Source organism: Ambystoma mexicanum, chromosome 7p, assembly GCF_040938575.1.
Source record: "Ambystoma mexicanum isolate Mex_15411 chromosome 7p, UKY_AmexF1_1, whole genome shotgun sequence".
Classification (NCBI taxonomy): domain Eukaryota; kingdom Metazoa; phylum Chordata; class Amphibia; order Caudata; family Ambystomatidae; genus Ambystoma; species Ambystoma mexicanum.
In genome coordinates, this window is record NC_090939.1 from 336,364,833 (window position 1) to 337,518,265 (window position 1,153,433).

A 1,153,433-nucleotide genomic window follows, 5' to 3' on the forward strand; every position below is an offset into this window, starting at 1 on the left:
GTGCCATCACTGTGGCCCTGGACATTGAGGACACTGGGTTCTGACAAATGGGGAATGGTGTCTGCCTCCATCATTGTGGCTGGTTGAAGGCCACCAACTTCCAGCAAGAGGTGCAGATGAGAGTACTGGACATGCCCTTCGATGGGACAACCTCTTTTGGAAAGCAATCGATGAATCGTTGCAGGCCATTAAGACAGACACAAAGATGGCCCGTGCTCTGGGCATTCCTCAGCAGCATCGTCCATTCTTTTGTGCCTCCAGCAGAAAATCTGGCACATCGTCGATGTGTTTTGGCAGAGGGTCCTCTTCGTACCGCCAACCCTCCCGGTATACAGCCCAAGATGCCTACAAGGGGCGTTCCAGGGCTTTCAGCGGAGGTGGCTGATGTTGTCATCGCTCCCAAGGCAGCACGCTAGCCCCGAAGCAAGATTGAACTGGCCAGGAGATCGGGCCCCCATCCATGCACCCCGGTTGGGAGGCTGGCAGGTGGACTTTGTCAGCGGGTGCGAAAAGATCTCCACGGACAGATGGGTGCAGGATGCTCTTGCCCAAAGATAAACTATAGAGTTCCAGCAGAAGTGTACACCATGGTGGCCCGACAGGAGCAGCGCATCCCTCATCTCATGCAGGAGGTACGGGCCATGCTTAAAAAAGGGATGATAGAGTTGCTTCCAAAGCAACTCCGGGGCTCCAGAGTCTAATCCAGATACTTCTTGGTAAAGAAGAAGACCGGGTGCTGGAGGCCCTTTCTAGACCTGCAGCGTCTCAACAAACACCTCAAATCCCAAAAATGCAGGATGGTCACATTGCAGCACATGCTCAGCCAACTGGAGGAAGGAGACTTCTTAACGTCACTGTATCTGGAGGATGCATGCTTGCACGTCCCCATTCATGTGAAGCATTGAAACTTCCTGCGCTTTGCAGTTCAAGGAAGGCACTACCAATTCAAGGCCCTTCCCTTCAGACTGAGGTTGGCACCAGGGTGTTCACGAAGTGCCTGGCACCAGTGGTGGCACATCTGCACATACAAGGGATACATGTGTAACCGTACCTCGATGACTGGCTCATCTGGGTCCATTCACGGGACATAGCCATCGAACACGCGGGGAGGACCATCTGGCTGCTGTCAGATCTGGGATTCTCTGTGAACTATCCAAAGTCTTATTTGATGCCATTGCAGAACGCGATGTTCCTAGGGGCCAGGCCCAACACGTTCTCCTGCCTGGCAGCCCCCTCGTAGGAAAGGATAGCAGCCGTGCTAGGCAAGGTGCAACGGCTGCTGGCAGTGAAGACTGCCACGTGTGGACCATCAAGTCGCTGCTCGGCATGTTGTTGTGAATTTACCTGATCCGACTCTGCAGGTTGTGGATGCAACCCCTCCAGGAATTCTTGGATGCTCGGTGGATCCAGGTGTCTGGAAGCTTTGCAGACATGATTGTTCTCAACGAGGAGTTCCGTTGAGTGAATAGGTGGTGGGGCATCCGCTCCAACATCACCAGAGGCATGGACTTCCAGAGCCCTCCGTACCAGGAGACGGTCACCATGGACGCTTCACTGGAGGGCTGGAGAGCCCGCACTAGATGACTCCATGCCAGGGGCCTGTGGCTGCCGGAGGACAGGGATCTCCATATCAATGTCCTGGAGCTGCGGACAGTGTTCTGGGCCATCAAGACATTCCTTCCATCCCTCAAGGACAAGGGGGTGAGGGTCTTCACAGAGAACACCACCATGATGTTCAACATCAGGAAGCAGGGGGCAACAGATCCCCAGCGCTCTCCAGAGACGCGCAGGACTTGTGGCACTGTGTCATGATGCCTACCCCCAGGCATCCGGATCGAGTCCATCAGCCCCGGGAGCAGGCATCCAGATACTCATTAAAACCCCAACAGCCCCGGCTGGGGGCTGTTTGGATTCAGTCCTGGCGCCTTAGGCGCCAGGCTCATCATAGAAATCAGTCCTGGCGCATAGGCACCAGGCTCATAGACTTTACTTACCTTATGCAGACCATGCTGCAAATGAGTCCAAGCCAACGTGAGGCCTGGATGGGACTATTTTATTGCAGGGACTATTTTTTACTCGGGTGTCGTTCTGGGGAACTTCTTACCTGGGACTACTTTGCAGGCTATTTAAACCACGTCCGAACAGCAGCTCATGCTTCGTGTTATTCTGCATCCAGCAGTGTAACGCTCACCGTGTCTGCAAGTCAGCATCCAGTCTTCTGCCACGCCCACCTCGAATCCGGAGATCCTAGACAAAAGGAAAAGAAAGGAGAAGAGGTTAGATCACGGACATTATTTGATTCCTTACCTGATTCCAGACCCAGCACATCTCCGAGCCTGGAAAGGACATTATTTCAGCATGCGTCGCTTCGCCAGCAGCAGCGCCGTGTTATACTCACCAGTCCACCGCATCTTCCAACTCGGCACTGCCTCCATCATTTTCTTTGTCGAAACCCAGCACCTGGGGGGAAAACAAAAGGAATAACAAGGTGAGCCGAGAAAACCGACAAAGACAATGGGCCTCATTACACGGTAGGCGGTAAGGGTTTACCGGTACCGGTATTTTACCGGTACTGGTAAATCCTTACCGCCTTACTACGAGGTCCCTTTGTGGGTTGGGGAATTTAACGCCTGCTTTTTGCAGGTGTTCAAAACCAACCCGCAAAGGGACCCAGGGAGCTAATTACGGTACCACAATTTGCGGTGCCGTAATTAGCACCTTCCCCTTTCCCATTATGCCCTATGGGGCAAAAATGGGAATGGGGAAGGGCAATGGTGGAAGGGGGAATTACTGCCCCGCTAACCTTGGAATGGGGCGGTAATTCCCCTTTCCACCAAGGCGGTGCCAGTATTTTACCGGCATGAACCATGGCGCTAATTGCGCCATGGTTCTCCACCTACCGTGTAATGAGGCCCAATCTCTTTGCCACCATAGGTTTACCTGCTTTACCACCGGAGGTATTATCCTTTAATTCGCCGTATGTTTCTATGCCGCACCTATAAAGGGAGAGAAAACAGCAAGTTAAACTCATGCAACTTTTACCGGACAGTGTTTAGTAATACAGACTCTTACCTGAACGCCATCAGCTGCCTCCAGGCAATATTCTTTTGGACCCAGCTGCAACCTAACGAGGGAATGGAACAAGAGTGAACATCGGACATATTGAACTCTTTGAACTTTATATACACTGGAGTCAATATTCCTCCGGAACTCCTCCAGTACCTTCAAAACAGTGAAGTAACTGGTATCTACGCGCCCCTGCATGCCATGCAGGATGGAGAGCTCATCATTTAAAAACATAAGGTGAGGTTACCAAGAGGGTATATCGGAGGTGATTAGTGGGGAGAACGAGAACAGTTGGGGGGGGCATCACTAAAGTCCACGGGTGGCTAAATCCCTTTCTCCACTTGCAGGAGAATACTTCTACAAGTCCAGCAGACAAGATTAGGTGGGCCAGTCCAGACTGTCATCTCTTCACTACGCATCACATTGGTGGAGACCGCAGCTGTCCGGGTCCCATCGACACCCCTGTGGGAACCAGGTGAGCGTAACACACTGCGTCGTCGCCCAGGGATGTTCCTCATTCCTTTTCACCTGGCGGGAGTCAAGAGCACCATCACTGACTCCCTCAGCAGGGAGCTATGCTCTTGCCACGAGTGGGAACTTCGGCAGGATCAAGTGGACAACCTCTTCCTCAGATGGGGCAGACCCCAGATTGATCTGTTTGCAACAGTGATGAACGCCAAGTGTCAGAGATTTGTCAGTCGAGGAGCATGGGGGGTGCACGTTTTCCTTCCCATGGGACGGCCTGTTCTTGTACGCTTTTCCTCTGTTGCCTCTCCTGCTGCGAGTCATCAATAAACTCAAACAGTGCCGATGCAGGATGATCCTCATCGCCCCGGAGTGGCCGAGGCAGATTTGGTATCCGGATCTTCTCAGACTATCAACATCGACCCCGATCAAGCTGCCGGTGGTCACGGATCTGCTTGCCAGAGAAGGAGGTGCAATCCTACATGTTTGTTTGTTTGTTTGTTTGACCATGACCCAAGGTCGCTGCATCTGAAGGCTTGGCTCCTGCAGCCTTAGAGTTCGGAGAGTACGAGCTGCTGGCGGACTGTAGGGAGGTCCTTGCGAGGGCCAGAGCGTCATCGAGTCTTAAGTGGTTCGGGCACAAGTGGAAACATTATGCAATGTGGTGCAGGACGCAGAAGAACAACCATCTGAGGGTCACAGCCCAACAGATTCTTCCATACTTGTTGTCCTTGGACAAGGCGGGGCTGGCACACACCTCTATCAAAGTGCGTCTAGTGGCTATCTCCCGCTACACCAGATCTCCAGGACTGTCTTCTCTTTGGTACCACCATCTCATCAAGGAGTTCCTCAAAAGACTGTTTTGATCATTCCCACCGTTGAAGGTGCCTGCCCCTGTGTGGGGACTCAACGTGATGTTGACAAGGCTCATGGGGGCCCGCTTCGAGCCTATGCAGCAGGCTCATATCAAGTTCCTCTCATGGAAGACCACTTTCCTCATGGCCATCACCTCTGCCAGGCGGGTAGGTGAGATCCAGGCCTTATCTGGCAAACAGCCTTATCTGGCTATTCACTACACAAGGGTGGTATTGCAGACACACCCCTCCTTCATGCCAAAGGTTCCGTTAGCATTCCACCTCAACAAGCCTTTGATGTTACTTGTGTTCTTTCTGAAACTTTTGTCGCTGGCTGAAAGGACTTTGCACTCGCTGAATCTGGCTTGTGCTCTGAGGTTCTATGTGGCATGTACAAAGAGTTTCAGGAAGATGTTGCAAGTGTTCATGAACATTGGTCCTGTGAACCATGGGAAGGCCTTGTCTAAGGCTTCCATCTCCAGGTGGCTGTCTGTATCACACACTGTCATTGGTTAGAAAACCAACTGCTGCCTGGCCGTCCGAGAGTCCATTTCACCAGAGCGATGGCTGCAACGACAACATTCCTGTCTGGTGTGAAAATGCTGGACATCTGCAGGGCTCATATGTGCAGGTCCAAACACACCTTCACAAGATGCTGCTGCATCAACAGGGTTTCCAGAGAGGAATCCAGGGTCGGCCAAGTAGTGCTACGCAACCTGTTTGCTTGAAGGTGATCCTGTTTCTGAGGTAAGAGTAATTGCTTTTGTTGAGCTTTCCACCTCCCATGGTTGTGTAATGTTATACTTCTATGCATTCTGTATTCATGAGCATGTGAATCCATGCCAGACCCCATGCTGGAGAAGGAACAAGTTAGTTAACTGTAACTATTGTTCTCCAACATGGGTCATGCATGGATTCACATGCAAATCCTCCCGCCGTCCTCTCCATGGTTCTACTTGGTCATACTGCCACTTTACATGCTTACCAAATCTGAAGGAGGCTGCCAGAGGAGGGGCTTAGGGATAGGGCAGTCATTGGCTGGGTCAGTATGACCCAGAGCTCAGTGTTTGGTTTAGAGGAGAAAAACAGTTAGTAAGTAAAATTGAAACTGTTTTTTTTCTTTTACTGAGGATTTCCGACGACGGGGAATATTCATGAGCATGTGAATCCATGCCAGGCCCATGCTGCAAAACATTAGTTACTGGTAAGTAACTTGTTCCTTTTCTTTGTTTAAAAAATATTTTATTTTCAGTGGCATAGTTCTTTTTGTTCTGTCTTTTTTGATTTTATTACATTTTCCTCCAACATCAGACATTGTCCAACGTATGTGAACACAGTACTAGCAGCAATGTGGTCATTTGGATTCCGAATACAGACAGTTGGGAGTACTTCCTAGTGGAGAAGCACCACTTCCTGAAGGAGACAGAACAGGTGCAGTGCAGGATCGGCAACAACAAAGAAAACTATGCTGTGGACCATCAAACATACCATCAGAGAGCTTGGGGACACCTGTCCTCATACAACACTTAGTCTGAATCCACTGTGACGGCATGGATGAGGACTACTGAAGGGCCTATGAGAAAAACAAACTCAGTTACATGGGATGTACTCTTTGCATCATCTAACAGCTGCCATGATGTCAACCTCTGCACCAGCAACTACCACAGCAACCTCTGCACCATCCCCCTCCATCCTCCATCACCGTACCTACTGTTAGGGAGAATTCTCTCTTTAGGCTGAATTCCCTAACCTAGTGAGTCCCCCAGCAGCTTTGCTGGATTTCTGGAGTTTGTTTTTTTCTCCTGCCAAGAGTGAGACTCTTTTTCTCCCACTCTTGGACAATATTTTATGGTGTTCCTTTGACTGTTAATGTGTTTTATGGGCTATGGGGTCCTTTACTCCTTAGGGTTTCATGTGTTTTTACTATGTGTGTTACACAGCACCCTCCGTGCCGTAACACTGGAGTGTCTTAGTGACACCCCACCATAGACTCCATACCCTGGGACTAACTACTGTTTCCGAGGGCATGTAAAGTCACCATTGGCTTTACTAGTCCCAAATTATTAACAGAAACTGGTACAAACCATCCTATTGTGGACGTACTGGTCGGGGCAATTCGATTGCCCCGGGGTCTGTTAGTCGAGGGGGCACGTCTCCGTCCCCCCTGATCGAGGTTTGGCTGGTGGCAGTGGATACTACTTTTTATATTCGACCGCGAATATATCCCTATGGGATTTTCCCATTGTTCGAGGCTACCAACTTTAATTATTTAATTCTCATAGCCTCGAACATACCGCCAGTTTATTTATTTAATATTAATTCGCCGGTTGGTATTTTTTGCCAGGACTCGATTCTAAAATGGCGTTTGTGTTCTCTTCTGTGACTCCAACCCAAGTGGAGCCTTTTGTTCCACTTTTTGGCGGGCTTCTCCACAGAAGCCTCCAAAAGTGGTGCCACTCTGTCTGGGTACCACAGGGGGTGTGGGAGGGGGTTTAGGCACCCTGGATTGAGTTACCTTGGTAACTCAAGTAGCACTCTTGTGTGATTGGCCCAAGTGGTGAGCCGGCCGGCTCACCACTTAGCATGTTTGATTGACAGCTAGGCTGAGTGAATGGGGGTATGCTGCATAAAAGCAGAGCTTTGGGGACTGGAACTTCAGAAGTCGCCACAGGACCTGAGAATGCGACGAGGGAGAAGCTGAGCCGACCTACCACGACGACACCACCGGTGGAGCCCTGCAGAACCGACTCACTACTTCCCGATGACAGAGAAGATCTCCCGGCTGGAGAGGCTTCTTCCCCTGACTTTTGGGCACAACCAGTTTACCTTCTTTTCTTCACACCCCAGACCAGTTTTTGGTCGAGCTGCCCGTGCCAAGCACCCCGGCAGCTGGATAGCCACTTACCACTGAACCGCGAATCAACGGACCGCTCCTTGAGCTGGAGAAACTCTGCGGCTGGTTTCTTCCCTGGCAGTGCAACAGATTCCTGTCTTCCTCCCCGACGAGATCCTCTCTTCCCCCGGACGAAGCACCGACTTCCGCTGCAAGGAACAACTGCCCCCCGCTGGAGTGTTCTCACCACTTTAAGGTACCGTGTCCGCCAGGCCTTCCTTTCTAAAGATTGCTACAAGGTAATAATAACCCCTTAACCTTCTGGACTGGGCTGGCCGCCTTGACCCTCTAACTGGTCCCTTTCTTTGGTCCAACTCCTTTTTGAACCTTTACAAGACTTTTGTGCACTGCAACCGTGTGACCTTGGACACATTTCGTTTTGATCCTCACAGTGGATCCGGCATACTGACTCTGAATTCACGGTGTTACTTTGCCTTCCTCTCTTGTTGTGTTCGTGAAAAAGTGTTGGGATCTGTTTCAATTTATTCTCTGCTTTTCTCTCCCTTTTTTAAAAACAAATTATTAGAGTGCCATCTACGTTAAGTGCTCACCGCTGTCTGAAAATAAGTGGGGCTTTACTTAAGACTTGTCTAATATTCTAAGGGAGTGTATATCTTTTAGTGACCATGTTTTTGAATTGCTTACTATTAGTGCCTGTGTGTTTTTCTAGATCTGGTTTTAAATAAATAATTATATCTCTTTTACACCAAGCCCTGGTCAGTGTTTACTTGTTCTATTGTGTTCTCTTGACCTATTGTGAATACTCTTTATACTGCCTAACTCTTCTTGAGGGAAGTCTGACTGCTCAGCCACAGCTACCAAGTGAATCTGTGTGGTACAGACTGCTACCAAGTGGGTTTACTGCCAAACACCTGTAGTCTTAAATCTTTTGCAGTGGTCCCGGTCGCCAACGGCGCCAGGACAGAGTCCAAAGATCCCCTATAAAGGGCCGCTGGGCTTTTACCCGGGGGCGTGATGCCTGCTCCCGGGGGTGCTGGGCCTGGCCTGGTGCTCCGGGGGTAGGCATCATGACAGGTACAGAGGATGGGGTTAGGGTGGATGGATTGGTGTAGACAGGGGGGGTAGGATGAGTGGGTTCTGGTACAAAGGGTGGAGTAGGGTGGGTCAGAAGACAGAGGCTGGCAGTACAGTGGGCGTGGGAACTGAGAGTAAGGTTTGGGTGGGTGAGGGTAGAAGAGGAAAGGTAGGATGGATTTAATAGAAAGGGTGGGGATACGGTGAACAGGGCTAGAGAGGGTAGGGTTATGATATGTGGCCAAGAATAGAGGGTGGGGTAAGGGAGGGTGAGTGTTTGAACAGAGGGTTGTGTAAGGATAGGTGATTGGATGTAGAGATGATGGGGTAGACAATATGGTGTAAGGTGGCTGTAGGTGGTGCAGGCGGGGATAGAACAAGTGTGAGTAAGGTGGCTAAGGGTAGAGAGGGTGCAATAGGTTGAGTTTGGTTAGAGACAGTGAGGGTGTAGTGGATGGAGATTGAGAGTATGGGCCTAGGGTGCATAGGTGGCAGTAGAGAGGGTAGGAGTGGAGTGAGTTAGTATGGATACGCAAGATGGAGTAGAGTGGTTGAGAGTAGAGAGGCTGGAAGTACGGTGGGTAGGTGAACCTGAGTAGCCTATTGTGCATGATGGTAAAAGGGAAGGGGTAGGATGGATTTGATTTAAAATGTGGGGGTATGGTAGGCAGGGGTACAAAGGGTGGGTGTACAATGCATGGGCAAGGGTACAGGGGAAGAGGTGAAGGAGAGTCAGTAAACAGAGTGTATGGTAGGGTAGGTGAGAGGAGGTAGAGAGGATGGGATTATACAGAGTGGGGGTAAAGAAAATGCATGTAATACAGGTAGGGATAGACAGGATTGGGGTAGAGTGGCTAGACAAACATTTCAAAAGAGAAAACGTAAATACTCCAATCTTAACTCAATGCATTCCCAATGCTATATCCCCATAACGCAATTTTCAATGTGATTGTCAATCTATTCTCTTCTAATATATATATGCTATTGCACTTCAGAACTGGAAAACCCCAAGTTAGGCTGGTCCCAAGTTTCCAAATGGGTTGAATTTCCAGGGTTTTGTTCCGGGAACTTCCTCACCTTATCCACCCTAATGCTATATTCCCATAATGCCATACCCACTCTATATTTTAAAACATTTGCAAGCCATCGCTAAAACTATATTCAGATAGTCCAGAACAAGGCCTGCAGATACCGTCTGTAGCTCCATTATACACAAGGATAGCTGATCTTCACTGATAACTGGGAACCAAGCTGAAACTCACTGAGGAGGCCCAACAAGGCCGAAACATGCTGGGGTTGCTTGTGTTTCCATGCAGAGGGGACCTGGCATAGCAGTTTGAGCAGGGCTGCTCACATTGGTGGCAATACCTCACTGATTTTCATGTGGCTTGAACCCTTTTGCAATGGCAAAGGCGGGCTAAAAAACAGTGGTGTGGTAGGTTGCCCAGAGCAATGCCAGTGGTTCAGATTAATTTGAAACCTTCCACCACTAACTTTTTTGGTTTTACTTCACATAGAACTGGGCATCGAGATGTTAGACAAACATCTAGTGAAGCTGAGTAAGAACTTCTACCAGGCCTGGATCAGAATCAGAACCCTCTGATCGGAAGACTCACTGCCACCACTGCAAACCCTTTCGACCGCAACTCGCGGCCCATCACGGCGAAGACTCTGTGAAACCAAACCTACTGTGACAAGTCTACACAGACCATGAAGAATCCAAACCCACGCCTACATAATCAACCCGAGAAGATGGAGTAATGAGGCTCAAGCCTTGGTATCCACTAATCACTGCTGATGGATAAAATCTATCAGCAAGAATAAGACAGACAGACGGCATTGCTAAAAGCCATGCATCAATCACAGATACATTTTGACCTGTTTTGACAATGGTATTGTTAAATATAAAGGATGGCAGGCAATGCGCAGTGGGAATACATTATTTGCCATGGATCTCATGCTATGGTTAAGCAGTACTCTAAAGGCCCATTGTTTTATGGCTAGTTTCTTGATGACTGTTATGACACATCGCACAACCCCAACTAGCCAGTTTTAAACAGAATGGAAAAGGGAGAAAAATAACTGGCTGCAAGAATAACATATTACCAGGTACTGTTTTACCCATAGCGAAAAATATATGCTCTATATGCTATATATGTAAGTAAACATATATCTTGAAGTGAAATATACAAATGTAGTACAAATTGAACCTTTTGTTTTCGGTCCTTTTGATTCGAACCAATTGTAATTCGAACCTTTTGATTCAAACCTTTGACCTATATCCCTTTGGGCCCAATAGGTATAAAACATGTTTTTTGTTTCGCTCTCTTCTGATTCCTGCGGGATTCCCTTGATATTCCCATGATTCTGGCAATTAACTCAATCAACTACAGATACTGTGACACTGAACTACCCATGCCAATGGTATTCCCCTGGTATTCCTGTTATAATGCGGAAACGCTCAAAAATAAAAATACACAGTCACTTACCAAGTCCCCCCTTCCTCTTTCCATGGTCTCCCCAGTCTCATCCGCTGCTTTTTCCCTCCCTGGCCCTCTCCCAATACCCCAATTCACTCTTTGATTCATGTGACACATTTTCGGAGCATGTCTTACATTATTAACGCAGAAATCTCACAAGATTCCCCCAGTATTCCCCCAATAATCAAAAAACGTTCAAACTCTAACTGGCTTCCCCTGTATTACCTTGGTAATGGTTCGCATTGAGCAAAAACAAATGGTGGCCTTCCATTTCTGCAAAGTCTCTTTGCTGCAATCACCATGTGAGATATAGCTATATTTCTGTGAGACGGGGGCACAAATACTTTTTAACCTACTGGATGGGGGGGTGCTGGTGTGCGACTTCGAAAATGGCCGCTGCCTGAGAGGCTCCAGCTATGGCTGCAACATCCTTTACAATATCCTCTGCCCTGGGACACTGTTTGACCACCGGAGCTTGCGACTACATTTCTAAACATTGGGGGCCTTCTTTGAACCCAAAACTGTGGCTGCGGCGCACCGGGAGGTGCGGTGGAAATACCTGTGTGCGGCGGCCTCGTCGGACTGCTGGAGGCTGCATGGGGGAGGGGCGCCCGCATTGCTGAGAATGGCAGGCTGACCCAGCGGCTGTATTGCATGTTGGTGCTCGCCTGGACTGTGAATCCTCTTCACCCTGGTTGCCACGAGAGGAGGGTGGTCTCCTGCGCTGCCCAGCATGGGCCCCCTGTATGAGGGAGCTACCCCCCTGATTGCTGCCGGTGAATGCCTGGACCCCTACTTGGGGCACTGTTGACCGATAGAAGTGCAAGGTACCCCGCAGCTGCCTACCAGCCGACCATACGGGGCTCGCTCGCACTCCCTGGCCGGCCCCCACCGAAGCTTCTGCCCCCTTCTGTGGCTGCCACACAGCCCATTCAGTCTCTCATGGCAGCATCCCGGCAGGCGGAGCAACTGCTACATCTGTCATCTGCCCCCGGGCTCAGGACCCAACGGGCGGCCGCTGGCCCCGGCAGAGCACTAAACTACATCCAACTGTTCTGCGGAGACTACGAGGTGGAACCCCTGGACTTCCACCAGACAATTATAGGCTCCTGCCCCCCTCTCCTAGGTCAGAGTGCACACAGACCAGGGGATCCTGAACTTGCAAGGTCGGCCGGAAGGGCGTACAGCAGGAAGGGGCACTAAGCAGTGTTCTGCTCCATTTCCTGACTGTCAGCACTGCGGATGCCACTGCCAGCCATCACTGAGTCTGGCAATGCACACATTGGATGGTAGAAGCTGGTCTGCTACTCGGCCCGTCTTCGGAAGGAGTACACACCTGGACCGGTATCCAGTCATTATTTCGAAATACAAAGCATCAAAAACAAATCCATTGAATATTTACCATCAAAAAGCCATTCCCTTGAATGGCCATTCCCTTGAAAAGAATTTGATGGTTCCATGGACAAGTTATGGATAAGTATTAGGGTTGGGGTAGGGACTAGGGTTAGTTTAAGAGTAAAATTAGGGTTGGGGTTAGGGTTGGGGCTTGGGTTAGATTTACAGGTTAAATTAGGGTTAGGGTTGGGGTTTGGGATAGTTTAAGGGTTGAATTAGGGTTAGGGTTGGGGATAGGGTTAGGGTTGGGGCTTGGGTTAGATTAAGGGTTAAATTAGGGTTAGGGTTGGGGCTAGGGTTAGGGTTGGGGACCTGTTAGGGAGAATTCTCCAGAATGGCTGATGTCCCTTACCTACTGAGTCCCTCAGCAGCTTTGCTGGATTTCTAGGATTTATTTCTTCACCTGGTACGAGTGTGAGCCTTTTTTCCCACTCTTACAGGTGTTCTGCTGTGTGTATTTAACATTTTCTTGTGTTCATAGACTGTGGAGCCCACCTACTTCATAGGCATCATCTTTTTACTGTGTGTTACACAGCACCCTCAGTGCAGTAACACATTGTTGTCTTTTAGACGTCCCAACTCCGACTCCATTTTTCTGGGACTGACTACTGTCTACCAGAAACATGGAAAGTTGCCATTGACTTTATTAGTCTCTTTTAAAACTCACAGGCCCAGTACAAACTTTCTTAAATAGAGTTCTGGAAAGGGTTAATACTTATTCCTTTTTGTCTGTTTCGCTTGGAGCATTGTTTCCCTCCCTTTTCATTAAGACTTGGCTGGTGGCAGCGGTCACTACCCTATTTTTCCTACCGCGGTTATCTTAAATAACGCTTGTATTGTTTTAGGCTATCTTGGTAGCCTCAAACTTAAACCTACTAGACCATATACGTTTTTTTACGGTTCCGGCTGGGTTTATTTGCCATTTCTTTTTGTAAAAGTCTTCCTCATGTTTTACTCTACGCACCAAACCAGGCTTGGTTCCTTTGTTCGCCGACCTTTCACGGGCTTCTATACAGAAGCCCTCCTTAGGTGCCTGTATGTCTGGGTGGACAGGATGTGAGGGAGGGTTTAGGACTCCCTACACAGGGACTCCTTGTAGACCCATGTCACACTCTGATCTGATTGGCTGTGGTGACTGTCCCGGCGGGACAGCCTCTTTCCTGTGTGATTGAAGGCCAGGCTGTGTGAATGGTGGGAAAACTGCATATAAAGCAGGTCTTTGGGTCTGGAAAGGCAGAGTCGCCACTGGAATGAGGGAACCGAAGAGGAGTTGACAGAAGAGGACCCCTACAATGACTGAACCGCCCGGTGAAGCCCTGCTGCAGGTCCGAATTTTCATACTCCAATGACAGGGAAGATCTGCAAGAAATCTTCTTCTCTAGAGCTGGTGGGACCAACCGGTTCACCCAGACTCCAAGCAAGGCTCCCTTCTCCGGTTGAATTTGCTGTACAGACCTACAGCGGACCGGATAGCCAGGAGGAACGGATCCTGCTTGCGTTTTAAGAAGCGCACCTTTAATTTGTTGCTTTGCTCTGCTGCTGGTTTCTTCCCTGGGCAGTGCAGGACCCTCCAGTCACCCTACATTTTGTCAGTCCGACAGTCGCTTCAGGAACCGTGAGCCTGCAGGACCTGCCAGGAATGTCCGCCTCAGCTACAGCCTTCTTCTCCATTTAAGGTACTGTTCAAATCCGGTTGTTCGTTTCGTCCAGCCGCGGAAAAAGTGTGAGAAACCTTTTGCCAATCCGAGGGCTTGTCCTTCTCCATTCTTTAAACTAACATTTCTGCCGACCAACTTCGTCCAGAACTCTTGGCAAGGACTTAACTACGAACTACCCTGAACTGTGTGATCTTGAGCAAAAGACACTGACCCATTGACTTTGGGCCAGGCCCTGTTTGAATCTGATTTCCTCACTGTAGTTCCTTTTTCTAGATTGCCCTGCTTACTTACTTGTTGGTGCTACTCAAATTCTGCCTAACTTTGTCTTTCCCTCCCTTTTCAATTGCTGGAGTGCCATTTTGCTCACACTTCATTTTGAGCCTAACTTGTCCAGAATCTATGGGGAGTGGTGTAGTGTATTAAGAGTGTGATTTTTCAACTGCTTTACTTTAGTGAACTGTTATACAACTGATGTGTAAATAAATGTATATTATTTTATAAGTCTGGCTGCTCAACCATCGCTACCACTTTACTGTGTAGTACAGGCTTGTACCAAAGGTGAATGTGAACTGTCACTAGTAGTCTTAATTGTGTGTGGTGTTCCCAAAGGGTACTGCATATAATTCTGCCTAACAGGGGCTGGGGGGGATCCCCCCAATATAAAAAAAATAATAATAAAACGTTACAAGGAGCTGGCCAGTGCCGAAATTTCAGCACTGGACAGAACCATGTAATGCTTTACAGTTAGAAAAAAAGCATGTTAATGATACTTTTTACATGTAAAAGTGCATTACCATATAAACACCCGGAAGCAGTAGCAGGAAGGCAGGGCTCCCAGACCACGGTATCGGTGTACTCATTGAAAGATTTAGTTAATATCCATTGAACAAAAAGAAACAGAGTTTCTTAAGAATAACACAGAATATTTGTCTTTTTAATTAAAAAGGAAACAGCGATATGCCGATACATTTGATATGCCACTGTCCGATCTAATAGGTGCCAGGGAGTGCCACCCTCGTCGTTGGGAGTCATTACATTTTAAGCAAAGATTTTGCTATTCTTTTTAGTTTTAGCTATTAGGTGGCACACGTATCCGCAGAAACTATTGCAGAACAGTACAGGTGCGAAGGAGGGAGTTGTGGCTTCAGAATGAAACACTGAACGTGAGAAGATTGATGTGCTTTATTTATACATGATGAAGTCAGCTCACATTACACAGAGGCCCTGCTGGGCATGCAAGAAGCTGCATTGAGATGGCACATTACAAACTGGTACCCTGTCATAATTAAATGGAAGTCTCTGTTCATTAAGCCAATGGGGAACGGTATGGTTAAACTGCAGGGGGGTCTTGTTAGTGCTGTGTAGTTTTACACAGCTGGGAACCTTGACGTAAAACATCCTTCTCCTCTGCGTCCCACTCTCCTCGGCCAGCTTCCCGCTGGTCTCATGCGCATGCGTGGGCTCCTCCCACGAGATCAAACTCTGGTGAGATTTGTGCGGAGGTGCTTCTCCACATACCTCACTTTGTTGAGCAGCGTGATGCTACTCCATATTGAAGTCTCTGTATCTTGCCGGCCTTGTCTTTCATCATGGGTGGCTCTCACTTGTGGGTGAATCGGATAGTCCTGCCTCACTTGCTTCCTCACTACATTGGGGTTGTGAAGTTGTACTTTTCTCTCTTGTCTCTGTCACTAGCGGTGTCCTTGTCTCTACATTGTTCTCTTTCCGGGGTTGAGTTGCGCCTGTCTCTTGCTCATGGACTGACTCGGAGTCAGCTGTAATGGGTTCCTCCACAGAGATTTCTCTCATCGTGAGACCGTCTTTTGAATAGGGCGACTCATTCCAAGTTCCGCCCTCTGCACATATGTGGTTGGTGCCTTTGTAAGTCAACGCTATCAGAGAGCCGTACTTGGATCCCATCGTCTGGTCTTTCTGGGGCAACTTAATTCACTATATCTCCTTACTTCTGTTCTGGTCACCCTGTGCGCATCACTGAGCATCTTCATGTGGTCCTTGTTTTTTTGGCTTCTCCATACCAGCTCAGTCATGTCTATCCTCTCATTTGCCTCCCCTTGGACAACCATGGGGGAACCAGAGTGGATGCGGCCCTCTTCCCTCTTAACATGTGATGTGCTGCTTTGGCTTCATTTGCTGTCTTGTAAGGGTCCATTGCCGCTGCCGATTGTAGAGCACCCGTCACAAATCTTTTAGTCCTTTCCACAAGCCCATTGGGTTGGGGGTGATAGAGGCTTGCTTTGACCCGTCTAATATTGTGTGAGTGTAGAAAGGACTCAATGTCCCTTGACACAAGTTGTATGCTGTTAAGATGAATTTCTGAACTCTGACCTGGTGGGCAGAGTTTCAGAAGGCCAGCCTAGTTTCTTGGAACAGGGTAACCTTCTGGACAAGCCATGGTAGCATTGGCGGCGGTCGAGACTAGGACTCAGGAGGGGTGAGGGCGATTGAAATCCCACAATGATCACGCACAGTAAACAAAACCACAAATTACTCTCAGGTGTGTATCAAAAATATACATACATTTATTGAATTTTAAGTCAAACACAAAGTAATTACTCAGCAGTAATAACAAAACCAACAAAACACTAATATAGCAAACATATATATAGTAACCAATGGTCAACAGGGATATTACTTAGTACAGTTCCACAACATGCAAAGAAAGGGGTTATACAGTGTGAACATCTCTGTGGCAGGCCTTCACAATTAACACCCTAGCTAAGAGGCAGTCCAGTCCCTAAGATGAGAGGAGCCTAGAGCTCAAAAGTACTTTCAGTAATAGCGCACAAAATCGTGCGGTTAAGACAAAACGGGGACTCTTCAAGGGGCTGTAGTGACTCAGAAAGGTGGGTGAGGCAGTGATGAATAAGTTCCCAGTATTTGAGGAGGGTCTCCCCAGATTATGAGGACGGCAACCCCAGGTGAGCTGCAGGGACCCATTACCCCATTCCTTGCCTCATGCGGGCTCTTACACCCCCCCAACCCAGACCCTCTCGTACTGCTCTGACCCGTTCCCCTGCCCCCCCCTCCGCCCGCCTCCCAGACCTCCCTCCCCTGTGGTTGGCCACTCGGGCCTTGCTGTGTGCCTGGGCCTGCAGCTTCACCTGGCCGAATGCCATTAACAGCACGGCGACCCCAGGTGAGCTGCAGGGACCCATTACCCCATTCCTTGCCCCATGGGGCCTCAGACACCCCCCACACCCAGACATCCTCGTACTGCTCTGATCCCGTTCCCCTGCCCCCCCCTCCGCCCGCCTCCCAGACCTCCCTCCCCTGTGATTGGCCACTTGGGCCTTGCTGTGTGCCTGGGCCTGCCGCTTCACCTGGGAGAACGCCATTACCAGCACGGCAACCCCAAGTGAACTGCAGGGACCCATTACCCCATTCCTTGCCCCATGCGGCCTCAGACACTTCCCATGCCCAGACCCCCTTGTACTGCTCTGAACTTGTTCCCCTGGCTTATACTCCCTCCGCCAGCCTCCCGGACCTCCCTCCCCTGTGATTGGCCACTCAGGGCTTGTTGTGTGTCTGGACCTGCAGCTTCACCTGGGAGAATGCCATTACCAGCATGGCGACCCCAGGTGAGCTGCAGGGACCCATTACCCCATTCCTTGCCCCATGCAGCCTCAGACACCCCCCCCCACCCACAGACCCTCTCGTACTGCTCTGATCCCATTCCCCTGGCTTCCCCTCCCTCCGCCCGCCTCCTGGACCTCCCTCCCCTGTGATTGGCCACTCAGGCCTTGCTGTGTGCCTGAGCCTGCCGCTTCACCTGGGAGAACGCCATTACCAGCACGGCGACCCCAGGTGAGCTGCAGGGACCTATTAGCCCATTCCTTGCCCCATGTGGCCTCGGACACCCCCCACCCCCAGAACCCCTTTTACTGCTCTGATCCCGTTCCCCTTGGCTTCCCGTCCCTCTGCCCGCCTCCCAGACCTCCCTCCCCTGTGATTGGCCACGTGGGCCTTGCTGTGTGCCTGGGCCTGCAGCTTCACCTGGGGGAACGCCATTACCAGCATGGTGACCTCAGGTGAGCTGCAGGGACCCATTACCCCATTCCTTGCCCCATGCGGCCTCAGACACCCCCCACCCCCAGACCCCTCGTACTGCTCTGATCCTGTTCCCCGTGGCTTCCCCTCCCTCCCTCCGCATCCCGGACCTCCCTCCCCTGTGATTGGCCACTCAGGGCTTGCTGTGTGCCTGGGCCTGCAGCTTCACCTGGGAGAATGCCATTACCAGCATGGCAACCCAAGGAGAGCTGCAGGGACCCATTACCCCATTCCTTGCCCCATGCGGCCTCGGACACCCCACCCCCATACCCCCTCGTACTGCTCTGATCCCATTTAGCTGGCTTCCCCTCCCTCCGCCCGCCTCCCAGACCTCCCTCCCCTGTGATTGGCCACTCAGGGCTTGCTGTGTGCCTGGGCCTGAAGCTTCACCGGGGAGAGCGCCATTACCAGCATGGTGACCCCAGGTGAGCTGCAGGGACTCATTACCCCATTCCTTGCCCCATGGAACCTCAGACACCACCCACCCCCAGACCCCCTCGTACTGCTCTGATCCCATTCCTGTGGCTTCCCCTCCCTCCGTCCGCCTCCCAGACCGCCCTCCGCTGTGATTGGCCACTCGGGCCTTGCTGTGTGCCTGGGCCTGCAGCTTCACCTGGGAGAACGCCATTACCAGCACGGCCACCCCCGGTGAGCTACAGGGACCCATTACCTCATTCCTTGCCCCATGCGGCCGCAGACACCCCCCACAAACAGAACCTCTCGTACTGCTCTGATCCCATTCCCCTGGCTTCCCCTCCCTCCGCCCACCTCCTGGACCTCCCTCCTCTGTGATTGGCCACTCAGGCCGTGCTGTGTGCCTGGGCCTGCAGCTTCACCTGGGAGAACGTCATTACCAGCACAGCGACCCCGGTGAGCTGCAGGGACCCATTAGCCCATTCCTTGCCCCATGTGGCCTCGGACACCCCCCACCCCCAGAACCCCTTTTACTGCTCTGATCTCGTTCCCCTTGGCGTCCCCTCCCTCTATCCACCTCCCGGACCTCCCTCCCCTGTGATTGGCCACTCAGGGCTTGCTGTGTGCCTGGGCCTGCAGCTTCACCTGGGGGAACGCCATTACCAGCATGGTGACCCTCGGTGAGCTGCAGGGACTCAATACCCCATTCCTTGCCCCATGGAGCCTCGGACACTCCCCACCCCCAGACCCCCTCGTACTGCTCTGATCCTGTTCTCCCTGGCTTCCCCTCCCTCTATCCACCTCCCGGACCTCCCTCCCTGTGATTGGCCACTCAGGCCTTGCTGTGTGCCTGCAGCTTCACCTGCGAGAATGCCATTACCAGCACGGCAACCCAAGGTGAGCTGCAGGGACCCATTACCCCATTCCTTGCCCCAGGCAGCCTCAGACACCCCCCACCCCCACACCCCCTCGTACTGCTCTGATCGCATTCCCCTGGCCTCCCCTCCTCCCGCCCACCTACCGGACCTCCCTCCCCTGTGATTGGCCACTAGGGCCTTGCTGTGTGCCTGGGCCCGCAGCTTCACCTGGGAGAATGCCATTACCAGCATGGCAACCCAAGGTGAGCTGCAGGGACCCATTACCCCATTCCTTGCGCCATGCGGCCTTGGACACCCCCCGACCGCCAGAACCCCTCGTATTGCTCTGATCCAATTCCCACTGGCTTCTCCTCCCTCTGTCCGCCTCCCAGACCTCCCTCCCCTTTGATTGGCCACGTGGGCCTTGCTGTGTGCCTGGGCCTGCAGCTTCACCTGGGGGAACGCCATTACCAGCATGGTGACCTCAGGTGAGCTGCAGGGACCCAGTACCCCATTCCTTGCCCCATGCGGCCTCAGACACCCCCCACCCCCAGAACCCCTTTTACTGCTCTGATCTCGTTCCCCTTGGCTTCCCCTCCCTCTGCCCGCCTCCCAGACCTCCCTCCCCTGTGATTGGCCACTCAGGGCTTGCTGTGTGCCTGGGCCTGCAGCTTCACCTGGGAGAGCGTCATTACCAGCATGGCGACCCCAGGTGAGCTGCAGGGACTCATAACCCCATTCCTTGCCCCATGGAGCCTCGGACACCACCCACCCCAAGACCTCCTCGTACTGCTCTGATCCCGTTCCCCCTGGCTTCCCCTCCCTCTGCCCACCTCCCAGACCTCCCTCCCCTGTGATTGGCCACTCAGGGCTTGCTGTGTGCTTGGGCCTGCAGCATCACCTGGGAGAATGCCATTATCAGCACGGCAACCCAAGGTGAGCTGCAGGGACCCATTACCCCATTCCTTGCCCCATGCGGCCTCAGACACCCCCACCCCCAGAACCCCTTTTACTGCTCTGATCTCGATCCCCTTGGCTTCCCCTCCCTCTGCCCGCCTCCCAGACCTCCCTCCCCTGTGATTGGCCACTCAGGGCTTGCTGTGTGCCTGGGCCTGCAGCTTCACCTGGGAGAGCGTCATTACCAGCATGGCGACCCCAGGTGAGCTGCAGGGACTCATAACCCCATTCCTTGCCCCATGGAGCCTCGGATACCCCCCACCCCCAGACCTCCTCGTACTGCTCTGATCCCGTTCACCCTTTCTTCCCCTCCCTCTGCCCACCTCCCAGACCTCCCTCCCCTGTGATTGGCCACTCAGGGCTTGCTGTGTGCTTGGGCCTGCAGCTTCACCTGGGAGAATGCCATTATCAGCACGGCAACCCAAGGTGAGCTGCAGGGACCCATTACCCCATTCCTTGCCCCATGTGGCCTGGGACTCCCCAACCCCATACCCCCTTGTACTGCTCTGATCTCGTTGAGCTAGCTTCCCCTCCGTCCGCCCGCATCCTGGACCTCCCTCCCCTGTGATTGGGTACTCGGGACTTGCTGTGTGCCTGGGCCTGCAGCTTCACCTGGGAGAATGCCATTACCAGCGTGGCAACCCCAGGTGAGCTGCAGGGACCCATTATCCCATTCCTTGCCCCATGTGGCCTCGGACACCCCCTCACCCCCAGAAACCCTTTTACTGCTCTGATCCCGTTCCCCCTGGCTTCTCCTCCCTCCGCCCACCTTCCAGACCTCCCTCCCCTGTGATTGGCCACTCAGGGCTTGCTGTGTGCCTGGAACTGCAGCTTCACCTGAGAGAGCGCCATTACCAGCATGGCGACCCTAGGTGAGCTGCAGGGACTCAATACCCCATTCCTTGACCCATGGAGCTTCCGACACTCCCTGCCCCCAGACCCCCTCGTACTGCTCTGATCCCATTAACCTAGCTTCTCCTCCCTCCCCCCACCTCCCGGATCTTCCTTCCCTGTGATTGGCCACTCAGGCCTTGCTGTGTCCATGGGCTTGCAGCTTCACCTGGGAGAATGCCATTACCAGCATGGAAACCCCAGGTGAGCTGCAGGGACCAATTACCCCATTCCTTGCGCCATGCGGCCTTGGACACCCCCCCACCGCCAGAACCCCTCGTACTGCTCTGATCCAATTCCCACTGGGTTCCCCTCCCTCCGTCCACCTCCCAGACCTCCCTCCCCTTTGATTGGCCACGTGGGCCTTGCTGTGTGCCTGGGCCTGCAGCTTCACCTGGGGGAACGCCATTACCAGCATGGTGAGCTCAGGTGAGCTGCAGGGACCCAGTACCCCATTCCTTGCCCCATGCGGCCTCAGACACCCCCACCCCCAGACCCCTCGTACTGCTCTGATCCTGTTCTCCATGGCTTCCCCTCCCTCTGTCCGCCTCCCAGACCTCCCTCCCCTATGATTGGCCACTTAGGGCTTGCTGTGTGCCTGGGCCTGCAGCTTCACCTGGGAGAGCGTCATTACCAGCATGGCGACCCCAGGTGAGCTGCAGGGACTCATTACCCCATTCCTTGCCCCATGGAGCCTCGGACACCCCCCACCCCCAGACCTCCTCGTACTGCTCTGATCCCGTTCCCCCTGGCTTCCCTTCCCTCTGCCCACCTCCCAGACCTCCCTCCCCTGTGATTGGCCACTCAGGGCTTGCTGTGTGCCTGGGCCTGCAGCTTCACCTGGGAGAATGCCATTACCAGCATGGCAACCCAAGGTGAGCTGCAGGGACCCATTACCCCATTCCTTGCGCCATGCGGCCTTGGACACCCCCCGACCGCCAGAACCCCTCGTATTGCTCTGATCCAATTCCCACTGGCTTCCCCTCCCTCTGTCCGCCTCCCAGACCTCCCTCCCCTTTGATTGGCCACGTGGGCCTTGCTGTGTGCCTGGGCCTGCAGCTTCACCTGGGGGAACGCCATTACCAGCATGGTGACCTCAGGTGAGCTGCAGGGACCCAGTACCCCATTCCTTACCCCATGCGGCCTCAGACACCCCCCAACCCCAGAACCCCTTTTACTGCTCTGATCTCGTTCCCCTTGGCTTCCCCTCCCTCTGCCCGCCTCCCAGACCTCCCTCCCCTGTGATTGGCCACTCAGGGCTTGCTGTGTGCCTGGGCCTGCAGCTTCACCTGGGAGAGCGTCATTACCAGCAGGGCGACCCCAGGTGAGCTGCAGGGACTCATAACCCCATTCCTTGCCCCATGGAGCCTCGGACACCCCCCACCCCCAGACCTCCTGGTACTGCTCTGATCCCGTTCCCCCTGGCTTCCCCTCCCTCTGCCCACCTCCCAGACCTCCCTCCCCTGTGATTGGCCACTCAGGGCTTGCTGTGTGCTTGGGCCTGCAGCTTCACCTGGGAGAATGCCATTATCAGCACGGCAACCCAAGGTGAGCTGCAGGGACCCATTACCCCATTCCTTGCCCCATGCGGCCTGGGACTCCCCAACCACATACCCCCTTGTACTGCTCTGATCTCGTTGAGCTAGCTTCCCCTCCCTCCGCCCGCATCCTGGACCTCCCTCCCCTGTGATTGGGTACTCGGGACTTGCTGTGTGCCTGGGCCTGCAGCTTCACCTGGGAGAATGCCATTACCAGCGCGGCGACCCCAGGTGAGCTGCAGGGACCCATTATCCCATTCCTATCCCATGTGGTCTCGGACACTCCCCACCCCTAGACCCTCTCGTACTGCTCTGATCCAATTCCCACTGGCTTCCCCTCCCTCCGTCCGCCTCCCAGACCTCCCTCCCCTTTGATTGGCCACGTGGGCCTTGCTGTGTGCCTGGAACTGCAGCTTCACTTGAGAGAGCGCCATTACCAGCATGGCGACCCTAGGTGAGCTGCAGGGACTCAATACCCCATTCCTTGCCCCATGCGGCCTCAGACACCCCCCACCCCCAGAAACCCTTTTACTGCTCTGATCTCGTTCCCCTTGGCTTCCCCTCCCTCTGCCCGCCTCGCAGACTTCCCTCCCCTGTGATTGGCCACTCAGGGCTTGCTGTGTGCCTGGGCCTGCAGCTTCACCTGGGAGAGCGCCATTACCAGCATGGCGACCCTAGGTGAGCTGCAGGGACTCAATACCCCATTCCTTGCCCCATGCGGCCTCAGACACCCCCCACCTCCAGACCCCTCGTACTGCTCTGATCCTGTTCTCCATGGCTTCCCCTACCTCCGCCCGCATCCCGGACCTCCCTCCCCTGTGATTGGCCACTCAGGGCTTGCTGTGTGCCTGGGCCTGCAGCTTCACCTGGGAGAATGCCATTACCAGCACGGCAACCCAAGGTGAGCTGCAGGGACCCATTAGCCCATTCCTTGCCCCATGCGGCCTCGGTCCCCCACCCCCATACCCCCTCGTACTGCTCTGATCCCATTCAGCTGGCTTCCCCTCCCTCCGCCCGCCTCCCAGACCTCCCTCCCCTGTGTTTGGCCACTCAGGGATTGCTGTGTGCCTGGGCCTGCAGCTTCACCTGGGAGAGCGCCATTACCAGCATGGTGACCCCAGGTGAGCTGCAGGGACTCATTACCCCATTCCTTGCCCCATGGAACCTCAGACACCACCCACCCCCAGACCCTCTCGTACTGCTCTGATCCCATTAACCTAGCTTCTCCTCCCTCCCCCCACCTCCCGGATCTTCCTTCCCTGTGATTGGCCACTCAGGCCTTGCTGTGTGCATGGGCTTGCAGCTTCACCTGGGAGAATGCCATTACCAGCATGGAAACCCCAGGTGAGCTGCAGGGACCCATTACCCCATTCCTTGCGCCAGGCAGCCTTGGACACCCCCCCACCGCCAGAACCCCCCCTCATACTGCTCTGATCCAATTCCCACTGGCTTCCCCTCCCTCTGTCCGCCTCCCAGACCTCCCTCCCCTTTGATTGGCCACGTGGGCCTTGCTGTGTGCCTGGGCCTGCAGCTTCACCTGGGGGAACGCCATTACCAGCATGGTGACCTCAGGTGAGCTGCAGGGACCCAGTACCCCATTCCTTGCCCCATGCGGCCTCAGACACCCCCACCCCCAGACCCCTCGTACTGCTCTGATCCTGTTCTCCATGGCTTCCCCTCCCTCTGCCCGCCTCCCAGACCTCCCTCCCCTATGATTGCCCACTCAGGGCTTGCTGTGTGCCTGGGCCTGCAGCTTCACCTGGGAGAGCGTCATTACCAGCATGGCGACCCCAGGTGAGCTGCAGGGACTCATTACCCCATTCCTTGCCCCATGGAGCCTCGGACACCCCCCACCCCCAGACCTCCTTGTACTGCTCTGATCCCGTTCCCCCTGGCTTCCCCTCCCTCTGCCCACCTCCCAGACCTCCCTCCCCTGTGATTGGCCACTCAGGGCTTGCTGTGTGCTTGGGCCTGCAGCTTCACCTGGGAGAATGCCATTACCAGCACGGGGACCCCAGGTGAGCTGCAGGGACCCATTATCCCATTCCTTGCCCCATGTGGCCTCGGACACCCCACCCCCATACCCCCTCGTACTGCTCTGATCCCGATCAGCTAGCTTCCCCTCCCTCAGCCCGCATCCCGGACCTCCCTCCCCTGTGATTGGGTACTCGGGACTTGCTGTGTGCCTGGGCCTGCAGCTTCACCTGGGAGAATGCCATTACCAGCACGGGGACCCCAGGTGAGCTGCAGGGACCCATTATCCCATTCCTTGCCCCATGTGGCCTCGGACACCCCCCCACCCCCAGAAACCCTTTTACTGCTCTGATCCCGTTCCCCCTGGCTTCTCCTCCCTCCGCCCACCTCCCAGACCTCCCTCCCCTGTGATTGGCCACTCAGGGCTTGCTGTGTGCCTGGGACTGCAGCTTCACCTGAGAGAGCGCCATTACCAGCATGGCGACCCTAGGTGAGCTGCAGGGACTCAATACCCCATTCCTTGCCCCATGGAGCTTCGGACATTCCCCACCCCCAGACCCCCTTGTACTGCTCTGATCCGTTCTCCCTGGCTTCCCCTCCCTCTACCCACCTCCCGGACCTCCCTCCCTGTGATTGGCCACTCAGGCCTTGCTGTGTGCCTGGGCCTGCAGCTTCACCTGGGAGAATGCCATTACCAGCACGGCAACCCAAGGTGAGCTGCAGGGACCCATTACCCCATTCTTTACCCCATGCAGCCTCAGACACCCCCACCCCCACGCCCCCTCGTACTGCTCTGATCGCATTCCCCTGGCCTCCCCTCCCCCCACCCACCTACCGGACCTCCCTCTCCTGTGATTGGCCACTAGGGCCTTGCTGTGTGCCTGGGCCTGCAGCTTCACCTGGGAGAATGCCAGTACCAGCATGGCAACCCCAGGTGAGCTGCAGGGACCCATTACCCCATTCCTTGCCCCATGCGGTCTCGGACACCCCCCCGACCCCCATACACCCTCGTACTGCTCTGATCCCATTCAGCTGGCTTCCCCTCCCTCTGCCCGCCTCCCGGATCTTCCTCCCCTGTGATTGGCCACGCAGGCCTTGCTGTGTGCCTGGGCCTGAAGCTTCACCTGGGGGAACGCCATTACCAGCACGGCGACCTCAGATGAGCTGCAGGGGCCCATTACCCCATTCCTTGCCCCATGCAGCCTCAGACACCCCCACCCCCAGACTCGCTCGTACTGCTCTGATCCTGTTCCCCGTGGCTTGCCCTTCCTCCGCCCACCTCCTGGACCCCCCTCCCCTGTGATTGGCCACTCGCGCCTTGCTGTGTGCCTGGTCCTGCAGCTTCTCCTGGGAGAACGGCATTACCAGCACAGCAAACCCAGGTGAGCTGCAGGGACCCAACACCCCATTCCTTGTCCCATGCAGCCTCAGACACCCTCCCACCCCCAGGTCCCTTCGTACTGGTCTGACCCAGTCCCTGTGGCTTCCCTCCGCCCGCCTCCTAGACCTCCCTCCCCTCTGATTGGCTGACTGTCTGCCCTTAATTGACCCAACCAAGGCAGCCCTCTGCCTGGCAGACCTGCGGCTAAGGGCCCTAAGGCAAAGGGCGGCTCCAGCACTGGCGGCTCCAAGATGTCTGCTGATGTCCACAGGGGAAGCAAAGGAAGACAGCAGCTAACAGACACCAACAAAACTGTAAGTGTGGTATGGGTGGGTCGTAGAGCAATCACTGTACTCCAGAAAGCCCTCGCACACTACCTACAACTCCATAGCTTTGACTATCATATATGTTGCACTACACTATGCACTAACATACTGTTATGTTATGCTGCTTGGCATTTGTATAGCACTTTGCATATCATTGATAGGTACGCACAGCCAATGTTAACTAGTGCCAATGTTTACTAACTCATAGAAAACAGTCAGGATCAGCCTATGTCACCTTTGACAGGTGTAATAATTGTTAGCATGCACCACATCTGGAAGGAATTGTAAATGTCAGCATGTTGCTCACTTGGTTGGAGTGCTCGATGTAGCCTGCCTCGCATCTAGATAGAGTTGTGAATGCTAGCATATGCCGCACTTAGTTGGAATCCTCAACGTAGCCTGCGTCACATCTAGATAGAATTGTGAATGTTGGCATGTGCACACATAGAGGGAACTCCTAAACTTAGCATGAGCCACATCTAGATAGAACTGTAAATGAAAGCATATGCCGCACTTAGTTGGAATCCTCAACGTAGCCTGCGTCACATCTAGGTAGAATTGTGAATGTTAGCATGTGCACACATAGAGGGAACTCCTAACCTTAGCATGTGCCACATCTAAATAGAATTTTAAATGTCAGCATATGCCGCACTTAGTTGGAATACTCAACGTAGCCTGCCTCACATCTAGTTAGAATTGTGAATGCTGGCATTTGCACACATAGAGGTAACTCCTAAGCTTAGCATGCACCACATCTAGACAGAATTGTGAAAATCAGCATATGCCACACTTGGTTGGAATCTTCAACGTACCCTGCGTCGCATCTAGATAGAGATGTTATTCAATGATTGATATATGACTCTGCTGCCAAGCCTAGACCAAGCATGCAATCATGAATCAATAACCAACCTACTAACAATTTTACTCCTCTGCATACACCTCTCAAACTCAAACCAAACACAACCACAAGCCTTAAACGCAACAAACCGCACAAACTTCACTACACTGCAACAACAAAACAAACCACACATAGACTTGCACAACAACATACAACAATTACCAACCGAAAAACACCCCAAGCCCAGCCAACGGACCCACCGGGCTGAGGCTGCCAACAGCACATCACTGCTATCTATCACTTCTCCAGCTCATTGCCACTAACTCACTCCCCCTCTCCCGTTTTCAGAGCCGCCAGAGCGCCAGGGGACGACTCCGGTGGTGATAGAGCACGGTACAAATATCCTTTAACAATAACATTAACATGAATATTGTTGATGGACTGGTTTAGATGGAATTGCACTTTTACATGTAAAATATAGGTTTTCGATGCTTTGGCACTCGACTGTTTGTAGTCGATGCTTTTGCAAGTTGACCCTTTATTTTCGAGGAATCACTATAAACCACCTGGACCGCCTCCCGTGACCTGTTGGCTGCTGTCATTAGACTTGTGCTCCAACAATATACCGGTGAGTGAGGTGCCCAATAACTGTGCCACACTCTAACTCTCTCCACTCCCAGTGTGCAGGCCTTAGAGCCCTCACACCATCCTGCGCACTCAGATGTGGGTGCTGCCCCGACACGGCGCCACCCTACACTGCATCCGTTCTCATTGTCAGACTGCTAATCACAAGTTAAGCAAACGCCCTGGGGTGCTTGTGTCTTGAGGTGCCTGAGCCCACGGCACCGGTAACGGCGTCAAGAACACCAGTACCTCCCCAAGTGAACCACACATTGTGATTGTGACGATTGCCCACCAGAAATTGGCTCAACCTCTCCCCCTTGGATGGCTGATAGTTCCCCCAATACACACCCCGAGGCAGGAGTTGTGCAGTCCCATGCTTGTTGCTGCTCTCTCCATGTGCCTGAGGTGCCATTGGAAAGGCACCCTGCTGTGTGGTGCCGTTCAGCACACCCATCTCCCCCCTTGGGTGCAAGTATCTGCCTCGGCTCTGCTTGGTGAAACTGTCCTACCAGCCACCAGGTCGAGACTGGAAAGTCCCACACTCAGCAGAACACAAACCCAGAGTGGGAAGAATTCCCTGGCTGCGCATAATGCAATTGCCGGGCCCGATGCTGCACCGCCTCCTCGGCCTACTCACAGGACCACAAGCCCACCTGTTGTTGATGAACCTTGATTGCAACCAACGATGTAACTGACTAGTGTCAACCCAATGGGCCTGCATCTGGGAGGGACCTGCTGGAAGGCAAGCAGGCCCTGGAAAACCGCTGCTCTGCTCTGGAAGTCATTGGTTGAAACCCTGATGAGGTAGTGGATACGTGGGGCGCATCACAACACATTAAACCCCGTGATTATCCAGCTGTCCTCTACAACCCACTTTCGTTGCCTCTCTCGATAGCTGATGAGAAACCCGTAGCATATGTGTGGCAGACATTTGGAGTTGCCTGTGTTTTCGATTTGGACACCGAAGCCCAAAAGGATCATATATACTCTTATGCCCACCCATCTTCTGACGCTAACCAGCGAAGGACCTTCTATATATAACAAGTACATTACTATACAACACCTTCTGCCTTTGACGGTAGCAGACCTGGTCTCCCCTGGGGATTATGCATCAGCCCCACTGCAACATCTCCTGCCGTGGTCTGAATTATTATGGTAAATCCTAAGAGACAAGCCAGGATGGATGAATTTGCCCGCTCCGACCTGCCTCGCCCACCATCAATAGCCACCTCCGACCAACTTCAGTCCCAACTGGACATGGCTGCCTTGAATCAAATCTTGCTGGCCCTAAAAAACAGTACGGACAGCCCGGGGGTAAAAATCGATGTGTTAACATGTAAAGTTGAAGTGTCCGTAATACAAATAGACAAATTGTGCGGGTGCATATCCGAGGTTGAGCAACCGATTGGTGATGGCGAAGATAGGGTTGCCACACTCCAGCGGGAAATGGTTGAAATGGAACAAACCATGAAGAAGGTTCTGGCCAAGAACGAGGACTTGGAAGGACGCTCCAGACATAACAACATTCGGATAACAGGCGTGTCAGAATCAACTGCTATTGAACATATGGAGACATTTGTTGAAACGCTACTGGTGGAAATCCTGGACAACCCACCGCTCACCACAATGTTAATGGTTGAAAAAGCCCATCGGTCCCTGGCCACTCGACCCCGACCCCTGGGTGCCCCTGAGCACCCGATAATAGCCAGGATCTTTAACTACAGGGACTGTGACATCATATTGTGCTCTGTAAGGGAGAAAGGTGAGCTGCGCTGGGGCTCAGCCATTATCCGTCTGTTCCCTGACTTCAGCCCTGGAGTGCAAGACCAACGTAAAATCATTACTGACAGTTAAAACAACTTTCCACAAGAAGGGAGTTAAATTTGCAATGCTATCTGCCGCCAAGCTCCGGGTTCAGCACAATGGAACCACAGTCTTTTTTACCTCGCCTGAACCAGCAGAACGCTTCACATCAAGTTTACCAGACCCTGGAGGATCGCCTGGTCACTCGCCATGACATCTCTAGGCAGGCGCAGTGACCCGATGACCCCCACCATGCTCTGTATTAATGAGCTAAATAAGTCTCTGTGGCCCCCAAACAGGGCCCAGTTGTGATAACTTAACAGCCGTTGCCATATGGAGTGCACTGGCCACCTCTAGCGCTCCACATCCTGCAGCCACTGCAGACTGTTCTGATTGAAATGTGGGTTTAGTTAAGGGTTGGGGTGGGTTGAGAGCCAGTAGGTTGTTGTTTCTGGTGTGGAAAGGTTCGGGGAGGTGGGGGGCCAATTAAATGTTACAAATGTTTACTGGTTTGGGGAGTCAAGTATTCAGGGATACCTTCGATGACTCACAGAGGTTGCACTATTATGACGCACGCATGTATGAGGTGTATCACACAGAATGAGTCATGCGCACTTCACATAACGCCACTATATATGACCCCAACACGGGCGTGACCAATCTGCTGTTCGGTGGGCATACGGGGACGAGCCTGACAACGCTCACATGGAATATAAGGGGGCTCACCCATCACAAGAAGCTGCGACTAATTGCAAACTATAGCACAAACCACGGGGCAAATGTGTTATGCCTGCAAGAGACCCATTTGGCTCGTGGTGCCCCCCTTCCCCAGACTACCAGGATGGGGTATCCATAGATATGACTCCTCCTTCAGCTTACACTCTAGGGGAGTCATCATATATGTACATAATTTGTTGCAATATAAATTGCATGAGCAGATCAAGAACGAGGAAGGGCGATGTATTATGTCAGCGGGAGAGATGCTGGACACTAAATTTCTCCTGATAAACATCTATACACCAAACACTGATTACCCCGAGTTCTTCCACCAATGCGCCATACACATACATAGCTTTTCTGGCTATGAGACCATATGGGCCGGTGATTTTAATCTTGCTCTTATGCTAGACCTAGACAGATCGGCAACAACACAATCAACCCTCCCACAGGCAGTCAAAGCATGGACTTCTATCTCCCAATATCACGATCTAACTGACGTGTGACGGAGCAAACACTCGGACACCAGGGAATACACGTTCTTTTCAGGAGTACATGGCAGCGCCTCTAGAATCGATTAAATAATGGCCAACATACCCATGTTGCGATCTGTCACAGAGGCGTCTATCCTCCCCCGAGCTTTGTCCGATCATTCGCCGGTAATGGTCCACTTTATGGTTGCCTCCGGTCCCCATGGCCCACTTCGATGGCGTTTTAGAGCCACAGCTCTCGAGGATGTGGCATTCTGCTCCGATATTGACCAAGATATTAGCACCTACTTCCAAGCGAATGACCAGTCCGCCCCCGACCAAGTAACGATATAGGAAACATTTAAGGTTTATGTAAGGGGGTGCTGTATCTCCAAAGAAGGAGGAGTACTAAAGGCCATATGCCGAACCATGTGCGCTTTGGAAATAAAATCCTCAAAGGGGAAAACAGGCAAGGGATACTCGACACACTCGAATTGCATCAGGAATTGAGTGCCCAAAAAGAGGAGGTCTTACAATTAGTTAACAGCGAGGATAAGTTTATCGGGCACCCAATAATGGCAGTGAGGCATGGGGAGTGAGACCGACCAAGTAGGACCCTGGCATGGGCCATTCGCAAGGAACGTCTGGCCACCAATACAGCAGAAATTGGAGGCCCAGAGGGGGGGCTTATTAAAGAACTGCATGGGATCAATAATGCATTTAGGGAATATTATGAACGGTTATATAGCACTCTTCCCACACCCGGACACGATGAAGTGATACAATATCTCGATGAGGTTGCCCTGGGCTGGCTGAACCTGGACCAGAGGAGTGCTCTCAATGCCCCTGTTACAGAAGAAGACGTACGTAATGCCATTACATCATTACCCAGTGGAAAGGCCCCTGGAATGGATGGCAGAACAATAGAGTTCTATTAGGCTTACGCCGACCTAGTAATACCACACCTGATGGCCATGTACGATAATGCATTGGCCTCCAGCACTTTACTGGAGTCTACCAGATCCGCCCTGGTAATGGTCCTCCATAAGCCAGGGAAGAATCCCCAATCACCATCATCATATAGGCCCTTACCATTAATAAACACAGACAACAAAATACTAGCAAAAATTCAAACAGACCGTATCCTTCCTCATATGCCAGCATTGGTGCTCCCTGACCAAGCCGGCTTCATACCGGGCAGATCCACTCAAAATAACCTTAGGCACTTATTTACTTTAATGAACAGTATTAATCATGAGGTGCCAATGGTGATCACTGCCTCTCAACACCAAAAAGGCCTTTGAATCTGTTGAATGGCCCTTCCTTTTCGAAGTCCTTCGATGTTCTGGGTTTGGGCTCACCTACATCAGTTGGGTCAGACTGTTATATACAGCTCTCTGAGCCACTATCACAAACGGGTCAATCTCCTCGTAAATCCACCCCACTCGTGGCACCCGCCAGGGATGCCCCTTTTCCCCGGTCCTCTTTGCCCTTGCGATGAAGCCATTGCCTTGCCATATCCACGAGTTACACTCAAACCGCGGATCTGTGTTCAGACACATCTCTCCACTATATCCCTATATGCCGATGACATCCTTTTATATATCAAGCACCCTCGGCATAACTTAACACCATTTTCTCAAGAGGTTTTTCCATTTGGGGGACATTCTGGGCTAAGGATTCACTGGGACAAGTCCTAAATTCTTCCCATAACCCAGGCAGTGCAGCAGAGAGATGTGAGTGATAGATTCCGGTGGTGCCCACAAGGCATACCCTGTCCAGGCATCATAGTCTCCACCACACGCAATGCGCTATACAAGGACAATTATATTGCCCCTTTAGAAATAAATGGACATAAAATAGAGACATGGATACAGTTCCTGATCACACAAGCGGCAGGCATAGCACTGGCCAAGATGGTCATACTCCCCAAACTCCTGTATCTCTATAATAATGTACCAGTATGGCCCCCTCACAGTTACTGGAACCCCACACGCAGCATGATGACCAGACTAGTCTGGGCAGCGAAGAAACCTAGGATAGCCCATGAAATGTTGATACGTCCTTATGAGACCGGTGGTCTGGAATATCCTGATATGTACATATACTATCTGGCAGACCAACTACAATACATTGCTGGTTGTAACTCCCCTAGCACTGACTCCCCGTACTGCGCTCTAGCGAAAAAATGATTGCTACATCTCCAATGATGCTTTGGAGCATAGAGGCTGACAGGCTTTTCTGAAATGAAAAATAAGAAATGTTTTCCCGAAATTATATTGAAAATAACTTTTGACTTGATGCATTTAGATGCAATTATCTAAACAGAATGTTTGTCAAGACCCCACCCCCCCAACTGCAAATTCTGGGAACAAAACGTTATAAAATTAAAAAGTAATTAAGAAAACAAAACACCACGGTTTCACAGTTGTCAGCCCATTTATTTTCTATAAATCCAAAACCCACACAAAGGCCATGGTCACTGGCCAGGACCAAAGGCCATGATTAGTGGGACCGAAAGATATGTCCGTGGCCACATAATGTGTCCAAACAAACATATTGGTGTCACATGTATAGCAGACACAGCCGACGGCCTGTAAAAATATGAATGGTATAACAAAACCCTTGAAATTCACTGACAAAACTTAGTTAAGGTGCAGTTAAAATGTGCAGATTTAACACAGCAAAACCCTTGAAATTCAGGATCTGTGGGAAGTCATGACCAACTTATCTCGTTCCCATTGCAAAGCCCATGAGCACATACATATTAGAAGAGAAGGAATTCAATGACAAACAAAATGGTATTATGGGGGACATCAACAGGAGCGTGCCGAGTTAAACTGGTCATGACTTCCCACATCCGCTGAATTTCAAGTGTTTTATTGCCTTAAATCTGCACATCTTAACTAAGGTTTTTTCAGAATATATATATTGATCTATGTCTCTCTCACACAGACAAACACAATTGCAGAATTAGCGACCCCACATGTGTAAATAGTACATTATGCCCCTCAGGAAATGGAAAGGTGGCCATTCAAACAAAATAAGTCAACAAGTCACAGTCTTACTCAAAGCTAACTGAAAAGATCCTGCACTCCTTTGACCCAACTACCCCACCTCAGAATTTCCCAGCCATAAATGCAATGAATTGTCAAAACCTCTGCAGAAAATGAAAATACCTGTCAAGCAAAGACAATGGGCCTCATTACAACTTTCCCGGTCCAGACTACGGTGATTTCGCGGCGGCGGTAACAAAGTTTCTGCGTCCGCAAGGTTGCGGAAAGACCGGCCGATTACGTGCTGTTGGTCGCATGCACCACACGGACGCGGAAACGGTGTAACTGGCGCCACGGAAATGGACATAGCGGCGCCACAAGTAGCGTAAAACCCGTGTCCGCCACCGTCGCCACGGATATGGAACCGGAAATACCATGATCGCCAAAACAGGAAACAGCGTGCGGCCATCATATAAAGCACAATCCATTGCCATCCAGAGTCAGCACAAGCAGAATCCACACTGTGAGAAGCCAAAAGGGACCACCAGCATGTCTGCCAGGATTCCAGCCCAGAGGCAGAGCAAACAGCACCTTAGTGAGACAGAGCCAACTGTTCTGGTCGAGCACATAGTGGAGCATGCTGAGATGCTGTTCAGTGCCAATCAACGGTGTGCTACACAGCAGCAGAGGAAGGAAGTGTGGGCGGAAGCAGCATACAAGTGCACCGCTGTGAGCATGACTATGAGGAGCGTAAAGGACTGCCACAAGCGGTGGGACGACCTCAGGCTGAGGGTGCAGAACCTGATCTCCACACACTGCCAACGCAGCAGTGGGACAGGTGGAGGACCCCCTTCCCCACTGAGGCTGGAAACATGGGAGGAGCACTGCAGCAGTGTCCTCCACCTTGAGGGCATCCATGGGATTGAGGATGCTGAGGCAGGAGTGATTCCACCTGCAGATGCTGGTAAGTGCGCAAATATGAATGTCATATGTGTATATGTTGAGGGCAGGAGTGGCTCAAAGGACCCATTAACAACCTCCCCCCCAGGCAGTGCATGACTGGCCCAAAGGACCCATTAACAATGCCCCCACACCAGGCAGTGCATGACTGGGCCAAAGGACCCATTAACAAACCCTCCTCCCAGGCAGTGCATGAATGGGCCAAAGGACCCATTAACAACCCCCCCACCCCCAGACAGTGCATGACTGGGCCAAATGACCCATTAACAACCCCCCCCCAGGCAGTGCATGACTGGGCCAAAGGACCCATTAACAACCCATCCCCCCCAGGCAGTGCATGACTGGCCCAAAGCACACCATCATGATCCAGATGGTGACCCATATCACTACAATGCATTTCCGGCAACAGGCAGATGCATGTAAATGCTACTATTAAATTAGCAACCTGTATGATGCATGTGATGCACCCATCAGGCACCATCACATAACTAATTGCATGCCCTCTGTGTCCCCACAGCCGTATCAAGTGACAGTGATACCGCACAACAGCCCAGGCAATCCGCTCCAGCACGTGTGCAAGCCAGCGCCCCTGCCCAGGAGGATGCTGCCAGCAGTCTGCATCTCTGCCCCCAGTAGCATCTGCCACACCTGTGCCGGCCACCATCACCAACATCTCCACCATCGCCACGCTGCCTGATGCAACACAGGTGCCACGGGCACCCATAATACCCATCCAACCCTCCACAGAAAGCATCTGCACTGCAGAGGAGGCAGCATGTAGCGACAACAGTGCCCCGGCACTGCAGTCTGATACTGGGCCACCGGGGGAGGTGCCCACCCTGTATGACTTGGCATCATTCCATGAGCTGCAGTTCAGCCCCACATCAATCCACAGTCCTATGAGGTCACCTACCCCCTCAATGGCAGAGCTCAATTCCCGCATGCAGCGGATGGAGGAGCATCAGGCTACCCTCACCCACCTGGTGGAAAGGCAGCTTGAGGAATCCAGGCTGCAGCGGGAGTGTTACAGCACATCTGTACGTCGCCTCTCAAGGTCCATTGGACACTTTGCCAGCACAATAGTGACCCTGGCACGCCATGTGCATGAGGACAATGACAACACCTCGAGGATTCTTGAGTCCATGTTGATCGGCCAACAGGCATATCTTACACATTTGCCACCAATCCCAGCTTCAGTGCCATTCACTGCATCCACCCCATCCAGCTCCACCTCAGCCAGTCCACAGAGGCGCTCGAGTTGGCTAACAGGGCCTTCGGGCAAGGATGCACAAGCGCCAAAGCACACACGGAAATGATGTCATGTGTGTCAGGCACTGCAGGAAACATGGGGACTCGAAGGGTGTGAGCGGGTGGGTACGTTTGGGTGGTGGGGGTGGTCCATTAGGGCTTTTGTGTCTTGGGGCCTGGTTGGGGGTGGGTATGTTTGGGTGGTGGGTGGGCACGGGTGTACAGCTTCCCTAACCATTGCACCTCCACCCCTGTTGTGATTTCATTAATATATCTTAATTTGAAAAAACACTAACATGAGTGGACATTCATCATTTCATTTGCAGTTCAACAATGTATTTACTGTCATCACCATATCCATGCAATGCTGTGAATGTGCAGTATCTCAAAAGTAAATGCGAATCAGTGCATCCCGTGTTCGTTGTCCATCTAGTGGACCCCCAGGAGGAGGTTGAGCCATCCCATTCCCATCCCCATCTCCATCCCCATCCCCATCTTCATCATCTGCATCTGGGGGCATCAGAACGTTCCTGTGCAGGCACAGATTGTGCAGCATGGCACAAACAAGTGTTATTTTACCTGTCTTCACTGGGCTGTACAGCAGTGATCTGCCAGATCTGCTCAGACAGCGAAACCGGGCCTTCAGTAGTCCAAATGTCCTCTCAATCATGCCACGTGTGCGGACGTGTTCCCTGTTGTACGCCTCTTCATGCCTGTTTCTTGGCCTCCGTACAGGCATCATCATCCATGGCGTGAGTGCATATCCAGCATCACCTACATGGGATGTAGATGTGGGGGACAAGTCAGTGTTTGTTTGTTGTATCATGTCTTCATCAGATGCAATGCAATCTTGTGTCATTGTTCATTCATGAAAAAGTGGCATGCAGGGGTTGGACTGGTGGGTGTTACCGTTCTTTGGTCATTGTGTTGGCTGTTGGCAACTGAACATTGAACAACGCATTGGTGTGCCTGCGGGTGACATTGGCTTGTAAGTATGGCATCGTGCAGTGATGTGCACACAGGGCAGAGTCAGTCCACTGTGATGATGTAGTCAATGCAGGATGTCTCATGTACAGGCATCATGTGCATTGGGAAGGCAGTACTGCATTGTGTGGATGGGGGTATGCAGTGGCTCCGGGTGTATGTGCCAGCAGCAGTTCAATCTGTGTGTGTCATGTGACAGGGTGTGTACGGGGACACTGTGGCAACCTCTCATGTGTTGCTTTGTGATGTTTGACTTGTGCTGTTTTTTCAGTTAATGGGCGGGGTGCATGTGCAGTCGCATCAGCACACTCACATTGCTCATTGCCCTGGACACACACACACACACCTTCCAGCGGGCCAGTGCATTGGCAGCTGTACTCACCCAATAGCCATGTGCTTTGTCCAGCATAGCGTTCCATGTACCGTGGCAATGTCGAATTCTGCAGCACCATTGAGTCATGTGTTGAGCCCGGGAAACGTGCGAAGCAATGTGTTATCACTTGTGTGGCATCACATACCATCTGTACATTCAGTGAGTGGTACTGTTTACTATTGCGGAACACCATCTCGATTGCACGTGGTACTGTCAGCTCGATGTGGGTGCAGTCAACTGCACCTATGCAGTTTGGCATGCCTGCAATGGCATGAAAGGCAAACTTGGTGGCAATGACCTGGGGGAGGCTACGGGGTAGGGCAATCTGTTCAGACACATGGTGCAACAGGGCACCCAGTACCTGTACCAGTATTTTGGAGAAACAGGGTTGTGATATGCCGTGCAGCTCACCAACTGTGTGTTGATAGATACCGGTGCCAAGAAAATGCAGTACTGATACTATCTTCAGGAGGCGGTGGTGGTGGTGGGGGTGTCTATGTGGCTGCTGATGTTGTCCTCTATCATGGCATTGATGTACAGGATTGTTGGATGGTCCAGCCGGTATAATGTGTGATCTGTCCTGGGGTTAGGTTCCAGGGTGAGGCCCTGATGCGTGGTATTGCAGGCTGCCTACGGGGTGATGCCGGCTGGAAAATGTGGTTTGCCATGGGTACAGGGTTAGCTGGTTGGCGCCTGCGCCTCCTACGCCTCTGCCTTCTCCTCTGCACCATTACTGCCATCATGTGCAGTGCTGCCTGTTGGTTGAGTAGGCCGAGTCCCAATGCTACTAGAGCTGCTGCCTGCATGGCTCTGTTTTTAGTTGGCCTGGGTGTGGTCACGGTTTTAGCACCATTTTTATGGCGGTGTTTCCACCGTGCGTGCTACTTGTGATTCTCGCGGTGTTTAGTATTGCCGGTAACGGAGGGGTTTCCGTCCAGGCGGAGTTTACGGGTGCTTAAACTCTGAGGTGGCGGTTCATGGTGGTGCTATTTCCGTGTCCGCAGGTCATGATTGGATGGATGTGGAAACGGTGCCTTTATGGTTATACCGGCAGCGTTAAGTCCGGACCGGAGTAGTTGCAATGAAACCCAATGACCCTACCCTGACAGAGCGGGCATATACATATCTAGACATGTTCACATAAATCCTGGAAAGAATATTGTTTCTAGTACATCTTACATTGGCTGTTTCTTTGGAGCTCAATTTAATATCTATACAACAATTACATTATTGTCATAAAAATAACTATTTCTGAATGTAATGTGTGTTTAGTTATAGTTGCCATTCTTTTTAGGAATGTGACAGTATGGAGCATAACGGAGCAAACACAACAAAACTAAACTCACGCACACTGTCAACGGGTAATAATGCATTTTGTTTTGGGACTGTACGGAATAATTTAGTCTGGAAGTACAAGGGAATCAACAACAACGTAGAAGTTGCATTGAATGATTGCTTTTGGAGGCAACAGACCTCTGGTATCATTTTGAAATGAGCTGTGCAGTAAAGACTCCCTTTAAGCAGCTCGTAGATTCTTCCTTTTCCTCGGTGTTGCCTGCCCAGGCTCTGTAGTTTATTATTCTCAGGTCTGGGCCATGATTGTATACATGTACAGCTTGCAGCACATTCAGTGATGTTTAATGTATAAAAGGAATCACCATATATGCTGCATATCATATAAACTCATGGTTTTTAATGTGGCTAAATATCCGGTTCTTGGAAACATCTAAGGAATTAGATCATACATATTTTAATGTGCTTCAATCATAAATCGAACAGCATGGCTCCGGCAAATATTTGTCTAAAAATAAACACCGTAATGAAATAAGTCTATGTAAGTGCAAACATAAAAATGTTGGTTATAAAATATGAATGAGACTATTAACAGGCATCAGAATATATGATCTCGATTTCAGGGTGATTGCTGTCTCGGGTGTTTAGAAATTCCAACCTTTTCTGTTACATGCATTGATCTAAACATTCACTGGCCATACAACCACAATCAATGCTCGTCAAATGCCCTTATTTTGCTGCAGTCCAGAGAGGATAATACAAACGAGAAAGCGAGATACGCTGGAGTAGAAGAGACATACAGATGCAGTCAGCCTATAAAAAAGATGTTTTAATGTACGCACTTAGTATAACGAATGACAATAAAACATTAATCGAATGTAAATTTCACAAAAAAAGAAAGACAATAGCAATAAAGAATGCAGCTTTAAAAGACGTCATTCATCTCCAATATTAAAAAGAAAATCCCATGTCTATGTTAATACATCACAGTTCTTACTATTTGGCATAGGTTCAAGGGACATAAATCACATCAAGTCTACAGGGTAAATGCATATGTTTACATAGATTGCGACAAGGGAAAGGAAGTAGTTAAAATAAGTGTACACAGTGTAACTTCAGAAAAAGTATTAAACAAAACAGATAAACGGGGCATATATCCAGTGTATTGTGGAGATAATTACATCCAGTGTAGTGTGGAGATAATTATAGAATAAGAGGGGTATTATGAGTCCACGTTTACAGTAACAGAATAGTGTGACAATGAATTCTGAAATTAATGTTTAAAATTGAAGATATAGACCTACTTTCAATATAATGGCTTAAATATGCTTTCTTCGTTATTTCTGATGGTGCAATCTTTAAGATAAAATGTGATGTTCACCTCTTTATATGTATCTCTTCCGTTCTACTATACAACATATTTTTCTCAGGATATTTTAACATGGACCCACGGGTATGACAATTGATTTCACCAACCTTCAGAGAGAGATTTCCTCACTTACCTAACATTTGTATTTGAATGTATTGTTCTTCTGTTGGCAGTGTATAGATTGTCCATCGTGGGCAAGTTGCTACATGGCACACAAAAGTAGGAGGACTGCAAGAAGGCGCAGAGGGAGGGGCAATTTTATGGAAGGAGAACAGTGCATCAACACACACCATTTATAGTAATATGTGTCACATTCCAAGATAGTTTACGAGAGTGCTATGGGTAGTCAATGTGGCAGGACATGCTCTGCATCTCTCCTCAAGAGTTGTAGTATCATCCGACATATGATGCACCTTTTGCTCCGATGTGAGATCCATTGTCTCGTTGAGTGACCTCTGCTTATTTATTTATTTTCTGATGTGGTCAGTATGTCTAAGCGGAAAGTAACTGCACCTCTCAATTTCTCTCTACAGTGTGCTGCTGGAGAGATGGTATTCTGCCCATGTAAATGTTTCTTCACAAGTCAAGTGCATGCTGACATATGACTAAGGCCCTCATTACAAGTTAGCTGGTCCACAAAAAATGCTGGGAAAAGGCCGGAAGGGGCAGTGAACTAGCAGCAGGCCTGAGCTGCCAGGAGTTCAGGTCCCTATCATCAGAGAAATCACTGAATCACTGGCACCATCAACAACAGTGCCAGTGATTCAGTAATTCCTATCACATGGAGTCCTGTTGCCAGCACCAGTAATATCCCGGTAACAAAGGGATATCAGGTGCCGGTAACATTAAAGCAAGTCTGGCAGTACCCCACCAGTAGTACAGGAGTGTTAGTAATGAGGGCCTAAATCTTTGCCCTCTGAATAGGGAACAGTCATGAGAGCTGTGTTCATATACCATCATTGCCAACACCATTTTGGAATTAGACTTTTACTTTATGTTATTTGTTAAATGACTGTATCCTTAAAATAAACAGACTGCTTTATAGAGAAAATAATCTCACAGCTTTGGTGGCTGAAGGGCAAAAGGTATGGAGATGTCTTACTGTCCAAAGGAGATTGTATTTTTTATTATTTGTTCTACTTTACATTCTAACAGCATTTATCGAATTTATTTTGTTGCTGATATTGGGCCTCTTCACGTGTTGGGCAGACACGTAAAAATCTGGGGCTACTACTTCTGCATTAATGCTCTACCCAATCCCGATTTCCGCCGGAAAGTTCTGAACTTTCCATCCATTTTCGCCACAATTATGTTGGCACAATTTGCCCATTGACTTGCAACTTCCATGGTCCAGTTGGTATGGTCTGGCATTGTGATATCCTTTTTATTTTAGTTCGTACAGGGTTGTGCAGTTGTCCCCCATGTTGTCCAGCCTGACTTTACCACACCCCATAAGCCTCAACCAATGTACCCGCTCTATCTCACGCAATCTACATCGTCCCACTTTATCTTACCAACCTCACTGTTACTGAACGCTAACTCACCCCCTAACTCAGGGTGTATCATCCACTCTACATCCCCAAACTCTACCTCATTCCACACACCAACTCTACATGAATCACCCTTCCTTAACCTACTTTAACTCACCACATTTTATATCAGCCCACACACACACTCTATTTCCCCCACTCCCCATTATCTCACTCACTCCACATGTCACCAATCTATTTTACACCATTCACTCAGTCACTCAGTCACTCACCCGTGCCACCTCACACAATCTACTTCATCCCACTCATCGACTCTACCATACCACCCTCTACCTCAGCCCTCAGAACAGTGTTATTTTCTTTTATTAGAATAATTAACTTCTGTCAAGCCATCAGAACCCCCACACACGTCAATGGCCAAAAATTTGACTGGATCCTGAACCTCAATACCCCCATCTCAATCTCCTCCATTGACCCCCTCCGTTGGAAAGACCACTCTCTGATCCAATTCCTCTTACCCCTTGAATATGTGATTTCAATTAAGGACACCATGCGCTCACTCATTACCTCAAGACACACTCAGAAACGTACTGCTGATCTGCTAGAACCCACTGTCTCTTCACTTATTGCAACACTGTCAGACAGTAACAAGCCCCAACACATCCTCAAACCTACAATTGCATGCTCTCTCACACACTTGACCTCCATGCACCCCTCAAAACCACATCCCAGAACCATACCACCCTACATAACTGGTTTACCGATGAAAGTATCACCTATCCGGACACAAACATGCACAAGAACACCTCTGGAAGGAAAAAAAAACCTGCAGCCAAGTAGGCCATCTGTTCTGCAGCCAAAGTCTCCAAAGAAGCCATCATCAATAGCAAATCCAACGTTTATAACACCAGGATCAGGGAAGTCACCTCCAACACCAGAGAACTCTTTAAAAAGAAAAAAGAAAAACGAATCTTCAAAGAACTCAAATTTTCTGAACACCTCACTGTCAGCTCATGAAGGACAGAGTGTGGTGTACATCCATCCAACTATCACTAACCGACAACAATGTCAGGCTCATAAACAATACCATCCTTAAGAAATCTCTACTCTGTGTGAATGATGTACCCTATTAGGGAAAATGCTTGTGTATGGCTAATTTCCCTCACCTAGTGAGCCCCCCAGCAGCTTTGCTGGACTTTTGGAGTTTACCTGTGTTTTGCTATGTGTTTCTATCTGTTGTTGTGATTGTGGACTCTGAAGTACACCGCTTCAGTAGCCCTCTTCTTTTTTGTGTGTCACACAGCACCTTCAGACTTGTCTTTGATACTTCCCTAGACTCCATTTCTGCGGCGACACAATCCCCCAGAAAAGGGTAACGTTACCATTAACTTTACTTAGTCAATCTACCACAGATCCACTACACCCCATCTTCCATGGAGTACTGAAAAGAGTTACTTTGTATCCCTTTTCTATCTGTACCTCCTAGTGCATTGTTTAGCTCTTTTAACATTTAGACTTGGCTGGTGGCAGTGGTATCTACCCTAACTTTTCTACCATGATTATATTAGATAAATGTGTTGTTGGCTATTATATTAGCCTCGAAAATAAACCCGCTTGACCAAATCGTCTTTCCTTTGACCCCGGTTGGATTTATTCACTATTTATTTTTGTTAAAGTCCTTCTTGTGTTTTACTTTGCGTGGCAAACTAGGTTTGCCTTCTTTGTTCACTGTCTTTTGGCGTACTTCTGCTCATAAGCCCTCCTCAAGGCGCATGGGTGTCTAGGTAGGCTGAATGTGAGGGAGGGGTGTAGTCACCCCCTGCACAGGGTATCCTAGGAAACCCAAGTCACACTTTGTCATGATTGGCCAGGGTAGTTGTCCGGGCTGGACAACCCCCTGCAGGGTGATTGACAGCCAGGCTGTGTGAATGGGGTTTTTTCGCATAAAAGGCAGGTCTCTTGGGCTAGAAGTCAGAGAGTCGCCACTGGAACTACAAGGAACCGAAGAGAAGCGGAGAGAACAATGGCTGCTGCAACTACCCCATCCTGGTGAAGCCCTGTTGCAGTCCTGAGCTATCTTCCCTTCAACGACTTAGAGAAGATCCAGTCGGGAGTCTTCTTCCCTTGAGCTTGGTGGGGACAACCAGCTCATCTTCCACAGCCAGAGGATCCTCTTCCTTGGTCGAAATCGCTGCACACTGCTGTAGTGGTCCGGATAGCCACCTGGAGAGCATCTCCTGTTTTTAAGGAGCACACCTTTTATTCTTCGTCACTGCTGCCGGTTTCATCTCTGTGTGGTGCAGACCCCCTTCAGACGTCCCCCTTCACAACAAAGCTCCAGGAATCGTGGGTCTGCAGGAAACCAACAGGAACAACTGCCAGGGCACCAGCTACACCATTGGAACAAGGTACTGTGTTCTACTTGAGGAAACTGGGTGAATCCCTTTTCTTCATTTTCCAAGGCTTGCCCTTGTCTTCCCTCTTTCTTATAACTTCTCCTTCCGAACATTGACAATATCGAAGTACGTTTGGCTACGTTGAATCATGAACTGTCTGACTGTATGATCTTCGGCAACAGGCCCTGGTGTCTTTCGACCATGTCTCTGGCCCTTTGACTTTTGAACTCTTGTCTCTGAGTGTTTCTTGATTCTGCCTGCCTAACCAACATATTGCCTGTGATTTTTGCCTCCAACTCCCTCTGGGTATCTCAGGTGCTAAGTGTGTTTTTGCCCCGGTAGCATTTCATGTCACGGATACGCGTTCATTTAGTAGACCGAACAGTCAAAAAGTGATCGCAATCGTATTCACGGTAACGTGTTTTGTTCGTAACACCGGTTCATTCAAACACAGGGTACTTAACTTGAGACTTACTGTACAAAGTGAATTGGTTAGTTGTGGTATATTTAACGTGTGGTTTTTATTTGAGTTTAATAGAAGTGTTCTGTTTATAACGAATGGTTTAAAAATAAATGTACTTATATTTTTTTTTACCTGAAACCTTGAGTCAGTGTTTGCTTGAGTCACAGTAATTGTGGTCCCTTTGTGTAATCTCTGCTACTGCTCATATACTCTTGAGATAAGCCTGGCTGCGCCACCACTGTTACCACTCTGACATAGTAGTACATGCTTCTACCAAAGGTTAAACTTGTATTGCCACCTGTGGTCTTAATTGTGTGTATTGGTCCCTAAGGACACTGCACAGGATTCTGCCTAACACACCCTCTACCCAAGCAGCAGAACCCTCCACCACCACCCCACCACCCACCATCACACACCCCTTCTACTTCTCCCCAGGTCACACCCTCAGAGATGCAAGCTATCACCCAGCACCTCAAACAATTGAGCTGCAAAGGTGACCTCTGCCCCTCACACATTTTCACAATGCGTGCTAGCCCTCTGGCACCTATCATCTCCAAATTTATCAATGCCTCATTTGACTGCAGCTGTGTCCCCAAATCCATCACAATAGCCTGGGTCACACCCTTAGTCAAAAAAGCCTCCCTCAACCCTGTCCTCCGCTCTAATTACCACCGTAATACAACAGTACCTTTCCTTCTTAAAATGATTGACCGCACTGCATACGCTCAACTCCAAGTCCAACTGGAAAACCACAGCCTCCTCAGCTCACACCAATCTGAATTCAGACCCAGGCACAGTACAGAGGCTTCCTTCCTTGACCTCAAGATCAATCTTGACAGCATTAATAACTACACAGTCATTAATAATACATAACAAATTCTGGAAGCTTCTCAAGACTGTTCCCTCCCCACCTAATCTCATGGTTGCTGTGATTGGTGACCAGAGCCCTTATAGGTCCTTAGGGGCCCTGACCTCCCACACCCAATGGCCTTCAGCCTCCATCTACACACAACACGTGCCTTGGCACTTACTGGCCTTCACCACTGTAGGCTTGCACTTACTCATTTATTTTTATTTTACAGATTATAGTTACGTGGCACTTCCCACTCTCGGTACTTACACATGCTGCTCACTCACAAGCATGGGCACTCCAGCACTTACCTCCCGTTTCGGCTTCACCTCCCCTCTCTGCACTTGCATGCTCTGAATGCTCAAAAGGCCTAGTAGGTTTGTCTTCATCTTCCAGTGTGTGAATTGTTTTCTATCGCATGTCACCATCCTGTTGCCCTGTTGGCACTTTGAAATGCAATTTACTTGTTGTATAAGTACCTAACAAATGCCCAATTAATAAATAAATATGTGACTCTGGAGAACTCACCATTCTGCTCTTACTCAACCTCTCTGAAGCTTTTGCTCTTGTTGACTACAACATCCTCTGTCAACACCTCACCACCAAATTCAACCTCTCCACAAAAGCTGCCAGCTTGATCAATTCCTTTGTTAGTGTGCACTCTTTGAGAGTTTCTGCCGGGTCTGAATCTGCCAACACCATCCATGTGCCATACGGTGTCCCACAGGGCACCTGCATCTCACCCACCCTGTACAATATGTACACCAGACCCCTTTCTGGCCAACTTGTACAATCTTGAGATCCCCTATACAAACGTTGCTGATGAAACCCAAATCTTGCTCACACTCACTGGAAACACACTCCAGACTACACAAAAATCAATCATCTATAGAGCATCATCCAGGCATGGATTGCAGAAAACCACCTATGCTTGAATGACAACAAGACAGAGCTCCTCATTGTTGAATCCTCATTTTGGCTTGGAACCCACATTTGCCACTTTCTCAATTGATGGCAACGGTATCGCCATCTCCAGCCACATGAAAACCTTAGGCATCCATCTTGATGCTGAGCTTTCCATGCATAAGCACGTCAACGCCCTTGCCTCAGTAGCAGTGTACATCACTAGGCTTATCAACCTCAGCAGACCATTTCTGACCCCTGACAATTGCCTCACCCTCAGCCCATCAGTGGTAGCAAACTGGACTATTGTGATGTCATTCTCTCATGCACATCCACAAAAAACATCTCCAAGCTCAAATTGATTGAGCACAATGCCATTCAGGCTGTTTGCGCAATGAAGCGAACAGACAGCATCTAAAAAAGTGCATGTCTCGGGTAGCATCACCAGGAAGGGCCCAGGCTCCCGATTTGTTTTGAGAGCATAATAGATACTTAATGGATCCAAACATCTCTAAAGAATTTAAGTTATGCAGGCTATGTTGCCATATACAGGGGAGAATTACCTGGGGATCAAGGGGAGATAAAGGGGTGGAGTACAGAGGAAAACGTTAATGGCAGCACTAGTGTTAGGGTCCAAAGGGATACATGCTGCCTTGTGCAGTGGCAGAGGTTTGACAGCCATGGGCCAGGAGAAGGAGGGCACAGTGGAGCCACAGATTCCAACTTTGCCTCCACAAGAATGTGTTAGTTTTATTCTTACAAATCTCATTGTGGTCATCCTTGAAATTCCCATGCACAAAGGTGAAGGTGTTGGGCCTCAGAAAAATAGAAAGGTCTGCTTGCTGATTATCTTGCACCACTGCTCATACTGCTAAAACGTGGCCACATATTTGAATGGTGCGCCTACCATATTACACAGGAATGAGTTGCAGTTCATCATAATCACTTGATCATCTTCTGATTAAATGGGTTTTAGTGTGTAATTGGGCAAAGTGGGAGCAACATGCTTCTTCTTCTTAGACACAATGTGAGGGAGGGGGGCATGGGCAAATGTGGGTTCAAATGGGAAAGGAGGGAGGATGTCAATGTTGCCAAAGGAGACAATGAACCTGTGATGGAGTAGGTGAGGAAAAGGCAGTCACAGTAAAGTTGGATAGGGAGAAGGCATGGGCAAAACAGTGGGGCAAGGTCGGGAAAAGGCACTGAGTACAAAAGTGGTCTACATGAAGATACTGCATGAGGTGTAAGAATGGCTGTGGGTGAAGAGAAGGTAGGGAATACAAGGGTGAGGTTGATAAGGAGAAGGCAGGGGTAGAAGGGCACAGGCAGGTGAGGAAAGGTTGTGTGATACATCTATATACATGGGTGAGAAAGTGAGAAGGAAGGGGGTACATGAAAGGGGCTTGTAAGAGGAAGATGTGGGGTTTAAGGATGGGGGCTCCAACATAGCTCTCCTGTCTCTTTACAATTTCTATTTGATAGTTAGGAGCAGCCCTCCCTCTCTCCTTGCATGTCCACTGTCTCACTACTTGAGTTCACAATATGGATGCAAATTTACAAAATCAACCTGTGAATCTCTAGCACAGAGAACATGATATGATATAATAGGTTGTTTAAAAAGCACTTAATACCCAGAGGTATCTAAGCTCAGACCCAGGGATTGAACCTGTGTTTCTCTGTGTCGTCTTGCTTTCAAGGCGAGCACGTTGCCCCTGGGCTATCCTCCCAAGACTTCTGCTGCATACCCTGTGCTGTGTGTCAGGAATGTGGGTTTCAAAGTTGCAGCTTTGGTCCACTTTCTAATTGGTGGGGTGTCCCACCCACTCCATTGTACAATCCAGCCGGTCCTATGCATCCTCCTTCTTTAACTGTGGTACTTATTGGTGGGTCTCTGTTAAGGAAATATTGTGATCACCACATGCTCCACATACTTTAGAAGTGCACATCACAGAGAGTAATAGAAGGAAGGGCGTGGAGTGTGTTGCCAGAGTGTTTTGGTGTTGAATGGTGTCGAGGACTACAGCTCCAAGTTGGGAACATTTCTCCTGTGAATAACGGTACTGGCCCTATTTAAACAACTCGGAAGAGATAAATCCAAAGAGTCAGTGAGAAATGCGTTGCATGAAGTGTGTTGCCAGAGTGTTTTGGTGTTGACTGGTGTCGAGGACAACGACTCAACGCTGGGAAATGTTCTCCTGTGTATAATGCTACTGGCCCTTTAAACAATGCTGAACAGATAAATCCCAGCAGTCACCCGAAGCGCGTTGCACAGAGTGTGTTGCTAGAGTGTTTTGCTTTTTGGGGCATTGGTGCCTTAGTCCCGACAACCTGGAGGTTGGAGGTATAAGGACATTGGTTCTCAAATTAATCAATAATGTAACTCACTAATCACCAGACACCAGTATTCACTGTTCTCCCCTGTGTTCTGTATCAATAGGGGGTTCCATTAATCGGTGCAACTACAATACAGTTGTTTTCCACGTTGCGTGGTGCGGCACCCAGATCCGTTATATATCTATTGGTTCCAGGTAAAAAAAAAAATCCTGCATGCCGGAATGCAAATTAATACAAACACTGCCCAGAAAGGTCACAAGCAAAACCAGAAACTATAACCCAAGAAAGGGAAAACCCTATGTTAAGGCGGAAACCTGCTCTGATGAAAGCTCAAAAAACGGTGCCGAACAAGGAGGTTTCTCCCCTAGGCCAGACCATGGATAGACAGTTTTTAAACCTACACCTCCTTTAGACCCCAGGAGAATTATTGACTATTTTAACCGTGATCGAGGGGTCTAATTCAAAATAGCTGAAAATGGACAGAAAGAGCCAGCTGAAGTTTTTAATGGAACACACTCAGATTTTGGGGATATCAATAACAATCCCCTTCTCACTCTTTGTTATTCACCGCAAATGTAGTTTTATCAGCCGGCACCAAATATCAGGCATGAAACAATGAACCTATACTGATATCTGATCAAGCCTATCCACTGCTACCTCAAGAAGAGAGTCTGCGACTATCAGCCTCACCAAACGTATTTCCAAACTCTACCGGTGAAGATGGTCGCCAGAACTAAACATGCAGTAGTGGAGGAACAAATTCCTCGGACACCCATACAAATTCTATGGGTGCTGTACACTTTGCAGAGAAAATTCTATTGAAACCATGTGGGGTGATTTTGGAGGAAGTGCAGAAACATTGCAGATTCATCACATTGTTTGACCAGTGCTTACCTAGGGGTAGTGGGTATACATGCCCGACTCTATCAACACTATATCGACAGGAACTAACCCCGAAACAGCTGTTTATTCTAGCAACAACCAGTCCACTCCCCCATCGGACATAAACCCCACTGATGGAAAGCAAGCAGAGCTCTCTATCTATATGTCTAGAAAGGAAAGACAATGTTCAAAGAGAGTTAAAATGCGAAAGGATGTAACTTCCAACAGGGTCCTATCTCTGTCATCCACACCGCCTATGGCTGAACCTTTAAATTGCACGACCATACCCTCAGTGCAACAAAATAGGAAGAAAGAGATAAGAAGAAAGCTGCATGTATGTATGCATTTTAAAGACTGTTAAAATCTTCTGGCACCATAACCAGCTGGTTACTTGGGGAGGCGGGCCGAGACGTCCTACCCATTGTGGAACATGAAGTAGCATCAGGACCAGTGGAATAAGACGATTGAGTGAGATCATCTAGGCAGGTGATGTCACTTGGCCCATCAGTTGCATTAAACCATCTTGGCCCAAGCCTGCTGCCCCTCCCGATTCAACAGTTAACGGGTGCCAGTCCTGCACACATGGCTCCTGCTCTGGATGTGAAATCCTTTACAATTGGCCGTGGTCCCCTAACCTTTACAGACAAACACACCAATAGATCTGACCTGTTAAATGTTTGTAAAAAGTTTCCTGCTTTGTGGGTGGTATCATCCGCCAACTTTAGTTTTGTGGAACCTGTTAACTTAAATGGGGGAAATTGTGTCCAGGTTCATTGTGCCACTGCTGTAGTACAATCCCTTATCAGAGCACATCAGGCATCTATCACAAATGCTGGCTATGTAGTGTATTGCCAATCACAAGTGTCCCCTATAAAACACGCTGGGGCTTTGTTGGCCCTGCAGATTGTAAAAGGCAGCAGAGTTGATGCTACCTCTGTTGTCTCAGGACAGAGGCTGCCACTCGTTGAAACCTTGGATGACACCTTGGACTGGGAATGGTTTGGGAAAGGTTTATTGAGGCAAATGGTAGCGTCCAAATTAACTCTGAAAGTGATGTGTTGGAACAACAGGGACCACCGTCACTTCCTGGACCCAAACGGAGATCCAGATGGATGTTTAGTACTGCAAATGTTTTGACTATTAAGGTGGTGTTGGATGTTGTGGGCTGGGGGGCAAACAGCCATGCTGTTGTTAAATGTATATGTTACCCTTGCTGTATCATACTGAACAATGTTGATACTATCTGTGCTGACTGGCTGACTACACCTGGCCACAGAGATATCATATTAGGCGGAGACCTAAATGCACGGTGCAAGGACCCTGAGAAGGGGGGTTCCCACAGATTTGTTCAATGGCAGAACATCAGATGATTGCCACGGCTAGTGCACCTGGCGAATGGGCAAAAGAACGTTGACATTAGACTACCTGTTTGTAAGCAACCTCTGTGCAGAGAAAGTTGAGTCATTTGTGGTACGTGATACCGACTATAGTGGCCATTCTTTATTTGTGTTGACATTGAATTTCAGTGATTTACAACAAAGGCAAATTGGTGGATTGGGTGTGGAAACTAAACATGTGTGTAACCAAATAAGCTGTACTTCAAAGAATGTTGATAAGGTCTCCAGGGCGACCTACACATTGTTTGGGTATGAGTTGTCTCTGTTTGCGAACACATGAAATGGGTGACCGACTGAGGCTGCTGGCTTGTGATTCTGGGTCTTTTGCTCAGGGGCATCTGGTTATACATAATCTTAAAGACAAGAGTGCTTTTGACATAGAAATCTGAGATGCCAAGGAATTAATGTGAAGGGACATTCGACAAATCTAGAATGTTGGTGGCCTTGGAAGGGAGGTGGAGGCAAGGGTCAAAAGGTCTAAGTCTGCTGTCTAACTGATCTGTCTGTGCGTTCATGTAGCACGCTGATGCCTATGGGCTTTGGCACTATATATTTGGATACATATATATGAAGACCCAGACCCGGCAATGCTAAATGAATGGGGTGAAGCCACCAGTGAATGCTCTTTTAAAATGTTGACCATATTAGTTAAATATGCTAAAAGTGATAGAACCAAAGCGCTCAAGGAGATTGAAACACTGGAGCAGGACATATACAATGGTCCAGATGCTGAAGCAGCACTTAAAATGAAGACCCAAATGCAAACCAATGTTAGCAAATATGAAGAAGAAATAAAGGAGCGCAAACAAAGGAAGTTTTTGAGAGACAAAGAAGACTATGCCAAAGGTCGTATCTACACATTTGCAAGAAAATATGACAACGTTTGCAAAATCATTAAAAAAAAAAGCAGAGGTCAGAGATGAAAACACGAGTCTGATAGAATCAGAAATTGAAGAAGATGCCAGCACTTCCACAGATGTCTCAAACTCAAGCAGTGAGGACACTCCCATTAGGTTAAATTTTTTAGAGGAAATGAGACTTTTACATCAAGTGGGAAAAACAACACAAGTGCGAAATACAAACAAAAACAAGCAATTTCAAAAATCAACATCAGCAAAAGGAGGCCAACAAGGGGGCCCGGGGAAAGAGGAAGAAAAGGGGAGCAACCGACAGGCCGTCTGACACGCTCTGGCAAAACCAAGAAGAATATTTAGTAAAGGATACAATGCAAGTAATCAATTTATCGGACAGACCCTTAACTCAACACGAACAGGAAGTACTAGGAAAGGGTCTGACTTTTTGTCCTACAGCCAACTTTGATTACTCCCAAGCAAGAATTGATTTATATTGCTTTATCCGCAAACTAAGACTGACTACATTTTATGCCAATCTGAACAACGTACCACAGCCTGGACCCAATATAACTCCCTCACATTTAAACATCAGTGATATACCAGCCTTAAGAGACCTTGCAAACCTGGGAGAGAATATGACTACTCAGACTTCTCAACATGCAGTACAAGATGAGTGGCAAATCGAATTACCAACAGAAATAGATACCGGTATGGCAGCTCCGAGTGGTATGAAAAACAAGTCCAAATTCAATCCCTCCAACCTATTTTGTCCTACGATAGATCTATTTGAAGATCTTGTTATAAATGGCCTCAAAAAAGTGACGATCAGACCAAGCACAGTTCAGAATTTGACGAGATTGCAGCATACAGCGATGGAAAATTTACAAGCGGATACATCGATCATTATTAGATCTTCGGACAAAGGTGGAAATGTGGTAGTCCTTAACACCAAAGACTACCAAGCAGAAGCAGCTCGGCAGTTAAATGACACCAGTAATTATGTCAAACTGCCCTGTAACCCCTATCCAGAGTACAAAGTACAATATGATATTATGTTGGACCAATGGCATGGTTTGGAACTTATCACTACTAAAGAGAAACAATATCTAACCAAAGACCATCCCAAAACACCAATCATACATTTTATACCGAAAATTCACAAATCTTTGATTAGACCACCTGGAAGACCAATTGTGGCATCAATAGACTCCTTATTTGAAAATACCTCCAAATTTGTTGACAACTTCTTGTTTCCCTTTGTGTAAACGTTACCTTCATATACAAAGGATACTACATCTTTTCTGAACCAAATTGCACATATTCCTTGGCAATCCAACTATCTTTTGGTCACATTAGATGTTGTTTCCCTTTATACATGCATCACTCATTCAAAAGGTTTGCAAGCAGTTAAAAGATTCCTGTCAATCAGATCGTTAAGTTATCGAGAACACTCGATTATGCTCTTGGATATGCTTTCTTTCATTTTAACACACAACACCTTTATGTTTGATTCCATATATTACAAACAAATCTGTGGTACGGCAATGGGTACAGCAGTGGCTCCTACCTTTGCTAATCTATACATGGGTGCATGGGAAGAAGACCTTTTTTATAATGACAACTATAAAGAACATACAGATAAAGTAATCATGTGGCAAAGATACATTGATGATCTTTTTATTATTTGGAGCGGGACGAACACTGAATGGATAACTTTCTTTCATACTCTGAATCAAAATCAGCAGAATCTACAATTTACAGAACATCATAGTAAAACAGAAATAGTCTATTTAGATATTAAAGTGAAAATTGTTGGAAACAGCATAAGTACAGAACTGCACAGAAAAGAAACAAGTACTAATACACTATTACATGCAACCAGTGCGCATCCACAAAGTCTCAAAAACAGTATTCCATACGGAGAGTTCTTGCGGGTAAAAAGAAACTGTAGTGAGAATAAAACATGGGAAAAAAATGCCAAAAAAACTGCGGCTAGATTCTTAAATCGAGGCTATAAGAAAACAGTTATCAACAAAGCCTACGATCAAACCTGCAAGAAAACCCGAGAGATGATTCTAGCCAAAAGAAATACAATCAAAAATCCAATAAAGGATCAATCACATGAAGATTGCGCACTCAGATTCATTACCACTTTCAATTCGGGAGCAAAAGAAATCAAACAAATTTTAAAGAAACACTGGCATCTCTTGAAAAGAGACCAGGACATTACTCCATACTTGCCAACACATGCCACCATGACATACAGAAAACCACCTTCGATACAAAGTAAACTATCACCGAGTATGTTCCGATCGCCCAAACAAAGTACCAACACCTGGCTACCCACCGAAATTTCAGGTTTTTTTACTTGTGCTAAATGTAAAGCTTGTCGTCATGGGATAAATATGAGAATATTCCTACATCCTCGGAGCAAAAAAGAAGTTAAAATCAAACAAGATCTGAGATGTTTTACACAATTTGCCATCTATGTGATTATTTGTTCCTGCAACTTATGGTATGTAGGTAGCACCAAACTAGAAGCCAGGCTAAGAATATTGCAACATCTATGTGCAATCAAAAATCATGATATGTCTTATCCACTTGCTAAACATTTTAAAGAAGTACATCAAAATGACACCAGTTCTTTCAAGTATTTCGTTATTGACTCAGCCACAAGCCACCCAAGAGGAGGGGACAGACTACAAACACTTAGACAAATGGAATCCAGATATATAGTAGATTTTAACACCAAGTATCCGGGAGGTCACAATCGTGACGAGGAATTATATGTATTTTTGGGATCCTAAACATTTAAAGACTTCAAATCTCGATCACTTATAGACCTAAGCCCTTCCGAATTTTTTCAAATTTTCCAATTTTTGTAATTTTTCTAATTTTTCCAATTTTTCCCACGTTTCTGCATTTCTAAAAATTCGATATATATTATTTGCATTTTTTGTATATCTTGTCTATTTGGTAGATATGTACAATGAAAAAAAGGTTCTTAGAAAATTGAGTTTAATTTGGACGCCTATGCATCCCTACACGGTCTTTCATGCAAGCAGTTTTTCACTTTGATTGTGTGTTGTTTCATATCACCAATCATTTTAAATTAGTAACTTAGTTCAGGGAGAGGATGTTTTATCTTTAGTTCTATCCAGTGCTGTTTTTATCAATATGTAAAGTGCATTTATCATTTAGTTGTCAAATGTATTGCAAGTTCCCTGAAAACAATGTGCATTAATCACATAATTGTTTTAAATGTAATCGATGGATTTGAAGTATGGGAGAAGGCAATAATTCAAATGTTAAAAATATTATGCCTCATGCCCCACATCCACTAAAAAAACTTTCTAGCATAAAACACCAACACATGAATGTGACATCCAACACTATGCACCTTAAATCGTTTGCACTTGAATTATAAGGAGTAATTTTAACATATAATATCAAGCAACCTAACTCTTTTTTTAAAAAAATGTTTCAAAACTCTTTTCATAATATGTTCGTACAACAATTTTAGAAGGTAATATTTATTCTTGCATTTGCATTAATTACTTTTTACTACCTTGCTAAATAGACAGGTTGGTATAGTCACAACATATAGGCGCCCGCAAGGGTAACACACTGCCTATATGTACATATTAGACCATCTATATGTTTCATTAAGAACATTCATAATATATACCATGGATTGTATGTCTCTTCCAATGTATAGTTATGCATAGTGATTCGACTAATATGTGAGGCACCCGCAAGGGTTATACACAGCCTCATGTCACAGCATCTGGGCGCCCGCGAGGGTAACACACTGCCCATTAATATCAAAATTTTTTGAAACTTATGATATACAGAGATCAGAGTAGGATAGAATACATATTAGAGGCACCCGCAAGGGTTAAGTACCGCCTCTAGATTTAATTCCCTATCACTTGTGATTTTGCAATATGCACTTTATATTATGCACTTTATTGATAGCATTCAGCACTTTATCAAACAACCGTTTTTCAATGTTTACAAAGCATGCAGCACTTTATTAGCTATACAACACCTGCATATCTCAATTTTGATATCTGCAACATATATGTTGGAATACAATCTTTTGAGAGCACACTTCAATCCATGTTGAGACAATGTGTCAGCCCACTTGGGCCGAATTCAACATACCCAGCACAATAGAAAACGGTGTACGATTGTCTTACCCAATTTTATTGACATTGGCAAATACCTAGATGAAACCACATGATTTAATATCAGTGATTCAATATCAGCAATCTCAGGCTTTCTGTCCATTCCTTACTCACTTGGGACATTTGGTGTGATTAAACAAACATGTTTCAAACCGCTACACTGTCTATGAAAATGCCGTGTCTCTTTTAAATGCACCGAACTGTGTTGTTATGTAGGTTCCAACATGGCTGCATTTTTGCCTACCACTTGTTACCTTATCTTAGTGCAAAACATTGAAAAAGGACTCATATACTTGTCTATATAATACCAGAGTCCTCTCTCTATGTCACTTACCTGACGAGGTCCGAGTAGGGTGAAACGCGTCGTTCCTTCTTGCACCTAGGACCGTTGCTGCCTCCTTTGTCCATGTATCTTAAATAATAAAGGACACTTTGACTGCACGGAATACAAGTCTGCGTGTGGATTTATTGAAGACATCCAGCCTTTCACTTCGATCACAGCCGGAGTGCCGATGTAATCCGGATTGGTTCCCAGTCCTTTTTTTCTACATATATGTATATATATATATATATATATATTCAGTGAAAAAACTTAGTTAAAGGGACGTTATGATTAAGTTGCGCTACCAAAAACCTATGAAATTCAGTGAAAAAAAACTTTCTTAAAGGGACATTATGGTTCCAAGTAAAACCGAAAAACCCTTGAAATTCGCCAGTTATGGTAAGCTAAGCAACCATAACTCGCGCCACCACTGTGCACTGCTAAGACTAACACCCAGGACATCAAAGATGACATCACAAATGTCATTGATGACATCACTGATGACATCACATGTGCATTTACCTTTCATGGAAAGTGCCCGTGCATTTGGTGTCCTGCGGACAGCCTCTTCCTTCGCGACCATGGTCACGAAGCGTCCATGTGACCGCGCCCACGCTGATCGCATGTTTTGAATGCGGACACTGTTCGTGTCCCCGAACAATTTAAAAGTACATTTTCAAGAAATCCACAATATTTTCCAATAAAAACTCACCATAGCACAAGTCCCACATACTAATTATTAGTTTATACATACTTTTTGAAACATTTTGAACCTTTTTTTGTGTTCTAACTGTCCGTGGACAAGGCGCATGTCCGTAGACTGCGCACAAGCACCCCTATAAAAGACCACGCCATAGAGCTTATTCTCATTGTGTTTCTGGCTATTCTACAGAGCACAGAGATTTTTGATGCAACCTGCAGATTTCCATCTTCAACCTGATGGCTTCTGTGGCTCCACTGCTGCCTCCTGGTGCTGTGTCTGCCTCAGCACCACCCCCACCCCCTCCACCACCACCACCTCCCCAAGGGCCTGAAGAGGGGAACAGGAGTGAGGATGCAGAGGAGGAAGAAGAGGATGAGGAGAATGAGGTAGAGGAAATCCCTACTACCCGCACTAGGCGTGAGTCTTGGGTGTGGCGGTTGTTTACCATTCATGGGAATGGTCCTAAGGCTCGTGCGAACCGTGTCACCTGCAATGAGTGCAAAATGATAGGCGCGGGAGGCACGGTTCGTACAGCTTTGGGACCACTACCGTGAAGCGACACTTGAGGTCATTTCACTCTGGGGCTATTTGCATGGTTGTACCTTGCGAAGAACATAGTAGGTTGATTTCCTCTACTTCATCCTCTGTTTCTGATCCTGTCACCACAAGGACCACCTCTGTGGGACAGCGTCTTCCTCAAGCTGCCTCACAGGCCATACAGAATTCTGATGACCCTTACCTCTTGAGGGTCACAGTTGTATGTATGTACTGTGGCACAGTACTCTGCAGGGGGGAGTGACTTTGCAGTGCTTTTGAGACTATTGTCTCAGAGCATGAGAAGACCGGCTCACTACCCAAATAAAACCCACTCTACATCTTCCTCTCTCAGCTCATCCTTTCTTATGCCTGTGGTTGGTGTCCCCCCCTTTACCCTCCTTTCCCCTCCTCTCCAAGTGTGTCGTGTATAAAAAAACAAAAAAAATACAAAATTACAAAAATCAAAACAAATAAGGCTCTTTTCAGAGCCGCCTTTCACAGTTAAAAAAAAAATGTGAAAATAAATGAAGCAGGGCCCTTTGTATTTTTTAGAAGTCACCGGACAGTCCGCGGACATCTATAAAATTGGGTTGCTACCCTATCATAACCATTGCAATTTTCTCTGGTAGGAAGTGGTGGCTCTGAAAAGATCCTTTGGGAGGTGTTGGTATGTCAAAAATTATAAATACTTAACATCTACTTCAAAATGGATGCTGTAATTCTAAAAAAGGTCGTAATGCATTTTGTATATTTCTCAAAAAAATCTGATTGCCAGCATAAGTAAGATGGACTCCATCTCTGCGAAAAATGTATGTACTACGAAACATAATATTTTCATTGTGAAAAGAGGACATGCCAAAATCTCTTAGAAAGGCACAAACAGCCTTATCAACATTGTGCCTTGCTTTTTCCATTTGTGGACCAAATGAAGAAGAACGAAGCCACATTTTTCTCTGTGCAATCCGTGAAAATATTACTTTAGAATTAGGGAACATGTCCATGACCTTCCCAGTCCTTCTTTCATAGAAAATTGCAAGGAAATTCCAGACACATGTCCTAAACTGTTCCCTCCACAATGAATTACAATTATGTCTGGGTGTTGCTCTGTCTCCAAAGTAGCACAAAGAGGTAGCAAGTCCAACCACTTCATTCCACGTACTTCATGCCAGTGTACTTCCAGATGTGGAAATCCAAGATCTACAGCTACTCCACAGCTTTCTGCATGCACCTTCAACCAATGTATCCATGAATCTCCCAAAATCCAAACAATCTGTTTTCTGAAACGCACAGCCATAGCTATCTGTTTTTCTCTCAACAAAAAGAGTATCTGAGAAACTCTCTCCTGGCACAACAAAAAAAGGATAGGATGCTCAACAGCTCGATTCCTTCTCTTCAAACACATTTATGTACGCAGAGAACAATTTACTCTAACTCTTGCATACGCAGTCACGATTCATAAATCACAAAGTCTTACCCTAGACAAAGCAATGATAGATATTGGTAACACAGTCTTTAAAGAAGGCATGAACTACGTAGCACTATCACGCTTACGTACACTTGACGGTCTATTTCTAATCAACTTTGATGCAAGTAAAATAAACGCTGATATTCATTGCATTTTAGAATACAATAGACTTTGCTCACTATACACTCCCCATCTAAACACATATTCTCCAAAGAGTAAAAGAAAGTAATAGTTCATCTAGTAACACAAGCAAAAAAGAATCAATTAGGGAAAGTAAACCAGGTACTTCTTCAAAGAAGGAAGACAAACTCCAAAAAAAGAAGTCAGATACAGAACTACCTGGTCCATTTAAACTCTCAAATATAGTTGGTGTAAATTGCTACGCAAATGTAGCAATTAATATTCTATTTCAATTACCACCAATAGTTGACAACATTTACTTACACAGTACAGACCCATTGTGTATGAAAATGTTAGTACTTCACAGAAATGCACCAAACAATCCTGATAACACATATAGTGTTTATGGAATAAGACAACAATTGGACTACTGTGCTGGAATGGTGAAATTCCCTATAAACTCACAGGAAGATCCACACAAATTTCTAATGTACTTACTACAAGTACTGGAAAACATAAACATACCTATAAATGAAATCTTGCAGATTTCATACATGTGGAAACATATATGCACTCTCTGCAACAATGTGACACAAGAAGAAATCCCCAAAGAACGCTTCATATATATGTATCAATACCTAATTGTGAATCCATTCCATTTCAGCAACTTTTACAACATGAAAACCATGGTAGATTATGTTCTACCTGCAATTCAGATAATCGCTCCACGTTAGTAATACAAACACATAGTAAGTATGTAATACTAATGTTTCTACATTACAATGCAGATGGTATCAAAAACAACTGCAAGCTGACTGGATTCACACATGGTCAAATATCACTTGGAAAGAAAATCTTCACAACAATATGTGTCATCTACCACGCAGGAGCCACAACCAATGCAGGTCACTACACTGCATATATAAAAAAGAAATGTGGATGGTTTGAATGTAATGATAGTACCATTACTCTCAAGCAGAGATTACCAGCAAATCTTACAGATGCTTATTTAATGTTCTTAAAACCAAAATTTGATAACTAAACTGTACTTAAACCTTAACTAAACTTGTAGTAAAAAATATAAACTGTTAGAATATTCCAAAAGCTATCTAACTGGCCAAAGATTCTACAACTACTAAAATAGAGCAAAACATAGACAGTTAGAATACGTCAATTGGTATCTAACTGCTCCAAAATTTTATAATAACCAAACAAATAAATAATATGTTACTGCTCCAAAAAAATGAAACAACCCAATGTATATACCATTAGCCAGAAGCAACAAGTGAACACTGAAATCAAACAAACAAATAAACTGTACCATAACAGAAAAAGGGTTTTTTTTTTTAATCCCACAGACCAAATGATTTTAGCAACGAACACAGAAACTGAGAAAGTTGCAAAGTACTCTGGTTTGTAATCTACTAAATATGAGGGTCCAAAAAAAACAAATGTTGATTATACAATGTAATAAAGTCATTACAAAATACTAATACTAACATGCTATTTTCTTTTATCACAGAAATGAACAAGTAATACATGTACTCCAGTTACTAAACCAAACAATAAGTATATTATACACTCTATACCATAGCCACAACCATTGCAGCATATCACACCCATAATATCTTATAAATTTGTTTTTGACCCAAAGTTATAAGCAACTATAACTGTGATATGCTGCGGTGGTTGTGGCCAGGGCATAGAGTGTTGGGTGCATGACCACGTGGTCATGCACCCAACACACTATGCCCTGGTGGTTGTGTTATAAGCAACTATAACTGTGCTATGCTGCGGTGTTTGTGGCCAGGGCATAGAGTGTTGGGTACATGACCAAGTGCTCATGCACCCAACACTCTATGCCCTGGCCACAACCACCGCAGCATATCACACCCATACACTCAACAATTTGTTTTTGACCCAAAGTTATAAGCAACTATAACTGTGATATGCCAAGTGGTCATGCACCCAACACTCTATGACCTGGCCACAACCACCGCAGCATATCACACCCATACACTCAAACATTTCAACTATGGCCTATGGAAACTTTTAATGTCCACGGACATTACCAGTGTTCTTAGAACACTTTCAATTTACCAGCGAACAATACGGACAGCGTCTTCAGGACACCCCCTACAAACATTTCAGAACACCGCGAGAGTTCTTAGAACACTTTCAATTTGACAACGAACAATACGGACAGCGTCCTCAGAACACTCCAATTTTGTTTATTTGCGAACATTTCAGGACACCGCAAGAGTTCTTAGAACGATTTAAGCTTGCCATAGAATAATACGAACATTTCAGGACACCGCGTGAGTTCTTAGAACATACCCCCATTTTGTTAATTTGTGAACATTTCAGGACACCGCGAGAGTTCTTAGAACACATTCAGCTTCCCACAGAACAATACAGACAGCGTCTTCAAGACACCACCTACGAACATTTCAGGACACCGCGTGAGTTCTTAGAACACACCCCCATTTTGTTTATTTGCGAACATTGCAGGACACCGCGAGCGTTCTTAGAACACTTTCAACTTGACAACGAACAATACGGACAGCGTCCTCAGAACACCCCCATTTTGTTTATTTGCGAACATTTCAGGACACCTCGAGAGTTCTTAGAACACATTCAGCTTGCCACAGAACAATATGGACAGCGTCTTCAGGACACCCCCTACGAACATTTGAGGACACCGCGTGAGTTCTTAGAACACCCCCCCATTTTGTTTATCTGCGAACATGTCAGGACACCGTGAGAGTTCTTAGAACACATTCACCTTGCCACCGAACAATATGGACAGCGTCTTCAGGACACCCCCTACGAACATTTCAGGACAACGCATGAGTTCTTAGAACACACCCCCATTTTGTTTATTTGCGAACATTGCAGGACACCGCAAGAGTTCTTAGAACATTTTCAACTTGTCAACGAACAATACGGACAGCGTCTTCAGGACACCCCCTACGAACATTTCAGGACACAACAAGTGTTCTTAAAACACATTCAACTTACCATCGAACAATACGGATAGTGTCCTCAGAACACCCCCATTTTGTATATTTGCAAACATTTCAGGACACCACGAGTGTTCTTAGAACACAGTCAACTTGACAAAGAAGAATACGGACAGCGTCCTCAGAACACTCCCATTTTGTTTATTTACAAACATTTTAGGACACCCCGAGTGTTCTTAGAACACATTCAACTTGACAAAGAACAATGCGGACACCCTGTGTGTTCTTAGAACACTTTCAACTTGACAACAAACAATACGGACAGCGTCCTCAGAACACCCCCATTTTGTTTGTTTGCGAGTGTTCTGAGAACACATTCAACTTGCCAGCGAACAATACGAACAGCATCTTCAGGACACCCCCTACGAACATTTCAGGACACCGCTAGAGTTCTTAGAACATTTTCAACTTGACAACAAACAATACGGACAGCGTCTTCAGGACACCCCCTACGAACATTTTAGGACACCATGAGTGTTCTTAGAACACAATCAACTGGACAAAGAACAATACGGACAGCGACTTCAGGATACCGCCCACGAACATTTCAGGACAACGCAAGAGTTCTTAGAACACATTCAGCTTGACAACGAACAATACGCACAGCGTCCTCAGAACACCCCCATTTTGTTTATTTGCGAACATTTCAGGACACCGCAAGTGTTCTTAGAACACATTCAGCTTGCCACAGAACAATACGGACAGCGTCCTCAGAACACCCCCATTTTGTTTATTTGCAAACATTTCAGGGCACCGCAAGTGTTCTTAGAACAGATTCAGCTTGCTTGCGAACAAAACGGACACATATTGAGTCCTCAGAACAACCCCCATTCAGTTTATTTAGAACATTTCAGAACACCCACGATGTCCGCAGACAAATCAAACACAAAAAGAACGTGTACCACATAAAAAAGCACAGCATTTAACCTATCTCATACCCTCCCATGCTCCCCAAGCACTCCTACACACCAACACACTCTACTAAATACACATTTTGAACAAACTTTCACCGCGCTATCTGCGGACGTCCGCGAATCCAAGATGGTGGGCGCTACGGAAAATCTGACGCGTTTCACGCTTCACACCGTCCAATCAGCGAACACGCAGCATGTCCGCGGACATGACGTAAGCTGCTCGGCCAAGCAGGACACTGTCCGCGGAGCGAACAGGGAAGTGTGTCTGCGGACCAAACACAGATATCACTAATTTTTTTTTACCTACTTTTTGGTCATTTTAAAAAAAAAACTACTGGACAAATTTTCACTAAATTTGCAAAAGCACGCTTTCGGGACCAAGCCGCTGCTCCTGGTCCAAATTTGATGAAAATCCGTCCAGCGGTTTGGGCTGTAGGCGTGAGCAATTTTTTTTTCCCCTTTCAGTCTTGGTGGAAAAAAAACATTTGGGATCTCCCCTATAACTTTGCCCCCCCTGGACGAATCCTCACCAAACTTTGCAAAAAAATTCGGAGTGGGCCATATACTTTTCTTCAAAAGTTTGGTGAGGATTCGTCCAGGGGGAGCGAAGTTATAAGCCGCCCAAAAAGTGCTCTTCCTATTGAATCAGCAACTTAACCATAACTACATGGCCAATACCGTATGGCTACGTTGATAGCACTATGCACTTTTTAGCTATGTTGCGAGTTATATAAAATGTATCTCATTATTTATGAGAGCATTGTATTCTTACCACCATTAGAATTACCAAAGAGTAACATCTGTACAGAGTTATGCAGCAGGTCATTTGATCTTCACCACATAATGAAGAGGCAACGACAAGTACTAAGCTGGGACACATAGACCTTATGTTAATAACTGGTACCTTCACTAAGCTTCACGACATGCTACTCAATCGGAGGGCCAAGATACACATAATACGGGCTAGTAGCCTGGGTTTGGCAAACCCATATGATAGAGCAGACCCATTCCAATATGGCTGACACGGTTTTTCAAAAGATAGATTGGGTAGTCCTCTCTCTATGTCTGTCCACATGTCACATGGGGTATTTTAACCCTCTACAATGTTTGGGTCATTAGTTGTGAACAAACGGTCAGTGGACCGTGAAACGTGTAGACTCCATCTACTATGCGCCAGCTACCTTGGGAGGGCCACAATGTGAGTGGCTTGTGAAAACTTTTTCTTGCCATGAGGATGTGCATGATTTTATGGATTTTTCCTTTTTGATACTTAAATAAAGTGGAACAATTTTGCATTTTGGTTTCCTGATTCTGTAAATTCTTTTGGGACCAAGGAGTGCTCCTCCACCAACTTCGGAAACGACAGCTGAAGTAAGATATTGTAACATTGTAACGTGACAACGTAGAGGAAGCACCGGTGAAAACTGTAAACAAAGTAGTGCGCGGCTGAATCACGGCTGGTGAAAGACAAAGGTCCCGCAACAGCTCGGACTGCATGTTTACTCTGTGATTTCATCGCATCGAGAGGAGCAACTGCGGTGGCACACGAAGTGGAGACGTCTGCATATTACAGGCGTGGACACAGAGCCGGGTAAGTGCTGCGGCCGCGGTTTTACTTTCAATTTCGATCACAGCGAGTGCGAATTAGAGCAATACAGTCCCATATCATTCACCGCACGCGCAGGATATTCATCTGTGCGCATAATTGTCTTGGCCCCAGCAAATTAAAGACTGTGCGTTTTTTGTCTATAGATTACTAGACATTTGAAGAAACCAATAAGCAATTTTCTCACTGCACAACTATGGCGAACTCCCAGGCAAGCATAGAGGCAACGAGAATAGCACAGGCTGTTTCTCTGTTCAATGAAACACTTAAATCAAGCAAATCGGTCCCTGGCAGAGTGCAAGCCTCATGAGACAATACTGAGATTGGCTTGCTAAAAGAATTAGAAAAACTACAGAAAAAGGAAGTGAGCAAGTGGTGGGAGGAGCACTCCCTGAAAAACTATATTGAAGTAGCGAGGATCCCAAGAGGACTGAGAATCCTAATCATTCCTTCATTCAAAGAACAGGACCAGCAATGCTCAATGAATGGAGCGAGGCGACAAATACATTCTCAAAGACCTTTCTCCAGCTCCTAGTTAAGTACGCAAGGGCCGATCGCTTGAAAATACTGGAGAAGATTGAGGAGGAGGAAGGCAGATTGACCATGATGTCAGAAAGCGAGGAAGGGAAAAAACTAAAGATCAATATAGAGAAGAATCTGAAAGGATACGAAGAAGAGATAAAACAACAGAAACAGCGCAAATGTCTGCGCGACAAAGAAGACTATGAAAGAGGCAGTGTCTATACGTTTGCCAGGAGATTCGATCAACTGAGAGAAATACCAAGAACAAAGGCAGTGACTGCAAACAATGAAACGGAAATTGATATAGAATCCTCCACATCTGAATCAGATGTTACAGCATGCGAGAACGAAGAACCATCAATTTGTTTACATTTTTTAGACAAAATGAGACTATTACGCCAGGATGGGAAAAAACAAAAACAAACAAGAGGAGGTTACTAGAATCGAGGGAGAAGCAGAGGAGGTCGATCAAAACGAGGAGGGGGCAGAGGGGCAACAAAAACCACAAGCAGCAGCCCGGACAGATTACTGCGCTCTGGGACAGAGCCAGTATAAAGAAAGAAGATAGTTTAAAAATTATCAATCTGTCCAAACATATTTTGACTGCACAACAAGAAAAAGTTCTACGCTTGGGTCTGAATTTTTGCCCAACTGGCCATTTCAACTATGTACAAACTCGAATTGACTTTGACCATTTTGTACGCAAACTATGCTTAAGGACATTCTTTGCAATCAACCCAAGCACAATGAAGAGGCCACCAAAAGAAGGTGGTAGTACTGAAATAGTAATCAATGACATCGAGTCATTGGCAAATTTCGTTGATCTTGAAAAAGGAGAAGAAACAGAACTAGACACAAATCCAGAATTGATAACAATAAATTTAGAGGAATTAAACATAAGAACAGACTGGACGAAGAAGAGCAAGTTAAAACAGAAGTCGAAGTTTAATCCAATTAACATCTTGGGGAACAATATCGAAGCATTCCAGACACTTGTGATCAAAGATCTAAAGAAATTCAGGAGAAAGAAAAGATCGAGATACAAAGACAATTTATCAGTTGCGGACAGGGTGGCTATGAAAGAATTACAGACCCTCGAGACCTGCATTATAAAGCCCTCAGATAAAGGACGTAATATTGTCCTCATGGACAAAGAAGATTATATTAAGGGGGCATATAAGCAACTTAACGATAAGAATTGTTATGAGAGAGTGCCAAACAACCCGAGTCAAGAATTGGAAAACACACTAAATAATTTCCTTAAGAAATGGGAAGAGAAGCGCATCTTAACAGATGAAAATTGTAAATTCCTTTCAACCCTGAATGCAACAATTCCTACAATATATTTTCTCCTGAAGATATATAAGGACTTGAAAAAACCTCCAGGGAGGCCCATAGGCTCATCTATAGGTTCAACGTTTGAAAATATGTCAAGATACATAGACAAGACCCTCTTTCCCTTTGTGTCATCTCTTCCATCCTACTTAAAAGACACAACAGACTTTCTCACATGCATTGAAAATATACCTTGGGACACAAACTATATACTGGCTATAATGGATGTCGTTTCTTTATACACATGCATAGGACACGAATATGGCATCAACACATGTGAAAGCTTTTTAAACACCAGATCATTAAATTACCTGGAAAACACAGAAATGATTCTTGAAATGATCAATTTGTGCCTCACAAATAACGTTTTCTTATTTAATAATGAATATTTCAGACAGGTGCAAGGCACCGCAATGGGCACAACATTTGCCCCATCGTATACAAACCTGACAATGGGGGCTTGGGGGCTTGGGAAGCAAAAGATATATGGTCGGACAAGAACCAAATATCCATGGAAGATGTTGTATTATGGCTAAGATACATTGATGACCTTTTTATAATTTGGAAAGGGTCAGAAAAAGCCTGGGTAGACTTTGTGAAAACTCTCAACAATAATGAACATAATTTAAGGTTCACAGAGACACATAGTCACACCTTTCTAACCTTCCTAGATGTGAATTTAAGGATTGTGAACCAGACCTTAACAACTGAGCTGCACAGGAAACCCACTGGAACCAATACTCCTCTGCATGCAACAAGTGGACATTCCAAGAACTTGGTGTGGAGCATCACGTATGGAGAGTTTATAAGAATTAGGCGGAACAGCTCCACCCTAGCGGCATATGATCAGGACAGCAAAAGTGCAGCATTCGGCTTCCTTGAACAATGCTACCCCAAAAAAGTTATAGAGAAGGCATACATAAAAGCAAGAAAACAAGAAAGATTGGAACTCCTTACAGGATCACACAAGCCAGCCGAACCAATAAATGAAAACAAAACTACGAGAATGATTCTGACCTTCGATAATGAGGTAAAAGAAGTAAAACGAATATTCCGTAGACATTGGAGGATCTTACTGGCAGATAAGGATCTGGCTGCAAATCTGAAAATGAATCCCGAAATAAGTTACAGACGGAATCGTTCCCTGAAAGACAGTTTGGTACAAAGTTTCATGGATGGTCCATCCACAAAAGAAACATGGATAAAAACACAGAAGCCAGGCTTCCGAATGTGCACTCGATGCAACATTTGTAAATTTGCAAGAAACTGTGTGTCCTATGTACATCCGGTGCTAGGCAATTCCATCACCATTCAGGAGAAGATCACATGCGAAACAGATTTTGTAGTTTATGTACTGGCATGTGCATGTAAGAAATGGTACATCTGGAGTACTAAGTGTAAATTAAAAATTAGGATTCAACAGCATGTGAGGGCCATTCAACATCAAGATCCAAATTACACCATGGCCAAACACTTAAGTGATTATCATGAGGCGAAGATGCACAGTTTTAATTCTTTTGGAGACACAAGATAGAAATCGATCCCAGAGGAGGTAACAGAGAGAAGAATCTTCGACAAAAATAAACTTGTTGCATCCTAGATTTTGAAAGCAAAACACCCAGTGGGCACAATACAGATGAATAACTATATACATTCCTGGGTTAATATTTGAATTGTTATGATGCAATGAGACCGATATAATTTTAGCCGGAGTACTGATGTGGACCACGCGAACTTGCTCTCCCGAGTAGATTATATCCAGTATGAGAAGAAAGGATTTCCTGTGTTATAATAAGTCCTTTTACCCTTTTGAAGATTTTGTCTGTCGTGTTGGTCTTTTGTTTCCCACCTTCTCTCTTTTCCAATATCGGGTTAACAGTAGAGACTGTGTAATTTTAATTCACCTTTGGGATTTTTTGGGTTTGGGTGATCCAATTCACAATGATATCTGTAGGGTTTTTGATTAGATGTGACATGTGGCCGTTCATATTGAGATTTTAAACCTTTTTATGATTTTAATATGTTTACAGAGATTGGTACCTGTCCTTGGTAGAACTATAGGCACTTGCACATTCTGGAGGGAGAGACGAATAGCACTTTTTTCAAAAATGCTGCTAGCACATTGCACTTTGGACCAAGGTACGAGTACCATATGTATATATAAACCGAAGGCCATTCTGTGACGGCTTTAGCTAAATAACCGCCAACTTCTAATATCAAATATGGCATGCTTTGTGAACGACCATTTGGACTTAGCCAATAGGGGTACTATGCACTTTATGGCTATGTTCCTGACATTATGCACTTTACAGCTATGCTGCAAGCAATTTGCAATACTTTTTTGGATTAAGCAATATGTGCACTATGCACCTTATGGCTATGTTGATAGCACTATGCACTTTTTAGCTATGTTGCGAGTTATATCAAATGTATCTCATTATTTATAAGAGCATTGTATTCTTACCAGCATTAGAATTACCAAAGAGTAACATCTGTACAGAGTTATGCAGCAGGTCATTTGATCTTCACCACATAATGAAGAGGCAACGACAAGCACTAAACTGGGACACATAGACCTTATGTTAATAACTGGTACCTTCACTAAGCTTCACGACATGCTACTCAATAGGAGGGCCAAGATACACATAATACGGGCTAGTAGCCTGGGTTTGGCAAACCCATATGATAGAGCAGACCCGTTCCAATATGGCCGACACTGTTTTTCGACAGATAGATTGGGTAGTCCTCCTCTTCCCCATCCCTCCCTCTCTCTCTCTCTCTCAGTTCTACTGCACTACTCTCATTCTCCCCTTAGGTTGCTTACTGTTTTGTTGTGCGGTTGATTCATGTAATTTGTGCACCAAAAAAACGAAGATGTGTGCACCATTCTGCCCACAAATCACCATTTATTAAACAGGGATTAGCAGGCAGAATGACACACAAATCCCAATTTTTCGGAACACAAATAACATAACTCGGCCCCTAGAATGTTAGTATTACAAAACAAAGAACTGTTTTAATTGTATACCATTAGATTTACTATTAGTGCTTCTCCTCACCACTAGCTCACGTTCTACTGTCATCTGAACCACAGTATAGTAACACACAAATAGAAGGATAGCCTTCCCAACTAATTGTAGCTGCCCAATGCACAATTACACACCACCAAATACATCTTTACTATCATACTCAGACACTCATGCATACAGCACACATACATTGCACAACAGCCCAACAAATACCTTTGTTTTTTGTTTCAACCGCCCCCACAGAATGCCTACCAGAAAGCAACTCCCTAGAAAGCAACGCAGAAATAGAGCAAATGAAAATAAAAGTGTCCAAAGTAAGCATCCATCTCTAGCAGAGTTTGTTCAAAAAGTTCAAACAAAACAGCTAATACAATCATTTAGCAACACAAAACAATCTTCCAGTACAGGAACTTTGCCTCCTCTATCAACATGTAAAAGAAAACAGAAAATGATTAACAAGAATGCAGCTAACACTACTGCTAAAACTGCTCCTATAAATCTTGATATAGTGCAAGTAACATACCAAAAAAAGTATTTTAGCAAAAATGTTTCAACACAGAGTCCTTCAGAATCTTATAAAAACAGGAGACAAATCATGCACAACCCTTAAAACCTACCATAGAAAATTAATCTTAGAAGCTTTGATAGACAGTGCAATCTTTCTCAAAAGAAAGTTATTTATTTTAGTGTTAAACAGAATGAAACCACTAACAAAACTAACTACTAAATTACAAAAAAGACTTCTCAATACGCAGAATGTCAACAAAAATAACTTCTTAAGTATCTGTGGAGGTGAATGGAGTCACACCACGAGCACAGAACCATATTTTAAAGAAGAAGCATACAAACAAAACCAAACAAACACAATTGCCATACATAGCAGTGGACGAGGTTATGAAACACTTAATAATACCATAATGCAACAAGAAATACTGCTTACAAAAATATCCCCAGAAAACTCAGTATCAACTCTCCATTCGACTGAACCAGAACGTCCAGTATACAAATGGCAATGCACGTCAATGTGTAACATTGCCAAAAAATCTTTCAAATCTTTACGCCAGTTCCTCAATCAATATGTAAAATGCAAAGACAAAATCAAAATGAAACATCTGCAAAATATGGATACCTGTCCAGTGCGCAAATACCCAGGACTACAATGACATTCATTGGCCTGCATTTCAGGACCTATTTGCAAAATCACCTTCAATCATATCAAAATGATATCAACACATCATTCAACTATAAGAAATCTAGTCTATAAACTGTACTATGCTAAAAGACCTGCTTTAGCACTAGCCAATTTAAATAACAATCTTCGACATGGTACAGCCAAAGACCGACTGGAAGAAATAGAGCATATCCAGAAAAATATTTTGGACGTGAAAGACACTTACAAAATACAGTAGCTGTACTAGAGACTAGCAACAATTGTACAGATGGCAATCTTCTACTACACAAATACAAAAAAGAAATACTAAAATTTAAAAGTACGTCCGCTGAAGTACCAAACCGTGTGTGTGTGTGTTGCCGCAGAACTTTTTATAAAAATAACACAAAAACTATAGACGTAACATACAAAATAGAAAACAATGAAGATTCCAAATGGTTTGAATTAGCTCTCTGCCTTATAGCAGAAAACAAATACGAAATAACTGACCCCTTAATACTTTGTAGTTATTGCACTACAAAACTAGACACCAATCAAACTCCTTCACGTGCTATCACAAATAACTTGGAATTATTCCCACTACCAAAACCCCTGCAATAACTCAATTTATATGAGAGCATCATAATTCAAACAGTGCACCCATTTCAAGCAATAATACACCTTCAACCAAAAACAGCAAAATTACCTCCCTCTGAATTGGTGAAAGGCATTCGTAGCAAAGTAGTTTATTTACCATTAGATCTAAAAGAAAATATGCACCCTCTGGGAGTCCAACGTCCAATAGAGCAATCTTTAATTGTCTTAGTAAATAGTGTACCTACAAAAGACAAAAAAATGTGGCAACAACTCGTAGACTTACATGAAGTTAGACAAACCTAGCAATATCTAAAAGACAATAGTGAATACTACAAAGAAATAAATATTGCAGAAACTAAAGGGAAACAACTGAAATAATTCAAGGGTCACCAGAAACCGGTCAACTTGAACTTCTAGATCCTTCTACAGTATCCAATATTTTAGACCATTACACTCTAATGCCACCATAGATGATGCACTAGGAACGTACCAAATGCGACAAACCAAAGGATCACCAATCAGCATATGGGAAAAAAGTATTGCAACAAAAGTATACAAAGTATAATCCCAAATGTTGCAAAAACCAAACAGATTAACAATTTGAGAATATAAATATAAAGTATAATCAGATCCAATTCAACAACAAGTATCTAACAATCTGCAACAAGCAAACATTAGCCAGAAACAAGTAAACACCGAAAACACAAAAATAAATGTACTGTACCAAAACAAAAAAAAAAGGTTTTTTTAATCCAACATGGATTTTTATTTTTCACAGACCCAATGATGTAACAACAAACACTGAAACTGAGCAAATTGCACAGTACACTGGTTTGTAAACTACTAAATATGAGGGTCGAAAAAAAGCTGAAATGTCTATTTTGCAATGTAATAAGTCCTTATAAACTACCAACACTAACATGATCTTTTCTTTTATCACAGAAATTGACAAAGAATATATGTGCTCCAGTAACCAAACCAAACAGTAAGTATATTATAATCAGTACAACTCATAAATACTGGTCCAGAACACAACCATTGAAGCAAACATGTAACCGCACACCAAATGCAAAATGTTTACTTCAATGGATATGTTATACTGCAGTGCTTGTTACCAAACTCTACAATCTTAATGACATGACGTAGCCAACACATCACATACAAACTATACAAATCAAACTGTACATAAACTGTAGATTTGCAAATATTTGATAGATATTCAATTCTATGGATGTGATCTATGGGTATGATATGCTGCGGTGGTTGTGGCCAGTGCCTAGAGTCTTGGGTGCATGGCCTATGGCCTACGGCCTTCGGCCATGCACCCAAGACTCTAGGCCCTGGCCACAACCACCGCAGCATATCACACCCATAGATCACACCCATAGAATCAAACATTTTAACCGTCTGTCTGGGCCCACCCATATCACACTTTTTGCAAAGTTTGGTGAGGATTCATCTAGGGAGAGTGAAGTTATAACTTCAGTGCATCTAACTTCAGTCTTGGGTGCAAGACTTTAGGCCCTGACCACAACCACCACAGCATGGCCTTCCGCCATGCACCCAAGACTCTAGGCCCTGGCCACAACCACCACAGCATATCACACCCATATATATAGAATCAAACATTTTAACTATGCAGTATGGGCATTTTTATGTCCGCGGACACCTAACGTGTTCTAAGAACAGTTTTATTTTGCTTGCGTACAGCACGGACAAATATACTGTCCTTAGGACACCTCCATTTTGATTGCTTACCGACATCCCGGTCACCGTGCATGTTCTTAGAACAGTTTCAACTTGCCTGCGGACACAGACAGATATACTGTCCTTAGGACACCTCCATTTTGATTGCTTACCAGGGGCGGATTGGCCTATAGGGAACTCTGGAGATTTCCCGGTGGGCCTCTGCACCCTGGGCCGCTTTTGTGTGGTAGCTCCAAATTTTCTCTTAGGAAAAGCATTGAACTTGCTGAAAATGTGTCCTATGGGGCCACTTTGAACATTATTTCCAGGGCCTCTTTTGGTCCCCAGTAATTATTTACAGGGCCTCTTTAAGTTCCCAGTCCACCCCTGTTGCTTACAGACATCCCGGTCACCGTGCATGTTCTTAGAACAGTTTCAACTTGCCTGCGGACACTACGGACAGGAATAGTGTCCTTACGACACCTCCATTTTGGATAATTGCGGACATCCCGGACACCGCGCCTGTTCTTAGAACAGTTTCAACTTGCCTGCAGACACTACGGATAGAAATAGTGTCCTTAGGACACTCCCATTTTGGTTAATTGCGGACATCCTGAACACCGACTATGTTCTTAGAACAGTTTCAACTTTGCCTGTGGCCAGTACGGACAGGAATAGTGTCCTTAGGACACCCCGATTTTGGCTAATTGCAAACATCCCGGACAGCTCGGCTGCCCGCGGACATGATGAACAAAACAGGGGTGCCTGCCACCCAAATAAATACAGCATTTGACCCATCTCTTACTCCCCCACCCTCCCCAAACGCTCTTACACACCAACACACTTGCCAAAGTTGTATTTCCCCATCATTTGTCACCGCGCTATCCGCGGATGTCTGCGGATCCAAGAGGGCAGGCATTTCCAAAAATCTGACGCACTTCACGCTCTTCACCATCAATCAATGAACACATTGCATGTCTGCGGACATGACGCAAGCCGCTTAGCCAAACAGGACACAGTCCGCAGAGCGAACAGGGAAATGTGTCCACGGAGCAGTCATAGATATCAGAATTTTTTTGGGACCTACTTTTTGGTTGTTTTAAAAAAAACTACTGGACAGATTTTCACAAAATTTACAAAAGCACGCTTTCAGGACCAACCCACTGTTCCTGCTGCAAATTTGGTGAAAATCCATCCAGCGGTTTGGACTGTAGGCGTGAGCAAAGTCTTTTCCCCATTCAGTATACATGGGAAAAAAAAAAAATTGGGACCCCCCTATAACTTTACTCCACCTGGATCAAACCTCACCAAACTTTGCTGCAAAAAATTCAGAGTGGGCCATATACTTTTTTCGTTGAACTACCTCGAGCATGGTAAGATGATCTTAGAAATGATCAACCTTTGCCTAACAAATAATAGTTTCTTAAGAATGTTTGCTCCCCAATACGCAAATTTAACGATGAAATGGTGGGAGAAGTTCGCAGTGTGGGTCCCCTCAAACAGCCACCAAACGGACAAAGTGATCTTGTGGCTGCGTTACATAGACGATCTATTTGTAATTTGGGATGGCCCCACTAACGAATGGTTGGATTTTGTTAAGTCACTAAACATAAATTAATATAATCTTCAGTTCACCGAGTGCCACAGTAAGACCAGCAATGTCTATTTAGACATACTTGTAACGGTGGCTCAGGATAGTTTAGTGACTGAACTGTATCGAAAACCTACAACGCCAACACACCACTGCATGCTAAAAAGCAACCACCCTACACCATTAAAGTGGAGCATCCCCTACTGTGAATTTATCTGCATTAGACAGAACTGTTCTCAAGTGGAAACTTTTGACAAGGAATGTAGATCTATGGACCTGAGGTTTCAACAAAGAGGCTATCTGAAAAAAGTGCTGAAGAGAGCTTATCTTAAAGCACGACAAAAGGATTGTCTGATACTACTGATGCCTAAGGTTCAAATTGAAAATGCAATAGAAGAAACAGACACACGACTCATCTTGACATTCAGCAAAGCCTCAAAGTACATTTGCCATATAATACATAAACATTGGCATGTACTTAAGCAAGATGAGCGTCTGGGGCAAACCTTGGGAGCAAACATCAATATCACCTATAGACGTTCCACCTCTTTAAAACATAGCCTAGTGTCCAGTTATATGAGTCTCAGGACCACATTAGTGGTCCCGAGCTGGCTGGGTGCCAATTCAGAAGGTTTCCACAAATGTACAAAGTGTAAGGCTTGCAAATTTGCAAAAAACAGCAAAAACGACCAACATCCAGTACTAAAAAACAATGTGATCATAAAATCTAGGATCACATGTGAGACCGAGTATGTTGTGTATGTCCTTACCTGCCCGTGCAATCAGTGGTATGTCGGGAGTACGATCGGCAAGTTAAAACTCAGAATTTTACAACACATAAGAGCGATCAAAAATGTCGATCCAACATACCCTATGGCCCTACATTTCCAAGAGAAACACGGAGGGAAACTGGAAGGTTTTGGGAACTTTGGAATACATGCCATCCAAAAATCAGCAAAGGGTGGCAATAGGGAACTCTTACTGAGACAAATGGAAACCAGATATATTCTAGACTGTGAGACCAAGAAACCACAGGGCCACAAGCTAGATGAAGAATTATATACATTCCTAGGCACCTAACTTTCTATAGCATCTTTTGATGTAATTAGAAGTATGACCTGCTTAAGAGGATTCCAGATTCCAGCATGGCCTGTTAAGTTCTTGTCCCTTCAAATAACATGTGTTTTTTTACTCTTTTCATGATGAACTTGATTATTAGCCTTGTGTCAATGTAAATACAAATACCTTCTGTTGATTACAAGTTTGTTTGCAGCACAGACAGAAAATAGGCTTCTCACTAGTATAAAGGTTAGAAGGTCTTCTAAATCAACATTTTTTCTATAATATTTGTTCACTTCTTTTCTCTTGTCAGGGCGAGCAACTTATCTTTCTGTTGAAGTATTTATTAACACAGGAATAGAACTACGTGTATGCACAATTTTTCCTTGTCTGTCTCTCTCCATCTTTGGTTGAAACAACTTTTGGGTTGGCATCACCACTTATGATTTACTTTGCAAGTGAGATTTTATTATAGGTAGGCAATTGATTTTACGATTGTTGCGAACTTTTAATCATTGTGGAAATTAATGAAACATGTGTATTTTTATAGTCCAAAACCTCTTATGCGCTAAGCACTTTATTTTATTCTCACTCAGAGAATAATACGGAGAGGCTGCTAAATGCACATTGCACCTTACTAATTAGGAGTTGTACTCCATGGCTGCTGATTGCACATAGCACTTTAACAACATTTTGTTGTATATGGCATATTTTGCACAGTTAGTCTAAATAGACATCTGTACTAGAACAAGTAATTGAAATACACATGAGTCTTAAAATGAAAAGTCTAAGTGCACTATGCACTAAATTTCAAATACTGTATTGTTCATATCAATAGATACCTGATAAGCAGTGATTTTTACTTTGTAATATGTCTTTACCTACTACTCAGAATGTTCGATTTTACAGCATGCTTTGTTTTGTTTTGTTATGCCATTACATGTAGCTTAGCTCTTGAACCCATTCAAAGATGGCAGACGTGTGTAACAGACCCGTAGGAAATGTGCGCGACTCTCTCCACTAAAATCATAGAGGTCAAATCTGTATAAATAGTCATTCCTTTGTGTTTATCGCTCTTAACGTGAGCAAGTGGGTTTGTTACCGCAAAATGCATCGTTTTCATGCTTTCTGTCCTGGACATTTAATGAATTAAAGAACATTTTTTGGTTGACTATAATGGTTTGCTGCTTCAGTGTTTTGCTGTGATTCCAGGATGCAAGATCGCTTCCTGGAGTGCCTTCCGCTTTCCCTGCACTTCTGTACAGGGTCTACCATATATATATATATATGGTAGCGGCCATGTAGTTATGGTTAAGTTGCTGTTTCCATAGGAAGAGCACTTTTTGGGCAGCTTATAACTTCACTCCCCCTAGACGAATCCTCACCAAAACTTTGCAAAAAAAAGTATATGGCCCACTCCGACATTTTTTGCAAAGTTTGGTGAGGATTCGTCCAGGGGGAGTGAAGTTATAGGGGGGGCCCCAAAACTTTTTTTTTCCCATAGACTGGATGGATTTTCACCAAATTTGGACCAGGAGTAGCGGCTTGGTCCCGAAAGCGTGCTTTTGCAGATTTGGTGAAAATCCGTCCAGAAGTATTTTTTTAAATGACCAAAAAGTAGGTCATAAAAAATTAGTGATATCTGTGTTCGGTTTGCGGACTTGAAGCGCGTCAGATTTTCGGTAGCGCCCGCAATCTTGGATTCGCGGACGTCCGCGGACAGCGCAGTGAAACCTGGTTTAAAATTTGTATTCAGTAGAGTGTGCTGGTGTGTAAGAGTGTTTGGGGAGGGTGGGAGAGTATGAGATAGGTTAAATGTTGTGTTTTTTTTGTGGTGGACGCTCTTGTTGTGTTCGATTTGTCTGCGGACAACACGGCTGTTTTGAAATGTTCTAAATAAACTAAATGGGGGGTGTTCTGAGGACACAATATGTGTCCGTTTTGTTCGCAAGCAAGCTGAAACTGTTCTAAGAACACTCACAGTGTCCTGAAATGTTCGTAAATAAACAAAATGGGGGTGTCCTGAGGACGCTGTCCGTATTGTTCTCTGGTAAGTTGAATGTGTTCTAAGAACACTCGTGGTGTCCTGAAATGTTCGTAAATAAACAAAATGGGGGTGTCCTGAGGAAGCTGTCCGTATTGTTCGATGGCAAGTTGAATGTGTTCTAAGAACACTCGCGGTGTCATGAAATGTTTGCAAATAAACAAAATGGGGGTGTCCTGAGGACGCTGTCCGTATTGTTCGATGGCAAGTTGAATGTGTTCTAAGAACACTCGCGGTGTCCTGAAATGTTCGCAAATAAAAAAATGGGGGTGTTCTGAGGACGCTGTCCGTATTGTTCTCTTGCAAGCTGAATGTGTTCTAAGAACACTTGTGGTATCCTGAAATGTTTGTAAATAAACAAAATGGGGGTGTTCTGAGGACGCTGTCCGTTTTGTTCATTGTCAAGTTTAAAGTGTTCTAAGAACACTAGCGGTGTCCTGAAATGTTCGTACGGGGTGTCCTGAAGACGCTGTCCGTATTGTTCTCTGGCAAGTTGAATGTGTTCTAAGAACACTCATGGTGTCCTGAAATGTTCGTAAATAAACAAAATGGGGGTGTCCTGAGGGCGCTGTCCGTATTGTTCGATGGGAAGTTGAATGTGTTCTAAGAACACTCGCGGTGTCCTGAAATGTTTGCAAATAAACAAAATGGGGGTGTCCTGAGGACGCTGTCCGTATTATTCTGTGGCAATTTAAATGTGTTCTAAGAACACTCGTGGTGTCCTGAAATGTTCGTAAATAAACAAAATGGGGGTGTCCTGAGGACGCTGTTCGTATTGTTCGATGGCAAGTTGAATGTGTTCTAAGAACACTTGCGGTGTCCTGAAATGTTCGCAAATAAAAAAATGGGGGTGTTCTGAGGACGCTGTCCGTATTGTTCTCTTGCAAGTTGAATGTGCTCTAAGAACATTTGTGGTGTCCTGAAATGTTTGTAAATAAACAAAATGGGGGTGTCCTGAGGAAGCTGTCCGTATTGTTCGATGGCAAGTTGAATGTGTTCTAAGAACACTCGCGGTGTCATGAAATGTTTGCAAATAAACAAAATGGGGGTGTCCTGAGGACGCTGTCCGTATTGTTCGTTGTCAAGTTGAAAGTGTTCTAAGAACACTCGCGGTATCCTGAAATGTTCGTAGGGGGTGTCCTGACGACGCTGTCCTTATTGTTTGCTGGTAAGTTGAATGTGTTCTAGGAACACTGGCGGTGTCCTGAAATGTTTGGAAATAAACAAATGGGGTGTTCTGAGGACGCTGTCCATATTGTTCTCTTGCAAGTTGAATGTTTTCTAAGAACACTTCTGGTGTCCTGAAATGTTCGTAAATAAACAAAATGGGGTGTTCTGAGGACGCTGTCCGTTTTGTTTGTTGTCAAGTTTAAAGTGTTCTAAGAACACTCGCGGTGTCCTGAAATGTTCATAGGGGGTCTCCTGAAGACGCTGTCTGTATTGTTGTCTGGCAAGTTGAATGTGTTCTAAGGACACTCGTGGCATCCTGAAATGTTCGTAAATAAACAAAATGGGGGTGTCCTGAGGACGCTGTCCGTATTGTTCGATGGGAAGTTGAATGTGTTCTAAGAACACTCGCGGTGTTCTGAAATGTTCGTAAATAAACAAAATGGGGGTGTCCTCAGGACGCTGTCCGTATTGTTATCTGGCAAGTTGAATGTGTTCTAAAAACACTCGTGGTGTCCTGAAATGTTCGTAAATAAACAAAATGGGAGTGTCCTGAGGACGCTGTCCGTATTGTTCGATGGCAAGTTGAATGTGTTCTAAGAACACTCGCAGTGTCCTGAAATGTTTGCAAATAAACAAAATGGGGGTGTCCTGAGGACGCTGTCTGTATTATTCTGTAGCAATTTAAATGTGTTCTAAGAACACTCGTGGTGTCCTGAAATGTTCGTAAATAAACAAAATGGGGGTGTACTGAGGACGCTGTCCGTATTGTTCGATGGGAAGTTGAATGTGTTCTAAGAACACTCGCGGTGTCCTGAAATGTTCGCAAATAAAAAAATGGGAGTGTTCTGAGGACGCTGTCCGTATTGTTCTCTTGCAAGTTGAATGTGTTCTAAGAACACTTGTGGTGTCCTGAAATGTTTGTAAATAAACAAAATGGGGGTGTTCTGAGGACGCTGTCCGTTTTGTTCATTGTCAAGTTTAAAGTGTTCTAAGAACACTCGCGGTGTCCTGAAATGTTCGTACGGGGTGTCCTGAAGACACTGTCCATATTGTTCTCTGGCAAGTTGAATGTGTTCTAAGAACACTCATGGTGTCCTGAAATGTTCGTAAATAAACAAAATGGGGGTGTCCTGAGGACGCTGTCCGTATTGTTCGATGGGAAGTTGAATGTGTTCTAAGAACACTCGCGGTGTCCTGAAATGTTTGCAAATAAACAAAATGGGGGTGTCCTGAGGACGCTGTCCGTATTATTCTGTGGCAATTTAAATGTGTTCTAAGAACACTCGTGGTGTCCTGAAATCTTCGTAAATAAACAAAATGGGGGTGTCCTGAGGACGCTGTCTGTATTGTTCGATGGCAAGTTGAATGTGTTCTAAGAACACTCGCAGTGTCCTGAAATGTTCGCAAATAAAAAAATGGGGGTGTTCTGAGGACGCTGTCCGTATTGTTCTCTTGCAAGTTGAATGTGTTCTAAGAACACTTGAGGTGTCCTTAAATGTTTATAAATAAACAAAATGGGGGTGTTCTGAGGACGCTGTCCGTTTTGTTCATTGTCAAGTTTAAAGTGTTCTAAGAACACTCGCGGTGTCCTGAAATGTTCGTACGGAGTGTCCTGAAGACGCTGTCCGTATTGTTCTCTGGCAAGTTGAATGTGTTCTAAGAACACTCATGGTGTCCTGAAATGTTCGTAAATAAACAAAATGGGGGTGTCCTGAGGACGCTGTCCGTATTGTTCGATGGGAAGTTGAATGTGTTCTAAGAACACTCGCAGTGTCCTGAAATGTTTGCAAATAAACAAAATGGGGGTGTCCTGAGGACGCTGTCTGTATTATTCTGTGGCAATTTAAATGTGTTCTAAGAACACTCGTGGTGTCCTGAAATGTTCGTAAATAAACAAAATGGGGGTGTCCTGAGGACGCTGTCCGTATTGTTCGATGGCAAGTTGAATGTGTTCTAAGAACACTCGCGGTGTCCTGAAATGTTCGCAAAAAAAAAAGGGGGTGTTCTGAGGACGCTGTCCGTATTGTTCTCTTGCAAGTTGAATGTGTTCTAAGAACACTTGTGGTGTCCTGAAATGTTTGTAAATAAACAAAATGGGGGTGTTCTGAGGACGCTGTCCGTTTTGTTCAGTGTCAAGTTTAAAGTGTTCTAAGAACACTCGCGGTGTCCTGAAATGTTCGTACGGGGTGTCCTGAAGACGCTGTCCGTATTGTTCTCTGGCAAGTTGAATGTGTTCTAAGAACACTCATGGTGTCCTGAAATGTTCATAAATAAACAAAATGGGGGTGTTCTGAGGACGCTGTCCGTATTGTTCTCTTGCAAGTTGAATATGTTCTAAGAACACTTGTGGTGTCCTGAAATGTTTGTAAATAAACAAAATGGGGGTGTTCTGAGGACGCTGTCCGTTTTGTTCATTGTCAAGTTTAAAGTGTTCTAAGAACACTCGCGGTGTCCTGAAATGTTCGTACGGGGTGTCCTGAAGACGCTGTCCGTATTGTTCTCTGGCAAGTTGAATCTGTTCTAAGAACACTCATGGCGTCCTGAAATGTTCGTAAATAAACAAAATGGGGGTGTCCTGAGGACGCTGTCCGTATTGTTCGATGGGAAGTTGGATGTGTTCTAAGAACACTCGCGGTGTCCTGAAATGTTTGCAAATAAACAAAAAGGGGGTGTCCTGAGGACGCTGTCCGTATTATTCTGTGGCAATTTAAATGTGTTCTAAGAACACTCGTGGTGTCCTGAAATGTTCGTAAATAAACAAAATGGGGGTGTCCTGAGGACGCTGTCCGTATTGTTCGATGGCAAGTTGAATGTGTTCTAAGAACACTCCCGGTGTCCTGAAATGTTCGCAAATAAAAAAATGGGGGTGTTCTGAGGACGCTGTCCGTATTGTTCTATTGCAAGTTGAATGTGTTCTAAGAACACTTGTGGTGTCCTGAAATGTTTGTAAATAAACAAAATGGGGGTGTTCTGAGGACGCTGTCCGTTTTGTTCATTGTCAAGTTTAAAGTGTTCTAAGAACACTCATGGTGTCCTGAAATGTTCGTAAATAAACAAAATGGGGGTGTCCTGAGGACGCTGTCCGTATTGTTCGATGGGAAGTTGAATGTGTTCTAAGAACACTTGCGGTGTTCTGAAATGTTCGCAAATAAACAAAATGGAGGTGTCCTGAGGACGCTGTCCGTATTGTTCATTGTGAAGTTGAAAGTGTTCTAAGAACCCTTGCGGTGTCCTGAAATGTTCGTAGGGGGTGTCCTGAAGATGCTGTCTGTATTGTTCTCATGCAAGTTGAAAGTGTTCTAAGAACACTTGCGGTGTCCTGAAATGTTCGCAAATAAACAAAATGGCGGTGTTCTGAGGACGTTGTCCGTTTTGTTCGTTGTCAAGTTGAAAGTGTTCTAAGAAATGTTGCGGTGTCCTGAAATGTTCGTAGGGGGTGTCCTGAAGACGCTGTCTGTATTGTTTGCTGGCAAGTTGAATGTGTTCTAAGAACACTGGCGGTGTCCTGAAATGTTCGCAAATAAAAAATGGGGGTGTTCTGAGGACGCTGTCCGTATTGTTCTCTGGCAAATTGAAAGTGTTCTAAGAACACTCATATAGTCCGCGGACATTAAAAGTTTCAATAGGCCATAGTTGAAATGTTGACTCTATGGGTTGGCCATGCACCCAAGCCTCTATGCCCTGGCCACAACCACTGCAGCATATCACACTCATAGTTGCTTATAACTTTGAGTCAAAAACAAATTTATAAGAACAAATACTTACTGTTTGGTTTACTAACTGGAGTACATGTATTTCTTGTTCATTTCTGTGATAAAAGAAAGTAGCATGTTAGTATTAGTATTTTGTAATGACTTATTACATTGTATAATCAACAATTTTTTTTTTGGACCCTCATATTTAGTAGATTACAAACCAGAGTACTGTGCAATTTGCTTATTTTCTGTATTTGTCGCTAAAATCATTGGGTCTGTGGGAGAAAAAAAATCCATGTTGGATTAAAAAAAAAACCTTTTTCTGTTATGCTACAGTTTATTTGTTTGGCTTGTTGCAGTTTTTTGGAGCAGTAACATATTATTTATTTGATTGGATTGTTTGGATATTGTAACATTTTGGAGCAGTTAGATACCAGTAGGCGTATTCTAACTGTCTATTTTTTATATATATTTTAGTGGTATTGATTTATCTGTTTGGATATTGTTAAATTTTGGGACAGTTAGATACCAATTGGCGTATTCTAACTGTCTATTTTTTGCTCTAATTTGGTGGTATTCATTTATCTGATTAGTTGTTGTAGAATCTTTGGGCAGTTAGATAGCTTTTGAAATATTCTAACAGTTTATATTTTTTTACTATAAGTTTCCTTAAAGTTTAAGTCCAGTTTAGTTATCAAATTTTGGTTTTAAGAACAATAAATAAGCGTTTGTAAGATTTGCTGTTAATCTCTGCTTTAGAGTAATGGTACTATCATTACATTCAAACCATCCACATTTCTTTTTTTATATATGCTGTGTAGTGCCCTGAATTGGTTGTGGCTCCTGTGTGGTAGATTATACCTATTGTTGTGAAGGTTTTCTTACCAAGTGATATTTGACCATGTGTGAATCCAGTCAGCTTGCAGTTGTTTTTGGTACCATCTGCATTGTAACGTAGGAGCATTAGTATTACGTATTTACTATGTGTTTGTATTACTAACGTGGAACGATTATCCGTATTGCAGGTAGTACATAATCTACCATGGTTTGCATTTTGTACAAGTTGCTGATATGGAATGGATTCACAATTAGGTATTGATATATATATGAAGCGTTCATTGGGGATTTCTTCTTGTGTCACATTGTTGCAGAGAGTGCATGTATGTTTCCACATGTATGAAATGTGGAAGATTTCATTTATAGGTATGTTTTTATTTTCCAGCACTTGTAGTAAGTACATTAGACATTCTTGTGGATCTTCCTGTGAGTTTATAGTGAATTTAACCATTCCAGTACAGTAGTCCAATTGTTCTTTTATTCCATAAACACTATACGTGTTATCAGGTTTGTTTGTTGCATTTCTGTGAAGTACTAACATTTGCAAACACAATTGGTCTGTACTGTGTAAGTAAATGTTGTCAACAATTGGTGTGAATTGAAATAGAATATTCATTGCTACATTTGCGTAGCAACTTACTCCAACTATATTTGAGAGTTTAAATGGACCAGGTAGTTCTGTATCTGATTGATTTTTTTTTTAGTTTGTCTTCTTTCTTTGATGAAGTACCTGGTTTACTTTCCTTAATGGGTTATTTTATGTTTGTGGTACTTGATGAAGTTTTAGTTTCTTTTACTCTTTTTTGAGGATTTGCAGTGACTTCCTCTTGCATTTCTGTTTGATTTAGTTTTCTTTTACAACATTTTACTTTTTGTTGTACAGAATATGTGTTTAGATGGGGGGTGTATAGTGAGCGAAGTCTATTGTATTCTAAAATGCAAGGAATACCAGCGTTTACTTTACTTGCATCAAAGTTGATTAGACATAGACCATCAAGTGTACGTAAGTGTGATAGTGCTACGTAGCTCATGCCTTCTTTAAAGACTGGGTTACCAATGTCTATCATTGCTTTGTCTAGGGTAAGACTTTGTCATTTATGAATGGTGACTGCGTATGCAAGAGTTAGAGAAAATTGTTCTCTGCGTATATACATGTCTTTGAGGAGGAGGAATCGAGCTGTTGAGCGTCCTATCCTTTTTACTTCTGAAAGTTTGTCAAAGAGAATATTGACAAACTGAATTTTGTTGTCACGTGGGTATGTTTGAAAGCCAACAACTGTACCGATTGCTCCATTAACTAGTCCTTGGTCCAAGTCAAGGTTACGTTTAAGCATTACTCTGCAATTTAAGGATAATTTTAATATCTTTTCCAATCCTGCTGTGTTTGAGATTGATTTTTCTAAACTATTTAGTCTTGTTGTGGCTTGTTCACACATGGGTATTGTCATACCATGTACATCTAGTTTGTCTGTGGCGCTAATTTCCATTATTGGTTGCATTTCTTTACTTAACATTATTTCTTTGAATTTGAAACAGCTTGCAAGAGTTGGCATTAAGGCCATACAATTGACATTTTTGTGGGCTAATTGTTCCATAACCTCTGTAGCACATGCATTATCACCATAAAGTGCATGAATGTGCTGGGTTTTCAATAATGCTTCTGCTTCTTTAGAAAGTATACCAACTCTGATACTTTTTAAGATGTGGGCATAAGTGAGATCTGCAGATTGCCGCATGTTTTCTGTTAATTCTCTGTATTGGAAATGTTGCCAAAGGTTGACATTTCCAATGTTTCCAACAGTGTTACGGCAGAGTTTGTGTCCTAATGTTTTAAAAATAGGCTCACCTTTTACTGGTGTCAATTGAAGAAGATCTCCGAAAACAATAATGTGTTTTCCTGCAAAGAGCTCTTCATAGTTTGTTTTGAGTACTTCTTGTAATCTGAGGTGAATTAAAGCCAACATTAGGTTGGACACCATGCTCACTTCATCTATTAGAAGCATTTTGTTTTGTTTCAATACTCTGCGTAGTTTCATTGCAGCTTCTGTAGAAAGTTTGTAATAGTCTAATTTGTTTTGGTGTTCTACTGGCAGTAGTAGTAATCGGTGTAAAGTGCCACCACCTATGTTGTAGGCAGCTAAACCTGTGGGGGCAGTGACAACAGCTGACAGTTTCTTATTTGTCAATTGTTTAAGGAACTTACTGATGATTTTGATTAGGAATGTTTTGCCAGAACCAGCTTCACCACTGACGTACAATAGTATAGGTTTGTAATTTTGGCAGGTGCATTCTTATGTTTTCATGTTGTACACCATGTGCAATTTCTTTTGTTACTTCTTGAAAAATGCTACGTTGCTCATTGTTTAATTTTGATTGTAGTATAGGTAAGTCTTCTTTATCTTCATACTGACACATGGTGTTTTCTACTTCTATCATAGCTAATTCTGCCTCATTTGTTATTAGTGGCTCTCCCAGTGGTTCTTGGCTTCCTGTTACAGAAGGTTGACTACTGTCAGGAATGTCCTTATCTAGTTGGGCCTGGAGTTCTTCTTCGTGTTGCTGTTCTTTGTACAACATTGTTTTGTACTGTGTAAAGTTTACATCAGTTATAGTGCTTTCATTTGCTTTGAAAGCGTCTTCATATTAGTCATAGTTATCTAGTATTTCTTCTTCTTTTCTCCATGGTTTCAAGAGTTGTAGCAGGGACATGTAATATACGTCTTTATGTTGAGGAGTCTTTAATGACAATTTGATATGATTAATTAAATTTGGTTTGGTGAGTTTTACAAAGCTGCCTTCACAGTTTGTCACTCTGTATTTACCGTTTTTTTCATCAGGTTTTATATTATTTTTTTATGTGTAGTTTTGGGCTATGTGGTATAGACACATGGTTTCCAAAGTGGTACTCCTGTTTGGGTAGTATGTGTCCAATAAATTGTTTTTTTAAATGTCTTGGCTGTTGGGATGATGTTTGGCTATTGTTTCTATATCTTCGTATGATTTTAGAACTCTTTTTCTAGATTTAGCTGGACCAATACTAAGCCATACTATATTTTCAGATTTACTATTGTAACGCTCACCTGATTCCCGTAGAGGCGCCGGTCTTGACTGGGCGTATACCGTATCTTCAAAGGTGATGTGTAACACACGGCTGGCTCTTTGGGCTGGACCTCTGTGCACTGTATGTCTGACTCGAAGGGTAAGATGTCTGCAGATAGAAAATATGGGATTAATGAACTGGGTTATTGAATGTCTCTCTCTTCTTCCCTTTCTCTTCTCCTGTAGAACCCCAAAGGTTAACGCTCTCACCTTAGGTAAGTGAACGCCGTGCTCTCCATCTGCCTCGGGGCAGGGTGCTGTAACCAGTTTCTTCACTGGATAAGGGGAGCAGGCCTCTTGACTTCAGAGGACTGCTGTCCGTCGTTTACTGCACGAACGGTAAGTTTCGAGTAATTCTAATGTCTTTAAAAGTCTTTAGTAATGATGTCTCTTGTTTTGCAGGGTTCCGGCGATGGCGGATGACGGGCTGAAGTGAGTTGAAGATGGAGCCCGTGTGATGAATAGAAGCGCCTGGAAGCACGTAAGTAAGCGCTTGTTGCCTGCTTCACGATGCGCTCTAACTGTCTTTTTATTTTGCAGGTACAAGTTCGGAGCGGCTGCAGGGTGCCGGAATACCCACTGGGTTAGATGTGGAAAGGAGTAATCGCACGTGAGTATTAAAGTTCCCCAATGTCTTTAAACGTACCTTGTTTTGTCTTTCAGATGCGGGATGCAGCGCCGAAGGCCTCCGGAGCGTGCGAAGAGTTGGTAAGCTTTTGTCTTTCAGATGCCGGAATGCAGTGCGAAGACCTCCGGAGCGCACGAAGAGTAGGTAAGCCTTTGTCTTTCAGATGCCGGAATGCAGCGCGAGGCATTGGTGACAGCCGATGGACCAGGTAAGTGAAGCGCTGTCACTGAAGACCGTAATGCTAACCTGTTCTTTCTTGTCTTTATAGGTGTTGCTGAAGACTGGATTCAGGATGGTAAGCCTTTTTCCTTAGGCCCAGGATCAGATGCAGAAGACACGATGAGCGTTCTGCTGCAGAGGATGCAGAATAACGCAAAGCAAGATTCATCCATCGGGTGTGGTTTAAATAGCCTCCTGTAGTGCTTAGGTGTCTCCTTCCACAGCCACGCCTAGGTAAGAAAAGAGTTCCTGCTTTCCAGAAGAGTTCCAGTGTTCTGAACCTAGGGAGTGGCTCCTGCCCCACCCAACAGGAAAAGTAGTTCCAAACAGAAGAGGATCAGAGGCTCAACTGGCAGGCAAGTAAGCAGCATGGTCTGCTGCAGGTAAGTCCACCCAAGCATTATGAGCCCGGCGCTTCCAGCGCTGGGACTGGGCATATTTATGAGCCTGGTGCCACTGACGCCAGGACTGGGTCCAAAAGGTCCCAATTGGGACTGGTTGGCACTCGGAACCTTGGTTATGGATCTGCTTCCAAGGGAGTTGGGAAAACCCTGACCTTTCGGAAGCAGCGATCATGACAACTATACTTTCATGCCGCCGGCGTCTAGTCGCCGGTGGGGGCTATGGAACACCTGGCATTGGCGGCGCCGTTAGGTCGTCCATTGTTTTCCTGTCCATTTCCCGGTTTTTCCGCTCTAGTCTTTCTCTGTCTCTTTGGTTTCGCTACTTAAGCACCGCCCACTTCCGGGTTAGGTGCGTTGCAACTTTGTTTCTTTCCCTTGTTGCTTGCTCCGTGTGCTTTTTCCTCCGTGCTTACCTTGCTTACCCTTGGCCTCCAGTCGGCGTCTCTTCGCCGTTCTTTCTCTCTTTTTTTCTCACCCGCGGCGCTCCTTTGCCGTTCTGGTTCTCATGTCTTTCTTTCCTTTTCTCTCTTTGCCACTTGCCCTCTCCGGCTGATTTTCCACGTCCTCCTCTCCTGGAAACTTCTAAGGACTTACCTCGCCTTCCGACACCTGCCCAGGATCCTTGCTTCAGTCGTCCTTCTTCTGACATCGGATCTGCAGATTTTCATCACTTCACTCTCCGGACCTGCTGGACTGTTATCTTGTTCACCGAGGGTTTTTTATAAGCATCCGCTTTTTTCCCTCATCTATTCGGTCCCTGCGGGAAGGAAGCCTCTTGCTTCCCTGCTTGGCAGGGAATCAGGGTGGCTTCCCACCGCAGACGGCCCTACCTCTTCTCAAAGAAGAAGAAGATCGGAAAGAAGGCTAACCACCGCAAAACTTCTCCAGAGGACTCAGGTGAGGAGGCAGGGGAGGAGGTAGTGGATATAACTGATACGCCTTCTAAAGCTGCGGAGGTTGACAGTTTGCAACACCCACAGTTAAGAACCATGGCCTCTCCTGAGCAGGTGCAAGAACTGCTAACAGCTGTCCATAATCTCACTCAAGAGTTACAGGTAGTAAAGACGGAAAACACTACCCTTAGACAAAGGTTGGACCGCTTCGAGCAGTCCCGCAGTGACCTTCCTCCTATGCCATTATCCTGCGGCAAATACGACGGATCACCAAACAAATTTAAGGAATTCATGGAGGCTTGCGTGATTTATTTCACATTTAGACCTCAGTCTTACGCTACAGACCAAGCCCGCATAGGGTTCCTCATCTCTAATTTGACCGGAAATGCCCTGTCTTGGGCAGCCCCTTTGGTAACCAGTGCCAGTCCTCTCCTTCAGGATTATGCTGGGTTCACCGCCCAGTTCAAACTGGCATTTCAACAACAAGAGACTACATTAGTAGCCAGTGAACAGCTACTAGATATCCGTCAGGGAGGAATGGACCTTTTGTCCTATATCTCCCGCTTTAAAAGGGTGGCCGCTGATGCGGGTTGGCAAGAGAACGCTCAGTACACTATTTTCCGTCGAGGTCTGAGAGAAGACCTTAAGGATGAACTTGCTAGGGATAGCCGTCCTTCCACACTCTCGGAGCTCTGGGCTACTGTCCTCCAGCTCGATTTTCGGTTATCCGAAAGACGGTCTGAGCGGCGGAGACAGCGTGGGTTCCCCATTTCTGCTAACCCAGCTCCATCCTGCTCCTTTCCCTCGGGCTCAGCTAAAGACAAGCCAATGCAGATCGGAACCACCAGGGGACCTCTTACCCCCGAAGAACGGAAGCGGAGCGTGGACCTCAATCTATGCATGTACTGTGGTTCCAACACCCATGTCTTAAGGGACTGTCCAGACGTACCTCCCCGCAGGTCGGGAAACGCCATACCTCGGAACTAGTAGGGACCAGTTACCGAGGGTGCTATTCCGGTCCCTACGTCTCTCTGTCTATCACACCTACCATCAACCCCTCCGAAGACAATCGCCTCATGGTTATTGCAGTCCAGCTGAACCACTTACATCAGACATTCGAAGTCCTAGCGCTACTGGACTGCGGGTCAGATGGATGCTTTATGGAAGTCGTCTGGGCTGACAAGACTGGCATCAGTCGTCTGGAGAAGGAGGAAGACCAAAAGGTTGAGGGCGTTGATGGTACACCCCTATGCTCCGGTCTCATCACTCATGCTACCTCTCCCATGATCATGAAGGTTCTCCATCATACTGAGACCATCCAATTCGACTTGATCCGAGCAGCTCATTTTCCCGTCATCCTGGGGGTTTCCTGGCTCCGGAAGCATAACCCTACTATTGATTGGACCAAGAATCAACTGTCTTTTTCTTCTAGTTTTTGCAAGAAGTTCTGCTCGATACAACCCTTGGCTGCAACGATCCATACCCTTCCGGGTCCTCCTACCCTGACGGTTGTTCTATCCGTGAACAATATTCCTAAGGAGTGTCTTCGTTATCAGGAAGTTTTTCAGGGTGAAGGTCCTCAAGATCTACCTCCAGATCGGCCTGAGGATTGCCATAACACCCTGGTGCCCAATGCGGTGGTACTGTTTGGCCGTATGTTTTCTCTTTCCCTCAAGGAGAAGAGAGTTCTCAAGGACTACCTGGACTCCAATTTACACATCCAACATTCCCACTCTCCTGCAGGGGAATCTCTGTTTTTTGTTCCGAAAAAAGGTTTGGATGAATTAAGACTGTGCATTGACTACCGGGGCCTCAATCAAGTGACAGTAAGAGACCGTTACCCCATGCCTCTCATGAAGGATATCCTAAAGGCGGTGCAGGGAGCACGGATCTTTTCAAAGATCGACCATCGAAGAGCCTACCATCTTCTACGCATCCATCCTGGAAACGAATGGAAGACTGCGTTCCGGACTCCGTTCGGTCATTACGAGTACTGCGTAATGCCGTTCGGCTTGGTCAATGCACCGTCTATCTTCCAGCGCTTTATGGACAGAACATTCTCTGATCTTCTTTTTCATTGTGTCATAATCTACCTCGATGATATCTTGATATACTGAAAACTGCACAGATCCATAGTACTCATCTCATCCAAGTTCTTAAAAGGCTACAGGACCACCATCTCAAGGCCAATGTAGAGAAGTGTGTCTTTGGAGTTTCTCAGGTAACCTATCTTGGTTTTATCCTTTCCGCGGAAGGCATCCGCATGGACCCAGCTAAGACCGAAGCTATTTTGCCTTGGCCTACTCCGGAATCAGTGAAGGATATCCAAAGGTTCCTTGGGCTTGCAAATTTTTATCGCAAATTCATTCAGGGATTATCGGAGACGGTTCTCCCTATTACCAGGCTAGTCAAGAAGACTTCCAATCCTTTTTTCTGGACTCAAGAAGCTGATCTAGCCTTCTTACTGTTAAAGGAGAAGTTTTGCTCTGCCCCCATCCTCCGGCAACTGGACCAAGGATTAAGATTCATTGTGGAGACCGATGCCTCGTCAGCTGCTTTGGGTGCAGTTCTCTTACAGGAACATGCTGGACTCGAATACCCAATAGCCTATCTTTCCAAGACCTTGAATGTCAGTCAATCACATTACTCCGTCATTGAGAAGGAGCTTCTGGCCATGAAGACTGCTTGTGAAGAATGGCGACATCTTCTGCAGGGGGGCACTCACCCATTTGAGATAAGAACGGATCACAAGAACCTCAAGGTCCTGCAGAATATGGAGTGCGTCAATTCACGCCAGGCCCGGTGGGCCCATTTTTTCTCTCAATACGACTTTTTCCTGACCTATCTACCGGGATCTAAGAATATCCTAGCAGATGCCCTTTCTCGAAGGCCATGTTCCGGTGGCACGACCAGAGAACTTCCCAGTTTGCTTCTAACGAACGTAAAAGTCATATATACTGTAGATGCCTTTTTGGAGAGGGTACTTAAAGGCACACAGTCTGAGGGTATTCCCCATACCGTTCTCCACTCAGATGACATCACCATACAGAATGGCCTGGGATTCAAGCAACAACGTCTCTACCTACCCAATTCCCAGACTCGACGCACCGCACTAAGATGGTGCCACGACGATCTTGTGGCTGGTCACAGGGGGGCGAAGAATACTCTGGAACTTCTTCGACTGAGTTTTTGGTGGCCAGAAATGTCTAAAGAGGTGGACTTGTATGTTCGCTCCTGCCCTGTATGCTGTAGATCTAAGCATTCTACCCAACGACCCATTGGTTACCTACAGCAGAGTGAGGTACCAAAGAGACCCTGGAGTATTATCTCGACGGACTTCATTGTGGAACTGCCTGCTTCAGAGGGATGTTCCTGTATTATGGTCACAGTTGACTGTTTCTCTAAAATGGCCCATTTTTCACCCTTGGCTGGGTTACCCACGGCAGCGGAGATGGCAACCGTGTTTGCCAGAGAGATCTTCCGCCTACATGGCACTCCCAGTAGAATAATCTCGGACAGGGGTTCACAATATACGTCACGCTTCTGGAGGGAACTTTGTAAGAGGCTGGGCATTGATCGTGCCTTATCGTCAGGTTTCCATCCCCAAACCAATGGACAAACAGAAAGGACAAATGCCACTCTTGAGCAATATCTACGTTGCTTCACCAACAACCAGCAGGACAATTGGGTTAGCCTTCTCCCGACTGTGGAGTTTGCCTACAATAATTCTGTTCACAGTGCCACTGGTCTTAGTCCTTTCTACTGCTCTTATGGGTGTCATCCCAGCTTTACTCCTTCCTTGTCTCTTGCTCCTTCTACTGTTCCTTCTGTGGACTCTCTTCTCCTCACTTTGCAAGAGGCCCATAAAACTGCCATCGATAGTCTACGGGCTAGTAGCCAGCGCTATTGTAATCAGACTAACCCCAAGCGCTTGCCCTCCCCCGCTTGGCAGAAGGGGACTAAGGTATGGTTATCCACCAAATACCTCCGGCGTTGGCTTCACCCCTCTAAGTTGTCTCCCAGATTCCTGGGACCTTTTCCCATACTGTGCAGGATCAACCCTGTTGCCTATCGGCTTTCTTTGCCCAAACACATGCACCGCTTGCACCCTGTTTTTCATTCCTCTCTTTTGAGGGAGTTTAGGCCAGATCCCTATCACCGCTCCATTCCGGCTGTACCGCCCCCGGTCGCTTTGCCCCCGGAGGAGTATGAGGTGGCCTCCGTTTTGGACTCCCGCTTGCAGGGTGGCCGCCTTGAATATCTCATCCATTGGAAGGGGTACCCCCACTCTGAGGACTCCTGGGAACCTGTCTCCCATGTCCATGCCCCGTCTCTGGTTCAGAGGTTTCATCGTCTCTTTCCGGGCAAGCCGGGGGGGTTCTCCATTGGAAGGGGCCATACTGTCATGCCGCCGGCGTCTAGTCTCCGGTGGGGGCTATGGAACGCCTGGCGTTGGCAGCGCCGTTAGATCGTCCATTGTTTTCCTGTCCATTTCCGGGTTTTTCCGCTCTAGTCTTTCTCTGTCTCACTGGTTTCGCTACTTAAGCACCGCCCACTTCCGGGTTCGGTGCGTTGCAACTTTGTTTCTTTCCCTTGTTGCTTGCTCCATGTGCTTTTTCCTCCGTGCTTACCTTGCTTACCCTTGGGCCTCCAGTCGGCGTCTCTTCGCTGTCTCTCTTTTTTTCTCGCCCGCGGCGCTCCTTCGCCGTTCTGGTTCTCCTGTCTTTCTTTCCTTTTCTCTCTTTGCCACTTGCCCTCCCCGGCTGATTTTCCACGTCCTCCTCTCCTGGAAACGTCTAAGGACTTACCTCGCCTTCCGACACCTGCCCAGGATCCTTGCTTCAGTCGTCCTTCTTCTGACATCGGATCTGCAGATTTTCATCACTTCACTCTCCGGACCTGCTGGACTGTTATCTTGTTCACCGAGGGTTTATTTAAGCATCCGCTTTTTTCCCTCGTCTATTCGGTCTCTGCGGGAAGGAAGCCTCTTGCTTCCCTGCTTGGCAGGGAATCAGGGTGGCTTCCCACCGCAGACGGCCCTACCTCTTCTCAAAGAAGAAGAAGATCGGAAAGAAGGCTAACCGCCGCGAAACTTCTCCAGAGGACTCAGGTGAGTAGGAAGGGGAGGAGGTATGGATATAACTGATACGCCTTCTAAAGCTGCGGAGGTTGACATATACAGTGCAGTACCAGTTAAATGATCAGCTGCTTCATAGGAACCACATTCTCTATGGGACTTCATTTTTATGCCCAAGCTGTATAATTTTTGAGACACTGTTTTATCTGATGACAGGTCATTCCAGAGGTCTTGCAGCTCTGTCTTTTCTGCTTTGGTTAAGTATGCTGTGACATATCGTGCAACTGCAGTAGAATTGTCTGCAATGTACTGCACATCTATGTTTGCATTCCATAAGTGGGCAATGATTGCATTGTAATCATTGATATATTTTTCTTCTTCTTTTCTTTTTATGTAATATGTATTTTTAGGTGACTTACCTTTAACACTATGTCCAACTGAAGACATGAAGTTGTTCACTTGACCTGTTTTTGTAACTGGACTAGGGAAACCAAATCAGCATTTGGTGTAGTATTTCCCTTTGTTTTTGTATTTGCGACAACAATATTTGCCACATTTGTGTCTTTTAAATTGTAAAATTTGTGCATGAAGATCAATATTTTTGGATTCCGATGGAATTTCACAAGTGACATATTTTTCGATAAACTGTAAAACAGTGGCATTACTGTCTTGACCAAATTTAGGAGCATCTTTAATCCATAAAAGCATGTGGATATGTGGTGTTCCTCTGGCTTGGTATTCTTTTCTCCAAAAGACGTGTTGCACTTCTCCAAGGGGAGGAACAGTTTTATTACAAATAAAATGTAGCATAGCAATGAAGCGATGGTGAAAATATCTTGAAACATTAACACGATCCAGAGAACAAAGTTCTCCAGGTGTTAGTATATCTATATTTGTTTTGTTTTTGTTTGATATGCATAGGAAAACATGTAAATCTTCCCAGGCATATTCTGCACAACTTAATGTAACAAACCAAGTGGGTGGACCAAGGTTTCTAATCATACAACATACATCTCCGTGACGTCAAAACCAGTACTCTTTAGTACCATGCATATTTGGTAAGATTTGTAATATTTGATTGTAAAACCTCATCTTTCTGTTGTACTTTTTGTAATAATTGTGTAGCTGTCATATTTTAAAAGTGTGATCCTGATTTTAATATGTGTGCAACTCCATAACATAAAGTTGCTATTTCACTTTCAAAGAGTAGGTGGAATATGTATTCCACATTTTGTGTAAATCTGGGATCTTCAGAATACATCCGTAATGAGCAGTATTCTGATGCTGATATTTGAATAGGTCTATCATCGTACCTTCCTCCTTTGCCAGTAGGAAAGAGTAGAGGAAAAGCATGTGCTTCTATACTTTTTTCCCATATGCTGATTGGTGACCCTTTTGTTTGACGCATTTGGTACGTTTCCAGTGCATTGTCTATGGTGTCATTAGAGTGCAATGGATGAATTGTATAATGGTCTAAAGTGTTTGACATTGTAGCAGGATCTAGGAGCTCAAATTGACCAGCTTCTTGTGTCTCTTGAATTATTTCAGTTGTATCCTTCAAGTTTTCTTCAATATTAATTTCTTTGTAATATTCATTATTCTCTTTAAGATATGGCAAGGCTTCTCTAAATTTATGTAAATCTACCAGCTGATGCCAAATTCTTTTGTCTTTTGTAGGTACTCCATTTACCAAGATAATTAAAGATTGTTGCATTGGACGTTGCACTCCTAGAGTGTGCACATTTTCTTTTAGATCTAATGGTAAATACACTACTTTTCCACGAATACCTTTCACTAATTCAAAGGGAGGTAATTTGGCACTTTTTGGTTCAAGGCGTATTATTGCTTGAAATGGGTGCACTGTTTGAATTATGATGCTCTCATATACATTAAGTTGTTGAGGGGTTTTGGTAGTGGATATGATTCCTAATTATTTGTGATAGCACGTGAAGGAGTTTAGTTGTTGTCAAGTTTTGTAGTGCAGTAACTACAAAGTATTACGGGGTCAGTTATTTCGTATTTGTTTCTGCTATAAGGTAGAGAGCTAATTCAAACTATTTAGAATCTTCATTGTCTTCTATTTTGTATGATAGGTCTACAGTGTTTGTGTTACTTTTAGAAAAAAAGTTCTGCGGCAACATACACACACATGGTTTGGTACTTCAGCTGATGTACTTTTAAATGTTAGTATTTCTTTTTTGTATGTGTGTAGTAAAAGGTTGCTATGTGTAGAATTGTTACTAATTTGGTTTACAGCTATTTCATTCTGTAAGTGGGTTTCACTTCCACATTTTTTTTTGGGATATAGTCTATTTCTTCTAGTAGGTCTTTTGCTGTACCATGTAGAAGAATGTTATTTACATTGGCTAGTGCTAAAGCAGGACTTTTAGCATAGTACCATTTATAAACTAGATTTCTTATAGTTGAATGATGTGTTGATATCCTTTTGATATCATGGAAGGTGGTTTTGCAAGTAGGTCCTGCAATGCAGGCCAATGCATGTCCTTGTAGTCCTGTGTACTTGCATACTGGACAGGTATCCATATTTTGCAGTAGTTTCATTTTGATTTTGTCTTTGCTTTTCACATATTGATTGAGGAATTGGCGTAAAGACTTGAAAAATTGTTTGGGAATGTTACACATTGACGTGCATGGCCATTTGTACACTAGACGTTCTGATTCAGTTGAATGGAGGGGTATTTCTAAGTTTTCAGGACATATTTATGTAAGGAGTACTTCTTGTTCCATTATGGTATTATTAACTTTTTCATAACCTCGACCACTGCTATGTATGGCAATTGTATTTGTTTGCTTTTGCTTGTACGCTTCTTCATTAAAGTATGGGTCTGTGCTCGTAGTGTGACTCCATTCACCTCCGCAGATACTTAAGAAGTTCTTTCTGTAGACATTTTGTTTATTTAGAAGTCTTTTTTGTAATTTAGTTATAAGTTTTGTTAGTGGTTTCATTTTGTTTAACACTAAAATAAATAACTTTCTTTTGAGAAGAATTGAACTATCAAAGCTTCTAAGATTAATTTCCTACGATATGTTTTAAGCGTTGAACCTGGTTTCTCTCCTCTTTTTATAAAATTTTGAAGGACTTTGTGACGGAACATTTTGGCTAAAATACTTTTCTTGGTATGCTTACTTTGAACTATATCAAGATTTAAAGAAGCAGTTTTATCTGTAGTGATAGCTGATTTTCTACTAATTGTTTTTTGGTTTGGTTTAAATGTTGATAGAGGAGGCAAAGTTTTTGTTCTTGAAACTTCTTTTGTTTCACTAAATGACTGTATTAGCTGTTTTGTTTCAACTTTTTTTTACAAATTGTGCTAGAGATGGATGCTTATGTTGGACACCTTTATTTTCATTTGCTCTACTTCTGCGTTGCTTTCTACGGACTTGATTTTTGGTAGGCATTGTTTAGGGTCTGTTGAAAAAATAAAGAAGGTATGGGTTGTGGTGTTCTGCAATGTATGTGTGCTGTGTGCATGAGTGTTTGAGTAAGATGATAAAGGTGTATGTAATGGTGTGTGATTGTGCATTGGGAACTACAACTAGTAGGGTTGGGTATTCTTGAATTAATGTGTTACTAAACTAGGGTTCAGATGACAGAAAAAAGTAAGCTAGTGGTGTGGAGAAGTATAAATAGTATATCTGATGCTATACAATTAAAACAGTTGTTTGTTCTATAACATCTAAATACTAGCGGTTGAGTTGGGTAATTTGTGTGTCGAAAAATAGGAATTTGTGGGCCATTCTGTCTGTAAATCGCTATCTAAGACATGGGGATTTTTGGACAGAATGGTGCAGAATCTCTATTTTTAGGCACAGAAATAGCATGAATTAACCTTACAGTGTGTTTGAGTAATAATACAAATATTATGGTGATATTCTACTTACTTTTTTTCTAAAATGAACAGGTTACTTCTTAGTTGTTCTTTGTACTTCAAATTCGGTTGCTTCTTTTCAGGAGAATCGTCTTCACTGCAATTGTAAAAGAAATAAATTAGTAATTTTCTTTGTATATAGCACTGTTTTTAATTTAGACATTGATTTTTTCAATTGAAATCCTCATCGCCTTCCTCAAAACCATAAAAACTATCTTATTTACATAAGATACGTCGCACCAGTTGAATACATATGATATGTTCTTAATGAACACATTATATTGCAATGACTAACTGTAGCAAACAAAATATCTTTACTATGTCTTGTGAAATTCATAATGTGCCACTGAACCATTATTCCTGTAACTAAGCTCTTCCAAGTAATAGTGCCTCAATGTCATGGGCTGCTTGTCCTATATAAATGTAAGTAATTAAATAAATAAAGAAATTTAAAAAAAATATGTAATTGTACAAGTATTATTGTTTGAGATTTGGACATAGAGTGTGCATGCAATTTTGTTTGACTATATGTAGTCTATATATTTCATTTAAAAAATGTTAGTTTAACATGATTTGAGTGTGTTTGTGTATAAAGAAATTAAATAGTATAAAGATTTGTAAGTGACAGTTGATTTTAGGAGATTGAAAAAAAGACAGTAGATTCATTTTACAGATTATACAAGCTAAAAGTCAGTTAGAAAATATGTTCATGTTCTGTACAGAAAATATGCATACCTGTAGTTTGTGTTTATGCATATGGATATGCATGGAGCTGCAAGTAGAAATCTTGGAGACTTGTACAGTATTTCTTGTAGATGCTGCTTGCCAATGATATGACACTTGTACTCAGAGAGATTCACAGTACATTTGCAGTGCTGATCTATGATGATGCAGTTAGATGTAGAGGTCTTCAATGTGATTGGTGGATGGTCATGTGACTTCTTAGCTACATCCAATGAGGGAATGGCACAGAGAGTGAACTCAAAATGGTAGAAGGGCTGTTCATGTTACTATATGTCTGCGGACATGGCGGTAGTTCGCGGACATCGGGTGTTACATCCAGGGATTTTTGGGTTCAGAAGTCATGCAAATGAGAATGAGCACTGAAAGGGATTGGTCAGGAAAGTTTGGTGGGTGTGTTGTGCCAAGATAGAGTTTCTCAGATACTCTTTTTGCTGAGAGAAGAACAGATAGCAATGTGTGTGTGTTTCAGAAAACAGATTGTTTGGATTTTGGGATACTTGTGGATACATTGGTTGAAGGTGCATGCAGAAACCCGTGGAGTAGCTTTAGATCTTGGATTCCCACATGTGGAAGTACACTGGCATGGAGTACGTGGAATGAAGTGGTTGGACTTGTTACCTCTCTGTGCTACTTTGGAGACAGAGCAACATCCAGATATAATTATAATTCATTTTGGAGGGAACAGTTTAGGACATGTGTCTGGAATTTCTTTGCAATTTGGGAAGGTCATGGACATGTTTCCAAATTCTCAAGTAATTTTTTCACGGATTGCGCAGAGACAAATGTGGTTTTGTTCTTCTTCATTTGGTCCACAAATGGAGAAAGCAAGGCACAATGTCAATAAGGCTGTTTGTGCCTTTTTAAGAGATTTTGGCATGTCTTCTTTTCACAATGAAAATATTATGTTTCGTAGTACATACATGGAAGGGATGGAAGTATCATCAAAACGTTTAGGGTTATGGAGAGGGTTTGGGGATAATTGACTGGAATATGGTGAGGGGGCAAGTACATGTGGGACAACGGTATGAGGTTTTTGTTTTAAAATGCTCCTCAATAAAAGTTTTCAAATTATTAAAATTGGTCAACAATGTATCAATTTTTTCTTTTATGCTGTCAAGAGTGTTATCCGTAACAATTTCTTCTGAGGTATTTTCTATTTTGGAATGCTCTGTACAAAAAACCATATATATGTTAAATGTATATAAAATAATAATAATTAAATGGTTTATATTGTAAAGTGTGTACCATTAGTTTCACTATCTTCTGACATTTCCTCATGTGGGAAATGCTCCTCTATCCATTCCAGAGTACTAGACATTTCTGTGAGAAAAAAAAGATAATATATATTTTTTTTTAAATCTAATACAGAAAGTTTATAAATATATGAGTAAAATGAAATACACTTATTATTTCAGGTAAGATATGTTCTGAGTACTCTGTAGGTCTGGTCTTGCTCTTAGTTGTGGAGTGTCTGTGGAAGCCAATTTATCTTCTTTTGGTATATTCCATTTTAGAACATATTGTATTTAAATGAATGGTTAGTGTGTTACATCTATGGGTTACATTTCTTATGTATTACTACATGTAATATGTATGTGTGCTGCTTTGTGAATTTTTCAAATGTTACTATGTTATGATATAACAATTAAACATACCCTCCCAGAGTTTTTAGGTAGTGGTACTGTTGTCCGAACATGTCCGCGGACATCAAAAAAGTTCGCGGACATCAAATTCAGTAGAAGGGGTTCAGTATGTTCCATGTTACATGTACATAAAGTCAAAGTTATAAAAGTTGTGCTACTAAAAACCTATGAAATTCAGTGAAAAAACTGTGTTAAAGGGACGTTATGGTTAAGTTGCGCTACTAAAAACCTATGAAATTCAGTGAAAAAACGTTGTTAAAGGGGCGCTATGGTTAAGTTGCGCTAGTAAAATCCTATGAAATTCAGTGAAAAAACTTTGTAAAAGGGACTTTATGGTTCCAAGTAAAACCGAAAAACCCTTGAAAATCGCCAGTTATGGTAAGTTAAGCAACCATAACTCGCGCCACCACCGTGCACTGCTAAGCCTAACACCCAGGACATCAAAGATGACATCACAAATGTCATTGATGACATTACTGATGACATCACATGTGCATTTACCTTTCATGAAAAGTCTGTACAAGGGATTCTTAGTGTAATGTTAATAAAAACGTGTCCATAACATCCCTTTAACAACGTTTTTTATACACTTGCATCGTGTGAATTTGGGAGATGTTTACTAGAATTCCATTATTTTATATACATATAACATAGAACATACTGAACCCCTACGCTAATGATTTTTGAAGGCCACGGACTGTGCATATGTCCGCGGACAGGCGCGGACAACATCAACACTACCCAAACACTCAGGTGGTATCTGAAATTGTTCTATCATACCATAGAAAAACTGCACAAGTTTAAAAAGCAGCACGTAAACACATTGTAAGTAATAATAAATAAGCAGTGCAACCTACACGTCTAACACATCAACCATCCATTTAAATACCATATGTAATGAAATGGATTATACCATAACTAAAAAGATATGCCTCCAACATAATTTCCTCACAGAAACTGCAGAGCTAGGAGCAACAGTACACAAACACAACAAATACAAATTACCAGAAACTAGTAAGTAAACTTAATTTTTCTTATATAGTTGTTTACTTTTTGTATGAGGTACAGAACAATTTATGTATTTGTGTTTTTCATACAGAAATGTGCTGTCCTTTGGATTGGCTCGAGGAGAATTTTCCGCGTGAAGAAATGTCAGAAGATAGCAATAATAATGGTACACTTCTCTGCATAAGCAAATTAATAATCAATACTTTATGTATACTTAACATATATATATTTATTTTTCACAGACCATGCAAAGATTGAAGAAATTAAACCAAAAGACACAATGCAAGACACCTAGCAACGAATAGAACAGAAAGTGGACATGCTGAAAGATATTTTCTATGGTTTAAGGCAATTTGTGAAGGAGCACGTCAAAGGAAAAATTAGATACCAGTGTACTACCTGTACCTGTCCCACCTCTCCATGTCCCAGTGAACTATCCCCAAACCCTTACGAACAACATAAACATTTTGACAAAATTTCCATCCCTTTTTCCCCTCACAACCATCCTCTGGAAAACCGTAATTCCCCTATATTTGTTTCAGTTTCTGCTTCCCCCTCTCTTTCTTAATTGCTGTATATGTGTATAATAAAATAAATGTTGTTAGTTGTAATGAAATTGTTTGTGTCTAATTTTTTATTTAAAAAACAGTTAAAATGGCCGGGGACAGCACGCCGGTCCGGCCTGTCCATAATTAACACAGTATGGATGTCTTAAAGACACTACACCTATCCGTACAATTCGTAACCAAGATGAAACTGTCCTTAGAACACATCTGCTGTCCGGGATGTCCGTAAATCAACAAAATGGGGGTGTCCTAAGGACACTATACCTCTCGGTAGCAGTCGCAAACAAGATGAAACTGTTCTTAGAACACACCAGATGTCCGGGATATCCGTAAATTAACAAAATTGGGGTGTCCTAAGGACACTATACCCGTCCGTACCGTTCGCAACCAAGATGGAAATGTCCGTAGAACAGATGCGGTGGCCGCAATGTCCGCAGTCAAACAAAATGGAGGTGTCCTAAAGACACTATACCTGTCTGTACAGTCTGCAGAACATCTAGCCCATGCGCACCATACCCCGTAAATCCAGCGAACATCGCGCCTGTCTATAACTGTCCGTCTCACTTGTGTTGCACTTTTAATAAGTTTCAGTACCCGAACACTGTCCGTAGAACACCCGCGCGCATGCGCACCACCGTTCCTGTCCATTTGGTGTCCTGTGGACACCCATTCCCTTGACAGGCATGTTCACAATGTCATTATGTGACTGCACCCACGCTGAGCGTGTGTCCTAATTTGCGCACTTTGTCTGCTTCCCCAACATTTTAAAAGAACTTATGCAGACTATCCAAAGTATTTTACAGTAAAAAAAATCACCCTTTCACATGTCCCAGACAATGGCCCTAGCTTTCCACATGTTTTTTGTAAATTTGTGATCGCTTTTCAGTGATCGATATGGTCACGAGGCACACCCCTCCACCTCTATAAAAGGCCACACCCCAGAGCTCATCTTCATTATACTTCTGGCTATTGGAGATTGACTTTTGCTGCCTTTAGTGCTCTTGCAGAGATTACCTCACCAACACTAATGGCATCCATGACTGCTGTTCCTACATCAGCCACAGCACCACGCCCAAACCCTCCATCACCACCACCTCCCCAAGGGCCTTCAGAGGGGAATATGCGTGAGGATATAGAGAATGAGGATGAAGAGGATGAAGAGAATGAGGTCAAGGAACTCCCTACTACCAGCACTCGCCGGGAGTCGTGGGTGTGGCAGATGTTTACCGTTCATGGTAACGTACCAAAACGTACAGCTTTGGTACGACATCCATGAAACGACACCTAACTTCGTTCCATGGTGCGGACATTCGCAAATTTGTACCATGTAAAGAACATAGTAGGTTGAGTTCCTCCGCAGCATCCTCCGTTTCCAATCCTCTCACCACAAGAGACACCCCTGTGAGAGAGGGCATCCCTCCAGCTGCTTCATAAGCCATTTGCGATGCTGTTGACCCTTACCTTTCGAGGGTCACAATATTGAGTATATACTGCGACGCAGTACTATGCAGGGAGGAGAGTTTTCGAAGTGCTTTTGAGACTACGGTTAAGGAGCACCAAAAGAGCTGCTACCAACCTAAATAAGGCCCACCCTACATCTTCCTCTCTCCGCCTGCCCTTTTTTTATCCCTGTGGTTGCTGTCCCTTCCTTACCCTCCTTTCCCCTCCATTCCTAGTGTGTCGGGTGTGGAAAAAGCCACCAAGAAATATATAAAACAACAAAAAGTTTAAAAAAGGCTCTTTTCAGAGCCACATTTCTCAGTTTAAAAATAGAACTATCAAGTAAACGGTGCAGGCCCCGTGCATTTTTTTAAAAGTCCACGGACAGTCCTAGGACAGATAACATTTTGGGGTGCAACCCTAGCAAAATCAATGCACTTTTTTCTGGGAGTAAGTGGTGGCTCTGAAAAGAGCATGTTGGTGGTGTTTTGTGTGTTTCCAAAAAAGGACACAATGCATTTTTAACATTTTGAATAAAAATCTGATTGCCAGCATTATGTAAGATGGACACCATCTCTGCAAAAAATGAATGTGCTACCAAACATAATATTTTCATTTTGGAAAGACGACATGCCAACATCTCTTAGAAAGTCACAAACAGCCTTATTCACATTTCGCCTCGCTTTCTCCATTTGTGGACCAAATGAAGAAGAATGAAGCCACATTTGTCTTTGCGCAATACGTGAAAAAAGTACTTGGCAATTTGGAAACATGTCCATGACCTTCTCAAATTGCTAAGAAATTCCGGACACATGTCCTGAACTGTTCCCTCCACAATGAATTATAATTATGTCAGGATGATGCTCCGTCTGTAAAGTACAACAGAAAGGTACCAAGTCCAGCCATTTCATTCCACACACTCCATGCCAGTGCACTTCCACATGAGCGAATCCAAGATCTGCAGATATACCAAAAATGTCTGCATGCACCAATGTATCCATGAGTCTCCCAAAATCCAGATAATCTGCCTGTTCTCCTCTCAGGAAAAAGACGCCTCACTAAATCTCTCCATACACAACACACCCACTAAACTTTACTGAACAATCCCTAGCTCCGCTCATTGTCATTTGCATGCCTCTCCACCTCAGAATCCCCGTATGTGGTATGCGCTGTCCGCAGACTACCACCATGTCCACGGACATATAGAAGATCTGAGCGTAGCGAATGTACATTCAAATAGTATTCCCCATTTCCCCCTTAAGGTGGGCTCTGAAAAGAGCAATTTTTTTTGTTTATTTGCAGATACCTGAAAGACACCTGTCATTTTGTATTTTTTGTGGGTTTTTTCTTCTTAGTTTACTCCTAAAATCTTAACATAACCTGTTCTAAAGCAATCCTTACATTACTAAAAAACATGTCATTTCCTAAAAAAGATAAAGAAACACCATCTGTTTCGAAATAATCTGCATTACTCGAAACAATGTTCTCGTGGCTACATACCAGCTCTTAGCTTGAAAGCATGCATGCCTCGATTAATTGCACACCTAGCAATGCTTTGATCAGGGCAAAAAAACGGAACTGTTATCCCATTTTGCTCTAGGAAGTAATACAGAAAAAATTACTTTCGCAGTTGGAAAGATGTTGATTACTGCTTGAACCAACTGTTCCAAATCTCCCAACAAAGTAGGGGAACTCATGTAGCCCAAATGGAAAGCATCATAGTGCAAAACTACCACCTGGGGACTGTTCATCCTACGCATATCTCAGCAAACTTTGAGAATTGCCTCTACATTGCAGTCAGTTTCAGCGTTCCACACCACCTCTACTCCTCTGACATTGAAATTGTTTGCAATATGCCTGCATTGAGAATAGTGCTGTAAACCGTGGACAAACATATCTCCGAGCACCAACACCCTGACTGTCTCCACCTCTGCCATCTTCACTACACACACTCTCTTTCTACACAAATCAACAACATCAACATCTGATTGGCTGATCCATACAGTCCCCTTTCCATGCTGGATTTGCTGTAAAACCCTGTATGTGGCACGCCCTAACCGCGGACAGGCGCAGTGTCCACACAGCACGCAACTCTTACCCAGCCCTTCTACCCTTTCCACATCACTTGCAAATCCATTCCCTCATTGGACACAGCTAAGCAGTAATACGACCATCCATCAATCACATCCAAGACCTCTATATCTAACTCCATCATCAGAGTTCCGCACCTCAAATATACTGTTGATCACTCTGAATACAAGTCTCATATCATTGGAAAGCACCTACTACAAAAACTACTGTGCAAGTCTCCAAGATTTCTACTTACAACTCCATGCATATGCACATGTATGATTACAAAGTACAGGTATGCATATTTTATTCAGAGTACATGCACAACAGTTATAAATCCATATGAACAAAGTAATGCCACTAAATCTGCATAGCTAATACATACATACCAACGTTCCTGCTTTAAGCGTGAGACTCCCGATTTTTCATTGAAAAATCGCACTACATTTTACTATCTCCCCCATAACCTATACATACACGCCAAACCTCCCGATTTACGCGTGAAACTCGATTTTTCATTAAATAATTTCGCAATTTTTTAGTGTCTCCCGCCTAAATTAATAATAATCCCAATGCGATCGTATGAGAAACATAAACGTTCCGATTGCTATGGTGAAATCTCCCACTCAGGCGCTTCCGATCATTCACATGTCTAGTTACAATATGAAATTATTCAACTTTTCTGCATCTACTATAATGAACTATCACTTCCAAACCTCTCTGCCATCTACAACACAGCTGCTAAACAACAAGGGAATTTCATGACCTTAAAATTGTGCTCATTTGTGAAGCTGGTTGAAGTAACATACTGCAAATAACATATAAAGGCTGCACATAGTCAAATAAAATGCATGCATACACTATGTTCAGATATCAAACGAGAATACTACCACGAAAACATAAAAGTTAACATGTACATTAACATCAGTGCAATAAACACACAAAATTACTAACGTCTTCATTTTACAATTGCAGTAAGCACCATTCTCCTGAAAATCAACAGCATCTAAACTACAAACAATATATCCAAAGCAACCTGCTCATTCCACAAAAAAAAAGTAAGTAGAATACTACCTTCATATTCTTACTGTTCCTCAAAGAAACTGTGTGGTTCATTCATGTAATTTGCGCACCAAAAATAAAATCGATTTCTGAACCATTCTGTCCACAAATCCCCATTTACTAAACAGAGATTAACAGGCAGAATAGCACACAAATCCCAATTTTTTTTATAACACAAATAACATACTCAAGCCTTAGAATGCTAGTACTACAAAACAAATAACTGTTTTAATTTTATACCATTATGTTTACTATTAATGCTTCTCCTCACCACTAGCTCACTTTCTACTCTCATCTGAACCAGAGTGTAGTAACATACAAACAGAAAAATAGCCTTCCCAACTCATTGTAACTGCCCAATGCACATTCACAAACCACCACAAACAACTTCCCCATCAAACTCATACACGCATGCACACAGCACACACACATTGTAAAACAGACCAACCCATACCTTCTTTTTTTAACAGACCCCAAAGAATGCCTACCAAAAAGCAAGTCTGTAGAAAGCAATACAGATATAGAGCAAATGAAAATAAAAGTGTCCAAAATAAGCATCCATCTCTACCAGAGTTTGTACAAAACGTTCAAACAAAACAGCTAATCCAGTCATTTAGTGAAACAAAAGAAGCTTCAACTACAGAAACTTTGCCTCCTCTATCAAAATGTGAAACGAAACAGAACATGCTTAACAAGGATTCGGCTACCACTACTGCTAACACAGCTCCTATAAATCCTCCGATAGTAGCAAGAAACCATACTAAAAAAAGTATTTTAGCAAAAATGTTCCGCCACAAGAGTCCTTCAGAATCTAATAAGAATAGGAGCAAAATCATCAACAACCCTTAAAAACCTACCGTAGAAAATTAATATTAGAAGCTCTCGTAGACAGTGCAATCCTTCTCAAAAGGAAGTTATTTATTTTAGTTTTAAACAGGATGAAATCACTAACAAAAGTAAGTACTAATCTACAAAACAAACTTCTCAATAAACGGAATGTCAACAAAAATTACTTCTTAAATATCTGTGGAGGTGAATGGAGTCACACCACGACCACAGAGCCATATTATAATGAAGAAGCATACAAACAACACCAAACAAACACAATTGCCATCCATAGCAGTGGACGAGGATATGAACAAATCAATATTACCATCATGGAACAAGAAACACTGCTTACAAAACTCAGAATTACCTCTACATTCGACTGAACGTGAACGTCCAGTATACAAATGGTTGTGCACGTCAATGTGTAACATTCCCAACACATCTTTCAAATCTTTAGGCCAGTTCCTCAATCAGTATGTGAAAGGTAAAGACAAATTCAAAATGAAAGTGCTGCAAAATATGGAATCCTGTCCAGAGCGCAAATACACAGGACTATAAGAACATTCATTGGCCTGCATTTCAGGACCTATTTGCAAAAGCACCTTCCATGATATCAAAATGATATCAACACATCATTCAAATGTAAGAAATCTAGTGTATAAACTGTACTATGCTAAAAGTCCTGCTTTGGAACTAGCCAAGAAGAAATCAACCGTATCCAGAGAAATTATTTTGTAAGTGAAAGCCACTTACAAAATGCAATAGCTTTAGAACAGACTAGCAACAATTGTGCACATGGCAATCTTCTATTACACATATACAAAAAAGAAATCCAAAAATTTAAAAGTACATCCGCTGAAGTACCAAACCATGTGTGTGTGTGTTGCTGCAGAACATTGTACAAAAGTAACACAAAAACTATAGACGTAACATATAAAATAGAAGACAATGAATATTCCAAATGGTTTGAATTAGCTCTCCACCTTTTAGCAGAAAACAAATATGAAATAAGTGAACCCTTAATACGTTGCAGTTACTGCACTACAAAACTTGACAACAACCAAACTCCTTCACGTGCTATCACAAATAACTTGGAATTGTTCCCACTACCAAAACCCCTGCAACAACTCAATTTGTATGTGAGCATCATAATTCAAACAGTACACCCATTTCAAACAATACTACTCCTTCAACCAAAAACAGCAAAATTACCTCCCTCTGAATTGGTGAAAGGCATTTGTGGCAAAGTAGTTTATTTGCCATTAGACCTGACAGACAATGTGCACACTCTAGGAGTGCAACGTCCAATAAAGCATTCTTTAATTGTCTTAGTAAATGGTGTACCAACAAAAGACAAATAAATGAGGCAACAACTCGTGGACTTACATAAAGTTAGACAAGCCTTGCAATATCTGAAAGACAATAACGAATATAAAGAAATAAATATTGAAGAAAGCTTAAGGGAAACAACTGAAATAATTCAAGAGTCATCAGATACTGGTCAATTTGAACTTCTGGATCCTGCTGCAGTATCCACTCTTTTGGACCATTATACAATTCATCCATTGCACTCTAATGAGAGCATAGATGATGCACTAGAAACTTACCAAATGCGACAAACCAAAGGTTCACCAATGAGCATATGGACAAAAAGTATAGAAGCACATGCTTTTCCACTACTATTTCCTACTGGCTAAGGAGGAAGATACGAAGATAGACCCACTCAGATAACAGCTTCAGAATAATGCTCATTACTAATGCATTCTGAAGATGCCAGATTTAGACAAAATGTGGAATACATATTCCACCTACTCTTTGAAAGTGAACTAGCAACTCTATGTTACGGAGTTGCACACATATTGAAATCTGGAACCCACTTTCACAATATGTCAGCTACGCAATTAATACAAAAAGTGCAAGAAAAAGATGACGTTTTACAATCAAGCATAACTAATCTGTTTGCAAACATGCATGGTACAAAAGAATACTGGTTCTGACATCACAGAGATGTACGTTGTATGATCAGAAACCTTGGACCACCCACTTGGTTTATTACATTAAGTTGTGCAGAATATGCATGGGAAGATTTGCATGATTCCCTACGCATATCAAACAACAACAAAACCAACATAGATACACTAACACCTGGACAACTTTGATCTCTAGATCCTGTTAATGTTGCAAGATATTTCCACCATCGTTTCATTGCTATGCTACACTTTATTTGTAATAAAACTGTTCGTCCCCTCAGAGAAGTGCAACATTTCTTTTGTAGAAAAGAATACCAAGCCAGAGGAGCACCACATATCCACATGCTTTTATGGATTAAAGGTGCACCTAAATTTGGTCAGGACAGTGATGGCACTGTTTTACAGTTCATCCAAAAATATGTCACTTGTGAAATCCCTTCACAAACGACACATAGTTACCTTCATGGTCAAATTGTACAATTTCAAAGACACAAATGTGGCAAATATTGTCATTGCAAATACAAAAACAAAGGAAAATACTACACCAAATGCCGCTTTGGTTTCCCTAGACCAGTTACAGAAACAGGTGAAGTGAACAACTTGATGTCTTCAGTTCGACATACTGTTAAAGGTAAATCACCTAAGAACACATATTACATAAAAAGAACAGAAGAATCAAAATATATCAATGATTACAATGCAATCATTGTCCTCTTATGGAATGCAAACATAGATGTGCAGTACATTGCAGAAAATTCCACTGCAGTTGCACGATATGTTACAGTCTACTTAACAAAAGCAGAACAAATAGAGTTTAAGACCTCTGGAATGACCTATCATCAGACAAAACACTATCACAGAAATTGTACAGACTATGCATAAAAATGCATAAGAAGCTGCAGATCGTTTAACCGGTACTGCTTTGCATGGAAAATCTGAAAATATAGTATGGCTAAGTCTTGGTCCTGCTAAATCTAGAAAAATTGTTCTCAAATCATATGAGGACATAGAAACAATAGCCAAAAATGATCCCAACACACAATACATTTTGAAAAACAATTTACTAGACACATACTACCTTAACAGGAGTATCACTTTGGAAACCATGTGTCTATAACACACAGCCCAAAACGTTGCATACAAAAATAATATAAAACCTGATGAAAAAAAAGGTAGATATAGAGTGAAATATTGTGAAGGCAGCTTAGTGAAACTTACCAAACGAAGATTAATTAATCATGTCAAATTGTCATTAAAAACTCCTCAACAGAAATAACTATATTACATGTCCCTGCTACAACTTTTTAAACCATGGAGAAAAGAAGAAGAGATACTAGATAAATATGACTGCTATGAAGACGCTTTCAAAGCAAATGAAAGCACTATCACTGATGTGAACTTTATGCAGTACAAAACAATGTTGCACAATGAACAGCAACACGAAGAAGAACTCCAGGCCCAACTAAATAAAGACTCTCCCGACAGTAGTCAACCTTCTGTAACAGGAAGCCAAGAACGACTGGGACAGCCACTAATAGCAAATGAGGCAGAATTAGCTATGACAGAAGTAGAAAACACCATGGGGGTAATTCATAGAATTCAGCGCACAAGTGGCGCACAAGTGGCGCACGCGGCTGGCGCACAGTCTGCGCGTGTGAATCTCTGCGCCAGCCGCGTGAGCTAAAATCCATTTCCGCGCACAGCGTATTCATGGATTTTACCTACCAAAACCAGCCGTGGCGCAGCAACCCTGCAGCAGCACCAGTTACGCCCCCAAGAAAGCCCCTCGCGCAAGGAAAAGCCATCAAAATCCCCAATTCAACACAAAGGGCCGCGCTAACCCAGGACCAGTTTACAGGGCCGCCAAACAGCAAAGCCAAGCGGGGAACATGTATTAATGGGGTGCACGGGAAGTTTCACACGCGATTGGTCTGTGTCCGTGTATTTCAGGGTTGCGCGGGAAGTTTCACACACGATTGGCATGGGTACGTGTATTTCAGGGGTGCGTGGGAAGTTACACACATGATTTTGCTGTCAGAGCGGGGAACACATATTTCTGGGGTGCGCGGAGAGTCCTACACGTGAATTGGCAGTGTGGGTCCTCCCAGGTGTCCCCTCTACCCCCTCCATGGCCCCTGAAGGCAGCCCACACCACAGGGGACTACCCTGTACCCCTGGTCATGTCCCGCAGGCAGCCCACCCACCATGGGCATGCCCCCCAGCCAAGCCACATGTCACATTGCAATATGATCACCAACTCATGTCCCCCAGCCCCCCTAGCCCCCCATCATTGACAGGCACCTGCCAGCAGGCCCCGACACATGTCCCCCATCACCCCCACCCCCCAGCAGTCAGGAGCACCTGCAGCAGGCCCCCACTCATGTCCCCCAGCACCTCCACCCCCCCAGGAGTGAGGGGCACCTGCCAGCAGGCCCCCACTCATGTCCCCCAGTCTCCCACAACCCCCCATCATTGACAGGCACCTGCCAGCAGGCCCCGACACATGTCCCCCATCACCCCCACCCCCCAGCAGTCAGGGGCACCTGCCAGCAGGCCCCCACTCATGTCTCCCAGCACCCCCACCCCCCAGCAGTGAGGGGCACCTGCCAGCAGGCCCCGACACATGTCCCCCAGCCCCCCCACACTCCGTCATTGACAGGCACCTGCCAGCAGGCCCCGACACATGTCCCCCAGCACCCCCGCCCCCCAGCAGTCAGGGGCACCTGCCAGCAGGCCCCCACTCATGTCCCCCAGCCCCCCACCCCCCAGCAGTGAGGGGCACCTGCCAGCAGACCCTGACACATGTCCCCCAGCCAACACGTCATCACAATCTAGATCCCTCGCTCTTATGGCCACCCAAATCCCACGGCACCCCAGTCCAAACACCCAACCAAGCTTTACATCCACTCCAAATTGAAATCCCCATTACATGACAGATCACAAATAAGCAGTATGCGCATGAGTACAAGTCTGTCAGACCCACACAATGGCAACACATGACTGAGAAAACCCACATTGTGACATGCATGAAACCAATGAGAGAAGACCACACATTGAAGTAAGAAACAAAAATGTATTCAAGTCAAAATAAAGGGAATGAAATCAAAACACACACTAATGCCAATAATAATCAAAATGCAGCATGTCCCAAAAAATGATAAATAAATAAAATGAGAATCCAAATTAATCCAAATGAAAATGTGTCCAAAGTCACCGTCCAACAAAGCAAATCCAAAGGGAAAGAAAAGCGTAATATCCATTGCTCCATGGTGAAAGATGAAGGAGAAAAATCCACTGTAAAACTATGTACAAATAGCAAATCCAGGGTCCATGAGCCCAACGACATAAATGAAACCTACAATGAAACCTACATAATTACTAACTATATACAAAAATGTGGGGCATAGTCCATGAGCCACAAATGAAAGAAAAAAGAAATGAAACTTAACACTAATGAACTATATACAATGGCGGCGGGCAAGTCCAATGGCTCACTTGTTGATGTCATGGGCCAGGGCATCATCAAACTCCTGTTCAATGTCTTGGATGCGGGCCTGTTCTCTGGCCCCGAGGTCTCGCAGGGATAACGCCATGTCCACCTCCAACTCCCTGCGAATTCCCTCGAGGCACTCAGCACGCCTCAGCGCCCTGCGCATGGAGTTCTCTGCCCTGAACATTGTGAGCCATGCCTCCTCTGCCCGCTGCCGCTCCGCACCTATCCGCTGGGCCAACCGCTGCCACACGGAAGACACTCCCATTCCAGGGTTCTCCTGCCCTCCGGCCGATGCCTGCCCTTCTGATGTAGATGGCCCCGAGCCATGATGCCTCCCACGTTGAGACTGCCGATGCCTCCGATGCAACTGCCTCTGCCAGCACGACGGCATCCAGGCTGATGGAATCCACCAACGCCGTCGTGCACGTGCCCTGCCCGATGATGTCAGTACATCTTCCATTTGCTGGGGTCCAGTTGCTGGGGTGTATACCCCTGCTGGACCTCCAACTCCTGACTGTGGCAGGGATGGGATCCCCACCGAGCTGGCTGCGTTGGTCAGGGCAGGTCCACAGGGGGCCCTGGTAGTATCTGGGCCGGAAGAGGGCATGGAGAACGACTGGCGCATAGTCTCCACAGAGGAGGAGAGGGCCGCCAGAGTGGCCGACACATGTACAAAACCCCCGACCATGGACACTCCCAACTGGGCCACGTTGGCATGCTGCTCTTCGTGATGACGTGCGTGCTCCCCCCGGGAAGCACGCACCTCATCACGAATGTCACGCGTGCACAACACGACACCAATCAGGACCTTCTCCATAGGGCCAGGGGTCCCCTCGTCCGCAGGTAGAGGAGTGCCAGATGACATGGACATCCCCCCTACCTGCGGACGGGCCTGGGATGGGGCATCCCTGCTGGTGCATGGTGGTGCAGTCACAGTGTCAGGGACAGTGACATGCACAGGCCCCTCCACAGTGACCTGTGCTGCCTCCTGCCCCTGGACTGCACCACTTGCACCAGTTGTACCACCCCCACCAGGCCATGTGCAGCTCAGTAGCGGCCTCCTCCTCCTCTGTGAAAACCACCAACCTGGATGGCTCCACACCGTCTTCCGCCGTTGCAAGCCCCTGTGGGGGCTCACACACCCCTTCCGCTGCAGCCGTAGTGGCAGACGCAGCACCAGTCCCCTCACTCCCGGGCGATGGTAATTTCTGGGAGGGTGACTGGGCCTTGCATCGCCCGCAGGTGGGGGCATCCCCACAGCTTTGCTCCACAGTGCCGTCTCCGCCCTCTTCATCACTTGCCGCTGTGTAGAGGGAGACATAGAACACAAGCATCAGGGTACTCTACAATGGTCCCCTAGACAGGAAGCAATAGCAGATGAGTGGCACTGTCAAACATCACTTCCATCATGTCCCTCCACAACACATGGGTCAGTGCAGGCAAAACACATGCAGTAACAGGCATGGCGCATGCTATGAACATTAGCATACATGTCCAAAGGACTCTTGAAACATACAATGCTGGTTTGAAACTCACATGCATCATGGGTCATGCACACACTTCACCGTAGTTTCATCCATCTGACCTCGTACACCCCAGACACAGTGGATACAAGGATGAGTAGGCTGCATCAGTGAATCTGAACATTGTCACAGACATGTGTCATGCATCCATGGCATTTACAAGTCACAGACACGCAAGTCAGACACACAGACATGGACACCATACATGTCCATGACAGCAGCACCTATCTCTCACACCCCATCCATGTCCAATAACAGAGACAGGCATGCATTAATGTGTGCATTCCGCATGCTGCTCTGCATGTTCCATTGTAACACATGCACCAACCATGCCATGTGGTTCACACATTACTGGTCTTACATGCATGACCATGATGTCCCTGCACACACTCATACGTACATGGCCTATGTCACACATACAGGCAAGTATCAGACAACCAGCACCCTGCAACATCCCCTGTCCCACACAGCAATGCTTGGCCACTTACCGCTCAACTCCAGACGGGTCTGCCTCCGAAGGATCTGGGCATGGAGCGTTGGGCCTGCGCATTCCAGGACCCTCATGTGGATGGTAAACATGCTGCCCCGGCCCCCCTCCATGAGGCGGCAGGCCTTGTTGAGGGTCCTGGACCTCAAGTCCACCCAGCGCTTCTTGACTTGTTTGAAGTTGCGGGTTGCCACCCCCTTCGCGTTGATGGCAACCACAAAGTCGTCCCAGATCTTATCCCATCCTTCCTTGTTGGCACGTGATGTTCTGAAGAGGGCATCATAATGCCCCAGGACTAGCTCCACCAGGACACCAACTTCCTTCTGACTGAAGCTGGTGGCTCTCTGCCCCTCTGGCTGAGGGTCACCAGTGGTCTCATATGGTGTTTGCCCCGACATGGCGACCCCCGAGGCAGGCGTGGGTGGGCAACTGTGTCCTGGGGCTGGGCTGTGGAGCGATGGTATCCCAGTCGGGACTCTTCTGCTCCAGCAGGGGTGGACACAGCAACTGGACCCCTGCAGATGGCTGATGTGCAGGCACAAATAGCAGGGCACGTGGGCAGCAGGCAGTCAGGCAGCAGCAGATGGCAGGTGGGAGCGTGCTCGGGGCTCTTGGGGGCAGGAAAATGGGCTTCAGGGCAGGAGCGTGGTCTTCCGTGTGTTTTTGCTTGGCCAGCTTGATACGGAGTGATTTTGCACGTGAAAAAATTGCACGTCAGCGTGTAATTCGAGGAAAGGCCCTTAGCGCATAAGCGCGTCAGCACACGTACGCGATTTCATTGGACCAAAGGCCCTTAGCGCGCAAGCGCGTCTGTGATGTATCGTGTACGTGCGTTGCCCTTTCGAGTGTAAAACTTCCCGCGAACCCCAGGAATACACGTACCCCACTCGCACAGGACCCTTTCGCGTGTAAAACTTCATGCGAATCCCAGGAATACACTAACCCCACTCGCATAGGGCCCTTTCACGTGTAAAACTTCCTGCGAACCCCAGGAATACACGTACCCCACTCCCACTGGGCCTTTTTCGCATGTAAATCTTCACGCGAACCCCAGGAATACACGTACCCCACTCGAACAGTGCCCTTTCTTGTGTAAAACTTCACGCGAACCCCAGGAATACACGTACCCCACTCACACAGGGCCCTTTTGCGTGTAAAACTTCACGCGAACCCCAGGATTACACGTACCCCACTCGCACAGGGCCCTTTCGCGTGTAAAACTTCACACGAACCCCAGGAATACACGTACCCCACTCACACAGGGCACTTTTGCATGTAAAACTTCCCGCGAACCCCAGGAATACACGTACCCCACTCGCATAGGGCCCTTTTGCATGTAAAACTTCACGTGAACCCCAGGAATACACGTATCCCACTCGCACAGGGCCCTTTCACGTGTAAAACTTCACACGAACCCCAGGAATACACATACCCCACTCGCACAGGGCCCTTTCGCATGTAAAACTTCCCGCGAACCCCCGGAATACACGTACCCCACTCGCACAGGGCCCTTTCACAGAAATACAACAGGATCTGACTGCAAATCCTTCAAAGAGAGTAAAAGAAGCTAATACTTCATCAATTACCACAACCAAAGAAGAACCTATTAGTGAAAGTAAATCAGGTACATCTTCAAAGAAGGAACACAAACTCAGAAAACATCACTCAGACACAGAACTATCTGGTCCATTCAAATATTCAAATGTAACTGGTGTAAGTTGCTATGCAAATGTAGCAATGAATATTCTATTTACAATTGCCACCAATTGTTAGCAACATTTACTTACACAGTACATACCAATTGTGTTTGCAAATGTTAGTCCTTCATAGAAACACAACAAACAATCCTGACAACACATATAGTGTTCACGGAATAAGACAAGAATTGGACTACTGTGCTGGAATGGTGAGGTTCACTATAAACTCACAAGAAGATCCACAAGAATTTCTAATGTACTTACTACAAGTACTGGAAAACAAGAACATACCTATGAATGAAATCTTTCATATTTCATACGTGTGGAAACATACATGCACTGTCTGCAACATTGTGACACAGGAACAAATCCCTAATGAGCGATTTGTTTATGTATCCATACCTAATTGTGAATCCATTCCATTTCAGCAACTTGTACAAAATGCAAACCATGGCAGATTATGTACTATCTGCAATTCAGATAATCGCTCCACCTTACTGATACAAACACATGGTAACTACGTAATACTAATGCTTCTACGTTACAATGCAGATGGTACCAAAAACAACTGCAAGCTGACTGGATTCACACACGGTCAAGTGTCACTTGGTAAGAAAACCTTCACAACAACAGGTATAATCTACCACGCAGGAGCCACAACAAATGCAGGTCACTACACTGCATATATCAAAAAGAAATATGGATGGTGCGACTGTAATGATAGTAGCATTACTCTAAAGCAGAGATTACCAGCAAATCTTACAAACGCTTATTTAATCTTCTTAAAGCCAAAATGTGATAACTAATCTGTACGTCAACAATAACAAAAATGCAATTAAAAGACTATAAACAGTTAGAATACGTCAGCAGGTATCTAACTGGACCAAGATTGTATAACAACCACACAGATAAATGAATGGCACTAAATTGTAACAAAAAATAGACAGTTAGAATATGCCAACAGGTATCTAACTGCTTCAAAAATGTGCAACAAGCCAACAGATAGAACATTACCCAGAAACAACAAGTGAACACTCAAAGGAAACAAACAAATAGCGTGTAGCATAACAAAAGACGTTTTTTTTTAATCCGACAAGGATTTTTTCTTCCCCCAGACCCAATGATTTGAAAAACAAACACAGAAACTGAGCAAAATGCACAGTACACTGCTTTGTAAACTAAATATGAGGGTCGAAAAAAAGCTAACATTTCTATTATGCAATGTAATAAGTCTTTATAAAATACATACACTAACATGCTCTTTTCTTTTATCACAGAAATTGAAAAAGAATATTTCCTCCAAGTACTAAAGTCATGTGAAAAAAATATTGAATCTCAACAAATGAAACATTAAGTATATTTTCAAACATTTTATACATATTCGAATCTATACATGTGATATATGGCTTTAATACGGTGCGGTGGTTGTGGCCAGGGCCTACAGTCTTGGGTGTATGGCCGTAGATATTGAAATCTATGGATGTGATCTATGGGTGTGATATTCTGCGGTGGTTGTGGCCAGGGCCTAGAGTCTTGGGTGTATGGCCTACGGCCTACGGTCATGTACCCAAGACTCTAGGCCCTGGCCACAACCACCGCAGCATATCATACCCATGTTGGCTTATAACTCAGTACCACACCCATAGAATAACATTTTTTAACTGTGGCATGTGCTCAATTTTAATGACCTCTGACACCACGCGTGTCCTTAGAACAGTTTCAACTTGCCTGCGCATAGCATGGACGGAAATACTATCCTTATGAGACCCCTCATTTTCAGTAATTCAAAACATTCCCGACAGCGCGGCCATGGCGAATACATCATTAGCAACTGCCGCCTAAACAAATACAGTATTTCACCCATCTCTTACTCTCTAAACCACCCCAAGCACTCTGACACACCATAACACTCCCCTAAAACTCAATTTCGCCTCTGTACGCCGCCGCGCTGTCGGCAGATCCAAGATGTCGGGAGCATCCGAACAATCTGACACACATCACGCCTCACTCTAGCCAATCGGCGGACACGTTGTGTAATGCGCAGTCATGATGCAAGCCCATTAGCCAATCGTTATCTTGTCTGCGGAGCGAGCAGGGAAGTGTGACCGCAGAGCTGACATAGATATCACACATTTTTTGAGACATACTTTGTGGTCGTTTTAAAAGCACACTTTCAGGACCGAGCTCCAGCCGCAAATTTGGTGAAAATCCGTTTAACGGTTTGGGCTGTAGGTGTGCGCAAAGTTTTTCTCCCATTCAGTCTATGGGAAAAAAATACATTTTGGCACCCCCCCCCCCCCTATAAGTTTCAATTCAGAGTGGCCCATATACTTTTTTTGAACAGTTTGGTGAGGATTCGTCCAGGGGGAGCTGAGTTATAAGCCGCCCACAAAAGTGCTCTTCCTATGGAAAGAGCAACTTAACCATAACTACACGGCCACTACTGTGGCCGTGTTGTATATATATATGTGCCATTGTAAAAGTGCTAAAGCCTTGTCTTGATGCTGTCAAACCACTAAAAAAGACTAAAGTAGAGATGGGAATGAACTGGATGCCCCTCGGAAAGCTGACTAGGTTCTGCCCCTTCTGGCCTTTATGACTTGGGGCATAGAGACAGTCAGTACACAATGACCTACCTTAATAGACAGTTTTGAAGTAATTGCATTTGAATTTCTGCTTTTGTGTTTGTTGTTCCTCCTTTCTGTCATGTATATCCTGAGTCATCAGCACATATGAATAAATATATTATAGTGTGGTGGTTGCTGTTCTATAAATATGGTGAGTCTGACTCCCATAGTTACAGCTTTTTACTTGTGCAAAAGATTTTGTCACTATCTGAAGATATCTAGGTAAACCAAGGCCCCCTCAGAGTACACATTTTCGTATTGGCTAGCTGTAGTCATTTTATGAATGAACTACAGATAGCTGTGGCCATAACAACCAGGAAACAAAGAAATGTGTTCTTGCCCCACAGGCTCCCACCAAGTGCCCTCCTCATCTGTGCCAGCTCCCCTACTCCCAGATGGCCTCCTCACCTCGCCTTCTCCCTTTCCCCCCACAACACACACTGTTTCTGTGACGCAGTTTGCTTTCAGATGTCAGCTATTTGCGGGTATAGCCGAGGGCACAGAAAAGCTTAGTGTTGCAAACCCAGTCTCTAATCCCTCCAACTCCCAAATTTCACTTGGTGGCCTCTAGCCCACCCCACCCACCTCTGGACTGATGGCATTTGCATGTTTTTGACACACAAATGGCTTTTTTGCTGAGCTTTATTTTCTGATATCCTTGGCTATAGCCGCGGCTATCACTCGTATCGCGAGAAAAACAAGATGGCGGTTGTTTCATTTCTAAAAAACCCTGGTTTTGGCAATTTACCAGAGATAATGCTATCTATTTCTGAAACAGGGCACCCGATTCTCCATCAAATATTACAAAAATGACTGCACGGAATAACCCCAAACCACAAAAAGGCCAGTTTTAAATGCTTCGAGCCCAAGTTGTTTTGGATGTGCTCCAAATCCATCCAGCGATTTGTGGCTTTAAGCTGCAGCAAAAATTGATCTTGTTCATCTATGAGAAAATTAATGGGAAGTAGGCTGCAACTTGTTTTGTTTTGTGTTCTTAATAAATATTTTATTGTGTAACACAACTTTACATAACTTTGCAGTATGGAGGTGCTTACACATGCCTGACTAACTGTTAGGGAGAGTTCTCATAAACGTGCTAATTCCCTTCACTTTAGAGACCCCCAGCAACCCTTGCTGGATTTTGAGGACTTGATTTTTTTTACCTGGAGAGAGTGTGAGCCTTTTTCCCACTCTCTCATGTATTTTGATGTGTGTTTTACTCTTGTGTTCTTTGATTATGGGGTTTTAGATAACTCCATAGGTATGTTCTTTTCATGTGTGTCACACAGCACCCTCAGTGCAGTGACACAGGGAAGCTGTTTAGGCTGTCCCAAGGTTTAAATACCTTCTATGGGATAAACTACTGTTTCCCAGAGAATATAAAGTTAAATTGACTCTACCCAGCACACACTATCTTACAATAGAGTGCTGGAGGGGTTACCTAGTATCCCCTATGTATAGAAACTCCTGTAGCAGTCAAATGATACTCTTTCTTATCGAAATGGCTGGTGGCCGTGGTTTTACAATGAACTACCATGATTTTTCCTCACCTCCAAGACCGGTAGCTAAAAATCACAGGAGCCATGTTTTTCAAGATGGCGTCTGAGCCCCCTTTGTTTAAACAGCTCCCTGTCTTCTTTTTTCACCATTTCTTTTTGGAAAGGTCCTTCTAGAGTTTGTCTCCGCGCGCCAAACTAGGCTTGGTCCCTTTGTTCCTACGACTTTGGTGGGTTTCAGAACTGAAGACCCCCTCTGGCACCTGAGTGTCTGGGGTGGGCAGGAATTGAGGGAGGTGCCCGAAACTCCCTGTGCTTAGTCTCCTAGGAGACCCAAATGAACTCTGGCGTGATTGGCTTGCTGACTGTCCGGCAAGGACAGGCACCCTGCTGGGTGAGTGGCAGCTAGGCTGGAATGAATGGGAGAAAACTGTTTAAAAGGTGAGTCTCTTGGACTGGAAAGCAGAGTCGACCACTGGAACGAAAGAACAGAAGATGAGCTGGAAGAGGATGGCTGCTGCAACTACTGGACCATTGGTTTGTCCGGTGGAGCCCTGCTGCAGGTCTGAATCGCCAAGTTCACCTTGACAGAGAAGCCCTTCAAGGACGACTTCTTCATTTGAGTTGGTAGGACCAATCAACTCGTAAGCCACCTGGACACCATTCTCGGAGCTGGTTAGGATTTACCAGGGGGAAGGACACCAGCTTGTGTGCTTGAAGAACAGCAACTGGAATAAAAGATTTGCCCATTTGCCAGCTTTGTGACCAGTCTGCATGCAGTTCAGGAGTCCGCCGATGTCCTCCCTTTTGTCCCCATGAAAGAGGCTCTGGAACAGCAAGATCTGCAGGAACTGCCAGGAACAGAAGTCTTCAGCTGCATCTTTTTCTTCAATATAAGGTACTGTGAAAACCTGACTGAGAGAACTTACCTCTCACTGCAAAAGTGCGTATAACTTTGGCAACTTGCAGGCCTAGTTAGCTTGTGACCGGACATACAAACCTTTCTTCTGTGAACTACTTCTAAGAACCATGGCAAAGAGTTTTCTGTTTTAAATACCAGAACCATTTTTACTTATACAAGATACTAGCCCATTGACTTTGGCCTAACTATTGCATTGAATCAACTCATCTGGTGAACTCAAACTATTTGCAATGTTTTGGAGTAACTTTAATATTTGTTTTATTAATTTATGCCTTTTTGATCCTAATTCCATGCTATGTTGCTCCTAATTCAAGCTCAACTGCTTAGTGATCGGTACTGTAGTATAATTTTTGTGTGATATTGGTCGCCTCATTTAGTGAATGCTTTATAAATGATTTTCTAATAAATTAGTAAGTGATTTACCAAGAAACCTTGAGTATAAGTGTCTATCTGAATGCTTGTCATTTTAGACCTTTGTGTAACATCCTTGCAAGCTCACATTCCCTCTTGAGATAAGCCTGGCTGCTCAGCTCAGTACCAAAAACTTAGTGGTACACACTTATACCAAAAGTTGGTTTGCTTACACCTGTAGTCCTAGTTGTGTGTAGTGGTCCCAGAGAATACTGCATACAAGCTTTGCCTAACACTGGTAGCAGGAGCGGTATACATTGTATAGTTGTTACATTGAGAGTTCTGCTTTACTTTTGTTCAGATAGTAACCTTCACAAGGCTAAGCACCACTAGAAAAGTAATTTTTATCATGCCTGATATGGATAACTACAGGAAAGAGGCCGTGATCATTTTAACAGTAAATCAACAGAAGGAAATGTGTAAGGTCAGGAACCTCCCTGTTAAATGAAAGAAAAATGAATGAATTGAAAGATTGTTGGAATTTCAAAGTCTGAGAAGTAGGTCTGTTACCTCCTACTCTTTCACCAAATGTAGTAAATGTTGATGAGGATGGTAATGATTCCGAGTCTAACTCTAATGTTATTGATGAGCAAGAAGAGTGAGAGGATTCTCAGGATGTGAGCCCCTCTGCACCTCAACAAGCTATTGGGCCTCAACCTTAAGCCACAGGGACCCTACCAGATCCAGTACGGAGTCCAGAATTTGTCTCTCTTGAAAAAAACTTAAGTTAGAGTTCAAAAGGCTCCACATGCAAACTGAAAGTAAACATCAAAAAATAAAACTCAGAGAAATGGAAATGCATCATGCTCTTGAAACAAAGAAATTGTCTCTTGGAAATGGTTCTATCCCAGAGTCTTCTATGTCTTCCAGTCCTAAGAGACCTTGCGTGCCTAAAGAAGCTGTGACTATGTATGAGGTGAGATATTTTGGAATGGTTGGCTGCTTTTGAGTATAACTATGGGATTCAGGGTTTCACAGGGAATCAGTTGATTCCTTGGCTGTTTGTCTAGGCTCCCCCAGGTTGCAACTGATGCTGTAATGGAGGTGGGGGTAATTGAAAGATTGGAGTATGAAAATGTGATGCTAGTTTTGATTTGGGAAAACTCCTTCCCAGTACCTGAAGAGGTTTAGGACCCTCAAAAAGCATGATGATACCCTTTGGGCTACCTGGTTGTGTGAATGTTTGAAGAACATAGATGGTTGGGTAAAGGGTTACAGAGTTAACACTTTTGAAGGAATGAGACATTTATTTTTGTTGGAATCTATTTTGATGCCTGCTCTCCTGATCTGAGACAACACTTGGCTGACTTGTAATCTGGAATTGAATTATAGACATCTAAATTCTGCTGTTCCCACAGACCCAGGGACATTAAAGAAACATTGGTAGAGACTCCAATGGGGTCTTCAGCCAGTAATTGAAAGTTCTCACTTGCAATTTTTACTTCTCCCTCTGGGGAAACGGTTAAAGAGGCAGTGTGGACCCCTGCAGGTTTACCCTTGCATCTAGGATCCCCTTTCACATGAGTAGACCCACAAGCATAACATTTACCAAATGATTTGACAAATGGGGTTAACTGCTATTTTAAGGAAGAATGAGACAAAGAGGAAACCCAAGCTCTCAAGGAAAATATCAGAAAGCACTTCTGTGTTACCAAGACGGACATCCCCGAGAGGACTGTCCACAGGCACACTTGTGACTGCTCCACCAGCTGAGGCTGAGTGCGAGGAACAACAAGGAAAGGTTGAATCAGCTGCTGAAGATTCAAATCTGGAAGAAGACCTTACCCCTGTTGGACATCTGGATCCTAAAGACCACCCAGAGCTGCAGTCTTTACTGGCAGAAGGTGGCCCCTGTAGGGCAGACCTCAGAAGAGGTCAAAGACAGTGGACTACTCTTGAAGGACTTCACCAACAGGCAGCTTCTCAGCTGGACGGGCAAGAGCCAGGGAAGCACAGGTTGTACTGGGAAGATGGCCTCTTCTACTGTGAACCAACTGAGTCTATCCCAGGGGACTACAGAAGACTTGTAGTACCTCTGGAGATCAGACAACAGTTCCTACAGTTAGCCCATGAGATTCCTTGGCTGGTCACTTGAGTTTCAAGACGACCAAGGAAAGGCTTTCTCTATATTTCTACTGTCCTACATTGGGGTCTGATGTAGATAAATTCTTTAGGAGCTGTCACACTTATCAGACATCTGGCAAGAGTGGAGTCATAATATGGCACCTTTGGTGCCTCTACCAGTGGTGGGAGTCCATTTTGAGATGTTGGTCCCTTAGACCCTCCAACCTATTCAGGCAATCGATTTATATTGGTTGTAGTACCATGCTACTAGGTATCCTGAAGCCAAACCTATGAGGACTGGTACAGCTCAGGCTGTTGCTAAGTGCCTACTTGGTATTTTTACCAGGGTGGGTTTTCCTAAGGAAGTCATCTCTGACAGGGGATCACATTTTCTGTCCCTCTACATGCAAGCCATGTGGAAAAACTATGAAGTTCTCAAATGCCTACCATACCCAGACAAATGGATTGGTAGAGAGGTTTAATAGAACTATGAAGTGCATGATAGGTGCTTTAGAGGAACGCCTTAGAAGAAAGTGGGACCTTCTACTGCCATGTCTTCTATTTGCTTATAGAGATGTACCTCAGGAGGGAGTTGGATTTAGTCCCTTTGAGCTTCTCTATGGTTATCCAGTTAGAGGCCCCTTGGCCCTGATTAAGGAGGGGTTGGAGAGTGCTCCTTCACCCAAGCCAGTGAGAGTCACTGACTATGTGCTTGGTCTCCGGAGGAGAATGACACAGATGATGACAAAAGCAGCAGATAACTTGAAAGCAATTCAGGCTCTGGTGAATCATTGGCATGACCAGAAGGCCAACATTGTTGAGTTTACTCAAGATCAGCAAGTTCTAGTTATCGTACCTACAAGGCAGAGGGCCTTACGGGACAAATGGATTGGACCTTTTATGGTTGTGGGAAAACTTGGAGAGGTCAATTTTTTGGTGGGCTTAGGCAATCCTAAAGAGGCTCCTAGGGTCTTTCACACCAAGTGTCTAAACGCATATGTCTCAAGACCAGATCTGGGAGCTTTGCTTCTAGCTTCTGCTCAGGAGCAGGAGGAGAATGAACCTCTACCTGATCTTTTCAGGGGACAACCTTTAGATGAGAAGATAGAAGGAGTTAATCTCTCTTCTAATCTGACACTGGAACAACAGGAGGAGTGCAATTTTCTGTTAAATCAGTTTGCCTCCCTTTTTTCACTATCACCAGGCTTGACCTCTTGGGGCCAGCATGCTATTCTCACTGGTGACTGTTTACCTGTTAAAAGCACAGGTTACAGGATGTCAGATCATGTAAGAACCCACATAAAAGAAGAGGTCAACAAGATGCTTGATCTCGGGGTAATAGAGCTATCTAAAAGTCCATGGTCTAGTCCAGTTATACTAGTGCCAAAGGCAGGATCCAAGGAGTTGACATTCTGTGTGGACTATAGAGCTCTAAATGCAGTCACCAAGACTGATACCCATCCTTTACCTAGGATAGATGAGCTGGTTGACAAACTTGGTTCAGCCAAGTACCTCAGTCCATTTGACCTAACGTGAGGCTATTAGCAAATAACCCTGACAGACCATGACAAGGAGAAAACTGCATTTTCAACCCTGGAAGGCCTTTACCACTTTAAGGTAATGCCTTTTTGATTAAGGAATGCACCTGCCACATTCCAAAGAATGGTTAATGAAGTTCTGAATGGGATGGAGGATGTCTGCATGGCATACATGGATGACAATGCAGTGTTCTGCCCTAGTTGGAAAGAACATGTTGACCACTTAGGATATGTTTTTCAGGCTCTTGAGCAGGCCCATCTCACCATTAATGCAAGTAAATGTCAAATTGGTCAGAGCAAAGTGGTCTACCTTGGACATGAGGTAGGAGGAGGTGAAATAAGGCCATTACCTAGCAAATTATAAGCTGTACAAGAATGGGCCACCCCTACTACTCAAACCCAAGTGAGAGTCTTCTTAGGTCTCACTGGATATTATAGGAACTTCATAGAGAACTATGGGGCCATAGGTTCTCCCTTGAATGTGGTCTCCTCACCCAAGTTCCCCAAAAAGGTCAGGTGGAATGAGGAGTGCACCAAGGCATTTGAAGGACTTAAGAAAGCACTTTGTCAAGCTCCAGTCTTAAGAGCTCCTGACTACATCCAAACCTTCATTGTGCAAACAGGTGTTTCCAATACAGGTATAGGTGCAGTTCTGAGTCAGCTGGATGAGAAAGGTAGGGAGCATCCAATGTGCTTCATCAGCAGAAAGCTGAAGGAACCTGAGACAAGGTGGGCAACCATAAAATGCCAGTGTTTGCCATTGTGTGGTCTCAGAAGACGTTTAGACCATACTTGTATGGATTTTCATTTTTTGATTCAGACAAACCACCAACCCTTGTGATGGTGAAATGCAGATGAAAGGGGAAAATCCTAAATTGTTAAGATGGTCAATCAGCCTACAGGGGTTTGATTTTACCATTGAACCCAGGTCAGGGTGTAATCACCAAAATGCTAATGGTCTCTCCAGAATGTATAAAGACTGGAGTAAGGAGATTCATCCAGGGGTGGATTAAATCCTCCTTGTCCCTTAGTCTGGTGGGGACGAGTGTTAGGGAGAATTCTCATAAATGCGCTAATTCCCTTCACCTTAGAGACCCCCAGCAACTTTGCTGGATTTTGAGGACTTGATTTTTTTACCTTGAGGGAGTGTGAGCCTATTTTTTCCACTCTCTCATGTATTTTGATGTGTGTTTTATTCTTGTGTTCTTTGATCATGAGGTTTTAGATAACTCCATAGGCATCATCTGTTCATGTGTGCCACACAGCACCCTCAGTGCAGTGACACAGGGAAGCCTTTTAGGCTGTCCCAAGGTTTAAATACCTTTTCTGGGATAAAGTACTGTTTCCCAGAGAATGTAAAGTTAAATTGACGTTACTAGTCTTTTTAAATTCCTAGACTCAGCACACACTATCTTACAATAGAGTGCAGGAGGGGTTACTTTGTACTTACTTAGTCAAATGCTACCCTTTCCTATCGAAATGACTGGTGGCAGTGGTTTTACAATGAACTACCATGATTTTTCCCGACCATGAACCCCGGTAGCTACAAATCATGGGAGCCATTTTTTTCAAGATGTCGTCTGAGCCCCCTTTGTTTAAACAGGTCCCGGTCTTCTTTTTTCACCATTTCTTTTTTGGAAAGGTACTTCTAGAGTGTGTCTCTGCGCGTGTTAGGGATAATTCTCCAGAATGGCTAATTTCCCTTACCTACTGAGTCCCTCAGCGACTTTGCTGGATTTCTAGGATTTATTTTATTCACCTTTTTTTCCCACTCTTACATGTGTTTTCCTGTGTGTTTTTTATATGTGTGTGTTCATAGACTATGGAGTCTTACCTACTCCATAGGCATCATCTTTTTACTGTGTGTCACACAGCACCTTTAGTGCAGTGACACAGGGTTGTCTTTTTCAGACTGCCCACTCTAAACACCATTTTCTGGGGCTGACTACTGTCCCCCGGATCATGTAAAGTTGCCATTGACTTGATTTGTCTTTTTGAATTCACAGACACAGTACAAACTATCTTACATAGAGTGCTGGAAAGGGTTAATAGTTATCCCTTTTTTTCTATCTCTCATGGAACATTATTTAGTTCCCCTTTCTTTAAGATTTGGCTAGTGGCAGTGGTACTTATCATTTTTTCCCTACCGCGGTCTATAAAAATAGTCTTGGTACTGTTTTAGGCTAAGTTAGTATCCATGAACTTTAATGCGCTAGACCCCTTTTATTTTATTTCAGTTCTGGCTGGGTTTATTCACCATTTCTTTTTGTAAAGGTCTTTCTCGTATTTTTACTCTGTGCGCCAAACCAGGTTTGGTTCATTTGCTCGCCGTCCTTTGGCACCTGAATGTCTGAAGGGGACAGGATGTGAGGGAGGGGTTTGAGACGCCCTTCACAGGGTCTTTTTGGAGACCCTTGTCACACTCTGTATAATTGGCTGTGGTGACTGTCCCGTCAGGACAGCCACCCTGCTGTGTGATTGACATCCAAGCTGTGTGAATGGGGGAAAACTGCATAAAAAGCAGGTCTCTGGGACTTGGAAGGCAGAGTAGCCATTGGATCGAGAGAACCGAAGAGAAGCTGAAGGAAGAGGACCACTACCACAACTAAACCTCCCGGTGAAGCCCCTACTGCGGGTCCGAATCTCCAAACTTCAACGACAGGGAAGATCGTCAAGGAATCTTCTCCCCTTGAGCTGGTGGGACCAACCGGTTTGCCAAACTCCAAGCCAGGCCTCCCTCCTCTGGTCGAATTTGGTGTGTACAGCTACAGTGAACCGGATAGCCTGGAGAACGGGACCCTGCTTGGGTTTTAAGGAGTGTACTTTTTATTCGTCGCTTTGCTCCACTGCTGGTTTTTTCACTGGGCAGTGCAGGACCCTCCAGTTTTCCTCCTTCATGTCAGTCCGACAGCTGCTTTGCGAACCGTGAGCCTGCAGGATCTGCCAGGAACATCTGCCTCAGCTACATCATTCTTCTAAAGGTACTGTGCAAACCCGGTTGTTAATTCCGTCCACCACAGTGAAAGTGTTTGAAATCTTTTGCTAATCCGAGGGCTTGTCCTTCTCTACTCTTTAAAGTAACTTTTATTCCGACCAACTTTGTTCCGAACTCTTGGCAAAGACTAAGCGCAAACTACTCTGAACTGTGTGATCCTCTGCAAAGATTCTGGGCCATTGTCTTTGGCTCAAGCCTCTTGATTTGATTTCTTCACCGTAGTAGCCTTTTCTAGATTGCCCTGCTTACTTACTTGTTGGTGCTGCTTAATTTTTGTCTAACTTTGTCTTTCCCTCCCTTTTAAATTGCTGGTGTGCCATTTTGCTCACACTTCATTTTGATCTTAACTTGTCCAGAATCTATTGGGTGTTGTGTAGCATATTAAGAATGTGATTTTTCTATTGCTTTACTTTAGTGAAATGTTTTTCAAATGATGTGCAAATAAATGTATATTCGTTTGAGTCAATGTTTGATTGAACCATAGTAATTGCTGTCCTTTGCGTAATTTCTGGTACTGCTCACTTTACTCTTGAGATATGTCTGGCTGCTCAGCCATAACTACCACTTTACTGTGTAGTACAGGCTTGTACCAAAGGTGAATTTGTACTGTCACTTGTAGTCTTAATTGTGTGTGGTGTTCCCAAAGGGTACTGCATATTATTCTGCCTAACAGCGCGCCAAACTAGGTTTCTGCCTCTAGTGCCTGAGTGTCTGGGGTAGGCAGGACGTGAGGGAGGTGCCTGAAACTCTCAGTGCTTAGTCTCCTAGGAGACTAAAATGCAGTCTGCTGTGATTGGCTGGCCGACTGTCCGGCAAGGATAGGCACCCTGCTGGGTGAGTGGCAGCTAGGCTGGAATGAATGGGAGAAAACGGTTTAAAAGGCAAGTCTCTTAGACTAGGAAGCAGAGTTGACCACTGGAACAAAAAAATGAGCTGGAAGCGGACAGCTGCTGTAACTACTGGAACATGGGTTTGCCCGGTGGAGCCCTGCTGCAGGTCCGAATCACCAAGTTCACCTCCACAGAAAAGCCCTTCAAGGACGACTTCTTCCTTTGAGTTGGTAGGACCAATCAACTCGTAAGCCACCTGTGTACCATTCTCGGAGCTGGTTAGGATTAACCAGGGTGAAAGACACCAGCTTGTGTGCTTGAAGAACAAAAACCGGACTCAAAGATTTTGCCCATTTGCCAGCTTTGTGACCAGTCCCTGTGCAGTGCAGCAGTCCCCCAACGTCCTCCCTCTTGTCCCCACGACTGAGGCTCAGGAACAGCGAGATCTGCAGGAACTGCCAGTAACAGAAGTCTTCAGCTACATCTTTTTCTTTAATATAAATTACTGTGAATACCTGACATAGAGAACTTACCTCACACTGCAGAAGTGCATACAAATTTGGTAACTTGCAGGCCTAGTCAGCTTGTGACCCGACATACAAACCTTTCTTCCGTGAACTACTTCTAAGAACCGTGGCAATGACTTTTCCGTTTTAAATACCAGAACTGTTTTTACTTATACAAGACACTAGCCCAATTGATTTTGGCCTAACTATTGCATTTAATCAACTCATCTGGTGAACTCAAACTATATGCACTGTTTTAGAGTAACTGTAATATTTGTTTTATTAACTTATTCCTTTTTGCTCCTACTTCCATGCTACTGTGTTCCTACTTCAAGGGAGCTCAACTGCTTAGTAATCAGAACTGTAGTATAGTTTTTGTGTGATATTGGTTGCCTCATTTAGTGAATGCTTTATAAATGATTGTGTGATAAATTAATGTGTTTCACCAAGAAACCTTTAGTATAAGTGTCTATCTGAATACTTGTCATTTTAAACCTTTGTGTAACACCCTTAAAAGCTCACTGGCCCTCTTGAGATAAGCCTGACTGCTCAGCTCGCTACCAAAAACTGTGTGGTACAGACTTATACCAAAGGTTGGTTTTGCTTACACCTGTAGTCCGAGTTGTGTGTTGTGGTCCCAGAGGGTACTGCATACAAACTTTGCCTAACACTAACTTCAGATTTTCAGCTAATAACATCACACAAGTCAAAAGTTAATAACAGTAGAATTGTTCAAGTGGCTTATGGGAATTTGACTTACCTTAACTATAGAGTGGCGACAGTTACCCTATATTAATATGACCCTATATTGTTTAAAGATCTTCTATGTTCCCAGTGCTCTATGGGAGCTCTGAGAGACAATTTATTTGCCTTTTACTGAATTGCATTCTGGTATTTGTAGTCTCCTGGTCAAGATGGGGGACTGATGCCACAATTGTACACGTTCTGTCTAACACAGCTCTACAATAATTTATATATTAAAGTGACACTATGCTATTTATAGTTTTCAATTTAACTTTATAAATCAGAGTATTGTTGAAAGCCAGACATTGGGGTGAGGAGGGGAAATGATGAGAGGGCAAGTAAGTCATGAGTATTTTCCCAGGATGTGGCCAGAGATGTTTCAATCCTAGACACTGGTGCAGTGTTTTGCCCTGATTGTGGCTGCTTTCCAGGGCACAAGTAAAGGACACATGTGGGTTGACCCCATATATTTTTTCAGAGGGAAGACACAACCACTTGTTCTTTTTTAGGTTGGCAATCTTGCTCAAGTATTGGTCTGGTAGTGTTCTAAAACATACACTGCCACGGCCAAAGCCCATGTCCAGTGGCACAGAAACAATCTGTGAAACAAACATTGAAATTCAAGGGAAAACACTTTAGTTGCAGGAACTTTAAGGTGAGAAACTAATGCAACAAAACTCCTAAAAATCAACTAAAGCCACCTTTACTTTGAGCACCCTGTTGCACAGCCTATGACCAAAATGATGACATCACAGATCACATCACTGGTGACATCACTAATTACATGTTGTAGGAGAATATTGCCATTGTATATAACTGATTACATCAATCATGACATTAGACATAACATAATTTATAAGTTAGCTCATGAAAACATTTATTTAGGCTTTGGTCACTAGCCATCACCAAAGGCCATAGCTTTTGGTCTGTTAGTGTTCAAAACACCAATTTGCATTGAAAAATGCCATGCCTAGTAGCTCATCACTGTTTTAAAATATATGATGTGCAACATAGAAAGCTGTAGTCAGTGACCATGGCTAAAATCAATAGGCAGTGTCCATTAATATGTTAAAATGTTCAGTCGGCACAGCCAAATGTTGTCACCAATGGCTAGTATTGTGTTGAAGGCCATGGCTCGTGGTTGGTTAGTGTACATAATATACAATGGGCATGACCAAAGGCCATAGCTAATAGCATGTTAGTGTTTTTAGATATACAGTGCACATGGCCAAAAATGTAGAAACTCATCATGGCCCAAGGCCTTGGCTTGTGGCTCATTTATGTTATAATATATAGTGCACATTGGTGAAGGTTGTGAGCACTGTCCATAACTGAAGGCAATGATTAGTACCCATTGATGTGTTAAAATATATTTGGACAGGCCCACTGATCATTACTGTTGTAATGTAATTAGTAATGCCATCAGTGATGTGATCTGTGATATCATCCTTGATGTCATGGGCTGCAAACAGGGGGAGCACAGTTACAGTGGCTTTAGCTGAATTTCAGGGGTTTTGTTGTGTTCTCACCTTAACGCCTATGAAACTAAAGTTTTTCCTTGAATTTTGAATTTCACGTTTTCTTTACATGTATTACTCAACTTAATGTCCCTGCAACTAAGGTTTTCCTTTGAATTTCAATGATGTTGTTATTCCATAGATTGTTTCCTGTCACACTACTCTTAGTCTTTAGCCATGGTCAAATGACTGACATTCAGCCTTCCCCACTATATTTTTTGGAACACTGCCATTATACTAGTACAGTACTACTGAAATATTTCTAATACATACAATGCAATGTCTTACATAATATATTCTTTGCGTGCATTCTCTTCTGTGTTAAATTACTGCAACATTTCTGAAACAGAATGAAATGTATTTCATAATGGAAAAAAGAAAAATGTAGATTTTTTTTTCATAATCGTACTATGTGCATGCTGAATGCATTCCTAGTACTCAACCAATTAAGGTTGTATACATCAATCATTTTACAGAGAAACACAACTTCTCATTGGAGAGATTAAAGACTCTACCCACTTATCTAAATAACCATTATATTAAAATACATATTAAAAGAATAAGACATTGACGGGGAAAGAGTGTCTACAGATCAAACACTGCATTGTTACCTCAACTACACTAAGCATTTAGGTAACTACAAACTTGGTTTTGCATCAGCAAATTCTAAACAGAATTCTCTGCAAGCTCTATAGTGTATGCACCTCTAAAGGCATCTCAGTACATTACCTTTTGAAAAAGAAATTGAAACAATATTATTAGAACAAATAAAAAACTATATAAAATGAAGCTGTGTTTCAAATCTGTACAAACATGTTTAATATTAAATGATTTCAAATGTGCAGAGTAATTTATGCAACCTTAACCAGGAAACCAAGACAAATAACATAACTATTTCTTCAGTTTTACAAATAAAATCATGAAGACATAACAACATTGTAACATTTTTTTGAGTGCACACATGTTTAAACTATGGTCATAACATTATTTCAAATAATAGGTAGACAATAAAAACATCCCTGTTTATAAATGTACAAACACTTACTACAAGCTACACTAAGAATCTTGCAAAGGTAATTTCAATACTTCTTGTGAAATCTATGTGTGTACTTGGTTTGGCCACATACACAGATGAACAGTTAATAATTACAATCTACACATTATCTTTAAAATATTTTAAACATGTGAATTGTTCTTTAAAAACCTCTATTTGCACAGAAAGTTGTTTTGCAGTGTGAAATCCCTTTGTTTCTATGAAACCAAAGGTCATTTTGAAAAATAGTAAGTATCTCTAAATTGTCATTAAAATATTCTTTTCAAATCTGTGTGTGTCCTGTGTTTGGCCACCTACACACATAAGAAGCTAATGACAATTTCTGTAAACTATTGTAAAAAACAAAAGTCCTGGACTTTTGGGAAAACGTGCACGCTTGAAAAAGGCCTGTACAGATTGAACAAACTAACACTTAAAGTAGGCTATTTTTCTTTTTGGAATACTTCTTGAAAATGTTGTGTGTGTCCTTATTTTGGCCATCTAGACACATGAGAAGCAAGATACAATATATCTAAATCCTTCCATAAAATTCTTATTAGTAGTTAGATGTCATTTATTTTAGAAACACTGTAATTAACATGTATTTGCATTTACATTTTACTGTTTACTTTTTTCAGATGTAAACAGTTCTGAACTTCTACACTCCCTAACACTCAGAATAATGTGCATGCAAACACGTATGTAACCCAGTACTTATAGGGAACACCTGTATATATTAAAACAGACAATGTTTTACACAATAAAACAAAAGTAGAAGATTGTAGAATGTAGTTTTTCTCAAATATATGTAACCTTGGGAATCATGTCTATAAATTAATTTCATAGTGATTTCATATTGCACCCTAGTAACTATCAATACTCTACTTTGTAACACAAAAACATATTACCATATTCTTCCATTTCAATCTTTCAGTTTGCATGTTTATATTGAGAAAGAATATAAAACAAATATTAAAACTTTAGTTCTAACATCATTAAGTAAGCATTCTTTAAACCCTTTGGCAATCTTGCTTGATGTGTGAATGTATGTTCCCACATGAAAAATAATAGGACACATCTTAAAAGTGTTCTTACTAATAGAACCTTCACTTTTTACAAAATGAAAGCTTGATGGGCACAATTGTCCTACCATCAACACTGTATCTTTGAAACATAATTAATTCATACTTATTAACAAATAGATTTTGCAGTGTAGACTGTAAATTTCAACTACAGTCACTGGAAGGCTTTAGTTAGAAGATCATCAAAATTCACACTTTTCTGATCAGGGATAGTAACGTTTAAAAATCTTTCAGAAATATCCAGAGTAGTGTGATCTTTCTTACATTGTTGACACATATGATTCCAGTCATAACTAAATCCTACATATATATCTACACTTCCAGCAGTAATAAATCAAAGATAGTCATTACAAATTATTGACTATCTTCCTCTGTATTTTGGGAAAATTGTTGATTTGCACTTGCAACAGCTACTACATTTCGCATTGACATTGCAGAATGTGTATTGTGATATATTTCATCTACAGATATTTTAAGAAATGAAACTTCTGCACATAGCTGCTTGTCTGCTGTTGTAGTTTTTCTTGCATTAGTGGTGTCATTTGAAACAACATACACAAAGCTGCATTAGAATAGCATTCAACTTCTGTTTCATTACTTAATCTATAATCGGTTTATGTCATATTTAAATGACTTTCCAACTCCAGAACGTTCTCTTGTTTTTTAGTCTTAAGTGGAATCACTTTATGTGAATGACGTTTTGCTGGTTCCCAATATTTACTTGCTAAGTGCTTAGCAGGTACAGGCATAAGGTCAGTGTGATGAGCATACAATACACATAAACTATTATATTCTTCAATGCAAGAAATGTTAGCTATCACTTTTCTTTCATCAACATTTATTACAAATAAACCTTCAATATTTTTTACACGTGACAAAGCTACATATGACGTTCCTTCTTTGAACAATGTATGACCAATGCCAATAAGCGCTGCTTCTAAATTCAGTCTGTGTGATTTATGAATAGTAATTGTGTATGCATAGTTAATTTCACAAAGGTATCTTTAAAAAGCATGCAACATGCACAGGTCTGAGAAATCAAATGAGTTTCTTCTACACGATCAAACTTTACATCAATATGTTCAATATTTCTCCTGTGAGGAAAAGTGTGAAATGCAATGACTCTTCCCATTGCTGCATTTATAAGACCCATTTCTACATGCAAGCTCCTCTTTAAAATTACTCATGCATCGATGCACAGTTTAAAACTGCTTCCTGACCTGCTGTTTTAGAAACTTAATTCTGTAGTTGAACTAATCAAGTAATGGCATAACATGGCCATCCAAAATACATATGATTTCATCTCCACAATAGTTTGCTTCTCAGAGAGCAGCATTGTAGAGTCATACTTGTTGCACTATGCAAGTGTACACATCAAAGCAACACAATACATTTGTTTCCCAGAAGAGTCAACATGACATTAGACACAGTACAATCTGCATGAAAAATTTTAGAAATCAGTCCTCCTTTCAAGACTGCTTTCACATGCTCTTCAAGAATACCTATACAAATCCCATTAAGCATTTCTGCATACTCGCAGTACACAGAGTGTCTCATATTAATGGTAAATTCCTGGAATGCAAAACAATTCCAAAGGTTAAACCAGCATCAAACTGGTTAGCTGATCTGCAGCTTAGTAGCTTCCTCACTCTCTATTTGAAAGCATCTTCAGACCAAAGCTTAGAGGTTTTTGACTAAGACTTTTATTTGCTGATAAGTCTGCCCATAATACAGCTGCATTGTACTTTTCAGCTTTTATCATGTATGCTGTAACATAATGAGCAACAGCTGTTTTATCATCAGCAATGTACTGCACACCAGTATTTGCATTCCAAGATATTCCTGCAGTTGGATATAGGCCAGGCGGTCCATGACCTTCAGTGAAAAAGGAACGTTTGTTATTGGGCGGTAATGTTTGGCTATTAAGGCATTGAGATTGTTCTTCATCAATAATGGGGTAATCCATGCTTACTTCAATAGGTGGGGTCCATTACCTTTGGTGAAGGAAAGGTTAATCAATTGTGTTACCCAAGGGGCCAGAACATTCATACAGTCCTTGAAAACTCAAGCGGGGCAGCTGTCACTAAGGCAGGAGTTTGATTTAATTCCTGCTATTATCTTGCACATTTTTGCTTCAGTGAAGTCTTTCAATTCAAATGTAACAGGTGATTCTCTACCTTGGATGACTCAGGAATCGGAGGGGGATTGAGGGTAGTTCCCAGTATTATAGAGCATCCCTTTTTGTGCCAGGATAGCTTGTTGGTGGCCAGTGGTTTTCGAGGAAAATATGTCATGGACCAAATGGAAACACAGTTTTTTTGGTTGCTCGTTTGCTGACGGATTTGCCCCAAAGTCCTTCAAGATGAAAAACATCTCCCTAGAGCTGGATTTGGCAAGATAAAACCTGCTGTTAACAATGGTAGATTTAGCCTAAACAATCGCTAGCTTGAATTTTTTGATTGATTGTTTGTATAGTAAAGTTTCCGCCAATCCCTCTTTGCAGTCTTTTTTGCCGGTCTGAGTAACACGATGTTTTCATTGAACCAAGAGTTTCCAGTGGATTCAGGTTTCACTAGTTTGGATTTGATTGGGGCAAGATCCTTAATGGCACAGTTTCTGGTGGTAGTAAGATGTCAAACAAAATCGTCTGAATTTCTAAAGGATTCGAGTGGGGATAACCTACCAATAAGTGTGTCGGACAGTTTCTGTGGCGTAATGTTTTTAATGTTTCTGGTCATTTTGAACTTTCTTGGCACAAAATCCTGTCTCAGTTGGGGGCCTGGGGAAGGACAACAGTGTTTACTATTGAGTGATCGGACTAGGGACATTGCAAGACATTGGTATTTAAGATCTGAATATGGTGTGTCAACACCCAGTCGATTGTATGTCCCCCTATGCGAGTGGGTCCAATAACCTTTTATGAGAATGCAATGGTGTCCAAAGCAGCAGGAAGGGACATGGCTTGTTTATGCTGTGAGTCATTGGTCCAGAGATTGAAATATCCTAGAACAATCACAATGTAGTCTGCTTTTGTGATGTTATTGGGCAAACTGAGGAATTGTTCCTCAAAGGTGGGCATGTCTCTAGGGGGTTGATAGATAACGAGGATAGTAACATGGTGTGGAACAGATCACATCAAACTATTTGCTCGGCCAACTAATGTCACATGCCTTGGAAAGCCAAAACTGCATTAAGTGTAGTAATTGTCTTTACTGTTTTCTTTTTTTTCTTTCTGACAGTATCTACCACATCAGTGCCTTTGTAATCTTTCCACCTGGTTCCATAGACAAGCATTCACATGCTGAGCACGAATGGAACAAGCACCATATTTTTCTATAAACTGCATTACATAGCCTTCACATTCTTTACCAAACTGAGGATCTTTAATCCACAACAGCATATCTATATGTGGAGCCCCATGTGCCTGATACTTTTTCCTCCAAAAGAAATGTTCCACAGTGCCTAGTGGACCATTTTCTTTTTTACATATAAAGTGTTACATGGCTAAAGATCTGTGATGAAAGAACCGGGATACACTTACAGGGTCCATGGAACGCAATTGGCCTGGTGTTATGTGTTCTATGTCTTCTTTCTGTGGATTACTTTCACAAATCCACTCTGCACGATCATCCCAACAATTCTCAATGCAAATTAAAGTCACAAACCAAGTTGCAGGGCCCACGTTTCTGATCATCCATTTAACCTCTGAGTTCCTCCTACACCAAAATGTCTTTGTTCATCTCATTGTGGCAGGAATATTGGTTTCTTTTCACTCTAAACCTTATTTTTTTTTCTTTCACTTGTTGCAGCATCTCACATGCAGAAAGATTTTGAAATCTTGTTCCAGTCCGAAGTGTCTGAGCAACAGCATAAAATAATGTTGAAAATTCACTTTCATACAATAAGTGAAAAATATATTCAACATGGTTGTGGAATCGGGAATCTGCAGAATACAGTAGTGAACAATGATATTCTGAACAAGAAATTGGTACCTTCCGATCATCCAATCTGCCTCCTGCTCCAGTAGGAAAAAGCATAGGGAAACAATGAGCTTCTAAAGCTTTTTCCCAGACACTGATTGGGGAACCTTTCATTGCTTTCATTTTGTACAATTCTAAGCTGTTGCCTATGACTTCACATGAGTGTAGAGGATTAATAGTGTAATGCTCATACAAACTATTCCCTTCTGCAACAGATAGACATGGAAATGACCTTCACTGTTTTTGTTTGTTGACTCAACATCAAGCATAGACAAGAAGTCGGGTACAGTCAGACTGCCTTTGTACAAATCATTGTGCTCCAATAGAAACACTAATGAATATTTCACCTTTCCAAGATCTATAAGATGTTGGTAAATGTTCTTCTCTTTTGTTGCAACACCAATTACTAAACCAAACAAAGAATCTGAAATATCACGCTTCACTTATAGAGTGTTCCCATTTACTTGCAAATTGAGAGGTAAATACACAACTTTGACTCTCACACCTAAACTAATGATTTATTAGGCAGGTTTGACATCTTTGTTTGCAATCTAACAATAACTTGGAATGGATTAATATTTTCCCATGGAATCACTTCAAACATGTTCAATGTGAAGCACAGCAGGGATATCAGGCATTAACATGATATTCTCTCCACCTCCCCCATCGCTACCCCCGTTCCTGCTCTCTTGTCTCCCTTGGCTCCCATTGTCCACCCCCCACAGTTTCTTCCCTCCTGCCTCGTGCTTATAGCACCTGCCGAGGTCTCACAAGTTGTCCACTCTATGAAGGTTTCATTCGAACAGGTGCTCCCCTGCTCCTCTAGAACCATTAAGGACAACGTCTCCTCTCTCACTCCTGCTCTTGCTGATTTTTGTAACCACTCCTTCAGCACTGGCTCTTTCCCTCAATCCCTCATCCACTCCCTTGTGCATCTCTCTTAAAAAAACTGTGCACTGATCCCTCCTGCCCGGCTAACTATTGCCCTATCTCCAGCACCCTCTACCTGGGTAAACTCTTGAGAATGTGGTCCTCTCTCAACTGATCCTTCATGCTGAACTTGCCTCCATAACCATCAATCTGGATTCCGCAAATCTGGGCTCTAACTCACTTGCTGTTCTCATTCTCCTCGATCTCTACTCTGCCTTTGACACAGTCAAACACTTTATCCTCATAAAACGGCTCTGTGATACCCTCAGCATCACGGATCAGGCATTGGATTGGCTGACCTCTTTCCTCATTAATCAACCTTACCCAGTTGCAACTCGGCCCTTTCTCCTCCACCACCTCTTGAAAGACTTAAGAAATATCGAGGCTTAGTACTACAAAATGAAATACGCCAATCATGGGTCTAAACGATACAAGTATCTTTTATTTCTGTAGAGGCAAAGCAAACAGATAGCTATCTGGTTTCCAACACCTCACAGTTTGTACCAGCAGACTGAATCCTGTGCAGTTCCCTTGGGGAACACTGCAAAAAGATTAAGACTACAGGATTAAGCAGTAAACCCAATTGGTAGCAGTCCGTACCACCCAGATTTACCTGGTAGCTGTGGCTGAGAAGTCAGACCTCTCTCAAGAAGAGTAGGGCAGTATATAGAGTATACACAATAGGGCTAAAAACACGGTAGAGCAAACAAACACTGACCAGAGCTTTGTATGAAAAGTATATAATTATTTATTTCAAACACACTTAAGGCAATATACTAGCACTCTAAATCAAAATCAAGTTAAAACACAGTCAGGTAAAGTATACACACCTCCATTGATAACTATTAGACAAGTCAGAGATAAAACACCACGATTTGTTAAAACAGATGTGAGTGCGTAACGTGATGGCACTCGAATAGTTCAGTTAAAGGGAGAGAAAAACGCAGAGCATAGAAATAAAACAGGTCACAACACTTATAGGAGTTCTCAACAAGGGAATAAATGCAGTATACACTGTAAATCCAAAGTTCATAGGCCAGGCCCACTTTAAATGGAGAAAAGCAAAATGTGCCCAGGATCACATGGTTTAAAATGCACTAAAAGTCTTTGCAGAATGTTCAAAAGAGGTTGGGGTGATTCAAGTAGATAAAGTTAGAAGGTCTGGGGGGCCAATCCAGTTGGAAAGCCAAGGATTTAAGGGTCACCTTGGGCAACCCAAAGAAAGGGAGGCCAGGCAGGACACAGTACCTTAAAAAGAGAGGAAGCTCCAGCGGTGGCAGTTGTTCCTGGCAGTGGTTGCAGTTCATTGTTTCGACCAGGGGAAGAGAGTATCTCGTCGAGGAGGAAACGTGGAGTCAATGCAGTGCACAGGGATGAAACCAGCCGCGGAGTTCGTCGGTAAAAGGTGCATTCCTTTTATTTGCTGTCAAAGTGGTGAAGCTTGGCTATCCGGCTGCCGGGGTGCTTGGCACGGGTGATTCGACCAAGAGACATCTTTGGAAGGTGAAAGGGGTGAACTGGTTGGTCCCACCAGCTCAGAGGAAGAAGACTCGTCCAGCAGAAGATCTTCTCTTGTCGTTGGGAAAGTGGTGAGTTTATTGCAGTAGGGCTCCACCGGTGGTGTCGTTGTTGCAGATGGCTCAGCTTCTTCCCTCTTCGGAATCTTAGGTCCTGGTGCGACTTCTGAAGTTCCAGTCCCAAAAGCCCTGCTTTTATGCAGAAAACCCCCATTCAACAGCCTAACTGTCACTCAAACATGCTAAGTGGTGAGCCGGCCAGCTCAACACTGGGCCAATCAGAATAGAGTGCGACTTGGGTTGCTTAGACAATGCAGTCCAGGGTGCCAATTCCCCTCCCCACACATCCTGTGGAACCAACACAGAGTGGCACCATTTGGAGGGCTTCTGTGGAGAAGCTCGCCAAAAAGTGGAACAAAGGGCTCGACCTTGTTCAGAGTTACAGAGACGGACACGAATGCCATTTTAGAAAAGTGTTCTGTCAAAAAGACATAACCGTTGATTTAATATTAAATAAATAAACCGGCAGTATATTTAACATTGCACCAAAAGGTGGTGCGTTTAAAATCAATGGGAAAATCCCATAGGAAATATTCTGGTGGAATATTTTGCGTGGTAACCACTGCCACCAGCCAGAAACTCGACAAAGGGGGACTGGACAGTGCCCCCTTGAAAACAGACCCAGAGGCAATCGAATTAACCCCTTCCAGTACTTCCACAATATCATGGTTTGTACTGGTTCTGTTCACAATGTTGGACTAGTAAAGTCAATAGTGACTTTACATGCCCTGGGAGACAGTAGTCAGTCCCAGGGTATGGAGTCTATGTTTGGGGGTCACTATGACACCCCTGTGTTACTGCACTGAGGGTGCTGTGTAACACACATGAAAAACAGATGATACCCTATGGGGTAAAAGACCCCACAGCCCATAAGCACACAAAGATTCAAAGACATACCTCAAATCATGCCTAAGAGTGGGAGGAAAAGAGTCTCACTCTTAGCAGGAGAAAAAAACAAACCCCAAAAATCCAGCAAAGCTGCTGGGGGACTCACTAGGTTTGGGAAATTAGCCTTATAAGAGAATTCTCCCTAACACAGACACAGTGAAGGGTGAGAGTGCTGGATATCTTAACACAGATACTTTTATACAGTTTTTCAAACATTGTCCAGCCCCTCTCCAAACTAATAAGTTACATGCTAGGGTTTGTGCCCAGTTCACATGTCAAAAATTACAATATTGTACAACGGATTAAACAAGTTTGTATGTCCATGAAGTTACAATGATGCCGTTGGTTCTCTGATCCAAAGTAAGCCTTGTTTCACGAATCACTACAATTCAGATCAGCCAAAACACACGATCTGAGTTTGTTCTACATTGTCTTGTTGTTTATATGTGGATGAGGCTTGTGGTCACAGACAACACTTGGATTGCAGTTCACTGGAATCACAAGTTTTCTTTGCTTTGAACAAACAGTCTGCTCTCGGTCAGCCTAAACATTAAAAAAACCTCAAAGGTCATTCGGCTCGACTGCAAGTTGAAAACACAGTCCACCATTTTCGAACATGAAACAAGAGCAGAAATCAAAATGTCGGATGATTCTTAAAATGGCGGCAAAGTTAATCAAAAATGTTAACATTATGAATGCGGTTTTCTGTGTAACGGGAATGGGTTTCGGCCAATACTCATAACAAGGCGGTATTATATGAATACAGCTTAACACTCTCTCTCGACCTGCGGCATCCCAAAGGCTCAATCCTATTGCTGTGGCTCTTCAATATCTAACTGGCCCCTCTTGCTCACCCAATCTCCTCCTTCTCTCCCCATTTCAAGTATTACGCTGATAACAGGATTTCCTTCAGAATTCCCTGTACGACCTTCTCTTCCTCCTCTCTCATCCCTGATTGCCTGACTGCTATCCAGGCATGGTGTGTGGCTAACGGTTTCTGTCTTAATACCAGTAAGATAGAAATTCTTCTCATTGGGACACTTGCACCCTGTTTCCCCCTACCCTCTGCCACCCCCCCATGGGCTCTCTATCCTCACCATCCTCTGAGGCCAAAAACTTTGGTCATCTTTGACTCCACTCTCCTTCACCCCTCACATCTTGGACCTTGCCAAGAAGGCATCACTTCCAGCTTCTGTCATGATCTCTGCTTCCAAAAGGTCAGGGTTTTCCCAACTCCCTTGGAAGCAGATCCATAACCCAGGTTCCGAGTGCCAACCAGTCCCAATTGGGACCTTTTGGACCCAGTCCTGGCGCCAGTGGCACCAGGCTCATAAATATGCCCAGTCCCAGCGCTGGAAGTGCCGGGCTCATAATGCTTGGGTGGACTTACCTGCAGCAGACCATGCTGCTTACTTGCCTGCCAGTTGAGTCTCCGATCCTCTCCTGTTTGGAACTACTTGTGCTGTTGGGTGGGGCAGGAGCCACTCCCTAGATTCAGAACACTGGAACTCTTCTGGAAAGCAGGAACTCTTTTCTTAGGCGTGGCTGTGGAAGGAGACACCTAAGCACTACAGGAGGCTATTTAAACCACACCCGATGGATGAATCTTGTTTTGCGTTATTCTGCATCCTCAGCAGCAGAACGCTCATCGTGTCTTCTGCATCTGATCCTGGGCCTAAGGAAAAAGGGTTACCATTCTGAATCCAGTCTTCAGCAACACCTATAAAGACAAGAAAGAACAGGTTAGCATTACGGTCTTCAGTGACAGCTCTTCACTTACCTGGTCCATCGGCTGTCACCAACGCCTCGCGCTGCATTCCGGCATCTGAAAGACAAAGGCCTACATACTCTTCGTGCGCTCCGGAGGTCTTCACACTGCATTCCGGCATCTGAAAGACAAAAGCTTACCAACTCTTCGCACGCTCCGGAGGCCTTCGGCGCTGCATCCCGCATCTGAAAGACAAAACAAGGTGCGTTTAAAGACATTGGGGAACTTTAATACTCACGTGCCATTACTCCTTTCCACATCTAACCCAGTGGGTATTCCGGCACCCTGCAGCCGCCCCGAACTTGTACCTGCAAAATAAAAAGACAGTTAGAGCGCATCGTGAAGCAGGCAACACGCGCTTACTTACGTGCTTCCAGGCGCTTCTATTCATCACACGGGCTCCATCTTCAACTCACTTCAGCCCGCCATCCGCCATCGCCGGGACCCTGCAAAACAAGAGACATCATTACTAAAGACTTTAAAGACATTAGAATTACTCGAAACTTACCGTTCGTGCAGTAAACGACGGACAGCAGTCCTCTGAAGTCAAGAGGCCTGCTCCCCTTAGCCAGTGAAGAAACTGGTTACAGCACCCTGCCTCGAGGCAGATGGAGAGCACGGCGTTCACTTACCTAAGGTGAGAGCGTTAACCTTTGGGGTTCTACAGGAGAAGAGAAAGGGAAGAAGAGAGCGACATTCAATAACCCAGTTCATTAATCCCACATTTTCTATCTGCAGACATCTTACCCTTCGAGCCAGACATACAGTGCACAGAGGTCCAGCCCAAAGAGCCAGCCGTGTGTTACACATCACCTTTGAAGATACGGTATACGCCCAGTCAAGACCGGCGCCTCTACGGGAATCAGGTGAGCGTTACAGAACGCAAAGCCTACCACAAAACTCCCGTCCAGGCGCTATGGAAACCTCGGATACCGACCAGCTAGCCCAGTTATTTGGGGAACTAAGGGCAGAAGTGCATGCAGCTCGTCAGGAAACGAAAGCTCTAAGAAGGGAACTGATTATTTCCAAGGAGCGAACAGATGATCTCGCTAGACAATTGCTACAGTCACAAGCCGGACAGACCCCGTTACCCGCATCTGGGGGAAATCTTCCTTCTACATCCTCTATGAATCCAGTGCAGATCAACCTACCTGGGAATGTACCTCTGGCTCCGCCCGAACGATTTTCTGGTGACCCAAAGAGGTTTGCAGTATTTATCAATCAGTGCCGGTTGCATTTCTTATGCCGGCCAGCAGCCTTTCCAACTGATCAAGCTAAAGTAGCTTTCATGCTTTCGTACCTTAGTGGCAATGCGGCAGACTGGTCGATCCCTCTAGTAAATCAAGATGATCCGGTCCTCCATGATTTTCAAGCTTTTCAGCTCAGTATGGAAAAACTGTTTGCAAGACATTCACAGGGGCAGGCCTTGGACAATGAGCTTCTTTCGTTGCGACAAGGTAATCAAGACCTTTTGGCTTATATTGCGTCTTTCAACAGACTGATAGTGGAAACTCACTGGCCTGAGGACAAAAGGATTACGCTGTTTTATAGAGGTCTACGCGGAGAGCTCAAAGATGTGTTAGCCCAAGTAGTGAATCCCCCACAAGATTGTTCGGACTATATAGACTTAGTCGTTCAAATAGATCACAGACTGCAGAACAGGAAGGCCGATCGTTCCAAGTTTGATGCTCGAGTATTTTCCAAACCGCCAACTCCTTCCAAAGGAGTAGACTCCGGGGAACCCATGCAAAAAGGGGGTCTGAAAGGTCCTCTAACACAAAAGGAGCGGGAAAGGAGAAAACAGTTGCAATTATGCCTCTATTGCGGAAACTCAGGGCACTTTCTTCGAGACTGTCCGGTGAAACCTGCCAAGAAGGCAGTAGGAGCTGCAGTTACCAAAGTTACAAACTCTGAGCAGGGAAACGACCTCGCCCGACAAGAATAGAGGTCCTCTTGCCGAGCGTTAAAACCAGTTCCGTGACCTCGCATTTCGTGATACCTATGGTCCTCATTAGCCCTGATAATCCGGATCGATTACATGCAATTGAAGCTTACGTCGACAGCGGTGCCATCGGCAATTATGTGGATCATGAAATGGTTTTGAGGATGAATCGAACTCTTTGTCCCAAGGCTGTAAAGGACGTCATTACTACGGTGGATGGTACGGAGATAGCCTCCGGGCCAGTAACGCATACCACTCAAGAAGTGACGCTAGTAAGTCAAGATGGACACCAGGAGAAGATCGTGTTCGATGTGATCAAGGCCCCTCAGTTTCAGATTATTCTAGGAATACCTTGGTTAGAGAAACACAATCCTCTGATCGATTGGCGAGCAAGAACGGTCCAGTTTCCAGAATGTGTCTCTACTTGTCACCCTCCACCTGGTGTTGCACTGGCAGCAATTTCTTCAGAGACTCCCCAGTTACCTCCCGAATACCTAGAATACCAAGATGTTTTCCGGAAGGATCAGGCTAACTCTCTACCACCTCATAGGTCTTATGACTGCCAGATCGACCTGATACCTGGATCTACTCCTCCTTGTAGTAGAATTTATGCCCTCACCGAGCCTGAGAACCTTCACCTTCGACAATACCTGGATCAATACCTGGCAAATGGGTTTATTAGTCCTTCCAAGTCCCCTGCTTCTTCAGCTTTGTTCTTCGTTCCAAAAAAGGAAGGAGACCTTAGAACTTGTATAGATTATCGCTCCCTGAACCAGATCACCGTTAAGAATAGATATCCGTTACCTTTGATCCCTGAACTCCTGGACCAAGTCAGAAAAGCATGCATATATACAAAGCTGGATCATAGAGGAGCTTACCACTTGGTACGAGTAAAAGAGGGCGATGAATGGAAGACGGCCTTCCACACCAAGTATGGGCTATTTGAATATCAGGTCATGCCCTTCGGACTTTGTAATGCCCCGGCCGCCTTTCAATATTTTATGAACGATGTCCTCAGAGAGCTCATAGATGTGTGTGTTGTTGTTTACATTGACGACATCCTCGTTTATTCTTCATCGGAATCTGAACATCGAAAACACGTGAAAATGGTCCTCGAAAGATTGCGACAACACAAACTTTTCGCTAAGTTGGAAAAATGTGTTTTCAACGTGACTGAAGTTGAATTCTTGGGATTCATATTATCACCTGGCGGAGTGCATATGGATTCAAAGAAGGTCGATGCAGTCCTCAAATGGCCATCACCATCCTCCGTAAAAGGTGTGCAAAGCATGTTAGGCTTCGCTAACTTTTACCGCAGGTTTATCCCCGAATTCTCTCAAATAGTCCAGCCCATCACTGCCTTGTTAAAGAAAAACAAACGTTTTGAATGGTCTACCGAGGCGGAACAAGCTTTCCAGGATTTGAAGACTAAATTTATCTCTGCACCAATCTTAAAACACCCTCGCCCCGAACTCCCCTACATCGTGGAAACTGATGCTTCAAGCCTTGCCATGGGGGCAGTTCTATCACAAAAGGACCCAGTAACCAATCAGTTGCATCCTGTGGCATTTTGGTCCCGCAAATTCTCGCCTCCTGAAATCAATTACACGATTACTGACAAGGAACTTCTGGCTATCAAGTCTGCCTTTAAGGCTTGGCGGCATTATCTGCTGGGGGCCCGACACACCGTTACTGTGATTACGGATCACCGAAACCTGCAATATTTGAAAACCGCAAAAGCCCAATCCTCTAGACAACTCCGTTGGGCATTATTCTTTGCCGAGTTTGACTTCATAATTACCTATTGACCTGGTACAAAAAATGGTAAAGCTGATGCCCTTTCTCGGATGGGAGTGGAAGAACACTTGATCAACCCTAAACCTGTACCAATCATTCCCGAACAAATAATTCTGGGTGTAATCGCCACAGAATCCATAGAGGAAGTTAAGGATAAAGCCAGGCAACTTGTAACTCCAGCAGACATACAGAATTGGCATCTGCAGGGAAAGGACTTTGCAGTAAAGGACAACTTATTGTATTTCCAAGAACGATTATACCTACCCAGCACAGATTTACAGAAAAAAGTAATCTCTTGTTATCACGATTCTTTAATGGAAGGACATCCCGATATAGCCAAGACCTCAGAAAAGATCAAGCGCTACTTCTGGTGGCCGTCTTGGAAAAAAGATATCAGAGACTTTATAATGTCCTGTGGAGTATGCGCCCAAAACAAGAGTCAAAAGGAAAGACCAGCAGGCCTCTTACGCCCTATTGACATCCCACCTCGCCCTTGGCATACGCTTTCTATCACCGATCTACCTCCATGCTCCGGATACAATACGATTCTAGTAATCGTGGACTTATTCTCCAAGATGGCGCATTTCATTCCGCTCAAAGGCTTGCCAACAGCAGCAACTCTGGCCCGAGAATTTCTCGAAAACATCGTCCGACTGCACGGTTTTCCTTCAGTTCTAATTTCGGATCGAGGTAGTCAATTTATTTCTCATTTTTGGCGAAGTTGCTGTCGGTCGGCTCAAATTGATGTGAGACTATCGACCAGTCACCACCCTCAGACCGACGGACAAACCGAGAGGACCAATCAAACTCTGGAACAGTATTTACGCTGCATGCTGCAACAAACTGAAAAAACTTGGAAAGACATCCTTTGGATAGCCGAATATGCCTACAATAACTCTGTCCATTCGGGAACTGGGAAAACCCCGTTTTTTCTTTTGTACGGCAGTCACCCTCGAACCTCGGAGTTGGATCCCCTCCAAGATCTTGAAACACCAGCAGTAGACTACCTGCATTCTACAATCACCCAAGCCTTTAAGGAAGCTGTTTCTCACCTTCAAAGGGCTAAAGAACAATACAAGAAAGGGGCAGATCAACATCGGAAGGAAGCCCCTCAATATCAAGTAGGGGATCAAGTCTGGTTATCCACCAAATATCTACCTCTAAAAGGGCCACGCACATTCAACCCAAGATACCTTGGTCCCTATTCCATCACTACCATAGTAAACCCAGTAGCGGTCAAGTTGGACTTGCCCCCGCACATGAAGATACATCCGGTCTTCCACGTCTCTCTATTAAAACCCGTGCAACCTCAAACCCGACTAACCAAATCTCCAAAACCTATCCTAGTTGATGGAGAACTCGAGTTTGAAGTCAAAAGCATTCTGGACTCCAAGATCTCCAAATCTAAACTATTCTACCTAATTGACTGGAAAGGCTACGGCCCCCAAGAGAGATCCTGGGAACCTGCTGAATATGTCCACGCTCCTCGCCTAATCAAAAGATTTCACCGAACATTTCCTGACAAGCCAAAACCCCCGGAGAAGCCCGGTTTGGGAGGGGCCTTGAGGGGGGGTACTGTCATGATCTCTGCTTCCAAAAGGTCAGGGTTTTCCCAACTCCCTTGGAAGCAGATCCATAACCCAGGTTCCGAGTGCCAACCAGTCCCAATTAGGACCTTTTGGACCCAGTCCTGGCGCCAGTGGCACCAGGCTCATAAATATGCCCAGTCCCAGCGCTGGAAGTGCCGGGCTCATAATGCTTGGGTGGACTTACCTGCAGCAGACCATGCTGCTTACTTGCCTGCCAGTTGAGTCTCTGATCCTCTTCTGTTTGGAACTACTTGTGCTGTTGGGTGGGGCAGGAGCCACTCCCTAGATTCAGAACACTGGAACTCTTCTGGAAAGCAGGAACTCTTTTCTTAGGCGTGGCTGTGGAAGAAGACACCTAAGCACTACAGGAGGCTATTTAAACCACACCCGATGGATGAATCTTGCTTTGCGTTATTCTGCATCCTCAGCAGCAGAACGCTCATCGTGTCTTCTGCATCTGATCCTGGGCCTAAGGAAAAAGGCTTACCATTCTGAATCCAGTCTTCAGCAACACCTATAAAGACAAGAAAGAACAGGTTAGCATTACGGTCTTCAGTGACAGCTCTTCACTTACCTGGTCCATCGGCTGTCACCAACGCCTCGCGCTGCATTCCGGCATCTGAAAGACAAAGGCCTACCTACTCTTCGTGCGCTCCGGAGGTCTTCACACTGCATTCCGGCATCTGAAAGACAAAAGCTTACCAACTCTTCGCACGCTCTGGAGGCCTTCGGCGCTGCATCCCACATCTGAAAGACAAAACAAGGTGCGTTTAAAGACATTGGGGAACTTTAATACTCACGTGCCATTACTCCTTTCCACATCTAACCCAGTGGGTATTCCGGCACCCTGCAGCCGCCCCGAACTTGTGCCTGCAAAATAAAAAGACAGTTAGAGCGCATCGTGAAGCAGGCAACAAGCGCTTACTTATGTGCTTCCAGGCGCTTCTATTCATCACACGGGCTCCATCTTCAACTCACTTCAGCCCGCCATCCGCCATCGCCGGGACCCTGCAAAACAAGAGACATCATTACTAAAGACGTTAAAGACATTAGAATTACTCGGAACTTACCGTTCGTGCAGTAAACGACGGACAGCAGTCCTCTGAAGTCAAGAGGCCTGCTCCCCTTATCCAGTGAAGAAACTGGTTACAGCACCCTGCCTCGAGGCAGATGGAGAGCACGGCGTTCACTTACCTAAGGTGAGAGCGTTAACCTTTGGGGTTCTACAGGAGAAGAGAAAGGGAAGAAGAGAGAGACATTCAACAACCCAGTTCATTAATCCAACATTTTCTATCTGCAGACATCTTACCCTTCGAGCCAGACATACAGTGCACAGAGGTCCAGCCCAAAGAGCCAGCCTTGTGTTACACATCACCTTTGAAGATACGGTATACGCCCAGTCAAGACCGGCGCCTCTACGGGAATCAGGTGAGCGTTACAGCTTCACCTCCTTAGAGGCATTATCCCTTTCCTCACCTTTCCCCAGAAGCTCAATGTCTCCAGAGCTCTGGTCCTCTCTAGGCTCAACTATTGCAATAGCCTCTTCCTCAATCTCCCCCCTTTCCTCCGTACGCCCCTTAAGCTAATCCAGAATAAGGCTGCAAGACTTATACTTGGCATCAAGCCCAGGCACTGTATCTCTCCAGCCCTAAAATCCCTCCGGTGGCCGCAAAGATGAAATTCAAGACCCTGTGCATCATCCACAATGCTTTCTTTGGCCTGGTACCACGCTATCTCCAACATTCAATGCCTAAATACCTCCCTGCCAGAGCCCTCCGCTCCTGTAACTCCAACTCGCTGCTTGTCAAACTCTTCTCCATGCAGAGTGTGGAGGGTAGGTATCTCTCCTCACCTGGTGTCTCTCATTAGAACATCCTCCCTGCCCCTCTCAGATTTGACCCAGACCTACTTAATTTCCCAAGAACTACTCAAAACACTATTTTCTCTACCTCTTCCCCCCTTTCGCTTCCCTGCTAATCACTGTACTGCTGCTGAGACTGGTCACCTGGTCCTTCAGGAATCTCACAGGTTACCAGACCTTATACCCAGTCAACACCAGCACCCTCCCCCCCCCAAGCACTGCCCTTGTGGGGACCATCGTGCCTGGTGGCTGTGCATCCCACACTTGGGATTCCTCTGTCCTAGAACCTAGCCAGTGGCCTCCCCTCTTGGCACCCCTTGGCACTTCCCTCCCGTTGTCCACTGCACCTGCAATGAGACACTGGACACAGGACTTCACTCATCAGGCTCCCAAAGAGCACTGCCGAGCCTGGGCACGCCCACTTTATTTTATATAACAGACATGACGGCTAACATTGCAGACGCGGCCACGTGATACCATCACATTCCTCCTTTTTCATAACAAAATTTAAAGACAGCTGTTAGGCACAAACTGCTGACAACATGACAGACATGCTTGTAATACCATGAACACATTGTGGGCCCAACGTGGGCAATATGGGGAAACTCAGATTGTTTTCAGATTTGGCCCATGATGTAGTCTTGAAACACGCGGGACAATGACGGCTTGGGTGTATCACCCCTCTGCCACTGTCTCTCTCCTCTCTCCTTCCAGGTCGCCTGGTGTAAGTTCTGGATCTCCGGCACCTTCCTCTGGAGGTTGTGATATGATATGATATGATATTTATAATGCGCCAATACACAAGTGTTTCAAGGCTTCTCTGTCCACGGTCCTGGGCCGGGGGGGGCTTCTCCTCATTGATCTCTCAGCTTCTCTCCCCCTCCAATCGCCCGAAAGAAACTGGAGTTCCTTGTCACCGCTTCTTTCTGATCAGCAGTGGGCGCCATGGAGCCTTTTACTTGTGACACTCCCATGGGGGAGGGTTCATAATTGAGGGACAGCTTTCTTTCAGGATGGCAGTTTCTCACTAGAACAGTGTCATCCAACTCAATGTCCGGTGGTCTGAGACGACATCTGATGTTTTCTCCCTCGTTGTCATTAAAATGTTGCTGACACATTTTGGGACTGCTCACCCAGCAAATGCTCATGGGACTGTAAGGATATTTGTCACTATTTATCCATAGCATTTTGTGCTTCATTCCATTCAGCCTAAAATAAACTGCAGATTCACTGAAACTGGAGTGTCTAAAATTTTAACTTTTTCATTGTTGCTACATTTGTTCTTCATTGAGAGTCTGAGAGTTAATGGCACCTGAGCTATGTTGCGAATTAAGAGATCATCAGCTCATGTCAATCACTGTTAAATTCTGCTTTTACATTAACACACAACTACACATACATAACACATGTAATGACTGTTCAGTGCCAGAGCAAAGCTCAATATGTAGTTATCAGGACTCAGGAGAGCACTTCTGAATTGGTGAAATGCCAAATGAAATAGTTAGCTGTCATGTGTGTGTATTTTGTAAGGTATTTAATTAAAAATACCTGATTGTGTAACATAAAATGTACTCAGCAAGCACACCTTGCAAGGATGAAAATATACAGCAGTCTTTTGTCACTGATTTGACTTGTTTCAATGTATACTTGCTAGTATTACATGTTACCTTTCAGTACACATTGTCAACAATGTGTTCCTGTGATGAATTGGATTCTGCTTCACAGGAGTACAAGGAAGAATAGGAGTTAAATGGCTCATTCAGCACTCACAATTCTACAAAAGAAAACATAAAGCAGTCATAGAGGTAAAGCAGGGACAGTTAAGCGATATACATTCATTGTCTTTTGTGGTAACGTGTGCAGAGGAAAGGCTCTGCTCTTAAGAGGGGTGTGAAGGTGAACCGGTAGTGACCCAAACAGCACAGTATCACAGTCCAAACACAAGTGAATGTCCTATGAAGGTTCTGCACAAATATATATACTTTACTCAAGCACACAAATATTGTACCCAATCCTACCCCAAATAAAGAATGGAGAAGATGCAACAGACTGGACAATCTAGCATTCTGAGCTTTGTTCCAGGGGTGGTAGGTAATTCATTAACCACAAGAAAGGATATCTTGACTGAAAACCGGAGCAATCATGACATAACTATTCGCTAGGTTCCAAGTGGTCAGAAGTACCTGGATTCAGTTTTTGTTCAGCTGACTTAGTCAGACCTGTTGAACGTAGATGTGAGTGGATCAAACTCAGTTTGGGAACGCTGGAACGTGTGGGGCCAAACAGCAAACAGGCGTTGAGTGAGGTCGAAGGCGAGTGTTCTGTGAGGTTGAAGTATGGCTTTTAAGAATGCAGGTTGGGGGGTCGTGGATCACTGCCATGTAGAGCAGACATGCAACTGCAGGGCTTCCAAATGATCCAATATAAATGATCTGATTCCTGCACTGATGCTGCGCCTGAGGTTGCTATATGGTTAGAGAAGGTCAGTGAATCTCTAGTGTTGCCCAGAGTATGAAAAACAATTGCATTAGTGTGATGAGGAGGCTGAAACTCCAAGTGAGGGTGGTGCGCCACAGATGGAAAATGGTGGCCAGAATGCATGCAGTGAGCCACAGTTGTAGAGGAGCCAGGACTCACCCAGCCTGCTAAGCAGCAATGAAGGAAGAAGGGATGCTATTGCGAGAAGCAGAAAGGGACATGTGCAGCAGAACACACAGAGCACCAGAGTGGCAACCTCTGCCAGCACAGAGCCTCAAGGTAATGGCATTGCACAACATAGGAAACTGCAGCATCCAGCGCACGCCCAGCCTCAATCAAGGAGACAAGCCTCACCTTCCCTGATATGCAGGCTACACCGATGGAGAGTGGTTTGAAGTGACCAAAATTAAGCAGACAGTGCTGTTAAGGGCACAGCACAAACATTGGAAGGAGCCCTGGGCAGGCCATGATGGAGCATTGCCATCAGCAAAGCCAAAACAAACAAAAATGGATGCCTTTGCTTGCAATTAAAAAGGCAGGGAGGACCCTGAGGCTGCACAAGAATAATCTGGTGACACAGACTTGTAGAAGCAGCAGGGAGCAGACAAAAGGATTCAGGAAGTGATAGCGACACTGAGGACATTGATGGAGACCAAGATAGGAGAGGTGAAGACTTATGTGGGGCAGCTGCAGCAGGGTATGCGCTCCTTGCCTGCCAGAGTCAGTGCAACAGAAGAGAAGGTCGAAGAGGCGATGACAGCTACTAAAGAATCAAATTCAAGGATCCAAGCTTTGGTATCAAGGGTGCATACACTGGAGGATAGAGCCGATGGTGCAGAAAGGAGAGTAAGAAGAAGCAACATCAGTATCCTGGTGATTCCAAGGGGGGAAGAAGGCAGAGACCCCACCAGTTATGTGGATAACATGCTGCTCCAGGAGGTAGGTCCTGGAGCCTTGTCACCATGAATCACAGTCAAGAGGGCTCATAGATCCTGGCTAAGAATCCACCCCAAGGGGCACCACTTACACCGACAACAGTGAAAATCCTGAATTTCAAACATAAAGAGAAGATTCTGGCTTTCTCTAGACTGGGTGGTGAGATAAAGCATTGGTCAGCAACACTGGTGATCTACCCGGACTACACTATACAGCTGCAGAGGCGGAGGAGTCTTTCCGCTCCGACGAAGGAAATACTAGGACAAAGGGTTTAAAATATATGCTGCTATGCCCTGCTAAAATCAAGATTCTGCACAACTGGAAGAAGTGAACTAATGGATGGATAGTAACAAGATTGCACAGATGAGATATAACAGTGAAAACAACCGCTGATAGTACACTGGACTAGGAAGCTCCAGGGAACTCACTCAGGTCTCATGCTGGCGGTGATCACAATATGCAGGACTTTTATCAGTAGCTTAGGCTTGGAGTCCGAGTGGACGGCATGCGCCGGCTAAAGATACATATTTTCTAATGGAATTAAGATCATACTGGTAGGCCCCCCACTTGTGTTTATGTTCTAGACATTGCGTGTTTCTTGAGTGTTCAACTGTCAAGTGCCGCCAGGTTCTGCTGGATGTGAATGAGAGGCATGAATAGCATGGTGCTTTGGGGCCAGATGTTTATAGTTCTGTCTTTCCGCAAGTTTTTGTTTCAGCAACGCTAGCAATTACATTGTAGGTCAGGATGGAAGGTCAGTAGGAGCCTCAATGCCATGACACCACAAAGACATATTTAAGTGAGGGGGGTATGTTTAGGGGTTAAAGGACAATGCACATATGAGGGTCTGGTGGTTAGACTCCGAATGGCACACTTTGGCGGGTTTTGGCAAGTGGGACGCCAGGGGACAAGGAGGAAGGATGAGGTTATGTTGACATGGCTGAACAGTTCAGAGTACTCACCTGGAATGTAAAAGGTTTGAATAGCTACATTAAACGGAATCAGGTGATCACATACCTGCACAGAAAGAAAGTTGGGATAGCTCTGTTAAAGAAACAAACCTCACGGTTGATAAACAGGCCCAAATAGTTTGGAGCTGGGGAGGGGCGGGATACGAAGAGGGAAGATGAGAGGAAGATGATCCTTGTGCGTGCCATGTCGACAGTAGAGAGGTGTGCATAATCAACACGTATGCCCCTAATCATGATACCTCAAGCTTCTTTTGTTCATTATATAGTGGGATGGTGTCATTTAGTTGGCTCATGTGGATTTGGCGGGGGGGTAATTTTAATTGCATGTTGAACCCAGGACTGAATAGATCAGATGATAAACATGCTAGGCCAGCCCCCCAAGCAACAGTTTTAGGGAAGCTGCTAGAGGACTGGAGCCTAGTGAACATCTGGTGGTGGATTAACGCTGACAACAGGAAATACTCTCACTACTCTGGCCCGCTTAAGATCCATACATGTACTGACTACTGTTTCACAGGCCTAGCGGAGATTGTGGAATTTATTGACACTCTTGGATCATTCCTCTCTGCTTGTCACCTGAGTAGTAGGGAGGGGTTAGCCCCCCTGTACCGGCATGGAAGCTCAGAGCTGAGGCCCTTCAGGACGGCCTCTTCAGTGGACACATGGCTGACACAATTGAGGAGTTCTTCATGACCAGTAAAGACAGTGTTGAGGGGTGGCGGAACCCTTTGGGAAACATTCAAGAGGGTGATGAGGGGAGAAGCAGTTGCTAAGGTGGGAAGGGCAACGCGTGAGTTATTAAGAAAGCTATTGAAAATGGAAGGGAGAATCAAGCAGTTGGAACAAGCACAGATAATGGATGATGATGAAGATAGTACACTAATCAAGCTCAGGCAGACATGTATGGAGCAATTGGAGCGGCTAGCCCGATTTGATTACGCAGGGTACACTGATACATTGCACGAAAAAAGGGACACATCAGGCAGATTGTTAGATTGGTTCTGCCTCAGAGAAGTACCACATACAATGATAAATGGAATGGCAGACACATTTGGGGTCTGATGGGAATGGCTCTATGCCACACTAGAATGCTTCAGATTAGTGAGGTATTTCTTAGATGGGTTAAGCTGAAATATATAGCACCCAGTGCTACGGTGAGAACGGGTGAACACATTTCAGAGAAGTTGGACATACAAAGGGGCAAAAAGCAGGGGTGTCCACCTTTACCCTTGCTCTTTATACAGGCGTCTGAGTCTCTAACACCCTTCCTGAGATCCGGATTCAGTAATGCGGGACCGATGGTAGATGGGATGTCTCGCTGTATACACACAACATGCTCCTGTATGTGCAGAAGTCAGAGCACAACTTATCCTATATCCTTGAAGTGCTGGATAATTTTTCAGAGCTCTTGGCAATAACAGTAAGCAGCGACAAATCCTGAATATTCCTGCTGTCTAGCTGGGGGGGCCTAGATGAGCCGCACTGCCGAACCGAAGCCTAAAGTGGCGACCAGGACATTTTCATAGGTGAGTGTCAACATAAGCCATGGTGTGAAGGTATACCATGAAACAAACACAGTGAGAGCCAATGATGATATTGAACAATCTATCTGGTTCTGGAAAAAATTGCCACTCTGGGATGTGTAGCCCTCACCAAGATGACTATACTCCCCAGCCTGTTATACCACTGTGTAAATGTACCTTTTTATGTCCCAGGGTCCTTCTTCAGGGAATTGAATACAGTGCTAAGTGGGTTCATAAGGGACTCGAGTAGATGCAGAATCGACTTGGAAAAACTGTGTGCAGGGATTACTGGGAAGACTGGGTGAAGCTTCCGCATTTAGAGATGTACTACCTGGTGGGTCCGTTGCAGTATGTCACACGGTGGCTATCGGACAAAGCAACGCTGGAAACCTAGCTACTGCAATACATGGTATGACTGTACCTGCTAAAAGAGGTACTCTGGCTTACAGATAGAAGAATCCCAAACATACCGGATATTTGGCAGCTGGTCAAAAAGATATGAAAAGATGTAAAAGACTGTTAAACCTAGGTGAACCGTAATTACTGATTGGTTCTGCCTTAGGGAAGTACCACGTACAATGATAAATGGAATGACAGACGAATGTGGGGTACTGATGGGAATGGCTCTATGCCACACTAGAATGCTTCAGATTAGTGAGGGATTTCTTAGATGGGTTAAGCTGAAATATATAGCACCCAGTGCTACAGTGAGAATGGGTGAACACATTTCAGAGAAGTTGGACATACAAAGGGGCCCAAAGCAGGGGTGTCCACTTTTACCCATGCTCTTTATACTGGCGCTTGAGTCTCTAAATCCCTTCCTGAGATCCGGATTCAGATACCTCTAGCAGTGGTTTATGGCAAAGATAAGGGCAACCTCAAACTCATCAGGACCAAATCAGTGGAAAGGGGGATGGCAGTGTTGAGGGACCTTGTGGTGATTGCCGAACTCCCTGAATTGCAAACTGTAGTGGAGGAGGCAGGAGTAAATCGAGGGCAGTTTTTAACTTACACAAGGCTCCACCAGTACAGATATAGATGGCATGTATTCAGTGATAACCTAAAATGTGATTCAATAGTGTCATTCACTAAGGGACTGCATGGTGGTCTCTAGATTGTACCAGGGGTTATTGGCGGAACTGCAGAGGGACATACTAAAGTTAAAACATAAATGGGAGATGGATCTAGGAATTGAATTCACGGATCAAGAATGGGCAAACACATTGATATACCCCAAAAAGGTATCTAGGAATGCTACTTTTAAACTCATGGAGCTCTTCAATGAGCAAATATGAAAACACATTTTCCTCGTTTAATGGATATGTATTTCCAAAGGTGTCTGATGGAGGGGGCAATTCAATCCATATGTTCTGGGAGTGCAAGGTAATTCAACGATTTTGCCGGGAGGTGGAGGCAAGGATTCGGAGGGGGGGGAGTGTTACAAACTTCACCTGGTTGCCAGAGGCATGCTTTCTGGAACTTATTTATGACTACCCTTTCAAATCTCAATGAGAGCACCTCTGTAAAAAAAAACTTACAATTGCAAATTTAGGCAAGAGAGAGGCTAATGATTCTTTGAATGCAAAGGGTTGTTACTGACTTTCTTAAACACTATGATCAATACCTCCCTTACTTATTTATTACCACTCTATTAATTATAGGGACATTAAGGGGTTCTATTAATGTTCATAGAAATCTCTTATTGTATTGTTTTAAGAATGTTGTATTGATGCCATTTAAAACAACACTTCCCTTGTTGCACACCCTTAAGGCTGTCTTTAAATGTTCAGTAGGTTTCAGCCTACAAAGGTTACATTTGAAGATTTTTAACATAGGTTATATAAATCAGAATGAATATGCAGTACAGGAACTTCCAAATCACTATTGGGCAATGTATGTTGGCTTCATTGTTACGGAGAGCTTCTGCCAATGCATTTCATTTCCTTTTTCAGAAACAATGACAGTATTTTCCAGATTTTTACCCTGACCATGTTTTACTAATATGAATGTCCTTTAAAGTGATTTCCTTTTTTCTATGTGTAAACATCAAAATGTGGGGAATTAAACATTCTGTGTTATTCAACATTTGAATAGAAATCCCATGGTGATAGGGGGACTGATAATAATAGTCCAGGAGGATCCCCTCTAAAACTAGGGAGACAGGCTGAGGGATGTGGTCAGATGGAGAGAGGGCAGGACTTTATGACACAGGCTGTTCAAACGAGGAACAGCAAAGCACTCTATCCGGCCTGGACAGTTGCTTGCGGAAATACAAGCTTTTCTTGGAAACAAGACACACAGCGCAACACAGGTTTGCAGTTCGTAACAATTTGATCTGGTTATACGCAGATGATCTACTGATTGCTCTTCAGGAGCCAGCTACTTGCATCCCTCACTGAATGAGTAATATTCAGCAGTTTTCAAGGGTCTCCGGTTATAAAATCAACTGGGGTAAATCTGAAATACTTCAGATCAACAATCTGTGTCAACAAGCCACTTGTGCACAATTTCAGTCCAGATGGTGTGTGGATAAAATGTATCTGGGCATATGGATTTGTGCTGAGGTGATGAAATTACCAACGATAAACTTTGGATTGCGCCTCCCCAAGCTTATATCAGATCTGGAAAGATGGGGCCTCTTGAAACTGTCTATGTGGGGAAAAATAAACTGTTTAAAGATGAATCTAGCACCTCGGGTGAATTACAATCTGTCGATGGTGCCAATCAATATACCAGGGTACTTTTTTAAGGAACCAGACAATGCTGTGCAAAGATTCATCTGGGATGGGAAACCACCAAGGCTGACAATTTGGAAACTACAACTTCCCCTGCAACAGGGAGGGATGAATTTACCTACATTTAGTGACTACCATCTTTCTTTTTCTGCACGCCATCTGTGCAAGTGCATTGAATCTACTACTGAACATCAATGCGATTTGGTGTGGGAGTGTGGTGCGGTGTCCCAGTTGGACCCGGAAGCTCTGGTGACCACTAAGAAATGCAAGTCCAAAAGAACTAATCCTTTGACTAGTTTCCTACAGGATTGCTGGTGTGAAATATCCAAGCGTATGAATGCAGACCCTTATCGACACTTGAATGCCTCCATTTGGCTCAACCCTGCTTGAAATGTCAGGGAAAACGTTTTTTTTGGCCGGAATGGTTCCTGACGGGCATAAAGTACATCCATGATCTTATTGAAGGGGAGAATTGGATCTCGTACACACAACTTTGCCAATCTCATAACAGTGCGGATTGTACATTCGCAGAATACAGGACTTTGAGAGCTATTGTGTCAAATTGTCTTGATGAACCACAACTGAAAACTCAAAATGTCACCTGGTTGGCATTGCAGACATGTTCAAGTGCTTTCCACTCAGCTGCCACATTATATGGATTACTGAAGACATGCAGAAAAGGGGATTTGAGATTGCCAATTGTCTGGACAGAAGAGCTAGGAGAGGACATTGAGCAAAAATGTTGGCAACGCTGCTGCGAGAAAATTTGCTTGATGAGTTTGGACTGGGGCCTTAGGGCATCACAAACGAAAAGTCTCTTTAGAGCCTACTGGACACCAGCTAAGTTATTTCAGAGGCAACTCTTGGCGAACGATATCTGCTGGAAATGCAAAGGTGCAAATGGCTCACTCAGTCATTTGTTGTGGTTTTGCCCAAAGACGAAAACATTTTGGGAAGGTGTTTGCAAAAGATTGGGACTAGTTTTGAACTGTACAATTCCTCTATATGGGTCCCTTCTGATTTTGGGTGACACATCTCATCTGGATGATTTTACTTTTGGAAAAAAATGTGGTTGTTCCGGGCATGTTGATCGCCAAGAGGATGATATTGACACTGTGGAAGTCAAGCAGCTCCTTTAACATTGATGAGTGGGTGGAAGAGCTACTCATGGTTTCAACTTATGAAAAGACCATTTACAAAGACTCAGGAGATGTTGAGAAATGTTGGGACATTTGGGGGAATTTCCTTGAGGTGTATGGGTAATGTATAGCTAATTATTTGGACTACTAGGTCTCTGGACTGTGGCTATAATACTAACATTGCTCACTCTTTATCTCATTATATGATGCTTTACTAACCAATTGCAATGCTTGAATGTATTATTATGTTTTGGCTCTTTAATCTTTGTTCTGTTTTCTTTTTCTTTCTTCTTCTTTCTTCTCCTCTTTTATTTCTTATGTTTTTTTAAGGAACTGATTTGATTTGATATATTATTGTATGGTCTCACTTTTTTCAGGTGCTTGTAGGATTCTTGTCATTATCATCTATTCATTTGTTGTTATATTTGGTTTATTTGAAAATTAAAACTTTGAATTCAGGTTTGCATCTCAGTCTCGCATCCAGAGGCTGGTCTCCAGTAATATAGTGTGTTACAAAAGAATAATTTATTGGTGAGCATCAAACACAGATCTGGTGAGTGAGTGAATGAGGGAAGGATAGGTGACAGCCATTCTTAGAACATGAAGATAGTGAAGAGGCCACGGAATAAGAAGTGTACACCAGACAGCTAAGGTATGAAGCAAGTGAGAGGCCTGTGAATAATACTACATGCTGGGAAAATACTTAGGCACTCATTTTCACTGTGGACTCCCAGTCAGCTGTTACCCATAGGACTTCCCTCCACCATTGCCGACACAACAACCTGTCTGCCTCTGTCACCAGGACCCTCTCAGTACTTCCTGCCACAAGACCACTTGGCGGCTGTTGCGCCCAAATACCGGCACGCATCCCAACACCTGCTCATGCCACCACCATCCACCCACTGCCACTTCTAACCCTTTTTTCTTCCCCCAGAGTCACCACAACACATCCAATGTTGTCTCCCAAAACCCAGTGCATTGGCCAATTACCTCCTCCTTGCTTCACCACCACTTGATAGCTCCATGCCCTTTCTGCATGTCATATTGCTTACTCTTCACCATCCAGCACATACCAATACCATGTTGCAGTTGCTCTGCACCACAGTCACTGATAGAAAGCATCCTTCTCATTGGACCCTTGCTCCCTCTTTCCCTCCCACATTCTGGCTGCCCTGCATGGGCCCACTCCCCTCACTTCTTGTGAGGCAAAACACATTGGTGTCATCTTCGACTCCTCTCTTGCCATCTCTCCTCACATAACAGACCATGCCTAGAACCCCACTTTAAGCTGTACCTCCTCAGAGGCATTCTCCCTTTCCTCACTTTACCCCAGAAACTCAATGACTCCAGAGCTCAGGTCCTAACTCCTCCCTTCGCCCCCTTCAACTAACTCAGAACAGGATTGCAAGACTTATCCTTGGTCTCAATTCCAGGGACCGCATCTCTCCAGCCCTAAAATCTCTGCACTGGTCCTGGTTGTTACACACATCAAGTTCAAGACCCTCTGCATCATCCACAAGGCTTTCCGGGGCCAGTGACGCCTCTACATCCAACTCTTTCTCCCTAAATACCTCCCTGCTATAGCCCTTCAGTTTTCTAGCTCTAACATTCTGCAGATCAGATGCTTTTCCAAGCAGAGAGTGGGGGTGGGGTAGATTTCTCTCCTCCGCAGGTGCCTCTCTCTGGAATGGCCCCCCTGCCGGATCGCCTTACAGTCTGAAAGCTTCTCAAAACCTTCCTTTTCTCTTCTTCCTTCCCTCTCCCTCTCCTCTGCTAATGTCCCTGCCTGCCTCTTGACTGGCTGCCTGGTTCTTTCAGATTCCTACAGGGCACCATGCTCCCCTAATCCAGTATACCCCTGTACTTGGTCTTCCCTGACACCCCTTCAACCTGGGTTCCTATTCCCCCACACTAGCCTGGCTGGACCTGCACCCTGGTAGCCCTTCAAACCGCTTACCTTGCACTTAGCATGTAGACATTCCTTCCCCTGCACTCTCTGCTTTCTCCTTGCTCTGTACACCTGTCCCCTCGGCACTCGCTTTTTCTCAGGGGGCCTTCCACCTGACCGGCAAACCCTCTCCACTGCACTTCTCTTACTGCACTTGTACGATCCGAATGTCACAAAGTCTAGTAAGATAATTTTTATTTTGTTCACTTACTTCAGTCACCCTCATGTCTTGTTGTGCCTCAAAACACATTGTGGATAGGCGCAATATAAATACCCAATAAATAAATAAAATAAGGTCCACATCATAGACCCTCATCAACACGCAAATCTTCACCCTTTACCGCCTCAACAGGCAGGGCAATACAGATCTCCTCAACTTGATCCAGGAAGACATATAGAGCAGGATCGGCATCAGGAAAGCCATACCACCTCTTGTAAAGCTGGTGTTGGTCCTGCACTTGCTTAACACAGGAATGTTCCAGCACATTGTGTGCCAGCTGCGTGGCATTTTGTAGCATGCATTAAGCCAATCGAGAAGAGAGTGGGCTGAGACTCTCAAGGTTGAATGTATTACTTACTGTAGAAGTGGCAATTTTACTCTTATTCTGTCTCTAATAGATAGGCGTTGTAACACCGCAACCTAGCTAAGTGAGCATTTTAGGTAGGGATAGTATTCACGTTTCGCTCTATCCTCCTGTCTTCGGTCACAACCTTGTTCTATTCCTTCTTGAATAGATTTGAGTCCACCCCACAGCTAAATAACTAAAATAAATAAAACCCTGTTTTTTAGGGTTTGGTTTTACGATCTGGACCTAATCTTGGGTTTTCAGGTTGTTGCTAGTAGCTTTCATACAGTTGTGTTTTGCCTAATTTTTTGTGTTAACAATATCTATCTAAGGGCAATACCCTGTCAACTATTAGAAACTGCCCCTTTGTTTGCTAATAATTCTTCTAACGGCGACAGCCGTGGGCGCAAAATTTCTTTCCCCATGCACAAATATTAAGTGGGAAGGTCGACTTAAGTTCGACTTTTTGTCTGTGTAACACTAACACAGTCACAATACAGCATCGGGCTGTGGCCTACACTCCCTCCCCTTCCCCCTCCTAATGTAACAGTCTCCCCCTCGGATACTGTATTTCACATCCTGAAAGCTTATTCTGTAGCTCGAATTGTTCCCAACGTGTATATACTTTAATACATTCAAAAATGGCGGACGTCAGCATAAATATGATGACGGAATCAAATTTCCTTGCATTCGCAGAAGACCTAGTGGAATCAATTCTAGCGGCTCCCTCTTTGATAGGAAACACATCGGTACCCCAAGCGGACGCTAACAGCGATTCCTGGAATGAACTCGAAGGCCTCCAAAAAAAGCTAATTAGAACGGAGCTTCACGCCTTATTATGACCGAATATTTGCGTGCACAGATAGCACTGGATGGTTTAGTCATTAAAATTGAACCTAGAATCTTTTTAGACCAGATCCAATTCCGTCGGGACTGGAGTTTTATAGCTAATAAATGCACACGAGATTGGCTTATTCTAATAATCAACACAGCCAAAACGGTCTCAATTAAACTCATGGCAGAGATCGAATTAAAAATTGACCTGCTTAAATCCTCAGAGGTCCTTGAGAACTTCAAGAAAAAACTAGAAGAACTAGATAGTTTGATTAAAGATTTTAAAGAATTCAATTTGAACAAAAAAATGTTGAAACTCAAGAAAGATATCTCGGTCTTCTCTCATGAAAAGATCTATCCGTATGTAGTAGATAGTTATTACGATGACCCACAGTCGAGCTTGGGACAAAAACAACCTTACCAGAATAAGAAAAACTGGTACCCCAGACAGAATAACAGCAGAAATAAGAAACGAAATACACCTGCACAGTGGACCTTCTCAAGTGGTAGCTCCGATGAAGATAGTAGACCAGGCACCTCGAAAGGTGGTATCCACCAAAGGAGCTCCTCTCGCAATCGCGATCAATCTAGCGATAGAAGGGTTCAGTTCCAGGAAAATCAAAATCAAAGAGGACAGAATACAAACAGAAGAGCTTTTTTATATCAAGGCCAGAGAGGAGGCAGAGGCAGAGGACAAGATCCAGGCTCCCAAATAATGACAAGGAGCAAAGGGAGAGGCCTTCCCCAGCCCGAGAATTATTAGTAATTAATCTGTCTACTCATGTCCTAACAAATATGGAACAACAAGTCCTACAAAAAGGTCTTAGTTTTGTTCCTACAGTACCACATGATGATTTTCAAACGCGAATCGAATTTGCTAGACTTATGCGTAATATTAGATTGAGACAACATTTTGGCACGATAGATCAGGTAACAACAGATGAGAGAGAAAGTGACGCTACAGGTTTACATCCCAGATCCACCTTTTACCCACCCATTGCCTCTGCAGAATCCTTAACCTTTGAGAAGGCCATAATGAAAAAAATGGAGGAAATTGAGAAACAAGAAAAGAGCTCCTTCCAGAATATTACCTTTCAAGAACGTAAGGCCTTACGTGATCTTAGCATCAACAAAACCATCATAATCAAGCAGGCAAATAAGGGTGGGGCCACAGTTGTGATGGACCTGGCTGATTATGATGCCATGGTTATATCGCTCCTAAACAATGAAGAACATTATAAAATCCTTACCTGTGACCCCACCGAGAACCTCCGCAGAGCCATTTCCAATATTGTGGAAGAAGCCGCATGTGAAGGTCACATTAGCAACAAAGAAGCAGCTTTCCTTATGCCAACATTTCCAAAAATTCCGGTATTTTATGCCCTACCGAAAGTTCACAAGGGCTTAACCCCTCCCCCGGGGAGACCTATTGTTGCAGGTATTGACTCCATCTTGGAGCCTCTCTCACAGTTTGTGGATTTCTTTTTGAGGCCACTTATTCCAAAAATGCGCTCATATACTAAAGACACTATGAGCATTTTAAACACACTTCAAGGTCAGACCTTTGACCCCACTACCCAATACTTAGTTACACTCGATATAGAAGCACTATATACGAATATCCCACAAACAGCGACTCTGGAGATAGTGGAAAAATTACTTAGAGATCTAGTAATTCCTCCTGAGGTGCCCATTGACCTCATAATGCACTTAGCAGAACTAGCACTCACTAAGAACTTCTTTCTCTACAAAGAGTCCTTTTATGAGCAATGCTCTAGGACGGCTATGGGCGCCACATTCGCGCCCTCGCTGGCGAACCTGTATGTAGCTGAATTTGAGGAGACGCATATATATCAGCATTCCAATCCCTTTCGGACACATGTCACCCTTTGGTCACGATACATTGATGACGTCCTGGCTATATTTACAGGAACTCTAGATCAATTTAAAGAATTTTTGTCTTGGCTTAATTCTAGAGATAGATATCTTAAGTTCACACATTGTATCTCAAAAGAGATCATACATTTTCTTGATGTAGAAATTAAACCAAGTAGGGGTGCTTTAGTTACTACTATCTTCCGAAAACCTACAGATCGCAACTCTCTTCTGGATTACACCAGTTTCCATCCGAAATGCCTTCGTGAAAACTTACCCTTCGGGCAGTGTTTACGTTATAGGCGTAACTGCTCTACTATTCAGGAGTATAACCGAGAGGCAAAGGAACTCACGGATCGCCTCCGAGAACGTGGTTACCCAAAAAAAACTGTGAGTATGGCAAGGAAACGAGCCAAACACATCCCACGGGATCTAACTTTACAACAAAAAACACGACCGGTGGGAGACCACACGATCACAGCAGTCTTTAGTTATTCCAATAAAATCAATTTGATAAAAAGTGAAATCATTAAGTTATGGCCCATACTCAATGTCGGGCAGGTTAACTTACCATTACCCCGATTTGCTATGAAAAAATGAAAAAACTTGAGGGACACTCTTATACATTCATATACACCAGCCCAGGAGACGACATGGCAAACTACCCTGTGGAACAACATCTCCCCACAAGGACACACACCATGTGGTCAGTGCAATGTATGTAGTCTCACAAAACGCACCAAAACACTAGACCTTGGTCTAAAGACACCATGGAAACAACTGGCCCTCACGAATTGTAATACATCAAATGTGATCTACATGATACGGTGCCCCTGTGATAAAAAGTATATTGGCATGACTACAAGGCCAATTAAAAAACGTATCCAGGAACACCTATCATGTCTCAGAACTCACCGGGAGAATGCCCCTATGGTGGACCACTTTCAGAGGCTTAAACATCAGGCCTCTGATATTGAGTGGACCGTTATAGAAAAGGTAAAATGTCCCAGAAGAGGAGGGGATATGAGTCTCCTTCTATTTAAGCAGGAACAAAAATGGGTTTTCCGTTTAAAAACTGTCAAAGTGGGCCTTAATGAAAACATACCCTGGCACTCCTTGGCCATGATGCCTTAAGTTATTTATGGAGACATCTGTGATTAATGATTGATATCGGAAGTTACTCCGTAGATGCTCCGACTGTGGGTTTACACCCATAGGATGGAATACTGAGTGTTGTTTACACAATTACAATTTGCCTTGCACTTGAGGTGGCAACACAGGGAGAAGGATCTCTTTGGCGTTGATTGTGATTGTGTGCAGTGTGAGCATGCGAGTGGCCCAGGGCTAGGGCCTAATATGTGGTGCCTGACTGGGTCGGGACACACACACATCCCCTTCCTCTTTGTAGCATATGCGGAGTGGCGAGTGCATTTAAGGGAGCATTTTCCCGGCACCTGCCTGACCTCGGCGAGCGAAGATTCGCGTGCGCATTGTAGGGGGGTCTTACTAGCCCCGAGTGGGACCTAGAATGGAACCAAATTTCGCAAATTTTGTAAAAATTTTTTTGGGGGAGGTTGCCATGCGTACCTCTTTTGCGCCTCCATAAGAACGGACTGACCGCTACCGAGTCGCGTGCGAGTGCGCGCGACCCGTAGATGGAAACAAGATTTTTCCATCATAACCAATGATGCATTGATGTGCGTCATTGGTGTTCCTATACCAACGGGCCGGCCACGAAGGAGGCGGGTGCGTGTACGCGTGACACGGGGATGTCACGTGACACAGGTAATTGACACGAATGGGCCTAGACGGAGTCAGAGGCAAGAACACGTGACACGCAAATGCGTGTCACGTGATACATGAAGGAAAGGCCGACGCCCCCTTGTCTCCTATTTAACATACGGAGACGCGAGTCATATGGGATAGACGCTCTGATCCAGAGCACTGCGCTGTTGATTGAAAAGGCGCCTGTGTTATGCAATCTTCATGTAAGTACATGTGTAAACTTTTGTCGGCAGGGATGCTTTTAATCTTGCCCTTCTCATCCTGCCCTTGGGACAATCCTGTAGTTGTATCTTTACCCTTGACTGCAGTTTTTACAAATAAATAAACAAGCAAACTTGCCATTGTGGGCCGGGACCAAATGAATGAATTTTGGTTCCCCCTTATATCCCTGCCCTAAAATATGTGCCTATGAGATATAAATTGTGGCCTCCTCATATTGAGAGCTTCTGACATCCAGTCTGTTGAAATATCATCATAAACGTTGTAATTATTCACAGATGTATTACACGTGGACTGGACAGCAAAAATTGGACATTAAATCTGTGGCATACCAGTTGTTAGAACTAAAGGGAGTGAATACCAAGGGTAAGTCGAGTTGAGATTCCTTTGTTGTCATTAAGATTACAGGAGTTGTTTAGGAGCATTCTATACCATCGTTAGAACTATCACATATGCTGTGGGTATTTTTTCTAGAATAACGTTATGGCTAATAAAAGGTGGCACCATTTGACACCAAGAGATGAGACATTGAGATTGGGAATTGGGGAGGTGTTATGCGATAGCCATGGTGCTGTGTTCGTTGTGGTTGGCAAACTAGTGTTGTGCCATCCTAAATCCAATAAATGGAATTTAGCAGCTTCCTAGTAACTGTGGTTCATTTTGTTGATCCCACAGGTTTCTTCCCAGACTGTTCCAGTTCCATGACATCTACTTCAGGGTGGTAATGTACCATGCCATCCATTGTTTTTAACCATTGTCCTCATTAAACTAGTTGTTGCATAGTAAAATGCACCCTCTTGTGAGGAGCTTAGACTGTCCTGAAGAATGTGGCGTTACTAAACCTAAGCCACTGAAACCGGTCGACGGTGTTTGTATCATCTAAAAGGGTTCCAATTTGCCCCCACTTTAGTCTTGAGCAAACTTTTACATTGTCCCACTTTCCATGAGTAAAAAGTTGACTCCACATGGGAAGAGGTGTTTGTATTGTCTTTGTGTGTGTTTATGGAATTGGGAACTTATCCCATTTCCCGAAGTAGCTCATTTTAATAATGAGCACCCCAGGAGCGGTGTGACAATCGATGGGCTATTAAAAATTGTCAATCCCATTAGATGCCACACGGTTTAGTTTGAAGAGAAATATTGACTCTCTTCACTTCCCTGGGCTAACTCCCTTTTCCTTTCCCTGGGTTTATTGCTAGTCTCTTCCGATTAAGCCAATCGAGAAGAGAGTGGGCTGAGACTCTCAAGGTTGAATGTATTACTTACTGTAGAAGTGGCAATTTTACTCTTATTCTGTCTCTAATAGATAGGCGTTGTAACACCGCAACCTAGCTAAGTGAGCACTTTAGGTAGGGATAGTATTCACGTTTCGCTCTATCCTCCTGTCTTCGGTCACAACCTTGTTCTATTCCTTCTTGAATAGATTTGAGTCCACCCCACAGCTAAATAACTAAAATAAATAAAACCCTGTTTTTTAGGGTTTGGTTTTACGATCTGGACCTAATCTTGGGTTTTCAGGTTGTTGCTAGTAGCTTTCATACAGTTGTGTTTTGCCAGCACATTGTGTGCCAGCTGCGTGGCATTTTGTAGCATGCATTCTCCAAAATTCTTGGTCAGATGCTGAAACCACTCCTGCAGCATATGGGACAGCCCATTGCACTCCTCACCACCCTGACACAGGTGAACATCATGAAGGGAAGATTCTATGCTGTTGCATGCATGCCTAAGGAGGTGGCAGTCCAGGATTGCACACATGTTGAGCTGGTGGCATCTCAGTCCTCGAAGGATGTCTGCATGAGCTGGAAGCTGTTCCATTAACTTAATGTCCAGGTCACCTGTAATGCTGACCTCACAATCACTCACTGCTCTGCCCCCTTCCCTGGATTAACCCACAATGCCATGGACTTGTGGACAGCATGCAGCCGGTGTACATGGAAGAGCATAGATGGCAACAGACCTGGGCACTGGGTGAGTACATGTTCCACCATGCAATGGGGAGGGGGTACTAAACAAATAGAGATTTCATGCCCTGACAAGGCCACATACATGCAGGACCCAAATCCAAACCAAACACATGACATGCTGCAACCATCCGGAGTACGCATGACTCACGATGCAGCAGTGAACGGTCCTGACATGCTCCCTCAACATGCCAACCACACACACTGGACTACAGGTACCAGAAAGCAACATCACACATCCCACTACATGCATGGTCTGCAACAGTGGGGGCTGGCCACCTAGGGTCATCCAACAAGAGCCATGGCAGAAGTGTGAAAATAACAGATGGCAACATATCCAACGACCAAGGTTACCGTCCACGCAAAGTCAAACCACACATTACAAAATATAAACAAGGAGAGTAGTTTTTAGAACTCCACCCTGAAATTCTGAACAGCCTGCCCAGCCCCAGACACCCTTGTTGCAAGCTGAGTGGGGTGGGAGACAACCAGGGGAAGGGCCTGAAAAACACTGCCATACATGTACTGACATCCTGCGTAACTGCAACTGAGGGAGATAACATTGGAATTTGACATGGCATGTAACCAGGCAACATGTATTTGAATCCACCAACTGACCCACACAGATGACCAGCACGTGGAACCCAGACCCCCATCAGAAGTCATGTATGGGAGCAATGCAAAGCCCCAAACCACCCAACATGGTATGCTGCTCTGTCAATCACCAATCATGGAAGCTATGGGTGTTGGCTGGGAGCTGTGTGTAAAAGGTACCATGACAGACCAAACATCCCCCTGAGTAGTTGATTCCACATGCAAGGGCCTGAATGAATAAAAGTGTAGTGTGATGACATATGGGACATGCATGCACAGACTGTACATTGAGAAGCTGCTGTTACAGGCAACACATCTACAGATCACAGTGATTGACACTTATGTCTTTTCCCCTTGCAGGTGACTCAGGATACCCAATGCTTCCATGGTTGATGACTCTTCTGAGGAATCCCCTGTTTACAAATGAGGTGGCATACAACCAGGGTGTCAATTGATCGAACCTTCCGCATCTGGAGGCCCGGTTCCAAAGTCTAAACTGGACTGGGGATGCACTCCCATGCACACAAGGAGCATGTAGAAGATAGGCTCGGGCGACTGGCCCACCAGGAACTCATTGACAACTTTTTGGGATGAGGACACCAATTTTCACCATCCTTGCACCTTTGTGAAGTGAATATTGACTGCGTACATTAAACAATTTAACTCAATAAGGAACGTCCCTGAATTGCTTCAAGTGATTTAAAAAAAGAATTGTAATCTAAAAACATGCAAAGTGAAACTAACATTCCCACAACAGCATTATACGTCCCCAAACTCCCATCCTCAGAACACCCTCCCCAAAAAAACACCCTCCAACTCACCCCTGCAGTGTCATTTCCTTGGCCTCTTGGACTTGGGGGGCCTGCTCTTGCTCCCTGGTGGTGCAATACACAGCGCCTTGGTGTGCTTGGGAGTGAGCTCTTAGTGGGCGTAGCAGAGGTGGATGGCTCAGACCCATTGGCATAGGTGAACTGTAGGGTCAACTGAATTGCCTGGTTTAGCATCTCTGCTGAAGCCGAGGTTGAATCTGTTTTCTCATGCACCCTTTCGCCCAGTGTCACCATGGCGCTGACGGCATGGCCCAGTGATCATGCCATCCACTGGGTGCATCCCTGCAGGCAGTCCCACTTCACCTGGAATTCCTGCAGCGGCTGGCCCTCAAGTGTGTGTTTACATCTGCCTGCTGCCTCTCGCTGGTATCCAGCCTTGCCCATATTGTACTGAAGTTGGACTCAGGCAGTGGAGGTGGGCTGTGTGGACTTGTTGGCTGGGGTGGATGAAGCAAGGTGTTGTGTCACCCTCATATTCCTCCTCCTCCTCTTGCCCTTCAGTGGCAGGGACTGCACACCATGTGATGGGGTTTCTGGCATGCTGGCATGCTGGTGCAAGAAGTGCACTTTCCATTGGCATGGGTGTTGTGTCCCCCTCAGGGCTTGATGGTATATCCATAGCGGTGGGAGGTGAAGGTGGGCCTGGTGGTGGGCCGGTAACACTGTCCTGCTGCTTGTTTCTGCCAGCAGTTTATTTGGCCTGTGCAGGGGTGGGGGCAGTTGAACTGGTTGCGGTCGATGATCCAGGCTCTTCGCTGTCCGTGGACAGTGTACATGTTGGAAATGTAATGACATGTCATTTTGCTGACATGTCTGAGGGCTTTCATTAGACTCATGCCACATTGGGTCTCCCAGAGCTCAAAGTTTCAGATGGGTCACTTTGGTACCATTGTTCTGATGGGTGCTCATGCATATCTGTGGTGGTGGTGCCTGCCGAGTGTGTACACTGTGCATGCATGTGCATGTTGATTGTTGGCTTGCCAATGTGGGTTTTCCTCATGGGTGTATTGAGGTATCACTTTCTCATGTTAATGTTAATGTTAGTGTTAAAGGATATTTGTACCACACACTATCACCACCGGAGTGGTCCCTGGTGCCCTGGCAGCTCTAAAAAAGGGAAGGGGGGGGTGAGTTAGTGGGAATAAGCTGGAGAACTGCAAGAGAGCAGTGATGTGCTGTTGGCGGCCTCAGCCCGGTAACTCTGTTGGCTGGGCTTGGGGTGTTTTACTGTCGACAGTCGCTGTGTGCTGTTGTGCGAGTCTATGTGTGGTTTGTTTTGTTGTTGCAGTGTAGTGAAGTTTGTGCTGATTGTTTTGTTGTAGGCTTCTGGTTGTGTTTGGTTAGAGCGTGAGAGGTGTATGCAGAGGGGTGAAATTGTTAGTGGGTTGGTTAATTGGCATTGCTGCCTGGAAGTGAGGCGCCAAACTTCCATATTCTCTCATGGTTGGGTGCGCGAGCATCTCTGTGTCTCCATCCAGATCTGGGCCATCCGACACTCACAGTCCCTTTCACCCATGGCATCCACTCACATTCTAACCTTGCTCAAGTTTGGCCCCGGCCACCTACGTGACACCTGTCTGTATGCGGGGAAGGCAGGCGTTTGTGCGTCCTTCAAATCTGGCCCAGAGAGGATTCCCGATCCAGTCGGTGCGTGGCATCGGTCAGCCAAGGCTACTCCATTCATATGCAGCGGCTGATTTGCATTCATCATCTTATTCAGTTGCTCATGCAGGCTACCGCTCCCAGCCCCTTCGAAGCATTGCGCATACCAGCACTTGCAATTACGTCCAGGGGCGTCACATGCCTTCATTCACAACACCATGCGGTCAATGCCCATGCCAATGTCCACAACTTAGTTCAAGTGTGGCACGTGCTAACATTCACACAACTCTATACAAGTATGATACCTGGTAGCAATTTTGGAGCAGGTGAGGTTGTTGGCTGGCGTTGGCTAGGGATGCTGATTTCTGTCCTCATGGGTGTCGCTTGTGTCCTATTCAACTTAGCATTGTCTCTCTTGTTGTAGTAAGAGTTGCTTTAGTCTGTTCTGGATGTTGTCAGTGTTATCCTAAATGTTGTCATCCTTTTCTTTGTGTTTCCCTTTCGGTTGTTTCACTTTTTCAGTTGAATCGGTGATGTTGAAGACCTGGGTTTTTAGTAATTTTCTGAATTGTAGGAGGTCATTGGTGTTTCTTATTTCTTTTGTAATGTTGTTCCAGGTTTCTGCAGCTTAGTGGGAGAAGGAGGAGCCTCCACGTTTTTTCTTAAGGTATGGTTTTTGTTGCAGGGGGATTTCGTTGCTTAATCTGAGGAGTCTCGTTGGCTTTCAGATTGTTATTTTTTTTTGTAGGAATTCAGCTCCTTGTCCGCTGATTGCCCTGTGTGTTATGCACATTGTTTTGAAGGTGATGCAATGTTTGACTGGGAGCCAATGCAGTGTTTGGAGTGATGTGGTATCTTCTGGATAGTTTAAGGAGCAGTCTGACTGCTGTATTTTGGATCTGTTGTAGTTTCTTCACGAGGTATTCTGGTATCCCGAGATAGAGGCTGTTTGGATAGTCGATTCTTGACATGATGAGGGCGACGATTGTGAGTGTTTTGTGGGTGAAGGAGAGGTAAGATTCTTCTTGCTATGTGGAGGAAGAAGCATTTCTTGATTATTGCAATTATTTGTGGTTCTAAGGTTAGGGTGTTGTCCATCAGGACTCTCCGATTGTTTACTTCCTTAGATGGTGTTGGTGCGGTTCCCATTTCCATTGGCCATGGAATGTAGGTGTTGTTCTCTTGGTTTTTGGATATGATCATGATTTCTGTCTTTCCTGGTTTGATTTTCAAGTTGTAAGCTTTCATCCAGTTAAAGACTTCTTTTAGACATTCGATTAGGGTTGAGTGATCAGCTTGGTGTCTTCAATTTTGTAGATAATATGAGTGTCATCTGTATAGTTGTAGCATGTGATTTTGTATTTTTTGAAGATTCTGATTACTGGAGTCTTGTAGACGTTGAAGTACCGTGGTGATAGTGAGGACCTTTGTGGTACTCACAGTCATTAACTTGTGGGGTGGATTTGAAGGCTTTTATCCATACCGTTTCTGTTCTGTCTACTAGGAATTATTTAATACAGAGTAGTGCCATGTCTGTTATGCCTTTGTCTTCTAGTCTTTTGGTTAGGGTGTCATGGCTAACTGTGTCGAAGGCTGCGGAGAGGTCATGCAGAATCAGGGCAGGGGTTGTGCTGGAGTCCGTGTTTGTTTTGAGGTCATCCCAGATGGATAGTAGTGCTGTTTCTGTTCCTCTTGTGGGTCTGAAACCGACTTGTGCTTGGTCTAGCATGTGGTGTTTTTCTATGTGTTCTTGGGTTAGTTTGTATACATACGTTTCAAGGAGTTTTGCCTGGTAGGGAATGTTTGAAATCAGCCTGTAGTTGGAGAGGTCTACGTCGCCACTTGTGTTTTTTAAAAGCGTTTTGATAAATGCTGATTTGAAGGTTTTTGGTACAGTTCCTGTTTCTAGTGAGACAGTTTTGGAGTTTGTACTGTGGCTCTGTGTTAGGTCCGGTTGGTAGAATGTTATGGTTGGTTGGTCTGTTTTGTATGATTTGTCGAATGTTGTTGATTTTGTTCTTGAAGTGGTCTGCCAGGTCGTTGCACAGTTTCTCTGAGGTGGTTAGGTTGGTGTCGCAGCCTGTTGGATTTCTCATTTCTTTAATGATGTTGAACATTTCTTTTTGTGTGTTGGTGGCATTGGTAATTCTGTCATCATAATTCCTTCTCTTCGCCTTTTGTATTTCTTTTTTGTATGCGCAGATTTGTTTCTGGAACAGTATTTTTTTGCCTCGGTCGTATTCTTTCCTACATTCTAGTTCCATCTTCTTGTTGTCCTTTTTCATGGTGCTTAGTAGTGGGGTTAACCATTTTGCCATTGCCCCTTTTTTGATTGGGTGAATGGTTTTTACAGGGCGATCTTTTCAATTGTATCAGCAATCCATTTGTGAAGTAGCTCCGCTTTCCCATCTAGTTCAGCCAGCTCTAGTTCTGTTGTTGAGCGTTTGGTCATCTCCAGTTGTTCGAATAGGTTGCTTGCTTTGACGGTTTTCCAGTTTCTTTTTGTGGTGGTTGTGAGTTTGGGGCGCTGGATGCAGACTTGAGTTAGTAGTCTGATCATGAATGGGATGATGAGATGGTCGCTACACAGTATTTGTATCGGTGGCGCCGTGGTGATAAGTTTTTCCTTGGTGAAGATTGCTTCAAGGGTGTGTCCTGCCAAATGTGTTGCCCCTTTGACTAGCTGTCATAGTTTCATGGTTGTAAGTTGTCCAATCAGTGAGTTTTGGGAGTTGGCGTGACTTTCTACAACCCAGATGTTGAAGTCCCCCAGGATAATTAGATGATCGTGCTTGATGGCTATGCTGGTGATGGCTTCTATGAAGTTATCGATAAAGGTTGCATCGTATGATCTCTAATTGAGTTGTTGGTACAGGTGCGTCTGTGTCATCAAAAAGTTCTTCTAGGTTCTGTCTTGGGTTTTTGTTTTCATCAGGTTCTTCTTCCAAGAATTGTGGGTGTCGAGTGGAATTTCCTCTTGTTTTGGCGATGTAAGGTGTTATTGCGCCGATTATGTTTTTGTTATTTCTAGCGTTTTCCGTTATTCTTCTGCATGGTCGTGTTTGGTTGTCTGCTGTTGCTGATTCTTGCGTTGGGTTGGTTAATTCTGGTGTCTGGTTGTTTGTGAGTTATGGAGTTAAGTAGAGGGATTTGTCTCTTCTCTCAGCATTGGTTTGGTCATCGTTCCTTTCTGTGGGAGCGTGTTCATCAGTTGTCAGTCTTTATTGCTGTTCCAGTGTGTTTGTTCTTTCTGCTCATTTTCTTTCCCTTGGTGCAGGTCGTTTGCGCAGCATTTTGAGCTTGAGAGTTGTTTTGGTCTTTATCTTGTTTGTTGATGCTGAGTTTAATTTTTATTTTTTTATTTTTTTTCCTTTGGTCTGGCTGTCTTGTGGTGTAGTTTGGGTGTAGGGAATTGTCTGCTACAAGTTTGGGCACTGTCTGTAGGTGGTCTTGTCAGCTGGTATTGCTGACTTGTTCAGTCGCTGTGTTGAGTAGGGTAGGGGAGGTTTGTTAGGGTTATGTCATTGGGTGTTATTGGTGGCTGTCCTAAATGTCCGTCTCCCTGGACGAGGTTCACTGCAGTGAGCCAACTATGTGGGGTTAGGGAGCTACAGAATTGTCCTAATGGCCTAACTAACACTCACTGTGTCATTTTATGAGGTGTGAGCCCCTAATCACAGTATCAGTCCAAAATAATCATCCAATGATCTCTGTTTCACTCCACAATGATGCTCTCTGGATGTCCTGTATAGTGGGAGAGAGGCCTACAATCAACAGTGCAATTTTAAGTAGGGGACCGCTAGATTTGAGCGTCCTGCACAGTGGGAGAGATGTCCACAATCAACAATGCAATCTGAAACAGGGCGCCGCTAGATTAGAGCATCCTGTATAGTGGGAGAGAGGCCCACAATCAACAGTGCAGTTTGAAATAGGGCACTGCCGGATTTGAGAGTCCTGTATAGTGGGAGAGAGGCCTATGCCTGACAGATCAAATGGGTGCAGTGCTAAACACAGTTAGGTTTGAGACACAGGTGACCAAATCATTACTATACTAAACACAGTTAGGTTTGAGACACAAGTGAACCAAGGATTGGAATGCTGAACAAGCCAGATTTGAGACAGAGGTGACCCAAACAATTACTATATTAAACACAGCTAGATTTGTGAGTCCTTTATAGTGGGAGAGAGGGCTACGCCTAACAGGTCAAAAGGATGTTGTACTAACACAGCTATGTTTGAGACACAGGTGACTAAAAGTTTACAATACTAAACACAGCTAGATTCGAGAGTCCTGTATAGTGGGAGAGAGGCCTACGCCTATCAGGTAAAAAGGGTGTTGTACTAACACAGCTGTATATGAGACGCAGGTGACCAAAAGATAACAATATTAAAACACAGCAAGATTAGAGTGTCCTGTAAAGTGCGAGAGAGGCCCACAATCAACAGTGCAGTTTCAAATAGGGCGCGCCGGATTTGAGTGTCCTGTATAGTGGCAGAGAGACCTATGCCTGACAGATCAAATGGGTGCAGTGCTAAACACAGTTAGGTTTGAGACATATGTGGTCAGAGTGTGGTCAGAGTGAGAACGCAGTCTCTGCAGTGCTCACAGTCTAACAGTCTTTTCTCACTGCCTACTATTCCCTGGTGCCTGGAGGAGGAGCTTTTTCAGCTACATAGACTCAGTCACACCGCAGTGCGGGCTGCAGAGTGTGGTCAGAGAGTGTGAATGCAGTCTCTGCAGTCCCTGCGCATCTGTACAGGCGTGTGACATACACTTTCGGAAGATTGGAAAAACCCCCAGTGAAAACTTTAAAAACATCATCCCACCAACACGACAGGCTACGACCGAAAATCTACAACAGAACACTGAAAACAGGTGAGCGAAATTACATATATACTTACTCAATCTCTCCCTGAGCGCAGGAACACAAGTTTTAGACCATTACCACTGAATTGACTCTTTTCACCGCACAGAAGTGACGTATAGTGTTCCCCGCCTGCTCCCGCCCCTCCCTACTAAAACTCCTCCTCATCTTCCTCTGGGGGTGCGCCTGCCGTATAACGACACCCAAAAGTCCTGGAACAGCTACAGAAACGGTGACCCTACCGGAAACAAACTGATTCCAAAGAACACTTGAGTTTCATCGTAATAGTACCTGCTCGGATGATAATATAAACAACAAAACTTAATACCCAAACAAGCCATAACATGCACTTTCTACAGATTATTTACAGAGACATTTTTCTGTAGACTGCAGGCTATGAGACTTTGATCCAGGTTGCGTCTCTGTCTCCTTCAATCCTCGGCTTACAGATTGAATTTCACATTCTGCAATGTATGACTGACGAATACATACGGCACTGAGGACTGCGGGCGCAAGCCTTTGACTCAGTCGCTCGATTGAAACATCGTCCTTAGGAACCACTCATCTCTCCGAGGACGACCGAAAAACCAACTGGTACTGGACTCCGCTGGATAGATACAGATAGTCTCATGGGGGTATACAGAGCTCCTATCCCCCAGAGATCTGGGCATAACCACCCATGAATCAGGAGAACCTAGCTGAAACAAACGGAAAGACACACTTTAGAAACCCCCTGCTCTGACAAAGGATTATGGAAGCTGACCCCAAAATCAAACTGGGAAAAGATAACCAGCTAGGCCTTCAAACGTGACAACAGACTAAAACAATATCCAACACAGAGTCCCCTACAAAGGACAACAAAAAACAAAAACAAAAAACAACTTAATGAATCAATGAAACCAAATATGAGCCCAAAGGAGGCTTCACAGGACAATCACCTTAACACTCAGACAGCAGGTTTGCATAGTCTCACTCCGAGTTTGAATGCTCCACTTATACCTATAGCGGGGAAAACACTGCATAACCAAATGGCTGAAACAACTACCACATCATGTGAGGCAATGCACAAAGTTATGATAATCAAGGCAAGTGATGAACAGAACATTGAACAAACAGAGCAAGGGGAAGCAACTACAGATTATCACATTCCTCAATCCATACATTGTGAACACAAACATAAGAATGCTAAGACAACTAGCCCATGAGTTGAACTGTTTATTTCACCACGGAAGGAAATGCTTTATTGTAATATTGAAGAAAAAATATGCTTAAATGTAAGGAAAGCACAAGAAATATTGGAGATATTCAACAACTGAAAACTCACCTAAAAGTCATTTGAAGTCATCACAACAAGACCATCTTCGGAAGAGTAAGGCCCCGCACTCCTCCCCGGGATGACAGATACTAATGACTAAATCACAACAACATAACAATAAATCTTCATTATATGAGTCATTTACTGGCACCATTACACAAAAAGACAAAGCATTGTTAGCCAAAAGAAGATGACAATCACTGTATGAAAGTCAGAGATTATCACATGGAATAGCACAATCAACCACGGCTCAACAAAACCCCAAAATAGCAACACTTCCTCTGGATATGCTAGAGATAGAAGTGTTGCTAGGGAACCAATAAAAAAGAAAGGAAGTATTTGGGGAATCCTTGCATCAAGCAAATGAAACTGCTCAGCTCACAGTACTATCACAATCGCGTCACCAACCACAAATGCAGAAAGACTCTTGTCTAACATCGGAGCAACTTAATAATAGTACTCCCTTACCTATATACTGGAGAAAAAACAACAACGTTGAAGAGCAAGATGAACGCATAAATCCAAATTTAACGGAATGTCTATCACCATCTAATTCTCCAGTATGACCGGCCTCAATATGATACAATATGATATGATATGGTATTTATAACGGGCCTATACACAAGTGTTTCAAGGCGCGACGAGGCGGGGGGGGGGAAACAAGGGGAGACATACAACGATCCTACTAGGCCAGGTGTCATACAGATTGCGCAAGTGCAAAGGAGGAGGGGAAAGGGAGAAGTGCAAGGGGAAAGGGAGAGGGGAAAGTGCAGTACAGGGTAATAGCATACAGGAAAGTAACAAGGGCCAGCTAGTGGCAGTGCGAGTAAGTGCAGATAAGTGCTGGGAAGGAGGGGCTGTAGGGATACAGACACAGTACCGTAGTGCAGGGGGTGCCAGGGAGGCAGTGCAGGGGGGGAGAGTGGCTGGGCGAAGGACCGAGAAGGTGAGTGGCCCAGTTGCAGATTCGTTGCAGTTTAGTAACTTTAGCAGGGGAGAGGGGGAGAGAAAGCAGAGGCGAAGAGGAAGGTTTTGAGGTGCTTCCGGAACCGGAGATGGTTCTCCTCATGTTTCAGGGGGGCAGGAAGGCTGTTCCAGAGGGAGGCCCCTGCAGCGGAGAGAGATCTGCCACCAACTCGTTGTTTGGAAAAGCGGCTGACCATGAGGGAGTTGGAGGCGGATGAGCGAAGAGCTCGAGAAGGAAGATATTTAGTAAGAGGGAGTTGAAGGTATTTTGGCCCAAGGCCCCAGAAGGCCTTGTGGACAATGCAGAGGGTTTTGAACTTGATCCTCGCAGCCACTGGGAGCCAGTGTAGTGATTTCAGTCCTGGAGAGATACGGTCCATGGGCTTGAGGCCAAGGACAAGTCTCGCAGTTCTGTTCTGGATGAGTTGCAAAGGGCAGAGAGTAGAGGCAGGAAGATTTAGATAGAGGCTGTTATAGTAGTCCAGCTTCGAGAGAACCAGGGCTCTAGAGACAGTGAGCTTCTGGGGAAGGAGAGGAAGGGAAGGATACCTCTGAGGAGGTGTAGCTGGTAGTGTGACTTCTTAGAGATGTCAGATATGTGCGGAGAGAAGGAGAAAGTGGAATCGAAGATGACCCCGAGGTTTTTTGCCTTGCAGGTAGGAGCAGGAAGAGGGCTAAGAGGGGCCAGCCAGAGAGCTGCAGGGAAGGAGGGAGTGGGTGTGCCGCTGAGTAGGATCTCAGTCTTCCTGGCATTAAGGCAGAGGTCATTGGCGGCACACCAGTCCTGGATAGCAGAAAGACAGTCAGAGATGAGGGAAGGAGAAGAGGAGGCCGAGGGTAACCTGAAAATGAGCTGGGTATCATCCGCATAGCACTGAAAGTAGGGACAGAGAGCTTCGATGCGGTGGGCGAGAAGTGCCAGATACTGGTTGAAAAGCCAGGGGGAGAGGTTAGAACCCTGGGGGACACCACAGGTAGAGAAAAAGATGTCAGAAAGGAAAGACCCCAGTTGGACCCGGGAGGGTCGATTAGAGAGGAAAGAGGTCAGCCATGCCAGAGCCTGACCAGTGATTCCCAGGTTATCACGGAGACGATTGAGCAGGATGGTATGGTTGACAGTATCAAAGGCAGAAGACAGATCAAGCAAAATGAGAACACAAGGAATGTTAGAATCAAGGTTCGAGAGACCAACTACCATGCTTAATCTTCAGAATATGTTAATTGCAGTAACTTCCCAAATGATGATTCCTTTTATAAAAATGCAAGACGCACATGTGGACACAATTAAAGATCAAGCAACACTATTAGTCTTGATACACTCAAAACAGATATTCATGGAAGCATTTATGTTAAAGATCCAGGACCGTCTTGACAATGAAGCAGAAGCAAGCAAATTGTGGCAATCTCGGAAATTTGACATAACCGGAAATTATTGTTCAGATAACACTCAATTTACTGAAGCCCTAATTGCAATGATGACCTCTATAAATCTGAATACAGTAATAAAAAACACAGCCACAACCGGACCCCCAAGTGGCAAGAGCCGGGAACACGATCCAAAAAAGAAACCCAACAGTAAATCCAATCCAAACATAGCAACTGTAGAGATACCGCCAGATATCAATCTTATTGATCTGGATGAAGACAAAATTATGAACCATCAGGTCTAGACACCAAAAGAGACACGTGCTCCAACAGATCATAAATTGCCTGATAATACCACAAATAAAGTAGAATCACGTACATCAACTAACTTCTGCATTTGTACACTCCCAAAGAAGGATGATACAAATCAAAATAAACCTATGAAAAAAAGAAGACAGAACGGATCACAAGCCTTTCTGCGTAATATCAGAACTCCAAAACTACCAGTTCAAAAGAAAGTAATAAACAAACAGTAAACCAGATAACACTAAAAAATACAATTCAACCTCCGATGACCAAACCTTGCATTTCACAAGTAAATACTCAATCGGAATCAAATAGTGAAGAGGCGCAGCTACAACTACTATTAAACCTCCCGCAACATCTTGATGATGACCTTGAAGTCTCTGAAGAAGCCCAGATCCAACCAAGTGACAGTACCATGTTAATTGTTGACTAATATGAAGAATCTTGTTTAACACAGAGGACAGTGAGAGTACTCACATGTGATGATATATGAGATAGTACTTTGAATTTGACTATAATGGAGCGATACACACATGAGCATTCTCAAGTAGGAAGGGCTGTTAAACGGAAATCATATTATGCCTCCTATTGATTTATATTGGCCTAAGCCTAGTCGCTCCATGGGGAAAACCGCGTCGCAAAGTTCTGAATTAGAATTAACTTCAAGCGCCATCTTGGAAAAAGTCCTCCATCTTGCTTCTAACTTCTGCTCTCTCTTCAGTAATGATTAGCTATGTTTTCAGCTGACAGACCAGAATCGACCTTTGAGCCTATGTCAACACTAGGGCTGGCAGAGCAGACTATTTGTCCTGTGCAAACAAGACCTTGTAGTCAGAACGAAATCTCATTCAAAGTGTTATCTATGTCTACAAAACTCATCCTCCCACAAACAGTGTTAAAAAATGAATGTAAACTAATGCTGCGTGTTTTTGAAGGAATCCTGTGTACATTTCTGGAAATAGAATTTACTTTAGAAAGCTAAAGATCCACACAGCTGATGACAACAAAGTTTGTCAGTATGTTTAAGGAACTTTGGAGCTAAGTGAACTCCAATTTAAAGTGTTTTCTGTATCAATAGCCTTAGCCATATTCAAGCATAAGAACTGAATGTTAGACAAAATAGAACTGTGTACCTTAACAATAAGCTATTGAATTTGTTTCTTGAAACTAGGATCAGCATAGCCTGGATAACCAACATGACTAGACAGAACATTGTATTTTGAAGACTGGAAAACACTTGAAGTATGTAAAGACAATATTGTTGTATTTGCCATGTGAACTGGGCACAAACCCAAATGTGTAACCCATTAGTTTGGAGATGGGCTGAGCTATGACCAGGACTGTGTATAAATACTGCATGTTTTGTGATGACCAGGACTCACTCCCCTCACAGTGTTTCTGGTACACACTGCGAGGTGCTGTGAACCAGATAGCTATCTGCTTTGATATTTGAATCTGTACAGAATAAATCTTTGACTTCGTGACTGGTGGATCTAATTTTTGGTGGTACCAAGCCTCGATATTTGTTTGATCTTACAAGATGGTGCCCGAATAGGGACCCTCAAGATTGATGCCATCTCATTGAAGATTTGATGCAGCTATCGGACCAGGATCGGACGGTGAGAAAGGGGGCCCCTTCTTGGATGAGACGTGACAGCTCAACAGTACTGCTCTGCCCGATCCCTAGACAGTGAGCTTGCAGTCCGAGACGCCATCTTGATGACAGTTCCCATATCGAGGCGGGTATTTTTGCTGGAATCGTCAGCCATGTCGATCCTTTGTAATCCGATAAGACCTCATTTTGTCCTTTGAATGAGGTGAGTCGTGCCCCCATTCCTAAGTATCCTGATATTTGATTTGACGCATTGTCCTCGCGAGTACAATTATTGACCAGGGAAAACCAGTAATCTGACATCCCTGAGAAATTGTCTGCCTGTTCCAGGGCGTTATTCCGCAGAGACAGACATTGGCTGACCAGCGCCACAGGAGGGGTCGCCGGCATGTCTATGAACTGTAAGAACGGCATTTGGTAGTAGAGTATTCGATAATATTTGGCACAGACAAACTAGACATGTTTCTGAATTTTAGTGGTCAGTCAATTGTAGTTTTGAGATTGCACAACTGGAGTATTCAGGAACTATATTTTTAAAGAAAGGAAAAAAAATGCTAGTCCTGCAGTGTTTTGATGTAATACAGAATTAGAAAAGAGAAGCTATGTAGTAACTTAAGAGAAAATAGAAGTATGCATATCGTCATATGTTAAAATTCTGAAGAAAACCATTGTTTTATGGTCAACAAAAACAGTCAGAGTCTGTTAGGAGTGTAGATAGGGTGCTTTAAACTTGTTGTATAGAAAATATATCTGTCTAAAGAGTTTTACATCTTAGATGAACTAATTGATAAACTTCTAAATGAACGAAGGCTTGGTGCCACTGCACCACCTCCTTATGTACCTATTCCTGCTGTCTTACCTCTTCTTGCAGTTGCTCATTCTCCCGTAGTAATTCCTGTTCTTCCTGTTGTTCCTCCGTCACTAGTTATTGCTAGATTGTTTTCTAGTGTTGTTTCTCTGCTTGTATCTCCACCTTTTCCGACTGTTATTGTTCTAGTAAGTTCATCTTTTGTTGTCAGTAGTAGTGTCTTCACTATTTATTGTATAGGATTTGTCCACCCTCTTTCTTTCTCAAGCAGTTTTGTTTCGCTAGTAGCTGATGAAGGGGCGAGCACTGAATCAAAAGTTGTAACACAGGACATGGTTTCCAAAGAGAAGAGGAAAAGATTTGAATGCATGGGCTAAGCAATGTATAGAGAAGAGAGAAAAATGTGCTGTCTTAGTTAAAACACAATCAGTGGATATTTCATGTACTTCAGGGTAAGTCATTATGTGGTTAAGATTTTAATAGAGACAACTTTAATTGTATAATATTATACAACCATTGCTAATAACGTTGTATTTCTCTCTCTCTCTTATTTATTTATTTATTTATTTATTGATTTTGTTTTTGTTTTACATACTGGATAGAATGAAATTCTTCTTGTTTCTGTTTGTATGATCCCTTGTTTACCTACTTTTTCTCTTCCTTATGCTTTGTATAATATGGTTGCACAAATGTTTGTTTTGTTTTATGACCTATACAATCCTCCCCGTTACCAATCCCTTATCTCTGTCTTTTAATTGGAACATATAATATTATTTGGGGGGAACTCTTATTGGGGAATGTACTGATCATATATAAACTTTGTTGCATTTCAATCCTGAACCAATTATCTAATGTCAAATCATGTGATTAATATACTTAGAATACACCAGAATAGCCCAGATTTGAGAAAGGCTCTATTGAGCCGAAACACGTGTCATACAGGGCGTTGTGACTTAAACATTTTTTTGACCCAATAAAAACGATAAACTTTCCAAAATTAATTGGCGCAGAGTCACAGAGTTATTTCTGATATAATGCAATTTCAACGGTCAGTCTATTCCACAGAATAATGAGCAGTTGAATCCTGTACACATGGACCAATTTGCATATTACAGACAAGAGGGTCAATAGAGAGCACAAGGTCTGATCCTTTATTAGAGGTCAAATAACACCTATGGTGTCATGGGTAAATGACCCAGAGGCCACCCTGCAGTAGGAGGTCCTGGGGGGAGCCAGTTTGCTCAAAATTCTCAGTTCTTTTCACAAAATAATCAGCAATCTAATGTAGATAGTAGAAATATCTTTGATAATGCTTCCACTGTCTATCTTTCTAAAGATTTTGTCTTTGATGACATATTGTTCCGTTAGGGTGGCCCGAAGCAGGGTCTGGAACCAATGCCTATTCCTGTTAATCAAAGAGGTCTCTACGATGTGATGAAGGAGGGGAATAGGAAGCATCTATTTTTTCATAGATATGGGGGCACAGAAGTGTTCCATTGATCATTCACAGGTTCCAGACATTCCACTGTGAGGGCATAACAACGTTTTTAGGATTTTCTGGTACGCCAGTGGTTAGTTTGATTTCTTTTTTGGTACTGATTTCACTGGGTCCATTTGCGGATTACTGTTCGTTCCTTCTGACAACGAACTGTGGAGAGAATTTGCTGGGGTTGAATCTGTTGAAGGAATTAAATGAGGTAATTCATTGTTCTTCGGATGGAGTGCGTTTGACGATTTCACTCAATAATTTTCTGCCTCATAGTTTCCGACTAGACCTTTACCGCCAGAATTTAGTGAAGTTCTGACGCGTTTTTGGGCGGTTGACGACAATGATGTTGGTATTTTACAGACTGAGCCTGTTAAAATTGTTTTGAAACTTGAAGTTAAGTTGTCACGAATTCCACAACATAAGATTTCAGTTGATGGTGAGCAAGCTTTTGAAGTGTATAGTTTTTGATTTTATACATCGGGGAGTGATTGAGGTAATTGCAGGAAGTTGGTGCAATAGCCTGATTTCACCGGAGTACAGGATAGGGGATAATGCGATTCTATTCCGTTTCATTGTCGATTTACGTGCTATCAATAAGAATTTTGCTCCACAATTTCCTATTGTGCCTGATGTAACAACGACACTGACAATGATTCCAGCTTCTGCTACTCCTTTTAGTATTATGGATCTTAAGAATGCCTTCTTTGGCATTACCATATACAAGACTAGTAGATATTTGTTCGCGTTCACCGTAGGGGGACGCTCGTTTACATTCACCCATTCACCACACGGGCACACGGAGAGTCAGAGTATTTATAGTAGGGCTTTGAAAGGGCAGTTCGAGACACTTGATTTGCCTTCCGCTTGTACATTGTTGTAGTATATTGACGACTGTTAGGCAGAATCCTGTGCAGTGCCCTTAGGGACCACTACACATAATTAAGACCACAGGTGGCAATACAAGTTTACCTTTAGTACACGCCCGTACTACTAAGTTATAGTGGTAGCAGTAGCAGAGCAGCCAGGCTTATCTCAAGAGTATATGAGCAGTAGCAGAGATTACACAAAGGGACCACAATTACTTTGACTCAAGTGGCGATCACTTTTTGACAGTTCGGTCTACTTAATTAACGCGCATCCGTGACATGAAATGCTACCTGGGCAAAAGCACACTTAGCACCTGAGATACCCAGAGGGAGTTGGAGGCAAAAATCACAGGCAATATTTAGGTTAGGCAGGCAGTATCGAGAAACACTCAGAAACAGGAGTTCAAAAGTCAAAGGGTCGGAGCCAGGTTTAGGTGACACCGGAGTCCTATGCGAAGATCACACCGTTAGACAGTTCACGATTCAGCGTTGCCCAAAACTACTTGGATATTGTCAAAGGTTCAGAAGCAAAAGTTATAAGAAGGAGGGAAAACAAGGACTAGCCTTGAAGATGAAGAAAAGGGATTCACCCAGTTTCCTCGAGTAGGACACAGTACCTTATTCCAATGATGCAGCTGGTGCCCTGGCAGTTCTTCCTGTTGGTTTCCCGCAGACCCACGATTCCTGGAGCTTCATTGTGAAGGAGGATGTCTGAAGGGGGTCTGCACCACGCAAGGATGAAGCCGGCAGCAGCGACAACAAAAAGGTGTGCTCCTTAAAAACAGGAGAGGCTCTTCAGATGGCTATCCAGACCACTACAGCAGTGTGCAGCGATTTCGACCACGGCAGAGATCTCTGGCTGAAGAAGACGAGCTGGTTATCCCCACCAGGCTCAAGAGAAGAAGACTCTGGACTGGATCTCCTCTTAGTCGTTGAAGGGAAGATAGCTCAGGACTGCAGCAGGGCTTCACCGGGACGGGGTAGTTGCAGCAGCCGTCGTTCTCTCTGCTTCTCTTCGGTTACTCATAGTCCCAGAGGCGACTCTGACTTCTAGCCCAAGAGACCTGCCTTTTATGCGCAAAACCCCCATTCCCATAGCCTGGCTGTCAATCACGCAGCAGAGGGGCTGTCCAGCCGGGACAACCACCTCAGCCAATCATGGAAAAGTTCGACTTGGGTTTCCTAGGATACCCTGTGCAGGGGGTGACTACAAGCCTTCCCCGCATTCAGTCTACCTACAAACACCCAGTTGCCAAGAGGAGGGCTTCTCTGCAGAAGCCGCCAAAAGACGGTGAACAAAGAAGGCGAACCTAGTTTGCCACGCAAAGTAAAACACAAGAAGGACTTTAACAAAAAGAAATGGCAAATAAACCCTACCGGAGCCAAAATAAAGACGATTTGGTCAATCGAGTTTATGTTCGAGGCTAATATAATAGCCAAGAACAGTACCACGTTTATCTAATATAATCGCGGTAGAATAGTTAGGGTAGATACCACTGCCACCAGCCAAGTCTAAATGTTAAAAGAGCAAAACAATGCTCAGGGAGGAACAGACAGAAAAGGGGTACAGATTAGCCCTTTCCAGTACTCCATGTAAGATGGGGTGTACTGGGTCTGTGGAAAATAAATGGGAACTTTACCTTTCTCTGGGCGACAGTAGTCAGCCCAAGCGAAATGGAGTCAGAGGGAAGCCTTAAAGACAAACCTGGGTTACTACACTAAAGGTGCTCTGTAACCCGTACAAGAACACGGGCACCTGGAGTGGTGTGCTACAGTGCCCAAGATCACACAAGTAAAAACCACATAGGCCAAAACACATGTAAGAGTGGAAAAAGGACGTACACGCCTACCAGGTGGAAAAAATAAACTCCAGAAATCCAGCAAAGCTGCTGGGGGACTCACTAGGTGAGGGAAATTAGCCCTAGAAGGAGAATTCTCCCTAACAACGAGCTTCTCTTAGCTACAGACTCGGAAAGTGCTTGCAAAGAGGGTACCATGTTATTGCGTATTAATCTAGTAGAATATGGACATAAAGCTTCATTTGATAACGTTTTAGTACTGTTGACAGGAGTTTGCCTATTCAGGCTATCTCCTGTCAAAGAAGGGAAGAAGATTGACACACAAATAAAATAAGCATTTCTAGCATGTCTGTCCTGAATACACAGAAAGAAGTTAGAGCCTTGATAGGAATGGCTTCTTACTGTAGATAGTGGATCCAAAATAAAAAAATTAAAAAAACAATGTTGGCATTGACAAAGAAGGGCATTTCTTTGCCACTACCGTGGAACTTGGAACACCAGAAAGCTTTTGATCTGCTCAAGACTACGCTGTGTTCAGCACCAGTTTTGGGCACATCAAAGTATGATAATGCCTTTGTGTTGTATGTGCATGAATGTGATGAATGTGCTTTGGCTGTGTTAATACAGGAGCATGAAGGGGGGAAGAATAGACTGTGCGGTTATTTTTTCCTCCATACTTGATCCTGTTGCATGCGCTTTTGCCGCGTTGTCTGAGAGCTGTCGCTGCTGCTGCTATGTTTGTAAAGCAGAGTGAGGGGATGGTTCCAGGACATACTTTAACTGGCATGACACCTCACTCTGTAGATGTTCTGTTAAGAAGAACGCAAAACGCAACACCTTACTTCTGCACGATCAACAAAATATGAATTGATCCTATTTGTACCGTATATTCAAATTAAATGGTGTTGCGTATTTAATTTGGCTGAATTGATTCCTCTTCCGCAAGACATTGCTTGCAGTAATGAAATGTCACATGACCGCCTTTATACCGCAGAGTAAGAAATTAAAGGCTGGATTGATTTAAATGATGCACCTTTGAATGATCTACAAGGGGAGCTGTTTTTTGATGGCTCCTGTTTTAAAACTTTCTGATGGTACCTCCATTGCTGCTTATGCCATCACTACACTAAGCAAGATTGTGGAAACCAGGACAACTTTTGCATAACTCTGCGCAGGCCACAGAGATTATTGCACCGATTTAAGCTTGTGAACTTTTAGAAAGATTTAGAGTGAATATATTTCCAGATAACTGGTATACCTTTGGAGTGGTTCATAACTTGGGTTTACAAAGGGTAGAACGAGGTTTCTTGACCTCGCGCGGAAAACAAAAAAAAAATCAAATATGGCACCCCAATTGTTCAGCTACTCTCAGCACTTGCGCTTCCTACTCAACTAGCGATCATGAAGTGCATAACACATTGAAAGATAGTAGACGATGTAGGCAGAGGAAACGTTTTTGCTGACAGGATAGCTGTACGGATCTCTATTGATTTGCACTTAGAAATGTATGTCAGGAAAGAAACCACAAATATATGTACAGTAGATGAAGGGATTGATTTGATGAAGGATATTCAAGCTGATGCTACTCCAAAAGAATTTAGATACTGGGCTTCAGGTTTTAGCGAGTTTGGATGAGGAAAGGTGTTGGGTAGACAGTTCAAAGGGGAGAAGGATGCTACCCGATACAAGCCCCATCTAGGATCACAAAGGCTTGTGGTCCCGTTTACATATGTGCTAGTAAAATCCATAAAATACTAGAATCTGTCTGGGTAAATGCAAAACATCTCAGTAATGTGAAATAACTAGACACTTATGTATAGCTCCGCTGTCCATATGGATGACCCCACAGATTAGAACTGGACCCCCCCGCCCTCGGATCAAACCATGGAGGGGAGGCCAGCTAATATTTGAAGTCTACCAAAAACCTAGAGTGTTAAAAATATGTGAAATATTTGCTTCTTACTAAATGCTGTAACCAGTTAACTCAAGACTTTTAATTGATTTATTAACAGGTGCGAGAAGCCCTCCCAGTTAAGTACGAGGGGCCAGGTCACAGAACATAGACCAGGTAGATGGGTGCTCCCGAAGTTATTTGAGAGAGCATCCAGTCTCTCACCACGCAGAAGAGGACAGCTTCAGGTCCCGTTGGCCACACAGACTGCTGTATGAGTAGCGGGGAAGCGTCACTGGATACACGCTTTGCATGTCAAGAGGATAACTTTCCCTTTGCCACATGACGGAGAAGATAAGGAGAAACGTACTTGCTCTGCTCCCAGTGATCAGTCAGCATTGAGCAGTACTGAGAGTGCTTCGGAGACACTCCCTGATCCCGCCGGGCCTGGGGAAACAGCTGCTTCATCTCCACACTCTCCTGCAGATCCTTTTGCATCCTTGTCTGGTTCTGCTGCAAATTCATCACTTCCATCAGGAAGACTCACTGCACGGTTTGGCTGTGCCCACAGGAAAATAAATATAGGGCTTATCCTTCACCCCATCTTTTGCATCTGAAGGAAAATAGGTGGCTGGGGATAGGGAAAAGACGAAGAAAACGAGTGATCAGGAGATCACCAGCAAACAGACTATGGAGTTTTCACTTCAAAGGAACAATGCCTGTTATTGACCCTACTCGTACGGCACAAACAGTCACGTGTGTGGCCAACAATGACAATGGACGATCAAATACATGGTCTTTTATAACGTGTTGTTTTCTTTCAATTGCGTTAACCAGTTTCACAATATTAGCTGCCTTAGGATTTTGGTATATGGAAGAAGTACGCCCACTTGAAACATTCTTGCCTACTGAGAATGTTCCTACTGTATCTACACCTTTCGTGCACCTGCACAATCTATCTCCTAGAGACTCTCAACATAGACAGAGCTATCATAACAATACATCACTGCTTATAATAAACGCAACTCATGCCATTTTGAATAGGACACATTGCTGGATCTGCTCACATTTACCGCAACATGGGTAAATGGGTTGGGCTGGTATATTCATCCTTTGCCTCTAAGTACTGCATGTTATGCTTCTCTACAGGCACTATTATTTGGCCGATATAATGATAGTATCTCAGGGAACTTTGATGGGACAAATTTGAACAAATTCAAAATGCCTCTGGGATGCTCACTCTTCGCAAATAGGAGCAAGCTTAATGTTGCTTTTATTAGGCCTTCTGATAGATTGTCCCGACCTTTTCAATCTTTGATTTCTTTTAAGATGGCTCCTATAGGCAATAGGGATGCCACACCACCTTCTTACACTGTTAACCATAGCCCCAACTCAGTTTCTTTCTGCATACAGAGAAATGGTACTCAGTCTAGGGTGATTTTGAGGGTTGTACTAGTGTTGCAAACTTGACGAGTGAGGACAGACCTTTGTATGTAGGTGGACCTGTCTACTTTGTTTGCGGTAATGAAGCTTATCCATGGCTACCTAGGGATTGGCAGGGAACTTGTTATTTGGGAATTCTGCTACCTGGGATATATGTAGCCAGTACCACTGAAATCTCTAGGGCTCGTCCTAGGCGGGAGAATGGCGATACTTCATCACAAGTTCTGGGCGATGTAGCAAAATCCTTTGTACCTTTTTGGGGATAGATTATGAATTCTGAGGATATCAGGAGACTAGCAAGAGTACTGGAGAAAACCATCAACCGGACCACTGACATACTCTATAACATGACTCTAGAGCGAAAGGCAATTAGATTAGTGGCGCTACAAAACCGGATGGTATTAGACGTCATCTTGGCTGAGCGTGGTGGAATATGCAAATTAGTGGGGTCCACTTGCTGCGTTTTTGTACCAGATTCCTCCCCAACCATCTTTAAGGCAATACAAAATCTGCACATCCTAAGTTCAGAGGTACATGTTCCTGAGGGAAACTGGGATCTTAGTGCTTGGTTCTGGGACTTCTTACGATCTTAGGGATGGAAGCTTCCCTCGGACTTATTGATAATTCTGGGTATTCTGTTTTTTTGTTGTTGCTGTATACAATGCCTACCTGCCATAGGTTCAATGTTAGGGGGATGTTGTGCACAGACTATGGGAACATTGGGGCCACAGGTACACGCACCGGAAAGAATGACCAACGAATTTGTGATGAAGGAAATTTCCACTGTGGATATTATGGCAATTGATATATCTGATAAATGTGATTCAGGATGTATGGACATTGAGACGTGGAGTTACTCGTAAAGCAACTCGTTTTTAGTTTAGCACTTGGCTTAGGCCAAAAGGAGAGTTTGTTTAACGGAAATCATATTATGCCTCCTTTTGATTTATATTGGCCTAGGTCTAGTCGCTCCATGTGGAAAACGGCGTTGCACAGTTCTGAATTAGAATTGACTTCAAGCGCCATCTTGGAAAAAAGTCCTCCATCTTGGTTCTAACTTCTGCTCACTCTTCAGTAATGATTAGCTATGTTTTCAGCTGCCAGAGCAGAATCGACCTTTGAGCCTATGTCAACACTAGGGCTGGCAGATCAGACTATTTGTCCTGGGCAAACAAGACCTTGTAGTCAGAATGAACTCTCATTCAAAGTGTTGTCTATGTCTACAAAACTCTTCCTCCCACAAACAGTGTTATACAATGAATGTAAACTAATGCTGTGTGTTTTTGAAGGAATCCTGTGTACATTTCTGGAAATGGAATTTACTTTAGAAATCTAAATATCCACACAGCTGATGACAACAAAGTTTGTCAGTATGTTTAAGGAACTTTGGAGCTAAAGTGAACTCCAATTTAAAGTGTTTTCTGCATCACAAGCCTTAGCCATTTTTAAACACAAGAACTGAATGTTAGACAAACTAGAACTGTGTACCTTAACAATAAGCTATTGCATTTGTTTCTTGAAACTAGGATCAGCCTAAGCTGGATAACCAACATGACCAGACAGAACAAAGTTGTAACCATTGCATTTTGAAGACTGCAAAACACTTGAAGTATGTAAAGACAATATTGTTGTATTTTCCATGTGAACTGGGCACAAACCCAAATTTGTAACCTATTAGTTTGGAGATGGGCTGAGTTATGACCAGGACTGTGTATAAATACTGCATGTTTTGTGATCACCAGGACTCACTCCCCTCACAGTGTTTCTGGTACGCACTGCGAAGTTCTGTGAACCAGATAGCTATCTGCTTTGATATTTGAATCTATACAGGATAAATCTTTGACTTTGTGACTGGCAGATCTAATGTTTTGGTTGTACCAAGCCTCGATATTTGTTTGATCTTACAGGACAGTGAGTCTCCTGAATGATGAAACATTGAATGTGAGCCTGGTGTTGCCAATCTTCGTTAATCCTCGCAGACTAACAGACCTAAATGGCATAAACCTTACTAGAATAAGATCATATTCAGACGTTCTTAAACTGAACAGACCAATGTTCTCCATCTTTTTAAAGCTATTCCAAATCTAAAAAAGATTACTACCAATGATATACAGACTGTAGAATTAATAGATGATTCACAACTCGACAGAGTACAAATAAACCTGAAAACCTATACTACGCAACAACTAATAAATGAGCAAAAAGGCCAATTTACACTGTGGGATTTGACATACAAATCATAGAAAGAACAAAAGAAAACTTAAGGGAACAAATGCCTGCGCAGACGCAGAATTAAAAAAAATCTCCAATAGATATATAAAACATGGAGATGAAGACCGAAAGAAAGAAGTACATGCATAGAAATAGTATCAACACAGAAAAAACAAATACTGATGATCAAATGACCATCAGACAATGAAATGACTTTACAAAACACTATATAGGGAGGGAAATTGATTGGTCCCGAAACAAACATTCAGAAAGGAATATCAGAGATCATTAACCATTACCCAAACCCTTAAATCACAAAATATCCCTACGCTCTTGGAATACACTATTCACGCAACAAAGGCATGACCTTTGCCAATATGATATTATCTGCATACAAGAATCGTGGATAACGAAACAACCAATCAGTGATGGCTATACCACCTTGATGACACCTGTGATAAAGAACAAAAAAGGGAGTCCATCAGTGGGCCTCTTGACTCTAAACAAATTAGGAGTAAACGTATCAGTCCTAGAGACAACAAATATTAATGATTGGATTCAAATCACAATAATTAGTCAACCAAAATCCCAACATCTGATTACAGCTACCAATAATAATCACATGACAATACAAATCCTTGTGATAGTGAATAATTACTGGAACCCTGCAGCTATTTCTGAGGAAACATATATCGATCATGTATGCACACCAAATGATGAAGCAACCTTCCAAATATTAATTTCATAATCTGGGGTAGTCTTAATAGTCATATGTTTGATCATGCAGGAAATATACTAGAAAACAGTAAACTACCTCCGCATGTGCGTCGTTGGAATGAAGAAATGACATCTAGAGGTCTATCCAGAGTGAACTTCACAGACGCAACCACAAATATGCCGAGCAAGACATGGGCTTGAGGTACCTCCTCAGCTATCATTGATTACATCTATCTAACAAAGCACATTTATGCTAAAATCATTGATACTTACAATATTAAAACTGAAAATAGTGACCATGCAATGCAGACCATTTTGTTGCAAATGTTTAACCCAGTGAATGACAGAATAAAACTACCAGCTCTTACAGTAAACACGGGAATTCATAGACTCAGAATTCCACAACACGAACTGGAAAAACTGCCTAGACTATTTGAGAGCCAATATATTACTGATGAACAACAAATGAATTATCCCCGGATTTAAAACTCAATTAGCCTGCTTCTGTTCAGCAGAATCATATGCAGTACCCTTTGGGAACACCACACACAATTAAGACTACAAGTGACAGTACAAATTCACCTTTGGTACAAGCCCGTACTACACAGTAAAGTGGTAGCGATGGCTGAGCAGCCAGACTTATCTCAAGAGTAAAGTGAGCAGTATCAGAAGTTACACAAAGGACAGCAATTACTATGGTTCAAACAAACACTGACTCAAGGTTACTGAGTAAAAGAATATACATTTATTTACACCATCATTTGTAAAACAGTTCACTAATATAAAGCAGCAGAAAATCACAGTCTTAATACACTACACACCACCCAATGAATTCTGGACAAGTTAAGCTCAAAATAAAGTGTGAGCAAAATGGCACTCCAGCAATTTAAAAAGGGAGGGAAAGACAAGGTTATTCGAAATCAAGCAGCACCAACAAGTAAGTAGGCAGGGCAATCTAGAAAAGTCTTACTACAACTAGGATTCAAATCAATAGGCCTGGGCCAATGTTAATGGTTCAGAGTCTTTGCAGAGGATCACACAGTTCAAAGTAGTTTGTGGTTAAGTCTATGCCAAGAGTTTGAAATGAAGTTGGTCGGAAGAAAAGTTACTTAAAAGAGTAGAGAAGGACAAGCACTCGGATTAGCAAAATATTTCAAACACTTTCACAATGGTCGGACAGAACTAATGACCGGATTTGAACAGTACCTTAGTAGAAGAAGAATGCTGTGCTGAGGAAGAAGTTCCTGGCAGGTCCTGCAGGCACACGGTTCCTGAAGCGACTGTCTGACTGACAAGAAGGAGAAAGACTGGAGGGTCCTGGACTTCCCAGGGAAGAAACCAGCAGCAGAGCAAAGCAACAAATAAAAGGTGCACTTCTTAAAACCCAAACAGGGCCCAGTCCTCCTGGCTATCTGGTGCACAGCAAATTCACCCATGGGAGTAAGGCCTTGCTTGGTGTTTGGTGAACTGTTTGGTCCCACCAGCTCAAGCGAGGAAGATTCCTTGCAAATCTTCTCTGTCATCGAAGTGTGGGAGATTCGGTCCCACAGCATGGCTTCACTGGGAGGTTCAATAGTTGTAGTAGTCATCTTCCCTCTGCTTCTCTTCGGTTCTCTCGATCCAGTGGCAACTCTGCCTTCCAAGTCCCAGAGACCTGCTTTTTACGCAGTTTTCCCCGATTCACACAGCCTGGCTGTCAATCACAAAGCAGGGTTGCTATCCTGGCAGGACAGTCACCTAGCCAATCAAACAAGAGTGTGACTTGGGTCTCCAAGGAGATCCTGTGCACAGGGCCTAAAACCCCTTCCTCACATCCTGTCTCCCTAGACTCTCAGGTGCCTAAGGAGGGCTTGTATACAGAAGCCCGCCAAAGGATGGCGAACAAAGAACCAAACCCGGTTTGGCGCGCAGAGTAAAACACGAGAAAGACCTTTACAAAAAGAAATGGAGAATAGACTCAGCCAGAACCAAATAAAATTAAAAGGGGTCCAGCGGATTAAAGTTTGAGGCTACTAACATAGCCTAAAACAGTACCAATGCTATTTTCATAGTCTGCAATAGGGAACAAATGGTAGATAGCACTGTCACCAGCCAAATCTTAGAGAAAGCGGAACAAAATAATGTTTCATGAGAGACGACAAAAAGGGATAACTATTAACCCTTTCCAGTACTTTATGGAAGATAGTTTGTACTGGGTCTGTGAATTTAAAAAGACTAATAAAGTCAATGGCAACTTTACATGTTCTGGGAGACAGTAGTCAGTCCCAGAAAATGGATTTAAAGTGGGAAGTCTGAAAAAGACAACCCTGTGTCACTGCACTAAAGGTGTTGTGTGACACACAGTAAAAAGATGATGCCTATGGAGTAGGTGAGACTCCACAGTCTATGAACACAAAATTGTATAACACATTGCAGAACACATGTAAGAGAGGAAAAAAAGGCTCACACTTTTACCAGATGAAAAAAATAAATCCTAGAAATCCAGCAACTCCACGCATATTCAGCAGGCACTGTAACAAAAAAGAAAGAGCTAAGAAAATCAATAAAACAAATCAAAAAGACGAGCCCGGTAAACCAGGAAAAAATAAGACAGCTAAAGCAAAGTTATAAAAACGGGACAAAGAGCAACAGAGCCATACAAAGACAAATGGATGCAGACATAATGCTTTAGGCTATAAATAAATGCAATACACAAGACTTGTGCAAACTTTAATACTCAAGCAACATTATCACACAGAATGTTAACAGATGTCCAGGAACAGACCTGGAAAACACATTTCACAGAACTGTATAAAGAACGCCAAGTTTGCGAAAATCAGAATCAATCAAGTAAGAGCTATTGCAAAATTGAACCCCTCGAGAGCCCCTGGCCCTGACGACCTTTCTAATGAAACAATCAATGCAAATAAAGAGTTTTGGACTGCCTTCTGCACCCAAATCTTTAGAGTAATTGACAAAACAAAGTCTATTCCCTCATACTGGCAAAAAGCAGTATTGAACCCGATTTTTAAACATGGCTGAAATTGCAGGCCAATAGCCTTGTTGGATCCTCTGGGAAAGATTTTTTCGACACTACTATTAGATAAGATCAACATTTGGGCTAAAAAAGAAAAGATTTATGCAACCAGACAAACAGGGTTTGTGAAACATTTAGGAAAACACATCAACTTACTACTATTAAATGTAGTTAAACAGGAAGCTATTCGGAAAGGGGTGTCGATTGATGGGTCGCTTATATACAACCAACAAAAACAATCTGACCTATTAAAATTCTATCCTGTTCTTGTAAAGAAAAAATCATCAAAATGAATTAAAGGTACTGTTGTAAAAATACCCTCAAATTTAGACATCCAAGGCGCCAAAAACATAGAGCTGAAACCTGGTCTGATTGGGCATCAACTCCCGAAAGAGCAAAGAGCTGAGTGGGCATCTAATTTAAGCATACCAAGGGGTGCCACTAATCAGCCTGTAATGGTCGTTGTGATATCGACAAAGGTGGGGAGATGTATGGGGGTGAAATTGGTGAATGAGGAAGTGCTTCATGGAAATGCAAAAGCATCTTCTAATTCTCTTGTAAACATCGGAGAAAGCATGTCTAAAGAGATAGAAGTGGAACCCGTTCATCACTTTGAAGGTTGTGCTCTTACCCCTGAAATGCCATATGTTATGGGGTGGGAAGCTAAAATTGTACACAATGCGAAATCTAACCTAAATCGTTATGCTATTCTTAGGGCATTTCAAGCTATCCCTTCATTAAGAACAATTAGATCTGATGGTATAGACTAGGTTCGGTTTTCACCTCAAAGTTTTTTGGGTATGATATGTGGGTATCATTCATATATAATCATGAAATTGATTTGTGTACAAAGGGAAGACTTGGAGTTGATCGGACTTACTCTCTCTATATTTTCATCTGACTCTGAGATGACGGTTTTTTTGGAAACACCTCCAATAAAGAGTGAACCAATAGTTTGTTCATTAGGTGTCTATGCGCCCCCCGCCCCCGCAATTTAGTGAAGATTTGATCAGGCAATTTGTGACTTTTGCATCAGCATTTACTGGGATTGCGGGGTCTAGTCCTTCTACCTCAAATCAGGCCAATTCCCTAAATTAGAATCACTAAAATATGCATGTTGGGCTGACTTTCATGCCATGGAATTCGTGTGGTCTTAGGAATTTTCTATCATGGGCCTCACTCCTAGACGAGAAGTCACACCCGGGAGTTATTATGATTCAGGAGTCTATGCATTTAACGGGTTTCGTAGTAGAGGGTTATGGCATTTTTAATCAAGTAGCGAAATGGGGAGTATTGGGACGCCCATCCGGTGGCCTTGCTATCCTGGTAGATAAAGCCCTTAGGATCGAATCCAAATTGGTATTTGCACAATAATTACTGCTAATTGTAGAATTACAGTTCCTAGGTAGTTCTAATGGGGGCATTTTGGTTGTATGCCTATATTGGCATAGATGTGCTTGTTCTCTCTCAGATATGTGTGACAATTTAAATCAGATATTGGAACAAGCGGTTGTGATGAATCCACACCTAACTGTCATCATTGGAGGGGACTTTAATTCCACCTGCTTAGATTTATGACAATTCTATAGGACTTCCTTTCGACAGCGTTCCAGTCATTCAGTAACTGATGGGAAGCCATGGGTAGACTACTTAATGTCTTGGGACTTACAACTTATTCCACCTGGACAGGATTCATATGAGTACACCTGGTATAGAGGGTCTGCTACTTCCATGATTGATTATGTTTTTATCTCAACCAGCCTTCTCCTCTTAGTTGAAGGGATGTTTATTAACAAGCTTCGGCTAAGTGATCATTTGGCTTTGAAACTGAAGCTGAACATCCCGATTTTCACCTATAAGGTTGAGTCAGCTTTGGCCCTCTTTAGAATTGATCGCCTAAGGTCATCAGTTAGATGGGATACCAAAACATGTGCACAGTTTATTCAAAGAATCAGAATGGATCATTCTCTCTGTCGTGAGTCAAACATCCAAGGCCTTGAGGGTAGCATAGCGGAAGGCCTGAATCGGGGGCGTATCCAAGTTCACTTGAAATGGATTGTACAAAATCAGCATCAAGGTTTATGTAAGTACCGCCATTCTTTTAATGAAATCATCCTTAATCTTAGAAAGGAAAAGAGAGGCATCTAAGACTTTTGCACCTTGCAAACTATGATTGGCCTACATATAAGTCCTTGAAACATAACATCTTACAGGCATATCGCAACAAGGTGAAGTCTTTAAAGCATGGACATTATAGAAATGACAACCAAAAGATGTTACAGTGTCTATTAACTAATGATATTAGACAAGTGTGGTCTATGCTCAGAGCAATCACTGCAGCAGGATCATCGCTTCAAGAAGCTGCTATACCTGCCACCACTTCGGTAGCTTTTATTAAAAACAAATATGCCCTGCTGAGTGGCTTTAAAGGTATGTAGTATAGAAACTATGAATCTTTGATCTTGAAATGTTCTCCCTGGTCCTGTGAAGAAATTGCGGGTTTAATTGCGAAGATCAAAGGCTCTAGGGCACCAGGGCCTGACAGTGTTCCACCTTGCCTTATTAAAGCAGATCCCGACTTATGGACCAATATTCTAAAAATCAAATTTTACGCAATTTTTTTCTCAAAAGAAATTCCCCAGTCTTGGTGTTCGGTGATCATCGTACCGATATATAAGAAAGGAAGGTGCGATGATCATTCTAACTTTAGGCCCATCGCTCTGATGGATGCTGCAGCTAAAATCTTTGCTCTTTTGATCCTAGAACAGATTCAGGTACATATCACCAACTTTAATTTGTTATCACATTTTGAAGTAGGCTTTAGAAAAGAGATGGGTTGCCCGTTAAATGCATATATTATGGCACATCTGTATGAACATACTAAACACACTAGAATGGGTCCTATTTATATGGCAGACCTTGATTTGACGCCCGCTTTTGATACGGTAGTCAGGGACCTTCTATGGGAGAAGATGATTCTTCTAGGCTTTCCATTAGACCTGGTTGCAATCATAGCACTTCTACATAGAAATACCAACTATGAAATATGGCTGCCAAAGGACGGTGCATTAACTGAGCCGATTCCAACAGAGAGTGGACTTAAACAGGGCTGCAATTTGGCTGAAGTCCTGTTCAAGTCCTGTTCAAGCTTTATTTATCAGACATGGATGTTGGATGGAGCGACAATGTTATTTTTCCAGTTAAGTTGGGGCAGCTAGTGTTAAATTGGATTGGGTTTGCTGATGACCTACTGTTCTTGGATCGTAGCCCATTTGGACTGCAGACTAAATTAAATTTGTTTTGTAGCTTTGCACAAAGACATTATCTTAAAATCAATCCTGCAAAATCATTTATCATTTCATTTCCAGACGGCAGGAGGAAGATTGCAAAGTTTAGCTGGTGTTGAAATGGGGTATCAATCCCAAAGATGCAGTCGATCTGATATTTGGGTTATGCACTATCATAATTCATATTCTCTAGCTATGTGGAAGAACTTGCTTAATGATAAAGAAAAGATGCTGACCTCGCAGATGCAGATCATTTTCAAAACATTTTGCCAATTTTCAGTCATGCCCTGCGTTCAATATTGCCTCTTAAAAGTAGAACCCATTGTGCTATATCCATTAGATATTTGCACTTTGGAGATTGAGGACTTCCTTGATATGTTACAGGGCAGAATGTGGAAACAGGTGCTTAGTTTGGTGTTGTCAATTCCGAACATGCTTATTTGCCACAGACTTGGGTTATGGCCCCTGTCTGTAAAGTGGCACTGGCGTAGGCTTAATAATGAGGTCAAAATGCTTGACCCGCCCAAACAATCTTTATATGAAAATGTTGCTGTTATGTTAATAAATGGGTGTGTAACGCTGATCCTGAAATTCAAAAATAAAATGGAAGCAATCTTAGAAGACATACTGATTCCTAAAGAATTGTTGTGGGCCTTTCAGAGGTATTATTGGTGCATGATGTCAGATAAGATTGGGCAGAGCACGGCATACTATGGATATGCTAAATTCCGCAGAAAATGGGGTGAGAGGGCACAATATCTAGAAATCTTCCCATGTAATAGGGCGAGAAAAATGTATATGCGCTTTAAGTTAAACAAACTTCTGACTAAAGAAAGGGTGCAATATTGGAATTACACTGGGGGGAAATCTGACACATGGAAGATGGCGTTTTTGTGTACAAACAACTATACTTGAATCCCTAAAGCATTTCATCTTATACTGTGAGTTTTTTTAATCGACTAGATCTATGATATTTGGAGCTTATTTATCTCCATCATCTGTGTTGAGTAGAGAAATCTTATTGGAAAGTTGTATGCGGGGGACTAATCAAAGGTTAGTGATAAGGTTAATCAAACTACTGGTGGTTATTGAAGAGAATCTCTTCCAATGGTCCATTATCCAGAAGGTCGCCCTCCCGTTATGTATGGCGTTATGAGTTATAGGGGCCATCTTAGTTACTATGAATAACGTATCTGCTAGATTAAATCTTATTAGTAAATATGATTCACAAATGTTTCATTTCATGGAATGGCAAATTGTTTTAGCCAATGAAATGTTAATTAAATTTGTGAATGATTGAGATTTTTTTATTGTTTTAGATAGGGAGTGTGTTGTTTTTCTTGTGATTTTGTGATTTTATGTGAAATTTTGAAATTTCTTTAATTGGAATTCCAAATTCGGTTTTCTTTGATTTTTTATGATTGATTTTTGTAAAAGTTTTTATAAACCAAAAACAATTTTAAAAAAAGCTCAAATATTTGCTGCATTTATAGATCTTCAGCTTGCTTTCGATCTAGTGAACAGAGATCTTCTATGGAAGAAATTGCGTACATGGGGATGTCCGAGTGACATACTAGAATCAATAAAACACCTCGACTCTAACACAACCATCAGAGTTAGAATGTCGAAAGAAGGAACAATTACAGATGCTATATCAACAATAAACGGACTTAAGCAAGTCTGCCCTTTGGCAGCCACCTTATTTAACTTATTCACTGCAGACCTGGAAAACAGTATTTACATCCCTGAATCAAATCCAACCAGGCTGAATGCAACAAATGTGCCCTGCATCATGTACGCAGATGATATAGTCCTATTATCACAAACTCCTAGAGGCCTTCACATAGCTTTATCTATACTACAAACCTACATGGATCCAAATTAACTCAAAATAAATACACAGAAGACAAAAGTCATGCTCCTGAAACTTTTCAAAGAAGTCCAACAAGGCAATGTTCCTGCACAACCAAAAACGAGCTCAAGTTCTTACAGTAAAATATCTTGGCATTTGGTTGAATCAATCTCCAATAGAAAACTATTGGATTAAACATCTAAAAATCAAAGCCCTATCACTAGCACGACAAGGTCGATGTGCACATCAAAAATATGGGACATTTTCAGCACAATCAATCATAACATTCTACAGGCAAAAAGTTGCAGCAATTCTTCTATATCGAGGTGAAACCATGATTAACATTGACAGTGAGATCTGGCACCAACTAGAAGGAATCTTTGGGAGAAAAGTTTTATCTCTACCCCTCTCACTAGCGATGCCGCAACTTAGATTTGAACTGGCCAAACAATATTTAGAATCACTTATTAAGTGGAGAAAACTGGACCTCTATAGAAAAATCATCACAGAGACCCAAATTCCGGTACTCCAAATACTGCAAGCAAAATCAGTTACATCCCAGGCAACGACACTGGAAGTATGGAAAACTCACATGGAAAAACCCTGAATAACAGCAGGGATCTCAACCGAAATGCTATGCAACCTCCCGGCAAAAGCAAAAGAAAGAATTGCCTATAACGACTGGATCAATAAAATTGATAAGAAAACACAATACAAGCTCAATATACAATGTAAAATTGATCAATGACCGCTAAACTGTTTGCCAAATTATTTGCAACCATTTCCAGCATGCCATGTAAGAGACACTTTCATGAGATTTTGGCTTAATCTCCTGCCAATGCGTGAAATAATGACAAAAAGGAAACTTCTTCCAAAAGAAATGGAGATATGGCGTTTTTGCAACAAAGATAATGAACTTGAAACTCTGCAACATATCGTCATGTCATGTCCTGCCCTGACAGAGAAAAGATGCCAAATCAGAGACATGTACCTTACAAATCATATAGACTCAGACGAACGATGGGCAAAGCTTCTTTTAGGAGGCAGCAAGAAAGACTATGATACAGAAACTGTAAAGTATTAAGTTGGAACAGTTAACTTTGGTAAAAACTCATGATGAAAGGTTTAAAAGATAAACCAGAACATCAATAAAAAATAATAAAAAAAGACTAAACACAGTTAGGTTAGAGATACAAGTGAACCAATGATTGCAATGCTAAGCAAGCCAGATTGGAGACACAGGTGACCCAAAAAATTACTATATTAAACACAGCTAGATTTGAGAGTCCTGTATAGTGGGAGAGAGGCCTACATCTAACAGGTCAAAAGGGTGGTGTTCTAACACAGCTAGGTTTGAGACACAGATGACTAGAAAATTACAATACCAAACACAGCTAGATTCGAGAGTCCTGTACAGTGGGAGAGAGGCCTGCGCCTAACAGGTAAAAAGGGTGTTGTACTAACACAGCTATATTTGAGACACAGGTGACCAAAAGATTACAATATTAAAACACAGCAAGATTTGAGAGACCTGTATATACCTAACAGGTCAAAAGGGTGTTGTTCTAACAAAGCTATGTTTGAGACACAGGTGACCAAAAGGTTACAATACTAAGCACAGCTAGATTTGAGAGTCCTGTACAGTGGGAGAGAGGCCTACGTCTAACAGGTCAAATGGGTGTTGTACTAAACACCGTTAGGTTTAATAGTGTGATGTTGAGGAAGGCAGCAGAGGTGTTAATTATTATTAAGGTGTTTTAAATAGATTTGATAATTGGTTAGGCTTCCAGGGTAGATAAATTGGTCTAGTTCCCACCTAGACCACTCCTACCTTACAGGTCCTGGTTGTTGCTAGTTGACGGCTGGACACTGGCTTCCTCTGTAGACACCTGCTAACACACCTTGCAGCTGCCAATGTAGGAGCCACCCTTTTCCTTTGGGGCCCTAAAGGGGCTGCCGGGCAGGGGGCTGCCCTGGGGAGGTCGGTTATGACCAAGATGGAGCACCAATCAGAGCCGGTGGGAGGTGCAGGGAGGTGAGCGGTGGAAGGAAAACACGGAAAGGGAAGCGGGCTGGGGAGTGAGGCAAGGGGGTGCGTAGATGGGCCACACCAATATAGCAAAAGCCCCAAAAAATCGAAAGGCCTGGAAGGGTCTTAAGGCGCCACATTCACCTGATTTGCAAAAATCAGAAGTGAGGCGAACGCGTGCAATGCGGGCCGGTGGCTCAGAAGTAGCTCCAAGGAGCACCAATCAGGGCCGGTGGGCAGTGCAGGGAGGTGGGCGGTGGAAGGGAAACACGTAAAGGGAAGTGGGGAGGGGAGGGGGGCAGAGGGGTGTGCACATCGGCCTGGGGGCCACACAAATATAGCAAAGCCCCAAAAAAACAGAGGCCTGGAAGTGTCTTAAGGCTGTACACTCACCTGATTTGCAAAAATCAGAATTGAGGATGGTGCATGCAATGTGTGCCCGTGGCTCAGCAGTAGCTCCAAGGAACACCAATCAGGGCCGGTGGCAGGGCAGGGAGGCGGGCGGTGGAAGGGAAACATGGAAAGGGATGCGGGCTGGAGAGGGAGGCAGAGCGGTGCGCAGATCGGCCTGGGGGCCACACAAATATAGCAAAAGCCCCAAAAAACAGAGGCCTGGAAGGGTCTTAGACTTCACACTCACCTGATTTGCAAGAATCAGAAGTGAGGCGAGCGCATACAATGTGGGCCGGTGGCTCACCAGTAGCTCCAAAGAGCACCAATCAGGACCAGTGGGCGGTGCAGGGTGGTGGGTGGTGGGAGGTGGGCGATCTTGGCTAACACGGGTGCTTTTCATGTGTCCATTTGCATGCATGCACATTTCAGCTGCAATGCATGTGCATTGGTACGTTCATCCACATCACCTGACATGTGTGTGTGTGCTCACTGCCCATTTGATGTGTTTGCCATGTGTCAAACCGTTTCCCATGCACATTATGTGCAGCTATGCTAGTGGATGCATGCAATTGGGGGTAGAGCACATGTACATGCCGTTGTACTTTCCATCATCACCTTGGGTCACTGCTGCAGCCTCAGTGCTTCCTATCCCCTCAATGCCCTCCATAAGCAGGATACTGATAGCTGTCTTCTCCCAAGGCATAAGGAGAAGGTGGTCCACCGTGCCTCCTCTGGTGGTAGCACACTCCCTCCTGTGCTTGGCAATGAGGCCACAGACCCTTGCCTTCAGGTCATCCCAACTTTTCCTGCATTCCCTGTTGGTGCAGGGGACAGTTCCAACAGCCGTCACCTATGCCAAAACTTCAGCCCATATAGCATTCTTCCAGAGCATGCTGGTCCACCTGTGCCATCTCCTGAACAGTTTATCAGCATGATGAACTACCTCATCCGCCAATGTAGTGAGCTCTGTTTCAGGGGAACTTAGGCTTGTGCAGCTAGGGATCCGATCCCTGGGACCTTTTATCCTGTGAAATGTTTGGGATGGCAGCAGTAACAGGGATTCAAGTTGGATGGTGTTCCCTTTCTGACACTGATGCTATTTCTGGCACCGGTTATACCAGCAAAGGTATTTCCTTGCACGCCAGTATTACTGGTGACAGCATCAATGTGCTGATATTACTAGCAATTCAGGTGCCGGTATCAGTATTACTGACACTTATCTGCCAGTAATTCTGACACTTTGCTGTCATCGCCGGTACTACCGTTTCCATTGATGGGATGTGCGTGTGCGCCCATAGACTCAAGTAATTCTGGCGATCTCTCCGCCGGTGACGGTAATACCTGCACACCAGGATTTTTGCTGTTTTACCAGATGTGTTCCCAAAAGAGAATAGACCTTTGAGGAGAATGATCAGTCTTTAAAGTGAAACGGCTACTGTGTCAAGTTCTAACTCTTCAAACACAATCCGTAATGGACCAAGAATTGCCGTGGTTCAGGTGCCACCATACAATCCTCTCAACACCATTGTGTTTAAACAATGACGTTGAGAGGATTGTATGGTGGCACCTGAACCAAGGCAATCAGCGGTTGAAAAAGAACTTTGGGCTTTTGTTGGTCCATTACGGATTGTGTTTGAAGAGTTAGAACTTGACACAGTAGCCGTTTCACTTTAAAGACTGATCATTCTCCTCAAAGGTTTATTCTCTTTTGGGAACACATTTGGCTACCGCATTTTGCAAGTGTGTTCTTACTCACATCCATTGAAAAGGATTACTAATATAAGCGGCTGATATCCGGCTGGATGTGACTGTATTATTGGCGACATTGGATCCTTGGAATACACAGATCCCAAGATTGCATTAAGGATCAAGTTCAGATCCATGCCCAGCAGGACTGGAGGGGACGATCACTGTAGAATTTTAAGAAGAGCTACCCCTGATGATTGTCAGACATCCAAGAGTCAACAGACAGAAACATGTTGGGTTTTATATAGATTGCAACAAATTAATTTTTCACTGATATTTGTATGGTAAATGTTGTTTTTTTAGTTAATGTGGTATGGTTGTTTTTTTTATTTTTACATTGATGTTGTGTATGTAATCGTCCTGTTTTTTGATAACCTGGTTTTAGGGTTGTTCCTTAATCTGTGTATTATTTAACACCGTTTTAATGAGAATTATGTCTTTTTTCTATAATAAAATATTTGTCTTAATGATATAGCTTTTGTGTGTTACACCTTTCCTTCCCATTAAAATGTGAATTTGAACTGTTTTCTTCTTACTATAAAATATTGTTTTGGGGTCCCCAGACAGTGAAATCAGTAGGTCTATATAACAGACCTTGCTGTGGGGATTGTTTTTGTTTTGATTTGACCTCATTTGTCCTGCCTTATCTGAGTAGGAAACATAATTAGGGGAATTTGGATGTTGAACATTTTCATGACCGGGGGAATTGGGGATAGAAATGTTATAAAAAACATTTATTATAAGAATGTTCTCGGAATGATTGGTGTAATTGGTGTAATTGTTGAGGGAAAGGGTAACAGGTACATGTGAGGCATTGAAAAAAAATCATTATTATGGATCACATGATTCTTTATGTAATTAGACAGTTCAGCAACTTGATATTTTATTTCTGACATGTCAGTGCATAATTTATTAATTTGGCTATCAACAGTTTCTATCTGTCCATCATTGCTATTTAGAATTGCTTCCTCATGATTACTCTCTTTATTTTTTTCGTCTCCAACTTTGTGGAGAATCACATATTTCAAAAACATTTTAACATATGTGTGTGTATTTACCATCAAGACATTCTTCATCAGTCATGTCATCTTTACGAAAGTACTCCTCCAGCCATTCAAGTGTGTTTGCCATTTCTTTAGAAATATGGAATAAGTCATTTTAGTTTTTTAAACATTATTATACATGTATTTAATTCCTATGGAAAACATTTACAATGACGTTCAGAGAGTTTGTTTTCTTCTTCTGTCTTGTGCTTTAGCTCCTAAAAGATGTTGAAGTGCATTGCTACATAAGGTGTACAGTCATGCTTACTATTTGGTGTAATCCATAATATTGTGTAATGTGTAAAATGTGTTTTACATTTGGAGATGTACAAGTGAGTGTAAATGTATGTTTGAGTTGTATTCATTGTTTGCAATGTTTGTCTATGGATATTGTTTGTGTAAAAAGGAAACATTAAAATTGCATTATCTCCTGCATGTTTTCGGTTGGTTTCTGTTACCTGCTTCTACATATGTCTGCCTACACAAGATATAGGTCACAGACTTTTAACCTGCTGCATGTTTGGTAGAAAAGCTTTTTTATGTAAAGGTTGTTCATACAACTTTATTTATGTTCAAAGATTAATTATTAATAACTTCCATACACTGCTGTAACTTTATGAAATATTTTGATTTATACAAAACCCTGAAATTCAGTGAAAAAACATTGTTAAAAGACGTTATGGTTAAGTTACACTAATAAAAACCTGTGGAATTCAATAAAAAAAACTTTGTTAAAGGGATGCTATGGTTACAAGTAAAAGCGAAAAACGCAATAAATTCACCAGTTATTTTAGGCTATGCAACAATAACTTGTGCCACCACCATGCACTGCTAAGACTAACACCCAGGACATCAAATATGAAATCACAAATGGCATCATTGATGACATCACTGATACAATGTAATGCACATAAAGGGGAACTTTCACAACATTTAACCAATAGAAATCACCATAATATAAAATATACAATGTTTCATTGCTTTTTACAGTAAGAATGATGAAAAGTAATTTTAACCAACTTTTGCAATCATACCCCACTTCATTATTAGAAAAAAAATATGTCTCAATCCATAATCCATAGTTTCCAATTCATTGATAAAAAATAATTGGCTCAATCCGCAATTTAAAATTACTCGGCATTTACTCGGCATTTATATAGCGCTCTATATATCATTGGTATGACCTCAAAGCGCTGGTAGGTTGAACGCCCTCGGGAACCATAGTTCTGGTCAGTTGAGAGAGGTAGAGTCATAGGGTGCATGGATGCACCAGTTATGTGTGCAGCTGATGTAATTGCCTGATGGTAGCTGCATCCTAGCGTTAGGTGTGGTACTGAAGATATCAGTTGAATGTGTGCAACCTGGTGGGTGGACACCCAGACTGTGTTCTGGCTGTGTTAGGCCTAAAGAACGCATATGTGAGCAACAAGGCCAGAATGTGCTTGGCTAGCTGCATTTTATTAGGTTGATGAGGTGTTCATGGGGCCATATTCGTATGTGAACAGCTAGGCCGAATTAGTCGAGAGTAAGCATAGTGATGTGATGAGATGGTCATATGTATTTAAAGCATCCAAGACCAGGCACGTGAACAGGATGGCGGGGAATGCAGCAACACACAGACACATAGAGACAGGGGGAACAGGAAAGCAGGGTACACACTGATACAGGGTGGCATGTTAATGTTTACATTCACATTTCTATCTAGATGCGATTCAGGTGTGGGGCATGCTAACATTTGCAGTCCTATCTAGAACAGACTCGGGCCAATGTTTGCGACTTCATCCAAGCGTGGCACATGCCACCATTCGCAACTCCATCTAAGTGTGGCGCATGCTATCATTCACAATTCCATCTACTTGTGGGATACGTTATCATTTACAATTCTATCCAAAGGACGGATATTCTACCAATCGTAATTCAATCTAAGTGTGGCACATGCTACCATTAGCAATTCCATCTAAGTGTGGCACATGCTACCATTTTCAAGTCCATTTAAGTGTGGGACATGCTAGCAATCATTCGCAATTCCATCTAAGTGTGGCACATGTTATCATTTGCAATTCCATCTAAGTGTGGCACATGTTATCAATCACAATTCCATCTAAGTGTTGCACATGTTATCATTCACAATTCCATCTAAGTGTTGCACATGCTATCATTTACAATTCTATCTAAGTGTGGGCTATGCTACCAATCATAATTCTATCAAGATGAGGCACATGCTATCATTTACAATTCTATCTAAGTGCGGGATATGTTACCAATCGTAATTCCATTTAAGTGTGGCACATGCTACCACTCACAATTCAACCTAAGTGTGGGACATGCTATCATTTACAATTCTATCTAAGTGTGGGATATGCTACCAATCGCAATTCCACCTAAGTGTGGGACATGCTATCATTCACAATTCCATCTAAGTGTGAGGCATGCTACCATTCACAATTCCATCTAAGTGTGGCACAAATTCCATCTAGGTGTGGCACATGCTATTATTCACAATTCCATGTAAGCGAGGGATATGCTGCCAGTCATAATTCTATCTAGATGAGGCACATGCTGTCATTCACAATTTCATCTAAGTGTGGGACATGCTATTATTTACAATTCTATCTAAGTGAGGGATATGCTACCAATCATAATGTTATCTATGTGTGGCACATGCTTTCATTTACAAATCAATATAAGTGAGGGATATGTTACAAATCATAGTTCTATCTGGGTGAGGCACATGTTACCATTTATAATTCCATCTAAGTGTGGCACATGCTATCATTCACAATTCCATCTAAGTGTGGCACATGGTGTCATTCACAATTCTATCTAAGTGTGGCACATGCTATCATTTACAATTCTATCTAAGTGAGGGATATGTTACAGATCATAGTTCTATCTAGGTGAGGCACATTTTACCATTTATAATTCCATCTAAGTGTGGCACATGCTATCATTCACAATTCTATCTAAGTGTGGCACATGCTACCATTTTCAATTCCATCTAAGTGTGGTTCATGTTAATGGTAAAGGATATTTGTACCGCACACTATCACCACCGGAGTAGTCCCCTGGTGCTCTGGCAGCTCTGAGAAAGGGAAGGGTGTGACTTAGTTGGAATAAGCTGGAAAAGTGCAAGAGAGCAGTGATGTGTTGTTGGCAGCTTCAGCCCGGTGTGTCCATTGGCTGGGTGTGGGGTGTTTTACGGCTGTCCTTGGAATTATGTCTAGGTGTGATGTTTGCTATCTTTCACTATTCCGTCTGAGTGTGGTGCTTGCTAATCTTCAGTATCCATCCAGGTGTAAGGCAGGCTAGTGATCATGACCCCATCTAAGTGTAGCACTTGTTAACATTCACAGTTTCATTTAATTGTGGTGCCTGCTAACATTCACATTTCTATCTAGATGCGACACAGGCTAAAGTTAAGAATTCCATCTGAGCGTGGTGCATGCTAACATTTACATTTCTATCTAGATGTGACGCAGGTTAAAGTTAAGAATTCCATCTGAGTGTGGCACATGCTAACATTCACATTTCTATCTAGGTGTGACGCAGGCTAAAGTTAAGAATTCCATCCAAGTGTGGCACATGCTAACATTCACATTTCTATCTAGATGAGACGCAAGCAAAAGTTAAGAATTCCATGTGAGTGTGGTGCATGCTATCATTCACAGTCCTATCAGATGTGAGGCAGGCTAGTGATCATGATTCCAAGTGTGGCACATGGTAACATTGTTACACCTCTCTAAATGAGAGGCTGGCTAATCTTTACCATTCTCTCTGGGTGTGGCACTAGTTAACATGGGCAAGTATGTTAGTATTTTATGCAGGATAACATTTACAGTCCAGCCATGAATAGATTTAGGTTGGTGATCCAAAATCTCTCTAGGTGTGCATGGTGTAAGTCTATCGCAGTTTACGTTATGGAAAGGTAAGGTAGAATGGCGGGGGCTTTCTGGAGTAGTGTAATTGCTCTACACCCCACCCATACCACACTTACAGTTTTGTTGGTGTCTGTTCACTGCTAGCATCATTGGCTTCCTCTGCGGACACCTGCAGACACTTTCTGGATCCGCCTGTGTTGGAGTTTATCTTAATACCTGAATTCATTGTTTTTAATAAAATCTTACTCCAGCTATCAATATGGACAAGGAAGTGCCAGCCCATATCTTGTTCCACAAGGACTCAATATTGATTAGGCTTACATCCACTAGATATTGGGCAAAGCATTTGCACCTAAACTCGTAAAATCCCCTACATTCTAGAAACACATGTTTTTACGTTTCCTTGGACACCCTTTCACAGAATGTACATATGTGTTTCTTGGAATTCTCACCAATTTCTATGGTCTTGATCTCTCAAATAAGTAGTACATTTAATTGAAATCTGAAGATCGAATTCCTATACCCTGCATTAGGGAATTTAACCAGAAAAGGTGGTAAAGACGCCCATCTCTTCTCAGTCGCAGCCAAATAACGATAAAGCAACTAAGTGCCAAGTAGAGACTTTGTACTAATCCAGTCAAAATCACACACTAATTATTTGTTATGTATTGCCGTTTGCCAGTAGGTCTTCTCTGGAATCATTCATTGAGGAAAGTTTTTAGTCACAATAATCTGTGAACTTTGCTGCCAATTGCTTCAGTTAAAATATGGTTCAGGTCTTCATACATGGAATTCTTTGGTGGATCTAATAACTTGTTAAATAAAGTAACACATTCTATTGTGCACAAGCCTGGAGTGACATCAGGCCTAATTCCTATCTTATAGCAAAAACAATAGATGTGGATTTCACAAGTCAAGCATTTTCCTCCATAAGATTCCGTCCAAAACCTTTAATTTGTTCCAAACCCCTTGATTCAGGATTCCCATCCATAACATTTACTTGGTATTACCGTACTTGTATGCAATTGTGTAAGGGGGATCAGAGAATATTGACCACATCTTGATTTAACACGTTTCATCTGTGTTGCCTACGATATCATTTTGGGTTTTAATAGCTCATATAATTGACCTAGGTTACTTCTTGTAAAAAACTGAAAGACTAAAGAAGACATGTGGAGGGGCGCTAGAGAGCCCACACCAATATGGCCGCCTATCTGTGAGCTCTGGCAGGACCACAGACAAGGGGAGAATGTTCTGTGACCCATCGGTGATCAAGTGGGCACACAACCTACACGTCTGAACACCTTGGTAGACATCGGTCCAAGTTTGGTGGCCCGTGGTGCCCTGGAAGTGAGGCTATTTGAGGAAGGCATCACGGACACAGGAGGCACGGGTGCGTGGCTCACTCTGCTTTGTGTGTGAGTGCCTGTGTGCGGCCCCGGACTCGCAGTTTGATTATAATGCCCGCAAACTGTGGAGCTGAGGCAGAGTGACCGAGCGCGGGCAAACAGAGTTCCCACACTGGGTGAAGGGTGAAACTTCCGGGATGAACAGCCACTGTCAGTAGCAGCCGCCCTGATGACAGGTCCACTGACTGCTGGTTATGCGGGCTGGATGAGAGCAATGTGCGGGCGGAGCTTGGAGTCCGCTGAAGAGAGTGCACGAGGCAGAAAGGTAACGACCGAGGAGGAAGAGAAAACAGGAGCGCAGACCGGAATGAGTGAGTCCGAGATGAGGGGTAACGTTGGTATGTGCCCCGGATAATACCGCAGACGAAGGAGGGAGGCGAGTCCCGTGTGATACCCATGATCGGCCCTGCCGGGTCCATCTCCAGTAGCCGAGGCAGAGCCACCCTGTAGAACAAGTAAGTCTCCCTCGCCGTTACTGACAGTCCTTCTCCTGCTTGCCACAATCTTCTCAGAGACACCACAGGATGAACGCTGGTCTGGTTGGAGATGAGGTGGGGGTCTGTTGAAGTCTTTATATACCTCACATAGCTGCTGGGCAACTTCACTACAACAGCCCCAGACCCCCGCCCCAATCACTATCAGAGGGAAGGCTGCCAGCTGTGGACTAATACTCTGGGGAACGGACACCGGCTACTATACATAAGGGCGCTGTGGTGCTGGACAAGAATAACAAGGTGCATACCTACATGAAGGCTAAGCCCCCAAGCCTGGGCCCTGTGGGAACGCACAGTGGGAAGACCCCCAACCCCCAAGGGCCAACATTAACCTGGTGGCCTACAGGGGTGTGAGCCCGTGACCGGGCAGAGAAAGCATGGGTGGCCCACAGGGAAAAAGACAAGATGGGGCACCCCGAAGGGACTGAAGAAGGAGCCACAGTAGGGGCTTCAACTCTTGATGCTCACCAGGGGATGCCTCAGGAAAACTCTGCGACCACGACCCTGGCCGTCCTGACAAACTAACGACCATCAGGGGCCTTAAGTGGTGACAACTGGAGAACAGGGGAGTGACCTGGGTTGGGAGCTATGCCAGAAGGAGAACAAACCCCTCAGAGCACACAACAACAGCCCTCTGCAACTGTGGCATGATCAGAACTGGGAGCCTGTGCCTGGGGCACCACCAAAAACCTTGCTTACTGCCTCAGGAATCATCTGAGCTAGAAGCTAGTACGGTGCTAATGCTGTGAGCCCAGGGTGGGCATGAACATAGCAATGGCCAAGTCTACATCACACCGTGACCCAAAGCAGTTCTAGCAGGCAAGGGAGAGGAAACACTATGGTGAAGGGTAATAGGCGGCAATCCCATTTACCATTTACCCAGAAGAAAGGCTTGAGCAAGGGATAAGCTTGCGGCTCCCTTGGAAGCTCCCACAATGCAGACCGCTGATCCTCCATCCATGGCAACTGTTGGACTGAGCGGTGCGGCCCCACCACCGGAGCGGAGTCAAGTTGTGGCAGAAATGCAATCTGGCTTCGCCGCCATCAACACGAAACTCGATGGATTGACATACAAGGTTGACAGAATGCAAGAACGCATTGACAGAGAAAGCAGCAGAACCTGTGAAATAGAAATCAGGGTCAGTACGTTTGAAGACACCAGCAATGATACGACACAAGCAGGGAGGCAAAGACCATTAGAGACAAGAATGAAGACTTGGAGGTGATATCGAGAAGGAATAATATCAGAGTGGCAGGATCCCTAAGTCAATCTCGCAACAAAATATGGAGGCATTAATGGAGTCCTTCATTAAAGATGTTCTGCAGGGACCATCACTATCCTCCCAGTTCCTGGTGGAGAGGGCACACCAAGTGTCTCAGATAGCCGCAAGACCAGGTCAGAGCCCGTGCCCAGTGATAGCGAGAGTTCTGAATTACCGAGACTGGGATACCATACTGAGGAGAGCGAGAGGGCTTGGGGATCTTACGTATGAGAATGCTAAAGTATCCTTTTATCCAGATTTCACCCCAGCGGTCCAGAAAACCTGTATGTCCTTCATGGTTGCAAAGAGGGCACTGATCGACTGGGCGATACAATATTCAATTCAATATCCCTTCAAGCTGAGGGTCCAACATAATGGTAGGGCCCACTTCTCACGACCCAGAGGCCGTACATGAGTTCATCGAAACCTTGCTGAAATGACTTTCCAGTTCTCACGTTATATGCGAATGGAGTGGAACAATGGTGGGATATTGCCCTCGATGCTTCATAATACTCACTTGGACTGGTTGCTGGCTAAACTACTGCTATGTGATGGGAACTCCCGATAGGTCATGATAAACCTGTGCTAGAAACATAATGAGTCAGCCCAGCTGCAAGTAAAAGTAAGACATGGTTCAAGTCCTCCCCTCGAGGTCCGAAGAGGAGGAGGTCACTTGGGTGGCGGTGTCCAGCGCCCCCGAGCTGTTGCCCATGGTAACTTGGTTTTTCAAGGATTCAAAGGGGGGGATCCAGTCACTGCAGGTTGGGGGTGGGGCATGAGGTAGGGGGGTGGTGGGGATGCAGTTTGCTGGGACAGGTGGGGTGGTAGAGGGGACAGTTGCCCAGGTGGCAGTTTTCTGTTAACTGAAAAGATTTATGTCTCTCGATAATAGCCAACAGCCGGATGCAAAGACAGCTGAGAACACAGGGTGGAATAGCCTTTGTCTTCAGACCTCATCCATGTCATGCCATATGAGGTAATCAGTTGGAATGTATGGGGAATTAACAATCTGCGTAAGGACTGTAAGGTGATGCGGTACTGTGACCGCCATGGGGCAAGAGTAGTTATGCTACAAGAAGCCCACCTTAAGGGGAAGGAGAACAAAGGGGTCGCCAGAGCCTGGGGGAGCTGCAGATACTTCACCACATACTCAGCGGGTGTGATGACACTGGTGCACAAGTCATTCGGGTTCCAGGCTTGTGACACAGCAATTGATCCCAGTGGGGGGTTCATCATTGTCTCAGGATGCTTGGCTCCACGATGCTCACATTTGTTAACATATACAGGCCACACATGGAAGACCCCGAATTCTTCAACAACATGTTGGGGCTCTTCCAAAAATACTCCCATACCAACATAGTGTGGGTGGGAGACCTCAATGTGATGCTCGACCCGCAGAAGGATAGAACAGGGGGGGAGAGAAGACGCTCTAGGGCAGCAGAAGCAGTTCTGAGCTCCATGGAAACATTAGAATTGGGGGATTGTCTGAGGGCTGTTAAGGTCGGAAGGGGAGGAGTTTTCACACCACTCCACTTGCCACAACACTTCAGCTCGATTAGATTACATCCTGACGTGTCCGCATCTTGTGCACAGGACGGAGGACTGTGTGCTGCTTCTGAGAACCCTCTCAAACCACTCCCCAGTATTGTGGTCTATACACTTGGATTTGGCAACACTGCGCACCCACTGGAGGTTTAAGCCAGCATCAAAGTCGGATATAGTCTTCAGGAGTGAGATTCACTGCCTGGTGAAGGACCTCTTCCGAGAAAACCTGGGCATGGTACAGGAGATGGGTATGTTATGGGTGGCGTTTAAGGTGGTGCGGGGAGGAGGGTGCATGTCATTAGAAATGGGTGTGTTAAAATGGGTTTGCAGGCAACTGAACGAGGCTGAGCAGGAGATCAAGAAGCAGGAAGAGTAGGTGGACAGGGGGGAGCACCAGGCTCTCTTGCTAGGCTGGGAGAGGAACTGGACGGCTTTAATACGTTAGCTGAACAGGAGGTAAAATATCTAGCTCAACCAGCAACGGCCCACAGGTATGGGGAGGAGGGTAGGCCAGGCAGATATCTGGCAGCAATGGTGAGGCATGAACGTGGCTATAGAGAGATAATGGCCATGAAAACAATAGAAAGGGAGGTGGTAGTGAAGCCTAGTGTGATTGCACAAGTGTTCTGACAATACTATGAGACCTTAAATGCCTCTGCCGAAGGCATAGCTCGAGGAGTATATAAGAGCGGCAGCTCTGCCAAAATTCGGCGCCGAGGTTATAGAGGCCCTGGCAGCTCCTATCATGGCTGATGACATCCTTGAGGCGATACGTACTCTTCCCTCCTCCAAGGCACCGGGCCCGGATGGAATAACTGCTGAGTTTTATAAAGAATGGGGCCCTGAGCTAGCCCGACACATGGTAGGGGTATGATAGGAGGGACTGAAAGTGAGACACCTCCCACCCACGATGCGTGAGGCAGTGATAACGTTGATCCATAAGCCCGTAAAGAACCCCATGGAACGCTCCTCATATCGCCCTATTTCCTTACTGAATCTTGACACCAAAATATTTGCCAAGTTGCTGGCGGATAGAATGCTCCCACATGTCGCGCATATTATCCATGTAGACCAATCTGGGTTTATACCAGGTAGTTCAACCTCCCTCAATCTCTGGCAACTGTTTGCAATATTAGCTCAGATAGACCCCGACATACAGACAGTGGCGGCCCTACTTGACATGGAAAAGGCCTTTGAATCTGTAGAATGTAATTACTTGTTCCAGGTGTTGTCCCAGTTGGGGGTCCCGGCATATTACCTGTCTGCAGTACGGCTTCTGTATGCAAGCTCAAGCGGCCAGATAGGCATTTGCGGTGTGCGGTCCAACCTCTTTAAACTAGGGAGTGCAACCAGACAAAGGTGCCCGCTCTCGCGTTTACTTTTTGCCATGGCAATCGAAGTGTTAGCGGCACGGCTGCAGAGGTTTCACAGTTATAGTAATTTGCTGATGGGGAGGCAGGGACCTATGACTGTATGCGGACGAAACAATTGTCTATGTCAAGAACCTGGCAAGCAACCTTGCCCCGATGACACAGGAAGTAGCAGACTTTGGGGAAGCAGCCAGACTCAGAATACATAAGGCCAAGTGCTCCCTATTCCCTCTTAACGAGGCTACTGCACGGCATCCAGACACTGGGGGATATGGCTGGGAGCAATTTGCAGTCATGTACCTGGGGGTTTGGGTCAGTAGAGATGCACAGACCCTGCTTGAGGACAATCACAATAAGTATTTACAGACTTTAAAGTCCAGTATGCACAGGTGGTGCAGGCTCCCTCTCACACTTATGGGCAGAATCGCAGCAGCTAAAATGGTAGTAATCCCCAAACTCCTTTACATGTTTCAAAATATACCGGTATGGCCGGGGGTGGGTTACTTTAAAGAAGTGCGATCCCTACTGATTAGGTTAGCTTGGTACCCAAAGAATCTAAGTATTGGCTGGGAAGCACTACCACAGCCATGTGAGAGGGGAGTAATATGTGCTCCAGACGTGGAGGTGTACTTCCTGGCTGCACAATTATCTTTTGCGAGGTTCTGGATGCCGGGAGCACAGATACCTCTGCATGTGCGCATAGAACGGAACTCGGTGCACCCTGCCTCCCTTCAGGGAGTGATTATATCTGGTAAAATCACAGACATTTGCAAATTCGACCCGGTAGCCTGCACGGTGTACGCTTGGAGGCGAGCTCTGAAAAGGCTAGAGGTAGAACGCCCATTTGATCCTGGCATTTCACTATGGAATATAGAGACCTTGGCACCGACCTGTGATGAGGCCATTATACAGGAATGGCGGGTGGCGGGCATCGCCCAGTTGGATGACATGTATCTAAATGGGGAGTTTGTCTCACAGGAATTGTTTGCAGACAAGATGGGGAGCAGCTTGCGACGTACACTGCAATACCTTAGAATGAGGACAGCTTTCAGAGAGTGGTCCCCGGTGTTCCCGGAAATTCCACACACAACACCGTTGCTACAATACATCAGGAACACCCCCGGGTGCAAAGGAGTGGTCTCAGCAATATATAAGCTAATCCAGGCAGATTCGCCCTGCGAACCCCTGAAATGCGAAAGTAAGTGGGAAGAAGACTCTGGGGTGGCACTCACAAACAGTGGGCGGTGTTGTGTGGCACGACACGTAGTGGTGTCTTCAGGTCGCGGCTGCAGCAGATCCAGCGCAAAACCCTGCATAGAGCATATATTGCTACCGCACGCACCCATCAGTATGACAATGCCAAAATCGCTAACTGCCCCAGATGTAACGTCAACCCAACACAGCTGACCTATTGCATATGCTATGGTCCTGTGATAAGCTGAGATACTTTTGTGAAGAGGTGGCGCGTATAATGCCAGAGATGCTAAGGCAGGAGGTGCGCTGTGTGGTGTTGTGCTGTATGCTTGGTTGGCTACCACGGTTACCGCGACAGTATTGGAGGCTACTCTCAACCTGCATGATAGCTGCCAGGAGGTGTATTTTGAAGAAAAGGACAAGCGCAAACCCTCCAGGGGTGAGTATTTGGCTGAAAGATCTAATTTGTTTTAGTGACACGGACAAGGGTTATGCAACCCTCTGTGGGCTACAAAATCCCCGAAAAAAACAATTGGAACCCCCTCAAAGCATACCTACTAACCTGGGAGGGAAACTCAGACTGGTCAGTCCATTGGTCTGGAAGCCTGAGGCCTGTAATATTGCGCATCTGTTGGGGGGGCATAGTGGTAATGGCACTGGACAATGTCTCACTTGCTGTAAACTCTCTGCTGTGTGCAAAGTGGCGGCACAGCACAGGAAGGTCTGACCTTTTGTTATATCTAGATTTTTACCTGTATGAGAATGTATCCACCCGTTATCCAATGCTAAAATACTCACTAACTATTTATGGCTAATGTTGAAGAGATGCGAATCGATCAATAAAGAAATGTTAAAATAAAAAAAAAATATAGATGTGACTGTCCAATAATACTGTTTTCAATCTTTCATCTACATTTAGGGGGCGTTGTTTCTTGGATAACCTTAACATTTTCATTTGTTTCAATCTCATGTTCCTCCATGTAATCAGATTTCTTTTGTTTACAGATATTGAAGGCCAATAGGGATTTGGTCAATGAGAATGACAACATTCACACAGGATGTTATTTCAATATTTCCCAATGCAGGTGGAAGACTGCTGATGCCCATGAAAGTACTTTCCAGGTCTGACATATAAGGTTGAACAGGCAGGGCACTAATATCCAGCCCTGACTCACACCTGTGCGTTTTACGATTTTATTACACAGCACATCCGGGATTTAATTGTACTCTGATGTACGTGTTACTATGCAATGTGAACATTCGATAGCCACTAAACCCTACTACACATACCCCATATTTCCAATTTCCTCCAGAGTACCGATTCACAAAAAATAAGACTCTGAAAGCAGCGCATCCATCATTTTTTGCAGTTAAATATCATCATCAATCTAAAATAATTTTTCACAATGCAAAAAAAGGACATGATGTGTGTTTGGAAAATAAGGTGTCTATTTTGAAGGAGACGCAGTGTTCAGCAATACAGCTTTCGTTTATAATAATAATGTGATGTACTTCAGCGCGAGTGGCACGTGCTCTGTGACGGGGAAGGGTGTCTCAGAATGGGGAACATCCTGCTGGAAGTAGAGAACTATCATATTACGCCCACAAAGCTGCCATTGTATCCTTTCTGACAGGTGTGTGGCAGCCACATGAACATATATGTATACTGTTGGCATATGTTGAGCAAGACTCGTTGAGGAATAATTGTGGCTTCTGCAACAAAAAATAGTAATACCTATCGAACCAGTGCTTTCTTGGGTTGAAACTATCCCCAGGTCACCATTCTTTTGATACCTTGTGTGTGTGCTAATTGGTGTAATCACGCAGCACTGCAGCATGCAATCATTTCTCCACCCATGGTAGTTGTTTTCTCCCCTTGCACTCTCGAAGCCACATCTATTTTGTTACCAGACGAGGAAAACGGAATGGTATCGCAATTAGCAGTAACAAAAGGCAGTGAATAAAAAGGCGCCCCAGCCTCTCAAAATATGCAAATTGTTACACAATGACTAGATTATGGAGGAAACTGCAGCTAGGGTGTTATCGGTAGTTGCCAATGACAAAACACTAGCAACAAACTCCACAAGCAGTGCTGTTTCTGTCAAAAAATTACACGTTTATGCAATCTCAAAATATGAAGCATGTATGGCAAATGGTTAGTACGTTAACATTTCTGAGAATGCTTCTACTTTGCTCCCTGAGCCCCTTGAAATTCGACACCTGAGATTAGAGGTGCGAACAGGAAATAAACAGTTAGTAAAAACAAAATTGCCCATATTAGCCAAACTGTTGACTACACGAAAGTGCAGCAGGTGAGAATGTTGCAGTGGCTTCTCATCACACTTGAGTGGAGTTGTTGGTAATAGCAAAACCATTAATTCCATTTGCAGGCGGCATTGAACCAGCACAACTCTCATTCTGTCAGCATTTGCAAGGGAAAATGTAATATTTCTGGGGGGCTCTCTACTAAACGATCCTTCAGTGTACTTGACCTTTAGAAAGAGTTGCTGGAAGAGAATGGGTGCAATTATTCACCATCATTGGCAAATGTTATGGACACACCCACCTTGAGGACATGATTGCTCTGAAGTTTTATCAGAGACAAATATGTTCCCTGACGTTCATGGGCCACAATTCGCCACATCAATGTGGAGGAAGTATACACATAGCAGCAAGGAGCTTGGTACACAGGTGCAATTAGTAACCACACCTCATTGACGCTGGGAGAGGGAGAAAGCAAGTAGGTATGTTGGCATGAGCATGTCGCAAGGTGGGGCAGTCTGACACGTTAGTTGGGAAAGGAGAGCAGAAAGGAGATGTATTGAGCCCCACCCAATAAGAAAAAAGAGGTAAGTGGCAGAGGGGAAAACAGACCCTGTGGTAGCATGAGGGAAGAACACCTGGAAAATAAGCAATAGGCATTGTTTTGTAGGACATCTATGTGAAAGGAAAGATGCAAATCAAAATTTCACATTTAAAATTCAACATCCAATCTGCAGCCCACGAACATGATCTAAAAAATGACACGTGGAAGTAAATGTGTAATGTTAGCAGCCCATCTACAATCAGAATACATTTCCGGAGTGGCTTACAAGGCCTGTGATGAATACTTCCAGGAAGAATCCAGCAATCATTTGCTAATTGGATGGCTGTCCAATATGGGATTAAAAAGAAAAACACATTGGGGCTTCCATTTGTCCATTTCACTTTACAGGGCATAAAATCTGCTTTGTATAAAGAGGAAGAAAAACGCTGCAACACTATGGCTTCAGCAAAAGACTGTGTTTGCCAACACACTGTGTATGGTGCTTCGGAAGAACCGGCCTGTGTCAACAAAATCTTTACAACCAGGCCTGTAGGACGGGCGCATACACCTGAGCCCTCTCAAAGCACCAAAGCTCACTTGCCACTGCAGCCAAAAAACAATAGAAGATTGCAAATAGCCTCCGCAGCCAATAAAAACTCGTCTAACCATCGCAAACAAGGCTGCCTATCAGGAAATGCCGCGTCGCTTCATCAAGTGCTCCTAGAACGCATAGACTCAACTGACGATTTAATTCTAAATCGGCACAACGTTCTGTGGCTATGCCACCTGGTACCGACCCTCAGAAACATTGAATCTGAGGATCTCAAAATTGTGGAATTTATAAATGACAACAAAAATGATGCCGTGGTACTACACTTACAATCGAAGCTGATAGCTGACACCTTTCTTCAAGCAGGTCCGGTTCTCATGTCTTTGGGCTTCGACATATCCCTAGCACCAACGCACGTCAAAGAAAACCCGATGCAAGATGACTTCACTCTACACAATATGGACGCAAAAAACCAAGTGCCTAAATCTCTGACAAGGACTGCTGCAACATTAACACCTTCTGCACCGCTCACCACCGATCCAGAAAATTCACTTGCAGCAAGAAGCAGAGATTGCCTCAAGATTACAATACAAGGAGCGGCTCAAGTGAAGACCAATGGGGTACTAACTACCCAATGCTCGACCGAGGCGTTGGACGATAATGATTGGTCGTGGGTCGCTGCCTCGATAAGCTCAAAGAAATCACGTTAACGCCAGGACCCTAAGGACTGTTTGACACACACTCTAGGCTCCTGGAACACTAGGGGCTTTAGCCACTTGTTCAACGTCTCGTGGTCAGACGGGCTGGATATTATCTGTCTACAGGAGACATGGATATGTGAAAGTCCCATTATGGAAGACTTCGAAATTGCATGTAATCCTGCCATTAAGCAGAAAAAAGGAAGACCTATGGCTGGGCTTGTGGTTGCCGTCAGGATCACCTCAGGCTACAGAATCACGAGTTGTGTAAACATCTCTCCCTTCATTCAGGTGGTCATGGTCAGCTTGGCGGATGCCGAACATGTAATGGCTTCTAACCTTTGTATTATTAATACCTATTGGAACCACAAGGCCATTGAGGCTAAACACTTCATTGATGAGATAACATCAGTCATTGACAACCTTATAGTGAAAGAGCCCACACAAGACATAATCATCTGTGGCGACCTCAATATTGACTGCATTAGCCACTTAAACACTTCCGGTCATAAAAAGATCGTAAATAAGCGTGAACAAGAAGTAACAACGCAATGGCTGATGGAAATGGATCTTCGAGAGATGACGTCTCTTAACGGGCAAACGACCGGAGACATACCAGCGGCCCCTACATGGAGAAGAGGAGAGTCAAAATCAACATTGGATTACATTTTAGTATCTAGTAACCTTCATAAGAAAATCAGCAGCCTCGTGGTAGAGTATATGACCCACAGTGACCACGATATGGTAACCCTGACGTTCTCTGCGGAAGCCTATACATGCCAAGCCCTTTGGCCTCACGCTGTCAGGATTGGATCTGGCCGCATTCGGCTAAACCTGGACTCTAATGACATGAATCAGATTGTGTCGTCCCTTAAAGCATCGGGAATGGTAGAGTATGCACATACCCTGACTCAATACCACGAAGTGAAGAACAAAACAAGACATACTCAATTTACAGGAAAACACAAATTTGATCTTGCGGTTCTCCAACGTAAAAGGCTCTTTCGTCGTGAACTGAGACATATAGGGAACTCAAAGTCCAGTGACTCCACCACCCAAATACGTAAGATCAAACAGGGATACAAGAACTGGTTGAAGTCACATAAATCGATCATGCTCCAGAATGACGCTGAGCTCATGTTGTCCAGGATGAAGAGTGTAAACTCAGCCGATTACTGGCTACTCATTAATGATAACCTGTCTCCACAACATGCCCTCCAGGCAAACCTAGTCTTAGAGGCCGAATGAGTAGATTTCTACTCCGACCTCTTTCAGAAGACGAAACACTCCATCGTCTGGGTTTCGCCAAACTTAACACAATGGGACATCGTCTTTGATTTCGACGACATCGTGAGAGTCATAAAGAACTTGCATGTCTCTAGGGCCCCTGGCCCGGATGGGCTCACGAACTTTACGCTCAAACAGCATCCAGAAGAATGGGCAGCGTTCTGTGAGACGTTATTTAACAGGATCCTCAAGAGTCGTAAGACCCCGGCCTCATGGAAATCGGCTGTGATTATACCCATCTTCAAAAAAGGTGACCGCAGAAACCCCAAAAATTATCGACCTATTGCCCTACTTGACGTCCTAGGGAAAGTGTATGCCTCTCTCCTCCAGCAACAACTTCTCGAATGGTGCACCAAGTCTAATCGGTTTGACCCATGACAGACTGGCTTCGTCAAGGGCGTGGGGTGCGGTGTCAACTTACTCCTATTAAATCTATTGAAAATGGAAGCCCTTCGAGTAAACTCAAAGGTCTACCTTGCATTAGTTGACCTATCACAGGCATTCGACAGCATCAACAGAGAATTACTTTGGGAAAAGATGAGCAAGTGGAATTGTCCACCAAGCCTGTTAGCTGCCATTGTGGAACTCCATACAGACACCTCTATTAAAATTAGATTAGACCCAAAGGGAACGTTAACAGCTCCTATTGAGACATCAAGATGTGTCAAACAAGGTTGTCCTCTGGCGGCAACAATCTTTAACTTGTTCATCTCTGATCTCAAAGACTCCATGATTGGCTTAGCTACGTTCCCACCCAAAATCCACGGCTCGCATATTGACTACTTAGTCTACGCGGATGACATCATTCTCCTGGATTCCACACCGATAGGTCTCCAACGTAAACTCATCGCTGTGGAAAAATACCTGACAGAAAACTGCCTAAATATCAACAAAGGCAAATGTGAAATCATGATATTCGAGAACCTGCGTGGAGTAAAAAATAACAAGAAAAAATTCACTTGGTACTTGAGTAAAGATCCAATCACGCTCGTGCCAAATACAACATATCTAGGCATGAGACTAAGCGCAAGCAGAAATGATGCGCCCTGGCTGGAATCTGTAAAAAGCAAATGTCGGACGCTGGCTTGCCAAGCGTCATTAATTAACAAAAGATTTGGCAAATTCTCTTTAAAGCCCACGATAAACTTCTTTCAGCAGAAAGTAGTTCCGTCCCTGATCTATGGTGGTGAAAACGCGTTTGGATGTGGGAACGAAATATGGAACTCATTGGAAAACATCTTTTGGTCCAAAGTTCTACACCTACCTAAAGGGACCTCAACATCATGTGTAAGGTACGAGCTTGGATATATTTCGATGCAAGCCAGGGTTGCTTGGAACCTCCTAAGTCTGTTCAGAAAAACTAAATTGTCCAATCCAAAGCCACAAATTGAAATTCTTCATAATTCAGACCTCAAGAAAACATCCACTATTTTGTCTCAATGGAATGAGCTGTGCTATGATGTCTTGATTAACTATGACATCTCAATCCAAATGCTAATAGAAAACCCTGATGCTGCGAAAGTGAAATTATGGAGAAATGATTGGATACACACTTGTAAACAAAGATCGACTTCGCGCACAACCCGGGAAGTTCCTCCTGAGGCAAGAGCGTATGGCACCATTCCGACCTACTTGTCTTGTTTCCCGGACGCATGGTCGAGAAAGCTATACCTACAGTTTAGGTTGAATGTTCTTCCGACCAAAGAGTATCTTTGTTTTTGGAACCTGGCATTGGCTCCGGACCCCATGTGTCGTCTGTGTAAAACTGAACATGAAACACTCAAGCACCTGACGATCAATTGTCCTGGTCTAGTGAAAGAAAGGAACATCCTTTTCGGGCCTGTGACAAAGAACTATCAGTGCCTGTCCAGGGACGACTGGTGGAAAGCCATGTTTGTAGAAACTAAAAGACCACTGCTATACGCATTAGTCATCTTTCTTCGAACTGTGAAAAATCGATTGGACAGTCTCGCGGTATCTTAGCTGGAGGAGTCATTCGACACACAACTTGACAATCTTGTACACAGACCCGAGGCTACGCAAATGAAATAATGAGATGTGGCCTCATGCTGGTTGTAAAAATCCTAAATGTGTTTTTGCTTTTTTCCTCTTTTTTTTTAAAGGTTTAAAAATAAACCATATAAAATAAAAAAAAAAAAAAAAGAAACATATAGGGATATTAAAAATGTGCCTTTGATATGAGTGTGACTGCAAATAAATGTTATGTTACACTGTTTAAAGTGGCAATTGAACATGGAAAATAAAACAACTAATAAAGTCTGCATTGGTGAATAAAGCCATTTTGGCCTGGAAGGCAAAGTTGCAAGCATCCCACAACAAGCTGCGGGACACAGGGGATGCTTTTCCATGAGAAAAGAGTGAGAATTGACTTTTTAAGCTCAACTAAACATTTATGATTATGACTTTGCCTAGAGTCGGTTCTCAAGGCCTTGCAGGCACCACATCTATAACAAATTTCTGTTTCTGAGCTTGGGCTCAAGTCCCTGAAAAATACAATGTTTTTGCACAGCAAAGTGGTCTGTAGTGGTCCTCTCTCAAGTAAGGAAATTACCCATCTTCCACAGGGAAGGAAAAATAACATTTGTGGAGATTGGATATCTTACACCAAGGGTTACATGAAGAACTGCTTGCATCTCTGGACTCCAACTCCCCAGCTGTCCTTATCCTTCTCAATCTCTCCTCTAACTTTGACAAAGTCAAACACTCCATTCTCATAGAAAGGCTCCATGATACCCTGGGCATCTCGGAATGGGCACTGGACTGGGTGACCTCTTGCCTCACTAATCGATCTTCCCAAGACGTCCTGGACTCCTTTTCCTCTCCTCCTTCCCTCTCCAGATGTGGTGTCCCCCATGGCTCTATGCTCTCACCCTGACTCGTTAACATCTGCCTTGCTCTCCTTGCACGCCTCATCACCTCCGTCTCCTCCAACTTTCAGTATTACAACAAGGACACACAACTCTTTTTCAATCGCCCTGCTGACCTTGCTGACCCTGCACCCTCCATCATCCCCGACTGCCTATCTACCATCCAGTCCTGGTGCAGCTTCAACGATCTCTGCCTCAATGCCTGTAAAACTGAGATCCTTCCCATTGGGACCCTTGCTCCCTCCATTTTCCCCTGACTCTGGCATTCCTCCTTGGGCACTCCCCCTGCACCAACTGAAGTCATAAACCTTGGAGACATCTTCAACTCCTCTCTCTCCTTCCTCCCTCACACTCAGGACATTTCCAACAAGTCCCACTTTCAGCTCTTCCTTCTTAAAGGAATTTTATCTTTTTTCACTTTCCCTCAAAGGGTCAATGTGACCCAAGCCCTGGTTCTATCTAGGCTGGACTACTGCTAATGCCTCCTCCTGAATCTACCTTCTTCCACTATGCGACCCCTCCATCTAATCCAAAATAGGGCAGTGAGACTTATCCTTGACGTTAAGCCCAGAGATCTCATCTCTCCCTCACTAAAAAAGTCTTCACTGGCTCCCGGTTGCAGCACAGATTAAATTCAAATCCTCTGCATCATCCACAAAGCTCTCTGGGCCATGGCACCACACTATCTTCAACATTATCTCACTAAATACTCTCCCTCTAGACCACTATGTTCCTCTGGCACCAACTCTTTGTGTGTAAAGCATTTTGCTCAACAGAGAGTAGGTGGTTATTCACTTTCCTCAGCAGGCTCCCTCCTATGGAATAGCCCCTCCTCCCTCTGTGCCTTGAACAGGCTCTTCTAAAATTCCAGAATCTCCCTAAGAATTTATTCTTTTCCTCATCCTTCCCTGCGTCCCTCCTCTGCAAATCCTTCAGTTGTGGTGAATGGTGTCCTGGGCCCTTATGCATCCTTGGGGCCGTGACCTCCCATACAAATTCTGCCCAGTCCCTGTCTATCCACAGCACTTGCATCCACACAACATCTGCCCTGGAGATTTGCACTTAATCCTCCTATGGCCCGGTCCGTGTAGCACCTAACATTCCTAGCACTTTATCTGTCGCTTACCCATGATCTCGGACTCCCCAGCACTTACTCCCTCTTCCCTCTTCCTTGCTGCACTTGCACATTTTGAATACTCACTGGTATTGTAGGTTTGTCTCTTCTTCCTTTTTCCCCTCTGCTCTTAAATATTGTGTTTTTAAAGTATTTCCCACTCCTGCTCCCTTCCTGCCCTGTGGGTGCTTTGAAACTGTATTTTCTTATTGTATGATCACCTAACAAGCAAACAATAAATACAAATAAAATTAAAATAAAGGGCAGTCAGGTGTTGAAATCATTCTTAGAGGCAGAATTGAGTAACACATGTCCATGCTAGCTGTGTACTTCAAAGGACATTGCACCATGGCAACCAGAATTTTCTGGTTAATAAATGCTCCAACCCTTAGCTCAATGGAATTAAAAGTATCTGCTACCAGTTGTTCTGCTACCAAGTAGAGAAGCTGGAGATGTCATGTAATATTTCGGAAATAAGAAACACAAAGCATATGTGAAGTTTACATTTGGAATCACTTTACTGCTGTTAATTTTTAAAACAAAATGTCATATGTGCAGGATGAAAAGCTCTATCTGCTGAATGTAAAACAATATTTTGTTGACATTATCTTCATCATGTAAATTAGGCAAACATGGATATTTTCGCGTTGCCTGTGATACATATATCCTTGCGCCTACACCAGAGAGACCTTGTTATTCTGAGCTGCAAATGGAAATTGTGTGCAAAAGTATCACTGTGTAAAACATCAACATATGTAGTACATGTGAAGACTGGAGGGGTGTCTGTACTTCCGCTCTCTATATGGTAGAGGAGAGGAAGAGAGGACCCCAGGCAAGATTCTCTATTATTGGTAATGTAGTGAAGCAATCAAGGCCTAGCTTTTCAGGAGGTGATGCAGGCTGGTTCTTAAGGACAGTGTAGTCCCCAAGCACCCACAAAGGAATGTCCGCATACTGTCTCGGTTAAAACACAGTCTTTGTATAATTAATAGTCAAGGTTATGTACACTATCACAATAACTCACTTTGTGCTCAGCAAATCAACAATGGTAAATATATACAGTTCTACAGTGGTCCCACAAATATTATCAGATCTCATTAAAGTGCATCAACTATACTGTCAAAATGTCACACAGATCAATAAAGATGAAACCAGCAGTAGAGAGAGGAAGGAAAGCAAGACGGTTGAACAATTGGTAGAATACTGGTCACTACCGTTAAACACAGCTCTGTGTGGAGATCCCCCCACCTGGGCAACCTACAGAATAAAGATACAAGCCCAGTCCATATATTGTTCACAATAGATTTCCCAATAGTTCCACAATCCCAAAGTACCTGGCGTTGTAGCGTTCCTCGGTGGGGAATCGACGGCCCTTCTTGAGTCCCCTCCCTTTAAGGCAGGAGTCACGGGTTGTCGAACGTCCGACGGAGAACAGGGTGTTCTACGACGGTGAAGTGGCAGCTTCGTTCCTAGCGGTGCTCGTTGACGGGGAAGCGTAAACGTCCTGCAAGGAAGAGGCATGCGGGGCACCTCGGTGTCGATAGTTCTGGACCGCAAAGAGTTTGAAGAAATGTGGCCCAGCAAGGGCATCGAGTTGATGGCGTCTCTGTGGTCTTTGGGTCGCGGGATTCCCACCAGCGGATGCTCCTCGGCGCGTCAACGGTCAGACCTTCTCCCGCAGGAAACAGCGGTGACGATGCGGACAAGAGCGTCCTTGGATCAAATGAAGTTCTTAGGCAAACGGGAGCACGGCAGCTCCGGTCGGCGACAGCGGTCATCGACAGTGGCGGGCAACAGTCCGGGCGCTTGGGATTCCGCAGCAGTCCACGTCTCGGGTTGGCAGCCTGTCGAAGGTATGTCTATCAGGGAGCTTTTGCAAAGATCAGCTGCTGCACGATGGTCCCTCATAGCTCGGGAACAGTGAGCCTTACCAGGTCCTCTCTGGGTCAGTTCCTGGAGACACAGCAGCTTTCAGATTGTGAAGCAGAGCAACAGCAGTTCTCCTCTTCCAGCAGGGCTTCAAGGTTAAGCTTCAGTTTCACTCCAGTTACTCTTCAGCTTCTGAACACGATTCCTTGCAGTGAGAGGTCCCCAGATATACTGTTGATCTCCCATTCATTCCGCTGGGTCAAACTCAAGCATCCAATCATGACTAAGGGCATTCAGCAGACAGGCAGCCAATCAGGCACACAGTGAATTCAGGCCATTCACTTCTCTCCAGACACTCACAACAAGTTATGTGTATTGGGACAAGTAGCCAGCCATTCAACACTCCACACTGCATTCATACCTGTTTCGGGCAGGGCTGTCTCAGTCATTGTGTCAAACACCAGATGCTAGACACCCACAACATAGAATGCATATTCATCACACACTCCATTCACCCAGGTCCCACCCACAAGCGTACCGACAACATACAGTTGTTGAGAAGGCTCCAGACAGTCTGGTCAGCACTTCCCCACACTACCATATATGGAACTTCCACCCAACAGCCAGTCTGGGAGAAGGGACAGAGTCAGGGCTTCCCAGGACTTCAGGAAGATAAAGGTAACAGGCGATGGAAGGCAAGAGGTCATGGGGGCCATTTTGTCGCCATCAGGAATCTACCAATTCCAATGACAGGGTGTGGGCATCCTCAAATGGAGGACACTCAGGGCACCAGTCGATTCAGCACGGAGCTGCCACCAGCCCGTACCCTGTTCTGTGGGTCACACACAGGTGCCCAAAAACATACACTAGGGGCACAGGGTTGCACCCCTACCCATGGGTGCCATAAAGGTATCCCATGTGTCTGTTCACCAAAACCAAAGGAGAGAGCTGCACTGCCAGGAGTCCCACATGAACTCCTGCGTGGAAAACACAGCAAAACTGTCATGATCTCTGCTTCCAAAAGATCAGGACTTGCCCGACTCCCTTGGAAGCTGACCCATAACCCCGGTTCCGAATGCCAGCCAGTCCCAATTGGGACCTTTTGGACCCTGTCCTGGCGCCAGTGGCACCAGGCTCATAAAGATGCCCAGTCCCAGCGCTGGAAGCGCCGGGCTCATAATGCTTGGGTGGACTTACCTGCAGCAGACCATGCTGCTTACTTACCTGCCAGTTGAGCCCCTGATCCTCTTCTGTTTGGGACTACTTTTCCTGTTGGGTGGGGCAGGAGCCACTCCCTAGGTTCAGAACACTGGAATTCTTCTGGAAAGCAGGAACTCTTTTCTTACCTAGGCGAGGCTGTGGAAGGAGACACCTAAGCACTACAGGAGGCTATTTAAACCACACCCGATGGATGAATCTTGCTTTGCGTTATTCTGCATTCTCTGCAGCAGAACGCTCATCGTGTATTCTGCTTCTGATCCTGGGCCTAAGGGAACAAAGGCTTACCATCCTGGAATCCAGTCTTCAGCAGCACCTGTAAAGACAAAGAAAGAACAGGTTAGCACTACGGTCTTCAGTGGCAGCGCATCTCTTACCTGGTCCATCGGCTGTCACCAACGCCTCGCGCTGTATTCCGGCATCTGAAAGACAAAGGCTTACCTACTCTTCGCATGCTCCGGAGGTCTTCGCACTGCATTCCGGCATCTGAAAGACAAAAGCTTACCAGCTCTTCACACGCTCCGGAGGCCTTCGGTGCTGCATCCCGCATCTGAAAGACAAAAGAAGGTGCGTTTAAAGACATTGGGCAACTTTATTACTCACGTGCCATTACTCCTTCCCACGCCGAATCCAGTGGGTATTCCAGCACCCTTCAGCTTCTCTAAAGCTCCGAACTTGTACCTGCAAGATAAAAGGGACAGTTAGTGCGCATCGTGAAGCAGGCTACAAGCGCTTATTTACGTGCTTCCAGGCGCTTCTATTCCTCACGCGGGTTCGATCCTCAACTCTCATCAGCCCACCATCCGCCATCGCCGGAACCCTGCAAAACAAGAGATATCATTACAAAAGACTTTTAAGACATTTGAAGTGCCCAGAACTTAGCGTTCGTGCAGTTAACGACGGACAGCAGTCCTCTGAGGTCAAGAGGCCTGCACCCTTATCCAGTGAAGAAACTGGTTACGGCACCCTGCCCCGAGGCAGATGGAGAGCTCGGCGTTCACTTACCTAAGGTGAGGGCGTTAACCTTTGGGGTTCTACAGGAGAAGAGAAAGGGAAGAGGAGAGAGGCACCCAATAACCCCAGTTCATTAATCCCATATTTTCTATCTGCAAACATCTTACTCTTCGAGTCAGACATACAGTGCACAGAGGTCCAGCCCAAAGAGCCAACCGTGTGTTACACATCACCTTTGAAGATACGGCAATCACCCAGTCAAGACCGGCGCCTCTGCAGGAATCAGGTGAGCGTTACAGAACGCAAAGCCTACCGCAAAACTCCCACCCAGGCGCTATGGAAACCTCGGATACCGACCAGCTAGCCCAGTTACTTGGGGAACTAAGAGCAGAAGTGCATGCAGCCCGTTAGGAAACGAATGCTCTAAGAAGGGAACTGATTATTTCCAAGGAGCGAACAGACGATCTCGCTAGACAATTGCTACAGTCACAAGCCGGACAAACTCCGTTACCCGCATCAGGGGCAAATCTTCCTTCAACATCCTCTACGAACCCAGTGCAGATCAACCTACCTGGGAATGTACCTCTGGCTCCGCCCGAACGATTTTCTGGTGACCCAAAGAGGTTTGCAGTATTTATTAATCAGTGCCGGTTGCACTTCTTATGCCGGCCAGCAGCCTTTCCAACTGATCAAGCTAAGGTAGCTTTCGTGCTTTCGTACCTCAGTGGCAATGCGGCAGACTGGTCAATCCCTCTAGTTAATCAAGATGATCCGGTTCTCCATGATTTTCAAGCTTTTCAGCTCAGTATGGAAAAACTGTTTGCAAGACATTCACAGGGGCAGGCCTTGGACAATGAGCTCCTTTCATTGCGACAGGGTAATCAAGACCTTTTGGCTTATGTTGCGTCTTTCAACAGACTGATAGTGGAAACTCGATGGCCTGAGGACAAAAGGATTACGCTGTTTTATAGAGGTCTACGTGGAGAGCTCAAAGATGTGTTAGCCCAAGTAGTGAATCCCCTGCAAGACTGTTCGGACTATATTGACTTAGTCGTTCAAATTGACCACAGACTGCAGAACAGGAAGGCCGATCGTTCCAAGTTTGATGCTCGAGTATTTTCCAAACCACCAACTCCTACCAAAGGAGTAGACTCCGGGGAACCCATGCAAATAGGGGGCCTGAAAGGACCACTAACACAAAAGGAGTGGGAAAGGAGAAAACAGCTGCAATTATGCCTCTATTGCGGAAACTCTGGGCACTTTCTTCGAGACTGTCCAGTGAAACCAGCCAAGAAGGCAGTAGGAGCTGCAGTTACCAGGGTCTCAAACTCTGAGCAGGGAAACGACCTCGCCCGACAAGAATAGAGGTCCTCTTGCCGAGTGTTAAAACCAGTTCCGTGACCTCGCATTTCGTGATACCTATGGTCCTCATTAGCCCTGAACATCCGGATCGATTACATGCGATTGAAGCTTACGTCGACAGCGGTGCCATCGGCAATTATGTGGATCATGAAATGGTTTTGAGGATGAATCTGACTCTTTGTCCAAAGGCTGTAAAGGACGTCATTACTACGGTGGATGGTACGGAGATAGCCTCCGGACCAGTAACGCATACCACCCAAGAAGTGACGCTAGTAAGTCAAGATGGACACCATGAGAAGATCGTGTTCGATGTGATCAAGGCCCCTCAGTTCCAGATTATTCTAGGAATTCCTTGGTTAGAGAAGCACAATCCTCAGATCGATTGGCGAGCAAGAACGGTCCAGTTTCCAGAATGTGTCTCTACTTGTCATCCTCGACCTGGTGTTGCACTGGCAGCAATTTCCTCGGAGGCTCCCCAGTTACCTCCTGAATACCTAGAATTCCAAGATGTTTTCCGGAAGGATCAGGCTAACTCTCTACCTCCTCATAGGTCTTATGACTGCCAGATAGACCTGATACCTGGATCTACTCCTCCTTGTAGTAGAATTTATGCCCTCACCGAGCCTCAGAATCTTCACCTCCGACAATACCTGGATCAATACCTAGCGAATGGGTTTATTCGTCCTTCCAAGTCCCCTGCTTCCTCAGCTTTGTTCTTCGTTCCAAAAAAAGAAGGGGACGTTAGAACTTGTATAGATTATCGCGCCCTGAACCAGATCACCGTTAAGAATAGATATCCGTTACCTTTGATCCCTGAACTCCTGGACCAAGTCAGAAAAGCACGCATATATACAAAGCTGGATCTTAGAGGAGCCTACCACTTGGTATGAGTAAAAGAGGGTGATGAATGGAAGACGGCCTTCCGCACCAAGTATGGGCTATTTGAATATCAGGTCATGCCCTTCGGACTTTGCAATGCCCCGGCCGCCTTTCAATATTTTATGAACGATGTCCTCAGAGAGCTCATAGATGTGTGTGTTGTTGTTTACATTGACGACATCCTCGTTTATTCTTCATCGGAAACTGAACATCGGAAACACGTGAAAATGGTCCTCGAGAGATTGCGTCAACACAAACTTTTCGCTAAGTTGGAAAAATGTGTTTTCAACGTGACTGAAGTTGAATTCTTGGGATTCATATTATCACCTAGCGGAGTGCGTATGGATTCAAAGAAGGTCGATGCAATTCTCAAATGGCCATCGCCATCCTCCGTAAAAGGTGTTCAAAGCATGTTAGGCTTCGCTAACTTTTACCGCAGGTTTATCCCCGAATTCTCTCGAATAGTCCAGCCCATCACCGCCTTGTTAAAAAAAAACAAACATTTTGAATGGTCTACCGAGGCGGAACAAGCTTTCCAGAATTTGAAGACTAGATTTATCTCTGCACCGATCTTAAAACATCCTCGCCCAGAACTCCCCTACATCGTTGAAACTGATGCTTCGAGCCTTGCCAAGGGGGCAGTTCTATCACAAAAGGACCCAGTAACCAATCAGTTGCATCCCATGGCATTTTGGTCCCGCAAATTCTCGTCTCCTGAAATCAATTAAACTATTACTGATAAGGAACTTCTAGCTATCAAGTCCGCCTTTAAGGCTTGGCGGCATTATCTTCTGGGGGCCCAACACACCGTTACTGTGATTACAGATCACCGAAACCTGCAATATTTGAAAACCGCAAAAGCTCAATCCTCTAGGCAACTCCGTTGGGCACTATTCTTTGCCGAGTTTGACTTCATAATTACCTATCGACCTGGTACAAAAAACGGTAAAGCTGATGCCCTTTCTCGGATGGGAGTGGAAGAACATTTGATCAATCCTAAACCTTTACCTATCATTCCCGAACAAAGAATTCTAGGTGTAATCGCCACACAATCCATAGAGGAAGTTAAGGATAAAGCCAGGCTACTGGTAACTCCAGCAGACATACAGAATTGGCATCTGCAGGGAAAGGACTTTATGGTAAAGGACAACCTATTATATTTCCAAGAACGGTTATACCTGCCCAGCACAGATTTACAGAAAAAGGTAATCTCTTGTTATCACGATTCTTTAATGGAAGGACATCCCGGTATGACCAAGACCTCGGAAAAGATCAAGCGCTACTTCTGGTGGCCGTCTTGGAAAAAAGATATCAGAGACTTTATAATGTCCTGTGGAGTAATGCGCCCTAAGCAAGAGTCAAAAGGAAAAACCAGCCGGCCCTATTGACATCCCACCTCGCCCTTGGCATACGCTTTCTATGGACTTCATCACCGATCTACCTTCATGCTCCGGATACAATACGATCCTAGTAATCGTGGACCTATTCTCCAAGATGGCACATTTCATTCCACTCAAAGGCTTACCAACAGCAGCAACTCTGGCCCGAGAATTTCTCGAAAACATCGTCCGACTGCACGGTTTTCCTTCAGTTCTAATTTCGGATCGAGGTAGTCAATTTATTTCTCATTTTTGGCGAAGTTGCTGGCGGTCGGCTCAAATTGATGTGAGACTTTCGACCAGCCACCACCCTCAAACCGACGGACAAACCGAGAGGACCAATCAAACTCTGGAACAGTATTTGCGCTGCATGCTACAACAAAATGAAAAAACTTGGAAAGATATCCTTTGGATAGCCGAATATGCCTACAATAACTCTGTCCACTCGGGAACTGGGAAGACCCCGTTTTTTCTTTTATACGGTAGTCACCCACGAACCTCGGAGCTGGATCCACTCCAAGATCTTGGAACACCAGCAGTAGACCACCTGCATTCTACAATCACCCAAGCCTTTAAGGAAGCCGTTTCTCACCTTCAAAGGGCTAAAGAACAATACAAGAAAGGAGCAGACCAACATCGGAAGGAAGCCCCCAAATATCAAGTAGGAGATCAAGTCTGGTTATCCACCAAATATCTACCTCTAAAAGGACCACGCACATTCAACCCAAGATACCTTGGTCCCTATTCCATCACTACCATAGTAAATCCAGTAGCGGTCAAGTTGGACTTGCCCCCTCAAATGAAGATACATCCGGTCTTCCACGTCTCTCTATTAAAACCCGTGCAACCTCAAACCCGACTAACTAAATCTCCAAAACCTATCCTAGTTGATGGAGAACTCGAGTTTGAAGTCAAAAGCATCCTGGATTCCAAGATCTCCAAATCTAAACTATTTTACCTGATTGACTGGAAAGGCTACGGTCCCCAAGAAAGATCCTGGGAACCTGCAGAATATGTCCACGCACCTCGTCTAATCAAAAGATTTCATCGAACATTTCCTAACAAGCCCAAACCCCCGGAGAAGCCCGGTTTGGGAGGGGCCTTGAGGGGGGGTGCTGTCATGATCTCTGCTTCCAAAAGATCAGGACTTGCCCGACTCCCTTGGAAACTGACCCATAACCCCAGTTCCGAATGCCAGCCAGTCCCAATTGGGACCTTTTGGACCCTGTCCTGGCGCCAGTGGCACCAGGCTCATAAAGATGCCCAGTCCCAGCGCTGGAAGCGCCGGGCTCATAATTCTTGGGTGGACTTACCTGCAGCAGACCATGCTGCTTACTTACCTGCCAGTTGAGCCCCTGATCCTCTTCTGTTTGGGACTACTTTTCCTGTTGGGTGGGGCAGGAGCCACTCCCTAGGTTCAGAACACTGGAATTCTTCTGGAAAGCAGGAACTCTTTTCTTACCTAGGCGAGGCTGTGGAAGGAGACACCTAAGCACTACAGGAGGCTATTTAAACCACACCCGATGGATGAATCTTGCTTTGCGTTATTCTGCATTCTCTGCAGCAGAACGCTCATCGTGTCTTCTGCTTCTGATCCTGGGCCTAAGGGAACAAAGGCTTACCATCCTGGAATCCAGTCTTCAGCAGCACCTGTAAAGACAAAGAAAGAACAGGTTAGCACTACGGTCTTCAGTGGCAGCGCATCTCTTACCTGGTCCATCGGCTGTCACCAACGCCTCGCGCTGCATTCCGGCATCTGAAAGACAAAGGCTTACCTACTCTTCGCATGCTCCGGAGGTCTTCGCACTGCATTCCGGCATCTGAAAGACAAAAGCTTACCAGCTCTTCACACGCTCCGGAGGCCTTCGGTGCTGCATCCCGCATCTGAAAGACAAAAGAAGGTGCGTTTAAAGACATTGGGCAACTTTATTACTCACGTGCCATTACTCCTTCCCACGCCGAATCCAGTGGGTATTCCAGCACCCTTCAGCTTCTCTAAAGCTCCGAACTTGTACCTGCAAGATAAAAGGGACAGTTAGTGCGCATCGTGAAGCAGGCTACAAGCGCTTATTTATGTGCTTCCAGGCGCTTCTATTCCTCACGCGGGTTCGATCCTCAGCTCTCATCAGCCCGCCATCCACCATCGCCGGAACCCTGCAAAACAAGAGATATCATTACAAAAGACTTTTAAGACATTTGAAGTTCCCAGAACTTAGCGTTCGTGCAGTTAACGACTGACAGCAGTCCTCTGAGGTCAAGAGGCCTGCACCCTTATCCAGTGAAGAAACTGGTTACGGCACCCTGCCCCGAGGCAGATGGAGAGCTCGGCGTTCACTTACCTAAGGTGAGGGCGTTAACCTTTGGGGTTCTACAGGAGAAGAGAAAGGGAAGAGGAAAGAGGCACCCAATAACCCCAGTTCATTAATCCCATATTTTCTATCTGCAGACATCTTACTCTTCGAGTCAGACATACAGTGCACAGAGGTCCAGCCCAAAGAGCCAACCGTGTGTTACACATCACCTTTGAAGATACGGCAATCACCCAGTCAAGACTGGCGCCTCTGCGGGAATCAGGTGAGCGTTACAAAAACACACGATTAAAAGCAGTAAAGGAAACGGATACGTAGGCCCTGTCCCTCCGATGCATTTCCAGTATCACAGTACACCCATCCCATATTGTGCCGAGATGAGCATTACAATATTTGATTTGTCTGAGTGAGAGCAATCTGATGAACTGATTTGTTGCATGCTGAGATGTGAGGAACATGGGGTTTTAGAAAGTAACAATTGTGTAATGTAGAAATCTCCAAGATTATATCGCATCAAATAGGAGGGAAACTGGGTTTGGAAGCTACTAGAGTCATACTGCCCTCTTCATTAACATGACAAATGAACATGGATGGGATGATTAATGTGATGTGACTTTTGCAAAAATGTCCAATCGCATACATTGACCAATTAGATTAGAGAAATGACACCCACCTTTTCAAGGGAGTTGTTTCTACTCTATAAATGTCCATACCCAGAGAGTCTGAGTACTCACTCACTGACTGACTGATTGATTCAAGGAGTGAAAGGAACATTGATAACAACAGAAAGGAAAATGGAACAGATGGATTTCCTTTGGAGCACCTTTGGGCTTTTAGAAGAGCTCTGTGACTGATGTTTACCTACAATTTAAGTCCCAGGACTTCTTCAGTAGGAAATACAGCCGACAGGCCCAAATGCAGAAAGATGGGAATGAGACTTTGGAGGGAAGCTCACACCATCTTGCTGACTGATGCCCACCTTTTCCTGATTAGGAGAATTAAGCTAGTCTTAAAGATGGTGCTCATACGTATGTGAGACACCCTAAAGAAATTCATATGTAAGTATAATGTCAAGGGGAAGTAATCCTTAGGGGAGTGAAAATCCAAAGAGGAATAGTTCAAACAAGGCTTTTGTCATTTATTAATACTGAGGGGTGGAAGTATTCAAATTGGCTGTACATCTTGAGAAGTTAGGGAATATTTCAGAAGGGTATGTGTTACTGTAACTATGTATTTGCTAGAGAAAGTCCTGTGGTACATACATTGGGGGATCCCCTGCCTACTTCTCTGTGTAATGATCAAGCACAGAATAGTTATTCTGGAAGTAAAATATATTTCAGTTTGTACATAGCTAGAATAAAAGGTAATTGAAGTCAATTCTGGTTATATCACGAAGCAGAATCCTGTTATTCATGCTGAACCACTTAAGACAAAAGGGAAGGGGTTTTTAACTGTTACCAGTCTTCCAGCTCAGTGAAAATGAACAAAATTTGTACACAGTAAGGCAAGAGAGGCACCTTTGAAGTTAAACCTGTAAACAGACATGTTAAACAGGCATGTTTCTCTTAACAAGCAAATTACCTGCAGGAATGTCAAGGTGCCAGTATTTCAATTGAGTTTTCTTGACCAATGCTTGCCATTTTCGCATGTTCATTGAGTAATGGGAGGTATCTATTTCCAATAAAAGAAAATAAGAGAGAGTTAGATAGGCATGAATGTACTGATTTAATTTGGATTCTTATAAGATCACAGTTTTATCCAAACCCCCATGCACTGTTCAACAAATTGATTGTGTGCTATCGGGATACATCTAATTTACATATAATTATATGATATGATATGATATGGTATGATATGGCATTTATAATGCGCCTATACACAAGTGTTTCAAGGCGTGAGATGTGTGTGCTTCAAAAATCCATATTCATGGAAACAAAGCATGGCAAAGTGATGCAATCAGTGTATTGATCATTCTTCATTGAATTTGGAATTTTAAGATGCATAATATGTTTATATTTAAATTGATACAATTATTTCTATTTTATTAATAAATAGTCCTTCTCTGCAACCCTGTGTGTTACTTTAACCAAAAGGGAGGTGGGTTGTGGGGAATCAATATTGTTAAATTAGGGTTCCCCGATTAATGAAATCAACTAAATTAAATAAATGAAACGTGTCCATGTCTCAATTGGGGTGATGGAAAATGCTCACAAATTAGTTGTCGCCTGATTAGGAGATACTAAGGTGTGCACAGGAGTCTACATTTTAAGTTTTGAATTTGAAGTTGTGAGTGATAGAGGTACAATGCTAAAAATTAAAACTCTGGCATGCTACTAAAAAAAAAATCGAGGCCGGTGCGACAAGATAACCAGCATTCACTTTTGTGTGTAGTAATGATATTATGTAAAATCTGTCTTTAATGTTTTCACCTGTTTTTCAGAGATGAATGGTGGCAGCATCAGTACAATGAGGCCAGTGTTTTATAACAGGAACTACCATATTTGAAGTGTTTTACTTTTAAATGGTAAGCTCTAATGACTTTGTATTTTGTATATCTTCAAGTGTATGAACGCAAGCAAACTGAAGTGCAGAACATTAATCTACTTATGGTGCAGAAATATAATAATTTTAAATACTTCAAATTAGTAACCATTTTGAACCATGGCCTTGAAATCAAAAAAACAATGCTACCAAACCATATTATTTTATGATAATTACTGAACAAACTAATTTAAAAGGCTGGATAAATCATTCCTGTATATCATATGGGTAAGCCATTACATGACATTGACCTTAATGAGTCTTGGGAACTCAGTCAAACCTATGTTTATTAAAAAAACATGATCATTACTTTGAATTGTTTATATATAAAGAGCAAATACACAATGCTCAAAATAACTCCTTTCAGAATAACATTTTCAATGGTAGAGAATTTGTTCATAATTTGGCGGTACACTGTATGTCCCACAATAACCACTTTACCGCTAGGTGAGTGCGAACTGTAATCAACGTTTAATCTGACATAACTTTTTCAACTATCTGAACTTCCTGAAGTGAATTGCACTCAAAAGGGAGGCTCACTTGTACAATATTCAGTACCCTAAACATTTGTTTTAACTGTTCACTGTTGATTTCTGTTCATTTCTATTGATTTTGTGACATTCCCTAAATGTTGTAGAAAATTGCAGCTTTGAATGAAGACTTTCTCTTTGGTTTCATTGCCTTGATACATAGGTATGCCTACTAGTTGGTACTCTGGAATGTATGGCATAGTTGAATTTCTAGTACACCATGGTTCAGGAGGTGAAAGGACATAACTATTTCGGCCAGATCAGTCAGTCAGCTAGCTCAGCATGCTGAGCACTCGCCCCTGATATCTGTGTGCACTCTGCTGTGTCAAGTTTGAATCCCAGCAAGGTTCAGTCAGCCTTTCCTCCTTCCGAGGTCGATAAATTGAGCACCGCTCTGTGGGATAATAATGTCAACAGATATTTCAGTGCTTTGAGACCCATGGGTGTGTAGAGCTATATGAGAAATATATTATTATTATTATTATTATTATTATTATTATTATTATTATTATTATTATTATTCCCCATTGGAAAAGGGGGAACGACAGAGGTGTGTCTTGGACCCTGTTGGCCTCTCTTTTATTTACTTTGTTTTTCAACTGCCTGCAGACGGCCCCTGTCCGAATAACCAATCAATGGGTATTGTATTATTTGCAGATGATGCAATCTAAATCTTTAAAACAAAACAGGGGCACAACAAACAAACTAATCTTTTTGGAGAGTTGTGTAATGCAAAGGTCTTACTGTAAATTATAATAACACTAAATGTATGAGCCTTACTTTATGCATTAATGACACTCAGATTGATGAAATGCAGTTTTTTGCATATCTACGCATCATACTGAATAGTACCTGGCAGATTGTAAAATCAAAATTAATTTTAAACCAAAATGCTGGTACAGTATTGAAATGTGCTCGCAAAAAGGTTGAAGGTTAATTAAGCCAGCTCTTTATGTCTACAAATGTAAAGCCAGACAAGCCTGTATCTACGTTGCAGAAATGTGGGGCTTTTCTAAAACGAACACTTTGATGGTGAGCAAAAATACGTTGTTAAAGCAATTGATGGCACTTCCCCTTTCTGCTCCAAACAATCCCATTCATTATGAGCTAGGATGGTCACCGATTGAACCACTTGTTGCACTGAGGCCAATTTTATATTAGCTTAAAGTTAATAGTGACAGTGTACTGATAGTTTATAGAGATGCGCTGTCTGACCTTCATATACAACCAGGAATTTCATAAACGTCCTGGTTCAAACATGTTAAATCTACTCTTCATGAAATTGACTTGTGTGATATCCCGCACGCATTATTGAAAGTTCTAGTACATTGGTGAAAGAAAAATATATGACTTGCTACGAAGCAAAATACCTATCCAACTGTGTACATACTAATCAACGTTTACAATTTCCAGCTATTAAATCATGCCCTTTTTATGAGCAGTACCTTGACCATGTACATATTTATTCTGTCAGATGTCTATGAATGAAGTTAAGATTAGGACATTCTTCTATGATCTCAATTAGCGAAGAATAGGAATCCAGATTGTACTGACCTTTTTATAGTATGTGATCAAAGTACCAAAACAATTCTACACTTTGTATTTCAGCACCCTGCATATGCCAATATTCATACAAGATATCGGAAACTGTCGCTGAGGGTGAGTCGTTGTCGTACCTTTGCCAGTATAGACACTGTTTTAAATTATATCATGCATGTTTGGACAAATAGGACACGCTTATTTGGAAAAACACATGAAATGTGGCTTGTTTACCCATTGCTGTGTTGTAACACAGTTTAACGAGTCATCACTTAGCATAAAAAATACTGTAATATTATTATTATCTTAAACTGATGATTTTATGTTGCTGTATTTGTGTTATGTGTCCTGCATTGTTGCATGTTTATGTTTATTATAACTGATATTGATGGAACTATGGTGATGAATTGTTGATATTGGTATGTTTAACAATGCTTTCATGACAAGTGTTCGAAATAAAGAACAATGATGATGAGGATGGTTTAGTCAACAATCTCAGTTCAGGAAGAATTTGTCTCACGCTTTTCTAAACTCACCATAACAAACTTTGATGGTTGGATGTCAGACTATGCTACACTGATGACACCAAATGTGATGACATCAAATGAGGGTGAAATTAATACATGTTTGGGTTTATGAAGGTATCCATAAAATAGGAAGATAAGCAATTATAAGACAAAGCCAATTTTCTGGAGCCAAAGAAATGGAGATGAACTTAGAGGGATGTCTAGTCAGTTGTGCTGTGTTTTACTTAGCTGAAATGGCCTTCTCAAATATCACATTTTAGTAAATACAGTATTGTCATGCATCTCTGAATCCATCATACCAATGATGGTGTTGCTAAATACACCCCAATGCTCCAAACACCAGGATGCCAGACTACACTGCACTGGTGATCCTGAATTATGGTAAAATGTGTATGTGTTTGTCTGCATTCTTGAGAGCTGTCTTTCTTGTTTTTATAAAGCTTTGTATAAAATAGCATGCCTACAAGACAAAGACGGGGGAACAACTCATTCCATTGAGTTCATGTGCAATTCCCACAATGCATTGCTCAGTGATTCTGCACTGGAGAATAATTGTTAGTTGGGGAGGAAAGGGATGTCATGAGTGATGTCATCAACAACATCAATTCATTTTTGTTTTGTTTTTAATCAACATATTTATTGTTTTCATAACAGAACAGAACAAGACACATCAAAATTATGACATGCATATCACAGTAGAATCCATACATGTTATTGGTGTTGACTTGAAAGCGCTGCCTTCCAAGGCACTGGCGAGGTAAATTGGTAGCAAAAATGTTAAAAGTCTGGCCAGTCCATCCTGTCAGGCCATTTAGCGAACACCTTCATCTTGAATGTCGTGTGTGTTAGTCTTAGCAGTGCACAGTGGTGGTGTGAGTTGTGGTTTCTTAGCTTACTATAACCGGTGAATTTATGGGGGGTTTCGATGTTACCTGTAACCGTAATATCCCTTTGAGTTTTAAATGAATTTCATAGGTTTTTACTAACGCAACTTAAATAACGTCCCTTTAACAAAGTTTTTTTCACTGAATCTATCTGTATATCTATTAATTGGTTTATATATCACTTTTTAAATATACCAATTTATAAAGCTACTAGCTGATATACCCACCATGGCCTGTGCTTTATTACCTCATAGGTATAGGTCAATGAGCAAAATTTGGTGCAGAATGGTGAAATGGTGTGGAATTGTATAGGAACCATACGCGAACCCACAAACCCACCCACATATTTTCACTTTTGATGAAATCCAGCGAAAAGGCTGGGGTGTCCAAATGTCATGTAGCCATTAATGCCTGGAGGGTCCTAACAGGTGACTTTGTAAAATGTGGTGCAGATTGGTGAAATGGTGTGGAGTTGTATAGAGAACATATGTGAAACTACAAACCCACAAACCTAGAGATGTCACTGAAATCTGGGGAAAGAGATTGGGTGTCCAAATGTCATGTAGCAAGTAATTTGCAGAGGGTCTTAAAAGGTGACTGTGCATAATGTGGTGCAGTTTGGTGAAGCAGTGTGAAATTGTATTGGGAACATAGACAAAGCTACACATCCACACCTACATTTTCACGTTTGCTGAAATCCAGGGAGAGGGGTGTGGTGTCCAGATGTCATGTAGTATGTAATCTCTGGAGGGTCCTAACAGGTGACTGTGTCAACTTTGGTGCAGATTGGTGAAACGGTGTGTAATTGTATAGAGAACATATGCAAAGCCACAAACCCACACCCAAATGTGCACTTTTACTGAAATCCCGGGAAAGGAATGGTGTTTCCAGATGTCATCTAGCCAAGAGTATCTGGAGGGTCCTAACAGGTGACTGTGCAAATTTTGGTGCAGATTGGTGAAACAATGTGGAATTGTATAGAGAACGTACGCAAAGCCACAAACCCACAAATGTTCACTTTTAACTATTCAAGGAAAAATATTTAGTTGCAGGGACATTAAGGTGAGAACGTAGTGCACCAAAACCCTGGAAATTTAGTTAAAGCCACCTTAGCTTCACGCACCCTGTTGCGCAGACTATGACCACAATTATGACATCACAGATCACATCACTGATGACATCACTAATTACATGTTGTATTAGAACAATGTTGGCATTGCAAATCACAACTCTGATGCCATCACTGGTGACAACAGTAATTGCATTGTATATAACTGATTTCCTCAATAATGGAATTAGACATGACATCATTTATAAGTTAGCTCAAGAAAATTTGATTACCTTAATAACAATTTAGGCCACGGACTTGGCCATGACAAAGGCTGGGATCAATGGAAAGCACCAAAGGCCAAATCTAGTGGTCAGTTAGTGTCCAAAAATACCAATGTGCATGGTTAACTGCCATACCTAGTAGCTTGTCATTGTTTTAAATTATACAGTGTGCAATGTTGAAAGCTGTAGTCAGTGGCCATGGCTAAAGGCCATAGCTAGTGCACATTAATATGTCAGAATATACGGTCGGCACAGCCAAAGTCTGTGGCCATTGGCTAGTATTGTGTTTAAGACCCTGGCTAGTGGCTAATTAGTGTATATAATATACAGTGGGTCGAATGCCATAGCTAGTGGCTGATTAGTGTTGTGTAATACACAGTGGGCACCGGCGAAAGACATTGCTTAATGCATTTTATTATTTTAAAATGTACAGTTTACATGTCTAAAAGATGTACAAACTGCTCAAGGTCAAACACAATGGCTAGTGGCCCATTTATATGTTAGAATATATAGTGGGCGCAGACAAAAATTGTGGTCACTGACCAGTATTGTACTAAAGTCCATGGCTAGTGCCTGGTTTGTGTATATAATATACAGTGGCCATGGTCCAAGGCCATAGATAGGAGCTGGTTAGTGTGATATAAAATATGATATGATATGATATGATATGGCATTTGTAACACGCCTATACACAAGTGTTTCAAAGCGCAACAAGGCAAGGAAGGGGGAACAGAGGGAGGACAGAGACAACGATCTTACTAGTCCAAGGTAAATTGCGATCGCACAAGTGCAGGGAAGGGGAGAGGGGAAATGTGCCAGTGGGAAGGGCAGGGGCAGTGCTGTACATGCGATCAAAACAATAACAAGAAGTGTGGCCAGCAGGTGGCAGGTGCAAGGGTAAGTGCAGACAGCAGGTGTCCAAAAGTGCAGGTAGTGCTGGTAGGGGGACTGTAGGGTTACGGATACAAACCCAAGTGTAAGGGTTGCCGGGAGGCAGTGCAGGTGTGCAACTGGGTGGGCAGGGACCTTTCCGAAATCAGAGGGTAGCCAGGTGACCAGTGCAGTATCAGACAGGAAATCGACAGGGGAGAGGAAGAGAGATGGCAGAAGCAAAGAGGAAGGTCTTGAGGTGCTTCTGGAACCAGAGATGGTTCTCTTAAAGTTTCAGAGGGGCATGGAGGCTGTTCCAGAGGGAGGCCCCAGCCGAAGAAAGAGATCTACCACCAACTTGTTGCTTGGAGAAGCGGCTGACCCTGAGGGAGTTGGATGGTGGAGGAGCGAAGAGCTTGGGTAGGAAGGTATTTACGAAGAGAGAGTTGGAGGTATTGAGGACCCATGCCCCAGAAGGCCTTGTGGACAATGCAGAGGGTCTTGAACTTTATCCTTGCAGCCACTGGGAGTCAATGCAGAGATTTCAGTGCTGGAGAGATACGATCCCTGGGCTTAAGGTCAAGGACAAGTCTTGCAGTCCTGTTCTGGATGATTTGCAGGGGGTGGAGAGTAGAAGCAGGCATATTTAGAAAGAGGCTGATGCAGTAGTCCAGCATAGAGAGAACCAGACTGTAGAGACAGTGAGCTTCTGGGGGAAGGAGAGGAAAGGAAGAATACCTCTGAGGAGGTGCAGTTGATAGTTCGACTTCTTAGAGATGTCAGGATGTCAGAGATGTGCGGTAAAAGGAGAGTGTGGAGTCGAAGATGACCCTGAGGTTCTTAACCTCACAGGTAGGAGCAGAAAGAGAGCCACGGGAGGCCAGCCAGAGAGTGACAGGAAAAGGAGGGTGCATGTGTGCCAATGAGGAGAATCTCCATCTTACTGGCATTAAGGCACAGACCGTTGGTAGCACACAACTCCTGGATTGCAGACAGACAGTCAGAGATGAGTGAAGTAGAAGAAGTGGCAGAGGGGACCCTGAAAACTAGCTGAGTGTCATCCACATAGCACAGAAAGTTGGAGCAGAGAGTGGCAATGCGATGGGCGAGAGGTTCTAGGTATTGGTTGAACAGCAATGGAGAGAGGTTAGACCCCTGGGGAACACCACAGGTAGAGAGTGAGATAGAGGAAAGGAAGGACCCAAGTTGGACCTGGGAGGGTCGATCAGAGAGGAACAAAGTCAGCCAGCCCAGGGCCTGATCGGTTATACCCAGGCATACACAGTGGCATGTCCGAAGTCCATCGCTTATTCCATGTTAGTATTTTAAAATATACAGTACACATGGACAAATGATGTACCAAATGCTCATGGTCAAACACCATGTCTAGTGGCCATTTATATGTTAGACTATATAGTGGATAGTTAAACATTGTGACCACTGGCCAATATTGTGCTGAAGTTCATGTCTAGTGCCTGATCAGTGTATATAATATACAGTGGGCACCGTTCAAAGAATGCAGCATCCACAGGTAAAGGCCAACATCTATGGTTGATAGCTTGTTAGTGTTTTAAAATATTCAGTGCACATGAGTGAAGGTTATGACCACTGTCCATAACTGAAGGCCATGACTAGTACCCATTAATGTGTTAAAATACATTTGCCCATGCACACTGACCATGGCTGAAGCCCATGCCTGATGGCAGTTACTGTTTTAATGTAATTAGTGATGTCATCAGTGATGTGATCTGTGATGTCATCATTGTGGTCATAGTCAGTGCAACAGGGGCACAAAGTTAAGATGGCTTTAGCTGAATTTCCAGGGTTTTGTTGCATTGAGTTCTCACCTTAACGTCCCTGCAAATGAAGTTTTTTCCTTGCATTTCAAAGGTTTGGTTAAAATGTATTGCTCACCTTAATGTCCCTGGCAAGTAAAGTTTTTTCCTTGAATTCCAAGGGTGTTGTTATTCCATACATAATTAACGTTAATAAGACAGACAATTAAGCAAATGAACACACTGTATTATGTCTAGAAAGTAAAATAAAAAGCAATTGGACAACCACATTCACCCCAAATAAACCTGATTTTACAAAAAATGAGTATGCATATGTACTTAACTTTTTAAAGTATTTACATTTATATGCACTGTTCATGAATAGTTTGTTAAAGTGTTACAGTAACTGTCAATATATTTTAAAATAAATATTTACAAGACTACTGCCCATATATATGTAGATATATATATATACTTAAAAAAAAGTTTTTATAGCAGCATCTACCAAGGATACATGCGCGTCTACATACAGTAACGACGAGGGGAGGGTGTAACCCGCATGCGTGAAAAGAACCAATAGAACATTGACATCCTTCAATGCGGCTATGCATCTTTGCGTCTAATATGCCAGCCAATGGTATCACGCGCTATGGTTGCGCGCCTACAAGTTATATGCATCATCAAACAATCCAATCATATTGACGCGAGTATGCCCATGCATTTTACGTAACCTTTGCGTATGAAATATCAAATGGGACGTCAAACTCCTGTAATGCGCCTACGCCTTTTCGTGCATAATGCATCAGCCAACCATAACACATGCTGCGTCTCAGCGCCTACTCGTAGCTTTTACATGCGTCATTGAGCATCCAATCACACGTTGCGCTGTATTGACGTGGCTACGCCCATGCCATTTAATGTCATCCGCACATATGAGACTGTCCAATCAGACAGAGCGGCATTCTGTAGCCGTGAATAATCATCACACCCACAAAAATAACTTCACATTAATCATTGCTTTCTGTACTTGCTAGTAAAAGAATTTCTGAGTAACTGCAAGCACTTTTGGCACTTTACCCCTTGAACTCTTCATCCTTTTTACCCAATTTTCCCAAAAATCCAATATTCCTTTGTCATGTGATTTGTTCAGTTTGTCTATTTTTTTTTTACTTTTTAGTTTTTTGCAGCATTGTCTTTTTTGTGTTGTCATTTTTTTTTCTTTTCCTGCCCGGTTGGATATTGCAATATGTCCAACCACGACAGTAGGAGCAGTGAGTATGACATCATCATTTGGGTCGACAAGCCTTCATCACCAAAGAAGAAGCACACAGGAATGAAAAAAAGCTGCAGACAGTTGGTGCTTCTTTAAAGTGAATTAACACTGATCCAGGGGAAGGAGGTACTGTGCACCTTCTGCAATAAGACTCTATGCCGTGGGCCTTCCGATATCCCATCTCAAAGTCTAGGAACATCGATAATGATCAACCATATGGGGCGACTCCATTGGGACGTTGTTGATGATGACTATCATAAAGCCCACAAACATCACAAAAGAAAAATGCATGGGGCCCATTCCTTGCATAGAAGGTGATCAGCACACCTACATTACTTCCATCCACCAGTGCATCAACAACTCCAACTGCGAATGTAGCATCTACATCAGCAGTGGTATCCAGTACACAAACTCCTCTCTTACCAACACTGAATCTAACCATGATGAAAGTCATGTGTCCAAAATGCTGCAACTGGGTAGTTGAGGAAGATGCTACATTTAGCGAATGGCAGAATTTAATCGCACAACACCAGATTACCTGCCATTGTTATATTTTTTTGTAATTGACAATTTTATTTCTCCCATTTTTTTATAAACATCAACAGCGGTATCATAACCAAGTCCGCATTCACCAGGTGCACTGCCTCATGACACTTCCCCGACTCAGTGATGAAAGTCCTGTGTGGACGATGCCTCAAATTGGTAGCCAATGGCGATGCCACAGTTAAGGAATGGGAATGATTTCACTCCATGTGAAAAATCATTATACATACTAGAAAGGTCACTAATAAAAGCTTTCCATACATCACATGCTTCCATTTCCAGCAGTACCACTATCTTTTGAATATAGGTTGAATTTCAGGGGAGATAACTGTACAACATCTAGTGAAAATCCACTGGAATGATGATAACAATGCAGCTAGAAAATACAAAAAATAAGCACATTACACAAATGAACTTGCACAACCCCAATAATTGAACTACCTCACAAACACCTACAAGTATTGCACACCTCAAAATACATAAAAGTACAAGAAGTACAATCAAATGACCTTCAACCTTAATAACAAATACAAAAGCTCTACATGTTTTAAACTATAAAATACATACAAAATACTTGCCACTCAAACACAGCAAATGAAGAAAATAATACTGAACACCATCTGATAGCAATGTTCACTACAACTAACACACACAACACTGCAAATAAACCTTCAAATGTGTAAATGATCAGGCACTATCCTTTCATGTGTGCAGTCAGAGTTTAGGAATCAAAAGGACTCAACTGCAGAAGATGGTATATTTTATACTTTCAAAACCAAAAACCAAAAAAAGAGGACTATATACCAAAAAAACTACTAAGATGGCTACTAAAATGGCTCACACATTTTCAGCACAACCTACACAAATGCAAAAGTAACAACAAAGAGGTGTTCCATTTTAATATTATTTTAGTTTCCAACCCAGGGAAAAAGAATAAAACATTATATTTCATCTGCAAGGCGTTAAGCACACATTCTGGTTTGATATCACATGATCGATATATAGTTGTGCTTTTTATGTGACAGGAGTAGTTTTGTGTCAGAACAGTCATAGGGCGAGCTTCCTATCTATCCCCTAACCCTAGATAAGCAGCCTACCAGCACTCTCTAGAGCCAGGCACTACACAAGGGATCAGATAGAATGGTTGGAGGGTAAGTAGTTCCAAGGGGCCCTTAATCGGCAGTGAACAAAACAGTGGCTGAGTGAGAGGAGCCTAGAAGCTGAGGCTGAGTAGAGGGGCTGACGAGGAGCGTGAGCTGCCTACACTCAAGAGCTGCACAGTTGAGCACTGAAGCAGAGAAGGGAAGCTCTAGCTCTAGCTTCAACGGATGGTCAGCGGGACAGTCTGTCGGCCAGAGCCTGTCGGGCATGTGAAGTGGAAGGAGGCCTGGCAGCGAGGTGACAGAGGAGCCCAGCCCAGCATGTAAGGAGCAGTGGAAAGGGAATCAGGACTAACGGCAGGCCCTGCTTTGGAGTGTAAGAGGTGCGGGAGGCAGAGGGCATGACGCAGTGAAGCTACGCAACTGCTTGGCTGGATCCAGAGGGGAGCTGCATATGAGAGGCAGAGGTGCACAACACAGGGGTCATGTTGCAGTGAAGGCACAGCATGCTTGAAAAGCTATATGGATGGCAGCTGCAAGCACCCCAATGGATGTAAAACAAAGACGAATGAAGACTGTAAGGGTTCCTGCCCACTGCTCCCATACACTAGATCAGGAGAAGTTATGAGTGTCCACTGCAATAAAGGAGAGACACAGTGTACAAGTCCTCATTCAAAGGAGGGGTGGACATGAAAACCATTACAGGCAGTGTCTACATGGCAAATCAGGGATCACAGTTGGGATCACCATCTGAGGGTGGCATTCTTGAAGCTGTGCCAGATACTGGGAGGCATTGAATAGCTCGAGGAGGAGGGGAAGGTAGAAAGATTGTGAGCTGAGAAGGAGGATGAAAGACAAAAACTGACTGGGGCAGGAAGTAGGCCAAAGCAAGAATATTGCTGTGCCTCCCCTACCCTCTCTAGCAGAATGTTGAGTCGTGATCAGGACAGACAGAATCACTCCCAGGACACCTCGAAACTGGATCTCATCTTACAACAGTTTGCAAAGCTGAATGAAGTCATAACTACCATGGATGCAAGGGCAAAGGAAACGCATGCAGAAGTCTAGAGCGTAAAAGCTGATATGACCAAATTTACAGACAGGCTGGCGGAGATGGAGGAGAGAGTAGGGAGAGTTGAGGAGTTTGCCGATAAAGTGTTTCCCCTACAAACGCAAGAGGACTAGTTACAGGAAGGCAATAATGAGTTGGAAGACAGGTGTAGGTGTAGTAACTAACGTTTTTTTTTGGCTTCCTGGAAGCGGTGGAGGGGAAAGATCCCATTGGCCTTCTGGAGAAATTGATCCTGGCTAAGCTGAAGATCGATTTCACAAGGGGGCTAGTAATACAAAGGGCACACAGGGTGTGAAAACAAAATGGCAGCAGCACACAAGATCTGAAGCCCATGATCGCCTGTCACCTGCACCACTCGTATGTTCATCAAATATTAGCATCTGTCAAAGGCAGGGGCCCGATTATTTGGGATGCTCACAAGATATACATTGCACCAGATTTCTCCAGGGAAATGCTAGCTAAGAGGAAATGTGTTCCTGGACATGAGACCGGTGATGTGTAAATGGGACCTGAGATGTGGGTAAGTTGAGCCAGCCAGGATGCTTGTCACCAAAGACCAGAAGACCATGATATTCACAGAGCTGCCCGTACTCTGAGAATTCTTAAAATATCTTGAAGCACAAGCGATGGACACCTCACAACTGATGGACATTGATCGGCATGACAAAAGAGAACATCATCAGGATGGTCAGCAGGAGTGGAGAAAAGAAGAATGTTGGAAAGGGACCAAGGGCCCATCAACGACTACTAAATGACAAGCAGGTTTCTAGAGTGGCCCCAGTGCAGTCAAGCAGAGGGAGAGGGAGAAATAGAGATTCCCCACTGAAGAACTGATGCAGGATGGAGATGGTTTTGACAAAGGAAAGGAAAGAAGGGACCTGTGCAGGACTTAGCTGGTAACCCAGGAGCCAAGGACTGAATGACTGGGGGCATACAAGGAAACAACGTGCAAACATTCCACCAGGAGAGAGATGTTTGCATGTGGAGGCACTGGTATACAGAAAACTGACAGCAGAAGTGGGACAGTTTGAGGCTGGCGAGGGCCAGGAGTAAAGGGTTGGTCTATGGACCATGGAAAGAGACATCCCAAAGTCATATTTTATGAGGAAAGAGAGAAAAGGCATGATATAATGGTGAGAAACATGAACGTTGAGGACTATGGGTGGTCGTTGTTGCAAGTTCACATTATTTTCAATAATATGGGTTATACATGTTTGAGTTCACATATAGAGCTAGCACTTGGCTGTTGCTTACCTGGGGAGTAGGGGAAGGAGTAGGAGCTATGGAGGAGCAACTTATTGGTCAGAGCATGGAAGGCAGCAATGATGGGAGTCATGGTTTGAGAGTAATATCACTGAATGTCAATAAAGCAGAAAAAGATCCTGCACCGCTTGGCGACCAGACAAGCAGATATTGCACGTTTGCAAGAAACACACCTAGACAAGAAGGAAGCAGAAAAACTGCATAGGGATTGAGGTGGGAAGGTATACCACAGCAGCTTGGCAAGGGGAAACAAGTGTGGTCTTGAAATTTTAATGTGGAAATCGCTGTCTGCCCGTATCACGGGAGTATGGGCAGACTAGGAGGGTAGGTTCATTGCGATTAAAATGCAGGCAATGACAAATTAATTGTAAATTTGACATATGTCCCAGACAGGGAGATTGCAACTTACCAATAGACTTATTTGTTGACAAATCCGATAACCCAAAGGATGGCAACACTAAAGATAGGTGGCATCTGCAACACTTACTAGAAGCTCACAATCTCTGCAACCCTTGGAGATTGTTAAACCCAGCGGGCAGAGAACATACCCTCACGTAACCGCATTGATTATTTCCTGCTCTCAGCCTGAATAATGAATAGTGTGATACAGTACAAGATCCCTAAAGGAGTCAGTGAGCATTTGGCTAGATGCATCATGGGAGCAGCCGCAGGTGAAAACAGGTATGATTAAGAGCCTGCAGGACAAACGGGCACTGCAGAGTTCAGTACGGGAGTATTTTTCATTCAATGAAAGTTAGGTTGGCAGAACAAGCAGTCTGTGGGTGGCAGACAAGGCCCATATTGGAGGGATTATGATGCAAAGGGCCTCCCAGAAGAAAAGAGAGGATGGCCGCCAACAGAAGATGCTTGAGACGGACATAGCCTGGGTGACACACATATATGATACAGAGCCATCACAGAAGAACTTAATGAAGCTTACAAGGATGAAATATGAGCTGACCATGCTTTTCACAAACAAAGCAGAGTATGTGCTGTTTAGGATCAAAACCACTACTTATGAGCAGGGGCAGAAGGCGATTGCTAGCAGCTCAATCGAAAAAAAGGGAGGAGCACACAGCTATTGCAGTGATTGGAAATGGGAGAAAGGGTCATAAACCCACAGGGCATATGTGCAGCCTTCTGTCAGTTCTACAGTGCTTTATACATGACAGAAGGGGCAGAAGATCAACGGAGTGAAGATAATTTTATGGGTACAGTAACCTTGCCTACCCTAGGAGATGATGATAGGCTAATGCTGGGGAGTCCATTCAGGGTGGAGGAGGTCAGGTAAGCCATTAGGGCCATGAAGGCAAACAAATCACCAGGGGAAGACGGGTTTCCCATAGAATTTTACAAGACAGAGGGGCCGAGATTACAGAGACACTAAGTGAACTCTATAATGAGGCTACAAGAGAGGGGACCTTGGATTTAGAATTTAACAGGGCACTCACTACAGTTTTACCCAAACCTGGGAGGAAGCCAACCAAGTGTGGAAGCTACCGACCTGTCTCCCTGATAAACGTTGATATTAAGATCCCAGCCAAGATACCAGCCTCAATGCTAATGGAGGTGATAACAAGGCTGGTGCCTGACTCATAGGTGGGGTATATGCCGGGGCGTACTGCACAGGATAATAGGAGAGTGTTATTGCATGTGCTTTGTCAAGAGACTGACGGCAAACCAGGAGTGGCGCTTTCATTGGATGCAGAAAAAGTGTTCAATAGGTTGGAGTGGGGGTACCTGTTTCGGACGCTGCACTGATTTGGTCGAGGACAGGGATATACACAGAAGGTCGGGTTATTGTATTCCTCTCCAAGCACTAATTAACGTGAATATGGGGGACACATCTTGGAACCATTACTAATCATGACAGGGACCAAGCAAGGCTGCCCATTGTCACTGCTGCCATTTGCTCTGGCACTTGAACTGCTTTTGATGGCAATACAGGAGCATAGAGGCATAGAAGGAATACAGACACCAGCAAGGGAGGTAAAAGCCCTATTATACGCTGATGACATCATGCTAGCGTTGGCTACTCCGGCCTAGCAGCAGTAGCACAAGTGGAGAAATAATTCTCCTCCTTCACAGGACACATAATGAGCTGGGATAAATACAGCAAGTGTCTCAAGCCAGAGTTTCAGATGGGTTTCAGATGGGTAGACATAGGGTTGAAATACCTAGGGATAAACCTCAATCAAACTTTATAAATATGGTGAGGGATGACACAGAAATTGCTTGGAACAAACTACGTGTGGAAATGGCTAGATGGAAGGCGCTCAACCTGTCAATCTGGGGCAGAACACAAATTGTGAAAATGACAGTGATAGCAAAGCTGAACTATGTTTTCACTATTTGCCCCTGGAAAAGCCACCTCTACTCATGCGAAAGAAAATGAGGGGAATCAAGAATGTTGTGTGGGGGAGCATGACTTAAACTAGAGAAACTACATGCTCCTATAACGGTAGGAGTCCTCAACCTGCCTAATACAGAGCTGTATTACCTAGCACAACAGCTGTCACAGACAGAGGCCTTCAGTTGGGAGCCAGACAGGAGGCCGATTTGGGTGCAGATGGAGCAGCTTATAGGGTGCACAATAGAGGGGGTGATGATATGTGAGAAGGAAGAGCACAGGAAGCATCCAATCCTCAGGGCTATGATAAAGGCATGGAGACGAGCGCACAGATTGCTCAGAGTGAATAGTCACTGGCAGGAGGAACCCGCTATTTGGAATAATAAGGCCAGCACATTTCAATAGGGAGAGAAATTGTAATGTGGTCAGAATGGGAGGAGAGAGGAATACGGCAGGTTAGGTATATGTGAGAAGGGGTAGCATGCTCAGCTTTGAAACTCTTTCTTAATTCATCTATGGGAAATACCAGGGTTTAGTTGATTTAGCAGCAGGGGGGTTATCCCTGGTTTGACATACTTTTAAAGTAAACAAACCACTCTGCGTGTATAGGTAGAGTCTTACTACTATCAATTCTGCATGTCAATTGACACATTTCGATAATTTTGAAAACATTCAACCTTCAATTACACTAGACGGTATCACCACATATATACGAGACAACAGTAAATACATGTGTACATTTAACACATATTAAAAACCAGTATAAAGTGCTTTGTGCTGAAAGTGTCACCATGCTATGTACTACCATTTCTGTATTGTGCAAATATTGCAACTAATCATAAGATCCTGTTAAAGATCTAATAACCCTTCCATTGCCCGACATGATACATTCTTCTTGATTCAGACTCAATCTTAGGACATTCTTCAGGGGCTTTACACCCTCTATGCACTTTTAGAAATATATTGTCTAATACCTAGGGTGATCTGTCACTTCCCTGCCTTATACTTTAATGCTAGTAGTAGATGTGCTGTGTTGCTGGGAGCCGTACAATCTTTTCATCCACCTTCTCTAGACATCTGTATTGAATAGTTTGACTCTCTACTTGATAACTGCTGGATCCAGGTCGTGTGGTCACCTACAATGCTTCTATTGCCATTTGTAACGATAATAGGAGTTGACATTAAAAGATCTCAGGGTGTGGATGGCAGTGGCCATTTTTGAATCTACTATTTTCTCTGTAAATACACATACAACAAGAACGTGAATGTATCTCAATGCATTTTATTATTTCAGTATAATGCCATTTTGATATATTTTATATTAATATGTGAGTGTATGTTTTACATCACATTGTACTTTTTTTATATAAAACACCCTGTGTGATTATTCTTGTGTTGCTTTCTCAAATTCATTATATTTGATCCTCTGCCTGTGTATTCCGTCATGTTTGAAAATATAAGAACAATATTCACAGATCATTAAAGTAATATTTCAGTCATGATGTCCTATTTATTTGTAATGTACTTTAAACACATAGATCATAATGAAACAGCGACATTTATATATTGTAAACAGGAATGGTACAAGCGTGACACATCACTTTACAGTGTGAACTCGCCCAAAAGTGACTTGCAAAATGTGATGAGTCACTATTCAAAGTAAATGACCTGTGCAATTCCGATGGTTACTTTTTGGGTGTAAATAATTTCCCCATGGCCCTGCACTACTCCTCGTGGACTTATTCCTGAAAAGCAAGGAAGGTATACACTGTTTTCATATGCGTTTACACAGGAAACAGAAACAAAAATGTAAAGTTCCCAAATGCTATGAAGGAGATTGTTAGACTCAAACCAATACAAATTAAGGAGATTTGAGTCCAAAAGACCTTTAGAACTTATCCAGACATACACCAGGAAAAGCTTGAGTACCCTCATGGTTATAAGTAAATAGGCATATGAGGGAGGGAAGAAATAATTGGGAGGATTCGTGTTTTGCATGAACCAATTCCCTCATCCCTACTGTTGTGATAGATATTTAAAAAGTCAAGCTAGTTTAAGAAGGGGTTAACCAGCAGTGTCATGCAATTGGCAGATTAGAAATATCAAGATAGGAAATGCAATACATGTAATTGAATAGATGTACAGCTGTGTTCCCTTTCACATCTTTCTTCTTGTATACAAGATAACTGATTGCAGATATTGAGTGGTACAAGTAGCTCTTATTTATGAATACCAGAGGATGCAATTTTTTTACCAGCCTGCTTGGGTAGAGAAAGAGTTCATGCTGTGCAATTACCATAGATTGTCATTTTGATCTAATGGAATTCGCGTGTGTTATCCTCGATCTCCAAGTAAAAATCAATACATTCTAATCAGTCGGACTGGGCTGTGTTGAAAAAACTATTAATGATGTTGTCAGTAATAAAATAGAAAGGGTAGAGAGAAATGGCAGCTGTGCAAACGGGATATACAAGATTGCTGCCCTGACTGTTTACATTAGAGGGTGAATGACATATTGTATGTGGAGGGGGAAGGGGATACTTCAGTTCATGAAATTACTTACCTTTGCCATGTGATACATTCAATGTGATTCGGCCTCAAGGATAATAGTTTATTTGGCGTTGAAACACTGCTCGGTACTTGACCATTTTGATATCATGCATATGAATAACAATTACTACCAAAATATTTGGGTTTTTCGAAGTAAATGAAAGCACTTGTATGACAATAGAGACAGCGTTCTTATGACAAGTTTTTGTGTTTTTGTGTCTTTGTCATAATGTGTTTTCATAGATGTGTTTTTTTTTTATTCATTTTTTTTGCATCAGTGAGCATCAGTGGACCACCTTGCATTTTGAGTAAGGTCTTTAAAAGATGCCCCTGGTTGCATTCCCTAGATGCATTTATAACTTCCTGGCATTGGGCTTTAAAGATCAGTCTAGGAGAGGCTTATTACAATGACTGCCTTTTTGTTCGAAATAGTACATTAGCTGAAAGCACAATCGTTCTGAAGTGAGCTGTGGAAAAGTAGGTGTTAGACCTGCAGGGCAAGATGAGATAATATCTGCAATAAAGTCAATGAACACCGATGAATCAACCGGGATTGCTGGCATACCTACAGAATGTCACCTATGCTTCGCTGATGTATGTATCACTGTATGCTATTTATAAAACGCAAAACTAGCTGGGAAGCACGGAGCACTGTACAAATGAAGTAGATTTGCACAAAAGGAAGGCCATTGGTGGGGTGGGCTGCCTGGTGGGCTTGAGCGAGTCCTCATCTTAGGTGCTCTCTGACTCATTGTGCTGTTTGAGGAATTCCTTATATAGCAAGGTCTTCAGTTCTTCCCTTGAACCGCCAGAGTGATGGAGCCCTGTGGACTAAGTCGGAATGATAATCGAAAGAGATAGCTCTAAAAGGAAACATCCTGTTTTTTCTTCTTTCTGGATTTTTCTGTTTGTTTCCTGTCTCACAACGATGGGACTAACTCACACACAAAAGTGCTAACCAGCGCATAAGTGTTAGCGCGAGCACAAAGATTGCACTGTGCAAATGAACAGCATGGGGAGCAGATTTACAGAAATAGGAATGCGCAGAAACCTGCAGCTTAAAGAATTGCGTTTGGCTCCAACACGCTCACAACGACTTTAGCCCAAGGTAGAGGTGTGGGAGATTTTTGCGCCGCAGTGTGAACAATATCCTTGGGCACGATAATGTGAAAAAAGTAATCTATGACTACTAAAAGGTGATTACCATTACTCCCAACTACACCCACTCTTCCTGGTCCTAGTACTTCCACCAATCTGCACCCCCACAATTGCACATTGCGCCTACACCACTATTCCTCATCCCAGAACAAATATCAGTACCCCATTTCTATCTTAAACCCACACCCACTCTTCCTCATCCCAAAACTTTCACCAATCTGTGCCCACTCTCCCTCCTCACAGCACATGCACCAACAAAGTGTGCCCTAAATGCTCATAACTCTACACCCACTCTTCTTTGTCCCAGTAGTTTCACCAATATGTTCCCAACAAGGTACATGACTCCACACCCACTCTTCCTCCTCACAGTAATTGCACCAACAAGGTGAACCCCGAATCCTCACACCTCTACATCCACTCTTCCTCCTCACAGTAATTGCACCAGCAAGGTGCACCCTGACTCCTCATACTACTACACCCAAAATGCCACCTCACAGTACTTGCAACAGCAAGGTGCAACCCAAATCTACATAACTCTACATCCAATCTTCCTCCTCATGGTAATTGCACCAACATGGTGCACCACAACTCCTCATAATTCTACACCCAAACTCCCATCTCACAGTACTTGCACCAGCAAGGTGCAACCCAAATCTTCATAACTCTACACCCACTCTTCTTCCTCACAGTACTTACACCAGCAATGTGCACCCCACATCCTCATAACTCTACACCCATGCTTCCTCCTCACAGTACTTGCACCAGAAAGGTGCACCCCACATCCTCATAACTCAACACCCTCCTCCCTTGTCAAAGTATTTACATAATGTGTCTAAAAATGACATTACTCTGAGAACTGCCCTTTCTACTCAGCTGTATCAAGGATACATCAGTAGGTCTCCTACACTCCCACAGCATTATATATGACATGATATTTTATTTATAGCGCACCTTTACACAAGTGTTTCAAGGCATGATGAGGCAAGGGGGGAACAAGGGAGGACAAGTCAATGATATTACTAGGCCAAGTGCCATTGAGATCATGCATGTGCGGGCAGAGGGATGGGGAAAAGTGCAAGGGGAAGGGGAGGAGGAGAAGTACGAGACATAGGATCAAGACACAGGAAAATAGTACGGCCAACAGCTGGTGGTGCAGGGGTTAAGTGCAGACAACAAGTGTGGGATAGGTGCTAGTGGGGGGACTGTAGTGATGCAGATACAGCCCCCAAGTGCAGGGTTACCAGGAGGCAGTGCAAGTGTGTAACTGGGAGGGCAGGGACCTGGGTCAGTGATTCAGAGGGTAGCCAGGTAACCAGTGTATTTTCAGACAAGAGATCAGCAGGGAAGTGGAAGACAGAAGGCAGAAGCAAAGCAAAACGTCTTGAGCGGCTTTCGGAAACAGAGATGGTTCTGCTCAAGTTTCAGAGAGGCGGGCTGTTCCAGAGGGAGGCACCAGCAGAAGAGAGAGATCTGCCACCAACTTGTTGCTTAGAGAAGCGACTGACCCTCAGGGAGTTGGAGGAGGAAGAGTGAAGAGCTCAAGAAGGAAGATCATTCTGAAGAGAAAGCTGTCGTTATTTTGGTCCCATGGCCCGGAAGGCCTTGTGGATAATGCAAAGGGTCTTTAATGTTATCCTTCAGCCACTGGGAGCCAATGGAGAGAGTTCAGTGCTGGAGAGATACGATCCCTGGGCTTGAGGCCAAGGACAAGTCTCTCCGTCCTGTTCTGGATGAGTTACAGAGGACAAGAGTAGAAGAGGAGGGTAGATTTAAGAAGATGATGTTACAGTAGTCAAGCCTAGAGAGAACCAGAGCTTTGGAGACTGGAGACAGTGTACTTCTGGGGGAAGGAGAGGAAAGGAAAAATCCCTCTGAGGAGTTTCAGTTGGTAATTTGACTTCTTTGAAGCATCGGAAATGTGAGGGTAGGCGGAGAGGGTGGATTCATAGATAACCCTGAGGTTCTTAGCCTCACAGGTGGGAGCAGGAAGAGGGCCAAGGGAGGCCGTCAAGAGAGTGTCATGAAAAGGGAGGGAATGTGTGCCGATGAGGAGGATCTCTGTTTTACTGTCATTCAGGCAGAGATCATTGGCGGCACACCACTCCTGGATTGCAGACACACCATCAGGGATGAGAGAAGGCGAAGAGGGGGCAGAGGGGAGCCTGAAGACGAGTTAGGTGCCATCTGCATAACACTGGAAATTGGAGCAGAGAGCAGCAATGTGGAGGGCGAGAGGTGTCAGGTATTGGTTGATCAGGGAGAAAGTGTAGACCCATGAAGAACACCACAGGTGGAGAGAGAGATAGAGGAGAGGAAGTACCCAGGTTGGACCTGGAAGGGTCGGTTAGAGAGGAAAGAAGTCAGCCAGGCCTGAGCCTGATCAGTGATACCCGGATTATCATGGAGCCACTTTGGCAGGATGGCATGGTTGACTGTTTCAAAGGCAGATGAGAGATCAAGTAGAATGAGGACAGCGGGGAGGTTCGAATCAAGGTTGGAGAGCAAGTCTTCACAGATGTTCAGGAGAGCAGTTTCCAAGCTTCTGGCTGCTCTGAAGCCAGACAGATGGTCATGGAGACAACCAACAGATTCAGTGTAAAGATTAAGCTGGCAGATGGCTAGCTTTTCCAGGTGTTTGCCCAGGAAAGGAGTGATAGAGATCGGGCAATAACTAGCCAGAAAGAGGGGGTTGGCTTAGGGTTTTCTTGAGGAGAGGGGGCACAAGAGAGTGCTTAAGGGGGGAGGGAAAGGTTCCAGAGGTGAAGGAGTGCTTGCAGAAGTCTGCCAAGGCTGGAGCGAGGGTGTCAATGTGGTCCTTGATGGCTTTGGAAGAACAGGGAAGAACCTGCTTGGATGAGGTTTTCATAGATCGGACTTGTCTAGAAACCTTGTCAGGGGAGAAGAGAGGAAAGGCAGAGAGAAGGGAGGGAGAGTGGCTTCATCAGGGCCAGAGGAAGAGGAGAGAGTGGTGGGAGAAGCAGGAGAAGCAGAGAGGGTGGACACTATGTCCTGAATTTTAGAGATGAAGTGAGAAGCCAGGGTCATACAGAGGGCCTAGGAAGGGACAGGAGAGGTAGAGACTGCAGAAGGATTGGCCAATTCCTCGCAGATTTTAAAGAGTTCAGCTTTGTTGTTAGATGCTGCAGAAATGCAGGCTTGGATGTGAGCTCTCTTCTTAGTAAGGACAGAGAGACGGTATTGTCTTTGGAGCAGGCGGCAGGCCAGTTTGTCAGGGGATGTACAAGATGCCAACCATTTCCTCTCAGCCACCCTACACTTGCGTTTAAGGATGACGAGGTCAGAGTCGTACCAGGAGTTGCACTTGATTTTAAGCTTCAAGTGGATCCTCATGACAGGGGCAAGTACATCAAGAGTATCAGAGATAGCAGAGTGGAGCATGGAGAGGACAGCCAAAGGTGCAGGAGGGAGAGAGAAAGATGCAGCAAAAGCCTCAACTGACACACGCTTCATAGGTCGAATGACTGAGAAGGTGGGTGGCAGTTTGGGGGTAGGATTGGCTGGGGGGATAGTGAGAAAGAGATGAGAGGAGAGGAGAAAGTGAATATTCCAGGAGAGAGGAGTCGTGAGAGGGTTAGAGAAGGAGAGGTATGAGGAGATCAGAACATCAAGAGTGGGCCATGCAGAGTGAGTCAGGCCCGAGGGAAGAATATATAGAGAGAGAGAGTCAAAGAGGTCACAAAAGAGACCTGTGGCGGGACACGAGGCATCCAGATGGATGTTGAAGTCTCCAAGGAGGAGGAGTTGAGTGGTCGAGGACATGAGAGGAAGGAGGTGATCTGACAGGTAGCCGGTAGATAGTGGCAACTGTAAGGAAGTGGCCAGGAAAGAGAGAGAACCGACAGAAAAGGCATTCAAAGTAGGAGTTGACCTGCATTGGAATGATAGAGGCAGGGATCCACTCCAGAAAGATCAAGGCTTAACCCCCACCAGGACGATTGAATCTGGGCAAAGAGAGGATCTTGTAGCCATCAGGAAGGAGAGTGTCAAAGCTTGTTACAAAGCTGGCCCTGAACCATGTCTGGGTGAGACCAATGGCATCAAGGTCCAGACTGCTATCTTGTAAACTGGTGAATGCATGTGCCCTTCTGTTCCTTGCTTACAGGAACACAACCATTGTCCTGTGAATCAAGTACACACGTTGTGTGGTGCTCTACACACCAAACTCTCAGCTGCCATCGAGACAGGGACTGTTCTCTATTGTCCACAATTCCATATGAGACAGGAATGTTTGAGAGAAACCACTCAACAATCCAAGAAGCTGCAGAAGAGGCTGGCCACCTTCCTCACTAGGTTTGAGAGGCCATTACTATGATGGCAGCAAGTGCTAGTATACTTTGTATTTATGTACCTGGTTGCCCTGTGTGCTAAATTGCATTTTAGATCCTTCTGTAGTCATACCCTGCCCTTCTGTGCTTTGTCTCCTGTGATGTGCACTACGGAGAAATCAAAGCCTGGAGACACTTGTGTTGGTGTCTCCACACAATATCTTGCTGCATGTGTTGAGCTTGGAGTACCCTTATGCACACACTCATCCTCCCTACAAATATTGTAGGGATGGTTTGGGGTGGTACACATGCATTTTTGCCACTCTGGTGAAATGGACCTCATGGAAGGAGGAGGAATCTGAGCATATATACAGGATATGTGACCACTCATATTGCCTCTAACCCACATCTCTTGTGGAAGGGTAATGTTATACACATGGGCATAGGTAAGTCAATGTTGTGAGATAAAGCTACTCTCTCACTAATACTCTCATATCCCTGCCATGCAAAACATCTGGAAAACATCTCCACAAGTAGGTTTTTCTCCTCATCTGCCTATGGTCGAAAGGGCTTTTTGTAAATGTATCTGCCTCACAATGTCATTAAGGATCAACCTACTATGCCATATTGACTCAGAAGTGAAAGCTTGTTTATTGATTCAGTATTTTTCGTTGACCATCAAACCATTTCCCTGCCATTGTAGTCAAGGAAAGGGTGATGAGGCTGAATGATCTGGATGAATATCATACATCTGACTAGTGCATCTAGTAGAAATTCCAGGAACATGATTGGAGGTAGGATGCATATACACAGAACATACCTGTCATTGTACAGAGATGATCACCTGTGCACTCGATGTAACCTGTCAATGTACCCCAACAGCCACATAATCTGTAGATATTCCAGGCCCTAGCTATAATCTGTTTTAGACTATTTCAGTGTGCAGTGTACACACTCCATGTAGTGAGTTATGGCATAATGGGAAACACCCATTGGTTGCTCTGGCACACAAAGCTGCCTCTCTGGGCAGACCAGCTTTCACTTGACAACACCCCAATGTGTGGGCCGGATGCTTACCAGAGGTGCACAAATATTGTATACCCAACTCAGAAGGAAAATCAATTTTGTGATACACTATAAGGGCAACTCTGCAGGTTGTGCATACACACAGCTGCATAAATTATCAAAATTATACAACACAGTGGAACATGTAGAAGGAATGCAACTTGCCTAAATTTAATGGCCATGAGTGTCAATCCATGAGAGGACAATACAGCTCATGAAACATACCACACCCTACACTTGGAAGTCATGCATTAATGTCAAATTAAATTAGTCCTCACATCTCTGGAAGTGGATGATGTGCATGGCGGAACTGATTTCGAGGTAATAACTCATATACTCCAACTCAGTGTAACAACTATCAGGTCAGTAACCATTATGCATGAAGAGTGTAATGTAAGTTGTCACATGATATGCAATACACTCAACCTGCCACAAAACACCAATTCAGACATTACAGAAATTCACATGTAATACTCTAAGGCAGTGTCCAATTTATTTGCATACTGTGTGTGCAATAACATTTGCAAATTCTCCTTCTGTGATAATAACACAAATGTGAATAATGTGTGGGATGGAATGAATTACAGATGGCAATATGAAGAAACATGAAATAGACTAACATTGAAATCAAACTGAAATCTAACCTCCTCCTGCACTTAGGCCTCTGTTGGACACTCTCTCTCCATCTCTCCTACTCCCCTTCTTTTCACCTATATCATCGAATGAGATCACCAAGACCATTTGTTCTATGACACCCTTCAGCCTTAGTTGAGCTTTATAAATCTTCAAATAAATAAAAAAAATGAATACATTAGAATGTTTTTAAAATAACAACACTACAAAGTGTAACTTTGTGATGTTGAGGCATATGATGGTTGATATAGTGGTACCCTAGTGAATTTCAACACATCACAGAGGCACCAACACCCTCTTTGGTACCATCCACTTCCCCAGTACTCCTGCAGGTCTCCTATAAACAATTGCAAGGTCTTTTTAAAGAAATTGTAATCAATAAATTCTTAGCTACATCAACCACACACTTAGAACCCCACATGACTAGGGGGTCATCCACAACAGCCACATCTCCACATATATGGCTACTGTAAGGAACAGTTAGTTGTGGACAACATAGAAAATCACACTTCTCAGCAGCCAACATTCATGTCTACATGACCATATAGGTAAGGAATGAAATGTAAGATAACCTTGATAGACACAAAATGCTCCACAATGACAGACCACCACCCTTAAACACATACAGCACTAGAGAGAAGCTTATCATAGTCTGCATACAACAAAAACATAAACACTGATTCAATGCACATGTATTAACTGCACAAATGGACACAGAAATTCAGAAGGTTCAAAATCCCACATATGTAACTTAAAGTGCATGACTGTGAGCCTGACACCTGCATTCAGCACACACATTCCATATTGGTAATATGCACATGCAACAGAAAATCATGCCTCTCAGTGACCCGACGCATTGATAGGTTAGCACAGGAGCCTGTCAACTGTAAACTATGAGCTGCTGACTGAGCCATCCAAATGCCTGACATGCATGGCACACCAGTAAGCTTACATTCAATGACCCAACCACCCTAGTTTGACATGCACATCAAACAACTAATGCACACAGACATCAGCATCTGAGAAATCAATGCACATATCAAAATGAAGAAACAATTTCAAATAGACTAACATTGAAATCTAACTGAAATCTAACCTCCTACTGCACATAGGCCTCTGTTGGATCCTCTCTCTCCATCCCTCGTACTCTCCTCCTTCTCAGCTATAGTACCAGATGAGATTACCAAGACTGTTTGCTCTATAAAAGTCTCCACAAAATAGGCGCTTCCTTGCTCCTCTAAAACTATGAAGTACAATATTACCAACCTTTCTCCCTGTTTGGCTGAGTTGTGTAATCACTCTGTTGCCACTGGCTCCTTCCCACTTCCTCTCAAGCACTCTGTTTTGTACCCCCTCCTAAAAAAGCCATATATGGACCCTCCCTGCCTGGCTAACTACAGCCCTCTCACCACTAACCCTGTCTTGGGCAAACTTTTGGAGAAGTTGGTTATCTCCAAACCAATCTACCACACAGAATCTGGTGGCTGTCTCCACGACCACCAGTCTGGCTTCAGAGCTGCCAAAGGCATGGAAACTGCCCCCCAGAACACCTGTGAAGACTTGCTCTCAAACCTTGACTCCAACTCCCCTTCTGTCCTCATCCTCCATGATCTGTCCTCTGCCTTTAACACTGTCAACCATGCCACCCTCTTAAATGGACCTTGTGTTGCTCTGGGCATCAATGACTGGGCAATGGTTTGGCTGACCCCTTTACTTTCAAATTGGCACTTCCAGGTTCAAATGGGCTCTTTGATGTCCTCTACCTCACTCTCCACTTATGACATCCCCCAGGGTTCTATACTCTTGCCTTGGCTTTTCAACATTTACCTTGCCCCTCTTGCCCACCTGAACTTCACCATCTCTCCTTACTTCCAGTGTTATGCGGATGACGCTCAGCTCTCCTTTAAGCTTCACTCCTCTTCCTCCTCTTCTTCCTTTCACATTTCTGATAGCCTGGCCTCTATTCAGGCATGGTGTGTTGATAACAATTTTTGTCTTAATGCCAATAGACCAAGATCCTTCTCATTGGAACCCCCCATCCTTGCCCATACTATCTGCCCTCCCTCCTTGGGCTCCCTCCCCTCACCCTCTTGTGCGGCAAAAAACCAGGGTGTCACCTTGACTCCTCCCTCCCCCTCCTTACCTCATATTGCTGACCTTGCCAATAAGGCTCAATTTCTGCTTCACCTCCTATGGGGCATTGTCCCTTTCCTCACCTTCCCCCAGAAACTCAATGTCTCAAGAGCTCTGGATCTCTCCATGCTGGACGACTGCAACAGCCTCTTCCACAATCTGTCTCTTTCTTCCCTCTGCTCTATTCAACTAATCCAGAATAGGACTGCAAGACTTATCCTTGGCCTCAAGACCAGGGATTGCATCTCTCCAGCCCTATAATCTCTCCAATGTCTCCTGGTGGCTGCAAGGATGAAATCCAAGACGCTCTGCATTATCCACAGGGCATCCTGTGGCCTGGGACCATGCTTCATCCAACATTCTCTTCCTATATACCTCCCGGCTATAGTCCTACGGTCCTCTAGCTCTAACTCTCTGCAGGTCAGACGCTTCTTCAAGAAGTGAGTGGGGGGCAGATCTCTTTCTTCAGCAGGAGCCTTCGTCTGGAATGCCCCCTCTGTCCCTCTCAGACTTCAGCTGGATCCCCTTAAGTTCCAGAAGCTTCTAAAGACCATCCTTGTCTCCTCCTCCTTCCTCCTCCCCCTTCCTTGCTAATGCCCCCCTGCTGTTTCTGTGTCTGGCTGACCGGTCCCTTCTGAAGCATACAGGGACCAGGCCCTCTCTCGATGAGCCCACTTCAGCAACCCCCACCAGCAATTGCCCTCAAGCACCCTTCTCTGACTAGACTACTGAGCCTGGTCCACCGCTCCACTTTCACTAGTTGACCTTGATCCCATCCCCAGTGCCCTTGCCCTACAGCCTCCCCTTAGCACTTACCCAGTCCCTGGACCCCCTTCCTCCTTCATCCCCTCTCCTCCCCTTACCGTCCCTTAGCCCTGTCCTGCTCCCCCTCTGCACTTCCTGGCTGCTGCACTTGCACGATCTGAATGTCACAAGGCCTAGTAGGACCATTTATTGTTGTTTATCCTCCTCTGTTCCCCTTCCCCCTTAACCCTGTGGCACCTGGAAATACTTTTCGCTGTATAGGTGCCAAACAAATGTGCAATAAATAAATAATATAATAAAATAAACTGTATTATAAACCATATATATATATATATATATGGTTTATATATATACATATATATATATATGTAAACACAGAGTAGCCAATTCTAGTGCACTGCCTAACTTGTAGCTGGTGCTAGGAAAAGGAAGCTATGGCCAAGCTCCTTACTGTATAAAAAAACACATGTGTATAGAGGGTTGTAACACTACAAAAAACCCCCTACCAAACATGCCAAAAGTCTTCCCAGCACTCAAGACCAAAACACCTTCTTACAAAAATATTTCGTTTTTATTAGTTATAAAAACAAATAACCAACTGTGCAAATATGCAGTAAAGGGTAGGTGTAAATAAAAAACCTCCCCATGGCATACAGGTTAAACAACACTCACCCCCCAGGGTGGAAAATCGCCACGCGTTCCGCCTGGATATACCAAGCTTCCTCAGGCTGATCAAACTCCAAATACGTGTAAACACATCCCATTTAAAACTCAAGGAAAGCAACTCGAGCGAGGGGCTCCTCCCCCTTCTCATTATTTCCGATCACATGATCGCTTCGTGCCGCATTGTAAAATACGTAGAGCGGGCCGCCATTGTTAAATGACTAAATAGTCATTGTGTTACTTCTGAATGCAATGCGCTGGTTATAAAGTAAATGCCATTTTAATACATGAATGAGTGGGGAAAGAGCTCCTCGCTACACATTGCATCTCCCTGATTAAAAACATTAATTTCTTAACACAATAGCTCGTGTTTAACTGCGCTAGTGCGCCTTTTTCTGACATGGGTAAACCTTATCAACCTTGACAAGAGTTTACCCATTACGTCCCTGGGTTTGTAGTGTGTTATTTTAAAAGCAAAACACGGCTCGCCACCAAATTCATAAAAACCAGAGCTCTCCACTTCAGATGTGGGACATAGTGCCCTCTAGTGGCGAAAAGCTATATATATTTTAGTTTGATCTTATGTATAAAGCTTTCACATACTCGGAATAATTTCCACTGTCATTACATTTGTCTAAGAAATGCATATTCATTTGGATATTCAGTCTGGTTAAAAATAAAAGAACATGTGTTACCACTCAATTGTGATTATTCAACATGACTCATCCATAATGGAGGGAACAATATTCAATTGTTAATATTATACAGCTAACCACAGTATGTATGCAAAAACTGTTCAAAGTGCAAGTGCTCCTAGTGTTCATACCTCAACAATATCTTGGGCAAAAAAGTGTATATATGCTAGTGTGTTGAATCCTAGGTTGTAATTTAATACTTCTCAACTATAGTCTTGTTATTCTATGTTTGTATCTCCATGAGAGACCATTAGAGCTGACAAATGGAATTTTTGATACAAAGCTACACATTTTACAATTTGCACATTTGCGAAAACCTCCCAGATCTTGTTTCAAAAAGTGGCCTGACTTTGTGACTTCTGTGACCACCATGCTTGGTGATAGTATGTTCTTAAGAGTGGGTGCTTTGCGATATGTCACATTTGGAGCCATGTCTAGTACCTTCTTAACAAATTCTGAAAAGAACGGATTTGTTTAGAGCTCAAGTGAGTAAGAAACCGGAGAAGATAAGATTTATAACAGGATATAATCATCAGGCCATAAAAGTTAAATCAATTATGAAAAAACATTGGAATGTGCTCTTGACGGATCCTGATCTTAAGAAGGTACTAGACATGGCTCCAAATGTGACATATCGCAAAGCACCCACTCTTAAGAACATACTATCACCAAGATCTGGGAGGTTTTCGCAAATGTGCAAATTGTAAAATGTGTAGCTTTGTATCAAAAATTCCATTTGTCAGCTCTAATGGTCTCTCATGGAGATACAAACATAGAATAACATGCTTGACTAAGTTTATAGTATATGCTATTACTTGTACTTGTGGTCTTCATTATATTGGATCAACCATAGGAATGCTTAAGCTCAGGATCCTCCAACATTATAGAGCCATTAAGAATGGAGACATAACTAACCCTTTAACAGGTCACTTTATAGAGAAACATGGAGGTAATGTGGAGGAAATGTCATTTGTTGGTCTTGCCCATGTCCCACAACATAAGAGATTGGGTAACCGAGAACTGAAACTCAGGCAATTAGAGGCATCTCTAATTTGTAAATTTGATACTTTAAGACCTAATGGACTCAATATTGACCCAGAGATGTATGTATTTCTACAATAGAATGAATCACTGTATATATTAGTGCATGTAATAGCAGAACTCCAGCTGGTAATTTTGGGGAATTCCTTCAATGCTGCCACTGTTAGTAAGAAGGAATCACTTATTTCCATGTGCAGCAAAAGACTATAGTTGAGAAGTATTAAATTACAACCTAGGATTCAACACACTAGCATATATACACTTTTTTGCCCAAGATATTGTTGAGGTATGAACACTAGGAGCACTTGCACTTTGAACAGTTTTTGCATACATACTGTGGTTAGCTGTATAATATTAACAATTGAATATTGTTCCCTCCATTATGGATGAGTCATGTTGAATAATCACAATTGAGTGGTAACACATGTTCTTTTATTTTTAACCAGACTGAATATCCAAATGAATATGCATTTCTTAGACAAATGTAATGACAGTGGAAATTATTCCGAGTATGTGAAAGCTTTATACATAAGATCAAACTAAAATAGATATAGCTTTTCGCCACTAGAGGGCACTATGTCCCACATCTGAAGTGGAGGGCTCTGGTTTTTATGAATTTGGTGGCGAGCCGTGTTTTGCTTTTAAAATAACACACCACAAACCCAGGGACGTAATGGGTAAACTCTTGTTAAGGTTGATAATGTTTACCCATGTCAGAAAAAGGCGCACTAGCGCAGTTAAACACGAGCTATTGTGTTAAGAAATTAATGTTTTTAATCAGGGAGATGCAATGTGTAGCGAGGAGCTCTTTCCCCACTCATTCGTGTATTAAAATGGCATTTACTTTATAACCAGCGCATTGCATTCAGAAGTAACACAATGACTATTTAGTCATTTAACAATGGCGGCCCGCTCTACGTATTTTACAATGCGGCACGAAGCGATCATGTGATCGGAAATAATGAGAAGGGGGAGGAGCCCCTCGCTCGAGTTGCTTTCCTTGAGTTTTAAATGGGATGTGTTTACACGGATTTGGAGTTTGATCAGCCTGAGGAAGCTTGGTATATCCAGGCGGAACGCGTGGCGATTTTTCACCCTGGGGGGTGAGTGTTGTTTAACCTGTATGCCATGGGGAGGTTTTTTATTTACACCTACCCTTTACTGCATATTTGCACAGTTGGTTATTTGTTTTTATAACTAATAAAAACGAAATATTTTTGTAAGAAGGTGTTTTGGTCTTGAGTGCTGGGAAGACTTTTGGCATGTTTGGTAGGGGGTTTTTTGTAGTGTTACAACCCTCTATACACATGTGTTTTTTATATATATATATATATATATATATATATTACATGGCCACGGTAGTTATGGTTAAGTTGCTGTTTCCATAGGAAGAGCACTTTTTGGGTGGCTTATAACTTCGCTCTCCCTGGACGGATCCTCACCACTTTGCAGAATAAGTAGTTGGGTCACTCTGAATTTTTTTGCAAAGTTTGGTGAGGATTCGTCCAGGGGGGGAAAATTTATAGGGGGGTCCCAAAACTTTTTTTTTTCCCATAGACTGAATGGGAAAAAACTTTGCGCACGGCTACAGCCCGAACCGCTGGACGGATTTACACCAAATTTGCGGCAGGAGCGGCGGCCTGGTCCCAAAAGCGTGCTTTTGTAAATTTGGTGTAAATCTGTCCAGTAGTTTTTTTAAAAATGACCAGAATGTAAGGCAAAAAAATTAGTGATATCTGTGTTCGCTTCGCGGACGGACTTCCCTGTTCGCTCCACGGACAGCACCCCGATTGGCCCATGGCCTTGCGTCATGTCCGCGGACATGCGACGTGTTCGCTGATTGGACGGCGAGGGGCGTGGAGCGCGTCAGATTTTCTGTGGCGCCCGCCATCTTGTATTCGCAGTCGACCGCGTACAGCACAGTGAAACGTGGATAAAAGATTGTATTTAGTGCCGTGTGTTGGTGTGTAAGAGTGTTTGGGGAGGGTGGGGGAGTATGAGATAGGTTTAATGTTTTGTGTTTTTATGTGCTAGACGTTTTTGTTGCGTTCGATTTGTCCACGGAGAACACGGCTGTTCTGACATTTTGTAAATAAACTAAATGGTGGGGTGTTTAGAGGACGGAGTATGTGTCATTTTTGTTCGCAAGGAAGGTAAAAATGAGCTATGAACACTCGGGGTGTACTTAATTGTTCGTAAATACACAAACTGGGGGTGTCCTCAGGAAGCTGTCCGTATTGTAATCTGTCTAGTTGAATGTGTTCTAAGAACACTCGCAGTGTCCTGAAATGGTTGCAATTACACAAAATGGGGGTGTTCTGAGAACGTTGATTGTATTGTTCGTTGTCAGGGTGAAAGTGTTTTAAGAGCACTCCTTTTGTTCGCTAATAGTACAATTTCCTATGGGCTTCAACTGACTTTTTGTCCACTAAAGAAACGATAAATCCGGCTGGTGTGCGGGACATTATGTGATAATCCTATGACTGGTGCTATTGACCTGGCTGACTTGCTTTTGCGACACTAAATCATATCTCCCGCCCCTAGGCCTGATATTATGAAAGCATTCATATTCCCGCCTCTCTCCGTGACGTTACAGGGTGCGTAATCAAACGCGCCCAGTCGTCTCCAGTACTACGCGGCTTTACACAGAACCCGGAAGACAACACACATTATGTCACAACACAGCGCGCCACAATTCGGAATATGAAACTGTGATTTAAAAGCAAACAGCAAGATTGTAAATGTTGTAAAGTACATTTATTTGACATCAAATGTTTAGAGAATATTCAGCAATTTGCATTTGTCTTTGTTGTCGTTCCGCAAAAGTTCATGTTGAGACACGCGATGTTCCTTTGCGGTACAGAGAGTGTTAGATCAGCTTACAACTCAGTGAGCCACAATTCGGAATATGAAACTGTGGTTTAAAAGTAAACAGCAGGATTGTACATTTGGTAAAGTACATTTATTTCACATGAAATGTTTAGTGAATATTCAGCGATTTGCTATTGTCTCTGCTGTCGATCAGCAAAAGTTTATTTGGAGCCACGCGTTGTTCCTTTGCGGTAGATAGGCTGTTGGTTTATGATAAAAGCAGTAAATGGTCGCTCTGATAATCGGAAGGTTGCTCCAACAACAAGCCATTAGACCACCGTATTGGTTGGTATGTTGTTTGTAGCCGCCAGTACTGCGTAAGGGCATATTGGTCCTTGGCGATTGTCCCATAAAATGGTGAGGGTCATGAAGTTGCATATTTTGACCTGCACCTGGCAGTTGAAGACGCCATCCGCTGGAGTCTGTAAATCGTGACATAGGCAAAATGGAGCCACATACCTGTTTTAAAAAACATAAATTAGTATCACCAGCCGATCTTCATTAAAAATCATCATTTTATTTATTAGGGCGTGAAAATATTTGCTATCGAAGATAGTGAAACAGAGTATGTTAATAATAAAATAATAATATTTTCCCATTCATATAGCGCTAAGAACCGTGAGGTATCTAAGCGGTGCTTATTATTAACCACGGTGTGTGGTGCTCATTTATCGACAACGGAAGGATGAAAGGCTGAGTCTGGCCTTGCCGGGATTCAAACTTGCATTAGCTAGCTGTGCACGGATGTCAAAGCGAGCGCTGTACTCGCTGTGCCACTTGACAGGCTACAGTGAAGTGGCACAGCGAGTAGAGCGGTTGACCGCCTATAGACCGGTTAAATTATATCTATTAACCCACCCTGTGTCGTCTGCCTTTTTCAGAGCCCTCTAAACGACAGGGGATCAATTTGGCGGTGATAGTGCGCGGTAGAAAACATTATGCCACTTTCAATGAACAAGTTCAACTTGAGCGGTCTTTAATGCTAGGCTATTGTAATTATATTTGGTATAAAATAATCTAAAGGGTTACTTACAGTACAATTGCAATTTCCATTGTCTACGAGTAGTGCAGTCCCAAAATACGACTCCGCGTGTGCCAACGATCTTTCGCATAGTGATATAATATATAAAAGTGGTTTCGTTTCAGAAATTTCATCTTTATCTTATCTTACGTTTTAGCAACACTCCTTCAAGAGAAGTCTTTCATCACAATCTCTGTCTGTCAAGGTCAAAACACAATACAACCTTATAGTCTGCTTCGTGAGCCTCTCCGGGGCCCGAGAAAAAAATGGAAGCAGCTGACCTTCACTGTGAACGAGCATAAATTCTTACTTTGCAACATTCTGTGTAAAGCCATCTGTAGAAGTTGTGGAAGCAGCTGACCTTCACTGTGAACGAGCATAAATTCTTACTTTGAAACATTCTGTGTAAAGCCATCTGTAGAAGTTGGTTTTTGCACACCATGTTTGTATATTGTTTGCGTAATATTAAAAAAAGTTTGTTTAAAGGACATTATGGTTGTAAGTACAGCCAAAAGACCCCTGAAAATCGCAAGTTATGGTAAGCTTTGAAAAATAACTGGCGCCACCACCGTGCACTGCTAAGACTAACACCCAGGACATTAAAGATGACATCGCAAATGTCATTGATGAAATCACTGATGACATCACGTGTGTATGTACTTTTCATGGAATTTGTGTACTAGGGATTTTTATTATAATGTTGCGGAAAAAGTGTCAAGGATATTGCAATAAATATCATACCGTTATTAGTGCTTTGAACGATGCATTGATATAAATAGCATTGTATTATGGGATTCTATCTAGTATACTGAGCTACTAATGGAGAAACATAGCGTTGTGTGCAGAGTACAAGATGAAAGTATAATATGTGTAATGTTACTATGTTGAATAATGAAATAATAATTGTCCTGAAATGTTCGAAAATTCACAAAATGGGGTTGTTCTTTGGACGTTATTCGTATTGTGTGATTGCTTAGCTGTATGCAATGAGGGAATGGCACAGAGAGTAAAGTGGACGCCGTCCGCGGACACCGCAGCTATTCGTGGACAAGGCGTGCTACATCCAGGTTTTTCCAGGAAATCCAACATGGAAAGAAGGCTGTACGGATCAGCCAATCAGATGTCGAGGTTGTGGATTTGTGTTGAAAGAGACTGTGTGTGGTGAAGATGGCAGAAGTGGAGAAAGTCAGGGTGTTGGTGCTCAGAGATATGTTTGTGCATGGTTAACAGCAGTACGCTGAATGCAGGCATGTTGCAAAGAACTTTGATGTGAAAGGAGTGGAGGTGGTGTGGAGCAGTGTGCCTGATTGCAATGTACAGGGAATTGTACAAGTTTGTGAGGATATGGCCACGATGAGCAGTCCGCATGTGGTAGTTTTGCACTATGGTGCTTTCCATTTGGGCAACGTCGGTGCCCCTACTTTGTTGGCTGATTTGGAACGCTTGGTTCAAGCAGTAATGAAGATCCTTCCAAATGCAAAAGTAATTTTTTCTGGATTACTACCTAGGGCAATATGGGACAAGAGTTTAGTTTTTTGTCCGCAGCAAAATATTGCTAGGTGTGTCATCAACCGAGGCATGTGTGCCTTCATGCTTAGAGCTGGTATGTTCTTCTGTAACAATGAGAATATTGATGCCAGTAATGCTGTTAATTTTAAAGAAGATGGCATTTCTTTATCTTTTACGAGAAATGCCTTTCTATTTTGGAATGTAAGGGTTGCTTTGGAGAAGGTTATGTGAAGATTTTAGGAGTAAAGTAAGAAAAAAAAACAAGAAAAAAAATACAAAATAACAGGTGTCTGTCAAGCATCTGTAAAAAAAAAAAAAACGGCTCTTTTCAGAGCAAACTTCAAAGGGGAAATGGGGCAAACTATTTAAATTTACATTCACCACGCTCAGATTTTCGATGTGTCCGCGGATATGAAAATCACTACGAGGGGGTTAGTATGTTCTATGTTACATGTATATGAAGTCAGGGATATTATGGTTAAGTTGTGCACTAAAAACCTATGAAATTCAGTGAAAACACTTTGTTAAAGGGACGTTATGGTTAAGTTGCGCTACTAAAAACCTATGAAATTCAGTGAAAAAACTTTGTTAAAGGGATGTTATGGCTCAAAGTAAAACCGAAAAACCCCTGAAATTCGGCAGTTATGGTAACATAAGCAACCATAACTCGCGCCACCGTGCACTGCTAACACTAACACCCAGGACATCAAAGATGACATCACAAATGTCATTGATGACATCCCTGATGACATCACATGGCTGGCTCTTCCTTTTTATCCTTTACTGACATATCAAAGCCACATAGTTTTCTTCAGTAACAGTCAGGAAGTAAAAATTGAAAAGGTACTATATTTGTAGACTTAGGGTCCAGTCACATCATATGAAACATATACATAGCGGAAGATACAGGCTTGAAAGAGAGCAATCCTTTCTGTGTATGAAGATAATCATTATGGTTATCAGCACTTTCTCATAGTTTTATTTTTATTACTCTACCTTCCCTCTATATGCTCATATTTGAATACATTATACTCACTCTCCATAGAGTGAATGGGAAAAAAATGTTGCTCGCGCCTACAGTCCAAACCGCTGGATGGATTTCCACCAAATTTGGACCAGGAGCAGCGGCTTGGTCCCGAAAGCGTGCTTTTGCAAATTTGGTGAAAATCTGTCCAGTAGTTTTTTTTAAAATGACCAAAAAGTAGGTAAAAAAAAATTAGTGATATCTGTGTTGGGTTTGCGGACACACTTCCCTGTTCGCTCCGCGGAAAGTGTCCTGATTGGCCAATCGTCTTGCGTAATGTTCGCGGACATGCAAAGTGTTCGCTGATTGGACGCGTGGAGCGTGAAGCGCGTCAGATTTTTCGGGAGGGCCCGCCATCTTGGATTCACGGACGTCCCCGGACAGCGCGGTGAAACTTTGTTCAAAATGTGTATTTTGTAGAGTGTGTTGGTGTGTAGGAGTGTTTGGGGAAGGTGGGAGTGTATGAGATAGGATGAAAGTTGTGTTTTTTTATGTGTTAGACGTTCTTTTTGTTTTCGATTTGTTTGCGGCCATCACGGGTGTTCTGAAATGTTCTAAATAAACTGACTAGGGGGTGTTCTAAGGAGTCAATATGTGTCCGTTTTGTTCGCAAGCAAAGTGAAACTGTTCTAAGAACACTCGCGGTGCCCGGGGAGTGTTCGTAGGGGGTGTCCTGAGGACGTTGTCCGTATTGTTCTCTGTCAAGTTGAATGTGTTCTAAGAACACGCGCGGTGTCCTGAAATGTTCGCAAATAAACAAAATGGGGATGTTCTGAAGACGCTTCTAAGAACACTTGCGGTGTCCGGGGAGTGTTCGTAGGGGGTGTCCTGAGGACGCTGTCCGTATTGTTCTCTGTCAAGTTGAATGTGTCCTAAGAACACTCGCGGTGTCCTGAAATGTTCGCAAATAAACAAAATGGGGGTGTTCTGAAGATGCTTCTAAGAACACTCGCGGTGTCCGGGGAGTGTTCGTAGGGGGTGTCCTGAGGACGCTGTCCGTATTGTTCTCTGTCAAGTTGAATGTGTCCTAAGAACACTCACGGTGTACTGAAATGTTCGCAAATAAACAAGATGGTGGTGTTCTGAAGACGCTTCTAAGAACACTCGCGGTGTCCGGGGAGTGTTCGTAGGGGGTGTCCTGAGGACGCTGTCCATATTGTTCTTTGTCAAGTTGAATGTGTCCTAAGAACACTCGCGGTGTCCTGAAATGTTCGCAAATAAACAAGATTGTGGTGTTCTGAAGACGCTTCTAAGAACACTCCCGGTGTCCTGGAATGTTCGTATGGGGTGTCCTTAGGGCGCTGTCCGTATTGTTCGTTGTTAAGTTGAAAGTGTTCTAAGAACTATTGCGTTGTTCTGAAATGTTCGTAGGGGGTGTCCTGAAAACGGTGTCCGTATTGTTCGCTGGCACATTCAAAGTGTTCTAAGAACAAACACATTGTTCGCCGACATTAAAAGTTTCCCATAGATCATAAATATTTGACTCTATGGATGTGATATGCTGCGGTGGTTGTTACCAGGGCATAGAGTCTTGGCCATGCACCCAAGACTGTATGCCCTGGCAACAACCACCGCAGCATATCACATTCATATTTGCTTATAACTTTCGGTGAAAAACAAATGTATAAGGAACAAAGGTATTAGATACTATGGATGTGATATGCTGCTATGGTTGTCCTTATTATTGTATACTTACTGTTTGGTCTAGTTATGGGAGTCCATGTTTTTCTTCTTCATTTCTGTGATAAAAGAAAATAGCATGTTAGTATTAGTATTTTGTAATGACTTATTACATTGTATAAGCAATATACTTTTATTTTTGTTCGACCCTCATATTTAGTAGAGTACAAATCAGAGTACTGTGCAATTTGCTCAGTTTCTGTATTTGTTGCTAAAATCATTGGGTCTGTGGGAGAAAAAAAAATCCATGTTGGATTAAAAAAAAAACCTTTTTCTGTTAAGCTACAGTTTATTTGTTTGTTTGTTTTCAGTGTTCACTTGTTGTTTCTGGCTAATGCTTTATACTTTGCTTTGTTGTATTTTTTTTGGAGCAGTAACAGATTCTTCATTTGTTTTGATATTATAAAATTTTGGAGCAGTTAGATACCAATTGGCGTATTCTAACTGTGTATTTTTTGGTCTAATTTAGTGGTATTAATTTATCTGATTAGTTGTTGTAGAATCTTTGAGCAATTAGATAGCTTTTGGAGTATTCTAACAGTTTATATTTTTGTAACACAAATTTACATAAAGGTTTAAATACAGTTTATTTATCAATTTTTGGTTTTAAGAACATCAAATAAGCATTTGTAAGATTTGTTGGTAATCTCTGCTTTAGAGTAATGGTACTATCATTACATTCAAACCATCCACATTTCTTTTTTATATATGCAGTGTAGTGCCCTGAATTGGTTGTGGCTCCTGCGTGGTAGATTATACCTATTGTTGTGAAGGTTTTCTTACCAAGTGATATTTGACCATGTGTGAATCCAGTCAGCTTGCAGTTGTTTTTGGTACCATCTGCATTGTAACGTAGAAGCATTAGTATTATGTATTTACTATGTGTTTGTATTACTAACGTGGAGCGATTATCTGAATTGCAGTTAGAGCATAATCTACCATGGTTTGCATTTTGTACAAGTTGCTGAAATGGAATGGATTCACAATTTGGTATTGATATATATATGAAGCGTTCATTGGGGATTTCTTCTTGTGTCACATTGTTGCAGAGAGTGCATGTATGTTTCCACATGTATGAAATCTGAAAGATTTCATTTATAGGTATGTTTTTGTTTTCCAGTACTTGTAGTAAGTACATTTGAAATTCTTGTGGATCTTCCTGTGAGTTTATAATGAATTTCACCATTCCAGCACAGTAGTCCAATTGTCGTCTTATTCCAAAAACACTATCAGGGTAATTCATAGAATTTCGCAGAAAAGTGTCGCAAGCGGCTGGCGCAGAGTGTCCGCGTGCGATTGCCTGCGCCAGGCACGTGCGCTAAAACCGATTTCCGCGCACAGCGTATTCATGGATTTCAGGCTCCCAAACCAGCCGTGGCGCAGAGTATCGCAGCGACCCTGCAGCAGCGCCAGTAACGCCCCCAAGAACGCCCTCGCGCAAGGAAAAGCCACCAAAATCGCTAAATCATCGCAAAGGGCTGCGCTAACCCTGGACCAGTCTACAGGGCTGCCAAACAAGGAACGCAAAGCGGGTAACGTGCATATCAGGGGTACGCGTGAAGTCATACACGCGATTAGCCAGGGTACGTGTACTACAGGGGTACGCGGGAAGTACTACACGCGGTTGGGCAGGGTACGTGTATTACAGGGGTGTGCGGGAAGTTCTACACGGGATTCGGCTGGGTACGTGTATTACAGGGGTGCGCGGTAATTCTCACATGCGATTTGGCCAGGTACGTGTATTACAGGGGTGCTCGGGAATTATCACACGCGATTTGGCCTGGTACGTGTATTACAGGGGTGTGCGGGAAGTTGTACACGCGATTCGGCTGGGTACGTGTATTACAGGGGTGCGCGGGAATAATCACACGCGATTTGGCCTGGTACGTGTATTACAGGGGCGCGTGGGAAGTTCTACATGCGATTGGCCAGGGTACGTGAATTACAGGGGTGCGCGGGAATTATCACACGCGATTTGGCCTGGTACGTGTATTACAGGGGTCCGTGGGAAGTTCTACACGCGATTGGCCAGGGTACGTGAATTACAGGGGTGCGCGGGAATTATCACACGCGATTTGGCTTGCTACGTGTATTACAGGGGTGCGTGGGAAGTTCTACACGCGATTGGCCAGGGTACGTGTATTACAGGGGTGTGCGGGAAGTTCTACACGCGATTCGGCTGGGTACGTGTATTACAGGGGTGCGCGGGAATTCTCACATGCGATTCGGCTGGGTACGTGTATTACAGGGGTGGGCGGGAATTATCACACGCGATTTGGCCAGGTACGTGTATTACAGGGGTGTGCGGGAATTATCACACGCAATTAGGCTGGGTGGGTCCTCACAGGTGTTCCCTGTACACCCTCCACGGCCCCTGCAGGCAGCCCACAAAACAGGGGACTACCCTGCACACCTGCTCATGTGCCCCTGCACCCCCACCCCCCAGCAGTGCAGGGGCACCCTCCACCAGGCCCCCACCCATGTCCCCTATCACCCCCACCCCCCAGCAGTGCAGGGGCACCCTCCACCAGGCCCCCACTCATGTCTCCCACCACCCCCACCCCCCAGCCACCAGGGGCACCCTCCACCAGGCCCCCACCCATGTCCCCTATCACCCCCACCCCCCGCCACCAGGGGCTTCCTCCACCAGGCCCCCACCCATGTCCCCTATCACCCCCACCCCCCAGCAGTGCAGGGGCACCCTCCACCAGGCCCCCAGCCATGTCCCCTATCACCCCACCCCCCAGCAGTGCAGGGGCACCCTCCACCAGGCCCCCACCCATGTCTCCCAACACCCCCACCCCCCAGCAGTGCAGGGGCACCCTCCACCAGGCCCCCACTCATGTCTCCCACCACCCCCACCCCCCAGCCACCAGGGGCACCCTCCACCAGGCCCCCACCCATGTCCCCTATCACCCCCACCCCCCAGCCACCAGGGGCACCCTCCACCAGGCCCCCACCCATGTCTCTCAACACCCCCACCCCCCAGCAGTGCAGGGGCACCCTCCACCAGGCCCCCACTCATGTCCCCCACCACCCCCACCCCCCAGCCACCAGGGGCACCCTCCACCAGGCCCACACCCATGTCCCCTATCACCCCCACCCCCCAGCAGTGCAGGGGCACCCTCCACCAGGCCCCCACTCATGTCTCCCACCACCCCCACCCCCCAGCCACCAGGGGCACCCTCCACCAGGCCCACACCCATGTCCCCTATCACCCCCACCCCCCAGCAGTGCAGGGGCACCCTCCACCAGCCCCCCACTCATGTCTCCCACCACCCCCACCCCCCAGCCACCAAGGGCACCCTCCACCAGGCCCCCACCCATGTCCCCTATCACCCCCACCCCCCCCGCCACCAGGGGCACCCTCCATCAGGCCCCCACCCATGTCCCCTATCACCCCCACCCCCCAGCAGTGCAGGGGCACCCTCCACCAGGCCCCCACCCATGTCCCCTATCACCCCCACCCCCCAGCAGTGCAGGGGCACCCTCCACCAGGCCCCCACCCATGTCTCCCAACACCCCCACCCCCCAGCAGTGCAGGGGCACCCTCCACCAGGCCCCCACTCATGTCTCCCACCACCCCCACCCCCCAGCCACCAGGGGCACCCTCCACCAGGCCCCCACCCATGTCCCCTATCACCCCCACCCCCCAGCCACCAGGGGCACCCTCCACCAGGCCCCCACCCATGTCTCCCAACACCCCCACCCCCCAGCAGTGCAGGGGCACCCTCCACCAGGCCCCGACTCATGTCTCCCACCACCCCCACCCCCCAGCCACCAGGGGCACCCTCCACCAGGCCCACACCCATGTCCCCTATTACCCCCACCACCCAGCAGTGCAGGGGCACCCTCCACCAGGCCCCCACTCATGTCTCCCACCACCCCCACCCCTCAGCCACCAGGGGCACCCTCCACCAGGCCCACACCCATGTCCCCTATCACCCCCACCCCCCCAGCAGTGCAGGGGCACCCTCCACCAGGCCCCCACCCATGTCCCCTATCACCCCCACCCCCCAGCAGTGCAGGGGCAGCAGGCAGTCAGGCAGCAGCAGGTGGGAGCGTGCTCGGGGCTCTGGGGGGCAGTAGCTCGGCCTTCCGGGCAGGAGCGTGGTATTCCGTGTGCGTAGGCGTGGCCAGCTTGGTACGGAGTGATTTTGCACGTGAAAATCCTGCACGTCAGCATGAAAACCGAGGAAAGGCCCTCAGCGCGTAAGCGCGTCTGTGACGTGACCCGCACGGGTGTTTCCCACACAGCACGTGATGACAGAGCACACGTGGAAAGACTGCACGTCAGAGTGTAATTGCGTGTGATTGGTGGAAATGGCCCTACACGCAGAAGTGACAAAGCGTGTAATTGGTGGAAATGGCCCTACACGCAGAAGTGACAAAGAGTGTAATTGATGGAAATGGCCCTACACGCAGAAGTGACAAAGCGTGTAATTGGTGGAAATGTCCCTACACGCAGAAGTGACAAAGCGTGTAATTGGTGGAAATGGCCCTAGCGCGTACACGCCGCGTAAGTGACAATGGACGTGTGGCCCTGTATAAAAGGTATGTGTAGAACACGTTTTCCTTGTACGTGCTTTTCGTGGAGAGCGAGTGGGTGAATTCTGTACTTCTTGTCGTTTCACACGCAATTTACTTCACAGCGTTTCAAGTTCGTATTCCCTGTTACCTCTGACAGCTTTTTCTCTTTTTTCGCTTTTACTGGTTTACCTGGGCCTGTTCCCTCAAACAGTGTTCCCTTCTACTGTTGTCCTGTCTCCTCAGACAGCGTACAAATCTTCTTTTGGCGGGGGTGTTGCCAACCAAACGTGCTCCTTTTACACGCTCGTTTACCAGGCAGACGGTGAGTCACGTACGTATCTAACATCTGTGCTTGCCCCGTGTGTAGCCTACCCCTTCAGAGGTCATTCTAGGCTGCGTGTGACACGCATACGTTCATTCTTGTGTTACTGGGTGCCACAGCGTAGTGCAGGTTTTTCTTACTGCACACGTGGTCTAGGAGGGGTTGCGTGCACGTCATCTCCCTTTTTTGGGGCTCCTGTGCGTAGCGTGACCCGTCATCTTTCCCCAGGGGTTACAATCAGCCTTGCAAGAGCACTAGGGTACAATTACCATCTGGTACCCAACTCCTTTGACCCCCAATCGCCCAGGACAATAGTTTACAGCCACTCCCATACGCACATTTACATCAGTGCCATGGCTGGGAGGCGAGGATTCCGTAAGGGTGGCAAAGGTGGAAGAGCCACAAGTGGTGGCCGTGGTGGATCCGGTAGGGGACGTGGTCGTTACTTGCAGGGTGAGCCTGTCCCCCCATGTGTGGAGGACCAGTCAAGGGCACCCATAATCCCCCCCCTCCCGTTGAGGCTGATGTGGCTGACACCATCCATGCTCAGCCCTTGTTGGACCAGCCCATTGTGGCACCAGATCTGGCTGACTCCATGGCTGACTTCCAGGTCAGCAGGCCTATGACACGTGCGCTGGTGCACGTTGATGTCACCATGCCACGTGCATCTGGGCCAGCAAGGTCATCTGCTGCACCAAGGAGGCAGGGCGGAGAGGCTGCAGGGGCAGCTGCGGCTCCATCCACCCCAGCCCTCACACACCCAGCCAGGACAGTGTCGGTCCTAGTCCATGCTGCTGACATTCCCCCTGACACCATCACACTAGAGCCAATGCCTGCACCAACTCCCATGCTGAGTGTGCAATCCCACACTCCTGATACAGAGTCCACCAGGGCTCCTGCCCCTAGTGTCCAGAGCGGCGCAGGACACTCAGGATCACCACCATCTTCCAAGCGGAAGAGGAATAGTGCTCGTCCGGCACAGGCTGATGCCCCAGACACGGCTACACAGTCCGGCCCATCCAGGAAGCCCAGCTTCACGGATGACGAACTGAATGCACTTGTCGAGTATGTGTCCGGACATGACAACGAGATGGTCATTGTTGCAGGATCCAAGACCACACCTGCACAACGCCAGGCACACTGGCAGACCGTTGCGGACATCGTAAGTGCCCTTGGAATCGTGAGGCGCACAGCCAATGATTGCTATAAGCGCTGGAATGACCTAAAGCGCAGGGCAAAGAGTAAGCTGGCCTCAAGTCATGCCGCAACTCTAGTGACTGGAGGTGGGTCTCCAGTAGTAGACATGGAACTCACTCCACATGAGTCAGTCGCTGGGACCTACGTCACGGAGGAACAGATCCAAGGCGTGGGAGATCTGCCTGATTACGAGGCATTGTCCGGTGAGTGCACATGCATGTGTGTGTCATCCATGTGCATGGTGTGTGTGTGTGAGGGCTTTTGTTTGTGTGCCAGGTGAGAGTGTGTGCGCCTGAGTCGTATGGGTCAGCCATCTGCTTCATGCAATACTTCCTGCGCAGCTGCATTTGGCCATAGCAGTATCACTTCTGCCAACAGTACACATCTAGCCCAACTGCACGCCAGTTGCCCTTGAAGTGTCACCTTGCCACAACATAGTTGCTTATTTTTCACTGTTCATTCAGTCAGTTTGTTTGCATTCCACCACTTTCACTAGGCATGTCGCTGTCCACTAGTCACATGTCTGACATGGCTATGGTAAAGTGGAGTGACTTTGTTACCTGGATATCATTTGTACACACATGTCCCTGTGCAATTGGACCATTTCAGACTGGCAGCTCCAGGTGAAAAATCTGACCTGTTAGAATTAGAAAAGCGATTACATGCGGGAACTGGACTGAATGAATAGGTGCTGCCCTCCTCTCCATCTTCACTCAATAGCAATGGTACATGCCATCTGTGTGATGGCATGTGTGTATCACCTGGCAATCACAGGCCAATGTGTGATGCCACTGCCAGGCAGCATGCAGAAAATGTGTTCATCTTCCATCTTGGTGTCATCAGTGTGTGCCATTTGCCTGCACTTCATACGCAGTGAGGGTGCATGCATGGGAGGGTTTCAGTCATGTGGGACATGTGTCAATCAAGTACTGGTTCTCTTGCTTCTCAGCCCTCATTGTGTGCCATGGTGCTAATGCCTGTTTCCATTTCTTTGTTTTCATGTCTTTGCAGGGGAAGACGCACCTGATACTGCTGGGGTTGTGGAGATGGTGCAGACCCAGGAGGGGTCCGAGGGCCGACCAACCACCAGTGAGGGACGTGGTGTGGTGGTGGGGGAGAACCCACAAGTGCTGCAGGTCGTGCTCTAAAGGGGTGTCTCTGGCTGCACCTCCCCCGAGCTGTACTCAGGTGTTGATTCGGATGAGACCTACGTGCCGTCGCAGGTGAGTGTTCCAGGGAGGGATTCTGTTCTGTCTCACCCACCTGCACCAGGGTCAGAACCCTCCATGGGGATGTCAGTGTTGGCAGCTACGCCTTCGGTGGTTACGGATGCAGGGTCACACTCCGCGACATCTGATCCTGTTCCTGGGCCAGCAGATCAGAGGGGGAATGCAGTCCTGCAGCCTCAGGCAGTGCCGGCACAGCAAGGCGCAGTTCGCCTTGCCCCAGACAGGTGTGGTGCCCGCCGACGTGGTGGCCGTACGCCACCCGGCAATACCGCATGGGAGCAATCCATTTACGGTATGGCAACCCAACAGGCTGCATCATCCGAGATGATGGCTCAGGCCATGGATAGGGTGGCCACTTCCATTGTCCCCCCAGAAAGGCTGATGGAGCGACTAGAGCAGGCAACCGACTCCATCTGCCAGTCACACAGGGAGGACATGTTGGGGTCCAACAGGGACAGGCGGGCGGCACTGGCGACTCTGCAGGAGGCCATCTCCATTGAGTCCCAGGGCCACAGGGAAGCCCTGAGGCAGGAGCTCCTTCACCTCAGGACGACTCTTGTTGAGCTTGAGGCTTCAACACACCAGAGGACAGAACAGCAGCTGGAGCGTCTCACCCGTACGCTCTCAGCTGAGATGCAGGCAACGAGGGCGGAGGTCCGGGCATCCCGTGAGTTGTTGCATGGGGACCTCCGCACACTCATCCTCCAGAACCAGACCTACCACACCCGCATGCTTGCAGCCATGGAGGAGCAGACTAGGGCCTTGCGTGGGCTGCCTCCCATAGTGCAACCCCCTCCGGATGCAGCTGCACAGGGTGATAATAGCGACAGCAGTGATACTCCCACAACAGGGTAGCCGTGTGGGCCATGAGCCCATGGAGGTGTTTTATCTTCCCAGGATCCACGCAGGTGGGTTCTGGTGTGCATCCTGTCCTCGGACCTCCTGGGTGGCCTCCCCAACCCCCCCGGGCCCATCAATGGCCATTTTTGATTGTTTCTTATTTTTATTTTTATTTTGATTTCTTTTATTCCCAATTTTTTTGGGACGATTTGTTGGCTTCCGTGGTTACTGTGGGCATACGCTGCATTGTGGCTGGGCACATGCAGGCTTGTAATGTATTTGGTTCAGATGCTTGGGTTTGAGTCACACACACCCCTCTTGCTTCCCGTTTCCATGGGCTTGCAAAGGGTGTGCCCAAGTGACAGTGAATTACACAGTGACGTTGGACTCCCATGAGCTGTGTGGGCAGTCTGTAGTCAATACTGTGTATACATTCATAGTGCATATTGCTGTTGTGTTGTACACTGCATGTTGCATTGATGTGTAACTCTTCTTCTGTGTCTACCTCCCAATTTGCAGGTCCCTTCCTCATGTCTACACAAGGACCTCTAGTCTGGAGATGGGGTCCATATTGGCAGCAGTGCACCTACAACTCTACATGGCGCCAACACTGCACAGTTGGTAGTGGTGGGAGTGCAGGCATTTCCAGGTGGTGAGACTACTAATATGTAACATTTGTGATGTCATGTTAATGGTACTACGTGCTCAAGTATGTTGTTGGTCCGGCATTGCTGTGAGCATTTCAGGTGTTGCAGGTTTCTAATAGGGACACTGTACATAGTGAGACTAGTGTCATGTTGTGGGGATTACTTTGTTTACCTGCAATTAGCATGACATGGCACGGTGTGTCGTGTGGCGGTGCTGGGGTTGGGTTGGCTGACATGGCACTGTCCTCTTGTTGCATTTTGCAAGTGGGTATTCATTTTAGCTGCTTGAATGTGTAACTTCACAAAACTGCATTGGTGGTGTCTGTGTGGGTAGGGATGCACACATTGTGACACTTCCAGGTGAACAATCTCAGGCTGATATGGTATTCACGGTTCATTCTCCAGACATTCAGGATCAGTGTCAGGTTGAGTCATCATTGATTGTCAGATGGAATGTGCCAGGGCAGTGTGCACTCCACAGGGGTGTGATTTCTATGTGAAGTAATTAGCCACTAGCTGTGTACGGGCTGCCTCCCCCCGTGCCCTTTCCCCTCCCATGCGCAGCGGCTGTGCATGTGGTTGGGGATGTGGGGCCACCACCATGTCCACGGCCAGGCCCCGGCGTGTTGCAACGTTGTGCAGGACACATGCTGCCACTATGATCCTGCACACTACTGGGGGAGCGTATAACAGCTGCCCGCCAGAACGGTCAAGGGAGCGAAAGCGTGACTTTAGCACTCCGAATGTGCGCTCCACTATGCCCCGGGTCGTAATGTGGGCTGTGTTATATCTTACCTCGGGTGGCGTGGTGGGGTTCCGAATTGGCGTCATCATGTGGGGGCTGAGAGGGTAGGCACTGTCCCCTGTGGAGGTGGAGATTGGTATCATTGGTGGGGTTGTGACCTTGCTCAGTATCCAACATGCATGCATGTGCAGTGGCATACATACTCACCAAGCAGCCATGTATCGCCATGCCGCCCAGCTTCTAGGTCCCGGCTTAGGGTGGACATTCGGTAAATGAAGCTGTCGTGGGTGGAGCCGGGATAGTTGGCATATACTGAGGTGATGATTCCCTTGGCATTACATGCTACCTGCACGTTGATGGAATGCCAGTGCTTGCGGTTCCTATAGATGTGCTCAGATGCCCTGGGGGGACGTAGAGCCACATGGGTGCAGTCGATGGCACCTAGCACTTTGGGGAATCGTGCCACACCGTAAAAATCCAGGGCGGCAGCATGCCTTTCTGCAGGTGTTCTGGGCAGGTATATGTGCCTGCGGACTGATGGGCGTGCAGTCATGATGTTCAAGACCTGGTGTAGGCAGCGTGACTGGGTGGCCTGTGACACCCCACCCACTATGGCACTTGTCCGCTGAAATGATCCAGTGGCTAAGAAGTGCAGTACATTGAGGACCTTCTCCAGGGGGCTGAGTGCTTGGGAGCACAGGGTGGGTGATGTGAGGTCATCCTCCCACTCACTCACCAGGTCCAGTATAATGTGTGGTGGAAACCTGTACCTCCCATACACCTGGTCATCAGGCATCCCGAAAAGGCTGGTTCTGGGTGTGAATATTCTGGCCCTGACTATCCTCCTCCTCCTCCTTTGGTAGCCCACTGCTGCTAGGAACGGTATGTTCATCCTGGCGTCTGAGCTTGTTATTGTTAAAGTGCGCAAATTTATGCTTTGCGCGTGTTGTAGCCGAGCGTGCGACCCGCGCACCCCTGGAATCCAGTTCCCAGTCCAATAGCGTGTGGAAATTCACACGCACCACGGGATACAGCGTGTGACCCGCGCACCCCTGGAATCCAGTTCCCAGTCCAATAGCGTGTGGAAATTCACACGCACCACGGGATACAGCGTGTGACCGGCGCACCCCTGGAATCCAGTTCCCAGTCCAATAGCGTGTGGAAATTCACACGCACCACAGGATACAGCGTGTGACCCGCGCACCCCTGGAATCCAGTTCCCAGTCCAATAGCGTGTGGAAATTCACACGCACCACGGGATACAGGTTCGCTGACGTACTTGCGTGTGTAAGTGCCCGCGCACCCATGAAATACACGTACATAGGCCAATCGCGTGTCCGCGCACTTTTGTCCAATTACACGCGATGACACTCTGACGTGCAGTATTTCCACGTGTGCCCGTCATCACGTGCTGAGTGGGGAACACCCGTGCGGGTCACGTCACAGACGCGCTTACGCGCTGAGGGACTCTGGTCCAATAGAATCGCGTATGCGTGCTGACGCGCTTACGCGCTAAGGGCCTTTCCTCGGATTTCACGCTGACGTGCAGGATTTTCACGTGCCAAATCACTCCGTATCAAGCTGGCCACGCGAAAACACACGGAAGACCACGCTCCTGCCCAGAAGGCCGAGTTACTGCCCCCCAGTGCCCCGAGCAGCCTCCCACGTGCCATCTGCTGCTATCTGCCTGCCTGCCTGCCTGCTGCCACCGTGCCCTGCCATTTGGTGCCTGCACATCAGCCATCTGCAGGGGTCCAGTTGCTGTGTCCACCCCTGCTGGAACTGAAGACTCCCGACTGGGATTACATCGCTCCACAGCCCAGCCCCAGGACCCAGTTGCCCACCCACACCTGCCTCTGGGGTTGCCATGTCGGGCACTTCCACATCTGGCACCAGTGGCAACCCCAGGCCAGAGGGGCAGAGGGGCACCAGCTTCACTGACACCGAAGTTGGTGTCCTGGTGGAGCATGTCCTGGGGCAGTATGATGCCCTCTTTGGATCGTCCCGTGCCAGCAAGGAAGGACGGCAGAGGATCTGGGCCGACTGTGTGGTTGCCATCAACGCGGAGGGGGTGGCAACCCGCGACGTCCTGAAGATCAAGAAGCGCTGGGAGGACTTGAGGTCCAGGACCCTTGTGAAGGCCCGGCGCCTCGTGGAGGGGGGCCGGGGCCGCATGAGTTCCATCCAGATGAGGGTCCTGGAACGCGTACGCCCAGCGCTCCACGCCCAGATCCTTGAGAGGGAGGCCCGTCTGGAGTTGAGCGGTAAGTGTCCAAGCATTACTGTGTGAGACAGGGCATGTTGCGGTGTGCTGGTTCTATGATACTTGCCTGTTTGTGTGCCATAGGCCATGTATGCATGTATGTGTGCAGGGACATCATGGTAATGCATGTGCGACCAGTGATGTGTGACCCACATGGTTGTTGCATGTGTTCAAATGCCGCATGGGGAGCCCTATGCAGATTTTGAACATGAGAGCATGCCAGTCTCTGTACCTGGACATGGGTGGGGGTGAGGGATGGGTGCTGATGCCAGGTACATATATGGTAGCCATGTCTGTGTGCCTGACCTGCGTGTCTGTGACTTGTGCATGCCATGGATGCATGACACATGTGTGTGACAATGCACAGATTCAGTGAAGCAGCCAAATTACCCTTGTATCCGCTGTGTTTGGTGTGTTTGGGGCCAGATGGATGTGACTGAGGTGAAGTGTGTGCATGTGATAGGCATGAGCCATGATGCATGTGAGTTACATATCATTGAATGTTTCAAGAGTCCATTGGACATGCATGTAAATGTCCATGGCATGCACCATGCCTGTTACTGTGTGTGTTTTGCCTGGACTGACCCATGTGTTGTGGAGGGACATGATGGAAGTGTACTTTGACAGTGCTGCTCATCTGCTATTGCTTCCTGTCTAGGGGACCATTGTACAGTGCCCTGATGCTTGTGTTCTTTGTCTCCCTCTACGCAGCGGCTAGTGAAGAAGATGGCGGAGACGGCGCTGTGGAGCAAGGCGGCGGGGATGCCCCCACGGCTGCAGCGGAAGGGGTGGGTGAGCCCCCACAGGGGCCTGCTACGGTGGGAGACGGTGAGGAGCCAACCAGGTTGGTGGTTTGCACAGAGGAGGAGGAGGCCGCCACTGGGGCACACATGGGGCCTGGTGGGGGCATCCCTGCTGGTGCAAGTGGTGCAGTCCAGGGCCAGGGGCAGGAGGCAGCACAGGTCACCGTGGAGGGGCCTGTGCATGTCGCTGTCCCTGACCCTGTGAATGCACCACCATGCACCAGCAGGGATGCCCCGTCCCAGGCCCGTCCGCAGGTAGAGGGGATGTCCATGTCACCTGACTCCCCTCCACCTGCGGACGTGGGAACCCCTGGCCGTGTGGAGAAGGTCCTGATTGGGGTCGCAATGCGCACGGCTATGATTCGTGATGCCGTGCGTGATTCCCGGGAGGACGACGCACGTCATCACGAAGTGCACCGTGCCGACGTGGCCCAATTGGGATCGGCCATGTTCGGGGGTTTTCTGCATGTGTTGTCCAATCTGGCGGCCCTCTCCTCCTCTGTGCAGGCTATACACCAGTCGTTCTCCTTGCCGTCTTCCGGCCCAGATGCCACCAGGGCCCCCTGTGGACCTGCCCCGACCAATGCAGCCAGCTCGGTGGGGATCCCATCCCTGCCACAGTTGGGAGTCGGAGGTCCAGCAGGGGTGGACAACACAGCAACTGGACCCCAGCAGGTGGAAGATGTGACAGCATCATCAGGCAGGGCACGTGCACGACGGCGTCGGTGGTTTCCATCAGCCTGGATGCCGTCGTGCTGGCAGAGGCAGTGGCGTCGGAGGCAGCAGCAGGCTCGACGTGGGAGGCATCATGGCTCGGGGCCTTCAAGATCAGAGGGGCAGGCATCGGCCGGAGGGCAGGGCAACCCTGGGATGGTGGTGTCTTCCGTGTGGGAGCAGTTGGTCCAGCGGATAGGTGCGGAGCGGCAGTGGGCGGAAGAGGAGCGGCTCACCATGGTCAGGGCGGAGTTCTCCATGCGTCGGGCGTTGAGGCGGGCTGAGTGCCTCGAGGAAGCTCGCAGGGAGTTTGAGCTGGACATGGGGTTATCCCTGCGAGACCTCGGGGCCAGGACAGAGTCCCGCCTCCAGGACATCGACATGGAGTTCGATGATGCCCTGGCCAGCAACATCACCGAGTGAGCCGCAGGACTTGCCCGCTGCCTTTGTATATAGTTATTTAGTTAGTTAGTGTTAGGTTTCCTTTATTAATTTTATTTTTTTTTGGACCGCTCGGACAATGGCCACTTTTTTGTATATATTATTTTCATTAGGTAGTAGTAGGTTTCATTTATGGTGTTGGGCTCATGGACCCTGGAATTTTCGTGTATATAGTTTGCTTTTGGAAGAAACATTTTTTTTATTAATTATTGTGTTCAGCATGAGGAAATGGTTTTTCATTATTTTACTTCCACATGATTTTGCTTTGGACAACATTTGTTTTTGGATTACTTTGTTTTTATTTTTTTTACATTTGTTCTCGGACATGGACCATTTATTTTGTTATCGCCATTGTTGTATGTTTGATTTTTTTACTTATTTTTCATCTTTAATACATGTTCTTTTTAACTTTCACTTGTGGTATTTTCTCATTGGTTTCATACATGTCATGATATGGGTTTTGACATTGACTTGCACCCATTGTGTATGTGTGTGTGACGGACATGTGTTAATTTACAGACTTGCCATTGGGGTTGTATCATGTACTTGCATTCACTATGTGGGTGGATGCAATCCTTGCCTGGGTGTTTGTGCTGGGTATGCTGCCCATTACTGCCATGATTGAGTATCGTCAGGACCTGGGGGCAGGGGGACATGTGTGGGTGCCTGGTGGAGGCTGCCCCTGCACTGCTGGGGGGTGGGGGTGGTGGGAGACATGAGTGGGGGCCTGGTGGAGGGTGCCCCTGGTGGCTGGGGGGTGGGGGTGGTGGGAGACATGAGTGGGGGCCTGGTGGAGGCTGCCCCTGCACTGCTGGGGTGTGGGGGTGGTGGGAGACATGAGTGGGGGCCTGGTGGAGGCTGCCCCTGCACTGCTGGGGGGTGGGGGTGGTGGGAGACATGAGTTGGACATGGGTGGGGGCCTGCTGGCAGGTGCCCCACAGTGCTGGGGGGTGGGGGTGGTGGGAGACATGAGTGGGGGCCTGGTGGAGGGTGCCCCTGCACTGCTGGGGTGTGGGGGTGGTGGGAGACATGAGTGGGGGCCTGGTGGAGGGTGCCCCTGGTGGCTGGGGGGTGGGGGTGGTGGGAGACATGGGTGGGGGCCTGGTGGAGGGTGACCCTGCACTGCTGGGGTGTGGGGGTGGTGGGAGACATGAGTGGGGGCCTGGTGGAGGGTGACCCTGGTGGCTGGGGGGTGGTGGTGGTGGGTGACATGAGTGGGGGCCTGGTGGAGGGTGCCCCTGGTGGCTGGGGGGTGGGGGTGATAGGGGACATGGGTGGGGGCCTGGTGGAGGGTGACCCTGGTGGCTGGGGGGTGGGGGTGGTGGGAGACATAAGTTGGACATGGGTGGGGGCCTGCTGGCAGGTGCCCCACAGTGCTGGGGGGTGGGGGTGGTGGGAGACATGAGTGGGGGCCTGGTGGAGGGTGCTCCTGCACTGCTGGGGTGTGGGGGTGGTGGGAGACATGAGTGGGGGCCTGGTGGAGGGTGCCCCTGGTGGCTGGGGGGTGGGGGTGGTGGGAGACATGGGTGGGGGCCTGGTGGAGGGTGACCCTGCACTGCTGGGGTGTGGGGGTGGTGGGAGACATGAGTGGGGGCCTGGTGGAGGGTGACCCTGGTGGCTGGGGGGTGGGGGTGGTGGGTGACATGAGTGGGGGCCTGGTGGAGGGTGCCCCTGGTGGCTGGGGGGTGGGGGTGATAGGGGACATGGGTGGGGGCCTGGTGGAGGGTGCCCCTGGTGGCTGGGGGTGGGGGTGGTGGGAGACATGAGTTGGACATGGGTGGGGGCCTGCTGGCAGGTGCCCCACAGTGCTGGGGGGTGGGGTGGTGGGAGACATGAGTTGGACATGGGTGGGGGCCTGCTGGCAGGTGCCCCACAGTGCTGGGGGGTGGGGGTGCAAGGGGACATGAGTTGGTGTTCATTAGTTCAAGGAGACATGTGCCTTTGCTGGGGGGCATGCCCATGTTGGGTGGGCTGCCTGCGGGACATGACCAGGGATGCAGGGTAGTCCCCTGTGGTGTGGGCTGCCTGCAGGGGCCGTGGAGGGTGTACAGGGTACACCTGGGAGGACCCACACTGTCAAATCACATGTGGGACTCCCCGGCAACCCTGAAATACACGTACCGTGCAGAAATCGCGTGTAAAACTTCCCGCGCACCCCTGAAATACACGCGCCCAGGCTATTCGCGTGTGGAACTCCCCGCGCACCCCTGAAATACACGCGGCCAGGCTATTCGCGTGTGGAACTCCCCGCGCACCCCTGAAATACACGCATCCAGGCTATTCGCGTGTGGAACTCCCCGCGCACCCCTGAAATACACGCGCCCAGGCTATTCACGTGTGGAACTTCCCGCGCACCCCTGGAATACACGCACCCAGGCTATTCGCGTGTGGAACTCCCCGCGCACCCCTGAAATACACGCGCCCAGGCTATTTGCGTCTTCCCGCGCACCCCTGAAATACACACGCCCAGGCTATTCGCGTGTGGAACTTCCCGCGCACCCCTGAAATACACGCGCCCAGGCTATTCGCGTGTGGAACTTCCCGCGCACCCCTGAAATACACGCGCCCAGGCTATTCGCGTGTGGAACTTCCAGCGCACCCCTGGAATACACGCACCCAGGCTATTCGCGTGTGGAACTCCCCGCGCACCCCTGAAATACACGCGCCCAGGCTATTCGCGTGTGGAACTTCCCGCGCACCCCTGAAATACACGCGGCCAGGCTATTCGCGTTTGGAACTCCCCGCGCACCCCTGAAATACACGCGTCCAGGCTATTCGCGTGTGGAACTTCCCGCGCACCCCTGAAATACACGCGCCCAGGCTATTCGCGTGTGGAACTTCCCGCGCACCCCTGAAATACACGCGCCCAGGCTATTCGCGTGTGGAACTCCCCGCGCACCCCTGAAATACACGCGCCCAGGCTATTCGCGTGTGGAACTTCCCGCGCACCCCTGAAATACACGCGCCCAGGCTATTCGCGTGTGGAACTTCCCGCGCACCCCTGAAATACACGCGCCCAGGCTATTCGCGTGTGGAACTTCCCGCGCACCCCTGAAATACACGCGCCCAGGCTATTCGCGTGTGGAACTTCCCGCGCACCCCTGGAATACACGTAGCCCGCTCCCCCAGGCCCGATCGCGTGAGGAACTTCACGCGAACCCCTGTAATACACGTAGCCCGCTCCCCCAGGCCCGATCGCGTGTGAAACTTCACGCGAACCCCTGAAATACACATAGCACGCTCCCCCAGGCCCGATCGCGTGTGAAACTTCACGCGAACCCCTGAAATACACGTAGCACGCTCCCCCAGGCCCGATCGCGTGAGAAACTTCACGCGAACCCCTGAAATACACGTAGCCCACTCCCCCAGGCCCGATCGCGTGAATAACTTCACGCGAACCCCTGTGATGCACGTACCCTGCAAATCGCGTGTGAGACTTCCCGCGCACCCCGGTATACACGCACACGTATTTTTTGTCAGCGGGTGTCCGTGTTTGTGGGTACCCCTTTGCACGTCATTTTTCCTGGAGGGCCACAGTATGGGACATTCATCATGGCAGTATACAGGTGCTATTTGTTGGCGCACCTTTTGGCGCACATTTCTTACAGCCGCAGAGACGCTACCGCCTGCTTTCTTGTGGCGGTCGTGTTTGTGCCTGTGCGCTGGTTTGAGCGTGCGCTTTTTTCCCCTATTCTATTCCATGAATACGTGTTGTAGGCGAGCGTGTGGGCGTTCCGCGCACTTGTGCCCTGTACTTCCCCCGTGACGCCCACGTTTTAGCAAGTTGTTCCCCATTCCGAGTGTTACGCCCGTGTTCCGCCTACTTTTGTTGCGTGCGCCGCGCTATGTGCGAATTTCGCTGTGGCCTGTGCGATTTTCGCTGTGACCTGGCGCACGCTGTTAGATGGCCTGTGCGCCCACGTGCGCCGCGCACTCTTTTATCGCACATCCGCTGGTTTTCTCGCGCACGGCCTTCCATGAATCGACGTGCGCTGCTTTTCGTGCGATTTTCGCACTTGCACTGCGATTTTCGCTATTCCACTGCGATTCGCACGTTTTTGCCCACTTGCGCCGCGCTAATTATTCCATGAATCGGCCTGTATATGTGTTGTCAGGATTGTTTGCTGCATTTCTGTGAAGTACTAACATTTGCAAACACAATGGGTTTGTACTGTGTAAGTAAATATTGTCAACAATTGGTGGTAATTGAAATAGAATATTCATTGCTACATTTGCATAGCAACTTACACCAACTATATTTGAGAATTTAAATGGTCCAAGTAGTTCTGAATCTAACTGCTTTTTTTGGAGTTTGTCTTCCTTCTTTAAAGAAGTACCTGGTTTACTTTCTCTAATTGATTCTTTTTTGTTTGTGGTACTTGATGAAGTATTAGTTTCTTTTACTCTCTTTGGAGGATTTGCCGTGACGTCCTGTTGCATTTCTGTTTGATTTAGTTTTCTTTTACAACTTTTTAGTTTTTGTGGAACTAGATGGGGAGTGTATAGTGAGCGAAGTCTATTATATTCTAAAATGCAAGGAATATCAGCGTTTACTTTACTTGCATCAAAGTTGATTAGAAATAGACCGTCAAGTGTACGTAAGCGTGATAGTGCTACGTAGCTCATGCCTTCTTTAAAGACTGTGTTACCAATATCTATCATTGCTTTGTCTAGGGTAAGACCTTGTGATTTATGAATCGTGACTGTGTATGCAAGAGTTAGAGAAAATTGTTTTCTGTGTACATACATATCTTTGAAGAGAAGGAATCTAGCTGTTGAGCGTCCTATCCGTTTTACTTCTGAAAGTTTGTCAAAGAGTATATTGACAAACTGAATTTTGTTGTCACGTGGGTATGTTTGAAAGCCAACAACTGTACCCAGTGCTCCATTAACTAGTCCTTGGTCCACGTCAAGGTTACGTTTAAGCATTACTCTGCAATTTAAGGATAATTTTAACATCTTTTCTAAGCCTGCTGTGTTTGAGATTGATGTTTCTAAATTATTTAGTCTTGTTGTGGCTTGGTCACACATGGGTAGTGTCATACCATGTACATCTAGTTTGTCTGTGGCGCTAATTTCCATTATTGGTTGCATTTCTTTACTTAGCATGATTTCATTGAATTTGAGACAGCTTGCAAGAGTTGGCATTAAGGCCATACAATTGACATTTTTGTGGGCTAATTGTTCCATAACATCTGTAGCACATGCATTATCGCCATAAAGTGCATTAATGTGCCGGGTTTTCAATGTTGCTTCTGCTTCTTTAGAAAGTATACCAACTCTCAAACTTTTTAAAATGTTGGCATAAGTTAGATCTGCAGATTGGCACATGTTTTCTGTTAATTCTCTGTATTGGAAATGTTGCCAAAGTTTGACATTTCCAATGCTGCCAACAGTTTTACGGCAGAGTTTGTCCCCTAATGTTTTAAAAATAGGTTCACCTTTTACTGGTGTTAATTGAAGCAGATCTCCAAAAACAAAAATGTGTTTTCCTGCAAAGAGCTCTTCATAGTCTGTTTTGAGTACTTTTTGTAATCTGAGGTGAATCAAAGCTAACATCAGGTTGGAGAGCATGCTCACTTCATCTATTTGTAGCATTTTCATTTCTTTCAATACTCTGCGTAATGTCATTGCAGCTTCTGCAGAAAGTTTGTAATAGTCTAATTTGTTCTGGTGTTCTACTGGTAATAGTAGTAATCGGTGTAATGTAACACCACCTATGTTGTAGGCAGCTAAACCTGTGGGGGCAGTGACAACAGCTGACAGTTTGTTGTTTGTCAATTTTTGAAGGAACTTACTAATGATTTTGATTAGGAATGTTTTGCCAGTACCAGCTTCACCACTGAAGTACAGTAGTATAGGTTTATAATTATGGCAGGAACATTCTTTATTTTCATGTTTTACACCATGTCCAATTTGTTTTGTTACTTCTTGAAAAATGCTACTTTGCTCATTGTTCAGTTTTGATTGTAGTATAGTTAAGTCTTCCTTATCTTCATACTGACACATGGTGTTTTCTACTTCTATCATAGGTAATTCTGCCTCATTTGTTACTAGTGGTTCTCCCGGTGGTTCTTGGCTTCCTGTTAGAGAAGGTTGACTACTGTCAGGAGTATCCTTATCTAGTTGAGCTTGGAGTTCTTCTTCATGTTGCTGTTCATTGTGCAACATTGTTTTGTACTGTGTAAAGTTTACATCAGTTATAGTGCTTTCATTTGCTTTGAAAGCATCCTCATATGAGTCATAGTTATCTAGTAATTGTTCTTCTTTTCTAAATGGTTTGCAGAGTTGTAGCAGGGACATGTAATATACTTTTTTATGTTGAAGAGTCTTCAATGACAATTTGATATGATTAATTACATTTGGTTTAGTGAGTTTAACTAAGCTGACTTCACAGTCTGTCACTCTATATTTACCTTTTTTTTCATCAGGTTTCATATTATTTTTGTATGTGTAGTTTTGGGCTATTTGGTATAGACACATGTTTTCCAAAGTATTACTTCTGTTTGGGTAGTATGTGTCCAATAAATTGTTTTTTAAAATGTCTTGGCTGTTGGGATCATGTTTGGCTATTGTTTCTATGTCTTCATATGATTTTAGAACTCTTTTTCTAGATTTAGCTGGACTAAAACTTAGCCATACTATATTTTCAGATTTACCATACAATGAAGTACCAGTTAAACGATCAGCTGCTTCATAAGATCCACATTCTCTATGGGTGAGCATTTTTATGCCCAAGCTGTATAATTTCTGAGATACTGTTTTATCTGATGACAGGTCATTCCAGAGGTCTTGGAGCTCTGTCTTTTCTGCTTTAGATAAGTATGCTGTGACATATCGTGCAACTGCAGTAGAATTGTCTGCAATGTACTGCACATTTATGTTTGCATTCCATAAGTGGGCAATGATTGCATTATAATCATTGATATATTTTTCTTCTTCTTTTCTTTTTATGTAATATGTATTTTTAGGTGACTTACCTTTAACACTATGTCTAACTGAAGACATGAGGTTGTTTACTTGACCTGTATTTGTAACTGGTCTAGGGAAACCAAATCGGCATTTGGTGTAGTATTTGCCTTTGTTTTTGTATTTGCGACGACAATATTTTCCACATTTGTGTCTTTGAAATTGTAAAATTTGTGCACAAAGATCACTATTTGTGGCTTCTGATGGAATTTCACAAGTGACATATTTTTCAATAAACTGTAAAACAGTGGCATCACTGTCTTGACCAAATTTAGGAGCATCTTTAATCCATAAAAGCATGTGGATGTGTGGTGCTCCTCTGGCTTGGTATTCTTTTCTCCAAACGAAGTGTTGCACTTCTCCAAGGGGAGGAACAGTTGTATTACAAATAAAATGTAGCATAGCAATGAAGCGATGGTGAAAATATCTTGAACCATTAACAGGATCCAAAGAACAAAGTTCTCCAGGTGTTAGAATATCTATGTTTGTTTTGTTTTTATTTGATATGCGTAGGAAATCATGTAAATCTTCCCATGCATATTATGCACAACTTAATGTAATAAACCAAGTGGGTGGGCCAAGGTTTCTGATCATACAACTAACATCTCCATGACGTCGAAACCAGTACTCTTTAGTACCACGCATATTTGCTAATAGATTTTTAATATTTGATTGTAAAACCTCATCCTTTTGTTGCACTTTCTCTAATAATTGTGTAGCTGTCATATTTTGAAAGCGTGATCCTGATTTTAATATGTGTGCAACTCCGTAACATAAAGTTGCTAGTTCACTTTCAAAGAGTAGGTGGAATATGTATTCCACATTTTGTCTAAATCTGGGATCTTCAGAATACATCCATAATGAGCGGTATTCTGAAGCTGATATTTGAATAGGTCTATCATCATACCTTCCTCCTTTGCCAGTAGGAAAGAGTAGAGGAAAAGCACGTGCTTCTATACTTTTTTCCCATATACTGATTGGCGATCCTTTTGTTTGACGCATTTGGTAAGTTTCCAGTACATCTTGTACGGTGTCATTACAGTGCAAAGGATGAATTGTATAATGGTCTAAAGTATTTGATATTGTAGCAGGATCTAGTAGCTCAAATTGACCAGCTTCTTGTGTTTCTTGAATTATTTCAGTTGTATCTTTCAAGTTTTCTTCAATATTAATTTCTTTGTAATATTCATTATTCTCTTTAAGATATTGGAAGGCTTGTCTAACTTTATATAAATCTACCAGCTGTTGCCATATTTTTTTGTCTTTTGTAGGTACTCCATTAACTAATGTAATTAAAGATTGCTGCATTGGACATTGCACTCCTAGAGTATGCACATTTTCTTTTAGATTTAATCGTAAATAAACTACTTTTCCACGAATGCCTTTTACCAATTCAGAGGGAGGTAATTTTGCTGTTTTTGGTTGAAGGCGTATTATTGCTTGAAATGGGTGTACTGTTTGAATTATGATGCTCTCATATAAATTAAGTTGTTGTAGAGGTTTTGGTACTGGGTATAATTCCAAATTATTTGTGATAAAACGTGAAGGGGTTTAGTTGTTGTCAAGTTTTGTAGTGCAATAACTGCAAAGTATTAAGGGCTCAGTTATTTCATATTTGTTTTCTGCTAGAAGGTAGAGAGCTAATTCAAACCATTTAGAATCTTCATTGTCTTCTATTTTGTATGATAGGTCCACAGTTTTTGTGTTACTTTTATAAAAAATTCTACGGCAACATACACATACATGGTTTGGTACTTCAGCTGATGTACTTTTAAATTTTAGTATTTCTTTTTTGTATGTGTTTAGCAAAAGGTTGCCATGTGTAGAATTGTTGCTTAATTGGTTTAAAGCTATTTCATTCTGTAAATGGCTTTCACTTCCAAAATATTTTTTCTGGATATAGTCAATTTCTTCAAGTAGGTCTTTTGCTGTACCATGTAGAAGGATGTTATTTAACTTTGCTAGTGCTAAAGCAGGACTTTTAGCATAGTACAGTTTATAGACTAGATTTCTTATAGTTGAATGATGTGTTGATATCATTTTGATATCATGGAAAGTGGTTTTACAAGTAGGTCCTGTAATGCAGGCCAATGGATGTCCTTGTAGTCCTGTGTACTTGCACACTGGACAGGTATCTATATTTTGCAGTAATTTAATTTTGATTTTGTCTTTGCTTTTTACATATTTATTGAGGAATTGGTGTAAAGATTTGAAACATTGTTTGGGAATGTTACACATTGACGTGCATGGCCATTTGTACACTAGACGTTCTGATTCAGTTGAATGGAGGGGTAATTCTAAGTATTCAGGGCATATTTTTGTAAGGAGTACTTCTTGTCCATTATGGTAATATTCACTTTTTCATAACCTCGACCACTGCTATTTATGGCAATTGTATTCGTTTGCTTTTGTTTGTACGCTTCTTCATTAAAATATGGTTCTGTGCTCGTAGTGTGATTCCATTCACCTCCGCAGATACTTAAGAAGTTCTTTCTATTGACATTTCGCTTATTGAGAAGACTTTTTTGTAATTTAGTTATTAGTTTTGTTAGTGGTTTCATTTTGTTTAACAGTAAAATAAATACATTTCTTTTGAGAAGAATTGCACTGTCCATCAATGCTTCTAAGATTAATTTCCTACGATAGGTTTTAAGCTTTGAACCTGATTTCTCTCCTGTTTTTATAAGATTTTGAAGGACTTTGTGATGGTATATTTTGGCTAAAATACTTTTCTTGGTATGCTTACTTTGCACTATATTAAAATTTGAAGAAGTAGTTTTATCTGTACTGATAGCTGATTTTCTGTTAATTGTTTTTTGGTTTGTTTTACATTTTGATAGAGGAAGCGAAGTTGGTGTATTTGAAACTTCTTGTGTTTCACTAAATGATTGTATTAGCTGTTTTGTTTCAACTTTTTTTACAAATTCTGCTAGAGATGGATGCTTATGTTGGACACCTTTATTTTCATTTGCTCTACTTTTGCGTTGCTTTCTACGGACTTGTCTTTGGGAAGGCATTCTTTAGGGTCTGTTGAAAAAAATAAAGAAGATATGGGTTGGGGTGTTCTGGAATGTATGTGTGCTGTGTGCATGAGTGTTTGAGTAAGATGATAAAGATGTATGTAATGGTGTGTGATTGTGTATTGGGAACTAAAACTAGTAGGGATAGGTATTCTTGAATTTATGTGTTACTAAACTGGGGTTCAGATGACAAAAATAAAACAAGCTAGTGGTGTGGAAAAGTACAAATAGTAAATCTAATGTATACAATTAAAACAGTTGTTTGTTCTATAATATGAAAATTGTAGTGGTTCAGTTGGCTAATTTGTGTGTCCAAAAATAGAAATTTGTGGGCCATTCTGGCTGTAAATCGCTGTTCAAGACATGGAAATTTTTGGACAAAATGGTACAAAATCTCTATTTTAAGAAACCAAAATAGCTCGTATTAATGTTATAGTATATTTGATTAATAATAAAAATATTATGGTGATATTTTACTTACTTTTTTTTTACATTAACAGGTAACTTCTTAGTTTTTCTTTCTTCTTCACATTCGGCTGCTTCTTTTCAGGAAACTGGTCTTCACTGCAATTGTAAAAGCTTCAAATTAGTAAGTTTGTATATAGCACTGTTTTTAATTTAGATATTGATTTTTTTAATTGAAATCCTCAGTGCCTTCTGTAAAACCATTAAACTAATTTATTTACATAAGATACGTTGCATCAGTTCAGTACATATGATATGTTCTTAATGAACAAATTGTATTGAATGACTAACTGTAGCAAAAATAAAATATCTTTACTATGTCTTGTGAAATTTATAATATATTAGTGAATACCACTATTTCTGTAAGTAAACTGTTCTAGGTAATAGCGCCTCAATGCCATGTCTAATTTAAAGTAATTAAGTAAATAAATAAATAAAAACAAAAAATATGAAATTGTATAAGTATTTTTATAAAGGTTTAAACATAGATTGTGTTTGCATGCAATTTTGTTTGAATATATGTAGTCTATATATTTCATTTAAAAAATGTTAGTTTAACATGATTTGAGTGTGTGTGTATAAAGAAAGTAAAAAGTATAAAGGTTTATAAGTGATAGTTGATTTTAGGAAATTGAAAAAGTACAGTAAATTCATTTTACAGATTTTACAAGGTAAAAGTCTTTTTGAAAATGTGTTCATCTCATAGCTCTCAACTCACCTTGTAAAGGGCAGACTCACCCGCCAAGCCTCCTGCACGCCCATTCATTCCAATGGGCGTCTCACCCGCCAAAAACAAAATCGGGTGATTTCACCCGCCTGTAAAACAAAAATGGTTGAGAGCTATGTCATCTACTATACAGAAAATATGCATACCTGAAGTTTGTGTTCATGCATATGGATATGCATGGAGCTGCAAGTAGAAATCCTGAAGACTTGTACAGTATTTCTGGTAGATGCTGCTTGCCAATGATATGACACTTGTACTCAGAGAGATTCAGAGTACATTTGCAGTGCTGATCTATGATGATGCAGTTAGATGTAGAGGTCTTGATTGTGATTGGTGCATGGTCATGTGATTTTTGAGGTACATCCAATGAGGGAATGGCAGAGAGAGTGTAGTGGAAATGGTAGAAGGGCTGTTCATGTTACGATATGTCCACGGACATGGCGGTAGTTCGCGGACATCGGGAGTTACATCCGGGGATTTTTGGGTTCAGAAGTCATGCAAATGAGAATAAGCACTGAAATGGATTGGTCAGGAAAGTTTCGTGGGAGTGTTGTGCCAGGAGAGATTTTCTCAGATACTCTTTTTGCTGAGAGAACAAACGATAGCTATGGCTGTGTGTTTCAGAAAACAAATTGTTTGGATTTTAGGAGATTCGTGGATACATTGGTTGAAGGTGCATGCAGAAAGCTGTGGAGTAGCAGTAGATCTTGGATTCCCATATGTGGAAGTACACTGGCATGGAGTACGTGGAATGAAGTGGTTGGACTTGCTACCTCTCTGTGCTACTTTGGAGACGGAGCAACATCCAGACATAATTGTAATTTATTGTGGAGGGAACAGTTTAGGACATGTGACTGGAATGTTTTTGCAATTTGCTATGAGAGAAGGACTTAGGAAGGTTATGGACATGTTTCCTAATTCTCAAGTGATATTTTCACGGATTGCGCAGAGACAAATGTGGCTTTGTTCTTCTTCAAGTGCTCCACAAATGGAAAAAGCAAGGCGCAATGTTAATACAACTGTTTGTGGCTTTCTAAGAGATTTTGGCATGTCTTCTTTTCACAATGGAAATATTATGTTTTGTAGTACATACATTTTTCGCAGAGATGGAGTCCATCTTACTTATGCTGGCAACCAGATTTTTCTGAGAAATGTAAAAAATGCATTGCAACCTTTTTTGGAATTACAACAACGATTTTGAAGTAGATGTTAAGCATTTACAATTTTTGACTTACAAACACCACCCAAAGACTCTTTTCAGAGCCACCACTTCTTTCCAGAGAACATTACAATGTTTGTCATGGAGTAGCAACCCAATTTTTTTAATGTTCGCGAACTGTCCGCGGACTTCTAAAAAATACCAAGAGCCCTGCTTCATTTATTTTCACTTCTATTTTTTAACTGGGAAAGGTGGCTCTGAAAAGAGCCTTATTTTTTTTTGATTTTTGTAATTTTGTATTTTTTTTGGTTTTTCAGACACGACACACTAGGAGAGGAGGGTAAAGGAGGGTAAAGGGGGGGACACCAACCACAGGGATAAGAAAGGGCGAGCTGAGAGAGGAAGATGTAGAGTGGGTTTTATTTGGGTAGTGAGCAGGTCTTCTCGTGCTCTGAGACGATAGTCTCAAAAGCACTCCGAAGCCGCTCCCCCCTGCAGAGTACTGTGTCACAGTACATACATACAACTGTGACCCTCGAAAGGTAAGGGTCATCAGCATTCTGTATGGCCTGTGAGGCAGCTTGAGAAATAAGCTGTCCCACAGAGGTGGTCCTTGTGGTGACAGGATCAGAAACAGAGGATGAAGTAGAGGAAATCAACCTGCTACATTCTTCGCAAGGTACAACCCTGCGAATAGCCCCAGAGTGAAATGACCTCAGGTGTCGCTTCATAGTAGTGGTCCCAAAGCTGTAGTTACCGTGCTTCCTGCGACTGAGTATCATTTTGCACTCATTGCAGGTAACATGGTTCGCACGAGCCTTAGGACCATTCCCATGAATGGTAAATAACCGCCACACCCAAGAATCACCCCTAGTGCGGGTAGTAGGGATTTCCTCTGCCTCATTCTCATCATCCTCTTCTTCCTCCTCCGCATCCTCAGTCCTGTTCCCCTCTTCAGGCCCATGGGAAGGTGGTGGTGGTGGAGGGGGTGGTGGTGGTGCTGAAGCAGGTGCAGCACCAAGTGGCAGTTCAGCAGCCAAGGATGCCATCTCGATGATGGTGTAGTCTGCAGGTGGCAGCAAAAATCACTGTGTTCTGAAGAATAACCAGAAACACAATGGGAATAAGCTGTAGTCCGCGAAGGAAGCGCCTGTCCGCAGGACACCAAGTGCACGGAGATTCGTTAGCGCATGCGCATTGATGTCCTACGGACACTGTTCGGGTTCTGAAGTAATTAAAAGTGCGTCACACGTGAAACGAACATTTCAGGACAACGCGTGTGTTCTTAGAACAGTTTAAACTTGGTACCGAACAGTAAGGACAGATATAGTGTTCTTCAGGACACGTGTAATTTAGTTTATGTACGAACATTTCAGGACACCAATTGTGTTCTTAGAACAGTTTCAATTGGGTAGCGAACACTATGAACAGGTATAGTGTTCTTCAGGACACCTCCATTTTTGTTTACGTACGAACATTTCAGGACACCAATAGCGTTCTTAGAACAGTTTGAACTTGCTAGCGAACAGTACCGGACAGGTATAGTGTTCTTTAGGACACTTTAATTTTTGTTTGTTTACGAACAATTCAGGACACCGTGTGTGTTCTTAGTACAGTTTCATGTTGCTAGCGAACACTACGAACAATTGTACTGTTATTCAGGACACATCATTTTCGTTTATTTACGAACATTTCAGGACACCAATTGTGTTCTTAGGACAGTTTTAAGTTGATAGCGAACATTACGGACAGATATAGTGTTCTTTAGAACACTTTAATTTTTGTTTCTTTACGAACATTTCAGGACACCACGTGTGTTCTTAGAACAGTTTCAACTTGCTAGCGAACAGTACGAACAGGTGTGGTGTTTTTCAGGACACCTCCATTTTCGTTTATGTACGAACATTTCAGAACACTCGCACTGTCCGCGGACACTTTTATTGTTTAAAAAAAAAAACAGAAACTATTCACAATACAATATAAAAATTAAACTTTATTTAACATATATTAATAATTTATGACAGAGAAGGTGAGGCAGAAACAGAAACAAAAACAGGAGAATTTGGGGTTTCAACATGATTGGTATTAGGTGAAGAAGGGATGGAAATCTCATCAAAACGTTTTGGATTATGGAGAGGGTTTGGGGATAATTGACTGGGATATGGTGAGGAGGGACAAGTACATGTGGGGCAATGGTATGACGTTTTTGTTTTAAAATGATCTTCAACAAAATTTTTCAAATTATTAAAATTGGTCAACAGTAAATCATTTTTTTCTTTTATGTTGTCAAGCGTGTTTTCCATAACAGCTTCTTCAGAGGTAGTTTCTATTTTGTTATGCTCTGTACAAAAAAAAATATATATATATTAAATGTATACAAAATAATAATATTTAAATGGTTTATATTATAAAGTGTTTACCATTAGTTTCACTATCTTGTGACATTTCTTCATGTGGGAAATTTTTCTCTAGCCATTCCAGAGTACTAGACATTTCTGTGAGAAAAAAAAAAAAAAGATAATATATTTTTTAATCTAATACAGAAAGTTTATAAATATATGAGTAAAATGAAGTACACTTACTATTTCTGGTAAGATAAGTCCTATGTATTCAGTGGGTCTGGTCTTGTTCTCAGTTCTGTTGTGTCTGTGAGGTAATTATGTTGGAAGCCAATTTATGTTCATGTGGTATATTCCATTTCAGAACATATTGTATTTAAATGAATGGTTAGTGTGTTACATATATGGGTTACATTTCTTATGTATTACTATATATAATGTGTTTGTGTGCTGCTTTTTGAATGTGTTAAATGTTCCTATATTATGATATAATAATCAAACATACCCCACCACCCCCCCCCACATTTTTTAGGTAGCATTAAATAAGTTTGCGGACATCACGTTCATAAGAAGAGATCTAGTCTGTTCCATATGACATGTATATAAAGTCAAAGTCATTATTGTTAAGTTGTGCTACTAAAAAACTATGAAATTCAGTGAAAAAAACTTTCTTAAAGGGACGTTATGGTTGCAAGTAAAACCGAAAAACCCTTGAAATTCGCCAGTTATGGTAAGCTAAGCAACCATAACTCGCGCCACCACCTGCACTGCTAAGAATAACACCCAGGACGTCAAAGATGACATCACAAATGTCATTGATGACATCACCATCCGTACCATCCTTTAGGTAATGGTACATTCTATAGAAAAATGAAAATTAGCAATGTTTTCCTGAGTTAGCATGCTACTGTCCCTCAATCTTTGCCAATGCCCTGGGCAAGGCTGCTCATTCCTCACACTCCACCTGCCACATGCAAGATTCAGTGGTCACCTGGAGGACCTGCAGGGCCTCCCTTGTCGTTCAATCAATGTCCTCAGAAGCCCTTTGACACTCCTCCATAATTGAAGCTCACACCTGCTCCGTCCTCTCCTGTGCCCTGGCAGCTGCCTCCTCCTTTTCCTGCTACCTCTACTCCTCCTGCTGCCTCATACTTTGGAGCTGGTCTGACACTCTGGACTGAATTCTTTGCTTTGCCTCCTGCCTATCATGGTTGATGTCATATGCCCTTTGCCTACTTCTTGCCATCAATTCTGTATGATTAACTTCTCTGGTGCAACTACTCCCTTTGCCTGGAAACCTGACTCTGGATCTGGTACTCCCTCTGGTATGATGAATGACTTCTGAAGGGGAGTACTGCACCACCATTTGCCTCTTTCCCCATGTGGTCCTACACAGCCTGAAACTCTGATTGTTCCATTGCAGACTCTGGGACCACCTCATCTGCCTCTGACTGGACTTCTACCTCCATCAGGGCCAAAGGCACATCCGGACATCCTGATGGTGGGACTGGGACAGCGGAGCCTGTGTTGATGTGCAGCATGGAGGCCACACGTGTCATTGCCCGGAGCACAGATATGGAGGAGGAGGGGGCCATTGTTGTTGCCTGTCGTAAGAGGCCTCTAGAGAGCAGTGCTGTTGCCAGTGGGGAAAATAGTTGGCAGATCTGCCCGTGATGGCGTTGAAGCTGTCCATGAATGGTCTCAAAGGCCTCACAGTCAGCTTCTTGCTGCCCAAACCCAACCAACAGCAGTGGCAGATGTGTGTCGTGCATGGCCTCATCGGTCGTCAGTGCAGCTCTTGTTGAGTAGGAGGCGTCACAGAAGGTGGGTAGTTATGTAGCAGGTGGTTCTCGGAAAGGAGCATGTGCTGACCCTCTATACCAATACCCTAAAGTTCAACAGAAGTGCCATCAGATGAACTACCTCCCCCAGGAACACACCACTTAGAGGAGTTGTATGTTAGTGGGCGAGGCCTGAGTCTGCGTAGGCATCTGAAGGCCTTGGCCCTGGAATGCAGCTTCTCCTCTTCTGCTGTTACCTCTTCAGTAGTTGCGGACACAAGGTGAAAAGGAATAGAGGAGAAGAAGTAAGAAATGTGTGTGTACACATGTGTAGTTCACACAATTTGCAAAGTATCATGCAGTCATGAAAATTCACAATGCAACAACCTCTCACACACATACACACAACCAAAATTATAGTAAGGCTGTGTAAGACCTCTCCAAGAAGTCCTTGTAAATTGTCAACTTGCAATGATAGGGCCTACACATATGAACATGCTGCTTTCACCTGTGACCACATGACCATGACAAGTACTGCTTACACATACATTTCGCAATGATGCCATTTGTGTAGGCCGTATAACATAAAGGGCACATGACACCATGTGCCCTTGAAATGAAAGCCCAAGCTTCATCCCAACACAACTTGCTAAATGCATCCCTGACACACCTACATGAAAGTATGCAATACATGAATGTATCACAATTGGTTGTCTTCATAGCATGCACCAACACCACATCATGTACACAGGGGTTTGAACTGTCTACAGTGCTTATTGAAGGGGCACACACAAATACTTTTGGATGTTGCCTGTTCTGTAGACATGTGCAAAAACACTACATAATTGTGTTGATGTCATGTATGGGCCTAAAGGGCACAATGGGATGCATCGGTTGATAAATGATAAGCAGAAATGCTGCAGGTGCAACCATCTTCACCTATTGTGATGAAATACCACCCTCTTTCAGTGCACTCACTGTTCCACATGTCGGATACGTGTCTATGATCCTGAACTTATATCCTCTAGTAACCTTTTCCCTCATGTATTTGTGAATGTCAACACAGGATAATTTGAGTGATCCACTTTCACAATTGTTCTTCAGAGTAATGTCTCTGCTTGCCTCTACTCCATCAAACAGTGGATACATACCCACTCCAATATTGAAACATTGTAAAAAGGGAACATCTCAAATTAACTGAAACACACTATTCCTTTCTCAGCAACTCTTCCACTATGTTTTCCCAAAGTAATCATTACTTTTTGACTCACCGACTGCAACGAAGTATTGCTTAATTCTTCAACTCATCACTTCCATTACCCACTCATAAACACCTCTGTCAACATCGCATGCGGCGATTGAAAAGGAGCAGAGGTTGATGAAGTGGACATTAAGAGTGGGGGTCCAATTAATTATTACAGGACAAAACTCCAGTTCAATAACAGTTAATGAGGAAAGTTAAATCAATAAGGGAGTAGCTTACAATGGGCACAGCAGTGATTAAAATAACTTTAGCTGTGACGCCGCGCATGAATGAAAATGCCAAGGAACTACTTACGTATAAAATACCTGTTCAAACAGAATGTTACCAAGGCAACCCGGACTGCGTGTGTGCACGATAGCAGGTAGATGCACTCAGCCCAACAGTTGAGAACAAAGATAACAAGATATGAAACTTGAAAGGTCCCTTGTATATTAGAGCAGTGACTATATTTTGTATTACAAACACAACCGGAGGTGTTATATTGATTCAACTTCTCACTGGTCGTTCATGATGAAATGGACTTTGCCCATCTCACTAGAAAAATGAGGGATGCACGCACTGGCATCCAAGTAAATCGAAAGGCAGAGAGCCCCAAAAAGGAGCCATCACTCTGTAAAAGTGTAACAGCAAATCTGTAAAATATAAATAATAGTGGCGTCAGTTTGTATTTATTAGACAAGTGTCCTAGATAATATGATTGTACATAATGTGCCTAACAAAGATGGCAGTAAGAATGTGTGCCAATAGAAATGGCCCTTTAGACGTTATATGCAATAAAGGTATACAGAATTGTATCCAATGAGAGCAGCAAAACCCAGTACGTATTCAATGAGAATAAACAAGTTTATATACAGACCCACTCAGTCTTTATATATTTTGTCACATAGGTTTCACAGGTGATTTGAAACCCTGATAATGTCATGGCTGACAAAATATGATCAGAAGAAATGGATCAGAAAGGTAAATGAAGAAACAATCCAAAATGTGCACTATCTTGGAAATCATGAACTACTAACACTTGCACAATTCAATAATGGGCAAAACAAGAGAAGAAATTCACATGTTCATACATTTTTCTCATAGACTTCACCAAACATTTGAAAAATGACTAAAGGTGAAAAGGAAAAAGTAAAACGCTCCCCTTAAAAAAAATAAGGTTAGTCTTATCCTCGTGATTACCTTACTAATGAGGCTACAACCACACAAGTATCTCCTACTGATGTTTACTTATCAATGTTTTAGAGACCCGATGAAGTAGCTGAGGGGTTCTGAGAGATTTATTTCAAGATACACAGAATCAACCACTGTCCTGACGAAGGGCCAGCAACTAAACAAAAAAAGACTGTAGTGGATATGGGGATTTTGCTAAAAAAAAAGGGTGAATCCAAATTGATGTTTTGTTACTTTTATGAAACATAGAGATATAAAAAATAATGATCTCTAGGGAAGTTGGAAAATACGACAGTATACAAACTTACTTTTTAAAACAGAGTGTTTTCTATGTATAAAAACATGTGGAAAATCAAATATGCATCTTTTTTTGATTTGTGAAAGTCAAGGAAGAAATAAGAAGAATTTCACACTCCCTGTAGAAACTTGTACTTACAAGCAAGAACACTTAAAAATGTATTGTTTTATGTAAATTAAGCACACTTACTAACCCCTATTTTGCACAAAAGTGCTGTTATACGTATTGTGGTTTTATCAGAAATTATGTGCAGGAGATAAAATATTTATATAAACCATACAAAAATATAATAAAAATGTGGATTTATATATTACACAGCAGTTATGGTTAAGTTGCTAATCCAATAGGAAGAGCACTTTTTGGGCGGCTTATAACTTCGCTCCCCCTGGACGAATCCTCACCAAACTTTGAAAATAAAGTATAGGGCCTACTCTGAACATTTTTGCAAATTTTAGTGAGGTTTGGTTCAGGGGGGCAAACTTATAGGAGGGGTCCCAAAATGTCTTTTTTCCCATACACAAAATGGGAAAAAACGTACGCACCCCTACAGCTCAAACCGCTCGACGGATTTTCACCAAATTTGTGGCAGGAGCAGCAGCTTAGTCCCGAAAGCGTGCTTTTGTTCATTTGGTGTAAATCCGTCCAGTAGTTTTTTTTTTTTAAATGGCCAAAACGTAAGGTAAAACAATTAGTGATATCTATGACCGCTCCGTGGACACACTTCCCTGTTCGCTTAGCGGAAAGGACACCGATTGGCTAGTCGGCTTACGTCATGTCTGCAGACATGCAACGTGTTCGCCGATTGGCTGGGGTGAGGCGTGAGGCACGTCACATTGTTTTGATCGGCCCGCCTTCTTGGATCTGCCGATAGCACGGTGGCGAACAGAGGCAACATGCAATTTTGGGGGGTATTGGTCTGCCGGAGTGCTTGGGGAGGGCTGAGGATTAAGAGATGGGTCAAATACTGTATTTGTTTAGGTGGCAGGTGCCCTTGATGTGTTCACCATGCCCGCGGTCGTAGCGACTGTCTGCGGGCATAATGAATGCACGACTATCTATTTTACTTTAGTATGATGTTGGTTTTCGGTTGTTAGTGTAACCTTGATTATTATTAATATGATCTATAAGCAGCCCACATACCACAGTCAAAATGTTAGGTATTATAGGTGTGTTATGCTGCAGTGGTTGTGGCCAGGGTCTAGAGTCTTGGGTGCATGGCGAAGGCCGTAGGCCGTAGGCCATGCACCCAAGACTCTAGGCCCTGGCCATAACCACTGCAACATAACACACCCATAGAATCAAACACCCATCAAATATGCACAACCAAAAAGGTTGTGTACTGTTTCATTTGTAGAGTTTGTATGTGAAGTTTTGGTTACGTTATGCAGTTAAGATTATAGAGTTTGTAACAAGTAGTGCTGTGTTTCTGAGTTTATTTATTGGATACTTACTGGTTGAGTTTTTTGTGGTTGTATGCAGTTTTTTCATGACATGGGTAACTGGACAAGACATACTTTTTCGATCTCTGTGATAAAAGAAAAGATCATACGTTAGAGCAGGTAGTTCATAATGAGTTATTGCATTGCATTATAGACATTTCTGTATTGTGTTGACCCTCATATATAGTACTTTACAAGTACTGTAGTTCAAACCAGTGTACTGCGCAATTTGCTCAGTTTCTGTGTTTGTTTTCTAAATCATTGGGTATGTGGAAAAAAAATCCATGCTGGATTAAAAAACAAACCTTCTATGTTGTGGTACAATATATTTCTTTAATTGTTTTACTGTTTATTTCTTGTTTCTTGCTAATCTTCTATCTGTTGGCTTGTTGCAGATTTTTGGGGCAAATAGATACCTGTTGCCGTATTCTAATTGTTTCTTTCTACTTTTATCTTATTCATTTATCTGTTGGGTTGTTGCAGATTTTTTGGGACAGTTAAGTACCCGTTGGCATATTCTAACTGTATATTTCTTGTTTCATTTTAGTGGTATTTATTTATCTGTTTGCTTTTTGCAGAATCTTGGGGCAGTTAGATACATGTTGGTGTGCTCTAAGTGTGCACAGTTTCGAAGTTGATGTTTTGCTTATGTTCAATCACAGATTACATATCAAATTTTGGTTTTAAGAATATTAATTAAGCGTTTACAAGATTTGCTGGCAATCTCTGCTTTAGAGTAATGGTACTATCATTACATTCGAACCATCCACAATTCTTTTTTATATACTCAGTGTAGTGACCTGCATTGGTTGTGGCTAATGCGTGGTAGATTACACCTATTGTTGTGAAGGTTTTCTTACCAAGTGATACTTGACCATGTGTGAATCCAGTCAGTTTACAGTTGTTTTTGGTACCATCTGCATTGTAATGTAAAAGCATTATTATTACGTATTTACTATGTGTCTGTATTTGTAAGGTGGAAATCGATTATCTGAATTGCAGGTAGAACATAATCTGCCATGGTTTGCATTTTGTACAAGTTGCTAATTCACAGTTAGGTATGGATACATACACAAAGCGTTCATTAGGGACTTCTTCATGTGCCACAAGGTTGCAGAGAGTGCATGTATCGTTCCACATGTATGAAATCTGAAAGATTTCATTTATAGGTATGTTTTTGTTTTCCAGTACTTGTAGTAAGTACATTTGAAATTCCTGTGGATATTCTTGTGAGTTTATAGTGAATTTGACAATTCCAGCACAGTAGTCCAATTCTTGTCTGATTCCATAAACGCTATAAGTGTTGTCTGGATTGTTGGTTGCATTTCTATGAAGGACTAACATTTGCAAATACAATTGTCTGTACTCTGTAAGTAAATGTTCTCAATAATTGGTGGCAATTGAAATAAAATATTTATTTCTACATTTGCATAGCAATTTACAGCAGTTACATTTGAACATTTGAATGGACCTGATAGTTCTGTGTGGAAGTCATTTGTTTGGATTGTGTGTTGCTTCTTTGAAGAAGTAATTGAGTTACTTTGACCACTAGATTCTTGTTTGATAGTGGTACTTGCTGAAGTATTTGTTTCTTTTTTTTTCTTTGGAGGAATTGTAATGATATCCTGTATCATTTCAGCTTGAAGCAGTTTTCTTTTACAACGTTTTGCTTGTTGTAGAACAGGATAGGTTTTCAGATGTGGGGTGTGGAGTGAATGCAGCCCATTGTATTCTAGAATGCAAGGAATATCAGCATTTACTTTACTTGCATCAAAGGTGATTAGAAACAGCCTGTCAAGTGTACCTAAGCGTGATAGGGCTATGTAGCTCATGTCTTCTTTAAAGCCTGTGCTACCAATATCTATTAATGCTTTATCTATGGTAAGACCTTGCGATTTGTGAATAGTCACTGCATATGCTAGAGTTAGTGAACATTGTTCCTTGTGTACATACATGTCTTCGAAAAGAAGGAAGTGGGCTGTTGAGCATCCTATCCTTTCAACCTCTGATAGTTTGTCAAAGAGAATATTGACAAATTGAATGCTGTTATCACGTGGGTATGTTTGAAAGCCAACAACTGTACCAATTGCTCCTTTAACTAGTCCTTGCTCCACGTCAAGGTTACGTTTAAGCATTACTCTACAGTTTAAAGATCATTTCAATATTTACTCAAACCAGCTGTGTTGGAGATAGAGTTTTTAGGGTATTTAGTCTTGTTATGGCTTATTGACACATGGGTAGTGTCATACCATTTACGTCCAGTTTACCTCTGGTGCAAATTTCAATTATTGGTTGCATTTCTTTTTTCAACATTGTTTAATTGAATGTGGAACAGCTTGCAAGAGTTGGCATCAAGGACATATAATTGACATTTTTCTGTGCTAATTGTTGCATGAGATCAGTAGCATTTGAGTTATGGCCTAGAGTGTATGGCTGTGCCTGGTTTTTAATATTCATTGTGCTTCTTGTGGTAGTACACCAACTCTGATACTTTTTAAAATGTTGGCGTATGTGTGGTCTGCAGACTGGCGCATGTTTTATGTTAATTCTCTGTATTAGAAATGTTGCCAAAGGTTGACTTTTCCTATGCTGTCAAGAGTTTTACGGCACAGTTTGTGCCCTAAGGTTTTAAAAATAGGTTGAGCTTTTACTGGTGTCAATTGAAGATCTGAAAAAACAATGTGTTTTCCTCCAAAGAGCGTTTTTTGAGGACCTCTTGTAATCTGAGGTGAATCAAAGCCAACATTAGTTGGAGACCATGCTCACCTCATCTATTAGCAGCATTTTCATTTGTTTGGAAACTCCGCGTAGTTCCCTTGCAGCATCTGTGGAAATTTTGCAATAGTCTAATTTGAATTTGGTGTTCTACTGGAAGGAGTAGTAATCGGTGTAAAGTGACACCACCTATGTTGTAGGCAGCTAAACCTGTGGGGGCAGTTACAACAGCTGACAGTTTGTTGTTTGTCAATTGTTGAAGGAACTTGCTGATGATTTAGATTAAGAATGTTTAGCCTGAACCAGCTTCACCACTCACATATAGCAGTAGAGGTGTGTAGTTTTGGCAGGTACCGTTTTTATTTTCATGTTCCACACCATGTTCAATTTGTCTTGTTATTTCTTGTAAAATGCTACGCTGCTCATCGTTCAGTTGTGATTTCAGTACAGCACAGTCTTCTGAAGCTTGTTCATACAGATACATGGTGTTTTCTACTTCTGTGATTCCTAATTCTGCCTCATTTTCTATAAGTGGCTGTCCAAGTGGTTCTTGGCTTTCTGTTAGAGAAAGTTGACTACTGTCGGGAGTGTCCACTTGTAGTTGGGCCTGGAGTTCTTCTTTGTGTTGCTGTTCATTGTGCAACATTGTTTGGTACTGTGTAAAGTGTATGCCTGTTATAGTGCTTTCATTAGCTTTGAAAGTGTCTTCATAGGAGTCATATGTATCCAGTAACTCTTCTTCTTTTCTCCATGCTTTAGAAAATTGTAGCCGGGACATGTAATATAGTTCTTTAAGTTGAGGAGTTTTTAATGACAATTTGATATGATTAATTAAGCTGAGTTTGGTAAGTTTTACTAAGCTGGTTTCACAATTTACCACTCTGTGTCTACCTTTCTTTTTCATCTGCTTTAACATTATTTTTGAATGTGAAGTTTTTGGCTACGTGGTAGAGACACATGGTTTCCAAAGTGGTACTCCTGTTTGGGTAGTATGTGTTTAGTAAATTGTTTTTCAAAATATCTTGGCTGTTGGGATCATTTTTGGCTATTGTTTCTATGTCCTCATATGATATGAGAACTCTTTTTCTAGATTTAGCAGGACCAAGACTTAGCCATACTATATTGTCAGATTTTCCATACAAGGCAGTACCCATTAAACGCTCTGCAGCTTTATAATATCCATATTCTCTATGAGAGAGCATTTTTATGCCTACGCTGTCCAATTTCTGTGATAGTATTTTGTCAGATGATATGTCCTTCCACAGGTCCTGAAGCTCGGTTTTCTCTGCTTTGGTTAAGTAGGCTGTGACATAACATGCAACTGCAGTGGAATTGTCTGCAATGTACTGCACATCTATGTTTGCATTCCATATGAGGGCAATGATTGCATTGTAATCATTGATGTATTTTGATTCTTCTGTTCTTTTTATGTAATATGTGTTCTTGGGTGATTTACCTTTGACAATATGTCTGACTGAAGACATGAAGTTGTTTCCTTGACCTGTTGCTGAAACTGGTCTAGGGAAACCAAAGCGGCATTTGGTGTAGTATTTCCCTTTTTTTATATTTGCAACAGCAATATTTCCCCCAATTGTGTCTTTGAAATTGTGCATGAAGGTCACTATGTGTTGTTTGTGAAGGGATTTCACAAGTGACATGTTTTTGGATGAACTGCAAAACAGTGGCATCACTGTCCTGACCAAATTTTGGAGCATCTTTAATCCATAATAGCATGTGGATGTGTGGTGCTCTTCTGGCTTGGTATTCTTTTCATCAAACGAAGTGTTGAACTTCTCTGAGGGGAGGAACAGTCTTATTACAAATAAAGTGTAGCATAGCAATGAAGCGAAATGGAAATATCTTGATACATTTACAGGATCTAGAGAGAAGAGTTCTCCTGGTGTTTTCATATCTATGTTTGTTTTATTTTTGTTTGCCATGCGTAGGAAATCATATAAATCTTCCCATGCATATTCTGCACAACTTAATTTTACAAACCAAGTGGGTGGGCCAAGATTTCTTGTCATACAGCATACATCTCCGTGACATCGGAACCAGTATTCTTTTGTACCACCCATGTTTGCTAAAAGATTTGTAATACTTGACTGTAAAACCTAATCTTTTTCTTGCACTTTTTGTAATAATTGCATAACTGACATATTTTGAAAATGGGTGCCTGATTTTAATGTGTATGCAACTCCGTAGCATAGAGTTGCTAGTTCACTTTCAAAGAGAAGGTGGAATATGTATTCCACATTTTGTCTGAATCTGGGGTCGTCAGAATACTTTCGTAGAGAGCGATATTCTGATGCTGTTATCTGTGTTGGTCTATTATCGTACCTTCCTCCTTTTCCAGTAGGAAAGAGTAGCGGAAAGGCCCGTGCTCATATACTTTTTTCCCGTATGCTGATTGGAGATCCTTTGGCATGTCACATTTGTATAATGGTCTAAAATATTGGATTCTGTAGTAGGATTTAGAAGTTCAAATTGACCAGTTTCTGGTGACTCTTGAATTATTTCACTGGTTTCTCTCAGGTTTTCCTCAATATTAATTTTTTTGTAGTATTCATCGTTATTTTTTAGATATTGCAGGGCTTGTCTAACTTTATGTAAGTCCACAAGTTGTTGCCATTTTTTTTTGTCTTTTGTAGGTACGCCATTTACTAAGACAATTAAAGATTGATCTATTGGCCGTTGTACTCCTAGAGTGTGTACATTTTCTGTGAGATCTAATGGTAAATAAACTACTTTGCCACCAATACCTTTGAAGAATTCAGAGGGAGGTAATTTTTCTGTTTTTATTTGGAGGCGTATCATTACTTGAAATGGGTGCCATGTTTGAATTATGATGCTCTCATATAAATTTAATTGTTGCAGGGGTTTTGGTAGTGGGAATAATTCCAAGTTATTTGTGATAGCATGTGAAGACGTTTGTTTGTTGTCAAGTTTTGCAGTGCAGTAATTTCAAAGTATGAAGGGGTCAGTAATGTCATATTTGTTTTCTGCTATAAGGTAGAAAGCTAATTGGAACCATTTTGAATCTTCATTGTCGTCTATTTTGTACGTTATGTCTATAGTTTTTGTGATACTTTTATAATAAGTCCTGAGGCAACACACGCAGACATGGTTTGGTACTTCAGCGGAGGTACTTTTAAACTTTAGTATTTCTTTTTTGTATATGTTTTATAGAAGGTTGCTATTTGTACAGTAGTTGCTAGTTTGTTGTACATCTATTTCATTTTGTAAGTAGCTTTCATATGTGTAGACTTACCGTTTAACTATCTACTTATACTACTGTCCTTAGGGTCCAGACACAGCATGTGATACATATACATAGAGGAACAAGTAGGCTTCAAACATAGGAATCATTGTTGTTCATTAAGGTAAATAGTAAAGTTATGAACACTTTCTGGTACTACTGCTGTTTTTTTCTTATATTACTTTCCATGTATATGCTCACACTTGTATGTGTTGTTCTCATACTACTTTTTTTAGAATCCGGTCACCTCATATGACACATAACACCCTTGAAACACAGCAATCATTTCTGTGCATGAACATAATCAGTTAGGCCATGAAAACCTTCTGGTAGTACTGCTGCTGTTTTGTTTACATCACTTCCCCTATATATGTTCATATTTGTATACATTGCGTTTTTTTTCATAATTTGTCTACAGTAATACAATTATGTAGTAAGTGGATCTTTATAACCTACTTATTATATGTTTCACAATACGCAAAACTCTAATACAAAAATATTTGTGATTTCACTATCCAACATGGCAAGATTATGAACATTTCACCTCTATCGTATATGCTACACACAATGGCAAGCTTTTTACATCAGTATATTCCTATACTGGAAAGACCTACATAATACAATACTATTTGTAGCAATGCATTCCTTAATTAACTACGTAGCTGATGATATTTATCCAAATGACCCCTGACACTTTTTTGCCAATGTTACAATAACAATCCCTGGTACAGACTTTTCATGCAAGGTAAATACATATGTGATGTCAACAGTGATGTTATCAATGACATTTGTGATGTCATCTTTGATGTCATGGGTGTGAGTCGTAGCAGTGCACTGTTTTACTTGTAACCATAACATGGATAGGTTGTTATTAGTGCAAAGTAACTCTAATGTCCCTTTAAAAATGTTTTTGCACATAATTTGATTGGTGTTCCTTAGAACAGCTGAACCATAACGTCCCTTTAACAATGTTTTTTCACTGAATTTCTTGGGTTTTAACCAGGGTACCCTTAGTTTGTATAGATGTACCATACAACATACTGAACCCCCTGTACCCCCATGCTGATGGGTACAGTGTCTGCGGACTACGCAATTGTTTGCAGACCTTGGGTTTCATCCACACTGCCCAAAAGCTCAGGGGTATCTCACATTGTTGTACATACATCAAATACACTGAACATGTTGAACGAGCAGCACATAAGTGAATTACAAACAAACATATACTAGGTCTACAAACTGTACACGTGAGAAACCAACAGTGCAATTCCATAGGATATACAACATAATGGAACACACAAAAAACATAAAAAATAATCTATGCCTCCAGCAGAATTACCTCACTGCTGTTTTTTACAGAAACTGTAAACCAACTGTCAACAGCACACCATGCAAAGCACTAACCGCAGAACTGAAGAAAAAAAAACTGGTAAGTGCACTATATTCATTCCTATAGCAATGCACTTTGTTCACCATGCTACACTAAAAAATAATGTATCTTTTTTTACACAGAAATGGCTAGCACCCTGGGGTGGCTTGAAGAAAATATTCCTCTGGATGAAATTAGGAAAGACAGTGATAGTATTGGTACACAGTGCAGTTTCCAAAGTAAGCCATTTAATACACATAGGGCCTCATTATGAGGTTGCCAGTCTGGTGACAACGGTACCAGTAAGCTTGCCGGTACCATTGTTACCGGAACAGCAAACTGCGAGGTCTGCAAGCGGGTGCCTGTCAGCCTGGCAGGCTGACCTGCCGGACAGAACGGCACCCGCTCACAGAGCATGTCTGATGCACCGGCACCATTCACGAATGGTGCCAATGCATCCGTCTTCCCCATTCCCATCAAGTCCAATGGGAATCAAATGGGAATGGGGACTAATATTTACTGGCGCCCGGGAATTGGCAATTACCGGCATGGCTACTGCCGAAATCGGAATGAGGCCCATTGTTTCACAAGAACCTGACACATTTTTTTTTCGTTAACAGCACATACAGAGAACAACGGCAATGCACCAGAAACAATACATCATGTACAAGTCCAAGAGCATATGGAACAACAAAATGTCACTGTGCAAAATAATCTAGTACATTTGGAAGAAAAAAATTGATCAATTAATTAACACTTTTGCTGATTTGAAAGACTTTGTACAAAGACACATCATGGAGAAAATAAATATCACTGCCATACCTGCACCTGTACCCCTTCTCCCTGCCCCAGCCAAACATCCACAAAATGTTACCAAAAACATTACAATGAGACCTCAATCCCTTCCTCCCCTAATACCCAACCTCTAGAAAGCCCCAATTCCCCTGTATATGTCTCCACTTATGCTTCCCCCTCTCTTTCGTTATTTATATAATTATGTGTGTAAATGAAGTTATATGTATAGTGTTCCTGTATGTGTCTGTGTTTTATTTTTTAAAAGACCTGTTAGGAGTCCGCAGACAACACGACTGCCTGGAATGTTTGCAATTAATCAAAATGGAGGTGTCCTATGGACAATTAACCTGTTTGGGCAGTCTGCAATCAGAATGTAGGTGTCTGCATGTCCGCAAAGTTGTGACACACCTTTACTTAGTTCAGAGACCCTAGTGCTGTCCGGCGGACACTTGTGCGCATGTGTACCCCACCTTCGGGGTCCTACGAACATAAGGCCTGTTTGGAACTGTCTGCCGCACATGTGTCGCACTTTCAATAAGTCCGCGGAGCCCAACCCTGTATGTAGAACACCTATGCGCATGCGCACTACCGATCTTGTGCAATACGTGTCCTACGGACACCCATCTCAAGCAAATTGAGGAAACCATGGACGAAAGGGAAACCAGCTCTACTACTGCTCCTTGATCTCCCTGCCGCCTTCAATCTTGTAGATCATGAGACCCTATTCAGACACCTCAAGGAGGCAGCCCATTTTTCCCAGCACGCTACTTCCTGGATCACCTCCTTTCTGGAGGACAGACTAATGAGAGTATTCTCAGACCAAGCATGCGCCACCCCCACGCCCATGCACTGTGGAGTCCCACAGGGATCCTGTACTTCGCCAACCCTATACAACATTTTTACTCTGCCACTCTTCAATGACCTTGATGATCACAGCGTAATGTACATCAACTACATCGATGATACGCAAGTGTTACTCCCACTCACTGGCTCCTATGAACAAGATGCTGCCACGCTCAGTAAGACCTATGACATCATCCAGGCCTGGATGTTGTCTAATGGCCTATGTCTCAATGGAAAAAAGACAGAAATACTCCTGATAGGCCCCAAACCAATCTTTAACAAACTGGACAGCAAATACTCATCATTCATCATCGTCAACACCACCATCGCAACATCAGCGGCAACCAAAACTCTAGGAGTTTACTTAGACTCCACCCTATCCATGTCAATGCAAGTTAGCGCCATCGCCTCATCGGCCACACTAACTACAAAAATCATACATGCGGTCAAACCATACCTCTCCCAAAAAACTGCCTGTCCATAGCTAGAGCCACAATTGGTGCAAGGCTAGACTACTGTAATTCTCTGTTCCTAGGCACTTTGTCAAAAAATGTGAAGAAACTACAAACTAGAAAGAACAAGGCCATCCTCAATATACCTAAGAGGGAGCACATATTCCAAGCCAGGAGGGACGCTCACTACCTCCCAGTTAAAGAGCACATCATCTTTAAAGCCCTCTCAATTACCCACGCGTGCCTCGCTAACACAGCACCGCCTTACCTCTCGGAAAGCATTCATTGCGCCACCTCAGAAAGTACCAAGTGGGCTCAACACTGCAACACTGCAAACAGCTTGCAGTCCCAACCTAAAAACTGGAACACACTACCTACAGCACCCTGAAAAGAGACCTCACGCACTGTGTTCCGTAAGGCTCTGAAAACTCAACTCTTCCACTAGACACTGTACTACAGTCGCACCCTGCCTTAATACGTAAAAACCTATGGTGGATCCTGGATGCAACTCTTCTCACCTGTCTATGAATAGAAGCACCCTCTGTAAACTACTGTAACTGCTATATTTGAACTGTATTTAAATTGTAATATGTGATATGTAAAATGTGTGTTAACTGTTATTCGTTCAAGCAAGTACCCTTTAACAGTGCCATGATGAACAAAGGGCAGTTGAGCGCTTTATAAATTCAAATAAATAAATGAAATGAATAAATAAAATAAATAAATCCCATTTGCGAACATCTGCGACATCACCATATGACCACACCCAACCTAGGCCCTTGTCCGTGAGCAGTTTCCGGGCCCCAAAGTATTTTTTTGAGTAATCAAATATGTTTTACTCTGAAAAATCACCCTTGCACAGGTCCCAGACCATTCACCTGGTGGCCGCACTGTTTGAAGTGTCCACAGAGAATGTGGCTGTCTGTGGAGCTCTCCTCAGCCCCCTATAAAAGGCCACACCACAGAGCTGCTCCTCATTCTGTCTTTGTATACCAAGACAAAGCATTGCTGCACATTGCAGTTGGCTTACATTGCTTTTCCTGCTGAACTGAACTACTTTTGGAAAACTTTCCAGATCTGATAGCAACCATGGCTACTCCTGCTGCTGCTGCTTCTGCTTCAGCACCACCCCATGCCCTCCACCACCACCACCTTTCCAAGGGCCTGCAGAGGGGAACAGGAGTGGAGATGTAGAGAGTGATGAAGAGGAAGACAAGGATGAGGTAGTGGAAGCCCTTACTACTACCAGCCAGCAGGAGTCCTGGGTGTGGAGGCTCTTTACCCCCATTGGAGGGGTACCCAAGGCATATGCAGACAAGGTGCACTTCAATGAGTGCAAATTGGTGGTCAGTCGTGGCAAACTGGGTCTGTACAGCTACGGGATCATCTCCATGCAGCGACACCTGAGGTTGAACCACAGGGCGGCAGTTCGGAGGGTCATCCCCCTAGAACAAAGTAGTAGGTTTAGTTCCTCTACAACATCCTCATCTGCTCCTGCCACCAAAAGTGACATTCTTGTGGGGCAGCGCATCCCTGAACCAGCCTTGCAGGCCATAGGTGATGCAGCAGACCCTTACCTTTCGGGGGTCACTGTATTGTGTATGTACTGTGATGCAGTACTCAGCAGCGGGGAACAATTTCAGAGTGCTTTTGTGTCTTCAGTCTGGGAGCATGAGAAAGAGTGCCCCCTATCCAAGTGAGGCCCACCCAACATCTTCCTCTCTCCACTTGCCCTTTCTTATCCCTGTGGTTGGTGCCCCTTCCCTACCCTTGCTTCCCTTCCTTTCCTTATGTGTCATGTATAAACAAAAACAAAACAAATACAAAACAATAACCAAAACAAAAGAGGCTCTTTTCAGAGCCACCTTTCACAGTTTAAAAATAGAAGTGCCAATGAAATGGTACAGGGACCTGGGCATTCTGAAAAGTCAGCGGACAACACAGTAGTACGCAGACTTTAAATAAAATAGTAGGGGGTGGCACTTTCAAAAACATTGCACTCTTTTCCAAGAGAAACTGGTGGCTCCGAAAACAGCCTTTTAGTGGTGTTTCTTTGTTTTTGGAAGGGTGGAAGAAGCCAACACCTACTGGAAAAATTCTTCCAAAAAGGGCTGCAATGCATTTTGGATATTTCGCAGAACAAGTTGATTACTAGGATCAGTAAAATGGACTCCATCTCTGCAAAAAATGTTTGTGCTACGAAATGTAATATTTTCATTGTGGAAGGACGACATACCACCATCTCTCAAAAAGGCGCAAACTACCTTGTTGACATTATGCCTCGCTTTCTCCATTTGTGGACCAAATGAAGAACAGTGAAGCCACATCTCGCTCTGCCCAATGCGAGAAAAAATTACTCATGAGTTTGTAAACATGTCCATGACTTTCGCAAGTCCCTCCTTCATCAGTGAGATTCCAGTGACATGTCTTAAGCTGTTCCCTCCACAATGAAAAATAATAATATCTGGATGATGGTGTGTGACCAAAGTGGCACAAAGATGAACCAAATCCAGCCACTTCATTCCATGCACTCCATACCAATGCACATCCACATGATGGAATCCAAAATGTGCAGCCACTCCACAATGCTTTGCATGCACCTGTAACCAATGTACCCAAGAGTCTACTAAAATCCAGACACACTGCCTCCTGAAAGACACAGCCATAGCCATCTGCACTCTTCTCACCAAACAGACCTTCTGCTACAGTCTCCCCTTACACACCACACCCAGAAAACCTTATTGACCAATCCCCTGGCATCCGCACTCCCTTTTCCATGCTTGCCAGCCTCAAAAGCCCAGGATGTGGCACATACACTCTGCGTACTACCGCTTTGTCTGCGGACATATCCTGCAATTCACGAGGATCAGGCCAAAAATTGCAACCAGGGTAGCACATTTCCTCTTTGGTGGTGGCTCAGAAAAGAGCCTTTTTTTGTGGGGTGGCTTTTCAGATTTTTTCAGTTACACCTACAAATGCACTCTACATGACTTTTGATTGTATTTTGAATATCACTAAGCAAGATTGTATTCCCACAATCCGTCAAAGTAATGCCATCACAATAAAAAGAACTTACACTATCCTCCAAAATGTTCTCATTTGGAAACAATGGCATCCCAACAGCACACATGAAACAAGATACCCATTGGTTAACAAGATACCTTCTGTTAGGGTTGGCTCTTGTGCCTGCATGTGTGCTGTGCCAGGATTGATGTCACCATCAGAATGTAGACTCTGAGTGTGGAGTGTGAGGTTAGAATGTTTGGAGTTGAATTGGTTCTAACCCAGGCAGTTACAATATGTGAGCCTGGGTGGTGGGAGCTGGTGGGCTCTTGTCCCTGATCCTCTTGATATCTCAATGACTTGATGACATCTGATCCTGTAACCTAAGAAGCCAATAAAGTAACCACTAAGAGTACCTGTCCTGTGTATCCAGAGTGTCCTTGATGATGTGAACCCTATGACCAAGGACTGGTCATAACAATTGGCGACGAGGATGGTCCAAGGTGTGATAGAGGAAGACCTTGGAGTGGACATCAAGGAAAGCAAAGAGAAGCAGGTACCTGTGTGATGTCATGTGAGAGAGGGAGAAGAGACTCTGCTGCGGGGGTGCAGGCAAGAGGACTAAAGAGACTGTTAAGAGAGAGGTAGAGCCCACTGCCCCCCATGAACTGTTAAGCACCTACCACCCAGGACTGTTTGAGGTAGCCATCCAGGACTGATGGAAGCAGCAGTCCCAAGGGGATGATGGTAAAGGAGAAACCTGTCAGTTATTTCTTTTGGCAGCACCAGGCTGTTTGGGGGATACCCCTAGGATGTGTGTCCTGGCATTTGAGGAGGCAGCCGGAGGTGTACATAATGAGGAGGCTACCTTACCCAGGGCTGTTCGAACCAGCCACACAGAGCTGGGATGCAGCCCATCCCTTGAGACATGAGGGGACATGTGTGTCCAGGCAGGATCCTCTGCAACATAGGGGTGAAGAGTAATCCTGGCGGTGACAAGTGAAGTTGAGGGCTACCTTGGTACAGCAAGCTCCCATGTATGATCAAAAGTTAATTAGACTTAGGATGTTGTGTGGTTACGATGCTGTGGGTTGTGTCTGGATTTTTGCTTTAAGTCAGTGATTGGAACTGAGGACAGAGAAAGATTCAGCAGTCAGTACCAGCTTATGACCGTTGGGAGAGCATCTTAGTTGGGTTCTGCTGCTGCTTTGTGACTGATGACCTCATTGGAACATCATGGGGTGTTGGTGATCACTTGGAATATTCACTGTGTTTGAGTTTGCAGTGCTGGCATTTGTATTATGCAGTTTCAAGAGTCCGGAGGAACAAGGAAGGACTTTTTGAGTAAAGGACCCACCACATACGTCATCAGGAAGTCAGGCTTCATTTGCCGTAGTGGTGAAATGATCAATGTTTGCAGGTGGAGCAGTGTGTGTTGCAACATCATCAGAGCTTCCTGCCAGTGTTCTTACGTGGAGGCCCAAGTTACAGGAAGGTAAGGACCCGAGTCCTTACAGGAAGGTGTGTTCCGAGTGTCTATACGGAGCAACCGAGTCAATCAGGAAGTTAAGGACCGTGTTTTCCGAGTGTCTATACGGAGCAACCTAGGCAATCGTGTCATGTTTTGGGTTGCTGTGCTGATTAGGAGGTGCAGTTTATAGGAGACTTTTCTTGGTAAGGCAGTTGCTTTGCTCATGGCATGGGCATAGCTATCGTGTGAGGCAGCCAGCCGTTGGCAGTTCCACCTGGATACTACAATGTAAGTGCAGCATGGGGAGATCTATTTGTGATGTTTTTGGGAGGTGATGCTGTTTATGGAGGCAGAGTTATGCCTTAGTAGAGGTCCGCATGGGAGATGCCATTTGGTGTTGCTTCGCATGAGCTGCAAGCTTAGCTCGTGGTATTTCTTATAAGTTTGAATGCCCCATGTTTACATGCTATAATAACCATTTTGAGGCATTCTAGGGTTTAGAGTTGCCCTTTTACAGGCAACATGAACGTGTAGTGTTGCACTAAAAGTATTATTGGGTATGTTAGTATGTTGTGCTTGGTTGGAATGTTGAGGTGAGTGGTTGATACATGTTTGGAGGATGTTATTATGGTAGCATAACATTTTGAGGAATTTCAGCAATTTAGAGTTGCCTATGCTTTGGCAACATGGACTTTTAGTGATCTGCAATGTGACCTGCGATTTACAATGTGAAGGTTTTGTTAAGGGTATTACCATGTTGAGGCATTGCAGGTGTGGTATATTGTTATATAGATTTTGTTTGTGCATATTTGTATATAACCCGAGATTCTTGCTAGGGCAATTGCAGCGCTATCTAGCAGCCTTACATTCGATTTTTGGGTTTAATACATGTCATGTGTTGTGAAAAATAGTTGAGTAGTATCAGTGTTGATGCATGTCTGATGTTCAGTGTTGGTATGTGACCAGTTGTTTGGTCTGTGAATCCTTGGGTGTCTTGGAAGTACATTACCAGGATTTGCCAAGGAACTCTGCAGAGTTGGAGGTGTTTGGAGTTGTGTGGCCCTGCGGAGACAGTGATGTTTTCACACGTTGCAGACTGGTAAGTAGGCTGTTGTGATTTGTGACTCGGTGTAGTCCAAAGGTGGCTAGCAGTGGACTAGCACCTTAAGCTTTGTGAAGCTGTGATGTTGTGGTGATTTGTGGCTCTGCAGAGTTCACGTGAAGCTTTGTGAAGATTTTATGTTGTTTTGGGTCGTGGCTCTGCAGAGCCCAGAGGCATCTAGCAGGGGACTAATGCCTGAAGCCATGTGAAGCTTTGATGTTGTTTTTGGTGACCTATGGAGTTGTTAGGGTCCAGAGATTTCGTGGGAAATTCTGAAGATGCAGGTGACATTGCATTTTGTGTTTTTCTTTTTGAACTTTTAGGTAGTTTCTGGGATTGTTATTGAGTTCCTCTTGTTCAATTTCAGAAGCCTGGCAACTTTTCATCTGTAGCTGTGTTCACTTTGGGAGGATTTGTATTGGTTAGAAGGGCTCAAGTGTCTGGCCAACATTTGTAGCTGGGTTAATTGTGTTTGTTTTAGTGACAGCTTGTTGCCTTTAGCCATCGGTGTGATTGGGTGAGTGATTGGTGATCTCAGGTGTGTTTGTAGTTTGCATTTTTCTGAGTGGATTTAATAGCGGTATGAGTTTTGAGAGTAGTTCCTTGATGACCCGGGTAGATTGTTGGGTTGTAAGTAAATGTCTTGTGTTGTTACGATGGTACCTGGTTTTTTCCCGGCTTTGGGAGTTAGTGCTCGGAAGTGGCAGTGCAAGGTTCCTTCGTGGCAGGGGGGAACGGAAGGTGATTTGTGGTGTTTTGATTGGTTTTGGTAGCATTTGTTGTGTTTGACAAGGTGGGCGGTTAGTACTCGAAAGTGGCAGTTCGAGGTTCCTCATGGCAGGTGGGAATGGAAGGTGAATTGTGTTGTTTTTATTGGTTAGGAGTGTTAGTTGTGGCAGATGGGCCTGTCGTAGGATGTTAGTTAAGCCTGTTGGTTCAACTTCCCCGGGGTAAGTGGAACATGGTTGGAGCGAGGAAGTTATGTAAAGTGTGTGGTAGTGGGTTTGTCTTTATGCAACAGGAGGAGGTGTTAGGGTTGGCTTCCTTCTGGTGAGTTTGATGTGTGTTTGTTTGTTGTACGAAAGGAGGTGTTAGGGTTGGCTCTTGTGTCTGCATGTGTGCTGTGCCAGGATTGATGTCACCATCAGAATGTAGGCTGTGAGTGTGGAGTGTGAGGTTAGAATGTTTGGAGTTGAATTGGTTCTAACCCAGGCAGTTACAATATGTGAGCCTGGGTGGTGGGAGCCAGTGGGCTCTTGTCCCTGATCCTCTTGATATCTCAATAACTTGATAACATCTGATCCTGTGACCGAAGAAGCCAATAAAGTAACCACTAAGAGTACTTGTCCTGTGTATCCTGAGTGTCCTTGATGATGTGAACCCTATGACCAAGGGCTGGTCCTAACACCTTCCGATGTCTTTTTGAGGATTAAAGACACTAGGACACACCCATACAGTTCTAGGTGGTATTTGGGAAAAGATTACCTTTGCACGTGGAAAGAGGCGCATTAGTGCCTCCAGCAACTGTTCCACTGCCCCCTGCAAAGTTATTGCACTCACATACCCCAAATACATTCCTCCACAATTAATCACCAGGGCATCTGGACTGTTGAAAACAGCCATATTTCTAGAAAGTGTAAAGACGCCTTGCAGATGTCTCCCTGGCACACCACACCATAAATCCTCCACTTCCTCTATTCCAAGGTCGGCAGAAATGCCACATATCTCTGCATATCTCTGAGGATTTGTCATACAATAATCTCCCACCATCCACACACTCACTCTCTCCATCTCTTCAACCACAGCCACCATCTTCACTACACACAGCAATGAAAAAAAAGGATTACTCTCTCTCCCTATGAATCACATCCTCAACACCTGATTGGCTAATCCCCACAGTCCCCTTTCCATGCCAGGCATACTGTAAGGACCCGGATTTGACACGCCCTGTCCACACACTACCATGGTCTCTGTGGACCCCATAACACAGTGGCAGCCCTTCTTCCCTGTCCACATCACTCTCTGCACCACTCCTTCATTGGGTACACATAGGCACTCACACAACTATCCACCAATCACATCCAAGACCTCTACATCTACCTCTGTGATCACACATTAGCACTTTAAATCTACTGCTTAACACGCTGGCTACAAGTCTGCTGTGATTGCAAAGCACCTCCAGAACAGAGTGCTGTACAATTATCCAACCTATCTGCTCCCAGATTTATCCACATCTGCATCCATCAACAAAAACTACAGGTGCGCATATATTTTGTAGAGTACATTTCCAAATATTTTACAAATGCATTTGAACAGGGTACCTGCCATCTACCCTGCTTAACCTACTCAATATGCATACTGTAATGTGTCCCATCTCCTACCATCACATGGGACTTACAATACTGTATGCTTTCAAAATGTTCTTGTATCCATATCACCCATTGGAATGTATAAATTGTTATTCTCTTCATTCCTTCTATCATTTTTACAACCACTTCACCCACTAACACTCCTGCTATAAAATGCCTAGAATGCACACAGAAAATTAAAACTGTATGTATCTTACCAAAGCATAGCAAGTACATAGATTGCATGCATTTAAACAGGAAGCTTGCCACTTGCCCAGCATAACCTACTCAATAAGCATACAGTATTTTGGCCCATTTCCTACCATCCAGTGGCACTTACAATGCTGTGTGCTTTCAGGATTTCATTGACCCATATCAGCCATTGTAATGTGCAAACCGTTATTCTCATCATACCTGCTACCATTTTTACAACCACTTCCCCATTAACATACCTGCTACAAAATGCCTACAATGCACACAGAAAAAGAAAACTGCATGTATCTTACCAAAGCATAGCAAGTACATAGATTGCATGCATTTGAACAGGGTACCTGCCACTTACCTTGCATAATTATATTTTCATTTGTCCCATCTCTTAACATCAAATGGCACTCACAATGCTGTGTGATTGCAAACTTTTATTTTAATGCCCACTTGCAAAACTGTTTCACACTTCATATTTCCATTTTTATCATGACTCCCTCTGATGCATTCATTAATGAAACACATAAACCACATTGGGAACAATTTTACAGCTAGTTGAAAAGGCAGGTCCTATGTGAAATGCCCAGAATGCAGACAGAAAAGCGAAACTGCATGTATGTTCAAAAAGCATGGCAAGTACATACTTTGCACAATTGACAAAACACACCATTGCTTCAAAAGAAAACAAATACATGTATACATTGGGAACAGTGCCATTTGTAAATGTGATTAAATAAATCAGACAACAGAAAGGATATCTGCACTCATGTAGCAAGTATCTATGTACAAAAAAGTTAATGGTATTCCACACACAGGAACATAATCCTTTCCGATCTGTACATCTTTCTGAGCCTTTTTCTCACCCTACTACAACCTGCACGAATCCATCTCCAAAGTAAATAGTGCAACAGCAACGCAGACACCTCCAAAAGTACACCTCATAGGACACCCTTATAAATATACCACTGCCCCCCATAGCAACAATGATGATGCTCTCAAGTCCGCATTCATATACAAAGCTGTGCAATTTCACACACACACTAACTCTTCCTGCCAAGAAATCCTTCTATTGCTTTAAATAATGTGTTCTCCAAGTGCAATTATTATGCCATTATCACACATATGTAACAACTTCCTTCTTTCACAATTACAGTGAACACCACTCTCCTGAAAGCCAGTTGCGTCTCAAGTGGAAAATGGAACCCAGAAGAAACCTACTGTTCACATCCAACAACGTAAGTGCAATACTGTTGTAGGGTTCTGCCTTTTACTCAGACAGTGCAGTGCTCCTGTATTCTAGGCTACACAAGTGTATCAACCCAACAGCATTTGCTTCACTCTTACTCATTGCAGTTCAGCAGGTGCACACTTTGGATTGTCATCTGAACACCAGTATAGTAACACACAAATACCAGTACAGCATTCTCAACCTGAAGTAACAACCCGTTTCATAATCACACACCTCTATATGTATGCCTACCATCATATTCAGACACTCATGCACAGTGCACACATATACATTGCACAACCTCCCAGTCAACACTTTCCTTTCTTCTCCAACAGACTCTAAAGCATGCCTACCAAAAAGCAACTCCATAGAGAGCAAGGCAGAAATAGAGCAGATCAAACTAAAAGCATACAAAATAGCCATCCGCCTCTAGCAGAATTTCTACAAAAAGTTCAACAAACAGCTAAAACAGTCAGTAAGCAAAACCGAAGCAACTTGCAGGAAAACAACTGTGACTCCTCTTTCAAAATGTCAAAATAAAAAGAAATGCATTAAGAAGATTGCAACTACCACTAGTGCTAACACTGAACCTATAAATGTTGACGTAGCCACAAGTAAGCATTCCAAAAAAATAATTTTACAATCATTTTTCCACCAAAAAGTCCATCAGAACCTTATAAAAACAGACAAATCACGCTCAACCCTTACAACCTACCGCAAAAAACCTCCTGAAAGCTTGCATCGACAGTGCAATCCTTCTCAAAAGGAAATTATTTATATTCGTTTTAAACAGAATGAAACCACTAACAAAACGAATGACTAAATTACAACAAGCACTTCACAACAGATGGAATATCAACATAGATAGCTTTGCAAACATCGGTGCAGGTGAGTGGAGTCACACCACCAGCACAGAGCAATGTTTCAATGAAGATGCCTACAAACAAAAGCAAACAACCCCAATTGCCATACATAGCAGTGGACAAGGGTATGGAAAGGTTAACAATACCATTATGGTAGAAGAAAAGCTGCTCACAAGAATATCCCCAGCAAACTTACAATCAAATCTTCATTCCACCATACCAATATGTCCAGTCTACAAATGGCCGTGCACATCAATATGTAACATAAGAAAAACAATCTTTCACATCTTTACGCCAATTCCTCAATCAGTATGTGAAAGGCAAAGACAAATTAAACATTAAAATATTACAAACTATAGACTCCTGTCCAGTGTAGAAATACACAGGACTATGAGGACATTCATTAGCCTGCATTTCTGGACCTACTTGCAAAAGCACATTCCACCTTATCAAAATGTTAGCAACCCACCATTTGACTGTACACAATCTTGTTCATAAACTGTACTAGGAAAATGGTCCTGCTTTAGCACTGGACCATTTAAATAACATTCTCCTACATGGTACAGCCAAAGAACTACTTGAAGAAATAGACTACATCCAAAGAAAATATTTTGGAACTGAAGACCACTTAGAAAATCCAGTACCTTTAGAAAAGAGTACCAACAACCTTTCAGATGTCATCTCACTATTACACACATACAACAAAGAAATACTAAAGTTTAAAAGCACATCTGCTGAATTACCAAACCAAGGGCCTAATTCTGAGATTGGAGGTAGCCATGGCGCTATTTGCGCCATGGCTGCCTCCAATACCTGGTTCGGCACCGGTCTGGTTAAATGGGGGCTTACCGGGTCATTCCGACCCTGGAGGACTTGGTAAGTCCCCATTCACCAAACCATTCCCCATTCCCATTTGAACCCCCATAGGGCCCAATGGGAATGGGGAAGGCGCCCTGGTCGCTTAGCGCGACCCGTAAAGGATGTGTGATCAGACCACACGTCCTTTACGGTTCCCGCTAAGGGACCTCAGAATTGGGCGGTAAGGGATTACTGGCACCGGTCTCCTTATGGGTGCCCAGTATCCCTTACCGCCCTCCCCGGAATGTGGCCCCGAATGTGTGTTTTGCCGCAGAACTATTTATAAAAAGAGCTCCAATGAGGAATCCCAGTGGTTCCAATTAGCTCTTTATCTTATAGCAGAAAACAAATATGAAATTACAAACTCCTCAATACTTTGCAGATACTGCACTGCAAAACTTGACAACAACCAAATCCCTTAATGGGTTATAACTAATAACTTGGAAATATTCCCACTGCCCAAATCACTCCAACAACTTAACTTGTATGAGAGCATTACAATCCAAACAGTGGACCCCTTTCAAGCAATAATACGCCGCCTTCAACCAAAAACAGCAAAACTCCATCTGTCTGAATTACTGAAAGGCATTTGTGGCAAAGTAGTTTATTTGCCATTGGAATTACATAAAGTTAGGGAAGCACTTCAATACCTAAAAGACAACAATGAATACTACAAAGAAATAAACATTGAAGAAAACCTAAGTGAAACCGATAAAATAATTCTGCACTCCTCAGAAACTGTCCAATTTGAACCTCTAGATCCTACTACAGCCTCCAATATTTTAGACCACTATACAATTCACCCATTGCACTCCAAAGACACTATAGATGATGCGCTGGAAACATATCAAATGCGGCAAGCCAAAGGATCTCCAATCAGCATATGGGAAAAAAGTATAGAAGCACAAGCCTTTCCTCTACTTTTTCTTACTGGAAAAGGTGAAAGGTACAATGAAAGATGCACACACATAACAGCATCAGATTGTCGATTTTTACGAATGTATTCTAAAGACCCCAGATTCAGAGTAAAGGTTGAATACATATTACACCTCCTCTTTGAAGTGAACTAGCAATTCTATGTTACAGAGTTGCAAACACATTAAAAATAGGTTCCAATTTTCAAAATATGTCTGCTGCGCAGCTCCTTCAAATGGTGCAAGAGAAAGATGAAGTTTTACAGTCGAGTATTACAAATCTTTTAGCAAACATGTATGGTACGAAAGAATACTGTTTCTGATGTCATGCAGATGTACGCTGTATAATGCACAACCTTGGCCCTTTTTGTTTTCAGAGAATTCTATTAAAGTGTATGATACCAGAGTTTGGTACTTTTTTGAATAATTTAACCATATTGACTTTGATAAACAGCAGCAAGGGACCTTCGGTGTTTATTTTGGTCTCCTGTCCCCTCCCTTTCTGCTCATGGGACAAATCCCCCCCTTTTTTCTTTGTATGCAACCTTGGCCCACCCCCATGGTTTGTGACTTTAAGTTTTGCAGAGTATGCATGGGAAGACAATTTCCTACGCATAACAAATTAAAACAAAGCAAATATCAACATAAAAACACCAGGAAAACACTGCTCTCTTAATCCTGTAAATGTATCAAGGTACTTCCATCATCGCTTTATTGCCATGCTGCACTTCATTTGTAATAAAACAGTTCCTCCCCTCTGAGAAGTGGAACACTTCTTTTGGAGAAAATAATATTAAGCCAGAGGATCTTCACAAATCCACATGCTTTTGTGGATTAAAGATGCTCCTAAATTTGGTCAGGACAGTGATGCCACTGTTTTGCAATTCATTCACAAATAGGTCACTTGCGAAATCCCTTCAGAAACTACACATAGGGCCTCATTACGACCCAGGCGGTAAGTTACCGCCTGGGTCGTACCCTTACCACCATGGTGTAAACTATGTAAACTATGTTTACACCATGGTGGATGGCGGATTTACCGCCCCATTCCAAGGTGAGTGGGGCGGTAAATCCCCATTTCCCATTTACCCTTCCCCATTCCCATTTTTGTCCCATAGGGCATAATGGGAGTGGGGAAGGCGCTAATTACGCCACCGTAAATTACAGTGGCGTAATTAGCACCATGGTCCCTTAGCGCCATGGATTTTAACGCCGGCAAAAAGCAGGGGTTAATATCACCATGGCGCTAACGGACCTTGTAATCAGGCGTTAAGGGTCGGCGCCGTTTACGGCGCCGTTAACCCCTTAACGCCTGATTCGTAATGAGGCCCATAGTAACCTACATGCACACATTTTGCAGTTTCAAAGACACAAGTGTTGTCGGCACAAATATAAAAACAAAGGGGAATACTACACCAAATTCCACTTTGGTTTCCCTAGACCAGTTTTAGCAACAGGGCAAGTGAACAGTTTCATGTCTTCGGTTAGAGACAGTGTGAAAGGCAAATCACCTAAGAACACATACTGCATAAAAAGAACAGAAGCATCAAAGTACATCAATGATTACAATGCAATCTTTGCCCTCCTATGGAATGCAAATACAGATGTGCAGTACATTGCAGACAATTCCACTGCAGTTGCACAATATGTCACAGCCTACTTAACCGAAGCAGAGAAAACAGCTGAAAGATCTCTGGGATGACATATCACCTGACAAAACACTGTCTCAGAAATTGTACAGCTTCGGCATACAAATGCTCTCCCTTAGAGAATGTGGCTGCTACAAAGCCGCAGACCGTTTAACCGGCACTGCCTTGTATGGGAAATCTGAAAACATACAGGCCGATTCATGGAATCAATGTGCGCCGAAAGAACGGCGCACGCGTGTGAAAATGTGCGATTCGCAGTGAAATAGCGAAAATCGCAGTGCAAGTGCGATTATCGCACAGAAAACATCGCACATCAATTCATGGAAGTCCGTGCACGCGCAAAATGTGGGATGTGCGCTGAGAAAGTGCGCGGCGCACACTGGCGCACGCTGCCGCACAGGTCATCGAACGCTGTGCGATAAGGCCTCAGCGAATTCGCACATAGCGCGCCGCACATAACAAAAGTAGGCGTAACACGGGGCGTCACACGCAGAATGGGGAACAACTCGTGAAAATGTGGGCGTCACGGGGGAAGTACAGGAGGCAAGTGCGCAGAACGCCCACACGCTCGCCTGCAACACGTATTCATGGAATCGAACAGGGAAAAACAGCGCACAGGCCCATACATGTCCGCCACACGAAAGCAGGCGGTAGCGTCCCTGCGTAGGAAAAAGATGTGCGCCAGAGAAGGCCCACACGCGATCGGGCCTGGGGGAGCGTGTGCGTGTATTTCAGAGGTGCGCGAGAAGTTTCACACGCGATCGGGCCTGGGGGAGCGTGTGCGTGTATTCCAGAGGTGCGCGAGATGTTTCTCACACGCGATTGGCCTGGGCGCATGTATTTCAGAGGTGCGCGAGAAGTTCCACACGCGATTGGCCTGGGCGTGTGCATTTCAGAGGTGCGCGAGAAGTTCCACACGCGATTGGCCTGGGCGCGTGTATTTCAGGGGTGCTCGAGAAGTTTCACACGCGATTGGCCTGGGCGCGTGTATTTCAGAGGTGTGCGAGAAGTTCCACACGCGATTGGCCTGGGTGCATGTTTTTCAGAGGTGCGCGAGAAGTTCCACACACAATTGGCCTGGGCGTGTGTATTTCAGAGGTGCGCGAGAAGTTCCACACGCGATCGGGCCTGGGGGAGCGTGTGTGTGTATTTCAGGTGTGCGCGAGAATTTTCATATGCGATTTTAGCAGGGTACGTGTATTTCAGGGGTGCGCGAGAAGTTCTACACGCGATTGGCCTGGGCGTGTGTATTTCAGGGGTGCACGAGAAGTTTCACACGCGATTGGCCTGGGCGCGTGTATTTCAGAGGTGTGCGAGAAGTTCCACACGCGATTGGCCTGGGTGCATGTTTTTCAGAGGTGCGCGAGAAGTTCCACACACAATTGGCCTGGGCGCGTGTATTTCAGAGGTGCGCGAGAAGTTCCACACGCGATCGGGCCTGGGGGAGCGTGTGTGTGTATTTCAGGTGTGCGCGAGAATTTTCATATGCGATTTTAGCAGGGTACGTGTATTTCAGGGGTGCGCGAGAATTTTCACACGCGATTTCAGCAGGGTACGTGTATTTCAGGGGTGCCGGGGAGTCCTACATGTGATTTGGCAGTGTGGGTCCTCCCAGGTCTCCCCTGTACACCCTCCACGTCCCCTGCAGGCAGCTCACACCACAGGGGGCTACCCTGCATCTTTGGTCATGTCCCGCAGGCAGCCCACCCAACATGGGCATGCCACCCAGCAAAGGCACATGTCTCCTTGCACTACTGATCACCAACTCATGTCCCCTTGCACCCCCACCCCCAGCATTGCGGGGCACCTGCCAGCAGGCCCCCACTCATGTCCCACTCATGTCCCCGTGCACCCCCACCCCCCAGCATTGCGGGACACCTGCCAGCAGGCCCCCACTCATGTCCCACTCATGTCCCCCTGCACCCCCACCCCCCAGCATTGCGGGGCACCTGCCAGCAGGCCCCCACTCATGTCCCACTCATGTCCCCCTGAACCCTCACCCCCCAGCATTGCAGGGCACCTGCCAGCAGGCCCCCACTCATGTCCCACTCATGTCCCCCTGCACCCCCACCCCCCAGCATTGCGTGGCACCTGCCAGCAGGCCCCCACTCATGTCCCACTCATGTCCCCCTGCACCCCCACCCCCCAGCATTGCGGGGCACCTGCCAGCAGGCCCCCACTCATGTCCCACTCATGTCCCCCTGCACCCCCACCCCCCAACATTGCGGGGCACCTGCCAGCAGGCCCCCACACATGTCCCCCAGCGAAGATGTCATTACAATCTAGATCCCTGGCCCTTATGGTCAGCCTCCAAATGCAAAACAACTTTGGAGTCTTGTTCGCTCCTAACCTGACATATAACACATTTTTGTGCAAACTACTTCTAAGAACATTGGCAAAGAGTTAACTGTTTATTACCAGAACTGTGCTATCCTATCCAAAACACTGATCCATTTACTTTGGTCCAGGCCTATTGAATTTAATTGCCTCGTGTAGTGACCTAAATCTATTTGCCCTGCCTGAGAAAGTATGTGTGTTTAATTCTTATAACCTGTGTCTTTTTACTACAATTTCAATTTACTGAACTGCCATTTTGCTCCCACTTCTGGGGAGCCTAACCTGTTCAGAAACTTATTGGTTTGGTACTGGAGTGTATTACAGTGTGATGTTGAGCTGCTTATTTCTAGTAGAATGTTTTCTAAATGAATCTGTAAATAAATTAATATTGTTTTACCAAGAAACTTGGAGTGTTTGTTTGAACCACTGTGATTGCAATTCCTTTGTGTAACACCTTGTGCTGATCACATCCCTCTTGAGATAAGCCTGGCTGCTCAGCCCTGCTACCACAAAACTGTGTAGTACAGACTTATACCAAAGGTGAGATTGTGCTTACGTCTGTAGTGTTAATTGTGTGTAGTGTTGCCAAAGGGTACTGCATGTAATTCTGCCTAACACGGCAAAACATTTTTAATAACAATCATCTGAAAGTTCCTCCAACAACTGACAAATAACAAGCTTTCAGCTGTTGTAACTGCCCCCACTGGTTTAGATGCCTACAACATAGGTCGTGTCACTTTACACCAATTGCTGCTCCTTCCAGTAGACCACCAAAACAAATTAGAATACTACAAACTTTCAGCAGAAGCTGCAATGCAGCTATGCAGAGTTGTAAAACAAATGAAAATGCTACTAATAGATGAGGTGAGCATGGTCTCCAACCTAATGTTGGCTTTGATTCACCTCAGATTGCAAGAGGTCCTTAAAACACACTACAAAGAACTTGTTGGAGGAAAATATGTTATTGTTTTGGGGGATCTTCTTCAATTAACACCAGTGAATTAATCTATTTTTAAAACCTTAGGACACAAACTGTGCCGTAAATCTCTTGGCAGCATAGGACATGTAAATCTCTGGCAACATTTCCAATACAAAGAACTAACTGAAAACATGCGTTAGTCGCCAGACCTCACCTAGGCCAACATTTTCAAAAGTTTTCAGATTGGTGTACTATCTAAGGAAGTACAGCCCTTATTAAAGTTAAATACCAGACTCATCCAAGAGCTATACAGCCATAACACATGTGCTACTGATGTCATGGAACAATTAGCACACAAAAATGTAAACTGTATGTCATTAATGTGCACAATTCAATGAAACAATGCTGAAAAAAGAACTGCAAACACTAGTGCAAATTTACTCCACAGACAAACTCGACGTGCACGGTATGACACTACCTACGTGTCAACAAGCCACAGCATGTTATGTTATGTTATGTTAAAGGTACTTATGTAACGCATCGTCACCAACAGAACTGGTCCCCAGGCGCTCTGGCGGATCTGTAACAGGGAAGGTGGGATGGGTTAGTAAGGTGAAGAGGGAGTAGGATAGTGAGAGGAGTGGTGAACTGTTGGCAGCTTCAACTCAGTAGACACCGGGTGCTGAGCTTTGGTGGGAGTATTGTATCAGTGTCAGTCTGCGTGTGCTGTTGGTGAGGCTTATGCGTTACTGCAGTGTGGTGAAGTGCGTGCAGCTTGTTGTGCGAGAGATGGTTGTGTGAATATTTTTAGATGAGTATGCAGGGAGTTTGAATTTATATTAGTTAGTGGGTTACATGATATTTGACATGCAAGCATTCACAGTTCTGTCTAAGTGTACCACTTGCTGACCTACATAATTTGGCTAAGTGTGGCACTCGCTAACCTTCACAATCCTATCTAGGTACAGCACAGGCTAATGTTCTCAATTCTAAGTGTGGCACATGCTAACATTCAAGTTCCATCTAGGTGTGGCATATGCTAATATTCACAATTCTATCTAGATGCGATGCATCCCAAAGTTAAGAATTCCGTCTAAGTGTGGCACGCACTAACATTCACAATCCTATCTAGATACGGTGCAGGCTAATGTTCTTAATTCTAAGTGTTTCACATGCTAACTAAATACCAGCAAGACTAATACCTTAGAAAATTCCATCTGCAGCTGGTTTAGAGAAAATGTTAACATTGCTTTTAAACTGTAGAGTGATGCTAATGCATAACCTTAACATGGAGCAACAATTAGTTAATGGAGCACTTGGTACAGTTGTTGGCTTCCAGACAACAGCATTCAGTTTGTCAATGTTCACTTTGACAAACTTTCAGAAGTTAAAAGGATAGGATGCTCAACAGCCTGATTACTTCTTTTCAAATACATATATGTACGCAGAGAACCATTTTCACTGTCTCTAGCATACGCAGTCACCATTCATAAAGAACAAGGTCTTACCCTAGATCAAGCATTGATTGATATTGGCAGCACAGTCTTTAAAGAAGGCATGAGTTATGTAGCACTGTCATGTCTACATACATTTGAAGGACTATTTCTCATCAATTTTGAAGCAAGTAAAGTCAACGCTGACATTCCTTGCATTTTAGAGTACAATAGACTATGTGCACTTTTCCCACCCATCTCAAAATTGACCCTGTTCCTCAAAAAGGCATACTTTGCAAGATAAAACTAATGCAAACTCAACTTATAAATGATCTCACAACAGTACCACTTAAGAAATTGAAAGCTGCTGGTACTTCATCAATTATCTCAACCAAAGAAGGATGTAATGAAAAGACAAATACATACCAAACTGCACAAACAAAGACAACTATCTCTTCAAAAAAGTACTTGCACTTTCATCAAATGACTCAGACACAGAAATGTCTGGTCCATTCAAATTTTCCAATACAACGGGTATAAATTCCTGTGCAATGTAGCAATCAATGTTCTATTCCAATTGCCACCAATTGTTGAAACACTTACTTAAATGGCACAGACCCATTGTGTTTTCAAATGTTACTCCTTCACAGAAATGCAACAAACGATCCCGACAACACTTACAGTGTTTCTGGAATAAGGTTGAATTTGGACTACTGTGCAGGAATGGTGAGATTCACTATAAAAATACAAGAAGATCCACACAAATGTCTAATGCACTTACTACAAGTACTGGAAAACAGAATGATGCCTATAAATGAAAAAATCGAGATTTCATACATGTGGAAACATACATGCACTCTCTGCAACCATCTAATGCATGAACAAGTGCCTAATGAGCGCTTTGTGTATGTATCTATACCTAACTGTAAATCCATTCCATGTCAGCAGCTCGTACACAAGGCAAACCATGACATATTATGTACTACTTGCAATTCTGATCATTCCACCTTACAGATACAGTCACATAACCAATATGTAATAGTAATGCTTTTACATTACAATGCAGTTGGTACCAAAAACAAATGCAAGCTTACTGGCTTCAAACATGGAGAAGTATCACTTTCAAGAAGACCTTCACAACAGTAGGCATAATCTACCACTCAGGAGCCACAACCAATGCAGGTCACTATACTGCATACATTAAAAAGAAATGTAGATGCTTTGAATGCAATGATACTTCCTCATTAGGCCCTGCCTACCTCATTCTTTGTGATATGAATATCATTAACTAACTAACTTCTTAGTGTTACATGGTGGCAGAGACGAAGGTCATTAAACTAAATTACACCTTCAATCCTTCTTATTGATAAGACTTGACACTTCTGACAAATCTCTCCTAAAAAAATCTTAAATACACGGCTTGCTGCCTAACGTTGCTAGTGACACCATGTTGCGGTTAATGATAGGCATGCCTTTTCCACCTCCCTGCTATGCCCAATGTAAATCATTACATATTAGACCGTGTTTTCAACTTTCCCCACTCCTGTATGTGCCCTCAAAGCTAACTCTTACGAACAACCAACACACCACGGAAGTGAGCAAATGCTCTTCCAACATCTTAACTTTACCTCCAGATATCAATTTAAAGATCACTCATGCTTCATCGGACCCAAATTCACTTGCTTTCTGACAAAACAATGCAAGATCATATTATAGAGCCGACACTTTCTTCCGGTGATGGGAGCTTCTATATGCCTACTTCTCAACCAGACTGTTCTATGGAGCTATACCCTCTTGGTATTCCTCTGCCATCCCTTTCTTCATATTCAAAAGCAGTAAGCAGACCTCCGAACGCCATTGAAGCTGCTTTTTTTGCAGTTAATCTTGAAGCCTGTGTTAAAGATCTGGCACCCAATTTGCTCTTCCCTGTCGCTCAATCAAACCAATCAACTCAAACTATGGTTACACCTACCGCTTCACTTGACACTAAAAATGATATGAATGCTATCGTATGTGACCAAATATAATCCAGATTATAAAACTCTCTTCAACTCTTCCCTACAGATTGTCCCAATGATATTATTTCCTCTCCTGATTCAATAGCCTCTGCAGCTCCATCCTTTGCAAAACCAATTCCACGTAACTCATTTGGTTTTCCCTATATAACCAACCCAGCGTTAGAAGCAGCTCTTATTGCTATTAATACAACTATTTTCACATTAACTAAATTGTTTGAGATACTGGATTCAAGAGCATCAACTCAAGAAGCTCTGTCTTCAACCCTTACAAAAGGGCTTGATTGGCTTGTTATGATTCTACCTATTATGCTACAAACAGCTCTGGAGTTTTCTGTTCCTTGCTCTGTATCTCCAGAGACGGTTATGTCTATGTCTAATGACATGCATCTACGTGAGATGGAGACCTTACCTGAGGACGCAGGCACTAATCTAAATGCTGTTGTCTCAACTGAACTCCCTATTGATAACAATTCTTCGATTGCAATAGAAGTTGCTAATTGTCCAGACCAATCTACGAGAGAATTGCCTCTATTTGATCTCTTCTATCAACCTTTACAGAATAAGTGTAGAAAACGCAAGGGGAACAGAAATCGAACATCTGAATATTATGTAGACCAAAATTCCTTGATAATTCAAACTAATAAAAAAAAATCTAAAAATCTATCTATACCAAAAAAGAATATAAAAACGAATTCCAAAACCAAAATGTTTGTAGGCAACATTTCTATTGCAGAGTCCCTCCCTGTGGCTACTCTTCAGATTAGCAATTAAATGAGCCCCGAGGTCCTCAGTGATGGTACCTGCCCTCTTACTTTAGGGGTGGCGTCATCTAAAGGTAAGCTATCTAACAATATTGTTTTGCCTGCAAATTGTCAATGTGCTGTTAACTGAATCTGACATAGGAAATAAGACCATTACTACTGAACAACTCATGAACCTCTCAGTCTATTCAAACAACAACGTATCTTTATTGGAAGCTATTCATCATAGCCTTTGTGAGATCAAGTAAAACTCTCCCTTGCAAAGTCCAACTTGTTGTGTTAATTTAAATCATGTCACTAAGGGCCTGATTCGCGGAAGGTTTTCCTATGAGATTGCGCCATTATAAAACACTTCCATGAATCAGGCCCTAAATCATTAATGACTCTAGAGGAAAAGTGAAATGAACTTGTCTGACATTTACCGTTTGCTCAAGGTTCTCCTCCGAAACATGATCAACCTTCTCTAGAATTGGGGGTTGTAGCTGTTGGTACGATCCCTAATTTAGCCAAGTCTCATGTAGATCCGGATAAAGTAATCTTTTTAAAGGAATCTTCATTACCCTTGTCGAACACAGAAGGCAAGACACAAATTCCACAAATTCCACAAGAAATCATACCGAATAATGAAATGGAAGACCCAGATGTGAATTTGAAAGATGGAACTCTAAGAAATATTCTGACCCTTTTCCAAATAGGTTGACGTTGCTGACAATATTTCATGCAATTCCACAACTAAGGCACATTAACTCATCTGACATTAATGGGGTATGTTACCCAAAACCAGCCCAACAAGCTATTGTTGAAATAAACATTCTGTCTTTAATAATTAAGAATTATGTTTGGCAACAAAGATACCTTTTATTTGAGAAAGGTCTTTTTCTCGAAGCAATTCCAATGAAGGCACCTACACAACATGATCCTCATCAGGCTAATCAGTCTCAGAATCAACAATGTAATCCAGTAACCTATTCAAATGCAGGAACACATGCATGCTGCAATTGTAATCATTCCTCTCGAAATCCCGCACAGGCACTAGAATCCAAATGGAGCTGGGTATCACATGCTAGGGATAAGGAATTAAAAACATATTAGCAAAATTTGAAGGATTAGCGTTATTGCTCCATGATTTCATGGAACACTAGAGGCTTTTCAAATTTAATGATCCCTAAACCCTCGTTAGTAGACAAACATGAACTAGTAGTAATACAAGAAACATAGATGTTAACCACTCCGATTTGGCCAGATCACCAATCGCCCACAATAGCTGCTACTAAGGCCTCGAGAAGCAGACCGGCTGCCGGTCTTCAATAACAGTAAGGCATGGCTCGCATCTAACCATCGAACTCTCCCCTTTTGTCCAACGACAATGTTAATAAATACTTATTGGAATCCTGCTTCATCTGCCTCAGCTGATTTCATGGATAAAATTTAACAGATCCTGGATCAAACCCTACTGGCCCCTAGCATTGTTAATACAATAATTGTGGGCAATTTTAATATGAATCTATGCCATGTATCTAAGCTTAGTACTAACGCTAGGGCAGCTAAATGGCTTGCTTTAATGAAAATAAGGCAATTCTCTATGTTGAATGGCACCTTCTCCAAAGATGTGCCTCCACGGCCGATTTGGTCCAGAGGTAACTCCCATTCTACTCTAGACTACGTTTCGTCTCTAATAATTCAAACAATCTGATAGCTGCGTTCAAAATTATTCCAACCCTGGCAAGTGATCATCACATAGTGGAAGTTCGATGGTCTCCATACTACACAAAAACTAGTTTGTACTACAAAGGTATGTTGGAGTCAAATAATTTGAATAATCGTCTTAAATGGAGCCCATGTCGCATAGCCCTCTTACAACATAAAGTTGTTAAAAATATACATGATAACAATACTCCAGACCAAATCTTTTGTAATGATCATAATCATATGATAATACAAACAAATATAGGCTCTAGCAAACCAACTTTTATTCATAAGCATTACTGGAATCTAGAAGTACATAATTTGAAAAATGAGTTACGTCAAGCATTAAGATTAATACCTGCAAGATCAAACGAGATGGAAAAAATGAGACTGAAAAGTAAATATACAAATATAATCAAACAGGTATTTGCTGCTCAAAAACAAAATGATGCAGAACTAATGATTAAAGCTCTATTAACCAAATCTACTGGAGAAATATGGAAGTTATTAAATAAGACTTCTGCAAATGCTCACCGATCCATGCAATTAAATGGCATAAACAAATTGTCATGGATAAATCATTACCAAAAGTTACTCATAAAGACTTCCAATTTCACACATAATCTAAATAGCGAACTTCTTGGTTTATCTTATTTTAAATTTGACACCCTAGATATCTTAATAATAATAAAAAAATTGAACACTTCCAGAGTGCCTGGTCCTGACATGCTAACTAATGTGATTCTTAAAACTAACCCGGAGGCATGGGCGGAATTCCTTAACATAATTTTTCAAAACGTCATTAGATCGAAGCAAATACCCCCCTCCTGGCAGGAAGCGATAATAATTCAATTTTTAAAAAGGAGGATCCTTTAAACCCAGTTAACTATCGCCCAATTGCTCTTTTAGATGCTCCAGGTAAGATTCTAGCTAGACTTTTAATACGTGATTTTATGAGATGGCTCAATGAAAAAGATTTAATAGATATACATCAGTCTGGATTTGTTGCTGGTATTGGCACTGCAGTAAATCTGATGTTACTAGCTTCCATCAAAGCTCAAGCCATCCAAAATAAACAACCAGTCTATCTACCACTAATTGATTTTAAACAAGCGTTTTATTCTGTATCTCAAACTATTTTATGGAATAAATTATTGAATGCTAATTGTTCAACTTATATCTACTATTTACTATATCAGTTTTATTCCAATACTAGCATTAAAATCAAACTTACATTGGATGGTTTACTTTCTAAATCTATTTGAACTAACTCAGGTCTCAAACAGGGATGTCCATTCGGGTCAATTCTTTTTAATTTTTATATTAGTGATTTTTATACTGTCTTAAAAGATGTTCATTCATTCTCGCCTCATTTTGGGTTGCATCATATACCATATTTATTGTATGCTGATGACCTTGTTCACTTCGATAGAACTCCTATTCATCTATAGAGAAAGCTCACTGCATTATCCAATTTTGCTGATGCTAATAATTTAGAAATAAATACAGAGAAATCTAATATTTTAACATTCCATCATTCCCCCAAGAAAGCTTGTCCTAAATTTAACTGGACACTATCTCACAATTCTCTGGCTAAAATAACCCAATATAAATATTTAGGAGTGAATATTAATTCTGATCCCTCGGATAAACCAAACAAAGAAGAACTTATCCTAAAAATGAGAGTATTAGCTTTACAGGCAAAGACACTTCAGAAAAAATATGGTGCTTTCTCTTTATTACCTGCACAAATGTTTTACCTACAAAAAGTCATCCAATAATTACTCATGGTAGCCAGACTAAAATTATGTTCAAACTGTTAAATGGGATATTATAGAAAGTATCTTTTGGAAAACCATTCTACCAGTTCCATTAAGCACTCCAATAGCTTTCATTTGTTATGAATTTGGGCTGAGCTCACTGAACATAGTCTCTTGGGCAATGATATCTCTATATAGAAAAATATTACTTGCCACAGCTCTTACAAAAAATCTGTTTCCAGTTGTCAAAAACCTGATAGAAAGTCTGAATTAAACTCCTCTTTAAAAATGGAAACAAACCTGTGAAGACATACTTCGGTCAGCTGATATTTCCCTTGATTTACTTTTTGAGTTACCTCATGAAGCACAACTCAAATTATATAGATTTATCGGATCCTTACAAGGGAAAAATGCCTTAAATATTCTGCGTACAAAGCTGGAGCTTTTTTAAGTAAGGCATTAAACGATATACCTACCTATATTAAAATATTTCCAGATCAATTATATGCCGATACATTTTTGCGTTTTTGAATTTTTTAGCTACGAAAATTAAAATTGCATTATATTCCAAAAATGACTTACTAAGTGTTACATGTAGATTCTTCAAACTTCTGGATAAACACAAGTCTACATATCATTTGATTACTGAATGTGTAGTATTAGCTGGACTGAGGAAAACTTATTTTTATAAACAATTCAAATATAGAGATCTTTTAACAAAAGATCAGATGTGGATTGAAGTTTTAAATGCATCTAATAATTCACTGATCATTGATTCAGTGCGATTTCTTCTACAATTGAATTTGGGACCTTCATGATCAGCTTTTTAATGTTTTCGTCTGAGCCTACACCACTGTGTTACTAGATTGCTATACTATTTGTCTGTATTTAATTGATTGTGGAAAGAAAAGTTTTATATATTTTATGCTTCTGTTTTAAATTCATCAAATCATATAATTATCTAAGTATGTTTTATCATGAATTATTGTAAGGGTTATATATAATGATCTTGTGGCTATTGTTTGACAACTATGTAATCACATGCTGAACCTATATGTTATTTTATATGAGATTAATAATTGAAAACTTTGATTTGTTTCAATTAAAACTATTTTTAAGAATAAAAAAAAAGTTACTGCCATTATTCTGAGAGATTACCAGCAAATCTTGCAAATGCTTACTTACCATTCTTGAAACCACAATGTACTCACTAATCTGAGTATGAGCATCTACAAACTGTCCCCAATAACTTTGAAACCACCAACTGGTAGACTAAAGCAACAACTATTTAACAATGCCCAAACCAATGTAACTAATACACATCTACGGCAACTACAACATACCGCTACAAAAGCACTTCACGAGAGTCAAAATGTACATCTACCAATTAGAATGAACGTGCTTGAAAACATACCCTGTAGAAGTGAGAAACTGTAAACAGTTAGAATACACCAACTGGTATCTGACTGCAGACATTATACTGCAATATAACTTCCCATTACTACACAATGAGAAATACCCCAGCAAAAATGAAAGTTTTTCTGAGGAAACCATTCAACACTTATTACGTATAAACCTACCCTCAACAACTTCAAAACTATCAACAGTTAGAATACGCCGATAGGTATCTAACTGCCCCCAAAATTCTGCAACATTACTGTGCAATACCACAGTACTTACAAAACATCAACAAATACTGCTAAAAGGCACAAACAAATAAATAGTTAGAATATGCAGCTAGTATCTAACTGGAACCATACTACCATCACTTCCAAAATGAAAATCATACACCTTTTCAATTCCTCCTACTATAATAGACCACCTTAACCATTCCTAATATTAGTGCACACATCACCGAAACAGACTGTGCCACATAACAACAAATAAACCTAGAACGTTTTTTAAAATCCTGAATGGATTTTGTTCCCCACAGACCCAATGATTATACAAACAAACACAGGAACTGAGCACACTGCACAGTACACGTGTTTAAGCATAGTACTTGTGAAGTACTAATTATGAGGGTCCACAAAGTACACAAATGTCTGCAATGCAATGCAATAACACATTACAAAGTACCTACCCTAACATGTTATGATTTCTTTTATCACACAGAATGAAAGAACCATTTCTGCTACATTTCCACATACCATACAAATAACTGCATAGAGGCTCAACAATACAAACAGTCAGTATACAATGATTGGTGTTATACTTCTTTTTAATGTACACATTTCATTCTGTACACATATTAGTACAAACCATATGCCCGTATCACAACTTTCAGTGCATACCTATATTATACTGCAATAGTTGTAGCCAGGCCCTACACTCTTGGGTGTAAGGCCTACAGCCTCCAGCTTTGGGCCATGCACCCAAGACTCTAGGCCCTGGCCAAAACCACTGCAGCATAATGCAGCCATGCATGCAAACATAACATCTATCCACTTCACTTCACATACTATAACATTCCTCCCACACTGCACAGTGTATGATACACCCAAAACACGCAGGGCACTCCACCAAACCACTTGCCACACAACCTATCCACTGCTTGACACATACTATTACACTAATTACAGCCACTAACAAGACTCTAGGGTGCATGGCCTCTGGCCAAGCCGCCAAGACTCTACTAGCTGACACAATCATCACACCAAAATACAACCATGCACCCAACAATCTGTACACTCACCACAACCCACACACATAAGGCAAATGCCTGAGACTGTATCTACTTCCATACACATATTACTACAATGCATGCAACCAATCACCACACTATTGGGTGCAGTAAGCAAGCAATCCAAGGTCCTGTGCAGTGTTTGCCACATAGCATTACAGTATTTCAACCAGTGGACACACTCCTGAACTCTTCACTGCATCACCTCCAGCCATGCACCCAACACTATAGTAGCTGGCCACAATTAACTCCCACTACATACTCTATCATACACCCAGGAATCTTGAGACATTCCAACAAACCACCTAACACACACCCTGTCCACTTGTATACACATACTATTAAAAAACGTACTACCAGTGTACAGACTCTTCAATGCATGCCCTCCACCCAAACACCCAAGACTCTAGTAGCGAGTCACAATCACCACAGCATAAAACAACCATGCACCCAACAATCTATACACTGCCGCAACCCACACACATAAGCAAACCACCTGAGACCATGTCCACTTCTGTACACATAGTTTTCAAGGACATGCAAACACTCAACATACTCTTACATCCAATAAACCAGCTACCTAAAGCCCTGATCACTTTTCTAGACATACTATTATAATACTTCAATCAGTGGCTAGACTCTACAACTCTTGGTTACATACACCAAACACCATAGTAACTGCCCACAATCAACTCCCACTTCGTGGCACATCATACACCCAGCAATCTGAAGACAGTCCAACAAACCAACTGCCACACACCCTCTACCATTTTGTACACATACTATTATGCTAATTGCAACCAGTGCCCAAACTCTTGGCTCCATGGCCTCCTATGCAATCCACATGCCACTGTCAAAATATTTGCATGCATGGCTGTATCATGCTGCAGAGGTTGTGGCCAGGGCCTAGTGTCTTGGGTGCATGGCTGGCCAAGACTCTAAGCCCTGGCCACAACCAGTGCAGCATAATACAGCCATGCATGCAAACCTCTGCCCACTTACCACAACCCTAAAACATAACACAGCCACCTCAGGCCCTACCCACTTCACTTGACATACTATTATAGAACTTGCAGCCGATAGACAAACTCTTCAATGCATGCCCTCTCCACCTAATACTCTACTAACTACTCAAAAGCGATTATCATAATATAGTGAAATACCCAACAATCTGCCCAGTGGCCACAACCCAAACACATAAGGCATCCGCTTGAAGCCCTGTCTATTACAGTACACATAGCATTCAAGTACGTGAAACTAGTCAGAACACTCTTCAGACCAATAAGCCAGCCAACTGAGGCCATCCACGCTTTTCCACACATACCATTACAGTACTGTAACGAGTGGCCCCACCACTAGACTCTTCATTGCATCACCTCCACCCATGCACCCAATACTGTAACAGCTGGTCACAATGAACACAGCATAACACACCCTTGAACCCAACAATCTATACACTAGCCACAACCCACACACATAATCCAGCCCCCTGAAGCCCTCCCCATTTCTATACCCTTCCTCATATCATCTACATTCCACTTCCCCACCCTAAAGAATCCTACCTGCAGTCAGCACATGAGCCGTTTGCCTGAGCTTCTGTCTGCAAACTACCACGGTGTCCACAGACACCGCAATCACACCACGGACTTCTTCCACCTAAACAAATACATCATTTGACCCATCTTTCACTCCTCCACCCTTTCCAGCTCCTCTTCCCCCAGCAGACTCCCCAAAATTGTTTTTCGGCCCTGTTCGCCGCCATGCTATCCATGGAATCAACATGGTGGGTGCATCAGGAAAATGTGACGCACCTCACGCTTCCTGCCAGCCAATCGGCGAGCACGTCTTTTGTCTGCAGACTTTCTGTTGCCATTCTATCCAATCAGAGTCGTGTCCGCCGAGTGAACAGGGAAGTGAGTCTGCGGAGCGGTGCCAGATATCACTAATTTTTGGGGACCTATATTTTGCAAATTTACAAAGCCCGCTTTCGGGACAAAGCTGCTGCTTCTTCCGCAAATGTGGTAAAAATCCGTCCAGCGGTTTGGGCTATAGGTGTGAGCAAAGTTTTTTTCCTTTCGGTCTATGGCAAAAAATACATTTTGGGACACCCCTATAACTTTGCCACCCCCCCTTGACGGAACATCACCAAATTTGCTAGAGAAATTCATGGCAGGACATATACTTTGTTTCCAAAGCTTGGTGAGGATTCCTCCAGGGGGAGTGAAGTAATAAGTCACCCAAAAGGTGCTCTTCCTATGAGATGTGCAACTTAACCATAACTACACGCCCGCTACCGCAGGCCATGTAATCTTACTAAAGATTAAGTGTTTTTTTTGGATATGCAGTGTAGTAATGCGCACATTCCAACAAAGAGAAAGTTGTCTCCTTTCCCATTGTACAGATTGTTAATGGTCCCTTCTATCATTAGTGGGGGCATAAACTTGTTCCTACCTTGTCCTTGTCTGAATCTTCACTAAGTATTGGACAAGGGGACTACTGAGGAACTCACAGTGTTTCTCTGCGTTGGTCAAGGTCTATTTCTGCTTCTGCAGTTTGTACCACGCCTCTATTAATTCAGGCCCTGTATGTACTTAACTGGAGACAAATGACCACATACAACCAAGTGTATTGAAAAAATAAAAATGTATATATTACAAGTAATAACGACAAGTTCACAGTGACACATATATACAGTGTGAAACAAGAATCAAACAAAATATAACCATGTTTCACTTTACATTCTCAGTGCCAAAATTTAGTACACAAAGTAGAAAAAAAGCATAAGTTCAGCTTCAATGGTTCCTAAAAACATATATTCCTCGTGACATACGGTCAAACTAAACAATTAGAGAGCATGTCCGGGATACCATATGTGTTTTGAGGGACAGTTTCCTAAAGGATTAGTCATTTGAGAGGGATTTTATTGACAGGTCTCTCAACTCAAATGTTTAGGTTGACTTATCAAGGTCTAGGTCTTTGGACTTTAGGGATATCTTGAAATTTAGCCAACGTGTTCAAAGAACATTAGTTAAACACACTAAATGAGAGACGAATTGTTGTATATTCTGTCCATAATCTTCTTCAGTACGCTGACTATTGTGTACACGTTTCGGTGCTTCTATGTACTTGGAAAGTATAAGGCACCTTCTTCAAGGCGTCCGGTGGGTAGACCCTGTGTCAAGACCAGACAACAAAAAGAAATGTGAGAATTCCTCAGGTTTAAGGAGCTGCTAGTGCAGCTTTATATTTAGAAATGTAACAGGGTTGCTCTAGTTACCGGCTATACTTGAAGCTTTGTCGGCGTCGGGATCCCAAGTTTCCTGGGGTCTCCGGGTTGGGCGGGGCACTCACAGAGGACCGGGGGAAGGCAGCTTCTGGTGCAGACTGTGGACGGCTTCCTTATGTAGTTGAAAGTACCTCTATGGAGATGCAGAAAGGGAGGGGCAGTGGAAAAGAAAGGGAAAAAAGGGGGGGGGGGTGAAGAGGAAAAACAAGGGAGAACAGGGGTCAGCATCTGTCAGAGACCTGATGTGAATAGGAGTGATGAACGGTGTGACTCGGGCTGAGAATATCTAATTACCTTGTTTGTGGTCTCTTTATGTAGACCTATTCTTCCATGGTGGCTGGGGTGCCATCTGGTGGTAATTGATGTAGAGTCTGGAAGGAGAGAGGAGGCCACTTCTCTGTGGCGCTTGCCTCTGGATAGTTGGAGTGTCTGTCTAGGGGAGAGAGCATAGTCTAGTGTTAGCTGACAGGGTCCTAGTCGGCTGTGATGTGTTATCATTAACTGGGGAATAAATTGCTAGTGCAGCCAGGTTATTTGCTGTTGCAGGCAGGTGAAGAGGCCTCACTATATGGGCCGGTGTGCCCCGGGTGCAGAGTTGTACCTATACCCTAATGCGGGGAGTGCCTGCTGAGTGGGGTTGGTCTGGCCCAAAAGGGCCAGAGTGAAGGGGGCAATAGTGTTGGTGCTATGCCTACCTCCCTCCCTTTATCCCATGCCCGTGGGTGGAGAGGCTCTTATTAGGCGAAGTGCCTGCTTCGTGATGTGGGTCTGAACCACGGAGGCCAGAGGGCTGGGAGCAATGGTGCTGGCGCTGCTCGTGCCTCCCTCCCTTGATCCTGTGCGTGGGGGTAGGGAAGCTCTCACTGTGTGGCCATCTCTCTTTGTTGCGAGGGGCTCCTATGTATCCTTCTCGTAATCCATATATAGGTCTCCTGCTGCTGCTTGTGAACGCCACGCATTAATCTTGCTGTAGTGTACGCCTCTGAGTAGTTATGGCAACTGCTAGAGGAAGCTGTGCGTTGGTTGGTACAGCGTGAAGCGTCGTGGGGCTCGTAGCATGGCGTGCTTCCTGATTGGTTGCCCTGTGTTGTCTAGGTGACGGACGACGCCTAAGCTCCAAGGGCCCAGGGTGTGTTGCGGCTTGAAACAATGCTGTGAGCTCTGTCGCTGTGGACAGAAGCTGGGATTTGTGGAAGGTATGTGGACATATTAGTCCGTAAATAGTCATACAGTGGGGGTGGAAAGTGGAAAAACGGGGGAAGGGAATGTGTATGGCTGCATCAGGTTACGTCTGCCACTCCTTGTCTTGGTTACTCCCTGCCTCAGTCTGTGTAAAACAGCGCGGACCAGTGCAGTATATCAGGTCGGGCGTGGCCGTGGAGTCATGTCACTGGAAGAGGCTAGTGAGGCCAGAGTGCGGAGGTGCCTCATGGCATAAGAAGGCTACTCATGTGTGTGAGGGGGTGAGAGAGGGGGGGAAAAAGAGGGGGGTAGAGATGTCGGGTAGTCTGTCTGTCTGGGTGCATTTATCCCAACAGAATTGCACAGGATGTGGTGCAGACTGCAACCCGTGCATGTGGAAAGAATGTATTGCTGAGAGGGGGGTAACGATGAGCGTCTCTGGAGTGACATTCCACTCTGATCATGTATTTGGGTATATACTCCTGTGGAAATCAGGATCAAAAGAGGCTAGGCTGGAAGGACTCGTTCAGACCATGATGGTATGTATCTAGCCAGTGTATCCATCTCGGCTCCCGATGTATTAGGCTTTTCAAGATGTCAGGGCCTCCTTTGACCTTCTCAAGTACCCACCAGATGAGGTTGTTCGGTGTATGCCTGGCTGTGACGTAATGGGAGACCAGTGGGGCGGTTAGGTTCTTACACCTGATCCGCGAGCGGTGTTCCGATATTCGTAAATTGACTGCCCTTGTGGTCTGGCCCACGTACTTAAGTCCACATGGGCACTGGATACAGTACACCACACATTCACTTTTACAGTTAGTGAGGTCACAGAGGTGCCATTCACGCTGACCTATTTTGAAGGATTTTAGTTTGTTTGTGAATTTGCATGCCATACAATTTCCACATGGATGATGTCCTTGTAGTGGTCGCAAAATTCTTTGTGATTGGTGTCTTAGATCAGGTTGAAAGAGGGAGTGTACCAATGATTCCTTTAGGTTCTTTCCTCACTTACATGCAAAGCGAGGTGGTGGATCATCTGGTAAATTTAATGTGGCTATATGCCAATGTCTCCGTATAGTTTTTTTCATTTGCGATGTGTGTACTCCATGGGTGATCACACATGTCATCTGATCCTCATCCCCTTCATCTTGCTTTGTTTGATTGTCTTGTTCTAGTAGTATTTCTCTTTTTGTGTTCAGGGCTCTTTTGGCTGCTTGTTTTAGTGCTGGTTTGGGTACCCTCTGGTTCTGAGCCGTTGGTAAGGTCTTTTGAGTGTTTTTTTAAATCATCTTTGGACGTACAATTCCGCCTTACTCGTAAGTATTGTCCGTATGGCAAATTGGCTCTTGTATGTCTGGGATGATTACTTGTCTGATGCAATAGGGTGTTCCGATCGGATGGTTTCCGGTATAGGTCGCACACCAGTTTTCCGTCCTTATGTCGGATAATCAAATCCAGGAAGGCGACTTGGTTGGTACTATGTTCCATAGTAAATTGGATGTCTTGATTGCAAGTGTTTAACCAATGCCAGAAGTGTACAAGTTTGGTCTGATCTCCCCGCCAGATTAGAATGACGTCATCTATGTATCTAAACCACGAGCTCACGTGTGTCCTCCACTGGTTTGTTTGTGATAGTACATATTTTTCTTCAAATGTGGCCATATATAGAATGGCCATGCTCGGGGCAAAGACTGCCCCCATTGCCGTACCTTTTGTTTGCAGATAGATCTGTCCATCAAATGTAAAGAAGTGCTTTGTGAGGGCTATAGTCATCGACTCGAGGATGAAGTTGATTGGGACCCTTTCTTGCAATGGGTTTCTAGTGTGCCATTCTCGTGTGCACTCAATGGCTGCCTCTTGTGGAATATTGGAGTAGAGGGCTTTTTTGTCCATTGTAACCAGTATATCAGTTTCTGGGTTGAATTCTTTGCCCTCAAAGAGTGTAATTGTGTGCTTTGTGTCGTGTAAGTATGTATCAGTTTGCGTGCTCAATGGTTGTAAGAAAGTGTCTATAAATTTACACAGGGGTTCCAGGATTGAGCCGCATCCTGACACAATTGGACGTCCCGGGGGATTTATGGGTTCCTCGTGGATTTTAGGTAGGGCGTAGAAGCCCCCCCTTCCTTATCAGAAATGCTGCTTCTTTTTCTGTCACCCATTCTCGTTGCATTGCGAAGTGAACTGCTTCCGCAATTTTTTGCTCCAAGTTTTTAGTTCGATTGCTGCGAAGGGGGGAATAACATTCTCGATCTTCCAAGATGGTAAGTACCATTTGTTTATATTGAATTGTTGACATAATGACTATAGCCCCTCCTTTGTCTGCTGGTTTGATTATTATGTTTTTATTATTTTTTTAAGTTGTGTGAGGGCTTGTCGCTCCTTCCAGGTGAGATTGTGTTTAAGTTTTACTTTCCTGGTTTTTAAATTTTCAAACTCCTGAAAGATGCACTTCTCAAATGTTAGAAATTCTGGGGGTATTTGGTTGTCCATTGGGGTAAAGGTGGATTGTGGATGTAGGCCTGTGTCTTCCACTTCTTCCTGTGTGCTTGGCTCATGTTGTCTAAAAAAGGTTCAGAGTCTTACTTTTCATAGGAATGTTCTAATTTCCATCTCCAAATCGTACCAGTCTGTTTGCTTGACCTGTACGAATGTGAGCCCCTTGTTCAGAATGCTTTTCTGTTCTTTAGTAAGTTCTATATTAGCCAGATTGAATAAAGAGGTAGTTGGGGTCTCGTCTTGGGGAGTTAGTACCTCGGTCGTCTCCTGCGTGGCCTGTTGCCTGGTCTGCCTCCTCTGGGGGGCGGGCCCCATTGTGGGGGGACCCATGGTTGGTTGCCAAAATGGCTTCCTTCTAAAAAAGGAAAGAGTTGAGGTGGTGGATAGGGGTAATTCGGTTGGAAAGGTGGGACCTGTTGTTTGCGTAGGTCATCTGAGGATGACCCACTGCTGGACCCGAAAAATGTATCCTTCTGTGTCGGTTCCTATGAGGTCTTGCTGCTGTTGAGCCTGGTGATGAGCCCGGGGATCCTCCTGAATTGGTGGAGATGCAGTTCTCCACAGTGTAGGGATAGACAACTTCTAATTGGAAGTCCTTGATGTCCTTATGGAGTTTTTTCGTTTTCCTACTCAGAGTTGCGATTTTGAAATCCTCAAACTGTTTCTGGAGGTCAATTAATATGTTCTTTGCATCTGATACTGTGGTGTCCTCTCAGAATTTTTTCTCTTCTGTGTCCAATTCTAATTGTATTAGATTATTCTTCTGTTGTGCTGTAGTGATCGTCAGAACCATCAGGCCCCGACTGCATTTTGTGGCGATGAAACTGAAGTTCGTTACATACTCTATGTCGTCCAGTAATGCGCTCATTGCCATATGATTCACAAGGTAATTGGTTCCAAAAACAAAAAGGATAAAAGGAGGAGAGGGTAATGTATGTTGGGTTGTTGTATGTAGGGAAACACTCAAGCCAGTAAGTCAACAACCAAGGTCTCTACCCCATCTCTTGGTAGATTTTAAAATATAAATTGACCCGACCACAGAGGCAGATTTGCTGAAATAAGCAGTCATTTTGTTCACTGGGGTCTTATCTCCCCCGCCCCATATATGACACTAGCCTTCAGTTCCTTCTCAGTTTAATCTACCAGGACACTGTACATTTAGGGTTGGGCTTGTAGGTATCTCCAAAGAATTTAGGGCTCTAGAGGTGCTCTGTGACCAGGGCTCAAGTCGAGGGTACACACGGGGGACGGAGACCACCCACTTTTTTCAGAGGGTGGACTCAGTCCCCCCCAATTAAAATGATAAACATTGAATGTCCTCTTTGAATTTATAAATTAAAGTAGACCTTGGGGATCAAACCGTACAGTCATCCGGTTTCCAAGCTGGACATCACACCACTGCACCATATAACCTGATGAAAAATAACAAACAACTTAAGGTGAAATGTCCCATTTCGGTACTGCAAGTTCCTGGGAAAACATTGGTATTGATTCTTGGAGTTTAAAACATGCACACCTTTTAACGTTTTCAAAAACATTATTAGAAGACAATATCCTGTCTTGGTTCTGTGTGTGTGTTGATTTTATGAAAGGCAAATGCCATTCGTCCTGCGCAATTTGGGTGGTAATGCATAGCCAATGTAATGAAGTGTGCATATTTCCCCTTGGTATGCTAATTGCTGGCGAGGTCATATATCGATTGCATTTGTTGATGAGTCCCCCCGCTTTAATTTTTAGGACTTGACCCTGTCTGTGACTCCGGCATTACTTCCACAATCACGGTCCCACGGTTCACAGGGGAATTTCACATTTTGCTAGGTAGAGCATACACAGGGGCCATCGGACAGAGATTTCTCACCTTGACTCAGCTCTTTTCAAAGGCCTGATTGCAGCCTGACTGCACTTTACAAAAGTCGCTTGCCATCATAGCAGACTGAAAATCTGCAAGAACACTATATTTAGAGGGTGGTTTTCTTGGTACAACGGGCTGTCCAAACCCGTCTGCTGGACTCGGCCCCATCAAGTCGACAACCTATCAGCCAGCACCCATAAAAATAGACACACTGGCCCCCTCACACACCATGACCCAGCCAATAGAGGAGGGGTGGAACAGCACCCAGATTTTACCACTGGGGTCTCATGGCTCGTTTCTCGTGTCTGTACTTTGCGCTGTCGCCACAAGTCCAGTGTCAGCACCCAGGTGCGATGCATGGGATAGCCACACCTGCTCCCAACCTATGGCACTGCCAAGCTAAAATGAGCCAGAGGGCTCCACACACAGGGTCACTCTCACAGCATCTCAGTATCTCCCCAAATGCCATCCACTGGTATGATTGCCTTCACACTGAAGTGAGGAAAGGACCTTCTAGAATTCCAAGTGAGTCAAGTTGCACCTCAGTTGCACAATAGCTCACAGAGCAACTCGCCGAAGCCGCTTTCGACTCAGGTAATTATTATGCAATTTACAAGTAGTTTAATATTGCTTTTCACATTTAATACTCAGCACCAACCACTAGATTATGGTCTATGCAAATCATTTGCAACTAAGCAGCTACAAGCAACAGAAACTTACTGGTAGGTAATGATTGTTTTATATTATCACAACCGCCCAACCTATAAGGACTCCTTAGACTCCTCAAAGGCAGAGATACCAATGTAGCAACAAGTGACACATAGTAGTGAGACATCACAGTAGTGTAAGGTAGGATTTTCCAAAAATGCAATTAATCAGGAGCAACACATAGTCCAAATAAAGACGTGAAACAAGACCTTTTCTAATACGAGAACATAACTAAATTCAGGACATTACAAATGCAGGGAACAAGAGAAGTAGCTAGAAATTCTAGTCCTTGGTCATAAATCCTAGGGACCCAGAGGGAACCCAGGAAAGTCATTGTCCAGGTGAGTACCTATTAGCGACTTCAAGAAGAGTTTAAGGTAAGCTTTCAAAGTTGCACAGGAATGCAAGACACAAGTAGGCATTGGTAGTCAACAGCAAAGTAAGTCCCAGTTCTTCAAATAGGGTCTTGACAGATTAGCCAAACTTGGAAGGACCGCTCATGTAAATACATGTAATTCTAGGTAGAACATGTCACCTTCGAAGACACATCTTATTTGATATTTGTATAATCTGTGATAAGACTTTTTAAACAGTTCAACAAAGCACAAATCGAATGTCTACGTCACAGGCAGAAAGTGATTGTGTCCAATGCATTTCAGAATCAAAAGTCCATCCTCTGGGACAATGTTCTGCCTGTCTCGGTTTATTCGTATCTATTTGACCACTGCACCTTTTTTGCTGTGCATATGAATGTGTTGAATATTGATTTACCGCATATTGCCGCATATATGTATGCAGAGAGAGACCCTCTGCAGCAGCCTTTACCTCCATATGTATTATGAACTTCATCCACCCCATCATATATAAATATAGCAAAATGGGGTTGTCGAACGTCGACACTGTGGTATGTGCAGTAGTGGGATGCACAGTGATGGCATGATACCATTTAATATGTGTTTCTCCTCCTGGTAGTCAATAATGCATGCTGATATAAATGGCTACTCTACCTACTGATCAATGGTCTAGGTGCATGTCACGTGATGTTTCATTATGGTCCGACAGAGAGTACAAGAAAAACGACCTGTAGCCACAGATGGGCCGCCGCTGTGAGTAACAGTCACAGTTGTGGCCCCACAATTGCAGAGATAGCAGCAACGCACACTATAGCTGGGGAAAAGCAGCAAAGCCCCAATTGAAGTCCAGAGACATTGCAACGAAGCAGGATTTAGCCCCAATGTAAGTCAATGGGGGCCTGCATTTGACGTACCCTTTTCCGAAAACACAGTCCCAATAAGGTGGAACAGCCAGTAAGTCATTTTTAATATTTTCTTGTTCTATTTTTTTTAAGGGCAAGATGATTGTTCTGGGCTTCCAGGTACGTGAACGCCAATCGAATGATGGCCCAAAAAAAACATCTTCCATCATATGCGTGGGAACAACCGACCACCATCAGAAGCAAAAGCAGTTATTGAGGTGATTCCAGGAAGGTCTTAAGAACCACACTAACAGGTTCTGACAAGTCCAGGACCAAAGGAGTGTAGCACATCTGTAGAAACTGTCCCATGACAGTGGTCGAGTCCTATAATTGCTAGAGATGAGGTGCAGGTTTGAGGTTAGAGGGAGTGCCGGAACAGAGCAGTTCAACACCCTTCTGGTTCATTACAGATTCCAGCACCATGTAAGGAGACCCTAGCTGTAAACAGTGGTAAATCTGCTTGGACAACAGTGCCAAGATGGAATGCCAGCCAGCAAGGATGACCAGGAGCAAGCAGTACTCATCCCAGCAACAACATAATCAACCTAAATTTGAAACCAGAGTTCAGTCAGGAGACACTTTCAATGGGTATGGCCAGACTGGGTATCTAATAATTAAAACAGCTGTTCAGTGCCAGTTTTTTTGCACATAAGTCAGCCTCCTACCTTCCAAAATGTCACACAACTGAGGTTAGGATGAGGACCTCACTAGCCACACACAGAGGGGCTGGCATAATGCAGCACACCCATTTCACAGGGGGATCTAAACCAGATTTTGTCAGACAGCCAATCAGTTTTGGTCTAAGAAACCAGCAAATACCATGGACTACCCCCACAGGGAGCGTGATGGCCTGGCCAGGAATGGCTTTGCACTATACTATTTCAAGTCACAAGAGGATACATGGCTGGGCTCACCAAGAGCCCACATGCACAAAAGCCATTTTCAGGCTGCATCGTGGTTTCCCTGAACAAAGACCCAAGAAGCAATTTGCCCAAGGGTAGAAGATTTTTTTTTTAAAAAATACGTAGGTACATCAATGAATACCATAAAGGTTCATTGGGCTACTAAATCTACTTTTGCTCCTTTAAAGCCAAACATTTTCATTTTATTTCAGCTGCCCCAACCTATTCCTCAAAGACGATGTAGGATGATCACCCTTGTGCAAAAGCAGGGTGCTTAAAAATACAAATGTGGCCTTGGAGGTAAACCTGGGCTATATAAAAGCAGGAAAAGCAACAAGCGTGGAATGTTCCGCAACCACCCAGCTCATGATCTGATGACACAGCGACATCAAAGACATGCTCCATCTGAGCTCTAGGTACCTATAAACACACCACTTGAGTAGACATCTGCAGTGCGCACGGCTATCCATCCACACACATTACAATGAAGCTATGGCCTACAACAATGTTGGTCTAGCTATACACATCATTTTTAAGTCTATTACACCATGCTTGCCTCAACACCTTTGCCATTGGGATATAGCGACAACCTATGAAAACATTCGGTCTAGCTGGACACATTATGAGTCTCTTGCACTCGCACACACTGTGATGTTCCCTAAGCACCCACCCACATGCCTGACCTCTTCGGTTGCTTACTGGGGCCTAGTCATCCCTTATAATCCCTTATTGTGGGTAAATGCACACACGCAACTAAACCTTTGCAAATGTTCCAATAACTGGGCTTTGGTCCCCGAGGGCATTCCCACCACAAGCGAGTTGAGACTACTAATGGTGAAAAGTGGTATATAAATGACGACTATAATTACAATTGCATTATTGCAAGCATTCAATGCGCCTTTCACACTACCTCATTGAAGGTAATTAATTGGTTAAGGTAATTGGCGAATCCTGGGAGGGGTTGAGATATTTAAGTGACTGTGTTTGAGTGGTCTAGAGTGGGTCAGTTGTGTGAGGACAGGAGGTGGTGGAGGACGTCTGAGAGATCAGAGGAGTTGATAGTGAAAGGACTGCAGAGCATATTGGAAGGAAGAAGCTTGCAGAGTGTTTGTGTGTGAGAAGTGTGAGCATAGGCAGTGGTAGTAGTGGCTGTGGTAGTTGTAGAGGGAAGTGGAGATAGTGGTAGTAAGTAGTATTGAATGGTAGTAAGTGTTACTGAGTTGTAGTCGCAGTTGATGAAGAGAGCAGAAGTAGTGAGAAATAAGGTTAGTAGTAGAGAGGACATAGCAGGGAGTAGGAGAGGTGGAGGAGTAGTAGAAGGAAAGAGATATCAGAGGAGTAACAAGGGTAGAGAAGATAACAAGGGAGATTGATGTAGAGGTGTACTTGGAGGTAAGATCAATAGTGAGAACAGGAGAAAGAAGAGAAGTAAGATCAAAGTGTGGAGGTGGAAAGGCATAAAGAGACATCATAAGGCCAGTGCTGTAATGGGTAAGGTAAGACAGTGTGTGAGAGACAAGAGAGTGACACAAGGTGCACAAAGACACCATCATGAACTCCCTATAATACTAAGCGGGCTCGGTCAGAAAAAGACTAGAAAGTTCTAGAGCATGAGATAACCACCACTTGAGGGAAGACACTAACAGAACCAGATAGAACATTAATCAAAGAGGTGCCCCCGAAGGCAGGGTCCTCACATCCCTATTAAGGACATCTTCAGCGAGGGAGGGGTAAACTGTCAGGAAACAGATGGAGACTGACAGCCCTATCACCAACTTCCCTTAAGAATCTGTTATATCTTAACATTTTCCCAAATATTCCCCTTGCCCAAAGTATCTGTATAGTCCCAACAACAACAAAAAAACTTGGAACAATGTTGGGAGTCAGCCTGGTCCTTGGTGAGAGCCCACCTCCTCACAACATGTAAACAGTACTATTCCAATTCGTAATGCCAATAGCAACATTAGCTATGCATACTTTGTGTCGAATGTCCAGCATCCTCACTACATACATCCTCTTCCCACAGTATTTTCATTCGTCATTACATTTCTGCCTGTGAGAACTTACCAGCAGTTTGCATATGGACCTGTAGGTCAAGGACCTGGGCATGAAGGGCTGGATTGACTCTCTCCAGGATCCAGAGCTGAAGTGGCGTAATGGGATGGCAGCCTGCAGAGTCAGCTTCCACGGTGAGTCCAGCCTCAATGACCGCCCATGGTTTGCTCTAGCTATGGATTTGCATGTCATCCCAGCACTTCTTGATGTTGTCTGCAGTACGAACTGCCACACCCTCTACATTGACAGTTGCTGTTATGCCTTACCAGCTCCTACGATGTCCAGAGGCTTCAAGCTGCTTCTCCGAAAGGGAAGAGGCACTTGTAATGTTTCAGGAACTGTTCACCTAGGATGCCAACTTCGGCTGCAGAGGCGTTGGCAGCCCTTGGGCCTTGACACATTGGATGTGCTGGATGAAGTGGCAGAGATAGTGCTGCTGAGGCTGGTGGGATGAAAAAGTGTCCGGTCTGTAACTGTGCAGAGGAGCTATGATGGTCCAAGGCATGTGTGGTCGTGCAAATGAGTCAGATGAGGTGGTCACAGAGTCTGCCAGGGAACACACAGACAAACAGGCAGTGGAGGAAAATCAGGCACTCCCAGGCAATGGTCAGCAACCAGTGGCAGGGTGCCTGACAGAAGGAGTTGTTGCAAGCAAAATAAGGGGTGGGGGCACAAAAGGGCAGAAAACAGGAGGACAACTAAGGCACAGATGTTTCCAGCAGCTCAATGAGCAAGCATTTTAAGTTACATAGAAAATGGTACATAGTGTTTAACTTCACCATGTTATGCTGCACACGCTGCACATGTGCAATACAAATTCAGAACACCATACAACTGAGGAAAGTAAGAGTACCTCTGAGAAGGTGCAGTAAGAAGTTTGACTTTTTAGAGACCTCAGAGATGTGGGCAGAGAAGGAAAGTGTGGAGTCAAAGATGACCCCGAGGTTCGTAGCCTCGTGGGGGAGGGTAGAGGAGTGCCATGGGAGGCCGGCCAGAGAGTGAGGGGAAAGGATGCTGAAGGTGTGCCGATGAGGAGAATCTCTGTCTTGCTAGCATTCAGACACATCATTGGCAGCACACCAATCTTGAATGGCAGTTAGGCAATCAGAGATGAGAGAAAGAGAGGAGGTGGCTGAGTCAGCCTAAAGATTAGTTGAGTGTCGTCAGCATAGCACTGGAAATTTGAGCAGAAAATGGCAATGCAGTGGGCGAGAGTTGCCAGGTATTGGTTGAAAAGCCAAGGAACACCACAGGTAGAGTGGAAGATAGATGATAGAATGGACCTGGGAGGGTGGATCAGAGAGGAAAGAGGTCATCCAGGCCAGAGCCTGATCAGTGATACCAAGGTTTTCACAGAGACGGTTGAGCAGGACGGTATGGTTGACCGTGTCAAAGGCAGAAGAGAGATCGAGTAGGGTGAGGACAGAAGGAATGTTAGAGTCATGGATGTTCAGGAGAGCAGTTTCCGTGCTTCTTGCAGCTCTCAAGCCAGACTGATGTTTATGGAGACAGCCAAAGGAATCAGAATGAAGGTTAAGCTGAGAAATGGCCAGCTTTTCAAGGAGTTTGCCCAGGAAGGGAGTAATGGAAATTGGGTGATAGTTAGATGGACAGGAAGGATCAGCTGTGGGTTTCTTGAAAAGATGATGCTTCAGAGGGGAGGGGAGGGGAAGGATACTGAGGCAAAGGACAGGCTGCAAAAATCGGCAAGGGCCGGAGTGAGGGTGTCAATGTGGTTGTTGATGATTTTAGAGGAACAGGGATGAACCTGTTTTGACAAGGATTTCATAGATCGGACTTGTCTAGCGACCTCATCAGGGGACAAATGAGGAAAGGACGAGAAGGAAGGTGGGGGGATGGTTAGAGGGGGGTCAACAAACACAGACTGAGAGGGAAAGGGCTGGCAGGGGAAGAGAGGGTTCACAGGATGTCCTGGGTTTTTGAGATAAAGTGAGAGGCAAGGGCATTGCAGAGAGCCTGGGAGGCAACAGGAGGGGTAGAGACGGCAGCAGGGTTTGCAAGCTCCTTGAAGATTTTAAAGAGTTTGGCCGAGTTGTTAGATGTCGAATGGAAGAGTTGATGGAGAAGCAGTTGGAATAGATGGGAGAAACAGAAAGTGCCATGAGAGCGAAGAGAGGTGGCAGAGGGAGGAGTAAGCAGGTACAGCGGTATAGAACAGTCACTGGGCTAGCATGTTACAATCATTGGCCAAAGTTAAATGCAAAATACACCCACGTTTGACTTTCAAGTTAAATGCAAAATACATCCAAGTTTGATTTTCAAGTTAAATGCAAAATACACCCAAGTTTGACGTTCCTGTTAAATGAGGGCCCAGTAGTTAAGGAATTGAAAGTGGGAGTCAGATGATAAAGGTGAGTACAGAAACAGCTTGAAATGAGTACATAACAGGGAGAGCTGAGAGTACCCGCCAACAAAGGAAGTGCAGGGAAATCAAGAAGAAGGACTCTAACCCATGCAGAATATGGTAAAAGAGTCATGGTAGTCCAATAGTTCAGGGGGTAGCAGCCTCAGGAAGAATTGGGCTGTGGCAGAAGTCTGATCTGGCGGCCTGTCAGCAAACAGGGAATATGACAGGGGCCTAAGAAGTGGGCCTTTGCTTTTTGGCTTAACGACTCTGTTTAGCCTTTCCACAGTCCCATTGGCATACAGGTGTTATACCAGGCCTAACCTGTGCTTGATTCCCAAAAGCAAAGTCATTTCTGTGAAGAGGGCCATTGTCATATTTTAAGATTTAAATTCCCCACCGTGAAAGTACCTTACAAACCAGAAATGCTGCTGCTGACTTAGCATGCAGGCAGGGATCAACCTCAAGCCACTGGGAGAATGGCCAAACACTTACAAGAAGATACCGATAACTGTTACATCTTCTCAGCATGACCACAATATCATGGAGCTCCCTAAATGGGGCAAATGCCCTAGGCAAGACTCCCCTTACTGACCTCATGGTGGTTCCAGGATTATATTTTTTGCAAACTAAACAATGTCCTATGAATTTACTTGCCTCTTCCTGTAGGTTCGGTATAAACCATTCCTCCTGGAGCTCAGCTGCAATTTGTCATCGAAAAGTGTGCAATGGGTATTGTAGTTGTTCCAGAGCCACAAGGAGGAGTTATATGGGCATTACTGTGTTTCCCATGAACTCCTGTCTCTACAGCAAATCCATGTGCAAGAGACTACGGTATCAGGTAATAATGTCCACATACATAATATCCCCATGCATAATGTCACCAGAAAAAGCCATTGGTAACATTATGCATGGTGACATTATGTATGGGGACATGTTGCAGGGATGTCTCCTGCTCCCCTTATAAAATATAAAAAAATGCAGGAGTTGCAGGGGTGTACCCCACATGTTAAATGTAATAATGTCTCCGCAAAAAACTGTGATTTTTTTGTCAAGAGGCATTTTTGCGGGGACATTATTACATGGAACCAAGACTACATCCTCTCTTTGACAGTGATGCGGTTCTTCTCTAGGGGCATTTCCTTGCATCTCTATAATTTGAAGCATCAGGACTGCCAGTGTATGGGGCTGGCAACAGTACCTGCTGGGAAATGGTTTCCATTTTCTGGGAATCTGTAAATGGTAAGTGCTCCACTTCCTTTGCTGCCTTGTCTGCGGAATCATTCCTGAGCGCTATTGGATTAGTATGGTTAGTGTGTGCAGCACATTTAACTAGGACTACCTTTGCTCCAGGGTCAACGATTCGATTAGTCTGGATATCAGCAGAGCATGCTGTACAGGGGTCCCGTCAGATCTTCTAAACCCTCTTCTCTGCCTCCTTGACAACCCTGAATGCACAGTGGAGGTGACATACGCAGTGTCAGAATAAATAGTGACTGCCTTCCCCTTACTCTTTTCTAGCACTTCTATAAGTGCCACTAGTTCCACCTCTTGCACAGAATAATGTAAAGGCAACTGTCTCTTCAGTCTGACCTCGTATTCCCCCTCCACAGGTTCCACAACAGCTGCATCTGTATGCCTCTCACTAGTGCCCTGATTCATTATTGAAGACCCATCAAAAAAGCACATAAACTCCCTCCAAGGCATACTAGACGGGGGTTATCTGTATTTCTGCCCTCTGTATGGTTGGGGTAGGAACACAGAGCACCCCAGCAAACGTTCTCAATTGGTAATGATTGATGAGCAGCCAGGCTTAATCTATCAGGAGGTGCTTCAGGCTGGTTCTTAAGTACAGTGAATCACCAAGACCCCACAAAGGAATGTCCACACTATGCTTTGTGATAACACAGTCTTTTATGACCATCACGTTTTTGATAACTAAGGTCCAAGTAAATATACACATCAATAAATAGCACACTTTGTATTTTGGCAACACTATTCTAATAATGGCAATGGTATATATACTCTATGTGGTACAACAAAATGCTTAGATTTATTAACATTGCACCAACTGCTAACAGTTTTTAAAAAGCAAAGAATGTATAAGCAAGGTGGAACTGCATAGATCAAGGAAGAAAGGCAGGTTAGTTTAAGAACATTGGCAGTATACTTTCTTTAGACTTAAATAGTAATACTGTTTAAGGAACCCCCCCACCCCGGGCAACTGGTAAGAGAAACGTTAGGGTGTACCTTATCGTGTCTATTACAGCTCAGTCCATAAAAGTTCATTAATGTTCTACTTTCATTCTACAGGTCCTACCACCCCAAAGTTCCTGAGATGCCATGGGAGAAAAGGATCAAAGACAAATCTAGGATTCCCAGATAATTCCTGAGGCTGGAAGATGCTCTTCCTCATCACAGTACTCTTGGGTCCTTGGCAGGGTTTCCTGGCTTTACCTGTTGGGACCCCTGGAATATGGACCCCCTTTGCAAGAAGGAGCAGCTGGGATGTTGAGGACAAGAGAAAAAGAGTAACCAAGAGTCAGAAAGGCAGCACGTTCGGCCTTTGTGGTGGTCTCTGTTGGCGGGTCATTACGCATGCTGTGGATGTCTCACAAAGGTGAAACTTGCTGTGGTCTCCGAAAAGGCCTTGGTGTGGAGAGGATAAGACCCTTGTGGACAGTGTATGCCTTTCGGTCAACCTACTTTTGGTTATTTGGTGCTGCAGCTGCAGCACAGATGTCTGGATGGCTCTGGTTAACTGGACTCAGCCACTGGACTGGACTATGGACCCACACCAAGGCTTGCTCCCTTGGACACCTTCTTTGGTATTTGGTGGTGTGAAACCCACCAGCAGACTTCCTCTGCCCAAAGTGAACTGGGATCTTTTTTGGTGGGCAAACGTGGCCAGTTGTCATGTCAGGGGGGTTCCATTGAAAGATCAATTGATCAGTTGTCAAGCAGCACTATGTCAGGGCAACCCCTTCTCCGGGCATTACACAGCAGTATGGCTTCCAGCGGTCAAAAACAGTCCTCTGGACCCTGGGTGATATGACTGGCCTTCTTTGGATCGAGATGTCCAAGCACTCCACTTCTGAACTCACAAAGACCCCTTCTCAGCACATCAGACACACATGACTGGCTTCCAGGGTACTTCTGATGAAGAGCAGCAGGTGCACAATGGTCCCTTGTAACTCAAGAAGATGTTACCTATCCAGGTCCTCTCTTGATTCCATCCTTGGGTCAGCATAGCAGTCTTAGAATTACTTGAAGAAATTCCGCTGCGGACGCCTTTCTCTGACTGGACCAGTAATTCAAGCTTCAGGTTTCAGCTTCATAACAAATTGGTGAGTGAGGGGTCCCTAGTTATACACATGTGTTCCCCAATCCCTCAGGCTAAACCAGTGGGGGCAGCCAATCCTACATGAGTCCATCCAGACACCCATAGCACTGAACAATACACTGCATTCACTCCTGTTACATTCAGGTCTGGCCCATGCATTGTGTCACACAACCAAAATCAGACACCCATAACACAGTGTGTGAGTTGACATTAAAATCCATTTGTACAGGTTCCACCCCACAGGTATACCCACAACAAACAGTCCCTGGGAAGGTGCCAGTCAGTCTGACAGGAAGCATCCCCAGATCCATATATGGTGTTTCCAACCATTATCCAGTCAGAGAGAAAGGGACAGAGTCAGGTCTTCCAGTGACTTTGGGAAACAAGGGTAAAGGCAACAGAAACCAAGAGGCTACAGTGGCCATCTTGCTCTTGTGCAGGACTCCAGCTGATACCTAAGGCAGAGCCTGGGTGTCCCAGAAATTGAGGATTTCCGAACCACTGTCAAGTCAGCATGTAGGTGTTCTGTGGCAACACATAGGTGCCCCAAACCACACAAAACAGGTACAAGGGTTTACCCCATGCATGGGTGCCATAAAAGTATCCCATGGGTTTTTCACCAAAAGGAAACATTAAGAGCTGCACTGCCAGAGGTCCAGATTAAACCTCATAGGCAGAAAACATCCAGAAAACACACACAGCAAAGTGGTAGGACAAGGATCAGGATGCCCTGTCCCTCCAAAAGGCATTTCCAGCATTGCACTCTTTAAGATTCATCCTCTCTTCCTCTTCACCCTCATAGGTTGCACAAACATGAACAATGTCATCAGGTTTCACTGTCTCAGCTACAAATATTGCAGGATTGACTAGGTGACACAGCACGTGATGTATCGATGCATTTGATAGAATAACCTTGTATCCTGCAACTCTTTGGGTTGTTGAAGTCAACTTTGATTTTACTGAGATCACAAAGACTGCATTCTCCACATGCAGTGTCATCGGGCAACCCATGGTAATGGTTGAAGACTTTTGAATTGCAGAAGCAGCTGCCGCTAAAGCTTGCTCACAAGGGAACTGTCACTGCATTTCTGGGCCAAGGAGACAGCTATAGTGCACTGAAGGTTTTTGGCCAAGCAATGTTTGCTGGGTCAGGACCGCTGTCATCACCTGCCCGTTCAAATACATAAAATGGTTTCTTGTCATTTGGAGTCACCGGAGCACTGCTGATCGCAGCCTTGAGTTCCCGAAAGCAAGTTACATTACTTCAGACCATTCTATAGGACCCTTCACCTTCTGTGCTTCCTTATTCCACTGCAGTAAGGGCCTCACATAACTAGAGTTGTCAAAGATCCACAATCTACAATAGTTGCAGAGCCCCAGAAACAGCTGCATCAGTTTCACTGTGACTGGCTGAGGGGCATATTCTGAACTGCGGTGGCTCTCTCGGACATTGCTTGCCTTCCTGCAGGCAATATCACTTGCTCCAAATATACTATTTCTTTCTGGCAGACCTGCAATTGTTCTTTGTCCATTTTATATTGAATGTCCTCGCCATTGCTCCTCTGAAGAGCTACAGACTAACACATTTTCCATGTACTGGATTACTGTACTAGACACATGTAAATTCCCCAAATCCATTTGAAACACGATGTTAAAGACACTCGGAAATTCAAAGTACTCCTGGGACAAACTTGTGTGCTCGAATCTCTTACCACGATACGTAAACGCAGTGAGGTACTGAGAATCATGGTTTTAAATCATTCACTATAAAGTGGGTCGACCCAGTAGGGATATTACAGAGTATGGTGGCAGCATTCCATACCACCAGAAATTCCACCTCAACAATACTATTGAGGGGCTCAAATCCTGGACCATCTCCAACTGGACCTCTTTGTTTTCTTCACAGGGTTGATGGATGTTTATCATGGGCAAAAAGAAGGTTATGTTATGCCTTCCTTCAACAACGCCATCATTGTCTCATAAATCCCTTCATCCACCTCTCTAGACATGGGGTACTGCTTAACCAGTGGTCATAATGCACCAGGTTTCAGTTTTATTTGCAATAATTCAACACTCTTTAACAGCCCCACATCATGAGGATGCTGGTCCATAAATGGTTGGGCACCTTTTCCAAATCCTCCTTCCAATGTGGCGATACATTTCTAACGATGAGCATGGTCTGTGGAACTTCCCTTTGCTCTATCGCTATCTGGCAAAGCACCCCAATCTCAAAGACCATCTCTCCTGTGTCTTTGGTGACTGCGAACAATTGCTCATCTGACCCATCCTTTAGCGATAAGGACATATTGATGCACATAACTGTGAAACACTCTCCACCTTCTTCATCTTTGCCTGACAGAACTACCCTTCACTTCTTGATCACTATTGCCTCTCAGAGAATCGTAACAATGGTGCCTGGTGTTACTTCTGAGGTAAAGGTGAAAACATAATTCTGCCATAGGGGGCACACTCATCAGTTGTTGAAATAATGGGCAAGGGGAGTGGGTATCCCTAAAGGTTTGAACATAATTGACAGCTGCACCACGTACCTTATGTACCATGTGCACAGGTGTAGCTTGTGGAGTTCACAGGATAAAGCAGAGGGGACCCAGGGAGGAGCTCTGGGAAGAGATCCTGGGCCAGGGACATTGGGCAGCAAGGGTTGTACCGTATAATGTGAACCATACAATAGCCATAATGACATATAGGCCGCAGGTAAGTAAACCACGTGAGTTTCATACTGACTGACCCCCAATTTATAGGCAGACATGAATTTCCCGAGAACCCAGGACCATTTCCAGGAGACTGTAGTTGGGTCCAGCAGATAGTTTCGAGGTCAACGAGGCACACTCCGGGGCCTTTGCTCGGAAATGGAGATCTTCAATTAATAAATACTGGTAAATAGAAGGAGCATCCTGGTGGGTTAAGGTGTCACTTATTCACGCTGAGTCTCAATGCTTGTTGTCATCCTTTCTATTTCACTGACTTTCTGTTGTCAGCTGGTTCACGTTCATGGAAAAAGAGGTAGGACTGGATTTCATATGGTTTACTTCATTCGTATTGGCATTTCTTATTTCCTTTCTATTTTTCGGTTCCTTATTGTTGCAGTATCTAACCGTGCACAATCACATAACAAAATGACAGACCTTATTTGTGCAAATAAAAACCAAGCAATTAGACTGTGAACATGGGCATTGTGACAACGTGCCCTTGTTGTTCCAGGACTAAATAGCACACCCAAAGAAGAACAATAGTTGCTGCTATGTGAAACTACACGATAAGCTGAATTGACTCTTGACCATACCTTGTGAATAACCACACAGTGAAAAAAGCGTAAGAGGTAGGAGCAATCAGGCCTATTTTTCTGACATTACATTATGTCAAATTTTGATAGTCATGCATAAAATAAATGGTCACATAACTTAACCAGTATGCTATGTGATTTGAATAAACAGGCATTGACACGCAGCATGAATAAGCAACACCTCAAACTGAAATCTGTCCCTGCTTTGCCCACTGAATAAGGTTAGTGGACAGATCTAAGTTAGTATCCATATACTGTATACAATAAGAGTTTCTTGACTAACAAACAAACAATTTTACTTTTTGTTTTAATTCATCGTCTGTGAATTAGCATGAGGTTAGAAGATTAAAGATCATCAAAAACATTCATCTCTGTCCTCACAAAGGCCTTGTGCAATTAATGAGAAGACCAATTTTAGATGTGGTCTATCTCAGACGAAGAGGCAAAAAAGCAGTGCGTCAACACAACATCTGTATACACATCCATTAAAAACTAAAAACTCTACAGAGATGACAGGAAGTAAGCACCTCTCAGAGATAACAAAGGGGAAGTAGAAGAAAAGGCTCCAAAACGCAAACAAAGGATGTGCTCCTTTAAGAAAAAGCGCAATGACATCAATTTAGATGTTGATATAATGATAAGTCTGGTTGGTGTGTGATTTTGTAAACAATCATGTATGTGATTATTTTCTTTTCTCTGAACCCCCGTATAGGTTGGTCTGTATAAGAAGTGCAATTACTAATATGAACTTCTAGAATCATGGAAATAAGCTAACCTGGAACTCTATTGCATACTACAGATGTCATTATATACACTAACCCAGAACAAATGTGATAATAATTTCTTGTGATACGTGATTTTGTCAATTGTATTATGTTATATGTTTTTTATTATATAAAGAAAAGGAATTGTTTTTTGGAAAATACAGGTACATAGACACATAAATGATTAAAATCAAAATAAATAAAATACAGGTCTCTGTAATAATCCTGAAAGTGTTCAGTTTGGTCTGTAAGAGTGAAGAAACTTGCTAACTCTTGGAAACTCTCTTGGTTGTGACTAAATGAGTCATGAAAATGCAGGAGTGGGAGGAAGTCTGTGATTCCTATAGTTCACTGTTCAAGAGCCTGCACTACATATCCAAGGTGATGAAGATGGTCTTCCAAATTTGGGCGGAACACTGCTATGTCATCCAAGTATGCCATGCAGAATTCCTCTAACTGACTGCATTTAGAGCTCTATAGTCCAAACAGACCTCAATTCCTTGGTTCCTGCTTTTGGTACTAGTACAATTGGCAGGCCCATGGACTTGTAGATGGCTCTATAACCCCAAGGTCAAGCCTCTTGTTAATCTCCTCCTTTATATGAGTTCTAACATGATCACACATTTTGTCACACCTGCTTTTGACAGGGAGACTGTCACCAGTGAGAATAGCATGCTGGCCCCAAGTGGTCAAGCCTGGTTTCAGAGAAAACAGGGAGGCAAACTGACTTAACAGAGCTGTGCACTCCTCCTCTAACTGCAGAGCCAGATTGGAAGAGAGTTTGACTCCTTCAATCGTCTCATCTGAAGGGTGTACTATGAGGAGGTCAGGAAGAGGCTCACTCTTCTCCTCCTCTTGATCAGAGGCTATAAGCAACGCTCCCAGTTCTGGTCTAGAGATAGAGGTCTTCTGACGGTTAGTGTGAAAGTCCCTAGGGGCCTACTTGAGGTTGCCCAAGTCCACTAGATAATTCACCGCTCCAAGTGTGCCTACAACCTTGAAGGGTCCTATCCATGTGTCCTGTAGGGCCCTTTGCCGTATAGGAACCATAAATAATACTAACTGGCCTGGAGTAAACTCCACCATGTTGGCCTTCTGGTCATGCCAATGTTTGACCAGAGCATGAACAGCTTTCAGGTTGTCTGTTGATTCTGTCATCAAAAGTACCATCCTCCTCCTGAGGCCTAGTGCATAGTAGTGACACAGACTAGCTTTAGGGATGGAGGACTCTCCATACCCTCTTTGATCAGGGCCAAAGGGCCTCTGACTGCATGACCATAGTGGAGGTCAAAGCGGCTGAAACCCACTCAAGCTTGAGGCACCTCTCTGTAAACAAATAAAAGGCATGGCAGTAGAAGGTCACACTTTCTTCTCAGGGGTATTTATAAGGCACCTGTCTTGCTCTTCATTGTTCTGTTAAACATCTCTACTAATCCATTTGTTTGAGGATGGTAGGCAGGTGAGAATGTGTAAGTTACTCCACAGTTATTCCACACGATCTGCATGTAGTGGGACATCAAATTAGATCCCCTGTCAGAGATAATTTCCTAGGAAATCAAACCCTGGTAAAAATACCAATGAGAGCCTTAGCCACTGCTTGGGCTTTAACAGTCCTCGTAGGTATAGCCTCAGGATACTGTAGGAATAGTTGGGGGCTCTGAATAGCTGGGGGACTATGAGTTACAGTGGTTTATTAGCTTAGTATGCACATGCAGTGTTAGTGGGCTTTATATAGAAAAAGAGAAATAGAAGCGCATGCAATCAGTGGCAAATGCAGCCAGAGCGTGCACCAGATGGGAAATGCACAGGGTCCAGGAACAAATGTCTAAAATTGTTCACTTTAGGATGGTATTTCATTTGACTGAATTTGCACCACACTTAATAACTAATATACATTAACATACTAACTTAATGCAATCCCAATTAACAAACCGAATACCATGTCCTTTAACTTCAAGTGCAAATTAGTCTATATGCAAATCAGCTGAATCCAAATTTGAAATGCACGTGACTTCATTCAATGGGGATATTAAACATGCAGCATGGGCTTGTTTGCTAGGCTGAACTATGCGAAGACGGGCATTGTTTAAGAGGGCCATTGTACGTATGAGAAAATCACAAGAAGAAATGTATCCAAGTGCTACCAAACAGTCAAACCATGTAGGGTTTGGTAGTATGATCTCGCCGAGGGGAAAAAGGGACTGTGAGTGGGTGTAGCAGTCAGTCATTCAGAAACATCCTGAGAGAGACATCCTGGGTTCTTTGAATGCTGAGACAGACTGAGGCAGACTGGGACCCTATCTGGAGGGACAGTGATTTTCAGAAAGCTGGCAGACTGACTGTCTCCCAAGCCGAGGGCTGTACACTGGGTTTATCTGCGCAGCCCTGGGTTCCCGGTCAAATTGGGACAGAAGTATTGCCATCAGCTCTAGGTAATAGAGGTTAAAAGTGAGGAAAATTGCAATGTGTCTGGCAAGCAGTCAGATAGAGAAGATTGTTTCATGTCCAATGTTTATCAATATTTTATGCGTAGGCATTTTCAAATGTTCTTGAATGCATTCATACTGTTATTTTTTTCTATCTCAAATTTCGGTTCTTGACAGCTTCCTTGTGGCCAAGGGTGGATGGTCAGATTGTGCACAGCTTGTTCTGTTAATGTGTTCGAACACTCTAATGAACAGCGTTTGCATTCTTATGTACACATGGTTTGTATCACCTAATGTAATTGTCTGAACAGCTTCGAATTTTAACATGACATAAAACGTAGAGGCTTGGAATCGAGTGGGTTGTGTTTTTATTACATATCTGCATTTTATCAGCACATAGACTATGGTTCAACAGAGGTTAGGCTTATTTTACCAAAGGCGGTAATTCACATACCACATGTGGTAAAATCTGAAGTAGGTTTTTCCCTAATAATTGAGTCTTAGGAGTGCCTGACATGTGTGCACAATTGTTTGCTTATAATGTGATATATATTTTGCATTTTGGCTGTTAGAGCATGCATTGGCATCATACATAAGATGTTGAGAGGTAGAAATACCCTTAGATATGGAGTATACCAAGTCCTTAATTAAGTTTGAGTGAGTAACCCTGGTAGAAAAAGGACATTTGTTAGATTATATTCTGAGGAGAGTTATATCACCGTAAAAGGGAATCTGTCAACAAATGATCACTAGAGATACTATACCACGATAAAATACCACTATTTACCACCATTATAAAATACCACAAAATGAGGTGTAACTCCTCCAAAAAATATATCGTACAGTACCTGGAAGCATGGTCTACCACAACCAATATACATTGATTGCCTGAGGAAGTAGGAGGGTCTAGGCGACCAACAATGTCCATCCCCACCCTCTCAAAAGGAGCTCCCACCACTGGGAGGGGCTCTAAAGGTGCCACTTTCTTGGATCCACTTTGCCAGAGGTCTGGCAGGTGTGGCAGCTTCTACAATGTTTGTCAGCATCTGGATCCATCTTGAGACAGTAAAAGTATAGAGAAAGCCTCTCTTTGGTCTTCTTGGAGATCAAGTGACTAGCCAGATGTATATCATGTGCTACTTGTAGTAGCTTAAATCTCACCTCCTGGGGTACTACCAGTCGCCTGAATTCCCCTGGGGTAGATTCTGTAGGCTCACTGTAGAGGAGCTCATCCTCCCAGTAGATTCTTTGCTTGCCTGGCTATTCCCTTCCAGCTGGGAAGCCCTGTGTTGTCTCATACCTTCTAGAGAGGAACACTAACTCTGTCCTCTGCTGAAATCTGACCTAGAGTGTCCACCTTCTACAAGCAAAGTCTGCAGCTCAGGATGGTCTGTAGGATCCAGATCTTCCAAGCATGGAAGGATCTCCTCCAGTTCTGTTTCACCAGTAGCTTGGTTTTCAGGGGTTGGATCGTCCACCCATTCAGTTTCAACTGGGGATGGGGTCACTAGGGTGACTTGGGACTGTTCTCTCAGGGAAGTCCTTGTCTTCAGAGCAGGTTTGGGTTTGAGGCCCGTTTTCTTTCCAGAGACTCTGGATTTCTCCTTGGTCTCTTTCTTCTTTCCAGAAGTGGAAGGTTTTACTGTCTGCTGGTTTGAGGTTCTGGATTCCACCTTCACCTCAAATTGAGAGTCTTTTAAGGTTGCCTCTCTGGCCAATAATGTCAGCTCCTGTCTCCTTTTGCTGGGAGGCCTGGGGGTACTAGAGACTTCTCCAAGCGTTTTCTAAGAGTCATTCCCCAGCAGATCTTTCCCAGGTACTTCAGTTTGTGCACTAACAGGAATTTGTACAGTCATGCTAATGCAATGGATCAGGGCTGGCAAAATATGAACCATTTGGATAGAGCATCCATCAAGTTTAGAGTCTTACACTGTCCTTATAATATTCTTTTATGTTGTCAGGTATTGTGGTATACACATCTATATTCTGTCATTCCCATAGACCCAAGGACACTAAAGAAACACTAGCTTGAACTTCAATGGGGTCATCAGCTAGTAGGTGAAAGTGAGCAGCTGTAATTGGAGTTTCCTCCTCTGGAGTGAAGCCTAAGTAGACAGTGTGGACCCCTGAAGGTTTACCCTTACATCTGGGATCCCCTTTCACATGGTCACTAGACCCACAAACCACAAATTTACCAACGCTTTTCTGGAATGGGGTCTCTGGTAACCTCCCGCTGGTTTGGCCCCAGAGGTTCCTTAACCCTATAACATTTCCTATGAAATATATCCTTATTGGTTTTTATTGCACTCTTTAGATGGTGGAGGATTCGAATTTTCATTACTATATTTCTTGTGCTGTTTCCATTCATCCTTTTTCTAAGTTACCCCAGCATCCTTATGAGTAGACCTGTTGGCTACCCATAAGTCAGCAGCTTGAACTAGTCTCTTGGGATCAAGTTCCTTAGAGTCAGGCAGGTGCTCTCTCCACTCAGGAGAGCAGGCATCAAAAATATTCTCTAGTGAAAATAAAAATCCTCATTCCTTCACAGGAGTTTACTTTGTATCCCTTAACCCAATCATCTATGTTTTTCAGGCATTCACAACGCAAAGTAGCCCAAGGGGTACCATCTTTCCTTTTATGGTCTGTAAAACTTTTAAGGTATTGGAAAGAAGTTTTCCCAAAACTGGCAACAAGTGCATGTTTGACTAGTTCATAATCATTCCTGTCTGTAACACTGAATTTCATAATATCATCACAACCATTCTGGGGGAGCCTAGGCATACATCATGCAACTAAATCATCCCCACAAATATTCTGAACCAAGGGCCACACGGATGGGTGACTTCAGGAGAATTGGCAACATGGGACTGACAGATCAGTACCTCCCAGAAATGGATGGGCGGGCATACAGATTCCCAAATGTTAGGGCTAGCCTCTCTGAGCAGGAAGACCCCTATGAGGAGAGAATCAGGGAATTGGATCCTAAAAAATATTGCCTACCAAAGGATCTGTCTGTCAAATTTGGTGGGGAACTCCAGGAAAGCAGGCCCACAACGAGTATCTTAAAGATCTCTTCCCAGCTAGGGCAGTGGGGGGGGGGGGTTTCTCAGCCAATCCTGGGAGTAGGGGGGAGTCAGAAGACTCTTCTGAGTGCCACAGGCATCAAGAAACTAGACCCCCACATTCTGCCAGCCATTCTCAAACTCACAGAATAAGGGAGAGCCTAGAGGATCAGATAGCCACCTCCTGTTGCAGTGCCTCTGAGTCAGAGGATGAGTGGACTCGGTCAACTAAGACTAAAAAGGCCAACAAAATTAAGAGGGCTTTACTAAAAGATCCCCTGAAACAGATCAAGACCATTAGGAGTGTCACAACTCCATATCACAAGTATGCCAAGTATTCAGTCTGGGAGCACCTTGAGTTATACGAGCAAATGATGGATACTTTCCATCTGAAAGTTAGCCAGAGTTCCATCAAATATGTAAAGTGGACATTTTCCCCTGAATACTCCAGCTTCTTTGTGGGGTTGGATGATTTGAACCACTCAAGATGGTCCACCTACAGGGCGGTCATCTTAAAACATTTTCCTGTACATAGGAACCCCCAAGAGGACTGCAAGTGTCTGCAGTGTGGGGAAGACCAGGCCCCACAAGAATTTGTGCAAGAACTAAAACGTGCCTTTGCGCAGACCGCCAGGAGGGTGCGCACAGACAGTAGGGAGATCATTAATACCTTCTTTCATGCACTCCCTAAATACATCATGACCCAGCTGGTGAGGGACTTTCACGAGAAGAGATCACTATACTAGGTCATTGAACAGGTGACCCATATTTATGAAGTGCAGAAACCGGTAGAGAATACAAATACGAATAAAAACCCCAAACCAGCCAACACCCCGGCTGCTGCTAAGGTGGCGGAGGTGAAGGTTGCCCCCCTTTTAGATCTGGAGATGGGGGGCCTAAAAATATTCCTGTACAGCATCCATCTTCTAATCAAAGAACCAAAAGGCCCTTGGGCCAATCCCAAACAGGTAGTCAGGGAGGTAACCCCACAAATGGGACCCCTAACTCCCCTGATTATATTAGCCCCCGTTACAAGGGCAACAAACCCATCCTGGGGTATTTGTGGACTTCCCCAGCCCAAGGGCTGGGATCCAACCAGGTAGCTACCAACCCAGGAAACCTCGCTCCTAACTTTCCCCAGGAGGGCAGTAATCCCCCAAATGACAACTTCAGCTTCTTTCCCCGGTACCTGCCAAACTTCAACCCACAAAACAACCCTCCTTTCTTTCCCCACTTTCCTGAGCCCAGACAGCCCAATCCAGGAGAGGGGAGGCCAAGGGTGGAGGGTTACCAGAACTATCCCAACAAAGGGTATTATGGGAGAAGGGACAGTTACCCTTTCCGTGATCCACCTAGGATGAACCAGAGACCCCTGTACCAGCCGGAGCGGGTGTCCCAACTGGAGCGCCAGGTCCAGAACTTGTCAAAGGATCTGGGTCGCATGTTGAGGGCTCAGCAGAACCCTCAGATGAACATGGCGGCCCAGAATTCCACAAATCAAGGGTCTGGTACTCCAGAGCAATGACAGGGAGAGAACCCCGACAATCCACCGGTTCCAGAGGAGGAAGCTTCCTTCCCCACTTGTGACAAGCCCCTGGAAACCCAGGAACAGGAACCAGAATCTCCTGCCCCCTGAAAGTCTGCCACCTAAGGAACAGAGGGCGGGTAGGAGGAATAAAGGGCATAAAAAGACCCATTTTGTGGAGGTGGTTAGTGTCTTCCAATTTGAAGGAGAGGGGTCCTCAGAGGACTCTGGGAAAAAGATCTTCTCCTTCAGGGATCGGGGAACTCCTCCCAAAGAAAAATGGGTCCTGAGAGATCCTAATCAAGACTAGGTAATTGTGGGGACTGAGTTATAAGCGCTCATCATTGAACCCCAGAATGATCAGCCAGAAAGCCACCTTGCCCAAACATATTGTGGGGACTGCCTCCAAAAAGGTGGAAGGGGGCGGCCCAGAATCAGAACCAGGGGAGCCCAAAACTCCCCCAATATCCAACTGCCATATTTGTCTTACAGATTCCCAAGCTCCCACTAAATCCTGCCCAAACTACCCCTGTGTCCGAATCCAGAGTGGAGAAATTAACCCACCACATTATCTTTGCCCCCTTGAGGAGAAGGAGGGAAGATTTTATGCCCCGGTCAAATACAAAGGCAATGTACATTTTTGGCACTGGTGGACACTGGAACCCAAGCCACCCTTCTGTCAAAGAGGGCCTTTGATCAGCTGAATTCAGGAAGGGGGGAGATATACCAGATCCCTCTCAACCCTCTTCCTGGGCAACTTCAGAACTTCGATGGGAATGCAATTCCTGTCGAGGGGACTGCAGATTTAGAAATTAAAATTGGCCGACACAAGGTGAAACACAAGGTCATAGTTGTGAGTCCAGAGGGCACATCATGTTTACTGGGGAATGACATCCTACATAGATTGTCTAAATTTTGTAAACAAGGTCCTCTGGACTCAGACTAACCGACCAATAAAATTAAAACATAGCTTCAACCATGTTAGTTTAAATGGCACATGCAACATGGTTGAACAAAAACAGGATCACATTGAATTCCATTTTCAGAATAACAAAATTCCTGACGTGACAGTAATTGCAGTAGAACAACAAACTGGTGATGGGAAGTCCTCTCTATTTCTGAAAATCAACCTTCCCTCCAGTCTCAAGTGGCCTTCCACACTGGAAGGAAATACTCTGAAATTCTGTACCAATTCACAATCAGAAAATCCCACTTCCATAGTCCAAAATGATGAGAAACCAGCTTGAAGCTTGGCTGACATTCATAAGATTGGAGAACAGTTGTTCATCCCCATTCAGTTAAATGTGGGGAAGGACTATGTTCTCGTCCGAGTGTGCGTGAACAAGGGTAAGAGATTCATCAGTGAAGCCATGTTCCGAAAAAACTCCCAAAAGATCCAGCCATTCTCACATTTAAATTGATAGACAAATGAGAAATGGACCTGGAAATTCCCAATTCCAAACATCTCCTGCCTAGCAGGTGTATGCTCAAAATTTCTATAGGCAACAAAAACAGTGCATAACTGTTGAGTCGTGCGAGATGTCCCTGCCACATTTTATTTAGGGAGTGACATTCTCAATCGCTTTGCCATTACTTTGGACCTGATCAACTTCAAAGCCTTGTCCCGACTAGTGGGTAATCCCATGGACTTTGATGATCCAGAGAAAGCCTTTCGGTCAGCTCAACTGCTGCCATATGTAGTTGAAGTTCAGATTGGAGAGGAAGTCACCATCCCAGAATGGACCGAACTATTCCCACTTGAAGTATAAATTAAAAGAGGACAGAAACTGCAAAATCCTTAAGCATATGTTCACCTCAATGCCCATCTCCAACAGCAATGGTAGGGGTTAAACCCAACACCATTAGTCAATACAGAACACAACACCATTCCAATAGTGGTGGATAAGAGCGACCTTAGGAGTATCACTCTGGGCACAGGCACCATTATTGGAATGGTGGTTGAAGACCGATATTTTTCCATAAATTTAGGTAATGAACTGATCGGACCTATCCCCAATGACTATTTTGACAGTGATAACGACAATGACACAACACAAGACAGGATCTTCACCCCGCATGGGGAAATTTCCTGGTGTACTCTTCCTGCCCTTATGGTAAAGAAGAGGTGACTTGTGACTTCAGGAGGGATGAGGTGATCTTTCAATTCCACCAGGACTGCCTTCCCCACCTAAAGCCATCAGTCCAAGTCAGTACTTTAACCAGGGACTTCTCCTGGAGTAGGCTGCTGATATAGACAAACCAGAAGTCTTTCCGGGCTTCAGCCAAATGGTTGAAGAGAGAGAGTCAACCTAGCTGATGCCTATGAGACTCTGGAGCAAAAGCTAAAGTTGAAACAAGTTTTCTTTGATTTTCAGGATCTCTGCGGTGGACTCATATGACTGTGGTCGCACCGAAATCCACACAACAACAATTCCCATGGACCCTGGTATGACTCCAGTGTTTGTGAAGCAATACCGCTTGCCACTCGCATCCTTGGAGTCACTCACAGAAATAATTAAAAACCTTGAGTCCCGTGGGATAATTCGTCCAGTACACAACACCTTCAATAATCCAGTGCTGGGGATTTTGAAACCAAACGGCCAATGGAGACTGTGCTGACCTGAGGGAGCTAAACAAATTGGTCCACACTTCCCACAGCAACGGGGAAAAGGAACTAGTGGCCGGCGTGGGGATTGCATGGGTGAATGATGCCCCAGAGCCCTCCGCTGGGTACAAAATAAGTCCCCATAGTAGTCAAGTGGCAAAGCCGATGGCTGTGCTTCAAGCCAACCTCACTGCTATCCAATACCAACTCCACAAACTGATCATAATCAGTGATTCAGATTATCTCCAGAACAGGTTTGTGGAGCACCTGGTTAATTGGAAAACCAGAGGCATGCTATGTGCTAACAATAAACCACTAAAACATGGAAAACTAATACAGAATATTATTGATCTGGTCACCTCTAGTGGGATGACCACCTACTGGAAAAAGATCAAGGGTCATTCTAAAGTAGAAGGACCAGACAAAACTGGAAATGACCTAGCTGATCAGCTGGCCAAAACCGGAGCCATCCATGGGGATCTACTTGAGATCGAGTCCCTGTTGGGGGAAACCCAGGTCACTGCTATCACTATGTCCCAGACAAATGCTCACAATTAACTCTCAACTGCCCATTGGAGTAAGGATACCCCAGATGCTGATTTTGATTACAGCTCGAAAAGGGGATGCAATAATTGGGAGGTTTTATGAACACATTGAGGACCCTGAGAACTTTGCCCTGATGGATACCAATTGCATTGGGAAAGAGGACCTCAGAGTGTTGATGAAATGTCCAAAAATGTTCCAAATTCAAGACAGTTTGTTGGTGAGGAGATCCATATCTGGCTGTGACCAGTGGGTGGTCCTTACCTCATTCTGAAGCCTGATGCTAAGTCACTGCCATGATGCAGCTACAGCCGGACATCAGGGGTTTCATATGACATTAGAAATCTTGTGAGAGGTTGCATTCTGGCCACATGGGCAGGACCTTGACCAATACTTGAAGGGGTGTCTTGTGTGTGCACAAGTTTAGCCAACATCACTCACACACCGTGCTCCCCTCCAAAAGAGGGGATGACACTGCCTTGGTCAGATTTGCAAGTCGATTTCATCGGGCCCGTGATTCGCTCCTCTAGGGGGAACAAGTACATGTTAACCGTAACATGCTTGTTTAATAAATGGGTGAAATGTCTCCCGGCCCCAAATTGCAAAGTAGAAACAGCAGCTCCCCTGATGACCAATCAAATCTTCTCGCGCTTTGAACTACCCCAAAGGATTGAGACAGACTGAGGTAGTCACTTCACCAGCAAAGTGATGACAAAGATGTGGGTGATACTTGGGGTAAAAAGGAAATTACACATTGCATACCGGTTGTTCTCTAGTGGTGGAGTTGAGAGGTACTATAAAACCATTGTGAGCAGATTAAAAATGTTTGTGGCAGACTCGGGGCCAAGTTGGGATAGTCATTTACCCCTTGTCCTGATGGCCATCAGATCTACACCTTCTTCTGCAACCGAAATGTCTCCATTTGAGCTGATGACTGGACGAAGGATAGTGCTACCCCAGCATCTGCTCTACAGAACCCAAGAACCGACCTTGATAAATTCCTCCACAACTCATGAGTATGTTGAGAATCTGAGAAAACACCATCAACATATTTTTGCATATGCTCAGCGGAATCTAGAAAGATCTGCAGATAGTATGAAGACCCACTATGACCTTAAGACAACTAAAAAGGAATATCAAGTAGGAGACCGTGTCTACTTGTACAATTTCCAAAAGAACCAGGCCAAAGAGCACACATTTCTGCCAAGTTCTTTTGAAATTGTGAACAGAATCTCACCAGTCGCCTACATAATCTGCATCGCCAAGGGAAATTTGGCAGAAGGGGAAGACAAGTGCGTCCACATACGCCAGCTAAAGAGGTGCCATCCCAGGCAAACTTTGTGGCAAATGGAAGACCCTACCGGAAACCCAGAGGGGGAAAATACAGAGATCTAGAACATTATTAAATGTTCATTGATTACATTCAAGGAAATTGTTAAGATTATTATTGAATATATGCGGGGAATATTGTCAATTGTTATTAAATGCATGCATTTTTGCGCTCAATTCAGTCATTTTCCAAGTGAACCATTTAAATGAAAAATGTGCTGAAACCACACACCATCTAGTGCAGTCAGAGAAAACCAGGCCTCCCTCACTGACAGTAGCTAAGAAATGTCTTTATGAAACACCAGTCCAGCAACAATTGTTTTCAGTTACAAGGAAAAAATGCGGATAAAAATGGCAACATATCAATTTCAGCTGTGCAGAGAAGGCTCCAAGCATAGGCTGAATACTTACCTCCAGATTGCAGACAATTTCCAGCACTCAGAGACAGAATAATGCGGAGTTGAATGTGTGTGCTGCATAAGAAAATAAGATGTAAAAACCCAATTTAAATGTGTTTCTTTTTCGTGAAGAAATTGCAAAATTTGCATATTTAAAGCACGTTTGTGAAGGTCTTAATTCTTTTAAATATCCCAATCCCTTATAAACTGTGTTTATTTTGTATGTTCTAAAGGAAAGACCTTAAAGTGAATTTTAATGTAACCCAGTTTGGAGTTCAGTAAATACTTAATTCTGACCTGACTGTGCCCAGCCTGGGAAAAAGGACACTTCAGTTGACACTCCCTTGCTACAGGAAGCTTTAATGGATGATTGAGGTTCTGTAACACTCACCTTGGCTATGCAGGGGTATCTGGAACCTCTGCGGGACTCCATGTTCCTGGTTACTTTCTCAGGGATGAGTGTTCTGTGGGAACAAGGATAAAAGGGACTATGAGATTGGAAAAGGTCTAATGCCTCTAACAGATCTTAGCACGCTACTCCGGTACCCCTTGTTAGTGTCACCACCCGCCCTCTGACTGTGTTCTAGCTCACCTTATTGATATTAAAAGGAGGCTCTCCGTCCTGCTTTGGCGATGCTGAGCAGGGGCGCGCAAGTTCTTTGAAGTCAGTTACTTCACTGACCCCTTCGGAGCCCAGACCTGCTGCGGCTCGAAATGTCTCTGCTGAGAGATGATTCCAAGTAAGTGGTAAGGATTGAACAGTTCTCACTTCCCTACTTTCCACAGTTGTGAGTCCTTATCTCACTGTCTTTACCTGATTCCCAATGTTCAATGTCTTTCCTTGATTTTCAATGTTCAATGTCTTTCCTTGACTTCCAGTGTTGTGGAGTAATGTGCTCCTGTTCCAATGTCTTCTCTGTTTTTCTTCCCTCAGGGTGTTCTATTGGTGGAGGATGGCAGATGGAGCCGGAAGGCAGAGCGGCGGTGAAACGGAGGGCTCGCCGACGCTGCAGGACTGGAGTCAGGTCTGTATGCGGATGCTTGAAGGCGCACGAGTCGGATGACAAGAAGGAACCACCGGCGCTGTGGAACGGTTCGCGGGTAAGTATGAACTTGCAGTAGTATGAGAGGATGAGCCGCGGGAACTGTGGAGCCGATCGCTGGTAACTCGAGCCGCTGAAGAAGCTCTGAGGGATCGGTGACGCTGCAATGCTGGAAGCGGGTAAGAACTGCAGGAGGATCCGGATCAGCAAGTGAGCGTCTGCTGCTCAGGGCAGACGAAACGCGAAGCGTGGATTCTCGCTGGGGTGTGGCTTATATAGCCAGCCACACCCCAAGCCCAACAACAACTAGTCCGTTGCTTCGGGTGGCCTTCCAACTCACCTCTGCCTCCATTATGAATGATACAAAGGTGAAAATGGGCAGAACTGGTTCCAAGTGCGCCAAGCCCTAGTCCAACTGGGTCTTTCCTTGCGTCTGGTGCATGGAGTGGGAGTAAACCTATGAGAGTGCACTCCTAGTGTACATGTATGGGCTCATGACTTGGTGAGAGCAAGAACACCTAAGATGGGGGTCGTGACTGGTTCCTGCATATTGGCAACAAAGTGCACAGCAGACTTTTGTCTCTGGCTGAGCCAAGAACAATGGCAGCTGCCTACTGATCTCTACAGGGGAGCTTACCTCTCAAGGAAGAGGACACACCTCCCTGATCAAAGGAATGTGACAGCTGTTGCCTGTGAAGGGGAAGTTACAAAGGAGGAAAAAAAAAACTGCCCGTAACTTTTGGTATTTAAATCATCATTGTGGTTAAGTTTGAAACTCTTTAACTGGTCAACCTGAAGGCGGATAAATCTAGAAATTGGGAGAAGTTAACCTAATTTTAGGCCATTGCTTTGAAGACATTAATGAACCCTGTACCAACGAAGGAACCAAAGTTACAAGAAAACTATAATTGTAGCAAAACTATTAATGCTGCAAGTCTAAGATTGTATATTTATGCGCCAGCGATAATCACCCAGATATGTACTGAATTAGAAATTATTAGTCCAAACTCTTATGATTAAAATTGATAACATTCTATAGAATGACAAAGACAGCTCTCACAGAGATGGTGATTGAATGTAAAAATAACCCATTAAAAATGCAATGCATGTGTCCGATTTTATTGTGGGACATAGTTTTAGAAATGTATATTTGTGCAAAAGTTAAGTTTTGGTCAAAATCAATGTGGGAACTCCTAAATCCCATTAAACATCATCCAGATTTCCGCACAGCACTTTCTTCCAGAACTCTTCATCTCACAGCTGGTTCCAGACTTCTTTGCAGAATCCAGGCCTTAGCAATTGCTGAACTCTTGTTAGCTAGGCCCAAATTCAACCATCCCAAACTTTTAATTCGTATCCAGTCAGGCTTGCTACCATTAAGGCTTGCCTGCTGAAACTCACATCCTGCTAATCTGCTGTGTCCAGTGACCAGAAGGGCCAATCCACTCCAAATCCAGTTGAGATGCCGTCCAAATTGACCAGAACCTCCCAGCTGACTGATCCTTCCAGAAGTGCCCTGCGCCTATTTTTTCAAAAACGCCTCTCGCTAAAACTTCTATAACATCTTCAATTTTATAGATAGAAACCCTCACTGATACCTATGACCCTTAGCTACATCCACAACCAAAAACTGCATCACGGAACAGTGTATTTGACCTGTTTTTATCAAAAATCACATAGTGAAACTTTTCCTATGCCAAGTGTTTCTTCACTGCCATTCTGATCTAAAGTGCATACTGTTGCTTATCTTGTCACTCATGTGTGTTAGGACCTGTTTAGTGTTTATTTCCTAAGACTTTCTATCAATTTAAGCATTTTTATTCTTTTTGCATTGAGTCATTTTCACCTTTCATTTAAAAGTGTCAATTTCCAAAAACGGTTTTCTCTCTTGTTTGGGGAGGGAAGATTGCATTCAAACTCTGGACATTGTCTTTCATTCCTGAATACCTGCTGATTGTTTACCTCTGTGTAGGATTGCTCATTGGTGCCTTAAGAACTTTGCAGGGGAAAGTAGCAACCTAAACGCTATCTGTTCACAAACCAAAACCTTTCTTTTTTTCAGGTGTTTTCTATTCTGCATTATTATAAGTGAATTCAATTGTTTTACTTATTTTTTTTATTGTAATGTCACCGACTGTGGTGATTGCTTCCCCATTTATATATATATATATATATATATTAAAATGTATGTGTGATTTGAATTTAAATAAACAAATAAATATTTACCTTTACAAACTAGCCTGATTCCTGGTCCACTGTGACATGGGGTATTTTGAGATGGTGTGATATGAGCGGTATATCATTCAGAATATTGAACTTATAGACACAAAAAAATAAGAATTTCATTTGCGCACTACATACTAGGCGAGACCCGGGTGTGTGCCTGATTGAAATCTTTAACACACTCCACATAGGGTGGGTAGGCTGGACCCATAAAGTAAAGGTAAGTAAGACAGGGGTCATCTTACTATTCTTGGGAACAGTAGTTCACCCAATAAAATGTAGTTAAATTACAGAAAGTCCGGGGGACTTCTCAGTGGCACTGCAAAAAAGGTGCAATGTTTCACAATGCAAAAGCAGATGCCCATGGAGTTTACCAGACTCCATAAAACAGAAAGGAACCTAGAACATCATAGATAGAAAAACATATGAGTGTGTGAGAAAAAAGTGCCACTCACTCAGGAGTACATATTAAAAAAAAACCTGAGTCCACCAAAAGAACTGGGGGTCTCTAGGGTTAAAGGGAATTGGTACAGACATGGAAATTCACCCTAACAAACACACAGAGGGTGCCCAGAGGGATGATGGGATGTTGGAAGCTGTGCTACCAATGACAAATGTCTCAGTCTTACTGGCATTAAGGCAGAGATCATTGACAGCACACCATGACAGAATAGCCTTCAGACAGTAAGGGATGAGAGAGGAGAAGGAGGAAGAAGAGGGATGCTTGAAGAAGGGCTGTGTGTCATCTGCATAACACTGGAAATGAGAAGAGAAGAATGGGATCAAGTGGGCCAAAGGGGCAAGGTAAATGTTAAAAAGCCATGGCGAGAGGTTCGAACCTTGAGGGACGCCTCAAGTGGAGATTGTGATAGGGGAGAGAAAGGGCCAAGTTGAACCTGGGAAAGGTTGGTTGGAGAGGAAGTAGTGCAAACAGCCGAGTGTCACAGAGCCAATTTGTCAGGATGGCATGGTTGACCATGCCAAAGGCAGAGGAAAGATCCAGGAGGATACGATGGGTGGAGAGTTAGAGTCAAGATTAGAGAGCAAGTCAACACGGGTGTTCAGTAGAGCAGTTTATGGCCCTCTGGCAGCTCTGAAGCCAGCCTGGTGGTCATGGAGACAGACAAGAGATTCAGTGTTTGGGGTCAGTTAGGAGATGGCCAGTTTCTGCAGGAGTTTTTCCAGGAAAGGTGTGATAGTTATGAAGGCAGAAGGGGTCAGAAGAGGGTTTTTAAGGAGGGATGCACAAGGGAGTGCTTTAGGGGAAGAGGGAAGGAGCCAGTGCCAAAGGAGTGGTTACAGAAAACAGACAGATAGGGGAAGAGGGAAGGAGCCACTGCCAAAGGAGTGGTTACAGAAAACAGACAGGGAAGGCGAAGGGAGGCAATGTTGTCCTTGAGAGTTCAGGAGGAGCAGGGGAGCACCTGTTTGGAGGAGACTTTCATAGAGAGAGCTAGTCTAGAGACCTCATCCGGTGCTATGGGAGAGAAGAAGGAGAGACGTAGGGAAGGATAGCGGGGAGTCAGCGAGGAATGACAGGTGGGAAAGGAGGAAGGAGGGGGGAATAAGAGAGTGAGGACAAAATATCCTGAGTTTTTTAAAGGAAGCGGGATACAAGAAAGCTACAGAAGGTCAGGGGTGGCAGGGAGGATGTGGACACTGCAGAAGGATTGTCAAGTTCAATGCAGATTTTAAACAGTTCACCAGAATTGTTAGTGGCCACGGAGATGCAGGCTTGTATGTGAGCCCTCCTCTTCGAGCGAATGGGGAGTCTATATTGCCATTTGAGCAGGTGACAAGCCAGTTTGTCAGAGGATTTGTCTGATGCCTGCTACTTACTCTCAATCATTCTGCACTTGCGTTTCAGAGATGCCTGGTTGGTGTCATATCAGGTGTTGCAATTGGAGGCAGGCTTCATTCAGATCCTCGTGACAGGGGCAAGGATATCCATTGTATTGGTGATAGAAAGGTGAAGATTAGCATGGGCAGAGTCAGTGTGGGAGACTGTGGCAGGAATGAGAGGAGGAAATAGAGTGACAGCAAAGGCAGCAAATGACACTCGCTTCATGAATGATGGAGAAGGAGCTAGGCAGTGCAGGTAGAGGCTTAGCAGGTGGACCAAAGAGATCCAGATGAGAAGACAGGGGGACAAGGTAAGACTAAGAGAGAGGTTTATTGAGACGGTTGGCGATAGGAATGTCTGAGGAGATGAGAGCATCCAAGGTGCGTCAGGCAGAGTGTGTCAGACAAGAGGGATGAATGGTGAGGGAGAGAACATGACAGACACTGTGGAAGAGTCCTGTGGATGCCTCGGGAGAGTCAAAGTGAATATTGAAGTCACTGAGGAGGAGAAGTTTGGAGGTAGAGGCAAGAAGGGAAGAGGTGAGGTTTGCCTACACAGAGAGGAAGAGGGTGACCGGATCAGGGGTTCTGTAGATGGTGGTGAGAGTCACTAAAAGTTTTTGAGAGACTCCAAGCCTGAAGACGAGGCATTCAGAGGAAGAGTAGGATTGCATGGGAATGATAGTAGCAGGGATACAGTCAAGGAAGATCAAGGCCAATCCGCCTCCAGACCGGTTTGGCTTGAGCTTGGCGAAGATATTGTAACCCTCAGGCAGTGAACCATGTCTCAGTGAGGGCAAGAACGTTGATTGCATAGTCTTTGAGAAGGAGGTAGATAACAGAAGCATGTCTGATAGCAGAGCAAGAGTTGAGGGTAGCTAGGTGGACCAGGTTAACACCTTAGAAGGTCTTCCAAGGAGGGGTACAGGAACGTGGTATGCCCATTGGAGGTAGATAAGGGGCAAGGGGGGTGGCCACTGGAGGAGTTGCGGGAGAAGGGAAGAAGTTGATGAGAGATGGAAGATGCCTATCAAGAAGGAGAAGGTTGGGCTTAGTGCTCTGGCCATGACAGTGCCATTGTGATAGACATTAATGATGCACCTAGAAGATGAGATGCTCGCCAAGAGTACTTCCCATGTGGTGTCTCCATTAATGGGAGACAAATAGAAAGGAGAGAGGACAGAGACCATATGAGGAGTCCATGTGGGGCCTGGCTATTCTCCTCCCTTTGCAGTGTCCCACGATCAGTGCTGCGACAAATGGGGCATTCATCGTAACTGTATATACATGTTTGTTGTTTGCGCACACTTTTATACTGCGCGCAAGGAGGCTTCCGCCTGCCTTCATGTGGCGGACGTGTTGACGCCTGAGTGCGTCTTTTAGCATGCGTGGGTGTCCCGTATTCTATTCCATGAATACGTGTTGTTTGAGTGCGTGTGGGCGTTCCGTGTATTTCCCTGCAGTACTTTCCCAGTTACACCTTCTTTTTCACGTGTAGTTCCCCATTCTGTGTGTTACACCCCGTGTCCCGCCCCCTTTTTGGTGTGTGCGCCGACGTTGTGCGCTTTCGCTGTGCCCGTCACGCGCAGCGTTCGGGATGTTGCTGTGACGTGTGCGCCCGTGCGCAACACTCGGATATGGCGCACATCCCGCAGTTAACACGCGCATGCCCTTCCATGTATCACACGCGTGCGCTTGCTTTTTCACGCTTGTACCAAACAAAGCATCAAATGTGGAACATTTAAAATGTTAACAGATGGGCTCCACAATTCAAAAGCTTACTGTGACAAAATGTAATACAAACTATTTATGAGCATCCGCATTACAAAGCAACACTTACCAACACATCATATATATATATATATATATATTTTTTTAATTAATGTTTTATGGTTAAAATTCTTTTAATCTTTAACATAAAATGATACAAAACATCCTTCTAAAAGACAGAAGAAAAGCAAAGCTCCGTCTTAAACCATCTACATTTGTTTCCCCTCTTGCTTGGCTGATGGAGAGAGCGTAATAAGCTGGGTAGGAAGACCATAGATATAAGTTAAGTTAAGTTAGATTGGTTGGTCGATTAACCTTCTTACTTGGCTAGATCTGTTGTCCATCTGATCAACTCCCAATCAATCTACCGTCTTTCTTACCAAAAGATATTCAATAAATTTGAGCACCTCGAGTGTTTTACCCAGCTTCTCCACTGTCATCAGTCTCTCCCAGTATTCATCTTCTGTGTCTGCAGTTATACGTGTGACAAAGTCTCCCAACCATAATTTTTGTTCCTCTACTGGATTTGGGCAGGATAATGCCAGATGCCTAGTTGATTCAGTTAGATTGGGATTTTCGCAGTATTGACACTTTGCGTCTTGTGGCTCAATCAATTTTCGCTGGAGTTGCACCTCTTTGGTTGGTAGAATATTGAGTCTACAGCGCATCAAAAGGTCTCTATAATGGGACGACAGAAACCTCCTCAGATAGGGTGGGAGGTTGTTTAGTGCTTTCCGCTCCCAGATGATATTGTGGCATAACTTATTTTCCTGTTTTCGTATGCTCGTCTCATCCCAGTCATTTCTTGTAAGATTTTCTTTGCTTTGTTTGGATTTGTTTTAAGAGTCTCTTCTTTTATGTTGTACTGAGCTAGAACCATCAGACATTTCTTCTTCCATAGTTGCAGAATTTTATTTCTTTCTCCATCCAACGTTTTGGCCAGGATCTCAAATGGCGCTTGTGGAGAATCCAGAATACACTTCCTATAAAAGGAAATGGTTTTCCACAGTACTATCGATCTTAGTTCCTGCCTTATTGTTGAGATTGCCAAACAATTTGGCAATCTTAGGATCTTCCGCCAAAAGAAAGCTTCAATGACATCCCAGGTTTCCCACTTCAAATTGAGCAGAGATTCAGCGCCGTAGGTCAGGGTGGCCACCACTGTTTGTTTGTAGAAGGTCCATATTGGGATTGTGGAGTATTTCCCGTATCTTCTATGGAGAGCTCTTCCCTGATTTGTTAATTTTACCAGTTTTTCTCTGATGAGGTTGTATTGGCCGTTCTTGTTCAAGTTTGTATTTATTCTTATTCCGAGATAGATCATTGACTCAACTGTTTCCAGGGTTTGGTTGTCAATTGACCATGCAAAGGTCTTTCTTTTTGATTTCAGCCCTCTGGATAACTTCATTATTAAGACCACAGATTTCTTTATGTTTGCCTTCATTTTATTTCTATCCAGGTAATGTTTAAATTCAGTGATACGGCGCTGCAGACCTATGGCCGTTTGATCAATGAAGTCAACGTCATCAGCATTGATAATCCAGGGCAGCTCCTCTTTGTTGATTTTCAGTGGAAATGCTCTTATCCTGCTCTGTGATTCCACCATATCGGCCAGATATAAAATAAACAGAAAGGGTGCCAAGGTACAGTCTTGCTTGATTCCCTTATATGTTGGAATTTTTTCAGTGGTTGTGCCTCCTTTGGTTGTTATGATTTGAATTGATGTACCCGAGTATAGTTCCTGAATTGCTTCCACGAGGTCCTCCGGGCAGTTCCAGCTCTTCAGTTTTGTCCTCAGGAGGGCTCTACTGACTCCATGGAAGGCTTGCTCCAGATCTATGAAGCCAAGATATAAGTTTGTTTTGCTTTCGAGGGCTCAGAGCTTTAGTACATTAAGGATGAATAGGTTCAGGGAGGTTCCAACCCCCGTCATAAAGGCCGTTTGTCGTTTGTCTAATAAGCCTTCCTTAGTTACCCTCTTTTTGAGATCTCTTAGAAGAAGATTTTCCCGATTGAGTCCAGAAGGGCGATAGGCCTATAATTCTTGGGATCTTCTCGATCTCCCTTTTTAAAAATCGGCACTACCAACGCCTGCTTCCATGTTGATGGAATAGTTCTGGTTTTCTTTATTTGATCAAAGAGCTGCATAATGAAACTCGCCCATTCGTCCACATTCTCTTTCAATAATTGATTTGAAATGCCGTCTGGGCCCTCTGCTCGCGAAGTGCTTAGCTTTTTAATAATACCCTGGATAACTTCATAACCATAATCAATTTTCCTGGGAATTTTTTCCTTTTTGATAGGGCCGGATGTATTTCGTCTCCTGAGCTTAACTTGAACAGGTTAGTATAATGCTCTACCCATTTCTCTTTGGAGACTTGAGAGACAGCCACGGCTGATTGGAGCTCAGCGCTTTTGTTAATAATCTCCCATAAGCTGCGTGTATTTGCTGTTTGTAGCGCTGCTAACATTGTTTCCGCGTCACATTGTGTGCGCCATATTTTCGAAGAACGTTGCCAGTTTTTGTAAGATTGCTTACATTTCCGAATAAGTTTGTCTTTCTGGATGCAGACTTCGTTTTAACCTTCTGAGCGACACTCTATACTCCCTTTTTTTCACCACCAATTCGGCGTTATACGAATGTTTCCAAATTATTATGGGTTTGGTGTGCCCTTTATTCTGAACTTCAAACTGTTTCAGTAACCATGTGTATTTCACCTCGTTAGCATTAATTACCACCTGATTTGTGTAGCCCTCCATTAGTTTTGCAATTGTAGGTTGCTTTATGCGTAGACGATTTCGGCCTCCAGTCACTTCCATCTGGGGTTTAAATAGACTTGTTGTACTCCAAGATTCCCAATTAAATTCAATCTCCAGCAATGCATGGCCACTGGTAGTTTGTTTCTTAACTTCCATGGAGTTTACCCAGCTGTAGGTGTTTCCTGCCACAAAGCAGTAGTCTAAGACGGCACTGGTCGTATTATTAAACCATGTGGGCGCTCCTTCTAGATCTCCTTTTATCATTCCATTAAGAATTCTCATTTCTCTTATTGCCATTTCTTCCATCCAAGGTTTAGCGTTTCCTTCCAACTCTGAATTGATTTTGAGCTTTCCTGTCTTGTCCATTAACTTTATATTCAGATCTCCACACAGAACAATCAGTTGGTTTGGTTCTTTTATCATTGACTCATCTATTTCCTTCATAATATCGGACAGGTATGTCTCAACTTCACAGTCTGTTTGACTCCAATAGGTGTTTATTATGAGAATTCCATGTTCCTTTGGGTTGTTATTTTTCCTTATTCTTAACGTCTGGACATATGGATTTGGTGCACAGTAATGGAAAGCATCTATGTTGCTCTCTTCTCTTACAAGTATCAATAGGCCAGCTCGAGGTCTTCCTAATGGACCCTTTTGGCAGGATTCATGTATTACACATATCCTTCCATATTGGGAGCTTTCTTATCCATGATTCCTGTAGACAAATGATGTCATACTTCCCTAAAAAAGCACAATCTCCAGAGAAGAGGTTAGTGAAGCCCCTGGTATTCCATGAGGCCAGTAGGGATTTACCCCGTACTGCCTCTATAACAACCTATTGTTTCTTTTTTTCCGGTTGAGAGTTTCGCTCTGCTTTTTTTGCGACTTGATTGTTACCTCTCTGAGTTATGCCTTTAGCAATTATAGTCTCCATATGAGATCTATATAGTTTTGAGTTGTCCACTGTAAATCTCATTTTTTCAAGTCGGATAGTTGACCTAGGTCTATGGTCTACTCTGCTACTCCTCCTCCAGTCCTGATGGTCCGTTGACCTTAGATGTTTATCCTCGCTCCCATGTTTATTTATTTGTTTAGATCTCAAGATAGTTCTTGGTGGTATTGCCGTCTTTTTAGCTTTGGCGTGAGTAGAGCTTTTATCCCTAAGCTTGTCCTCACGCCTCGGTGTTCTATGTTCTCTTGCTGGTGTCGTGTACCCACTCTTTAGTTCTCTGATCAGAAAGGTCCTCTCCGGACTCTGCTGTTCAGAACAAGAATGTTCATTGGGATCCTTTCTTTTACTTCTTATGATTCCCTCGATTTCCGACAGTCTAAAGCCAGCTTCGGCTAATCTTTCCTTTGCTTTTAGTATGATGTCTTTTGTCCTTTGGTAGGCAAGAAGGAGTAATATTACGTCTAGCCTTCTTTCCTCCGGAAATTCAATAATCAATAATCAAGATGTCGTCTGTCGTGATCTTTCTAAGAGTTGCCATTTGGTTGAAAACGGACATCACATTTCTTCTGTTCAGGATAATTCTTTTTGAGTTCTTTGGTACTCTTTCTAATTTAAGGATACATGTCTGTTGTGAGAAGTGTCTCCTTCCACTTACTTTAGATTGACGTTCCTTACTTTCGGACTTGTAGATTTTTCTTTGTGGATTCCGTTTATCTTTAGATTCTGCATCTCGATTCATTATCTGTGCCTGTTTCCTTATGCCTCGGCGGTCTTCCAGATTTTTCCAAAAGTCCATCCTAGAAGTTGCAGAGTTTTCTTTTTGATTTTTGCTCTTGGAACGTTTCCTTGCTTTTTCATATTTTGACGAGCTTCTTGACTTATCTTCTGTTCTCGTCTGGCCTTTATCACGTGGTTTTGTTGGTATTTCTCGCTGTTTCTTGCTTCTCGATTGATTTCTTACTCTTTCGTTTTTCTGGGGTCTTCGTCCCCTGTCTTCTAATCTTGGGCGACCTTCCTCTCGTGATTTTGGTGATTTCTCTTTGTAGTCTATACTCCTTAAATGTTTTCTTACATTGTCCCCTTTCCTCTCCTCAAGTTTTTTGGTACTCTTTTTATCTCTTTCACCTTTGTTCTCGCCATTTGATTTTCTTTCCAACTCGTATTGATATAACTGTTTATCAATATCCTGCCATTCTGAAGGACTTATATTGAGCCAACGGTCATCTTCCCATTGTTTTTCAAATACTTCAATTAGGTCACTTGGATTTCCTTCGAGCTCCGCCTCACTTTCTATTTCAATAGGCGTTTTTTGGTTTCTCTTCTCATTCTCGAGGTTGGCTATTTTCAGCTCCACTCTCGGTTTCTTAGCTGGATTACTTGATATTTCTCTCTCAGGTGTTTTAATGTTTCTTAGGAAGGCTCTTGAACCCTGTTCCTTCCTCTTGGTTGTTTGATTCTTTGATTTTTCCCCACAATCTTGAGGGGGTCTTTTTTTATCTGTGGTAGTTTTCTTTTTATTTGCCTTTTGGGGTTCTTGAAACATTTCATAGCTTGGCTTATTGTGATCTTCATCTAGGTCCTTTTCTACCATATCAGAACAATCATCCGACGTGGGAGTGTCCTTTCCCCCGTGATTTAATTTTGGCTTCTTCAAGCCCCTGATAAGTACTAAGGGTCCACTTCGAGCTGAGCTTGGTTTCGATGCTTCTGGAGGTACTATTCCTTGGTCCTCTGTACCCCCAGGTTCAAGTAATTCCAAGGTGATCTTTGGATCTTTCACAGAGGGCTGTTGGGGATCCGGTCTTTGCCACTTATGGGCTTCCAAAATCGCCTCCATCAGCACTTGTTTATCTTTGGAATCTCGACTGGCCAGCTCGGTTAACCTGTCTTGCCATCTAATTGACTTCTCTGCTTCATAGTCCATCCTCTTTTCTAGTCTTTTCAGGGTTTCGTCAGCCTCTATGGATTGGTCTCTTGTTTTCGAATTTGTTGCAAGAATCGTTTGCAGAGAGTTGTTGATGTTTTCGTATAGCTTCAAATATGGGGCGAGAGAAATATTCAAGGCTGCCATCACTCCATTTTGTATATGAGCAAGGTCTTCCATTCTACCTTTCTTGCATAATTCACTTATTTTTTTCATAGATCGACCATCTATCTTCATTTCCATATTCTCAGTTTGTCCCTTGCTTGTAGTCATTCCATTCTCCTTTACTGGTGTTTGTAGTGGGATAGGAGGATCCTTTGCCTTTTTTTACCATGTACCTGGTTGTATGTCTCCAGGGGATCTTCTATGTCAAGGGCATCGATTTTTTCTTTAACAAAGGATAAACTTTTCCTTTTTTACGATGTAATTTTCCCAGTAAGGTTAGAAATATCCTGCATGAGTTTTGCTGCCAGACAAGAATTACTTATCAGTACTTTTTCGAGGGTATTTCTCTTGTCTCTGGTCATCCCTTTTGGGGCACATACTGGTGTCCATGGGATGCTTAGGTCCCACTGGTGGATATGATTTAGTTCACCTACTGTAGCATCCTTTACACTTTTTGTGTTGGTGGAGCTTGAATTTTCTGGAGCCATGTGACTTCCTTTGTCCGACCAGGGGGACTCGTCCTGCCACGAGTCTTTCGGGATAGCACTAGTCCGACCTCTTCTCATTTCATCAAAAACCATTCCCTGTGTGCTCTTTCTCTTTCTCTCTTGACTCGAACTAGGCGGCTGCCCTGGTTTGCCCTCGTAACTTGGCTGATCCGGCAAGGTACAGGGACTAGTCGAAGGATCCAGTATGGAGATAATGGACACAGTCACTGTGCTTGTTGAAGCATTGCCTTCTATTGAGATCTCACTGTTTTGCCCAGTGAGTGTCTGAATTGCAGGAATAGTTCTTCTCTGTTGATACAGTGGCTGTGTCTGCAAAATCCTTGGCTCCCGCCTTTATTGGCAGAGCCATATTTTTATCCATCCCGCTTGTCAGGTCTATAGGGGCAAGAGTTTTCTCTAATATTGCCGACGGTAGTTCCAAAGCAATCTCAGCCCCTAGAGTAGTATCCACTTTACAATTATCAGATGCCGCCAAGTCTGAATTTAGGTCCATTATCTGTATATTTGGCGTGGCCGGATGTATTGTTGCCACTTTGTCATTGTTTGAATTACCCCTTCCTGTTGTCCGGGGGTTTTCCCCTAATTGGGCAGCCGGAGGGGGTGATCCCTCTGTAGATTTTGAAATGTCTGTGAAAGCGGAAAGGATAAGATCTTTCTCCCACATAGACTGACTACTCCCCCCAATTAAGGCAGGATCTTTAGGTGTTAAGAGGGGGGAGAGATTTTCACTTACATCGATTACATTATCTGGTGTGAGCGCGGCCCCTCCTTCATCCAGTGCCTCCCTCAATTCTTTTTCAGGTGATTTTGCCTCCTGAAATTTACCAACTACCTCCAAAGGTTTGTTCGTTTTTTCATAGGGTCCCGTCCCTAGGGCCGGCAGAGTATCATCGTGAGTAAATACCTCCTTATCAGCTTTGTCCGATAATAATGGCTGGGTCTGGATCTGTGGATCCCGGGGGGTAGATATCATCGCAGATTTACGTTCCAGTGAGTGTGTATCCGTCAAGAAGGGTAGTTTCAATTTTTTCAGTGTGGGCACAAGTGTATTTTTCACTGGGTGTTTAGGAAAGAAAGAGGGGGGACTGCGGACAGCCGGGTGGGAGGCCAACCTCTTTCTTACCTGGAGTCTTGTTTCAACCGGTGCTGCCTCCAAATCTGCGGGCTCGCTTGTCAGGAGACCCATTTTGGACCCGTCGTGCAGCTCCTCTCCGTTATTCCGTTATTCTCCGTTCTCTGATATGGCCGGGCAGGACCACATGTGCTGCTGTAACGTAGTATTCCACTCCGCCACTCCACAACGCAGCAAACAGCCAAACAGCCAGGTAGAACTGGCTCGCCCTTGACTCGCTCGGGCTTAACCTTGTCTGATGCTGCCTGGAATCAAGACATGAGTGTTTGTAAATATATAAATAAATAAATATATATATATATATATATATATATATATATATATATATATATATATATATATATATATATATATATATATATATATTCAGTAAAACAACTTTCTTAAAGGGAGCGCTACTAAACACCTATGAAATTCAGTAAAAAAAACTTTGTTAAAGGGACGTTCTGGTTCCAAGTAAAACCGAAAAACCCCGGAAATTCGCCAGTTATGGTAAGCTAAGCAACCATAACTCGCGCCACCACCGTGCACTGCTAAGACTAACACCCAGGATATCAAAGATGACATCACAAATGTCATTGATGACATCACTGATAACATCACATGTCTGACTCGCTATTTTTTTCCTTTAATGATATATCTTAGACAGTAATAGCTAGGAACAAAAACATCAAAAAGTACTATATTTGTAGAATTATACTTCAAATATGTTCTTACAATATTTCTCTTAGGGTCCACTCATATCATATAAAACATATACATAGGAAAAATACACAATCAGTAAGGTTATCAACACTTTCTTATGGTTTTGCTGTTTTTTTTATTACTGTACTTTCTCTGTATGTGCTCATATTTGTAATTGCATTAGTTTCTTTATGGTGCAGACACATCATGTGATATTTGTACATAGGGAAGTAGTTGGTTTGAAGCTGAGCAACCCTTTCTGTGCATAACGATAATCAGTTAGGTTGTGAGCACTTTCTGCTTCTACTGATGCTTTTTTTGCATACTTCACTTTCTCTATATATACTGATATTTGCATGTGTTGTTGTGTCTTTGTGTTTTGTATGTAATAATGAAATTATGTAGGCCCTCATTACGACCCTGGCGGAGTGGGTTTACGCCAGCGGTAATCGTGGCGGACCCATCCGCCTTACTACGAGTTCCCGTAGCGCCATGGAGCCTTTTTCCGCCTGGTTTTTCCGGGCGGAGTAATCCATGGCGCTACAGGACCTTGATGTTAATTACGCCACCGTAATTTACGGTGGCGTAATTAACGCCTTCCCCACTCCCATTATACCCTATGGGGCAAAAATGGGAATGGGGAAGGGTAAAATGGGGATTGGGGATTTACCGCTCCGCCAAGGTCGGCATGGGGCGGAAAATCCGCCAACCCCCATGGCGGTATCGGCAGCTTTCCGCCATGCTCCATGGTGCATATTGCACCATGATCTCCGCCAGGGTCGTAATGAGGCCCGTAGTAAGTGGTTTTATTAGCTACTTATTACATGTTGCACAGTACAGAAAACTCTAATAAAAAAGCATTTATCATTTCACTATTCAACATGGTAAGATTATGAATATTGCACCTCCATCATGTAAGCTGCACACAGTGCTTATATTTATACTTGAGTAGCTAAGTATAGTGTAAAGAACTTCATAATAGAATGATATTTATATCAATGCATTGCCTAATGCACTACATAGCTCAAGATTTCTATTCCAATTATCCTTGACACTTTTTCTGTCAACGTTATAATAAGAATCCCTTGTACAGAGTTTTCATAAATGTAAATGCACATGTGATGTTATCAGTGATGTCATCAATGACATTTGTGATGTCATCTTTGATATCCTGGGTGTTAGTCTTAGCAGTTCATGGTGATCGCACGAGTTATGGTTGCTTAGCTTACCATAACTGGTGAATTTCGGGGTTTTCGGTTTTACTTGGACCCATAACGTCCCTTTAACAACATTTTTTTTACTGAATTTCATAGGTTTTTAGTAGCGCAACTTAACCATAACGTCCCTTTAACAAAGTTTTTTTTACTGAATTTCATACGTTTTTAGTAGCACAACTTAACCATAACGTTCGTTTAACAAAGTTTCTTTACTGAATTTCATAGGTTTCTAGTAGTGCAACGTAACCATAATCTATAAGAACATCTGACTTCAAAGCACACCTTCCGGAGAATGCCACATGACCATATGGTGGCGCACAGCATGATGACGTGTCCAAGAACCCGTACTCACTTCAGAATAAAATCTGTGCTTTGTGGACATTGTGGAAGTACATTTGCTACTGATGTAGGAACTTGCAACTTCAACATTTCCCTTGCACAGCTCCAATACATATTTCGACTCAGCCATTAACAATCTAGTACACAGTACATACTTTTAGCAAAACTGCTATTTATCTTAAAATGACATCAGCTAATGCCATCCCTTTTCCCCAAGAGACACCACCACTGCTGTAATCAAGGATCATGAGAAACACTGCACTCTACCTTAGAAATAACACACACACAACATTTTCCCCCGTCCACCTAGCCCTCCATATTAGTGTTTGGTGCCTCTTCCCTCAGTTCCCTCCCCAACTTTCGTGCTTACCTCTCCTGCCAAAAAAAGTCATTCAAAAACAAAATGCATGTTCCTTTAGGAACCACGTTTCACAGTTAAAAAATAGAACAAAAAAAACCTGCATTGACTCCATCTACTTTATATTTCTCAGTAAAGTACATTTTGTGTTATGGTAATGGGAATATTGTGGCGTTCATCCTCCAACACAGGGACTGGAAAGGTGGATAAAAGGCCACCAGGCCAAGTTATCAGCCCAATTGAAACGAGAGTGGATAACAAGGTCTTTGGACCATTACCCCCCATTCCAGCCCCTAAAATGGGGGATGAATGCCATTAGCAGGCTAGGTTTCCAAAGCTGTAACCCGTGCTACTAAGAAAGAGGATTTTTCGTCCTTTTTCAGATGGCACCATGGAAAGGGAAGGCAGGGGTTCCATACAGGGCCCTTATTCACTTTGCATGGCAGCATGCAAAAGGCAAAAACAAAGCCCTGTGCCCATATTACCACAAGCACAATTTTCTTCCCTTTCAAATGTATCCTAATTTCAAATAACTTTACCACAAAGCCAGTCCCAGGTGGACATGGCCACTGTAATCCTTTGTTTTGTTCCTTCTGGTCATGGCCAGTAGCCACATTGTCAGGATCATGACCTTATACCATGACCCCGACATTCTGGCCACTGCCGATGGCTACAGTGTACCCCTCAGTCACTAAAGGTGTACCGCAATTTTTTTAACTACATTATGACATTTGCCAACTAAGAAAACACTGCCACATTTTGATCGTTGCCAATGAGCCTTACGCAAATTTGCTGGAAATCCACCCACCTTTTATTTTTTCAAAACTGTCAAAAGAATACACAAATGATGTGTCATATAAGGTGTGCACAAAATCCCAACAAACTTTGTAAACTCATTCGAATTCACGTCAGAAATATTTCACGGATCAGCATTACCCCTCACTTCCGCAAACATTATTTCAAAAGTTTCACAAGTGCAACACTCAGAAAATATTATTGTCCCGAGGGTTCAACCATGCATTTTTGTACATCCGTTGATTGATGGCAAACATTTCCAATGCACCGTACCTCATTTTTCCTCTTTTAGAAATATACGAAATGTGACAGCAGGGCGCATGCATCTTGTGCTATTCTTATCCATTGCTGCATCTGCCTAAGGTAAACTACCTTGACGTCACTAAATCATATGCTCTGCCCCTGACCCGCACATAACCAACCCTAGTGATATTCAACACCTTTCTTGCTGATGTTGCTCTTCAGCGTAGCCAAATGCGCCCATAATCACCTACGTGCCGTGACGCAGAACCCAAAAATGAAACACATATCGACTAACAACATAGCACGTCACAATTCCAAATATTAAACTGGTTTTTAAAAGGAAACAATAACACTGTACAATTTCTAAAGTACTTTTATTTCACAATAAACTCTCCGAGAACATCTGACTATTCCCATATTCAATCAAATTGCAAATTTGTTTCTTCGCTCGTGATCGAAAATGTCAATCATGAGGCACACGTTGTTCTTTTCCCATACACAAAGTGTTCGTTTTCGATAAAGGAACTGCTTGGGTCGCTCAGTGAATTCCAGGGCATCGGTATGAACTTGGGCCTAGACCACCATAAAAGATGTTATACTCCTAATCACTACTGCAGTGTACGGACACATTTGCCCTGGGCGATCGTCCCACAAAACAGTCACGGTGATCCAGCCGTTGACGACTACATGCACCTGGCGAAGAAAAAATCCATCAGTTGGCATCTGGAATCCATGGCAATCGCAGTAAGGCAGCATGTAGCTATTTGAAAACATAACAGAAAATATGTATCAATACCCAACCTTTATTACAATACATCTATTGATTTCTTAATTCGGCATACAGTTTAAACTAATGATTACCACACACAGCAAACAATCTCAAAAAAGACAAAAAGAACGTGGAAACTGACACACAAATCGATATGGTCATACATGAAGTTTTAAAGAAATATTAGCATTGAACCTGGGTGAATCTAGTGATAGTCTATATAGATCGTGCACTCCTCATAATCACAAAAAAATTACAACCACACAGAAAGATAGTACTACAGTTACATTGCCAAAATGAATGTTCAGATAATAATAAATGAAAGCTTTTTCCGGATGTACAGTCGTCAAAAGGAAACTTACTTTATATTCACCGTCTCCATTCTCTTTCTGTAACTCAGACTGCAATGCTCAATGCTCTCGCACCAAAGAATCGTCATGAACTGATTTTACATGTTCCTTACAAACTTTTGGAATGCATAACCTTATCAAATGTTAATTATTCCAAAACTCCTCTACGTGCATTCTTAATGAATATTCCCTTTCCCTCAAGGTCGAAAAACAATTGACCCTTATAGTTTCAGTCCCATGCGTAGGCTTCCTTAGCTCGCAACCAAAAAATCAAAGCTGGTGACCTTCACTCAGAATCCAAATACAGTCTCACTTTGCAACAACATGGCTCAACGCATTTATGAAAACTGGTACTCGCATACACGTGCAGAGCCGATGTGTCCATCAAACACTGCAGATGGCTGCCTCAGATGTCAAACTCTAGGGGGCGCCAGTCTAACTCTAATATTATTTAAAATATATTGTAACCCAGACACATTAGTCCTTCGCCTGTACTTTAAACTCTAGGGGGTGCCAGTCTGATTCCAATATTATTTTAAATACATTGTAACACAGACACATTAGTCCTTCACCTGTACTTTACGCACATTATATTGGGGAACACCTACAAATGTACGGTATAACTTTTGTGACAAAAAAACACCACTTTTTACTTCTTGCTGCCACATCCCATCCCAGCCTCATCAACCCTCACCTTCCGAGACAGCAATTGATAAGTTTAAAAACTGCAATGTTCTGATTTTTAATATGTTTTTGCGGCGATGTCCGCGGACATCAAAACACGGATCAAAGATGGCAGACGCATCAGAACAATCTGATGCACTTCACGCTCTTCACCATCCAATGAGCAAACATGTCACATGTCCGCGGACATGACTCTCGCGATTAGCCAATCGTTATCTTGTCCACCGAGCGAACAGGGATGTGTGACCGCGGAGCGGACATAAATATCACACATTTTTTGAGACCTACTTTTTGTTTGTTTAAAAAAAAGTACTGGACCGATTTTCACAAAATTTACAAAAGCCCGCTTTCGGGACCAAACCGCTGCTCCTGCCACAAATTTGGTGAAAATCCGTCCAGCGGTTTGATCTGTAGCCGTGCGCAAAGATTTTCCCCCATTCAGTCTATGGGAAAAAAATAAATTTTGGGACCCCCCTATAACTTGGACCAAACCTCACCAAACTTTGAGTTTGGGGAATATACTTTATTCAGAGTGGGGAATATACTTTATTTGCAAAGTTTGGTGAGGATTCATCCAGGGGGAGCAAAGTTATAAGCCGCCCAAAAAGTGCTCTTCCTATGGGATTAGCAAGGTAACCATAACTACAGGGCACCTACCGTGGCTGTGTAATATATATATATATATATATATATATATATATATATTTATATATATATATATATATATATATATATATTCAGTGAAAAAACTTTGTTAAAGGGACGTTATGGTTAAGTTGCGCTACTAAAACCTATGAAATTCAGTGAAAAAACTTTGTTAAAGGGACGTCATGGTTCCAAGTAAAACCGAAAACCCCCTGAAATTCGCCAGTTATGGTAAGCTAAGCAACCATAACTCGCGCCACCACCGTGCACTGCTAAGACTAACACCCATGACATCAAAGATGACATCACAAATGTCATTGATGACATCACTGATTTCACTGAATTTCATAGGTTTTTAGTAGCGCAACTTAACAATAACGTCCCTTTAACAAAGTTGTTTTACTGAATTTCAAAGGTTTGTAGTAGCACAACTTAACAATAATATCTCTGACTTTATGTACATGTAACATAGACCATACTGAACCCCCTCTACTGAATTTGATGTCCGCGAACTCTTCTAATGTCCGCGGACAATGCAGACAACAGCACCACTACCCAAAAAATCTGGGGGGTATGTTTAATTGTTATATCATAACATATGAACATTTTACAAATTCACAAACCAGCACACATACACATTATATGTAGTAATAAATAAGAAGTGTAACCCATATATATAACACAACCATTCATTTAAATACAATATGTTCTCAAATGGAATATACCAAAAGAAAAAATATAGTCTTCCATCATGATTACCTCACAGAAACTCCACAACTAAGAGCAACAGCAGATCTACAGACCAGTAAGAACACACCTTACCAGAAGCTAGTAAGTGTACTGCATTTTATTCATATATTTGTAAACTTTTTGTATTAGATACAAAAAAAGTGATATTATGTTTTTTTTCTCACAGAAATGTCTAGTACTCTGGAGTGGCTAGAGGAGCATTTCCCACGTGAGGAAATGTCTGAAGATAGTGAACCTAATGGTAGACACTTTCCTATATAAACCAATTAATAAATATTATTTTATATACATTTAAAATATACATTTTTATTTGTACAGACCATACAAAAATTGAAAATACTAAAGAAAAAGAAGTATTGGATAAGACTCTCCAGCACATAGAAGAAAAAATTGACCTACTCATGGCAAATTTTAACAATTTAAAAAACTTTGTGGAGGATCAGTTGAAACAAACAACTACATACCATTCTCCCACATGTACCTGTCCCTCTCACCATATCCCAGTCAATTATCCCCAAACCCTCTCCATGAACCAAAACGTTTTGATGAGACTTCCATCCCTTCTTCACCTCATATAAATCCTATTGAAACTCCCAATTCTCCTGTTTTTGTTTCAGTTTCTGCCTCACCTTCTCTGTCATGAATGTAACATCCATATAAAATAATGTAAAATTATTATATTGTGTCCAAATTCATTTCTTGTCTTTTTTTAAAAAGCAGTTCAGGTGTCCGCGGACAGCGCGGGTGTCCGGAATGTCCGTAAAGAAACGAAAATGGGAGTGTCCTAAGGACACTAAATCTGTCCTTAATGTTTGCATGCAAGTTGAAACTGTTCTAAGAACACAGCTGGTGTTCGGGATGTCCGCAATCAAACTACCACATGCGGTCTCCTAAAATGTTTGTCAATAAACAAAATGGAGGTGTCCTGAGGACGCTAGACATGTCCTTATTGATCGCAGGCGAGTTGAAACTGTTCTAAGAACACAGTCAGTATCCTAAAATGTTCGTAAATAACCAAAATGGGTGTGTCCTGAGGACACTATGCCTGTCCGGTATTGTTCAGAGGCAAACTGAAACTGTCCTAAGAACAAACGCTGTGTCCCGAAATGTTCGTCAATAAACAAAATGGGGGTGTCCTAAGGATGCTAGATCTGTCCGTATTCTTCGCAGGCGAGTTGAAACTGTTCTAAGAACACAGGCTGTGTCCTGAAATGTTCGTCAATAAATAAAATGGGGGTGTCCTAAGGATGCTAGATCTGTCCGTATTCTTCGCAGGCGAGTTGAAACTGTTCTAAGAACACAGGCAGTATCCTGAAATGTTCGTAAATAAACAAAATGGGGGTGTCCTAAGGAATCTATACCTGTCCGTATTGTTTGGAGGCAAGCTGAAACTGTCCTAAGAACACACACGGTGTCCTAAAATATTCATAAATAAACAAAATCGGGGTGTCCTCAGGACGCTAGACCTGTTTGTGCTGTTCGTAAGCATGTTCAAACTGTTCTAAGAACACATCAAATGTCCCGGGATGTTTGCAAATAAACAAAATGGGGTGTCATGAGGATTCTATGCCTGTCCGCATTGTTCGCAAGTGAGTTCAAACTGTTCTAAGAACAAACGCCTGTCCGTAACTGTTCGTTTCACTTGTGACGCACTTTTAATTAGTTTCAAGACCCGAACAGTGTCCGTAGAACACCAACGCGCATGCGCAAAACAGTTTCAGTGCATTTGATGTCCTGCAGAGACCCGCTACCTTTTCAAGCAATCCACAATATTTTTCAATAATAACTCACCATAGCACAAGTCCCACATAGTAATCCTGAGTTTCTACATACTTTGTGGGACTTTTTTAACCTTATTTAGGTGTTCGATTTGTCTGTGGACAGCGCGCATGTCTGCAAACCACGCACAAGCACCCCTATAAAAGGCCACACCCTAGAGCTCATTCTCATTGTGTTTCTGGCTATTTTACAGAACACAGTGCATTTTCCTGCAAACTTTCCAGATTTTCATCTCAAACCTGATGGCATCCATGGCTGCAGTTCTGCCACCTGGTGCTACATCTGCCTCAGCACCACCCCCAATCCCTCCGCCACCACCACCACCACATCCCCAAGGGCCTGAAGAGGGGAACAGGAGTGAAGATGCAGAGGTGGATGAAGAGGATGACGATAATGAGGTAGAGGAACTCCCTACTATCAGCACTCGGCGTGAGTCTTGGGTGTGGCGGTTATTTACCATTCATGGTAATGTTCCTAAGGCGCGTGGGAACCGAGTCACCTGTAAAGAGTGCAAAATGGTACTCAGTCGCGAGAGGGCTGGTTCATACAGCTTTGGGACAACTACCATGAAGCGACACCTAAAGTCATTCCACACTGGGGCCATTCGCAAAGTTGTACCTTGCGAGGAGCGTAGTAGGTTGACTTCCTCTACTTCATCCTCCGTTTCTGATCCTGTCACCACAAGGAACACTCCTGTGGGACAGCGTATTCCTCAAACTGCCTGACAGGCCATACGCAATACTGATGACCCTTACCTTTCCAGGGTTACAGTTCTGTGTATGTACTGCAACACAGTACTGTGCAGGGGGAGAGACTTTGAAGTGCTTTTGAGGCTCTGGTCTCAGAGCACGAGAAGATCTGCTCACTACCCAAGTAAAACCCACTCTACATCTTCCTCTCTCCACCCACCCTTTCTTATCCCCGTGGTTGGTGTCCCCCCTTAACCTCCTTTTCCCTCCTAGTGTGTCATGTATAAAAAACGAAAAAAAAAAGAAAACAACAAAAATAAAAAAGGCTCTTTTCAGATCCGCCTTTCACAGTTTTAAAATAGAAGTGAAAATAAATGGAGCTGGACCCTGTGTATTTTTTAGAAGTCTGCGGACTGTCTGTGAACATCTAAAATTTTGCGGTTCTGCCCTATCATAACCATTGCAGTTTTGTCTGGGAGGAAGTGGTGTCTCTCAAAAGAGCCTTTTGGTGGTGTTTGTTTGTGTTTGAAAAATGTGAAATGCTCAACACCTACTACAAAATGGATGCTGTAATTCCAAAAAAGGTTGCAATGCATTTTGAACATTTCTCAGAACAATTTGATTGCCAGCATAAGTAAAATGGACTCCATCTCTGAAAAAAATGTATGTACTACGAAACATAATATTTTCATTGTTAAAAGAGGGCACACCAAAATTTCTTAGAAAGGCACAAACAGCCTTATTGACATTGCGCCTTGCTTTCTCCATTTGTGGTCCAAATGAAGAAGAACAAAGCCACATTTGTCTCCTTCCCAAGTCCTTCTTTCATTGCAAATTCCAAAGAAATTCCAGACACATGTCCTAAACTGTTCCCCCCACAATGAATTACAATTATGTCTGGATGTTGCTCTGTCTCCAAAGTAGCACAGAGAGGTAGCAAGTCCAACCACTTAATTCCACGTACTGCATGCCAGTGCACTTCCACATGTGGGAATACAAGATCTACAGCTACTCCACAGCTTTCTGCATGCACCTTCAACCAATGTATCCATGAGTCTCCCAAAATACAAACAATCTGTTTTCTGAAATACAAAGCCATAGCTATCTGTTCTTCTCTCAGCAAGAAGAGTGTCTGAGAAACACTCTCCTGGCACAACACACCCACTAAACGTTACTGACCAATCCCTTGCTCTGCTCATTCTCATTTGCATGCCTCCCCACCCCAAAATCCCCGGATGTAACACACGATGTCCGCGGACTACCACCATGTCCGCGAACATATCGTAACATGGACAGTCCTTCTACCATTTTCTTTTCACTTTCTGTGCCAGTCCCTCATTGGATATAGCTAAGAAGTAACACGACCATCCACCAATCACATCCAAGACCTCTACATCTAACTGCATCATCATAGATCAGCACTTCAAATGTACTTTTAATCTCTCTCAGTACAAGTGTCATATCATTGGAAAGCACCTTCTACAAGAAATACTGTACAAGTCTCCAAGATTTCTACTTGCAGCTGCATGCATATCCATATGCATGAACAAAAACTACAGGTATGCATATTTTCTATATAGTACATGTACATGGGGGAAATATTTTGCACATGCCTACAGCCCAAACCGCTGGACAGATTTTCACCAAATTTGCGGCAGGGGCAGCGGCTTAGTCACAAAAGCGTGCTTTTGTAAATTTGGGTGAAAATCCGTCCAGTAGTTTTCTTTAAAACGATCAAAAAGTAGGTCTAAAAAAATTAGTGATATCTGTGGCCGCTCCGCAGAGACACTTCCTCGTTCGCTCCGCGAGCAGGACACCGATTGGCTAATTGGCTTGCGTCATGTCCGCATACACTCAACATGTCTGCCGATTGGCTGGAGTGAGGCGTGATGTGCGTCCGATTGTTCCGATGCGCCGCCATCTTGGATCTGCCGACAGTGCGGCGGCAAACAGAGGCGAAATGCAGTTTTGGGGAGTGGTTTGGTGTGCAAGAGTGGTTGGGGAGGTTTGGGGAGTAAGAGATGGGTGAAATACTGTATTTGTTTAGGTGGAAGGTGCTACTGATGTATTCGCGCTGTCCGGGCTGTTCGTAATTAGTGAAAATGAGGGGTGTCCTAAGGATAGTATTCCCGTCCATGCTGTGCGCAGGCAAGTTGAAAATGTTCTAGGGACACGCGCAGTGTCAGCGGACATTAAAATTGAATATATGCCGCAGTTAAAATGTTTGATTCTATGGTTGTGATACTGAGTTATAAGCCACCATGGGTGTGATATGCTGCGGTGGTTGTGGCCAGGGCCTAGAGTCTTGGGTGCATGGCCGCAGGCTGCAGGCCAAAGGCCATGCACCCAAGACCGCAGTTATAAGCACTGAAGTTATAAGGCAGCATGGGTGTGATATGGTGCGGTGGTTGTGATATGCTGCAGTGGTTGTGGCAGGACCTAGAGTCTTGGGTGCATGGGCAAAGGCCGTAGGCCATACACCCAAGATTCTAGGCCATGGCCACGACCACCACAGCATATCACACCCATAGATTACACTCATAGAAATGAATATTTAGCAGGGTGTTGTGGACAGGGTCTAGAGTTGTGGATGCATGGCCAAAGGCCATGCACCCAAGACTGAAGTTATAAGAACTGAAGTTATAAGCCAGCATGGGTGTGATATGCTGCAGTGGTTGTGGTTGTGATATGCTGTGGTGGTTGTGGCAGGGCCTAGAGTCTTGGGTGCATGGGCAAAGGCCATGCACCCAAGACTGAAGTTATATGCACTGAAGTTATAAGCCACCATGGGTGTGATATGCTGCGTTGGTTGTGGGCAGGGCCTAGAGTCTTGGGTGCATGGCCGAAGGACATGGCCCCAAGACCTAAGTTATATGTATTGAAGTTATAAGCCACCATGGGTGTGATATGCTGCGGTGGTTGTGGGCAGGGCCTAGAGTCCTGGGTGCATGGCCGGCCATGCATCCAAGACTGAAGTTATAAGCACTGAAGTTGTAAGTCAGCTTGGGTGTGATATGCTGCAGTGGCTGAAGGCCATGAACCCAAGACCAAGTTATAAGCACTGAAGTTATAAACCACCATGGGTGTGATATGCTGCAGTGGTTGTGGCCAGGATCTAGAGACTTGGGTGCATGGCCGAAGGCCGTAGGCTGAAGGCCATACACCCAAGACTCTAGGCACTGGCCACGACCACCGCAGCATATCACACCCATAGATTACACCCATAGAATTGAATATCTATCAAATGTTTGAAATCTACAGTTTCTGTACTGTTTGATTTGTATATTTTGTATATGAAGTGTTGGCTACGTCATGTTATTAAGATTGTAGAGTTTGGTAACAAGCATTGTAGTATAACACAATCCATGAAAGTGAACATTTTGTATTGTGGTGTATGGTTAGATGTTTACGTCAATGGTTCTGTTATGCAGCAGTATTTATGTGTTCTATTAGAATATACTTACTGTTTGATCTCTAGAGATTGGATATATTTTTTTAATGAGTTTGGTAATTGGAGTACATATTATTTTTTAATTTCTGTGATAAAAGAAAAGAGCATGTTCGTGTATGTATTTTATAAAGACTTATTACATTGCATAGTAGACATTTCAGCTTTTTTTTAACCTCATATTTAGTTTACAAACCAATGTACTGTGCAATTTGCTCAGTTTCTGTGTTTGTTTTTCAAATCATTGGGTCTGTGGAAAAAAAAGAATCCATGTCGGATTAAAAAAACATTTTTTTGTTATGCTACAGTCTATTTGTTTGTTTGTTTTCAGTGTTCACTTGTTGTTTCTGGCTAATGTTCTATCTGTTGGCTTGTTGCAGATTTTTGGAGCAGTTAGATACCTGTTGGCATATTCTAACTGTCTATTTATTGTTATAATTTAGTGGTATTCATGTATCTGTTTGGTTGTTATAGAATCTTGGTGCAGTTAGAAACTTGTTGGCGTATTCTAACAGTTTATAGTTTTTTAATTGATTTTTTGTTAATGTTTAAGTATAGATTAGTTATTGAATTTTGGTTTTAAGAAGATTAAATAAGCGTTTGTAAGATTTGCTGGTAATCTCGGCTTTAGAGTAATGGTACTATCATTACATTTGAACCATCCACATTTCTTTTTTATATGTGCTGTGTAGTGACCTGCATTGGTTGTGGCTCCTGCGTGGTAGATTATACCTATTGTTGTGAAGGTTTTTTTATCAAGTGATACTTGACCGTGTGTGGATTCAGTCAGCTTGCAGTTGTTTTTGGTACCATCTGCATTGTAACATAGAAGCATTAGTATTACCTAGTTACTATGTGTTTGTATTAGTAAGGTGGAGCGATTATCTGAATTGCAGGTAGAACATAATCTACCATGGTTTGCATTTTGTACAAGTTGCTGAAATGGAATGGATTCAAAATTAGGTATGGATACATACACGAAGCGCTCATTAGGGATTTGTTCCTGTGTCCCATTGTTGCAGGTAGTGCATGTATGTTTCCACATGTATGAAATCTGGAAGATTTAATTTATAAGTATGTTTTTGTTTTCCAGTACTGGTAGTAAGTACATTAGACATTCTTGTGGATCATCTTGTGAGTTTATAGTGAATTTCACCATTCCAGCACAGTAGTCCAATTCTTGTCTTATTCCATGAACACGATACCTGTTGTCAGGATTGTTTGCTGCGTTTCTATGAAGGACTAACATTTGCAAACACATTTGGTCTGTACTGTGTAAGTAAATGTTGTTAACAATTGGTGGCAATTGAAATAGAATATTCATTGCTACATTTGCGCAGCAACTTACACCAGTTATATTTGAAAATTTGAATGGACCAGATAGTTCTGTGTCCAAGTCATTTTTTTCGGAGTGTGTGTTCCTTCTTTGAAGAAGTACCTGAGTTACTTTCAGTAATAGGTTCTTCTTTGGTTGTGGTAATTGATGAAGTATTAGCTTCTTTTACTCTCTTTGGAGGATTAACAGTCAGATCCTGTTGCATTTCTGTTTGAATTAGTTTTCTGTTACAACGTTTTCCTTTTTGTGGAACAGGATATGTTTTTAGATGGGGGGTGTGTATTGAACGTAGTCTATTGTATTCTAAAATGCAAGGAATATCAGCATTTACTTTAATTGCATCAAAGTTGATTAGAAATAGACTGTCAAGTGTACGTAAGCGTGATAGTGCTACGTAGCTCATGCCTTCTTTAAAGACTGTGTTAAAAATATCTATCAATGCTTTGTCTAGGGAAAGACCTTGGGATTTATGAATGGTGACTGCATATGCTAGAGTTAGAGAAAATTGTTCTCTGCGTACATACATGTCTTTGAAGAGAAGGAATCGAGCTGCTGAGCGCCCTATCCTTTTTACTTCAGAAAGTTTGTCAAAGAGAATATTGACAAACTGAATGTTGTTATCACATGTGTATGTTTGAAAGCCAACAACTGTACCCAGTGCCCCATTAACTAGTCCTTGCTCCACGTCAAGGTTATGTTTAAGCATTACTCTACAGTTTAAGGATAATTTTAATATTTTCTCCAAATCAGCTGTGTTGGAGATAGAATTTTCTAAGGTATTTAGTCTTGTTGTGGCCTGTTGACACATGGGTAGTGTCATACCATGTACGTCCAGTTTGTCTGTGGAGCAAATTTCAATTATTGGTTGCATTACTATTTTCAACATTGTTTCATTGAATTTGGAACAGCTTGCAAGAGTTGGCATTAAGGACATACAATTGACATTTTTGTGCGCTAATTGTTCCATAACATCAGTAGCAAATGAGTTATCGCCATAAAGTGCATGGATGTGCCAGGTTTTTAATATTGCTTGTGCTTCTTGAGATAGTACACCAACTCTAATACTTTTTAAAATGTTGGCGTAAGTGAGGTCTGCAGATTGGCGCATGTTTTCTGTCAATTCTCTGTATTGGAAATGTTGCCAAAGGTTGAAATTTCCTATGCTGCCAACAGTTTTACGGCAAAGTTTGTGTCCTAAGGTTTTAAAAATAGGTTCAACTTTCACTGGTGTCAATTGAAGAAGATCTCCGAAAACAATAGTGTGTTTTCCTCCAAAGAGCTCTTCGTAGTTTGTTTTAAGTACTTCTTGCAATTTAAGGTGAATCAAAGCTAACATTAGGTTGGAGACCATGCTCACTTCATCTATTAGTAGCATTTTCATTTGTTTTAACACTCTGCATAGTTCCATTGCAGCTTCTGTAGAAAGTTTGTAATATTCTAATTTGTTTTGGTGTTCTACTGGAAGAAGTAGTAATCGGTGTAAAGTGACACCGGCTGTGTTGTAGGCAGCTAAACCTGTGGGGGCAGTTACAACAGCTGACAGTTTGTTGTTTGTCAATTGTTGAAGGAACTTGCTGATGATTTTGATTAAGAATGTTTTGCCTGAACCAGCTTCACCACTGATGTATAGTAGTATAGGTATGTAATTTCGGCAGGTACATTCTTTATTTTCATGTTGTACACCATGTGCAATTTCTTTTGTTACTTCTTCAAAAATGGTGTGCTGCTCTTTGTTTAGTTTTGATTGTAGTACAGTTAAGTCTTCTGTATCGTCTTCATAGTGACACATGGTGTTTTCTACTTCTGTCACAGCTAATTCTCCCTCATTTGCTATTAGTGGCTGTCCCAGGGGGTCTTGGCTTCCTGTTACAGATGGTTGACTACTCTCAGGAGTGTCCTTATCTATTTGGGCCTGGAGTTCTTCTTCATGTTGCTGTTCATTTTGCAACATTGTTTTGTACTGTGTAAAGTTTACATCGGTGATAGTGATTTCCTTTGCTTTGAAAGCATCCTCATAGGAGTCATAGTTATCTAGTATCTCTTCTTCTTTTCTCCATGGTTTAAAAAGTTGTAGTAGGGACATGTAATACAGTTCTTTCTGTTGAGGAGTTTCTAATGACAATTTGATATGATTAATTAAGCTTTGTTTGGTAAGTTTCACTAAGATGCCTTCACAATTTGCTACTCTGTATCTACCTTTCTTTTCATCTGGTTTAATATTGTTTTTGTATGTGAAGTTTTGGGCTACGTGGTAGAGACACATGGTTTCCAAAGTGCTACTCCTGTTTGGGTAGTATGTGTCTACTAACTTGTTTTTCAAAATGTCTTGGCTGTTGGGACAATTTTTGGCTATTGTGTCTATGTCCTCATATGATTTGAGAACTCTTTTTCTAGATTTAGCAGGATCAAGACTTAGCCATACTATATTTTTAGATTTTCCATACCGGTTAAACGATCTGCAGATTCATAGGAGCCACATTCTCTATGAGAGAGCATTTTTATGCCTAAGCTGTACAATTTTTAAGATAGTGCTTTGTCTAATGATAGGTCATTCCAGAGGTCTTGAAGCTCTGTTTTTTCTACTTTTGTTAAGTAGGCTGTAACATATCGTGCAACTGCAGTGGAATTGTCTGAAATGTACTGCACATCTATGTTTGCATTCCATAAGAGGGCAATGATTGCATTGTAATCATTGATATATTTTGATTCTTCTGTTCTTTTTATGTAATACGTGTTTGTAGGTCATTTACCTTTAACACTATGGGCCTCATTACGAGTCAGGCGGAATGGGTTAACGGGGTCCGCTAATAGACGCGGACACGTTATTCCCATTCTGCCTGATTACGAGGTCCCCTCGCGGGACCCGGTAAGGACGCCTGGTAAAACCAGGCGTCCTTACCGGGTCCCGCGAGGGGACCAGGAAGCTAACAATGGGCTGGTCGTAATCGGCCCGTTGTTAGCTCCCTGCACACATTCCCATTGAGCCCTTTGGGGCTCGAATGGGAATGGGGAAGTTCTGGGCCCGGGTTCCCTGAGGGAGGAATTACCGGGCCCTCCAAACTCGGAATGGCCCAGTAACTCCCCATTCAGGGAACCCAGACCCGGTTTTGGAGGCAGTCATGCCGCCAATAGCGGCATGGCTACCGCCAAATCTGTAATCTGCAGGCATGTGGCAAACAATTTCGATGTTAAAGGAGTGGAGGTGGTGTGGAGTGCTGTGCCTGATTGCAATGTAGAGGCAATTCTCCAAGTTTGTGAAGATATGCGTAGGATGAACAGTCCTCATCTGGTAGTTTTGCACTATGGTGCTTTCCATTTGGGCTACGTGATTGCCCCTACTTTGTTGGCAGATTTGGAACAGTTGGTTCAAGCAGTAATGAACATCCTTCCAAATGCGAAAGTATTCTTTTCTGGATTACTACCTAGGGCAGTATGGGACAATAGTTCTGTTTTTTGTCCTCAGCAAAACATTTCTAGGTGTGTAATCAATCGAGGCATGTGTGCTTTCATGCTTAGAGATGGTATGTTTTTCTGTAACAATGAGAATATTGATTTGAGTAATGCGATTTATTTTGAAGAAGATGGTGTTTCTTTATCTTTTTTGGGAAATGCCATGCTGTTTTGGAATGTAAGGGTTGCTTTGGAGAAGGTTATGTGAAGATTTTAGTTGTAAAGTAAGAAGAACCCCCCCGTAAAAAATACAAAATAATAGGTGTCTGTCCGGCATCTGCAAAAAAAACAAAAATAATGGCTCTTTTCAGAGCCCACCTCGAAGGGGAAATGGGGCACACTATTTAAATGTATATTCACCACGAGAATTGAGAATGTGTGGAGCTAGGGATTGGTCAGTAAAGTCTAGTGGGTGTATTGTGTAAGGAGAGATTTTGTGAGAACGTCTTTTTCCTGAGAGAAGAACAGATAGCTATGGCTGTGTGTTTTCAAAAACAGATTATCTGGATTTTGGGAGACTCATGGATACATTGGTTGGAGGTGCATGCAGAACGTTGTGGAGTAGCTGCAGATCTTGGATTCCCTCATGTGGAAGTGCACAAGCATGGAGTGCGTGGAATGAAGTGGCTGGACTTGGTACCTTTCTGCTGCATCCACCAGACATAATTGTAATTCATTGTGGAGGGAACGGTTTAGGACATGTGTCTGGAATTTCTTTGCAATTTGCAGTGAAAGAAGGACTTGAGAAGGTCATGGACATGTTTCCAAATTCCAAAGTAATTTTTTCTCGTATTGCACAAATACAAATGTGGCTGCGTTCCTCTTCATTTGGTCCATAAACCTCTCCGCTTGGAAAAACCGAGGCGCAATGTCAATACGGCTGTTTGTGCCTTTTTAAGAGGAGCTGGCATGTCCTCTTTTCACAATAAAAATATTATGTTTCGTAGCACATACATTTTTCGCAGCACATACATTTTTCGCAGAGATGGAGTCCATCTTACATATGCTGGCAATCAGATTTTTCTGAGAAATGTACAAAATGCATTGCAACCTTTTTGGAATTATAGTCATCTATTTTGCAGTAGATGTTGACGATTCCAAGTTTTTCAAACACACAAAAAACCCACCAAAAGGCTCTTTTCAGAGCCACAACTTCCTCCCTGAGAAAGGTGGATTGGTTTTGCAGGGCAGCACCCCAACATTCTATCTGTCCTAGGACTGTCCGCGGACTTCCAAAAAATGCACGGGGCCCTGCACTGTTTATTTGACACTTCTATTTTTAAACTGTGAAAGGCGGCTCTGAAAAGAGCCTTGTTTTTTGGATTTTTGTTGTTTTATTTTTTTTGCTTTTTTACACACAACACACTAGGAGAGGAGGGGAATGGAGTGTAAGGAAGGGACACCAACCATGGGGATAAGAAAGGGCAGGTGGAGAGAGGAAGATGTAGGGTGGGCCTTATTTAGGTAGGTAGCAGGTCTTCTGGTGGTCCGTGACCGTAGTCTCGAAAGCACTTCAAAGACTCTCCCCCCTGCAGAGTACTGCATTGCAGTACATACACAATATTGTAACCCTCGAAAGGTAAGGGTCAACAACATCGCAAATGGTATATTGTGGTGAGAGGAGCTGAATCGGAGGATGCTTTAGAGGAACTCAACCTACTATGTTTATCACAAGGTACAACCTTGCGAATGTCCACACTGTGGAACGAAGTTAGGTGTCGCTTCATGGACGTCATACTAAAGCTGTACGAACCACGTCTCCCTCGACTCAGCACCAATTTGCACTGGTCACAGGTGATCTTGTTCGCACATGCTTTTGGTACGTTACCATAAACGGTAAACAAGCGCCACACCCAAGACTCCCTGGTAGTAGGGAGTTCCTCGACCTCATTCTCTTCATCCTCTTCATCCTAGTTCTGTACATCCTCCCACGTGTTCCTCTCTGCAGGCCCTTGGAGAGGTGGTGGTGGTGGAGGGTTTGGGGGCGGTGCTGAGGCAGATGTAGCAACAGCAGCCATGGATGCCATTAGGGTTGATGACATAATCTCAGCAAGAGACATTTGTGATGTCTTCTTTGATGTCCTGGGTGTTAGTCTTAGCAGTGCACGGTGGTGGCGCGAGTTATGGTTGCTTAGCTTACCATAACTGGCGAATTTCAGGGGGTTTTCGGTTTTACTTGGAACCATAACGTCCCTTTAACAAAGTTTTTTACTGAATATATATTTATATATATATATATACACGTGACCACTCCGGCCATGTCATTTTTATGTTATTTTTGTCTACTGATTAAAATCATCAAACTTTCCCCTTTGTGAGCTGCGCATCTTTTTTTATATTTTTGTTGCTATTTAGCTCGCGGAGAGTGCGGTCCCTCTTTTCCTCTTTTTTCTGTTTGATATATATATATATATTTTTTATTTTATTTTTTTGCTAAATTGTTTGACAGTTTGGTTTGCATTGGGCGATTAACATGACTAAAATGTCTTTCATTTTAACACATTGATACAATATCGTATTTAGATCTTAATAAATAAAGAAGCAGAAGGCAAAAGCGTTTTCACAATGGCACAATTCCATTGAAAAAAGCTTTGTAAATCATGCCCGATCTCTTTAAACCCTGTTTGCTTGCTCTGAGTGAATTTTAATACATGGCACATTTTGAAATGCAGCTTCTTTTCCAAAACTATGAAAATGATGTGAGAAAAAATACTTTTGGAGTCATAAAAGAACAGTGTGTCCCTGTTCACCATGAAGAATTAAAAAAAAAGGTATGCAATAAGTACAAATGTAATGACTTCGTATGCCAATGTATCTACTTAAGCAGCGGGAGTGGAGGACAAGAAATTGCAGTTGAATGCCACAATTTTGAAAAGAGAGGAAGAAAAGAACTTGGAAAAAAGACATTTTAATTTGATCACGTCTGTCTCCGTCTTTCTGACGCTCTTTGTCTGTCTATAGAACATTCAGTGTTTGTTTGTCTGTCTTATTTCTCTCTCACGCCATTTATAACATTGAAAAAAACAATACTTCATAGATCTTAAGTAATGCAATCCGAGAGATTGTATATAATATATGAATGTGCATGTGCTGCCTGTGCTGTCCCCCACACCTGCCAAACCCACTTCCTGTCACTGCCAGCATGCTCTTCTTCTCCTTCCTACAGCTGCAGAACCCCCATTAGGGCATAGTGCAGCATTTTCAAGGACTATACACCCCACCTTCTATATTCACTGCTCCTCTTTTCATTGAGAAGAATCCCCTGCAGATGTCCAGCATTACTCTGATACAGAAGTACCTGCGCCTGTGCTAAACCTGGCTCCTTGGGGCAGAGGGAATATCTCTTTGTCGATGGTTAATGTTAACACGTCTTCTACCATTCATCCTTACCAGTTGCATGGTCTCTTGGCACTCTGGTGGGTCTGCAATGGAAGGAGGATTGTGGGCTTGTTAGTGAGATTGAGACAATCAGGATTGAAAGCCTGCAATCTAATTGTTCGAGGGAGAAACACTCACCTAATCCAAAATTATGTTCTGTCTTTTCTCCCCTCAACATTTACAACTTGGCGGCCGCCCCCACCTACACCCCCACCACACCCACAACAACACCACAACCCCACACCATTACTTACCTTGTGTCCCTGCAACACCTGTTCCCTTTCATTTCCGTGATCGGTAACCAGCACAGCAGGGTCCTTTTTCTTTCTTTTTTTTGGGAGAGATGGATGCGGGGGACTCCCCCGCAGCCCCCGCTCACAATATAGTGAGCAAAGGTGTGGGGGAAACCCATGTAGCCCTTTTTATATATATCTTTTTTAAAGCTTTTTGGGATGGCTGGGCGGACACACCTGCAACATCCGCTCACAATCTAGTGAGCAAGGGTGCAGGGGACACCCTGGCAGCCCCCAGCACCGATTGCATGATTTGCTCGAACTTTTCAGCAACTCAGAATTTTCGAACAGCCAAAAATTGGCCAAATGACGCATTTGGGCTTTTAAGCTCAGCCATTTTGGCTAGTTCAGAATTGAGAGGGAAAAGAGCAAGAGAGCTTTGATGTTCGGAGAAACTGGTCACTGCCGGTATGTGCATTTTTGGTTGGTAGCCATCATGTGGTGTTGTGGTAAGATTGTGTATGGTTTGTTTTTATACTGGGTGTTGTGAAGTACTTTCAGTTTGTGGTGCGGTAGAGGTATGGTTGTGTTTAGTTGAAAGTTTGAGTGTGCGTATGCAGAAAAGTGAGTTTTTAGTACGGTTAGATAGTGGCAATACATTTCCTACACCCATCAATCCATCTAAATGTGATACATTTCCCACCCCCCAAACATTCCCTTCAAGTGCGATGCATTTCATACCTTCCACAGTCCATCCTAGTGAGACACATTCCCTGTCCCCAACATTCAATCTTAGTGTGGCACAATTTCTGCCCCCAAATAATGTGTCTAATTGCAACACATTTCTCAACCCTGGCAGTTCATCTAAGTGCGACGCATCTCCCGGCTCTAAACGTCCATCCAAGTGTGACATTCTTCCCACACCAAACACTCCATTCAAGTAGGATACACCACCTGTGCCCAACAGCTCATCTAACTGCTCCGCATCTCCAACTCCCCCGCAATTCAACCTGGTGTGACCCACTTTCCACCCCCAAACTATCCATTTAGGTGTCATATGTTAGAATGCTAGATTTGAGCATATATAATGGCATATAATTAACCAGTGCTATTTTGATAAGGCGGCTATCACCTTTCGTATCTTTGCACCGGTCCACTTAGCCAGATATGGTTAACATTACTTAAGAATCAGCATTTATGTTTGTACACATATGTTAGTAAGGTATAATACAAACTATCTTGGCCAAGAGAAAAATGCTTTATCCCGTAGTACCGCAGTTCTGCTGCTAAGCGGCCAAGCAGTACTTGAACAGTACTTTTACAGATTTTATACACGCCTTCAAAGGGGAATTGCAGCAGTTGTAACTATGTACAAATCGAGCCTAAACAAACAAAGAAAAGTAATTCTAAACTAATATCAGTTCAACATGCAAGACTCCCGGACGTGGGGCAGCACGATAATCACCTGCTGGTATATGCAGTCCTTGTGCCCTCCTTAAGTCCTTCAAGTCAAAATTGAAATCTCTTCACAAAGCAGGAGACAGGTGTATCGCGGCTAGGCAGTACTTGAACAGTACTTGCTATGGTGGTAATTATTTATTGGGTAATGAGCAATCCTTAACATGCGTCCCCCAGGCCGGGCGCAGAGATATCGAAACAAACGCTGAGTCACCTAATCCCGACCCAAAGGAGGCAGCCAAGGAGGGAGAAGCAAGCGGTTGAAAGACAGTCCCCGGGAGACCTGCAGCAGCAGAAACAACTTTCTTATGAAGGTTGTCATGACAATGCAGGCCCAGGCAGCGGGAGAATGACGGCACAGACTATCTCAGGAGAGGCAGAGATATAGAGGTGTGATGTGTTTCCTGCCCCCAACATTCTGTCAAAGTGTGATGCATTTCCTACCTTAACAAACTGTCTTAGGGAGCAGAACCCAGAATGATACTGATGTAACACTGTTCCTTCTCAGGGGGCAGCAGGGAGCACACAGCTTAGCTATACTTTTAGACCACATGCAGAATGTGGCTAATCTACACATACAGGCTAAGTGTGAAATATGGCTGCTTTATCTCTACAGAGTGCATTTGGGTCTCCTAGGAGACTAAGCACAGGGAGTTTCGGGCACCTCCCTCACCTCCTGCCCACCCCAGACACCCTGGAGCCAGAGGTGGACTTCACTCATGAATACCGCCAAAGGCAAACCGAACAAAGGGACCAAACGTAGTTTGGCGCGCTGAGTAAATCTCAAGAAGGACCTTTCCACAAAGAAATGGCAAAAAAAGAAGACTGGGACCATTTTGACAATGCAGACCGTGGTAAATGCACACCACAGTAGTTAAATGTAAACCACTGCCACCAGCCATTGATCGAGGAAAGGGTAACATACAAATATTACATGAGAAGCTAGACAAAGGGGACACTAAGTAACCCCTCCAACACCCTATTGTAAGATAGTGTGTGCTGGGTCTAGAAAGTTATAAATGTAAGTAAAGTTAATTTCACTTTTCTACTCTGGAAAACAGTAGTTTAGCCCAGAGAAGGTATTTACACCTTTGGGAAGAAGGTGCTGTGTGACACAATGTAAAAAGCGATGTCTATGGAGTTTGTCAGGCTCCATAACCAAAAGAAACACAGTGTTCAAAATCACATTAAAATACATGAGAGAGTGGGAGAAAGAGTCTCGCTCTCTCCAGGTTAAAACATCAAGTCCTCAAAATCCAGCAAAATTGCTGGGGGTCTCTAAGGTAGAGGGAATTAGCACATTTCTGAGAATTCTTCCTAACACTCAGTGATGGAAGAGGAACTAGGGAAGGTGGCCAAAAGGAGGTAGTCCACAAAGAAGAAGCAGAGGAGGGACCCATCACCAAGACCTCCATCTTGTCCCCATTCCATGTTAACTATTGTAGCTCATTCAACAGCCCATGGCCTATGGGGCCCCCTCACAGTTTTGATGCTGGACCAGGATGAGACAGGTCTAGCCGAAAAATGATGAGTGTCATCAGCATACGAGTAGCACCGGCAGTTGAGAGTAGCGGTGGATGTGGATGAGGCCAACCAGTATTTGAATGTACATATTGAATAGGGTAGGGGACAGGGCAGATCCCTGAGGAACCACACAAGACACAAGAAGGGAAGAGAAACAGAAAGGGGATGAGAAAGAGACTGAGCCCGCTCTGACAGAAAAATATTTAAACCAAATCAGTACCTGCTCGGTGAATCCAGCCCCAGCCAGGCAGTTAAGCAGGATGGAGTGGTCGATGGTATCAAAGGCAGACGATAAATCTAGTAATATCTAGTAATATGAGTGCCCCCATCCGTGAGGCGAGCTAGGTCATCTACCATAGAAACTAGCACAATCCCTGTGCCACGGACAGGGCAGAAACCAGATTGAAAATGGGTCAGAGAAGTGAAAAGATTCAAGAAATAAACTAAAAAGTGGAGTATCAAGGACATGAAAAACGGAAGTAAAGAAATAGGATGGAAGTTTGCCAAGTATGAATGGTCTAGTGAGGGTTTCTTCAGGAGAGGGATCACCAGGGTGTGCTTGATATCAGACGGAATGACACCTGTGCAGCAACAATCATTAACTGCCTGAGCAACCCACAGGGCAATGAACGACTGAAGGTCTTTACAGATGGCCAGAGGGCCAGAGGGACGGGATCAAGCGGGGAAGATGATTTTAATTTCCTACTGGCCGGCAGTATTTCCTTAGTAGAGAAGGAAGGAAATAATGACCAGAAGAAAGCAGGGTCAGACACTGAAGGGGCAGAGTCATATATGCCAGTCTTTAGGTCAGAAGGGAGAATTAGGTCACAAATGGATGCAATTTCTAATTGGAAAAAGGTGAACAAGGAGTTGCATAGCTCCTGGGATGAGGCAATCCCCTGCCTGTTCAGCTAGGGGAGATGAGAGTGTACGGATAACCTTAAACAGTTCCCTGGGTTGACTGATTGCAAATTCAACTTTTCCAGAATAGTACTTTTTTTGCCATGTTAAAAGCATTATGATATGCCAGGGTTGCCGAACGAAGCAGCATGCGAGCATCCGGATGACACGACTTCCTCTACCTCCATTCAGCCTGCCTCCACTTTAGCCTTAAATATTTATTTATTTATTTCATCATACCAGGGTTCCAAGGAACAACCTTGCTGTTTACACCATTTAAGAGGTACAAGAAAGTCAGCTGCAGAGGAAAATAGTGAAGCTAAAGACGAAAGAGTCACAGTTTGCAGCACCAAGCAGCCAGTGGACATCTCCTCTGCTATCTAAGATGTTGTAACAAAGCACCAATTGAGTTTCAAGTTCCTAGGTTTTAAATGGGTTACAGGTTATAGCCGTCACATTTGTATTGATTGTGAAAGGGATCAAAATTGGTCAGACCAGTGCAGTTTCGAAGCTGGAAACATAGTGACCAGATTATTAGATGTGAAGACTAAGTCCAGAGTATTTCCCTTAAATTGGATAGGCCCAATAACAGATTGCTGGAGACCAAAATACCCCATGGCAGAAATAAAGTGGCCAGTGATAGAATAATTATCCCTGTTGACCCTCAAATTGAAATTGACAAGTAAAACCAGTTGAAACTATGCACCTAGTTCAAGAAAGGCTTCACAAAAAGAGGAGTTATAGCAACGGCACCTATACACAATTAAAACATACCCAGATACAGATGTCCTGATGGTAAGGTGGATCAATAAGGCTTCCATTTTTAATGTGTTATTAAGGGATATGGCACTCACAGGCCAAGTAAATTTGTAGAGGAGGAGTCAAGTACCTCTACAGGAAGTCCTGCCCACATTATGACTATTTGTTGTCAACTGGAAATTGCCAATAATAGTACCTATACTGACAAGAGTCCTTGAAACAAGGTATCCATTGAGAAAACCCTTTATGTATCCACAGAGAAATGATGGTCTTCTGAAGGAGGTTCCGGAAGAAGTCTGAAAGTGAGTGAAAGAGAAGACTGGTGATGTCACAAGAAGCTGAAATGATGCACCTAGAAGAGATGCCAATGAAAAAGAATATAAACTTTATAGAATCTGATGACAAAGTAAGAAAGGAAACAAAATTTCAGGAGCTAAATGAAGATTGCATGTCCGGAGAAGAACTGAATAAAATGCAAAGCCATTTTATAAATGTACAGATGCAGTAACGCAAGTAGACAAAGTAATCATGAGGCTGGCTGCATAGTCATTAGATTGCAAGCAGTGCCTCCAATGTATATATAGGAATGTATAGAATCTGGATGTTCCATGCCGCATTTTAGCAAACTTGGACCCCATGAATGAAAGGGATGGAAGTGCGGCGTAGCTGAATAAAATAACTGATGACGAATGAAGATTCGAGAGGGCTTGCCTGGCCCAGTGTCATGAGTCGGGCCACCAAGAGCCTGGCTACCTATTTGAGAAGACACAGTGAACGTTATAAACAAGCTGAGCTCCTGTTTGAGGCTTAACGGAAAACACTAGAAGTGCCAAGATTTCCTCATTTAATAGTACTTAATACAACAAAGGTGCTCAAAATGTGGTCTCTACTCACGTGGTCAGATGAAAATAGACTTATGGGCGAGCTACACCGAGACCAGAAGATAAGGACATTCACTCTCTTTTATTCTCAGGCACAGAGAGCCTTTGCAAGGCCGAGTTCAAACAAAGTAATTGATTGCCAGACCTCAGGAGTGATGATGGATGTTGGGCTAATTGGGTGGGGAGGCAAGACGAGGCCAACCCCCCAGCACCTGGGGTACCAGCTTGCGTGCTTCTAGTGTGTGGAATATTCCAGAAGGGTACATGCAAGCCAACCAATTGTAGAGGGCCATGTATTAAGGAGCCCTATAGTTTGAGACGCCAATAGAATATAGTGTATTACTCTAACATGGAAGATGACTTGCACTTGGGATGGGCTTAGTTGTCCGCCTGAACCTAAAGACCCAATTACGACCCAAAACCCCATAGAAAGTATATGTAGATGTTCTTCTTAAGCCTATCACATCCCTTAGTAGGTTTTCTTATTTTGCTACGTAGTATGACATCACGTATGACACAATTTTAGTATAACGATTTTTATTCAATGTTTTCGAGAACTCATTGAGCGAGCTGTGCAGCGTCCGTTGATGTCCGTTGTACTCCCTGTTTTAAAGATGTGTTATTTAAGCAGTTAATGTTTGCCAACTTTCTGAGTCGGTCTGATTATTAATGTATGAGTAAGATCTGCATCCCCCATCCATCTCAGATGCTGTTACCTCAGCTTAATGGGTTTATATTTATGGATAAGTGCAATCCCACCCCCGTTCAGAGTAGAGGTCATCATAGTGCAAAGCAAGGACCAGTACACGAAAATAGACATGGCACTTCTGGATGATTAAGGGGATTACAAAAAACTGAGAAGGGACCCCACGGGAGAGATTACAAAGAGAATACAGGAGATAACCCAATTTGCTGCTGGTGATAACTGGATCTCTGACAAAGAAGACGTCTTTCTAAACACATCTAAGGGGAGAACACCTGCATTTTACGCCCTTCCAAAAGTGCATAAGAACAGTACATCCCCCACGGGTAGACCCAGTGTTTCAGGATGTGGATCGGTCTTAGAACCCATCTGCAAGTTTATCGATTACTTCCTTTAACCTTTGAGCCAACAAAAAAAAACACCTACCTAAAGGATACTATGGCAAGTATAGTAAAGTTTAAACATCAGCCATGTAATCCATCAGAAGACCTTTTGGTCACCATGGACATTAACATTCTGTATACAAGCATCCCACAAAAATCAGCGGTCAAATGTATCAGGCATCACCTCACCCATCATATGACTCAGAAGAGAGTGCCCACGAACTTCATAGTAGAGCTTTTGGAACTGGCCCTCACTAACACATTTTTTGAATTCAATGATTCTTTCTACCGACAAACATGCAGAACTGCCTTGGGCGCAGATTCCGCCCCTAGCATGGCCATTATCTTTATGGCAGAATATGAATATAACCACGTACTTAACATCACCAATCAATTTCTTGATAACATCACATTGTGGCATCACTATATAGATGACATCATCTTTATTTGGAAAGGAGAGAACAACACCCACATTGACTTCTTTAACTGGATAAACAACTGCACAGAAGCAATCAAATTCACTATGAATAATAGCAATATGGAAATCAACTTTCTGGACCTCACTATCAGACCAAGAAATAATAAATCGGAGTGTACTATGTTCAAAAAAGAGACAGACCGCAACAGCATCCTGCATTACAAAAGCCACCACCCAAAAAACCTGCAGAATAATTTACGGAATGGTCGAAGGAACTGCACAGACACTGGAGAATTCAAAACCCATGCATCAATATTGCACAACAAATTGTCTGCAAGAGGCTATCCTAAGAAACTGTTAAAAAACACACTGAAGAGGGCCAGATACACGCCAAGGGAAACATTATAGTCACCTAAAATCCAGGACACTTCCAAACAAGAGATCCTCACCTGTGTTACAACATTTGGTCCCATCACGACCCAATTAAAAGGCATTATAAAGAACTGTTGGCCTCTTGTACAACTAATTCTACTCCAATGAACCAACACCTAGAATGGCTTTGAAAAGGTCCAAAACCTCAAGGACATACTTACGAATGATAGAATGAGCAAAAGCAGCACAAGATCTTCCATGTGGAATTTTAGACAAATCCAAAGGGCAGCACCCTTGTGGGAACTGCACAGCATGCAAATTCACTAATAAAATGAACTAATTTACCATAGGGAGCAAGGAATGGGAATTGCGCCACTTCTCCGACTGCAAATCATTAAACGTCATTTACATCATCGAATGTCCCTGTGGCCTCCGCTATGTATTCCAAACTTCAAGACCCATCCATAAAAGAACTGGCAAGCACAGATATAAAATTCGGTGTAAAAACCATACAGCACCCCTTGTGTCCCATTACCTCGAAATTCCAGCATGGACCAGACAATTTGCTATGGTGGGTAGCTGACAAAGTGCTTAACACCAGCAATAAACTTTACAGAATCCTGGTGGATGTTTAAGCTCAAATCTATAACCACAGGACTCAACGAGGCACACCCACCGGTCCCGTTGAACTGAACACTGCACCCTACACCCTATTATTTAGGTGCATAACTCCACCATGAGACATGTTTTCTTACATTGTCCCCTTTCCTCTCCTCAAGTTTGTTGGTACTCTTTTTATCTCTTTCACCTTTGTTCTCGCCATTTGATTTTCTTTCCAACTCGTATTGATATAACTGTTTATCAATATCCTGCCATTCTGAAGGACTTATATTGAGCCAACGGTCATCTTCCCATTGTTTTTCAAATACTTCAATTAGGTCACTTGGATTTCCTTCGAGCTCTGCCTCACTTTCTATTTCAATAGGCGTTTTTTGGTTTCTCTTCTCATTCTCGAGGTTGGCTATTTTCAGCTCCACTCTCGGTTTCTTAGCTGGATTACTTGATATTTCTCTCTCAGGTGTTTTAATGTTTCTTAGGTAGGCTCTTGAACCCTGTTCCTTCCTCTTGGTTGTTTGATTCTTTGTTTTTTCCCCACGATCTTGAGGGGGTCTTTTTTATCTGTGGTAGTTTTCTTTTTATTTGCCTTTTGGGGTTCTTAAAACATTTAATAGCTTGGCTTATTGTGATCTTCATTTAGGTCCTTTTCTACCATATCAGAACAATCATCCGACGTGGGAGTGTCCTTTCCCCCATGATTTAATTTTGGCTTCTTCAAGCCCCTGCCAAGTACTAAGGGTCCACTTCGAGCTGAGCTTGGTTTCGATGCTTCTGGAGGTACTATTCCTTGGTCCTCTGTACCCCCAGGTTCAAGTAATTCCAAGGTGATCTTTGGATCTTTCACAGAGGGCTGTTGGGGATCCGGTCTTTGCCACTTATGGGCTTCCAAAATCGCCTCCATCAGCACTTGTTTATCTTTGGAATCTCGACTGGCTAGCTCGGTTATCCTGTCTTGCCATCTAATTGACTTCTCTGCTTCATAGTCCATCCTCTTTTCTAGTCTTTTCAGGGTTTCGTCAGCCTCTATGGATTAGTCTCTTGTTTTCGAATTTGTTGCAAGAATCGTTGCAGAGAGTTGTTGATGTTTTCGAATAGCTTCAAATATGGGGCGAGAGTAATATTCAAGGCCGCCATCACTCCATTTTGTATATTAGCAAGGTCTTCCATTCTACCTTTCTTGCATAATTCACTTATTTTTTCCATAGATCGACCATCTATCTTCATTTCCATATTATCAGTTTGTCCCCTGCTTGTAGTCACTCCATTCTCCTTTACTGGTGTTTGTAGTGGGATAGGAGGATCCTTTGCCTTTTTTTACCGTGTACCTGGTTGTATGTCTCCAGGGGATCTTCTATGTCAAAGGCATCGATTTTTTCTTTAACAAAGGATAAACTTTTCCTTTTTTCCGATGTAATTTTCCCAGTAAGGTTAGAAATATCCTGCATGAGTTTTGCTGCCAGACAAGAATTACTTATCAGTACTTTTTCGAGGGTATTTCTCTTGTCTCTGATCATCCCTGTTGGGGCACATACTGGTGTCCATGGGATGCTTAGGTCCCACTGGTGGATATGATTTAGTTCACCTACTGTAGCATCCTTTACACTTTTTGTGTTGGTGAAGCTTGAATTTTCTGGAGCCATGTGACTTCCTTTGTCCGACCAGGGGGACTCGTCCTGCCACAAGTCTTTCGGGATAGCACTAGTCCGACCTCTTCTCATTTCATCAAAAACCATTCCCTGTGTGCTCTTTCTCTTTCTCTCTTGACTCGAACTAGGCGGCTGCCCTGGTTTGCCCTCGTAACTGGGCTGATCCGGCAAGGTACAGGGACTAGTCGAAGGATCCAGTATGGAGATAATGGACACAGTCACTGTGCTTGTTGAAGCATTGCCTTCTATTGAGATCTCACTGTTTTGCCCAGTGAGTGTCTGAATTGCAGGAATAGTTTTCTTCTCTGTTGATACAGTGGCTGTGTCTGCAAAATCCTTGGCTCCCGCTTTTATTGGCGGAGCCATATTTTTATCCATCCCGCTTGTCAGGTCTATAGGGGCAAGAGTTTTCTCTAATATTGCCGACGGTAGCTCCAAAGCAATCTCAGCCCCTAGAGTAGTATCCACTTTACAATTATCAGATGCCGCCAAGTCTGAATTTAGGTCCATTATCTGTATATTTGGCGTGGCCGGATGTATTGTCGCCACTTTGTCATTGTTTGAATTACCCCTTCCTGTTGTCCGGGGGTTTTCCTCTAATTGGGCAGCCGGAGGGGGTGATCCCTCTGCAGATTTTGAAATGTCTGTGACAGCGGAAAGGATAAGATCTTTCTCCCACATAGACTGACTACTCCCCCCAATTAAGGCAGGATCTTTAGGTGTTAAGAGGGGGGAGAGATTTTCACTTACATCGATTACATTATCTGGTGTGAGCGCGGCCCCTCCTTTATCCAGTGCCTCCCTCAATTCTTTTTCAGGTGATTTTGCCTCCTGAAATTTACCAACTACCTCCAAAGGTTTGTTCGTTTTTTCATAGGGTCCCGTCCCTAGGGCCGTCAGAGTATCATCGTGAGTAAATACCTCCTTATCAGCTTTGTCCGATAATAATGGCTGGGTCTGGATCTGTGGATCCCGGGGGGTAGATATCATCGCGGATTTACATTCCAGTGAGTGTGTATCCGTCAAGAAGGGTAGTTTCAATTGTTTCAGTGTGGGCACAAGTGTATTTTTCACTGGGTGTTTAGGAAAGAAAGAGGGGGGACTGCGGACAGCCGGGTGGGAAGCCAACCTCTTTCTTACCTGGAGTCTTGTTTCAACCGGTGCTGCCTCCAAATCTGCGGGCTCGCTTGTCAGGAGGCCCATTTTGGACCCCTCGTGCAGCTCCTCTCCGTTATTCTCCGTTCTCTGATATGGCCGGGCAGGACCACATGTGCTGCTGTAACGTAGTACTCCACTCCGCCACTCCACAACGCAGCAAACAGCCAAACAGCCAGGTAGAACTGGCTCGCCCTTGACTCGCTCGGGCTTAACCTCGTCTGATGCTGCCTGGAATCAGGACATGAGTGTTTGTAAATATATAAATATATATATAAATATATATATATATATATATATATATTGCAAAGAAAGGGGAAAACAACTCCTTCTTTTCCCCTAGTGAGGATAGCACTCCGGACAGTGAAGTATTCCCCAGAATAGGGCTTCGTCCTTGGGTAAAGAAGACAATTCTTTTAGGTCTTTTAAGATTCCAGTTTTATTGAGGCATCAGCCAAAGATTAGAAAAAAACACGGTACAACGCGTTTCGCAGCCTGCTTGCTGCTTGTTCACGTACAAGTGAGTGCTTTCACACTGTGTGTATATATCCCCACGAATTCCCAACTCTATGGTTCTGCAAGAGGTGTTAGTCCCTTTTTAGTTTTCATTTCTGCTCGCGCTTAATACCTTCCAGTTAGTAAATAGGGTTGCCATTTTGTAACGGTTATTGCCAGTGCTGTAAATAGCTAACTGCTGGTAGATTAAAAGTGCGGACAGAAGAAAACCCCAGTGTGGCCCCCGGATAACGTTGCTAAAATGGCAATAAGCCTATTACAATTGGACAACAAGTGGTCCGTAATAGAGCAAACAATTATATTAACTTTCTGCCATAAAGTGCATGGTGCTAATAAATAGTAAATGAGTCACATGTATACATATAGTTAAGAACAAGTTGATCAATGCATAATGCTACGCAGAGCATGGCCATTATTGAAGGCAATTTTCTCTTTAGAAAAAGGGAAAAGACGAAAAAATCGATAAAATCGAAAAGATCCAGCTCAGAATGGATTCATAAAGTGCTTAGTGCAAATGTAAACCCAGTAATAGATCAATAGAGTGCATAGTGCAAATATTATCCATAATAGAAAAATAACACTTAAATACACATAGATTAAAGCTAAAACTTTAGATATCAAAATACAGGTAGTAAAATAGGCCTCTGCTTTGTAACATTCTTGTAAACTCTTATGTTGGGACCACCGCAGAACCAAATTTAAAATGAATGCAACCACGTGTGTATAAAAACACCAATAAAAACATACAATACAAATACAGGCACTATTCAAAAAGTATAAAAAATCTAGTGTAAAGTATAGAATGAAAGATAAAACCATCATACAGACTAACACACTTCTCAGCTTAGTTAGCGGATACTCAAAATATCGGTGAGAGTTATTTAAGTCCATACATACTAGTGGCTTAAACAGTTTGCACAAGACTTTAAATATGATACCGATTATAGTAATTCAAAGTGGACCGGTTTCTCAGGTTCCAAGATAAGTGTACAGTTCTTCATCGAGATTATGGCCTTTTGGTTTTTTGGATTCCATGTCCAGAATGGATCTGGTCTCCATTTGTCGTAATGCTAGTTCTCTGTTTCCCCCGCGGGGATTAGCTAGAACATGGTGCAGGCCAAAAAATCTGAAGCTGTCCAATTTGCTATCGTGTGTATCTTTGAAGTGGACTGCCATAGGATAGGAAGGGTCACAATTTGTTATTGCTCTCATATGTTGCAGAATTCGGAGTTTTAATTTCCCAATGGTGCTGCCAATATACCAGCGATTGCATGAACATTGAAGAGCATAGACCACATATTCGGTATTACATGTAATATGGCTGCCCAGTTCCACCAGGTGTTTGGTAATAGGATGTATATAGTTGGTTTTATTTTGAGCAAATTTGCATGCCTTACATTTCATGCATTTGAAGAAACCGTTGATGTTTATATATATATATTCAGTAAAAAAACTTTCTTAAAGGGAGCGCTCTAAAAACCTATGAAATTCAGTAAAAAAAACGTTGTTAAAGGGACGTTCTGGTTCCAAGTAAAACCGAAAAACCCCTGAAATTCGCCAGTTATGGTAAGCTAAGCAACCATAACTCGCGCCACCACCGTGCACTGCTAAGACTAACACCCAGGATATCAAAGATGACATCACAAATGTCATTGATGACATCACTGATAACATCACATGTCTGACTCGCTATTTTTTTCCTTTAATGATATATCTTAGACAGTAATAGCTAGGAACAAAAACATCAAAAAGTACTATATTTGTAGAATTATACTTTAAATATGTTCTTACAATATTTCTCTTAGGGTCCACTCACATCATATAAAACATATACATAGGAAAAATACACAATTAGTAAGGTTATCAACACTTTCTTATGGTTTTGCTGTTTTTTTTATTACTGTACTTTCTCTGTATGTGCTCATATTTGTAATTGCATTAGTTTCTTTATGGTGCAGACACATCATGTGATATTTGTACATAGGGAAGTAGTTGGTTTGAAGCAGAGCAACCCTTTCTGTGCATAACGATAATAAGTTAGGTTGTGAGCACTTTCTGCTTCTACTGATGCTTTTTTTGCATACTTCACTTTCTCTATATATACTGATATTTGCATGTGTCGTTGTGTCTTTGTGTTTTGTATGTAATAATGAAATTATGTAGTAAGTGGTTTTATTAGCTACTTATTACATGTTGCACAGTACAGAAAACTCTAATAAAAAAGCATTTATCATTTCACTATTCAACATGGTAAGATTATGAATATTGCACCTCCATCATGTAAGCTGCACACAGTGCTTATATTTATACTTGAGTAGCTAAGTATAGTGTAAAGAACTTCATAATAAAATGATATTTATATCAATGCATTGCCTAATGCACTACATAGCTCAAGATTTCTATTCCAATTATCCTTGACACTTTTTCTGTCAACGTTATAATAAGAATCCCTTGCACAGAGTTTTCATAAATGTAAATGCACATGTGATGTTATCAGTGATGTCATCTTTGATATCCTGGGTGTTAGTCTTAGCAGTGCATGGTGATGGCGCGGGTTATGGTTGCTTAGCTTACCATAACTGGTGAATTTCGGGGTTTTTGGTTTTACTTGGACCCATAACGTCCCTTTAACAACATTTTTTTTACTGAATTTCATAGGTTTTTAGTAGCGCAACTTAACCATAACGTCCCTTTAACAACGTTTTTTTTTACTGAATTTCATACGCTTTTAGTAGCACAACTTAACCATAACGTCCGTTTAACAAAGTTTCTTTACTGAATTTCATAGGTTTCTAGTAGTGCAACGTAACCATAATCTATAAGAACATCTGACTTCATAGCACACCTTCCAGAGAATGCCACATGACCATATGGTGGCGCACAGCATGATGACGTGTCCAAGAACCCGTACTCACTTCAGAATAAAATCTGTGCTTTGTGGACATCGTGGAAGTACATTTGCTACTGATGTAGGAACTTGCAACTTCAACATTTCCCTTGCACAGCTCCAACACATACTTCGACTCAGCCATTAACAATCTAGTACACAGTACATACTTTTAGCAAAACTGCTATTTATCTTAAAATGACATCAGCTAATGCCATCCCTTTTCCCCAAGATACACCACCACTGCTGTAATCAAGGATCATGAGAAACACTGCACCCTACCTTAGAAATAACACACACACAACTTTTTCCCCCGTCCACCTAGCCCTCCATATTAGTGTTTGGTGCCTCTTCCCTCAGTTCCCTCCCCAACTTTCGTGCTTACCTCTCCTGCCAAAAAAAGCCATTCAAAAACAAAATAAATGTTCCTTTAGGAACCACGTTTCACAGTTAAAAAATAGAACAAAAAAAACCTGCATTGACTCCATCTACTTTATATTTCTCAGTAAAGTACATTTTGTGTTATGGTAATGGGAATATTGTGGCATTCATCCTCCAACACAGGGACTGGAAAGGTGGATAAAAGGCCAGCAGGCCAAGTTATCAGCCCAATTGAAACGAGAGTGGATAACAAGGTCTTTGGACCATTACCCCCCATTCCAGCCCCTAAAATGGGGGATGAATGCCATTAGCAGCCTAGGTTTCCAAAGCTGTAACCCGTGCTACTAAGAAAGAGGATTTTTCGTCCTTTTCCAGATGGCCACCATGGAAAGGGAAGGCAGGGGTTCCATACAGGGCCCTTCTTCACTTTGCATGGCAGCCTGCAAAAGGCAAAAACAAAGCCCTGTGCCCATATTACCACAAGCACAATTTTCTTCCCTTTCAAATGTATCCTAATTTCGAATAACTTTACCACAAAGCCAGTCCCAGGTGGACATGGCCACTTTAATCCTATGTTTTGTTCCTTCTGGTCATGGCCAGTAGCCACATTGTCAGGATCATGACCTTATACCATGACCCCGACATTCTGGCCACTGCCGATGGCTACAGTGTACCGCTCAGTCACTAAAGGTGTACCGCAATTTTTTTAACTACATTATGAAATTTGCCAACTAAGAAAACACTGCCACATTTGCAAAACCATGCTTTTCAATCGTTGCCAATGAGACTTACGCAAATTTGCTGGAAATCCACCCACCTTTTATTTTTTCAAAACTGTCAAAATAATACACAAATGATTTGTCATATAAGGTGTGCACAAAATCCCAACAAACTTTGTAAACTCATTCGAATTCACGTCAGAAATATTTCACCGATCAGCATTACCCCTCACTTCCACAAACATTATTTCAAAAGTTTCACAAGTGCAACACTCAAAAAATATTATTGTCCCGACGGTTCAACCATGCATTTTTGTACATCCGTTGATTGATGGCAAACATTTCCAATGCACCGTACCTCTTTTTTCCTCTTTTAGAAATATACGAAATGTGACAGCAGGGCGCATGCATCTTGTGCTATTCTTATCCATTGCTGCATCTGCCTAAGGTAAACTACCTTGACGTCACTAAATCATATGCTCTGCCCCTGACCCGCACATAACCAACCCTAGTGATATTCAACACCTTTCTTGCTGATGTTCCTCTTCAGCATAGCCAAATGCGCCCATAATCACCTACGTGCCGTGACGCAGAACCCAAAAATGAAACACATATCGACTAACAACATAGAACGTCACAATTCCAAATATTAAACTGGTTTTTAAAAGGAAACAATAACACTGTACAATTTCTAAAGTACTTTTATTTCACAATAAACTCTCCGAGAACATCTGACTATTCCCATATTCAATCAAATTGCAAATTTGTTTCTTTGCTCGTGATCGAAAATGTCAATCATGAGGTACACGTTGTTGTTTTCCCATACACAAAGTGTTCGTTTTCGATAAAGGAACCGCTTGGGTCGCTCAGTGAATTCCAGGGCATCGGTATGAACTTGGGCTTAGACCACCATAAAAGATGTTATACTCCTAATCACTACTGCAGTGTACGGACACATTTGCCCTGGGCAATCGTCCCACAAAACAGTCACGGTGATCCAGCCGTTGTCGACTACATGCACCTGGCGAAGAAAAAATCCATCAGTTGGCATCTGGAATCCATGGCAATCGCAGTGAGGCAGCATGTAGCTATTTGAAAACATAACAGAAAATATGTATCAATACCCAACCTTTATTACAATACATCTATTGATTTCTTAATTCGGCATACAGTTTAAACTAATGATTAGCACACACAGCAAACAATCTCAAAAAAGACAAAGAGAACGTGGAAACTGACACACAAATCGATATGGTCATACATGAAGTTTTAAAGAAATATTAGCATTGAACCTGGGTGAATCTAGTGATAGTCTATATAGATCGTGCACTCCTCATAACCACAAAAAAATTACAACTACACAGAAAGATAGCACTACAGTTACATTGCCAAAATTAATGTTCAGATAATAATAAATTAAAGCTTGTTCCGGTGTACAGTCGTCAAAAGGAAACTTACTTTATATTCACCGTCTCCATTCTCTTTCTGTAACTCAGACTGCAATGCTCAATGCTCTCGCACCAAAGAATCGTCATGAACTGATTTTACATGTTCCTTACAAACTTTTGGAATGCATAACCTTATCAAATGTTCATTATTCCAAAACTCCTCTACCTGCATTCTTAATGAATATTCCCTTTCCCTCAAGGCCGAAAAACATATAGTTTATAGTTTCAGTCCCATGCGTAGGCTTCCTTAGCTCGCAACCAAAAAATCAAAGCTGGTGACCTTCACTCAGAATCCAAATACAGTCTCACTTTGCAACAACATGGCTCAACGCATTTATGAAAACTGGTACTCGCATACACGTGCAGAGCCGCTGTGTCCATCAAACACTGCAGATGGCTGCTTCAGATGTCAAATTCTAGGGGGCGCCAGTCTAACTCTAATATTATTTAAAATATATTGTAACCCAGACACATTAGTCCTTCGCCTGTACTTTAAACTCTAGGGGGTGCCAGTCTGATTCCAATATTATTTTAAATACATTGTAACACAGACACATTAGTCCTTCACCTGTACTTTACGCACATTATATTGGGGAACACCTACAAATGTACGGTATAACTTTTGTGACAAAAAAACACCACTTTTTACTTCTTGCTGCCACATCCCATCCCAGCCTCATCAACCCTCACCTTCCGAGACAGTAATTGATAAGTTTAAAAAGTGCAATGTTCTGTTTTTTGATATGTTTTTGCGGCGATGTTCGCGGACATCAAAACACGGATCAAAGATGGCAGACGCATCAGAACAATCTGATGCACTTCACGGTCTTCACCATCCAATGAGCAAACATGTCACATGTCCGTGGACATGACTCTCGCGATTAGCCAATTGTTATCTTGTCTACGGAGCGAACAGGGATGTGTGACCGCGGAGCGGACATAAATATCGCAAATTTTTTGAGACCTACTTTTTGTTTGTTTAAAAAAAAAGTACTGGACCGATTTTCACAAAATTTACAAAAGCCCGCTTTCGGGACCAAACCGCTGCTCCTGCCATAAATTTCGGGAAAATCCGTCCAGCGGTTTGATCTGTAGCCGTGCGCAAAGATTTTCCCCCATTCAGTCTATGGGAAAAAAATAAATTTTGGGACCCCCCTATAACTTGGACCAAACCTCACCAAACTTTAGAGTTTGGGGAATATACTTTATTCAGAGTGGGGAATATACTTTATTTGCAAAGTTTGGTGAGGATTCATCCAGGGGGAGCAAAGTTATAAGCCGCCCAAAAAGTGCTCTTCCTATGGGATTAGCAACGTAACCATAACTACAGGGCACCTACCGTGGCCGTATATATATATATATATATATATATATATATATATATATATATATATATATATATTCAGTGAAAAAACTTTGTTAAAGGGACGTTATGGTTAAGTTGCGCTACTAAAACCTATGAAATTCAGTGAAAACACTTTGTTAAAGGGACGTCATGGTTCCAAGTAAAACCGAAAACCCCCTGAAATTCACCAGTTATGGTAAGCTGAGCAACCATAACTCGCGCCACCACCGTGCACTGCTAAGACTAACACCCATGACATCAAAGATGACATCACAAATGTCATTGATGACAGCACTGATTTCACTGAATTTCATTGGTTTTTAGTAGCGCAACTTAACCATAACGTCCCTTTAACAAAGTTGTTTTACTGAATTTCAAAGGTTTGTAGTAGCACAACTTAACAATAATATCTCTGACTTTATGTACATGTAACATAGACCATACTGAACCCCCTCTACTGAATTTGATGTCCGCGAACTCTTCTAATGTCCGCGGACAATGCAGACAACAGCACCACCACCCAAAAATTCTGGCGGGTATGTTTAATTGTTATATCATAACATATGAACATTTTACAAATTCACAAACCAGCACACATACACATTATATGTAGTAATAAATAAGAAGTGTGACCCATATATATATATAACACAACCATTCATTTAAATACAATATGTTCTCAAATGGAATATACCAAAAGAAAAAATATAATCTTCCAACATGATTACCTCACAGAAACTCCACAACTAAGAGCAACAGCAGATCTACAGACCAGTAAGAACACACCTTACCAGAAGCTAGTAAGTGCACTGCATTTTACTCATATATTTGTAAACTTTCTGTATTAGATACAAAAAAAGTGATATTATGTTTTTTTTTCTCACAGAAATGTCTAGTACTCTGGAGTGGCTAGAGGAGCATTTCCCACGTGAGGAAATGTCTGAAGATAGTGAACCTAATGGTAGACACTTTACTATATAAACCAATTAATAAATATTATTTTATATACATTTAAAATATACATTTGTTTTTGTACAGACCATACAAAAATTGAAAATACTAAAGAAAAAGAAGTATTGGATAAGACTCTCCAGCACATAGAAGAAAAAATTGACCTACTCATAGCAAATTTTAACAATTTAAAAAACTTTGTGGAGGATCAGTTGAAACAAACAACTACATACCATTGTCCCACATGTACCTGTCCCCCTCACCATATCCCAGTCAATTATCCCCAAACCCTCTCCATGAACCAAAATGTTTTGATGAGACTTCCATCCCTTCTTCACCTCATATAAATCCTATTGAAACTCCCAATTCTCCTGTTTTTGTTTCAGTTTCTGCCTCACCTTTTCTGTCATGAATGTAACATCCATATAAAATAAAGTAAAATTATTATATTGTGTCCGAATTCATTTCTTGTCTTTTTTTAAAAAGCAGTTCAGGTGTCCGCGGAAAGCGCGGGTGTCCGGAATGTCCGTAACGAAACGAAAATGGGTGTGTCCTGAGGACACTATGCCTGTCCGTATTGTTCAGAGGCAAACTGAAACTGACCTAAGAACAAACGCTGTGTCCCGAAATGTTCGTCAATAAACAAAATGGGGGTGTCCTAAGGATGCTAGATCTGTCCGTATTCTTCGCAGGCGAGTTGAAACTGTTCTAAGAACACAGGCTGTGTCCTGAAATGTTCATCAATAAATAAAATGGGGGTGTCCTAAGGATGCTAGATCTGTCCGTATTCTTCGCAGGCGAGTTGAAACTGTTCTAAGAACACAGGCAGTATCCTGAAATGTTCGTAAATAAACAAAATGGGGGTGTCCTAAGGAATCTATACCTGTCCGTATTGTTTGGAGGCAAGCTGAAACTGTCCTAAGAACACACACGGTGTCCTAAAATATTCATAAATAAACAAAATCGGGGTGTCCTCAGGACGCTAGACCTGTTCGTGCTGTTCGTAAGCATGTTCAAACTGTTCTAAGAACACATCAAATGTCCCGGGATCTTCGCAAATAAACAAAATGGGGTGTCATGAGGATTCTATGCCTGTCTGTATTGTTCGCAAGTGAGTTGAAACTGTTCTAAGAACAAACGCCTGTCCGTAACTGTTCGTTTCACTTGTGACGCACTTTTAATTAGTTTCAAGACCCGAACAGTGTCCGTAGAACACCAACGCGCATGCGCAAAACAGTTTCAGTGCATTTGATGTCCTGCGGAGACCCGCTACCTTTTCAAGCAATCCACAATATTTTTCAATAATAACTCACCATAGCACAAGTCCCACATAGTAATCCTGAGTTTCTACATACTTTGTGGGACTTTTTTAACCTTATTTAGGTATTCGATTTGTCTGTGGACAGCGCGCATGTCTGCGAACCACGCACAAGCACCCCTATAAAAGGCCACACCCTAGAGCTCATTCTCATTGTGTTTCTGGCTATTTTACAGAACACAGTGCATTTTCCTGCAAACTTTCCAGATTTTCATATGAAACCTGATGGCATCCATGTCTGCAGTTCTGCCACCTGGTGCTACATCTGCCTCAGCACCACCCCCACCCCCTCCGCCACCACCACCACCACATCCCCAAGGGCCTGAAGAGGGGAACAGGAGTGAAGATGCAGAGGTGGATGAAGAGGATGACAATAATGTGGTAGAGGAACTCCCTACTATCAGCACTCGGCGTGAGTCTTGGGTGTGGCGGTTATTTACCATTCATGGTAATGTTCCTAAGGCGCGTGGGAACCGAGTCACCTGCAAAGAGTGCAAAATGGTACTCAGTCGCGAGAGGGCTGGTTCATACAGCTTTGGGACAACTACCATGAAGCGACACCTAAAGTCATTCCACACTGGGGCCATTCGCAAAGTTGTACCTTGCGAGGAGCGTAGTAGGTTGACTTCCTCTACTTCATCCTCCGTTTCTGATCCTGTCACCACAAGGAACACTCCTGTGGGACAGCGTATTCCTCAAACTGCCTCACAGGCCATACGCAATACTGATGACCCTTACCTTTCCAGGGTTACAGTTCTGTGTATGTACTGCAACACAGTACTGTGCAGGGGGAGAGACTTTGAAGTGCTTTTGAGGCTCTGGTCTCAGAGCACAAGAAGATCTGCTCACTACCCAAGTAAAACCCACTCTACATCTTCCTCTCTCCACCCACCCTTTCTTATCCCCGTGGTTGGTGTCCCCCCTTAACCTCCTTTTCCCTCCTCTCCTAGTGTGTCATGTATAAAAAACAAAAAAAAATAAAACAACAAAAATAAAAAAGGCTCTTTTCAGAGCCGCCTTTCACAGTTTTAAAATAGAAGTGAAAATAAATGGAGCTGGACCCTGTGTATTTTTTAGAAGTCCGCGGACTGTCTGTGAACATCTAAAATTTTGCGGTGCTGCCCTATCATAACCATTGCAGTTTTGTCTGGGAGGAAGTGGTGTCTCTGAAAAGAGCCTTTTGGTGGTGTTTGTTTGTGTTTGAAAAATTTGAAATGCTCAACACCTACTACAAAATGGATGCTGTAATTCCAAAAAAGGTTGCAATGCATTTTGAACATTTCTCAGAAAAAATTGATTGCCAGCATAAGTAAAATGGACTCCATCTCTGCGAAAAATGTATGTACTACGAAAAATAATATTTTCATTGTTAAAAGAGGGCACACCAAAATCTCTTAGAAAGGCACAAACAGCCTTATTGACATTGCGCCTTGCTTTCTCCATTTGTGGACCAAATGAAGAAGAACAAAGCCACATTTGTCTCCTTCCCAAGTCCTTCTTTCATTGCAAATTCCAAAGAAATTCCAGACACATGTCCTAAACTGTTCCCTCCACAATGAATTACAATTATGTCTGGATGTTGCTCTGTCTCCAAAGTAGCACAGAGAGGTAGCAAGTCCAACCACTTAATTCCACGTACTGCATGCCAGTGCACTTCCACATGTGGGAATACAAGATCTACAGCTACTCCACAGCTTTCTGCATGCACCTTCAACCAATGTATCCATGAGTCTCCCAAAATACAAACAATCTGTTTTCTGAAATACAAAGCCATAGCTATCTGTTCTTCTCTCAGCAGGAAGAGTGTCTGAGAAACTCTCTCCTGGCACAACACACCCACTAAACTTTACTGACCAATCCCTTGCTCTGCTCATTCTCATTTGCATGCCTCCCCACCCCAAAATCCCCGGATGTAACACACGATGTCCGCGGACTACCGCCATGTCCGCGAACATATCGTAACATGGACAGTCCTTCTACCATTTTCTTTTCACTTTCTATGCCAGTCCCTCATTGGATATAGCTAAGAAGTCACACGACCATCCACCAATCACATCCAAGACCTCTACATCTAACTGCATCATCATAGATCAGCACTTCAAATGTACTGTTAATCTCTCTCAGTACAAGTGTCATATCATTGGAAAGCACCTTCTACAAGAAATACTGTACAAGTCTCCAAGATTTCTACTTGCAGCTGCATGCATATCCATATACATGAACAAAAACTACAGGTATGCATATTTTCTATATAGTACATGTACAATTCTTATAGATTCATATAAACAGATTAACTGACTTTTAGCTTGTATAATCTATAAAATGAACTTACTGTCATTTTTCCCATCTCCTATAATCAACTGTCACTTCCAAACCTATCTGCTATTTAATTTCTTTTTACACACACATTTTCAAAGCATGTTGAACTAACATATTTAAAGTTCAATATAACGAGTTAACATACTCAAACAAAATTGCATGCACACAGTATATTCAAATATCAAACAACAATACTTGTACAAAAATATAAAAATGTATTTATTTTTGTATTTTTTTATTGACTTATATTTATATAGTTCGCAAGCAGCCCATGGCATTGAGGCGCTGTTACTTGCAAGAGCTTGGTTACAGGAGTAGTGGCATTCAGTGGTACGTTATGAATTCGACAAGGCATAGAACTGATATTTTGGTTGGTACAGTTAGTCATTACAATACAGCTTATGCATTAAGAACATATGATATCTACTCAACTGGTGCGACGCATCTTATGTGAATAAGATAGTTTTCATGGTTTTGCGGAAGGCGCTGAGGGTCAATGTCAATTAAAAAAATCAATGTCTAAATCAAAAACAGTGCTATATACAAACAAAATTACTAATTTGTTTCCTTTACAATTGCAGTGAAGACCATTCTCCTGAAAAGAAGCAGCCGAATTTGAAGTACATAGAACAACTAAGAAGGAACCTGCTCATTCCAGAAAAAAAGTAAGCTGAATACCACCATAATATTTGTATTATTACTCAAACACACTGTAAGGTTAATTCATGCTATTTTCTGTGCCTAAAAATAGAGAGTGTGCACCATTCTGTCCACAAATCCCCATTTAATAAATAGAGATTTACAGGCAGAATGGCGCAAAATTCTACTGTCATCTGAACCCCAGTTTAGTAGCACATAAATTCAAGAATACCCATCCCAACTAGTTGTAGTTGCACAATTCTCAATCACACACTATTACATACATCTTTATCATCTTACTCAGACACTCATGCGCACAGCACACACAGATTGCAGAACACCCCAACCCATACCTCCAACAGACCCTAAAGAATGCCTACCAAAAATCAAGTCCGTAGAAAGCAACGCAGAAGCAGAGCAAATGAAAATAGAAGTGTCCAAAATAAGCATCATCTCTAGCAGAATTTGTAAAAAAAAGTTCAAACAAAACAGCTAATACAGTCATTTAGCGAAACAAAACAAGCTTCAAGTACAGAAACTTTGTCTCCTCTGTCAAAATGTAAAACAAACCAGAAAACAATTAACACAAATTCAGCTACCACTACGGATAAAACTGTTCCTATAAATCTTGATATAGTGCAAAGTAAGCATACCAAAAAAAGTATTTTAGCAAAAATGTTCCATCACAGAGTTCTTCAAAATCTTATAAAAACAGGAAAGAAATCAGGCACAACCCTTAAAACCCATCGTAGGAAATTAATCTTAGAAGCGTTGATAGACAGTGCAATCCTTCTTAAAAGAAAGTTATTTATTTTAGTGTTAAACAAAATGAAACCACTAACAAAACTAATGACTAAATTACAAAAAAGACTTCTCAATAAACGAAATGTCAACAGAAATAACATAGGAAGAGCACTTTTTGGGCGGCTTATAATTTCACTCTCCCTGTATGAATCCACACCAAACTTTGCAAAAAAAGTATATGGCCCACTCTGATTTTTTTTGCAAAGTTTGGTGAGGTTTGTGTCGGGGGGGGGGGATTTATAGGGGGATCCCAAAATTTCTTTTTTTCCCATAGAATGAATGGGGGAAAAATGTTGCACATGCCTACAGCCCAAACCGCTGGACAGATTTTCACCAAATTTGCGGCAGGAGCAGCGGCTTGGTCCCAAAAGCGTGCTTTTGTAAATTTGGTGAAAAATCCGTCCAGTAGTTTTCTTTAAAACGATCAAAAAGTAGGTCTAAAAAAATTAGTGATGTCTGTGTCACTTCCGCGAGCAGGACACCGATTGGCTAATTGGCTCGCGTCATGTCCGCATACACGCAACATGTCTGCCGATTGGCTGGAGTGAGGCGAGATGTGCGTCCGATTGTTCCGATGCGCCGCCATCTTCGATCTGCCGACAGTGCGGTGGCAAACAGAGGCGAAATGCAGTTTTGGGGAGTGTTTTGGTGTGCAAGAGTGGTTGGGGAGGTTTGGGGAGTAAGAGATGGGTGAAATACTGTATTTGTTTAGGTGGAAGGTGCTACTGATGTATTCGCCATGTCCGCGCTGTCCGGGCTGTTCGTAATTAGTGAAAATGAGGGGTGTCCTAAGGATAGTATTCCCGTCCATGCTGGGCACAGGCAAGTTGAAATGTTCTAAGGACACGCACAGTGTCAGCGGACATTGAAATTGAATATATGCTGCAGTTAAAATGTTTGATTCTATGGTTGTGATACTGAGTTATAAGCCACCATGGGTGTGATATGCTGCGGTGGTTGTGGCCAGGGCCTAGAGTCTTGGGTGCATGGCCGCAGACTGCAGGCCGAAGGCCATGCACCCAAGACCGCAGTTATAAGCACTGAAGTTATAAGGCAGCATGGGTGTGATATGGTGCGGTGGTTGTGATATGCTGCAGTGGTTGTGGCAGTACCTAGAGTCTTGGGTGCATGGACAAAGGCCGTAGGCCATACACCCAAGATTCTAGGCCATGGCCACAACCACCACAGCATATCACACCCATAGATTACACTCATAGAAATGAATATTTAGCAGGTGGTTGTGGACAGGGTCTAGAGTTGTGGATGCATGGCCAAAGGCCATGCACCCAAGACTGAAGTTATAAGAACTGAAGTTATAAGCCAGCATGGGTGTGTTATGCTGCAGTGGTTGTGGTTGTGATATGCTGTGGTGGTTGTGGCAGGGCCTAGAGTCTTGGGTGCATGGGCAAAGGCCATGCACCCAAGACTGAAGTTAGATGCGCTGAAGTTATAAGCCACCATGGGTGTGATATGCTGCGTTGGTTGTGGGCAGGGCCTAGAGTCTTGGGTGCATGGCCGAAGGACATGGCCCCAAGACCTAAGTTATATGTATTGAAGTTATAAGCCACCATGGGTGTGATATGCTGCTGTGGTTGTGGGCAGGGCCTAGAGTCCTGGGTGCATGGCCGGCCATGCATCCAAGACTGAAGTTATAAGCACTGAAGTTGTAAGTCAGCATGGGTGTGATATGCTGCGGTGGCTGAAGGCCATGAACCCAAGACCAAGTTATAAGCACTGAAGTTATAAGCCACCATGGGTGTGATATGCTGCAGTGGTTGTGGCCAGGATCTAGAGACTTGGGTGCATGGCCGAAGGCCGTAGGCTGAAGGCCATACACCCAAGACTCTAGGCCCTGGCCACGACCACCGCAGCATATCACACCCATAGATTACACCCATATAATTGAATATCTATCAAATGTTTGAAATCTACAGTTTCTGTACTGTTTGATTTGTATATTTTGTATATGAAGTGTTGGCTACGTCATGTTATTAAGATTGTAGAGTTTGGTAACAAGCATTGTAGTATAACACAATCCATGGAAGTGAACATTTTGTATTGTGGTGTATGGTTAGATGTTTACGTCAATGGTTCTGTTTTGCAACAGTATTTATGTGTTCTATTAGAATATACTTACTGTTTGATCTGTAGAGATTGGATATATTTTTTTCATGAGTTTGTTAACTGGAGTACATATTATTTTTTAATTTCTGTGATAAAAGAAAAGAGCATGTTCGTGTATGTATTTTATAAAGACTTATTACATTGCATAGTAGACATTTCAGCTTTTTTTTAACCTCATATTTAGTTTACAAACCAATGTACTGTGCAATTTGCTCAGTTTCTGTGTTTGTTTTTCAAATCATTGGGTCTGTGGAAGAAAAAAAAATCCATGTCGGATTAAAAAAACAATTTTTTATTATGCTACAGTCTATGTGTTTGTTTGTTTTCAGTGTTCACTTGTTGTTTCTGGCTAATGTTCTATCTATTGGTTTGTTGCAGATTTTTGGAGCAGTTAGATACCTGTTGGCATATTCTAACTGTCTATTTATTGTTATAATTTAGTGGTATTCATGTATCTGTTTGGTTGTTATAGAATCTTAGTGGAGTTAGAAACTTGTTGGCGTATTCTAACAGTTTATAGTTTTTTAATTGATTTTTTGTTAATGTTTAAGTATAGATTAGTTATTGAATTTTGGTTTTAAGAAGATTAAATAAGCGTTTGTAAGATTTGCTGGTAATCTCGCCTTTAGAGTAATGGTACTATCATTACATTTGAACCATCCACATTTCTTTTTTATATGTGCTGTGTAGTGACCTGCATTGGTTGTGGCTCCTGCGTGGTAGATTATACCTATTGTTGTGAAGGTTTTTTTACCAAGTGATAATTGACCGTGTGTGGATCCAGTCAGCTTGCAGTTGTTTTTGGTACCATCTGCATTGTAACATAGAAGCATTAGTATTACGTAGTTACTATGTGTTTGTATTAGTAAGGTGGAGCGATTATCTGAATTGCAGGTAGTACATAATCTACCATGGTTTGCATTTTGTGCAAGTTGCTGAAATGGAATGGATTCAAAATTAGGTATGGATACATACACGAAGCGCTCATTAGGGATTTGTTCCTGTGTCACATTGTTGCAGGTAGTGCATGTATGTTTCCACATGTATGAAATCTGGAAGATTTAATTTATAGGTATGTTTTTGTTTTCCAGTACTTGTAGTAAGTACATTAGAAATTCTTGTGGATCATCTTGTGAGTTTATAGTGAATTTCACCATTCCAGCACAGTAGTCCAATTCTTGTTTTATTCCATGAACACGATACCTGTTGTCAGGATTGGTTGTTGCGTTTCTATGAAGGACTAACATTTGCAAACACAATTGGTCTGTACTGTGTAAATAAATGTTGTCAACAATTGGTGGCAATTGAAATAGAATATTCATTGCTACATTTGCGCAGCAATTTACACCAGTTATATTTGAAAATTTGAATGGACCAGATAGTTCTGTGTCCAAGTCATTTTTTCGGAGTGTGTGTTCCTTCTTTGAAGAAGTACCTGAGTTACTTTCAGTAATAGGTTCTTCTTTGGTTGTGGTAATTGATGAAGTATTAGCTTCTTTTACTCTCTTTGGAGGATTTACAGTCAGATCCTGTTGCATTTCTGTTTTAATTAGTTTTCTGTTACAACGTTTTCCTTTTTGTGGAACAGGATATGTTTTTAGATGGGGGGTGTGTATTGAACGTAGTCTATTGTATTCTAAAATGCAAGGAATATCAGCATTTACTTTAATTGCATCAAAGTTGATTAGAAATAGACTGTCAAGTGTACGTAAGCATGATAGTGCTACGTAGCTCTTGCCTTCTTTAAAGACTGTGTTAAAAATATCTATCAATGCTTCGTCTAGGGAAAGACCTTGGGATTTATGAATGGTGACTGCATATGCTAGAGTTAGAGAAAATTGTTCTCTGCGTACATACATGTCTTTGAAGAGAAGGAATCGAGCTGCTGAGCGCCCTATCCTTTTTACTTCAGAAAGTTTGTCAAAGAGAATATTGACAAACTGAATGTTGTTATCACATGTGTATGTTTGAAAGCCAACAACTGTACCCAGTGCCCCATTAACTAGTCCTTGCTCCACGTCAAGGTTATGTTTAAGCATTACTCTACAGTTTAAGGATAATTTTAATATTTTCTCCAAATCAGCTGTGTTGGAGATAGAATTTTCTAAGGTATTTAGTCTTGTTGTGGCCTGTTGACACATGGGTAGTGTCATACCATGTACGTCCAGTTTGTCTGTGGAGCAAATTTCAATTATTGGTTGCATTTCTATTTTCAACATTGTTTCATTGAATTTAGAACAGCTTGCAAGAGTTGGCATTAAGGACATACAATTGACATTTTTGTGCGCTAATTGTTACATAACATCAGTAGCAAATGAGTTATCGCCATAAAGTGCATGGATGTGCCAGGTTTTTAATATTGCTTGTGCTTCTTGAGGTAGTACACCAACTCTAATACTTTTTAAAATGTTGGCGTAAGTGAGGTCTGCAGATTGGCGCATGTTTTCTGTCAATTCTCTGTATTGGAAATGTTGCCAAAGGTTGAAATTTCCTATGCTGCCAACAGTTTTACGGCAGAGTTTGTGTCCTAAGGTTTTAAAAATAGGTTCAACTTTCACTGGTGTCAATTGAAGAAGATCTCCGAAAACAATAATGTGTTTTCCTCCAAAGAGCTCTTCGTAGTTTGTTTTAAGTACTTCTTGCAATTTGAGGTGAATCAAAGCTAACATTAGGTTGGAGACCATGCTCACTTCATCTATTAGTAGCATTTTCATTTGTTTTAACACTCTGCATAGTTCCATTGCAGCTTCTGTAGAAAGTTTTTAATATTCTAATTTGTTTTGGTGTTCTACTGGAAGAAGTAGTAATCGGTGTAAAGTGACACCGGCTGTGTTGTAGTCAGCTAAACCTGTAGGGGCAGTTACAACAGCTGACAGTTTGTTGTTTGTCAATTGTTGAAGGAACTTGCTGATGATTTTGATTAAGAATGTTTTGCCTGAACCAACTTCACCACTGATGTATAGTAGTATAGGTATGTAATTTCGGCAGGTACATTCTTTATTTTCATGTTGTACACCATGTGCAATTTCTTTTGTTACTTTTTCAAAAATGGTGTGCTGCTCTTTGTTTAGTTTTGATTGTAGTACAGTTAAGTCTTCTGTATCGTCTTCATAGTGACACATGGTGTTTTCTACTTCTGTCACAGCTAATTCTCCCTCATTTGCTATTAGTGGCTGTCCCAGGGGTTCTTGGCTTCCTGTTACAGATGGTTGACTACTCTCAGGAGTGTCCTTATCTATTTGGGCCTGGAGTTCTTCTTCGTGTTGCTGTTCATTTTGCAACATTGTTTTGTACTGCGTAAAGTTTACATCGGTGATAGTGATTTCCTTTGCTTTGAAAGCATCCTCATAGGAGTCATAGTTATCTAGTATCTCTTCTTCTTTTCTCCATGGTTTAAAAAGTTGTAGTAGGGACATGTAATATAGTTCTTTCTGTTGAGGAGTTTCTAATGACAATTTGATATGATTAATTAAGCTTTGTTTGGTAAGTTTCACTAAGCTGCCTTCACAATCTGATACTCAATATCTACCTTTTTGTTCATCGGGTTTTATACTATTTTTGTATGCAAAGTTTTGGGCTATGTGGTATAGACACATGGTTTCCAAAGTGGTACTCCTGTTCGGGTAGTATGTGTCTAGTAAATTGTTTTTCAAAATGTCTTGGCTGTTGGGATAATTTTTGGCTATTGTTTCTATGTCCTCATATGATTTGAGAACTCTTTTTCTAGATTTAGCAGGACCAAGACTTAGCCATACTATATTTTTAGATTTTCCATACCGGTTAAACGATCTGCAGATTCATAGGAGCCACATTCTCTATGAGAGAGCATTTTTATGCCTAAGCTCTACAATTTTTAAGATAGTGCTTTGTCTAATGATAGGTCATTCCAGAGGTCTTGAAGCTCTGTTTTTTCTGCTTTTGTTAAGTAGGCTGTAACATATCGTGCAACTGCAGTGGAATTGTCTGAAATGTACTGCACATCTATGTTTGGATTCCATAAGAGGGCAATGATTGCATTGTAATCATTGATATATTTTGATTCTTCTGTTCTTTTTATGTAATACGTGTTCGTAGGTCATTTACCTTTAACACTATGGGCCTCATTACGAGTCAGGCGGAATGGGTTAACGGGGTCCGCTAATGGACGCGGACACGTTATTCCCATTCTGCCTGATTACGAGGTCCCCTCGCGGGACCCGGTAAGGACGCCTGGTAAAACCAGGCGTCCTTACCGGGTCCCGCGAGGGGACCAGGGAGCTAACAATGGGCCGGTCGTAATCGGCCCCTTGTTAGCTCCCTGCACACATTCCCATTGAGCCCTTTGGGGCTCGAATGGGAATGGGGAAGTTCTGGGCCCGGGTTCCCTGAGGGAGGAATTACCGGGCCCTCCAAACTCGGAATGGCCCAGTAACTCCCCATTCAGGGAACCCAGACCCGGTTTTGGAGGCAGTCATGCCGCCAATAGCGGCATGGCTACCGCCAAATCTGTAATCTGCAGGCATGTGGCAAACAATTTCGATGTTAAAGGAGTGGAGGTGGTGTGGAGTGCTGTGCCTGATTGCAATGTAGAGGCAATTCTCCAAGTTTGTGAAGATATGCGTAGGATGAACAGTCCTCATCTGGTAGTTTTGCACTATGGTGCTTTCCATTTGGGCTACGTGATTGCCCCTACTTTGTTGGCAGATTTGGAACAGTTGCTTCAAGCAGTAATGAACATCCTTCCAAATGCGAAAGTAATTTTTTCTGGATTACTACCTAGGGCAATATGGGACAATAGTTCTGTTTTTTGTCCTCAGCAAAACATTGCTAGGTGTATAATCAAACGAGGCATGTGTGCTTTCATGCTTAGAGATGGTATGTTTTTCTGTAACAATGAGAATATTGATTCGAGTAATGCGATTTATTTTGAAGAAGATGGTGTTTCTTTATCTTTTTTGGGAAATGCCATGCTGTTTTGGAATGTAAGGGTTGCTTTGGAGAAAGTTATGTGAAGATTTTAGTTGTAAAGTAAGAAGAAACCCCCCCGTAAAAAATACAAAATAATAGGTGTCTGTCCGGCATCTGCAAAAAAAACAAAAATAATGGCTCTTTTCAGAGCCCACCTCGAAGGGGAAATGGGGCACACTATTTAAATGTATATTCACCACGAGAATTGAGAATGTGTGGAGCTAGGGATTGGTCAGTAAAGTCTAGTGGGTGTGTTGTGTAAGGAGAGATTTTGTGAGAACGTCTTTTTCCTGAGAGAAGAACAGATAGCTATGGCTGTGTGTTTTCAAAAACAGATTATCTGGATTTTGGGAGACTCATGGATACATTGGTTGGAGGTGCATGCAGAACGTTCTGGAGTAGCTGCAGATCTTGGATTCCCTCATGTGGAAGTGCACAAGCATGGAGTGCGTGGAATGAAGTGGCTGGACTTGGTACCTTTCTGCTGCATCCTCCAGACATAATTGTAATTCATTGTGGAGGGAACGGTTTAGGACATGTGTCTGGAATTTCTTTGCAATTTGCAATGAAAGAAGGACTTGAGAAGGTCATGGACATGTTTCCAAATTCCAAAGTAATTTTTTCTCGTATTGCACAAAGACAAATGTGGCTGCGTTCCTCTTCATTTGGTCCACAAACCTCTCCGCTTGGAAAAAGCAAGGCGCAATGTCAATACGGCTGTTTGTGCCGTTTTAAGAGAAGTTGGCATGTCCTCTTTTCACAATAAAAATATTATGTTTCGTAGCACATACATTTTTCGCAGCACATACATTTTTCGCAGAGATGGGGTCCATCTTACATATGCTGGCAATCAGATTTTTCTGAGAAATGTACAAAATGCATTGCAACCTTTTTGGAATTATAGTCATCTATTTTGCAGTAGATGTTGACGATTCCAAGTTTTTCAAACACACAAAAAACCCACAAAAGGCTCTTTTCAGAGCCGCAACTTCCTCCCTGAGAAAGGTGGATTGGTTTTGCAGGGCAGCACCCCAACATTCTATCTGTCCTAGGACTGTCCGCGGACTTCCAAAAAATGCACGGGGCCCTGCACTGTTTATTTGACACTTCTATTTTTAAACTGTGAAAGGCGGCTCTGAAAAGATTGGATTTTTGTTGTTTTTTTTTTTTGCTTTTTTACACACGACACACTAGGAGAGGAGGGGAATGGAGTGTAAGGAAGGGACACCAACCACGGGGATAAGAAAGGGCAGGTGGAGAGGAAGATGTAGGGTGGGCCTTATTTAGGTAGGTAGCAGGTCTTCTGGTGGTCCGTGACCGTAGTCTCGAAAGCACTTCAAAGACTCTCCCCCCTGCAGAGTACTGCATTGCAGTACATACACAATATTGTAACCCTCGAAAGGTAAGGGTCAACAACATCGCAAATGGTCTATTGTGGTGAGAGGAGCTGAAACGGAGGATGCTGTAGAGGAACTCAACCTACTATGTTTATCACAAGGTACAACCTTGCGAATGTCCACACTGTGGAACGAAGTTAGGTGTCGCTTATTGGACGTCGTACTAAAGCTGTACGAACCACGTCTCCCACGACTCAGCACCAATTTGCACTGGTCACAGGTGATCTTGTTCGCACATGCTTTTGGTACGTTACCATAAACGGTAAACAAGCACCACACCCAAGACTCCCTGGTAGTAGGGAGTTCCTCGACCTCATTCTCTTCATCCTCTTCATCCTCGTTCTGTACATCCTCACACGTGTTCCTCTCTGCAGGCCCTTGGAGAGGTGGTGGTGGTGGAGGGTTTGGGGGCGGTGCTGAGGCAGATGTAGCAACAGCAGCCATGGATGCCATTAGGGTTGATGAGATAATCTCAGCAAGAGACATTTGTGATGTCTTCTTTGATGTCCTGAGTGTTAGTCTTAGGAGTGCACGGTGGTGGCGCGAGTTATGGTTGCTTAGCTTACCATAACTGGCGAATTTCAGGGGTTTTTCGGTTTTACTTGGAACCATAACGTCCCTTTAACAAAGTTTTTTACTGAATATATATTTATATATATATATACACTTGACCACTCCGGCCATGTCATTTTTGTGTTATTTTTGTCTACTGATTAAAATCATCAACCTTTCCCCTTTGTGAGCTGCGCATCTTTTTTTATATTTTTGTTGCTTCTTAGCTCGCGGAGAGTGCGGTCCCTCTTTTCCTCTTTTTTCTGTTTGATATATATATATATATATATATTTTTTATTTTATTTTTTTGCTTAATTGTTTGACAGTTTGGTTTGCATTGGGCGATTAACATGACTAAAATGTCTTTCATTTTAATACATTAATACAATATCGTATTTAGATCTTAATAAATAAAGAAGCAGGAGGCAAAAGCGTTTTCACAATGGCACAATTCCATTGAAAAAAGCTTTGTAAATCATGCCCGATCTCTTTAAACCTTGTTTGCTTGCTCTGAGTGAATTTTAATACATGGCACATTTTGAAATGCAGCTTCTTTTCCAAAACTATGACAATGATGTGAGAAAAAATACTTTTGGAGTCATAAAAGAACAGTGTGTCCCTGTTCACCATGAAGAATTAAAAAAAAAGGTATGCAATAAGTACAAATGTAATGACTTCATATGCCAATGTATCTACTTAAGCAGCGGGAGTGGAGGAAAAGAAATTGCAGTTGAATGGCACAATTTTGAAAAGAGAGGAAGAAAAGAACTTGGAAAAAAGAAATTTTAATTTGATCACGTCTGTCTCCGTCTTTCTGACGCTCTTTCTCTGTCTATAGAACATTCAGTGCTTGTTTGTCTGTCTTATTTCTCTCTCACGCCATTTATAACATTGAAAAAAACAATACTTCATAGATCTTAAATAATGCAATCCGAGAGATTGTATATAATATATGAATGTGCATGTGCTGCCTGTGCTGTCCCCCACACCTGCCAAACCCACTTCCTGTCACTGCCAGCATGCTCTTCTTCTCCTTCCTACAGCTGCAGAACCCCCATTAGGGCATAGTGCAGCATTTTCAAGGAACATATACCCCACCTTCTATATTCACTGCTCCTCTTTTCATTAAGAAGAATCCCCTGCAGATGTCCAGCATTACTCTGATACAGAAGTACCTGCGCCTGTGCTAAACCTGGCTCCTTGGGGCAGAGGGAATATCTCTTTGTCGATGGTTAATGTTAACACGTCTTCTACCATTCATCCTTACCAGTTGCATGGTCTCTTGGCACTCTGGTGGGTCTGCAATGGAAGGAGGATTGTGGGCTTGTTAGTGAGATTGAGACGATCAGGATTGAAAACCTGCAATCTAATTGTTCGAGGGAGAAACACTGACCTAATCCAAAATTATGTTCTGTCTTTTCTCCCCTCAACATTTACAACTTGGCAGCCGCCCCCACCTACACCCCCACCACACCCACAACCACACCACAACCCCACACCCTTACTTACCTTGTGTCCCTGCAACGCCTGTTCCCTTTCACTTCCGTGATCGGTAACCAGCACCGCAGGGTCCTTTTTCTTTCTTTTTTTTGGGAGAGATGGATACGGGGGACTCCCCCGCAGCCCCCGCTCACAATATAGTGAGCAAAGGTGTGGGGGAAACCCATGTAGACCTTTTTATATATATCTTTTTTAAAGCTTTTTGGGATGGCTGGGGGGACACACCTGCAACATCCGCTCACAATCTAGTGAGCAAGGGTGCAGGGGACACCCTGGCAGCCCCCAGCACCGATTGCATGATTTGCTCGAACTTTTCAGCAACTCAGAATTTTCGAACAGCCAAAAATTGGCCAAATGACGAATTTGGGCTTTTAAGCTCTGCCAGTTTGGCTAGTTCAGGATTGAGAGGGAAAAGAGCAAGAGAGCTTGGATGTTCGGAGAAACTGGTCACTGCCGGTATGTGCATTTTTGGTTGGTAGCCATCATGTGGTGTTGTGGTAAGATTGTGTATGGTTTGTTTTTATACTGGGTGTTGTTAAGTACTTTCAGTTTGTGGTGCGGTAGAGGTATGGTTGTGTTTAGTTGAAAGTTTGAGTGTGCGTATGCAGAAAAGTGAGTTTTTAGTACATTTCCCACCCATCAAACATTCCCTTCAAGTGCGATGCATTTCATACCTTCCACAGTCCATCCTAGTGAGACACGTTCCCTGTCCCCAACATTCAATCTTAGTGTGGCACAATTTCTGCCCCCAAATAATGTGTCTAATTGCAACACATTTCTCAACCCTGGCAGTTCATCTAAGTGCGACGCATCTCCCGGCTCTAAACGTCCATCCAAGTGTGACATTCTTCCCACACCAAACACTCCATTCAAGTAGGATACACCACCTGTGCCCAACAGCTCATCTAACTGCTCCGCATCTCCAACTCCCCCGCAATTCAACCTGGTGCGACCCACTTTCCACCCCCAAACTATCCATTTAGGTGTCATATGTTAGAATGCTAGATTTGAGCATATATAATGGCATATAATTAACCAGTGCTATTTTGATAAGGCAGCTATCACCTTTCGTATCTTTGCACCGGTCCACTTAGCCAGATATGGTTAACATTACTTAAGAATCAGCATTTATGTTTGTACACATATGTTAGTAAGGTATAATACAAACTATCTTGGCCAAGAGAAAAATGCTTTATCCCGTAGTACCGCAGTTCTGCTGCTAAGCGGCCAAGCAGTACTTGAACAGTACTTTTACAGATTTTATACACGCCTTCAAAGGGGAATTGCAGCAGTTGTAACTATGTACAAATCGAGCCTAAACAAACAAAGAAAAGTAATTCTAAACTAATATCAGTTCAACATGCAAGACTCCCGGACGTGGGGCAGCACGATAATCACCTGCTGGTATATGCAGTCCTTGTGCCCTCCTTAAGTCCTTCAAGTCAAAATTGAAATCTCTTCACAAAGCAGGAGACAGGTGTATCGCGGCTAGGCAGTACTTGAACAGTACTTGCTATGGTGGTAATTATTTATTGGGTAATGAGCAATCCTTAACATGCGTCCCCCAGGCCGGGCGCAGAGATATCGAAACAAACGCTGAGTCACCTAATCCCGACCCAAAGGAGGCAGCCAAGGAGGGAGAAGCAAGCGGTTGAAAGACAGTCCCCGGGAGACCTGCAGCAGCAGAAACAACTTTCTTATGAAGGTTGTCATGACAATGCAGGCCCAGGCAGCGGGAGAATGACGGCACAGACTATCTCAGGAGAGGCAGAGATATAGAGGTGTGATGTGTTTCCTGCCCCCAACATTCTGTCAAAGTGTGATGCATTTCCTACCTTAACAAACTGTCTTAGGGAGCAGAACCCAGAATGATACTGATGTAACACTGTTCCTTCTCAGGGGGCAGCAGGGAGCACACAGCTTAGCTATACTTTTAGACCACATGCAGAATGTGGCTAATCTACACATACAGGCTAAGTGTGAAATATGGCTGCTTTATCTCTACAGAGTGCATTTGGGTCTCCTAGGAGACCAAGCACAGGGAGTTTCGGGCACCTGCCTCACCTCCTGCCCACCCCAGACACCCTGGAGCTAGAGGTGGACTTCACTCATGAATACCGCCAAAGGCAAACCGAACAAAGGGACCAAACATAGTTTGGCGCGCTGAGTAAATCTCAAGAAGGACCTTTCCACAAAGAAATGGCAAAAAAAGAAGACTGGGACCATTTTGACAATGCAGACCGTGGTAAATGCACACCACAGTAGTTAAATGTAAACCACTGCCACCAGCCATTGATCGAGGAAAGGGTAACATACAAATATTACATGAGAAGCTAGACAAAGGGGACACTAAGTAACCCCTCCAACACCCTATTGTAAGAAAAACAGTAGTTTAGCCCAGAGAAGGTATTTACACCTTTGGGAAGTCTGGAAGACTTCCCTGTGTCACTGCACTGAAGGTGCTGTGTGACACAATGTAAAAGGCGATGTCTATGGAGTTTAGACACCCTCCAACACCCTATTGTAAGAAAAACAGTAGTTTAGCCCAGAGAAGGTATTTACACCTTTGGGAAGTCTGGAAGATTTCCCTGTGTCACTGCACTGAAGGTGCTGTGTGACACAATGTAAAAGGCGATGTCTATGGAGTTTGTCAGGCCCCATAACCAAAAGAAACACAGTGTTCAAAATCACATTAAAATACATGAGAGAGTGGGAGAAAGAGTCTCGCTCTCTCCAGGTTAAAACATCAAGTCCTCAAAATCCAGCAAAATTGCTGGGGGTCTCTAAGGTAGAGGGAATTAGCACATTTCTGAGAATTCTCCCTAACACTCAGTGATGGAAGAGGAACTAGGGAAGGTGGCCAAAAGGAGGTAGTCCACAAAGAAGAAGCAGAGGAGGTAACCATCACCAAGACCTCCATCTTGTCCCCATTCAATGTTAACTATTGTAGCTCATTCAACAGCCCATGGCCTATGGGGCCCCCTCACAGTTTTGATGCTGGACCAGGATGAGACAGGTCTAGCCGAAAAATGATGCGTGTCATCAGCATACGAGTAGCACCGGCAGTTGAGAGTAGCGGTGGATGTGGATGAGGCCAACCAGTATTTGAATGTACATATTGAATAGAGTAGGGGACAGGGCAGATCCCTGAGGAACCACACAAGACACAAGAAGGGAAGAGAAACAGAAAGGGGATGAGAAAGAGACTGAGCCCGCTCTGACAGAAAAATATTTAAACCAAATCAGTACCTGCTCGGTGAATCCAGCCCCAGCCAGGCAGTTAAGCAGATTGAGTGGTCGATGGTATCAAAGGCAGACGATAAATCTAGTAATATCTAGTAATATGAGTGCCCCCATCCGTGAGGCGAGCTAGGTCATCTACCATAGAAACTAGCACAATCCCTGTGCCACGGACAGGGCAGAAACCAGATTGAAAATGGGTCAGAGAAGTGAAAAGATTCAAGAAATAAACTAAAAAGTGGAGTATCAAGGACATGAAAAACGGAAGTAAAGAAATAGGATGGAAGTTTCCCAAGTATGAATGGTCTAGTGAGGGTTTCTTCAGGAGAGGGATCACCAGGGTGTGCTTGATATCAGACGGAATGACACCTGTGCAGCAACAATCATTAACTGCCTGAGCAACCCACAGGGCAATGAACGACTGAAGGTCTTTACAGATGGCCAGAGGGCCAGAGGGACAGGATCAAGCGGGGAAGATGATTTTAATTTCCTACTGGCCGGAAGTATTTCCTTAGTAGAGAAGGAAGGAAAAAAATGACCAGAAGAAAGCAGGGTCAGACACTGAAGGGGCAGAGTCATATATGCCAGTCTTTAGGTCAGAAGGGAGAATTAGGTCACAAATGGATGCAATTTCTAATTGGAAAAAGGTGAATAAGGAGTTGCATAGCTCCTGGGATGAGGCAATCCCCTGCCTGTTCAGCTAGGGGAGATGAGAGTGTACGGATAACCTTAAACAGTTCCCTGGGTTGACTGATTGCAAATTCAACTTTTCCAGAATAGTACTTTTTTTGCCATGTTAAAAGCATTATGATATGCCAGGGTTGCCGAACGAAGCAGCATGCGAGCATCCGGATGACACGACTTCCTCTACCTCCATTCAGCCTGCCTCCACTTTAGCCTTAAATATTTATTTATTTATTTCATCATACCAGGGTTCCAAGGAACGACCTTGCTGTTTACACCATTTAAGAGGTACAAGAAAGTCAGCTGCAGAGGAAAATAGTGAGGCTAAAGAGGAAAGAGTCACAGTTTGCAGCACCAAGCAGCCAGTGGACATCTCCTCTGCTATCTAAGATGTTGTAACAAAGCACCAATTGAGTTTCAAGTTCCTAGGTTTTAAATGGGTTACAGGTTATAGCCGTCACATTTGTATTGATTGTGAAAGGGATCAAAATTGGTCAGACCAGTGCAGTTTCGAAGCTGGAAACATAGTGACCAGATTATTAGATGTGAAGACTAAGTCCAGAGTATTTCCCTTAAATTGGATAGGCCCAATAACAGATTGCTGGAGACCAAAATACCCCATGGCAGAAATAAAGTGGCCAGTGATAGAATAATTATCCCTGTTGACCCTCAAATTGAAATTAACAAGTAAAACCAGTTGAAACTATGCACCTAGTTCAAGAAAGGCTTCACAAAAAGAGGAGTTATAGCAACGGCACCTATACACAATTAAAACATACCCAGATACAGATGTCCTGATGGTAAGGTGGATCAATAAGGCTTCCATTTTTAATGTGTTATTAAGGGATATGGCACTCACAGGCCGAGTAAATTTGTAGAGGAGGAGTCAAGTACCTCTACAGGAAGTCCTGCCCACATTATGACTATTTGTTGTCAACTGGAAATTGCCAATAATAGTACCTATACTGACAAGAGTCCTTGAAACAAGGTATCCATTGAGAAAACCCTATATGTATCCACAGAGAAATGATGGTCTTCTGAAGGAGGTTCCGGAAGAAGTCTGAAAGTGAGTGAAAGAGAAGACTGGTGATGTCACAAGAAGCTGAAATGATGCACCTAGAAGAGATGCCAATGAAAAAGAATATAAACTTTATAGAATCTGATGACAAAGTAATAAAGGAAACAAAATTTCAGGAGCTAAATGAAGATTGCATGTCCGGAGAAGAACTGAATAAAATGCAAAGCCATTTTATAAATGTACAGATGCAGTAACGCAAGTAGACAAAGTAATCATGAGGCTGGCTGCATAGTCATTAGATTGCAAGCAGTGCCTCCAATGTATTTATAGGAATGTATAGAATCTGGATGTTCCATGCCGCATTTTAGCAAACTTGGACCCCATGAATGAAAGGGATGGAAGTGCGGCGTAGCTGAATAAAATAACTGATGACGAATGAAGATTTGAGAAGGCTTGCCTGGCCCAGTGTCATGAGTCGGGCCACCAAGAGCCTGGCTATCTATTTGAGAAGACACAGTGAACGTTATAAACAAGCTGAGCTCCTGTTTGAGGCTTAACGGAAAACACTAGAAGTGCCAAGTTTTCCTCATTTAATAGTACTTAATACAACAAAGGTGCTCAAAATGTGGTCTCTACTCACGTGGTCAGATGAAAATAGACTTATGGGCGAGCTACACCGAGACCAGAAGATAAGGACATTCACTCTCTTTTATTCTCAGGCACAGAGAGCCTTTGCAAGGCCGAGTTCAAACAAAGTAATTGATTGCCAGACCTCAGGAGTGATGATGGATGTTGGGCTAATTGGGTGGGGAGGCAAGACGAGGCCAACCCCCCAGCACCTGGGGTACCAGCTTGCGTGCTTCTAGTATGTGGAATATTCCAGAAGGGTACATGCAAGCCAACCAATTGTAGAGGGCCATGTATTAAGGAGCCCTATAGTTTGAGACGCCAATAGTATATTGTCTATTACTCTAACATGGAAGATGACTTGCACTTGGGATGGGCTTAGTTGTCCGCCTGAACCTAAAGACCCAATTACGACCCAAAACCCCATAGAAAGTATATGTAGATGTTCTTCTTAAGCCTATCACATCCCTTAGTAGGTTTTCTTATTTTGCTACGTAGTATGACATCACGTATGACACAATTTTAGTATAACGATTTTTATTCAATGTTTTCGAGAACTCATTGAGCGAGCTGTGCAGCGTCCGTTGATGCTCGTTGTACTCCCTGTTTTAAAGATGTGTTATTTAAGCAGTTAATGTTTGCCAACTTTCTGAGTCGGTCTGATTATTAATGTATGAGTAAGATCTGCATCCCCCATCCATCTCAGATACTGTTACCTCAGCTTAATGGGTTTATATTTATGGATAAGTGCAATCCCACCCCCGTTCAGAGTAGAGGTCATCATAGTGCAAAGCAAGGACCAGTACACGAAAATAGACATGGCACTTCTGGATGATTAAGGGGATTACAAAAAACTGAGAAGGGACCCCACGGGAGAGATTACAAAGAGAATACAGGAGATAACCCAATTTGCTGCTGGTAATAACTGGATCTCTGACAAAGAAGACGTCTTTCTAAACACATCTGAGGGGAGAACACCTGCATTTTACGTCCTTCCAAAAGTGCATAAGAACAGTACATCCCCCACGGGTAGACCCATTGTTTCAGGATGTGGATCGGTCTTAGAACCCATCTGCAAGTTTATCGATTACTTCCTTTAACCTTTGAGCCAATAAAAAAAAACACCTACCTAAAGGATACTATGGCAAGTATAGTAAAGTTTGAACATCAGCCATGTAATCCATCAGAAGACCTTTTGGTCACCATGGACATTAACATTCTGTATACAAGCATCCCACAAAAATCAGCGGTCAAATGTATCAGGCATCACCTCACCCATCATATGACTCAGAAGAGAGTGCCCACGAACTTCATAGTAGAGCTTTTGGAACTGGCCCTCACTAACACATTTTTTTAATTCAATGATTCTTTCTACCGACAAACATGCAGAACTGCCTTGGGCACAGATTCCGCCCCTAGCATGGCCATTATCTTTATGGCAGAATATGAATATAACCACGTACTTAACATCACCAATCAATTTCTTGATAACATCACATTGTGGCATCACTATATAGATGACATCATCTTTATTTGGAAAGGAGAGAACAACACCCACATTGACTTCTTTAACTGGATAAACAACTGCACAGAAGCAATCAAATTCACTATGAATAATAGCAATATGGAATTAACTTTCTGGACCTCACTATCAGACCAAGAAATAATAAATCGGAGTGTACTATGTTCAAAAAAGAGACAGACCGCAACAGCATCCTGCATTACAAAAGCCACCACCCAAAAAACCTGCAGAATAATTTACGGAATGGTCGAAGGAACTGCACAGACACTGGAGAATTCAAAACCCATGCATCAATATTGCACAACAAATTGTCTGCAAGAGGCTATCCTAAGAAACTGTTAAAAAACACACTGAAGAGGGCCAGATACACGCCAAGGGAAACATTATAGTCACCTAAAATCCAGGACACTTCCAAACAAGAGATCCTCACCTGTGTTAAAACATTTGGTCCCATCACGACCCAATTAAAAGGCATTATAAAGAACTGTTGGCCTCTTGTACAACTAAATCTACTCCAATGAACCAACACCTAGAATGGCTTTGAAAAGGTCCAAGAACCTCAAGGACATACTTACGAATGATAGAATGAGCAAAAGCAGCACAAGATCTTCCATGTGGAATTTTAGACAAATCCAAAGGGCATCACCCTTGTGGGAACTGCACAGCATGCAAATTCACTAATAAAATGAACTAATTTACCATAGGGAGCAAGGAATGGGAATTGCGCCACTTCTCCGACTGCAAATCATTAAACGTCATTTACATCATCGAATGTCCCTGTGGCCTCCGCTATGTAGTCCAAACTTCAAGACCCATCCATAAAAGAACTGGCAAGCACAGATATAAAATTCGGTGTAAAAACCATACAGCACCCCTTGTGTCCCATTACCTCGAAATTCCAGCATGGACCAGACAATTTGCTATGGTGGGTAGCTGACAAAGTGCTTAACACCAGCAATAAACTTTACAGAATCCTGGTGGATGTTTAAGCTCAAATCTATAACCACAGGACTCAACGAGGCACACCCACCGGTCCCGTTGAACTGAACACTGCACCCTACACCCTATTATTTAGGTGCATAATTCCACCATGAGACATGTTTTCTTACATTCTCCCCTTTCCTCTCCTCAAGTTTGTTGGTACTCTTTTTATCTCTTTCACCTTTGTTCTCGCCATTTGATTTTCTTTCCAACTCGTATTGATATAACTGTTTATCAATATCCTGCCATTCTGAAGGACTTATATTGAGCCAACGGTCATCTTCCCATTGTTTTTCAAATACTTCAATTAGGTCACTTGGATTTCCTTCGAGCTCTGCCTCACTTTCTATTTCAATAGGCGTTTTTTGGTTTCTCTTCTCATTCTCGAGGTTGGCTATTTTCAGCTCCACTCTCGGTTTCTTAGCTGGATTACTTGATATTTCTCTCTCAGGTGTTTTAATGTTTCTTAGGAAGGCTCTTGAAACCTGTTCCTTCCTCTTGGTTGTTTGATTCTTTGTTTTTTCCCCACGATCTTGAGGGGGTCTTTTTTATCTGTGGTAGTTTTCTTTTTATTTGCCTTTTGGGGTTCTTAAAACATTTCATAGCTTGGCTTATTGTGATCTTCATTTAGGTCCTTTTCTACCATATCAGAACAATCATCCGACGTGGGAGTGTCCTTTCCCCCGTGATTTAATTTTGGCTTCTTCAAGCCCCTGCCAAGTACTAAGGGTCCACTTCGAGCTGAGCTTGGTTTCGATGCTTCTGGAGGTACTATTCCTTGGTCCTCTGTACCCCCAGGTTCAAGTAATTCCAAGGTGATCTTTGGATCTTTCACAGAGGGCTGTTGGGGATCCGGTCTTTGCCACTTATGGGCTTCCAAAATCGCCTCCATCAGCACTTGTTTATCTTTGGAATCTCGACTGGCCAGCTCGGTTATCCTGTCTTGCCATCTAATTGACTTCTCTGCTTCATAGTCCATCCTCTTTTCTAGTCTTTTCAGGGTTTCGTCAGCCTCTATGGATTGGTCTCTTGTTTTCGAATTTGTTGCAAGAATCGTTGCAGAGAGTTGTTGATGTTTTCGAATAGCTTCAAATATGGGGCGAGAGTAATATTCAAGGCCGCCATCACTCCATTTTGTATATGAGCAAGGTCTTCCATTCTACCTTTCTTGCATAATTCACTTATTTTTTCCATAGATCGACCATCTATCTTCATTTCCATATTCTCAGTTTGTCCCTTGCTTGTAGTCACTCCATTCTCCTTTACTGGTGTTTGTAGTGGGATAGGAGGATCCTTTGCCTTTTTTTACCATGTACCTGGTTGTATGTCTCCAGGGGATCTTCTATGTCAAAGGCACCGATTTTTTCTTTAACAAAGGATAAATTTTTCCTTTTTTCCGATGTAATTTTCCCAGTAAGGTTAGAAATATCCTGCATGAGTTTTGCTGCCAGACAAGAATTATTTATCAGTACTTTTTCGAGGGTATTTCTCTTGTCTCTGATCATCCCTGTTGGGGCACATACTGGTGTCCATGGGATGCTTAGGTCCCACTGGTGGATATGATTTAGTTCACCTACTGTAGCATCCTTTACACTTTTTGTGTTGGTGGAGCTTGAATTTTCTGGAGCCATGTGACTTCCTTTGTCCGACCAGGGGGGCTCGTCCTGCCACGAGTCTTTCGGGATAGCACTAGTCCGACCTCTTCTCATTTCATCAAAAACCATTCCCTGTGTGCTCTTTCTCTTTCTCTCTTGACTCGAACTAGGCGGCTGCCCTGGTTTGCCCTCGTAACTGGGCTGATCCGGCAAGGTACAGGGACTAGTCGAAGGATCCAGTATGGAGATAATGGACACAGTCACTGTGCTTGTTGAAGCATTGCCTTCTATTGAGATCTCACTGTTTTGCCCAGTGAGTGTCTGAATTGCAGGAATAGTTTTCTTCTCTGTTGATACAGTGGCTGTGTCTGCAAAATCCTTGGCTCCCGCCTTTATTGGCGGAGCCATATTTTTATCCATCCCGCTTGTCAGGTCTATAGGGGCAAGAGTTTTCTCTAATATTGCCGACGGTAGCTCCAAAGCAATCTCAGCCCCTAGAGAAGTACCACTTTACAATTATCAGATGCCGCCAAGTCTGAATTTAGGTCCATTATCTGTATATTTGGCGTGGCCGGATGTATTGTCGCCACTTTGTTATTGTTTGAATTACCCCTTCCTGTTGTCCGGGGGTTTTCCTCTAATTGGGCAGCCGGAGGGGGTGATCCCTCTGCAGATTTTGAAATGTCTGTGACAGCGGAAAGGATAAGATCTTTCTCCCACATAGACTGACTACTCCCCCCAATTAAGGCAGGATCTTTAGGTGTTAAGAGGGGGGAGAGATTTTCACTTACATCGATTACATTATCTGGTGTGAGCGCGGCCCCTCCTTTATCCAGTGCCTCCCTCAATTCTTTTTCAGGTGATTTTGCCTCCTGAAATTTACCAACTACCTCCAAAGGTTTGTTCGTTTTTTCATAGGGTCCCGTCCCTAGGGCCGTCAGAGTATCATCGTGAGTAAATACCTCCTTATCAGCTTTGTCCGATAATAATGGCTGGGTCTGGATCTGTGGATCCCGGGGGGTAGATATCATCGCGGATTTACGTTCCAGTGAGTGTGTATCCGTCAAGAAGGGTAGTTTAAATTGTTTCAGTGTGGGCACAAGTGTATTTTTCACTGGGTGTTTAGGAAAGGAAGAGGGGGGACTGCGGACAGCCGGGTGGGAGGCCAACCTCTTTCTTACCTGGAGTCTTGTTTCAACCGGTGCTCCCTCCAAATCTGCGGGCTCGCTTGTCAGGAGACCCATTTTGGACCCCTCGTGCAGCTCCTCTCCATTATTCTCCGTTCTCTGATATGGCCGGGCAGGACCACATGTGCTGCTGTAACGTAGTACTCCACTCCGCCACTCCACAACGCAGCAAACAGCCAAACAGCCAGGTAGAACTGGCTCGCCCTTGACTCGCTCGGGCTTAACCTCGTCTGATGCTGCCTGGAATCAGGACATGAGTGTTTGTAAATATATAAATATATATATAAATATATATATATATATATATATATATATATATTCAGTAAAAAAACTTTCTTAAAGGGAGCGCTCTAAAAACCTATGAAATTCAGTAAAAAAAACGTTGTTAAAGGGACGTTCTGGTTCCAAGTAAAACCGAAAAACCCCTGAAATTCGCCAGTTATGGTAAGCTAAGCAACCATAACTCGCGCCACCACCGTGCACTGCTAAGACTAACACCCAGGATATCAAAGATGACATCACAAATGTCATTGATGACATCACTGATAACATCACATGTCTGACTCGCTATTTTTTTCCTTTAATGATATATCTTAGACAGTAATAGCTAGGAACAAAAACATCAAAAAGTACTATATTTGTAGAATTATACTTTAAATATGTTCTTACAATATTTCTCTTAGGGTCCACTCACATCATATAAAACATATACATAGGAAAAATACACAATTAGTAAGGTTATCAACACTTTCTTATGGTTTTGCTGTTTTTTTATTACTGTACTTTCTCTGTATGTGCTCATATTTGTAATTGCATTAGTTTCTTTATGGTGCAGACACATCATGTGATATTTGTACATAGGGAAGTAGTTGGTTTGAAGCAGAGCAACCCTTTCTGTGCATAACGATAATCAGTTAGGTTGTGAGCACTTTCTGCTTCTACTGATGCTTTTTTTGCATACTTCACTTTCTCTATATATACTGATATTTGCATGTGTCGTTGTGTCTTTGTGTTTTGTATGTAATAATGAAATTATGTAGTAAGTGGTTTTATTAGCTACTTATTACATGTTGCACAGTACAGAAAACTCTAATAAAAAAGCATTTATCATTTCACTATTCAACATGGTAAGATTATGAATATTGCACCTCCATCATGTAAGCTGCACACGGTGCTTATATTTATACTTGAGTAGCTAAGTATAGTGTAAAGAACTTCATAATAAAATGATATTTATATCAATGCATTGCCTAATGCACTACATAGCTCAAGATTTCTATTCCAATTATCCTTGACACTTTTTCTGTCAACGTTATAATAAGAATCCCTTGTACAGAGTTTTCATAAATGTAAATGCACATGTGATGTTATCAGTGATGTCATCATTGATATCCTGGGTGTTAGTCTTAGCAGAGCATGGTGATGGCGCGAGTTATGGTTGCTTAGCTTACCATAACTGGTGAATTTCGGGGTTTTCGGTTTTACTTGGACCCATAACGTCCCTTTAACAACATTTTTTTTACTGAATTTCATAGGTTTTTAGTAGCGCAACTTAACCATAACGTCCCTTTAACAACGTTTTTTTACTGAATTTCATACGCTTTTAGTAGCACAACTTAACCATAACGTCCGTTTAACAAAGTTTCTTTACTGAATTTCATAGGTTTCTACTAGTGCAACGTAACCATAATCTATAAGAACATCTGACTTCATAGCACACCTTCCGGAGAATGCCACATGACCATATGGTGGCGCACAGCATGATGACGCGTCCAAGAACCCGTACTCACTTCAGAATAAAATCTGTGCTTTGTGGACATCGTGGAAGTACATTTGCTACTGATGTAGGAACTTGCAACTTCAACATTTCCCTTGCACAGCTCCAACACATACTTTGACTCAGCCATTAACAATCTAGTACACAGTACATACTTTTAGCAAAACTGCTATTTATCTTAAAATGACATCAGCTAATGCCATCCCTTTTCCCCAAGATACACCACCACTGCTGTAATCAAGGATCATGAGAAACACTGCACCCTACCTTAGAAATAACACACACACAACTTTTTCCCCCGTCCACCTAGCCCTCCATATTAGTGTTTGGTGCCTCTTCCCTCAGTTCCCTCCCCAACTTTCGTGCTTACCTCTCCTGCCAAAAAAAGCCATTCAAAAACAAAATAAATGTTCCTTTAGGAACCACGTTTCACAGTTAAAAAATAGAACAAAAAAAACCTGCATTGACTCCATCTACTTTATATTTCTCAGTAAAGTACATTTTGTGTTATGGTAATGGGAATATTGTGGCATTCATCCTCCAACACAGGGACTGGAAAGGTGGATAAAAGGCCAGCAGGCCAAGTTATCAGCCCAATTGAAGCGAGAGTGGATAACAAGGTCTTTGGACCATTACCCCCCATTCCAGCCCCTAAAATGGGGGATGAATGCCATTAGCAGGCTAGGTTTCCAAAGCTGTAACCCGTGCTACTAAGAAAGAGGATTTTTCGTCCTTTTCCAGATGGCCACCATGGAAAGGGAAGGCAGGGGTTCCATACAGGGCCCTTCTTCACTTTGCATGGCAGCCTGCAAAAGGCAAAAACAAAGCCCTGTGCCCATATTACCACAAGCACAATTTTCTTCCCTTTCAAATGTATCCTAATTTCGAATAACTTTACCACAAAGCCAGTCCCAGGTTGACATGGCCACTTTAATCCTATGTTTTGTTCCTTCTGGTCATGGCCAGTAGCCACATTGTCAGGATCATGACCTTATACCATGACCCCGACATTCTGGCCACTGCCGATGGCTACAGTGTACCGCTCAGTCACTAAAGGTGTACCGCAATTTTTTTAACTACATTATGACATTTGCCAACTAAGAAAACACTGCCACATTTGCAAAACCATGCTTTTCAATCGTTGCCAATGAGACTTACGCAAATTTGCTGGAAATCCACCCACCTTTTATTTTTTCAAAACTGTCAAAATAATACACAAATGATTTGTCATATAAGGTGTGCACAAAATCCCAACAAACTTTGTAAACTCATTCGAATTCACGTCAGAAATATTTCACCGATCAGCATTACCCCTCACTTCCACAAACATTATTTCAAAAGTTTCACAAGTGCAACACTCAAAAAATATTATTGTCCCGAGGGTTCAACCATGCATTTTTGTACATCCGTTGATTGATGGCAAACATTTCCAATGCACCGTACCTCTTTTTTCCTCTTTTAGAAATATACGAAATGTGACAGCAGGGCGCATGCATCTTGTGCTATTCTTATCCATTGCTGCATCTGCCTAAGGTAAACTACCTTGACGTCACTAAATCATAAGCTCTGCCCCTGACCCGCACATAACCAACCCTAGTGATATTCAACACCTTTCCTGCTGATGTTCCTCTTCAGCGTAGCCAAATGCGCCCATAATCACCTACATGCCGTGACGCAGAACCCAAAAATGAAACAAATATCGACTAACAACATAGAACGTCACAATTCCAAATATTAAACTGGTTTTTAAAAGGAAACAATAACACTGTACAATTTCTAAAGTACTTTTATTTCACAATAAACTCTCCGAGAACATCTGACTATTCCCATATTCAATCAAATTGCAAATTTGTTTCTTTGCTCGTGATCGAAAATGTCAATCATGAGGTACACGTTGTTGTTTTCCCATACACAAAGTGTTCGTTTTCGATAAAGGAAACGCTTGGGTCGCTCAGTGAATTCCAGGGCATCGGTATGAACTTGGGCTTAGACCACCATAAAAGATGTTATGCTCCTAATCACTACTGCAGTGTACGGACACATTTGCCCTGGGCGATCGTCCCACAAAACAGTCATGGTGATCCAGCCGTTGACGACTACATGCACCTGGCGAAGAAAAAATCCATCAGTTGGCATCTGGAATCCATGGCAATCGCAGTAAGGCAGCATGTAGCTATTTGAAAACATAACAGAAAATATGTATCAATACCCAACCTTTATTACAATACATCTATTGATTTCTTAATTCGGCATACAGTTTAAACTAATGATTAGCACACACAGCAAACAATCTCAAAAAAGACAAAGAGAACGTGGAAACTGACACACAAATCGATATGGTCATACATGAAGTTTTAAAGAAATATTAGCATTGAACCTGGGTGAATCTAGTGATAGTCTATATAGATCGTGCACTCCTCATAACCACAAAAAAATTACAACTACACAGAAAGATAGCACTACAGTTACATTGCCAAAATTAATGTTCAGATAATAATAAATTAAAGCTTGTTCCGGTGTACAGTCGTCAAAAGGAAACTTACTTTATATTCACCGTCTCCATTCTCTTTCTGTAACTCAGACTGCAATGCTCAATGCTCTCGCACCAAAGAATCGTCATGAACTGATTTTACATGTTCCTTACAAACTTTTGGAATGCATAACCTTATCAAATGTTAATTATTCCAAAACTCCTCTACCTGCATTCTTAATGAATATTCCCTTTCCCTCAAGGTCGAAAAACAATTGAACCTTATAGTTTCAGTCCCATGCGTAGGCTTCCTTAGCTCGCAACCAAAAAATCAAAGCTGGTGACCTTCACTCAGAATCCAAATACAGTCTCACTTTGCAACAACATGGCTCAACGCATTTATGAAAACTGGTACTCGCATACACGTGCAGAGCCGCTGTGTCCATCAAACACTGCAGATGGCTGCCTCAGATGTCAAATTCTAGGGGGCGCCAGTCTAACTCTAATATTATTTAAAATATATTGTAACCCAGACACATTAGTCCTTCGCCTGTACTTTAAACTCTAGGGGGTGCCAGTCTGATTCCAATATTATTTTAAATACATTGTAACACAGACACATTAGTCCTTCACCTGTACTTTACGCACATTATATTGGGGAACACCTACAAATGTACGGTATAACTTTTGTGACAAAAAAACACCACTTTTTACTTCTTGCTGCCACATCCCATCCCAGCCTCATCAACCCTCACCTTCCGAGACAGTAATTGATAAGTTTAAAAAGTGCAATGTTCTGTTTTTTTATATGTTTTTGCGGCGATGTCCGCGGACATCAAAACACGGATCAAAGATGGCAGACGCATCAGAACAATCTGATGCACTTCACGGTCTTCACCATCCAATGAGCAAACATGTCACATGTCCGTGGACATGACTCTCGCGATTAGCCAATCGTTATCTTGTCTACGGAGCGAACAGGGATGTGTGACCGCGGAGCGGACATAAATATCGCAAATTTTTTGAGACCTACTTTTTGTTTGTTTAAAAAAAAAAGTACTGGACCGATTTTCACAAAATTTACAAAAGCCCGCTTTCGGGACCAAACCGCTGCTCCTGCCACAAATTTGGTGAAAATCCATCCAGCGGTTTGATCTGTAGCCGTGCGCAAAGATTTTCCCCCATTCAGTCTATGGGAAAAAAATAAATTTTGGGACCCCCCTATAACTTGGACCAAACCTCACCAAACTTTAGAGTTTGGGGAATATACTTTATTCAGAGTGGGGAATATACTTTATTTGCAAAGTTTGGTGAGGATTCATCCAGGGGGAGCAAAGTTATAAGCCGCCCAAAAAGTGCTCTTCCTATGGGATTAGCAACGTAACCATAACTACAGGGCACCTACCGTGGCCGTATATGTATGTATGTATATATATATATATATATATATATATATATATATATATATATATATATATATATATATATATATATATATATTCAGTGAAAAAACTTTGTTAAAGGGACGTTATGGTTAAGTTGCGCTACTAAAACCTATGAAATTCAGTGAAAACACTTTGTTAAAGGGACGTCATGGTTCCAAGTAAAACCGAAAACCCCCTGAAATTCACCAGTTATGGTAAGCTAAGCAACCATAACTCGCGCCACCACCGTGCACTGCTAAGACTAACACCCATGACATCAAAGATGACATCACAAATGTCATTGATGACAGCACTGATTTCACTGAATTTCATAGGTTTTTAGTAGCGCAACTTAACCATAACGTCCCTTTAACAAAGTTGTTTTACTGAATTTCAAAGGTTTGTAGTAGCACAATTTAACAATAATATCTCTGACTTTATGTACATGTAACATAGACCATACTGAACCCCCTCTACTGAATTTGATGTCCGCGAACTCTTCTAATGTCCGCGGACAATGCAGACAACAGCACCACTACCCAAAAACCCTTTAACAAAGTTGTTTTACTGAATTTCAAAGGTTTGTAGTAGCACAATTTAACAATAATATCTCTGACTTTATGTACATGTAACATAGACCATACTGAACCCCCTCTACTGAATTTGATGTCCGCGAACTCTTCTAATGTCCGCGGACAATGCAGACAACAGCACCACTACCCAAAAATTCTGGCGGTTATGTTTAATTGTTATATCATAACATATGAACATTTTACAAATTCACAAACCAGCACACATACACATTATATGTAGTAATAAATAAGAAGTGTGACCCATATATATAACACAACCATTCATTTAAATACAATATGTTCTCGAATGGAATATACCAAAAGAAAAAATATAGTCTTCCAACATGATTACTTCACAGAAACTCCACAACTAAGAGCAACAGCAGATCTACAGACCAGTAAGAACACACCTTACCAGAAGCTAGTAAGTGTACTGCATTTTACTCATATATTTGTAAACTTTCTGTATTAGATACAAAAAAAGTGATATTATGTTTTTTTTCTCACAGAAATGTCTAGTACTCTGGAGTGGCTAGAGGAGCATTTCCCACGTGAGGAAATGTCTGAAGATAGTGAACCTAATGGTAGACACTTTACTATATAAACCAATTAATAAATATTATTTTATATACATTTAAAATATACATTTGTTTTTGTACAGACCACACAAAAATTGAAAATACTAAAGAAAAAGAAGTATTGGATAAGACTCTCCAGCACATAGAAGAAAAAATTGACCTACTCATAGCAAATTTTAACAATTTAAAAAACTTTGTGGAGGATCAGTTGAAACAAACAACTACATACCATTGTCCCACATGTACCTGTCCCCCTCACCATATCCCAGTCAATTATCCCCAAACCCTCTCCATGAACCAAAATGTTTTGATGAGACTTCCATCCCTTCTTCACCTCATATAAATCCTATTGAAACTCCCAATTCTCCTGTTTTTGTTTCAGTTTCTGCCTCACCTTCTCTGTCATGAATGTAACATCCATATAAAATAAAGTAAAATTATTATATTGTGTCCGAATTCATTTCTTGTCTTTTTTTAAAAAGCAGTTCAGGTGTCCGCGGGCAGCGCGGGTGTCTGGAATGTCCATAACGAAACGAAAATGGGAGTGTCCTAAGGACACTAAATCTGTCCGTAATGTTTGCATGCAAGTTGAAACTGTTCTAAGAACACAGCTGGTGTCCGGGATGTCCGCAATCAAACTACCACTTGCGGTCTCCTGAAATGTTTGTCAATAAACAAAATGGAGGTGTCCTGAGGACGCTAGACATGTCCGTATTGATCGCAGGCGAGTTGAAACTGTTCTAAGAACACAGTCAGTATCCTAAAATGTTCGTAAATAACCAAAATGGGTGTGTCCTGAGGACACTATGCCTGTCCGTATTGTTCAGAGGCAAACTGAAACTGTCCTAAGAACAAACGCTGTGTCCCGAAATGTTCGTCAATAAACAAAATGGGGGTGTCCTAAGGATGCTAGATCTGTCCGTATTCTTCGCAGGCGAGTTGAAACTGTTCTAAGAACACAGGCTGTGTCCTGAAATGTTCGTCAATAAATAAAATGGGGGTGTCCTAAGGATGCTAGATCTGTCCGTATTCTTCGCAGGCGAGTTGAAACTGTTCTAAGAACACAGGCAGTATCCTGAAATGTTCGTAAATAAACAAAATGGGGGTGTCCTAAGGAATCTATACCTGTCCGTATTGTTTGGAGGCAAGCTGAAACTGTCCTAAGAACACACACGGTGTCCTAAAATATTCATAAATAAACAAAATCGGGGTGTCCTCAGGACGCTAGACCTGTTCGTGCTGTTCGTAAGCATGTTCAAACTGTTCTAAGAACACATCAAATGTCCCGGGATCTTCGCAAATAAACGAAATGGGGTGTCATGAGGATTCTATGCCTGTCTGTATTGTTCGCAAGTGAGTTGAAACTGTTCTAAGAACAAACGCCTGTCCGTAACTGTTCGTTTCACTTGTGACGCACTTTTAATTAGTTTCAAGACCCGAACAGTGTCCGTAGAACACCAACGCGCATGCGCAAAACAGTTTCAGTGCATTTGATGTCCTGCGGAGACCCGCTACCTTTTCAAGCAATCCACAATATTTTTCAATAATAACTCACCATAGCACAAGTCCCACATAGTAATCCTGAGTTTCTACATACTTTGTGGGACTTTTTTAACCTTATTTAGGTATTCGATTTGTCTGTGGACAGCGCGCATGTCTGCGAACCACGCACAAGCACCCCTATAAAAGGCCACACCCTAGAGCTCATTCTCATTGTGTTTCTGGCTATTTTACAGAACACAGTGCATTTTCCTGCAAACTTTCCAGATTTTCATCTGAAACCTGATGGCATCCATGTCTGCAGTTCTGCCACCTGGTGCTACATCTGCCTCAGCACCACCCCCACCCCCTCCGCCACCACCACCACCACATCCCCAAGGGCCTGAAGAGGGGAACAGGAGTGAAGATGCAGAGGTGGATGAAGAGGATGACGATAATGTGGTAGAGGAACTCCCTACTATCAGCACTCGGCATGAGTCTTGGGTGTGGCGGTTATTTACCATTCATGGTAATGTTCCTAAGGCGCGTGGGAACCGAGTCACCTGCAAAGAGTGCAAAATGGTACTCAGTCGCGAGAGGGCTGGTTCATACAGCTTTGGGACAACTACCATGAAGCGACACCTAACGTCATTCCACACTGGGGCCATTCGCAAAGTTGTACCTTGCGAGGAGCGTAGTAGGTTGACTTCCTCTACTTCATCCTCCGTTTCTGATCCTGTCACCACAAGGAACACTCCTGTGGGACAGCGTATTCCTCAAACTGCCACACAGGCCATACGCAATACTGATGACGCTTACCTTTCCAGGGTTACAGTTCTGTGTATGTACTGCAACACAGTACTGTGCAGGGGGAGAGACTTTGAAGTGCTTTTGAGGCTCTGGTCTCAGAGCATGAGAAGATCTGCTCACTACCCAAGTAAAACCCACTCTACATCTTCCTCTCTCCACCCACCCTTTCTTATCCCCGTGGTTGGTGTCCCCCCTTAACCTCCTTTTCCCTCCTCTCCTAGTGTGTCATGTATAAAAAACAAAAGGCTCTTTTCAGAGCCGCCTTTCACAGTTTTAAAATAATAGTGAAAATAAATGGAGCTGGACCCTTTGTATTTTTTAGAAGTCCGTGGACTGTCTGTGAACATCTAAAATTTTGTGGTGCTGCCCTATCATAACCATTGCAGTTTTGTCTGGGAGGAAGTGGTGTCTCTGAAAAGAGCCTTTTGGTGGTGTTTGTTTGTGTTTGAAAAATTTGAAATGCTCAACACCTACTACAAAATGGATGCTGTAATTCCAAAAAAGGTTGCAATGCATTTTGAACATTTCTCAGAAAAATTGCCAGCATAAGTAAAATTGACTCCATCTCTGCGAAAAATGTATGTACTACGAAAAATAATATTTTCATTGTTAAAAGAGGGCACACCAAAATCTCTTAGAAAGGCACAAACAGCCTTATTGACATTGCGCCTTGCTTTCTCCATTTGTGGACCAAATAAAGAAGAACAAAGCCACATTTGTCTCCTTCCCAAGTCCTTCTTTCATTGCAAATTCCAAAGAAATTCCAGACACATGTCCTAAACTGTTCCCTCCACAATGAATTACAATTATGTCTGGATGTTGCTCTGTCTCCAAAGTAGCACAGAGAGGTAGCAAGTCCAACCACTTAATTCCACGTACTGCATGCCAGTGCACTTCCACACGTGGGAATACAAGATCTACAGCTACTCCACAGCTTTCTGCATGCACCTTCAACCAATGTATCCATGAGTCTCCCAAAATACAAACAATCTGTTTTCTGAAATACAAAGCCATAGCTATCTGTTCTTCTCTCAGCAGGAAGAGTGTCTGAGAAACTGTCTCCTGGCACAACACACCCACTAAACTTTACTGACCAATCCCTTGCTCTGCTCATTCTCATTTGCATGCCTCCCCACCCCAAAATCCCCGGATGTAACACACGATGTCCGCGGACTACCGCCATGTCCGCGAACATATCGTAACATGGACAGTCCTTCTACCATTTTCTTTTCACTTTCTGTGCCAGTCCCTCATTGGATATAGCTAAGAAGTCACACGACCATCCACCAATCACATCCAAGACCTCTACATCTAACTGCATCATCATAGATCAGCACTTCAAATGTACTGTTAATCTCTCTCAGTACAAGTGTCATATCATTGGAAAGCACCTTCTACAAGAAATACTGTACAAGTCTCCAAGATTTCTACTTGCAGCTGCATGCATATCCATATACATGAACAAAAACTACAGGTATGCATATTTTCTATATAGTACATGTACAATTCTTATAGATTCATATAAACAGATTAACTGACTTTTAGCTTGTATAATCTATAAAATGAACTTACTGTCATTTTTCCCATCTCCTATAATCAACTGTCACTTCCAAACCTATCTGCTATTTAATTTCTTTTTACACACACATTTTCAAAGCATGTTGAACTAACATATTTAAAGTTCAATATAACGAGTTAACATACTCAAACAAAATTGCATGCACACAGTATATTCAAATATCAAACAACAATACTTGTACAAAAATATAAAAATGTATTTATTTTTGTATTTTTTCATTGACTTATATTTATATTGTTCGCAAGCAGCCCATGGCATTGAGGCGCTGTTACTTGCAAGAGCTTAGTTACAGGAGTAGTGGCATTCAGTGGTACGTTATGAATTCGACAAGGCATAGAACTGATATTTTGGTTGGTACAGTTAGTCATTACAATACAGCTTATGCATTATGATATCTATTCAACTGGTGCGACGCATCTTATGTGAATAAGATAGTTTTCATGGTTTTGCGGAAGGCGCTGAGGGTCAATGTCAATTAAAAAAATCAATGTCTAAATCAAAAACAGTGCTATATACAAACAAAATTACTAATTTGTTTCCTTTACAATTGCAGTGAAGACCATTCTCCTGAAAAGAAGCAGCCGAATTTGAAGTACATAGAACAACTAAGAAGGAACCTGCTCATTCCAGAAAAAAAGTAAGCTGAATACCACCATAATATTTGTATTATTACTCAAACACACTGTAAGGTTAATTCATGCTATTTTCTGTGCCTAAAAATAGAGAGTGTGCACCATTCTGTCCACAAATCCCCATTTAATAAATAGAGATTTACAGGCAGAATGGCGCAAAATTCTACTGTCATCTGAACCCCAGTTTAGTAGCACATAAATTCAAGAATACCCATCCCAACTAGTTGTAGTTGCACAATTCTCAATCACACACTATTACATACATCTTTATCATCTTACTCAGACACTCATGCACACAGCACACATAGATTGCAGAACACCCCAACCCATACCTTCAACAGACCCTAAAGAATGCCTACCAAAAATCAAGTCTGTAGAAAGCAACGCAGAAGCAGAGCAAATGAAAATAGAAGTGTCCAAAATAAGCATCATCTCTCGCAGAATTTGTAAAAAAAAGTTCAAACAAAACAGCTAATACAGTCATTTAGCGAAACAAAACGAGCTTCAAGTACAGAAACTTTGTCTCCTCTATCAAAATGTAAAACAAACCAGAAAACAATTAACACAAATTCAGCTACCACTACGGATAAAACTGTTCCTATAAATCTTGATATAGTGCAAAGTAAGCATACCAAAAAAAGTATTTTAGCAAAAATGTTCCATCACAGAGTCCTTCAAAATCTTATAAAAACAGGAAAGAAATCAGGCACAACCCTTAAAACCCATCGTAGGAAATTAATCTTAGAAGCGTTGATAGACAGTGCAATCCTTCTTAAAAGAAAGTTATTTATTTTAGTGTTAAACAAAATGAAACCACTAACAAAACTAATGACTAAATTACAAAAAAGACTTCTCAATAAACGAAATGTCAACAGAAATAACATAGGAAGAGCACTTTTTGGGCGGCTTATAATTTCGCTCTCCCTGTATTTATTTTTTACATTTATAAAGAAAATAGAAGTGTCCAAAATAAGCATCATCTCTCGCAGAATTTGTAAAAAAAAGTTCAAACAAAACAGCTAATACAGTCATTTAGCGAAACAAAACAAGCTTCAAGTACAGAAACTTTGTCTCCTCCATGAATCCACACCAAACTTTGCAAAAAAAGTATATGGCCCACTCTGATTTTTTTTGCAAAGTTTGGTGAGGTTTGTGTCAGGGGGGGGGGATTTATAGGGGGGATCCCAAAATTTCTTTTTTCCCATAGACTGAATGGGGGAAAAATTTTGCACATGCCTACAGCCCAAACCGCTGGACAGATTTTCACCAAATTTGCGGCAGGAGCAGCGGCTTGGTCCCAAAAGCGTGCTTTTGTAAATTTGGTGAAAAATCCGACCAGTAGTTTTCTTTAAAACGATCAAAAAGTAGGTCTAAAAAAATTAGTGATGTCTGTGTCACTTCCGCGAGCAGGACACCGATTGGCTAATTGGCTCGCGTCATGTCCGCATACACGCAACATGTCTGCCGATTGGCTGGAGTGAGGCGAGATGTGCGTCCGATTGTTCCGATGCGCCGCCATCTTGGATCTGCCGACAGTGCGGCGGCAAACAGAGGCGAAATGCAGTTTTGGGGAGTGTTTTGGTGTGCAAGAGTGGTTGGGGAGGTTTGGGGAGTAAGAGATGGGTGAAATACTGTATTTGTTTAGGTGGAAGGTGCTACTGATGTATTCGCCATGTCCGCGCTGTCCGGGCTGTTCGTAATTAGTGAAAATGAGGGGTGTCCTAAGGATAGTATTCCCGTCCATGCTGTGCACAGGCAAGTTGAAATGTTCTAAGGACACGCACAGTGTCAGCGGACATTAAAATTGAATATATGCCGCAGTTAAAATGTTTGATTCTATGGTTGTGATACTGAGTTATAAGCCACCATGGGTGTGATATGCTGCGGTGGTTGTGGCCAGGGCCTAGAGTCTTGGGTGCATGGCCGCAGACTGCAGGCCGAAGGCCATGCACCCAAGACCGCAGTTATAAGCACTGAAGTTATAAGGCAGCATGGGTGTGATATGGTGCGGTGGTTGTGATATGCTGCAGTGGTTGTGGCAGGACCTAGAGTCTTGGGTGCATGGGCAAAGGCCGTAGGCCATACACCCAAGATTCTAGGCCATGGCCACGACCACCACAGCATATCACACCCATAGATTACACTCATAGAAATGAATATTTAGCAGGTGGTTGTGGACAGGGTCTAGAGTTGTGGATGCATGGCCAAAGGCCATGCACCCAAGACTGAAGTTATAAGAACTGAAGTTATAAGCCAGCATGGGTGTGATATGCTGCAGTGGTTGTGGTTGTGATATGCTGTGGTGGTTGTGGCAGGGCCTAGAGTCTTGGGTGCATGGGCAAAGGCCATGCACCCAAGACTGAAGTTAGATGCACTGAAGTTATAAGCCACCATGGGTGTGATATGCTGCGTTGGTTGTGGGCAGGGCCTAGAGTCTTGGGTGCATGGCCGAAGGACATGGCCCCAAGACCTAAGTTATATGTATTGAAGTTATAAGCCACCATGGGTGTGATATGCTGCGGTGGTTGTGGGCAGGGCCTAGAGTCCTGGGTGCATGGCCGGCCATGCATCCAAGACTGAAGTTATAAGCACTGAAGTTGTAAGTCAGCATGGGTGTGATATGCTGCGGTGGCTGAAGGCCATGAACCCAAGACCAAGTTATAAGCACTGAAGTTATAAGCCACCATGGGTGTGATATGTTGCAGTGGTTGTGGCCAGGATCTAGAGACTTGGGTGCATGGCCGAAGGCCGTAGGCTGAAGGCCATACACCCAAGACTCTAGGCCCTGGCCACGACCACCGCAGCATATCACACCCATAGATTACACCCATAGAATTGAATATCTATCAAATGTTTGAAATCTACAGTTTCTGTACAGTTTGATTTGTATATTTTGTATATGAAGTATTGGCTACGTCATGTTATTAAGATTGTAGAGTTTGGTAACAAGCATTGTAGTATAACACAATCCATGGAAGTGAACATTTTGTATTGTGGTGTATGGTTAGATGTTTACGTCAATGGTTCTGTTATGCAGCAGTATTTATGTGTTCTATTAGAATATACCTACTGTTTGATCTGTAGAGATTGGATATATTTTGTTCATGAGTTTGGTAACTGGAGTACATATTATTTTTTAATTTCTGTGATAAAAGAAAAGAGCATGTTAGTGTATGTATTTTATAAAGACTTATTACATTGCATAGTAGACATTTCAGCTTTTTTTTAACCTCATATTTAGTTTACAAACCAATGTACTGTGCAATTTGCTCAGTTTCTGTGTTTGTTTTTCAAATCATTGGGTCTGTGGAAGAAAAAAAAATCCATGTCGGAATAAAAAAACATTTTTTTGTTATGCTACAGTCTATTTGTTTGTTTGTTTTCAGTGTTCACTTGTTGTTTCTGGCTAATGTTCTATCTGTTGGCTTGTTGCAGATTTTTGGAGCAGTTAGATACCTGTTGGCATATTCTAACTGTCTATTTATTGTTATAATTTAGTGGTATTCATGTATCTGTTTGGTTGTTATAGAATCTTGGTGCAGTTAGAAACTTGTTGGCGTATTCTAACAGTTTATAGTTTTTTAATTGATTTTTTGTTAATGTTTAAGTATAGATTAGTTATTGAATTTTGGTTTTAAGAAGATTAAATAAGCGTTTGTAAGATTTGCTGGTAATCTCGCCTTTAGAGTAATGGTACTATCATTACATTTGAACCATCCACATTTCTTTTTTATATGTGCTGTGTAGTGACCTGCATTGGTTGTGGCTCCTGCGTGGTAGATTATACCTATTGTTGTGAAGGTTTTTTTACCAAGTGATAATTGACCGTGTGTGGATCCAGTCAGCTTGCAGTTGTTTTTGGTACCATCTGCATTGTAACATAGAAGCATTAGTATTACGTAGTTACTATGTGTTTGTATTAGTAAGGTGGAGCGATTATCTGAATTGCAGGTAGTACATAATCTACCATGGTTTGCATTTTGTACAAGTTGCTGAAATGGAATGGATTCAAAATTAGGTATGGATACATACACGAAGCGCTCATTAGGGATTTGTTCCTGTGTCACATTGTTGCAGGTAGTGCATGTATGAAGATTTAATTTATAGGTATGTTTTTGTTTTCCAGTACTTGTAGTAAGTACATTAGAAATTCTTGTGGATCATCTTGTGAGTTTATAGTGAATTTCACCATTCCAGCACAGTAGTCCAATTCTTGTTTTATTCCATGAACACGATACCTGTTGTCAGGATTGTTTGTTGCGTTTCTATGAAGGACTAACATTTGCAAACACAATTGGTCTGTACTGTGTAAATAAATGTTGTCAACAATTGGTGGCAATTGAAATAGAATATTCATTGCTACATTTGCGCAGCAACTTACACCAGTTATATTTGAAAATTTGAATGGAACAGATAGTTCTGTGTCCAAGTCATTTTTTCGGAGTGTGTGTTCCTTCTTTGAAGAAGTACCTGAGTTACTTTCAGTAATAGGTTCTTCTTTGGTTGTGGTAATTGATGAAGTATTAGCTTCTTTTACTCTCTTTGGAGGATTTACAGTCAGATCCTGTTGCATTTCTGTTTTAATTAGTTTTCTGTTACAACGTTTTCCTTTTTGTGGAACAGGATATGTTTTTAGATGGGGGTGTGTATTGAACGTAGTCTATTGTATTCTAAAATGCAAGGAATATCAGCATTTACTTTAATTGCATCAAAGTTGATTAGAAATAGACTGTCAAGTGTACGTAAGCGTGATAGTGCTACGTAGCTCTTGCCTTCTTTAAAGACTGTGTTAAAAATATCTATCAATGCTTCGTCTAGGGAAAGACCTTGGGATTTATGAATGGTGACTGCATATGCTAGAGTTAGAGAAAATTGCTCTCTGCGTACATACATGTCTTTGAAGAGAAGGAATCGAGCTGCTGAGCGCCCTATCCTTTTTACTTCAGAAAGTTTGTCAAAGAGAATATTGACAAACTGAATGTTGTTATCACATGTGTATGTTTGAAAGCCAACAACTGTACCCAGTGCCCCATTAACTAGTCCTTGCTCCACGTCAAGGTTATGTTTAGGCATTACTCTACAGTTTAAGGATAATTTTAATATTTTCTCCAAATCAGCTGTGTTGGAGATAGAATTTTCTAAGGTATTTAGTCTTGTTGTGGCCTGTTGACACATGGGTAGTGTCATACCATGTACGTCCAGTTTGTCTGTGGAGCAAATTTCAATTATTGGTTGCATTTCTATTTTCAACATTGTTTCATTGAATTTGGAACAGCTTGCAAGAGTTGGCATTAAGGACATACAATTGACATTTTTGTGCGCTAATTGTTACATAACATCAGTAGCAAATGAGTTATCGCCATAAAGTGCATGGATGTGCCAGGTTTTTAATATTGCTTGTGCTTCTTGAGGTAGTACACCAACTCTAATACTTTTTAAAATGTTGGCGTAAGTGAGGTCTGCAGATTGGCGCATGTTTTCTTTCAATTCTCTGTATTGGAAATGTTGCCATAGGTTGAAATTTCCTATGCTGCCAACAGTTTTACGGCAGAGTTTGTGTCCTAAGGTTTTAAAAATAGGTTCAACTTTCACTGGTGTCAATTGAAGAAGATCTCCGAAAACAATAATGTGTTTTCCTCCAAAGAGCTCTTCGTAGTTTGTTTTAAGTACTTCTTGCAATTTGAGGTGAATCAAAGCTAACATTAGGTTAGAGACCATGCTCACTTCATCTATTAGTAGCATTTTCATTTGTTTTAACACTCTGCATAGTTCCATTGCAGCTTCTGTAGAAAGTTTTTAATATTCTAATATTTTTTGGTGTTCTACTGGAAGAAGTAGTAATCGGTGTAAAGTGACACCGGCTGTGTTGTAGGCAGCTAAACCTGTGGGAGCAGTTACAACAGCTGACAGTTTGTTGTTTGTCAATTGTTGAAGGAACTTGCTGATGATTTTGATTAAGAATGTTTTGCCTGAACCAACTTCACCATTGATGTATAGTAGTATAGGTATGTAATTTCGGCAGGTACATTCTTTATTTTCATGTTGTACACCATGTGCAATTTCTTTTGTTACTTCTTCAAAAATGGTGTGCTGCTCTTTGTTTAGTTTTGATTGTAGTACAGTTAAGTCTTCTGTATCGTCTTCATAGTGACACATGGTGTTTTCTACTTCTGTCACAGCTAATTCTCCCTCATTTGCTATTAGTGGCTGTCCCAGGGGTTCTTGGCTTCCCGTTACAGATGGTTGACTACTCTCAGGAGTGTCCTTATCTATTTGGGCCTGGAGTTCTTCTTCGTGTTGCTGTTCATTTTGCAACATTGTTTTGTACTGCATAAAGTTTACATCGGTGATAGTGATTTCCTTTGCTTTGAAAGCATCCTCATAGGAGTCATAGTTATCTAGTATCTCTTCTTCTTTTCTACATGGTTTAAAAAGTTGTAGTAGGGACATGTAATACAGTTCTTTCTGTTGAGGAGTTTCTAATGACAATTTGATATGATTAATTAAGCTTTGTTTGGTAAGTTTCACTAAGCTGCCTTCACAATCTGATACTCAATATCTACCTTTTTGTTCATCGGGTTTTATACTATTTTTGTATACAAAGTTTTGGGCTATGTGGTATAGACACATGGTTTCCAAAGTGGTACTCCTGTTCGGGTAGTATGTGTCTAGTAAATTGTTTTTCAAAATGTCTTGGCTGTTGGGATAATTTTTGGCTATTGTTTCTATGTCCTCATATGATTTGAGAACTCTTTTTCTAGATTTAGCAGGACCAAGACTTAGCCATACTATATTTTTAGATTTTCCATACCGGTTAAACGATCTGCAGATTCATAGGAGTCACATTCTCTATGAGAGAGCATTTTTATGCCTAAGCTCTAAAATTTTTAAGATAGTGCTTTGTCTAATGATAGGTCATTCCAGAGGTCTTGAAGCTCTGTTTTTTCTGCTTTTGTTAAATAGGCTGTAACATATCGTGCAACTGCAGTGGAATTGTCTGAAATGTACTGCACATCTATGTTTGGATTCCATAAGAGGGCAATCATTGCATTGTAATCATTGATATATTTTGATTCTTCTGTTCTTTTTATTTAATACGTGTTCGTAGGTCATTTACCTTTAACACTATGGGCCTCATTACGAGTCAGGCGGAATGGGTTAACGGGGTCCGCTAATGGACGCGGACACATTATTCCCATTCTGCCTGATTACGAGGTCCCCTCGCGGGACCCGGTAAGGACGCCTGGTAAAACCAGGCGTCCTTACCGGGTCCCGCGAGGGGACCAGGGAGCTAACAATGGGCCGGTCGTAATCGGCCCCTTGTTAGCTCCCTGCACACATTCCCATTGAGCCCTTTGGGGCTCAAATGGGAATGGGGAAGTTCTGGGCCCGGGTTCCATGAGGGAGGAATTACCGGGCCCTCCAAACTCGGAATGGCCCAGTAACTCCCCATTCAGGGAACCCAGACCCGGTTTTGGAGGCAGTCATGCCGCCAATAGCGGCATGGCTACCGCCAAATCTGTAATCTGCAGGCATGTGGCAAACAATTTCGATGTTAAAGGAGTGGAGGTGGTATGGAGTGCTGTGCCTGATTGCAATGTAGAGGCAATTCTCCAAGTTTGTGAAGATATGCGTAGGATGAACAGTCCTCATCTGGTAGTTTTGCACTATGGTGCTTTCCATTTGGGCTACGTGATTGCCCCTACTTTGTTGGCAGATTTGGAACAGTTGCTTCAAGCAGTAATGAACATCCTTCCAAATGCGAAAGTAATTTTTTCTGGATTACTACCTAGGGCAATATGGGACAATAGTTCTGTTTTTTGTCCTCAGCAAAACATTGCTAGGTGTATAATCAAACGAGGCATGTGTGCTTTCATGCTTAGAGATGGTATGTTTTTCTGTAACAATGAGAATATTGATTCGCGTAATGCGATTTATTTTGAAGAAGATGGTGTTTCTTTATCTTTTTTGGGAAATGCCATGCTGTTTTGGAATGTAAGGTTTGCTTTGGAGAAAGTTATGTGAAGATTTTAGTTGTAAAGTAAGAAGAAACCCCCCCGTAAAAAATACAAAATAATAGGTGTCTGTCCGGCATCTGCAAAAAAAACAAAAATAATGGCTCTTTTCAGAGCCCACCTCGAAGGGGAAATGGGGCACACTATTTAAATGTATATTCACCACGAGAATTGAGAATGTGTGGAGCTAGGGATTGGTCAGTAAAGTCTAGTGGGTGTGTTGTGTAAGGAGAGATTTTGTGAGAACGTCTTTTTCCTGAGAGAAGAACAGATAGCTATGGCTGTGTGTTTTCAAAAACAGATTATCTGGATTTTGGGAGACTCATGGATACATTGGTTGGAGGTGCATGCAGAACGTTGTGGAGTAGCTGCAGATCTTGGATTCCCTCATGTGGAAGTGCACAAGCATGGAGTGCGTGGAATGAAGTGGCTGGACTTGGTACCTTTCTGCTGCATCCTCCAGACATAATTGTAATTCATTGTGGAGGGAACGGTTTAGGACATGTGTCTGGAATTTATTTGCAATTTGCAATGAAAGAAGGACTTGAGAAGGTCATGGACATGTTTCCAAATTCCAAAGCAATTTGTTCTCGTATTGCACAAAGACAAATGTGGCTGCGTTCCTCTTCATTTGGTCCACAAACCTCTCCGCTTGGAAAAAGCGAGGCGCAATGTCAATACGGCTGTTTGTGCCTTTTTAAGAGAAGTTGGCATGTCCTCTTTTCACAATAAAAATATTATGTTTCGTAGCACATACATTTTTCGCAGCACATACATTTTTCGCAGAGATGGAGTCCATCTTACATATGCTGGCAATCAGATTTTTCTGAGAAATGTACAAAATGCATTGCAACCTTTTTGGAATTATAGTCATCTATTTTGCAGTAGATGTTGACGATTCCAAGTTTTTCAAACACACAAAAAACCCACCAAAAGGCTCTTTTCAGAGCCGCAACTTCCTCCCTGAGAAAGGTGGATTGGTTTTGCAGGGCAGCACCCCAACATTCTATCTGTCCTAGGACTGTCCGCGGACTTCCAAAAAATGCACGGGGCCCTGCACTGTTTATTTGACACTTCTATTTTTAAACTGTGAAAGGCGGCTCTGAAAAGAGCCTTGTTTTTTGGATTTTTGTTGTTTTATTTTTTTTGCTTTTTTACACACGACACACTAGGAGAGAAGGGGAATGGAGTGTAAGGAAGGGACACCAACCACGGGGATAAGAAAGGGCAGGTGGAGAGGAAGATGTAGGGTGGGCCTTATTTAGGTAGGTAGCAGGTCTTCTGGTGGTCCGTGACCGTAGTCTCGAAAGCACTTCAAAGACTCTCCCCCCTGCAGAGTACTGCATTGCAGTACATACACAATATTGTAACCCTCGAAAGGTAAGGGTCAACAACATCGCAAATGGTCTATTGTGGTGAGAGGAGCTGAAACGGAGGATGCTGTAGAGGAACTCAACCTACTATGTTTATCACAAGGTACAACCTTGCGAATGTCCACACTGTGGAACAAAGTTAGGTGTCGCTTCATGGACGTCGTACTAAAGCTGTACGAACCACGTCTCCCACGACTCAGCACCAATTTGCACTGGTCACAGGTGATCTTGTTCGCACATGCTTTTGGTACGTTACCATAAGCGGTAAACAAGCACCACACCCAAGACTCCATGGTAGTAGGGAGTTCCTCGACCTCATTCTCTTCATCCTCTTCATCCTCGTTCTGTACATCCTCACACGTGTTCCTCTCTGCAGGCCCTTGGAGAGGTGGTGGAGGGTTTGGGGGCGGTGCTGAGGCAGATGTAGCAACAGCAGCCATGGATGCCATTAGGGTTGATGAGATAATCTCAGCAAGAGACATTTGTGATGTCTTCTTTGATGTCCTGAGTGTTAGTCTTAGGAGTGCACGGTGGTGGCGCGAGTTATGGTTGCTTAGCTTACCATAACTGGCGAATTTCTGGGGTTTTTTGGTTTTACTTGGAACCATAACGTCCCTTTAACAAAGTTTTTTACTGAATATATATTTATATATATATACACGTGACCACTCCGGCCATGTCATTTTTGTGTTATTTTTGTCTACTGATTAAAATCATCAACCTTTCCCCTTTGTGAGCTGCGCATCTTTTTTTATATTTTTGTTGCTACTTAGCTCGCGGAGAGTGCGGTCCCTCTTTTCCTCTTTTTTCTGTTTGATATATATATATATATATATGTATATATATATATATATATTTTATTTATTTTTTTTGCTTAATTGTTTGACAGTTTGATTTTCATTGGGCGATTAACATGACTAAAATGTCTTTCATTTTAATACATTAATACAATATCGTATTTAGATCTTAATAAATAAAGAAGCAGGAGGCAAAAGCGTTTTCACAATGGCACAATTCCATTGAAAAAAGCTTTGTAAATCATGCCCGATCTCTTTAAACCCTGTTTGCTTGCTCTGAGTGAATTTTAATACATGGCACATTTTGAAATGCAGCTTCTTTTCCAAAACTATGACAATGATGTGAGAAAAAATACTTTTGGAGTCATAAAAGAACAGTGTGTCCCTGTTCACCATGAAGAATTAAAAAAAAAGGTATGCAATAAGTACAAATGTAATGACTTCATATGCCAATGTATCTACTTAAGCGGCGGGAGTGGAGGAAAAGAAATTGCAGTTGAATGGCACAATTTTGAAAAGAGAGGAAGAAAAGAACTTGGAAAAAAGAAATTTTAATTTGATCACGTCTGTCTCCGTCTTTCTGACGCTCTTTCTCTGTCTATAGAACATTCAGTGCTTGTTTGTCTGTCTTATTTCTCTCTCACGCCATTTATAACATTGAAAAAAACAATACTTCATAGATCTTAAATAATGCAATCCGAGAGATGGTATATAATATATGAATGTGCATGTGCTGCCTGTGCTGTCCCCACACCTGCCAAACCCACTTCCTGTCACTGCCAGCATGCTCTTCTTCTCCTTCCTACAGCTGCAGAACCCCCATTAGGGCATAGTGCAGCATTTTCAAGGACTATACACCCCACCTTCTATATTCACTGCTCCTCTTTTCATAAAGAAGAATCCCCTGCAGATGTCCAGCATTACTCTGATACAGAAGTACCTGCGCCTGTGCTAAACCTGGCTCCTTGGGGCAGAGGGAATATCTCTTTGTCGATGGTTAATGTTAACACGTCTTCTACCATTCATCCTTACCAGTTGCATGGTCTCTTGGCACTCTGGTGGGTCTGCAATGGAAGGAGGATTGTGGGCTTGTTAGTGAGATTGAGACGATCAGGATTGAAAACCTGCAATCTAATTGTTCGAGGGAGAAACACTGACCTAATCCAAAATTATGTTCTGTCTTTTCTCCCCTCAACATTTACAACTTGGCAGCCGCCCCCACCTACACCCCCACCACACCCACAACCACACCACAACCCCACACCCTTACTTACCTTGTGTCCCTGCAACGCCTGTTCCCTTTCACTTCGTGATCGGTAACCAGCACCGCAGGGTCCTTTTTCTTTCTTTTTTTTGGGAGAGATGGATGCGGGGGACTCCCCCGCAGCCCCCGCTCACAATATAGTGAGCAAAGGTGTGGGGGAAACCCATGTAGCCCTTTTAATATATATCTTTTTTAAAGCTTTTTGGGATGGCTGGGGGGACACACCTGCAACATCCGCTCACAATCTAGTGAGCAAGGGTGCAGGGGACACCCTGGCAGCCCCCAGCACCGATTGCATGATTTGCTCGAACTTTTCAGCAACTCAGAATTTTCGAACAGCCAAAAATTGGCCAAATGACGAATTTGAGCTTTTAAGCTCTGCCAGTTTGGCTAGTTCAGGATTGAGAGGGAAAAGAGCAAGAGAGCTTGGATGTTCGGAGAAACCGGTCACTGCCGGTATGTGCATTTTTGGTTGGTAGCCATCATGTGGTGTTGTGGTAAGATTGTGTATGGTTTGTTTTTATACTGGGTGTTGTTAAGTACTTTCAGTTTGTGGTGCGGTAGAGGTATGGTTGTGTTTAGTTGAAAGTTTGAGTGTGCGTATGCAGAAAAGTGAGTTTTTAGTACGGTTAGATAGTGGCAATACATTTCCTACACCCATCAATCCATCTAAATTTGATACATTTCCCACCCCGCAAACATTCCCTTCAAGTGCGATGCATTTCATACCTTCCACAGTCCATCCTAGTGAGACACATTCCCTGTCCCCAACATTCAATCTTAGTGTGGCACAATTTCTGCCCCCAAATAATGTGTCTAATTGCAACACATTTCTCAACCCTGGCAGTTCATCTAAGTGCGACGCATCTCCCGGCTCTAAACGTCCATCCAAGTGTGACATTCTTCCCACACCAAACACTCGATTCAAGTAGGATACACCACCTGTGCCCAACAGCTCATCTAACTGCTCCGCATCTCCAACTCCCCCGCAATTCAACCTGGTGCGACCCACTTTCCACCCCCAAACTATCCATTTAGGTGTCATATGTTAGAATGCTAGATTTGAGCATATATAATGGCATATAATTAACCAGTGCTATTTTGATAAGGCAGCTATCACCTTTCGTATCTTTGCACCGGTCCACTTAGCCAGATATGGTTAACATTACTTAAGAATCAGCATTTATGTTTGTACACATATGTTAGTAAGGTATAATACAAACTATCTTGGCCAAGAGAAAAATGCTTTATCCCGTAGTACCGCAGTTCTGCTGCTAAGCGGCCAAGCAGTACTTGAACAGTACTTTTACAGATTTTATACACGCCTTCAAAGGGGAATTGCAGCAGTTGTAACTATGTACAAATCGAGCCTAAACAAACAAAGAAAAGTAATTCTAAACTAATATCAGTTCAACATGCAAGACTCCCGGACGTGGGGCAGCACGATAATCACCTGCTGGTATATGCAGTCCTTGTGCCCTCCTTAAGTCCTTCAAGTCAAAATTGAAATCTCTTCACAAAGCAGGAGACAGGTGTATCGCGGCTAGGCAGTACTTGAACAGTACTTGCTATGGTGGTAATTATTTATTGGGTAATGAGCAATCCTTAACATGCGTCCCCCAGGCCGGGCGCAGAGATATCGAAACAAACGCTGAGTCACCTAATCCCGACCCAAAGGAGGCAGCCAAGGAGGGAGAAGCAAGCGGTTGAAAGACAGTCCCCGGGAGACCTGCAGCAGCAGAAACAACTTTCTTATGAAGGTTGTCATGACAATGCAGGCCCAGGCAGCGGGAGAATGACGGCACAGACTATCTCAGGAGAGGCAGAGATATAGAGGTGTGATGTGTTTCCTGCCCCCAACATTCTGTCAAAGTGTGATGCATTTCCTACCTTAACAAACTGTCTTAGGGAGCAGAACCCAGAATGATACTGATGTAACACTGTTCCTTCTCAGGGGGCAGCAGGGAGCACACAGCTTAGCTATACTTTTAGACCACATGCGGAATGTGGCTAATCTACACATACAGGCTAAGTGTGAAATATGGCTGCTTTATCTCTACAGAGTGCATTTGGGTCTCCTAGGAGACTAAGCACAGGGAGTTTCGGGCACCTCCCTCACCTCCTGCCCACCCCAGACACCCTGGAGCCAGAGGTGGACTTCACTCATGAATACCGCCAAAGGCAAACCGAACAAAGGGACCAAACGTAGTTTGGCGCGCTGAGTAAATCTCAAGAAGGACCTTTCCACAAAGAAATGGCAAAAAAAGAAGACTGGGACCATTTTGACAATGCAGACCGTGGTAAATGCACACCACAGTAGTTAAATGTAAACCACTGCCACCAGCCATTGATCGAGGAAAGGGTAACATACAAATATTACATGAGAAGCTAGACAAAGGGGACACTAAGTAACCCCTCCAACACCCTATTGTAAGAAAAACAGTAGTTTAGCCCAGAGAAGGTATTTACACCTTTGGGAAGTCTGGAAGACTTCCCTGTGTCACTGCACTGAAGGTGCTGTGTGACACAATGTAAAAGGCGATGTCTATGGAGTTTAGACACCCTCCAACACCCTATTGTAAGAAAAACAGTAGTTTAGCCCAGAGAAGGTATTTACACCTTTGGGAAGTCTGGAAGATTTCCCTGTGTCACTGCACTGAAGGTGCTGTGTGACACAATGTAAAAGGCGATGGCTATGGAGTTTGTCAGGCCCCATAACCAAAAGAAACACAGTGTTCAAAATCACATTAAAATACATGAGAGAGTGGGAGAAAGAGTCTCGCTCTCTCCAGGTTAAAACATCAAGTCCTCAAAATCCAGCAAAATTGCTGGGGGTCTCTAAGGTAGAGGGAATTAGCACATTTCTGAGAATTCTCCCTAACACTCAGTGATGGAAGAGGAACTAGGGAAGGTGGCCAAAAGGAGGTAGTCCACAAAGAAGAAGCAGAGGAGGGACCCATCACCAAGACCTCCATCTTGTCCCCATTCAATGTTAACTATTGTAGCTCATTCAACAGCCCATGGCCTATGGGGCCCCCTCACAGTTTTGATGCTGGACCAGGATGAGACAGGTCTAGCCGAAAAATGATGCGTGTCATCAGCATACGAGTAGCACCGGCAGTTGAGAGTAGCGGTGGATGTGGATGAGGCCAACCAGTATTTGAATGTACATATTGAATAGAGTAGGGGACAGGGCAGATTCCTGAGGAACCACACAAGACACAAGAAGGGAAGAGAAACAGAAAGGGGATGAGAAAGAGACTGAGCCCGCTCTGACAGAAAAATATTTAAACCAAATCAGTACCTGCTCGGTGAATCCAGCCCCAGCCAGGCAGTTAAGCAGGATGGAGTGGTCGATGGTATCAAAGGCAGACGATAAATCTAGTAATATCTAGTAATATGAGTGCCCCCATCCGTGAGGCGAGCTAGGTCATCTACCATAGAAACTAGCACAATCCCTGTGCCACGGACAGGGCAGAAACCAGATTGAAAATGGGTCAGAGAAGTGAAAAGATTCAAGAAATAAACTAGAAAGTGGAGTATCAAGGACATGAAAAATGGAAGTAAAGAAATAGGATGGAAGTTTGCCAAGTATGAATGGTCTAGTGAGGGTTTCTTCAGGAGAGGGATCACCAGGGTGTGCTTGATATCAGACGGAATGACACCTGTGCAGCAACAATCATTAACTGCCTGAGCAACCCACAGGGCAATGAACGACTGAAGGTCTTTACAGATGGCCAGAGGGCCAGAGGGACGGGATCAAGCGGGGAAGATGATTTTAATTTCCTACTGGCCGGCAGTATTTCCTTAGTAGAGAAGGAAGGAAATAATGACCAGAAGAAAGCAGGGTCAGACACTGAAGGGGCAGAGTCATATATGCCAGTCTTTAGGTCAGAAGGGAGAATTAGGTCACAAATGGATGCAATTTCTAATTGGAAAAAGGTGAATAAGGAGTTGCATAGCTCCTGGGATGAGGCAATCCCCTGCCTGTTCAGCTAGGGGAGATGAGAGTGTACGGATAACCTTAAACAGTTCCCTGGGTTGACTGATTGCAAATTCAACTTTTCCAGAATAGTACTTTTTTTGCCATGTTAAAAGCATTATGATATGCCAGGGTTGCCGAACGAAGCAGCATGCGAGCATCCGGATGACACGACTTCCTCTACCTCCATTCAGCCTGCCTCCACTTTAGCCTTAAATATTTATTTATTCATTTCATCATACCAGGGTTCCAAGGAACGACCTTGCTGTTTACACCATTTAAGAGGTACAAGAAAGTCAGCTGCAGAGGAAAATAGTGAGGCTAAAGAGGAAAGAGTCACAGTTTGCAGCACCAAGCAGCCAGTGGACATCTCCTCTGCTATCTAAGATGTTGTAACAAAGCACCAATTGAGTTTCAAGTTCCTAGGTTTTAAATGGGTTACAGGTTATAGCCGTCACATTTGTATTGATTGTGAAAGGGATCAAAATTGGTCAGACCAGTGCAGTTTCGAAGCTGGAAACATAGTGACCAGATTATTAGATGTGAAGACTAAGTCCAGAGTATTTCCCTTAAATTGGATAGGCCCAATAACAGATTGATGGAGACCAAAATACCCCATGGCAGAAATAAAGTGGCCAGTGATAGAATAATTATCCCTGTTGACCCTCAAATTGAAATTGACAAGTCAAACCAGTTGAAACTATGCACCTAGTTCAAGAAAGGCTTCACAAAAAGAGGAGTTATAGCAACAGCACCTATACACAATTAAAACATACCCAGATACAGATGTCCTGATGGTAAGGTGGATCAATAAGGCTTCCATTTTTAATGTGTTATTAAGGGATATGGCACTCACAGGCCGAGTAAATTTGTAGAGGAGGAGTCAAGTACCTCTACAGGAAGTCCTGCCCACATTATGACTATTTGTTGTCAACTGGAAATTGCCAATAATAGTACCTATACTGACAAGAGTCCTTGAAACAAGGTATCCATTGAGAAAACCCTATATGTATCCACAGAGAAATGATAGTCTTCTGAAGGAGGTTCCGGAAGAAGTCTGAAAGTGAGTGAAAGAGAAGACTGGTGATGTCACAAGAAGCTGAAATGATGCACCTAGAAGAGATGCCAATGAAAAAGAATATAAACTTTATAGAATCTGATGACAAAGTAAGAAAGGAAACAAAATTTCAGGAGCTAAATGAAGATTGCATGTCCGGAGAAGAACTGAATAAAATGCAAAGCCATTTTATAAATGTACAGATGCAGTAACGCAAGTAGACAAAGTAATCATGAGGCTGGCTGCATAGTCATTAGATTGCAAGCAGTGCCTCCAATGTATATATAGGAATGTATAGAATCTGGATGTTCCATGCCGCATTTTAGCAAACTTGGACCCCATGAATGAAAGGGATGGAAGTGCGGCGTAGCTGAATAAAATAACTGATGACGAATGAAGATTCGAGAAGGCTTGCCTGGCCCAGTGTCATGAGTCGGGCCACCAAGAGCCTGGCTATCTATTTGAGAAGACACAGTGAACGTTATAAACAAGCTGAGCTCCTGTTTGAGGCTTAACGGAAAACACTAGAAGTGCCAAGTTTTCCTCATTTAATAGTACTTAATACAACAAAGGTGCTCAAAATGTGGTCTCTACTCACGTGGTCAGATGAAAATAGACTTATGGGCGAGCTACACCGAGACCAGAAGATAAGGACATTCACTCTCTTTTATTCTCAGCCACACAGAGCCTTTGCAAGGCCGAGTTCAAACAAAGTAATTGATTGCCAGACCTCAGGAGTGATGATGGATGTTGGGCTAATTGGGTGGGGAGGCAAGACGAGGCCAACCCCCCAGCACCTGGGGTACCAGCTTGCGTGCTTCTAGTGTGTGGAATATTCCAGAAGGGTACATGCAAGCCAACCAATTGTAGAGGGCCATGTATTAAGGAGCCCTATAGTTTGAGACGCCAATAGTATATTGTCTATTACTCTAACATGGAAGATGACTTGCACTTGGGATGGGCTTAGTTGTCCGCCTGAACCTAAAGACCCAATTACGACCCAAAACCCCATAGAAAGTATATGTAGATGTTCTTCTTAAGCCTATCACATCCCTTAGTAGGTTTTCTTATTTTGCTACGTAGTATGACATCACGTATGACACAATTTTAGTATAACGATTTTTATTCAATGTTTTCGAGAACTCATTGAGCGAGCTGTGCAGCGTCCGTTGATGCTCGTTGTACTCCCTGTTTTAAAGATGTGTTATTTAAGCAGTTAATGTTTGCCAACTTTCTGAGTCGGTCTGATTATTAATGTATGAGTAAGATCTGCATCCCCCATCCATCTCAGATACTGTTACCTCAGCTTAATGGGTTTATATTTATGGATAAGTGCAATCCCACCCCCGTTCAGAGTAGAGGTCATCATAGTGCAAAGCAAGGACCAGTACACGAAAATAGACATGGCACTTCTGGATGATTAAGGGGATTACAAAAAACTGAGAAGGGACCCCACGGGAGAGATTACAAAGAGAATACAGGAGATAACCCAATTTGCTGCTGGTAATAACTGGATCTCTGACAAAGAAGACGTCTTTCTAAACACATCTGAGGGGAGAACACCTGCATTTTACGCCCTTCCAAAAGTGCATAAGAACAGTACATCCCCCACGGGTAGACCCATTGTTTCAGGATGTGGATCGGTCTTAGAACCCATCTGCAAGTTTATCGAGTACTTCCTTTAACCTTTGAGCCAATAAAAAAAACACCTACCTAAAGGATACTATGGCAAGTATAGTAAAGTTTGAACATCAGCCATGTAATCCATCAGAAGACCTTTTGGTCACCATGGACATTAACATTCTGTATACAAGCATCCCACAAAAATCAGCGGTCAAATGTATCAGGCATCACCTCACCCATCATATGACTCAGAAGAGAGGGCCCACGAACTTCATAGTAGAGCTTTTGGAACTGGCCCTCACTAACACATTTTTTGAATTCAATGATTCTTTCTACCGACAAACATGCAGAACTGCCTTGGGCACAGATTCCGCCCCTAGCCTGGCCATTATCTTTATGGCAGAATATGAATATAACCACGTACTTAACATCACCAATCAATTTCTTGATAACATCACATTGTGGCATCACTATATAGATGACATCATCTTTATTTGGAAAGGAGAGAACAACACCCACATTGACTTCTTTAACTGGATAAACAACTGCACAGAAGCAATCAAATTCACTATGAATAATAGCAATATGGAAATCAACTTTCTGGACCTCACTATCAGACCAAGAAATAATAAATCGGAGTGTACTATGTTCAAAAAAGAGACAGACCGCAACAGCATCCTGCATTACAAAAGCCACCACCCAAAAAACCTGCAGAATAATTTACGGAATGGTCGAAGGAACTGCACAGACACTGGAGAATTCAAAACCCATGCATCAATATTGCACAACAAATTGTCTGCAAGAGGCTATCCTAAGAAACTGTTAAAAAACACACTGAAGAGGGCCAGATACACGCCAAGGGAAACATTATAGTCACCTAAAATCCAGGACACTTCCAAACAAGAGATCCTCACCTGTGTTACAACATTTGGTCCCATCACGACCCAATTAAAAGGCATTATAAAGAACTGTTGGCCTCTTGTACAACTAAATCTACTCCAATGAACCAACACCTAGAATGGCTTTGAAAAGGTCCAAGAACCTCAAGGACATACTTACGAATGATAGAATGAGCAAAAGCAGCACAAGATCTTCCATGTGGAATTTTAGACAAATCCAAAGGGCATCACCCTTGTGGGAACTGCACAGCATGCAAATTCACTAATAAAATGAACTAATTTACCATAGGGAGCAAGGAATGGGAATTGCGCCACTTCTCCGACTGCAAATCATTAAACGTCATTTACATCATCGAATGTCCCTGTGGCCTCCGCTATGTAGTCCAAACTTCAAGACCCATCCATAAAAGAACTGGCAAGCACAGATATAAAATTCGGTGTAAAAACCATACAGCACCCCTTGTGTCCCATTACCTCGAAATTCCAGAATGGACCAGACAATTTGCTATGGTGGGTAGCTGACAAAGTGCTTAACACCAGCAATAAACTTTACAGAATCCTGGTGGATGTTTAAGCTCAAATCTATAACCACAGGACTCAACGAGGCACACCCACCGGTCCCGTTGAACTGAACACTGCACCCTACACCCTATTATTTAGGTGCATAATTCCACCATGCGACAGCATTTCCATGCACTCCGACTATACAGGCTCCCTTGACTTCCAGCCCGCTTTACCTGTTTACATATCCATTTCTGTACCTGAGTCTCACAGATTTCTGGCTTCTTCCTTGACCCGAGGTACTTTGCCTGGTGCACCTCATCCCACCTCCACGCATAACATGCGTAGGGATACCGAGTACCACACCATGGACACAAATTCCAGGTCCCTGTACCCCTCCATTCTTTCCGTGTGTTTTTAGATAGTGGACACAGACACTGTACAGTTATCCTCCTTTTAATGGCCCCACTGCGCCTCCCTGCCCTCGGCAGCGCTTCATACATTCCAGTAGGGACTTCACCTCCTCTGAGTGTTCATCCCTATGGCAACGGAATAATACATTGCAGTGCGAATGCGTGCTAGTTAGACCCCTTTCACACATGCGCAGCTTCACCCTGCTGCCCAGCTCCACTCGCTCGTGCTGTCGCCACGATATGGACTACTCAGCCGCACCCTTGAAGCTCCGTCATGGAGGTAAGACACTGCTCCGCTTCTAAGCAGGACCGCTCCTGCTGACACAATATATAATGAGCGGACATAACTTAATGGCCGGTACCTCTTTTTATGTTTTGCAGCATCTTGCTCGCTGCTTTTGGACCACATGCCCAGTCTATCACCTAAATGAAACACATTTAGTGCGTATTGAGAAGCGGTTTGTCTGCTACACACAGGCCTCCATGAGATTAAGGTAATGTTCCGACATGTGGCTGCACTGTTCACTCTCCCATGTCCACTCCACCAAAAATGGCACACTTGACCCTTACTGATATAGGCTCTTTGACTCTTCCATTTCTCAGACCCATACCATCAGCATGAACACACCAGGACCGGGAACCACCTACCGTAGTGTTCTCCTGCTCTTCCTCAACCCAACTTTATTTTGTAGCCAGTAGGCACTCACCCTGGGTGCCACCACTGTTAAGGTCAATAAAGAACCAGAATGGTGAATACCGCACATACTCTCTATTACCTATTGTTTCTGTGAATAGCATCTTGTCACATACTGTACTGATTAGTACATTTTTACAAACATTTTAATCTACCTCCCTCTTCACTTCCTGTTGGGGAGACCATGCCTTGGCTCCAGAAGAAGGCTGACAATCTTTCAATGCCGAAACGTCTGTGGACTTCAGCACCCCTTGTTCCACTTTTTTGAACATTGGACTATGATTAACTTTCCTGACGTCGACCAACTATTAGGTCACCCTTTGACCTGGCTCTGGTAGACCTACCCAAGGTATCTTACCTAGATAAGCTACAGTATTTCCGCTTTTCTGGGTTGTGGACATTGAACTAGATCGTACTGTAACATAGGATACCAAAATGTCTCTAGATATAGTCCATGTTTTGTGTATCCGTTTCTGCACTTGCTAAATGATGCATTGCTATGCACCAATTGATTGTTTTACATGAAGTAATGTTTATTGTGGACTCTTTCCTTTTGCACTTAAACTTGATACAGTCCACCTATGTTTTTGACCATTTAATTTGTACACCTTTGAATGACAAAATATCATGACTTTAAAAAAAGTTTATTTATAAAGCAACAGCAATATAAAAAGCTGTAGTATATTACCAATTTTGAGTTTTTGTTTGTAAAACTGTCCATGTTTCATGATATGGCATAAAGTAGTGTTTGCCGTGCATGAATTCTTGACACATTTGAATGAATTTGCATTTGAATAACTGCAACTACTAACTACCACAGGCAGGACAACCCCCCCTCTGGTGTGAATCCTTTCATAGCCCACTGTCGTGATCCTGTTCTGGGCCCTCCCTTCAGTTACCTTAGTTGTCCACCTGAACTTAGAGACCCAATCACGACCCTATACCCCATAGAACGTATATGTAGATGTTCTCCTTAAGCCTATCACATCCCCTAGTGGGTTTTCTTATTTTGCTATGTAGTATGACATCACATATGACACAATTTTAGTATAACGTTTTTTATTCAATGTTTTCAAGAACTCATTGAGTGAGCTGTGCAGCGTCCGTTGATGTCCGTTGTACTCCCTGTTTTAAAGATGTGTTATTTAAACAGTTAATGTTTGCCAACTTCCTGAGTCAGTCTGATTATTGTTGTATGAGTACGATCTGCATCCCCCATCCATCTCAGATACTGTTACCTCAACTTAAAGGACCCTAATGGGTTCAGATTAATGGATAAGTGCAATCGCACCCCCGTTATGAGCAGAGGTCCAATTTATTCTTATAATACTATAAGTAGCCGGGAGGGTCTGTGCCATGATAGGGCTGGAATGTCTGACTAGCCAAGTTTCTGTGATACAAGTCACATCAGGAAGATGATCTGAGAGAAGATCATGACAATGCAATGAATATGGTACTAACGAGTGGACATTAAGCAGAAGGCATGATACATTGTTATGTTGAACCATACTCCTAAAAGGAGTAGGAGTAAGAGAGAACCCTTTTGGCCAGATCGTGTCATTAGGTGCTAACCATAATAGCAGCTCCCGTGAACAAGATAGGAAAGCAACAGTATTACACGTGGTTCACCAAGTATGCGACCACAGTCCATCCGCAGAACAGATGAGTACAGACTGGCTTGCCCTTTGCATGCCTGCACTGTCTGCCTTCCCAACAAATACATATGTGACAGAGAATTCACGTGACCGCTCTGCCGGCAGACACAGAGAAAATACTCCACTCTCCAGCAGCATGGAAAGAAAAGAATGTATGCAGCAGCCAAGCACAGGTAAGTATGGGAAGTTTGGTGAAAGGAGACATAATCTAAATAATAGTGCAGTTTTTAAAATACAGTCCAATACAATATTAAAATTCTAATGCAGTGAACAGCAGCCCTCGGCAGCTACTTGCCGATGGCAAATGTTGGCAAATGATGGCAAATGTTCTGTGCATGAAGGAAAAGAAGGGTAGCATATTTTTGATAGTGTGTGTATGGTAGAAGCATTTCTTAATTATTGCTGTGGCTTGTGGTTCTAGTGTTAGCTCACCGTCTATTAGTTTTCCAAGATTTTGACTACTTTAGATGGTTCAAGTGGGGTTCCCAGTTCTGTGGGCCATGGATTGTCCTGATTGTTTCCTTGGTTTTTGGGTGAAATCATTATTTTTGTTTTGTCCAGGTATTATTTATTAGTTTCAACAAAAAAACAAAAAAGACAGAGCCATTTCAATAGAAAAACAAACAACTCCCAAGGCAACTCCCCAACCTCTCCCGCCCCCCACCCCCCTCCAACGATGGTTGCAGTGTCGACAAAGCTCACCGTACTAACAAGTCCTCGCAACATCTCAACCATGAAAATCCAACAGTTTTAATCTTTGGGGGCACCATTGCTCCCTGAAGCCCCCCTCAAGTAGTCCAAAATCTCCCCCCAGTCCGCTGCAAATCCCCCCAGATTCCCCTCTGCCGCGTATGTGGCCCATTCCAGCGCAACAATAGCCCACATTTTCCTTAGCCAGTCCTGCTCCGTGGGGATCGTTGGGCTCTTCCATGCTTGTGCAAGCAGACCCATGGCTGCCAGGATAGAAACCACTTTCGCCTTAGGGCCTCCTCTCCCCCCCCACCCCTCCCTTCCCCAGCAGGATCTCTCGCAGGGACTGCATTCCTCCTTGGCTTAAAGCCTGAGATTGAGCGCGAGCAATGTCACTCCAGAAGGGTCTGACACGCGGACAATCCCACCATATATGCGGGCACGTGCCCACCTCCCCACAGCCCCTCCAGCAATTCCCTTATGTTGCCGGGTACATTGTATGCAACCGGGCTGGGGTATAATGCCAGCCAAAGATATACTTATACCAAGATTCTCGCAGTTGGGCTGCCTTAGCTACTTTCGGAATGATCCTCCACAGCTTCTCCCAGTCCTCCCTATCCATCGCCGTCCCCCCTTGCTGCTCCCACAACCTCATATATGGCCAGGTGACACTCGGGCCCGAGTTCTCCAAAAGTTTATATAAATCTGAAATTAGCCCTCTAGAGCTGTCATGAGTCAGGAGGAACCGTTCGAAGAACGTCAGCCCACATGTAGCGGCCTTTTTAACCTCCGCCGACAAAACCCAATGCCTAATCTGAAAGTACCTATGCCTTTCATTCTCCCCGACCCCGAATTCCCATTTGCATTCCTCAAAAGTTTTCACCTCTTGGTCGTGGAACATATCTCTAACCACCCTGCACCCCCCTTCCTCCCATGCTCTGGACGCCCCCTTTTCCAGCCCCGGCGAAAAATCCCCATTACCAAAAATAGGTGTGAACCGGGAAGGAAAAGATGAGATCCCTCATTTCTCAACAGCCCTGTCCCAGGTGACCACCATCCCCTTTGTGATGTCACTCAGATAAATATGTGGTGGCCTTAATCTCAGGGGAAGCCATAAGACCTCCCCCAAGTGATGACAGGCGACCGCTCGGTCCATTTTTACCCAATGCTTCTCGTACTCCTTCGCAAACCACTCCTTAATACCTCGTAGGAGTGCAGCCTCATGGTAACGCTTAAAATCGGGGAGACCCAAGCCCCCTCGCCCCCTGGAAGCCACCAACAGGCGCCACGACAGACCCGGTTTCCTGCTCCCCCACACAAACTCTTTGACCACGCGGTTCAGTTCCTTAAAGAAGCCACCAGGGAGAGACAATGGGATTGCCTGAAATAGATAAAGTATGCGACGCAGAATTACCATTTTAATAACCTCCCCCCTCCCCAACCAGGAGATCTTAAGGGCCTTCCACCTCCTTAAATCCCTCTTAATTACCTGTAACATGGGTGGGTAATTCGCACCGTACCAGCCCCTCAGGGAGGGGGTTATCCGAATCCCCAAATAACGTATCCCGCCCGGGCTCCATTTAAACTGGGAAAAAGCTTCCAACTCCCTCGCCTCGCTCTTCTCCAAGGAGAGGCTCAACAGTTCAGATTTCTGCCAGTTAACCCGCAGGCCAGATACTTCCCCAAATTTAGTCAACAGTTCCATACTCGCCCTAATGGACTCCTGCGGTTGCGTCAACATGAGCAGCATGTCATCCGCGAACGCAGCCACCTTGTGCTGAATCCCCCCGAACAGCACACCCCGGATTTCGTCCCATTTCCTTATAACCAGTAAAAGGGGTTCCAAGTATATAGCATAAAGCAGAGGGGACAGGGGACACCCTTGTTTCATCCCTCACCTGAGGCTAATTGGGTTTGATAGTTCTCCATTAACCAAGATCCGTGCACTGGGGTTCTTATAATTTACCTCCGCCATGTGAATGTACTCTGACCCTAGACCCATCCTTTCCATGACTCGGAACAAGAAAGACCACTCAACCCAGTCGAACGCTTTCTCAGCGTTGATCGCTAGTAAGATCGCCGGAGTGGAAGTCTTCCTTGCTTTCTCGGCCACATGTGCCACCCGTCTAATATTATCGGCCGTCTGCATCCCTGCCACAAAGCCTGTCTGGTCCTGATGAATCAGCAAAGGTAAGAACTTTTCTAGCTGCCTAGCCAATATTTTAGTATAAATCTTCGCTTCCGTGTTTATGAGGGCAATGGGTCGATAGGAAGTGCACTCCTCTGGGTCCTTGCCCGCCTTGTGTACAAGCATTATTTTTGTCTCCTCCATTGAGGGGGTGATGCTGCCTCTGAGCCTGAATGAATTGAATAATTGCGTCAGGTAGGGGACTAACAGATGCGAGTAGAGTTTATAAAAGGAGGCGGGATAGCCATCCAGACCCGGGGCTTTACCACAGGGGAGAGCTGCTATAGTAGCCCGGACCTCATCCTCCGTAATAACTCGACCTAACTCTCTCTCCTCGTCCCGAGCCAGCCCTGGGAGGGGAAGGGCCTCAAGAAACTCCCTCTGAGGCTCAGAACTGGGATTTTGAGAAGTGTACAGTTCTTCATAGAACTCAGCCAGCCTCCGCCTTGATCTCATCTATCCGGGTGAGCCTTCCGCCCTCCCTTCCCCTCATGGCCAGAATAGTATTGCATTCCCTGTCCCCTCTGAGTAGATGCGCCAGGAGCGAGTCAGCCTTATTGGCCTTCGCATAAAACCTTTGCCGTACTCTAAGCAAAGCCCCCTCTGCCTTCTTTGTCCTGAGGACCCTCAGTTGACCCTCTGCCACCCAATATGCCCTATACACTCTTCGAGTGGGATTCTCCCCCATACGTACCCTGGCGGCCTCCACCTCCCCTTCCAGCTGCACCTCTAGTTCTCGCAGCAGCTTATTTCTTTTTGCCTGTAAAGCAATCAATTCTACCCTCAGGGTGGCTTTAAACACGTCCCATCTAACCTCGAGGATCGTATCTACACTGTTATTCCGTTCGAAGAAGTCTTGAATCTTACTGCCTATCTCTTCCCGCGCTACCTGATCTCTCAAGAGAGCCTTGGGGAATTTCCAACCCCAGACCCCCGGCCTGCGCCTCCCCAATCGGGGCTCCATCCAGACTACCTTGTGGTCCGCTATCCCCATAGGGCCCACCTCGACCGATTCCACCCCTCCAATGAGACGTGCCGATGTCCAAATATAGTCTATTCTTGATTGGGTTCTATGAACATCCGACAGAAAAGTGAATCCTCCACACATCCCGCAGACCCGCCTCCTCCCACCGTTCTTTCAGTTGAATAGATGCTACCGCGCCCCCTCCACCCCCTGCGTGCTGCGTGCGATCTCTCCCCCTGTCCCATGCTATGTTCAATCCCCCATCAAAATCACTTATCCCCTTGCGTATTCCTGCAGGATGCCTACTACCGCCCGCAAAAATTTATCCTGGCCAACATTCGGGCCATATACCGAGGCCATAGTGTAGGGCGTACCCATGTGCTCTCCCCGAACCATAATATATCTCCCGCTCCTGTCTCGGAGGACATCAGACACTCAGAAATCCAAACCCTTCCAAAGGCTAAGGCCACACCCCCCTTCTTGGTAGGGCCCGAAGCGAACAGTATCTGTGAGAAGCCCCTTAGCCTTAGGCAGTGCTGGTCCCTCCACAGCAAATGGGTCTCCTGTAGGGCTAGGACATCTGGCTTATGGGACCTAGTAAATTGTTCTAGCTTCGTCCTCTTTAGAGGGGAGCTCAGCCCCCTAACATTGTATGTTAGCCACTTGAAGGTTGGGCTGATAGACTAGAAGCTCTTTTTCGCTGACCCCTGCCCCGTAAACCTGATCCAGTACGGTGGGGCCCCACTACTCCATTACCCTCTGCCCTCTTCTCGCACCCCTGCTTGCTTGAGTTCACCTACCAGATCCTACGACCATCCCCCAGAGGATCCCTCCCCCCCATACTCCCCCACTCTGCAACCCCAACTTAGGGTGGAGCAACTCCCCTTCTCCCTCCTTCCCTCCCTCCCTCCCAACTAAGCACCCTCTCGATGCCCGACTGCCCCAGCCCCCCTCCTCCCTCCCTCCCCCCCTCGCGCCTCCCGAAGAGCACGCCCTTCCCGCCTCCTCCCTCCTCTCTCCTCGGGTAAACTCACCCTTTCTGATTCACAGATGGGTTCTCCCTCCCGCCCAGTATCTCCCATTGGTGGCCCGCCATCCTCAATCCAAGTCTATACTTGGGACCCTCCCTGCGCTCCATGATTCCCCTCCCCGGTGTCGCCCGGACTCCCCCATGCCAGTGACTTGCCCTCCTTCTCTTCTCCCCCACCGTAGACCACATCCATGGCCTTGCTTCTGGGGTAGTCCCCTCAGCTGGCCTCCCCGAACTCACAGGGATTTCGTCAACATCCAAGCCCAACAAGCCAGCGCCTTCCTGGACAGAGGTGATTTGCTTCTGAGTCCCTCCCCACTCAAACACCAATCCAAAGGGAAATGTCCATCTATATTTAGTCCCTTTCTCGTTCAACTCCTTGATGACCGGGGCCATCAGCTTCCTTTTCACCAAAGTGCTTGCTGCCAGGTCCTGGAATAGTGCAATGCGATGCTCCTGATATTTTATAGGTTCCTGCTTCCTCGCCTCTCGAAGTATTGCTTCCTTTTGGGCGTATCTGGCAAACGCTGCCAGGACATCCCAGGGTTTGGCCTGGGGCCCCAGCCCCCCTCTACCCACTCTATGTATACGGTCCAACTCAATCTCCTCTGGGCCGAGGACCCCAGGATTTCTGCAAATATCAATTGAGCGGTTCTCTTGAGGTCCTTATCCTGAACCGACTCTGGAAGAATTTTAATTCGAATATTCACCCTCCGAGACCTATTCTCCATATCTTCAACCTGCGTTTCCAGGTTGCGAGTGGCGACATCCAAACGCTCTATTGCTTCGCTACTCGCTGCCACCTCCTTGTCCAGCTCCTGTAACCCTCTCTCCAGCAGGTCCGTTCTCTCGCCCTGCTGCCGCAGCTCCTGTTTAATTTCTCCCATCGCCGCATTTAGGTCCGCTCGAAGAAGCTGAAACTGGTCCTGGAACGTCTTGGACATGCTAGTGTACAGGGCCTGCATTTCACCCTTCAGATCAGCCCGCGACATCCCAGCTGAGCTCCCCTCCGTCGACGATGCAAGCTCCCCTCTCTCACTTGCCCCTGCCGATTTAGCCAGTCCCCTCTCGTCTTGCCCCAGCCATAGGGAGGGGAGAGTGCCCGAGAGTTCCCCCTGGGTCACCTGACCCTTCCCACTTTTAATCTTAAGCTTCGAAGCCATCGCCAAATGGGAACCCGTCCGCTCCGCCCCTCCTTCTCCTGGCTCCGCCGTGTGATTCTCCGCCAGATTCCAGTACCAGTCCTTTCTAAAGGCCTCTTCACTCTTCTAACCCTCTACCCAGGTCAATTACCACCAGACTCTGCTCCTCCTGGGCAGCAAGTTAGGCCAGTTCACCTCTATGCAGCTGCTTGTTCCCGGACTGAGCAGGACTCCCCTCACCAGGGGCAACCCAATGATGGATAGGCCAATGGGATCCGGGGAGCGCCCTCCCCGGGAACTTCCTCTCCAAGAGTCCTCCCAAAGTCTCTCCGGGGGCTGCCCCCAGCTGAAGAAACCTCCCAACAGAGGTAGTTCTCTCCTTCCAGAGCCGCAGGGCAAACAAGCACTACACCACCACCTCCTCCTCTGTCCCGGCCCGGGGTAAGGTCCCCCCCGGGCCAGCCCTCTGCACCGTGCTACCGCCTTCCTCCTCCTGCTGCACCGGGCTCCGACTCAGCTCCTCTTGATTGCTGCCTGCTCCGAAGTCACCCTCCGCGCTCTGCGCCTCCCTCAGTGGAGCAGGGCAAGCCCCAAAGTCGGCTCAAGCCAGTCCCAGGAACGTACTCCCACTCCGGAGGACCACCGAGATCAGCCTCCTTTGCCCCGCACGGGGGCCATGCACCTTGTCCTGCGGCTGCTCTTCCCGGCTCACCCTGCACCTGCGGTGGCTCGCCACTTCCTCCCGCTCCGGTGGGTCGAGGATCGGGAACATTACCCCGGACGCCCACTGCCACTCCGCTGGTCGCTGGTCGCCTCCTTTCGGCAATGCAGCAGGCCTGGCACCCTGCTGATACCAAGCCCCCATGGTCGAGCCCGCCTCACTCACCCGGCACTCCGCTCTTCTCGGGGGCAGTGGGAAACCAACTCCGCCCGCCCACTCAACACAGCCCCTCTCTGCCGGTCTCCTCACCTCAGCAGTGCTCCAGGCCGGGCTCCCTCCTTTCCCCAGCTCTCAAGGGTCGAGCCGGCCTCGCTCACCCGGCACTCCGGTCCTTTTCGGGGCGGCGGGTCATCCACTCCACCCGCCCTCACGACACAGCCCCGATCGGTGCTCCCGGGGCCAGCGCAGCTCTTCCCAGGTCGCCTCCAGCGACGCCACCAACTCGCGGCCGAAACTGTGCTTGCCGCGAATTGGCCACATCTTCCACAAATTCGATCCCCGGCGGGGCTCTGACTCCTCCGGGGTTCACAAACCGCCACTACTCGAGCTTCAAGTCGCCACAAACGCTGGATGGTGGGCCTCCTCAGTCGTTCAGGCTCGGGAGCTCTGTGGGCGCGACTACCCACTACGAGCGGCCATCTTGGAATCCCGTCCAGGTCATTTTTAAGGTTATTAGTGTACATCCACTGGTAGAGCTCCATTAGAAGTTTGCTGGTCTGGAAAAAGATGGTGCTCAAGCACCAGCACCGTTACTAATGGTGCCGGTACTTCAGTGTTCCAATTCCAGTGCAGTCCCATGGAACTTACTGTTCCTCTGCTGGCAGTAATATTTTGGTATTACTGGGATATTGGGCAGCAGAAAAGGTAAGGTGTGTCTGCTGGTAACCCACTGGTGCTACTGGAGGGTTACCGTCAGACTCATAATGACGGCCAGTGTGTTAGCATTGTTATTGATGTTGTAGATGATTTGGGTATTGACTGCGTAATTGTAGCAAGTCAGCCATATTTTTATAATGACGCTGATTAGGGGGTGTCATGTAGATGTTAGCCAATAGTGTGGATAGTGAGGATCCCTGTTGGACTCCACATGTGGTGTTTTGCAGTGCAGATTTCAATGGTTTTAGCCTTATTGTTTCTGTTCTTCCATATAGGAAAGATTTAATCCAAAGGTGTGCTGTGTTGCTGATCCCTATGTCTTCAAGTCTTTTGATGAGGGTGTTATGGTTGACTATGTCGAAGGCTGCAGAGAGATTGAGTAGTATCAGTGCTGAATTTGTGTTGGAGGTTGCATTTGTCTTTAGGTCATCCCATCTAGAATGAAGTGCCAGCTCTGTTCATCTCTTGGGTCTGAAGCCTACTTATGCCTGATGTAATAGCTGGTTGTTTTTGACCTGTTCCACTATTTGTTCATAAACATATGTCTCTATTAATTTTGCTGGATATGGAATGTCTGAGATAGGTCTGTAGTTTGAGAGGTTTTCCAAATTACCTGCTGTAGCTTTGAGGAGTGGTTTGATGTAGGCTTATTTGAAGGCGTTTGGTACTCTTACCGTTGAAAGTGAAATGTTGAAGAGGTTTAGGTAGTATTCTGATGGTGTTCCCTGTGCAAGGATTGACGTGTAGATGCCTGGCAGACTGGCATCAGCTGGGGAGCTGTTTTAGTTCACAAGCCTGATGAATTTTTCATTTTAAATTTGGGGAAAGAGGTTCAGCTTGGTCTGTGGGTCGGTGGTGGGCAGTCGGTTGGAATGGTCTGCTGTATGCTGGTTATTTTAATCGTAATGTGATCTGCAAAATAATCACATTGTTTTTGCAAAGGGACTGTTGTGTTATTGCACCCGGGAGGATTGCTCATCTTGTTTATGATGTTGAACAATTCTTTCTGAGTGTTGTTGGCTTTTGTGATCCGTTCATTGTAGTATTTCTTTTTTGCTTTGTGAAATTCTGTTTTGTATGATCAGATCTCTCTTTGATATGTTATTCTTTTGGCTTGGTCATCGTTTTTCCTTTCTGGCTCTAGTTATTTTTTTTTTTCATAGGGCGTGAACGACATAGCCATCAATTTGTTTCATGATGCGTTGACATTTTTTTCCGGTGAGGTATTATCTCCTGTTCTCTGGCATGGATTCACATGCTCATGAATATTCCTATTCGTCAGGCTGTGAATCCTCGGTCAAGAAAAAATCAGTTTCCGTTTCACTTCTGAACTGTCTTTCTCCTAATAACCAATCACTGATCACTGGGTTATACTGCCCCCAGCTAATGACAACCCTCTACCTTCAGATTTTTACTGCACGTTCAAGTATTGGGAGTCCTCGTGCTATAGCTCTCAAGCTTTTACTGCGTTTTATGAGTTTTCTAAGAATTTTTCTCAATTTTTTCAGTCAATTGAGCCTCAAGCTCCATCGATCCACCTTCCGATTAATGGGGACCCGTTTTTTGATTATTCAGCAACCCTCAAGGGTGAATTTCATTGAGTTTCTTCTTGGAGGATTGCAGAAGCGTCTTGAAGGCCTATGCTGCGTGGACATGGCAGATGAGAAGAAGGACTTGGCACCTCTCTTCAAGGTTTGCCCCAGCTGCAACTTGCGGAATGTCTTTTCGGACAATGGAAATTCCATGTGCCTTTACTGCCTACACTCAGACCCGACGCATGTGGAGGATGACTGTGCGTCTTGTCAGGAGATGGTACCTTGCACGCTGAATGACCCACGCAGGCGTCTTAACGAATGGCTGCAGGCCGAGGCCCCTGCTCTGGGTAGTCCCGGCAGCATGTCTCTTCTGCCCAAAAGAGGAAAGATGAGTGGTCTTCTAAGACCTTTGAGGGCACCCCTCCCATGGGGATACAACATAATGCTAAGCACCGAGAGTCCACTGCCACCGGGAGCACCGTTACAACGGGCTCCGTAGTGGCCAGGGCGAGTACAGCATCTCCAGCTCCTTCGACCACAAGCCAAAGCTCAAGTTCCTCTAAGAAGAGGAAGTCAGACAATCCGGGAAAGTTCCTGGAGAAGACCCGGACAGGCCCTACAGAGAAGGCCAAGGGGGAGCAGGGCTCGGACCCCCCCCTAAGGTGAAGGCCTCAGGCTCGAACAAGGCCGTGAAGACCCAGGTACATCTGACGAAGGCCCAACCTTCCATCAAAGGAGTGGTGGCATCCCTGCAAATGCTGCTGAGGTGGATCCATAGACCACAACTCCGAAGGCAAGAGAATCCCTGACTGCCAGGAGGGAGTCCTCTTTTCAGCCCATCAAAAAGACACTGGAGAAGATGATGCCTATCATTTCACTAAAGCCATCTCCCTTGGTTGCAGGGAAGGGGGGCACAATAGTCCTCCAGGAAGGATCCCATCGAGGTTGATGATGAAGTTGACGATGAGACCGACGAGGAGTAACAAGCCATTGAGGGCTTGGAAGACCAGCATACGCTGCAAAAGCCCTTTCCTCCGTTGCTGCAGGCACCTCAGCAAACACCCCAGAAACCAACTGGAGATATCGCGGTGGACATCCGCACTGCTCTGCATACCCTATGCTTGGAGATCCGGACCATGATGCCTCTTGTACTGGCGGCCCCACCCGCGGTGCCGGGACCATCGGAGGAACCACCATCCAAGAAGAGGAGAGTTCAACATCCACTTCCTTTCCACAGTTCGCCTCCCACTCACTCCCCGATGGATGAGATGGATCAGGACACGGCGACGATGGGCACTGGCATGGATGATGATGGTGGTTTTGGGGTTCTCTCGTTTCCGCCACACAGATCTTCACTGCCCGGTGAGATAGGATTGTTCCACGCCATGATCTCAATGGCCTCTGAGCTGTTCCAGCTTGTCCCTGAGGAGAAGAAGAAAAGGGGTTTCCTTTACCAGCACTGCAGGGCGAAGAGGAAGAAAGTACTTTCAATCCCGCTCTTAGATGACATTTCGGACGAGGGGTTGTCTCTCATGAAGAACCCTTCCTCGGCCCCAGTGAAGAGGGACAGTTATGAGAAGAAATGCAAGGTGCCGGACTCTGCACCCAAGTGCTTACAGTCCCAGCGTCTCCGGACTCTGTGGTTTTGGCGGCAGCCAAGAAGGAATCTTCTGGCTCCTTCTAGTCAGTGGCCTCCGCCCCCCCGGACATTGAGAGGAAGAAGTGGGATGCCATGGGGCGAAGAGTCATCAAATCGGCAGCGAGGACATCAAGGTCGCAAACGCCCTTGCCATTGTGGTGCTTTATGACAGGGATCTTTGGTTCAAGATCGCCCCTCTTCTGGACTTCCTTCCCGATGCCAAGAGGGCCGAGGCATTGGAGATCCTACAGGTTGGCGAGGTGGCGTCAGGCCACACCATTACAGTGGCCATGGACATCGCCGCCAAAGGGTTTCGCCAAATGGGCAACAGTGTTTGCCTTTGTCGGTGGGACTGGCTGAGGGCCACTAATATCCGCCAGGATGTTCAGTCGACGGTGTTGGACATGCCCTTGACAGGGACAATTTGTTCAGGAAGACTGTGGACGAGTCTCTTCAGGCCATCAAGGTGGACCCTGAGATGGCTTGGCCCTTGGGCACCCTTCAGCAACGGCAGCCATCTTTTTGGTCCTCTGCAGGAAAATCCCAAGGTTCCTTCAAAGGATTTGTGGGAGGTGCCTCGTCCTACCATCAACCCTCCTGCACGTTGGCCCAGGAGACCTACAGGGGCCATGCCAAATCTGGAGGTGGACGTCACCATCGACAGGGCCCCCAAGGCTGCGCTTCAATGTCAAAACAGGATTGAACCGGCCGTGGAGTCGGGCTCCCACTCGTGGATCCCATGGGAGGCCGGCTGGCGAACTTCGTCAGCGTGTTGAATACCATATCCACTGACCGTTGGGTAATGGATGCTCTCACCCACGGACACACCCTAGAGTTCCAATGGAAGTGGACCCATATACCACCAGTGACTTGGCAGGAATACCACGTGCCCCAGCTTCTGCTTGAGGTGCGGCTCATGTTAAAAATAAAAAAGGAGGTGATAGAGCTTGTCCCAAAGTGTTTCTGGCACTCCGGAGTGTACTCTCGTTACTTCCTCATCAAAAATAAGACCTGCGGTTGGAGACCCATCCTAGACCTCGGCAGTCTGAACAAGTAGATCAAGTCTCAAAAGTTCCCGATGGTGACTCTTCAGCACATGCTAGGACCGCTAGAAGAGGGGAATTTTCTATCATCACTGGACTTGGAAGATGCCTATTTTCACATCCCCATCCACAAGGGTCACCGCAAGTTCCTGCGCTTCGTGGTTCAAGGGCAACATTACCAGTTCAAGGCCCTTCCCTTTGGATTGAAGTCGGCACCAAGAGTGTTCACCAAGTGCTTGGTGATGTTGGTGGCATATCTGTGCCTACGAGGGATCCACGTGTACCCTTACCTGGACGACTGGCTCATCAGGGCAAACTCAAAGGACATCGCCGTCAAACACATGGCGAGGACTGTCCACATCCTGATGGAGCGGGGTTTTCAGTGAACTTTGCAAAGTCCTGCTTGATTCCATCGCAGGACGTGCGGTTCCTGGGATCCTGACTCAACACAGTGTGGCGCTTGGCGTATCCGTCAGAGGAGAAGATAGCGGCCATCTTGGGCAAGGTACTATGGCTGTTGGCCCTGAAGATTGCAAGGGTGAGGTCCATCAAGTCCCTGCTTGGCATGATGTCGTCATGCATATACCTAATTCGGCTGTGCAGGCTTCAGATGCGTCCACTGCAAAAGTTCCTCTAAGCCCGTTGGATACAAGTGTCAGGAGGCCTTGAGGACAAGATCACACCCAACAAGAGTTTCCGCCGATCGATACGGTGGTGGGGATTGCTTGCAAATCTGGCCGCCAGCGTGGATTTCCAGACCCCACCTCATCAGGAGATGGTCATGACGGACGCCTCCCTGGAAGGGTGGGGAGCGCACACTGGAAGTCTTCATGCAAGAGTCATGTGGCTACTGGAGGAGAAGACGTTGCACATCAACGTGTTGGAGCTACGGGCAGTGTTTCAGGCCCTCAAGTCCTTCCTTCATCCCTCAAGGGCAAGGTGATACGGGTCTTCATGGACAACACCACCATGATGTTCTACATCAGGAAGCAAGGGATAACCAGATCCCCAGCACTCTCCAACGAGGTGCAGGACCTTTGGCACTGGGCCATAGCCCAGGGGATGTTACTTATCCCGTTTCATCTGGCAGGAGTGAAGAACACTGTCACCGACTCTCTCAGCAGGGAGCTGCGCTATTGCTGCGAGTGGGAATTTCGGCAGGACCAAATGGATCACCTGTTCTGCAGATGGGGCAATCCCCAGATTGATCTGTTTGCGACGGCAATGAACACCAAGTGCCGAAGGTTCACCAGAAGTTTTCCTCAGCCGGGGAGCATGGGGGACGCATTCTCTTTCCCCTGGGATGGCCTGTTTCTGTATGCATTCCCTCCATTGCATCTTCAATCAACTCAGACGGTCCCGGTCCCGGTGCATGTTGTCAGGATTACTAACTTCAGTTCTGTGAAGGCCGAGCATTTGTTAACACAACTGGTCTACGCCATTTGCATGAATTGTTTCAAAAATTGGTGGCATTCGGAATGGAACATTCATTGTTACATTTGCATAGTAATTAACAACTGTTGCATTAGAAAATTTGAATGGACCAGGAACATCTGCTGTGTCTGAGTACTTTGATGGAAGGGCATGTGGTTTGTTTGAAGAGGCACTTTTTTGTGTGTGGAGTTCCGTATGTCTTGTCTTTTTTACTCCTTTTATCTGTGCTTTTGGTAGTTGATGATGTATGAGCTAATTTCAATTTCTTTGGTGGTACTGTATTGTTTTCAGAGACCTCCTAACAGTTAACACCAGTAAAAGGTCAACCTATTTTCAAAACATTATGACACAAAAAATGCTGCAACACACTCGGCAGCATTGGAAATGCAAATCTCTCTCAACATTTTCAGTATAGAGAACTAACTCAAAACATGCGTCAGTCTGCAGACCTCACCTATGCTATCATTTTAAAAAGCACTAGAACTGGTCTGCTTACAAAAGATGCAAAATCCATTTTAAATACTAGAGTCATCCATGAGCTATATGAGCTAAAAGCACATCTGCTCCTAATGTCATGCAACAATGAACTCAACAAAATATAAATGCGCACCCTTAATGCTAACGCTTGCAAGGTGTTGTCAATTCAACAAGACAATGTTAAAAAAGAAATGCAATCCATACTGCATATCAGCTCGACAGACGAAATAGAATTGTACAGCCTGATACTCCCTATGTGTCAACAAGCAAAATCACGACTGCATAGCTTCGCAAAATTAATCTCCAACACAGCTGGATTGGAAACAATCTTAACTTTGTGTCTAAACTGCAGATTCATCATAAAATGTAACCTTGACGTAGAACAAGATTTATTCAATGGAGCAATTGGTACAGTTGTTGTCTACCAAACATATCCACATGACAACTGCATTCATTTTATCAACATCCACTTTGAAAAACGTGCAGAATTTAAAGCAATTGGCTGGACAATAACACACTTCCTTCTTTTCAAAGATGTGTATGTACATGGAGAACAATTTTCTCCGTCTCTTGCATATGCTGTCACTATTCACACATTGCAAGGTCTAACCCTTGATCACGCATTGATTGACATTGGAAGCACAGTCTTTAAAGAAGTTAAGAGTTACATAGCATATTCATGTCTCCATAAACTCAATGGTCTATTCTTAGTTAACTTTGATGCGAACAAAGTCAATGCTGACATTCCTTGCCTCCTAGAATACAACAGGCCATGTGCACTGTATACCGCCATCTAGATATGTACCTTGTACCTCAAAAAGAAAACCTTTAAAAATAAAACCAATACAAACAGAACCTCTAACAGATATCCCAGCAATAATGCTAAAGAAACAACAACCAACTGCTTCTACATCAAATAAAACAACCACAAATCTGTCTAGTACAAACTCAACTGCACATCCATCAAAAGACAAAGAGACACATATCTCTTCTCAAAAAACAACTGTAGGCCCATCAAAGGATGCAGAGGCACGACACTAAGGTCCATTTAAATTCAGCAACACAACTGGAGTAAATTGCTTTGCAAATGTAACAATCAATTTTCTCTTCCAATTGCCATCAATTGTTCACAATATTTACTTAAAGTAGTGTTTTCAAATGCTTGTCCTACATAGAAATGCCACAAATAATCCTGACAGCACGGACACGGTCTCGGGTATCAGGCAATAATTGGACTACTGTGCAGGAGCAGTAACATTAACCATAAACACACAAGAGGATCCTCAATAATTTCAAATATACTTACTACAAGTACTGCAAAACAAAAACATCCCAATGAATTAAATCTTCCCAATTTCATACAAATGGAAACATACATGCACTCTCTGCAGCCATATTTCACAAGAGCACATCCCAAATGAACGATTTGTATATGTATCCATCTCAAATTGTGAATCCATGCCATTTCACCAGCTTCTGCAGAATGCAAATCATGGCATAGTATGCCCTTTTTGCAATGCAATTGTTCCAGCATACAAATAAACTCACATAGCCAATATGTCATAATAATGCTTCTAAGGTACAATGCAGATCGTACTAAAAATAACTAAACTCACAAGCTTTACACACAGCCGGGTATCTCTTGGCAAGAAAGCCTTCACAACAGTAAGCATAGAATACCACAATGGTGCCATAACAACTTCATGGCACTATACTGCAGACATCAAAAAAAGAAGTGGTTGGCTCTGCAAATCTAACAAATTCCTACTTAAGATTCCTTCAACCCAAATGCCTTTGTCTGTGCCGTCTGTATATTGTAGCATAATAATGGGCACTTGCTATGACCTTTAGCCATGGCCACTGGCTACAGCTTTCATTGTTGCCCACTGTATATTTTAAAACTGTGATGGGCTACTAGGCATGGCTTTTAACCATGCATTTTGGTATTTCTTAACACTGACCACCAGCTATGGCTTTTGGTGCTTCCAGTGACCCTAGCCTTTGTCATGACAAAGCCCATGGCCTAAATTGTTATTAAGGTACCTGTGGCTCTCATCAAGACAGGCATGCACTTACAAGGTCAAGCTGGCACAATATGGCTCAAACTCGCATGGCTCGAAAAAGATTAAGTTGGCTCAAATGAATATACGACTACTTCTGAAAAATAGTTGCAATCCAAATCGACAAATTGATGCATATTGGTTTGAAGGTGATCAAACTGCTTTGAGCCCTGTATGAGTTGAATCAGCCATATTCTGAGATTTCACGCACAAGCCATTGCTATGGAGGCATAAGTGGCTCAAATTGAGTCAAATCAATTATTTTCATTGCTCAAGCTAGTATGTGAGGTGAGCACTTTAGGGCTTGCACATCCAAAGTGGTCACTGGCATTCTCTCCACACTAGCAGTCACAAAGAGAGGGCATTCAAAATGATAGTCTGCCCACAGCAAACTACTTCCAACCAACTGTGCAGTTGTCTTCACCCCACTAAGAACTGGCAACACAAGTTGCATACCTGTATGCAATGCAAGGTGGTTGCTTGGGTTGTTTCCTACCAAGTAGTCATGAACAGATGGCACACTCAGTAACAGCCACAGAATACTCATCTCCTGTACACCTCCAGCAAACACTGTGGCTTGAAAAAATAACCATCCTCTTCTATGTCAATATTTCTTCACTCATTCAACTGCGCCAATGTAACTCAAATGAAAGGTCTTGTACTAGCTACATAATCTACATATGCAGCCAGCAAGTGCTTTATGTAATCTGAGAAGCCGAATTTACCAAAACATCCCAACCCAAGCCCTGCAAGAAGTTTTCAAAGGTTTGGTCCGTCAGAATCTCAAGAAATTCAAGTCGTTTTGTGTTTCCTGAATTAGTTCACCCAGGATTTACCCTAAACATATTTTTCTAAATACTATATGTGTCTAGTGAAAGTCAGTGGCATAGTGTACTGAGTCAGGATGTTCTATCAGATACCTGATCGTGCGATGGGCAGTAGTACAGGGATTTTAACATTCAAATTATACTTTTCAATTTGCCGAAAAATCAACATGCATATGGGCTCTGTAGAATTCAAGAAGAATAAAGGTCATTCATCACTGAGTATCATCGGTCGGTTTAATCAGCTGAATGTCCCCAATTCCCTGCACATTTTAGTAGGCAAATGTCCGAATTCATTACTGCCAAACCTGTTCGATAATGCAAGTTCGGAAGCACCAAACGTTCAAGCGTTTTAGGATGAAAATGTGTTTTTTGTGCAACTTGTTTTTCTAATTATACCTTCTGCTACACATTTCCCAAACAATCTAAAACAGCTATCAAATTTCACAATCCAATTCTTGACCTTGTAACTTCTGTTCATTACCTTGCTAAATCGTATTAACTTTCAGACTGAAAATGACTGCAGTACTTTAAATGCATGAGATTGTGTCGGCTTAATGTCTGTAATATAAGGGCTGTGGAATCGTCCTCTTTTTTTGCCACTGCACTAAACTTTCAAATAAATGTGTCACTGTTTAAAATAAAAAGAAATGGCTGCTGCGCCCTATTTGTGTAATTCATTCATCACTGCCGTGTTTCAGTAGACATATCTACATTTATCAAAAATAAGACCTTTTTCGAATAAAGTCAATAGATTTTGCATTTTTTGTAATGAAAGAACAGCACTATATTCGTTTTACTATACCGTCCTGCTAGGTATCTTTGCCTGTAGTGTCATCATTGTCCTATTACATTGTGGGCGACACAAAGGGACAGTACATTATGATTTGAGAATAATGTATTTTTTATGTATGACAAAAATTTTCAAAATGTCGCAAACTTTCTCACTTCAAATTATAATGGGTCTAATGGTAAATTAGCTGGTTCACTGTCAAAATCGATTAATGTTACCAGAACGCAGTGTTACTGGATTTCACCTATCATCCACTGACATAGCATGGCCCCACCAGCCTCTGCAGTTCTGGAAGCTGGAGGCAAGTGGTGTGTCTTTGATGAGAAGCACATTTATTAGCACTGTAAGAGCTCAATCAAACAAACCATGTACAAGCCATGCAAAAGGTACACACTGCTTTAGCAGGAGAGCCCAGCCCTCATAGTTGACAGCTAATGCTGCAACTGACCACATGTAACTTGTGGCTTGCAGACATATTACTGTTAGGACAGGGACACCATTTCACTAAAATGCCTTGGGTAGCGGAAGTGGCATTGTATGGCCCTTGACCTTTGATGACAGCACAGGAAGTGATGTCATTTGACACTGCTTGGAGTGACATCACTGGAAGTGATAATACACCACCTTCACATGCATTTAATACCTGTGTTTCCACGCACTCTCATTTTAGCCAGATGTAAGATACACCACTACCTCCCAAGTATCATGCGAAACCATTTTGGAAAGTTAGCCATTCTCCAGGAAGTGTAGCTAGAGGATAGGCTACCTGAAAGGAACTATGATGGAAAATATATTTTCTGAATAGGCAGAAGGGTACGAGTTAGAGTTTGGACACTGTGTTTTTACAATGTATGTGTTTTTGTCTACTTTCAGGCACTGATAATATATGCGTGTTGTATTGAATAAACTAACATTAATACACAGAGGAAGATTCCACTGTCTGAACAGTACTAACATTCTTATTCAATGACAGTTGTTGTTTATTGTAAATTTGTGTTACTCTGATTCTTATGTCCAAGATCTAGAACCCCTTCATCTCCATAACGATGCCATTAGCATTGGATCTTTCTTCCTTTCTGCCTTTGTTGTCCATGCTCGTTAGTCCCCTTTCTGTCTCTAATGCAAAGTGATGATCCCCCACATATGTCTTCCCTAAATTTCCATGACAGTCAATGGTTCAGCTATATATTTTGGACCTCTTTCTGAATGTGTTTCCTCATGCCTATGACTTGCTTACCTTCAGATTATGAAACATGTTGGATTTTCTGGCGCTCAGCAGATGAGAGAAGCATGGTGTAAACCCTCCTGGGCCATTTTGTGTACATTTTTGTTTTTATACTTTGCGCTCGCAGCACCATTGTTTCCCCCCAACAACCCCTCCCCTGCTTCCATTTCTGTGTTGTTCCTGTTCCCTCCTGCCTCCCAGCCCGCCCCCTCCCCTGATTGGTGGCTGATCTAGCGCCAGTGGTCCTACCGGCCTGCAGAGTGCCCGCATGCCATTTCTGGTGTTCAGAAGTTGAGGGAAGCATGATGTAAGACCCTCATGGGCCCTTTTGTGTACATTTTTGTTTTCATTCTTTGTGCGCGCAACGCCGTTGTTTACCCCCAACCCCTCTCCAGCATCCATTTCATTGGTGTTGCTGTTCCCTCCCGCCTCACAGCCTGCCTCCCTCCCCTGATTAGTTTGTCACTGGCCTTCCCAAGGCAGCCCTCTGCATGTGCAGCCCCTTGCGGCTAAGGGCCCATAGGCAAAGGGCGGCTCCCACAGTATCTGCAGGTATCAACTGGGGAAGCCAGTGGGCAGCCGTCAACCAGCAGTGACTAAGTAAGGTAGGAGTGGCCCGGGTTAGGAATAGAGACTTCACTCTACCCTAATAACCTGGCCACATAACAGACTCTCAGACTTTGGTGTGTTTTCACCGGTATTTAAAATTGCATTGTGAAAGTATTTAAAACTGCATTTTGAAAGCATTCCAAATTGCATTGTGAAACATAGGCCTTTTCCCCATGATACAGGACTCTCAGACTTAGGTGTGTGTTTCTCTGGTATTCCAAATTGCGTTGTGAATGTATTTAAAATTGAATAGTGAAAGTATTGCCGTCCTGTGGTTTTGCCTACCAGCAAAGCATTCATCTAGCAAATGTTCTACCATTATTTAAGCTCCTGTCGTCTTGTCCCATTGTCTACGTGTCTCGTCTCTCTCTGTCTTGTCTGCTTGCGTCCCTCCCTGTGCCTTTCCTCAGTGTTCTCCCCGCCCCCTCCCCTCCTCCTCTCTCCTCTCCCTACCAACTCTATGGTGCTCTCTGTCTCTCCTATCTTCTCTATCTGCTACTTTCCTAACTAAATCTGGTAGGAAGAAATTGAAAAAGTACATACTGGTCTCCAACCCAAGCTTCCCTATTGCTGACACCTATATCAGTCCCACCTCCAGGCAAACCCTCACTGACATCCTCTTTGTCATTCCCTGGCCAGACCTATGGACTCTACATATGGTGTCTGTGCTCTCTCTTTTCTCTTCTTCTCCCATTAATGATGGCACCCGGTGGGAGGCCCTCCTGGCCTCCTTCCAATCCTCTATGGTCATCATTAATGTTTACTTGAATGGTGCCATCTTGGTTCAAGGCCCTCAAGCCATCCTTCTCCTCTTTGAAAGATGCTTCCTGCGCCTCATCGAGTTCCTTTCTTCTCCTGCTGTCCCCTCTCTCCCCTCCACAGCTTTGTTGCCTCCCCCTGCTGTCCCCTCTTTGGCTACCTTGCCTTTTCCTCCTTCCTCTTCTGCCCCCCCTCGGGCTTCTTCTACACCTCCGCAGGATGTTCCACTGATTTGTATCCTTCCCCGGAAAGTCTTTCAAGGACGGCAACCTTCTCCATATTGCCACTCTAAACTCTCGCTCAGCTGTCACACACTCCTCTGACATCTGCCGCCTCCTGGTGGAACTTGACCTTGATGTCCTCGGTCTCACCGAGACATAGTTCACAGCCAGCTCTGTCAAAAGCGTTGACACTATCCTCCCTGATCGCTACAAGAGCCTCTCCGTGCCCAGATCCAATCCCTGCATTAGGATAAATGTTGTGAGATGTGAAGTGAGCCGAAGGCCCGTTATGAATTACTTACACAGAAGGGTTGCATGCTTAAGTCACTATCATTATCACTTTTACAGACACATCTGTCTAATATAATCATATGGTCATGCTTTTGCTCTTTAAATGCTCTTTGATTTTATGCAAATCAAAAAGGTGCTATTTGCCCTCCTCTAATTTCTCCAAAGAGATTTATTTACTGAGTGAGTGGTATATTTACAGAGAGTGATACATTTACAAACTTAGCCAGAGAGTTTATTGTCTATATGCACACCAGAGGCAAACAAGACAGACTTCTTGAAGCCATCCTAAATGACCCAAAGTACAGGTTTGCAGGGTATAATGATTTATTGTTTGGAGCTTTTTAGCTTTCAGGTAACACCCATCACTCTTTTGGCTAAGCCCCCTTGGTGATCTCCTTCCACGTCGATTCATGCTTAAAACACTGACTGTAATCAAGTGTGCACATGACGGTTGCTGAGCCATGAGGTGGGTGCCACCCCAGGTGGGTGCATCCCCTACTTTGGGCCTCTCGTAGGGATCCCCCTACTCCGGAGGATATCTCCCCCAAACCTGCTGTATCCTTCCTGACTTCCTCGCTGGAGCTGGTGGGCCTCATCACAAGGTTGGCAGTGTGGGATAAAAGTGGCAGTAATACCGTTACTGCCACTTTTCCTGCACCTACACATTATCATTTTTGGCAGATTTACAGCTTGCAGTATTACCCTGTGGTAAATCTGCTGATTTTTGGAGGAAAAGTGGAGGACTCAACTCCAGCTTGTTGATTGTGGTAAGTCCTCCACTTTAAACCTCAAAACAGGTGGATTTACCAAACACTAATTCCACTGGCTGTAAATCCCCCAAATGTCCACATGGAGTCCTACGGGACACCATGGAATGGGGAAGGTGATCGCCATTGCCGGCACCTGGAATATCCCAGTAATACCGGGATATAAGGTAACGGTTGGTCAGTTTGCTTGTATCCCACCAGTTTTACCAGCGGGATACCGGCAAACATGTTATGTGTGTGCATGTTTTAATATTTTGTAATTTTTCTATGCAAGATGTTGAATATGCATGTGACCATATATGGTTGTGACAGTATCTTTGCTTCTATATGTCAAGAGTGATATGTGCACTTGTTTGGTGGTGGGGGTTGTATCATGAAATGTATTTATACTGACAATGCTGGCTTAATTTGTTTGTGCAGCATCATAAAAAGTGCTATTTTGGGCATATTGCATATAATATGACACTACCTTTATGAACGTGATTTACAATCCACATATTATGTTCATACTGGCATAGGTTGTGTCCACAACATCAAAGAGAGTTACACTGGGAATGCTGAAATATATTTTAGGGGCAGCTTCATTAAGTGATTTAGAGTTTTAATGCTGTCTTATATTTTGAGCACTGCCACATAAATATTACAATGCTGGCATATGTTGCGGGACTGCAATCATGACATGTAAAATGATCATGTATACTGTTTGTAACATGGCATCTATTGGATGTTTTCATGTTTTTCAAAAATTCTGCTATAAAACGCACCAATTAACACGTCATTGTAAAAAGCTCTCTAGGTGAGCACTACCCTGAACGCCACAACATTACTTAAGGCTGTCACTATAGACTAAGAAAAAAGAAGAAGGCATTCATTAGTGGACAGTGAGGAAGGCAGATGAAAAACCTGTGGTGCTGCTGGGTGGAGATAAAAAGTACCTGGTTCTTGAGTGCAAATCTGCTTTCTATGGGTTTGGCAGAAAAAAGACTTGTGAGTATGTTATCCATAGGGAAGAGCCCAATCTCTGATAGGTTTCAGTGCTCTGGGTCTGGTTAGCCGTTGATGTAGGAGAGTGTGACAAGGCTAAGAAGGGGAGTTTAGTCGAGGTGATGTGCTAAAACCTAGACCTGTGGTGGCCTTCCGGGGGGGATTTGTGTGAAATGTAGGGATGTAGGAGATCTTAGAGGGCAGTCAACTAGTCAGGACAAGGCAGCAGTAGGTCTGAGAAGGCAAATCAATCCACAACCCTTCACTCCTATCCCACGCAATTTGTAGACAGTACCCATTTCTATAGGCTCCAATGCTGCCTCTCATTGAAAATGATGTTACTTGTTCCATTCTAGCTCGGCACGTGAATGTTGATCTGCGGAACAAGGTGGAAACGTTTCAAAAGCACTCCTTTGGAAAGTACTGTCAGAGAAAATACAAAAGTAAAGACAAATACTACACTAAGTGCAGATTTGGTTATCCCAGGCCTGTGACACAAGTTGGTCGAGTGAACAGTTTAATGTCATCTGTTAGACACCATGATACAGGTAAGTCACCAAGAAATACACATCATTTAAAAAGAAGTAAGGAATGCCAATTCATTAATTATTACAATCCTGTCATTGCTCAGCTATGGAATGCAAATACTATTAACAATTTATTGCTGATCATACAACAGCTGTTGCTCGTTGTGTTACAGCATATATGACAATAGTTTTAGTCAGAAACATTTAACTTTGGTCTGAAGATGCTTTCACATAGAGAGTGTGGTAGCTACAAAACTGCAGATCAGCTAACTAGTTTGCCTCTGTATGCATGTAGCATTATTTTTTTTTTTTTTATTGTAAAACTTCAACTTGATATATTATATCAAGCTTTTGTTACATTTCAAAGAATACATTTTTCACCTCCTCCGTAAAATAGCCAAAGTCAAATTCAACAGAGAAGGTTAGACTATAATGATGCAAAGTCACATGGAAAAACTTAGACTGTTATGACATGTCCTTCAGTTACTCACAAGGTACAGTTAGAAACTGACTTTAAGACTTCATCAAAGAAATCGACCAAGTTACAGGAAAGCTTAATGTTATGACCTGCTACTGCATAATCCCACCAGTCATCAGACACATGTATTTGTGGTTTGAATTCATTTAAATGCACTTCGCGGAGATCTGTCAGCATTGGGCATGTAGTCGCTAGGTGCTTTAAAGTCTCGACTTCTGTTAATTTGCAGAATCGCCAATTGTTGTTGACTGTTTCTTTGTTCCTGCGCAGCCAGTGCATTTCATTAGTATTTAAAGCGTTCAGTCAGAACCTTAGAAATTGAGCCCTATGGTGACGAGATGGACAATCCGTGAGATATTTTAGTTGACAGTGTAGTTTAACCAAACTTCTGGAAGTGGGCAAGGTAGATTTAAGAGCTAGACGACTGTTATAAGTTGTAATTCAGTCCCATATCGCTAGCTTCTTTTTAGCGTGCTGTGGGCGCTGGATGAGCTCTTCTTCCGATATGCCTGCTTCATCCATAATTGAATTTAGTTTGAGCTTCCAAACATGGATGAGGGCATTGTCGACAGATTCTTTCCCCTTCTTGAAGATGTTATATGCCGGGATGGAAGAGCCAAGTTGCATCTTACGTAAAATGGATAAAGATTTCCAGGCAATTGTCATGTGAATTGAGTTCAGGGCTAGCTCATATCTCAAAGCTGACATAGAGATATAATTAGGGAGGCCCAGAACATGCCTCCAAAACTTTCCTTCCAGTCTGCGCCGTAGGGTATGATTGACATTCAAGGCTGCTTCGCCCACCAAAGGTGAGTGTTGGGATTACTTTTTGAAGGTAAAACATTACTACGGGAATGATGGAAAATTTCCCGTAGTCAATGTTGATTTTAGCAGCTTGGATACTCAGAATTTTTGTTTTGTCCATCAAGTCGCTAATCCAGGCAGCTTCACAAATGGAGTCGTTAAACATTACACCTAGATAACGGATTGACTTGACAACATTTAGAACCTTTTTTTCTATGTACCATCGGAAGGACTTGTCTTTCTTTGACATAGTTTGTCCGATGCACATGATTTTAGTTTTCTCTGCATTTTAACGTAACTCGTTAGTAGTTAAAAACTCATGCAGGCGAGAAAGGAGATGTTGGAGGCCAATTTGTTTTTGGTCAACCAACACTATGTCGTCAGTATAAACCAGGTGGTTAACAAAGGATCCATTGAGCTTAGGAGGGAAACAGTGGACAGACTTTAGCCACTCCGGTAGATCAGCTATAAAGAGTTTAAAGAGATCTGCTGCAAGAGGGCACCCTTGTTTAACACCTTTGAATGTTCTTATTGGATCTGTAAGATCGCCTTGTGAATTGACTCTAATTTGAATGGAAGTATTAGAGTGCAGGGTGATGATGGGTTCTAACAGGTGATCTGGACAATACCATGAGCGTAGTTTTGCCCATAGTTTGCTCCGGTTGATGGCATCAAATGCTTGTCGAAGATCGACAAATGCAAAGAAGATTCTTTTTTTTGCTTCCATTGCTGACAACTTTAGGAATGACAAGATTGTAAGATTTACATCGGTCCCCACATGTTTCGTGAATCCTGTTTGGCGACAATCAAGTTTTCCAGCTGCGAGTGCCCAATTCACCAACTGTTGGCGGAAGAAGGATCCAAAATATTTTCCAATAGTATCAAGAAGGGCAATCGGGCGATAGTTCGCAGGATCGGCCCGTCTGCCCTTCTTGCATATAGGAACTACAATTGCCCTGGACCAATAGGACGGAAACTTCTTGCTGTTTGTGATCTGGAAAAACAGCTCATGGATAAATTTAGCCCAATGTACACAATGCTTCTTGAGCATGAGATTTGAAATTTGGTCTGGTCCAGCAGCTCTTGAATTTTTCAACTTAAAGATTGCATCTTCAAGCTCTTTGCAAGAAGGTGCAATATCCCAAGTGGAAGTTGTCACCTCAAACGGCGAAGAATCTTCAAATGCAGGTTTTTCATAGATTGTAGTAAAGTATTCACGCCATTTGTCGCTTGTAATTTCATTAGAGATTGCTGGAGTAGATTTTGAACGCCCCTTATTCAGGATGGCCCAAATTTCACGTGTGTTTTTCTGTGTGGTCGAGTGTGATCTTAGCCAATTTCGATATAGTTGCCGCCGCTCCTTGACCTTCCTTGCCTTACAGCATGGGTCGCTCAGCTCTCTTTTGATTTGTCGAAGGTCTTTTCTTAGTAGTTTTTTTGCCGATGCTATTTCAGCACTATATAGATATTTCGGCGATGACCCAAAAGACCTTGAAGTAAGCATTTTCAGAGTGTGGTCCATCAGCAATGGGGTGTATTCTACTATCTGGAATGCATTTAAGCTTTGGCTTAGATGTGCAATGGCAGATCCATTAGTTACCAATCTGTTGCCTGCAGCATTTGATTGTAATTGGGAGGAATATTTTTCTGCCGTGTTACAGTGCTCTTCACACCAAACAAGCCACAGCATATCATGGTCGCTGGATGACATCGGCTGCATATTGAGAGACGAGGCTTTATCAAAAAGACCTGTCGAAGCACAGATGTAATCAAGAGTACTTGTTCGGGTCATACTAGGCCATGTCGGATTAGCAGGAAGGTCGCCTTTTATTGCTCCATTTAACATCTGACAATTGCGTTCCGACAGATCTTTAGCCCAAGTTTGGCCTCTCGAAATAACTTCATGTTCAAGTAGGCGAACATTTGACTTGGTAGATGGATCGAATTTAAACCAACTGCAGTTGAGGTCACCACAGACGAGTACAGAGACATTGTCATACTCTAAAAAAGAGTGGTCAATTTAATTCAGTACTGACTGGATGAAAGATGTTTATGAGATCATGGCGGGATTCCAATATCCATTGATTATTAAGAGATTTGAAACAGTGGCTCTCAACGAGAGTTTGATCAAAGTACTTTGCACACAAGGATTTGGATTCTTGGAGGCTATTAACGACCACCAGTTCTGGATTTTCAAAAGTGTTATCAGACCTGCAAAAGGTCGACCCTTAGGGTTTTTACCAGATGGGTTTATCAGCGTAGTCAATCCATCGCAAGTGGGTGGGTCTCGTAGCCATGTTTCTTGTAAGCATATGACAAACACATTTTCTAAAGATTCTTGGAATGTGTTGAACAGATGCATGAATCCTCTCGTGTTCCAGGACAGTAGAATTAGTTCTTGTTGCTTGACGTTGGCTCATTGCTATTTGCGTGGTCCATTTGGGAATCTTCTCACGTTGTTGGCCCTTCTTTCGAATGACTGATGTGTGGCGGCATCTAAAATGTCAGGTGATGAGACTAGACACTGGCGCAAGGCCGATTGCTTGGTGGCTCTGTAGCTTGCTTCATGCTCGAAATTTGCCTTAAAATATGAAGCAGGTCTCGTGGCAGGCGGCTCAAGAGTGAGATCGAAACCGTAAAGCAGGAGATCTTCGTTTGCGTGGAGTAACATGTTTTTCACCGCCACCGATGAAATGTGAAGAAGAACTTGGTCAGAAGACGATTCAGATAAATATTCCACGATTTTGATGTCATCTGATGAAATGGCTCACAGTGGTGGAATACATGCAAGTAGTTTTAGAATATTTGCTCTGTTTAAGTTAACTTCATTACCATCCGAATGAATGTTTTGAAGACAAAGTTTCCACTTGCATGTTGAAGTCTCGAGATTTGCAGGTCCAGGAGCTCGCTGAACTCGAGGCAGACGTGAATTTAACTGATTCGACGTGTGTTTAGGGTTCAACCTTGAGCTTAGAGGTTGCTGAGAGGCCCCCTTTGTCCGAGGAGAAAGTTGTCGAACATTGGGTCTTGGTTGCGATGTGCTCTGGATTTTGCTGGCCAGTAGGTTCCTCATCATTGATGACCCGGTTGTTTTGACAACTTGAGCTTCAATAGAAGCATCGATGGGGTTCTCTGGGTAAGCCGAGTAGGTCGATAGATTGCATAAATCAATGGAGGTGTCAGAAGAGGCATTTCCAATGGAGGAATCATAAGATGCTATTCGCCGACGTTTTGCTGAAGTCCTTGAAGGATACAGTGGAGCACCTGTTGTCCTCGGTGGTGCACAGCTTGCAGAGATTGTCGCCGCAGTTGTGTGAGCAGGTCGGATAAACAAACTTATCTTCTTTGGGGTCGTTATGTTTCTTATGAATTTTTTTACCTTCTGTTGTGTTTGTTTCGGTGGAATACATTTTTTTTTGGATTGCTGAGCATATTTCCCAGATAACTTTTTCAGTTTAATTTCAAGACTTGTAGTAATGGTTTTTGTCAGACCTTTAAATATATTGAATGAATTCACTGACGTTAAAGTTTGAGCAGATTCGCTTCCTTGGATCGGGATCGCATTTGTTGCAGAACTACTCACATTAGGGACTAGACCCTGCATATTGGAATTTGGATCCAGAGCCTCATGAGAGGGAACCAAAGAGTTCACTTTTGGGACAGGCTGTAATGGTTCTTTGGCAGCTGTCGCGGATGCAACCAAAGGTTGAGGATGGGGGGATCCAGGTTAATTGTCTCGAATATTAGAGTCTCCACTCGAGGGGATGATTGCATTTTTTCGCATCCATTTCACAGAGTCCAACAGACCCTCCATTACGAAGTCGTTTTGGCAATGATGACGAGCAGCTAGATCGCTCAGCCTGTCTTGCCATCTCACCGCATTTTCAGCATTGGATGCCATTTGAACTTGCAAGAAACTTGAAAAGTGTTCAAGTTTGTTAATTTTTGTCATTAAGTTGGAAATTGCAACACCTTGATCGCTTATAGTCCCTATCAAGGATTCAAAAATGTTTGTGAATGGTGCTAAGGCAACAGTAGAAGCAGCTAGGACATTGTTATGTATCTGAGAAAGTGCTTCAGATGAAATGCTGAGCGATGGAGGTGAAAAATCGTGAAGTGACGAAGAGCAGGCTGAATTGTCCAAATTATATTGCGGATTGAAGGAGGCGATACTTTTGGGAAAATTTGTAGGATGAACTTCTTCACCAAACTGAGACAACATGGGATGTGGAGTGCTTGCATTTAGCATGGAGTTGTCATACAGAGGAGGTATGGTAGAAGTGCGTTTTGCCTTAAGCTCGGCAACTCTTTGCAGGCGACTAGCGCGCGCAATCGCACTCCGCTCAAGATGAATAGGGAGTGGGTTGAATTCGAGCCCCCAAGGCCCAGGGGTGTCAGATGGATTGGCGTCAATGAACTGTACATTTGCACTCAACGTGGAAGAGCGACCAACTTCTGGTGCTTGGCCTGCTAAAGCACTGTCATTATCAAGTTCAGTACTTTCAAATACTGCTCCTACAGCAGCTCGACCTGTTGTTTTTGATCCGGTAAGGTCGATTAAGGAACAAATTGAAATGGTTGTAGACAGAAGGCATGGAATAGTAACACAAGGCCTCACTCCATTTTCGGCATCAGCCGAGCCAATCTGTGGGTCATGCGACTGGGCAGGAAGGCAGCAAGAGGTTTTCTCCTGTAGCAGAATGTCTTTGGCAGTAAGGGGACGAGTGGACCCCGGGGTAGGCATGAGTAGTCGTTTCTCCTTCGGAGCTTGTTTAAGAGGCAGTATGGATGCCGAAAGATTTTCCACTTCATTTGGAATCTTTAGCAGTTCTTCATCAGTTACTATATGTGATGAAAGAACTTTATCTATAGGAGAACCGACATACTTTGTAGAGTTATTGTTCTGTGAGGCGCCCTGGCCAATAAGACCGATTGCGTCGTTTGTGGTGTAACATACGCCTTGACATCAGACCGAAGCGCCGGAATGGCGACTGGAGCGCTGGATATGCTCAGTGAGTCCACCTTATCCGCTCTGTATCCCAACGAGACTGTTTCATCGGCAAACGTGCTTACGAGTTTATAACAGTTGAAGGCAGGATTACAGTCAAGATTAGAAACGGGGATACTCGGAGAGCAGGAATTTCCAAGCTGGACTGCTGAAGAGCCAGAAGGAACAGTTGACAGAATGGGTGGAATTAAGACATCCGGTGACACGCATCGCTCATCGAAAGACGACGAAGCTGGATGAGGTGGAGAGCAGGTAGCCGCCGTTGTTAACGAGCCATTCGCAGCCAAAAGCGCGCGTCCGGTTGCTTTGCTTACCTTGGGTCCAACGGCTGCTTTCATCATGGGCCAAGGATTTGTTGTGCGCCGTTGCTGAGAAGATTTTTTCCGGGTCAAGGGGCCGTCTGCTAACAAAGTCATTGCATCGCCAGAGGGTGCGCGGTCAGGCAGAGAGAGTGGGAAGGAGCATGGGAGCGGACTAGGAGCAGACTGGGGCAGACTGGAACTCTGCTCCTTGACTCTGCGCCACGCTTCGCGCTCTGTAGTTGTTTTTAAACACTGAAGCAATAGAGGTAGAAACAGGACACGATGTGCAGCTCCTCTCAGCAGAGCAGGGAGACTGGGGCAGACTGGAACTCTGCTCCTTGACTACGTGCCGCGCTCCGCACTCTGTAGGTGTTTTTAAACACTGAAGCAATAGAGGTAGAAACAGGACACAACGTGCAGCTCCTCTCAGCAGAACAGGGAGTCTGGGGCAGACTAGGACTATGCTCCTTGACTCTGCGTAGCATTAATGTTGTTTGGTTAAATCTTGGACCAGTTGTACTAGAAATTGGCTACTGGAGCCTTTACGTGAAATTGAACAGTTAGCTGAAGCAGTACCTGACAGTACAGAGATTTTAAAAACCAACTAGATTGCTATATATATTATCCAAATTGATCTGAATTGTTGGAGATTATTTGATATTAAGTAGCCCAACACTACTCATATCGAAATATTGAAGCAAATATTGACAAAGGACACTTTAAAGTACATAGATGTAGTGGTTGTCCAGTGAGACATGAGAAGCCAAGTCTTAAACTGTCTAGCCAAACAGGAGAGAAAAAGGAATTATTTTATTTTTGTCTTTTGCAGTTGTTCTTTAGATGGTGTGTAGAAAGTGATTTGCTTGCATGTTTTGAAACATTTGAAGAATTATTTTTTGCTAAAAGAGACTCATAAGGGTGCCAGGATTCTGCAGTAGGAAGTCAAAGTCTGCTTGGTGAGCCAATAATTCAAACTGGTGTTGAGCTTGAGATGGAGGAAGTAGAAAGTACAATGCAATTAAGTAAAGTTGCAAATGTGAATGGTGACAAAATTTTTAGTAAAATTAATGTAGAGAAAAGATAAGTATATTATGCAATTAAAGATAGGTTCTTACCTGGTTTACTGCATGACATGGTGTGAATGCTCTTATGTGCAATACAAACCTGTATTGCTGTATGTTATTGGACAAGCAGGAACAGGTGCATCTTTTTTAATTCATGCAATACGAGCTATGATCCAAAATGCAACAGAGTCCTCTTTGTCATGTATTGTAACTGCTCCACCAGGTTTATCAGCATTTAATATAGGAGGTGTTACTTTACATTGTCTGGTGATGTTACCAGTGGAGCATGACAACAGACAAGAGTATCAAAAATGTGTAACAAGTGCAGCACAAGAAGCAAGAAAAGTTCTTAGAAAATTAAATACGTTGATTATTGATTAAGTAAGTATTGTGTCAAACTGAATGCTAGCTTTCATTCACTTGTGAATGCATGAGGTTTACAATACTCATTACAACATTTTGTTTGGAGATAAACATATACTTGTTTTTGTAGACTTGTTACAATTAACTCCTGTGAAAGGTCAACCAGTTTTCAAAATGCTGCAATCTAAGGATAGTCAAAAAAGTTAAGGAAGTATTGGTCATTTTAACCTTTGGAATTGGTATTCTTGAGGAAGATTGATTTCTAACATGTTTCATACAGATAGCAGTACATCTGATGTCATGTTGACTCTTTAGAAAATAAAATGCCATGTGTTGCTTTGATGTGCACACTTGCAGAGTGTAACAAGAATACAATTGTGTGATGTTTTAAATGGTCATGCTATGCCTTTAATGTTGGATAAGAGAATAAATGCTCTATAAGGTCAACTGGAAAATTCTATTCCTGAAACAGCAGGTCTAGAAGGATTTTTAAAACTGTGCATCAATGCATGAGTAATGTTAAAGAGTAACTTGAATGTATGAATTGGTCTAGTCAATGGAGCGATAGGAAGAGTGATTGTATTTCACACTTTTCTTCACAGTACACATATTGAACATGTTGAAGTATGGTGTCTAAATTGACGCTATCTGTCATTCACTTGCGAATACAAGAGTTTTTGAAGACTGACTACCAGCTTTTGTTTGGAGGTAAACATGTACTCATTTTGGAGACTTGTTACAATTTACTCCTTTGAAAGGTCAACCAATTTTCAAAATGCTGCAATCTACGGATACTCAAAAAGTATAGGATGTATTGGTCAGTTTCAGCCCCTGCCCCATATATTTTGGAGACTGCCCATGGATGCAAGCCAAAAGCTCTGGCCATTGGTCACATTATGAGGATATAGTGGACACTAAACTAGGATGCAGGATAGGTGCAGTGGATATGGGGGGTTTGGTGGGGTTGGGGTCATGTCGAGCCTCATTGCCTAGACAATTCAACCATAACTTGCATCCCCAGCATGCACTACTGATAATGACACACATCATATGCATTACAAAAAAAACTGTTTGTTAAAGGAGGTTTATATTTCTTTCATATATGTTAAAAGAGGAATTATTAATAACTTCTATGCAGTAGTGTAACATCATGTAACATCATGTAACATCATGTAACATCATGAAATATTCACTGAAAAACCTTTGTTAAAGGGACATTATGGTTAAATTAAAGTAACTAAAACATATGAAATTCAGTGCAAAAATATTGTTAACGGGACATTATGGATAAGTTGTATATTAAAACCCTATAAAATTGAGTGAAAACCCATTTTAAAATGGACGTTATGATTACAAGTAAAATCGAAAAACACAAGAAATTTGCCATTTATGGTAAGCTATGCAACCATAACTCATGCCACTGCCATGCACAGCTAACAGTAACACCCAGGACATCAACAATGACATCACAAATGACATCATCAATGAAATCATAGAACTACACACTTTTGATTAGTTTGCAAATGTCATGACATGCCTGTGACGCCCAAGGATGCCATCATGTGACTGTACCCATGCTGCATGATGACGTGTCTGCGATCGGTATCTGTCCTCTGCAGACATCTTTAAATTCAATTTTCACCCTCTATTGAGACTTTCAAGTTCGAACTTGTTCCTTCAACACCTCCGAGTACCATTCTCACTTGATCTGCAAACTTGTCATAACTTTTCAGGGCCTTATTTAGGCGTTGAGGTCCACAAGCAGGATGATAGTCCGTGGACGGATCCTCAAAGTGGACCCACCCATTTCTTTAAGCCATTTTTAATCTGGCACAGCAGCAGAGAGAACCTTCTTCGTTTAGGAGCAGACACATCTCCATTTGAAGTTGCAGTGGCATCTGCAATGGCCAGCCCTTCTCCCCAGGGGCCACCCTCACCACCACCTTGAGGATCTGTACAAGGGAACAGGGCCCCTGCAGCAGATGATATGCAGGAGGAAGAGGGAGAAGAAAATGTAGTAAATGAGGTTCCTACTGTGTCGGATGGACAGAAGAAATAATGGGTGTGGAGACGTTTCACCACTGTAGGAGTGTTGCCAAAGGCTCAGGCTGCCTACATGTGCTGCACTGTGTCCAAAGATGTACTCAGTCATGGTGAAAAGGGGCAGAATTCCTTTGGCACTACATCCATATGCTGCCACACCCACATCTTCCACCCAGCTGCCCTGAGAAAGGAGATTCCTACAGAGGCAGTAGCTTAACCTCCTCTACAACACCCTCCTCAACCAATCCTGTCACCAATCGGGACACTGCAGCAGGGCAGAGCACTTCTCCTGACATCTCACAGGCTGTACAGGTGGCTGTTGACCTATACCTTACGCAGTCAACAGTGCTTTGTATGTACTGTGACACATTCATTTGCTGGAGGGAGCAACTCGAAAACACCTTTGAGGTGGCAAAGAAGCTGCATGAAAAGGATTGCCTGCTACCTTTGTTTTTTAGCAGGCCCTACTTCTTCCCTTGTCCACCTGTCCCTTACAATGGTTGGTGCCCCTTCCCTCCCCCACCCTCACTCCCTTTGCCAAAAAGACCAACCAAAAAATGGAATAAAATAATCTTGTATACTCCATCTACTTTACGTTGATGCTTAAAGTAATACAACTCTATAGGAATCTATAACATGTTCATTAGCATTACATTGTATGCTAATGGAAATTGTATAGAATTCGTACATCAAAGAAAACAAAAGGTGACAGTAATACATTTCTGTCCCAATCCCTTTTCTCTGCCATACAAAATATAAACATAAAGTGTAACGGGCGCAGGAGGCGTTTAGCCATATTTTACGCCTTTCCCACTCACATTACATTCTCATTAAAAAATGACTCACCTCCCTTTGCTGCCCTTTACTGCCCATCATATAGTCTGCATACATTAAAACTGCAGACTCCATGGATAATTAAAAGGGAAGGTTTTAACCTCACTTCACTTTTTTTTCTTACTACAATGCTGGCTCTTAAAATAACCTTTTTTTGTTTTTGTTTTTATCTACTATATCTACTAACAAATGTTGTGTTAAATATTTTATTTCCAGTCAAATAAAAAAATAAAAAATACAGCAGGCAGGCTGACAGAAATTTGCAAGTCAAACCAGTTACGAGGTTGTGATGCAGGTTTAGCCCAAATACATCCAACGATTTTTGCTGTGCATAAGACCAATTGTCTCCTAATGATGTTCTCATAGGAAAAACCCAATTTGGAACCATCGAATCATTATTTCGTTTCCCCACATTTGTCAGAACCTTACAAAATGTTCAAAAGATTCAGGGCTGGGTCTTTATTTTTAGCACCTACAAAAGCCAATCAGGTTGTTTCGATCATGGGCTCAATCACACAATCAAAGCCCATATTTGAATAAGCTGGCTGCTCCTCGCACCCACTTTTCCATCTTCCCCTCACCTTTCCTTCCCTCCGCTCACCAAGTTCAGCCCTCCCCTAAGGTCCCCCACTCACTCGATCCTCAACTTGATCCCACCTCAAACCTCAACCTCTCATTTGCTTTACCGTTATACGCCTCCGCTCCATTCCATCCCTGGGCTCGACCTCTTGTTGCCTCATGGAAATGGAGGACAGGCTCTTTGCAGTGCCCATCTTCCATTTCCATGACACGCCGCATTCTGCATGCATGCAGAGACCATTGTTTTGTTTTTTTTTATTTAAGGAAAGATAACAACTCAGGGATTAGCCCCAGGGTTCTAGTAGCAATAGGAACTGTAGCAGTGGGCTGGATCAACCAGTAACAGCACTTGGACCCCAGCCAGTTACTGTCTTAACAAGCCCACAGCCGCAGGTCGTATTGCTTATTTTGTTGTTGTTTTATGTTTCATGAAGATGAAGAGTCAAAGTACTGCACCAAACTTACACGTAACTAAAAAAAGTGATAGTCCTATGCGGAGTCCAGCTTAACCATTACTACAGAGTTTCTATAGCTGACTCTGTAACGTATACATTTATTATAGTTCAGTTTGCAAGTACAATGTAAACTAAGTGGCATATTTAAATAACCAACAGATGTGTACCTTAATTAGGCTAAATATGAAATCTGTTTGCAAGCTTTTGGATTCATCCAATTCATCCAGTTTATATGAAAGATTTGTATGAACAAGAAACACAATATAGATGAGACATTTGAGACATAGGCCGATGAGGCAACACGACTGTGGAAAACGGATGCACCACCTAATGGCACCACTCCTGAACATGGTGGTCAGAGGGTGTGCGGAAGAATGCAAATGTGGGTATTGGACATCCCCTGCACTCATACAGCATAGGTCTCAAAGCTGGACACATGAAACCATAAACAAACACCTACATGTCCGACTTTAGGTGGTACCACTGTGCACATGATTTGCATGGTTTCCAAATAAACCACACATCACATCATACAATATGTGGTGTCTGTGCGTTGCAGTATTCTGTGGGTTACATTATAGCACAACACAGTGAAAATAGGCCCATAGGGCAACAACTGCATGCATGAATACGAGGCTCAGAGACACATGCATATGCAAGGCAAAACAAATTAAAGAACACGTTCATGTGTAGTCTCAATAATCGCACATTTTATTGCAAAATGGAAGGACCACTGGCATACATGGCATACATGGTTATACTGGGGTCAGTAAACCAAATGGATTGCCTGTAGAAAGCAGTCCTGACAACAGAATATATAACTGTACTTGGGAACATCAACACAAACTGTATGCCACACATTGGCTTATGTGCATTCCTTCTTGACAGGTTCCAAGACACAACCTGTGAAATTACCTGATCACATCCATGGTGATGGAATTGTTTTGCAGGTGATGCGGCATACACCAGAAAAAATACTCACAGTCCAAGCAAATGGCCACCACATATTCTTGCCATACACCAACTTTACTTGTATAAGGATTGTTGTAACTAATATGTTCCACTACATTTAAGGGCGTACGCATGCATTGAAATACTGCTCACTAACAAAGAAATATTAAATACAATGTTCTGCATACTTTTTTCTGAAACACTACTCTGAACAGTTGCAGTTCATTAAGTGAATGTCACAGCTAAGTTGACATTTATGACCTCACCTCCACTGTGCTTTGTAGAAAATAGAGCTACACTGTGAAAGCAATAGTTTGGAAACTGTTTTTATGGTCTCCTTGTTCTCTTAGGAGCCTCTTAAATATGAATTTAGCACAGGCTACAGGTAAGTGATTTTGTTTTATTTTCATATCCATCGATTTTTCTGATGTCAGCCTAAAACTCAGCTGATAAAGTTGGTAGATTAATGAAGGAAATTGAGCAAACACGCACGCATGGTTATCTTCTGATAAAGTTTTAAAAGCTGGATTGGCCATAATAGTGCGCGGACACATTAACTTGGAGCTATCATACTTCATGAAGTTGTTTACTTTGCATGCAACAACTTTCCTGTACAATGTAAAAATTAGACAGAGGACAATAACGTTTGGCAGTTTATCACCTTTTTGATAACGTTTGCCAGTTTATCTATTTGATGTATTATGTAGTTGTTGACCTAAAACCAACATTGGGTTTGTTGTCAGATGTAACAACTGCACGTGGCAAATATTGTAAGCAGCATCATTAAAACTGGCAAAGTATTATTCCTAGCTCATAAATGAACGTTTTTTATGAAGAAAAACAATAGAATTGGCATAATAATTGATGGAGAAATTGGTAAACTCGGTAATACAGTTTTTAGTAATAATGTGGTCTGCGTTCTTCTTGCACGTTCTGCCCTGTACGGTTCAATCGCACAAATAAAAACTAAATTTAGGATAAGGACATGTGTCCTGACCCACAAAGATTGGCACTGCAGCAAATCTGGAGATATCGTTGAGAATCTCAAATGTAACTCTCCAATGGTTTCACACATCCTAAAACGGTGTCACATCTGTAGACGACAATGAGAAAATCATTGTCACATGCATGTGCGCACATGCTTCTCAAAGACCTTCTAGACATTTCCAGACTTGCTCAACGTTGCACATTGGCATCACCACTATTTCTTTTTGTGTCGCCGAAAACCTTTTGCTTGTGGGTGGTTTTGTGCCCGAGGAGAAGCAGTGTTTTTGCAATTATAGTTGATTATTTATAACGATCTTAATACCCAGAGGTTTATAAGCGCGGACCCGGGTTTGCACCAGTGTTTTTCTGCATCGTCTTGCTTCCAAGGCCAGCACGTTGCCCCTGAGTTATCATCCCGGAAATACCTTTATAATCATACCTTTACCTGCTCTGATATAGAGCACATAGATTAGCTGTATAATTGAGCACATCAGACCTCTAGGCGTGTGCAGTGAATATATCTCTATCTGTTTAAAAGCTGAAGTTATAAAGTGAAATGTGGAGATGTGTAGAGTGTGTTGACCTAGGGGGAGAATGTAGAGACAGATGGCTCAGCAGTGCCGTGCATCTTGCATTCCTCTCCCTTGTTATTCTGTTTTATCTAACCTAAGGCATGGTTTAGCAGGTTGAGCAGATCTCTGGACACAGAACACGTGTGAACCCCCCGAGCCTGTATGCCACCGGTTTTGGCTGCCATCCATCCCTTTAAGGTGGCTGAAGAAGTAGTTTGGGTTAAAACAATGGCATGGCCCCACCCTGATCTTGGGGACTATGTGCCATTTTTAGTGGCTGCGATGTCAACCAAGTTGATCTGCATTAACACAGAAATACAGAAGTAATACTGACTAACCAGGAAAACTACCCCATAGATACAATATAGATTCCACCAGAATGTCATATTCCATGTGAATCGTCAAGTGAACACCTGACACATTGCACAGTGCGCACATCAACATAATAGTGATTACCGGAACACACACATCTGGAGAATTATGACGTTTTTTATTGCTGATGTTGGGCCTTATGATGTTGGGTGGTGTGGTAAAATGTGGTGGTAATAGTGTATACCACTGCATTACTGCAACGCCCAACTTCGAGTTTGGGGATTAAGCTGGAGGAAAAACCTCCAGCAACCGAAATTGGCCAATTTGGAGGTATTATTGCCAGCAGAATTACCTCTGGTGGTAATACCACCAAACTCCACCATGGAGTCCTATGGACTCCAATTAATGGGGTTCTAACACCACCTGCTGCCACTTGTGAACTGGCGGTAATACCACTGCACCAAGTGGTATTAATGGTAACACGGTTTGGTGGTATCTTGGTGGATTTACTACAATGATACCACGAAACTCCCAATGAGGCTTTTGGCTCTTTTTCATTTCAGAACACCCTTATCCCTGGTAGAAATGTGGATATCCATATTAGAAAAATAACACTAATGAACGACCTTAGTCAGCTCAGAAGAGCAATCCTCATCAAGACTGGGCACATTCCATTGCTGTTCTATTCAATAAACTGAAATACGAGTATTGATAATGGTTGCACCAACACAACCACCTTCGTAAACTGACTGAATACAGAGAAATGATTCAGATCACTAAAGGACAGGATTCTCGTACGCTTTGACGTCTATCAAATGGCAACAGGGGGAACTTGAAGCTGGTAGGGGGTGCATCCAAAGAAGCATAGCAGTGGCACACCCTGGGCACACTGGGCCTGGAAGAAGAAAACACACATGATAGTTCCTGGCAAGGAGTGGAATGGATATTCACCATAAATCACCGTACATCAGAAAAAGTAAGAATTCCAGTGCACCAGGACCAAATGACATGTGTAATGCCCTTATGAAACTTTATGTAGATGAGTGTAGCAAAATCCTAAATCTTCTCTTTCAAAACAACAGCCAGACTGGTCATTTACCCGAGTCCTGCACCAAGAGCACCTTAGTACCCATTTATTTTGTTGTATTTTTGTTTTTTTTCTTATTAAAATCAATTTGTATTATTATATAAAGTAGTACAATTCAACACAATACAAATTGTTCAATACGATTCCATTCCAATCCTAAGGAAGCAAGACGACGAAAGCAAACAAGCAACATGGGTCTAAAATTCCAATGTAAAGACCTAACTGCCTGGCCAAGCTAGCATAATACACCTCTTCCCACAGATATGATTTCTCACTGTGCGTAAGATCGAAAATAAGGTAACAATTCGTTGAGGTATGGGGAGAAAGGAATAACAGAGGATAAATGCGAAGAATGTGTGGCCAAACTCCGGCCCAGAAGGCCTGTGAGAATTTACACCATAACAGCATCTGCATTAGTGAGCCTTTCTCCTCCCGAAATGACCAACATAGCACAGACACCCTACAGTTACCACCTTACTACAACAGGAAGGCATATGCAGTGCTCTATTGTATACAATAAAGAGGGTTTTGGGTTGTGGCCACTGAATTATGTGTAATGTTATGCCAAATACCCTCCAAACGCTATCCTAGAACACAGCATCACAGTCTGCCTCCCAGGCAAACTCAGTTTTCCTGTTATGACTAATCTTATCCTTCTGCATTAGGATCCTATATATGTTTGCTGCTTTACGGTGAGCTCTTTGAAAGCCCACCCCCTCAGACAGGTGACTACCCTCCAGCTTCTCCACACTTTTGGTAATCTGGCCGCAGCTAAGCCAAATTCCTCCTGCAAGTTGCGAAAAGAGGCCATCCCCGATCCGATATGATCTGATGTACATACACGATGCCTCAATTTCCCCAGGAAGGCCAGTTGAGCATTCAACCCTCCACCAGCAAGTGATGGTTAAACCACAATGTCTCAGAACACGATGGCCCAGATACACTGCAGACTTGGCTTCCCCAGGTCCGCATCGCATTACAAGTAAAAACGTTTGGCTCTACACCATGCAGAGACGGCATCTTGTGCACAAGTGGGATATACCACAGCTGGTAAGGATGTGCCAAGGAGACTTCAAGTCCACCCATACCGGATGGGAACGTCGGGTCATTTTAAAGAGCCATTCCATTCCTTGAGCAATATCAAAGGCTGAAAAATACCACTTGAATTTGGGGAACCTCACTCCACCTGGTCAGAAGACATGTGGAACCTCTTATGGGATATCCAGAGGACTTTGGGTAAGGGCCAATACAGTTAATCAAAAGATGATAATGCCCATGAAGAGGGACCATTGCCAAGGAGTATACCACCACTGGAGTAATACACATTTTACAGTCACCACTTACACCCACCAAATTAGAAGGGGAGACCATTTATCAATACGTGTGTATACTCTGGCTTTCACCCTTGCACATTTTAACCTTAGGGAGTCTGCCACTAATCTGGAGAAAGTTATTCCTAGATAAGTGATACTGGGCCTCATTACACGGTAGGCGGTAAGAGATTACCGGCACTGGTAAGGGCACTGGTGCCGGTAATCCCTTACCGCCCTACTACGAGGTCCCTCAGCGGGTCCCGTCCTTAACGTGTGGTCAGACCACACGTTAAGGACGGGACCCGCTGAGGGACTTCAGAGCTAATAACGGTACCGCTAATAGCGGTAAACTCGGTAATACAGTTTTTAGTAATAATGTGGTCTGCGTTCTTCTTGCACGTTCTGCCCTGTAAGGTTCAATCGCACAAATAAAAACTAAATTTAGGATAAGGACATGTGTCCTGACCCACAAAGATTGGTACTGCAGAAAATCTGGAGATATCGTTGAGAATCTAAAATGTAACTCTCCAATGGTTTCACACATCCTAAAACGGTGTCACATCTGTAGACGACAATGAGAAAATCATTGTCACATGCATGTGCGCACATGCTTCTCAAAGACCTTCTAGACATTTCCAGATTTGATCAACGTTGCACATTGGCATCACCACTATTTCTTTTTGTGTCGCCGAAAACCTTTTGCTTGTGGGTGGTTTTGTGCCCGAGGAGAAGCAGTGTTTTTGCAATTATAGTTGATTATTTATAACGATCTTAATACCCAGAGGTTTATAAGCGCGGACCCGGGTTTGCACCAGTTTTGTTCTGCATCATCTTGCTTCCAAGGCCAGCACGTTGCCCCTGAGTTATCATCCCGGAAATACCTTTATAATCATACCTTTACCTGCTCTGATATAGAGCACATAGATTAGCTGTATAATTGAGCACATCAGACCTCTAGGCGTGTGCAGTGAATATATCTCTATCTGTTTAAAAGCTGAAGTTATAAAGTGAAATGTGGAGATGTGTAGAGTGTGTTGACCTAGGGGGAGAATGTAGAGACCGATGGCTCAGCAGTGCAGTGCATCTTGCATTCCTCTCCCTTGTTATTCTGTTTTATCTAACCTAAGGCATGGTTTAGCAGGTTGAGCAGATCTCTGGACACAGAACACGTGTGAACCCCCCGAGCCTGTATGCCACCGGTTTTGGCTGCCATCCATCCCTTTAAGGTGGCTGAAGAAGTAGTTTGGGTTAAAACAATGGCATGGCCCCACCCTGATCTTGGGGACTATGTGCCATTTTTAGTGGCTGCGATGTCAACCAAGTTGATCTGCATTAACACAGAAATACAGAAGTAATACTGACTAACCAGGAAAACTGCCCCATAGATACAATATAGATTCCACCAGAATGTCATATTCCATGTGAATCGTCAAGTGAACACCTGACACATTGCACAGTGCGCACATCAACATAATAGTGATTACTGGAACACACACATCTGGAGAATTATGACGTTTTTTATTGCTGATGTTGGGCCTTATGATGTTGGGTGGTGTGGTAAAATGTGGTGGTAATAGTGTATACCACTGCATTACTGCAACGCCCAACTACGAGTTTGGGGATTAAGCTGGAGGAAAAACCTCCAGCAACCGAAATTGGCCAATTTGGAGGTATTATTGCCAGCTAGTAGCACCATGGTTACCTCCTACCGTGTAATGAGGCCCACTGTGTTGCTGCCAGTGGAGACCTAGCCCATCAACACGAGCTCTAAAGCAGCTGCTGTTTAGAGGCATGACTTCAATTTTAGTTTTTATTAAGTTTGCACACTGACACCCTCGAATAATCTTCGATTTCTTGCAGGAAAGGGGGAACAATGTGATTGGGTCCTTCATACATGCCAGAATGTCATCAGCATATGCCAATAGTTTGACAGAAAACGCCCATGCCTTTAATTGCATCATTCATATGAATCCGTAAGAGCAGAGGTTCCAGGATAAAACAAAAAGTAAAGGTTATCGGGGGAATCCCTGCTAAATCCCTCTGTGCAACAGAAAATATCGGTAAAAAACTCCATTAACATATATAGCCGCTCACGGCCGCCTATATATTATACCATTATCAATGACCTTATGGTAGGTCCAAACCCATGCCATTGCAGAGATCAATCCAAAGAATCCCACCCCACCCTGTCAAACGCCTTTTCTGCATCTAAAGTGGCAGCGGCCCATGGTTTATCAGATTTCTTCCACAGCTCTAAAACGCCACACAAATGCCTTGTGTTTGCCAAAGAGAGCTTACATTTTACAAACCCTGTTTGATCCTCATGCATCAACCTAGAGAAAAGTGGGTCGAGCTGCATAGCCAACACTTTAGCATATATTTTTACCTCTGCATTAATCAACGATATAGGTCTATAATTCTTTACATCCTGATGAACCTTTGCAGGTTTGGGGCTGACCCATATCATAGCATCATAGACAGTGCCCATAGAATTGATATCTCCTTTATAAAATGCAAAGAGTTTCTGCAATTTAGGAATGAGCATCTCCCTGAAAGCATAGTAAAGGTCAATAGGCAGACCGTCCGGCCCCAGGGCTTTAACCTTCTTCAGACTGCATATGGCCCCCGCAATTTACCCTCTGGAGATCTTCTGGTCTAATGAGTGGAAGTGTTTCTGTGGGATGCTAGCTGTTCTGCAATGATGTAGTACGTCATCCAGATGAGAATCTATCATCTCAGCCGAAGGGTAATAATCCGGGGTACATAGAACCTCATAAAGGTTTGCACATTCCCTCACTATGTCCTCATCGTTACAGATTGTAGTTCCCTCCACTAACAATGTTGCAACCTTTTTTATTTATTTATTGTGCATTTGTAAGGCACTTATACAGCAAGTAAATTGTGTTTCAAAGCACCCACATGTCAAGAGGGAGGGAACAAGGGAATGAAAACAAATGTAATAATGAAAGATAGAGGCAGACCTACTAGGCCTTGTGAGCATACAGAATGTGCAAGTGCAGAGAGAGAGAGAGAGAGTAGCGAGAGAAAGATGGGTTGACGAGTCGGGGATAAGTGCCAGGTGTACCTGGAGGGAAGTTCTAGGGAGTGAGCAGCTGTAAGTGATTATATGAGTGGTCAGCTGCCTATGAATAAATATGTGCAATCACTGGTGCCAAGCAAGTGCTGGGAGCGAGAGAGCTGAAGGCAGTTGGGTGTGAGAGGCCAGGGCCCAAGCAGAAACATAGGGTCCCTGGTCACCAATCTCAGCAACTGTGGGGTTTAGCAGAGGAGGGATGAAAGGAAGGAGGAGGTGAAAAGGAGTTCCTTGAGGCACTTCTGGAATTTGAGGCAATCCGGCTAAAAACAAAGAGGAAGGAGGAGTCTGTTCCATAGGAGGGAACCAGCTGAGGAAAGAGATCGCCACCAGCTCATTGTTTAGCAAATCTCTTGACACACAGAGAGTTGGTGCCGGAGCAATGTAAAGATCTGGAGGAAGAGTATTTAGTGAGAGCAAGTTGTAGATAGCACGGTCCCCGGCCCCAGACAATCTTATGGATGATGCAGAGGAATTTGATCCCTGCATCATCCAGGAGCCATTGGAGAGTTTTTAGGGCTGGAGAGATGTGTTCCCTGGGCTTCAGGCAGAGGATAAGTCTCTACGCCCTATTCTGGATTAGGTGTAGGGGTCTTAGATACAAAGCGGGTAGATTAAGGTAAGGGATATAGCAGTAGTCTAGCCTCGACAGAACTAGATCTCTAGAGACATTGAACTTCTGGGGGAAAGTGAGGAAAGGAAGACTTCCATTGAGGAGCTGAAATTGAAAGTGGGCATTCTTGGCGAGGTCCAGAATGCGAGTGAGGAAGGAAAGAAAGGAGTCAAAGATGACTCCCTGGTTTCTGTCTTCAGATGAAGGAGAAGGGGGAGAACCCAGAGAAAATGGCCAGGGTGCTCAGGATGTCCTGTGTTTCTGTAGTGAAGTGTGTGGCCAATGCGTTGCAGAGGTTCTGGAGGGAAGAGGTGAGGAGGAGACTGAGGAAGGGTTGTCCAGTTCTCTGCAGATTTTAAAGAGATCAGCCATGCTGTTGGATGCACCAGAAATGCAAGCCTGGATGTGGGCCCTTTTGGAGGTGTGGATGAAGAGTCTGTATTGTCTTTTGTACAAACGTAGGCCAGTTTGCCAGAGGGTGAACCTGAGGTCTGCCACTTCCATTCCACAGCTCTGCACTTGAGTTTAAATGCTGCAGGTTCAGAGATGTACCAGGTTTTCCACTTGGAAGCATGTTTTCGGCGGATACTCATGACTGGGGCAAGAATGTCAAAGGTATTGGTAATGCAAGATGGAGGTTTCTGAGAACAGAGTCAGAGGTAGAGTCTGTAGTGGGGAGAGATGGGGGGACGAAGTTAGATGCAAAGGCAGCAACTGACACTTGTTTCATCGGACGGATGTTCGTGAACGAGGTTGACAGGGCTGGGGAAGATACTTTCAGAGAGCCAAGAGGACCCAGGTGAGAAGAAATGACTGAGTGGTCTGACAAGGAGAGTTGGGTGATCAGTGGAGAGGAGAGTGGAAGATCAGTGTGGATGAAGGTGTCACAAGTGTGTCCAGTCATGTGGGTGGGACCAGACGGGAGAATAGAGAGGGAGAGCAAGGAACAGAGGTCACAGAGAGAGTTGATGCTGTGATGGAGGAGTCAAGGTGGATGTTGAAATCACCCAGGAGAAGTAGTTTGGAAGAGGTTGTGAGGATAGAGGAGGAGAAATCAGCCCATTTAGAGAGGAACAGGTTGGTAGATGTGGGTGGCCTGTAGATGGTGGCAATGGTCAGAGAGGAGGTGGGAGAGATGACCAGCTTGCAAACCAGGCTCTCGAAAGGAAGGGTAAGACTGGGTGGGTATGAGGGAAGAAGGGAACCACTCAGGGAAGATCAGAGCACACCCACCACCAGCACAGTTAGGGCGAGGAAAGGTATTTAGCCAGCAGTGACCCAGCCTTATTGGCTCCTCCAAAGAACTTGGAATTACACTTCAGCATCAACCCCACTGCCTTTTCCACAGTCATTTTGTTACGCTCACATTTTGCCTTAATCAGATTGCTCAGTGAGCAATTGTTAGGGTGCCTCAACACAGCCCTCTTCTTTTCCTGGCAACAAACTCAGTGACATGACCACAAAGAGAAGCTTTATATTCATCCCAAATTACCACAGGTTTCATGTCATCCCACTCATTTAGCAAATAGAACTTCCCCATGAATAGGCATATCGACTCTCAGAAATCAGGGGAACTCAGCAGGTCAGCGTTTAGTCTCCACTTATTATTTATCAGACCTGCACTCTTCTAATCGAAGTGAACTTCCAAATGTGCATGATCCGATATTACAACAGGAATGATATCTGACCTTACCACCCTATCCCCCAACCCCTGATGGTAAGGATAGTCAATCCATGAGTGGGAATAATGCATAGGAAAGACAAATTTATATTTTAGAGCTGCTGGATTACATAATCACCATGTATCCACTTGTTTGTTATGTAGAAGGTGCTGCCGGAAAGGTCTATGCATCTTGGAGGGTCAGAAAAAACACTGTGACTTCCTGTCCAACACTGGGTCGATGGGCAGATTACAGTCACCCGCAATAATCACATTCGATCCTGACACACTCTGGATCATCATGTCTATGTTGTGCCAGAAGTGTGAGTCAGCCCCGTTAGGGCCGTAAACGTTTACTATAACCATAGGAACACCATTCACCTCACACTCCACCATCACTCATCTACCACGCTCATCCGCACTTGTTTTCTCAATGGTTACCAATACTTTCTTATGAAAGAGAATAGCCATGCCCCTTTGTGGCCCCGTGCTTGAGGCACACACATCTGACAATCCCACTGCGTCTTAATCCACCCTGTGTCAGATATCAAGAGAGGCGTCTCTTGAATGAAGGCAATTTGGGCTTCCAGTCTCCTGAGATGAGTAAGGATATGCTGTCGTTTGATGGGCGCCCGAAGGCCTATCACATTCCAGGAGATAACCTTAACCATAGGACCCTATAGACAGGAACATAAACCATGCTTCTGACAGAAAAAAAAAAAACAAGCATCAATCCCCACCTGGCCCTATGCCCCAAGAGTATTTGTATTTATTTGAATTTATATGGTGCTTTACCCAACTGCTCCACTACACCATAACGCCGAACCCTCCATGCCCACTAATGTTTCACTACATGACAAGACCTATACATACACAGACACAAAAGAGTAATACATGGGAAAAAACAAATGAGAAAAAATTGTACTTGCAACCTTCTCCCACTCTACCAATCCAGAAACCCACATACGCCCCTCCATCCAGCCCTTCTAAGCACCATTCACTACAGGGCAAGGGCAATCGCCAGAACAAATCAAACACTCTCCCACTTCACTGGTGGAGAACCTATATCAGCTGATCTGGGAGTCACCCATGGGTGCGGTAAGCCCACAAGACCTGCTACGGCACGAGACAAATCAAAACATCCCACATACTCAAGAGCACACTGAATTTGCCCTATATTAGTTGTTGTACACACTCTGTGACCACCAAATGAGCTGGCAGTTTTTTAACCAGAAGGCTTCTCCAGCTCCGGCACCCTGGCAGATTTCAAGGTGGATCAAGATTTGTCCCTCGTTCCACGGACCGGCTCGGCACATATGTATAATTGAGTAGACCAAGGACAGATCTTGGTGAGGAACTTTTCTGATATCTGAAGCAGGACAAGTGAGCCTCCACTTCAACGGCTCCCCCACATCTGGGAGCCCATTGGTGTTGCATTACCTCCTGTCACGGGACTCCTGTGTGGAGGACACATCATGCCATAGGGGAATCAGATGTTTCTTCGAGATACCGGCAAAGGTCCTGCGGCTCTTCAAATAACTTGGACATTCCGGATTCAGTTGTGACCACCATTCAGGCAGGATCTAAAAGTCCATACCAAAAGCCCCTTCTTCATGGCTCTAGGCGTAGCACCAGAAACCGTTTCCTGAGAGATAAATACAGTATGGTCCTCATATGACAGCTTGTCAGCTCGTTCCGCACAGCTTCAAGAATCTGGATAACCTCAGTATGATTGAGTAGGCAGTCAATCATGGGTCTCAGCTTGTTATACTTCCCAGCTGTTGGGATCCCCACTCTGTGCACCCTTTGGAATGCAATCTGGTGAGAAAAGTTGAGATGAAGTACAGAGAGCAGCCGTTTCTCGACCTTGAACATGTTTGAGGCCTTCCAGTCTGTCTTCCAGAGAGGAGATCCTTTCCTGCGTGTGCTCCAGATGCCCAACATAAGCATCTATGTCCTTTCATATGGATTGCATTTCCTCTTGTATATCCTGCTTGTGCCTATCTATAGCAGACACTGTTTTTTTATATATTTAATAGCTCCACCATAATTTTGCTTAACTCCCCCAGAGTGAGACGAGATGCATTCAAGCACTATGATGGGCCAGGGGGCACAGTGAAAAGGACACCTCCCACGGCCCCATGCCAATATAATCAAATGTAGTCTATCTACAAAGTAAAGCATAAGGCACAAACAGCATTGGTATTTTGTGTAGATATTAGTAACCATAGGTACTGTTTGGTAGAGGCAGAATTATCTGCATTAGGCCCAAATTATGAGATGAGGGAAATATCCAGCCATGCCCAAGCTCCCATGGGGACAGCCTACACCCAAACTGCCACAAAGCCTATTCATTGTTCTAACAGTGTTGCAAAGATGTTCAAGAGGAATGTGCCCTACAAGGCTTCGATCACAGAACGGCACCTGATGTGTATGTTATCTTACACTGGCCAAAGCATGATCCGATTGAAAAGAAGAAGAGGATCCAAAGTAGGAACCCTCCAGTCCCTTGCACACTGGCTATAATCCACCAAATAGGCAGTAATTAGTCATAGATATAGAGTCATAAAGATATGTATCTGAATTCACTGGTGACTGTTACAAGAATATATATTCAAAAAGATATTCTAAGAGCACAGACTGTGTAAAAGCAACAAGTATTTTAAATCACATATAAAGCAAATGTGATATCAAGCAAAAACACATTTCTCAGGTTCAATAAACACTGGCTTTACGTGTTTCAAGGAAAGTGCCTCTTCATCAGAAGCCTATATAGAACTGTTGGTAGTTGATAGTAGGTAACATTGAGAAGGGAAAAGAACAAGAACACAAGAGATTTTAGATTAATAAGTGGTGCCTAACGGTGTGGCTCCTAATCAGTTAATTACATGTTGATGTATTCAATATACAGGCACAACCACATGTGTTACATTAAAGAATTACAACCAGCAAAGTTCAATGGTGTGCGCATGTGATGGTTGAATATATCGAGCTATATGTAGGGATCATTTCATAATGATCATAAAAAACGTACAAATAAATAGATCCAGAAACATTACATCACCCTTTTCTGGTTACATCAATAAACACAGCACTTCAGCTTTTCAAGAGATTTCAACAAGTAAATGCCCATAATGTTCACTTTGACTGGGAGATGCAACGTAATGGTGTAATTAAGAGGTATACCAAACAGTGTCCATTAGGCTTTGAAATCAGCGTGAGATCTCCAAATAATATTATTGTGTTCAACATGTACATAGTCAAACGATTTGGGAACTGGATATACAATGGAGTCTAGTGATTCCGATAAGCCAAGGTATTTCACGTAGGAGGACCAGGTACTCGCAAATTCCCGTAGAGCAAGACAAAGTAAGGTATAGTGCATATAAGACTGGTATCAAATGTGACTCACCTATATATGCAAAAATACTCGTATGACTGTAAAGGACAACCGTAGTCGATACATATGGTCTCACAGCATGTCGGGACAGGCAGCTGCCTCAAGTACATCTCTCTATTGGGAAAGAGGAAGGAAAAATATAGCATGAAATGTATAGTCTTTGAGATCTTCTCAGGCCATACACATGATGTCAATAAATGTACCTCAAAGAGGCTATACATCTATTTCTTAGACTTTTATGGAATCGTCTAAAGCAGCCTCAAAGCAATAGCTTGGAACGGCCAGGACCGTCGCCTAAGCCAGACAAATGTTTAAAGCACCATACGTGCATTACAAATACTGTTAAAAAACAGAGGAAAAAGAAAAGAAAGGTCAGAGAAACTCACGTGAAACGGAATGCATATGTAAATAATCGAACACAACGGTTTCTGTGTAAGGTAGGAAACTAGTTAGGGCACTCTTACCTGCAGGTAAAATTCTGCTGGTGTGCAGGAAGTTCTAAATCAAAAAGTGTGGATGGCACTGGCACGGAGACTGTCCAGCGTAATCCGTGGGGAGTGTTGTAATACACACCATACAAGGCGGTTAGTATACAGAGAAGGAGCCGTCGAGGTGCGTAATTCTTAATCACTGGAAGACTGCAATTAAAGCATAAAGGACAAAGTTGTTGCTGGCATACTATAGATAACCTACATTTTAAAAAGAGATGGTCAAACGGCCTGCTTGGCATACCTGTGAAAGATTGATGTGGTCAGCATCAGAGGCACAGCATCAGAAGTGTTCCATGGATTTAGTTACCAGGGATACGGGTTGTGTCAAGTATACAGATTCAGAGAGAGTCTGAAGATAGGAAATAGAGAGCGGACTCCAAAAGTCATGAAGGTAACAGGGTCAGCCATCTCATAACGTTCAATGAAAGAAATAGATGAACCCAAATGTATTGGTTATACGCAGTACTGTAGAAATAAGCTAAATGACAAGTAACACCTTGCAAGAGCTGTATTAAAAAAATGAGCGGAAACGCCACTGAAGTGTATTGATGGTCACAGAGGTTAAATAGGGGATTTGGTGGTAAACACATAACGAGGTATGGTATTCAATATTGTGTATATCTTCCATGACTTCTCCTGTGGTGTCTGCACTAAGCTCAGCAGATAAAGCAAAGATTTCAAAGAGATTGATAAAAAAAATTACACCGACGCTCAGGCCGCTCACTTACATAATCTTAATGTCAAGTTCCCTTCTATAAATCCGACTGGCATGGCCCAACCAGGCAAAAAGTAATTATTTGATGTGAATGTTAAGATAAGCCGGGAATGGCTAAGATCAATGAGGGCTTGGAAACAGGACGATACGTACTCTATCAAAGAAGGATTTTAGAACATAGAGACCAGCGGGAATATGCATCTACATTTCATCCTCCTAGTATTGTAATGTTACAAAACAGTAAATTACATATGCTTTTATGTCCAAATATTTCCTTGTTAACAATGGTACAAAAACAAAAAATATAATAATGAGGTCCAATTCTCCAAAGTATTTTTTTAATACTTTTGACATTAGTATTCAACATCAATGTTTTAACAACTTCAAAAAGCATAAAACGTTAAGAGTAGCTCATCATTTCACATCATTAGTTTCCATCCAAATCTGTATGTGGCTGAGAATTTTAAATGGTTTGTACACTATACAAATGACCCAATGGCCCAATGTTATGGACCCCTGTTAGTGCTAAACAATATCAGGTTCCATTTAGAGCACTAAGCAACTCAATGAGAACTCATCATTCAGTCCCTTCGGTTGCAGAGTATCCAGTTGATCGATCCAAAATGTTTCTCTTCTCGAGAGGAGAGCCTGGTAGTCACCTCCTCTTAGTAGTTTTTTCACAACCTCTATGACCTGAAGTTTCATTTGGGCAATCGTGTGGTGTTGTTCAAGGAAATGCCGTGCTAAAGGTGACCTCATGTTCTTGCGTTTGATTGTGAATGTATGCCCTGACCATCCTCGGGTGAACACAAATTATAGCTCAAAAAACTGACTAAACTTTAAGATCCCTGATTTCCATGGTACCATGTGCCCTTTGACCACCAACTCCAAAGTACCAAGTCCTGAAAGGTTCAAAGAGGACAGACAGGGCACATTGTTCAGCAATAATGTTTGATTTTTATTGCGAGGTGCTGGGAGGTATAAATTATAGTTCAAAACGAGGGTGGAGAACTTTGAGCCAGAAGGCGTGGAGTAGAGTGAATAAAATGTGTGTGTGGAGATTAGAGTGGTGCAGAACCTCCTTCCTGTCCACCTTAAGGCCTGCCAAGTGCACAGTATGAGTGAGAAAACAATGTTTACAGTAGAAGTATAATGAATTTGTTTTCTGACCTTCAACATGAGATGAAGATGAGCCCTGCAGTGCCCATGTAATGGAAGACAGATGGACTGGGCTGGGACCAATAGACTGGCATCCCTTATGGATAAAGCTCGAACATGTCTATACAATCATCTACACATGTTTTTACTGTATGTTGTTGCATCACTATGATGCTGTGTACCTTTAAAGGTTTCTGCTTGTACCTCTCTTTGGCAGAACTTTCTTGGCAGCAGAGGTCTTTACTGTTGCTCTCGTCTGTATGTGAGATTAAAACTTGTTATCCTTAAAAGTTTGACATGGTCCTATCTGGTATGAGCGTCCAGGGACTGTCTTCAATTGGTGATGTGATCCCAGCACCCCCTCCCCCTGGGGCCGTACCCACCTAAAGTGACCGGTCCCGAAAAAACACACATTTCAAGTGGTTTAGCAAAAGCCATTTTAAGAGAAGTCCTTCCTGCTCCTTGAATTGGGGCACTGCCAATGTTGGAGCCCTGTGACTTAGGAGTTTTGGTGAAAAAGTACATGTAAGTAGACTCTTCTAAGCAATAACAAGTAGGGGATAGTTGCATGAAGAAGTGTGATAAGTGTGAGCACGTAGAGAGTGAGGTCATCGGTAAGCTATTATAAGGTAAGGCATTACAAGGTAAGGCAAAGGTAAGGCAGGGAGCCCCTCCTCCGAAGGGTAGGGAAGGTTGTACCACAAGGCAGTATATTTTTTAAAGGAGGAACATAAAAATAAAATCAGTGGTCTTATAATAGGCCTGGAGAAAGTAGTGGTTGTTGTGTTAGTTTGTTATTCTATTGCATTATATTTGTGTTTTATTGAATAAGTAGCAGGCATTAGAAGTGGCGTTAAGTGTGAGCATGGCAAAGTGGGGTGGTTTTGCTGGTTTCGTGGTGTGACTTATGTGTGCAAGGAAGGGGGATAGAAAAATGGTGGGGGTTGATTGTCTTTGTTTTTGTTGTCACAAGCAAGTGGCAGCATGCCTGGCATGTTTGAGGGACTTTGCAGGGTTAGTACAATATAGATACTACTAGCATGGGTGTCAAACACTGATAGAACCTATGTATAAAGCACTTCCACTGTATCGTGACAGGATCTGCGTGAAATTACCAAGTTCAAAAGTCTGACCACCAAAAGTCAGTTTTTTTTCTTTCATTTTTTTGCATATACATACACCTTACACCTATACATTTTTGTTAACTTTATCCCCCCACCACATATACATATGCAAATAAATGGGGGTCAGACTTTTGGTGGTAGGACTTTTCTACTTAGGCAATTTCTTCCTAACCCTCGTGAGAGTGTAGAAAAAAAATCATAGGCAGTGGATTGTGTAGACAGGAGGAGGGGGATGGCTCACACAACAAGAGCATCTTGGAACACATGACCACATTTTTGTAGCAACAAATATGGGGAAGCAGCTACAGAAGAGAAAAGACATTTTAGATCTTTGGTGTATATTTGAAGATGCAGGAAATCAAGGGAACGGACTAGAGGAGCAGAGACATAAAGAGATGAAGTACTGAATGGGAAAAGGAGAGGACAGGGTGCCAGTGGAGTGTGGGGGATTTTATCCCTTGACAGAGAAGGGTACACCATTCCAGGTTATGTGCCCGTTGCGATAGGAACCCCTTTTGCTGTGGTGGGGTCCCGTGCAGCACCAGTAATATCACAGGCTACCACTCCCGCACCTCTGTATACATACCCTCCTAAATCACCGGCATTGGTGGGTTACAGGTCAAGGCAGTTTGAGGAAAGTTTAACCAGATTGCTGACAGAATTAAGAAGGATACAGACATCCCCAAGAACAGTAAGGCATTTTAGGGGCACAGAGAGAAGGATCAGGAGAATGGAAATCAGGGGAAGTGCTGCTTAGGATGCATACTAAAGGAATAAGATGTGAAGGTGTTGAGAAAAAAAGAGGCCCGGGTGGGTTGATAATCCTGGGATAGGATAACACAGTGTTGGGAGAGAATGTGGAGGTAGATGACAATGATACATTTGCTCAGGGTCAGAGCAAAGGAGAAGGAAGGTATGAAGAGGTGCCTGAGAATACCCCCCAAGAAGAAGTTCTGTGGGTGGGGGCAGGTTGAGGAACAGGGCCAGTTGGATGGCGTTTGTAAAGAAAAGAGGAATAATAAAGAAGTATGTGGGAAGTAGGGTGAGGATGCAGATGCCCCTCACACATAAGGGGGCAGGGAGGACACAATATGTGCCCTTGCCTCAAATCGATAAGAATAATTTACTTAAGGCACTCCCGCAGCTTGCGGCAGTTGCGAGCAAGTGGATATATGAATTTGAAAAGCAAACAGCAGGGGTGCCCCTTGCAATAGGGAATCTTAAGAGCTTGATGGTTGCTGTAATTGGGGACCATGCTGGGGACATGTGGGTTGAGGCCGGATTTCCGAGAGTAACCCTGGGGGATGATGCACATGATGGAACACCATTTAATGGAGTTAGAGCGCTGGTATGGGAAGCACTATGGAGGGCCTTCCCAGATACCCCTGATTTACAGTCCTTGATGCGGTATATTATGGGTGATGATGTGGACCAAGCTAGATTTAGTAACAAAATGCAAGAGATGTGGCGAGCTGAAACGGGAGGGCCGTGGGATCAATCAATACCATTTTTCTACTTTATTGTAAAAAGGGCTTGCCGAAGGATGTGAAGAAGGTATTGGATAAGATCGTGGGTATTGAGGCAAAGGGGTGGCTGGAAATACAGAGTATAATAGTGCATAATTGTAAAAGGATTAAGGAGCAGGAGAGGTAAACACTCAAAATTCATCAGGGCTAACAAGAGAAATTGGCGGAGAAAAAATTGGCAAAGACTGCTGTCCAGTTGCCTGCATCGACGCCAGTACAGTTGGAAGGAATATAGAGTACTCGACAAGCTGTGAGTTCCACTATTGCGGTAATGTGGGCAGAAGGAGTACAAGGACAGTGCGGTGGGGGGCAACAGTATCTTGGCACACCGTGGTAACAAGGAGGGCTGCAGCAAAGAATAGGGGGATTTCGAGGAGCAAGAGGAGGAGGGTTTGGACCCAGGGGTTGTGGGTTCGGACCATCTCTATGTTGGAATTTTTTAAGGTGGGGCATTTTGCAAGGAAATGCAGGAGCAGGTCGACAGTGGGGTATAATTATGGGCTGTAGCAACAGGGCTAAGGGTAAAAAAAGGCCCCCAGGACTAGGGTACCCGCAACAAGGTCAAGGATATCAGAACCAAGGGTATCCGCAGAGGCAACACCAAACATATGATCAGCAGTCTCAAGGAGCTGGCATGCAAGTGCAGCATCCACCACAGCAACAACAGAGTCGTGCTGCCCCAGTGAATACGGTACCAAGTCGGGCTACTACTCCCTTTCGGGAGCTGCAGTGGTAGGAGGTAACCCCTTTTCTATCCCTGGAGCGAACACATACCCTGATTAGAAAAGCCCACAGAGAGCACTTGCACGTCCAGTCTTTTTGACAACCATCCACCCTGACAAGGAACCTTTGGTGGGGGTAGGGATAGGAAGTAAGCAGTTCATATTCATGGTGGACTTTGGTGCAACTAAATCATGTATCAAGGAAGAAAACGTTCTGCTATCAGGAACATATCTTATCACACAGGGATTCTCTGGGGATATTTCCAAGGTTCCATACACTGAGGAGTTGGACGTAAAGGTGAGAGGGAAGGTCGTATGGGTGCTCTTATTATATTCTGAAAGTTTCCCTGTTAATTTGCTGGGCAGGGACTTGCTCAGCAAGTTAAACATGACTATATCCTTTACAGATCATGGTACAGTCTGTTCCACGCCTGGGATGTGCACTGTAAGGCCAATGTTGATCATTCACATGATGACAAGGGAGGTAGTGGTACTCGAGATTCTCGTAGACCCAGACATGTTTATTTATGGTATTACAGTGCTTCTGGAGGCGATACCCCAGATTGCCAACTGATTTTATCTTTTGTCCAGCAGTGTCACCCGAGGTGGTGGCAGGAATGATATTGTCGCTGGATTTACAGGGATTGTTGATTTCAGACAAAAGGGTTGTCTTGTTGGGAATGGACAAGGATGGGTGTGAGTGTCATACAGTGCTCTGTGTAGATCCGACAGTACAGCTAAATGAAATGACAGATGACAAATTGTTTGAAGATCATGACAAAGAAGGGGAATTTATCCTAGAGATCTGTGTCCCCTGTGATATAATGATACCATTCTAAAGAGTGCAGTGTCCCTTGATGGCAGTATTAACTCCAGCAAAACATTTTTGACGAGGACTTACAACATGTGCCTTTGCAGTTGTGGACTACAAATCCACATGACGTAGGGTTACTGAGGGACGTGACCACTCTCTGTATAAAACTGAAGCCAGGTGCGGTGCTGTGAAGTGTAAGATAGTGTCCATTATCGAGAAAGGAGAGTATTAGAAATACAATAGCAAAACAAAAGAGGTGATGGCTGGAAGGTTTAGAATAAATCTTAACCGCTTTCATTGCTCTGGGCAACCCTACAGACCATCGTTCTTCGCCTGCCAAGCCATTACAAAAGGAAAAAGAACATATGTAAATCAGGCTTGGGGTTGCTTGTGTTTCTGTGCTGTAGGGTATTTTGTGGAGATTTGGGGCCTGACGGTATTTTATTACCGCCGAAAAATAACTTAGCAATAATCACTCCTTGTATTCAGATTTGGCCATATGCAACAATAATACAGTGGACATGCATTATTTCAGCACCTAGACATGCATATTTGGTATGCGTGGTTGGTATGCGTGGTTGGTATTCGTGATTGGTATGCGTGGTTGGTGGTATTTTGGTGAGCATAATTCCCTTGTTTTATTTGTGGCCCCAATGTCCAGAATCCCTTATCTTTGCTTAGATTTTTCGTGTAATCACTAGAGAGACCTCAGACCTACATTTTAGGAATACCACATTTTCAGTGTTAGTGTTAGTGTGCCACCATGGGCGATCTCACTGACTTATTTACGACAGAGAGCTATATGTGGTAATTTTGTGGTAATTTCCACTACCTTATATACGGTAGGGAACTATGTTCAGAGAGTCCCTCTTCCCGTTGGCTCATGTACCTCCAACGAGCTATGCTACAAACAATCACTCTCAACTGTCCATAATGAATATGATCATGCACACATCTGTCTTAAAATGACAATTGCATTGTTTAAAAATCTCCCCTCATCCTCAGCACTGTATTGGTAAATATAAAATACACCACCCGTCTGCTTTCAAATATTTTTCTGTATTATAAAAGTTGCATTTAAACACGATCTCACTCTTTACAGAAATAAATAAAACAGCACATTAACAGCATTGTCTGTGATACACTGAAAAAAAAATGGCGGAGAACAGAACACAATTTGCAACATTAACGTGTGATTAAGGCACCGGAATCTCCTTTCCTACTCTGACTGAACATTCTCGTACATACTCAGCTCCCACACTTATGTAATTACCTTATCTGTTCAGAGTTTTCCTCAGCTGATCTCTTTCTGAATGTGGCTCCCTTGAAGATTAACCCCAGTGAAAAGGAGCGCCTTTCCTTCTCAAACCGGGGTCATTGCCTGGAATTCTCAGCTTTTGCAGATAGGAATGCTCCAACCAGGAAAAAGGTCTTTCTCCCAGCTCTGCCAAATCTTGACTGCCCTTCTCTCTCCTCAAACTCCCCCCAGCAAAACTCTGATCACTCCCTCTAGCATGATACTTGCTATGACGCTGCTCCAATCAGAATCAATCATGCCATCTCCTCCTTCTCTACACAATGGCTCATTTTTATAGTAATACTTTGTAACCAACTGATTTCCTGTTCTTTCGAGCTCTTTTGCTTCCTGTAATTATGTAGACAGGGCAGCAGAGAAAAAAAAAAATGGATGTGCGTTTAAAAGTTCACTTTCAGAATAGGCCTAATTCTGCAGTGGAGACACATTTTTATTAGTGGATTATGTTTCATTAGTCAGGTTAGTTATAAGTAATGTTAGTTATTATTTTCAAATGTGTCTCTCGCACCATAGGCATTTCAGGTGAAAAATAGTGTGCATTTTTTAATGTGCACGTGTGCTTTTAACTGTAAAAATAGATTTGCATCTTATATGTTAAAATCGTTTTTGACTGAATGGCCTGTCTTTCCTTGTTAATCTGGTAACACATATAGCAATGCACCGCACCCTTGTGGTGGTGCTGCAAAAAAAAAATTGCTACCTGTGCAGTAGTGCTGTACTCTGTGCTGTAACACACCAAATACCCTTACATACCCTCCTTTTGTTTTTAGAATCTGGCTACGATCCAAGCCAATTCCTAAAAATAATTTGTTCTTTTTCTTCTTTTCACAATCTATCAATCCAATAAAATGAATATTCATGTGCATCAATGAAAAAGCTGCAATCAATACAGTATTCATCTGAGTTCATTAGTTTACAAAATGTTCTACATTTGCCTTCTCAGTGGAAGTGGCATTACTCTAAGTTTAGATTTTTCAAGTCAATTAAAAACAATGAAATAAAACAACTAACCAAAACAAATAATTAATATAACAAATTAAAATAAATAATTAAAACAATAAATACGTGGAACTCCATATGTCAGCACTCTTGTCTGTCTCTGATATGTCCCGACCAGCGATGTTATTTGGTTCATTCGAGTACACTTTCATCTTGGCAATTTTAGATCCATAGGAGTCATCTTTTTTAGCATTCTGGTTATCTTGTCTTCACCTCCACCTGGAGGAAGGCATCTTTTGGTCTTCATCCAGGGGACTCCAGGACTCCATCGTCTCCCGTGGCCTCTGATCCCGGAACCTCCGACCAAATAATGTTAATTTTCTAAATCAAATAGAAAATAAACAAATTAAGTACATAGCACAATACTAACTTCACCCTTTTGCCAAAAATAAAACATGCTTGGTAAAAATATTTCGTTTTTTTCTTTTTCTGAAATTAAACACAAGTTAAAAGAAAACAAGCACACATAAACAGCATTCAATATTTAATACATTTTCTCTCTGCACACCAACCATGAGCTTCCGTTATATGTGCATTTATTTATTTATTTATTTTATATTATATATTTTTACATATACTACAGTGTTTATGTGCCATCATAACAATCAACTTTTTAACTTCTTTGTCACTGCCTCCCGATTACACCCATTTATTTTCTCTTTTTGTGTTCAAGGGACTTTATCTGTTTCTACATGCTCAAGCTGCCTGATCTCATGTCTGGGATGGCATGGTTTGATTTGATTTACATGGACAAACTGCTCTATTGCTGTTTCACCTTCATTTTTCAAAATTTTATACACTACAGGAGAGACCTTATCTATAATTCGAAATGGCCCCTGCCAGGCTGCTAGAAATTTAGAATTTTTCTCTTTACTTTTTCCAAAATGAAACTTGTACACCTGATCCCCTACACTGTATTCCTTTACTGATGTCTTTTTATCATAATACGATTTTGCACTGTCAGCAGCTCTTTCCAGATTTCTCTGCACAAAAGCAAATGCATGTTGCAAATGCCTCCTCAGTTCATCAATATATTCATGAACTGTGGATGCACTCACAAGGGTTTGCTCATGTGTTTTGTATAGTAGGTGTTGTGGTAACACCATTTTCCTACCTGTTAAGACCTCATGGGGGCTAACACCTGTTGCTTTGGCAGGAGTCGACCTGATTGCCATCAAAACCAACGGTAAATGTAAATCCCAGCTGGAACCTGCTTCTGCCACAAATTTCTTTAAAATATCCACAACAGACCTATTGCTTCTTTCAACTGTACCTGAAGACGCCGCCCGATATGCGATATGTAGTTTCCTTTTCACACCTAGTATTTGCCATACCTTACTCATTAGAGTACTTGTGAAATGACTTCCTCTGTCTGACTCAATTCTTTGTGGCAACCCAAACCTTGAGAACACATGGTTCACCAGCAATGTGGCTGCTGTTTGCGCACTACAATCTGGTGCAGGAATGCATTCAATCCACTTCGACATCAAACATACCACACTCAAAATATAACGGTGTCCCCTGCTCGACCTTTTTAAAGGACCTACATAGCCTATTTGCATGGGACCATGGGAGAGTTAGGCCTCTTTTCATCAATGGTGCTCTATGCATTGGTGAAGCAGGTTTAAATTGGGCGCATACTAGACATCCTCTAGTATATAATTCCACATCTTGGGACATATGTGGCCAGTAAGCATAATCCTTTAGTATTTCTAATGTTTTTTGTGAACCTCTATGGCCTGCGGTTATGGCATCATGTGCATGGTGTAGCATTAGTCCTCTGAATGAAAGGGGTACTACCCACTGTATTTGTCCTGTTATGGACTCTCTAATCATGAGTCCATCCTGTAATCTAATTCGTGTTTTGTTCTTTAATAGCACCCTCAACTCTTCTTTTCCCATACAATCATTTTCTGTTAAAGGATTTTGTTCGGGGTCTATCAAATGATTATAATAGATTCCCAAAATTTGATCATTCTTTTGTGCCTCAATCAAATCTTGGTCTGGCGTGTCATGACTCCACTGCACCACCGGTTGATCTACCTCCTTTGGTGCTTTAGAACGTGTGACTGCATCAATTTGTATTTCACCCATTAAATAATCAATAGGTAGCAATTCTCCCATCACAGCCCCAATCTTAGCCAGGTGGTCTGCCTTATCATTTCCCTCCTTATCCTCTCCTGGTGTTTTTAAATGCCCACGAATTTTTCTCCAGTATATTGTTAACTCATTCTCTGACACCAATTTGTCTATGGCTTGTATCATTTTTCCATGCTTAAGTGGCTTTTTGTTATATGTAACCATGCCTCTTGCTTTCCAACCAGGCAAATACTCCACAAAGCTATTCCGTGCATAGTCAGAATCAGTCATCAGGACAATTTCACTGAACTTTTTATCAACTGCAGTAGCAATTGCTTTATAAATGGCTGCCAATTCCGCCACCTGACAGCTCCTATCTCCAATCCTCATCCCTATACTGGGGACACCTTCACATTTCAACCAGACATTTCCTATTCCTGCCACTAACTGTTTATTACTGTCATTTTCAATGTGAAAAGCACAACCATCCACATATACAGTTGGCAAATCCTTGCATGTTTTTTCATCAAAAGCTTTGTGTGGTGATTGTTCAAATTCCTGTAAACGAGTTTCTACTTCCATTTCATTTGGTATTTGTTCAGCTGCACAGTCATGTAAGTCAGCTAACCCTTGAGCAATTGGGTTCTTTTTATTTTGTCCATATCCCACTTCTACGGGAAAACCTTGTAATGCCAGCGTCCATGAAGTGATTCTGGATTGCGCTAGATTACCTGATCTAATTCTTTTACTCTCTAAAAATTGCAAAGGTTGATGATTTGTTTCAATAATTACCTTTTCTCCCTGAACAATGGGGCGGAAATGTTGTAGCGCCCACACAGTGGTTAATAGGGCCTTTTCACATTCATTAAATTTCATTTCAACTTGCGAAAATGCCTTACTTGCATATGCAATGGTTTTGTGATTCAAATCGTGTTTTTGTGATAACACTGCTGACATACAATGTTCAGAAAAACCTATTTCTATAAAGAAATCCCTGTCCTTTATGAGGTATGCTAAACATGGTGCCTTTACAAGACTTTCCTTTAATTTAGCCACTGCATCAGACTGCCCTTTTTCCCTTTTCCAGGGAGTATTCAGTTTAAGCAGTTTAGTCAATGGTTGAGTGATTTCTGCATAATTTTCAATGAACTTTCTGTTATAGCCTGTCATCCCTAATAAACTTTTTACTCCTTTCACATTTTTAGGATCTTTTAATCTTTGTATGGCCTCTATTTTCTTCTTTTGTGGATTTAGCCCATGTTCAGTCACTTCATGCCCTAGAAAGTTCACTTTTTTCTTGCACCATTGTGCTTTTTGCAAAGATACTTTGGCGCCTACTTTCTGCAATTGGCCAAGTACATGTCTTATTTCATCAAAATGGCTTTTCAGGCTTTCATTTTTTATCAGGACATCGTCCAAATAAACTATTGTTCCTCTTTCCACTGCCTCCGGCATGGCCTTTCTCAAAAATATGCCAAATTCACTCCCACTATTGATGTACCCAAACGGAGTTCTAAGCCAGGCATATTGAGTCCTGTCAAATGTAAAGGAAAATAAATGTTGTATCTCCTCTGCCAATGGCACGCACCAATATCCAGAGGTGAGATCTAATGTGGTAAATACATTTGAACCATGTACCTGAGCTAGGCCCTGATCAATGAATGGCAGTGGCCATCTAGATATTGGTACTCTTTTATTTAACTCTCTCAAGTCTGCTCACAGCCGCCATTGACCATTTGGCTTCAATACACCTAAAATAGGTGTATTGGATGTGCTATGAATGGGCCTGATGATTCCCCGTGATTCCAAATTTTTAATAATCTCTGCCAATGATTCTAAACATGCCAGCGGTAGTCTATACTGGCGTACAAACACTGGGTTTCTGCTACATCCTTCTGGTAGTGTGGCCACATGTAAATCAGTTAAACCACAATCATAAGCATCTTTTGCAAATACATCCTTAAACTCCATAAATATCTCCCTCAGATTGTCCCTCTCTTCATTGCTTTCACATGCATTCGCTAAGGAGATCTGCTCTTCTACCATTTTGGAAAATTCTGGAAAATCTTCTGGTAAGGGAATATCGGCGCTTTCTTCTAACTGTGTTGCTGTGTCTTTTTGTAAAGCTGCCACTTTTAAATATTTTGGCATATCAGCTTCCACTTCAATGGGCTGATTTTCTGTTTCATTTTCATTTAAATTAAATATTATGCAATCCTCTTGATGGCAGCACACTGTCTCATTTGAATCATAAGGATACACAGAATGAATTTTAAATATTCCTTTGGGCTGAGAGTCCAGGTGTTCTGGCAACTCGCCCTAGGCATCTACTTATTTTTCAGGAATATTCCCAATCACCATGTTATTTAAATCTGCCGTATAATGTGATTTTTGTATGGCCATTCCTAATGGGGAGTTTTCCTCTAAATGAATATCCTGACAACCTTTATTATTTACCATGATTTTTACAGATCCCTCACCAATGTCTACCAATGGAATGTATTCATAATCCAGGCCTTGCTGTTTTATGGATTCATTCAGGCATACAAATGCATCAGAGCCTTTCATCTGCTGTCCATTTTTGCATTTCAGTGTTATTGCAAACTGTTTTGTAAATGCAGGAATAATAGTATTTTTCCTCATTTGTAATTCGATTGCATAAGGAACCAGTTGTGCACAATGATAAGCCCTTCTTTTGTCTTCAAATTCAGGTGCCGGACCACCTAGGCGTGACCATATTTTTTGATTAAGGAAATCTAACACCATACACATTCTGTGCATGATGTAATTTCTCATGTAAAATTCATTTTGTGCTCCACTCACTATCCATACATTATGGTAAATTGTTTTCTGCCCAATGCTAATTTTAAGCATGCATCTGCCTGCAATTCGGTTTTCAAAGTCTGGACTGTCCAAGCCAGAAACATATTGGTTTTTAATCCTAAATCTCGGGATTTCTTCCCTTTCCATTATTTTTTGCAACAATTTCTCATTAATGAAACTCCTTTCATGTTCAAGCGCTAAAGTGGCTTTTATTGTTTTAAAATAATCATTTATACCAACATGAACCCATGGTTGCTCATCTTCCATGTGTATTTCTGCCAGAGTGGTAATGTGTTTTTCTGAATCTATTTTAGGAGCAATATTCTGTTTGCACGTTTTCTCTTTTAGATAAAAACATAATGTGTGCTCATCTATGGCAGTCTGCCAATCTTTCCTTGGGTCCAAGTATATTTGTACAGGTAGTTTTTCATTGTCGCTCTGCATTTTGTCTTGACACATTAATATGACAGTGACACTAGGTATGCAGCTATTCTGGAGATATACCTCCACAGCATCATTTGTTTTGGCAACTGTGTGACATTCATTTATATTGCTGTTTTGTGATTTTAGTTTCTTAGGCCTCAATGGTTTTTTGGTTAAGGACCACAGCACTCCATTCACCCCATCTATGAGAGGAGACAATCTTTTCAGGCAATCTGTTCCCATCAGAAATGGAATTTCACAAATAGATGTGATCAATACCTCTTGTTTCATTCTGTGCTTTCCTATTTTTATGTCAACCTCAGTTACACCTATGATGGGCACCTCCTCCCCATTAAAGTTATGAACTGGGCCTTGATTTTCCTTCACTGTGATCTGACTCTGTGGAGGTCTCCCTTCATTGATACTCTTTACCAGCTCCTTGGACATAATTGTGGCCTGTGCGCCAGTGTCAATCATAGCAAAGGTGTGGCATTTTTCTTCTACAGTGATGGGTGCATAATATCTGTCCTCAACTTCCTCTAATACACATAAGAAATGTGAATTCTTACTGATTTCAGGGCTCACCTTTCTCAGGTCTTTTTCACTTTTGGCTAAGCACATTGGTAAATGGAAAGACATTTTTCCCTCCTTTTTACCCATTTCTGCGCGAGATTTTTTATTAATTTCTCCATGATCAGAGGTTTTTTGGAGTGTGGCCACTGTTCGCCCATCCATCTGGGTAACATCAGAGACCACATTACAATCCTCCAACTGAACATGTGTAACAACATCATTCAGCAATTTGTCATTTTTTAATTCTGTGCATTTGTGATCATTTAGTGTGATACCAGCCCTTTCAGCCTCTTCAAAAATATGTGGCTCAAAGAATTCTTCAGGTGATTGACTTGTACCCTCCTTGTGAGTATTTCCTTTTTCTCTCTGTGTTTGGTCATTGTTTTGCTTGCCCAGGGAAGGAGCTATAGCATCCCCACTTACTCCCTGTTCACTGGTATTCCCCATGCATGAGTCATTTTTCTTAAATCTGTTCCTTTGTTCTTTTGGAATTCCTAATGTTTCTTTTTCATTTGTGCAAATCTTTACTGTTTTATTTAGCTCTAAGTTAAACCGTACCTCTTTTTTAGAAGTATTTGCACTTTCTGTCACAATTTCATTTACTGGTACTTTCATTTTTAATCCATTAGGCATCTCAGAGTCGTTATGCAAAATTATATCAGAGCAATCTGTCATTTTGGCACTGCAGTTATCATGAGTACTTAGTCACTTTTCGGAAGCCCCCCGGTCATTGCTATGGCCATCAGCCCCCTCTTTGGAAGGTTGTTTTTGCGCTGTATAGAGCTTTCCTATTTGCTCAGCTAACATTTTCACTTGGGCCTCAAGGCACTGGAACCTTTCCATCTCTCTAGGATCCTCTTTCTGTGGCCTAGGTCGATATTGGTTGTTTTCCCCCTGATTGGATCTATTCTGATACCTCTCAGGTGATTGATGTCGGTTGGGATGGTTTCTGAACTCTTGATTCATTTGTGGAGGGGAGCGGGTTGCACCCATCCTTTGATTATACTCCCCTGGTGGGGAATCATTGTACTGGCGTGGACTGTAGTTCATGTTTTGCCTCATGTCCTGTCTCTCAGATTGTGGGTACTGGCCCCTATGTTGATTTCCATTATCAGTAAATCGATCCACATATCGGGGCCTATCCTGATTACCATATATCATGGTGCTGGGATCAAACCTGCTCTGTGTCCCCAATGACTGGTAGGGACCATCATTTCTTTGATCTTGATTTTGTCTCTGGTTATTGTTCATACCTGCCATATCAGGCCGTTATCCTACCCGGGGTCTGTCCCCTAAATTCCAAGGGCTGATGTAGCGCTCTCTATTACTAGGATCATGTGATTGGAACATTGGTACAGGAAATGGCGATCTTTGTTGATTACCCCTTTGTTCAGGTGTCACATTATTTTTACCTTGGCTTTGAGCAGACTCAAGGGACATTTTGGCTGACCTGATTTCCATTACTGTGGCTGAGGGTTCTTTAGATTTAGGTCTAGTATCTTTCATTTTATCACTTTCTCTACCCTGACAATAGAGTACCTCATATAGTTTTGTGCTTTGATGTACAATCCATTCAAGAGACTTGTCACGGTCAAATTCACGGACCAATTGGGATATTATGTCTTTCTGTAGCCCATAGAAGTATGCAGTTTTAAACTCATTGGAATTTGAGTCAAAAGATACATAAAAGCGAGAAAATGCTCTTTTTAAGTCTTGTAAAAATTGGCGAGGGGATATATTAGGTCCAGCAGTAATTGTGTGTCTTTGCCTCCTGCAATGACTGAAAAGGAGAAAAATGACGCCTAATTTCTTTTTCAAACTCCAGCCATGTCATATTCTGCTGTTCATTTAATCCCCTTATGATGCTGGCCTAAACTTAAATGAAAATATTGTCTGTACTGTTCCTTAGGTATCTGGAGTGCTTTAAAAATGTCATGCACCGCTTCTAAGTGATCCTCAATGCAGCATTCACCTCCCTTTTTAAATGGTTTGATCAGGGCTTTAATGGATTTCATTATTTTTATGGGGCTACTTGTTGCAATGCATGGAATTGCACTATTTTGTGATTCAATCCTGTTTTCAGGTGTATGAGATTGCCCCCAATGGGAGTATCAAATCCCCCAAGGGCGCTGCAACCAAGTTCAGTCACCGGCCCAGTCACCGGAGCACTAGCTCTTTGGGCAGAGCTAGAATTCACCTCCACTCCATTGAATGTGGTACCCTGCCGCCTCTCCTGGGACCTGGGAATGCACATTTGCTGTTCTAAGTCCTTACACTTTTTAAGGAGTCTGTTGGCTTCATCTTGCAAATAGTTGTTTTCACCATTCATTTTATTAATCACCTCCTGCATGTCGCACATTTGCATTTGGCATTCATTGAACTCTTTATTTCTCATGTCTCTTTCTTGAATCATTTTAATCATTTCTTGTTCTGCACTCTGGAGATCACCTTCTTTTTCACAATGTTCTTTTTGTAAAATCTGCATTTCTGAAACAACCTCATCTTTATCCTGCCTAATGTGATCCACTAAGGCTTTTAAGTGTGCCAATTCTTGCTCACTATCTTCAAATTGTTTCTTGCTTTTGGATAACTGACTATCAAAGTCTCTGCATTTTAATTGCATGTCTTTTTGGCATACATCCAATTCTGCTCTCAACATTTCCTGATTTTTACTTGCCCCATCTAATTCAGTCTTTAACCTGTTAATTAGCTGAGTATCATTCTCTTGCATTCGCAGGGACTTGTTTAAAATAAACCATATTTTGCCGCATAGCCGTATTAAACAGTCTTTCTCTGCACTTTTATCGGCTGCATTCAATAATCTTGTAAGGCAGACCTGAATTATGCTGCCTTCTGCAAAAATATTGTCTAGTTTTTCTTTCTGCACCTCACCCTGAATGCGGTTACTCCATTCTAACGTGCTATTTGACGACCAATTCCCATGTGCAAACAACTTTGCCTCTAAATATTGCACTAGATCTGAGATAGTGGTTTCCCTTTGTGACATTCTGAAATTCGTTTTTAGTGGCACACTGCTATTATAAAATGGGTTCCCTTTAATGTGCAAATGGCAGTGTGAGACACACTTGCCACGCCCAGTAGGTACTCTATGATCACTTTCGCGGCCTACAAAGCACCATAAATATGTAGGGTATTTTGTGGAGATTTGGGGCCTGACGGTATTTTATTACCGCCGAAAAATAACTTAGCAATAATCACTCCTTGTATTCAGATTTGGCCATGTGCAACAATAATACAGTGGACATGCATTATTTCAGCACCTAGACATGCATATTTGGTATGCGTGGTTGGTATGCGTGGTTGGTATGCGTGGTTGGTATGCGTGGTTGGTGGTATTTTGGTGAGCATAATTCCCTTGTTTTATTTGTGGCCCCAATGTCCAGAATCCCTTATCTTTGCTTAGATTTTTCGTGTAATCACTAGAGAGACCTCAGACCTACATTTTAGGAATACCTCATTTTCAGTGTTAGTGTTAGTGTGCCACCATGGGCGATCTCACTGACTTATTTACGACAGAGAGCTATATGTGGTAATTTTGTGGTAATTTCCACTACCTTATATACGGTAGGGAACTATGTTCAGAGAGTCCCTCTTCCCGTTGGCTCATGTACCTCCAACGAGCTATGCTACAAACAATCACTCTCAACTGTCCATACTGAATATGATCATGCACACATCTGTCTTAAAATGACAATTGCATTGTTTAAAAATCTCCCCTCATCCTCAGCACTGTATTGGTAAATATAAAATACACCACCCGTCTGCTTTCAAATATTTTTCTGTATTATAAAAGTTGCATTTAAACACGATCTCACTCTTTACAGAAATAAATAAAACAGCACATTAACAGCATTGTCTGTGATACAGTGAAAAAAAAAATGGCGGAGAACAGAACACAATTTGCAACATTAACGTGTGATTAAGGCACCGGAATCTCCTTTCCTACTCTGACTGAACATTCTAGTACACACTCAGCTCCCACACTTATGTAATTACCTTATCTGTTCAGAGTTTTCTTCAGCTGTTCTCTTTCTGAATGTGGCTCCCTTGAAGATTAACCCCAGTGAAAAGGAGCGCCTTTCCTTCTCAAACTGGGGTCATTGCCTGGAATTCTAAGCTTTTGCAGATAGGAATGCTCCAACCAGGAAAAAAGGTCTTTCTCCCAGCTCTGCCAAATCTTGACTGCCCTTCTCTCTCCTCAGACTCCCCCCAGCAAAACTCTGATCACTCCCTCTAGCATGATACTTGCTATGACGCTGCTCCAATCAGAATCAATCATGCCATCTCCTCCTTCTCTACACAATGGCTCATTTTTATAGTAATACTTTGTAACCAACTGATTTCCTGTTCTTTCGAGCTCTTTTGCTTCCTGTAATTATGTGGACAGGGCAGCAGAGAAAAAAAAATGGATGTGCGTTTAAAAGTTCACTTTCAGAATAGGCCTAATTCTGCAGTGGAGACACATTTTTATTAGTGGATTATGTTTCATTAGTCAGGTTAGTTATAAGTAATGTTAGTTATTATTTTCAAATGTGTCTCTCGCACCATAGGCATTTCAGGTGAAAAATAGTGTGCATTTTTTAATGTGCACGTGTGCTATTAACTGTAAAAATAAATTTGCATCTTATATGTTAAAATCGTTTTTGACTGAATGGCCTGTCTTTCCTTGTTAATCTGGTAACACATATAGCAATGCACCGCACCCTTGTGGTGGGGCTGCAAAAAAAAATTGCTACCTGTGCAGTAGTGCTGTACTCTGTGCTGTAACACGCCAAATACCCTTACAGTGCAGAGGGGACCTGGCCTAGCAGTTCAGACTGGGCTGCTACTATTGGTGGCAGTAACGGACTGATTTGTATATGGCTGGACCCTTTTTGCAATGGCGCAGCAGGTAAAAAACTGGTGTGGAAGGTTGCCCAGAGCACTGCCAGTGGTTCAGAATCATTCAGAACCTTCCACCCATCACTTATGTGGTTATATATTAGAAGGACAATACAGGCCCTCCTGGACCAGGGGATCATTCTGCCATCTACATTCCCATTTAATACTGCAATATACTGGTCAAGAAATCAACAGGGGGCACTTGGAGAATGATTAAGGACTTGCGCCCCCAAAATGATGTGGTACAGAAAGAATTTCCAGTCATTCGCAATCCTGTGACAATTTTATGTAGCATCCCCAAAGAAGCCACACATTTTACTGCAGTGGACTTAATATATGCATTCTTCTCGATTCCACTCCATCCTGAGTCGGGGTACCTCATGGCATTTACACAGGGCCAGATGTGGTTCAAACACACTAGATTACTTCAGGGGTATTGCGAGAACATGAGCATATTTTACAGAATACTACATGCCCATCTTGGGAATATTCAGGTGATTATCCAGTATGTGGACAATCTGCTAGTGTGTAGTGACAATGAACAGCAATGCCAAAGGGACTCCATTCCATTCTGATAGTTGCTTCCATGTAATGGGGTACACGGTTCACAAGGCCAAATTCCAATATTGCCAGCAGGAAGTGCTCTATCTGGGGCAGTTCATATCAGTAAATGGTAAAAGTATACTACTAAACTCGGCAGCAACAGTATGTGCCACCCCCAGACCCAGCTCAGTTAAGGAAATGCAGAAGTTCCTGGGCCTGTGTAACTATTGCAGGGCCTAGATTCTAGATTATGCAGCATAGACAAGGCCACTTCTACAGGTTCTTAAATAAGCCCAAAAAAAGGAGGACCGCAAGTTACAGTGGACGACAGAAATGATCAAACAGTTTGATGACTTAAAAGAAGTCATTAGTTTGGAACCTGTACTGGCCACCCCAGATTACACACAGGAATTCTATTTGTTTTCACATTCGGATGGCCGGCTTATGCCAGCGGTGTTGACACCGAAAAGCACTATGGGCCATAGGCCATTGGCCTATTATAGTGGTAAATAGGATACAGTGATGCAAGAGCAGTTTGTGTGTGAACAAGCTTCAGCAGCAGCTGCTTTCATGATAGACATAAGTTCTACAATCGTAATGGGGTGTTCAGTCACGTTGTATGTGGAACTTTCTTTGCCATTCTAGAAAGGTCAAAATCTACCCTGACTTCGCAAAGGTCCTCGGCATATCAGATCATTATTTCTAAATCCCATATTCATGTGGTTAGGTGTAAAACAGTGAACTCTGACCCCTTTCTAATGGACATGCCTCCCAAAGAGGACATAACGGCACACGACTATGCCACATACAAGGGGGAGGAGGATGACATTGCCAAAGCAAGGGACTGTGCATTAAGAGGAGATACTTTTTGTTGATGGGTCTTCCGTAATTGATCAGGAGGTTGTGCAAAGACGGACAAGGGCACCAGTGGTACAACTTGAGGGAGGGGTGTACAAGATGGTGGTTATAAAAAAGTTTCCCATGCATTATTCTGCACAGTCGGCAGAACTTGTCGCACTAGTCGAAGCACTGAGAGCCACTCAAGCATTCCATGTTAAGTATATTCAGACTCGGCGTATGTTCAAACAATGGGACACACCGGTCTATCCCAATGGAAGACAAGGGGGTTTCGGAGGGCGGATGGATCCCCAGAGCAGCATGCGGCCCTGCTAGCAATACTAATAGAATTGTCATTGCAGCCATCTCTTGTGGCGGTCATCAAATATGCCAGCCACACTAATTGGACAGACAAAATATCGATGGGGAACGCAGCCATCGAAGCAGCAGCCAAAATGGCGGCATATCTGCCAAATGAGCAATACTTGCTGAGCATGTTGTTACTGCCCCACCTGCAAGCGAGCATCCAGTCCCTTATACAGCATTGCCCATCTCCCAGATTATTGAACTACAAGGAAGGGCACCTGACTGTAGAAAGAGTTCAGGTTGTAAGCAATCTCCAACAGATCTATTATGGAGGCAGGAGAGCTTTGGTAAGACTGTAATGTCCCAGGAGCTGCTAGCCATAACATTTTAACAACTACACTACCCATCTCACAGTTCAAAACAGCACATAGCTGCAGATATACAGGAGGACTGGTTTATACCAAACCTCCAGGAAAGCATTACAGAAATGGTCGTACATTGCACGACATGTCAAGGTTTCAGTAAAGGGAGGACACTAAGGACGCTATGGGGCACCTAGCCCTGCCCTACTGGGCCCTTCCGTGATTTACACATAGATTATGCTGACATGGGTGAACATTGTAATGGATCTGCGTACCACACTGTAGTGGTCTGTCCTTTCTCAAGGTGGTTTGAAGCAGGGATGTGTGCACATCCCAATGCTAAGTGTGTTGCAAGATTCTTAGTGTGGGAAGTTTTCCCTCAATGGGGTGTTTGCGAGGTTTTAAGGTCAGACAATGGCACACATTTGCACGGTGTGCATTATTTCAGCACGTTAAACCATTACTTGGCATCAAGCACTGGATTTACCAGACACAGGCCAAAGGGCATTGTAGAGAGAATAAATGAGTTCCTTAAAGGTAAGTTATCCAAACTGTGTACCACGTTGAAGAAAAACTGGGTGCACTGTTTGACCCTGGCCTTCTTCAGTTTACGCATGCAGCCAAGTAAAGACCACCATTTGTCACTGCATGGAGTGTTCAATGGCCGGCATAATCATACTCCCATATCCTCTGTAACAAGGGCTTCAGATGCGCATAGGGAATCAGCGGTGCCAGGTGGTGAGTTCAGGAAGTATTAGACTACACTAACTAGCGCCATTAAATATGTCTCCCAACAGACTGCACCACCCAGGATTGTGATGACAGAGACAATGTATGTCGAGACTACTACAGTGACAGATACCGAGCCTATGACCACACAACCACTGCTGCCTGGGGACTTTATATATGTCTACAATTGTATGCGCAGGCGGAATAATCCTCGGTTCCATGGGCCTTACAAGATGGTGTTTTGTACTCTGCTTGATGTTGAAGTTAAGGAAAAGCGTTATTGGGTCCACCTCTCTGACGTTTGTAGGGCACCGTCAGAGAAATACACTGGTAAAATCAGTTATATTAAAACAAGGGCTAGCAGTATTCGTAACCCAACTACCTCACCAGCCTGTCCAGAGGCGATACCTGTGCGGTGGCATGCTCAAATGGCAGGCCAAAGTTCAGCTGCTATTCTGTATCTTTCTTTTTTCTTTTTTCTGGGAGTGCTTTTTTTCTTTCGCTCTTTCTCTCTCTCCCTCTTTCTCTCTTTCCCTCTCTCTCTCTCTCCCTCTCTACCTCTTTCTTTCTCTCCATGTTTCTCTCTTTCACTCTCTCTTGTATCCCTCTTTTCTTGGTGTACAAATTATGTTGTGTACTTTTCTCCTTTTTTGCTGTCTTGTGTGTCTGTGCTTTTATTTTAGGAGTGAAGAAGATGGACGTGTATAATTTAAATCATTTGTTAGGGACCCAAAGTGCAGATGCATGAATGAGAGAATATGGACCTGTGTTTATTATTGTGGATTGGCTACTGCTGTAGTTCTTTGTGTGTAATTGTTAGTGCTGTTGGGAGTGTATTGGGGGGGGGGGGTGTTATATATAAAGGGGATAATGGGGGAAATGGGATTGTACATTATCCAAATGGGATAACACACAGGAGATTGTCTATCACTATGGAACAATATGATGTTATTTCCAATAGCACTATTAAAGCAGCCATCCCTGAAAGTGTGTATAGAAGAATGAAAAGAGAATTAAGACAAAAATATGACATGTATCAAAGGCTAGGTTTGGATGTGATTGAGGATATTCATCATCCTGAGTTCACCAACTCATGGTATTCTGATATGAGTGGTGTGGGGAGAAACGCTGTGAATGGAAACTGTTATGTGTGTTCACGCATTCCACAAGTTTCAGGGGCTGCCAAGGTGTTAGTACCGCAAGCAGCCCCAATTCTAGAGGCACAATGCCTAGTTCATCTTGCGCTATGTAGAATAAAAGGAATATTCCAGGCATATAGTGTGCACCTGCAAATGGTGGGTCCAGATTTGGTAAAGTGCAACGATGATCCAAAAAACAAGTGTGTGGAGCTACCCTACCTGATGGTGAAGGGCAGAAACATGTCAGTAATAATTGTCAGGACAATACACTACCTTGCTTGGCAGAAGGACTGGTAACATATAGCAAGGAAAGGATAGCACAAGTGGACAATTTCTGTGTTTAAATCTGGACAGAGCATATCACAAAGTTGACGTGGATTGCAAACATGGAAAAGCCGGAAGAATATAGACTCTGTTTCCGCAGCAAGGCTACAGTCTTTGTCGGCTCAAATGAACATTGCAATAAGACTCTTTTATCACAGACATAAAGAAAGGAACAGCAGCGCTGATGGATTACTACTGGGTCTGTGGCCGACAAGCTTACTTGAATATCCCACCATCATGGAGGGGCTGTTGTTCCCTGGCCACATTGCACTCAGCACTATTAGTAATCCCAGAAAAACACCTGAAGGGGGACACTGCCTGCAGAGGGTCCAACTAATTACCCCACATTCACTCAAAATTGAAGATAAGGGTCTGGTGCTCACACAAAAGCCCCATATCCTGCCAGGAAAAGGACAGTTCCAAACAGCTACAGAGGATGAAAAGATCAAATTACATATCTAAAAGACTCTTCCACATTACTTGCTGAAATATCAGAAGAATACAGGCTCTTCAGCCCAGCAGAATCCTTTTTCACATCTTTACTTTTGCCGGGAGTGCAGGCTGCAGCAAATGCAAATGGTTGCAGATCGTAAGATGGGAACTGGTCCAGTTCATAAACGACACATAGAACGGGTTCAGCTTGATCAAGGTTGAGTTGGTTGCAGTGAGACTGATGACGAGGCAAAACCGCTATGTGCTGGACATGTTAACAGCAATGGAAAGCAGGGTTTGCAAAACTTTGGTGATTCCTGCTGCACATTTGTGCCTCCAGAGGATGCGGAGAATGCATCATTATCTTATACCATTGGAGCTGTTCATGGCCTGGGTGTTTGCATGAAGAAGGAGGGAGGAATACAGGACAGTGATTGGTTTGCTATGATATTCAGCTGGGCTGCGTAATGGCTTGGAGCGATCATGAAGATGGTAATGCCCATCATTGTGTTCATCTTCATTATTTTCTGCACCTATCAGCTGGCCCTTCGATGTTGTGCCAATGTGGCACCTGATAGCACTTGAATGATGGTATCATTTGGCATTCCAAAAGCATTGCGTGAAACAAAAAACATTGAAGTACAAACTGATATCCCACAGCGTGGGCCTAAGTATAAAATGCTACCTACCGTGTATGGAGATTAAGTTTATTCTCTATATCACACTATCATTTCTCCACCCCCTGACCCAGATAATTACACACGGGTTTGGGGGACCTGCCAGGGGAGGGAGGATGCATGTATATGACTTGCTCACCTGAAGAGTATGCACGTAGGGGGAGAGTTTGCAGTCAGTATGTTGGGCCTGGGTGCAAATAAAGGGAACTCAGCCATACGTGGAAGCAGAGACAGGAAAGCTGGAGCACAGAGGTATCACATAGGTTGTTATTGTAGAAGAAATGAAAGGGAGGAATCTTGGGATGGGATCAGTCCGGTCCCACCTCCTATGCACTTTAGAGTGAGGCTAGATTAATTTGAAGCATTGTGACGGACCAGGGAGCAGAGGGGGATGGTGAAAGGGACACCTCCCAGTTTAACAGGGCACCACTCCAATATAATCAAATGTAATCTATCCACATAGTACCGCATAAGGCTCAAGCATGATTGCTATTTTGCATTGATATTAGTAACCACAGGTAGAATGGAAGGCCTACGTAGTAAAAGCAGAATTATAGGCACTAGACCCGAATTACAAGAAAAGGGAAATCTCCAGCCATGCCCGAGCTCCATGAGGACAGCCCACACCCCCGATCACCACAACGCCTATTCATTGTTTTAAATGTGTTGCAAAGATGTTCGAGAGGAATGTGCCCTGTAAGTCTGCAAACACAGACTGGAACCTGGTGTGTATGTTACCTTACACCGGCCAAAGCATGACCCGGCCCATCCTCGGGTGATCACGAGTTATCGCTTATATGAGTGACTAAACTTTAAGATTCCTGAATTCCATGGCACCAGGTGCCCGTTGACCACCAACCCCACAGTAACAAGTCCTGAAATGTTCAAAGAGGATGGACAGGGCACATCGTTGAGCAACAATCCTGTGATTTGTATTGCGAGGTGCTGTGAGGTATACTTTATACTTCAAAATGAGGGTGGAGTCCTTGGAGCCGGTAGGCACCGAGGGGAGTGAGTGAAATGTGTGTGTGAAGGTTAGAGTGCCCCAGAACTTCCTTCGTGTCCATCTTAAGGCCTGCCAAGTGCATATTTTGACTGATAAAACAAGTTGTATAGCAAGAGTATAATTAATTTGTTTTCTTAACTTTGACGTGAGAAGATGATTAGCGCACAGCACCCACATGATGAAGTCAAATGGACTGGGCTGGGACCAATAGACTGGCATCTCTTATGGGTAAAGGTGGAATATGTATAGGGTCTTTCCAATCAGCTGCTTGGGTTTTTACTGTATGTTGTTGCATTATTATGATACTGTGTACCTTTAAAGGTTTCTTCTTGTACCTCTCTTTGGCAGGACTTTCTTAGCAGCAGATTTATTTGCTGTTGCTCTCATCAGCGTGTAAGATCAAAACTTGTTATCCTTACAAGATGAACTTGGGCCTTTCTTCCATAGCGAGTTGTATTCTCTCTAGTTTGAGTGTTCAGGGACTTGCCTTCAGTTGGTATGCGTGTGGCAATCTAGGAGGGGATTTCTTACCAGCCTCAAATTTCAGAGCTTTTTTGGAGGCCATACTGCCCTCCCCTCCCCTTGGAGAAATGATCCTTCTATCTGGAAACAACAAACAGGCAACTTTTCACTTTAAGAGTTAGCCAGAGCCTTTTAGAAGGACTCCAAGGCAGATCAGCCAATATCCCAATGCAGTCTTGTAAAACTGCCCTATTCCAAGATAGCCACTGGTTTGCAAGTGGGATCCATTAGGTCTTCACACTGCTCTCACCGAACATCATCAGTTTATCTCCGGTCAACGGCACAGTTGATACACAGCTGGGAGATCTCCTCTCTGAATGTGCCCTACAGTAGCCACGGAGCATGGGTACACAAGAGAAAGGACCACTGGCTGTAACTCGGCTCCAAGAGGGCTTACACCACCACCGAACACACTGCACACCTGATCCCTCATCAGAGTGTACATGCAGGCCCCCTGGTGATCCCAAGCACTTATCCTTTGTGATGGGTTTACCATTCACAGTGCCTGACTACTCACATCACACCAGCACAGGAACGGAGGTGCAGTAAATTGAACTCCACTGCGTCCACCACAATGCTGGTATGTGTAACCGCTGGGGCACAGAGACACTTAATTATGTGGCCATCTTGTAGGCTGATGGCCAAGCCTCTTAACCCCCTTAGTTACTATTTATAATCATGGCTCTCACTCACATCCAGCTAGCCATATTTGATGCACTGGCAAACATATTTGCAAAAGTCATACTCAAGGAATTAAATAGTTGGGCAAAAAGCAATCCGCAATCGGATCCTGCCATTTAACCAAACTGAATTCAGAAAAACCTAATCCACTATGGATAACATCATTGCTTTTGTCTCTATCACCTGTTACCTGTGAAACCCAGACACATGTCTGGCATTTGACAACTTCAGTGCCCTTTCGACACTGTCAATTGACATAAATTGTCTGGCAAACTAAAGGTTCGGGGATTGCCACCTGGTCAGTTGAATGTCATAAGTGCAATATACTCTAACACCACAGTTAGAGTGAGAATTGATGACAAGGGCACTCTCACCTTACATTTTGCCAAATTTCTGGGCCTGAAACAAGGCTCTATTTTGGCCCTTTTACTGTTTAATCTTTTCATAAAAGACTTATCACTCTCTTTGTCCACACCAGCATCTCTTCCAGCAGGCTTGGAAATATTAAAATAAGCTGGTTGACCTCCTGCTCCTCAATTGCACATAAAGGAGACTTCAAGCCCTGCTTACTCAATTATTGATCTATGCAAAATAATATAATCTTAAGATTTAAGCAGCAAAACAAAAAATGGTGTACTTCATGATGAGTAAGAACAGAGCTTTGAAAATCAAACGTGAATGGCTTTTAGAGGGACCCCAGATTGAACATGTTGGGGCGTATGCATGTCTGGGAGTCACAATAGATGACTGCCTCCGATGGAAAGCTCTCTTGGGAACTCTGAGGCCCTGGAAACCCTCCTAGCCACACGCAACATCCACATCTACCAAAATACTGATGACACATAGTTATACCTCAAGATCTTCTCCATCAAGGGCACACACAGACTCAAAACCTGACTCTTGCTGATCCAATCTTGTCTTTGATGTCTAGTGCATACTTGAAGCTGAACACATCCAAAACCAAATTCCTACTCATCAGCAACAACACCTAGACATCCAGATCTGGCTATCAACCACGAACCCTGAGGGCTTCACATCCAAGCTCACCTCCTGCGCCAAGTCCCTCCAGTTAGACATCAACAAACACCTTTTCTTCAAGACACACATAGCAAAGAAAACTCAAACATCTTGGTATCAGCTCTCCCTCTGGTGGAAAGTCAAGCCCTTCATGCATCAGGACAGCTTTACAACCATCATTCAAGTACGGGCCCTATCCCACCAAGATGGGGGGAAATGCCCTCCTCAAAGACCTCCTGTTGTTCTCCATTGTGCCCCTGAGAAGTGTCCTACACGTGGTCGTACACCTCATCAAGGGCCTACACAGATACAACAACATAGAGACTCCCACTGCATGCATGAGTCAACTTTAAGTCTTGCTGAATCACCTATAAGGCAGTTGGCCTCTAGTCACCCAACGACCTCGCAGAGAAACTCAGCATCTCTGGCAGATTGCACACCACCAGAAGCAAGGACATGTGCAGACTTGAAATCTGCCTCAGTAAAAAGCAAAGGACCAGAAAACAAGCCTTGTCTGCCTATGTCCTAAGGCTATGTAGCCTCCTCCCCAACTGCATCAGATTCGCCCCCACACTCCTAAATTTAAAAAAGAACTCAAGACCAAACTTTTCAAGAAGTCTCTCCTCCACAACACCTAGGCCACCATGTCGCCTTCCACGCCACCTGATTCGCTAGACACCGCTCGTCCCTCTCCTCCTAGCCACTTTGTACAGCTGCCTCCTCCTCTTTGCCCCTCTGTGTCCTACCCCTACACAGAATTTCTGTTATGTTGTTGCTTCTGAAAAGCATTCTGTTATGTATCTGTACTGTTGAATACCTTTGTAAAGCACTCCATTGCTTCTCAAAGCTAGGTCGGCGCTCAATAAATATAATAATAATAATAATAATAATAATAATAATAATAATAATAATAATAATAATAATAATAATAATAATAATAATAATAACTGTGGAAGTGGAGATTCGTCAACTCCTGGGACGTACCAAATGTTTTTTTTTTTACTAATCACAGTGGCTTTTCTATCACTATGGTATTGAGGCTTGGGGCACAAAGAACAAAAGCGTGCTATCAGATTGTAGTCATGTTATTTAAAATCCTTATTACAACTTCCAAATAGAGCTCAGGAGGAAATACTATGAAGTCAACTATCTGTGTGCTGCTTACTGGATGTCGAAACAATTTGATATGCTATGTACCACCACAAATTGTTTAATGCTGGTTTCAACCATCCACCCACAGCTGTTTTAGAAGAAGCCCCCAAGATTCTTAAGACTCCTAAAAAATCTACTTGCTCCAACATAATGGAGGTGGGATCTTTGCGTAAGGAAAAACTACATAAATAATATGACAAGGCCCAACTACAAAGAATTGCTCAAATGCAAATTATTGGAACTTTACTGTGAGGAAAACTGGATTGACTTGCCAGAAAAGAGCTGCAGCAAAGACTTTGTGGGCTTACATGAACCACAAATTCGATCACAGAGCTACCTCTTTTCTTTTCCGAACTAATGTTTACACACAGATTACATCCAAATTCAATTTAATTTGGTGGATACACATGATGTACTGAGGGCTAGACATGGCATTCCAAGAGAGGAACGGAAATACATACTTTGCCGCACCAGAACATATGGAGTCAGCTAAACCTCTCCTCTGTGCTTGCCATAAAACAGAAGATCTAAGAATCACTGCTATCTATGGAACTGGGGATACCACGTTTCTACATCTGGATAGTGATTAACTTTGGCTGCCGTACATTGAAGCCAATAATGTACTGCTGATCTATCATCCAACCATGCCTCTACATACGAGTCACCCTATGCAATCATGTGAGCTGGCACACCCTATAGCCCATACCCTTCCTCCTCACTGCAATCAGTGCCATCAAACAAAACATCACCAAATAATGTCAGCAGGGCATATAACTTTATGCATGTTGGACCCATACAGATGTCAACAACTCCTCGTGATTGCTTCCATAAGGAACAGACACCAGAGAGTATTACAAGTTCAAATAAACATGATGAGAATGTGAAATAAAGGCAGCTTCCTGAATGGTAGCATCAAGAGTGACAGCATATGTCCCTGTACCTTCATTCTGAATGACTGATGCATTGGTGGAGGGAGCATCTGCATCCTGTATCCTGTATCCACAAACATGCCCAGCAACACACTACAGAACACATACAAACATGCCCAGCAACACACTACAGAACACATACACTGTAACCCCAACGAAAGTGCCAGTGACAAAGAGAAATGGAGCGCTCAAGTGTACTTAGTCTCAGAGATGTGTCACGGTCAGCCCATTACAGATGCATGCCAATCAGCCTCTAGATTGCATGGCTGAAATGAATTTTACCAAATACCTACCATGTCATTAAGTATGGTTACTTATTTCTACAACAGGCTCAAAAGCAGCCAGCCAGAGGATGCCAGCAGTAGTGCAACTGTACCATCACAGGCACAACTGAAGCTCAGGAAACAACAGCCAGAAAACATTTCTCATACACCCATGCTGAAAAACTGCAAGAAATCATCAGCTAAGAAACCTTCAGATACTGTGGCAACTGTAACCCCAATAAAATCAAGCATCAATCCTATTACAGTGTCCGAAACCCAAAGTACCACCACTCCCGGTCATGCCACTGAATTACTGCCAAGTAACTGACCACCACCACTAGCAGTCAGGCCACAGGTGCTCATTTTATTTATTGGGTATTTATAATGTGCCTATACACAATGTGCATGAGACTTCCCCAGTCACCAGAGTCATTGGCAGAAAACTGGTGGGTACATTCCGGCAGGACAACTCGCCTGTACCTGACCCTCTTCCCAGCCCTGACCCCCTTGCATCTGTGTCTGAATGCTCCTCAGTTGCTCAGGGACCACAATAGCAGCCCCATGTGGACATAGCTATCCACAAACAGAACTTAGGCTCAGCAGCTGATGGTGATGATGGAAGTGCAGTGCACTACCTAGGTGACACCCACTACTCTGACCACCCAGCAGATCAAGTGCCATAAGAAACTCTGAAATCCATATGGTAAAAGCTCATGAAGATTGAAAAGCACCATGTTATGATATGTTAAAGGATATTTATATTGTGCACTGTCACCACTAGAGTGGTCCCCTGGCTCTCTGCAAATCTGAAAGCAAAGGGTACATTACTAGGACTGAGTGAAAAAAGTGCAAGAGAGATTTGGTGTGAAATTTGCATCTTCAGTTCAGTTTATGCCGTTTGCTGAGCATAAGTGTGATTTTTTGGTCGTCGATGTGAAGTGCTGCTCTGCGAGGCTATGTGTGGTTTATTTCATTCTTGCATATAGTAAAATGTGTGCGGTTTGTTGTACTGCACAGGTATGTTTGTGTTTTGTTTAGAGTTTGAGAGATATAAGCAGAGGGGCAAGTTTTTTAGTGGGTTGGTTAGTGGAGACACTCCATCGTACCCCGTCCACTTTGGCCACCATGATTTGCAACCCTTCCAGTGTTGCCCATTGTAGTGTGCTAGGAGTGGGGGGTCTCCCTCTTGTATTCTGTGCAGTGTTGTGGGTCGTCTGCAGGCCTGTTTGGTGGTGAAGCCTCCTGCACTCCCCCTGCCCTGTGTTCAGACTAATGGATGTCTGCACCGCTTCGGCCCTGGCGTATCCTGATATGCACCTGCGCCTATCTCATTCCCTATCCTCCATCCCCGTCGACCCATTCAAGGAGTTGGTCTACCCGGGACTCCCTCACACTCAGACTTCTCACCACCTCACTGCACTTTGTCGTGTTAGATTCTGGCCCTCCTTCTTGCCTTATGTCTGATAAGTCTGCTTGTCTGTTTCTCCTTTGAAGAGCCAGGTGTTCTGGAATTTTCTGAATTTTAGATGCTCCCCATGTTTCGCATTTCTCATTGGAGGGAGTTGCACATTTTTGCGGCAGGGTAGGAGAATGCTGATCCATCAAGGAATGGAAGAACACACAGAACCCAAATACAGCATGCACAAGAAATGAATGACATAGTGCAGTGTACATCTGACGGGGTGGCAAGGAAACTTGGCCACCAGTGCAGACACCTCAAAGAAGCAATTGTGTCAAATACCTTGGTTGTGCGAGAACTAACTGAGGCTATCTTTGCAGTTCATTAATCCATACAACATGTTCTGCTGCTGGCACTGCAGCACAACCTTTGACTTGTATCCATTAACTCTGTACCTTCCAGCCCACTGAGGCTAGTCCAAGAAACAGGTCTTGACACACTGTTGTGCATGCATCAAATTCTCTGTCTGGACTGGAGAAGCGCATCAAGTGAAGCAACTATCTTTGGACATTGATTTGTATTTGAGGGTGAAGGGAGGACATGGTGTTGGGGAGTTAGTGTGGTGGGAGAGTATTGGTTTTGGGGAGTGAGGGTGGAGCGAGTTTATGGGTGTGCCAAATTAATACAGTTTGCATAACAAGTAAAGATGTGGTTGTCTTTTGGATCATGTCATAGATTTTACTGCAGTGAATTCTATACTTACATTGTGAAGCGTGCATGGCCCTCCTCTGCTGGACTAGACTAGACTGCCAGGGTCACTTCTACTTCAGAATGCAGTGGTACATTCCTTTTGATGTGCAATTTGGCAGAGTGGTAAAGGGGTGATAATTCCGTTACTGCCATTGCTACCACTAATGCGGAACTCATAATGAGACCCTATTTAATCGCTGACTATGGCTTTCTTTTCTTGTTAATGGTTTCTTATTAACTGACCACTGGCCTTTCAAAAATATCCTAAAACGTGTTTGTTCTCTTTTTAACTCTTCCATAACTGGTATAAGTGTCCATATCTGTGCGCATTGTGAAGCCACTTGTGTCATCTGTTGTGTTTCTCAAGTCAATACATAACATAACTGTAAGGGAACATGCTAAAGTCTCAAGTTTAGCGGTGCAGGAAACAAACTGGTGGTCATTTTACTGCATACCAAGCTACGAATTTGACCTTGAAGTGATGGTTTTACTCCAATATACTGCTGGACATAAATCTGCCATTTTAAGGCTAAATATTGGCAGAATTGCCACAACAGAATAAGTGCATGCCGTAATTCAGCCATAATTCACATGGAGTCCTGTAGACTTCAAAAATGGGGATTAATACCTCCCTTCCGCCATTTGTAATCCCATGGTAAAGTCACATGCCCACGTGGTGGTATTGGTAAATTAGTTTGGCAGTCATTTGGAGGATTTACCGTTGATTTACCACTAATCTCTTAATGAGTGTCATTTGAAAGCATAGTAGTGACTCCACATTAATGCACAGCAGCTATTTGCACTCAGACGGCCATTCCAAAATTGGGGTTCTGAGTTCAACGAACTAAAACAGTTGCATGGAAGGTGTTCTCTGCTTCCTGCACTTTCATTCATATCAGTCTGAGCAATGGCCTCATTACGAGTCCGGCGGTGTTCAGGTGGAAAATCTGCCAGAATACAGCCCAACGGAATTACCATTACCACCACTTGGTCCAGCAGATTTGCCGCCAGATAAAAAGTGTTGGTGGTGTTAGTCCCCATTCATTTGGAATCCATAGGAATCTATTGGGGATATCGGCAGAATTACAACCGCAATAATTCTGCTGGCAGTAATTCCACTGATTTTGGGAATTTTTTTGCAGAAAGTGGGAGGATTTACCTCTAGTATGATGATGAAGAGGTAAATCAACCACTGCAGGGCCAAACTCGTGGTACAGCAGAGTGCAAAATTGATGGTAATTCTGTTACCACCACTTTTCTCCCACACTGTCCTACTCGAAATGAGCCATGTGTTATTTTGCCATTCATCCAGATGACATACACTTATTGTATCAAAGAATTGCTTGTCATACTCCCATGCACATTGCATCAGCATTTAACATGTGAAAAAAAAGTATTAAAAAAAAGGAAAAATACGTTATGCAATTCTAATGATGGAAATTGTGGCCTATGACGTCGATAATAGGATGAGTTCCAAGAAAAGAGTAGAGTGCCTAAAAAAGAGATGAAATATACAATTGTCAAAACATACGCCATTTGGCACAAACAAGCACAAAACAAACAAAATCAGAACTTGAGTAATATATTTAATACATTTTGCAAATTATTAGGCTTTATCGGGGCCAGATTAAAAAATAAAAAAAACGTATTCATCGGCAAACATTTTTGAAGAGGTGACACTGTGTAACACTGATAAGCCATGCACGAAAGAAGCAATGCACCTTCATATCAAGGTCATGAGGTGTTTTGATTTGGCTGTTTAATGATGCTATAAACCCACTGTATAGCTTCGGATTCACAATGCTAATTGATTTGCTTGCAGAACAGCAGTGTCAACAAAGAAACTGCAACCTTTAAATTGTGTTTGAATGTATCTTCTAAACCCCTACCCTTTTGAATGACCTTGTCGAAAACCATTACTTTATTTTGATATGAATTGAAACCCTCAGTTCCCCTGAAATGAATAGTGCAAAATAGCCTGCCTAGATTGAATGGACAGTTCCAATTTAAGCCAAATTTAGCACACATTGCTTTGCCTGCTCTCGATTCCCAAACATACTATATTATTTACTGTGCGGGCGAAAGCAAAGAGAAGTTATCAGAGACTCTTTATGTGCTGTGACCCGGCCAAGTACACAATGTACCAGCAATTCTCGTATGCGCTATGAACTTCAAACTCTCATTAAACGAATGAGATGTGAGAAAAAAATACTTGAAGAGAGTGGGCAGCTGGCACAGGTGTCATCCATTTTGAAACATACATTTGTTGTACCCCAAGCCTATCTCCTATATCTTATTCGTGGCCTAGTGTATGTCTTTCCCTACGATTTTGATACATTTGCTACTGCACTTTACATTATTTTTAGGGTGTTCTTTGCCTGTGTTTGGTGAAATGTCTGACTTACTTCAAACACAAATGGATTATGCGATGTACAGTTGAATTTGGCTACAGGCCTTTTGAAAATAGCGTTAAACACTGAGCCTTCTACCACTTTCAACAATCTCATCTATTAATGATGTAAGAGTTTAGAAGGGCTGGTTCTAGAAATCCACACGAGGCATTTTATTGAATTTTCTTTATATCATGGCGTGCAATGAAAACTGAATAAGCACATATCTGGCACAATCCTGCTGTAAAGCACTTTGCTGCTCTTGAGCTAGGTTTGCACTAGAAGCAATACAATAAATAAAATAAGCGTGCATTCGGAAAATCACTCTTATTAAAATGCAGTTCAAACATAAAATAAAAGGTGGAACTGTGTATTGGTGGACAGAAAAGGTATTGCTACATGGTATGTGGTAGTGGGCTTAGCTAGATGAGGCAGAAATAGCTTTCTGGAGTTTTTAAGTTAGCTTCCTAAAAAGTGACAAAACTGTACAGCTCTGTCTGCATCCTGGCTAGTCTTTAACCCACTTTCAAAATTGCCCCGTTTCCCATGCTCTGTCCAAAAGATGACACACATAAATACATTTCCCAGAAATGACCCAACAACTTTGACAACATAAAGTGCTTTTATGTGTGGTACAGGTACTTATACAGCGCTGTATCGGCGGCGTACCTATCAGCTGTGGGAATAAGGGGAACAGGAGTGGGTACCCCATACACACAACAAGGTATCATTGAAAGCAGTAATAAAAGTGAGTAGGGTACAGGTGCAGCCCGAGAAGCCAGGGGATGGCATTGGGACAGGGTGTCCAAGTGGGGACATGAGGGGCTCTGGGTTTATGGGTTAGGGGCATGGGATAACTATGGTGGCATAACACATGGGGTGTCGCTGCCTCATCAGTCTCAGGTAAAATCCACAAGTAAGTAGATCACATGGGGGTGACACAGAAAGGCCCTGCTTGGTAGGCCACATGGAAATAATTGTGTGGACACATTAACGCAGTTGGCTGCTGGAAGCATGATTCAAGCTGGCCAGTCGCAGGAGACAGCAGTCACAGGGAACGGAACCAGCTGATACATAAAAGGTTGACGAGCCAAGCTCACTGGCGCACGCTGAGACCAGGGAGAATTAAAATTCACAAGAATATGTTTGAGAAGGCACACTTAAAGCACAATCATTAGTTTCAAATCGCCCTTAGGGAGGTGTGTCGGGGAAGAGGGATGTGGAATGAAGGGGCGATCCGGAATGAGCCGGTCAGAAGGTGAGTTTTGGTATCCCTGAAAGGCAACACGTATATTGTGTTCTCGATGATGTCAACAAAGCCCCTCATTGGTTGAATGCCGTGTGAATGTCTCGCTTCCCACCAGCTCAGGATGTCTTGTGTTTTTTCTATGTGTGCCGGCCGATGGCAGATAAATAAAGTTCCGAAGGTCAGCACAAATACATATTACATGCTATAATTAATTCATGGGGTGGAGCCGGACGGAATGTGGCACAACAGGGGAGCTGATGAACAAGGGGGAAGGCAGGAATGTTTGCTCCAATCATCTTCAACTGACATATTTCTAGCTATAGGGGACTGATGTGGTCCCACCAATCAGCTTATTAGGATGCTCAATAACTTGAAACTCTAATGACAACAGATTCTCACAATGCAAATAATGTACTAACTGTATAAATGATTTGACTGCAGTGGGCAGTTTTGTAAGGTCTCATCAATGTGTTGTTTTCCACTGTGCTGTTTCATATGTGCTTGCCCAGCTGTAATAAACAGCGTTACTTCTTGCCTGGTGTACACTCCTTTTTGGATAACATCTGGTATCTTAATTACGTGCTCGTGGAGGACCACTGTTGTATTTTCAGCCCACTTTCAGATAATGAATCACCCTTCTCAGCTCCTTGAATAATGATGATGAGACATATTATATAACTGACACAATTAATCAGATGCAATTGGGTGAGACAGACAGCAGGCATAAGAAATGTTGTCAAGGTAGACATCTCTTTTGAAAATATTTACACAACTATGCCTGGCCCAAATTATTCATCTATATCTGTAATGACCTACATTCATACCATATTTGGGAATCACCAACTTTAGAGAGATTCAGGTAAATTAGTTCGGGCAGGTAGATTAATTTGGGAACACATAGGGAAGCCTTGTGGAGGTCTACAGCAGTCGCAGGGAACCTGTGGAGACAGAGTAGCATAATGTGGACTCTGTCTGTTTTAGAAGTGCATTTGGCTTTCATTTTTAGTTAGGACTTTTTGGACTTTAAAATTATAGGAAAGAACATGGGTAAGATGATTTTAGGCATGCTTAGAAGAATATAATTTTACATTTGAATTGTTTATAAATGCCATTTAAAACCAATCTGCATTTCAAAGAAAGTGAGGCTAGCATTTTGGATTTTTTTGAGAGATTTCAAGTGCAACTCAACAATGTACTTTGTATGTATGCAGTGGTGCCAGTTGTTGAGGCAGGCGGGAGCAGTTGGGACCAGTGCGCCTCTCCATTTTCTTATGTTTTTTAAAAGTTTTACTGTTCCAATACTTTTTTTTTTAAATAAATAATTCTGGAATGGTTTAGTTTTAAAATAAAAGTGTAGGAAGAAGTTGAAACTTGCACTTCAGTGCACTGCACTGAACATTTCCTTAAATGAGACGTGTGTTTGTTTGGGGGTTTGGGTTGCATGTCAGAGAGGGCGTGGTGATGGGGTTTGTGGAGAGTACAGGTAGGCCAGCAGGTAACATAGTTCCACTACTTCTTTTCGTATACTTCAACCACTGACTGGTGCTGATTGATTGAACATGCACTCCCACGCAAGAAGCTGGAAATAATTAGTTTTCCAGAGTTTCCGGGGAACTGAAAAAAATAGGCATTGTATTAAATGTTGGTTGTGGTGGCCACATGTGGTATGCATTGGCTTTGGTATGCAATATATCAGCTGCTTGTGCTTTAAGCTTGAGGAGGAATATGTGTGCGGCCAGCTTGTTTGATCAGGCTCATTTATGCACAAGGCAAGCAGTTGAGTTCTTTTATGGGAACAGAGAAGAGTTTGGGGTATCAAAATAATTGTTGGCGTTAGTAGTGGTGATCACACGTGGTGGGCATTGGTGACAGGTTGATTAGATGTGTAACACAATAATAAATCACCTGCTTGAGCTAACTGGGCAGTAGGCTGAAGGAGAAGGTTGCACTAGTCCAACCTATTTGAATGGGCCCACTTACACACAAAACAAACAGTTGAATTGTTTTTAGGGAACAGAAAAGAAATGGGGTGGTACCAACTTGTTGGAGTTGGTTGCAGGGATCACAGGTTGTGGTAATTTAATTAAACACACAATATGCAAAATAACTACATAGAATACACTACAAAAACCCATTGATATGTACACAGAATATGCAATGATAGAAAGGAAAGATGCAGTACTCCGGGTAATGAAACAGGGGTGAAAGGCAATCAGTAACCACAATGTTTGTAATAGGATATGTCTTGCACAAGAAAAGGGATCAAATGTGACCTAAACAGTCTCCTAGGCCCAACGATGGACCGTGGGAAGTTAAGAGTCAATAATACATTCTCAATGTTCTTGGGATGTTCAACAGTGTCCAAGAGGCTTCTTGGCACTGTGCGAGTGGTTTGAACCAGAATCAAATGTGGCAGTTGCTGTGTTCTTTTTGGGAGCACGTGCCGAGTTGAGGTCAAGCTGAGGTTCACTATTGTTCGAAGTAGCTTTTGAAGAATGAGGATTGTGAGGCCCACCAGAGTCGGTTTGACAGTTGATGTATGCTTCAATGGTGATGATTCTGTTTACTGGATGTACAGTTCAAGACAAGGTGGTTCAAAGCAGCGTTCAAAGTTTGTGCACCACGAGGGCCACTATTGTTAGCCTGGTGGTCGACGGCAATGTTTGATGGTTGACATATGGTACAGTGGTGAAGATACTAGTGACCAGCTGCGTAGTTAGAAAAAAGAATGGTCGGTGTGGCGTGTGAAGGTCGTGCTTTGATGAAGCCACCAGGATCAGTTCGACCATCAATGTGGGTCGGGACAAAGATTCTGGCAGTTGGAAAAGCAGCTTTAACATGGAAGTTTCAGCAATGAACTTCTCTGCTAGAGCCTGAGCCAGAGTGGGTGACATGGTTATTTGGTATGATGCAGCAACAAGCTGGTTCTATGGGCTTCAGGGCTGTTTGAGGATGAATATAATTCCAAAATCAACACTGATGGATCCTGTTGGTTTGAACTGGGTCGAACAGAATATCAAGATGATTTGAAGTTGTCCACTGGCAAACCAATGGAATCCTGGCTGTTCTGGCCCTTAAGAATGCTGTGAGTCCCAAACCAGGGGCTCAGTGACAAGATAAGTATGTGTTCTAATTTTCCAAAACATGGGGGAGTTTAGTAAATACACTTAGGGTCCTTCAACTTCAGTGAGGTCCTAGTTACTGGTGTATCTGACAGAGAGTCAGGTTTTTATCCAGCAGCATCTCACCCCGTATTTGCCTTGGGGTTGGTTAGGAAAGATCTGCTCTCCCAGATTAATCAAAGAAGGAATGGGAGACCCCCTCTTTTCTAAGCAAAGTTCCACAGGTTATTGGATAAAAGCAAGCCTACTTTAACATGCACAATCTCTGTTATTGTGGCAAGCTGTCTTTACCTTCTTTTATCATGACTCAAGTGCTTTGTGCTGAAGGAAGTGTAGGAGACAAGAGAGGTACTGAGAAAAACAAGAAGGTGGAACATTTCAACACATTGCTGAGTATCCCTGCACCCTTCTCACACAGGATCAAGGAAGAGGAACAGTCTTTCAGTGTCTTTCCGGCTGGCTAGTAGGAAGAGGATTTCTGCCTTCACTACTTTGCTTTTATTATTCTTCAATGTTATACCGTTTAAAACAAACCTTTACAATTTTAAAACACATTAAAAAGAAACTGTTCATTTCATCACATTATTTGATAAAAACAGATTATCACCATAAATAACATGTAACACAATGACATTATCCTGTTATTAAAACTACAGTCTACCCCACTAAACAAAACCACAAGCCTGTTAAAACCTCACCAGAGCAAGTGATATCACCACAGATCGACCTCCCAACATATTCAACCACAAAGTATCAAGATCCCATATAAATTATAAACAAATTTCCCAAAAAGAAAAATATGCAAAAACATCAAAGCGGGACAGGATAAAAGCAGATGATATAAATTCTCCCTGACAAATAAATTCTTAAGCAATCAGCAATAGGCCAGCTCTGGGGAGAAACCCCAGTTTATGTACAATATTTCATTTGTAAAGAGCATATTAAAATGAAACCGCATATACTGATTTCTATAAGATCCATCATGTAAGGCTCTACAACACCCACCCTCTTATGATTACAATTCAGGTTTGCATACAAAGTACATTTCATGAGTGTCTCCGCCTATTTATCCAGTCCCTTGATAAGATTGTCAGCTTAACTTTTGCAGGGTAGACAAACAATGTCTCTCTAGTGATATCTAAGCCAGTCAATTGGCTCAAACAAGATTCCATATATTCCCATCGGGGGCAATCGCACACAGCAACCCAGCTCTTCCTAGATCAGTATACAAGGAGGATAGTGATGAACATAACAACTTACGGAAAAGAGCCAGTTGTTTCCACAGAACCCTACTCCATAGAAACTGCCATCCCAGCTTGTTGCATATCACCAAAACATAAATAAACACTTTTGGGAACCTCGTAACCCACTGGCACCTCGAGGTAGGGCAATATAATAGACCAAAAAATGGTACCAGGGTAGCGAGAGAAACTAGTGAGAGCAAGACAGAAGGTAGTGAGTATTAAATCATTATTTTTATTTCATTCTGATTTAAGTATAAAAATATATATATAGAAATCACTAAACATTTTTAATAAATTCTATAAAAGCATCCTAACATCATCCATTCATGCATTAATTCCAGCTAAATTAAATCCTGCCCCATTTCCTGTACAACTGCAAAAATGTTGCACCCATAACACCTCTGAATTTGGGTTGGACTGAACCTCCACCAAGTTTGTCTCGACTACATTAAGGCACATAAATGTGCCTCCTTCCTCCAAGCTACAATGGCCAGCTTGCCCCCTCATCTTGTTGTAATAACTGATGAATGTGAGCATTACATCAACCTCTGCCTCTTATTCCTAATAAGATCCACCTTTAAACATTCATTCAGATCCCTGCGTGTAATCCTTCTTATCTCTTTCCTGCTTATCCTCTCTGTTCCTGTACATTTATATCAAATCAATGTTGATATTTCTTAGTCACTAGGACAGCATCAGGATCTGGAAAAGAATCAACAGGGCTTACTATAATGACACATGTATTACCTCCAGTGAGTATACACAAGTCCTCTGTGCCAATGTTTTGTCTTTAAAAGTAAATTCCATGTTCTCAATGAATGCATTCATATCATTTAATTTCAAGCTACAGCGCCCCCATTCACTACCGTGGATTTGGGTCCAAATACTCCCCTATCTTTCAACTTAATTGCAAAAGACGCTATGAGCATACTGTGATCGTTAAGACTCTTATCTTTGGTGTACAAATCAAGGCACATATCTAAAAGTTCCCTATCAACGAATATGTAGTGGAGAACAGAAGAGGAGTTTCCCCTATGTCATTTTGGTTGGCTAGAAAAATCTCCACCCTGCTGCTCATTCATCATGGATAAAACCCAATCCTCCACTGTTTGTCATTACATCTGGCCCTGTTTAATATTACGACATCCCGCCTGTAACATAGAGAAACACCCAGAGCACAACTCAAGCCCTGATCCAATCAGGCAATTAGAGTTCAGGTACCCTGCCACTATGACCTGACCTCCAGGATGACTAGTATAACATTCCTCAAATAACAGAAACTATTTCCAAATTACCCCCTCGAGAGCCCCTGTGAGTGCTGCCGGCAGATGTCCACCAGCAAGAGACGGCTAACCACCTCCTTCTCAATCCTTTTCAAGCTTACAACTAGCACCCCTTTAGCTCAGTCCTCCAACTTAGTAACAACAAACCCTGAGCCTTTTCACACTGCAACAATGAGGACATCCAAAAGTCGGCCTGACATCCCTGCGCGGCAGATTGTAGAGCTATTTGCTACCAATCAAAAACAGGACAAACAACCAGCCAAACCTCCTGAAAAAGAATATGAGAGCTTAACAATAAACATAGCTCTACATTAGCTATTAGTGCAGAGAAAGCCCTCACATTACATGAAATATATGAAAAATGCTGTTTGCTTGCTAAAGACCTTGTTTTAACTGCTTCAGTTGTTGAATAGATTCTTTCAATGTAACAACCAACCCTCCCCATTCATTCACTTATTTTTGGTTGTGTTGTCTTTGTTTACACCAGTAAAGATATCACAGAGAGTGGAACATATTCCTCTAGGGGAGACCCCAATACACCCTTTGACTGCTATTGCTGCTACAGCTACTGACCACAAGCAAGGTGGCACACTTACTGCAACATGACTTTTTAATTTGATATAATATCCAATAGGCTTTTGATGGAAAACATGTTTATATATCAGCACTGCAAGGGCAACACCCCTATCCCATGGCAATACAAAGTGAGATTATTCTTGTAGTCTGGTAAGCCCAATGCAAGTGCTTCAATCAATTCACTGCTCTCCTTAGAGAATGCCTCTTCAGACTCTATCAACAATTCTGAGGGTTTTGTGCTACTGTGTCTCGTGTACAATTGTAGAGGTTTTACCAGTTTTCCATAGCCTAGGATCCATTGTCTATAATAACCAGACCATGCTAAGGAATGCTCTAATTTGAGTAATTGACTGAGGTTTTGGGATCTTGTATACATCCTCTTTTCGGGAGGCTGCAATGAATTGATGACCCATCACAGTATCATGGCCCAGGTGATTTACCCACTTTCTGCACAGCACAAGCGTCCTTTTGGAAGCTTTGTGAAATTTGTAGGCTAGAGCAGTTTAGCAGTACTCTGGTGTCCTCCTTACACTCCTTAAATAAAGGGGAAGTCAGCAAGAGATCACCCACAGACTGCACCAGTACTGATTAACAGGGTATCAGATATCATCTAAATCCTTTAATGTTTTTGAGAAGAAAGTATGCCTCGGTCACAGGGGGCCAGGTCTACTGCATTCCTCTATGCAAATATGCAAACAGGTACTGGCTATCTGCATGTATAGTAAAGACAAGAAAGCTGAGCACAAATCCACTACAGCACAATTAGAGGCATTAATTGGTATACACGCCAGGATAGTAGCTGGATTTGGGACCAAGGGAAAGGATTTGATAACCACAGAGTTAACTGCTCTCAGGTTCTTAACAAACTGTATGTGTTGTTGCTGGCCTTCTTACTGTAAATAATGGGGTATTGCAAAGGGTGGTAGTCGGGATAATAATATGTTGTGTCCAAAGGTATCGATGACTGGGGTGATGCCTTACTCAACTTCAGGTTTCAAGGGTTATTGGAAAATATGGGCCAGTTGCATAACAGCATCTATGTTCATTTTTACTGGGTCAGCATTATGAATGTATCTAACCTCGTTATCATGCACAGACCATAGAGACTGCAATTACTGTATTTATAAGATTGTTCAAATCAGTTGACCGCTCCCTTTCCCGCACTATGCAGTCTGGACTGCAGCCGTTTGAAGCACTGCTAAAACAGCTTCAGCATTTTGTCAGGAACACTTCTCCCTTCAATATCACTCTGTGCATATGGGCCTTTGGCCTACTGGTATCATGGAGTGTATAATATGAAAATCCCCAAGTCATAAGGGATCAGAATCTGACAGTAATGGTTGTGGCTGATTGCAAGTAATGCGTTTTTGGGCATTTGCATTTGGGCAGGTGTTAAGTAGTGTAGTACCATGACTGGGAAACCTTCATGGAGTACTTGGTGTACGTTCCAAGTTAAAACCATGATCCTGAATATTAGGAAACATGTTATGCTATGGTCGATAAAGGCACTCCTTGTTCCAATGTCCTGCCTGCTTGTGACACTTGCATACCTAAGGGTCACCTTGGTAGCCCAGGATTCCTACATAGCTCTTCTGTCCTGGTGGCAGCAATTGATGTGGTATTCCCTTCTGCCCTCAATATCACTTTTGTCCTTGATATCACTGCTGCCCTGTGCGGGGTGTTATTAATAAATCTGTTTACTGCTCATTTCCTTCCATTTCTATGGATCCCCAAACCTTTTGCTTTTATTATTGATTCTGACCTGCTCTTTATGCAGTGCAATAAATCCTACAGCTTCACTACACTAGAATTTGCTCATTTTATCATGGGGAAACTGACATGCCCTTCAGGCTGTAAGGACTGGTAAACAATGTCTGCCTTTGTCATGTTACTTTGTCACTACCTTTGGTAACTTGTTATCACTTTGGTAACGTTGTATCATTATACAATGCATCTTACAATGCAGTACAATGGGGCACACTTTGTGTTTTGCCATAGACTAACACTCAGGGAACTTTTGTTACTATGTGCTAAAGGGACGAGCTGGTGGCAGCAGTGACTTTTTGCAATTTATTTGAGTATTTATTTTACCCTTACTGCACTTACAGCGTTTGGATGCTAACTGTGGCTTGTATCCAGACATGGCTGTGTCACATGGTCTTCACGTGTCCTTTGGCCATCTTGTGTTTAACCCTTCTTCCTGACCTGTGAGGCCAGGAAAATCCTTATATGCACTTCCAGTGCCTTTGAAAGCAGGGGACTTTGGCAGACTACTGGAGGGCTATGTGTGTTTGCTGCCAGGAAGTGGGACTGTCTGGTGTGAAGGTGTCATGAAGTAAGACACAGACAACAGACTTCGGGCCTCATTACGACCCAGGCGGTAAGTTACCGCCTGGGCCGTGACTTTACCACCATGGCGTAAACTACATTTACGCCATGGTGGTTGGCGGACTTACCGCCCCATTCCGACCTTGGCGGGGCGGTAAGTCCCCAATCCCCATTTACCCTTCCCCATTCCCATTTTTGCCCCATAGGGAATAATGGGAGTGGGGAAGGCGTTAATTACGCCACCGTAAATTACGGTGGCGTAATTAACTCCATGGTCCCTTAGCGCCATGGATTTTAACACCTGCTAAAAGCAGGTGTTAAAAGCGCCATGGCGCTAAGGGACCTCGTACTCAGGCGGTAAGGGTCGGCGCTGTTAACGCTGCCGTTAACCCCTTACCGCCTGGGTCGTAATGAGGCCCGAAACAAAAGATAAATATTAACTTAAATATTTGCCAGGATGGTAAAAGCCTAACTTGCCCTATGCTCAGGTGGGATTTCCCTACCTGAACAAAATTAAGGAAAGTCTGAGTCAAAGAGTTCAACGTAAAAGTTCATATGTGTCCAAAACCTATTCTTGCCCTCACAGCTAAAGCTAACCACTTTATAGAGATGTCACTAACAACATAATCAGAGTTTAACTCAAAGTATGAGCTTTTTCCAGCTCTCAACATTCTTTCAGCTCCCCTTTCCCAAATGCAAGAACGTTCCAAAAAATTCTTAAGATTACCTTTTTCACTTTTAGGGAAATGCAGTTCCAAATGGACATCAGGATTCCCTTCCCCATGTTCCCAGCAACACAGTTCAAAAAGCAAAAGGGTCTCGAGCCTCCGTGTTCAAGACAAAACATGCAGTTACTCAAGTCTCAGGGTTACTTTCCTCAAGACTTCAACTCTGCCAAGTTTATTTTAATCTTTTCAAAAGTATAACATAACTCAAGGCCAACTTGATCCTCCTTTCCCTTACCAGTTCACTTGCAGTGCTTCTCCTTGGTTTCTTTCACAATGTCTTTGATTTCTCGTCATTCAGGGCTCACTGGTCTAGGCGCAGTTGTCAGACCAAACGGTCCACTCATCACAGGTCACTCAAACAGGATTCCTAGGTTCTGAGGTCACACAGGTTATTCGGCTTCTGCCCCTGCCTGTGTCCCACGTAACTTTTATTTGATTTTTTGTTGGCCTCTTGGTTTTATGTGCATGTTTTACACTTCTGTGGCTTCTCATTGACAACATCTTGGTTCTGCCATAACTTGTCACACAACATCTCAATTCCTACCCCATCATCAATCCTTTCCAGTCTGGGTTCAGACAAGGCTTTGGCACCGAGACCTCGTTATTGGATCTCAAGTCACAACTGCTCCAAAGAATGGATACTCAGAAGGTCTCTCTCCTTATCTCTCTGGACCAATCGGCAACGTTCGACCTGGCCGATCATACCATACTGGCAGATAGGCTCATGTCGGTTGCAAATTGTTTGCGGGCCACCACCAATTGGCTGCTCTCCTTTCTATTTAATAGATCCAGTAGGGTATGCGCCAACAATGCTAAAGCACCAGCAATCCAGATACTTTTTGGAGTGCCACAAGGAGCGAGCTTGTCGCCGTGCATTTATAATATCTTTGTGACTCCCTTTTTTGGCCACCTTGCCCAGGAGGGCATACTTTTTTCTAACTATGCAGATGACACTCAATGTGTCATCCCTCTTATGGGCCAGCATGATCAGGACGAAAGAGCACTTAACCGTATATTCACCATCATTGAACAATGGATGATGCTGAACAATCTTGCACTTAACCGTGGAAAGACGGAATTCATGGTTGTGGGATCTGATAGCATTTTAGCCAAACTAGACCCAGCCTACAAACACTTCAGCTGGGAGACACTCTAATCCTCACCCTCCCCAAGTTAAAGATTCTGGGTGTGGTTCTGGACCAATCACTCACCATGAAATCGTATGTGGCCAATACTGTGTCTTCTGCCACCTACTACATTATACTGCTGTCCCACCTGCGACCACTTATTTCTCAGCCTAATGCAGAGTCCATCGCTTGTGCTATTATAGGATGAAAACTAGATTACTGTTGCAGCCTATTAGCAGGATCTAGCAAAAAGACCATTAACCGTCTCCAGGTGGTTCAAAACGGAGCGGTTAGAGTGCTTTCTGGACTTTGAAGGCGAGCGTCCCCCAGATAGCATGATCCTCCCCACAATGAGAGACAATAATGGACTCTCCCAGGATGGGAATAAGGCCAGGACAAAGTGCGGGTGAGCTTAAATGGGAGTTTATCAATCAGAATAGGGCATGCAAAGAACTCTGCAAACTCTGAGAGCGCTCTGTCTGACAATAGCAAAGACAGGCGTATATATTTACAAAAATCGTCATAAGAACCTACATGCTATAGGGGTCACAAGTATGTGGGGATTGGGTGGCGACGACTAACTATAGGTGCTGCTGCGATGTGATTTGCCGTGGTTGGTGGACGTCACTGGTTACCCTCGTGGGTTGGGCTGGGCCGGGCAAGTCAGCTGGGCTCATCCGGGCGGTGTTGTTGTGCCAGCCGCGACCAGTGCCAGTGATGAACGTCTTTCCTGACTTTCTGCCCTAAGGTCACGCACACCGCAGTCATTCAACATTGCAATATTATCTTCCCCGGTAAATCTTCCAATAGGTTATTCCACAGGATAAATGCACCTAGAGTGGGGTCTTTTGGCGATACATCAATACATGGTTACCATCGTCCTGTTGACCGGGTATCATAGGTCGCGAGGTTGGGTCTCAGGGCATGGGAGGGCTGTCCGAGTTATCATGTCTCGTTAGAAGTCATCATGAATGTGTTCCTGTAGTGTTGCTACAATATTGGGTGTCCTAATTTTACAGGGGCCATTAACCTAAGGTAAGCCGGTGGGTCGTGGAGCCTAAGAAAGGGCACCTTTGGATCTGTGTTTTAAGGCCGGGGTTTACAGCTGGGTTGTAAATAATTCAGGTGGCAGGCCGTGGCCTTGGGTGCTGCGGGGGAATGTGGATGCTTGAAGCGGCTCCAGCCGAAATGGGGGAGGTGGAGCAGCGCGGCACAGGCCTCTGCTTTTTCGTCTAGCAGGCTTCAATGGGAGGAAGGGGGGATGGCCTTGCATGTGCTCACAAAGGTATTTTCCTTGTGTGTTGCAGATTTAAGTGGAGGAGACATAAACACTCACATAATATACAGTACCCATTGAGTCTTTTCGAAGCTTATGTTTTGACATTGTTGGTGCCGTTTACATTGCCATTTAACACACCTTATCTATACGCTAAGTATTTAACACCCACAGCATTCTGTTACATTTTTATACATGTGCTGTAAGTGAGGTAGTAGTAAGGTTGGTGGAGCACGCAGGAACAAGCCGTCAACAAGGCTGACGGCAGTGACAGATAGTGAGCTTGGACCTAAATATGGTGCCTTTTCGTGCACCCCTTAAATGAGCTCTCACTATGGTTGCATTTGTCTTCCTTTGCACTCTAGCAGCATTAGTTCAGTTATGGCGCGGGACCGTGGGGTGCAGTCTTCTCGGTGAAACACATAACGCGACCGGGACACCTTTACTATTTACGCATAGCTACGGGGATGTGGGTACTTCATCCCGAATGTCATGTAAGCACACATTCTGCCATCTTCATGGAGGTTACAGGTTTTTAGTCAGAAAGGCCATGGAGAGAAAAGTTTCATCACAGGTGGTTTGCTCATTAGTATTTGGGGACTCTGCTTTTGTCAGGGGACCATTTTACAGTTCTTTTTCACCCCGGCCCTGCTGACCGGGTCATACTAGGAACAGCGATACACGGCGGAAGGTGAAATGTTACAGTGTTGGTATCTGACACTAGCTCATGTCCGTCTGTTCGTGGAAACGGGCTCTCAGCGGATCTGCCAGAGAGCAGCGGCCACAGGGATAAGTGACACTCTCCAAGGGTGGGGGCCGCGCTGCGGTGCACAGGGCTCAAGCCATCTTTATTTCACGAAAATGGTTTCCAGGGCCTAGCTAAATTCAGCCTGTTTGGTCAATGTCTTCAGCCAGTGGCCTACCCACCACCTGGGCCCTGTTGGCAGGGGTAACCCTGGACGAGCCATGGACTTCACAGGGGGTAGAGGATGCAGGGGAGGGGGGTCTCTTGTACCAATCCTCCCATACAACTTGCATACAGGGCACATGTATCTGAGGCACGTCGAGCATTGCATTGGCTGCCCGTGGTCTCATGAAAAACCTTCAGGCTCATGGTCAACACCCATTAAATGCCTCAAGGGCAATATGCCCACCTACCTACAAAGGCACATAGGAATAAAACCCTGCCTTAGAAATCTTCGCTCCAATAATCAGAGCCTGCTTCACCAGCCCAAAGTCAAAACCAAGAAAGCATAATGGGGTGCCTTTGCTTTCGCGGCGCCGGCTCTCTGGAACACCCTGCCAGCTCATCTGAGAAACTCTGTAGCCCTGAGTAACTTCAAGAAGGGCCTTAAAACCTTCCTTTTCAAATAGTAGTCTTTGAACTTTTTAGTACCTTCCTTCTCGGTTACGGATCTCCTGGTTTCTCCAAGTCTTTTTTTCTCTCGTCTGCGCCCTCACACCCATGGGTTTATGGTTGCGCAATATAAATGTCATAAAGTAAAGTAAAGTAAAAGTTGCCACATTGCATTCACTCATAAAAGTTCACTTTTTTTGGGTTTTTATTCATATGCCCCCTTTTGTGACACTCTTTCAGTCTTTTGTCTTTTTCCATATTTTATTTTCAAATGGGCACTTTGGTTGTCTATCAAGTTTTGCTTTGCCTATAACGTTTTTATTGCATTCAGTATTCAAATATATTCAACTTCAAGGTTTCATTCAATTTGGTGTTAAAAATGCCTTTGTTATGTATAACGTCACTTTTTCATTCAGTTTGGAATTTAACATGCATTCTTTAGGCTTAATTGTGGTTTCAATTCAGTTCAGTATTCATGATGGATTCGTTAGGCTTAGTTATGAGGTTATGTTCAGTTCTCTATTCAATAGGATAAACTGCTACATATTCATGGCCTGTTCGGAGCACCCCAGTGTGCAAGTGTTCTCCTTCACACTCACTGGCTCTTTTCAGCCCCTGCTGATGATCCCTGCAGCTTCCTCTCTACTTGTAAGGCCAGCAGGCCATCTGGTGTGAGCCTTGCTTGCATGCCAGGAATTCTTCTCTCCATACTGGCAATTGGAGAGGCTTCTCTCCCGACACAGACAGCATCCTCTCTCTCCTTGATTATTATGATTTTCCTGCAGCTCCTGTGGCTTGCGTTCTGTGCTGGAGGCTCCCACACCTGTGGCCATGGCATGGTTCTCTTGTCCTGGGCCCCCCAAGTTCCATGCAGTATCTGCTGGCATCCTGACTCCTGCTCGGTCTGACTATGGATGCCTCCGCTCAAAGGGTCCTCTGCTGGTCTCTCCCATGCAGGGCCCCCTGTTACTCCTCTCCTGTTCTCTGACCCCCATTTTATAAACCTGCAACCAGTTAACAGGTTGCACATGTGGATCCATACTTAGGTTTGCCTGACCATGATTAAAGGGACATGCCTGACTCTCTGCACCCATCTTGTTTGTCCTCATACCAGAGTGGTAAACTAATGGTGTAGTGTGTATTACTCTCCATTTCCTCTTTCTTGTCACTGTTTCAGATGTCAAATGTGGGGGAATGAGAGGAGAGGTCTTGCAATAGCCCATGAATGTCGGGGGAGGGTTAGGTTGGTCATTAATAGGGAAAGGGGGATACCATGTCTCACCTGTGGGTACCTCACCTCCAATCTCTGAGGACCTTCCACTCTGGTGATCCTCCCTCGCTTCACCACCCCTGGGACTGGGATTCAAGAGCAATGGTCTTTCCCTGGACACCTGAGAAGAGGATCCACGGGCTTTAGGAGTGTGGATACCCTCAGGTTTCTCACAATTGTCCCAATCCACAAACTCGTTTCAATGTGCCTGAGTGGTATGCATGGATGTTGCCACCAGTGGTCCTGATTGGACCACTGCTGGAGGGGGCAGGGGGCCATCTCTGTAATTGGCTGATGGGAGCTTGAGCTCTTACCTGGCTTTTAGGATATAAAGACGACCCGTGCACCCACTCCAGAGAGATCCTTGAAGAAAGTGAAGGAGCCAGGAATCCTGACCTACTGCAAGATCTGGAAGGAGACTGTAGACCTGCTGGAAGAAGGCCTGGCAACCAATGTCTGCTGCTGTCCTGGCAGATCCTTGTCATGCAGAAGATCTCCACCAGTCCTGCGGCAAAGGAGCTGTGACCCTTGGTGTGGAGGGAACATCTATTCTCGACATCAGCTCAGAGTCTCACAAAGAAGAGCCTTCAGAAGTGCCCATGCACCCCACAGTGGCTGACCAGCTCAGAGTTTGTGCTACCGTGCTGCAGGTGTCGCCATTCTAAGTTGAGGCCTGGAACTTGAGGGATCATAAACTTGTGCCATAAGACTTACCTCAGCAAAATGTTGTGGTCCTAGCATCAAGTGAATACCCTTGCGTCACTGTGCATCGGTTGCCATCATCTGAAACAGCTTACCTGCATCCAGTCCTGTCCTGAGAGGTGTCATGCATTGTGTTCTTTTGCATTTCTCAACTGAAAGATCTTGTACTGGCATTAGTCACTCACTGAGGGAGTGCTCAAACCTGCAGCCCCTGGGAATAAAGGGCCGAGGCTGATGGTGGGAAAAGTGGCTTCTGACCCACTTCAGCAGATCTGGCAAGTCCTACAAAGAATCAGAATATGGGGGGTGAGTTGTAGTGATACTTACCTGCACCCCTATATCCCTCTTAACTTTTATAAACATTTGTATTAGTTTGGCTTTGCCAATGTTTGTTCACAAAAGCACTCCGAAAGTTTGGGACGTGTTCTTTAGTCAGATTAACTTGTCCCTTAACCCTTTGAACTGATCATTGGACCCCAGAGACCCTACCTTCATTTTTTCCAGCTTCAAAACAGTATGGTACTTTGCCGAACATTTGGGCACACGGCCTCATACAATTTAGGGATGGACTTCTGAAGTTAGGATTATATCTCTGTGTACCTGTAGTGCTTATACTAATATGGCCTTCCCTTTCAGGGGCTTGATATATATTTTGCCCTACTCCAGTGATTGTGTAGTTGTATATTATTATTGTTGTGTGATATGATTACCTGTTAGTAATCATTGTTCACTGTGTTATTTGGCCATAAGTAAATAAGCATGTGTATACCTGTCTGGCTAAGTGTGTTCCTTGAAAGTTTCACTGTGTGTGCTCTTTGTGGATCCCTTACAGGCTCACCACCTCTTGAGACTTAGCCTAGACCACTCGCCTTGCTACCTTGAACTTGTGTGGTAACAGCTCCCAGAGTCGTCCTTGTCACAATACTATGTTGGTCTTCTATACATCTGGTGGTTCTAATGGTGGTTCAAGTATGGCAAGTGCACCGATGCTTCTTTGTTTGAGCCAAGGCTAAAACATACTTCAACTGACACAGTGCGCTGGCAAACTGGTTCAGACATAAGACACTGAGGCTCAAAGATCAATGTTTGACAAAGGGATATCCTGGAGTGTCTTGTTGGTTCAAACATGGTAAACCGGGCTCAAATCATGTTTCACAGTGGTTAAACAATGACATTCAATGAATCCTGGATGTATTTACATGCATGTGCTATGAGTCCCTCTCCAGGGTCTGAGGGGCAAGAGATATCAGTTTCTTAGTCTCCGAAACACAGGGGAGGCTGACACATACCTGCAGAAGTCCTTCGGCAAAGTGAAGTCCTGGGTACCATTGTGGCTGGGAAAGAGGCCGGTCTTGCTCCAGGAGTCAAAAGAAAGCCTGCATTAAGGGCCCCATTGTTGTTCTTGGAACAAGTGGACTTTGCCTTCTGACATCGCTTCCAAGTTGCTTTGTGTTAAAGCAAGAAGTGAAAGTGACAAGAAGGAAGAGAGATAAAGAGAGAAAACAAGATTGAGAAACCTTCCTCCAGCTGATCTGAACTCCCTCTCTATGTCCCTTCCTTTGGCAATATCATCAAAAGTCCTTTTTGGTCGGCACCACCCTGGAGTGAGGCTAGTACTGTTGTGAAAGGCGTGCCCATTTCATTCATGTTTCAAGGACAGCTATCTGTAGAGTGGCTGACTAACTGGAGAAGCTGTTACCTGCCCTCGCAAAGGATTAAAGAGACCCCAACCCCATCAGGACTACTGTCTTGCTGTGAGCAGCAGAGCCAGACTAGCTGGGGGAAATGTACATAACCCTTCCACATCTGAGCTAGGCTCACAGGTATGACAAATACCTGTTATAAAATGATTGAGGTTTGGACATTTATGAGAGATGCTAGCCCCCATACCTCATACTCAGGTATTGCTTATATTGAGAGTTTAATATACCACCAGGATTGCAACATGTATTGTTATGTAGTTTTTGGAATGAAGGCACATATCTTAAATGTGGCCCCTCTGCAGTAGGGACTTGACTGTCACTGCAGCTGTCATTAGGGAACCTGTGACCCCTGGACCTGATCTGTGCTACTTGAGATCTGGTGCTGCATACCTGGGTACTAACTCAGCAGTGCAAAGGTGTACACCATGCTTTTGGCATTGAGTTTCTGAAAGGGGGACCTGGTTGGCAGGTCACCCTTTTTGAGATGGAATTACCTGCATCATTTCAATTGATAATAAAAATAAAAAAGCTAAGATGTCTTCCCGCTTACAGATGGCAATTAGTGTGTCATGCTATGCCTAATCTGCGGACGCCTTATCATCCTCATAATCTTATTGATATCTGCTCATGCTGAATTAGTGCACTGAATAACGCTAAGGGGTTTTTCAAAGAACCACTGTGTTGCCTCTCTATTATTGGGAAACTCATTGGCTAAATAATGCAAATCTCTGGGTGAGTAATTGGGCCCCCCTTCTGCATCTGGCACTCTCCACACTTGCCTCAATGGTGTTGCAAGAGCATAGAACCGACCTCATAGAATATAGCTCCCCTTGTTACAGATGGCGTACAATAGGGAGATAGTTGGCGTGAAGAAAACTCCAGGTCCAACTGAGGTGCTTAGACCTGACTGCACTTGGGCAACAGATGCTGACATTTGTAGTGGCCTGTGCAAAACTTTGTGTTGGGGCACTTGGATCCTTCACCTGCTCCCACTCCCCCCACTGATGTCACATTACAGACACTAGTGAAGACATAATTTATGTCCTTTTCACCCTGTTTACCATCTGCATACTCATCTATGATCTAGAGACATAATATGGTGGATGCTCCACCCACACCTTCACTTCAAAGATAACAAATCAATCTGTCAACTCAACCACACACTCAAATCTATACGTCCCCTTTAATATGATGAGTTTTGTCTCACCATGCATTCTTAAAGCCATATGGCCTATGACCCATACTGTTGTCGACTTGCTTTCCCTTTCACTTTTTGAGCCTTCTGAGTGTGCTTTAAGGCTACTTACCTGTCCAAACTAAAGGCTTGGGAATTGGATGGGCCTATTACAATGTCTTAATGTTATGTTATGTTATGTTATGTTATGTTATGTTATGTTATGTTATGTTATGTTATGTTATGTTAGCGGTACTTGTATAGTGCACCGTCACCAACGGAATTGGTCCCCAGGCGCTCTGGCGGATCTGAAACAGAAAGGGTGGGTAGGGTTAGTCGGGAGGAGGGGAGAAGGAGAGTGGGAGAAGTGGTGTGCTGTTGGCAGCTTCAGCTCGGTATACACCGAGTGCTGGGGTTTGGTGCTAGTATCGGAACGGATGAAGGCCTCGAGTGATGTGGGTGCAGTTTTATGAGTTGTTGGTGCGGTGTGGTGAAGTGCGTGCGGATTGCTGGGAGAGAGATGGTTGTGTGGTTTTGCGTGGGTTTAAGTATGCAGAAGATAGAAGGTTGGGTTAGTCGGGTCTGTATCCTAGTTCAGGTACTTATGATTCCGTTAGAGTTGTATACCTGTGGATTCGGATGTTGCTGGTTCCTCGTGGGCCGACTCAGTTTGGTGGTGTTGCGCTGATCCAACTGTATCCTATTGAGTATAGTTTGGATTGGTGGGTGCGTCTGACCCTAATCTTCAGGTGTGGGACTGGGACATACATATCTATTCTCAGGTGATCTAGTGTGACCCTGGTCGGTTAATGCTTTGGGTGGTTCACGGTCGGGGTCGTGTTGAAGTGTTGTCCTAGTGGATCCGTCTTGGTGAGCGTGTATATTCAGACGTTCGTATCCTTCTGTCCCGAATGGTTCTTTGATTTCCATGGGGTGAACATCCTTGGGACTGTTGTTTAGTTGTAGTTTTGTGTGGTGGGGCATTGTGCTTCCTGCTTTGTATTGGTGGACCGTGTGTAGTGATGAAACATTCTGTTTCTCACCAATTGCATTGGCCCGTGGTGCAGTGCTTTCTTTCCCTCTCTATGTTTTGTTCTAAGGGCTGTAGGGGAAGGTCATAGTTAGGTCCTGGTCCTCTTGATGATTTGTTCTAGTCTTTCTGTCTTAGTTTGCTATGTTTACTGTCTTTGGTCTTATTGCGCCTGTCTCCCGTTTGGTCCTTTAGTATGCCATGGGATATATTACCTCAGCTTTTCCCATTGATTGATCGGTGCGTATCGCGGTCGCTCTACGTTCATTGATGTTTTTAGTTATGTCGGTGCCCTTGTGGCCAGTCTTTCTAGTTATGACGTGAAGAGCCAGGTTTTGAGTAATTTCCTGAATAATAGGTGGTTTTGTGTGTTACGTATGTACTTTGGAAGGTCATTCCAGGTTTTCGGGGCTTTGTGAGAGAAGGAGGATCCTCCAAGTTTTCTTTTGTTGTAGGGCTTTGGTTCCAGGCGGATGTCCGTGCTTGATCTGAGCATTCTTGTTGGTTGATGTAATCGCAGTTTGTCTCTTAGGAACTCAGCGCCTTCATTGTGTACTGCTCTGTGCGTAATGCACATTGTTTTGAATTTTATTCGATGTTTAATTGGTAGCCAATGTAGTGTTTTCAGCGCTGGTGCGGTGTATTCTCTTGGGGGTAGTTTCAGAAGTAGTCTGGCTGCCGCGTTTTGAATACGTTGTAGTTTTTTTAGGAGTCATTCAGGCATGCCTAGGTATAGGCTATTGGCGTAGTCTATTTTAGACATGACGAGGGCGACGATGGTGGTCGTTTTGTTGGCGAACGATAAGAATGGTAAGATTCTCTTTGCCGCTCGCAGGAGGAAGAAGCATTTCTTGAGGAGAGCGTTTACTTGTTGCTCTAGCGTGAGATTATTGTCCATCAGAAACCCCAGGTTTTTTACAATTGCCGAGGGTGCTGGGGTAGTTCCGAGTTCCCTTGGCCAAGGGATGAATTGGTTTTCTCCTCCATTTTTTGTGACAATCATTATTTCAGTTTTGCCTAGGTTGATTTTGAGGGAGTTGGAGTTCATCCAGAAGAATACATCGCGGAGGCAGTTTTCTAACGTTGAGTTTCTTTCCGGGTTGTCTTGTATTTTGAAGATTATTTGTGTATCGTCAGCATAGTTGTAGCAGGTGAGGCTGTGGCTTTTGATGATTCTGATAAGTAGATACAGGTAGATTTTGAATAGTAGCGGGGAGAAGGATGATCCTTGTGGTACTCCACAGGTGGAATCTCTCGGGCTGGATTTGAAGGGTTTCATCCATACAGTTTCCGTTCTGTTTGTTAGGAAAGATTTGATCCATAGTAGGTCGGTGTCAGTTATTCCAATGACAAGATTTCATGACAGATTTCAAGGATGTCAACTTATTACTACTATAATGTATGTACATATATTGTGCAGATGTACCCCGGGATGGGTTTCATACCTGTTTTCTGTGTTCCCTGCCCATTTTTGGTAGATCATTTTAGTTTTACTCACCAAGTCACCCTCACTCATGTGCCACTCACACTTTGTGTGCTGTCTTGAAAAGGGAGGGGAATTAAAGAGATCACGCTGAGTGGTGCAGAACGGGTATATGAGGAACTCGCTGTGCTTTTGCCCCAGCATTTGTCTGGGCATTACTTTGTCCTACATGAAATGCAGTCTCCATTTTTATCCCCTCATTTTCTTTTTCCCTACCATTAGCTTATTACTGAATGGCAGATATGATTTGGGATCTTGAAACCAGTTAAACTACCTAATCTTTCCAGACACGGGTAACTATCCTAGAACTGCAATTACTTAGCTGGGTTTATGTTACAAAACAACAAATATATAACTCCTAGAATCCTGATAATAAGTCAAGCAAAGGCAAACAACAGAATCAAGTGCCCCACTCAGAATTTCTAACTCATTTTGAAATGTCACTGAAACAAATCATTGGGCCTCATTACGAATTTGGAGGTAGCCATGTCCTTAACAAGAGCAGAGGTCCTTAGCGGGCCCCGCGAGGAGACCTCGTAATGAGGCGATAGGGGGTTAACAGTGCTGGCAGCTTTACCAGCGCCGTTAACCTCCTACCGCCTCACTCGTAATGAGACCGATTGTCTTGTTTTGCCATCATGGAAAAATCTCAGCACCTTTGTTCAGCCCCCGTAAGCACACCTAATTATGACTTGTCTGTTTCCAGCCACAGCCTGGGGTTTTCAGCTAGCACTCCTTACCTCTTTTCGATCATGGGTGTGGCACGTTCAAGAGGAGGCTGTCCACAAGCTCAGTAATGAGTATGGATTGTGCAACAGGTCTGAGTCGTAGCACCAATTGTAAAATAAATCAATCTAACACGTTTATTCTGGATATAGAAAACAGGCTATTTATTCATTGGCTTGAAAGTCATGAAGCACAGCATAGAAACCACGTAAAACTCACATAACAAACCTTACTTGCCTTACAGGACAGCATCTTTTTAGTCTCCTGGTCACCTGATAACAGAAGGTTTGCAAAAACGTCCTCCCACCACTCCAAGAACAACAGAGCAAATCATTAACCTTTGTCAATGCCTTTGAATAAATGTGTCATATTAATGATACAGCTCTCGTAGGACTCAACATATGAGGTGATGACATTACTTCCTGGAAAGTCCTTCTGGTCCTCCTGTATCAGCTGATGGACATCCGACCACCACCACCATGAAAGCATCCATATCACACAGATGTCTAATGTTTTTACCAGCTCAGTCTGATTGGATCCGCTGGACACAAGCCCACATTCTTGCTCCAGTAACCCAGTAGGTGGCAGAGTGTAGCTGTCCCCTCTCACCGCACATATATTTTATGTCCATTACTGCCTTCATTCAAGATGGGAAAATGGGGGACCTAATAAAAAAGTCTAGTAATAGGAGAATAACTAAGAGCACTCGGTTTGAATATCACAGCAATGGGGGGCTTCATGGCGGAAATTTATGTGGGAAATACCCTATTTCTCCTGCACCACCAGCACCCTTGTCAGTTTCCTCTGTGCACAGGTTCATGCATTTATTTATGTTTTTGAAAAGGACCATTCTCCCTCAATATTAACATGTCAACTCTAACCAAAAGGAAATATCTATGTCATAGACATCCATTCATAAAACATTGAAAAACATACTTTTAAAAAAAGAGTTACCGATAATCTAAAATCTACATTTGGTACAAATAACAATTTTAAGGTACACACAGTCAATCTGCACCACTGCAAATGCAACTAAGAAACTTAAGTATACACACTCACTACATACCACTACAAATTCAAACTTACTACTCACTTGAAATATGGTATTGATGTAACCTGCCTAATATTTAATAACAAATGGAATGGGTGACTTTATTTGTTATGCCATGAATAACATAAGTTGTGATTTAATCTACGCTAATGACATTTGTGATGTCATGGACAACAATATGTGTCTTGTCAACTGTTTCTATAGGGCCAGTTGTCCTAAAATAGCGCATTTAAAGGAGCACAGAGAATGAGCTTGTTTCATTTGCACAATTTTAAGAAATGCTCAGGTCAACCTTTTTAAAACAGTGGCCTGAGCATTTCTGGAAGGAGTGGATAATAGCCCGAGATGTTCTGTGCGGCCCCCTTGCATACATTAGTGTCAGGTGGCTGTTAAAGGGCCAATATTGGTGAAATGAAAAAATAAAAATATTTCCATTTATTTTTGTGTGACAGATGCGGTTTAACCTGCGGCTGTCACACATCAAAAGAAAATCATGACAGGGTATGAACTTACCCAATAATGATTTGCGCCTTCCAGTTCGCCTGTTTTAAATGGTGCAAGGGGATGAACCTAATTTCTAGCATATTAAACCGTATACTGTTTGTGAATTTCGGATGCACTTTAAAAAGTACAAAAACACCCCTTTATTTGCTAAAATGTGCATGGGGGAAAACAGGCCATCTGAATGATCACATCTCGGATGCGCTCATTCAGGTGCACTTTGTGAATTGGGCGGCTACTTTTTTGGCACATCTCCTCAATTGTGCCCAAAAAGGTTTTGAGAATCTGAATAGAGCCAACAGGATTATGAGGCAACTCCTTTGATACAAACATACATATACACATCAATATATAATGCACATACTATGTATAATAATTAAATCAATCATTTTATTTTTCATCACTTTGCAGATTGTTGAGCATATCTGCAATCATTTTCAATGCGTCCCTCTGTGCAAAAAACTATCCAGTACCGGACAGCACACATGGAATGCGAATGTCTGCAGACTTCAACTTGCATCCATGCGTCCTTTTTAAATGATGCACATCTGTGAACCCCAGAACATTGTAGTGGTCATGTTTCTCCATATCCAAGATACCATAATTGTTATCTGAAGCCACATTCAAATGTTTGAGCAAACGCATAATCATCCTTAAACTCGTTTAATTGTTGGGAATTGTGCACTTCACACGTGACCCTTTACCTGATGATCAGCTCCATTCTACTGTAGCCTGTATTTGTTTTGCACATTACTCCTTTGCCTGTGTTAGTTGTTTGATGCACCACAGCTTGCAGTTACGAAGGATAAAATGTCTTTGAAGAGCATGAGAATGAGGAGAAACGTAAAAAAGGGGGAAGAACATGCAGAATAAAAGTAATCCTCTAAAGGAACAGCAAGCAGCTAAATAGCTTCCTGCTGGGCATGGAAGATATTTGATATTGTGGTGTAGTCCTGAAAGCAAAGACTAGTTGGGAGTGCCACATGCAGTGTGGACACTGAGACACAGACATGACACTCCTTCAATTTGTGAGTAGAGGAATTACGGGTAGACCATCAGGGGGCCTTGCTATCCTGATTGATAATTCTTGAAGAATGTCTTCTAGTCTGAAATACAACCATGATGATATTCTAGCAGTTGAGTTAGTCATTCAAGCTGACCGCATGATTGGCCTGCTAATTATATGTATTTATTGCAGCAGAGCAACAAAATACTTATTCAACATGGTATCTCAATTGGATTTGAGATTGGAAGAGGCATTCGTACGAAGTTCACATGTTAAAATAATAGTAGGGGGTGATTTTAATTCAGCATGTTATGTCCCTCCTGCCGTAAACCTTGTAAACCTGGGCAAGCATTTGACAAGTTCAATTGAGAATGTGCGCAGATAGGTTGACTATTTTCTTGACTGGGATATTCAAATGGTGCCTGCGGGTTTTAACACCTATAAATATACATGGTCCTGAGGCAATTATAAATCGTTCATTGATTATCTTTGTGTGTCTACACCTTTATATATAGATTCTGTGCCAGTTATTATTATTAATCCTGAATATGGTGACCACATGGTCATTAAACTGACCCTCAGGTTACCCAATATGAGATTTGAAATTGAACCCAATCTTACATTAACAGAAGTGGATCGATTTCAACTGTCAGTAAGATGGAACCCAGAGACATGTCGTAGGCTAGTCAGGTTGATTATGTTGGACCCCAAATTCAGACAGCGTGTTCCCCTGATGGGCGTTCACTAGCTAAATTGGAGGAGGATAATGGGAGATTTATTAAACTCCATCTAAACAGTCTTGCCATTGAAAAACGGCTGACACGTATGTAGTGAAACATCAACATCACTTCAACACGACGCTTGACGATTTAAAAAGAGAAAAGAACAAACATATTAGACAACTAAATAAGCATAATTATCCGCATGTGGCCCTTGCAATTCAAAGAAGAAGTATTAGACAACTGTATAAAAATAAAATTAATTCCTTGAAAAGAGACCTATTCACTGTGGACAATCAATCTATGATCTTTAACTTAATAAAACACAATTCTAGGTATGTGTGTGCAATGTTGAGAACATTATCGACTGATCCTCTGAGGTACATTGAACCATCGATATCAGCTGAGGTGTTGAGTGCTTACGTAATGGAAAAATATCAAATACCAACTAAGTATGCATGTATTAAATGTGAGAACTGTACAAATTCGGTACTTACTGTGTCCCCCTGATTGCTGGATGATCTATTATATGCAATTACTAAGATCAAAAGTTCCAAGGCTGCCGGACCGGATGGGATCCCGCCTTGTGTTTTAAAAGTGCATCCGGTCTTGTGGACAAATATTCTTAAAATAAAATGTGATTTTATATAACAATCAGGATCTATTACTGGTTCATGGTGTTCAGCCAACATTATCTCTATATACAAGAAGGGTAATGCCAATCATCCGGCCAAATTTAGGCCAATCGCTTTAATGTATGCCTCCCCCCAAAAAAATGTGCTAGTGATTCTTGAGGAGCTTCATAGGCATATTGCTCTGTATGATATTCTTTCACACTTCCAGGTGGGTTTCTGTAAGAATATGGGATGCCCTTTAAATGCAACGGTAATAGCACATCTGCCATACCAAACTAAACATTAAAAGTCTGGGCCCCTCTATATGGCAGCACTAGATATGATGGTGGCCTTCGACACAGTCATAAGAAACTTATTATGGAAAAAAATGCTTACATTTGGATTCCCCATGCATCTTGTGGCCATTATTGCAATGCTTCATTCCAATACAAATTATGGAATTAGGCTCAACAGAGAAGGGGCGCTCACCAATCCTATTCCAACTGAGATTGGAGTTAAACAGGGCTGCAATTTAGCAGCAGTCCTCTTTAATCTCTATGTATGTGACTTGGATTAAACATGGAAGCAAGCTAACATCTTTCCAGTTAAAGTGGGTCAATTGGCACTGAATTGGATCGCATTTGAAGATGATCTGCTTTTTTTTGACAGGACTCCCTTTGTCCCGCAAAACAAATTGAATTTGTGTTCATATTTTTCCTAGAATCACAATCTTCAAGAAAAGATAGCACAGGGGCAACATACTCGCCTTGGAAGCAAGACGACACAGAGCAACAGAGGTTCGATTCCTGAGTCCGCGCTTAGAAACCTCTTGGTGTTAAGCGCATGATAAATAACCTATCATATCATATCAATCCGACCAAGTCATATGTTGTAATCTTTTCTGAAGGGAAACTGAGAACGACTAGGTTTACATGGTCGCTTGATGATTTCCTTATTGAGCAGATTCCCTCTTTATGCTATCTGGGATAAAATTAACCCCTTACCATCTCAAATGAAGATCATTTACCAGAAATACTGTAAATACTCCAGACTCCCTCTTATTCAATTTTATTTGTTAAAGGTTGAGCCCATAATATTTTATGGCCTGGATATTTGTCTAACTGAGATTGAGATGCTTCTTTGGTCCTAGCGATCTATATCAAACTCTGTTATATGTCACACGCTTGGACTCTTACCACTCACAACTAAATGGCATTGGCGCAAGATAAATAATTAAGCCAAAATCCTAACTCCGCCCAAAAACTCGCTGTATGAGGACTTACGTCAAATGGTTATCAATGCAAAATTACCCTTGATTGTGAAGCTCATGGAAAAAATAAATACCTTATTAACCACGATTAATGTAACACAAGAGGAACTATGTGCACGACTTCCGAATTGCAAACGTAAATATCAAGTGTATGAATGGTTTATGCTCATAGAGAAACGTGCCGTCTACAAGTCCTACTATGTATATGGGAAATTTGTGAGGAAATGGGTAGAAGACCAATGTACATACTGACATTTCCATGTGATAAATTAAGAAAGGTTTACATGTGCTGTAAATTGAATCAATTTCCAACTAATGAAAGAGTTCAATACTGGTATAACGCAATTATAAATAGTGAAACGGGTCAATGTCGCCTTTGTAACATGATTGGAGTGCTAGGAACCTTAAAACATCTGGTTGTATTCTGCTCATATTTTCAAAACATCAGAACCAGAATATTTGATAATCATCTGATAACTAAAACTGAGCTTCCTAGGGAAAATCTATGGAGAAGATGTATGTGGGGAAAATAGCCAAATTCTTGTTTTAAAATTGATAAATCTGCTGGTCTTAATAGAAGAGAAATTAATTGAAAAGATGCAGTAACTGTATCATGTAAAGCATATATAATCTTTTTATGGAGTGTATTAGAGTTAATGAGTGTTATAAATGTGAACTTTTCACTGACTAAAGAGAAGAATATCAAACATGAAATGATCACAAATTAATTTAGTCTCTTACATATTGTTGCTGTGATATTTGAACAATTACCTATTAAAATCCAGTAATTTATCTTTACTTAGTAAATTATGAAATATGCGTTCAAGTAAATGGAATTGTAATTTAGAAATTGAATAATAAGAGTATTGAGAGAGAGACTATTTGATTTGATCTACAAATGTATATTTGTCTATGCATATTGTCTAAACTGTTAAATGTTTGTTATATCGATGGATTTTAGCAGTTTTGTGATATTTTGAAAAATACTTTTTATGTATGAATTGTTGTGTTTATGTGAAATGTAATTTTGTAAAGGTTTGGTACAAACCAAACACAAATAAAAAAAATAAAAAAATACAACTTGTGATGTCTTGGAACACTCGAGGATTTGTTCACTTATTTAGTGGTGGTGGCCTGGTATCTTATTTAACACATGTTTCTATTATAGCACTCCAGGAGACATGGCTCTGTGAATCGGTTGAATCTGATGGACGTGCAACCATTCACAAACTTGTGTCCAAAGGACCTAAAGGTCCCCCTACAGGAGGCCTAATGGTATCGGTAGCCTTGCCTTGGTCACTGGAGGAAATTGAGAGCCCAGTTCCAACAGTCCTTGCTACCAAACTGCACCACTGCTCACAATACATCATATTAGTAAACATATACAACCCACCAAACCGCTAAGCATCCCTTGGAAATGTAACAACATTTAAATCTATCTTGGATCAATATAATCTGATTTTTCCACTTTTATTAGTAGGCGATTTTAATGCCTTCATTGAATTAACTAGTTTTTCATACAGTGCCGATCAAACCTCAAAACCATTTATATCACAACGTTTAGCTAGTCGTTCTGGTCATTGTTAGAAAAGTATGGTATGATGCGCCTGAACAGGTTTTGTCCTGGCGATGCGTCTATGGCCTTTATGCGAATTAGCAGCAATTCTGCCTCTATTCTTGATTATACATTTGTCAATGCGTATGGCTTGCAGATGGTAAAAGATATGTCCATAATTCCCTGTGCTGAAAGTGACCATATTCCCATTATGCCTTATGCTAACATCTACCATGAGCTGTAGTTTAGGGAACATAAAAGCCACTAATGGGGACTTTGCCATAAACCCACAGGGAAATAAAATTTGATGGAACAAATCCAACCTAGAACGCGCAGCTATGGTATCTTGTTGACTGTTACCACCCTTTATTGCTCGGATTGATTTGGCACCAAGTGACCAAATGAAGGCCATCACACCTGGTTTTACCAAAGAGGTCCTTCAAATAAAAGAGTCCATTATAGTTCATCGTACATACAAGAGTGTTGTAGAATGACCCAACAGGAGCATTGATAAGAGGGTGAATTATGATCCGGCTATAGCAACTGCCAAATGACAGTTAAGAACGTAAATAAGTACTGTATTATAGCACCATATTAGGCCCCTATCACCAGGTCAAATAAGGTGCCATATTAGAATTGCTAAATTGCATATTGGAATGGCTGATCAAATATCATAACACTTGTAACCTGGAGAAATTGAGAGGGATTGCTCAGTTGGCTCTAGAAAAGGACAAAATCCATCTCTTATCAGTCCTGCGAGGCCATACACCTCAAGGACTCACTATAAACGGTGTTACTGAACCAGATATTAGTGCCATCACTAAGCATCTTAACTCCTTGTGTGCAGCTGGGCCTGATGGCATTTGTAATGCCCTAGTCAAAGATGCTCCTAGATTGTGGGCACACAGCCTGCATCTATTATTTTCTTACATTAGTAAAACAGGTATTACACCCAATTCTTGGTGTGAAAGCCATATATTGCCTGTCCATAAGAAATTTGGCGTCCAATTATAGATCGCTTGCCATGCTAGATGTACCCTCCAAGATTCTCGCAAAAGTGCTTCTTAGTGAAATAAACGCTTGGATTGATGCTAATAACATACTGCCCCTAACCAGATGGGTTTTATAAAAAACTCAAACACAGCACACAACCTGCTCATACTCATTTCTTCCGTTGAGTATGCCCGGAAGTGCAGGAAATCAGTGGTCTGTGCTGCCTTCATTTATTTCTCTGCAGCTTCCGATTCAGTGCTCCGTCATCGACTCTGGAAGAAATTGATAAAATGGAATATTCCACTGGGGCTATTGAAATTGCTGATGCTTCTTTATACAGACACCTCAGTAAAGATTAGGCTAGACATAGAAGGCAACCTGTCTGCCCTGATTCTAATTCACTGAGGCGTAAAACGGGGATGCATTGTCACAGCTACACTTTTCAATCTTTACCTTTCTGATCTTGGATTAGTGTTTACCAATTTGATAATATGTCCAGTAAAATTAGGACAGCATTTCACTAGTTGGCGTGCCTATGCCAACGACTTGGTCTTGTTAGATCATACTCCTAGAGAATTATGAAGTCAGATTGTAGCCTTAGGTATTCATGCAGAAGCAAATGGGCTATCTATCAATATTGATCAAAGTAAAATATTGACATTTGCTCCAGTAGTCCTGAAAAGGCGAAAGCTTGCCTGTATCCTTGATGGGGTGCAACTGGAAAATGTTTCATGCAATAAGTATTTAGAAATCCACCTGCAAAATATTCTGAGGTGAGATACCAATTGGTAGGAAACCAAAAGAAAATGTAACAAGGTGGTTAGTACCATCAGGCATTGAATAGGCAAGCAATGTGGAATTTTCATAGAAACAATTTAGCTGTTATATGAACCCAAAGTTTGGTCTATCTTCTTCTATGGAGTTGAGATATGGGGAAACAATTCCACACTCTTCAAACAATTTGAAGCATTGACTTTGGGTAAACCTTTTTGTATGCCGTTATCACTCTTGGTTGAGTATATGTACTAGGAATTTGGTATTGCTGGTATTGTGGCAGATGCAACTGTGAAATCCATCATGTTCTGCAATAAGGTGCTAAAATTGGAGTCTGATAGCATGATGGGGAATTTTGTATGTGCATTTTGCAAAATTTATAATTTTTATTCTATAGGAACAATCGGCCATTTGTTAACTCTTTGTGCAAAATGCAAGAGGGTTATTGTGGCCTCGTGCCTAATGGTGTAGTGCATGTAATTAAGGCATGTCTTAAACTCTGATTAGTACAGCATAGTAAAGAACAGCATCTTGTAAACCTATTATCTGGGGGTAATGGTTCTTCTTTTTCTGAAAACATCTCATTGCGCAATACAAGCCAACGTATTTTACTGCATATCCTAACAGTTCTATTGCCAGACAATACTTAAGACTGAAATTTAATAAAAGTATTGCACTGATAACGCAAGGCGCACAGTTGGGCATCCAGCGCAATGCGCGCCTCTGTAGGTTATGTCGTACCGGTGCAGTTGAAACACTTGGGCCCTCATTACGAGTTCGGCGGTAACCATGCCACTATTGGCGGCATGGCTGCCGCCGAAATCGCGTCGGGGTCCGGGTCCTCGGAATGAGGACTTACCGGCCCATTCCGAGTTCGGAAGGCCCGGTAATTCCTCCCTCCAAGGACCCGGACACGGTCCTTCCCCATTCCCATTTCGGCCCCCATAGGGCTGAATGGGAATGGGAGAGGGAACAAACAACGGTCCATTACGAGATGGCCCGTTGTTTGCTCCCTCTTCCCCTCGCGGGACCCGGTAAGCACGCCTGGTTTTCCCAGGCGTGCTTACCATGTCCCACGAGGGGAACTCGTAATGCGACAGTACGGGGTGAGCGGTGCCGGCACCTTTTATTGCGCCGTTCACTCCGTAATTAATAGAATTTGAAAGCTTACATATGCTAAGGACAAGCTATTTGAAGGCATACAATAATTGTATTAATCTTGACGATCCATCCTTAATATGGCCCAGGTTTTTAAATGGCAATGATTATAATTTGATATTTTACCTTGTTAAATGTGACTGGAAATGTGTGGAAAGTATACCTAGTTGCTTGTTGATTTTATGGATGTTATTTCAATGCTATATGTGATTTTTAAATACTGTGTTAATGTGATGTTATTTTATCATGAAGGTTTTATCATGTAATTGTATATTCTTTTTTAAAACGATTCATGAGCTGCTAATCTTGTCATGCCATGGAGCACTGATCAATTGCTCACCGAGTAGTTTAGTTACTGTATGTGTATATTGGACAATTGTGTAAATGTAATTTTTATTTTCTTGTTTTATCTGTTGCATATATAAAGCCATTTGGCCGATTGTTTATTAAAGTAACTAAATAAATAAATAAACATGCCACTTCAAAGTTGCACTTCCAGGATTAATTCCGCTTACAGTGTCAGCGATCGTACATGTTCATGGAAGAAGGAGGAGGAGGAGGATGGTGAGGGACAGGATTTTCTTTCCATGCACAACGGCTTTTGGGATTCCAGATGACAAGGTGTATGCATGGTGCAGATTCCCTCCCCATGTCCTCCTAGACCTGGTCAGGAAGTGGGAGGAAGTCCTTGCATCCCCTATCATCTGCTCCCATTCACTCTCACCCCTAGAGTAGGTGCTGACATCCCTACATTTCTTAGCTGCAGGCTCAATCCAGCCCACCTCTACCATTGTTGGGGGCATATCATAGGCCACGCAATCCCTGTGCATACACCAGGTATTGCTCTGCATTACATAATGTGTGCGTAGGCACATATACATGCCACACTCACTGCAGACAAGGCACAGAGTGTGGCAGGAGTTCTATGCCATAACACACTTCCCAAATTTACTGGGAGCCATTGATTGCACGTATGTTGCGCTTAAGCTCCCCCAAGAGACCAAGGATATGTACCACAACCAGAAGCATTGGCATTCATTGAGACACAAAGTGAGTTATCAAGCATGTGAATGCAAATATCCCCGCTAGCATACATCATAGCTTAATTTACCGGTGTTCACCACTATACCAGGCCCTGCCATCGGGAACCCAACAAAACACAGGAGAAAAACACAAGTAGAAATGCACAGCATATAATGTAAGCAAGAACACACACTATTGAGGACTTCCCTGGCCACTCTAGGCATGTTTATCATAAAACACAGGTGGAGTTGGTACTCCATTCCCTGCCAAGAACACCGCTCATAAAATTCATCTACATAGGAATAGTCATACAGACTGAGAAAAGTTCAAATTAAGTTCAAGAAAGATGCCCATCTCACCTCAGCTATTTTTCCTTGAGAGTTTGCTCCAGCTGTTATCAGACGCCCCCTCCCCTGATTAACCTGCCTCAAATGTGGTCGCCCGTTTGGCTGGCCAGCAGCGGGTCTGGGGCATCCTGCTCGGGTCCCTGACCCTCCCTGGATAGAAAGACACAAATGTACCCTTGCCGCATCTCTTCGTCCCTCACCCCTGTGTGCCTGGATTGCATATGGGTCAGCTCTGAACCCTGACCAGCGGGTCCTGCTCTCCCTTAACCAGGGGCCACATGGACCTTCCTCCCCAGGACCGTTGGAATGCATTGCGCTACCAGATGACCGGCCTCCTCTGGAAATCCAGATGGCTGTCAATTTCAAAATTCCATTTCAATTTGGGTCCAGAAGGAGGCAGGACACTTATGGCAAGAATTCAACCTCTGTTACATGATACAGGAACACAATGTGTAAGGAACCTGTCTATGCCCCACTTGGTTCTCGCTGTCCCACTAGTTAATTGAAGTGAAAAAACTGTGCCGGTATACACTACCAGCTCAAAACCAACCATGTGGTGCCCTTAACAGTAGTACTGGAGCACCCTGAGTGATGCTGTGGAGTCGGTCTTCTGTACCCCAAATTTTCTGCACACACCACTGAACGTGTATGCAGTGTTGGGGTATCCTTCCCCATGTGCCATTACTGAGTGAATCTTGGTGTGTTGCTACATCCATTCTTAGCGAGGTGGTCACATTCAGCATCTACCCACATCTGTTCTCAGGCCTTACCTGTTAAAGTACTGCCCCAGCATGGGGCAGCACTCAATTGTATTGAAACATCCATGACCCTTAGCTTTGAGCACCATATTAGGCCAGATGTTCAATGTGTTCTACAGATCACACATACAAATTGCAGCTAGCTGAATTTGTCATTGATTTGTGAGCTGAATGATCCACTAGCAAGCATCACAGACAACTTGCACTGATCCAGATGTCAGCTAGAACCTGCTGGTTCAGAAGAGGTTAGGTGAATGCAGTGCCAGCTCTCCTACCTGCATGGCGAGATAGACCCCTGCCCTTTTCAACATCCAAATTTGGGAGTTCAACAAGACCACTGTGGAACACAACAAATGTGTTTCTGGTGCACTGCCATCTAAATCTGCTTGCTTGCCTTTGTGGAAGCATGACGGGCCTTCACATGGCGAAAGTGGCCAGGGCTGGGGCAGATATATGTGTGCCTTGTGCAAGGCCACCAGCACCATCACAAGATCCAACTCTGGCCAATTGCAAGTACAGCAATTGTAACATATGCATGTGGGCCTGGACTCACCATGGCTGCTGTCACCAGACCTGCCACCCAATGATTCCCTATTAAATGATGTGAACTGAACACATTCCATTCACAGGGAATCAAAAGAATCATGTGACGTTGATTAGTCACTACCTCCCCAAATTGGGAGTGGCCAATTAGCATGCCTGCTACCTTCCCTGGATTTGGTGGCTGTCTGTAAGGCTCACTCAATTGAATTGAAACATCCCTCACCCTTACCTTTGAGCACCATGTTAGGCCAGAAAGTTGACTGACCAGACTTCACTATGTATGTCTGCCATCGGGGTGAGGTGCAAACTGACCAAGTGTATCTACAGTCACTGAGGCAGACATGAAATGCCATATTGTTCTAAATCTGATTAACACATGCAGCCCAGGAGGTCAGCATCTGCTGGCATGTATTAGCTGTACATCCACCAAGGAAATCAATGTAACTGAGCCATCCATCAAAGGGTACATCATTAACTCAATGATCCATTTGTACTGTCAGCATACTAGGCATGTGTACAAACAGGTGTATGGCTCACTCATTCAGACAAGCATATACCACTGGCTGAATCCTCACAGCAGCTGCACCTGACTGAGCACAGCAATGGGGTGCCTAACATCCTGTTTGGGCTGATATGCATGACCTTATGGACTTCTTTGCGATAGAAGCAAGAAAGCATGCAAAGCCCCAACACTTTGGAGTGAACTGGTCAACCACATGTGCACCGGCAGGCCAGACTACACTGGGGGTGGTGTAGGAAGGGGGGAGAGTGGCCTCAGGCACCACTGGCAGTGGGAGGGTCACGCCACACGCCACCAGCAGTGTTGTGACAGTGGGGTTGGTATCCCACAGAATAGTTGCTATGAACTGCTGAACATTCGTGCTCAGTGGTGATGGCTGAACAGCATGGCAGAGAGTGCCTGCACTGGGGCAAACAACACCCAATCCTGTCCACTCAGAACTGGCCACTAGTGAGCTTTCAGGATGCTCAGCCTCTGCTCTGCCTGTAGGGGAAGACACCCCTGTAAGGGGGCTCACCCAAGGGGGCATTCCCTTGACACAGTCCCAAGGCAGTTGGAATCTATTACCTAACTACGGCCATGAATGTGGGAGGCACACCAGAATTGGGAAGTTTGTGTGGGTGCCCTCAGACAGAGCGACAGTTCAGGACCAGGGATCAACCAACATAAGGTGGGTGTGCTGCATAGACAGGTGGACTGTGTCCCCCTCTGACAATAGCAGCAAGGTCACTTCAAAGAGTGTGAGCACAAATGAATACACCAAAATGTGAACTCAGGAACAGAGTAATCACTGCTAGTGAAGTAAACACATTTCCACCAGAGTGCATTATGCACTCTGGACACAGGGGTCATTCTGCCCTGGGATGCAGGCACAAGGCGGGGTATGGATGGCAGGCTTACAAGTTGGGCACACCCACTGTCAGGTTGCCCAGGATCCTGTGGGGCACCCTTGGATACAGGGAAGGGAAAGGTATACAAAGGGATGAGTGGAAGGGCTGGGCAGTGAAAGTACAAGTGGGGGAGCTGATGGGTAGGATGAAAGAGGGCAAGGGGGAATGGGAGAGAGGAGACAGAGAGGAGACAGCGGGAAGAATGGGCTGGAGGGGCGTGGAGAGAGAGAGAGTGGAAGTGGGCTTGGGGAAGGAAAGTGCCAGGTTTTGAGTGCCTTCCAAATGTTCAGGTAGTCCTCCATTTGGCGGATGCTGAGTGGGAGGGAGATTCCGAGTGTGTGAGAATGTACAGAGAAAGAGGTACCTCTAATTTGATTGGAATTGAAGGAAGGGATCAGACGGAGGAGTGCCGAGTCTGATATGAATATTCAGTTGTGCTGGTAGCCTGTGAGTCAGTATTGGAGGAATTAAAGGCACATCTCGTGGAGGGCAGAGTTGGTGATACAAATGGACATGAAAGTGGTGCGTTGGACAATGGGAAGCCAGTGGAGCACCTGTAGTGCATGAGTCATCTCTTCCCCCGGTGTGAGTTCAAGGATGAGGCAGGCTGCGCTGTACTGGGTCTGTTGTAGCTTTATTATAATAAACAGGGACGCCCACATAAATGGAATCAGAAGAGTCTATGCGGTAGAGGATGACATTGCCGCGACTATGTAACTGTGTGAGGATAGGGTAGGCAAGAGAAAGATGATCAAAGGATGCTTAGGTGTAGATGAAAGGATCTACAAGCAGAGTAAATGTGGGGAGAGTGTTCTGTCAGTATCCATGGTGTATCCCATGTTCTGTACTGAGCCGAATGTTGTTCGAGTGGGGAGTGGGATTTGGGGTGCACAGCCAGGGTTTGGGTTGGTGGAAGAGTGCTACATTACTACAAATCAGGATTCCACATTCACCAAGATTTAGGAGTAGATGGTAAACTGTCAGGCAGTGTTTGAAATCTGTCTGTCCTGAGGTGAGATCAGGATGTGGATTAGCTGGAGGTTTGGGGGTCTTGGAAGAATCTGGGTGTCATCTGCGGAGTTGAAGCAGGACAGGTCATGTGAGCGTATAAGGGTGGGGAGGCGGCTCAGATACGGGTTGAAGAGTAGGGTGGATAGGGAGAACCCTGCAGGATCCCATTGAAGATAGGGGGGGCAGTTAGCAGGAAGACGATTTGTGAGGTAAGAGGTGAACCACCTTAACGCAGAGTCCATGATGCTTAGAGAGTTAAGTCTGTCGATGAGGATGCTCTTGTCATGGGTCAATCATGATCCGTGCAGCATAGCCTCCTGAGACTGCTCTCCTTTGTGGAAGTGCAACCAGAAACACATGTCCATACATGGATTATCATGGAGACATGCAAACACACAGACATGTGACCCAACTTCAGTGACAGTCACCATCAGTAAATCACATGATCCATGCAAACCCTACATATGCCACTGCATGCCACTAGTGGGGTGCAAACATCACCAGTTTGAACATGATTGACAGTACACAACCTTACCTGTCGGCAGAGCTGTTCTGCTGTGATTCCATCACCACCTCCACCTAGCACTGTGCCGCCACATTGGGCCATGGACAGCCAGTGCCCAGCAGAGGGTACAGGACTAGGGTGGAAAAGGGGTGCTGGGTAGACCTGTCAGGGAGTGCAGGTACTGGATTAGGCAAGATACAACATTAACATTGGATTGGACTAGCTAAAGGAGTCATTCAGGTGTACATCAATGTCAATTGCAATCTGCAACTGTATGTGTGAGATTTCTGCAGTCTACTTAACCATGGCATTTGACTCCTCTGCACATGGCTGCATGTCCAGTCTGCCACTCAGGAAGGCCTCAGGGGGCAATGGCATATCAATCAAGATGACAAAAAGAGTAGGTGTCCAGTATGGACCGGGATAACAAATAATATGTCCAGTCTGGGGCTGGGGGTGTCCACTTAAAAATAAAAACCTTAAAGATCACCCCCTCCATGATCTCATAGACATCAGGGCACAGGTAGTAGAGGTGGCATGGGTGGTCTGGGACTGCCATACAGTGGTAGATCATCAGTGGGTGGTGGGGCTGGTGGTGTTGCATCCTGTCCATGCAATGCCAACTCCAGCTCTTCATTGAGCAGGGCTACTCATGATACAGATGCATGCCTGAGTAACCCAATGGCTGAGAGATCACAATGAACTTCCTTTCGAGTGGTCACAGAGTCCACATGTGCACTCACTCGTGATGCCAGGAGAGCATGAGCCTTAGGATGTCCATCTCCTTGTGGATATGAGATCTTGCAGCCAAAAAGCTCATCATGCTGTGAAGCCCTGAAGCTCTCCATCTCACAGCAATGGGAGGTTCAAGACTCCACATATCCAGCTGCAGGCCTTTTTTTCTGTACCACCTCATCTCGATGCAGGGAATCCTGCAGAGGTGCCAGATCAGAGTGCTGGCTTTTGATGTTGGCCTCCATGCCTAGCTTGTGGGAGAGACTTGAGGACTGCATTTGATCATGCAGTGTACTCATCAGGCTGTCCATCAACTGCTGCTGATGATCCAGAGAGGCTATATGCTGTGCATTGTGTGCAGCTGGTGAGATGTTCTCAGTCTGGCGATGGATGTCCCTGGCCATCTCCTGCATGTCCTTGCATGCCGGATGGTCTCACGCAGAATCTGCTGCTTCCACTGTGACCATCCATCATGCACACGTCCACCACGTGTGCGGGGCTGACAGTGGTGGGATGCCAGGGTCCAGGCGCATTGCAGTGGGATCCCTGTTCTTGGCAGCAGGTCTGCAACCCTCCATTGGACAACAGCCCCAGCTGCTGATTCCAACACAGGAAACTGCAATCTTGCCGTCTTAACCACCGTAGACGTGGGGCATCCACAGACAGGACCCTTGACTCCTGGCTCACATACTTGGACTCAACAAACCCTTCCAGCTGCACACTGGGGCACCTTCCATGTCCTCCACATCTGAATCAAAAGCTTCAGGTGAAGAGTATGAAGATTCAGAAGAGTTGGCAATGAGACCGAGGAGGGCCTGCAGCACCTGGGGATTCTCGCGAGGCATGACACCCCACCCTCCACTTGTGGTCTGTCATGTGCCCTCCTCCTCTTCCTCCTTAATATTTGCATCTGCTTCATCATCACCTGTACAAAGACCGACAACAACATTCTGAGGCATGAGTACCTGCCAGAACATTGGTATGGTATGGTATGGTAATGTTTTTCTGCAAAGCGCCTGTACACAAGGCAGGTGTTTCAAAGCGTCAAGGAGGAGGGAACAAGGGGAGAGAACAACAGTAATTTAGAGTCCTTGAGTTTATGAATGATACATGTCTGCACAGGCAAAGTATGTGCATATAATATAATTAATAATATAAATAACAACAAATAGGTCTTACGTAATTCTGCAGTTTTGTTCAAGGGCATTCCACCATGCACGGACGGGAGACAGATGGGCAATCTTCAAGGCATGGTGCATCCAGATTGTGCAGTGTGCAGTCGGTACAGGAGAGGGGAGAGGGTGTTGGGGGTTGTGGGGGTGGAGGGAGGACAAGTGCAATGGGAGGAACCCAAGTGCGCCCAGTTAGACAGGAAGTGGGTAAGTGCTGAGAGGTGCCACTCTCTTGGATCAACAGACCAAATGCAGTAGCAATGTGGCAAGTGCAGGCCCAGAGGCAAGTGCAAGAGAGAGAGAGAGAGAGAGAGAGAGAGAGAGAGAGAGAGAGAGAGAGAGGGAGAGGTAAAACGGGTAGAGAGAGAAGGAAGAGGAGAAGAGGAATGTCTTAAGGATTTTCTGGAACTTAAGGAGATCAGGCTCAAGGTGGAGGGCGGCAGGAAGGCTGTTTCAGAGGTAGGCCCCTGCTGAGGATAAAGATCCCCCTCCAAATCGCTTGGAAAACCGGCACAGTCGCAGAAGGTTGGAGGTAGATGAGTGGAGGGCTCAGGAGGGACAGTATTTAGGTAGGCATCATTGCAGATAGGTAGGTCTCAGGCCCCAGAATGCCTTGTGGAGAATGTAGAGGTTCTTGAACTTGATCCTTGCAGCCTCGAGGGGCCGGTGGAGGGATTTCAGCGCCTGGAGAGATGCGGTCCTTGGGCTTGAGGACAAAGATAAGTCTTGCGGTTCTGTTCTGGATGAGTTGCAGAGGGTGTAAGGCAGAGGCAGGGATGTTGAGAAAGAGGCTGTTGCAGTAGTCCAGCCTAGTGAGAACCAGGGCTCTGGAAACAATGAGCTGCTGGCGGAAGGTGAGAAAGGGAAGAGTACCTCTAAGAAGGTGCAGTTGGTAGTTGTTTTTTTTTTAGAGATGTCCAAAATGTGATTGTAGAAGGAGAGAGTGGCGTTGAAGATGACCCCAAGGCGTATTGCTTTATAGGTGGGTGCAGGAGCAGGGCCAAGGCAGGCCAGCCAGAGTGAGAGTGGGAAAGTGGGAGCATTAGTCCCAATACGAACGATCTCTGTCTTACTGGTGTTGAGGCAGGGGTCATTTGCAGCATACCATGACTGAAATGCAGACAGACAATCAGATATGAGCGAGGAAGAAGAGGTGGCTGAGGGTAGCCTGAAGGAGAGTTGTGTGTCATCAGCATAACACTGGGAGTTAGAGGTGAAAGTGGCAATCACACGTGCCAGGGCAGCCATGTTGACATTGAAGAACCAGGGGGATAGGTAAGAACCCTGGCGAAAGCCGCAGGTTGAAAGAGTGATAGTCGAGAGGAAGGACCCAAGTTCCACCTGTGATGGGCAGTCGGAAAGGGAGTGGGTTAACCACGCCAGAGCCTGACCTGTGATTCCCAGGGTGTCTTGGAGATGTACGATCAGGATGTTGTGGTTTACCACGTCAAAGGCAGAGGAGAGGTCACAAAGAATGAGGACAGAGTGTTAGTGCCAAGATTTGAGAGCAGGTCTTCACGGGTGTTCAGATGAGCAGTTTCAGTGCCTCTGGATGCTCTAAAGCCAAACTGATGGTTGTGGAGGAAACCAGCAGATTCAGTGTGGAGTGAGAGTTGAGTGATAGATAGTTTCTCCAGGAGTTTGCAGAGGAAAGGAGTGATAGAGATAGGGCGGTAGTTTGCCAGAATGGAGGGGTCGGCAGAGTGTTTCTTAAGCAGAGGGTGCACAAGGGATTGACTAATAGAAGTTGGGAAAACTCCAGTGGCAGAATAGAGATTTCAGAGATTAGCCAACGCTGGGGCGAGAGAGTCAATGTTGTCTGTAATGGTTTTGGAGGGGCAGGGGTCATCTGTTTGGATGAGGCCTTCATAGACCGGACTTGTCTGGTGACCACATCAGGTGTAATGGGGGTGAGGGAAGATAGGAACAGTGGTGGAGAGGCCAAGGGGACTCCAGAGGTGTTGGTGTTGGATGTGCTGTGGAAGTGAGAGAGGAAAAGATGTCTTGGGTTTTTGTTGTGAAGTGTGCAGCTAGGGCCGAGCAAAGTTCCTTGGGGGGGGGGGGGTGTGACAGAAGAGGAGGCTGCTGTAAGATTGGCCAGTTCCTTGCAGACTTTGATAAGTTTGGCTGTGTTGTTTGATGCCACTGAGATCCAGGCTTGAATAATAACTCTTTTCTTGGTGTGGATGCAGAGTCAATATTGCCTTTTAAGGAGGTGGCAGGCCAGTTTATCAGAGGGTCCACCTGATGCATTCTTCTTCCGCTCAGCTGCCCTATACTTGCGTTCAAAGATAGCCAGATTAGATTTGTACCAACAGCTGCACTTTTTGGAAGGCTCAGTCGGACCCTCATGACAGGGGCAAGAGTATCAAGGGTGGTATAATTAGTGAAATTGAAGGTATGAGGGCCCTGTCAGGGGGGCAGTCAACTGCAGGAGTAGGAGGCGGAGAGTAGGTGGAGGCAAAGGCAGTCACTGTCACTCTTTTCATGGGTCTGGTGACTTTGAGACCAAGTGTCCACACAGGGTGTGCCGGTGCAAGGTAGAGGTGAGCTTCAAGCGTCCGGACCACACTTATCGCTAGCCATCCCTGACAAATACTCTATCCTCAGAGCTGATAGATCTAACGCTAGAGGTGGAGGCAAAGCAATCATCTCCAAATCCTCCCTAGACCTCAGATCAGCCTCTACAGTATCTCTCATCACTGAAAACTCCAAACCTTCAGCACAAATCATAATACTCAGGGACTTCAACTTTGGTTATCAGGACCCGAACGATGCACATGCTGCATCTCTAGCTAATGTCCTAACAGAACATGACTTCACACAACTCAATGCACTCCCCACCCACCAAAAGGGCAGAACCCTTGACTGGGTAGCAACTTACAATTGCAACACAATCTGCAAGGACCCCCAACCTCTGGCATGGACTGATCATCACATGATTCCTTTTGAGGTCAACATTAATCAGGTACTGCCTAATAAATACCCCCCCGGCACCAGCCTGTCCCACCAGGAACAAATGCAACATTACTGCTGAAGCCGTACTACCCCTGGTCCTACCCACCCTCAACGCTCTTTCCCCGCCAACGCTGACTTAAACCTGCTGATTGACACCTTCAATGACTCCATGGCTAAGGCAATGGATACCGTTGCCCCCCTGAAACTACGTAAAGACAAACCTAAAGCTCATCTGAACTCGTGGTACACCCCTGAGCTCAAATTACTCAGAAAAAAGAAAGCCAAGGCACAACTCACATGGAAGACTAACCCCTCTGTGGAAAATAAATCCAACCTCACAAACCTATCCTCATTATACAAAAGTGAGATAATTTGCACCAAAAAAGATGTATACAACACCAGGATTACTCAGGCAGGATCCTCCACTAAATAATTATTTAAAATTTTGAAGGAATTAGAAAACCCTACTTCACCTCCAGACACCTGTTTGAAAGACAAATCCTGGTGCACCAGCATCCAAAACGCCCTTAACAAAAAAATTACAGGACTCCAAACCAAAATAGAGGACAAACGCCAACAACTCTCCAATAGCAAGGTCACCAACTCTAGCCTACCCACGCCCAACAACACAAGTTCGGGATTCACATTTAAGAAAGTTACCACTACGGAAGTTCAAAAAATCATCACCTCCCTAAAACCCTCGAACTGCAAAGGAGACAGTTGTCCCGCCCAAATCATAAAAGACGCAGCTAGAGAGCTCTCCCCCTTCATCACGAAACTTATCAACCTATCCTTCACCAATAATTCCATCCCCAGCAACCTAAAACAATCATGGGTTCTCCCACTCTTGAAAAAACAATCCCTAGACCAGCTATACCCACCAACTACAGGCCCATCACCACAGTCCCATTTCTACTAAAAATCCTGGACAGAGTTGCCTACATCCAAATTCAGGAATACCTGGAATCCAACCAATTGCTAGGAATACGTCAATCTGGCTTCAGACCGCAACACGGAACAGAAACCACCCTTGTTGATCTCAAAAGCCAGATTGATCAAATTAAAGACAAAGGCAATGCCGCAATTCTACCTCTCTTAGACCTCTCAGCGGCCTTCGACCTGGTCAGCCACGAAATCCTCTGCAACCACCTAGCCACCGCAGCTCACTTCTCCTCCTCTGCCATCACATGGATACAATCCTTCATGACAAATAGAACCATGCGAGTCTTCTCAACAACAGCTGCAGCAGAACCCATCCCCATCTCATGCGGGGTCCCACAGGGATCCTGTGCATCCCCCACTTTGTACAATATATTTACAAAGCCTATATTTGAGCAACTGGACCGTCTGGGTGTCACCTACACTAATTACGCAGATGACACCCAGATACTCCTCACCATCACAGGCAATTACCAACCAGACGTCGATCGGATCAACAAAATATTCTCCATCATTCAGGCATGGATGGCCTCTCACGGCCTCTGCCTGAATGATAAGAAGACAGAGCTCCTCATCGGCGGCTCCCCCAACACCCTAACTAAACTCAATCCCAACTACAACAACATCACGATCGATGGTCACACCATCCCTATTGCCAAAAGTGTGAAAACCCTCGGCTTCTATCTGGATGCCAACACCAACCTCTCCAAACACACCAATATGATTGCCTCAGCCTCTGCCTACACCAGCAAGCTCATTAGGGCCAGCAGACCCTTCCTATCACCCTATAGCTGCCTCACCCTTGCCAGAGCCCTCATACAATCCAAACTAGACTACTGCAACAGCCTGCACCTAGGGGCTAACCAATCTGTACTTAACAAACTACAGGTACTTCAAAATAACACTCTGCGTGCAGCCCTCAACATTCCCAGGCGAGAGCATATCTCCACTGCTAGGAAAGCCTGCAAATGGCTCTCCATACGCCAGAAAATTGATTTAAAAACCATCTGACTCACGTACAAGTCCCTCAATCACCTAGCATCACCATATCTAACTAACAAATTCACCTTGAAACCCACTACCAGAACCACCAGATCCTCCAACACTCTATGCCTGACAGTGCCCAGATTCCACCTAAAAAGAGTTGGCGGGACTAGCTTCACAGTACTTGCCTCCCAACTCTGGAACACCCTACCTCTCAACATCAAGTCTATCGAATCCTTCCAGATCTTCAGGAGGCAAGTCATCAGCTGGCTCCTGAACAAAGAGTAGCTAACACCTGACCACTAACTGGCTCATGTACTGTATATGACTGTATATTATAAATGTATATTGCTTCCTGTATATTATTCTAACACTTAAATTGCAAATTGTATTCCTTATATTACATATGCATGTACTATAAGTATGTATGTACGAAGTATGCAACACAAAGATACTTCTCAACTATGTAACCGTCTTCTTAAGCACCCACCTACCCCTGGGTTTGGAGCGCTATACAAATAAAATAAACAAACAAACAAACAAACAAGATAGAAGAGAGTGGTCCATCTAAGAGAGAGAGGTGGCGAGGGGGATAAAGAGAGGGATGTCGGTAGAGATGAGAGCATACATAGTGTAGCCCACAGTGTGCGTGGGGCCAGAAGGTCAGATAGAGAGGGAGAAAGAATCGCATAGGTTTTCGGAAAGGTCATCGGGAGTCAGGATTAGAATGCATACAGGCACAAAAGGGCCATCCACACATATATCACACATTCTGAATGAGCACACTGTGACTGGTGTGGCACAGATGAATGAAAGTTGGTGACATGTGCAATCATGGCTGGGTATATCAGGCCATGCAAAATGGCATGGTATTTGGGTAAGTCTCTCGTAACCAGGACTAATGGCTGGCAGAGGGACTCCCAGGACCCCCCTGGCGGGAGGTCTGTGCATTATCAGTGAACCCCTAATCTACTCACACCTTTCCTAGTTGCAACATGTGGAATGGTGACCTGTAAATCTTATGACCCAAAATCTCATGCTGGCATATTGTTGCCATGATCTCCAAAACCACCATTGCAACATTGCCTCTGGCAAGATACGTGGTTGGTCCCAATCAAATGCATTGCGACCATGTGTGAGGAGACTACACCATAGAACTGACCAAGGAAGACTTGCAGGGCCACTGCTCCATTGACACTCCGAATGTGGAATGTACTACACTGAAACCTCTATTGAACATACACATCTTGTCCTATCTGGAAGACAGCCTCAGGCGTCTATGCACAGACATTGTTGCTCATCCATGTCCACCAGCAGCTAGGGCCAAAAAAAGGATGACTGTCACATCAGGTGCACATTACTGTGATTCTACGTGAGTCCTGATTGGCATTCACAATAGACGATACACATGCATGACACTGGGGATGTGCACAATGGATATGTGTTGCATGCCATTGCCAAACAAACAAGTAATTGAACAGCATTGAAAGCAAGCAGACAGTGATGTGTACTGTGACACCAACATTTACCACACACAGAAACCACTTCCTTGAATGCAGCCCAGGTGATGAAGGTATGCACTGTAGTGCCCATGGATGGTTGCCAAATGCAGCCAACTGTACTCCAACACATATGTGTGCATGGAATGGAAATTTATCAGCACATATACGATACACAAAAATGCCCCTCACTAGATGTGTCGACAAAGGTATCCATGCCTCCCACACCAAACACCTGCTCACTTCTGATCATTCCAATTGCAACCTCTTAGAAATGAATGAGCTACTCCTCCAGTGGCCTGGGCAGAGGCCAGGTTGCCACTGGGCTTCTCCTTGGTGCTTCGAATTAGGTCCTCCATCCACTGCAGACCTGTTTAGCAGTGAGCCTCTCCATACAACAATCTTTGATGAGGTCTGTGACCTCCTGCCACATCTGCATTCTCTGTCTGGGAGTACGGGAGCTGCCAGCCAAGGGGTAGAGGTCCACATGGTGTTCCTGCACATAGTCCTTGAGGATTGAAGCGCTTCTTCCTCAGTGGTCCCTTCTCCTTCACCTGTGCATGATCATGGGATGGCGCCTCTTCCTGGTCTGCACAGTGCACCTTCTTGGCCTTAGTGGCCTCTGTTGGTGCTGGGCCACCTCTAGGCTTCCATCCATGTCCTCATCCTGGAGCTGGATCACCTGTATGCTGAGGCTCACCATGTCCTGGGGCAGGGCACATGTGTCCTCACCACATACTCCTCCTGGGGCAGGGTCATGTGTGTCCACAACACTGCCTCCTCCTGGGGCAGGGTCATGTGTGTTCTGACCATGCCCCTGTCCTCTACCTTTTGTAGCCTCTCCACTCATGGTGGCAGCGAATGGAGCAGCACAACACATAAAAATATACTGTCTACATGATAGACTACGTAGAATGGTCCTGCAAGGCTACACAGCACCCCACACAAAAGTATGTGTTACGCGATGCATAGAGGGCCACTCTCAACAAAGCCAAAAAATGTGTTCTCAAGGATGTAGTGGCACCCCAAACCTAAAATAAAATGCATTCCCAATGCTGCAGAAGCACCCCACACCATACAATTGTGGTAAACATAATGGCCCTCATTATGACCTCGGCGGTAGCCATGCCGCTTTTGGCGGCATGGCTGCCGCTGAAATCGCGTCCGGGTCCACAGAATGAGGAATTACCGGCCCTTTCCGAGTTTGGAAGGCCCGGTAATTCCTCCCTCCAAGGACCTGGACCCGGTCCTTCCCCATTCCCATTTCAGCCCCATAGGGCTGAATGGGAATGGGAGAGGGAGCAAACAACGGGCCGTTACGAGTTGACCCATTGTTTGCTCCCTCTTCCCCTTGCGGGACCCGGTAAGCATGCCTGGTTTTCCCAGGCATGCTAACCGTGTCCCGCGAGGGGACCTCGTAATGAGGCGGTACGGGGTTAAGGGCGCCGGCACCTTTTACGGCACCATTAACCCCGTACCACCAGGGTCATAATGAGGCCCAATGTAAAGGCAACGGCTTGTGAAGCACCCCCAAATGTGTGTTAGTGATAGTAAGACCTCAGTCTCCATACTTTCTCACACACAACTGGGGATGCATGTTGCACCTCTTAAATTGCTCTGTCACTGCTGCCGGCCACAGAGGCATGCTGTGTGCAGTGTGTAGCACATAACTTATGTGCTGCTGTTCCCCCATTGCCTGTTCTCCTGTGGCTCACCTTTCAGTCTGTGTGACTACTGCTGACAAGGGTCTTCGACCTATCTGTTTCATCACCACCACTCTATGGCACATCGTCCAGACCCAGATGTGCCACAACTGCTCCCGGGGTTGCCATGGCTTGTCCATCATCCCTTCCATCGAGCAGAACCCCCAGGGTGAGGCAGAGGGCTGCCAACTTCTCCTCCACCAAAGTTGGCATCCTGGTGGATCAGGTCCTGACTAACTTTGATGCGCTCTTCAAACCAGCAACTCAGCTCGGCAAGGCCAGATATAGGAGGATCTGGAGGACATCACAGCTGCCATCAACGTGGAGGGGGTGGCAGTCCGCTCCTTCAAAACCATAAAGCAGCACTGGGATGACCTGAAGCATCAAAGCCATGCAAAGACGAAGGCAGGCCTCCATGCAGGTGCTACCGTGGACGTCAACCGTGCAGGCTGACATCATATGGCACCCCTTCAGTTCTGGGACCTGCATGGGGTTTACCTAGAGTTATTCTCCCAGATCCTTGAGTGGCAGTCATGGCTGGAAGCTGCTGGTGAGTACCCATGTGGTGCACTGCTCTACAGTGTCAGTGTGTTCTGCATGGGTATGCATTATTGTAGGTACTCCCTCCAGTACAGAGCATGTGTGTTCAACTGCTCTACACCAGAATGCAGCCTCATGCTGATGCTGTGTGTGTGATGCCAGACATCTGGGATGTAGACAAGCATAGGTATGTGGACTGTCAGTTTTCAATGAGTTTGTACAGACCACTATGGCTCACACATTTGCTATTGAAGATTACATCATCCTCACTCAGCAGCCGAGACTGTCACATGTGTATGGATGTTCAGAAATTACATGTTGGAGTGTCAACCTCTCAGGGACCAAAGTGTGATCTGTAAACCCAATGCATGAGGAACCAGAGATTTTGTGTGATCATGTCATTTTTTTGGGCTGGTGCCAACCCCATGGGTGCTTCTACCTCAGCAATGGGTGCCTGTACATGTTGCATACTTTCTGCTCAAACTGACATGGCTTCATGTTGATACATGTATTTGGATGTAAACGTGCCCAAGCAGGTGTCATGAGACCTCTCCACCCACTCACATGTCCATGCTGTGCGTGATCAATTCATCGCTGGTTCGAGGGGTCCTGCATGGAACTATGTGGCTTGTCAGCCACGGTGTGCTTGCCCGGGGAGGTTGTCTGGACCTGCTATGCTCCCATGCATTTAGTGTTTAGCACACCTATCAAGGCAACCGCTGCCCAGACCTGTACCCCTGTGTTCTGCCTCCCAGAGCACAGGGGGACGGAGAGTGGTCTTTCCCAAGAGGCCAGGGCCAGGGACTGCCTGTGCCCATCTTGGTGTTTTGAATTGCTAGTTGTCCACAATCCATGCCAGGTCATTTGATGGTAGACATGCGGAATGCATGGTAGATCAAGAGGGAAGGCCAGCTCTGGGTGTACGGATGCGCTCCAAATCTGGAATGTATTCCTGTTGTGTCAATTTGAAGTCATGACACTTTTGGCCAAACCACTTCCTCTGTTACCCATGGTACACAGTTTACACATAAGCATAGTTGCCTTCCTCTGGTTTACTAGTGACAGTGTGTAAGGCTCCTGTCTGGCCTCCACTGGGTACTTGTGGACACACCCAGCCTACCACATCCCCAAGATGGACAAGGGTCGTACCACATGTAAAGTTCCAACAGAGCTTTGCCTGCTGGGGACACTCCTCTGTGTGGCCAAGTTCCTTTGCAGACTAGCAGGGTGCCTTGCTGACTAAACAACCTCAGATGACTTGCAACACAATGGCAGGGCAGCCTGTCTATCTGGCTCTGCAATACACATGTTCATTTTGCACCACACTTGGTTCAACTTGGGTTGGACTGCTTGTCCAGCCATGGCCTTTGAGACAGGCATTAACATTCCACCTGTGTTGGGACAGTGTTGACTTGAGAGCATGCCCCTTCTGGGAGTGGCCCCTTACATGGGGGTCTCTGCCCTCCAAGCAGTGCAGTACCCCAGTGGTCATGTGAGAGTGCAAGAATGCTGGTCTGACAACAGAGCCTGCCCAACACACAGTGGGTGTGGTCCCATGAGGGTTATACCCATGCACTTCTCAAACAAACTCATGGTTCAACTGCAATCTAGGGTGATGACAGTTCCACAGGGTGGCCGACCACCCTTCCCCACCACCGTGGGGGGAGCTTGTGAAGCAGCCACCCTCTTCTCGCAAGAGTGGTGCCTGGGCCCAGGCTCTCCCTTGCACCCATACAGCTGGGGCCTTTGCACATGAGTGAACAACAGGGCACCCCAACCTACATCATTGGGCCATCCACTGACACTGAGGTCACACAGTCAGACCCGAGGGTATGATGCTCATCCCAAGGCCAGCCACCTGGGCTACGGTCATCTGGATACATACTCATGCCAAATGTAGTCAACTCCTACATTAAGGCAAGTTACTTGAGTGGATAATTGTTACATGTCCAGGAGTCCCTCTGCTCCCACGAGTGATGCAGGACGTCTACAATGCTAGTTTTACATCCAACAGTGAACACGGGAATGTGGCATAATGCGACCAACATCCCGGCAATGCACAGGGGGCACTAGCCATATTGATGGAGCTGACCCCAGAGACAGTGTTATGCCACTATTAGACACTGGTACTGTGCTGGTGGTTCAAGGCCAGACCCTGGATTGTGTACTTATGAGTGACACTGCCCCATGGTCTCACATCCATCTGTTGTTGCAGCTCGCACTTCTTGTTTTTGATAGTGTATTTTACTCAGTAATTGTGAATCATCCTTACACGTTTCAATATATACTTGAAATGATCATTAGACCTGACCCTTGTTAATTGTTTAAAAGAACAATTTTACTTTTTTGTAGCTGCTTCTTTTGCCAGCAATACACACTATTTTGACTTTAGATTCTCAAAATGTCATTAATGCTTGTGAAGGGTTGCAGATTGAAACCAAAAATGGTATTTGTTTATGAATTTGTTTAGTTTGGAAAAAACACAGCTCCAAGAAGCAGTGGGCACTGTTCAATAACGGGCAAATTGAAATACAGGGGAGCACCATTGAAATGTTTAAGGAAGGTTAGATCAGGGGCAACGCGTTTGTCTTGGAAACAAGACAACACAGTGCAACACAGGTTTGAATCCCGTCCCGCTATTAGAAACCACTTGTCGGTATTAAGCATGTTATACATAAACAAATAAATATAAAAATGTGCTGGACACTGACTAATTGGTATGCACTGACAGAGAGAAACTGTGAGAGTAAACTAGACCACACTGACAGTTAGTTAGAACAGCTAGAGTGCACCAGACACAACTTTCACCCCATCATTTGAGAGCGAGAGACTTATGGACAGAAGGAGGCTCAGAGACTAAGGTCCAAATTCATAGAACAAGTGCTAAGTCTACGCCGTAAAGAACATTGCGCCTACGTGCATGTGCGAAAAGTTTAGCGCTGTTCACTGATTCACAGATACTAAAGTGCAAAGTAACCTGCAGCACAAACAACAATGAGTTGTGCCTGGAACGCCCACAACACACCCGCAAGCAATGAAAAACTAGCATCAGCAAACATCCTTTGCGACCAACCGTTGCACCACCATCCAGCAACTCGGAGAAACTCCCTGCAGGACTGCCACAGGGTGGCAACCCACCGATTTGCCCTTCTCCTATCTGCCTCATCCCTGGCCTTCGAAATGTCTACATCCCTTGCCCTTGCCCCCTGCCTCACCACCTCTACTTACAAAACACACCCTGGCCGACACCAGATTGGCGAGCTGGCTCCGGACCCCCTGCTTCAGTTGTGCCACTTGTGCACCGCTTTGCCTCCTCTGAGTGGAAATGCCCTATAATATGCTATCTTCACAACCACCATCTGCTGTTGCCTGGGATTGAGTGCCCTATAAATGGACTCCCTCTGACCAGATGACAGTTGTCGTCAGGGGAGTATGACACCTGCACTGCACTGAAGTTCTTGCTGTTCCTTCATTGCCTATTCCTGTGTGGGCTCCTGGGCAGGCTCAGTGAGCACCTCTGCTGCCGATGTAGGGACGCCCACCTCAACCACATCCAGACAGGGCAGTGGTGTGACTGGTGAATGAGGGGCCATGGTGGAAAGGGGCACAGAAATTGCAGTGGAGGACAGCTGGAACACAGAGGAGGAAGTGGTGGAGGGGGCCATTGCAGTGCCCAGCCCAGAGAGAGTACCTGAGAGGAGTGCAGTCACAAAATGGACCAAGGAGAAGTATATCTGCTTGTGATGCCATGCAAGATCCATGCGAGAAACCTCTCCCATTGTTTTTGGGCTGTGACCTGCCCCCATGATATCTCATAGGCATTGATTGTGCTGGCTGGGGTTGATGAAACTTGTATCACACAACATCTAGAGAGCCCAAGGTTGCAGACACCTCATCTAGAATAGCCATAAACATGATTTCATATTAAAGTATATTTTCTTTATACAATCAGAACATGTATAATCCAGGCACAAACCTCAGTATCTCGTCATCCCATTCATTGCTTTTGCTCATGCCACTTTTTCCACCTCTGTAGCCAATGTTGGAACACAGGCATTGACTGGCGGAAAATGGCTGCATTCTAAGCTTTACATTGTGATGAGTACACATTGGCCACTGGTCAATGAGTAATGGACCAGCTCAGGCACAAAAGGGTCCTGGGACAATGAATTGGGTGGTGTTCACCTACCAGAAAATAGAGCCCTCTGGTTCAGAATCTAGAACTTTCTTATACTTTCTTATACTTTCTTGTACTTCTTTTACTCATTCAGAATATCTCTATAAAAACGGTCTACTGTGCAAGGATTAATAGACCAGCGCAGGGACAATAAACCCCGTGTGAAGCTACCCCCGCAGAAGCTCTGATAGTGTTAGAGCCCTAACCATCAAGCTGTATATATGCTAGTTGAATTTCACCCTTTTAAAAGGCTGTCGACTTTGGCTAGGGACAACTTAAAGGGGCGGTGGTCACTGGAATTTAAATACGATTAAAATGCAGAGCCATCTAAAGTGCTACATTCCCCCACCCAAAAAATGCCCTACTGCAAAATCGAATGAACATTATAGTGACATTATGGCTCATGCATATATATCAAACTTGGTATTAAGTGTAATTTTGCAATGAAAATATGAAAATCACAACTGAACATTCAAAAGAGATGTTACAAATTGGTACACAGTGTGCAGAGTGAGCGAACCATGAAAATATGATTTCATTCTACCTACAGTGGGCCTCATCACAAGTTGAGTGGTAACGCCGGCGCTATCAGGGCCGGCGCTAAAAGCCCTACTGCCAAACCCACCGGCGCTATTAACGCCGGATCACGGGTTTGGCGGAACGGTTATTGCCCATTCCCCTTTGGGCCCATTCGGGAATTCCTCATTCCCCATTGGGCCCAATGGGGAAAATTTGCGCTATTACCACCGGTGGATTTCCTGCCGGTGGTAATCGTGCTGAAAATATGCAAATTTGCCACGATTTCACCTCAGCTCAGAGCTGGGGGAAATCCGCCAAAGCCATGATCTGGTGGATCCTTAAATGTGGCGGTAATAGCGCTACCGTCGCATTTAAGGGTTATTGCCAAACTCGTGATGAGGCCCAATGTGTAATTCTGTGATTGTAGATGCTAAGGGGGGGGGGGGCTTTCGTGGACATTAACTCAAAATGTTAGACAGCTACTATTGAGTGTGTGATTTGTCATTTCCCCTGGGTCAGGTGACCAATTAAATACACAGACCAGTAGGAATCAGGTGTATTTGCCTTCGGCCCTCATTACGACCTTGGCGGAGAACCATGGTGCTATTTGCACCATGGTCCATGGCGCTAAGCTGCCAACTCCGCCATGGTGGTTGGCGGACTTACCGCCCCATTCCGACCTTGGCGGGGCGGTAAGTCCCCAATCCCCATTTACCCTTCCCCATTCCCATTTTTGCCCCATAGGGTATAATGGGAGTGGGGAAGGCGTTAATTACGCCACCGTAAATTACGGTGGCGTAATTAACAACAAGGTCCCTTAGCGCCATGGATTTTAACGCCTGCTAAAAGCAGGCGTTAAAATCACCATGGCGCTAAGGGAACTCGTACTCAGGCGGAAAGGGGCGCCATGGTTTACGCCGGCGTAAACCCCTTTCCGCCAGGGTCGTAATGAGGGCCTTCCTTTTGTTTGTGGAGTTTGCAGAGTATGTACATTTAAACACATAGGAATAAATTACAGCTTGGGGAAAACAGAATAGCAAGAGAGTATGTATGATAGGATTAGAGAAAATCTAATACAACTTGATTTAGCTGATGGGCAAAATGCATTACGCAGGCCTGTAATAATTTGGATTGAATGCAGAGACCTTTCCACATGCAGGATCAGATAACCTGAGAGGGATTTTAGAAGCAGGGACAGTTGCAGAAAGGGGGAAGTTAAATTGTGCAGTGAAGTGTGGCTTCAATAGTGTTATAGTCTGCAGGAGCTTTCATGTTTCTCTTGCTCTGTCCTCGCTGGCAATTCTGCTGTGGAGCTCCTGCTCTCAGCAAGCCTAGAGAATCACCAATGGGCCATGAAGCGGGCAGCAAAGTGTGTTGTCAAGTATTTAACAGTCTGCAGGAGCAAGAGCTTTCTTTTTTCTCTTATCTGTCCTTGCTGGCTATTCTCCTGTGGAGCTCCTCCTCTCAACAATCCTAGCAAATCACCAATGCACTTTGAAGTGGGCCCTGATGTGTGGCTGTCAAGTGTGTTAGAGTCTGCATTTTGCAGTCTGCGGGCAGCTGGGTGCCTAAGAACAGAGAGAATCAGAGAAAGTCAGTGCATTGAATCTCAAGATCTCAAAATAAATCAGCAATACATTGCTTCTATTCAGGCACAGCGGGGCATTTTCATCCAACAAACTTTTCTGCACTAGCTTATTTTTCCCAGTATGGTTCAAACATATTTTACCTTCTTGAAGGGATTTAGCCTTACTATATGTTGTAGTATTCTCAGGTGGTACCCCACCTGGCATTACGTCAGTAGTGCTAGCATGTCTTAAAATACTAAAGGGACTGTTATGATCTTTGCCCATACTGTTAGTGGTGACCTCATGTGAAATACCTTTCCATCTTAAAGATACATTGGTGAGTGGCCTGATTAGTAGAGTCCTTTCTTTGTTTATCAGTAATAAGTGGTGAAATAGGCTTTTGATCCCTCATGGTACTTGTATATACAATTTATTCACAACAGGGAGGGTGCATAATTACAGATGAACTTGCAATGTTTTGTAACTTGGAAAACGATGTTGAAGTCCCCGCCAACATGGGCAGCCCATGGTCTGGCAGAATAGCCATACCAGCAAAATTGGAGGTTAACATTGTATTCTTAGGGGACTGTTTCTCAATCCCCAAACCCATCCTGTACTGGACATGGGATAAATCGGTCTGAGACCCTACACAAAATGTTAAACACAGGTTTTGGTTTGGAACCACACTTGTCAGACTTAAGGCAGAGGAAAAATTAACCATTTCCGATACCAAAATCGATTCAGTTTCAACATCACATTTTTTCAGAAACCAGTGCTGAACCCAAAGTCGTTACCGGACCAATTACAACGTCGCATTGTACACTGTGAGAAACCTGAGGGCATTCTCCCATCTTTTCCCCTAGGATTCTCTGCGCAGGTGGCTAGGGAAAAGCTATCACTCTTGGATCCTGACCCATGAGGGGGAGAAGCGAAGAAGGATCACCTAGGTGGAGGGTTCTTGGGGAATGAGAATGAAATGTCCTCAGATGAGACACAGTATTTTCCCTTACTATTTCAGTTTGACCCCTTAGTCCCAGAAACCTTTGTGGGAAATTGTTACCCCATTCCCTGTGGTAATAATAACATCAGGAGAGATGACAAGCCTCAAAGACCAAGAAGGAGGCTAAGAAAGAATGGGCCTGCAGGCGAGACATGGCATCGCCCTGTTTCTGTTAGTGACCAACCCAACCCTTTTGTGGGAGTGAGGGGTCATTTGGGCCCCCCGCCATACATTCAGTACAGCTTGGAACACTTGCTCTTCCAATGTTGGGGGACGCCTCCATTGCCCTTATGTTAACATCAGCCTTATGATGGCATTGGCATAGATGGGGCTGGTGCGAGAAGCACATGGCATCCATTTTGTACACACTCGACTCCATCTTTTTGGACTAGGCCTCACTGCGATAATACGAAAAGGCTCCTCTCCCCTTTTCTGTTCCGCGCACACTGTGCCCATGGCCCCCACCCTTTCTCAGTGTGTCTGAAAGCTTTGCAGCTCCATTCTCATGCTCGAGCCGGAAGCAATTGCAACAAAAACAAATGTAACATCTCACTCTTCCTCTGAGATCACTGTCCCGTGTGTGAACCGGCTTGAGCCAGGTCTTGTAGCTCATCCGTCTCCACAAACCTGCTTGTGCCCTCTTACCCTCGCTGTTGGAATATTACTGCCAGTATAACCTTGTGTCCCTGTAAGATATTCTCTTGATGTACCAGACACATGCCCCTGCCATGAAACCCACCCCAGCGAGCCCCTAGCTAAAATCAGACCTCTGTCTCAATATATTGCATCCTGTAACTAACAAACGTCAACACTCCCCCAGTCTCTTTGATAAATCCAGACCCATCCCACGATCAATGTTATCACACTGGTCAAGACCCTTAACCTGGTACCCCAATATAAATCCCAACAAGTGATGGTGTGATTACATATATGCAATTTATAGGTGTATGATGATTTGCTCAAAGGAGCTGTAATGACTATTGTTTAGTGCATGTTCAATGATAGTATCTCATGTTAGTTTAGTTAGCGGCCACCCTGCCTCACAGCGACCTGACCCTCACCCCCACTTGGACGCAGACAGATGGACCTTGTGACACTCACCCTCCCGCCAACCCAGCAGCCAACCACAGAGGAGCAGCACCTATATGCGCCTATACAACGCAAGCTTGTGTCCAATCATAATAAACTATGCAACATTTATGTCTGACATCATTTATGACATTTTCTGCCCTTATAATCAATTGTAAGTGTATTGTTTGCCATAGTGCTCTCGGGTAGCAGAGTTCTCTGGATGCCAATTTCTTATAAAAGAAAGACTAAATCTCGCAGCCTGTTCTCGTAGTCTCATTCCCTGTTGGGGGTGTGTCTATTTATTGGTATTGCACATGCTAAAATGAGGATGGGCCTTTACATTTGGTGTCCCACCGCAACATGATTGTGACAGGTGCCCTGAGGCCCCGTTCCATGTGGTGAGATCCGGAACTCCCCCCAGCAAAACCATCACCTCCGCTGTTGACTAGTCCGTGCGCACAACGAGAGGGTCCAAGGTTTCCCGTTTTCTGAATACCCAACTAAAAACTGCTCGCCGAGGTGGGCCACGGCTTGGTTGGGGTGCAGATCAGATTGTGAATAGACCATGAACGGTGGCTCTCGGACCACCCGACTGAACATGTGAGTACCGGTTGCGAGACTTCAAGGGGAGAAAAGAGGGTTTGGGAGAAGGGTAACATATAACAGAGTGGGAAAATAAAAGAGGGCAAAGTTAGGGTCTGTGTGATTGTTACTGATGCTTTTTTCTTATCTATCCTTTATATGGCCATTAGGTTTTGTGGAGAAAACAAAAAAGAGGTAAAGAGGTACAAGGGATCCTAGCCCTAAGAGTGTAGAAGGCGGCACTGCATAGCATTATCTCTTCCAGTGCAGGGGATAAGTGAAGATAAAGCGAAAACAGTAGGAGTCTCATATATTTAGTAGACTCGGAGTAATAGTTTAGAATATTCTTTTTCCGTGTGAGTAGAATTCTTGGTGAGGTAGATTGACGGGACTCAGAGGTGGGGAGTGTATGAGAAAGCAAGATTGAGGGGCATAAAATGAAATAATTGAAAGGGAAATAACTAAGAAGGGGAGTAAAAACAAAGGTAGTCAATGTTATATGTTTATGTGTTTTATGTTTATGTGCGACAGTGTTACCATTTGTTCTGTCAGTAAGTACATATGTACCTGTGAATCGAAAAGAATTAAGGTTGATCAGGAAAATTGGCAATGAAATGTGTGAGTAATATGACAAACATGTTGAATATTGGCAAATAATGAATATTTCTTTTGAAATAATTTGTGGTTCCAGCAAGGTGGTGTGAGTAAAAAGGTTGTTAAAATAGTGTTGGTGCCAAAGGTTAAACAAGGTTGAATAGAAGTGACATAAGATAGAGATTTTTGACTGATTGACTGTGCATGTATACTCAGGAAGCGAAGTGACCACAAATAAGAGAACAAAGACCATTATGGTGGGGGGGCAACACCATTAGCACACATTTGTCAGCATCTCCCTTTGTAAAGTGAGAAAATACAGAAATATCATGATCAGTGGGTGGTGGAAATAAAAAAATAAAAGGAGACACTGGGCCTCATTCCGAGTACGGCGCTAACCAATGGCGCTATTAACGCCTTGGTTGACGCCGTACCCGGACCGGCAGCGCCTTGGTGGATGGCGGAATCACCGCCCCATTCCAAGGTTGGCGGGGCGGTAATTCCCCATTCACCAAGGCTCTTCCCCATTCCCAAATGAGCCCCCATAGGGCTCAATGGGAATGGGGAAGATGCAAATAACGGTGACCGTTCATTACGGTCACCGTTATTGGCTTGGAGGCCCCTTTGCGCCCTCGACTTTAACACCTGCTCGAAGCAGGCGTTAAGGGAGAGGGCGCAGAGGGAACTCGGAGTATGGCAGTAAGGGATTACCGCCACCGGTCTCGTTACCGGTGGCCGCTATCCCTTACCGCCATACTCGGAATGAGGCCCACTGTAACGCGTATCTAGCCGGAGGAAGGGTCTTTTGACAAGAGGGTATTGGATCTAGTATCCACGCACTTGCTCGCAAAATACAGGGGAAAGCAATTACAGAACAGAAGGGAAGTGCTAGATTTGTGGCAAATGTTTGAAGAAGTAGCGCCTACCGGCGAAGTAATTAAGGACACGATATTTGAGAAAGAGAAGGTGCCCTTAGAGAGGAGATGGGGCTGCAGGGGGAGAATGCACAACAACCACAACATAGAATTACCCTACTAGAATATACCCATTGATGACAAGGCCTGCATTGGGATACAGTGAGCCCCTGTATGTGCCAGCATGCACCACACCAACAACCCCGGCAATGGCATCAGCCACCGCACCACCCCCGTATGAAAGAGGAGGGCTGTAAGGCCCAACCAGTGCCCCTCCAGTGAAATTAGTACGGCTAACAGGAGATTTAGAAAGGCATCTTGCTCATGCACAATTGGAGATAACGCGGTTACGAGCATTGTGCGACAGGGGCCTGATGTTACCAGGGGGAGTGGAAGTACCACCATTGACGGTGAGCGTCTTCACACCTCCGCCAAGTGGCGCAGGGGGATCCACACCACCCCCGCCACCACTGCCGGCGCGATACCAAAAAGGCAACAGCAAGAGTGGCAATCAGGTGAGTTTCTGTTTCATTTGAATGGCAAACCCGTGAGAATAATACAGCCAGCAACACCGGATAGCCAGAGAGGGGACGCCCAAGAAGGAAGGGAACAAGAGGAGGAGGTAGAGGAAGTATGGAGTGATTTAGATGAATATGAAGAGGGAGTGGCAGCAGCGGGATCTCCACTGCCATTCCCATTCAACCAAGAAGATGAAAGGGCTGCACCAAGATGACAAGGGAGGTTAAGGCAAAGAGTAGGAAACATGCTGGTGAGTAAAGCAAGGAAGAGAACAGTAAGTAAGAAATGAGGAAAAACAAAGCTGCAAATGCCCTTAATACATAAAGAAGCAGGAAGGCCCCATTACATACCGGGGGCACAAATGGATAAGAATAACTTGTTGAAACTTCTCCCTCCACTTTCGGATGGGGTGGGGAAAGGGATACATGTATTTGAAAAAAAACACAGCAGGAGTACCCTTGGCCATAGGGGATGTGAAAAGTTTTCTGGTGTCTGCTGTTGGTGATCAAGCAGATGCAGTGTGAGTGAAGGCGGGGTCCCGGGGGTGACCATGAGCTGTGACCATAATGACGGATCCCCATTTAACAAAGTTAGACCACAAGTATGGGGTGCACTGCGGAGAACGTTTCCAGATATTCCAGACTTACATCTAGTGATGCAGTACACTATGGTAGAGGAAGAGGAGCCTACGCATTTCATCCTCCGGATGCAAGGCCTGTGGAAAAGTGAAACGGGTACGGCGTGGGTCCAATCTACTGCCTTGTTCTACTTTATTATCAAAAAAGGGCTCCCAAAGGAGGTGCAGAAGGCCTTGGATAAAATAGGTGGGATAGAAGCCAAGGGCTGGCCCGAGATTCAGAGCATAATTGTGCACCATTGTAGGAGGATCAAAGAAAGAGAAAAAGAGATAGCAGAGTGAAGATTGGCAGAAGAGGCGATGCTAGTACAAAATAAATTAGTGAAGTGCTGAATACCGCAACATCAACTGACAGGCATGGCGAAGGAGAAGAGGCAGTGGCAAACGCACCAGCCAGAATGGCCGCAACATGGGCTGCAAATGGACAGGAGCAGTGGGATGGAGAGGAACAGTACAGAGGGCCCCAATAGCAAGGGAAGTCAGCAAGAGGACAAGGTGGGTACAGAGGACCAAGAATGGGATTCAGAGGAATGGGAAATAGAGGATTTGGAGGGCCTGGGATGAGGGGAGGACCACAAGTGTCATGTTGGAACTGCGGAAGGTGGCGGCATTATTCAAGGGAATGTAGAATGTGACCTATGGGATATTACCAAGGACAGCCCCCTATGGGAAATAAATAACAGTATGTTCACCATACCCAGGCAGTCCCTATGTGAGGGGTGGGCAGAACAAGCAATATTATAATGAGCCCCAAATGCAACAAAGGCAACAGCACCAGCAACAACCACAGCAGAGGGGTATGCAGCAGCAAATGGCAAGACAAAATACTGTAGGAAATGCGAATAATAACATTTTTGCAAAATCCGCTAATGGCTCACCGGCACCTTTTTGCGGTGCAGCGGTAGTCGGAGATAACGTCTTTTCGGTTCTGGGAACGGAGACATATGCCGATTAGGACAGCCCACAGTAAGCTCTTGCGTGTCCAGTCCTATCCACTACCCTACGTGCAGAAGAGGAACCACTAGTGGGAGCAGAGATAGGCAACAAACAGTTCATCTTTATGGTAGACTCGGGAGCAGAAAAATCATGCCTCATGGAAGGCCGGTTCCCGCTCTCGGGAAGACATTTGGAGACGCAAGGGTTCTCTGGGGCTATTTTAAAAGTTCCTTACACAAAAGATCTTGATATAACGGTGGGGGGGAAACATTGTGCGCACTTCTACTTTACCACAAAGACGCGCCAATAAAGTTGCTATGAAGAGACCTCCTGAGTAAGTTAAACATGACAATCTCCTTCACTGAACAGGGGATAGTTTGTTCCACCCCAGGATGTGCCCCGTACGGGCAATGCTGATGATCAGCACAATGACAAACAAACTGGGTGCCCATTGACATGGATATGTTCATTTATGGTATCAAGGTGTTAGCACGGGTGGTGCCAGAGATAACAAGAAAAGAGTGGAAGGTACCCTCAGATTTTGTCTTCTGCCCAATTGTGAATACAGATATTGTACCTGGAACAATTTTGTCTATTGACCTAGAGGGGGCACAGGTCTCGATCAAACATATTGCAGTGATTTTACTAGACACACATGGGTGCGAGTGGAGAACAGTTTGTGCATAGACCCAAATATAATGCTGAGCAATTTAACCGATGAAGAATTATTTACTGACAGTGAGAGTAACAGGGAAATAATAATGGAGATAAGTATACCTTGTGATATGTTATGTTATGTTATGTTACTTTGCATTTATATAGCTCCTTATGTACCATTGGTATGGTCTGAAGGCCCTGGTAGGTTGAACGCCCCTGGGAACCGGAGTTCGAGTCAGTAGAGAGAGTGGAGAGAGTGAAAGGTGCATGTGAGCACCGGATATGTGTGCAGCTGGTGTGGCATTTGTGTAATAGCTGCTTCTTAGCGTTAGGTGTGGTAGTTGAGAGATCAGGAGTATGTGTTCGTTCTGGCAGGATTTATCCAGACCAAATGTGGTTGCATTAGGCCTGAGGGGTGTGTAACCAGCAGTGTTTACTTAGAGTGATGTGGAGTATGCAGCAGATGTTGGTATGAGAACAGTTGGTGTCATAGTATCCCTGTGTTCTAGTTGAATGGTGGTGTAAAGAAGAGAGTAAGCATGTTGATGTGATATGATGGGTTACAAGCTCTTTCAAACGTTCCATGCACTCCAAACCATTCTATGTAGGTCACACAGTTCTACGTGCTCCAATCTGTTCCACGCACTCCAGTCCACCCCACGCACTCCAGTCTGCCCCCACGCACTCCAGTCCACCCCCACGCACGCCAGTCCACCCCCACGCACTCCAGTCCACCCCCATGCACTCCAGTCCACCCCCACACACTCCAGTCCACCCCCATGCACTCCAGTCTGCCCCCACACACTCCAGTCGGCCCCCACACACTCTAGTCCACCCCCACGCATTCCAGTCTGCCCCACGCACTCCAGTCTGCTCCACACACTCCAGTCCACTCCACACACTCCAATCCATTTCACACACTCCAATCCATTCCACACACTCCAATCCATTCCACACACTCCAATCTGTTTCATGCATTCGAACCTGTTCTATTTACTCTGACCCGTTCCGTGTATTCTAAGTTGTTTTATGCACTTGTGCACTTTATCCACATATTTCACCCATAACATCTGCATACTTCATCTGTTCCATCCACATATTTCACATGTTCCATCCACATACATAATCCGTTTCACACACTCCAATCCATTCCACACACTCCAATCCATTCCACACACTCCAATCCATTTCATGCATTCGAACCTGTTCTATTTTCTCTGACCCGTTCCGTGTATTCTAAGTTGTTTTATGCACTTGTGCACTTTATCCACATATTTCACCCATAACATCTGCATACTTCATCTGTTCCATCCACATATTTCACATGTTCCATCCACATACGTAACCCGTTCCATCAACAGATGTCACCCGTTCCATCCACGTACGTCTCTCGTTCCATCCACGTACGTTGCCCGTTCCATCCAGATACGTCACGCATTCCATCCATATACGTCACCCCTTCCATCCTTATACGACACACATTCCATCCTCATACGTCACCTGTTCCATCCACATACGTCATCCATCTACATATGTCACCCGTTTCATCCACATACGTCATCCGTTCCATACGTCATCCGTTCTAATCACATACATCACTCATTCTATCCATATATGTGACCCATTCCATCCACATACTTCACCCGTTCAGTCTGCTCTACATGTTCAGCGGCTCTACGTACTCATCTGCACTATGCAATCATCCACTCTATGCACTCTTTCGCTCTCTAGCTACTCATCCGCTTTACATGCACCCGCACCCATCTTCTCTACGCAACTCATCTGCTCTACGCAACTCATCCACTCTACGCAACTCATCCGCTCATTTGCTCATACACACCCCTCCTCTCTTATACACTCATTTGCTCATACGCACTCAATCACTCATACGCACCCCTCCTCTCTTACGTGCTCATTTGCTCATACGCACTAATTCGCTCATACGCACTCATTTGCTCATACGCACTCATTCACTCGTACGCACTCGCCTGTTCCATACACTCATCAGCTCTACCTACTAGTCTGTTCTATGCAATCATCCACTCTGTGAACTCTTCCACTCTGCACAAAATTCCACTCTGTGCACTCCTCCGCTCTGCGCACTCTTCCACTCTGCTTTCCCATCACGCTCTGCTCACCCATCATGCTCTGCTCACCCTTCCGCTCCACGCACTCATCCGCTCCACGCACTCATCTGCTCCACGCACTCATCCGCTCTGCGCATTCATTCGCTCCACGCATTCATTCGCTCCACGCACTCATCCGTTCCATGCACCTGTCTTTCCATGCATTCGTACACTATATGCATTTATCAGCTCTATACACTCATCCGCACTATACACTCATCCCCTCTATACACTCATCCGGTCTGCACATTCATCTGCTCCAGCGTTCTACACACTCTTCCACACTTCCGCACTCATCTGCACTACACCATTGTCTACTCTACACATTCATCTGCTCTACAATCATCCATTCTGCACATTCATCTGCTCAACGCATTCCTGTGTTCTACATGCTCCTCTGCACTTACACACTCGTCCGCTCTACACATCCTACTGCTCTACACACTCATCCGTCCAACATACTCATCCGTTCTATACACTCATTCGATCTACACACTCATCCAATCTACACACTCAACCGATCGGCACACTCACCTGCTCAACGCATTCACTCGTTCAGTGCATTCATCCGCTCGGTGCATTCATCCGTTCCACACGCTTCATCCAATCTAGCGATTTCATCCACTCCATTCACTTTGTTCATTCATCATGCATTACATCTATTTCATTCATTTAAATCTTGTTACTGTTTTCGTACAATGTATTCCTTATTATCTACTTCATTCCTTTGATCTACTTTACTCATTCTATTCTGTTTGTCCTTTTAATTTATTTTGTCAGTTATTAAATGTCGATTTCTCGCATCTAGCCGTTTGTTGGATTGGTATCATTGAGATGCTATTATTCTGTTTGGGTTAGTTTGCGTACGGGTTGGTTTTAGGGGAAGAGACAGGTTTTCAGTAGTTTTCGGAAAGACATTAGATCTTCAGTTAGGCGGATGTGGGGTGGGAGTGCGTTCCACAGCATGGGGGCCAAGGCTGAGAATGATGCTCCGCCTAATCTGACTGAGTTTGTCTTAGGTATGACTAGGAGGCCGGCTGAGCTTGATCTTAGGGTGCATGGCTGGTGGAAGGGTTTTAGCTTGTCTTGAAGAAATTGAGGTCCGATTTTATGCAGTGCTCAATGGGAGATGCACAAGGTTTTGAAAGTCACCCTTTGGGCTAATGGAAGCTAGTGCAGCGTCTTAAGGGCTGGGGAGATGTGGTCTCTTGGGTCGAACGCAAGAAGCAATTTGGCTGCCACGTTTTGTTCCCTTTGAAGTTTATTCAGTTGGTAAGCGTGAATTCCTAGGTAGAGGGGGTTTGCGTAGTCCAGTCTTGATATAACAATTGATTGGACCGCGGAGAGTCTGTTGGGAAAGGAGAGATATGGAAAGATACACCTAAGGGTTTTAAGGTGGTAGTGGCAGGACTTTGAGACGTTGTTGACTTGGCGCGAGAGTGTTATGTCAGAGTCAAGGGTGCATCCAAGGTTTTTCACTGAGTTAGAGGAGGTCGGTGAGTTGCCAATGGCGGATGGCCAGGGTAGTGGGTGTGGAAGAAGTTCGGAGTTGCCACATAGCATGATTTCCGTTTTGGAGGGGTTTAACAAGAGGTGGCTTTGGGTCATCCAGAGCTCTATGTCAAGGAGGCAGGAGGCGAGGTCAGGTCGGCAGTTGGGTTTTGAATTCAGGAGTTTTAGAAGTAGTTGAGTGTTGTCAGCGTAGTTGTAACACAGGATGTTGTGTGAACGAATTATTGGTGGGAGGGTGATCAAGTAGAGATTGAACAGGAGGGCAGATAGGCATGCTCACTGTGGGACTCCCGTGTCAACTGGTCGGGCTTGGGAGGAATAGGTGGATAATATTGTTATTTGGTACCTATCTTTGAGGAAAGAAGCTATCCATTTAAGAGCGGTTCCATGAATTCCCAGGGAGTGGAGGCAGTCAAGGAGGATTGAGTGATTGATTGTGTCGAAGGTGGTGGATAGGTCAAGAAGGATTAAGGTGGCGCATCCTGCGGAGTCTGCTGTCATTTTCAGGTCATCCCAGATTGATGTTAGGGTGGTTTCAGTTCCGTGACGGGCTCTGAAACCTGATTGTGCGGGGTCTAGGAGACTGTTGGCTTCGACAAAGGCATTTAGTTGGGAGTAGGCAGTTTGATCAATGAGTTTGGCAAGGAACCTGGTGTTTGAGATGGGGCGGTAGTTTTTGGGCTCGAGAGGGTCGAGGTAAAGTTTTTTTATTAGAGATTTGACATGAACCGTTTTGAATGCGTTGGGGAAGATACCCGAGGAAAGGGAGTCATTTATGATGGATCTTGCGTGTTCTCCTGTGCAGGTGGAGGTGAAAATTTCTTTGAGGGTTGTGGCCGGGCAAGGATCTAGCGGAGAGCTGGATGGTTTGCGGGAAGATAGAAGTTTGAGAAATTGGTCTGGTGATATTGGGCTAAAGGATTCAAATGTTGGTTGCGTAGTGGTCGCAGGCGGTGGGTTTGCCGGTATGGGGGCAGGGTTGCCTGTTGGATGTAAGAGAGCCAGTTTGGTGGTTACAGTATGGGTTCTTTCGAGAGCCGTGGCGTAAAAGTGGAGAGAGAGTGAGTCACAAGGCGATTGTGAGGGGGTCAGGACGGTCGTAGTGCATGCCGGTTTGGTGAATTCGGAGATGATTTTGTGAAGTTCTTTGCTGGGGTTTTTGCAGTTTAGGATTCGGGAGTTGTAGTGGGCTTTTTTTGCTTTCCGGATTTTGGCCTTGTACTGATGAAGGTGTCGGGCCAGGGTGGCTCTGCTCTCCTGGGTTTTGTCTTTTTGCCATTTGCTTCTAGGTATTTATATAGTTGTTTAGTGGTCTTCAATTCAGGTGTGAACCACGGCAGGTTGATGGCTTGCATGAGGGTGTGAGCCGCATTAGTGAGGTGTTGAGCCATGAGTCAAAGGCGTGGGGGGTTAGTTGTTTATTGAGTTGGCAGGTAGGTGGTGGAGACTGGAGGAGTGTGTCGGCTAGGTCATGAACGATTATTATTTTTTTCCAGAATTTACGTAGATTTGGAAGTTCAGGTTTGAGTACGGGGGTCGGGTGAGCGAATGGCAAAAGAAACAATGAAGTCATCAGACCAGATGATAGGGGTGGGTGGGTTTAAATGTATCCGGTTGTGGGGACTAAAAATGGCATCAAGATTGTGTCCTTTATAGTGAGTCGGGCCGTTTATGAGGGGTTGGAGGTTAATTGCGTCTAGACCGTCAACTAGAAAGTGTGTCATAGGGTTGGTGGGGATGTACAGCCATATGTTGAAGTCTCCAACAAGGGTGAGGTTGGGATGGTTTAGTTGAAGGGGGGCAATAGAGTCGCAAAGGGGGTCTGTAGATTATTAGGAAGCTGTGTGAGAACGACGGGGAGAGGGATAGTTTCATGAGGAGCGATTCGCAGGAAGGAATCGAAGGTTTGCTGTCGATGATTGAGGCGTGGAAGTGAGATTTCAAGATGAATGCAAATTCCCCACCTCTAGAGGGACGGTTCAGTCGGATGAGGGAGTAGTCAGGGGGGAAGGCTTCATTGGCGATTGGGGCGAAGTCATCAGAGAACCAAGTTTCGGTGATGAAAACCAGGTCTGGTTTGTCAGAGGCAAGGAGGTCAAAGATGCAGTGTCTGTTTTTTGCTACGGGTCGGGCATTAAATAGGATGCAGTTCACTTTGGTAGATGAGGTTGGTGTCAGAGCAGGAGCGGAAGGGGGTGGGTGAGGGATTGGAAACCGGGATGGGTAGGGTGGTTGATGATCGATGGGAAAAGCGGGCGAGCAGAAAAGTTGGCGGGTTTCGGGTGGGAGTGGGTGGATGCGTGTGTTAGGACGATTGGGGTTGGCCCGGGGGATTTGAAGGTGGGGTGTGGGTGGTTAGAAGTTTCAGTAACGATTGGTGAGAAATCGAGGGAGAGGGATTTCAGGAAGGGTGAAGCGAGGGGGGACGGTGGTGATTGGGAGAAAGAGGTGGTGGGTCATGACAGGGGAGGCAAAGAGTGCTGAGAGATTGAGGGGGACCAAGTACATTTCCTCTTTTGTGTCTTTGTTGCTATTGGTGTGTGAGAGAGGGTAGGGGATCAGAGGGGGAGAGGGAGGAGGCTTCTGTTCTTGCTAGGGCTAGGCGTGCAGTTTTTAGGGAGGAGAAAGGGTGTGGTCGGGGGCAAAGATGGTGGGGGTTTGTGGGAGAGGCGAGGGGGTGGATGATTGCAGGGTGGGGTGTACTAGGTATGATAGTGAGGGGAGCGGGCATGATCAATGTAGGCTGGTCAGTGATGGGGTTTGGGGGAGCAGTGATTTTAGGGTGGTTGGCTCGTCATCGTGCTCCTCTGGCTTGGTGTTTGGAAAGGGGAAGGGTATGGTAGGGGATGTGAAGGAGGGTGGGATGATTTGGGAAGGGCAGGATGGGAGGCAAGGCAGACCGGAGAGTGGAGGCAGTCCAAGGTGGTTGTTTCCGGGATAGTTCGGCTATATCAATGGGAGAGATTAGTCTTGGTTTCAGTGTTCCACTAAGCAGGGTGATATTCATCACTTATTCTAGGTTTTAGTGTACTAGTTGTACTAGGCTGAAGACATTAGGGTGTTTTGAAGTGTAGCTAGACCTTAGGATATGCTGAAAAGGCGGCCTATTAAGTTGCAACTACAGTACAGTTACGCTGTTGGGTAGGCTTTTGCACAGAGAGGATATTTAGGGACACTTCTAATCCAACTTTGGGCAGAGGGGATATTTAGGTACAGTTCTAGAATCAGGTTTTGCACAGAGACGCTTTTAGGCACACTTATAGATTCAGCTTTACACAGGGATGATACTAGGCTATTAGGAACACTTCTAAGTTCAACTGTACACAGAGATGACTTCTAGAAGCGATATTTAGGAACGCTTCTAACTTCAAGTTTTGTATAGTGAGGCTATTAGGTACACTTTTATTTTCAACTTTACACAGAGCGGAAATTGGGGACTGTTCCAAATTCAACCAGGGTGGGCACTTGGGCGCTCTTCTAAATTCAACCAGGGCACGCTGCTAGGCACATTCTAATTTCAACCTTGAACAGGGAGATTATTAGGGACACAAGTCAGTTCGACTAGGGAACACTATTAGGTACACTTCTCAATTCAGCTTTGCACACAGGAAATTAGGCACAGTTCTAAATTTAGCTTTGTACAGAGAGGCTATTGGGCACACCTCTAAATTCAACTTTCACATAGAAGCTATTGGGGACACTTCTAAATTCAACTTTTACATAGAGGCTATTTGGGCATATTTCTAAATTCAACTTTCACAGAGAGCTATTGTGCACACTTCTAAAATCAACTTTCACAGAGAGGCTATTGGGCACACTTCTAAAATCAACTTTCACAGAGTGGTTATTGGGTACACTTCTAAATTCAGTTTAGCTCAGAGATGTTATTGGGCACACTTCTAAATTCAGTTTAGCTCAGAGCTGTTATTGGGCACAATTCTAACCTCAGTTTACCACAGAGATGTTATTGGACACACTTCTACCTTCAGTTTAGCTCAGAGCTGTTATTGGCCACACTTCTAACTTCAGTTTAGCACAGAGATATTATTGGGCATACATCTAAATTCAGCTTTCACTGAAAGGCTATTGGGCACAGTTCTAAATGCAGTTTAGGGCAGAGATGTTATTGGGCCCACTTCTAAATTCAACTTTCGCAGAGAGGCTATTGGGCCCACTTCTGAATTCAGTTTAGCTCAGAGATGTTATTGGGCACACTTGTAACTTCAGTTTAGCACAGATAAGTTATTGGCACACTTCTACATTCAACTTTCACAGAGAGGTTACTGAGTACACTTCTAAATTCAGCTTTCACTGGGAGGTTATTGGGCACACTTCAAGAAACAACTTTCAGGAGAGGCTATTGGGAACAGTTCTCAATGTAGTTTAGCACAGAGATGTTATTGGGCACACTTCTATACTCAGCTTTCACTGAGAGGCTATTGGGCACTCTTCTAAATTCAACTTTCACAGCGAGGCTATTGGGCACACTTCAAAATTCAAACTTTCACAGCGAGGCTATTGGCCACACTTCTAAATTCAACTTTCACAGAGAGGCTATTGGGCACACTTCTAAATTAAACTTTCACAGAAAGGCTCTTGGGTAGAGAGAGGCTATTGGGCACACTTCTAAATTAAACTTTCACAGATAGGCTCTTGGGCACACTTCTAAATTCAACTTTCAAGAGAGGCTATTGGGCACACTTCTAAATTCAACTTTCACAGAGAGGCTATTGGGCACACTTTTAAATTGAAGTTTCACAGGGAGGCTCTTGGGCACACTTCTAAATTCAACTTTCAAGAGAGGCTATATCATGATCCAGCACAGGGAAATACACAATTCTATTATGGCTAGTGTTAACGTGACACCCACCATATTTGAGAAATATGGACCACAGGCCCCCATGATGTAGGGTTACTACACGAAGTTACACCAATCAAAATAAAATTAAAACCAGGAGCAATACTGCCTAGAGCAAGACAGTAACCACTTTCAAAGGAGGTAGAGGAAGGAATACGAGAGACAATAAATGCCCTGTTACAACAAGGGATAATAGTACCATCTAATTCACCATGTAATACAGTGATTTTTCCAATCAAAAAAAGCAAAGGGCGGAGCTAGGAGGATGATCCAGGATTTACACACCCTTAATGACATCATACAGAAAGAATTCCCATTAGTTCCTAATCCAGCATCAATATTGTGTAGCATACTTAAAGATGCCACATGTTTCACAGTAGTGGATCTGACGAACGCTTTCTTCTCAATTCCTATTGACCCAAGCTCTCAGTACCTCACAGCGTTCATGCTAGGGAGGAGCAGATCTGACCATTGCAGACTACCACAGGGATATTGTGAAAGCCCCTGCATTTTTAATAGGATTTTGCATGAAGATCTCGGAAACATTGATGAAGAAAGCATGATAATACAATACGTAGACGACTTACGTGTCTGCAGTAAGAGTGAAGAACAATGCAGGGCCGATTCAACAACATTCTTGAATTTTTTGGCCATGAAAGGGTACAAGGTCACAAAGGAAAATTGCAAAATCGCCTAGCAGAGGTACTCTACTTAGGACAGCTAATTTCGAAAGATGGCAAGATGATATTGCCCAACAGGGCAGCAGCCATACGCCATATGATAATATCAAAAACAGTAAAGGACATGCAAAAGTTTCTCGGCATCTGTAATTACTGCCACTCATGGATAATTGATTACGTAGCATATACACGCCCACTGCTACAAGCACTGAAGGAAGCACAAAAGAATAATGTCCCAATAAAATGGACAGATGAGATGATCACACAGTATTTCAAATTGCAAGATCTCATTACACACGCACCAGTTTTGGCAACCCAGATTATGATAGGGAATTCCACTTATTTTCACACTGCAATGGTACTCTAATGACTGCAGTGTTGACACAGAAAAACATCACTAGGTCACAAGCCATTAGCCTATTACAGCGGTACATTAGATTCAGTTATGCAAGGACACTTTGCATGCGAACAAGCTCTCGCTGCAGCAGCCTTCAAAATAGAACAAAGCGCCACCATCGAAATGGGATGCTCATTGACCCTATACGCAGAGCACTCACTCTTTGCTATCCTAGAAAGATCCAAATCAACATTAACAACACAAAGGCAACAGCCTACGAGATAATAATATCCAGTCCAAATGTCCATGTGATCAGGTGTAAAACAGAAAACCCAACCACATTCATTAATGAACCGTGCACAGTAGGAGATTTGCAGGAACACGATTGTGCTACATATGAGGGAGAAGAGGATGATACTCCCAAAGCGATTGAAAATGCACTACAGGAAGGAGAGATATACTTCATAGATGGGACAGCATCGATAGACAGTGAAACAAGGGAAAAACATGTAGGAGTGTCAGTTGTAAGAATGGAGGAAGAGGGATATGAGACAATTGTACAAACACGCCTCTCCTCTCATTACTCTGCACAAGCAGCAGAATTGACTGCACTAATTGAGGCGTTGCGCACTGCTAAAGGATATGCGGGAACGATATACTTGGATTCAGCATAAGCTACAACAAGAGTACACTCAGGGCTGTCACGATGGCGACAGAGAGGATTCCGGAGGGCAGATGGTTCACCAGTGCAACATATTGCACTACTTAATGAGCTGATAGAAGCACTGGCAGAACCATCAGTAGTAGCAGTGGTGAAATGCCAAGCCCATACCAATAACACGGATGCAATCTCATTGGGAAACACGGCAGGAGACGCAGCAGCAAAAGACGCTGTGTATTTCAATATCCCACCAGCAATAGAGTGCATTATCAAAACTCTGAGTACAGACACAGTAGAAGAGGGATTAACCATACACCAATATCCCAAATAATAGAGCTCCAAAGACGCGCACCGATAGAAGAGCAAGAAATCTGTGCCAAGAGAGGGTGCAAACAATCATCAACAAATTTAATATGGAGACAGGAACTAACAGGGAAAGTGGTGATGCCAGTGGATTTGCTAGAAATAGCATTCAACAACTACACTTTCCGATGCATGTAACTAAGCAACACATTGCAGCAGACATACAAGAACATTGGTTTGTTCCGAACTTACAGGAGCACCTGTCAAAATGTACTATAGAGTGCACAACATGTCAGACATACAGTTCAGGAATGACACTGAGGACACTGTGAGGAACATTACCACGTCCTGTGGGCCCATTCAGAGAGCTCCACATTGACTATGCAGACATGGGAGAAAGATGTAACAGAGCAAGATACCTAATTGTGATCGATTGCCCCTTCTTGCGGTGGGTGGGAGCTGGACCATGCCCCCAACCAGATGCAAAGTGCACCGTGAAATTCTTGGTATGAGAGGTGTTCTCAAGGTGGGGCATCAGTGATTTAATAAGATCAGATAATGGTACCACTTTGTGAATGACCTCTTTAAGGAAGTGACATTGTTACTAGGGGTTAAGCACAAACTGTGTTTGATTTATCACCCAATGGCTAACGGAAAGGTGGAAAAGATAAACGGCCTACTAAAAAGCAAGTTTTCAAAGTTGTGTAACACGCTTAAGAAAAATTGGGTGTATTGCTTGCCCCTAGCACTGTTTCAACTCAGAACGCAGCCAAGTAAAGATCATCATTTGAGCCCACAAGAAATTGTGACCGGTAGGCACATTCATACGCCACTCTCCCCGGTAAGAAAATATTCAGATGCTTACAGATCTGCCACAGTGCTGGGGAAAGAATTCAAGGAATACCTTCCCCAGTTAACATGCGCAGTGTGTAGCATAGCACGACAAGTTGCACCACCATTTACTGAAAATGCTGCGACAGACCCTGTAATACCAGCCCAAGACAGTCCAAAAGGTCAGTTAATGCCGGGAGAGAATATATATGCGCAAAGTTTTGTTCAGAGATGGAACTCCCCAAGGTTCCACGGACCATACAAAGTGATAGACTGCACACCCACTGCAGTAAAAGTTAAGGGATTCAAATATTGGGTGCATCTATTAGATGTGAGAAGAGCACATGATAGTGCAATCCCTCAATGCGAACAAACTGACAGCAATGAAGTTGCTAGTGGGTAAAATGCAAGTACAAGAAAGAAAAACCGGTGAAAAATTTTTTTTAGGTAATGAGTAAACATTGATTATAAGTTATTTCTCTCTCTCTCTCTCTCTCTCTCTCTCTCTCTCTTTCTCTCTCTCTCTCACTCAATTACGAGAAATTTCATTGACAGCTTGTATAGAAAAATGATTTATGTTAGCAGGAAAAAAAAAGAGATACTTAATGATGAATAAAGTAATGTTAGTGAAATACATGAGAAAAATAGAGAAGTTGCATTAAGGTGTGCACACGATAGAGAATGTGATTTAGCAAAAGTAGATATGTTAACAATAAACTAACAACCAAATGAAACAAATAATGAAATGTTTGCATGTCACTTAACAATTTTATATCACCCCTCCAGGTGACACAATGACCGAAAAGAGTGCACTCACTGATGGTGGCACAGTTTTAGTGATAGGGTAGTTAATAGAGTTAATAAATATTATAATTTAGAGTGCGGCATACAGTATTCTGCAATATTATTTTCTACAATGTTATTTGTTAGGGCATGGTACTAAACTGTATTTTTTATTATTGACGATATAAAAAAGGGGGGAGCGGGGTAAAACTAATACAAGAGGGCTCAATACTTTTATGGGCAGGAGTGAAAACAATGTGGAAACATAATCATGCTGTTAATGCAAACTTCACTACAGTATGCGAGAACCGCACAGCAACAGCCCCTCTCCTTCCACTTGCTGCTATAAGCACGAGTAATGACAATGAGACCAACCAGTATGATGGTGATTACTTTTGGGAGAATTAATCTAAACTGATAAATATTGATGGACGAACAACCATAGAACTTACCTCAAAATGCACTGCAATGCACTTTTATGTTGCTAGTACCCAAGAGACCCCAAAACTACAGGCCGGGTACACTGCGAATGAATTCAATGACACAACATGGGCAGGAGTTTTTCCCATAAATGATCGAAAAGTAAAAATAATGAATAACCAGGAAGAGGGGAGGAGGAGATGGAAAAGGGGGGCGGAGGGAAAAGATATGATATCTACCATTGCCTGGGATTAGATAAAATAGAAGACCCCCGCCACCCAGACCAGTCAAATAAATGGTACTCAGACGAGCTGCTATGTCTGCTCTTTCATACCACATGCACCAGGCACTCCCAAAAAACGTGTATCTCAAGAAGTACCTTGTCAGACACCCAGTGTTTAATTCATCTTGTATTATGCAGAATTTGGAGCACCTTCCAGGCACACACGGTTACAATAGAACTGCTGCAGAACGAGAAGACATGCACAAGCAGGCGCCAAGGAGTAATTAGCATTAAAGAACCATTTTTCGTCATAAAAGGAACAAGATTAACAGAAAACAAGTGGCATGATGAAACGATGAAATGATTGAGTGCAAAGCTGAAGTACTTAGGGGACTGACTGAAGAAAACTTTCAATGGGTCAAAGAAACGTGTGCTCCTGTCTGGTCCCAGCATATTGCAAAACTCACCTGGGATACCGCTCTGGAAAAACCTATCAAGAGCAAAAAAGAAATACCACATGAGCTTTGTTTTCATGCAGAAGAGAAGGTACAAATGGGTGCCACCAAGCAGTGCAACAAAACAATAATTATCTCTGATATGAAAAAAGGGGTTGCCAGTCAAAGGATCGAATCTAAAGGGTCGACAGGTCAAAGGATCGACTTTTTTTCCCTAAATGAAAACCTAAAAAAATATATATAATTAATTTTATAAAAAATGTGATCCTTTGACCTGTCGACCCTTTGGTGTTGATCCTTTGACCTGTCGACCCTTTAGATTCAATCCTTTGACTAGACACCGAAAAAAGGTACAGCTGCATTAAAGGACATGTATTGTGTCTGTGGCAAACAAGCCTACCTGCATCTACCGGCATCATGGAGAGGTACTTGTGCCCTGGCCACCCTTCATTCAGCTCTGATGGTAATCCCAGAAAGCCATATCCAAGGAGTAAAAGGTTCGGCTGGCATATCGGCAGCGGGGCAATCTGCTGGCATATCGGCAGCAGGGCAATCGGCTGACACATCGGCAGCGCCCTAACTAGCAATAACAGAACTTCCTTCATACGACCTGTTGTCAGAAAGTGACCTAGAGGACAGACTCTCCCGAAAAAGCAGTCATCAAACTACATTTCCAACTAATCATCCGCTCTTCTCGCTGAGATCCCAACAAAATACAAACTCTTCAATTCTGCAGAGACATTCTTTGCTTCCCTCCTAACGCCAGGACTCCAGGCACAAACAAATGCCAAATGGTTACAGATCATCCGCTGGGAGCTCATCCAATTGGCCAACGACACTGAAGAGGGATTCAATGTGATAAAGGTGAAACTTTGCGCCTTGCGCTTAATGACAATACAGAACCGGTACGTCCCAGACCTTCTCACAGTGATGGATGGCGGTGTTTGCCAAAAAATCGGGAGCGCATGCTCTACATTTGTATCTTCTGAAGACGCAGATAATGGGACTCTCTCCCATGTAATCTCAGCAGTACACAGTCTGGGGTAGAGGATGTCAAAAGAAGGAGGAACAGAGCCAAGCAACTGGTTTGACAATACGTTCAATTGGATCCCATCCTGTTTCAACATGTGATGATTTTTGTTTTCCGTCATCGTTGCATTTTACTGTTTTTCTGTGTGTGCCAACTCGGTATCCAATGCTGTGCAAAGTCTATGCCTAACTCAACAATGATGATGGTAACAATGGGCCGACAGACAACGGTGGCTACTATGATAGATGCACAGATGCAAACTAGAGAGCCAAACCCACCAAAGTATCGCATGACAGCTGTATATCGCCAGAATGGGGACAGGGTAGATAATCTATACCACACATCCATAAAAGAACCAAGAGAGCTGCAGTGGTACAGGGAAGTGTGGGTGGACCTGGATGGGGATGGAAGAATATATATGACATGCACACCAGATGACTATGCAAGAAGGGGCCATAGCTTTACAAGCGTATGTAGGGCTTGGATGCCAATAAAAGGAACACCTGCTTGGGATGAAGCGGTTGCGGAAGCGGAATATTATCGAAAAGAAGATAAGAATAATACACAGTTTGTTTCTTTAGATGTAACGAAAGGGGGGAATGTGTGGGAGTGAGGGGTTGTTTGCCCCCACCATATATTCAGTACAGCTTGGACCACTTGCTCTTCCAATGGTGGGAGACGACTCCATTGCCCTTATGTTAACATCAGCCTTATGCTGGCATTGGCATAGATGGGGCTGTTGCGAGAGAGACGTGGCATCCATTTTGTACACACTCAACTACATCTCTTTGGACTAGGCATCACTGCTATATTACAAAAAGGCTTCTCTCCCCAATTCAGCTCTGCACACAATTCAGCTCAGCTCCATTCTCACGCTCGAGCCGGAAGCAATTGCAACAAAAACAAATGTAACATCTCGCTCTTCCTCTGAGATCAGTGTCCTGTGTGTGAACCGGCTTGAGCCAGGCCTTGTAGCTCATCCGTCTCCACAAACCTGCCCGTGACCTCTTACCCTCGCTGTTGGAAAATTACTGCCAGTATAACCTTGTGTCCCTGTAAGGTATTCTCTTGATGTACCAGACACATGACCCTGCCATGAAACCCACCACACCGTGCCCCTAGCTAAAATCAGACCTCTGTCACAGTATATTGCATCATGTAACTAACAAACATCAACATGCCCCCAGTCTCTTTGATGAGTCCAGACCCACCCCACGATCGATGTCATCACACTATTCAAGACCCTTAACCTGGTACCCCATAGAAAATCCCAAAAAGTGATGGTGTGATTACATATATGCAATTTATAGGTTTATGATGATTTGCTTAAAGGGGCTGTAATGACTATTGTTTAGGGCATGTTCAATGGTAGTATCTCATGTTAGTTTAGTTAGCGGCCACCCTGTCTCATAGCGACCTGATCCTCACCCCACTTGGACACAGACAGATGGATCTCATGACGCTCACCATCCCGCCAACCCAGTAGCCAACCACGGAGGAACAGCACCTGTATGCGCCTATACAACACGAGCTTGTGTCCAATCATAATGAACTCTGCAACATTTATGTCTGACATCATTTATGACGTTTTCTGCCCTTATAATCAATTGTAAGTGTATTGTGTGCCAGAGTGCTCTCGGGCAGCAGAGTTCTCTGGATGCCAATTTCTTATAAAGAAAGACTAAATCTCACAGCCTGTTCTCGTAGTCTCATTCCCCATTGGGGTGTGTCTATTTATTGGTATTGAACGTGCTAAAACGGGGATGGGCCTTTACACCCTTCTCCCATCTTCATGGGCTGTTATGAACCTCTTCCCCTCACTCCTCCCCATTGGACACTTGACAGTACTGGGACGAAGAAACAGAGACTAAGAAGACCATGCTCTTTCACCACTCTTTTACTGGGACGAAGAAGATGCCTGCTAGGAGCTGCCAGGGTCAGGCATGTCCCATTATTGTGGTCAGGCAGGGCTAATTGAATACTTGCACCTTGAGCCTGTGAAGGGGCTCCAGGTGTATAAATGGAGACCCGCCCAGCAGTATGAGAGAAGGAGAGACTGGTGAAGCCTATGCATGCAACAGCAGCAGGAAGGCTGGTGAGGGTGCGGCAGGGATTTGGAACTCTACAGTAAACTGAGCATTACGAAGGAAGTTGTATGGAGAGGCTGTCCCTTTTATGTCCATTCAAGATGCTTGCGTCCGTGTGGTGAGATGTGGACACAGGGGTGTCTGAGAGGCAGGTGCAAGACCCCAGACATGAGGAGCAGAAGGCCATCTGATCCAGCCTGCTGTGAAGCCTTTGAACGTGACAGGTGAGTTTCTTTCCATTGAGAAACCAGCTGTGTGTGCAATACACTGAGGTAAGCGAGAAATATATTGTATAAGAGTGGTTGCATGTTCAGAAAACACATTTTTGAAGGTCTCCACTTAAATTTATTGTTTGAATTCAAATACCTAAGAATACCTTGCATCAGAGGGGTCACATGTGGGTGAAAACAAGTTTTATAAAATCTCAGAAAGTTAAACATTACTTTTTGTAGTAAATGATGAACATATAATACCACAGGTTGAACAAAAGGTGTTCTGAATATCAAGCTGAATGAAAAGTGCAACCTGTTCCTTTTGAAGACCAAAATGTACACAAACTATATTTAATGAATATCAAACTGAGTAAAATAATAACAAATGCAACCCACACCTATTGAATACTAAATTGAATACAATGTTTGTTTTCGTGCATACTGCACTTAGTGGAAACCTCATAAGAAAGCGGAACTGTTACATATTAAGTTCAGAATTAAAATGGAACTTTAATTTCAAGCCAAGCCAATAAATACTTTGTACTAAAAATGAATGCTACTTTTCCAACACGTGAAAACAAAAATGAACTTGGAATATTGAAACAAAGCTAGAAGATTATTTCAACACAATCACAATGTCCAAATACAAGGAGGGCACAAGAGTGACCACAAACTTTAAAGAGACAAAGGATATTTTTGTGCTGAAAGTCTTGGGAAGAGAGCCCTTAGACTTGCCTGTGAAATTAAGTCTTGGGGAAGGGAACCTTTTTATTGGCCTGTGACCAATGTCCTTTTGGTGCTTGGAACTGTTTTACTTGGAATTTGAAACTTGGGGAAGGAAACCCTGAGCACTGGCTTAACTACTTTATCCTAAACTCAAAAGAGGTAACTTTACAACTTTTTGTTGGAACTGCTTTATACTTGTGGAAGGGAGCTGAAGGGAACCTGAGAGCTGGAAGAGGGCCAGAACATTATGTTGGAACTGATTCTTTTGGTTGCTGACATCCATAGAAATTGCATATATTAGTTGTGAGGGCAAGATAGATTTTGGACAGAGGAACATTATTCTGTTTAATTTTTTTTCTCAGGATTTCCTTAGTTTTATTTAGGTAGGAAATATCTACCTTAGCATAGGGCAAGTTAGGCCTTTTTTATTCCAGACATTTAAGTTAATAAAGGTGTTTATGTAAATATTGAATCTGTTGTCTGTGTCTTGCTTCATGATGCCTTCACAACATCCACATTGACATTTTGTTTGTTGGCAGTTTTGTCAAGTACAGGAGTCATTGGTCATGGCACTTGGTGCTTCGCATAACGTGCCAACTGCAAGGAATTCACAATACGTTGATTTCACAGGAATTTTCGTGATGAGAAGTTCTTCCTTGTTACCAATTGAAAGTTTTTGGATGTTTTCTTTTTTTTTTAGCTCATACTCGATACATCCTCTTGAGTTGGGTTCTTAACCCCTCTACTATCTAATGGCAATTAGTAATTGCAAACTGAAGTAGATTCAATCATATTATTCGGCCCAACATCATTAGAAGTGGTGTCCTCTAGCAGCTCAATATGATCTTTATAAGGAGTGCTCGTAGGTGCTCCTTGTTAGGGAGAATACTCATTCTATTGCTAATTTCCCTTACCTCTAGAGTCCCCCAGCAGCTTTGCTGGATTTGAAGGGTTTGTTCTTTTCTCCCGCTAAGAGTGTGACTCTTTTTACCACTCTTAGGCATATTTGCTATGTGTGTTCTAGGCTATTTTATGTGTTTAATGTCTATGGGGTTTATCTCACCCCCCCCATAGGAAGCATCTTTATCCACATGTGTTACACAGCACCCTCCGTGCAGTGACACAGGGGTGTCGTAGCAACCCCCGACTCCATACCGTGGGACTGAATACTGTCTCACAGGGCATGTACTGTCCCCATGAGTTTACTAGTCAATCTTTATGGACAAAACCAGTACACCCCATCTTACTATGGAGGTACTGGCAAGGGTTAATGTTTTTGTCCTTTTGTTCATTTTCGAAAGGCTACCGTACAGTCCCTCTCTCAAAAGTTTCTGGCTGGTGGCTGTGGTTACTACCAAAAATATTCGAGCGCGAATATTTTCCTATGGGATTTTTCCATTGTTCGAGGCTACCACATTTACTGACAGCCTCTAACATATCGCCGGTTTATTTTTATATTAACTTTACTTTGGTAGGTTTTATTTACCAGAACTTTGATGTTAATTCTTTTTCATGTCTTTCTCTAAACTCCTAACCCAGGTCGGGGATCCTTTGTTCGTCCTTTTGGCGGGCTTCTGCCAAGAAGCCCTTCTTTCGGCACCACTGAGTCTGGGGTGGATCCATTGTGTGGCAGCGGGAATATGACCTCTGGACAGGGTTGCCTCAGCAATCCATGTTGCACTCAGCCCTGATAGGCAGGGGGGTCTTCCGCCAGGATGACCACTCCACTGTGTGAGTGACAGCTAGGCTGTATAATGGGGATCTTTTTGCATAAAAGCAGGGTCGTGAGGACTGGAAGAGCAAGACGTTGCCACTGGAACTAAGAAGCCGAAGAGGAGAGAAGCCAAAGACATCTGCAACGACTGAACCACCGGTGAAGCCCTGCTTCAGCATCTCACTACTTTTCTCCACACGACGAGAGAAGATCTTCATCTGCAAGAGCCTTCTTCCCTTGAGCTTATGGGGCCAACCAGTTTGCCAATCACCTTCCTGGACCTGCCTTGGAGCAGATAGCCAGGCACCTGTCCACCCAGACCACGATTTAAAGGAGTGGACCTTTTATTCGTTGGGCAGCACCGGGGCTAGTTTCATCCCTGGGCAGTGCAGTAACCCGAAACTTCCTCCACGACGAGAGTCCCTCTTCCTCTGCTGGATCACCCAAACTGCAGGAACTGCCAGGAACAACCGCCACCGCAGGAGCCTCTTCTACATTTCAAGGTACATTGTTCTGCCAGGCCGCCATTTTCGCGTGGTAGTGCTAAAGGTGTTTTAAATCCTTTACCTACCTGTTGGGTTGGCCGCCCCTATCCTCTAACATCATCTTTCACCTTCTGCATCCACCTTTTCGAATCGTTAACCAAAGACTTGACTGCAGCTACAAGAACATTTTGCTCCTGGGCCCTTTGCCCTGTACCACTGACTCTGGCACAGGCCTATTGACTCTGGCTAAATTTGTTAGAACTGCCTTCTCTAGATTGCTTCTCAACTATAACTGTGTTGGTGCACCTACTTCTTATAACCACCACTTTCTTTCCCTTTTTAAAACTTGTGAAGTGTCATTTTGCTCGGTTTTCATTTAAGTATTATGCATATTAAAGTACTACCTTGACTAAACTTGGTCACAAACTGATGGGAAGAGTTGCTAGGGTGTGTAAGAAGATATTCCTGTATAACTTGTGTTTTCCCTCCCCTGTGAGAAATTTCTAGAGTGCCATTTGTGTTTGGTTTTCACTGTGCAGTTTTGCTCAGTTTTCACTCTTGCTCAAACTTGTCTACAATTTAACTAGGGAGTTGTGTATATTTTTCTTGACTGATTGTATGTGTTGAACTGGAAGTGTGTAATTACATGGCCACAGTAGTGGCCATGTAGTTATGGTTAAGTTGGTGTTTCCATAGGAAGAGCACTTTTTGGACGGCTAATAACTTCGCTCTCCCTGGACAAATCCTCACCAAACTTTGCCAAAAAAGTATTTGGGTCACTCTGAATTTTCTGAGTTTGGTGAGGATTCGTCCAGGGGGGGCAAAGTTATAGGGGGGGTCTCAAAACTTTTTTTTTTCCCACTGAATGGGAAAAATTATTTGCTCACGTCTACAGCCCAAACCGTTGGATGGATTTTCACCAAATTTGGACCAGGAGCAGCGGCTTGGTCCCGAGAGCGTGCTTTTGCAAATTTGGTGAAAATCCGTCCAGTAGTTTTCTTTTAAAATGACAAAAAAGTAGGTAAAAAAAATTTAGTGATATCTGTGTTTGGTCTGCGGACACACTTCCCTGTTCGCTCCGTGGACAGTGTCCTGATTGGTCAATCGGCTTGTGTGATGTCCGCGGACATGCGACGTGTTCTCTGATTGGACGGCATGGAGCGTGAAGTGCGTCAGATTTTCGGTAGCGCCCGCCATCTTGGATTCGTGGACGTCCGCGGACAGCGCGGTGAAACTTTGTTCAAAATTTGTATTTATGAGAGTGTTGGTGTGTAGGAGTGTTTGGGGAGGGTGGGATTGTATGGGATAGGATGAAAGTTGTGTTTTTTTATGTGTTAGACCTTCTTTTTGTGTTCGATTTGTCTGCGGACATCACGGGTGTTCTGAAAGGTTCTAAATAAACTGAATGGGGGGTGTTCTGAGGACTCAATGTGTGTCCGTTTTGTTCGCAAGAAAGCTGAAACTGTTCTAAGAACACTCGCGGTGTCCTGAAATGTTCGCAAATAAACAAAATGGGGGTGCCCTGAGGACGCTATCCGTATTGTTCGTTGTCAAGTTGAATGTGTTCTAAGAACACTCGCGGTGTCCTGAAATGTTCGCAAATACACAAAATGGGGGTGTTCTGAAGACGTTTCTAAGAACACTTGCGGTGTCCGGGGAATGTTTGTAGGGGGTGTCCTGAGGACGCTGTCCGTATTGTTCTCTGTCAAGTTGAATGTGTTCTAAGAACACTTGCGGTGACCTGAAATGTTCGCAAATACACAAAATGGGGGTGTTCTGAAGACGTTGTCGAACACTCGCTGTGTCCTGAAATGTTCGCAAATATGAATGGGGGGTTGTGGCTGGCAAGTTGAATGTGTTCTAAGAACACTCGCGGTGTCCTGAAATGTTCGCAAATAAACAAAATGGGGGTGTCCTGAGGACGCTGTCAGTATTGTTCTCTGTCAAGTTGAATGTGTTCTAAGAACACTCGCAGTGTCCTGAAATGTTCGCAAATAAACAAGATGGTGGTGTTCTGAAGACGCTTCTAAGAACACTTGCGGTGTCCTGAAATGTTCGCAAATAAACAAAATGGGGGTGTTCTGAGGACGCTGTCCGTATTGTTCTCTGTCACGTTGAATGTGTTCAAAGAACACTCGCGGTGTCCTGAAATGTTCGGAAATAAACAAAATGGGGGTGTTCTGAAGACGTTTCTAAGAACACTCGCGGTGTCCGGGGAATGTTTGTAGGGGTTTCCTGAGGACGATGTCCGTATTGTTCTCTGTCAAGTTGAATGTGTTCTAAGAACACTCGCGGTGCCCTGAAATGTTCGCAAATACACAAAATGGGGGTGTTCTGAAGACGTTGTCGAACACTCGCTGTGTCCTGAAATGTTCGCAAATATGAATGGGGGGTTGTGGCTGGCAAGTTGAATGTGTTCTAAGAACACTTGCGGTGTACTGAAATGTTCGCAAAAAAACAAAATGGGGTGTTCTGAAACCGTTTCTAAGAACACTCGTGATGTCCGGGGAATGTTCGTAGGGGGTGTCCTGAGGACGCTGTCCGTATTGTTCTCTGTCGAGTTGAATGTGTTCTAAGAACACTCGTGGTGTCCTGAAATGTTCGCAAATACACAAAATGGGGGTGTTCTGAAGGCGTTGTTGAACACCAGCTGTGTCCTGAAATGTTCGCAAATATGAATGGGGGGTTGTGGCTGGCAAGTTGAATGTGTTCTAAGAACACTCGCGGTGTCCTGAAATGTTCGCAAATAAGCAAAATGGGGGTGTCCTGAGGACGCTGTCCGTATTGCTCTCTGTCAAGTTGAATGTGTTCTAAGAACACTCGCGGTGTCCTGAAATGTTCGCAAATAAACAAAATGGAGGTGTTATGAAGACGTTTCTAAGAACACTCGCGGTGTCCTGGAATGTTCGTAGGGGGTGTCCTGAAGGTGTAGTCCGTATTGTTCGCTGGCAAGTTGAATGTGTTCTAAGAACTCTCGCGTTGTTCTGAAATGTTCGGAGGGGGTGTCCTGAAGAGGCTGTTCGTATTGTTCGATGACAAGTTGAATGTGTTCTTAGAACGCTCGCGGTGTCCTGAAATGTTCACAAATAAACAAAATGGGGGTGTTCTGAGGACACTGTCCGTATTGTTCGTTGTCAAGTTGAAAGTGTTCTAAGAACTATCACATTGTTCTGAAATGTTCGTAGGGGGTGTCCTGAAAACACTGTCCATATTGTTTGCTGGCAAGTTGAAAGTGTTCTAAGAACACTCATAATGTCCGCGGACATTAAAAGTTTCCATAGACCATAGTTGAAATGTTTGACTCTATGGATGTGATATGCTGCGGTGGTTGTGTCCAGGGCATAGAGTCTTGGGTGCATGGCCAATTGGCCATGCACCCAAGACTCTATGCCCTGGCCACAACCACCGCAGCATATCACATTCATATTTGCTTATAACTTTGGGTGAAAAACAAATGTATAAGGAACAAAGGTATTAGATACTATGGGTGTGATATGCTGCGATGGTTCTCCTTATTATTGTATACTTACTGTTTGGTCTAGTAACCGGAGTACATGTATTTCTTGTTAATTTCTGTGATAAATGTTAGTGTTAGTATTTTGAATTGACTTATTACATTGTATAATCAACGTACTTTTTTTTTTTTGGACCCTCATATTTAGTGGATTACAAATCAGGGTACTGTGCAATTTGCTCAGTTTCTGTATTTGTTGCTAAAATCATTGGGTCTGTGGGAGAAAAAAAATCCATGTTGAATTAAAATAAAAACCTTTTTCTGTTATGCTACAGTTTATTTGTTTGTTTGTTTTCAGTGTTCAATTGTTGTTTCTGGCTAATGCTTTAAACCTTGGCGTGTTGCATTTTTTTGGAGCAGTAACATATTATTTATTTGTTTGGATATTATAAAATTTTGGAGCAGTCAGATACCAATTGGCGTATTCTAACTGTCTATTTTTTTTATATATTTTAGTGGTATTGATTTATCTATTTGGATATTGTTAAATGTTGGGACAGTTAGATACCAATTGGCGTATTATATCTGTGTATTCTTTGGTCTAATTTAGTGGTATTCATTTATCTGATTAGTTGTTGTAGAATCTTTGAGTAGTTAGATAGCTTTTGGAGCATTCAAACAGTTTATATTTTTTAACACAAGTTTACTTAGGGTTTAAATACAGTTTAGTTATCAAATTTTGGTTTTAAGAACATCAAATAAGTTTTTGTGAGATTTGCTGGTAATCTCTGCTTTAGAGTAATGGCACTATCATTACATTCAAACCATCCACATGTCTTTTTTATATATGCAGTGTAGTGCCCTGAATTGATTGTGGCTCCTGCGTGGTAGATTATACCTATTGTTGTGAAGGTTTTCTTACCAAGTGATAACTGACCATGTGTGAATCCAGTCAGCTTGCAGTTGTTTTTGGTACCATCTGCATTGTAACCTAGAATCATTAGTATTATGTATTTACTATGTGTTTGTATTACTAACGTGGAGCGATTAGCTGAATTGCAGGTAGAGCATAATCTACCATGGTTTGCATTTTGTAGAAGTCGCTGAAATCGAATGGATTCACAATTTGGTATTGATATATATATGAAGCGTTCATTGGGGATTTCTTCTTGTGTCACATTGTTGCAGAGAGTGCATGTATGTTTCCACATGTATGAAATCTGGAAGATTTCATTTATAGGTATGTTTTTGTTTTCAAGTACTAATAGTAAGTACATTAGAAATTCTTGTGGATCTTCCTGTGAGTATATAGTGAATTTCACCATTCCAGCACAGTAGTCCAATTGTCGTCTTATTCCAAAAACACTATACGTGTTGTCAGGATTGTTTGCTGCATTTCTGTGAAGTACTAACATTTGCAAACACAATGGGTCTGTACTGTGTAAGTAAATGTTGTCAACAATTGATGGTAATTGAAATAGAATATTCATTGCTACATTTGCGTAGGAACTTACACCAACTATATTTGAGAATTTAAATGGTCCAGGTAGTTCTGTATCTAACTGCTTTTTTTGGAGTTTTTTTCCTTCTTTAAAGAAGTACCTGGTTTACTTTCCCTAATTTATTCTTTTTTGCTTGTGGTACTTGATGAAGTTTTAGTTTCTTTTAGTCTCTTTGGAGGATTTGCAGTGACATCCTGTTGCATTTCTGTTTGATTTAGTTTTCTTTTAGAAAATTTTCCTTTTTGTGGAACAGGATATGTTTGTAGATGGGGGGTGTATAGTGAACGAAGTCTATTGTATTCTAAAATGCAAGGAATATCAGCGTTTATTTTACTTGCATCAAAGTTGATTAGAAATAGACCGTCAAGTGTACGTAAGCGTGACAGTGCTACGTAGCTCATGCCGTCTTTAAAGACTGCGTTACCAAATCTATCATTGCTTTGTCTAGGGTAAGACCTTGTGATTTATGAATCGTGACTGCGTATGCAAGAGTTAGAGAAAATTGTTCTTTGCGTACATACATATCTTTGAAGTGAAGGAATCTAGCTGTTGAGCATCCTATCCTTTTTACTTCTGAAAGTTTGTCAAAGAGTATATTGACAAACTGAATTTTGTTGTTGTGTGGGTATGTTGGAAAGCCAACAACTGTACCCAGTGCTCCATTAACTAGTCCTTGGTCCACGACAAGGTTACGTTTAAGCATTACTCTGCAATTTAAGGATAATTTTAATATCCTTTCTAAGCCTGCTGTGTTTGAGATTGATTTTTCTAAACTATTTAGTCTTGTTGTGGCTTGGTCACACATGGGTAGTGTCATACCATGTACATCTAGTTTGTCTGTGGTGCTAATTTCCATGATTGGTTGCATTTCTTTACTTAGCATGATTTCATTGAATTTGAAACAGCTTGCAAGAGTTGGCATTAAGGCCATACAATTGGCATTTTTGTTAGCTAATTGTTCCATAACATCTGTAGCACATGCATTATCGCCATAAAGTGCATTAATGTGCCGGATTTCAATATTGCTTCTGCTTCTTTAGAAAGTATACCAACTCTGATACTTTTTAAAATGTTGGCATAAGTGAGATCTACAGATTGCTGCATGTTTTCTGATAATTCTCTGTATTGGAAATGTTGCCAAAGGTTGACATTTCCAATGCTGCCAACAGTTTTACGGCAGAGTTTGTGTCCTAATGTTTTAAAAATAGGCTCACCTTTTACTGGTGTTAATTGAAGCAGATCTCCAAAAACAATAATGTGTTTTCCTGCAAAGAGCTCTTCATAGTCTGTTTTGAGTACTTCTTGTAATCTGAGGTGAATCAAAGCCAACATTAGGTTGGACACCATGCTCACTTCATCTATCAGTAGCATTTTCATTTGTTTCAATACTCTGCATAGTTCCATTGCAGCTTCTGCAGAAAGTGTGTAATAATCTAATTTGTTTTGGTGTTCTACTGGCAGGAGTAGTAATCGGTGTAAAGTGACACCACCTATGTTATAGGCAGCTAAACCTGTGGGGGCAGTGACAACAGCTGACAGTTTGTTGTTTGTCAATTGTTGAAGGAACTTACTAATGATTTTGATTAGGAATGTTTTGCCAGAACCAGCTTCACCACTGACGTACAGTAGTATAGGTTTATAATTATGGCAGGAACATTCTTTATTTTCATGTTTTAGACCATGTGCAATTTGTTTTGTTACTTCTTGAAAAATGCTACGTTGCTCATTGTTTAGTTTTGATTGTAGTATAGTTAAGTCTTCTTTGTCTTCATACTGACACATGGTGTTTTCTACTTCTATCATAGCTAATTCTGCCTCATTTATTTTTAGTGGTTCTCCCAGTGGTTCTTGGCTTCCTGTTACAGAAGGTTAACTACTGTCAGGAGTGTCCTTATCTAGTTGGGCTTGGAGTTCTTCTTCGTGTTGCTGTTCATTTTACAACATTGTTTTGTACTGTGTAAAGTTAACATCAGTTATAGTGCTTTCATTTGGTTTGAAAGCATCCTCATATGAGTCTTAGTTATCTAGTATTTGTTCTTCTTTTCTCCATGGTTTGAAGAGTTGTAGCAGGGACATGTAATATACTTCTTTATGTTGAGGAGTCTTTAATGACAATTTGATATGATTAATTAAATTTGGTTTAGTGAGTTTAACTAAGCTGCCTTCACAGTTTGTCACTCTATATTTACCTTTTTTTTCATCAGGTTTCATATTATTTTATATGTGTAGTTTTGGGCTATGTGGTATAGACACATGTTTTCCAAAGTATTACTTCTGTTTGGTTAGTATGTGTCCAATATTTTTTTTTTTAAAAATGTCTTGGCTGTTGGGATCACATTTGGCAATTGTTTCAATATCTTCATATGATTTTAGAACTCTTTTTCTAGATTTAGCTGGACCAAGACTTAGCCATACTATATTTTCAGATTTACCATACAATGCAGTACCAGTTAAACGATCAGCTGCTTCATATGATCCACATTCTCTATGGGTGAGCATTGTTATGCCCAAGCTGTATAATTTCTGAGACACTGTTTTATCTGATGACAGGTCATTCCAGAGGTCTTAGAGCTCTGTTTTTTCTGCTTTAGTTAAGTATGCTGTGACATATCGTGCAACTGCAGTAGAATTGTCTGCAATGTACTGCATATCTATGTTTGCATTCCATAAGTGGGCAATGATTGCATTATAATCATTGATATATTTTTCTTCTTCTTTTCTTTTTATGTAATATGTATTTTTAGGTGACTTACCTTTAACACTATGTCTAACTGAAGACATAAGGTTATTCACTTGACCTGTATTTGTAACTGGTCTAGGGAAACCAAATCGGCATTTGGTGTAGTATTTCCCTTTGTTTTTGTATTTGCGACGACAATGTTTTCCACATTTGTGTCTTTGAAATTGTAAAATGCGTGCAAGAATATCACTATTTGTGGCTTCTGATGGAATTTCACAAGTGACTTATTTTTCAAAAAACGGTAAAACAGTGGCATCACTGTCTTGACCAAATTTAGGAGCATCTTTAAACCATAAAAGCATGTGGATATGTGGTGCTCCTCTGGCTTGGTATTCTTTTCTCCAAAAGAAGTCTTGCACTTCTCCAAGGGGTGGAACAGTTTTATTACAAATAAAATGTAGCATAGCAATGAAGCAATGGTGAAAATATCTTGAAACATTAACAGGATCCAAAGAACAAAGTTCTCCAGGTGTTAGTATATCTATGTTTGTTTTGTTTTTATTTGATATGCGTAGGAAATCATGTAAATCTTCCCATGCATATTCTGGACAACTTAATGTAACAAACCAAGTGGGTGGGCCAAGGTTTCTGATCATACAACGTACATCTCCATGACGTCGAAACCAATACTCTTTAGTACCACGCATATCTGCTAATAGATTTGTAATATTTGATTGTAAAATCTCATCCTTTTGTTGCACTTTTTCTAATAATTGTGTAGCTGTCATATTTTGAAAGTGTGATCCTGATTTTAATATGTGTGCAACTCCGTAACATAAAGTTGCTAGTTCACTTTCAAAGAGTAGGTGGAACATGTATTCCACATTTTGTCTAAATCTGGGATCTTCAGAATACATCCGTAATGAGCGGTATTCTGAAGCTGATATTTGAATAGGTCTATCGTCATACCTTCCTCCTTTGCCAGTAGGAAGAGTAGAGGAAAAGCAGGTGCTTCTATACTTTTTTCCCATATGCTGATTGGCGATCCTTTTGTTTGACGCATTTGGTACGTTTCCAGTACATCTTCTATGGTGTCATTAGAGTGCAAAGGATGAATTGTATAATCGTCTAAAGTATTTGATATTGTAGCAGAATCTAGTAGCTCAAATTGATTGTGTTTCTTGAATTATTTCAGTTGTATCTTTCAAGTTTTCTTCAATATTAATTTCTTTGTAATATTCATCATTCTCTTTAAGATATTGGAAGGCTTTTCTAACTTTATATAAATCTACCAGCTGTTGCCATATTTTTTTGTCTTTTGTAGGTACTCCATTTACTAAGATAATTAAAGATTGCTGCATTGGACGTTGCACTCCTAGAGTATGCACATTTTCTTTTAGATCTAATGGTAAATAAACTACTTTTCCACAAATGCCTCTTACCAATTCAGAGGGAGGTAATTTTGCTATTTTTGGTTGAAGGTGTATTATTGCTTGAAATGGGTGTACTGTTTGAATTATGATACTCTCATATAAATTAAGTTGTTGTAAGTGTTTTGGTACTGGGTATAATTCCAAATTATTTGTGATAGCACGTGAAGGAGTTTGGTTGTTGTCATGTTTTGTAGTGCAGTAACTGCAAAGTATTAAGGGGTCAGTTATTTCGTATTTGTTTTCTGCTACAAGGTAGAGAGCTAATTCAAACCATTTAGAATCTTCATTGCCTTCTATTTTGTATGATAGGTCTACAGTTTCTGTGTTACTTTTATAAAAAGTTCTACGGCAACATACACATACATGGTTTGGTACTTCAGCTGATGTACTTTTAAATTTTAGTATTTCTTTTTTGTATGTGTTTAGCAAAAGGTTGCTATGTGTAGAATTGTTGCTTAATTGGTGTAAAGCTATATTTTTTCTGGATATAGTCAATTTCTTCAAGTAAGTCTTTTGCTGTACCATGTAGAAGGATGTTATTTAATTTGCTAGTGCTAAAGCAGGACTTTTAGCATAGTACAGTTTATAGACTAGATTTCTTATAGTTGAATGATGTGTTGATATCCTTTTGATATCATGGAAAGTGGTTTTACAAGTAGGTCCTGTAATGCAGGCCAATGAATGTCCTTGTAGTCCTGTGTACTTGCGCACTGGCCAGGTATGCATATTTTGCAGTAATTTATTTTGATTTTGTCTTTGCTTTTTACATATTTATTGAGGAATTGACGTAAAGATTTGAAACATTGTTTGGGAATGTTACACATTGATGTGCATGGCCATTTGTACACTAGAAGTTCTGATTCAGTTGAATGGAGGGGTAATTCTAAATTTTCAGGGAATATTTTGGTAAGGAGTACTTCTTGTTCCATTATGGTATTATTCACTTTTTCATAACCTCGACCACTGCAATGTATGGGAATTGTATTTGTTTGCTTTTGTTTGTACGCTTCTTCATTAAAATATGGTTCTGTGCTCGTAGTGTGATTCCATTCACCTCCGCAGATACTTAAGAAGTTCTTTCTGTTGACATTTCGCTTATTGAGAAGTCTTTTTTGTAATTTAGTTATTAGTTTTGTTAGTGGTTTCATTTTGTTTAACATTAAAATAAATAACTTTCCTTTGAGAAGAATTGCACTGTCCATCAACGCTTCTAAGATTAATTTCCTACGATTGAACCTGATTTCTCTCCTGATTTTATAAGATTTTGAAGGACTTTGTGACGGTACATTTTGGCTAAAATACTTTTCTTGGTATGATTAATTTGCACTATATTAAAATTTAAAGAAGTAGTTTTATCTGTAGTGATAGCTGATTTTCTGTTAATTGTTTTTTGGTTTGTTTTACATTTTGATAGAGGAGGCAACGTTTTTGTACTTGAAACTTCTTGTGTTTCACTAAATGACTGTATTAGCTGTTTTGTTTCAACTTTTTTTACAAATTATGCTAGAGATGGATGCTTATGTTGGACACTTTTATTTCCATTTGCTCTACTTCTGCATTCCTTTCTACGGACTTGACTTTTGGTAGGCATTCTTTAGGGTCTGTTGAAAAAATAAAGAAGGTATGGGTTGGGGTGTTCTGCAATGTATGTGTGCTGTGTACATGAGTGTTTGAGTAAGATGATAAAGATGTATGTAATGGTGTGTGATTGTGCATTGGGAACTACAACTAGTAGGGATAGGTATTCTTGAATTTATGTGTTACTAAACTGGAGTTCAGATGACAAAAAAAAGTAAGCTAGTGTTGTGGAAAGGTACAAATAGTAAATCTAATGCATACAATTAAAACAGTTGTTTGTTCAATAATATGAAAATTGTAGCGGTTCAGTTGGGTAATTTGTGCGTCCAAAAATAGGAATTTGTGGGCAATTCTGGCTGTAAATCGCTATTTAAGACATGGAGATTTTTGGACAAAATGGTACACAATCTCTATTTTTAGGCACAGAAATAGATTGTATTAACTTTACAGTATGTCTGAGTGATAATACAAATATTATAGTGAGATTCTACTTACTTTTTTTCTTAAATTAACAGGTAACTTCTTAGTTCTTCTTTGTTCTTCGAATTCGGCTGCTTCTTTTCAGGAGACTGGTCTTCACTGCAATTGTAAAAGATTCAAATTAGTAATTTTGTTTGTATATAGCGCTTTTTTTAATTTTAGATATTGATTTTTTTATTGAAATCCTCAGCGCCTTCTTTAAAACCATTAAACTAATGTATTTACATAAGATACATTGCATCAGTTCAGTACATATGATTTTTCGCAGAGATGAAGTCCATCTTACTTATGGTGGCAATCAGATTTTTCTGAGAAATGTACAAAATGCATTGCAACCTTTTTTGGAATTACAACATCCATTTTGAAGTAGGTGTTAAGCATTTATCATTTTTGACTTACAAACACCTCCCAAAGGCTCTTTTCAGAGCCACCACTTCCTTCCAGAGAAAATTGCAATGTTTGTGATAGGGTAGCAACCCAAGCTTTTAAATGGTCGCGAACTGTCCGCGGACTTCTAAAAAATACAAAGGGCCCTGCTTCATTTATTTTCACTTCTATTTTTTAACTGTGAAAGGCGGCTCTGAAAAGAGCCTTATTTTTTTTTTGATTTTTGATATTTTTTATTTTTTTTGGTTTTTTATACACGACACACTAGGAGAGGAGGGTAAAGGAAGGTAAAGGGGGGACACCAACCACAGGGATAAGAAAGGGCGAGCTGAGAGAGGAAGATGTAGAGTGGGTTTTATTTGGGTAGTGAGCAGATCTTCTCGTGCTCTGAGACAATAGTATCAACAGCACTACGAAGTCGCTCTCCCCTGCAGAGTACTGTGTCACAGTACATACATACAACTGTGACCCTCGAAAGGTAAGGGTCATCAGCATTCTGTATGGCCTGTGAGGCAGCTTGAGGAAGACGCTGTCCCACAGAGGTGGTCCTTGTGGTGACAGGATCAGAAACAGAGGATGAAGTAGAGGAAATCAACCTGCTACGTTCTTCGCAAGGTACAACCCTGCGAATAGCCCCAGAGTGAAATGACCTCAGGTGTCACTTCATAGTAGTGGTCCCAAAGCTGTACTTACCGTGCTTCCCGCGACTGAGTATCATTTTGCACTCATTGCAGGTAACACGGTTCGCACGAGCCTTAGGACCATTCCCATGAATGGTAAATAACCGCCACACCCAAGACTCACGCCTAGTGCGGGTAGAAGGGATTTCCTCTACCTCATTCTCATCATCCTCTTCTTCCTCCTCTGCATCCTCAATCCTGTTCCCCTCTTCAGGCCCTTGGGGAGGTGGTGGTGGTGGAAGGGGTGGGGGTGGTGCTGAAGCAGGTGCAGCACCAGGTGGCAGTAGTTCAGCCATGGATGCCATCTCGATGATGGTGTAATCTGCAGGTGGCAGCAAATATCGCTGTGTTCTGATGAATAGCCAGAAACACAATGAGAATAAGCTCTAGGGCGTGGTCTTTTATAGGGGTGCTTGTGCGCGGTCCGCGTACATGCGCGCTGTCCGCAGACAGATCGAACACAAAAAAAAGTTCAAAAAGTTTCAAAAGGTATGTAGAAACTCAGAATTACTATGTGGGCCTTGTGCCATGGTGAGATTTTATTGAAGAATATTATGGATTAATTGAAAATGTACTTTTAAATTGTTCGGGTACACGAACAGTGTCCGCATTCAGAACACACGATCAGCATGGGCGCGGTCATATGATCCGTTCGCGAACAAGTCCGCGAAGGAAGCGCATGTCGCAGGACACCAAATGCATGGAGATTGGTTAGCGCATGCGCGTTGATGTTCTACGGACACTGTTTGGGTCCTGAAGTAATTAAAAATGCGTCACACGTGAAACGAACATTTCAGGACACTGCGTGTCTTCTTAGAACAGTTTAAACCTGCTAGCGAACAGTAAGGACAGATATAGTGTTCTTCAGGACACGTCCAATTTCGTTTATGCATGAACATTTCAGGACACCAATTGTGTTCTTAGAACAGTTTCAACTTTCTAGCGAACAGTACGGACAGGTATAGTGTTCTTTAAGACACCTCAATTTTCGTTTAATTACGAACAATTCAGGACACCGCGTGTGTTCTTAGAACAGTTTGAACTTGCTAGCGAACACTACGAACAGGTATAGTGTTCTTCAGGACACCTCCATTTTCGTTTAAGTACGAACATTTCAGGACACCAATTGTGTTTTTAGAACAGTTTAAACTTGATAGTGAACACTACGGACAGATATAGTGTTCTTTAGGATACTTGAATTTATTTTTTTTACAAACATTTCAGGACACCGCGTGTGTTCTTAGAACAGTTTGAACTTGCTAGCGAACAATACAAACAGGTATAGTGTTCTTCAGGACACCTCCATTTTCGTTTATTTACGAACATTTCAGAACACCTGCACTGTCCGCGGACACCTACATTGTTTAAAAAAAAAAAAAAAGAAACTATTTACAACACAATATAAAAATTAAACTTTATTTAACATATATTAATAATTTATGACAGAGAAGGTGTGGCAGAAACAGAAACAGAAACAGGAGAATTAGGGGTTTCAACATGATTGTTATTAGGTGAAGAAGGGATGGAAGTCTCATCAAAACGTTTTGGGTTATGGAGAGGGTTTGGGGATAATTGACTGCGATATGGGGAGTAGGGACAAGTAAATGTTGGGCAATGGTACGAGGTTTTTGGTTTAAAATGATCTTCCACAAAAGTTTTCAATTTATTAAAATTAGTCAACAATAAATCCATTTTTTATTCTATACTGTGAAAAGTGTTATCCATAACAGGTTTTTCTGGAGTATTTTCTATTTTGGTATGCTCTGTACAAAAAAATATATATATATATATGTTAAATGTATACAAAATAATAATAATTAAATGGTTTATATTATAAAGTGTTTACCATTAGTTTCACTATCTTGTGACATTTCTTCATGTGGGAAATGCTCCTCTAGCCATTCCAGAGTACTAGACATTTCTGTGATAAAAAAAAAGATAATATATTTTTTTATCTAATACAGAAAGTTTATAAATATATGAATAAAATCAAGAACACTTACCATTTCAGGTAAGATATGTCCTATGTACTCAGTGGGTCTGCTCTTTTTCTCAGTTCTGTCGTGTTTGTGAGGAAGCCAATTTATCTTCTTGTGGTATACTCCATTTTAGAACATAGTGCATTTAAATGAATGGTTAGTGTGTTGTATATATGGGTTACATTTCTTATGTATTAGTACACATAATGTGTTTGTGTGCTCCTTTTTGAATTTGTTAAATGTTCCTATGTTATGATATAACAATCAAACATAGCCCCCCAGAATTTTTAGGTAGTGGTACTGTTCTTCGAACATGTCCGCGAACATTAAATGAGTTCGCGGATATCAAGTACAGTAGAAGAGATTCAGTCAGTTCCATATGACATGCATATAAAGTCAAAGTAATTATTGTTAAGTTGCACTACTAAAAACCTATGACATTGAGTGAAAGAACTTTGTTAAATGGACGTTATGGTTAAGTTGCACTACTAAAAACCTAAGAAATTCAGTGAAAAAACTTTGTTAAAGGGACGTTATGGTTAAGTTGCGCTGCTAAAACCCAATGAAATTCAGTGAAAAAACTTTGTTAAAGGGACGTTATGGTTAAGTTGCGCTACTAAAAACCTATGAAATTCAGTGAAAAAACTTTGTTAAAGGGACGTTATGGTTCCAAGAAAAACCGAAAAACCCTTGAAATTCGCCAGTTATGGTAAGCAAAGCAACCATAACTCGCGCCACCACCGTACACTGCTAAGACTAACACCCACAACATCAAAGATGACATCACAAATGTCATTGATGACATCACTGATGACATCACATGTCTGGCTCACTCTTTTTTCTTTTGCTGACATATCTAGGCCACATGGTTTTCTTCAGTAACAGTCAGAAACTAAACATTTTATTTTATTTTTAGACGTATCCTTCAAGTAATTTCTTATAGTAATTCCCTTAGAGTCCACTCACATCATATGAAACATATGTCCCTTTAACAAAGTTTTTTCACTGAATTTCATAGGTTTTTAGTAGCGCAACTTGACCATAACGTCCCTTTAACAAAGTTTTTTCATTGAATATATATATATTCTTTTTAATACAAAACTTTGGTCAGTGTTTCCTTGTACCCTAGTATTGTAGTCCTATTGTGTAAACTCTGAATACTGCTCATCTCCCTCTGGAGATAAGTCTGACTGCTTAGCCACAGCTACCAACTAAATCTTTGTGGTACAGACTTATACCAAAGGTATTTATTGCTCATACCTGTAGACTTAATCTTCTGTAGTGCTCCCTAAGGGAACTGCACAGAATTCTGCTTAACACTGGTGTACAGCAGTGAGGATAAACCTATTGGATTTACATTTTAGTGTACTGCTAATACCTTGGTTCAATTAACCACAAGGCTAACAATCCCAAAAAGTTTATTTTAAACACAGTCAAAGTATGGAAAGTTACAGCCAGGAGACCCTCCTTACTAATACTAATACTGCTGATTATTTAAGGGATCTATGTAGACAGAAAGGTCTTCCTGTCAAAGGCAAGACATCAGAAATGCTTGATAGACTGTTAGAGAAACAAAGTCTGGATAGTGGTGCTGTAGTGCCCACTACTCCAGCAAATGTAGCAAACATTGAGGATGATAATGTTGATGATGTTATTGTTGAAGCAGATGAGGAAGAAGAGGATAACAGTGTCACCCCATCTGGCCCTCTGCCTGTTCAAAGGCCTCAACCTGTGACTACTGGACCTTTGTCAGGTCCCACATTAAGTCCTGAATTTATCACTCTAGAAAAAATTAGACTTGAGCTAGAATTCAAAAGAATTAGTGGCCAAACTGAACAGAGACATTAGTATTAGAGCAGCTCAATCATGAGCTTGAGATGAAGAAATTGTCTTTGAAAAATGCTTCTCTCCTGAATCCTCTAGATCTTCCAGTCCAAAAAGACCTTGGATGCCTAAAGAGATTGTGGCTATGTATGAACCTAAGTTGGATGTATTAGATTGGTTAGCTGTGTCTGAATACAATCATGGGCTCCAGGATATCACAGGGAATCAGTTGATCTGCTGGTTATTCTCTAGGGCCCCCCCTGTTGCGTCTGATGCGGTAATGGAGTTGGGGGAGGTGGATACGATGGATTATGAATGTGTAAAACTAGCTTTAATAGCTAGATTTGGGAAGACTCCTTCCTAGTACCTTAAGAGGTTTAGGACCCTCAAAAAGCATGATAGTACCCCTTGGGCTACTTGGGTGAATGAGTGTTTGAAGAACCTAGAGGTATGGATTAAGGGTTACAGAGTTAACACATATGAAGGAATGAGAAATCTTGTTATGTTGGAGTGCATCTATGATGCCTGCTCTCCTGAAATCAGACAGCACTTGGCTAATTCAAAAGAACTAGATTCAAAGAAACTGGCTAAGGCTTCTGACTTGTGGGTTGCCAACAGGGCTACTCACAAGGATTCAGGGGTCACTCAGAAAAAGGATGAGGGAAAGCAGCCTAAGAAAGACAACAAAGAGAATTCCAATAATTCCAATTCCAAAGAGGCCCCCAAACAAAATTCTAAGGGTAAGCCCCAAGGGAAACCTAATCAGGCTAGTGTACCTTCTGGTCCCAGACCAGAAGGAGGTCAGAGCAAGCCCCCATTCATAAAGACATTTGGGAAAATGTTATGTTTGTGTCTCTACTGATCATGTGAAAGGGGACCCCAGATGTAAGGCTAAACCTTCAGGGGTCCACACTGTCTCCTTAGCCTTTGCTCCAAAGGAGGAAGTAAATTTGGCCAGTGGAAACGTTCAACTACTAGCTGAAGACCCTATCAGAGTCTCAGCTAGTGTATCTTTAGTATCCCTAGGGTTATGGGAACAACAGAATTTAGATGTGTATAATTCTATCCCTCCTAATACTAAAGAGTATTACAAAGACAGTCCTAGTAAATGGTCAGGAGACCCCTGCCATTAGAGACACTGGGGCCAGCATAACTGTGGTGGATGAATCTTTTTTCAAGGTGGAGGCTGTTGCTAAGGCACCCAAACGCTTCACCAAGTTAGCTGGAGGGCCTGTGCAGATGCTTCCCCAATTACCAGCTCTCATCCAGTGCAATGAAATGACTGTGAGGATACCTGTTAGTGTGCAATCTGAAGTGCCTGAAATGGTTATTTTAGGGAAGGACCTTAAGGAACTGGGAGTAGTGTCAAGTACTCCAAAACCTCCCAGCAAACGATTGCAGGAGCTCGCCAGACATACCTGCAAGGGAGAGGACCTTGAGGGGCTCTCCTGCGGAGATGATAGAAAAAGAAATCACTCCTATTCCACTGGAGTTACTAACTACTATTTCAAAGCAACCAGATGCAAAGGGGAAAACCAAGACTTCAAAGAAGAAACCAGCAGAAAGCACTCCAGTGCTTCCAACCAGGAAATCTCCTAGGTTGTCAGAAATCACACCTGTGATTCCTCCTCCAGCTGAGGCTGAGAGTGAGGTACAACCCTGTGTGGTGAAACTATAGCCTGAGGACTCAGATCTAGTAGAAGGCCAGGAACTCATTGGAGATCTTGACCCTGTGGACCATCCTGAGCTGCAATCTTTACTGGCAGAAGGTGGCCCCAACAGGGCAGACTTCAGTAGGGGACAAAGAGAATGTCTAACTCTGGAAGGTCTTCGCCACCAGGCAGCTTCTCAGCTTGAAGGGCAAGAGCCTGGGAAGTATAAGTTAAACTGGGAAGATGGCCTCTTCTGTAGTGAACCGATAGAGTCAATCCCTTGTGACTACAAGAGACTTGTAGTGCCCCAAGAAAACAGACTCCAATTCTTGCAAATAGCCCAGGAGATACCTTTGGTGGGTCACTTGAGTTTTAAGAAGACCAAGGAAAGGCTCTTGCTCTACTTTTATTGGCCTAAAATTGGGGCTGAGGTAGATAAGTATTGCAAGATTTGCCACACTTGCCAAACTTCTGGTAAAAGTGGCTCCAAGAACGTGGCACCTTTAGTGCCTCTCCCTGTGGTGGGAGTACCGTTTGAAAGGGTAGGGATCAACATTGTTGGTCCTCTTGACCCTCCAACATCTTCAGGCAACAGGTTTATACTTGTTGTAGTAGATCATGCTACTAGATACCCTGAAGCAATTCATATGAGGACTGGTATAGCTCAGGCTGTGGCTAAGGCCCTCCTTGGTATTTTTACCAGGGTTGGGTTTCCTAAGGAGGTAATATCTGACAGGGGGTCAAATTTTATGACGCACTACATGAAGGCCATGTGGAAAAACTGTGGAGTTACCTACAAATTCTTAATATCATACCACCCTCAGACAAATGGTTGGGTAGAAAGGTTTAACAGAACCATGAAGAACATGATAGGAGCTTTAGAGGACCCCCTTAAGAACAAGTGGGATCTCCTACTGCCATGCCTTCTCTTTGCATATAGAGAGTCCCTCAGGAGGGTGTGGGTTACAGTCCCTTTGAACTTCTCTATGGCCATCTGGTCAAAGGTCCATTGGCCCTGATCAAGGAGGGGTTGGAGAGTGCTCCTTCTCCCACACCAGTCAGAGTTACTGACTATGTGATAGGGCTCTGGAGGAGAATGTCACACATGATGCCTGAAGCAAGTGATAACTTGAAAGCAGGTCAGGCTCTGGTGAAGCATTGGCATGACCCGAAGGCCAACATGGTTGAGTTCGCTCAAGACCAGCTAGTTCTTGTTATGGTACCAAGAAGGCAGAGGGCCTTGCAGGAAAAATGGATGGGACCCTTCAAGATTGTGGGAAAACTTGGAGAGGTGAACTATCTGGTGGACTTAGGCAATCCTAAGCAGGCTCCTAGAGTCTTTCACACCAACTGTCTAAATGCTTATGTCTCAAGACCGGAAGTGGGAGCTTTACTTCTAGCTTCAGCTCAAGAGGAGGAAGAGAGTGAACCTCTACCTGACCTCCTCAGAGGCAAACCTTTAGTTGAGAAAGTAGAAGGAGTTAATCTCTCTTCTAATCTGACATCTGAGCAACAGGAGGAGTGCAAAGTTTTGTTAAATCAATTTGCCCCTCTGTTTTCTCTAGCACCAGACTTGACCCCATGGGGCCAGCACGATATCAATACTGGTGACTGTTTACCTGTCAAAAGCAGGGGTTGCAGGATGTCAGAGAATGTAAGAACCCACATCAAAGGAGAGGTCAACAAGATGCTTGATCTTGGGGTAATAGAGCCCTCTACTAGTCCATGGTCTAGCCTAGTTGTGTTAGTACCAAAAGCAGCATCCAAGGAGTTGAGATTTTGTGTGGACTATAGAGTACTAAATGCAGTCACTAAGACTGATGCCCATCCTTTGCCCAGGACAGATGAGCTGGTGGATAGGCTTGGTTCAGCCAAGTACCTCAGCACATTTGATCTCACGTCAGGCTATTGGCAATTAGCCCTGACTGACCATGCCAAGGAAAAAACGGCATTCTCCACCCCAGTTGGCTTATACCAGTTTAAGGTTATGCCTTTTGCACTAAAGAATGCACCTGCTACATTCCAAAGGATGGTTAATCAGGTTCTGAATGGGATGGAAGACTTCTGCATGGCATACTTGGATGACATTGCAGTTTTCAGACCTACTTGGAAAGAACATGTTGACCACTTAGGATATCTGACCATAAAGGCAAGCAAATGTCAAGTTGGTCAGAATAAAGTGGTCTACCTTGGGTATGAGGTAGGAGGAGGTGAAACAATGCCTTTGCTCAGCAAGATTGAAGCTGTGCAAAATTGGACAACCCCTTCTACTCAAACCCAAGTGAGAGCCTTCCTAGGCATCACTGAGTATTACTGGAATTTCATTGAGAAGTATGGGTCTATAGCCTCTCATCTGAATGTAATCTCCTCTCCAAAATTCCCTTAAAAGATCAAATAGAATGAAGAGTGCAATCAGGCCTTTGAAAGCCTGAAGAAAGCCCTTCGGCAAGCTCCAGTTCTCAGAGCTCCTGACTACCACGAACCCTTCATTGTGCAGACAGATGCTTCCAATATAGGTATAGGTGCAGTCCTCAGTCAACTGGATGAGAATTTGCTTCATCAGTAGGAAACTGAAGGAACCTGAAACAGGTGGGCAACTATTGAGAGAGAATATTTTGCCATTGTGTGGTCTTTGAAGAAGTTTAGAACATACTTGTTTGTATCTACTTTCATTATTCAAACAGACCACCAACCCTTGAGATGGTTGATGCAAATGAAAGGGGAAAATCCAAAACTGCTAAGATGGTCAATCTGCCTCCAAGGGTTTGATTGTACCATTGAGCACTGGTCAGGATGTCACCACCAAAACGCTAATGGTCTCTCTAGGATGTTTACTAGAGGTAAGAGATTCATCCAGGAGTGGATTAGATGTCAGGGAGATTTCTCATTCTATGGGTAATTTCACTTACCTATAGAGTCCCCCAGCAGCTTCGCTGGATTTGAAGGGTTTGTTCTTTTCTCCTGCTAAGAGTGTGACTCTTTTTCCCACTATTAGGCATATTTGCTATGTGTGTTCTAGGCTATTTTGTGTGTTTAATGTCTATGGGGTTTATCTCACCGCCATAGGAACCATCTTTATCCACATGTGTTACACAGCACCCTCCGTGCAGTGACACAGGGGTGTCGTAGTGACCCCCAAACATAGACTCCATACCCTGGGACTGACTACTGTCTCCCAGGGCATGTAAAGTCCCCATTAACTTTACTAGTCAATCTTTATGGACAAAACCAGTACAACCCATCTTACTATGGAGGTGCTAGCAAGGGTTAATAGTTTTTTCCTTATGTTCATTTTCGAGAGGGTACCGTACAGTCCCTCTCTCAAAAGTTTCTGGCTGGTGGCAGTGGTTACTACCAAAAATATTCGACTGCGAATATTTCCCTATGGGATTTTCCCATTGTTCAAGGCTACCACATTTACTTACAGCCTCTAACATACCGCTGGTTTATTTTTATATTAACTTTACTCCGGTAGGTTTTATTTGCCAGAATTTTGATATTAATTCTTTCTTGTGTCTTTTTCTAAATTCCTAACCCAGGTCGGGGATTCTTTGTTCGTCCTTTTGGCAGGCTTCTACCAAGAAGCCCTCCTTTCGGCGCCACTGAGTGTGGGGTGGATTCATTGTGTGGGAGGGGGAGAAGGACCCCTGGACAGGGTTGCCACAGCAACCTATGTCACATTCTGCCCTGGTAGGCTGGGGGGTCTCCCGCCAGAATGACCACTCCACTGTGTGATTGACAGTTAGGCTGTATGATTGGGGATCTTTTTGCATAAAAGCAGGGTCCTGAGGACTGGAAGAGCAAGACGTCGCCAAGCGTTAGTGCTCCTGGATACCACGGAGTATGATGCAGAATGTTTGAGACAGCGGAACGACCCTAATACATATGCTAGACTGGACCAAGATCCGACAGTTGAGATCAAGCAAAACCTGGAACAATTACTCATGAAGGCAGAGGAACTCAGTTGGATTAATCATCATACCAAGAAATGTTTAATAAACAACTTTCCAAAACTCCCTCACTTCTATACACTACCAAAAGTACACAAGAATCTCACTAATTCACCTGGTAGACCCATAGGAGCTGGCTCTGACGGCATATTACAACCTTTGGGTATCTATATAGATTACTTTTTACAGCCTCTAATACAAAAAAAACACCACGTATGTGAAGGACACTACCCATTTTTTGAAATATTTAAATGAATCGGAATATATTGAAACAGACATTATGTTCATAATAGATGTAAAGAGTCTTTATACATCGATACCGCATGACCAAGGAAGAGTGCAGTGGAATGGCTGTTACTACAAGAGGGCAACATTCAAGCTCAAAATGACTTTATTATGGCTTTATTAGAATTTATCAGTGAGAATTCCTATTTCCAGTAAAATGAAAAATGTTATCTCCAGACTGCCGGAACATCAATGGGTGCAACCATGGCACCGGCCTACGCCAATGCATTTATGCATACATTCGAAACGGACCACGTCCTGAGGAAGAAGGGGTGGAGAAGCAAGATTAGATTATGGATCCGTTACATTGACGATATTTTTGGAATCTGGCAGGACACCGAGGAAGAACTGAAGAATTTTTTTGAATATCTGAATAGTATAGACCAACGTATCCAGTTCACATCAGAATTCTCTACGAAAACCAAACATTTTCTTGATGTAAGGGTTAGCAAGGAAATCACAGGTTTTAAGACAGACATGTATCAAAAACCAACAACATCCTACATAAATTGAGCTTTCACCAACCCAGCCTGATAAGAAACCGGCCTTAGAGTCAGATGTTAAGAGTGAAGAGGACTGTCAGTGATCCAACAGACTATGAAGAAGTGATTAACAAGATGGGAGAAACATTTTTGAATTGTGGCTACACAAGATCTGAAATCGAGCAAGCAGAAGCGAGATTGGAGAATAAAGGAAGAGACGAACAACTGAAATCACAGCCAAAAGCAGATGCAACACCACCTATGGTGTTTGTTTCCAAATACTCAAAACAAAGAAAACAAATTAAAGACATAATCAGAAAGAATTGGAACATGCTGGCCCTGGATGAAAGGTTCGAGCCACTATTCAAGGAACTGCCCACGTTCGCCTATAAGAGGAGTCAAAACTTATGAAAACAAGGAGCTCCAACTTTAAAAAGCACACAACTAAAATTGGAACATTCCCATGCCTGAATTGCGCTAATGGTGGATACATACTCAAGGGCAACATAGTACATCACCCACACACAGGAGAAAAAATAAAACTTAGAAATTTTGGCACATGTAATTCCAGCAATGTCATTTACTCCATAAGATGCCCCTGTGGACTTTACTATGTGGAGCAATCAACAAGCACTGCAAAAGTAAGATGGAATGAGCATTGTTCCTGTATTCGCAACCAGAACAAAAATTCAGCAGTCACAAGACACTGGCACTTGAAAAAGGACAACCTATCCCCGATTAGATTTCAAATACTTGAAGTGGTGAGGAAAAGAGAACCACATATGAACATACAGCAGAGACTTGACCAGAGGGAATCCTTCTGGATCGATAAACTTGGAACTCTGACACCAAGAGGATTGAATGAACAGTTGAATTTTGCTTGTTTTCTTTAATAATGATGTGCATACGTTTGTAATGAAATTGTAAACATTTGACAAGTTGATTATCTTGGTAAATATGTACATATATGCAAGAAGGAAAACACACCACAAAGATCCTCATGGGGACCCAGAGGTCCACTTGGTCCGTGGATATAATATGCACTACCTGGGATTAGACTGAAATTGGATCATTAATTGCTACCAGATATGTCCAGGTGTAAAAGACTGGACTTTATCATGACCTCTAATAGCTACCTGATTGTGTAAACATATTCCCCACCATGGTATAGGGATGATAAGGGTAGTTCACTAGGAATCAACGGTTTCGGGGCTCCCTCTCCACACAGAAAGGGAGGATATTCCTCTTCATTGATGTTGACCTCTCATTAGGAATACAACCATATTATGTACACCGGTGCTTTAAGGATTCGGGGTAATCTACCCTCCTGCAGGCACAGCCTTTTTAACAACACGGGACGATCCATCCTGGTACACTCGACAACATACACCTTAAGACACGTGTGGGTCCTGTTTTATGTATGCATCCATTTCTGGGTGAGTACATGTTATCACACTCAGCAATGTCTGTGAAGCCTGGACGTTGTATCCGTTTAAACACACTTTGACTGCAAGCATGGGTATATGTTTCATATGATGTGACTGTATTCTAAGGGAATTACTGTAAGAACCTACTAGAAGGATATGTCTACAAATAAAATAAAATTCTTAGTTTCTGACTATTACTGAAGAAAACCATGTGGCCTAGATATGTCAGCAAAAGAAAACATAGTGAGCCAGACATGTGATGTCATCAGTGATGTCATCAATGACATTTGTGATGTCATCTTTGATGTCCTGGGTGTTAGTCTTAGCAGTGAACGGTGGTGGCGCGAGTTATGGTTGCTTAGCTTACCATAACTGGCGAATTTCAAGGGTTTTTCGGTTTTACTTGGAACCATAACGTCCCTTTAACAAAGTTTTTTCACTGAATTTCATAGGTTTTTAGTAGCGCAACTTAACCATAACGTCCCTTTAACAAAGTTTTTTTCACTGAATTTCATAGGTTTTTAGTAGCGCAACTTAACCATAAAGTCTCTTTAACAAGGTTTTTTCACTGAATTTCATAGGTTTTTAGTAGCACAACTTAACCATAATATCCCTGACATGTAACATAGAACATACTAACCCCCTCGTAGTGATTTTTATGTCCGCGGACTACCGCCATGTCCGCGGACACATCGAAAATCTGAGCGTGGTGAATGTAAATTTAAATAGTGTGCCCCATTTCCCCTTTGGAGTTGGCTCTGAAAAGAGCCGTTTTTTTTTTTTTTTTACAGATGCTTGACAGACACCTGTTATTTTATATTTTTTTTCTTGTTTTTTTTCTTACTTTACTCCTAAAATCTTCACATAACCTTCTCCAAAGCAACCCTTACATTCCAAAATAGAAAGGCATTTCCGGTAAAAGATAAAGAAATGCCATCTTCTTTAAAATTAACAGCATTACTGGCATCAATATTCTCATTGTTACAGAAGAACATACCAGCTCTAAGCATGAAGGCACACATGCCTCGGTTGATGACACACCTAGCACTGTTTTGCTGAGGACAAAAAACTGAACTATTGTCCCATATTGCCCTAGGTACTAATCCAGAAAAAATTACTTTCGCATTTGGAAGGATCTTCATTACGGCTTGAACCAAGCGTTCCAAATCAGCCAACAAAATAAGGGCACTGATGTTGCCCAAATGGAAAGCACCATAGTGCAAAACTACCGCATGCAGACTGTTCATCGTGGCCATATCCTCACAAACCTGTACAGTTCCCTGTACATTGCAATCAGGCACAGTGCTCCACACCACCTCCACTCCTTTCACATCAAAGTTCTTTGCAACATGCCTGCATTCAGCGTACTGCTGTAAACCATGCACAAACATATCTCCGAGCACCAACACCCTGACTTTTTCCACTTCTGCCATCTTCACCACACACAGTCTCTTTCAACACAAATCCACAACCTCGACATCTGATCCGTACAGTCTTCTTTCCATGTTGGATTTCCTGGAAAAACCCGGATGTACCACGCCCTGTCCACGAACAGCCGCGGTGTCCGCGGACGGCGTCCACTTTACTCTCTGTGCCATTCCCTCATTGCATACAGCTAAGCAATCACACAATACGAATAACGTCCTCAGAACACCCCCATTTTGTGAATTTTCGAACATTTCAGGACAATTATCATTTCATTATTCAACATATTAACATTACAAATATTATACTTTAATCTTGTACACTGCACACAATGCTATCTTTCTCCATTAGTAGCTCAGTATACTACATAGAATCCCATAATACAATGCTATTTATATCAATGCATCGTTCAAAGCACTAATAACGGTATGATATTTATTGCAATATCCGTGACACTTTTTTCGGAACATTATAATAAAAATCCCTAGTACACAAATTCCATGAAAAGTACATACACATGTGATGTCATCAGTGATTTCATCAATGACATTTGCGATGTCATCTTTGATGTCCTGGGTGTTAGTCTTAGCAGTGCATGGTGGTGGCGCGAGTTATTTTTCATAGCTTACGATAACTTGCTATTTTCAGGGGTCTTTCAGCTGTACTTAGAACCATAACGTCGTTTAAACAAACTTTTTTTAATATCACGCAAACAATATACAAACATGGCGTGCAAAAACCAACTTCTACAGATGGCTTTACACAGAATGTTGCAAAGTAAGAATTTATACTCGTTCACAGTGAAGGTCAGCTGCTTCCATTTTTTTCTCAGGCCCCGGAGAGGCTCACGAAGCAGACTATAAGGTTGTATTGTGTTTTGACCTTGACAGACAGAGATTGTGATGAAAGACTTCTATTGAAGGAGTGTTGCTAAAACGTAAGAGAAGATAAAGATGAAATTTCTGAAACGAAACCACTTTTATATATTATATCACTATGCGAAAGATCGTTCGCACACGCGGAGTCGTATTTTGGGACTGCACCACTCGTAGACAATGGAAATTGCAATTGTACTGTAAGTAACCCTTTAGATTACTTTATACCAAACATACTTACAATAGCGTAGCATTAAAGACCGCTGAAGTTGAACTTGTTCGTTGAAAGTGGCATAATGTTTTCTACCGCGCACTATCACCGCCGAATTGATCCCCTGTCGTTTAGAGGGCTCTGAAAAAGGCAGACGACACAGGGTGGGTTAATAGAAATAATTTAACCGGTTTATAGGCGGTCAAGCGCTCTACTCGCTGTGCCACTTCACTGTAGCCTGTCAAGTGGCACAGCGAGTACAGCGCTCGCTTTGACATCCGTGCACAGCTTGCTAACGCAAGTTTGAATCCTGGCAAGGCCAAACTCAGCCTTTCATCCTTTCTTGGTCGATAAATGAGCACCACACACCGTGGTTAATAATAAGCACCGCTTACATACCTCACAGTTCTTAGCGCTATATGAATGGGAAAATATTATTATTTTATTATTAACATACTCCGTTGCACTATCTTCGATAGCAAATAGTTTCACGCCCTAATAAATAAAATGATGATTTTTAACGAAGATCGGCTGGTGAGACTAATTTATGTTTTTTAAAACAGGTACGTGGCCCCATTTTGTCTATGTCACGATTTATAGACTCCAGCGGATGGGGTCTTCAACTGCCAGGTGCAAGTCCAAATATGCAACTTCATGACCCTCACCATTTTATGGGACAATCGCCAAGGACCAATATGCCCTTACGCAGTACTAGCGGCTACAAACAACATGCCAACCAATAGAGTGGTCTAATGGCTCGTTGTTGGAGCAACCTTCCGATTATCAGAGCGACTATTTACTGCTTTTATCATAAACCAACAGCCTATCTACCGCAAAGGAACAACGCGTGGCTCCAAATAAACTTTTCCTGATCGACAGCAGAGACAATAGCAAATCGCTGAATATTCACTAAACATTTCATGTTAAAAATAAATGTACTTTACCAAATGTACAATCCTGCTGTTTACTTTTAAACCACAGTTTCATATTCCGAATTGTGGCGCACTGAGTTGTAAGCTGATCTAACACTCTCTGTACCGCAAAGGAACATCGCGTGTCTCACAGAACTTTTGCGGATCGACAACAAAGACAAATGCAAATTGCTGAATATTCTCTAAACATTTGATGTAAAATAAATGTACTTTACAACATTTACAATCTTGCTCTTTGCTTTTAAATTACAGTTTCATATTCCGAATTGTGGCGTGCTGTGTTGTGACATAATGTGTGTTGTCTTCCAGGTTCTGTGTAAAGTCGCGTAGTACTAGAGACGACTGGGCGCGTTTGATTACGCACCCTGTAACGTCACGGAGAGAGGCGGGGAATATGAATGCTTTGATAATATCAGGCTTAGGGACGGGAGATATGATTTAGTGTCGCAAAAGCAAGTCAGCCAGGTCAATAGCTCCAGTCATAGGATTATCACATAATGTCGGCGCATACCAGCCGGATTTATCGTTTCTTTAGTGGACAAAAAGACGGTTGACGCCCCTAGGAAATTGTACTATTAGCGAACAAAAGGAGTGCTCGTAAAACACTTTCACCCTGACAACGAACAATACAAACAACGTTCTCAGAACACCCCCATTTTGTGTAATTGCAACCATTTCGGGACACTGCGAGTGTTCTTAGAACACATTCAACTAGACAGATTACAATACGGACAGCGTCCTGTGGACACCCCCAGTTTGTGTATTTACGAACAATTAAGTACACCGCGAGTGTTCATAGCTCATTTTTACCTTCCTTGCGAACAAAAATGACACATACTCCGTCCTCTAAACACCTCACCATTTAGTTTATTTACAAAATGTCAGAACAGCTGTGTTCTCCGCGGACAAATCGAACGCAACAAAAAGGTCTAGCACATAAAAAAACAAAACATTGAACCTATCTCATACTCCCCCACACTCCCCAAACCCTCTTACACACCAACACACGGCACTAAATACAATTTTTTATCCTTGTTTCACTGCGCTGTATGCGGTCGACTGCGAATACAAGATGGCGGGCGCCACAGAAAATCTGACGCGCTCCACGCCCCTCGCTGTCCAATCAGCGAACACGTCGCATGTCCGCGGACATGTCGCAAGCCCATGGGCCAATCGGGGTGCTGTCCGCGGAGCGGAAAGGGAAGTCCGTCCGCGAAGCGAACGCAGATATCACTAATTTTTTTGTCTTACATTTTGGTCATTTTCAAAAAAACTACTGGACAGATTTACACCAAATTTACAAAAGCACGCTTTTGGGACCAGGTCGCCGCTCCTGCCGCAAATTTGGTATAAATCCGTCCAGCGGTTCGGGCTGTAGCCGTGCGCAAAGTTTTTTCCCATTCAGTCTATGGGAAAAAAAAAAAGTTTTGGGACACCCCTATAACTTTTCCGCCCCTGGACGAATCCTCACCAAACTTTGCAAAAATATTCAGAGTGACCCAACTACTTTTTTTGCAAAGTTTGGTGAGGATCCGTCCAGGGAGAGTTATAAGCCGCCCAAAAAGTGCTCTTCCTATGGAAACAGCAACTTAACCATAACTACATGGCCACTACCGTGGCCATGTAATATATATATATATATATATATATATATATATATATATATATATATATATATATATATATATATATACTTTTTAATACAAAGCCTCGATCAGTGTTTCCTTGTATCCTAGTATTGTAGTCCTATTGTGTAAACCCTGAATACTGCTCATCTCCCTCTTGAGATAAGTCTGACTGCTTAGCCACAGCTACCAACTAAATCTTTGTGGTACAGACTGATACCAAAGGGGATTTATTGCTCATACCTGTAGTCTTAATCTTCTGTAGTGCTCCCTAAGGGAACTACACAGGATTCTGCCTAACACTCCTACACCTGATTCTTCGGATATCAGAATGGGGGTAGTGTCTAGTAATTAGCAGGATATCCCATGAAAAGTGAGAGGGGGCAAAGCTATGATGGAGATTTTAGTTGATCTTTCAATTCCAGACCTTCTAGTTTAATGTTAATTGCACTCAGATTTAGAATGTGTGCATAACCCTCATTCAAAATATTAGCGTACAGGAAGACAAAAGAACTAAGGACCATGTTGAACGTGGATACTGTAGACGCATTTGCTCATCAGCCTCTCTCAAAGTATGATGACTCAGACTCTCCTCCTGAAAACCTTCTTCCTCCACAAACCCAGAAAAAGAATCAACATTAGAATAATGGTCAATTAAATTAGCCAATACAGTCGGCAAGCCAACACAAGATGCATCACACGTTTTTTGTACCACACTTTCCAAATTGCATTTCTCATTACCTAGTAAAACAGAATACTTGTATTCAACAATGCTTAAGTCATTCAGGTTATTCAGATCAGTCATTTGGGAATAGTTTTGCGTAGCTATTCCTCTTAACGAGGCAACAGATCCTATTTCAGTACTGGTACCGGTGGTTTTGAAGAAAAAGTCAGTAATCTTCTGACCCACATCTGGTGACAATATTTGGTGCACTGGAAGCTTGCACGTAGAAAAGTCTGGTCTGTAGAGACTTTTCTTCCCTCTTTTAGGTGTGATACACAGGACTGTTCCAGTGGGAGAAATACAGGTTTGCCCAGTAGACCCGAACCATTCACAGGACAAGTCAGAGGAGGTCTATCATCAAGAGGACCGTGCATTAAAACAACAACAATTACAGCTACTTATTGAATAGAACCACATGTTTTGTCGCTGACATTAGGCAGGCGAAAATGATGAACTGTGGGTCGTGGTAACTGTTTCCCCTGTGGGGCTAATCCAGACTGACTTTGTAGCCCTGAACACGCACCGCCCGTAAAAGGAGACTGACAGTCTGATACGTTAAAGGTTAAATCAGTGTTTAATTGCAGCAGCTGACGCTCCAAAAGTGACCCGAAAAATAAAATACAGACTCCACAGTTGGTTAATAAATTATGACCTCTGCCAAAGATGCAGTTTGAACTAACAGGTGTGTAATAATCTTATGCAAACTGGGTTTGGACCTGGAAGTCTTCATCCAGAATACAGATAAAGTTAAAAACGTTCTTTATGATCAGGACTGGGTACACAAAATTACACGACTTCGCGATTTCCCATCAATGTAGCATTTGGCAAATTAGCATACAAAGAAATATTTGATATTCCCTTGTTTAATATTCAGTTTCCAAACCGTTTTTATAGAATTATGCTTTTAAGATTTCGTTGGAATGTGCTGTTGACAAAGGAAGTTCGCCTGAGGAGGGGAATGATTACCTCAGAAGATGCAATGTGTAGATTCTGTAAAAATAAGGACTTGGTGGAAACAATTAAACATCTAGTCCTGCAATGCAGCGCTTTGAACGTGCAGAGAATGGCTTATTTGGAGAGATTGTTTTGGACAATCAAATGGCACAACAAGGAACATTTGTTGAGACAATGCTTGTCTAGTCAGAATACTTTTCTACTAATGTTATTAAGTATGTTTTACTGTCTGCCTCATTTTTTGTAAACGTTTTTTTAAACCATATACAATAAAACAAATTAAAACAACTACCCGGTGGAGCATCTTGGGTCCAGTCAGTGTTCCTACATGTACTGGGCTGCAGAAAGACAATCAAAAGTGAGAACATATGACCTAAAAGTATGTAGCTTTTTTTCCCCAACAAATATTGAAATACCAGATAGCATGTATATCTTTTGTTGAAGACATGCTTAATTCTTATATCACTGAAAAGGAGAATATAGTTCAAGGGGTAATCACTTTGTAGTTTATACTTAAAATTGAAACCCTAGGTAGCAACATCATAGTAGGGCTTTTTGTTGCAATTTGGAATCTCTAGATGCTTAAGACATCTCAAATTGAAACCTGGAGTAACAAGTCCTTTTATTGGTGTTTGATGTGGTAAAAAAAAGTAATTTCATTTTTTTTTCTTTAGTGGACATATTGAATTGGGGAGTTGTGAAGGTGACCTGATTCCTGCAAAACAGTGAGTGAGTTAAGCTGTCATTAACTGTGAGGAGTTGCAGCATTCCTATTTTTTTTAAAAAAGATAATAATCTAGAGAAACTAAAGCTTTTATAATGATTTGCAACAAATACAACATACTTTAAATGTGTAGTCAAGTAGTGTCTATGGACAAGCTAGGAACCAGCAGTTGACATTGTATGTTTTGGACCTACTATTTTTAAATAAGCCTGAGTATGGAGAATAATTTTATGTGAAATGCGATTTGAGTAATTTCTTTTGTTTTAAACTTGATTCTAAGAGAGATTCACCTTTTGATTTTTAGGGTGAATGTGGATGATTTAAAGGCATCATTCTCTACTGCAGAGTCTTTGATCTTGTTGTCTGAAAGCTTCACTGTGAAGATGCACGTCAACAGAGCAATGGTATTCTTTACACTTCGTTTAGATTGAAGTGCGTGCAGCGCAAGTGTTATTCGAATAGTGGTTCACCACTCACATGATGAGGATATCCTTTTTTTTAATAAAATACATTGGTACTACAAATCATCTTGTTCCTTGTATCAAATTGTGAGGAAGTCACTGTTACCTGCTCAATTATTAAACGGAGGCTGTCAGAAACTGAAACATTGAAGATCACGATTAGAAAAGTTAACTGTGCTTTTCTGGTTACAGGTGGATTTTAAAGGATGTTGCACGAATGATATGTCTAAATAATCTGACACTCGATAAAGATCAAAGAGCACAGTGGGAAATTAAAAATTACGATAAATCTCTATACTTGGAAAATATGTTTGTGCTAAAAGATTGTTATGCATGAATCACTAATTGGATTGGTACTCATTTTTCACAGATTCATTGTCAATCTAACATCAAACTGGCTGTATCCATGAACCACATATACTCATTTAGACAGCATCCAATTTTGGATTTAAAGTTATTAAAACTGCAGCAATTATCAATACACTGACTTGGGTCTGAAATCTGAATTTTAGAAGAGGAGTGGGCTGGGAGGGGCAGCTAGGACACTCCTCCACCAATTCTTAGAGATTTACACATATATACCAAATTATCTTACGGAAAATTACTGAAATGAAGGACACATGTGAAAGCATTAGTTATGAGTTATCCTGAGAAACCACAAGCCCAACCAAATCCACCATTGCGAGGTGTGACGATCATCATATAGAGCAGTGGTCATCAAAGTGTGGGGTACTAGGTGGTGGGAGGGTACAGGATCCCAACTTGAAATCCCCAAAAAAGGGATGAAAGAAAATGCTGGTGTGGAATGGGACATGCACGTTTGTGCATAAGCCATCCTATCATGTCCCCCGTTGGCAAATTCTCAGTGGGACGGGGCCAGGATTAGGGTCAGTGGGAGTGGCTGACCCAGCAAATAGACACTCTGGAAGTGTGCTTTCTATCCCTTTTCAGAGAGTGCACTTTCAGGGTTGAATCCAGTCGCACGAACAAAACGGGACTCGGATGATATGAGGTAAGGAGAGGGGTCCTGTGGTTGTTTTTGTAACGGATGGGGGAGCTCTTGGGTTGTTTTCTGAAAGGGTGGGGGGTCTTTTGGGTTGTTTTTGGAGTGGGTGGGGAGCCCTCTGATTGTTTTTGGAAAGGGTGGGTTTTTTTGGGTTGTTTTTGGAGCAGGTGGGGGAGCTCTGAGGTTGCTTTTGGAGCGGGTGGTGGGGACCTGGGACTATGCAGGTGTGGGCTAGGGGAGTCCAAAGACTATGCAGGGAATGGGGTAGGGAGGAGTGGGGCAGGGTGGAGCCCTGGGAAGTGTCAACTCATCCATGATAGGCGAGGGGAACAGTTCTATTCCCCAGCTGCTCATGCTCAATGAGTCATGCAAGGCTGGGGGCGGGTTGCTTTCCCAGCCTTGCATATCTCATTGGAAATGATGGCTGGGGAACTGCATGTCTGTATGTGTGAGGGGGCACTACTGCACCTCCTCGCACATACAGAGAGAGCAAGCTGGAGCGGGCATTTCAGCACACACGCTCAGGCCCCTGCATGCATGTGGAGTAAGCTCTTGCTTCCCGATTCCTGTTTATGATGCAGGAGCTGCAGTGCTGGGGAGGAAGCTTAAGGAGGTATGGTTATTTTCATTTATTTTAATTTAAATATGTGTATGGATGCATGTGCGTTTTGTACTAAATGAGTGGATAACAATGGGTGCTCGTGTGAATGATAGCATGCTTGCTGTGTACATTCTGTGTGAATAGGTGTGTTTCTGTTAGCCCGTGGAGCTGATTTTGGTGAGTGTGGGTGGGGGTTGTGCAACAAAGGCATTCTGAGGCACTGCATAGCTCTGGGGACAGGGATAGTATTTTATTACAGGACATTACTGGACATCTAAAATAGATGTCCAGTAAGAAATACCATGCTTTATGCCTGGTCCCCCCTAGCACCTTGCACATAATCACTTTGATTGTGTGGGTTTATTAGGCGATGTTGGAACCTGGGGACAGGGTTGGTATCTTTTTACTGGACATCTATTATAGATGTCCCTTAAAAAATAGCATGCATGCCCCCTCTGCCCCAGCACCAATTGCAAACTGTTTGGATTTTTACCCATTTTTTTTTTAAAGGCTGCTCTAAAATGCAACTTTTTAACCCATTGTTTTAAAAAATGTTCTGGGTGGATAACCCCCATTGAAGCTCCCTTGACTGGTTCAGGCTCCCTCACTATGCTCGGTCACTATGGCATATCTGCGGGAAATATGTATGCCCCTTCACTTAAAACAATTCACCAGCTGCAACTGGTACGGTGGTGCGAGTCGGATGGGAGGGAGGCATGGGATAATGATAGGAGCATAGTGGGAAGAGCCAAGAGACTTAGTCAGGAGCAGGGAGGGGAGAGTCCAGGATCTGTGGTGGGGTGAGGAAAGCCCAGGGACTCAACTAGGAGTCGGATGAGGGAGCCTAGGGACTCAACTAGGAGTCGGATGAGGTAGTCCAGAGACTTTGATAGGCAGTGAAGTAACTTTGCTGAAAATGTTGGGGTGGGGGGGTCATTAGAACTAAACGAAAAGGGCCCCGGCCAAATGAATGGGACAAAATCGTGTGCACCGAAAGTTAGGGGGATACATTTTTTTTTTATTTAGCATCAATTGGTTTACATTAAAGCCTTAAATGCACACAAAGAACTAGGCCAAAAGGAAGAGGAAAAACACCACATTAAGTAAAAACATTACAACTAAAAAGAAACTGCTCAATTTCCAAGGCCTGGGTAAAGACCTCAAAATGATTTTCCTATAGAACACAAAAAGGACTTAGTTAGGGGGATAAACATCCTTGCCCCCCCTAAAGATACACCAATGGTGATGGGAGCATGTGGGGGAGCCCAAGGCCTTTGGTGGAAGCAGAATGGGGAGAGCCCACACAATCTGTGATGGGCTGGGGAGAGCCCGGGGAATGGGCTACGAGTGGGATTAGGGAGTCTGAAGACTGTTGAGAGCAGGTGGGTGAGCCCAGGGGCTATACTGGGAGCAGGGTGTGGTGACGGTATGCAATTGTTCATAGCAATTGGATTTACTGTTCATTTGGCATTTTTTGTGGGGGGGCTGGCTGGCCTGCCCAATTCTTTCTCAGGGGGGGGGAGTTGCGCATGCCTAAAAAGTTTGCATACCACTGATCTACAATCACTTGTCAAGTAGTGGTCCAGGTCGTGAATATGTGTGTATCTGGAGACTTGTTTCATTGATGTGGAATTGTGTGAGTCACCCAAAGCATGGACAACTGCCATTCGATCTGCTTTTATAATACCGCTTACCACATGGTATATTTTGCTTTTTTGTGCACATTTACATGCGTGATGTCAGTCTGTTGTGGAATGCGCTCCAGTGCATATTATTCAATCCTGTGGTATTGTGTTTGACACATTACGAATTGCCACCCCCCCCCCCCAGAGTAGAGATGCAGAGTTGTCTAATCATAATGGCGTGTAGCTTTGGATAAACCTTTTTCCTACCTCCCCAGTCACTGAATATTGCATGAGCTTCGAAGCAGTACTGGATAATGTGCTGCCCATGCACATAGAGCTTTGAACCATTCGCCCTCCAGGCTCCATGCATTGGGATTTCAGAGCCAGAAGTAAGCGCCTTATACTATTCTAAATATGCGCACGTCCACGTTGAGGTCAGGCATTTCAAATATTCTTCGTTTGCAAGGGTGATGTCTGTCTGTGCACATTTTTTTGCGGGTGTGCATGAGTCATTCTGGGATTGAGCAAGGAGGATTGTATAGGAGCCCCTGATTTACACAGCGTTTTTCAATGGGATGGCACCACTTTAAAACGCCTTTGTAAATCAGGCATTGTGTGTTAAATTTGCCCGTGCTGACACTAACCCTGTAGCTCGAGCTGCACTGTCCGTAATAGCATATGAACACACACAGCACAGAGCGGCAGCATCACCCATCAATCTTTCCGTACTGCATGGCTGTGCTGAGTAAGTATTTCCTTTGTGTTCGGCAATGCGGTGCGGCCAACCACTAAAGAGGGCATCAAGAACAGCCTATGGGTCTGATTTCCGATGTGTTTTTCAATGGGAGAATCCCATTGAAAAAATGCGTTGTGATTCAGCCCCTAACTTGAAGGACAGCCTGCCCTTCAGCAACTCAGAACGCGAAAAATAGCGAGCACCATCATTAGTGGACAATCTCAGGGATGCCACACAAAACCTCCGCCAATAATGTCCATGATTTATTCATGCAGACGGTATGGACCCTTTGGATGTGATGATTTAGCTTGCATCCGTCAAACAGAGACAGTGCACAGCCATAATTCAATCCTGGCACCGCACTTCTAACTAACCCGGCCGATGGTATTCATATACAGGAAGGGGACTGTCTTCCTGTAGAAAGCTGCAGCTGCGGCTGATGAACTTACAAAGTGGCGGGATGCAAATGTTTGTCGGTAAAAGGCAGCTCGCCAAGCCCAAGTGAACCCGATTCCAGCAAAGAGGTTTGGGTGCGGTTCTCCCCCTGTGAAAATGGTTCAAAAAAGAGAGTCGAAATGGTGCATTTTCCAGTACAATTTTAGTGAAAACTTTTAGGGAAAAAAAAACCCATAGGATTTAAAATCAGTTTCCAAGGGGACCCCACAAAATATACTTCAGATAATAGTTAACCAATTTGTGCATCAGTATTTTTTTTCTTCAACTTCTCCTTATATATGGATGTTTATTTGTGCCGCATCACTGAGGGAAGGCTGGTCCAGAGTGCCTCAACCGCACACGAAAACATGCCACTGAAATCAATGACTTACACCTGTCTCAAGTATGTTGACAGGAGACTTACTAATGCAGAAATCTGTTCCAAAGGAGCCCTATTTATACTCCACCGCCTACTTTTTAGTCGTTCTTAGACACAGCTGCCTGGTGTGATTAATACATCGTTGACATAACAAATTCGTTTTTGGGTGTCAACCGGAAGTTGTCTTGTGAATGGAGTAATCTGCTTGCTTTCTTTGACGAATACACATCATAGACTCGGGGCTCATGGGGATTGGATAACTAACAGCATGTTGAACATGTTAAAAAAAAAATGGTATCTGCCCTGACTAATGATTGATGACTGTGCTGAGGAAGATGGTGGGTTTGGACCCAAGGAGTGTGCAAGGGAGACTACGTATGGGATTCGGGTTTGGTCTGCGTGTAAAGCAAACACTAGTATGCAGTGTAAATAGAAAACACACCACAGTGCATGCGAGTTCTGGAGCATGGGCTGTTTATGTTGTGATTTTTGGCGCTGATGTCACCACACACATCCATGCCACAAATTGCCTCGTTCATTGCAACTATGCGCTCTAACACACAGGCAGACACCCAGTCTTTTTAACACAGTGTTGGGTGTCTGTTTGGTATTCATCCAGGTATTTATCCAGGGCCTCCTTCACAGCAGGGATCCACGTTCCTTGAAAGCCTTCCAAGTACAGGGCATAAAGGCTCCCTGTAACCACTCACCCTGAGTATCGGCGTGGAAGGGGTCACGCAATTGCAGACACCAGCAACACTGACTGGTGCCTTCGCTAAGTACCGAACAGCTACAATTGCAACATACCCTAACAGCTCCTTCCATGCCACTTCTGACACTGCACAGCAATACACACAGATTCCCTGCTTCTTCACACACAGACACAGGTACCATTACACTACAGCAGTGGGGTCGCTGGGGTAGGACGGTGGGGAGGGCACTGGCCACCCCTGGAAAATGTTGTGACCTCGCTTCGTGCCCCCCCTCCACTGATACAGGTGAAGACCTGCCCTGGGAGTGTTAGCAAGTCTGCTTAAAGCGGGATTGCTGACTTTGCAGCAAAGCACATTGCATCCTGGAGCTGAACTGACCTCCTTGACTGGCCTGCACGCAGCCCAGCCGTTTATCCTGGGTTTAACAACCTGCAATTAATCTTTTGTCATATATTTTATCTGATGGGTTCTGTATGCCATCTTAGAGACTCCTGACAGCTGGCTTACCTAGTACGTCTGTGTACACTTACAATATATTTAAAGTTACACAAGATAGCTTCATTGTTCAAAGTTAGTAATTAAGTCTGCTACTTTAACATGGACAAATCGGATTGCTTCATAGGAATAGTTAAATGTTCTTTAAAAGTTGTGCAGCAAGTTGGAGGTTTGTGACAAATGTAACAATTATCCTAATGAATACACTGCAAAATCTTTTTTAGTGATTCATAAAGTTAGAAAAGTAAAGTTGTGTAAAAGGAAGGCTTTTCTCAAGCTTGCATTATTTGCATTTCTGCAACTTCTATTTTTTCCTTTCAGGATGTGGAAAATAAAACTGCAACAATATTCTTTTGGCTTTACATGTTTCACTAAGGATTTACATATTGTAAGGTTACTTTAATTTGAGATATGTGTGTTTTACAGGGAAACTATCAGAACTCTCAAGTTTCCAGTTCCAGCCATGAAAAAGCCATCCAGTCTCCCCCCTCCTAATCCCCCCCCTCTGGATTCTGGGACTCGTATTATTTTCTATCCCATTAGAAATATAGGAAAACTTCTCGTCTCACAATTACAAGCATAAACAGGACTGGTTCGCCTTCTCACGCATGGCTGTGGGAAACTTGAGCACTCTGCACTATCAGGCAGCATTATTGTAGGCTGTGAAAGCTAAAATGAACATTTGTGTAGCAAATTGAGCTTGAAAGTTGTGTGTTCAATTCCTAGACTGTAGATTGGGTTAAAATCCCAGTTTTATTGTTTAAGCAAAGTGTGTGATCCTGGGCAAATAATGTAACTCTTCATGCATAGTGGTCTGACCTTAGCAGAGCCAACAATGATTTCCTCTACTATTGCTGCCAGTCACCAAAATGGCATGGGCCATCCACAATATGGCCCCACAGGAGAATGAATGAAACATTTTGCTATGGCCTGTTATGCTGTGTTGTCGAGTTTTGTATAGTACTCAGCCCACCATTTTCATGGTTTCTTGGGTTTACATGGTCTTGAAGAGGTGGGCTAAGAGACTAATGCAGAAGGAGGGGCAGGTTGTTTTTTTTGCATTGTTGGTGTGTGCATGATCTGAAAAGGTAGGATTCTCTTTGGAGTGCAAGTTTTATGTATTTTGTGAGTTATCTGGAGCAGTGGTGAATGTACAATCCAGGTTGGTAACTTAACTTAAATTGTTTATGTGATTATTGTGTCTTTGTGGCATTTAAGGAGTGTGGGAGCTGTATTGGTGTATCCATGTTAGGTTAGTGTGCTAATTAGGGAATTTCTTCGGGTGGTGTGCGTTCTATTGTGTAATCTGTATTGATTCAGTGAGGAGTTGTATGGGAAGACTGGTTGTTTGTTAGGGGGTGCAGAATAATTTTCAGGTAGTTACTGTTACCATGCATTGCTCAACAGACCACCTGATAAGAACTGGGAGCAACCTTTTTTCCCTTTGGAAAAATCAAAGGTAGTCATTTATTTGCTTATATCAATGGAAAACATTATTATGGGGCTTAGGCTCTGGTGTTGGGTAAAATATGGCAGGTGTGGAGCTTGTGTTCTGGCTTCTGGCTGTTGAGGAGGCAGTATTCTAGGTATGGGGCTTGGGTTCCGGTGGTGGGGCAGGAGAATGACATATATGGGACCTGCACTATGCTGGTAGGGAGGCACAATGCCATGTACAGGCCTGGACTATGGTTTGTGGGGAGGCAGGATGGCAGGTATGGAGCTTGCGTTCTTGCCTCTGGCTGTTGAGGAGGCAGTATACCAATATGGGCCTTGGGCTCTGGTGGTGGGGGGTAGGATGCATGATATGGTGCTTGGGTTCTAGATGTTGGGGGAAAGAATGGCAAGCATGAGATGTGGTCTCTGACGGTGGGGAGGAAGGTTGCTAGGTATGGGGCATGCGTTCTGGCCTCTGGCTGATGAACAGGCAGGATGATAGGCATGAGGCCTGAGCTATGGCAGAGGGTAGGAACCATTACATGTATGTGACCTGGACCCTGGGTAATGGGGGGATAGACCAGGGATGGGGCCTGAGCTCTGGTGGTGGGGATGCAGAATACCAGGTATGAGGCCTGGGCTCTGGGTAGTGGAGGTGAAAGGATGCCAGGTATGGGTCCTGGGCTCTGGGGAGGCAGGATGCCAGGAGCCTGCTGTCTGCATGGCGGGGTTAGAAGGATGCCAGGTAAGGGCTCTGGACTCTGATGGTAATGAGGCAGGATGCCAGGTATGTTTCTTGGGTTCTGGGTGTTGGAGGAACGACACCAAGTATGTGATTTGGGCTCTGGTGGTGGGGAGGAAGGATGCCAGGTATGTGGCTTGCGTTCTGGCCTCTGGTTGTTGAGGAGGCAGGATGCTAGGTATGAGGCCTGGGCTACGACAGTGTGGTTCAACAGTTACATGTATGGGGCCTGGACCCTGGGTAAGGGGGGTAGACCATATATGGGGCCTGGGCTCTGGTGGTGAGGATGAAGAATGCCAGGTATGTGGCCTGGGCTCTGGGTAGTGGAGGTGAAAGGATGCCAGGTGTGGGTCCTGGGATCTGGGGAGGCATGACACCAGGAGCCTGGGCTCTGCATGGTGGGGGTAGAAGGATGCCAGGTAAGGGCTCTGGCAGTAATGAGGCAGGATGACTGGTATGGTGCTTGGGTTCTGGTGGTGGGGAGGCAGGATGACAGGTATGGGGTCTGGGTCCTGGTGGCAGGTAGCAGGATGCCGGGTATGGGGTCTAGGCTATGGTGGAGGGGAGGCAGCATGCCAAGTATAGGGCCTGGGCTCTGACTGGTGTGGGGACAGATGCCAGGTGTAGGTCCCACGTCAGTTTGGGAAAGCATACTAGTAGCTCTTTTATAGGCATCTGAAATTGAAATATCTTGCCTAGCAGTATGTCAATATGAAACATTGTACAGCATTGTGATGTGTGTGCTCTTGTGGCTAAGTGTCTTCCCTGCTGGACATGCATTACAATCTCGGCCCTGGTACTCCAAGTGAATGTAGAACATTACATGTAATTATTTAATTGCTTAAACAACACACAGGGAGGATGGAAAAAAGGTTCCCTTGACCTGCATGCACCCTGAATAAAATCATAAAGTAACACAACTTGGGTGAGGTGCTTCATTCCCCTATAATAGTGTATGTGTCACTGGAGACAGTGAGGTGTGTGTGTCTAGGAGAGAGAGAGAGAGAGAGAGAGAGAGGTCAGCCAGCCTGGCTAACAGCCCAATTCATGGCCCAAATCATTCAGAACACCTAAGCCTGGTCCTATTTTATTTTAGTCAGAAAAGACTTGTATTCTGGAACTTGCAGTTCACCATTTTTTATATGTGTTTTAATAATATTTCGTTTACAACACGCTTAATAGCAGCAATTGCTTTCTAAGTGCCAGGCCGGGATTCAAACCTGTGTTGCACTGCATTGCCTCGCTTCCAAGACAAACACGTTGCTCCTGAGCTATCCCCCCTCATTATTTTAATGGGACATCTCCTAGCATGTAAATAGATGTTGGGGCGGCGTGGAGGCGGGATCTTTTGCTTAGGGTCACTTGGAGTATCTGGCATTGGGAACATGTCAAAGGATGCAAATTCTCCTTGGCAAAAGGGAGTACTATATGTGTCTCTGTGGTGCCAGTGACTTCTGAGTGACTGTGACGCAAGACATTTGGGACCACGGCGACATATAAGCAGCATTAAACCCTCTCATAAGATATTGCGATGGGGTGGCTAGAGAGGTTGCGGCCCAGGAGAAAGCCGAGCTTGGTTGGCAGGGGTCATTCGATGGCCCGAGGCCCACCTCAAGTCAAATCATCAGCCAAAACAATGACCATAGAAATGAGAAGAAAAGAAAGAAAATGTCGCCAAAGCCCAAAAACTTAAGGAAGCAGGTGGGATGGGATTTTTGTTTAACAGTCTCCCTGTCTCAAAGAGAAAGACACAGAAAGAGAGGTCAAATGCATATATGTGTGTGTCAGACTGAAACGACTGGGGAGGGTGTGGCTTGGGAGTACTTTACCGTTACACTTCCCTTCTGATGAGTTTACTTCTCATTCATTCAGGTAGCCTCCGTCCACTCTTTTATCCTAAACTCACTGTCTGAACGTGGTGAGGCAGGTTTTGTTTTCCAGGCAGCCATACCAGTTAGTGTACAACTCTGTCACACTGTAGAACAGCAACGGGAAGTGAAGTCACGTGTTAAGGGAGAAGGGTCAAGGTGGGACTGGAGAGTGGATCCTGCCTGTAGGGTATTTTGTGGAGATTTGGGGCCTGACGGTATTTTATTACCGCCGAAAAATAACTTAGCAATAATCACTCTTTGTATTCAGATTTGGCCATGTGCAACAATAATACAATGGACATGCATTATTTCAGCACCCAGACCTGCATATTTGGTATACGTGGTTGGTGGTATTTTGGTGAGCATAATTCCCTTGTTTTATTTGTGGCCCCAATGTCCAGAATCCCTTATCTTTGCTTAGATTTTTCGTGTGATCACTAGAGAGACCTCAGACCTGCATTCTAGGAATACCACATTTCCAGTGATAGTGTTGGTGTGCCACCATGGGCGAACTCACTGACTTATTTACGACAGAGAGCTATATGTGGTAGTCTTGTGGTAATTTCCACTACCTTATATACGGTAGGGAGCTATGTTCAGAGAGTCTCTCTTCCCGTTGGCTCATGTACCTCCAACAAGTTATGCTACAGTTACTCACAATTATTCATACTGATTCTGACATACACACATCTGTCTTAAAATGACCATTGCACTGTTTAAAAATCTCCCCACATCATTGGCATTGTAATGGTAAATAGAAAATAAACCACCCGTCTGTTTTCAAATATTTTCTGTATTATAAAAGTTGCATTTAGACATGATCTCATTCTTTACAGAAATAAATAAAATGGTACAGTAAAAGCATTTTCTATGTCACACTGCAAAGAGCGTGGCGGAGAACAGAACTCAAATTGCAACATTGGTATTTGATTAAGACACGCACAGGAATCCTACACTGACTGCATATTTTCGTGCACACACCCGGCTCCCACGCTTAGGTAATTACCTTATCTGAGTGTTCTTCAGTTGTTCTCTTTGTGAATGTGGCTCTCTTGGATTAACTCCAGCAAAAAGGAACGCTTGCCTTCTCAAGCCGGGGTCATTGCCTGGAATTCTCAGCTTTTTCAGATAGGAATGCCTCAGCCAGTGGAAAGGTTTTTCTTTCAGCTCTCCCCAGTCTCGACTGCAGCAGGACACCGGAATCTGCATTCAGTCAGGACCCCACAGCCAGGTCTTCTCCCCAGTAGTGCAGAAAGATGTCTCCCTGTCTTTTTCCCTGATACTGCCCACTAAAACTTTCCTCTCAGCCCTCTGTATGACGTGTCCCAATGAAATCCATCATCTCTCATCCTCCTACTCTTCAACAATAGCTTCGCTTATACATTTGCAATTGTTGCAAATCTGACTTCCTCCTTCCTGCAGTTACTGTGCACAAAAACACGGAGAATCAGGCAGAGAAGAGAAGAGAAAAAATCTGCACACACATTTAAATGGTTTTCAGAGTATGCCTAATTCTGCAGTGGAGAACACATTTTATTAGTGGGTTATATTAAAATAAGGTTTTATTAGTCAGGTTAATGGTTAATAGGTTAGCTGTTAATTTTCAAATGTGTCTCTAGCAATATAGGCATTTCAGGTGAAAAATAGTGTGCATTTTTAAATGAACACGTGTGCTTTTAACTGTAAAAATAGATTTGCATCTTATATGTTAAAATCGTTTTTGACTGAATAGTCTGTCTTTCCTTGTTAATCTGCTAACCCATATAGCAATGCACCGCACCCTTGTGGTGGTGGTGCTGCAAAAAAAAATGTTGCTACTTGTGCAGTATTGCTGTACTCTGTACTGTAACACGCCAAATATCCTTACATATACCCTCCTTTTGTTTTTAGAACTTGGCTATAATCCAAGCCAATTCCTAAAAACAACTTGTTCTATTTTTTTTTTACAATATAGCAATCCAACAAAATGAATATTCATGTGCATCAATGAAAATTTGCAATCAACATTTCATCTGAGTCCATCAGTTCATAAAATGTTCCACATTTGCCCTCTCAATGGAAGTGGCATTACTTTAAGTTTAAATTTTCCAAGTCAATTAAAAACAATGAAATAAAACAACTAACTAAAATAAATAAGTAATACAACAAGTTAAAATAAATAATTAAAATAATAAATACGTGGAACTTCATATGCCAGAACTTTTGTTTTGTCTCTTTTGGTATGTCCCGACCAGCGATGTTATTCGGTTCATTCGAGTACTCTTTCATCTTGGCAATCTTGAATCCACAGTAGTCATCTCTTTTGGCATTCCGGTTATTTTGTCTTCACCTCCACCTGGAGGCAGGCATCTTTTGGTCTTCATCCAGGGGACTCCAGGACTCCATCGTCTCCCGTGGCCTCTGATCCCGGAACCTCCGACCAAATAATGTTAATTGTCTAAATCAAAATAGAAAATAAACAGATTAAGTACATAGCACAATACTAATTTCCACCTTTTGCCAAAAATAAAACATGCTTGGTAAAAATATTTCGTTTATATTTTTTTTCTGTTTTTTTTTTTCTGAAATCAAGCATATATAAAACAGCATTCAATATTTAATACACTTTCTCTCTGCGCACCAACCATGAGCTTCCATTATATGTGCATTTATTTATTTATTTATTTATTTATTTATTTATATTATATATTTTTACATATATTGCAGTGTTTATGTGCCATCATAACAATCAACTTTTTTTAACTTCTTTGTCACTGCCTCCTGATTACACCCATTTATTTTCTCAAGGGACTCTATCCGTTTCCACATGCTCAAGCTGCCTGATCTCATGTCTGGGATGGCATGGTTTGATTTGATTTACATGGACAAACTGCTCTATTGCTGTTTCACCTTCATTTTTCAAAATTTTATACACTACAGGAGAGACCTTATCTATAATTCGAAAAGGCCCCTGCCAGGCTGCTAGAAATTTAGAATTTTTCTGTTTACTTTTTCCAAAATGAAACTTGTACACCTGATCCCCTATATTGTATTCCTTTACTGATGTCTTTTTGTCATAATATGACTTAGCACTGTCAGCAGCTCTTTCCAGATTTCTCTGCACAAAAGCAAATGCATGTTGCAAATGCCTCCTCAGTTCATCAATATATTCATGAACCGTGGATGCACTCACTAGAGTTTGCTCATGTGTTCTGTATAGTAGGTGTTGTGGTAACACCATTTTCCTACCTGTTAAGACCTCATGGGGGCTAACACCTGTTGCTTTGGCAGGAGTCGACCTGATTGCCATCAAAACCAATGGTAAACGTAAATCCCAGCTGGAACCTGCTTCTGCCACAAATTTCTTTAAAATATCCACAACAGACCTATTGCTTCTTTCAACTGTACCTGAAGACGCCGCCCGATATGCGATATGTAGTTTCCTTTTCACACCTAGTATTTGCCATACCTTGCTCATTAGAGTACTTGTGAAATGACTTCCTCTGTCTGACTCAATTCTTTGCGGCAACCCAAACCTTGAGAACACATGGTTCACCAGCAATGTGGCTGCTGTTTGCGCACTACAATCTGGTGCAGGAATGCACTCAATCCACTTTGACATCAAACATACCACACTCAAAATATAACGGTGTCCCCTGCTCGACCTTTTTAAAGGACCTACATAGTCTATTTGCAAATCTGACCATGGGAGAGTTAGGCCTCTTTTCATCAATGGTGCTCTGTGCATTGGTGAAGCAGGTTTAAATTGGGCGCATACTAGACATCCTCTAGTATATAATTCCACATCTTGGGACATATGAGGCCAGTAAGCATAATCTTTTAGTATTTCTAATGTGTTTTGTGAACCTCTATGGCCTGCAGTTATGGCATCATGTGCATGGTGTAGCATTAGTCCTCTGAATGAAAGGGGTACTACCCACTGTATTTGTCCTGTTATGGACTCTCTAATCATGAGTCCATCCTGTAATCTGATTCGTGTTTTGTTCTTTAATAACACCCTCAACTCTTCTTTTCCCATACAATCATTTTCTGTTAAAGGATTTTGTTCAGGATCTATCAAATGATTATAATAGATTCCCAAAATTTGATCATTCTTTTGTGCCTCAATCAAATCTTGGTCTGGCGTGTCATGACTCCACTGCACCACCGGTTGATCTACCTCCTTTGGTGCTTTAGAACGTGTGACTGCATCAATTTGTATTTCACCCATTAAATAATCAATAGGTAGCAATTCTCCCATCACAGCCCCAATCTTAGCCAGATGGTCTGCCTTATCATTTCCCTCCTTATCCTCTCCTGGTGTTTTTAAATGCCCACGAATTTTTCTCCAGTATATTGTTAAATTATTTTCTGACACCAATTCGTCTATGGCTTGTATCATTTTTCCATGTTTAAGTGGCTTTTTGTTGTATGTAACCATGCCTCTTGCTTTCCAACCAGGCAAATACTCCACAAAGCTATTCCGTGCATAGTCAGAATCAGTCACCAGGACAATTTCACTGAACTTTTTATCAACTGCAGTAGCAATTGCTTTATAGATGGCTGCCAATTCCGCCACCTGACTGCTCCTATCTCCAATCCTCATCCCTATACTAGGAACGCCTTCACATTTCAACCAGACATTTCCTATTCCTGCCACTAATTGTTTATTACTGTCATTTTCAATGTGAAAAGCACAACCATCCACATATACAGTTGGCAAATCCTTGCATGTTTTTTCATCAAAAGCTTTGTGTGGTGATTGTTCAAATTCCTGTAAACTAGCTTCCACATCCATTTCATTTGTTATTTGTTCAGCTGCACAGTCATGTAAGTCAGCTAACCCTTGAGCAATTGGGCTCTTTTTATTTTGTCCATATCTTACTTCTACGGGAAAACCTTGTAATGCCAGCGTCCATGAAGTGATTCTGGATTGCGCTAGATTGCCTGATCTAATTCTTTTACTCTCTAAAAATTGCAAAGGTTGATGATTTGTTTCAATAATCACCTTTTCTCCCTGAACAATGGGGCGGAAATGTTGTAGCGCCCACACAGTGGTTAATAGGGCCTTCTCACATTCATTAAATTTCATTTCAACTTGGGAAAATGCCTTACTTGCATATGCAATGGTTTTGTGATTCAAATCGTGTTTTTGTGATAACACTGCTGACATACAATGTTCAGAAAAGCCTATTTCTATAAAGAAATCCCTGTCCTTTATGGGGTATGCTAAACATGGTGCCTTTACAAGACATTCCTTCAATCTAGCCACTGCATCAGACAGCTCTCTTTCCCATCTCCAGGGAGTATTTAGTTTAAGCAGTTTAGTCAATGGTTGAGTGATTTCTGCATAATTCTCAATGAACTTTCTGTTATAGCCTGTCATCCCTAATAAACTTTTTACTCCTTTCACATTTTTAGGATCTTTTAATCTTTGCATGTCCTCTATTTTCCTCCTTTGTGGATTTAGCCCATGTTCAGTCACTTCATGCCCTAGAAAGTTCACTTTTTTCTTGCACCATTGTGCTTTTTGCAAAGATACTTTGGCGCCTGCTTTCTGCAATTGGCCAAGCACATGTCTTATTTCATCAAAATGGCTTTTAAGGTTTTCATTTTTTATCAGGACATCATCCACATAAACTATTGTTCCTCTTTCCGCTGCATCTGGCATGGCCTTTCTCAAAAATATGCCAAATTCACTCCCACTATTGATGTACCCGAACGGAGCTCTAAGCCAGGCATATTGAGTCCTGTCAAATGTAAAGGAAAATAGGTGTTGTATCTCCTCTGCCAATGGCACACACCAATATCCAGATGTGAGATCTAATGTGGTAAATACATTTGAACCATGTATCTGAGCTAGGCCCTGATCAATGAATGGTAGTGGCCATCTAGATACTGGTACTCTTTTATTTAACTCTCTTAAGTCTGCACACAGCCGCCATTGACCATTTGGCTTTAACACACCTAAAATAGGCGTATTGGATGTGCTATGAATGGGCCTAATTATTCCCCGTGATTCCAAATTTTTAATAATCTCTGCCAATGATTCTAAACATGCCAGCGGTAGTCTATACTGGCGTACAAACACTGGATTTCTGCTACAACCTTCTGGTAGTGTGGCCACATGTAAACCAGTTAAACCACAATCATAAGCATCTTTTGCAAATACATCCTTAAACTCCATAAATATTTCCCTCAGGTCGTCTCGATCCTCATCGCTGTCACATGCATCCACTAAGGAGATCTGCTCTTCTACCATTCTGGAAAATTCTGGAAACTCTTCTGGTAAAGGAATCTCAGCGCTTTCCTCTAACTGTGTGGCTGTGTCTTTTTGTAGAGCTGCCACTTTTAAATATTTTGGCATATCAGCTTCCACTTCAATGGGCTGATTTCCTGTTTCATTTTCATTTAAATTGAATATTATGCAATCCTCTTGATGGCAGCACACTGTCTCATTTGAATCATAAGGATACACAGAATGAATTTTAAATATTCCTTTGGGCTGAGAGTCCAGATGTTCTGGCAACTCGCCCTTGGCATCTACATATTTTTCAGGAATATTCCCAATCACCATGTTATTTAAATCTGCCGTATAATGTGATTTTTGTATGGCCATTCCTAATGGGGAGTTTTCCTCTAAATGAATATCCTGACAACCTTTATTATTTACCATGATTTTTACAGATCCCTCACCAATGTCTACCAATGGAATGTATTCATAATCCAGGCCTTGCTGTTTTATGGATTCATTCAGGCATACAAATGCATCAGAGCCTTTCATCTGCTGTCCATTTTTGCATTTCAGTGTTATTGCAAACTGTTTTGTAAATGCAGGAATAATAGTATCTTTCCTCATTTGTAATTCGACTGCATAAGGAACCAGTTGTGCACAATGATAAGCCCTTCATTTGTCTTCAAATTCAGGTGCCGGCCCACCTAGGCGTGACCATATTTTTTGATTAAGGAAATCTAACACCATACACATTCTGTGCATGATGTCATTGCCCATGTAAAATTCATGTTGTGCTCCATTCACTATCCATACATTATGGTAAATTGTTTTCTGCCCAATGCTAATTTTAAGCATGCATCTGCCTGTAATTCGGTTTTCAAAGTCTGGACTGTCCAACCCAGAAACATATTGGTTTTTAATCCTAAATTTCGGGATTTCTTCCCTCTCCATAATTTTTTGCAACAATTTCTCATTAATGAAACTCCTTTCATGTTCAAGCGCTAAAGTGGCTTTTATTGTTTTAAGATAATCATTTATACCAACGTGAACCCATGGTTGCTCATCTTCCATGTGTATTTCTGCCAGAGTGGTAATGTGTTTTTCTGAATCTGTTTTAGGAACAATATTCTGTTTGCATGTTTTCTCTTTTAAATAGAAACGTAATGTGTGTTCGTCTATGGCAGTCTGCCAATCTTTCCTTGGGTCCAAGTATATTTGTACAGGTAGTTTTTCATTGTCGCTCTGATCTTTGTCTTGACACATTAATATAACAGTGACACTAGGTATGCAGCTATTCTGGAGATATACCTCCACAGCATCATTTGTTTTGGCAACGGTGTGACATTCTTTTATATTGCTGTTTTGTGATTTTAGTTTCTTAGGCCTCAATGGTTTTTTGGTTAAGGACCACAGCACTCCATTCACCCCATCTATGAGAGGAGACAATCTTTTCAGGCAATCTGTCCCCATCAGAAATGGAATTTCACAAATAGATGTGATCAATACCTCTTGTTTCATTCTGTGCTTTCCTATTTTTATGTCAACCTCAGTTACACCTATGATGGGCACCTCCTCCCCATTAAAGTTATGCACTGGGCCTTGATTTGCCTTCACTGTGATCTGACTCTGTGGAGGCCTCCCTTCATTGATACTCTTTACCAGCTCCTTGGACATAATTGTGGCCTGTGCGCCAGTGTCAATCATAGCGAAGGTGTGGCATTTTTCTTCTACAGTGATGGGTGCATAATATCTGTCCTCAACTTCCTCTAATACACATAAGAAATGTGAATTCTTACTGATTTCAGGGCTCACCTTTCTCAGGTCTTTTTCACTTTTGGCTAAGCACATTGGTAAATGAAAAGACATTTTTCCCTCCTTTTTACCCATTTCTGTGCGAGATATTTTATTCATTTCTCCATGTTCAGAGGTTTTTTGGAGTGTGGCCACTGTTCGCCCATCCATCTGGGTAACATCAGAGACCACATTACAACCTCCCAACTGAACATGTGTAACAACATCATTCAGCAATTTGTCATTTTTTAATTCTGTGCATTTGTGATCATTTAGTGTAATACCAGCCCTTTCAGCCTCTTCAAAAATATGTGGCTCAAAGAATTTTTCAGGTGATTGACTTGTACCCTCCTTGTGAGTATTTCCTTTTTCTGTCTGTGTTTGGTCATTGTTTTGCTTGCCCAGGGAAGGAGCTATGGCATCCCCACTTACTCCCTGTTCACTGGTATTCCCCATGCATGAGTCATTTTTCTTAAATCTGTTCCTTTGTTCTTTTGGAATTCCAAATGTTTCTTTTTCATTTGTGCAAATCTTTACTGTTTTATTTAGCTCTAAGTTAAACCGTACCTCTTTTTTAGAAGTATTTGCACTTTCTGTCACAATTTCATTTACTGGTACTTTCATTTTTAATCCATTAGACATCTCAGAGTCGTTATGCAAAATTATATCAGAGCAATCTGTCATTTTGGCACTGCAGTTATCATGAGTACTTAGTCACTTTTCGGAAGCCCCCCGGTCATTGCTATGGCCATCAGCCCCCTCTTTGGAAGGTTGTTTTTGCGCTGTATAGAGCTTTCCTATTTGCTCAGCTAACATTTTCACTTGGGCCTCAAGGCACTGGAACCTTTCCATCTCTCTAGGATCCTCTTTCTGTGGCCTAGGTCGATATTGGTTGTTTTCCCCCTGATTGGATCTATTCTGATACCTCTCAGGTGATTGATACCGGTTGGGATGGTTTCTGAACTCTTGATTTATTTGTGAAGGGGAGCGGGTTGCACCCATCCTTTGATTATAGTCCCCTGGTGGGGAATCATTGTACTGGCGTGGACTGTAGTTCACGTTTTGCCTCATGTCCTGTCTCTCAGATTGTGGGTACTGGCCCCTATGTTGATTTCCATTATCAGTAAATCGATCCACATATCGGGGCCTATCCTGATTACCATATATCATGGTGTTGGGATCAAACCTACTCTGTGTCCCCAATGACTGGTAGGGACCATCGTTTCTTTGATCTTGATTTTGTCTCTGGTTATTGTTCATACCTGCCATATCAGACCGGTATCTTACCCGGGGTCTATCTCCTAAATATCTAGGGCTGATGTAGCTCTCTCTATTACTAGGATCATGTGATTGGAACATTGGTACAGGAAATGGCGATCTTTGTTGATTACCCCTTTGTTCAGGTGTCACATTATTTTTACCTTGGCTTTGAGCAGACTCAAGGGACATTTTGGCTGACCTGATTTCCATTACTGTGGCTGAGGGTTCTTTAGATTTAGGCCTAGTATCTTTCATTTTATCACTTTCTCTACCCTGACAATAGAGTACCTCATATAGCTTTGTGCTTTGATGTACAATCCATTCAAGGGACTTGTCACGGTCAAATTCACGGACCAATTGGGATATGATGTCTTTCTGTAGCCCATAGAAGTATGCGGTTTTAAACTCATTGGAATTTGAGTCAAAAGATACATCAAAGCGAGAGAATGCTCTTTTTAAGTCTTGTAAAAATTGGCGAGGGGATGTATTAGGTCCAGCAGTAATAGTGTACGCGACTTTCTTTGCCTCCTGCAATGACTGAAAAGGAGAAAAATGACGCCTAATTTCTTTTTCAAACTCCAGCCATGTCATATTCTGCTGTTCATTTAATCCCCTTATGATGCTGGCCGTCGGGGCATCTAAAGTTAAATGAAAATATTGTCTGTACTGTTCCTTAGGTATCTGGAGCGCTTTAAAAATGTCATGTACCGCTTCTAAGTGATCCTCAATGCAGCATTCACCTCCCTTTTTAAATGGTTTGATCAGGGCTTTAATGGATTTCATTATTTTTATGGGGCTACTTGTTGCAATGCATGGAATTGCACTATTTTGTGATTCAATCCTGTTTTCAGGTGTATGAGATTGGTGGCTGCCCCCAATGGGAGTATCAAATCCCCCAAGGGCGCTGCAACCAAGTTCAGTCACCGGCCCTGTCACTGGGGCACTAGCTCTTTGGGCAGAGCTAGAATTCACCTCCACTCCATTGAATGTGGTACCCTGCCGCCTCTCCTGGGACCTGGGAATGCACATTTGCTGTTCTAAGTCCTTACACTTTTTAAGGAGTCTGTTGGCTTCATCATGCAAATAATTATTTTCATCACTCATTTTATTAATCGCCTCCTGCATATCGCACATTTGCATTTGGCATTCATTGAACTCTTTATTTCTCTTGTCTCTTTCTTGGATCATTTTAATCATTTCTTGTTCTGCACTCTGGAGATCACCTTCTTTTTCGCAATGTTCTTTTTGTAAAATCTGCATTTCTGAAACAACCTCATCTTTATCCTGCCTAATGTGATCCACTAAGGCTTTTAAGTGTGTCAATTCTTGCTCACTATCTTCAAATTGTTTCTTGCTTTTGGATAACTGAGTATCAAAGTCTCTGCATTTTAATTGCATGTCTTTTTGGCATACATCCAATTCTGCTCTCAACATTTCCTGATTTTTACTTGCCCCATCTAATTCAGTCTTTAACCTGTTAATTAGCTGAGTATCATTCTCTTGCATTCGCAGGGACTTGTTTAAAATAAACCATATTTTGCCGCATAGCCGTATTAAACAGTCTTTCTCTGCACTTTTATCGGCTGCATTCAATAATCTTGTAAGGCAGACCTGAATTATGCTGCCTTCTGCAAAAATATTGTCTAGTTTTTCTTTCTGCACCTCACCCTGAATGCGGTTACTCCATTCTAAGGTACTGTTCGAAGACCAATTCCCATGTGCAAATAACTTTGCCTCTAAATATTGCACTAGATCTGAGAATGTGGTTTCCCTTTGTGACATTCTGAAATTCGTTTTTAGTGGCACACTGCTATTATAAAATGGGTTCCCTTTAATGTGCAAATGGCAGTGTGAGACACGCTTGCCACGCCCAGTAGGTACTCTATGATCACTTTCCCGGCCTGCAACGCACCATAAATATGTAGGGTATTTTGTGGAGATTTGGGGCCTGACGGTATTTTATTACCGCCGAAAAATAACTTAGCAATAATCACTCTTTGTATTCAGATTTGGCCATGTGCAACAATAATACAATGGACATGCATTATTTCAGCACCCAGACCTGCATATTTGGTATACGTGGTTGGTGGTATTTTGGTGAGCATAATTCCCTTGTTTTATTTGTGGCCCCAATGTCCAGAATCCCTTATCTTTGCTTAGATTTTTCGTGTGATCACTAGAGAGACCTCAGACCTGCATTCTAGGAATACCACATTTCCAGTGATAGTGTTGGTGTGCCACCATGGGCGAACTCACTGACTTATTTACGACAGAGAGCTATATGTGGTAGTCTTGTGGTAATTTCCACTACCTTATATACGGTAGGGAGCTATGTTCAGAGAGTCTCTCTTCCCGTTGGCTCATGTACCTCCAACAAGTTATGCTACAGTTACTCACAATTATTCATACTGATTCTGACATACACACATCTGTCTTAAAATGACCATTGCACTGTTTATAAATCTCCCCACATCATTGGCATTGTAATGGTAAATAGAAAATAAACCACCCGTCTGTTTTCAAATATTTTCTGTATTATAAAAGTTGCATTTAGACATGATCTCATTCTTTACAGAAATAAATAAAATGGTACAGTAAAAGCATTTTCTATGTCACACTGCAAAGAGCGTGGCGGAGAACAGAACTCAAATTGCAACATTGGTATTTGATTAAGACACGCACAGGAATCCTACACTGACTGCATATTTTCGTGCACACACCCGGCTCCCACGCTTAGGTAATTACCTTATCTGAGTGTTCTTCAGTTGTTCTCTTTGTGAATGTGGCTCTCTTGGATTAACTCCAGCAAAAAGGAACGCTTGCCTTCTCAAGCCGGGGTCATTGCCTGGAATTCTCAGCTTTTTCAGATAGGAATGCCTCAGCCAGTGGAAAGGTTTTTCTTTCAGCTCTCCCCAGTCTCGACTGCAGCAGGACACCGGAATCTGCATTCAGTCAGGACCCCACAGCCAGGTCTTCTCCCCAGTAGTGCAGAAAGATGTCTCCCTGTCTTTTTCCCTGATACTGCCCACTAAAACTTTCCTCTCAGCCCTCTGTATGACGTGTCCCAATGAAATCCATCATCTCTCATCCTCCTACTCTTCAACAATAGCTTCGCTTATACATTTGCAATTGTTGCAAATCTGACTTCCTCCTTCCTGCAGTTACTGTGCACAAAAACACGGAGAATCAGGCAGAGAAGAGAAGAGAAAAAATCTGCACACACATTTAAATGGTTTTCAGAGTATGCCTAATTCTGCAGTGGAGAACACATTTTATTAGTGGGTTATATTAAAATAAGGTTTTATTAGTCAGGTTAATGGTTAATAGGTTAGCTGTTAATTTTCAAATGTGTCTCTAGCAATATAGGCATTTCAGGTGAAAAATAGTGTGCATTTTTAAATGAACACGTGTGCTTTTAACTGTAAAAATAGATTTGCATCTTATATGTTAAAATCGTTTTTGACTGAATAGTCTGTCTTTCCTTGTTAATCTGCTAACCCATATAGCAATGCACCGCACCCTTGTGGTGGTGGTGCTGCAAAAAAAAATGTTGCTACTTGTGCAGTATTGCTGTACTCTGTACTGTAACACGCCAAATATCCTTACATGCCTCAAGACTGCCCTCAGATTGTGACATCACCAGTGTCATCACTAGACTCTTCCCTCTATGCTATTTCTTGCACAGATTAGGGAGGGACCTGTCAACTCTGACCCACCCCAACCAGTCTGAGAGCATGGGGGATGTAATGTGCAAGTTATGACTTGGGGGAGTTCCATTATACATGCCCCAAGGCATCCATTTGATTCAGTCTATTGCTGTCACTCATGCAATGGGGAGTGGAGGTTTTGTAGGGCACCACCCATATAGGCCAACCTCCACTGGACCAGGACCCAGACAATTGATATCTGACCAAAAACAACGGATCTGTTTAGAAGTAATAGGGTGCCATGGCTAAACAGTTATGCCTTTATTAAGATTATGAAGCACTGATTTCTTCAAAATTAAGTCTAAATAACTAAATAGCTGAAGCTGGAATAAAAGCAAACTGATTGACCCAATAATGTACACATCAGGATAACATGGTGAATAGATGTTTGATAACGGACACTATTGAATTTAAGTGAAATCGCTAAAACTGGTAAAGTATTATTGCCATCAGAACAGAAAATGCTGCTCCTGATAAAACCCTGGGTGTCAATGATGCCAGGATGGGATTGGGCAGCTGGCTCGAGTGGCTTTTCACCAATGAAGCAGTCAGAACGGCCCAATCTCCTGATGTGATCTTACTTGCAATGCCATAATCTTGTATTGTGTTGGAATGTTAATGGAATAGTCAGAGACGTTTTTATGGGAGGGCAAAAGGGGCACTTGCCCAGGGCCCCCACCTTGGAGGGGGGCCCCACAAGGATGCCTGATCTAAAGAAGTAAGAGTCCATTTTTCACCAGACTTAAATATCACGTGTCAGGATATTTGATGGCATGCTGCTGAGGTTCTAAGCCCATTCTATTTTGACAAGTACATGCTGCCTTGATCAATTCATCATGCACTGCCTTCTGTGTTCACTGTGGTATACATAGTTTGTGCATTCCTAACGGCACAACTGTGTAGCATTCTTTCCTTCCTATGGGAATTATTTTTATCATTTGCAATAGCTAAAGTTGAAATGCATATTGATTAATTGAATGCCACACTCGTTTAGAGGATAGCTCAGTGTGTCAAGTACTTATTGCAGAGATATGTGTTCATATGCAATATTAGAATATCATATTCCAGCAAAGCTGGCTCAGCCTTTCCTTTGTTTGAAGTTTATAAAACTACCTGCATTTGTACTTAGTTTTATAGCACAACAGTTGCTATTATCAGCAATCTGCAACAGATAGGGGTTTCAGTAAAAACGAACACATCTGTATGGTGATGGTCTAGAAATTGGTTTGTTCAGATGGGGTGTTGTAGAACCCAGGCAATCACCTCCAATGATGAGCATAAACTGTTGGTCTAAGAGGTGAATAAGTATCCAAATTCAAGACTGTGGAACAAAAGTGTTCATGCTTGTATCCTGGCTTTGTCAGCAGACAATATGGTGATCCTGGTCAAATCATCTACTATCGTTTACATTACTGTGGTGTCTTATGTGAGGTTTGCCTTCTTGCATGCAGTGGCATTGTTTACCCATTACTTGATCTTTCTTCTTATGTAGGCCATTTTACTGGAAGGGGTGGTAGACAGAAGAGAGCAGACTAGATGCTGCAGGCCTCGGGCAAGCATATTTTAAGATCAGCTCATTTGACACAAAACAGGTTTGCTTTTTTGTAAAAGTCAAAGTTTTATATGCATGTTTATAAAATGACAATGTCACAGACCATTACATATAGTTGTTTTGGATGTATTTAAAGCTTTAAAATATGAAAGAAAAACCCATATTAAAAGTGTTAAATCACCTTAATTGGTATGCTGGTACCTATATACTTCCCTTGATGACGGGATCCCATTTGGCCTAACACCCTTCTATAATATTTTGTTTTTATAGATGGTTATGTTTGGTGTTGTGACTTGTGTACTTTCCAAGTCAGTTTTATAAAATTAGATTGTTTTAGTTCATGATACGAACTGGAAAAGAAAGTGTTTAAATGCAGAAATTGCAGAGTTGGCACAAATCCACTCCTTAACCAATGTGAGATCCTGGGCATCTCATTTAATCTTGTATTGCCTAACATCTCAAAATTGCCAGTCCCTAAACCTTTCAGAATTGTCAGCCCTTCAGAGTAATTTCCTTCGCAGTGTATGATCTTCATAAAAGCCTCACTCATAGGTTCTTTGGTTATAGTGTTAGTGAGCATTGATATATTGCACTCCACAGCACTTGTTCCTTTGATCTCTAATGGCAACCCTATTTGAAAACCATATCCCACTTCTTATCTCAGTCTGTCTGGATACAGACAGCTTCCTGGTAGCTTCCAATCTGCATCCACTATCCATGCCATGGGTTGTGTAGATTTCTCATTCCTTCCAAATGGTCTCCTCTATCCATGCTTGAGCACTTTTGCATTCTGTGAGGCAGCTAATGTGAGCTCTCTGTTATGTTATGTTATTTGACATTTATATAGCACTCTATATACTGCTCTGTCTATTCTGGGTTACATGTACCTTTTACATACGGTCGTGCATTAATACGACAGACTGTATACCTTCCTGGATGCTATTGATAAAAAGTATCCTGTATCTATACTAGAACAGAAGTAACCTCCTCGTAGACTGCTAATGTTGGCCTTCAAATGATACTTGTTTATTATTCTGATTAGAGCAAGAATGAAGGGTAAGGGGACTTAAAGGGAGTAAACATGCTTATTTTGAATGCTGCAAGGCAGCATATCAACCTATAGGTTGTGATCAGGATGAGGCGGTCGGGGATGCGACCAGATATTCTTGATCACTTAATTCCTTTGGTTTGGTGGAGCGGGGCCCCAAAGATGTCCGTGCCCAGGGCCCCAAAAGTTAAAATGGCACTGGAATAAGTGTCCCCTAAATAGGATCCAGTAGACACAGACCAACATGAGCATTCATATATTTTTTTTTTAATCAAAAACTTTATTTGGTTTTGAAAACATGCATATAACATTACAAGTATCCCATCATAACAAAGAAGGGGGAGGGGGGGGGAGGAGAGGGGCTAAATAGCTCCAGGGAAAGGGAAAAGGAAAAGAAAGCAAAGAAAACAAAGAATGGGGCTTTAATTCTCGGGGTCATCAATTCTGCGGTGAGGAGGCTCGTGAGGCAGTTTGTGCGTTCCAGGTTCGCTAGCCTGGCGTCGCCCGCCGATATGTCTCGTTACACTCGTTACACTCGTTACATCTCGTCTGGGACTCAGTCATCCTCTTCCCATCTCTGCCATATCTTGTCTGCTTTCTGCGGGCACCCCCTTGCAGCATACACCCTGCGTTCCATTATCACGCAAATGTCCACATCTGTGACCCACTGGTCATAACAGGGTGTTCTCTCGGATCCCCATAGCTGCGCAATGTTCCTTCTGAGGACTGCTGTTGCGGTCGACCAGAGCAATTTCTCGTAGCGGGTCAGATCACTTTCGTCGGAGATCCCTAACAGGAGTTGTTTTGGTCCCCTTTGCACTGGTTTGCCCATGGCTCTGGATAGCTTGTCACAGCATTTCCTCCAAAATTGCTGTATTTTGTCACATTCCCATATAATGTGGAAGAAGGTGCCCTCTTCCCGTTTACAGCGTAGGCAACGCGCGTCCGGGATTCTGCCCCAGCGGAAAAGTGCCACTCTGGGATAGTAGATGCGGTGTAGGATTTTAAGTTGCACCAGCCGGAGTCTCGATGAGATGGCCACTTCCCGGGGATACATCAGTGCTTCTGTCCAGTCCTCAGGTTGGAGCGAGCCCACGTCGCGCTCCCATCTGGCTTTCAGGCTGAGCAATTCAGGCGTAGCAAAGGATGTGATCACGTTGTACATGGTTGAGGTGACTTTGCGCTGTATACGGTCTTGGACAATGTTTCGTTCTATCGGGGTGCATTCCGGGATATCGCTGATGGTGTGACGGTGGACGTGCAGTGCGTGTTTCAGTTGGGTATAGTGGTATTCCTCAGAAGGAGGGAGGGCGAATTCAGAACATAGTGTTTCAAATGTGACCAGTGTCTCCTCCCTTATTACGTCTCCAATTTTGGTGATACCTCTACTGGCCCATGCGTGCCATTTGGGGAGTTTTAACATTTCGGGGAGAAATTTGTTGTGCCACAGAGGTTGGGCTAGAGTCAGTTTCGCGTCCCATCCTATGTGGCGATGCGCTTCCGACCAGATGCTTGTGATGCTAGTGTCCATATCTAGAGCTGGTCTGCGGCCCCGGCCGCGATACAGAAGTTCCAAGGGGGCAGCTCCACTCTGGGAGTTGATCCTTTTGATGTGCGGCAAATTCCTGTCCCCATGGAGCACGTCGTTCACCACCGCCATCTGGCTGGCCCAGTAATAAGTTTGCAGTCTGGGCAGCCCAATCCCCCCTTCCCAGATGGACCTTTGCAGGGTAGAGAGGGCAATCCGCGGATGACCCCCGCTCCACAACAGCTTTCTGAGGATGCGGTCTATCTTCAGGAATTCCTGGTGTGGGATGTGTAGTGGAGCGTTTTGCAAGATGTACAGAAACTTTGGGAGTGCAATCATCTTGAATAGGGCTGCTCTGCCCATCAGCGTTAGTGGCAGGGAAGACCAGTGGCGAGTGTCCTCCGCAAACCTTGTCACAACCGGGTGTAGGTTCAGCGATGTGTAGTCCATCAGGTTCTTCGTGATGATTACCCCCAGGTATTTAATCTGATCTGTCACGACCTGGTAAGGGCAATCCGCGGGGCTAGCAGCTGCCACGTTGCTGATGGGAAAAAGGGTGGATTTTGACCAGTTTACCCGCAAGCCACTGAAGTCTCCGTATTCCTTCAACATCTGTGTGACGCGGTGGCAGGAGTTGCACGGGTCTTTCAAATATATCAGCAGGTCATCCGCATAGAGAGATACTCTGTCTTCCCATGTCTCCGACCAGCGGAACCCTTCCCAGAGCAGCGTTTCACGTAGGAGGATAGCCAAGGGTTCTATGGCTATTGCGAAGATCATTGCTGACAGGGGGCAGCCCTGTCTTGTGCCTCTGCCCAGACTAAACGGATCAGATTGCCAACCGTTAACCTTAGTCCTGGCCACCGGCCCGCTGTACAGCAACTGCACCCAGCTCATGAAGTTTTCTCCAAACCCCATGCGTCTCATTATGTCCCAGATGGCCTCCCATCTCACTGAATCGAAGGCCTTCTCAAAGTCGATTGATAGTAAGGCCAGCGGCCCTTGAATGCTGTCAGTTTTTTCCAGTGCCGCATGCAGTCTGTGGAGGTTCATGCGCGTCGATCTCTGGGGCATGAACCCACACTGGTCCGGATGGATCAGCGCTGTTATCACCTGCTGTAAACGGTCCGCTAGCAGCTTAGCTAGAATTTTCGCTTCGCTGTTTATGAGTGAAATTGGCCGGTACGAATTGCAGCTGTCCGGGGGCTTGTCCGGTTTGGGCAATACTATTATCGTGGCTTCTCTCAGGTCTGGGGATAGGGTACCCCGTTCTTTTGCATGCTGGTACATTCTCAGGAGATGTGGGGCAATTACGTTGGTCCCCACCTTCCGCCATAGTTCGATCGGAAAGCCATTTGGGCCTGGGGATTTGCCAGATTGGAGGGCGGACATCGCACAAGCCACTTCCTCTTCCGTTATATCCCTGTCCAGTAGTTCTTGTTGGGTCTCGTCCAAAGTGGGAAGGTTAATTTCATCTATTATTGACGTGTTCATGCAGGTTGTGGGCTCTTTGTAGAGATCAGCGTAGTAGTCAGCGAACCCTTGTGAAATGGCTTGATCCGATAATAGTGGCCCTGCACTCCCCCCCTGTAACTGATGCACGTGCCTGCTCCCCTGCTCCTTACGCTCCAGCCACGCTAGCAATTTGCCAGCTTTATCGCCTGTTTCATAAACACGTGCCCTCATTGCTGTGTGTGCTTGTTTGGCGTTGTCAAGTGCTGTGTTCTGGAGCAGCTTCTGTGCTCGGAGTAGGGCTCGGTTCGTCTCAGGCGTGTCCTGGGCAATGTGGGCTTCCTCTGCCAATTTAACTTGTTGTTCTGCCTCGTGTACTTTGAGGAGGTGTTTCTTCTTATGTGCGGAAGTCCATGAAATGAGTTCCCCCCTTAGAACTACTTTATATGCCTCCCACAGTAACCCTGGATCTGCTGCAGACTCCGTGTTTAGCTCAAAATACGTTTCGGTCGCCCCTTGGAGTTTTTCTACCAGGTCTGGGTTTCCCAAATAATAATTATTCAGGCGCCAACTTGGCGGGGGTGTCGGTCTAGAGGTCATAATTTTCAGCACCACTGGGGAGTGGTCAGAGATTCCCCTGGGTAATAGGTAAGCTTCTTGTGCTCTATGAAGGTCTGTTGAAGGAATGAAGAAATAATCCAGTCTGGAGAGCGAGGCATGCGCCCCAGAGTGGAAGGAATATTCCCTGGAGTCGGGGTGGAGCTCTCTCCACACGTCACACAAGCCTAGGGCGTTCGTGAACGTGGCGAGTTTGGTACGTGTCTCAGGGTTTCTATTGCGTAAGTGTGAGCGGTCTAGGGTTGGGTTCATGACTTCATTAAAGTCACCTCCAAGTATCGTGATGTCGGAGTTATCCTCCGTAATCATGGGGGAAATGTCGGTGAGTAGTGGTGTTAGCAAAGTTGGTGGTGCGTAGGCAGCGAGCAATGTGATGGAGTTTCCCCAGAGCGTGCCTGTCGTGTGTATGTACCTGCCTCCGGTGTCTTGAGTCACCGTATTCAGATGGAAGGGGAGGTTTTTATGTATCAGGATCAGGACACCTCGTGAACCCATTGTGAAGCCCGCATGGAGTGCAAGTCTGTAGTTAGTGCGTTTGAAAAAAGAGCATTCTGTGCCTGCGAGGTGTGTTTCTACCAGAAAAACTATATCTGGCGTGTGCCTTTTCAAGTATTGCCCTACCAGTCGGCGTTTGATTACATTGCCGAGTCCGTTGACGTTCCAGGTCATGAGGTTAAGTGACTTGGTCTTGCTGGTCCCAAAGCTATTGGAGGCCATGACTATTTGTAGACGAGAAGGTATATGCCACTGGTGGCGACGCCTGGCGCCGGGATTCCGTGTGTTTGTTTAGTGCTGCCCCTATCTTGAACTTTCGTATCTCCCCTGCTTGTCTGGCCTCATTCATAACTAAACATAACAAACCCATAACTACCCACCCTATACTCCTCCCAACTAGAAGCATCTGTCGCCCGAACATGAGAAACCAAGTTGTCAACTGGACAACTCACATGAAACAAACTACCTTAACGGTACAGGTGTCTACCTGTAACGCGGGTGTGGCTTGACTTTAAGTTTAAGAGAAACTCCAAGAAGGGACCTACCCAGGGGGGCTCTCCTTCTTGTGCCGTATGTTGGTGTTTTGTATGGTGGGGTGTCTCCCGTGGCTCAGTCGTATGCTGCGTTTGAACGCTCTTTCTCTTCGCTGCCGGCTTTGAGCGTTTTCAGTGTGCGTCCTGCTCTGCTTGTTGCTCCGGAGCTTCCTGCTCCCCTCGTTCCGGAGCTCTCCTCGGGGAGATTTGCCGTGACCCGGGTCGGACCCTGCCCCTCTGTCGTCGTGGTCTCGTGGACCAATCCCCTTCAATGTGTGCCTCGGCCCATTTCCAGGCTTCCTGTGGGTCTGTAAAATGCACTGTCGTCCCCTTATGGTGAATCTTTAGTTGGGCCGGAAAGAGAAGGCCGTATTTCACCTTCAACTGCGCCAACTGTCTTTTGAGAGGCTCGAAGGATTGCCTTGCGCGTTGCACCTCTCGGGTGTAGTCTGGGAAAAAGGCTATTCGCGACCCATTATGTGTAATCGACCCTTGGGAGCGGGACAATTGCAGGAGTGCATCTCTGTCACGATAGTTCAGCAGCCTGGCAATTATTGTTCGGGGCGGAGTGCCCGGTATCGGTCTGCCCGAGGGCATTCTGTGTGCCCTCTCTACCGAGAAAAACTTTGAGAAAGAGTAGGGTTCGAAAATGTCAGTGAGCCATTGTTCTAGAAACAGTTCCATGCACTGCCCCTCTTCCCCCTCGGGGAGGCCGAGGATGCGAACATTATTGCGACGAGACCTTCCCTCCCCCTCATCGACCTTGGCCTCTAGGGACTTCAGGCGGGCCAGTGCCTGGGACATCTGCCTGTTGATCCCAGTGACGTTATCTTCTACTGTTGAGATACGGTGCTCGGCCTCACTCGTTCTGGAAGTTAACTTTTGTAGGTCGTGCCGCAGGAAGGAGACATCTGCTGCTATACTATCCATCTTAATCTCCATGGAGGAGCGCGAGCTAGCAATAGCCGCCATAATGTCCCGCAGTGAGAGAGGTTCATCCTCTGGTTGAGGGAGCGCTCGTGTTGTTGACGCCGCGGGAGCCGGGGCCGTGGCTATCGCAAACTGATCCATACTGCTTTGGGTAGATGCTTTTCTCTGCCTGTCCTTCCCCATCGTGCCGTGCGTCGAAGACCGCGTCTCCCACTAGGCCCAACGGCGAAAACCTGGCGGGGCAGGGCGCCGGCGGTGTGCTTCACCTCGGTGATTCTTACCCCAGTTATGCTCTGTTCCGTGGCTCCGCAGGGAAGGGCCAGTGCCCCGGGGGTCCGGCGGAGAGTACTCGGTGTAGTCCCTTCCCCTTTGTTGGCTTGCGAGACCCCAGGCGCTCCCCGGGATAGATGGGGTGGTTGGGGTGGGAAAGTCCCACTTACTTGCTTGCTGCTCCAGAGGGCGCTTTCCGATGCAGGCACACTCCTCACGCGGGGTCCCCTACGTACGGCGTCACCGGGCACCGCAGGCCATCCTGGACCAGGGCCGCCAATTGTCCGCAGTGATTAGCCCTCCAAGTTACGTAAGCACCGGTTGCTGGGGTGCCTGTGTGCAGGAGACCAGCCAGAAGGTGCCTGTTCTAGCTTCTCGTGTGATCTAGCCCCGTGGGTCTTCCTCGCCGGTGCGTGCGGACAGCCCGACCTCCGTCAGTCGAGCGTCCTTCCCGCTCACAAGGCGCCACCGGGCCCCCTCGCTCTCGGGGACAGCTCCGACAGTCTCACAACTCTCCTTTTCCCAGCGACCGGGTGTCGGGACACAGCATGGCACACCGCTCCGGGCTAGGCAGCCGAGGGTTCCTCCCCCTTCAGGAGTTCGGTCTAACACAGGGATCGGGCCGCGGCGGCCATTTTGAAGTCAGCTATTCGCGCCCTGCGCGCCGAATCTTCTCTGCCGTTCTCCTTCGCCCAGAGCAGGGTTCTTAGGGTGAGAATGCACACGGCGCTTCTTCTGGCATTCATGCAGCTAATCCTGAAGTTGCAAATCGTATCGCCCCACCAAACAGGATAATTTCCTCAGGATGTTGTCGGCGGCAAGAGGAGCTCACGGAGCTCACGTCCTCTGCGCTTGCATGTTGGCCACGCCCCCAGCATTCATATATTTTGGTTGGTAGCTAAAATGTAACACTCCTTTACTGATGATTGACACATGCGTTCATTTCATTGGACGATAATCACTTCATTAAGCACCCTGGGTGGCAGAGACAGCCTATGAGGCGACTAGGAACACGGGCTGACACTACCACCTGATAGCTGGCTCCCTGGCCCGTCATCTTTCCCATACCCAACCTTGCTTTTTTTGAAAATCCCTCTGCCCAAACCAATTTACCTATTTGCAGCAGCAGCTCTGGTCCCCACTCCTACCGCCATGGAAATGGGGCCCCTTACGGAGCCCCGCCTTCTGATTCAATGGCAGCCGTGTTGGTAGAGTATTTTCACTCTGTGAACTGGATGCAGCAAGGAAAGAAAATACTTTCCATGAAAAAAGACATAAAAACATTAGCACACAAGTCGTATGCTACACAAGTGCTAATGGGGATATGTTCCTCGGTGACTGGGCGCACCCTGTGGTTAATGGCGCACCACCCTCAATAGGGACGCTCGCTTCGCTCGGGCCTTTCACTTGGACAGCAGGCCATTAACCACAGGTGGGCCCGAAATATTTTTGGCATATCACCCAGTAGTTCAAAACTAAATGAATCGAAATGTATTGCAAGACCAATGTTGACTAGTCCAAGAGTGTTTATAATCCAAATGCCTTTTTCCAAGTAAATGATTTGAATGCGTGTGTATATTTTTTCATTTCTTAATATTATACTTATATAATGCTGAATCAAATGCCGTTCTTCACGTACCTGCTTTGTTCTGGTATAAGACGAGCCATCATTACACCACAGCTGTGATAATTAAGGCCACTTAATGAACGTAGCGGTGCACTTCAAATATCACTTGCTGAAAAATGGATAATCCACTAAGAATATAGCTGTGTATGAATTAGTTATAGGGTAGGCATAATGTGAAAATGCCTCATTAATCATTTTACTCTTGAAGAATCCCCATACGCTGTTTCTCTGCAAATGTTATATTCTTAGCAATTCAGCCAAGGGCACAATTCGTATTATCTCCTAAACCTAAGTGCCCTGTTTATTTATTAATAGACTTTGTGGGCGCATTAATTCCAGAGACGTGCCCAAAGTATCTCAGCAGTCTTTCTGCTGCCATATGTATTTACATGGTTCCAAGGAAGCCTGAAATCCCTTTTATGATCATTGATAAACAAAAAATAAAGAAAATATGATTATTTGAAATGTATTAAAATGTTAAACAACACTCATAAAAATGTAGAAATATAAAGTTCGTGTTTGCGTTTGTTTAATAGAACATGAAAATGACGTGATTAAAATGGTGCATAAGGAATATGGCATTTTTAAGGTATGGCACAGCTGAGAGTTGCAATTCACTGTATCTTGCTGGTTAACAAGTTGGCTTATGATTGGCTTGTTACATCAAGTACAATTCTGTTCACCTGAAAATGGTTGTATATGTTTTAACATGTAAAATTGGGGTTTGTGTAAAATCGTATTTTGTATCATAAAAAACTGGAGTTTTGGCAATACCATGCTACTTTGGATATTTCGCAATTGAATTGAAAATGAACTAAATATATTAATTTTATTTTATTTTTTTTAAATTGGGAAGTGTGACAAGCTCACTTCCTGGTCCATTATTGAGAGAATTCAAAATCGAAAAAAAAGATAAGATGGATCTTCAAGTCTACAATCGGTTAACAAGGATGTTGTAACCTTATGATGACAATAACATGCACTTTGCTATTTTATGGCCCCTCTTAGTTGTCTGACTTGCATAGAAAAAAACGGACAATTTGTTTTGTTTGTGGCAATAGAGAGTGCATAAGAGGCATAGTATCATCAGACCTCTCCGAAACGCATGGGCGTTGGCCTCAAATATTAGGTCTGGTGGGAGCACATTATAGAGGATAAACGCCTGCATGTGGAACGATTAGTCACCAATTCTCCCTTGCCTGGTTGGAGAGAAGCTCAGTTCAGACGGGCCAAACTCAAGGAGCTGCACGGCTATCACTGTTGACGGACCCCAGAGAGCTATGCCTGCATACTGTCATGAAGGGAATAGGGGTCAGGAACAGGAAACACGTTTTTCTTCTTGCCTGGGGTAATTGTGGGCTGCAGTGCAGTGTCAGTTTAACATATCACTGTCACCACGGGCAGAAGATGCATAGTTTGACATGAATGTGTTCTCATCACATTCTAACGGGGCCTTTTTCATGAAGCCTATGCACATTGGTTACACGTGTGCTACAATAGGATAATAGGTACGCTACTGTTGTGAGATCCATTAGGATTTTGTGGGAGTGTTTCACGATGTTAAATAACTCTGTAAGCAGGTGTAGCTGAAAGAACGCATATTTGAAAATGGCATTTCTTTGATGATGAATAGGAGGTGAGATTCGAACCAGATGAGCAATATGTGCATTGTTTGTATTGATATGAGTGCTTGTAAGACATGTCTTAAGAGGATAAAATCAGTTATCAGTTTATGGGCGTCAAAATAATACCTACACGAACTGTAGGTCAGAGTGCATTATTTAGAAAGGTAAATGCATACGTGATACATTGATTAAGACCAAACCCTGCACAAAGGCCACACATCCGAAACCAAATATCCCATGTAATTCTGACATTCCTGGAAACATCTACTGCATGTTAAAGTTTTCAAACAGTTATACAAATATGCTCCTTACTTTGTACATTTCCCTATTAGAACAAATGATGAAAAAAGCGTTACATTCACAAGATGCAGAGAGAAACAATTAACCAATGACAGGGACAAATACACTAATGTATCCCAAGAAAATGATATGCCAAACAAAAGTCCATGCTACATCCAGATATATAAATCTATGCATAGAAATAAAATGGACAAACGTTAGATTTAAAAAAAAAAATGATTGCATTTGAAAATGACAAAATGCGATTGTAGGGCTACTTACATCCATAAACCATCAGGGCCATGGTGTTGAGGATTCACGCTGGCCTAAAGCGAAAGGAGGTTTTTGTTGGTGTCAGAAATATATATGTGTATATATTTTAATTTGTATTTGGTTTATTTAAAACCTTTACAAAACTGTGTTTAGACATTAATACATTAAGTAAATCAAAATATAAAAAAGAACAATAAAAATCATACAAAATAAAAACATAATAATACTTTGACCCTATAAGGCTCAACATATTTAGTGTCAGAAATATTTAGCAGGTTCATTCAGATGTTTTTGTGCCTCCAAACGTAATGCAGGTGATGCCAATGTTTCAGTCTGCCAAGGTCAGTTGATGTGAAGTCTACTGAGATCCCGGATAAGACTGTCAAGGGTTTAGGGCAACGATGGGATTATTGTTTCTTGAATGACAGCTTCAGTGAGGCGATTGCAAGTGCTCTTATTGTAGTGTATAACGTAGAAGTATCAGAGTTGTTACTCCTCCTAAGTTCTTATGTGCTCGCGCTCGTCCATAAAGTGTTAAAATGGTTGGAAATCGGCAACATGCAGGATATGAGTGCAGAAAACTCACACCAGCTGTGTATAGATGCAAGAGTGGCAGCAGCAAGTATTTTACATAGACATTCACTATGCTCTGGAGGCCTCTTATGGAAATTGTGACAATTGGGCGAACAAGGTGGAAGTCCTCGTTTGGCGTAAAATAATGTGTCTTTCTAATTCCATGGCGATCCAGGCAAACAGGCTTGTATTGGGCCTAACAGCACTTGCCACAATGAATAAGATCCAGAAAGGGGAACTGTACATTAAGACAATGTGCGCAGAAAACGACTCTATACTGTCACGGATTACAGGTGAAATTGTAATGTGGTCTATTTCAGTCTTAGTGGAATTTGTTAAACGAATGGGATCTTTTTTGCACAAATAGAGTGGACTCTGAAGTGGTCATATGGACGAGGGGTTTTAATCCCACTAATGAAGAATAGAGTGAAGCTATGGGACTTGTCCAGAAACTTTGAACATGCCAATAGTTTGTCATCACTGATTACATTTTCACTATTTGAAACCTCAAAAGTACCTGTATGAGTTTCCATCACTCTCTTTGAGGAGAATATGTATGTCATTCAGACTAGATACATTACCAGTATTGGCATGTGTAGTGGCTTGGACTGGAATTCCTAAAGGTAAGCATTTCTGTAGGCGCTGTAAAAAGGTAAATAAAATCAAGATTATACGTCATGTTATGTTGTGTTATGTTATAATAACTTTGATATAGCACAGCTATTACCCAAGGGTATCTTGGCGCTTGATACTGAGCACCACAACATGTGCCAGAGAGAGAAGATGGAAGACTGGCCAGATCTGTCGGGATACAGCAAGGTTTTGAGGGAACTATGAAAATGAAGGTAGTCATCAATAAGCCTCAAGGACAAGGGGAGGGCATTTCAAAGGTGTGGTCTGCCACATAAAATGCCTGACCACCAACAGTCTTTTTTTTTAAACCGAGGTATGCATAGACAACGGTGACCAGCAGAGCACAGTACACTACAAGGAGAGTAGGGAGATCGTTTTTTGAAGGTATGAGGCCCCCTGACTGTGGATCACACGATGGATAAGGCACAATGCATTAAACCTCACTCTGCCCTCAACAGGAAGCCAGTGGAGCTTTTTCAAAATGGTTGCGGCGTGAGAGAATGTAGGAGGGGGCCGCAACTAGCTGAGCTGCAGTATTATGGATGACCTGTAGTCTGTGAAGATGGTGTTTAGGTTGATCCAACAGAGTGGCATTGCCATAGTTCATAATACCCATAACTACACTGGCAACCACTGGGTCTTTCATTGTGACAGGAATGAGCGGCATTAGCTTTTTTAAAGTTCTCAGTTTGAAGAAACCAGTACTACATCTGCTACTAAGTTGGAGGGAGGGCAGCACAGATCTTCACCCTAAGCTTCTTGACCGAGTCAACAGGGGAGGAATGATTGTTCAAGGAGGAGGTCTAGAAATTGTTGATCCATAAGGACCTAGCCAACGCTGGGCCAACCACCAGGACCTCAGTTTTACTTCCATTAAGTTTGAGGCAATCTTGACTCATCCACGCACCAATATCAGCCAAACTAGCATGTATGCAAACTGACGCTATTCGGGGTTGTTGTCAACTTGCAAAATGAGTTGGGTGTTGTTTGCGTATGGATAGAATTGACAACCACGGTTGTGTACCAGATCATGTCATGTCTTAATGGAATGGTCTGCAATGTGGAAGTTCTATGTACCATACTACAAAAAATACCTTGATGGACTGCAAAATTTGGATGAGTATTGTTTTTGGTTAATTTCTGACTCGGGGCATAGTACGGCGCTGGCAATTGCAGTTACACAAATCTGGCTCTCCTTTGAGAACAAACTTGTTGTGAATATTAAGTAGTGACCTGGAAGCTCTGTACTATGTGTGTTGGTTGGGTATAATCGATGTGAACGATAAGGATAAGAATGATAGGGATTACATTAATGCTTTTATGAATTGATGCCAATTGATGTTAAATTGCTGTAGGATTAGTGGGGATGTAATTGTCTGAGTATGTTATGTTTTATTCTTTTTATGTTTTTCTATGTTTGAGACATTTTTTTTTTTTTTAAAACTGTATCACATTAATAAAATACATGAATAGACATTTACTATGATCCAGTCTTCATGGATGTACTTTTGCCTGAGTTATAAAAAGAGTGGAATTTGCAATCCAATGCGCATACCACGTGCATGCACACTGTAAGGATATTTGGCGTGTTACAGCACAGAGTACAGCACTACTGCACAGGTAGCAATTTTTTTTTATGCAGCACCACATGGGTGTGGTGCATTGCTATATGTGTTGCCAGGATAACATGGACATATAAGTAAAGTCAGGCTATTCAGTCAAAAACGATTTTTACATATAAGATGCAAATCTATTTTCACGTGCACATTCAAAAATGCACAATACTTTTCACCTGAAATGCCTATGGTGCAAGAGACACATTTGAAAATTAATAACTAACATTATTAATAAACAACCTGACTAATGAAAATTCATTTAACATAACCCACTAATAAAAATGTGTCTCCACTGCAGAATTAGGCCTATTCTGAAAGTGAACTTTTAAACTCACATTCATTTTTTTTTTCGTTTTCTCTGCTGATCTGTCCACATAACTACAGGAAGCAAAAGGGCTCGAAAGAACAGGAAATCAGTTGGTTACAAAGTATTTCTATAAAAATGAGCCATTGTGTAGAGAGGGAGGAGATGGCATGAGTAATTTCTGATTGGAGCAGCGTCATAGCAAGTATCATGCTAGAGGCAGTGATGAGGGTTTTTTGCTGGGGGGAGTTTGAAGAGGGAGAGAGAACAGTCGAGATTTGGCAGAGCTGGGAGAAGGACCTGTTTCCTGGCTGAAGGATTCCTATCTGCAAAAGCTGAGAATTTCAGATAATAACCCCGGTTTGAGAACGAAAGGCGCTCGTTTTCACTGGGGTTAATCTTCAAGGGAGCCACATTCAGAAAGAGAACAGCTGAAGAAAACTCGGGCTGAACAGATAAGGTAATTACATAAGTGTGGGGGCTGAGTGTGTACGAGAATATTCAGTCAGTGTAGGAAAGGAGATTCCTGTGATTTAATCACATGTTAAGGTTGCAAATCGAGTTCTTTTCTCCGCCACTCTCTTTTCAGTGTATCACAGACAATGCTGTTACTGTGCTATTTTATTTATTTCTTTAAAGAGTGAGATCGTGTTTAAATGCAACTTTTATAATACAGAAAAATATTTGAAAGCAGACGGGTGGTGTGTTTTATATTTACCAATACAGTGCTGATGATGTGGGGAGATTTTTAAACAGTGCAATTGTCATTTTAAGACAGATGTGTGCATGATCATATTCAGTATGGACAGTTGTGAGTGACTGTTTGTAGCATAGCTCGTTGGAGGTACATGAGCCAACGGTAAGAGGGACTCTCTGGACATAGTTCCCTACCGTATATAAGGTAGTGGAAATTACCACAAAATTACCACATATAGCTCTCTGTCGTAAATAAGTCAGTGAGATCGCCCATGGTGGCACACTAACACTAACACTGAAAATGTTGTATTCCTGAAATGTAGGCCTGAGGTCTCTCTAGTGATTACACGAAAAATCTAAGCAAAGATAAGGGATTCTGGACATTGGGGCCACAAATAAAACAAGGGAATTATGCTCACCAAAATACCACCAACCACGCATACCAACCACGCATACCAAATATGCATGTCTGGGTGCTGAAATAATGCATGTCCACTGTATTATTGTTGTACATGGCCCAATCTGAATACAAGGAGTGATTGTTGCTAAGTTATTTTTCGGCGGTAAGAAAATACCGTCAGGCCCCAAATCTCCACAAAATACCCAACATATTTATGGTGCGTTGCAGGCTGGGAAAGTGATCATAGAGTACCTACTGGGCATGGCAAGCGTGTCTCACACTGCCATTTGCACATTAAAGGGAACCCATTTTATAATAGCAGTGTGCCACTAAAAACGAATTTCAGAATGTCACAAAGGGAAACCACATTCTCAGATCTAGTGCAATATTTAGAGGCAAAGTTGTTTGCACATGGGAATTGGTCGTCGAATAGCACGTTAGAATGGAGTAACCGCATTCAGGGTGAGGTGCAGAAAGAAAAACTAGACAATATTTTTGCAGAAGGTAGCATAATTCAGGTCTGCCTTACAAGATTATTGAATGCAGCCGATAAAAGTGCAGAGAAAGACTGTTTAATACGGCTATGCGGCAAAATATGGTTTATTTTAAACAAGTCCCTGCGAATGCAAGAGAATGATACTCAGCTAAGTAACAGGTTAAAGACTGAATTATATGGGGCAAGTAAAAATCAGGAAATGTTGAGAGCAGAATTGGATGTATGCCAAAAAGACATGCAATTAAAATGCAGAGACTTTGATACTCAGTTATCCAAAAGCAAGAAACAATTTGAAGATAGTGAGCAAGAATTGGCACACTTAAAAGCCTTAGTGGATCACATTAGACAGGATAAAGATGAGGTTGTTTCAGAGATGCAGATTTTACAAAAAAAACATTGTGAAAAAGAATGTGATCTCCAGAGCGCAGAACAAGAAATGATTAAAATGATTCAAGAAAGAGACAAGAGAAATAAAGAGTTCAATGAATGCCAAATGCAAATGTGCGACATGCAGGAGGTGATTAATAAGATGAATGGTGAAAACAACTATTTGCAAGATGAAGCCAACAGACTCCTTAAAAAGTGTAAGGACTTAGAACAGCAAATGTGCATTCCCAGGTCCCAGGAGAGGCGGCAGGGTACCACATTCAATGGAGTGGAGGTGAATTCTAGCTCTGCCCAAAGAGCTAGTGCTCCAGTGACTGGGCCAGTGACTGAACTTGGTTGCAGCGCCCTTGGGGGATTTGATACTCCCATTGGGGGCAGCCACCAACCTCATACACCTGAAAACAGGATTGAATCACAAAATAGTGCAATTCCATGCATTGCAACAAGTAGCCCCATAAAAATAATGAAATCCATTAAAGCCCTGATCAAACCATTTAAAAAGGGAGGTGAATGCTGCATTGAGGATCACTTAGAAGCGGTGCATGACATTTTTAAAGCACTCCAGATACCTAAGGAACAGTACAGACAATATTTTCATTTAACTTTAGATGCCCCGACGGCCAGCATCATAAGGGGATTAAATGAACAGCAGAATATGACATGGTTGGAGTTTGAAAAAGAAATTAGGCGTCATTTTTCTCCTTTTCAGTCATTGCAAGAGGCAAAGAAAGTCGCTTACACAATTACTGCTGGACCTAATACATCCCCTCACCAATTTTTACAAGACTTAAAAAGAGCATTTTCTCGCTTTGATGTATCTTTTGACTCAAATTCCAATGAGTTTAAAACTGCATACTTCTATGGGCTACAGAAAGACATCATATCCCAATTGGTCTGTGAATTTGACCGTGACAAGTCCCTTGAATGGATTGTACATCAAAGCACAAAACTATATGAGGTACTCTATTGTCAGGGTAGAGAAAGTGATAAAATGAAAGATACTAGACCTAAATCTAAAGAACCCTCAGCCACAGTAATGGAAATCAGGTCAGCCAAAATGTCCCTTGAGTCTGCTCAAAGCCAAGGTAAAAATAATGTGACACCTGAACAAAGGGGTAATCAACAAAGATCACCATTTCCTGGACCAATGTTCCAATCACATGATCCTAGTAATAGAGAGAGCTACATCAGCCCTAGGTATTTAGGGGACAGACCCCGGGTAGGATATCGGCCTGATATGGCAGGTATGAACAATAACCAGAGACAAAATCAAGATCAAAGAAATGATGGTCCCTACCAGTCATTGGGGACACAGAGCAGATTTGATCCCAACACCATGATATATGGTAATCAGGATAGGCCCCGATATGTGGATCGATTTACTGATAATGGAAATCAACCTAGGGGCCAGTACCCACAATCTGAGAGACAGGACATGAGGCAAAACGTGAACTACAATCCACGTCAGTACAATGATTCCCCACCAGGGGATTATAATCAAAGGATGAGTGCAACCCGCTCCCCTCCACAAATGAATCAAGAGTTCAGAAACCATCCCAACCGACATCATTCACCTGAGAGGTATCAGAATAGATCCAATCAGGGGGAAAATAACCAATATCGACCTAGACCACAGAAAGAGGATCCTAGAGAGATGGAAAGGTTCCAGTGCCTTGAGGCCCAAGTGAAAATGTTAGCTGAGCAAATAGGAAAGCTCTGTACAGCGCAAAAACAACCTTCCAAAGAGGGGGCTGATGGCCATAGCAATGACTGGGGGGCTTCCGAAAAGTGACTAAGTACTCATAATAACTGCAGTGCCAAAATGACAGATTGCTCTGATATAATTTTGCATAACGACTCTGAGATGCCTAATGGATTAAATGTGAAAGTGCCAGTAAATGAACTTGTTACAGAAAGTGCAAATAATTCTAAAGAAGAGGTACGGTTTAATCTAGAGCTAAATAAAACAGTAAAGATTTGTACAAATGAAAAAGAAACATTAGGAATTCCAAAAGAAAAAAGGGACTTAAGAAAAATGACTCATGCATGGGGAATACCAGTGGACAGGGAGTAAGTGGGGATGCTATCGCTCCTTCCCTGGGCAAGCAAAACAATGACCAAACACAGACAGAAAAAGGAAATACTCACAAGGAGGGTACAAGTCAATCACCTGAAGAATTCTTTGAGCCACATATTTTTGAAGAGGCTGAAAGGGCTGGTATCACACTAAATGATCACAAATGCACAGAATTAAAAAATGACAAATTGATGAATGATGTTGTTACACATGTTCAGTTGGAAGGTTGTAATGTGGTCTCTGATGTTACCCAGATGGATGGGCGAACAGTGGCCACACTCCAAAAAACCTCTGTTCATGGAGAAATGAATAAAGTCTCTCGCGCAGAAATGGGTAAAAAGGAGGGAAAAATGTCTTTCCATTTACCAATGTGTTTAGCCAAAAGTGAAAAAGACCTGAGAAAGGTGAGCCCTGAAATCAGTAAGAATTCACATTTCTTATGTGTATTAGAGGAAGTTGAGGACAGATATTATGCACCCATCACTGTAGAAGAAAAATGCCACACCTTTGCTATGATTGACACTGGCGCACAGGCCACAATTATGTCCAAGGAGCTGGTAAAGAGTATCAGTGAAGGGAGACCCCCACAGAGTCAGATCACAGTGAAGGAAAATCAAGGCCCAGTGCATAACTTTAATGGGGAGGAGGTGCCCATCATAGGTGTAACTGAGGTTGACATAAAAATAGGAAAGCACAGAATGAAACAAGAGGTATTGATCACATCTATTTGTGAAATTCCATTTCTGATGGGGACAGATTGTCTGAAAAGATTGTCTCCTCTAATAGATGGGGTGAATGGAGTGCTGTGGTCCTTAACCAAAAAACCATTGAGGCCTAAGAAACTAAAATCACAAAACAGCAATATAAATGAATGTCACACCGTTGCCAAAACAAATGATGCTGTGGAGGTATATCTCCAGAATAGCTGCATACCTAGTGTCACTGTTATATTAATGTGTCAAGACAAAATGCAGAGCGACAATGAAAAACTACCTGTACAAATATACTTGGACCCAAGGAAAAATTGGCAGACTGCCATAGATGAGCACACATTACGTTTTTATTTAAAAGAGAAAACATGCAAACAGAATATTACTCCTAAAACAGATTCAGAAAAACACATTACCACTCTGGCAGAAATACACATGGAAGATGAGCAACTATGGGTTCATGTTGGTATAAATGACTATTTTAAAACAATAAAAGCCACTTTAGCGCTTGAACATGAAAGGAGTTTCATTAATGAGAAATTGTTGCAAAAAATAATGGAGAGGGAAGAAATCCCGAGATTTAGGATTAAAAACCAATATGTTTCTGGCTTGGACAGTCCAGACTTTGAAAACCGAATTGCAGGCAGATGCATGCTTAAAATTAGCATTGGGCAGAAAACAATTTACCATAATGTATGGATAGTGAGTGGAGCACAAAATGAATTTTACATGGGAAATGACATCATGCACAGAATGTGTATGGTGTTAGATTTCCTTAATCAAAAAATATGGTCACGCCTAGGTGGTCCGGCACCTGAATTTGAAGACAAAAGAAGGGCTTATCATTGTGCACAACTGGTTCCTTATGCAATCGAATTACAAATGAGGAAAGATACTATTATTCCTGCATTTACAAAACAGTTCGCAATAACACTGAAATGCAAAAATGGACAGCAGATGAAAGGTTCTGATGCATTTGTATGCCTGAATGAATCCATAAAACAGCAAGGCCTGGATTATGAATACATTCCATTGGTAGATATTGGTGAAGGATCTGTAAAAATTATGGTAAATAATAAAGGTTGTCAGGATATTCATTTAGAGGAAAACTCCCCATTAGGAATGGCCATACAAAAATCACATTATACGGCAGATTTAAATAACATGGTGATTGGAAATATTCCTGAAAAGTATGTAGATGCCAAGGGTGAGTTGCCAGAACACCTGGACTCTCAGCCCAAAGGAATATTTAAAATTCATTCTGTGTATCCTTATGATTCAAATGAGACAGTGTGCTGCCATCAAGAGGATTGCATAATATTTAATTTAAATGAAAATGAAACAGAAAATCAGCCCATTGAAGTGGAAGCTGATATGCCAAAATATTTAAAAGTGGCAGCTTTACAAAAAGACACAGCCACACAGTTAGAGGAAAGCGCCGAGACTCCCTTACCAGAAGATTTTCCAGAATTTTCCAAAATGGTAGAAGAACAGATCTCCTTAGCGAATGCGTGTGAAAGCAATGAAGAGAGGGACAATCTGAGGGAGATATTTATGGAGTTTAAGGATGTATTTGCAAAAGATGCTTATGATTGTGGTTTAACTGATTTACATGTGGCCACACTACCAGAAGGGTGTAGCAGAAATCCAGTGTTTGTACGCCAGTATAGACTACCGCTGGCATGTTTAGAATCATTGGCAGAGATTATTGAAAATTTGGAATCGCAGGGAATAATCAGGCCCATTCATAGCACATCCAATACTTATATTTTAGGTGTGTTAAAGCCAAATGGTCAATGGCGGTTGTGTGCAGACTTGAGAGAGTTAAATAAAAAAGTACCAGTATCTAGATGGCCACTGCCATTCATTGATCAGGGCCTAGCTCAGATACATGGTTCAAATGTATTTACCACATTAGATCTCACCTCTGGATATTGGTGCGTGCCATTGGCAGAGGAGATACAACATTTATTTTCCTTTACATTTGACAGGACTCAATATGCCTGGCTTAGAGCTCGGTTCGGGTACATCAATAGTGGGAGTGAATTTGGCATATTTTTGAGAAAGGCCATGCCGGATGCAGCGGAAAGAGGAACAATAGTTTATGTGGATGATGTCCTGATAAAAAATAAAAGCCTGAAAAGCCATTTTGATGAAATAAGACATGTACTTGGCCAATTGCAGAAAGCAGGCGCCAAAGTATCTTTGCAAAAAGCACAATGGTGCAAGAAAAAAGTGAACTTTCTAGGGCATGAAGTGACTGAACATGGGCTAAATCCACAAAAGAAGAAAATATACAAAGATTAAAAGATCCTAAAAATGTGAAAGGAGTAAAAAGTTTATTAGGGATGACAGGCTATAACAGAAAGTTCATTGAAAATTATGCAGAAATCACTCAACCATTGACTAAACTGCTTAAACTGAATACTCCCTGGAAATGGGAAGAAGAGCAGTCTGATGCAGTGGCTAAATTAAAGGAATGTCTTGTTAAGGCACCATGTTTAGCATACCCCATAAAGGACAGGGATTTCTTTATAGAAATAGGTTTTTCTGAACATTGTATGTCAGCAGTGTTATCACAAAAACACGATTTGAATCACAAAACCATTGCATATGCAGGTAAGGCATTTTCCCAAGTTGAAATGAAATTTAATGAATGTGAAAAGGCCCTATTAACCACTGTGTGGGCGCTACAACATTTCCGCCCCATTGTTCAGGGAGAAAAGTTGATTATTGAAACAAATCACCAACCTTTGCAATTTTTAGAGAGTAAAAGAATTAGATCAGGTAATCTAGCGCAATCCAGAATCACTTCATGGACGCTGGCATTACAAGGTTTTCCCGTAGAAGTGAGATATGGACAAAATAAAAAGAACCCAATTGCTCAAGGGTTAGCTGACTTACATGACTGTGCAGCTGAACAAATACCAAATGAAATGGAAGTAGAAACTAGTTTGCAGGAATTTGAACAATCACCACACAAAGCTTTTGATGAAAAAACATGCAAGGATTTGCCAACTGTATATGTGGATGGTTGTGCTTTTCACATTGAAAATGACAGTAATAAACAGTTAGTGGCAGGAATAGGAAATGGCTGGTTGAAATGTGAAGGTGTCCCCAGTATAGGGATGAGGATTGGAGATAGGAGCAGTCAGGTGGCGGAATTGGCAGCCATTTATAAAGCAATTGCTACTGCAGTTGATAAAAAGTTCAGTGAAATTGTCCTGGTGACTGATTCTGACTATGCACGGAATAGCTTTGTGGAATATTTGCCTGGTTGGAAAGCAAGAGGCATGGTTACATACAACAAAAAGCCACTTAAGCATGGACAAATGATACAAGCCATAGACAAATTGGTGTCAGAGAATAAGTTAACAATATACTGGAGAAAAATCTGTGGGCATTTAAAAACACCAGGAGAGGATAAGGAGGGAAATGATAAGGCAGACCACCTGGCTAAGATTGGGGCTGTGATGGGAGAATTGCTACCTATTGATTATTTAATGGGTGAAATACAAATTGATGCAGTCACACGTTCTAAAGCACCAAAGGAGGTAGATCAACCGGTGGTGCAGTGGAGTCATGACACGCCAGACCAAGATTTGATTGAGGCACAAAAGAATGATCACATTTTGGGAATCTATTATAATCATTTGATAGATCCCGAACAAAATTCTTTGACAGAAAATGATTGTATGGGAAAAGAGGAGTTGAGGGTGTTATTAAAGAACAAAACACGAATTAGATTACAGGATGGACTCATGATTAGAGAGTCCATAATAGGACAAATACAGTGGGTAGTACCCCTTTCATTCAGAGGACTAATGCTACACCATGCACATGATGCCATAACTGCAGGCCATAGAGGTTCACAAAAAACATTAGAAATACTAAAAGATTATGCTTACTGGCCACATATGTCCCAAGATGTGGAATTATATACTAGAGGATGTCTAGTATGCGCCCAATTTAAACCTGCTTCACCAATGCATAGAGCACCATTGATGAAAAGAGGCCTAACTCTCCCATGGTCAGATTTGCAAATAGACTATGTAGGTCCTTTAAAAAGGTCGAGCAGGGGACACCGTTATATTTTGAGTGTGGTATGTTTGATGTCGAAGTGGATTGAATGCATTCCTGCACCAGATTGTAGTGCGCAAACAGCAGCCACATTGCTGGTGAACCATGTGTTCTCAAGGTTTGGGTTGCCACAAAGAATTGAGTCAGACAGAGGAAGTCATTTCACAAGTACTCTAATGAGTAAGGTATGGCAAATACTAGGTGTGAAAAGGAAACTACATATCGCATATCGGGCGGCGTCTTCAGGTACAGTTGAAAGATGCAATAGGTCTGTTGTGGATATTTTAAAGAAATTTGTGGCAGAAGCAGGTTCCAGCTGGGATTTACGTTTACCGTTGGTTTTGATGGCAATCAGATCAACTCCTGCCAAGGCAACAGGTGTTAGCCCCCATGAGGTCTTGACAGGTAGGAAAATGGTGTTACCACAACACCTACTATACAGAACACATGAGCAGACACTTGTGAGTGCATCCACAGTTCATGAATATATTGATGAACTGAGGAGGCATTTGCAACATGCATTTGCTTTTGTGCAGAGAAATCTGGAAAGAGCTGCTGACAGTGCAAAGTCTTATTATGACAAAAAGACATCAGTAAAGGAATACAGTGTAGGGGATCAGGTGTACAAGTTTCATTTTGGAAAAAGTAAACAGAAAAATTCTAAATTTCTAGCAGCCTGGCAGGGGCCATTTCGAATTATAGATAAGGTCTCTCCTGTAGTTTATAAAATTTTGAAAAATGAAGGTGAAACGGCAATAGAGCAGTTTGTCCATGTAAATCAAATCAAACCATGCCATCCCAGACATGAGATCAGGCAGCTTGAGCATGTAGAAACAGATAAAGTCCCTTGAACACAAAAAGAGAAAATAAATGGGTACAATCAGGAGGCAGTGACAAAGAAGTTAAAAAGTTGATTGTTATAATGGCACATAAACACTGTAATATATGTAAAAATATATAATATAACATAAATAAATACATAGAAATATATAATGGAAGCTCATGGTTGCTGTGCAGAGAGAAAATCTATTAAATATTGAATGCTGTTTTATATGTGCTTGTTTTCTTTTCACTTGTGTTTAATTTCAGAAAAAAAAAAAAACAAAATATTTTTACCAAGCATGTTTTATTTTTGGAAAAAGGGTGAAATTAGTATTGTGCTATGTACTTAATTTGTTTATTTTCTATTTGATTTAGAAAATTAACATTATTTGGTCGGAGGTTCCGGGATCAGAGCCCACGGGAGACGATGGAGTCCTGGAGCCCACGTGGACGGATTCCGGGAAAGCCCCAAAGAGGGGTGAAGACCAAGGCTGCAAAGCGATCAGCATTGAAGATGATACCGATGATATGGTTAATGATGATGATATTTGGAGGGATCTTCAAGAATTCAGAAGCACAGGTTGTCATTGAACCTGGACCAGCATCTGGTATCGCGGTGGAAGAGGCACCAGGATTCATCATGAGTGATAGAAGGATGATTTTCCAAAATATATACATACCATTGAATCCTGAGATTTTGATTGAAAAACACTTGAACAATACCGGAATTAAGATTGAACAGACTAAAGAGTGGCTGGAAATAAGAAAAGAGGACATTAAGCAGTCAATAAGAGATATATTAATGCAATTGGAGAAAACATTTGTGAATTCAGCAGACATTAAGAAGAAGAGAAGAAAGAGAGGTGCGGTGATGCTCGCGATATCAATGGAAATGTCTATAGTTGGAGCCATAATAGGTACCACAATATCAACAGCCAATTCTATTTCGGTAGGAACACTGAGTACTAAAGCGCAACAACTGAGCATTGACCTAGAAATAATACAAAAAACATTAGATGGAATTAGAGGGGGACTGGATGAACAAGTAAGATTCATAAATGAAACTGCAATCATTCTAAATGAACAAGCGGATGTAATGCAACGAGCGACTAAAATAATACTTAAGCATGACAGAACTTTAAATGAAATATTGAACATAATGAGTCCTGTTGATAGACTATTAATGAATTATATGAGAGAAGTTCAAACTGCAGTTTCACAATTGATTCAAGGACATATCCCCTTGTATTTTGTTTCGCAGGATATTATTCGTCAAATGATAGAAAGATTGACCAGGAGGGAAATTGATATAATACAGGTAAAAATTGCATTCGAAATGGGTAATGCAATGCCGTTATATGTGAACTTGGAAAGACTAGAGATCGGATTTTTGCTATGCATCCCATATGTAGCCCCTGAACTTATTTATCAAATGAAGTGGGTACACAACGTGGGATTTTGGCAAGAGGACAAATTTATTAAGATTAAGACTCCAGAAGTGGTGGCATTTCAGTCATGGGAACCTGAAGTTTATTTAATACCAAGCCTGGAAACATGTGTAAAATTTAAAGAACAAAATTATATGTGTCCAGGTAAACCGTTTGTTCCTGATGCCACAGATGCTATTTGTGGTTTGAAATCTGACCCAAGTATATCAGAGGGATGTGAAGTGATTATTAGCAATATGGGGAGTGAAGAAATGGCACAGGCTAAGATGGTCAGAGGTAAATGGTTGATCAGCACCTGTTTAAAGAACATGACGGTAGTACATTAAAACCATGGAACATACGTGGTTAAACAGGTGAAATATAATGTTTTTTATTTACAGGTTCCAAAGGATACAATTGTGTCAATTGGGGGGTTAACATTGTTTCATGTAACAAATGATGTTTGGGAAAGCCAAGTGGAAAATATCGATTTTTTTCAAAGGGATACTTTTCCAATAGACCCGGATGTGGAATATTTATTGAATCACAAAGAAAGACATGTTATAAAAATGAATTTGAGAAAAAACAATATTACAATTAGTAATCTGGGCATAATAGAAGTGGAAAGATTTAATTGGGGAACCTGGGGGGAACGCTCAATAGTGGGTTTGGCTGTCCTGGTGCTAATCATGGGTGGATAGTTGATTGTGCTATCAGTAAAAATGAAAATGTTACTGATTTTACTAGCTATGTCAGGAAGAGAAAGATATCCCAATACACATGCATTTTAAAAGAAAAAGGAAAGAACAAGTTGTTTTTAGGAATTGGCTTGGATTGTAGCCAAGTTCTAAAAACAAAAGGAGGGTATGTAAGGATATTTGGCGTGTTACAGCACAGAGTACAGCACTACTGCACAGGTAGCAATTTTTTTTTATGCAGCACCACATGGGTGTGGTGCATTGCTATATGTGTTGCCAGGATAACATGGACATATAAGTAAAGTCAGGCTATTCAGTCAAAAACGATTTTTACATATAAGATGCAAATCTATTTTCACGTGCACATTCAAAAATGCACAATACTTTTCACCTGAAATGCCTATGGTGCAAGAGACACATTTGCAAATTAATAATTAACATTATTAATAAACAACCTGACTAATAAAAATTCATTTAACATAACCCACTAATAAAAATGTGTCTCCACTGCAGAATTAGGCCTATTCTGAAAGTGAACTTTTAAACGCACATTCATTTTTTTTTTCGTTTTCTCTGCTGATCTGTCCACATAACTACAGGAAGCAAAAGGGCTCGAAAGAACAGGAAATCAGTTGGTTACAAAGTATTACTATAAAATGAGCCATTGTGTAGAGAGGGAGGAGATGGCATGAGTAATTTCTGATTGGAGCAGCGTCATAGCAAGTATCATGCTAGAGGCAGTGATGAGGGTTTTTTGCTGGGGGGAGTTTGAAGAGGGAGAGAGAACAGTCGAGATTTGGCAGAGCTGGGAGAAGGACCTGTTTCCTGGCTGAAGCATTCCTATCTGCAAAAGCTGAGAATTCCAGATAATAACCCCGGTTTGAGAACAAAAGGCGCTCGTTTTCACTGGGGTTAATCTTCAAGGGAGCCACATTCAGAAAGAGAACAGCTGAAGAAAACTCGGGCTGAACAGATAAGGTAATTACATAAGTGTGGGGGCTGAGTGTGTACGAGAATATTCAGTCAGTGTAGGAAAGGAGATTCCTGTGATTTAATCACTTGTTAAGGTTGCAAATCGAGTGCTTTTCTCCGCCACTCTCTTTTCAGTGTATCACAGACAATGCTGTTACTGTGCTATTTTATTTATTTCTGTAAAGAGTGAGATCGTGTTTAAATGCAACTTTTATAATACAGAAAAATATTTGAAAGCAGACGGGTGTTGTGTTTTATATTTACCAATACAGTGCTGATGATGTGGGGAGATTTTTAAACAGTGCAATTGTCATTTTAAGACAGATGTATGCATGATCATATTCAGTATGGACAGTTGTGAGTGACTGTTTGTAGCATAGCTCGTTGGAGGTACATGAGCCAACGGTAAGAGAGACTCTCTGGACATAGTTCCCTACCGTATATAAGGTAGTGGAAATTACCACAAAATTACCACATATAGCTCTCTGTCGTAAATAAGTCAGTGAGATCGCCCATGGTGGCACACTAACACTAACACTGAAAATGTTGTATTCCTGAAATGTAGGCCTGAGGTCTCTCTAGTGATTACACGAAAAATCTAAGCAAAGATAAGGGATTCTGGACATTGGGGCCACAAATAAAACAAGGGAATTATGCTCACCAAAATACCACCAACCACGCATACCAACCACGCATACCAAATATGCATGTCTGGGTGCTGAAATAATGCATGTCCACTGTATTATTGTTGTACATGGCCCAATCTGAATACAAGGAGTGATTGTTGCTAAGTTATTTTTCGGCGGTAAGAAAATACCGTCAGGCCCCAAATCTCCACAAAATACCCAACATATTTATGGTGCGTTGCAGGCCGGGAAAGTGATCATAGGGTACCTACTGGGCGTGGCAAGCGTGTCTCACACTGCCATTTGCACATTAAAGGGAACCCATTTTATAATAGCAGTGTGCCACTAAAAACGAATTTCAGAATGTCACAAAGGGAAACCACATTCTCAGATCTAGTGCAATATTTAGAGGCAAAGTTGTTTGCACATGGGAATTGGTCGTCGAATAGCACTTTAGAATGGAGTAACTGCATTCAGGGTGAGGTGCAGAAAGAAAAACTCGACAATATTTTTGCAGAAGGTAGCATAATTCAGGTCTGCCTTACAAGATTATTGAATGCAGCCGATAAAAGTGCAGAGAAAGACTGTTTAATACGGCTATGCGGCAAAATATGGTTTATTTTAAACAAGTCCCTGCGAATGCAAGAGAATGATACTCAGCTAATTAACAGGTTATAGACTGAATTAGATGGGGTAAGTAAAAATCAGGAAATGTTGAGAGCAGAATTGGATGTATGCCAAAAAGACATGCAATTAAAATGCAGAGACTTTGATACTCAGTTATCCAAAAGCAAGAAACAATTTGAAGATAGTGAGCAAGAATTGGCACACTTAAAAGCCTTAGTGGATCACATTAGACAGGATAAAGATGAGGTTGTTTCAGAGATGCAGATTTTACAAAAAAAACATTGTGAAAAAGAATGTGATCTCCAGAGCGCAGAACAAGAAATGATTAAAATGATTCAAGAAAGAGACAAGAGAAATAAAGAGTTCAATGAATGCCAAATGCAAATGTGCGACATGCAGGAGGTGATTAATAAGATGAATGGTGAAAACAACTATTTGCAAGATGAAGCCAACAGACTCCTTAAAAAGTGTAAGGACTTAGAACAGCAAATGTGCATTCCCAGGTCCCAGGAGAGGCGGCAGGGTACCACATTCAATGGAGTGGAGGTGAATTCTAGCTCTGCCCAAAGAGCTAGTGCTCCAGTGACTGGGCCAGTGACTGAACTTGGTTGCAGCGCCCTTGGGGGATTTGATACTCCCATTGGGGGCAGCCACCAACCTCATATACCTGAAAACAGGATTGAATCACAAAATAGTGCAATTCCATGCATTGCAACAAGTAGCCCCATAAAAATAATGAAATCCATTAAAGCCCTGATCAAACCTTTTAAAAAGGGAGGTGAATGCTGCATTGAGGATCACTTAGAAGCGGTGCATGACATTTTTAAAGCACTCCAGATACCTAAGGAACAGTACAGACAATATTTTCATTTAACTTTAGATGCCCCGACGGCCAGCATCATAAGGGGATTAAATGAACAGCAGAATATGACATGGTTGGAGTTTGAAAAAGAAATTAGGCGTCATTTTTCTCCTTTTCAGTCATTGCAAGAGGCAAAGAATGTCGCTTACACAATTACTGCTGGACATAATACATCCCCTCACCAATTTTTACAAGACTTAAAAAGAGCATTTTCTCGCTTTGATGTATCTTTTGACTCAAATTCCAATGAGTTTAAAACTGCATACTTCTATGGGCTACAGAAAGACATCATATCCCAATTGGTCCGTGAATTTGACCGTGACAAGTCCCTTGAATGGATTGTACATCAAAGCACAAAACTATATGAGGTACTCTATTGTCAGGGTAGAGAAAGTGATAAAATGAAAGATACTAGACCTAAATCTAACGAACCCTCAGCCACAGTAATGGAAATCAGGTCAGCCAAAATGTCCCTTGAGTCTGCTCAAAGCCAAGGTAAAAATAATGTGACACCTGAACAAAGGGGTAATCAACAAAGATCGCCATTTCCTGGACCAATGTTCCAATCACATGATCCTAGTAATAGAGAGAGCTACATCAGCCCTAGGTATTTAGGGGACAGACCCCGGGTAGGATATCGGCCTGATATGGCAGGTATGAACAATAACCAGAGACAAAATCAAGATCAAAGAAATGATGGTCCCTACCAGTCATTGGGGACACAGAGCAGATTTGATCCCAACACCATGATATATGGTAATCAGGATAGGCCCGATATGTGGATCGATTTACTGATAATGGAAATCAACCTAGGGGCCAGTACCCACAATCTGAGAGACAGGACATGAGGCAAAACGTGAACTACAATCCACGTCAGTACAATGATTCCCCACCAGGGGATTATAATCAAAGGATGAGTGCAACCCGCTCCCCTCCACAAATGAATCAAGAGTTCAGAAACCATCCCAACCGACATCATTCACCTGAGAGGTATCAGAATAGATCCAATCAGGGGGAAAATAACCAATATCGACCTAGACCACAGAAAGAGGATCCTAGAGAGATGGAAAGGTTCCAGTGCCTTGAGGCCCAAGTGAAAATGTTAGCTGAGCAAATAGGAAAGCTCTGTACAGCGCAAAAACAACCTTCCAAAGAGAGGGCTGATGGCCATAGCAATGACTGGGGGGCTTCCGAAAAGTGACTAAGTACTCATGATAACTGCAGTGCCAAAATGACAGATTGCTCTGATATAATTTTGCATAACGACTCTGAGATGCCTAATGGATTAAATGTGAAAGTGCCCGTAAATGAACTTGTTACAGAAAGTGCAAATAATTCTAAAGAAGAGGTACGGTTTAATCTAGAGCTAAATAAAACAGTAAAGATTTGTACAAATGAAAAAGAAACATTAGGAATTCCAAAAGAAAAAAGGGACAGACTTAAGAAAAATGACTCATGCATGGGGAATACCAGTGGACAGGGAGTAAGTGGGGATGCTATCGCTCCTTCCCTGGGCAAGCAAAACAATGACCAAACACAGACAGAAAAAGGAAATACTCACAAGGAGGGTACAAGTCAATCACCTGAAGAATTCTTTGAGCCACATATTTTTGAAGAGGCTGAAAGGGCTGGTATCACACTAAATGATCACAAATGCACAGAATTAAAAAATGACAAATTGATGAATGATGTTGTTACACATGTTCAGTTGGAAGGTTGTAATGTGGTCTCTGATGTTACCCAGATGGATGGGCGAACAGTGGCCACACTCCAAAAAACCTCTGATCATGGAAAAATGAATAAAGTCTCTCGCGCAGAAATGGGTAAAAAGGAGGGAAAAATGTCTTTCCATTTACCAATGTGTTTAGCCAAAAGTGAAAAAGACCTGAGAAAGGTGAGCCCTGAAATCAGTAAGAATTCACATTTCTTATGTGTATTAGAGGAAGTTGAGGACAGATATTATGAACCCATCACTGCAGAAGAAAAATGCCACAACTTTGCTATGATTGACACTGGCGCACAGGCCACAATTATGTCCAAGGAGCTGGTAAAGAGTATCAGTGAAGGGAGACCCCCACAGAGTCAGATCACAGTGAAGGAAAATCAAGGCCCAGTGCATCACTTTAATGGGGAGGAGGTGCCCATCATAGGTGTAAATGAGGTTGACATAAAAATAGGAAAGCACAGAATGAAACAAGAAGTATTGATCACATCTATTTGTGAAATTCCATTTCTGATGGGGACAGATTGTCTGAAAAGATTGTCGCCTCTAATAGATGGGGTGAATGGAGTGCTGTGGTCCTTAACCAAAAAACCATTGAGGCCTAAGAAACTAAAATCACAAAACAGCAATATAAATGAATGTCACACCGTTGCCAAAACAAATGATGCTGTGGAGGTATATTTCAAGAATAGCTGCATACCTAGTGTCACTGTTATATTAATGTGTCAAGACAAAATGCAGAGCGACAATGAAAAACTACCTGTACAGATATACTAGGACCCAAGGAAAAATTGGCAGACTGCCATAGATGAGCACACATTACGTTTTTATTTAAAAGAGAAAACATGCAAACAGAATATTACTCCTAAAACAGATTCAGAAAAACACATTACCACTCTGGCAGAAATACACATGGAAGATGAGCAACCATGGGTTCATGTTGGTATAAATGACTATTTTAAAACAATAAAAGCCACTTTAGCGCTTGAACATGAAAGGAGTTTCATTAATGAGAAATTGTTGCAAAAAATAATGGAGAGGGAACAAATCCTGAGATTTAGGATTAAAAACCAATATGTTTCTGGCTTGGACAGTCCAGACTTTGAAAACCGAATTGCAGGCAGATGCATGCTTAAAATTAGCATTGGGCAGAAAACAATTTACCATAATGTATGGATAGTGAGTGGAGCACAAAATGAATTTTACATGGGAAATGACATCATGCACAGAATGTGTATGGTGTTAGATTTCCTTAATCAAAAAATATGGTCACGCCTAGGTGGTCCGGCACCTGAATTTGAAGACAAAAGAAGGGCTTATCATTATGCACAACTGGTTCCTTATGCAATCGAATTACAAATGAGGAAAGATACTATTATTCCTGCATTTACAAAACAGTTTGCAATAACACTGAAATGCAAAAATGGACAGCAGATGAAAGGTTCTGATGCATTTGTATGCCTGAATGAATCCATAAAACAGCAAGGCCTGGATTATGAATACATTCCATTGGTAGATATTGGTGAAGGATCTGTAAAAATTATGGTAAATAATAAAGGTTGTCAGGATATTCATTTAGAGGAAAACTCCCCATTAGGAATGGCCATACAAAAATCACATTATACGGCAGATTTAAATAACATGGTGATTGGAAATATTCCTGAAAAGTATGTAGATGCCAAGGGTGAGTTGCCAGAACACCTGGACTCTCAGCCCAAAGGAATATTTAAAATTCATTCTGTGTATCCTTATGATTCAAATGAGACAGTGTGCTGCCATCAAGAGGATTGCATAATATTTAATTTAAATGAAAATGAAACAGAAAATCAGCCCATTGAAGTGGAAGCTGATATGCCAAAATATTTAAAAGTGGCAGCTTTACAAAAAGACACAGCCACACAGTTAGAGGAAAGCGCCGAGACTCCCTTACCAGAAGATTTTCCAGAATTTTCCAAAATGGTAGAAGAACAGATCTCCTTAGCGAATGCGTGTGAAAGCAATGAAGAGAGGGACAATCTGAGGGAGATATTTATGGAGTTTAAGGATGTATTTGCAAAAGATGCTTATGATTGTGGTTTAACTGATTTACATGTGGCCACACTACCAGAAGGGTGTAGCAGAAATCCAGTGTTTGTACGCCAGTATAGACTACCGCTGGCATGTTTAGAATCATTGGCAGAGATTATTAAAAATTTGGAATCGCGGGGAATAATCAGGCCCATTCATAGCACATCCAATACACCTATTTTAGGTGTGTTAAAGCCAAATGGTCAATGGCGGCTGTGTGCAGACTTGAGAGAGTTAAATAAAAAAGTACCAGTATCTAGATGGCCACTGCCATTCATTGATCAGGGCCTAGCTCAGATACATGGTTCAAATGTATTTACCACATTAGATCTCACCTCTGGATATTGGTGCGTGCCATTGGCAGAGGAGATACAACATTTATTTTCCTTTACATTTGACAGGACTCAATATGCCTGGCTTAGAGCTCGGTTCGGGTACATAAATAGTGGGAGTGAATTTGGCATATTTTTGAGAAAGGCCATGCCGGATGCAGCGGAAAGAGGAACAATAGTTTATGTGGACGATGTCCTGATAAAAAATAAAAGCCTGAAAAGCCATTTTGATGAAATAAGACATGTACTTGGCCAATTGCAGAAAGCAGGCGCCAAAGTATCTTTGCAAAAAGCACAATGGTGCAAGAAAAAAGTGAACTTTCTAGGGCATGAAGTGACTGAACATGGGCTAAATCCACAAAAGAAGAAAATATACAAAGATTAAAAGATCCTAAAAATGTGAAAGGAGTAAAAAGTTTATTAGGGATGACAGGCTATAACAGAAAGTTCATTGAAAATTATGCAGAAATCACTCAACCATTGACTAAACTGCTTAAACTGAATACTCCCTGGAAATGGGAAGAAGAGCAGTCTGATGCAGTGGCTAAATTAAAGGAATGTCTTGTAAAGGCACCATGTTTAGCATACCCCATAAAGGACAGGGATTTCTTTATAGAAATAGGTTTTTCTGAACATTGTATGTCAGCAGTGTTATCACAAAAACACGATTTGAATCACAAAACCATTGCATATGCAAGTAAGGCATTTTCCCAAGTTGAAATGAAATTTAATGAATGTGAAAAGGCCCTATTAACCACTGTGTGGGCGCTACAACATTTCCGCCCCATTGTTCAGGGAGAAAAGGTGATTATTGAAACAAATCACCAACCTTTGCAATTTTTAGAGAGTAAAAGAATTAGATCAGGTAATCTAGCGCAATCCAGAATCACTTCATGGACGCTGGCATTACAAGGTTTTCCCGTAGAAGTGAGATATGGACAAAATAAAAAGAACCCAATTGCTCAAGGGTTAGCTGACTTACATGACTGTGCAGCTGAACAAATACCAAATGAAATGGAAGTAGAAACTAGTTTGCAGGAATTTGAACAATCACCACACAAAGCTTTTGATGAAAAAACATGCAAGGATTTGCCAACTGTATATGTGGATGGTTGTGCTTTTCACATTGAAAATGACAGTAATAAACAGTTAGTGGCAGGAATAGGAAATGGCTGGTTGAAATGTGAAGGTGTCCCCAGTATAGGGATGAGGATTGGAGATAGGAGCAGTTAGGTGGCGGAATTGGTAGCCATTTATAAAGCAATTGCTACTGCAGTTGATAAAAAGTTCAGTGAAATTGTCCTGGTGACTGATTCTGACTATGCACGGAATAGCTTTGTGGAATATTTGCCTGGTTGGAAAGCAAGAGGCATGGTTACATACAACAAAAAGCCACTTAAGCATGGAAAAATGATACAAGCCATAGACAAATTGGTGTCAGAGAATAAGTTAACAATATACTGGAGAAAAATTTGTGGGCATTTAAAAACACCAGGAGAGGATAAGGAGGGAAATGATAAGGCAGACCACCTGGCTAAGATTGGGGCTGTGATGGGAGAATTGCTACCTATTGATTATTTAATGGGTGAAATACAAATTGATGCAGTCACACGTTCTAAAGCACCAAAGGAGGTAGATCAACCGGTGGTGCAGTGGAGTCATGACACGCCAGACCAAGATTTGATTGAGGCACAAAAGAATGATCAAATTTTGGGAATCTATTATAATCATTTGATAGATCCCGAACAAAATTCTTTGACAGAAAATGATTGTATGGGAAAAGAGGAGTTGAGGGTGTTATTAAAGAACAAAACACGAATTAGATTACAGGATGGACTCATGATTAGAGAGTCCATAACAGGACAAATACAGTGGGTAGTACTCCTTTCATTCAGAGGACTAATGCTACACCATGCACATGATGCCATAACTGCAGGCCATAGAGGTTCACAAAAAACATTAGAAATACTAAAAGATTATGCTTACTGGCCACATATGTCCCAAGATGTGGAATTATATACTAGAGGATATCTAGTATGCGCCCAATTTAAACCTGCTTCACCAATGCATAGAGCACCATTGATGAAAAGAGGCCTAACTCTCCCATGGTCAGATTTGCAAATAGACTATGTAGGTCCTTTAAAAAGGTCGAGCAGGGGACACCGTTATATTTTGAGTGTGGTATGTTTGATGTCGAAGTGGATTGAATGCATTCCTGCACCAGATTGTAGTGCGCAAACAGCAGCCACATTGCTGGTGAACCATGTGTTCTCAAGGTTTGGGTTGCCACAAAGAATTGAGTCAGACAGAGGAAGTCATTTCACAAGTACTCTAATGAGTAAGGTATGGCAAATACTAGGTGTGAAAAGCAAACTACATATCGCATATCGGGCGGCGTCTTCAGGTACAGTTGAAAGAAGCAATAGGTCTGTTGTGGATATTTTAAAGAAATTTGTGGCAGAAGCAGGTTCCAGCTGGGATTTACGTTTACCGTTGGTTTTGATGGCAATCAGATCAACTCCTGCCAAGGCAACAGGTGTCAGCCCCCATGAGGTCTTGACAGGTAGGAAAATGGTGTTACCACAATACCTACTATACAGAACACATGAGCAGACACTTGTGAGTACATCCACAGTTCATGAATATATTGATGAACTGAGGAGGCATTTGCAACATGCATTTGCTTTTGTGCAGAGAAATCTGGAAAGAGCTGCTGACTGTGCAAAGTCTTATTATGACAAAAAGACATCAGTAAAGGAATACAGTGTAGGGGATCAGGTGTACAAGTTTCATTTTGGAAAAAGTAAACAGAAAAATTCTAAATTTCTAGCAGCCTGGCAGGGGCCATTTCGAATTATAGATAAGGTCTCTCCTGTAGTTTATAAAATTTTGAAAAATGAAGGTGAAACGGCAATAGAGCAGTTTGTCCATGTAAATCAAATCAAACCATGCCATCCCAGACATGAGATCAGGCAGCTTGAGCATGTAGAAACAGATAAAGTCCCTTGAACACAAAAAGAGAAAATAAATGGGTACAATCAGGAGGCAGTGACAAAGAAGTTAAAAAGTTGATTGTTATAATGGCACATAAACACTGTGATATATGTAAAAATATATAATATAACATAAATAAATAAATACAAATATATAATGGAAGCTCATGGTTGCTGTGCAGAGAGAAAATCTATTAAATATTGAATGCTGTTTTATATGTGCTTGTTTTCTTTTCACTTGTGTTTAATTTCAGAAAAAAAAAAAAACAAAATATTTTTACCAAGCATGTTTTATTTTTGGAAAAAGGGTGAAATTAGTAATGTGCTATGTACTTAATTTGTTTATTTTCTATTTGATTTAGAAAATTAACATTATTTGGTTGGAGGTTCCGGGATCAGAGCCCACGGGAGACGATGGAGTCCTGGAGCCCACGTGGACGGATTCCGGGAAAGCCCCAAAGAGGGGTGAAGACCAAGGCTGCAAAGCGATCAGCATTGAAGATGATACCGATGATATGGTTAATGATGATGATATTTGGAGGGATCTTCAAGAATTCAGAAGCACAGGTTGTCATTGAACCTGGCCAGCATCTGGTATCGCGGTGGAAGAGGCACCAGGATTCATCATGAGTGATAGAAGGATGATTTTCCAAAATATATACATACCATTGAATCCTGAGATTTTGATTGAAAAACACTTGAACAATACCGGAATTAAGATTGAACAGACTAAAGAGTGGCTGGAAATAAGAAAAGAGGACATTAAGCAGTCAATAAGAGATATATTAATGCAATTGGAAAAAACATTTGTGAATTCAGCAGACATTAAGAAGAAGAGAAGAAAGAGAGGTGCGGTGATGCTCGCGATATCAATGGTAATGTCTATAGTTGGAGCCATAATAGGTACCACAATATCAACAGCCAATTCTATTTCGGTAGGAACACTGAGTACTAAAGCGCAACAACTGAGCATTGACCTAGAAATAATACAAAAAACATTAGATGGAATTAGAGGGGGACTGGATGAACAAGTAAGATTCATAAATGAAACTGCAAATATTCTAAATGAACAAGCGGATGTAATGCAACGGGCGACTAAAATAATACTTAAGCATGATAGAACTTTAAATGAAATATTGAACATAATGAGTCCTGTTGATAGACTATTAATGAATTATATGAGAGAAGTTCAAACTGCAGTTTCACAATTGATTCAAGGACATATCCCCTTGTATTTTGTTTCGCAGGATATTATTCGTCAAATGATAGAAAGATTGACCAGGAGGGAAATTGATATAATACAGGTAAAAATTGCATTCGAAATGGGTAATGCAATGCCGTTATATGTGAACTTGGAAAGACTAGAGATCGGATTTTTGCTATGCATCCCATATGTAGCCCCTGAACTTATTTATCAAACGAAGTGGGTACACAACGTGGGATTTTGGCAAGAGGACAAATTTATTAAGATTAAGACTCCAGAAGTGGTGGCATTTCAGTCATGGGAACCTGAAGTTTATTTAATACCAAGCCTGGAAACATGTGTAAAATTTAAAGAACAAAATTATATGTGTCCAGGTAAACCGTTTGTTCCTGATGCCACAGATGCTATTTGTGGTTTGAAATCTGACCCAAGTATATCAGAGGGATGTGAAGTGATTATTAGCAATATGGGGAGTGAAAAAATGGCACAGGCTAAGATGGTCAGAGGTAAATGGTTGATCAGCACCTGTTTAAAGAACATGACGGTAGTACATTTAAACCATGGAACATATGTGGTTAAACAGGTGAAATATAATGTTTTTTATTTACAGGTTCCAAAGGATACAATTGTGTCAATTGGGGGGTTAACATTGTTTCATGTAACAAATGATGTTTGGGAAAGCCAAGTGGAAAATATCGATTTTTTTCAAAGGGATACTTTTCCAATAGACCCGGATGTGGAATATTTATTGAATCACAAAGAAAGACATGTTATAAAAATGAATTTGAGAAAAAACAATATTACAATTAGTAATCTGGGGTTAATAGAAGTGGAAAGATTTAATTGGGGAACCTGGGGGGAACGCTCAATAGTGGGTATGGCTGTCCTGGTGCTAATCATGGGTGGATGGTTGATTGTGCTATCAGTAAAAATGAAAATGTTACTGATTTTACTAGCTACGTCAGGAAGAGAAAGATATCCCAATACACATGCATTTTAAAAGAAAAAGGAAAGAACAAGTTGTTTTTAGGAATTGGCTTGGATTGTAGCCAAGTTCTAAAAACAAAAGGAGGGTATGTAAGGATATTTGGCGTGTTACAGCACAGAGTACAGCACTACTGCACAGGTAGCAATTTTTTTTTATGCAGCACCACATGGGTGTGGTGCATTGCTATATGTGTTGCCAGGATAACATGGACATATAAGTAAAGTCAGGCTATTCAGTCAAAAACGATTTTTACATATAAGATGCAAATCTATTTTCACGTGCACATTCAAAAATGCACAATACTTTTCACCTGAAATGCCTATGGTGCAAGAGACACATTTGAAAATTAATAACTAACATTATTAATAAACAACCTGACTAATAAAAATTCATTTGACATAACCCACTAATAAAAATGTGTCTCCACTGCAGAATTAGGCCTATTCTGAAAGTGAACTTTTAAACGCACATTCATTTTTTTTTTCATTTTCTCTGCTGATCTGTCCACATAACTACAGGAAGCAAAAGGGCTCGAAAGAACAGGAAATCAGTTGGTTACAAAGTATTACTATAAAAATGAGCCATTGTGTAGAGAGGGAGGAGATGGCATGAGTAATTTCTGATTGGAGCAGCGTCATAGCAAGTATCATGCTAGAGGCAGTGATGAGGGTTTTTTGCTGGGGGGAGTTTGAAGAGGGAGAGGGAACAGTCGAGATTTGGCAGAGCTGGGAGAAGGACCTGTTTCCTGGCTGAAGGATTCCTATCTGCAAAAGCTGAGAATTCCAGATAATAACCCCAGTTTGAGAACGAAAGGCACTCGTTTTCACTGGGGTTAATCTTCAAGGGAGCCACATTCAGAAAGAGAACAGCTGAAGAAAACTCGGGCTGAACAGATAAGGTAATTACATAAGTGTGGGGGCTGAGTGTGTACGAGAATATTCAGTCAGTGTAGGAAAGGAGATTCCTGTGATTTAATCACATGTTAATGTTGCAAATCGAGTTCTTTTCTCCGCCACTCTCTTTTCAGTGTATCACAGACAATGCTGTTACTGTGCTATTTTATTTATTTCTGTAAAGAGTGAGATCGTGTTTAATTGCAATTTTTATAATACAGAAAAATATTTGAAAGCAGACGGGTGGTGTGTTTTATATTTACCAATACAGTGCTGATGATGTGGGGAGATTTTTAAACAGTGCAATTGTCATTTTAAGACAGATGTGTGCATGATCATATTCAGTATGGACAGTTGTGAGTGACTGTTTGTAGCATAGCTCGTTGGAGGTACATGAGCCAACGGGAAGAGGGACTCTCTGGACATAGTTCCCTACCATATATAAGGTAGTGGAAATTACCACAAAATTACCACATATAGCTCTCTGTCGTAAATAAGTCAGTGAGATCGCCCATGGTGGCACACTAACACTAACACTGAAAATGTGGTATTCCTGAAATGTAGGCCTGAGGTCTCTCTAGTGATTACACGAAAAATCTAAGCAAAGATAAGGGATTCTGGACATTGGGGCCACAAATAAAACAAGGGAATTATGCTCACCAAAATACCACCAACCACGCATACCAACCACGCATACCAAATATGCATGTCTGGGTGCTGAAATAATGCATGTCCACTGTATTATTGTTGTACATGGCCCAATCTGAATACAAGGAGTGATTGTTGCTAAGTTATTTTTCGGCGGTAAGAAAATACCGTCAGGCCCCAAATCTCCACAAAATACCCAACAACACTCCTTATGAAAATGGACAATACAATTTCTGTTAGAAAATCTGTATTCTGAGCATAGACGGGAGTGCTTCCAATCACAGTCTGACCAGAAACTGTATTGGTGCTAATCATAGTGCCAAGAAACAAGATTCAGAAGTGGAAATGCTATTGCATTCCTTCATGTTGTCACTTGGTTTCATGGCATCAGTTGTGCACAGGTTTGCGGTTCATATTGCTAATTATATTTTTTAATAATTATACATCGTTTTTCAGACATAATCGGGCACATGTACATAACTGTTTCATAAGTAAATGATGCACATTAAAATGTACACTCACATGCATGTGCACACTTGCACACACTTGCACTTCTCAAATATGCGAGAAAAAAGGTGTGCATAATACTTAAATGTGTGAAAAATTGGAGATGCACACATACAAAGAAATGGAGGAAAAAGGGAAAAGGAAGTTGACCTACAGCGTCCATGCTTTCAATAATCTATGTGGTACATACATGGGACATTTCAATGCAACTAGTGCCAATACCAACAGCCATACATTGATTGTTTTTCTTTATTCCCACAAGAGAATACATGGGTTGCCAATGTTGCCATATTTTGTAATGACTACTGACTTCCTTGGAGATCAAGGGTTACAGTTGACATGACCAGATATGACATGTTCATGAATGGTGTCCGGATGAAACATTGAATTCAGACCAGTGAGAAAGTTTAGGGGGGTCTTGTAAAATGCTGAATGCGGATGCCCCAAGAGAATCAGTGGCTGTGAACTATGTGTTACCCTCCCACCCCGAAAGTACCTATTTACCTGATCCCAGGAGAGCCATGCTTCACTGTCCCTGGCGGACGAGACACTGAAAGGTGGAAGCACCAGACACCGACACACCAACTGAGTTTGAGATCTGTGGTTGCTACCGGAACAAAAGATCAAGCTGCAACAAAAAACAAACCACAAACCTTGCTGTCAGGACAACTAGGAGATCGTCTCCTTGCTGATTTGCCCTTCTCAATATTATCAGCATTAAAATCAACAGAAGCAAACCAGTCAACAGCAACATGTGTCAGATTCATCAGGTGCTCTCTGTAGTACACTAGCAACAAGAGTTGCTTGGTGACTATGGTTGGACAGCCTCTTCTTTGTCACATGAGAAACAGCAGGACAACCGGAACACAGGGGCCAACATCAGCTTAGTTGCAAGATGCAAAGGCTTGAACATTGGATGCCAGCCGTCAGAAATTGCCACAGACACTCAACAGTCAGGTTGCCTGTCATCAGAACAAATTTGTAAAGGCACCTGAGTTTCTCTGAAATTAGTTTATAGCTCTTATATTAGAATAGCAAGGCATGAGCAACAATAGTCTGCTTGGCCAAAGAGAAGCCAATCCATCTCCTACATTAAATCATATGAGGGACTGAATTATGATTGAGCATCCAAAAGACTGAGGATTCCCCTGGGATAAGAACTGGCAAACCTAGTAACCTAAAACACAGGTTCATCTTTTTCTTTGCAGTTGACCCAAATAAATAGGATTGATCAAAACAAGTAGTGTCAGGCTGTATGAATGTTTATATAGTCTTTCTGATTCCAAATGACTTACCTGTAGACTTCATCAACATCTTACTTAACTCAGAAAGCACCCCCACTATAATGTTCTGCAACTTAAATTCCTTCACCATCTCTGTACTTTTTTTTTACAAACGTATACCTCACCTCTGCATCCACCCTAACTTATCTGCCATGCCCGTGTCCTAATTTCTCCCCTTGCTCCCTCTTTATGTAGTCATCCTTCCAGAGTACTGCACTTAGAAGGAGCTCCCTGTATTGTCCCTTTTCATCTATATATTCTGTTGATCCTTCTAACATGTTCTCCATTATGGTCCACTTAAATAACTTTCCCCATTTCTTGCGTGCTCCAACTTAGCATAATGCACTTTGTGCATTTCGTGGGTTGTCTCTAAATAAGGTATTTTCGTGTAGGTACACTCCTAATAATTCTTTTATCCCTTAGATATGCCACCTAGAATACCAATGTGGTATAATGCAATCTGTTGTACAGATATTGTAACCTCTTTTCCACTGAGTCATATGGACTAAATGTCAACTATGTCAGTTGGTATGGTGAGCCCTTACGCTACCTGCTTATTTATTCCTTTCCATTTCGTCCTAGCATACTCTACTAACTCAACATATTCCCATTACATACAAGATTTTTCATTCTAAGCTTCATACCTCCAACATTTCAATCATCTAGAGACATTAATTCTTGTGGTCCTGTTTTAAGTTTTCAATCACTAATATGCGGGATCAGAATGTGTCTTCCTTCTGTACGGTATATGAGATCTAAAAGAACTTCAAGACATACGGCTACTTACTTGAGTGTTGAGCCCCATAACATCTACCTCAATGCCCCTGCCTTATGGTTAGACCATTTCACTAAAAAAAAACACACCCAATCAACCATGTTCCACTCGCCTAAGAAATATAAGACAAGGAACCAGATACCTGGGTACGACCGTACATCCTCTGCACTCTAGCATCCACTCAAAAGTAGCCTGACCCGGCCCGTCCTTCAAATCTCCTATTTCACCTTCTGTCCAGTGTCACCAGACCTTGGCACCACTAAGCAAAGCTACACAGATCAAGGCTGCTATGGGCAATGCAAGATACTTTGCAGCACATGCACTTGACATTATTGATCTTATCAAGACTCAGGAGCTTGACCTCTTAGCCATCTCTGAGACCTGGCTGCACCCTGCCTCGGGCCCAGCACTATCCCTGGCCATCCCCCCTGAGCACCCCATATCTAGATGTGACCGCACCTCCAGAGGCGGTGGGATTGCATTCACCCATAAAAACTCACTAGGACTTAGAACCCTACCAAGCACTAAGCTGGACTCGGCCGAGCTACTCTCTGTCAAACTTCCTCTATCTGCCAACCAAACGGCCACTCTACATGTAGACTACCTGGTCCACCTACATCGTTTATGGACGACATTACCTCCTTAGTATTCGATAAAACAAAAACTAACTCTCAAACAATCATCCTGGGAGACCTTAATCTAGGTCACCAAGACCCCAATGCCCTCATGGCCTTTGAATTCGCCAACACCTTAACAGATCTAGGTTTCTCTCATCATATACAAGAACCCACCCACATCAAAGGGAGGTGTTTAGACTGGCTAAGCAACACCAATTGTAACATTAGTCTACTTTCTAATGTTCCATGCGCCTGGTCAGATTATCACATCATCACTTTCAACATTGAAGCAGCACACCTGCCTACGCCCTCCATCGCCCCTGCCATTCCTACCAGGAACAAAAAGAACATAACTTCCAAAAAGTTACTCCCCCTTATCCTTGCCACCCTCAACGTCACAGATCTTTGCTATGACCCCACCACCTTAGCTGACACCTATAACCAGACAGTGCTCTCAGCTATAAACTCCATTGCCGCTTTCAAACCAAGGAGACCTAAACAGCATGTGCACCTCAAGTCGTGGTTCACAACACAGCTCAGAGTGCTATGCAAAGAGAAATGTTGCACTGAATCACACTGGAAAAGCCACCCATCGGATGCTCACAAGGACGGTCTATTCCTAGCTACTCTCAACTATAAAGAAGCCATATTCCAGGCCAAAAAAATGTCCTACAATAACCGTATCCTATCAGCACAATCGAACACCAAGGAACTGTTCAAAATTCCAAAGGAACTTGAGACTCCTGCAGTACCCCCTGACTCCCATTCCAAAGATAACAATTGGTGCTCCAATATACAGACAACACTCCTGGGCAAAATTACTACCCTCCAATTCAAAATTAAAGACAAACAAAATTCCTTACAGTCAGATCAACCCCTGACTTTTCCCACGTCTAGCACTTGTCAAACTAACCCAAACTGCAAACCATTTGCCTTCTCCCCGCTTTCCATTCCTGAAGTAGAAGGGATTATAAACAACCTCAATCCTTCCAATTGTCAAGGTGACCCATGCTGGCTCCCATCATCAAGGAAGCATCTCACGAACTAGCCCCCTTCATCACGGCCTTCAGAAACGCCTCCTTCAAAACCGGCATAGTCCCTGACAACCTCAAGGACGCCTGGGTGATCCCATTACTCAAAAAACCTTCCCTTGACCCTAAGATACTAACCAATTTTAGACCTATCACTACGGTCCCCTTCCTGCTCAAGATTCTAGATCGTGCAGCATACTTGCAGATCCATGAATGGAATGTTAGTTGGTAGAAGAGAAGGAAGGGATGTGCCCTCGGATGTGCCCTCGAAAGGACACATTCATGAGAATAGGGCACAAGAGTCTATGATGCCAATGAGTCAGGTGAACATTTAGAACACTACTGCACTCACCCTGGAGCGGCCACCATATATGAATTACACTTTAACACACAACTTAAGGAGACAAATCCTCAAAATTCAGACTCGAGAGTGGTACCCTGGTCACATCACCCCTAGGCACTTAGGGTTGGGAGAAGGTAAGGGAGAGCCATGTCTGGAACGTCTTGTGATTTAGGACAGAAGGAGCAAGGGTGGTGTCAATACATATAGTGCAAGGTCGGGGGTATAGCTTGTGTGTTCCATGGCATCTGGGTTAATGATGAATCCTATTGTCTAATCAAAGCAGAGTTGGTTTCGCCAAAGTTACTTTGATAGCGTCTGGAACGGAGGGTCCACATCACGTGATGGTTCCGAATTTACAGATATATTGATAAGAACCCAGCAACCTTAAAGCTGAGATCGACAGTGATGATGTAGGGGACATGTGGCTAGGGGAATGGGGGTAGCATAGATGTGGCCAATTAGTGAAGGGACTATAAAGGGGGTTAGCATGTTCTATTGTTGGTAGTCAATGAGGGGGTGGGAGTATGCTGTACTCATTGTATTGTTAATTTGCATTTTTCCTGCATTAAAAGATGTAACATCTTGTGATAAGGTGAACTATTTGTCAGTTTGGTTCTACAGAACTGTTTGAGACCCTTTTTGCATGTAATACACCTTGCAGAGAGGTGCAGTTATTATTTGACTCTTTTGGATAATTTTTATGAACATTTTTTTGGTTGCTTTATCTTTCATGTAATCTCACTAAAAGTGCACCACCTACTGGCACTACTGGTACCAGACAGAAACCAGAAAGAAACACATTCTTTGCTAGAAACACATTCATAGCTAGAGACAGAAAGGGAAGGACACGTGCGTCCAGCTTGCTTGACATAGGACATAGGAGAGGAAGAGAATTAGACTTTTCATAGCAGAGCAGTATCTGTAGAGTGGGATAGTACCACCACCAGGCAGGAAGCTGATTGAGGTAGAAGATCCTTTCAAGGCAGACATGGTGTGAAAGTATCTATCACCTCAGGGATAGGGCACAGTTTAGGCAACCACACAGATACAAACAGTAAACATATTGTTCTTCTCCTTCACAGAATAAGACGGAACAGGGCTCACCACCTAAGGGAGAACAGAACTCTTTGAAGACAAAGGTAGAACACATCAGCTTTAAGGGTGTACAATGGCAAATGCACCAAACTAAACCCACTGGATAATACCAGTGACTAAGGAAAAGGAAGAATGGCTGGTTGTACTGTTGGATTCCATATTCAGAGAAAGACACAATAATCTCTTATATCACATTCCCACTGCTCATAAAGTGCTCACACCAACAAAGTGGTTGAGGACAATGAAGTACACTTGATTACAATACAACTTGAAGGGGAACGCCCAGAAGAAATAGAGGCAATGTTTTGGTCTACGTTGCACATAACACAAGATGGCCTTTTTTTATGTTTTATTTATTTGTTTAATCAATAAGAGATTTTTACAATAAAATTGCCTTTTAGCAGAAAAAGACTGGCCCATGCTTTATGTTAGCAGAAATCCTACGGGAGAAGAGGTCATTAAGCCAGCATTTTCAGAAGAGGTTGAAGAACACTTAATCAACATGGCCTTTTCTAGGTGTAGCACAATTATTCAAGAATAATGCAGGACATGACCTTAATTCCCCTCTAAGTAGAAGGCCTGTGTTTGCAACAGCAAATCTTCACAGACGTTATCCAATCAAAGCACAGGTTATTCCACATGTAAAGGTAATACCGGACCAGTTAGTAGACCAATGGGTTCTGGTGCAATCAAGCCCACACAATGCAACATTACTTCCATTATCCAAGAAATATGGCTCATTTTGTCTTTATAAATCTTAATGCAAACACACACACAGACACAGGCTGTACAACCTATGAATAGGTTAGGCCTTTTGAGTAACATACACTGCCACAAGTATTAGACCGTGTTGGAACTGGGTAAGGGATATTTTGCACAACCTTTGGATCCAGAGATCTATAAATACATAACTATAAGATTCAAAGATTAACAGTTTTGTTTCACAAGAATACCACAATGGTACAACAATAGTTCATGGATGTGTTCAAGCAAAATGCAATCCTTTTAAGAAGGCATTCAGAATTGCTGGATATATATAGATTACATATTCTGTACAGATGATGATTTAAACTAACAGTTCAAAAAGGTGGTTTGATCATAAGAACACTAGCGGCTGAAGGCCTCTTTTTCAATTTTAAGATATCTAAGTTATCCCACAGAAAAATCATATTTCTGGGGTTTTTATTATCTGATAGGGGAAGGGGACTTTCACCTCAATTCCTGGAGAAATCTGTACACTTGCAGAGCCCACCCACACTTAAACATTTACAGGCCTTGCTTGGCCTTTCAAATTTTGGGCATTCATATGTTGCAACATATACATCTCTACGGAAACCACTTAATGACCTGTTGAAACCTTCCGTCCATCAGACTGGACGGGGGAACACTCATGCAGTTTGAAACCAGTTACTCCAGCAAATAACTCAGAGTAGTTCTCTTCAAGCCAGAAACACTGACACGGATTTAGAAGTGACATTGTTTCCTTGTCTGAATACATTTGCATATTTATCATGTAGTCATGGCATACCTTCCACATGTTCACGTGTGAATACAATTCCAGAGCAGAAGTTTGCTCCATAGGAGAAGATTCTGGCAGCAGTTCAAATAATAGTGCAGAAGGAACACACACTAGCTACAAGCAATATTATGCACATAAACACATCTTTAGTGCAGTTTGAAGCAAATACACGCTCAGCATCTTAATTGTAAAGGCACTACACACAAGGTGGGTCCAATGGGCATCTACCCAAGCAGCACCAGATATAAAATATCATTACAAACTAGAACTACTACAGATGCATGAACTGGAAGGTTCTTTAAAACCAGACGCAGATGCAGATGTAGCAGGAAAAGGTATTTGAAGCCGTTAGTTAGAACGAGACCTGTCAGAGCCAATCAGCAAGTGCTAGCATTGTGAGTAAACTCACATGATGATCTATCAATACATTAGCTTGGAAACTACTTAAACTAGGCATGAAGGGGAAGACAGCAATGCATTTTCTGCTATTGCTACTTTCCACAAACCTGAGCCTAATGCTTTAATGGAATATAGCTTCACCCCAGTCCAAAGTAATTTAGGGCCTTTAAAGTGCTGATAATGGTATTTTGCACGTTCTGAGCTTCCTAATCTTAGATGTCTCATTTTAATTTGTTTATTCTTGTCTTTGAGGTTATTTTGACAGCAACCTGTGAAGCACTTTATTATGATAATAATAATAATAATATGATACCAATCATGTTTAATCTTGTGGATATGTGCATGGTGTTTTACTTGTGTATATATATGATTGATATATTGTGATTATGAAATGTTTGTGACATTGCTTTTATGATCTATACACTGAAATAAAGCTTTATCGAATCAAATCTAATCGATTCTGTAGTAAGAGGTTACAATTTTGAACTACAATGGGGGCAAGCAAATTCATTCAGAGAGTCCAAAGGCAAACACATATTCTAAAGCCAACTTTGGCAAGAGGAAAAGGACATTACAACAGAATATGTGTTCTAGGCACCAGAGCTCTAACCTAGCAGATGGATGAGAACTGTTTGGAACAATTCATGCAATGCTGCTTTCATCGGTTCCCAAAATCTTCTATTACTTCCAAGGTATGCCTTGCAGTGCAAGGTACATGACCCTCCAATCGCCCCCCAATGACGGCTGCTGAATCGCTCCTCAAGGTCCTGTCCCCCATCAATGAAACCAAAATCTGCGACTAAGAACCCACCTCCTGCTGGTCTGCACACTTACGTGCTCCCGATCCATGAAAAGGATGACCTAAGATGCGCTCACATGCCTTAGTTCCTCGCCTGCAGAAATGTATAAAGACAACTGGCCCTGCACCACCCGTGTCTCCCACAGCCAGGACATTTCTTCACCACATCATATTACTGGGCCTATCAGACGTTCCACTCCTGTGATCTGCCCTGCAAACCTTGTGCAAGGTAAGCAAACAAATGCTACATTTGAGCACTGCACTGCCACCAAAGGACCCTGCCTCACATCAGAAGCCCACACTAATGCAAACTGCCTAATATGCCCCCCATGCTTGACTTGCCTGGTTGTTACCAGCCCAGCCATAGCGGTTATCCACACATGGCTGCACACACCAGGTACCTCAAAACATGCTAATTTGCTGTACTATTTGCATTGTCTACACCATGGAACGTATCCACATCCCAAATTTCAGGTTTGTAGCATGTTGGAAAGCATGCTGAACATTTCCAGCAGACACACACAAATATCCACAAATGTCCCTTTCATATATATATATATATATTACATGGCCTGCGGTAGTGGCCATTTAGTTATGGTTAAGTTGCTAAACCCATAGGAAGAACACTTTTTGGGTGGCTTATAACTTTGCTCTGCCTGGACAAATCCTCACCAAACAAGTATATGTCCTACTCTGAATTTTCTTGCAAAGTTTGGTGAGGTTTGGTCAAGGGGGGACAAAGTTATAGGGGGATCCCAACATTTCTTTTTTTCCCATAGACTGAACAGAGAAACATTTTTGTGCACGCCTACAGCCCAAACCGCTGGACGGATTTTCACCAAATGTGCAGTAGGAGTGACCGCTTGGTCCCAAAAGTGTGCATTTGTAAATTTGGTGGAAATCCGTCCAGCATTTTTTTTTAAAATGACCAAAAAGTAGGTACCTTGACATTGTTTACGCTGGTGTAGCAACAAGCTGATGGTGAAGCCTTTCGAATCACAGTGCCTCCATCCAATGAACTTATACCCAAAGGAACACTGTGTGAAGTACAATAAACATTTCTGTATGGAGAACAAAGAAAGCAACAACATATTTTGTTGAATATGGAAATCAGCTGTGGTGTAGCAACAAGCTGATGCCGAAGCATTGGGAATCACAGTCCCTACATCCAATGAGCTTATACCCAAAGGAGCACTGTGTGTCTCACAATAAACATTTCCGCATTGAGAACAAAGAAAGCAACTAAAAATGTGGTTGGATATGGTAATCGGCAAATGTTCTCGGAGCGTTTATTGAGAAATAAAAGCACATTTTAAATTGCAGAGTTCTGCGGTTTCCTATAAAGATAGTATTTTGTATTCAGAATTGGGACACGCTGTGCTGTGAATGGATGTGTGTTGATATTCTGTGTTTTGCGTCAACTGACGTCTGGATGTAGATGATGATTGTCCGTGTTTGGCTATGCTGCACAGTAGTATCACGGATATAGATGGAGAATAACCCTATGAATGGTGATGTCAGCTTCAGGGGCGGGACTATGATTTAGTGCCGAAAGGACACTTGAGCTTAGGGCGATGCGGCTACGGGTAAGAATAGCACAAAATGGATACGCCCTGCTCCCTGAATTTGCATATGTAAGAGTGAGGAAAACCACGGTAAGGTGCATAGGAAAAGTTTTTATGGTCCATCAACGTATGCTTAAATAGACATGCCCGAACGCTTGGGACAATAATATTTTTGAACGCACTACTCCTTTAATGAAACTGCATGAAATTTAGAAATTTTATTCCCAACCTCATTCTGAATGACTTTGCAAAGTTTGGTGGGATTCTGTGAAGAGGGGGTAAAATTAGAGGAGGGGTCCCAAAATAATGTAAAGGCTTATAAATGAGGTGCCATTTGATGAATCTACACTTAATTTGGTAAACTGATAACAGATCTATATGTAAATGTTTTTGCAAAGTTTGGTGGGATTTTGTCAAGAGGGGGCAAAATTAAAGGGGAGTCCCAAACTAATGTAAAGGCTTATGAATGAGGTGCCATTTGACAAATCTATACTTACTTTGGCAAACTGATAATATATCTACATATACATGTTTTTGTAAAGTTTGATGGGATTTTGTCAAGAGGGGGCAAAATTAGAGGTGTTCCAAAATATTGTAAAGGCTTATAAATGTTGTGCAATTTGTGAACTCTACACAAAGGTTTGTAAAAAGATTATACATCTAGATGTAAATGTTTTTGTAAAGTCAGAATAGATTTTATCAAGTGGGGACTAGGTTATATGACTATTGTATGTGCATGCATTTGACACTTTTGAAAAAAATTAAACATAGGTGGATTTCCAGCAAACTTTTGTAAGGAACATTGGCAAGGACCTGAAAGCATGGTTTTGCAAATGTGCCCGTATTTTATTTTTTGACAAGTGTCATAATGTAGGTACAAAAAATAGAGACATACCTTTGGTGACTGAGGTGTAGCCTATGGCTAGATTGTCCAGGTCATGGAATAAGGCCATGACCCGGACAATCTGGTTACTGCCCATGACAACGAGGGAGAACACATGGGGTTAAAGTGGCCATGTCCACCTGGGACTGACTTTGTGATAAAGTTAATTGAAATTGGGAAAGGTTTCAAAGGGAAGAAAAATGTGCTCATGGTTATATGGTCATAGGGTTTTCTATACGTCTTCTGCAGGCTGCCACTGAAAGCGACGAGGGGCCCTGTACAGAACCTCACCTTCCCTTTGCATGGTGGCCATCTTGGAAAAGGATTTTCCTTCCGACACCGGGACGCCGTAGGCATCCTGGTGTAGGAAGAAAAAGATGTTTTTACCACCCTGGGTTTCCGCATTGGGATTCTAGTGTACTAATGGCCTTCATCCCACAGGCAGAGTGTGAGGGAGTGTTACTGGTGTGGAGTGCTAAGAATTTTGATGGAGAAGCTGCAGTGTGTTTTCACTGACTATTGTGCCTGGCAGGAGCTTCACTACTTAATCCCTCTACAGACGCGGAGCGTCGCGGAGTGTGAGGGAGTGTTCCTGGTGTTCGTGGTGGACCGTGGCTGTCCGTCTATTAGACCAGTAACTAAGAAGTGGGCTGCCCAATGGAGAGGTCGGCTTCCGATTCTACCAAGTCTGCATGAGGAGAACCGTTAATGGCGCTGGAACAAGAGCCCAGATGCAGCATTGTAATTTGGTGACTGTGATTTCTGAGACGTTGGAGAGAGATGATCGCCTTCCCAGCCAGGTAAGTGAGGACACTGGCCCTCATTACGACCCTGGCGGAAAGTGACTGACCGGACCGCCACAGCGTAAATAGCGTTTCTGCCATTGCACGATGGAGCAAAGTGCGGCCCATTCCGACCCATCGGGCACGAGCACCATGCCATGGCGGAAGTGCAAAGTCCGCGATGGCGGAAATGACCCCAAAACGGCCCACACCGCCGCCGTACGGCACCCTAGGTGCAATACCGCCACCCATCTTAGCGGACACCGCAGTGAGCGCCAACCGGAAAGTACGGTGACCGTAAATATACGGAAACGGAAGTAAAAACATGGTCCCGGAACGGGAAACATCACGCCGTACACCTATAAAACCACAAAATCCACACAACCACTAAAAACACTACCCTGAGACACATCCCAACCCGTCATCCACCCTGGTGTAACCAAGAAAAATGGGAAAAGTAGCGAAGAAAGCGTGCGACCGCAAGCGGCAGGTCCACTTCTTCCGTGAGGAACTCACCGTGCTCACAGAGACCCTCCAGGAGAATGCTGCCGCCGTCTTCTCCACGCAAATGACCAGGACGGCACTTGCGAACAAGAAGGCCATATGGGCCCTGGTGGCACAGCGGGTAAGTGCGGTGGGGATCGCACCCCGCAACCCACAGCAATGCAGAAAGCGATGGGACGACCTGCGGATACGCGTCCGTAGCATACTTTCTGCCAACCGCAACATTGCCACAGCCACCGGGGGAGGATCGGAATCACCCATCAAGTTGACCCCCTGGGAAGAAATCTGTGCCTCCACCATTGGAATGGAGAGTATAGAGGGAGTCGGAGGGATGGAGAAAGGAGTGCAGACATCCGAAGAATCAGGTAGGTGGGCCAAATAAAACAATGCTAAATCCACAATGTCCAATCATGTGAAGTACCATGTGTCCACATAGTGCAACAGAAACACATGTCCAGGAGAACGTCCACATACATTGGCCTGATAGCGCACTTTAAAAGTCACATTAAATACATAAATAATTAAAAATCCTAAAAACACCCTCTACACGTGCAGCAGGCACACCCTAACTGCAGGCTGCCAAACAACTGCACCCTCACTCCACACACAAAAGAAAGCACCTCCAAGGCCCTGACCCAAATCACCCTCAGGTACCACCCCAATGCATGTGATACATTGCCATTCCAATTCCCACAGACCCATTAATAACGCTCGCCCTCCTTTACTCCACCACAGGGTCCGATCCAAACGACGAGCTTCAGGACACCCCTACCAGCACACCTGCAAAGAGGGCCAAGACCAATGGCCAAAGACCCTCCACCTCAGCTGCACGCATCAAGACACGGCAGCAGCACAAATCAAGTGGCAGCACAGAGGAGGGAACTCCAACAGGCACCCCAGCAGCCAGCATGCCCACAACAGCACCACCACAGGTCCCCCCAATGGATGCCACAGAAGGCACTGCCTCTGGTGGCAGCAGCACCATAGGTGACACTCCATTAATGGCAGCATGCTCCGACACAGAAGACGGGGATGTCGAAGTCAGATCCATCCATGACCTGTCCCAATCCCCCTGTCTGTTCCATCCCGTACACCATGAGGATACCACGCAGGGGCACCCACAAGACGACGACTGGCCATCCCCCACAAGCCCTGTGGCAGGGTAACATGAGGCGAACAGCCACTCTGTGACACCACCGCAAATGGCCATGGCCCAGCAGAGGCAACAGTCCCTCGACCAGTTAATCGTGCAACAGCAGCAACTGGCCACGCTCCTCAAGGACCATGCCGATGAATGTGGGGGCACTAAGGCAGACATAGAAACATCAACTGAGACACTTAGGGCAGAAATGGAGAGAAGTACAGAGACACTAAGGGCACAAATGGAGAGTAGCACCAAGAGCCTGAGAGTCCAAATGGAGAGTAGCACCGAGAGCCTGAGAGTCCAAATGGAGTGAAGCACCGAGAGCCTGAGGGGGGAACTGCATGCGACGTCCAAAGACGTATGTGCCGAACTTGCCGCAGTGCGCCGTGTGCTCACTGAGCTCTCACAAACCCTTAGGGACATTCATGGACGTGAGCAGGCAGAGACATCACCCGTTGCAAGTTCCGTCCAGGGCAGCCCCCAACGTAGATCTGGGAGGAACCTGCGCTCCACAGGCAGGGGTGCCCCTGATACCCGCAGAGGGGGCTTGCAATAGCGACTGCCTACTGACAATGAGCATCTTTGGACACTGGTGTTCGGGGGGGAGGTAGGAGGGTGGAGGGGGGTGTTGGGCTCACTTGGGTGGCGGGTCGATAGGGTGTTCAACATGATATCACATATGCCATAAACAATGCACGATCAACCAATGAGATGTGTGGACATTGATCTTTGTGTACGAGGCCATCATAGGCGTACAGTCCATATTGTGCATGTACCAGACACACACAGTGCCACGAGTCCCGTGTCCATGTATCAGCCACCAGGCGTGAGTGCTAGAAGCATGCATCTATGAGATGCTGACGAATGTCACGGCCCTCCTGTGCCTCGCAGACTCCTTGAGGTGCTGCCACATCCCCACCCTCATCATGACCATCTTCAGGTGCTTGCAGTTCTGCGTCAGGGGGCATGGGCACATTTCTACGTACGCACATGTTGTGTAGCATGACACATGCCATCACCATCTTTGCAACCTTCACATGGCGGTACAGGAGTGCCCCGCCAGACCTGCTGAGGCACCGGAAACGAGTCTTCAGTAGGCCGAATGCCTGTTCAATGACTACACGGGTACGTGAGTGGGCATGGTTGTAGTCCTCCTCATGCTGGTCCCGTGGGTTCCGGACTGGTGTGAGGAGCCATCTCTTCAGTGGATATCCGGCATCACCTGTATGTGGATGATAAACGAATAATGTGGAATGCCATTGCTACGTACGCACCCCCCCCCTTCCTGCCAGGTCATTGCCGCATCACATACCCCACATCAGCATGCATGAAATGAGACTCACCGAGTAGCCAGGATCTGTTCCCTGCGTGTCGCTCCATGTAGCGTGGTATTGTTGAGTTCCTCAAGACCATAGAATCATGGGTTGATCCAGGGAATCGGGCACAACAATGTGTAATGATCCTGTTGGAGTCACACACCATTTGTACATTCAGTGAATGAAATTGTTTTCGGTTGCGGTACTGGGCCTCCATGGCATGTGGGACGACCAATTCCACATGGGTGCAGTCGATGGCACCAATGCAACCCGGTATGCCGGCAAGTGCATGGAATCCCACTTTTTTGTTGGTAATTTCCTGCTCCGAGCGTGGTAGAGAGATGTAGTCGACTGCGAGCTTCAGGAGGGCATCGAGCACTTGCAATAGTGTCCGTGAGAACAGTGGCTGTGAGATGCCATGCAACTGTCCGACTGTGTGCTGGTAGGTGCCTGTGGCCAGGAAGTGGAGTACAGACACCACCTTCAGTAGGGGTGGGATGGCGGTTGGGCTATCTATCATGCTGACAAGGTCAGCCTGTGTCATGTCCACAATGGCGGCTATGGTGTCCCGGTCCAAACGGTAGAGGGTGTGGATCTGCTCATCAGTGAGGTTGAACGGATGTGCTCAGAGGCGTGGGATTGCGGGCTGCCTGCATGGTGGTAGTGGCTGTGCTGGCGGCCCTTGCTGGCCCTGCCTTGCCCTCCTCCTCCTCCTGCGTCTCCTCCGTGCGGCCGGTTGTAGTTGGTGTTCGTCTTCTTCTTGGAGTTGGAGTACTTGCAGTGCTATCAGGTCCCCCAGGGCCAACATCGCGAGTCCTGCCGGTAGCATTTCGGAGTGGGTGTGGTTGTGGGAGGAGACTGGGTGTGCTATTTATGTGTTTTCAGGCTGTATGGCCTCCACCTGTGGTGATTCATTCCACCTGTGCAAGCTGCTCTCCCCTTTGGGCGAGCACGTCCCGCACACAACGCTGCAATTCGAGGAATGGCATCTTGCTATTACAATCATGTATTTGTACCCGATGGCAGTGTAACATTGGTTGATATGTTCATTCGGCTATGGTCCCATTGTTTCACATACTATCTTAGCAGTCGCAAACAGACTTGTGAAGGGTCAGTGGAACGTAGTACTCGAGTAACGGTGGACCCTCATGCATCACTGTACCGAGTTTCAACGACGGGCGGGGCGTCCCATTTGTGAGTGAAGGCAGTTGCCATTTACACACACAGCCGCACTAGATGGATTAATTTGTGATTTCAAGCGGCCACAGATGCCTTTTCGACGTGATGTTGCAAATGAGGAATTCGAAGGGCGGCGCTTTCGGTTTTCAGCTAGCGGCGAGGAGATGCCCACAGGTCTGACTGCAAATATAACGTTCTATTGTTCAATGTCCTTGGGACAGGGGCCATGGCGAGGATGCAATGATTGATATGAATAGTTTGGGATGCGCAATAGCGAAGTGGACGATGAGGCCGGACGTTCCCAAATACATGTTACTTCACAACACCGGAATTACGGGCTGGGGCACAGTGGATTATGCAGGCTGCATGACGCACAGACTCAATGGAATTTTCACATGTTATGTGAGTATGGAAACAGGCGTTATCATTACGGGATGAGGGAATGATGAATGGATGCATGGACAGATGATTTGATACAGAGTTTGCCATGTACAGGGCTTCTTGGGATCTGTCCGCCTCCCCTGCGCTATGTGATGCAGGGCTGCCATAGTGGGACCATCGTCTATCTGGCCTTGTTGAGCCCTCCCTGTCTCGACGCGCCTTCAGACACTTGTGTCCATGCACGTTACCAATCCCATCTGATGGATTCTGTTTTAACAGACGCATGCACAGGTACACTCGTTTGTGATGGTGTTTTCACCTCGATATAGATAGTTATGAGTCGCAAGTGGTTTTTGGGTGGTGATGATCCTTTGGAGTGGGCTAGCATGCATATGGCTGTGGATTTGGTGTGATCATTGAAGTGAGTAATTCAAATGTAGTTCTGATGGCCATTCTATTCTTTTTCTTTTCATTTGGTTGACAGGTATCTCCTCCTCTTTTGCCACTGCCATCTGTATGCCACTCCTGCAGATGGATTTTACTCCCGACACCTGCTGCTTCGTGTTAATCAGTGGAGCAGCATTACGATCTTATGGGACGATCGCCAATGGGCCACATGCCCTTACGCAGTACTAGTGGCTCGGAGCAACATTTCGGCCTTTCAGCTGGACTAGTGCCTCCCCATTGGGTCGGCCCTGCGGTTCTGGGCGCTTCCATGTTGCCTTTTCGTATGAGAATGTGGCCCTGTGTACCATGAAGGGCGTCACACAAGAAGTAGCTGGTCATTTATTGCGGATGCAGCCCACAATGGTGAAATGTGTTTTGGAGTTCATGGCCTAATGGCTGTATGGGCTTGGTGAATTTGTTGTGCATTAAATTTCTATTCTGATATGGGCCGTGTAGCGTTCTTCTTTGCAAGTGATGTGGCATAATTCTATTTGGGGAGCGATGTATTGTGAGGAGATCTGCATTGGGTTCCAGCTTCGGAGTATAGTTGCGTGGTACTGTGCTGGGCGCGTTTGCCTACGAAGCCCAGTGAGGTCAGGGATAAGGGCTGCCAATATGACTGTTTGAATGATGTCATGCTCAGGGGCGGGGGATCAGGTTTTGTGTAACAGATGCCGGTCAGCCAGGTGGATTGGTGGAATGATGTGATTTTCTGAATATTGCTGGTCACAGATGCCTGTGTTTGCGTGCGTTTCTTGGTGGGAGACTGAGGTCATGTCCATTGGAATAGCTTCTGTATTCGTGCCATCTGTGCCCTGCAGCTCCCATTGGCCCCTCTTGAGATTCTTTTGTTCGTTGGCATGCATGGGTGACTTGTACATTTCACTGGTTGCATTGTGACTTCATTGCACCTACGGGGAGTTGTACAATGTGGCCAGGGAGCGGTGTACAGGCACTCAGTGGGGCCGTTTACGGTTGATTCGCGATGCCGTACTTCTCACCATGGCGGAATGGTACTTTCCGCCGTGCTTGATGGCGTTAGGTGCATGTCCGCTAGGGTCAGAATTCGCGTACCGTTGCGCCATGGTGGTATTTACGGTTTGGCATGGCGCGCGCGCGCGTACTTGGTGCAGTTAGCGTTGGCGTTCACTACGGTGTCGCTAATGGCATCGTACTTTGCGGTGACGGGTCATAATCGCACCGAGCGCTATTCGATGGCGGTATTGCATTTCCGCCATCGTTTTTCGATTTCCGCCAGGGTCGTAATGAGGCCCACTGTATGTTTAAGTGATAGCCCCTCACAGCCTCAACATTGCCGTGGAACAGCGGGCCCTATTTCATTCACTCGCACTGGGGGTGGATAGAAGAGCGTGAGGAGGGGGGAGATGCATAGACAATGCTGTGCTTTAAGTGGTACTGCCCCCCCTCAACACATGACCAGCGACACAAACTTAATGGGCTTCGTAGTTGCCTGCAGTGATATTCACACTGTCAACATGGATATTGTCCCCCCTGGTTTGCAGAGGGAGGGGGGCATGGCCAGGGGAGTAAACCCGACGGCAGAAAAGTATGTTGATATTGCACATAAAACCAATTTAACGATTGGAAAATTAAATGAGGAGCTCCCCTCTCATCCCAGCTCATTCTAGGTGAGGTTCTTTTCCTGTAGCGAGAGCCCGCCCTGTACGTCCGTGTGGACCGCCTCATGGCCTGGATGCCATTGTGAGCCTTGCGAGCCGCAGTGGATTGTGGATGGGGCCAGGGAGCCGGACCTGGGCAGCTGTGCGCACAATGCACAGAAAGAAAATTGGATTGGCTCTGCAACCTAATCAGGTACTGCAGAGCTTGACACAATTAAGCAGCAAGTTCTGCAATAAAAGTCAGACGGCATGTTCAGGCAAGGAAAACATGGACCCGAATGTCAATTCACCTGATGTAAGAGACAAGGGGCATCATTACACATTATGTGGTAATGGATTACCGGCACCGGTAAGGGCACCGGTGCCGTTAATCCCTTACCGCCCTACTACGAGGTCCCTCAGCGGGTCCCGTCCTTAACATGTAGTCAGACCACACGTTAAGGACGAGACCCGCTGAGGGACTTCAGAGCAAATAACGGTACCGCTAATAGCGGTACCGTTATTTGCTCCTTCCCCATTCCCATTGAGTCCTATGGGTGCTCAAATGGGAATGGGGAATGGTAATTCGCATGGGGACTTACTGGGTCCTCGAGGGTCGGAATGACCCGGTAAGTCCCCAGACCGCCTACCCGGACCCAGAAGGCAGTGGGGGGAAGCCATGGCGCTAATAGCGCCATGGTTACCTCCTACCGTGCAATGAGGTCCAAGGTGTTTGTCCCTGTCGGCCCCAATTAGCATTCCAACCAATGCAGTGCCATCTTCTGACATTGTGAACCGTAGAGAGTCACTAGCAGTGGCGGACCAACTGCTAAAGGACCTGATAGCCATTAAAGCAAAAATAAGCACCAGAATTGAAAAACAGTCAATGGACAACAGAGGTAATCCTTGTCCAAATGAGAAAACACCAGGATTTACCAGTCTATCAGAACGGGAGCAGCCACCAAAAAGAAATAGAATGGCGCTTAGCCCAAATGCAACGTTAACCTGCTCACAGAAAAGAGTTGCCCAAAAAAAACACGGCAGGAAGAAATCTAAGAGGATCTCAGTCTCATTTTAGAACACTGAGTAGGAGAGTATCTGGTCAGTCTCCCTCAGGTGACTCCTCGGAAGAAAACTGCTCAGTTTCATCCTTTATCCAAATAGAATTTGCTAAGTTCAGAAGACTGAGACTAGGCATTAATCAAAAAATCACACTTGCTCAGAAAGAAGCCCAAAGAGAAAGTAGAGAGAATACGTCAAAACAAATAGCTGAAAGAATCTCTAATGATCTGAGACCTCACATCATATCCGCCATCGGGATCTCATCGGCCCCATTGACAAAACTATATGAGCAATTTCATGAAACATACAGGGACCAAAACACGATGCTGGTGTTCATGATGGCTAAAATGTCAAATATGGTGATGGACTTGATGACTTGGGAGCTGTAAGTAAAAAATGAGAAACAGAAACATGCTAATGCTAACAAAATTATCAAAGAGCGTTTAAGAAACAATGCAGAGGAAAAGAGGCTCATGGCTGAAGTTGCAAGGGAAGCGATGGCCATCTTGAAACAAATCAAGCCTGGAGAAGAGCCTAAAAAAGGAGAATTAACTGAACAGAAGATAACAACAGACAAAGGAAAGATGAGTGAACAAAGAGAAGAATCCCTGAGAAATCCAAAGATTGGAAAAAGTGAGAAGCAACTGGCTCTGGATCAAGGGGATTCTGGCCAGAAAGAGCCTCAACAAAGAAAAACCCCTGATATAGTTGTGGTGGATTTAACTGCTGAAGTGAATAAACAAAATGTCCCCAAAGATTTGATTCATTCAACGTCTGAAAACGCGCAAGGGATTATGCTTAACCCCAACCATGAGGAAGAGGTGGCTGAATTAGAGAGCAGAAAGATGGGTGAAATGTACAGAATTTTTGGAAAAGGAAATAAATCTGTCCAAATTGCGACTCCGAGTATGTGTGCCAAAAGTGGCAAGTGCAAAAAGAAAACAAAAAACATGGTGCAAAATAAAAATAAATTGTCCAGAGGGTCCTGCAAGCTCTTAAGGAATTTTAAGGCTTTAAATGTAAGGATTCGAACAGACCTGTCAGAAAAGAAGGAGGCCACTAAGCAAGTGGGGAAAAACAAAACTAACAACGCTGTAAAAAGGAATGTAGTCACGTGAAAGTGATGACGAAGAGGAAGAAGAAATCACAGCTGATGGCTTCCTGAATTTCTCAACCTACGAACCAGAAGAGGTGGAAGATTCTGACCAGAGTGTTAGTACAACAGACTTGCTGTCTGTGAAGCCCATAGAACCAGAGATTGAAGGTAATGCATCGCCAAAAAAAGCAAATGGTAAAAATGCCCAAAAGGATCAGCAGAAAAGAGTTTGTGCCTTCGTCTCTCTGCCCAAGCCCGATCCCAAAACTCAGATTCAGAAAGATGTATGTACGGGCTCTAAAGGAGAATTTATGACAATAGAAGAAAAAAGAGAAAAAAATCTCAGGTTTGTAGAGATGAACGGAGCAAAATATCTCATTGGAATGCTACGACAACAGACAAAGGAGAGAGAAAGAGCACAAACTATAAAATATGCAAAGGAACTACAAGTTGCCACAAATCAAAGTAAGGACTACAACTAAGCCTAATGACCGAAGCAAGACTAGTGGGATTTGTTTATTGCTTGAACGTTGTAGCTCTAAAAATGATGGGCTGGTTCTAAATAGGTACAACGTGATGAAATTGTTGAATCATATTCCACACCTAAAAACAATCTTCTCTAATGATGTGAAGATTGTTGAATTTGTGGAGGAAGATGTATTGGATATGGTTATAATCCACCTAAACTCAAAGATAATAAAATAAATTCTTATGGAAAGCAGGGAAGTGCTGAACACATTGGGTTTTGACATAAGGGAGGTCTTTAGCAGAACCAACAGAGGAAATCCGAAGGGTAAGGATAACAAAAAAGAGACAGAAACTACTGAAAATATAAGAGCAAAGCTGTGCGAGAAGATAGCAAATGTTGAAAGAAAGCCCAGTACTGGAGAAGTTGTAATTAATAACGTAGAGGAGGAATTCTCCACTAATGAAGAGGGAAGCCCAAAAAAAGTATAAGAATCACTTTTGCTGGTAATAATCAAAAAGTGGGCTCTTCTCCAAACGCAGTAGAAGCAAATATGGAAAATGATGCAAATGAAGAAAACTGGGCCTGGATCTCAAAGGCTCTAGCATCCTCAAACCGGAGCTAATGCCCAAGTGCGGCTAGACTGAAGTTTGAGTGTGGAACTTGGAACACCAGGGGCAACGCGCACCTTTTTACAAATACCTCAGAAGAGCTCTTGAATCTGGCCATCATATGATTACAACATACTTGGTTGGTAAACCCACCTTGTGTAGATGGATTTGAGATTGCACTTGACCCAGCGATCACTAACAAAAAGGGATGCCCGATGTCTGGCTTAATGACTCTTGTAAAACAAGAGAGTGGGCTGTGGATAATAAAGGCAATGAATATTAACTCATATATCCAATTGACAGCATTCAATTGTGTGGTGGAGAGTGGTACAGCAAAACCAAGTCTACATATACTTAATGTATACTGGCACCACCAGCCAGCCGGTGAAATGATATTTGTAGACAAATTGTGCGATATAATCAACGATCTGAGGATACAGAATGAGCAAGATGAGGTAATTATCGGTGGTGACCTAAATTGGGACTTGATGTTCCAAAGAGAAGACCTGTTGCATAAAAAAGCCCGAATGAACAAAAAATGTGACCTGGCAATAATATGGCTGGATGAAATGGAGGTCAGACACATGAATAGTCCACCCAAAGCGACATGGGAAAGAGGAGACCCAAAGATCTATACTGGATTACTTCTTCATCAGTGAATCTGTTGCCACAAAATCCTTCAGGTTAGAAGTGAAACATACACCAGAAAGTGATCACAATCTAGTCAAAATAACATGGGAAAATAAAGATCAACCAAACATCGAAAAATGGACAAATGTCATTGAAATAGAACCAGGACAAATTAGATTATGGATGAATAAAATTAATATCAAGGACCTTACAAAAAAATTTAAATTTCAAGAGCAGGGATACAATGACGTTCCCTATGACTCCCTTCTGCAGAAATACTCTACAAATTGCAGCAGAGGGATACAAAACAACTTTAAGCAACACATCTATGACCGTGCAGTAGTGCTGAAAAACAGGGAAATGAGACAAAAAATAAGAGCACTAGGAAAGATCGAAGATTTGGAAGCAAGGGGGGAGAAGAAGAAATTAAAAACATGCTATAACTACTGGATTTGAAGTCATAGATGTATCTTGCAGCAACAAGACACAGATAAAATTATGACATCACTAGAAAACAAAAACTTGAGAGACTTTTGAAAACTGATTAATGACAAGGGTGTGCCTCAAGGTGCATTGATGACAAACATGGCCTCGGAACGGCATTGGATAGAGCACTACTCAAAGGTATTCAAAAAACAAGGCGAGCAGGTTAGGGAGGTGGGGATTCCTCTTTTCCAGTTGGGACATTTAAATATCCAAGGAGGATATTCTCGAAACAATAATAAAAAAGAACAGCTTGTCAAGAGTGCTTGGACCTGACAGCTTAACCAATGTCATGCTAAAAGAATATCCCAACGAATGGGCAAGCTTTTGTGAGATACTATTCAAAAAAATAATGAAAGACTGTACTATCCCTACATCGTGGAAACCCGCAATCATTGTCCCAATCTTTAAAAAGGGCAAACGATCTGACCCAAAAAATTACCAGCCTATAGCACTGCTTGATGTGATAGGAAAAGTGCTTGCCTTCAACGTGCAATCATGATGGTGCTGTGTGATGTTGACCTGACATGTATGTACCCATGTCCCTCCTCTCACAGAATGGAAATGCATTAGTGTAGGTGCCTCCTATGACACATGTACTGTGCATAGTTGATTGTAGTTGAGTGATGCACATGAACATGCATGTTACATGTATCATGGTGTGTTTGGTTACATTTCTAGCTGTGTCTATTTGTGTGTTAACACATGCTTATGCTAGATCCTGACTATTTGTCCCCATCTCTCATTTTGGCATTGGATATATGCCTTCTAGAGGTTGTGTGTGATGCAGGTGATGTGTAACTGTTAGGTGGAAACCTGTGCAGTTCCCTCTGGGACCACTGCAAAAGATTTAGGACTACAGGTGTTTGGCAGTAAACCCACTTAGTAGCAGTCTGTACCACACAGATTCACTTGGTAGCTGTGGCTGAGCAGTCAGACTTCCCTCAAGAAGAGTTAGGCAGTATGTGGAGTATACAAAATAGGGCAATCTACACAGTAGGACAAGCAAACACGGAACAAGGCTTCGGTGTAAAGATATAAAGGTATTTATTAATAACAACACATCTATAGAAAACACTCTGGCACTAATACGGCAAACAACTTCAATCACAATTACTATACGAAGAAAAAGGTCAATCCCCCTAACAATAGTTTGAAAAGTCTAGGTTCACCGGCATCACTTATTTGCAGACAGAGGTGTATGCTTTAACCTAGATGGCACTCTAGTATTCGTTAGGACGGGAGAAAAAAAATAAGGCAGGTTATGAAATCAACTCGGTACCAATACTTTACAGACAAATGCAAGGCCAATAAGGCTGGGTCTACTGCAGATCACAAAGTTCAGAGGCCAGGCCCACTCGGAGAGAGGCAAGGCGATATGTCCCAAAAAGTGTCTCAGTGGAAATGCGCTTCGAGTCTTTATCACAAATTGTTATGGAAAGATTGGACCAGTTCAGAACAACAAGTTAAAGAAAGCTTGGAGGCTACCCAATGGAAAGGCGAGGATTAAGACACCCCACTCTATCCGGCAGAAAGGGAAGCCAGGCGGACACGGTACCTTGTTTGTGGAGAGACAGCTCCGGCGGGGGCAGTTGTTCCTGGTGGTGGATGCACGTCAGGTCTTTGCCAAGACTAGAGATGATCTCGTCGTCGAAGAAAAGTGAAGTCCGGTGCACCACCAGGGAAGAGACCAGCCACGCAGTGCTCTGTCACAAGGCACCACCTTTTGGTCGCGGTAAAGGGGTAGTGGCTATCCGGTTGCCGAGGTGCTCTGCACGGGCAATTCGACCAATGCGTCCTGGAGCAAAGAAAAAGCAAAGGGGACTGGTTGTTCCCACCAGTCAGGGGAAGAGACTCTCCAGCAGGGAGATCTCCTCTGTCATCGGGAAGTGGTGAGTCGGTTCCGCAGGGCTCCACCGGAGGTGTCGTCGTTGCAGGTTGGCTCAGCTTTACCCTCGTCGGATTCTGAAGATCCAGTCTCAAAAGCCCTGCTTTTATGCAGAAAACCCCCATTCATTCAGCCTAGCTGTCAATCAAAACACGCTAAGTGGTGAGCGGGGTGGCTCACCACTTGGGCCAATCACACCAGAGTGCGACTGGAGTTGGCAAGGCAACTCAGTCCAGGGTGCCTAAACCCCCTCCCACACCCCTGTGGTAACCCAGACAGAATGGCACCACTTTGGAGGGTCTCTGTACAGAAGCCCGCCAAAAGTGGAACAAAGGGCTCAACCTTTGGTTTAGGAGTCACAGAGACGAACAAGACGCCATTTTAAAAACAGAGTTCTGGCAGAAAATACCATCCGATAGACTTATTTAAGATAAGTAAACCGGTGGTATGTTAGAGATTAACGAGGAAAAGTATCAATCTCCAACAATGGGAAGAATCCCATAGGGTTATATTCAGGGTCGAATATAACAAGTAGTTTCCACTGCCACCAGCCAAAACTCGACGACGGGGGACGGGACAGTGCCCCCTCGAATAACAGACTCAGGAGTAATCGAATTACCCCTACTAGTACGTCCACAATAGGGTGGTTTGTACTAGTTCTGTTAGTAAATTTAGGTCTAGTAAAGCCAATGGTGACTTTACATGCCCGGGGAGACAGTAGTCAGTCCCCGGGTATGGAGTCTATGATGGAGGTCCACTAGGACGCCCCAGTGCTACGGCACGGAGGGTGCGTTGTAACACACATAGTAAAACATATGAGACCCTATGGAGTAAAAGACCCCATAGCCCATAGAACACATTGACATTCAAAGGAATTACACACATTCATGTCCAAGAGTGGGAGAAAAAGAGTCTCACTCTTGGCAGGATGGAAAAAAACAAACTCCAGAAATCCAGCAAAGCTGCTGGGGGGCTCACTAGGTTAGGAAATTCAGCCTAAACAGAGAATTCTCTCTAACAGTAACATGCAATACATGTGTTGCATTCACATTTTGCACACAACCTTTTCTGCTTTTGGGATGGCCCTGCATTGCAATGCCACTGGATGCATGTTAGGGTTTGAGTTGCCTGTGACATGGCTGTTTCATTATCTGGCTGTCAATGTTGTGAACTGTATGTGTGTGGTTTGTGCTACTGACATGCGTGTTCTTGTTTCTTTTCTTTATGTTGTAGGTGATGACGCACTGATGGCAGAGGAAGAAGATGTCATTCCAGACACGGTGATCAGTTCACATGACCAACCAAGCACCATTGGTGGTCGTGGGGTGGCAGCCCACGAGAACCCACAGGTGCTCCAGGCCATCGTGTCCAGAGCTGACTCTGAGTCGGGCTCTGATGAATCCTCTGACCACTGTGTTGTGCCGGATCTGCATCATGACATGTCGAAGCCGGTAGGTGATCCTGTGTTGGATGGTCTCTGTCTGCAACACCTGCAGTAGGGAGCCAGGCAGGGTTGAAATGCCTGCCTGTGGTGGTTATGGGTGCACGGTCACACTAGACACCAGTTGGCCATGTTCCTGGGGCATCTGGTCAACAGAGGGATGCAGTCCTGCAGCCGCGGGCGGCACCAACCCAGCAAGGACCACGGCTCCTTGGGCCCAGCAAGTGTGGTGTCCGGCAACGTGGTGGCCGTGTGCCAACGGGGTCAACTGAATGGGAGCATTCCATGATTGCCATAGCAGAGCAACAGGGGGGAGCAGTTGAGATGATTGCTCAAGGTATGGAAAGTGTGGCCAATTCCATCCTCCCCTCTGTAAGGCAAATGGTGCTCCATCAGCTGGCTACGCAGTCCACGTGCCGCTCACTCAGGCTGTGCATGACTGCGTATGACAGGGCACGCCGTGCTGAAATGGTGGCTCTGCGTGAAACACTTAATGCTCACGCAGATGCACATCGTGAGGCCCTCAGGGTGGAACAACAAGCCTTCCGATCTACTCTAGCTGACCTGATGATGGATCAAAGTAGGCGGACAGAAGACAGGATGGTAAAGCTTGAAAGAACCATCTCAGCTGAACTCCATGCAAGCCGGGAGTCACTCCATTCGTCATGTGAGGCCATGCAAGCAGAGCTCCGTCTAACACGTCCGTCCCTGCAGGAGGAAGCACGTGTGACACGTGATGTAATGCCTGCTGACCTCAGTCTCATTGTCCGCCAGGACCTGGCTTACCAGACCCGCATACTTCCTGCCATTGAGGGGCAAGGCGCGGCTAGGGGTGGTGAGTTAGCTGCACTACGTCCACCTTCTGATTCAGATCCAGAGGGTGACGATGACAACCTATCTCCCACATAGGTCGGGCCGTGCAGGTGCTGAGCCCAGTGAGGTTTTTTTGTACATCAACATCTACACATGTGGGTGTCGAGGTGCACCCTGTAACTCCCCCCTCCTGGGTGCCCCCCCTTCCCCGGGTCATATATGGGAATGTTTTCTTCCTGCACATTTTGTAATTTTTTACCAGCAGTTTTTTTTCTAAACATATTTTTTATTTTTCATCCAAATTGTATGGTTTTTGGTAAGTATGTTATCTTTTTCTTTTCATTTTTCATTTTATTTATTTTTTCCATTATTTTTCAATGATTTCACTTTGCTTTTTATTTGTTATGTTTATTTTCAGTTTTTTACAATTTTACTGATTTATCTTTTGTTTCTTTCATTACTCTTTTCATTTTTTTATTTCACTTGATTATTTGATTTAATTTGTATTTTCTTTTGATTTTTTTTTCCACAATTCTATTTGGTCTATTGTGCATACATGTGACAGTGTGGTGCTTTGTGGCATCGGAAGGCATCCACTGTGTGTTCTAGCTGGGGCCATTCAGGCTTGTCTTGTGTATATGTTTTGCTTGGGGTCCTGACACATATGCTACTCCTGCTTCCCTTTTCCATGGGCTCACAAGGATGGCTCGGTGTAATAGCATATCACACATGGGCATTGGGCTTCCGTCATATCTGTGGCCAGCCTGCAGTTCTACTTGTTTGTACACCCCTAGTGGGTATTCCAGATGGTTTCTCCCATGCATGTCTGGACTTCACTTTGGTGAGTATTATGCTGACTGTGCATTTCATCATGTTGCTTGAGATGTTTGTTATGTATTGACTGTCTATGCTGTAGCTGGTACCATGCACGCCCCTCTGGCTGCATACAACACACTGACAACTCCTTGCTAGCACCACTTTGGACATTTCCCAGCCCTGGCTGGTGTTTGGATGTGACATCTGAGTTATGACTACATTGTTCATGATTTAAATTTCCTGTTTGTGTCCTGGACCTGCTCCCCCCTCCCACTGTTTGCACTTGGCCATTGTGACAATCCGGCCAACCAGGATGCTTGAGCCTGCCACCACTACCAAAAACCCACAAAGGTGGCCCTGTCTAGACCTGTCCACATGCCTTCTCAGTCACCTGAATGCCCCCCTGTCTCCTCTGCCCCAGTCCATGTCCCTCTGTCTCTCCCTCTTCATCATCACATCCCCTACTCTCCTGCACCATTAGGTTTCCCTTTGCCCGCTGTGGGTGCTTTCTTTCACCATCTTCCCCATTAGTCATTTGGAGCTTGGTCCCCTCCTCCCTTCTCTCCTCCCTCTCCCTCTCCACCACCCTTTAGCCTCCTCCATGTACTCTGTCTGTCATTTTCAACTACTACCCCAATTGCCATTGGCCATGGTGATACGTAGGCACGTGTTCTTGGCAGACATTTGCCCTTCTGCCTCTGTCCTTCCACACCCCACCTTTGCCATTTTAAGTATAGTTTTGCCTTTTAATTTGATCATTAGTCCCTCCACCACTGATTGATTACAGGTCATCTCTTCCCCCTTTCCCTTCTGTCTTTCTTCTCTCCCTCCCCAGCACTTCTTGATTCTTTGTAGACCTACAACAGTTTGTCACTTGTTTTGTTACTCTCCTCACCTCTTCCCTCCTCTTCCATCACTCACTTCCTTATGTGACTCCTGCACTGCGACTACTGCCATCAGGCATAGGAATGTTGATGCTAGTTATGTCATCCAACATTCCCATCTTAGAATCTCCATTATTGGTCCAGGCAATTTTAATATGTACTTTGCTTTTCCAATTCATTATCACACTGTGGACTGTTGGAAGGACATGTAGGGACGTCCTGTTCTTCTCCCTTGTACCCTCCCTCATTGATGTGCTTTGATGAAATTTGTGTGTAGGTCATATTATGGATTTCTTTGATTCAGTAATGGGTCACTGTCTGCTATTGCCGATGTGGGGTACTCTGTACATGATATGTTCTGCTGGTCAATGGCTGATGCAATATAGTGCTTTCTTTTAAGGTGTCAGGGGATGAGCGTGGTTTGACACACAGGGGGGTCCTTGGTGCTTTGTTCACAGGTGCTGTGTATGGGACACTGGCATTCACTTCATTTCACATGCATGTATTCTAGGCATGTCCATATGTACAAATACACTTAGGCAACGCCCCCCCAACTACATTGACCCTATGCAAACGTGTGCACCCAGATTGCCTTCTCAAGCACGCGACAATCCATGTTCACTTCCGAGTGATTGATCGTGTAAATGCATAACAGTGTAATATTTGGTTGAATGGCATTTTTTGAAATGATGCAGAAGGGTTTTCACCAAGGCAATGGACACTCACTGTGCTGTGCAGTGTGCAGTGTTTGATATGGCAATTTGCAATCGTCCAATGTGCATGGCATCAGGTATTCTGACTTTTGTTGGTTGCACCACTGGTGGCATGCATTTGTGCCACCATTTTCAGGGTGTGAGGTTTTGGTCACTCCTTTCTTCTGATTCCATGTCAGGCATAATTGTCTGGTGCCTATTTACATTTCTCACGTGGCACTTTATGACTATTGTGTCATGTGTTGTGCATATGGTTGGATGTTTTGCTGTTGCATACCATGGTATGGTGTGGCAGTCGGGGTTCAAGAGTGTTGGGAGGGTTTGGGTGGCATATTAGTCCTTTCATGCCCTGTTTAGCAAGGGGGATGCCTTGCATGTGTTCCCTTTGGTCACATTGGATTGGTTGTGTTTAATTAGCTAGGTATGCACACAATGTGGCACTTCTGTGGACACATTCTCAGGGTGGTAAGGTAGTGACAGTTGACTGTCACTTTCTTATCATCGATTGTGACCAGGCCTGTGTGCACTTTGCAGAGGTTGGAGTTTAGGTGAAAAATGCAGCCACAAGCTGGGTACGGGCTGCCTCGCCACATGCCCTTTGCCCTCCCATGCGCAGCAGCCATGCATGTTGTTGGGGATGTGGGGGAACCACCATGTCCACCGGTATGCCATGCCGCATTGCAACATTGTGCAGGACACATGCTGCCACAATGATCCTGCACACTACTGGGGGTGCATATAGTAGCTGTCCACCAGAGCGGTCAAGGGAGCGGAGGCGTGACTTGAGCACTCTGAATGTGCACTCCACTATGGCCCTGGTTGCAATATGGGCTGCGTTGTATCTTGCCTGGGGTGGTGTGGTGGGGTTCCGTATGGGCGTCATCATGTAGGTACTCAGAGGGTAGGCACTGTCCCCTGGTGAGGTGATAATACTTGTCATTATTTGGGCTTGTGTATTTGTCTGTGTGTGACATGTATGCATGTGCACAGGCATTTGTACTCACCTAGGGCCTGGCTCAGGGCGGACATTCTGAATATGAAACTATAATGGGATTCCCTTGGCATTGCATACCACCTGCACATTTATGGAATGCCAGTGCTTGCGGTTTTGATAGATGTGCTCAAGGTGGACGTAGGGCCACATGGGTGCAATCTTTGGCACCGAGCACTTTGGGGAAGTGTGCCACCCTGTAGAAGTCCCAGACCACCGCCTGCCTTTCTGCAGGTGTTCTGGGCATGTATGTTGTTCCCCATTCCATGTGTTCTGCCCCTTGTTCCGCCCCCTTTTTGATGTGTGCTCTGACGTTGTGCGCTTTCGCTGTGCGCGACGTGCACAGTGTTCAGGAATGCGGGAGTGACGTGTGTGCCGGTGTGCGCCATGTGCAGATTTGGCACGCATGCGCTGGCTTTTTCAAGCTTGAGCCAGCTTGCGCCACTGATTTCGGCACACATTTATTCCATGAATTATCCCCTCCAAGTTGTTATAAGTAGCATGGGTCTGTGATGTTTCCTATGGAAAGTCGAGTGATTGCGTCAAAAAAAATAACGGAGACAAAGTTCCTCATTCAGCCCATTTGGAATGACAGAATACAATCTTTATATTTCAAAGGCCACACTCTGGTCAATATATTTGCTCACATTCATGGTCACATCCTTTGTGTCAATCATCTCCAAAATATGGAAGTGAATATGTGTGATCTGGTACCTTTCATGGTCAAAATATCTGGCTACTGCAGAATTGGGGTTATGTAATCGAATATAGGACCGGTGCTCATTCCACCTGACTTTCGCTTTTTGACACATCTGTCCTACATAGTAGAGACCACAGGGAATTTTGTTTAGCATATATTCCATTAAATGTGTCAGATGTAGCATACTGGTGTATTGTGATTATTTCACATTGTCTATGGTTGCAAGTCAATATTGCTCTTAATCAGGCTGTACCAATTGCAACAGCTCAAGCATGGGAATGTGCCTCTTCTTTTTGTTTGCGCTCTCTGCCTGTGAATTGATTTTGTTTTCACTAAGAGATCCCTCAGATTGTTAATTCTCTGGTAGGCAAACATGAGATTATCCCTGAATAGTTCACATAGGATTATCATTAAATGCAAACATTGTCCAATGCTTCAATATGCTCTTTTTGATTTTAGGAGACTGTGTACAGTATTTGTTCACAGAGATCAACAGTGGGGATTTTGATTTGTCTTTCTGAGCATTCAACAGTGAGGTTCGAGTCTTTGGATTGATCTCGATCTAGGCATTTTTCAACAATACTTTGGAAGAATGGCCTCTCTCTAGAAATCTGTTTGTTATTGTTTCTAAATCCTGTTTGCATTCTTCTTCATTGTTCACAATATGTATCACCATTTCGAGAGTGGTGATGGAAACTGAGACGGTGTAACAAATTCATATGATCTGTGGGTTTGCGATATATGCTAGCTTGGAAACTTGGTGCATTTTGTACAATGTGTATGTCCATAAAGTGTATGTCTGGATGACATGAGTAAATTGAATTCTGGTATCAATGGCATTCAGGTATTCAAGAAAGTTGTGAAAGGTTTCAGCATTGCCTTTCCAGATCATGAACACTTTTCCATATACCTACCTCAGTTTTTAATCTATATATAAAACAATGTTGTATTCGTTTGTGAGTTTGTGGGTTGTATGTGGCATTCTTGGTGGCATAACTTCTCATGAACTGTGAGGTCTGGTGTCATGAGTTTTGCATGGAATATTATTTATTCCATTGCCAAATTAATGCAACTATTTCTGGCTCGATAGGTCATCTAGTTCCCGAGATAATTAATCTTTTTTATTTTTCTACTTTGTTTTTCAGCATTACGTTTCGTTGTGTTACACCGCAATCTACAGGTCATTTGTATAACATGTTCATCATCGCGCATCAAGCTGAAACATGACCAACACCTGATTAATTTCTATTGCGACATTTTGTTAAGTACAGGTACTTCACCCTCATGACATCAAATGGAATTTTCCTACAATTTATGGATGACATCATTCCACCTGAATCAAAAAGAAACATTGGAAGCTGAAACATGATTAACATTCTGAAGAAAAAAGATCTCAAGACCATGAATCTGACAGAATTCAACATGCTTTGAACAGAACAATGAAAGTGATGAAGAACCTGAAGTGAGAATTATTAATCAGAAAACTTGTGCTGCTAAAAAACAAAGCAACCAAACTGCTGAAAAAACTGAAACATGACTTGCTGTTAAGAGAATTAGTGCTGCTGAACTCAAGGAAGACTTACTGATCTGAGAATATGTGCTGCTAAAAAATTAAGCAATGAAACTAAAGTGAGACTTACCAATCAGAGATTTAAAAATCTGAGAATTGAATTCCCGGGTGAAGCCAGGTAGTTAGATAATTAGTAGTATGGTCTGTAAAATATTTAGGGGCCGATTAATGGAACAAACGTGTGCTGAAAATCTTGGCACAAAAAGGTGCAAGCATGAAAAAACAGGCGCACGGGCAAACGTGCGATTCATGGAAGTCCCTGCGCGTGTTTTCCTTGGGATGTGCGCCAAACCCGAGCGTGGCGCACATGGGCGCACATTTCATTGCAACAGCTCAAACGCTGTGCGCGACGCACACAGGGAAAGCGCACAACATCCACGCACACACCAAAAAGCGGGCGGGACACGGGGCGTAACACGCGGAATGGGGAACAACACGTGAAAAAGAAGGCGTAACTGGGGAAGTACTGCTGGGAAGTACACGGAACGCACACATGCACGCGAACCACGTGTATACATGGAACCGAATAGGGCAAACCCGCGCACGGGCAAAGACACGCAAAGGCCAAAACACGTCCGCCACACGAAGGCAGGCGGTAGCGTCCCTGCGCATTACAAAAGTGTCCGCAAACAAAAAGCACGTATATACAGCTATGATGAATGTCCCATACTGTGGTCCCCTAGAATAAATGACGTGCACGCAACACACAGGCACCCCATAAAAAGAAGAAAAAGAGACCAGCGCCCCCCAGTAGCCCATTTGCGTGCAAAAATGACACACCTACTACGGTGTGGCAGCCAGGAGCCCAAAAAAAATGTACGGGATCAACAGGCAGGCCAGTATGGCCGTAAAAAAAAGGGGTACGAGACAAACATGGATACCCGCTGTGTGAAAAAAAGCGTGTGCGTGTATTTCGAGTGTGCGCTGGAAGTTTCACATGTGATAGGCCCTGTGTGAGTGGGGTACATGTATTATTTGGGGTTCGCGGGAAGTTTTACATGCAAAAGGGCCCTGTGCGAGTGGGGTACTTGTATTACTGGTGTGCGCGGGAAGTTTTACATGCGATTGGCCCTGTGCGAGTGGGGTACGTGTATTCCTGGGGTTTGCGGGAAGTTTCAAATGCGAATGGCCCTGTGCGAGTGGGGTACGTGTATTACTGGGGTTCGCTGGAAGTTATACACGCAAAAGGACCCTGTGCGAGTGGGGTATGTTTATTACTGGGGTGCTAGGGAAGTTTCACGCGCGATTGGCCCTGTGCGGGTGGGGTACGTATATTACTGGGGTTTGCGGGAAGTTTTACACGCAAAAGGGCCCTGTGCAAGTGGGGTACGTGTATTATGGGGTGCGTGGGAAGTTTCACACGCGATTGGCCCTGTGCGAGTGGGGTACGTGTATTACTGGGGTTTTGCGGGAAGTTTTACATGTGAAAGGGCCCTGTGCGAGTGGGGTACGTGTATTACTGGGGTGCGCGGGAAGTTTTACACGTGAAAGGGCCCTGTGCAAGTGGGGTACGTGTATTACTGGGGTGCGCGGGAAGTTTAACACGCGATTGGCCCTGTGCGAGTGGGGTACCACTCACCGTCTGCCTTGTGTGTAGAAGAAAGCGTAGCCAACACCCACCCGCTGTGAAGTAATAGCGTGTGAACCCCAACGGCTGAAAAACACACGCCCGCACCCCACGAAAAGCACATACAGAGCAATGGAAAGCCACGTGGGATCTTCAACCCGTGCCAGGGCAACATCCATGCGCGATAAGTTGCAGATGCGCTTACGCGCTAAGGGCCTTTGGTCCAATGAAATCGACTCGGATTTCACACTGATGTGCACTTTTTTCACGTGCCAATTCACTCCGTATTAATCTGGCCACACGTACACACACATGTATGCCCTGAAGGCCATTTTCCTGCCCCCCCCAGAGCTCCGAGCATGCTCCCACCTGCCATCTGCTGCTGTCTGACTGCCTGCTGCCCACATGCCCTGCTATTTGGTGCCTGCACATCAGCCAGGGTTCCAGTTGCTGTGTCCACCCCTGCTGGAACAGAAGATTCCCGACTGGGATATCATTGCTCCACAGCCCAGCCCCAGGACCCAGTTGCCCACCCACGCCTGGCGCAGGGGTTGCCATGTCGGGACAAACACCATCTGAGACCACTGGCGAACCCCAGCCAGAGAGGCAGAGGGCCACCAGCTTCAGTGTGAAGGAAGTTGCTGTCCTAGTGGAGCATGTCCTGGGGCATTATGATGCCCTCTTTGGAACATCACATGCCAACAAGGAAGGACGGGAGAGGATCTGGGATGACGTAGTGGTTGCCATCAATACTGAAGGGGTGGCAACCCGCGACATCAAGCACGTCAAAAAGCGCTGGGAGGACTTCAGGTCCAGGACCCTCCGCAAGGCCCGGCGCCTCGCGGAGGGGGGCCTGGTCAGCATGAGTGACATCCAGATGAGGATCCTGGAACACGTTTGCCCAGTGCTCTGCGCCCAGATCCTTCAGAGGAAGACCCATCTGGAGTTGAGCGGTAAGTGGCCAAGCATTGGTGTGCGAGACAGGGCATGTTGCAGTGTGCTGGTAGTCTGATACTTGCCTGTATGTGTGACATGGGCCATGTATGGATGTGTGTGTGCAGGAACACCATGGACATGCATCTGAGACCAGTAATGTGTGAACCACATGGTTGGTGCATGAGTTCCAATGCTACATGGGGAGCTGTATGGCAAATGCACACATGAAAGCATGCCAGTGTCTGTTCTTGCACATGGTGGGGGTGTGAGGAATGGGTGCATGCATGGTCCACATGTGTGTGTGTCTGAGAAGTGTGTCTGTGACTTCGATACGCCATGGATTCATGACACATGTCCATGATGATGTGTAGATTCACTCATGCAGTGCAGTCACCGTTTGAATGCACTGTGTCTATCCACTGTGTCTGTGGTGTACAAGGCATGATGCATGACCCTCCGGTGATGTGTGTGCATAGGATCAGTGTGAGCCAGGATGCATATGAGTTTGAAGGCAACATTTTGATTAATAGAGGCCCTTGTACATGGATGCTGATGTTGATTGCAGGCGCCATGCCTGTTCATGCATGTGTGTCGCGGGCATTCACCCATGTGTTGTAGAGGGACAGGATGGAAGTGACGTTAGACACTGCCACTCATGTGTTATTGCTTCCTGTCTAGGGGAATATTGTACTTTACCCTGATGCTTGTGTTCTATGTCTCCCTCTATGCAGCGTCAAGTGAAGAAGAGGGCGGAGACGGCGCTGTGGAGCCAAGCGGCAGGGATGCCTCCACTGGGCAGCGATGCAAGGCCCAGCCACCCTCCCAGGACTTGTCATCATCCGGCAGCGAGGGGGCTGGTGCCGCGTCTGCCACTACAGCTGTTACGGAAGGGCCGGGTGAGCCCTGACAGGGGCTTGCAATGGCGGAAGACGGTACGGAGACATTTATGTTGATGGTCTCCACAGAGGAGGAGGAGCCCGCTACTGAGCCGCACATGGGGTCTGGTGGGGGCGGTACCACTGGTGCAAGTGCTGCAGTCCAGGGCCAGGGTCAGGAGGCAGCACAGGTCACTGTGGAGGGGCCTGTGCATGTCCCTGTCCTTGACCCTGTGACTGCACCACCATGCACCAGCAGGGAGGCCCCGTCCCATGCCCATCCGCAGGTATGGGAGAGTGCCATGTCATCTGCCTCTCCACTACCTGCGGACGAGGGGTCCCATGAACGTATGGGCTCCGTCCTGATTGGTGTCGCGTTGCGCACGCGTGACATTCGTGATGACATGCGTTCTTCCTAGGCAGAGAACGCACACCATCACGAAGAGCAGCGTCATGACGTGGCACTGTTGGGAGGGGCCCTGGTTGGTGGGTTCCTACATGTGACGCGCACTCTGGCAGACCTCTCCTCCTCTGCGGAGACTATGCGCCAGTCGTTCTCCCTGCCGTCTTCCAGCCCATATTCCACCAGGGCTCCCTGTGGACCTGGCCTGACAAACACAGCCAGCTTGGTGGAGATCCCATCCCTGCCACAGTCAAGAGCCGCGGTCCAGCAGGGGTGGACACCACAACTGGAGACCAGCTGATGGAGGATGTGCAGGCTTTATTGGACAGGGTACATGGACAGCAGCAGCAGCAGCAGGAGCAGGCTCTAGGTGGGAGAAATGATGGCTCGGGGCCATCGACATCAGGGGGGCAGGCATCTGCCAGAGGGCAGGAGGACCCTGGAATGGATGTGTCTTCCGTGTGGCTGCGGTTGGGCCAGCGTATAGGTGTGGAGCAGCGGCGGGCGGAAGAGGCGCGGCTCACCATGGTCAGGGCGGCGTTCTCCATGCGTCGGGCGTTGAGGTGGGCAGAGTGCCTCGAGGCGACTCGCAGGGAGTTGGAACAGGTCATGAGTGCCTCCCTGTGAGACCTCGGGGCCAGGGCAGAGGCCTACCTCCGGGACACCGACATGGAGTTCGATGATGCCCTGGCCCGAGACACCACAGAGTGAGCCGCAGGACTTGCCCGCCACCATTGTATATAGTTAGATAGTGTTAGGTTTCCTTTCCTTTTTTTTTTTATTTTGGTTGCGCTTGGACAATGCACCACGTTTTTGTATATAGTTTTTTATTAGGTAGTATTTTTGGTAGGTTTCATTTCATCAGTTGGGCTCATGGACGCTGGATTGTTCATTTGTACATAGTTCACCATTGGATTATTGTCATTTTTTTTATTTTCACCATGGAGCAATGGATTTCACTTTCTTTTTTCCCTTGGATTTGCTTTGTTGGACTGTGAGTTTGGACACCATTTCTTTTGGATTTCTTTGGATTATGATTTCTTGTTTTTTATTCTTTTACGGACATGCAGCATTTCTTTAATTATTCCCATTGTTGTGTGTTTTCTTTTAATTACATTCATGTTGTGTTTAATACATTTTTTTTCTTCATACTTCGATGTGTGGTATTATCTCATTGGTTTCATGCATGTCATGATATGGGAATTCACATTCACTTGCACCCATTGTGTTTGTGTGACGGACATGTGTTCATTTACATACTTGCCTTTGGGGTTGTATCATGTAATTGCCTTTTCTATGTGGGTGGATGCAATACTTGGTTGGGTCTTTGAGCTGGGGAGGCTGGCCATAAGGGACATGATTGAGGATTGTCATGACGTGGGGGAAGGGGGACATGAGTGGGACATGAGTGTGGGCCTGCTGGCAGGTGCCCTGCACTGCTGGGGGGTGGCGTGCAGGGGATATGAGTGGGACATGAGTGGTGGCCTGCTGGCAGGTGCCCTGCACTGCTGGGGGGGTTGGGGTGCAGGGGGACATGAGTGGGGAATGAGTGGGGGCTTGCTGGCAGGTGCCCCGCACTGCTGGGGGGTGGGGGTGCAGGGGGACATGAGTGGGGGCCTGCTGTCACGTGCCTGCACTGCTGAGGGGTGGGGGTGCAGGGGGACATGAGTGGGGGCCTACTGACAGGTGCCCTGCACTGCTGGGGGGTAGGGGTGCAGGGGGACATGAGTGGGGGCCTGCTGGCAGGTGCCCTGCACTGCTGGGGTGTGGGGGTGCAGGGGGGACATGAGTGGGGGCCGTCTGGAAGGTGCCCCACACTGCTGGGGGGTGGGGGTGCAGGGGGACATGAGTGGGGGCCTGCTGGCAGGTGTCCCACACTGCTGGGGGTAGAGGTGCTGGGGGACATGAGTTGGTGACATGTGGCTTGGCTGGGGGGCATGCCCATGGTGGATGGGCTGCCTGCGGAACATTACCAGGGGTGCAGGGTAGTCCCCTGTGGTGTGGGCTGCCTGCAGGGGCCGTGGAGGGTGTAGAGGGAACACCTGGGAGGACCCACACTGCCAATTCACATGTAGGACTCCCGCGCAACCCCGAAATACACGTACCCTGCTCAAATTGCGTGTGAGACTTCACGCGAACCCCAGTTATACACGTACCCCGCTCGCACTGGCCAATCGCATGTGAAACTTCCCGCGCATCCCCCGAAATACAGATACCCTGCTCAAATCGCGTGTGAGAGTTCACGCGAACCCCAGTTATATGTGTACCCCGCTTGCACAGGGCCAATCGTGTGTGAAACTTCCCGTGCACCCCCCTGAAATACACGTACCCTGCTCAAATCGCGTGTGAGACTTCACGCGAACCCCAGTTATTCACGTACCCTGCTCACACAGGGCCAATTGCGTGTGAAACTTCCTGCGCACCCCCCGAAATACACGTACCCTGCTCAAATCGCATGTGAGACTTCACGCGAACCCCAGTAATACATGTATCCCACTCGCACAGGCTCTTTCGTGTGTGAAACTTCCTGCGAACCCCAGTAATACACGTACCCCACTCGCACAGGGCCAATCGTGTGTGAAACTTCCAGCGAAACCAGTAAAACACATACCCCACTCGCACAGGGCCAATCGCGTGTGAAACTTCCCGCAAACCCCAGTAATACACGTACCCCACTCGCACAAGGCCAATCGCATGTGAAACTTCCCGGGAACCCCAGTAATACACGTACCCCACTCGCACAGGGCCAATCGCGTGTGAAACTTCCTGCGAACCCCAGTAATACATGTACCCCTCTCGCACAGGCCCTTTCATGTATGAAACTTCCCGCGAACCCCAGTAATGCACGTACCCCACTCACACAGGGCCAATCGCGTGTGAAACTTCCCGCGAACCCCAGTAATACACGTACCCCACTCGCACAGGCCCTTTCGCGTGTAAAACTTCCTGCGAACTCCAGTAATACACGTTCCCCGCTTGCCGTGTGCTGTGTGGCGGCCATGTATACTGGTAAAGGGTTAGCGCAGCCTTTTGCGCTGGATTGGGGATTTTGATGGCTTTTCCCTGCGCGAGGGGTGTTCTTGGGGGCGTAACTGGCGCTGCTGCAGGGTCACTGTGCCACTGTGCGCCACGGCTGGTTTGGGTAGCTAAAATCCATGAATACGCTGTGCACGGAAATGGATTTTAGCGCACGCGGCTGGCGCAGAGATTCACATGCGCACACTGTGCGTCAGCCGCGAGCGCCACGTGTGCGCTAAATTCTATGAATTACCCCCTTAGTCTTATTTGAGTAAATTTGGGATTTTGCTGTATTTTCTTACTGTAAAAATATTGACGGTAATTTGGTGGTAAATTAGTCTTGCATTTAGTTTGGCCTCATATTATTTTAGTGACCATACCATGCTAGCTTATATTGGTGGTAATTTAGTGGAATTTTGTTTTGCAATATTTAGTGGTGAGCATGGTTTTCTTCGTTATATTATAACCCCATCATAAAACGAAATTGTCCTTTCTATTAGAATACCTCCTAGTTGTCTGTAGAGAGCTCAAGACCTATGCATTTGATAGATACCCAATGATTTTATTTAGAGTGCCACCTATAGGTTGTAGCTGGTATCACTGGCTTATATACCTCCTGTAATCTATATGTCACAAAGTATCACTGGCTTATTTACATCCAGTCATCTATGTCATGAAGGTTCACTGTTTATCTACATCCAGTAATCTATGAATCAGATCCTTTCCCATCAGCGTGCAAGAAAAGGGGCATTAATCATACTGCCCACAAACCTTCTCTTATCTGTTACTTTACTTGTGTTGATAAATTGGCAAATGCACTACTGCACAAACATGAGCCTCCTCTTTAGATATTGCCTATGTAAAAAAAAGAATAATTCACAGATGCATGAATGACAAAAACTCCCATTTGTTTTCATAGGTACTCATTATATTGAATTACATAAACATGTAATCACCTCTTACCATGGTTATTTACAGCAGCCTCTGGAATACAAAAATAAAACAAAACAGAACAAGCAGGTCTATTTGAAACATAGATTAATGTTCCCACATTCTGAAAATGACAAAAATAAACATGCAGTGGTTTCCCAACCTTTCTACACTGAAATAAACCTTAGCCAAACATATGACATTCAAATGATCCTCACTTGGCACAAATCTTACCAAGATTAGCACTTCTTTGAAGTTCTCAGCACAACCTTGCTCCACTCGCAAAGGCAGGCCCAGTCAGCGCGAAATGCCTCCGTAAATCGTGTGTGGGGAGCGCTCACGAGATATCTCTCATAGCCGAAGCTCTAACCCTTTTGGAATTCTGTCAGCTTTCACAGATCACTAATTACTCTCTGCAATTTTTGCCATTAGCAAAACTTGGATCCTTCCAATTTTTTACGTGGCATGTCTGCCTATAATTCTCCCCCAATCAGATTAACAAGAATGTGTTCTGTAACCTTTATAATACCCTTTTCCTATACAATCATTCTCAGTTAAAGGATTTTGTTCGGGATCCATCAAATGATTATAATAGATCCCCAAAATTGGATTAACTTTTTTGCGACTTAATCAGATCTTCATCTGGTTTATCATCCCTCCATTGCACTACTGGTTGTTCTACCTCTTTTGGAGCCATAGAGCGTGTAACTCCATCTACATGTATTTCACCAATTAATTGTTCAATGTGTAGTAACTCTCCCATCACAGACCCATTTTGGCTAAATGATATGCTTTATCATTTCCCTCCTTATCTTCTCCTGGAGTTTTTAAATGTCCATGAATTTCCCTCCAGTATATTGTTAAATCATTCTATGACACTAACTTGTCTATAGCCTGTATAATTTTTCCATGTTTGAGGGGCTTTTTTTTATATGTAATCATGCCTCTTGTTTTCCAGCCAGGCAAATATTCCACATATCTATTTTGTGCATAATCAGAATCAGTCACTAGGACAATTTCACTAAATTTATTATCAACTGCAGTAGTAATTGTTTTTTAAATGGCTGCCAATTCCACCACCTGACTACTCCTGGCCCCAATTCTCATCCCTATACTAGGAATGCCTTCACATTTCAACCAGACATTTCCTACTCCTGATACAAATGGTTTATTATTGTCATTTTCAATATGAAAAGCACAACTGTCAACATATACAGTTGGTAAATTTGTGCATGTCTTTTTATCAAAAGCTTTGTGAGGTGATTGTCCAAACTCCTGCAAACTAGATTCCACCTCTACTTCGTCTGATACACATTCAGCTACACAGTCATGTAAATCTGCGAATCCTTGAGCAACTGGGCTATTTTATTTTGGCCATTTCTCACTTCTACAGGAAAGCCTTGCAATGCCAATGTCCATGAAGTAATTCTGGACTGTGCTAGATTGCCTGACCTAATCCTTTTACTCTGTAAAAACTGTAATGGTTGATGATTTGTCTCAATGATTACCTTTTCTCCTGAACAATGGGGCGGAAATGCTGCAATGCCACACAGTGGTCAAAAGGGCCTTTTCACATTCACTGAATTTAATTTCAACTTGAGAAAATGCCTTACTTGCATAAGAAATTGTTTTGTGGTTCAAATCATGTTTTGGAGATAACACTGCTGACATACAATGTTCAGTGAAACCTATTTCTATAAAGAAATCTCTGTTTTTTATGGGATATGCTAAACATGGTGCCTATATGAAACATTCCTTTAATTTAGCAACTGCCTCAGATTGCTCCTTTTCCCATTTCCAGCATGTATTAGGCTTCAATAGGTTGGTTAATGGTTGAGTAATTTCAGCATAATTTTCAATAAAATTCCTGTTATATAATGTCATTCCTAATAAGCTTTTTAAACTTTTCACATTTCTAGGATCTTTCAATTTCTGTATGGCCTCCACCTTTTTCTTATGTGGATTTAGCCCATGTTCAGTTTCTTTGTGGCCTAGGAAATTCACCTTTTTCTTGCACCATTGTGCTTTCTGTAAAGATAATTTGGCACTCGCTTTTTGCAATTGGCCAAGTACAAAATGGCTTTTTAAGTATTCATTTTTTGTCAGGTCAGCATCCACATAACCTACAGTTCCTCTTTCCGCTGCATCAGGCATAGCCTTTCTCAAAAATATACCAAATTCGCTCCCCCTATTGACATACTCGAATGGTGTTCTAGCCCATATTGCGTTTTATAAAATGAAAATGAAAGCAAATTCTGAATATCCTCTGCCAGTGGCACACACCGATATCCAGATGTGAGATCTAATGTGGTAAATACCTTTCACCCATGCACCTGAGCACCTTGATCAATGAATTTCAGTGGCCATCTGGACACTGGCACTCTTTTATTTAACTCTCTCAAGTCTGCACACAGACGCCATTGACCATTTGGCTTTAACATACCCAAAATAGGAGTGTTGGAGGTGCTATGAATGGGCCTAATAATTCCCCTAGAGTCCAAATGTGTAATTATCTCTGCCAATGACTCTGAACATGCCAGTGGTAACCGATATTGGTGCACAAATACTGGATTTCCACTACACCCTTCCGGTAATTTGGCGACATGTAAATTAGTTAGGCCGCAATCATATGCAGCCTTGGCAAAAATGTCTTTACATTTCATTAATATTTTTCTCAATTCATTCTTATCCTCTTCACTATCACATGCATCTGCTAACAAAATCTGCTCATCTACCATTTTTGAAAATTCGGGGAAATCTTCCAGTGGCGGAATCTCTGTGCTTTCTTCCAACTGTGTGCCTGTATCGCTCTGTAAAGCTGGCACTTTAAAATATTTTGGCATATCAGCCTCAACTTCAATGTGTTGATTTTCTATTTCATTTTCATTTAAGTCAAATACTATACAATTATCTTGGTGACAGCACACTGTCTCATTGGACTCATAAGGATACACAGACTGAATTTTAAAGATCCCTTTGGGTTGAGAATCCAGGCATTCTGGCAACACACCCTGTGCATCTACATATCTCTCAGGGATATTTCCAATCACCATGTTATTGAAATCTGCAGTACAATGTGATTTTTGTATGGCAATTCCTAATGAAGAATTCTCTTCTAAATGAATATCCTGCCACCCTTTATTGTTCACCATAATTTTGACAGAACCTTCTCCAAAATCTATCAATGGTGTGTATTCATAATCCAGGCCCTGCTGTTTCATGGATTCATTCAAGCACACAAATGCATCAGAATCTTTAATTTGCTGTCCATTCTTGCACTTTAGTGTAATAGCAACCTGCTCGGTGAATGCAGGAATAGTAATATCCTTCTTCACCTGCAATTCAATTGCATATGGGACCAGTTGTGCACAATGATAAGCCTTTCTCTTATCTTCAAATTCAGGTGCAGGCCCGCCTAGCTGGGACCATACTTTTTGGTTAAGGAAATCTAACACCATACACATTCTGTGCATGATATCATTACCCATGTAAAAATCATTTTGTGTTCCACTCGCTATCCACACATTGTGGTGGATGGCTTTTTGGCCAATATGATTCTTTAACATGCATCTTCCTGCAATTCGATTTTCAAAAACTGGATTGTCCAAACAAGAGGCATATTGGTTTTTCATTCTAAATTTTTGGATCTCCTCCCTCTCCATTATTCTCTGAAGTAGTTTCTCATTAATAGAACTCCTTTCCCGATCAAGCACCAAAGTGGCTTTTATCATTTTAGAATGGTCATTTATACCAATGTGAATCCATGGTTGCTCATCTTTCATGTGTATTTCAGCAAGGATGGTGATGTGTTTTTCTGTGTCTGTTTTAGGAATAGTGTTCTGTTTACATTTCTTCTCTTTTAAATAGAAGTGCAATGTGTGTTCATCTATTTCAGTTTGCCATTTCTTCCTGGGATCCAAATAAATCTGCACGTATTTTTTTTCTTTTTTCTTTTGCATTTTATCCTAATACATCAAAATAACAGTAACACTAGGCACATAGCTATTTTGTAGATATACCTCCACTGCATCATTCGTTTTAGCAACAGTGTGACATTCATTTATACTGCTGTTTTGTGGTTTTATTTTCTTAAGTCTTAATGATTTTTTGGTTATGGACCACAGTACCCCATTTACCCCATCACAGGCGTCCCGGATTAGAATGAAAAATCCTCTTTTTTAGTAGCACGGGTTACTGCTTTGGAAATGTAGATTGTTAATGGAATGCCATTTTAGGGGCATAAGGGGGGGGGTAATGATCCAGAGATCGCGTTATGCACTCTCGCTTGGATTGGGCTCATAACTTGGCCTGCTGACCCTTTATTCACTGTTCCAGTCCCTGGAACGGAGGACGAACGCTACACTATTCCCATTAGCATAACACAAACTGCAAATGGAGATGTTGGAAAATCTTATTGCATCTATGTACTTTACTGAGAAATACAAAGTAGATGGAGTCTAAGCGATTTGTTTTTAATTTATAGTTCTGAACTGTGAAAGGTGGTTCTTAAATGAACATTTCATTTGTTTACGGATGGCTTGTTTTTTGGAAGGACAGCTAAGAAGGAAAGTTGCGGACAGAAATGAGCAAAGAGGCACCAAACAGTAATATGGAGGGGTAGGTGGACAGGGGAAAATGTTGTGCGTGTGTTATTTGTATGGTAGGGGCAGTGTTTCTCATGCTCCTTCATTACAGCAGTGGTGCTGTTTCTTGGGGAGGAGGGATGGCCTTAGCTCATGTCGTTTTCAGATAAATAGTACTTTTGCTAAAAGTATGTACTGTGTACTACATTGTTAATGACTGAGTACGAATAGGTGTTGGAGCTGTTCAACAAGTAGTAACTTGTTGAAGTTGCAAGTTACTACATCAGTAAAAAATGTAGTTCCACGCTGTCCACGAGGCATAGATCTTATTGTTAAGTGTTTACGGATTCTAGGACACATCACCATGCTATGCGCCAGCATATGGTCATGTGGCATTCTCCGGAAGGTGTGCAATAAAGTCAGATGTTCATTCACATTATGGTTACGTGCCACTACTAGAAGCCAATGAACTTCAGTAAAAAAAAATTGTTAAAGGGACGTTATGGTTAAGTTGCGCTACTAAAAACCTGTGAAATTCAGTAAAAAAACGTTGTTAAAGGGACGTTATGGTTAAGTGGTGCTACTAAAAACCTATGAAATTCACAAAAAAAACTTTGTTAACGGGACGTTATGGTTCGAAGTAAAACCGAAAAACCTTTGACATTCATCAGTTATGGTAAACTAAGCAACCATAATTCGCGCCACCACTATGCACTACTAAGAGTAACACGAAGGACATCAAAGGTGACCTCACAAATGTCATTGGTGACATCACTGATGACATTACATGTACATTTAGTTTTCATGCAGATCCTCCACAAGGGATTGTCATTATAATATTGGCAGAAAAGTATCAGAGATGATTGAAGAACTAAGATATGCCACGTAGTGCATTATGCAATGCATTGAACAAACTCATGAAGAAATGTAGGCATTGGCCCTCATTACGAGTTTGGAGGTAAGGTACGGCCCTTGGAGCAAATACTGTGTTGCCACAATGCCGCCATTAGAGAGTGATTAGGAGTACACGGGCACAAGCTTTGCGCCATGCTGGTAACAACCTTTCTGCCATGCCGTAAAAGGGCAAAAAATCGCCCTTACCGGCATTGTGCGAAGTGCAGATAGCTCCACCGCCATCAAAGCCATCGGCATTAGCGGTGACCGCTATTAGCAGTCACCGCTAATAAGCGGAACCGGAAATAGCGTGCCTGGCAGCTGCCATAGTTGCCTGAAACCCTGCATACCATCATGCACATGTTGCCCTCCACTACCAGAGGATGAAGCTGACCGCTCGGGCCCCATAGGATGTCTCTCTTGAGGGGAAGCACTCTCTGGAAATCCGTGGAAAGTTCCATCGCTACTGGAAACCACGGCTGTTATCTGACTATTATCTTTGCCTGTTCTCTGCGCACTTACGCCAGTAGCCTCGTCAATGTGACGAATGGGGGAATGCGTAGTAGACTGCTCTGTCCACTGCTACAGGAATGCATCTGTCCCCACCACTTCCTGATCCATCTTCCAAATGAGGAACTTTGGTGTTTGAGTATTGAGCCTGGAAGCGAATAGATGGTTATCCATGGGCCCCCAGATTTCCTGAATGTGCGCAAAGATGTCTGTTTGTAGCCTCCAGTCGCTGGAGTCTACCACATATCGAGAGTTCCAATCCTCTACTAAGTACTGCGCTCCTGCTAAATATTCAGCTGAGACTGATATCTGCTGCTGCAGACAATGGTGCCAAAAGTCCTTCGGGCGGACTTGGGCGAAGGTGGCGCAGAAGGTGAGTGCCATTGGCACCACCCCCTCATCCCTAAAGTTGTCTAGAACTGCTGGGATGACCTGCGTTTACGCGTGTGGAACATCCTCTTGGCCAACCGCAAGCAGGCAATGGCAACAGGTGGCAGTGCGGACTCCCTCATTAAGATGCAACACTAGGAGGAGATCTGCGCAACCACCATTGGGATGGAGGCTATTGAGGGAGTGGGGGACATGGAGCGAGGAGCCCCGTCATCGGCCGATGCAGGTAGGTGTCCCAAATGAAACACTGCAATGACCAACATGATGATGGCCCCCTGAACTGACAGTGCAATGATGGAAAGCAGGGTCCACCAGACACATATTTGCAAGACTGCCTACAGGCAGTGCACAGCACCATCTTGTCCACATGCATGATGCACCCCATATATGTCCCATTCCAGACGAATCCCTGCATCACCCTCGCAAAAGCCAAGCAACCCGGGTGTCAGTACCCCAATGCCAATCAACTGCCATTCCATATCAAAGCAGCTAACCCCATGCATGCATGATGCATATAGACACATCATTAATCCTCTCACTCTCTTGGTCCCCCACAGGCACTCCATCAGACAGCGACGACCAGACCCCCAGGGAGGATGCCGCAAAACCACACAAAAAAGCCAGGGGCATGGAGGGAGAAAGCCGCCCCTCTACATCAAGGGGACGAGGGCATCCTGGACCACAGCGGAAGGGCAAGACAACCCGAGAAGCCACTGCACCAACGTGCACTAGAGTCCCCACCACAGCACCCACAACAGCCACCAACACACTGGAACCAGTGGCAGAAGGCACTATATCGGCTGCCAGTAGTACTGTGGGGGAGACAGCTGCCACAGCAGCCGTGTCCGATGACGAGGCAGATGTACTGCCACAAGCCACAACCACCACTACAGGCCCCCCGCATTCACCACACCTCTCCCCATCCAGCATACACGACAGCAACAGACATGAGCTGTCTCCTGGGGACTCATGGCCTGGTAGTTTCAGCCCCACGCCAACCGTGCATGATGAACCTACCATGTTGGTGGCACCTCATACATCCCCCAGTGTTGTGAACAGCCAAGAGGGGATGAGGGCTATCCAAAAATGGCAGGAGGAGTTAACAGGGCTGTTGACACAGCACATTACGGAATGTGGCTGGGCAAGGGATGATATGAGCTAATGTGCCTCATCCCTCAAATCTGCAATTGAGACCTCCACAAAAGACATCTGCAGTGAATTGGCAGCAGTGCGGCAGGTCCTCTCCCAAATGGTGGCAGCAATAGAGGCCATGCGTCCGGCACAGGTGGCAGACCAACCTGGGACATCCTACAATGCCAGCTCCACTAAGTCCAGCCCCCTGCGTAGGTCTGGCCGGAACCTGCGCAGGTCGGACAGGAGTCCATCTGCTGCCGGAAGAGGGGAAGGGCTGTAGGTTCAGCCAGGCATTCTGGTCACATGTGGACTTATGGTGCATGCCAGTGCACAACATGTGTGGGGAAGTTGAGGGGGGAGGGGGAGGGAGGAGAGGGTGTGTGGGGAAATTGAGAGGGGAGGGGGAGGGGGCAGAGGGTGTGTGGAGAAGCTGAGGGGGGGCAGAGGGGGGAGAGGGTGTGTGGTGAAGTTGAGGGGGAAGTCGGAGGGGGAGTGTGTGTGTTGGGTGGAGGTCTTATGCACCTGTTAGTTACATATTCTGAATACACCTGTTATGAAATCTAAATTCACATGTGAGGACATTGTTTATTGTGTATGTATGCTTTATTGGTGAACAGTCTACAGTGTCCATGTCCCTGGCACACCCATTGCCCTGAGTTCCACCTCCATGTCACACTCCCCATCCATGTGTGCTAGAAACATTGGTCAATCAGAGTCTGACGCATGGCACGTTCCTCCTGTGCATCGCTGCCTCCCTGAAGTGCAGCCCCATCGCCCCCCTCCTCATCCTCATCGTCAGGTGGTTGCAGTTCAGCGTCAGGGGGCAGGGGCACATTCCGTCTGATGCACATATTGTGTAGCATGACACATGCCATGACGATCTTGCCCACCTTCTCATGGCCGTACAGGAGTGCCCCACCAGACCTGCTGAGGCAGCGAAACTGTGCCTTCAAGAGGCCAAAGGTCTGCTCAATCACCACACGGGTACGTGTATGCGCACAATTGTAGTCCTCCTCGTGCCTGTTCTGCGGGTTCCGGTCTGGGGTAAGGAGCCACCTCTTCAAGGGATAGCCTGCATCACCTGCAAGCCATCACATCACATGGGACCTGTATCAATGACACCATAGCATGCATTCATTTCCTGTATGCACCCACAGATCCATGCATGAATAGAGACACATGATGTGACTGCTATGTGTGTATTCCTCTTATAGGCAGGTGTGCGTGCCATCGTCTATTGGGCGCAGGGGGGGGCAATTCCTTGTGGTTGCTCATGCACTGTGGTAGTCCACAATGGTTGTTCCCATGATCTGGGTGATGTGCAGTGATATGTATGCTACCATCCTCTCAACGTTGATGGCAGCGTCATGATGATCTCACTTTGCACGACAAAAGGTCACATGCTGTTTTGGTGGACCTCTGTGTTGGTGTAGGGGTGTGTTCTTGTATCTAGCCCTCATGTGGCTCATTTGTATACAGTAATGGAGACGTGTACTTCTTTGATGATGGTATTTGGCGCTGTGCATTGGCCATCCTCATTGCTTGTTGCTGCATTGTGCTGTGGGGTCTACGGTCTGATTACATGCAGTGTACATGTTGATGGCTATGTAATGGTTGTTGCACTGCATCATTTTCGTGGTAGTGCAGCTTACGTCTTGTATTTTGTGTTCAGGTGTTGGGTCTCTCCCCCCAATCACCTACCCACATCACATTTCCTGACATGCAAATCACCGAGAAACAAGGATCTCTGCCCTGCATGTCGCTCCATGTAGTGTGGTATCGTGGAGTATCGTGGAGTTCTGCAAGACCATTGAATCATGGGTTGATCCGGGGAATCGGGCACAAGAATGTGTGATGATGTTGTTTGAGTCACATACCATTTGCACGTTGATGGAGTGGTTAACTTACGGTTGCGGTACACTACCTCCATGGCATGTGGGACCACCAATTCGACATGGGTGCAGTCGATGGCGCCAATGCAACCAGGGATGCCGGCCACTGAATGGAAACCAACTTTGGTGTTGGAGATCTCCTGGGCTGTCCGTGGTAGGAAAATGTGGTCGCCTGTGTGCTTCAGGTGGGCATCAAGCACTTGGTTCAGCGTACGTGAGAATAATGGTTGGGATATGCCATGCATGTGCCCCACTGTGTGCTGGTAGGTAGGTACCTGTGGCCAGGAAGTGGAGCATTGACACTACCTTCAGTAGAGGTGGGACTGCAGTGCGTATTTCAATCAGGCTGACAATGTCGTTATGTATCATGCCCACAATGGTGGTGATGGTGTCCCGGTCCAGACGGTACAGGGTGTGGATCTGCTCAGGGGTTAGGTTGAATGGACTGGCTCGGATGCGAGGGATTGGAGGATGCCTGCGTGGTACCACTTGCTGCACTGCTGGGGCATGCTGGCCCTGCCTCACCCTCCTTCTCCTCCTGCGTCTCCTCTGTGCTGCCTGTTGTTGTTGTTGTTGTTGCAGCAGTTCCTCTGCAATCATGTCCTCCAGCTCCAGCATTGCTAGTAGTATTGGAATCATTTTGGTGTGTGCCTGGGTGTGAGAAGGGGTGGGGTGTACTCTTTTTGTGCTGGCCCATTCTATATTGCCTCCACCTGTGCTGATTGTGTGCACCTGTGGCAGTTGGGAACACTGCACATGGCCGTTTAGGGTGGTCCACGATGCCGGTATTTACTCCATGCTGGTAAGGTACTTTTCGGGCTTCAGTAGGCCGTTATTTGCATGTCCGCCTGACTTGTGATGGCCTCCTGTTTACGCCGTGGCAGTATTTCCAGCATGAAGGGTCGTGTGCCCGCGCCCATGCTGCTATTTGAGGCAGTGTTAGTTACGGTGCCGCTAATAGCGGGTTGGTGGGTCGTAATGGCACAGAGCGGTAAATGATGCTGGTAATCCTTTACCGGCATCGTTTATCCCTTACTATCCAACTCGTAATGACCCCCATTGTCTGCAACATGCGCTACAGAGGTGCAATATTTGCATCCTTCCCATGTTGCATACTAAATTGATAAATGCTTCCAATACATAATTGTACATACTGTGAAAAATAAGTATCTACGTATGCTTCCCGTACTGCATAATTGCACTATTACTCACAAAAACATAAAGAGAGCACAATGCATTCAAATATAAGCATATACAGGGAATGGTAAGCAAGCACCAAAAACTGCAGTATTAACACAAAATGTTCATACCCAAAGTAATTAACTTCATGCACTGAAAAGATTTTTGTGTTTCTGGATTCCGTCTTCTTCGATGCATATATATGATATGATGTAACCGTAACCTAAGAAAAGTATTGTAAAACCATATGAGAAGGGTAAGGACTATAAATACAACACTCTTAACTTCTTAAACTCCTGGCTGACAGTGAGGAAAGCCACATGACTTACATATGTCAGTGAACAAAAAAAGAAGGAGCTAGACATGTAATGTCATCTGTGCTGTCATCATAGCACTTTGTACTACAGTATAGTGACTTTTTAGTAAAAATGAAAAACCCCTGAAATTCGCCAGTTATGCAAAACTAAGCAACCATAACTCGTGCCACCACCGTGCACTGCTAAGACTAACACCCAGGACATCAAAGATGACATCACAAATGTCATTGGTGACATCACTGATGACATCACATGTCTGGCTCACTCTTTTTTCCTTTACTGATATGTCTTGGCCAGTAACAGTCAAGAACTATAAATTCACTGTACTATAGTACAAAGTACTATATTTGTAGAATTATACTTCAAATATGTTCTTACAGTAATTCACTTAGGGTCCACTCAAAGCATATGAAACATATACAAAGGGGAAAACACAGACTTGGAAGACAGCTATGCTTTCTATGTATGAAGATGATTAGTAAGGTTATCAACACTGTCTTATAGTTCTGTTTTTTTTTGTATTACTGTACTTTCCCTGGATATGCTCATATTTGTACACATTGCACTGACTCTACTTTCCTTAGGGTCTAGTCGCCATATGTTATAGTTATACATAGGGAAGTAGTAGCTTTGAAGCAGAGCAATCATTTCTGTGCATGAAGATAATCAGTTAGGTTATTAAGCTTGTCGGGTAATACTGCTGTTTTTTTGTTTACTTCACTTTCCCTGTATATGCTCTATTTGTATGTGTTATGGTTTGTTTGTGCAGTAATGCAATCATGGAGTAAGTGGGTTTGATTGGGTACTTATTAAATGTTTCACAGTATGCAAGACTCTAATAAGAAAGCATTTATAATTTTAGTATTTAACATGGCAAGATTATTAATATTGCACCTTCATCATGTCTGCTGCAGACTATGCCTATGTTACTACATGTGTACCTTGGTATATTGGAAAGCACTTCATAATACAATGCTATTTGGATTAATGCATTACTTAATGCACTACGTACCTCATGATATTTAGTCCAATGATCCTTGACACTTTTCTGTTAACATTACAATAAAAATTCATTGTGCAGGTAAATGCACATGTCATGTCATCAGTGATGTTATCAATGACATTTGTGATGTCATCTTTGATGTCCTGGGTGTTAGTCATAGCAGTGCACAGTGGTGGCGTGAGTTATGGTTGCTTAGCTTACCATTAACTGGCGAATTTCAGTGTTTTTTTGGTTTTACTTGGAACCATAACGTCCCTTTAACAAAGTTTTTTTTAATGAATTTCATAGGTTTTTAGTAGCGCAACTTAACCATAACGTCCCTGTAACAAAGTTGTTTTACTGAATTTCATAGGTTTTTAGTAGCGCAACTTAACCATAGCGTCCCTTTAACAAAGTTGTTTTTATTGACTATACCGTTTCATAGTGTAAATTTGATAGATGTTTACTAGGATTCCCTTCCTTACATGTAACATAGAACATACCAAACATCCCGCTAATGATTTTGATGTCTGTGGACAGTCGCGGACGACATCAACACTACCCAAACACTCATGGGTTATCTGAAATTGTTCTATCATACCATATAAAAACTGAACAAGTTCAGAAAGCAGCACAGAAATACATAATATGTAATAATAAATAAGCAGTGGAACCTACATATCTAACACATCAACCATCCATTTAAATGCCAAAAAGACTCTGCAACGCATGGATCAGAAAATAGACATGCTCAAGGAAAATTTCAATGGTTTGAAACAGTTAGTGGAGGACCACATAAAAGAAAAAATTAAATACCATTGTCCCACCTGTATCTGTGCCCCCTGTCCATGTCCCAGTGAACTATCCCCAAACCCTCAACACCAAGATACATGTTTTGATGAGACTTCCCTCCCTTTATCCCCTCCCATCCATTCTCTCCAAACCCCTAATTCCCCTGTATTTGTATCAGTGTATGCTTCCCCCTCTCTTTCATAATTTGTGTATATGTATATAATTAAAAAAAATGTATGTTTCTTTTAATGAAATTCTTTGTGTCTTATTTTTTTAAAGCAGTTGAAATGTCTGCGGACAATGCGCCTGTCCGACCTGTCCGTAATTAACAAAATGTGGATGTCCTAAGGACACTACACCTGGCCGTACCATTCGCAACCAAGATGGAACTGTTCTTAGAACACACCAGGTATCTGGGATTTCCATAAATGAACAAAATGGGGGAGTCCTAAGGACACTATACCTGTCTTTATCGTTCGCAACCAAGATGGAACTGTTCGTAGAACACACCTGCTGTCCGAGATATCCGTAAGTGAACAAAATTGACGAATCCTAAGGACACTATACCTGTCCGTACCATCCAGAGCCAAGTTGAAACTGTCCTAAGAACACGCGCGGTTTCCGGGATGTCCGTAGTCAAACAAAATGGAGGTGTCCTAAGGACACTATACCTGGCCGTACAGTCTGCAGAACATCTACGCACATGTGCACCACACCCGTAAGTCCTGCAAACATTGCGCCGGTCTGTAACTGTCCGTCTCACTTGTGTCGCACTTTTAATTAGCTTCAGGACCCGAAAACTGTCCGTAGAACACACGCGTGCATGCGCAGAACCGTTCCTGTGCATTTGGTGTCCTGCGGACACCCGTTCCCTTCATGGACGTGTTCCCGACGTCATCATGTGACCGCACCCACGATGAGCATGTGTCCTAATTTGCGGACTCTGTCCGGTTCCCTGACATTTTAAAATAACTTATTCAGACAATCCAAATTATTTTACAGTAAAAATTTACCATTTCACATGTCCCAGACAATGGCCCTGACTTTCCACAAACTTTTTGTAACTTTTTGAACCTTTTTGGGTGCTCGATATGTTTGCGAGACGCACCCCTCCACCCCTATAAAAGGCCACACCCCAGAGCTGATCTTCATTGTACTTCTGACTATTGCAGATTGTCTTTTGCTGCCTTGCTGCTCTTGCTGAGATTATCTCATCAGCCCTAATGGCATCCAGGGCTGCTTTTGCTACATCAGCCTCAGCACCACCCCCAAACCCTCCACCACCACCACCTCCCCAAGGGCCTTCAGAGGGGAATATTCGTGAGGATATAGAGATCGAGGATGTAGACGAGGAAGAGAATGAGGTCGAGGAACTCCCTACTACCAGCACTCGCCGGGAGTCTTGGGTGTGGCGGTTGTTTACAGTTTATGGCAACATACCAAAAGCATGTGCGAACAAGGTCACCTGTAACCAGTGCAAAGTGGTGCAAAATCATCGGAGACGTGGTTCGTACAGCTTTGGTACGACATCCATGAAGCAACACCTAACTTTGTTCCATAGTGCAGACATTCGCTAGGTTGTACCTTGTGATAAATATAGTAGGTTGAGTTCCTCTACAGCATCCTCCTTTTCCACTCCTCTCACCACAAGAGAAGCTCCTGTGGGAGAGCGCATCCCTCCTGCTGCTTAACAGGCCTTTCGAGATGCTGTTGACCCTTACCTTTCGAGGGTGACAATATTGTGTATGTACTGTGACGCAGTACTCTGCAGGGGAGAGAGTCTTTGTAGTGCTTTTGAGACTACAGTCACGGACCACCAAAAGACCTGCTACCTACCTAAGTAAGGCCCACCCTACATCTTCCTCTCTCCACCTTCCCTTTTTATCCCCGTGGTTGGTGTCCCTTTTATACCACCCTTTCCCCTCCTCTCCTAGTGTGTCGTGTGTAAAAAAGAAAAAAAAAAGGAAAAAAAAGGCTCTTTTCAGAGTCTCCTTCCACAATTTAAAAATAGAAGTGGCAAATAAACAGTGCAGGTCCATGTGCATTTTTTGAAAGTCTGCGGACAGTCCTAGGACATATAAAATATTGGGCGCTGCCTTAGCAAAACCAATGCACTTTTCTCTGAGAAGAAGTGGTGGCTCTGAAAAGAACCTTTTGGTGGTGTTTTTGTGTGTTTGAAAAACTTGAATTCGTCAACATCTACTGCAAAATAGGTCACTCTAATTCCATAAAAGGTTGCAATGCATTTTGTACATTTCTCAGAAAAATCTGATTGCCAGCATAAGTAAGATGGACTCCATCTCTTCGAAAAATGTATGTGCTACGAAAGATAATATTTTCATTGTGAAAAGAGGACATGCCAACATCTCTTAGAAAGGCACAAATAGCCTTATTGACATTGCGCCTCACTTTTTCCATTTGTGGACCAAATAAAGAAGAACGCAGCCACATTTGTCTTTGCGCAATATGAGAAAAAATTACTTGGGAATTTGGAAACATGTCCATGACCTTCTCAAGTCCTTCTTTCATTGTAAATTGCAAACACATTCCAAACACATGTCCTAAACTGTTCCCTCCACAATGAATTATAATTATGTCTGGATGATGCTCTGTCCCTAAAGTAGCACAGAGAGGTACCAAGTCCAGCCACTTAAATCCACGCACTCCATGCCAGTGCACTTAAACATGAGGGAATCCAAGATCTGCAGCTACTCCACAATGTTCTGCATGCACCTCTAGCCAATGTATCCATGAGTCTCCCAAAATCCAGATAATCTATTTTCCGTAACACACAGCCATAGCTATCTGTTCTTCTCTCTGGAAAAAGACGGTCTCACAAAATCTCTCCTTACACAACACACCCACTAAACTTTACTGACCAATCCCTAGCTCCGCTCATTCTCATTTGCATGCCTCTCCACCCCAGAATCCTCAAATGTAATATGCACTGTCCGCAGACTACCGCCATGTCCGTGGACATATCGAAGATCTGAGAGTGGTGAATGTACATTTAAATAATATGCCCCATTTCCCCTTTGAGGTGGGCTCTTAAAAAAGCTTTTCTTTTGTTTTTTTTGCAGATGCCTGACAGACACCTGTTATTTTGTATTTGTTTTTTCTTCTTACTTTACAAGTAAAATCTTCACATAACCTTTTCCAAAGCAACCCTTACATTCCAAAACAACATGGCATTTCCCAAACAAGATAAAGAAATACCATCTTCTTCAAAATAAAAAGCATTACTCGAATCAATATTTTCAATATTACAGAAAAACATACCAGTTCTAAACATTAAAGCACACATGCCTTGATTGATTGCACACCTAGCAATGTTTTGCTGAGGACAAAAAACAGAACTATTGTCCCATATTGCCCTAGGTAGTAATCCAGAAAAAAATACTTTTGCATTTGGAAGGATGTTCATTACTGCTTCAACCAACTGTTCCAAATCTGCCAACAAAGTAGGGGCATTCACCTAGCCCAAATGGAAAGCACCATAGTGCAAAACTACCAGATGGGGACTGTTCATCCTACGCATATCTTCACAAACTTGTAGAATTCCCTCTACGTTGCAATCAGGCACAGTGCTCCACACCACCTCCACTCCTTTAACATAAACATTGTTTGCCACATGCCTGCATTGAGCATACTGCTGCAAACCATGGACAAACATATGTCCGAGCACCAACACCCTGACTTTCTCCACCTCTGCCATCTTCACTACACTCAGTCTCTTTCTACACAAATCAACAACATCAACATCTGATTGGCTGATTTCTAAAGTCCCCTTTCCATAGTGGATTTGCTGAAAACCCCAGATGTGGCACACCCTACCCGAGGACAGCCGCGATGTCCGCGCGGCATGTAACTCTTAACCGGCCCTTCTATCCTTTCCACATCACTGTCAGTGCCATTCCCTCATTGGATACAGCTAAGCAGTCAAACAACCATCCACCAATCACATCCAAGACCTCTACATCTAACTCCATCATCAGAGTTCCGCACTTCAAATGTACTGTTGATCACTCTGACTACAACTCTCATGTCATTGGAAAGCACATACTACAAAAACTACTCTACAAGTCTCCAAGATTTCTACTTACAGCTGCATTCATATCCACATTTATGAATACAAACTAAACGTATGCAGATTTTATTCACAGTACATGTACAAGTGTTATGAATCCATATAAACAGTGTATTGCCACTAAACCTGCAAAGCCTATACATACATGTCACCCCTCACGATTTAAGCGCGAGACTCACGATTTTTCATTGAAAAATTGCACCATTTTTTGCTGTCTGCCGCATAAGCTATACATACATGCCAACCCTCCCAATTTAGGTGCAAGACTCCTGATTTTCCATTTCATAATCACACTATTTTTTACTGTCTCCTGCCTAAAATAATGCTAATCCCAATGCAATCTTATGAGAAAAATAAATGATCCCGAATGCTGTGGTGAAACTTCTACTAATAAAATGAATGTATTGACATTTTTTCCATCTACTATAATCAACTGTCACTTCCAAACCTGTCTACTATCTACAACACACCTTTAAAAAACAAAGTGATTTTCATGCACTTAAAATTCCACTCATTTGCAAAGCATGTTGCACTAAAATATTGTAAATCAAATATAAACTCTGCACATAGTCAAATGAAATGCATGAATACACTTAGTTCAGATATCAAACAAGAATGTTACCACAAAAACATAATAATCAACATCTACATTAACATCATTGCTATAAACACACAACATTACAAACTTCTTTCTTTTACAATTGCAGTGAGGACCACTCTCCTGAAACTCAGCAGCATCTGAACTATAAACAACATATTTCAATAGAGAAGAGACCTGGTCATTGCACAGAAAAAGAATAAGTACAATACTACCTTAATATTCTTACTGTTCCTCAAACACACTGTGTGGTTTATTCATGTAATTTGCGCACCAAAATAAACAGCGATTTCTGAAACATTCTGTCCACAAATCCCCATTTATTAAACAAATATTAGCAGGCAGAATGACACACAAATCCCCGTTTTTTGGGAACACAAATAACATACTCAACCCTAAGAATGTTATTACTACAAAACAAGAACTGTTTTAATATTATATCATTAGATTTACTATTAAAGATTCTCCTCACCGCTAGCTCACTTTCTATTGTCATCTGAACCGCAGTTTAGTAACACACAAATAGAAGAATAGCCTTCCCAACTAATTGTAACTGCCCAATGCACAATCACACACCACCACATACATCTTTCCCATCATACTCAAACACTCATGCGCACAACACACATTCATTGCAGAACGGCCCTACCCATACCTTCTTTTTTTTTCAACAGACCGCAAAGAATGCCTAGCAAAAAGCAACTCAGTAGAAAGCAACACATAAATAGAGCAAATGAAATTAAAAGTGTCCAAAATAAGCATCCATCTCTACCAGAGTTTGTACAAAACGTTCAAACAAAACAGCTAATACAGTCCTTTAGCAAAACAAACCAAGCTTCCAGTACAGAAACTTTGCCTCCTCTATCAAAATGAAAAATGAAACAAAAAATGTTTAACAAGAATTTGGCTACCACTACTGCTAAAACTGCTCGTATACATCTTGATATACTAGCAAGTAAACATACCAAAAAAAGTATTTTAGCAAACATTTTCCACCACAGAGACCTTCAGAATCTTATAAAAACAGGAGACCAATCATGCACAACCCTTCAAACCTACCGTAGAAAGTTATTCATTTTAGTGTTAAACAGAATGAAAGCACTAACAAAACTATCTACTAAATTACAAAAAAAACTTCTCAATAAACAAAATGTCAAAAAAAATAACTTCTTAAAACCTGTGGAGATGAATGGAGTCACACCACGAGCACAGAACCATGTTTTAATGAAGAAGCATACAAACAAAACCAAACAAACACAATTGCCATCCATAGCAGTGGACGAGGTTATGAAAAAATTAATAATGCCATAATGGAACTAGAAATACTGCTTACAAAAATATCCCCAGAAAACTCAGAATTACCTCTCCATTCGACTGAACCAGAACGTCCAGTATACAAATGGCCATGCACGTCAATGAGTAACATTCCCAAAAAATCTTTCAAATCTTTACGCCAGTTCCTCAATCAGTATGTGAAAGGCAAAGACAAAATCAAAATGAAAGTGCTGCAAAATATGGATACCTGTCCAGTGTGCAAATACACAGGACTACAAGGACATTCATTTGCCTGCATTTCAGGACCTACTTGCAAAAGCACCTTCCATCATGTCAAAATGATATCAAAACATCATTCAAATATAAGAAATCTAGTCTATAAACTGTACTATGCTAAAGGTCCTGCTCTAGCACTAGCCAATTTAAATTACACTGTTCTACATGGTACACACAAAGACCTACTCAAAGAAATAGACCATATCCAGAGAAAATATTTTGGAAGTTAAAGCCCCTTACAAAATGCAATAGCTTTACAACTAGCAACAATTCTGCCCATAGCAACCTTCTACTACACACATATAAAAAAGAAATACTAACATTTAAACGTACATCCAAACCATGTGTGTGTGTGTTGCCGCAGAATATTTTATGAAAGTAACACAAAAACTATAGGCGTAACATACAAAATAGAAGACAATGAAGATTCCAAATGGTTTGAATGAGCTCTTTACCTTATATCAGAAAACAAATAGGAAATAACTGACCCCTTAATACTTTGCAGTTACTGCACTACAAAACTTGACAACAACCAAACTCCTATCACAAATAACTTGGAATTATTCCCACTGCCAAAACCCCTGCAACAACTCAATTTATATGAGAGCATCATAATTCAAATAGTGTACCCATTTCAAGCAATAATACGCCTTCAATCAAAAACAGCAAAATGACCTCCTTCTGAATTGGTTAAAGGCATTTGTGGCAAAGTAGTTTATTTACCATTGGATCTGAAAGAAAATGTGCACACTCTGAGAGTGCAACGTTCAACAAAGCAATCTTTGATTGTCTTAGTAAATGATGTACCAACAAAAGACAAATACATTTGGCAACAATTCATAGACTTAGATAAATTTAGAAAAGCCTTGCAATATCTAAAAGACAATAATGAATACTACAAAGAAATAAATATTGAAGAAAACGTAAGGGAAACAACTGAAATAATTCAAGAGTCACTAGAAACTGGTCAATTTGAACTTATAGATCCTGCTACAGTATCCAATATTTTAGACCATTATACAATTCATCCATTACACTCTAATGACATCATAGATGATGCACTAGAAACATACGAAATGTGACAAACCAAAGGATCACCAATCAGCATATGGGAAAAAAGTATAGAAGCATCTGCTTTTCCTCTACTCTTAACTCCTGGCAAAGGACGAAGGTACAATGATAGACCCACTCAGATAACAGAACCAGAATACCGCTCATAACAAATGTATTCTGAAGATCCCAGATTTAGACAAAATATGGAATACATATTCCACCTACTCTTTGAAAGTGAACTAGCAACTCTATGTTACGGAGTTGCACACATTTTGAAATCTCAAACCCACTTTCAAAATATGTCAGCTACACAATTAATACAAAAAGTGCAAGAAAAAGATGAGGTTTTACAATCAAGCATTACAAATCTGTTAGCAAACATGCATTGTGCAAAAGAGTACTTGTGCCGACGTCACAGAGATGTATGTTGTATGATAAGAAACCTTGGCCTACCCACTTGGTTTGTTACATTAAGTTGTGCAGAATATGCATGGGAAGATTTACATGATTTCCTGCACATATCAAACAAAAACAAAACAAACATAGATATACTAACACCTAGAGAACTTTGCTCTCTAGATCCTGTTAATGTGTCAAGATATTTCCATCATCGTTTCAGTGCTATGCTACACTTTATTTGCAATAAAACTGTTCATCCCCTCGGAGAAGTGCAACACTTCTTTTGGAGAAAAAAATACCAAGCCAGAGGAACACCACATATCCACATGCTTTTATGGATTAAAGATGCTCCTACATTTGGTCATGACAGTGATGCCAGTTTATTGAAAAATATGTCACTTGTGAAATTCCATCAAAAGCAACAAATGGTGATCTTCATGTAAAAATGTTACAATTTCAAAGACGCAAATGTGGCAAATATTGTCGTCACAAATACAAAAACAAAGGGAAATACTACACCAAATGCCGCTTTTGTTTCCCTAGAACAGTTACAGAAACAGGTGAAGTGAACAACTTCATGTCTTCAGTTAGACATGGTGTTAAAGGTCAATCACCTAAGAACACGTATTACATAAAAAGAACGGAAGAATCAAAATATATCAATGATTACAATGCAATCATTGCCCGCTTATGGAATGCAAACATAGATGTGCAGTACATTGCAAACAATTCCACTGCAGTTGCACGATATGTTACAGCCTACTTAACAAAAGCAGAAAAAACAGAGCTTCAAGACCTCTGGAATGACCTATCATCAGACAAAAAACTATCTCAGAAATTGTACAGCTAAGGCATAAAAATGCTCTCTCATAGAGAATGTTGCTCCTATGAAGCTGCAGATCGTTTAACCGGTACTGCTTTGTATGGAAAATCTGAAAATATAGTATGTCTAAGTCTTGGTCCTGCTAAATCTAGAAAAAGAGTTCTTAAATCATATGAGGACATAGAAACAATAGCCAAAAATGATCCCAACAGCCAAGACATTTTGAAAAACAATTTACTGGACACATACTACCCGAACAGGAGTACCACTTTGGAAACCTTGAGTCTATACCACATAGCCCAAAACTTTGCATACCAAAGTAATATAAAACCCGATGAAAAAAAAGGTAGATATAGAGTGACAGATTGTGAAGGCAGCTTAGTGAAACTTACCAAACGAAGCTTAATTAATCACATAAAATTGTCATTAAAAATTCCTCAACAGAAAGAACTATATTACATGTCCCTGCTACAACTTTTTAAACCATGGAGAAAAGAAGAAGACATACTAGATAACTATGACTCCTATGAAAACGCTTTCAAAGCAAATGAAAGCACTATCACCGATGTAAACTTTACGCAGTACAAAACAACGTTGCACAATGAACAGCAACACGAAGAAGAACTCCAGGCCCAACTAGATAAGGACACTCCCGACAGTAGTCAACCTTCTGTAACAGGAAGCCAAGAACCACTGGGACAGCCACTAATAGAAAATGAAGCAAAATTAGCTAACAGAAGTAGAAAACAAAATGTGTCACTATGAAGAAGATACATAAGACTTAACTACTACAATCAAAACTGAACAAAGAGCAGCACACCATTTTTCAAGTAGTAACAAAATAAATTGCACATGATGTACAACATGAAAATAAAGAATATACCTGCCAATATTACAAACCTATACTGCTATATGTCAGTGGTGAAGCTTGTTCAGGCAAAACATTCTTAATCAAAATCATCAGCAAGTTCCTTCAACAATGGACAAACAACAAACTGTCAGCTGTTGTAACTGCCCCCACAGGTCTAGCTGCCTACAACATAGGCGGTGCCACTTTACACCGATTATAACTCCTTCCAGTAGAACACCAAAACAAATAAGACTATTACAAACTTTCTACAGAAGCTGCAATGGAACTACACAGAGTATTAAAACAAATGAAAATGTACTTAAAACAAACAACGAAGAACTCTTTGGAAGAAAACACATTATTGTTTTTGGAGATCTTCTTCAATTGACACCAGTGAAAGGTGAACCTATTTTTAAAACATTAGGACACAAACTCTGCCGCAAAACTGTTGGCAGCATAGGAAATGTCAACCTTTGGCAACATTTCCAATACAAAGAATTACCAGAAAACATGTGGCAATCTGCAGACCTCGCCTACGCCAACATTTTAAAAAGTATTAGAGTTGGTGTAAAATCTCAAGAAGCACAAACAATATTAAAAACCCAGCAGATCCATGCACTTTATGGCGATAACCCATGTGCTACTAATGTTATGGAACAATTAGCGCACAAATATGTCAATTGTATGGCCTTAATGCCAACTCTTGCAAGCTGTTCCAAATTCAATATAACAATGTTAAAAAAGGAATTTCAACCAATAATTTAAATTTGCTCCACAGACAAACTGGACGTACATGGTATAACTCTACAAATGTGTCAGCAAGCAACAACAAGACTAAATACAGTTGCTGGCTTTCAAACATACCCACGTGACAACAACATTCAGTTTGTCAATATTCTCTTTGACGAACTTTCAGAAATAAAAAGGATAGGGCACTCAACAGCACGATTCCTTCTCTTCAAAGACATGTATGTACGCAGAGAACAATTTTCTCTAACTCTTGCATATGCAGTCACCATTCATAGATCCCAAGGTCATACCCTAGACAAAGCATTGATAGATATTGGGAACACAGTCTTTAAAGAAGGCACGGCCTACATAGCACTATCACGCTTATGTACACTTGACGGTCTATTTCTAATTAACTTTGATGCAAGTAAAGTCAACACTGATATTCCTTGCATTCTAGAATACAATAGACTACGTTCACTATACACCCCCCACCTAAAAGCATATCCTGTTAATCAAAAAGGAAAATGTTGTAAAAGAAAACTAATTCACACTGAAAGGAAACAGAATCTGACTGCAAATCCTCCAAAGAGTATTAGTCAAAGTATCTCAGGTACTTCTTCAAAGAAGCAAAACACACTCCGAAAAAATAACTTGGACATAGAACTATCTGTAACTGGTGTAATTTGTTAGGCAAATGTAGCAATGAATAATCGATTTCAATTGCCACCAATTGTTGACAACATTTACTTACACAATACAGACCAATAGTGTTTGCAAATGTTAGTCCTTCATAGAAACGCAACAAACAATCCTGACAACATGTATAGTGTTCACGGAATAAGACAAGAATTGGACTACTGTGCCGGAATGGTGAAATTCACTATAAACCCACAAGAAGATCCACAAGAATTTCTAATGTACTTACTACAAGTACTGGAAAACAAAATCATACCTAGAACTGAAATATTCCAGATTTTATACATGTGGAAACATACATGCACTTTCTGCAACAATGTGACACAAGAACAAATCCCTAATGAGCGCTTCGTGTATGTATCCATACCTAATTGTGAATCCATTCCATTTCAGCAACTTGTACAAAATGCAAACCATGGCAGATTATGTACTACCTGCAATTCAGATAATCGCTCCACCTTACTGATACAAACACATAGTAACTACGTAATACTAATGCTTCTATATTACAATGCAGATGGTACCAAAAACAACTGCAAGCTGACTGGATACACACATGGTCAAGTATCACTCGGTAAGAAAACCTTCACAACAATAGGTGTAATTTACCATGCAGGAGCCACAACCAATGCAGGTCACTACACTGCATATATTAAAAAGAAATGTGGATGGTTCGAATGTACCATTACTCTAAAGCAGAGATTAGCAGCAAATCTTACAAACGCTTATTTAATCTTCTTAAAACCAAAATTTAATAACTAATCTGTACTTCAACATTAACAAAAATTCAAATAAAAAACTATAAACGGTTAGAATACTCCTACAGGTATCTAACTGGCCCAAGATTCTATAACAACCAAACAGATAAATGAATAGTACTAAATTGTAACAAAAATAGACAGTTAGAATACGCCAACAGGTATCTAACTGATTCAGATATCTGCAACAAAAATGTGGATTGTTTGAATGTAATGATAGTACCATTACTCTAAAGCAGAGATTAGCTGCACATCTTACAAACGCTTATTTAATTCTTAAAATCAAAATTTAATAACTAATCTGTACTTCAACATTAACAAAAATTCAAATAAAAAACTATAAACAGTTAGAATACGCCAACAGGTATCTAACTGGCCCAAGATTCTATAACAACCAAACAGATAAATGAATATCACTAAATTGTAACAAAAAATAGACAGTTAGAATACGCCAACAGGTATCTAACTGCTTCAGAAATCTGCAACAATCCAACAGATAGAACATTAACCAGAAACAACAAGTGAACACTGAAAGGAAACAAACAGACTGTAGCATGACAAAAAAAGTTTTTTTTTATAATCCGACAAGGATTATTTTTTCCCACAGACCCAATGATTTGAAAAACAAACACAGAAACTGAGCAAAATGGACAGTACACTGGTTTGTAAACCAAATATGAGGGTCCAAAAAAAAGCTGAAATACCTATTTTGTAATGTCATAAGTCTTCAGAGAATACATACACTAACATGCTCTTTTCTTTTATCACAGAAATTGAAAAAGAATATTTCCTCCAGGTACCAAACTCATGTAAAAAATATATTGAATCTCAACAAATGAAACAGTAAGTATAATTTCAAACATTTGATAGATATTCGAATCTATAGGTGTGATCTATGGCTGCTGTGATATGGTGCAGTGGTTGTGGTCAGGGCCTAGAGTCTTGGGTGTATAGCTTACAGCCTACTGCCTGTGGCCATGCACCCACGACTATAAGCCCTGGCTACAACCACTGCAGCATATCACAACCACAACCACTGCACCATATCACACCGATGCTACCTTATAACTTCAGTACTTATAACTTTGATCTTGGGTGCATGGCCTACAGCCTGCAGCCATGTACCCAAGACTCTAGGCCCTGGCCACAACCACCACAGCATATCACAACCATGGTGACTTATAACTCAGTATGACACCCATAGATTGAAAAACTTTAACTGCGGCATATACTCAATGTTAAAGTCCGCTGACACCATGCGTGTCCTTAGAACAGTTTCAACGTGCCTGCGCACAGCATGGACGGGAATACTATCCTTAGAGCACGCCTCATTTTCAGTAAATACGGACATCCCGGACAGCGCGGGCATGGCTAATACATCAGTACACCTGCCACCTAAACAAATACAGTATTTCACCCATCTCTTCCTCCCTAAACCTCCCCAAGCACTCTTGCACACCAAAACACTCCCCAAAACTTCATTTCGCCTCTGTTCACCGCTGCGCTGTTGGCGGATCCAAGATGGAGGGCGCATCGGAACAATCTGACACACATCACGCCTCACTCCGGCCAATCGAAGGACACGTCATGTGTCCGCAGACATTACGCGAGCCCATTAGCCAATCAGTGTCCTGCCCTCGGAGCGAACAGGGAATTGTCTCCACGGGGCGGACATAGATATCACTAATTTTTTTACACCTACTTTTTGATTGTTTTAAAGAAAACTACTGGACGGATTTTGACCAAATCCCTCCATCGGTTTCCTCTGTAGCCGTGCACAAAGTTTTTCCCCCATTCAGTCTATGGGAAAAAAAGACATTTTGGGGGGGGCCCCCTGGACCAAACCTCACCAGAGTGGGCCATATACTTTTTCTGCAAAGTTTGGTGAGGATTCGTCCAGGGGGAGCGGAGTTATAAGCCGCCCAAAAAGTGCTCTTCCTATGGAAACAGCAACTTAACCGTAACTACACGCTAATGGTTGCAAAATGTCATCAGTGGCAGATACTATTGTTTCTTTTGTCATTGATACAGCCTAAATCATCCACATGTTGTAATTATGTGGTGAGGTTATCTGAGATCTCAGGATCATCGTCTAACAAAGAGTAAATGCACCTGTCTCTCAATTGCCTAATTCATTCAGCTTTATAATCTTCCTGTCTATTGTAACTAGTGCACCTCCTTTGTATGCAGGGCGAATCACAATACTGTTATCTTCATACAGATTCCTAATCATGAAGAATTCTTTGTTGCTGAGATTACGATACTTGGCTGTTGTGAATGTTATTTATTAAGCCCCTTGAGGGTGGTTGCGTTCATTGCACACATTGATGGTGGAATGTGGAAATGGAGGCATAAAACTGCTCTTGCTTCTAAGTTCTTAGTAATCTGTCTCATTACACTCTGAACTCTGTTGGTCTGGAGTTTCAAGATTAGCAAAAAAGGTTTTAAGTTTCATTTTATGAATGAATTTAAAAAGCTCAATTTTAATATTGAAAAGGTTTGTACATCTACTTCTGAACACAATTCAACCCATTCTGTAAGATTTCTGTCTCTGTGGGCTTAGTGTTTACATGGTTCTAGCCAGTTACTTGCACTGGTGTTTTACATGTGGGTTTAACAGTGCAGGAGACAAACAGATACATTCCTGTCTTCACGGTCATGTAGGGGGTCCCTGCCTAGGTGCTACATACATTTTGTTGACCCAAGATTACTCACCTGGCATTTTCACTATGGTCTTGGCTTGGTAAATGCAGCCATCTGATTCCAAAGCCTTGTTCCTGTCTTTGGCTTGGAAGACAGATTTTTCTTACACCCCACTAACATGAGATTATACTTATGTTGTTTTCAGCAGATTTAGGTTAACGGCTAGCTCCAACATCTGTTCCTTCAATACCCTTCATGTTAGTCATGTGGAGGTCGCTGCTGACCTTGTTCTCTCAGGGCACGGTGAGAACCTGAACTTTGAATCCTCCTATGGCAGCTGTCTCCTGCTGATGGAGGGAAGGTCATCCAAAAGTCTTCCTTGCCCAGAGGTACAGTGACCACAATTAATACCATGAATCATGTTTATGCCTAGATTGTTTTCTTTCTCTGGATAGTTGTTTTCCAATTCTCCACCCCAAAAAGCTCATCAGCATAGCTGACCACTTAAACTGGGCAAAATCGTAGGATTCTGCTTTGCATGCTCTGGCCATGAAATTACCTAGATTTCAATTTGCTTGCCCTTCTTTGTCGATCCCTTCCCACTAGTGGAATACATCAGAAATTGTGCATGCGGTCGATGGATTTTGAACTCTGAATATTTTGATTTTCCACGTCATTGTTTCTCTTTTCCCAAAAACCAATCACTGCTGAAGCGAAGGCCATGTTTCATTCAAATGTTTGACATATAGTTAAGAGGGAGAAGGAACATGACCTACTATTGGCCCTTCCCTAATGGACGCTGTTAAGAGTCAATGCAGACTTGTTATCACAATGGAACCATGCACAGTTTTTCATAGCAGTCTATACACAAACACCTACCATTGGTCATTCTTCAAAGGGTGCTAAAATGCACCAACACAGCATTAAAATCAAAGGGCATCATGCAAATTATTCCATTTTGCCTAGCATGAAATACTGGTTGCAATATGTGAAAGGGGTGGGTGGGAATTAATTTGTGTGGACAAAATCAGCATGTGTTATGCAGAATGTATGAACTACAATGGAAATTCAACGTGGGTTGATCATTTAGCTAGTAGGGCAAACTAAGAGGAATATCAGAAAGAGACTCCCGATTATGTGTAGCAGGCAGAGTAGGAATCAGGGGTGAAATCTGTTTGTATTGCACAGTAGGCGGATATTTCATTGGCCTTAGTGACTAATTATCCAGCAAGGACCTGGCGGTCGCCCTCTCTGAATTTTGGTTTGCGCATCCACATTTCATATACCATTTCTCTGCACTTTTCCCTTGGCATAGTTGACAGTGCGTATAGGTTTGATGGCTACAGCAAAGGGTTGATATTGGATGGAATGAGTTTTCAAATATGGCTGAAGCTGAGCTGCCCATTCATGGTTTGACACTATTTCTGTGTGACGCAGATTCCACCGGCTTTCAGTGGAATTACCAATCACCAATACGTCCAATTTATGACCAGACATGCTATTTCCACTGAAAAGTGGAGGAATAATGTATCAATATTGGTGTTTCAGCAGAATGGTCATCCATATTGAGAGTTACTGCACATATAAGTGGCCACGAAATGGGGTGCCAATTCTGCTATGTGGGATGGATATAACAGTATTGCAGCCTCATAAGAGTTAGTGATGTTTTCACAATCATACTCATAATGACGCCCAATGTGTTTTCCCTTTACGCATTGTTTTATATGTAAACTGTAAATGTCTTAATGGTTCACTAGTCATATCCCATGTAGAAGACATACATGATCAAGATAAATCAATAATATGACTATATATAATTCAATTGTACTAGCCACAATTACATTTGTACTAGTCATATAATTAAATAAAAAATCACTCATAATGTTACTACGTTAGTGAGTTTGGGACAATGGCAGCAGAACATAAGATATAATGCCACTTTTTATGCATTATATATTGTCTTCAAACAGTATTTTGCTTGGAATATAGTAAAGGATTAAAAGAAAACCACAGTCCCAACCACTTCCTCATATAACCACAATGTTTCAACAACTTCAATGTAAACTGCAGAATTGTCACTGATTTATTAATCCACAGCAAGGTTTAACTGTATATTATTCCCTTTACCCTGCTAACCCAGTTCTCTGTGCTTTTTCTCTCTTTCTCCCCCCTCTTCCTTACAGCAAGCTGACTGGCCGCCGGGTGTACCTCAGAGTCTCACTGGTCCCCAGCACCCCCGCCAGTCCTCACTTGCACTTATCCCAGGATCCTTCACCCCACCCTCACTCAATGCACTTGAGAAATTAAACCAAGAGAGTGGCTCTCTCTGCACTTGACCCAGTCTCAACTGACCTGTTGCACTGATCCTCCCCCGCCCTGTTACCCTCTGCGCACGTGTTCGATCTTCACGCACATTGCCTGAAGAGCGTCTATTCTGTTCCCACTTGTCTTCACCCCTTAATTGTACTGTTAAAACTGCAGAATCGCTGTCAGGCCTATTTGTTGTATCCTAAAACTGTTAAATGTATTTTAACGCACTTAATCTACCTGTGCAGACTATTATTGTCTCAGAATTTCAAGGGCTCTGAGCGACTGTTTGTTTTTGCCCTATTTTCCCACCCTCCTTGAGTACTTTGAAACACTTGCCTGTGTGTAAGCGCTATGTAAAAACACAATACAATACAACTAGGAATGGGTTAGACCCCAGGAACATGTAATGTCATAGGTAGGCTCAAACTTGCATTTGCTTCAATCAGGCACCCATGCAAAATATTTTCTTCCAGGGACAAAATGGAGTGAGAAGCAGATCCAAAACACTTTAGCATTAGGTGCAGGAAAAGCCAGGTGTGTGGCAAATGATTCTGGACCATGTTGTTTCTTCATGTGATGTCCAATAGGATAGCTAAGATTAAAACTGTCCTTGTCCTTCCCTTATTCCAACAGTGTCAGGCAAACCCACATCAGCCCTTTGCCTCCAGTTCCCGTCCAGAGTAACAATGCTTTCCTCCTCACCTAAACCTTAGATATCAAACATTTGGTATGCGATATGTGAAATTAAGTGTTCTCACGTTTTTGGCAACCTTTGTGTGAATAAGGAAATTGCCACTGTGTTAAAAAAATAAAATAAACACGTATCTCATTTTACCCAGGCTTTGCATCACTTTGAGATTGTATTGTGTCATTTCCTTATTCTTGTTCAACTTCTAATGTATTGTCTATACTTCACAAACGTAATTTCAGCACTGTTTTAAGCAAATCAGCAAGCTATAGTTAAGCAAATTCACCATGACACATTGTTCACTTTCAGTGCTAAAAGAACATCATAACTGAAGTAAATACTTGACATATTCGTTTTTGCTTCTTATTCGAGACATTGGAAAGAAGACAGTTTGACAATCAGCCATTAAAAACCCCAATGTACTATTTCCGTATGCAAGGGTTTAATAAGCAACCATGTATTCCATCTCTATGTATATTTAGTTTTGGAAATGTGATTTGGAATTTGTATTGCAGTTTGTGCTTCTACGATCCAATGAGCGAGTGAGACCCTGGATAAAATATTTCCAACATGACTTAAACAATGTGTGAACATGATGCTGACTATTTAATGGATACTGAGATTTTCCTGTGCAATTGTCCACTGGTAGGCTCATTTAGAATAAGCTGGTAAACCTGACAGCGTACAACCTGCTGGCGCTCATAGTTTGCGCCTTGGATTTAGGTAATCTTCCAGTTGAAATGGTAATATGCATGTGAATCTAGTTGATTATTTTGTCCATTCGGGTGCTGTACAGAGAGGATGCACCCAGAGGATTATGGGTGGGGGGTGGGACCTCAAGATAATGTTCGACTGATCAGCTAGTCCATGAACGGCTACATTCTGGCATTGATTCATTTTTCTCCAAGTGTTTTAATAAAGTTTGACATATCAATACAAAATATAGATATTAGTACAAAACGCACAACATGTAATGAACATGCTAGTATTAGGACCACATAATTGAAAACCAATTGAAAGCTAGCATCGACATAAGTACCCCAAATACAAACATATCACTGGTATAGCATGAGTACAGGTCATACATAATTGAGTCACATTTCACCAATGCATTCATACAAAAATGGTATGGTGCAAAGGTAGGTGCACGATCCCACCAATATATCTCTCGCTCTTGACATTGAGGCTTATGAAAACTATGCAAATCTTTTTCAGCGTTGTTCACAAAAAAAGCTCATCGAACCATCCTGGAATTCCAGATTTGGTTGGAGATGATGTCAGATTACCTTCTGAGAGCAGGAAACGAGCTGACCATCTGCCCAGTGTTGTACATTGCACTGTCAAGAGAAACCTGCACAGCATGGCGCCAACGCACTTGTACTCTAATTGTACACATATGTTTACATTCCAGGGAATTTTGAAAATAAGGTCTTTGCCTCTCCTATCTGCTCTGCCCATAACAAATAAATGTAGTCTAGCATGTGATTTTGATGCTAGAGTAAATAGATTGGAATGTGCCGTTTTTTTAACAGATGCTGAAAGAGGGAGAATTCCATAGGAATCACTTTTAAATGCCTGCCACCCAGGTGTGCATGGTGGAAGGCAATTACTAAATGGTGTGCCGGATTTATCCAGCATGAAAAGGATTCATACTGTCATGCATAATACTGCGGTACAAAAGAACAAGTTGGTGGTCCCCTTCAAACAATTTTGAAATCAGCATAAAGGAGAGCTTAAGTCTTTTTTTTCCAAATCCGCGTCAATATGCATTAGAATCCCAATTATACTGTAGCTATTAGTTTTCTGGAAACAGTGTGTGCTATGTGTGCAATTGTTAGAGCAGCACATCTTTTCATATGCCCGTAGTTGTTTTTCTCTTCATTTAGAGATGCAATATCGTAGGTAAAAACCTCCAAGACAGTATATGTACTGTGGCATTAACATAGCAGTTTACCTCTGGTGTTCACAATACTACAAGTAGCACCCTTATGTGTATTTTGTAATGCATGCACAGGGTTCAAAATTAAGATTGGAGCTCCCAGGTATCCCACATTAACCAGTGACCACGAGCTATTCATAGTGTTGCCCAAACCTATCCTCCATATAAGATGCAAGCTTATCATTTTGTCCATTATTTATTATCCTGTAAGCTTAGATGTGCCCCAATATTTATTTATTGCTTGTCCCTAATGCACAGAGTTAAATTGGTATAAGTGTGTTGTTTCGGCATCACTTGGCATCGGGAATCAAAAGTAGCTCTGTGTAGCTGTTGGTGTCAAGCTAACCAGGCTCCTCTAGGCTACAAGCAGGGGCTAAATAGCTCCCCTTAATTTCGAACCCTGAAAGTATCTATTAATCACTAGTTTTCCTTTTGTTTCTTTGCTGTCTACCCCTGTGTTTTTAGCTTGTCAAGTTTTTTTTTAAATTTAGCTAGTTGATAGCAGCATGTGTGGTAAGTGTACATTTTTCAAACACATTTGTATGAACAGCACTGGACATTGCTGCACTGACTTCAGGTACCTCAAGATTCACACATCTAGTGACTCTGAGAGGCCTGGCACAACTGATGAAACCCCACAATCAATTGCCTCATTGATACTTGTCTGACCAATATCAAGAGGAGTTACAGCTCGGTTTACGTAGGTGGTTACATAACAGGTAATTCACAGCACAAACTGTTCACAAACATGTCTATGCATATGTGGGATCATTCAAATGCTCAGACACACTTGTGTGGCTCTTGAAATGTATCTAATATAATTACAGCAGGCTGTGCATTATCCCAGTTTATGTATGCAAAACAATCAACTACACAACCTTTTCATCATAGCTCAAACTGTTAAAGTGCATGTCTTTAGTGCCCAGAGCTTGTGACAAAGGCTCTCAAGTTTAAAGGTGATGTTAGCAGAATGATTCTGTACCCAGATACCCTCTTCATTTATGGGTGTTACATAGAAACTGCCTGCTCAACCACACATTTAGTCTAGAAGTAACATTGAGGATTGTTACTATTTTCCGAATGGCTAAGCTGGATACTGCTCCTGATGCTACAGTATTTCAAATGTTAATTATCAGCCCAATACCAAAGAACACCAATGTCACACATAGGCTCCACCTGCTAGGCAGCTGTATGTATAGTGAGACTATCATGGTTCCCAATTAGTTCTACCAAAACATTTCCTGAAAAGTCAAAATTGATCATCATTTGAGCTATTTGCTTACACCTCAGTGACTATTATGGTGGTGACTTGAGCTTTGTGGTCAGCATACTTAGATGCATTGTCACATACATTATTGATAATTTCTTAGGTAGACAAATTGTTGGATAACAACACTAATGTTATTCCATAAGTAGATTAATTTATGTGATGCTACATTAAATATTGCATAGCTACATTGCGCTCTTCAGTTGCCCAGATGAATCCTGTTTAACTCATATTAATTGTTGATTAGCCAGATTGATTACTGTGAAACTAAATTAAAAGATGGGTAGCTAGGTGTGTTGTTGCGAGTTGATAATTGCTTATCAATTGAAGCATAGGCATGACATGTTCATGTGGAGATAAAATAAACAGTCTAATCATTTCCCTAGATGGCGCCAACCGCTCCTCTGCCAGTTGGTCACCGTGGCTTCTTATTGCCCTCTTCATAACCCAATGTTTCTGTAACTTCTTCCTCCCCTAAATAAAGTACTACCGACTAAAATCTTTGCAGGTTTGTACTGCATGGAAACCCCCCTCACATGACCACATAACACCTATCAGTTACCCCATGAAAATTATTTAAGGTATCACAAAGCTCACCTCTTTAAATCTACCGTACCCAATACATCAACAATTAACCCAGGTAGAAAGTTGTGTAACGTTTATCAGATCTTGAGCTATGCCTGCCAGTTCAACATAATCCCAACTGTCACTGACACACACCTAGGGTTAAAGTGTGGTACCAGGAACTAGGCACCTCATTCCAGCACACATTCACACCTCAAACTTCACATCTGCCTTTTTCTCTATCCCATTAACACCATTCCCATCCCTTTGTTTCTTACAGGACCAATCACTGTGGCGCCATCAAAGTGGTAAAATGGTGCTATGTGAGACCAATTTTCATTGTCAAAACTCCAAAAGACCTCTGAATATGGGGAAATGAATAAAGTTTCTCAAACAGAAATTGATAGAAAGGAGGGAAAAATGTCCTTCCATTTACCAATGTGCTTAACCAAAAGTGAAAAAGGCCTAAGAAAGGTGAGTCCTGAAATCAGTAAGAATTCACACTTTTTATGTGTATTAGAGGAAGTTGAAGACAGGTATTATGCTCCCATCATTGTGGAAGAGAAATGCAATACTTTTTCAATGATTGACACCGGTGCACAGGCCACAATTATGTCCAAAGAATTGGTAAAAAGTATCGATGAAGGGAGATCTCCACAGAATCAGATCACAGTGAGGCAAAGTGAAGGTCCAGTGCATAATTTTAACGGTGAGGCGGTGCCTATTATAGGTGTTACCGAAGTTGACATAAAGATGGAAAACATAGAATGAAACAGGAAGTATTGATCACATCGATTTGTGAAATTTCTTTTTTGATGGGGACAGATTGCCTGAAAAGATTGTCTCCTCTCATAAATGGGGTGAATGGGTATTGTGGTCCTTAACCAAAAAACCATTGAGACCTAAGAAAATTAAATCACAAAACAGCACTATAAATGAATGCCACACCGTTGCCAAAACAAATGATGCAGTGGAGGTATACCTCCAGAATAGCTGTGTAACTAGCATTACTGTCATATTGATGTGTCAAGATAAAATGCAAAGTAAAAAAGTAAAACAATCTGTGCAGATTTATTTAGATCCTAGGAACAAATGGCAAACTGAAATAGATGAGCACACATTGCGCTTCTCTTTAAAAGAGAAGAAATGTAAACAGAATACTACTCCTAAAATAGACACAGAAAAACACATTACCACTCTTGCTAAAATACACATGGAAAATGAGCAACCATGGGTTCACATTTGGTTTAAATGACCATTCTAAAGTGATAACAGCTACCTTAGCACTTGAACAGGAAAGGAGCTTTATTAATGAGAAATTACTGCAGAGAATAATGGAGAGGGAGGAGATCCCAAAATGTAGAATTAAAAACCAATATATCTCTGATTTGGACAATCCAGACTTTGAAAACCGAATTGCAGGGAGATGCATGCTGAAGATTAATATTGGGCAGAAATCAATTTACCATAATGTGTGGATAGTGAGTGGAATACAAAATGATTTTTACATGGGCAATGATATCATGCACAGAATGTGTATGGTGTTAGATTTCCTTAATCAAAAAATATGGTCACGGCTAGGTGGACCTGCACCTGAATTTAAAGACAAAAGAAAAGCATATCATTGTGCACAACTGGTCCCATATGCAATTGAATTGCAGGTAAGGAAGGATACTACTGTTCCTGCATTCACCAAGCAGGTTGCAATAACGCTAAAGTGCAAGAAAGGACAGCAAATGAAAGATTCTGATGCATTTGTGTGTTTAAATGAGTCTAAAAAGCAACAAGCCCTGGATTATAAATACACCCCATTGATAGATGTTGGAGAAGGATCTGTCAAAATTATGGTGAATAATAAAGGACATCAGGATATTCATTTAGAGGAAAATTCTTCATTAAGAAAGGCCATATAGAAATACCATTATACTGCAGATTTCAATAACATGTTAATTGGAAATATTCCTGAGAGGTATGTAGATGCACAGGGTGTGTTGCCAGAATGTCTGGATTCTCAGCCCAAAGGGATCTTTAAAATTCAATCTGTGTACCCTTATGATTCAAATGAGACAGAGTGCTGTCACCAAGATACTTGTATAGTATTTGACTTAAATGAAAATTAAATAGAAAATCAGCACATTCAAATGGAAGCTGATATGCTAAAATATTTAAAAGTAGCAGTTTTACAGATAGACACAGCCACACAGTTCGAAAAAAGCACAGAGATTTCTCCACTGGAGGATTTCCCAGAATTCTCAAAAATGGTAGAGGAGCCGATTTTATTAGCAGATGCAAGTGATAGCGACGAGGATAAAAATGAATTGATAAAAATATTTGTTGAATTTAAAGATATTTTTGCTAAAGATGCATATGATTGCGGTCTAACTGATTTACATGTTGCCACATTACCGGAAGGGTGTAGTGGAAATCCAGTATTTGTGTGCCAATATAGATTACCACTGGCATGTTTAGAGTCACTGGCAGAAATAATTAAAAACTTGGATTATCTGGGAATTATCAGGCCCATTCATAGCACATCCAACACTCCTATTTTGGGTGTGTTAAAGCCAAATGGTCAATGGCGTCTGTGTGCAGATTTGAGGGAATTAAATAAAAGAGTGCCAGTGTCCCGATGGCCACTGTCATTCATTGATCAAGGCCTTGCTCAGGTGCATGACTAAAAGGTATTTACTACATTAGATCTCACATCTGGATATTGGTGTGTGCCACTGGCAGAGGATATTCAGAATGTATTTTCATTTTCATTTGATAAGACGCAATACGCATGGGTTAGAACACCATACGGGTACGTCAATAGTGAGAGTGAATTTGGCATATTTTTGAGAAAGGCTATGCCTGATGCAGCGGAAAGAGGAATTATAGTTTATGTGGATGATGTCCTGATAAAAAAATGAAAGCTTAAAAAGCCATTTTGATGAAATTAGACATGTTCTTGGCCAATTGCAAAAGGCGGGTGTCAAAGTATCTTTACAGAAAGCACAATGGTGCAAGAAAAAGGTGAATTTTCTACGCCACAAAGTGACTGAACATGGACTAAACCCACAAAAGAAAAAGGTGGAGGTCATACAAAAATTAAAATACCCTAGAAATGTGAAAGGTTTAAAAAGTTTATTAGGAATGACGGGATATAACAGGAAATTTATTGAACATTATGCTGAAATTACTCAACCATTGACTAAACTACTGAAGCTGAATACACCTTGGAAATGGGAAAAAGAGCAATCTGAGGCAGCGGATAAATTAAAGGAATGTCTTATAAAGGCACCATGTTTGGCATACCCCATAAAGAACAGGGATTTCTTTATAGAAATCGGTTTCTCTGAACATTGTATGTCAGCAGTGTTATCTCAAAAACATGATTTGAATCACAAAACTATTGCTTATGCAAGTAAGGCATTTTCTCAAGTTCAAATTAAATTCAGTGAATGTGAAAAGGACCTTTTGACCACTGTGTGGGCGCTACAGCATTTCCACCCCATTGTTCAGGGAGAAAAGGTAATCATTCAAACAAATCATCAACCATTGCAATTTTTAGAGAGTAAAAGGATTAGGTCAGGCAACCTAGCACAGTCCAGAATTACTTCATGGACACTGGCGTTGCAAGGCTTTCCTCTAGAAGTGAAATATGGGCAAAATATAAAGAGCCCAGTTGCTCAAGGATTGGCGGATCTACATGACTGTGTAGCTGAACCTGTATCAAACAACGTAGCGGTAGAATCTAGCTTACAGGAGTTTGAACAATCACCACACTAAGCTTTTGATGAAAAGACATGCAAGGATTTGCCAACTGTATTGTTGACGGTTGTGCCTTTCACATTGAAAATGACAGTAATAAACAATTGGTATCAGGAATAGGAAATGTCTGGTTTAAATGTGAAGACATTCCCAGCATAGGGATGAGAATTGGGGCTAGGAGTAGTCAGGTAGCGGAATTGGCAGCCATTTAAAAAGCAATTACTACTGCAGTTGATAATAAATGTAGTGAAATTGTCCTGGTGACTGATTCTGATTATGCACGAAATAGATTTGTGGAATATTTGCCTGTCTGGAAAGAAAGAGTCATGATTACGTACAATAAAAAGCCCCTCAAACATGGAAAAAATGATGCAGGCCATAGACAAATTAGTGTCAGAGAATGATTTAACAACATACTGGAGGAAAATTCGTGGACATTTAAAAACTCCAGGAGAAGATAAGGAGGGAAATGATAAAGCAGATCATTTAGCCAAAATTGGGGCTGTGATGGGAGAGTTGCTACCTATTGAACACTTACTTGGTGAAATACAGATTGATGCAGTTACACGCTCTAAGGCTCCAAAAGAGGTAGAACAACCAGTAGTGCAATGGAGTTATGATACACCACATCAAGATCTGATTAAGGCACAAAAGGATGATCCAATTTTGGGAATCTATTATAATCATTTGATAGACCCCGAACAAAATCCCTTAACTGAAAATGATTGTGCAGGAAAAGAAGAGTTGAGGGTGCTATTAAAGAATAAAAAAAGAATCCGACTACAGGATGGACTCATGATTAGAGAATCCATAACAGGACAAATACAGTGGGTGGTACCCCTTTCATTCAGAGGGCTAATGCTACACCATGCACATGGTGCAATAACTGCAGGACACAGAGGTTCACAAAAAACATTAGAGATACTGAAAGATTATGCTTACTGGCCACATATGTCCCAAGATGTAGAATTATATACTAGGGGGTGTCTAGTATGTGCCCAATTGAAACCCGCTTCACCAATGCATAGAGCTCCACTGATGAAAAGGGGGTTAACCCTTCCATGGTCTGATTTGCAAATAGACTATGTAAGGCCTGTGAAAAGGTCAAGCAGGGGAAAATGTTAGATTTTGAGCGCGGTTTGTTTGATGTCAAAATGGATAGAGTGTATTCCTGCACCGGATTGTAGTGCGTAAACAGCAGCCACATTACTGGTAAATCATATATTTTCAAGATTTGGGTTACCACAAAGAATACAATCAGATAGAGGAAGTCATTTTACAAGTGCTTTAATGAGTAAGGTATGGCAGATACTGGGGGTCAGTGTTCCCTCTAAGCTGTGCGCATGTGCGCTTGCCCAGCTTCCTTCTGGGTGCCACCCGGAAGATTTTTAGCAGCGCACACAGACAATTTTCATCTATTCAAAAATATTTAATAATGCATACGGCATAGCAATTAATTAAAATTTGCTAGTCTTGATATTCTGCTAATTTGCATTACACTACTATGCAAGGGTGACCATAAACACTGAAATTCCTGACAGCAAAATACACACATAAGAGGTTAAAAACTAATATGAAAAACTGACTCCATGAACAGAAGAATCTAACCAAGATACGCCTTCACACATTAACCAAATAATGTTCCCTCCCCACCCATGACTCCTAAATTTGATTCTACAACACTTTGACGTTATGACTCTAACTTCTGCCCCAGAACACATTAAGATAATACTGGACAACCTTGGCTCCTCCTCTCTTGGCTCTGTGAAAGGTTAGCAGACGTGTACCCTACATTCACTTGTTTTATGTTTGTTGTAATATGAACAACGTCCACGTGCCAGAATTTCTGTTACTCATTGTGCCTTACCTAAAGTGTCACTTACACGATACAATCGACTAAAATACTGGATACTGACTGTAAGCAGGCTACCTGGATGTGTAACCTTATCCCATACTTCCTCTTCTTTGTACATATGTCACGCAAGTGCTTTGAAGAGGCCCCCTTGCAAGTTAACGCATTATAAAACTAAAATATTAATTTTATCTCCTACTTTGCATTACTTACATTACCCAATATGTGGAGAGCAACATTGCAATATCCTTTTCTTTGCCTACAAGGGATAATGGTTATGGAATATGCCTGAGATTACGCGTCCATAGTATCAGGGCACCGGATATTCAGACAGGAGAATGCTTTTCACACAGTCTGCCTCATTTCCAAGTGTTCAGAGTTCCTTTGGGCATAGACCTTCACACATTATATGGTAACTCGCTAATATGCAAAAACAGTTTCACTGAGCACTGTGTAATCCTACACAATGATATATGGGTGTGGTAAATTGCAAACAATCTTGTATGCATTGCAAAAGAATTGCATACATGCAGAGTCATGACATTCTTAAAATGCCCATATGTTGAGGGATTCAAAATGCATTGCTTGCAAAGTATTGTGGGTCTGCAAATATCACAGTGAGTGTTTACTGCTAAAATCCCTCACTTTCTACAGTGTTCTATCAACTAGTATTGAAGGCTAGCGTAGAGGTCGGGGAAGGGTATCAGTGGAAGATCATAGGTCATAACTCCTTGCGGGTGATGAACAAAGTAGCAAATTTAAAAAACCAAGTCCGACGTTTCGGCATTACATTGAAGGAAATGTATTGCTTGTTTGCTAAAGGATAGGAAATTCTAGTACCTGTCTAGACAACAGCACCTTCTTTTTCTTTCTATGCTCAACTGCTGAGGGCTTTTCAATATAAACTGTTGTGCTCTGTATCGTCTCTTGCATATCCTTAACTCATAACAAAGAATTACGAGAGGGATCCATAGTTACAGAAGAAGGGACTCAATCTGTTGTATCTCTTGAGATTTGATGCCATTAACTTAAAAGGCATATATATGTGATTGTCTTACACAGGGATCCATAATAAACATCAATAAAGCTCTTGTTCAATTTGTCTAGGCTCTGGTGTAGAAGGGTGGGCAAAACTATAGACTACATTATGCACCCTGTCATTTCACTTTCTAAGTCAGTGTTACAAGCATGGCTATAATCAGATTATTCTTCCTACTTGGAGTCAAATGATTTTTCAGGGAGTAAAAAAGTAATTAGCTTTGCCAATAGGGATACTGTCAGCTTATTAAAATATGTTCTTCCCCTTAGAATTCCTGTTGAGATCAGGCATTAATATTATTAGAGTTCCTTCCTATGCCACTGCTCTCTACAGGTCACTAATTCAAAGAAATATCAGTGGAGATTTGTGTGTTGAAGCAACAAAATGGTATTTCTCGTTTTTATTGGGCACATTTGCATTTTTAGGGAGTAAAAATTGATGGTGTATATGCCTTTCAGCTGCAGGGCTGGTGTTATCACTACCAAAAGGAGAACATAATGTGGATAGTAAGCAGAGGCACAGGAATATTTGATCATCATATTCTGAAGTGCATTATTCTGATGCAATTATCATCCTCAAACAAAGTAAGCCTTGTAATCCCAAACATGAAGTTAGGAGACTTGAGCAAGTGGAAACAGCTTAAGTATCCTGGAGAAATGGAAGGTAAGACACAGTGGTGACTGTGTTCATAGTACCCCACATCATAACAAAAAAATATACACATAGTTATAGTATTATTAGAAATGAAAGTAGATGAAAATACCATATATGGTAAACACTAACAAAAGGGGGCTCAAGCAGATGGTACTATTTTAATACAAGGTTGAAATATATTTAATGTATAATGATGTTTTGTGTATATGTTTGTTGTCTCTCTAACATGTGCTTAGTTTCAGAAACCAGAAGAAAAAGGGAGAAATGTTTTGGACTATATTTTTTTTTGGTAAAAAGGGTGAAATTATTATTGTGTTATGTACTTAATCTGTCTCATTTCTGTTTAATTTAGAATGACTAACTATATTTTGAGGTCGAAGGTCACAGGACTGAAGGACACGAGAGATGATGGAGTCCTGGAATCCATGGGAAGAAATTCCGAAAAAGCCCCGGGCGGGGGTGAAGACCAAGCCTATAAAACGGATGTCATTGATGATGGCGCCAGCAACATGGATGACACTATTGATGATTGTAGGGAATCTCAAAACTATGGAAGCACAGGTTATCATTGAGCCCGGACCAGCATCTGACATTGCGGTGGAAGAAGCGCCTGGGTTCATCATGGGAAATAGAAGGATGATCTTTCAGAATATATATGTACCCATGAATCCTGATAGTTTGTTGGAAAAACACTTTAATAACACTGGGATCACTACCGATCAGACTAAAGAGTGGCTAGAATTGAGAAAAGAGGACGCTAAGCATACAATAAGAGATATGTTAATGCAATCAGAAAAGACATTTGTGAATTCAGTGGATATAAAGAAAAGGAGGGGAAGAGAGGAGCAGTAATGCTTGTGGTCTCCTTGGTAATGTCTATTATTGGAGCTGTAATAGGTACTACAATGTCAACAGCCAATGCCATTTCAGTAGGGACACTGAGTGCTAAAGAACAACAGTTGAATTACGATTTTGAAATGATCCAAAAGACTTTGGATGGAATTAGAAGAGGATTGGATGAACAAGTGAAGTGTATCAATGAAACTGTAGTAATACTAAATGGACAGGCTGAAATTGTACAGCATACTACTAAACTGATAATTAAACATGAACGGATATTAAATGAAATCCTGAATGTAATAAATCCTGTTGATATATTGTTGACAAATTACATCAGAGAAGCCCAAACTGCAATTTCCCAAGTAATCAGAGGACATATACCATTATATTTTGTTTCACAAGATATTGTTCATCAAATGATTGAACGGTTAACCAGAAGGGAGATTGATATGGTACAAGTGAAAATTGCATTTGAAATTGGGCAATGCAATGCCCCTATATGTGAATTTGGAAAGATTAGAAATTGGGTTTTTGTTGTGCATCCCATATATAGCTCCTGAACCTATTTATTAAACTAAATGGGTAAATAACGTGGGATTTTGGCAAGAAGGAAAATATATAAAAATCAAAACTCCAGAGGTGGTGGCATTTCAGTCATGGGAGCTTGAGGTTTACTTGAACCCGCACCTGGAAACATGTATAAAATGTATAGAACAAAATTACATGTGTCCAGGTAAACCATTTGTTCCTGATGCTACAGATGTTATTTGTGGTTTGAAATATGATCCAGGTATATCAGGAGGATGTGAAGTAGTCATTAGCAATTTGGATGGTGAGAAATTAGCACAAGCTAAAATGGTCAAAAATAAATGGTTGGTCAGCACCTTTATGAAGAACATGACAATCATGCACTTAAATCATGGAACATTTGTTGTCAAGCAATTGAAATATAATGTATTTTACTTGCAGGTTCCAAAGGATACAGTTGTTTCAATTGGAGTTTTAACATTATTCCATATTACAAATGATATTTGGGAAAGCCAAGTGGAAAATATTGAGGGATTCATTCCCAATAGACCCGGATGTAGAATTATTTTTGAATCATAAAGAAAAGCACACTATTAAAATGAGTCTGAGAAAGAACAATATTACAGTTAGTAGCTTGGGTGTAATGGAAGAGGAAATGTTTAATTGGGGAACCTGGGTGGAACGCACTATGGTGGGTTTAGCTGTTGTAGTGTTAGTGATGGGAGGATGATTAATCATTTTGTCCATAAAGATGAAGATGTTGCTTATGATATTAGCAACAATAGGGAATGAAAGATATCCCAATGTGCATACATTTAAAAATAAAAGGATCACAAGTTGGGTTTCCTCCAATTGTGGATTTGAGTACTGCCAAATTGTCGGAAAAGGAGGGGTATGTAGTAATATATATAGCGCTTTATAATATTTATAGCGATTTAGAATACATAGCGCTTCACTAAATGTGATGGCAAACATTTTTGTTGCCAGCAATAATGTGGCACACATATAGTTATTTTATGTTGCCAGTATAACATGTGAATATATTGCTGGTGGCATACAAGGTACAGAATTCATAACACAGCAAAAGCCCAATGTGAAACTGCAGAGAGTAAAGGGCACCATTTATTTTTCTTCTCTTGAATACCTCATACATAGAAGACTACAATATTTATCTATAACTAACTAACTTTAATTCACATTTACTAAAGCACTAATTCAAACTTTCTTAACATTATAATGTAGTCTTATGTACAAAATGAGGTGAAAAGATAATTAATTTTTAAAAGTGCACTGGATTTTTTTCTCTCTCTTCTATGTTCAGTTTGCAGAAAGCAGAAGGCATTCATAGCAGGAAATAAGGATGCATATAGTTGCTCGGTGAGCAAGGATTCCTTTGTTAGAAAAGTAAAGAGTACTGTTGAACAAATCCTTTTTAATATGATTGGAGGAAAGTGTCGGCAGATGAAACTACGTAAAAAGGGGGAAAAAGAAAGTTAGTTCGGGATGACTGGGCTCTGAAGACAGATGTGCCTGGTATCACTGAGCGCTGGCTGGATAATTTCTTGCTGCACATTCCAAGCACCCAAGATAACAGGAGCAGTTCGTTGACTGGGCCTGTTTTTCTGAGGTGAGCAAAGCAAGATCATGTGGGGGAGCTTCGAACAAATATTTCTGGTAAGCAGATAAGGTTTAAGTGAGGTCACTGTGTCTAGTCGGATGGATGACTGAATTAAAATGTCATGTAGGCAGGATAGCAAAGGAAATCCCCTGCATTTTACTTCGTCATGTTTAGAATGTTCAAAAATAAATGATGTTTTTTAAAAGGCTTGTTTGCTCTGTTTCTGTTTCTTTTTCTTTTGTTACAGATAATGGTGTAATGTTCCTGGTAATCAGTGAATTCTGAATTGTACTTGTATACAATATAATCAGAATATAAAAACAAATTGTTTAGAGTTGTTTGGAGGGAATCTTATTTAACATATAGATTACTGGAGGTCTATGAGCCAGTAATGCCTACGAACGCATAGATCACTGGTGTAGATAAGCCAGTGATACATGGCCACAGACTGTAGGTGGCACTCTATATAAAAGTGTTGGGTTTTCTTGTGTGTATAGGTCCAAGGCGGTCTATAGATCACTAGGAGGTATTCTAATAGAAAGGAAGGTTTTGTTTATGATGGGGTTATGATGTAGGGAAGGAAACTATGCTCACCACTAAATACCACAAACAACATACTACCGCAAAATACTGCAAGTAATACTTATTACTAGATTCTCCAATATAATATAACAAGGTATGGTCACTAGAATGATATGAGATCAGACCCAATCTTAATGCACGGATAATATACCACCAAACTACCACTCATATTTTGGCGGTAAGAAAAGTACCACCAAAACCCAAATTTACACAAAATATCCTTCATCGCTTATATGTAACTCCCTTGTTTAGGACTCTCAGTAATATAATCCACTATCTTATGCTGTGTTTCCTTATTCTCAAGCATTTTTGTTAATTCCACAAAATTGTTTTCATAAACAGTTTCCCCTTCATCCACCCACTGAACAGTTACCAATTTCCCCTGGAATAAACTTCTAGTTCTGCAGAGTGACAGGTGCATTAGACATCCTGCTTCCTTAAAGGACACAGCTTGGGGTAAAACAAGTTTGGGCATTCCTATCAAGTGTGGGATGAGAGAGATGTAGCAGGTGTCATTCACCCTTTCTCTCCCCACACATAACATATCATCGTACCAAGCATTACCAGTTGATGAATCTGGCCCTCCTGCAGTGTCATGATGAAATCCTTCCTCATCCATTGAACACCTTTTTTCCCTATTTATTTTTTCATTCAATTGTGTTCCACTTTATTCTCTTAAAACCAAATATATCAAAAACTGTAATGTGTAGGAACTTTTTGGTATGGAGATATCTTTGAGGTGTACCTTCGCGACCTGTTTCTGATTGCTTTTCTGGTCCAATTATGTCTTCTTTCTATAATATTTGCTTATTTTTTCATCATCCTTTAATGTTGGGTTGTCACATGGGTGTAAGTCAACACGGAGACACTGAGTTCCCCAACTCCATTTGAGAAATATGAGAAAAAGACAGTTTGTATCTGCACCTCTTTGCGCCAATTATAACATGTAGTAAGAAGTCACAAAAGTGGGTTCACTTGAACAAGTTTTTCTTAATTTATTTGACTTGTCGTTTAGCCCTTGTTGGATGACACGTGTTTTGGCATGTATCTCGCGCCTTTTTCAAATCCGGGCCTTTCTATTCTGGTTTTAATTCCACCTCTGGGATATGTCTCTCAGAATTGATCAATTAACCGAAGTCTTAGGGCTCAATCCCTCCTGAAAACTATAGTGCTCACGCCTCACGGGTCGGGGGATCACAGGAGAGTAAAATACCTTCACATCTACTTTCTATCAGACTGGCAAAACAGTGGCTAAGGAAGAAAAGATGTTAACCATACTTTTAAGAATAGTGCATCACCCATTCAAGATCAGTAAGAACTTTTGTAACAGTTCACTCTTATAATTGCAGTTACCAACCAACTCTTTACAAGTAAGTAAAACACTTGATTTCTTTTTGGAGCATGAGTGTTCTCAGTGGCAGAAGGGGGTCACTAGGACTAGTGACCAACAGCCAGTGTTAGAATAAGTTTCTTAGTAGCAAAAGTCAGAGTTTCCTTAGGAAAACTGACAGTTGAATACTTTACTTTAGAGCTAGAAGAGGGTCCAGGGGCTTCACAGAAGACACCCTAGAAGGATTCTAGCAGTGGGACTGGGTACACTGGATGAGGGACCTCCCAATCACAGAAAACACCACAGGACTACACAGAAATCCCAAAAGGCTTAAGGTAAATATATATGCAAGCCAACACAGTACCTCAGCAATGAAGAAGAGATTGCAGCAGGAGAACTTCAGGGACTGCAGCCAAATACCGGTCAGTGGATTCCTTGTCCTGGAGACTGAACACAAGACCTCAGAACATACTTTGCAGCAGGAATCGATGAAGAATGCTCTAGGCAACAGTTCTCTTGTGGCTGAATGCGGTTCTACGGATTTGTCACCTTTTCAAGGAGCACAGATGAAGACAGAAAATAGCGGTTGAATTCTCATCATTTGAAAGGTCCAGCACTCTTGTGAAGGGAATTTTCAGACTTGATTACACCAAGATTCCCATGAAGTTTCAGCGAGATTCAGAATTCGGAAGACTGTGCACCGCACAGTGGCAGTAGGTCCCAGGGTATTGCAAGAATGCACGGTTACAGCAACCCATTGGATGGCTCAAAATGCAGGTCTTCTTGAGTCTAGTGGGTCTCACCAGGCTCTGGGTTTAGGTCATAGTTTTCAGAGTCCCCACTTCAATTGGAAGGAAGGGCTGCAGCAGGCTCGGGTTACACAGCAGGATCTCTGGTCGATGGACATCATCTCTGCTGCTTTTCCTTCATCATCCTCTTTGGTTTAAGTTCCTGTGGTCGAAATGACTTCAGCTACCAGGTTTCCAGTATTGATCAGGAACTACAGCACAACCTCTGCATTCTCTCCCCGCATTTTACAAGAAAGGGGCATCTGATTGTCCAATCAGGACAGCCAGCCCCCCACTGGGATTTGTCCCAGTTGAAGCAAGGCGTAAGACAACGGATGGAGAAGTTTTGGACTCCTCCCCCACTTCATGTGCTTACAGACTGACTGCAGTGACACAGGGTTGTCTTTTAGACTTCCCAACTCAGACTCCATTTTCTGGGACTGACTACTGTCACCCAGAACATATAAAGTTGCCATTAACTTTATTAGCCTCTGTAAAACCACAGACCCAGTACACCCTATCTGACAGGGAAAGGGTTAATACTTTTCCCTTTGTGTCTGTTTCTCTTGGAGCATTGTTTCGCTCCCTTTTCATCAAGACTTGGCTGGTGCCAGTGGTAATTACCCTATTTTTCCTACCGTTGTTATCTTAAATAAACTTGGTATTGTTTTAGGCTATCTTGGTACTTTTATTATATAATGGACATTCTTCTTCTTTTATGCATGACCTGGTTATTCCAGTATCTATAAGAAAGGACAACCCATCTGTTCTATCTGAACTGCTACTTCTGGTTCATCCTCAGGGTCCTCAGTTACTGCTAGAACAGGACACATTCACACTCCCCATGGGCACTCTTATGGGAAAAATGTATTGGTGTATAATGTAAATGGGTTACCGCCAACCACTGTCACTCAGGTGTATTGGAACACATTGTTCACTAGTGTGACCCCTTCTTGTACTTGTATCTGTACTGGTGCCTGCTGTATGCTTACTGTCCCTAGGGTTCCTGACACCATCCCACGTTGTACTTGCACCTGTCCCTCGGTGGATTTACCCTGTGGTTGTGTGGGTTGCATCTGTAAGTGCTGCCGTATCATCACTTCTACTTGCTGTGATGCTGGTGTATAAAGTTACTGTTGTTGCCCTGATTGTGCTGTTAGTGGGCATGTCCGTGCAAAAGGACCAACATGTCCACGTACAAAACATTGTCCACCAAACCGTGGCCCCATGCTTCGTACCAATTCTCCTTCCTCATCTGCAATATCCTCTCCCTGTTTGATACGATCCCACATAACTGTTTACTCCACCTGTCTGCACAGCCCCTGGCTGTTGCTGCACATTTACAAATGCTTGTTGTTGCTGCATCTGCAGCGTTCCCCACTGCTAATTGGGTGGTACTTGAGTGTACCCTCCTGGTTGCATTGTCGATTGTCTCCTTATCCTTCTCTTGCTTTCTTTTTCAATAATGTACAATTGTCACATTTATCTTAGGCCACCCTTTGCCTCAATTCCCACTATCTTCTCCACGGATGTCTGCACATATGTGGGGAGCACCCTCACAGAGATGTGATAAAACAAAGGTATTTTGTCATCTCACGACTGTTTATTTTCCTGTGTCCACATTTCTTGTATGGATCGTATATATTCTGCAGTGTCCTCATCAGGGTTCATTTTATGAGCCAATAATGAACCCATGTCTGACTTGTCTGGGTACAGCTGCCTGTAGAGCTTCCAAACATGTGCTCAATAGTTATTAAAGGGTGCTCGATCATGTGGGTTAGAGCTTAATTTTACCCCAACATATCCAACCTGTTGTCATATTTTGTCACTTCTCTCCACAACCAACACTGACAAAAATGTTTTTAGATCTCCTATAGCCAATGGGATTCCCACTGTCTCTTTCTCAAAAACATGAAACCACTTGCTCACCCCCATCATTAATGAAGGAAGACTATAAACCAAATTGTCCCTATCCATTGTGTGCCATTGTATGTAGTGAACGTTGCCCTTCCCTTTCTGCAAAAGGGGCATCTTTGTGCAAGCTCTGCATTTATTATCACATTGTGGTCTTGTCGCGACTGCTATTCTAATTTTTTATTCCAAAGCCTTTTTCCCCAATCTCCCAATGTCTCCTCTCTTCCCCCCTCTTTTTTCTCATTTTGTCACCTTCCCCTGCTCATGTCCATCAAATTGCATATCTCTCACTCCTCATCCCCATGATTGCTGTCACCACTGTCCTCCCAATCTGATGCAGGGTGCACACCTTCTGTCATGCCATCTTCACCATCGTCGAAGTCATGTCCCCAGTTGTCGATTCTAAATTGTATGTGTCCTGCTGTCCACCCTGATGGTCAGCTGCCATTCCTTGTTATTCGAGTCAAGTTGCTGCTCGGTGCTCTTTTTAATGCCCATTAAATATTTCTACCTCGCCTTCTCATTTGTGCTACTGGCACTTGTTTCACCCTCATCTTTCCTTTTATGTGTTCCTTCCTCATCCTGAGATACTCGTTTAGGATTTGTATAACCTGCAGCTGGTTTTAGTAATGGGTAGATTGTATATGGAGGGTTTGAGGCACTACCCTGCTGCCCCACCTCTTTCCCCTTCACTGTCTCGTTATCCTTTTCTTCATACAACTTCCAAAGCCCTAAAATGTCCTGCCTCTTTTTAAAGCTTTGCACCTTTGTGGGTAGCCGACAAATATGAATACATACTGTCGATATTTTTGTCGAATGTTCCCTCTCATGGCCATTCCTTGTAACACTTCCCCATTGTATCACGTACCCACTCAAAATGGTACTTTGTTAGTTTATCATGATATTGGGGCAGTTTCCTACACATGTGATTAAGTGCTGCGTCCATCCAATAGGATGTCATTATTGCACTGTAATCCTTCTTGTTGCAATATTCTTCCCTCCCTTCTTCCTCTTCTCCTTTATAATTTAAACTTCTAAACTCTCAACCTTTATTAAATCTGTTAGACTCAAATATGTTATACTCACCCCTTACTCATTCGCCCTATTTTCATTCACTCAGGCCTCTCCACCAGCCCACCTTTTTGTACCTCACATTCCAATTTTACATACACTGACCTTTTCAGCAGGCCCATCTTGTTAGGTTGCATTAGCACACAAATGGCCTTCTCTGCAGGCGCAGCACCTTAATAAAATTTGCCACAATAGTACATTAAAAGAATTCCCTTCAGTTGACTGCACCTTTAACTCGCACTTCTCAGCTCTGTAAATATTCACACATTATTTCAGCTCCGGCCCTTCCGTCATCTGCCTAGAGATATTAAACAAATACTATGACCACTTTCCACAACACTAAAAAATAAACTACCACTACTCACAAAACATGTGTGCGCATGTCCCTCAAATAATTTTTCCCCAAAGAAAATAAAATGACGCAACTATACCAATTGTCCGAACTATGCACAACTCTCTAACAAGGTCCGCCACTTACTACACAACCCTCTACTCGAACACAGATGTGCCACTGTCTACCTGCTCGCTAATGGATCAGCATACCTAAAATCTAACACTACTATGGTCAATCACCCTCCACCACTCTGAGGGTGCGTCACTATTCACCAAAAAAAGAGTCCCTCCCAGCCCATGCGATTTTCATGCATGAGTACACCCACATATCCTTATAGGGGATTCTTCACTTCTCTCGACCTCTGAGTCTCCCTTTAAAGGTCTCTGGACCACCTCTGGCTCGATCTCTTAGTACTGGCCATCGAGCGCTGGCCTGCACTTCTCCAGGAGCATGGCTGGAATACCAACGCCTCCGTCGAATGGCTGAGGGATCTCGATGGGACCTCCAAAACGTTTCAGGGTAGCCTCAGTACTCACCAATAAAAATGACAAAAGTAGTCCAAAAGTAGTGTACTCAGGCAAGAAGTAACACAGGTTTATTCTGTGACAGCTATATTGAAACAGATCAAGGAAACAGAACTGCATGAAAAGGTGCTGTCAACGAAATGCCCATAAATCTAAGACTTTTGTAATAATCAAGCTAATTAACATTAGTCACTTAGCGACAGGAAAAAATCTCTCCACACTGAGCTGATTGGTGCACACACATCAGACCCTTACAGAAAAACGTACATTATGTTCCATATTTGGGTCCACAAACCTTCCCACACTGCCCTCAATTTTAATATGTCACAATCCAACCCCCTCTTCCCACGTGATAATAACATTTCATTGAAACAATTAAGAGAGAAGCTCTCACTACCATGACACTATCAGAGCCTTGAACCACGGACATACTGCCATACAAATGCTATACAAATGCTATACAAATGTTGCATATTAAGAACTGTTTCACCTTCTTCCAGGTGAAAAGTGCTAAGGAGCAATTTGAAACTGCTGCTCCCATTGGTTCTAATTGGTGAACTCAAAAAACAACAACAGTTGTTTTGCTTCTTTCCATACCAGCCTCGGATCGTGGGACCCGTGATGTGTTACCAGCCACTGTGGCTTTGTTGCAGATTTAAAAAAAAGCTAATAGACTTTGGCTGCAAAGGCATGCTACATGGCCTATTTACCGCATTTTAGCCTACCTCTAGCTTTGGTTATCCAGTCCTGTGCCCCTACATTTCTGTTATATGTAAATTATTTTCATTTTGGGTTTGACTTATGTAATGATTAAATGGAGCCCCCTCCCCTTTTACAGTGCTACTCTCGCAATTGATATGTGTGCACCTTTTCACTACGCAGAACATTTTTATTACACTTATGTCACATTCACATAATTCATACATATAATATAGTGTTATAAGTCGTTGTTATATTCAAACACAACATTGTAAAGCAGCTTAACTTGTTATTCTTATTAAATATATTGTGTTAATTCACACATTCATAATGTATACTCAATTAACATCAAGATACTGATCCCCTGAACCACAGTTCACGTATAACACAATCTTGTACTCTCTTTGGTTTTAGGTGATAGATCAAGAGAAATGCCTGATCTACATGACATGCAATTCAAATATATTGTTCATCGTCAACATAGATATCTCAGCATTCATTGTTTAACATACTCTATTGCAGATGTCAAATGAATTGACGTTATTTGTGTACTTGAGCAAGTCAGTCTTTGTGTAATTGACCACGATGTCTTATTTACAAATAAAGTGGTAAAAAAGTATTTTGTGTGAAGCTCCACACTAGTCAGAGTTATAATTAGACTTAATATTATCCCGTAATAATTAACTTTCTTTAACTAGAGACATAATGCTTCATAGGCAAATTACTGGTAAGTCATTTTACTAATCAACAACACCTGACCAAAGACTAGTTCCAATGGGTGCACATACAGATGCACAATACTCACAGTGCTTCCCTATTGTTAAACAAAGCTTGCACAAATGTGAGCTACCCACACTGTGACACAGTGATTCAAGGTAGGTGAGTGCTTTAAACAATAAAATAAAAGTAATAAATACAATCAATTGTTTCAATTTTTGTCAGGGTCTTTGACTTGAAAGTACAACAATCAGGGCAACACATATCAAACCATAAGACCCACCCGTAATCCTTTATTCCCAATGATACACAAGTTATAAATTGTATTAAAACACAATTCAGGTGGACCCTGCCTTCTCATATTTGAATAACTGTAATGTTCTGAGGATATCTTTTCACTGTTGGTGTCCTCCTTTCTGCACACATTATATAACGTGTTTTGTGACAGAGACTACGGCCCCACAAATCCCCCAGCCAGCACCATTCACTTCTGGCAAGTCCCTCCCGTACTCATTCAATGTAATGAAACTTGGCAAAGATTCACCATCTTTATGCAAGAAGGTGGAAGTCTATGATCACATATCCTTCAGTTCAGATTTGTTTTAAATGTAGACCTGATCATTATGTGCATTTCATTTGTACAAGTGTGTTTACTATTTCTCTGCCTTCATCTTTATGAAATCTTAGAATCAGAATGAGGTTGAGGACTAGTCTCTGACTGATATCTTCTGATCTCCATCTTTTCGCATTCTTAGGTGCTTCCAACAAGGCTTTACTTATGATTTAACACTGAATTTACTGAATGCACATTAGATTCATTTCACTGAACATACTCCTTCATTCTTATTTCATGAATTCCTTTAAGTCATTCAGACCCTCTCATATTGTGTTATTGATAATAATTCAGTATGACTCCAAGACTCTCAATTTATATGCATTGTCTTCTTATCTCCCACAGTGCTGGAGTTTTCCAATGACATTCTAATGATAGTGCACAAGTTTGTTAGTGCTGGGCAAATGTATTTATTAAAACCTCAAATAACCCGAATTTTAGGTGGTTTGAAAAGTTTGAACCATGATAAAACCTATGAAAATTTCAAAACAAAAGTTTGAATCTGCTGCATATATGAATTTCATGCAGTTGTGTTGAATGTAATGAAACTTGTGCAAAGATTCACCATCTTTATGCAAGAAGGTGGACGTCTATGATCACACATCCATCAGTTCAGATTTGTTTTAAATGTAGACCTGATCATTATGTGCATTTCATTTGTGCAAGTGTGTTTACTATTTCTCTGCCTCCATCTTTATGAAGCCTTAGAATCATCATGAGGTTGAGGACTAGTCTCTGACTGATATCTTCTGATCTCCATCTTTTTCGCATTCTTAGGTTCTCCCAACAAGGCTTTCCAACTTACTTATGATTTAACACTGAATTTACTGACTGCACATTAGATGCATTTCACTGAACATACTCCTTCATTCTAATGTAATGAATTCCTTTCAGTCATTCAGACCCTCTGATATTGTGTTATTGATAATAATTCAGTATGACTCCAAGACTCTCAATTTATATGCATTGTCTTCTTATATCCCACAGTGCTGGAGTTTTCCTATGCCATTCGAATACTAGTGCACAGTTAGTGCTGGGCAAATGTATTTATTAAACCTTCGAATAACCTAAATTTTAGGTGGTTTGAAAAGTTTCAACCATGATAAAACCTATGAAAATTTCAAACCAAAAGTTTGAATTTGCTGCATATATGAATTTCATGCAGATGTGGACAGCTTTCAAAGAGGCAGCAGATTACTTTGGTGACAGGCTTTTGGCAAACAAATACAATTATACAAAATATAAAAATGTAAATCAATAAAAAATGTGAACAAATAATAAAATAATGTCAATAATAACTATAATAAATAAGACATGTAATACATCAATATATTAAAATATGAAGAAGTAGAACATGATAAATCATGCAAATGCAAATGTGTGTGTATCTCTCAGAAATATAATGTACGTTTTATGTTGATTTTGTAAGTTTTATACTTAGTTTTTTAAACTAAACATAATGGTGTAAGTAGAAATTAAAATTTGTAGTGACTTTAATATGTTGAGCCTATTTGAGACGAAGTGTCTCGAATCTGATAGAGCCACATCACTAGACAAAGTATATTATCCATTTTATAAATGCCCAGGCCAAATGGAAATGCTCTGAAACTATTTATGGTGTTATTTACTAAAACTGGTACAAATTGGCTCGATATTTGAGTCATGGATCCATCAGATAGAATAACTTGTGGTTTGATTTGTGAGGCAGTTTGAAGTACTGTAAAAAAATCTTGTAAGATGGTTTTAGAAAAGCTTTGACCAGGCCTAGTCCCTATAGCCTATATGTTTGCTCTGAAGTCTTCATTATATTTCCCTTACTAATGCTGTACCTACAAGTTGAAATCATTTGGGTGTTATATCCTGCATACATTAGATTGCAGGGAGACCGAATTGCATACACAACATTACAGGAATTCTATTTCAAATTGAATCTTCATTCCCATTGGGTATGTTTGAATTCAAATTTCAATAATTATTTTGCCTCGCTACTGAAGAGGAATTGTTACACATGGGAAATTATGTGAGAGGTGGTTACATCAGTTCCCTGTAGGTAGAGACATCATGTTCTGTTCTGTTTTCTCCTCTTTTAAAGGAGATCAGATGATGCTTCTGATATTTTCAGTTTCCTGAATATTGCACCAATTTTAACAACTGATCTTGATGATCTGATGAATGCATGGATTATATGTGGCCAGACATGCAATTGGATCATTCCTATTCATCTTATCATTTGCACAAATATGTCTCTTATACACCTGACTGTCCACTACACCTGGGAACTTACTGTCCTTTATATCATTTTTCTGTTAACTTCTTGGTTTATTTTAGCTATCTAATACAATTGCAAAAATGCTACAACACACATCTCACAACAATTGCTCTAAAAACCACATCTGTTGTGGTCCTCTAAATTACACTTTCAACACGAAACACATGATCAGGATAACAGTGTAGCGTTAGCATGTCAAATGAAGAGGTTCACAACATTTCAATAACACCATAATAATGTTGGCATGTTGTTAAGACGGCTTCACATTTTTCATGAGGATAGTATTGTCAAGTTTGAACAGGCATCTCTCTTTTTCTATTACAGATAAATATGAATCTTGCTCATTGTATTATGCCTTCCTTCTGTGCCTGGTGAGCTGAGCTGCTTTGTACCATAATAGGACTTTAAATCCATTTGCTGAATAAGAACATTTTTAAGGTTAATGAGTTACCATATGTTCAATTTCTAGAAACCATTACAGCTCCCACGTTTGTGATCAAACTGTGTAACAAAAAATATATATTCTTACCTGTTTTATGTTTTAAGGCACACAGTTACACAGCCAGCATGGGAAGCAGCATATCTGCTACAAACTATTCATCTATTTTAGGTCTTCACATTGATGCAGTGGCTAGATTGTGTTAAATGCTGTACTGGGTGCCCAAATTGATTTTGTATAGTGATGGGAGACAGCTGCCGTTAGAATTCAAAACAACAATGCGTGTAATAGGTGTCTATGCTTGAGTAACTGTAAATGCAATCGATTTTGCATTACTTAAAAATACTAAAATGTTGTTCTTAAATCTTTATTTTAATTGTCCATTAAAGCAGCACATTTTACCTACTTTGTAATAGATTACAGAATTGGTGTGCTTCATTATGGGGTTATGTCCTCTTTCTAAATACATGCTTTACCTTACCAAGAGCAATAGTGTTGCTTTTACCAATAAAGTGATGCTTTGTAGGCAATCAGTGATGGACACAAAAGGACAAATGCACTAGATTGTTAGAAGAGAGAGATTTGTCCAATTCCTTTTAATTCTGTTCCAGTTACATTTTATTTTACGAATATGACAAATTCACTAAGGTACTGATATTGACAAATATTGTGAGGCGTCCTTGGTCACTAACACTCTGTTGTACCAGACCTGCTGCAAAGAATGATTTTATTGTTTCTTTACAACATTTCATCTTTCTCGTTTTCAAATTATTTAATTGTATTCAAGTGTGTTTAATTTCACTAACACTAACACTCTCAAATAAGCGACAGAATATCTTTTGATTTACTCTCAGAACCACAGTGAGAATGTGTGGCTGCCAGGGTACATTAAATCATCCAAGTGCTTTGCAACGTGTTGCAGTCTGTCGGGATTACTGCTAGACTTCGGCGAGACATTTGTGGCTGTATTCTTTACCTATTGGGAACGAAAGAGCAGAGCAATATCTCAGAGATCTATTGGACTTCCCAAGCAGTCTAGTGGTGTGACTTGCTACGGTGTATCCGTAGCTCCACTGGTTTTCATTGTGGATCAGCGGCTTTTCATGCTACGTTGTATCTCAAGGACAACATAAAAGCAGCTCTCAGGGGCGTCAAAATGAGTTGTATGTGTGTTGCAGTCTGCAGTACGCACGAAGCATGGAAGTGAGGAGGTAAAATACCTTTTTCTCAGACATACGCTAGCACCTTGTGGAGGTAAAATAAGCGAGGACTGCTAGCATATCAATTAAAAAAATGCTAAACCGAGATAATAGTGACTTAAGATATAATCCTCCGCTTTCAGCTTCTCTTTTACCATGCTGATGAATGGCAACCCCAAAACCAAATACAATCTACATTCTAAGCCTAACATGGCAAAGTAAAATTGGGTACAACTTAATGAATTAGATATTGAAAACTCCCAACACAGCATGATACAGGAGAAAATCAAAACAGCAGAGGAGCCTCTCTGTTGAAAGATCACTGACTGAGGCGCCTGTGCAGGCACCTATAATATAAAAACATATGAAAAAAATAGGCTCAGGTATAAAATAAGAACGATAAGAAGGAGGACACCTGAGTTGTCAGCTGTGGGGGCCATGATCCAGGGGGGACAAAAATGGTTACCGCAATTGGCTAAAAAGATGGCGTGTATCTAAAAACAGTGGCAACATATGCTGTGTGTCATCAAAAAAGGTTATTGAGAGCCTACAATGAAATGAGAAGACCTAAATGATCTATAGTAATAAATCCCATATTGGAAAATGCATGGATAAAACATGTCAGATGTACATATGATTTAGCAACCACTAAGGATATTAATATTCCTTCAAGGTCCCATATAAAGTTTGGGATTAGCTTTGATGGTGAAGAGACACTGACACTCTTTTGAAGGCTCAAAACATCTAGAACTCCAAGACTTGACAGCCTCTCTAGTGTAGTAATCATGAAGAACCCAGAGCTGGGCTTTCAGATCTTAATGGAAATGTTTTTGCGGGTCTGTAGGAATTCAGTTATTCCTGAATCTTCAAAACGTACCCACCTATAAATGTAAAGAATGAAATGACCCTATGCATTACTGCTTACTCTCAATGCTCTATGTAGCAGGAACAACCTTTGCCACCTTGATATTGAGAGATTCAAAAGGGAAGATGAAAACAAAGCTGATCTTAAGCCCTCTCCAGACAGAATTTATAGTGGGCTGCTCTTTGAATTATAATATACTGTCACTGAGTATGTTTATTACTGAGGCTCGGAAGAACGTAGACCCCCCTCTATACTTGAAATCCACCTGGTTGACCGAGACCTATTGTGGATCAAGAAGAGAAATTAGAATGTGCCAGAGACACTTTTGGAGGTATTACAATAGTTCCACAAGGAGACAATGGTGCGAGTAAGGTTGAGCAGTGAGAATTAACGGGGCAGTGTAGTATGGTGTAGTATGGTGGGAGGGGGAATAATTCAATATTGTGCTGAAGGATTGGTGGGATTTGAACAAAATCTGGTGTGCAAAGTAAACAATAGCTGCAAGACATTTTGTGGGAAATATTTACATGCATTGAATTGGATAGGTGAAATTCATCAACCAGTTTACATAAACTTTGCACGATTCCCTATGTGTTTCAGGTCCAGTGGCTCCATCCATTTGGGAACTAACACTGGCTGTGCTAAGGTGATGAGGACTGTGGTGCTGTTGCAGGGGACAGCTGTCATAATGGACCTGTGGTAGACATGTGGATCCATGGGCTATGCCCAGCTTCCTCCTGATTGGAGTGGGGTTTGTGCAATTGTTACACTGCACAGCACTGCCCTGGTGGCTTGTGAAGCAACCCCAACAAGGGACTTTCTTTAAAGGAGCAGTAATTCATGCTGAAGGAAAAAAAGTGATGTAGTAAGACAAGGAGCAAACAATGGAAGACTACTAAATAGAAAAAGGAGCGCAAACAACTATTGGTCTGAGAAGAGTGCAACAAATCTGGCAGCAATTCCTGCTTAGTTTTGACTATTTTAAAAGGCAACCACTTGTTTCATGTCTTTGCTGCTTCCAATAGTACAAATTGAAGCTAATGCCAAGTTGCTGCAGCAAACCAGATATGAGTTACTGGGACTGGCCAACACAACAGCAAATGGTCTAACTTCATTAAAGGAAGACCCGAGGGCACTACATGTGTTGGCACTCCAGAATAGGTACGTGTTGAACCTTTTCAGTGCCCTAGATGGAGGAGTGTGTGCCAAGATAGGGAGCTCCTGTGGCACCATAGTGCCCCATGGAGAAGCATCAAATGGAACAGTCAGAGCAGTTATCAATGAAATACAGACACTCCATGAGAAGATGACAAAAAACGAAGCTAATTGAATGCAATCAAACAATTGGTTTGACACCCTTTTTTGCCTGGGTGCCCGCTTGGTTCTCAGGAGAATTTAAAGTGACACATGCTGGTCCTCATGCTCAATACCTTCTGGATTGGCAAAACTATTTTGAGACTATATACTAAAAAAGAGAGGAAATGTATGTTGCCTCTGAATTTTGACAGGGTAAATGACAAATGTAAGCCAATTTTCAAACTAACCAAGGGTGAAAAGATGATGATGAAGTTGACTGGGTTACAATACCACCTGGAGATATAGAGAACTATAATGCCTATTGGAATTCACGTGAAAAGAATGGACAGGGGTGTGTGCTGATAGAGGGATCATTGGAAGATTGGGAAGAAGATGGAGTAGACTAAACAGAGTATGGATCCCTAAAAAGAGAGCAACAGAGTGGGGACTGGTAGAAGGAAAAGAGTTTGTTATTTATGGATGAATAAAGGGGGGAATAATGTGGTAAACAGTTCAGCACAGAAAAAAGGTGCAAACTTATCAGCTGCAGGATTAGCCCACTAAAAGGGGTATGGGATTTGTTGCTAGCCACACATTTCTATGCACTAGACTGGAGAATGCCCTAAATAATTGTTTTTTAAGCAAATAATATATAGGTGATAAAGTTGGGGCAGAGGTAGGGCTTAACATTGGACAAAGGCACTGAAACAGGCATCAGAGCATGCATTTTTACTAGAAACATATTCACATTTTATTAACTTGCTTAATAGCTGCAGAGGCTGGCAGCACAATGCACATTGCTCGATCCCAGGATCATACAGTAAGAAAGAAACATCCTTTGATACTTTCGAGGTCAGGAAGCGAAGCTCATGAGTGACAGGGAAAGGCAGTGAATGCACAATCATTTTATAATTTGGCACATTAGTTTGTGAAACTGGTCTACTGACGGTTTCAAAATGTCCCAGGGCGGTTTCAAATTGCCCCTTTGCACATGTGAGCCTGGGAAGGGGTTTGAAGAGTTCCTAAGATGCAACATTATAACAGCAACTTCTCAGTGGTTCAAGGCTCCGGCAATGTCATGATTGGTTGTATTACGATGAGAAATGGATGGAGATGACCGGCAGCAGATAAATAAAGATATGCTAGTCATCTCAAATGTCTCAATGTTTTGGCACTATGATGTGGGAATTGGGGGTTGGTTTGTGATGTCACAGAGGTGGACGTGGGTAGTGTGGCAAGGTTTGAAGGACCCAATCATTCCAGGACAATTTATGTCTCAATATAGGGGAATAACATAGCTCTACCAATTAGCCTCACATGAAGGACTAACCTAATTTTACAATGTTGTTTGATGCAAATTAGTTTGTATGATTGTAAAAGTTTTTTGTCCTGGGGGCGTTCTTTCACATCACCTTTCACACAGGTATGTTCTGCGTTCTCTATGAATGTTTGCTTTCCCTGCTGCTCCTGGGCCCAGAATAAATTGTGTTACTTCTTGCTTGGTGTACACTCCTTTTTTGGATTACGTTTATACTTTGTATTGGTGAGTTCTTAGGTGACCCGCTGTACAGGCGCCTGCACTAAAGAAATACCCACCACAAGGGTGTGTGCTGGCACCCATGTTATTGAATCTTTTTCTGACAGACTGTCTGGCTAGAAAGTCCTCTGTGATGGGGGGTCCCTTGTGGTGTGGGCTGCCTGTGGGTTATGGTCATGGGTGGGCTGCCTGCGTTGTATGGTGACAGGTGATGGGGGGTCCCTTGTGGTGTGGGCTGCCTGCAGGTATGGTCTCAGGTGATGGGGGATCCCTTGTGGTGTGGGCTGCCTGCGGGGTGTGTTCTCAGCTGATTGCAGCACTACCAGCCCTTTCCACGTGATCTGCCTGGCCCAAGCAGGGTACGCCATTTTACAGGGGTATGCAAGGGCTTTTACATGTGATTTGGCTGGCGTGAGTGGGGTACGCGATTTCGTGGGAGTATGCAAGGGCCTTTTCATGCGATTTGGCTGGCGCGAGCGAGGTACGTGAATTCGTGGGTGTACGCGAGGGCTTTTCAATGCAATTTGGCTGGCACGAGCAGGGTACGTGATTGTGTGGGTGTACGCAAGGGCTTTTTCATGTGATTTGGCTGGCGCGAGCGGGTTATGCGATTTCACGTGGGTACGCAAGGGCCTTTTCACCCGATTTTGCTGGCGCGAGCGGGGGACGCTCCAAATTTCCATGCGATTAGGATGTTGGGGGGCTGTGTGCTGGGCCACGGAAAGCACATGGCCTTGCGCTGTATTGGGCATTTCAATGGTCTTTTGCTGCGCATGGGGGCGTGTTGGGGCGTAACTGGTGCTGCTGGATGTTCAATGCGCCAAAGCTAGTAATGGCTCAGGAAATCCATGAATACGCATGGCACACAATTGCTGCTTTGTGTTACGACTGCCGAATGCGTGGCACACGCTCCTTCTCTGAACATGGCCCTTGCGCTGCTTCTGCGCTGGATTCTATGAATCAAGCCCATTATTTCTTGTGTATTTTCCCTTTCATCCAGTTGAATAATTGTTTGAGTACCTATTGTGGTGTTGCAATGTTTCATTTCCTCTCCTCTTTCGCTCCTTGTTCTAAGTTGTTCACATTAATTATTTCTCTTTCATTGGGTCTATTGGATGCTATGCCTTTAGATGCTTCTAGGGTGGTTATGTAGCCTTCCAAGTAAATCAGCTTGGTATGCATAAAGTAGTCTGATCCTTCAACGTATCATTCAAGGCCTCATATAGTTTTGAAAATGGTGCCCTGGCTATAGTAACAGCAGACATAATTGCAAACAGGTCTGTTTTTGTGTAGGAGTATCCTTGTCTATTTGTTCTGATGTTCTGTCAGATTTTTTCCTTTTTGGAACCAATGGTGACAAGAGTTGTTCACTTTCCTATATATGATTTTTGGATGAGTCCAAGTCAATTATTTTCTCCATTTCTTGCGATATTGGGGGTTCCATACTTGATGTATCTTGAGGTCTCTGATCTTTCTGAGATTTGGTCTTCTGTGCAGGATCATTTAAGATTTCATCCTGTGCATTTTTACTGGGCAAGCTCCTGTTGCCATATTTCAGTGCTATTGAAGGTGAACTGTTTAGTCCCGCTGTATTGGAGAGGTTATCACTATTGAGGTCTACAATTTCTTTCTCTTCAGTCAAGGAAACAGGATTTTTATTGCCAGACTTTATCTGGGGAGTAGCCATCCCGCTTACTGGATAGGCGCTTTGATTTTGGTCATGGGTTTTAGAGTCGTTATGTTGTGATTTTGTTTGTCCCAACATTTTTGTTGCTGTTTGAATTTGACAATCATCTGTAGTATGATCCACATTTGTTCTTAATGCTGTGGAAATTCCAGACCAAAAGAAGTCCCTTTTTTTGCTTCAATGTTTGAACCTGCGTGCCCTCCAATATCCCAGCATCGGAGAGTTCTCCCAGGTTTATTCATGTTGATGGCGCATTTTTTTGAAGAAAAATGGAAGACAGCCTTCAGTGGACAATAACTTTGGTCTTTGTAATGTTATTTTCCTAAACGTTGTTGTGGTTTTGTCCTCCTTTGGTCCATGTTTTATGAGAATAATTCTTTGATTAGAAGTTGGGAGTTGGGAGGCAACTCATTTTTCCTTCAATAACTGCTTTGGATTTTTCATGACTTTTAGTTTGATATGCTTACTTGTTGTATCATTTTGTTGTTTCTTTATAGGTTTAGAGAATTTTCCATCCAAATCCGTAGAGTTCATTGGATTGTCTAAATCCATTGTACAATTATGTTGCTCTTCTGCATCTTGAATCTCCACATCTGAGTTCCCCCTTTGACCAGAACTGTTCATTTGCTCCATTGTTGTCTCTTTGCGTGATGTCTCAATGGTCTGCAATGGTGGACGTCTAAGGTTACCAGGGTTCAATGTTGGCCAAATCTCAATTTGTGCCAATACTTTAAGGCCACTTCCCTCAATAGCTTGATCTCTATTTTGGGAACCATTCACATATTTTTTTATCAGATTGTTTTGCTTTTCATGGCATACACCCATGATCTCCTTGTGCTGATTAAGGTATCTGTTGATGCTTTAACCAGAAAGCCTTGTAGTGTCTCTTCTTGTAGTGAGGGTAGATGACCATCAGCCATCCCAGATCGAACATGGGATGCCACGCAGAAAACCTCCCCCAGATCCATGCATGGGCCAACCCCCAACAGGTTACACGATGGAGTCCCACCAACCAACACAGAAGGTGGTGGAAGGATGCTCATCTCGGGCTCAGCGCCCGCCGAGACTCCCTCCACCATGCAGATCTCTTCTGCCGCAGCGGCTTTTCTCACATTCTGTGTCAACTTCCCTCATATCCTCCCCTCCTCCCTCTGTGCAGACACCAGCTCCCTTAACCATATCCATCACTTCACAGTCATCAGGTATGCTGAATATGTTTTTTACTTTTGTTTGATCAGACACACTTTTCCGTGATGCGCTGATATTTGGGGTCTTGCGTGGGACAGTAGGGGTACATGGGTAGTGTTTTGAGGGGTCTGAAGTGTTTGTTAATGAAACAGATGTCATATTAGATCTGATGGGTTTCTCGCTTTTATCAGCTTGGTATTGTAGGTTCCTTTTATGCCTCATGGGGGATTTTAGTGGGCTTCGATGTTGCAGGCTGCAGTCGTCTCCTTTTGAGCATTGACTGCGCAGTCGGCGGCCCTCATGCTCCGTTTTGCGTCTCGTCACCATCACTGCTAGAGACTGCTGTAGACTGCAGCAAATCTGCAACCAACTCTTTGGCCACTCCGGGGCACGAAAATGCTTCTAAACAAAACTCCTCCTTCAGCAGTCACAATGGTAGACAGGCTGCAGGCAAGACAGGATATCCGTGGGTAGCGAGCAGAGCTTCTCGACTGCTGTAGACTGCTGCAACTCTGCAGCCGACTCTGTGGCATCTCCACAGCACGAAAATGTTTCTAAATAAAACTCCTCCTTCAGCAGTCACAATGGTAGATAGGCTGCAGGCAAGTCAGGATATCCGTGGGCAGCGAGCTGAGCTTTTCGAATGCTGTAGACTGCAGCAACTCTGCAGCCAACTCTGTGGCTGCTCGACGGCATGAACATGTTTTTAAACAAAACTCCTACTTCAGCAGTCACAATGATAGACAGACTGAAGGCAAGTCAGGATACACATGGGTAGCAAGGAGAGCTTCTCGACTGCTGCAGACTACAGCAACTCTGCAGCCAATTCAGAATTAATTTGATTCAGCTGCTATTGTGGCAGATTTATAAAGTTGGGTATTTTGGGGAACTCATTTTTCAGAATGTTGGTGGGATCTTTTAGCAAAGTTAACTGGGCGTGTTGTTTCTGATTGCGCAGTTCCAGAAGGTCGGGGGTAAACCAAGAGTTGGAATGTCTGACTGTTTTGGATTTGTGTGGAACTGGGGGGGCTATGGTGTTCACTGCATTAGAGAGGATTAAGGTGTACATATCCACTAATGAGTTGAGGTTGAAGCCGAACTGGGGCTGGAGACCTGGGTCATTGAGCATGGGCAAGATGTTGTCGCTGGTGAGCTTCTGCGAGCTTCATTTTATTGCTGGAGGTAATGGGCTGGGTGTAGTTTTGGGTTTTGAAGGCTGTGGGATGGAGAAGTGGATGATGTGGTGGTCTGACCAGGGACAGTGTGTGTTGGCATTGGTGGAGACCTCGCAATTGTGGTCGGCAATCCAGTCTAGGTAAGTAACATACTTTCTTGTGGGTGGGATTTTTAATGCACTGACAGAAGCCTAGGACTTCTAGGGTGTCAGATAGCGATGTTGCTTGTGGGTCGTTAGGGTCATGAAGACTCAGATTAAGGTCTCCTAACAAGATAATTCTAGACAAGGTTTTTAAGTTATCCTGGAGAATATGAAGTAGTTTTGACTCAAAGTTATGAAGGGGGCCAGGTGGGAAGTAGATGAGCGGGAGTGTGGTAGGGCAGGTGGGTGATGGTGAGAGTTTGAACAGTACAATGTCAGTGTTGCCATCCATGGATGTGTTGCACCATCTGAAGGGAATGGATTCTCTAGCTATCAGGGTGATGCCACCTCCTCTTGAGGAGAGGTCTGTCGTTCCGGAAGAAGGTATACCCTGTGAGCATGGTTAAGGATAGGGCAGGGTCAAAGGCCTCATGCAGCCAAGTCTCAGAGATGGCTGGAGGGTCAAGGTTATGTTTGGTAATCAGGCCGTTGAGGTGTAACGCATGGGCAGGCTGTGAGCGAGCGTTGATGAGGGCAAACGTCAGGAGTGCAGGTGGTTGGGATGAATGGACCTGTGTATGAGGGGGTGCCCCGATTGGGAATAGCTTTGGGAGAGGGTAGGGCAAGAGCCTGGTGTTTGGGTGCGGGTATGTTGTGAAGGCTGTTGCATGGGGTGGCTGTCTCCTTTCTGATTTTGGGTGGATGATTGTGGTTGGTCATGGTTTAGGAGTTGAGAGATAGTGAAGTTTTGCGGTTGTAAAACATTCCACATGTGGTCTTAGGGCTGAACTTCAAGATGCCAGTGGATGTGAGGTGTCGGGGTGACAATATCTTCCTAGCCTGCCAAGTTTGGGGGGTGTTTGGGGTTGGTTGGGGTTCTACTCTCACATTTCAGATGGACACATTTGTGTGTGCATTTTTAAAACCACAATGCTCCAATCAGAAGGATGTCATACTGTACCATATTGATGATCCCTAATGAAGATCTGTATGTTTTGGCATACTAAAGCTATTATAAATTACTGCTATCCAAGAAGATAAAGATAATTTTCTGGAGCAAAATGCATGATATTGAGCTCATTTGCATATTCACAATGCATTTATTAGTGTCTCTAAATTGACTGTGAACTGCCATGGATGTCTAATGTGTGGTGCATTGACATGTGTGGCTTGTTCGCTGAAATGGGTTACTGTACTGTCATTAGTCTTCTGGACATAAACACCAATATACAAAAGGAAACGTCAATGGTCATAACCTCTTAATGTCCTGAATGCTGCAAAATCGTATTAATGGCTAGCACCTGTCATCCACATTCGCTCCTGGGGAAGGGCACTCAGCTAATCAGGTGGCTGGACATGTGGGCAATAACACACAGTATACTGCTTGAATTTTCCAGGCATCTGACTCCCTTCCCTGGGTGTAGACGTGTTTTGGTACCTCCATGCCCCTACATCTCTTTGAATCTGTGCTCCCTCTTGGCCCCTGCCGCTACCCCACACGTCATTCCCCATCAACCACCCACCCCCCCCCAAATCCCACAAACCCACCTCACTTGCCTGCTAGGGCTCACAGAACCTCTGCTCCTTTCCCTTGTGGCCGCCATGGGAATAGAAAAGGGACATGAACCCTTTTCTATTTTCTATGGTGGTGGCCATCTTATTTTTTTTGTATGGGAGAGTGGGCTCATGCAATAAGCACGGAGACCCTTTCCTGTAAAACAAAACAAAACAAAAAACAATTTGCAACCCAACGAACCCTGGTGCGCAAATAGCAATCACCCCTTTAATGGAACTGCATGCCCCCCTAGGCGGGGTGATTGCTACATTAATGACAACTTAATTGACTTATAGGTAGTGAATGAGCGTATGACCAATAACTAGTGAGGATATATAACAACACAAAAGAGTATTCAATAATTTAATGATAGAGGTTATGCGCTGACATGTGGAATACAATAGCGATAATTTTGTAGAATGACAGTTTAACTGCTAGAAAGACTACACAGAAACAGCAAGCTTGATTAGTGGGTACACAAACATTTTGGCTGGTAAGTGGTTGATTTAAATAGAATATTTTCAAGTTCTGAAACATATAACAAACTGACAAAGAGATGGGGCACATTTCACAAAAACTGATGTTTGAAGTTAAATGGCAGACCAATCTATCCAATATCTTGGTCAAAACAGATATAGTTTCAGTTAAATAAGATCAATAAACCACATATCCTTCTCTATCATGTTAAGTATGGAAACATGCCATTAAGGTTTACTATTTTTTACATCCAAATACCACAGAAAATATATGATTCTCAATCGGTTCCATGTAATAATGTCCCCTCAAAAATATTGGCATGCAAAAAAATTCCAACATGCAGGGGACACCCTCACAACCCCTGCTCTCCCTGTCCCTATATATAAGGTCACCTATATAAAGTCGCCAAGACCTTTTCCCAGCGACATTATATACTGCGACCATATATATAGGGATATTATTACCTGATACTGTTCAATCGTGTATGCAATAATTCAACAATTGTATTGCTTACACAATTGTTGGCCCGTGTGGACTAATCGAAAAACATTACACCCCATAAACTTGTGGCAAATAGAGCATAAGCCTTCCATTAAGAATACACATGTAAAGTCTTCTAGTGTATAGAAGTATGAGTTGTTTGGATAAACAGTGGTTAATGTAACCTTTATACTTTTGGAACCGATGTCACACATCTGAAATGGTGAGATGTAGAAGGGTTGTAGGTCAAAGGATCGACTACAAAGGATCGAATGGTCAAAGGATCGACACAAAAGGACCGAAATAAAAGGATCGACATTTTTTTTTGTTTACATTTTTTTTTTTTTGGGTTTGGGGGGTTCTCCCAACCCCTGTTTTTGTGGTAAAAAAACACTTTTTTTCCGTAAATAAAAACCCAAAAAAAACATATAATTAAAAAAAAAAATGGATCCTTAAGTGTTCGCCCCTTTGTAGTCGATCCTTTGTCTTTCGATCCTTTGACTGTCGATCCTTTAACTGGACACCATGTAGAAGCATGCTTTAAAGAAAGTGACATACATTGGGTGTTATTTTCGAAATCCCAGTCTCTCCCATGTTTAAAGGAAAAGTTCACTTATTGATGCTTTTCCTGAGCTTGATATACTGGGCCTCATTAGGACCCAGGCGGTAAGGGGTTTACGGCGGCGTAAACAGCGCTGACCCTTACCGCCTGATTACGAGGTCCCTTAGCGCCATGGCGGATTTAACACCTGCTTTTAGCAGGTGTTAAAATCCATGGCGCTAAAGGACCTTGTTGTTAATTACGCCACCGTAATTTATGGTGGCGTAATTAACGCCTTCCCCACTCCCATTATGCCCTATGGGGCAAAAATGGGAATGGGGAAGGGTAAATGGGTAAATGGGGACTTACCGCCCTACTCACCTCGGAATGGGGCGGTAAGTCCGCCAACCACCATGGCGTAAACGTAGTTTACGCCATGGTGGTAAAGGTACGACCCAGGCGGTAACTTACCGCCTGGGTCGTAATGAGGCCCATAGTCTGTTTTTGTTTAGGCATTTCATTGTCATTCATGGTCTTTTCTGTTCATATTCAAAACACTGTCAGCACGTGACATGCTCCTTACCTGTTCCAGCTGAAATAAAACGTTTGAGATGACATAGTGTTTTAAAGCTTAGACTTACCATGCATGATACATGTATTTTTTAAGAGATTATTTAAGCATTTGTATTTATAGTGAATCATCAAAAAACATTTACATTTTTGTACAATTTTGTTCGTCATACTTAAAAAATGAAACAGCCCTAAATTGTTGTGTGTACGCTAATTAGATCTGGGGATGGACACTGAGGGATTTATAAAGTAATAGTGAAAAACCGCATGGAATCTTAATTTGATGCCATTAGTCAATTGGAGCATGAAGATACATACGTTGTCCCTCAGTGAATGAGAATGATTGAAGTGGTTGATAAATGTGTCCTATGTGCGCTTGCTGGCTTTACTAGCTCTCAATGAGTTCCAAGCACTGCTTTGTTAATCTTGAGCGAGGTCAATAAAAAGTTCAATGAAAAATAAGTATTTTGGGTTTAAGCATAACATATAGTAACATACTGTATGCATAAAAACAGGAAAGGGCAATAGGAGACCCTACTTGCTACTAAGATAATTGTATACCCACTACATCGTCTTAGTCAAAGTACATGCAAGGCTAAGGCGGGGAGAGGAACATGGAACCCTAGACAATAGTAAAACACATTTACTGAATCATGAACACGGTACAGGATGCCAATACATGAACATTAATGATTAACCACACGTTTAGTAGGTAGTGGAATGAACTAAATAACTGTACACCAGTCATTGCACATAGCACATGGTGTGAGAAAAAAAGGGATTAGCTCTTAGCCAACAAGACCCAGAGTGCCACCAAATATTAGTCTAGATATACACTTAGAATACTAGAGTGCTATGGCACCATTAAACTCCCTGAAATGAGATACAATAGAAACCAACAGTTAAACAAAGTAACCGTGTATTTCATTAGGCAGTAGTGTATTTAAATACACTAAAAATCCAGATTGGTATAAAACCCCACGAGCCAAGCGAGGCTCAGGAAAAATGTCAGTGTTAAGGTAAACACATTTTGAAGTTACTTTAAAGACGTCTGTAGGGTTGGTAAAAGTTCCTGATGAGAACACATAGGGCACATTCAAGCGGTAAAGCTGTGGTTATGGGGAAAAGGCAGGTAAGACTCTGTTCTATTTCACAAGTGTGGAAAAGGCTGCAACCAACCCCAAGGGGCACCAGAGAAATCCTTCTCGAATAGTTCCAGGTTCGGTACACAAAATCCCTGCAAGGAAGTAAAGCAGGATTCGGGCCAATGTAAGGCAATCAAAGGCAAACTACAGAAGCCAGGATCCTGTATGGGAAACCTGATGAATATGCATGAAAACACTCACAGCACCCGATTCAGGGACTTCAAAGCAACTTGGTAACTATAGCTGATCTGAGTAACAGGATCCCTTCTCCCAGAAACGTGCAACCCAGATGAATGATGGTCCAGACAACACAAAGGAAGTAAGATCAACCTTGCCCTGAGGGTGACCCACCATCCAGGTGCAGGGGAAATGACAGAGAGGATATGACAGAAAGGATTAGGAACCTGGCGAAATGGATCCAGTCGGCTCAAGAATACCGTGTAACATTTTTTGTAGTAGAGCCTTAATCTCACCATTGAAGAATGTAATTTCATTCTCTCTCTCAAAGGGCAAAATAGAAAGGCCACCCAGCTAAAAACAGGCCCACAATAAGGGTGAATATAGAGGCAACCCAAGATGGCAAGGATGAAGAGCAGAAGTGAGGCTTCCTACATCAAGTTGCAAGGACAAGGAGGATAAAACAGGAAAATTGTCTACAAACAGTACAAGCACAAGACATTCAGTCATACCATTAAGAATGACCTTGGTGAAGATGAGTCCAGAAAAATTGTCGATCTACCAAAAAGTGAAACCGGAGAAAGAGACATAAGACCCAAGGCTAAGGCAGTATGATCACACCTTGTCTTACTTCAGCAGCACATCCCAATTTTGGAGAACACCCTTGCAAATATGTAGGTAGGTAAAACAGCAGAAACCTTTTTAGCTATGCACACTCACTCAGGGGCTGTCCGAAGCCAGCCCTACAATTAAATTGAAGGCAGGCCTAACAAAAACACTGAACACTACGGTCCATTTGCACAGTTTGTCCATTGGCTTTTCTAGGTCAGGGGACCTGTTTAAACTAATTTAGTCCGCTATGGAGAATGCAGAGCTGAGCTCAGAGTGAGCCCATGTTTTTCAAAACGACATTTTAGGCCTGCCTCATAGTTCCCCACCAAAGGGTGGGGCCAAAACAAGATGGCTGAGATTAGGCCTTTAAAAAAATAGCATCCCAAAGGCAACTAAAAAGGTACATTGGGCTGCTCTTGAGGTAAACATGGATGTGCCCCTGCTGAAGCAAGAACAAGATTATATCTACCACTAGCCTAGAATACAGCACCGATTGAAGGGTGATATAATCACTTTTGGTCCAAAATGGTTTGCTAAAAAAAGTGTTACTGTCCTAAAACCCATATGGGCTACTAAGGGACATACTGGTTAAATAGGGTGCCGTGGAAAGGGGACATCAGTAGATATCCATCTGACCACAAAAATATGTCAATAATCCTAGAAAACGAATGGAGAAAAAAGGGTTGCTCATAAAATAAGATAGCATCCCCTAAACATGGAATACTGCCTTAACAACGATTTTGGTGGCACAACTTCACAGAGATTTTCCAACAGGAATCCAATAGGGAAATCAGACTAAAGAAGTTTGGGTTAGTTTTAATTCTTTATAGATTTGGATATTGAGAGAGCCTACCATCCACCCATTTACCACCACATAATTGTGCAGACATTTACAGTTGGTAACCCTTCTAGACTAGATGAGCAGAATTTTTTTTCAGATTTGAATTTACTGAGTCGCTCCTTCTGAGAGAAATACACGCTGGGTTCACCTTTCAATGTACAGGGCCACCTCATTTTTCTCGAGGTGATATGCATCGTAAAAACACACATAGAATGGGCTGCCACTGTTTTTCCGAAATGTACCTTTCGGCTAACTCTTGGAAAATCTTAGCACTATGCTGTAGGCTCATCTATATTTGCGTTATTGAGCATAAGCCTTGGGTGGTAAACAACAGAGGTTGCATAAAAGAATGCATTGCATGGTACAGAAAAAAAAACAAGGTTGTTGTAGTGCATTTTTCTAATCCTGAATTTCACCTTAGAAAAAAACACACATTTCGTCCCCAAACTATTATGCGTTTGTGCACAAAGCAAATCAAAAGCATCTGTGGTACTGTAGTTATCTGTAAGCAAGAAGGCAACAAATAGACGAAATAATGGTGCACATTTGATTAACTTGTCCTGGTTCACACGCGAGTTTCATAAATAGAAGTTTATAAACATGTTTCCAATTTAATACCAAATATACGGCAAAATGTACCTTCCTGACGTGAGTGATTAGGGTCGTAAAAGAGAGATGCTGCCTGAGGAAGTCAGCCAGAATAACAAAGACTGACTAATTGCAGAAATGATCCTGGACACCTTTTATCTGAAATGATAATGTGTAATTAAACATATCTCTTTTTCTCATTAAACGGGGGATACGGAGGAAATGTATGTCTCTTCGTGCCCTGATTTATAAAGAAATTACTGTATTCTTTGTTCCCTTGAGCTCATTTTCTTTTTGTCAAGAGATGCATAATGACAGAAAAGCAGATGTAAGGTTACACAGATAATTTCCTTCAAATAGGAAAGGACGTTTAACATATCCGCTGCGTTTCTTAGTTTCATGATCAGAATGTATCAATGCACACTGAGATCTTTCTAAAGATGAATTCTATTTTTTTTTCTTTTTTGAACACAGTGTTCCTTTTCTTTGTCGTGTCATTTCATTTGTTATGGTGTACTGGAAAATAGGCTCCATGAAATAAAAATCGAATATTTGAACATTAATTTGCTGCTCCAAGTTTTATTCTCATTTAGGCATTTCTATGGGGAAATTAATCAACATGGTATTATCCTCACAAGTGTCCTTGTAGAATGATTGCAATGAAAAGGTACATCTGTAATAGCATATAGAAGTCTGCAAAGAAGAAAACACATAATGAACCTGGCCATTGGGAATTGTCATTGTGTTTAATACCTCGAGTCGATTTGATGGAGTTTCGTTTTTTCCTAACTATTTCTTTTTACCACAACGCTTTTATTGTCACTCTGGGAATATGTACAGCATTAGATGTTCTATAAATCCTCTTTTATTTGCTTATTTTACTCTCTTAAGCCTGCAAAGTCTTTGATTTTATTTTATGTTTGCAATAGTCTCCTCATGGTCAGGAATTGTATCAAATCCCGAGGTTTGGGTCACGTTAACGGTGGTTCTGAACAGGGACGTTATTTCACCAAAATGTAAGGGATAGCACAAGTGGCATCACATGATACTTAACTCTGATGACATCATAGGAAGTGATGTCCTGTGACCCCACCCCAAGTGACATCACCGGAAGTGATGATACACACACTTTCACCCCTTGACAAAACAGGAAGTTGTATCAGATAGCATTGTTCTTCAGTATATTAAGAAAAATATGGTTACAATATCACTGTAATATGATAAACATTTCATACAAGAATGGATCACAAAATTTAGCGTTAATATCAGTGTCTATAGGCCCATATTACAAAATTACTGTGGATGTAAGCGGGCGTACAAAACAATAACCTGGACTATCGTACATCACTCGGGCTAAACTGTAAACAGACATACCATCTCAAAGAGGCTTAAACCCCTAAGCACAGACATCCAGTGGCTGTCAAGTGTCTGGCCACAGGCTGGAAACTGCAACTGACCAATACAAGTCCAACCAGAAAAAACTATTGTCTGGAGGGTTGCCCAGAACTGTTTCAGTGGTTATGAATGATCTGAAACCTTCCTGCCATCTCCTTTCCGTTTTGCTTATTTGGTCAGTAAGACACATTTATTTTTGGTTGATGGAAGACAGAGGGGACGTGTTGGAGAAAATGCAGCAGGTCACAGCAATTGCAGGTTTTTTAAATTTGAAAATCTAAGCAGCATCTCCACCACATCACCGCTAGCAAAGCCTGCTGGGCCTAGAGACCTAGGCTACTCCTCACTCATGATGCCCAATGAGGCTGGTACATGTCTGGCGTTGCTTGTGGTCTCGTGCAGAAGTGATGTGACCTAGCAGTTTGGGTTGGACTGCCCCATTTGGAGTGGGTCAATACATTATTTGCATATGGTCTTTCTCCTTCTGTTGTGGCTTGGCAGGCTGGAGGGTGGCCCAGATCTGTACCAATGGTTATGAATGATTTGAAACATTTAAACTATCACATTCCCGTTTTGCTTATTTGGTAAGTAACCCATAGTGTTTTTGTTAGATGGGAGATAGAGGGGAAGGTTGTGTTGCAGATCACAGTAATTGCAGATTTTATGATAATTTAAAAATGCAAACAATATCAGCTACATGACAAAACTGCTAGAAAAGGCCCATTTTCTTTCTTCCTTTATATGTTGCTTAATGCCAGCCTCCTCCATCTTCTAAGCACTGGAGCAGGAACTAAACCCATGTAACACTTGGTCTCACAGCTTTTTTCTTTCTTCTTTTTCTCACAGCTAGTGTGTTGCCCCTGAGCTATCCTTCCTAAAGTACAGGCGAAGAATTACTGTGTCTGTGTTATAATGGATTTAAAATAATAATGCAGTCAGACTGGCACCCTAGAGTTTGAAATCTGAGGCAGCCACCTGCAGTGTTTGATGGAAACAGCGGGTCTGTAAGTGTATGGGAGTACCAGTTCTCATGAATGCATTGAGACATGTTGTTGCATAGTCAGAATGTATTTGGATTCTGAGTGAAGGTCACTTGCTTTGCTATTTTGGTTGCGAGCTCAGTAGGCCCACACATCTGACTGAACCCCTAAGGGTCAATTGTTTTTTGACCTTGAGCGAAAGGGAAAATTCAGTAAGAATGCAGGGAGTTAAAGTTTGCAAAAAAAACCATTTGATAACGTTATGCATTCAAAACGGTTGTAAGGCACATGTAACATCAGTTCATGAAGATTCTTTGGTTGAAGCACTTTGCTGTCTGAGTTTCACGAAGACAATGGAGATGGTCAATATCATGTAAGTTTGATTTTGATGACTCTACACCGGAACGAGATTTGATTTTTTATTACCTGACCATTCATTTTGGCAATGTAACTGATATTACCTTTTTGTGTAGTTGTCATTTTTTTTTAGTTATAGAGAGTGCAGATTCTCTGCGTTTGTAGGTTATCACTACATTCACCCATGTTCAACGCTAATATTTCCTTAAAATGTCAAGTATGACTATATCGATTTGTGTTTCAGTTTCCATGTTCTTTTTGTCTTTTTTGAAATTGTTTCCTAAAGGTTGGGTATTGATACATATTTTCTGTTATGTTTTCCAAATAACTACATCCTGCCTTACTGCGATTGCCATGGATTCCAGATGCCAAGTGATGGATTTTTCACACACCACATGCACGTACTCGTGACCGGCTGCCTAACCGTGACTGTTTTGTGGGACGATCGCACAGGACCCATTTGTCAGTACGCTGCAGTGGCGATTATGAGTAACATAACATCTTTTATGGTGGTGTAGGCTCAAATTCATGCCGACATCCTGGAATTCACTGTGCGACCGAAGCGGTTGCTTTATCGAAAACGAATAATTTGTGTATGGGAAAAGAACAACGTGTGCCTCACGATTACCATTTTCAATGACGACCGAAGAAACAAAGTTACAATTTGATTGAACATGGGAATAGTCCGATGGTCTCGGACAGTTTATTGTGAAATAAAAGTACTTTACAAATTGTAAAGTGTTAAGGTTTTCTTTTAAAAACCAGTTTATAATTTCAAAATGTGACGTGCTACATTGTAAGTCACTTTGTGTTTATTTTCAGGTTCTGCATCAGGACACGTAGGTGCTTATGCGCGCTTTTGGGTACGCTGGAGAGGAACGTCATCCAAAAAAGGTGTACAATATTATTAGGGTTGGTTATGTGACGGTCAGGGGCGGGCCATATGATTTAGTGACGTCAGGCAATTTATGTTAGGCAGATGCAGCAATGGACAAGACTAGTGATTGAGAATGAGATTACAATGTTTGTAGAATTTTTGTGCACATCTAATATGACAAATTATTTGTGTATTCTTTTGACAGTTTTGAAAAAAAAAAAGTGGGTGGATTTACAGTACATTTGCATAAGGCTGATTGGCAACGACCGAAAGGCATGGTGTTGGAGATGTGGGAGTGTTTTTGTATTTGACAAGTGTCATAATGTAGTTAAAATAAATAGCGGTATACCTTTACTGACTGAGGGGTAGGCTGTAGCCATGGGGAGAGGGCAGAATGTCAGAGTCATGGTATAAGGTCATGATCCGCACAATATGGCTACTGGGCATGACCAGAAGGGAGAAAAGATAGGATTAAAGTGGCCATGTTCACCTGAGACTGGCTTTGTGGTAAAGTTGTTCAACATTATGATACATTTGAAAGGGAAGAAAAAAGTGTTTGTGGTAATATGTTAACAGGGTGTCCTTTTTGCTTTTGCAGGCTGCCATGGAAAGCCAAGAGGGGCTCTGTATGGTACACCTGCCTTCCCTTTCTATGGTAGCCATCTTGAAAAAGGATTTTGTTTCCTAAACCGGGACGCCACAGGCTTCCCGGTTTAGGATGAAAAATCCTCTTTTTTAGTAGCACGGGTTACTGCTTTGGAAATATAGATTGTTAATGGCATTCATCCCCTATTTTAGAGGTGGAAGGGGGGTAATGATCCAGAGATCTTGTTATGCACTCTCGCTTCGATTGGGCTGACAACTTGGCTTGCTAGCCCTTTATTCACTGTTCCAGTCCCTGGAAAGGAGGATGAACACTACAATATTCCCATTAGCATAACACAAACTGCAAATGGAAATGTTGGAAAATCTTATTGCGTCTGTGTACTTTACTGAGAAATATAAAGTAGATGGTGTCTATGCAATTTTTTTTTTACTTATATTTTTTAACTGTGAAAGGTGGTTCTTAAAGGAACATTTATTTTGTTTACGGATGGCTTTTTTTTGGGAGGACAGCTAAGAACGAAAGTTGCGGATGGAAATGAGGAAAGAGGCACCAAACAGTAATATGGAGGGGTAGATGGACGGGGAAAAATGTTGTGCGTGTGTTATTTGTAAGGTAGGGGCAGTGTTTCTCATGCTCGTTCATTACAGCAGTGGTGCTGTTTCTTGGGGAGGAGGGGTGGCCTTAGCTCATGGTATTTTCAGATAAATAGTACATTTGCTAAAAGAATGTACTGTGTACTAGATTGTTAATGGCTGAGTATGAATAGTTGTTGGAGTTGTCAAAGGGAAATGCTGAAGTTGAAGTTCCTACATCAGTAAAAAATGTAGTTCCAGACTGTCCACGAGGCATAGATCCTATTGTTAAGTATGTACGGGTTCTCGGACACGTCACCATGCTGTGCGCCAGCATATGGTCATGTGGCATTCTCCGGAAGGTGTGCAATGAAGTCAGATGTTTGTTTACATTATGGTTACGTGCCACTACTAGAAACCTATGAACTTCAGTAAAAAAACATTGTTAAAGGGGCGTTATGGTTAAGTTGTGCAACTAAAAACCTATGAAATTCACACAAAAGAATGTTGTTAACGGGACGTTATGGTTCCAAGTAAAACCGAAAAACCCTTGAAATTCGCCAATTATGGTAAGCTAAGCAACCATAACTCGCGCCACCACTGTGCACTGCTAAGACTAACACCCAGGACATCAAAGATGACATCACAAATGTCATTGATGACATCACTGATGACATCACATGTGCATTCATGAAAACTCTGTAGAAGGGATTCTTATTATAATGTTGACCAAAAAGTGTCAAGGATCATTGGAATAAATATCAAGTGCTAATTAGTGCATTAAGCAATGCATTGATATAAATAGGATTCTATTATGAAGTTCTATCCAGTATACTAAGCTACTCATGTAGAAACATAGGCATTGTTTGCAGCATACATGATGGAGGTGCAATATTCATAATCTTGCCATGTTGAATAGTGAAATGATAACTGTTTTCTTATTAGAGTTTTGTGTACTGTAAAACATGTGATAAGTAGGTAATAAAACCCACCTACTACATAATTGCATTATTATAGACAAAACACAAAGAGACAACAACACATACAAATATGAGTATATATAAGGAAATTGAAGTAAGGAAAAAAAGCAGCCGTAGTAGCAGAAAGTGTTCATAACCTAACTGATTACCTTTATGCACAGAAATGATTGCTCTGTTTCAAAGCTGCTACTTACCCTATGCATATGTATCACATGATTTGACTGGACCCTAAGGGAATTACTGTAAGAACAAACTTGAAGGATAAGTCTACAAATATAGTACCTTTTCAATTTTTAATTCCTGCCTGTTACTGAAGAAAACCATGGGGCCTAGATATGTCAGTAAAGGAAAAAAGGGGGAGCCAGACTTGTGATGTCATCAGTGATGTCATCAATGGCATTTGTGATGTCATCTTTGATGTCCTGGGTGTTAGTCTTAGCAGTGCACAGTGGTGGCGTGAGTTATGGTTGCTTAGCTTACCATAACTGGCGAATTTCAAGGGTTTTTCGGTTTTACTTGGAACCATAACGAAATTGTGCACTATGCTGAGGAAAATAGACTGACTAAGGATTGTGCTGATACAGTCTTTCTTTACTGGCCACCACCACAACTGAAATGCTCCCCCCACTCTGACGCTCGCCATTCCTCAAAAAAGGGTTGGGAGAGAAATGTAGCAGAGTTAGTAGGCAGCGGACAGCGTACAAGGTCAAACACTTCGGTCCTTGATGCATCTGCAGGTAAGAAGGTCTGGGTGATTGCGCCAATTCCAATGGTTCTTCACTTAACAGGAATGCCATTTAAGGAATTGGAAGCTTCTCCCTGTTCACGGGAGGCTTGAACTAAGGTAACACCATCACCATTAAAGATATGGATGATAAGCATGGAAGAAAGGGTAGAGTTCAGCTCAATAAGAGGGGGCAACGACTGCTTGACGCCGACCTGGGCTGCTGAAGCAGCGACCCCACTTAACCATATGCTAGATCCAATTATGAAAGAAGGAGAGACGGTTTATCAGTTTACTGTCGAGGTCAACATAGGGGCTTGCACCGCCCCAATACATTGACATGGTTCTGACTGGCAAGGTAGCAGCAATTAATGACGGGAACGCAACAACAACAAATTAAATTATTATAAAACAAGACACAGTAAGTTAAGCAACTCAATCCAACAAAGATAATGTATTAGACTCGGCGATTAAAGACAATAAGGCTGAAACCACAGGAAAAAACAAGAATAATTCACATTAGCCTCCCGATGAAAAAAGGTTATGGTTAGATTTGGAAGACGAAGTGAGGCTGATCCCAGGACCAAAAGAACAAGGAATTATTCAGGGACAGCAGATATGTTTAATACCCAATGATAAAGATGTGGGCTTAATAGAGCCAGTTAAAAGATCATTGAACACAGAGAACACTGTGAATAAGGGGTTGGCAGGGGTCCCACTGTGCCAAGATTTGCAATCAAAGGAACAGGAAACAAACGTAAGAGTAATTCCGGCAAGCCAACACATCGTAAAAAGAACCAGGATGCAAGAATCTGATGACCATGAAGTAAATCAGGATTTAAGAATGTGGCTGCCCAATAAAAGAGCTTACAGGGGCCCGCTGACCCAACATAAAGGGAGCATCAATGATAGCTCCTCGAAAGGAAGAAACATATGGAAACCTCAGACACTAACAGCCTCAATGAGATTGTCTGGTTTTACTTTCAATGGGACACCTAAACTGAAACCAATCGAGCAGCATAAACAGGGGCCAAAGTTGGGAGAGAAAACAATGTTAAGTGGAACAGAATCAAAATTCTCGGATGAAGTCCTTCTGGAATCTTCCAGAAACATGGAAACATTGAACATGGTCCAAAGTCCTGCGAAGAACTATTGACTCCCGAATCCCTATTTTAAAAGATTAAGTCAGGTTTTTCATCCAGAGATCAGACTATGCAAACTGGCGCCTGGAGAGGAGCTGAGACAGAAAAATAAATTAATTTGGGCCTCAATAAAGTCAGTGAAAAGGAGCAAAGCGACCCAAAGGAGCAAAGTAACATAGACCCAAATTTAGGGCAACTAACATGTAGAAATCAGTATGACCATTTTTTAATGGTATCCACAATGACAGCAATTTTAGCGCCATTTATGAAATTATATGAGGAAGGCTCCCTTCAAGATCCACTACTTTATTAGCAATAGTCCATTTCAAGATGATATTTATGGAAGGCTTTATGTCAGACTTACAAAACAATATGGACAACAGTTCGGCCAAATGGCACAGCTCCTACATGATACATTGGAGCCTATAATAAAAGAGAAAAGAGAGGGTGCAAAAACTATCAATTCTGACTCAATTCCCCCGACAGAAAACATAATTGTGCATGATATAGAAACTGAAGGAAATTTGCCAAAAAGATCCACGAACAACAAACGAGGGGTACAACAAAGTGTGTTTTTCAGTCTAGGCGAGGAGAAATTACATCAAACAACAACAATATAGGGCTAGTTGATGAACCTCAGTTGGAGGATGTGAAGTAGGCCAGAGGTGCAAATAATAGCTCAGCCGACTGTTCTGAGCAGATGCTGGGTGCTAATAGAACCCAATTTAATAACTAAATCTGACAGCAAATCAAGAGATGAAATAATAAAAAAACAAAAACAAAAAGTAGTAACGACAATTAGAACTTTACAGGCAATGGCAGATGATTTCAATAGTGATATTGAAATTCCAAATGAAGAGCTGAAAACTATAAATAAATATCCTGAAGCAATCATTTGCACAATATTCGCAAAGAATCCCTTAAAAGGAGGCATACAACAGAGAGGTTTGGATAACATTATGGATAACAAGAAACAAAAAACAAAAAAGGGACAACAAAAAACAAAATACTAAAGAAGACAAAGAACCAAAATTTACCCCAGAAAAAAACATCTAATAAAAGGCGGTTCTTTTTCAAAAACTTGACTCTCAAGAAAGATCCCAATAACTCCAGAAACATAGTCCCGTCTCCATTAAGCATGGAGATAAAAGAGTGAGCCCATAAGACCACATCTAAGATAGTTGAGTTCTTTGATGATGAAGATAGTGAATCAAATTTAATGGATTTATCAATGTACTCTACTTCGGAGGAAGAAAGGGATGAGGAAGAGCAATGTATGGAAAGTGAAGAAGTGACAGACCAAGAGAACGTTTCACAATCGGAAGACAGTGACACCAGTAGATCAGGCTCAGATATGGAGGAATTCTCACTAGAAAACGATGAGATTACTGGTGGAGAACAACAACAGAATGATGATAGGGGTGGGGCCCCAAGATCGACAACTATCAAACCAACTCTGAATCCAGAGAAAAAACGGAATCATAATAATCAAACTAAGACGATACATAACAGGGAATCCCCTGAGGGTAGAACGCAGCAGTCAGATCGACAGTCAGAGATACATTCACAGGAAAGTGGGAACACTCAAAAGAAGCAAGGCCAACCAGTGACACCATAAAGAATAACGACTACCCTCAAGCGGGAAAAAAATAAAATAAAACATAAGACCGGATCAGGATAATGATGGATTAGACGAAAACCAATATGGCTTCGCTTTGGAAAGAATATTACATTTTGAGGATGGTTCGATACTAAATAGATCAAACATAATTCGACTGCTGCCTCATATTCCGGCTTTGAGATTAATAACATCAAATGGCCTGGTTTTAGTTGAATTCCCAGACAAGGATTCTACAGACAAAGTTCACCTGCATACAGTTTCAAGACTTGTTAAGCAACTTTTATTAGACAAAGCTCTCCATTTACGGCCCATGGGCTTAGACATCTATGAGGAAAGTTGGGTGAGCAAAAATAAGCATGACATATCACATACTAAACCTTGCAGTAAAGTCTCACAACAGGAGGAACTTAAACATATTAAAAAGGCCCCAGTCATGAAAAAAAAAAACTTAAGGAGGGATACAACTCCATACAAGTCAAGAAAAAACACAGAAAAGACTGACAAAGATGATGAAAAATGTAAATGTGTAACCAACCTTTTGGCGGATAAAATGCAGGATCAATAATGCCCAAAGAAGGATGCATGGAAGCTCTGGACTTTCATAAACTGGAATACCAGAAGCCACAGCCATTTGCTTAGAAAAGGAGATCTTCAGAAAGAGCTATACCAAATCATTTGTTTACAAGAAACATGGCTGACTGAACAACCTATATTGGAAGGATATTGGGTCTTGTTGAATCCGGCACTTAAAGGACCTAAGGGTCGTCCAGTGTCGGGCTTACTGGTTGGCATAAAAAATTATTTAAACTGGGAGATGTTGTATACCTTGACTTCAACTCCATATATACAGTCCAGTCAGTGACATTAAGGGTAGAAAAGGACTCTGTGGAAAATCAGCGACTCCTGATTTTACTAAACAAATATTGGAATCCTGTAATTCATTCAAATAATACATTGCCGGAGGACATTGCCGTGTTAGTAGACGATCAGAGGGAAAAATGGCATGACTCGCTTCTTATAATTATGGGAGATTTAAACTGCACATGTATTGACAGCAGCAATCACCCAATAGAAAAGGAGATGGTGACCGCAACGAAAAAAAAAACAACAACAAGTTTGTTTGTGAAGGAATGTAATCCAATCAAGAGATTGTGTAATACTGAATGGAGATGCCCGAGGGAGACCAACCTGAAAAGGACCTTACTCATTGGAAATATTGTACTATATATGTACTTCTACTAATATGTCAACAATCATTCAAACTCTGGAAGTAACAACAACATTTGCCAGTGATCACAATTTATTAAAAACTACCTGCAAGAAAATTAGTCGAAACATAAAAACTATTCAGGGGAATACTCAGCTAATGTCAATTGACCAGGGAAGAAATAAATTAAGAATACAACTGGGAACATTTCCAGCTTTGAATTTAAATTTGAAAGAATTGATAAGCCAAATGCAAAGTCAAGAAGGAAATCCAGCTATCAATTATGCTCCCCTATTTAGGCAATAAATACCAAACCCCATTGGAGGGGAGAATAAACTGAAAATGTTGCATTGCCATGCATACGGCATAAAAATAGTGGAAAAAAGAAAAAAAGAAGAAAGCCATAGTGCGGCTTAAGCAGAATATTGACTTTGGTAGTGCAAGAGAAATACATAAATTCAAACAAAAATATTGTAATTGGCTTTACTTACATAAGAAGACGATGTTAAATCAAGACGCGGAAATGATGTTAAAATAATCAGAAGAAATACTGCTGAGATTTAGGAAAAGAATTATAATGAAATGGACGCCCCGCAAAATGCGCTGCTGATAAACCCCATACCAGCTACGATATGGTGTTAATTTTACACTGGGATGCAAGAAAAATGAAGCTCAGAGATAGAGTTAAAATTCAGAGGCACAACAAAGGGTGCAAGATTAGACAAAGGTCCTCATTACAAGTTTGGATGTAGCCTTGCCGGTAAAACCAGCAAGCCTACCTCCAAACTTGCAAGAAAGACCAGCACATGCAAATGGGCAATGCCGGACCCAGTAATTGCCCTTTCGTGGGCGCCGGAATGGGGTGATCCCCATTCCCATTCAGCCCCATAGGGGCGGAATGGGAATGGGGATGCCTGTAGCACTGGCACTGTTCATGACGGTGCCTGTGCTACAGGCATGCTGTGCTAGCGGGGGTCTTTCATTCCGCCAGGTCAGACCTGGTGGACTGAAAGGCACCCGCGAGCACAATTCAGAGTTTGCTGGTCCGGATGCAATGATACAGGCAAGCTTACCGGTACTGTTGTATCTGGACCGGCAAACTCGTAATGAGGCCCATATAGAAATTGAAACAATTGAAGTCATTATACAGAACCTAAGAAATTCAAGAGCACCGGGCACTGACGGGTTAACAAATGCTATATTGAAGAGCAATCCAGCGTAGTGGGCATCTTTTTTACACCATCTGATCAAATAGTCACTGTCAGTAGGAAAAGTTCCAACTTCATGGAAAGCAACAGTTATAGTGTCAAGCTTTAAAAAATGGCTTCGGACAAACCCTATCAACTACCGTTCTATAGCCCTTTTAGACATGGTGGGAAAAGTGTTTACATCAATCCTACTGAAGGCTATATTTAAATGGAGCATCACATTGGGCAGAAGAGACTCCTGGCAGTACAAATTTGTTAAGGGGAGAGAAACAGCATTGAACATTTTCCTGATAAATTTACTAAAAGCGAGATGCGTGAGAGTTAAGTACGAGAATATATTTGTGGCCTTTGTTGATTTATCAAAAGATATCATTAGAAGAGGGAAACTTTGGAACAAGTTGGCTAAATGGAATTGTCCCTCGGCTATCGTAGAAAACATCCAGATTTTGTATACAAACACGGTTATCAGAGTTAGACTGGATACATCTGGATTATTATCTGATCAAATACAGATCAAAACATGCTCAAAACAAGGTTTCCCACTTGCGCCTGAATTACATAACCTATTTGTCTCTGACAATGAAGACGCATTTCATCAGACACGTTCATTTTCACCAAAACTAGCAGGTACTGTAATTGGAAGTCTGCTGCATGCAGACGACGTAGTCCTGTTGGACCAGACTCCAATAGGTCTGCAACATCAGCTAGAAGCTCTACAGGTCTATGTCGACTCCAACTATTTAATAATCAATCCGGACAAGTCCTGCATATTATGCTTCAATGCGGGCCACAGTAAGCAGAAGGGTGGATTGAAGCCAGGGTGGTTTCTAAAAGGCAAAAAAATATTAGAAGTCAACACCATCAATTACCTGGGTGTCTCCATTAACAACAGCAAATCAGAAGCGCTACGTGTCCAATTGATGAAAAGGAAGGCAATCAACTTAGAGGCCCGACACAAGCTATTATTACGGAGATACTGTGGTTTTACTTTTATCCCCGTGATAACTTTCTGCAGGATGAAAGTAGTTTGATTTGTGAATTATGGTGCCGAAACTGCTTTTTGTGTACCCCCTGATCTATGGTCTATTCTAGAGTGGATATTTTGCCGGTCAGTTCTACAACTACCGAAGTCGACACCAATTTCTTTAATAAGGAGAGAACTCACCTTAACCTCTCTAAAAGCGACTGTGACCTAGAAAATTATATCATTCTATCGGAAATGCTATGAAAAACCACTGATTGCAGGCTTTAATGCCATAAACAAGGCAATGCAAGAGTGTGTAGATCCTACCCTCAAGCAATGACAAAAAATGTGTGAAGATATCTTGGAAGATTTAATTGAGACAAAAGAGAATGTATTGAATAAGCCAGGAAAAACAAGAAAAAAATCTATGAATAATAGACTGGATACAAACGTAAGAAGAAACTCAGAAGTAGAAAAATTATGAGGATTTCTGGTTGAGTTCGAGAAAACGAAATATATTACTTGGATATTTGAAATTCTTTCCAAATTGGTATCTTCGTATGCAATATCTGCAGTTTTGTTTAAATATTCTACCCACTGGGGAAGTTATTCAAAGACGATCAAAGTTAAAAGGAACAACGAAATGCAGATTTTGCCAAATCCCAAGCTCAGTGGAATCAATGAAGCACCAAACTTTGGGCTGCAAACGATTGAGAAAAGAACAAGACCAATGTTTGGGTGACATAGTCCAGAATTCTTGTACCAACAAACTTGAGGCTTGGTGGCATATTCTAATAGAAGGAGACAAATTTGCATTATTTTGGCCTTGTTAAGACTGCTAATGATCATTTTCAAAAAGATTGAGGCTTTACCACAAGTGAAAGAAGTGATGAACTAAACAACTAAGTTGCACTCAGTTTATATCTTTTTTTTCAAATGAAATATGTAATTATTTAATTTGTTTAGTTTTAATGGAAAGGAAAAGTAACCAATTTTATTTTTTTATGTAATAGTAGGATAAAAGGTTTCCAATTTTCCAAACCAAATTGTGCCTAATAAATTTAAAAAAAAAAAATTAAATTACCACAGACTGTGTTATTTAGACATGCAGGGCCTTGGAATTGAATTCATCACAGTCCCCCAGTAAAAGTTTTCAGACCAAGTCAGTAAATGTCCAACACTTAGTAGATTCATAAGGAAAACATTCAGATACTTCACCGTCAGGCTTCTCTGGCTATGTTTTGTCTACAGATGTCAAAGGCTTTGGTTCTTTGGATCAGGCACTTCTGCCAACCTGCCCTTCCAGTCCTCATACGGTGTGTAGTTTCAACATCTCTGCAGAGCATATCTTGGGGCCAATGTCACTTAGGAGCTATGAAGGTACAGCTCAGTGAGACTGTTTTACGGTAGAGAGAGATCTGCATTTGACTTATAGGGCTCACAGCTTTATGAAACCACTTTATGTGCATAATTAATTGTGCATGCACTTCCTTCCAAATGCATTGTTGGCATTTGTTCAAATGCTTGGCATATGAGTCATCCCTGTGCACATTCATAATTAGGAATAATAGAATTCTGGGATGCCCACTCTTCATGGCTGACAAAAGTCTAAAACAAAAATGGTCTTTAAAGGGACTTAAGTGTGGATGGCATCACCAATTTCTAAGTGAGAGGAAGCCAGAGATGGTCCGATCGTACTGACTTGAGAGGCTGAAATGAATACCAGGCTTTCTGCATTGTGTGTGATGTGATCCTCAAAGGAGAGATCACAGTCAATGCTTATTTCAATCAATTTTACAGGGGTCAGTTTGTATGTGAATCAGTTAAGCTGATGTAGATGTTGCAGATACAGATGGACTTATAGGAGGAGGAATCTGTATGTCACTTGCATAGTGTTGGATCTTGATATTGAGACCAGCCATGTTTTAATACTGATTTTGCTATATCTAGTCATGACTCAGCCCTTCTTTCTTGAGGCGTATTAATCAAATATACTCTTTGGAGCAGTGATGTTGTAAGGGAACAAGGAAATGGCAGAAACAAAAAGGGGTCTATTTATTTCAAAAATACCTACACCATATCATACTCAACTTTGCTTGACATCAAGGTTGCCTTTTAGGAATGGAGAGATTACCTGATGTAGTCGAGTCATACTGTCAGTGTTTTTACTGACCAAGGAACTAATATATATGCAATTGGCACAAACCATAAAACAAAGTAAACTCAGTTGGTCCTTGTTTTTTTACTATGAGTTTGTCATTGCATACAATACTGCAATTTAGAATTGGAAGACATTTTATAAAGCAGTTCCTCAGAAATGTGATGGCATATTTTAAGGTTTCTGATAAACCAAATTCATAGGACCGTGTTATCAGGCAATTGGACACTACCAGAATGATCAATCTTGAATTCAAACAGCGATGTCCCAAGAATAAATGCAGCCATGGGTCAGTCAGGATTAGCTCATATTAATTCTAGGTTGTATCTTACTACATAGTCTCTCAGAATATTACCTTTCAGGGATTGTCAGAATTGTATGCTGGCTAGACAGCCAGATGTCTGTTAGACTGTGGAACCTAGTAAAATAGGAGAACATTTTGGTGGAACACTATGAAGTGGATGTTTTAAGCATGTATTAACTTTTGAGTTGTGCTCTAGAGCCAAATCTGGCACAGATAATACTGACAAGTCGTTGACTTGATTACCTGTTCCAGCTAGATCATGGTTCATCCCATCTTGTTCATATGATTACAGACCGTCCACAATGCCCGGTGACACTTTACTATTTTGTGTGACCTCCTCACCACCTTCCTTGTACGTGGGGGTTATAAACTATTGGTAAGGCACAGACCTTCCTTAAAAATAAGTTTAGACACACATCTTACCTGTTCCTATCTTTCAGACCACAGACATTGGTTTATCTCTTAGTTCTTGTGAGTGATCTGAGAGGAATTGGTAATCAAGCGTTGGCTCTCTTATGAACATCATCCCCAAATTAAAGGCAAGTGGTAAAAGTGAATCACTAAAGGGTGGACCTCATTTTCTTTGCAGAATGTAGCTATATTAGCTTGCTATTCCACATGATACAATACGATTAAAGGAAATAGTACATTCCTCAACTGCTTTATTGGGCAATTCGATGTAGAGACATTCATTAGCCAGTAGTTTTAAGATTACGCTTGCCAGAACCTTACATCCAACCTTCCATTTGAGCCACCGGAAAACATGCGTGCCAAGAACTATGTGAAAGAAACAAACCTCCCCTCTTATTGGTGAAGTTGAGGAGGATAAATATCTGTTAGGCAGAATCACCTGCAGTACCCTTTGGGAACACTACAGGCAATTAGGACTACAAGTGTAAGCACAATTTCACCTTTGGTACAAGCCTGTACTACACAGTAAAGTGATAGCGATGGCTGAGCAGCCAGACTTATCGCAAGAGTTTAAGTGAGCAGTAGAACAAGTCACACAAAGGACCAACAGATACAGTGGTTCAAATATACACTTACTCAAGGTTTCTTGGTAAAAGAATATAGATTTATTTACTCAGTCAGTTAGAAAACATTACACTAGCATAAGCAGCTCAATATCACACACTAATAAACCACAAAAATCCAACCGGTAAGTCAGATACTTAATAAAGGGATAAAGGTTATGAGATTAGACAGCCCAAATACATTCATAGGCAGGGCAAAGGGTTTCAGTTAAATACAACAGCAATTCTTCTCAATAGGCCTGGGCCAAAGTCAATGATTCAGAGTCTTTTGTATAGGATAGCACAGTTCTGGTAAGTAACGGTTAAGTCTTTGACACAGAGTTTAGCAGAATTTGGCTAGGCGAAAAGTTTGAAGAATGTTAAGGGAAGGACAAGCTTGTGTAGTTGAGGAAAGTTTCACACACTTTCTCGATGACCGAAAAGATTTCCGGACCGTATTTTCACAGTACCTTGTCAATGAAGAAAGCTGTAGATGAGGCAGTTGTTCATGGCAGTTTGAGCAGATCTTGCTGTTCCTGAGCTTTAGTCATGGGGACAAGAAGGAGGATGTCGGGAAGTTCCTGCTGTGCCTAGGGATGAGACCACATGCTGTAGCTAGACGTCGGTTTAATGTGTGAGTGCCTGAAAGTCCATAAGCTGGTTTCCTTCCCTCGGGTTATCTGGTTTTCAACAGCACTCTGATGAAAATTCAACCAGATGGCAACGTTGTTGAGGTGGCTTGCAAGTTGGTTGTTCCCACCAAACTCAAGGGAAGAAGTTAACCTTGAAGGGCTTCTCTGTTGATGGAGTTTCAGGCAATTCGGCCCTGCAGCAGGGCTTCACCAGTCAATCAGGAGTTGAAGCAGTCCTCTTCCTTCAGCTTGTCTTTGGTTCTTTCATTCCAGTGGTCGACTCTGCTTTTCAAGTCCCAGAGACGTGCTTTAAAACAGTTTTCACCCATTCATTCCAGTCTGGCTGTCACTCACACAGCAGTGTGGCTTTCTTTGTTGGACAGCCAGCGCCAATCATGCCAGAATCCATTCAGGTGTCTAGGAGAGTAAGCACAGGGAGTTTCGGGCACCTCCCTCACATCCTGTCCACCCCAGACATTCAGGCGCCAGAGGAGGGCTTTAGCACTGAAGCCCGGCAAAAGCCAACAAACAATGGACCAAACCTGCTTTGGCGCACAGGGATAAACACACTGAGGAGCTTTCCTAAAAGAAATGGCAAAAAAAGTCAACCGGAGACTGTTTTTACAGATAGGACTTGGGCCCCATATTGAAAAACATGGCTGACCCGATGTTTAGCTACCATTGTCATTGGTCGGAAAAAATCATGGTAGTTTGATCTAAACCACTGCCACCAGCCATTTAAAGTAGGAAAGAGTACCATTTTACTGTTACATTAGTGTTTTTACTCAGGGGAAACTAAGCAACCCATCCAGCACTATATAGGAAGATAGTGTGTGCTGGGTCAGTACATTAAAAGAGACTAAAAAGTCAATTCAACTTTACATGCTCTGGGAGATGGTGGTCAGTCCCCGAGAAGGTATTTAAACCTTGGGAAGTCTAAAAGACATCACAGTGTCATTGCACTGAAGGTGCTGTGTGACACACAGAAAAATATGATGCCATTGGAGTTGTTTTAAAACTCCATAACCAAAGAACACAATAGTAAAACACATAGCAAAATACATGAAAGAATGGGAAAAAAGGCTCACACTCTTTCCAGGTAAAAAATCAAATCCTAGAAATCCAGCGAAGTTGTTGGGGGTCTCAAAAGGTAAGGGAAATTAGCACATTTGGAGAATCCGCCCTAACAATATCAAGTTTGGGAAATTTAGTATTGCTGGATAGCTAAATATATATTTCCTTAACCAAGGATTCGATGTTAGGCCATTCAATTCCAAGATGGAGCTAATGTTCCTGTTGGTGATGTAGAAATTAATACTAACTGGAACTCTTCCAACATTCGTAACTGCCTTCCACGTCTGATCCTACTCTATTCATAGCTTTTATATTTTTGTCTTCGCTTTTGTGGCTTGGAGCAGCACTTCTAAGATACATTGAACATCTTCTGACTGAACTCCATGTGGGACAAGCTCACAAGAGGATGGTGGGAGCACATGCTGTTCGAATTTTAAAAACAAAAAGAAACCAAGTGGAGACCTTCAGAACATTCCCTAGCATCAGACACTACCCTTTTGTCTAGCGAATGAACAACAACATATGTGATGGTGTGCAATGGGGGGACTTGTGTTTTCCTTTTCTGCATGAACTATTGTTCTTTGGAATTAGTGTCTTTCCATCGACTCCACCATGCCCCTTCTGATACTTTGAACAGAAGGTGTTCGCATTAACTCTTAACCAGCACCCAAAGAACTCTGCAGCTGTCACAGACAGGGTAGTACCTCCGCTCCCCAGGGATAATCAGCACAGCTAGCTTATGACACTACAACATCCTGCTAAATCATCTTCTCTAGAGTGCCTGAAAGTGGGGAAGTTCTTCTGTGCCTGGGAGCACACAAGCTCTAACATTAAAAGAAAGATAATGAAGTGAACACTTGACAGAAATAACATAGGTTTATTTTCAAGAAGTGAACTCCAGTAAAAGATTAGTTCATGCGGTTCATTGACTTTAGCTTTTAAGTTACTTAGTTTGAGGGTTAGGCAGAAAAAGTTATCAGTTAACCAGTTGGAATTAGGTATACATTTAAGGTTAGCCTCATGGTCTTAATTATTTCCTGAGAGGCACGAAGACGTTTTGACCCAGGAGCTGTAGTAACTTCTTAGAAAACTGAATCAAAGATTCTTCTAGTTAAAACCCAGAATTAAACTTGAAAGCAGGTGGGAAGTCTTTCACAGGGCAGTCTTCATGGAAACTCTGTACTAAAACTGAGATTGAGTTAATGAACAATTCCTGTATTCAGCTATTCAGAAGCTTTCAACCCTTCAGTTATCTGCAAGCGTTTCCAGGTAATAAGCACCTTCTATGGGAGAATTGGATGGGAAAAAGTCTAGGAGGAAAAATGTATTTTAATATTCTATTCTAGTCATCTTCTGCAGAGGGTCTTGGAAGCCATTTAAGGAATGTGAACTTCAGATTCATACTTGTTCTCATTCCCCTTTCCCCTGGTGTTGTGGTGCAGATTGTCAAATTGTAAACTCCAGATGGTCTCACGATATATCTTGTATAATTCTGGACTCCCGAAATTGAGGCTGTCATCCTATAATTTTACTGTGGTGATTTGTCATGCCTACCATACTGCATATCAGCTCCACAGACAAACTAGAAGTGCATGGCATGACACTCCCTATTTGTCAACAAGCAAGAGCAACAGCACAAATAAATTGCTTAGAATGATGTATCTCCAACACAGCTGGATTAGAAAAAGTATTAACTCTCTATCTAAACTGCAGAGTAATTCTAACATGTAACCTTTACATAGAACAAGATTTAGTCAGTGGAGCAATTGGTACAGTTGTTGGCTTCCATAAATATCCACATGCCAACATTCTGTTTGTCAACATCCACTCTGACAAACTTGCAGAAGTAAAACAAATATGCTGCACAATAGCAAGTTTCCTTCTTTTCAAAGAAATGCATGTACACAGAGTCTGATTCTCTATATCTCTTGCATATGCTGTCACTATTCACAAATCTCATGGTCTAACCCTAGATCATGAATTGATTGACATTGGCAGCACAGTCTTTAAATACAGTTTCAGTTAGGTAGCATTTTCAGGTCTGCGTACACTGAATGGTTTATTCCCAGTTAACTTTGATGCAAACAAAGTCAATGCTTACATTCCTTGCATTCTAGAATACAACAGGCTATGTGCACTGTACACCCCCATCTAGATATGTACCATCTACCTCAACAAAGAAAACCTTTAAAAAATAAACTAATGCAAACAGAACCTATAGCAGATTTCCTAATATGGTTAAAGAAACAAAGAACAACTGCTGCTCCATCAAATAATACAGCCACAAAACTGTCTAGTCCAAAATCAACTGCAAGTCAATCAGAAGACAATAAGACAAATGTCTCTTCTCAAAAAACAACTGCAGGTCCATCAAAGGATACAGAGGCACAACTCTCTGGCCCATTTCATTTCAGCAGCACAACTGAATTAAATTGCTATGCAAATGTAGCAATCAATCTTCTCTTCCAATTGTCACCAATTGTTCACATTTACTGAAACGGCTTGGACCAGTTGTGTTTGCAAATGTCCATCCTTCAAAGAAATGCAACAAATAATCCTGGCAGCATTTACAATCCTGCCAGTCGCCTTACTGTAATTAAGTTGAGTATCAATTTCCATAGGAAACCTGAATATTGAATTGCTAATAACCTTTGACTTGCATAATGGATTTGGTTAATATTTGCATACAAAATGTTTCTCATGGTCTCCCCAGACTAGACATTTTAGGAAAGATTCATTAAAAAAATTAAAAGTTATTAAGAAAACAAAAAAACAATGTTTTCGGAATACTACTATTCATTTTCCCTTAGACAAAAAGTCAAAATGTCTGCACAGCACACTGTAAAAACCGCTGGATGGAATTGGGCCCTGCATGACACAACTTTGAGCATTGACTCGATTTGTGGCATGGGCCTGGTGTTGGTCCATCCAGTAGTCATTCAAATAATTGTCAGAGAATGGGGTGATCTTTCTCCCAAAATTATAGCTATATCTCACATGGTGCTTTGCAGCAGAGAGTCTTTTCAGAAATGCAAAAGCTGACATTTTTTTTTCTTTTGTTCGATGTGAGAGATAACCAGAGTTATAATAGGAATAACCAGGGTTAGCCGAAAACAAAAAGTGGAAAAAATGCCATTTGAATGAGGAAAAAGGATGAAATGGCTTCAGGCTAGTAGTGGAGAGGGGAAAGAGAACACCATGTCAAATTGGGGATTTGGGGGTGTGGTGCTACCTCGGGACCAAGTTCAGAGCTTGAATGAGTTTTGTAAGATACTTAGTGTAGCTTGTATTAAGTACTCATGTATTTACATATAGAACATTTTTTCTTGTCAACTCATTATTATTTGAAATAAAGGTATTACTAGATGTTAAAAAGATTTACACTCAAAATAATTGTATAATGTTGACATGTCTGTACATTATTTTTACGAATGACATAGTTAGGTTATATGTCTCGGTTTCCCGGTTAAAGTTGCATTAACGTTCTGTAAATGTTTTAAGAAGAAAATGTGTGTACAGAAACAAATCATAGTCTTTGAGTCTATAGTTATTTATGTGTATACTGACTGCTTAGTGTAGGTGCTGTGGCTTTATTGAGGAGATTGAAACCCAGGGAACTGATGCTCAGCCATTCAGGTGGTTGGAACAACGTGAAATAATACTCATTCCCCGCCCTCTAGCCAAGCAATCTGAGACCCTTCCACGGGTGCAGCATTTATTTTTTTAATATGGTGGAAAGAGCTTTTTGGGGTCTGGGGATAGAACAGGGAGCCTCTAACGGTTACCTCCTTACACTACCCTCCCCCCAAAATGCACCAATCTTCTTTGCTACCCTCTCCCTCCATGCCCACTTAGCTGTCGATTTGGAGATCTATTCTCCGGTCCTGACGCTCCTCCAGTCTCACAACAGCTGCCAATAACATGGAAAAGTATTCTGGTCCCTTTTCCATATTGCTGGAGCCATTCCCCACCCTCCTTCGGAGATTGGCTGTGCAAGCAGCACAAATCTCTCGGGGTAAGAAAAGCCATTTGCCCCTCCAATAAACTGCAGCATCTCAATGGCTTTCACCCTCTTGGTGGGGGGCTGACATGACAGTTAATGGCCCATAGACCACACCAAGGTCATTGCTTTGCTCAAGCTCACCTTGGAGAGGTGTTGTGGGCTATTAGCAGACATGTCAGATCACTGCTGCAGGGGTTAAAGCTAAAATCATGAATAGAAATTGAATGTCTTAGCAATACGTACTGTAGATAGTAATAATGTTTTTAGGAAATATACTAGGAAGTTAATATTTTTAAAAGAAGTGTTTTAGATTATCAATGTTACAATTCGGAGACAGGAGTTTTTTTCTCTACTGAAACATTAATAATCACACTTTAATTGCTTGATTACTAGGAATACATTAATTATTCATACAGTACTATTATGAAAAACAAAACTACAGTAATCTCCTTTATTTTTCTATTATGACATATATTTTTTTGTCTTTCACATATGACCAAGAACACACAATCAGGCAGACATTAAAGAAATTAGGTACGTTTTTTTTTTTAAATTGCACAATTAAAGAAAATGTTCATAGTATGCATTAAAAAAACGTAAAATTCATGGAAAAAACTTGAGTTGCAAGGACGATAAGGTGAGCAATACATTCTAACAAAAACCTTGACATTCCAGGAAATAACTTAAGTTGCAGGAACATTAAGGTGAGAACGTAATGCGACAAAACCCCTGAAATTCAGCTAAAACCATATTGGGACGAGCGGACGTTTAAAGATATGGGAAGACAACATGGTTGTCATCAATGTGGAGGGGGTGGCAGTCCATACTGTGGATCAAATGAAGAAGCACTGGGACAACCTCAGACTCAGGAGCCAGGTGTAGGCAGCCCTTGTTGTAGGTGTCACCATGGAGGTGCACTATGCAGGCCACCATGGGGGGCCACCCTTTCACCTGTGGGTCCTGGAGAAGGCCAAGCCAGATGTCTATGCCCAGATCCTTGACCTTCGGGCATGGATCCAAGCTGCTGGTGACTACCCACAGGGAGTACTTATCTGCAGTGTTTATTTGTCTGCATGGGTATGCATGATTTGAGGAAATTCATTTTCTACATCTACAGTTCTCTACAGTTTAATCTGTGGTAAGTGTCTCCATGTGGGACAAACCTGTGACATGGGAGCCAGAGGTCCTCCTCTCTGCTCAGCTTGGGGCACCAGAGCAGGTTTGTAGCAACAGAACAGGCTGCAGTGGGAGAAGCTAACAAGCCCAGCAGTTGAAGGCCCAATTGGACACAAGCTCCAGTAGGAGTCCCAGGGAAGAACATCTGATGCTCCACAGTTCAGTCAGGGTACCCAGTCCTCTTAGGAGTTCTCTGGTGTAGGGCATCAAAGAAATAGAATCATATGGCCAGGAGGTGGGCCCACAATTGGGTGCCACAGGCTACACCATGGTTGTCAAGTTTCCCTTGTCCACAAGTGACCCCTTGTGCCACTCCTGGTTTTATTCTTTCCCACACTACATGTCTATGCAAGCGGATGTGGTGATATTGCAAGCCATGCAATGGTGCTACTGTAACATGTGCCCAAGTGAGTGCACTGCATCATTGATATTGTGGTGTGGTATGATTTGTTACCATATGTATGTGGCCACATTTCAATCTGCTGGGTTCACATGCACATGCCTCCTCATTGTGAGTAATTTTCCCTAAACGTGTCTGACTGTATTTATTCTGACTGCAAGGCATGGCCACCTGTAGGAGTAGCAGTTGCTGGCTGACTCATGCTGACCTTATGTTGCTATATATTTTGTGTATACCATGAATATATTGTCACTGTTGACTGATGTCTATGTCCTTTGTTCCCTTTTCCACAGTTGATGCGGCTGGCAAAGAGAGTGGAAGCAGTGCAATGGAGAAGAAAGCCAAGGCCTCCATACCAAGACACAAGCCCCAGTCACAGTCATCTGGCAAGGCTTCTGACAGTAAGTCCCAAGATGTCATCATTGTGGGGGACACCTCGGCAGCAGGTGGAACAGGCTGGGGACATCACCAGACTGTGGCACGAAAATCAAGAAGACCTCACTGGAGGCTTCAGGGATGATGGAGGAAGTGAAGGAGGAGAAGGCCTTTGCAGCCCAGCCCATGGTGTCAGGTGGGGACACCGAGCGGTGTGTCTAGGATGTGCACATGGCCCTGAGACATGAGGATGTGTATTCGACTGTGGAGGGGTTGGCACAATCTCCTGTCCCAGGGCCATCTACTGCAGCAATGACACCTTCGACAATGCCTCCACCCAGTCCAAGGGCCACCTTCTGGCTGATGTGGCCATACGGGATGTGTAGCTAGCCCTGATGATGGGTGCCTAGAGTTGTCAGGTTTGGATGCGTGAGGTTTACACGCATCCTGTGACAATATTACATGCAGATGGGCCGCATATCGGCACAGTCAGCAGCTGCACTACTTTCCAGTGATCGCTCTCAGCTGGCCACTGCAATGCCCCCACCTCCAACTACTCATCTGTGACCCAGTCATCTTCTAGTCAGGCCTCCATGCCATCTACCACCATGGCCTCCTGTGCATCAGTCCCATGATTGCCCAGTCTGAATTTTCCAGGGTCCCTGCTCGAGGTGGAAGGCCGAATGATGGCAGAGGAGGTGGTTACTGAGCCTGCCCAGGAACCCACAGGTGAACAGGCAGTGGAGGTACATCAGGCACTTGAGGGCAGTACATGTGCTGTACTCCCCTGATAGTGACTGTCAACCAATCATTGGGAGTACCTGCACAGCAAACACAATGCCAGGAAGCAGCAAATGGTGACTGTAAGTAGGCATATTCTGCAGGGCATTGCCATGTGGAACTAATGAGGTGGGAGGCCTGGCAGTGCCTATGGGCTCTGGTGTCTGCCAAGGTGCAGTATGCAAGCCAGCAGGAGGTGGAGAGGCAGCAGGCTTGGGATGTGGCAATTGTGAGAGTCAGAGCCAAGGTGTAGGAGGGAATGGCAAGTGGTCAGGCTGCCAACCCTGGGGAATCTTGTAGAACAGCGGAGGAAATGGAGTCTGAGATGGAGGATGCCCTAAAAACTCTCCAGGCAACAACAGAGGCCTTCCTGCTGGCTGAGGAGAGGTAGAGGGGGAACCATACCTAGTCTAGGCATTGTACAACATCCCAACAGACTAGCCTGTTGCCAATTGTGTATAGTTCTCTAGTTGCAGGTTTCATGTTTTCTTTGTACAATTTTTCCCTTCCCCTTATTTTTTGTACACAGTTTGTATTTTAATACAAGTTATATCATGTTTCTACCACACTGCTTGCAGTTTCTTTCTTCATGTGCACATTTAGTTTGCCCATGTTCTCCAAGTGTGTATGTCGTATGGCTGTCATGAGGGTTAGAGCAACACTCTGTGTGTCATGTTGTTACTGTGATGTTTTCTGAGGGAAAGCTCCATGCTCCATGTTTGTGATAGATGTTGCATCCACGCTCGCTAAAAATGGTTGGTCTATTGTAGATGTGGGGAGGTGACCTACTTTGGGATTCACGTGTTTGGTAGCTTTGTCATGCACATCTGTACCTTGTCTACCTCCTTGCTTTGCAGTACAGGCATGCTGATCAATTGTGTACATGGTATGGATGGTTGTGTGAAAGATGTATGCTGTTAAGGGGCCTAAGCGCTAAGAACGAGCCCGCAATTTGCGGGCCCGTTATTAGCGCCTTCCCTATTCCCATTGAGCCCTATGGGGGCTCAAATGGGAATCGTGAATGGTGACTTATTGGGCCCTCCAAGGTCGGAATGACCTGGTAAGTGACCATTCAGTCAGACTGGACCCAGATTTGGAGGCAGCCATGGCGCTAATAGAGCCATGGCTGCCTATAAACTCGTAATAACCTCCAGTGTGTCAGTGTTGGTTGAGTGAATTTTTTTGTGTGTTTGTGTGTGTGTGTGCGTGCGTGCGTGCGTGCGCGTGTGTGTGTGTGTGTGTGTGTGTGTGTGTGTGTGTGTGTGTGTGTGTAATAATGTCAATGCAGGGATGCTTTTCGTGATGGGTGAGATGTTTCATAATGGTGTTTTGGTTCTCTCCTTGGGGATGGACACTCAATTCTTCATGTGTCTTGCCACAAGTTCCAAATGTTTTAGATGCTTGTTGTGTCTGGTAACAGCTCATTCACCTCTGCCCATTCACTAATGGAGGTTCAGTTCATTTTACGTTGAGGCCCTTTCTGGTCCACTGATCTTTAGGTGTTCCTTTGGCACTTGCTTGTCAATGTGGATGTGCCCACATTTCATTCACAGGTATGCCTATTTTGCATTGCAGGAGTTGAGGAGGTAAGTGGCATCACTGTGGATCAGTGGGCTACACTAATCAATTGTGCACTATTTCACATGTACATCCAGTGGCCAAAATGTATATGGTGCAACAGTATGGTGTCCTGCTGCTGTGCAAAGTAAGTGTGGTCCAGCAGGGAGCCAGGGAAGAGGATATGACCCAGAGGCAACAGCAATTTTCTGAGGTGTTCATGCTGGAGTAGGATATCTGGCACTTCATGGTGGAGGCATGCCATAGACGTTCAGGTCAGTTTGGGCTGTACATTGAACTGGGAAGAGAGCGGACTAACAGGTGCTGCCTTGGTTTGGGGGTTGAGGCAGTGGGTTACTGGGAAGAGGAGGGACTAGCGGGTGCTACCTTGATTTGGGGGGCTGAAGCAGTGGTCAGTGGGGTGCTGAGTGAGGATCAGAGGTGCTGTCTTGGGTTGGGGGTGTTGGGGCAGTGGGGTACTGGGAGGAGGGCAGACTAGCGGTGCTGCCTTGGGTTGGGGCAGTAGTCAGTGGGATGCTAGGAAAAGGCAGACTAGCGGGTGTTACCTTGGGTTGGGAGGTTGGGGCAGTAGACAGTGGGGTACTGAGCAAGGGCAGACTAGCAGGTGCTGCCTTGAGTTGGTGGGTTGGGGCAGTGAGGTATGGGAGTAGGGCAGGCTGGCAAGTGATGCCTTGGGTTGGGGGTTAGGGCAGTGGGGTACTGGAGGAGGGTGGACTAGTGGGTGCTGGCTTGGATTGGGGCAGTGGCTTACTGGGAGGAGGGTGGACTAGTGGTTGATGTCTTGGGTTGTGTTTTGGGGCAGTGGTCAGTGGGGAACTGGGCAGGGTGGAATAACGGGTGCTGTCTTGGGCTGTGGGTTTGGGCAGTGGGGTATTGGGGTGAGCAGACTAGCAGTGCTGCTTTGGGTTGGGGCAGTGGTCAGTGGGGTACTGGGGCAAGGTGGACTAGCGGTTATTGCCTTGGGTTGGGGGTTGGGGGAGTGGGGTACTGGAGGAGGGCGGACTAGCGGGTGCTGGCTTGGATTGGGGTTGGGGCAGTGGGGTACTGGGAGGAGGGCAGACTAGTGGGTGCTGCCTTGGGTTGGGATTTGGGGCAGTGGTCAGTGGGGTACTGGGGAGGGTGGAATAGTGGGTGCTGCCTTGGGTTGCGGGTTGGGGCAGTGGGATATTGGGGAGGGCGGAGTAACCAGTGTTGCCTTCAGATGGGGGTTGGGGCAGTGCAGTACTGAGAGGAGGGTGCACTAGCCGGTGCTACCTTGGATTGGCTGTTGGGGCAGTGGCCAGCAAGATACTGGGGGAGGGTAGACTAGTTGGTGCTGCCTTGGGTTGGCGGTTGGGGAGCAGATTCACCAGGGATCATGGATGCTGCTTTCAGTTAGGAGCCGAGGCACAGTTTTGGTAGGGTACGCAGTTGCTGCTTTGAATTTGGGCATAGGGGCACAGTTTTGCCTGGGTTCCTGGGTGCTGCTTTGAGTTAAGGGGTTGAGGGCGTAGTTTCGCCTACGTTCCCAGGTGCTGCTTTCAGTTAGGGGTTTGGGCTGCAGTTTCGTAAGTGTACTGGGATGCGGACTTGTGAGTCGCAAGAGCAGAGTGGATGTAATGATGATTACTTGTAAGTAGTCATCAATACGTTTATTCGGAAACACATTTTCCATAAAAAACAATGCAGAGTAAGATACAATACAAAATGCATGACATAAAAATAAAAACACATTAAATACGATGATAAGGTTAAAAAACTGTGTGTGTGTATACGGATTCAAAACCACCAGGGGAGTACCTGAGTAGTCAATAAATTGTCAATGTTCAGTCGATTTATGAGAAATGATTTTGGTTCTCTGATGCCTGGCCTTTCTCAAATAGTCCATTAAAGGGCTGGCCTGGCTTGAGACATTCCGGCAGACCTCAATAATGGCAAGAGTGTTTTCCTCCTTAAGTCGTAGTAGATAGGGCAAAAGAGCACAAAATGCAAAAGGACCTCCACTGGGCACTGACAACAAGGACAAGCCTTAGATTGAACATTGTGAGACCAATTTTTTGTTCGGGCCCCCAACCATAGACAGTCAAAATGCTCTCTTGTATGTGTCCAGCGGTCATAGGGTTGGTTACTATGTAACAAATATGGGTGGATAGTGTCTGCAGTGGTTAGAACAACATGCCTTCTATTTGCATTAATGCCCAATTCAGAATACTCTCTGTTTGACTCAAGGATGGATTTAAACAATTGCTTATGGGCCCTCACATCACACAGAGTCAAAAAGGCTGGAGGGCAGATGAGACTAACACAATTTAACTGGCTCACACATTTCTGAATATACATAAGCCACAGTATGTTTTTTACAGCTGGGCTTTTCACCAATGCTATTAAGATTTTATGTGAAAGAACAGCTTTCTGGTTTGACCATAACACCAGCCAATGTGCAAGGGGGGCCATTAACTATTCATCACCAATATGAGGGCACCCAAGCTCTAAATGGTTGCCATAATTTGGCGCTGACTGCGGTAACCCAAGTAGTTTTTTTAGAAAGGTATTCTTAGCTTTTTCAATACTTAAAATCTTTTCAAAGCCCCAAAGTGCAGCCCCATAATTGGTGGCTGTTTTGTGTTGTGCCCTGTAAACTTCAAGAATGAGCTTGAGTGGGTGCTCTGAACAATCGTTTTGGAAACGGGACAAGCCACCCAATGCCTGTCTCATCCTCGTACATAGTTTGTCCACATGACCAAACCCTCGCCAGTTCTCAGTAAAGCATATTCCCAAATATACAAAACTAGTGACCCCGGGAATAGGTTCTCCACCATTCAATAGCCTCCACATCTTGAGGTGTTTAGCACCTATACTCCTACAAGCCATAACAGCGGATTTTTTGGAGTTCACCAAGAGTTTGTGTGTGGCCATAAATTCAGTGTAAACATCCACCAGATGTTGTAAAGCGATGGGAATTCACGCTGTCATCAGCATAGCCTAAGACTGGCAGGGGTACACCTCCTATCCTGATGTAATCAGCGTTGGAATTAACAAGGGCCTGGCATACACCGTTTATGTATAGAGCAAAAAGTACCGGTGCCACAACACAGACCAGGCGGACACCCAAAAAGGTCTCAAAAAAAGCTGTACACTGTCCCTGATCACCAAATCTTACACAAGCTGATGTTTTTTCATGGATTATTTGGAGCAGCTTGACCAGGTCCTCCGGGTAACCCATGGACTTGAGCACAGCCCAGAGCATCGCCCTATCTACTTTATCAAATGCGGTGCTCAGGTCCAAGAAAGCCAAATATAGTGTCTCACCCCTAACATAAATTGATGAGGCGCCCGCCAAGTATAGATTCAGGGCCTGGTCCCTAGTTCCCAAGCCTGGGGGGAAACCATATTGGGTCTCTGTAAGTACCCCCGAATCAGAAATCCATTGTTCAAGCCATGCCAGAACTGCCCTACCAAAATTTTAAATGAGGTGTCCAAAATGGAGATCGGATGATACGAAAGAGGGCTACCAGGGTCGCCCTTTTTGAAGATGGAAAAAATGATAGCCTGTCCCCATGTTACCGGAAAATTGCCAATTCTAAGTATGCATTAAAGGACTTAGTTAATAATGGGGCACACAGATCCACCTCTTTACAAAAAATATCAGCAGGGATGGCATCCGGTCCAGGGGCACGGTTGGGGAGTTGCTTGCTTATAGCCAAATCTACCTCTTTAATTGAAAAAAGGAGGGAAGAGCCATGTGGACCAACATAACTAGGAGATGGAGAGGCTTTGCATAAGGTAGAGAAATGGTCAGACCAGGCCAAGGCATTTACAGTATTCTCTTTACACGTTTTTAGTCTTTTGTGTAGGGGCCCATTAGCCATGAATTCACAGAATTTTTGGGAATCTCATGACTGTACAGCCTGAAGAAGTTCTTCCCAGGCTTGCTCATCTATTTAGGACTTCCTTTTGGCAAGGACGCATTTATAATGCACCCGAGCAGCGATTATATCCCGCCAGGTACTGTCTTTTGCTGCCAAGATAGCTTTAAGGTTTTTCTGTGCTAACCGACAGGGTTCGTCAAACCAGGTTTCCAGTTTCTTGCTCCCCCTTTTGAAGTCCCTTTGAAAAATATTCTACATGGTGTTCCAGATTTACTGTGATGCTAAGATTATGGGGCCTGGAGGGTATCCATTTGAGAGGATAAGCATACATTCCTCAATATTTGCTTTACAAATGGATGACAATGTATCCACAGGATCCAACTTAGCCCATTTTATTCTCTGTTTGCACATTGAGACCACAGTGGTCCAGGTGTGAGAAATTAAGAGTTGAAACCATCAGTGGGTCAATTCCCAAGACCAACCGCAATGCGTGGTGGTCACTACAAACATTCTTGAGGACCTCAAACTCCTTAATTAGGGACCTATCTCTAACATGGAGACCAAAATAATCATTTGTGGAGGATCCCTGTGTGCCCACAAAAGTTGGCCTCCCAGGGTGGTCTATACCCACACAATGGTTCAAAGACTGGACCCCCCCACTCTTGGAACCACTCACAAAACGCAGTCCCCTAGCGCACATTCTTTCATCCTTCATTTGCGCAGGGGTTACCCCATAGGCAAATTCTTCTCCAGGTTCTATATTTACAGACAGTTCCCCCAGGCCTAGTTTTGCGTTAAAGTCACCAGCCAGGATTAACAATGAGCCCCAATTCGCATTATCACTACCATACGCTTCAATCACATCTCTCAACGCACCTGGGCACCCTTGGTTAGTAATGTGTGGGCTATTATAGAAATTGACCATGAATAAGGGACAGCCACTGGGAGGACAAGCAGTAACGCATTGCACATTCCCATTCTTAGTTTCTCTCACAACCAACATTAGGGCTAAGGATGCCTTCACCAAGATTGCCAGGTCACCAAAACATCACCCATGTCTACCTTTCTCTGCTGGGACACATACTGAAACATAGCCATCAAAACATAGTGGGGAGAGTGCCCACGTCTCCTGAAGGAACATGCTATCGTGTTCTCTCATAGCGACAGATATATCCCTCTGTGCGAGCTTGGACACAGCACCTGCAATGTTCCAAGATAAAAAAAGATATGGATGTCTGGAAGGGTGCCCGTTCATTAGAGAAATAATGTTGCCCCCTTGGGCCTCCTAGTCCAGGGGGATCCTTTGGATATACCACCTACCACGGGGCAGCCGGTCAATCTAATTCTTCAATTTCACCCAAAACCTTGTAGCTATTTGTGAGATCTACCATGGCCACTGGCGTTATTGGTGCCATCTGACTACCTCCCACAGGGCCCTCTAATGCCACACAAGAGTGTAAAGCTTTAGTGGTGGTCCATGGTGCTAATGAGAGATGTTTTACCAGATAAAATGCTCCTAGAGGAAAAAAAGGTGCTATTTTTTATGGAAGAATTCCGGGTCCTCCACTCTGGATTAAGTGAAGTAACTACATAATTGAGCATGGCTGGAGCAGTCATAGACACCACCACGCAGTTCTCTGCAGCCCATATCAGGTTCTTCCCCACCCAGGAGACCCTCCTGGCCATAAGGATGCCTCTAGGATTCACCTTCATACCAGGCAAGTGTGAGTTAATTCATTGTGCTGGCTTCTTTAGCAGAGAGATAGTGGGTTCCGCCTGGCCGGTGGCCATGAAGGGAGTCCCGTGATAACTCCCACCAAGGGGGAAGCCTCTGGGGGAGATTGAGAACTACTTGCTCACTAAGGGGACATTTATCTTTTAAGATATTGTGTGTACCCACGGCTGAGACCCCATGGCATGTCTTAGGCCCCTTCCAAAGAGTGCCTTCCAAAAGTGCAGAATTGTGCCATATTGGAGGCACAATAGGTAAAGTTGTGACTATAGGATTATGAGCCACCGTCCCACCCCTATATAATTTGGTTGAGGAGTTTGGGAGTCTGATTGCGGGAGCTTCCAGTGCAAGCCCAGAGACGGGTGACACTGTGCATCTACAACAAGTTCTTTAATTTCCATATCTTTTTTTAGACCTCTTAATAGGTCATCCATAATGCATAGGGTTGTACTTAAAGAATTTTTAAGGGCCCCTATTTATTTCTAAAACCGGGGCTAGCTTTCTGTCCAGTACTGCATCCAAAATTCTAAAATCAATTGAAGCTAACTCCAAAGAGTCATTAAGTGCTGCAACAGGGGGCAGATTCTGACCACTGTCCATCATGCTGCCCGTATGGACAGCTGCTTTCACTTCCTCATAAATTAGACCTCCGACAAGAGTCCCCCCTCTTTCACCACCCGTTGGGTCAATATCCAAATGATGGTTATTCAATGTAGTTTGGAGACAATGTGAGAGACTGGGGATTGTGGAGTTTGGGGAGGGTAGCGGGGGCATTCTTTTGTCACCATGTGCACTTGATTGTAGGCTAGCAACTTCAATAGCTCTTTCTGTGTGTTGGATCCGCTCTTCCAATTTGCCTGCCATTTGCTTAAGATATTCATTTAAGGTTGATTGACCATGATCAACCTGGGCACCTTTACCTTTACTAGGCTTCAATTTAGGATTGATGCCGGTAATATCCTGGGTTCCCGGCACTCCCGAAACACAGGGCTTGCTTTTTTTAGTTTTATTGGGAACCAATGGGGGAGCTTTGGCCTTCTATCTAGACATAATTCAGTAGCACTAAGAGCAACCCTCACTTAAACCAGAATGGAACGCACGGAAAAAAGATCCTAGGAACTTTAAACAAAAAAATAAACCTATTAATAGGGGGACTGAACGTGTTACTTAAAGTGCAAATGCAGAGAGAGTAAAATGATTCACACAAAGTGATAAAAACATGCAGACACTAGTTAAAAAAAACATAGGGGGATATAAAAAGAGCATCGGTAGATATGCACTAAGGGCTCAGGTCAAAACAAAATTGTACCATAAGGCTAGGGTAAGGGAGAGGAGAGATTCACTCGCAGCCCCTCTCCCTAGCAGCCTAAAACCCTAATACCCTAAATAGTGAAATCAGGGAGAGAAAGTAAAAAAATAGTGCAATATGGGACACAGTTCCACTTCCTTTGCAGCAAACTCTATAAAATAGAGAAAAGCAAAGTCACCGCCCCCAGAAGCAGGGACAGGCCATGCCCAACAGCTCAGGGAAGGGCAGGCAGTGCGAGCAGGGCACGCCGACAGCTTGAGGAGCTTCCTTAGTCCATCTCCCCTCCCCTGACCTCCAACTGCCACTGCCAAGTTCCAAAGTTCCAGTGTTCCAAAGTTGCCACTGCCAAGTTCCAAATATCAAACTACCAGGTAATATACGAGGCCATAATATAACTTTGATTATAGCAGTTGATAAACAGATGACTTAATTGACATCATCAGGGTTCAGTTTACATTCAGTAGGAACACGGTTTTTGAATACTGACGATTTTATGAAATCCTTAATGCCAAAGTGTCATAACGGAAGTCACAGCTGTACACAAAGCGGGTAGTTCTGATAACAGGCGGTTCCCTTATTCAAACGGCTTTGCAGATTTAAAATGAAGATGAAACATAGGGTGGGGGGACAGGGTTTGGGGGATTAAAAGTCAACCAACCCTCCGCCACACATCCAGCCATACACCCAGATCACACCAAGCTCGCAGCTCACAGTACTTCTAGGGAGAATGGGCTGCGTGTGTCGAAGAATTAAACAGCACATCTGACAAATAAAGTAAAAATTACGGGCTTAATGCTGGCTGGGGAGCCACAATGCGCAGTGCGCAAAAGAGGGCAGGTCAGGAGAAAACAGAATGTAGAGTGTCCCAAAAGTGCCTAGTCTCCTCCTGTAAAAGCAAGAGGAAATATTGAGGCTGAGTACCACAAAAGGAAATACACCAAACACGGGCTTATAAAGATTCACAGATCTTTATTCTACTGCGCAGTTACAAAGAAACAAAATCAAATAGCTATCTGGCCCTCAATACATCACAGTGAGTACCAGCCCTTCAGTGTGAGGAGTGAGAGGTACTGGACATATGGACATTTGCACTTTTATACAATTTAGTAATAATGTCCCTCTGCAAGTTAATAATCTGTGGTCTAGAGTTTGTGCCGAGTTCACTTATGGCTCATACAATAATATGCACACGGATTACATTTGGTTTACATTACAAACAAGTTACAATGGCAAAGTGTATTCCCAGATTTAGCAGTAAGCCTTAGCACATATCCCTTCACAATGTGTTCCAGCCAGTGTCCACGCTCGACATTTGCATATGTTCGTGGATGAGGCTTATTGGTGCAGACAATCCTAAGACCACAAGTCATGTATGGGACAAGGTCTCATTACCCAGTCTAAACATTTGGCCCGTGGACAGTCTAACCATTAACTAGGGACAAAGGTCGGGAAGGTTCGGTTACAAGTTGAAAACACAGTCCACCATTTTAGAACACAGAATTAAATATGAACAGAAATCAAAATGGCAGATGATCCTAAAAATCCTAAAATGGCAGCGAAGTCGATCTAAAATCGGAACTTTGCAATGCAGTTTTTATATTAGAAAGGAGGCACAATATGATTTCCCGTTTAACACTACAGGGGCCGCCTGCACTGCAACGACCGTGGCGTGTCCATGTCGCAAAGGTTTTCCAAAGTGAACCGCAGCTTATTTTCAGCCGTCGCTGTGGACCGCGAGGTTAGGGCGTGATGCAGCCTTCAATCCATGCAGACCTGCATAGCCGCACAGACTGCAAAGAGTGCCCTTTACTGCCCTTCGCCGCGGCTTCGCCGTGTGTGAAGGCTTTTCAAGGGAGCCGTCAGGTGGTGGAAATTATTAACCCCTCCTCCTCCAGCAACACTCAGAGGCAGACTGCAAAGACTGGCCTTTACTGCTCTTTGCCGCGGCTTCACCGTGTGTGAAGGATTTTCAAGGCAGCAGTCAGGTGGTGGAAATGATTAACCCCTCCTCCTCCAGCAACACTGAGAGGCAGACTGCAAAGACTGCCCTTTACCGCCTTTCATTGATTACTTTTTTATATGGTCCGGCACAATGTCTGTTTGACAGTGCTAATTTTTGCTTGCCAAGGTGCATGTTGTGGGCTTTCCGGAAGCAACTCGATATTCTTTGCGCTGCAGGTTTCTTTGTTCTTTTGAATCGGCTCCCCGCACTATTCTTTCTCGTGCAAAGTAGTTAGGCCCACAATCTGTACAGGTTCAAAAAAGTCCAGTAAAATAAAGAGTGTTAGGTAATTATAGGAACATAACAGATCACGGACATGTGATGCCTATTCATTGGCATTGAAGAAAGATTGCAGCAAGATTGACTACAAAGCATTCTAAGAACAAATAATAAATGTTTCTTAAAATATCTGCGAACAAACTTAAAAACAAAAACAAATAAAAATACTATCATAGTGTCTGCAGATGCATAATTTCATAATTCATTGGCCCTCATTACGACCTTGGCGGAGAACCATGGTGCTATTTGCACCATGGTCCATGGCGCTAAGCTGCCAACTCCGCCATGGTGGTTGGCGGATTTACCGCCCCATTCCGACCTTGGCGGGGCGGTAAGTCCCCAATCCCCATTTACCCTTCCCCATTCCCATTTTTGCCCCATAGGGTATAATGGGAGTGGGGAAGGCGTTAATTACGCCACCGTAAATTACGGTGGCGTAATTAACAACAAGGTCCCTTAGCGCCATGGATTTTAACGCCTGCTAAAAGCAGGCGTTAAAATCACTATGGCGCTAAGGGAACTCGTACTCAGGCGGAAAGGGGCGCCATGGTTTACGCCGGCGTAAACCCCTTTCCGCCAGGGTCGTAATGAGGGCCATTGTGTTGAGAATGTTATTATAAAAATATTCAAAAACTTCAAAATCACGTTTGGTAGATAAGGCCATCCAAGCTGTCTTTTATAGAAGGCCTAGCGTTTCAAAATATGGGACTTACCTTAATTGATTTTTGGTAGTGTGAAATGAACGTCTTTGATGCGCCTCCAGTCTTGCTAATAGTGTTATATTGTATTACTACTTCTTAAACCAAACATAGGAGATACATTTAATATTTCCGTTTTATAAAGTGAGAACAAATGTATGTCTAATGAAATTGGCTTCCTTACGTATTACTGATGTTTCTTACTGCGGTCATACATTTGTGTATGAGTAGTATATGGATAATTATAGCACCAGGATACCTTTGATCACTTTGTCAGAGTTTGCAACTGCTAGCGGAAGACAACATTTCAAATGCTAAGTGGCAATTCGAATGTGCATTTCTTTCTTGCTTGTCTTGCTCAGTATGCTGTTTGATACAATTACAGGATTCTTTCATTGCTTTTGTATTATGTAAATACTCTGTTTATTGAAACAACAAAGCATGTGTTTGGAGTAGCCTGGTATTTTTGCGATTGCCCCTTGATTTTGTTAAAAAAGTATGACTAGTTGTCAAATTCCGTAATACAAAAAAAAAATAATCTCCAAATAGTGCAAAAGCTTACCATTTCGTTTGAACTGTGGATATGGAAAGGGGCATGGTGATTAGTAATTGTGTGCCTTAACACTGTGAATAGCTGTTCTTTATAAGCCCCACTACAATCAGCCCTATCATTGTACCAAAATTGTTTTTCCTTCTTAACCACAAATGCAGACTGATGATGATGAATCACACAAGCCGAGAGAGCACCGCTCTTCTCTGCAGGCCCTCTGCGAGAAATCAATTGCATATTCTTTGACAATTATAACAGTTTGAAGAACTCACAGGAGTAGAACTGTAATTTAGCACGTCAAGCTACAGGTAAGGGATTTTATAAGGGATTTTATGAACCGCTGAAAATGCTTGATAAAATTATAAACAAAATTATAGATTAAAAAGCAACACATCACGTGAGATTGAGATACTAACCCAGGTGTGCAAGGTTACGGGGTAGTTTCTGAGTTTGTTTATTTGTATGGCGCTTCAAGCCCGGAGGCATTAGGGCGCATTTCTTACATAGAGAAGTTACAGACAGTACAACAGACTGAGTAGACAAATGATCATGACTGCTACTGTCATATGGCATGGGTTTAATTGGTTTGTAGAGCATGGCTGGGATTCCCTACAGTCACCCCAAATAAAAGCAGAGTACACCTGGGCCTATCAGAAACTCCCAGCTAGAAGAACGGAGGACTCGGCCATTGGGCAAAATTACTGTTGTGTATTTTCAAACAAACAAAGATTACACCAGAAAAACAAAGTTCATCCAGAGCTCTCAGCTTCTAAGCATATGTCACCCGGTTTTATTCTGATGTGACATCACACATCTAGGTTCCCTCCTGGAAACCCACTGAGCATTTGTATTGCGCACATTTGGAAAGATATATATAAATAATATGTAGGTTAGTCTGAGGATTGGCTGGCCATGTCAAGGAACCTCTCCTAAAACCACCACCAAGAGCACCCATCTACTATGTTGCAGGGTCGCTGAAAGACCATTGGCCCTTGCAACAAATGATATCCCCATGCTAAAGGTGAATTTGGATTTGACAAAGTGCCCCCCCAACCTCGGGAGACCTGACAGTTCTCAGACGGAATGTACCTCTTCAAGGTATTGAGAAACAACATGGAGGTGCAAAATGTTTCCTAATGTTGCTATTCTCTGATCACCCAAACCTGTGAGAGTGCAGTCAGTTGACGATTCGTAGGCAACACCTGCATCTTCTTTTTGCTGGTTCTCTGGGAACAGTCTTCTCTGTCTGGATCACGTGTGTCAAGACCTTAAAATTAAGCACTTTCATCTGTAATTATAAGGATTTCTTGGGTGACCTGTTTCTGCTCACCTTGTGCTGCGGCGATCATGTCAGCTTATCTGTGTTTCTCAAGTTTGTCTTCTTACTTGCTAGATCTATTTCCTATACATTCTGTACTATTCCTTATGGCTTCTCTATGTTAATAGCAGTGAAGCATATGCAAGCTAGACATGTGGATTTTGTGCATCTTCCCATTTCAGCTTTGGCGAAAGATATGTATATAGCATAATATATGTGTGTCTATCCTCTACCTAAGTGTGTCATAAGCATATGCTTTGTGTTTATATACAATAAACTAGTGCAGATTTGTGTAGTGTTATAACAGAGGTTTGGGGTATGAATAATGACTCTGGAGCCCTGGTTAAGTTATGTGATTTTAGTAGGTTCCTATATATAGGTGGTACAGTTAGGTTATAATTTAGAACAAGTTCATGGCACAGAAACATCCACCGGTCCCCCTGTGCCAAGCTCAGTTTCCAATGGAGACTATAAGAACCTTGGCACTCACACAATAACATTCTAAGTGGAACACTCTATTACAAACATTCCAGATACAGACTCACACATACATGGGCAATAGCTACTAACACAGGATAGGTAAAACATAACACATCTCTCCCTTTACATAACAATACAATGAAGGAAGGAAACAGAAGGAAAAGTCATTAATATGAACAATGTATATCTCAAAGAACTATCCTTCCAGAGGCCCATCCTGCAAACTATTAAAAGCAAAATGCTATTCCTTTCCAAGTCCATAGTATGGCTATCAAATAGCCATTCCACTTCAATTCAATCACCCGAACCATAATGGCCACAAATGGAACTCAGCAGCATGGGACCAGCCCGCCATCTCATAAACAATCTTTACCACCTACAACAACATATTAACCCTGTGTCAAAATACACCAATAACAAGGTTTCCTGACAAAACCACAGGGTTATACCCCTCTATCTGCCTAAAGCATATACATCTTGAGACACAATGAGCGTCCACTAAACACCCTCATGCTGGGCACCAAGCCCAATGTCGGTGTCATATAACACCAGCATTGATACCCAACCAAATCATCAACGTTGACTAACCAACACATTGACACAAGTAGTGTGCCAACATAATACCAGGTCTGTAACCTAGCCACTAACCTTGAAAAACGAATGCTCACCACTGAGCACATTAACATTGGCACACAAATTCAAAACGGGATTCCCCATCCCCCACTATATTTGACACCACCCGTGTCGGGAATCACAATCCCCCATCATATTTGACACCATAAGTGTCGGGAATCTCATCCCTTCTTCCATTTGCACAAACCCACTCTCTCACAGAATCACCCACCACTTAGGCAATTTGTGCATATAATATTTGGCAAACAAGAGTATGCCATATCAATTGAGTCCAATATATTTAGCTACATAGTCCTTGTGATGTTACCTGTAAAAAAAATAAAACTGTCATTATCAACAATGGTGCAATTAGGATGTTCTCAAAAAAAAGCTCCACTACATTTCCTTATCAACAGATGCCAGGACATCCATACATAAGAGAATATAGAACGTTTTAAGTAATACGACTAGACCGAGTCCCAAAATCATGCTTGCAGAGTTCAGTTTTGAAATGCACGTGTGGATGGTTGTTAGGTTGATCAAAAAAAACATTGAAAGAGTGAACATATCCACACAAAACAACCAGTCTAATTCAGCAAAATTTTGATGATCTGAAATTTTGGTGCACCACATTAAGTCCACAATATTTAGGCCTGTAGAGCCCTTGTTGAGATGTAACTGTGGATAGAATTTTGGGTTAGTGCAAAGAAACTCGTAAATATCATTAAAACACATTGGCACCATCCCACCCAACACGTGTTTTCAACAACAATAAAGACATGCAAATGTCTCAAACCACAGCAGACACTATTGACACTATCAAAAACGGGAATCACCATCCCACAATCAGCATGTCCAATGGTTACTGTTAGGAAATCTCAAACCCAAAACGTTAATTCATTTGCATTTCATATTGTACAATATGTGTTCACTGAGACAATATACATTGCTGAAAACATATATATATGTAGTTATGGTTAAGTTGGTGTTTCCATAGGAAGAGCACTTTTTTGGGCAGCTTATAACTTCGCTCCCCCTGGACGAATCCTCACCAAACTTTGCAAAAAAAGTATATGGCCCACTCTGAATTTTTTCCAAAGTTTGGTGAGGATTCGTCCAGGGGGGGAAAAGTTATAGGGGGGTCCCAAAACTTTTTTTTTTCCCAAAGACATAATGGGAAAAAACTTTGCTCATACCTACAGCCCAAACCGCTGGACGGATTTACACCAAATTTGCGGCAGGAGTGGCGGCCTGGTCCCAAAAGCGTGCTTTTGCAAATTTGGTGTAAATCCGTCCAGTAGTTTTTTTAAAAATGACCAAAATGTAAGGCAAAAAAATGTGTGATATCGGTGTTCGCTTCGCGGACGGACTTCCCTGCTCGCTCCGCGGACAGCACCCCGATTGGCCCAGCAGCTTGCGTCATGTCCGCGGACATGCGACGTGTTCGCTGATTGGGCGGCGTGGTGCGTGATGTGTGTCAGATTTTCTGTCGTGCCCGCCATCTTGCATTTGCGGACGTCCGCGTACAGCGCGGTGAAAGTTTGTTCAAAATGTGTATTTAGTAGAGTGTGTTGGTGTGTAGAAGTCTTTGGGGAGGATGGGGGGGTATGAGATAGGTTCAAAGTTGTATTTTATTTATGTGCTAGACGCTTTTGTTGTGTTCGATTTGTCTGCGGACAACACGGCTGGAATGTTCGTAAATAAACAGAATGGATTCGGTGTCAACTTGAAAGTGTTCTAAGAACACTAGTTGGGTCTTGGAATGTTTGCATGGGGTGTCCTGGAGACGTTGTCTGTATTGTTCGTTGGCAAGGTGAAAATGTTTTAAGAACAATCGCAGTGTCAAGAAATGTTCGTACATAAAGAAAATGGGGGTGTCCTGAGGACGCTGTTTGTATTTATTTATTTATTTATTTATTTATTTGTTTATATAGCGTTAAAGCCCGCGGGCATCAGAACGCTTACATATAGACTGGACAACAGAAAAAAGAGACAGGACTAGGCGAGAGAAGGCCTAAGTTAACTCAAATTGATTCAGTATGTTACCAGGATTTACTTAAAAAGTAAGGTTTTCAGTTTTTTCCTGAAGGTGAGGTAGTTAGGCTCAAGTTTTAATGAGGTGGGTAGGTCATTCCATTTTCCGATGGCTAATGTCGGGAAGGCCTTGCCAAGGCCATGTTGTTTTTTAGTTATAATGGTTTGTAGTTTGCCTGTATTTGATGATCTGAGGCTCCTGGGTGGCTCGTACCATTTAAACTGTTTCTTGAGGTAGGCCGGGGCTGCGCCATATAGGCAGCGATGTACCGTGGTAAGAGACTTGAAGGAGATTCTCTCCTCCATAGCCAACCAATGGAGGGCTTTCCTTTCTCCGGAGATGTGTTCTCTCCATGATTTTCCAGCGATCGTTCTGATGGCGTTGTTTTGGATGATTTGACATCTTTTCAAGCACTTACTATTGGCTCCCAAGAGTAGGGAGTTTCCGTAGTCCAATCTAGACAATATAGTGGCCCTAGCGATGATAATGCTGTTCTTTTGGTCTAACAATGGCCTGATCTTTTTAAGGAGGATCTGATGGTACTGACAGTTTTTTTTAAGGTAGCTTGTATGTGCTCCAGCGCCTAGAGAGGCTTGAAGATACACACCTATGGTCTTTACTTTTGCTGATATTGGAATCTGGATGTTTTTGATGGTAAATGAGTTAAAGGCAGGGCTCAATTTCTTTCTGGCCTGTGTAGATCCGAAGATCATGAGCTCAGTCTTAGAGCCATTTAGACACATCCAGTTTTCTTTCATCCAGTGTTCGATGGTGTTGTATAGGAGAGAAAGTTTATCATTGTCTATTTGGTAGTTCCCACTGAGTTCAAATACCAGTTGGGTATCGTCAGCGAAATTGGTAAAAAATATACCCATCTGGGATAGCATGGTGCAAAGGCATCGCATATAGAGGTTAAAAAGTAAGGGGGAGAAACTGGCTCCCTGAGGGACCTCACAGTCGACTAATTTGGTGTTAGATGCTTTGTCTCCCCAAACAATCTTGGATTGTCTGTTTTGCAGAAATGAGGCAATCCATTCGATGGCTCCTTCTGAGCAATTGCCTGATTTTTTGAGGGCCTCACGGAGTTTGACATGATCTAGCAGATCAAACACCGCCGAGAGGTCCAGCAGTATCAGTAGCCCTGATTTGCCTCTGTCCAGAATGGAGAGCATTTCAGTTTGGAGGTCTAATAGCGCCGACTCAGTGCTGTGGCTGGATCTAAACCCAGATTGTTGTGGGTGAAGTAAGCTGTTTTCGTCTATAAAGCTTTGAAGTTGATCAGTAGCTATTTTATCCATAATTTTCAACAGAAAATTGCAATTTGTGATGGGCCTGAGGTTGGCAGGGTCCTGTTGGTTAAGGTCTGTTTTTTTTGGTAAAGGAGTGACTGTGACTGTTTTGATGATGTTGGGTACGGTATGGTCTCTGAATGAGGCATTTACCATTCTTGTGAGAAAGGGACCAAAGATATCAGGGTTTTCAAGAATAAGTTTAGGGGGAAGAACATTTTCTGAGCACGAGGTACACCTCATGGTGGATAGCGTTTTCTTCATAATATCAACTGTGGTGGGTCGGAATTGGAATTTAGGGGTTTCTGTCTCGATGTTGTGTTCTATGAGGTAAGTTTTAACGGAAGTGTTTGTGGTCTGGCAGTTAATGATAGTTTCTCTGGCTTTGGTAATTTTGTTTTGAAATGCAGTCTGAACATTCTCACAGTCTGTTTCGGTTGGCTGGAACGGTGGTGTGAGTGTTGTAGGCTTATCTATGGATTTAAGGATTTGGAAGAGTTTCCCAGTGGAGTTTGCCGCGGTACTTATGATATCATTATAGTGGTTTTTCTTCAAATCCACTAGTTTTGATTTATATGAGTGGTCTGCTGTCTTCCAGTTGCTTTTATTAGTTTCGGAGGGATCTTTTAACCATTTCCTTTCAAGAATTCTTTTGTCCTTTTTAAGCTTAATGGCTTCAGCAGTGAACCATTTTTGGTGTTTTGGGTTGGGTCTAACTTTTTTATCTTTCAGGGGGGCATGGGTGTCTCTGTGATCTTTTTTGTGATCTTTTTTGTGATATGTTTACTGTGATCTTCGTCCTTAGTGGAGTTCATGATTTTCTGCATTTCTTCAGAGAGCATACTACTCGTGATCTTTTTCAGGTTTCTGGCCATAACTGGTTTTGGTAAGTTAGCTAGTTTTCCCTTATTGAATTTCAGTGGTAGAGAGATTTCAATTTTGAAATGGTCTGACCATATGCAGGGGTAAGTGCCGAGTATAGTTACTTTGGGGTTGTTTGTGACGATCCAATCTAGTTGATTCCCTGTAGTTGCGGTAGGCTCTTTATTGATGATGGTGAAATCACTGTTCTCTAAGTCCTCTTCTAGAGTAATGGCTTGCTGGTCCTGTATGTTCCCCCTCCATCTGTTTATGTTGCCTAACATTATGGTCTCTGTGTTGGTTGATTTAAGGTTGTTAAGTAGGGTCACAATCTCATCGTTAAAATCTGATACTAAAGATGGGGGTCTGTAGATAGTGATTATATTGATGCAGTTATTTGGGGTGGGTGTGAGTTTGAGGTGAATGACCTCACAACCTGAACACTGAATAGGAGAGGCAAAGAGTTTGAGTGAGTTTTTTGCGATGATCGCCACACCTCCACCCTTTCCTGTGTCTCTATTGTTTGTGTAGATATTGTAGTTTGTAGGTACTGCTGTGTCTATCGTGGGTCCAACAGGCTCATGTAGCCAAGTTTCTGTAAGGCATAGGATGTCTAAGTTTTCGTCCGTGATGTAATCATGGATTTCTTGTGCATGTTTAGGCATGGACCTGGTGTTTAATAGTGCAATTTTGAGATGAACTTTGTCATCTTCTATTTCCAAGTCGGGTTTCGTGTTGAGGGCAGCTTTGGGTGTAGTTCTACTTGTCGATGTTGCGTTAGTGGGTGTTATCTCTTGTCTGTGTCTGAGATAATTTTGAACTAATCCTAGTTGCTGTAAGATTGTATTTCGGGACAGTAGCTCAGTTAGATTTGGGCAACCCATACCTTACTTCTTGCTGTGTCGCCCTTATGTCGAAAATGGCAGCGTTTCAGGCCGTGAGCCGTCGGACGCCGTGGACCGGCGTAGACCGGCTTCGTTGCAGAAGCGCCGGCGCTGAAGCGCCTGACGTTTCTATATGTGGGCGTGAGAGCACTCTGGGACTTGTAGTCCTGGCTGTGCGGGCTCGTGTGCCTGCGGCAGAATAAGTGCCAGAGAACACAGCAATCCAAGTTCTGAGGTGTATTCAAGAACTTGCAAGCCGCTACAGATAAAATAGACTACTCAGTCTATTCAGATTTAACTTTTCGTGTGGTTTTACGAAATGAAATGCTATTGTGCATTTAACTTCCTGTGAAAAGCACTTTAGTCACTGCTTCCCGTGAAGCTAACAAATAAGAGTATATAGGGATACAGTTGCGTCAGTCTTTAGGAGGCTGAGCTTCTATTCCACAATACAAGAACAAGCAGCAAGTCGAGTACAAGCAACGTGACGGAATGAAGTTTTAGTTACTTTCAGGATGGTGCTCTGAGCACTGCCTCCTCTGTGCCTCCTGGGAATTCGAGTCCTGTCCTCTGGCAAGTTGAATGTGTCCTAGGACCTTCCCCCTGTCCGCGGACATAACAATGGTTGCAATGTTTGCATCTATGGGTGTGATATGCTGCGGTGGTTGTGGCCAGGGTATAGAATGTTGGGTGCATGGCAATTTGGCCATGCACCCAAGAGTGTATGCCCTGGCCACAACCACCGCAGCATATCACACCTATAGTGGCTTTTTACTTTGGGTCAAAAACTAATTTATAAGGAACAATGTTATAAGCTTGTATGGGTGTGATATGCTGCGATGGTTGTATTTATCTTGTTATACGTACTATTTGGTTTAGTAACGGAGTCCATGTTTTTCTTGTTCATTTCTGTAATAAAAGAAAATAGCATATTAGTATTAGTATTTTATAATGACTTATTACATTGTACAGTCAACATTTTCTTCTTTTTATTGACCCTCATATTTAGTAGATTATAAACCAGAGTACTGTGCAATGTGCAAAGTTTCTGTGTTTGTTGCTAAAATCATTGGGTCTGTGGGATAAGAAAAATCCATGTTGGATTAAAAAAAAAACCCTTTTTCTGTCATGCTACAGTTTATTTATTTGTTTGTTTTCCGCGTTTACTTGTTCTTTCTGCCTAAGGCTTTATGCATTGGATTGTTCCAGTTTTTGTGAGCAGTAAGATATTAGGTATTTGTTTGGATATTGTACAATTTTGGCCCAGTTAGATACCAGTAGGCATATTCTAACTGTTTATGTTTTGCTATAATTTTGTGGTATTGATTTATCTGTTTGCATATTTGTAAATTTTGGGACAGTTAGATACCAATTGGTGTATTCTAACTGTCTATTTTTTGCTCTATTTGAGTGGTATTAATTTATCTGATTAGTTGTTGTAGAATCTTTGGGCAGTTAGATAGGTTTTGAAATATTGTGACAGTTTATATTTTTTTATTACAAGTGTACTTAAGGTTTACGTACAGTTCAGTTATCAAATTTTGGTTTTAAGAACATTAAATACGCGTTTGTAAGATTAGCTGGTAATCTCTGCTTTAGAGTAACGGTACTAGCATTACATTGAAACATCCGCATTTTTTTTTTATATATGCAGTGTAGTGCCCTGAGTTGGTTGTGGCTCCTGCGTGGTAGATTATACCTATTGTTGTGAAGGTTTTCCTACCAAGTGAAATTTGACCATGTGTGAATCCGTCAGCTTGCAGTTGTTTTTCGTACCATCTGCATTGTAACGTAGAAGCATTAGTATTACGTATTTACTATGTGTTTGTATTAGTAACGTGGAGCGATTATCCGAATTGCAGGTAGAATATAATCTACCATGGTTTGCATTTTGTACAAGTTGCTGAAATGGAACGGATTCACAATTAGGTATTGATATATAGACAAAGCGCTCATTGGGGATTTGTTCTTGTGTCACATTGTTGCAGAGAGTGCATGTATGTTTCCACATGTATGAAATCTGGAAGATTTCATTTATAGGTATGTTTTTGTTTTCCAGTACTAATAGTAAGTACATTAGAAATTCTTGTGGATCTTCCTGTGAGTTTATAGTGAATTTCACCATTCCAGCACAGTAGTCCAATTGTCGTCTTATTCCAAAAACACTATACGTGCTGTCAGGATTGTTTGCTGCATTTCTGTGAAGTACTAACATTTGCAAACACAATGGGTCTGTACTGTGTAAGTAAATGTTGTCAACAATTGGTGGTAATTGAAATAAAATATTCATTGCTACATTTGCGTAGCAACTTACACCAACTATATTTGAGAATTTAAATGGTCCAGGTAGTTCTTTATCTAACTGCTTTTTTTGGAGTTTGTCTTCCTTCTTTAAAGAAGTACCTGGTTTACTTTCCCTAATTGATTCTTTTTTGCTTGTGGTACTTGATGAAGTTTTAGTTTCTTTTAGTCTCTTTGGAGGATTTGCAGTGACATCCTCTTGTATTTCTGTTTGATTTAGTTTTCTTTTAGAAAATGTTCCTTTTTGTGGAACAGGATATGTTTGTAGATGGCGGGTGTATAGTGAACGAAGTCTATTGTATTCTAAAATGCAAGGAATATCAGCGTTTACTTTACTTGCATCAAAGTTTATTAGAAATAGACCGTCAATTGTACGTAGGCGTGACAGTGCTACGTAGCTCATGCCTTCTTTAAAGACTGTGTTACCAATGTCTATCATTGCTTTGTCTAGAGTAAGACCTTGTGATTTATGAATGGTGACTGCGTATGCAAGAGTTGTCTTTGAAGAGAAGGAATCGAGCTGTTGAGCGTCCTATTCTTTTTACTTCGGAACGTTTGTCAAAGAGAATATTGATAAACTGAATTCTGTTGTCACGTGGGTATGTTTGAAAGCCAACAACTGTACCCAGTGCTCCATTAACTAGTCCTTGGTCCACATCAAGGTTACGTTTAAGCATTACTCTGCAATTTAAGGATAATTTTAATATCTTTTCCAAGCCTGCTGTGTTTGAGATTGATTTTTCAAAACTATTTAGTCTTGCTGTGGCTTGGTCACACATGGGTAGTGTCATTCCATTGTCTGTGGCGTTAGTTTCCATAATTGGTTGCATTTCTTTGCTTAACATTATTTCATTGAATTTGAAACAGCTTGCAAGAGTTGGCATTAAGGCCATACACCTCACATTTTTGTGGGCTAATTGTTCCATAACATCTGTAGCACATGCATTATCACCATAAAGTGCATGAATGTGCAAGGTTTTCAATATTGCTTCTGCTTCTCTAGAAAGTATACCAACTCTGATACTTTTTAAGATGTTGGCATAAGTGAGATCTGCAGATTGGCGCATGTTTTCTGTTAATTCTCTGTATTGGAAATGTTGCCAAAGGTTGACATTCCCAATGCTGCCAACAGTTTTACGGCAGAGTGTGTGTCCTAATGCTTCAAAAATAGGCTCACCTTTTACAGGTGTCAATTGAAGAAGATCTCCGAAAACAATGATGTGTTTTCCTGCAAATAGCTCTTCATAGTTTGTTTGAGTACTTCTTGTAATCTGAGGTGAATCAAAGGCAACATTAGGTTGGACACCATGCTCACTTAATCTATTAGTAGCATTTTCATTTGTTTCAATACTCTGCGTACTTTCATTGCAGCTTCTGCAGAAAGTTTGTAATAATATAACTTGTTTTGGTGTTCTACTGGCAGGAGTAGTAATCGGTGTAAAGTGACACCACCTATGTTGTAGGCAGCTAAACCTGTGGGGGCAGACACAACAGCTGACAGTTTGTTGTTTGTCAATTGTTGAAGGAACTTACTGATGATTTTGATTAGGAATGTTTTGCCAGAACCAGCTTCACCACTGACATACAATAGTATAGGTTTGTAATTTTGGCAGGTGCATTCTTTGTTTTCATGCTGCACACCATGTGCATTTTCTTTTGTTATTTCTTGAAAAATGCTATGTTGTTCTTTGTTTAGTTTTGATTGTAGTGTAGTTAAGTCTTCTTTATCTTCATAGTGATACATGGTGTTTTCTACTTCTATCATAGCTAATTCTGCCTCATTTGTTATTAGTGGTTCTCCCAGTGGTTCTTGGCTTCCTGTGACAGAAGGTTGACTACTGTCAGGAGTGTCCTTATCTAGTTGGGCCTGGAGTTCCTCATCGTGTTGCTGTTCATTGTGCAACATTATTTTGTACTGTGCAAAGTTTACATCAGTTATACTGCTTTCATTGGCTTTGAAAGCGTCTTCATATGAGTCATAGGTATCTAGTATTTCTTCTTCTTTTCTCCATGGTTTGAAGAGTTGTAGCAGGGACATGCAATATATTTCTTTATGTTGAGGAGTCTTTAATGACAATTTGATATGATTAACTAAATTTGGTTTGGTGAGTTTTACTAAGCTGCCATCACAGTTTGTCACTTTGTATTTACGGTTTTGCTCATCAGGTTTTATATTATTTTTGTATGTGTAGATTTGGGCTATGTGGTATAGACACATGGTTTCCTAAGTGGTACTCCTGTTTGGGTAGTATGTGTCCAATAAATTGTTTTTTTAAATGTCTTGGCTGTTGGGATCATGTTTGGCTATTGTTTCTATATCTTCGTATGATTTTAGAACACTTTTTCTAGATTTAGCTGGACAAAGACTTAGCCATACTATATTTGCAGATTTACCATACAATGCAGTACCAGTTAATTGATCAGCTGCTTCATAGGATCCACATTCTCTATGGGACAGCATTTTTATGCCCAAGCTGTATAATTTCTGAGACACTGTTTTATCTGATGACAGGTAATTCCAGAGGTCTTGGAGCTCTGGCTTTTCTGATTTGGTTAAGTATGCTGTGACATATCGTGCAACTGCAGTAGAATTGTCTGCAATGTACTGCACATCTATGTTTGCATTCCACAAGTGGGCAATGATTGCATTGTAATCATTGATATATTTTTCTTCTTCTTTTCTTTTTATGCAATATGTATTTTTAGGTGACTTACCTTTAACACTATGTCTAACTGAAGACATGAGGTTGTTCACTTGACCTGTATTTGTAACTGGTCTAGGGAAACCAAATCGCCATTTGGTGTAGTATTTCCCTTTGTTTTTGTATTTGCGACGACAAGATTTGCCACATTTGTGTCTTTGGAATTGTAAGATTTTTGCATGAAGATCACTATTTGTGGATTCTGACGGAATTTCACAAGTGACATATTTTTCAATAAACTGTAAAAAAGTTGCATCACTGTCTTGACCAAATTTAGGAGCATCTTTAATCCATAAAAGCATGTGGACATGTGGCGCTCCTCTGGCTTGGTATTCTTTTCTCCAAAAGAAGTGTTGCACTTCTCCAAGGGGAGGAACAGTTTTATTACAAATGACATGGAGCATAGCAATGAAGCGATGGTGAAAATATCTAGAAACATTAACAGGATCCTGAGAACAAAGTTCTCCAGGTGTTAGTATATCTATGTTTGTTTTGTTTTCATTTGATATGCGTAGGAAAGCATGTAAATCTTCCCATGCATAGTCTGCGCAACTTAATGTAACAAACCAAGTGGGTGGGCCAAGGTTTCTGATCATACAACGTACATCTCCATGGCGTTGAAACCAGTACTCTTTAGTACCTCGCATATTTGCTAATAAATTTGTAAGATTTGTCTGTAAAACCTCATCTTTTTGTTGAACTTTTTGTAATAATTGTGTGGCTGTCATATTTTGAAAGTGTGATCCTGATTTTAATATGTGTGCAACTCCGTAACATAAAGTTGCTAGTTCACTTTCAAAGAGTAGGTGGAATATGTATTCCACATTTTGTCGAAATCCGGGATCTTCAGAATACATTCGTAATGAGCGATATTCTGATGCTGATATTTGAACAGGTCTATCATCGTATCTTCCTCCTTTGCCAGTAGGAAAGAGTAGAGGAAAAGCACGTGCTTCTATACTTTTTCCCATATGCTGATTGGTGATCCTTTTGTTTGACGCATTTGGTACGTTTCCAGTGCATCTTCTATGGTGTCATTAGAGTGCAATGGGTGAATTGTATAATGGTCTAAAGTGTTTGCTATTGTAGCAGGATCTAGGAGCTCAAATTGACCAGTTTCTTGTGTCTCTTGAATTATTTCAGTTGTATCTTTCAAGTTTTCTTCGATATTAATTTCTTTGTAATAATCATTATTCTCTTTGAGATATTGCAGGGCTTCTCTAACTTTATGTACATCTACCAGTTGTTGGCAAATTTTTTTGTCTTTTGTAGGTACTCCATTTACCAAGATAATTAAAGATTGTTTATTTGGACGTTGCACTCCTAGAGTGTGCACATTTTCTTTTAGATCTAATGGTAAATACACTACTTTTCCACAAATACCTTTCACTAATTTAGAGGGAGGTAATTTTGCAGTTTTTGGTTGAAGGGGTATTATTGTATGAAATGGATGAACTGTTTGAATTATGATGCTCTCATATAAATTAAGTTGTTGAAGGAGTTTATTAGTGGATGTAATTCCAAGTTATTTGAGATAGCACGTGAAGGAGTTTGGTTGTTGTCAAGTTTGGTAGTGCAGTAACTGCAAAGTATTATGGGGTCAGTTATTTCGTATTTGTTTTCTGCTATAAGGTAGAGAGCTAATTCAAACCATTTAGAATCTTCATTGTTTTCTATTTTGTATGAAAGGTCTATAGTTTTCGTGTTACTTTTATAACACGTTCTGCGGCAACATACACACACATGGTTTGGTACTTCAGCTGAAGTGCTTTGAAATTTTAGTATTTCTTTTTTGAATGTGTGTAGTGAAAGGTTGCCATGTGCAGATTTGTTACGAAGTTGGTTGACAGCTATTTCATCTTGTAAGTGGGTTTCATTTCCAAAATATTTTTTCTGTATATACTCGATTTCTTCTAGTAGGTCTTTTGGTATACCATGTAGAAGAATGTTATTTAAATTGGCTAGTGCTAAAGCAGGACTTTTTGCATAATACAGTTTATAAACTAGATTTCTTATACTTGCATGATGTGTTGATATTCTTTTGATATCATGGAAGGTTGTTTTGCAAGTAGCTCCTGATATGCAGGCCAACGAATGTCCTTCCAGTCCTGTGTGCTTGCGTACTGGACAAGCATCCATACTTTGCAGTATTTTAATTTTGATTTTGTCTTTGCTTTTCACATATTGATTGAGGAATAGGCGTAAAGATTGGAACATTTTTTTGGGAATGTTACACATTGACATGCATGGCCATGTGTAAATTACATGTTCTGATTCAGTCGAATGGAGGGGTAAATCTAAGTTTTCAGGGCATATTTTTGTAAGGAGTACTTCTTGTTCCATTATGGTATTATTTACTTTTTCATAACCTCGACCACTGCTATGTATGGCAATTGTATTTGTTTGCTTTTGTTTGTACGCTTCTTCATTAAAGTATGGTTCTGTGCTTGTAGTGTGACTTCATTCACCTCCACAGATATTTACGAAGTTATTTCTGTTCAAATAAGTTTCTTTTTGAGAAGAATTGCACTGTCTATCAACGCTTCTAAGATTACTTTCCTACGATAGGTTTGAAGTGTTGAACCTGGTTTCTCTCCTGTTTTTATCAGATTTTGAAGGACTTTGTGACGGAACATTTTGGCTAATATACTTTTCTTGGTATGCTTACTTTGTACTATATCAAGATTTATAGAAGTCGTTTTATTTGTAGTGATAGTTGATTTTCTGTTAATAGTTTTTTGGGTTGTTTTACTTTGTGATAGAGGAGGCAAAGTTTTTGCACTGGAAACTTCTTCTGTTTCACAACATGACTGTATTAGCTATTGTGTTTCAACGTTTTTTACAAATTCTGCTAAAGATGGGTGTTTATGTTGGAGACTTTTCTTTTCATTTGCTCTACTTCTGCATCCCTTTCTATGGAGTTGCTTTTTGGTGGGCATTCTGTAGCGTCTGTTGAAAAAAATACAGAAGGTATGGGTTGGGGTTTTCTGCAATGCATGTGTGTTGTGTGCATGATTGTTTGAGTAAGATGATAAAGATGTATGTAATGGTGTGTGATTGTGAATTGGGAAGTTGAACTACCAGGGATGGGTATTCTTCAATTAATGTGTTACTAAACTGGGGTTCAGATGACAGAAAAAAGTAAGCCGGTGGTGTGGAGAAGAATACATAATATAGGTAAAGCTATACAATTAAAACAGTTGTTTGTTCTACAACATCTACATTCTAGCGGCTGCGTTGGGTAATTTGTGTGCCGAAAAATAGGAATTTGAGGGCCATTCTGACATGAGATCACTGTTTAAGACGGGGGGATTTTTGGTCAGAATGGTGCAGAATCTCTATTTTTAGGCACAGAAATACCATGAATGCACCGTACAGTGCGTGCGAGTTATAAATCAAATATTATGTTAACAATCTACTTGTTTTTCAAAAATGAGTAGTTTGCTTCTTAGTTGTTCTTTGTAAATCAAAATCGGCTGCTTCTATTCAGGAGAATGGGCTTCACTGCAATTGTAAAAGAAAGAAATTAGTAATTTGGTTGCTATATAGCACTGTTTTCTTTTTAGACATAGATTTTTTTAAATTGAAATGCTCAGCGCCTTCCTGAAAACCATTAAAACTATATTATGACTAAGAGTAGGAAAGAAAATATCTTTACTATGGTTTGTGGAATTCATAATCTACCAACGTATACCACTATTCTTGTAACTAAGCTTTTCCACGTAATAGTGAGTCATTGTCGTAGCCTGCTTTTGCACGTAACAGTGAGTGAATGTCATAGTCTGCTTGTCCTATATAAATGTATGTAAGTACTTATATAAACGAAAAAAATTAAAACCAATTATGTGTTTGTACAAATATTATTGTTTGAGATTTGATCATAGAGTGTGTATGTTAGTTTGTGTGATTATATGTCGTGTATATATTTTATTTCAAAAATGTTAGTTTAATAGTATTTGCATGTGTGTGTGTGTATGAAGAAATTAAACGATATAAAGGTTTGTAAGTGACAGGTCATTTTAGGACAATGAAACAATGATCGTCTATTCATTTTTCAGATTATAGAAGGTAAAAGTCGGTTAGAATATGTGTTCATGTACTGTGTAGAAAATATGCATACCTGTACTTTCTGTTCATGTATATGGATATGGACCAAGCTGCAAGTAGAAATATTGGAGATTTGTATAGTATTTCTCGTAGTTCGTGGTTGTCAATGGTATGAGACTTGTACTCCGAGAGATACACCGTACATTTGTAGTGCTGCTCTATGATGATGCAGTTACATGCAGAGTTATTGGATTTGATTGGTGGATGGTCATGTGATTGCTTAGCTACATCCAATGAGGGATTGGCACAGAGAGTGAAATCGAAATGGTAGAAGGGCTGTACATGTTACGATACGTTCGCGGACATGGCAGTATTTCTAGGACACCGCGTATTACATCCAGGGAATTTGGGGAGGGGAGGTATGGAAATGAGATTGGATGAAGCAAGGGATTGGTCAGTAAAGTTTAGTGAGTGTGTTCTGCTAGGAGAGGTTTTCTCAGATATTGTTTTTGCAGAGAGAAGAACAGATAGCTATGGCTGAGTGTTTCAAAACACAGATTGTATGGACTGTGGGAGACTCGTGGATTCATTGGTTGAAGGTACATGCAGAAAGCTGTGGAGTATCTATAGATCTTGGATTCCCACATGTGGAAGTGCACTGGCATGGAGTGCGTCGAATGAAGTGGTTGGACTTGCTACCTCTCTGTGCAACTTTGAAGATAGAGGAACATCCAGACATAATTGTAATTCATTGTGGAGGGAACAGTTTAGGACATGTGTCTCAAATTTCTTTGCAATTTGCAATGAAAGAAGGACTTCAGAGGATAATGGACATGTGTGGCTTCGTTCTTTCTCATGTGGTCCAAAAATGGAGAAAGCAAGGCGTAATGTTAATAAGGCTGTTTGTGCCTTCCTAAGAGATTTTGTCCTCTTTTAACAATGAAAATATTTTGTTTCGTAGTGGCAATCAGATTTTTCTGAGAAATGTACAAAATGCATTGCGACCTTTTTTAGAAATACAGCATTCGTTTTGAAGTACGTCTTACGTAGTTAAAATGTTTTACATTCAAACACCTCCCAAAGGCTCTTTTCAGAGCCACCACTTCCTGTTAGAGAAAAATGCATTGGTTTCAATAGGGTAGCAATGCAATTGTTTTTCTGTTCGCGGAGGGTCCGCGGACTTTCACGAAATGGAAATGGCTATGCTTTATGTATCTTCACTTCTATTTTTTAACTGTGAAAGGCGGCTCTGAAAAGAGCCTTATTTTTTTTTGATTTTTGTTATTTTGTATTTTTTTTGTTCTTTTTTATACACGACACACTAGGAGAGGAGGGAAAGGAGGGTTAAGGGAGGGGGACACCAACCGCAGGGATAAGAAAGGGCGGACTGAGAGAGGAAGATGTAGAGTGGGTTTTATTTGGGTAGTGAGCAGGCCTTCTGGTGCTCTGAGACGATCGTCTCAAAAGCACTCCAAAGTCGTTCCCCCCTGCAGAGTACTGTGTCACAGTACACACATACAACTGTGACCCTCGAAAGGTAAGGGTCATCAGAATTCTGTATGGCCTGTGAGGCAGCTTGAGGAAGACGCTGTCCCACAGAGGTGTTCCTTGTGGTGCCAGGATCAGGAACGGAGGATGAAGTAGAGGCAATCAACCTACTAAGCTTCTCACAAGGTACAACCTTGCGAATGGCCCCAGTGTGGAATGAGCGCAGGTGTCGTTTCATGGTAGTGGTCCCAAAGCTATACGAACCATGCTTCCCGCGACTGAGTACCATTTTGCACTCATTACAGGTGACACGCTTCGCATGAGACTTAGGACCGTTTCCATGAACAGTAAACAACCGCCACACCCAAGATTCATGCCAAGGGTGGGTAGTAGGAATTTCCTCTACCTCATTCTCATCATCCTCTTCTTCCTCCTCTGTATCCTCACTCCTGTTCCCCTCTTCAGGCCCTTGGGGAAATGGTGGTGGTGGAGGGGGTGGGGGTGGTGCTGAGGCAGATGTAGCACCATGTGGTAATAGTCGAGCCATGGATGTCATAGGCTTGGAGATGGAAATCTCAAAATGTGCAAAGTATGCAGCAAAATGCAGTGTGCTCTGTGGAATAGTCAGAAACACAATGAGAATGCGCTCTAGGGCATGGTCTTATATCGGGGTGCTTGTGCGTGGGTCGCGGACATGCGCGCCGTCCGCAAGACAGATCGAACATCAAAAAAGGTTCAAAAAGTGACAAAAACTATGTGGAAAGTTAGGATTAGTATGTGGGATTTGTGGTATGGTGATTTTTTAATGAGAAATATTGTGGATTACTTGGAAATGTACTTTTAAACTGGTCGGGGACACGAACAGTGTCCGCATTTAGAGCACGAGATGAGCGTGGGCGCGGTCACATGATTGTTTTGTGAGCATGTTCGCTAAGGTAGCGGTCGTCCGCAGGACACCCAATGTAGGGACATTGTTTTGCGCATGCGTGTTGATGTTCTGCGGACAGTGTTCGGGTCCTGAACTAATTAAAAGTGCGTCACATGTAAAACGAACAGTTACGGACAGCCGTTTGTTCTTAGCACAGTTTAATTTATTTGCTAACAATACGGACAGAAATAGCGTTTCAAGCACACCTCCATTTTCATTTATTTACGAACATTTCAGGACACTACGAGTGTTCTTAGAATATTTTCAACTTGCATGAGAACATTACGGACAGATGTAGTGACCTCAGGACAGTCACATTTTCGTTTCTTTACGAACATTTCTGAACAAACGCGGTGTCCGTGGACACCTAAATTGGTTTTATCACAATGAACTGAAAGTAATTACAAAACAATATAAGAAAAGTAACTTTATTTTATATATATATACAATTATGACTGGGAAGGTGGGGCAGTAACGTTAACAAAAACAGGAAAATTAGGGATTTCTAGATAACTGGGATCAGGTGAGAAGGGAAGGAAAGCTCATTGAAACGCTTTGGTCCATAGACAGGGTTTGGGGTTAACTGCGTGGGATAGGGTGAGGGGGGACAAGTGCAGGTTGGACAATGGTGTGCTGTTGGGGGTTTCACATAAATTTCCACAAAGTTTTTCAAATCCATAAAATTTTGCATAAGGTCGTCCGTTTTTTGATTAATCTGCTGTAGAGTGATATCCTCTGATTGTTGTTCTGTGATGCTTGGAATTTGTGTATGGTCTGTAATAAAAACAATGTATATGTTAAATGTATACAGAATAATATTTATTAATTGGTTTATATAGTAAAGTGTGGACAATTAGGTGGACTATTTTCTAACATTTCCTCTCGTGGGAAATGCTCCTCTAGCCAGTCGAGAGTACTACACATTTCTGTGAGAAAACAAAAAAGTATTATGTTTTTTTTTTCCTAATATAGAAAGTTTATAAATATATGAGTAAAAAGAAGTGCACTTACTATGTCTGGTGAGATATGTAATCAGTAGTGTATACGTCTGGTCTTGCTGTTGGTTGTGGAACGTCTGTGAGGTAATTATGGTGGAAGCCACTTTATCTTCTTTTGGTATATTCCATTTTAAAACATATTGTATTTACATGAATGGTTAGTGTGTTACATATATGGGTAACATTTTTTAAGTATTACTACATATACTTTGTATGTGTGCTGCTTTGTGAATTTGTGAAATGTTCCTATGTTATGATATAACTATTACACATACCTCCCCAGAGTTTTTAGGTGGTGGTACTGTTGTCCAAACATGTCTGCGGATCGTCAAATTCAGTAGAAAGGGTTCAGTATGTTCCATATTATATGTACATGAAGTCAAAGTTATTATTGTTAAGTTGTGCTACTAAAAAACTATGAAATTCAGTAAAAAAACTTTGCTAAAGGGACGTTATGGTTAAGTTGCGCTACTAAAAACCTATGAAATTCAGTAAAAAAACTTTGTTAAAGGGACGTCATGGTTAAGTTGCGCTACTAAAAACCTATGAAATTCAGTAAAAAAACTTTGTTAAAGGGACGTTATGGTTAAGTTGCGCGACTAAAAACCTATGAAATTCAGTGAAAAAACGTTGTTAAAGGGACATTATGGTTCAAAGTAAAACCGAAAAACCCCTGAAATTCGGCAGTTATGGTAAGATAAGCAACCATAACTCGCGCCGCCACCGTGCACTGCTAAGACTAACACCCAGGACATCAAAGATGACATCACAAATGTCATTGATGACATCACTGATGACATCACATGTCTGGCTCCCTCTTTTTTCCTTTACTGATATATCTAGGCCAGTTACAATCAGGAACTAAAAATTCACTATACTATAATACAAAGTACTATGTTTGTAGACTTAAACTACAAATATGTTCTTACAGTAATTCACTTAGGGTCAACTCAAAGCATATGAACCATATACAAGGGAGAAAACACAGACTTGGAAGACAACAATGCTTTCTATGAATGAAGATGATTAGTACAGTTATCCACACTGCGTTATAGTTCTGTTGTTTTTTCATTACTGTACTTTCCATGAATATGCTCATATTTGTACACATTGCACGTACACTACTTTCATTAGGGTCTAGTCACAATATGTGATAGTTATACATAGGGAAGTAGTAGCTTTGAAGTAGAGCAATCATTTCTGTACATGAAGGTAATCAGTTACGTTATGAAAATTGTTGGGTAATACTGCTGTTTTTTTGTTTACTTCACTTTCCCTGTATATGCTCTATTTGTATGTGTTATTGTCTGTTTGTGTTTGGTGTGCAGTAATGCAATAATGTAGTAATTGGGCTTTATTAGCTATCTATTACATGTTTCACATTATGCAAAACTCTAATAAAAACTCAGTTATCATTTCAGTATTCAACATGGCAAGATTATGAATATTGCACCTTCATCATTTATGATGCACACACTGCTTATGTTTCTGCATGAATAGCTTAGTATACTGGATAGAACTTCATAATAGAATGCTATGTATTTCAACACATTCCTTAATGCACTAATTAGCTCATAATATTTATTCCAATGATCCTTCACACTTTTTTGTCAATATTACAATAAGAATCCCTTCTACAGAGTTTTCAAAAAAACTTTGTTAAAGGGACGTTATGCTTTAGTTGCGCTACTAAAATCCTATGAAATTCAGTGAAAAAGCGTTGTTAAAGGGACGTTATGGTTCAAAGTAAAACCGAAAAACCCCTGAAATTCGGCAGTTATGGTAAGATAAGCAACCATAACTCGCGCCGCCACCGTGCACTGCTAAGACTAACACCCAGGACATCAAAGATGACATCACAAATGTCATTGATGACATCACTGATGACATCACATGTGCATTTACTTTTCATGAAATCTCTGTAGAAGGGATTCTTGTTATAATGTTGACCAAAAAGTGTCAAGGATCACTGGAATAAATATCAAGTGCTAATTAGTGCATTAAGCAATGCATTGATATAAATAGCATTATATTATTCAATTATATCCAGTATACTAAGCTACTCATGTAGAAACATAGGCATTGTTTGCAACATACATGATGGAGGTGCAATGTTCCTAATCTTGCCATGTTGAATAGTGAAATGATAACTGTTTTCTTATTAGAGTTTTGCGTACTGTAAAACATGTGATAAGTAGGTAATAAAACCCACTTAATACATAATTGCATTATTATAGACAAAACACAAAGAGACAACACATACAAATATGAATATATACAAGGAAATTGAAGTAAGGAAAAAGCAGCAGTAGTAGCAGAAGGTGTTCATAACCTAACTGATTACCTTTATGCACAGAAATGATTGCTCTGTTTCAAAGCTGCTACTTACCCTATGCATATGTATCACATGATTTGACTGGACCCTAAGGGAATTACTGTAAGAACATACTTGAAGGATAAGTCTACAAATATAGTAACTTTTCAATGTTTAATTCCTGACTGTTATTGAAGAAAATTATGTGGCCTAGATATGTCAGTAAAGGAAAAAAGGGGGAGCCAGATATGTGATGTCATCAATGTCATCTTTGATGTCCTGGGTGTTAGCCTTAGCAGTGCACAGTGGTGGCGTGAGTTATGGTTGCTTAGCTTACCATAACTGGCAAATTTCAAGGGTTTTTCGGTTTTACTTTAAACCATACATTTCATAGGTTTTTAGTAGCGCAACTTAACCATAACGTTCTGTTAACAAAGTTTATTTACTGAATTTCATAGGTTTTTAGTAGCGCAGCTTAACCATAACGTCCCTTTAACAAAGTTTTTTTTACTGAATTTCATAGGTTTTTAGTAGCGCAACTTAACCATAACATCCCTTTAACAACGTTTTTTTACTGAATATACACTTTCATCGTGTGAATTTGGGAGTTGTTTACTAGGATTCCCTTACTTTATATACATGTAACATAGAACATACAGAACCCTTTTGCTAATGATTTTTGAAGGCCACGGACTGTGCGTATGTCCGCGGACGGGGGCAGAAGACATCAACACTACCCGAACACTCGGGGGGTATTTGAAATTTTTCTATCATACCATATAAAAATTGCATACGTTTAAAAAGGAGCACATAAACACATTATAAGTAATATTAATTAAGCAGTGGAACCTACACGTCTAACACATCAACCATCCATTTAAATACCATATATAATGAAATGGATTATACCATAACAAAATAGAAATGCCTCCAACATAATTACCTCACAGAAATGACAGATCTAGGAGCGACAGTACACAAACTCAACACAACGAATACAAATTTCCAGAAAATAATAAGTAAACTACATTTGTCTTATTTATTTGTAGACTTTTTGTATGAGCTACAGAACAATTAATGTATTGGTTTGTTTCACACAGAAATTTGCAGTACTTCGGAGTGTCTCAGGGGAGAATTTTCTGCGTGACGAAATATTGGAAGATAGCGATAATAATGGTACACCCTTCTCTGCATAAGCAAATTAATAGTCAGTACTTTATGTGTACATAACATTTATATATATGTTTATTTTTAACAGACCATGCAAAGATTGAAGAAATTCCACCAAACGCATAGAACAGAAAGTGGACATGCTGAAAGACAATTTTAATGGTTTGAGGCAATTTGTGGAGGAGTATGTCAAAGGAAAAAATAGATACCACTGTCCTACCTGTACCTGTCCCGCCTCTCCATGTCCCAGTGAAGTATCCCCAAACCCTCACGAAGAACGTAAACTTCCATCCCTTCATCCCCTCACAATAATCCTCTACAAAACCCTAATTCCCCTATATTTGTTTCAGTTTCTGCTTCCCCCCTCTCTTTCTTAATTGCTGTATATGTGTGTAATAAGATAAATGTTATGTTAGTTTTAATGACATTTTTGTGTCTATTTTTATTTTGTAAAAAACAGTTAAAATGTCCGTGGACAGCGCGCCTGTCCGGCCTGTCCGTGATTAACAACATATGGATGTCCTAAAGACACTACACCTATCCATACCATTCGCAACCAAGATGAAACTGTTCTTAGAACACACCAGCTGTCCGGGATGTCCGTAAATCAACAAAATGGGGGTGTCCAAAGGACACTATACCTCTCCGTAGCGTTCGCAACCAAGATGAAACTGATCTTAGAACACACCAGGTATGCGGGATGTCTGGAAAATAACAAAATGGGGGTGTCCTAAGGACACAATACCTGTCCGCACCGTTCGCAACCAAGCTGGAACTGTCTGTAGAACAGGCGCGCTGGCTGCGATGTTCGTAGTGAAACAAAATGGAGGTTTCCTAAGGACACTATACCTGGCCGTACAGTCTGCAGAACAGCTATGCACATGCGCACCATACTGTACACTGTCCGTAGAACACCGCGCACATGCACAGAACTGTTCCTGTGCATTTGGGGTCCTGCGGACACCCATTCCCTTTGCATGCTTGTTCACAACGTCATCATGTGACCGCACCCATGCTGAGCGTGTGTCCTAATTTGTGCACTTTGTCTGCTTCCCCAATATTTTAAGAGAAAGTATGCAGACAATCCAAATTATTGTACAGTAAAAAATCACCATTTAACATGTCCCAGACAATGGCCCTAGCTTTCCACATGTTTTTTGGAACTTTTCTATCACTTTTGAGTAATCGATATGGTCACGAGGCGCACCCCTCCACCCCAATAAAAGGCCACACCCCATAGCTCATCTTCATTGTACTTCTGGCTGTTGGAGATTGATTTTTGCTGCCTTTAGTGCTATAGAAGAGATTACCTCACCAACCCTAATGGCATCCATGGCTGCTGTTGCTACATCAGCCTCAGCACCACCCCCAAACCCTCCACCACCACCACCTCCTCAAGGGCCTGCAGAGAAGAATACGTGTGATGATGTAGAGAACGAGGATGAAGAGGATGAAGAGAATGAGGTAGAGTAACACCATACTACCAACACTCGCTGGGAGTCGTGGGTGTGGCGGTTGTTTACAGTCCATGGTAACGTACAGAAAGCATGTGCGAAAAAGGTCACCTGTAACCAGTGCTATTTGGTGCTGTTTCGTGGGAGATGTGGTTCGTACAGCTTTGGTATGACGTCCATGAAGCAACACCTAACTTCGTTCCACAGTGCGGACATTCGCAAGGTTGTACCATATAAAGAAAGTAGTAGGTTGAGTTCCTCCACAGCATCCTCCGTTTCTGATTCTCTCAACACAAAAAACATTCCTGTGGGAGAGTGCATCCCTCCTGCAGCTTCACAGGCCATTTGCGATACTGTTGACCCTTACCTTTCGAGGGTCACACTATTGTGTATGTACTGTGACGCAGTACTCTGCAGGGGGGAGAGCCTTCGAAGTGCTTTCAAGACTACAGTCAAGGAGCACCAGAAGAGCTACTACCTACCTAAATAAGGCCCACCCTACATCTTCCTCTCTCCACCTGCCCTTTCTTATCACCGTGGTTGGTGTCCCTTCCTTACCTTCCTTTCCCCTCCTCTTCTAGCGTGTCGGGTGTAGAAAAAGCCACAACAAATGTGTAAAACAACAATAAGTTTTAAAAAAGGCTCTTTTCAGAGCCGCCTTTCTCAGTTTAAAAATAGAACTATCAAGTAAACGGTGCAGGCCCCTGCACATTTTTTAAAAGTCCATAGACAGTCCTAGGACAGATAAAATTAGCAAAATTAATGCACTTTTCTCTGGACTGGAAGTAAGTGGTGACTCTGAAAAGAGCCTTTTGGTGGTGTTTTGTGTGTGTCTAAAACTTGGATTCGTCAACATGTAATGCAAAATAGATGATTATACTTCCGAAAAAGGTCGCAATGAATTTTGGACATTTCGAATAAAATTCTAATTGCGAGCATATGTAAGATGGACTCCATCTCTGCGAAAAATGGTTGTGCTGCGAAACATAATATTTTCATTGTGGAAAGACGACATGCCAGCATCTCTTAGAAAGGCAAAAACAGCCGTATTGACATTGCGCCTCGCTTTCTCCATTTGTGGACCAAATGAAGAAGAATGCAGCTACATTTGTCTTTGCGCAATACGTGAAAAAATTACTTGGCAATTTGGAAACATGTCTATGAACTTCTCAAGTCCTTCCTTCATTGCAAATTACAAAGAAATTCTTGACACATGTCCTGAACTGTTCCCTCCACAATGAATTATAATTATGTCAGGATGACACTCTGTCTGTAAAGTAGCACAGAGTGGTACCAAGTCCAGCCACTTCTTTCCACGCACTCCATGCCAGTGCACTTACACATTAGGGAATCCAAGATCTGTAGATATACCGCAACGTTCTGCATGCACCTTTAACCAATGTATCCATGAGTCTCGCAAATTCCAGATAATCTGTTTTCGAGCACACACAGCCATAGCTGTCTGTTCTCCTCTCAGGAAAAAGACGTCCACACTAAATCTCTCTCTACACACTACACCCACTGAACTTTACTGACCAATCACCATCTCCGCTCATTCTCATTTCCATGCCTCTCCACCCCAGAATCCCCATATGTAATACGCGCTGTCCGCAGACTACTGCCATGTCCGCGGACATGTAGAAGATCTGAGCGTGGCAAATGTACATTTAAATAGTGTTCCCTATTTCCCTTTTAAGGTGGGCTCTGAAAAGAGCTGTTTTTTTGGTTTTTTTGCAGATGCCTGAGCGACACCTGTTATCTTGTATTTTTTTGGGGGTTTTTTCTTCATAGTTTACTCTTAAAATCTTCACATAACCTGTTCCAAAGCAACCCTTACATTCCAAAAAAAACATGGCAATTCCCAAAAAATATAAAGAAACACCATCTGCTTCAAAATAAGCCGCATTACTCGAAACAATATTCTTGTGACTACAGAAAAAGATACCAGCTCTTAGCATGAAAGCATGCATGCCACGATTGATTGCACACCTATCAATGCTTTGATCAGGACAAAAAACAGAACTATTGTCCCATTTTGCTCTAGGTAGTAATGCAGAAGAAAATTACATTCGCAGTTGGAAAGATGTTGATTACTGCTTCAACCAACTGTTCCAAATCTCCCAAAAAAGTAGGGCAACTCAATTAGCCCAAATGGAAAGCACCATAGTGCAAAACAACCACATGGGGACTGTTCATCCTACACATATCTCTGTAAACTTGCAGAATTGCCTCTACATTGCAGTCAGTCGCAGCGCTCCACACCACCTCCACTCCTCCAACATCGAAATGGTTTGCCACATGCCTGCATTGAGAATAGTGCTGTAAACCATGGACAAACATATCTCCGAGCACCAACACCCTGACTGTCTCCACCTCTGCCATCTTCACTACACACACTCTCTTTCTACACAAATCAACAACATCAACATCGGATTGGCTGATCCAGACAGTCCCCTTTCCATGCTGGATTTGCTGTAAAACCCTGTATGTGGCACGCCTTACACGCGGACAGGAACGGTGTCCACGCGGCACGTAACTCTTAGCCAGCCCTTCTACCCTTTCCACATCACTCACAAATCCATTCCCTCATTGGACACAGCTAAGCAGTCACACAACCATCCACCAATCACAGCCAAGACCTCTACATCTAACTCCATCATTGGAGTCCCGCACTTCAAAAGTACTGTTGATCACTCTGAATAGAAGTGTCATATCATTGGAAAGCACCTACTACAAAAACTACTGTGCAAGTTTCGAAGATTTCTACTTACAGCTCCATGCATATCCACATGCATGATTACAATGTACAGGTATGCATATTTTATTCAGAGTACATGTACAACTCGTATGATTCCATATAAACAAAGTAATGCCACTAAATTTGCATAGCCAATACATACATGCCAACGCTCCCTCTTTAAGCGCGAGACTCCTGATTTTTCAGTGAAAAATCGCACAATTTTTACTATCTCCCCCATAACCTATACATACATGCCAACCTTCACAATTTACGCGCGAAACTCGATTTTTCATTAAAAAATGTCACCATTTCTTATTGTCTCCCGCTTAAATTAATGCTAATCCCAAAGCGAGCGTATGAGAAAAATAAATGTTCCCAATTGCTGTGGTGAAATCTCCCTCTCAGTTGCTCCCGATTGTTCGCATTTCTAGTTATATTATGACATTTTTCAAATTTTTCCCATCTACTATTATAAACTATCAATTCCAAACCTCTCTGCTATCTACAACACAGCTGCAAAAGAACAATGGAATTTCATGAACATAAAATTCTACTAATTTGCGAAGCAGGTTGAACTAACATTCTGCAAATAACATATAAAGGCTGCACGTAATCAAATGAAATGCATGCATACACTATGTTCAGATATGAAACGAGAATACTACCACGAACGCATAAAAATCAACATGTACATTAACATCAGTGCTATAAACAAACAAAATTACTAACTTCTTCCTTTTACAATTGCACTGAAGACCACTGTCCTGAAAATCAACAGCATCTAAACTGCAAACAACATATCCGAAGAAACCTGCGCATTCCACAAAAAAAAGTAAGTATGCCTACCAAAAAGCAAGTCTGTAGGAAGCAATGCAGAAATAGAGCAAATTAAACTAAAAGTGTCCAAAGTAAGCATCCATCTCTAACAGAGTTTGTACAAAAAAACGTTCAAACAAAACAAGTAATGCAGTCATTTAGCGAAACAAAAGAAGCTTCAACAACAGAAACTTTGCCTTTTCTATGAAAATGTGGCACGAAACAGAAAATGCTTAACAAGAATTCGGCTACCACTACTGCTAACACTGCTCCTATAAATCCTCATATACTAGCAAGAAACCATAGTAAAAAAAGTATTTTAGCAAAAATGTTCCGCCACAGAGCCCTTTAGAATCTAATAAGAAGAGGAGCGAAATCATCCACAACCCTTAAAACCTACCGTAGAAAAGTAATCCTAGAAGCTCTTGTAGACAGTGCAATCCTTCTCAAAAGGAAGTTATTTATTTTAATTTTAAACAGGATGAAACTACTAACAAAACTAAGTACTAAACTACAAAAGAAACTTCTCAGTAAACGGAATGTCAACAAAAATAATTTCTTAAATATCTGTGGAGGTGATTGGAGTCACACGACGACCACAGAACCATATTTTAATGAAGAAGCATACAAACAAAACCAAACAAACACAATTGCCATCCGTAGCAGTGGACGAGGATATGAAAAAATCAATAATACCATCATGGAACAAGAAACACTGATTACAAAAGTATCCTTAGAAAACTCAGAATTACCTCTCCATTCGACTGAACCAGAACATCCAGTTTACAAATGGCCATGCACGTCAATGTGTAACATTCCCAACAAATCTTTCAAATCTTTACACCAGTTCCTCAATCAGTATGTGAAAGGTAAATAAAAAATCAAAATGAAAGTGGTGCAAAATATGGATACCTGTCCAGTGCGCAAATACACAGGACTACAAGAACATTCATTAGCCTGCATTTCAGGGCCTATTTTCAAAATCACCTTCCATAATATCAAAATGATATCAACACATCATTCAAATGTAATAAATCTAGTATATAAACTGTACTATGCTAAAAGTCCAGCTTTAGATTTAGCCAATTTAAATAACACTCTTCTGCTTGGTACACCCAAATACCTACAAGAAGAAATCGACCGTATCCAGAGAAAATATTTTAAAAGTGAAAGCCACTTACAAAATGCAATAGTTTTAGAACAGACTAGCAACAATTCTGTACATGGCAACCTTCTATTGCACACATACAAAAAAGAAATACAAAAATTTAAAAGTAAATCTGCTGAAGTACCAAACCATGTGTGTGTGTGTTGCCGCGGATATTTTTACAAAAGTAACCCAAAAACTATAGACGTGACATACAAAATAGAAGACAATAAAGAATCCAAATGGTTTGAACTAGCTCTCTACCTTTTACCAGAAAACAAATAAAAAATAAGTGAACCTTTACTATGTTGCAGTTACTGCACTACAAAACTTGACAACAACCAAACTCCTTCAGGTGCTATCACAAATAACTTGGAATTATTCCCACTACCAAAACCCATGCAATAACTCAATTTGTATGAGAGCATTATAATTCAAACAGTACACCCATTTCAAGCAATAGTACGCCTTCAACCAAAAACAGCTAAATTACCTCCCTCTGAATTGATGAAAGGCATTTGTGGCAAAGTAGTATATTTACCATTAGATCTGACAGAAAATGTGCACACTCTAGGAGTGCAACGTCCAATAGAGCAAACTTTACCTTTCTTAGTAAATGGTGTACCAACAAAAAACAAAAGAATTTGGTAACAACTCGTGGATTTACATAAAGTTAGACAAGCCTTGCAATATCTGAAAGACAATAATGAATACTACAAAGACATAAATATTGAAGAAAGCTTAGGGGAAACAACTGATATAATTCAAGAGTCATTAGAAACTGGTCAATTTGAACTTCTTCTGCATCCTGCTGCATTATCCACTCTTTTGGACCATTATACAATTCACTCATTGCACTATAATGACAGCATAGATGATGCACTAGAAACTTACCAAATGCGACAAACCAAAGGTTCACCAATGAGCATATGGAAAAAATTATAGAAGCACATGCTTTTCCTGTACTATTTCCTACTGGCAAAGGAGGAAGGTATGATGATAGACCCACTCAGATAACAGCATCGTAATACCGCTCATTAAGAATGTATTCTGAAGATCCCAGATTCAGACAAAATGTGGAATACATATTCCACCTACTCTTTGAATGTGAACTAGCAACCCTATGTTACAGAGTTGCGCACATATTGAAATCTGGAACCCACTTTCAAAATATGTCAGCTATGCAATTAATACAGAAAAGTGCAAGAAAAAGATGACGTTTTACAATCAAGCATAACAAATCTGTTTGCAAACATGCGTGGTATGAAAGAATACTGGTTCCGATGTCACAGAGATGTTCGTTGTATGATCAGAAATCTTGGACCACCCACTTGGTTTGTTACATTAAGTTGTGCAGAATATGCATGGGAAGATTTACATAATTTCCTACGCATATCAAATAAAAACAAAACCAATATAGACATACTAACACCTGGAGAACTTTGCTCTCTAGATTCTGTTAATGTTTCAAGATATTTCCACAATTGTATCATTGCTATGCTACAATTTATTTGTAATAAAACTGTTCCTCCCCTCGGAGAAGTGCAACACTTCTTTTGGAGAAAAGAATACCAAGCCAGAGGAGCACCACATATCCACAGGCTTTTATGGATTAAAGATGCTCCTAAATTTGGTCAGGACAGTGATACCTCTGTTTTGCAGTTCATCCAAAAATATGTCACTTGTGAAATCCCTTCACAAACGACACATAGTGACCTTCATGGACAAATTGTACAATTTCAAAGACACAAATGTGGCAAATATTGTCGTCGCAAATACAAAAACAAAGGGAAATACTACACCAAATGCTGCTTTGGTTTCCCTAGACCAGTTACAGAAACAGGTGAAGTGAACAACTTCATGTCTTCAGTTCGACATAGTGTTAAAGGTAAATCACCTGAGAACACGTATTACATAAAAAGAACAGAAGAATCAAACTATATCAATGATTACAATGCAGTCATTGCCCTCTTATGGAATGCAAACATAGATGTGCAGTACATTGCAAACAATTCCACTGCAGTTGCACGATATGTTACAGCCTACTTAACAAAAGCTGAGAAAACATAGCTTCAAGACCTCTGGAATGGCCTATCATCAGACAAAACTCTATCTCAGAAATTGTACAGCCTAGGCATACAAATGCTCTTTCATAGAGAATGCGGCGCCTATGAAGCTGCAGAGTGTTTAACCGGTACTGCTTTGTAAGGAAAATCTGAAAATATAGTATGGCTAAGTCTTGGTCCTTCTAAACCTAGAAAAAAAGTTCTTAAATCATATGAGGAGATAGAAACAATAGCAAGAAATGATCCCAACAGTCAAGACATTTTGAAAAAAATTACTAGACACATACTACCCGAACAGTAGTACCACTTTGGAAACCATGTGTCTATACAACATAGCCCAAAACTTTGCATACAAAAATAATATAAAAACCGATGAAAACAAAGGTAGATATAGAGTGACAGATTGTGAAGGCAGCTTAGTGAAACTTACCAAACACAGCTTAATTAATCATGTCAAATTGTCATGAAAATCTCCTCAACAGAAAGAATTACATTACATGTCCCTACTACAACTTTTTTAAACCATGGAGAAAAGAAGAGATACTAGATAACTATGACTGCTATGAAGACGCTTTCAACGCAAATGAAAGCACTATCACCAATGTGAACTTTACGCAGTACAAAACAATGTTGCACAATGAACAGCAACACGAAGAAGAACTCCAGACCCTACTAGATAAGGATACTTCCGACAGTAGTAAACCTTCTGTAACAGGAAGCCAAGAACCACTAGGACAGCCACTAATAGCAAATGAGGCAGAATTAGCTATGACAGAAGTAGAAAACACCATTTGTCACTATGAAGAAGATACAGAAGACTTAACAGCACTACAATCAAAACTTAACAAAGACCAGCGCACCATTTTTGAAGAAGTAACAAGAGAAATTGCACATGGTGTACAACACGAAAATAAATAATGTACCTGCCAAAATTACACACTTATACTACTATACATCAGTGGTGAAGCTGGTTCAGGAAAAACATTCTTAATCAAAATCATCAGCAAGTTCCTTCAACAATTGACAAACAACAAACTGTCAGCTGTTGTAACTGCCCCCACAGGTTTATCTACCTACAACATAGGCGGTGTCACTTTGCACCTATTACTACTCCTTCCAGTAGAACACCAAAACAAATTAGACTATTACAAACTTTCTACAGAAGCTGCAATGGAACTATGCAGAGTATTAAAACAAATGAAAATGCTACTAATAGATGAAGTGCGCATGGTCTCCAACCTAATGTTGGCTTTGATTCACCTCAGATTGCAAGAAGTACTCAAAAGAAACTACGAAGAACTCTTTGGAGGAAAACACATTATTGTTTGCAGGAGATCTTCTGCCATTGACACCAATGAAAGGTGAACCTATTTTTAAAACCTTAGGACACAAACTGTGCCGTAAAACTGTTGGCAGAATAGGAAATGTCAACCTTTGGCAATATTTCCAATACAGAGAATTAACAGAAAACATGCGTCAATCTGCAGACCTCACTTACGCCAACATCTTAAAAAGTATTAGAGTTGGTTTACTATCTCAAGAAGCACAAGCAATATTGAAAACCCGGCATATCCATTCACTTTATGGCGATAAGGCATGTGCTACTGATGTTATGGAACAATTAGCGCACAAAAATGTCAATTGTATGACCTTAATGGCAACCTTGCAAGCTGTTCCAAATTCAATGAAAAATTTTTAAAAAAATAAATGCAACCAATAATTCAAATTTGCTCCACAGTCAAACTGGACGTACATGGTATGACACTATCAATGTGTCAACAAGCCACAACAAGACTAAATACCTTAGAAAATTCAATCTCCAACACAGCTGGGTTGAAAAAAATATTAAAATGATCCTTAAATTGTAGAGTAATGCTTAAACGTAACCTTGACGTGGAGCAAGGCCTAGTTAGTGGAGCACTGGGTACAGTTGTCAGCTTTCAAATATACCCACGTGACAACAGCATTCAGTTTGTCAATATTCTCTTTGACAAACTTTCAGAAGTAAAAAGGATAGGGTGCTCAACAGCTCGATTCCTTCTCTTCAAAGACATGTATGTACATAGAGAACAATTTTCTCTAAATCTTGCATATGCAGTCACCATTCATAAATCCCAAGGTCATACCCTAGACACAGCATTGATAGATATTGGGAACACTGTCTTTAAAGAAGGCATGAGCTACGTAGCACTATCACACTTACGTACACTTGACAGTCTATTTCTAATCAACTTTGATGCAAGTAAAGTAAACGCTGATGTTCCTTGCATTTTAGAATACTATAGACTACGTTCACTGTACACCCCCATCTCAAATCATATCCTGTTCAACAAAAAGGAAAACGTTGTAAAAGAAAACTAATTCAAACAGAAATGCAACCGGATCTGACTGCAAATCCTTTGAAGAGAGTAAAAGAAGATAATACTTCATCTATTACCACAACAAAAGAAGAACCTATTATTGAAAGTAACTCAGGTACTTCTTCAATGAAGCAACACAAACTCCGAAAAAATTACTCGGACACAGAACGATCTGGTCCATTCAAATTTTCAAATGTAACTGGTGTAAGTTGCTACGCAAATGTAGCAATGCATATTCTATTTCAATTGCCACCAATTGTTAACAACATTTACTTACACAGTACAGACCAATTGTGTTTTGCAAATGTTAGTCCTTAGAAACGTAACAAACAATCCTGACAACACATCTAGGGGGTAATTCATAGAATTTAGCGCACAAGTGGCGCACGCGGCTGGCGCACAGTGTGCGTGCGAATTCCTGCACCAGCCGCGTGTGCTAAAATCCATTTCCGCGCACAGCGTATTCATGGATTCCAGCTACCAAAACCAGCCATGGTGCACAGTGGCGCAGCGGCCCTGCAGCAGTGCCAGTTACGCCCCCAAGAACGCCTCTCGCGCAGGGAAAAGCCATCAAAATCCCCAATCCAGTGCAAAGAGCTGCGCTAACCCTGTACCAGCACGGCAAGCGGGCTACGTGTATCAGTGGGGTGCGCAGGAAGTACCTCACGTCATTTCAGCTGGGTACATGTATTTCAGGGGTGCGCTGGAAGTTCCACATGCGAATGTCCTGGGTAAATGTATTTCGGGGTGCGCAGGAAGTTTCACATGCGAAATCAGCAGGGTACCTGTATTCCAGGGGTGCGCTGGAAGTTCCACACGCGAATGTCCTGGCTACGTGTATCTTGGGGTGCGCGGGAAGTTTCACACGCGATATCAGCAGGGTACATGTATATCAGGGGTGCGCGGGAAGTTCCACACGCGAATGTCCTGGCTATGTGTATTTCGGGGTGCGCGGGAAGTTTCACACGCAATATCAGCAGGGTACGTGTATTCCAGGGGTGCGCTGGAAGTTCCACACGCGAATGTCCTTGCTAAGTGTATCTTGGGGTGCGCGGGAAGTTTCACACACGATATCAGCAGGGTACGTGTATGTGAGGGGTGCGCGTGAAGTTCCACACGCGAATGTCCTGGGTACGTGTATTTCGGGGTACGTGGGAAGTTTCACACGCGATATCTGCAGGGTACGTGTATTCCAGGGGTGCGCTGGAAGTTCCACACGCGAATGTCCTGGCTACGTGTATTTCGGGGTGCGCAGGAAGGTTCACATGCGAAATCAGTAGGGTACGTGTATTCCAGGGGTGCGCTGGAAGTTCCACACGCAAATGTCCTGGCTACGTGTATCTTGGGGTGCGCGGGAAGTTTCACACACTATATCAGCAGGGTACGTGTATATCAGGGGTGCGCGGGAAGTTCCACACGCGAATGTCCTGGGTACGTGTATTTCGGAGTGCACGGGAAGTTTCACACGTGACATCAGCAGGGTACGTGTATTCCAGGGGTGCGCTGGAAGTTCCACACACGAATGTCCTGGCTACGTGTATTTCGGGGTGCGCGGGAAGTTTCACACGCGACATCAGCAGGGTATGTGTATTTCAGGGGTTCTGTGGAGTACTACACGTGAATTGGCCGTGTGGGTCCTCCCAGGTGTTCGCTCCACAACCTCCACGGCCCCTGCAGGCAGCCCACACCACAGGGGACTAACCTGCACCCCACTCGTCCCCCTGCACCCCCACCCCCAGCACTGTGGGGCACCCTCCACCAGGCCCCAACTCATGTTCCCCTGCACCCCCACCCCCCAGCACTGTGGGGCACCTGCCAGCAGGCCCCCACTCATGTCCAACTCATGTCTCCCATGACCCCCACCCACCAGCACTGTGGGGCACCCTCCACCAGGCCCCAACTCATGTTCCCCTGCACCCCCACCCCCCAGCACTGTGGTGCACCCTCCACCAGGCCCCCACTCATGTCCAACTCATGTTCCCCTGAACCCCCACCCCCCAGCACTGTGGTGCACCCTCCACCAGGCTCCCACTCATGTCTCCCATCACCCCCACCCCCCAGCACTGTGGTGCACCCTCCACCAGGCCCCATCTCATGTTCACCTGCACCCCCACCCCCCAGCACTGTGGTGCACCCTCCACCAGGCCCCAACTCATGTTCAACTCATGTTCCCCTGCACCCCCACCCCCCAGCACTGTGGGGCACCTGCCAGCAGGCCCCCACTCATGTCCAAACCATGTTCCTCTGCACCCCCGCCCCCCAGCACTGCGGTGCACCCTACACCAGGCCCCAACTCATGGTCCCCAGCCAACATGTCATCTCAATCTAGATCCCTGGTCCCTATGGTCAGCCTCCAAATGCAAAACACCCACCCGAGTATTGCATCCACCCACTTAGAAATGGCAATAACATGATAGAACACCAATTGCAAGTTTGGAAACAAACACATGTCCCTCACATACACCCAATGGGTGTCAGTGAATCTCAAAACCCATATCATGATATGCATGAAACCAATGAGATGATACTACACATTGAAGTTTGATCAAAAAATATGTATTAAAGGAAACATAAATTGAATCAAAAATAAACAAACAGAATTGGGAATGTAAAAAAATAAAAAGAAGCATGTCTGTGAAAAAATGCAAAACCAAAAATCATAATCCAAAGGAATGGTGTCCAAAGTCACAGTCCGCAAAAGAAAATCCAATGGAAAATTATAATTGAAAGCCATTGCTCCATGGGTAAATTGTAAAATTAAAAGAAAATCCAACAGTGAACTATGTACAGATGGACAAGCCAGGGTCCATGATCCCAACAAAAGAAATGAAACCTATCTAACAACACTACCTAATAAAAAAAAACTATATACAAAAATGTGGCCCATTGTCTAAAAGGTCCAAATAAAATGCAAAAACAAAGGAAACCTAACACTAACTACATAACTATTTACAAGGGCAGCGGGCTAGTGCAACGGCTCACTGGATGTTGTCATGGGCCAGGGCATCATCAAACTCCTCTTCAATGGCTTGGGGGCGGCCATGTTCCCTGGCCCCGAGGTCTCGCAGGGATAAAGCAGTGTCCAGCTCCAACTCCCTGCGAAGACCCTCGAGGCACTCAGCCCGCCTCAGCGCCCTCCGCATCGAGTTCTCCGTCCTGACCATTGTGAGCTGTTCCTCCTCTGCCCGCTGCCGCTCCGCACCTATCTGCTGGCCCAACCGCTCCCACACGGAAGCCAATCCCATTCCAGGGTTCTCCTGCCCTCCGGCCGATGCCTGCACCCCTGATGTTGATGGCCCCGAGCCATGATGCCTCCCACGTCGAGCCTGCCGCTGCCTCCGACGCAACTGCCTGTGCCAGCACGATGACATCCAGGCTGATGGAATCCACCGACGCCGTCGTGCACGTGCCCTGCCCGATGATGCCGTCACATCCTCCATCTGCTGGGGTCCAGTTGCTGGTGTGTCCACCCCTGCTGGACCTCCGACTCCCGACTGTGGCAGGGATGGGATCCCCACCGAGCTGGCTGCATTGGTCGGGGCAGGTCCACAGGGGGCCCTGGTGGCATCTGGGCCGGAAGACGGCATGGAGAATGACTGGTGCATAGTCTCCACAGAGGAGGAGAGGGTCCCCAGATTGGCCGACACATGTAGGAAACCCCCGACCATGGCCGATCCCAACTGGGCCACGTCGGCACGGTGCTCTCCGTGATGACGTGCATGCTCCTCCCGGGAAGCACGCACCTCATCACGAATTGCACCTGTGCGCAACGCAACACCAATCAGGACCTTCTCCATATGGCCAGGGGTCCCCTCGTCCGCAGGTGTAGGGGAGTCAGATGACATGGACATCCCCCCTACCTGTGGGCGGGCCTGGGATGGGGCATCCCTGCTGGTGCATGGTGGTGCAGTCACAGTGTCAGGGACAGTGACATGCACAGGCCCCTCCACAGCGACCTGTGCTGCCTCCTGCCCCTGCCCCTGGATTGCAACACTTGCACCAGCAGGGATGCCCCCACCAGGCCCCATGTGCGTCTCAATAGCGGCCTCCTCCTCCTCTGTGGAAACCACCAACCTGGATGGCTCCACACCGTCTTCCGCCGTTGCAAGCCCCTGTGGGGGCTCACCCACCCCTTCCGCTGCAGCCGTGGTGGCATCCCTGCCGCTTTGCTCCACAGCGCCGTCTCCACCCTCTTCTTCACTTGGCGCTTGTAGAGGGAGACATAGAACACAAGCATCAGGGTACTGTACAATGGTCCCCTAGACAGGAAGCAATAGCAGATGAGTGGCACTGTCAAAGATCACTTCCATCATGTCCCTCCACAACAAATGGGTCAGTGCAGGTAAAACACATGCAGTAACAGGCATGGCGCATGCTATGGACATTAGCATACATGTCTAAGGGATTCTTGAAACATACAATGTTGTTTTGGAACTCACATGCATCATGGGCCATGCCTATCACATGCACACACTTCACCCTAGTTTCATCCATCTGGCCTCGTACACCACCGACACAGTGGATACAAGGATGACTAGGCTGCATCAGTGAACCTGAACATTGCGACAGACATGTGTCATGCATCCCTGGCATTCACAAGTCACAGACACGCAGGTCAGACACACAGACATGGACAGCATACATGTACATGGCATCAGCACCCATCCCTCACCCCCACCCATGTCCAGGAACAGAGACTGGCATGCTTTCATGTGGCCATTCCGCATAGGGCAACCCATGTTGCATTTGAACACATGCACCAACCGTGTGGTTCACACATTACTGGTCTCACATGCATGACGTCCCGCACACACACATGCATACATGGCCTATGTCACACATCCAGGCAAGTATCAGACAACCAGCACACTGCGACATGCCCTGTCTCACACAGCAATGCTTGGCCACTTACCGCTCAACTCCAGGCGGGTCTGCCTCTCAAGGATCTGGACGTGGAGCGCTGGGCCTACGCGTTCCAGGACCCTCATCTGGATGGTACTCATGCAGCCCCGGCCCCCCTCCACGAGGCGCCGGGCCTTCAAGAGGGTCCTGGACCTGCAGTCAGCCTAGCGCTTCTTGACATGTTGGAAGTCGCGGACTGCCACCCCCTCCGCGTTGATGGCAGTCACGATGTCCGTCCAGATATGAGTCAGTCCTTCCTTGTTGGCGCGCTTACTTCCGAAGAGGGCATCATACTGCCCCAGGACTTGCTCCACCAGGACACCAACTTCGGTGGCAGTGAAGCTGGTGCCCCTCTGCCTTTCTGGCCGGGGGTTGCCAGTGGTGCCAGATGTTGCAGTGCCGGACATGTCAACCCCCGAGGAAGTAGTGGGTGGGCAACTGGGTCCTGGGGCTGGGCTGTGGAGCGATGGTATCCCAGTCGGGAGTCTTCTGTTCCAGCAGGGGTGGACACAGCAAATGGACCCCTGCAGATGGCTGATGTGCAGGCACCAAATGGCAGGGCACGATGGCAGCAGGCAGGCAGGCAGGCAGGCAGCAGCAGATGGCTTGTGGGAGGCTGCTCAGGGCTCTGGGGGCAGTAATTCGGCCTTTTGGGCAGGAGCGTAGTCTTCCATGTGCTTACGCGTGGCCAGCTTGATACGGAGTGAATTGGCAAGTGAAAATCTTGCACGTCTGCGTGTAATTCGAGGAAAGGCCCTTAGCGCATAAGCGCGTCAGCACGCATACGCGATTTCATTGGACCAAAGGCCCTTAGCGTGTAAGCGCGTCTGTGACGTTTCGCGCACGGGCGTTTCCCTGGCAGTGCCTTTACATTGCTCTGTACATGCTTTTCGTGGGGTGCGGTGCGTGTGTTTTCCAGCCGTTGGGGTTCACACACTATTACTTCACAGCGGGTGTTGGCTTCGCGTTCTTCTACACGCAAGGCAGACGGTGGGTGGTAGCCCGCTCCCCCAGGCCGATCGCGTGTGAAACTTCCCACGAACCCCTGTAATACACGTAGCCCACTCCCCCAGGCCCGATCGCGTGAAAAACTTCACGCGAACCCCTGTAATACACGTAGCCCGCTACCCCAGGCCCGATCGCGTGAAAAACTTCACGCGAACCCCTGTAATACACGTAGCCTGCTCCCCCAGGCCCGATCGCGTGAAAAACTTCACACGAACCCCTGTAATACATGTAGCCCTTTTCCCCCAGGCCCGATCACATGAAAAACGTCACGGGAACCCCTGAAATACACGTAGCCCGCTCCCCCAGGCCCGATCGCGTGAAAAACTTCACGCGAACCCCTGAAATACACATAGCCCGACGCGAACCCCTGAAATACACGTAGCCTGCTCCCCCAGGCCCGATCGTGTGAAAAACTTCACGCGAACCCCAGGCACAATAGCAGTATGGGACATTCATCATTGCTGTATATTGGCGCTTTTGTGATGCGCAGGGACGCTACCGCCTGCCTTTGTGTGGCGGACGTGTTTAGGCCTGTGCGTGTCTTTGGCTGTGCGTGGCTTTGCCCTATTCGATTCCATGAATACGTGTGGTTCGCGTGCGTGTGGGCGTTCCGTCTGCTTCCCAGCAGTACATCCCAGTTACGCCCTTATTTTCGCGCGTTGTTCCCCATTCCGCTCGTTACGCCCCGTGTTCCGCCCCCTTTTTGGTGTGTGCGCTGAGGTTGTGCGCTTTCATTGTGCGCGTCGCGCACGCCGTTCGGGATGTTTCAGTGACGTGTGCGCCATGCACGGGTTTGGCGCACATCCCGAGGAAAACACACGCAGGGACTTCCATGAATCGCACGTGTTCGTGTGAGCCTGTTTTTTCGCTCTTGCGCCTGCTTGCGCAAAGATTTTCGGCGCACGTTTGTTCCGTGAATCGGCCCCATAGTGTTCACGGAATAAGACAATAAATGGGCTACTGTGTTGGAATGGTGATGTTCACTATAAACTACTACTAGTATTGGAAAACAAAAACATTCCTATAAATGAAATCTTCCAGATTTCATACATGTGGAAACATACATGCACTCTCTGCAACAATGTGACACAGGAACAAATCCCTAATGAACGCTTTGTGTATGTATCCATACCTAATTGTGAATCCATTCCATTTAAACAATTTGTACAAAATGCAAACCATGGCAGATTATGTACTATCTGCAATTCAGATAATCGCTCCACCTTACTAATACAAACACATAGTAACTACGTAATACTAATGCTTCTACGTTACAATGCTGATGGTACCAAAAACAACTGCAAGCTGACTGGATTCACACACGGTCAAGTGTCACTTGGTAAAAAAACCTTCACAACAATAGATATAATCCACCATGCAGGAGACACAACCAATGCAGGTCATTACACGGCATATATTAAAAAGAAATGTGGATGGTCTGAGTGTAATGATAGTACCATTACCCTAAAGCAGAGATTACCAGCAAATCTTACAAACACTTATTTAATCTTCTTAAAGCCAAAATTGTATAACTAATCTGTTCTTCAACATTAACAAAAATGCAATTAAAAGACTATAAACAGTTAGAATATGCCAACAGGTATATAACTGCCCAAGATTGTATAACAACCGCACAGATAAATGAATAGAACTGAATTGTAACAAAAAATACACAGTTAGAATACGCCAACAGGCATCTAACTGCTTCAAAAATCTGCAACCAGCCAACGACAGAACATTAATCAGAAACAAGTGAACACTCAAAGGAAACAAAGAAATAGTTTGTAGCATAGCAAAGAAAGGGTTTTTTAAACCCGACAAGGATTTTATTTCCCCCAGACTCAATGATTTGAACAACAAAAACAGAAAGTGACCAAAATGCACAGTACACTGGTTTGTAAACTAAATATGAGGGTAAAAAAAAAGCTAAAATGTCTATTATGCAATGTAATAAGTCTTTGTAAAATACAAACACCAACATGCTCTTTTCTTTTATCACAGAAATTGAAAAAGAATATTTCCTCCAAGTGCTAAAGTCATGTAAAAAATATATTGAATCTCAACAAATGAAACAGTAAGTATAATTTCACACATTCCATCCATATTCGAACCTATACCTGTAATCTATGGCTGTAATATGGTGCAGTGGCTGTGGCCTAGAGTCTTGGATGAATAACCTACGGCCTACGGCCTGCGGCCATGCAACCAAGACTGTAGGTCCTACCCACAACCACCATAGCATATCGAACCCATGGTGGCTTATAACTTCACTACTTTTAACTTTGATCTTGTGTGCATGGCCTTCGGCCATGCACCCAAGACTCTAGGTCCTGGCCACAACCACTGCAGCATATCACACCCATTGTGGCTTATAACTTCAGTACTTAAAACTTTGGTCTTGGGTGTATGGCCTTCGGCCATGCACCCAACTTCACTGCTTATAACTGCACTGCTTATAACTTTGTTCTTGTGTGCATGGCCTTCGGCCATGCGTCGAAGACTGTAGGTCCTAGCCAAAACCACTGCAACATATCACACCCATTGTGGCTTATAACTTTAGTACTTAGAATTCTGGTCTTGTGTGCAAAACTCTAAGTCCTGGACACAACCACCGCAGTATATGAAACTCATGGTGGCTTATAACTTCAGTGCTTATAACTTTGGTCTTGGGTGCATCGCCTGCCTTCGGCCATGTACCCAAGACTCTAGGCCCTGCCCACAACCACTTGATAGATATTCAATTCTGTGGGTGTATCTATGGATGTGATATGCTGCAGTGGTTGTGGCCAGGGCCTAGAGTCTTGGGAATATGGCCTACGGCCTACGGCCTGCGGCCATGCACCCAAGACTCTAGGCCCTGGCCACAACCACTGCAGCATATCAGAACCATGGTGGCGTATAACTCATTGTCACACCCATAGAATAAACATTTTAACTGTGGCATATACTCAATTTGCACCCAAGACTCTAGGCCCTGCCCACAACCACCTCATAGATATCGATTCTATGGGTGTGATGTATGTGTGTGATATGCTGCAGTGGTTGTGGCCAGGGCCTAGAGTCTTGGGTGTATGGCCTATGGCCTACGGCCTTTGGCCATGCACCCAAAACTCTAGGCCCTCCCCACAACCACCTGATAGATATTCAATACTACGGGTGTATCTATTGCTGTGATATGCTGTGGTGGTTGTGGCCAGGGCCTAGAGTCTTGTGTATATGGCCATAGATATTCAAATCTATGGGTGAGCAGTATATAAAACCCATGGGGCCTCATTACGACCCAGGCGGTAATCTGCCGTCATTACCGCCATGGCGTAATGAGCGTTTACGCCGTGGGCCGATGGCGTAAAGAGCGCCACATTACGACCCATCGCGCACGAGCATTACGCCATGGCGGTAATGCAATTAACGCCATGGCGGAAAAGGCCCCTACCGGCATCGTAGGGCGAGCAAGGTGCACTTCCACCACCGTAAGTAGCGGCCACCGTAATTAGCGGCCACCGTAATTAGCGGTGGCCTCAATTAGCGGTCACCGTCAAAAGCAGAACCGGAAATAGCGTCATCGCGGCAGAACGGGAAACAGCACGTCGGCCATCTTTAAAAACACAATCCATTGCCATCCTTCCGAACAACACCAGATCCAACCCTGACACCTGTCCCAACCAATCACCCACCCATCCAACTACCCAAAAATGCCTAAAGTTGTTAAGAAGGTATGTGACCGCCAGCGCCAGGAAAGATTTAGCCGGGAGGAACTCTGCGTGCTTGCGGAGACCCTGCAAGACAACGCAGCTGTCGTTTTCTAGCCGGAAATTACCAGGCCAGTGATAGCAAAAAAGAAGGCCATCTGGGCCCTGGGGGCCGAGCGCGTCAGCGTGGTGGGGACCGTACCCCGCACCCCACAGCAGTGCAGGAAGCGCTGGGATGACCTTCGCATACGGGTCAGAGCCATCATCTCTGCGAACCGCAACCTTGCCCTGGGTACCGGTGGAGGTTCGGAATCCTCACTAAAACTCCAACCGTGGGAGGAGATTTGTGCAACCACGATTGGCATGGAAGGCATTGAAGGCGTCAGAGGGATGGAAAGGGGAGTTCCGACATCAGGCGATGAAGGTAGGTGCCTCAAGCAAGACATGCCATAGTCACTGCAGTCCATTCATGTGTAGCACAAGGTTGCCCTAGAGTGTAAATGCAACACATTAGCTCCACACTGCCCATAGCCACATGCGAGCACCACCCTGTATACACTGCTGGCACCCACATACCTGCATCCGCATTCCACACAAAAAGGAGACAACCTGCATGGCCCTGCCTGAAATCTGCCTCATCTACTGAGCAGAATCATGTCAATCATTGTCATTCCAAAGTCCGCAGACCCATCAATAACGCCCTCCCTCCTTTGCTCCACCACAGGCACAGATTCACACCGCGAGGACCAGGACACCCCTGCGACGAAGAGAGCCAAGAAGGCCAATGATACCATCCCCGCACCCTCAACCTCAGCTGCAGTGAGGCAGACCCCACAACAAGCAGAATCCACTGCAAGCAAACCGGACGGCCCACCGGCAAGCACCCCTGTAGGCAGCAGGCCAGCAGCAGCAGCTCCACCTGTACCAACATTGCCTGCCACAGAAGGCACCGGGTCTGCGGCCAGCAGCAACATGGGTGAAACAGCTGCAATTGCTGCAGGTTCAGACTCTGACATTGAGGAGCACGAAGTCAGAAGCCCCACTGACCTTCTACATTCCCCCTGTTTGTCAAACGCCAGCCCCCATGAGGATCACACACAGGGGCACACAGAGGAAGAGGAGTGGCCTTCTACCCCATGCCCAGTCCTCAGTCCACAGGAGGGGAGCAGCCCCTCCATCACACCACCAGCACTGGGCATGGCCCAGCAGGGGCAGCACTCCCTCAAGGACGTCATAGAACGGCAGCAACAACTGTCCACGATGCTGACTGAGCATGCTGCGGAATGTGTGGGGGCTAGGGCAACCATTGAACAGGCCACGGAGACCCTAAGGGCCGAAGTAGCGCAGAGCACTGCCACCCTGAGGGATGCCATGCAGGCCATGTCTAGGGACATCTGTGGTGAACTTGCCGGGTTGCGCGTGCGCTCACTGAGCTCACCCACACCCTACAGGACGTGCATGCACGGGGGCAGGCAGGGACATCCTCCGCTGCCAGTTCTGCACAGAGCAGCCCCGTCCGACGTTCCGGACGTAACCTGCGCTCCACAGCCAGGGGTGCCCCGGGGGCCGGGAGAGGGGGCTTGTAACAGCCTGTGGCCACTGTCACAGGCATCTGTTGACACTTACATGGGGTGTGTTGGGGTGTGCAGGGGGGAGGTGGGAGGGGGTGTGTTGGGGTGTGCAGGGGGGAGGTGGGAGGGGGTGTGTTGGGGTGTGCAGGGGGGAGGTAGGAGGGGGTGTGTTGGGGTGTGCAGGGGGAGGTGGGAGGGGGTGTGTTGGGGTGTGCAGGGGGGAGGTGGGAGGGGGTGTGTCACAATGTTTTATGATTGAAATACACTTTTTGCTTTCCTGAAATGAAATGTGTGAACATTTTCATTGCATATGTGTGCTTTATTGGTGTACAGTCCACAGTGTGCACGTCCCAGAGACACACAGTGCCCCAAGTGCAGTCTCCATGTGATACACACCAGCCGTGTGTGCTAGAAGCAGTGGTCGATGATAGTTTGCCGCATTTCACGCCCCTCCTGTGCATCGCCTCCTCCATGGGGTGCCGCCCCATCTGCACCCTCCTCATCCTCATCGTCAGGTGGTTGCAGTTCTGCGTCAGGGGGCAGGGGCACATTCCGTCTGACGCACATATTGTGTAGCATGACACATGCCATGACGATCTTTGCCACCTTCTCATGGCGGTACAGGAGTGCCCCACCAGACCTGCTGAGGCATCGGAACCGTGCCTTCAATAGGCCGAATGTCTGCTCTATGACCACACGGGTACGTGTATGTGCACGGTTGAAGTCCTCCTCGTGCTGGTTCTGCGGGTTCTGGACTGGTGTAAGGAGCCACCTCTTCAGGGGATAGCCTGCATCACCTGTATGTAGGCGAGAATGTATGTGTCAGTCATGTCGTCTGATCAAGAACATGATGTGCCACCATGGCTTGCATCCAACTGTTACTTTGGCTCACTTCTACATGCACTAATTGATTCACGCAATGCAACCAGTATATGCTCATGGCTCCCATGGCCTGTTTTGCATGCCATCACCCAATGTATGCAGAGGGGGTGAGTGCATTGTGAGTGCCCATCCACTGTGTCCGTTCATGCTGTTTGGTTAGTTGGCCTGGCACATGTCCTGTGATGGCAATGCGCACATCATTGCAACATTGCTGTGGGCCTCATCATGACCCCAGTGAGCAATGCTGATGTAGACAGGGACATTTTGGGGGCCCTGCTGTCTGTGTAATGGTGTGTTGATGTTTCTGTCCGTCATGTGCCTCCTTCGTGGGCAGTTATGGGGGACAGGCCTATCGGTTGATGGTGTTTGGTGACGTGCATGTAGGTGGTTTTCATTGTTGACAATGTGGTCTGATTTGGTAGAATGCACTTGCAGATGGTTGTGTCATGGTTGGGACACAACCTCATTCACATGGTAGGGCTGCATACATTGGCTATTGGCTTTACTGGTGTTGGGAGGAGTATGAGTTGCTTCAGGGTATCCTCTGTCTCCGTTCTCTATGCTACTCACAGCCAGGTGGAGTATGCATCATTCCCCCCCACCTTTCAGCCAGGTGGAGTATGCATCATTCCTCCCCCCCCTTTCAGCCTGGTGGAGTATGCATCATTCCCCCCCTTTTCAGCCAGGTGGAGTATGCATCATTCCCCCCTTTCAGCCAGGTGGAGTATGCATCATTCCCCCCCCTTTCAGCCAGGTGGAGTATGCATCATCCCCCCCCCCTTTCAGCCTGGTGGAGTATGCATCATTCCCCCCCTTTCAGCCAGGTGGAGTATGCATCATCCCCCCCCTTTCAGCCAGGTGGAGTATGCATCATTCCCCCCCTTTCAGCCAGGTGGAGTATGCATCATTCCCCCCCCTTTCAGCCAGGTGGAGTATGCATCATTCCCCCCCCCTTTCAGCCAGGTGGAGTATGCATCGGCACGTCATTCACCTGCCCACTTCCATGACATTGGACTCACCGAGTAGCCAGGATCTTGGACCTGCATGTCGCTCCATTTAGCGTGGTATCGTGGAGTTCCTCAGGACCATAGAATCATGGGTTGATCCTGGGAATCGGGCACAACAATGTGTGATGATCTTGTTGGAGTCACAGACCATTCGCACGTTGATTGAGTGGAACTGTTTCCGGTTGCGGTACGGTACCTCCATGGCACGTGGAACCACCAATTCCACATGGGTGCAGTCGATGGCACCAATGCAACCAGGTATGCCGGCTAGTGCATGGAAACCCACTTTGGTGTTTGCAATCTCCTGGGCAGTCCGTGGTAATGAGATGTGGTCGTCTGTGTGCTTGAGGAGGGCATCGAGCACTTGGATGAGTGTTCGTGAGAATAATGGTTGTGAAATGCCATGCAAGTGCCCCACTGTGTGCTGGTAGGTGCCTGTGGCCAGGAAGTGGAGTATAGACACTACCTTCAGTAGGGGTGGGATGGCGGTTGGAGTTTCTATCATGCTGACAATGTCGTTGTGTGTCATGTCTACGATGGCGGTGATGGTGTCCCGGTCCAAACGGTACAGGGTGTGGATCTGCTCAGCAGTGAGGTTGAATGGATTGGCTCTGATGCGTGGAATTGGGGGCTGCCTGCTGTGGTGGCACTGGCTGTGCTGGTGGGGCTTGCTGGGCCTGCCTTGCCCTCCTTCTCCTCCTGCGTCTCCTCTGTGCTGCCTGTTGTTGTTGTTGCTGTTGTAGCACTTGCATTGCTATCAGGTCCTCCAGCCCCAACATTGCTAGTCGTATTGGTATCATTGTGGAGTGTGACTGGGTGTGGGAAGGGGTGGGGTGTGCTCTTTTTGTACTTCCTGAGTCTGTATTGCCTTCCTGAGTCTGTATTGCCTTCTCCTGTGCTGTTTCTGTGCACCTGTGGCAGCTGCATTCACATGGCCCTTTACGGTTGGTTCGCAATGGCGTAATTAGCACCATGGCGGTAAGGTACTTAACGGGCTGGGTGATGGCGTTAGGTGCATGTCCGCTTGGGTCGGCATTCGCGTACCTTTCCGCCATGGTGCTAAGTACGGTGTGGGAGGTCGCGTGCGCGCACCCTTGGCGCAGTTAGCGGCAGCGTTAACTACGATGCCGCTAATGGCATCGTAGTTAACGGTCACGCGTCATGATCGGACCTGGCGGAAAACGATGGCGGTAACCATTTACCGCCATCGTTTTTCACTTAGCGCCAGGGTCGTAATGAGGCCCATGGTGGCTTATAACGTCAGTGCTTCTAACTTTGTTCTTAGGTGAATGGCCTGTAGCCATGTACCCAAGGCTCTAGGTCCTGGCCACAACCACCGGAGCATATCACACCCATTGTGGCTTATAACTTCACTACTTATAAATTTGGTCTTGGGTGCATTGCCTTTGGCAATGCCTCCCCTCCCCCAGTGTCCCAGATGGCTCTTAGTAGAGCTGGACTCTCTTGTGTGCGGACGATGTTTGTTTGAAGGTAACCTAGGAAAATAATCATCTATACTTCAAACAATATGTTTTCTTGAACCTTATTTATTTATTTAACCTCTCACTGATGAAATAATAAATAAACAACTGAGCATAGAACCAAACAAAAAAGCACAAGGTGCCATCATGTTTTGTTTTCTTTTTAAGCTTAGAAACGTAGGCAGTGGTGATAGAAGGCATCAGAATCTATATTATTAGAATCTCAGATTCTGTTTTAACTGTGTGTTTGTTCGAAGTACTTTAAATTCGGCCATCCAAGGTATTTAGCATAAAATGCCAAGCTATACTTTACAACATTTTGCAATATTCCACAGCTCCAGATACAGATTAAATCACAACTTTGCCAACAGCTGTTTGGTGTCACCATGGCTGAAATAAGCTGCCAGAGTCAAGTGCAATATATGAAGAAACAAAATAAACAAATACAAATATCAGTTAATAAATAAAGTACAAATAATAACATAATAATTACAAGTGCAATAGTGTTGTTTAGTTTTCTCTATTCATTCATAAAAGCCCATAATGTGTCTACATTTGACCTGGCTGTAAACTCTTTTCTTTCATTACTTCTACTGTCATCAGCAGCTCTTTGTCCCTTTGCAACCCATGATTTGATATAGGGGATGGGGTTGAACTTCTTCAATGGTGGGCCAGCGAGGGTAATGAATAATAAGGACGGAATGGTGTCAATATGCAGGGATGCATTTGGTGATGTGAAGACCAGATTAATTTATGAAATCCGTAGTCTTTGGCTAATATCAGCTCTCTCCTCAGGGTGTATTTCTCCTGCCTGGCTGCATGTTCTTCGGTACGTAGGTGCCCCAACATGTGGTCTAATTGGTCAGTTTCTGACGTTTCCATGATGCCCAGGTGGATTTTGATGTGAGGCTTTGTGTTCTGTAAAGCTCACCTGGTATCCACGGGGATGTCACTCAGCCTGTTCTGACCTCTTACGACCTCGAACCCTTCCCTGGAGTCTACTCGACTGGAGACTGGGCCTGAAACACAGGATTGGTAGAGTTTAACTCCCTATTGTCTCTGTGTGCTTGAACCCCTTCTTCCCCGGGGTCCAACCCTTCCCTTTGATTCACAGCTCACCTTGTTTTCTTGGAAAGTGTGCTCTCCATCCAGCTTTCAGCAAAGGGGCGCGTTGATTGATGAGGGCTCGTTGCTGCCTAGTTACTTCACTGGCAAGAGTCTGACAGGTAAGTACAATGAGTCTTTTGAACAGTTCTCTAACTTCATTCCTTTCCTTCCTTAGATGATGGCCGGCGTCCGGGGATGGTGACGTGCTGCAGAGATGAGTAGCACTGAAGGTGAGTGAGAGCGCGATGCGCAATGCAACCCTTTCGTATTTGAATTGAACTGAGTTCCTTTTCTGTGTCTTATAGGTGCCGCAATGTTTTCAGCATGGATGCCGGTTATGAAGAAGAAATGCAGTGAGTAAGCGCGGTATGCGGCGCCTTTAGATGTTTCCACGCTAACCTGGAGTGTCTTTTCCCTCTTGCAGATGGATGAGAAGTTCCGGAGACAGAGTTTCCCCAGAGCGGCTGGGATTCAGGTAAGCGTTTGCAGCTCGTACAGTCTTTAAAAATAAGCAAAGATTAGCTGAATGCTTACTAATGCCTTTTTTCTGTTCTTTTCCCTTTTCCTTAGGAAGCGGCGTGCCGGGATGGGAATGACACCGTCGAATATGCCCGCAGAACAGAAGAAGCGATGAATGATGGGCAGAAGCGCCGCAAGGTAAGGCTGTTCCTAACAGTATTCTTGTTCTTGCAGGAGCTGAGCACAGAAGAAAGATGCAGGCCTACTGGAGACCGATCCGAACACGGTGAGTGTCACGGTGCAGGTGCAGAAAACACAAAGCATGTTTCTCAGCCTGGGCGTGGCTTAAATAGTCTCTGGGTATCCCAGGTGTCTCTGGGATGAACCATACCCAAAAGACTAGACTGCACATGCAGTTCTGGGAACCGAAATATGTGGGGGCATCCATCTTGTCCCAATCAGTGCACTACAAGTCCAATCCCCAATGTTATCCTATGGGAGTGAGTGAGTCTGGTGCCACAAGCGCCAAGTCTGACTCCAAGTGGGTCTTTGGAGGGATGGAGAGGCCCTTGAGGGCCATGTAGGTGATCGTGGCCCTGGCTCCAGCCTGACATCTTGGAGGGTTGGGGACATGATGGGCAGGAATCATGAGAAATGGATACTTATATACCAAAATCATCACTTTATTGTGCTTCTGGTACAGTAAAGCATTGATCATCTTTTTGGGTTTCATAGAAAAGTTTAAAAGATTATAGAGTACAATTTATCTGGGTGGTGGCGCTATCTGGGGCATGCTGAAAATATAACAATAACTATAAGCAGGCTGCTTTATTGTATGTTACCTTTTCGGTATGGTATAAGCCTTTACACACATTCTGGTACTTGGAGTCTCCCAATGCTGAAAAGAAAAATAAAGGCTGTACCATGTACCATACATGTTGTGCTTAAAATATTTATATATGGATTTATATATTTGTCAGGTTGACTTATGTTGTAATTTGTGTACCTTTCAAATCACCTCTATTAAAACAGAGTGTTCTTAAAGCCAAACCCTCACACACATTTATACCAGCTAGACACCTGAGAAAATGGGTTTAAAATGGACAGGCTGAAAAGCACTGGTGCAATTTGCTTGACTTGGAAGCAAAAAAACACTGAGTTGCATTTGTTCGAAACCAAGTCCCATGCATAGAGGCTGGATTCCGGCATCAAGCCCAATATAAGAATCAAATTAAATGTTGCCTAAGTTGCAGAATAGACTCAAATGCAACTTCACCACTTAACTAAAATGCATGATGCGGAGCAAATGATTTTAACTCATACTCATTAGGCCTATTGCGAGTCTGGCAGTAAGAAATAGCAATTACTGGCATGCCGGTACTAGCATTTCCGTGTAGCACCACCCCCATAAACAATGGTAGTTTACGAGTTCACGTGCAGGCGCGTACCGGCATGCTGGTAACAGATGCCCCGCCATGCTGGTAACGTCCCTAAACACTGCGATAGCGGCATCAACAAATGCGCTGAAACTTCCACCGCCATTGATGTCCCCCTTAACCTTTACCGGAAGTATGTCATCGCGCCGGAACGGGAAATGCACTGGCAGACATCTTGGAAAACACAATCCATTGCAATACTCTGTTGATAGGACCTGTGCACAAAAACTCTATACCCTTGCTGAAAGAAAATGTCGAAGACAACCAGAAAAGGTACTTCTCACCTGCGGAAACCCCGCTTCAGTGATGATGAACTGAATATGCTGGCAGACACACTTGTCGAGCATGCAAACGTGGTGTTATGTGCGGACCTGCAGCATGCATTACAATTGAGAAAGAAAAAAATACGGGAGGAGGTATCCAGGAAGGTTACTGCGGTGGGAACAACCCCAAGCAGTGTGAAAAAAAGCGATGGGATGACCTGCACCTGCAAGTCAGGAACATACTATCTGCCAACTGCAGCCAGGGGCAGGAAACAGGTGGTGGTCTTAACTCCCCCATCAAGTTGTCAAGGTGGGAGGAAACATGTAGCTCCATCATGGATATGGAGTCGATAGAAGGATTTGGACATGTAGAGTATGGAGTCCCATCATCAGATGATGACGGTGAGTGACCCTTTGCACAGTACAGAAGTCCCCACATACCCCTGACATCCCAAGTACAAAGTTGTCCACCAAATGTGAAGTAGATGATAGCAAATACATGGCCCATTAGCCACACTCACAGACATCCCAAACCCAAAAACCACATCCCTACCACAAAAAACACACAACCAACATATGCATGCAAACACACACACATCCCTGTCGAAATGCCTGCCTCACCACTGTCACATCAAAATGCATGCTGCATGCCTCTCCAATACAGAATAAACACCAGATACACAACCTAACAGCACATGGCACACAACACACAAGCCACAACATACCTGTAGGTCATACAACAAACGCCATGGACATCATGACAGCACCAAAGGGATGCCAATAGAATCCCCCACATTCCTGCAAGCACCATGTCCCCCACTCCAACCAGCACACAACGAAGCACATGACCCAAACTGTACCAACATCTATGCATGCAGGATGCAAGGTCCCCCATGGAAGATGCCCTGCCTCTCCATCCTTCACAGGCACAAATTCAGACAGCGACGGCGATGACGCCATGCCACAAGCAAGTACTCCTGCACTAAAGGCCAGGGGTGAGGATGATGCCACCAAGACACCAACATCCAGGGATTCAACGAAAACCAAAGGCACATCCAAAGCACATACCAGTGCCCAACAGGGTGCACAGCCCCAATCACAGGATGGGCAGCCACCTGCACCTGTCACCCAGGAGCACCAGGGCGGAGGCGCCCGTGCCAGCAAGGCACACCTGCCGAAAGATGCTGTGGCCAGGAAGGTTGCCACCATGCAGAAAAATTGAGGGATGGTTGACCCGCATGGAGGGGAGAGAGCAATCCATGCACAACATGATAAAACAGTATTTGGCTGATGGGGAGGCAATGCGCAGGGCCAATAGGGACAACACAGTGGCTACCATCTGTGCAGTCAACCATGTGGCAAAGCGTGTCCATGAGGGCCTCACATTCGTTGCACAGACCCTTGATCGCATGGCCAAGAACATGGTCCACCGCCATCCTGCCGTATCCGAAACACAACCAACAACATCAACAAGCAATACGCCTGCAAGCTCCACACAAATGAGCCCTGTGCAGCATGAGCCATCTGGAGATACAACCCCCTCCAATCAAAAAGGGGGCGACAATAGCAGGGGACCCTGGGACGTGTTGCCTGGCAGTCCTGTTGTACTCATATTGTACTGCAGGTGTGTGGGGGTGTTGGGAGTTGTGGGTGTGTAGGGGTGTTAGGGGGCGGGGTGTGTAGACTTGTAAATACACCTGTTGTGTCAAAACAATTCACATGACTGGACATTGCTTCTTGAGTGTGTGTCAATTCATTGTACAACGGTGTCCAGTGCCCAGAGCCCCCCAATCCCAGTGCCCAGGGTTCCACATTTTAAGTACCCTCTGCATCCCAGTGCATCACAAAGAATGGGCAATCAATGATTGGTGTACAGCACGTCCCTCATGTGCATCGCAACGTGGGCGATGGGCAGCATCTTCTTCTTCATCATCTTCATCCTCACCTGGTAGTGTCTGGTCCATGTCAAGTGGCAGAGGTACGTTGTGCCGAATGCACCTGTTGTGCAGCACGGCACATACCAATATGATCTTGCCCACCTTCTCAGGCCCGTAAATGAGTGCACCACCTGACCTGCTGAGGCAGCGAAACCGTGCCTTCAACAGGCCAAAAGTCTGCTCTATCCCCAACACGAGTACGTGTATGAGCACAACTGTAGTCCTCTTTGTACCTGTTCTGTGGATTCCGGACAGGTGTGAGGAGCCACGGCTTCAGGGGATAGCCAGCATCACCTGCATGGAAGCACAAAAATGCATGTGTGAGAGTATTTCTTCCATTCCATTTGTGCACAGCCTGTACATTGTTCATGTTCATATGCACTGGATTTTCAATGGCAGCTATTGCCATCACACCGACACACATATCAGGCCTGTGTACTACTTGGCAAGCCATGGTGGGCGGCATGTGTGACGTACACAACTTAGGGGCCTTGACATGAGATACGCCACTCACCCAGATGGAGTGTTGAGGTCCATGATGTACTCACATGTTAGGGGTGTGTGGCAGGGGATGAAACCAAATGCATGTTGGCCACTGTATGATGCATTTGGCTGATGTCCAACATGATACAGGTGGGTTTGAGCATCGTGCTTTAATGATTCGATGACACCATGCACATGTCCCTTAACACTTCACCCATGTGAATATGGCACAATGTGATTGGTGGTATGGTCCAACAGTGTAGGATACGTCCCTTTACTGATGCAGGGTGTCAACTGGCATGCTGGAACTCCCCCCAAAATCAACCCCATGGCCCAAGAAGCAGACAGGTTGCATATGCATGTGATCCCCCCCCCCATATGTATTCCATGGCCTTGTGGTCAGACTTACCCAGCAGCCAGGCACGTCATGCAGCATGTCATTCCATGTAGCGGGAGAGCGTGGAGTTCCGCAGCACCATTGAATCATGTGTGGATCCTGGGTATCTGGCACAGCAATGTATTATCATCTTGATTGCATTACAAACCATCTGGACATTGATGGAGTGGTATTGCTTCTGATTACACTCCACGTGGGTGCAGTCGAGGGCACCTATGATGTTAGGCATGCCTGCCAGTGCATGAAATGCAATTTTTATGTCATTCAACACTTGCATGCTGTAGGCGTGCACCTCCCACCTGGTTCAGCACACCAGATATACATGGCTGTGAGAAGCCATGCAGCTGCCCCACTGTGTGCTGGTAGGTGCCTGTGGCCAGGAAGTGGGCACACACACTGCTTTCAGCACAGAGGTGATGGCGGTGTGGATGCTGATCAGGCTGACCAGATCATCATGAAGGAGATCCACGTTGGTGGTGATGGTGCCCCTGTCCAGGTGGTACAGGGTGTGGATCTGTACAGGGGTTAAGTCAAATGGACTGGTCCTTGTGTGAGGGATTGGTGGCTGCCTGCGGGGTTCCACTGCCTGCACTGGTGGTATTTGCTGGGCCTGTCTCACCCTCCTCCTCCTCTTCCTGTGTCTCCTCTGTAGTCCCTTGTTTACTTCCTGCTCAATGAGTAGCAGTGCAGACAGGTCCTCCAGGCCCTGTATGGCAACAGCAAGTGGAATCATTTTGGTCTTGGCAGGGGTGTGGTGTGTGCGTGTGCACCTTTTGTGCTGGGCCAGACTCCAATGCCTACACCTGTGCTGATTGTGTGCACCTGTGGCACAGCAGATTGCCATTACCGCTTGTCCTGCGATGCCACTGTTAACAGCATCATGGTGACCCTTCTTACCGGCATCTGGATGCCGGTATGTGCATGCCCGTGTGACTCGTAATGTCCTCTTCCTTGCGGCATGCCAGTGTTACGGTACAGGGGTGCACGGTCACAGTGGGTCCCTGTCGATGTTGATGAGACTGGCATTGTAGGTCGTAATGGCCCGGTCTAGTAAACGATGCCAGTATTGCCTTAGTGGTATCGTTATATTCGGAACCCCTTACCTCTGCCTCTTTTTTCTAACTTATGTTTTATATATATGAGGTCTGGACAATTTTGCTTTATTCACCAAATGGAATACGTTTTGGATCAACTCATTGAATATCTGCACATAATACATATGACGTATCGTTTTAGGAATGAAGTAGTTAAGTGTCAAAATTACGGATTGTTCACACTTTGAGCTGCTCATTGAGTAATTTGACTCATGACATGTATGGCAACGAAATAAAAATAAGGCTTGCAAGTGATGGAGTTTAGTGGGAGCAGTCTTTGTTAAGTTTTGTCTGTCAAAATGAGCAGTCACCTTAATCAATGTAGTTCATGCTGAAAATGCTATAACCTCACCCATCATATTGCTCCATGTATATAATAATAATAGTGGTATCATTGATTCACCATTGTCCTCTGCCCCTTAGACTATGCCGATTCCCACTACCTTGGCACCCCTGGCTATCAACTTAGAAAGCTCAAAAGGGTCCAGAACTCTGAAGCAAGGCTCCTTCTTGTCCTCAGCCCCAGAGAGCAAACCACCCCCACTCTCTGTGTCCTCCACTGGCTCGCGGTCAGATGACAAGCCTCTTTCAAAGCCATGTCTATCACAAACCATGCCTTCCACAAGACCGCCCTGAATACCTTCTACAGAAAATCACACGCTACCAACCCAACAGAAACCTGTGCTCGGTCACTGCATGCCTCATTGTGTTCCCTTCCTTCAAATCGACTAGATTAGGAGGCTCTTCCTTCTCCATCCAAGCTCCTTTTGCGCTCCGGATTCCACTGGTGAGTGCCCCCCCACTTGCGCGCCTTTCAGGCACCCGTGTGAGTCCCGACCCCTCTTGCAGCGTTTCCATCCCTCCCCCCTCGATCCGTCTCCCTCCCGCAGCCCGCAAACAATCCCCGCTTCCTGGTTCCCCCGTAGCCCGCCTCCCGACCCGCCCACCATCCTCTGATTGGCCTCCCGGCCTGTAGTGGAGAGTCTATCGACTCGCGGCCTTTCCAGAGCCGCTTTTGCGCTCCGGATTCCACTGGTGAGTGCCCCCCCACTTGCGCGCCTTTCAAGCACCCGTGTGAGTCCCGACCCCTCTTGCAGCGTTTCCATCCCTCCCCCCTCGATCCGTCTCCCTCCCGCAGCCCGCGAACAATCCCCGCTTCCTGGTTCCCCCGTAGCCCGCCTCCCGACCCGCCCACCATCCTCTGATTGGCCTCCCGGCCTGTAGCAGAGAGTCTATCGACTCGCGGCCTTTCCAGAGCCGCTTTTGGGCTCCGGATTCCACTGGTGAGTGCCCCCCCACTTGCGCGCCTTTCAGGCACCCGTGTGAGTCCCGACCCCTCTTGCAGCGTTTCCATCCCTCCCCCCTCGATCCGCCTCCCTCCCGCAGCCCGCGAACAATCCCCGCTTCCTGGTTCCCCCGTAGCCCGCCTCCCGACCCGCCCACCATCCTCTGATTGGCCTCCCGGCCTGTAGCGGAGAGTCTATCGACTCGCGGCCTTTCCAGAGCCGCTTTTGCGCTCCGGATTCCACTGGTGAGTGCCCCCCCACTTGCGCGCCTTTCAGGCACCCGTGTGAGTCCCGACCCCTCTTGCAGCGTTTCCATCCCTCCCCCCTCGATCCGTCTCCCTCCCGCAGCCCGCGAACAATCCCCGCTTCCTGGTTCCCCCGTAGCCCGCCTCCCGACCCGCCCACCATCCTCTGATTGGCCTCCCGGCCTGTAGCAGAGAGTCTATCGACTCGCGGCCTTTCCAGAGCCGCTTTTGCGCTCCGGATTCCACTGGTGAGTGCCCCCCCACTTGCGCGCCTTTCAGGCACCCGTGTGAGTCCCGACCCCTCTTGCAGCGTTCCCATCCCTCCCCCCTCGATCCGTCTCCCTCCCGCAGCCCGAGAACAATCCCTGCTTCCTGGTTCCCCCGTAGCCCGTCTCCCGACCCGCCCACCATCCTCTGATTGGCCTCCCGGCCTGTAGCGGAGAGTCTATCGACTCGCGGCCTTTCCAGAGCCGCTTTTGCGCTCCGGATTCCACTGGTGAGTGCCCCCCCACTTGCGCGCCTTTCAGGCACCCGTGTGAGTCCCGACCCCTCTTGCAGCGTTTCCATCCCTCCCCCCTCGATCCGTCTCCCTCCCGCAGCCCGCGAACAATCCCCGCTTCCTGGTTCCCCCGTAGCCCGCCTCCCGACCCGCCCACCATCCTCTGATTGGCCTCCCGGCCTGTAGCGGAGAGTCTATCGACTCGCGGCCTTTCCAGAGCCGCTTTTGCGCTCCGGATTCCACTGGTGAGTGCCCCCCCACTTGCGCGCCTTTCAGGCACCCGTGTGAGTCCCGACCCCTCTTGCAGCGTTTCCATCCCTCCCCCCTCGATCCGTCTCCCTCCCGCAGCCCGCGAACAATCCCCGCTTCCTGGTTCCCCTGTAGCCCGCCTCCTGACCCGCCCCTGCCCCTGATTGGCCCTGACAAGAAGATTCTGCACTCATTACCAGTCCCTCCAGGGCAGCCCACTGCCCGGCAGCCCATCGGCTAAGGACCCGAGGCAAAGGACGGCTCCTACAGAGACGGCTCCAGGTTGTATCTGCAGGTATCAGCAGGAGAAGCAAGAAGCCAACATCAAGTAAGTGTCGAAAGGGCGGGGCCAGAAGCAATTACCACAGGCCATACTACCCCACCACTCAACTAACAAAGCATCGCCACTGTAAATTCACTATATAGCCTCTCTAAGAAAAATTGCATTTTGAACCGCTCCCAATTGCATTTAGGTGTTGCGCCCACTAGCCTCTCTGTAGAAAACTGCATTTAGAAGTGTTATCAAGTGCATCTGATATTGTGCCCATTAGCATTTGATATTGTACCCATTAGCCTCCCTAAGAAAAATTGCATTTTGAACCGCTCCCAATTGCATTTAGGTGCTGTGCCCACTAGCCTCTCTGTGGAAAATTGCATTTAGAAGTGTTCCCAATTCTCTGAAGAAAGTTGCATCTAGAAATGTTCCCAATTGCATTTAGGTGCTGTGCCCACTAGCCTCTCTGTGGAAAATTGCATTTAGAAGTGTTCCCAATTCCATCCGATATTGTGCCCATTAGCATCTGATATTGTACCCATTAGCCTCTCTAAGAAAATTGCATTTTGAACCGTTCCCAATTGCATTTAGGTGTTGCGCCCAATAGCCTCTCTGAAGAAAGTTGCATCTAGAAATGTTCCCAATTGCATTTAGGTGCTGTGCCCACTAGCCTCTCTGAGGAAAATTGCATTTAGAAGTGGTATCAAGTGCATCTGATATTGTGCCCATTAGCATGTGATATTGTACCCATTAGCCTCTCTAAGAAAAATTGCATTTTGAACCGCTCCCAATTGCATTTAGGTGTTGCGCCCAATAGCCTCTCTGAAGAAAGTTGCATCTAGAAGTGTTCCCAATTGCATTTAGGTGCTGTGCCCACTAGCCTCTCTGTGGAAAATTGCATTTAGAAGTGTTATCAAGTGCATCTGATATTGTGCCCATTAGCATTTGATATTGTACCCATTAGCCTCCCTAAGAAAAATTGCATTTTGAACCGCTCCCAATTACATTTAGGTGTTGCGCCCAATAGCCTCTCTGAAGAAAGTTGCATCTAGAAGTGTTCCCAATTGCACTTAGGTGCTGTGCCCACTAGCCTCTCTGAGGAAAATTGCATTTAGAAGTGTTATCAAGTGCACTCAGTAGTGTGCCCAACTGTATTTAATAGTGCTCCCAATTGCATTCCAAATTCAGTCACCGACCTTAGAACTACAATCAGAAAACCCTCCTAAACCAATCTTAAAACTCGCACCAATCATGAGTGCACCCACTCCACCAGAATCAGTCAGAAACATCACCCATGGACCACCCCCACTCTCCGATTTGTCTCCCGTCCCCTCCCGCCTCACCCAAACCCCCCCACCCTACCTCACACCCCCTGCTCTTCCCCTCTCCAAACACCAAGCAAGGGGGGCACGATGGCGAGCCACCCACCCCAAGACCACTCATCCTCTGAACCCCACCCCTGACCCACTAGCATTACCCATACCCGCTCCCCTCTCTATCATACCTGTCACTCCCCACCCTGCAACCACCCAACTCCCGCCCTCCCCTTATACCCCTGCCACCATCCCCACTCGACCTCACCCCTTCCCCTCCCTAAAAACCGCACGGCTAGCCCTAGCAAGAACCGAAGCTGCCTCCCACTCACCCTCCGACCCCCCCACTCTCTCCCACACACCAGTCGCAGCAAGGAAACTAAAGAGGAAACGTTCCTGGTCCCCCTCAATCTCACAGCACTCCTCGCCCCCCCTATCTCGACCAACTACATCTATCCCGCAATCCCCCCCCTCCCCCCCTGCCTCCCCCACCTGAAACCCCTCTCCCTCGATTTCTCATCAGCTGCAACTGAAACCCCTAACCGTCAACATCCCTCTTTCAAATCCCCCTTCCAAAACCCAACCAACCTATCACACGCAGCCTCCCAACCCCTCCCGAAGCCTGCCAATCTCTCTACTCGCCCACTATTCCCATCCATCATCACCCAACCCACCCTCCCCCCCAAACTCTCCACCACTGCACCCCCACCCCCCACCACCAAGATCATCCCCGACTGCCGATGTGAACTGCATCCTATTTAACGCCCGATCAATAGCAAAAAACAGACACTCCATCTTTGACCTCCTCACCTCTGACAAACCAGACCTAGTTTTCATCACTGAAACCTGGCTCTCTGACGACTTCGGCCCAATCGCCAACGATGCCTTTCCCCCCAACTACTCCCTCATCCCACTGAACCGTCCGTCCAGGGGAGGAGGGCTAGCATTCGTCTTCAAATCTCTCTTTCGCGCCTCAATCATCAATAACCAACCCTCCATTCCATCCTGCGAATCTCTCCTTGTTAAACTATCCCTCTCACCATCGCTCTCACATAGCTTCCTAATAATCTACAGGCCCCCAGGCTACGATAGACACTTCGCAAATAACCTTTGCGACTCTATCGCCACCCTCCAAATAAACCATCCCAACCTCACCCTTCTTGGAGACTTCAACATATGGCTCGACATCCCCACCAACCCCATGACATACTCCCTGGTTGACGGACTAGATGCAATTAACCTCCAACCCCACATAAACGGACCGACCCACTATAAAGGACACACTCTCGACGCCATCTTTAGCTCCAACAACCTGATTCAGCTAATGCCGCCCACCCCTATCATCTGGTCTGATCACTACATTCTCTCTTTCACCATCCACTCACCCGAACCCCTCCCCCTACTCGTATCCGAACCCCCTAACATAGGCAAATGCTGGAAGAAACTAATAATCACCCCAGACCTAGCCGAGGTTCTCCTCCAGTCTCCACCACCATCCTGCCCTCTCAACAACCATCTCACCCCTGAGGCCCTTGATTCATGGCTTAACGCATCTCTGATGCGCCTCACCCCCCCCTGCAAACCAGCAATCCGCCGTGGCCCTTTCCCCAGATGGTTCACTCCTGAGCTGAAGAACACTAAACGACTATACAAACACCTAGAACGCAAATGGCATAAAGAGAAAACCCATGAGAGCAGGACCACCTTAGCCCAACACCTGTATCGGTACAAAGCCGAAATCCGGAAAACAAAAAAGGCCCACTACAACTCCCGAATCCTAAACTGCAAAAACCCAAGCAAAGAACTCCACAAAATTATCTCCGAATTCACCAACCCAGCTTGTAACACAACCACCCCGACCGCATCGCAATCACTCTGTGACTCACTCTCCCTCCACTTCTACTCCACTGCTATAGAAAGGACAAATACTCTAACCTCCAAACTAGCACTCTTACAGCCACCAGACACGCAACCAACGTTCGACTCCTTCAGTCCACTAACAACACAACAGTTTCTCAAACTCCTCTACGCCCGCAAACCATCCGGATCACCATTGGACCCATGCCCTGCCACTACCCTTAAAGAAATCTTTGCCTCCACCTGTGCAGGAGAACACGCAAGATCTATCATAAATGCTTCCCTCTCTTCCGGTACCTTTCCGGACGCATTCAAATTGGCGCACGTCAAACCCCTGATTAAAAAACCCTCGCTCGACCCGCTTGAGCCCAAAAACTACTGCCCCATATCAAACACCAGGTTCCTCGCCAAACTCATTGACCGAACCGCCTACTCTCAACTTAACGCCTTTGTTGAAGCCAACAAACTCCTAGACCCCGCCCAATCAGGCTTCAGAACTTGTCACGGAACTGAAACCGCCCTACCCTCTATCTGGGACGACCTTAAAATGACTGCTGACTCCGCGGAATGCGCCGCACCAATCCTTCTCGACCTATCAGCCGCCTTTGACACGATCAATCACTCAATACTCCTTGATCGCCTCCACTCCCTAGAAATACGTGGAACCGCCCTCAAATGGATAGCCTCATTCCTCAAGGACAGGCACCAAATAACGACACTCTCCAGCTTTACCTCCCAAGCCCGACCAGTTGACACAGGAGTCCCACAAGGAGCGTGTCTATCTGCCCTCCTCTTCAATCTCTACCTGATCACCCTCCCACCGATAATCCGTGCACACAACATCCTATGTTACAATTACGCCGATGACACACAACTAATTCTAAAATTCTTGAACACGAATCCTAACTCACAACCTGACCTGGCATCCTGCCTCCTTAACATTGAACGCTGGATGACCCAAAACCACCTCTTGTTAAACCCCTCCAAAACTGAAATCATGGTATGCGGCAACCCAGATCTTCACCCGCACCCTCTACCCTGGCCACCCGCCATGGGCAACTCACCGATACCCTCCAACACTGTGAAAAATCTTGGATGCACCCTAGACTCTGACCTAACACTCTCACACCAAGTCAACAATGTCTCAAAGTCCTGTCACTACCACCTCAAAAACCTTAGGCGCATCTTTCCATATCTATCATTTCCTAACAGAGTCTCTGCGGTACAATCAATCGTCATCTCACGGCTGGACTACGGCAACCCCCTATACCTCGGAATCCATGCCTACCAAATGAACAAACTTCAAAGAGCACAAAACGCGGCGGCCAAAGTGCTACTTGCGCTTGGCCCAAGAGATCACGTATCCCCAGCCCTCAAGACACTCCACTGGCTACCAGTAGCCCGTAGGGTAGCTTTCAAAACCTTATGCCTCACCCATCGAGCAGTACATAAAACTGGACCACAATATCTTCAAGAAAAACTAATAGCTTATCACCCCATTCGCACCCTCAGATCAAGCACAGCCGGCCTCCTAGTAATTCCTAAGACAAACTCAGTCAGGTTAGGCGGAGCATCTTTCTCAGCCCTAGCCCCAACCCTATGGAACTCTCTCCCACCCCACATCAGGCTAACTGAGGAGCTAACAGCTTTCCGCAAACTACTGAAAACCTGGCTCTTTCCCTAAAACCAACCGGTTCCGTTCTAGCATCATCAAAATAACACCGACCCAGCGAAGCACCCAAAGCAAAACCAAATGAAAAAAAGAAAAAATGAAAAAAAATACAAATTGTATCAAATATTCAGACAAGAAATTAAAGCGAGTAATGTAGATGTAAACAGTGAAGTCAATAACACGAATTGACCACTGATAAAAGAAAAATAGAGCATGGACAGGCTTGGAAAGACGATGAGTGTAATGAACGGATGATTGAAAAGGGTGAATAAACAATTATGATTCTAGACAAGTATAAATGAATGTGGAGGATGAAAGCGGTTGACTGGTGCGTCTGGCAGACGGTTGGGTCTGGAGACCCGATAAATAATACGCGCAAAATCGATGGGATGACGGATGAGTATGTAAACCAATTGACTGTAGAAAGCGGTCGGATAACTGTGGAGGGCGGACGACTGTGGAGGGCGGATACCTTGGAAGATGAATGTGGATGGCGGCTGACCGTGGAAGGCGGATGACTGCGGAGGGCGGATGACTGCGGAGGGCGGATGACTGCGGAGGGCGGATGACTGCGGAGGGCGGATGACTGCGGATACGAGCCCAATACCTTCCCTGATGAAATGAATTTAGAAGTGTTCCCAATAGACTCTGTGTGGAAAACTGTACTTAGAAGTTCGCCCAGTTCCCTCTCTGGGAAAATTGCATTCAGAAGTTTGCACACTGAAAGAGCATATAACCCATCACACCACACCCCACGCTTATTCTCTCCTTACATCACCACTCAACTAGAACACAGTGATACTATGACACCATTCGGTATAACTGTCCTCATACGAACATCCACCACTTACTCCACATCATTCTATGTAAACACTGCTGGTCCCACACCCCCAGCCAGGCGTTTTCCTCAGGCCTAACGCAGCCACCTCCGTTCCGGATAAATCCGGCCAGAACGAACACATTCTCCTGATCTCTCAACCACCACACCTACCGATAAGAAGCAGCTATTACACGTGTACCGCACAAGCTGCACACATATCCGGTGCTCACACGCACCTTTTGACTCTCCCTACTCTCTCCACTGATCTGAACTTCGGTTCCCAAGGGCGTTCAACCTACCAGCGCCTTCAGACCATACCAATGGTATATAAGGCGCTATATAAGTGCAAAATAACAATAACAATAACAATAACAATCCAAGCCCCCACTATCTGGAACTCAATGCCACATAACATCCGATGCATAGAGAACCACTTGGTCTTCTGGAAGTTCCCTCAAGACATGCCCCCCCTGAACCCTGAAAAACATGCTCTTTCCAGCTAGTCAATGACCTCAAGTAGGCCAGGGCAGCAAGGAACCTCTATGTAAATGTAATCACTTAATGACAGTTAGAATAAGCTAATAATCTCCAGCAGAACACAAGAGAGTCTTTGCCACATCTACGATGCTGGGAAACCAGCCAGAGCACGCAGGTATGTATCGCACTCCATGCAAATGGAAGATAGCCGAAGGCAAGGCCACTCACCCGCACACATCTGCAACCATACACCACTCCCAACGACACATCGAACAACACCTCTACCATTAGAGTTTAGCTATCCCCCATGACAAAATTCGGTCTAGTGGACACATTATGAATCTATCTCTCTCGCATACTCTCTTGTCATCTTCAAAGCACCCATTCACATGCCAGCTTGATTTTGGTAGCTAGTAGGGACCTGGTGAACCCTACCCAACTTCACTTTCGCCATAATACAGACACACATTCTAGACTCCTCTGACATGTTTTCCCAAAATCCGTACTTCAGACGGTCCCCCAAGGGCATTCACCTATAACACTTTGAGGCATACCAATGGGATAAAGGCGCTATACAAATGACAAATTACATAACCTTCAAATATTGCATATGAATACAAACTCCAAAATACTGAGAAGTCCTGCATCTCTTTTTTTGCCACACAAAGCCTTGTGAATTCTCAAACTGGCAATGTTCAAATGTATATCACTGCAACACTTCATGTTTAGTGCGCATTTGTTAGGGCGTGCAATCACAGCACAGCAGCACACATTACTTTCCTATAGGACTATTAAATACTTAATTAATATCATGATTGGAAACAATTTACAAGTGATTATAATACTTTCTTATGGAACACACAGGATCCATCATCATTCATCTGGCAACAATTTATTTGACTGACTTGCCTGAGTGATCAATGTTGAGGTGTGCTATTATGTGCAGTGCAGGTCAGGCTAAGCCTCCGGCAGGAGGTTCTGCTGCAGTGCTGTGTGAATACAGGGCAGCTGTGCTTTGAGGCTACAGGAGGAAGGATGGATACTTTATCTGAAGTGATAATGTCTACTTTCAGTTGATTTAGGTCATTATTTAGAATCCCAACCATTGCTCTGTTGCATAACTATGCAATAGGGTGATGGGAGTATCCGAATGTCCCTTTTAAAGTCATTGCCATCCTGTTATTTAGCCTACTTGCTTCAAAGAAGACTTCCGTAGAGTATCCGAATGTCCCTTTTAAAGTCATTGCCATCCTGTTATTTAGCCTACTTGCTTCAAAGAAGACTACACGTCCCATAATGCATTGTTGTATGTGAAGACCCTGTGCTGGATATTGAAACATAAGCAACATTCAGAAATGACGTTGTTCTATTAGACTCATGCATAAATGTGAAAATCTACCTCCTCTTTGGTGTATGACCGTTATTTGCATTTCAAATAAAAATGTAATTTTGACATGTACACTACCCTCCTTTCCGGAGCTTTGAGTAGTCCCTATTTAGGAACAACCGCAACTCCTCAAGGAACGTTTTCTGTGCATAGTTATGTCCCTAGATACAGATCTCTGCTCCTACTGTAAATGCACTTGCAAGGTCTATACATGTAGCTATCCCATCAAGTAATGCTTATTAGCAATTTCAGAGACCAAAGTACTGTCTAAAAAGCAAGTCCTGGGCGAGAGTTGTGCATGATGCATTCCCATAAAATGAGAAATTGAGCCACTTGGAGATGGCTGATGGGTTCACTGGGGAACTATTGGAAATTAGAACAGAGCAAGATATATCTAAAGATAAAAATCTGGGAAAGCAAAGAGCTCAGACAAGTATAGGTGTGGCACAGGAAAGAGCACAGAAAAACAAAGGAGGGACTCCAAGCAAGAAATCTACCCACGGCCGTGCTTGGAAGAAGCACGTATATATAGAGCAACTAAGAGGCCGGGGTATGGAACCTAGTTTAGGTAATGGGACAAGACTGGATAAAGTTTAGACATATACGGTTGCTAATACAGCTAAATATACACATTGCAAGCTGGGAGGTGAAAGAATTCAATTCACATCCTATACAGAATAGAAAATAGATTTATTAATTGGATAAAATATACCATAAGGATAATAAAATCTCATAATATATCAAAAACATTGAGATAATAAAATACAATTCAAAACATACTGATACATAAATATCAAATGATATTCACTCAAAAAATGGTGCAAGACAACCAGACCCAATCACATCACCAATCACTCCATTCATACTAAACTCATACAAAACTAAAGTGCATACTTCAAAAACAATAATGATCTCAAACATACACAAGAAGTGCATCAACATCAGCAAAACAACTTGTACAAAATATTCTAGCACCATAAATGAATTCTGGTCAGTAACAGGTACTATTCTACTAGAAGATAAAGTGTCTGGAAATCGGAGACCTTAGTATGTCATATTAATTGACAATAGGATCAACACAAAGAAAGACCAATCACAGAACCAACATGTTTCTTTCCATCTTCATGATTGAAATAATTGAGTGGAAATTCATCAGGGTAAGCTGAGGTCTGAAGTCTTCAGTGGTGAATGGTACTGGGCAGTTACACAACTCTCTATACCAGTCTTGACCTAGCACCTAAACAAAGGAGCAACAATTACTGTTCTCGTATCAATCAATTCAATGGGTTCAGTAAATGCATATATAACGCTCTGTCAATGGGCGTAAATGCAACATCAAATTACCTTATTGAGAGAAAATTCACCTATAAGCGGTCAAATGCAAAGAATGAGCAGACCTACATGGCATAGAAACTAAATTAATAAAGTTCCAGCCCAACGTACATTGTAAGAGAGCGAAAAACAATTAAAAATATCCCATGAATGGACTGGAAAATGTTGGTATACCATCAGGTTCAAATGCACCACAGATGAAACGCAATAGCAAAACACAACCGCAAAGCATGGAAGGGAATTGCTTCAATTGTATTCAAAGTATTACAATCCAAACACCCATGGCACATTGGAGGTTAACATCGATCTACTAATGTAACAAATCCCCTTGGGCATAGGTAAGGGAAAGAGAAATATCAGAAAGATGCTATAAACTAAGAAAAAACAGGCATTGAAACGTCTGAAAAAGTACCACAAATCTGTGTAGCAATCACAGCAGAGTAGAAATTCTATCAAATAGGACTTACTATGCTGTGAACTGGATTCAACTGTGCAAAACGGTGAGTCAGTCGTATAGTGTTAAACCGTGCACTGCAAAACCAAGCACAATTCCTGGAAAGGCTCACCTACAAGAGAAGAGAGCAGAACAACAAACAAAAGAATTGCAGATATTAGATGTATGTGATGTCAAAGTGAAATGCCACAAACTAGTACCAAGCATTATATTGGACCAGAGAATGGTAACACTCGAATATCATCAATAACGAATGAAAAAATGATGAAGACCAAAAACACTTACTGGCTAAATCAGTATCAACAAAGATGTGGTTTTAAGTAGAACCATAATGTGTCCAATCCCATAATTAGGGGAAATTCATACGAGAGAAAGATGCTGCTATAGACGTATATCCAATCTGGCTGTTCATTGTGCCTAATAAGTAGATAAATCCATGGGCAAAAGATGCCATCACTAGATTGAATAGTCAGGAAAATCAAGACATCACATCATGCGCAACGTGTCGCCAGCAAAGGTATATGCACCTAACGTAACGAAGAGTGTCAAAATCATGCAGGCAATAGTGAAACGCATGCTATGGGAAAGAAAAAGTCACACCGCCATAAAAGCGGCAAGAGTCATTAGCCAGTGTGGAATATGGACCATACAACATGTATCAAGGTAGTCAAAAACAAAACGAACGGACATGTGCCCGAATCCCCATGATACAATGCTGCAAGAGGAGTGCATAGCACGTCTAACACCGTAAGTATGTTAAGCATACCCGTGTGCTCTACCGATGGTCTGTGTGAGATCACGTACTTACCGAAAGCTAGCGTCCGACTCCCGTCCATTCCGCGAGTGAAAACATCTCTGAAATAAAAGAGGGACTGGTAAACCTCGATGCGCTGGCTCAATATAAGCCGCAGAGCATCCTGGTATCGAACGAATGGAACAACTAATCGAAATGAAGTGCAGGCGGCCATTACGGAAAGGTGAAACAGGACGATAGAAAGACACGGAAAGTAAAAATCAGTGTACGAAACATATTCTGGTAACATGATGGAATAAACCAAACCGTTTCATGACATGCTAAAGTGAACCAGAGGGAATTCGGAATAAACCAAAAAATTGGTTGTAGGCTTCCTAAATAAACAATGGAGCACGGGGGAACGGTGAACAAGAGTGGTGCCTGTTGCAATGTAATAACAACCACAGAACTAGATTCACAGTATAAGGTCTAGTTGTTCATTCAGACCAATCAAGTGGCTTTTAGTTAAAAATATTAACCTCATTTCCTCTTTCGCCAAGATACTTCTGCTTGTAATGCCGCTGTTTGCAGTGCGTATCTTCTTTAAAATTGTCCATTCTAGATCTTCACAGTCATGGTTGTTTATCAGAAAGTGACCGACCATGGGAGCTGTAATGTTTTTATTCCTAATACAGCTCTTGTGTTCAGTGATATGGGTCTTCACTTTGTGTTCAGTTTGTCCAATATACAATTTAGGACAAGAACACCAAATGGCATATATCACTCCATTGGTATTGCAATTGGTGAAGGCATGTTGTTGCCAAGGTGTTGTAAGACCTATATCCACAGATGAGGAACGTTTAGTCGATGAACAACATTTGCACATGCCACACGTGGCATGGCCTCTTGGTCTAGTTAGACCCCATTGTTCGGTGATGGTGAGTTGTGGTTCGGACTGGTTGCTGATGTCATTCCTGGTGACGTCCGCGTTTAAACGCACATCTGGGTGCCGGAATGGGGTTTTCGCCCTTAGATAAGAGATGCCAGTTCTTCCTGACTATACTCACAATCTTGTGTGTCATAGGACTGTAAGTACTCACAAACACCAAACTGTCAGGATCTGGTGCAGAAGATTTGTTCTTATACTCCAAAAGGGCGTGTCGATGGTTGTTAGAGGCCCTTTTGAGAGAACGTTTTACAATTTTGCGAGGATAACCTCTTTGGATGAGATTCTCACTTAAAATAGCTGCTTCTTCCTGGAATGTTTCGGGATTGGTACTGTATCTCTTCAGCCTCAAAAATTGGCCAAAAGTAAGATTGTCACAAAGTGTTTTGGGATGGAAACTGTCATACCTTAACAAAGAGTTACGGTCAGTGGGTTTATGAAACGGTTTAACTTGTAACGTGTTGTTGCTGGTATTCACTTCAATCGTGAGATCTAAAAAATTAATTTTGTGTCTGTCATGATGAATCGTGAACTGTAGAAAAGGATTGATGCCATTGAACCAATCGAAAAAATCCAATAGTTGGTGTTTGTCTCCATGCCAGATTATAAGCACGTCATCGATACAGAGACAAGAAATAGCAACATAAATATCATGAATGTAAACTTACTGAAAAGAGGGTTGATTGAGCTATATGTGCTATGCTAGGTCTCCCCACTCTCTTGTGAATTCAATATAGTGCCTACGCTCTCGGCTCTCTCATAGGTGCAATCTAGTACCTGCATTAAATCGGTCCAGCTTTACTCCTCAGTCCAAGTCCCAGCAAAGCCTCTAGTTTGTCAGGCAATTCTCTCAGTACAGTCCACAGTTTGTTAATTATTCAGAGTGTTCTGCTTGGCTAGGCACATCTCTGTGTGGTAACTAACTCGTCTCATTTTGCAGTCACTATTACTCAGAGGCAGTTTTGTATTACAGGTAAATTCTGCCTAAGCGTGGTCTTACCGGGACATGACATTTGCAACTATCCATATCCAGTACAGGCATAAAGTGCAATGCATTTTCTAAAAGGTACCTGTGTTTTTTCCAGTACTTACATACAAGTAAGACTGAAAGTGTACATTTGCATGTGTGCATTGTACACAATACCTACAGTTCTCAATGCATCAGAGTAAAAGGAATTGAAAAGTCCAATACATTTTTGTATTCAGTTTTTTCTTATGGTTCCAAATCATTTCCTCATCAATGATTTTATAATTTTCAGACATCACCACTTTGATACAAAATGGCTCACCACTTCCTGATTAGCCTTTATCCAAACTAAGGGAAGTAGAGTGATGGTGGCCCTTCTAAATACACTTATCCACCAGTTAGCATATTAATGGATGATGTTCCTTTATAGAAGAGGCTCAGCCGCTGAAGCGGTATTAGAAACCACTCCTCACAACTTCCCTGGAGACAGACAGACAGACAATTGTAACATGTTGCTTAAGTTGCAACTTTAGGCTGCCTATATTAGATGATTTATAAAAAAAATCCATGTGTATATCGCATTAGTGGACGTCTATTAAGTTGAGGACCTCCGACTGATGCTCGCTCACCTTGAGCCGAGAGACTGTTTTCAGGATCTTTATGGTGCTGGACCACTAGTACTAGTAGATTCCCGACTCCTCGAGCATAGAGGGGATGTGGAAGACCTTAAAACACGCTAGCTTTAGTTACCGCCGGCCTCTGGACCCACTGCTGACTCCTGTGCCTGCCCGTGCGCACCAGCCATGGTGTGCTAAAACTCACTGAGTCTGCTACCAGTCTAGCTGGCAGGCAAAACACTGTCGGCTGTCACCACTATAAATGCATGTCGTCAGATGCCCGGGTCAGGCTGGTAGTGGCAGCTGCCTGCCAGGTCACGCTAGAAAAAAAGAAAATAAGCTGGGGCACTGCTCGGAGCATGATTGCTTACTGGGTGCCGCAGCAGATTTGTTTATGCAACAGAGCAGCCCACTGGCCTGGTTAAGTGGAGAACCCGATCCACAGCTCCATGGGCCCAGGCTCTGGACGGCAAGGTTTATGCGTATGCGGGTCCATGGAGAGATGAGCATTTCATTGCCGTGCGCAGTGCTTTGAATGATCCTGGTTTGGGAGAGGATATTGCACTAGCCACACAGACACGTAATCGCAGAGCAGGCCTCCAAACATTGAAAATGCTAATGAGGTGTGGCAGTGCAGCACACAAATGCCTCTGCAGCTAGTCTGCTCAGCTTCTAAGAGTGATGGTGCTGAAGAATGGGTGCCCGTGTTCATCCCCGGCAAATACTGGCACAAATTAAGCACTGAATTCTGAAGGCAACTACAAGCTCATTCCGTAGGGCTTCCCAGAGGTAGCTAGCATTCAGCAACATACATCTTCTTCTTGAAAGACACCATTAATTGAGCCTGATTTACAAATATAGAGCAAAAATAGAGCAAAGCCTTAGCACCACTGTTAAGAATGTGCTGCACAACACGATTGCATGATTTTCTTAAATACAGCAAACAAACCCATTGCACTCAGACAAACCTGTAGGGCCATACAGACCCACAACCCTCCGCCAGGTCAGCCCAACAATTGGTTGTGGGATCACTTTGAAACACAAAGGAGGCAGCTTGGACCAACATCGCACAGCAACTGGAGGCACTACACTGGCGATTACAGAAAGTGAGTGCTAAAATTAAAGAGAAAGCCTCAAAACATAACTACCCCCCATGCTCCAATCAAATGCAGTCTGTGAGTGGACTAATTATGCAAGTGCTCACCAGAGAAATATGATTTACACCTGAAAGAGGGACTACCAAGTGCGAAGTCACCTCATCATCCTGCAACATGATGTGAAAGCCAATTACATCTAAAAAAGGCCAAACAGCAGTACTGATGGTATTAGGGTCTGTGCAGCATCTGGCTGAGATGCAACATTGCTTAGACTGAACACTTTTGTTGGCCTACATCTGTTCAAGCGCATGTGTGGCTAATGCATCCTCAAGGAGGAAACCTAGGAAGGGCAAATTGCTGATATGCCAGTTCTCAATGAGCCACTTGGGGTCCACACATGGTTACTTGACAATTGCAAGCATTACCCAGGTGTCATTGTTGAGATGAAGGTACTGTGACTGAGGCAGATGTGGATGATTGCCAGCCAAGGGGCGACAGCTGGTGGTGAAAGGGTCTGGAGTATAGAGGTTGGGAGGATGTTCACCATTGACAATCTGCCCTTCAATGAACAAAGGCAGTCAGTTGTCCTGTTGCCGACTCATGAAGTTCTGGAACCTGAACATTACTACTTTCCCACTCCTTTTTTTCTATGCTCCCTAACCTTATTCTTCCCCCTATTATTGTAAAGTGCTCTGTTGCTTCACAAAGCTAGGACCTCACGCAATAAATACCCTAATAATAATAATAATAATAATAATAATAACACATAACTATACATTCCGTTGTTTTGGCATCCACCATGGACCACAATATGTGTGTGTTGTGAAGACACATCATACAATATGTCATGGCCCCAAGAGGAATCTGCTTTTTTGGTCCCCTTGCCTATCATGTTCATGTATCATTTGGCCTTTGCACTGGTCATCAGTTCTCTGTGTGTGGCACACAATTGTCTGACCAGTCTATGAATGGATGTGGTGTGGGAGATTACTTCTCGGCTTATGCCACAATTGCAGAGGTTGTGGCATTGATTGAACCAGGCTTTGGAAGGTCAAGGCTGTGGGATCTGGTGGCAAACAGATGCATGGTGGTTGATGTTGCCTGCAACACCATTCTACATTGTTTGGATAATAAACTTGCAGTCATGGTACTTTCACTGACATCGGTCATGTGAGAAGGCTTTTGATGTGGTCCACCCTGACAGCTAACACAGGGAAGTGACTAAATGATATGAATGCCTGGCTTCTGCCTATCCCATAGATGTGCCTGACTGGGGTGATTTGACTAATGTGAAAGTCAATTGTCACTTTCACCAACAAATACTGTGTGATAGGACATCCATGACAGAGGGTTTGTAGGGTTCAAATGATGAGGTAGGGGATACATCTTTTCATGTGCGCTGCTTCTATTGTGTACTGTGTCTGGTTCAGAGTGTTGAAAATGCACTGGACACTTTGCTTCAGCCAATTTATACCAGGACTGTCAAGAATATCCAAAACACTAAGGATGGAGGTGTTGGGTTGATCGAAAGAGGCACTGTGGTGGGCAAGTCTGTGAAGTCAGTAATTGAGTATTGATTGTACTTCAGTGGTAGTGACAGGATGTTCAAGCTGATGTCTGTTGATGAAACCAAAGTTGCCAGGGAGAAAAAAGGGCCCCTCCTGCTGGGGTCGAATAGGGTACATGTGACTGAAGCATAATGAATGATGTGGACACCTCTCACAATTTTCTAAAGACAGTAATCTCATAGTAAGTTGTAGGCATTGTGGTAGAGGATATCTTGCCCGTGAGAACAGCTGGGTGACATACAGGTCTCAGTTATTAATAAGGTATACAAGTTGTGTGTTTGGGTTGTGGCTTGACAACATATTGTATTGTTGTATTGTTCATTTATTTATAGAGCGCGCCTGGCCGTTAAGCAACTGGGCGCTTGCAGTGAAATAAATCTTGGGTTACAGGTACATGAATACGGTACAATTCTTAGGTTACAGGATCATATATTACAGTTGCATTACATTTCTTAGGTTACAGTATCATATATTACAGGCTCATATGTCGAGCATTACTTACAAGGCATTTTTACTTACAAGAGAGATATGTTACATTTTATCAGAATATTTTATGTAGCACTGTCGGATGACTTACGGTATAGATAAGTAAGATGTTTGCAATGAATATACATAGTATTTGGTATGTGTGTTAGGTAGTTGTGTGGTATGTGTGTTAGGTAGTTGAGTGCCTGTAGGGGTACATACTCCTTATGTAGTGGTGGCAGTTGTAGTGGTGATATTTTTACATGTAGAAATTTGCCATAATGACATGTCCATGATGTTGCCTGTAAGCAGGAAAGTCACAATGAGTGGAAATTGTGCGTTTGGAATGAAGGAAGAGAGAGCGGTGTTGAAATCATTACAGGGAGCATAACTGATGTGTGAGGAGCAGGGCATATGGTTAAGCTCCTCCTGGTCCAAACTGGTCCACACAGAAAGTAGTCTGTAGTATGCAATATATCTGTACTAGCCTTACGACAGCAGGGAGAGGGGTGGACAGTGACATAATCATACAAAAAAGCAAGGGACATGGCGGCACAGGTGGGTGGGACAGAGTTGATGTTACCTACAACCACTTGCGCCAGCTGTCCACCTGCGCAAGGTGCAGCTAGCAAAAAACCAGGAAAAATATGACTGCCAACATGCACCCACAAGGAAACACACTTCCCTATTCCCAGCTAAATAAATCACAAAACTTCCATCCAAATGTCGAACCCCTCTCGCATGAATGAGGTCTATGAACACCATTGGCTCACACCTCAAAGACAGCACATCATCTACAAGGCTGTATCCCTCAAGTCCATACACCACCTTGCTGATAACCTATCTATTACCTCAGTCCTACAATCCCTCAGAAGCCAGGACATGTGAAGACTTTCACTCTGCTGGGCTAGTAAAGATTACATCAGAACACAGGCATGCTCTGTCAGAGTCCACAGACCCTGCCTCACCTTGGTCGTCAAGATATGTGCTCGCCATCAAACTCCTACCTCTCAGGAATTCATCCAATACCATCAACCACAAGAAATGATTACTCCACAATACCTACCTCCACACAACCTCCACTGCACCCTCCACTCCCCAACAAACCTGACATTGGGCTAACTGATCCCTGTGCTACACTGCATGGTTGAATGTACATGCTTTGCTGATTATTTGCCTGCACTCAACTATGGTTATTTGTTTCATACCCTTCCATTGATCCCTTGCCAACAGCAGAAAACCATGAGCACATTCTCATATTACTAAGTAAGTGCACCATAGCTTCCTTAAGCATGGCCCACCGTTATTAAACAAACAAATCAAATGAATAGGAATACATGTTCAAACCATCTCACTTCGCAAATCACATCGTCACCAACCCACCAACCATTTACAAGAAATAACTGCCTTCATGTCTACCAAACACTGGAAGGTTCACTGAAAGATAGTTTCTGCTCAGAGACATAAACATGTGAAATCTGTGAGCATGTCAGCTGCTAACGCTACTCAGAAACCATCTGCATACTTTCACCATGATACCATGATAAACATCAACAAGGTGCCATGAACCGTGGATGTGTGGCCACAGAAATATGTCAGTTACCTGCTCATCCCCCTGAGTATTGCATCCAACCACTAACATATGCCACAGACCCTGGAAAATGGAGATGATGTGCCAAACACACAGTGACACAACTATTAACCCGCCCAGACATGCATTCAGCAGCAAGCAGAAACATTTACGACATGATGCAACAGAAATGCAACACCTGGAATTGTCATAGAAAAGTAAGTAATGTAATGAATGAATAGATACAACATAACAAATATGAAGAAAAAGAAAAGGAAACCTGTCTAAATAAACATAAGGTTACCCTACCCGAACAGAAAATAACCCCAAAGAATGATGTCCTTGTCCTCCTCCAGTTCTGCCAATGCCCAGGCCAAGCCCAATTCTGCTTGCTTACGGGCCTACAACAGTCATGCTTCCCTCTCCATGTGGAGGGTATCCAGGGCATGCCTAATCATTGCCTAAATGACTTAGCTTCCCCCAGAATACTCCTCCACAATTGAAGTAATATCCCAGGCCATGGTATCCTCCCCCTCAGCTCATGCCCGGCAAAGAAAGTCACATATGGTTTAGCACACACTCCCCACCTCTCCTCTTCCTGCTGCCATATTTGTGCAAACACTTCTGTGACCTTTATGTGCACCATTAGCCTGGCATCCTGCTCTCCGCACGTGATGTAGTGAATTTGTTGTGCCCTCCTATCTTGATTAGAATTATCATTTTTCTGATTCAAAAACTCCAGCTGCCTTGTAATCCATTGCAGCCACTATTTCTCCCTCCACAGAAATGATGACTGCATAGAGAGGAAGCCACACTGTCACTGTCCTGGGATGACTGCCGGGCCACCACAGTCTGTTATCAATGTGGCACCATAGAGAGACAGAGTCCTCACTCTGAAGACCAACCATGGATGCCACCTCATCTCTCGTGGTGCAGACCTCCACCTCCACCAGGGACGAAGGCACATTCAAACATGAATATTGCAGGACAGTAACAGAGGTGCCAGAGCAGGTGTCAGGCATGGAGGCCCCACTTGAGCTAGTATGGGGCATAGATATAGAGGTGGAGGATGGGCCCATTGAAGAGGCCTGTCAAAAGAGAACACCCCTGCTCAGTCAGTGCTACTTCCAAGTGGGCAAAGAGCATGACCACCTCTCTGTGATGCTGTGCAGCCTACTGTTTAGTGGCAAGCAGAGCATTACATATAATAGTGGTATGCTATAATCCTCCACCCAACAGTATCAGCACTGTGGCCTGGATGGTATATTCTGTGAAGCTCTGGCTATTGTCTGGATGTAAGTATATGAAAATATACATAGGGCTTCAGCTGTTGAGCCTGGGTCTGCAAGATGTGCTGCCACCTCCACCGTCTCATGCACAGCTTCCTGTCTTATGCCCACCTTCTGCAGCATGCATAGCCCCCTTGGAACCTCTACCAGACACAAAATGCAGGCCCTCAAGGTCCTCCCCATCCACACCCAACCTTCACAGCACAACTGAGGTCTCCGGGCTCCTTGGCTCCTCTGTACTTTGGCCAGACTTCACTGTCCCTATGCTGCTGAGGTTTCCACAAGAATGGCCTCAAATATGCCCTCTTCCTCAGCAGCTGTGCCAACATAATACAGAGGCACATGCCCCTTCATGGATCTCAATGTCACAGAGAGTACCTGGGGACTATGGTGCAGTCTGGTGGCCTTGTCCCTGTCATGCAGCTCCTCCTCAAATGCAGATCCCTCTTCAGCTGCTTGACCCGCTGGAAAAAAGGGAAACACGTCAACATAGGACCATATATGCACAAGTTGCTAGCTATTAGCCAGCATTATAAAGGTAACTTTCCACCTCAATGTTATCCATACTCTCAGCACACCATTGCCTACTTGCCTACAGTTAATTATCACTACAGAATGTCTAGTGGTGAGTGTCAATTATGATCCCTGCATTTGGAAAGAAAACTGTGATATGTAGCAATGCAGAAATTAGAACAAACAACGTGTAAATATGCGTAAATATATCTGGACACAGATGGATGTCTCTAATTCTTGTCTGCAGAGACAGTGTAATGGGAAGGGAACATGCACACTTGACCTCCAATTCAGAGAGCAATGTCTGTTCCTCTTGATATAACCATCCTGGTCACACTTGGAGAACTGTATGGAATACAGGTGTGTTTTTCAAGGGTCACTGGTGAATGGTAGGCTTGTCGACCCTCCATGATACATATACTAAAGGTCACCATCTTCCCTGACACCCCAAACCTGTGCTGTTCTTCTTCTGTTCTGCTTTATGGCAAAAGTATGGACACAGCAAAGGAGAATGTAATGTCTTGCTGATATAAGAATCTCAAAGCTAATATGGCCATCATTGAGATGTGGCTCAAACTACACTTGTCTCGCCTCCACCTCTGTCAGTCTCCCCATGGCTACCATCTCAGCATTGTGCAGTACCAGATGGATTTAGTCTCAGCAGGTTATGAGTCGACATGTCCTGCAAGTCTTCACTTGTCTGAGCATCACTCCACCTCATGTGAATATTAATGAAGAATAGGACAAGGACAATGGGGTTTTAAAATACATTACATGTTCACCTTCATTGGACAGCTGTCAGAGCTTGCTTCCACTTCTTGGCCAGTTGTGCATAAGCCCAGTGTGGTCCCACTGCACCTATATGTCCCTTACCATTGTTCCAGTGTGCCAATGAGACCACCCAGTTAGTGGAAGATGTATTACCTCTCTCTGATCAGGCCATCCGACCCATGCCATTATAAAAAGGCAGAGGCTGATTCCCTTTGTGTACCTACCAACAGCTTGGATCCAGGCTTGACGTTGAAGGCCTTGGGGATGAATTGCTGGGTTCAACTTCTCCAGGATCCAGACCTGCAGCACTGTCACAAAATAGTGGCCACCCAAATGGGCCATGACTCTGATTTTTGCCGCAATGGCCACCTTCCCATTCTTCTGGCTCCAGATGCTCATATCATCCCAGCACCTATTGACATTGTCCACAGTATTCACTGTTACTCATTTATATTAATGGCAGCGATCATGTCTTCCAAGATCCCTGAATGGGCAAAGGCTGCAAGCTGTTTTTCAGCACTGAAAAGGGACTTGTAAATGCCTCAGGACCTGTTTACTCAGGATGTCGTCTTCATTGGCCGAGACGTTAACAGATCTCAGCCTCACCATATTGGTGATGGCAGATGATTAACAGTACTGCAGAGGTGATGCCGGTAGCATTGAGAGTGGATCCTGAGAGTAGATGTTGTAATGGTGTACAGTGCTCCACATCCAGTCAGAGGTGACAGGCTGTGATGGTCAGTCACTGCACGAAAGTGCAAGTTGTTAGCCACCAATGGCATTCGAGGAGGCAACAGTTGTTGTGCGGGAAGAGCAGAAAAGTAGGAAGAGGCAACAGATCAGGCAAGATATTAGAACAAGCATGGTACAGGTGACTTCAGGAGCACGAAGAGAGAGCGGATATAGGAAAGTGGAGGAAAGACCTTCCGAGTGAATGTTTTGCAGGCTTACTAAATGTGCTATCCTTGCCCAGTGTTTTCACGTCCAGATACAAAAAGGCACATACAAGGATTGCAAATTTGTCACACAATTGCCAGAAGGGTAAACATGTATTGCATTTCCATTGAACAATCATATGGGTTCTGCCACACAATTGCAGGGGGCACATGGGCACATATACAGATTCGATCTGCATGCTTTGATTGTAAGTACCACTAGGGCGATGCGCAGCACCATGAGTCAGAAGGAACAGCCACAGAAAGAGAAGGGATACAGAGAAAGAGAAAGGTCTACTAAATAGAAGGGGCCACAAACAGAGAAGGGCCAACATAACAGAAAGGACCAACAAAAGAGTAGGAGCAAACAAAATATAAGGGGCCACCAAGGTACAAAAGCTTCACAAATGAGGAGCTGGTCATCCACACAGACTTCGTGGATGTGGCCTTATATACGTGACGTTGTCAGTGGCCTTATATACGTTGAGCAGATTGTGGCAGTTAGTGGCATGGACACATTTATCACCACATCTTGTGAGTGACTTGTGTGCATGATGTATTTGTTGTTGACCATACATTCAATGTGAACATATATAAACAGAGAACACTATACAACATGCTTCTCCTCCTATCATTACACATGTCAAATGAGCATACCCTGTCCAAAGTTATGGGGTGCTGCATGCCAGATAAAGTCATCCTCCCAGGGACAATGCAACACAGCTGCCCTTTCCCTCATGACTCTGACTTTCCTACAAGAGAGCAAAACAATCTAGTAAAGTGCCCTTTGAATGCCACTCACATGTTACAGTGGCCGATCCGTGTATCAAGTCAGGGATTGGGCATGTGGCCTCACTAAAGTTGCCTCTTTTTGGGATACATGTTACAGCTCTACATGAATGGGTGAAATCCTGAGTGGCTATAGCCCCATTGGGTGATCATGGTACTCAATGGATGGTTTGCATGCAATCTGGAGTCATTTTGTCAACCACAAGCCTGAGGTGGCAGTGATGTGATGCCAGCCATCATTCCCTGACCCGAGTCTGAGGGGCAAACATGGAATGCCTAGTATTATCCATTGCAGCCATGTCCACATTTGACTCATAACAGAGTTGTTTGCAGTAGATGCATATGAGATAAGGCAAGGACACCAGTGTAATTATGTTCTGTAAGAAGGAAAAGGTGTTGATGAGGATGCCCCACATGTCCTAGCACGCATTTGTTGTAAGGCCCGACAACTGACCCTCAGGGCTAGTATATCTGAAGACCTCATGTTCACATGTGCTACCTAATTCAAATCTGATACTGCCAGAGGCCTTTGGTACCACTGATATACACATGAATGTAGATATGGCAAAAGCAACTTCCTGTAACTAATTTTATTCGGGCCCCTTATAGTGTGTATATGAGGATGTCCTGTGTACTGTTCAATATGTGGTTGTGTAGCCCAGTTGCTCCATTAATTTGGGAGTGTGTCACAGAATGGGCAGTACATGCACCCACAGCCCCAATGACCTACATGACATTTTATATGTCGACCCAATCACAATGGGTAAAGTTCCATCAGTGCTTCCTGCTTACCGATCCTTAGTCTGGAACTAATTCTTCCTGCTGTTGGAACACACATTGGACAGGGATCAGGGAAGCCACAGTGGTTACTAATTCACTGTACACCTGACGCAGTGTGTGTAACACTTGTGCCCTGCCACATGAGCAAGCCTGGGTAGATTTGAGGGACAGGCCCTTATAAGATCTGAACATGCTTTTGTTCACCTGAGAAGGGACAAATTGGCCTATCCGCTGCTAGCATAGTTCTCTGCTAGGGCTCTTGTATACCTGATTCAGATAGTCCTCTATCTGGATGTCCTTTATGTTTCTATGTGTAACTTGTCTGCGCCTTCATGCCTGCTTGTCTATAGCGAACATTATAAATGCTTTGTAATGTAATGACAATCAGCATACACTGCTTCTCATGGAATTGTCTTCCAAAGACCCAATCAGAGAGAGTCAGGTAAAAGGCTGCAGATTCTGGTCAGTGACACGTCTGACCTCTGCAGCAGGAGATTTCCACATTTTGGCGTTGTTTTTAAATTAAAGCATTCACCTAGCTTGAGAGAAGCGGGGTGCTGCACAGGGACATTTGTAAAATGGCCAACCTAGTAGGCCGTGGGATGCAGAGCCTGGTCTCTGCTGAGGCATGACCAGGAAATGGGATCCAGACTGGGAGAACATAAAGTGAGAAAGGGGAAATGTGGTTTCATGCATGGCGCGTCAGTGGTATTGTGGGCAGTAGCCTTGGTATGTATGAAGTAAATGTTTCATGGCACAAACTTGCACCACACACCACATGTCCACAGAATGTTGCAGCTCTGTCCCAGTGTGGGCCTTGCATGGTGTAAACACTGAGAGGATGTTTTCAGTGTTCATTGTCATTGCACGTGTTTGGTGTGATGGTAGAGCAATGTACATAGAAGGCATTGTCAAGGCCAAAACACAGATTTGATGGTTTCATTACATTGGCATAGTGGGATCATTTAATGTAGCATGTCTGGTTGCTTTTTCAGCATTTAATGTGCTAACTTTGGAGGTAAATTGTATGGGTGTACGGGCCAGTAGGCTGTTATGATGCATTTGATACTGGGTTATTGTGGAAAATGTTACAAACATTATATCCTATGTGTGCAAATGTTGAGGTGCATGGCAATTGTTATTTGGCAGGTGTGCCCTCCCTAGAGAAAGATCAGGCTACACCATCTACCAGCCCAGGCTACTAGCAGTGTCTCAAGAACATCCCCAATGCCTGCAGGAAATAGTGAGCAGGCCTGCTGACTCTTCCTCCACATAGAATGTGTCTACTGATGTGGGTGACAAATTTGGTGAGCTCACAAGCCAGGTTCAGAATATCATGCTCATCTCTGGGGCAGGGTCACAGGCGTACCCATTACACCTTTCCATTATATGGTGTGAGAATGGCATAAAAGCTGACAAGTACAAAGATGTGGCTTGCTCTGGTGTGTCCACAGCTGCAGGTGCTGCACCTGAGTGAGAACCATTGACATCAACATCGGTGGAGTCCACAGTGGCACGTAGAGGCAGATGAGCTTACAGTGTGTTGTTTCTGTCATTGTACACATACTCATTGCCGCTCCTAGACAGCCATGAACCAGGTGTTATGTTGGGCACACATGGATTGCCTTTTTGAATCATGGAAACCTATGTGGGATGGGGTTTTGTAGTGTGTCCACAAACATTTGATGCAATAAAGGTTTGCACCACATGGTTTCATCTGGCCTGCACCCTTTACCCACTGTACTCTTTGCCCCACTTTGTGTTGGCCTATGGATGTGGCAGCAAATCTTGCATTACCGCCACACAGATGCCACAGCATGTTGTGATGTTGTGCAGGACACAGCACACCAGTATAATTTATATACCACTGGTGGTGTCTATAGAAATACACCACCCGAGTGGTCAAGGCAGCTAAACCATGCCTTGAGGAATCTGAAGGTTCAACTATGCCTCTAGTGGCAATGTGTGTTTCATTTTAGGAGGTTTTTAATATAGTTGAGCGTAAGTTACTTACAAGCAGTCATGGACAGAATGTTTCTGTATTACTTATGTTGCAATTGTCAACCAGTCTCGATGAATTTCTTTGGTTCTAGTAACAGTATAGAATGTGAAGGTGGAGACACAGGAACCAGAGTCAGCCTGAGGGAAAGGACGGTTAGAAGAGTAGGTACTGCTGAGCTGGGCTCTCATCATTTGTACTCAAAATAAACATATCAATCTTAAAGCTGAAATGTGTTTTCATAATACTGTTGATGAAGAGTTCATGCTTGAGGTGACTTGACAAGCCCAGTACAATGTGTTAGGGAGAATTCTCCACAATGGCTAATTTCCCTTACCTACTGAGTCCCTCAGGAGCTTTGCTGGATTTCTAGAATTTATTGTTTTCTCCTGGTAAGAATGCGAGCCTTGTTTCCCACTCTTACATGTGTTTTGCTGTGTTTGTCTAACATATTTGTGTTCATAGACTGTGGAACCTCACCTACTCCAGAGGCATCATCTTTTTACTGTGTGTTACACAGCACCTTCAGTGCAGGGACACAGGGTTGTCTTTTAGACTTCCCAACTCAGACTCCATTTTCTGGGATTGACTACTGTCTCCCAGAACATATAAAGTTGCCATTAACTTTATTAGCCTCTGTAAAACCACAGACCCAGTACACCCTATCTTACATAGAGTACTGGAAAGGGTTAATGCTTATCCCTTTTTTGTCTGTTTCTCTTGGAGCGTTGTTTCACTCCCTTTTCATCAAGACTTGGCTGGTGGCAGTGGTAACTACCTGTTGGGTATTTTGTGTAGATTTGGGGCCTGGTGGTATTTTCTTACCGCCGAAAAATAATTTAGCAACAATCACTCCTTTTATTCAGATTGGGCCATGTACAACAATAATACAGTGGACATGCATTATTTCAGCACACAGACGTGCGTGGTTGGTATTCGTGATTGGTGGTATTTTGGTGAGCATAATTCCTTTGTTTTATTTGTGGCCCCAATATCCAGAACCCCTTATTTGTGTTTAGATTTTTCGTGTAATCACTAGAGAGACCTCCTCAGGCTTGCATTTCAGAAACACCACATTTTCATTTTTAGTGTGCCACCATGGGCAATTTCTCTCTGTCTTATCTATGGCAGCGAGCTATCATGTGGTATTTTTCACTATCTTATTTACGGTAGTGAACTATGTCCCGGGCCTCCCTTTCTGCCGACTCATAGACCTCCGCAGACTACAACACACACAGTTAGTTATAATTACTCATACTGAATGGCATTGTGCACACAGCTGCAGCCAAATCTTATGTTAAAAATGACAATTGCTCTGTCTAAACATCTCCCCACATCATCAGCACTGTATTGGTAAATATAAAACACACCACCCGTCTGCTTTCAGATATTTTTGTGTATTATAAAAGTTGCGTTTAAACACAATCTCACTCTTTACAGAAATAAATGAAATAGCACAGTAACAGCATTATCTGTGATACACTGAAAAGAGAATGGCGGAGACAAGAATTCAATTTGCAACATTAAACACGTGGGTAAAGCACAGGAATCTCCTTTCCTACACTGACTGAATATTCTCGTACACACTCAGCCCCCACACCTCAGTGAGATAATTACCAGGCTTATTCAGCATGTAACTTCTTTGGCTGTTCGCCTTCTGGAGGGGTTCACCCAGCAAGGACAAGCATCTGCTGTCACTCGAACTGGGACTTGTTGACTGGAAAAGCCAGTCTCTGCAACCAAGTTGAATCTGCTTTAGGAATCAGGCATCCCGAGCTGTCAACCCCGTCCTTCTTCGAGCTGTGTCAAGATGTTTCTCCTTTCTTCCCCCAGATTCTGCAGCAAAGCACTAGTCACAGTCTCTAACATGATGCTTGATGTGACGTGCTCCAATCAGAATCAATCATGTTCTATCCTCCTACTTTTAACAATGGTTCTTCTTGTTCAATTGCAACTGTAACAAGCTTATTTCCTGCTTATTCGAAGTCTTTGCTTCCTGCAGTTACTGTGGACAGAGCACAGAAAGGCAAAGAAAAAAAAAAACTTGAATGTGTGTTTAAAACTGATTTTCAGAGTCTGCCTCTATTTGCAGTGAAGACACATTCTTTTATTAATGAGTTATAATTATTAGTCTTGTTAGTGAGATTAGTTTGTTAATAACCAAATGTGTCTCTTGCAACATAGGCATTTCAGGTGAGAAATGGTGTGCATTTTGAAGGTACAGATGTGTGCTTTTAACTGTGAAAAATGTATTTGCATTTTATATGTAAAAATCGTTTTTGACTGAATAACCTGCCCTTAGTTATATGTCCATGTTACACTGGCAACACATAGCTTGAAACAACTGCATCATAGCAATGCACCAAACCCATGCAGTGGCGCTGCATAAAAATGCTCAATAACACATGTCTTGCTGTAACACATTATATCAATGCACCAAACCCATGCAGTGGCGCTGCACTTCAAAAAAAAAAAAAATACATGCTATACATTGATCCTGCGCAGTGGTGCTGTACTCTTTGCTCCCAAAACACGCTAAACAATCCTACATACCCTATTTTTCCTATCGCGGTTATCTTAAATAACCTTGGTATTGTTTTAGGCTATCTTGGTAGCCTCGAACTTAAACCCGCTAGACCATATATGTTTTATTTCAGTTCCGGCTGGGTTTATTCGCCATTTCTTTTTGAAAATGTATTTCTCATGTTTTGCTCTGCGCGCCAAACCAGGTTTGGTTCCTTTGTTCACCGTCTTTTCACAGGCTTCAACGCAGAAGCCCTCCTTAAGCGCCTGTATGTCTGGGGGGTCAGGATGTGAGGGTGGGGTTTAGGACTCCCTGCACAAGGTCTCCTTGGAGACCAATGGCACACTCTGAACTGATTGGCTGTGGTGACTGTCCTGGCGGGACAGCCACCCTGCTGTGTGATTGACAGCCAGGCTGTGTGAATGGGGTAAAAATGCTTGAAAAGCAAGTCTCTGGCCCTGGACAGGCAGAGTCACTACTGGAACGAAAGAACAGATGAGGAGCTGATGGAAGAGGACCCCTATCACGACTGAACCGCCCGGTGAAGCCCTGCTGCAGGTCCGAATACTCGAACTCCAACGACAGAGAATATCCTCCAGGAATCTTCTTCCCCTGAGCTGGCGGGACCAACCAATTCACCCAAACTGCAAGCCAGGACTCCCTCCTCTGGTCGAATTCACTGTACAGAGCTACAGTGGGCTGGATAGCCAGGAAGGTCAGACCCTGCTTGGGTTTTAAGGAGTGCACCCTTTATTTGTTGCTTTGCTCTGCTGCTGGTTTCTTCCCTGGGCAGTGCAGGACCCTCCAGTCTTCCTACTTCATGTCAGTCCAACAGTCACGTCAGGAACCGTGAGCCTGCAGGAACTGCCAGGAACGTCCGCGTTAGCTACAGCTTCTTCTCCATTTAAAGGTACTGTGTAAATCTGGTTGTTCGTTTCGTTCAGCCGCAGTGAAAGTGTGCGAAATCTTTCTCCAATCCGCAGGTTTGTCCTTCCCTACTTAAACTAACTTTTCTGCCAACCAACTTCATCCGGAACTCTTGCCAAAGACTTAACCACAAACTATCCTGATCTGTCTGATCTTGAGCAAAAGACGTTTGTCCTATTGACTTTGGCCCTAAGCCCTTTTGATTTGATTCCATCAGTGTAGTTCCTCTTTCTAGATTGCCCTGCTTACTTACCTGTTGGTGCTGTTCAATTTCTGCATAACTTTGTCTTTCCCTCCCTTTTAAATTTGTGGAGTGCCATTTTGCTCCCACTTCATTTGTGAGCTTAACTTGTCTGGAACCTATTGGGAGTGGTGTGGTGTATTAAGAGTGTGATTTGTAAACTGTTTTACTTTAGTGAAATGTTATACAACTGGTGTGTTAATAAATGTATATTCTTTTACTCAGAAACCTTAAGTCAGTGTTTGTTTGAAACATAGTAACTGCTGTCCTTTGTGTAACTATTGATACTGCTCACTTGCTCTTGAGATAAGTCTGGCTACTCAGCCATCGCTACCACATTTACTGTGTAGTACAGGCTTGTACCAAAAGTGAATTTGTACTGTCACTTGTAGTCTTAATTGTGTGTGGTGTTCCCAAAGGGTACTGCATATATTTCTGCCTAACACAATGTTATGCAAGTAAGGTAGGAGGAGATGTGAGGAGGGGAGGGCGATGCCCTTAGCAGAATCAGCAGGCAAAGAAGATATGCAGGTGCAAGCAAGTAAAGTTATCCACCTGGTGGACCAAGAAGAATACATATTTATTTGTCAGAGATGGAAACACATAATTATTTATGTATTTATTGTATTATTGTTATGGCTGGAAATAAACCTTTCAATAGAATTTGCATGTTACAATGTTCAACAATTGTAATAGAGAAACATAACTTAATAACATAAAAGCAAAATAAAGAAATAATAATAAAATAAAACATATCACTACCAAAACAACTGTGGAGATAAGCCACTGCGTCATAGACTTCATAACAGCAATTAACATTTACACTCATATTTTGACAAGTGATGTTACATACATGAGTTCTTGTTTCTATTTAACAACGGAAGAGTGAACATGGCTTCTATGAGCATAGACATAGGTCATCAGTTGTCAGGTTTTAGGAGCATAACACATTTTGCAATGTCTACTTGTACCATTGGCAATTTAGAATGAAAAAGCTTGTTCCACAGATTTTCCGATGTCAGAATTCTGAAATGTTTAAAATATGGCGTCAACAACAGACTCTGCTGATGAACCAGTTTCGGACATTCAGTTAATAACTGCTGTAGAGTCTCATGTTGTTCTTGGATGCAGCAGAATCTACAAAAGTTCTCGCAATCATTAATTTGATGGTGTGCCAACATTTCTTTAGTTTTACACAAGTTTAGTTGATAAGACAGATAGATGTGTTGATATTTATGGCTTGGAAATGTGAGCAAATATGACTCAGTAGTAGGAAATCTCTTTTCTAGGATTCTCTTTGAATACTCAATACATTTTGCACCTTTCTAAGATGCATATCCAATCTGATTGCCATAATTTGAATTTGGCTTTAGTTGGATTCATAGTTACCAACTCTTGTGTGATTCTTGCTGCTTCCATTACAGAAATTATATGAGTCCTCCATTGCAAAGGAAAATTCAGATCAGAATGCAACATGTATTTTGATATTTTGGTCACCAGTAAATTGGAATCAGTTGCCATTAAAAACTTCCTGTACAAACTAAGAGTGTTCCATGAGTATGGGGCAAATAAGGATGGTAAATGTATTTCAAATATTACAATAGGCATATGCTCGCTGTTTCGAAGTCCCAAAACACACGTCCAAAAGAGGCCTTCTATTCTTGTCCAAAATGTACATTATGGTGTAGTTTAGTTTCTGATCCATGCAGAATACTTGCTGTTGCTTTTTGCATATAGAATCTAAGCTAGGCTGAGCAGGAGAATTTGCCAAACCTAGCTTGTTTTATCAATGCCTGGGAAGCCGCTGAACATGTTTTTGCTTTTATTTCCATTAGGTATGGCTGGTCTGCTACCTGATTGCTGATATTAATGCCAAGATATTTATATTGGTGTTTACCATCTAGTTTGCCTCCATTCGGGCACCATTGCAGACTCTGTGTCTTCCTCGATCTTTTCGGATTGCAGCATAACACTTTCGTTTTATCTACATTTATCTGCAATAGGTTGCTATCAGCATATTTCTCTAACACAGATAATAGCCTCTGAAGACCTCTCTGTGTCTTTGATAACAGAACAATGTCATCTGCATAGAGAAGCCATGTTTCCAAAGATATGCCTAGTATTGGGGAATCAGATGATACAGCTGCAAATATGTTTCCCATGTGGGCTATGAAAAAATTAAATAGCGTGGATGCCAATACGAATCCCTGTTTTACACCCCGATAGGTGTATATTTGAGGCCGATAATTGCTCTATCATGGTTAATCTTACTCGAGCAGAGGTGTTTACATAAAATTGAGTGACTGTCTGTAGGAGGGATTGTGAGCACGCTGCTCTAGCCAATTTAGATAGCAAACATGATCTATTTACAGAATCGAAAGCAGATTTAAAATCCACATATGCCAGGTATATGGGCTCTTTAGAACATTTAATCTTCTGTTGAATAGCTGTTATAATGGTCAGATTGACGGCCGTGCTAAGGCCCAGAATGAAGCCCATTTGGTGAGGATCATATAGCTTATTTTGAGTAATCCATTGAGTGATATCTCAAATGATGAGACTAGAAAACAGTTTACCAGGCACATCGAGCAGAGTAATGGGGTGATAGCTGCCTGGACATTGCCGATTACCCTTTTTAAATAATGGCACTAGCACTATGAGGCTGTGATTCAATTACCTCCAAATAGATTTGATTTAATATATGCGCCCAGGATTCACGATCGGCCTTAAGTATGAAATTAGATAGGCCATTCGGACCCGGTGCTCTAGATCTAGATAATTTGGATATGTAAAATACTATATCCTCGAGGTTAAAATCTAATGACTTCTCAGTCTTTGTCATAGCAATAACCGCCACAGCACTCTGATCTTTGGGGGCATAGAGATTGGTGAAATAATCAATCCAGGTCTGCTCAGATACCACATTTATATGAAATGAGGACTGCGGGGCATTGGTAGCAAGATTTAATAGGTGCCATATAGCTCCCGAGTTTTTGGTGGATAAAGCTTAAAACATCTTCTCACCATCTTGTTGGTACATATAAGACTTTCTGGATTTTATCCAGTTTTTATATTTCAGTTCCAGTTGTTTAACTTAAGCAAAGTGCTCCATTGGGGATTGATCTTTAAGGTACCTAATTTCACTGCGAAGAAGTGTTTTTGGCATTTAAGGTCACGATAAAATCCATGTTTATGCTTGAACATAGGTTTATTCATTCTAGGTTGCACCTCCGTGAAGAGTTGGAGGGGAGCTACATATCGGCCATTAGAGAGTATCACATCCACATTTTTAGGAGCTCTGTCTCTTATGCAAAGATAAAGATCATGTAATTGATCAGGTGTCCATTGTAAGCGATTTTGCCCATTAGACACAATCAATCCGGTGCTTGGGTGTTCATCCAACCGGGACAAATTAAGTAGATCCCATACCCATGACAATGTCAACTGCTCATGGTCACTGACATGCTGTTTGCGTACACTAAACTTGTGAGAACATGGTGCGATCTGTATATACATAATCAATAATGGCCTTTTGATTCAAATGGCACCAGGTAGGTTTAGCAGGGAATTCACTTTCTAACGCACCATTAAGCATCAGCAATTGTCTGTTATTTACAATGTTAGACCACCTAGTACGAGTAATCGTCTGATGTTGATTCTCATTAGACAGACAATGTATGTTTAGGTCACCCACAATAAAAGTTGCTGTTATTGAGGTATCAGAATCAATTAAATCAAGCACAAGTTCCATGTCCATGATGAAGGAATCAACAGATTTACTAGCATGATTGCAGTAAATATTTACTAGAGCTATTGAATGGGTATTGTATGAATTACGAACAAGCTGAGTATACTGATTAGGTTCCTCCCATCTGGTCATGCAGAGGCCAGATGAGATTCAGTTACTACTAGTAATCCCGCCATATGTCTTCCCTTGGCTTGCCGTATTGCTTGTATAGTAAAAATGTTAAAATGATCCCAGACAGATATCTCAGATAACCAAGTTTCTTGCAATGCTATGATGTCGGATAGGCCAAGAACAGACAGCTCATTGTTAATCAGGTGGCTAAAGCCTCTAGTATTCCAGCTAAGCAATTTGAATGTCTGGGCTTGAAACTTGTTTAATGGCTATGAGGTGGAAATAGATCATGGGTGCTCATTTTGTTTGTTAGACGATAGATTTGCTTCACAACGTGCATTAACTTGTTTTTGCATGATGGTTGATTTAGCATTTGACAGCTGATCTATGTGACTATCATTGCTCCAATACACCTGCTGATTTCACAGTTCACTGGTATTTTCTTGAAACGATTCATAAACAAGAGTGAATCCCAGATCAAAGAGGGATCGCCTAGCCTGCTAGATCAAATTTAACACTACGCCAGACTGAATCCATAGCCTAGCTACAGACAAATGATTCATGAAGAAACTCTACTTGATTTATGTCAGTTGATGACAGATCCTCTAGGCTCAGAATTTCTAAAAAAATATTCAATATGGATGTTCAATTAACATCATAAGTATCATATGGATGTGGCCTACATTGTATTATTAAAGTATTAATGTTGGTATTTGCTTGCTTTCGATTGTTAATTATCCTTATTTTCAGGTTGCAAAGATTGCACCTGCACTTGAGTTGACAGCTGCATAGTTTCAGTAGGTTAAGCATTCGAGGATTTTTGAGCAGGTGTGGAAGTTGAGAATTAGTGATGCACGGACTTCTCTATTTCTAATATTCTTTGCTCTAAGGTGGATAGTTTGCCCTCATGAGGGTGACTTTTGAGTGATTGGAGTTGTTCCCCACCTTGTATATTGCTCACATTTTGTGATGCTTTTCTTTTACGATCTTTTTGATTGTCAATCTCATTCAGCAGATCATCCAATGGCTCATGTGTAGCCAGAGTAGCCAACAATTGATTTTTGATCCTTTTGGAAGTTTTGTTGAGTCTAGAAATATTTGAATATTCTTTGTGAAAGCCGCACAAACATCTATTGCTCGTTTTTTTGGTTTCGTTAAGTTTTCTTATGAATTGTTTAGTCGCTGCCTGATTTGATAGAGTGGATGTCTTTATATTTTTAGTTTTCTTTTGCTGAGTAATAGGCAGCGAGGAGCTTGCTGGAGTCCCAATTGGGTTACAGAATATAGAAATATCCTCATTTGTTCTTAATTTTGCTTGACATGATTTTTTTGCCAGCAATTATTCTATTCTTTTTTAAAAGAGCTGCTGAGGCAGTCTCCACAGGGAGAGTTAAAGCACTTCTATTGCTCAAAAATGGGATCAGTTTCACTAAAGAGCCAGGATCATTCACAAGGCTTGAGACTGAAGGTGATGGATCATTCACGAGAGTCTGTCCTGCAATAGGAATAGACTAATTTGTTAGACACAGAGCTAACACTACTAAACCGGTATGACTCTGGGAATTACAGCCGCTAGCCGTCATCAAAAGGTCACAACCCTCCCGCACACGTGTACTATTTAGATGTTTCTGTACAGCACCATTTGTAGATATTATTTGCTTTCGCTGAGGGAATTCACTAAGTGAGCTCGTTATCAGCACACCATTAGTAGACAAATCAGAGCTTAGTTTTACCTTATGTTGCAATATGTTTTCAAATAACGTAGTTTGTGTATTAAGTTTAGTATTTAGTGTTTCATAGGGTTTCGAAAAGGAGGAAATGGCCAGATTCATAGCCGTTAACATTGTTTGTAGTAAAATGAGCGACGCAGCTCTAGAATTATGGAAAGAAGACAAAAGATCTGAAGGGGGCGCCTTCATGTCAGTATGCCGAGAAAACGATATGGATAACACAGAGGAGTTGTTTGAGATGTTAACAAACATTTCTGATGACTGCAATACATTGATATGGCGCTTAATATCCAAATGAGCTTCCGGGGTCACGGACAAGCTCCAAGTCGGTAAGGACATAAATGAAGGTGTGTGCACAGGTAAATGTGTGGGTGAGTTGATGAGATTTGATTTTTCAAACACTGAGACTAAATTTTTGTCTTAAATATGTGAATCTATGACTACTAGGTCTGTCGTAACTACCAAAGACGCGGCTGCAGTGTGTATCGCTGCCACAGTTTTAGAATTACAGGGCTGGATCTGCTCGGTGTCATGACTTACACTTACCACTGGTTCACACGATGTTAGTTCAGAGTTAGGTGTTACAGAAATAGATTCCATTGTGACATTACTAAGATATGAAAAAGATAGTATTTTATTTGGCTCTATGGTATCAGCTGTTACTTGGATATAAGATGCATCAACCTGCACATCATTAATGCATAGTTTAGTCACTTCAACTGGATAAAAACGTTGTATATCCACTGACATTGATTGAGCTCTTGCTCGTGTCAACAGAGCACTTTATAACGGAGTGCATTTCAACAGCTCAACCAGTTGTAATGTTTCCAATTTGGATGGCAAAATAAGCATAACACAATTTTTTTGTATTTGTGTTTTTATTGTTCTTTATATAGCACCTTTATCTAAAGCGCTTTACATAAGAGATCAACAATACATCAGAACGGTGGAGCAAAACATGGATCAGGTACAGGTAACGTATTGCATAGAAGATCAACAGTACATAAGAACAGTGGAGTAAAACATGTATCAGGTACAGGTAACATGGATTGCATAGGAGATCAACAGTACATAAGAACAGTGGAACAAAACATGGATCAGGTATAGGCTGTAACAATTAATCAGGGTACTGAAGCATGTGAGTTTTTAAGGAGGAATGGAATAGAGAGTAAGAAGTAATAGAGCGAAGGGACAGAGGGAGCAAGTTCCAGTGAAGAGGGGCGAGGAACTGAAAGGAGCAAAAACGGAATTGAGCGCAGAGAGGACGGGGAATGGTCAGTCTAAAGAGATCTGAGAAGCAGAGAGAACGAGAGGTGAGTAGAATGAAAGGAGGGATGCAAGATAGTCAGGGGCCAGTCCGTATAGAGATTTGAACACTAGCAAAGAAAGTTGTATTTAAGTTGAGAGTGGAAAGACAACCAACCAAGTGCGGCAAGAGAAGAAGAGATCAAATCATGATAAAAAAGCACAAAAAGTGAGCGAATGGTTAAATGATGGATAGCTTTAAGAGGAGCGAGGCGCGAGTGACCAAAGAAGGTGACCGAACAGTAGAAAAGTCGAGAGAAGATTAAAGATGAAATGAGAAGTTTTGAGGAACGGAAAGTAAGGAAAGGGCAGACTTTGCGAATGTTGTAGAGATGGAATCGGCAGGCACAGGATTTGGGGGAGATATGATGGGCAAAGAAAAGGTTAGAGTCAAAGTAGAGGCAGAGATTGCAGGCTGTAGGGGAGATGGATATGCTGGAAGGGGGAAAGGAGATGGATGGGGGAGGAGACTGTGGTGGGAGAGTGTTCGTGGAAAAGGATAAGACTTTGGTCTTACCGGCATTGAAAGTGAGAAAGTGGGAGAGGATTTGATAGCAGACAGGCAAGTTGAGAGAGTACAGTGAATGTCAGGTGAGAAAGAGGAGAACGAAAGAAAGAGCAGAGTGTCATCAATATGGAAGTGGTGAGATAGTCCAAAAGAGGAGATTATGCGGGCGAGGAAAGAGGTATATAAGGAGAATAGAAAGGGACCAATCATTGATCCTTGAGGAACACCGTGATTGAGGGGTAGAGGTAAAGAGGTGTTGCCACCCCAGGAGACAGCGAAAGTGCGATTGGATAGGTAAGAGGAGAACCACGATAGAACAGAGCCATGAAAGCCAAAGGAGGAGATAGAGTTCAGAAGCAGAGAGTGACTAACAGTGTCAAAAGCAGCAGCTAAGTCGAGAAGAATAAGGACATAGTATTGCTTAGAATAACATGCTGTGAGAAGAGAGTTAATTACACAAGTCAGGGCTGTTTCAGTGGTGCGACGGGGACGAAAGCCAGACTGAGTGAGAGGAAGAAGAGATAGACCAGAGATAAATGAGGAGATTTGAGAATAGACAAGACGCTCAGGGAGTTTAGATGGAAAGGGTAAGAGAGAAATAGAATAAAAGTTTGAGAAAAGAAGGAGGTTAGCAGTGTTTTTTTTTAAGATGGGAATGATGATGGCATGTTTGAAAGCAGAGGGGATAGATATTGAGGGAATAGGTAAGAAAGGGTACCAGCAACAGGTAGATTTTAGGGATGAGTGAGGAAGGAATGGGGTAAGTGGGGGTAGCGGTGGGGTAATCTTTGGCTGAGAGGAGAACCACCTCAGAGTCAGAGACAGCGGTGAAGCTAGAGATAGTGTTGGGAGGGTTAGGGGGTGGTGAAGGAGAGGGGTTATAAGAGGGTGATAGTAGAATTTCAATGCATAGAGGGAGAACTTTAGAAGAAAAGACATTTTCAACGACAGATGCTGATAAGGGTGAGTTAATTGAAGGATCAGGTAAAGGAGGTGAAAGAAGCCGGGTGAGTGCTTGAAAGAGACGTTGAGTGTGAGTAGATTGAGTGTGGAGGAGGTCAGAGAAATAAGTGTGTTTGGCAGAGTTGATACTGTGAAACTATACAAATAATGGTGCACTGTGTTACTGAGATGTATCTGAGAAACTACAGCAAACTTGCTATGCTATGGGACAAACAAACAAACCATAAAAAGAGACACAAAAAGAGACACAAAGTGAAACACAGAGAACCACAAAGAAACACACAAAATGGTTCAATTCCAAACACAATGCACTGTATTCATGCCTTGCGTTGAAAGACAAAATGACAGCAAATCACTACATAAGCAAGCAAATCAGAACTTCTCTAAACATAAGTGCAACTACCCCAGACCGTCCAGCTTCTCCTAGCAATGCTCTCAGATCAGCTGAGCCTAACCTATTGTATCTTCTAGCAATGCTCTCCCTAGCATTAGCACATAGAAAACCCCCTAAATATCATTTCCTTGTCCCCACACAGCCAGCTGTCTGTGCTCCTAATGAGACAGCTCCCTTTGCCTAACAAAACTGCTCTTCTAATCAGAGTCCTCGTTCATCCAAAAAACTCCCCTCTAATGTGAACAATCTCCTGCACCGCCTTTCACCGACCCACTAGAATGTGACAGCGAAGCCCCGACTGAAAAGACTGAGTGGGCAAGAGGGGCAGAGGGCTGATCTAAAAGTAATCTGGTCATTTCTATGGCTACATGTTGCAATACATACATTTCCACTAGCAAAGCATTTCTCTCCTAGAGACAGTATGTCTATCTACGTGAGTTCACTGAGACATCTACATAAGAACATGACTAACATATCATGTTTTTTGGCTCATAGCATCGAGACGTAGACAGCATATTCACAAACCCCAAAACAATCTTTCTCCTAGTCAGCTTTTCACCAAAAAGGCACATTCTCTCCTTCCTTCGCCTGCTCCTGCCAAGACAGGGCCATCTCTACTAGGCCAGAGAGCAGAGGCAGTTGTTATCATTCCATTCCTCACACTGTACATCAACAAATCTCTGCGCACAGCGAAACCCATTCAGAATGGAGAGAGAGACAGAGCAGCTTTCTGTCTAGCTCCTAGAAGAATTTTAAAACCACTATACTAATATGTCCAGTATACATAATTACATATAAATACATGGCTGTCAGCAAACTTGAAACCATTATAGCTAAAGCAAAATCTATTGTGTAAAATGTGGCTTATTTCTAGTGGAATGCATACATGAATAGATGGTCAATGGATGATATAATGGATGAATTACTCATATGATAACTACCACAGCAAGCATAAAATGTGGATTTACAATACAGTTGACATAGAGAGTATGATAGGAAAAGTAAGTGCATGATTGGCGGGAGAACAGAGTTTGAGTCAGCACCTTTCAAGGCGACAAAGAAAGTGCTGCATAGCACAGAGTTGGCGAGAAAGCCAGGGTTGGGCAAGTTTGCAAGTAGTTTGTAAAGGAGAACGAGGATAACGTTGTTTGAGGCTGGAAGCAAGAGATGAAGAAAGGGTGAAGGCAGCATCATCAGCAGAGAGAGTAGAAAAGTTTGCGATAGAAGGAATGGAGTTAATACAGGTATCGTAGAAGAGGGAGGGATTGAAATTGCCTAAGTCACGCCTGAAGAATTTACTGGAAGAGGAAGGACTAGAGATAGTAGATGTGAGTGGAAGCAGTGAGGTAGATAGTAAAGAGTGGTCGGATAAGTGGGAGGGGTAGGACGTGGGGAGAGCAGGTGTGAATCAAGAATGCTGAGGAAGGGAGAGGAGGAATGAGAAGAGGAGAGATGGAGGTTAAACTCTCCAAGCAGGACAAGTGGAGTAGGACTAGGGAGGATGTGAGCAAGGAGGTGGTTGATATCCTCATGATGTCCTCATAGAATGAGCCAAGGGGGCCAGGTGGGTGGTAAACAATAAGAAAGGATATGGCATTGGGAACAGAGAAGATCTTATTCAGGAACTCAAACCAGGAATATTCTGGTAAGGGGAATTATATAAGAAAAGTCAGAAATAAAATAAAACATTGATTTGTATCTTAATCTGCCATTTTACTTCCATATGCCTGAGAGGTGTCTTGAACACTGCATGTTCTTGCTTGTGGAGACATGCTCTACCTGTTGAGCTATTGGAATCCCTTCAAACAAGTAAGATATTTTTCATTATGAAATGGCTACCGAAGGTGTCATGAATGAAGGTCCTCACCCAAAATATCAATGACAAAGTATCATTGTTTCTCCTGCTGTTTTTGACTTTTGTTGAAATGAAAATAAGCATAAAACAATTTTTGTATATAAGAAAAGGCAGAACTACAATAAAACATTGACTTGTACCTCCATCTGCCATGTTACTTTCACATGCAGGGAGAAGTTGGCTATCACTCAGCTTACCCTCCACACTGAATCTGCTGGTTGCTTCCTCAACCATCAGTCTGGCTTTAGAGCATCCAAAGGCACGGAAACTGCTCTTCTGAAAATGTGTGAAGACCTGCTCTCAAATCTTGACACCAACACTCCCTCTGTCCTAATTCTTCTTCACCTTGCCTCTGCCTTTGACATGGTAAACCACAACATCCTGATAGCACGTCTCTGTGACACCCTGGGAATCACATAGCATAGTGATATAATATATAAAAGTGGTTTTGTTTAATAAATTTCATCCTTATCTTCTCTTACATTTTAGCAACACTCCTTCAAGAGAAGTCTTTCATCACAATCTCTGTCTGTCAAGGTCAAAACACAATACAACCTTATAGTCCGGTTCGTGAGCCTCTCCGGGGCCCGAGAAAAAAATTGAAGCAGCTGACCTTCACTGTGAACAAGCATAAATTCTTACTTTGCAACATTCTGTGTAAAGCCATCTGTGAGAAGTTAGTTTTTGCACGCCATGTTTGAATATTGTTTGCGTGATATTAAAAAAAGTTTGTTTAAGGGACGTTATGGTTCTAAGTACATCCGAAAGACCCCTGAAAATCGCAAGTTATGGTAAACTATGAAAAATAACTTTGATGTCCTGGGTGTTAGTGTTAGCAGTGCACGGTGGCGGCGCGAGTTATGGTTGCTTATCTTACCATAACTGCCGAATTTCAGGGGTTTTTCGGTTTTACTTTGAACCATAACGTCCCTTTAACAAAGTTTTTTCACTGAATTTCAGGACAGTGTCCTGATTGGCCAATCGTCTTGCGTGATGTTCGCGGACATGCAATGTGTTCGCTGATTGGACGGCATGGAGCGTGAAGCGTGTCAGATTTTCGGTAGCACCCGCCATCTTGGATTTGCGGTCGTCCGCGGACAGCGCGGTGAAACTTTGTTCAAAATTTGTATTTAGTAGAGTGTGTTGGTGTGTAGGGTGTATGAGATAGGATGAAAGTTGTGTTTTTTATGTGTTAGATGTTCTTTTTGTGTTCCATTTGTCTGCGGACATCACGGGTGTTCTGAAATGTTCTAAATAAACTGAATGGGGGGTGTTCTGAGGACTCAATATGTGTCTGTTTTGTTTGCAAGCAAACTGAAACTGTTCTAAGAACACTTGCAGTGTCCTGAAATGTTCGCAAATAAACAAAATGGGGGTGTCCTGAGGACGCTGTCCGTATTGTTCGTTGTCAAGTTGAATATGTTCTAAGAACACCCGCGGTGTCCTGAATTGTTCGCAAATTCACAAAATGGGGGTGTTCTGAAGTCGTTGTCGAACACTCGCTGTGTCCTGAAATGTTCGCAAATATGAATGGGGGTTGTGGCTGACAAGTTGAATGTGTTCTAAGAACACTTGCGGTGTCCTGAAATGTTCGCAAATAAACAAAATGGGGGTGTCCTGTGGACGCTGTCTGTATTGTTCTCTGTCAAGTTGAATGTGTTCTAAGAACACTCGCGGTGTCCTGAAATGTTCTCAAATAAACAAGATGGTGGTGTTCTGAAGACGGTTCTAAGAACACTTGCGGTGTCCGGGGAATGTTCATAGGGGGTGTCCTGAAGACGCGGCCCGTATTGTTCTGAGTCAAGTTGAATGTGTTCTAAGAACACTCGCGGTGTCCTGAAATGTTCGCAAATAAACAAAATGGGGGTGTTCTGAAGACGTTTCTAAGAACACTCCCGTTGTCCTGGAATGTTCGTAGGGGGTGTCCTGAAGGTGTAGACCGTATTGTTCGCTGGCAAGTTGAATGTGTTCTAAGAACACTCGCAGTGTCCTGAAATGTTCGCAAATAAACAAAATGGGGGTGTCCTGAGGACGCTGTCCGTATTGTTCTCTGTCAAGTTGAATGTGTTCTTAGAACACTCATGGTGTCCTGAAATGTTCGCAAATAAACAAAATGGGGGTGTTCTGAGGACACTGTTCGTATTGTTCGTTGTCAAGTTGAATGTGTTCTAAGAATACTCGCGGTGTCCTGGAATGTTCGTAGGGGGTGTCCTGAAGGCGTAGTCTGTATTGTTCGCTGGCGAGTTGAATGTGTTCTAAGAACACTCGCAGTGTCCTGAAATGTTTGCAAATAAACAAAATGGGGGTGTCCTGAGGACACTGTCCGTATTGTTCGTTGTCAAGTTGAAAGTGTTCTAAGAACTATCGCGTTGTTCTGAAATGTTCGTAGGGGGTGTCCTGAAAACGCTGTCCGTATTGTTCGCTGGCAAGTTGAAAGTGTTCTAAGAACACTCATACAGGGTAATTCATAGAATTCAGCGCACAAGTGGCGCACGCGGCTGGCGCACAGTGTGCGCACGCGAATCTGTGCCTCAGCCGCGTGCACAAAAATCTGTTTCCGCGCACAGCGTATTCATGGATTCCAGCTACCAAAACCAGCTGTGGCGCACAGTGGCGCAGCGACCCTGCAGCAGCGCCAGTTACGCCACCAAGAACGCCTCTCGCGCAGGGAAAAGCCATCAAAATCCCCAATCCAGCGCAAAGGGCTGCGCTAACCCTGTGTTAGGTGGAAACCTGTGCAGTTCCCTCGGGGACCACTGCAAAAGATTTAGGACTACAGGTGTTTGGCGGTGAACCCACTTGGTAGCAGTCTGTACCACACAGATTCACTTGGTAGCTGTGGCTGAGCAGTCAGACTTCCCTCAAGAAGAGTTGAGCAGTATGTGGAGTATACAAAATAGGGCAATTCTTCCCAGCAAGACAAGCAAACACGTAACGAGGCTTAGTGTAAAGATATTAAGGTATTTATTTATAACGAAACATCTATGGAAAACACTATGGCACTTTCACGGCAAACAAATCAAACACAATTACTCTACGAAGAAGAAATGATCAATCCCCATAGCAATATTTCGACAAGTCTAGGTTCTACCGGCACCACTTATTTTCAGACAGAGGTGTATACCTCAACCTAGATGGCACTCTAATATTAGTTAGGACGGGAGAGAAAAAGATAGGCAGGTTACAAAATCAACACAGTTCAATACTTCACGGGCAAAATGTACGGTAAGAAGGCAAGAACCACAATAGATCATAAAGTTCAGAGGCCAGGCCCACTCGGAGAGAGGCAAGGCGATATGTCCCAAAAAGTCTCTAGTGGAGATGCATTCAAGTCTTTGTAGCAAATTGTTATCGGCAGAGTGAACCAGTTCAGAACAATAAATGAGAAAAGCTTGGAGGCGACCCAACGGAAAGGAGAGGATTAAGACACCTCACTCGAACCGATCGAAAGGGAAGCCAGGCGGACACGGTACCTTGTTGTGGAGGGCAGCTCCGGCGGGGGCAGTTGTTCCTGGTGGTGGATGCACGTCGGGTCTTTGCCAAGAGTAGAGAGGTTCTCGTCGTCGAAGAAAAGTGAAGTCCGGTGCACCACCAGGGAAGAGACCAGCCGCGGAGTGCTCCGTCACAAGGCACCACCTTTTGGTCGCGGTACAGGGGTAGTGGCTATCCGGTTGCCGAGGTGCGCTGTGACCACTGCGTCCTGAGGTGAATAAAAAGTAAAGGGGACTGGTTGTTCCCACCAGTCAGGGGAAGAGACAATCCGGCAGGGAGATCTCCTCTGTCGTCAGGAAGTGGTGAGTCGGCTCAGCAGGGCTCCACCGGAGGTGTCGTCGTTGCAGGTCGGCTCAGCGTTACCCTCGTCAGATTCTTAGGTCCTGTGGTGACTTCTGAAGATCCAGTCACAAAAGCCCTGCTTTTATGCAGAAAACCCCCATTCATTCAGCCTAGCTGTCAATCAACACATGCTAAGTGGTGAGCGGGAAGGCTCACCACTTGGGCCAATCACTCCAGAGTGCGACCGGAGTTGGCAAGGCAACTCGGCCCAGGGTGCCTAAACCCCCTCCCACACCCCTGTGGTAACCCAGACAGAATGGCACCACTTTGGAGGGTCTCTGTATAGAGCCCGCCAAAAGTGGAACAAAGGGCTCAACCTTTGGTTTAGGAGTCACAGAGACGAACACAGACGCCATTTTAAAAACCGAGTTCTGGCAGAAAATACCATCCGATAAACTTATTTACGGTAAGTAGACCGGTGGTATGTTAGAGATTAACAAGGAAAAGTATCAATCTCCAACAATGGGACGAATCCCATAGGGTTAGGTTCGGGGTCGAACATACCAAGTAGTTTCCACTGCCACCAGCCAAAACTCGACGAGGGGGGACGGGACAGTGCCCCCTCGAGTAACAGATCCAGGAGTAATCGAATTACCCCTACTAGTACGTCCACAATAAGATGGTTTGTACTAGTTCTGTTAGTAAATTTAGGTCTAGTAAAGCCAATGGTGACTTTACATGCCCGGGGAGACAGTAGTCAGTCCCCGGGTATGGAGTCTATGGTGGAGGTCCGCTAGGATGCCCCAGTGCTACGGCACATAGGGTGCGGTGTAACACACATAGAAAAACATATGAGACCCTATGGAGTAAAAGACCCCATAGCCCATAGAACACATTGACATTCAAAGGAATTACACACATACATGTCCAAGAGTGGGAGAAAAGGAGTCTCACTCTTGGCAGGATGGAAAAAAACAAACTCCCGAAATCCAGCAAAGCTGCTGGGGGACTCACTAGGTTAGGAAATTCAGCCTAAACAGAGAATTCTCCCTAACACCCTGTACCAGCACAGCAAGCGGGCTACGTGTATCACTGGGGTGCGTGGGAAGTACCTCACGTCATTTCAGCTGGGTACGTGTATTTCAGGGGTGCACTGGAAGTTTCACATGCGATTCCATCAGGGTACGTGTACATCAGGGGTGCGCGGGAAGTTTCACACGTGAATTCAGCAGGGTACGTGTATATCAGGTGTGCGCGGGAAGTTCCACACGCGAATGTCCTGGGTACGTGTATTTCGGGGTGCGCGGGAAGTTTCACACGCGATATCAGCAGGGTACGTGTATTCCAGGGGTGCGCTGGAAGTTCCACACGCGAATGTCCTGGCTACGTGTATCTTGGGGTGCGCGGGAAGTTACACACGCGATATCAGCAGGGTACATGTATATCAGGGGTGCGCGGGAAGTTCCACACGCGAATGTCCTGGCTACGTGTATTTCGGGGTGCGCGGGAAGTTTCACACGCGATATCAGCAGGGTACCTGTATTCCACGGGTGCGCTGGAAGTTCCACACGCGAATGTCCTGCCTACGTGTATCTTGGGGTGCGCGGGAAGTTTCACACGCAATATCAGCAGGGTACGTGTATATCAGGGGTGCGCGGGAAGTTCCATACGCAAATGTCCTGGCTACGTGTATCTTGGGGTGCGCGGGAAGTTTCACATGCAACATCAGCAGGGTACGTGTATTTCAGGGGTTCCATGGAGTACTACACGTGAATTGGCCATGTGGGTCCTCCCAGGTGTTCGCTCCACAACATCCACGGCCCCTGCAGACAGCCCACACCACGGGGGACTAGCCTGCACCCCCACTCATCCCCCTGCACCCCCACCCACCAGCATTGTGGTGCACCCTCCACCAGGCCCCAACTCATGTTCCCCTGCACCCCCACCCCCAGCACTGTGGTGCACCCTCCACCAGGCACCCACTCATGTTCCCCTGCACCCCCATCCCCCAGCACTGTGGTGCACCCTCCACCAGGCACCCACTCATGTTTCCCTGCACCCCAACCCCCCAGCACTGTGGTGCACCCTCCACCAGGCACCCACTCATGTTCCCCTGCACCCCCACTCCCCAGCACTGTGGTCCACCCTCCACCAGGCCCCAACTCATGTCTCCCATCACCCCACCCCCCAGCACTGTGGTGCACCCTCCACCAGGCACCCACTCATGTTCCCCTGCACCCCCACCCCCAGCACTGTGGTGCACCCTCCACCAGGCTCACACTCATGTTCCCCTGCACCCCCACCCCCCAGCACTGTGGTGCACCCTCCACCAGGCTCCCACTCATGTTCCCCTGCACACACACCCCCAGCACTGTGGGGCACCTGCCAGCAGGCCCCCACTCATGTCCAACTCACTTTGCCCTGCACCCCCACCCCCCAGCACTGTGGTGCACCCTCCACCAGGCTCCCAATCATGTTCCCCTGCACCCCCCACCCCCCATCACTGTGGTGCACCCTCCACCAGGCCCCCACTCATGTCCAACTAATGTTCCCCTGCACCCCCACCCCCCAGCACTGTGGTGCACCCTCCACCAGGCTCCAACTCATGTCTCCCTGCACCCCCACCCCCCAGCACTGTGGTGCACCCTCCACCAGGCCCCAACCCATGATCCCCTGCACCCCCACCCCCCAGCACTGTGGTGCACCCTCCACCAGGCCCCCACTCATGTCCCCCTGCACCCCCACCCCCCAGCACTGTGGGGCACCCTCCACCAGGCACCCAGTCATGTTCCCCTGCACCCCCACCCCCCAGCACTGTGGTGCACCCTCCACCAGGCACCCACTCATGTTCCCCTGCACCCCCACCCCCCAGCACTGTGGTGCACCCTCCACCAGGCCCCAACTCATGTCTCCCTGCACCCCCACCCCCCAGCACTGTGGTGCACCCTCCACCAGGCCCCAACTCATGTTCCCCTGCACCCCCACCCCCCAGCACTGTGGTGCACCCTCCACCAGGCCCCCACTCATGTCCAACTCATGTTCCCCTGCACCCCCACCCCCCAGCACTGTGGTGCACCCTCCACCAGGCCCCAACTCATGTCTCCCTGCACCCCCACCCCCCAGCACTGTGGTGCACCCTCCACCAGGCCCCAACTCATGTTCCCCTGCACCCCCACCCCCCAGCACTATGGGGCACCTGCCAGCAGGCCCCAACTCATGTCCAACTCATGTTCCCCTGCACCCCCACCCCCCAGCATTGTGGTGCACCCTCCACCAGGCTCCCACTCATGTTCCCCTCCACCCCCACCCCCCAGCACTGTGGTGCACCCTCCACCAGGCACCCACTCATGTTCCCCTGCACCCCCACCCCCCAGCACTGTGGTGCACCCTCCACCAGGCACCCACTCATGTTCCCCTGCACCCCCACCCCCCAGCACTGTGGTGCACCCTCCACCAGGCCCCAACTCATGTCTCCCATCACCCCCACCCCCCAGCACTGTGGTGCACCCTCCACCAGGCACCCACTCATGTTCCCCTGCACCCCACCCCCCAGCACTGTGGTGCACCCCCCACCAGGCTCCCACTCATGTTCCCCTGCAGCCCCACCCCCCAGCACTGTGGTGCACCCTCCGCCATGCTCCCACTCATGTTCCCCTGCACCCCCACCCCCCAGCACTGTGGAGCAACTGCCAGCAGGCCTCCACTCATGTCCAACTCATGTTCCCCTGCACCCCCACCCCACTGCACTCTGGTGCACCCTCCACCAGGCTCCCACTCATGTTCCCCTGCACCCCCACCCCCCAGCACTGTGGTGCACCCTCCACCAGGCCCCCACTCATGTCCAACTCATGTTCCCTTGCACCCCCACCCCCCAGCACTGTGGTGCACCCTCCACCAGGCCCCAACCCATGTCTCCCTGCACCCCCACCCCCCAGCACTGTGGTGCACCCTCCACCAGGCCCCAACTCATGTCTCCCTGCACCCCCACCCCCCAGCACTGTGGTGCACCCTCCACCAGGCCCCCACTCATGTCCAACTCATGTCTCCCTGCACCCCCACCCCCCAGCACTGTGGTGCACCCTCCACCAGGCCCCAACTCATGTTCCCATGCACCCCCACCCCCCAGCACTGTGGTGCACCTGCCAGCAGGCCCCACTCATGTCCAACTCATGTTCCCCTGCACCCCCACCCCCCAGCACTGTGGTGCACCCTCCACCAGGCTCCCACTCATGTTCCCCTGCATGCCCACCCCCCAGCACTGTAGTGCACCCTCCACCAGGCCCCCACTCATGTCCAACTCATGTTCCCCTGCACCCCCACCCCCCTGCACTGTGGTGCACCCTCCACCAGGCCCCAACTCATGTTCCCCTGCACCCCCACCCCTCAGCACTGTGGGGCATGTGCCAGCAGGCCTCCACGCATGTCCAACTCATGTTCCCCTGCACCCCCACCCTCCAGCACTGTGGTGCACCCTCCACCAGGCACCCACTCATGTTCCCCTGCACCCCCACCCCCCAGCACTGTGGTGCACCCTCCACCAGGCCCCAACTCATGTCTCCCATCACCCCCACCCCCCAGCACCTTGGTGCACCCTCCACCAGGCACCCACTCATGTTCCCCTGCACCCCCACCCCCCAGCACTGTGGTGTACCCTCCACCAGATTCCCACTCATGTTCCCCTGCACCCCCACCCCCCAGCACTGTGGTGCACCCTCCACCAGGCTCCCACTCATGTTCCCCTGCACCCCCACCACCCAGCTTTGTGGGGCACCTGCCAGCAGGCCCCCACTCATGTCCAACTCATGTTCCCCTGCACCCCCACTACCCAGCACTGTGGTGCACCCTCCACCAGGCTCCCACTCATGTTCCCCTGCACCCCCACCCCCCAGCACTGTGGTGCACCCTCCACCAGGCCCCAACTCATGTTACCCAGCCAACATGTCATCACAATCTAGATCCCTGGTCCCTATGGTCAGCCTCCAAATGCAAAACACCCACCCGAGTATTGCATCCACCCACTTAGAAATGGCAACAACATGATAGAACACCAATTGCAAGTTTGGAAACGAACACATGTCCCTCACGTACACCCAATGGGTGTCAGTGAATCTCAAAACCCATATCATGATATGCATGAAACCAATGAGATGATACTACACATTGAAGTTTGATCAAAAAATATGTATTAAAGGAAACATAAATTGAATCAAAAATAAACAAACAGAAATGGGAATGCAAAAAAATAAAAAGAAGCATGTCCGTGAAAAAATGCAAAACCAAAAATCATAATCCAAAGGAATGGTGTCCAAAGTCAGTCCACAAAAGAAAATCAAAAGGAAAATTATAATTCAAAGCCATTGCTCCATGGGTAAATTGTAAAATAAAAAGAAAATCCAACAGTGAACTATGTACAGATGAACAAGCCAGGGTCCATGATCCCAACAAAAGAAATGAAACCTATCTAACAACACTACCTAATAAAAAAAAACTATATACAAAAATGTGGCCCATTGTCCAAAAGGTCCAAAAAAAAGGCAAAAACAAAGGAAACCTAACAATAACTACAGATCTATGTACAAGGACAGCGGGCTAGTCCGACGGCTCGCTTTTGGATGTCCCGGGCCAGGGCATCATCGAACTCCTGCTCAATGTACCGGTGGCGGTCCTCCTCCATGGCCCGAGGGTCCGCATGGCCGTCGACGTGTCCACCTCCAACCCCTGCGGATTGCCTCGAGGCACTCGGCCCGCCTCAGGGCCCTCCACATGGAGTTTTCCGCCCTGACCATCGTGAGCCGTGCCTCTTCCGCCCGCTGCCGCTCCGCATCTATGGCGTGGCCCAACCGCTGCCACACGGAAGACACTTTCTGTCCTGGGTCCTCCTGCCCTCCGGCTGATGCCTGCCCCTCCGATGTTGAAGGCCCCGAGTCTTCATGGCTCCCACCACGTTGCTGCTGCTGCTGTGCCTCTGCCCGTGCACTGCCTCCTGCTGCCTGCACATCCTCCGCTGGCTGGGGTGCAGTCGTTGATGTTACCACCCCTGCTGCATGTCCGACTCCCGACTGTGGCAGGGATGCCTCCTCCACCAGCCTGGCCGCACCGTCAGAGGCAGCTCCACAGGGCACCCAGGTGACTGATGGGTGGGAAGATGGCACGGAGGATGACTGGCGCATAGGGGGTTCAGTTGAGGAGGGGGTCGCAGCAAGCCCCATCAAACGGAGGAATCCGGCCTGGGTGACCTGTCCCAGTAGGCCGACGCGGTCAACGAGCCATTCAAGATGACGTGCAGTCTCCTCATGAAAAGACTTCAGGTCACCTCACATGGCCCGTTGACGCAACACCACACTAGTCAGGACAGGCTCAACCCGGACCCGGATAGCCACGTCCGCAGGCAGAGGAAGGCCAGTTGTCGTGAGCTCATCCCCTGCCTGAAAACTGGTCTGGACGTAGGCATCCCTGCTGGTGAAAGATGATGCAGGGACAGGATCAGGTACAGGATTGCACACAGGCACCTCCGCGGCGGCCTGTGCTGCCTCCTGTCCCTGGTCCTGCACTGCAGCACTAGCACCAGTGGAATCCCCACCTCCAGACCCCGTCTCTGTTGCTTGCATGGCCTCCTCCTCCACCAAACCCCCCACCAACCTGGATGACTCTGTGCCATCTTCCCCGTTGGGCCCTGTGGGGTCCCAGCTGCCCCTTCTGCTGCCAAGGAGTCCAACTCCAACCTCTGCCTCTTGGACCTCCCCCCGGCAGCTGCAGCCTGGGACGCGGCACCGGACTCCTCACTCCCCGACGAGATCACAATCTGGGAGGGGAGCCGGGCTTTGCATCTCCGGCTGGTGGTGGGATCCCCGCCGCTGTGCTCCACAGCACCTTCTCCCCCCTCTTCATCAGTTGACGCTGCAGACAGGGAGAAATAAAACACAGGCATCAGGGCACTGTACAATGGACACATACAAACATGACAGTTGTACATGAGTAGCATTGGCAAACCTCAGACATGCATCACAATCCCCAACACACATGTCATTTCAACTCGCACACATGAGCCATACCACAGCCATATCGCAACTGCCAGCACCATCCATACACCTACAACAGCATGAGCAGGCAAAGCTGAGCCAGACATCACATGCAACACAGGAAGTGCACTACACATGTACACACACCACCACACTTGCATGCATGTGTACACCTCTGCCAAGTGTCGCAGTGTTCAGATGGGCATCCATGTCACATCTGCCAATCAGGCTTCCACATCCTGCTCTCACATGCATCCATGTTGCATCACTGTTGCACCCTTGTCAAATACACACAAATGCACATGTACACAGTGCTGATACATGCAGCTGAAAACAACATACATGCGTGACATCACAAACATGTCCACTTACATACACATTCATCCAAACATGTGTGCCCACACAACTGCATTTGGCATGCAAGCCTACACACACAAGCACCATCCATGTCTCACACATTACAGCCCTCGCATGTGTTAGCCTCATGGCCCTGTACACCCCCACCCATACTCGACCCCATACAAACAGATGTGCAACCTGCACACTACTGAAACATCACCACACGCACAGCTCACAATTAGGATGCATGTACACTTACCGCTCGACTCCAGACGGGTCTGCCTCTCAAGGACCTGGACGTGGAGCGCTGGGGATATGCGTTCCAGGACCCTCATTTGATCTTCTGACAAGTGGCCCCGGCGCCCCTTAGCATCCGCTGCCTTCAAGAGGCGCCGGGCCTTGTTCAGGGTCCTGGACCTGAAGTCCTCCCAGCGCTTCTTGACTTGTTGGAAGTCGCGGACTGCCACCCCCTCCGCGTTGATGGCAATCACGATGTCCGTCCAGATCCGAGTCCGTCCTTCCTTGTTGGCGCAGGAACTTCCGAAGAGGGCATCATACTGCCCCAGGACTTGCTCCACCAGGACACCAACTTCCCTGGCACTGAAGCTGGTGCCCCCCCGCCTCTCTGGCTGGGGGTTGTCAGTGGTGCCAGATGTTGCAGTGCCCGACATGACAACCCCAGAGGCAGGAGTGGGTGGGCAACTGGCTCCTGGGGATGGGCTGTGGAGCGATGGAATCCCAGTCGGGAGGAGTCTTCGGTTCCAGCAGGGTTGGTCAGAGCAACAGCACCCCTGGCTGATGTGCAGGCAGCAAATGGCAGGGCACATGGGCAGCAGGCAGTCAGGCAGCAGCAGATGGCAGGTGGGAGCGTGCTCGGGGATCTGGGGGGCAGTCATTCGGCCTTCTGGGCAGGAGCGTGGTCTTCCGTGTGCTTACGCGTGGCCAGCTTGATATGGAGTGATTTGGCACGTGAAAATTCTGCACGTCAGCGTGTAATTCGAGGAAAGGCCCTTAGCGCGTAAGCCCGTCTGCACGCATACGCAATTTAATTGGACAGAAGGCCCGTCAAGCGCAAGAGCCCCTGTGACGTGACGCGCGCAGGCGTGCATGGGCATTTCAGCGTGCGTGAAAAACTGCACGTCCGCGTGTAATCCGAGGAAAGGGCCCATGCGCGTAAGTGACGTGACGCGCGCGGGTGTTTCCCTCAGCACGTGTTAAAGGTGAGCGGGCCCAGCAGTTGCTGTACATGCCTTTCGTGGAGACCGACGTGTGTTGCTGCTTCCTGTTGTTTCGCGCGCCATCGCAACTTCACAGCTATCAAGGACGTATCTCTTCTTTTGGCGGGGGTATTGGCTACACGTGTTTTTCTGCAACACGCTAGTCAGACGGTGAGTCGCACACGCTCTTTTTCCCACTGCGGGTGCCCCTGTGTATCGCACCCATTTTCGATGTCATAGTAGCCTGCGTGTCCCACGCGTACGCGTTATTCGTGTTACTGGGTGCCACCGCGTACTGCGGGAGGTTGAATCCATGCACGTAGGCTGCAGGGTTGCGTGCACGGTTTTACTGCAATTTTGTGTTGCCTGAGCGTTGCGTGACCCGTCACTACATCACCGGGGTCACATACAGCCTTGCAGGTGCAGGGGGGCTGTTAACATCTTGCTTCCCGCCCCCTTCACCCCAATTGCCCAGGTCAATTGTGGTGTACACCTCCCATTGGCACCACTCCATCTGTGCCGGCACTACTACATCTGTGCCATGGTTGGGAGGCCACCAAAGGTGAGGGGCGCCTCAGCTGGGCGTACTCCTCGTGGCGGGCGTGGTCGGGGACATGGCCGTGGTGATCAGGGAGTAGGGGGACTCCTGGGTGTCCAGGGGGGCCACAGAGGGGGAAGAGGCAGGGGTGTGCCAATTGAGCACAATGTTGTGCCATGTGTCGGTGCAGTCATGCCACCACCCCCTGTGGTTCCGGGGGATGCAGCTCCTGCATCTGGCACTGGCGCCCGCGTGACCCGGCAGTCTGTTCCATCGACTGCCACGGGCCCAAGGGTAGTGGTAGCTGCAGGTGCAGCTGTGGACACCGCCACCCAGGCTCAGGGTCTGTCAGCGCAGGCTGCGTTGGCACTTGAGGAGCCCTTGGTAGATCTCCAACAGGCCAGGAGGGAAACCATAGGGGCAGGCCGGGCTGCTCAGACCAAGACACGTGTCCCTGGTGCAGTCATGTCATCTGCTGCCCCGAACAGCCGTGTGTTGGCAAGTGCAGGGGCAGATGCACCCAACAACACCCCGGTTGTGAGTCTGCCAACCAGGACCGTTGCGGTCAATGACCCTGCCTCGGCTGATGTTGCTGCGCAGGGTCCATTAGAGGGCACCCAGATGCCACTGACACAAGTCAGGCCTTTGGTCGTCCCTCCACCTGCCATTCCCTTGGCTCAATCCACCGAACCCACTGGCCATACTGGTCAGGGCGGCATTAGCCAGCCAGGGTCTGCGCCACAGTCCAAGAGGTGGAAGGTTGCACCTGCAGCACAGGCTGGGACCCCACACACAGCCACAACCTCCTGCACGTCGAGGAAGAAGCCTTTGTTGCAAGCAGGAACTGGACTTCATCGTGGACTACGTGCGGGGCCACAGCCGTGACATGTTAGTGGGTGCCAATAGTCAGACTACGGCTGCCCAACGTGGCACCCACTGGAAGCATGTTGCGGAACATGTCAGTTCATTCGCCCATGAGGTGCGCACGGCGCAAGAGTGCAAAAAGCGTTGGAATGACATCAAACGCAGCACTAAGGCTAAGCATGCCTCTAATTACAACTTGACTCTGGTGACTGGCGGTGGGCCTGCACCAGAGGAGGAAGTGCTCACTCTGCATGAGACACTCATTGCGGAGTTCATACCACCTGAATTGGTCGAAGGAGTGGGAGAGATGCTGGACTTTGATGCCCAGTCCAGTGAGTGTTGATGCGTGTTTGTTGAGGACGTGTGTGTTTCACTTGTGGGATGTGTTGTGCATGATTGCCACTACATGTGACGTGTACATGGTTCTGATGTGTAAGTAATGCAATGCTTCCGTCATGCATGTCTCCTCTGCCTGCATGCGGGGACTCCATGTAGGCATGCTCCCTTGCCCCTCATCCGCCACTCTGCACCCCAGTTCCACCTTTGCACTGGTGTTCTTCAATCTTGCCAATGTGTATTTACTTGTTAATGCATCCTGTGTAGATGCTTACTTCCAGCGTAGAATCTGCCAGACATATGCCGTGTGGTACAGCCTTAGTACTTGATGCAGGGTATCTCACTTGTACTGTGCATAGGTCAGATGTCCCGCAGGGACATGAGTGCCCATTCATGCTCCATGTGCATTGCACGCATGCCCCTATGTGTCCTTGACTGGATGATCACTGTAATACAAGTCCTTGGTTACATACATTTCCTGCCATCTCATCAGCCTTCCCATGTCAACTGTGGCTCAGTCCTGCGTTGCACACATGTTTAGGGTCTGACAATCTGTGTGGCTCACAGGCCTCAGCCTGTTCAATGGCCAATGACTCTGTCCAACTGTTGTTGTGTCTTCTTCACACACGGGCGGCATCCAGAGTTTTCATCATGTGTCCTGCTTACTGTCCCAGCATCATTTGCAGTGTTGTCACATTGAGCTGTTGATGCCAGTCAACACTGCCTGTCAATACACAGGTGTATGGTCAGCCTTTTGATACCATTCTAGGCATCCCTGCTTTGGTACTGGGGTGGAGGGGTGCTTGCCTTCTAGATATGGTACACATTGAATGCACAATGCATGTGATGTCTGAATTTGACATTGCACTGCCTTCACATTTCCTGGCACACACCATGGAGTCCTTGTACATGTAGGTAGTGAGTGGCGTACACATTTTCTGCACTGCATAGACCCACTTCCATGGAAACTGCCACCTTTCAACAGGTCTGATCACAGAAGCAATTCAAAGTTGACCCAGGTTATATGTTGTGTGTCACATGTCTGCCTGATGCATTTGCTGTCGGTGTGTGTGTGTGTTGTGTGCTTCTGACATGTGTAGTGACCTTTTTTCTCTCTATTTTTCCGGTGATGACGCAATGGAGGCGGAGGATGGTGTTGTCATGCCAGACACAGGGTTGTTACCACTACATCAACCCGGCACTAGTGGGGGTCGTGGGGTGGTAGGCCACGAAAACCCCCAAGTGCTACAGTCCATCTTGTCTCTGGCTGCCTATGAGTCCAGCCTTGATGACGACTCTGACGTCCATGTTGAGTTGGATGAGCATCAAGTCCATGTGTCAGGGGTGAGTGATTCTGATGTGGACACTCCTCTGTCTGCGACATCTGCACTGAGGGATCAGACAGTCTTGGTTCCTCCGCCCGTGGTGGATCGGGATGCAGGGTCACCCTCCACACCAGTCACTGATGTTCCTGGGACATCACGTCGAAAGGGGCATGTAGTCGTGCAGCCGCGGGCGGTGCCAACACAGCGAGGACCCCCGGTCCTTGGTTCCCGCAGGGGTCAAGCCCGGCAATGCGGTCGCCGCGCGCAACCGCAGTATACTGAGTGGGAGCAAGACATGACTGCCAATTCCGAACGGCAGGGGGCAGCAATGGAGAACATCGCTGAGAGCATGGAGCGTGTGGCCCGATCTGTGCTCCCCCCTGCTAGGCAGGTGCTTCTCCAGCAGCAGGCGGCACGGTCCACTGCCCGCTCGCTCAGGCTGGGCATGGCGGCCTCAGACAGGGCACGCCAGGCTGAAATGTCGTCTCTGCGTCAAGCAATTGCTGCTCACGCAGAGGCGCACATGGATGCCTTGAGGGAGGAGTATGCTTCCCTCAGATCCACTCTGGGTGTCCTTATGATGTCCCAGAGGCAGCGGGCAGAGGAGCGGTTTGCACAGCTTGAGTGTACCATCTCGGCTGAGCTACAGGCTTGCCGGGAGGTGCAGCGGTTGTCAAGCCAGGCCTTGCAGGAGGAACTCCGTGTTACACGTGCTACCTTGCAAGAGGAAGCACGTGTATCACGGGAGGTTCTGCATGCAGACCTACGTCACATCGCCACACAGAACCAGGCTCACCCGTCCGGCAGACTTGCTGCCGACGAGGGGCAAGCTGCGGCTAGGCGTGGCCAGGCTACAGTGCCACGTCCTCCTTTCCAGGATGAGCCAGACTCGGACGACCATCTATCTCCCACATAGGTCGTGCTGTGCAGGCGTTGAGCCCATGGAGGTATTTTTTTTTGGCTCAGCATCATCGCATGTGGATGTTGAGCAGCACCCTGTACCTCCCCCCTCCTGGGTGCCTCCCCTCCCCCCCGGGTCGTATGTGGCCATTTTTGATTTTTCTTCTAGTTTAGTTAGTTAAGTTTCTGTTTGATAGTTAGTTTAAATAGGTAATGTAGGTTTTCCATAGTTAGTGTAATTAGTTAATAGTTGAGTTAGTTTAAAATTGCTAGTCTATTGTGCTTTCATGTGACGGTGCGGTGCTTTGTGGCTTTTGAAGGCATCCACTGTCTGTTCCAGCTGGGCCCTTCATGGTTGTCTTGTGTATGTGTTTGCTGCTTGGGTTCCTTGACTCACATATGCCACTCCTGCCTCCCTTATCCATGGGCTCGCAAGGATGGTTCGGTGTTACAGCATTTTACACAAGGCCATTGGACTGTCATATCTGTGGCATGTCTGGTGCTGTGTGACTTGTGTTGACACCCCTAGTGGGGATGATTTAGGTGTCATTGTCCACTGTTCAGCTTTTGCTAGATGGGGTGTATCATGATTAATGTGGACATTGATTGCTATGCATTGTGTAGTATGTTTCATTTCTTTCCTGTACATGTGCGTGTTGCTATTCATGCTGTAGATAGTGTTCCACACTTTGTAGGTGAAAGACGGACTGATGGTGTGATTTGTGATGTGACTCTCTGACATGGTCAAGTAATGAGATGCCTGATGAGACACACACAGATTACTTTGAAGCATTAATCATGTGTTACATGCCCTTTCTGCAGGGGGATGAGCCTCCAGAGCACCTTTGCCAGCAGACATGTCCCATTGGACAACGGAATTCTGGACCCGTTTGTTGGTGTCCACATGCACATGTGTGCAGGAGCAGAGGCACAGTGATTGCAGACCCACATCCTAGTACTGCTGACATGTTCCAAGGAACTCCAGGCAAGGTGAGCATCACAGGGGGGCCACGACACAGCAAAGCTTGCACCAGGCGAGTTGCACATGCAGGCTTAGTCACAGCACTGAGGGTGAGCTTAGACGAATATTGGTGTTGAAGCACACAATGCAGCTCAGATGTGTTTGTGGACTGATGGCTGCTGATAGTAGGGTTGTCTGGGACACATGCAGGGGCAGTGGCACATACCCTCCGGTACACCAAGGTCCATTGAGCCACTTGTATCAACCATGTAGCCTTCCGAGACATGGAAAGGGGCAGCTCACAGGGACATGCAGCAAGGGACATACTCGGGTGCAGTGCATGTCTTTTCCACGTACTTCATGATAAATGCACTGCCAACTTTGTTTCGGTCATGGTGGTACACAACTTGCTCTGTAGTCATGGCTTGCAATATGGGTCTGTCTGCTTACCCAGGGAACATTGCATGTTGTGTGAATTGTGACACATTGGTGTTCCATTTGCCACGCACCCAGCAGCGGCGGCCTTACTGCATTGACTGTGTATGACCCGTCACAGGGGTGATGTTATATATGGGTACGAAGCATCAACCACAGATTGTCTGTTTGTAGAGTAGTCTGTTGCTATGGGGCATGTTTGGTGTTGTGTTTTTGTGCAATTGGCACGTACAGGTTGTTGACTGTGTCTCTCTTTGCAGCATTGCAGTGCTCCTGTAACCGAACCTGAGAGTGCGCAGGCAGGAGGCCAGCACTCAAAACCAGAGCTAAGTGTCTTGTTGTTTTTCTTACAAACTGCTCTGCATAGGCTTGCTGGGGAGTGTACTGATGCATGGATGTATGTGTGGTTCAATTTGGTATGTTATTTTCTCCCTAATCACCCATGATCCTATGCAATTTTGAAACCTGTACCATCTACCCGGTGTTCCTGCTTCCCGTGCCTATCCAAGCAACGTTCCCTGACCCTCTTTCCCCACTGGGGTTGCGGATGCCTGTGTAAGCCCCGAACTTGCAGGCGCCAAAACCCTAGAGGGGGTGGTGGGTTCGTACCACTCCTGAGCCTGGACTACAGAAGGCCATGACAATGATGTCCAAGTCTGTTTGGATTGTGTATGTGTTCATGCAGGTTGTACATTTTCGTGCATTCCCTAGTTTCATGTGTCATTCCACCTCCCCTCTCCTGCCGCTCATTCCAGTCATCCAGTGTGTCAACACCTGTCCCGACTACATATCCCTGAACCTCCTTCCCCACCAGGGTCTCAGGGGCCTGTGTGAGTTTGACCTTGCAGGCACCCGGGACATGGTGGGGGTGGTTGTTTCGTGGCACTCCCGCGCCTGTACAGGGGACCTGTGACAGTACACATCCATTCATGGTGCATCATCCGATGTCATGTACCACACATGTCTCACATCCTGTCGTGACATTGTTTTGCTGTGCTACCTTGGTTGTTGCATCATTGTGGTAGTACTTGGCCTTTGTGAGGTACTGCTACGTCAAGTCATCTACTGGAGGGTGTTTGGGTTCGTTTTTATGCCTTGGATTTTGTGTTTCGGAAATGAGTGTGTATTCAGGGGGTTCAGGCATCTTTTTACACACAAGGTGGGAGATGATGACGAAGGGTAAAGGTGATCCTGTGGCCAGGTGGAATTGAGGTTTGGGGGCTCCATGACCCAGGTGCAGTTGTTCAGTGGGTCATGGTCATTTGTGAGGGAGGGGGGGGTTGTTGTTGATTGTTGCCTTGCCCTGCAGTGTGATGGGAACTCTGACATAGTAATGGTGGTATCCCATGTACATGTTGTGTTCTGCTGATCAATGCCTGTTCATGTGTTGTGTTTTCCTTTCAGGTGCGAGGGGATAGTTGAGGTTTGACATGCTGGGGTGTACACATGGTGGATGTTCACATGTGATGTGTAGGGAACACTGATGGTCACTTGAGTGCACATGCATATGTGGAGTGCATGTCCTTGCAGAACCACACACTTGCACTCTGATGCACTACATGTACTCCCACCCTTGCATATACACATGTACACTGTTTGCCTTCTGGTGCCCACTGTGTCCCGGCAGCACATGTTCTGTGACCGATCATGGATCCAGTACATGCCTGATTTGATGTTTGACGTGGTCTGTCACTTAGATTTGATGCTCAGGGTGTGCATCACACACAATGGCTGTTCACTGTGCTGTGCGCTGAGCAGTGTGATGCAGGAGTAGGACACTGCACACATGAGCTGCAGTGTTGATTTTGCAATGCATGATGTGCATGTAGACAGGCATTCATTGTGATATTACGTCTACGACTGTTGTAATGCATTTTGAAATGACTTATTTTGGGTGGGAGGTTGTTGGTCTGTCATTTCATCTGATTCCGGGTCAGCCAGCAGTGTCCGATGCCACTGTGAATTTAGGACATGGCAATGTGTACCTTATCGTTACTGCATTGGTGTATGGGTATTGCGTGCCATGACATGTTGATGTTTGGGAGGGTTTGTGTGACATGACAGTGATGGCCCTGGCCTGGTTTGCAGGTGTGTGTGATGCACACCTTGCATGTCCGTGTCATCCGCTTCTCAGAGCAACTCACTGGGGGTAGATTTCTCTCCGCAGCAGGGCCCTCCCCCTGGAACAGACTTCCGGCCTGACTTGAACTTGAGGGGAATCATCTCCAGTTCTGGAAGCACCTCATGTCCTTCCTCTTTGCTTCTGCTTACTCTCTGCCTCTCCCTTGCAGAATTCTCCACTGGAACTGCACAGGAGCTGCAACTGGGCCACTCTCCCCGACCTTGGTCCCTGGCCCAGCCACTCTCCACTTGCACTGCCTCCCTGGCAACCCCTGCACTGCAGTACTGTCTCTCTATCCCTACAGCCCTCCCTTCCCAGCACTTGACTGCACTCACCTTTGTAGTTGCCACCAGGTGACCTATGTATTATTTTTTCGGGCTACTTCCCCTGTACTGGACTCCCCCCCACCCTTCCCCTTGCACTTTTCCCATTCCCCCTACCCCTGCACTTGCACGATCCCAATGACACCTGGCCTAGTAGTACCGTTCTCTGTGTTCCCTTGTTCCCCCCTCCCTGCCTCATTGCGCCTTGGAATACTTGTGTATGGCCCATATCATGTCATATGTCATATGTGTGCCTTTTGGTCACACAGGATAGCTTGTGTTTAAGTAGCTAGGGATGCAGACGATGTGGCACTTCCATGGCAACTATCTCAGGGTGGTAAGGTTGTGACAGTTGACTGTCTCTTTGTCATCATCGATTGTCACCTGGTATGTGCCAGGCCTGTGTGCACTCCGCAGGGGTGGGAGTTTAGGTGAAAAATGTGGCCACAAGCTGGGTCCGGGCTTCCTCGCCACGTGCCCTGTCCCCTCCCATGGGCAGCGCCTGTGGTTGGGGATGTGGGGGCACCACCATGTCCACCGGGACGCCCTGCCGTGTTGCAACATTGTGCAGGACACATGCTGCCACAATGATCCTGCACACTACTGGTGGTGCATAGAGTAGTTGCCCGCCAGAGCGGTCAAGGGAGCGGAAACGTGACTTGAGCACTCCGAATGTGCGCTCCACTATGCCCCTGGTTGCAATATGGGCGGCGTTGTATCTTACCTGGGGTGGTGTGGTGGGGTTCCGGATTGGCGTCATCATGTGGTTGCTCAGAGGGTAGGCACTGTCCCCTGGTGAGATGATAATAGTTGAGATAATTAGGGTTTGGATATTTGTCTGTGTGTGACTTGCATGCATGTGCAAGGGCATTTGTACTGACCTAGGAGCCATGTGTCGCCATGCTGCCCAGCTTCCAGGGCCCGGCTCAGGGCGGACATTCTGTATATGAAACTGTCATGGGTGGAGCCAGGGTAGTTTGCATAGACAGAGGTGATGATTCCCTTTGCATCACATACCACCTGTACATTGATGGAATGCCAGTGCTTGCGGTTTCGGTAGATGTGCTCAATGGCCCTAGGTGGACGTAGGGCCACATGGGTGCAATCTATGGCACCGAGCACTTTGGGGAAGTGTGCCACCCTGAAAAAATCCAGGACAACGGCCTGCCTTTCTGCGGGTGTTCTGGGCATGTATATGTGCCTGCGGACTGAGGGGCGCGCTGTCATGATTGCCAGTACCTGGTGTAGGCAGCGTGACTGCGTGGCCTGTGAGACCCCTCCCACTATGGCAGTGGTCCGCTGAAATGACCCAGTGGCCAGAAAATGCAGGACATTGAGCACCTTCTCCAAGGGGCTCAATGCTTGGGAGCAAAGGGTGGGGGATGTGAGGTCATCTTCCCACTCCCTGACCAGGTCTAGGATGATATGGGGTGGAAACCTATACCTGCCATAGACCTGGTCGTCAGGCATCCCAAAAAGGCTTGTCCGTGTTGCGAAAATGCGTGCCCTGGCTATTCTCCTCCTCCTGCGGTGTCCCACGATCAGTGCAGCGACAAATGGGGCATTCATCGTAGCTGTATATACGCGTTTGTTGTTTGCGCGCACTTTTATGCTGTGCGCGGGGACGCTTCCGCCTGCCTTCGTGTGGCAGACGCGTTGACGCCTGTGCACGTCTTTTGCCGTGCGCGTGTTTCCCGTGTTCGGATACGTTCCGAGTGTCATTGCGTGTGATTGGAGGGGAGTGTGCGTACACGCAAGTGGCCTGGGTACGTGTGTTCCGGGGTGCCGGGAACTTTCACACGCGATTGGTGGAAATCCACGTGTGTTCTGTCATCACGTGCAATGAGGGTAACACCTGCGTGCGTCACGTCACTTACGCGCATAGGCCCTTTCCTCGTATTACACGCGGACGTGCAGTTTCCACTACGTGCATGGCCCTTTCCTCGTATTACACGCTGACGTGCATGTGTGTTGGGGATTGTGAGGACCTGGTGGAGGCTGGCCATGGTGACTAGGGGGGGGGTGGGGGTGGTGGGAGACATGGGTGGGGGCCTGGTGGAGGCTGCCCCTGGTGACTGGGGGGGTGGGGGTGGTGGGAGACATGGGTGGGGGCCTGGTGGTGGGTGCCCCTGCACTGCTGGGGGGTGGGGGTGGTGGGGGACATGAGTTGGACATGGGTGGGGGCCTGGTGGCAGGTGCCCCACAGTGCTGGGGGGTGGGGGTGGTGGGGGACATGAGTTGGACATGGGTGGGGGCCTGCTGGCAGGTGCCCCACAGTGCTGGGGGGTGGGGGTGGTGGGGGACATGAGTTGGACATGGGTGGGGGCCTGCTGGCAGGTGCCCCACAGTGCTGGGGGGTGGGGGTGGTGGGGGACATGAGTTGGACATGGGTGGGGGCCTGCTGGCAGGTGCCCCACAGTGCTGGGGGGTGGGGGTGGTGGGGGACATGAGTTGGTGTTCATTAGTTCAAGGAGACATGTGCCTTTGCTGGGGGGCATGCCCATGTTGGGTGGGCTGCCTGCGGGACATGACCAGGGATGCAAGGTAGTCCCCTGTGGTGTGGGCTGCCTGCAGGGGCCGTGGAGGGTGTACAGGGAACACCTGGGAGGACCCACACTGTCAAATCACATGTAGGACTCCCCGGCACCCCTGAAATACACGTACCCTGCTGAAATCGCGTGTAAAACTTCCCGCGCACCCCTGAAATAAACAAGCCCAGGCTATTCGCGTGTGGAACTTAACGCGCACCCCTGAAATACACGCGCCCAGGCTATTCGCGTGTGGAACTTCCCGCGCACCCCTGAAATACACGCGCCCAGGCTATTCGCGTGTGGAACTTCCCGCGCACCCCTGAAATACACGCGCCCAGGCTATTCGCGTGTGGAACTTCCCGCGCACCCCTGAAATACACGCGCCCAGGCTATTCGCGTGTGGAACTTCCCGCGCACCCCTGAAATACACGCGCCCAGGCTATTCGCGTGTGGAACTTCCCGCGCACCCCTGAAATACACGTACCCTGCTGAAATCGCGTGTAAAACTTCCCGCGAACCCCTGAAATACACGCGCCCAGGCTATTCGCGTGTGGAACTTCCCGCGCACCCCTGAAATACACGCGCCCAGGCTATTCGCGTGTGGAACTTCCCGCGCACCCCTGAAATACACGCGCCCAGGCTATTCGCGTGTGGAACTTCCCGCGCACCCCTGAAATACACGCGCCCAGGCTATTCGCGTGTGGAACTTCCCGCGCACCCCTGAAATACACGTACCCTGCTGAAATCGCGTGTAAAACTTCCCGCGAACCCCTGAAATACACGCGCCCAGGCTATTCGCGTGTGGAACTTCCCGCGCAACCCTGAAATACACGCGCCCAGGCTATTCGCGTGTGGAACTTCTCACGCACCCCTGGAATACACGTAGCCCGCTCCCCCAGGCCCGATCGCGTGAGGAAGTTCACGCGGACCCCTGGAATACACGTAGCCCGCTCCCCCAGGCCCGTTCGCGTGAGAAAGTTCACGCGAACCCCTGAAATACACGTAGCCCGCTCCCCCAGGACCGATCGCGTGTGAAACTTCACGTGAACCCCTGTAATACACGTAGCCCGCTTGCCGTGCTGGTACAGGGTTAGCGCAGCCCTTTGCGCTGGATTGGGGATTTTGATGGCTTTTCCCTGCGCGGAAGGCGTTCTTGGGGGCGTAACTGGCGCTGCTGCAAGGTCGCTGCGCCACTGTGCGCCACGGCTGGTTTTGGTGGCTGGAATCCATGAATACGCTGTGCGCGGAAATGTGTTTCGGCGCACGCGGCTGGCGCAGACTACCGCACGCGCACACTGTGCGCCAGCCGCGTGCGCCACTTGTGCGCCGAATTCTATGAATCGGCCCCATAGTGTTCTTCAGGACACATTCAATTTCGTTTATGTACGAACATTTCAGGACACCAATTGTGTTCTTAGAACATTTTCAACTTGCTAGCGAACAGTACGGACAGGTATAGTGTTCTTTAAGACACCTCCATTTTCGTTTAATTACGAACAATTTAGGACACCGCATGTGTTCTTAGAACAGTTTGAACTTGCTAGCGAACACTACGGACAGATATAGTGTTCTTTAGGACACTTTAATTTTTTTTTTTACGAACATTTCAGGACACCGCGTGTGTTCTTAGAATAGTTTCATCTTGCTAGCGAACAGTACGAACAGTTATAGTGTTCTTCAGGACACCTACATTTTCGTTTATTTACGAACATTTCAGAACACCTGCACTGTCCGCGGACAACTACATTGTTTTTTAAAAAAAAAAACGAAACTATTTACAACACAATATAAAAATTAAACTTTATTTAACATATATTAATAATTTATGACAGAGAAGGTGAGGCAGAAACAGAAACAAAAACAGGATAATTAGGGGTTTCATCATGATTGTTATTAGGTGAAGAAAGGATGGAAGTCTCATCAAAATGTTTTGGGTTATGGAGAGGGTTTGGGGATAATTGACTGGGATATGGTGAGGAGGGACAAGTACATGTGGGGCAATGGTACAAGGTTTTTGGTTTAAAATGATCTTTCACAAAAGTTTTCAAATTATTAAAATTAGTCAACAATAAATCCATTTTTTCTTCTATACTGTGGAAAGTGTTATCCATAACAGGTTTTTCTGAAGTATTTTATATTTTGGTATGCTCTGTACAAAAAAATATATATATATGTTAAATGTATACAAAATAATAATAATTAAATGGTTTATATTATAAAGTGTTTACCATTAGTTTCACTATCTTGTGACATTTCTTCATGAGGGAAATGTTCCTCTAGCCATTCCAGAGTACTAGACATTTCTGTGAGCGAAAAAAAAAGATAATTTTTTTTTATCTAATACAGAAAGTTTATAAATATATGAATAAAATTAAGTACACTTACTATTTCAGTTAAGATATGTCCTATGTACTCAGTGGGTCTGCTCTTGTTCTCAGTTCTGTTGTGTTTGTGAGGTAATTATGTTGGAAGCCAATTTATTTTCTTGTGGTATATTCTATTTTAGAACATAGTGCATTTCAATTAATGGTTAGTGTGTTGTATATATGGGTTACATTTCTTATGTATTAGTACATATAATGTGTTTGTGTGCTTTTTTTTGAATTTGTTAAATGTTCCTATGTTATGATATAACAATCAAACATACCCCCCCAGAGTTTTTTAGGTAGTGGTACTGTTCTTCGAACATGTCCGCGAACATTGAATGAGTTCGCGGACATCAAGTACAGTAGAAGAGATTCAGTCAATTCCATATGATATGTATATAAAGTGAAAGTCATTATTGTTAAGTTGAAATACTAAAAACCTACGAAATTCAATGAAAAAACGTTGTTAAAAGGACGTTATGGTTAAGTTGCGCTACTAAAAACCTATGAAATTCAGTGAAAAAACTTTGTTAAAGGGACGTTATGGTTCCAAGTAAAACCGAAAAACCCTTGAAATTCGCCAGTTATGGTAAGCTAAGCAACCATAACTTGCACCACTACCGTGCACTGCTAAGACTAACACCCAGGACATCAAAGATGACATCACAAATCACAGTACTTTTCATGCAATATGTGTACAAGGGATTCTTATTATAATGTTGCGAAAAAAGTGTCAAGGATCATTGCAATAAATATCATACCCTGATTAGTGCATTGAACCATACATTGATATAAATAGCATTCTATTATGGGGTTCTATCTAGTATACTAAGCTACTCATGCAGAAACATAGCATTGTGTGCAGCGTACAAGATGAAGGTATAATATTCGTAATGTTAATTTGTTGAATAATGAAATGATAATTGTTTTCTTAATAGATTTTTGTGTACTGTGAAATATGTAATAAGTAGCTAATACAACCCATGTATTACATAATTGCTTTACTATAGACAAAACACAAAGAGACAAGAACACATACCAATATGGGTATATACAGGGAAAGTGAAGTTAGCAAAAAAGCACAAGTAGTAGCAGAAACAATTCATAACCTAACTGATTATTTTTATGCAAATACATGATTGCTGTTTCAAAGCTGCTATTTACCCTATGTATATGTATCACTTGATGTGATTGGAACCTAAGGAAAGTAGTGTGAGTACAATGTAAACAAATATGACCGTATACAGGGAAAGTACAGCCATAAAGAACAACAGAACTATCAGAAAGTGCTGATAAGTCTATTGATTATCTTTATGCACAAAAAGGATTGCTGTCTTTCAAGTTTGTGTCTTCCCCTATGTAATTGTTTCATATGATGTGACTGGACTCTAAGGGAATTACTGTAAGAACCTACTTGAAGGATACGTCTACAAATAAAATACAATTTTTAGTTTCTGACTGTTACTGGAGAAAACCATGTGGCCTAGATATGTCAGCAAAAGAAAAAAGAGTGAGCCAGACATGTGATGTCATCTTTGATGTCCTGGGTGTTAGTCTTAGCAGTGCACGATGGTGGCGCCAGTTATGGTTGCTTAGCTTACCATAACTGGTAAATTTCAAGGGTTTTTCAGTTTTACTTGGAACCACAACGTCCCTTTGACAACGTTTTTTCACTGAATTTCATAGGTTTTTAGTAGCGCAACTTAACCATAATGTCCCTTTAATGTCCCTTTTACCAAGATGGCCACCATGGAAAGGGAAGGCGGGGTGTATAAAGAACACAACAGGGCATGAGCTGGGGGTGGGGGGGAACAGGGGTGACACATGGGCATGAGCGGGGGATGAGAGGGAACAGGGTACAAACGGGGCATGAGCACGGGGTGGGGGGGAAAAGGAAGGAAACACAGGGCATGAGCGGTGGTGGGGGGAACACGAGAGAGACACGGGGCATGAGCAGCGGGATGGGGGAACATGAGGGAGTCACGGGGCATGAGTGGGGGTGGGGGGCAACAGAAGACAGACATGGGGCATGAGCTGGGGGTGGGGCCAACAGGAGAGAGACACGGGGCATGAGCAGGGGGTGGGGAGAACAGGAGACAGACACGGGGCATGAGCAGGGGGGTGGGGAGAACAGGAGACAGACACGGGGCATGAGCGGGGGATGGGGGGAACAGGAGACAGATACGGGGCATGAGCGGGGGTAGGGAGAACAGGAGACAGACACGGGGCATGAGCGGGGGGTTGGGGGGTAACAGGAGAGAGACACAGGGCATGAGCGCGGAGTGGGGGGTACAGGAGACAGACACAGGGCATGGGTGGGGGCAACAGGAGACAGACACGGGGCATGAGCGGGGAGTGGGGGGAACAGGAGACAGACACGGGGCATGAGCGGGGGGGTGGGGGGAACAGAAGACAGACACGGGGCATGAGCGGGGGGTGGGGGGCAACATGAGAGAGACACAGGGCATGAGCGGGTGGGGGGAACAGGAGACAGACACGGGGCATGAGCGGGGGGGCAACAGGGAGAGACACAGGGCATGAGCGGGGGTGGGGGTACAGGAGACAGACACAGGGCATGAGCGGGGGGATGGGGGCAACAGGAGAGAGACACGGGGCATGAGCGGGGGTGGGGGGGTACAGGAGACAGACATGGGGCATGAGCAGGGGGTGGGGGGCAAGAGGAGAGAGACATGGGGCATGAGCAGGGGTGGGGGGGTGGGAGGGTACAGGAGACAGACATGGGGCATGAGCGGGAGGTGGGGGGCAACAGGAGAGAGACACGGGGCATGAGCGGGTGGGGAGAACAGGAGACAGACTCGGGGCATGAGCAGGGGGCAATAGGAGAGAGACACAGGGCATGAGCGGGGGGTGGGGGGTACAGGAGACAGACACGGGGCATGAGCAGGGGGTGGGGGGTGCAGGAGACAGACACAGGGCATGAGCGGGGGTGGGGGGCAGCAGGAAAGAGACACTGGGCATGAGTGGGGGGTGGGAGGCAACAGGAGACAGACACGGGGCATGAGCAGGGGTGGGGGGCAACAGGAGACAGACACGGGGCATGAGCGGGGGTGGGGGGCAACAGGAGACAGACACGGGGCATGAGCGGGGGGTGGGGGGAACAGGAGACAGACACGGAGCATGATCGGGGTGGTGAGAACAGGAGACAGACACTGGGCATGAGCGGGGGGTAGGGGCAACAGGAGACAGACACGGGGCATGAGTGGGGGGTGGGGGGCAACAGGAGAGACACTGGGCATGAGCGAGGGGTGGAGGGGAGGGAGAGAGACATAGGGAGCATGAGTAGGGGTGGGGGGGAGTTAGAGAGACACACGGGGCATGAGCCAGGGGGGTGGGGGGAACAGGAGACAGACACGGGGCATGAGCGGGGGTGGAGGGGAGGGAGAGAGACATAGGGGGCATGAGCGGGGGTGGGAGGGAGGGAGAGAGACACACGGGGCATGAGCGTGGGTGGGGGGGAAGGAGAGAGACACACGGGGCATAAGCGGGGGTGGGGGGGAGCGAGAGAGACACACGGGGCATGAGCGGGGGGTGGGGGGGAGGGAGTGAGACACAGGGGGCATGAGCGGGGGGTGGGGGGGAGGGAGAGAGACACACGGGGCATGAGCGGGGGTGGGGGAAAGGGGAGAGAGACACTGGGCATGAGCGGGGGTGGAGGGGAGGGAGAGAGACACACGGGGCATGAGCGGGGTTGGGGGCGAGGGAGAGAGACACACGGGGCATGAGCGAGGGTGGGGGGAGGGAGAGAGACACACTGGGCATGAGCGGGGGTGGGGGAGGGAGAGAGACACATGGGGCATGAGCGAGGGTGGGGGGGAGGGAGGGAGAGAGACACACGGGGCATGAGCGGGGGTGGGGGGGACAAGAAGTACACACGGGGCATGAGCGGGGGTGGGAGGAACAGGAGACAGACCCAAGACTTACTGTGCAGGCGGCGAGGAACAAAGATGGCGCCGTCTCTGAAGCCAGATGCACTGCACGCTTTCACCACATCCAATGAGAGAGCACGTCAGATGTCCGCGGACATCACGCAAGCTGCTTGCCCAATCACCGTCCTGTCCGCGAAGCGAACAGGGAAGTGTGTCTGCGAAGCGAACACAGATATCACAATTTTTTTTACTTACATTTTTGTAATTTTTAAAAAATCTACAGGACGGATTTACACCAAATAAAGCAAAGCACGCTTTCGGGACTAAGCCGCCACTCCTGCCGCAAATTTGATGTAAATCCGACCAGCGGTTTGGGCTGTAGGCGTGAGCAAATTTTTTTCCCATTATGTCTATGGGAAAAAAATGTTTTGGGACCCCCCCTATAACTTTGCCCCCCCTGGACGAATCCTCACCAAACTTTGCAAAATAAATTCAGAGTGGCCCAAATACTTTTTTTGCAAAGTTTGGTGAGGATTCGTCCAGGGAGAGCGAAGTTATAAGCCGCCCAAAAAGTGCTCTTCCTATGGAAACACCAACTTAACCATAACTACATGGCCACTACCGTGGCCATGTAATATATATATATATATATATATATAGAGCATTAGTTATTTTATCAATTTAAAGTACATGTACTCTTTTTACATTGGTAATGTTAATTCCTGTTTCATCATTTAGATTACAATATGTGTGTTAATATTGACGACTGAATAATGAAGATTTGTTTTTAGAACAGGGATGTGTGCAACAAAGAAAAATAAACATTATTCTATATTTTACAACACAGAATGTGGATGTATTTATGGGAACATCGTTAGTTGTGTTTGCACTTTATGCACGTTAGCACTTTTCTATGTATGATTTTTAACAGCATCTGCTTGATGATTTATACAAATGAATAATTCTTGTTTTTGTCTAATGTGTATAGGTTGTTGAATTGTAATTTAATATTATTATGAATTAATAAATATTCTATTTTTACATGTTTGCCTGAACTGACCCATGATCTTGGTTTTAGCCCTAGACATTGAAATAATTGACTAGTGAGACGCCACTCTTGATAGAATGTAATATCGGTTGTAGTGCCATTGGGTCTGAGATGTCACTTCCGCTAGTTCAGGCATATTCTTTGAGTTGGTCTCAACTGTGTGTATTTCTCATGCTTCTGTTGAAAATACAGTACTCAGATACTGATGCCTTCCCTCCATTGTTCTTGCAGTCAATACTGCATTTTAATTTGTATTAAAAGATGCAATATAAAACGTACAAAACAAATACACACAGTTGCACGCGTGTGTGTGTGGTTGTCTGCACTCGTTTGTGCTATCAAATTGTCAAAATGTGGTCCCATTAGGAATTATCCATCACGGATTTATCCATAAGAAAGTAATTACTAAATGATACAAGATAATGCATTTTGGAAGAATTTGAAACATTTTGCAATCATTATGGTATCTTCGTTGAGGCTGCAAAGGGGCCATTTAGTCGTGAGTACATCTGCTTCTACATTGTTTATTATTGCCTGCAGAAAAATAGCAAGAACATTCTCGAAAGGGAATGAGACATTGGTTCAAAAGAAAACGAGAGATGATATAGCACCGGAAAAAAAAACGGAATCCATCCCCCTGCAGCTTACCCACGAAAGTGGATAGGTTTTTGAAACTTATGGTAGCATTTGTCAAGTATAAATCCAATTTGTGTATCTTATTTGTGCTCATCCCTGCCCCGAGATGCCAGACACAAAAATACATTTAGGTTTCCATGATGACTGCCTGAAGTAAGAAAAGTAGTCTAGATAATAACATCAATTTCAATGGCAGGATGTGCAGTACACATCTGATGAACAGCATCCACGGGGCAGCAATCATAAGTATGGGTTCAAGAAGTTGTGCGTTTTTGCATACTTTTATTTATGTAATAACGCTAGATTCGGTGCAACATGTAATGGCAGAGCAAATAATGCACACACACATGTTATGCTTCCAAGAGTGTTTGTTATATCAACTGTGATCATTTTGTTGTTGGCTTGCTCCTATGGTAATCCATTAACATGCTTATGATAAATGACTAATGTTATTTTATATAATAGAGAATTACCCCAAATGCATGTCCCCAAAATGTAGTAAAGGTCCATCATAAATAAACATGGTGTGGTTATGGGTTCTATTGAAAGCCACCAGAAACAACTGTTGTTTTAAAACACCATATACTCTTACTGTGTCTTGATGGCCGAGGATTATGGAATACATAATCTACTGTCATGACGTATGGGTTAAGAGATATGACATTTGAACCGAGAAAAGCAGGGGAAGACCACTGCCACAGCACACTCTCCAGCTCCCCTTGCAATCCGGGAGCTTGGATTCTGCCAGCTAGTAAAAACCGTGCCTCTTGCTATTGTCAGAGAAGGAGAACAGCAGGGGTCAAGTCCTCAAAACGAAGCTGGGGCACTCATTAGCATAGCCAACCGGAAGTGACATAACTGGAAGTGACATCACAAGTGACATCACAACAGGCATTAGCTTTTGGGACCGGGGGAGCGACCGGTAGCTGCAGGAGCGCAGAGAACAGGTGCAGCAGGAACAGCAGAATATTATCTTCACAACCTGCAAGAACACAGCGAGAGAAGCAGGAGCCCAGGAGAGCCTCGTACACTTGACACCAACAGTAACCAGGAACTACATTTGGCTCCCTTGGCCAGTTGGTGCCATAAAAAACATACCTTTGTGAGATTAACAATGTGTTTGGGAATATGCACACATGAGCCTTTGGACATAATGGAAGACATTTGAAGCATAGGGGGTCATTTACAATGGACCGAAACGTTTACTCTGCAACTCATATGGGAGGTACATTTGCTACATACAATATAATGGCTGCTGGTTGCCCAGAAGTAGCTCCTGTTTATCGGGAGATGCAAATGCCCAATAACTGCCTTTAGCTCCTGCTAATAGAATCCTTATTTCGCTCCCTGATATAGTGTAGGCAGATTAAGGGACTCAAAATACCAGTCTCTCGTAACGACAGGAGGAAAGAATTACACAATCTTGTGCATTATCGTGTGCATTATTTTGCGCTTGTGTGCATTACTGCACCTTACAAAACAGCGGACCTATATGAAGAAGTCCACCCAACGATTGCATCTGCCTAGCTGGTATCAGGAATGGTGGCCCATGTTAATCGTCGGCACTGCAGACTGACAACGTAGAATTGTTTTACAGTGTGGCCTTGATGCTAATAAGAACGTCCAAACACTAACTGCACTGTGCTGGATACATGGTTCATAGCAGCCACTCTCAACTCTCCAACCCCCCCAGGCATTGCATATATTCTGTGTGTGGGGTAGCATTTACAACTCTCCTCACTACACACAACTCCTAGGTACCAACACTCATGGTCAAGTAGTGCAAAACCATAGACCACCTGTACAATAGTCCACTCCTACCCACCGCACCATCTCTTGTGGGAATGGAGACACGTTTCCGAACACATAATGGGTCCATTTTTAGCAGAAATATAAGAATTCCCCCACCACACAACTCCCATGCTCACAAGTATAAGGCCCATATTGGCATCCTACGTACATAAAATAAATGTAACTATGTTGTTGCTTCGTTGTGATGGTCTTTACCTGTTGGCTCGCTGGTGAACGTACTGGGTTGAGAATTTTTAAGTTAAAGGGGTCTATGTTTTTGGAAGACAAACTGCAGTTTTTATTACGGGGTCTCATAGGGTCTACTACATGGTTCAAAATTAGGCACATGGTGTTAGGTTTGTGACAATGAACGTGGCGATGTGTCTTTCTTTGGTTTTTCTCTCCGCGACATCTGTCTCCATTACCCTCTTTTTACTACAAATTGATGTTAATTTGATATTTATGACTGATTTTAGTGAAGCTGGATTTAGTGGTAATTGGCCAAAGACTTGGGAAAAATATTAGTACTAGGTAAGTGATTAATGGTTGTATGTTAATAAAAAGAACTAAACAAAAAACATGTCTTTCTTCCCACTTTAGAACACCTTCCACACAGAAAGGAGACAACAGTGTTAATATGACCACGACAGAAAATGTTAGAGGCTGGTGATGAATTGGGCAAAGGTGGGCAAGACATCTGGGCCTCATCACGACTTTGGCGGTAACCCTTAAAATTGGCGGTAACGCCATTAGCGGCAATTTTAAGGGTCCGTCGGATCACAAGTCGAAATACCGCTGGCGCAAGTACAGCCAGCTGTACAAGCGTCAGTCATAACAGCGCCAGGAACCATTCGCGCTAAAACATCAGCAATCACAAGTCCGGCGTAGGCGCTATTAGCACCAGAAAAGCGGCGGATAATCCGCCGAAAATACCTCCAGCAAAAAGCTGGAGGTAACAGAACACAGGCCACAGCAATAAAGGCCCAGGTGGAACCAATGCAAATCAGAGGCCTACAAATGAGCCACCCATGCACAACACACCCTCCCCAACACCATTACACCAGCAGGAGCAGGGAGGAAACAGCAATCAGGATCCAGGTGGAACCAATGCAAATCAGAGGCCTACAAAGGAGCCACCCATGCACAACACACCCTCCCCAACACCATTACACCAGCAGGAGCAGGGAGGAGACAGCAATCAGGGCCCAGGTGGAACCAATGCAAATCAGAGGCCTACAAAGGAGCCACCCATGCACAACACACCCTCCCCAACACCATTACACCAGCAGGAGCAGGGAGGAGACAGCAATCAGGGCCCAGGTGGAACCAATGCAAATTAGAGGCCTACAAAGGAGCCACCCATGCACAACACACCCTCCCCAACACCATGCTGCCATTTGGAGCCGGGAGCCTTGATGTTGACTTCTACCTGCTGCGCCTGGAGCTACAGAGGCCAGCCAACCAGGCCAGGGCCCTGGGAGTGCAGCGGGCAGTCGGGATGAGGAGAAGGAGGAGGAGAGCAGCACCAGCAAGGCGGCCAGCCATCCCCAGGGTCAGGCCAACACCCTGGGCCCTGACTGATCGTCAGTTGGTGACAGAATATCGGCTGGGCAGGGCAACCATCACCCAGTTGCTGGACACAATCCAGGGTGACATTGGCAGCCGCATAGCCACCAGCACGGCAGTACCTCCCCTAGTGAAGCTCATGTCTGTGCTTCAATTTCTTTGGACTGGCAGCTACCAACATACCGTTGCCATGATGCATGGAATGGCCCAGTCCACATTCAGTGCCATGCTGGGACAGGTGCTTGATCCACTGTTGAATCATGTGAACGAACACATTGCATTGCCAGCCACACAGGCACAGGTGCACCAGCAGAAGGGTCAATTCTATGCCATTGCCCAAGTCCTGAATGTAATAGCAGCCCTGGACTGCACACATGTGGCACTCGTACCACCCCAGGCACATCAGGCTGCCTACAGAAACCATAAACAGTACCATTCCCTCAACGTGCAGATGACATGTGGACCTGACCTCACCTTCAGCCACTGCTGTTCCCGCTACCCAGGATCCACCCATGACTCCATGGTCCTGCTCAACAGTACCCTGCCGGCGTACATGGAAAGGCACCGTGGCCAAAACACATGGCTACTTGGTGAGTACAAATGTATACCATAAAGCATGTCAATCCACAACTGATGGTGCCTGTCACAGAATCCATTATTCCCAATAGGCAGCACCATTACTGCAGCATTCACATTCAAGCACCTTACATGATAAACCTTGGACATGTCCAACACAGCAGAGCACACCCATGCATGATGTAAGACATGTTGCCGCACAGTGACATATGGAAGCCACACCACAATAAAGCCTCCTGTGTGAGTAGCACCATGGCTCCCAACACTGAGACAGTACAGAAATCTCACCCTGGCCATCCGACAGTAATGAAATTCCAAACCATAAACTGGCACATCCACAAATGCACCACTCATAAGTAGGCCGAGTAATGACAATGTATATCCCACAAACACTTTCCCCAAAATGGCCAGGGAAATGCATGGAGAACAGTACAGAATAGTGACGACTAGCAAATGCAACTGTAGCCAAATTGATTTGCAATGACACCTGAGGCAGCCACTTCTGTCATGCAGAAGTAGATGGAAGGGCCCCCTTATCTTGCGAGAAGTGAATGAGTACTGTCACATACAGAAACATAGGCGTCCCAAGTGGAGAGTACCCCATTGATTCAATTGTGCCCGTAGGACAGCACACTCCACAATGTCATAGGCCAAATGACAAAATCTTGTCCCCATACGGCTTTCTCTCCCCTGCAGGTGATTCTGGATATCCCCAGTACACGTGGCTCATGACCCCTATGCGTCACCCACACATGGCGGCAGAGCGGGCATACAACCTTGGCCATGCCCGTACACGGATCTGCGTGGAGAGGGCATTTGGACTGCTGAAGACACGCTTCCGGTGCCTCAACCGCACGGGAGGGGCAATGATGTATGCACCAGAAAAAGTTATCAAAATTGTACTGACATGTGCCATGCTGCACAACATCTGCTGTCGCAGAAATGTGCCACTGCCCCCTGATGCTCATGTGCAGCCACCTGGGGATGGTAGTGAGGGCGATGAAGTGCCAGAAGGTGTTGAACATGCACAAAGGATAGGGCTGAGGGAGGGGAGGTGGCAAGACAGCGATTGATAGATGGATTCTTTTAGAAATGGGTAATTGGTAAACTGGAAATATGTCACTTCAACATTAAATTGCATTAGTAACAATCACTACTGTCCATGCATTGTGATTTTTCTAACGTGATTTATTTTCCATCCAACAAACCCCCCTCCCCCAGTAAACACCCAGAACACAATGCCCCCTCCCCCCAGTGAACACCCAGCACACAATGCCCCATCCCCCCAGTGAACACCCAGCACACAATCCCCCCTCCCCCAGTAAACACCAAGCACACAATCCCCCCTCCCCCAGTGAACACCCAGCACACAATCCTCCATCCCCCCAGTGAACACCCAGCACACAATCCCCCTTCCCCCAGTAAACACCCAGCACCCAATCCCCCCTCCCCCCAGTGAACTACCCCCAACTGTGCAGATAGGCACATGTGTCTTATCAGGGCACCAACAACAATGCCATGCACCACTAGGAGGTCGTGGGTGCTTTCCTTTTCCAGGCACCTCTGGTGTACGTGCCCTTAGGTGGCGCATGGACCGGTGCCTAGGAGATGGCTCGAGGGATCCCTCCGTGGGTGTGGTCGATGTCGAAGGGACAGAAGGGGCAGCCATCATGTACTGTCGCATGAGGTTTTTTCCCTCCCTTGTTTGCTCAGCAAGTGCTGTAACTGCCTCCATCAACTCCCTCACTCATTGCCCGAAGCCTGTCAGGGCAGCGGTACATTGTTCAATGACTCTGCGTGTGCGCGCATTGGCCCACGCTATGTATTTGCACCCGTGCCGTATAGATGCACTGACAGCCTTGATGTGCCGGCTCTGCACCTTGGCCATTGATTCCACCGTGGCCTGTTTTGCCTCAATAATGTCGAGTCGGCCCATCACTGCTGCCCCAGTGACGAAGGGCACCCCTGGTGTGTCTTGTGTTGGCCTGCGACTTGTGTGCTGTTGGCGGGGGCTGCATGGTGACATGGCGCCAGCTTGGACTGGGCTGCCTGGCTCAGAGTGACGGTCTTCTGGGCTGCCATATGATGGCGTGTCCACGTCCGGCTGTGGTGTGCAGACACGACGCATAGGCACATGTCGACTTAGTGCATGGTGTGTGCCTGGGCTTGGGCTTCCCTGGGGTGTGACCATCCCTTCGGCCTCACTGCTTCCGGGAGAGTGCTGTCCTCGGGTATGATGGCCACGTGGAGGTGTTGCTCCCACGTCGGGCTCAGATCCAGACCTCTGTCCCTCAGCATCGGGGCTGTGACTGGTGGCTTGGGGCAAGCTGGCGGTGGCCTCCCTGCTGCCATGTGGCTGCTGCTGCTGTCTGGTTGGGCTGCGTTGGGGTGAAGTGGGTGTTGGCCTGGGTCGTCTCCCTTCCATACGGCCTCTTTGTGGGGTGGTGGTGCTGGTGGAGGCGCGCTGCAGTGGGCACTGTGTTGGTGTTGCCTCCTCCCCATCATCTTCGTCCCGCTGGGATTGACGTGTGTCTGTGGGGTACATAGGGTGTGGATTGAGTTCAATGCTACATATATTTGTGTGATGCAGTTCATGCCAACAAGTGTGATTGAGGACAGTATCAATCACGCATTCAACTTGCATTCTGTTCAGTCGCCATGTGGTGCTTGTTGTGAGTGTGTATGTGTCACGATCACCTGATTCCCACGGAGGCGCAGGTATGGCTTCGAGTGCTGATGCTTCTTCAATGGTGAAGCGCAGGACTCTGATGATGGACAGGAAGGGCCCCTCTACTCTGGCTTTTCTGGCTCGCAGGAATATTCCCCTGTGCGTGAAAAGGGAGTATTACCTACTGACGGAATAATGCTCAAGCCTCCCACTCCCTTCCAACCCTCCTCGATACCCTTCCACGATTCCCCGTGAAGTCTCACCTTAGGGTCTGGAAGGATGAGTTCTCCATCCTGCTTCTGATGCAGGGGCGCGTTGAAACCCAGTTACTTCACTGGATTGAGGTTTGATGGGAGTTCAAAATAAGCTTGACTATTCAGGTGAGGCGCTGTAAGAGTTCTGTTGCAAGTTCAAAAGTTCAAGCTTAATAATAATGTTCATTGTCTTATTGCAGCAAGCGCTAATGCTTATGTCTTTTTCCCCTTAGGGGCCGGGGTTCGGAATGCCAGGAAGCGGCAGGACCCGAAATGAAATGGGAATGACCCAAGTAAGTCTTAGAAGGAAACAGAGCTTTTCCTATTTCCCTTCCTTCTCTGACCTTGTTTTCTTGTCTTTTCTCTCTAGGCTCTGGGAAGTGGGTGCGGATCCGGATGATCGCTGCTGAAGATGGAGGCGCCCAGGAAAGGTGAGTGAAATGCAGCGCTGCAGCGATCGAAGCGAAATGCTTTTAAAATGATGTCTTCCCTTTCAGGATCGTCGGTGTGATGTCCCTGTGATGCAGCTTTAGCAGGTAAGGTCTTCTTTCTCTCCAATTCTCTCTTATCACCCTTTGCAGGCAACCCAGGATGCTGACAGGCGTGGCTGAAGTCCAGATGCAGGAGCTGACACGGTGAGCGTCCAGCTGCGAGGAGCAGAACAACGCGAAGCGTGAGTTGCTGATCGGGCGTGGTTTAAATAGCTTTGGAAGAAGTTCCAGGCATGTATCCTTCCACCGATCAGGTATGTATCCTTCCCCGACCACACCCAGGTGGAAAGTAGTCCCACAGGTAAAATAGTTCCATTCAGGCCTCAAGAGGGCCTGGATGTAGCAGCATGGTCTGCATCAGGTAAGTGCACATTAAAACACTTGAACACATGTCTAGCTTTATGAGCCTGGCGCCTAAGGCGCCAGGACAGGGGTCCAACATGAGCCTGGCACCTAAGGCGCCAGGACTGTGTCCAAAGGGCCCCAGCTTGGGCCCGCTGGCACTTCCCTAGGGGGAATGATGCCTGCCTCTGGGGTTGCTGTGTCGGACCTGGCTCCTTGGAGGTAGGCATCATGACAGTACCCCCCTCAAGGCCCCTCCCAAGGTTGTTCCCTCTCGGGGTTTTGGTTTGTTCGGAAATCTCCGGTGGAACCTTTGTATTAATCGAGGTGCATGAACCTGGTTACTAGGCTCCCACGATCTCTCCTGAGGTCCATATCCCTTCCAGTCAACAAGATAGAAGAGTTTTGACTTTAACACCTTGGAGTCTAAAATGTCTTTAACTTCGAATTCTAATTCCCCTTCAATTTGAACTGGGTCTGGAGGCTTGGACAGTCATGTCCCTGGTTGTACTGGCTTCAAAAGTGATGCATGAAAAACTGGATGAATACGCATGTTAGACGGTAAATCCAGTTTAAAGGCCACGGGATTGATTATAGCCTTGATGGGATAAGGTCCTATGAATCTGGGATTGAAGGTTTGCGGGCCTTTGAGGGGTAAATGTTTCATTGCTAGCCATACCTGGTCTCCTACTTGGTAAGGAGGAGTTTTACTTCGGTGCAAATCAGCATTTTCTTTATACTTTTTCTTGGCTTGCTGTAAATGAGTTGCAGCTTCTTTGAAGGCTCGGGTTATTGTGGAATGCAGATGATTTACTGCGGGCATTTCCAGGGTCAGAGGTGGATCTAGGTCAGAGGTCCGAGGATGGTGACCATACAAAGTATAAAAAGGAGTTTGTCCGGTTCCAGAATGCACTGAATTGTTGTATGCATATTCTGCGATCCAAAGGATGTCTTTCCAATTTAACTCGGATTGGTGTAACATGCACCGAAGATATTGCTCGAGAGTCTGATTGGTTCTCTCGGTTTGTCCGTCGGTCTGGGGGTGGTGGCTGGTGGATAACCGCATATCTATTTGTGCTAGTTGGCAACATTTCTTCCAAGAATTGGAGATAAATTGACTTCCACGATCCGAGACTAATATGGAAGGAAAACCATGTATGCAAACTATATTCTCCAGAAATTCCTTGGCCAAGGTGGAAGCTGAAGGCAAACCTTTTAAAGGGATAAAGTGGGCCATTTTGGAGAATAGATCCACAATTACAAGGATAGTGTTGTAACCAGCACAAGGAGGCAGGTCAGTTATAAAGTCCATTGACAAGGTGTGCCATGGTGCCGGTGGAATATCCAAGAGTTGAAGTAGGCCGGCTGGCCTTTTCTTTTGACCCTTGTTTTGGGCACAAATTCCGCAAGACAATACAAAAGACTTTATGTCTTTTCTCCAAGTAGGCCACCAGAAGTGGCGTTTGATTTTTTCCTCCGTTTTAGCGATACCAGGGTGTCCTTCCATTAATGATTCATGATGATGGGCAATAACAAGTTCTTGCAATTCTTTACTTGGCAGAAACAACCGCTCCTGGAAATAGGGTAAATCATCCTTAACGGTGTAATGAGGACCCTTTTGACTCCATTCCAGTAAGGCTGAAGAGTCTAGAAGTTGTTTTACTTGCGTTTGGATGTCCTCAATAGTTTGCAATGAAGTTAGGCCTAAGATTCTTTGTTCAGGTATGATTGGCACAGGTTCTAAACTCGAATTGGGTTCTTCCATGCCAATCCGGGATAAGGCGTCCGCTTTACCATTCTTGCAGCCAGGGCGATAGGTAATTACGAAATCAAATTCCGCAAAGAATAGAGCCCATCGGAGTTGTCGTGAAGATTGAGCTTTGGCCGTCTTTAAATATTGTAAATTTCTGTGGTCTGTAATTACGGTGATGGTGTGTCTTGCCCCGAGAAGGTAGTGACGCCAAGCCTTGAAAGCAGATTTAATAGCCAGTAACTCCTTGTCGGTAATTGCGTAGTTGATTTCAGGAGGAGAAAATTTCCTGGACCAAAAGGCCACAGGGTGTAGTTGGTTAGTTTCTGGGTCTCTTTGCGACAGGACAGCTCCCATGGCCGAACTGGATGCGTCGGTTTCCACAATGTAAGGGAGATCTGGGTGCGGGTGCTTCAATACAGGTGCAGAGGTGAATTTGGTTTTCAGGTCCTGAAAGGCTTGTTCGGCCTCAAGAGTCCATTCAAAGCGTTTGTTTTTCTTTAGGAGAGCTGTGATGGGTTGGACTGTTCGGGAAAATTCCGGAATGAATCTTCGATAGAAATTGGCGAAGCCGAGCATGCTCTGAACTCCCTTCACCGAGCTAGGAGATGGCCATTTGAGGATGGCGTCCACCTTTCGCGAGTCCATTCGGACTCCTTGAGGTGTCAGGATGAATCCGAGAAACTCAACTTCTGTGGTATGAAAAACACATTTTTCGAGCTTTGCAAATAGTCTGTGCTGGCGCAATTTCTCAAGAACTGCCCTAACATGTTTTCTGTGATCAGATTCTGAAGAAGAGTACACCAGGATGTCGTCAATATAAACAATGACACAGACATCGATAAGTTCCCGAAGAACATCATTCATAAAGTACTGAAAGGCGGCAGGTGCATTGCACAAACCGAAGGGCACCACCTGATATTCGAAGAGCCCAAATTTGGTGCGGAATGCAGTCTTCCATTCGTCGCCTTCTTTTATACGCACCAGGTGATAAGCTCCTCGGAGATCTAACTTGGTGTACACACAAGCGTCTTTCACCTTGGTCGATAAGCTCAGGGATCAGGGGCAGAGGATAACGATTCTTAATCGTTATTTGATTTAGGTTGTGATAGTCTATAGATGTTCTAAGGTTGCCCTCTTTTTTCGGCACGAAGAACAGAGCTGAGGAGACAGGAGACTTGGAAGGGCGAATAAAACCATTGGCTAGGTACTGATCTAAATACTGACGCAAATGCAGGTTCTCAGGTTCCGTAAAAGCATAAATCCTACTACAAGGTAGTTGAGCATTGGGTACCAGATTGATTTGGCAATCATAAGACCGATGGGGAGGTAACGTGTTAGCCTGTTCCTTCTGAAAAACGTCTTGGAATTCTTGGTATTCTGACGGTAGCTGTACAGGGGTGGAAGTTGCTGAGGCTAGACCCATAACTGGATTTCTTGGATAACAAGTTGGTTCACAATCAGGAAAACGTACCTTCTTTGCTCGCCAGTCGATTCTGGGATTATGTGTTTCTAACCAAGGAATTCCAAGAATTACTTGAAATTGTGGGGCCTTGATCACATCAAACACGATTGCTTCCCGATGTCCATCCTGACCCACCAGTGTCATTTCAACAGTGGAATGCGTTACAGGCCCTGAGGCTATTTCGGTTCCATCTACTGTAGTAATGACATCTTGGGTTACTTTCGGGCGGAGAGGGAGCTTAATCCTGGAAGCCAATTCACGGTCTATGTAGTTTCCAATAGCTCCACTGTCGATGTATGCTTTTACAGCATGCAACTGCTGAGGCTGTTTTGGGTCCACGAGCACCATTGGCATGACAAAATGCGAGGTCAAAGAGTTTGTTTTCAAGCTCGGCAAGCGGACCCCTAAGCTTGTCGGGCTAGGTCGTTTCCCGAATCAGGTGTCAATAAATCGTTATCAGTGGCTCCAACCACCTTCTTAGGTGGTTTAACCGGACAATTTTGAAGAAAGTGACCGGAAGTCCCGCAATACAGACAAAGTTGCATTTGCCGCCTTCTCTCTCGTTCCTTCTGCGTTAATGGTCCTTTAACATCGCCGATTCGCATAGGTTCGGATACGTCGGTACTCTTGGAGTTAGCGTGGGTTTTGATCGGTACTCGGGTTTCGTACTTGAACCGATCTGCTTTTCTATTTTGAAGTCTGTGATCAAGTTGAACCACCAAGTCTATGTAGTCTGCGCAGACCTGGGGTGGATCTACTATCTGAGCTAGAACATCCTTAAGCTCTCCGCGCAGGCCTCGATGAAACAATGTGATCCTTTTGTTTTCTGGCCATCCAGTTTCCACAACCGGTCTATTAAAGGTGGCAACGTAGGACAGGAGATCCTGATTACCTTGTCGTAAGGATAGCAGTTCGTTATCAAGGGCCTGTCCTTGAGAGTGTTGAGCAAACAATCTTTCCATGCTGGCCTGGAAGCCCTGAAAATCCTGGAGAATGGGATCATCCTGATTTACCAATGGAATAGACCAATCGGCAGCACTGCCACTGAGGTAAGATAGTATAAAGGCTACCTTGGTCTGGTCGTGAGGGAAGGCCCCGGGTCTGCATAGAAAGTGTAAACGACATTGGTTCCTAAAGACGGCATATTTCTTGGGATCCCCCGCAAAACGTTCAGGCGGGCCAAAGGCATGTGTCCAGGTAGATTGATTTGTACCGGGTTATTCAAACCCATTGATGTGGAAGTACCTCCGGAATTAGGTAAAGGAGTGTGCCCTGCCTGGGCCTGCAATAACCTTTTGGCCAGGTCATCAGTTCTTTCCTTGGATAGGATCAGTTCTCTTTTGAGAGCGTTGGTCTCCTTGCGGGCTGAGTGCACTTCTGCCCGTAATTCCCCCAAAAGCTGGGCCAGCTGATCTGTCTCGGAATTCTCCATAGCGCCCGGGTGGGAAATTGTGGGTAGGCTTCGCGTTCTGTCACGCTCACCTGATTCCCACGGAGGCGCAGGTATGGCTTTGAGTGATGATGCTTCTTCAATGGTGAAGCGCAGGACTCTGATGATGGACAGGAAGGGCCCCTCTACTCTGGCTTTTCTGGCTCGCAGGAATATTCCCCTGTGCGTGAAAAGGGAGTATTACCTACTAACGGAATAATGCTCAAGCCTCCCACTCCCTTCCAACCCTCCTCGATACCCTTCCACGATTCCCCGTGAAGTCTCACCTTAGGGTCTGGAAGGATGAGTTCTCCATCCTGCTTCTGATGCAGGGGTGCGTTGAAACCCAGTTACTTCACTGGATTGAGGTTTGATGGGAGTTCAAAATAAGCTTGACTATTCAGGTGAGGCGCTGTAAGAGTTCTGTTGCAAGTTCAAAAGTTCAAGCTTAATAATAATGTTCATTGTCTTATTGCAGCAAGCGCTAATGCTTATGTCTTTTTCCCCTTAGGGGCCGGGGTTTGGAATGCCGGAGATATGGCACCGACCCGAAGTGTAAGTTCTGGATGAGCGTTCAGGTAATGTCTTTGCATTCGCTCATTCAATGTCTTTGTCTTTTTTCCCCATTGGGGCCGGGGTCCGGAATGCCAGGAAGCGGCAGAACCCGAAATGAAATGGGAATGACCCAACAGGTAAGTCTTAGAAGGAAACTGAGCTTTTCCTATTTCCCTTCCTTCTCTCACCTTGTTTTCTTGTCTTTTCTCTCTAGGCTCTGGGAAGTGGGTGCGGATCCGGATGATCGCTGCTGAAGATGGAGGCGCCCAGGAAAGGTGAGTGAAATGCAGCGCTGCAGCGATCGAAGCGAAATGCTTTTAAAATGATGTCTTCCCTTTCAGGATCGTCGGTGTGTTGTCCCTGTGATGCAGCTTTAGCAGGTAAGGTCTTCTTTCTCCCCAATTCTCTCTTATCTCCCTTTGCAGGCAACCCAGGATGCTGACAGGCATGGCTGAAGTCCAGATGCAGGAGCTGACACGGTGAGCGTCCAGCTGCGAGGAGCAGAACAATGCGAAGCATGAGTTGCTGATCGGGCGTGGTTTAAATAGCTTTGGAAGAAGTTCCAGGCATGTATCCTTCCACCAATCAGGTATGTATCCTTCCCCGACGACACCCAGGTGGAAAGTAGTCCCACAGGTAAAGTAGTTCCATTCAGGCCTCAAGAGGGCCTGGATGTAGCAGCATGGTCTGCATCAGGTAAGTGCACATTAAAACACTTGAACACATGTCTAGCTTTATGAGCCTGGCGCCTAAGGCGCCAGGACAGGGGTCCAACATGAGACTGGCGCCTAAGGCGCCAGGACTGTGTCCAAAGGGCCCCAGCTTGGGCCCACTGGCACTTCCCTAGGGGGAATGATGCCTGCCTCTGGGGTTGCTGGGTCGGACCTGGCTCCTTGGAGGTAGGCATCATGACAGTATGGAGGTACACTGCATGGGAATGTTGGAGTGACAAGATTGAATGCGTGGTTGGGGTGCACTGCGCTCTGGGTTTTGGGGGTGTATTCATACACACTCAAACTCTACGTAGCTATCCTATGGCTATGGATGTCTATCCCCTGCCCCTGTCATTCATGCACTGCACGTGCAGGGTCGTCTAGGCAGCACTACGGTTCAATGGATGTAGGCCTCACTTATGGGTGTATGCAGTACCTCACACACATTTCTTCGCATTCATTCACTCAGGGTCTGCATGTGTGGTACTTTCAGCTGCATGCATTCGGGGGTGGGACTCACCTGCAGTTGGGTCGATGCCAGTGCCTGCCTCCACTCCACCAATGCCCTTGATGGTGCCAACATCTATCAGGGCTGTCATTTTCTCCTCCCAAGGTGTGAGTTCGGGTGGGGGTGGTGGTGGGCCTCCTCCAGTGCAGTGGCCCTACTTGCAGTCCGGTGCTGTGACAGGATGCCACGGACTCGCATGCGCAGGTCGTTCAGGCGCTTGCGGCAATCCTCCCCATCCCGTGGCACGCGCCCCACAGCACTGACCCTTTGGCTGATTGATCGCCAAATTTGTGCTCTGCGCTGGCCACTTGTTTTGCCTTATTGTGCTCGAGAAATTCTGGTAACATGCTTCTCCCACAGTTAAATACACTTTCTGGAAAATGTGACCTTTTTAATAACTTGAAATCTTGCTTCATGATATGATATGATATGATAGTTTATTTATATAGCGCCTATACACAATGTGTTTCAAAGCGCTTCAAGGCAAGGGAAGGTAACAAGGGAAAATACAATGACATTCTTACAGGCCAAGAAAAGTAAGGATGTGAAATTAACTATTGTACTCGGCCTGATGACATTTCAGATAGTGCAAGAGCTAAGACATAGATAAGGAAGGGAGGGGGAGAGTGAGAAGTAAATGTAAACAGACAGGCGACTACCGTACTAGGCCTGATAGAGCCGGAGAAAAACAAAAGGTGAGGGAGAGGGGTGCAGAAAGGGAGTAGAAGAACAAAAAAAGCTACTATCGTGCTAGGTCTGACAATATTTCAGATAGTGCTGGATTGGGGTTCGGGGGTACAGTAAGGGGAGGTGGGAGGAGACAGACAAGGTTGCTAACATACTAGGTCCATGACAATTCTGATAGAGTAAGTGCATAGTAGAAAGTAAGGGGAGGAGGGGAGGAGAAAAGAGAAGGGAGAGGAGGGAAGAACAGAGAGTAAGCAGTCAAAAAGAGTGGAGAAGCAAGAGGGGTGAACAAATACAATTGCAGAAGGCAGTAGTAACACATTATGTTGCAAGACAGGATACAAGATGAAGACGGGCACAGCATGATTCAGGGCCACCATGAGTACAAATGCAAAGGAAGTCCAGCATGAGAGTTGAGAAAGGGTGACGCACCATGAATCAATTAAGTGCATAAAAGTCAAATCCAGCATTGGCAAGAAGACGGTGATTGTGAATCCAGAATGTATCAGGACAGACTCCTGCAAAAGTAGGCTGGAGAGTGGAGGGGGGAAACCGGGTAGAAGAATCAAGCAAAACAGGAAACACCTGTGTGTGAGAAGGGGGGGCACAAAAGGAACATCACAGGGGGACCAGAGGGGGTGGGGATGGGCTGTGGGGACAGAGGGAGTAAACACATGTTGGTGCATGCTAACCTGCTGTCTGAGCAGGAGGTCGGCCCCTGGGTCCTCCTGGTCCGAACAGGTCCAAACAGCAATTGCCCTTTTCTTTGTTTGCCCTTCGCTTCGGGCGCCCGGTTGAGAGACGCCCTTGTTCTAAGAGTTAAGAGCAGGAAGGAAGAGGCAGGGTTAAGAAGGTGGGTGGTGCTTAGGCCAGGTGACCTAGATCCACTTGCGCCTGCTCACCAGCCACAAAGGAAAAAAGGCTGGAGGGCTTCTTAAGTAGGGAAAAGAGCAGCAAGCAGGAAGGCACCAGGTGGGCGGGCTTGCTAAGTTGTGAAAAAGAGCTGCAAGCAGAAAGGCACCAGGCGGGCGGGGCTTGCTAGGTGGTGAAAAAGAGCGGCAACCGGGAAGGCACCAGGTGGGCAGGGCTTAGGCCAGGTGACCTAGATCCACTTGCACCTGCTCCCCAGCTGCAAAGGAAAAGAGGCTGGAGGGCTCCTTAAGTAGGGAAAAGAATGGCAAGCAGGAAGGCACCAGGTGGGCAGGGCTTGCTAAGTGGTGAAAAAGAGCGGCAAGCAGGAAGGCACCAGGTGGGCGGGGCTTGCTAAGTGGTGAAAAAGAGCAGCAACCAGGAAGGCACCAGGTGGCCGGGCTTAGATAGATGATACTGGATATATGTTAGCCATGTGGTCTTATTCCGTAGCCTCCTAGAGTTCATGCCCAGAAATACGTGGAACCCTTGAGATAACAATGGCGCTCTGATTCTGCAAGCAGTGTGTCATCATGGCCTTGCCTGGCTTAAGCATCTCCCTAGAATGTCTTAGGGAGCTTGTTGATAGGCTTAGAATATGATCTGGCTCCGAAAATCATGTTTCTACAATTTCAGAATTACAGTCAGAATGCATAGAATGGCCAGTTAGAAGAGCCTCAGGTTGAAGGTCAATGTTGTTAGAAGTAAGGGCTTGCTGCACCACCTCCATGAGCATGCAAGCAGCCGTCATAGATGAATTAGACTGAATGGTATTCCACAATTTGTTCGACAATCAAGTGTGTCAAATTACATGTTGGTGCATTATTTCCACTTTTGCTACCACACATAAAATAGATTTTGTGTTGCGGTTAAGCTTGTTGAAAGGGTTTATGGGGTTTGGTGAGGAAGGGTGTGGAGCGTCTCTCCCTGCAGGGCCATCTTAAACAATCTTGGGGCATGGGGCATGGACTCCTTTGGGGCCCCCTCCACTGAACCAATGGGATTACATTAAATCCATATTCTTTGGTTGTGCCCCCCTCATCGTTCTCACAACCAACAGCTTGATGTGCTGCTTTCCAGTGATCCAAATAATCATGGGCACTCCCTCTATGTCCCACTACCCTATTCATGCTTGCTTTAATCTGAATGATAAAAAAGTAGCATTTCTTGGCCAACATTTGCAGTCAACGACAAGGGTACTTGTGTTCTAGCACAGGTAGAGAACACTTTTCATCAATAGCAGGCATGAGGAAGGTAGACCGGTCATAGTATAAATGCAGAACACAGATCATATGAAAATGGTGTACATAATCCAGAATAGACAGATTACTCAGATTAGGTGCCTAAAAGATTGCAAAAGTGCTCAAGCATGGACACAGGAGAACAATTGAAAGCAAGGAGAAACATACAGATACCATAGCACAGCTAATGAATGAAGATTAGAAGCTAGCAGGAACAAGTCCACATTCAGGCATACTGAGATTAGAAGAGGGACATGGATTTCAAGAAGTGTTGCAAATAGAGAGCAAAGTAGCTCTGGTGTGCAATATATCAATGCTCACTATTACTACAGTGGAAGCAACACTATAGCCAGTGAAACCACGAGTAAGGCTTTTTTAACCATGAAACCCTGAGAACAAAATCCCTCTGAAGGTTGACAATTTCCAAAGGTTTCAGGAGTGGTAATTTTGACAGGTTAAGCTATATGAAAATTAAATGTGATGACCAATATCACACATTGGTTAGGAGGTGAGGCTGGGATTTGCACCCGCTCTGTAATGTCTGCACTATACCATTGTTTTCTCCAGTTCTTACCATGAAGTAAAATAATCCCATTTTATAGAACTGACCTGAACATTTCCCAGTTCACATAATCCAATAGGACAATTTCTAAAAACAAAATGTATAGAAGCATATTATGCAAAATGGGAATGATTCTAGCTTTATCGTCTCCACCATCAAGGGAAGTAATTAAGTACCAGCATTTAAGTTGATGTGATACATATATATTTTTATCCAGGTTTCTATTTTGTATTTTAAAGCTTTAAATACACCGAAAACACAGGTTTGTGAAATTGCTATGTACAGGCATACAGAAAATCCCTGTACAAAAGGGCAAACCATGTTTTGTGTCAAATAAGCAGACCTTAAAATATGCTTGCCCGAGGCCTGTGATATCTGGTCCATTCTCTTCTCTAGAACCCTTCCACTGCAGGAGGAAAGCTACAAGAGCCAAAGTATGCCAAAGTGAGCACAGAAAGCAGAGCAGAATGTACCTGTCAACAACAAATACAAAATAGACTTAGAATCTCAACAGCGTGACATAAAAGACTCTATTTTTTTATTTTTTATTTTGATTTAGTTGCAAGTCAACTTCTCAAATATTAATTTATATTAGATTAATAAAAAATGACCATACAAAACATACTAAAATAGAACAACATTTTTATGATTATTTACATGTTTTTGGCAAACTTTGTCAACTCACATATGGTTTTAATTCATAATCCTATATATGCAATTTTTTAAAATAAAAGATGCATGAAAAAAGAAACTAGTCATATATAAAAGTTGAAAAGTAATCTATTACCCCATAATAGTTCCTACATAAGTCAAATAAACAAAATTTGAGAATATAAAATTAACTGTTATGTTTATCTGCAATAGTAGATTTCCAATCGTCATAGGATGCATGTACACAATTTGTTTTTGGGTCTTTCAACTCCAATCATCAGTACAATTTAAGTTTAAAAGGTTTTTATCTAGTTTGTCTACCAGGAGATGGAAACAGTTTAGGTGTTACAATGTTGACCCTAGTTTATCCACCCGGAGATAGAAACAGTTGTGCCAGCACTTACAGTTTTAAGCATATAGTACGGACATGTATGTTCAATAGATCATTTATCTATCTCTACTTTCCTAGGTACTTACTGTGTGGGATCAACTAGTTTTATTTAAGAACCATATAGTTGATAGATTGAGATATATACTGTTAGCATTCTGCTTCATCATCCATACCATGTTTTTATTTATTGTAGCATATTTTTGTAGGTGTTTATGAAAGATTTCTTTCCTCATACACTCCAGGGCTTTACAGCCTAGCATTATATGTTTTAACATCTCTTCACTCTTGTTGCAGTAGCTACATGTGTTATCCCAGATTGTCTCTTTGTCCTATATGGCTGTTCTTGACTTAGTGGGCCATAGGTCAAATCTGAACCTCATAACGTTAGTTGTATAGTGTATGTCTGGATATTTCTTACAATATTCAGGGATTGTTTTTCTTTTCCTTGTTTGTATGATCTCAGATTTAAAAATGTGATATTTCTAACACTCTGTTATTGTTTTTATCCAATCCATCTCCCATGTTTTTAATTTCGCCCGATTAGGGTTAGTTATTAGGAGATCTTTGCAGATAACGGCATTTGTGATTATATCTCGACAGTTTCTTTCCCACTTATTTATCATGTCATTTCCTTCTTCCTTGAAAGCTTTAGTTACAATCCATATTACTGTATTTGTATACTTCTCTTTGTTCTTACATTTCGAATACAGCATTACCATGTTCCAGTTTACTACAGTTTCCAAGGTCAATCCTAACTCATGTCAAAGGATTTGCATTGGCAAACATTTTGGTAAAGATAACAATGTTTTCCAAAACGTACCCTCCAGTCCAATCCATTTTGGTTGATCCTGTAGCATTCTACTTGATGTACCACATGTTATGGCAGGGACTACCTTTTGTCTGTAATATGTAATGATAGGCATGTCCATAAAATGTACATATTTCCTTTGTATCATTTTGGTTTGTGACCATAGATTGGTTATTTTATATTTCTGGTTTTCTGTGTATGGGAGATCGGCTTTACTGTTGTAAATGTTGATTCCTAAATATGTTATTGTATCTACAATCACTGCATGCCTACCACCAATGGTCCAGGTTTTGTTCTGCTTTCTACTAGTCCTTTTCCTTTCTCCTATTATCATTATATCTGATTTCTCTGGATTTATTTTTAGATGATTTTGTTCAATGTGGATCTCTAGTTCGCTCAAAGGCCAACGCAAGCCTATTGCAGTGTCTTCCATTATTGTCAAGTCATCGGCATATAATAGGTGGCTTGTTTGGTTGATCTTAGGTGGAAATGATCTAGCCCTGCTGCGGTGCGTGCCTATTTCATTTATGTAAAAGTTTAAACGCGTTGATGCTAATAAGCACCTCTGTTTCATCCCTGAATTTGTTTGAATAGCTCTAGTTAGATGTCCTTCACTATTCAGCTTAACTTTTATAGAGGTTCCTGTATAGAACTATTGTATTAAGTTCAATAGATATTCAGGGCACTTGGCTTGATTTAATGTATCCCACAATTTGGAATGCGAAACTGTATCAAATGCCTGTTTGTAATTAATATAGGCCACGTATATGTTTTTTTTAATTACATGTGGCTTTATGTTTAAGCACTTGCATAATTAGGAGATTAGGAGTTGCTATTAAAGTTTGGTGAACAATGTAAGTGATTTCTTTAGGTATGACAGCCTTTTGGGGCCCTCTCCAAGGTGGGGGCCCAGGGCAAGTGCCCCTTTTACCCTCCCATAAAGACGTCTCTGTCTGCCTGCATTTTGGATTAAAATAATTGGTTAAAAATTGGGGCAAAATGTGACCTGACCAGCTAAAATTGAACACATTTTATACATCTGGCTGAAGTGCACGCATTGGTGGCCGATTCCGTCCACTGATCTTACGTTCCCCAATTCATCCAAATCCCATAGATGCAAAGGTTTGTGCTTGCACGAATTGCCTAGGCATCCACCTGCTCCTCTTTGTAAAATGAGCTGCTGGCAGGGAGCCAGCAGGCATCTCTTCCCTGACACCATTACTGGGAGCATGTTTTAGATGTCAGTCGTGAAAGTGCAACTTACATGCAATGCTTGTATTGCATTTCTACCTCTTTTATTGTGTGTGCCCTGTACAATATTAAAAAAGATTCTCCATTCCCAAGCAACATTTTGGATTGGTCATGCAAGGTTTTCTTTCTGTGACACTGTGACTCCACAGACCAGTCACTTGCTCATATTCAAATGGGGTAGATTAAATCCTTGTGCTAATTGGGCTTAGGAGTTCTGGGACCTTTTAGGTTGTTATGTAGATTAAGTTGGATGATTATCTGCAATATGTCACTTAAAGATTACTATCTGGTTGGAATACATTGTGTGGATGCTTAGAAGGGCAATTGGTGTAGCACCCGCATTTTAGTTTTATGCTGTTGTTTTTGGACCCATTTTCTGTGTTGTTTGGTAGGGAGTGAGTTGAGTGTATTTTAAGCAAACCGTTCCTGCGTGGTATCCATTTGTTGAGTGCTTGCTGTAGTTCAGCAGTGTGTGTTGCGTGAGTGTTATTTGCAAAGTAAAAAATTGAGGAATTGCAGGAGGACTCACAAATGAACATAGATGTTAGCATTGTGTGTGTAGATGTAACAACTTGGTGAATTACAGGTATATATCTCACCAATGGGCTATTAGACTTTTAAGGTATTACTGTCTACAATGTGGTCACCGATGATTGGGATGAGTATCTGGGTGGCATCCGCATAGTTGGTGTACGTGACACGCAGATAATCAAGTATATCAAAGAAAGGCTTGGGGAACTCATTGTAGAGAGTTGGGGAAACACAAGTTCCATGTGGAACCCCACAGGTCACTGGCGTCGGTGAGGCTTATGCTGAAGGTGGAAACACCCTCATGGATCTGTTGCTAAGGAATGATTCAATCCATGCCTTTGCTTGGTCCAAGAAGTGTGCCACAGATGTTTACATAGAATCTTCTCGTTTACTAAGTCAAATGCCGCTGATAAGTCAAGTAGTAGGAATAAGGCAGATTTACCCTTGTGATTGTGACTTACCTACAACATACTGATTACGACCTGTGCAACCTTGTGCTGCGATTGTAATTTACCTGCAACCTACTGGTTATGACCTGTGCAGCCTTTTGCTGGAATGTAACTTACCTGAAACCTACCGATTATTACCTGTGTAGCATTGTGCTTGAATCTGATTTACCTGCACACTACTGATTATGACCTGTGCATCCTTGTGCTGTGAATGTAACTTACTGCTACCTACCAACTATGACCTGTGCTGCCTTGTGCTGTAAATGTAGTTTACTTGTAACCTACCTATTACATCCTGTAACACCATATCCTTTGTAACTAGCGCCTAGATGCCTCAGGGTTTTGTTGCTGCTAGAAATGCAAAATAAATAAATACATATTATCCACAAATCTAATGCCTAGGTAATTGAAATGTTTTACTCTTGTCAGTGCTTCATAATCCACATAAATCGATAGAGCCTTTTTGTTATTATTGTTATAGCAACACCAGTGAGGTACCTTTATTAACCACCATACACTTAAAATTAATAAAATCTGCATAGACCTTCTGTAGTTTGTGTGGTGCAAATTCCATTCTCCCTATGAGCCCCAACCACGTCATCATCATAAACTAGGCTTGTAATTAATTGTTGTCTAGCTTTCGGTACATCCAATGTGCCAGCCTGCAAACCTAGAGTCAGATTGTTCAAATACATACTAAATAAAAGGTGGAGAAAAAATACCCTGCCAAACTCCCTGCTTTATCAAATAATTGGTTGTTCATTCTCCTGCTGTTTCATACCTAATAAATGCTACATTGTATAATTGGCTGAAAATACTTAATAGGCCAATATCTAATTTAGACAAATGATTCCACAGTAAAGCTCTATCCACCTTATCAAAAGGTATGCATTAATACATGAAAGCCAAACATGTGTTCCCCTTTTTGACCTCATGATATTTTACATATTAAAATGACAGATTAAGGCATTATTCCTCTGTCCCAAACATGGGCAGAAACCTAGATCTGAGTTTGGGAGAAGACTGGCACCAGTCATCCACTCATGCAGTTTGGAAAGAATAAGTGTGCCCATGATCTTCAAGAAGATATCACTTAGAGATATTGGTTGATAGCAACTGGGAAAATCCCTTGAACTTTTCTTAAAATCATAATTAGAAAACTTATCTGCAAAGTGTCTGGTAATTTAAGTACCACCAACATAGCTCTAATCATGTTCCGGATAAGAATAGACCAGACCCCCATGTTTGCTTTATTGCTGTCACCTGACACTCTGCCGGGCCTAGGTGCTTTACCAGAACCTAGTTTATCTATCACACAAATAAACAGAGGTAATGTGTCAAATCCTCAGCCAACTTTTCCATATTATGTAAGAGTGAACTATTATCTTTCGCATCCTTCTGTGCTTGACCATTTAAAGTGCTAAAGAGCAGGAGCCACTCATCAGGTGGACTCTTTCCCCTTGGTGATTTATATGTCAAATTATCATTAAAACCTTGTGCAATCATGCATCAATCATTTCTAGAGTCATTAGCATTACAATAACTTAGCAACTCAACCCATTCATCCTTTTCGTTGTTATGTTTGGCACAGACCATAACTCGTTTTTACTTTGCACACCCCTAAGAATGGGGAGCTCTATGTAAATGCTTATTTCTCAATGAAATTCCCTCTTAGCTGTTCTACACTCATAAGCATAACAAGTTTGTTGAAAGTGCTTATCCTCAATATTGTCATAAAAGCACACCATCATAAAAACATAACCCTATTTATGATTGTGTTAGATAACATGGCTTCATTAGCCTGAGACCTTTAGCCTTTCTACCATTATTGCAAACCCGATCAATCTGTTCTCAGGTATTCTGGGAATTGATCATCACAGGCAATATGCTCATTTTTAGGACTAGGGGGAAGTGGTTACTTTCAACTCTATCCGTAATCATCATATCGACCACCCTCCACAAGCAAATAATAAAATAACCATTTGGAGCAATAGAGGTTTGAATAAAAGTATCTTTCGCAGCTCTTTCTGATACAGTTATTCCATGAATACAGCATAAATGAAATTCTGTTTTAAAGGATAATTTCCTTGCCTATTTATTAACCCAGAATGTCTTAACATGTATTTAAATACGAGGAATCATCTAACTAACCTAGACCAAATCTTGCAATAAATCAACACCTATGATAATACAAAAGTCAGATGAGGTAGGACCAACAATGTGTTTATAAAGACTGCATATTGAATTCAAGGTCATGGTACAAACATGTATCCCTGCATAAGTATAATACACATTAAAAATACATCCACTCTTACATAATGTAAACCTACATGTCAAACTTTGGATAGAAAATTATCCCATTTCTAGACAGGAATAAGAAGCAATGCCTGACTTAATCCAAGTTACCAACGCCCCTTTAGCCTGACCTCTATCAGCAGGAATAGCAGGAATAAGGAAGGAGACAGGGCACAGCTGGGCCTATTTGCCTGGTTCACAACCCATTGGGATTGTGCCATTATAATACGCTTCTGTGAATCAGGATCCACTTTTCTTGAAGTAGGATAATGTCCAACTGGGGGATGAAAGAACACCAATAAAGGTCAGTTTGTTATTTAGCCTACTTCAGCCAATGTTCCATAATACAATGGCACAATTAATCTTATTGAGTATTTTATTACACTCTTCAGTTACGCTACTCCCTAAGGTGACATTAATAATGACATTGCTAAACTCAGGTACAGCACCCCCAGCCTCATGTAATAATACCCTCTGTTGGCAAACAACACCAAAAATATTCCCATCAACCCCCATTTTAGCAACAAACCCATCAACCTGTACCCTATGTGAAACTACTTCACCCAATGTCTCTTCACCCCAGCTGATTGCTGATACTAGCCCTTGAGACAATTCCATAGGACCCACCCCAATGTTCCTTTACCACCTGGACTATCTTCACTTTCAGGCTTTGGGTCTCCTCAACATTGGTTGAGCAATTGAGGGAATGGTTACTAAATAAGTCGCAAAACATTACATTTGCCTCTTAAATTAACTACCACGATGATCATGTACTATTGCTAGGGTTGGGTAAAATAAACATAGCAATTTCTATTTGAAATAACCTGACTTGAAAAATATCTGCAACAAGTTATTCGAGTCTAAATGCAATGATCATGTCATGCTTCATTTCAAGGACAGCATGCTAGTAGAGAAAGGATGCTGTCTTGAATGGGCAGAAATGATTCCAAAGAAAATTGGAAAAGAAGTGAAAAGAAAATGATTACAAACCTTGAAGATAAAAGTTCTCACAATATTCTGGTTATGAATGCAGAATTAAATAATTAATTATTTTAACCGAAAAAATGCCAGTTTTGGTACATTTTATTGGGTTAACTGTACATATTTCACAGAGCTGGAACAAAACATTAGCTTTCAAAGTCCATCAAACTTCCTCTTCATATATTGCATAGTGAATTGATTCGTACAAAAAGCCACAGCACATATCATTCTCAAAATGAATACATAAAAAGGGACATTTTGAACATTGTGCATATGTGTCTGGAATGCGCTGTCTAATTTAAAAAACTGTAAACCTCCTGGAAGCAGGGAGCACATAACGATTCTGAAACAGTACACATTCTGAGAGTTGCATTTAACAAATGAGAAAAAATATATCCCTTTCACATTTAACCATTAAGTTAGCCCCATACAGCCTTCTGGAGGGCCCTGCTAGTTTCTGAAAATTGCTGATATTATTTTAAAAGGCATATTCAAGTGAGAGGTTTGAAAATACATCATTAAGGAAAAGGGTCTGCATTGCATTTTCCTCAAACAGAGCCTGAACATGTGTTTTTCAGTCTAAGATAGTGCCCAGACATTGTAGTGAGTGCAATGCAGTTGCTATATTTCCTGGCTAGTGTTCAATTTGGCACTAGAAGATATGAGCTGAAGGTTTAACTAGTTCATTCTCCAATGATATGTCACTATGCCACAGACTTTGGTGCTGTGTTTTTGCATTGTTTTTGCATTGGATGAGGTATACAGCATTGGACAATCTACAGTTGTAGGTCCCTTTTATCTGTATTGGACTATTGTGTGGGGTTGTTTTTGCAGATCAGATGCAAATATGCAAGGTCTTCTTTGTTCTTGATCTAGTGGGAATGTACACCTGCTAAGAGACTGTTCATGGTTTCTTGGTTGCTTATATGCAAATGGGGGAGCTTTTGTGAAGATGTCACTCAGCTCAACATCCCTGCTGAAAATTGGTTGAAGGTCCTTAGCAATCCGATCCATTTCTGACTCTTTTGCAAGAAGGGTGTTTCGGCTGTTGAAAATTGATTGTCCTGTGTCTTCCTCAGGGCCATATACATTGGTATCAGAAGGCCTGGCTCTGGACAGCTTTGTGTGGCTTGGCTGGAAACTTGCCCCATGTAGGTATGTGTCACTCTCAGTCGATAGCTTGCATACAGCTGTTTCTCTATACCCATTTCTTCCAACTGAGATGTATGCATGAGGGAAATGTTTGCTCTTCTTGGAGTATTCCATAGTGAAGTTAATGATTTACAGAATATTTTAAGAGTGTCTTCACCTTCCAATATCAAGAAGATGTGATCAATGTAACGCAGGCATGTTAGTGGTTTCAGGGATTGCTGTTGTAGAAACGCCTGTTTGAGGTCCTCCATGGAAATATTTCCATAACGACTTGCCATTTATGACCCTGTGGCCGTTCCTGCCTTTTATATGCAGTGTCTTCCATTGAAGCAGAAATTATTGTGTGCGAATATGAATTTCATGAGATCTGTGAAAAGTGTGGTTGGGTTGTCTACCTTGAAGTTAATTTATTGCAGGACCTTCTGGCATACTGCGATTCCATATTCATATGTAATATTGGACTAAAGTGTGTTGACATCCAATGTGGCCAGGAGTGCATTCGGTGGTATGTAGTGTATATGTTGAATCATTCTGAGGAAGTGTGTTGTGCCCTATACAAAGCTTTCTGTGACCATCACCAGAGGTTTTAGAATGGATTCAATATATCCAGATATGGCTTTGTTTAATGTATTCACGGCAAAGAGATGATCGGGCAGCCCAGATTACCTGGCTTGTGGATCTTCGGGAGCAAATGAAAGGTCCCAAGAGTTAAATTATTTGGTATCAGATGTTGTAGATGCTCGTCTGTGCTGTTTGGCATGGATTTGACGATTAGCTGCAGAGTTAATGTGTGCCCCATGATGGGGTTGTCACAGAGTTCCCAGTCATATTTTGTGTCAATTAGTTGTTTGTGTGCTTCCGTTTTGTATTTCTGTGAATACATGACCACAACTACCCCACTTTTGTCAGCTGCTTTTATTATGATTTCCTCGCTTGCTTAGAGTGTTCTGATTGCCCTTCTCTCTTGGGCGGTGGTGGCCAGGGACTGATTAGTCCCCTGTTGTTTCTTGGGTTTGTCAGATCTTACATATTCTGATACTGCTGATGTAGATGTCAAGTTATGAACTAGTTTCACATGGAGGTGTCCACTTGGAGCACGTGTTTGTACCATCATGATATTGGGTAGCACTTTGTTTATTGTTTTGCCCATTGACGTGTTCTTTGAGGCACAAACATACATAGTCTTCAATTTCCAAGCAAAGATGAATTTTTTTTGTGTTTGCCTGAGGAAGAAGGTCATGTTTTGGAGAGTGCAGCATTTGTAAGTGCAAGCACGGAGAGGCTAATGACTGATAGTTAATTGTTTGCAAGGTCTCCCATGGGGTTTTCTGTGTTGGTTCTGTTAGGTGTGTCGATCACTGTTTCAGGGAGCCTTGACCCTTCCCCGTAAACAGTAGCTTGTGTCATTCCTTGTAGGTCCTGAAGTTCATTTTTCTTCTAAATTAGTGAAGAAATCATGTGGTTAATGTTTTCGAAATTGGGATAGGTTTGAATGGGCAAACAAATTCTGCTTGTCGGTACAGGTTGAAATGCTGGATGGGATTGCAGCAAATATGCACGAGGGGGGTCAGCATGAACCTCAAAGCGTGGTTTTGCAAATATGTCCTGCATTTTATTCTTTTGAAAGTGTAAAAATATAAGTACACAAAACAGTGATATAATATTGGTGTCTGAGCAATGGGCCTGGCCATCAGCAAGGAGAAATGTGTACTGAAATGTGGTTATTGGAGCATGCAGCATGGGCAAAGCAGTAGGTTTGAATGGTAAAAAATATTATCCTAATGTTTACAGTCTGAAGTGGTGGACTAGATAACAACAAACTTGCATGTTTTTGGAAATATAGCTTGTGATTTATTTTTCCAAAGTGTAAGAATGTAAGTAGAAAAACTAGTGATATAAATTTGGTGTCTGGGTAGTGCGACCGGACCCCCTGCAAATGCTAATGTGTACGCTCATTTGCTTATTGGGGAATGTGCCATGGCTGAAGCCGATGCCCCATGGATTTGGAGACTGAACATGGCTGCAAGCTATGAGCACTGTTAAGGATTTCAATCAGGCGACGCACACCTTAGTCTCGGCCCAGTATGCAGCGCACAATTGAAATGCTTATGTTTTTATGTTAGATTCAATATTGAGATGATACATCACTCATATCACACCCCCTTTTGAAATACCCTGTGTCACAATGGACCATGAACTAGGCTGGTTGGCAAAATAAAATATTTATTTATGTATTTGAAAATTAAAAGAAATCAGACAATTTTTAATATGGGGCAGCAATCACGAATGGGGTGATAATAACAATATGAATGGAAGCAATGCACTTAGTTTAACCTTCTATTGACACATCTACAAAACACCAGGGAATTTGAGCACTTTTAGATTTTACGTAAGATAGCACTTGAGTTAGAATTTCCCCCTGCAATGTTCCCTCAACCCACAAATAATCAATTCTAAATGGATAAACCAAAACAGCAGGTAATCAGGAATAACAAATGGAAAACAGAATTGAAATCCGACCTTCCCTCCCAGAACAAGAGAGAAAAACAGATTTCAAACACTGGCAATGCTAAAAATGACACTTGGAAATGGATCAATAAGTGAATGAATGTGTGTGAAAACCTTGCAGAAAATATTATTCCTCACTACAGCAACCATGTAGAAGTACAAACGATCACAAGCAATGTATAACCAAGAGCATATAGTTTGAAAATGAATGGCAGGTTTTAAAACATGTTGCAGCAAATGACACGTTGGAAATTTAGCAAACTTTGCAATTCCCGCCTGAAATTACTAAAACGGTTTTTAATAAAAACGGGTGAAATATTGCAAATCACAATGCAGTTTTGGGGTGTAGCTATAGATCATAGGTACAATATGGAAGTGAAATTAGGTCTCTACTGGTAAATTTAGTGAGTTATACAAGATCTAGAAAGGTACGTTTTGAGGAAAATGGAGCGGTGAAAAAGGAAAGGAAATCAGTTTTGACAAGAACAGTTTTACTTTACACTTGAGCATTGAGGCTAGGATACCAAAGAGGAACACAGTAAACTCCAGGGTTCATTTGCGAATTCAACCGTAGTTCCCCAGCACCAACCTTGGCGGATCACTCGAAATAGGATGAATAGCTTAGGATTTTACAAGACAAAATTACTACTAAAACAGCTAGCGTTAGCACTAGAAATCAATGGCAAGGTTTCAAGAATAATTCTGACAATATTACAAGTTATCAGGATAAGGATAGGATACCTTAGAGAGGGGAACTAAGGACAAGGCAAGGTATACTATGGTTTTCTATGGTTCCTATTGATACTCACAGTCCACTTTTTAGTTTTTGGATTTTGGACAGTCAGCGGTTCGGGTCATCACACGGATCTGGTCTAACAAAGGAGAGCCGGACAAAATCAGCGGGGACAGGATCAGCTGGGCATTGACTGGTCACCGGGTAGCACTCCTGGACTGGCAATTCTGGTCACTGCATAAGATAGGTCATCAGGGTAGCAGGATGGCAGGAGCTTGTAGTGTGTTTGCAGCAAGCCAAGCTCGATGAGGATGCCAAAGTTACCAACCGTTTTTCCCTTTGGTTATTTTGGAATTTTAGTGGTTTTCAGAATTGGAGGCCTTGCTGGAGCAGGATCAGCCATGTTTGGCCTTCTAGTTGGGATCTGGAGTCTGGAAAGATGGCAGGTACAGGAATGCAGCATAGGAAATCAGGAAGAGTGTGTGTCCAGGGTCTTGTCAGGACCATTATTTATAGTGCAAAATGACATCATCACAGTATATGACTGGGGCAGGCTTAACTACACCCACCACTAACAAAGGGATTGGACAAGGGTGCAAGTCTCCGCCTCGTCTTGAGGTGTTCGCTCTCAGTTGGTTGGATTTCCAAGGGAATGATGTCAGGTTTATGAGGTGAGCTTAACAATGTCTAAAAACTCCCAGTTTGTTAGGAGCACCAGGAGCACCAGGAACTGTCTGCCTAAAGTCTCTGTTATTATGGTGCACTAGCAGCCAGTTGGCAGAAACTTAAAAAGGCCAATGCTCATGGTGCCTGTTGTATGTAGAGAAGTTGATTGTTTAGTTCCCACTCATTCGGTGCGTGTGCTGATTTGAAAATAGTGGTATCCTCTATCGTTTTCAGCATGAAGAATTTGAGGTCTACACAGGTTATAGTTTCATTTTTTGTGTTTATTCAATTGAATTTTCCAATTGATGGTGTATCAAGTGGTGCCGACACGTCTTTCGACCTTTCAGGTCTTTTTCAAAGCTACCAATATGGTTTTAAGGATACATGGTGATGGACACATTTGTAAGATGAGCATCGTGCACAGTGCAAGATGAGTAAGACAGCCCAGTGTGATGTGTTTAAAAACATGATAATGAATTGGACAGGGCGTCATTATTCAACCACATCTCCATGGATGGGAAATTTAGAGTGCCAAACAATTATACGCTATCCCGGACCCTGTTCACTAAAAGTCATGGAGTGAATTCCCTAAATTAGTGTCGGTGCCATGGTGACAAAAACGCCGGTCTCATGGGATCTTTTAATTAATCTAAAAACACACCGTACTACTGCAGTATTTAAAAAAAATATGCGTATTGTATGTGGAAGGTGGTGGAACAATCCAGATGGATGTGTGGTAGAGGCTTTATGTGCATTACATTTCACAGTCATGGACCAGTGTAGGTCGATGTATCACCGCAACCCCTCAGAATTACATGGGCTAGTGAGTAGAGAGGGGTGTGGCCAGCAAAGCCCGGACTGCATGGGGGCTAGAAGCTTCCCAGTCTGGATGAACACAGTGAGGCATCTGAGATCTCACGTGCAGATGTGTGCAGTATGTTAAATGTGGAGGCTCTGAAATGAAAGGGTCCTGTAATGATGTCTCCCCTAATCTATGGGGGTGACAGGCAACTGGATGGTCCTTGTGTGTTAAAATGTGTACTGAGAATGGATCAGGGTGCCAGTGTGAGCATGGATCAGGTACATTATACATATATAGTACGACATACAAGTGTCCAAAGGGGCATCACCCACTATGTAGGCTCAGATGCCACTACAAGTGTGGTGTATAAGAGGATGTGGGATCAACTTCATAATTATCATAAGAAAGATTTCCACTCCACAGAGATCCAAGTTTGACAGTATTTAACTTATGGACCCATTTTTGTTCTAACTGGGTCAGTGTCTTGTTGAAATCACCCCCTCTTACAGTTGGTATCAATTTCTGTAAAATGAACCATCTGAGGTCTGTGTCTCTGTGGTCTTTGAGAGTGAAGTGATAGAACAGCGGTTTATCTGGGGTCTTGTTTCTGATACAGGAACGATGGTTAGAGATTTCCATTTTTATTGGCGTGATTATCTTGCCAAAGTATAGCAGGCCACACAAGTATTCAATAAGTTAGATCATGCCTTTGGTGTTACAATTGATATGATTTCTCAAAGTCCATTTGACATTCTTGTATTCAAAGGTTTTTCTCTGAATGGTTAGGGTGCATGCTACACACTGTCCACATTTGTAGTGGCCTGCGATCGGGGGAAGATTCCACAACGTGTTAACACGCCCAGCCGGCTCAAGAAAAGTGTGAACCAATGATTCTCTCAGATTCTTATTTTTCTTGAAGCAAAAACAAGGTATTTTGTTCAGTGTCCCCGTGTGTTTCATGAGGTGCCAGTTTTTTTTATGGTCTTCTGTATCAGATCACTTAGAGGACTGTACGTGGTAACACACACTATACGATCAAGCTATTTTTTCAGCCTGGTTTCTAAGCATACATCTCTGGGGGGGTGGGCTGCTCTTTTCTTGACATTTCTGATCGCTTTTCGAGGCTATCCTCTTTGTGTTAATCTTTTTTGCAAGTCTTCAGCAAGTTTTTAGAATTGTTTGGGGCTCTGTGCAATTCCTCTGGATTCCAAAATTGGCGGTACGGGAGATTCTATTTGAGGCCATGTGGGTGCTAGCTTTCAAAATGCAACAGATTGTTACTGTCCGTGAGCTTCCGGTACAGTTCTGTTTTCAATCAGTCTCCTGATCGATAGATATGGAGGTCTAACAAATAAATATTGTGATGGCCCCATTGAATGGTAAACTTGATGTGTGGGCTACGTTGGTTGATCCACTTGTGGAAACACAGTAATTCACTTGACGTTCTGTTCCAGATCAAAATCACTTTGTCTATGTATCGCTTCCAAATACCAATGTGTGATAGGAATGGGTTCTCATTTGAAAAGATGTCCATTTTGTACTGTGCCATACCAAGGAAAGCAATATTGGGGGAGAAGGTTGCCCTCATACTGACCCCCTTTGTTTGTTTATAGATTAGGCTACCAAACAGGAAAAAGTTTTCTGCCATGGCCAGTCTAGTGCATTCAAGAATGAACTCAGTGGGGATAGAGTTGATGTCAGCTCTCTGGTTGAGTACTTTTCTAATTGCCTCCAGACCTTCTCTTTGTGGAATCGACATGTAAAGCACCTCCACGTCCATGGTGGCGGGTAGACTGTCCTGTCTTAGTTCAACGTTGTTTAGTATAATGATGGTGCTTCTGAAGGATACTTCGTGTCCTTCAAGTATGATGGCATACAGACAACAAAGGGTTTCAAAAAGAAGTCTGTGTATACTGATAATGGTTCGAGGAGTCACATGAGGAGACAATGGGTCTCCCTGGGGGCTTACTAGCATCCTTGTGCATTTTAGGTCAAATGTAAGAGGCCGGTGTGCGGGGGTGTGCTTTGTTCAAAAATTGTTGCTCATCCTCGCAAATACACCCCTCTTCGAAAGCATGTTGGGTCAAACTTTTGATCTCGTCCTGTAGGTCCTTGGTGGGATCATAATTGAGTGGCCTGTAGGCACGTTGGTCGCTGAGTAGACGTAGGCATTCGGCATTGTAGACGCTAGTGTCATTATGACTATGCTGCTGCTTTTGTCTGCCGGTTTAATTGTAATCAATTTGTCATTTTGTAGGGACCTGAGAGCATTTCTTTCTTTTGGTCCAAGTTATCCTGATAATAATTCTCTTTTGAGAAACTGCCCATGACCGTCTTGGTGATGATCATTTCAAATGCTTCTATCTCGCATGGTATAGTGTGCGGAGGAGGAAAAAAGGAATATTTCTGTTTTAGTCCACTGACGTTATCTCGTTTAGTTTGTCTCTCTCTGCTTCATGGTGCATCCAAGTTGAATTTCAAAAAAGTATTTAAGACGGATGTTCCTGAAGAACATTCTGAGTTCCAGTTCCATTTCAAAAGGTTGTGCCGTGGTAGCTGGCACAAAAGATAGCCCCTTCTCTAACAACCTTAATTCAGCTGGTAATATCAGACATTGTGATAGGTTGAAGACTGGTATCCTGTTGGGGGTGCCTGATTCTGGTACCTTTGGCGTATGTGCATTAGTTGCCCTGTTGGTGTTGGTCTCCTCTTGGGTCTCCCCCTCAGTCCCCCTCTGTGAAAAAAAGCGGGCTGAGGTGGTTGTAATGGCCCTGATGGTCCTGCTAAAACTTGGATCACTTCCACTACCGCTTGACAAAGTTGGAATCTGTCATACTTTGTAACTTCTGTTCCCCATGCAGCAATGAGTTCTACCAAGTTTTAAAAGACAGCATGTAAAATTAGATTTGAAACTGCAAACTTGTTTACATTTTTACTAATTCTTGCTGCAGAGATAAAAAGTCTTTAAAGGTTCTTTATAAGATAGTATTTGTGAACAAATGGTAGTCTCTTTGTTCCTGAATCCATTTTTTTATTTTGTCCTTCCACTGCTGCCAACTGTCATTTCTTTTAGAGCATGGTAGGGCTTCTCCCTTGGCTTGAGTAACATTGCCCCCTTCACATCTCCGGCTTCCTTCCTTGGAGCTTCATTGTTGGGTCAAATCAAAGACAAAAGTCTGTTAAACCCCGTAATTATAAGTGGGTTGTCAGTATCTGCTTAGAGTTTTTATGATAGTCCCCTTCCCCTTGGTGGAAGTTTCATGGCTGGCAACTGGAGTGACCGTTTTTCCTAAGAGCTTGCAAATCCAGCCCATGTATTTTAAACTCTTTAATTTCTTATTTTGGGTCCTGAATTAAGCACACCTATGAAAGAACATAGCCTATGTGTGTATTATCACCACTAACATAATCCCTTTACATTGCTAAGTAAGCAGGCTTTCATTAACAATTTATTTTAAACATGCCATTTTTGTTCTTCAGTCACAAAGCCCATTTTTCCACATGTGTTCAAAACTGCTAGCATTTCTTTCTTTAAATTCAGTTTGGCACCTGCCTCAAATTGCCCGCACTCTCTTTGCAGCTGTAGTCATTTCCTTGAATGCAGGAGTTTTATCTAAAGTATCGATACATTTTCCCCTTGACCTGGCTCAGAGAGTTAAAGTCTCTTTGAACTGCTGAGCCTGGATACATTTTGGCAAGTAAAATAAACTTGTGTTCCTGTGCAAGTGAAAATGAAGTTGCTTTTTGATTTCTATCAGAGCTGGTTTTACTGGGCCTGTCACCCAGGAATTATGCCTGGTTTGGTGAAGCACAGTGAAATATCCTGGGCATGACGGGGCCTTTTGAATCCCAGTGGTTTCAGAATGAACAGATGGAATTAGCGTCAAAACAGCATATTTAAAGGGTGAACATTTTTAATTTTGAAGGGAATTTTGGCTTTTGCAGCAAAGCAGTGCCGCCTGTTCACTTGATTCCATATATGTTTCAGAACACACTGGCATATTTTTTCAGTGTGTCCCCTTGTTTCATTTTGCCTGAAGTGTGCTAGGCAGGATGGTGCCGCCATTTTTTTGTTGCTGCCAAAACGCAGTTTTGATTTCCTGGTGCACACAGGAGCCAGCGCAGTCAGATTGCTGTTTCTTGCGCAAATGCAGCTTGGTGATGTGGTGAATGCCGTTGAGTAGGTCAATATATCCCACAGCACTGGACATTGGTTACATTATTGAGGCATAGTGTACACTGAGCTAGGATGCAGGGTAGGTGCAGTGAATAATAGGGGTGGTTTGCTTTGGCTGGGGTCATGGTGGAGCATTATGCCGTTGGCAATTGAACAATGATTTCAATCACCAACATGTGCTGCTGATGACGACAGACATACATATGTGTTGCAAAAAATATGTTTCTTAAGGGAGTTTATAGTTCTTTCTTATATATGAAAAGAGGAATTATTAATAACGTATATACAGTGATCTTGTACGATGAAACATTTTCAATTATAAAAACCTATTAAAATGACAGAAAAAAACAGGATGTTACGGTTCAGATGCATCGCACACTTGGGACTCCTCTCCTCCAGTAGTTAGCCAGTGGCGACCCACCTTGCCATCCAAAATGCAGATGCAAATGATTTGTAGAAGATTGTTAAGTGGCAGCTGGTGTTCGGAAGCTTAATATGGTCATAGGGTTATATGTACAGTGTGTGGAAGTGATTGGTGGATGGATGTGTGACTGTTTGAAAGCAGGCATTGAGCGAGCGTTACAAATATAAAATTAAAAATGGTAGAAGGGCTGCCCTGTGCGATGGTGTGCATGTGCCATCCAGGTATTTTAATGACCCATGGCCTGGAAAGGGGACTGTGGAGACTGTGGATAGTTATAAAGGTTAATGGATTATGGTCCTTATTGTATGCTAGAGAAAAGTATTTGGGACAGAAAATAGACTCTCCCTACCTTCACCTCCCCCCACCCTCAGTTCCATTTATTTTCTTTATGCCCCCCCCCCTCCTACTTAGCTTATTTCGGTTGCAGAATGTCCTAGATAGAGGTTTTAGCAGTGCACTGAGGTGCTGCGAGTTATGGTTGCTTAGCTTACCATAACTGGCAAATTTCAAGGGTTTTTCGGTTTTACTTGTAACCACAACGTCCCTTAAAGAAAGATTTTCATTGAAATTCATTGGTTTTTATTAGTGCAACTTAACCACAACGTCACTTTAACTAAGTTTTTTTCAGTGAATCAGATTTAGTTTATTTCAGCCAGTCAAACATATGCCTTTAATGCACCCTCTATGAACCGGTCTGCGTTTTCTGCCATTGCACCTTCCTCTCAATATTATTTGTCATGCACTGATGGACTACAGTCATTGGTAAACCCTGAAGTCGGAAAGATCGGCCACCAAGGCTGACATAATGTTTACAAGGCCAATCCTTTGTAAGATGAGTGCTGCTCTAGATATGCTATCCACCAGTAAACCATAATCCTTTGACGAAATGAACATAACGAGGTTCAACACAATGCACCTTCTTTGTTTGCATACCATGGATGTTATGCAGCATTCTGCCTTGTCTATCTTCCATTTCCCCTTCCTCTATATGCCGTTTAACGCGCATTGTTGGAGTAGAGTCAAAGCAGACATAATTGCAGCAAGGACATTCTGTTGGAAGATGAGTGCTTCTCTGCAGATGACATGAAACAGTAAACTACGACCCTTTATATTTAACTTCGTTTAGTTAATGGCGTTAATGCACCTTAATGGCATTCCTGGCCTTGTATGCACCATTCTGCCTTGTATACCTTTCATGGACCCATCCTCTCAATGCCGTGTATCGTGCATTGTTCGATGAGAGTCATTGGGGAACCCTGTACCCTGTAAAATCGCTTACCAAGGCTGGTATGAATGCAGCAAAGCCATCCCATTGGAAGATTAGTGCCACTCCACAGACGACATAAACAGTAAACCATGATCCTTTGTATTTAACTTCAATGAGTTCATGTCGTTAATGCACCTTGTTTTCATTCGATGACTCTTATGCAGCGTTCTGCCTTGTATACCTTTCATTGCATTGTTCTTGCAATGCCGTGTATTATGCATTGCTGGACTAGAGTCACTGGGGAAACCTGAACGCTGGAAGGGAATCGCACCCCAAAGCTGGTATCATTTCAGCAAGGTCATTATGTTGGAGAATGAACGCCGCTCTACAAATGAGAAACACAAAAACAGAGAAATCTGAGATTTTTTGTAGATTGGAATACATGTCACCTGCTGGTTCAAAACCTATAGATGTCCGAACTGAAAACGTGTTTTTTTCCCTTTGATTGGGTAAGCATTTTTTTTTAATGCACAGTACACATACAATGAAGGTTTTTCACAGGGCCTAATTCACAGACACGTTTTACAATGGCAAAACCCCACTGGAAAACGTTCTGTGAATCAGGGTCACAGTGTATGTGAATGAGCCAGCACAAAAGCAAACACTGGCAACAGGTATATATGGGATAAGGTAGCCCTGCTACATTGTAACAGAGGTTCTGTGACCCAACAGAGACATGAGCCAGATGACCAAGTTCCTTTAGAAAGTAACAGAATTCCGAGATGACTTGTAATATGCTTTTTATATTCGGTAGGGGATATTAGATCCCTTCTAATACATGCCACACACTGTGATCCCCTTCAATGCCTGGCCCTATGCTTAATATAATGCAAGAGATGTTCCGGTTGCTGATACAGAAAATAAATGTATAATCTTTTTTTGAATTAAAAAAGCAATTACTGTGCAGCTTGTAATGTGTAACACAAAAATAATGTAAGCTGTGTGATAAAATGCATCAAAACACGTTTCGCTTTATGCTTCAAAATAACCATTGCAGATGTTTGCTTTAATGTGTTACAATCCAGACATGCGCATAATAAAAATACTACTACTCGTTGAAAAAAACGTTGTTAAAGGGATGTTATGGTTGCAATATCAAATTGAAAAAAACAAAGAAATGTGCCAGTTATGGTAAGCTGTGCAACCATAACTAGTGCCACTGCTATGCACTGCTAAAACTAACACCGAGGACATGACAGATGCCATCACAAATGGCATTACCTATGAGAATACTGATTACATCAGTGTTGCGCTGCAGTCTCCTCCCAGGCGGTTAACATATCTTGTGTGCAATGGCTTAAAGAATCCAACATGGATTGCATATATTACAAAGGTTAAGGGCCTCATTACACGGAAGGCGGTGAGCCATGGCGCTATTAGCGCCATGGCTCATGCCGGTAAAATACCGGCACCGCCTTGGCGGAAAGGGGATTTACCGCCCCATTCCAAGGTTGGAGGGGCGGTAAATCCCCCTTCCGCCATTGCCCTTCCCCATTCCCATTTCTGCCCCATAGGGCTCTATGGGAATGGGGAAGGCGCTAATTACAGCACCGCAATTTTGCGGTGCCGTAATTAGCTCCGAGGTCCCTTAGCGGGTTGGTTTTTAACGCCTGCAAAAAGCAGGCGTTAAAGCACCAACCCGCTAAGGGACCTCGTAGTAAGGCGGTAATGGTTAACGGTCACCGTTACCATTAACGGTGGTCGTTAACCATTACCGCCTTCCGTGTAATGAGGCCCTAAGTCTTTGGTTACATAAGGGTTAAGGGTTAGGGCCCAGGATGTTAAACATGGGTAGAAGAGCAAAAGCACAGGGAACAGCCACCCATACAGGACTCTGGATCCAATAGAATCAGAACCTTCCTAGGGGCTGACCCAGAACTCATATCAAAGGGATGGAGAAGGAAAAGCAGAGCTATGGAGGCAGCGCTGGCGCCGACATACAGTTCAGCTGTTAGAGGGGGGTAGTAGTAGGCCTTTGTCATCTCGGCTGAGAGGGAAGTTTTGATGTGTTCAAATGCCTCCTGGCAGTTGGGGCTCCAGATCCATTTGGTGTTTGATCTGGTGAGTTCTCTAAGCGCTCGGACATCGTGGCCAGGTTGGGGATGAACCTCCTGCAGTAAGTCGCCATTCTTAAGAAGCTGTGTAGCTCTGTGGGTGTTGTTGGGGGGGGAGCCTCCTTTATGTCGGTGACTTTGGTGTGGGTCGGCCGACACTCCTATGCTGTTGAACACGTATCCGAAGAATGTGATCTCCTCCTTTAGGAACTCACACTTTTTCCTGTGAATGGTCAAACTTGCAGATTCCAACCTGCTGAGTACCATTTCTAGGCGGTGCATGTGCTCGTGCTTGTCACTGGTGTGAATGTGAATGTCGTCACTGACGTTCAACACCACAGGGATGCCCTGTATTACTTCCTGAATGGCCTGCTGGAAAACCTCCACTGCAGAGGAGATGCCGAAGCTCAATCTTTTGAATCTGCATAGGCCCAGGTGCGTGGAGAAGGTAGTGATATACCTTGAGTCACGATGTAGTTTTAGCTGATGGTACCCAGCGTTGAGGTCGATTTTCGAAAACACTTTCGACACTGTAAGGTCAGAAATGATTTCATCCAGTGTGGGGGCGATGTGTTGTTCACGCTTGATTGCCGAATTTGGAAGGCACAAGTCAACGCAGATTCTTACTTTCCCCCGATGCTTCAGCTTCTTCGTCACCACCATGGGAGAAACCCACAGCGTTGGTCCTGTTACCTCTTCAATGATTCCTGCCTTTTCAAGTTCTCGCAGTTCTTTTTCAACCAGGTCCCTCATTGGAATGGGGTCCTTCTGTGGCGTACTGCTCGGGGCTGTACTGACTGGTCGATGTGGAGCTTTATCAGTTTTCCTTTTAGGCATCCTATGCCCTTGAGGATGCCTGGGTACTTCCCCAGGAGACTGGAGATGTCTGTTGAGTCTGCTACATCGCAGATGAACCAGATTAGTCACAGGTCTTCCGCTGCATCACCACTGAGTAGGCACTCAATTCCTGCATTAATGACGTATACCTTTGATTGGAGGACTCGATCTCCCCTGCTTATTGTTGTTCTGAAGCGTCCTTCCACTGGAAGTGGGGTTTTGCATCCGTAGGTGAATAATAGTGTGTCAGTAGGCTTGAGGTTAGGATGGGGATGCAGCTTTTGGAACATTTTTGCCGGCATAACGTTTACCGATGCACCAGTCTCAATTGTCATTTGCTTCTCCTGGTCCTTTACGGACACAAAGCATTGGTGTCTTCTTTGTTTCTTCACCGACTCAACACCTCTGTGGTCAAGTGCCAAGACCAAGTATACTTTCCTCCTCCTTCTCGTCTGTCCACTTTCCACCATCGTCATCACCGGATTCGTCAGTTGATGAGTTGGCAGTCTCTATGCGGCGGGTGTTGGCTTGTTTCTTTTTTCTGGGGGTACTTTTGTCCTGTTGCGGTTGGGTTTTGGAGCGTTGTTGTGGCCCTGATGATCTGCAGACACGCGTTTATGTAGTGGTCCTTCCGGCCACATGGTCCGCATGTGGTACCTTGTGCTGGGAAGTTCCTTCTTCTGTGACATGCACCTCCACACCATCCACATTCTGTGGGCCCTGTGATCCTTGATTGCCACCGTGGTGGGTTGTATGTGTCGTTGAGTTCCTCCCTCAGTGGATGACGATTTGAGCTATTGTCCCCGTTGTCGGCATCAGTTGGAGCTTCTGCAATGTAGTGCCCATATGTGCTGCCCTCGCGTGCAACAGTTCTCTTTGGCGTCCATATTCGAGGATCCTGGCTGGGTGGATGCCTTTCTCGCTCAACACCATTCTGCATAGTTTTTCAGAGTGCATGCCATTGATGATTTGGTGCCTTATCTCCTTCTCAACGTTGTCGAGTTCACACAAGAGTGCGAGTTTCCTGAGCCTTGTGTGTGTTATGCTCATCTGGTCTCTGCGGGGGCGTTGGGGCACGTTTGCAGCCTTCCCTGGACTTGGCTCCCCTGGATCAGGCTTCTTCCCTTTCTCCAGTAGTGTGGACTGCGCTGGTTGCTGACACTGCCTCTGAGAGAGTACGAGAGGATGTGAGAATGCTGTGGTCCGACTGTGATTTCCCTCAAACCCTTCTTCCCAGAACGCGATGAGCATGCGTTTACTCATATAGTCTCACCTGTTTATTTATGAGTATGAGCTCTCCATCTTGCTTCTCAACTGGAGGGATGCCTTTAATTAAACTAATTTCTTCACTGGTCCGTGTGCGTGGCAGCCCAGACCGGGTGTGGCATATCCACTTCTAAGGTAAGTGTTTCTCAACAATGAGTATTGTCTGTATCCTTTTGCAATGTCTTTTTTCCGTGATTATTGTCTGTAACCCTTTGTAATGTCTTTCCTTCTCCCCAATAGGTGGTGAAAGGCCCAGCGGAGTCGTGGTGTTGGAAGCGTCTCCGAATGAGGGCCAGAGGAGTTTACCATGTCCCAAGTAGAAGGTAAGTTTGGTTCTAAGGTCAAGCGCGAGGAATCTGTTGCGTGCGACCTTAGCGTAAAGTCTTTATGTTGTTTCTAACCTTGTTTGTCCTTTTCTCCTGCAGGGATGGCCTGGTGACGTCTGATGAGAGGCAGCTATCTGAAGGCCTGCTGGCGGTTGCTGGATGGATGGATTCGCAAGGATGCTGAACGAGACGAGCTCCCGCATAGCTTAGACGCCCAGAACAGGTGAGGATGCGCTCTGACTGCGGTGACTACTGGAATCAGGTAAGATGCGGTTCAGGCGATGGTATCGCTGGAATCAGGTAAGATGCTCACTTCAGGCGATGGTTTGCTGGAATCTGGTAAGATGCGCACTGGAGATGATGTTGCTGGCGTCAAGTAAGCTGCGCTTCAAGCGATGATATTGCTGAAATCAGGTAACAGCACTCCAGGTGGCAGTGAGTGTTACGCTGCTATAACCAGACTAACGCAAAGCGCTTGCATGCGGGCGGGGAAGGCTTAAATAGCCTGGTCCCAGCCATGCCCCCTTGGCTCTGCCTTGTGGCCCCACCTTGCCGCACCCAGAGGTTGCTGCACGTGCAGCCGAATGTTTTTCTATGGCCACACCCGACCTGGATGCAAGTGGGGACCCTGCAGGGGCAGAAAGAACACATGCACCAGAAATAAAGTGTGCAGAGCACACTTTCTCATGAGCCTGGTGCCAAAGGCCCAGGTCTGGGTCCACCTGGACCTTTTATATGATGGAACTAGTGGTCCTTGCCCTGTGGCCATGACAGGTGGTAGGTGTAAAGTGTTTCTTCTTCCATCTGAACCGTGGTGCAGAAGATGAAAGTTTCATAGTCCGGGTTCAGTTGTGGCATAAAATGTTCTGTGAGAGTGTCTTTGGCTAGTTGATAGATGTCTGAGCCATCACCGATTACCAGTGTGTTGAAGATGCGCAGGACATTGTCGCCCTCGTTAAGCAGAAGGTGCAACCTCCTCTTCCTGGGCATTGTGATGTCTTTGCAGTCCATCACCATCTCAAACTTCTGGATCCACAATAACCAACGGGGGCCCACTGACGATCGGTCAAAGTATCGGTCGAACGGCTTCAATGCCATTATCATCCCCTGTGAGGTTGAGGGGATGGGGGCTGTAGGTGTCATTGTCGCTGCTATTCATGACGGTGTGCTAGGTCTGGGTGTGGACAGGCCTGTCGCAATGGTGTTTCGGTTCTGGAGTTGCCGCCGTAGTTGTGTGTGCTCGATGAATCACTCCACACCTTTGTGACCTTTACGTTGATGGGGCCTTACAGTCGCACAATAGTTCTGCTCCGTTGCCGTGTGTTGTGCAAGTGGCGCATCCTGCTTCGCTTGGCTTGAGGATGGGTCTGCAGGCAAGCTAGGTGTTCTCCATTTCCGCCCGGATTTGAAATGTTGTGGTTTTCAAAAATGCAGTTGCCATGCAGGAGGAGATGGCACAGATCCAGAGAAAATTTTGTTTTTTTCTGGGGTGGGGGATGGGTCCCTTCCACCATGTATCCAAAAATTCACCCATACCGAGGGCTCGTGGGCTCAGTTACAGCTGTTTTTTTTTTTCTTATTGTTTGTTTAGATCCGTCCCTCATTGCCATTGTTCTGTTCTCCCATGCCGGTGCGCCGCTGGAAGGGAGAACAGGATGAGGGCCTGCGTGTGGGCCCAGGGCGCAGAGCTGTAAATCATGAACACGACGCGACTCGCGTTGTCACTGTTGTGGCCGTAACTGCCCTGCACGTGCGGTGGGGCAGCCCCACATCATGTATATCTATCGGAAAACTGCATGCTGCTATTATGTGCTGAGCTGTTTTACATTTCAGCCCGGAATGTGTCTATGCAAATGTGAGTTTTCAAGTTGGTAAATGTGGTATGAAGCATATACCATTTCCTGTTGCAAAGCAGTGAATTGTTCAGAACGGAAGAATGTCATCCGCAGGTGTGATTGTTTCAACAAGTTTAAATCTTAACGTATTTTATAATTCAGTGTAAATGTAGCTGCGAAAATAGCACTACTGTGTGAAAAGGTGAGCGACAACTGCGTTCCTGGAGATGTGAATTTCCTGCCATAGACGAGCCGACCTGACCTGCAATGTAAACTGAAATTAATATCTCTTTCAGGGAAATTAGATAAACTGATTATTGCCTTGACTGAGTCAACATGCCTGCCAATTTCTATTGTGGTGATTCTTGCGTCTTCCCAGACGCAGCCCCAATTCTGGGAAATGCCATCTAAACTAAGTAGACGTTACAGTAAAATTAGCCAGGCTTATTATCCAGATAATCTGCGAACAGCAGTGCATTCCGCACGGAGGGTCATGTCGTTCAAGCGCCATGGGGTAGACATGGCAGGTCGAGTAATGGACAATTTCACCTCGCTGGGCCATGTAATAGATATTTCGTCGTGGCATCAACATATCTACGCGCACATAAGAAAAACTGGCATTAGAAATGTAATTAACGGTATCAAAGATAGTCTAATATCGGGCATTGGAAAATGCAATACCTGGAACCGAAAGGCTGGTTACACAGTATTCTCAAATCGGTGTGAATAACTGTAATTATAAGAGAGTAGATACTCCTTTTATTGAACACGTGCAAGAGCAAATTCACTCAGCACAGAAATGCTTTTTCAGAATGCGATGGGCATTCAGATGTTGAAATTCTGCGAACGCGCCTTATCATTTTGCATTTGTGTTTGTGCTGTTCAAGCCTGGATTGCGGTCCAAGTCATAGGGATAAAGGAGATGCAATCTGATGACGCAGGGCGTAATGCAGCGTCTTGTAGAGGGAGGGGTCTGGAAGGAGGAGAGTCGGCCAGCAGCGTGTGAGTGTATGTAATAATATAATACAATACTAATAACAATACAGTTACTCACTCGAATGCCCTTCCATTTTATACCTGTAAACCTGGGAAGCTGAACCCTTTCAGGCAGTTTTTCACTCCCCACCTGCAAGCTTCAAATAAACCCTCTAAACGAAATTGCCTTTCAAAGCTAATGCTGACATTCCATCGGCATGCCTTAAGAAATATTGCACAAAGAAGAGTAACAGTGAAATATGGAGTAGTGAAATCCATTTCAACGGACTTGATATAGTACTCACCTTACAATACATGGCATCCTGCAAAACATGAATACAAATCCTGTAAATAATGTTCTAATTGCAGGCTCGTTGCGACATCACTACTGACATGTTTTAAGAAAATGATATCACAACTTCTATGAAACCAGTTATTGTGCTTCAGCAGTGACTTCTCGATACCAGCTGATAGAGCCCTACAGAGCAGAATTTCAGCTGCCACTGCAGCACTTGATTAAAGCTGTAACAAGCTCTGCAAATTACTTTCCAGTAAAATCGCTTTCTGTGACACTTTACAGCCAGGAACTGTCTTCTACTTTTTTACAGAGTCAGCAGTAGCGACCCTGTAGTTATGGTTAAGTTGCACTTTGCATACAAAGGTAAGTTTTTAGGCAGCTTATGACTTTGGCGCCATTGGACAAATCCACACAGTATAGACTGAACTTTGAATGTTTTTGCAAAGTTTGGTGTGGTTTTGTGAAGAGGTGGCAAAGCTGTAGGGGGGGGTTCAAACTTTGGAACTCCGGTAGACGTGAATGGAAATCATTTTTACTTGAGGCTACAGCACAAATTGCTGGACGGATTTGCACCTAACCTGCGCGAGGAGCAGCAACATGGTCCTGAAAGTGTGCTGTTGAAAATTTGGTGTTAATCTGTCCAGCAGATTTTTAAAATAGCCCAAAATGTGGGTAAAAAAAAAGTGTGATATCTCTGTCAGGTACGTGGACTCACGTCCTGGCACGGTGTCCGCGGATGCTTCTCAGCCAATTAGGGAACCACGTAACATGCGCGGATATCTTACGCTGCCGCTGATTGACCAATTAACAACATGAGGTGCATCAAATCTTTTGAAATGGATGCCATGTTGGAGTCCAACACACTCCAGTATTCCCTGACATGACTCTGCAATGGATCAGTCAGTGACTCTCTTTTTATGTAGAGCAACATCACTCAGCATATCTTACTGTTTATACAACATTTATATTTATATGGTGGGTATACATTATGAGTTGTCTCATGTGGGGTTGGGGATGGTAAAAGATTACTTCCACTGGTCTATTTTTATATGTCAGAGCCATCTCCTGAAGAGGGACTTGCTTAATTAGCCCCTGCTCACTTTTGGTGACATTCTGGAGTTTGCCATGGAATTCTTCACACACACCACTCATGGTAACAGAATCACATGGCTTGTGGTGGGACCTGTTAGACAGAATCACATGCAGTACCCTTTGGGAACACTACATGTAATTAGGACTACAAGTGTAAGCACAATTTCACCTTTGGTACAAGCCCGTACTACACAATAAAGTGGTAGCGATTGCTGAGCAGCCAGACTTATCTCAAGAGCTTAAGTCAGCAGTAGAACAAGTTACACTTAGGACCAACTAATACAGTGAATCAAACAAACACTTACTCAAGGTTTCTTGGTAAAAGAATATGCATTTATTTACTCAGTCAGTTAGAAAACATTACACTTGCAAGAGCAGCTCAATATCACACACTAATAAACTACAATTACACAACTGGTAAGTAAATGAACAAGTTTAGCGCCCCTGAAGTGGGAGCAAAATGGCACTTCAGATACTTAATAAAGGGTTAAAAAGACAAGGTTAGAAGAATAGACAGCCAAAATACATGCATAGGCAGGGCAAAGGGTTTCAGTTAGCTACAACCAGCAATTCTTCTCAATAGGCCGGGGCCAAAGTCAATGTTTCAGAGTCTTTGTATAGGATAGCACAGTTCGGGTAGATAACGGTTAAGTCTTTGCCACAGAGTTTAAAATAATTTGGCTAGGTGAAAAGTTTGACAAATGTTTAGGGAAGGACAAGCCTTCGAAGTTGAGAAAGTTTCCATGAACTCTCGCAATGGCCAAAAAGATTTCCGGACCGCGTTTACACAGTACCTTTGTATTGAAGAAGAGCTGTAGCTGAGGCAGTTGTTCCTGGCAGTTCGAGCAGGTCTCACTGTTCCTGAGATTTAGTCATGGGGACAATATGGCGGACGTCAGGAGGTTCATGCACTGCCCAGGGATGAGGCCAAAAGCTTAGCAAGACGTTGGTTTAAGGTGTGAGTGCCTTAAAGGCCACCAGCTGGTTTCCTTACCTCTGGATATCCGGTTTTCAACAGCACTCTGATGAAAATCCGAACAGATGGGGACGGTGTCCAGGTGACTTACAAGTTGGTTGTTCCCACCAAACTCAAGGGAAGAAGTTAACCTTGAAGGGCTTCTCTGTCGATTGGAGTTTCAGGAAATTCGGACCTGTTAGGCAGGATCATATGTAGTACCCTTTGGGAACACTACAGACAATTACATCTACAAGTCTAAGGGCAATTTCACCTTTGGTACAAGCCTGCACTACACAGTAAAGTGGTAGCGATGGCTGAGCAGCCAGACTCATCTCGAGAGTAAAGTGAGCAGTACAAGAGATTACACAAAGGACAACAATTACTATGGTTCAAACAAACACTGATTCAAGGTTTTTGAGTAAAATAATTTACATTTATTTACACCATCATTTATAAAACAGTTCACTATCATAAAGCAGCAGAAAATCACAACAACACCCAATCAATTCTGGACAAGTTAAGCTCAAAATGAAGTATGAGCAAAATGGCACTCCAGCAATTTAAAAGGAAGAAAACACAAGGTTATTCAAAATCAATAGCACCAACAAGGTATAGTCAGGGCAATCTAGAAAAGGCTTTTACAACTAGGATGCAAGTCAATAGGTCTGGGCAAATGTTAATGGTTCAGAGTCTTTGCAGGGGATCACACAGTTCAGTAGTTTGCGGTTGTCTTTGCCAAGAGTTCAAAACGAAGTTGGTTGGAGGAACAGTTACTTAAAGGAGAAGAGAAGGACAAGACTTTGGGGAGGCAAAAGATTTCCCGCACTTTCACCGCGGTTGGACGGAATGAACGAACGAACAACCAAATTTACACAGTACCTTTAAAGAAGAAGAATGCTGTAGCTGAGGCAGTTGTTCCTGGCAGTTCATGCAGGCTTGCGGTTCCTAAAGCTTAAATCGTGGTGACAAGAAGGAGGATGGCTGGAGGGTCCTGCACCCCCTAGAGAAGAAGCCAGCAGGGGAGCAAAATGACAAAAGGTCCGCTCCTAAAAACCCAAACTGGTTCTCTTCCCACTGGCTATCCGATCTACTGCAGCGATGCACAGTAAATTCGACCAGGATGAGGACCAGTGTCTGGTGTTTGGCAAGCTGGTTGTTCCCACCAAGCTCAAGGGAAGAAGATTCCTTGCAGATCTCCTCTGTCGTCAAAGTTTCAGGCGATTCAGACCTGTAGCAGAGTTTCACCGGGTGTCCAGTAGTTGCAGCAGTTGTCATCCTTCAGTTTCTTTTTGGCTCTTTCGTTCCAGTGGTGACGCTGCCTTCCAGTCCCAGAGACAGGCTTTTTATGCACCAAACCCCCCACTCACATAGCCTGGCTGTCAATCACACAGCAGGGTAGCTATCTTGGCAGGGCAACCATCTAGCCAATCAAACAAGAGTGTGACTTGGGTCCCCAAGGAGACCCTGTGCAGGGGGCCTCAAACCCCTCCCTCACATCCTGTCCACTCAGACACTCAGGCACCTAAGGAGGGCTTCTGTGCAGAAACCCGCCAAAGGACGGCGAACAAAGGAACCAAACCTGGTTTGGCACGCAGAGTAAAACACTAGAAAGACCTTTACAAAAATATATGGCAAAAGAACTCGTTCGGAACCAAGTAAAAATAAAAGTGTTTATCAGGTTTGAGTTCGAGGCTACCACCATAGCCTCAAATGGTACCAAAGGCTATTTTCATAGTCTGCGGTACAATAAAAATAGTAGATGCCACTGCCACCAGCCAAATCTTAGAGAAAGGGGAACATACTAATGTTCCATGAGAATCAGACAAAAGGGGATAACTATTAACCCCTCCAGTACTCTATTGGAAGATAGGGTGTACTAGGTCTGTAAATTTAAAACGACTAGTAAAGTCAATTTTAACTTTACATGTTCTGGGAGACAGTAGCCAGTCCCAGAAAATGGAGTTTAAAGTGGGAAATCTGAAAAGACAACCCTGTGTCACCACACTAAAGGTGCTGGGTGAAACACAGTAAAAAGATGATGAGCATAAAAATGTATAACACATAGCAAAACACATGTAAGAGTGGGAAAAAAAGGCTCACACTCTTACCAGGTGAAAAAATTAAACCCTAGATATCCAGCAACTGCTGAGGGACCCAAACGGTAAGGGAAATTAGCCATTCTGGAGAATTCTCCCTAACACACACACCCCCACCAGACTAAGGGACAAGAGGATTTAATCCACTAATGGATGAATCTCTTCACTCTAGTCGGTCAAATGTCCGAGAGAGACCATCAGCATTTTGGTAGAGACATCCTGACCTGTGCTCAATGGTGAAATCAAACCCTTGCAGGCAGATTGACCATCTTAGTAGTTTGGGGTTTTCCCCTTTCATTTGCATGAACCATCTCAAGGGTTGGTGGTCTGTCTGAATCACAAAAGTAGATCCATACAAGTATGCTCTAAAGTTCTTCAGAGACCACACAATAGTAAAGCACTCATGCTCAATGGTTGCCCAACTTGTTTCTGGTTCATTCAAATTCCTGCTGATGAAGCAAATGGGGTGCTCACTAACTTTCTTATCCGGTTGACTAAGGATTGCACCTATACCGGTATTGGAGGCATCTGTCTGCACAATGAAGGGTTGGTGATAATCAGGAGCTCTTAGGACTGGAGCTTGACAAAGGGCTTTCTTCAGGGTTTCAAAGGCTTGTGTGCACTCCTCATTCCATCTGACCTTCTTAAGGAATTTTGGAGAGGAGACTACATTCAAGGGAGAAGCTATGGTCCCATAGTTCTCTATGAAGTTCTTGTAGTACCCAGTGAGACCTAGGAAGGTTCTCTCCTGGGGTTGAGTAGTAGGGGTGGCCCAGTTTTGTACAGTTTGTACTTTGCTAGGAAATGGCCTTATTTCACCTCCTCCTACCTCATGACCGAGGTAGACCACCTTGCTCTGACAAATTTGACATTTATTTGCCTTTATGGTCAGATGGGCCTGCTCAAGAGCCTGCAATACATATCCTAAGTGGTCAACATGTTCTTTCTATGTAGGGCTGAATACTGCAATGTCATCCAAGTATGCCATGCAGAAGTCCTCCATCCCATTCAGAACCTACTGGTAGAGGCCTGCTGGTGTCGAAAATGCAGTTTTATCCTTGGCATAGTCTTTCACCGCTTTTTGCCAATAGCCTGAAGTAAGATCAAATGTACTGAGGTACTTGGCTGCATCAAGTCTATCCACCAGTTCATCTGTCCTTGATAAAGAATGGGCATCAGTCTTTGTAACTGCATTTACAGCCCTATAGTCTCACATCCTTGGATCTTGTCTTTGGTATTAGAACAACTGGCATCTTGTTGACCTCCTCCTTTATGTGGGTCATTACATGGTCTGACATTCTGTAACCTCTGCTTTTCACAGGTAAACAGTCACCAGTTAGAATATCATGCTGGCCCCAAAGGGTCAAGCCTGGTGATGGTGAAAACAGGGAGGCAAACTGATTTAACAGAAATGTTCACTACTCCTGTTGTTCAGATGTCAGATTAGAACAGAGATTAACTCCTATTTTCTCATCTAAAGGCTGTTCTCTGATTAGGTCAGGTAGAGGTTCACTCTCCTCCTCCTCTTGAGCTGAAACTAGAAGCAAAGGTCTCACTTCTGGTCTCAAGACATAGGCCTTCAAATGGTTGGTGTGAAAGACTCTGGGAGCCTCCTTAGGATTGCCTAAGTCCACCAGATAGTTGACCTCTCCAAGTTTTCCCACAACCTTGAAGGGTCCTATCCAGTTGTTCTGCAAGGCCCTCTGCCTTGTTGGTACCATAACTAGCACCATGTTGGTCTTCTGGTCATGCCAAGTTATCACTAGCTTCTGCCATCACGTGTGACATTCTCCTCAGAGACCTATCACATAGTCAGTCATTCTGACTGGCTTGGGGAAAGGAGCACTCACCAGCCCCTCCTTAATCAGGGCCAAAGGACCTCCGATTGGATGGCCATAAAGAAGTTCAAAGGGACTATATCCAACTCTGTCCTGAGGAACTTCTCTATAAGCAAATAGAAGGCATGGCAGTCGAAGATCCCACTTTCTTTTAAGGGGTTCTTCTAAAGCACCTATCATTCTCTTCATAATATGATTAAACCTTTCAACCATTCCATTGGATTGTGGATGGTAGGCTGTAGAGAACTTGTAAGTGACACCACCGTTTTTCCACATGGCTTACATGTAGTGGGACACACAATTTGACCCCTTGTCGGATATCACTTCCTTAGGAAACCCTACTCTGGTAAAAATACCATGTAGAGCCTTAGCCACAGCCTCAGCCGTAACAGTTCTCATAGGTATCGCCTCAGGATATCTAGTAGCATGGTCTACTACAACCAGGATAAACCTGTTTCCTGAAGATGTGGGAGGGTCAAGGGGACCAACAATGTCGATTACCACCCTCTGAAAAGGAACTCCCACCACTGGGAGAGACCCCAATGGTGCCACATTCTTGGCTCCACTCTTGCCAGAGGTTTGGCAAGTGTGGCAACTCCTGCAGAATTTGTCAACTTCTGAACCCATTTTAGGCCAGTAGAAGTATAAAGAGAGCCTTTCCTTGGCCTTTTTCAAACTTAGGCGACCAGTCAAATGTACCTCATGGGTCAACTGTAGGAACTGGAGTCTGTTTTCGAGGGGCACTACAAGTCTTTTGCAGTCCCCAGGGATAGACTCAGTCGGTTCACTGTAGAAGAGGCCATCTTCCCAATGCAACATGTGCTTCCCAGGCTCTTGCCGATCAAGCTGAGAAGCTGCCTGTAGGCGAAGACCTTCAAGAGTAGGACATTCTCTTTGTCCTCTGATGAAGTCTACCCTGTTGGGTCCACCTTCTGCCAGTAAAGACTGCAGCTCAGGATGGTCAGCAGGATCCAGATCTCCAAATAGAGTAAGGTCCTCTTCCAGATCTGATTCTTCAGTAGCTGGATCAACCGCACAGGGCTGTACCTCACATTCAGCCTGAGTCACAGGTGTGACTTTGGACATTCTTGGTGATGTTCTGGATGTTACCACAGGGGTGCTATCTTCTTTCTTCTGGGAGGTCTTAGTTTTCCCCTTTGCTTCTTTCTTTTTTGAAATAGCTGTTAGTAAGTCCTGTGGAGTGGGGGCGATAGTTTCCTCTATTTCAGTTTCCTCTTTCAAGTCCCCTGGAGAGCCCCCAAGGTCCTCTCCCTGGTAGGCATAGTGAGCTCCGATTTACTTTTACTGATCGATTTAGCCAATGCATTTTTCTCTGTGCCAATTGCTGAAGAGTGTCAAGAGCAGTTTGCATTTTCGTGGAGTGGACGTCAGTACACTTTCACAAGGCTACCTATGGGGTACATACATAGCCCGATTTTCTGTCAGCGGCTGGTGGCAGAGCAAATAGACATGATACCGTGTAAACCTGACATACAAATCTCTCATTACATTGATGATATTTTGATTTAGGGCAAGGATGAGCACAGTGTGCAAAGTCAGTTAGATGTCATTATGGAAGGATTGAAGAAGGAAGGGTGGGAGATTAACCCGAGTAAAATTCAAGGTCCAGCTGAAACAGTGATATTCCTAGGGATTCAGTGGCATCATGGGCATCGAGAAATGGTGCCGAAAACTCGACAGAAAATACTTGAATTCACCACTCCAATGAACAAAAAGCAAGCTCAGCAGTTTATAGGGCTGTTTGGGTTTTGGAGACAGCACATTCCCCATTTAGGGCATATATTGGCCCCCCTCTACAAGGTGACACGAAAGAAATATGAGTTTCAGTGGGGGGAGGAGCAACTGAAAGCCTTTGAGCTGGCGAAAGACACTGTGCAGCAGTTGCTTGATTTATGGCCATTGAAGGAAGGCGAAGTGGAAGTAAATGTGTCTGTACAAGACAATTATGCTAACTGGAGTGTGTGGCAGAAAAAAGACAGGAAACGTGTGCCATTGGGGTTTTGGAGTCGTAAGTTGCCCGATGCTGGTAACTCATACACTTCGTTTGAGAAGCAATTGCTGGCGTGTTATTGGGCCCTTGTTGATACAGAGCAAATGATGGTGGGCCATGATGTATTAATGAGACCAGAAATACCAATCACGCAATGGGTACTGAGATCTCCTAAGTTTCATAGAATAGGACATGCTCAAGAAGCCAGCATAATTAAATGGAAATGGTATATTCAAGATAGAGCCAAATCAGGGAAGGGGGAGTTGCAAAACTGCAAGAGCAAGTAGCCAAAATACCGCCCTCAGATTACATACCACCGGAAGTGCCTGACAAATGTGACTCTCCAATGAAATGGGGAGTACCGTACAGCTATTTGACCGTGGAGCAAACAGAGCATGCTTGGTTCACGGATGGTTCAGCTCGATATGTGGGAACTGAGCGGTACTGGAAAGCAGTGTCGTACAGTCCCAAGACAAAAAAGATGTTGACAACGTCAGGGAAAGGGAAGAGCAGTCAGTTTGCAGAGCTTTACGCAGTTTACCAAGCATTGAAACAGGATACCCCTGGTCAATGTTATGTGTACACAGATTCATGGTCAGTGGCGAATGGATTGGCAGTATGGTTGCCAACTTGGCAAAAGGATGGGTGGAAGATTCATTCAAAAGAGTTGTGGGGAAAGAAATCTGTGGCAAGATATTGCAGAAATGTTATTACAAAGTGAAGTCACTGTATATCATGTGGACGCGCATTGTGCCACAGACTCATTAGAACATTGGTTTAATTCTGTTGCAGACGAACTCACCAAGATTTCATCTGTCGATGCAGAGGCTCAGGAAGACGATTTGGAGGGTTTGGCCAAATGGGCTCATCAGAAATATGGACACCTTGGATAAAAGGCTATCAGGTGGGTACAAGCTCGAGGAATCAGTCTTCCTTTAGAAATAGTGAAAACGATCATTTTGCAATGTCCAGTGTGCCAACACCAACTGCATAGACCTATCCCTCAGATTGTTCGAGGTACATTGCGAAGAGGAAAATTACCAGGTCAAATTTGGCAGATTGATTATATCGGTCCCATGCCAATCAGTAGAGGTTGTCAGTATGCATGCACTATTGTGGATACATACTCAGGATATTTGATGGTTTTGCCATGCAAACATGCAACACAACTGAACACCATCAGGTTGTTAGATAAGATCATACTACATTATGGAGTGCCTTTGCAGATTCAAAGTGACAATGGGTCACATTTCCAAGGCAAATTAATTCAGGAGTATTGTCAGGAAAAGAGAATTGAGTGGTTTATCACGTACCTTATTATCCAGCTGCTTCGGGGTTAATTGAACGAATGAATGGGTTTTTGAAAGAATAGTTGCGCAAATCTGGAGACGGCAATCTGGCAGGCTGGCGCGATTGTGTGTTTGATGCGGTGCAAGTATTAAACAATAGACCTGTGAATGAGCATGAAACTCCTTTGATGCGATTAATGACTCCTACTTTACAGGTTCAACCCAATTCAGTCAGAGAAACACTATTGTACTGGGAAATTACTCCTGGGTTCTTTAGCTCCCTATCGAGCAACTCCAGAGTCAGCAGGGGTAGACTTGCATTCCCATGAAGAAATCAGATTAGACTCGAGAGGGATGGTTGTAATTGAAACAGGGATTGGAGTACAAATTCCCCCAGAGCATATGGGATGGATGGCCCCTAGATCTGGCCTAGCATTGAAGGGAGTTCAAGTGTTGGGAGGGGTAATTGATGCTGATTACCAAGGCGAGATTAAAGTCATCCTGATGAATAGTGGGGACCAATTGTTATCGATCCACAAGGGTGATCGAGTGGCCCAATTGATCATTATTCCCGTTAAGTTGTCCATGATTAAGAAGGGGGAGCCTCCTACAGTGTTAACTACCCGTGGGGATCGCGGTTTTGGCTCTTCAGACACTATGGTACCGGGTGCAAAGGTGTGGGTGCAAAAGCCAAGTGGCCCACCAGTGCCAGCAGATGTCATTGCATCGGGCAAAGATCAAGTAGTTTTAGTCATGGAGCCTGGTAGAAAGAAATGGCAATATGTGCCCGCAGACAAATGTTACCTGATAGAGTGATGTACAACACTGATATCTCTTTTCTGGGTTTGCCTTGTAGATCCTGTGTCTGGCTGGTGTAATTGTGGTACTAAATGGACACCATTTGGGAGAGTTAAACAGCCTGCTGCTATCAACGTAAAATGTCACATCTGTGCCAGTGATCAAGGAGATACTGATAGTGATGAATAATGTTATCCCAAAGCAGCCTTATGCCGATGCCGAAAAGCCAGCCAGACCGAAGACATGGATTTGTGAAATGCGGCAAACACGTCAGGAGCAAGTGTTGCCAGTCATACGAGAAGCATTTTCAGGACGGCGAAAACATTCTCCTATCAGCAGGTGCTCAACATATCGCACTTCTGTCTGACTGATGTGCCCAATGCTGAAGCTTTACTGACTACGTGCTTAGTAGCAGTGCTGACACCTGTTCCGGTTTTAAAGCATATCTTCGGCGTCACACACAATGATTCTTTGGTTCAAGATTCTGATATTAGGCAAGCTTTTTCCATTTATGAGTACTGTAGGTTTTGCCAAGAAACCGATCGTAAATGGAGAAATTTGACATGTGTTATTACTTATAATATAACCCAAGGTGATGTATGTTATTTTCTGACCTGCAATGCACAAGAAATTGGCAAATGCCAACAGATCGATTTAACCAAACAGCACAATCACACAATGTTTGAGAGACGACTGTGTTCGCGAGTGCCACGCACATGCACCAGTGTAAATAATACTATGTCTTGTAATCATACAGTGATAGCTGCCAGTCATTTGAATCATGTGAAACTTCCAACAGGATGGTTCTTTTCATGTGGCAACATCACATACACTTATATTCCAGCTAACATTTCCGGAGGACCATGTGCTTTTACTCGATTAGGACTAATGATGTTTCCTTTACACCCAGCGATAACTCAAGATAAACGGTCAACTTTCAAATCTGTGGGTCTATCTCCTGATTGTGATTCACATGTACACTTGTTATCAGAAGCTGAGGTTCTAGCATTAACCCTTTCATTAGTGGGAGTTTGGGGTTTAGCTGCTGGGGGTTACAAATCTTTGATGAAATTAGCATGTTTAGTAGTCAAAAGCCTTAATCATACTTCTCAGGCATTAGAAGAATTACTCCTTGATAGTCAAGTTATTAGAAATGCAACTTTGCAGAACAGAGCTGCTGTTGATTATCGATTGCTAAAGCATAATTTAGGGTGTAATGCATTTGAAGGCATGTGTTGTTTCAATTTAAGTGACCATTTGCGATCCATTGAAAGTCCTATTCGAGGTTTGAGGGATCTCATTTCTCAATGTCTCAAGGTCATACTGGGAATTGGTGGGATTGGTTATTTTCATGGATACCTGATATTGGGGGTACACTATGTTACATTTTTGCTTGCATTTTCATTATATTAGCTATCATAACAGCTTGTTGTTGTTGTATTCAATGTATTCCCAATTTAGTTTTAATGTTTCATAGGTTTCAGAGACCGGCTCCTTTGCCACCGGGCTATGGAAGGTAAATATCCAAGGGTGGAATTGTTATGCTTGAACTAAAATGGCGCTGCTGCGCAGTGCATTCTGGGAGCGCTCAGAGCCATGATGGATATTTACTTCATGCCGCAGTGAAAAGCTGCACACATTTTGCTGAGTGTTAGATTCACGGTGCTGAGGAAAACATGCTTTCCAAACCTGGTATGCGGTCAAGGACATTTCTGCTGGGAACGCTAACTTTGTTATGGTTTGTTACGAGCGTGTTTTTAGAGAAGGGAGGCACTCTGCTCCTTGAGGGTGGCTGTCGATTGACCCAGCTGGCAACCGACGGCTGCTCATCAACTGTGCAAGTGCCATTTCCAGAAGGGTCGAGAACGGCCACCCCTTTTCGGAGTGTGTATATATGCGGAAACGCGGAGGAGGTCAGGTGAGACTTCAGCTGGAGGAGGACGCTTACATCCGGCATTCCTGTGAGCTGTGGTGCTCTCGGCCTGGCTGTTCCCGGGGTTTTCCAGCGCTTCTGGGTTAGACGAGGAATCCAGTTACGCTCACGGTGTTGTATTTCCTTTTGAATTCTTTGCTTCTTCTGTGATTTATGTCAATGCTATTTCTGTGAGTTATTTCTATGTTATCACTGGTTGCTTTTAAACTTTGAATAAATAGCCGTATAAGTGCTGATTATCTTCTAAGAGTGTGTGGTTGCGAGTTAATGCGTCTTTCTGTGTTCAAAGTATTGGCTCTATAATTGCATTGGTGATTTATGTTTTTCCGTGCACTCTGGGGAGAGCAATACAGCATGTTACCCTGATTCCCCCTACTCATCCATAACATCTTCCTACTTATCTATCCGGTGCTCCTACAACCCCCTACCTATCCACTCCACAGACCCTAACCCTCTTTCCCCGAAGGGTCGTGGAAGCCTGCGGTAGCACTATTCCAAGGCCCCAAGACCTAATGAGAAGGGAGGAGTTTGTGCTGCCTCTGCGCCAGGAGAAGAAGATTGGAGGCTCTGACAGAATTGCGAGCCCAAGTATAAATCAGGCGCCCAGGCAGCACAACCATGGCTGATGTTGTAACACTCCTTCAGGAATTGAAAGCGGAATTAGCTGCAAGTAGACAGGACTACCAGAGCCTGGCGGGTCAGGTTCATACTTTAACTATCCAAAGTGAGGCCCAAGCCACACCTCTACCAACACCTAGAGCATCTCTGCCCACTCCAGTGCAGGTGCAAGTGTCCACAGAGCCACCACTACCCCTGGCGGCCCCAGAGAGATGCCATGGGGACCCCAAGAGCTTTAATCAGTTCATAATGCAGTGCCGACTGCATTTTCTAACAAAACCAGCAGTGTTTTGGATGGCTCAAGCTCGCACAGCGTTTGTGATTTCATACCTCACTGGAGACGCAGCTTCTTGGGCCACGCCATTCGTCCGCAAAGATGATGGCCTGCTCTCTAATTGGGACATGTTTCTCGAAGAATTCGGTAAGATCTTCAATCGCAGTGCTGCAACCTAAATTAAAGATAGAGAATTATTTACACTTAGACAAGGCAATAAAGATCTGGTTACTTATGTCACAGCATTCAACCGGCTAGCCATGGAAACTGACTGGCCCCAGGAAAAGAGGATGGCCCTGTTCTATCAGGGATTGAGAAAAGATCTAAAGGATCTACTGGCACAGGTTGACCCACAACCTGAGACCTGTACAACAATGATTGATCTAGCTCTTAGATTGGACCAAAGGCAGAATGAGCGACGTCAAGATCGGCGCAAGTGGGAGAACAAACCCATACTGAGGCTCGATCAACAAAAAACTATCAGAGTACCAGAGAAAGGAGCAGACGAACCAATGCAAATTGGAACCATATGTGGACCTCTGTCTAAAGACGAGAAGGAGAAAAGACGGAGAAATAAGCTGTGTCTCTATTGTGGCAAAGCCGGCCATTTCATGCGGGAGTGTACGAACAAACCTGCAAAGGGAGGGCCTTCGTAAACGTGACAGCTTGCCCATGATGGTGGCAAGGACGAGCGAAGTTGAAGACACCCCTAGGATACTAGCGAATGTGCATCATAGTCAGGCAACTCATGTCATGGTAACAGGTTACCTCGGATGGCAAGGAAAACGAATACCAGTGTCATTAATGGTAGATTCGGGTGCCACAGGAACTTTGTGGATCGTCAGGTGGCCCAGAGATTGGGACTCCCGTTATGTGACAAATCTCATCCAGAAGGGGTCAACTCAGTGGACGGTTCGCAGTTGGTTTCAGGCCCAATCACGCAACAAACGCTATCCCTACACTTGGGTTGTGGAATGACGCATCAAGAAACAGTATGCTTCGACGTGATAGCGGCTCCACAGTTCGGGTTTATTTTGGGGTTGACTTGGATAAGGCTTCACAACCCAACCATAGATTGGAGCACTGGTGTACTTGAATTTGATTCCACTTATTGTCATGCACACTGCGGAATACCAGAGATGGTTACTAATTGTGTAGGAGGGAGTTCAGAAACAGACTTGCTCAAGGAATACAAAGCATATCGGGACGTCTTTAGCAAAGCTGCGGCCGAGACTCTACCCACACACCGGCCTTTCGACTGCTGCATTGATCTTGTGGAAGGAGCAGTACTGCCCTACAGTCGAATATATGCACTTACAGAAGCAGAAGATAAACATCTGAAAGAATACATTGAAACAAATTTGGCCAACGGTTTCATCAGGCACTCCAAGTCTCCTGTCTCTTCACCCCTTTTTTTGTGCTGAAGAAAACAGGGGATTTATTGTTTGCATCGATTACAGGTCGATTAACAAGATAACCAAAAAAAAGTCGATACCCCCTGCTTTTATACCAGTGTTACTAGACCAGGTGCGCGGGTCCCCAATTCATACCAGGTTAGACCTCTGTGGGGCATACCATCTGGTACGTGTAAAACAATGCGACAAGTGGGAGACGGCAATTAGGACAGAATTTGGCCTGTATGAATACCAGGTGATGCCCTTTGGGCTATGCAACGCACCAGCAGCATTTCAACACTTCCTAGACGAGGTTTTGCATTACTATACAGATGTATTCACTGTAGTGTACATCAATGACATACTGATCTACTCGCGCAACGCAGAAGAACACCGGAGCCAAGTCAGGGCAGTTTTACAGAGACTACGGGAACATCATTTATACGCAAAAACAGAGAAATGTAATTTCCACCAAGAATCTGTAGAATTCCTAGGGTTAATTTTGTCTCCTCAGAGGGTGACCATGGACAAGAAAAAAGTACAATCCATTATAGATTGGCCCTCCCCAGGTTCAGTAAAAGACATTCAATCTGCCCTGGAGGAAGGTCGGCTGGGGCATGGCCCCTCGTGCTGCTCATCTTGCTTGGAGCTCCTTGAAACACATCTGCTTCTGTCGGACATCTGAGCACAAGCCCCATGCTTCTGCCTGCGCCCGCATGCGCACGTATGCCCCACCCAGCGTGGCAAGGGTTTAGTAGTTCTTGGACCGGTGTCTGCTGGTAAAGGTAGTCTGGATGCTCCTTTTCCTGCAGAAAGGGCATAAAAGGCATCAATAAGTATTGAAAGTTTACTGTGTGTGTGTCTTTATGCTGGTTGTCAATGGGTCATGTCTGAGACCTACATCCCACCTCCTCCCACACAACCCCAGGTTCTGTACCCTGACAGGTATGCTAGAACTTGAGTCGAAAATAACCAAGGAGGCTGGCACAACAGGATGGTTGCCCTGAAACCCAGTCATTCATAGATAATGGGAACAAAGCAAGGCAGAGACAGCAGAAGTCTTGAAAGGCACAGAGAATGTGAGATAGCCAGAAACAGCTGACAGCAAGTCAAGAGCCACAACAGTCGAACAGCATTGGTAAAAGCCAACAGCCAACATAAAGGCATGGATGTAATAGATGAAAGACAGGAGGAGTGACAGAAAGATGCGGTTGAACAGAATTCTACAGAGGCAAACCTAGGCAGTGTAAGAGTATGTGGAAATAACAGCCCGACAGACAGATGGACAGATCTGTATCAAGGACAGTAGCAGGAGGAAGAACAGGGACTAAAGGCACCAGAGTGTCAAAAACAAGTTAAAGAACAGTAGTCCAGTAGGAAAATTGCACCCTAAAGCAGCATCAAAGTCCAAGAGGGAAGACAGACACAGCGTGCCGTCCAAAGGGAACAGAGTTTAGTAGTAGTATAGGTGGACATCTCAGGTGAGGACTGGACCCTGACTTGTGCCTCTTGGGTCACATTCCTAATGCATCCTCCTTTGCCACAATCCCCAGGGGCTGAACTCAACAGGCACCATCTTGACATTGGCAACATCCCGCCCCCTCCCACCATCAGTGTGACTCTGACAGGAAAAGGGTCTATTGTTAGGCAGAATCCTGTGCAGTTCCCTGTAGGGAGCACTACAAGATTAGGACAAGAGCAATACATCCCATTTGGTATCAGTCTGTGCCACAAAGATTTAGTTGGAAGCTGTGGCTGAGCAGTTAGACTTATCTCAAGAGGGAGATGAGCAGTATTCAGGGTTTACACAATAGGCCTTCAATACAATGGAACAAGGAAACACTGACCAAAGCTTTGTAGTAAAAAGAATATATATATATATATATATATATATATATATATATATATATATATATATATATATATATATATATATATATATATATATATATATATATATATTACATGGCCACGGTAGTGGCCATGTAGTTATGGTCAAGTTGCTGTTTGCTGTTTCCATAGGAAGAGCACTTTTTGGGTGGCTTATAACTTTGCTCTCCCTGGACGGATCCTCACCAAACTTTGCAAAAAAGTAGTTGGGTCACTCTGAATTTTTTTGCAAAGTTTGGTGAGGATTCGTCCAGGGGGGGAAAAGTTATAGGGGGGGTCACAAAACTTTTTTTTTCCCATAGACTGAATGGGAAAAAACTTTGCGCACGGCTATAGCCCGAACCGCTGGACGGATTTACACCAGATTTGTGGCAGGAGCGGCGGCCTGGTCCCAAAAGCGTGCTTTTGTAAATTTGGTGTAAATCCGTCCAGTAGTTTTTTGAAAAATGACCAAAATGTAAGGCAAAAAAATTAGTGATATCTGTGTTCGCTTCGCGGACGGACTTCCCTGTTCGCTCCGCGAACAGCACCCCAATTGGCCCATGGCCTTGCGTCATGTCCGCTGACATGCGACGTGTTCGCTGATTGGACGGCGAGGGGCGTGGAGCGCGTCAGATTTTCTGTGGCGCCCGCCATCTTGTATTCGCAGTCGACCGCGTACAGCGCAGTGAAACTTGGATAAGAAATTGTTTTTAGTGCCGTGTGTTGGTGTGTAAGAGTGTTTGGGGAGGGTGGGGGAGTATGAGATAGGTTCAATGTTTTGTTTTTTTATGTGCTAGACGTTTTTGTTGCGTTCGATTTGTCCGCGTAGAACACGGCTGTTCTGACATTTTGTAAATAAACTAAATGGTGGGGTGTTTAGAGGACAGAGTATGTGTCATTTTTGTTCGCAAGGAAGGTAAAAATGAGCTATGAACACTCGCGGTGTACTTAATTGTTCGTAAATACACAAAGTGGGGGTGTCCTCAGGACGCTGTCCCTATTGTAACCTGTCTAGTTGAATGTGTTCTAAGAACACTCGCAGTGTCCCGAAATGGTTGCAATTACACAAAATGGGGGTGTTCTGAGAACGTTGTTTGTATTGTTCGTTGTCAGGGTGAAAGTGTTTTAAGAGCACTCCTTTTGTCCGCTAATAGTACAATTTCCTAGGGGCGTCAACCGACTTTTTGTCCATTAAAGAAACGATAAATCCGGCTGGTGTGCGCCGACATTATGTGATAATCCTATGACTGGCGCTATTGACCTGGCTGACTTGCTTTTGCGACACTAAATCATATCTCCCGCCCCTAAGCCTGATATTATCAAAGCATTCATATTCCCCGCCTCTCTCCGTGACGTTACAGGGTGCGTAATCAAACGCGCCCAGTCATCTCCAGTACTACGCGACTTTACACAGAACCCGGAAGACAACACACATTATGTCACAACACAGCGCGCCACAATTCGGAATATGAAACTGTGATTTAAAAGCAAACAGCAAGATTGTAAATTTTGTAAAGTACATTTATTTGACATCAAATGTTTAGAGAACATTCAGCAATTTGCATTTGTCTTTGTTGTCGATCCGCAAAAGTTCATATTGAGACATGCGATGTTCCTTTGCGGTACAGAGAGTGTTAGATCAGCTTACAACTCAGTGTGCCACAATTCGGAATATGAAACTGTGGTTTAAAAGTAAACAGCAGGATTGTACATTTGGTAAAGTACATTTATTTCACATGAAATGTTTAGTGAATATTCAGCGATTTGCTATTGTCTCTGTTGTCGATCAGCAAAAGTTTATTTGGAGCCACGCGTTGTTCCTTTGCGGTAGATAGGCTGTTGGTTTATGATAAAAGCAGTAAATGGTCGCTCTGATAATCGGAAGGTTGCTCCAACAACGAGCCATTAGACCACCCTATTGGTTGGTATGTTGTTTGTAGCCGCTAGTACTGCGTAAGGGCATATTGGTCCTTGGCGATTGTCCCACAAAATGGTGAGGGTCATGAAGTTGCATATTTGGACCTGCACCTGGCAGTTAAAGACCCCATCCGCTGGAGTCTGTAAATCGTGACATAGGCAAAATGGAGCCACCTGTTTTAAAAAACATAAATTAGTCTCACCAGCCGATCTTCATTAAAAATCATCATTTTATTTTTTAGGGCGTGAAAATATTTGCTATTGAAGATTGTGCAACAGAGTATGTTAATAATAAAATAATAATATTTTCCCATTCATATAGCGCTAAGAACCGTGAGGTATCTAAGCGGTGCTTATTATTAACCACGGTGTGTGGTGCTCATTTAGCGACCACGGAAGGATGAAAGGCTGAGTTTGGTCTTGCCGGGATTCAAACTTGAGTTAGCAAGCTGTGCACGGATGTCAAAGCGAGCGCTGTACTCGCTGTGCCACTTGACAGGCTACAGTGAAGTGGCACAGCGAGTAGAGTGCTTGACCGCCTATAGACCGGTTACATTATTTCTATTAACCCACCCTGTGTCGTCTGCCTTTTTCAGAGCCCTCTAAACGACAGGGGATCAATTCGGCGGTGATAGTGCGCGGTAGAAAACATTATGCCACTTTCAAGGAACAAGTTCAACTTGAGCGGTCTTTAATGCTACGCTATTGTAATTATATTTGGTATAAAGTAATCTAAAGGGTTACTTACAGTACAATTGCAATTTCCATTGTCTACGAGTGGTGCAGTCCCAAAATACGACTCCGCGTGTGCCAACGATCTTTCGCATAGTGATATAATATATAAAAGTGGTTTCGTTTCAGAAATTTCATCTTTATCTTCTCTTACGTTTTAGCAACACTCCTTCAAGAGAAGTCTTTCATCACAATCTCTGTCTGTCAAGGTCAAAACACAATACAACCTTATAGTCCGCTTCGTGAGCCTTTCCGGGGTCCGAGAAAAAAATGGAAGCAGCTGACCTTCACTGTGAACGAGCATAAATTCTTACTTTGCAACATTCTGTGTAAAGCCATCTGTAGAAGTTGTGGAAGCAGCTGACCTTCACTGTGAACGAGCATAAATTCTTACTTTGCAACATTCTGTGTAAAGCCATCTGTAGAAGTTGGTTTTTGCACGCCATGTTTGTATATTGTTTGCGTGATATTAAAAAAAGTTTGTTTAAAGGAAGTTATGGTTCTAAGTACAGCCGAAAGACCCCTGAAAATCGCAAGTTATGGTAAGCTTTGAAAAATAACTGGCGCCACCACCGTGCACTGCTAAGACTAACACCCAGGACATCAAAGATGACATCGCAAATGTCATTGATGAAATCACTGATGACATCACGTGTGTATGTACTTTTCATGGAATTTGTGTACTAGGGATTTTTATTATAATGTTGTGAAAAAAGTGTCAAGGATATTGAAATAAATATCATACCGTTATTAGTGCTTTGAACGATGCATTGATATAAATAGCATTGTATTATGGGATTCTATCTAGTATACTGAGCTACTAATGGAGAAACATAGCATTGTGTGCAGAGTACAAGATGAAAGTATAATATGTGTAATGTTAATATGTTGAATAATGAAATAATAATTGTCCTGAAATGTTTGAAAAATCACAAAATGGGGTTGTTCTGAGGACGTTATTCGTATTGTGTGATTGCTTAGTTGTATGCAATGAGGGAATGGCACAGAGAGTAAAGTGGACGCCGTCCGCTGACACTGCGGCTGTTCGTCGACAGGGCGTGCTACATCCGGGTTTTTCCAGGAAATCCAACATGGAAAGAAGACTGTACGGATCAGCCAATCAGATGTCGAGGTTGTGGATTTGTGTTGAAAGAGACTGTGTGTGGTGAAGATGGCAGAAGTGGAGAAAGTCAGGATGTTGGTGCTCGAGATATGTTTGTGCATGGTTTACAGCAGTACCCTGAATGCAGGCATGTTGCAAAGAACTTTGATGTGAAAGGAGTGGAGGTGGTGTGGAGCAGTGTGCCTGATTGCAATGAACAGGGAATTGTACAAGTTTGTGAGGATATGGCCACGATGAACAGTCCGCATGTGGTAGTTTTGCACTATGGTGCTTTCCATTTGGGCAACATCAGTGCCCCTACTTTGTTGGCTGATTTGGAACGCTTGGTTCAAGCAGTAATGAAGATCCTTCCAAATGTAAAAGTAATTTTTTCCGGATTACTATCTAGGGCAATATGGGACAAAAGTTCAGTTTTTTGTCCTCAGCAAAATATTGCTAGGTGTGTCATCAACCGAGGCATGTGTGCCTTCATGCTTAGAGCTGGTATGTTCTTCTGTAACAATGAGAATATTGATGCCAGTTATGCTGTTAATTTTAAAGAAGATGGCATTTCTTCATCTTTTACGGGAAATGCCTTTCTATTTTGGAATGTAAGGGTTGCTTTGGAGAAGGTTATGTGAAGATTTTAGGAGTAAAGTAAGAAAAAAAAACAAGAAAAAAAATACAAAATAACAGGTATCTGTCAAGCATCTGTAAAAAAAAAAAAAAAAAAAGAAAAAACGGCTCTTTTCAGAGCTAACTTCAAAGGGGAAATGGGGCACACTATTTAAATTTACATTCACCACGCTCAGATTTTCGATGTGTCCGCGGACATGGCGGTAGTCCGCGGACATGAAAATCACTACAAGGGGGTTAGTATGTTCCATGTTACATGTATATGAAGTCAGGGATAATATGGTTAAGTTGTGCACTAAAAACCTATGAAATTCAGTGAAAAAACTTTGTTAAATGGACGTTATGGTTAAGTTGCGCTACTAAAAACCTATGAAATTCAGTGAAAAAACTTTGTTAAAGGGACGTTATGGCTGAAAGTAAAACCGAAAAACCCCTGAAATTCGGCAGTTATGGTAACATAAGCAATCATAACTCGCGCCACCGTGCACTGCTAACACTAACACCCAGGACATCAAAGATGACATCACAAATGTCATTGATGACATCACTGATGACATCACATGGCTGGCTCTCCCTTTTTATCCTTTACTGACATATCGAAGCCACATAGTTTTCTTCAGTAACAGTCAGGAAGTAAAAATTGAAAAGGTACTATATTTGTAGACTTAGGGTCCAGTCACATCATATGAAACATATACATAGCGGAAGATACAGGCTTGAAAGAGAGCAATCCTGTCTGTGCATGAAGATAATCATTATGGCACTTTCTCATAGTTTTATTTTTATTACTCTACCTTCCCTCTATATGCTCATATTTGTATACATTATACTCACTCTCCACAGAGTGAATGGGAAAAATGTTTTGCTCGCGCCTACAGCCCAAACCGCTGGACGGATTTCCACCAAATTTGGACCAGGAGCAGCGGCTTGGTCCCGAAAGCGTGCTATTGCAAATTTGGTGAAAATCCGTCCAGTAGTTTTTTTTAAAATGACCAAAAAGTAGGTAAAAAAAAATTTGTGATATCTGTGTTCGGTTTGCGGACACACTTCCCTGTTCGCTCCGCGGAAAGTGTCCTGATTGGCCAAACGTCTTGCGTGCAGACATGCAAAGTGTTCGCTGATTGGACGGCGTGGAGCGTGAAGCGCGTCAGATTTTTCGGTAGCGCCCGCCATCTTGGATTCACGGACGTCCCCGGACAGCGCGGTGAAACTTTGTTCAAAATGTGTATTTTGTAGAGTGTGTTGGTGTGTAGGAGTGTTTGGGGAGGGTGGGAGTGTATGAGATAGGATGAAAGTTGTGTTTTTTATGTGTTAGACGTTCTTTTTGTGTTCGATTTGTTTGCGGCCATCACGGGTGTTCTGAAATGTTCTAAATAAACTGACTAGGGGGTGTTCTAAGGAGTCAATATGTGTCCGTTTTGTTCGCAAGCAAAGTGAAACTGTTCTAAGAACACTTGCGGTGTCCAGGGAGTGTTCGTAGGGGGTGTCCTGAGGACGCTGTCCGTATTGTTCTCTGTCAAGTTGAATGTGTTCTAAGAACACACGCGGTGTCCTGAAATGTTCGCAAATAAACAAAATGGGGGTGTTCTGAAGACGTTTTTGAGAACACTCCCGGTGTCCTGAAATGTTTGTAGGGGGTGTTCTGAGGACGCTGTCCGTATTGTTCTCTGTCAAGTTGAATGTGTTCTAAAAACACTCGCGGTGTCCTGAAATGTTCGCAAATAAACAAAATGAGGGTGTTCTGAAGACGCTTCTAAGAACACTCGCATGTCCGGGGAGTGTTCGTAAGGGGTGTCCTGAGGACGCTGTCCGTATTGTTCTCTGTCAAGTTGAATGTGTCCTAAGAACACTCGCGGTGTCCTGAAATGTTCGCAAATAAACAAAATGGGGGTGTTCTGAAGACGCTTCTAAGAACACTTGCGGTGTCCGGGGAGTGTTCGTAGGGGGTGTCCTGAGGACGCTGTCCGTATTGTTCTTTGTCAAGTTGAATGTGTCCTAAGAACACTCGCGGTGTCCTGAAATGTTCGCAAATAAACAAGATGGTGGTGTTCTGAAGACTCTTCTAAGAACACTTGCGGTGTCCGGGGAGTGTTCGTAGGGGGTGTCCTTAGGACGCTGTCCATATTGTTCGTTGTTAAGTTGAAAGTGTTCTAAGAACTATCGCGTTGTTCTGAAATGTTCGTAGGGGGTGTCCTGAAAACGGTGTCCGTATTGTTCGCTGGCAAGTTGAAAGTGTTCTAAGAACACTCACATTGTTCGCGGACATTAAAAGTTTCCCATAGATCATAGTTGAAATGTTTGACTCTATGGATGTGATATGCTGCGGTGGTTGTTGCCAGGGCATAGAGTCTTGGGTGCATGGCCATTTGCAACAACCACCGCAGCATATCACATTCATATTTGCTTATAACTTTGGGTGAAAAACAAATGTATAAGGAACAAAGGTATTAGATACTATGGATGTGATATGCTGCTATGGTTGTCCTTATTATTGTATACTTACTGTTTGGTCTAGTAATGGGAGTCCATGTTTTTCTTCTTCATTTCTGTGATAAAAGAAAATAGCATGTTAGTATTAGTATTTTGTAATGACTTATTACATTGTATAAGCAATTTGCTCAGTTTCTGTATTTGTTGCTAAAATCATTGGGTCTGTGGGAGAAAAAAAAATCCATGTTGGATTAAAAAAAAAACCTTTTTCTGCTTTGCTACAGTTTATTTGTTTGTTTGTTTTCAGTGTTCACTTGTTGTTTCTGGCTAATGCTTTATACTTTGCTTTTTTGTATTTTTTTTGGAGCAGTAACAGATTCTTTATTTGTTTTGATATTATAAAATTTTGGAGCAGTTAGACACCAATTGGCGTATTCTAACTGTCTATTTTTTTAATATATTTTAGTGGTTTTGATTTATCTATTTGGATATTGTTAAATTTTGGGACAGTTAGATACCAATTGGCGTATTCTAACTGTGTATTTTTTGGCCTAATTTAGTGGTATTCATTTATCTGATTAGTTGTTGTAGAATCTTTGAGCTGTTAGATAGCTTTTGGAGTATTCTAACAGTTTATATTATTTTAACACAAATTTATAATTTTGGGACAGTTAGATACCAATTGGCGTATTCTAACTGTGTATTTTTTGGTCTAATTTAGTGGTATTCATTTATCTGATTAGTTGTTGTAGAATCTTTGAGCAGTTAGATAGCTTTTGGAGTATTCTAACAGTTTATATTTTTTTAACACACATTTACTTAAAGGTTTAAATACAGTTTATTTATCAAATTTTGGTTTTAAGAACATCAAATAAGCGTTTGTAAGATTTGGTGGTAATCTCTGCTTTAGAGTAATGGTACTATCATTACATTCAAACCATACACATTTCTTTTTTATATATGCAGTGTAGTGCCCTGAATTGGTTGTGGCTCCTGCGTGGTAGATTATACCTATTGTTGTGAAGGTTTTCTTACCAAGTGATATTTGACCATGTGTGAATCCAGTCAGCTTGCAGTTGTTTTTGGTACCATCTGCATTGTAACGTAGAAGCATTAGTATTACGTATTTACTATGTGTTTGTATTACTAACGTGGAGCGATTATCTGAATTGCAGGTAGAGCATAATCTACCATGGTTTGCATTTTGTACAATTTGCTGAAATGGAATGGATTCACAATTTGGTATTGATATATATATGAAGCGTTCATTGGGGATTTCTTCTTGTGTGACATTGTTGCAGAGAGTGCATGTATGTTTCCACATGTATGAAATCTGAAAGATTTCATTTATAGGTATGTTTTTGTTTTCCAGTACTTGTAGTAAGTACATTAGAAATTCTTGTGGATCTTCCTGTGAGTTTATAGTGAATTTTACCATTCCAGCACAGTAGTCCAATTGTCGTCTTATTCCAAAAACACTGTATGTGTTGTCAGGATTGTTTGCTGCATTTCTGTGAAGTACTAACATTTGCAAACACAATGGGTCTGTACTGTGTAAGTAAATGTTGTCAACAATTGGTGGTAATTGAAATAGAATATTCATTGCTGCATTTGCATAGCAACTTATACCAACTATATTTGAGAATTTAAATGGTCCAGGTAGTTCTGTATCTAACTGCTTTTTTTGGAGTTTGTCTTCCTTCTTTAAAGAAGTACCTGGTTTACTTTCTCGAATTGATTCTTTTTTGTTTGTGGTACTTGATGAAGTATTAGTTTCTTTTACTCTCTTTGGAGGATTTGCAGTGACGTCCTGTTGCATTTCTGTTTGATTTAGTTTTCTTTTACAACATTTTAGTTTTTGTGGAACAGAATATGTGTTTAGATGGGGAGTGTATAGTGAGCGAAGTCTATTATATTCTAAAATGCAAGGAATATCAGCGTTTACTTTACTTGCATCAAAGTTGATTAGAAATAGACCGTCAAGTGTACGTAAGCGTGATAGTGCTACGTAGCTCATGCCTTCTTTAAAGACTGTGTTACCAATATCTATCATTGCTTTGTCTAGGGTAAGACCTTGTGATTTATGAATGGTGACTGCGTATGCAAGAGTTAGAGAAAATTGTTCCCTGCGTACATACATATCTTTGAAGATAAGGAATCTAGCTGTTGAGCGTCCTATCCGTTTTACTTCTGAAAGTTTGTCAAAGAGTATATTGACAAACTGAATTTTGTTGTAACGTGGGTATGTTTGAAAGCCAACAACTGTACCCAGTGCTCCATTAACTAGTTCTTGGTCCACGTCAAGGTTACGTTTAAGCATTACTCTGCAATTTAAGGATAATTTAAACATCTTTTCTAAGCCTGCTGTGTTTGAGATTGATTTTTCTAAATTATTTAGCCTTGTTGTGGCTTGGTCACACATGGGTAGTGTCATTCCATGTACATCTAGTTTGTCTGTGGCACTAATTTCCATTATTGGTTGCATTTCTTTACTTAACATTATTTCATTGAATTTGAGACAGGTTGCAAGAGTTGGCATTAAGGCCATACAATTGACATTTTTGTGTGCTAATTGTTCCATAACATCTGTAGCACATGCATTATCGCCATAAAGTGCATTAATGTGCCGGGTTTTCAATGTTGCTTCTGCTTCTTTAGAAAGTATACCAACTCTCAAACTTTTTAAAATGTTGGCATAAGTTAGATCTGCAGATTGGCGCATGTTTTCTGTTAATTCTCTGTATTGGAAATGTTGCCAAAGGTTGACATTTCCAATGCTGCCAACAGTTTTACAGCAGAGTTTGTTCCCCCAATGTTTTAAAAATAGGTTCACCTTTTACTGGTGTTAATTGGAGCAGATCTCCAAAAATAATAATGTGTTTTCCTGCAAAGAGCTCTTCATAGTCTGTTTTGAGTACTTCTTGTAATCTGAGGTGAGTCAAAGCTAACATCAGGTTGGAGACCATGCTCACTTCATCTATTATTAGCATTTTCATTTGTTTCAATACTCTGCGTAATTCCATTGCAGCTTCTGCAGAAAGTTTGTAATAGTCTAATTTGTTCTGGTGTTCTACTGGTAATAGTAGTAATCGGTGTAATGTAACACCACCTATGTTGTAGGCAGCTAAAGCTGTGGGGGCAGTGACAACAGCTGACAGTTTGTTGTTTGTCAATTGTTGAAGGAACTTACTAATGATTTTGATTAGGAATGTTTTGCCAGAACCAGCTTCACCACTGACGTACAATAGTATAGGTTTATAATTATGGCAGGAACATTCTTTATTTTTATGTTTTACACTATGTGCAATTTGTTTTGTTACTTCTTGAAAAATGCTACTTTGCTCATTGTTTAGTTTTGATTGTAGTATAGTTAAGTCTTCCTTATCTTCATACTGACACATGGTGTTTTCTACTTCTATCATAGCTAATTCTGCCTCATTTGTTATTAGTGGTTCTCCCAGTGATTCTTGGCTTCCTGTTACAGAAGGTTGACTACTGTCAGGAGTATCCTTATCTAGTTGGGCTTGGAGTTCTTCTTCATGTTGCTGTTCATTGTGCAACATTGTTTTGTACTGTGTAAAGTTTACATCAGTTATAGTGCTTTCATTTGCTTTGAAAGCATCCTCATATGAGTCATAGTTATCTAGTAATTGTTCTTCTTTTCTCCATGGTTTGAAGAGTTGTAGCAGGGACATGTAATATACTTCTTTATGTTGAGGAGTCTTCAATGACAATTTGATATGATTAATTAAATTTGGTTTAGTGAGTTTAACTAAGCTGCCTTCACAGTCTGTCACTCTATATTTACCTTTTTTTTCATCAGGTTTCATATTATTTTTGTATGTGTAGTTTTGGGCTATTTGGTATAGACACATGTTTTCCAAAGTATTACTTCTGTTTGGGTAATATGTGTCCAATAAATGTGTCCAATAAATTCACCAGTTATGGTAAGCTAAGCAACCATAACACGCGTCACCACCGTGCACTGCTAAGACTAACACCCAGGACATCAAAGATGACATCACAAATGTCATTGATGACATCACTGATGACATCACATGTGTATGTACTTCTCATGGAATATGTGTAGAAGGGATTCTTATTATGTTGCGAAAAAAGTGTCAAGAATCATTGCAAGAAATATACCATAATAAGTGCATTGAACGATGCATTGATATAAATAGCATCCTATTATGGGGTTCTATCTAGTATACTAAGCTACTCATACAGAAACATAACATTGTGTGCAGCGTACAAGATGAAGGTATGATATTTGTAATGTTAATATGTTGAATAATGAAATGATAATTGTTTTCTTAATAGATTTTTGTGTACTGTGAAATATGTAATAAGTAGCTAATAAAACCCATGTATTACATAATTGCATTACTATAGACAAAACACAAAGGGCCTCATTACGACCCTGGCGGAAAGTGACTGACCGGACCGCAACAGCGTAAATAGCGTTTCCGCCATTGCACGAAGGAGCAAAGTGCGGCTAATTACGACCCATCGGGCACGAGCATTACGCCATGGCGGAATCCGAAAGGCTGCGATGGCGGAAATGACCCCAAAACGGCCCTTACCGCCGCCGTACGCTGCACCAGGTGCAATACCGCCACCCATCTTAGCGGTCACCGTAATGAGCGGTCACCGTAACGAGCGGGCACCGCAAATTACGGGCACCGTAAATATACGGAAACGGAAGTAAAAGCATGTGGCCGGAACGGGAAACAGCACGCCGCACAACTATAAAATCCGAATCCCAACACAACCATTAAAAATCCGACCCTGACACACATCCCAACCCGTTAGCAACCCCAGTTAAAAAAATAAATATGGGAAAGGTAGCCAAGAAAGCGTGTGATCGCAAGCGGCAGGTACACTTCTCCCGAGAGGAACTGACCGTGCTCACCGAGACCCTCCAGGAAAATGCCGCCGTCGTCTTCTCCAGTCAAATGACCAGGACGGCCCTTGCCAACAAGAAGGCCATATGGGCCCTGGTGGCACAGCGCGTAAGTGCGGTGGGGACAACACCCCGCACGCCACAGCAATGTCGCAAGCGGTGGGACGACCTGCGGATCCGCGTACGCAGCATACTTTCTGCGAACAGGAACATCGCCACAGCTACCGGGGGGGGTTCAGAGTCGCCCATCAAGTTGACCCCCTGGGAGGATATCTGCGCCTCCACCATAGGAATGGAGAGCATAGAGGGAGTCGGAGGGATGGAGAAAGGAGTGCCGACATCCGGAGAATCAGGTAGGTTGGCCAAGAGAAACAATGCGAAATCCACAAAACACGAACATGTGCAGTACCATGTGACCCCATAGTGCAATACATACTTTGCCCTGACAGCGCCCTCTAAAAGTCAGAATGAATAAACAAATCAATCAAGATGCCATAAACAACCCCTACATGTGCAGCATGCACCCCCTAACTGCAGGCAGCCAAATGAATGCATCCTCAATCCACACGAAAATGAGACCACCTCCAAGGCCCAGTCCCAAATCAGCCTCATGTACCACCCCAATGCATTTGATACGTTGCCATTCCAAATCCGACAGACCCATAACTAACGCTCGCCCCTCTTTACTCCACCACAGGGTCCGATACCAACGACGAGCTGCAGGACACCCCTACCAGCACGCCTGCAAAGAGGGCCAGGACCAACGTCCCAAGAGCCTCCACCTCAGGTGCAAGGATCAAGACACGGCAGCAGCAGGAATCAAGTGGCAGCACACTGGAGGGGACTGCAACAGGCACCCCAGCAGCCAGCAAGTCCACAACCCCAGCACCACAGGTCCCCCCAAAGAACGTATCTGATGGCACTGCCTCTGGTGGTAGCAGCACCATAGGTGACACAGCTGTCATGCCAGCATGCTCCGACACGGAAAACAGTGCTGGCGACGTAGGTACCATCCATGACCTTTCCCAATCCCCCTGCATGTTCCATCCCCTACACCATGACGAAACCACGCAGGGGCACCCTGAAGACGACGACTGGCCAACCCCCACAAGTCCTGTGCCAAGGCAACATGTGTTGAGCAGCCCCCCTGTCACACCACCGCAAATGTCCATGGCCCAGCAGAGGCAACAGTCCCTCGACCTGCTGATCGAGCAACAGCAGGAAGTGTCCACGCTACTCAAGGACCATGCAAATGAATGCGGGGGTTCCAGGGCAGCCATGGAAACATCCACCGAGACACTCAGGGCACAAATAGAGAAAAGTAGTGAGAGCCTCAGGGGAGAAATGGAGAAAAGCACCGAGAGCCTGAGAGCACAAATGGAGAAAAGCACCGAGAGCCTGAGAGCACAAATGGAGAAAAGCACCGAGAGCCTGAGGGGGGAACTGCATGCGACGTCCAAAGACGTTTGTGCTGAACTTGCTGCTGTGCGCCGTGTGCTCTCGGAGCTCTCACAAACCCTCAGAGACATGCATGGACGCGAGCAGGCAGAGACATCATCCGTGGCAAGTTCCGTCCAGGGCAGCCCCCAACGCAGATCTGGCAGGAACCTGCGCTCCACGGGCAGGGGTGCCCCTGATACCCGTAGAGGGGGCTTGCAATAGCGTCCAACCACGGACAGCATGCATATTTGGACACTGGTGTTGGGGGGGGAGGTAGTAGGGTGGAGGGGGTGTGTTGGGCTTCACTGGGTGGCGGGTCCATAGGGTGTATAAATCAAATCACATTAACAATACAGCACCTCATTATCATCCAATGACATGTGTGGACATTGATATTTGCGTACGAGGCCTTCATAGGCGTACAGTCCACAATGTGCCTGTACTACACACACACAGTGCCACAGGTCCCCTTTCCGTGTAATAGGCACCATGCGTGGTTGCTAGAAGCATGCATCTATGATGCTCTGTCGGATTGCACGTGCATCCTGTGCCTCATGGACTCCTTGAGGTGCCTCCACATCCCCACCCTCATCATCATCATCATCTTCAGGTGCATGCAGTACAGCGTCAGGGGGCATGGGCACATTCCTACGTATGCACATGTTGTGCAGCATGACACATGCCATGACCATCTTAGAAACCTTCTCATGGCTGTACATGAGTGCCCCGCCAGACCTGCTGAGGCTGCGGAAACGAGCCTTCAGTAGGCCGAATGCCTGTTCAATGACCACACGGGTACGTGAGTGGGCATGGTTGTAGTCCTCCTCATGCTCGTTCTGTGGGTTCCGGATTGGTGTAAGGAGCCATCTCTTCAGTGGATACCCGGCATCACCTGTATGAGACGAATAAAGGGTGTCAGTGGAATGATAGTGCTAAGTAGCCCCCCCCCCCTCCTGCAAGGTCATTGACGCATCAAATGGGCCACGATGTCATGCATGGAATGAGACTCACCGAGTAGCCAGGATCTGTGCCCTGCGTGTCACTCCATGTAGCGTGGTATTCTTGTGTTCCTCAGGACCATAGAATCATGGGTAGATCCTGGAAATCTGGCACAACAATGCGTAAATATCTTGTTGGAGTCACACACCATTTGCACATTGATTGAATGAAATTGTTTCCGGTTGCGGTACTGGACCTCCATGGCATGTGGGACAACCAATTCAACATGGGTGCAGTCGATGGCACCAATGCAACCCGGGATGCCGCCAAGTGCATGGAATCCCACTTTTGCGTTGGTAATCTCCTGGTACGTGCGTGGTAGTGTGATGTGGTCGTCAGCGTGCTTCAGGAGGGCATCGTGCACTTGGAAGAGTGTCCGTGAGAACAGTGGCTGTGAAATGCCATGCAACTGTCCCACTGTGTGCTGGTAGGTGCCTGTGGCCAGGAAGTGGAGTACAGACACCACCTTCAGTAGGGGTGGGATGGCGGTTGGGCTATCTATCATGCTCACGAGGTCAGCATGTGTCATGTCCACAATGGCGATTATGGTGTCCCGGTCCAAACGGTAGAGGGTGTGGATCTGCTCAGCAGTGAGGTTGAACGGATCGGCTCGGAGGCGTGGGATTGCGGGCCGCCTGCGTGGTGGTAGTGGCAGTGCTTGTGGGCCTTGCTGACCCTGCCTTGCCCTCCTCCTCCTCCTTCTCCTCCGTCTCCCCTGTGCGCCCGGTTGTTGTACCTGTTGTTGTTCGTCGTCTTCTTGTAGTTGTAGCACTTGCAGTGCTATCTGGTCCCCCAGGCCCAACATCGCTAGTCCTGCCGGTAGCATTTTGGAGTGGGAGTGGTTGTGGGAGGGGTTTGGGTCTGCTATATATGTGCTGTCGGCCTGTATGGCCTCCACCTGTGCTGATTGAATGAATCTGTGGCAGATGCAATCCCTTCTGGCCGAGCACGTCCCGCACGTAAGGCTGCATTTGGCCGCATGGCATCTTGGGATTGGAATCATGTATCAAATCCCGATGGCAGTGTGATGTACTTTGACTGATTTTCATGCTATGCTCCCATTGTTACACATGCTATGATTGCAGCCGCTTACATACCTGTGAAGAGTCAGTGGTATGTAGGGCTCGATCGATGGCCGACCCTCATGCAGCACAGTAACGTACTTCACCGACGGGCGTGGCGTCCCATTTGTGATTGCAGCCAGTTAGCATTATGACACACAGCCGCACTACATTGATGTAATTGTGAATGCAAGCGTTCACAGAAGCCTTTTCGACGTAATGTTGCAAGTGAGGAATTCGAAGGCCAGCATTTTTGGTTTTGAAGTAGCGGCGAGGATACGCCCACAGGTCTGGCTGGAAATGTAACGTTCTATTGTAGAATGTCCTTGGGACATGGCCCATAACGAGCAAGCAATGAATGATATGAATTGAATGGGATGCGCAATAGCGTAGTGGACGATAAGGCAGGACGTTCCCAAATCCATCTTGCTTCACAACACTACAGATCCGGCCAGGAGCACAGTGGTTTTTGCAGACTGCATTACGCACAGACGCGATGGAAGTTTCACATATTATGTGAGTGAATATTCATGCGTTTTCATTGCGGGATGAGGGAATGATGAATGGATGCATGGACAGATGATTCCGTTTAGGGTCTGCCATGTACATGGGTTTTTTGAATCACTCCCCTTCCCCTGCGCTATGTGATGCAAGGCTGCCATAGTGGGACTTACGTCTATCTGCCCTTGTCGGATCCTCCCTGTCTCGACGCGCCTTCATACACTTGTGTCTAGGCACGTTACTAATCCCATGTCATGGGTTCTATCTTGACGGACGCATGCACAGTAACCGACGTTGCCAATGGTGTATTTACCTCGATTGATTTCGTTATGAATCGATACTGATTTAGGGGTCTGTATATTCCTTTGGAGTGGGCTAGCATGCATATGGGTGTGGATTTGGTGTGTTGAATGAAGATTGTAATGCATCATGAGTCCCGTAATGCAATCGGTTAATTTGTGTTTCTTTTGGGTGACAGGTATCTCCTGCCCTATTGCAGATGCCATCTCTACGCCACTCCTCCAGATGGTTTTTACTCTCGACTCCTGCAGCTTCGGGTGAATCAGTGGAGCACCATTTCGATCTTATGGGACGATCGCCAATGGGCCACATGCCCTTACGCTGTACTGGTGGCTAGGTGCAACATTTCGGCCTTTCAGCTCGACTAGTGCCTGCCTCATGGGACGGACCTGCGGTTCTTGCCGCTTCCATGTTGCCTTTTGGAACGTTGATGTAGGCCCTGTGTGCCATGATGGTACAGGGCGTCACACAAGTGGAAGCTGGTCAATTATTGCAGATGCAGCCCTCGGTGATGATGGTTGTTTTGGTGTTATTTTGCAAATTGCTGTGGGGCCTTTGTCATTTGGATGTGCATTTAAATTGTATTCCGATATTTGTCGTGTTGCGTTGTTCTTTGCAGGTGATGTGGCGATTTTCGATTTGTGGCGGTATGTATTGCGAGATGATCTGCATTGTGTTCCGCCTTCTGAGTTGAGTTGTGTGGTACAGTACTGGCCGCGTTTGCCTACGTAGCACAGTATGGTCACGGATAGGGGCTGCCATTGTGACTGTTTACATGATGTGCTGTTCAGGGGCGGGGGATTGGCTTTTGGCCGACTGGTGCCTGTCAGCCAGGTCGATTGGTGGAATGATGGGATGTTCAGAATGTGGCTGGTCACAGGTGACTGTGTTTGCGTGCGTTTGTTGGAGGGGGACTGGGGTCATGTCCATTGGAATAGCTTCTGTATTGATGCCATCTGTGCCCTGCAGCTCCCATCGGCCCCTCTTGGGATGAGCCTGGCTGCTCAGTCACTCTGCCAACTTGTGTGGTACATGCTTCTGCTGATGGTTGGTTTGTTTACTGGCAAGAGTACAGGGCTGGTGCAATCCCCCTCAGGATGCTGTTTTGGATGTTGCCTTGCGCTGGTGGCAAGCGATGGGGGACTACTGTTGTTTTGTGTCATGTGTTCTTGATTTTCATTTTGATGTATTGTACCTTCACATGCCTGTGCTGCATCAGTACGGCTATGGTGACATGCCGTACATGGATGCCCACTCACGGGGCGCTTTGAGCCCCTGCATGCATTTCTACGTTGGCATGCATGGGTGAATTGTAGATTTCACTGGTTGCATAGTGTGAGTACATTGCGCCTGCCAGGAGTTGTGCAATGTGGCCAGGGAGTGGAGTACAGGCACTCAGTGGGCCATTTACGGTTGGTTCACGATGCCGTATTTCTCGCCATGGCGGAATGGTACTTTACGACGTGCTTGATGGCGTTCAGTACATGTCCGCTAGGGTCAGAATTCGCGTACCGTTGCGCCATGGCGGTGATTCCGGTTTTGCAAGGCGCGCGTGCGCGTACTTGGTGCAGTTAGCGTTGCCGTTCACTGCGGTGTCGCTAATGGCATCGTACTTTACGGTGACGGGTCATAATCGCAACGAGCGGTGTTCGATGGCGGTATTGCATTTCCGCCATCATTTTTCCATTTCCGCCAGGGTCGTAATGAGGCCCAAAGACACAAGAACACATACCAATATGGGTATATACAGGGAAAGTGAAGTTAGCAAAAACGCACAAGTAGTAGCAGAAACAATTCATAACTTAACTGATTAGTTTCATGCAAATAAATGATTGCTCTGTTTCAAAGCTGCTAGTTACCCTATGTATATGTATCACTTGATGTGATTGGACCCTAAGGAAAGTAGTGTGAGTACAATGTATACAAATATGACCATATACAGGGAAAGTACAGCCATAAAAAAAAACAACAGAACTATCAGAAAGTGCTCATAAATCTAGTGATTATCTTTATGTACAAAAAGGATTGCAAGTGGAGCAGTCATTGCAGTCTCTCAGTCTTTGTGACCGAATTTGTGAAGCAATCTATGGTCTGGAGTCCTACTTCACTGTTTACTACTTCTGGCTGGCTGTGCAGGGGTTAAAAACTCCCAGAACCGCGAAGCGGAGCGAAGTGGTGTGCAAGTGGAGCAGTCATTGCAGTCTCTCAGTCTTTGTGACCGAATTTGTGAAGCAATCTATGGTCTGGAGTCCTACTTCACTGTTTACTACTTCTGGCTGGCTGTGCAGGGGTTAAAAACTCCCAGAACCGCGAAGCGGAGCAAAGTGGTGTGCAAGTGGAGCAGTCATTGCAGTTTCTCAGTCTTTGTGACCGAATTTGTGAAGCAATCTATGGTCTGGAGTCCTACTTCACTGTTTACTACTTCTGGCTGGCTGTGCAGGGGTTAAAAACTCCCAGAACCGCGAAGTGGAGCGAAGTGGTGTGCAAGTGGAGCAGTCATTGCAGTCTCTCACTCTTTGTGACTGAATTTGTGAAGCAATCTATGGTCTGGAGTCCTACTTCACTGTTTACTACTTCTGGCTGGCTGTGCAGGGGTTAAAAACTCCCAGAACCGCGAAGCGGAGCGAAGTGGTGTGCAAGTGGAGCAGTCATTGCAGTCTCTCAGTCTTTGTGACCGAATTTGTGAAGCAATCTATGGTCTGGAGTCCTACTTCACTGTTTACTACTTCTGGCTGGCTGTGCAGGGGTTAAAAACTCCCAGAACCGCGAAGCGGAGCGAAGTGGTGTGCAAGTGGAGCAGTCATTGCAGTTTCTCAGTCTTTGTGACCGAATTTGTGAAGCAATCTATGGTCTGGAGTCCTACTTCACTGTTTACTACTTCTGGCTGGCTGTGCAGGGGTTAAAAACTCCCAGAACCGCGAAGCGGAGCGAAGTGGTGTGCAAGTGGAGCAGTCATTGCAGTCTCTCACTCTTTGTGACTGAATTTGTGAAGCAATCTATGGTCTGGAGTCCTACTTCACTGTTTACTACTTCTGGCTGGCTGTGCAGGGGTTAAAAACTCCCAGAACCGCGAAGCGGAGCGAAGTGGTGTGCAAGTGGAGCAGTCATTGCAGTCTCTCAGTCTTTGTGACCGAATTTGTGAAGCAATCTATGGTCTGGAGTCCTACTTCACTGTTTACTACTTCTGGCTGGCTGTGCAGGGGTTAAAAACTCCCAGAACCGCGAAGCGGAGCGAAGTGGTGTGCAAGTGGAGCAGTCATTGCAGTTTCTCAGTCTTTGTGACCGAATTTGTGAAGCAATCTATGGTCTGGAGTCCTACTTCACTGTTTACTACTTCTGGCTGGCTGTGCAGGGGTTAAAAACTCCCAGAACCGCGAAGCGGAGCGAAGTGGTGTGCAAGTGGAGCAGTCATTGCAGTCTCTCACTCTTTGTGACTGAATTTGTGAAGCAATCTATGGTCTGGAGTCCTACTTCACTGTTTACTACTTCTGGCTGGCTGTGCAGGGGTTAAAAACTCCCAGAACCGCGAAGCGGAGCGAAGTGGTGTGCAAGTGGAGCAGTCATTGCAGTCTCTCAGTCTTTGTGACCGAATTTGTGAAGCAATCTATGGTCTGGAGTCCTACTTCACTGTTTACTACTTCTGGCTGGCTGTGCAGGGGTTAAAAACTCCCAGAACCGCGAAGCGGAGCGAAGTGGTGTGCAAGTGGAGCAGTCATTGCAGTTTCTCAGTCTTTGTGACCGAATTTGTGAAGCAATCTATGGTCTGGAGTCCTACTTCACTGTTTACTACTTCTGGCTGGCTGTGCAGGGGTTAAAAACTCCCATAACCGCGAAGCGGAGCGAAGTGGTGTGCAAGTGGAGCAGTCATTGCAGTCTCTCAGTCTTTGTGACTGAATTTGTGAAGCAATCTATGGTCTGGAGTCCTACTTCACTGTTTACTACTTCTGGCTGGCTGTGCAGGGGTTAAAAACTCCCAGAACCGCGAAGCGGAGCGAAGTGGTGTGCAAGTGGAGCAGTCATTGCAGTTTCTCAGTCTTTGTGACCGAATTTGTGAAGCAATCTATGGTCTGGAGTCCTACTTCACTGTTTACTACTTCTGGCTGGCTGTGCAGGGGTTAAAAACTCCCAGAACCGCGAAGCGGAGCGAAGTGGTGTGCAAGTGGAGCAGTCATTGCAGTCTCTCACTCTTTGTGACTGAATTTGTGAAGCAATCTATGGTCTGGAGTCCTACTTCACTGTTTACTACTTCTGGCTGGCTGTGCAGGGGTTAAAAACTCCCAGAACCGCGAAGCGGAGCGAAGTGGTGTGCAAGTGGAGCAGTCATTGCAGTCTCTCAGTCTTTGTGACCGAATTTGTGAAGCAATCTATGGTCTGGAGTCCTACTTCACTGTTTACTACTTCTGGCTGGCTGTGCAGGGGTTAAAAACTCCCAGAACCGCGAAGCGGAGCGAAGTGGTGTGCAAGTGGAGCAGTCATTGCAGTTTCTCAGTCTTTGTGACCGAATTTGTGAAGCAATCTATGGTCTGGAGTCCTACTTCACTGTTTACTACTTCTGGCTGGCTGTGCAGGGGTTAAAAACTCCCATAACCGCGAAGCGGAGCGAAGTGGTGTGCAAGTGGAGCAGTCATTGCAGTCTCTCAGTCTTTGTGACTGAATTTGTGAAGCAATCTATGGTCTGGAGTCCTACTTCACTGTTTACTACTTCTTGCTGGCTGTGCAGGGGTTAAAAACTCCCAGAACCGCGAAGCGGAGCGAAGTGGTGTGCAAGTGGAGCAGTCATTGCAGTCTCTCAGTCTTTGTGACCGAATTTGTGAAGCAATCTATGGTCTGGAGTCCTACTTCACTGTTTACTACTTCTGGCTGGCTGTGCAGGGGTTAAAAACTCCCAGAACCGCGAAGCGGAGCGAAGTGGTGTGCAAGTGGAGCAGTCATTGCAGTCTCTCAGTCTTTGTGACCGAATTTGTGAAGCAATCTATGGTCTGGGGTCCTACTTCACTGTTTACTACTTCTGGCTGGCTGTGCAGGGGTTAAAAACTCCCAGAACCGCGAAGCGGAGCGAAGTGGTGTGCAAGTGGAGCAGTCATTGCAGTTTCTCAGTCTTTGTGACCGAATTTGTGAAGCAATCTATGGTCTGGAGTCCTACTTCACTGTTTACTACTTCTGGCTGGCTGTGCAGGGGTTAAAAAGTCCCAGAACCGCGAAGCGGTGTGCAAGTGGAGCAGTCATTGCAGTCTCTCAGTCTTTGTGACCGAATTTGTGAAGCAATCTATGGTCTGGAGTCCTACTTCACTGTTTACTACTTCTGGCTGGCTGTGCAGGGGTTAAAAACTCCCAGAACCGCGAAGCGGAGCGAAGTGGTGTGCAAGTGGAGCAGTCATTGCAGTCCGTGCAGGCGGCAGAGGCAAGGCGAGGACCCCTGTTATAACACCCTGCTGTCTCATCAGGTAATCTCCAACTGACTCTAACTAACTTTAACTGTGTCTGCATTATTAATCTTTACGACTGGAGCAAGCGAAGCGTAACAGACCGATTGCGAGCCGTCATTGTTTATAACAGCTGGAGCAGGCTTCAATTTTCTATTTTACCCCAGTACCGCCGCTTCACACTAACTTAGTTGAGTGAATAGTCAGGGGTAAAGAACTAAAGTCTTTCGAACGTTGTGCCTTCTATAACAAGGCTGATAAGAGCGGAGCAGCGACTGTGGGTTTCGCAGACTTTGTGAACTCGTCAATCCGGCGTGGGAAGCAGGAGGAAGGAGGAAGGCAAAGCGGTGACTGCAAGCATCGTAATGTTTGAGCCGCTCTAATTCTACTGGAAAATCAACCCGCCGTGGAATGCATGAGGAAAACTGAGTGGTGACTGCGGGCTTCGTAGCCTTTGAGCCGCTCAATTACAATATTGTTGTACATCTTCGTGCACCCTATTGAATGGGCGTTGCACGGAACTTATTGTAATTTACAGCAGCTGCGCTAATTGAACCCATTGGGAATTGGCCTTCTGTTGCAATACGGGTTGAAGTCTTGAGGGCACGTTTAAACAGCGCATCACACGAGTTGTCTCCTTTTCAAATTACATTTCTACGTCAAAAGAATTATGAAATTAAGGAGCACCCCATTACAGGATGATCTAAGAGCCCCTGAATGGGAGGACTCTGAACCGAATAGTAGCCGATTGATTAGTGGCTCCACATGTATTACAGACGAGCATAATAGCAGCAAAGTGATGGAGGTGGGGGGTTTGCAGATTGACGCTCAAGCAATGGTGCATATGAACTCATGTACTCCTCTCGTCTCCACGCCTGTTAGACATGGAGGGGCCCTAAACTCAGCACCCACCCTTGCCGACAGGTGGAAAAAAGGACTAGAATATACCACAACAACAATAAAAATTCAGAAGAGAATAGAGGAACATTTTGGGGTAAACAAAATGCTACATGACAAATTAACACATGGACCAGGCAATATGTCATCGAGTTGCTTAGAAGATGGTGATCAATCAGATAAACGTGACAATTGCCATTTAGTTGTGAGCACTGGCGACCCAACCACGAGTCATCCGAGTCCTACAAACATGGAGGATAATCAAGAACTGAGAAGTCCAATGCAGGCCAATCAACCGGTTGAGACATCTGCTGTCATGGATATAAGCGCAGCACAGGAAGAAACATTGGCTGAGGGGCCTGTCTTGAATGTCAACACACTAACCGCACTTAGTTATGTGCTGAATTCGCTGGTCTCTGTTTTTGAACTACTAAAACTGAAGTCCAAGTTCAATCTGGATCCATGATGGAACTCACAAAGGAAGTGGCAGCGTTGGACAGCTCAGTGGCAGGCTGTTGCAATGCTGTCAATTCATGTGTGTTACCAAAATTGCAGTTGATGCAACTGGAATGTACAAAACAAGGTTTAGACATCTCTGCAATACAGAGAGCCATGGCGGACATTCACAATTCTGAACAGGCTGATAGAACCCTTAAACAGGATCTTCTTACTCAATTGGAACTGTACAATCAAAACGTACAGGAACAGAAGAAAAAAGGACCTGAAGAGGCTGATCCTACAATTGACTGTGAATCATCTCTTTCAGCCTCCATTCTGGAAGAATTCATGAGATTGGCAAATGTGAATGTGGAGCTTTTCCCTGGAAGCGTAATGGAGAAGCCCGCAGCAAAAAAAAAAAAACATTAGCAGCCAGCTGGACTCACAAGAGGCTGCAGTAGAAGATGTGGGAACCATAAGCCCCCAACAAAGCAGGAAGAAATTGAGAAAGAGAGCAGCAAGACGGGCAAAAAGAAGGGAAGAAATTAAATCCCAAAGGAAAAGGGCAAACTTGGAAAAAAAGACAAAAAATCAGAGTAGAACAAAACAAAATAATTCAGCCACTAACTTATTCATAAAGAAAGTTGGAAATAAGCAATTGGCTCTGAATGAGGATGTCAATGAGATTGTGGAAGTAATGACCCCCATTAGCATACCAGCTAAGAAGGGGGATCCACAAATGAATTGCAAGCCGACCAAAGCCACTCAACCTATTGATGAATGCATAAAAAAAGCTGGCACCAATAAAAAGATGGTCGAACAAAGCATGCATACAAAGGCATCACAAACTGAAAAGCTTTTTGAGAGTTCGCAGATGGCCCAAGCTTCGTCTAGACCAAGGAAGTCAATCCCTCTGGCCCCCATCTTTCTGATAGGTAAACAAAAGAAGAAATCCAATGCATTGCTAGATGATGGTGTTTCCAAAGTGGCGAGGAACTCTAATTTGAAGATCGCGCCTATCTTTTTGAAAAAGTCAAATAGTGCCCAACAGCACTTCGTGGCACCCAGCGATCATGAGTCAATTGATAGCACAAATACAAATAAGCGAATCAGAGTCCACCCACATTCACCATTGGATGCACTGATAAAAGAAATCTCACATAGGCCCTCATTACGACCCTGGCGGAATTCGGAAAACGATGGCGGAAATGCAATACCGCCATCGAATAGCGCTCGGTGCGACTATGACCCGTCACCGCAAAGTACGAAGCCATTAGCGACACCGTAGTGAACGCCAACGCTAACTGCACCAAGCACGCGCGCGCGCGCCATGCCAAACCGTAAACACCACCATGGCGCAAGGGTACGCCAATTCCGACCCTAGCGGACATGTACCTAACGCCATCAAGCATGGCGGAATGAACCATTCCGCCATGGTGAGAAGTACGGCATCGCGAATCAACCGTAAACGGCCCCACTGAGTGCCTGTACACCGCTCCCTGCCCACAAAGTACAACTCCCCGTAGGTGCAATGAAGTCACAATGCAACCATTGAAATGTACAAGTCACCCATGCATGCCAACGAACAAATGAAACACAAGAGGGGCCAATGGGAGCTGCAGGGCACAGATGGCACGAATACAGAAGCCATCCCAATGGACATGACCACAGTCCCCCACCAAGAAACGCACGCAAACACAGGCACCTGTGACCAGCAATATTCCGAAAATCACATCATTCCACCAGTCCACCTGGCTGACCGGCATCTGTTACACAAAACCCAATCCCCCGCCCCTGAGCATGACAACATTCAAACAGTCATATTGGCAGCCCCCACCCCTGACCTCACGGGCTTCGTAGGCAAACGCGTCGAGTACAGTACCACGCAACTAAACTCCGAAGCTGGAACCCAATGCAGATCTCCTCACAATACATCGCTCCCCAAATAGGAATATGCCACATCACCTGCAAAGAAGAACGCTACACGGGCCAAATCAGAATAGAAATTTAATGCACAACAAAATCACCAAGCCCATACAGCCATCAGGCCATGAACTCCAAAACACATTTCACCATTGTGGGCTGCATCCGCAAGAAATGACCAGCCACTACTTGTGTGACGCCCTGTTCCATCATGGTACACAGAGCCACATTCACGTACGAAAAGGCAACATGGAAGCGCACACAACCGCAGGGCCGTCCCAATGGGGAGGCACTAGTCCAGCTGAAAGGCCGAAATGTTGCTCCGAGCCACCAGTACTGCGTAAGGGCATGTGGCCCATTGGCGATCGTCCCATAAGATCGTAATGCTGCTCCACTGATTAACACGAAGCAGCAGGTGTCGGGAGTAAAAGCCATCTGCAGGAGTGGCATACAGATGGCAGTGGCAAAAGGGGAGGAGATACCTGTCAACCAAAAGAAAAGAAAAAGAATAGAATGGCCATCAGAACTACATTCGAACAACTCACTTCAATGATCACACTAAATCCACAGCCATATGCATGCTAGCCCACTCCAAAGGTTCATCACCACCCAAAAACCACTTGCGACTCATAACTATCTATATCGAGGTGTAAACACCATCACAAACGAGTGTACCTGTGCATGCGTCTGTCAAAACAGAATCCATCAGATGGGATTGGTAACGTGCATGGACACAAGTGTCTGAGGGCGCGTCGAGACAGGGAGGGCTCAACAAGGCCAGATAGACGATGGTCCCACTATGGCAGCCCTGCATCACATAGCGTAGGGGAGGCGGATAGATTCCAAGAAGCCCTGTACATGGCAAACTCTGTATCAAATCACCTGCCCATGCATCCATTCATCATTCCCTCATCCCGGGATTAAAACGCCAGAATATTTACTCACATAACATTAGAAATATCCATTGAGTCTGTGCGTTATGCAGCCTGCAAAATCCACAGTGCCCCAGCCCGTAATTCCAGTGTAGTGAAGTAACATGTATTTGGGAACGTCCGGCCTCATCGCCCACGTCGCTATTGCGCATCCCAAACCATTCATATCAATCATTGCATCCTCGCCATGGCCCCTGTCCCAAGGACATTGAACAATAGTACGTTATATTTGCAGTCAGACCTGTGGGCATTTCCCCGCCGCTAGCTGAAAACCGAAAGCGCCGCCCTTCGAATTCCTCATTTGCAACATCACGTCGAAGAAGCATCTGTGGCCGTTTGAAATCATTAATTAATCCATCTAGTGCGGCTGTGTGTGAAAATGGCAACTGCCTTCACCCACAAATGGGACGCCCCGCCCGTCGTTGCAACTCGGTACAGTGATGCATGAGGGCCCACCGTTACTCGAGTACTACGTACCACTGACCCTTCACAAGTCTGTTCGCGACTGCACAGATAGTATGTGAAACAATGGGACCATAGCAGAATGAACATATCAACCAATGTTACACGGCCATCGGGTACAAATACATGATTGCAATAGCAAGATGCCATTCCCCGAATTGCAGCGTTGTGTGCGGGACGTGCTCGGCCAAAGGGGAGAGCAGTTTGCACAGGTGGAATGAATCACCACAGGTGGAGGCCATACAGCCTGAAAACACATAAATTGCACAGCCAGTCTCCTCCCACAACCACTCCGAAATGCTACCGGCAGGACTCGCGATGTTGGCCCTGGGGGACCTGATAGCACTGCAAGTACTCCAACTCCAGGAAGAAGACGAACACCAACTACAACCGGCCGCACGGAGGAGACGCAGGTGGAGGAGGAGGGCAAGGCAGGGCCAGCAAGGGCCGCCAGCACAGCCACTACCACCACGCAGGCAGCCCGCAATCCCACGCCTCCGAGCACATCCGTTCAACCTCACTGATGAGCAGATCCACACCCTCTACCGTCTGGACCGGGACACCATAGCCGCCATTGTGGACATGACACAGGCTGACCTTGTCAGCATGATAGATAGCCCAACCGCCATCCCACCCCTACTGAAGGTGGTGTCTGTACTCCACTTCCTGGCCACAGGCACCTACCAGCACACAGTCGGACAGTTGCATGGCATTTCTCAGCCACTGTTCTCACGGACACTATTGCAAGTGCTCGATGCCCTCCTGCAGCACGCAGACGACTACATCTCCCTACCACGCTCGGAGCAGGAAATTACCAACACAAAAGTGGGATTCCATGCACTTGCCGGCATACCGGGTTGCATTGGTGCCATCGACTGCACCCATGTGGAATTGGTCGTCCCACATGCCATGGAGGCCCAGTACCGCAACCGAAAACAATTTCATTCTCTGAATGTACAAATGGTGTGTGACTCCAACAGGATCATTACACATTGTTGTGCCAGATTCCCTGGATCAACCCATGATTCTATGGTCTTGAGGAACTCTACAATACCACGCTACATGGAGCGACACGCAGGGAACAGATCCTGGCTACTCGGTGAGTCTCATTACATGCATGATAATGTGGGGTATGTGATTCGGCAATGACCTGGCAGGAAGGGGGGGGGTGTGCGTACGTAGCAATGGCATTCCACATCATACGTTTCTCGTCCACATACAGGTGATGCTGGATATCCACTGAAGAGATGGCTCCTCACACCAGTCCGGAACCCACGGGACCAGCATGAGGAGGACTACAACCATGCCCACTCACGTACCTGTGTAGTCATAGAACAGGCATTCGGCCTACTGAAGGGTCGTTTCCGCTGCCTCAGCAGGTCTGGCGGGGCACTCCTGTACCGCCATGAGAAGGTTGCAAAGATGGTGATGGCATGTGTCATGCTCCACAACATGTGCGTACGTAGAAATGTGCCCATGCCCCCTGACGCAGAACTGCAAGCACCTGATGATGGTCATGATGAGGGCGGGGATGTGGCAGCACCTCAAGGAGTCTGCGAGGCACCGGAGGGCCGTGACATTCGTCAGCATCTCATTGATGTATGCTTCTAGCACTCACGCCTGGTGGCTGATACATGGACACGGGACTCGTGGCACTGTGTGTGTCTGGGACATGCACAATATGGACTGTACGCCTATGATGGCCTAGTACACAAAGATCAATGTCCACACATCTCATTGGTTGATCGTGCACTGTTTATGGCATATGTGATATCATGTTGAACACCCTATCGACCCGCCACCCAAGTGAGCCCAACACACCCCCTCCACCCTCCTACCTCCCCCCCGAACACCAGTGTCCAATGATGCTCATTGTCAGTGGGCAGTCGCTATTGAAAGCCCCCTCTGCGGGTATCAGGGGCACCCCTGCCTGTGGAGCGCAGGTTCCTCCCAGATCTACGTTGGGGGCTGCCCTGGACGGAACTTGCAACGGATGATGTCTCTGCCTGCTCACGTCCATGCATGTCCCTAAGGGTTTGCGAGAGCTCAGTGAGCACACGGCGCACTGCGGCAAGTTCGGCACATACGTCCTTGGACGTCGCATGCAGTTCCCCCCTCAGGCTCTCGGTGCTTCTCTCCATTTGGACTCCCAGGCTCTCGGTGCTACTCTCCATTTGTGCCCTTAGTGTCTCTGTACCTCTCTCCATTTCTGCCCTAAGTGTCTCAGTTGATGTTTCTATGTCTGCCTTAGTGCCCCCACATTCATCGGCATGGTCCTTGAGGAGCGTGGCCAGTTGCTGCTGTTGCACGATTAACTGGTCGAGGGACTGTTGCCTCTGCTGGGCCATGGCCATTTGCGGGGGTGTCACAGAGGGGCTGTTGACCTCATGTTGCCTTGCCACAGGGCTTGTGGGGGATGGCCAGTCGTCGTCTTGTGGGTGCCCCTGCGTGGTATCCTCATGTTGTACGGGATGGGACAGACAGGGGGATTGGGACAGGTCATGGATGGATCTGACTTCGACATCCCCGTCTTCTGTGTCGGAGCATGCTGCCATCAATGGGGTGTCACCTATGGTGCTGCTGCCACCAGAGGCAGTGCCTTCTGTGGCATCCGTTGGGGGGACCTGTGGTGGTGGTGTTGTGGGCATGCTGGCTGCTGGGGTGCCTGTTGATGTTCCCTCCTCTGTGCTGCCACCTGATTTGTGCTGCTGTCGTGTCTTGATGCGTGCAGCTGAGGTGGAGGGTCTTTGGCCGTTGGTCTTGGCCCTCTTTGCAGGTGTGCTGGTAGGGGTGTCCTGAAGCTCGTCGTTTGGATCGGACCCTGTGGTGGAGTAAAGGAGGGCGAGGGTTATTGATGGGTCTGTGGGAATTGGAATGGCATTGTATCACATGCATTGGGGTGGTACCTGAGGGTGATTTGGGTCGGAGCCTTGGAGGTGCTTACATTTGTGTGTGGAGTGAGGGTGCAGTTGTTTGGCAGCCTGCAGTTAGGGTGTGCCTGCTGCACGTGTAGTGCGTGTTTTAGGGGTTTTTAATTAATTATGTATTTATTGTGGGTTTTAAAGTGCGCTATCAGGCCGATGTGTGTGGACGTTCTCCTGGACATGTGTTTCTGTTGCACTATGTGGACACATGGTACTTCACATGGTTGGACTTTGTGGATTTGGCATTGTTTTATCTGGCCCACCTACCTGAATCTTCGGATGTCTGCACTCCTTTCTCCATCCCTCCGACTCCCTCTATGCTCTCCATTCCGATGGTGGAGGCACAGATTTCTTCCCAGGGGGTCAACTTGATGGGTGATTCAGGACCTCCCCCGGTGGCTGTGGCAATGTTGTGGTTGGCAGAGAGTATGCTGCGGACGCGTATCCGCAGGTCGTCCCATCGCTTTCGGCATTGCTGTGGGGTGCGGGGTGCGGTCCCCACCGCACTTACCCGCTGTGCCACCAGAGCCCATATGGCCTTCTTGTTTGCAAGTGCCGTCCTGGTCATTTGTGTGCAGAAGACGACGGCAGCATTCTCCTGGAGGGTCTCTGTTAGCACGGTGAGTTCCTCACGGGAGAAGTGGACCTGCCGCTTGCGGTCGCACGCTTTCTTCGCTACTTTTCCCATTTTTCTTGGTTTCGCTAGGGTGGATGACGGGTTGGGGTGTGTCTCAGGGTAGGGTTTTTAGTGGTTGTGTGGTTTTAGTGGTTTTATAGGTGTACGCGGGATGTTTCCCGTTCCGGGCCCATGTTTTAACTTCCGTTTCCGTATATTTCCGGTCACCGTACTTTCCGGTAGGCGCACACTGCGTTGTCCGCTGTGATGGGTGGCGGTATTGCACCTAGGGCGCCGTACTGCGGCGGTGTGGGCCGTTTTGGGGTCTTTTCCGCCATCGCGGACTTTGCACTTCCGCCATGCTGGGTGCTCGTGCCCGATGGGTCGGAATGGGCCGCACTTTGCTCCTTCGTACGATGGCGGAAACGCTATTTACGCTGTGGCGGTCCGGTCAGTCACTTTCCGCCAGGGTCGTAATGAGGGCCACAGTGTTTTGGAACAAATTTGCCTCCTAAAAAAAGCAACATTTCTGGAACCATCGATGTGAACCGGAATAGTGGGGAAGATGTAAAAGCCCAGAGATCCGAAATCAGGAGTGCAGTAGATGCTTATATGCAAGGCCTTGTCATTCCTCCACTCATAGCCTTGGCGCCCGCACCCGCCATCTATAATACACTTGATGGTGTTGATAAGGTGGCGGAAAATGTAAAACAAGCCCAGAAAAATCCCAATATTGGAGGGTCTCTCCCCGTAATCCAAGGTTTAGCAGCACCAGTGGTTCACGCCGCAGATGTTGATGCAAACACCCAAGGGGTGTCCTCTTCTGTGGTTCACTCTGATTTAGTCGCACCATCACAATTGAGCCTACCCAGTGACTTTACAAAAGGGGTATTGGCCTTGATCAAAGATGCCTTAGGGGACTTAGTCCCCAATCTAAAAGAGAAAAGAAATAACGTGACCTCAATTAAGGACAACAAAACACAAGGAAGCCTGGGCACGGGGAAGGTTATCCCCCGAGTTGCACTGTGCTCCATGATTCTGAAATGTCGACCTACCCCCTGCATACAATACGACCTGAACCGAAGTGCTATTTTAGCGATCTTCTCGGACATACCATTGCTGGAAGACATAACTTCAGCTGATCTGGCTTTAGTGGAATTTACATCCAATCACAACCTAAAGACAGTACGGGTATGGATGCAATCCAGAGTAATTCGTAATCTGGTTTGGCAAGCAAAAAACTCATTATTTGATTTAGGTTTTCTGATCGAATTACAAATGGATAATGAATCTGAGCCGGAGATGGCAAGCAACCCGATCTCTATGCCGAGAGAGAATATTGTTACAGCGAATGGCCAAGATTTAAAATATCCTTCGAAGGATAGATCTCTGTGTTCTTGCAATTGCAGTAGTAATTCGAATTAGCTGACCAAGATGAAAAAACTGCTTCCCACTACCTTGGTCAGCTGGAACTCTAGAGGTTTTAAACACTTGCTAAACAACGATACGAGTGGCCTAGGTAAATTTCACATCATTCTGTTACAAGAGACCTGGTTGCTAAGTCCCATTGTTTGGGCAGGCTATCAAATACACCTGAATCCGGCACGGAAGCCCATAATAGGCAGACCTTCTGCCGGACTAGTGGTGGCGTTAAAAGATGAACCGGGATCATCGTCAAGGCTGTGGGCTATGCCAAATACACATATGCTGCTTGTAAGGGCAGTAATCAATGATGACATCTATGCCATCCTTAACATTTACTGGAATCCAGTAGCAGTCACAACTGAGTCCTTCTTTAATGATCTGAACAAACTATTTGACATAGTATCTGCAGATGACAAGATTTCGTATTTTATCTTGGCGGGTGATCTGAATATGAATTGTCTTGTAACAGATGGGGCGCAAAAGAGTAGAAAGCTACAACAATGGAACACAATGATTTCCCAGAGAAATTTGCATATGTTGAATGGAGCCTTTAAAGAAGACATTCCACCTGCACCAACATGGAAAAGAGGAAACTCTAAATCAATAATTGATTTCATCTATGTGAATGGTGCTTTATGGTCATCAATGTGCTCCTTTTGTGTGGCTCCATCTGTATCAAGTGATCATAATATGTTGTGTGCCACTTGGCAAACCATGGTAAATGCTATTGATGTGAAACATAGGTCATTGGAAGGTGGTTGCCTTGTGGTAAATAGCGGTAAAAACCGCCTATGATGGTCGGAGAATGCCTTGTGGCATTTTAATCAAATTTTAAATGATTCCAATGCCTCATCCAATTGGCAAGCTTCAGATATAGGCCTCACATATAGTAATGCAATGCAATCGTATAGTCAACAAAACACAGCGAATACCAAAAAAGAAAGGCATATCCATGTCTTTGATACCACCGTATTTACTCGGAAGAGAATTTATCGTGCAGAAGTACGAAGTTTGGCAAAACTTCCTCTGTCCATTAGACTGCCCCTCATTAAAAAAGTTCGCCTACATTATAATAACTGGGTTAAAAGTTATAGAGCCAGTCTCTATCAAAAAGACGGAGCAATTATGCTGTCGACCCTAGCGAATAAAAACATCACAAAAATGTGGGCGATAATTAATCAAACCAATAATGCCCAACAATTAGATCTCCAGACATCGATAGTCGAGGCACATCAATGGGTCGATTACTTCCAATCTGTATATGCTTTACCGCCAAATGCGATTTTGATATTAAAGACACGTGAGGCACTGAGGTTTTGGCTACACATTGATCACAAGGAAATAAAACATCTAATTATGACCTCAAGCAATTCATGTGCAGTGGGCCCGGATGGAATATCGAACTCTTTAATGAAAAAACACCCTGAAGTTTGGAGCTCAATTCTCTACAAAATATTTTCTGCAATAAACAAACATCAAAGATTACCTAAAACATGGACGGAAGCTGTTACAGTTCCAATTTATAAAAAGGGTGATCGCCAATCACCAACGAGCTATCGCCCAATCTCTTTGTTGGATGCTCCTGCGAAAATATTTTGTAGAATAATATTAAAGGAGCTCAATGAGTGGGTAGACCAAAAGAGTCTAAGAGACCGATTCCAGTCAGGATTTGTAAAGGGCATGGGCACAATACCAAACATCTTAGCACTCTCAATGATACAATCAGAGCAGGTTGATGGTGGACTCCCCTTATATTTGGGGTTCATTGATTTTAAATCTGCCTTTGATTACATTGATAGACATATGCTGATAACTAAGCTTAGATTACATTAGTGCCCAGTCTCCCTTGTAAATCTAGTGACACTGCTACACTCCACTACTACGATGCGTGTAAAACTAAATATGAATGGCAAATTATCACCAGCCATTCACACATATAGAGGAGTGAAGCAGGGTTGTGCTCTAGCCTCATTTTTATTTAACTTCTTTATTTTCGATCTGGGACCTGTACTAATGAACTGAGTAGCAGACGCGCCTCGCATAGGATCTCAAAAGGTTGCTTATTTATTATACGCAGATGATTTGGTACTATTGTCCCGCACTCCCATAGGTCTACAGAACATGTTAATTCAATTAGGGTCATATGCAACATCAAATAACCTTGTGATCAATACGACCAAATCTCAAATTTTGGTTTGCCACAATAAGTTCACTAAAAAATATCATTTGGAATGGTCGTTGCAAAACTGTATACTAAACATAGTTCCTAGATATAAATATCTTGGAGTTTATATTGAACATAAGAAAACCTTGAGTACTCTGACATCTGAAATTCGGGTGAAACTAAGCTCCCTGATATCTCAATCCAAAATTATGTTAAGAAGGTATGGGAAGTTTACAGTCAAACATATAGTGCTATTCTATAAGACCAAAGTAATCCCAATTTTGCTCTATGGAGTTGAGGCCTTGGCACCACAAAATCGCAAATTCTGGGATAGCATAGAAGCTAGGTTTTGGAAAAAAGTTCTATCACTTTCCCCCGGAACTCCGCTTGCGATGCTGAGATTTGAACTAGGTTTGGTTTCCCTATATGCCCATGTAGTATGGAAGCAGTGTGCCCTTCTACGGAAAATGCTAGATGGCCTAGGGAAACCGACCTTTATAAATGCATTAGCTCAAAACCTATTAACTGCTAAAACGGGTATGTCAAGGTTGTGGAAAAATCATACATTGAATGCAGCTGCTGATGCTTCTGTGTCAATAGAGCTTCTGTTGAATAACCCTGATCATGCTAAAAATAAAATTCATCAGGCAGATTGGATCTCAAACCTGGAACTCTGTAACAATCTCAAAGACTTCAATCCTGAGGCGTTTGGCCACAAAAGGTATGGGGTAATAGCAGAATATTTGCTTAAATTCCTGTCGCATGCATGCAGACGGAAATATTTAAAATTTAGATTTAACCAATATGAAACAAACGAGATCTTGTTCAGAAGAAAGTTAATATCAAAGGAGCAGAATTATTGCCGTTACTGTAAGGTTGATGGACAATGTGAATCACTACAACATCTTATAATTGAATGCCCAATTTTCAATGATATTAGAGTGAAATGTTTCGGGGATAAATTGTTGGTACAAAATGGCACCAGCTCTACACAAATATGGAATTGTTTGTTTTCTAATCCAAGATTGACTATACAGCTTGCAATTGTGCAATTTCTAAATCTAATCTTCCCCGATCCGAATTCAACCTCAAACACTGCTCACACTAATTTAAAGTGAACGGTGAATGTTGACCCAAATGAGAACATGGAGGATCTTATCTGTTGACAATTTAATTACTTTGTGGCATTTTGTTTTGTTTAAGTCATAGTGCTCAAAAATGTGTTAATTAACTTTTTCTACCTTTTTTCTTTTTTATGTGTTTCACATTTGTCCTGACTGTGATGGGTTGTAAATATTGTTTTAATTATTTTTCTTTTTTTTCTTTTCTTCTTAAGATGAGGAATAATGTATGTATAACAGTGTATATAAAACATTTGAAAAGTTGGTTTTCCAGCTATGACAAATAAAAAAAAAAATAAAAAAAGTATTGCTGTCTTTCAAGCTTGTGTTTTCCCATATGTATATGTTTCATATGATGTGACTGTACTCTAAGGGAATTACTGTAAGAACCTACTAGAAGGATATGTCTACAAATAAAATAAAATTCTTAGTTTCTGACTGTTACTGAAGAAAACCATGTGGCCTAGATATGTCAGCAAAAGAAAAAATAGTGAGTCAGACATGTGATGTCATCAGTTATGTCATAATGACATTTGTGATGTCATCTTTGATGTCCTGGTTGTTAGTCTTAGCAGTGCACGGTGGTGGCGCGAGTTATGGTTGCTTAGCTTACCATAACTGGCGAATTTCAAGGGTTTTCGGTTTTACTTGGAACCATAACGTCCCTTTAACAAAGTTTTTTCACTGAATATATATATATATTACATGGCCACAGTAGTGGCCATGTAGTTATGGTTAAGTTGCTGTTTCCATAGGAAGAGCACTTTTTGGGTGGCTTATAACTTCGCTCTCCCTGGACGGATCCTCACCAAACCTTGCAAATAAAATATTTGGGTGACTCTGAATCTTGTTGCAAAGTTTGGTGAGGATTCGTCCAGGGGGGGCAAAGTTATAGGGGGGTCCCAAAACTTTTTTTTTTCCCATAGACTGAATGGGAAAAAAATGTGGCTTGCGCCTACAGCCCAAACCGCTGGACGGATTTCCACCAAATGAGAATAAGTACTGAAAGGGATTGGTCAGGAAAGTTTGGTGGTTGTGTTGTGCCAGGAGAGATTTTCGCAGATACTCTTTTTGCTGAGAGAACAAAAAATAGCTATGGCTGTGTGTTTCAGAAAACAGATTGTTTGGATTTTAGGAGATTCGTGGATACATTGGTTGAAGGTGCATGCAGAAAGCTGTGGAGTAGCTGTAGATCTTGGATTCTCACATGTGGAAGTACACTGGCATGGAGTACGTGGAATGAAGTGGTTGGACTTGCTACCTCTCTGTGCTACTTTGGAGACAGAGCAACATCCAGACATAATTGTAATTCATTGTGGAGGGAACAGTTTAGGACATGTGACTGGAATTTTTTTGCAATTTGCTATGAAAGAAGGACTGAGGAAGGTTATGGACATGTTTCCTAATTCTCAAGTGATATTTTCACGGATTGCGCAGAGACAAATGTGGCTTTGTTCTTCTTCATTTGGTCCACAAATGGAAAAAGCAAGGTGCAATGTTAATAAGGCTGTTTGTGGCTTTCTAAGAGATTTTGGCATGTCTTCTTTTCACAATGAAAATATTATGTTTTGTAGTACATACATTTTTCGCAGAGATGGAGTCCATCTTACTTATGCTGGCAATCAGATTTTTATGAGAAATGTACAAAATGCATTGCGACCTTTTTTGGAATTACAACAACGATTTTGAAGTAGATGTTAAGCATTTACAATTTTTGACTTACAAACACCACCCAAAGGCTCTTTTCAGAACCACCACTTCTTTCCAGAGAACATTACAATGTTTGTGATGGAGTAGCAACCCAATTTTTTTAATGTTCGCGAACTGTCCGCGGACTTCTAAAAAATACAAAGAGCCCTGCTTCATTTATTTTCACTTCTATTTTTTAACTGGGAAAGGCGGCTCTGAAAAGAGCCTTATTTTTTTTTATTTTTGTATTTTTTTTGGTTTTTCAGACACAACACACTAGGAGACGAGGGTAAAGGATGGTAAAGCGGGGGACACCAACCACAGGGATAAGAAGGGGTGAGCTGAGAGAGGAAGATGTAGAGTGGGTTTTATTTGGGTAGTGAGCAGGTCTTCTCGTGCTCTGAGACGATAGTCTCAAAAGCACTCCGAAGTCGCTCCCCCCTACAGAGTACTGTGTCACAGTACATACATACAACTGTGACCCTTGAAAGGTAAGGGTCATCAGCATTTTGTATGGCCTGTGAGGCAGGTTGAGAAAGACGCTGTCCTAAAGAGGTGGTCCTTGTGGTGACAGGATCAGAAACAGAGGATGAAGTAGAGGAAATCAACCTGCTACGTTCTTCGCAAGGTACAACCCTGAGAATAGCCCCAGAGTGAAATGACCTCAGGTGTCGCTTCATAGTAGTGGTCTCAAAGCTGTAGTTACCGTGCTTCCCACGACTGAGTATCATTTTGCACTCATTGCAGGTAACATGGTTCGCACGAGCCTTAGGACCATTCCCATGAAGGGTAAATAACCGCTACACCCCAGACTCACGCCTAGTGCGGGTAGTAGGGATTTCCTCTACCTCATTCTCATCATCCTCTTCTTCCTCCTCCGCATCCTCAGTCCTGTTCCCCTCTTCAGGCCCTTGGGGAGGTGGTGGTGGTGGTGCTGAAGCAGGTGCAGCACCAAGTGGCAGTTCAGCAGCCAAGGGTGCCATCTCGATGATGGTGTAGTCTGCAGGTGGCAGCAAAAATCACTGTGTTCTGAAGAATAGCCAGAAACACAATGGGAATAAGCTCTTGGGCGTGGTCTTTTATAGGGGTGCTTGTGCGCGGTCCGCGGACATGCGCACTGTGCGCGGACAGATCGAACACAAAAAAAGGATCGGAAAGTTTCAAAAGGTATATAGAAACTCAAGATTGCTATGTGGGACTTGTGGCATGGTGAGATTTTATTGAAAAATATTATGGATTAACTGAAAATGTACTTTTAAATTGTTCGGGGACACGAACAGTGTCCGCATTTCAGGACACACGATGAGCGTGGGCGCGGTCATATGATCTGTTTGCGAACTAGTCTGCGAAGGAAGCGCCTGTCCGCAGGACACCAAGTGCACAGAGATTGGTTAGCGCATGCGCATTGATGTCCTACGGACACTGTTCGGGTTCTGAAGTAATTAAAAGTGCGTCACACGTGAAACGAAAATTTCAGGACATCGCGTGTGTTCTTAGAACAGTTTAAACTTGGTAGCGAACAGTAAGGACAGATATAGTGTTCTTCAGGACACGTGTAATTTAGTTTATGTACGAACATTTCAGGACACCAATTGTGTTCTTAGAACAGTTTCAATTGGGTAGCGAACACTACGCACAGGTATAGTGTTCTTCAGGACATCTCCATTTTCGTTTGCGTACGAACATTTCAGGACGCCAATAGGGTTCTTAGAACAGTTTCAATTGGGTAGCGAACACTACGCACAGGTATAGTGTTCTTCAGGACACATCCTTTTCGTTTATTTACGAACATTTCAGGACACCAATTGTGTTCTTAGGACAGTTTTAAGTTGATAGCAAACATTACGGACAGATATAGTGTTCTTTAGAACACTTTAATTTTTGTTTCTTTACGAACATTTCAGGACACCAAGTGTGTTCTTAGAACAGTTTCAACTTGCTAGCGAACAGTACGAACAGGTGTAGTGTTGTTCAGGACACCTCCATTTTCATTTATGTACGAACATTTCAGAACACTCGCACTGTCCGCGGACACTTTTATTGTTTATAAAAAAAAAAAACTGAAACTATTCACAATACAATATAAAAATTAAACTTTATTTAACGTATATTAATAATTTATGACAGAGAAGGTGAGGCAGAAACAGAAACAAAAACAGGAGAATTTGGGGTTTCAACATGATTGGTATTAGGTGAAGAAGGGATGGAAATCTCATCAAAACGTTTTGGATTATGGAGAGGGTTTGGGGATGATTGACTGGGATATGGTGAGGAGGGACAAGTACATGTGGGGCAATGGTATGACGTTTTTGTTTTAAAATGATCTTCAACAAAAGTTTTCAAATTATTAAACTTGGTCAACAGTAAATCAATTTTTTCTTTTATGTTGTCAAGCGTGTTTTCCATAACAGCTTCTTCAGAGGTAGTTTCTATTTTGTTATGCTCTGTACAAAAACAATATATATATATGTTAAATGTATACAAAATAATATTATTTAAATGGTTTATATTATAAAGTGTTTACCAGTAGTTTCACTATCTTGTGACATTTCTTCATGTGGGAAATTGTCCTCTAGCCATTCCAGAGTACTAGACATTTCTGTGAGAAAAAAAAAAAAGATAATATATTTTTTAATCTAATACAGAAAGTTTATAAATATATGAGTAAAATGAAGTACACTTACTATTTCTGGTAAGATAAGTCCTATGTATTCAGTGGGTCGGGTCTTGTTCTCAGTTCTGTTGTGTCTGTGAGGTAATTATGTTGGAAGCCAATTTATGTTCTTGTGGTATATTCCATTTCAGAACATATTGTATTTACATGAATGGTTAGTGTGTTACATATATGGGTTGCATTTCTTATGTATTACTATATAAAATGTGTTTGTGTGCTTGTTTTTGAATTTGTTAAATGTTCCTATATTATGATATAACAATCAAACATACCCCACCACCGCCCCCCCCCTCACAGTTTTTAGGTAGTGGTACTGTTCTCCGAACATGTCCGCGAACATTAAATAAGTTCGCGGACATCACGTTCATAAGAAGAGATCTAGTCAGTTCCATATGACATGTATATAAAGTCAAAGTCATTATTGTTAAGTTGTGCTACTAAAAAACTATGAAATTCAGTGAAAAAACTTTGTTAAAGGGACGTTATGGTTAAGTTGCGCTACTAAAAACCTATGAAATTCAGTGAAAAAAACTTTGTTAAAGGGACGTTATGGTTAAGTTGTGCTACTAAAAACCTATGAAATTTAGTGAAAAAAGTTTGTTAAAGGGACGTTATGGTTCCAAGTAAAACCGAAAAATCCTTGAAATTCGCCAGTTATGGTAAGCTAAGCAACCATAACACGCGCCACCACCGTGCACTGCTAAGACTAACACCCAGGACATCAAAGATGACATCACAAATGTCATTGATGACATCACTGATGACATCACATGTGTATGTACTTCTCATGGAATATGTGTAGAAGAGATTCTTATTATGTTGCGAAAAAAGTGTCAAGAATCATTGCAAGAAATATACCCTAATAAGTGCATTGAACGATGCATTGATATAAATAGCATCCTATTATGGGGTTCTATCTAGTATACTAAGCTACTCATACAGAAACATAACATTGTGTGCAGCGTACAAGATTAAGGTATGATATTTGTAATGTTAATATGTTGAATAATGAAATGATCATTGTTTTCTTAATAGATTGTTGTGTACTGTGAAATATGTAATAAGTAGCTAATAAAACCCATGTATTACATAATTGCATTACTATAGACAAAACACAAAGACACAAGAACACATACCAATATGGGTATATACAGGGAAAGTGAAGTAAGCAAAAACGCACAAGTAGTAGCAGAAACAATTCATAACTTAACTGATTAGTTTCATGCAAATAAATGATTGCTCTGTTTCAAAGCTGCTAGTTACCCTATGTAGATGTATCACTTGATGTGATTGGACCCTAAGGAAAGTAGTGTGAGTACAATGTATACAAATATGACCATATACAGGGAAAGTACAGCCATAAAAAAAAACAACAGAACTATCAGAAAGTGCTCATAAGTCTAGTGATTATCTTTATGCACAAAAAGGATTGCTGTCTTTCAAGCTTGTGTTTTCCCATATGTATATGTTTCATATGATGTGACTGTACTCTAAGGGAATTACTGTAAGAACCTACTAGAAGGATATGTCTACAAATAAAATAAAATTCTTAGTTTCTGACTGTTACTGAAGAAAACCATGTGGCCTAGATATGTCAGCAAAAGAAAAAATAGTGAGTCAGACATGTGATGTCATCAGTGATGTCATAATGACATTTGTGATGTCATCTTTGATGTCCTGGTTGTTAGTCTTAGCAGTGCACGGTGGTGGCGCGAGTTATGGTTGCTTAGCTTACCATAACTGGCGAATTTCAAGGGTTTTTCGGTTTTACTTGGAACCATAACGTCCCTTTAACAAAGTTTTTTCACTGAATATATATATATATTACATGGCCACAGTACTGGCCATGTAGTTATGGTTAAGTTGCTGTTTCCATAGGAAGAGCACTTTTTGGGTGGCTTATAACTTCGCTCTCCCTGGACGGATCCTCACCAAACCTTGCAAAAAAAGTATTTGGGTGACTCTGAATCTTGTTGCAAAGTTTGGCGAGGATTCGTCCAGGGGGGGCAAAGTGGTAGGGGGGTCCCAAAACTTGTTTTTTTCCCATAGACTGAATGGGAAAAAAATTTGGCTTGCGCCTACAGCCCAAACCGCTGGACGGATTTCCACCAAATTTGGACCTGGAGCAGCGGCTTGGTCCCGAAAGCGTGCTTTTGCAAACTTGGTGAAAATCCGTCCAGTAGTTTTTTTTAAAATGACCAAAAAGTAGGTCAAAAAAAATTAGTGATATCTGTGTTCGGTTCGCGGACACACTTCCCTGTTCGCTGCGCGGACAGTGTCCTGCTTGGCCAATCGTCTTGCGTGATGTTCACGGACATGCAACGTGTTCGCTGATTGGACGGCGTGGAGCGTGAAGCGCGTCAGATTTTTCGGTAGCGCCCGCCATCTTGGATTCGCGGACGTCCGCGGACAGCGCGGTGAAACTTTGTTCAAAATGTGTATTTTGTACAGTGTGTTGGTGTGTAGGAGTGTTTGGGGAGGGTGGGAGTGTATGAGATAGGATGAAAGTTGTGTTTTTTATGTGTTAGACGTTCTTTTTGTGTTCGATTTGTTTGCGGACATCACGGGTGTTCTGAAATGTTCTAAATAAACTGACTAGGGGGTGTTCTAAGGACTCAATATGTGTCCGTTTTGTTCGCAAGCAAAGTGAAACTGTTCTAAGAACACTCGCGGTGTCCGGGGAGTGTTCGTAGGGGGTGTCCTGAGGACGCTGTCCGTATTGTTCTCTGTCAAGTTGAATGTGTCCTAAGAACACCCGCGGTGTCCTGAAATGTTCGCAAATAAACAAAATGGGGGTGTTCTGGAGACGTTTTTGAGAACACTCCCGGTGTCCTGAAATGTTCGTAGGGGGTGTCCTGAGGACGCTGTCCGTATTGTTCTCCGGCAAGTTGAATGTGTTCTAAGAACACCCACGGTGTCCTGAAATGTTCGCAAATAAACAAAATGGGGGTGTTCTGAAGATGCTTCTAAGAACACTCGCGGTGTCCGGGGAGTGTTCGTAGGGGGTGTCCTGAGGACGCTGTCCGTATTGTTCTCTGTCAAGTTGAATGTGTTATAAGAACACCCGTGGTGTCCTGAAATGTTCGCAAATAAACAAGATGGGGTGTTCGGAAGACGCTTCTAAGAACACTCGCGGTGTCCGGGAAGTGTTCGTAGGGGGTGTCCTGAGGACGCTGTCCGTATTGTTCTCTGTCAAGTTGAATGTGTCCTAAGAACACTCGCGGTGTCCTGAAATGTTCGCAAATAAACAAGATGGTGGTGTTCTGAAGACGCTTCTAAGAACACTCCCGGTGTCCTGGAATGTTCGTAGGCGGTGTCCTGAGGACGCTGTCCATATTGTTCTCTGTCAAGTTGAATGTGTTCTAAGAACACCCATGGTGTCCTGAAATGTTCGCAAATAAACAAGATGGGGTGTTCTGAAGACGCTTCTAAGAACACTCGCGGTGTCCGGGGAGTGTTCGTAGGGGGTGTCCTGAGGACGCTGTCCGTATTGTTCTCTGTCAAGTTGAATGTGTCCTAAGAACACTCACGGTGTCCTGAAATGTTCGCAAATAAACAAGATGGTGGTGTTCTGAAGAAGCTTCTAAGAACACTCCCGGTGTCCTGGAATGTTCGTAGGGGGTGTCCTGAGGACGCTGTCCGTATTGTTCTCTGTCAAGTTGAATGTGTCCTAAGAACACTCGCGGTGTCCTGAAATGTTCGCAAATAAACAAGATGGTGGTGTTCTGAAGACGCTTCTAAGAACACTCCCGGTGTCCTGGAATGTTCGTAGGGGGTGTACTGAGGACGCTGTCCGTATTGTTCTCTGTCAAGTTGAATGTGTTTAAGAACACCCGTGTTGTCCAGAAATGTTCGCAAATAAACAAGATGTTGTGTTCTGAAGACGCTTCTAAGAACACTCGCGGTGTCCGGGGAGTGTTCGTAGGGGGTGTCCTGAGGACGCTGTCCGTATTGTTCTCTGTCAAGTTGAATGTGTCCTAAGAACACTCGCGGTGTCCTGAAACGTTCGCAAATAAACAAGATGGTGGTGTTCTGAAGAAGCTTCTAAGAACACTCCCGGTGTCCTGGAATGTTCGTAGGGGGTGTCCTGAGGACGCTGTCCGTATTGTTCTCTGTCAAGTTGAATGTGTCCTAAGAACACTCGCGGTGTCCTGAAATGTTCGCAAATAAACAAGATGGTGGTGTTCTGAAGACGCTTCTAAGAACACTCGCGGTGTCCGGGGAGTGTTCGTAGGGGGTGTCCTAAGGACGCTGTCCGTATTGTTCTCTGTCAAGTTGAATGTGTTCTAAGAACACCCGTGGTGTCCTGAAATGTTCGCAAATAAACAAAATAGGGGTGTTCTGAAGATGCTTCTAAGAACACTCCCGGTGTCCTGGAATGTTCGTAGGGGGTGTCCTGAGGACGCTGTCCGTATTGTTCTCTGTCAAGTTGAATGTGTTCTAAGAACACCCGTGGTGTCCTGAAATGTTCGCAAATAAACAAGATGGGGTGTTCTGAAGACGCTTCTAAGAACACTCGCGGTGTCCGGGGAGTGTTCGTAGGGGGTGTCCTGAGGACGCTGTCCGTATTGTTCTCTGTCAAGTTGAATGTGTCCTAAGAACACTCGCGGTGTCCTGAAATGTTCGCAAATAAACAAGATGGTGGTGTTCTGAAGAAGCTTCTAAGAACACTCCCGGTGTCCTGGAATGTTCGTAGGGGGTGTCCTGAGGACGCTGTCCATATTGTTCTCTGTCAAGTTGAATGTGTCCTAAGAACACTCGCGGTGTCCTGAAATGTTCGCAAATAAACAAGATGGTGGTGTTCTGAAGACGCTTCTAAGAACACTCGCGGTGTCCGGGGAGTGTTCGTAGGGGGTGTCCTAAGGACGCTGTCCGTATTGTTCTCTGTCAAGTTGAATGTGTTCTAAGAACACTCGCGGTGTCCTGAAATGTTCGCAAATAAACAAGATGGTGGTGTTCTGAAGACGCTTCTAAGAACACTCGCGGTGTCCGGGGAGTGTTCGTAGGGGGTGTCCTGAGGACGCTGTCCGTATTGTTCTCTGTCAAGTTGAATGTGTCCTAAGAACACTCGCGGTGTCCTGAAATGTTCGCAAATAAACAAGATGGTGGTGTTCTGAAGACGCTTCTAAGAACACTCCCGGTGTCCTGGAATGTTCGTAGGGGGTGTCCTGAGGACGCTGTCCGTATTGTTCTCTGTCAAGTTGAATGTGTTCTAAGAACACCCGTGGTGTCCTGAAATGTTCGCAAATAAACAAGATGGGGTGTTCTGAAGACGCTTCTAAGAACACTCGCGGTGTCCGGGGAGTGTTCGTAGGGGGTGTCCTGAGGACGCTGTCCGTATTGTTCTCTGTCAAGTTAAATGTGTCCTAAGAACACTCGCGGTGTCCTGAAATGTTCGCAAATAAACAAGATGGTGGTGTTCTGAAGAAGCTTCTAAGAACACTCCCGGTGTCCTGGAATGTTCGTAGGGGGTGTCCTGAGGACGCTGTCCGTATTGTTCTCTGTCAAGTTGAATGTGTCCTAAGAACACTCACGGTGTCCTGAAATGTTCGCAAATAAACAAGATGGTGGTGTTCTGAAGACGCTTCTAAGAACACTCGCGATGTCCGGGGAGTGTTCGTAGGGGGTGTCCTAAGGACGCTGTCCGTATTGTTCTCTGTCAAGTTGAATGTGTTCTAAGAACACCCGCGGTGTCCTGAAATGTTCGCAAATAAACACAATGGGGGTGTTCTGAAGACGTTTTTGAGAACACTCCCGGTGTCCTGGAATGTTCATAGGGGGTGTCCTTAGGACGCTGTCCGTATTGTTCGTTGTTAAGTTGAAAGTGTTCTAAGAACTATCGCGTTGTCCTGAAATGTTCGTACGCAGTGTCCTGAAAACGGTGTCCGTATTGTTCACTGGCAAGTTCAAAGTGTTCTAAGAACACTCACATTGTTCGCGGACATTAAAAGTTTCCCATAGATCATAGTTGAAATGTTTGACTCTATGGATGTGATATGCTGCGGTGGTTGCTGCCAGGGCATAGAGTCTTGGGTGCATGGCCATTTGGCCATGCATCCAAGACTCTATGCCCTGGCAACAACCACCGCAGCATATCACATTCATATTTGCTTATAACTTTGGGTGAAAAACAAATGTATAAGGAACAGAGGTATTAGATACTATGGATGTGATATGCTGCTATGGTTGTCCTTATTATTGTATACTTACTGTTTGGTGTAGTAATGGGAGTCCATGTTTTTCTTCTTCATTTCTGTGATAAAAGAAAATAGCATGTTAGTATTAGTATTTTGTAATGACTTATTACACTGTATAAGCAATATACTTTTATTTTTTTTCGACCCTCATATTTAGTAGAGTACAAATCAGAGTACTGTGCAATTTGCTCAGTTTCTGTATTTGTTGCTAAAATCATTGGGTCTGTGGGAGAAAAAAAAATCCATGTTGGATTAAAAAAAAAACCTTTTTCTGTTATGCTACAGTTTATTTGTTTGTTTGTTTTCAGTGTTCACTTGTTGTTTCTGGCTAATGCTTTATACTTTGCTTTGTTGTATTTTTTTTGGAGCAGTAACAGATTCTTCATTTGTTTTGATATTATAAAATTTTGGAGCAGTTAGATACCAATTGGCGTATTCTAACTGTCTATTTTTTTAATATATTTTAGTGGTTTTGATTTATCTATTTGGATATTGTTAAATTTTGGGACAGTTAGATACCAATTGGTGTATTCTAACTGTGTATTTTTTGGCCTAATTTAGTGGTATTCATTTATCTGATTAGTTGTTGTAGAATCTTTGAGATGTTAGATAGCTTTTGGAGTATTCTAACAGTTTATATTATTTTAACACAAATTTATAATTTTGGGACAGTTAGATACCAATTGGCGTATTCTAACTGTGTATTTTTTGGTCTAATTTAGTGGTATTCATTTATCTGATTAGTTGTTGTAGAATCTTTGAGCAGTTAGATAGCTTTTGGAGTATTCTAACAGTTTATATTTTTTTAACACACATTTACTTAAAGGTTTAAATACAGTTTATTTATCAAATTTTGGTTTTAAGAACATCAAATAAGCGTTTGTAAGATTTGCTGGTAATCTCTGCTTTAGAGTAATGGTACTATCATTACATTCAAACCATCCACATTTCTTTTTTATATATGCAGTGTAGTGCCCTGAATTGGTTGTGGCTCCTGCGTGGTAGATTATACCTATTGTTGTGAAGGTTTTCTTACCAAGTGATATTTGACCAGGTGTGAATCCAGTCAGCTTGCAGTTGTTTTTGGTACCATCTGCATTGTAACGTAGAAGCATTAGTATTACGTATTTACTATGTGTTTGTATTACTAACGTGGAGCGATTATCTGAATTGCAGGTAGAGCATAATCTACCATGGTTTGCATTTTGTACAAGTTGCTGAAATGGAATGGATTCACAATTTGGTATTGATATATATATGAAGCGTTCATTGGGGATTTCTTCTTGTGTGACATTGTTGCAGAGAGTGCATGTATGTTTCCACATGTATGAAATCTGAAAGATTTCATTTATAGGTATGTTTTTGTTTTCCAGTACTTGTAGTAAGTACATTAGAAATTCTTGTGGATCTTCCTGTGAGTTTATAGTGAATTTCACCATTCCAGCACAGTAGTCCAATTGTCGTCTTATTCCAAAAACACTATATGTGTTGTCATGATTGTTTGCTGCATTTCTATGAAGTACTAACATTTGCAAACACAATGGGTCTGTACTGTGTAAGTAAATGTTGTCAACAATTGGTGGTAATTGAAATAGAATATTCATTGCTACATTTGCATAGCAACTTACACCAACTATATTTGAGAATTTAAATGGTCCAGGTAGTTCTGTATCTAACTGTTTTTTTCGGAGTTTGTCTTCCCTCTTTAAAGAAGTACTTGGTTTACTTTCTCTAATTGATTCTTTTTTGTTTGTGGTACTTGATGAAGTATTAGTTTCTTTTACTCTCTTTGGAGGATTTGCAGTGACGTCCTGTTGCATTTCTGTTTGATTTAGTTTTCTTTTACAACATTTTAGTTTTTGTGGAACAGAATATGTGTTTAGATGGGGAGTGTATAGTGAGCGAAGTCTATTATATTCTAAAATGCAAGGAATATCAGACTGTGTTACAATATCTATCATTGCTTTGTCTATGGTAAGACCTTGTGATTTATGAATCGTGACTGCGTATGCAAGAGTTAGAGAAAATTGTTCTCTGCGTACATACATATCTTTGAAGAGAAGGAATCTAGCTGTTGAGCGTCCTATCCGTTTTACTTCTGAAAGTTTGTCAAAGAGTATATTGACAAACTGAATTTTTTTGTCACGTGGGTATGTTTGAAAGCCAACAACTGTATCCAGTGCTCCATTAACTAGTCCTTGGTCCACTTCAAGGTTACGTTTAAGCATTACTCTGCAATTTAAGGATAATTTTAACATCTTTTCTAAGCCTGCTGTGTTTGAGATTGATTTTTCTAAATTATTTAGTCTTGTTGTGGCTTGGTCACACATGGGTAGTGTCATACCATGTACATCTAGTTTGTCTGTGGCGCTAATTTCCATTATTGGTTGCATTTCTTTACTTAACATTATTTCATTGAATTTGAGACAGCTTGCAAGAGTTTGCATTAAGGCCATACAATTGACATTTTTGTGGGCTAATTGTTCCATAACATCTGTAGCACATGCATTATCGCCATAAAGTGCATTAATGTGCCGGGTTTTCAATGTTGCTTCTGCTTCTTTAGAAAGTATACCAACTCTCAAACTTTTTAAAATGTTGGCATAAGTTAGATCTGCAGATTGGCGCATGTTTTCTGTTAATTCTCTGTATTGGAAATGTTGCCAAAGGTTGACATTTCCAATGCTGCCAACAGTTTTACTGCAGAGTTTGTGCCCTAATGTTTTAAAAATAGGTTCACCTTTTACTGGTGTTAATTGAAGCAGATCTCCAAAAACAATAATGTGTTTTCCTGCAAAGAGCTCTTCATAGTCTGTTTTGAGTACTTCTTGTAATCTGAGGTGAATCAAAGCTAACATCAGGTTGGAGACCATGCTCACTTCATCTATTAGTAGCATTTTCATTTGTTTCAATACTCTGCGTAATTCCATTGCAGCTTCTGCAGAAAGTTTGTAATAGTCTAATTTGTTCTGGTGTTCTCATGTAACACCACCTATGTTGTAGGCAGCTAAACCTGTGGGGGCAGTGACAACAGCTGACAGTTTGTTGTTTGTCAATTGTTGAAGGAACTTACTAATGATTTTGATTAGGAATGTTTTGCCAGAACCAGCTTCACCACTGACGTACAGTAGTATAGGTTTATAATTATGGCAGGAACATTCTTTATTTTCATGTTTTATACCATGTGCAATTTGTTTTGTTACTTCTTGAAAAATGCTACTTTGCTCATTGTTTAGTTTTGATTGTAGAATAGTTAAGTCTTCCTTATCTTCATACTGACACATGCTGTTTTCTACTTCTATCATAGCTAATTCTGCCTCATTTGTTATTAGTGGTTCTCCCAGTGGTTCTTGGCTTCCTGTTACAGAAAGTTGACTACTGTCAGGAGTATCCTTATCTAGTTGGGCTTGGAGTTCTTCTTCATGTTGCTGTTCATTGTGCAACATTGTTTTGTACTGTGTAAAGTTTGCATCAGTTATAGTGCTTTCATTTGCTTTGAAAGCATCCTCATATGAGTCATAGTTATCTAGTAATTGTTCTTCTTTTCTCCATGGTTTGAAGAGTTGTAGCAGGGACATGTAATATACTTGTTTATGTTGAGGAGTCTTCAAGGACAATTTGATATGATTAATTAAATTTGGTTTAGTGAGTTTAACTAAGCTGCCTTCACAGTCTGTCACTCTATATTTACCTTTTTTTTCATCAGGTTTCATATTATTTTTGTATGTGTAGTTTTGGGCTATTTGGTATAGACACATGTTTTCCAAAGTATTACTTCTGGTTGGGTAGTATGTGTCCAATAAATTGTTTTTTAAAATGTCTTGGCTGTTGGGATCATGTTTGGCTATTGTTTCTATATCTTCATATGATTTTAGAACTCTTTTTCTAGATTTAGCTGGACCAAGACTTAGCCATACTATATTTTCAGATTTACCATACAATGAAGTACCAGTTAAACGATCAGCTGCTTCATAAGATCCACATTCTCTATGGGTGAGCATTTTTATGCCCAAGCTGTATAATTTCTGAGATACTGTTTTATCTGATGACAGGTCATTCCAGAGGTCTTGGAGCTCTGTCTTTTCTGCTTTAGTTAAGTATGCTGTGACATATCGTGCAACTGCAGTAGAATTGTCTGCAATGTACTGCACATCTATGTTTGCATTCCATAAGTGGGCAATGATTGCATTATAATCATTGATATATTTTTCTTCTTCTTTTCTTTTTATGTAATATGTATTTTTAGGTGACTTACCTTTAACACTATGTCTAACTGAAGACATGAGGTTGTTTATTTGACCTGTATTTGTAACTGGTCTAGGGAAACCAAATCGGCATTTGGTGTAGTATTTGCCTTTGTTTTTGTATTTGCGACGACAATATTTTCCACATTTGTGTCTTTGAAATTGTAAAATTTGTGCACGAAGATCACTATTTGTGGTTTCTGATGGAATTTCACAAGTGACATACTTTTCAATAAACTGTAAAACAGAGGCATCACTGTCTTGACCAAATTTAGGAGCATCTTTAATCCATAAAAGCATGTGGATATGTGGTGCTCTTCTGGCTTGGTATTCTTTTCTCCAAAAGAAGTGTTGCATTTCTCCAAGGGGAGGAACAGTTTTATTACAAATAAAATGTAGCATAGCAATGAAGCGATGGTGAAAATATCTTGAAACATTAACAGGATCCAAAGAACAAAGTTCTCCAGGTGTTAGAATATCTATGTTTGTTTTGTTTTTATTTGATATGCGTAGGAAATCATGTAAATCTTCCCATGCATATTCTGCACAACTTAATGTAACAAACCAAGTGGGTGGGCCAAGGTTTCTGATCATACAACGTACATCTGCATGACGTCGAAACCAGTACTCTTTAGTACCACGCATATTTGCTAATAGATTTGTAATATTTGATTGTAAAACCTCATCCTTTTGTTGCACTTTCTCTAATAATTGTGTAGCTGTCATATTTTGAAAGTGTGATCCTGATTTTAATATGTGTGCAACTCCGTAACATAAAGTTGCTAGTTCACTTTCAAAGAGTAAGTGGAATATGTATTCCACATTTTGTCTTAATCTGGAATCTTCAGAATACATCTGTAATGAGCGGTATTCTGAAGCTGATATTTGAATAGGTCTATCATCATACCTTCCTCCTTTACCAGTAGGAAAGAGTAGAGGAAAAGCACGTGCTTCTATACTTTTTTCTCATATACTGATTGGCGATCCTTTTGTTTGACGCATTTGGTAAGTTTCCAGTACATCTTGTATGGTGTCATTACAGTGCAAAGGATGAATTGTATAATGGTATAAAGTATTTGATATTGTAGCAGGATCTAGTAGCTCAAATTGACCAGCTTCTTGTGTTTCTTGAATTATTTCAGTTGTATCTTTCAAGTTCTCTTCAATTTTAATTTCTTTGTAATATTCATTATTCTCTTTAAAATATTGGAAGGCTTGTCTAACTTTATATAAATCTACCAGCTGTTGCCATATTTTTTTGTCTTTTGTAGGTACTCCATTTACTAATATAATTAAAGATTGCTGCATTGGACGTTGCACTCCTAAAGTATGCACATTTTCTTTTAGATTTAATGGTAAATAAACTACTTTTCCACAAATGCCTTTTACCAATTCAGAGGGAGGTAATTTTGCTGTTTTTGGTTGAAGGCGTATTATTGCTTGAAATGGGTGTACTGTTTGAATTATGATGCTCTCATATAAATTAAGTTGTTGTAGAGGTTTTGGTACTGGGTATAATTCCAAATTATTTGTGATAGAACGTGAAGGAGTTTGGTTGTTGTCAAGTTTTGGCTCAGTTATTTCATATTTGTTTTCTGCCTCAAGGTAGAGAGCTAATTCAAACCATTTAGAATCTTCATTGTCTTCTATTTTGTATGATAGGTCCACAGTTTTTGGGTTACTTTTATAATAAATTCTACGGCAACATACACATACATGGTTTGGTAATTCAGCTGATGTACTTTTAAATTTTAGTATTTCTTTTTTGTATGTGTTTAGCAAAAGGTTGCCATGTGTAGAATTGTTGCTTAATTGATTTAAAGCTATTTCATTCTGTAAATGGCTTTCACTTCCAAAATATTTTTTCTGGATATAGTGAATTTCTTCAAGTAGGTCTTTTGCTGTACCATGTAGAAGGATGTTATTTAACTTTGCTAGTGCTAAAGCAGGACTTTTAGCATAGTACAGTTTATAGACTAGATTTCTTATAGTTGAATGATGTGTTGATATCCTTTTGATATCATGGAAAGTGGTTTTACAAGTAGGTCCTGTAATGCAGGCCAATGAATGTCCTTGTAGTCCTGTGTACTTGCGCACTGGACAGGTATCTATATTTTGCAGTAATTTAATTTTGATTTTGTCTTTGCTTTTTACATATTTATTGAGGAATTGGCGTAAAGATTTGAAACATTGTTTGGGAATGTTACACATTGACGTGCATGGCCATTTGTACACTAGACGTTCTGATTCAGTTGAATGGAGGGGTAATTCTAAGTTTTCAGGGCATATTTTTGTAAGGAGTACTTCTTGTTCCATTATGGTATTATTCACTTTTTCATAACCTCGACCACTGCTATTTATGGCAATTGTATTTGTTTGCTTTTGTTTGTACGCTTCTTCATTAAAATATGGTTCTGTGCTCGTAGTGTGATTCCATTCACCTCCGCAGATACTTAAGAAGTTCTTTCTGTTGACATTTCGCTTATTGAGAAGTCTTTTTTGTAATTTAGTTGTTAGTTTTGTTAGTGGTTTCATTTTGTTTAACAGTAAAATAAATACATTTCTTTTGAGAAGAATTGCACTGTCCATCAATGCTTCTAAGATTAATTTCCTACGATAGGTTTTAAGCTTTGAACCTGATTTCTCTCCTGTTTTTATAAGATTTTGAAGGACTTTGTGACGGTATATTTTGGCTAAAATACTTTTCTTGGTATGCTTACTTTGCACTATATTAAAATTTGAAGAAGTAGTTTTATCTGTACTGATAGCTGATTTTCTGTTAATTGTTTTTTGTTTGTTTTACATTTCGATAGAGGAAGCGAAGTTGTTGTACTTGAAACTTCTTGTGTTTCACTAAATGATTGTATTAGCTGTTTTGTTTCAACTTTTTTTACAAATTCTGCTAGAGATGGATGCTTATGTTGGACACCTTTATTTTCATTTGCTCTACTTTTGCGTTGCTTTCTACGGAATTGACTTTTGGTAGGCATTCTTTAGGGTCTGTTGAAAAAAATAAAGAAGGTATGGGTTGGGGTGTTCTGGAATGTATGTGTGCTGTGTGCATGATTGTTTGAGTAAGATGATAAAGATGTATGTAATGGTGTGTGATTGTGCATTGGGAACAAAAACTAGTAGGGATAGGTATTCTTGAATTCATGTGTTACTAAACTGGAGTTCAGATGACAAAAAAAAAGTAAGCTAGTGGTGTGGAAAAGTACAAATAGTAAATCTAATGTATACAATTAAAACAGTTGTTTGTTCTATAATATGAAAATTGTAGTGGTTCAGTTGGGTAATTTGTATGTCCAAAAATAGAAATTTGTGGGCCATTCTGGCTGTAAATCGCTGTTTAAGACATGGACATTTTTGGACAAAATGGTACAAAATCTCTGTTTTTAGAAACCAAAATAGCTCGTATTAATGTTATAGTATATTTCATTAATAATACAAATATTATGGTGAAATTTTACTTACTTTTTTTTTAAATTAACAGGTAACTTCTTAGTTTTTCTTTCTTCTTCGAATTCGGCTGCTTCTTTTCAGGAAACTGGTCTTCACTGCAATTGTAAAAGCTTCAAATTAGTAACTTTGTTTGTATATAGCACTGTTTTTAATTTAGATATTGATTTTTTTAATTGAAATCCTCAGTGCCTTCTGTAAAACCATTAAACTATTTTATTTACATAAGATACATTGCATCAGTTCAGTACATATGATATGTTCTTAATGAACAAATTGTATTGAATGACTAACTGTAGCAAAAAAAAATATCTTTACTATGTCTTGTGAAATTTATAATATATTAGTGAATACCACTATTTCTGTAAAACGATAGTCTCAAAAGCACTCCGAAGTCGCTCCCCCCTGCAGAGTACTGTGTCACAGTACATACATAAAACTGTGACCCTCGAAAGGTAAGGGTCATCAGCATTCTGTATGGCCTGTGAGGCAGCTTGAGAAAGACGCTGTCCCACAGAGGTGGTCCTTGTGGTGACAGGATCAGAAACAGAGGATGAAGTAGAGGAAATCAACCTGCTACGTTCTTCGCAAGGTACAACCCTGCGAATAGCCCCAGAGTGAAATGACCTCAGGTGTTGCTTCATAGTAGTGGTCCCAAAGCTGTACTTACCGTGCTTCCCGCGACTGAGTATCATTTTGCACTCATTGCAGGTAACACGGTTCGCACGAGCCTTAGGACCATTCCGATGAATGGTAAATAACCGCCACACCCAAGACTCACGCCTAGTGCGGGTAGTAGGGATTTCCTCTACCTCATTCTCATCATCCTCTTCTTCCTCCTCCGCATTCTCACTCCTGTTCCCCTCTTCAGGCCCTTGGGGAGGTGGTGGTGGTGGAGGGGGTGGGGGTGGTGCTGAAGCAGGTGCAGCACCAAGTGGCAGTTCAGCAGCCAAGGATGCCATCTCGATGATGGTGTAGTCTGCAGGTGGCAGCAAAAATCAATGTGTTCTGAAGAATAGCCAGAAACACAATGGGAATAAGCTCTTGGGCGTGGTCTTTTATAGGGGTGCTTGTGCGCGGTCCGCGGACATGCGCACTGTCCGCGGACAGATCGAACACAAAAAAAGGATCGGAAAGTTTCAAAAGGTATATAGAAACTCAAGATTGCTATGTGGGACTTGTGCCATGGTGAGATTTTATTGAAAAATATTATGGATTAACTGAAAATGTACTTTTAAATTGTTCGGGGACACGAACAGTGTCCGCATTTCAGGACACACGATGAGCGTGGGCGCGGTCATATGATCCGTTTGCGAACTAGTCCGCGAAGGAAGCGCCTGTCCGCAGGACACCAAGTGCACGGAGATTGGTTAGCGCATGCGCATTGATGTCCTACGGACACTGTTCGGGTTCTGAAGTAATTAAAAGTGCGTCACACGTGAAACGAACATTTCAGGACACCGCGTGTGTTCTTAGAACAGTTTAAACTTGGAAGAGAACAGTAAGGACAGATATAGTGTTCTTCAGGACACGTGTAATTTAGTTTATGTACGAACATTTCAGGACACCAATTGTGTTCTTAGAACAGTTTCAATTGGGTAGCGAACACTGCGAACAGGTATAGTGTTCTTCAGGACACCTCCATTTTCGTTTACGTACGAACATTTCAGGACACCAATAGCGTTCTTAGAACAGTTTGAACTTGCTAGCGAACAGTACCGGAAAGGTATAGTGTTCTTTAGGACACTTTAATTTTTGTTTGTTTACAAACAATTCAGGACACCGCGTGTGTTCTTAGTACAATTTCATTTTGCTAGCAAACACTACGAACAGTTGTACTGTTGTTCAGGACACATCATTTTCATTTATTTACGAACATTTCAGGACACCAATTGTGTTCTTAGGACAGTTTTAAGTTGATAGCGAACATTACGGACAGATATAGTGTTCTTTAGAACACTTTAATTTTTGTTTCTTTACGAACATTTCAGGACACCACGTGTGTTCTTAGAACAGTTTCAACTTGCTAGCGAACAGTACGAACAGGTGTGGTGCTCTTCAGGACACCTCCATTTTCGTTTATGTACGAACATTTCAGAACACTCGCACTGTCCGCGGACACTTTTATTGTTTTAAAAAAAAAAAAACGGAAACTATTCACAATACAATATAAAAATGAAACTTTATTTAACATATATTAATAATTTATGACAGAGAAGGTGAGGCAGAAACAGAAACAAAAACAGGAGAATTTGGGGTTTCAACATGATTGGTATTAGGTGAAGAAGGGATGGAAATCTCATCAAAACGTTTTGGATTATGGAGAGGGTTTGGGGATAATTGACTGGGATATGGTGAGGAGGGACAAGTACATGTGGGGCAATGGTACGAGGTTTTTGGTTTGAAATGATTTTCTACAAAAGTTTTTAAATTATTAAAGTTAGCCAACAATACATCCATTTTTTCTTCTATATTGTGAAGACTGTTATCCATAACATGGGTTTTCTGAAGTTTTTTCTATTCTGGTATGCTCTGTACAAAAAAATAATATATATGTTAAATGTATATAAAAAAATAATAAATAAATGGTTTATATTATAAAGTGTTTACCATTAGTTTCACTATCTTGTGACATTTCTTCATGTGGGAAATTGTCCTCTAGCCACTCCAGAGTACTAGACATTTCTGTGAGAAAAAAAAAAAAAGATAATATATTTTTTAATCTAATACAGAAAGTTTATAAATATATGAGTACAATGAAGTACACTTACTATTTCTGGTAATATAAGTCCTATGTATTCAGTGGGTCTGGTCTTGTTCTCAGTTCTGTTGTGTCTGTGAGGTAATTATGTTGGAAGCCAATTTATCTTCTTGTGGTATATTCCAATTCAGAACATATTGGCCCTCATTACGACCCTGGCGGAAATCGAAAAACGATGGCGGAAATGCAACACCGCCATCGAATACCGCTTGGTGCGATTATGACCCGTCACCGTAAAGTACGATGCCATCAGCGACACCGTAGTGAACGCCAACGCAAACTGCACCAAGTACGCGCACGCGCGCCATGCAAAAGTGTAATTACCACCATGGCGCAACGGTACGCGAATGCTGACCCTAGCGGACATTCACTTAACGCCATCAAGCATGGCGGAAAGTACCATTCCGCCATGGTGAGAATTACGGCATCGCGAACCAACCGTAAATGGCCCTACTGAGTGCCTGTACACCACTCCCTGCCCACATTGCACAACACCTCGTAGGTGCAATGAAGTTACACAATGCAACCAGTGAAATGCACAAGTCACCCATGCATGCCAACGAACAAATGAATGTAGGGGCTCCAAGTGCCTTGTGAGTGGCCATCCATATTTGGCATGGCACCATTGCCGTACTGATGCAGCACACGCACGTGAAGGTTCAAGTACAGCAATATGAACTGAAACATGAGACAAAACAACAACAGGCCCCCATCGCTTGACACCAGTGTAAGGCAACATTCAAAGCAGTATCCTGAGGGAGACTGCACCAGCCCTGTACTCATGCCAGTAAACAAACCAACCATCAGCATAAGCATGTACCACACAAGTTGGCAGAGTGACTGAGCAGCCAGGCTCATCTCAAGAGGGGCCAATGGGAGCTGCAGGGCACAGATGGCACGAATACAGAAGCTATTCCAATGGACATGACCTCAGTCTCCCTCCAAGAAACGCACGCAAACACAGGCACCTGTGACCAGCCATTTTCTGATAATCACATCATTCCACCAATCCACCTGGCTGACCGGCATCTGTTACACAAAAGCTAATCCCCCGCCCCTGAGCATGACATCATTAAAACAGTCATAATGGCAGGCCCCATCCCTGACCTTACTGGGCTTCGTAGGCAAACGCGGCCAGTACAGTACCACGCAACTATACTCAGAAGCCGGAACCCAATGCAGATCTCCTCACAATACACCGCTCCACAAATAGGAATATGCTACATTACTTGCAAAGAATAACGCTACACGGTTGAAATCAGAATCAAATTTTAATGCACATCAAATTCACCAAGCCCATACAGCTATTAGGTCATAAACTCCAATATATTTTTCATTACTGCTGCATCCGCAATAAATGACCAGCTTCTTCTTGTGTGACGCCCTGTTCCTTCATGGTACACAGGGGCTACATTCACGTTCAAAAAGGCAACATGGAAGCGCCGAGAACCGCAGGGCCGTCCCATTAGGTAGGCACTAGTCCAGCTGAAAGGCTGATATGTAGCTCCTAGCCACTAGTACTGCGTAAGGGCATGTGGCCCATTGGCGATTGTCCCATAAGATCGTAATGGTGCTCCACTGATTAACTCGAAGCAGCAGGTGTCGGGAGTAAAAGCCATCTGCAGTAGTGGCATACAGATGGCAGCGGCAAAAGGGGAGGAGATACCTGTCACCCAAATGAAATGAAAAAGAATAGCATGGGCATCAGAACTTCATTTGTATTACTCACTTCAATGATCACACTAAATCCACAGCCATATGCATGCTAGCCCACTCAAAAGGATTATTTCCACCCAAAAATCACTTGCGAATCATAACTATATAAATCGAGGTGAAAACACTATTACAAACGAGTGTTTGTGTGCATGCGTCTGTTAAGACAGAATCCATTAGATGGGATTCGTAACGTGCATAGACACAAGTGTTTGAAGGCGCGTCAAGACAGGGAGGGTTCAACAAGGGCAGATAGACGATGGTCCCACTATGGCAGCTCTGCATCACATAGCGCAGGGGAAGGGGATAGATCCCGAAAAGCCATGTACACGGCAAACTCTCAATTAAATCATCTGTCCATGCATCCATACATCATTCCCTCATCCCGGTATGAAAACGCCTGATTATTTACTCACATCACATTTGAAACTTCCATTGAGTCTGTGCGTAAATCCACTGTGCTCCAGCCCGGAATCCTAGTGTTGTGAAGTAACATGTATTTGGGAACGTCCTGCCTTATCGTCCACTACGCTATTGCGCATCCCATACTATTCATATCAATCATTGCATTCTCGCCATGGCCCCTGTCCCAAGGACATTAAACAATAGAACGTTATATTTGCAGTCAGACCTGTGGGCGTCTCCTCGCCGCTAGCTGAAAACCGAAAGCACTGTCCTTCGAATTCCTCATTTGCAACATCACGTCGATAAGGCATCTGTGACCGCTTGAAATCACAAATTCATCCATGTAGTGCGGCAGTGTGTGAAAATGGCAACTGGCTTCACTCACAAATGGGACGCCCCGCCCGTCGGTGAACCTCGGTACAGTGCTCGCCCAAAGGGGATTGCAGCTGGCACAGGTGGAATGAATCACCACAGGTGGAGGCTATACAGCCTGAAAACACATAAATAGCACACCCAACCTCCTCCCACAACCACACCCACTCCAAAATGCTACCGGCAGGACTAGCGATGTTGGCCCTGGGGGACCTGATAGCACTGCAA

The 1,153,433-nt window shown here is 43.7% G+C and overlaps 1 long non-coding RNA gene across 2 annotated transcripts; it reads left to right on the plus strand.

The window, feature by feature from the left end:
* The first annotated feature begins 24,642 nt into the window (after positions 1-24,642).
* Positions 24,643-843,699, plus strand: LOC138526067 (uncharacterized). 2 transcript variants are annotated; one of them, XR_011283476.1, is made up of 6 exons: positions 24,643-26,240; positions 239,850-239,933; positions 242,089-242,139; positions 521,740-521,931; positions 694,928-694,978; positions 840,915-843,699. It is a non-coding gene; the product is annotated as an uncharacterized lncRNA (long non-coding RNA). The 2 variants fall into 2 exon arrangements; XR_011283475.1 differs by lacking the exons at positions 694,928-694,978; positions 840,915-843,699 and adding an exon at positions 609,942-611,463.
* Positions 843,700-1,153,433: the final 309,734 nt, after the last annotated feature.